Raw genomic sequence first — 921,163 nt, forward strand, 5'->3', positions numbered from 1 at the left:
ACACACACACACACACACACACACACACACATGCTTTTAACTCCCAGTGGGCAGAAACTGAATCCACATGACACACTATCCTGGTTGTATATATAGCTGTTAATAGTCCTACTGAGACAGTGTGACAAGTGGTGCACGACCACTAGCTTCATGTTTGTAAATGGAAATGGGCTTCCTAGAATTCTTCATAAGGACCTGTAGATTGAAGGTGGAAGCTCCCAGAAGGGGAAAACCTCAACTGTTAAAACGTGATATTGCCAAAATATGAATGCCCATATATTTTAAGCTGTATTACCCTAAACAGTGATAAGGAATGGTGCCTGTGTGGTAGATGGCATAAGTTTGCTTTGGCAGCCTCTCATCTTCCCTCCTTGAATCTCTCATCGCTGCATCACTGTGACTGTAACTAGACTGCAGTAGGTATGATAATAGCAGGGGAAGACACTCCTGATAGTTAATCCTCAGAGTCCAGGAGCACACCAAGGAATCTCAGGCCCCTTGTCAAGGATGTGGCACTGCTTCCCTCTGCCCTGATGCATCTGAAGTACCATCTCTTGTCTCTGAAGGGACTCCTCCAGCTTGATCCTCACTGAAAGTATTACCACTTTCCTCCCTACCAGTGATCACGCCTCTAAGGTCAAGCAAAACCTGCCCAGTGGGCCTGAAGGGACCAAAGCAGACCGTGACAGTATTTCATAATTGTTCATGCAAAAACATGCATGAGGTACCAGATGGGCCCATCAGAAAAAAATGATGTGCTCAGGTAGGGCAGTGGCCACAGAAATGTATACTGAATTAACTTTCAGTTGCTTTTCTCATTATCCTATTTTGCAAATACCACCCATCTGGCGCTACCCATATATTTGCAAATATTATGAGCCTCGGGTCTGATAGGGAAGGTCGAAGTCTTTTTAGGATCACAGAGCACCAAAGATTAGCTGAGAGACCTTGAGCTTGAGTAACTAGTAAGAGCAATGTTTGCTCACTAATGACGAACAGTGTGTGTTATAGCCCAGTGGTGGAAAGTAACTAAGTGCATTTACTCAAGTACTGTACTTCAGTTGAATGTTGTTGTACTTTTCTTTAGTATTTCCATTTTATGCTACTTTGTACTTTTACTCCACTACATTTCAGAGTGAAATAAAACATTTATCTGACAGCTATAGTTACTTTTCAGTTTAATATTTAATAATATTTTTCACATACAAAACATATGATCAGTTTATAACATATGATGCATTTTTATAGATTAAGTTACCCATCAGTGTATAACACAGTTGAAACTGGCTTCACCTGGCCTAACTACACCATTAAAATTCTTCTGACATGTTAGTTAATGCATCGATAATAATGATCCAACAATTTAATAATATAACAATGACAGGGGCCTTTCTTGATACTGAATACTTATACTTTAAGTATATATTTTGCTGTACTTTTACTTAAAGATCATCTCCAGACATGTTTTAAGACAAATATTCTGCTTTGAATAATAATTTTTGTCTGATATGGTTTTTCCTTTACCTCGTTAGAACATTCTTAAAACTACATCTAGCCTACTCCTTCTCCCTCACTGAAAAATCCAGAATTTATGAATATACAAATATTGTTCATTTCAAATGTTGAACTACTTGACATAAGATGTCTCCTACTTCACTGTAAAGTCTATTTTCAGTGTATGTGCACTAGAGGCTTCAAGTTTCCACATCACATTTGTTTAAGTTGCATATTTGACCACAACTGTCTACCAAAGAGAGGTGTCACAAAATCATGCTGGTACGTACATGTCTTAAACTCAGATTTAATGTGAGCACAGAGGAACTTTCCCCCTTCAGCAGATGAATGTGAAAACAGACTTCTAGCGTCAAACGCTGCACATATATCATTCTGCACAGTGAAGCTCAAATAACCAGGTAAAGTAGCAAATGAGCAAAACTAATTTTTCACTTCAAGTAAAATTTTCATTGCAGGACTTTTACTTATATAATGGAGTATTTGTAAAGGGTGGTATTGCTACTTTTACTTAAACCTGCAAGAACTGTGTTTTTTGGCCACTTGGGGGCAGCAGAAGCAAGTTGTGAACACAACGTTGACATATCATCACCTTTTAAGTTGATATGGGGAACTTGTTAGCAAAGAGATGCTTATCATCCAGCAGTTACGGAGCAATGTTATCCTTCATTTGGAGTCTGTTTCTGGTCACCTGATGAATGTAAGTCCAATATTTACTCTCTTTTAGCTCTTTTAGTTTTTGGTCTCTACCAACTCCTGAGGGAAATATCTCGCTCTTTAGCTGCTAAATGCTCCATTATGTTCACCAGCAGGTCTCTAACTGTGTCTGTTTGCTGTTTGGTGCTGAGCAGGTAGAGTAGAATGGGTTTTTAGAGCTTTTTCGCTGAAAACGACACTACGAGAGCGGTGAGAGCGAACCAAAACAGTACAGGCCGTAAAACCAAAACAATGAGCTGAAACTCACTATAAAGCTCCATAAAGCTGAGAGGAGCTACAGATTTAGGTGATAATTCTCTGTAGGTTCATCACTACGAGTGACCTCTTTCATATTGAGTGATACTCAAACATAGGTATATGCTCGCTCTGCACTTCAGAAGAGACCCCACTCATCTTTCTTAGCAAAAAGAAACAAAAGACAGCAGTCCGTGAATATGTCTGTTATTGTTTTTTTTATAAACTTCGTGCAATACAGTGTAAGTTTATCACACATTTAGATAAACCATAATCATTTGTCTAGATATATCTATTCTCAACTACATACTAATCATATTGCCCACATAAATGCTATCTGTGCGCAGTTTTATCACATTATTCTTTTTCTCAAATGAAATCAAAGAAATGAAAATGTCTGAATCTGGAAGCGTCTGGTTGTTTTGTTTTGTTTCTTCATTAAATCATGTAGCGGTGTGTCCATGGTTTCAACCCGGATCTGCAGTCACTCAGGACAGTTTAGAAGAGAGAGTGGGGGGTGTTTACATTCTCATCAACATAAACAGATCAGATCAGAGTTCAGACTCCAGAGTCGGCGGTCACAGGGGAAGCACAGTGAAAAGAATCTTTGGGGAGGTTAAGATGTTGTCTCTGTGGTGAATCTGTTATTGGTCATGTGATAAAGTCGGGGAACGCTGATCATGTGACCAAATATGGATTGGGAGGGGGCAAGTATGGCGGCGCAGGGATGAAACCACCCAACAAGAGTCCAGGGAGGGCAATGGGAACAAAACACTTAAGCCAAACCTGCCCAAAATGCATACCCAGTTTGAACAGTGGTCCCGAAAAACATATCTATAGACTTTACAAATATATGTATGCGTAATTTACAATGTACATGTATCTTTTCAAAAGTTTTTCTCTATAGTGTTTTTTAAACCCTCTCAACCCACATATACACATTGTATTTTTTTGCCACTGAAAATGATGAGTTGCATGTCTCACTTTGGGACTCTTCATAGAAAAAAATGATTAGGTTTTTTGTTTTTCTGCTCAGGCAGTAACCTTTACCTGAATCTGTACAAATGTATTATTCTATGTCTCTTTTTTTCTGCTTCCTCCCGTCAGAGGTTTCTGTTAATGCCCAAGAACAAACATCTTCAACACGACTATAGCTACAAGTACTACTGTTAACACTGATTAGAATGGAAATAAGACTAACAGAGGCCCATAGAAAACTCAGAATCATAATAACAATGAAGTTGGACAGTTGTCTCAGTCACTCACATTATTGTTGCATTTCTTTAAGTATCAATATTGGAAGACGATTTACAGTATTCAAATCTGACTTCATGTTATAAATGAAAATTATATAATATGGGTGTTTAAATAATACAGGCCCTCATTCTCCCACATATTGTGCACACTCATGCTTGACACTTTGACACAGTTACACACAGCTCACTGACAGTCCCAGTGGCTCTGCATGGAAGAAATTCACAGTAAAAGTCATTGAGATCTAAAATTAGAGTGAAAAAAAACATGAAAATGTAATTTTCATTCCAAACTATAGTGTTTGCAAATACGGCTAGCCTGTAATAATGCTAAGAATAATCACAACAACAATTTTACATTAATGATGATCTGGTTAAATTAGCAGTAATATTGCACAAAAAAATATGTGAAACATTTTCATAATAGCCCAAGGTTAATTGCGTTTTGATCATTAACAAAATAAATCATTTCTAGCACATTAAAATATCAAAATAGTTTTATTGTGAAAGTTCATTGTTGTTGTTATTATCACTCTGTTATTACTCATATTATTTTTGTTCTCAGTGAGATTGAGTAGACTAAGTAACAGTGAACATGGAGGGAGAGATATAGCATTTCACCGGTCTGTCTTTCTATCTATTTCCTGTTGAGCCACACAAAGACAGGGCTACTCTCTATCTTCCCTCTTTCATTGCTACCCATCCTCCTTCTCTCCCTTCCTTCTCGCCTCCCCCTCTCACACCCTCTCTCTACACAGGCGTTGTCTTCCTATTGAGGGTGTTAGAGTTGCTCTCCCTGTCTCCCTTCAGCCTGTCCAGAGTCCCCATTCCTCGCTCCCTGTCCACTGTGGACGAGGTGAAGGGCGGAGGGCCGGAGCCCACCGAGTTGGGCATCGGCGTGTTGGAGTTGGAAGAGTTGGAAGGGTTGTGGGACTTAAGCGAGGGAAGTGTACCACTCATCATCACCCCCCCTCCACCTCCACCTCCATCCTTTGGGAAGCAGTTGTGGAGCTGGTAGAGCGTGGCCCTGTCCACCGTTCCATACATGGGCGGCAAACCCCCCAGCTTGGGGTCGCGGGACAACGTGTAGAGGGAGATGTCGCCTCCAGCCAGGGCCGTGTGAGAGCGTGAGTGGGGGTTTGGTAAAGTGGACACTGAGATGGGGCCCTGGGACAGCAGCGCAGAGGGGGGCAGGCCAAAGTTCTTGCCCCCACCTCCCCCTACAGGTGAGGGGTCTCGAGAGCGCGAGGGGTCGGTGGAGCGGGACGAGGAGCGGGAGCGGCGGCGGAAGCGGTAGCTGGGCAGGCGGAGCATGGCGTGCGTGGTGCTCTTGAAAATGTCGGTGCGCGAGCGGCAGCGCAGCTCCTTGTTCTTCTCGATGTAGATGTTGACAGCCAGCACCCCCACCATCTCGGCCATGATGAAAGACAGGCCTCCAAAGTAAAAGGACCAACCGTAGGAGTACTGCCACTTCTTATCCTCGTCCTTCTTAGGAGAGATGTCCCCCAGCGCGGCCGAGATGTACACGATCACACCAATTATGTTACTCAGACCTGAGAGAGAGCACAGAAATCTGGTATTTACAAAAGAGCTAAATAAACTCAGACAGACCAACTTACAGTACTAATAAACAAATTTGTTTGACATGATGATTTGTGACATTCTCAATAAAGACAACTGGCAAGATAAGAGCTGAATGTAAAAACCTCTATTGAACTGATATGATAGTCTAAACACAACTAGACATTCCCAAACAAAGCATAAAAACTGTTAGGGCAAGTAATATTCTCCAGACCACCTCTCACACATGCAGGCACACACATACAAACACATACATATATACACACAGATGCACATACAGTATTATTAAGATACCTGCAGCCACAAAGAGAATTCCTGCCCCCAGGATGATGTTCCTTTTGCTCTTATAGAAACGACTAGCAGCAATGCAAACCCCTCCCATCAGCAGCAGGATGGCACTGAGGATTGGGAAGATGTTGGAAGCCCTGACTACCCCTAAACAGAGTAGAGAATAATGGTCAACAGCAAAAACTAGAAAGGAGAAGGAGTATAAATATGTGCGAAATGACATGGGGCTTTTGTTACAATATCTGAATTGTCTTAAAGATATAATAAGTTTTTTATTAAATAAAACACAGTTTTTGATACAATTTATGGTTGTCATTTTTTCAGCAATAGCCATTTAATGTATTTACATTCTGTAATTACCTCTCTAAATAGTAGTTTTCATTGCTAGTAGGGGAGTCCGCCATTCCCACGCTGAATTCAAATTGCCTACCTACGCACGAGGGATTCACAGGAAACGATGTATGCATGTAATCCAGTGTTACTGTTTTGAATTTTATCTCATTGATATCAGCCTCACTGTTTACTGTTGGCTCTCCTACAGTAATAACAGGGCTGCATTAAGTTACTGCTACTTGTTAGAAGAAGAAATCACAGGAAACGCAATGCATTTGTTGCTGACTGTCATCAATTATCAAAAATGCGTCTACAAAACAAGACAACAGTCTTTTTTCGGCAACAACTCCTTTTACTATGTTAATTAAACTGTGCTTGCTGTTATCATGGTAAAAACGAGTGTCACTAAATCAACCAGGAATGAAATCTTAAGGATTACAACTTTTAAAAAGCTGGTGCTGTACTCCAAGTAGAGTCAAACAGCTAACAAACACAATATTGTTAACTATACTTAACCTGGGTTTGGACAATGCAAGGAGAATACAGAATAATAGTCACAAAGAAAATAAAAATGCTTAAACCTGCCCCATTTAAAATACACACATAATACATGATGAGGAAATGAATTACTCAGTTTTAGACACATGATTGAATCAAACCCTTCCCTTGATGCCTTCAGTGCTTTCAGGAGGTCTGCCAACCATACACACACACACACACACACGTTAGTTTCACTATCCCTGTGGGGGACATTCATTGACATAATGCGTTCCCTAGCCCCTTTCCCTAACCTTAACCATCATAACTAAATACCTAACCTTAACACCTTAAACCTTACCCTGATCCTTACCTTAACCTAACTGTACCTGTACCCTAAAACCAAGTCTTAACCCTCAAAAAGCAGTCCTTTTGACTTTTGTCTCCACGGTGACACAAGTCCCCATGGGTTAGTGTGCATTCAGGTTAAAGTCCCCACCGGGATATAAGAACATGAAACACACACACACACACACACATTAACACTCCTCTCTCATCTAGGACAACTAGGCCACGGGAGAGGAAATGCCACCTAAATGCCAGCAAAATGCCTCTGCAACATTGTAAACAGAACACAAGCTTTTCTCTATGTATGCACGGGCACACATGTAGCATATCACTGCAGGGCACTGAGTGCGAACTAGGGCATCCCATCTTCCCTGATTTTTTGTACACATTGTCACATGTTTATTTCTTGCAGAGATAATCTTCTGAGGAGTGAGCAATAAAAACACCAAGTTTAAAAAGTAATGGAAGGTATCATCTGTTGTGCTGGTATTGACTTACGTAGGACGTACTCTGCCCCATCATGGTCAAAGTCTGCATCTTCTGGGAAGTGGTTGATCTGAGAACACACTCCTCTCTTTACTCCTGAGATATGAGAGAAGAAACAGGGGTGACCAGACACAACAAAAGACTCTTAACGTAAGCCTTAAGAAAAGAGAACAGCAAATGTCCTCCTGAGGGACAAACTGACACCCGAACACAATCACATCTTTGTTAGAAAATCTCTTTTTTGAATCCAAGTATATGTGCCAGAACTTCAACATACTGATAAGAACATCACAAAGGTTAATGGTCCTTCTAAATGCAAGTTAGTAACATCACATACACAGTACGCACACACACAGACACGCACACACAAACACTTGTAAATACGTACAAGAATGCAGACACATAGGCAGACAGATAACTACCCGCCGGGGTCTTGCATGTAGACAGACAGACGAACGGAGGGATGCACGCATGATGATCAGCACACCACTGTTGCTGATGGATGGATTGTGAGAAAGATGGATGGAAGTGATGGAATGAAGAGACACAGACGGAGGGAGAGACGGACAGATGTGGGGTGAGCTGGTCTCTTTCTCTCAGCTCTTATATTTCCTCAGGTTAGTCTGTAAAAAACGGAGGTACAAAGGGGCGTCATGTCAGTTGAGCCATACGGGTCAGTGTAATCATCTTCAGTTCAAGGCTTTTTTTTAAACCTTAGACATTAGTGTAAGTTGGCATTTGTTCACTGGAGGACTGATCACTGATTCCCTGAATGACTTACTGCACCTGAAACATTGCATCTTTACCAGCTCCTCTTACAGGACATAAAAAATTCTACTAAGTGGCTGAATTAGCTGGCTTGTTCTGTGTCATCCTCACAACTTTATGTGATATATCAGTGAGGGGGCTTCTGAAGATGCCAGGGGGTAGGTATGTGGAAAGATTTTGGGTGGCTCAACTAATTGGAAAAAATAGAAATTTAATTAAAAAATAAAAAACACAATCCACATATTGAGTCAGCTTTAACAAACGAAGACCATGTGTTGCGATTGAGTGTGTGAAAAATAGTCAGCAAGCGAGCAGAGATGTAAAAACTTTTAGCTACAAGTAAGCAGAAAATGCTTGAATTACATAGTTAAAACAATGGATAAACAACTGAAATAGTTGGGTGAAGTATAAATAGATAAAAAAGTTGGATAGAAAGCTAAAACTAATATATAAATTGTTAAAATAGATAGCTAAAAGTAACAGATAAATGTTTGAGCTTCTGCCACTCAAGTGTTAATAGTACAAATGTGAACTTAACCACACTGACCTCAACATTAAGAGTTCTGTTGTATTAAAAATCTATTGTAACAAAATCCACATATTTATAACGAATAGTATTAAATAGCATCCAGTTTCTAATCAATTAAATTGATACATTTATAACATGATGCTTAGTGTCAGTGATGGGGTACTTGAGTGCAGCTGACAGAGCTGTGGAGGTAGGTTTGATGAAAAAGGTTTAGAACCACTGTGCTATATGAACAAAAAATCCTACAAATAAAAGAAAGTAATCATTGACAGGTAATTCAGTGCAACCCCACCTTCAGTAAACTTGCAGATGAGCTGGAGAGGAGGATAGGACACATCTCTATCCACAGCATAATGTGCCACCCACGGGCATAAATCATTTAGAGCTAGCATGTCCTGCATTTCCACTCCAGCTACACCTCACTGCACCACTGCTCGACTACTGAGCATCTATCTTGGCTGAATACTCCACAGACATCAAGGATACTTGATCTCTAAGCCATGCCAAGACACTGTCAGCTTTACTGCACCACAATGTGAGAGAAAAGACTCAAAGAGAGGAAACTACAAGGAGGGGAAGGAGAGAAACCAGTGAAAGATTAAATATAATGTTTAGGGGAGTGAAACAGGGGGATAGCAAGTGGAGAAACTAAAAGAGTGAGGCAATGGAGGGAGTGGGTGGGGGTGCACTGCAGCAGTGCTGCAAGGGCTAGAGCTTATCTCTAATTAGCTGCTTTGCTATCAGGAAGCTTAGAGATGAGGACAAATTAGCTTTGTACAATGACCAAGCCCAGGATGGGCCCGGGGATGTTTTATAAGGAGAGCCAAGAGGTTTTCCTGGAGACAGAAGTCTATATGTGAGCAAAGACACAGATCGCTAAGTCACACCACCCCTTTGGCTGTAGCTGCTTCACTGTTAACGCCATCCCAGCCTTTACTATTGAGTGTCAGCCAGGCAGTGTAATGTACAATGAATTAGCAGCTTGTGTTGCAGTGACAAACTGAAGATTGAGAGATGGCCACTGCCAGTTTCTGTTGCTTCCGCCACTTGGAGTGAGAAGTCGATGGGCGTCAGGGTGAACGTGGGCCTTTTGTTTCAGCGTGCTTGAATTAAATTACTGCAGCCTGAATCAAACACAATGATTAATGGATTATTCTGAATGAGGGTTACGCTTCAGTATCATGTAATTATACTGCAATTATGCAAAATTGTTTTCTTGTCACTATAGCACGGTCTAACAAATATGAATGGGACGTGTATATGTAGATGTTAATAATGATTACTGATATTATAGCAATGCTGCAGGTTTCTAAACAAAGTGTCCTAAAGTCAAGTGAAAGGCTGACACTGCTGAACTTCAGTGTTTTTGTCGTACATGTTTACACTGATGCAGAGTAAACACAGTCAATAAAAAGAAAAAATAACACATGGTGACTGATGGAAAATATGTTTCTACTTAAAAGCTTTGACATAGCCAAGAAATACAAGGTTTTCATTCCACGGTAATGAGTTTAGTTCATTTGGATTCATCGCTACCTCCAGTGTCCAGTGCCACCCACTTGATTTTGGTGAGTGTTAAATAGTCAAATCACAGCAGAGGCAAAAAGACAAGAGTTTGTGTCTAGAGTATAATACAGAAATCTCTACATTAATGTGTGCTCAATCTGATTTATTCTGTAGGGCAAATGGGCAAATGTTACCCATTCCCTCTTACCTGTCATATACGAAAATTAGGAATAGAAAGAACATTTAAGGAATAGTTTGAGATTTAGTTATTCACTTCTTGCCGAGAGTTAGAAGAGAAGATTGATACCACTCCCACATCTGTATTGTAAATATGAAGCTACATCTAGTAGCCGGTTAACTTAGCTTAGCACAAAGACTGGAAACAGGTGAAGCAGTTAGTCTGGCTCTGACAATTTGGGATTTTACTGCCGTAAATTCACGTATTGTCATTTTTACACAGATTTTGTACAGATTAAACAAACGAGATATAACATGTTGATTAGTGAGCTTTAGAGGTGCTGGTAGGTGGATTTTGTTACCTTTGGACAGAGCCAGGGTAGCTGATTCCTCCTGTTTCAAATCTTTATGCTAATATAAGCAAACTGGTTGCTGGCTTTAGCTTCATAATTATGGTATCAATCTTCTCATCTAACTCTCAGCAAGAAAGCAAATAACCACATTTCCCAAAATGTGAAACTATTCCTTCAATATTCAGTTGACTCTGGTTTATTTTTCCTCCGGTCCCTACAAGTCCTGAAAACAAGAATGTGCAGTCTGACTAGATTTGTATCAACATTAAATGCTAAATGGCTAGAAAGTAAGTTGTGCCATATATCAGCTTTCCCTGCACTGAAATCAACAGCCTCAACCAAAGTAAACTTGTTGCCGCGTGCATCCCCTTTAGTTCAAATCCCACCCATAGACCCAACACGTCTCCCACCAATTTTTCTTTACCTTCCAGGCAGCATATCCTCCACAGTCCAGAGTGGGTGAGCGCCCCAGGGTCCTTCTTGTCCTTGTTATGGGGGTCATCCTGGGTGACGTTGGCTGTGCTGTTGCAGATGAGGGCACGGGAGTACAGCCAGTAGTCCGTCCCTATTGCCACCGTCATCAGGCCGAAGGCAGCGAATGCCCCCACGGTGGTGAGAAGGATCTGGATACCCTTCTCACACACCATGCCTTTAGAGAGAAATGATAGGAGGAGGAGGATGGGAGGGAGAAGAGGAAAAGGACGGACATTAGGAGGGAGAGAAAAACAAACATTTAGTGTGGAGTTCGAGAACAAGAAAGAATGGAATAACCAAGCAGAAGTGTGTTTACAATCATACACAAAGTGCAGTTTACTGAAAAAGACAAAGAACATTCAGGTAAGATGATGAGGGGTAAGAGGAGGTGAGGGGCACCGGTGGGAGGCAGAGAGGGAGCCGATGAGAAAAGACGAGAGCGAGGAGGAGGCGGATGTGGGAGGTGCATAAGTGGCTGTATGATGTGTCCTTGGAGGAGAGTTGGATGACTCTGCTGACTCCGCTTAACAAGACAGAATTGATGTGAAACACAACAGATCACACCCTCCCAATCTCAGTGTACTCCATATTCATGACCCTGACACCGTTCTCCCCCTCAGAATCAGCAGGGCTGGAGATGAATATACAAACCCACACACACAAACACATACACACATAGCAGTTCTAACACAAGATCACCTTGCACCTGTTACAGTCTTTATTAGGACAGCAAAGTGGGTGCACCTTTTCCATACAAACATGCATGTATGCTCTCACACAAATAGCATCAGATTCACTTACATTGACCCATGTGTGAGATGCAATGAAGTTGCCTCAGTGGCCTACAATTGCTACTGTAGATCTCAACGACTTAAGACTTACCTGACGGCGAGTTTCTATCCTTCGACTCAATTTTGAAATCTTTCTTTTCCTCGTCAGTGAAGAACGTGCTGTCCCCTCAATCCGGACAGCATCCATCGACTGTTTTCACCCGCTCCCCTCTCTCCTTCTTGCACTTGTTTTCTCTCTTTTGCCTCTTTCTCTTGCTCTCTCTCCCTGTCTTTCTTTCTCCCCGGAAAGCTGTTGCTGGTGGAGGTTGTGGCTTGGACGGTTGTCCCGCTCTCCGTCCGTCCTCTGTTAGCAGAAAACTTGCACCATGGTCACTGCTCTGCTGCTGCACATAAGCAAAAGACAGGAGAATTTTCCATTTCATTAGTTTAATTAATAGTATTAGGCTGTGAATTTACAGATGAAAAGTGACACAATACTAATGACCAAAAAAAAGAAAAACATATGTTAAAAATTTTTTTAAGAGTTTAAATAGTATGGATTAATCTCATGTTATTTTATTCCATATTGTTGTGTTCAGATTTGATTTAGTGCTGACTTGATGCCCCTTTACCCTTTCTCAGTTTTATCCTTATCCTTTATTTGCAGTCAAGTTTTAGAGCTGAAACAATTAGTCAATGAATCAATTAGTCAATAGACAAGATTTACTCAGCAACTTAAATGATTAATTGTTTAAGTAATTTTTCAATACCAAATACCAAACATTATCTAGTTCCAGCATCTCAGTTGTTAGGATTTGCTGCTTTTCTTTGTCTTATGTGATAGTAAATTAAAAAGCTTTGGGTTTTGGACTGTTAGTCGGAAAAACCAAGCAATTTGAAGACGTCACCTCGGACTTTAGGAAACTGTAATTTACATTTTTCACCATTTTATAACATTTTATAGGCCAAATGATTAATCGAGAAAATAATAAGCAGATTAATTGATAATGATAATAATTGTTAGTTGGAGCCCTAGTTAAGTTTTCATGTTTGTCTAAATGTTGGTGTCCATGCAAAAGACAGTGAACTGCTCTCATTGGACCACCCTGTATAACTAAAGGTTGAATAAGAATAAGAAAGAAATGAATAAGAAAGAATTTTCACTATCAATCAGCTTATCGTTAGGTCTATAAAATGTCAGATAGCAGTGAATCCTACCCGCTCCACTTTCCTCAAGATGTTCAATTTAACATCCCATAAAACAAAATAAAGCAGCAAATCCCCACATTTGAGAGGCTGGAGATGTGAGGATTTTTATTTTTAGCCATGCTAGCGGCATGGCTCATGTCCTGTCAGACTGAAATATCTCAACAGTATTGGCTAGATTGCCATGAAATGTTATGCAGACATTCATGGTCTTCAGAGGCTCAATCCTGGTGACTTTGGTGTTCCCCTGACCTTTTGTCTTGCGCCACCATTACCTTGACATTTTTGGTTTTTAGTAAAAAAAAATATCTCAACCACTATTGGATGGACTGCCATGAAATTTGCTTCATGTTCATTCATTCATTTTCATGTCCCCCTCAGCGTGAAGTGTAATCACTTTGGTGATCCTCTGACTTTTCAAAATTATAATTTGTCTTACCAAATACCTGTAAAACTAATGACATTTCATGTCTGCAGCCTCACAGAGCTGCTAGCATGACTGTAGACTCTCAGTGTTGTTGCTTAAAAAATGACTTAAATGATTGATCTATTATGAAAATAGTTTCAGATTAATTTACTGTCGATTGATGAAACTAATCAGCTCTACATTTTATACTACAGATGCTTTATTTAAATGTTGTAGAACCATATTGGAACAGTGTTAATACAAATTAGAGTAATTATAGAAGTGACAGTATTACAGGCTAAAGACAGAATGACTCCAGAGCAAGTTGTACTGCATCTAGCCTGAATAAGAGGAGCAAGAGGGGGAGGCAGAGAGGACCAACCCGACATTGTTACCATAGCAACATTGAATTCCAAAGTCTGGATCAGCATAGAGCGAGGGGGGGGAGGCAAGAGATAGAGGGAGAAAGAGGTAGAGAGGGCAAAGCAGAGAGAGGGCAGAGAAGAGAGAGAACAGAGATGGGAAGGAAAGAGGCAGAAAAGAGGGGGAATATTTCAAATCACTAGCATCAGAGTGTTGACTCTGAAACCCAGACAGACCAGTGCGCTAATGCTCTATCAATAGATTTGTGTGTGACCACGGCGGCGCAGATGCTCCCAGACACACACACACACACACACACACACACACACACACACACACACACACACGTATGTACACTCACAAACACACATGAATAAAAACAACACGGCATCAGTTACTGAAGAGAGAATGAGAAGTCAGTGTCTTTTCTTTGGTGAATTAAGAATAAATATGAGGGATATGATAAAGCAGCACACATTATTCAACAAACATTATTTAGCAGACATAATGCAGTACAGTCAAGTCTGTTAATATTTGATGATGCAATATGGCACCATGATCAAAATAGGTTACATCCTGTTTACATTGTGAGACCCAAAACAGAGCTGCCTTAGAGACAGAAGGAGAGATAGAAGGAGAGACGGTGTGTTGTGTGTGTGTGTTTTTTATGTGTGCACATTTCCTCTCCAGTGCATCTGAGGATGGGTCTAGTCCAATCTTATTGAATCCCAGTAATGTTCCCCTCAGCTCCCCTCAGTTAGACAGTTAGCCTTGTATCTCTGCATTCAGGCTACTTATTATGTAAACTGTCAAATGACACTACCACTGTGTGGCTTATTTATACATTGTGGGTTCATATGTGCAAGCAAACAAGTGAATGTGTGTAGGCATGTGTGTGTGTGTGTGTGTGTGTGTGTGTGCATGTGTATCTGTGTGTGTAGTACGACCTTCCAACCCTATCAACATACTGCCTCTCCCTGAGGAAAATACATGTCCAGAAGGGAATACTATCTCCAAGGCCTAAAAACGCAGTATCTAATATGCGTGTGTGTATGTGTGCATGTGTGTGTGTCTGTGTGTGTGTGTGTGTGTGGGGGGGGTCTTTGACTCCAGTATTTAATGAATGACCTTAACAATAACTTACTGAGTTATTCCCCTTAGCAAAAACTCCTCTGTGTAGGAGATCGTAATTGTCATTTAATTATCTGTAATTTTTATTTTCCACCAATAATTAAGAAAGAGGGGAATAAGGGGAAGGAGAGCAAGAGAGCGTGAAAGAACAAGAGGGCAAGAAAAAAGAAAGAAAGTGTAAGAGTTTAACTAAATGGGTCAGAAAGGGGGGAAGGGTATTGTAATTTTTCTTTTGGCTGAAGGTAGTGTAGTCTGACTTACCCTAGCTTTAAAGCTGTACTTTGCAATATGCAGAGGATAACCATTCTGTCTCTGTATCAGGATTTTATTAATGTGAACACTGGTGGCACACAATAAAAGTTGCTTTAAGATATTATGGGTTAAATTGGAGTACACGATTAAAGTTGTACCAGTTTAACAGTTTTATATTATTTTGACATATTGTGGTTGGAGTGTTGCTAAAGTGAGTCAAGAACAGGGTTCAAAGAAAACATTTAAAGTGGAACTTTTACAACTTTACACATCAAAGTCTGTTACAGGTCTTGGGGATTACTACTGCATATGTGAAAAGAAGTTGCATAAAAAAATTTAAAAAAGTTGGATAAATGCAGATGTGATGTAAAGGGATGGGGCTGAAACTAAAGTTTGCAATTTTAAAAAAAAAAATCTGTTGGTTTGGAGTTAAAAAGCTTACCAGACCTCTGTAGCCCACTCCTCATCGCCGCTTGAAGCTAGCGGCTCAAGGCTACATTAGCCGCTACTAGCTTAACACACCTGAATCTCCCACCAAACTGTTGTGGGAGAAGTTGCTTTGTGGGTAATGTAGGCGCCAGGTTTTGACAAGGAAGAAGAAGAGGTGAAATAAAAAACGACAGGCAAGACTTTTCTTGGTCTTGAGAAGCTGCAGAATTTATTAACTAACACACTGTAACCTACACTGTACTTTAACAGCCATATTGACAACTTACTGCTAACCTTTTCCTCTGATCTGCTCCATTCACTGACACTTTTATGCCGCTCGCTCTCTCTCTCACGCTCCTCGCTCTCGCTCACTTGTACTCAACTACACACTTGCTACGCACATATGTGGTTGTTTATTAGCCTAGAACAAGGAGACAAGCTTTTACTGCACTTCTGAGCTCTGTCTTAGAATGATTAAAATAAAATACAGCATGCAAGAGAAAAATAATGGTTTATTATGTATGTACATTTACACACACCTTAGAATTCACCATGGCAGTGTTTGTCTGGCCCCCAAAAAATAAATAAAAAAATCGTCAAGTATTGGCAGCTAGATAGACATTGCCGATTGATTCAATCCAGTGTCAATTCTGAATTAAATTGAAAAGCCTACCTTACAGTGATGCTTTTATAGTATGTTTGTAACACTCATAGGACTCTGGGCCAGCCAGAGGTCAATTAGCTGCAGCAGAATGTACTGCAGCAGCAAAGGCAGAGAACTTAGCATTGGGGGCTAGCTGCTACAGGGAACATTATGGGACGAGGCCCTCACTTGTCAGAAAACTTCAGATGTAATCAGATCTACCTGCGTGACTCATTACCAGCATGACAGAATACCTCGTATAAAATATAAGCACACCCAATGAGTTGTGGCTCCAATAATGCAGCCATAAATCACACAGGAGATTTGAATTTTGTAGCAGCTGCTCCATTAGCTATTCATTGCATAAATCAACTACCAAACTGCTTGTTGAATAAATGATGACATCTGTAATACGTTTTTCCACACATGTGAAAGGCAGTGGTCCTGTGTGGGCATGTGGGAATATTTTCAGTGTAAATACACAACACTGATTCTACAGCGAGTCACTCTACATTGACTGCTGCATGTCCAGGAGAGGAAATATAACCGAAATCAGGACTGTAATTAGTGAAAATGACATAAGCTAATGCTGATTGCTTGACCAGAGGAAAAAATGCACCAGGCCTACTTCTGATGACAGCTCTAAAAATACAAGCAATGAGTGCTTGATGGAAGCAGTGAACATTAACAAAACATGCCTAAATATTCAGAGCAGTAACTCTTTGTAGCTGATATGATTTCTCTCCTTAATCATGTGAAAAACCTACACACCTGAGCTCATTGCTGAGATCTCACAGCTGGCACGCACACACACACACACACACACACACACACACACACACACACACACACACACACATTTACATCTCCACACACTCACAACAAGCATGCCGGCACAGACACACACGCAGGTGCACAGAAAAAGATCAACATGCAAACAAACCCTTGGCATGCAAGCACATATGCAGCCTCAAACCCCCACAACTGTCAAAATGATGACAATAAAATCGAATGAAAATAAAATAGGTCATCTTAAAAAGGCACCTCAAAGCGTAGCAGAATTGCCATTAAGCCCATGTGAAGAGTCCACCAAGATCCTCAGACTGCATGTGACCAAGTCTCTGCCTGTCTGAGCAGAACAGCCTGAGGAGGCAGTGACAGTAACACCTTGGTCTAAGAGGCTCCCAAAATAAAGTGTCTCTGAATGACCTGACGCTCATGAACTCATGAACATATGCTTAAACGCAACCATGCACATGCATAAAGACACCCCTATTCACTTAGTAAAGTACTCCCTGACAATTCAAGTCAATTAAATTTTATTTATATAACGCCAATTCATAACAGAAGTTATCTCATTGTGCTTTTCCTATAGAGCAGGTCTAGACTATACTAGACTATAATATTTGACTGTACTCTATAATATTCTATGACTCTATGACAGCAGATCTAGCTCAAGATGGACCTTTAAATTCATGTTTTTTATACAGAAAGAAGTGTGTTAGTTTATTATCCTGTCATACAAGTGCAGCAGAGGACAAACTAGGGAAAGAACTGAATATTTGCAGATATCAAAGCTACTCAAAAAAGACAGCAGTCAGATAGAACGACTGCAACTAATAATTATTTTCATTCATGAATAACGCTGGTCCTTTTTGGCAGAAATGAAATATAATATTTATAAGTGTGTTTTAATTAGTGTATAATCACCTGAAAATAAGAATTGTTGTGTTTTCATTACCTTAGAATGAACCCTTTATATCTACAGAGGGAGCGGGCCCCCTTCCAGGGAAGCCGCTATGTTGCACCGCCATGTTTCTACAGTAGCCCAGAATGGATAAACCAAACACAGGATGAGGCGAGCGCTATTCAAATGGTTGCAAACTGCAATTTCACCAAAAGATGTCACTAAATCCTACACACTGCTCCATTAATCTGTAAGATATAAAATTCCAAGGTGATGGTGAGTCCAAGGTAATGTCCTCATGTTGCTTGTTTTGTACGACCAACAGTCCAAAACCCAAACATATTCAATTTACAACGATATAAAACAGCAAATCCTCATAATTTTGAAGCTGGAACCAGCAAATGATTAGCAGTTTTTATTGATAATTGACAAAATAATATAAATGAATGAATTGTTGGAGTGAAACAAACAATTTAAAGAATGATTTGACATTTTGGGAAATACGCTTATAAACTTACTTGTTAAGAAAAGATGATAAGATCAATATCACTCTCAGTCTTTATGCTAAGCTAAGATAGCTACCATCTGGCTCTAGTCTGTAGCTCCCTGTAAAACCATAACAGTTTTTGTACCTTAAATAAATGCGATATAACATGTTAATCAGTGAGCTTTAGAGTTGCCAATAGGTTACCTTTAGGCAGAGATTGGCTGGTTGTTTCCTCCTGTTTCCATTCTTTATGCTAAGCTAATCGACCCCCATGCTCTAGCTTAATATTTAGCATACATATGTGAGAGTGGTATCAATCTTCTCATATAACTCTCCGCAAGAAAGCGTGTTTCCAAAAAAGTTCAACTATTCCTTTAACTCATGGTCCATTTGCTAGCTTCAGGTCTTCATTAGTAAGCAAGGAGCTTGATCAATTGTCATTTGTCATAAACTCTATTCACTGTGAAACTAAAACTGTGAAATGTGGTTAAAAGATCCAGAAAAAGCTAGTAGGTGGACCTTGAGTTAAGAATTTAGTTTTTTGTCAAATCAACATTGTTGTAATTTTCTGTCAATCAACGAACTGATTAATCGACCAATCTTTTCAACGCTAACAGACCTGTTTACAGGTATGTCATTCATTAATTTATTTATTCCTTAGCTGAATATTAAAGTGATACACATGACCTTCTCTGTACTCTGTGCATGTTCTTGGCACCTACAACTCATCTCATTCACAGTTATTTGGCATAAATCCTTGAAACAGTAAAAATGCTGATTTTGATTAAAAGTTGTCTGATGAGCTTTATTTTTTTTAAATACTGTATACACAACTGAGACTTTCACACACACCTCCAGCCTGTTGTAATGAGTGTAGAGGCTTTGGTCACAGGCCCCAAGTTGCTCCAGTGACACTCAGACATGCTAACACTGTGTCTGCTGTATGTTTACGCTGCATGCCTCTGCACAGACAGGTTGCCTATACCATATTTCACTGACATGATACGGTTCAATCACAGGCTCTTACAACCCTGCTCTCAGAGGCTGCGCTAACTTGAGCGAAGCACTTAAAAACACCAAAGCTGGAGGTTAATTGATGCATGGGTCACAGCCATTGAGACAGAAGTCAGTTAGAAAGCTTTGGATAAAAGCCTCTGCTCACTGGAATTATAACCAATGTTGTTCACTAAATCAGCAAATACAGGAAGCCTGTGTTTGATTTGCACTCTTTTAGGTACAATCATAGGTTGAAATTTACTTCACTCACAGAGTACAATAAATGTGCAGGAGTTTGTTTTACTGACATTGGTGCAGAGATCAGAAGTTACATAGTGTGTGATTGAACAGTGGTATTTTGATCATATTTAAATTGAGGAATCTTTGTCTGTTCCTCTCATACAATACTGGGTTTCCTCCTGAACCCTTGTCTGAAGAGAGGAAGAAACACTGTGAAGCCTTACTGTAGACCATCAAGAAAATTGCAGCAAAGGCATTGATCCTCTGAGCAATAGCTATATGACATATGTGATGATCATTGCAGAATTGCTTCTCCTCAGAGAGAGACACAGAGAGTGAGAAGGAGATGAACGGACCTGACCACCCAACCAGCTATGAAATTAGAGTGAAATAGTGAAGCAAAACAATGGAAACACACAGAAGTTACAGACATTCTTTGCGATTGTTCTGGACCACTTGTGCATTAGATGATTATGATTTGGCCAGCACTAAAAAACTAAAGCCTTTGTGGTCCACGCACCAGTATTGACTGCAATGAGTCACCTTACAGCCTAAACAGCAGATCTTAGAGCCGGCTGAGGGGTTTTAAAAGTAATCCAAAATCCACAGAGACAATCATCAAGGCCACACACACATCACACACATAGTACAGACAGTGTTTACCACGTGGGAGGCGGAGGGACTTGGGGGGGTGTGACCAACAGATGACGGGGCCAACCACACCTCAATGAAATATTCACTGATCATTGATGGAGAGGTGAGCAGTTAATGGCAGCACTATGATGCAAAAAATTACACTTTCTCGTCAGAGTTTGGAAAATATTGCAATGTATCATTGGATCTACATTACAACCATGAAGGAGCAGGTGCCGACGGACGCTTGAGCTGTTTTAAAAAAGGAAAGGCCAGTCCCCCTGCTGAAGAGATGCAGCACCTAAATCAAAAGCTCAACTTAGAGGGGAAAAGCTTGTGCTATAGTCACTAAAGTGACCACATCAGATGATTATAATCTCTGAGAAACCATACAGAGTTGTACCTGTCATGGGCTGCAGCCCCAGCAGAGACAGGTATAACTCACCATGTTGTTTTTTTGACAGTGCACGGTAACTCCTGAATGCTGCAGTGCACACTCCTATAGCATTTCCAGTTCAAAACATTTCATTCCACCTTACACTGGATGCGATCTGTTCAGCTTTGATGAAAATTGAATGATTGATTGAGTGCCAGATGTTTGGTGCCCTTTACCTCTGGATCTGTCAGAACACAGAGCACCAGGTTGGCCAGTGAGAGGAGACAGTGGGCTGAATAGAAAATGAATCTCATAATGCATCAGATAATATGATGTGGCCCAGGTCCAACATGAAGCTAAGATGTTGGCCCTGCACTGTGAGGAGTCCAGCAGCAGAAGCTGTGCAGACCACTGATTAGAAACATACAAGCTCAGAGCTACGGGGCTGAGAGCGTGCAAAGCTCAAGTAGGCTAAAGTGATGCGGACTGCGGTGCATTCATTAATAGAGTAAGCTACACACATCACCCTGCCTGCATAGGCTACACGGTGGAAAATGGACGCCTAGCGTCAAGCGGCCGGTACAGAGAAAACTCAGTGGACTGGGACACAAATCACACATTAAGACACAGAAATACCTCATGATTGTGGGATAAGTAGCCGATCATTTCAGCACATACAACACATATTTTAGTCCCAACACCTGCGCTGCGGATGCAGAGAGAGCTTCAAACGAGCTATTATAAGGATTTCATTTGCATAATAGACGTTGCAGTCGCTAATTATAGGCCCGCGGAAATAGGTGGGGAAATTATCATTCAGTATTGAATTAGAGAGGTGGCAGAAGTCTGAGAATTATTATCATTATTTTTTTCCTGTAAATTCCGTAGTCTACACTGTCTGTAGCGGGCTAAGTTGCAGGCAACGTGAAACAAATCAATGTGGCGTGTAAATTACACTGGATGAACAGTGATCCATTAAGCTGCAAAGTAATAAACAACAACAGTGACATAGTGTAATTCTAATCATTAAAAGAAGCTTGTAGAGGTCTTACCTGCAGGCTTTTTTCTAATTTCAGAGTCGCAGCGCGTCGCACTCCCAAAGAGAAGGAGATGGAGGGAAAAAAGAAGATAGGGGGTGGACGGTGGATGGGCTAAATAACGGGTCGATCGAGACACAAAATAAATAAATAGAAAGGGATGATTTAGAGTTGATGACAATAAGAAGCACGCGAGGGACTGGATTCTCAATTCCTGATAAAATGTAAATCAGTCAGTGATGGAAAAGGGTTGAACATGCATAAAAAAGGCTAATACAAAACACGTCACTGAACACGGATTTGTCTACAGAGGATGTGGCCGCTGCTTGTGTGTACTCGGGGAGAATGCGTCTCCCCCTCCCCTCCGGTTGGACGAGCGCTCGCCTTCCTGTCTGCTCCTCTATCTATTTCTCCCACACTGAGCCCGACGCAAGCAACTTGTCGCATCCCACCAAAACTCCTCAATGATGTGAATGGTGACGGATAATGTCAGAATCGACACAAGATGAAATCTACTACAGTATGTGTTGCTACAAGACCACAGCGAAGGCTTACCCCCCATCTCCCCCCCAATCTCCCCTCCCTCTCTCTCTCTTCTCTCTCATATTGAGGGAATTGGTCTGGATGTGCTTATTGGAGCGTGTGCCACGCGGGCAGGGCTGTGCGTTTGTAAGTAGCCTATTAAGCTATGACCAGGTTATATATGTGTGTGTGTGTGTGTGTGTGTCTGTGTGTGTGTGTTATTGATGTCGATATTTTTTCTTTTTTTGCTGGAGAGCGACTCGATGGAGCGCCAGTGGGACACTTTTCCTCTGTAGTGATGATGATGAGGATGAGGGCCGCGCTGGTAGTTCTGGGAAATGCAGCACGAGCTCAGCCCTGCAGAGAGTGAGAGAGAGAGAGAGAGAGAGAGAGAGAGAGAGAGAGAGAGAGAGATGTTAAATGATGGAGTCAAATATCTACAGGTCAATATTTATGTATCTATATAGACTGAAATTCAGCAGGGGCTATATAATAATTGTGATAATTGACTATTATTGCCATACTTATTTAGACTAATCTTTAGTGATGAAGGATCTGGCTGTTTGTAATAAAGACTAAATTATGTCATCCACAGATCTATGGAGCCAGTGGTTGAGCTGCTGGCCGCACACAGCAGTCAGGATGCACAAAACTGAGCGGACAATGACCTTCAATAGCTTTAAAATGGCTTTGTTGCCCAGTTCACCTCTCTCTCTCTCTCTCTCTCTCTCTCTCTCTCTCTCTCTCACACACACACACACACACAAACACACACACATACACACACGCATACACAGAGAGGGGTGAGGGAGAGCTGGAGAGAGCTAATACAGAGTGACAGGTCTTTCATGCAGTAATGGTGATGGTGAAAAAAGAGATCCACTCAACCCACACTGCCACACACACACACACTGCCACACACACACACACACACATACACACACATACAGAGACAAACAAAAGATACGGACAGAAGCTAATACACGCACACATGCACAGGCCTGCACACACACACACAGTGAAAAGCATATTATTACAGAAAAGTGGCCACACAACAACCACAAGTCACAATTTAATCTCAGTTGTTTACACCAGCAGTCAGGCTTCATTCAAGAGACGCTCACACACACACACACAGGAAACCCACAGTCCTGGAAGTCAAACAGCAGAGTGCTCACGCTTTTTAGTTTTATTGACCTGTGGATGTTTGATGTTGGACTTCCTAATGTAACACCTCTCACTCTAACTCTCTGTCTCTTACACACTAATACACACACACAATATTATTTACTAGTCTCATCTTTGGCATCTTGCTCTCACATTCCATTTAGTTCTGGATTAAATGTCAGATAGGAATCATAGTTTTATGTGATACATTTGTGTTTTGCAAAAAGTCTGATTTCAGATTGTATTTTGTCTCAGTTTAATTTTTCCCTTGTTGCTCCAAATTTATTATTAGTTCACCAACATGACTCACTACCTCACTCTACTCTCTTTCTGACCTTGACCAAAACCAGGAACACATTTTTAATGATATAATTCCTGAAGATATTTATCTAACACAGACCAGGAAGTTACTATATATTACAATTTAATCTAACATTTTTATGGTATTTTTGAGTCTCAGGCTGGTTATGATAAACAACTACTAATCTTCATGCATATGCAAACACATATGCCAACCAACAAAGTCACGCAAATGCATACACATACAACACTCTGATCAATTGTTGCCCTCAGGCTGTGGTGGCTTGCCGTGACTGAGGAGGGAGCCTGGTTAACACCCAGTGGTTCACCGCAGTGCAGTGTGCATTCAATTACAATGGGTTCCCTCCAGAAAAACACTTTTTATGTATCATATTAAGTGCATGCTGGGCTCATATCACTACTATTCACGTCAAAATGAGGGCGTAATTTTCAATTCTATCCTTATTATACAAACCGTTTAATAGCAAAACTGACAAATTAAATAGAAAACATATTTGGAACATTCAACAACAAAAAATATTTGGATGTAAATTCAGAAGCAGATAAACAGAGGGGGCAAACGAGGTGAAATTAACCCATGTTGAAAGTTTTATTCATGTTTAGAGGAAAGCGAATGACAGATGTCCACACTTTCAGAAACAGTGATCTTATCACAATTGCTATTGAATTATATAACTCAAGATTATACAGCATTATTTCCATTAAAGCACTGAAAAGCATTTGTTTAACTCGTTTTTTCTTTACAAAGATGGTCATGTGCAAGAAGTCTAGGCTTTATGCAGAAGCAAGCACAGCTACACCCTTTTATGTAATCATGTAGAGGCAAAGGAAAAAAAGCTGGGGGTAGAGAGGGAAAAACAAAGAGGTACAGAGATGAAAAAAAAACTGCTGCAGTTTAAGAGGCACCGGATGATTATCGAATGGTTCTACCAAAAAAAAAAAAAAAGGATTTTAGTGACGTAAAGGAAGAAACAGGAAATCTTCTCAGCTGTCCACAGTCACAACAGTCATAATGGGGTTAGCAGTAGTCTAAAGGTTAGAGAGGTGGATTTTAACCAGATTGGTTGGGAAAATCTAGAATGGGAAATACTTTGATCTTCTTCAACAGCTACTGCTGAGGTGCCCTTGAGCAAGGCACTTAACCCCTTAACTGTAACAGCAGAACCATCAATAGAAGGCTGCATTTGCACTGGGCTTCACCTCAATATGTATTTGTGCAGCTGCATAAACAAAAAGCAGGGCGGTGTTGAAAAACCACATGCTTGCTCAACAAAACCCCGCATAAAGGCGAAAATACGATGATATCTCCATGATCTCACTTTCTATTCTCTCCTGTAAGTCTTTACCATCCCACACATCTTCTGTAGGACATCAGTGTGTTTCCCTCTCTCCAGCGTCACAGTGATGATGAAAACCAGCCATTACATAATGACACAGTGGTTTAATTCTCATTACAGAAATATATCATATCCCTGTGCATGATGTGCCTTAAAAACAAACAAACAAAATAAATTATTGATACACAGGTCCTGCTTGTCTTGAGAAGAATTCATACTCAAGATTACTATTCTGCATCTTTGAGATACTGTACATTATCTGAGAGCAACTTGATCAGAGCATTCAGGTTCTAGAGCACCTGAAAAAACATGTTAGTTACTACAAAAAGAAACACAATATACCCAATTTGGTTAAAGTGCACGGCAAAGTAGGCAATAACATCCTACAATGTCCTATACAGCCTGCTACATTGTGATGTTGAAGGAAGTGCTACTCTGACCCATGTGGGATTGTCTGAAAGTCCTGATACCTGCAACATTTTATCAAAAGGAACAACTTTTCATCTTTGAGATACTGTACAGGTGCTTTTTCTGTAAAGTACTGTAACACATTTAGAGCTGCAACGACTAGTTGATTAACCAATTAGTCCATCCACAAAAAGTAATCAGCACTATTTTGATAATAGATTCATCATTTTAGTCATTTTCCAATCAAAAATGCCAAACACTTGCTGGTTCCAGCTTCTCAAATATGAGGATCTGATGCCTTTCTTTGTCATATATGGCAGAAAACTGAATATCTTTTGAGTTTTGGACAGTTAGTCAAGGAAAACAAACAGTTTGAACACATCACCTTGAGTAATGGGACATTACAATGGGCATTTTTCACTATTATCTGACATTTCATAGACAAAAAGATAAATCAAGAAAACAATCAGCAGATTAACTGATAATGACAATAATCATTAGTTGCAGCCCTAAATTTTCAGATACTCTAGAAAACCTTGGCATGATGCACTCTGACAAATGGCTGCCGACAATATTGGAATAAAGCAGTGGTCTACTTTGTTTATGTAATGTCAAAAACAGAGGACCTGCATTTCACAAACAGTGGTATTGTCCTTTGAGCAGTAAGTGCAAATGTAATTAATACTTTCATCATGTGAATTTTCCAGATATATAAACAGCACTATAGCTTTAAAAAATACTTCTAACAAAGTCTTAAAAGCATATAAGCGTATATCTTGATCCATGTACAGTTCAAAATGGCATGTCTCGTTGCTCTTGACATTCACCATAACTCCACCTCTGGATGGACAACAACTTCAGTCTCACCTCATCTGTGCTGCACCATCAACTGACACGCAGTACAGGTCAGTGAGGAAGGGAGAGTGCATGAAAAAGTAGTGAACTGGTGTGGCCCAGGGGCTGGTCCAGGGTCAGTGCAGAACAGTGGCCAGTAGAGGGCATCAGACCCCCGTATCAGTGTCAGGTGGTTCCTCCTTCAAACCAGCATGCGCTGCATCCAGGGGGTGTTCCGCTTGTTGCAGAATCTTCATCCAAAGCAGAATGAATCAGAAATTTTCTTGATGTGACTTGTGCCAAAGCTTCATTCATAATATACAACAGTATATAAAAGTCCTTGTGTGCAGTTTTATGTACAAGAAGTTAGAAATTTGTATCTTAAACAAAAATGTAAAACATAAAGTTGATTTCTCCTCATGATTTTTCAGAATATCATCCACTTCTGTCAGTATTTTCTTTACAAAGGTTAACAACATTCACATACAGTGTTCTCTTTTCAGGATTACTCTATTGTTAACTAATCATTTTTAATTAATATTATTAATAATACTTTGACATTGTGAGTTATGAAACTGGATTGATGATGTAAGAAATTCAGAGAAGACAAGAATATATTTTACCACATTTACCTTTTGGTAAAAAGAAACATAGTCCATGTATTGGCAATGTATGTATAAAACTATGTGCATCCTCAGTCTTTGTGATCAGTGTTTTTCATTGTACATTTCCAAGTGCATACAAATTTCCCGCAGCACTGCAGTATCTTCGTGTTATACCGCAGCCCCTCGCTCTCCCTGCCTCACTCTCCCTCCCCTATATCTCCTCTGTCACTCAACCTAACCTCTAAAGTCTTTCTAGGAAACACTTTTTTCCCTCTTTCCATCATGGCAAACTGAATTCCTCTTTTTCTTTTCCACTCTTCTCCTGTTTTAATGTTTCTCTGTCCATCACAGTTTCTGTAAAATCTCCACACCCTAATCCTAACCCTATCCAATTGGAGAGCTCTCCCCAAACCTCCTTTGTCCTTGCTTCATATTGTTCCAAAGCTACATCTTTTTATGTTTGATCACCTCTATCTCCACTTCATCTCACATGATCTGTGCTCCAAGCTCAGCATTTGCTCTCATCCATCATCTAAATGTACTGTATACATGATTATGAGGAGTCAGTGTCTCTCCTTCCCTCCCTCTTCCTAACAGGGGGAGGCACTCATGTGCATGTGTGTGTGATAGTGAGGGGGAGGTACAGGCGATGGAGGCATGGCCATGGGAAGAGCCTGGCCTTGGGGATGTGAGGAGTGCGACCTGGGTAGGGTGTGTGAGGGGTAGCCAGCAGACTGCGGGGGCATTTGGTAGCTCCCTGCGGAAGAAGACCCAGAAGGCGGGCTGCCCTGGCCACCCGTTTGGAGGTTACTTTTGGGCGGTGCTGGGGGCGCTTGGTTGAGCTGGATGGAGATGTCGCTGGAGGCTATGGAGGTGCTGCGGCCTCGCTTTGGCAGAGGCCAGGAGGATTCTGGTTGGAGGTACTGGCCGCTGTAGTCGCTGCTCTCGGACAGGCGGGGGCGGTAGAGTGCAGGGTGGGGGCGGTACATCTCTTCCTCAGCGTAGCGCTTCATAAACAGATAGACTGACATCACCCCGGCCCCCTGAGACAGTGAGTGAGGAGAGGAAGCAGGAAGAGATGAGGGGAGATAAGATGCGACAGGGAAAGAGGGACTTGGTTACGTAAATAAACTGAGTTCAGAGACAAATACATTTTCAAAGAAATAGTAACAAGTGATGGCTGGGGAGATTAGATTAAAAGTGACTGATAGGCAAGAAGTGTTTTGTAAAAGGCGGAGAGATGTAAGCATGTGCTTTTGATTACTAAAGATTTAGAAAGATGAAGGCACGTTAAGTTTTTTTAAGCTCATATTTAGGTAAATTCTTTTAAGCTCATATAAAACAGATTGAAAGGGAAAGAAAGGCAAAAGAAGGAGACAAGGATAGAGGAGGTTAGTTCACACTGAACTGTCCACTGCAGCACATTAAGAGAGCAGTGCTGCTGATGATGGGAAAGTGGCAGAAGGAGCGGGGGGGCGGGGGGGGGATGAGCAGAGGATTCACATTATACTGCACCACGCATGGATGCACACATGAACACACACACACAGACACATACAAACCCTGCAGTTCTGCATCATAACCATAACCTCACATTATTTACTTATCATCTTCAGCATGCAGTACTCTACAAACAAACACACACTCATTCTCTCATCCATATTTTTATCACTAAAACACACACACACATATACACAGAGAAAGGCCAGACTGACCTCTTTGAGTAAGAAGGAAGAGGCAGCGAAGGCGAAGGACCAGCCATAGTGGTAGTTGAAGAACTGCTCAGGCTCCCTGGGCCGGTTCATCACCTCATCATTAATACTGGAGATGTAGAGCACCAGCCCCACCACCAGACTGAGGCCTGCACACAGCACATTAACAATGACAGTGAGTCAAAGAGAGAAAGAGCGTCCGATACAAGAGGGAGAGCAGGGAGGTCATTATATAGCAATCCAGACAGCTGCACCAGTGTGGTGAGGGTTTAAGAGACAGAGACAGAGAGAGAGCGCAATGGAATGTGGAGGGACCACACCAAGCAATTAGCCTCCAAAATGCTAACATTAATAAAGAGATCAGAGAGAGAACAGAGAGAGAGAGTGTGTGTGTATGCATCATAATGACATCTAAAGAGATAAAGATTGATGACATCCAGAAAGGAAACCCCTTTACTTCAAAGAAACAAAACAATGTATTATTTTATTAATTCTGTTAATGAAAAAAAAAGAGTTTCCCAGAGGCTAAAAGGGATGTCGTCTTGTTATAGAAAAGATTAGCTATTGTGCAAAAAACAAACTTGATAAGTTGAAAATTTGGCACACTTTCTACAATATTAGAACAATAACTGTGAAGCATTTGTAGCGATGACCTTCTGAGTTTTCTCTAATGTTTAGCCGCTCTCCTCTTGTTGTATCCAATGTCAGTTATTTGTGTGTGTGTTTATTAGAAAGGACTCTGTATAAGTGTCTTGGCTTCTTTCTTCTCTTGCAGCAACCCTGTCTCATGCAAAATTACATCTATATACTTTTTTCAGATTACATTTAGTAGCTAATGTCTTTCGAGTGTAGGAAGTGGTAGCACACAAACTGTGAGGAGGTTAGTGTGTGGTTATAGTTTAGGCAGCATAAGCACTCTGGTTAAGGTTAGGGACAGATCGTGGTTACAGTTAATTGTTAATAAAGTAAACTCGTCCTGTCTCGTGTTTCAAGTCACTGTTGACTTTATCAATATTTAACCAAGACCATGATCTTTCCTGAACCTTAAGTAAGTGCTTTGAGTGCCTAAACATAACCATAAAAAAGTTTAACAATGCTTTAGTTGCTACGAGCAGATGTTGTATTGCAGGATATTGCAAGAAAAACAAATAAAACTTGAACTTTCAGAATGAGAATTTTGTGACTTGGCAGGTACATTCTTTGAATAAAAGACTAATACCTGCACACTGACTTCAAACCACAAATCCATTTATTTAAGTAGATTACATTTTGATCCAATTCAGATCCTCGTTCGGTCAAAAAACGTTCATTAAAACATTTTCTTATTATGGTGATTAATGACATATTTCAGGTGGCATACTTTCCTCTCAAAACATATTTGCTGTTTCAAATTAGTAGTATGTAAATGTAATTTCTAGGAGACAGGGTTGCCTGCAGATATCCATTAAAACTAAACTAAACTATTTTCTTCTTTCACTTATCCCAAGAGCAAAGTAGCTTTAATTTAATTGTCATATTGTAATGTCACATTTTGACTTCTGGCCGAGCTTGTACATTTATAATTAGGTTCTTCCTGAACATCACAATAAAGATATGTTTCAAAGATTTAAAGTAAGAAAAAATGTGAAAGTGGCTTTACACAGTTTTTAAGACCATTTAATAAGAAGCTACACATAGCATGTAATCTTCAGTAAAATCATAACCAGAAATGGCTTTCAAAACTGAAAGAATAACCCTTTTCACCCAGAAGCAACACATACAACAGTAAACCTCCCTTTTTCTCCAGGAACACTCACAAGCTCTCCACCCTACCTTAGACATGTTAAATGCATGAGATACAACATATGGCCAACATCGTAGAATCAATATTCAAAGAAAGCTGTCCACTGTAAGCACTGAATATCAGTATTTTTAGCTTTCACTGCAACATTCAAATGTACCACAGGGCTGTCAAGTGGTTATGCCTTTTACATAAACAACTAGCTTAAGAGGTTGTGTTGTCGATTTTAAATTTGCAAAATGTAGAAAATTTAGAAACCATGCTGCTGTCAATCATGCAGTGGAAGTACATCTTTATCTAAATAAATAACACCAGCATGCACATGCACACTAAGAGCAGATGGAGAAAAAGAAAGTGTGCATGTGTATGAGACAAAAGGAAGAAAAACTAGAGGTAAATTATGTGTCACATGCATTATGCAAGATGTCTGTGGTGTGTTTGAGGGAGAAACAAAAAGTCACAGAGAGAGAGACAGGGTAAGAGAGCAATATCAACCTCTAACCATGCTTGAACAGCTGTGGCTCCATGCTGTGTTTTGTGCTGCTGCTCTGAATTCTGTAATATCAACCAGAACATGACCGACCCAAACTACAATATTTACCAGACCTCCATGTCAGTGATGCCAGCAGAATAAGCACATATCACTCAGTAGTCCACAGACACCACCACATCCACAGTGACTCAGAATACTAAAAGAATTTATTCTGAATGAAGGAGTGAGTAGGAAATGAGAGGAAGGAGAGCAACTGAGAGGGGGGAGTAATAGAGAAAGCAAAGAAAACTGAGAGGCTGGGTGAACAAGAGAGGGGGGAGGCATAGGGAGGAAGGGAGGGGAGTGAGTAGGGAGGGCAGGAGGAAAGCATTGTTTAGAGAGAGAGGCTTAGTGCAGCAGAATATCTAACCGCTGAAAAGCAATTTGATACACTTGCCCCTTGTTATCACCCTATTATCAAAATACCTCATAAAGTAAAACACTGCGACACTTCCAGCACAGGCTATAAACATTACATAACCCGATTATATAACACCTATTATTTTGCTACACCATTTATCAGCAAGTCCCTGCTACGGTAAGTCGGAGCTGTTGCGACAGACTCTGTTTAAATGCTCCTCTGAGCTCTGAGGTGCTGCCTCATTCTCAAACATGTCAAGTGAAACAGCCTTCAGAGAGCATGAGCTCAAATTTGGCTCCTGACAGTCTTTACTACACACACAGACAGCAAGAAATGGGAGCATTACAGCCACCTGCTGTTCAAGAAGATAAACTACACTGATGCAGAAAATCAAGCTGAAAAACCTGCTCATGATACTTTTGGAATATTGCATGTATTTTTACAATTGTATACCATATAAATGCAAAGAAAGACTCACATAAAGCCTGTTTAATTAAAAAATAATGCAAAGTCAAAACAGAAAACTCTCACCTGCGGGAGTCTTGAAACCTAATCCAGCAACCTTTTCTGATGACAGCCTTCACACCTGCATCATACACTAAAAATAGAGCCGTGATGGAGTGTCTCCATGTGTGACACAGGACACACTAGGCTGCTGTAATCAATCACAGAGTGACAGCGGTACATGAGTAATGGGTCCCACCTGAGAGGATGAAGAAGATGCCAGACACAAAGGCCAGGATGGTGCGCTGAGGCCGGATGTGTCCGATGTTACTGATGACGAAGGCCGTGAAGACAAAGAGCAGCGACACCATCGGGAAGGGCGTGGCTGTCCGCACCATCTCTGTTGGGAGGAGAGGTCACAGTGTTAAACAGAGCTGATGGGATGTGTCCTTAAACTGCTGAGAAAAAGATAATGTCTCTGGACCTTAAAAAGGCTTAGTTAATACAATCAGAGGCAGTAAAGTCTATAATATAAAATATGCTCTGTTATGTGGAGATGCCTGGCCGTGACTTCCACCACTAAAACAGGGAGATGGGAAACAGTATTCCTTTCTGACAAGCTATGGAAACTTGACATTTCAATAATAATTACAATTTAATTGCATCTAATTGCTTTTTATCAGAAACAGAGTTATGATGTAAAATGTTTCAACAAAACATAGCAACATGGTTGTAAACTTGTAAGATTAAAGAAACACTGAATTTCAGCTTTTCAGTTATTATTTTATCAGTATGTTCTATTGCAAGTACACTGAATATTCAGTATTGCCTGAATGTGGAAAACCGAACCCAAAACCTTATATTTTATGTAGAGTCATTAAAATGATTGCTGATGATGAACTAATGACAACTCTTGATGTTAAAATGTGAACTTTTTAAAAATAATTGCTAGGGCAGGAGGAATGATAATTACGGACTGTGTGTTTTGTCCAACAAAAAAAAGCAGCAAATCCTCACAGTTGAGAAGCTGCAATAAGAGAATTTTGGCAATTTTCTTCAAATATGACTCAAAAAATTAAGCTGCAACTATTTTGATAATTGATTAATTATTTAGTTGATTGACTAATAGTTGCAGCTCTAACATTGTGTTCAAATTTTAGTACCCCAATCAATCAGCAGGGGGAGTCTGCATGCAGTTACTCACAACTGCAGACTCTCATTCAGTAGATAATGTGCTGTCATGTGTTTTACTTACTGAGGATGTTTGCAGTGTTTTCGGTGGTGATCTCTATATCAGGTTCAGTGAAGTACTCTGACGCAACACATCTCCCGTTTTCTGATCCTGAGAGGAAACACAGACACACAGAAAAAAAACGGAAAATGTTGGGGTTTGCTTTTAGGATCAAAGTCAGTGATGCATAAAGAAACAAAACAAAACCAAAAAAAAAAGCATGTGGGTCTCTGCAGTCCTGCTCACAGGTAACGATCATGTTTTGTGACAACTAGAGGCCAGAAGCTCGCTTTCTCTCTTTTCTCCCCTTGCTGCTCTCTCACTCGGATTGTTTATTCTATCTGTTTCTGTGTGTTTGTCACTGTGATGATTTGGACATATGCACACAAACGTAGCAGTATTGTTTGGATGTCTCAGTATGTGCACGTTTATCTGTCTTCTACAGTCATCCTTGAATATTTGAATGTGAATATTCAAACATGTTGTTATCTTCCTACCAGCCACGAAGCAAACTCTCCAGAGGCCTGAATGCAGCGCCATCTTCACCTCCATGCTCTGGTTCTGCTGTAGGATGATGCCCTCCACCATGATAAGCCAGTAGTCTGTGGACACGGCCACCCCCACCAGCAGCAGCCCGCAGGCTCCAAACACTGTGGACAGGATGGTCAACGCACGGCTGCTGCACGAACTCATCTGGAGGGCGGAATGAGGGAGGAAAGGGTGTTAGAAGAGAAGAGGAATTACACGTCAAAACTGCAGAGAGACAAAAATTTACCTTTGGAAAGGGAGGTCATTAGGGAACAGGGAAACATTGAGACATACATGTGATACGCACACATGCAAACAGCTACTGGCTGTCTTCCTGTCTCGCCTTGTTATTGCTAAAGATGAGTTTGTGACACATCCGGTGGCAACCAATCCTGTTAAAGGTCAGAGAGGAGCCAATGCAACAGATGATGACTTCACGCTAAACTGCTGAAGTTAAACCAGGACTTAAAAAACTGAGAGATAGATAGTAGAAACACACACACACACATAGATCAGGAAAGGGAGAAGCGGTCCTGCGTGACTCACACATGGTCTTTCTGTGACTTAGTTCTGGTTCACTGGGAAAGACTTCACTGCAAATCCTTTGAGCATGCTGTCTGTATGCATTTGTGAGTTTCCGTGCATGTGTGTGTGTGTGTGTGTGTGTGGTTGTTCAGCCACTAGCATCTGCTTAATTTGGACCGCTGTTTAGTATCATCAACTGGACAAGTAATGAAGAACAACTGCATATAGAAAACACAGAGCGGTGTCTGTGTATTCTGTGATCACCCTTATTTAGTTGAGTTACACAGTGTATTAATGCAGCTCATTTAACCTCATATCTTCCTTTGTTACAGGTTAGCTTCACTTTTGCTTTGATTTTTTTCAGGCGTTGTGTTTGTATCTGAGTATGATGGACTTTACATTTCTCTTTTGTGCTAATTTACATGCTTTTTCAATATTTAGTACATACCCTAGGTTTTTACAATATATTTTATTTCAGGTTTTTTTTCAACTTTCTTCATTTAATAGTTAGAACAATAGGACCACCTTTCATTCTTTCAGCAGGAGCTTGGCCCATGATGATAGCATCTCTCAGTGGCTGCAATTTATTTGTGGGTGCGTACCTGCTGTGAATATCACATTGTATCTCACAGGCAGGCCATAAAAGTACACTAAAGTCACTTTAAATGAAATGTGACACTGTAATAATTGGCTGGAAGAGCCTAATTATGGCCATGAAGCAATGCGCCTGCTCTGCAAAAAGATGTAAATACACACTGACATTCAATCCTCAGCCATTCAAAACTGCAACAGTGGCCCACTGAGTGTTTCCAACATCATTACGCATACTGTGCTGTTTACGGCCTGAACTGTGGACAAGAGGCAGAATGGAGCTTTTACACCAAAGCCTGACCCTTACTGTCACAAAGTAATTGATATTTGTTGTAGCAGGAAATGTTTTTCACTCCTCACTTGTCCAGTTTCGCCGATCATGTAACTACTCAAGCTTCACCCTCTTGCTTTTACGGAAGCTGACAGGAGTGAAATCAGGCATGTTCTTCTGCTGATGTAACACAGCTGCTTCAAGGTTTGAAAAGATGAGTGTGTGAGCTTTTCCCCTGCATGTCACTGTTGTGCTGAGCTGTTATTTGCATACTTGCAGCCTACCTGTTTGACTGTCATTAATACAATGTTCCCAGTGCTGCAGCTGACCAGATCATTCTCTGTCAATTATTCAAAGCCACATTATTCACATATTTTGTCCATCTAACACTTCGTCTAACATACACTGAACTTCTGTATGTTATCACTGTCTTGTGGAGTGAGTATAGTAAAATACATCATGTGTAGGGTGACTAATTAATTGAACATTGGCCATTTATCAGGCACTTAAGAGGGCTTCGTCAACAGGAAAATTAATGATGAATTAATGACTAAAACATAGGAACCACTTTATTCTTCTTCTGGTCTTTCTTTGTCTGACAAGCATTTGAGTCTTTCAAGAGCAGAGTTATAATAGACACAGTAATTCTAAACTCTTAAAAATTAAGCTTGGCCTCATCTTATCTGGACAGCCATTGTGCAAGACGTGATCACTAAAGAAGTTGCTTCAGTTTCTATGCAGCACCGGGGATGAATAGAGCTTCTTTTGTTGAGCGAGGCGTTATGTGGAAGAACAGAGCTGGCTGGTATTAAAAGATACACATCAGAGAAATCAACCAACCACTGAAAATCCAGTTGGACAAACAGGACAAAAGTTACAAGATTTATAAATGGCAGGATACAAATTGCCACCTCCATCTGAGACACAAGGGCAAAACTGATGATTTGTATGAATTCCGAAGTTTCACACCAGTTCGGTCTCCAATTTTCCTTCTTTAATCAGAGGTTGTGAATCGTACGTCTGGCCCATTCCCTGCTGCTGACACTTGGGACTGGAGGACAAGAGTTTGAGCCAGTGTGATTGAGAGAGTTTCAGGTAGTCTCTGTAAAATCCAAAACAAAAAGATGACCAGGGAGCATAGGGGAGTGGAGGGCTCAAGAATGAACAATCGCACCATCCAGCAGTTGGTCAGGAAAGTGAATCAATTGGAGTTGCAACACAGCAGAAATGAGTGGATGTGCCTGAGTGGCTCTTCCAGACTTGTTCAGCACCACGGATAGCACCCTCATCTCGCTCATGCAGAAAACACAACACCAACTAAAAGATGAAACACATTCTGCTGCTTTATATTGGATTTGGACACAAATGAGGGGAACAAATTCACCTCTCTGCTACTGATATTTTGTGCTCACATCATCCCCCCAGAAATCCTCTCAAGAACTGTTGCAGCTTTTGGAGAAATAGCCATTGTAGACTTGGGATTGAGATTGAGCAAAAAATTCGGTTTGCCTGTTAGATTTGTGATAACAATCCTATTTTAGCGCTCTGAGACAGGCCCCTCAGCTCCCTCACCCAGAAAGTAATGAGCCAATTGAATTGGTTTGATAGGAGCCACAAGGGGGACAAAAGGTTTAATTCTCTCTAATCTGTCACAATCTACAGATTGACATCACCTCTAAGCCTCACAGGAAAGAAAGACACCCAGAGAAAGAGGGAGTGATGGATAAGAGGAGAGGATAGGGAGAAAACATCCAAGAAAAGAAAGCAGCAGGAAGAGAGAACTAAGAGAGGAGAGAGGAGGGTGAAACTATGTTAAGAGATAGTCTTTAAGGCAGGAACAGCAGGAGTATATGTAGCAGATATAGGTTAACACAGGGAAAGACCTTGGCCCAAAAAATGGAAGGAGTACCCAACATGGACGCGCACGGCGGGGATGCGCCTTCACCTGTGCTAAACTAACCAACCTTGACTGTGCAGCGTCTCAAAATCAGCCTGAGAGGACGATGAAATCACTCAGTGGTAAATAAAATGACTTCATAACGACTCAACGTGTATATCGTGACTCAATGGGTGGGTTTGCTCATGATTTGTGCAAGCATTTCAGCTGCGCAGCCACACTCGGGTAAAATACTCGAACCATTTTCACGGAGCCGAGCGGATAGTTAAACATTCACTTCATATTTTCTGGTGTGGCAACCACATGTATGTAACACGGGATATATGTATGTATAATAATACAGGACTGACTGAGGCAGTGATGTGCGCATAGGATTCTTCAGAACCCCCCCCTACTGTCACACACACTCACACGCGGAGTTTGGAGATGATAAACAGAGCAGAGAACATGTGAACGACTCAGACACAAAAAATTGGGATGAAATGGAAAAATGAAGAGCAGCTGAACGACTCGACTTCCAGGTAACATATAACTGTGATGCTTTCTGAGCGCACTCACATGAAGATGAGCGGCTGTCTTTACGCTAAACACGACAGGTTATGAATGCTGCTCTTTTCGCAGCTGTCATCTCTCTCTCTCACACACACACACACATTTTAAAATGACTGAGTCAGGTTGAAAAGGCGTCATCGTCACAATTACTGCCATGGAACACACAACTGTAGTTATTTAAAAGGGAAAAATACTCACCCTGCCGCGAGTCGTGCGCACACGTCAGTAGCCAAGAAACCTCACAGCAGGGAGGCTTGGTGGATTTTGGTCTCCCTCTCTCTATCCCCTTCTCTCTCTCTCTTCTGTGTGTTTTCCCTTAAGCCCCCTTACCCATCCTCTAAATCCCTCACTCTATTTCACTCAATCGGTCCCAGGCACTGCGGTGGATTGGTTCAGCAAGCTACTTTGGCTACAAAAGAGACATAGCGGGAGCAGGAGGGATAGCAGAGAGAGAGAGAGAGAGAGAGAGAGTGAGTGAGTGATAGAGAGAGTAAGAGAGAGAGATAGTGAGTGAATGAGTGAGAGACGGGGGGGGGGTCATGTTAAACTACATATATCCTTTTTTAAATGATTTGTTTTCTTTCATTACAGTGTAGGATATGTTGTATGGTAGGCTACATATAGTGTAGTAGTGTAGCAATGTGCAAACAAATTTTTAAATCCATTTTTATCTATTTTATTATTACAGTTTCATCATTTTAATTTCATGTCAGAGTCTCAAATTGTTTCAAGTTTACATTTGTGCTTTACATTTGTACATCTTATTGTCAGCTCATCAGTCATGAAGATGTAGGAAAGGTGCTGTACAAATAAAGTTTAATTGATTGATGGACCATTCCTTGTCTCTTTTCTTACATTTTTAAATTAATTTACTTATATTGTAAACCTTATAGGCTTTCCACATGCTTTGGCATTACTGTACTTAATTATGAACATGCAAATAAAGCAGAAAGAGAACAAGATGATGATGGGACAATGAGTTTGATTTGAAGAATTGAGGTGATGTAGGTTGTAAACTTAAATCCAAATGACATATATTTATATTATTAAGTATCAAATATAAGTATATATAATATATATAAGTAGAAAACACAGTAGATCACCTCTAGTAGCTGTAGTTCATTCAAGATTGGTTATACACATTTAACCCCACATTATGAGTGCAGATGAGTACCAGTAAAATGGCACAGCTAGCAACTGCCCTCTCTTTCTTTCTCTTCATCCCTCTCCTCCTCTTCCTCTTGCCCCCTCCTCCTTTGTCTCCTGTGGTCTATGTCCCTTGGTCTATTTTTAGCTGGCTGGTGGAGGAATCCTATATTTTTAGTAACTATATCAATAGTCTACAGCACACTCTGACCTCAGGGCACGAGCGAGAGAGAGAGAGAGGGAGAGAGAGGGAGGAGGAGGGGTGGGAATAAGAGATTGAGGCGAGATAGAAAGACAAGAGAGATAGAGGTAGAGGAGGCAGCAGCGAAGAAGGGGGATGATATCGTGTCACAGTGACAGTGAATGATGGACTGCACACACAACTCCGACCAGAGAGTGCTGGAGGTTCAGTTACACAAAGGCAGATACTTTCAAGGTTGGAGTAAAGGTTGTGGTGAGGAGTGTAAAATCAGGCAGTTGACAGTCAACATCAGGTATACATCATGTAAAAAAACAAAACCAAACCAAACACCCCTCACTACCGTACTGTAGAAACACACCACAGACTATTAAAGAACCTCATCTACCTCTACAAAAGATATTAATTAATTAATTTTGTCATCACAGGAATCAATATGAAACATAAAAGTCACATTTCTTGACATGATAGTTGGATTTGTTTTAGAATTATAGCAACTCAAAGAACATCAGGCCATGTTTTATCTTCAAAACTGGGATGCAATGTTTTGAAAATAAACATTTATATCAGTTGAAAACTGACAAATTAAAAATGTGAGAAAACTTAGATACCGTGGATAGGTTTTCCCTCCATCGCATCCCTCTCACACTTTCACTGCCTGAACACCGTCAGTAAAGAATATAAATTGAGTGTAAAACAGATCATAATATTGATGCAAAAACCAAGACAAGACAAGATCCTTGTATCAACAGACACCAGGGGAGAGGTATATCAGAGAGATAATAGTAACAACGGTAAATTCTGACAATATGATTTATAGAGAATGACATAAAACATTGCAGTAAAACATTTACAGTGCAGCACTGACAGAAAAGCCAAACAGAAGAAGAACAGAGATGAAGGGCAGATAGAGAAGAAGAGAGGGAGATGGGAAGTTGATGAGATTTTAATGTGAAGGTCAACTTGTTATAACTGAGATCTCTATGGGGATATTAGTCCCATCATGATGCTGGAGGGGTTGGAGGGAGGGAGGGGGGAGGTGGGCGGGGCTGAAGGGTGGAGGAGGAGAGAGTGTGAGGCTGCTTCAGAAGAGGAGGAGGGAGTGAAAGTGAGATGCCTGAGAGGTGGTTTTGCTGGTTCGACAACTGTACCACAGTAAATAGAGGGGTCAGCATCTTCTGTGGTTGTGTGTGTGTGTGTGTGTGTGTGTGTGTGTGTAAGAGTGTACGTGTGTGTGCACATGCTTGAGATTGCACTTTTGAGTGTGAGTATGTGTGAAAGTGAGGGAAAGGGGGTGAGCGTGACAGAGAGGCATGTGGAGAAGACAAAGTGAGAGGCTGTGCATGTTTGTTTCTCAGCAGCTTCGCACAAAAAAATCACAGAATGAAACACTTCACTGCTCTCGTTTCATGATTTTTTTTTCAATAAGTTTATTTCAATGTTCTTTTTTCAGCACATAAAAACAGAAGTTAACTCAACTAACAGATATTTAAATGCATAAATCGTCTATTGTATTATCTATTATTGATTGTATCATCTATAGTATTGAAATACTGTGTGTTGTGACATTTGACCTCCACTCAAACTGAGCTAAGGCAATCAGATGAACTGCTCTGACCTTTTAAAGTGGGCACTATTAAAGGGACACACACATATGCACTTAAAGCAAATATGTACATTTTTGCTCTTCTGGATGAGAAAGGGTTATAATTATCATTATGCTGACATAGGATGTAAACAGAAAGATCAAAAAGATGCTTTAAAGGAAATCAAACAGATTTCCATGCAAAATGACCAGCTGGTTTGTGAGATAAGAGCACTGAAATGGGATTATTAAACTGTATGTTTGCAGCCACCTGCTCTGCTCAGATAATGTTAAATGACAGTGCTGCTATTATTTTTCCATGTATTGAACAGTCTCGCTGAGCCTCACTTTTAATTACACCTAATCAATGCTGTGAGTACGTCATTACACAGCAAAATGCTTTATGGTATACACCACAAAAATAATAAAGTACCTGCACCTGCACAAGCTTCTTGCTTCAGCTGGACAAAACATTATTAAGAGGCATATTTTATAAGACTGCACATACATATTTTAGTGCAGTTGTAAGATGTCATTAAGGAGCACAGATACTGTATATTGTGATGTGGTGAGGCCTAATTCCACAGCTCAGCACAGAGAAAAGAATCATATGTGAATAAGAAGATGATGCTGTTCAAACTGTGGCAATAATGTGAGGACTTCCTCCCAGTGATAATAGAGTCAGGCAGAGTGGGCATGAGCTGGAAGGCAGCACTGTAGCCTACATTAACTGTCACATTAACTGTGCACGTTGCGTCGTTTCAGCGCATCTGTGGGTCATCTGAGGTCACTGGCATGACGTTAAACTGAGAGGTCGGGCCAGGCCAGAGGAACCTGACTGTGCTCTTCCACAGGATGCCAGTCTAATACAAAAAAAAGGCTACTCGCTCAGTTTGCGTCATAGTCAAACACTCACACACACACAAATAGAGTGAGATAGATATTCAGAAAGACACATTATAGTGCCTCTGATGCTGAATTACTGTACTGCGTATAAATACAAATGTTTGACTGGAATATACCTGCTAAGAGACATTTTTATTCATGTGTATGAATTGCAAAATGATTAAAAAGGGTCTTGTTTTGCCTATTATATGGCCTGTGTAGCTGTATGAGAAAAACCTGACTTGGAAATGCAATTGCTCTGTAAAATACAGCTTCTCACAACACAAGATGATTCTAATCAAAGTAACAGAAAAAGTTTTAAATAAATTGATTGTACAGTTATACAGGTATATTTTCTTGGATAATCTACGCTATAGAAAACTAGTGTGTCAGAGCAATTTGTTCTAAAAACTCTGCATGCAAAGAGATTCATTTATCAGGTTCATACTACAGTACTCTTATATCAAGTTAAGGGATATCTTACAAAAAACTCTAATGGTGGATGGAAATCTACAGTAGAATACTGGCTTTGTTTGCATTGCTGCAACATATTCTGTGACATTCAAGATAATATACATACATCAAAGAGAGTGCGTGAATACAAAGGTGTCCAAATTTGGTTATGAGAGGTGTCTTTAATATTGCTAGTTCTCATGTTCAAATTCTTTGTTATAAAACTACTATTGGGGGGGTAACAGGGTAGTTTGGGTACACTTGTTGGAGCAGGTTTAGGAGCCATTTTCAAACAGCAGTGAGCGGCGAGGGGGCAAAGTCTGGGTTTAGGAAGGAGAAGCCCAGGAAGTCTTCCTGGTTCATAGCTGCTAGTATATCCGGGTCAGAGGGAGTTAGCACTGACGGAGCCGCTGTGAAGAACTTGTCGAAATTTTCACCTTTTTTCCCACCCTGATGAAGAAGAAGAGAAGATTAGTATGCGTATTCACACATTTGTGGTTAATGCTGATTGTACACACACCATCATCTTCCTCCTGAAAAAAAGACACAATGTAAGAAAAGTCAAATTATAAAAAGACTCCACCTCCGCATCTCTTTTTCTCACCCACACCCTCATTTTCTCTCTATGGAGCTCTCTTCCACACCTACTGTGGGAAGAAAGCTGCTCATGTCTCTTTTCCTGCCTTTTAACAGCATATGACAGCTTTTCTGCTGGATGATGTGAATCTCATTTAACTAATGGGCCTGGCCTCTAAACCCTGAGCATACTCAGCTCACTCAAGGCACACCTCACCATTGGCCAGCGGGGCTGCAAACTGGCGTGTGGCAGGCTAATGATGACATACATTTGCATATGGGAGGAGTGGGCTGGACCACAAGGTCAGAGGGTCATGTCTGTTATGACTGGACTGTCTGTTCCTGAGTGCTCAAAGTCCAGCAGAACTAGGAACCAGCAGAGATGATGAAAGAGAGAAACGAGAGGGGAATAGGGGAGAGGGAGGGAGGGACAGGGCCATTTGAATAGAGAAAATAAGAGAGGATGAAATGGCCAACACAGTGTGGACGGCTGAGAGAGGAAGCATACAGGGAAATGAGGGAAAGCGTGGGAGTTTGAGAGAGAAGAGACAGATGGAAGAAAGTGACAGCTTCAATTCCCTAAAAGTGTCCTTTGAGAGACAGAGACAGAGAGAAAGAGAAAGGAAGAGAGGAAAAAAAGGAAAAAAGAATGAAAGACAGAACAAAAGACAGAATGAAAGAAAGAAACATCAACTGACAGTTCTGGGTTTGAAGGGCGCCTGGATCTCCAGTCTCTCCAGACGGTCCCAGTCAAGCCAGCGGAAGAACGGATGCTCCTTGATTTCTCTCTCTGCATCCTCTCCTCCACCCAGACGCTTGGCCGGGTGCTTCGTCAGGAGCTTGGGTAGAAAAAGAGGGAAAAAGTGGAAAAAGAATGGGAAAATATTGTGGTAATCATGGGAAACAGCTGAATGATTTCTGTTTATGTTCTGCTTTTGATAGTCAACAATGTGCGTGGTAAGCTTAGCTGGATTTCTGTATGTAAGTAATTTCATTTTATTTTTTTTATAAATGCATTTATATTGATTGTGTGTGCTTTTTAAAGGAATATATATATACATATATATATATATATATATATATATTGGAAATATACTTATTTGCTTTCTTGCAAAGAGTTAGATGCGAGGATTGATACTACTCTCACGTCAGTATGCTAAGTATGAAGCAGCAGCTTGTTAGCTTATCTTAGCAAAAAAGACTGGAAACAGAGGGAAATAGCTAACCTGGCTCTGTCCAAAGGTAGCAAAAAAAGGTAATAAAGCTCACCAATTAACAGATCATATCTTGTTTGTTTAATTCATACAAAAAACTAATTGTAAAAATTACAATTTGTGGTTCTAAGGAGGTTTATGTGCGGGAGTATTTCTTCGCAACAAGACTTCAGGAAGTCACTGCGCCCAGCCGGTAAGTAGTAGCAGTTAAACAATCCAAGATATAAAGTGTTAATTACTGAGCTTTAGAGGTGCTGTCTTCAGACAGTCAGGCTAGCTGATTCCCTCTGTTTCCAGCCTTTATGCTAAACTAAGCTAACGGCTGCTGGCTCTAGCATCACATTCAACAGACAGTTATGAGAGTGGTATCAATCTTCTCATCCAACTCTCGGCAAGAAAGCAAGTAAGCGTTTTTCCTAAAATGTTGAACTATTACTTTAAGTAGTCAACAATGTGCATGGTTAAGCTTTGCTGTATTTCTGAATATTATTTAAATATATTTTAGAAACGTAATATGATGTACTTTGCATTTATCTTACTTGTCTGTGTGATAAAAGTTATATGAGTAAGAAGAAAATTAATAGTGACTTACTCCCTTGCAGATAGCGACAGCTTCACGAGAGAGACTTTTCGGGTATGAGACACACTGCTCCATGATGGACTGAAACAGCTCCTCCTCGTCAATACCATCAAATGGTGGCTGGAAGGAAAAGATAGAGAGAGGAGGGAAAAAAGAGAGTAACCATGAGGACCTGCAAGCAAATTGAAAGCAAATATATTGAAATTAAAGTTCTTTTGAAAGTCTTTTGAAGTGATTACAAAGGACAAGTACTGGAGGCTTAAGTGTCTGTGCACACGGGTCTTGTATTGTTAGGATTAAGTGTTACCTGTCCTGCCAGCATTTCATACAGCAGTACTCCATAGGACCACCAGTCTACCGCTTTATCGTAGGGCTGATATGCCACAATCTGAAAAGGATGGAGAGAAAAGGAGAGGAGATAAAGGGGAAGAATGGTAGTGGAGAGATAAGGAAGTAAAAAGAAGACAGGGAGAGTGAGAGGAAGCACAGTTGTTACAGTTGGTGGCTCGGATAATATGCAGATATCAGAGACAGCCAGAGAGAAAAGCAGAGAGAGAGGGAAAGTATGGCATTAGGGAGGGTAAATGTATGAATGAGCTCAGAAATAATCAACACATGAGTTTGTATTTGTGTGTTTGTTTGTTTCCCCGGTGTGTGTGTGTGTGTGTATGCGCGCGCGGGGGAGCACAAGGGAACAATTCCCAGCCCCTGGGAAAATATATTGTATCTTTTCCAAAATGGCAGATGCAGGAGAATCAATGGGTGTTTACATAAGAGAGTCAATACCCAGGGGTTCCATAGCAGGGTTTACAATATCAAAGACATGCACAACAGTCACATCCTCTCTCTCTCTACTGGTCTGTCTACTACAAGTCCACAAACTAAACACTCCTTCACTCTTTCTCTGAATTTAATTTGTTTATGATGACTTAAAATAGACATGCACACATACATATTTCAAACAATTTGTAAGGTAAAAATGATACAGCATACAGTTATGATATTTTGCATTTCAAAAGAGTGTCATACAAAACTACCTCAGCTGTTTTCAGGCTAAAATTTGCATCATCATCATCATTGATGAAATCCTTTAGAGATTATTCAGTTGGTTTTGAGTGGTTTGTGTTAATCACCTTAAGTTACACTGGTCAGAGAAAGGCAAAACTGGTAATACAAGGTCTCTGAAGGACAATCGCGATTTCTATGCTACGTTCTTGTAGCACAAGCACATATCGCTGCTAATTGAATCATGTGAAGTTAATTATTCAAAAATGCTGACAAGGTCAGAGAGGACGGAGGAGATGAGAAGAGCTGCAGCAAAGCAACTTGCCGTCTCACAGCACTGCAAAACAGGTCAAGCAAATGAAGAGGGGAAGACAGGGGGGAAACGAGGGGAAATGAGGAATCTAGGGAAAAAATGAGGGACATTCAGGAGGTAGTCTGGACCATGAAGTGAGAGCAAGGGTCGGTGTACCTCAGGAGCGATGTAGTCGGGGGTGCCGCAGAACGTGCGCGTGGTGTCACCCTCGAACATGCCCTCCCTGCACATCCCAAAGTCAGCTATCTTTATGTGGCCCTCGCTGTCAAGCAGCACATTATCCAGCTTTAGGTCCCTGAGAAAGACGGAGATAGATCACAGATATGAATCATTTTGATAGATAACATCTTTATAACAGTCATTAGCTACAAAAGACATGATAAATCTGTGTCACATCTGTCTGCTGCAGTGACAGCGCCAAACCAGGCCATGTTAGAGGAGCAGCACACTTCTCTACCTGTAGATGATGCCTTTGCTGTGGAGGAAGAAGAGGCCGACTGCTATCTCTGCTGCATAAAACCTGGAGGGAGAGAGAAGGGGGGGCTCATTACTGGTTGCTTTATCTTTCCGAAAATTGTCCAAGGTTTTCAGCGAGGAGAGAGGGAGTGGAGCTCAAGAGGGTGATGAAAGGGAGAGAAACCAAATAGATGAAAGGCAGATAGATGAAGAAAGAGAGCTGGAAATGTGCAACAGTGTAAGAATTAGTTTTAGATGATTGATCAAAGATTATTGATTAGATGAACAGCCAGGGGGAGGGAAAATATACATGAAGATGAGATTACTGGGAGGAGAAAGTCGGGGGGAGGAAGAGAAGAGGGCTGGTACTTGAATTGATGACTTTTTATGAGTCACCAGGTATAATGAACAAAGCAGATGTGTGTATGTAAAGGAACAGAGAATAAAAGAAAGGCAGGAAATGAGACACTGTAGATGAGGACTGAGATTAAAGGTAAAACAAAGGAGCTTTTTACTACATACGCTGCATGAGGTTCTTTGAACTTGCCGACTATCTGAATGTGAAACATCAGGTCTCCTCCGTTGACGTATTCCATCACATAATACAGACGGTCCTGCAGAAACAAAACACACGCACATGGACACACACATATACACACGCTCTCCATACATAATCATCTCTTGTCCAAATTAAAAAGCAATCTGTTAAAACCTCTCCTCCAGGACCAAGGACCTTGTTAAAGAAAGCAAGGTAATTATTTAATTTATTAATCGAAATTCTCAGCCAACCTGGACTGAAACAACTCCTGAGAGGACTAGGCAGCCAAAATGTCAGGCAGGTTTATGGACAATTTAATGAAAGTTATGTGGTTAATTTAGGACCCAGTACACCTTCACACACACATACACACACACACACACACACACACACACACCCACTTACACACACACACACACACGTTTGTTTCACTATCCCTGTGGGGGACAGTCATTGACATAATGCTTTCCTTAGCCCCTTTCCCTAACCTTAACCATCACAACTAAATGCCTAACCTTAACACCTTAACCCTTAACCTGATACTGACCTTAACCTAATTGTAACGTGTACCCTAAAACCAAGTCTTAACCCTCAAAAAGCAGTCTCTACCCATGGGGACCTCAATTTTTGTCCCCACGGTGACACAAGTCCCCATGGGTGTGTATTCAGGTTAAAGTCCCCAAAGGGATATAAGCACATGACACACACACACACACACACACACACACCTCAGTCTGGAAGGCGCAGTAGAGCGATGTGAGGAAGTGAGGGCGAGAGGAAAGCGCTAGAACCCTCCTCTCCACCAGGGCGCTCTCCGTGTCCTCGTCCTGGAAGAGAACGTCTTTCTTCAACACTTTAACTGCAAACAGACGCTCGCTGCCTCGCTCCTCTGCCAGCAGCACCTGTACAGACACAGAGAGAGGAGAGAAAGTTACTGTAACAACAAAGAATCCCAAGAATTTTAAAGGAGCTACTGCATGTCTGAGGTCCATAAATAAACACAATGTTTATTTATAGACAACATAACACTAGCTGTCTGGCATGACCAAAAGAAGAGAGTATAACTACTAAAAAAAGCTTTTTTTAAAATTCCAAATTCACTTTAAAATTCTGGAATTCTCTAATTCTGGAGTTTAATTTCTAACTCTAGATACAATTATGCATGCACTGTAAAGCTGCCAGTACTGAACATTTTTTAGGTCATTGTGTTATGACAAGGTGCTCTAGTTGGGAGATAACTAGTTCTGCTGTTAACGAAATGATGTGCTTTTGAGGCACATTTGCAAAATTTTGGTAGATTTTGTGTATGAAACTAAGTGTCATGCCAAGTGCCCAGTATTGCAAAATGCATATAGTGGTAAGAAAGTAAAATAGTGCAAGAGAAAAAGGTTATCACATTATACGGACAGATTCTGCAAAGTTCAGTTATGTGCACATTTACCCCGACATGGTAAAATAACTGAAGCAATGTTTAATTAAAGCTGCTCTACGCCTGAAGATTTCAAGACACGTTAATGTCATAAATGAAAAAGGGAAGCGGCTCTCATGTTTTTATCAGACATTAAAAACACATTCAGCGGCTATTTTCGCACTCCTGTGAAATTGGCTGCTAGCGGGTTGCTCTAATGATGCTGTAATTTTCTACAATGAGAGCCACATGACCCAGGTTTTACTGTGGTTCACGACAAAGATACGATCAAGAGCACTGGAAAGTGCTGACAACAACACTGTTTAAAATTGTCAGGCCAACCTGCAGTGCTGTGCTGTAATGGTCACTGCCTAGGATCTCATTTTACTTTCAAATAGTGGGGAAGAGTACAGAAAATTACACGGTTTCATTTTTCAGAAATCAATGTGACTACACAAAGGTGCTTGTGAAGAAGGCTGTGTGTGTGTGTGTGTGTGTGTGTGTGTACTGTGCGTGTGTGCTATTGATGAACTGCCAGTAACTGAGAAAAGTCCTGCCGTCCTCTGTGATCGTGTCTCCTGCTCTTCCTCGTGGTCTGAAACTAACTCTCGTAAAAATGGGACTCATCACCCTTCAGAACATTACAAATCTTACTAACACAGTCACATGAACTTTTTTCCTCTCTTCTGCTCTTGTTATCCCATTTCCTTTTGGTCATTTTGTCACTTTCTGCAGCACAGTAATCCTTCCCTCTTTCTCTCTATCTCTGTCTGTCTCTTTCTCACTTCCCCTCACTCAGCAGCCCCAGGGTCTGTCTCTCCTTTCTTGGGTCATGTTTTTTTTCTCACATCTTACGTAAGTTGAGTCTATTTCTCCTGTCCTCTGTAGACTCTCCTCTGACAGTTATGAAACAGCACAGGGGGATTTCAGAGGAGGAAGAAGGACTCAAAACTCCATTCTCTTCATTATGCCTCATCTACTGGGGAATTAAAGAGAAAATGAGAGAGCGGAGGCTCCCTTGAAATGAACCTCCAGAAGGACCGACTGCCTGTGTGGCATGTAGGAAGCAAGCCAGCCTGAGCTCAGGACTGCTGACAACACTAAAGAAGCTAAGGGTTAAATGCATCATTTGGCAGTAGTAGGAGAGACAATGAGCATGTTAGTACGAAAGGGTTTTTTTCTCGCAAAGAAATTCTGCCTTGCTCTGCTTGCCCAGGAGCTGCTGTATGAAATGCCACTTGAAGGTCAAGTCCATCAATAGAAGAAATCATTTAAAGCCAGAAATAATCTTTGTTGTTTTAAGCATGAATGGCCTCTTTCATATCACTTACAGCTGTTGGATCAGAGGTGCTGATTGTGTGTAGAAAAGATGACATTTCGTCTCAGTGGCTGCTGTGTTTACCTTGCCAAAGCTGCCTTTGCCCAGCACCATGAGGAAGTTGAAGTCGTGGATGCCCACTTTGACTTTGGCAGGGCCTGGCGTGTGGACAGGTGGACAGGACGGTAGAGGGGTCGGGGACAGGGCCGCAGGGAATGCTTCAGACAGAGGGACAGGTATTGCTTGAGGCAGAGAGGGTGTTGTAACGTCTGGCTGAGGCTCCTGGAGAATCGTAGTCGGAGGATTGAGAGATGAATGGTTGGATGCAATCCCCCCCCACACACACACACACACACACACACACAACCTGAACACCAGACAAACCAAACTCCTTCCTACCCCTAGTTTTGGATTACAATCAGACAGAACAATCCTGCACCCTGGTGGAGACACGGTGTAACGGGGGGGGGCGGGGGTGTATAATTTATTATCTAGTTGTTTAGCTACAACAACAGGCATAAATCTTCCATGTTTTTTTGTCTCAGATAGAATTGTAAGCCGAGGGACAGTTCAAGATCCTGACCCAGTGTGAGCATTGGCAGCTGTTGTTTATTAGACGTAGGTAATTATAAGCTGATAAAGGTTATGCCAAGGCTTTAGGATAAATGGTCATTAGCATGGTAAAAAATAAAGGGCTGCTCCACTCTGGTGAATACAGGTATAACTATCTCCACTGTTTTTTTTCACCATGAGGACTGACTGATGGCTTTTTTGGTCCTTACTGGAGCAAGTTTCCTACCTGCAGGTCTGGGTCTGGCACAGGGATGTTGTAGTACTCTCCCTCATCCTGGGCCAGCAGTTTGAACCAGCCACTGATAGGACGCCTGAAGATCTCACTCACTCCAAATGACAGCGCTCCCATGAAATCGTTCCTAGACGTGCGGTCCCAGTCCCATACCTCCACAGATAGTCGCCTGTCCCACTGGTGGCCGCGCACTGAGCTGAAGAGACGAACACAAAAACTCAAAATGACCGGGAAGAGTTATCTCACTGTGTAAGCAACACAACAATGTGCAAAGACACTGAAGGAAATTATTGTTTTGCTTATTTTTTCACCGTCATGACATTTTCCAGGTTTCTGAGGCAATTTCCTAATGTGTTAATTCAACTGAATATCAGAAAAATGCAAACAGAAAGGTAGTAAAGGGTGAAATTTTAACAGGGGACCATCAACTTTCTTTTCTATCTTCTATTCTTTGTCTTTCAGGGTCCTTTTTATGACTCTGTAAGTCCAATTTCTGGGACATCTTATTTTACCTAAAGCACATTTTGTACAAAGTTCACAAGGACTCACAAGGTGAAACTCTCATTCCAGATGGGATTGAGTGTTGAGCGGATGGTCTTGGTCTTCTGTTTGCTGTGGCTCTTTGGGTCTGGAATCAATTTCAGTTTAACATACGGGTCTGACAGGCCATTTGGATCCATAGGCATAAGGTTTCGAGCCTCCCGCACTGGAGAGAAAGTCGAATAATAGAAAGTACAGAGAGAGATCCTTCATTACTTGTGTAATTCTACTTTTTGTTTTAAAACATTTCCTATAATCCAGTGGGCCCTCTCACCTGTGACAAAGACATCCTCCTTCTCTCCTCTGATAGTCAGGTGGATCCTCCCTCTCTTCTCTGTATGGTCTTGGCCACAGAGACTGGGAACACTGGTCTCACACCGTCGATGGACGTTCATGTCACAACCTCACAGTAGAAAGAGACACAAGTATGAACAAACACATGCATAGGTGCCAAGAACCATATAGAACAGATATAGATTAGATCACAAAAGATAAATGCACAGTGAAAATACCATGTTCAAAAATGCTAAAATGTTAAAAGAAATTGTATAGGGGCATCCTGGTTGCCTAATGGTTAAGGCGCATACCACATAACAGCAATATCCATGGTTTGACTCCCAGTTGGGGGACCTTTATTGCTTGTCATACCCCTCTCTCTCTCTCCATGTTTCCTGTCTATTTCTACACTGACTGTCAAATGACAAAAAAATAATATATATATTTTTTTAAATGTATACACACACATCTAGTTTTTGTCATTCAGGATATCGGATATCGCATTGACTTATATTTATTCCCCACAGACTTACCCTAACCTTAACAATAACCACTGCATGCCTAACCCCAAACCTGATCCTAACCTTGAAGGAACACTTTGACACTTTCTTGCTGAGAGTTGAATATGAAGATTGATGCAACTGTCATGCCTTACCTGTAATAATAAGTCTAAACTGACTGGCTGGAAACAGGGGGAAACAGCTAGCCTGCCTCTGTCTGAAGGTAACAGAATTCACCTGTCAGCAACTAGAAAGCTCACGTAATTAACACGCTATATCACATTTGTTTAGTGGGTACAAAAACCTAAGTGTAAAAATAACAAGCTGTGGTTATGTACTGAACTATTTCTTAGCCAGACATAGTCACTTCCTGGAGCCTGTGCTGGTTGCCAATCTCCTCATCTAACTCTCAGCAAGAAAGTGAATAAGTGTATTTCCCAAAATACCTTAAACATAAACGTAACCAAGTCAAGAACACACACACAGATTTCTTACACTGTTAAATGTGATGAAACTCACAGGTACATTTCATGCCCTGGTGTATGAGGCCGTACAGCAATGAGCCACAGTGGTCGCAGAAAGTGGGACTGGAGTAAGTCTGGACCTTAAATGTGTGTCGACTCTTCAGGTCCTGAAATACAACATAAACAATCTGCATTGAGAACTAACACACACATCCACAGAGTGACCATGGAAGGAACTGTAAACACACACATTTACACACATACATGCAGAGTATGATTAGTGGAGAGATGTTGAGTGGGGTATTCATGGACAAGCCAAATAGATTTCTCCACTGGGAGAGGACATATAAATGAGAGTGCATCTAGGCAAGGCTGTGTGTGAGTGTGTATATACTGTGCAGAGAGGGATGAATCATTTTTATCTCTCTTCAGCTCATCAGACCCCACCACCACCGCTCTCCAAACACCACCTTCTCCCAAACTGTTTTCCCTCCCTCGTCCCTCTGAGCTGCTATTTAAAAACACCTCCTTTTTCCCTCTGTGTGTGTTCCTTTCACTCTCTCTTCCTTTGTCACTCAAACACACACACACACACCGCAGTCACACACACACACACTTGTGTTCCCCTTGACCTCATTTCTGAGGCAGTTTATGTTGCTGGCAGAAATTTAAAAAAACTTGAAGAAAAGACAAATCTCCCTGAAATCCTCAAAATGCCACAGGGAGGAAGATTGAGCAGTCTGTTGCTCTCTCCCCCTGTAATTCTCTCTTATCAGTCCCTCCCACCCTCCACCTGTATCTCCCCCACTCTCTATTTCCAACTCCCTGCATCTCTGAGGCCTTGTAGGATGACATGACATGAGTGCAGACGTCACAGATGGGACAAGGCTGTGTGATGTGAAGGATGTACTGTACAGTATGGATTGATGGATGAGTCATGCACACATGTTAGTGGCAATGAGTGGATGGCTAAACATGATGAAGACGGGGGTAAATCTTGACAAAAATGGAAAACAAGAAAGTAAAAGTGAAAGCACTGTAATAATACGCTGACACATCTGCTTACATCTGGTTTGGGGCCCGCCACAGAGCCAGGACAAGTGAAGGTCACAAACTCGTGACATCTTTTGTGGACCACAAAACTGCAAACTAGAGGAAAGATAGAGAAAAATATCCTCAACAATGAATCGGTCACACTGAAAAAATCATCTGAGAAGATGAAATACTGTGGAAAAAGACAATAACACTGGGTTTATCTTTACCTTGACATTGGAATCCCTGTTTGCCAATGCCCCTGAGTAAAAAAGGCACATGGATTAAGACACAAATACAATCTTCTCTACTATTCTTTAAGGTGAAATATTTTGCTTCTGAGACTGTTTCTCAGCCAAAAGCGTATAGATAATGCTGCCAAGACAGAGATAGGGCTGTTGCATTATTCCTTCCTGTATTAAGACCAACAGACATGCAGGCACAAGAGAACAAACTCTGTCTCATCAAAAAACAAACACCACTAGCTGTGTTAGAGACTGCCAACGTGATAAACAAAGTCATTATATGTGAAGTTTGAGTGTCTTTCCTTTCTAAGGAACTACATGACCTGCTGACCAGGTCAAGTAGAGCAGTGTCAATTATTGTCACACATACATAAACACAATTCTTCTGTTTCCAGAACTGCGGTGTTGGCTAGTTTCCAGTGCCTCCTTAGAGCTTTAATTGAATAATTAAAGCCATTGATTGACTAAAGAGTCCACTCAGCTACTTGCCTGTTGTGAATCAAGTTTTGATTAGGAGGTTTAGAAGACGAACAAGACACCACAGAGAGCTTCTCCACAATCATACTGGAGAGGCCCAGGGGTTCATAGGAAACTGACCATAATCACTGATCTAAAATCAGTTCACCATCTGGCTGAGTAATAATTAAAGATGGAGTTGTAGAGGGTAATCTGATCCTTGATCAGCATTCAACAGAAGTCTCTGTCTGCAGCACTGAGTGTATGAGGCCAGTTCTGCGTTTTGACCAGCAGAGAGCATTAGAGAACTGGGTATGGATTTGGAGCGAATCAACAGCGTTGCTTGTTGGCCAGATAGCACAGGGAATTCACTGCATTTTAAATTTCATGATGCTTTGAAAAACCTCTCCAACACATGACATTAAATAAAAAGGTGCCATAAAAAAACCCAAAAACCCTATAAAACTGACCAGAATACTCAAAAACATTCTGGACTGGTATTGATTACAAATTAGGAATCATTTACTAAAAAGAAATTAAAATAAAATTGGGGGGAAAAAAACCCTGGTCCTTGTCTTTCCAACAGGCCCTTTTCACTGTAGACATTTTGACATGTCACAGCAGGAAAAGCACAGGTATAAATAGTAAAATTAATGATGACTGAATACCGTTTAGCTGGGACCTGGTATTGTGCATGCTGTCACACTGTCATTGCTTACTGGGATTCATGAATAGAACAGAGCCATCATTAATGTTATTAGTAGACAAGTCAAAATGTCTGCTATGAAAAGGCCTGTTGGATCTGTCCTTAGGTCTGTTTGAAGTATACCATTGTTTGGCCTTATTCAGTGATTTTAAGTTTCAGAACCAGTGTTTTTAACTTAGGACCCTCAAGAACAGCAGGTTATTGACTCCAAACACAAATAAGACTGAACTGTGACACCAGTGTCACTTTTTCAATTTCACTTTGATAATTGAAGGAGCCATACGAGGTAAAACTATTCTCTTTTAGAACCTGACATAATAAACAATATATTTACATTTCAAACTTAGAACTATCTTTTCTTAGTCTTTAATTAATCTACCAATCCCCCCAGGGGCTTCGACATCCAGGATGACATCCTGCGTGAAGGAAGAGTTTTCACCCTGAGCTAAGTGCTGGCCAAGACAGCAGCCAGTTGGAGAAATGTCCTGAAAGCTACCCAGAGGCTGCTGGCACATGCACCGCCCTGCATCCGACATACAGCCCCACCATATGTCCAAACACACACACAACCGCTTACACACACAACGACTCACACACACCGCCACAGCTTCACTGGACAGAACAAGCTCACTGCATGAGCTCACTTTGCTCGACTATTTCTTTTCTATTCTTTTATTTCTTTGTTTGTTTATACTGCATTCACTTGTAAATAAAAACATATCATCCCTGTTCTAAGAAATCTGTGTATCTCCAAAACACCAGCTTTTCCTGAGCAAGAGAAACACCCCTGCTTTCATCTTGTTTTTTCATTTTTGTCATAATTTATCCCATCATTATAAAATGGAAGAAGTAGGAGAATTTTCTAAACCCATAAAGGAACACTTCATCCTTCAGTTAATCTGAAATATTCAAAATCACCATGGAGATAGGTGGTTTTCACTGGACAGTGATGAGTGTAAACTCCAGCAGTTTATAAAATAGTTACTGCAGAACTAGCACCATCTGGAGCAACTACAACAATTAAATACAACTTACATATTAACACATTAAAAATCTGACACTGCAAAACATAAAATTATAGATTTAGTACAGTCAATATCTGAGTTCATTTTACTGCTTATATTTTATTCTGCACTTTTACAGTACTTTGGAACATTTTTGAATGCAAGACTTTCTAACACTTTCTGATGAAGCCTTTTTTATGTTGTGTTAATCTCACTAAAGGTGCACTCCACCGATTTTACACACACACAGTCTGCAAAAACAGTTCCATAATGTCTTTTATGGCTCTGGAGGATTTCCAAAGTCTGAAAAATAACCCCAATGATGGCGGGACCTAATGAAAGTCGCTACTGAGTTGCATTATGGGAATGCAGGATCCAGCATTTTTGGAGCTTGGCCCGTACTACAGACTTGCGATATCTTGACCATACTTGTTTTAATCTGTCCCCTGTGAGTCCCCCAACTTTATGGAAGTGACATACTAAATCGCTAGAGTACCCCTTTAAGATCTGAATAATTCCTCCTGCACTGCTGCCTGTGCATTTTTGCATGTACTGTAACTCTGTGTGCAAGCATTCATAATGAAAAGTATGTGTTTATCTCTATGTATGTCTCCATGTGTGTGAGCACATGAAGTTCCTAAAGTAACTCCTGTATCATGTGGGCTGCAGTGTGGAGGTGAGGTTATGTGATTAGATCAGGTCAGTGTGGTGGCTACATAGTGTAGGCTGTTTCTCCAGCAGGCAGCTGGATCTGGTGAAAGAAAGAAAAAGTGCATAGAAAGTCAGAATCAGATGGAGTAGTGGGATGCCTGAGGAGGCGGCTTATGAACTGCCGGGTTGGTTTCTGTGTAAATGTGCAGCTGTGTGTGTGTGTTACCAGATGAAGTCAGTGCAGTGGCTGCAGAAGGTGGGCTGTTTGAAGAAGCGGGCTGTGAACTGATGGTCTTTCACCTCAACAATCCTCTTGTGTTTGAGCGCTCCCTTTCTCTGGAACACGGGCACCCTGGGTGGAGGGGAGAGGGGTGAGGGCAGAGGGGAGGCTCCAGGGGAGGTTGCCGATATAGGGGAGGCCAGTGTCAACGGGGAGAGGGAGGGGAAGGGGAGACTGGGGTAGACATGATGTCTGGGGAATACAGTAGAAATAGAAGAGAGGGAGGGAGAGGGGGAAAGGATGATGAGTGTCAGTAAAGAGGGTTTGGAGTTGTACAGGCAAAAGACCTTGAACATGAGAGAGGGAGGGGGGGCGGAAGCAGGGACATGGAACAGGAGCAGGAGGAGGAGGGATGGAAAGTGTAATGGGTCATGGTTGAGACAGGAGTTGTATTAATGGCACATGGGATGTAGGGTAGGGAGCAGTGAAGGAGTGACGTGATGTAGAGAAAGATCGAGAAAGGATGAATGGACCGGAAGTGCACAAGAGGATGAAGCACGGGGAAAGTGTCAGGTATGAGAGTGAAAGAGAAAAGAGAGGTGTACTGAGGGAGACAGGGAGGTAAATTCACATACGCAGACAGAACTGTCCTAAGAGACTCTGAGACACTAAACGATTAGTGCAACTCAGCGTGTGTCCCACATACTGCCTGTCCATTCTACCTACATCTCACTCTCTCTATACCCCTTATATCTCCATCTCCCTGGCAGCTATGACTACCCCCCCAAGTCGTCATGTCAACTGTACCTCCTGTTGCCATGTCAACAACACCCCCACCACCTGCTCCAATATTAGAGCCTGTATCCTCTCTTGACTTCCTGCCTGCCCTTATTAGCAATTAGTCCCATTTCTGAAGAAAAGTTTGGACCAGAATAAAATGTATATGTCTATAGGGAATGAGATGTGCTGGAAAAAGTGCAAAATGGCAAACATTAGCTGGGGAGATTGTGGTGCAAGAGTTGCACGCTACTAAATGATAAATGAAACACTAACAGAGATTTAATGAATAAATAAATAGGCCCATAGCAAATACCGATGTTAGAAAAAAAAATATGATGAAATGATGGTGTCTCAGCAAAGAAGCAGGAGCATATCAATCAAAAGGGTGAAACAGGAGAATGGTGGGAAAAATGGCATAGTGCTCAGAAATGAGTAAAATAATGACAAGAAGAAAAAATATGTTCCAAAAATGTGCGCAGACCCATACAGCCAAGATGATAAAAACATAATACCTGAATTGGTGGTGATTTTGGAGGAAAGGCTCGACTAAAGGACAGCTTTCTTCTCTTCCTCTCCTCCTCTCCTCTTTTCGTTTGGCTCACTTCAAAAGAAAGGCTGAGGTGTCACACCTGTAGCTGGTCACCTCAAAAAAAGAGAAAGATGGGAAGAAAAGACAGAAAAACCAAGAGAAGCAGTTCTGTGGCAAGTAGAAAAGAATCAGCCAAAAAAAGGGGAAAACAGAAAAACTATTACAACAAAAAGAGAAAGCAACAAGCGTTTTGAGTGATTCAAGCTTTCTAGGAACCAAAGATAGAAGAGTGAAGTGGTATATATCCGTTAACCCAGAGGCAGGGTGAGGAGGAGGCTGAGATAGAGAGGTGGTATTCTCTTTCCAAGATTGATTCTCTTTTTACTAAGAAGAGGACGATAGATTGAGAGAGAGAAAGAGAGAGAAAGGAAGAGAGAAAGCGAGATGGAGGAAGAGCTAGAGAGAGAGGAGAAAGATTGAGCGGAATAGGCAGCGATTCATTTTGAAATCTGGGTTACTTCTCTCAGGAGAGGGTGAGGGAGGTAGAGGAAGGAGGACGGATGAGACAGAAGCTGCCATTTTGCCACCACCAATACAGTATGGAGCGCCAACTGTCCCTCACTTCCTCTAGTGCCAGACAGAGAGAAGAAAGGGAGAGGAGAGAGAGAGTATCCAGTCTGGAAGAAAAGAGCAGAGAGCTTCAGAGGTGGAGAAAGAAATGGCTGGTTAAGCTAAAATTGGAAATAAACTGTTAAAAGTCGTGGAGTTTGCTGCAGATCCAGATCCAGACTGAAGGATCAACAGGACTGTAAAATAAACAACTCTGTTAATCTTTTCTGCAACAGTGTAGTTAACAGTATGTTCACCGCATTTTAAATTTGTTCTGAGATCACAGCACAGTGGCATGATAACACTGCTCGACTGTGCACTGAAACCAGGTCAGCTAAGCCTGATGGGAAGAGTAGTTTCCAAGAGAGAGGGGCTGTTTGTCCATTGATTGCCTACATACTGTCAGGGGCACACACACACAAAAACACACTTAGGAGGACATTGTATTGACTTACTTTCATTCATGAAACACAAACCAAGTTTTAAAGGAATAGTTTGACATTTTGGGAGATACGCTTATTTGCTTTCTTGCTGAGAGTCAGATGAGAAAACTGTCACGTCTGTACCCAGTATATGTAGCTGGAGCCGGCAGATGGTTAGCATAGCTTAGCATGAAGATCGGAAACAGCTAACCCAGCAACAAGCACCTCTAAAGATCACAGACACTATTTCTTGGCTTGGAGACTTGGACTACTATAACATGTTAATAAGTGGGCTTGAGGGGTGCTGGTTGGCCAGTTGGGGTTTTTTTTACATTTGGACAGAGCCAGGCTAGCTGTTTCCCCCTGTTTGTAGTCTTTACGCTAAGCTAAGCTAAGCTAACCAGCTGCTGGCTGCAGCTTCATATTTACCGTAGAGACATGAGAATGATATCAATCTTCCCATCTAACTCTCGGCAAGAGAGCAAATAAGCATATTTCCCAAAATGTCAAACTATCCCTTTAACCCTAAAACTCACTTGTGGGGACCAGCTTTTTGTCCCCAAATGGGTGTTGAGTCCCCACAAAGTGACTTTGTGAACAAATGTTTGTCCCTGCAATGTGAGTAATACAATACACACACACACACACACACACACACATGCGCACACACACACACACAATTAATCACACTCCATGTGTGCACGTGATCTATGGACAATCTTGGGAGAAGAGAGCAGGAGGCGGGAGCAGGGATGCAGGCAGACAGGGGACGAAGGGGTGGATTGGAGTGGGACGGAGAGACTGAGAGAGGGAGCGAAGGGTTGAAGGTCTAATTAATGGAAATGTAGGTTATTAGTCTCCTGATGAGGACACTGGCAGAGAATTAATTAACAATTATAATTAGCAAGATTGTTAGAGAGCAAAATGGTGTCAGCCAGCAAGATAAGAGTGAGCTAGTGTGCATAAGTGTGTGTGTGTGTGTGTGTGTGTGTGTGTGTGTGTGTGTGTGTGTGTGTGTGTTGGAGGCTGTCATTATTATGTGTGAGTGTTTAAAAAAAAAACAGCTGTGCGAACATGCCCTATCTGACAATGATATATGTCATTTCAGCATTAGTCATGCAGAACTAGCAGCTGATTGGAAATGATAGGGGACCAGACCTTTCTCTATAGAACTGCCATTACTGTCTTAATTTTCTGGCCCATAAGACTCACACTCTCCATCGGTCTTATCTTGGATGAGTCATGTTCTTGTTCTGTTGTCACAAATAAATGAGGAAGATGTCCTCACATAGTGAGAGAGAAAGGGGCACAAAAATATGAGCTGTAGACCATGCCTCAGTAATCAGGGAATTGAAAAACAATGCACATAAATGGCTCACACGCTTCCCCTGCATGCGATGTGATGAGTAAGCACTTGTGGTTCTAAAGTGTCTGTATCAGTGTGCGTTTGCATGCCTATCGGAGCATGCTTTACAGTGTTTGATCCCGGGCCATAAAAGCGTGTTGGTGTGCAGCCAGTCAATGATACATTAAGGCTGTAAACCAAGAAGACATACACACACGGCAGAATGAAAAACATACCGATTCAGCCAGCAATATGAAAATGATATAAAACACAGCTAGAAATGAAGATAAAAGGAAATATATAGATGTCATTTCACAACAGAAAAAAAGAAAAAAAGAGAATAGACCAATGAAAAAGACACCCTCCAAAAACCCCAATCTGTCTCTTAGTTATTACCATCTTTACAATAATCACTATTATATGACAGTACTGGAAGCTGTTGCTACCATTTCTGATCATACCTCAGCCCCCCTGTCTTTTTCTCTCTCAGTCTACAGATGGCTATCTTATTATTTCTGACCATGGCTTAATGAAACAGAAAATTTTCCTCCGATGGAATCTTTTTTGGGGGGAGCAATCAGCACTTCACCAATTACACGCATCCATTATAGTCTAACGATCGCTCACTCGCATCAAGCACCGGCTTCAACTTGGCTGGCTGGCTGGCTTTCTCCTCCAATGAAATTAAGGTAAATTGACTTGCCTAACTGTTGTTTGTGGAATCAGGGGAGAAGTGGTGTCTGAGGTAATCATATCTGCCTGTTAAATTTGTCTCTTCAGAACGAACTGGCTCTGTTTGCTTGTATTGGTTTTCTGTTGGGGTGTGCTTCTATTTGCTTTTTTAATGAAGAGTGGTTCGCTCTGTTTTTGGAAGAGAGCAACAAACCTCCACGCCAGTCAGATGAGACATTTGGCAGGCAACTAGGTCCCATCAACATGGCCTACAAACTCTTAGTACTGAAGCAAATAAGCCTGCTCTCTATATTTATTTTACTGCTGACCTGCCTCTCACTGCAACAACAAATACTGCTAAAATGGAAAACCATACGGACAAATGAGAGACAGTTGTGTAAATTAAATCAAATCTATCAGATAAAGTCATGGATTTTGGTTTGTGGATGGCTCAGGAGGGACACACAAACATCTTAGAAAGTGGTCTGAGACCTAATTAATCTATTTAATATTACATTGTTTTGTTCGGCCTTTCACTGGTTATGGTGTCTTTACAACTCTTATACATTACACCAGTTTAGTGTCAGGAATTATGTTTATGGCCCATGGGTCAATAACCCATTGCATACTTTCCCATTTTCTTTAGTACCACTATCTTCTAGTATGTTGTTCTGGTAGATGGCTTGCCTCTTACTATGGTTTCAAACTGTATTTGTTTATATACTGTACAGTGTGTGTGGGAAAATGTAAATTCTGCTGTTTGCTTGTATAACCTGGCACACTGTGTAAAAGGATATGCCTGATAAATGTTTTTGATCTGTTTTGAGGGAAACTTTAAAACTGCAATCACTTGTGTGCAGCGGAAACAATGAGCTGAAAGACACTAAAAAGCTCCATAGAGATGAGGGTAACTGCAGTCGATCGTTCTCTGTGAGTTCATTACTACGAGTGACCCTCCTTTTCACATACAAGTAGTCATGTGATCCATTATTAATATTAAAATATTGATTATAGCCGTGTTAAACAAGTACCATATCAATATTTTATTATTTCATATATGTTTATGTCCATTTAAGAAACAACAGAATTTGGTAATATCTGTACATTCATTATTTTTTATCTAGATAAATAAAATATTTGTGTTTGGCAGATCCTGCACCAACTGAGGAGTTTGAGGCCTTTAGTATAATGAGTTTGGGACCGTGGCCAAGCCAATAGATCACCTACTAACATGAGCAAAACAGACATGTGAGCTGAAACGTATTACTATTCACAGTATGTGCAAAATACTAACAAGATCTCAAAGCCTCAGCTGTAGGCTGCAAAACCTTTCTTACTGCTGCAGGCAGGAAGAGAAGGTTGTGAACAAAATGTGCTCAAGGGGAAGGATGAAAGCAGGAGGGCAGTAGATTCAGGGTAAGAGGGGCGATTGGATAATGAGACAAGGGAAGAACAAGGTAATGTCTGAGGATATCTTAATCTTCATCCCAGTTTTCTAGGATGAATTCCCTTTGGGTAGGTGGCATTACACACGCACACGCACACCCACAGGCACTCACACACAAACACACACACACACACAGAGGCAAACAAGGATGTAGTATGAATAATTATTGTGTCCTAGATGTGGTGGTAATGTTGCTTCAAACATATTGGCCGCAGCATACAGCAAACTCATGTTTCTGTTGATGTTACCGCTCTATCTTAAGGACCATTAGCACACAAAGCTATCCATTCTTTCCACTTCACACTCTAACAATAGAGACAAAATACCAATATTACATAGAAATAAAGTATACAGAACAGATACCTACATTAGAGCTGAACTGATAATTCAGCAACTATTTTGATAAAAGATCATTTACTTAATTTTTCAAGCAAAAATGCCAAATATTCTCTGGGTCCAGATACTCAGATGTATTTGCTGCTTTCCTCTGTTTTAGATCTGTTAGAGATCTGGTGAACCAAATTAAGAGGACAAATCTGCATTTAAAATGGTATTTGCATTATTGTGTAAATATACTCTGTGTTCATTACCATTACAACTAATCAAATGACCACAGACTGTTACAACTGCTGCTGCTTGGAATGATAAAAAGCATGCAAACACGCTAACATAAAGACACACATGCAACAGAAACAAAAGACACACATATTCACACATATTCTCTCTCTTTCACACACACACACACACACACACACACACACACACACACACACACACACGTAAACACACAAATAAACAGTGTGGTATGAGCTCATTTGTCCCTGGTCGTGGTCCAGCGTGGCTCATGTGAAAATGGAAAAAGCGAGAGGTTGGCTGTGTAGCTGGGGAAAAAAAAGCGTGAGATGAAAGGGTGCTTGGGTGTTTTTCTTTCAACTTCAGAGATCAAGCCGATGAGTTGTAGAACCCTGCGGCACTGCACACATGATGAAAGAGAAACAGCGCTCTCCTTCCACATGTACTGTACGTGTGTGAGTATAGTGTGTGTAACTGAGGCGTAATCACAATACACTTTGGGGGGGGTACAAGTACCTCTCAAGAGAAAGTATCAAATTGTCTCCCAAATAATGTATTGCTTACGACAATTTTTACACTCTTATAATGTGCATAAAATTTGGCACCAATCGACATTCATTTCCAGCGCAACAGTGAACCTCAAACGAAATTAACGAGAACGCACTGACGTTTCAAATCTGGGTTCAAAGGAGAGAGAATCAAGGCTAGACCGGATACTAGTTTTGTCGAGACTGCGAAACATAGGTTACATAATCTGTGACCTTATTTTTGTAAGCTGAACAACGAAGTGACACTGGGGTGAGTGGGGTCTACACTCTACTAATAGAAGTAAACAGCTGATGTGAGCTTCCAGGAGTGTCTCAAGCTCTCGCGAGAAATTCGCAGTCTGGACAAAACTAGTATCGGTCTAGCCACGAACCCCGGCGCATTGGCTGTTTGACATGTGTTTGACGTCATGACAATAACCATGAACCTACTTTTATTCCGCATCTTCTAAAAGCTCTGTGGCTGTATTATTTTAAAAAAAATATTATATAAAAAATTTATCAATAAAACCTTTAAACTTAAAGCTTTAGAAGGCAACAGCCTACATTCACCTACAGCTATCTGTCATGAAATCATGTAGATCCATGCTGTTCATATATGAACATTATTTTACCAAATAATCTCATATTGACTCTTGTGGACTCAGTGGACAGAGAGGGAGAGAGAAGACGTGAAGGAAGCTGGAGAAAGGGCAGGCACAGGTGACTTGGAGGAGTTAGTGAGAATAGTGTGATTTTTGGAAACTATGATAGAATACAATGAAGTAAAAGTCTATCATTACCATTTTTGGCAACCTTATATTGATCAATAGATACACAGTCACTGACAAGCTCATATTTGCTTCAGATGATTCAGGGAGAGAAGGAAGGTGAAGACAGGGCAGGCAGGCACAGGTGACTTACAGGAGGTGAGTGAGAATAGACACCTTTTTGAAAACCATGACAGAATACAATAAAATATTAGACTTTGTTTACTTGGCAATATATTGTCTACATCTACATTTAAAAGACCAAACAGTTTGAGGATTTGTTCAGGTCTCAATGTCCTGATATCAAGATGGACAATGTCTTGTCAGACCCTTGTCAGATGTGGAATATTGGGATGCTTTTTATTAAGGCACAGGAGTTTTCAAGTAGTACTGGGTTATAAGACTCATTAGAGTAAGGTATCTTTTCATCAGTAGAATTTTAAAAATACATATTATTATTACTTAAATCATCTAGGATTTTTGTTTCAAAATGCTTTAAAATGGTCAGTTTAGCTGTTACGTTTCTAAAAATTTCTCCTGGTTGTAATTCTCCCCAGACTCCTATGGAGGATTGGGTCGCAGAAGGCGTACATTGAAAATGTGAAATGTTAAATAGCTGATTATGGCCTGGTTGTGTAGATATACACAGATTTAGTTATTCATCAGATATTGATATATAGATATTTCTACAAAAATACATGTATTGTGTATAAAAAAGACAAGTGTCAGCAAAAGGGTAGTGAAAGAAGCAATAGAGAAATTATCAATAAAATGTAGTAGAAAGGGTAATCCATAGGGGGGACAGAATGATTTTAAGGAAGGGATCACCAGTACAGCAGAGAATAAATGAAATGACAGTCAGTCAGAGGAAATAGAATCAAAAGAAAATCAAAACAGAGAGACGGAGGGTGAGAGGTGTGGGAGCGTAAGGGCCACTGCACTGCATAGCAAGAGACAACTCTAGTATCGCTAGAGAGAGAAAGAATGATAGAGAGACAAAGACAGAAAGAGAGTAATAGAAAGTGTTAAGCCCTGCACTGCAGACATGCGTTACAGATCCCCAGGGACCCGGTGGTAGATCAGTACAGGATCAATCTGCTGCACCTCAGCAGGGACGCACACTACTTCCATTCCCACACACTGTTCATGAGTGTGTGTGTGTGTATGCCTGTGTATGTGTGTGAACATGGAGTTGGAACAGAAGTGACTGAGGACTGGGAGCTGCTGTAGCAGGGAGGGAGAAGGGAGATGAAGGGAGAAAGAATGGAGCAGGTGGGAGAAGGCAAGAGTTTAACAGAGATAGATAACTGTGTTTAGTGCAGATATTTATCAACTGACCAATCCAGACCATACATATTTTACAAGTTCAAGATAAAAGCATAGCTGGGCAGCATTCACTAGATACAATGCATATTTAATCAAATAAAAATTGCATTTCTTTATTTGATGTCCATAAAAACACTCAAAAGCAAACTACATCACTGCTGGAATCTAACTGTACCTAGCTCTAAGATAAATGACAGAACACAATGCGAGTGATAGAAATCCCACATGGGAGATCAAGGATCAGTTTATCCCCTCCACTCTCCCATCATAGCCATTAGGGGGAAAAGCATAACACTGACCTCAGATCAGTGTTTGGGGACACCATGATCCAACTGCCTGTAACTCAATCTTATTAGAGCGTTAAGTCATTACTGCATGTACACACAGAGGCCTCACAATGCAATTAGCCATTAGCCCATCACACTGACAAAGCATAGCTAATTAGCAGATCGCAGGCACACGGGGAGCAGAACAAAACATATTTAATATCCCCATCAACACTCTTGCAGAATATCATGTGTCAGGTACTGTTTAGATGTTTTGCCATGCTTGGTTGAGCAGCATTTTAAAGAAACAAGTTGTATTTGTGAATAAATTTAAAAATAGCTTTGAGAGCCAGATAAGAGATTTTCCACAAAGGACAATGAAAGTTAAAATTATTTAAAATTCAGTTTTAAATATCTTTCTGTGTTTGCAACCCTATTTGACTCTATTCCTGATATAATGAATTCTGTTCATGAAGGTTAAAAAAACAAAAAAACAAACAAACACAAAAAAAAAATGAAAAAAGCTATCAATGCAAATATCATTCAACACGGGTCTATGGATGACTTCCCAGAAAGCTGCATCAGGGTCAGGTCAGTTTAAAATTCTGTTCTGATCAGCAAAAACACATCTGTTTGTTGTAGTAGAAAATAGAGTTGGTCAGGTGGCTCTGACTTGGCCGCTGTTGGCAGAGGTTGAGAGTTGAGGCAGAGTGTTAGGTGTGTTGCTCTCTTTGAGGGTGAAAGAAGTGGATTATGTTAGGTCAGCTCTGGCCAGATCAAAGCAAAAGTCTGACAAGAACCGAGAAACCTCTGAGAAATATATGCAAGCAAGCATGCACGCACACACATGCACACAAATACGCACACACACTCTTTGGCAGAGGACTGCCTGTCAGAATGCCAAAGAAACTACTCTTTGAGCTCTCCATAAATTTACTTTGAAAGAGTTCTGACTGGGTAATAGCTTGTATGGAAAATACTGTCACAAGAGAAAAAAATACACACTCACACACACCCACACTGCACAAACACAATCTCAAAGCCCCTTATTTATAAACGCAATTGTGACAAGAGAATTGGAAGGAAACACAGCACCACTGGCATTAATTAAAGAGAATCATATTTTATGAAGCAATTCTCAGGAAGTAAGTGCAGCACTGACCCTCCAGCCCCACCCCAGACAGACAATGTCAAATAAACTAACACATTTAAATTAGGGCATAGACCAGACCAGTCTGGGCTAGGAGCAACATCACCCTACTAGCAACCCACCTTAGCAACCCGTAAGTAGGCCTATAGTGTTGGCGAGGTTACTAGAGCAGAACTGGGCCTTGTACATTGCTGAAAACACACACACACTGGTTTCTGTGGGTATATGTGCCCTGTCACTGTGGTAGGAGAAGCTTTTCATGGTGCAACATGCAGACCCTAGACCTGGTAAGTACAACGTGTGGCTCTCCTGTATTTCCTTGATATAATTCATGGCCGATGCAGCCAATGAAGACCCTGTTTGAATTCTGGAGCACCACACGTATTGCTTCCCAGGTAAAGGGCCAATACAGAGAGGGGATGAGCTTGAGGCTGCACCAGGATCTCTTACAAACTCCGGCGCTAGACTAGTCTGGAGCACACTGCGCTAAGCTGGACTGGACTGTTCAGTGCATAACATTTGGCCAGACAGTAAATCTGATAAATCAAAGCAGATTAGGACAACAAGGTAAATCAAAAGAGGAACAAGTCACCAAAATAAAACAAATTGAACCTGACTACTCTAAACAGGAACTGATGGATCAGAACAGGCAGAACAGTGCAAAGCAGAGTGCAGGACTATACATCAAACCCAAGAGACAGATAGCTCAGAACAAGCAGGACAATCGTTGTGAATATACTTAACTTCCTCAGGTAACCAAATCTCTGAACCAAATTTTACACAAAAGACTCAAGAGGATTCTAGAAATTAGAGTAGCTAGAGTGTGTGCATGGTGTGCATTGTGTGTGAGTGTTTGTGAGGCCACACGTGTGCCTGTGTGTGATGATCAGACTACTTGAGGCGATGCTTTAGATTGCAGCTTAGTGAGGGCTAGAGGAAGATGAGGATCATTGGCTGAGTGATGTGCGCATTGTGTGTTAAATATGCATGCACAGCAAAGTGTGTGTATGTGTTTTTCAGAAATAGCGGGTAGGGAAAAACAGAGGGAGAGCGAAGGAGAGCACTACAGAATCATGCTGCAGTGGGTTTTTACACATGATTAGTGCACATGCAATACACATACATGTAGGGTATGTACCCTCTCAACATAAAACGCACACAAATACACAAGTACAGACACAAAAACACACTTCTGTCCTGACTGGTTTGAGGCCATCAGTGATATGAAGTGATATTTAGGATAAAATGCATTGCAGCACAAACTGATGATTTAAAGATTGGGTGATCAACATGATATTAACACTTTATCATTGCCACTTCAAGCCAAACCAGTCCAGTCTAGATCAGCATGGCCAGCAGACACGTCACAACCATGTTGCCCCTCAGCACTCCAAAGTGAGCTTTTAAATATTTCACTTCCCACTGATTAAGGTCAGGACTGAGCAGAGGGGAGCATAGCAGATCTTTGACCAGTGCTTTGGGGAAAGTGAAGGACATTATACTATATTACCCAGCAGGCACCAGGTGGTGGCGGTGCAGAGGACACCATGGCAACGCCATGAAAATGCCATGGCAACACCATAGCAACTGTGGCCTCATTTGCTCGCTGGTGGTGTGGTACAGCCCAGACTTGCTACAGTGGCATGGTCGTCAGATACACACTTCAGTCACATCAGTAATAGTAACATTGTTCATTAATTATTTCATCAATCAATTAATTGATCATCATCAACAATCAGTCAAAAGGAGCAAGAACACAGTATCTACTGGTCTCTGTTTTTTGCTAAGTGAGAGACAGACAGAGGAATGAGCTGATTTAAAAAGGAAGCGATCAAAGAAAAAAAGCAAAGGTCAATGGATGGGTTAATTAACAAAGAGATGTGATCACCATATGATAAAACTTTAAAAGAGGAGAGGTGGAGAATTTTCATAGCTTGTTAATGAAAACCAGGAGAAAGAACTGTAGAGGAGAGAAGGAGAAAGCAAAAGAGACAGCAGACTGTGCTAAAGAAACATACTGATGTGTAAAAGCGAGCATCAAAAATTAATGTTAGGTAGTACGAGAGGAGTGACAGACTGATAGCTATAGTAGATACAGATGAATAGAGAGTTTAGACTTTTACTTGTCTTTTTTGTCACAGGCACTAATGTCTTCACAGTCATATAGGAGGAATCGAAATTCGAAAAATGATTTCAGTGTCTAGAATCTCTACAAAGCTAAAACATTTAAAACTATTTCATCTAACACTTCCTCCAAATATACCAAACTTAACTAATATATATATATACCTGTATGTATATATATGTATATATTTATTTGTACATATATATTTCTTTATAGATAAATGATAGAATTCAAATGATAATTGAATACAATAAAATATCTCAGTTAAATCACAGTATAACATGGTACATTCTCAAAAACATAGTATATTTTAATATATTCTTTTTTCTCAGCATAAAATTAAATAAATAAAACAAAATAAGCCAGAGGGTTTTTAAAAGTCACTTCTGTTCATGCAGTCACAGACTTAAGTATTAGCGCCTCAATAGAAATCAATGATGCTCAATGATATACCAGGTTTAAGCCCTGTTGATTGGTTGAAAATGACTGTGTTCTACTACACAGGAAGCAGTCAAACTGTTGCCGTGGTTTCCACTGTTGGGGTGCAGAGTAGAGCGAGCTTACTACCTCACTGAAAGGTGGCTGCCCTGGGTCCTAAGCATTTGCTACAATTGAACTACACAACCTTCCCATCACAAATCTTTGAGATTTCATTCAGAAAAACATGCAATGATTCTGGGGCTTTCAAAGATGGGAAACGACAAAAGCATTTCTCTAAAAACAAAGAGATTGTTTTAAAAATTGCCCCACACAGACCTAGAAAAAAAGCAATCCATGTGCAGATAAAAGGTACAGTCTGCCCTCATTGAAAGGCAAAGGAGTTAAAAGGGGAATTGAGAAGGTCGACTAACCCTTCGATCTGTGACGACATGCACAAACACAATGCACAGTCCCTCACATGGGTGAGGTCCCCCCCCCCCCTTCTAGCCATTATCAACAGCATCCAAAAAGCTACAAAGTCTAAAAGTAGGTGTTCTTTTGCTACATCATGTCAAAGCTACATTCAACTACAATAGAAGAAGAGCTGGGCTGTGGCTGGTCTTAGTGTGAGAAATGAGGTGGATATGTTGACCTTGTGAAAATGGAGAGTGTATGCATTGCAATGTTGGCAACATTGCCACAGTTTACACAGTAGATGGCTTTTGGCACAGCTCACAGAAGGTACAATGCTACAGTTCACTACTCTCTCTTGAACACATAGCATTTCGTATTCATATTGGTCAGACAGAGCCAGGTGCTGTGGACTTTAACTCATTTATTACAATCACATCTGACCAAATTAGATGAAACCTATCTTACCATTTAAGAAAATCATTGAAGATGTGGAACATCTGACTCTGGCTGAAACAAATGGTCTCATTTTAAACTAGAGGAAAAACAATTACAATGTCTCAGATGCAAACAGATGTGCCATTGCATCCTTGTCACATTGAAGGTGGGAATATTGCTCAAAGTCAAACAGTCATCTGATAATCTGGATAACAGGAGTTATTACTGACTGCATTCAGTGAAGTCTCAGCTATTGTATATGCACCTCAAATGGGAACATTCACAGTATATTGTTCAGTCTTATTTGCTGAAAGGAAATAGCCAAAGTACAAGATAATTTCCTCAGCACAAGTATCTGTGGTACTTTGTTATTTGAACCTTGATTACAGTGAATTTTATTGTCCATAATAGCAACATGAATTAACATCAAGTGAATAGTTGTCCACATATTTCAGCAAAATATGTTACCTGTAGATTGTGCAGTTACAACTGTGGCATGCATGTCTGAAATATACAATGAAGAATTGTGCTTCATATAATCCATCATCTACAAACTCTGCCAAGGTACAGTATAGTAGTGAAAGACAATAATATCCTAAGAGAGCTTTTACAATACACTGCACTTGGTTTCAATTCCCCTTACTTCCTCTGAATAAATCCTGACTGGCCACTTTCATAAAAATAATAAAGTTCATAGCTGCACACCCCTTGCACTGCATCATGTAGCTATAATTATTAAACTTACCAGAAGCCTCTTGCACAATTGTCTCCAACAGTTATTTGAATATTATGCAGCCATCTAGTGCCAATTACAGATATTGCACCAATCATCCCCTTGATCCACTTACATGATGGTGAATTATGCGTTGTTCACATGTGGAAAGAAAAGCTGGGGCTTTATCTATGAAAACAAATTACTTGAAAACCAATCTTGCTTAAAAGCTCTTGAGTGGAAATTTGGTACTGCTATTGAATCATTCCCACTTCCAACACTAGCCACATCCAGCCTCCTCTTTATTAAAACACTAACACAGTGAGAGAAATATATTGATAGAATAAAAAAGAGGGTATGGGGAGAAAAGTCTGAGTAAGAAAGAAAAGAAAAGACAGACATAAAAGAAAATCTGCTACATGTCTTTTTTGTTCTTATTGTTATTTCTCTTTTAAAGTTCAGTTTGTTGTTCAAATACTTTGATATTCAACTGTGTTCGAGCTCTGGTTGCACCAGAGGTGACATGACAAACTCCAACAGGGAGGAGGAGAAGTGGTTCCTGTTCAATCTGATTGGTTAAAAGGGTTTCTAGTAAAACATGACATCACGTAGATGGTCCTGGGGTAGAGCTAGATGGGTCTGATGGTGTCATGAGGTCACTGTGGGCAAATAAATAGCACTGTCCTCACTGCCCAGTGAAAGGTGATCAGGGAGTGCATGAGAGAGCTGACTGCATTGCTTTTCATATCAACTGATTTACAAAAGGGAAGAAGAGGAGGCAGTCTCCCCAACACCAAGAAGCAGTCCACCAATCCAGTTCAAAAGCCAACAGCCAATGATGACAGGGAGCCAGAGTCTATAGACCAAACACTGGTCTCTTTTGGGAGAGGGTGGGTCTCTCCACATCCCACCGAGGTGTGTTCTCAAAGCCAGAGGGAGGGAGACGTTTTGAGCATACAACATATCTGTGTGTGTCTGTGTGTGCTCGTGCATGTGTGTGTTTGTGTGTACAAATATGACATCATTACTCACAGGTTGGAGACTGCTCTTATCCATAGTTGTGACTCGGGGAGGGGAGGAAAACCGAAGATGACATCACAAAGCTCAATTCTGAGCGGAGAAGAAGTTCAGGAGCTGCAGTCCCCGGTGATGCAGGCTCGCCTTCACTCTCGTCGTCATGGGAACCATCCAAACGGATGTAACTCACCCTGGTGTGGCGTCTCACTGTCGCCTTCACTAGAACGCGTACAATGGAGCGGGTGGCGGTAGTGTTGCTCTCACACAGAGTAGTGTTAGCAGTAGAACAACTGTCCATATTAGTTCCCGCAGTGATGGTTGCTAACTGATTACCTATGGTCACCAAGGCAGCCATATCTCTGGTGTCATCCCTGGCTCCAGCTGCCATGGCACCATGGTTCTCACTAGCAGTGGTGCTCGCTCCCACGTCTCCCTCTCTCTTCTCCCCCTGTCATACCTCGCTCTCCAGGCTGGAGAAGTGGGCCGACCCTCGGCGTGAGCACAGGCTCTTGGCTTTGAGTGGCAGGTGGGGGGAGTAGAACCTCCGTGGCTGTGGCACCGAGCGCAGTCTCTGATACTGGAGTTTGGCACTGGCCGAAGCCTGAGCCTGGCTCTGGCCTGCCATCCCTACCCCTGCTGGTGGTGAGACGGAGGATGAGGAGGGCGGAGGCGGGATGGGCATCGGGAGGGAGGTGGGAGACATGGACGGCTGCTGGGTTGGCGACGGTGAGGGCTGTGGTGGATGGTCTGTGGGTTGTGTGCTGAGGCTGAGGTTAGATTGGCTGCCTGATTTGGCCTGATTGGGATCTGGTTTGGGGGGCAGAGGCTTGGGGCGAGAAACCCCGCTGAAGCTGTGGCAGTGGGGGAGAAGCTCTTCCTGGCTATGGGAAAGTGCTGTGGCTCCTCTCTTGGAGTGGGAGGTGTGCGAGCGGCTGTGGGGATGTGGGTAAGGATGGGGTTGAGGGTAAAGGCTACAGGAACAAATGGTGGCCCTTCCTGCTTCTTCCCCTCTGTCCCTAGCTCGCCCCTTGCTCTTCCCTCCTCCACTCTTCCACTTTTTCTCTCCCTTCACAGGGATCTTGTCCATAGACCAGTATCTTCTAGGAGGAGGGAAGGCTGCGGGGGGTGGCGGCCACTGCGAGCCAAGCCCTCCACTCCCTCCCCCTGATCCCCAACCTACTCCTGGCCCTGAACCCCAGAAATCAGCACCAATCCATCCCTCTGCCCGAGTTCCTAGTAAGGAATCATCCCGACTGTTGATACTGCCCCCTTTCTCTCTGGAGGGGTAGGTGCCAAAAAACCAGCCTCCTCCACCTATGCCCCCTATTCCAGTGCTGCTCCCCCCTGCACCTCCTTCCCAGTATCTTTCAAAACGTCCGAACTCCCCTGACGAGCCCTCATCTGAATAACTGTCCTCTGCCCTGGCCCTGTCCCTCTCTGACTCAGACACTGCCCCCCTACCTGCTCTCCTTCCTCTCTCCTCCCCCCGCTCCCTCACTCTCTCCCTCTCTTCCTCTTCCTCATCATCATCATCATCCTCGTCATCCTCAGAGTCCCACTCATGGAAGGACAGCCCTTCTCTTGTCTGTGCTTTCTCTTTTTCATAATGCATTAACAAAGGACGCCGCTCTCCGAGTCTACCACTGTCTTCTCTGTCAATCCCTCCACTTCTTCTCCGCTTGGAGGATGGAAGGAGTGGGTGGAGGGATGTTGGAGGAGTATTAGAATCATCACCTTTTCCATTCACCCAAAATTTGACTGATGCAGGGAGTTTGTTGAGGTTAGGATAGCGCTTATTGGGGGTATGATGTCTGGAATGAGGACGTGAGGTTTTGGGACGCCTCTCCCTGCTTCTGCTGCCATCCTCCTGTTCCCTATCATTGCCCTCGTCTCCTCCTTCTCTCCTACCTCTCTCCCTCTCTCCTTCCCATGAATCCCGCCCCTTCTCCCCAAATGTGCTCCGATACTGGGCAGAGAAGGAAGAGAAGTCTTGTATTCCTCCTTCCCTCTCTCCTTCTGCCTCTCCTTCCCTCTCTGGCTCTACATCTCCCTCCTCTGGCTCAGAGCGTCTTCCCCCAGTTGATTTCTTTCTTTTCTTTGTCTTCAGCGCCTTCTTCTTCTTCTTTTTCACCTTTCGCCGCTTCCTTTCTCGCTCTCGCTCTCTTTCCCTTTCTTCCCTCTTTTTCCTCTTTTTATTCTTTTTCTTCTTCTTCTTCTCTTTCTCCTTCTCTTTTCTCCTCTTCTTTTCCCTTTTTTGCCTCTCAGCATCTCCACCAGCTCCACTCCTCTCTCTCTCACTCCAGCTTGCCCACCACTCTTGGAGCTGAGACAATTGGCTTCCCCCTCTCTCCCTCTCTCTTTCCCTTTCTCTATCACCCCAGGATGTGCGTGGTTTCCTGGGGGGTATGGGTGGTGGCAGGCGCCCGTGGCTGAAGGAACGAGGCCGGATGATTGAGCGTTCCCTCTCCCTCCCCCTGCCAAGGAGGAGGCTTGACTCTTCCGTCAGCTCCTCATCATCATCATCATCCTCTCCATCTATTCCTCCAGTCCTGTCTCGTGTGCTCCTGGAGGAGCTGTAAGAGTAGGTGGGAGAGGTGGAGCGAGAAGATGAGGCAGATGAGGACGTGGATGTGGATGAGGTGGTCGACGAAGAGAACGAGGACGTATAGTGCAAGGATGCAGAGGGAGAAGGAGGGGTGTAAGAGGGGCTGAGGGGAACTGGCACAGGAAGTGAGAGCGGGGGAGAGAGGGGGCGTGCCCTCCTCCCTCCTCCCTCCCTCACTCCATCTCGTGCTCCTCCCCTCCGCCCCAGGGGTAGAATGTTCTCATATAGTGGCCCTCCAGGCTCTTTGGGCTTTTTGGGCCTGCGCTTCCTCCAGAAGGATGAGGGGAGAGGGGGAGAGGGGTGTGGCAGCGGAGGTGTAGGAGGCAGAGGAGCCTGACTCTTAGGAGGCAGTCTGGGAGTGCCCAGAGGTTTAATGGCCCCTTTCCCCTGACCTCCGCTGCCACCTCCCACCACCCTCTTCCCCACCCCGTGGTCCATGCCCTTCTCTGAGTAGAAGGCCACACTAGCTGGAGGGGGTTGGGGGTGGCCCCTGGGCATAGTCTTGGGGGTCTGGGACCCTGCCTGCTGCTCCATGCAGGGCCCCAGTCCCTCAGGGTCAATGGGACCATAGTACCTCTTATAACCATCAAGTCCCCCACCCCCTCCAGTAGTTGAAGCCCAGTTTGGTGGGACTTTCTGTGCAAAGGGTCCCATGTCAGTGATGGCCCCCCTTACAGCCATTGGGTTGGTGGCTGTAGCAGATTTGGGCAGCCTCCATCGATCCACCACAGCCAGTCTGCGGTCTGGCCGGGGCAGGAAGGTGGAGCAAGGGAGGGGTGCACCAGCAATGGGGGTGTTGGAGGGACCCAGTGCTGTCCCAGAATGCACCACGGTGGGAGGAGAGCCCGGTAGAGGTGTTTTGTAGACGGGCTGCGGTTGCTGCTGTTGCGGTGGTGGCTGCTGTTGCGCCATGACAATGGCTGGGTTGGTCATAGATGTTGGGACAACATGTGGCTGGGATGGGACTGTAACCATTGTACTGTGGTGATGAGTAGGCAAAGATTTAGCTCCACCTGGCGCTGTTTCATCTTCAAAGCTACAGCAGCTATACATGCCCTGAGAAAAAGAGAGCACAAATCAGAAACACAGAGTCAGAGTTTATTCGCAGAATAACATGAAATGAAATAGAATAAACAGTATTCCCTGGAATGAAAAATTAAATTAATTAGATGTTGCCTTGGAAATAAAAGTGAAGGAATATATTGGCAAAAAATGTAACAACATAGATGTATACAGATGCAGCAGACATCATGCTACACATGTACAAAAGACATTGCATTACTGTATATACATGAGAGACAGAGAGAGGGAGAAAGAAAGAAAGGAGGGGATTAGAATGGAAATCATAAAATAGCAATCCAAATAAGTTCCAGTTATCAAAAGAAATGCAAGATTGCTATTTTTCAGATAAATACCTACCATTCCTATTTATAGTACAGTTGTGCATTGTTTAGTTAATGAAATTGCATACATAAACGCATACATTACAACCACAGTGGTGAAGCTACAATAATCACATGCATATGGTATGGGCTGGTTCTGTCAAGGTCACTGTCACTGTCACTGTCAAAGGAACAGGACATCCAGGGTGTGAGCAGAATTGAATTTCAATTAATCTCCCGAATTGACTGAGTGGAATTGAATTGACCTCAGACCTCACACTTTCTAACACTCACACTCAGTAACAAATAAGGGCACACACAGGCAGGAACACACATGCTTATACATATGTGTGCATATGGTTACATTCACAGCATTTCGGTTCCAATCATGTTGTCCTGTTATAGTGTAGCATAGCTTAAGTGCACTAAATTGTAGGACGTTGTTTTAACGGGGTGACAGCAGTGGACAAGTGGATATGAAATTTTGAGGAGCTAAAACACTTTTCAGAATGCCTGCAAAACAGTAAGACATTTAGTGTGCTTCTGTAGTGCAGAAAAACACTACAAACACACAGACAAAAACACCTACCCTGCTGATTGCCAGGAGAAAGTCCAGTTTGCCAGAACTGGTGGCCATGCAGTGGCGCAGCTTCCAGTAGACCAAGTGCTCCCAGGCAAACACCAGCAGACTGAGGCCCATAGCCACCAGCAGCATGTAGAAGACCCCGGCCATGTTGTCAATATCCAGTTTACTGCTCATCACCTCAATTTTGTCATTATGGCAGATACCAGACAGCCAGAGGCGCTCCAGCATTTCAATCTCATCTGGAAAGGGGATGGGTGGGGGGTAGGCAAGGATGAGGATGAGAAGCAGGAAAAGGGAAATGGATTAGGTTAAAATGGGTAAAAGTAGATAAGAGGAGAGAAAATGGAGGGAGGAGAAGTGGAGGATTGAAATGCACAGTAAAAAAAGAAATTAAAGTAAGACAGGACAAGACAAGACATAAAGGGGTTAACAGATGAGAGAAGAGATCATGTTGGATATGATGAGAATTAAAGGGACAGTTCACCCCAAAATCCAAAATACATATTTTTCTTCTATTACTCTAGTGCTATTTATCCATCTAGATTGTTTTGGTGTGAGTTACTGAGTTTTGGAGATATTGGCCGTAGAGATGTAGAGCGTGCATCTACCCATTTTGTGGAGATTAGTTTATAGCTAACCAATACTGCTAGCTCACTTCGCTTGCACTTCGTTTGCACTTCAGTACTATGTACTGAATACTGCAATAACTTATCTACTGCACTGTTAACTATTTCTATAAATTACACTACTTTATATTCATTGCACTACTGTTCTACCCAGTCCAATTCATTATTGTATATATCCATCAGTGTACTACTGTTTATAGTAATGCCATCTGTACATAGTACCATTTGTAAAATATTTTCATAATACTGCTCTGTCCTGCATTTATGCATACACTTTATATCCTGCACTTGCTTATTGCACTTCTGGTTAGACCTAAACTACATTTCATTGCCTTGTACTTGTACGTGTGTAATGACAATAAAGTTGAATCTAATCTAATCTAAAGATATATTTTTGATTTTGGGGTGAACTGTCCCTTTAAGGCTGGGAGGCCTGGGGTTGTTTCAAGGAGATAGATAGATAGATAGATAGATAGATAGATAGATAGATAGATAGATAGATAGATAGATAGATAGATAGATAGATAGATAGATAGATAGATAGATAGATAGATAGATAGACAGACTAGGGACAATAGATAGTGACAAGGAACACACAGGGAGACAGAAAGGCTAAAGGCTAGAAGCAGTAGTACAGGTCTACAGTATTGCTTGCTGTTTGCCCATTATCCAAGGTGACTCCTCAAGGTCAAAGGTCAGTAATACAAAAAAGCAGCACTGTGTCCAAAGTAACAAAGAGGAAGGAGACTGAGACAGAGAGAGAGTCTAAAACAATAAAGTAACACTGAGACGTAAAATGACACCGACAACCTAATCTCAACATTGTAACCCAGAGTAAATGAGGAGAGGAGGAGAAAGGGAGACCAGGAGCAACAGTGAGATGCTTGGATAGGTTGAACAAGCATTGAAGAAATGGAGAGAGGTAATGAGAGAGTTGGGAAGAATATTTTACAAAGAGAGAGAGGGAGCAGCATTCTTTCTCTGTCCACGAACTCGTCAGGGGAAATGAGACAGACACAGAGACCGTGAGGGTTAGAGGGAGCTGGAACAAGGGAAGCAGAGATGGAGGATGAGAGGCTGAGATTGTGTCATTATGACAAACAGCGGCAACACTCCTCAGCTTGAAGAGGATGAGAGGAGAGAAAAAGAGGGAAAAATGTGAAGAGTGAAGAGAGAGAACTGATAGGAAGGGACAGACAGAGGCAGAGGGAGCAGATCATAATCATTTAATTGTGCGGGAGGGATGGTCAGAATCTTCATCAAGGTGATACGCTCTGGGGGATTCAAGATTCCATCTGTTAACCTACCAGGAACCAGGCAAGACCGCTTTACCCACTACCCTGCCTTTTCATTTATGATCTCACTGTCCTAATGAATCCAAGCTGCCCTGCTAAACCTGTGATTGGCTACCGGGGGTTGCTGGTGTAACCATAGTGATGGACAGCCAGAAGATGCAGTGTATGATTCATGATGGAATTAGAGAGGTGTATTCTCCAACAGAACTCGTAATGAGAGCTTTCTGTTTCACTAATAGCAACAGCAGCATGACCAGCACTGCAATAACCAGGTCTGAAGGTTGCATTTTACTGTCTCTGACATTTCAAGTCAAACAGCTAAAGCAGGGTTTAAAAGCTGACAAGTCACCCATCCACTTGCAACACTGCACTGCTCTGTGAAAACTCAAGCTCTAACTTTTCATTTGTGCCATCATTAGCCGTGCTTGCATAGCTTAGATGAAGCCGACTCAGTGATCTGTGTGATCTGGCTAATGTGTCTCCTGTAGAACATCATTAGCCAATCAGCCATGGCCTCCAGCTACAGCAACAGATGGACACAGTGCTACTGCAGCCCACTGGCAGACTCAGGTAACAACTCCCTGTCTCAGATTCACTCGTACACACATACATTCCAAGACAAAAAGGTCTGTTATTTTTAACTCCGAAGTATAACACCATTGAAGAGGATTTATCGGTGTCATTGACCTTCAGTAGCAGCTGTGTGTCTAAACAGGAGCCTGATGTGAAAACAGCAAGTGTCTTAGTGAAGGGTACAGATAAACAGGTAGTCTGATGTCTGTCCTCCACTTCACAAGCCCCAGTTGAATCATTTCTCTAAGCTCTAAGTCTCATCTTCTGGCTTTCCTGCCATTTGATTTCTAGTGATTCATCTTCTACTTCTTCGTCTCCCTCTTTTACAATCTGACTCTTTCTCACTGCGCCTGTTTCTTCCCTCCCTTAGACCTTTGTGATGGCAGTTGTCTCTACCTCTCAGTCGCAGCCAGCTCAGGCCTGCCAAATCTGACAGGTGTGTCAAATCCACACTCCACCTCTGTCGTTCCTGGCAGGTCAGGTCAGGTAGCGCTGGCACACTACAAACACAGAGCTGGCATGCACCACAAAGACATTATTTAATAAAGGAAACTGTATTTGTGTGTCTTCATGTGTGTGCGTGCATGTGCGTGTGTGCATATGTAAATGTGCAAGTGTGCCTGCGTGCATGTTCACATTTTGCAGTGTGCCAGATGTGTGGCATGATGCCAGACATGTCCAGAGACACTGAGCTCCACAGTTGTTGAGCAGTAAACCATGACCTGTACAATCCTGTGCTTTTATCACAACATGACAAACCTCTCGGCATTCATTGCAAGATTTCTGAAAACACCCTGGCAGCCAAGAGCTGCAAATCCAGCTTCTCACATTTTTTTAATATCTACTCACTGAATAATATATTCTTGGAATCAAAATCCTGATACTATGCAAAAAATAGAAGTGGATCTGATAAGAGGGAAAAAGGAGATCTTGCTACTCAGCAGTTTTTCCTTTATCAGGAAACAAGTTGTAGAGAGATCAATGGACCATCTCTTAAAGCTGTGGTATGAATCACCAGAGGCAGCAACAAGGAGAACAATACACTCCAGGGTTTACAAAGCAGTGGCGGACTTCTCTAGTGCCCCTCTATCCTGTAATGCAGTTGTAAAATGATATGACTCAATACAACCTGGTACAATAATGATGTAACACGGTGACATGATTTAGCCCAGCTGAAGGTGTAATGCCGAGTCCTTGAGCCGCAGGGCGATTGTTGAGATGCAGCCTTTGAGGGCACGCTGAATGTGAGATTCCCCCCACCATATCCAAACAAACTAATCCTCTTCCTTAGTAATCCACTCCAATAATGCCTGCCTACAACTACAACCCTCAGCATTCAACACCACCCAGTGACTACATCCATCCTTAGTACACAGCTGATGTTAAGGACTTTTGCTACACAGAACAGAAGCAAGGACAAGGGCATATACCAAGAATTAAAAGAAACATCAGACATAGCATGTTAATGCTGTCTGGGCTCTCTGTTTTTCATGCACACATGCATCCTTTCCCAGGTCCAACTATTCAGCTCCAGACGCCAGTCTTATTTAATAGATCTTGGCACCAAATTGGCATTATCAGTGTGTAAGCAGCTAAAGTGTCTGCGTGCCAGAAACAGCTAAAGGGCTTTGTCCGCCACGCCATAAGCAAAGCTGATTTAAAACACGAGGAAAAGCCAAACAAGCAGCATCCAATTGAGACAATAAATGCGTGTGGCGGACTGTGTAAAATGACAATCAAGCATTAGTGTACTGACAACTATTGCTAAAAACAGATTCTTTCTGTCCTCCCATGGATTAATCCTAGACACAAGTGTGTGCAGCAGACAAACAGCATACTAATAATGCTCCCATAGCTATCAATTATTCAATTATCTGATCTGTTTTCTCTATTTCTTTTTGCTTCAGTGCACCCTTTCCACACCTCATGTTCAGGGTATTTTCAGGTTTCTCTTTGGTTATTTTTTCTTACACTTTAGTCTCTGTGTCAGTCTCAACTAATCTGTAATGAGTGTAAATCTGTCACTGCACAAGTTGTGGTGATCCTTTTTTTTTTTACAACACTGACTTACACAAGTAAAAAAAATGGAAAGAGATTGAAAGTGAGATAGATTGAGAGGAGTGAAAACAGAGGAGGGACATGTGCACTTTCACCAACAGAATCAAGTCATTTCAGCAATGCTTGAAATTAACAAATGATATTCCTCTTGCTCCCACCTCCCTTTTTATTTCCCTTCCTCTCTTGTAGCCAATAAAGAGACCTACAAACCTCTTTACCATCGCCATCAGCCCTCTCCTACACACCATTATTCCCTCTGTCACAATCAAAACACCTTACAGCCATTGCTCTCTTCACACCTTATATTCCCCCCATCCACTACTCAACATCCACTCATTCATCTACCCCCTGTGTCCTCCATTCACCCCCCACCCCCGTGCTACTCTGTCGCTCGTTTCTCTATCCTGTCATTTTCCCCATAACCTTCCCTTTGCCCCTGCATTGTCCTAATTATTTTCCTCTCTTCCCTCCCCTCCTCACGGTTCTTACCATCTCCCACCAGCTGCAGCAGGGCCAGGTCAAGAGGACGTTTCCAGCGTGAGTTTTTGTGCAGGGCGATACCGTAGCCTGTGGTGGCAAAAACCTTCCCCGAGCCTATGGTCATCACCTTGGAAAAAGGCCAATGTGCAGATATTAAAAAAACTGACGAAGAGGCAAACATATATGTTGAATCTAGTGTGTGCCTGTGTGGGTTAGTCCTCACCTTACAACCTTCGTCCTTCCTGGCCATATAGTTCAATACTGCAGCATCATAAATAAAAGCATCCAGTTTCCTGTAAAGGGATCAAGGGAGAATTCATTCATCATTTAATGGGAGAGAGGGAGCAGAGGGATGGAGAGACTGGCTGAGGCAGGGGAGGAGGTATAAAGGTAGATCTCTGCAATGTACCTGGGAATAGAGTTGGGGTGAAAAAATATACGACAGACAGGCGCACAGAATGATAGAGAGGGCATGAAAAGTTAAATCATAACAAGAAAAGGGAGGAAGGGTGGAATAGTAAAGCAGGCTTGGCGGAAAGAGTGAAAACACAAGGAGAATAAAATAAAGCAGAGATCAGGGAAAGATGTGTGAGTAAGAGGGAGCGGGAAGGTGGTGGAGGAGGTGGAATGGAGGAGGAGGATGGGGATTTATACGGTGCGAAGAGCACAGTGACAAGGAGAGAGAGAGAGAGGGGGAAAGATTTACACACTTCAGGGGAAAAAGACATGGGATAGAGCCAGAGAGTGATGAGGATTATAAAGTTTAAATACAGACACACCGAGAAAGCACACTGGGAAGGGGAAAGAATGGACCAAAAAAGAGAAGAGAAGGAGAAAAGAGAGTAATGGTAAGATAAAAGGGCAGATGAGGAGTGACAGGAAGGTAAAGATAAGCACTAAGGAAAAGAAAAAAGCAAAAGTTTTTCATTTTTGTGCATGTTAACACTGAGTTATAATTGTGGTGTCAAGGCAATGGGGAGGGAGAAACGATGACAGAGGCTTAGGATAAAGTAAACTGGGATTATCCAACACATGACGGGTGATAGAGATTCTGCTAGAAACTGAAGAGGGAAATGCTGCTTGCACTGTGTGGGTGGGTGAAGATAGCGGTGAAGGTGGAGAGAGAGAGAGAGAGAGAGAGAGAGAGAGAGAGAAAGTAAAGGTGAGAGAATCTGTGCAGGAAAGCAGGAAGTCTGACAAAAGATGTGAAATGTTAGTCAGAGTTGAAAAGAATGCCACTGTGTATGATGGGACTGCCAGTGCGTAGAGTGAGAATATTAAAAAAACTAAATAATATAATAACCATACATATTCATTTTCATTAGATGGGTTGATGGAAATACAGTAAATAGGTTTTGTAGAATGAACTTCGTGGTCAGATTGTATTGTCAACTGTTGTTTCCAAGGTAAAGAATAAACTTTCAATTTCAACTTTCAAGCACACCTACTGCAGACAAAAAATCCTTTAAGTGCTAAGAGGAATGGCAATTTGAACATCCACAACTCGATGACAATCCGGGCAACGTTATCTTCTCTAGGAAGAGTGTGTGATACAATCGCTCCAAAACAGCTACAGAATGGACTTTGCGGTGAGATTGTATTGCCAACCAATGTCGAGATCTGATTGTAATTGGGTCAGTAGTCAGAGTTTTTTGTTTCATCGTGTTTCATCAGAAGACAACAGCAAAAAGTCTTCTTAATGGCACTACATTTACTTGTTCCTTATGTGAATGGCAGAAGATGTGGATTTTCTAGGAGAAATATAACTTTTCTGAAGCCAATGTCATATTTAAATTGTTATTTAATAATCATGGCAAGCCTATATCATCATTTAGTTGACAAATGTATTTTCATCACCACAGATTTTGGTTTGGTTAAATTCATTAAAAAATGTAATTAAAAAGCATGGTCACTAAGACGGAATATCTTGTATCCTTCATAGTAGGGTAATTCTGTTCATTCTGCAAATTTGTTCTTTTGAAAAGTTTTCTTTTTTAACGTATAGATCTGTTCTTAATCATTTGTTACATGAGAATCTTGGTTGTTATTGTAGTTGTACAGTGTCTTATAAGCCTATACGAGAAAAAAGCTTTTGTGTCTCAAGCAAACAACCATATAATTTTATACTTGCCTGAGGAAAGTTTGAACAACTTCCTTAATTTAATAAAACAATACTTTGCAAAGCATGCTCGAATGGAAACTCAGCTACTGAAAAATAAAAAGCAAGATGTGGAGAAAGACAATGATGTAGCAGGATATGTGGGGGAATGAATAAACTCAGGTTTTAGCAGACAGACCCGGTCTTGAGGTTCAGTATGGCGTCCTCCACTCCTCTCTGGTTGTATTTGCCCATGTACTGGTGCATGTCTGGATAGTTGGAGCGGATGTTTTTTTCTGTGCTCCCGTTGGGCACCGTGCCAAACTTCAGAGGTGGGTACTGCTCCTCGGGATGCTGAAACTAGCAGAGCAAAGGGAGGCGAGGGAGGAAGACGGAAGGGGCATGAGCCACACCAGGCTGTGCACCAATCTGTCTGACCTATTTCTGTCCACTTTCCAGACTAACTTACAACACTGTGTGCACAGTCAAATCTTTGAAAAGAAAGCAGTCTGTGGACTTAAAGTAGTATTTAGAACTGTCTTTTAAGTATTCAAGAACTGCGGTAATTGAGTTATGTTAAATGAGATTTTGTTCATTTCTAAATTCCTGTGCTTTAATCAATTTAACATTCAAATGCATGGGATTTGGCTCACTCTAAGACTTTAATTCTCCGTCTGCTTTCCCTGCTTAATCAGTATTCAAGCAATGAGGTACCTTCTTGTCCGAGAGGCCTGACACTGTGTCAATGTACTCCTCCTGGATCATGAAGGCAGCCAAGTTAGCAGTGTAGGAGGCCAGAAAGATGACAGCAAAGAAGGCCCAGATGAGCACCATGATCTTGCTGGTGGTTCCTCTGGGGTTCTCCACTGGCACAGAGTTGTTGAAGACAATGGCCCACAAAAGCCATACAGATTTTCCTATAGTAAAAGTAGACCCTCCAGCTTCTGGCCATAATGATGACGAGAGAATAGGACAGAAAGAGAGAGAAATGGACAAGGATTTTTGAGAGTAATGAGTGGTCGTAACATGAACTTTTTTCTAGACAGCAATCCAGCCAGTACACGACACAATAGTGTATTCAATAGCATCTGACTGCAGATGAAGCAGCCGATTCAAATTAAACTTCTCTGAATGATCTGTAAAATGGGTTTACTATATATGAAAATACCTAGCAGGCTTTTTGACACCAAAGCTCATAAGGCCGTGACTATACGTATCGAGGATGGCAGCTTTCATTTCAGCTGCTACGTGATCTTACAAATAATTAAACCACATGGTGCAAATCACCATTCAAAGGGCTCAAACACTCCTGCCTTTCTACGACGGGAGTAAAGGAGGAAGGAAGGAAAGAGAGTGAATGAGAGGGATATATGGGAGGATGACAGAGAGGTAAAATTATGTAGAGCACAGCAATCATGCAGTAAAAGAGGCGAGTCGGGTTGGGTATTGGACCGAGGCATCAGGCATACTGAATATCATAGGGGTACAAACTATGCTGTTGAATAATAAATGGCTGCTTCAGTATCGAGAATACTTGGATGCAGTTCAACATACTGTAGGTATAATTTCCTCTTAAGGATTCAGGGCAGCACATTCAAAATGTACATTTGTCAGATTGGTCAGTTGTCACATTCAAAATGTACATTTTGAATGTGACAACTGACCAATCAGACAAAAAGAAAACAAAAATTTAATAAAAACAAAAAAGTTTATTATCACACTAAAAAATAATTTTGACTTTGAAATTTTTAACCGCATTCCAGGAGGGAGTTCAATTATTGACCATTTGACCTGTACAGCGACAGACTGCATGCAGACCCATCCATCAGACTGGGAGAGACAGACAGCTTAGACCCATCACTCACTCTTGCCAGTCTCGAGACTGCGGTTGTAGCCCACAGGGCTGAAGAACTCAAAAATGAAGACGGTCACAGCCACCACGGTCAGGCACATGACGAACATCATCACCCACACCGCTGGACTGTAGGGCTCTTTGAACGCAAACAAAAGAAGATTTACATAAACACATAACATAAGGAGCTATTAAACAGTTTTGTACTGCATTATTAAATTGTAATTATTAGGGGTATTATTATTATTATCAATAGAAGGGACAGGAAAGTTTCATACACCTGGCGCATTAGGTACTATATATACAGAGATGAGCCTTGCATGCAGTGAAAATAGAAACCACTGGAGCAAACATATTCTCCAGAAGTCCATAAACACTGTCTCTCTTTTTTTTTTTACAATCATCTCAAAGCAGTCTATAGGCCAATAACACTGTTCTCCCGCTGGAGCCTTGAGACTGCTGACAGAGTGAAACTATAAGTTGGGAAGACATGAGCGGCTAAGAAAAAGTTACAGTTAATCAAGATGTAAGGACCAGCAGCCGAAGACTGAGCTTTTTATGCAAACTCAACACTTTACAATTAGATTACATTCTGTACATCAGCTTGCCGCCTAAACAGAGCCTCTTACCTAAGAAAGCAGATGGTGATACAGTTCCGTTGCTACGAGAGACCATTACACTGATCCCCGTCTCCACAAATGGGACAGAGAAATCTACGACCTCCGATCTCTCCTCATTGATAGTCAGTGAGCCAATGGCCATGTCCGCTCGCTTGTATACCACCTAAAGGGGACAAGAATCAGTGGTAAGAGAGAAATCTAATTATGGGTAATTCCTGTAGCGGTTACAGATAGCCAAAGCCAATCTACAAAGCCAGTCCACATCCAAGGTTTGTTTCCAGGTGAGATGGTGACTTTTCTGCACCCTGACCCTTTGTACACTCTCAAATGTGCCTGCATGAGAAAGGCCAAGGATTCAATCTGGAACAAATACTGAACATGTGTCTCTTGTGCATCTCTTTAGCATACAAAATGAGCTAAGGCCCATCTACTCCCTGCCACCATCTAGAAAAACCTAAAAAACGCTGTGTCTGCTGATTGTACAAGTGAAATGTTAATCTACATTAGACATGGCACATCCGCTCTTCAGAGCAAATCAGCAGAAAAATGAAGCGAAGCGGAAAGCAAAGCACCCTCCCCTCGACTCTGCCAAGTCTCTGGATTACCTGATCAAAGAATGGCAGGCTTTGGAACATCTGATCAAAAGACAGACATTAGTTTGAGAAAACAAAATTCGCTTGGCCTTTTGCATGTGAAAATAGATTCGACAGACAGCTCTGGCCCAGGCTCAAGTTATAAATGATCGCAGTGGAACTGTTTTGGAACCCGTGACAACTGGCGTTTGGCAAGTTCCTTCTGGGACAAAGACAGAAACAACAGGGCGCTTCAATGAAACAGCAGCCCCCGTATCAATCTCAGTATGTGTGTGAGCATGTGTTCCTTTCTTGTCTGTTTGTGTGTGCCTGTTTTTTTTATTATTCTGCCAGCATCTCTGTGTCTTTCTTGATGGGGGATCATGAACCTCAGCGAGTATTGCCAAGAAAATATCAAGGACTAATCGCAACTAGCCAGGGGGTGTCTGACAATGTGTGTACGTGTGTCTTTGTGCTTCTGTGTGTTTGTGTGTGCAAGGATGAGTCTCTGCAGATAAACATACTGTAGGGAAGTGTTTGCAGAAGAGTGTGTTCACCGCATATGTTAACCATCGTGCTTCTCAATGTAATTTGTGTAAATGTGCATTTTTCGCCCTCTATTACAGTATATGTGTCTGCACATTTGTGTGTGTGTGTGTGTGTGTGTGTGTGTGTGTGTGTGTGTGTGTGTGTGTGTGTGTGTGTATGTAATAAATAACAGCTGTCTGATTGCTGGCAGTGGTTAAGTGGCCATAACTCTCACAGCGATTGATGTGACACATAGCATTTAACTGGTCACCCAGGACGCAAGAACACAGGCTGAGGAATGCTACTATTTGGCTTGTTGACTGAAAATGCAACACAAAATATGCAGAGGCACAAACATAAACTCACACACACATACCTTTCACACATACGCAAGTGACACAGGACCGACATTGAGAACAAAGGCAGACAGGCAGAACCACAGGCACCCACACACACACACATAAACAAATACTTGCCTCTCCAATCATGCCGTTCCAAACCCCATCAATTTTCTTCCCATGTTTCCCATTGGTCACTAAGTAAAGGTCATAGGTGAAGCCAACAATCTTGGCCAATCTCTTGAGGATGTCAATGCAGAAGCCCTTGCAGCACTGCTTCATGGGAGCCACACCCTCATGGATGGCACTGTGAAAGAGTCACAGGGTAGAAAAAATAAGTAAAAAATCAAAGTGAAAGTGTCAAATAAAAATCTTTAAAAACTGCATCCTGATTGGTGTGTAATGGTGCGTTTCAATATTGGATGAGTTACGAGAGGAAAGGAAAGAAAAAGAAAGGAAAGGAAAAGGAGCAAAACGGAAGAAAATGGCAATACAGAAGGAATATTGTGGCGAAGCCCTTGGTGACAGGTTTGATCGACCAGTGTAGGATAGGTGCTGTCATCCCTTCAGTAGCTGATGAACCATAAAGCTCCACTGTGGTCATATCTGATTCCAGACCCCTGAGTCATTCCACTGATCCTCTGGAGAGCAGTCTGTTATTGATTATGGTCAGGGAGTGAAGAGACCACAGTTTTGATAAGTGATTGATGTCTGCTCAATTGGATAGCATCATGAGAGCTTAGGAACTCCATTCATAACACTGGTAAATAAAGTAGAGAGGCTACTATGCTTTTTGTTTTCATTTGATTTTTTCTGATTATTATTTCCTTTCATTACCACTTGTAAAAATTGTAGCTTTAGGTGAAACAAATATCAAATCCTACAAAAAACACATCAACCTAAAATTAATAAATATTATTTTGGGGGGGTTTGTCTTAAATCCCAAGGATTCAAACCTGGCATTAAGGGGTCGTCTGCAGGGCACTGAGTCACGGATGCAGGTCCCGGATGCGGGGTCTGCCAGCTCCACAATGACAAATGGCCTTTCCTCCAGTGTGACAACACGCAGGTGCTGGGCATCATCAGGTGGTTTAAGGAATGGCCCATAGCGGGACCAGGCTGGGTACCGAAGCCTCAGCACACCGTTCTCCCACCAACCTACCTGGGGGAACAGACAAGAGAAACATTAGAGATTGGTGGAGTACACAAACCCACAATTTTCTACCATTTCTACCCCAATCAATATTTCTTTTCTTTTAATGGATACCATCTTTGCTTATTATGATAAACAAAACAACAGAATATCAACAACCTTACTGAACACAAAGCAAGTACCAAAAAGACATAAGTCAATCCACATTCACCTTGTCTCAAGGTATGGTAGAAAAGGTAAATGTACATTATTTGAGTAAAAATGCATTATTTGTACGAGTAATACTTGCAATAATTTCATAGTTCATGCTATGTCCAGGTCGTATGTTGGAGTGAATCTGTATGTGTCTTCTTCTTTTGTTGTTTTTGCTGTTTTATGAATGTTTGGATCAATGTGTTATGTATGTTGTTTATGACAGAATCAACGGACGTGGACGTGCTGTTTTCCAGCCTTTTTGGCTATTAATCCCATCATCAAAGCTGTTTGTATATAAGAGGGAAGGGATAAAGTGTGAGGAAGTATACTTAGATTCTGTTTGGGGCAATAATATTATTTACTTACCCGTTTGCAGTAACATGGTTACCTTGCCAGTAATTTAAGGGATTACAATTCAACATTCAATTATTACATTACAGTTACTAATCCGTAACACTCCGTTACTACATTTTTAAGGGTCGACCTGTTCGCTATTTTACAAAGATAGAAGGTTGATATTAATCTGTGCATCCAGTAGAAAGATTTATTTTGGCGCAGCAGCGGGAGGTGTGAGGAGCATGTATGTATATAGGGAATGTGAGGAGGCGGTTAGCTAGACTGCATAAAATTAAAATAGCGGTTAGCCTCATTTGTGACCTCAGCAGACTTGCAGCTAACGTACGTTTCGGCAAAGAAATAGAGCGGAGCTAAAGGGCACGTCCCTGGAAATAGTGGACGTTGGTTTCGCCAAGCAAAAATTCTATCATAAAGAAAGTATCAAAGGTCACGAAAATATCTTTGAAGACGATAACAGGTACAGTCTATGGTTTTGACTGCCCCCATCAGGTGTGCGTAGGGATCGCTGTGTTGTTGTTGGAAAGCATCTTTGACAAAGCTGGGCTGTGTAAAACTGTTGCTGTAATAAAAATGTATATTTTTTATAATGAGAAATTGATTACAATGTTCAAGTAACTTGCCTAATACTAGTTATATTGTTTGTAGCTACTTTAGCATGGAAAGTTATAGTGACTGCATGGCTACAAGCGATGTCCTTAAAAAATGCATTTTGCATACATATAAGGCACGGATGCATATGGTGTTGGTTATTAAATGTCAAACTAGCTAAAGAACAGAAAAACAATTATTTATATATATATTGGCTTTAAGTGAAGTGTTTTCTATTATTATTTATTATTTAAATGTATAAGTATGCACGCTTAAAAACTGTATCTATCACATATTTTAAAATGAAACTTAAGAAAGCTACAGAAGTAAGCTATAAAATCACCCATAAAATCAGAACTGTGTTTTACTGTTAAGGAGCCACTCTAAATTCAATTTCAAATAATTGTTAATTATCTAGAATAAAAGAGCCTATTTTGTTTTGTGATGTTAACAATACCATGTCCTTTACTTTGTCACACACAGAGAGGGTAAACACAACAACATTAACACCTATACATCATAATACAGCCCTATACAAATGCCCTGCAATAATCATTGTATTAGACTGCTTCATTTTGTACATGTTGTATCCAATACTGTATAACAAACTATGGTCACAAAATGGCTACAGAGATGTATGAACATCTCCCTGACAGTCTCAATAAAACTGAGTATAATAAGCTTCATAAAGGTTGTATTTACTGCAGGGCTATGGTACTGGATTGCATTATATTCTACAGGTATTATACCGGTCATTGTGCCCATTTGCTCTTTTTAGAACACCAGGCCCTGAATATTTATTGTTATGTGGGTTGGGAGCAATTACGGGACACATTTGTGCATTTGCAAAGGCTACACTGATTGATGGGGTCACAGTGGTTATCCAGATATGTTTGAACTGGTCATTTACTTTAGTGTCAAATTAGACATTGAACAAAATTATAATAATTTACATATAGTGGCTTTGAGTAGGATGAAAGCAAGTAACACATATTCATGTTTGCACAAACGATGGCCTGAGGGAGCTCTGGTGACAGAGATGTTTCTGTGGCAAGCAGAAATCCACATTTCTAACCTCTAGGCCCCTGAATAGTCTGGAACCAAAGTTACGGTTTAATTTCGCGTGGTTTGATTGAAGAATTTTTATGTGACAAGCTCTGGTCAAAATGCATTTTTAGAGGTGTTTACACATTGAAAAAGCCCATGTGCAGAGGTTACACTCATGGCTACAGATGTAATTTCAGTATGATTTTTAAAATCTGTTCACGAATGATGATATGAGACCACATGTGTCCACTGTTGACCTGAAAATGTCTGTCAAGCATCCCTTTGGCTGTATCATTGTTTTCCCCTTCTCTTTGCATTGTTTATGTGCACTCTGGATGTGTTGGATGACATATTCAGACATTTGAAAGCAGCACAGGGCAGAACCACACCCAAGAAGATTCAGTGTAGAGTCTTTTATTTTATTTATTTTTTTGTAAACCTTCCTCTTGCAGCATCACTTGACACATCTTGCATGATTACCTGATAAAAGTCTCATCTAAGTGTCGTGACAAGTGTAGCTGAGGCGACATACACAAAAGAAAGTGTGCATACACACAGCATACTCATGCACACACACAGAAATACATGAAGATATACAGTTAACACACACACACTCACATATATACTTATATATACATACATATATGTATATACATATATATATATATACATATACACACACACACACACACACACACACACAGAATGTGAGTGCTTAAGCAGGCCAGTAGAGTAAAGTTTGGCAGCTTTGTGTGGCCTGCCTGTCTGTGTAATGCAAGTGCTGGCAGAGAGAAGAGGAAGAGGTGGCAACAATGACAGTATTTCAACTGCACTTCGACTGCAGCTCTGCAATAGAAATCATAAGATTCAGTCAAAATACACTCAGGGAACAGACAGGAAACAGATAGAGCTTACAGGAGAACACACTACTCTCTATCAGACAAATACCCAGAAAAACGCACACACAAACGTCAGAAAAAGAACACCCAGAAAATACCACTTCAGACTTTTCAAATTGCTGGAATATTTTGAGGCAGAGAAAGTATTTTGGTTTGGAGCAAAAGTCTAAGGACTGGGAACCACTTTAAACAAAAAGGTTATCTTTTAGCAGCTGTGAGTGGCGTTAATAAACGTTCATTAAATTCCGGTAATATCCTGGAACATCTAGCTGTGTGTGCTGTATCTGTAGCTGAAACAAGCCATGCTAATGCTGGACAACCTTCAGTACTAGTCTGCAGTGTTTCAGTAAGCTAAGCTGGGTGCTCCCAGGCTCTAGGTAATGGTGCAGTCATTGTAAAGAGAACATTAAATATTCAGGGAGAGCCAACAGCGTGGATGTGCATAATAGGCAGATACAGGCGTCTTATCCTCATTGTGGGTGTATGCAATCGGGTTTATGCAAGAAGGGTGTAAGCATATGTGTGTAAGCATACAGTATGTGCCCTCATTTGTGTGCACACACGTGGATGTCTGTGTGTAAGTTCTAAGCATGTGTATGTGTGCGTGTATATGTGGGCGGGTTTCGTACCCTGGGTTTGCACAGAGTCGAGGGACAAGCGCAGGAGCTTCTAATTGAAAGGGATTTGAGGGATATGGCAGGAGTCAGCATGTTATGACACGCTGATACTGGACTCTGGTGGGCTGTTAAAACCAGCAGGAGGCTGAGAACCACCAATGTGTGTATTTGTGCTTGTGTATGTTTGTGTAAGCTTGTGTGCATCGGTATTTGTATTTGTGCAGTGTCTGTGATTATGTTCAGTTGCAGAGTGTATTTTCTGAGTGTGCTGTGTGTCTTTATGCATGTACAGTGTGGTGTTGAGGTGCTGGTGTGCGGTTGAGAAAATGAGCATCGCTTTCTCTTTTGACACTGACAAGGGTAAAATCCCGGCGTATTAAAGGGAAAACATCTCCAACAGGTGACAAGGCTTCGTATTAAGGATTTCTGAACAAACCACAGCTTATAGTATATGCATGACATGCCAGGGATACTGGTGCTTGGTAGTTGTGCATGTACATGTAGACAAGACACTCAAACACACAAAACAATGGTGAGTCTACAACCAGATGGTAATGACAGAAATCTTCAACACTATTTAAATCTGCATTTAAATTTTATAGTAAAAGATCTGAAAACACAGGCAGCAAATAAGAACAAATCAGACACTATTTGATCAGAGCAACATCAGAACATTGCTTTCAGCAAAATGACAAAGAATGAAATGTACGAGTAGATGTGTATGACTGTAGGGCTGCAACTAATAATTATTTTTATTATCAATTAACGGTAACAATAGGTACACATTTTTAAGTCTGTTTAAATACAATTCTCTCACCTATATGTACATTTAAAGACTAAAGAATTCTTCCTCTCTATACTGGCCGTGAAGTATAGTATATAGATGATGTAAGAGATTGGGGACAAAATCCACAGTGCTCATTCTGTGTAGAAATGTATTCCAAAATTCAATCAATGCTATATGAAGCTCCAACAGTCTGAATTAGTCAAATCAAGTGGGTATCTTCCAAAGCTGTTTCTTAGCGAGTAAACAGTGTTCAGGGAATCACAAAGAGGGAATTTTGTACTACAAAAACTTTAGTTACTTTAGAGGATAACCTCTTGATTTGGATCACTCAGGTTGCTGAAGCCTCATATTAGCTTCACCTTAACTTTAAAATGTATTTTTGCACAAAACTAGGACTGTGGAATTTGTCCCCATCATTTACCACAGAATCACACTGGGACGGTATTTCTTCACAACCAGTAAAGAGACGAAGAAAGATTACAGCAACCAATATGTCTTTAAAGGTGCTTGCATGTATTGAATTAAGACAGACTTGAAAACATGTGAACTTATCTTTTAATCTTATGATGATTTTTTTAATGAATCGATCCATCACAATTTCCCACAGGCCATGGTGATGTCCTGATGGTGATTATTGATGATTTGTCAGACCAACAGTCCAAAACTCCAAAATATTCAATTTACAAGCATATAAAATAAAATAAAAAGCAAATCTTGACATTTTAGAAGCTGGAAACTGAGAATATGTGTAATTTTTGCTTAACAAGTGACTTAAATGATTGATCAGTTATTAAAATTGTGATAATTTCAGCGATACAGCTTAAATGTGTGTGTGTGTGTGCATTTGTGGTATTATGAGTGTGCTTTAACCAGGAAATAGCAGAGATACAGATAGACAGCAGATACTGACAGGGACAGTAGGAGCACACAAAGCATGGTCAAATGGTCAGCAGCCAAGTTCTCTCCTCTGCCTCAGGCACTGATAGCTATAGTGAACTTTACATGAGAATGAACCCATGGAACCTTACTATCCTCACTGTCAGGTTCCTATTCTTATTCCAGATGCCAATGTAGCACGGATCTGCTCGTCTAACTCGCATGGAAAAATTAAAGAATAACTAAACCTCCAAACTACATTTTTTCAGCTGAAACCCAATGTATATGGGTATTTAGTAGTGTTGTTGATAGATTCAGGTCCAAATCTTGACATTTTAGTGCAAAGTATCTGAATTCTACATATTGTGTTATAAATATGCATAGCAACTACCCTCTGCAGGTTAGACCTGCTACTGCCTGGCACTGCAATTTAATTTTGCTATTGGCTGATCTAGAGGCAGGTGACGTATACAGTGGAGCTTTCATCTCTTTTGAATTGACAGGGTAGAGGCACTTCAGCCAAAACTTTGGGGTTTAGTTACTCTTTAAGACTCAAGAACGTTGCTCCAATCAGCAACAAAACCTGCTCTGGGTTCAATCGCTAAGTGCTCTTGTCCTTGCAGTTGTTCACAGAGGACAAAATTACAGTTTCTCATTAATCCATGAAGATTCAAACAGTTTATGGAGACAATAAAATAATATACAATCAAGTGTATCATCTTCTAAAGTGAGACTCAGAGTACATGATTAGACATAAAGAACTGATGTTGTGTCCTTACATCTTCCCATCCACGTCCAGGTGTCCAGGAAATTACATCCAGGAAGGGGTTGGACAGGTAACCGTCACCATTGAAGGAGTAGTCTCGACCGCCAAGCGTGATGTTGCTGAAATACCTGAATGGAGATAGATGGAGACAAAAGGAAAAGGCACACAGCAAGTAAATGACAGTAAATGAAAACACATAATAGTAGTAAATTATCTAATTGTTTTCTTGGAGGAGATAAGAAGAAAATAGAAATTATAAGGCTGGTTTTGATGCAACAGTAAGCCTGCCCTATTCTCTTCTCACTTAAAACTAAGTTACAGCACCTCTATGGTGACAGTGAGGGCTTGTCTGTTAATCATATCTACAGACGAATGATCAGACGCACAGAATTGTCAGGACCTTTGAAGTCAAACAGCAGCTGCTTTCTGCATCAGCTGCAAGGTATATAGTGTGTCTGATAATCACACAGGACAGACATTCTAATTGTTTCCTCATGTCATCTTGCTGGCTTCAAAACACAAACCCTGAAAGGTTTTTTTTGTTTTTTTTACATGACAGAAAGCCTCATATGGAACAGCAGCTTGTAGTTACAGAAAGTGAACAGCAGGTAGCAGTGCAAAAAATGGAAATGAAAACATCTTCCTCCTCTGTTAGTTTATAAACAAAGAAGGAGGAATCCATTAATCATTTCCCTTTAATTGCCATGCTGTTTGTGCTGTGTTTCATTTACAAAAATGACTGCAAATAAACTAATTGATTACATGTTTGGCTCATTTCACACTGACCAAACTTAGAGTAGTCTCTCTATTCAATATCATTGGTGTGGTGTGTATGTGGACCAAGAATGACGTTAAAAATGAACCAAGATGATAACCAGAACCATTTGGGCTACCTGTTAGAGTGTGCTGCTGCCTGTTTGCACAGCCTACGAGGAATATATTAAAGCCGACTCATTAATATACATGAGACATGGTCCGCTTGCTACAGATGCTGGGGTAATTTTGCCAACTCACAACTACACGCACCAACAACATCTATTTTGCATGGATGATAGCCAGCTCCAAATTCAGATATCCCCTCTGTGCCTGCTCTCTGACACTGAATCTACCAACTCCATCCATGCACCTTTCAGCTCATTCTGGCAACGAACCAACTCATTTCATAGAATCCTCATCCTGTCTCTGTTTCTTTTTTTTTCTTTTTCTTCCTTTTTCACATATTTTGTCTGGAGCCTGCCAACTGCCTTGTACTGACCCCCCAGCCTTGCATTTCTCTTCCTTCCCTCCTCACATTCTCCCTTTAGAGCGTTCCTCTTATCTCCCTCTCACCTCATCCTGCCCCGCAGTCTCTGAGTCTGATTGGCATCCGTCATGCAGTTGGTGACAAAGTTTGGCCCACCCGTGGTTCCGTAATCTTTGCGCATCGCCACTGCCCCATGAGTCAACACAGACACACCCCGAGCAATCCTCCGGCGAGGTTCGTCCCTCCAGCCCTGGGGCCGTACGGCAAACAGAGCCCGGGGCAGGTTCTCCATGCCCAAACCTGAGAGAGCTGGCCCCACAGCAAACCACATGTGCGAGGCTCCGGCCTGACCGGCGGCCCAGGCAGCTCGGAAGACCAGCTCGGCCTCCTCTTGGGAGCAGTACAGCAAACGTACCTGGAGGACAGTTGGAAGCCAGGGAGGGAACAGAGACAAGGGAAGACACACACACACACATACACGCTAGTGAGATAAGGAGGAGACAGGGGAGACGTGGAGAGAGACAGGGGGAGAAGTAAGGGGGAAAAGATAGAGCTGGAGCACCTGAGGTGCACCTGAACAGGAGGAGAGGAGGTTGGATAGAAAAGGCCAAATCGAGAAAAAACAAGGATGCTGGGGGAGGTAAGAGGAGAGATAGCTGTAAGCTGATGGATAAGGTTCATGGGAGTCGGGCGTATGATTCAGAGAGAGAAGCAGACACACCAGAAAGAGGGAAGACTGCATGGCTGAATGTGGTGTGTGCTAACCAGGAGGTGCAGGAGGCAATGGAGGTCAGTGCTTAATGAGCTTGGGCCTGATGAAACAAGTTACAGTTATGAATAATGAAAACAGAAGTAAAACAAGAAGGGGGAAATGAAACAACTCTAAGTGGAAGAGCAGTGAAATAGAGAGGCAGGGAAGCAAGGGAAGGGGCCGGGAGGGGGTGGATAAAGACCAAACACACCTGTGGGAAAACAAGGGTGAAGAGGTTAAACTCTGACATATGTTATTAAAAGCAGGGTGGAGAAAAGACCTGGAGACAACAGGAGATGGAGGGGGGCAAAATGAACAGATAGAAGGAAGCAATCAGAGATGGAGAAACCGAAAAGTCACTCCTTGGAGAACAGAAAAGAGAAGGGGGGATGGGGGAGAAAAGCAAAGGATGACATATTTTGGTGAAATCAGGGCCTGGAGAGATAAAAGATATTTGTGAAAGAAGAGGTGGTATGATGGAGTGAGGCTGGGGAGAAAGAGAGAAGAAAACATTAAAGGGAGAGAAATTCAACATAAAAAGACATAGCAGTGACAGTGGATGTGCTCTCTGCTGCAAGTGATGAGGTAAGGAGGGGTGAAGAGGGAGCGGAGGGGGGTAGAAATTGACCAAAGAGGGTTTTAAGGGGTTAGAGGGGAAATGGAGAGAGAAAGAAGGAATCGACAAGAGGAAGATGGAGCTGAGCTGAGCGGAAGGACGGGGGGGGGTGTTAAATGCTGACAAATACCCAATAAGAAAAAAAGAGTGAAAGCATTTAAAATAATAAAGTACATAAAAAATGACGAAAAGAGACAAAGGGGAAGAGGAAGACAACTCTTGGAAGAGGAGGAGGGGGGATTCAGGGAAAGAGACTGAAAGCACATTTTGAGAATTGCGCCTTCATTGAATTTTGAACTGTAATGGCTTGGCAAAACAATTCTGCCTGTATGCCAATAAACCTCCAGTGAATTAGGCAGGGAATGAGAGTGACAGAGGGGGAGGAGGAAGGAGGGAGAAAGAGGGCGACAGACAGAGAGGGAGACTAAATTAAGGAGGGAAGGAGAGAATCAGAGTTATAAACAGACACACACAATATCTAAAGACGGGAAATGGAGAAAGAGAGGAACATACAACAGAGAGAGAGAGAGCAGAAGAAATACTGACAAGGCAGAAGCTAGAAGAGGAATGGAACAAAAGATAGATAGTGAGAGATTTGAACAGAAATTGACCCAGAGACCTACATCAGGCCATCTACAATGTAGAAGACATTACCATATATGTGGCAGAAAGGGAGGGAGAGAGAGAGAGAGAGAGAGAGAGAGAGAGAGAGAGAGAGAGAGAGAGAGAGAGAGAGAGCATGTAATGCAAACATACACAGCATCACAAAGCAATCAAAAGCATTTATTAGCCCTGCAGTAGAGAAAAGCTAAAAGAAGGGGGGTTGTTGTGAAAAACAAGAGGGTTAAAAAGCAAGCATTGCGTATAGGCAACCCGCTGCAGGCAGTATGTTATGTTAACAGTGACACTAGCAGAGTGGAGTCTAAGGAATCCAATACACATGCACACACTTACAGACACAAACGCACACAGTCATACACACACGCGCAGAGCTGCAGTGGCCATGCTGGGACATTAGCAATGACATTGAGACCCAGACTAAACCGAGCCAACAGAGAGCTGAGTCTGTGGCCAGGAAGACATACAGCAAGAGGGAATGGACGAAAGGACTGAATAAAAGCTAGCCATACAGACATGGAGGTGAACAGGAAATCAGCAGAGGAGAATGAGCTTGTCTCTAGGCAAAGAAACGCAGGAGGGGAGGCAGAGGGGGGAAGGAGGGAGTGGAGTAAGCATAAGAACACGGAGATGTGTGAAAAATTGAACAGGAGGATCATGGGGTCAAAGAGGAGGTTTAAGGGAGGATGACAGGGTTAAAAAAAGATGAAGGAAGTGTGGAGGAAAAAAACATAAAGCAAGGAAGTGAGTATGGAAGTTTGAAAGAAGTTAGGAAAGGAAGGGAAGAACGAGCAAGCCGGTGGGGTAGGAGAGGGAGTAGACATACAGTGTGAAGGAATGAAACACACCAGAGGTGCAAGCCAAAACCACAAGTCATTCTGGTCATTAATCAATCAATGTGAATTTGAAATGTAGGGGGAGTTTTTGTTACACCATCAAAAAAGCAAAAAAAAAAAAATGGAATCAAAATGGAATTGTGAATTAGATATAGTGATGTTCAGGTAAAAATCTCCAGAGATGAGGGTTTACAGGCCATGTTCATCTCCTTCAACAAGCAGCGGTCCCCTAGTGGGTCACTAACTCACGTTGTGCAGCCAAATATTGTTCAAACCCACATACCTTTATTTTAAATGCTAGTGGAGATCTCAGAGTTTCCAAAGACATCAGCTAAGTCAAGCTAAATTTTGGGAAAGACATCTTGAATATTCCCATTTGATGGAATGGTGCAGCAATGAATATTTCACTCAGTGTAAACATCATTTACAGTATCTTCAATGAAGAGCTGGCACAAGCTTATATATATTATATGTGATACTGTCAGACAGTTTGAAATAATATTTTTTCCAACCTTAAAGCTACTCAAGGGAAAACGAGGGGAAAACTGTATGTTAAGTGGTTAACTTCTTTAGCACTTTGCACATAACTCTTCGCACAATGCCACACAACAACAAGCCAGCAAATCAGATTGATTCGTGGTTTTTGTTGTACCGTTGAACTCTTTATGCCTTGGCAGATGGGAGGGGAAGAGAAGAACAGAGGGATAGAGGAGAGAGGGGAGAGAGAGATGTGGAGGGACAGAGGGAGAGACGAAGAAGGAAGGAAAAAGCTGGGTAGCCACCTGTCAGAAAGGGGGCCCCCAATGATACTCACAGCACTTCCTCCCCTTTCCTCCCCCCTTTCCCCCCTCCCTCCCCCCTGTCTCACCTGCGCCTCATTCTCCTTCAGCAGCCTGCGTGTGCGTGACCCCCCAGGGTCGTCGGTCACGTTCAGGATCACCACACTCTTCTTCTCCCAGCCAATGAACGAGCCATCCGTCAGGCCCTCCACCACAGACAGGAAATCCTGGTAGCCATGGTGACGCGTGGACACCACGGAAAAGGCTGTCCAATCATACTCCTCCAGCACCTCAAAGATGACCTCTAATTGGAGGGCAGTAGAGGAGCTGAACTGGAGAAAGATGGAACCTGATTCCTGATTTGGGAAAGAGAGCAGCAGATTTGGTTTAAAATTTCACTGTAAAATAACATGAAAATAAATAGAAATCCATCCTCTGTAATTGTACTGTGTCTAAAATGCAGCTACAGTATGGTGAGTAAGTAACAGACAGCATTTTCACTACAAAGAACTACAACTCTCCGGACTGCTCCATTTTTATGCACAACATCAAGGCATCACGGGGCTTGAAGTTTTTATGGAGGGCTAAAACACCTAGGATTGTTGCACAAATTCTCCTATGACGTCCAGAAGGGAGTGTTTCTAAAAGGTCTGTTCAGGGGATGGGAGGGGATGAGGACTAGGCGAGGGTACATCTTCAAAGGAAGTTCATCAAAGTGCTACAATTTAATTCCTCAAGAGTAAATGGTTAAAACAGTTATTTGTAAGCACAAATGCAATGTTTTTTGTTTCTTTTTCTCCCGCTTGGTGGTGAAAAGCATGTGACACTAGTTTCTCTGGTGCATACACACTCACACTCAAATGTACAGGACACACACACACACACACACACACACATTCTTATTCACTCATACACACACCCATGTCTGCTCATTGCCTCCCTCCTAGGAACATCAGAGGCAGAGCGACAGCCCCAGTTGGTGCCATTTACAGATCAAACACTGCAGAGTTTCAGCATATCGGCGACCCTGACCTTCAACTTCCCCTCTGTCCCATCGGCACCTCCCCAAACCTTTTCTTCACAGAGAGGATGCGTGACATTGTGACATTGTAAGTTGTTATGGCAATATAAGCTGCTCTCCCTTCATACTCCATTCATAGTGCTGTCAATTCAAACTGCTTCAGTATACAGCACACACCTTATTAACATTGTTTCACTCACCAATCCTCACATTTGGAGCTACACAATCACATGTCTGGGACATCTGCCCTCTTGTATTCCTCTGATTCTCTCCTCTCTGTCTCACACACACACTCACACACACACACACCCAAACAATCTGCAAACACTTCCTCTTAACTCTCCCACCCCAACCCCAACCTCCCACCTCCTACCTGTGGCATCCTCCCCAGCCCCGCTCCCCCTCCTACAGCCACTATGGGCAGTCCTGTTTGCGCAGAGACAAACTCCAGCATGGGGGCCAAAGGACCCCAGGCCGTGCGAGGGGGCCTCTCCTCTTCATAAACCAGACCCTGCAGGGGCCGCGCCGCAAGCAACTCACACAGCTGGGACAGCACCGTCTTAGGACTACTGTCGTTCACCTGGGAGATGATAGAAAAAATGAAGAAAGAGGGAAAAAAGATAGAGAGGGATAAAGACAGACAAATAGAGTTGACCCACTAGGGCAGTGTGTCTTGACTTAGTGTTATTCATATGGAAAATGTCTGTAGTATGCATGACATGTCTGGCTAACAATACAAGCTGTGGTCAAAGAGCAGAGCTAGACGTCCACTCATTCAGCAGGGCCCACAGCAGTGTTCTGCTCATTCAGCTCAAATAATGGGAGTGAGTATGAATAATGGATGGTCATTGTTATTCCCTTCCTTCAAGTAAGGCTGAATGAGCAGTAGGTAGAGGAGACAGTGTCCAACCTGTAGCCAGATGACGTTAGCAGAGCCCCACTGGGTGACCACGCTCTCCCCCAGGGAGCCGTATACCCGGCCAAAGCCGGGGTAGAGCACCCTTCCCCCAGGCCCCGCCACCGCCGCCTCCGCCTGCACCGTAGCACCAGCGTGGATCACGGCGATGTTGAAGTTCATCATGGCCCCTGCATCACGCTCCCGTGGGCTGGGCCGGAGCAGGAGGTGGGGGGAGGCGTCCACCAGACCTGCCCACTCTGCCAGGACCAATAGGAGAGAGAGAGTAGGTATGGCGACCATGGCAACCTGCCGAGGGGGGGAGGCAGATATATATCGCACTAAGAGAGGGTGCCTGAAAGAAAGAGAGACAGCGAGGAGTAGAAGAAGAAGGTGAAGAAGCAAGAGAAGAAGAGATTAAGTTAGACTTAGGTGTTTGTTTTTTATATAATGTCCAGTACAGAGGACATCAAATCAAATCAAGAGAGAAAAAGGAAAACAGAGGAATGAGGTAGCAAGAAAGAAAAGAACTAGGTGTAGAAGGAGAGAGAGAGAAAGACAGAAACTGATCAGAGATTGCATACAGGCAAGACAGAGTAATGAATTCTGAATCCAATCATGGGGAAATAAAAGTTAGCTTTGGCTGGAGAAAATTCTGGACGAGGACTATGGAATGCAGAGGGGGGAAAAAACAATTGAAGGAAGGAAAAGAAAGCAAGACAGAGAGAAGATGAAATGGGTGCTATTTAGGCTGCAGGCTGAGAGGGAACAATATGAGGAAAAATAGAAACTGGCCGTTAGAGGGAAAGAGGGTGAGAGGGAGAGAGAGTTAATAGCACACAGAGACAAAGATGGGGGCGGAGGTGGTTATTGTGCTGCATGAATGATAACAACAATTAAGATCACTGTAAACACACTCGCCCTCACACAGCTGCACCAATGCAAGCATTTGAATATACACACACACTCGCAAGATAAATGCAACGCTACACTATGCCCATAGAGCAGCTTAATGATAGAGAGATATGAGGGTTAATGCAGTACGCACAAACATATGAGCACACACACACACAAACAACCACACGGAAAGATAATGACTACCTGGGAGATAGCAGGGTTAATATGTGAGCCGCACACACACATAAAAACACAGCACATCATTTTCAATTTACTTCTGGTGCCAACTGCCTTCCCTCCCTTTCTCCATTTCCTACTCACTTTCTCCCTGCTCCCTCTTTTCATATTCCCCATCTCTTTTCCCAATTTTCATGGCTTCAGGTACCAAACACAATTGCATTGATTAACAGAGGCCTGCTGACATAATATTCCCTCTAAAGTCACTCTCCCTTTCTCTGCCTCTATTTCCCCTTTCCTCCTCTCTATGTTTTTCACTCTGTCTTCATTCGACTCTACTCTCTTTGTCACAGTCTGCCGATTCTTTGACCCTGATCGGTCTTTTGGATAGAAAAATAAAGAAAAGAAGAGAGGGGGTGGAGAAGAAAAAGTAACTGGAGGAATGAGAGAAAGGGAGCAAAGAAGGGAGAAAGTTGTGAAATTGGTAGAATAGAAATGTACTGTAAATACAGAGCATATGACTTAAAATGGACTTACTAATTAAGTGAAGGAAAGAGGCTCGTGGAAGAGTAGGAGACAAGGAGAAAAGGAGAAGATGAAGTGGGGTGGGATGGTGTGAGGTGGCGTAAAAAAATATGTGAGGAGAGTAGCAGGAAAAGAAATATTGATTATGGGATGTGTATACGTGTTTGGCCTAAACAAATACACTGCCAAACCTCCTGTTTTGAGTGACAGGGCTGTGGGTATGTGATGTGTGTGTGTGTGGGGGGGCAACAGAGAAAAAGAGAGGCAGAGAAAGAAGGAGAGAGTGGTGGAATGAGATGGAATGAGAGGGCGAATGAGGGAGGCGGATAGATACGGGTAAGAAAAAGAGATGGAGGTGTGGAAAGATAGGGAGAGACAGACCTGTTAGTAGGAGAGAAGGAAAAGGAGAATGTAATAATGAAGGGGAGAGGGCGAAAAACAGGGCTTTGTTGTTTTTTCTTCTTTAAGGCGAAGAAGATGTGGCAGGAAAGAATGGGAAGGACATAGAGACAGAGATGGGGAGAGAGAAAATGAGAGCGAGCCTGAGACGAAGCTGCAGGAATACAGTACATATCATTTGGTGGAGCTGTATTCTACGGCGCTGAGCTCTTAACTGTTAGGCCTGTCACTGTATTTCACTCTCATGAGGTGTTTACGTTGCACTGCTCAACCAGCGTGTGCTATTCCATCACAGTGAGCCTTGTTGAAAGTGTGAACACAGTGTATTACTATTTACAGTATCCACTTTTCCTGCAGGGTGTACTCTGCTCTGTTATCGAAACAGACGCCTGTTATCGAACGTGCAACATCTCGCTGAGGCACGCTACAATAAGGCAAAGTATAAGTAAATTATAATCAAATCCTCATCTAAATATATCTTACTATATAGTTCATTATGTGTTCCAATTCTGCAAACTGAATCATAAAAAGCGTGCAGTGAGGGGGCTCACAGCGAACACACATACACTGAAACACACACACATGCACGGAGAAGGGAAAGGAAAGGAGAGTGAGAGAGAGAGATTACTTTCATTTGATTTGCTACCGTAAATGAATCTTTTGTTAGAATGCAAATGTTCGCATTTTAGTATATTTTTTCCTCTTCTAGCTTTAAAAATTATCCTCTCCCATCTTTGGAGCTGCTTCTAATTCAGTACAGTTAATACTGCATATATATTTGGCAAGGGACTGCCTACAACCCAGGGAATGTTTAAATTGGGATCAATTAGTCAAAAAGTGTATAGAAGTCTGTATTCCCTGAACAAGATTCAACATAAGGAATCGGTTAGTTATGAGACACGAATAGTCATTTCTTAAACATGTGTGCTTTATTAGGAGCATTGTCAATATCTGACCATTGCATGATAATTGCATTATTTGGAAGATAATGGTTATTTGGGACATATCAGGAATGTGTTCATCACCAGTACAATAAATATTGTAATGTGTTTTTTCGTTGAATGTGATTGCACTGACTACAAAAGAAAAAAAGATGGAATTAAAAACCTTTAACCCCCTCAAAATGTCAAATTTTATAAGAGTACTTTCTCTAATGATTTTTTTAGACTTTAAAACTTTGAATTCGCCATGATGCATACGTCTTCAATCGTCATTTGCTGTCTAAATCATTATATCAGCACTTACACTTAAGTATTTGTATTGTACTTTGTTGATCTCTCAATTTGTCAATCACTGTAATAAGCAGCTTACTGTATCTACAGTATAATTATTTTTCCACTGAGCCTGTTTAGTTTGTCTTTTTAAACAAAGAAAGTGGCATTTACAGCACCACAGAAGCTGGAGTAAATGCCAGCAACTGTTAGAAGCAAACTAAAAACACCTTCAGGAATTTACCGAGTACTTAAGAGCAGGAATATTCTCAGGCTGACAGAGACAGCTAATCAAGAAGATGAGAGAGAAAACATTTGCACGGACAAACCAGTCTCCTCTTTCTCTTCCAAAATTACCGGTACTTCACAATCAAAACACATCTTATCACATCTCTGCTTAAACATTTCATTTACACTGCATAATGTGCTCACTGTGATTCCAAATGATTACCTATGGGAATAAATGGCTGTAGTATGTGCAGCTTTTGCAACAACTTCTTCACTGGTTTGAAAAATATCAAAACAAGTTTGCAGTTTTGTGCCGCTGAAGGCAAATCAACTACTTTGAAGGTATATCCTTCTATAGAGAATTACAGTGAAACATATATTATTCCTGCAAACACCAAAGAGACAAAAAAAACTTGTATAGCCTCTAAACACAAAATTAATAATTTATTCTTGGTGTCAGTGTGATGGTAGGAAACGATCACAGTGTTTTAGAGTATCAGATCCCCTCCTTCCCATTAACTGTACATGCTACAGCTGCAGCGAGCGCCTGCGGTGACTCTGGAAGAGCAAGTCAGAGCCGCTCAGGTAGAAGTCAGTTGCTGGCATCCACGCCTCTCTGAGCCCCTCTCCCACTGAACTCCAATGGAGGCAGCGTGCCAGACCTTGTGCTGCATTGGATCTGCTGGGGAAATGTGAATGGGGATGGAGTCTGTGGAGTCTGGAGTGTGGAGTTGTGGAAGTGCAGTGTTCAGCGTTGTGTTTTGCCCACACCGGGGCTCTGCTGCTTCATTCCAGTCTGTCATGCAGAGTAATGGACCTGCTGCCTATGGCACAGGCTGCACTGAATCAGCCCAGGCAGTTTTCCACAGCCAACACAAAACATCTGAAATATATGCAGGCTAATATATAGTCTACTGTACACCATTAGAAGAAATTGCAGCATCTCTGTGAGTCACTGTAAGTGCCTAGAATAAGAAACCCTCCCCTGAAGACGAAGATTTTTTTTGTCTTTTTTTCATTCGTCCATATTTAAGACCGCAGTGTGCTCGAGAACACTGCTGTATGTAGCCTCTAATTTCCTTGGGTCCATAGCTGTAGTATAGTAAAAGATAAGATAAAGTGCCAGCACAGTGTGGTGCCCACAGTGTGCATATATGTGAGTGTATCAATGTCTGTGTGTGTGTGTGTGTGTGTGTGTGTTGTGCGGGGTAATATGGCAGTGTGGGGGAGCAGAGGAATGAAGAGAAGAGTGCAGCTGGAGCTCAATGCTCCTCGTGTTAATTGGCCCATACTTCAGTCACAGCCACTGGAGTGTGTCCTCTCTGACGGAACATATCCTCTCTCCCTCTCTTTCTCCCTTTCGCAATCTCTCTCTCTTTCTCTCTCTCTCTCTGTCCTGCTGCACTTGTTCACCCACTCATCGACTCACTCACACACTCTCACTTGACACACACACGGACATGAGCACACTTGCAGGCACACTCCCTCACTCACTCACTCACAGTCTGTCTCACTCACTCGGTCACTTGATTTGGTCACTCGTCCTTTCATTCGTTCATTCATTCAGTCAGTCACTCTATCACTTCACTCTGCACCATCTCACTTTAACTAACATTTCTTCCTCTCCTCCCACAACTCCTTGCCTGTTTTCCCCCAGCCCTCCCCCATTCTTTCCTTCCACACGCGTCTTTGTCCTGCACTTCTTTGACTCTCTACTTCCTCCCCTCCCTCACTTCCTCTCTCTCATTTCTCTCCCTCCCTATCTCTCCCTTTCTCTCTCTTTGATCCCTGTCGAGCAGAAGAGCCACCAGGCAGGCGAGCGGCTCTTGTTCCCACTGTGCATAGTGTGCAGAGTGATCGGCGAGTAGCGCAGCGTGCAGCAGCAGGGCGTACAGTACTGTGTGTTTTTACTGCATGGCTGTAAACAGCAGTAGTAAAGCCTACTGCTGCTGTTGCCGCTGCCTCCCTCGGACTTGATAGCTGTGGCTATCATAAGCCATTCTAGTGACAAAGTTAGAGCCATCTATCAAACCCTTGTGAAACCAGGTCCTCACAGGGAAACGCAACACACAATATTTGTAAATTACATATGCCACAGGCTGATAACCAGATCAGAGCTTGATGCTTTCATAAACGTGACACCATTTTTTATGTGGAACAGTTAAATTAGAGGGGCTAGCTGATATGGAATATGAAAAATATATTGTGGTTTAAAATCTAAGACACTTGCACACACACAGGGGCACACAAATATCAAAAGGTCTGTGTTTTTTGTCCAAGAAGATTAAAATTACTGTTCCACTCTTCTATCTATTATTCTGTTTAACAAATAAATACTTTAGAAGGTGTTAAATGAAACTACAGCGTTGTACCTCTAGGCCTTCACATTCTCTACCGTATCTACCTGCAAATGCAAAAAATATTATTTCATATAAACTGTACTATCAGGAGAGGGTAAAGTGAAATCTCCATTGGCTCTGCATGACACTCATTTCTAGCTGGTAGTCTCCATTTGTCCTTTCTGTATTTTGTAACCTTTTACAAGAGCAAGATTAAACAGTCACCTTGACATCTCACTTTGATGTTTCTTTTACAGCAAAAGAGCATTTTATTCTTACATTTCAAGTCCCTTTAATTTCCATGTGGTCGCACAAAACGCGTCTCACTCCAAGGTTCAAAGTATCTTGCCTTTTAATTCAAATATTTTTTCATGGGTTCGGATTAAACATTTCTGCCAAGAGACAGTGTCAATTAATTGGACTTCACTTCCGTACATTCAGGGGATAAATTTCATTACTTGAATGGGAGGACACTCCTTGTTTCTCTTCCCTCTATGGATTGATGGAAATGAGATGAAGCTGACCCTGGATCCTGCCACAGTGTAGCACTAACAATTCTCTGACCTCATTTTTTAACAAAAAAAGAAATGTCTTAGTCCTATCCACTGTGGTTTCTGGCACACCAGACAGATCTCTCTAACTCATAGCATTCAGCTCAGGGTATATAATTACCTAAGTGGTTAATGTGTTTAATTTTGATTTAATATAACATGTCTAGTAATTGTAGTAATGCTCGAAAATGAACTTGTGAAAAATCAGCTGATAAAAATAAAGGCCTGTCAGTCACTGTCACTTTGCTATGAAACACAGCCTGGGCATCTTGAATTATTCACTTTGTGTGTATATGTGTGTGATATCTTTCAACCCCCTGTCATTCATTTAATCTTTGCATTGCAAGCTCAGTTTGAGTTTTACAGACTGCATAAACAACATCAATTTGTGTATGAATGATGCACAGAAATATTTCAATACAGTCTCTCTTTTATCTTCACTCACCCTTACACACACATAAACATATACACACACACACATCCATTCAGAAAACATCAGCTACAAATGGTTTACTACCCTCATGTGAGTTAAAACATAAATATCAGTAAAGTCATATGCTTTCACGTGGAAAGGCCAGTGTCTGGTTATCTTGGATCAGGAATTCGCAAAACAGAATGCAGGGTATTATTTCAATGAGCCTAACTGGCATATACTGACTCGACTTAAATGAATAAAAATGGTTTTATAAGGAGTCTACATAGTTTATATGCCCACTGCCAATGCTTGTATAATATAAGTGCTTACTTTAAGGCCGGCCAAGGAGCAAGAATATTTCATTTTCCCACCTCAATGCCTGACATCTAATACAGTGAGGAGCCCAGGTCTGCAGCGCTGCTCCCTGGCCAGCCCCCTCTGCTCCCAGGTTGACTAAAATACCACATAATTTACTGGATTTAATGTACATATAAATTGCTTTCTGTAGTTCCTTTTCTTCCCAAATCCTCAGTCAAGATGTCCTTACAATGCGCGACCTGGGGGATTATCTTATTATGTTTGTTTTAAAAGGAATAATTTGTCACTGCTCAACCTTTTACAGGCATCCAGAAACTCTGAGGGCTTTGTGTTTGGGGGGAAATAGCTTCAATATCACAGCGCTATCAATGCAGTGCAATCATCTAAGAATAAACATGCATTCACGCTGTGCATTTACATAATGTACTGTACATTCTATGAATGAAATGCTTGGCTGATTGTTGTGTTTTTTTAAACAAGCATTGAGACTGAAATCAGGGACAAATTGGATGAAAGATTTTCAGCAGATGGGATGAGACAGTAGAAATAAGACTGGGAATATTCAGAATTTAGTGGAATCATATTAAGGTACGGAACAAATACTCAGTTTTTTAACAATAACATTAAATGGATTATTTTCTCAAGCCAGTAGTCGCAAAGCCACTCCACTCTGCTTGCACCAACGCTTCCATTAATTCCCTCATTGATTGGCCAGACACTGGGATCACCTAGCCAGATCTAAATCAGTCACTAATTAAAAGAGCAAGATGAAAAGCAGCCGACACTGCAGCCCTTCAGGACTTGTAAGGTGAAACATTCTGCAACAACTACAAACTAGGAAGCTGCTCAAGAATCTCAGCAGAAAAAAGCACCTAGTACTGCATAGTAATGATTCACAATCTTATTCTGTGGATAAACAGATTAAACTGGTGTGGGAAACCTTCACTAATAACTACCACGCCTTTGAACAAGGTCACGCACAGGCAGGTGCACACACACAATCACACAAGCAGATGTGTACGTACAGACTTTACACGTATGGATGAATGTGTACAGATACTCTGTCTCACTTACACATACAGTACACACCCAAACATTTAACAGCATTTAGAATAAGAGAGAAACAGTAAGCTAGTCTCTTTCAGTAGTAAGTGCCACGTGTTGCTGAAGTCAAGCTGGATTCTGTCTGCCTAAAATCTAATGCTGCAATGTTACAATGTTGTGCACAGGTTTGAGCTGCGTTCACAGCACATCTGGCTCTGCCCCCGCTCATAACCAGAGGTGTTAGAAACACTTCTGTCAGTTTATCCTATAAACGTTGGTGGATCAATTTGGCTCAGGAAATGCACTCCCATGCAGACAGGAGTCCAACAGGGAGAGGAATTTGAGGATTGAGACCAGTGAAGGTTTTTTTATGGTGCCTCAGATGATTCTCAAGAGTAAAAGGTGGTGAGAGGTTAGTGAAAGGAATGTCAGATCCCCACTGTGTTGTCTTCACACAGACAAATCTAGAAGCCCACTAATCCTGTGATGTTTGTTTCACAGCAACAAATATAAAATATCTGTCTTCTCCTGTTTTTATCCCCCCAAGTCTTGACACATGAAGCCACAGAATCTCATCAAAGAGGTGTTCAGTAGTCTGAGATGGCCACAGCTCTTTATAATGGTTTCACATCATATTGTACAGATCGTAATTATGAGCAGCTGGGAGGGGAAAACAGTTCATGTCATGAAATATCAGACATTTCTGACAGCTATGATTTTATACTTGGAGAAAAAGTGTTAAAAAACAAGCGGCAAAATGGCTGCAAAGCCACTATCACTGGCAGTTACATCTAAATAAAATCCTTATGTTAACACTAATACAATTGATTCAGCTTGTTAGAAATAAGCTATACACTGTTTGCTTGCTTCTGGTTCACTTGTTAATGAATTGCTAAATATATGTAGCACAATAAATATAGCTAATTTAGGCTTAATTTTATTTATCTGGCGTGACTAACCATCTTGGAATCATGCATGAACGCTCCCAAGTCGGAATAACGAGAGGTTTTCCCGTTTTTACCTCTCTACCAGTATGGCATGAATGCAGCACTAACACATCAATGATGAGTCAACATTGTCAAGTCTGTGAAATCACACAAAAGCGTGATACATGAATGCACATACAGTACACGCTCAAAAAATACTGCATCTTCACAAAGTGACACTACCTACAGACAATTGTATGATAGGAACTGTAATCAGTAGTCTTAATATTTGGGTATAGCTGACACAGAGCATCCAGTGCCAACAATTGATTTCTTGCTATTTCCCATCACTGCTCGGTGCAAAATGTATGAATGAGTGTCTCTATTTCCCAAAGTTGAAGCCTGTGATAGATAATATGCCACAGTTAACACTGAAGAAATCACATAACAATCAACTTGATGAGCCCGATCAGTACCAGACCATGGTTGGGGTCATTCAAAAAAAATTAGATTGAAATTGCTATTACATAATTGAAAAGAGAGCATTCACTCCTAATCACCTTTCAGGAGATAGACTAAGGAAGGCTTCAATGTGAAAAAAATGTCCAATTTGAATAATGAAACCTCACAACCTGAAGTGAGAACAAATTAATCCCGACCTTGAGTCAGACTACCTGCATTCCAAGCATATTGTAAATTTCGTTCTTTTCAGCGTCAAAAACCAGGAGAGGATCTGCAAGATTGTCTCGAATCACAAGGCCAGTTTTAGAAGCTGGAGCTATTTACATGGAGAGATGAAGCACATTAAAACAAGCCCAGCAACATCAAACTATCTTCATCAGAGGCTTTCTTCCATCTCTGCGCTGACGTTCCCTCTTCTTTCCTTGCCTTCCCCTCCTTGTTGTACTGTAGATAACACGCTGTGCAAATTCCATTCAGGTGCAAACACACATATTTGCATTTGTAACAGCTGTATAGTCTGCACCTGTTTATGAAGCAATTCCAAATTCAAACTTATAGAACAAAAATAGAGCAACGCTATTTTTATATGAAGTGATAAGGCAGGTTCAACTTTGCACCTGTACCTGCACCTAGTAAATCCGGCACCGTCACTCCAGTACAAAGCCTGCTATAAATTCCAGCTGCTGGGTTCTTTTAGAAGAGAATGACAAAGGGTTTTAACAAAGCTGGTCCTACATGCAGCGCAGGGAAGTCTCACAGATCAGAAAGCATGACACAGCAGCCCAGGGTGACATGCGACATGGGCCGCAGACACAGGCTAACATAGTTTTTATAAATGCCCCCATTTCCTCTTTTTAATAACCACTTATGCTGTCATTTCCTGCCCCATACATCATCATGAAGAACCTGCTGCAAAACTCTGCGTGCCGCAAAACATTCCTGCACATCTCTCCATCCTCTTTCATTGTTTCTCTTCATCTTCCTTTCCTCTGTTGTGTGTATGTGGTGTGCACTCAAATGTATATATACAGTACAATGTCTAAGTGTGTGGATCCCATGGGCAAGGTCCCAAGGTCCTCTCTCATCCAAAACTGTGACTGGTGTGTATGTGTGTGTGTGTTTGTGTGCAATATGCTACTCATTGTGTGTGTATTTTTGGGTATGCTCTTGGTGTGTGTGTGTGTGTGTGTGTGTGTGTGTGTGTGTGTGTGTGTGTGTGTGTGTCTGACTGCATACCCATGGGTATCTGCCTGAATGTACTTTTTGAGAGTGTGTGTGACTGTGTATTGCATGCAGCCATGTGAAGCTGTGTGCCTGCTAGCTGCCTCCAGACTTGTATTCCCAAAACAAGCCGCAGGGCTTTGGCTCAGGTTTGTGTGTGTGTGTGTGTTTGTGTGTGTGTGTGTGTGTGTGTGTGTGTGTGTGTGTGTGTGTGTGCACCTGTTTGATAGTGACTGTGTGGAAGAAGTGCACGCTAAATTCTCCGTCACTGTTGTGTGCGTTCGTACCTGTCTGTGTGATTTTGTTTGTGAATGTGTCTGTCTACCAGCCTGTCCATCTGTCTGTCTGTTTCAACCTCCACCTGTTTGTTAAATGACTTCCTGTCATTCCATCTACAGTATGTGTTTGACTGTCTTTGCTAGTCCTGGTCCAGAGTTGGGCTGTAACTGGGCCGGGGACAGCACCTTGGGGTTGTTAAACCACAGCAGCTACAACGTTACTGAAAAGAAACTCTCAGATATGGAGTTCAGATGATAGTTCAGTGATTTCTAAGTGTCTAGAACATAATAATTTTGTATTTGATATTGATTATTGCCATACTGTACCACACTTCGTTCCAAAAAACACCCAACACCCAACCCTTACTACTGTAATTCAGTATCTGATGCAGCTCTTCTTTCTCTCTGAGAGACATATGTCTCTCTGAAAACTTGTGGTGAACCGAGCTACACAAATGATGCCCGGGTTTCCCATCATGGAACTAGATCATGTTTGTTTTTCCTGCAACTTATCATAATGAAATGCATCATAATGTCACTCTTACATCTAATTAGTGGTAGGTACTTTGAGTTGTCACTGATAGCTTGGCAGCTGTGACAGAACCCATCAGCAGAGATTTGCTGTACCTTCACTAATGTTACCAAGAAAGTTTTTTTTTGCTAATGTTGACTAGCAGATACTGTTCAAATCAGAATGTATTAAAACTATTAAATATGACTATTACTGAGTTCAACATTATTTCCTTAATTTTGATTTCAACTTGAAATTGAAATACATGCAGTAAATAAAGGAGTGTTCTCTACTAACTCTTACCTATTTACGTACGTATGTAGGGCTGCAGCTGACATTTTTTTCAATATTGATTAATCTACAAATAATTAATCATTTAGTCAATGAAATGTCAAAAATAGTCAAAACATGCCATCACAACTTCCCAGAGTCCAAGGCGATGTCTTTAAATGTCTTGTTTTGTCCGACCAACAGTCCAGAGCCCAAAGATATTCAGCTTACAATAATATAAAACAGAGAAAAGCAGAAAATCCTCACACTGGAGAAGCTGGAGCCAAAGCATATTTGGTATTATTTCACTGTTTTTGCTTGAAAACTGTCTAAAACAATTAATCGAATATCAAAATAGTTGCTAATAATTTTTCGTCCAATCGACCAGTCAATTAATCAAATAATAGACCCCAGATGTCTCCAGAAGGTCTGATTCACTTGACACACATCAGCAATCAAATGTTACTGGCTTTGTCACTCTAAGCAACCTTTACCCTTCTGAGTTTTTACACTTTTAGAGAACTGAATTGTTATTTCTTCAGTCTTTATAACAGGCAGAATATACTGTTCAGTGTTTGAAACTGTCTCTTCAGTTGCAGATATGTGTATTGCATTAACCGATAGAAGTTTAGTTTTAAGGCATAGCTGGACTGCTGTTTTTACCTTTATTGATGTTTACAACAATTTAATGTTTAAAAGCCTGCTTCACTCAAATTAAAGTCAGTTCATGAATTAAATAGTGTGCAATTTAGAATTAAGTACAGTTTAGTACTTAATTTTAGAGAAGAGTCAATCTGATAAACTGTGTTCCCTGCTGATTTCAATGGAGGGCATTCTTTCCTGAAATTATATGGATTTATTTAAAGAGCACTAGTCGCAGATGTTATCAGAGAAAATATAGATTTGTAGTTAATGAGTTTACTTTGTTTTTTTTGTTGTTGTTGCTGTGAATTTATAATAATAATTTTATATAGCATAATACTACATTCAAATAATTGATCAATTGGCTCACCACTGCTCCCGACCAAGGTTAATATCCAACACGTTCATCAGTACAACCCGGAGTAGCGTCCAGAGAAGAAGAACATTGGGAGAGGGGAGTACTGTAATCGCTCCAAAACACCAGCCTCTGATCTCGTTAAAGACTAATTGATGTTCTATGTTAACGAGCTTTACCTTAATTAGTAGTATTAAAAAGAACACTGGGTGCAACGTGTGGAGAGGGTGGGAGAGGGGTTTGGGTGGGCGGCAGGATTGAGGAAACTATCCACTAATGTTGCATCAAACAAATGATGAAAGGGGAGGCGGGAGAAAGAGAAGGGAAAGGAAACTGTGCAGAGGAAGTCACAGGTTGCAGGGTGAGAGAAGAGACGGAAAGGATGAGGCAAGAAGAAACAGGGGATTGGCAGAAGAAAAGAGAGACAAGCAAGAGGGGGATTGAGCTAAGCTTGAAGGTTTTCTATGCAAAAGTCAATGAATCAATGAGGTGATATTGATCAAGAGCAGGGGGTTGGAGAAAACAAGCACATAAATGTTGACTCTATTCCTCTCATCTCTTCTCCTGTGTCTTTCAGCCATGCCCCCCTATAATATTCAATTCCAACCACCCCTGTCTTACTCTCCCCTTCATTCTGCTGCTTTTCCAATCTCTCACCCGGCTCTCCCCTCATGCCTTCCCTCCACCTCCTCACACCTTCTCTCATCTCTCGCTCTCTCCACACCTTCTGTCTCTCTCATCACCTCTCCTCCTCCCCACCTCCTCCCCTCCTGTCTACCCCTACTCACAGCTGGTACAGTACAGATCTCTCTGGGCAACTGTACGACAGATCGGCAGAGAAGAGGGCTGTGCTGACACACGAGGCAACACTTTACGGGCAGCAGTGCACGCAGTACACTGCTGCAGTACGCCTGTGTGTAAATTTCACAGGGCTTTGCGAGGGAAAATGATAAACTGAACAGAGCACATCACCTGTGGGTGAAAGAACTGATTGAAATGGATATCAGCTAGAGACTTCAGCCGAGAGAGGAGAAAGACACCAATCACCCCACAGAAATGGAAAAACAAACAACACATTAATTCCAATTTCCATCTGGATAAATGCATTTAGTGGCCTCACAGTGCAGGCCAATAAATGTGATCTTGCACTCCCAATCACTGCAGCAAATCTGTAAGAGAAGCATCACTGTGCCTCTCCATTTTACAGGTCAACAGCAGAATCTTCTGCCTTGGTGGTCTCTATGGTCCAAGGCCTTTCTTTTTTGCCAGAGAAAGCAGTGGTGGTGGTGATGGCGGTTGTTTGTGTTTGTGCCTGTTATTCACTTCTCTATTAAAGTACTGCAAGGCGAAAACAAAAGTTATTTGGGCACCCAAAGGGGTGCAAATTTTGAAATCTACCTACAAAGTGAAATCTCTCACACACTCCTGCACCCAGCTGGGGAAAAAAACGCCTGTTCCAGCTGTCTGAGAGTGTTTGAAGCAAGTCAGCCCGTTGGGGAAGATTCCTCGGTGGCAACAGAGGGATAACTGTGTGCTGCCATACGCCCAAATATTCAGCGTATCGGGATATAAATAGATCAAGAGGAAAAAACTGATCGGCAATCTTGCGGGCTTAGCGGTGGCTATATAAGACGAGCAAGCAGACGCACTCACGCACACACACACACACACACACGCACTAACATTGACCACGCAGCCTGAGAAAATGAGCATCAACAGATATGATCACCTCAATTAATACATCCGCAGCAGAGCGAGGGGGAAACTGCAGCCAGCGCGGTGTTTAAAGACTTAAACGGAACCCAAACTCTGTCTTTATTAATAATGCATAGAAAATTCCTGGCAGACAAAATCACAGCCTAAAGGTTTAGTCTATATGATTAATTGAACTGCCGGTAATCTGTGCGTGTGTATCATTGGACTATCTACACCGGCTGCTGTGAGGAACATATGCGTTAAAGAGCTAAGAGGCTTGTGAGTTTTCAGGCGCAGCAATGACAGAGGGGTCAAAGCCCCGGTGCGCCGGCCGTTTCCACCTCTCCATCCCCGGCCATCCATCTCTCCATCACAAGCGGCCGTGCAGATGCCGACACCCGAGCCCCCTATTCCTGTCTCAATGACGCGTAGCACCCTCTCACTGCCCGAACCGCAATTAATCTAAGCAGTAGGCTACAGAGTCTGTGTGCGTGTGTGTGTGTGCGGGGTGAAGCGTAGAAAAATGCCTCCGCACTGCAAATATCATTAAAATAAATGTACTTACTGTTTTTCACCAGCCTTTCCCCCCTCTTTTCCTGCGTCCCTCCATCCTTTTTCACATCCTTCCTTGTTGAGGTATCCGTTTTGCGGGTGTCCCCCCCCCACCGCCGCCGCCGCCGCCACCACACACACACACACACACACACACACACACACACACACACACGCACGCACGCTGGGAAAAATATATATCTAAATATATATATGTTCTACATGTATTCAATTTCTCCGATCTCTCTCTTTACCTCTCTCCCTCCCTCTCTCCTCTCCTCTCTCTCTCACACACTCTCTCTCTCCCTCTCCCTCTTTCCCTGTTCTTTTGTTAAAATTCAGTATATGCGCCCCGTCACCTAGCAACCGTCAACCTCTCTCTCTCCCTCTCTCTCTTTCTCTCTCTCTCGTTCCTTTCCCCCTCCCTCCCTCTCTCCATCACTGGCGACACGTGTTGAATGCTAAACTTAGCGGTCCGGAATAAAATTAATAAAGGGATGGATGCTCTATATCTCCCCCTTTCTCTTTCTTTCCCCCTCTCTCTCTTTCACTCTCGCGCGTATCATACTGCAATATAAATATTTACTAGAACCACTCAGCCCTCTCATTGCCCCCCCCCCCGTCCCTCCGCATTTCCCCTCCCTCCCCTCCATCCATCCATCCATCTCCCTCCCTGCATGCCTCCCTCGCCGTCCTGCCTCTTTCTCCTGCCTCCTATCGCCTCTTTCTGCTTCTCCAAGCAAAACGGAGGCGCCACACCATCGTCTGTGGATCCACATGTGAGTGTCATCCTGCCCTGTGTGTCTTTGCATGGAGAGCTGCAGCGCGCGTGCCAGCGTGTGTGTGTGTGCGTGCATACATGCGTGCGTGTGAATGAGAAATCTAGTAGCATGTCAGTGACCAGCGTCAGTCAGTGTGTGCAGCTTGCAGAGAGTGGAGGAACATGCAGTATCACAACACTGTCAGTGAACTCCTTATGTTTTGGCTTCAAAGCGGAAATAAAATATTTATGTTTAAGTAACTTTTTATAAGCATTTGTTGAAGAGAAATGCTACCGTAGGGTATGCTGGATTATATTTTCTTTACAATTCTCTTTTACCCAAAGGTGACTCTCTGGGGGACACAGACGGTGTAAAGTACGTGAAATTTGGGATGTGTTGTCATCTTCCCCTCAGTCATCCTTCCTCTGTGTGCAATCTGGGATCAGCACTAATCACTGAAGCAACAGTTAGCCTCAGATCATCAGCAAACCAGGCTACCCCGTAAATGGTCTTATGATTAGGGTTTAACCTTTTTAGCAGACCTTGGGTTGTCTTTCATGATCACACACAGAGAAATACACACATATATAGTGTAAACACACAGAGAGAAAGATGGGCTGGGTGCTTAAATGTAACAACTGCTTGAGGACAAGCAGGGCGAGGGTCTCACTGTATTGATAGAAATGTGTCTTGCTTGCTTGTTTGGTAGATGATGGAAACACACACCCCAGTTCCATCTAATTGAACAATCATCAATATGAGACTAACTCCCAGGTGCACGCACATGCTGGAGAAGCATTGCAGTATTGTGTATATACAGTATGTGTGTGTGTGTGTGATGTGTGGGAACTCGGCTCAATGCCTAGAGGCGATGTCCCCTTTATCAGTCTCTGAAAGGTCTGTCCTGTGGAACCTGCATCACTCTCCCAAACACAGTCATCATTAGGCTCGCCTCTAGATGCCTACAGGTCACTGTGTGAGTGTGCATAGCCCAATGAATACATTTTGGCTGGAAATTTTAGTTTTTACATCCTTAAAGGGTTGGCTGAATGGAATTTCATTTGTGGTGCTCACAGCATTGAAAAATTAGACTTAAAAAATTCAACAGCAACATCTCTTTCCAAAATCCGTGTGTCCTCATTACTCTGGATAAGCCACAGAACAAGCTGTCAACAGTTGTCATAGTTTTCATATTTCCTCGGTAGAAAGTAGTTTAGTAGAAAGTAGGAGGAAATCTCTGAGATGGATATCTCAAAACCTGGGGAAATACAACAAAAACTACCTGTAGGGCTAAAGTCAGTAGAAGTAAACTAGAAAATTAGTTTTTTAAGGAGGAAATTTTGGTGAAATTGAGAAAAGTTACACACCAACAAATGCAAACACGTAGGCCTTATACAGGTGCACAGACTAGGGCGGCAACTAAGGATTACTTTCATTATCGATTAATCTACTCATTGTTTTCTCGATTAACCGATTAATTGTGAAATTAGTGAAAGGTGTCCATCACAATTTCCTAAATCCCAAGAAGACGTCTTGCTGGTTTTGTCCGACCAACAGTTAAAAATCCAAAGATATTCAGTTTACAGTACAATGATGTTAAACAGAGCAAGCAAGCAGCAACTCCAAAGAGAAAGTTTGGAAATTTTGCTTGAAACTTGTCTCAAACGATGAATCAATTATTAAAATAGTTGCACAAACACGCACAAAAAGCCACACACACCAGTTTCCACCTGGTTGTTTCCACTCAGGAGGTTTTGTGATGGAATGATGCTGCACTAATAAACAATTATGAACATAGACTGCTGCTAGTTACTCTACATGTACACTGATCTATGGTCAGTTTTAGGACTCAGTCCATATGGCAATAAAGGTTAGGGTGTAGGGCGATTAAGCTGATCTGTGCATCCCGACTCCAGTGATTAGGCTCCAGATGGTATAGAAAGGCCGGTGGCCGCTGTTTCTGGGCCACACGATCTGTGATAAAGGATCCATATCTGGTTCAGTGGTGCGTTCACTGTTGCTGCTGTGGTATTAATAGGCCAGATACACATCAGCTATTCATATTTTCTGCTACGGGGGGGAAAGGTGAACCAGCCACTGTACTCTTCATATTCCTCTTGTTATCTGTATTTGCCACATGCATTCATCTTCGTTTGCATTCCTCAATCAATTCATCATCACACAGCTCACCCGTGTGCTCCTCTCTCTCTTCCTTCCTGTCTCTATGGTGGCATCTCTGTTTTGCCTGGGGCCTATGGAGATATTGGAGTGGTAACATTAGGGTTTATGAGGCATGTGATAGTATGCATCATCACTGTATTTACTCCACAGTGTGTCGGTATGCTTCTGTAGCACACAAAGACCCACAATGTCTGAGTACATTTACATGGGATTTAGAGTGCAGGAGCTTGTTTTCCTGTTGTGCTTAATAAAGTTTGGACATATGATTGAGGTACATTGCTTTGCTGATGTCTGCTGTTTGTTTTCCCAGTTCATCTTACTGTCTGTGAGAGCATGTGTGTGTGTTTATGTGTGGGAAAGTGAGTGAGTGAGTGAGTGAGTGAGTGAGTGAGTGAGTGAGTGAGTGAGTGAGTGAGTGAGTGAGTGAGTGAGTGAGTGAGTGAGTGAGTGAGACAGTTTGATTTTTGTTGTTTGGTCTAATCTTATGTGACTGGGCTCCCCTATCTCTATTTACGCATCTGTTTAGCTCTGAGCTAACAATCAAACAATAAGGTTCTCTCTCTCTCTCTCTCTCTCTCTCTCTCTCTGTCTGTCTAACACACACACACATACACAAATAAACATATACTGTGTACATAGATGCACAGAAATACAAGGGACTTGAAATTCTGGACCCCATGACATTTCTATAACAACATTTTTATCTTTTTAATGTTAATGTTTTAAAAAATTGCCAATGTAAATCTACTAGATGTATATATATATAATTATCCTGCACACAGCCAGGGGTGGAAGAAGTATTCAGACTTTACTTGTGTAAAAGTACTAATACCACACGTAAAAATACTCCACTACAAGTAAACGTCCTGCATTGAAGATGTTACTTAAGTAAAAGTATTTAAGTATAATAGGGAACGTAAAAATACTCGTATAATTAAATCTAATTAAAACAAAAAAACTCAAACTATTAAAATTAAATTAATTAATAATTAAAGTAATTACAAGGAAATGAATTTTCTGTCGAATTGATTCAGCTGCACTTGTGTTGCATAGTTTAATCTATAACAAAGCATGTTTTGTATGTAAAAATCTTAATGTCAGCTGTCAAATACTCAAGTAAAGTAAAAGTACCTCAAATTGTTATAATTGTTAGAAAATTGCATTTTCATTTTCATTTTGACTTAAATATTGCTTGCATAAAAGGAAAATCAGGTTACATTGTTTATATTTCATTTTCATTTTCATTTAGACACCAAAAGAGCGTGGTGGCATGTAAATGTAACTGCAATAGACAGGGGGCGCTGTTTTGCTTATTGCATTTGAATATTGCCCAAACAGATTTTCCATTTTCATTTTAAATAGAACGCCCATACAAGTATGTGAAAATGAAAATTGGATTATTTTATTTCCATTTTTACTCAAATAACATTATCATTAAAATTATAATGCTACTGTGGAATTACACTTTCATTTTCAAGTTCACATTATCATTGGAATACAGTCCCGAATACGCTTCCATAATATACAGTAGTTAAAGTGTAACTTCACCCCCAAATTCTGCTAGGTCCCTCCCCCCAGCATATTTTTTAAGTGCAGCAGCGGACTGCAGGACAACACTTTAGGGGGCGTGGCCTCGTGTGTGCCGCGGGAGGTAAGGAGACACAGACCAGCCAGCCATGATGAGCAGCTGCTGTCACACTCTCCGTGTCCACGCTGGAAACACACTGGAGCTTTGACAGTCAGAAGCACATTCATGGCCCTTTACAAAAGTTACCTGTGTTGTAGCTGAGCTAAGGTTAGCGGCGAGTGTGTGTGTCAGTATGTAGCCCTGCTGTTTATCAGGGGGATCATCATCAAGGGAAAGAAGTTAGTCCGGTGTTGCTTCCACAGCCATCAAAAGTACAGGTCCGAACCATTGCGCCAAAACTGAAAAATACTAAGTGGAGGGTTGGCAAAAAACTAGCGTAAACACTTGATGCATCTCGATCTGCATATATTTTAAAATGAGCGCTGTTTTACAGACTCCCACTCAAAGGCGGGGGGAGGTGGGACGACCACATCTGATTAGATTTCACTTTTTTTTTAAATACAAATGTCTCATGTAAAGTGTCCCACAAGGTCGACTCAGCATTGGCCTTGCAAGGGTGATTTAAAACAGTAGATGGTGTATTGAGCCATTTTCTATCCATCAAATGCAGATTTTCATACATTTGGTAAGAATGTCAATATTAACACCAGCATTGATGTATTTCATCACAGTTTACGATCAAAACACGTTTAAGTGTGCACCTCTTTAATATTAGCTCCTTCACCAACTACTGCAGGAAAATGCTGCTTACACTCTCAGCAGGCCATACATTGAGTTTGACTTTATACATTTTTCTAATAATACTTACGTATTTTTACTTAAGTAATATTTTCAATGCCGGACTTTTACTTGTAATGGAGTGTATTTACAGTAGAGTGTTTCTACTTTTAAGTAAAGAATCACAATACTTCTCCCATCACGCCCTGCATTCATGTGGTATTCAGAAGGTGCACCATCTGGAACTTACAAGCTGGCTGCTTAATAGGTTTATTTTCACTTTATATTTTATTGAAAATGATAAACAAAAGTGGATGGCCTGCAGCTTAAACAGCCGACACAATAAATGTAACGAATGCTGCTTAACACTCTGACTACCCACAAACATACAGTAAGTGATAAAGGTGCATACAACAGTTGTTTTTACTTTTGAGTGGCATGAAATGTGAATTTTCTGGCTTGGAGTGGCATCGTTTGGCCTGGGTGTCCAAGGCTACAGCCCTGCATGTTTTATGAATAGCCCCGGATCTCAATTTATTTATTTATTGTATTTTTTACAAAAATCTGAATAATTAAAAGCCCCAGATCAATTCATGTGTCATTCGGATTCCTTAAAGTCCTCGAAAATAATGCTATCATTGATCTAAAACGAAAGTACATTTTTGGACCTCTGTGTGTTCAAGCAGCAGATCTACTACTTCACGCCACTTTTTGTTGGGGCGAGACTGTTGACGAGAGAGAATTGTTAATTGTTGTTGTTGTATTTTGCAAACTATAATTTTCCAAGAAGAGAAGTTGTTTTTTCTAAAGAAAGAAGCAGGAGAAACTGGAATTTGACAAAACATTTTCAGTTCACATGGTGTCTCTGGTGGCGAATGTTGTGAACATTATAATGCTAATTTTACTGTATAAATTGCTATTTACAATATATTAAATTATTTATTCATATTTAGCATTATTCATCAAATAATACCACTAAACCTTAATAACCTTCCTAACTTTTCACCCCCACACACACCACACAGATGCTGTGCACAAGCAATTGAAATTGATTTGACTACAATTCAAAGAGCAGATAATGAGGTTGATTAAGACAGAGAAAAGACCCTTCATAATTTTTATGCCACTAGATTCCTGCCGTTTCTGCAGTACTTTTGTCAAGTACCACTGAAACACAAAAAGACAGGTAGGAAGAAGTTGACCACAAGGAGTGAGAGATTGCTGGGTTATGAGAAGGCTTATATTGTCTCAGAGGAGTGGTGTCAAACTGGCAGTATACTCTACCGGAAATCAAATTTGGCATGTTCCCACAGGTCAAATGGTGGCTTTGAGTGCCACATTCAGCTTTGATCGCTGCAGCATGTCCATCGCCTCATTCATTGATACAAAATCATGTAATGTTTTAAATTTCCGGTTCTGTTGTCTCCTCTCACTGTGACTGGCAAGTTCTTCCATCTGGCCTGGATGTCGTTAAGCAAAGAGTCCTTGGGCCGCAGGGAATATACTGAGATTTCCACACAGTGCTGCATTAAACAGCCGTTTGTGAACTCACCAAATTTTATTTCTTTTAGAGAATACTACTGGCCTTAAAGCTATTGGGATGACTCTCTGAGCCTGAATGGACTGTGTGGTATCAACACTGAAGACACGGAGCTTTGACATATGTTGGGGAGCTGGTTAGATGAGGGGGAGACAGAGAGTGGGGAAGGGGTTTGGTAAAGAAGAGTGAAGAGGCCACAGATTACTACCGTGTTTTTTAAAGAGCTAGAGATGCCTTTTCAACTTTCTTTAATTCCCCCCACATGCATACTATACTATATGTGTGCATTTACTTTGCATTCAGTAGTTGAGTCTATCTCTCTTTCCCTTTTCCTCCTGCTCTCACACACCGGGCGGAAAGTGAGGGCAATTGAATTTCCTTTCAGTGGCGATGTGTGGAATAGGAAAAAATTCAGGGCCACAGTGCTAGCCTCTGTCTCATGCAGACACTGAACGCAGGCTTAATCCATTCCTCTGCCCTTCCCCTTCCATACATACTTGTCTCCAAATCCCCTCCACTCCACTCCTGGAATAAATTATTTCATTTATTTTCAGTCCGCAGCATTTTTATTCGTCTCTGTGGTGCGCCTCAACTTCTGTCCCCGTGGAGAGCCCTGATGAATGTATTGGGCTCACACCCTCTGATCATCCCTGCTCTGAACGCCTTTAGATACACACTGGCTTCTGGCTGTCTTTGTTGCACATAAGGACTCTCTCTCCTTCCCTCACCCTCTCTCTCTCTCTCTCTCATTCAGACTCACAAATACACAAAGGAATAATGCAAGCTATAGAATAGATCTGGATCCTTTATTGTTTTCTTCTTGCACACAAACTCTGCAGAGACAAAAACACATTTTCACTCTCTGTAGATATGAGCTGGCCGTGTTGTTCCTTGTTTCAGATTAATGATGAGATTTAAGAACACTGAACAATTTCAAATAACATCTATAATTCATCTGGGAACACATGTTCAACAATGTATGGAATTCAGTCTATATTGCTGAGGTCATGAATATGGAGAAAAGCTCCAAATGAATTATTCTTTTTTATAATTGGAGTCCCAGGACTGGATTATCAGAGCAAGAAGCCTGTGTGTGTGTGTGTAATGGCATCTGTTAATATGGACACGTGGGGTGTAATGTAGGTGTGTGTGTGTGCTTGGAGGAATTAATGAAGGCAGTTGCACTCTCTCTTGCGCCAAGTTGTCATGTTGGGGTGCTGCACTGATTGGCGTGGCCTGGAACACTGTCTGGAGCCCCTAACGATGTCGGATAAGACCTCATCTTCCTCATTGGTGTGCTTGTGTTTCCCAATGGGACACAGCTTGACAACAAGCGATTGGGATTCGATAAGGATAAGTGAGCGCTCTGTTTCATCCAGGTCACCGGGGGATTCACTTCTAACTTCACACTAACTAACACACCAAAAAGCACACATACACACATAGAAACCACATTCCCCCTGACGGGCAGTCCTCCAGTGGTATCAATTAAGGAGCTGGTTCAATCAGTGTCTTAGCACCATACTCAACTACAAGGAGATTAAGACTAAACTTACATTTTAACACAGAGGAGACAGCCACACAAACATACATTCAAAGACCCCCCTACTCACAACCCATAAAACAAACAGAGATGTTTGCACAATAACCAGCCTCATTTTTGTCTGCTGTGTCTGTTGCATCTGGCGGCGTTTGTGCTTTGAAACTCTATGAAAAGAGGACAATAATGGAATGTGTACTTTCTCTTTCTCTCACTGTTATTTTTCTCTCCTCTTGTCTCTCCCTTTGCTAGGCTAAAGTCTGACCTAAATACTTCAGGTTTTTGATGATTGGACCAAAACAGAGATCAGAGGCGTCCGGCGGGCTTGTCGTGATAGTGGAGGGAAGGGAGGGAGGCTGAGGATCCGGACACACTCAAAGAGAGATGCTGGTACTTACCACACTTCATAACTGTACAACACGGAGCTCATAAACCAGTCAAACCTTATCCTCACAGACTGCTGAATTCATCATCTTAAATCTTACTCAAAGCCTTACCTTTCACCCTGCCGTGAGATGAAAAAGCTGTAGCGTATCAGCTCTGTGCCCTCCACCAAGCCACCACTAATCCAGGCCCGGGCGGGAGGGGTCTGTCATTCACATGCTTGGAGGGGACACCAGAGAACCTTTGACCTTGGCTTGTGACCACACCTTGAGATTGAAGAGCCAGTAATGCAGCGATGGCAGCCGGCCCACCAGTTAATGATCTGCTTCTTCCTTTTTCCAGCTTAATACAGATCCATACTGCTCACCACCATCGCAGCACTGACACATGCACACACACACATTGTCTTTGTACCAAACACACGCACGCACATGAACACTGTTGGGGCAGGAAACATAGAGGTCAAAGAACGCCTCACCAGTTTTCTAAGTGCACCCATTCATTTTTCATTTAATGATGTGAGGGGATGTGAAAGGTGTAAGCACCGTGATGAAGTCCCCTTCAATTCCACCGCCTGCTCCTCTGTCCTGCAGGACAAGAAATAAGGACGGGCAGCTCTGACCAGAAGTTTTGAAACTCTTTCAAAATGTTTCAGTCAGGATGAAGTACTGCACTGCTTCCTCAGCTGAATTTTAGTCATCAGTGTTGAAAGATGAATTTTCTAGTTCATCACAAAAGTAATACATTTAGCTGTTACACGATAGTAGTGAGATTTGTTTTGTACACATCAATGAAATCATGCAGAAGAAAGTTTGAATTCCAGCACAAGACTTACCCAATCCTTAACAAAGGTGTAAGATCGAAACACTGCATTTTATTCAGTTGCAAAGACTGAAAATGATAAGTACAGATATTTTGGGGGGCCCTGGTGGGGGCAACAGCAATGTTGCTAGGTACGCGCCCTACATCTCTGACGCAATAAAATCCAAAAGGACACAGTAAACATACTATCAACGCATCGATGGGACGCACCCTATTTTTTCCCTGACAATGCTACATTGTCAACAACAAATGCGTGTGGAAATCATATAAATAAACTAAAGAAATCTTGCTGTCAAAAAACTTGTACACTTGGTGTAATTTGTTATCACCTTCTCTCTGTGTCAGGGCTGAGCACACAAACATAAACACACACACGGAGCGCAGTCAGAACAGCAGAGAGGCGGTGGAGATTACTCGAGTTGACGACAACTACGCTCATTACTTACTTCGCAAGTAGTCAGTACACCTGTTCAACAAGCATAAACATGTAGAAAGCGATTTTTTAATTAAATCTGCTCTGTCCGCAGTCTGATCCACGGACACTATGTTTACACAAGCACAGTGTGCTAGCTTGGCTAATAGCAAATTTTTACAAACAAGCTAAAACGAAAGCTGTCTGTATGTAGTCTAATTGTTTAGCTTAGTTTGTCACGTAGCTTAAAATTTGGCAAATTCTTGTAAACTTACTGCTGGCTGAGACAAACCAGCCCCTCCTCTTTCTACCAGCGGTAACTGACTTGGTGTGAATCACACCAGCAGCAGAGGGGGGAGGACAGAAGACAGGAGGAAGGACTGATACTGACTGAGGTGTTCTTAATGCTTTCTAAACTTCACTCTGTATTTTGATGTCAGGAATACGATTTATTTTATTGACATTGTAGATTTGGTTCCAGGGAGATGTCATTGAGTTTATATAGTGACTTTGCTGTTGTTAACTTTACTGTTGCTGCTCTAGAAACAGCATTTTGTTATATTTCAAATATTCTATTCTAATCCTTTAGTAATGAAAAAGAACCAGTAAGAGTATCAATAAAATCCTAATGATACCCATCTCAAGTCCGCCAGCCCCGCCTAACTAATATGCATATTGAGATCAGATCACAATGCTGGCAGAATCAAGATAATGAGAACACTTATTAATAACAGGTCCTTTTGATCAGATGTTATTATCCAGATAATGTATCCAGATACAGATCTCATGTTAGTACCAGCTGTAAATGGAGCCTTAGTGGCATGTCTTTCCCCATTTCTCTCCCCTCATTTCCTGTCATCTGTCATATCTCTAATTAAGGTGTGAAAATACACAAAAATACTTTATAAAAAAAGATTACAGACATTTCAAAATAGTGTTTCTCTGAATTCTTCAGTAACTATAATTAGTTCCACCTCTGACTTTGATCTTTTAAAGAAGGCACGGGATAATTCTTTGACTACAGTAAACATCTATTTCATCCATTAATCAATCAACAAACCAATCTTTTGATCAGCTCCATAGTTTGCAGGATCAGTCATCCGAGAACGCTGCCATTCCTCACCATAGTTACCATTAACCCAGTTCCAAACCACAATTAAATAATCAATCAAAGAAATCAATGTCTCGATCAATTGCTTAATACACGTTTAAGTCGCCACCAATCATCCTTTAAACTGTGGTGATGCTTGTGCTGTCAGAGCTGTGTGTGTGTCCAGGGAGAATCGAGGCAGAGACAAGCAAAGCACACCTCAGCTCTCTGAAGTGGCTTCCCTTCTCTAAACACTGATCTGATAAGATAGGAGCAAACCCCACCAGGAATTTGTTTTCACCGCTCTCTCTTTCACTGCGGAGTGGATGATAGCGAAGACATGTGGAGAAGGGAGCCACTTTGGCCCTGTCTCAAGGCACACTAAGAAAAGCAAGTGAATTCCACCAGAGAGGAAGAATCCAGGGCCGGTTATTGGTTTTGGCCCCGTCAGACTGACCTGCAGAAGCCAAACATCTGCTTCTCTTATTTGATGGGGAAGCAACAATATGTGCTTGGCTGTCGCCGTCAGCTCTCGCCCACACAAAAGGAGAGTCGGCCTGTGACTCAAGGACAGACACAGGCGAGAAATTATGACTGCTTCGATCCCACTACTCATTGACTAAACACGGATTCAATTAAACCCAGCTGAAGGTCATGAAGTAATACAATGTAAGCAAGTCTGTCGCAGTGCTTAATGGAAGTTCTCATGGCTCTGGTAATATTTAATCCAACGGCCCAACCTGACTACCCCTGTGTGTCAGCCATTCATATACCCTGAGTGCTTTCATAACCTTAATGTTGGGAAGGAGGTAAGGGAGGAAAGTGCTTCAAATTCAAAGACTGATGTTAACAAACTTTTACTTGATGTTTCCAGATATATAAAGATGACAGACAGTATTATTGTTGAAAACAGTGTTGGCGATAGAGAAGATAAAGATCAGAGAGAGAGAGAGAAGGGGGGAAGGGGGGTTGACACAGGTGAGGAGGTAGTAAAGTACAGTGGGCAGGGAGTGGATACTATGGGAAGGAGAGAAGGAGGGAGGGAGGGAGAGATTAAAAGTAGATAAGGCGGGAACAGGCGAAGGAATTTGTGAGGAACTGAAAGTAGCAGAGGGCAGCTGAGGGGAAAGGGAGGAGCGCCGAGCGAGCAGACAGCAAGGTTACACATGAGAAGTCCATGTAGGAATTAAACAAAGCACAGAGAGGTAGAGAAAGGAAAGAACAGGTAGAGTGGGTTAGGTTTCAATCTTACCTCACAGCTAATTATTACTTTCTCCACTATTGTGAAAGAAAGCAAACAGAAAGGGCAGCTGAAGGCAGGAGAGGAGAAAGCAGAAGTAACAAGAAAAGGAGGGAGAGACAGCAGTTAAAAAGTCGGGTCCAAGCGATTAATTGAGGAAGAAAAACAAAAAGGGAGAGACAAGGCTGTAAGGAGTGAACGAGGGAAGGAACGTAAGAAAACAGCAGATACTCATTGACAGAGAGGACTGGACTTAACTCCATGGATTACTGACATCAGCAAAACAAAGGAAGAAGAGCGTCAGAAAAGAGGTCACTGCAGTCCATCAGCAGTGTAGCCTGCCTGAGCCTGTCTACTATGCAACCAAGACAGCTGAGATAGACAGACTCAAGCACAGACAGTTCACAAAGACAGTCCTCTCTCTAACAGCACCATGTTGATGAAAGAGTACCGCATATGTATGCCACTGACTGTGGATGAGGTAAGTGTGTTTGTCTTTCCCACACTCACACACAGAAACACACACACACACGCTACCCTGCTACAACTTTAAATTGAAATACAAAAGAGGGGATTTAATTTCAAATGTGAAAGTGTTGTTTCAACTTGTGATCTTGAAAGCGTTAATGTGCTGATAAGAAAAGTGCCAACAGAGCACACAGACCTCCTGCGGCTGCTCAGTGGGAGCTTTGGCACGTTGGGTAGCGAGGTATGTTAAGCACCGACATGCTCGCCCAATATGACGGAGCCAGTGCACAACATCTGGCCAGCAGCATCATAGCAGTGCAGTTGTATCTAAATTATCTTCCCATCTGTCTGCTCTTCTACTTCCCCTGCTTGCTTTAGCACACCTAGCAGCGCTCAAAACTAGTTGGACTGGTTACTGCTTTGCAAAACCTAAACTCAAACAAAGGTTTTCGGCCTGCAGTTTAAACATATGCATAAACAAAGGAGATCCCATTACAGTGAAAAGGTGGATGGACGAGGGAGTTATGCGCCAAAGTGTCCTTCAAAAGAAATGCCCCCCCCCCATTCTACCTTTTACCACAACAATGACAGTGAAAAATAGCAGTCCCAAAATAGGATTTACAGTATCACTACAAGGCACACAGAAACTTGAGCTTGCCGCAAATCCTCTTTCGCCTGAATGGAGTTAAATGGAGAGTTAAATGGAGATCATCCGTGTGTAGTTGAGGGGTTTCAGTTGATTGTTGTATAAATACACCTGTATTTGGAAGAGTCAGTATTGTGGCAAAACCTGCACCATGAAGATTAAAAGCACAAGTCAGGGGACAGATGCAAAGAAACTTCCAAGTCACTGAACATCCCTTGGAGTACAGATAAAGTCATTATGAAATGGAAAGAGTATGGCACAGCTGTAAATATGCCTAGAACAGGCCCTCCTTTAAACCTGTATTTTTCTGCTGAAAAGACCATAAACATGAAAACTTCCAAAGTGGGTGAATACTTGTTATAGGCACTGTACATCACCACTATAAAGGGAATTAGACAGACATGCTTGATTTGTGATGATTATTGTTTAGGGATGAGGGTAAATGTTATACTTTGGGGCTGAGTACACAATCATTTGCAAATATTTAGATAATTTGTATGTGTTTTGCAAAACAGTCTCATTTCCATTGTCAGTGGACAGATCCAGGGTTACATAACAAATTCAAGTTAGAGGATCCTGCATGTCCCGCGGGACCCAACGCAAATCTCGCAGGAGTGGGTGGTTTAAACCTTGCTGCGGGTGGGAGCGGGCGGTCAAAAAATAAACTGTGTGATTTAGCACTAACCAGAAGGATGGAGTCAACAAATGAAGTTGAAAAGAAGATCAAAGCAGGTCATTACAATACAAAAGCAAAGCAAGGCATGTCTGACATTTGGACAAATTTCTCAGTTGTTACTGACTAAGATGGAACCGAATTGGACTTTGTTAGTTGCCACAAATGTGCAAAAGTATTGATCTACCCTAAACCTAACCCTTTTCTGTCTGTTATTCTGAACATTTAGCATAGCCCTAACATTTGTGTAAATTCTACACTATCTCTACAAGCTGGGACACGACAATGCGCACTCCAGCACCTCAAAATCCACATAGGCTATGGCTATTCTCTTTGCTCTTTAATTGGTGACTCATTCAAACTTTTCCTGCATTCGATGCATGGAATTTGAAACTTCATCTTTTTTTCTTTACCTGACATAAGTTAGCTTAACTTTGTATCAGTCACTTAAACTTATGTTAGCTAAAAAAAAGGATAACTTATTCAAATTCAACACGTTCATAACAGTAAAATATTGTAAAACAACTTGTCACCTGTGAAATGTTATATCCTGTTGCTTGGTTTTGGCATTTCTTTCGTTAGAACATCCAAAAGTCTGGCATTTTTTTCCCCAGAACAAAAGCGTTGCATCGCTGATGCTTGAAATGTTTAAGTTTAGCGAAACAAAATGTCAAACTTACAAGACTTTGCTTCAATGTAACATCTCCGGTCTCTCTTTCTTCATCTGTTGTTGAATGTGCTGTAGCGAGCGAGAGCGAGCTGTACCCAGCATGCCGTTCGGCGGCAGTTAATAGGGGTCCCCTCTCAATACTCTACACTGTGTGTACTACTAAATATACTAATAAATATGTCCTAATCTCAACAGCTCGCACTCAACACTGCACTCTCTTGGGTCCTCAGCAGTACACCTGCCAAGTGTGAAGTCGATCGGATGAACAGTTGTCTAGAAAATCGAAGGACAGACATACAGACAGACGGAGATTCCTTCCTTTAAGTCTTTCAAACTTCCTGCTAAGATTAGTTTTGTAGAAAGTGAAAAAGATTCACAACCGGTGTGTGGGAGGAGCTCACTGCTCTGTAGTCTGTTAAGCACCCATCGCTTTGATTAATTAAGTCCCATGAATACCCAATAAGTAAATATTGAATGTTGACACACCACAGTAATTGGAACAAGAAGGAGGAGTGTCACATTATTGTCAACAGAGTACATTGAAGGATGGCAAACTGATATCTGCCCTCCTCTTTTTCTCTTCCTCCCCATCTTTCTCTGTTTCTGCTTTTAATTAAAATAATGCTTTAGCTGCAAACCAATATAGGGCAACAAAATGAATTACATTGCGGTGGCCACAGCAGAACAGTTTATTTGTTTACAGTATAATTTTATTGTTTTTTCATAATAACTTTAAAAACAAAGTTCACCAAGTAATTTGCAATTAAAGCAAACAAAATACTGTACAAAGAAACAATGTTGAGGAGGAAAAAATGATAGCATGATACCATTTAAAATACCATGAAAATGGTATTATAAATATTCTTGTGTTAAGCATGTGATTTATGAATTGCTCAAAAGAAAACACTGATTCTGTCAGGCTGAGCTCATCGAGGAGGCTGCTCCAGAGGCCCAAAGGCCTCATTCTCTTAAGACTATGAGAGTATGTACTCCCACCTCATCAGCATTGAGCAGAAACTGGGGCTGCAGCAGAGAACAAAGTCCCATCCCCCTGCTTAATTGTGACACCATGCATTCACCCTCACTGGCCAAATAAAATTTTGATGTTTGATATGGTCACTTGAGGGAAATCTTTATACACAGCAAGTGACTATTTAAAAAATGAAGAGCAAATACAAAGCTTGCACCTAAGCAGCACTGAGTAAGTGCCTGTCGAGACAAAATCGGACTCAGCAACTATGACTGAACCTGCTGCCAGGAGATTTTTCTGTAGTCACTCTCACTAGCTACTTTCTCTTAGTTGCTGATGGTGATTATAATTTCCTCAATGGAGTGTGCAGTTTATTGATTAGATAGAAATTTTGTCATATATAAGTCAAGTAATTTTATTTAAATATCCTAAAATCACAAATTTGCCTTAAAGGGCTTTAAAATCTGTACAGCATACATAATGCTATATCCTTAGACCCTCTCTTCAGATTAGAAAAAATTCCCAAAAAACTTAAACCTCAGGAAGAGCAACAGAGGAGGGATCCTTCTTCCAGGACGGACAGGCATGCAGTAGAATATGTACAGAGTAGAGACAAATATTAATAGAATAAAGCAGATCGTTCTCCCCAAAAACACGGCTGTATAGGTCGTTTGTGCAAGCAGCTTATTACGACCCATATTTACGTTTATTGTTAGGCGGCGACCTTTAGTGGCCGTAGTTATTATGACGGGAGCACAGGAGGAAGTCCAAACCCAAAGTTTGCTAACATTGGCTACCATTAGCCTCCATAAGCTACTGGTCATACCAAACCAAGAAAGGCTGTAACTGCAACACCTGAGAGAAATAAATCCAGCAACGGTGCTTTTTATTGTTAATGAACTTTTTATTTGTAAGAGGAAATGTGTGAAGGATGTGCCTACCTGCTCACTTTTCCTTTTCCTTGATGCATGACCACAATCAACCAACACTTTGAGTGAAACTAACGCCACACTCATAAAGTGTCACTTTGATAGCATCTTGAGGATTAGGAAGATGATTTTGCTTTTTGTTTCACTTTTCTTTTTTGTCTCTCTCTCTCTCTCTCTTTACCCCTTCCCCATCCTCACCGCCATAAACTTCATCCTAAACTACTCCAGTATAGGATTGGGCAGCTGTACATGATCAGTAAGCACTGCTGTGAGCAGAGTGGTGGGGGAGAAGGGGTGGAGGTGGTGAGAAATGAGTCAGATACTCACCCTCAGTACGGCCCAGGACAGCTGACCGAGAAGCGAATCTATCTCAGCAGGTAAGAGGGCAACTCATTTGTGTAGCTGTACTAATGATGTACTAATACTAATAATTCGGGCTATTTGCAAACTGAGCCTTATCCTCAAGTTTTCAGCTCTGTCATTATGATAACTAATTGTGTTCGATCTTTGATCTCTTACTTCAGTGTAAACCTTTACGTCCTGTGATCCAAGTTGCAGGTATCATTACTGACAAGCAATAAAACGTAATTTCAACACAGCATCACCCATACTGCAGTGTAGCCTGCCTAAATCCAAAGTCCAAGTACCCACTGCCTCAAACATGTTGAGGCCTGTACTGGGGGTTACAGTGGAAATATTTTTGTACCATGTACAAGAAAAACATGTCCACATCATCCTGATGCAATTACAGGATATGTGGGAATTTTTAGGCTCTGATATTTCCCTTGTAGTGTTGAAATTATATTTCTGTTGTCACACTATAACCATGTGTGCCTACAAAATATCATTTGTTAATAGTTCATTCATTTAAATGATGGTGACACTTAACTTTAACACCCTATTCAGCATTTATAAACAGTATATAAACAGTTTATTAATGTTTTATAGCACACTATAATGTAGTTGTAAGGAGATATAAGGACATTTTTAATTATTTATTGAAGGAATTGTTAGACATTTTGGGGCATATTCGCTTTCTGGCGGTGAGTTAGATGAGAAGATCGATGCCACTCTCATTTCTGTACGTTAAGCTGGAGCTGGAGCCAGCAGCCAGTTAGCTTAGTTTAGCATAAAGACTGGAAACAGGAGGAAAAAGCTAGCCTGTCTCTGTCGGAAGGTAACAAATCCACCTACCAGCCCCTCTAAAGCTCACTAATTAACACGTTATAACTTGCTTGTTTAATCCGTTGCTGTTTTATGGGGGGTTGTTTGCCGTACTATTTGTTGGCTGGGAGCAGTTGCCAGGCAATCAGCGGAGACTCCAGTAAGTTACTGCTTCAACCTTAGATATAGTCCAGCACATAACCCTCCATACAACTGCAAATTGTAAGTGGATTTTGTTACCGGCTAGCTGTTTACACCTGTTTCCAGTCTTGTGTAATGTAGCTGAAAGCTCTGCAAGAAATCTAGTAAGGGGATCTTGAGTTAAGAATTTATTTGTTAAACTACTGTTGGGATGGGAAGGTCAAGAGTGAATCTTGGAGCTCAACAGTTTTAAATCTGTATGTGAATACATTAATAAACACAATGTCCTTATATCTAAGTACAACTATATTATAGTGTGTTACAAACCATTTATTTAGTTTTTATATACTGCTTAGAAACCCTAAATAGGGGTGTTAAAATAAAGTGTAACCCAAATTATTGTTGAATTTCCTTCAAGCTGAAGCAAAGGGATTATGTTTCTCCAATATGATTTAAACACAGCAGAGGATCGACAGTCATTAAAGTAAACAAGTGTGTGAGAAATGTTGACTGAAATATTGTAATGATTTTCAACTACAGGAATTTGAAGCTATGCGTGACCGCAGTGTCCATGTTATTGTGCTTAAAGGATGTGTTTTATTTGTTTTGTGCTCAGGGTGACAGTCCATTAATCAGTGAATTGTGATTATGCTGAAAGCCCAGTCTGAAAAACAACCCAAATTTTCTTTTAACTCTAAATTCATTTCCTAACCCTAAGCTAACCTCACTCATTACTCTAATGTAACCTCAACTCTTATTCTAATCACCACTATAAACCCAAGGCCTAATCCTAAAATAAACTCTTAAAGAAGTAAAGAAATGTTCTCACTGTGGAGGATTTTCCTAATCTTTCTGTGCTTGTGGGACATTTGGTCCTCATTAGTAAAGATATGCTGGAACACACACACACATACCACACACACATAAGTACAGTGAGTGCAAAATGAATTCTACCTCAATCATGTTCTGACATGTGACCTAGAAGCTAACAATTCATCACCACAGGTGTAATTGGGAATGAGTCATACAAATGAACGCTGTGGTGAGAGTAGCCTACAGGTAATCTGGCTATAAATGGCACGAAAACCACTTTGGATCTCTCTGTCTCCCTCCATAATCTCACTCTCCTACTCTTCCTCTCCTTGACTGTGATTTGCTTTTCAGTAAACTGCCGTCCTGGATGAGAGCGTTTGTCCCGCGATTCTTCTACGTGACAGAAAAGGCCTGGAACTTCTACCCGTACACCATCACAGGTGTGTGTTTGTGTTTGAGTGCCGTATGTTTGTGTTAAACATCAGGTTACTTTCACCTCAATGCATTATACAAAACTTATTTACTTTTAACAGCTGGTTTTCCAAGTGCCATCAAATATTTATCACTATGTTTGCATGTATTCCCCTGTGGTGACGTGTATGTGTGTGTGAGAGCAATTGCGTGCTCATGCATGTATGAGTAACTAATGCTGTTTCTCCCTATCCATATTGAACGTCCCTGGTGCTGCAGAGTACTCAGTAAGTATTCTCACACATCATTTACTGTACATGAATGCAATAGAGCTCATCTCTTTCCAGTATCAGTGGAGCTAATCTGCAGCCTGCTTCCAGTCTCTCTATCTCTGCCCTCAACTCTTTTTCTCCATTTTTACCTCTTGTCACCCCATAGGTATCATTCATCCCCAAGTTCAGCATCCGTATTGAGACAAGATTTGAGAACAACAACGGCGATATCGACAACGTGAGTATCACGGAGAGGGAGCGAGAGGTGAGAAAGATGGAGTGATTAGGAAAGAGGGGGAGTGAAATTTTCTCTGCAGCACAAAGAAAATGTTCATCAAATTAATGTGTCCATTACAAGGAAAACAAGCAAAGCACAAAATGCAATATTGGCAGATCTATTAACCAGACATGCAGTGGGGGTGAGCACAGCTGCCATGCTGCATTTTGTCCAAGGCGAACACGCATAAAGACACACACACACACACACACACACATACACACAGAAATTCACAAATAATTGCAAGAACAAGAACCAACATGTCCAAAAATGGAGATCTTGAGTTCTGGTTGTGGACAGAAATGTGGTGAATCTTGTTTCATGTCATGTCGTTACAGACTACATAAGTTTATTCCAAACAAAGACGCATTCATAGAGAGCCGTGCATGATCTACGCACATCATCATATACGCTTAAAGGCTCAGTGGTGGAAAGTAACTAGGTACATTTACTCAAGTACTGTAAGTACAAATTTGAGGTACTTGTACTTTACTTGAGTATTTTCTTTCATTTTCTTTTCTACTTTATATCTCTACTCCACAACATTTTAGAGGGAAATATACTTTTTACTCCACATTAATGTATTTGACAGCTGTAGTTACGAGTTGCTTTGCAAATTAGATTTTACATACAAAACATATGAAGAACTTATAAAATATGATGCTTATTTCCAGTGAATAGGAAATACGTGTTTCAGCAATAAGCCGGAAAAAAATAAGATAACAGAAAACAAAAATATTGCAGAGTTTGAAGGAGTTAGCCTACAGGCCGCGGCATCTACATGCGCAGCCGTTGCCATAGCACATTTCTTGAATACTATCTCCACCACTGTCAAGGCTCTCAATGTCTCTGTCAAAATCTACTGATCCAGTCAATTTGAACAATTTTGGCTTAGCCCTTTAAATCAAATCCACTCAGACATCATTCAATGACGTTTCAGTAATAAAGCCGAAAAAAATCATTTAAACCAAAAATGTACCATGTTTGAAGGAGCTACCAGCCGCTGCATCTACATGCACAGCTGTTGCCATAGCAGATAGACTTTTACATAAGTAATGGATTTGAATACTACCTCAAAGCTCTCTGTGTTTCTGTATGAATATCTACACCACACAGAAACAGAGAGAGACAATGATGAGGAAACCATGAGATGTGCCCTGAGCACATTGTAAAAAGCAACACAATACATCCAGCTAATGCAACACATTCCATAAGAGGGAGCAAGACCTTGGGTAGACACAGACCAACAACAGCACCACAGGAGCGTAGCAGGCTATTATCTAATGGCAGCTTTTTCTTATTTGTTAGTTTTCAACTGTGAAATGAACAACTTCAGCGGGGCATTAGAACAAATTTTAAACAAGGTCAGATAAAAGTGCGCTCTCCCAAGCTTCCCTCCATTCTCTCTCAAGGAAAAGTATATTCCACTCTCATAACTCTTCTTTTTCCCTTCTCTTTTAATATCCCCCATACGTCCTTGTTTTGTTTTTTTCATCTCCCCCTCCTCTGCTCTCCCCTCTCTTTCCGCCAGTGTGATTTGCTCCAAGGGCCTCAGGGTGGGATATAGTGAGGGGTTGTTATGGTGTGTGACCTCAGTTTTCCACACAGTTACTCATCTACTCTCATCCCACTCTCCACTGAGTGAGTGACTGCATGTGAGAGTTTTAGTGAGTGTGCGCATGTGTGTCTGCTCTCATCTGTACGTCCTCCCCCATCTGTTCGGATGCAGGTGTTTGGGGACACGCCGACCCCAGCAGAGAATGTGAGTTTCCTGGATATCCTGAGTGATCCCATCCCTGAAAAGCACTACAAAGAGTCAGAGGTACGTACTGTACTGTTACGAGCACACAAACATACACATGTACAACCACATACAGGCAAAAACAAATGATTGTGTGTGGACAAACTTGAACTATATTTAGCCTATTGAGGTTTCGCAAAGAAAAAGCTGTGTGATTACATTAAAGGAATAGTTCGGCATTTTTGTGTATACGCTTAGAGTTACATGAGAAGATCAATACTGCTCTCGTGTCTGTGTTTAAAGTATTGAGCTAGAGCCTGGAGGCAAGTAGCATACGTAGCTTAGCATAAAGACTGGAAGTGGGGGAAAGAGCTAGCCTGGTTCTGTTCAGAGTTAATAAAAAATACACCTACCAGCACCTCTAACGGTCTCTAGTTAACACGTATCCTGTTAATTTAATTCACACAAACAAAAATGTAAAAAATGACAAGTTGTGTTACATGCATGAGTTACATGCTCTAACTATTTCCTGCTCAACAGAGGCTAGTTACAACATGTAACTCCCTGTAAAACCACAACTTGTCGTTTTTACATTTCGTTTCTTTATGGAAACAAGATACAAAGTATTAATTAGTGAGGTATTGGTAGACAATTTTTCTTTACTTTTGAGTGAGCCAGCTAGCTGTTTTCCCCCTGCTGTATGTCTTTATGCCAAGTGAAGCTAAGCTAATCACCTTCTGGCCATAGCTCCATACTTAGTGCACAGATATAAGAGTGGTATGAATCTTCTCAACTAACTCAAAAGCAATTTAGCATAATTCCAAAAAAGGAGGACTTCGCTTAAGAAAGAATGGTTCATAATGCACGTATGTGGACACCGGCACACACATGATGACGTACAAATACAATCCACACTTTCCTTTTATGGGCTGTGTTGAGCAACAATCTGCTTGCACCTTCACACACATATCGTCGCACACGCTCTCTTAAACACACACATACACTTGCAGTACACACATACACATCCATAGTTTCCCCCTAAAGACGCCTCACAGGGCCAAAGTTTCTGCAGACTCAGCAAGTAACATATAGACCCACTGTTTGCTCTGTGCAGGACCTGAGTCGCTGGCAGTCAAGTAAAACTGGCCGAGGGCCTCTGCAGAGAGGCTGGAGAGACGACCATAAGCCCATTATGTGCTCCTATAAGAGGGTGCAGTGCAGCTTTGAGGTGTACGGCTTCCAGACCAGGACTGAGGATTTCATACACAAAGTGAGAGAGCGCTTTTTTTCCCCGTCATGCCTTTTCCCTATGCTAATGTAAAGAGGGCTGGATCAAGATATGATCTGCAGTTAACGTTATGAGCCTTTATAGGTGTAATACAAGGTGGAAAAATTCGAATTTACAGCTAATTGGATTTAATAAAGTGTTACTGCTTCATTCAGGTATTGATTTCTGCATGTTAGAGTCTTTCACTTTGTACATCTACAATAAAATGATGATCCTCAGCAATCCTGATTGGTTATTTGTTATGTGAATGTGCCATGTGTTGAATTCTGGCACAAATAAATCATTACCACATTAATTTCCAGACATTAGTATAATTACCAAGACCACCGCCAAGAAGGCTGTTAGCCTCAAATGACCTTTGCTCTGAGTTAGATGTAATCCACAATTAGGTCAGATTTATTAGGGCATTTTCTGTATTGTTTTACATCACTGAGAGGACCTCGGTTCTTCTGGCACAAACAAACCAAAGGTTTTCAGAGTTTCTCACAATGGAGGTTGGTGGAACAAGTTAAACAGCTGATGAAAAAATCACTTTCAACACATTTATCCTCCACAATGAAGCAAAGCAATGAAGTGTGAAACTAAATGCCCTTTTTCCAACATTGTTACTGCAAAGCAACAGTGTTTACAGGAATATAGCTTTAGTTTTGACAAAAGCTAACGCTAATTATACCGCTGATATAAGTGCCCATTTATCTAAGATAAGTTACCACTTATCTCAACCATGATTACATTTATTTAAAGTAATTACACAAAGGTATTGTCATTATTTCACAATGACGTACTGTACATAATGCCAAATGTGGCATTTCACACACACATCTGCACACTTCTAAATTTAAAGCACTATGTAGCATTTTTATTTAGATTTTCTTTTTCCTGACATGTTTTTGTTTCCGGTATTATTTCAGAACATCCGGGACATTCTTCTGGTTGGCCACAGGCAAGCAGTAGCATGGATAGACGAATGGCACGGTGGGTCAGAAATACAGTCACAATGTTACATTTCACATATTACAGACACAAGATAAAACATTCAGAACAATACAGTTGTATTTTTAAATATGATTTTACCTCAATATATGACCTGTGAAATGTAATACATATTTCATACTCTGTTCTGATGCTGCGTGTGTGTGTGTGTACGTTGCTTTCCCCACAGGGCTGAGTTTAGAGGAGGTGCGAGAGTACGAGCATGCGATGCAAGAGAAGACCAACAGCAAAGTCAAATCCACCCAGAACAACGCAGGTGAGGTTGCAGCTCCTGACCTACACTGTACTGAAATACCACAGAGGGAGGGGAGGGGAGGGGAGACAGACGGGGGAGTGGGGAGGGATACAGCTGGATGTGAGAGTGGTGAAGGTAGAGAGAGAGAGAGATGGAGGTGAAAACAGGGACAGAGATGAGTGGTAGATGAAAAGAGCAGTAAGTTTGAAATGTATATTGGTGCTCCACAGTAATTATTCTAGCTTTTTTTCCCCAGCATAATAAGCAGGCGATACAGCAGGAGCTGTACAGGGAGGCAAAAAACCACACGGATATCACATTTTTAGATTATTAGAAATATACAATAAATCTGAACAGGTATTTTGTATTTATTTAGCAGACTGCAAAATAGTATGAACTAGAGGGCCAATAGTCCAGTCTTCTATGATATGCAAATCTGCAAGCACAACCACTAATATGTGGTTGTGGGGTTTTTTGACTAAACATTATGCATTTTCACATAATTTTATAAAAAAAAATATTTTTTTTTTAAGTTGTAGTTTTTTACTTCACACTCAGACATTAGCAGGTATAAAAGTGAAACAAATATGCTCATTGATGAAGTTAGCACGATGTCCTGAAGTAATCCTTCACATTTTTGTGAGTGATCACACTGTGTGCCATAAAAAATAATTATCACAAAATAACACTGGTTAAAGAAGGATTATAGAGAAGGGATTTGAACTGCAATTTGCTCATCCTCTCAAAGTCAGGGTGAAGCCACTAACCAGCTGTAGGGGGTCTCCTTGGTAGAGGTAATGAATAACTCTGTAATGTTAACAGGCTTAAACAGAGACTGGTTGCACCACTAGTGCCTTAGCTGTGCCCTACAAGTACCCAGATGGCTGATGTACATCTGTGAGAAAAATGAAGGGGGAAGAGCATTCAGGAGGCATTTCACAACACAAGGAGCAGTGAGGGGGGAGAGACAGAGGGTGTATGCCCAGAAAAGGACGACAGAAAGACAGATGTAAGGGGGGAGAAGAGTGTGGGCTGGCTCATGAAGTGATAATGCCACTGCGTCGGTCTGATAAACAGTGTAATGCAGCCACCTGCTGAACTCTCCCCATCACCAGCCCTCTCAACATAAATAACCAGCCATTGCAGCACTTAGCTGCAAATGTCAGCCCTGGTGGGTGTCTGTGTCTGGGCATATGTATGTGTGTGTGTGTGTGTGTGTGTGTGTGTGTGTGTGTGTGTGTGTGTGTGTGTGTGGTCACCCTGCCCCCTGCTGGTTAGTCTGGTGAACCTCAGCTGGATGTGAAAGATATCAATAGTAGAATTCCCAATATGGCCTGTAGCATCTTCCTGCCTGTGCTCTCTCTCTCTCTCGCTCGCTCTCTCTCCCTGTGTGTGTGATGATGAGAGACATCAAGCTGCAACAAATCTGCAGTCATTGCTCAACCTGCTGCAGCTCACTGCACCGCCATGACCCCCTACAGGCCAGATGCTGCTACTGCGTTTATCTCTGCACAAACCGAATAATAGTTTTCATTTCATTCATCTGCTGTAATAAAAGTGAATGGATGTCATTTACTCTAGAGAGTCTAATAAAAAGTTGGGTGTGTGAGTTGAATACCAATAAGGGATTTAACTAATGGGAATCTAAGTGTACAACACAGATCTTAAATAATACTTAAATAAATTGAAAACTCAAACACAGTTGTCCCTCTGTTTCTCTTCTGATTCTTTTGCTTTTCTTTCTCTTTTATCTCTGTCTTGTTTCTTTCATGTCATGTGTATCTCATTCGTTCTCCATCTCTCAGTCTCTCAACTTTAGCTTTGATGGCATGACATGTGAAATGGATTTGTGTTGTTAAAGCAAATAGAGGAGAAGAATCATGGAAAAAGGAACAATTAAAAAAATCTCCCTCTGTCTCTATCTCTTTATCTATCTATCTATCTCAGGCCCACCGGCTGCCCCTCGTCCTGCGTTCTCTCGTTCCATCTCAGTGACAGACGAGCGTTCCCTGAAGAAGATGGGAGTGACGACTGCGGCCATGTCTGACCCCTCTGCCTCCTCTGTGCCACACAGTCCCATTCGCCTGAACTCCTCCCCTGAATGATGCCTCAAGCACAGACACACACAAAAATAAATATATACTGCGCAGTGCATACACACAAAAAGCAATGTCAGCATTCACCAGTGTCATGTGATGCTACTTCTCAAACACTAACACACCCATATGTAAATTGTGACATTAACATCATCTAAATGATTTCGACATTTCGGCAAAAATTCTTATTCACATTCTTGGGGAGAGTCAGATGAGAGGATCAATACCACTTTCATATCTGTCTGTTAAATATAAGGCTACAGCCAGAAGCTAGTTAGCTTAGCATAAAGACTGATATGAGAGCAGTATGGATCTTCTAATCTACACTACCGCAGAAATATTTATCTGTTCTTGAGCACATGTAGTTGCTCTCTTCACTCCATGTTACAACCAGACAAATGCCTTACAAACCACTTGTTTCACCAATTTCTACTGTTGCCTTCAAAAATCCTTCCAGTGTCTTCAGCAACCTGTAGATATGGTGCATTTTAGCGCTTTCTCTCAGTTCCTCAGCGATAGTGGAGCTCACCAACCACCAGCAGGGCTCCTGATTGTCTCCCAGCCTACAGACAGATGCATAAGGAGTTTAATAGAGTGGATCTAATGAGAGAGCAGAGGAGAACATGGGAGGCTGTCAATGCTATGGATCGGCTCCCCTCTCCACCTCAGTCAATAGGTCATACCAGGTGTATTGACAGAGGGCGCTGAGGCATTGTATTGGTTCTTTGATCACTTAGCTGAGAGGTGCAAATGGGTCAAACCAGGCATAAACTTCAATTATAAATCAATGATGTGAGCATTTATGAGACTACTAGCTTAATTTTTTTATGAACATATAGAAGAGAATGGTTTGCTGTTGCCTTATTTGTAAAATTCAGTTTTAATGTATAAAAATTACTCAAAATTACTCAAAAATCTATGTGGAAATTACACTGTATAGTCTTTTGTAATGGATTTTCATCAATAAATACAATTTCTTTCCAGTGAAAAGATTCACTAGTGTCCTGATATCTGCCAAGATTAGGGAAAAAATTGACTCACTGCAAACATTATCAGCCATGTTTGATCAGTTCTGACCTGTAAAGATGGACCAGCTGCTGGTACATCACATGTAATCTACTCACCAATTTCACACTTGCGTGCCATGTGGAGCCGACTCCGGCAGCAGTGGACATGAAAAGAAGCAGCTACTTGGTCCAGCCTGGTTTGTCTCTGCAGCTCATGGCAATTTTTTTCTCTGCAAGACAACGGAGGAGAATAATGAATGTTTAGCAGATGCAGGGTTGTGAGTTGGGCATGTGTGCATGTCTGTCATCGCTGTATCACTTTATTGTTTAAGACTTCAGGACAAAAGCCCAGGCTTGTCACAGAGAGACTTGGAAATTCCTGTGACTGACAGACATGGCAGCTTGCTTCAAATGGTGCACTAAATAGCTCGCATTATGGGGCTCATTATGGCTTCTTTTATCCATACAAATCAAGAGCCAGCATGACAATTTGTTATTAGCTTCCCAACAAAGGGCTTGCAGACGTGCATTCACATACACACACAAACACATAAATACATGCACGCAAAACTCTTTCTCTCAATGTCTCTTTTTACAGTAGCAGCAGGACGCTGATATAAAAAAGCAAGTGCTCAACACAGCCAGGAGTGTTCACAAGTGCTGCAGAGGGAGCACAAACTGCCGGCTGCACTACATTAACATTACCTCTTTCTCTTTTACTTCTTTGTCTCTCCCATTAAATTTTCTCTCTCATTATTGCCGTCTATTCTCTTCCACTCTTCCTTTCTCTCTGTCCTCCTCCTTTGTTGCCCCTTTCTCATTCTTGAAATCTCCCTTGATCTCCCTTTTTTTGCTTCTCTTTATCTATGTGTCCTCGTCTTCATTCCTCAAGAGGGCCTCTAAAGAAGATATACTGTGTTCATTATATGGAAATGTTCCCCATGGTACATTATCATAGATCCTGACCCTGTAGCACTGAATCATCCTGCTATTCCCAGTTTGCCCGTCAGACCCCACAAATAGCATGGTAGAGGAAAGACGGTATGCTCTCCAGAGCCGCAACCAACCAGCTGCACCGCCGTCGCCTGCACTGTACTCTACTGTACAGTCACTTTCATGTGAAACCTTGAGCTGGACACCGATGGTCACACAAGAGAGGGAAATAAGGACATTGGAAAGACAAAGGGGAAAAATTAAGAAAAAAGGAATAGGAGATCAAGTAAAGAAACCAAAACAAGCAATACAGAATTGTATTTAGATAGCAAGGCAGTTTTAACAAGCAGGGAGTCAGAGGCACGTTATTCTGATAAAGAAGAACAAAAAGCATGTGTGTGCATGTCTGTACATAATTTCTCCTCCACCTTAATGGCTTTTGCCTAACCACACTGATGTACGAGTTTCTCCTCCAGATCAATAAACACTCTCCATTCACTAGACAGACAGTAATGCAACTGCCTCATTTGTTTGATGATGTGTGCACGTGCGCGTGTGTGTGTGTGTGTCCATTTCTTTCAAACGGGTCCCCATTTCCTTACTGTGCAGTATCTTTAACTTAGCTGTTAAAGGAGAGTGACCTTTAAGCCACATAGTTTAGCATGTCAGTAACTTAATCGCTTAGTCCACATGCCAACATTGATTTAATAAGGGTTTAATGGGTGCACATGTGCGTGCAGTTGTGTACCTATCCAACAGTGGACCTCAGTGTTGTCGCACATTCACCAGACGTTTGTTGTCATTTTGGAGGTCCTCTGTTGGTCATTCTTTAAATCATGCTAAAATCATGTCTAAGACAATCTAGTGAATTTATTTTAGCCAAGAGGGGACCTGCAGGTGTGTGAATATTAAAGGTAATACTCAGCACTGCCCCTGCAGGCTAGAGCAGGGTTTTTAATGACTCTCTAACACGCGTTGTTTTTTCACACTCCTCCATAGTGTGAGTGGCAACCCCTGGCAGGCATCAAGTAACAGTGATATTTAGGCTACATACTGAAGGAACCAGTCTCCTTAAACCTTTTTATTATCTGAAAACAAAATGTAAAACTCAACTTCAGTGGATGTCCTAACTACATTCAAGCTTCACACTGTATTAAACTGAAGGGCTACCAAGAAGGCAGGGGAATAAAAAGTATTTTAAAATCTAAAAAAAAAAAAGAAAAACAATCAGGATACATTTAAAAATAAAAGGGTCAGCAGTAAGATCATGTATTTTCATTTAAATTAATTACTCAATATCAGACAGGTGACACCCTTTGTTGCCCATCAAACCCACCTGTGTAGAAATGTAAATTGTCTTTGGGGGGTAAGTAGCTAAAACTTCCACCTCAACCAGCTCTGAACACACATACACACAAACTAAAACATTTCTATGCAAACTTTGCACAGTATTAGGATGGGAGATTAATTTATGAATAAATCTACATTCTACTTATGTTAGTTCACGTAACGTAGCAGGAAATGGATGGGAATTGCTTTAGAACATTGTTTTAACAGGTGTTTCTTATCATCATTGATATTTTGATTAATTTGTTACCGTTATATAGTTTAACTGTAACCATGACCATTATCTTCTCTGGCCTTAACAAAGTAATTTTGTTTGTCCAACCTATTTGTCCGAGCCACACTAACTTCAGGGAGCTGAGATGGCCTCGTGACTTCAGACTCTTTTTTTAAACTAGTACTGTGATAACTTTTTTCAGCAAGTCATGTTTGTGTGTGTTGTGTGAGTGTGATAGTAAATAGTATACAATAGTATACCTGAGATCAGCAAAGTGAACAAGAACTTTGAGCTGCTAGTGGATGGATTGCAGAAAACAAAATTAAATTGTGTGTCATCTTACACAAATACAGGCACTGAGTACAGATTTCACCTGAGAGCTCACAAGAAATCTGCTCTTGTGTCAGCTCATTCATTTCAGTAGAATATGCAAAAGTGCAAACCTTTTAACTCTATAACCAGTAAAAATTCACATGTAAAGGGACACACCAGTTAGGTCACCTGCTGTAAGTGGTAAAAATGGAAGCAGAGAGAGTCATATTCGACAGTGAGATGTTCAATCAGACTGAAGTTCAGCAGTTCAGGAGAGGCGCTAGTGCCATCCAGGAAGTCTGTCTTCCACCAAATCCATCATTTCTCTATGGCAGGCCTATTCAACTGGCAGCCCGCGGGCCACATCCGGCCCAGAAGCAACCTCCGAGTAGTCCAGCATACATAAATCTGAACTACATATATAGTGTATGGAAGTAGCTAATGAGTAAGTGATCTTGCTTCATTCTCATCTCTGTTGAGAGTTCCACATACGCAGTACCGATCGGGCAGGATGTTTACGGATGTAGCGACACCGCCAAACATATCTTTCACAAATCAATTATTTCTCATGTGAGTTCCGACCACGCTCAGTAGCTTTTCAAAACATGTGGCTATTGACAGTCACAAGTAGGGAAGTGAAAATATGTCTGTCAACCCTGAAAAGTAAATTTGACAATGAAAACCTTCAGTTTAACCCTGCCTAGACTGGCAAGTATTTGTTTATTTTACTGCCATCTCCAAATGCCTGCTATTTTTTTATAGCATTAATTTGCATTTGTTTAAAATGTGTCACTACCAAAAACTAAAAAAAAAAGGTTTTAAATAGGCTGCTAAAAATGTCTGGCCCATCTACATTTCCTGGTTTTTAAATCTGGCCCAATTGAATTTGTAATTGAATAGCCCTCCTCTATGGCATAGTTTTTTCAAACACAAAATTCATGTCACACAAGAGGTCAAATAGGTCATGGACTTGACCTTTGATGATATCCCTGCACTCAAGTTGTCTGAGAATGTTACAGTTGGTGTGATGTAGATGGAAATCTATAGCGTCATTGATTTTGATATCGCATGCAGTGAATTTAATCCTGTCAGGAGCACATATCTGTGTTATAATTTTCCAGCAATAATTACAACGCTGATTACCTGGTGTTTTGCAGCACATAAAATAGGTTGCTGTATATCCTGCCATTTTCATCAGCTCAGCATTCAATCTGAGTACTGTATCACAAAGTCATAGAAAATATTTTGCTAAATTGGTAGATGCTGCTCCTTATCACTAACAACATTCAGTCATATTTTGGAACCCAGATGATGAGGGAAAACTAAAACTTCAAGAAAAGACCCCACATTCTTTTGAGATGGGCTGTTTTATTGTCAGCAACAGGTCAGCATTCTGTCTTGGTTAGTCTGCCTTAACTGATTTCATGTGTACTGGAGTATGTGATTTAATCACCATACCTGGTCCCTTCTTATTGTAAAAACATAATAGGCACTCAAAAAGGGCCATTTGTGAAGTTTCCAACTGTCCTTTCTGAGACAATTTAATGAGCCCACTCGCGATGAAGGTGATTTTCCTGTAAAAGATCATTGTCTATTACAGAATGTGGATGCAACCAGAGGTCACAAAACAACAAATACAGTTTCAAGACAGCACGTCTGTGGAGGTTTGCAGCATTTACAATTATGCTTGCTGAAAACTTTTATCGGAAGTAAATTTGTATAGGACACTTGTCTTAGCTATTCCACAACTAATGCCACAGGACTAATTGCTCTTGCTAACATGACACAAAGAAATCCAGGGAGAAATGCTAGCTAGTAACAGGAAAAATGTAAACCTGGACTACCCCAAAAAGTTATTTAGGGTGTAATTTTTGTGACCAGATCAGTAAACCTGACAAAGTGATGTGCTCCTCATTAAATTAGGCTTAAAGTGCAACAGTTTGATGTAAGATTCATGCACATTACAGAAAAGAAGGTCCACACTTAGACTGTACAGAGTGACTGAAGTCCCCTGTTAGCTGCTACACAATGACAAATGTTCTCTCTTAGATAGCATGGAGCGACATTCACACTCCAGCATGGATGTAGGACATAAAAATACACAAGCAAAGGAAATAAAAATGTAACCTATTTAATCTGTTTTTGCTGTCATTACAATTATGTTTAAAAAATGCATCCTTGAAAAAGAACACAGCAAAGTTTTATCTAACCTAGATTGAACACAAAGCCTGTCATAATGAGAAAAATTTTAGTCGGACTTTCTGCTGTTGTGACATAATATTCATTACCTGGACTATGGAAGTACAAAAGATTTGAGAGAGGACAAAACAAATTTGAGCGCTACTCAATCTATAAGTCAGAATCTGAGAGTGCACAGGCACTCTTTTAAAAGACATTTTAAAAAGCATTTCTGCACTTATTTATGAAAAAACACCTTAGATAAAGATTTTTTCTTTTTTTTCAAAATAGAAATAGTGTTCCACACTTGGTCAGTGTAGAATGATAGTCCACTGTTGGTAATGTAGAAATGTGTGTGTGTGTGTGTGTGTGTGTGTGTGTGAAAGAGAGAGAGGGGCTAGTGGTTGTACAGATACACAACTTTTACAGAATGAGTGTTAAGCAAATTAAAGGCTGACTTAATTTTTATAAACGTGATAATGTGAGAATATTTACCTCCCATTGTGTCGTTATCCGTGTCTGATATGGCATGTGTGTGTTTCTCTGTGTGTGAATTCACACCATTTAGTCTTGCGTAAGACTAAACGGTGAGGCCAAGATGCTTGTGTTCCCTCATTACAGTGTCAGCAATACAGTTTTTAGCCCACTCAACCAAATAAATGACTTCAAATCCTCTGTGTATTAAGCCTCACCACTGGGAACCCAATTTGTAACCTCTGCCCAGTAATACGTTAACTGGACTTTATCTGGGGACAAGCAGAGTGTAAAATTCATACAGTATCTGAGAGAACTAATTGTACCAATTAAGAAAGTGAATATGGATTAATGTGGGACTGTGAACACACACATCCCCTCTGGAATAGATTTGGAGACCACTGCTTTCATGCGATAATGATTGTCACTGCAAATGAATGACGGTGCAGGGTCTCAGTGTGCTGCGCAACAACACTCCCTTTGTCGGCTGGCTTTGCATTTACACTGTTGTGTTTTCATTTCTTTAGCAGCTGATCCCAGGGCTGCTATTCTGGGCAGTAATTAATTGCATGCGGGTAAAGGAAAAGTCAAGGATAAGTGTTAAAACTGTTCCTTGCCTTGTACGTACTCTCACATCACACACAAACACAAAGACAGCGCTCATTTTTCACACAAACACACATTTGCTAGAGGAAACAAAAAGCAGTATAAGAGTATAAACAAGAAGATACGCAGAAACTTGCACAAAAATAAGAGCCTCGGGTACTTCATGCTTTAAATATCTTAATCAGCAAGCCCATAAAACCTCCCGATTTTAATTGCCCCACCATGACTATTAATTACATAACAGCCATTGCAGCCAGCAAGCCCATATGTTTGCTAATAGGAGAGGATGGATTAGAATAGTGAGTGGAATACATTAGAATACAATGTTTTTTATTGATCTACAAAGGTAGAATTACATTTCCCCTCCAGGATGTACATACAAACAAAACATTTTTTTCTTGTGAGCTCCAAAGAATGACATAAAGCAAATAGAGACACTTCATAGACTGAAAGAACAATGTACCGTATTATTGTAAAGAAGCTTCACACGACAAGATTACTGTAAAACAAGAGATACTTCAGCTGTAAGGACAAGTACCATATTACTGTGAAACAAAGGATGCTTCATAGGCTGTAGGAATAATGCACCATATTGTTCTAAAACTGAAACACTGTTTCTGAAGGGACAACATATACAGCTGGGATAATACAAGGTTACAAAATTTACCTCATTTGATTGGGAGCTAGTTTTAACTCACACAGGTTAGGAAAACCTTCTTGGAATACATGCATCTACTATACTACTTACATAATGTCAGAAAATAAGTAAAGATTGAAGGCAAACCTATTCAAATAAGCCACCACAGAAACTAACTAATTAGTTTAGCAGCTTGGGTAAATTAGCTCAACAAGCTACCTCAGCTAGATTCTTAATACCTTAACATGTAAACCTACAACTCTCCAGGGATGGGTCGGTTGTTTTCAGTGTAGAAACTGTAATATGATAATGTTTGTCTTGACAGTTCTACAGTATGAGGAAGATTGCATGTTTGTACTTAGTACTAAGTACTACTTCGTACATAGTACTCCTTCTCTTTGCATTTTGTGCTTCCAGTTGGATGCAATTTTTAATTTACCAAGAGCCCATGTAATCCTTCCATGAAACTGGTCCCAACAGACAATACCAATAAAATGTGTAATCTATTTTATAAACTGTGAAAATATACAGTATATTGACTAAAATTATTTGATTGTTTGTTTGAAATAACATTTCCAAATAAATAATAATAGCTAATATAGCTGCAAGCAGTGTCCAAGCACATTGTTTTGACATATATGGATTAAACCAACCAAGCACAACAGTCGCTGTGTGCATGAACAGAGTTCACAACAGATAGTAGAGAGAAACAGGAGGATGCATACGCGAAGGTTCCTGAGCTGGATTCGAACCGGTAACCTTGCAGTCACAAGGTATGTGTCTTAGACTGCAAGGCCATCAGAACAACAAAGGGGTTCTTTTTGACAGAAATGGACATTAAATATTGAGTTGTACATACAATCAAGTTATTCACTCTCAATGACTTCAGTGCAGTAATTTACTAATTACCTGTAAAACGTAATCATTATGAACTATTGTGCTGGCGATCAGTATGTCATAGTGAGTGTGCTAAGAATATTTTGTCAACACCTCACAGTTATTACTCAATAACACAGTTTTGTGTTTTATAATTGGCCAGATGGTGGCTCTATTGGTATGATATTTGAATACGTGAAGCACATTCTCAGTGGGAACATGTGTACCAAGTATTATTTCGTTAGCACGTATAGTCTTTGAGATTTTGATGATTGTATGCACTCTCCCACAGGCCGTCATTCAAAAATAATATTAATTTTTCAAAATTATATTGAATTAATTATTGCCCACATCAAACAACTGAATACAAGTAATAATCTCCTAAATATGCTGAACATGTTAGAAGTGGAAGCGTGTTTCTAGCTGTAAATTTGTGTGAATAGATGCATGTAAAAAATTTTAACGATTAAGAGCATTATAACTGGCCACATGGTGGCGCTATTGATGACATGATGCAACATTTTGAGCACTTCCTCATGGGGCACCTGTGTACCAAGTATTATTTCTTTAGCATGTATAGTATTTGAGATATTAATGATTGTATGCACTCTCCCACACGCTACATTTAAAAAAAATAATTGAAAAATGTGCGATTGCTTGCAGTGCGTCTTTCTACAGTTGTGTGTCTGACTTACAGGCCATGTTGACAGTTCACTTCTGACTGACTGTGCAGTGGGACACAGGTAAATATATGTCAACAGGTGATTGGTTCTTCAGTGACACTTCAGGATGACAGTGAGGTGCCAGTTGACTTACGTATTGGAGCAGAAGTATCCTTTCATGTCTCCCGGCTCACCTGTCACTTTTGTCCCTACTGCAATTTGCACGTTTGTAGGCTCCTTGTCTTTACTTTTTGTTGCTCAATGAGCACCCAGGCTTGTAAACAGAGACTATATTTCTTTTGACTGGCATCTGTAGATGCGAGCTGCCCTTTCTGTTCACTTTAACCTGTGTAGGTCTAGGGCTAAAGGGCAGACTGATGTACTTTTTTGTTTACCCTTCAAAAGGCTAGCTGGATTCTTCTCTCCGAGACTGTTTTTTTACATTTTGGCTTGACTGTTTATTATTTATTCTATAATATAATTTTATGATTGCTCCCCATATTGTTTTTTTAACATCTACACAGCCTCTTTTCTACTCTTATTTAACTTGTATTTTTATTTTTATTTTTTACTAGTCAATATCTTGTACAGTATATATTGTGCCTTTCTCCTTGCTTTGTGATTGTGTATATTCTTTGTTTGTATGTCTTTCTAAAATTCGATAAAATGTCAATCACTAAAAAGAATATAAAACCATTTACTTCTCACATCATCCTTTCTGTGCTTTAACTGTTTTTGAGTGAAACTTTTTATCAGCCTACTTGATAGAGGGTTCACACTGTTTTAAATGTAACTGCATATCTATGTGTATTATTTGGGGGTGTAATTTGAGAAAAACCAATGCAGTCCTCTGAAAAACTGAAAAGTCTTAGACAATATGGTAATGACTACCCAAGCCTTAATTCCATATAAACGCCCACATGCTTTTTATTCTCCTGCTGCTCACATAACATCTATTACAACTTTCCATAGCTCTAGGCCAAGCTTTCCTCTCGTCTCTCTTTCTTCTCACCCTCTGTCTTTCTCTCCTTCTCATCTGCGCTCATTTCCAACTTTGCCACTGCACTCTGTTTTATTTCCAAATCAAAGTAATGAAATGGATCTTCACTGAGGTGATTTCACAGCAAACGAAGAGGGAGCTGTCATTACTGCAACATGCAGAGGGGACAATGAGTGAAATGAAAAACAGGAGGAGGAAGTGAGCAGAGACACAAATCAAAGAGACCCAGTTGAATGGCTTACTTTTATTTCAAGTTTCAGCAAGATCTATAGCTACTGCCTTAAGGAAAAAAAATCCGCCCTTGAATACTCTTACACTGTTATAAGTCATCAATCTGTGGTGTTCTGTGGATTGCAGGAGTTCGTTTGTCATGGAGTGTTGACATTTTTACTCTACAATGGATTTCTCCCTGTGTGATTGTTGAACAGTGGTGCAAAGTTGTACATCTAGAAAGAAGCTGCTGTTCTTTGATTCTCAGGTTCTGTTGCCAAAACCTAACCTAAAAAAGATTTTTCTCTGCTATTGAACTAGCTAGAAATATTCTGACATGACGTCACATTATCTGTGTTTGGACAGTCATTCATGGGGAAACGAGACCAACAAGAAACAAAACTCTACAGCCATGCTAGCAGCTCTGTGAGGCTGTACTTAAGCACAGCTTTGCTTTGAGCTAAATGCTATCATCCTCATGCTAACATGCTCACAATGACAATGCTAACATGCTGATGTTTAGCAAGTATAATGTTTACCTTGTTTACTATCTTAGTTGAGTGTGTTAGTGTACTAACATTTGCTAATTAGCACTAAACACAAAGTACAGTTGAGGCTGATGGGAATGTCATTAGTTTAGCTGGTATTTGGTCATACACCATAAAGGATTAGACATATTAAAAGTTTGACCTGATGATGACACGATATGAAAAGTCAGGGCATCACCAAATATTATAATTCAGAGGTATCCTGAGGTAGACCTGAATGTCTGTACCAAATTAATGGCAATCCATCCAATAGTTGTTGAGACTTTTCACTCAAAACCATAAATGTGAATTTCACGGTGGCACTAGAAGAAAAATCAGGGGATCACCAAAGTCAGTAGGATTCATGAATGTCCATACAAAATTGTGTGCCAATTCATTCAGTGGATATTTCAGGCTGGACCAAAGTGGTCAACCAACCGACAGTACACCGACATTGTCATCCCTAGAGCGCATGATGCTAGCATGGCTAAAAAATACTCCACTCAGAAATGCAGGTTGCAGCTGCAAAAGCTGCCCTGAAGAGTTTGTTTTATATTGTGGATTTTTTTTTTTTATTTAAGCTGCATTAGTTAAAAACAAGTCATTGGAAATAACAAATGGTGCCATTTAATTCATTAACTGAAATTTCTGTGAATTCCCCAAAGTTATTGGGGTTGGAATGGAGCTTAAGCGCGCCTGTGAGCCGCTGTTACTGTGGGCTGCTGCTTTGCGCTGTCGTGTCTACCTGCTTCACAGGCCTATTATAGAGACATCAGGGGAGTAACAGAGGCCGACAGAGACAAACAGGTCACCCCTATCTGGGCTGTAGGATAAACGATTTCCCCTCCACCACTGCTCTACCTCCCTTATTTTCTCTTTCTTTCTACCTTCATCCCTCCATTCACTCCTCCATCAACCCTCCTCTCCTCTTTTCTATTTGCCTGCCATCTGACTGCTTCTTTCCATCCTCTGTCCCCTTTCCTGCTCGCCCTCCACCACCCTTTTCCCCATCCCAACCCCATTTCTGTGCCCCACCCCCATCCAACCTTCCCACCCCGCTACACAACAGAATTATTATTAAAAAAATGGTTTGTGTGTGTGTGTGTGTGTGTGTGTGTGTGCTTAGAGGGAGGGAGTGATGAGCATGTACAATGACCTTACTCGCAAATCGTTGCCTCTTGTACAGCAAGCATGTCCTTGTTGCAACACCATAACAGCTCCAAGCCCCTGACCACAACACGGCATAAACAAACACACACCCTTGCGCACACACAAACATGTCTACTGACGGTTTCCTCTCAGTCTCTCTTTCTGCAGCAGCGTTGTACGCTCATTATCTACCCTTAAACATTCACTCAGTTTGCTTGGTTGGCATTTAACAGAAAGTACAACCGATATTCCATTCTTGTAGCATAGTGTAGCAGCCGAGTACAACACAGCTTTTTTAGGTCTGACACCTCAGTCAGGTGGAATAAGGAGGAAGAATGTGCCCCCAGCCTGTTCCTCTCTAACTGTCATAGAAAGGGACAAATGATGTCAGACTCTGTTGCCACTGCTTCAAAGATGCACATGTCCTTTTAAAAAGCCCTGGAGCTCTGGCATTTAACATTAACACAAGACAGGTGCCGTCATGCATTCAGCTCTGTGTCACCAGCGAGTCCTTGCATATTTATGCATGCAATCTCGTCCCGCTAATGTATGATCACATATACGCATGAATGTATAGGTGTGTGTGTGTGTGTGTGTGTGTGTGTGTGTGTGTATGTGTGGGTGGGTCTGTGCTACCATGGCATAAATCATTGGAGCTGAGCAGGGAGCTGGTGCTGCTCTCTCCATCTGTCTCTGTCTGCAGGGGTGAGGTATTTTACACTGATGATAGGGCGAACGGAGGGAGACGAGAAAATGTGAGCCGTGCCCAAGTCGTGTGGGATGGACAGAAAAATAAATGCTGTGGTATCGAAGGGCAGCGGGCAGCGTGTGCATCATGTGAGTATGTGGAAAGACTTGGGGAAAGGGATGCATCGAAGCCTTTAGTTCACATAATCTGAGTCTCTGCAGGGCCTGTTACTCACTACCTAAGATCTGCTTCTGTGAAATAGACTCTGTTATCCAGAAATAATGCTGCCCATATAATGTCTCTGCATGCAGTCCTCCCTCTCCTGCACACTGCTTACTGGATACATATGAATGAATGCACCTGGAAACTAGAAACCTAGAAACTCAATGTCTGTTTGTCTGGTTATTTTGAGTCAGTAATATGAACACATTAGGACCATTTATGGACTACATTTCTTGTTCCATCTACATGCAACATGATTCTTAAGCCTAAGAACTGGCTCCATCTGTGGAAGAGCAACTGGCTGTCCACTGGTTACCTCCCTTGCATCAATCCTGCTCACCTCCTCTTAACAGGATAAACCGAAGCAGAACAGCTCCTGAACAAATGTATCCAGTACTTCCTAATCAGGTTGTCACACCACCAAAAACACCCTTCAACCGTATTCAACTGAGATTCTAGCTACTGCATTGAGCTTGTTCCGCTGAAGTGTCCTTGAGCAATGCAATGAATCCCTAAAACATCCAGCGATTATTCCCAAACTGACCCTACAGTCTGGTGTACCTAGAGTGAGACTGCAACAGAGAATGTACATGTAACACTTGCAGCTGGTTTGCACATCATACAGCTTTGACAGCAGCACCACTGGACACTTTACCTCGTTGAGCAACCTCTGCTCCAGCTATACCCGCAAAAACCTGATAGAGCTTAGTAGAAAAACAATTCAAAAGCTGGAATAGCTTTTGAGCCCTCATTTTATGACTCATGTTGCATCCCTCATCCCTTCTAGCAGTTTGGATTACAGAGACTGAATGACAAAGACAGACATGAGGAGAGAGTGTTGGCATATATGGGTCTTCCATTGAAGGAGAGGGGGTCATGCTTGGTTGGCTTGGTTGTTAAGGTAGAGAGAGCAGCATCTCTCCTGACAGACAACCAGTGGCTTGCCACAGAGCAAGATTTGGTTCTGGGTTCTGAGATTAGCTCAAGCATGGCAATCTCTCCTTGGAAGCATTCTGGAGGGCTTAAAGAGGCAGCCATAGAGCAGTAACACAACTGTGGAACAGACAGAGCCATGCCAGGATTTGTTTTGCACAAACTCAGAAATGGCAACTGAACACTGCATAGTAACACTGTCGCATGATTGTTGCTGCATGCCGTGTAGCCTGGTGCTTAAAGGAGTAGTTCAACATTTGAGAAATATGCTTTCTTTTAGAGAATTAGATGAGAGGATCAATGCCACTCTCATATCTGTACAGTTAATATGAAACTACTAACAGCAGCTGGTAAGCTTAGCTTAGCATACACACTGGAAACGAGGAGAACAGCTATAGGTTTAAAAGAAAATGCACCTACCACCTATCTCTTTAATCTTTAACAAATTCAAAGTTTAAAATTACATTTTGTGGTGGACTTCTTTACACTTCAGTTTTTGTACATATTAAACAAATGAGATACAATGTGTTAATGATCAAGCTTTGGAAGTGCTATTAGCCGGATTTTGTTACCTTTGAGTCAGGCTAGCTGTTTCCCCTTGTTTCCAGGCTTTGTGCTAAGCTAAGCTAACCGGCTGCTAACTGTAGCCTTATAGTTAATGCACAGATATACAAGTGGTATCAATCTTCTCATCTGACTCTCAGCAAGAAAGCAAATAAGCATATTTCTCTAAATGTCGATTTATTCTCTGGGTATGCTGTTTGGAAAGAGGATTGCAGCATTACAACTGCTATTGAGAGCATGCAAGGACATGCTGTTACCATCTAAACAGGACAGATAGCTGAGCTATGTGATGTTCAGTGGGGTAAAATCTTTTGATTGGATTGGCGCACCTTGAGCACACATGTGGGCTACGATATATATATGTGTACGATATGTATATGCATAGAAAGAAACCCACACATGTGACGAGGTCAATCTAATCTGTGAGTGCCCATGGTCGTATTCAGAACATATGGAATAAGGATGCAGGGGGTAATTAATCCTTACAGTACTCCTACAGTGTGTATGACCTTGGAGGGATGGGAGCCCTCATAGCCTCATTAACATGGATGAAGCGTGGCTACAGGGTGAACACACCTACCAGCTCACCCTGGTTCCCAGAAAACTCATGGAGGCGGTAACACTTGTACACAAACGCACATTCATACATGCACACACAGTCCAACGAGCAGCCAGGCATGCACAAATCCCCAGCATCTATTTTTCATTATTACAATGCAATCAGCTGGAGGCAAGGTTGGGCTGTGTTATGCTGCAGCTGTACACAGGCTGAATGTGTGAGGTGGGCTGCCATTGACACTTGGCCTCAAACATGAGTCGTTACTAAGAAGTACAGGAAAGACCCAGCGGGAAGCAGAAAGGGAGCAGTGTAGTCTAGTACTGCACTGGAACTCAGCTGTGTCCTTTGCAGGCACGAATACACACACACATAGATACACACTCACTCAAACACACACAACTGCTTGTGGCACAGGCTTTGTTTTATCTGATTTGGCTGTAATCTTGCTTCTACAAGACAATAACTCCCAAGAGGACGAATCTTCAGTTCAGGGGCAGGCAGTTTAACAAAGTGCACAGTTGGGATCAGACCAGTTTGTGTCATGTCCTGTATAATGTCCTGTGTAATTTCATGTCTTGTCTTGTATGAAGAGGTCCATGTTTTATGAGTTGACTGCAGTGACATGTCCAGTAATACGTCCTTTAAGTTCTGTGATGTACATAAAAGAAGAAAAACATGCCTGATTTACTCTAACAGGACATATATTGGATGTCTTGATAGTCTAAAATATTAGGTCTAAAGAGCTAAGAAAAGTTTGCTTGTGCTAAATTTACACCCAGATGTGACATGTCAGAAACCATATTTGGGAAAAATTTATTTGACGTGTACTTTGAGTTTTTAGTTTGTCCCATCCGCTAACATGGAGGGGGCGGGGTTCATGACCGTCCGTCCCATTCTCGTCAGTGCGATATCTCAGGAACTCCTTGAGGGAATTTCCTTAAATTGGTTGTCAAAGGTGAAAGTCACTGTGACCACACAATACACATTTTTGGCCATAATGTAAGAATTGATGATCATATTTCACAGTTGATAGGACAATGAATTGGTGACACTTTTGACTCAAAGGTCACTGTGACCTCAAAATGACCTTGACAAAATTTTTGGCCATAACTCAAGAACTGATGCAGTAATTATGATAAATTTCACACACTGTATTTCACACAGATGTTTAATGGGATACAACAATGAAGTGATGACATTTTTTACCCAAAAGGGTCAAAGGTCATTTTCACTGTGACATCATGATGTCCTGGAAAAACACTGGTTTTGCCATTATTCAACACCATAACTCAACTCTTGGTCGGACACTGAATAGGTGACACTTTTGACTCAAAGGTCATTGTTACCTCAAAATAGGTTTTTAGCCATAATTTAAGAATTAGGTAAAGGTACACATGTACCTCATGTGTACCTGTTTAGCCAATACATCTATGATAATCCTTCATTAATCCGTTCAACAATATATATTCACTGGAATCAAACATATGTATCATCAATGTAGTGATAACTTCCATTTAGCTAAAAAATACACTTTGTACCTTTTATTCAGTTCCTTCCAAGTATTCACTACATATATTATATGAGTCTGGACAGACTTGGATGTAAACTGAAACTTGAATGTTTGGCAGAGGCATACAACCACAGGGCGGTGATTATTGTCTGAAACCTAAAACATGAAAAACATCTGCCAATAATACCATCATATATCATTTGCCACTTAAATTTTAATGAACAATTAGAGCATGTACTGATGATTTACATGGCTGCATTATTTGTAAAGTTTCAAGCCTTTTTAGATTCACTGTGAGTCACTAACATCTAGCTACTCACACACACACACACACACACACACACACACCTCCGAGGGAAAATTGATTGTGAACACTCCCTGATGTGATTTTTTATGTGACTTTACAGAGATTTCTGATGATTTTTGTTTGACATTTGTCCTTTTTTATAAAGATTAAAAACTGCATTATTAAATTTGGATTTCAATTTGGACCAAATTGACACTCATGGCCAGGTTTCTAAAATTAACATCATTGTTATGCAGAGTAACTTGACAAAAAGAACCTCAACACTGAAATGAAGGTAGAATTACCTTTGAGGATATACAGTACTAAAGTGGTAATTTGTGTGGGAATAATTCACAATTCTGTTCTTGTCAATTCTGTCAAATTTCTTCCTGTCAGCTCTGCTAAAACAAAATAAAAATGCCTCAACCTGCTTGTTTTTTTCACTGAAACAAAATTCACCTCCTGTTTGCTCTGGTTTTGTGAAACTTGCTTTTTATCTGGCTGTTAAAGAAGGAGGTCGGATGGCTTGTAGGATGGCTGGTCATTTGACAAGAATTTGGTTATTTATGTGAGAGTATATGGTCTCACATGACAGAGACTTGGGATGTAAACGAAGATGAATACATTATTCGGATATGAACAGATAAGAACGGTATCCAAATTCCCCAACACACACACACACACACTGACCTGTCATCAGATTGACACAATTCACCGTTCGCTAAACCCCGCCACCATACAGCAATTGTTCAATCATAGCTTAGCAACCATAACAAGGCACAGCAGGCCTGTCATGCTTTGGATTTCTCCATGCCAAAACAGTGTGCATGAGGCTCTAATAGAGCCTGTACTCTGTAGAGTTTGGAGGGTGGTGTCTTGTTTATCAAATTTAAAAAACCAAGAAACACGAGAGCAAAAGTAAAAGGAATAAATTAAATTGTGTTTATCTGCTGTAATGTAAGCTGCAACCGTTAGCATGCCCGTTAGCATGCTAACTCCATATCCTAGCAATATTTCCAAAAGAAAAGGGCTTATTTTTATGTGTAGGTTACATTACCTGTTACCTGTTCAGGACTGGAACATCCGCCATGTGGGAGCCAAAGTTAGCAGCTCTGTCCTCTTCCTATTTTGTGGATAACTAAATTTATACATATAGGCCTACACATGAAGAGCATTTTAGAAGCAGAAGAAAATGGAAAGTGAAGATGTGTACCGCTTTCCAGTATAAATCCAAATACAGATATTTTTGTGACATGAAGAGATACACATAGTAGCTTTCAGTTACACCCCTACATCGAAGCATTGAGACTCTAATTAACATACTATGCTATACTATTGGTTGTTTATTGCCTTATTTTACATAATGCGGGTCCTGTCATTGGAGAAATGTCCTGAAGAGACATTTTTTTGCAACAACATACATAAAATTCATATTAAAATATTCACAGGATCCACGAAAGCTTCTCAGTCTTTTATATTATAATAAACCACTGTAATGGAAAACAATGTCTATATTTATCCCACACTAAGCCTACAGCACGCTAGTAAGATTTTAAAGATAGGGATACTTACCAAAAACCCTCAGGGTTACTTCTTTTTTGTTGGTACAAGGCAATGTGTGTGCTTCATAGTGGAGTAATTTTGGGATGATAACATGAAGCACTGTAGCAGCAAATGATGAAAATGAGGCACAAAATCTTCAGATGATCCTCATGTTCCTCAGCAGATCTTGAACAGAGTTCAGCAAAACTTTCGTTATCACATTAGGGAGTAGCCTTCACATACATAGAAATAAAATACTGTTCATAGAATTCAAGGCATTACATGCTGTATTTGCTAGAACTCCACTTTATGGGTCTATATTGAGGTAGAGCACTATAGTGTTTATGAAGTCTTTATGAAGTCTTCATGAAGTCTCTGGGTCTTGGGATTACAGTTGGAAACTTCAAACATTTTTTAAGGCAGCACTAAGCCCAAAAAAAAGACAAGAAAAATGTAAAGTTGGTTAAGCTTTCATCCTACAGGGTACTGCGCCCTGTAGGATGTTGGAGTTGTTGAGGCTCGCTATTGGGGCAAAGGTCAGTTGAAGCACCAGTACATCAGAAACATGTCTACCCGTCTGTTTTGTGACTGCACAGAGCCTAATAATGCCACATTGGGTTAGCCTTGAAAATGAGGCTCTTTTCTTCCTGCATCTTTTTTCAACTAAAAAGATGCAAAACATCTGTGGTACAGAAAGACTGTTCAGTCAAGCCTTGTTTTGGTGCTAATTAGTCCAATTAGCCTTCCCCATCTCACACAGTTTTAAACAAAGATGAGCAGCAGCTCTGCTCCGCTTAACCAGCCCTGCAGTTTGATGTGTGGTAGCGCTGGAAAGCTGCAGAAGCCTCTAGTTACAGACACAGACGCCGGTTACTTTAAACAGTTTCGGGGCATCGTTGCTTCACAGGATAAAACTGCACCCTGCCATGTCTTTTGAAATATTCTGAGTATGTCCCTTTAGCAAGATTTTAGCACAGAAAAATGGTTTTGTGCAGTAGGAGTCAGAATGCAGTGTGCTGGTACAATTCCCACAGCCGTAATTTCATGATTAGCAATGCTGAAGGGCATGTTCCATCTTGGTCGCATGTGCTGTGTGATAACAGATTTCATGAGGAGGTGTAAATGAACCAGTTAGATACAGATGAACAGAGAACTAAAAGGAATTTTTTCTGAGCATTAGAAGAATAATTAATCATTCCTCAACAACAACCTCTTTACAGAAGCAGTTTATCGTCATGAATCAACCCACATCTTCTCTCAATTATTTCTCTTTTATAAATACAAATTATATACAATACAAATTATACAAATTACTTTTTACAAATCATATAATTACATACAGTAAGACACTGCTATGATATGTGATTGTTGTCGCAACATTTCTGCCTTCTAATGGCAGAGAGAACAACAAGCGAGAACAACATTTGAATTTTTCAAATATTTCCTCCTTGGGGTAGAGCAGCAGTAATAATTCACCAGTTGCAGCAGAAAACAAGATTTCTGTAGTGGTTTCATTGAATTCCCATGTTTTGTGTCCCAATAGGAAATGATACATTCAGATGTTTTTATTTTCTTTCTATAGACTTGTAGAAGCAGTCTGAGGGTCCATATAAAAAGTACAACAGTGCATTTGCAAATGTCTTCTCTACACCGGCTGCTGAGATAAAGGCGTACATCAAAATCTAAAACCAAGAATTTGTTCAGCTCTGTTGCTGTTTCTTTTGTTCTTTTTCTGTTTTAATTATCGAAAAATTGAGTGTTTTAAAGTCACTATGTATAGATATTTAATGTAATTATAGCATATTTATAGCAAGTTTTAGTTTGTACAAACATGAGACAATCCCAATGACAATTTCAGTGCATGTATTGCTTTCAGCTCCTCAGTGTCCCCGGGTCAGATCCATCAGGAAGAACAGTGTGCATTGCCTGCCACTGGGAGTCACAAATTCTACACAAATAGTGGTTTAAAATATCATTTTAACAGCCATTTAATGGTGGGGTATGTGATTCTAATCCAATACATGTCTTTTTGTCAAATTCAGCGAATATCTTCTCACGGCGTGCTAGCTGTCCGTCTAGTGTGTGCGCTGAAAAAAATCCAGTGTTTGTACACAGCCCTGGCTCTGTAAATGCTAAACAAAGAAACTGGCTCAGGTAACGTTAAATGACTTGCCCATGGACATTCAGCTTACTTTCTAGTTTGCCAAGATATGCTGTTGTTGTGATGTTAGCTATAATAGCAGGAAAGTTGTGAGTATCGCTGTTTGGAGCTGGTGTGCTGGCTCTGGGAAACCGTCTCGTCCTCTCTGGCTGTTAGCTTCACACCAGCAACTGTAGGGACAGTTTGCTAACCCACAACCTAGCTAATGTTAGTTATATTACTTGATGTGTTGTTGTTCACTCTATATCATGGTATTTTTCATGGTATTGGATTTCTCCAGAATCGCATACCCCACCTTTAAGCACATACATACACGCATATTTGGTAAGTGGTTCATGTTATCATGGTGTATATATCTGATATCACTGAAGTTCATACAGTAGTTTTTTGTATATTTTGAATAGTGTAAGGTTATGTTTAAATTTGTTATTACTTTTATTATTATTACTTTTTCTTTAAGTGCTAGAATACAGGCATATATATTTTTTATAGTGTTGTAAGGTTGTCTATTGTAGATACATGGTGCTAGCATGATGTAGAGAAGTCTGCAAATTTGGGTTGAAACAAGCTTTTGACCATAAAGTACAACCAACTTAACTGTGTTAAGTATGTTTTCCTGTGAGCTAAGTATCCAAATAGGGTTATGAACAAAGTAACTTTCTGGCCTTACATTTTCTCTATTGTAGGTAATACTAGGGCTAACTAGCTCTACCCAGCAGTACAAGAACAATGCTGCTCCTTTATTTCCATGTCTTCTACGTGGATCACCAGCCATAGTGAGGATGATGACTTTTTGCCTATAACATAGCTATAGCCTCAGTTTTTCAGCACAATATTATGTATGTAGGCATCAAGTGCATGTTTAAGACCCTTTCACAGGGTTCTCGTTTCAAAATGATTCAGACAGACACAGAGATTTCTACCAACTCATGGAGCTATATATACAATAAAATATGCTAACAACAGTCGTTATTTCAGTCGGCAAAAGGTTGGACGTAGAGAAGCGTCTACGTCTATGTGAAATCAAGGAACCATTGTATCAAAACAAAAAATTTCAAGTGGTAAATCTGCCACCATTATCGTTGTAAACTGAATACCTAGTGAACACTGTGCAGCATTTAGTGCCTAAAGAGCATGCGGATGTTGGACTCACATTTGTTGGGCGGCCAGATACACAACATGAAAACAACAAATGTTGCTCTGTATCTGCTGGATGTGTAAATAGGCTTATTTCTGCTGCCTCCAAGTGGCCAAGAAATCAGTTATTTCAGGTTTAATCTAATACTTTAGGGTATCTACAGTATATGTAAGGCTGTGGACGAGGAACCAGCAGAAGTACAGGACCTCATGCTCTTACAGTCCTTCATTGAGTCTTGTAGTGGCAATTCTGCGGAATAAAGAAACACTCAAAGCAACCACTTGTCTTGCTGTAGGTTTACTTCAAGCGTCTGCAGACGGACTCACAGCAGCGAAACATACATCAGTATAATCTGCTCTGAATGAGTACAGAGGAAAAGGAACATCAGTTATTTATCCAGTCTCAGGGTCAGGCTCCTCAGCCCGGGGAGAAGAGTGTCCCTGAAGCCTGGACATAACAGTCAATAGCATATTTTATAGTTCTGTATCATCATTATCAATGAACTGTTCTCATCACACAGTCCAAACAATCATACACAGATCAAGTATTGACGCCAAACAGTTATGTGCCTGGGACACAAAAGAGTCATATGTATATGTTATATCAGAGAGTCCATTTGTTCTTGCCATTACAGTCTCTTATAACCACACAGCACACATGGTAAGGAGTTTATTTAATGGATTTTACATCCCATGTATTGGTTGCTGTAGTACCAAATGCCCTTTTTCTGCCTCATACTGTAAATGTGATTCATGTTTCGCTGTTGGCTAACTGACAGACAGGCTACAGTAGCTGCTGAGAAATTAACATCCCTCTGCCTTCTCTCACATGGTTTATAATTGCAGAGCAAACCTCTCAGAGGACCGCCACAGAAATCGAACCATAGCGACCTTCTGCCAGTGATCAAAGCCTACCTCAACTAGCCCCCCCAACACCCCACCCCAACCCCGACCCATGAGACGAAACGAGAGAGAGCGAGGAAGAGAGAGGGAGAGATGGAGGGAGGGAGGGAATCCACACAAACCATCTCACGTCTCAGCATGAGCTACCTACTTTACATATGAAACACACCTTTCTCCCTTTAATTCCCATGAAATCGCACAGGAAGCGGTTATTGCAAAAGGGGGACAAGGAGGAAGTGATGTGGAACGGCTAGAGGGGCCATTACAGAGAATCCCTCATTACACCCTGGTCACAGCTTTGGAGTATTACCCCTGTGAAAACACACTCTCACCCCTGGGTGGATAAGTCAAAGAGAGTAGATTGTCTCATCTTATTTCTTCTCTTTGTGCTTGGTCTCTAGACAGGTATGGTAGGGTTAAACTTATCAACATATGCAGCTTTGGCTCTCTGTAGAACCAACAGGCAGGCTGGTTTAGATCTCTCTGAGCTGTAAGTGAGTCTAAAGAATTGTCTGTTGTATCTTTATATTCTTGTCTTTGATTGGAATGGAGATGGATCCTCACAACACATCTTGGTCTGTGATCAATCAATCATTTACCACCTGCTTTTATAGAGGTAGCTCATTTGCAACAGGACTATGAAGTCATCAAGACTGATGAGAAAAAAGGAGAGTTTCTTAAGGCGTCTTCTTGCATTACAGAGCAATGTGAGTTGTTTGGCAAGACATCAGAGAGGAAAAACATCCTGACTCATCCATCAGACTCATGAGGCTCCATTAAGCCAAGTTTCTCCATTCATTAGGAGATACAGTTTACAGCAGAGGCAGTTTGCAGGAATTTTGACAAATGCAAAAAATCATTATAAAATACAGAATACATCAGCATCACAACAAGTGAGAAAAACAGCTACTATATTTTGTAATGACATATTAACAAATTTTTAGGTAGGTCTATCGGTCAGTCCACCACTTTAAATCAGACCAGAGGATGAATCCTACTAACTTGGTGATCCCCTGACTTTGCCAGTTAGCAAATGTTAGCATGCCAACACGCTAAACTAAGATGGTGAGCATGGTAAACATTATACCTGCTTAGCAAGTTGTCATTGTCATTGAGAGCTTGCTGACATTAGCATTTAGCTCAAAGCACCGTTGTGCATCAGGAAAGCCTCACAGAGCCACAAGTAGTCTCTTGTTTAGCTACCAGTAAAGGCCTAAAATGTGTCCATATAACAGGTCTATAAAAGAAGAATATATTTGAGTTGCTGTGGGTGTTCTCATTTAGTGGAAGTCAGACCTAAACTTGTATATCTGGGACTCCCTTAATGGTACATCTCAAGGGGTTTAAAATAAAATTAATAAATAAAACGTCATATGTGTATATAGTAGTAACAATATATATAGTAGTAATATGATATTAAATAATATTGACGTGATGTAACTTTGAATATGATGGAGTGTTTTAAGGAACAACATCTGAAACATCTGACATTTCTGAAAATAAAATTCTATATATTAAAAATCTATTTGTTTCATTTGGTGGTCCTTTGCCTTATGATGATCACTGACTGGAGGTCATAAATTATCCAGTTTTTTATTTATAGCTTCATCGTTCCTCCACATTACAATACTGTATCATTATGAAGATTAACCATCAAGCAGATGTGGATGTTAGTGCTGTTTCATGGATTTTTAAGCAGCATATTGGTACAAATGAATATTTAATTTACTTTGTGATCATCAATATTTGATAAGACATCATTTGGGACAGTTTCTTGTGAAATGTATAAGTTATCAGTAGTTCTTTTTTCATAACGCAATCCACTTGTTAATCCTTTCAGTGCACCGTATCACAGCAATGAGCTGTTTTCTCATTTCACATGGATAAAACACAAAGAGGAACCACATAGAAAATCTATTAAGACTTTACTTTTCTTAATGCTTTTAAAAACATTTTGGACAGTGATTGATATCTTTTGCATGAATAAGTTACATAATAAATAAAAGCAAACACATTTCATTTTCTCTCACATTTTCACAATAAGGCATTTATAGCAGCAGAAGTGGCCAACAGAGTCTCAGTTACCTGAAACACCTGAGTGTTTCCAGTTGATGTCTGTCCTAACCAGCTTCAAATCAGGTCAGTATCAAACCCAGTTTAAAAGAGAAGTATTAAACCTGGGTTTTAGTCAAACCTACGAAACTGTCTCAGGAGTGTTCCAGGAAACTCTGCACCAGTGTTTGGAAATTAAATAAGAAACAAGGAAAACACTGGTGTTGGCCCTAAAGCACTGGAAGTCACAGGAGGTAGCATCTTACTCTCCTGCCTATCAATTTTCTTTTCATTTTTTTTCATGCAGCAGGCAATGTTTATTGATCGCTATGATTATCATAGCCATCCATCCACATTTAACTGCATTTTTCATGGTCTCTGTAGTGAAAGCTGTACAAGAACTGCTTCAACATAAAGCTGTGTGTTGAAGATTTGCCTATGCACAGATATCTTCTTCCAATAATTTACCGTGGCTGTCTTGCTTAGTGAGACAACGGCTAATCATCAGAACAAGGAACTGCAGCAACACGGAAAAGTTTGCGTACAAAAAACACGACATGAACATACTATGATCTGCCAGTTTATATACCCTTTACACAAATCATATTGCACTCAGCACTTAACCCTTTAGTTTAACACAAAACCAAGGAAGGAAGCAAAACTTTCCTTTTTGTTCAAAATAAAGTGGTCTTAATGATACAAAGATATTTCCAGATAAGAATGAGCCAATCAGAGCTCTCCAAAAAGATTGATGGGACATGCAGCCAAATTAAGGGCAGAATATGAATTCATGTAGATGAGATCTTGTATCTAAATTACATTTATCTGGTGCAGCAGAGGTTGATGGCAGCTAACCTCTGTTAGATTTTTTTCCATTAATGTCATTGTGTTAAGTGGGGTTAAGAATGGACATAACTCACTGAAAGTGTATTATGCAAACAAATAATGTGCCCATTTCTGCATGACCAATAAATCATGTAGAATATAAAAGCAAGATTACTGTCACCATTAAGAAAATGTGCAGCATTTACTGTATAAGCTTCAACTGACAAGCTCACCTCTGGTCATGTGACATGTTACATGTTCTCCAAACATATTATTTTGTGCTAATTCTACAGTGCATTTTCTCTCAATAGTAATGGTCAAATGTCAAATGTACAGCAAAGAATTAACAATGTCAAATAAAACATTTTGTGGAATTAACTTACACTAAGTGAACAGGTGTGTCCTTGGGGTTGGGCTAGAAATTGTGCTAAATCTGGCTTTTCTAGTAGCAGAGTAAGCACTGTGCAGTGGGCCAGACACTGTTGGGGTTAATCAGGGAACAAAATGGCCACCTGTTTTTGCAAAGCAATGAGGAAACTCACTTGTCTGATTGGTGCATTTGTATGGGACCTATTTTTGGGGTGGTTGCCTGATTGCTCTCCTGGAGAACAGTGACTTGAACAAGGTAATGTGGTTGTTCTAATGATTACACTGGATAACTACACTGGAGTTACTGCCTGCTGGCAATGAGACTACAATAAAAAGTCTGGTCTGAAATGTGGACACAGAAATCCACAGCTTCTTTTCTGTGTCTTTCACACGTATCTTCTCACAGATCAATCATACCACACACAAACAGGCACACTTAATTGTAAGCAAACAAGTGCATTTGGCATTAATGCTTATAAATATACATGGAAGCATTTGGGTGTTGACACATACAAACAAAAGCAGCCTTGTGTGCGCAGTCACACACAGTCAGACATATTGAACACACGCATACTTAACACGCATACAGACACAAGCTTACACATACACTTGCCCACACGCACGAGCATGCACACATACTGCTTGTTTGTAGCTTCTGCCAGATTTCTCCCTCTGCATGCCGACTGTGTGTCTGGCACCAGGGTGTGGAGCCACACACAAGCTGTGTGCTCTGTCTGGCTTTTACACACTCTAAATGGGCTTTATGAATGGCTAGGACTCAATGACTGAGTCAACACCAGGGGCCACACTCAACCCAATCCGACAACGGGTTTTGGAGATAAGTCAGAAACAACATTCTCCCAGCGCAGCCAGGAAGCATGTTTAAATAAATATGCCACCAGGTTTTCTTTTGTTTTGCACTGTAAACATTGTGCTGTGGAGTGTGTCGATCCACAGATGTGTTGCTTGTTTGCCATTTCTGGCTGAGCCCAAGTGCCTTTAAACAGCGCTCTGCAGTGTCTATGTGTGCGTATGTGTGTGCATGTGTTTGTGCTCTCGTTCCCCATCAAAGCTAGCAATAAATCCAGCTCTCGACATTGCGTGGAGCCAGTGACTCTGACAGCCTTTCAATGATGGATGGATGGATGGATGAATGGATGGATGGAGGCTGCTATTCACAATCTTGTGCCCTCAGTAGGATGCATACACTTTCCCCCATTCATGACCATCAAAAAATATGACGCTCACCTACTGTACATACAAGTACAAACAGATATGCGCACACAAGTCCTCACCACTGCTCTATCATTAGATCCAACACTCGACTGACATTCAGATCTGAATCCAGACTGAAGTCTGACTCAACAAAAGGAGCTGTCGGTGGAGTAAGAGGGCGGAGGCCAGATGTAAGCATTTCAAGCCAGTCAGCAGCGTCAAACAGCGTCGGAGCCCGTCGTTTCCGTGACTTCCCAGTGGATGGCAGAGGGGAGGTACAGATGGGGGTGGGGCTGGGGCTGGGATCACCTGGCTAGGGTTTATTACAGCAGGAGATGGAGGAAGCTCCAGCAAGAGAGAGGAGCAAAGAGGTGAGGGCAGGAAGTTGTCATCCTTGTTGTGCTGCTGGGAGGCCTGTGACTGATCAGCTTGAGGAGGAGGAGGTGAAAGGCCGGGGACTGAGTGGGCAGGGGATTTATGATCACAGACATTGACAGAGCCTGGAAGAGAAGTAGTAAAAAGGATTAGACATTTAAAGAAATATGAGTGCCATTTAAGTTGTATTCTTTACTAATTATGGGAAACTCACCAACACAAGTCATAGGCTCATCCAGAATGTCATCTATGGACTGCCGAGGGTCCATCTGTGGCCAAAAGAAAGGAAAAACACTTAAATCCCACTGTACTAAAGGAACTCTTGGTGATCTCCTGTTTATCTACAGACTCTAACCTGTGCTTTCTGGATAGCCTCCTGTAGTTCTTCCTCCAAGCTGCGAACACCAGGCAAGGTCTGAACAGGACTTGCGGTAATCTGCACTGGCAGCTCAAAATCCTGGCCAATCACATCACACGGTTGGCAGCAAAACACCTGATTAGAAAGCAGGGGTAAATAAGTTGACCGGTGGTGATGAGCATATGCTCACGTTTGACATGTTTTATAGATTGAAAGCTCTGTAGTGCACCCTTGAAAAGCGATTACCCACGATGTGTGTGTATTGATTTGTGTGTTTACCTGTGTAAACAACACCTCTGTTTGTGCGTCTGTTTCTGGCTTGCCTCTAGAGCATCCAGGATCCTGTTGCAGGAACGGATGAAGGGATCCTCCACAAGACTGGAGGAATGATAAAAGAGTATGAATTATTGGAGTTCTGGTAGTTCTTTAAATGAACTATTCTCCAACACCTCATAGACCAAAGATCCAAGCCTGTCTTTGCTCACCTCGTTGCCAGTGTTAGTGGAGCGGTCCCTGGGCCTGCTCCTTAACCTCTTCCTCATCTCCAGCTCCACACTCAGCTCCTGTTGCTGTTGTTGCTGCTGCTTGTTCTCAGTTCTCCAGGGAGTCCCACACTGCAGGGGTGAGGAGGACGACATGGGTAGACTGGGACTTGGAGTTCCTGAGGCGGTGCTGGCAGGAGCCAGGAAGACAGCGTTGGTAAGACCATACTGTTCACCTGCCGAATTAACTGACGCAGCATTCGAGAAACCATTCGGCACAATGTTCAGAATTCCATTCGGAACTCCATTTGGAGCGTCACTGAGAATCCCATTAGGAATTCCCCTGTCCGGGATGTACATCTGTTGGTTCGGGCTGCTGCAGGGTGAGTCTAGTCCTGAGCTGGAGCTTGAGCCAGGGCTTTGGCTGGGTGGCAGCGGGGCGTAGGGGGTGAGGGGCTCCAGGCTGGTACCCAGCTGGCAGAGGGGAGCAGGGGTGAGGCAAGAGTGGGGAAGCTGGAAGGGGCGGAGACGCTGCAACAGAGTGGGCTTGGTGCCGGAGACAGGGAGGCCGCGCTTACGCAACTGCTGCCGCAACTCTGACACCTGACGAAAGGGAAGAGGTAAAGGTGTAAGGGCAAAGAACACTTAAGAGTTTGTCTTCACCATGAATTGTAAATAATAGTAATTGTTCTTAGGCATTTTCTGCCTTTCAGTGCTTTCATGCTTCTCTTACTGTTAGATCAACAAGATTTGCAGGGAGAAGTTCAGGCTTGGACGCAGGGTTTGTGTCCACAGAGGTGTGGTTTGTTGTGGCGGGAACAGGTTGGGGATTCAGGGGCATGGCTCCAGAGGACTTCACATGATCATTGTGATCTCCCCTGGAGGAATGACAGAACCATTAACTCACCCAAACTATGTGAGGACTAGTGTCTCATTAATGAAGCAGAGATAGTTGGCTCAATTTGGATTGCCTAAAAAAAATCTGTTAGCATACCTGGGCACAACAGTGAGCTGTTGTTGTGGTTGTAGCTGTTGCTGCTGCTGCTGATTCTGAAGGATTTGCAGCTGGAGGAAGACCTGCTGCTGCTTCAGGAGATGGGAATAGGCAGGGTCTAAAGACTGGGTAGGGGTAGGGCTCTTCTGTTTGGCTCCTCCGCCTGGAAATAAAGGATTTTTTTAGGCTAAATTCAAACACCTTGCCACAAGAGCAAGCCAAATGACAAATGAAAGGAATTTTTGAATAAATATAGAAAACTAAAGAATTATGTTGGTACCTCCAGTCCCAGACCCTCCTCTCTGGTCTGGAGGAATGTACTGGTGATACTTGAGTTTCCTCATTTTGGGTTTGGTGTCCCGCGGTTTACGTGGACGGGGGAGATGGTTGAAGTTGAGGGAGGGTGGCAGGGAGGAGGAGCAGGTGGGGCTGGGAGGCCGAGCTGTCTGTAAAGACACATATTGCCCACATTTCCTAAAACTGTAACCATACTGTGGTGAGTAATTTCATAGCTTATAAAATATCACAGAGAAAATGTGCGTTTCACATTGTTTGACAGTATTTGCCCCATGTCAAGGTTAAATTCTTACATGAAATGTACAAATGCCTCACAAATCTCTAGATGACAGCATGTGCTGGTTCTGACATACAGCCATGCTGCTTCTGTGTGAATGTGTTAACCTACAGGGCAAATACTGAGCTCCCCCAGAAGTGCAAATTGACAGTAATGAATGCAGAGCAGCTTAGAGCAGAGCATTGTGTTTGACAAAACAGAGGAGTGACCATCCTGTTAGGTTGAAGACCTCTACGATGCTCTTTTATCTCTTATGCTGTATACCTGCTGTGAATACCTGTCACCATAGCAAGCACACACAAACACACATACAGTCTAAATGTTGTTTTTCTGCATGAAAATGTCATATTACCACATTTATTTGCTTGCATTCTTGATATTATAATTTTTTTGAGGAGTCACGAAAATATTCAAAACAAGAGACCCTTATAAAATTTAAATGAGCCAAACAAATGAAAAATTAGTGCAATGGGGTTTTTATGTGACAGCATTAGCATGCACTAACCCCACATTACCTTTGGCAGCAGGGGTGTGGTCTGAGAGGTCAGATACATCCCATTTGGTCTCCCAGTTGTTGCCATGGAGTTTGATTCACCCAGTATTACACTCATTGGTTGTCTGATGCCCTCGGTTGCCGGGAGCAACGCCAAACCAGACTGAAGGCAGAATATCAGATTATCAGAGTTGACATATGAGGCTAATTATAAACTCATCAGTCTGTTAATATTAACTTTAATGTGTTTATCAGAGGTTATTGATGGGAATTAATTTATCAGACTTCCTTGGTGCTGCCAACATAGTGCAATACATGAGTCTTAATCAAAAGTAAATCTCAGTGTCGTTTCCTCACCTGAGTATTGCCGGAGCTATGGTTTAGGGGTGGGCCCGCAGCTGAGAAGTCACTCAGTAATTGGTCACCTGAGAGCCCTGGCAATAAAGAAAATGCTGGTGATTGGTGAACGCCATGTTGCTCAGTGGGCGAGGAGGAGGAGCAGGAGGAGATGTCATCTTCGAAGACATCAGCTGACAGAGGGAAAGAGGCAGGACCTGAGGAAATGAAAAGTGAAAGGAGGTAAGGTCAAAACTGGTGGCGTGACTGGTGTCTGTGTGTGCTGGTGCATGCAGATGGGTGTTGACTCACGGTTCTCCAGGGGCAGTGTGTGTTCGTGCTTTTGCTCCACAGGTCCAAGCGGACGTTGGATCCTCTCAGTGAGGTCCTGCGCCTGGCGAGCCTTCTTCTGCCTCTGGGCCCCACTCACAGTCCTTGCTGCTGGGGGGGCAGAAGGGGGATCCGCAGAAAGAGAGGAGAGGAGATTGGATCGAGAGAAGCAATAGGATTTTAGAACATATGTGATGTGAGCATGCAAAAATGTTAGATCAAAAAATCAACAAATAGTAAACAGTCTGCCCAAAGGTAGATGTATTCCCTTGGATATGAACACACGCACACACACATTCACACAATATTTTCAAAAGGACTGTTTAAGAAATCAGACAGTTTGAGAAGCCAGATATTATAATAATAGTCTTTTCAAATGAGAAGGAAGGTTAGAGGGTGAGGAGAGGAGGAGGAGGAGGAGAGATGAGAGAGAGAGATGTCATTAATGGCAGAAAATGATGACTCTGATCCCTGGATGAGCGAGTTTATCATGTGCTGTCAATCACTGATATGTTTGCAGGCTGCTTAAAATGCAGAGTTACTGTGTGCAACAAGGTCACATTTCTATTTAACTGACAGCTGATGAAACACTGAGCCCACTGCCAGATTTACACACTTCATTTCCTCACACAACTACTGTACAAAAGGAAGTGGAGAGCAGCACAAATATGATAAAAATACAGATAGAAAGAAAGAGAGAGGCAGGGAAATGTGTTACTATGCACTTTGCTGGGAGCATACAGGGTAAAACAGGAAGGCAGCAACATTACTGTAGGCAGGGCATCACCTTGTGCAGTTTCAGTTTTCAGACCACTAGGGGGCAACTTCTGAGCGGCACCATCGTCAGTTAGACTCTGCATCAAGAAACAGCAGGTCAAACCAACAGCCAGGGCCCAGAGATTACAATGCAGTTCATTCAGGGGAAAGTTAAACAAAAGTATACTTCAGTGCCAATGTAGCCTAATGAAATATTCATTTACACCAGTGTTTCCCCCAGAACATTTACAAGGTCTTTGAAGGAACACTTGGAGCCTGTGCTACAAAGATTCACTACTGAAACTAGTACAAATTAGTTATTTTTAGGTGAGGTGGCTGCACACAGAAAACCACTTAACCCATTCAATGGTGGGGGAAAGAGTGTTAATTAATTTCTTATGAATTTACAGCTATGTGGTAGTAACACAGGTAAACAAAAATGTGGTCTCATTCTGTTCTGTCAAATATAATCAACTATACAGATGAATATAGATGAAAAACATGACATATGTGGAGGGGGAAAGTATTTGATCTATAGTGTTGAAATGTCATGCTGTTAGATATTATTAAGAAACTGGATGCTACTCACCAGAGCTTCACTCTGGTCTTTCTCTGCTTTTTGAGGGGGACAAGTAGATTTCAACCCTATGGAGACAAACAAGAGTTTGTTATAAGATGAAATGACAATGCAGCAGGTAGTTGTTGTATTTTTATCCACACTCTTATGTTGGTTTGTTTTTTTAAAGAATGTTAGCCTAGCAGAGGAGCAACTCAGGTGAAACAGTGCATCAACAAAACACTTTCAGCCTTCAACTTATCCCTCCAAGTTACAGCATGGAACATCTCAGGCGCTCTTTTGTGTTGGCAGGCATCAGAATGTGCAGTCAGACAATGAGGAGAGAGCAAGGTGCTCTGCCTGTCGACAAAGTACCTGAGACTGTTTTTTTTTTGTATTTCTACACTCTAGACTAATCTGCATCACATTTACTGCACAGATCTGGATGACTTTATGTGTATTTTATGCTTAGAGCACAATTTATTTACACCTTTATCTTCAGATAATGCCTGACATTAAGAGCATATTGTTATTTTTGAGCATTTGTTATCTTTGTGCATTTACACTTGCATCCAATTTGGGAAAGTCCTTGCATGTTATCTGCATTTCAAAACTCACTATAATGAAAATATGCAAGCTTTCTTTTTAACATCTCTGATATCTGCTCTATGTGTGGCCTTATGCAGGCTTATTAATGTGAATACAATGCACATTTTGCATATTATATATGTATTTGTGGTTATCATCCTTATTGTTCCCACTGATTCATGATGAAAATTTTTGTTTGCTTAATGCTGGAATTATTCAGTTAGATATACAGTATAATATGACAACATTAACCTACATATTCAACTAAGGTAGGCTATTTTGAAGCCTATATAATAATTAAACGTAATATATACGTATGTAATGTATACTCCAAAAATAAAATCAAGGGAAAGTAAAAGCTGGTCAATATAGTAAAACCTACAAAGGCATTTACTAATCACTAGGCAATCATCTGTGAGTGAAAATAGGTGACCTGAAGATTATTAATATGAAATCCAACCTGCAGTCATAGTGTAGATAGGTCAATCACAATGTTAATGATACATATAGACTAACCAGGGTCTGCATTGATTTCACTCTGCCTTCGGTTCTGAATCCTCAACTGCAGGACTGAAAGACAAGAACAGAGACTGAGCTGGCTGCATTAAAGAATGATGAAATATCACAAGTTACAATGATGGAACAGTAAGTTAGTTTGATTCTTCGTTGCAGGATCTGGGAAAAGAAATGACACTGACGTTGAAAAGGTAAGAGTTGAGCAATGCAAGGCAGCAGGTTCACTGTTAAATGATATGGCCTTGTAACTTATATTACCCCATGACTTTGCAATGCTTGTAGATTATATATCTCCTTGCATGCCTGTACACATCTACACATCACACCTATGCACACATGTACATTAACATTCAGTACACACAAAAACAGGTGAAGCAGAGTAGGGCTGGGCCTGTTACACCAAGTGCCCCCCCCCCATGACACATTTCGGTGAGTTTTGAGACCTGAGAGACCTGCCGAGGGGAGGGGAGGACTGTGCAGGGGGTTGAGGGCAGTAACTATTTATCTCTCAGTACGTCTATTTCTGTTGGTCCCATCCCCCCTTCAGCTGTCCCGCTCTCTCCACAAGCCTCTCATACAACCCCCTTCTACTCACGTCATCCTCATTTGTGCTGCTAACTATACTCTTCCTGCTTTTCTGCCTCTTTGACAACTCAAAACAAAAGTTTAACATTGTAAAAATCTGGATTTAAAGCAGATTAACACACAAATTAGGGAAGCAGTATTGATCACACTTGAGCTCCTGCTTGATTTGACAGTGTGTGTGTGTGTGTGTGTGTGTGTGTGTGTGTGTGTGTGTGTGTGTGTGTGTGTGCGTGCGTGTGTGTGTGTATGTGTGTCTACCATGAGATTGTTTAGTATTTTAACTGGAGGCCCAATACAAGTCTTGAACTCCACCTTAAATCACTTAACATGCATTACATAACATTGTGGTCCCCAACCTGGGTGTCAGTCCTAAAATAAATCTGAGGGGTGTCATTAAAGGATTAACAGGATACGACAAAATAAACTATTTTCTAATTTTTTTCTAACTTTTTTCACATTTTTTTCTCTTTTGCAATTTTCTTGTAAAATACTGGCTATTTTCACCTCTTGAGGCCTCTTAAAATCATTCAAATTAAACAGTCTTAGAGGCATATTTCTCACAGTTCATAGACACATAAAATCTGTGATGAGGAATTGCAAGTAGATATTTTGTTTTCAAGGGTCGCAAGCTGAACCATTATTGTAACATGAGGATTGCAACATTTTCTTGACCTCATTGACCTTGACAACAAGCATATGCCTACATTAGTGACATGAACATTTTGTGTTTGAAACAATTCATGTCAAAGTTCAACAAAACCAGATAAAACAATGAATAAGAACTCAAACAAACTGTATCATATCATACATTGGATGACAATTGCCAATGTTTTTTTTCCCAAAGGATCAACATCAGTTTCATACACTGGCAGACTTGTATACTCCTCAAGCTCTGCTATGTACATACATGTTTTCAAACAGAGCAGCTGCCCTAAAGAATCACGTTTTCCAGCAGGTGTTTGTACACCTAGGGGACTGTCTCTATGTCGTTTCCTTTTCAATTTTACCAGCCATTTACGACAGCTGCCTGGGAACACAACAGCAGCCGCGACAACTTGTAGGGAAACTTATTATGCAGTTATAGCAAAGTTGTTCGGTGCTGTTTGGCACAGAATGCTGGTTGTCTCCTGAAAGTTGTAATCAGTAGAGTGATATATTGGTTTAGTAAAAGTCAGTAATATCATTTAGAATTCATTTCAGCTATTCTGTGACTATTTTTGCTCTCAAGATCAGAAACTTTACAGACTGTGATAGGATATCACCAGTCCATTCAACTACATTTTTATATACAATAACTCATCTTTTTTCCAGACTTTAACTTTGACTGTTGCTTATTCAGACATGAATATTTAATGTTATAGAGATTTGAAACCAAGTATTTAAAGGGGCTTTAAATAAAAAGAACTTTCCTGCTAAAGGCCCACTGTCTCTTTTAACATGTGCATCAACAAACTAACCCATGTCATGGTTAAAGTGTCACACAGTAACATGCAGAGATCTTTAGCCTCGGGCTCAGATGTCTTCATGTCTATTCAAGACATCTCTGTCTGTGTGTAGCAATCACTAAATCCATTCCACCATGATCAATACCTTCACTCAATTGATCACATGATAGACAATGTGACTGACCAGCTGATAACCTTCACAAAAGTAAAGCCATTGTTGTGGGAAAATAAATCCTCCTCTCCTGTAATTGCCGTGAGTTGAGACTCCAGGGTCCTCACCTGAGCGGAACTTGTTCCGGATGAGAAGCGACCTCTCAGAGGCCAGCAGTGTCATGGTGGAAGGGGAGGGTGGAGGAGCCAGGGAGTGGAGCAGAGAGAGAGAGGGAATTCCTGGTGTCACTCTACCAGGAGGAATGGACCCCTCTCCTTCTGTCTCTCGCTGTTGGGAGAGCAGAGGAAGCAGGGGAGTGAGAGAGACAGATGCTTGTTAATCCACTGATAGACACAAACCGATATTGATAGAGGCACACAAAGCACAGCGGAGATAGATTGAGGGTGAAATAGAGATGCAAAGCCTCTCAGACCTACAGGCACACTGAACACTGCAGTGAGCTGCTCTGGCAACAGCAGGCCTCCCTATAGACAGCCTGTCATAATCACACAGAGAGTCACAAAGGCCCACCCACAGAGACAGAACTAACAACACAGAGAATTAAACAGACAAGGAGGGTTTTAGAGAGACAGAGCAAGGAGCCAGAAGAAGAAGAGGAAGAAGAGGAAGAGGAGAGTCGAGCTCGCATGAGTGACAGAGACAGAAGCCCCAGAAGATACTCAGACGTCAGGGCTGGAGGACACTGATTGTGGCGGACAAACATGAACTCGCAACACACCTACAGCATCGCGCGACACATTTACACTGTGACAGCAGGACCACAAATGTGTCATGCACTAAAAGAAGAGGAGCTGCCTCTCAAATAGAGAGAGCTGGGAATCAACATAAGCTGCATTAGTGCACACACACAACCTATTAACAATATTGATTTGAACTGGCCGGCCACAGAACACCCAAAGGAAGCCTGTTTGAAGGGAATGGACAAACACACACATACAAAACCACACACACATACTTTGGAATAGCTGAGGTTATGCATACTAAATCACCACAGTGCTCCTCCTATTCCCAATCCCCTAAATGCACACATCTGACTTATTTACAATATGAAGAGTCCAAAAGAAGGCCACTCACTCTCATGAATGCAATCAAATAACAAGCAACTGATTGAGATTTCTTGTCTGGCACAGGCATTTCACAGTAGGGCACTGAGGCACACGAAGGCACTGAAAACACTGAGAGAATAAAAGCAAGAGAATGAAAGAGAATACTTACAGGAAAAGAGAGAATTGAGTCCCTCGGGGGAAATTGGAGTGGATTTAAGATTAAATTGAGAGAGGTGCGAGATGGAGGAAGAGAGGGAAAGAGAGAACTTCGTAGTGCGTTTAATGACGATTTCTTTCTTTCATGTTCTTTTCATATCCTTTTTTTTTCTTCTTTTTCTTCCTAAAGGTGAAATGCAAAGAGAAAAAGGATCTGTGGTTCCTTCGTCCCCTTACGATAGAAACTCACCCTCTCTACCTCTGCCACGCTCTCTCTGCCCCCTCTCCCTGTCCGCCCCAAAGCATCCTGGATCCTTGGTGCCAACTGTGAGCGACTGTCAAACTTTAGCCCCCCACCCTCCCACCCCAGCAGCCATTCACTCCCCCCTGACATCTGCTGACTGATTGATTGAGGAGCAGATTCAAAGACAATAAGCACTTGTGTGTTTGTCTGTCCATGTCTTTGACAAAAGTAGACTCATTGATGAAGTTAGTACAGTTCCTTAATGTTAGGAGCTGAATTGCCACATATAATGTGATGGATAGAAAAATGAAGGCAGGTTAAAGAGAGGGTTTATTACAAGGCAGCGAGAAAAGCCCGGGAGTGTTTTGGACTCACATCAAATCATGTACTGTAGCAGGACTGCAGGCTCATATGTTCCTGTCAAGACACCTTTGGGTCACCCTCTTAAAGTGATTTAGTACTATTTTACTATTTGTTTGCAAGTATACGTGTGTGTGTGTGTGTGTGTGTGTGTGTGTGTGTGTGTGTGTGTGTGTGTGTGTAACCACAGAGAGTCACAGGTCAGTAAGTCAGTGACCGTCAGCATATAGTTTACAGTATGTATCAGCACCGATGCCAAGCTAATCACCCTAGTTTCACCTCGCTGTTCAAGCCTCCAAAGCAACTTGGGTGAACATGTAGCAGAGTGTTGCTATGTGTGCATGCTCTCTACATGTGTGAGTGTGCCTTTGAGCTGCAGAGGGGGAAAAGTGGGGGAAGTGAGGTCGTCGCTGGAGCACCTGTTCTGTCGATTTGACAGACAGGACGGTGTGTGCTGGTTCAGCAGGTCATAGAGAGGGGGAGACAGAGAGGGGAGGTAGAAAGGGTGAGGGTGAGGCAGAGGAGACAGCAAAAGTTGGAGAGGAAGGGAGGGCGCAGGGGAACACGGGGGGGGGAAGTTATTACGCTGAGGACAGGAAGAGAGCTGGAGCCAATAGGGAAACAGAGAAAAAAGGAGGTTGCTGCCATTTTATCTGATGTGGAAAGAAAGACCCTGGCATCGAGGTCCACTAATCACAGAACACGGAGCAGAGATAGCACCGCATGGGCCAATTACGGTTGCCATGGAACAAAATGGAACAACTAATGGAACACAAAATGAATGGGAACCTTAATTTAATACATGGTTATAGAGGGATGGCTCTTTCAGGTGGCATTTGCACAGTACGTCTGCTTTTTTTCATCATTATAAAATCTCACCTTTGACAGCTTTTCCACTCATGCCCTCTAAATGCATTTCACACACACACACACACATACACTTAACACACATATATAAAGACAGACTGCACTGACAGCATGGCACATTATTGAGGGAAAGGTGATGTAATTGCTTTTTCCTCTGGATCCCCTCCACAGCTACACCCTCTCCTCTACAGCCTGGACTCCCTCTCTGATTAACACCTGTTACCCTCCTTCTTCCTCTCCCTCCCTCCCACTCTCTGCCTCACACACACACACACACACACACACACACACACACACACACACACACACACACACACACACACACACAGGCTCCATAGTGTTAATCCTGCACTGTGTCTGGTGAGCGAGGAGCCTTGCGCCGCTGTTATCCTTTCCCTTGAGAAATATCATATTTCTGGACTCACATGCAACACACAGGCTAAGAAACATTATATAAATTGGAATATAAGTATAAAATATGAGTATTCATGAGCGATTTCATATTTATGTCAATACTGCCTCCTTTGCTGGTGAAACTGCAGAGTTTGTATGTAGATCCAGCTCTCCCTGGGCTCACTGTCTTCTGCCTTTCACCCTGGTATGAGTGTGACTCCACCATTTGAGAGAGCTGAGAGACAGCATAGGGAATGAGCCAGTACATGCAGCGCATCATAAGTGTAAGTATGCCCTCACGTGGCTGAACTGTGCAACGACAGCCATGCATGTTGGACCCAAAAAATAAAAACCCCTCCATGAATAGTTTAGCTTTCCATCATTTTGGCTCTCAGTGGGATAATGGGATGTCTGTGATGCAACACAGCAGATATACAACAAACATATCAAAGTGCCGAATGTATCAAAGAGAATAAAAAGCTGAAACATACCAGTCTAACACACTTCATTACATCTGCTGCCTCTCCCTGGTCGTTCATCACTGGATCTATTCTCGTCCCTCTCTCCACTCCTCCTCTACCTTTATCACTTCAATCACTTGGCCGTGTGCCTTGTGCCACTCAGGAGCCCTGCTGCCCGTTCCACTTCACGCAACACAAACACAGGCACACACATACACACACACAGACAAGGGCAGATTTCAAACCACACACACACACACAGACTGCACAGATTTCTATCCTCAGTCTGTCCGTCATCCACCTGTCCGTCAGTCACTGCACTTTGAAGCTCTGTACAATCTGGATAGCTACCAACCCACACACACACACACACACACACACACACACACACACACACACACACACACACATACTGTACTGTACACACACATCTCCAGCTGGACTGCTGATCTCACACACTCGGCCAGTTGAATATTCATCATCATGATGCACTGAGGACCTTGTAGGCTCAGCGATGCAACAGCCCAGTGGTGTCAATTAGGGGACCAGAATCTGTTTTGTGTCAATGTATTCTTTCTTTTTTTTACTAACAAAACAGCATTAATTTAATTGCTGAACCCTCGGAGTGACTTTAACAATATGTATGTAGCACTTTAATGAGCTTCTACAACAAGAAGGTTAGAAACAATTGTTAGTTAGGGCCCCATCTTTTATGGGATAGATGAGGAGGGGCATACTGCTTACATTGCCATAGGGTATTACAATGAGTGTAATGGGTGGGCAACATAAATAAAATCTTGTGTTGCTGTTTATGTAATTTTATAACATGATATCAACATACAGTATATAGTGATACAGTCATTCATTGACATTAACCAGATGGGAATGTTTGGTTTTGGCACCCTCTGGAGTTCAACATGGAGTATGTTTTTACATAACTTAGCTTAGAAACCCAGTTTAAAGCACATTTTATTGAAATACAGTTTTAAAACTATGAATTAATAATATTTTCAGTGATTTACAGGCATTCATGGACTTTTACTGAAAAAGGTACAAAAACAAGTTGGGATAAAAATCACTTTACATGTAAGTAGACTGTAATATAGTTTTATTTCTTACATTTTTCTGCTGTATTTGTGCATATAAACAGTGAAACAATATTTTGCACAACCTTAAACTGTTCTATAATATTTTAATATTTTAAGGTGATTATCACTAAAAATGTGTGGATTTTTATGGGTGCCTGTGTCATTTTTCTTGTATTTTGGGTTCCTGGCTTTATACTTTGTTAAATTGACAAAATAAAAAGTTAGACTTATAGCTGAGTTTGTGCTAAAAAAAAAGGATGTGGGTTAAGAATAGTTTAAAAGGCGAAAAAGTTATTTGTTGTTGTAATCTTTCCTCCTGTTCAAACTGGCCCTGAAGAGATCACTTCTTAACATGTCTCCAGTGGAAGAGATGGGGGACAAAACACTGTCCTTTCTTGTGCAAAGATTACTTCTAAACTTCAGCTGAAACTAATATGAGGCCTCAACGGTCTGGCTTAGTCAAATCAAGTGGGAATTTTTCCAGAGTTACAGTCTTTTTAGTACAAAATTCCCCCGTTTTGGTTCCACAGACACAGCGTTTTTTGTGTTTGTTGAGTTGTGGAGGAAGGCTTGTAAACCAAGAGGGATTTTTTTACCTTGCTATAAATGGCAATGCAAAATGTCTGTTGAAAATGTTCATTGCTTTAAACTGTGTTATTTATAATTTGTCTATGAGTCCTTTATAGCCCAAACATCTTTTTGTAACTAACAAGACTCCCTCTATGAGTTGCAAGTTATATATTCAAGGTGAAATAGTGAAAGTAAAAGGTAAAATAGTGAAAGTAAAATATGCATTTAACATCTGCCCTTACAGTTTTACCAGAGGAAATACTCCACTATCTACAAGAGCAGACTCTGTCTCTCAGCAGCACATTCTCCATTCTCAGAGAGACTGCTTGGTTAACCTTTGCTCCTCACACCCACTAAACCGCTCTCCTTCCACTGACCCTCTATAAAACAGAGTTTGCCAAACTAAAATACAATGGAGCTTAGCGCAGGCCTGTCAGCATGCCAAAGTATCTCTATTCGTACAATGTTCAGGGTACAAATACGGAATGGGACGGCCGTAAGAACCCAGTCTGGTCATTTGAGCGATACAGTATTTAATAACTTATCTTGAGCTTAGCTCTGTTAGGCTCTGTGGCTTAAATGGAGCAGAAAATTGAGAGTGCAAAAAACAGAGGCCTGTCTTACAAACTCAATTACTCCCTGGAGGCAGTCCAGCAGATACTGTATATATCAGGTATCTTTTCTTTCTTTTTGTTCTCTTTACAAAGATCCATGCGAAGTCTGGCCTCGTCTTTGGTGATTAATGTAGAAAAGAGAATCAACTCTGAGGATCATCTTAAATTAGAGGACAGATATGGACCATGGCCCTAGTGTTCATTGCCAAGGAGAGTTATACATGATTAAAATCTTTTTATGAAAAGCCACATTAAATATACTTCAATTCTTCTGTATGGAAAAGACACCAAAGTGGAAGAAAACTGAAAAAGGAGGTGGAACAAAGATTCAGTTACAGTTGACTAAATTTAATTCAAATAAGTTAACATAATTCACATTAAAACAAAAATAATATGAATATAGTGTTAAATGTTAGAGTAACTCAAAACATTTGGTCAAACTTTTACATATTATGAATTAAATACATAAAATCAAAAGCTGCAACAAAAGAAAAAGTCAGTTTTTTCCTTCACAATGTAAAAAAGTGAATATTTAGTTAAAATAAAACAAGTGCAAATGACTCACAGTGTCTCTGACGGTAAGAAAGATAGATTACATCTTTCACATAAGATAGTGCAGAAGACCAGCTCTTACAAATAGTACTCTTTATATATACAAGTAGAGCAGAGAATTAATTAGAGTAAATAAGTTATCCTTTTTTTCTGAGCACTTGAGGGTTTTTATCATGGATTGTATGGGAAACTCATGTTAGCAGTCTAATTAATATTTTGAACTCACATAAAAACCATGCCTTCAAGCATGAGCTTTCCCTTTCACATAAGAAACTTTTTTCATACAGGAAAGCTAATGTCAAAATCATGTATGACTTTGAAGGCTGTATTTTTGGACCATTAAATGGAATAGGAATAATATACATTCATATAAATAAATTACCTTAAAAACGTTGAAATAAATATTGCAAGTGCTCCCTTCTTTGAATGTCAATTAATTAGGAAAGTTTAGTCTCTAGCCAGAGTTACATATGATCACCCTGCTAATCTCCTCCTTCTTTCCCATCACTTTGGAGTCTATGTGCAGACAACTCTTTAAGTTTCCACCTCAGACTCTGAGTTATCCAAATTAGACACAGTGGAGCTGTACCATTCAGCGCTCTCTTCTTCCTCCTGCACTCTGGATCCGCCGCCGCCTCCCCCGTCTCCTCGGCCACCTCCTCTTCTTTCATTCAGCATTTCCATGGCTACTTGGTGGTAAGGGTGTTTGCGTTTGGTGTGTCGGCGTAGTGTGTTGCGCTCGGCAAAGCGAGTGTGGCAAAGTTGGCACTGGTAGGGTTTCTCTCCGGTGTGGACCCTTTGGTGGCGCTGGAGCTCACCAGCCTCCCTGAAGCGTTTGGCGCAGATGGGGCACACAAAGTTCCTCTGGCCTGTGTGGATGTGCTTGTGTCTCTGTTGAGGAAAATAGTAAACATTTAATCAAAAATATCACTCAACACTTTTATTAATGCAGCTATAAACAATATTTTTATATTAACAATTGATCACATGTCTACTTGTATGTGAGAGGGGCCGCTCATAGTGATGAACCCACAAAGACTTCTCATCACCTCAGCTCTGCAGAGCTTAGTGGCATCTTTCAGCTCATTGTTGTGATTTACCAGCAACTTTACTGTTTTGGTTCACTCTCACTGCTCTCATAGCGTAGTGCTCGGCAGCAGCAGGCAGCTGTTTTCAGCTAAAATGCTCTAAAAACCCACTGTACACTACCTGCCCAGCACCAAACGGCAGACAGACAAAGTTAGCAACTAGCTGGGGAACATAGTGGAGCATTTAGCAGCTAAAGAGCCAGACATTTCCCTCAGGAGTTGGTGAAAACCAAAGCCAGAGCTAAAAGGAGAGTGAATATTGGACTTATTCATCAGGAGGCCACATGACTCCAAATAAATGCTAATGTTGCTCCAAGTCTGCTGGATGCGTAAATAAGCAACTTTTTGCTAACATATCAACTTAAAAGTTAAATAAAATGTTAGAATTGTGTTCACAGCTTGTTTCTGCTGCTGCACCCAAGAGGCCAAATCAGTTATTGCAGGTTTAACAGTCACTGCACTAATAATTTGTGACATCTGTTCAAGTGACATGTGTTATGGCTTCTATTGCTGATGAAATGATAGTTATAATTAGTTTGCACTGACCTGCAAATGGCTGGAGCGTTTGAAGGCTTTGCCGCACTGCTGGCAAACGTGAGGCTTCTTCTGCGAGTGAGTAATGGCGTGGCGCTCAAGGTCGGAGAGATAAAAGAACACCCGCGGGCACAGCTGGCAGTACAGCACCCTGCGAGGACCCATGTTGTTGGGTGAGCCCGCTGGAGAGAGGGGATCCAGCGGGTCGAGGGGCTCGAGTTTACCAGAGGAGAGAATGGGTCCGATGGGAGGGGAGGGAGGAGCAGCAGCGTTGGAGAAGTATAGATGGTCATCCAGAGGTAAATGTTGTGAGTGCAGGTCAGACGGGTCAAATCTGGACTCTGAGGCTGGTGACTGGGCCTCTGAGCTGGGCTGAGCTAAGGGGTCATAGGTCAAACTAGCAGACTGTGGGAGCGGAGAGGATGCTGTAAAAGCTGATGGCTTGTTGTTTTCATTTGAGACTTCTTCAGCAGATATGGCTTCACTTCCAGGGTTTGAATCGGAAGAGCTGATTTGAGAGTGAAGGAGGGGAGTCATGCTGCGGTGGTCATTTTGAAGAGCAGGAGAGGACGAACGGACAGTAAGAGAGGTGAGAACAGAGCCGGAGTTTACATTATTCACTCCTGACAAGATGACAGGGGGGTTATTGGGGCTCAGTCTGATGACGGGGTGAGACAGCGTGGGCAGAGGTGATCCTAGCGTGCTGACCTGACCAGAGGACAAAGGGAGGGAGACCGGGGCTGAGGCTGCTGTGATCTGGGACAAGTGACCAGTCGAGGGGTCGAGGACAGCGATAGGGGTGGAGGTAGAGGCAGAGTCACCAGAGCAAGCGGGTACAGATGACAGGAGAAGGAACATGGGGGCAGAAGCATCAGGTGAGGTCTGAGTAACTGAAAGGGGAAGCGTGAGACCCAACGGAGCTGAGGAGAGCTGAGGAGAGGAAGAGGAGGATGACAGGAGGAGAATAGGAGCATTAGTAGAAGGGTTTGTGAGGATCTGAATGGGCTGGGTGGGGACTGATATCCCAGAGGAAGGGGACAGAACAGTATTAGCCTCCTGAACAGATTTAACGCTTGGCTCTGCGGCCTTAGAGGGATCTGAGTTTGCAATCAAACTCGTGAAGACTTCCGGAGTCTTTGTCTGATCAACACCGAGCGATGGAGAATCAGTAGCAGGGGCTGGTGAGGGGTAAAGATGATCAGAAGGTGCATTTAGTGCATTATCTAAACTTTGGCTGAGGCTAGGATCTGCTAACGAGGCGTGTGACCCCGTTCCTTCTACCTCTGCTAAATTAGCCTGATGTGACTGAGGATCCTCTGACGTGGAAGAATCGACTTGCGGCACTTTGAGTCCGTCTGGACTGAGAGTATACGGGATTCCCTGGTCGTCTATGAGAAGAAGGTGTTCAGTGTCACAGTCTATTGAGGAGAGGGAGGTAAAGACAGAGGCAGAAAAGAAAGAGGGAGACAGGAGAGAGCCCTCTTCTACACCCTCATCGTCCTCTTCTACTATGTCTCTGTCTCCTTCTCCCTCGTATTCATCTACCTCCATAATCAGCGAGCTCTCACAGCCAGAATCATCCAGAAAGCGTCCACACCTCCTCTCTCGACTCTCTCTTTTCTTGGGCAAACTCAGGTCCAGTGGCTCTGTCTGCTCCTCCATCCCAACCTCATCAAACGTCTTACAAGACTTCAAGTCCATTTCTTGCAAAATCAGAGGAATATTTTCCTCAATTTCTCTCTCTGTAGTTTCCTCTTTAATCCCTTGCTTGCTCAGCATTTTAACTGTATTAGTGTTAGAGATGAAAGGAGTTTCTGATCCATTGCTGTGGATGATTTTAGCACCCAAAACATCTCTCTCTTTGCACATTTCTTTCCCTTTCTCTGCCTCTGTCTCAGATTCTGGTTTAGCTTCCTCTGTCTTTTCATAAGTAACTTCCTTGTTATCTACTTCATTCTTAACAGCAGATATCTGGATTTTACTTCTGTTTTTTTCTGTGATCGCTGCTCCAGCTGAGACTGAAACAGGTCTTCTAAAATGTGAGTGTGCAAAGTCTTTGGTCAGGCTGATGGCAGAGTTTGTGATTGGCCTCTTGCACCGTGGGGGTACAACAATTTTGAGTCTGATTGGTCGGCTGTGCAAAACAGGCACTCCAGCCTTTACTGTAATTGGCTCTCTGAACCCACCAATCTCGCTTGTTTCCTGAGAGGCTGGCTTAGAAGTCCCGCCCACCTCTGGCTTTTTCCCATTGATTGATAGAGCATCTGGCCTGGTCACTGCTGCTTTGATAGGGCACAGCTGGAGGTTACCTGGTACAGTACTGGGTGAGGTTTTTTCCTTTGGGTCCAAAAAAACCTCTGTCACTGGCCCTGATCCCTCTGCACACTGGCTGCCATTTTGGACATCCAGGCTGCCACTGGTCAGGACTGAAGCCAACTGAGAATCCATTTTGGGGCATACCCATTTATATTTCTATAAAATAGGAATAAGATAACAAATTAAAAACTGAGTAACAAATTAGCATTAAAATAAACACATCCCATGGCAGCAAAGGAAGGAAATTAAATATACTGGGATTGTTGGAAAAACTCATGTCTCAATGGTGATTATTGGGGTCAAATTTAGTGCAAAAGCCAATAATGACTGATTTTGTGATATTACTAACAGCCTAGATGAAGCAGACTGTGCCCCCTAACTCCTCAGTCCGACATGATGATCGACTCATTTGACCCCCCTCCACCAGACCGTCCTGTTAATTGTGTTGGTTACCTTGCATGATCCTAAATTCTAGCTCAGCGAATTTCTTACCGAGGGGTCGCCGATCATTCAGAGATACGCACCGGAGTACAGAAGGGTCCGACTAATGCTAGCGAAATAACATTTCCTCTCTCATAGCATAAGCTCCTTCTATCATCTCACATGCAACACGCATAATAACGCGTTTCATTTCAAATTCGCTGTAGAACAATATTCATATTCGGTTTGGTTTTGCAAATACGAGCCTGTTCTTAAAATTTGTCTGAGGATAAACCGAAGACCAGTGTCCGCGGAGGACGCCATTACGCACAGTCCTAGGTCCGAAATGCCAATATTATTATGGTGCGTGTGCGCTTTGACAGCTCTCGGACCTGGGACAACGCCATCACTAACGCGTCGGTCGGAGTAGAGAAACGTGTATATTTACAGACAGTCGCGGTGTGGAGCGGATCCTTCCCTTTGCACCGGAGCTTCCTCGGACCTACAGCCAGCCATTTTAGAGCCGAGGGTCCGAGACACCGAGAGCGCAACCCGGCAGCTTTAGGACAAACTTTCCCGGCGCGCTGGCATTTCCTCCAGCCCTGCTGTCAGAGCCGGCGTAAGCAGCGCCGGACACCCTTTCGATACATTTAAAACTGTATTTTAAACTATACTCCACCCATACACTCGCTGCATAGGGACTGGCTTACCCGTGCTGTGGATATTTCCGGAGGACCAAATATGACTGTGCAGTGTAAAGGGTGATGCTGCGAATGCCGAGGGAGGGAGGGGTCAAGGGGAGTTGCTATGGTGTCGCAGCCTACCGGGTCCGACCAGTAGCCATGTTCAGCCTATGAGTACGGTTGAACCTGCAGCCTGCAAAGAAAGGCTCTCTGTGCGCCTAAGAGTCAGAGAGACATAGAGGGGATGGAGAAAAATAGACTTGAACTCCCACAGTAGGACTTTGTGTGTCATAAAAAGGAAACTAGAGAACAAAACCAGTTTTGACATTACTTTATTTAAAAATCATAAACACTTACAAGCCTCAAGACTTGATGCGTCACCCTCAACAGAGGAAAGAAAGATCACACAGTGAGATATCACAGAGTCAAGCCATTATGAGTTACATGGAGGTATCATCACAGGCATAACTGATAGAGCATGTATTAATGCATTTTATATATATACAACATCAAGAAGGCCTATGGATTGCATCTACAGTATGCATTGGCTCAAGCTGGAGGAGGATCAAAGTAATACTTGAGGGGTTTGCAGATTATAATAACGCTTGCAGTTTGATAGTATGCAGGAGAGAGTGACAAAGGCCGTGAGCACTGTTCAAACCCACGATGCCACAAGCACAGGATAGACAGCTTAGCTTGCTGATCCACAAGAGCTGTGAAAAATATTTCAGCGTCTAATAATCATAGCATAGATAGTTGAAGCAAAGCTGCAGAGTGGAGAGGGACTGCTCTGGGTGGTGGGTGGTGGGTGGTGGGTGATGGGTGCGTGCCAGGAGGTGTTCATATTGTGTCACGGTATCATGAGTGTTGGGTGGGTCGAGGTCAGACGTGCAGGTCATCACTCCACATCACCAGACTCACATGCTTCAATCTCTGAGACCAGTCGGTGAGGAAAGAGTTTATACTGCAACCATGTGGGCTCTGAAAAACAAAGAGAAGGTGCATGAATATTCCAAAAGTCTCCATAATGTGAATCCACCCCGCCGCCACCACATGTTTCTTCTGACTGACAAGTTGCAACAGATACAGATAGGAAAAGGAAGGCTTGTATGGGTGGTCCATGTTTACCAAGGTAGCAGGCTGGTGGCTGCAGCTTGCCATCAGAGCAGGTCTGGGTCGCAGTGAAGCTGCACTGCTTGCGAGGATGTTTGCAGAAGAATGTCACATTTTCCCCGTGAGGAACCACCGCATCTGTAACGTCAAACGGCCAGCGCTTCACTCCACCAATCACCACTCGGCTTCGCTCAGCAGGGATGAGACAGCGAGCTGTGAAAGTGATCAACAATGCATGAAAGTATAATATAAGCATCAAATACAAAATGCTGTGTTGATTCTTATATGTATGTGCACGCTTGTAAGCATTTTGCTTCTGGTGTGGTCATTTAAAACATCCCTCACCTCTGCAGTATGGGGGCGATTCACTCCAGCTGCCATTCGACAGGCAGATGACCTTCTGGGGTCCATCCAGCAGGAAGTTCTTTTTACAGAGGTAGTGGATGTCAAAGCCAACTTCATATTCAGTCTTCTGGACAGCCACCACGTAGCCCTGCTCCACCTCTAGAGGAGGCTGGCAGTACACTTCTAAGAGAGCGAGAGAGGCAGATTATCAGTCTCATGCTCATTCAGGAGATCCTCTTATCTTTAAAACATTTAAGAGACATTGTTGCTTAGTTATTAGCTGTTGTTTCCTAACCCTAACCCTTTACCTGCTCCGGGTGATGGTTTTAAAGTTCAAACAAAAGCTTAAAGCTGCAACAATGCCTCGGTCCTTTTGTGTCTTGTCTTATCTTTACTTTGTTTTAACAAAAGCAAGGGTCAGTCATAGTCCTCTAGTGTGACGTGATGTAAAAAGCATCCTGTATGTTCATCACTGTGAAACAGGCCATGCAATGCCAGGTTTGGCCAGATGATGGCAGAAAAGTACTGCGATATAGAGCAGTAGATCTTGAAACGCTTATATGTGAAGGGGTTTGTGTGTTTCTGTCCGTCTCCTTCTTTGATTCACTCTTTTTTTCATTTTTTTTTACATACCTGCACACACGCATGAACACACGCACACAACAAATACATGTACATCCCTACAAACTAAACACGCAGTCTCAGTCCATTCACTCACACACATCTCCTCCTGCTAACCTTGAAAGATGCATGAGGGCACACTGACTGTAAAGACAAAGCAAACGCTCACACACATGTCAGGCCAGTGCAAGATACAGTGCACTACTGCACACTTACTTTTACAGATGGGGTGAGGATACTGCCAGGTCTGATTATCTTGGCAGAAATTTTCACTGCTCCCCACTATATCCGCCCTACAAGAGAGAAGGAAGAGAGTGATGGAGACAGATGGCGGTGTGACATGCACAGTATTGACAGCTATGGAGCTTCATCTAAATAAAAGTGATGAAAAAAGGTGTCAATGATTCCTTTTTCCACTCTGTCTCTCTTTCAGAGTGTCTAAATTTTGTGTGCACAGTTCTGGCTGACACATCCACTCAGGCTCATCCTATTCTGCGGATGAGTCAGTGTGTAAAGGGGAGTCAATACAAGATTAGACTGTAATGACCTAGTTAGCTCAATGGAGAGATCGTCAGCTGGGAGATCAAAATGAATTCCCTGCCATTCATTGCTCATCATCCGTCGTTCCCCAACACCTCTCCAGTAGTCAAGCCTTCCCTCCACTCCCTCCCTCTTCTTCTTCTTCACACTCCATCCCCATCTTCTCACTTCCTCCATTTCTACCTTCACATCATTTCAGGTTCTCATAGCCTACACACTCACAACCTTAACCCCCTCCCCACGCTCTCACCCAGACAGGCAGCTGTAGCGGATGGAAGTTCCTACAGTAGCGTCACCCTGGATGCTGAAGGTGTTGATGACTTCCTCAGGCAAAGGGCAGGTTTGGTCAGCGGCAGGTTCAGGTGACTGAGCCTCTGAAGGTCAAAGAAGAACAGAATGTTAAAGACTTGTCAGATCCTTTTATTTAAGTCAAAGTAGCTATACCACACTGTGCTCCACCGCAAGTAAAGAATTGAAGAAAAAAATACCCAAGCCAGCAGAACAGTGAGGCCAGCCTTCAGTTACTTTTATGTCATTTCTTCAACAGAAAAACATCTCCCCATAGCAGTGGTGGAATGTGCCTGAGTGCATTTACTCAAGTACTGTACTGAAGAACAATTTTTACTCGAGTATTTCCAAATTATGCTTCATATAATACTTCTACATTTTTTTCACTTATCCTGCAGTCCAGATGTGAATATTGTACTTTTTACTCCACATAATAACTAGTTTAAATAAAACATTATGCAATGTTATAGATTCAACAACCCAGTGGTATAAACTGATTGAAATAAGCTCCTCCTCGACCAGCTGCTGCACCAAAATGCTGCTTACACACTAATGCACCAGTAATAATTATTGCAATAATCAAAATAGTCCCCCTTTCTAGCATTTATAAGCAGTATATACATTGTGTATACACACTATGATGCAGATATAAGGATATTTTTAAGTGTTAATTAATGTACAGTATTTGTTAACCTCTCCTTTGAAGACATGTTTTATATAATTACAACTGTGTTTTACTATATTTTCATTCATTATCTGTTTATACACCAGCCTCTACTTATGGGCGCCCACAGGAGGCCTTATAATAGTTGACACTAGTATCAGCTTACAACTACATTATAGTGTGTTATAAACAATTTATTCAATGTTTATATACTGCTCATAAATGCTAAAAAGTTAAGTGTTGCTAAAAATGTATAATAATATAACACCGTCAGTGGCCATTTTTCTGCATAATGAATACTTTTGTTCCTTAAGTATATTTTGAAGTTAATACTTCTATACTTCTAATGTACTTAAAGAAAATCTTGAAAGCTGGACTTTTACTTGTAGTGGAGTACTTTTACATTGTAGCATTACTACTTTTACTAAGTAAAAGATCTGAATACTTCTTCCATTACTGTCCTGTGGTAATAGTGATGTGTGAGGTCTGTAAAGCGAGAGAGAAATGCAGCAACATTCAGCGTGCATCTAATATGCATTGTGATTCAAAGAATTAAACACAACCCAATGTATGCCCACAATAACCTACACAAACACAGGAAACACATTAGAGTCAGCGTGTAACTGATGTACGTGGATGTGATTTTACAGCTAACAGCAATTAGATAGTAAAGAAGGAAGGAAGAATAATGGAAATGGTGAAAGAACATGAAAGAAGGGAAGCAGGGAAGAAAAACAGATGGACAGAGGAAGGAAAGTCCATCCTGCTACCTCATTTGACTTGTATTAACAAAGGTTTCTATTTAGTTTGTGACCCACAGAGGCGTTTCACCCAATGTCTTGTTCTATTTAAGTTGAAATAACCCCTCTTAGGTAATAAATCAAAGTTCGATGAGCAGGTGAAACACCACCCCACACCTCTCCAAGCTCACAGCTATATATGCGATTGTATAACACCTGGCACTGTTCATTCCTGGAAGTTTGAGTGCCTCACACTCATGGAAATATAAATATCAAGAGTGGTGCTTGGAGAGAGGCTGGAGCGACCCGAGCTCCATCAAGCGCAGGGTTTCGGAGCTGAGCGCGGCTTTGAAAGGCAGAGACGGCTCTTGCCTGAGGGCTGTCTTAGGTATCTGAAACCGAGAAACGTTAATATAAGAATGTAAAGGCACCTATGGGAGAGGGAGAGTTACGAGTCTGTTTGGCTGCGGATGAGAGCCCAAAGCCGAGTTCTGTTTTCACATATCGCCCCTTTCTTCTGCCTTGTACTGCTGCCACCCACACAGGCTGCAGCACCAAACTGCTATGAAGCCGGTACATCAAATTCATATGTTAAAAAATTATAAAACAGTGATATTGAATGAACCACAACATTAAATACACAGTAATCTGATTGAGACCAAATATTTAAAGGTTGTGTTTTTACTACACAAACACACACACACACACACACACACCATAAATTAAATGGCCTAGAGCTGCATGCTTGTCCTTGGCTCCCATTGTAGAGAGAGACCTTATCAGAGGCCTCAGATGGAAGAGGATGAGAGGAGAAAGAGATGAGAGGAAAAGAGGATGAGAGAAGAGAGCAGAGGAGAGGAGAACAGGGAACAGAAAGGCCTGGAGCAGCATGAGCAAGAGAGCTCTCTGACTCTCCTGACTGTGATCTGTCGCCCACACACACACACACACACGCACACACACACACACACACACACACACAAAAACTCTGTAACACATGTGCAATCCGCCCCCCACACATACACATCTAATGTATACAGAAAAATTCTACCTCTCTCCCATAGACACACACACACGCTCACAGTAGACTACACATTCACACTCGCTCACGCTCACACTGTATGCACGCAGCTCTGTGCCACTTTGACAGTGATCTGCTGCCCACTGCCTCTCAACAGGCATGAAGGAGCTCGACTCACACTCTAACACACATGCAAAGGACACACAATACAAACGCTCTCACACGTTCAAAACCCACCCACCTTCTGCCTGTCTCTCAGCAGGAGGATACTCTACGAGAGAGCTGAGAATCGTATCCTTTTTTCACATCTTTGAAAAGATAAAAAATCTTGCGGGTGAGAGCGAGACCCAGCTGGGTTGAGGATTCCTAAGAAAGCATGTTTACTGTAGCTCCAGGTGTGTGATTAATGCAGCAGGACCCAGCTGAAATTGTATTGTTTTTATCAGAGCTGTCAGGTTGACACAAGCAATAAGCAAAAAACATATTTGCAGGTGTTGTATGATGATGAGATGTGCCGAGATACTAAGAAGTACTGATGGCTTTACGTCATGTATTGCTGTGCAGCCTTACGGCACAGTGGTAGAAGTAATAAGGCTGCACAGCAGTAGAACAAATTTTGTCTTCGAAAGAAAGTTAAAATGTTTAACCACATGATTATCTCGGGGGGCACAGTGGTACTTTGGTTGTAAACTAACTTGTAATCACTGGAACGACCTTTGTCTTTTCTTCTTTCTTCTTCTTCTTTCTTTCTCTACTGATGCATTTGTTTAAATGTGTTTACAGCTCTGTTCTGGCCCCTGTGGCCTACATAGGCGCAGCTTCAAAGCAAACAGTGAAGCTTATAATGAATTTATAATCCTAGATTTTTATTGAACTGTGTTCAAGAAGTTGTCATCTTGATTCCATTTTGTAATTTGGGTTTTTGTTTTCTTGTATTGCTTTATGCAGTGTTGTATAGTGTATTTAGTGTTTAGTGTACATTTTTCACACAGAAACACCTTACAGTCAAATTCGTCTATGAGTAGACCCCATAATGCAAGTCATTACAATAACACCACAAACTATGGCCCAAAAAATTAACAAATATAATTTCATACACATGTATATAGTAACAGAAAATATAGGTTTATGTGTTGTGGTGTACATACAAACAGCTTTCCTCTCCTCTTTAAACTTATCGACAGTTCAACAGTAAAATCTTCAGACAGCCAATATGAACAACTAAAGCTCTGGTTGCTATGGTGATGAGGAGAATAGGTCCCAGTTGTGCAATGTCTCAGTCGACACAATCACAGAGGGGTTTCATTCCTGAATATCTCTCTCTCTCTGTCTGTCTAACTATCTTGTGTAAACACAAAAACACAATAAAAGCTAAGTTTAATCCCTGACCACATCATTGACCTTCACATATGAACTGTACACATGCAGTGTTCCTGCTGTGTCTGTTAAATGAGAGAGACAATATTCAATTTGAGAAAGTAACAAATACCACAGCAGCATTCTTCCAGACATTCATTACCTGTGGTATGAATTCCTTGTTATGAAGGAACCTGACATGAAGCGAGAAAGAACATTTTTCTCAACACAAACCCACCTGTGCAGATGGGCTCATCCCCACTCCACTGTCGGTCACCTTGACAACGGCGAATAGTGGCATCCAAGCCGCTGGGCAACATGAATCCCGGCTCGCAGCGCACTTCCAGCAGGGCAGAAAAGGAGTGAGTGGGAGAGAGGAGGCGAGCCACTGAGTTTTTACTGGAGGGTAGAGGCCAGGGACAAGTTCGACCTGAGGAGAAAAGAGGTGATCCAGAGGGAAGAGAGAGATAGGGAACAAAACAATTCTCAGAATGTGCTGGATTGTTCCTTGTATAAGACAAATGAAACAGTTGGCACTAAACCATTTTAAAATGGAACTAATGAGGTTGTATAACTAGACTGGATCCATGCACAGTGCCCCCTTTTACAATGCACAAGCATAATAAAAAGCTTGTGTTCAGCACCGACATAGAGCGCATTTTGAGCCCAGATTTTGTGCGTGACCAAGGATTTTTTTAAATTTTCCAGGAAAAACACACACAAATGTATGTTGGCACAGCTGCGTATACACACACACACACAAACACTTTTAATGATTGAGCCCACAAGGGTGTTCACAGTGACAACTGAGGGTACACATGCATACAAATAGTTACCTGGAGCGACACAGCTGAGACCACACTGGCCGTCACACAGACACTGGCGCTTGTTGCCACAGTCTCTGTCAGCTTTGCAGGGCCGAGGACACGTCCTCCTCCTCTCCTCTCCCAGAAGTCTCTCCGGACACGACCCTGTTGTGATACCACACACACTATCACACCATCACAGTAATTGCCCCTTTGTTTGCTTCTATTCCATTCATGGCCCCTTGTAAAAAATGCAAACGGTGAGGGCCGTAATTGGGATTTTGTTTGCCAATTCTGCTTTGTTTTCCGTTTGAAGGAAAATAAATTCAGTGTGGGTGGCCGGGCAAGCATTTGCCACCCAGGTTGCCAGATGAGTAAGTGTTTAGATGGCAGGCTTTATTACTCTTTGCCATTCAGCTATCAATCTCGTATTTTTTATAGAAAAGTGAGAGTATTGTCTTACTTCTGTGAATAGGGTTATTTTCTCTGTGGAGTAACTTTGTCTAAAATGCAATTCATATGTGAATCAGTCTACAGGAGTAATCTAGTATTTTTAACCCCTCCTCATTCCCTTCACTTCTCCATATGTATTCCATCACACATCATAAAACGAAAACCTCCACTTCTTTGGCATTGCACAGACACACCCTAAATGTCCAGAACATTTGAGGGGGAAAGGGGGTTTAGACAGGGTTCCCCATTTTTCATTCTTAGAATGAAAACATGTGTGCCACTGTATTCACTCTGCCCACTCTAATGCACACATCCCAGAACAGCATGGAGACACGGTGTACAGCACATGCATGTAGCACCTATGATATTGGAAATCTAAATAATCACTGCATATCATGAAATACCAGAATTATGGAAAGCCTAGAATCACCTATGAAGGTGTGTGAAAAGTCAATGATGATCCAACACAGATATTGTATTCATCAATTTACATTGTGGGGAAAACTGGCATCCCATAATTAATAACAAATAAAACAAAAACAGAAATAAACTTACTTTAAATAACATTGACTTGATTTACCCATGTACTGTATATTGGTAATCCAGACTAGTGATTTTTTCTAATTCAGCATAAACATTATTGATTCAACCATCCAAATATATTGCAGTTCCAGCCTTAGTTAGTCCACTGCATTTTAAAGTGCTAATGGTTGAGTGCAACTTTTTATCTGATTAATTGCACAGTCCCAAGCACCGGTTACATCATCATCTTTATATTGAAATACAATCTACAGAGTAACAAAGCATGCTGGAGAAAGTCCAGCTGTTCAATAATAGGACACTCAGAGGACACTCAATAAATGGTCTTTCCTCATATATTCCCAGTATTTAGTGATGGTCCAGCTGTGTCAACCCTGTGTGCAGGGTTCAGTGTTATCTATTAGGTGTGAGTGATGAATGCAGTCAGAGGGCTTACCTGGAGCCTGCAGGGACACCGTTCCAGCCAGAGCCCACAGGGACAGCAGCAGCAGTGCACAGTCCATCCTTGAAGCCAGGCCTCAGACGATATGTGGGAGGGACGCACAGACACAGCATTTTTAAGGAAGGGGGAACAAAGGGTAGGGGGGGTGGGGGCACACAGCCCAGGAGCACACATCTGGTTTGTGTTGAGGAGGAGAGATTTGGGGAAAATTCCACTCTGAAGGACCTTTCACCCATTTATGTTGAGACAGCAGATAAAGGGGGATGACCTATACATGGCTGTTGCCCCCACACACAATGAACAAACAGGAGTAAACAACCAGGAAATGCTATCAACAGAGGAAATTGATGGACTTTACCTGATGTCATGCTCCTCCTATACATCCAACCATGCAGCCCAGTGTGACTTATATCTTTCATTCTATTATTGATGTACAGGCTGATGTACACGCTTTTATTTTGTAATCATACCCTCTTCACAACTAAATATTCTAATATTGCGAGAGATTATTATTGGAGAATTAATCCTACTTTGTCCCCATAAAAATAGAGTGAATGTGTAAAATACTACTTTATATGTCCAAGGGAAGTAGCATTGCTATTGTTTGGCAAGAACGCAGTTTCGGACTGCTTTGTCTATTAAAGGAATGTACACAATGTGAACAAACAGGGAGGATATCAAAACAAGTAGTCTTGGGACATTTCACTGCATATTATAGTCTGGTCATCAGGCTTAAGAAAATAAATGGAGTAGTAGTCCTCCGGAAATTTGACCTCTGTTGCCTATTCTCCCGGTCAAAACAGGGCTTTACTTCAAGATGCAAGCACACGCAAGCTGAAGAGAAGCATCCAGAACTACTAAAAACAATAAACACGTGATGAAACACTTGAGAAAAGAAAAGCAGTAGTGAATGAGAACAATCTTTTATTGGTGTTTTTGGAAAAATCTCGACTACATCCAAATAACCAGCACTGAGTGGGCTGGGCACCATGGAAACCACTGATGCAGTAGGGCAGTTGTAGTTCAATTAGAGTCACTAAAAGATTTATCAACCACATCTGTGAGGATATTAGAGAATAAATCCTATTGGGAGAGCAAACAATCACTGATTGAGGCTGAAATAAACCAACAAGGAGCATATTGATAGTGTGCATAGTCCATACACTGCCGGGGGAACAAAAGAGGTCATCATAGAAAGGTAAAGTAAGTCTGCATGAACATTATGTTCAAGTTATTGAGCCACACTTGTGAAATCCATGGTCAAAGAAACCAAAGTGGCAGTAGTGTCTGTAGCAGAAGTGAGTAATGTCTGGAGGTCTGAGACAGAATTCAAATAGCAGACAGTGAGGGTTTTTCCATTTGAATTGTCTTTCTGAGGAACACTGAAGATCAAAGATGTTTCAAGGTGCAACAGATCATGTTCATCCAAAGAAAGAAAAAACATTCAATAATATAGAACAACAACAACAAGAGGGATAATCATCATAATCATAACAATAATAATAGCAGTAATGGTAACTATTCATCATGGTCATTAAGGGGATAAAAATCACACTCTATTACTAGTCATCCCTTCCCCAGGAACATAACATAGTGTACCATGCCCCTGTGTAGGTGTTGTGGGTACACAGAGAAGTTTATAGATACAGTAAAAAGTAAGGAGTAATAACAGGAGTAAACAGTAAGGATGGAGAAGTATTGAAAAAAGCACTAAATAGCAACAAGCTTTGTGGATCAACATAGGAAATTTTGGCTTTTATTTATCCCAGAAATCTGAGAAATTAACACCATTCCGCTCAATGGGGGTAGTCGGCCCATCTCCTGGAATACATCAAAAACACAAAATACTATAGGCCTATCCAATATACACATTTCTCCCCCTATAATAATGCTAATTAAAGTGTGTTCATAAAGTACAGTAAAGTAACGATGTGCGTTTTACTGGGAAGATTGATTACTATTTCAGAAAACTTTACAACACTGAGATTTAACTACTCTGTGTACCGTCGAGGTACAACAGAGACCCAGGGACAAAATGTTATGGGAAGAGTTTGCACATAACTGTAAGGGGATTGGCTGTAAGTGAGAGCAGACAGAAATAGAGCAGTTGGATATAGAAACAGAGGAAGAGAAATGTCCCAACAATTCAAAGAGAGGATCAAGAGGAGCAGAGTTACCCCGGGCATCACAACAGGCTTTCACCAGCTTAGGTAAGATACGAAACACCAGAGTAGATTAAAAGCAGTCAACTGGGATAGAGAAAAATAGATCGAGTCAAAGATACAAGTATGGACTAGAGAAAGATGTACCAATCACATAAAGTTAAGCTCAAAGTACAAAGAACTAATATTGTTGGGGAACTCAAGTCAATTAAAAAGGATGATGTTCTATTAAAAAAGATCACACAAGACTAGTCAAGACAAGTGTTGAAGATAGTGCTGGACTGTTTACATGGTGTCTCCTCTTGTCTCTCATTTTGTCTCTCTCTAGCATGCCCATTCCCAGTGACAGAAACATAACAGGAAAAAAATTAAGTGCTTGAGTAAAATCCACAAAAATGTTGAACTATACGATTATAAGATAATTTTTGCTCTCTATATTACAATTGTTACATGCGTCCTCGCCCCTGCTGCTGCATCCTGACTATAATAATCAAGTCGAAAAATACCCATCGATGGCTGACCACCTGTTAAACATCTCCTGACTCATCTAGAATAAAAAGATATTTTCCATAGCTTTCCCCCGTCTCTATGTCCCCGTCATGTAGAAAATATACAAAATTATTCTCCAAATTTGCTCTCCCTCTAATTTTTCGTAAGTATTATAAAAATATACAATTCTCCAATAACAAAACTCTTAAAAGTCACATCTTTCATCTGTTAAATTATTCTCTCCATCTTTCACTTTTAAGAGCTGACACCTCGACAAAACAAGACACCTGAGCTTCATTACACAAACCTTCTCCTTGTCTTATACATTCATCATCATAATCATCAGCTTCCTCATCATCATCACCGTTTTCTCGACCCCGTTCTGTCCATCATGCCACCCCCAAAAATTAGTCTTAAGTCTTAAATTGAATCCAGCTTTTATTCCTCCTCTTCCTGATTTTGCTCCACACCTTCATCACTGGTCAGCGAGACGGTTCTCGTATTTACTAAGGATGTTGCGACAGCGACCCAGTTCCTTCCGAATCTCGGCCACTTCCTGTCTGAGGGCGGAGTTCTCTCTCTCCAGGTAGGCAGCACGCACAGATATTTGGTTCTCCTTAATACGGCGAGCATCTCGGGAACGCTTTGCTGCTTCATTGTTTTTATACCTTCTGGTCCAGTACTTCTCATCCTAACAGAGGACAGACAAAAATAGCACACATTGATTACTTTAGCATCTGTCAATTTGATCCAATCTAATTATTTACCTTGATTGATCAGGAAAAGATTAAGGTATTATTAGGTAGACGTACTTCAATAAAATAATCACTGAATGGTCAGACTTGTTTCTTAAGAAGAGTGTAGCACTCTTGTACAGCCTAACTCCTATCCTGTTATTAGTAATGTGGGTGTTTGGCCATGAATAAGCGTAGGACATGTTTCTTTCAGATTGCTTCATCCTCAGAGTTTGGTCTGTACTGAGTTAGTGTCTGAGAGCAAATAAAGTATGCAAACAACCTACAAGTCCTACATCCCACGGGAGAAATATCACACACCTTTAAAATACTCAGTGTCATTTACTGTGGAATATTTTGTGCTCTTACCAACTGTACAAATCCACCATTTGTACACTTTACCGCCTACCTGTTATTAGATCATCCAATTTTTAAAAACTTCTCTTATATATCCCTACTTTTCTTTTCCTAACTGATGTTTTTATTTTTTTTTTGTTCAGGTTATTTCTGTTTGGTTAATTTTTTTTTTTGTTGCTCTTGTGTTTGTTACTATCCTGCTTCTTTGATATTTAATGATTATATTGTGAAACACTTATAGCACTTATATATTTTTAAAGTGCTATATAAATAAACTTCCTTTACTATTACTTCCTTTTCATTATTTACAGTATTCTGTGATTGAACTGAAGCAGTGAGTCCAGACCCCTGTGTGTGCCTATTTTTGATAAAAAAAGGTTCCTCAAGTTAGAAATTTCTGCTTATATTACCAATGTGTGTGTTCCATGTCCGCACTTTCCCTTCTAATGTATACCTCAGAATTAGAACTATAGTTGATAAATAGTCGATTGAGATATTATACAAATAATTCTGCAACAATTTTGATAATTGATTAATTGTTTAGGTCAATTATCAAGCAAAAATGTCAAACATTCTCTGGTTCCAGCTTCTCAATTGTGAGGATTTGATGCTTTGCTTTTTGTTATTGTTATTAAACAATTTGAAGATGCCCCCTTGTGCTCTGGGAAACTGTGAAAGACATTTTTCACAGTTTTTACGTTTTATAGACAAAACAACAATCAATTACTTTTAAAAAAATCACTTAAAACTACAATCAACTGATTAATAACCTAGAATTAATTAATTTATGATGTCTTCAAATGACCTAATCATGGACTAAAATGACTTCCCTTCCAAGGTGCAAATTGACCACCACTGCTCTGAATGTCCCCGCTGTTACATTGAAGACTTCAGCCTCACCTTCATGTTATCAGGCACCAGGATCTTGCGGGCCTTCTTGATCATTGGCTGCGGCTTGAGCTCCTCTTCACTGAAGGAATGCCTCATGGGGTCGTAGTTCTGCTGGCCAGAGGAGCTGGACATGCTGTCTGAAGCATCCATGTCAAACATTCCATTCCCATCTGGCCCGTTGCCCGTGGGCGTCAGCAGAGGTGGACAGGAGGACGAGGAGGAGGAGCAGGGTGACTCACAGGAGTCATTCATAGTCGTCTGACTCCCTAAAATTAAAGGGAAGAACAATCTGTTTTACAAGATTTTCCCCAAACTACATTTATCCTAAAATTGAAAATATTGTCAAACATAGAGTAGCTGATGACCGCAGTCCACTAAGACAACAATACAAACACACATGCAGTATTACATCATGATGACCACCAGATGGAAGCAGAGAGCTACTTTCTTAGTGTTATAAACAACAAACAACATTCCTTTGCCCTTCACTGCTTCCAAAGAATTGAGGACGTTTTTTCAATCTGCTTTCATGGACACTAAGGTTTTCAGATTCAAGGCAATCTTTAAAGAATATTCTGGGAATATACCCTGCAGAAACATATGATTATATAATATAATATAATACATATCATTTTTAACATACAGATTAACAGATATAACAGAGCTACAGGTTGCTGTAGTAAGAAATACTTGTCAATGAAAAGCTCTGGCTTTGCCATGATGTATTTTTGTAACAGATTTTGTAACCTAAACTCTTTTGTATCAAGTACTGCACACTAGATCAGATCAAAGAGTAATTGATATATATGATTTATTTCACACCTGTGACTTGTCAATAATGGAAAAAAAGTGTAACTATAGTCCTTATGTTCCTGGGGATCCTATGGAATCTCCTCGAGACACATAACCACATGAAGTATATTAATTCAATTAGTGCATGATACTGGTCACTATTATTAATCAAAACCACAAATTCTGGTAGACCAAAGCCAACATCCAAAACTAAATACCAATAGAGAAATTTAGAAGTGGAAATGTTATTTAACTTTCTAACCCTCCCCTTAAAACCAGTTTATTTAAGTGGGGCTCGTATAGGGCTATACCTCACCCCACCCCCCTTTAAGCCCCAATGCCTCGCACTGAACTGACTTTCCTTCCCTATAAGAGCACAAAACTCCTCTTAACTGTTCCTAAATACGAAATACAGATACACAAACGAGTCAGTCAACACTCTTGTTATAAATATGGCCAAATTCAATAAAACAAAAACAAAAAAAATCACATGTCCACATGAAGTCTTTAAAATTGAACTATATCACAATTACAGACTAATGCTAAAATTGATCTGACAATTTCAACTTTTATAAAAAATAAATATAAAATAGCTTGTTTGGCAAGGGGAACAGCGTCATCACATTACACACATATGACGGACACAGAGAACTTCAGTCAGGCGTAGAAGGATACATAACAGGATAGCCATTTAACACCACAACACTGTAGCCTTACAAATAACCAGAGACATGCATCAACACATTCTGGTAATTAATGCATACTTACTATGTGGAAACACTATCCAAGAACAATATAAAAAGTACACAACATGGTGTAATGGGCAAAAAAAAAAAAACCTCAACACTTAGCATTGAGAAAAACAGGAAGGTTGGAGAAAAACAAAACCATCCCCTCTTTTTATGATATGTGTTGCCACCTGTTAAACATGTTATCTGTGGACATGTAATATATGAGCAGCTATCACATGAGTAACGGCTGTTTAATGGCCAAGTAGTACGAGGGCATGTTTTCACACCAGGTGCACCCTAAGGTGATGTTCCCATGTTCCCACAATGACAATGCCCCAATAACACAGCAAAACAACTTTTAGGAGTGCTTTCCCAAACACCAAGATAAAGACAAGCATGTCCCATAATTCATAATCAGCGGGTCTAAACATCTCTGAATCTGGGTGTGGATAATGTAGGCAATCAAGGGCCACTGAGGCCAGAAAATATGCACGTTTTCCTCTGTGTATTACTAAACCAGAAGATTTCAATGATTTCTGCTGCTTAAACCCGACAGCAGGAACTAGTCAGTGCAACCACCTGGTGTAGTGTTTTGTTGGAATGAAAACCTGCAAGCCCTTAGCCCTCCTGTTGGTTGCCTCTCCCTGCCTTTTGGGAAGCTCTGGAACGCAGATTTGCTAAGTTGATTTGGTGCATTTATGTCCACGTGTTTCAACCATCAGTGAAAAGCAGGCTTTTGCTTTTAAAGAAATGGTCCAATATGTGACACATACAACCATTTTAGGACTTGTACGACAGCATTCCAAGGAGGCCTGAAGCTGTTGTGAAGGCAAACAGTAGCCCTACTCCTTCTCAGGTACCTAATATAATCATATGCTGTTAGGTGTTGATCCATTCAATATTTATGAAGCAGCTGTTGGTTGGGCACTTTTATGATACTGCTGATGAGAATACAGCTTCTCTAGTTTCAAGCTTTGGGAGAGTTGATGAGAATTATTCATTCAACTTATCTATCAGATATATAAACTTTTAGACTCAAAAATGCATGAATTGTATCATGCAATATAAATGAATTATCAGAGATTATAAGAATGCAATTTGTCACACATGAGTGAATTAAAGGTCCTGGGTCAAACATCATATACAGTATAATATTATCTTCAGTGTACTTAATGTCATTCATTGTTGATCAAATGTTCCGTTTGAAGTCCAGCAGCACAGGGAAACTCTTCCTGTTGCTCCATCTGTCCCTCCCCCATGTGGGCTCCTCCTCCATGTCTACTGGCCCTGCCTCTAGTTCTCTCACTCCAGTACTCTCAGCCTCGGCACGTGTACTGACGCTGACGCGTACACATGGCTGTGGCTTGTGAAGTGAGGAGATTTAAAGACACGCAACCGCAAACACACTTCTCTTTCTCCCTCTCTCTTAGTACTGTTTTGACCCTGCTGCACATTAATAATTGGCCAGGACTGAATGCTGATTGTGTTGTACACTGCAGTACATAAATCACATGCCAAACTGAACCAAACCCCCCTGTCATTGCTGTGCGGTTGACTCATCAAATAGCTCAAGACTTATTTTTTTACTGCACCTCTTTGTCTCAAATCCTCCACCTTTCTCCTATGTTTTTCTCCACGTCTCCCTGGCTCCCTCACCCAACTTTTAACCCTGCATCATGCTACGAAATGAAAAATAAAGTTCAATAAACTCTGTGTTTTCTCTTTCAAGTTGACTTTGCATGTAGAGCCATGTGACTGTATCTCCTGCCTTCAGTTTGGCCCCACAGGACAGAAAAAGGCTTGGTCATCGTGGTATTTGTTATAAACTCAAAGGAGAGTTAAAGTGCTGAATCAGTAGCCCGTGGGAACATTATAAGCACACCATATAACCTTGATCACATCTCAACTATTATTGAATTGTGGGGTCTACTAGTCTCATATCAGTGGCAGAGCACAATTTGTCTCTTTCAGCTTGTCAACCCTGCAAAGTTTGCACAACCCTCTTCCTTGATATTGCTGTTTTGAGCTGATATGGACAAACCTTGAAGAATGAACTGTCCTTGGTCATTTTTTTACTCTCTGGTTCAACTGTACATCTATTCGGCTAAGGACAAAATGGCCCATGTAAGTGAACTCACCATGCAGACATTCGTTTCCTCCTGCAAGGCTCTGCGGCTGAGCCACCTCCAAACCAATGAGCGATGGGGATGAAGAGGAAGAAGTTGATGAAGAGGAAGAGCCAGGTGGGGATGAGGGCGGTAGGCACTGGGAGCTCTGGTTGGGCACAGCTGACTGGGAGCTCTGTGAGGGGATCTGGGCTGAACTGGAGCTGTTGTTGTTATGCATGCTGCCCATTCCATTTTCGGTCAGAAACTCCTCCAAGTCCATGTACTGAAGCTGGAAGAGGCCTCCATCTGCAGGCAGGGTGCGATCCCACAAGAGAGGCCCCAAGAACTGATTGAAACTTCCTCCTCCATTTCCACTTCCATTTCCCCCACCACCACCACCGCCGCCACCACCTCCTCCTCCTCCTCCTCCACAGCCATTACTGCTATTACTGCTGCCTATTCCACTGCCATTCCTCATGGGGCACACTCCCAAAGAGTCCTCATCAAGGTCCAGTCTCTCTTTGTCTGCCAGAGACAGAAGAGCAGAATCATTATTAGGACAGAATGAAGATTATAATAATAATAATAAAACTTTATTTATAGAGCACTTATCAAAACAAAGTACAAAGTGCTTCACAACAAGAAAAATAAAATAACACAGTGAATGACGAAATATAAAGAAATAAAACACATGAAATACAGAAACACATGAAATACAGAAACACATGAAATACAGAAACACATGAAATACAGATCTATGAGGAATAACTTTGTGTACACAAGGAAGTTCTATCACCAAAAGGTTTTCTTGAGATATTTTAGTCTGTGGCAAATGGATGCTAACATCCACTCTCCATATTTGTGCAGATAATGGGGAGGCATGTATATTCATAAAATGCACATCCTCTATGTCTATGTTCTACGTCTCATACACACAAAAACACACTCACAGATGGACCAGATGGTAGCTGAATTGCAGCATTAACCAAGACCTGAAACCAATTTGTTGCCATAACATATACATAAGCTCCTGAAACAAATCTCACAATAGCTGAAGGTACGTTTTGGCCCAGCAAGCAACCAGAACGCATGCCTGCACAGCATTACAGCTAAACCAAAACATGTTACCACTCATTGTAATCTGGATCCTAATTTGAAGTCGAAGCAGGGATTATAATCCAGGTGAATCAGGGTAACTGAGGAGTCATCATAAGTGTGTGTTATGGTGCACATCAGACTTTTGTGTGAATTTTTGGTGCCATAAATGATGACAAATGTAATGTTTGTTATATAATAAGGTTACATATTTGTATTACAATAACAGCATCAGTGGGTGGAACAGAGGGGTATGATTTATTCATGCTCAGTCATTGCACATATTGACTGTGTCAGGTGATAGTGCTGTACATTCAACATAAACACTTTGACATAATATTAATTTATCAAATGAGAGAGTTTCTCACCTTTTGCATCACATGGGCTTTTTAAACGTTGGTCTCCCTTCATGGGGTGCTGCAGGAGGGATTTAAGACCTGTCATAGAGTTGAGATGCCCCCCTGTGAGGGAGCCTGCAGGCTGAGTACAACTTCCAAACTGTGGGCTTGCGCCAGCTGGGAGGTCGGGGGTCGGGAGCTGGGAGAGCTGCCTGGACATCCTGAACCAGTCGGGGTCGCAGAAAGACACCTGGGGCACTTGAAGGGGCGTGGCGATCTGACCGGAGTACCTACCAATAGGACAAGTACGCTGGATGACTGTGCGTGAGTGTGCAGGAGGGGTGGGGGTGGAGGGGAGACAGGGAGAGATAGTTTTGAGAAGTGTCTATGCAGAATAAAGCAACCATTGTAATGTAATTGCAAGTATGATCATAGTATTAATGACGCACTTTAATTATACTTTGAAGACTTAAACACATGCAACTTTTACCTTTCACTTGTAGTTATGTAGAGTTCCTTATTTCCTTGCAAAAATATTTTCATCGAAATATTCCATTGCAGTTGGATGTTGTTGAAACTGTTCAGTAGATCAAGCTGTTATTCTCAGAGGACCAGTGTGGGAGGGACAGTCAGACCATCTGAGTACGAATACTGTCCATAATAAAAACGCAAAGGCGTGAAAATGAAAATGACAATATAACCCGCACACAGCACGGACAGGAAAATGTTGCAATTAAATTAAAACTTGTAGAGTAATATCCCGAGTTAATCGTCCGGTAATCAAAGAGAAGACCCCGAAACTGTTGCAGACCTCCGTCAAAACAAAACAACCTAACGGAAACAGTGTGTACAGAAAAACACACACAGCGACGAGGGCAGTGGCTGTATCGGTCAGATGACAAGTTGTATTGGTGTTTCTCTCCTCTGCTGTCGCGCTCTGCTGTCCGTCGTGGGGGGAGGAGGGGGTCGTTTCCTCTTTCTCCGTCTGTACTTTTTTTTGCATCCGGTGGATCCAGTCACGGGCGCACGGGCTTCGGTGTGTGTTTGGGCCGCGCGAGGATCACGTCTCACCGTCCTTTTTCTCTCTCTCTCAGCTGGAACGGACACGGGCAGTTCACGTGACGTCACACCTCGGGAAACAAGCGAGCGAGGCGCGAGGGGGCGGGGCCGGGGTTTAAGAGACCTCTCAATTCTCGCTTATTATTTATGACACACCTACCCTCGTGCGACACTTCGAGGACATCAGGCTGTTTGTTTTGTCTGACAGGTAGAAACACTGTGACTAGTGTGTTTTTACTGCAGCAATAAAGATGACAGAAAATACACTAATAGGCCATCACAAATAACTCATTTAGTTTTGCTCAGGATCATTGGCTCCTAACTTTGCTCCTCTCTACTAGAGCAGAGTTATGGCTTTCTGTAATAATCAGGTAGAGCAGCATGGCTTTTCCAGTTCCCTTGTAATCCACAGAAAACGTGAGTGTGCCGTTTTTTCAGGCGAGAGGAACGCTTCAGCACGTTGCCTCCCGGCGTACAATAGCTGTTCCAGCTCACGTGTATCAGGCACGCGGAGACGAGGCCTGTCCGCTCGCGGCTCTGGCTGCGATTGGCTTTTGTAATTCGTCGCTCCGCCCACGACGAGCCCCTATTGGGCAGAAATAGGTCGAATAAACCCGCCCGCTCGGATTCCCCCCGTGCATGCTACTGCCGCGTGAGACCAGTTCGAAACACAAAAAGCGCGAGGGCTGTCTGGTCTACTGTACAGTTGCAGAGCACATGGAAAACATAGCGCGCTGCAGGAATTCACCCCTTTCCCCCCCAGCTGAACATGTAAAAGTTGACAAATAAATAGCTGACAGACATAAGTCATCATACAGCTCAAAGCTTTAGTGAATAATAAAGAGTCCGTATGAATATTATGCACTAAGTGTGAATAATATTGAATGTAACAGCGGTCAGCTGTAAGAAGGGGTTCTGGGCCCCTTCAGTTGACATTGTGCTAAGACCCCTTGTTTTTCTTTTTGAATAAACCATCCAACTGGAAGTTTTGTCAAGCTAAGATCGTTACCACCTGTCACCCCACCTAAAACAGCAGTCGGTATGAATCATCATATTTCATGTTTGCAAGCAAGACTTTAACATGTACTATGTACCAACTCGATCACTCGCAGGGCATTGTGGTTGTTGTCACTCGAGAAAATATCAAAGATTTTACTGTAGCTGCTTTTTCTATCATGAAATCTTTGATTTGGAATCATAGAATGGGTTACAGTAACAAATAACGACATTTTCTAATGCAGTGAATTTATGATTCACACAAATGCAAAATTACATGCATTGATTTTCTCTTTTAAACCACATTAATTCCTAAACATTCAGTGAGATTACTGAGTGATGTTAAAGCATGTTGTTTAGTTAGTGGCATTAATCTTGTAGTAAACAGCAGACAGGGACATAATTCAGTCATACAGCACTCAGCCTCTCCAGTCCACCCCCTATCAGTGCAAAATCCATGTGACTGCCACACTCATCCACACCAGGCCAAGAGTAGAGTATAAATGAGTTGCTTACTGCCACCTTGTGGAGCTAGGAGTGAGAAGTTTTACACAGTCATTTATTTCAAGTATGGTGAGAATATACTGTAAGTTTTAATTATTGAAAACAATTCATTACTCTGGAGTAATCTGGCCAATAACATTGGTAAGCCTAAAAACTTTAATGCAATTTATTGGTATATCAACTACATCCTGAAATCCATTTAATCCACAGTGATATGAGATTCACATAGGACATAAAGCTAAATATAATTGTAAAACGTCAATACTGACTTTGGTTACAGTTACAACTTATTTGTGTTCAATGACTAGCAATTTGTACCATCTTCTAGATATTGCAGTAGGTAACTGAATGAGAAATAAAAGCAAAACAAATGATTACACTTAAGGTTTATTCATTGCTGAAATATAATCAACTACTGACTTCTCAGTAAATGTGATAGAAATCTACTAAAACTATCATTTTTCTTTAGAAGAAAAAAAACAAGGCTTGACAGGGGTATGAACATTTCATATGTGAATAAAGTGACAGGATGTACTTAAAATGTTCTTTAGAAGAAGAAAAAAAACAAGGCTTGACAGTCAGAATATGATTGCAACTCAGCAAAAAGTAAAAGGTAGAAGTGTTAAGTATAAGATTGGCATGAAGACTGATTGGGTTACACACATAAATACATGGAATATTACATTTGTTTCTATTATGATAGGTCCTTGTCTTTAACACACCGTGAAGTACTGTAGAAATAATCACTGCTAAAAAGAGCATACAAATAACATGAGATAAACATGTGTTACAGTCCACTTGTTTAACATGTTGTCAATCTCTTGGTATAAAAGCTAGGAATATCTCAAATAAATGAAGTAAAGTGAACATACTAAGCAAGGCTTTTTGTAAGTTTCTTCATTTTGGCAGGACAGGGATCCTTGTAATGCTAATTACCAGCAACTTTGACATTTTATCTATACGTGATTAAATCACTAGGGAATATAGAGCAACTTTCAAATCAAGTTTAACACTACAAACTTCTGGGGATATACTGAATAAACCATCACATACTGTAGGAGTGATTTCACAACCTCAGCAAAAAACTTGACCAGAGAACAAACATGCACTGACAAACTATCAACAAAGGTCTTTGTCCCCATGTCCCTACTCCTAATAAATGCACTTTACATTTTGAAAAAATCCTCAGAGCCTCTGACTGAACAACAACAAGACAAAGTACACAGCAGAGACATTTATCATACAGCAAGAGGTGTAGCAGGGATTCTAGTTATGGGGAAGAGAGATACATTAGCAGGTCATTTCACCTAAACTTGTCTAGTAACTGCACAGTGTCAGCCAAGCATAGTGTCAATGCACTTAAGGGGTTAATGAACCTATGGAAACAGTCACATCTTTGAAAACACCTTCCAATATAATCTGGAAGAATTTCTGGTGATATTTTATAGGATGATCTACAGTAGTTGTTAACACACTCATTCTAATAGTCAGCAGAGTACATGTCAAAACAGACATGAGGCAAATTCTCCTAAAGGCAGCATATACCTTTTCAAGTCCCTTTTTTTCCTCACCTTCCTATTTTAGAACCGAAATAACTCTCGTATATGCCACTCTTTTTAGATACCAGGATGCTCAGTATCTGTATGTTCCCTGTAGGAATGGCATCTCGTCCTGACCCTCTTGGGTTTGTCTCTCTCCTGGTCTCTTTGAAAGCTTCAGCCTCTTAGCATCTCCTCGCTGCAGTCCTTTAGCCCTGCGGCGGCAGGACACCTTGTGCCTGTGGAGAAGCGTAGCATTCCAGAAGCGAGTGGCGCAGCGTCGGCAGGAGAAAGTCCCTCTGGCACGATGGGAGGCCCGATGGATGAAGGCTGCCAAAGGCCTGTGAGACTGCTTCCCACACACATTGCACCTTAGTCGATCCTGAGTGGTCGAGGCTTTTTGTGGGTGTTTAACTGCCATGTGGACTAGCAGTCCCGCTTTACGGGAAAACACAGAATTGGGGCATATAGGACAGCCAAAACGTTTCACAGGGACTTTGAGAGACGACAGGATCTGCACCTTCATTCCCCCAGTGTTGACAAGCTTATACCCACCACCACCTGATCCTCCTCCTCGTCTAATTGTCAAACGAAGAGAGCCTTGTTTTTTATTCAACTGCCCTCTTATTGTACAACTTATCTTTCTCTTCCTTTTGCTTCCATCGAATCTGACTAAATCTTGGGATTCCCATTTATTTTCCCTCCAATCTCTGCTGTTGGACTTTTTTTTTTTCTTCTTGTGTCGTCTCATTTCATCATGTGATAACTGGATGCTGCAGTCAAGGTGTTGGTGGGACTGGGCACCTGACTGATGATGAGGATGATGGTGGGAGTGATGATGATGATGATGCAGATGATGATGTTCAGTGGAGGGCAGTTCCGTGAGGGGCTGGAACGGGGCTGTGGTGTGAAGCGTACGGCTACGCGATCCAGCTGGATATATGTGCTCTCCTTTCACCCCGGCTGGGGAATGAGGGTGCTGCGGGGGCATGATTGTAGAATTTGGAGGCAGAGGCTGCGAGTAAGATGGAGCATTAGAGGCTGAGGAATGGGCTGCATCATAAAAGAGGGGAGAGTAACCAGCTGGTGGTTGCGGGGGTGCCTGTTGGTGGCTATGAGTGACAACACTAAGACTCTGCCCTCCATGGCCTTCTGTGGAAGGAGCCATCTGTAGCAGGGCATTGGTGGCAGCCTCACTCTCAGATGTTGACTGATTAACATCACTTCCACCTCTGTTGTCTCCAGACCCACTGCTGCCTTCTTGCGGGTTAGGCGGTTCAGTGCGGGTCATCCCATGCTGCGATTGCCTATGTCGAGTGAGGCTATTAGAGTAAGCAAATGCTTTCCCACATACCTCACAGCAGAAGAGCTTTTCACCTCCACCTTCATGAACCGTCTGGTGATGGGCAGTCAGATGGAAGTGATGGCGGAACGACTTCCAACATATAGCACAGGTGTAGAGTCGAGGTGGAGGTGGGGGCTGTGGTAGGGGTGGGGGTGGAGGCTGTGGCTGGGGGTTGGTGTCTTGAGGCTTGACGTCTTGAGAGTAGGAGTAATAGGAGGAGGTGCTTGGTGCTTGGTTCTGGCTCCTGTCTTGGGCCACGCTACATTGAGGGTTTGGGTTAAAGCTGTTAAGGTTCTCAGCAGCTGGTGTTGTGGGCACCTCTTCCAGCTCCCCTTTCTGGTGGAGTTTGCTGTGTCTCCTGAGGCTCTGGGAGTAACCAAACTCTTTCCCACAGATGCTGCATTTGTAATTCTTTGCCCCAGAGTGGACTGTTTGATGCTTGCTGAGGTGAAAAGCTTCTCTAAAATACTTTCCACAAACAGTGCAGTGATGGGGCTTTTCTCCGGTATGGATGCGGTCATGTCTGCGTAGGGTCTCGCGACGTGCAAATCCTTTACCACAGACACTGCAGAGGTGAGTGCGTGGGAGGCCACTGGGCCCCATTCTGGGGGTGTATTGCCTACGTTTGGGGGGCTGCCCACCAGGTGCAGGATCTTTCTTAGCTCTTGGTTTGCGGGGACGTTTTGGTTTGGCAGTAGGATTCTGTGGGTTGCTGCTCATAGCCTCCTGGCTCCCAACACCTCTGAAATTCTTTTCCATACCAGATGTTGATGAGGGTGAGCCCAGAGGACCTAAACCAAGACCACCTAGTAGACCTCCTATGATGTCTCCCCTATCATCCCCTCTATTTCCACTGTTACTAGCTGCTGTTATAGCAGAGATTGCATTATTGACAGAGCTAGTGACATCATCCTCTGAGTCATCCAGTAGAGAAGAAAGGGGCAGGTGGGGCTGTTGCTGCGGATGGTGGTGCTGGTTGTGGCCCTGTGAGTGCGGATGCAGTGTTGGGGCCAAGGGTGCCTTTCTCAGAGCTGGGCCCGCCATCCCACTTCCACAGGGGGAGGCACCAGAGTAGCATGGAGATGGATTACCTTGAGAACGGTGGTCATCATGGTAGCCTGTGTAACGATTCCGAGAGTAGTCAGTGGGGTATTTAGCATCTGTTCTGTCCCTGTCATTTGAATTCCCTCCCCTTGCAGACTGAAACAGACCATCACATCCTAAACCTGATTTTGGTTCTCCTTCCCCCACAATGATTACACCATCTTCTTCCTCAGTTTTCCCATAAATAACCCCTCTATTGCTCTGATAAGTTCCCCCTCCTCCGTTACCTCCTCCACCCCCTCCCCCGACTCTGTCCTCACCATCAGTTCCTGTCTTGCTGCCCCTTTGTTTGGGTCCCCTACCTGGCTTGCCGCAGGTGCCTGAGGCAGCATGGTTGAGTAGAGAGGTGCTCTCACGGAAGGCACGACCACAGGCGGGACATCGGAATGGCTTTTCCTCATGTATCTTCTCATGGCGTGTCAGTGACTCTCTACGATTAAAAGCCCGAGAGCAGGTGGAGCAGCCATATGGGCGGGCTGAAGAGTGTATAACACCATGTTGCAGGAGGTGCCCTTTTTTCTTAAAGCCTTTGCCACAATCAGGGCAATTAAATATTTTGTCTGGGCTAGGACAAGAATTGGATGAGGGTTGGGGAGTTTCTTGGGTCGAATGGGGTAGGCTTGGGTCAGACTGTGTTTTAATATGAACAGGGTTTGGGCCAGTAGTGCTACTATTGCTAGTACCTGCTGTGGTTGGCTCATGCATGCGCAAATGCCTGCGAAGGCTTGAAAGGTGAGGGAAGCTTTTGCCACAATCTCCACAGCTATAAACTGGCTCTGTATCAGACTCTGTGGGGTTGGGTTGCATTGAGCTCTGGTTATCAGATTTAGAAAGGTGAGAATCATTAGTAACCAGTACCGAGGCAGCAGTGGAAGAGGGAGCAGAGGAGGAGGAGGAAGAAACTACTGATGAGGATGAAGATGATGAGGCAAGAAGGGATGATGGGTCTCCACCCATATTTGACATACCAACCCCACTCCCAATTAAAGCTGGGGGCTGACCGTGACTAAGCCCTCCACCATTACTACTAGTGCTGGGATTACCACTGTGGCTGCTGTGGCCATGGCTGCTGCTGCTATTACTACCGCTATCAGATTTTCTCTGTGGCAAATAGCCAGCCATAGCTTTCTTCCTCCTACTGCTACTGCTCCCACTACTACTACTTCCACCTCCACTGCTTTCCCCTTTACCATCATCCTTAGATAAGGATAAATGAAGTGGCAAGGGGAGGGGCAAACCTGCTTCCTGCTGCATCAGAGACGCTATTTGATTTGATGAGAGTACAGGGATGCCCTGGAAGTCAAAACCACCCAGTGATGAGGGCTGGGAGCCTGGGTGGAGCGGGTGGTGAGGATGAGAATGAGAGTGAGGATGAGAAAGGGTGTGAGGTGGAAGCTGTTGTTGCTGGGGAGGCTGCTGTGGACCCTGCTGTGGCTGGGGAGTGGAGTGGCCATGTGAGTGAGAAGAATGCAAAGCAGGAGGCGGCGCAAGACTAGTACTAGGATCCCCACCTGTCTGACTTAAACCAAGCCCTAAGTGGTTATGGGTTCCCTGTTGCACAAGAAATTGCTCTAAACTAGCATTAGCAGGCACCCCAGAAAGAAAATACTGATTAGCAGCTAACATGCAACTAAACTGTTGGTGAAGACTCCGTGCATCAGACTGGGCCCCAACCAACTGGTGTCCCAATGAGCTGACAGCACTGCTGCTAGAAGGATTATTAGAGGTGGCCACAGAGGTTGAAGGGGAAGGAGAGGAAGAGGAGGGACCAGATGATGCTTGGGGGACAGAGAGGCCGGGATGCAGAGGAGGAGGGGGTGGAGGTGCTGATGTTACTAATCCTCCTAATCCCCCAGCACTCCCACTACTGCTACTTCCCCCAGCAAAGTGCTCAAAGCGGCCTACACCTGGGTGTAACTGCTCCTGTGCTAGTGCTGCCTCAGACGGGTGGAAAGAGCGCAGGAACTGTGGATAGCCTGAAGAATGGCTTGAGCTGCTGCTGCTCATCTTGCTTGACTTTGAACGAGAGCTCTGAGATGAGGAAGGCTGTTGTTGTAAAGGTGGGGGAGGAGGGGCACTCATCTTGGCAAAAATGGAGGCAGAATCAGAAAAGGCGTTACCTCTAGACCCCTGCAGGGGGCCCAAGCCAAGTCCAGACAGAAGAGCTCCAGAAGACTCAGCCTGCTGCTGCTGCTGCTGCTGAAGTTGATGCTGGTGAAGTTGCACTTGCTGTTGATGCTGTAGTTGTCGATCTAAACCAAGGCCTTTGAACTGGTGGGCCTGGTGCCCACTTAACATCTCTATAATGTCCAGATTGTATTTTCCAAATTGGAACATTTCCCACTCACTGGCACATGGGGGTGCAGGGGCCAAACCTCCAGCGCTAGGAGCGGCAACAATGATCCCACCACTGACTGGTGAAAGACAAACTTTACCCTATGGGTGAGGTTATGATACAATTTTTTCCAGAACTACTTGAATGTCATAAATCTAAAGTTCATCTCTCCAGATTGTTTACTTCTGGTGCTGCTACTCCCTGTTGATCATCCACTGCCCACACTCTACTTCCAAAATGAGTGGGGTAGCCAAGAAGATGAGTTTATGATCAAAGGATAGATAAAAGTGCCTTTTTGATAGGTAGATGAGTTCCACCTAATTTCAAAATTGCTTAGAATTGTTTTTTATTGAGAAGTAGTTCAAATGACTTCTTCTTGTTTCCTTAGAGTTACTGCGTTGACATTTTCCTTCATCTAAGCAAGATTCCTTCCATCCGTGTTCTGCCAAGAAGTTCCTATAGCTGAAAAAACAAAATTCAAAAAGGGATGAAAGTCATAGAGGGGATCAGGACCATAATTTTGAATAAAATTTCACGTACTGTCCCTTGATAAGAGGACTCTAACCTATAACAACGTGCCCCATCCATTAAGGTGAATCAATATAGACAGAAACCTAAGTCTGTATTGTAACATCTTAAAACATAGGGATGTATCTCCATTAAGCCCACATTAAGTGAAATGATCATTTAAATTCATTCAGTATTGTCAATACAAATGCACAATACTTGCGCTAACTGGAGGGAGTATGATGCAAGCGATTAGAGATGTTAAGTTGAGGAGTTGTTTAAGTTGCCCTTTCTACATACATACATATATATATTAGATTTGATACCACAAATTAGTACTTGACATATTAAGTTTCAGTTATCACTAGTTTCTTATTTATGATGCAATTTACCTATCAAAGGTTTCTTACTATTGTGAGCCAATTAGCACTCAGTTTAAGTGAGAAATGTGACCAACAATATATAATTCCAAGATCTAGTTACACTGGAAAAACTGTACATTTTCTGTTTATGTAAGGTGCAGAAATACAAATCTCAACAATTCAAGGTATCTCCTTCCAGACTAGTCTACTTTTACAGGCACTTCATCAGGTTCATAAAAATATGCAATCTTTTATATTTTGTAACAACTTACCATGATGTTGTTCTGCTGGATTTCAGCACAATCAGAACTGTTGCATGAATGCCAATTCTTTTTATCACTAGCTTCATATTTACTATGGAGGCAAAAGTTATTTTCAACATTCTTACTGTCTAAGCATGTACCTGTTCATAATAGGCCTCTGCCATAGTTAGTGGTGAAAGGAGGTAGATGTTGCTTATTTAATACAGCTACTTTGGAGATAGTGACCCAATTTATTACAATATTATACACTGGCTTACCTACACATTTAACCCTTATATGCTGCAACAGGTCTGTGATATACGGTATCTCACACTGTATTTTGTCCCCTCTGGGGAGATGTACAGTATAAATACAATATATGTGGCTATCTCTACAAGGACCAAATGTTTATTGAGGAAGAGGTACAGACAGAACACACAGGTGTGGTGGTGTTTCATGAAAAACCACATTACACAGCAGATGCCTCGCTTTTGGTTGCCATGCAGGTGTGCATATGTAACTGATTATTTGGATTTTACTCGCACTACCGGTGGCACTTGAGCACTTGTGCTGTCACAATTCTGCAAGTTATGACTTGTAATTGTTACCACAAGAAAGTTGACAGTTTTCTCGGTTTACATTTTGTGATAACAGAAAATCCAATATCACATAAGCAAATATTAAGCAATGCATTTGTCAATTTACACGCAGTCATTAAAACAACTGTTCCCATACTACAATCTATGTTTCAAGTAGTGCTAGATCAAAAAAACTGATGAAGACAGGTCGTACTGCGATGTGGCTTTTATTCTGTTTTCGTTGCTTTTAGGGTTTTACTACTGGACAGTGTTTGCCCTCAAGGTGTGTACTAGAGAGCCGAGCTTCCTGTGACCTGTTCTTCAGTAATAACATTTTGAACACAATCATCATGATAACAGAAACTTAAAAACACCTGGGTTGATGATTATTATTCATAAATATCAGAAAATGTACATTCAGTTTAAGATGTGATTCAGTCTTAAGAGCCCTTTTTAAGTCATATTTTTTCATACCTTAAATTGGGGGAAACCACTGGGACACTGTCCCTCATCCAGGTATTCATTTTCAACATGAAACTATTCATTAGTGTGGAAGTGCACATCAGAGAGCAGTAGTAAATGTTTTCAAATGCAGGTCAACCTCTCCTGCAAAAAAATGTTAATTATTTTCATTCAATCCTCATTATGAACTTAAGGGAGCACCTTTTCTAGTCCCAAAGTTCACCATACTTGCACCGTTGACTTTTTTAATTTCTGTTTTAGTCTGCTTATTACCAGATAAAGACACAATGACATTCAAGTATTCAGTACATTAACCAACTGTCAGTTTCATTCTTAGCCTAAAATTTGTCCATGTAATGTAAAAATACTGTATATGAGTCTTTTGTTTCATAAATGTTCTTAAAGGAATATTAGTAGTGGGCAATCACCTGAGTAGGAATAATGGGCGTAATTACACAGTATCTGGTGCTGTGTAGTACCTTAAGGTATGTCAAGAGGATGACCGACCTGTAGATATCAAGTTACAGCCATTCATATTGCGCATACTCCATACTGGTTATAATTCATCCTGTATATTGATTTATTTTTATTTAAGTCTATAGCACTTTGTTGCTGTTTGCACTATCTGGTCAGATACTAAATTGCTTTTTGTTGTACTTGTACTCACTCGGTGAAATGACAATAAAGCAGGATTATATCTAATCCAAAAACAATAGGATAAATCTATACAAGTCAATTAAATAAATACACTTCTCATGGCCAAAAAAGGGAGAATAGAAAATGTAACTGTTGCGTTATGCACAATTCTTTAACTGCATGAAGCTAAGTTGTTGTTTACGTTAATGTTTAATGTACCATTAATTTACTTGTGAATAGGCTGAAAGTACACGGTAGAATCACTCACTTTGAATCTCATTTTGCTCACCTCGTAAATTCTTACCGTTTCCTCTAATCGATGCGGTGAACCTAGAAGGGAGTGAGCTCCCCTGGCAGATGAGGGAGATAATCTATCGCATATATGACTGCCTCTCATTTTAATGTAAATCAGCAATCCTGTGAAGAAGGGCAGAAATGCTCAAATTAACATAAGTATCACACTCGCTACACAATGTAAACATTAGCAGTATCTTACAGGCGCAAGTAATAACGGATGCACTTGAGATAGCATCCTGTAATAGTATTGGCTAACATTTTGAAAAAAAAAAGGAAAACATTGGAGGCGCTTGCATGAAAAACTTAACGGTTCTCCTTAGCATCATATTTTACACTGGCTCGGCGTGTTTAGCTATTTGGTGCCACACGCAATCTACAACACCACATAACCGCTATTGCTAACGTTAGCCATCATTCCAAACCACAATATTAAAAGCACGGCGACTACCGTTAACATTATGCTAGCGTTAGCATATACATCTACGTAACCTATATTCGGCAAATGTTTACCTACGCATCCAGTTGCAGAGCACAGTTGCAGATGGATGAGGCCTGTCACGCCTTCTTCTAACCGCCTAGCTAGCTATCGTCCGCTTCCATTTCTGCGTGCTGTTTTCCAGTCGTTAGCCAGAGCCATTTTCACTGATGCTGAGCTGGGTGAAAGCTTACACCGTTCCCCCCAGAAATCAACGCCGACGGATACCGCAGCCGCCTCCTTGCTGTTTGATTACGACAGTTTGCGCTGACAGGGAGCTTTTGCTAAAGATTTCGACGGCCGACAAAAATTTGGGTGGTCGGTGATAATATTTTTGGGTAAAAGTGAGTGACGTGTGCTCTCTTAACATTGGTCCTTTCCGGCCCTTGTAATATTTCCGGGTAGCACTAGCGGGGCTCACAGGCGGTTGAATAGGGCTCACAACGGAGTCACCGTTTGGTTAAAGGGGGATCCGCTTCCACAGAAGTTGCATATTCAGATAATTAGTCCTCAATCCACTTCCACAACCTTTTATCCGATTATATCAAACGTTAACCCAGTCTCAGTGGGAGGTTGGGGACTTTCCCCCAGGCTGCATATTGACTGATGCCTTATGGGCCTATTATACACTAGGAATATTATATCTTCAGGCTATAACATTTCTTGAAAATACATAGCATTAAGTGAAAAAAAAGTATATTGCGATCTTTTACTCTGTCTCTTATCTTTTAGTTTAGAAACAAAATGCCTACTAGTTATAAGATCTTATTATTTATGGTTAGGTACAGTCCATATATCCTACTTTGAATTTTGCTACATAAGTTAAATGGATCATTAATATAAACTATATTATATGAAATTAGTAACCGTAATAGATACCAAAGCACATTTTATTCAGAGGAGATGTATCTCCTTGGACAATCTACACCACACTACTACTACTTCAACAATCTCTGTTCTCAGTCCCATTTGTTTGAATGTCTAGCTGGTATGGACATTTTATAAACTGTTTAAGGTATATAATATAGACTAGTATTTGCAAGTAATGGTTTATGAATTTAAAAAATTGTAATTTAATTTACCACTGGCCTTTCAGTCATAAACACATCCACACCTCTTAGCCTTAGTAACTGTAGTAACAATTGTTACTGGTGGATGAAATTAATTAATGAACACAGGCCACATACATTTCTCGAGGCATACATTTCTTCTCCTGTATCCCAACAACAGATCTACACAACTGAGTCAGTTTAAAAGTGATCAAACAAATCAACAAATTCCATTATCAGATCAATATGATGATTAATAAATATAGTTATGAGATATTGACTTGTGTTCTTCCAAAGCTGTGAGAAAAGTAGTAGGGAACTCAGGAGCTTAACCTCAGGCTAAATCATCATTTTATCCCCACATACATCTTGGATTTGATTAAATCATTTTAATCACAGAGAGAGATGTGAATAATTTCAGCTCTGTGCCTCTCTGATTTTTAAGGATGGTAATCATGCCTGGGTAAGGATGCTAATCGTGCGCACAGATCATGTAGGGCACAGAATCTTTTACTCAGGACCATCAAAGGCCCCGAAAGCCTCGACTCACACACATACATTTGCAATTTGAATATTAATTTGTCTTTTCTGGCAAATTTGCAGTCTTTCCCAGCTATAGTCAGTGTCATAAACAGAGCATAATTTGTGAAAAATGGGGTTTTACTTTGCTTGGCAGATATATAATGCATTAATTTGAATTGTGACATGTGTTGGACAGTGTGGGCAGCTTATCTGTCCATGATACTATCTGAAAATAATCAGATACTATTGAGTTGTTATTTCTTTAGTATACTCTACACATTAATCTGCCCTGTGTAAGTTAACAGTGTGAGGATTAAATTGTATGAAATTTTGAGTGAAGGCTTCATGCAGGTTTTGCTTCTCAGCTTAGTAGCCACTGAACCTCCTGGTGGTGAAATGTGCAAATTACAATGGTTGTAATGCATCAGTGGCAGCCAGTGCCTAAATCAAATCATATTTTTTGTGCCCTTTGTGTACCTCCTGCAAAAATTATTTCTGTATCAGAACAACGTCTGCTCTTTCATTTAAGCCTTCATACATCTCAGTGCAATAAATGTATTCACAAGAGGTTTTAAATATGAGCTCCATAGCCCTTACTTCACTCTTAAGGATCCAGCAGGTACAGCATGATATAACTCTGCACTCAGATGGTCTAGAGCTGTGAATTATATGAAGACAATTTCCCCTTTTCATTTCATTTAAAAGCACAGTTGTCCACTCCCACTGGCACTGTATAGCCTTACTGTGGCTTATACAATATCTCACATCCTGGTGACGTGGGATTTTATCATAGACCCACTCTGTGTGCTCACTAACCTACTGAAGACTAAAAGGCTTTTTGTTAATATAAAGCTGTTGTTTCTGGTTTGACCCCTTATAAAACACTAATTTGTCTCGTGATTATTCTTAGAATTTCATAACATATTGCCTCTGACCAAGCGGCTGGTCTCGAAACTGTGGCACAAACATGTGTTAGTCTGGTCTGAGTCTTGGCCTAAAGTGGCTTTACTTGAGTAGTTCCATTTCATGCTATTATACTTCTTCTCCACTACAATTCAGAGGGACATATTGTGCTTTTTACTCCACTAGATTTATTTGACCGATATAGTTATTAGTTATAAAATATGATGCACTGTTATAGATTAAATCGCTCATCAGTGTATAAAATTGTTAAAACTTGCTCCACCTCGACCATTTAAATGCTACTTAGTCATGAATGCATCAGTAATAATGACCCGATACTATAATGTATAATACACAATGTGTGTAATACACAATGACACTCCCAGAGCAATCCCAGATTTTCTGCTTTATAAGTAAACCTACTTTTACTTTTGATACTTTCAGTGACATTTTCATTGCAGGACTTTAACTCCTAATAGAGTATATTCATTTTGCGGTATTGCTACTTTTACTTAAGTAAAGGATCCAAATACTTCCTCCACCACTGAAAATGTCTGTTAGCTAAATTCTTTCCAGAAGACAGAGTTTCTGCTGAAACAGAGAAGTAGTTCATTGGCTTGCCATGTGTTTTAGTTCAAAGAGTGTTCATTTAACTATATTACTTTGCAAATTAGTCCTAATTAAGATAGTCCCGAATTAGTTTTGTGCAAACAATGAACATAATGTCTATCTGAAGTCTGATATATTGTTAAATCTTAGATAGGTTTGAGCAACCAGGGACTTGAGAGGGTTTGCAGGTATTATCCAGTCCTCCAAAATACAGAGGAACAAGTTTTTCCTCAGAATTGCATTAAGTCTAATTTGAAACATAATTGTAAGGCATGTAGCCCAGTTTAAATAGTATTAACATTGTTGCAAGGTAAAGTGCATGGTGCTTCGACGCTTGCCTCTATAAGAAAAGAGTGTGAAAGGCCTAATGGTTGAGGGACATCTTTAAAAAATAATTAAGATAAGAATATATACCAATATCACTGAATTACAGAAAACAGAATTACCTCTGTAATTATGTCTACTCCTCTGGCACATGCAATGTGAAAGGTTGCAGGTGATCCAACCATTCATATGTCTCAGGCAGAAAAAAAACAGAGCTTACAGATAGACTACTAATGTAATAAATAAATAAAATTAAATTAAATCAAGTACATTAATGCAAAAACTTCACACTCTATAATGAATGACAAAACTTTTTTTTTCCCACCAACTTTATTATACAAATTCTTCGTAATTCACTGTCGTATCCAAGGGGATCAATGCATTGAACAATAACAAAAGAGTTGTTTTGAAATTTATAGGCATGAAAATAAATCCATGAATTTCATTACTGGACACTGTCCCGGTCCATACAATTTACTGTTAGTAATGTAATCAGGTGGCCATTAACCATCCTCTCTCTAAATGAATTCATAATGGTAAAAACACACACCATATTCATTCATTTCTTTCTGATAACTAGCTTTTTTTTTTAGCTCACTTGCATGTGTGTTAGTTCTCAGTTGTGAAAAAGAAATAGCCCCTGTAGTTGTGTAGGAGGCTATGACAATAAAAATACAACAAAATGTTATGAGTTTGGCACTGTACAATTCATTAAATACTAACACGTAATTTGTCGAATCCTCAAATTAATGTCGAAGAGATCACTCAAAATATTCTGATTGTACTAGCTATACAAAATACAATACTTGCACAAATTAGATTAACCATTTATAAAATTGTGATAATGAGTTTCGATGGATATGGCTTGTGAGATATTACAGACTTTGCTACAGACCTTTTGTGGCTCTATTAAAAAAATCTAATACTACTATATGTCACCTGTCCTATTTCCCTGAAAAAGACACTGCACTGAAAGCATTCAGGTTTCCATTAGAACTCCTTTTCTCTCCAACCTGTGTAATAAACATTCATCCGCACACACATACATTATGGCATCATGGGTTTAGTGTGTACAACCCATAATGAGTTATTGGGTCAGGCTGCTGCACTGGAGACAAGAGACTGCCTCCAGTCTGGTGGCGTTAATAACTTCTGGCCTGTCCCAAACACATCTATCCCTCACTGGCTGTTAAAATGCCGTCATCTACACATACGTTTAGAAGGCTGCGGATTTTTCCAATAGACATTTTTTTTTGTTGAGTGGAAACCTAAGTAATCACTTCAGATCAAGAAGTCATAAGGCCGATGTCTAGGAACAGTACATACAGCTGGAAAATTGGCCATTTAAGCATAGATGACCTTAAAATCCAGGCATACTGTTAATGCCTCTCAATGAAATGGAGCTCGCATGCATCAAGATTTGGAATGCTTTTAAAAACTTGAATTTATGACCAGATGTATGAAAAACCAACTAGTCATGAGAATGCTAGTTATCTAAAAACAATAAACACTTAAATCCCACCAAGTAAAAGAACATCACATCATAAGATAATTGTTAATAAAAACCATAACAGTTATAATAATTATTAATAATAACACTCCATCATATTCATAACAACTACATTTAGCACTGTGTATAGGAAGATTGTCCAAATGAAATCTGTGTTTCTCTTTATCAGTATTTCATCTCTGTATCCTTTCACATGACTGAACAAAAACGAAGCAGTAACAAGTTCCTTCTTTGATCTGCGTAATAACCTCTGATTTCTGGTGATTAAAAAAATCCTCTCTCAATACAATACCTCCCATTGATCAGTCACACAGCCGTGCTTGTACAGAATGTAAACCTTGAGGACACGATACAAAGTAAGTTTGTATCTGGTGCAAATATCAGGGGATAAGATTTGTGCAAAGTCTCTGTGTTTCTCTTTGAACTGTGCTTAATTGCTCGTTTTTTGTACACATTAATACTTAATACATCATGACAATATCAACACAAAATCAAGAGAAAGAGATAGCATTTTATATGGACCACAGATATCACATACAGTATATAGGATAGGATAGCCCTTAGTATTGATAAGCGTTGTTATTGATGAAGATTTTTTTTTTCTCTTTTCTGTAGTTTTTTTTACTCATACTGGCTGAAGTGCATTATGATACAGCAAGGTCTTCGTCTGGAGGATGGGAAGGGCTTCCTAACCATCCGAGTGTCTTACGGCATATGGAGCCACGTAGGAGAAGGCCTCGGGTCGCCCTCTCTCCTGACTCAGAGGTTTTTGGCTCGCTCTGAAGCCAATCCTTTGACTGTACAAAATATCACTGACTTGTATAATTTGTCACCTGGTGAGAATAATAAAATGGTGATTGTCAGACCAGCTTCCTCTGTGGTATTTTCTTTGTATCTCCATAAATGGCTTTGAAGGACAGTTGTGTAAGTGCAACCTCTGCGTCATGGTCTATTCATTTGTGCTCTGTAGAAAAATCTTTGCTCTTCGTACACAACCTACATTAAAGCAAGTTGCCTTTTAATTGGTAAACTGAACACATACGTCTGTTCTATTATCTCCTGACTCGTCTATGTTTATGTCAAGATTTTTTTGTAATAACGTGACAGATGGCTCTATATTATTTGGTAGCCCGTTGTTTTTACAGTTCCTGATCTATGTGAACATTAGGGGAAACTCACCCATAACGTAATCTAATGTCAGTTTACACTCCTGTAGTGTAACAGTGATCAGAGTGTAAGTTCCTCTGGGGATTTGATCTAAGGTCACATGGAAAACTAGGCAACCCAGGCATCAGATTGGTAACGTGGGTACGTCCGCAGTTTAAATCGGGTGTGGAGTCCTGCCAGTAGTGTCAGGCTGCTGTGTCCAAGTCAGAAAACAGCCCCCACCTTGTATGCTCATTTACATAGGAAGCAACAAAAGTCAGTTCTGTCTCCCTGTGCCAGGATGAGGTTGGTTCAGCAGAGTGTCAGATCTCCAAAAATCCCTCACCAGGCACACGGTTCATTCAGATTCATCTGGTCCGACGGGCTTGTCACCCATGAGATTCAGTTTAATAAATGATTGTTGTGAGGGCTGAGCAGGTTGACAGTCCAGCAGGTAGTTGGCTCAATTCTCTATTCTGTGATACAATATTCCACATGGTCCTCCTCTTCATCAACCTCTTCATATATATATATATATATATATATATATATATATATATATATATATATATATATATATATATATATATATATATATATATAGTCTTGTTCCTTACCTAATATGGCTCCTGAGTACTTTTTGAAAAACATATATAAAAACAAAATTATGAACGACACTTCTGTTGGTTTTGTTTCACCCTTCCAGTCAGTCTTTCTACAAGTAATGGCACTGCTGTATATGGCAATATGGCAAATTTTGTTACAAAATATGGCTGATGTGGGCTATCACATAATTGGAACAGATATTCCCCACCTAGACTTTTAATTAAGTAATCATATTTAAGCTATTTAATTACAAGATAACACTAATTTGAATAGCCTAAACACGTTATACTGTTACTATACTTTATACTTCTAGTTTTATTTGTTGTAGTTGTATATCTAATAGTTAAATGCAGAAGGGTGATCTATTCCCATACCTTTGAGGAGGGTAAATTCTACGTTAGGCACAAACCTCACACCGTCACCTCATTTTTACTCCCCGTCCTGATCCCCTGACTCCCTCCTCCACTTCCTCCTGACCCCCCACCGCCCCCTCCCGGTATGAAATGTAGCTGCTCAATGGTGTTCTGCCTTTTCGCTGCAAAAGCCATCCTCCTGGCGCTGTGGCCCCCTAGTGTTCCCGTTCCCATGACTACCCCCGCCCCGGGCATCTCCCCCGCCCAGCCCATGCCCCCACTCATGTGCCCCGTCATGGCTGTGCTCCGCTCCTGCTCTCGTCCGGATGTGGGGTGAGAGTTCATCTTGATCATGTGGTGTCGATCGAGGGAAGGGGTGGCACATACGTTCTGCTGGGACTGGGCCTTCTGCTGGCGAGGCAGCGTGGGGACAATCCCTCCTGTGTGGGCATATGGATCTACAACCCCCATCCCGCCAACCCCCATCCTGTCCTCCAAATGGTCCGGGGACATGAGCAGCCGTTCCTGTCTCTCCTCTCTCCTGTCCTGGGGCTTCCTGGTGAGGGTCTGTGTGTTGGAGTTCTTATTGGAGGCAGCCATGGCTTTGTAGTACTGGTGTTGCTGGTTCTTGGACAGCCTGGACAGGGTCCCCGTGTTGCCAGGGACGTCACCCATGTTGAGAAGCTGGTCAGAGGACTTAACTTTCCTCGGCTTGGAGAGAGTGTCGTAATTGGGGTTGTACTGTGGCTCCGGGGGATCCAGAGGGTAAGGATTGGGGGTGGGTGAGGCAGGCATGCCAGAAGGTGGCGGCGGGATCCAGGGACGGGCTGCATGCCTGGGGAGTGTTCCTCTCCCACTGAGGGTGTAGTCTCCACCCCAGTGGAGGTGGTGCTGAGAGGACTGGAGGGCCGGCTGGGCTGTATGAGGCCGGCGCTTGGTGGTGCAGTAACCAGACGAGTACTCATCAAGACCTTTCTCTGGAAGCCAAACAAAATTTCTCTGAATTGTTTATCACCACAGTAAATAGCATCAGCACATAATGACGCATCCTGCATTATACCATAGTGTCAAGAGAGTCACCATGCTTCATAAAACCGCTACAGAACCAGCGATGTAAGGGGAGTGAGGGGCAAACAGACTGGTACAGTTTTCCTCATTTCTTGAAAAGGTACTTACCGAGACGTTTGAGTGAGGAGTATCTGTTGAGCTCAGGCTTGGTGGCGCTCTCATAGGAGGGCGGCAGCTGAGCCAGGTTGTGCAGGGAGTGGTGGAAGGCAGGCTGGGATTTGGTGTTGTTGTGTTTACTGGAGAGCAGGGTGCCTCCAGCTGCCAGCTGAGCATTGTTCATTCGAGGGGTGCGTTCTACAGAGACCACAGGGAGAAAACGACTGTGTGTTAAATGAGATTTGCTCCTCTGGATATAACGCGCTGCACATAGCAGTGTGTGAATCTGCTAACATTCACTGGTTTTAACTTGCTTTCAACACTAACACAAGCAACCGAAGCTATGATAATCATTATTATTGTTGGGATGAATGAGTCTACATTTGAGCTTAAAACAAAACTGAATGAAGTAAATTAAGCATTGTGGTGATTACATATAATAAAGGAGGCTGGCTTTCACCAGCTGCCTTACCGATAGTTGCGGTGTGTTTGGGGCTGGAGCCTGATGAGTGGATGAAGTTGTGTTGCAAATTGCCCACTGTAAGTCAAAAGAACATAAGGTAATCAGCTCAAAATGGATGTAAGGCAGTTTCTGGTTCAATGGTGCTTTATCATAAAAAGATCAAGGCACCTATAGACATTTATGTATCTGCATCAATTCACCTTCACATCATCTCACATGCATAGAGCTCATCATGTAAGGCATACATATATTAAAAGCACTAATCTCCAGATTCCTTGTTGCACACCACCATTGAGGATTGTTTTTTCCATAATGCCCAATGCTTGGTGATATCTTGGTGGTGGGACACAGAAAATAACCTGCATTCACATACAGACGTGACAAACACAATGTGCCTCTGCATACAGAGGATTCACTAATGCTGTAAAAGCCCTAGACCCTCACATCTGTTGTCCTTGCTGGGCAGTCCTGGAGCATAGAGATTTTTTGGAGCTCTCCCCAGTGTCCCCTGTCCATCCCCTACAGCCAGAGCCACGCTGTTGTTTCTCTCATCCTGCTGGACCGGGCTTGACTGGTGCCGCAACATGTCAACCAGGGCTCTAATGATGTAACACACACAAGCAAAAGGGAAACACAGGATAAAATTGACAAACTATTGGCTGGCTATTATATGACATCAAATTCATATTGATGAAACATGTCCAACACTATTAAAGTTATGCTTAGATGTTTTAGGTCTAGCACTTTTGTGATGAGGACTTTTTCATATTTGTCATTATATATATTGTTTACAAGGTATCTTATTTTGGACAGTGGATTGGTTCATATTTAATGGCAATAGATCAATGTGTGAGGATGAAGGCTCATTTGCAAGCAATTTATTAAATATCCATCTTATATATTTTTTAATATTGTATTTCAATTGTGTAGGAATCAGCTACCGTCTTTCACAATCACCTGCCTATGGATATAAATTTGTGTACAATAATGAACCTGATACTGTACTTGAATAAGCAGAATTATTAAAACAAAAAACAATACGCTATTAATCATTTGCATTTGTTAAGGGATCAACCAACACTTAATATCAGTCTACAACTACCATCCTCCACTACTGTAGCCCAAGATAGAAAATTGTAACCTGTACAAAAATTCGAAATTCAAATCTCTTTATTGCCAAGATTACGGGCCATATATGAGATAAAGAGCCCAGAGGAATCAAAACAACCATGAATTCTGCAGCAGCCACTCGATGAAGATCAAATATGTTTCAGCTGATGACTAATAACATTATTCTAAGCCCAGAATGATGAATGTGGGCCATTTATGGAGTCCTGAAAACCTAATTTCTTTACAGTATTCATACATTGAAGTAACAAATCATGGAATGAAGTAACAAATCCAGCTGTGAGAGGTGATAAAAGAAAAAGCAGAAAAAATACAGAATATTTTTCAAAGCCTAACCTGGGCATATTGAGGTCCCTTTGGTTAGCTTCCTGTTGCACCTTGTTGAAGACCACCTTGATGCCCACAGCGACAGCCACCATGAACACAATCACACCTCCAATGACGAAGCCTGTGTTGTGACTCTGCTGCTTCAGTGGATCAAAGTCTGGGTCAGGACCTAATTCCTCTGATATAATCGTGGAGTCTGTCTGTGGCTTGGCCCAGTCTGGAGAGTCATAATTCTTGCAGATGTCCTGCTCCAATTGCCGGCTACGCTCTGGACAGCAGAAGCGGTAGTGGCAGGTTCCACAGCAAAAGACGAAGGTGTCCTTGGAGCAGTTGAAAGAGCTGTCAAAGTGTCCCATTACATCATAATAACCCCGACATACATCCATCCATACATCCATCATGCGGGGTCGAATGGGCGCTACCTGGGCTGCACCTAAGGGAGGCGCAAGGGCCTCCGCTGAAGTCACATTCTTGGGGAACATGACCTGGGGAAGGGGTCTCGGGGGCATCTCCAGAACTCCCTCTGAGGTTTCTGGAAGTTTCTCAGGGGTTTTGGTCCTGCCTTGGAGAGCAGCTGGCCTGATATTGGCCTGGATGGCAAGGAGCAGGAGAGATGGGCTGGGGCCAGTCTTGGGCTGCTCGGTGAACGGCCTCCCTGAGCGGTCTATGTGCTGAGGAGTGAGGGACGGAGAGGTCTCCACAACAGTGGTAAGTGGGGCAGTAAGGAGGGAGAGCAGGGAGACAGCGAGGACTCGGAGATTGGTGGTGGGCGTCATTTTTACATGACTAAGAGATCTATTTTCTGTAGTTGAGTCAATGCAGTTACAACACTGTATCCGTTTTTGCAGTTTAACCCACTAAAATGGCATGTGAAATATTCAAGTAGCACGTACAACCTACTGGATATTGATGATGTATCAGAAGTTTCATTCAGTAGTGTTGGATGATGAAATTTGAAGCCTGCTTTCTGTTTAGTCAGAAACTATTTATATGGTGTAATAATAGAAAAGGTCAGGAACAATAAAAATGAAAAGGACTGGCACTATCAAAATCTGTTGGTAGGTTTCAATAATTGCTGATAATGGTGTTAAAATGGTTTTAATTTACTGCTAGAAAGGAACTCTGAATGCATAATGACTTCATCTTTTGTCCTCCAAAAACACCTCTCAAATCTTGAACACTAAAATGGATGCATCTTTGTAAAAAGGACAAATTGAAAACAACAATATTCATGCTTTTAGTCCTTAATGCCTTGTTCTACATGTCCCACTGAACAAAAGAACAAATATTGGACGTACTGCTGGATGGAATTATTTCTTGTAACCAAAAAGGCCAGTAAAAATTAGTAGCAAGTATTTTCAATAAATATGGCAGTCCTATACATTCCTGTGCTGATCATGGCACTTGAACAATAGTCTATGGCCAGTGATTTGTCAAATGTAAACAGCTTTATTTGTGTTGTTCATTCCTGGGTGACTATTTTAGTCTGGCATTACATACATTCAGAATTGGCACTTGTTTAAGCTGTAAGCAATTCTTTTCTGGGAAAATGTATGAAATCTATAATTCTTTCCATATATTTGGTGTTTTTTGGCATTGTAAACAATCAAATGGAATTAACAGACTGCACCACTGATGAAAACTGTCTATTAACAATACCTAGTTTCTCTGGAGCAGGGAATTATCTCCATGTTAACTTGTTCTAGGCTCTCTTTACATCTGTAGATACACCACGTACTTTATCTCAATCTTTTCTATGGTTGGATTAATGTAAATCAGTACTCGCCTGGCACGGACTGTTACTGTGACTGGGCCGGGGGTGATAATGAGGGAGGCTCGGCTTAAGTGCTAGAAGACTGTAACAGCTGAAAATTAGGAGTAAGCATAAACCAAGGAAATGACTCCCAGCTTGTAAAATACATCGCAAAATGAGGCAAATGTCATGGATTTGAAATGTTCTGTATTCAGCTTTTAGGCACAAAAAGTCGCCCGTGTCATTCAACTATCACCAATTAGATTTGAACTGAATGGCACATTGCTTCTCCATGTGACATGTCTCTCTGAGTAAAATTATTCCTGATTTGTCTCCGAGGTTCAAAGAATATCACTTTTGTTGAGAAATATGTAAATGCGTGAAGTTATTGTGTTGGAGGTGTTGGCAATAATAGACAGAAGCAGATCTGTCTCCCACAGAAATTATAATTATATGTAATTATCAAAACGTCCCTATCTGTGGCAGAGAATGTAGGCACAGATGGGGGGAGACAGAATGCTGAAATCACCGAGGGCTCCACTTGCTTCAGTTACATGCTCCTCTGACCTTCTGAGGAGAGTTCAGCGGAGGAAAAATGAGAGACACAAAGCAGCAGTTCTCCCACTGACTAATGTTCCAAAAGAGCTCTCTCCGGGAGAATTTATCTTCTGTCGTCTCTAAATGTTCTGCTTGATTTGCAGAATTGTCTTCGGGGTTTACACGTCTACAATCAAACCTGGAACGTGTCGGCCGAGTGTCCACTGCAACACAAACGAGAGGCATGATTAGAAAGAAAGCTCTGCAACCTCTTCTCCTCACTTATTGACACACATGTGCACACAATACAGTCATTTTTGATAATTGCTTTATGTGTGTGTGTGTGTGTGTGTGTGTGCGTCGCGGGAAGCCGAGTGTGTGTTAGCGTGCCTGTTTGGTTGCAGGAGGAACACGCTCCTGAAAAGCCAGTGATGGAGAAAGAGAGAAAGAGAGCAGGGGGATAAATGCAGGGTAGGGATTTAAATGAGCAAAGAGATTGTGGCGAGCGGGAAGAGCCAGAGGTATAGATGCAGAGACGACCATGAGTGGGAGGGCGGTGTGTGGGTGGCACAGAATCAAGTACATTTCTCCCAGCACTTACCAATACAACATAGCACATCACACAAACAGCACCGCCAAACAGATCTGCAAATACAGTCAATGCCACACACAAGAAGAGTGCTAATCAAGACTGTAAATCAGCTGCTGTTAGAGCACTTCAAGGGGTAGAATTTGAAACTGTAAAAAAAAAAAAAAGGCTTTGTGTGTGCGCATGTGAGAGACTATAGTAGGCATTCTGTAAACCACCTTGTCTCTTTCTCTCTTCTTTATTCCTCTTGCTCCCTCCTTCTTTCTCCCTCGTTCTGCCTTTCTCTCTTTCTCAGATTCTGTGCGTGGGTTGAGGCAGCTAACTCTCTCAGAATAGCACTGCAGCTCTGTCTGTGTGTGAGTGAAAGAGGCAGTGAAAGAGAAGGGAGGCAGAATCCAATCTACACCCATTAGCCAAACCAGATTTCAGAGTCACATCTGCCCGTCTCTAGCTCGACAAGATGACACTGATGCCTTGCACTGTCATCTGCGAGCGCTGCTCAACTTCCATTACCATTTTTTTTTGACTCCTTTCACTTCATGAGGATTCGCTGGGCCAAATATTCAAACCACTCCCAGATAAATGTGTATTTACAATAACAATGCATGAGATTTAAAATTCTAAATATTAAGATATAAATTAAATATATGGAGGGTCCTCTGATATTACATTGTTCCAGCAAAGTGACTGAACATACAAAAGAAGCAAATGTTTTCCTGTAGGTATCTCTACACTGTGCTGTTGAAGCAGTGCAGTAGAGGATGGGAACCAAAGGGTGAAGGGCACACATTCAGAACTGTGAAGATGCATCTCTGAGTTACATGGCCACTGGAGGGAGAACAAACCATTTCCACATATTCCTGCCACTGCAAGCAATTGTATCAAAGCAAATGAACCAAACGGAGCCCTTACTTTCATTGCAGGGTGAACCACCAGCTGTGCAGACGGCTGGGCATGCAACAATTTCAACAGGTGTTTGTTGGAAATGAAACAAAATGGCTTCTTTTTCTTTAGACACGCTGTTACAAAAAACGCACTGTGATGTGAATCAACGGGGGGGAGGAACATCCTTAATAGAGTTCATGCTGATGCAAAAGACATTTAATTAGAGTGAAAGCCGCGGAGCTGCGGTTGCTTTAGTCTTACCAGTAAAATATATGCTGCGCAATGACTTCGCATCAGCCGAGTGATTTGGACATCGACTCTTCAGACTACAATACATCCTTCACTAGGTTAATAAGTTGCAACTTGCAATGAACAAGCATGCGGGTTATGGACATGACTTGCATGTAGCAGTAGGCTAAAAGTGCGTGGGTGTATCCGTGCCGGTGTGTGTGTGTGTGTGTGTAGTCCGGCTGGATCAGTGGTCTTAATATCAATATGTTCATAATGTATCAATGTGCTGGCAGTTGTCGATTAAAGTGTTTAAGAGATGAAAAACATGTCTGTCCAGCATAAAGCCTGTGTGTAGAGATGTTTCTGTGGCGCAGCTTTCATCCAAATGTTTTGACAGCCTCCAGCACAGCTGATGCGTCTAAACAGATGCCAAACTCATTTTTCACACAGACAGAAGCACATAATGAAGGTATCAAACAGTTTTCCTGTAATTCGGTAATTGCTGCTGCATTAATAAAAGGTGCATAATGTCGTGTCTTACCTGTGCGTTGATCTGGGGTTTGATGCTGGAGAACAGCGCTGAGAGAGCCTGCGCACTGTATCTCGGCGTTTCTCAGATGGCAGCCTGTTATTGTAGCAGAGGATGATCAGGACAGCGTGAACTGTTGCCGGATCTGCCACCTGTTTTAAATGCCCGTGTTTTTCACAAGCGCTGCAGATCTCAATCGGTTAGATGTGTCTCCATCAGGCTATTGTTAATCCATTACCACGGCAGAGAGGGGGGACAAAACGCGAGCAGGAGAGCGAGAGAGAGAGAGAGAGAGCGAGAGCGAGAGCGAGAGAGAGAGAGAGTCAATGTCCAACGAGATGTTCTGAGATTTTCTGATACATGTGACAAGGCAATTCACTATACATCGGAAAATCCCGTTTGTTGTACAGCGCAAGTTATAGTGCAACTATCCTGGAGAACACGCAGTAATTCAGGTGTCAGATGCTCAAAATGTCAAACAACTAAATTCGCCCAATTTAACTTTTCTCCATCTAGAATCGACTGAGGCTGGTTCCCTTCATAATTTCCAAGCGAGACAGGTTACACCGCCTAACTGCGACTGGCCTCACGGAGGTCCGCCGGTGGGGGATCGCTGTGATTGGTCGGTCAGACTGGTGCTGATGAGACACTCAGCTCCGCGCTGCTCGGCGCTGATGGTCATTAGGCCCATTCAACTGGTGGCGTTCATCTTTATTCCCCTCCACTTCATTTCCCTCTTTAATTGAATGGCCCCGAAGGCCTACATTTCACTGGCTCCGACAAAAAAAAAACATCGGTCAGGATTTTGGCGTACTGTTCTTTCAGAAAGTAAAAGGCTGGGGTGAGGAAAAAGCTATAAAAACAGGGGGGGGGGACTTAGGCTACTAAATTAAAGCAGCCGATAAATTCAGCGGAAAACCTCCGAGAGCCAAAGAGTGTGTGTATTTTTCTTCTTTGAGAGAGAGAGAGAGAGAGAGAGAGAGAGAGAGAGAGAGAGAGAGAGGAGGGGGAGAAAAGAGAGGCATGGTTGCCACAGCAACTGTGTCATTATGTTGGTGGCAATTATGAAAGCGATGAAAACTGGGAACGGGAGAGGATTGGCGCAAAAGCTTTAACACTGGAGGACAATGGCAATTCATTCAGAGATTTCTTTAAGTTTAGGACGAGCAGGGCCAGTTTGAAATCTACAAAACGTAAAGGCAGAGTGAAGGCGAAGATGAAGTTGGCTCTTGTTTGGCTTCACTCCACCGTCACGTACAGTAGCTGCCTCACGATCCTCAGAGCAACAGCACATGAATGAAACCAGATTTAGGTTGTTGTTGTTTTTTCTCTAATACATTTTAACCGAGGATTTGTGCTACATGATTCGGAATTAGTGATCACACATTAAGCCTACAGGATGAATCATAATTAACACCGATTACACTGTATGTGACACAGGAAAAGCAGCATGTATTCCCTTTACACTTGATCCAGTCTACATCAGACCAAAGATTCATTTAACAAAAATAATGTCAGTGTTTGCTTTAAGATAACAAAGAAAACGGCTTTAGCACAAATTGGCGAGGGTATGTGATGGAGGTGGAGAGCAGGTGGGGAAAGAGGTAAGCACTTCCAAAATGGGGCTTGGGGAAGTTGTAACGGGTTATGTGGAGCTCCAGGTGTCTAAGAAGGGCCTGATAATTACCTGCATGGCAGGCCGCTATTTCTACACAGGTGGGTGGGCTGCTGCATGCCTGCAGCAGAGGCTACCGGAGCCCTTCATTAGATGGTCCAGTGACGCTCTACCGGGTGCACTTTCGCTCACTGGTTTGCTGGGGTGGATGCAATTACTAATTTCCTCATAATGGTTATACCACCACTGCAGAACAGGAGACCACTATAAAACAACATGAAGTGCTATTATACGTTACAGAACAGTATAAGCTTCACCCTAGTATCCATTCTCAGAGGCGATACTGATACACACACCGATCACTGCAGAACAGCGACATTTTTACCATAATAAACAATTATGCTTGCAAAGCAACACCAAATAAAAGAGCAAATATGACTCATTTTTCATGTCACTTCTCGTATTTCAATGATTTATTAATTTAAATAATTTAAAATGGACACAAAATATCCAGCCAACAGTCTGCACAATGACAGGAGTTTCAGAGGCACCTTTTCCATCCAAATTAACACAGCGCTTCAGTGTGTTTCCTTGGGAAATGTAGGCCCCGCATGCATTTAGAACAGAGAGAAAACCTGCCCAGGAAACCCCGCCAGTGCAACGGGTCGGGAGACAAATTCTCATCTCAATCAAACGTGGAAAGTTTTCCTACTGATGTCTTCTCAGGCACCCACGTGGCTAGTCGGAGAGATGGGTATGTGAGAGCACACACTGCTTTGTAGGAAAGCAGGGGTAGTTTAAACGATTCTCACCACTGTATGCTCAATACAGAGAATAGACGATTTAAAAAAAAAAAAAAAAATTTAAAGTAGTCTGGCAACCTACCCTGTTCCCTTAAAGCCACTGATCTAGGTCTTCACACACAACCACAAGACAGCTGAATATGAACATGTCTATTATAAACTTTTGAAAATACTGGACAGTGAAACAATTTTAGAAAAACAAACAAAAAATTTAAAAAAAAAGGGGGTTGAGACTCCATGAAGAACATAACAGACTTCTTATACTCACTGCTAACTCTTTCCATACCTTTACTTCATTCAGATCACAATATGAAAAAACAAATACAATTTAAAAAGATGGTACTGTTTTGCGTGACATTAACAACATTTCTCTCCCAATAGTGAACCCACTGACATCTTGCATAATTATTTAGCAACTTCTACCATTATTTCATTTGACCTCAATTTGAAAACCTGACTTTTTTTTTATAATAGTAACATCCTGGTTTAGACTCAGGAGTGAGTCTGGCTGAGCAGTACACAGTACCATCACAGCAGCATTTACCAAGAAATACTTTAAAAAGAGCTTATATCAAGTCTGAGACAATAGTGGTTAGGTCGCATTAGTGGACCGACATTAGAGGTGAAGTTTTGCACAGTGAAAGCCATTCCCTGTATCATTCATTCACACTAGGCCAAGAGCAAAATACAACTGATGGCATGATTTCTGCAGTGAAGGTGTAATCTTTCCTTTAAAAGAGGAACAAACATTTGTCTTCATGTCTTTAGGTATGGAAATAATTAACAAGTCTGTAATGCCAACAGGACAAACTGGTGGCAAAACAGAAGGTAAGGTATGAGTACAAAGTGAACAGTCTGGATAGGTGGTAGAAAGAGTCAGAAAAAAAGGGAACAAAAACATTGTCAGCACACTTCAATATTTATATTTACACACTCTCGCGCTCGCTCACACACACACACACACACACACACACACACACACACACACACACACACACAGAATTTCACTGAGGTATTAAAGTCGCCTCAATGCACGTTTTTTATCTGCTTTCTTTTTCCCTGCTACATTATTGGTGCTACTACTACTGTTGCTATTGCTGGTGGTGGTACTGGCTCCATTAGCTCCATTACCCAGAGCTGCCGGCACAGCTGCTGCACTGGGTCCCGCTCTCTTTGTGGGGTCACCTGCGTGCTTCTTCGGCTGTGGGCCGTCATTAGGGTCCTGAGGTGCCCCTGAGGTCCCGCCGGGCCCGCCCATGGCGTGGATCTCTGTGAGCAGACGAGCTCGGGACTCATATTCTGCATAGTCCTCTAACAGCAAACGCCCGGCCTCTTCGTTCAGAGCTGACTCTGGGTTCGGATGGATGAGAAGACACTTGATCGTCTGTGGGGAAAATAAAGGAGTTGGAAATGTAAAAACAGTGGAAGCAATACAGCTTACAATCTGAACAACAGTTACTGATGGTCTTTCTTACAAGTAAGACATGTCTGAGGCCGAGTTCTGCCTTCCAGTCCCTCTTCAACACGTTGACACAGATCTCTCCCTTGTGACCCACGTTGGGGTGAAAAATCTTGGTCAGGAAATACCCCTTGGGTGGAACCGCAGGGAAGTCCTTCCCGAGGACCAGACGCATTCGGAAAACGCCACCAGCAAATGGAGTTCCCTCTGTCAAAGCATAAAGAATTCATCTCATGAACAGTATGTCCTGACTGTGCCAAACTTGCTCCAGAAAAAGAAAGAGGGTCATCAAGCAGCAACTGAGTCAACTAACAAAAACATAGAATCATCCAAGTCAGCCACAGATCATGTAGTTAAAACTCCTTGTCTTTATCATAATCCAACTGGGTTATGATGAAAACTGTCACATACACTCTAATGAATGTGTGACCTTATGAAATATACTATATTGCCACTTGGAAAGAATGACTGAAGAAAGAAAAGTATGTCAATTTTGGATGCAGTTTGTTTGCAAATACCTGATATCAATACTAGTATCAGTACCTAAGATGTCAAACTGATGCAGAGAAGTTGCTTTGTGGAGGAGTTAATGAAATGTTGACAAGCGCCTGGCTCTTCAAGGCCGGCTTTACAATAACAAGGTCTGAAGCAATGAGCTCATAGTGACAAGATAGCATGGACACTGTTGGCTGTGTGGTTTAAGTGGGTTATGTGTCTCACATATAATTAGCAACATCTACAAAATCCAGAAATAGAGCCTTTATACAATACGTACATTTTTAGGGAGCCATGGAAAAGAATAATTTCGACTTTGTAAAACTGTCCTTAAAGGGACACTTCACACCAAATCAAAAATACATATTTTTCTAGATTTTCTAGATTGTTTTGCCGTGAGTTGCCAAGTTATTATTAAGATATCAGCTGTAGAGATGTCTGCCTTCTCTCAAATAATAGAACTAGATGGCACTCGGCGTGTGGTGCTCAGAGTGTCAAAGAAATACATTTGGAAAAACTCAGCAATGTCTCTTTCCAGAAATCCAATCTCAAGATAAGCCAACCGTATCACCATGCAGAAGCGTGCATCTACTCATAGATGAGAGGCTTGTGTTCGTGACAGTGCAGGATGTAAGCATTAATGGTGTCCTCCTCGGCTGAGCTGTAACGTTAGCTAACTCAGTGGTGCTAGGTGAGCTAGCTTCCTTCTGTGTGGTGATACAGTTGGCGGGTGTAGTTCGGTAGAGAGAAGATAGTTCCTACATGAAACTGTTCACAACAAGGTCTGTGGATTATCTTGAGTAACCGGGTCATGATTTCTGGAAAGAGACATTGCTGATGAGTTTTTCAAATGTATCACAAGCCAATTGCCATGTAGTTCCATTATATTCAAGAAATGCAGACTTCTCTACGGCCGAGATCTCCAAAACTCGGCAACTCACAGAAAAACAATCTACATGGATAAATTGCTCTACAGGTAAGAGGGAAAATATGTAGTTTGGGGTGAACTGTTCCTTTAATCCACGTCCTAAGGAGTTGTTAATCTAATAAGTAAATTAAATAAAAGTAATGATGTAAAAAAGAAAAAATAAGTCATTCCATGAAGCTGGTGGCAGATCTTAACATTTAAGCTTGGAGAGTTAACCACCAACTACCTAAAACATAGTGGAGCAGAAAACTGACATCTTAGCCATCATAGGCGTAAGAGGTAAACAGTCAAGAGCTGTAATTACCTCGGGATGATGATAAAAGGCTGGTCATCAAGTGAAATCTCTCTTCACTACCAAATAGTTATCAAGCTATTTTACTGAATGTGAAGTGGTGGGGCAGCTGACATACTGTAAGCTGCAAGTATAACAAAGATGCAACATAAATTAAAAGTTGTAATCAGAAGTACACAATAAACCATAAGCTGCAAGTTAGTTCTTGATCAAAAACTGGCATTATAAAAGCAAGGAGGTCATAGGAAATTTTCAAACTAAAATAATCTTTAAGAATAACTTTACACATTAGTTACTTGAGATTGGACGTGATAAAATTTTCGCAGACCTACACGAATTGCATGTCGTCTAGTTTTTTACCTGCTTGCATGTCATCAATAAAATGTCAAAATACATGTTCTGTATTGACCTATTAGTAATTCCATTTGACCAGGGTTTCATATGTTTTCATGGGCAGTGAGACAGTATAATATGCTAAGAAAACACAAACTGCTCCAAACCAATACTGAAATGTGAAAGACACTGCTGTGTGAAATTCTAAAAAAACCCTAAATGAATAAAAGACAATACAGATAACCTATCGCTGTGCTAAATATACTGTTAAGTGTCTCATCATGCAACAATTTCTTACTTTGAGAACACACACACAGCAAGGTGCAGACCAGTGTGAGCTTCAAAGCAAAAATCTAAATTAGTAGTGCGGCGTGTTTTAATTTTGAAGTGTCTTATCAAGGCCAGTGCCAGCTTGGCATGACACCATATTGCAATCCTTACCTGGTCCTTCGATGGCTGTATGCAGTTCAGTTATGTCTTCCTCACTGGGATAAATCTTGATACCCTCAGGCGGGTCTGCTGCTAAAGCTGAAACCTCTTTGTAGACCAAGCGAAGAACATGAGGAGGCAAATTCTCCACATTGGAGTTCTGCAGAGAGAGAGAAAGATGAGTTAGCCAACTCGGGTTGTGCATCTGTACAAAAACAGACCTACTACAAGGGGGAAAAGTTTGATTTTTAAAAGGGCAATCTTGAGAGAAATGTTCAAGCTCCTTTACTGACACCATTAACTTATGGACTGAAGGAAAGGAAGTTCACCTTGGTGGACAGAAAATAGTTAAATGCACCTATATGTCTATATATTGATAATGGCCTACAGCAGCTTTGAAAAGCTTAAATAGAGCTTTTTTGAAGTGCCAATATTTCACCAGCATATCACCTAATGCAACTGCCAAATCTATATACCATGCTAGTAAGTATTATGATCGGCAACCTGTTTTGCACCTGCATTTTGACTTTGACTACACAAAAACATATCAAGTTTGTGAAAATTACAAATATTGTTATCTGCTTCGATAAGCCCTATTAGTGCATATAGTCACCACATACCTATTTTGTACGGCTTTAACGCTTAAGCTATTATCAGAACTATCTTTTTCTGACAAACGATTATCAATTCATTGCGCTAACATTAAAATAAACAAATGCGACGTTTTTAATGATGTCCACAGACAATGTTCGATTTACTGGTAATGCTATTAAAAAATAGACAAAGATCACTAAAGATCCAACTGGGATTACGATGCTCTATCTTTCCTTCTTGCTGATGTACACACAAGGCGTGGTTATCTATGTTTGGTTGTTCTTCATCAGTTGTTGCTCTTCATTGTCGTTATATATTAATAATCATTTTAACTCTTACGAAAAAGAAATCTTGAGCTGTTTTGGGTGAGCTACCAAGTTCTCACACCACGTTAAGTATCCTCATGGAAGTTAAACAAGTTTTAACTTTATTTATTTAATGTGAGCTTAGCTGGCATCTACACGATCACGAAAGCCAGGTAACATTAACGTTACCAAGATGGTAATGTTACGGTAATTTTAACATTCAGTAACGACCATCCAATCAATAGGTAACTTTAACGTTACGTTAGCATTTTATTACCGTTAGCACTCCTAGCCTAGCCTCAGTCTGATAACGTTGTTTTTAAAATGTGTGATACAATATTTATTATGACCAGTTTATTTAATACATTTTACAAATGCGGATGACGATTCTTAATTAACGTCAGAGACTCCAGCAAGTAGACACAATCCAAATTAAAAGCTCGACGGCTGGCGACAGCTACACATCGGATCAAGCTAGCAGCTACTCCCGCTAGCCGTTAGCAAATAGCTCGGCCATCAGACTTACCATCTTCAAAAGAAGTTCTGCTAAGGCGGTGGATGTCTGGCTGGTGTCAGATATGTGGAGACTTTTACGTAATGTTTGAAAAAAACTATCTTTGATGAAAACTTAGCCAGGTCTCACTGGCTCCGGATCTTTTCTTCTTTTCGTTGACACAGGAACAAAAATACGATCCTCAGTTTAACCTACTACCACAGACCAATGGGCATCTTAGTGACATGATACGTCAGAAGATGTGAGCCAATCATGATACATTGTTGTCGTTGCGTCACAGTCGAGAGCCCTATCAGCCACACGGAATCGAAAATGTGACTGATGCTAGTCAGCCATTGGTCCATTTGAAAAACTCACATCCCCCTGAACAATACTGAGAAGATAAATCCTGTTATGTGAGAGCTCCTATACAGTCAATGAATGAGATTTAAAAGAGAAACTCTGTATATCACATCTAAATAGTAGCAGGGGAAGTAGAGATGAGTAGAAAAATATATTTGTTTAGTAGGGTGAGAGTGATAGATAGAAAACTGAATCCAATATTGCAGCCTATCTGAAAGTATGAAAATGGAAACTGTGACTACAGCTATCAAAAGCAAACACAGCTCATAATGGTAAAGATAAAGACAGACATTTACAAGAGTACCTAGAACACACACAAACACAGTCTCATATTGCTCCCACCGTGTTTCTGCTTATAACAAGAAACATTCAGCATTTAACAAAATGTTTTTCTTGTTTTAAAGATCATATATCATAAAAACCTACTTACAGCAGTGCCATATAAATGTGCAAAAATGTACATATCTATGGCATGAACTGGCTTCTAATTCTGTTTAGTTTAGTTGACATTACAAGAAAGAAAACATAAAATTACACACAACTACAAAAAAAATGTAGTAGACTTATTTCCATTGTTGTCATGGATGTTGGATAGAAAGAAGAAGGAGTGGAGGTGATTGTGCATTATACTACCAACAAATCCAACAAAATTAATACTTATATCATCATCATCAATAAAAACACTCCTGCACCTGTAAATAAGTAGTACCAATATCCCACCACATGTGCCTGACAAACTTTTGGCGATTTAATCACTGTAACTAGGCTATCATGGGGAGTTTGATAGTCTAGTGGTCAAGGGGCATGTCATGTAATTGCAACGTCCCCCGTTTGATTTACTGTCACTGTCCAACAAAGGCAAAATGCTGAAAAAAATTCTGTATTTCCAATTCATTCATTTCATTATGATACACCCTTGACATGCATCTAGAGCCTCACATGTACATGAGGCTCTGACAGTCATCTAATCTCCATCTTCCCAAATAGCTCACAAGTGGAGGCCAATTTTCAATAAGATACTTATGGAAGTCCTTCAGAGCATATATACTATATATATATATATATATATATATATATATATATATATATATAATCTCTCTTTATAATTTGTTGTTTGTTTGTTTGTTTTGGTTTTGTTGGTGTTGCTTTATGCAGTGGTGGGAGAACTTTAACTTAAGTAAAAGTAGCAATACCTCAGGGTTAAACGACTCCACTGCAAGTAAAAGTCTTGCATTCCCAATCGTAAGTAAGTAGAAAATAAATAACTTTTAAGTATATTTTAATGCTAATAAGTTTTAAACGCAGGACTTTTACCAGAGTATTTCTACTGCTTCTTCCATCACTGATGATAGTTTATGGTCCGTTATGACAAACCAAAAACTATAGGAAGCTATATACATTGTAATTTTATCATCCGTTGTTTTTTTTAATACCAAAAACTAAAAATCACCATCACGACCATCATCTTCATCATCATCATCATCAACACCCAGGCTCAGCACTGGAGGGCGCTTCAACATAACGTCCACCGTCATGAGACCGGACAGCCTGGTGGATCCTGTGAGCAGTGCGCGTGTCCAAGGCGATAAGTTGCCAGTAACGCTTATTTTATTGTATTTTTATTTGAACGAGAAAAACAGAGTCACATCGTTATGAAGCGGACGGATTTTCCAGCAGGAGACCCGCCTGAGGGTAAATGGGCGTGACAACAGCCGCACAACAAAAACATCACAACAAAAACAACGGATCTGCTTCCGGTTTCTGGATGTAGCTGTCAGACTCCAGCATCTTTTTTAAACGGGAAATCGCTTTATCAGCGGGTCGGTAGCGTCATTGAGCTATTGTTGATTAATAATAGTTCATTTTGTCGTTGTTTTTGAAACTGTCAGCAACCGAATACAGAGTGGAAACAGTAGGCTGTCACAGTTTAGCCTCCGTTACGGTAAGCTAACCACTTTTAAGTTATCGTTAGCTTGAACGGACTCCACACTGTGCTGCGTGGCTGCTCCGATGGCTACCCAGCTACATGTTAGCTAATGTTTACTCTGTTAACGGTTCTTCTTCTGTGTGCTTGTGTGTGTTAAGCATTAGTATGAGCGAAGGAGACGTGTTTCACGAGAAGCAACGATTGGAGCTGTGCGCGATTCACGCGCTCAACAACGTGCTCCAGGAGCGGGTGTTCACCAAGGAGACAGCCGATGACATCTGCAAACGGTAGGGTAACGTTTTGATGTCGGTGTGTCTGCTCATATGGCTGCAGAGAGTGAGAAAAAACACATTTAACTGCTTTGCATCGAGCAACAAGCACGTTCAAAGTATGAATCCCGCAAACATTAATTAATAACAGGGGCGTTTCTATAAACAATGTGTCCCCTTACATGATATTGGCCCCTAGCCCCATTTGTGACCTCAGCACTCCAGATATTACTCCATAATTTGTTTATATAGCGTTGCCTATTATGCAGCAGCTGGTTGTATCTTCACAGTTACTCGCTGTGATCCCACAGGTGTCTGCTTTTTGTCCAGAATGATAAAATGTTTGTCAGAGGTGAAACCAAGGTTAAAATCCCAATATTTCCACACACTGCGCTGGCCACTGACATAGTATGCCATAGGTAACGCAGCAGAGAAGAAGAGCAGAGAGGACTGGTACAGTTTTGGTTTCGTCATTCCAGGTAGACTGGTAGACATCTGTGGGTTCCCAAAAATACATCTAGCATGCTGCTCGATAACAGGTGAAAAACAAATACATTTTGATTTTCTCCAAGGTTTGCACAGGGGAACACTGTACTGACTGGACTGAATTATGGAGTAACATACAGATGTTCAGGTCCCTGACCTACTTTCATGTGTTAACAGTGTGTTAGATGGAAAAACCCTTCCACTGATTGAATGTTTAAACAGGGAATGCAAACCAAAACTTATTGTCTTCTGTCCCATTGCTTCTGTCAGTTTCACATGGCAAAAGCCATTGTATTTAGTGTGTCTATAGTTTAGGACACCATTGATTGGCTATGAGAGATGAGTCATGGGCTTATGACCTCGGCTAAAGAATTTCCTGCGTGAAACCCTGTGACTTCATTGACTCACAGAAACTTTGCCCAGGTTGTTATAAACAAGTTTTATTTGAATGAAGAGCAGTTCTTATAACAAATGTAGCTGTAAACCCAGTTAAATCCCCATGGATGTTGGGCTTGACAGTTAAGCCCAGAGTGTTGAGAGATTCATAGAGAAAAGAGAGCAAACAAAACCTCAGAGACGTCCTGATTCTAAACAATCCTGGCAAAGACGCCTTCCCACCAACAGCCAAATTTAAAATAGAGCTGTGCCAAATACGAAGTGGATTTTCCCTTTAAAATGCTCTGTTGCTCCCTCTCTGCAGGCTGGCTCCACAGTGTGTGGTGAACCCTCATCGCTCAGTGCTAGGCACAGGAAATTATGATGTCAACGTCATCATGGCGGCACTACAGAGCAGGGAAATGGCTGCGGTGTGGTGGGACAAACGCAGGTGAGCGAGACAAACTGATCCCTGTGAAATGAGGAACTTTTTTTTCAGCAACTTCAAGCTGCACAAACATGTCTCACTGAAATCTGAAAGGCATCATTATATGCTTAAGGCACAGCCCCATCACACATTGCTTTGCATTTCTGGGCTTGATTTTTTTCAGTTCATAGTGCATTTCTCCTATTTCCATGGGAAACTGGCAAAAGATAAATAAGCTTGTTTGGAGTTTGGTGATTAAAAAGCTATTCAGAATATCACTAAACACCAGCTCGTTGTGTCAGGCAATCAAAGAACAAATGCATCTTTTTAGACTCACAGACAGATGCATAGATACCCATTTCTGCACAAGTAGTAGAGCATAATACTAGACCATCTTGCAATGCAACCCCCAAGGCATGTTGCACTGTAAATAAGAGGTGTGACTCTCACTTTTTACTCACACTCTTAACCATCTCCAGCTACATGTAAAAATTTACATGTAAAAAAGGATTTTATTTTGGGAAATTTAGGAATTCAGTAAGTGCAGCAGAGTATCTGCTGAAACATACTGAACATAACAGATAGATAACTAAGAATATCTCTAATATCTATATTTCAATATCTCTCATACAGGATGGTTCAGAGCCTTTGCATGTCGAAAGTCCAGGGTTTTATTCTCAATGTTCCATCACGGGTATCTCTGGGGATCGTGTCCCTCCCACTCCGACGGCGGCACTGGCTCGCGGTTCGGCAAGTTAATGGACAGTACTACAACCTCGACTCCAAACTGAAGAGCCCTGTCTGTATTGGGGGGGAAGCAGAACTACGGTAAGAATGTGCATTTACATCTTCAGGGCTCTTTGGAGCAGACGTGTACTTTGTTTGTGTGTGTGTGTGTGGGAGGGGGGGGTAAAACTTGGCTTTTGTGTGCTGCTTGAACTCATCGAGTGAGTCATCCCATATGAGAGGTCACATGGGGCTTACCTCACTGTTTGTTTGTGTTAGAACGCCACACTCTAGTAATCTGCCCCAGAGTTATTCTAACCTTTTCTCCTTTGTCGTGCTTTGTCGTGTGTTTCGCTTTCAGCACATTTCTCAGTGAACAGCTTTCTCAGGACGTGGCAGAGATGCTCCTGGTTGTCCGGCGGGACGTAGAGGAGGACGGTTCATGGCTAAACCCTGACAACCCCAAGAAGTGATGCCTTGGGACAGGACATACCTTTTTACATAGCATGAAAAAAAACCTCCTCTGGGAAAATGACAGACTTCTTTCTTTTTTTAAACAAACACCTCATTAGAAAACTCTTCAGGGAATGCACTAAAATATCTACACACAGAGGAAATTCCAAAGAGAAGCAGAGACGGGTGTTTACTCCTGAAATGAAGAACTGTTTTGATTGTATCAGCTGTTGCTCCAATATGACCAATGTATCTGCGTTGTCCTGCGCTTGGTACCCTTGTTTTAACACTGGGAAGGTGCATCTAAGCTAACAAAGTTTCAGGCAAATGTGGGCTAGTTAGATGATACTTGAGTTGTGACATATGACTGAACTTTTATTGTTTTGTGGTAGGACAATTGCCGCGCTTGTGCATGAAAAACCATCTGCAATAAGGCCTATTTTGATTACTAAAAACATCACCAAGATGAAAATGGTTCAGTTGAATTTGCCACGTCAGATATCATTGTCCCAGACTTTTACGATCGAGTTGCCAAAATTAGATCGGTGTGGACTGTACGTACAAGATGTCATGTCAAAATTGATCAGTTATCAAGCAGCACCATCTCTTCCCATAAGTTGTAAACCTATGCACTGCAGATTTGTTAGCACTGTTTGTCTTTGTGTGTGTCCATACAGGCACAGGTACTGTGAAGGTATCACCTGGTGAGGCGTTGAAGGCCTACCAGTGTCTTTGCATGTTTTCGTCCATTTAATACGTTTTTTCATAGCGTGCTGTGGTTTTTAGATTTTTAAAAGTGTTTTATCCTCCAGGCAGCCTGTTTTCCTTTGATTTAGCTTTAGTATAAAAAAATCTACTTGCAGAGATTTGAGATGTGGTTGAGATAAATAATCCATCACAATGAACATTGTGAACCTCCTTTTGTTTTCGCTATTGATGTGTGATAAGAATGCAGCTGAATCCACTCAGTCATGAAGCTTTGACAAAATAAAAGCACACATGACTTGGATTACGATGGATTATCCATCTCAACCAGGTTTCAAGTCTCTACAGGTTGAGTTTCACATGGCAGCATGGAAGTTAGGAAGATCACTTTATTTTATATCTAAGAGGAAAGGTTGCAGGAACATAAAGTACACTATTCTTGATTAGTTGTAAATGAGTCAAACATGCAAAAACACTGGTTCGGTGACTGTATGTAACCTTTATGTTTGTATTTTGCCTCTCCTATTGATCTATGCATATCCAACAGAATAGGAGGACTCTCCGTGGTACACACTAGTGATTAACTTACACATAAACCTAAGCTCAGAGGTTCATAATATTGAAGCTTATTTATATTAAACTTTGACCTCCTGTTTTAAGTATGAATCTATTGTAAAGCATACTGTGTGTGTTTGTTATTTACATTGCATTGACTTGTAGACATGATGAAGACCAGGTGAAGGTTATTGAAGTTATTTTTATTTATATTAGACTCTCGAGTGTAAAAGGATGCCATTCAAAAGGAGCATTGATAACCATACAAACTCAATTCAAGGGTTAACAAGGTCAATTGGCAAGGACGGGGGATTCAATGAAATCTCCAACATACCATAGCATATATATACAAAACATCTTGGAGAGATCTCAGAAACCCAATGCTATACATAGTTATTATTGCTAGTTACGGTAGGGCTACTGCAGCACCAGTAGCAAGAATCATATTGCTATGTACCTGCTGTCATTGCATTGGATTTGTAGTTCTCCACTCTCAAGACTTGAGTGGCAGTTGTAGTTCTCCATTCAATCATTAAAACAGGGTCTTGGTAGCCCTCAAGTATTTTTTTTTTTTAAGAGCAAAGGTTCATGATTATTCAGATATTATAGACAGTGAGATATACAGAATACCATAAGGTAATACAAGGAAAATACAGAATTGCCACCTATAAAAAGTAATAATAAAAAAATGATACCAAGTGCGGGAACTGCATAACCATTCACAGAAAAAAATGTGTCTTGTTGCTACGTGCCAGTGCTTTTCTACAACAATATTTATATAAAAACTTAATAAAACAAAATAAATTGGTGGTACTGATACATTTAAGAATATAAAACTACAACGTAGTAACGTCAATACCATTCTGACTTGCCTCACCACTTCACAGTTTACACAGAGTTTGGACAGACAAGGGGAAGTAATTTAGACCAAGTGGACTTGGTTCATATCTTTGCACAACCATCCTATCAGCATTATCATTGTCAGTTATAGCAACAGTCCATTTAGACCTGTTTCTTTTAAGTGCTTCTAATAATAATAATATTCAGTGGTACTGACGTTACGCACTTTGAATTCACACCTAGCATTCATTTTATTTAGATTAGTTTCTTTTTCAAGTGTCCATTCATATGAAAACTAAACTTTTTTTTCTATACATTTCCTAACAAAAAAATAATAATCAACGTGAATACAGGTTCCGCGAATGGGCAGGGTTGGGGTGTGATTGACCTCCCCCGTAACCAGTCAGCATGCTGGGAGAGTACTGTACATCCAGAACAGACAATTGGATTCAAGAGAAGAGAGGTGGAGATGGTCCAAAGGTGTATTGAGAGAAAATGAAAGAGAAGAGAACAAAATATGTTATTCACCTCATCAAGAGTAGCAGACTGTTTGCTACTGTTTGTCTGTTTTGCTCACTATCTGACCAACAGGCATGAACACATTATTCACATTATTCAAATAAAACTCAGGAGACCTTAAGTTTTTTGACTACTATGGTTTCTATGGTCAAGAACGAACAGAGAAGAATAAGTAAAGGTACAGAATTTGAAGAGGCTTTTAATATTATATAACTTCCTTCTTCAAAAGTAACTGTTAAGTCAATTACAGTCAATTATGAAGATTATTTGACAACAAAAAAAAACAACATCAAGGTCCTCTTACTAGCTTTTTATGAAGCTTTCAAATGCAGCTTATGGTCTTAATGCATGGAGTTTGCTCAGTTGTCATGGAGATAGTTAAGTCATCATGAGACTGAAAGTTTGGTTAAGTGATAACATTTTTGATTTAATTTAATTCAAAAAGTGGAACTTCCATATATTCTAGATTCATAACACATAAAGTCAAATATTTCAAGCCTTTTTTTGATTTAATTTTGATAATTACGGCTTACAGCTCATGGAAATCAAAAATCTCAGTCTCAAAATATTAGAATAAATAATTTATAATACAGAAATGTCGACCCTCTGAAAAGTATGTTAATTTATGCACTCAATACTTGGTCAAGGCTCCTTTTGCACGAATTACTGCATCAATGCGGCGTGGCGGCAATCAGCCTGTGGCACTGCTGAGGTGTTATTTAAGCCCAGGTTGCTTTGATAGTGGCCTTCAGCTCATTTGTATTGTTGGGTCTGGTGTCTCTCATTTTCTTCTTGACAATACCTGGCCAATCAAGCACAGTAATACCATGGTCAGCAAACCAGTCACTAGTAGTTTTGGCACTGTGGAGAGGTGCCGAGTCCTGCTGGAAAAGGAAATCAGATGGAAGCATGAAGTGCTCTAAAATCTCCTGGTAGACAGCTGCATTGACTCTCGACTTAAAAACACAGTGGACCAACACCAGCAGATGAAATGGCACTCCAAATAATCACAGACTGTGGAAACTTCACACTGGAGTTCAAGCAACTTGGATTCTGTTCCTCTCTACTCTTCCTCCACACTCTGGGACCTTGATTTCCAAATGAAATGCAAAATTGACTTTCATCTGAAAAGAGGACTTCGGACCACTAAGCACCGGTCCAGTTCTTTTTCTCCTTAGCCCAGGTAAGACGCTTCTGATGTTGTCTCTGGTTCAGGAGTGCCTTGACACCAGGAATGCAACACTTGTAGCCCATTTCCTGGACACGTCTGTGCGTGGTGGCTCTTGATGCACTGACTCCAGCCTCAGTCCTCAGTTTTGAGTTAATTAGCTCTTCTCAGGTCGACATTTCTGTATTAACCTTCAAGTAGTTTGAGATCTTCGGGCAGGGGTCTCCTGTCTGTTCCTGAGTCCAGGTTGAAAACTAAGGGGGACAGAGCTTTTGCCATCAGGGCCCCGAGGCTCTGGAACAACTTGCCTGAAGAAATTAGGTTGTCTGAGTCAGTGTCTTCGTTTAAGTCCCTTCTCAAAACACATTTTTATCTGAAAGCATATCCTGATTTTACCTGAACTGGCTGTTTATTTTATTGCTTTTGTATATTTTATGTATTTTATTTCTTAATATTTCGTCATTCACTGTGGTATTTTATTTCTCTTGTTGTGAAGCACTTTGTACTTTGTTTTGACAAGTGCTCTATAAATAAAGTTTTATTATTATTATTATTCTAAATTCTTTATTCTAATATTTTGAGGTACTGGATTTTTGATTTCCATGAGCTGTAAGCCGTAATTATCAAGATTAAAACAAAAACGTTTTGAAATATTTCACTTTATGTGTAATGAATCTAGAATATATGAAAGTTCCACTTTTTGAATTAAATTACGGAAACTAATGCACTTTTCCACGATATTCAAATTTTTTGAGATGCACCTGTATATATAGTATCTCATCTCGTGTCTCATGGTCATCCAGTGACAAAGACCATGAAACAGGATTGAATGCTGCAGAAAAAAAGCTAGTAAAATTTTTTTCCTTCTTTCATCAAACTACTGTTTCCGAGGTCAAGAATGAACTTTCAGGCTGAATGTTTGTTATTCATTAAAATTGTTATGGTGAGGATAAGGTGCTCTATAAAATGGTCAGATAGTGATAATAAAACAAAGAGCTCTCAGATTTATGTTAGTCACAAAGAGTTATGTAGTAACAGTGAAAATATGTAAATTCTTTTTCTTTCAAATTTTGAAGCAAATCAAAAAGAAAAGGCCAGCCCACAGGGTCCTGCGAGGTCGAAGCCTCGTCACTACCATGTTAGTCCGTTTGATACTGATTATCAAAGCGAGCGTGTGCACTAACAGCAACGATAAAATGGCACAGATTGCGATGGCGTCACAAGTACAGAGGAACTCACAGAGGGGGGTGGGGACTGCCTGTCAGTCAAGGGGAGGCTCTCATAGCCAGGGTTGCCATTGGAGGAAACGTTTGGAGTCCTGTATAGAGATAGAAAGAGACAAGGACAGAGGGAGAGGAGGAATGGAGGATGAAGAAGAGAGGGAAACAGGTGAGACACATTGAGATAGACAGAGGGGACGGGGGGGCCGCGGGGTGACAGGACCCAAGGACAGGTAACAGGAAAGAAGGAGAAAGAGCGGTTAGAAATATAGTGCGGAAAAACACAGCACTCAGTATAACTAGTAGGTATTAGTTTTACTGGCACTCAAGCAAGGCACTGTGAGCACCAGCAGCAGATGTACAGTCCACTCCTTACTGATGATGCACAGCAGGGTTTATACAATAATCTGCAATTACATGCATTTAGAGCTGGGTGTGACTCACCAGTCCCATTTCAGCTATAATGTTGTTTTCCTAATTAATCTGTTTATCTGCATGATAAACCCCAGAAAGCTTTTAAAGCAATCCCGAGCAGATTCCATTAAAGAGGAGTGGACTTTATTTTTAGTGCTAGCTGAGTTTCTGAGCCTTGACAGTTTAGTTTAGTCAGTATCCTTGTATTTCTGTGTTAATACTAAATATGGGAGCAGTCAAGATGATCAGATGGCATTAGAATAGGAAGTTAAATAGTCCACGATTAGGTTTTTCAGAGCACTAACTTAGCTCGGAAACACCAGCGAGGGAGAAAGGGAAGAAACATAATAAGATGAGAAAATTGAAAGTGAGAAAGAGGGAGAACCAAAAAAGGAAGCAAGAGGTATGATAGAGAGCAAAGCAGCAAGGACAGATCCAGAGAAATATCTTGAGGACACGACAGTGAGGAGACAGATGAGAGTGATGCAGTAGGGGGTTTGGGGGGGGGGGGTTACCTATAGTCAACCTGAGCCTCACATCGCCGGAGTTTTTACGAGCGCGGCCTCGTCAATGACACCCTCCCCCCAACACAGCAGTAGTCTACTACTGTTTAGGAGACAGGACGCCATTTGAGACAAGATCAGTGAAATGACCGAGCGGCCTACATCGTCTGTCCTGAAACAGTCGACAGACGAATAGACAGACACACAGACAGACAGACCTCTGGAGTTGTGTCTGTTTCTCTGCCTACACTGTAGTCCATATTGACCTGTCTGTGTGTCTGTCTGCAATGCATGTGCTTAACCTGACAGCTCTGTGGATTTGGACTAATCCTACATGTATCTATATATATATATAAATATATATATGTGTGTGTGTGTGTGTGTGTGTGTGTGTGTGTGTGTGTGTATACAAAAGTGTGTAAACCTAGCTGACTATCCTGCACTTCCACTACTCTCTCTTGTAAAGATAGGTGTGCATTATGACCAACATCTGTTAAGTATGTCATGAATACAATTATAACTGTTTTTAGGGGGAAATGGGTGATTTCAAGCTGAATGTTTCACCAAAAAGACTATGTGTCTGCACAAAAACGTTTCAATAGTGCTCAGTCAGTCTCTGTGTGTTGTTTAAGTATACTCTGTGTTGTAATGCTGCATCCTGGCCTTTTTACAATCCCTAATCTGGGGGAATCAGTATAAACGTTGCCCATAGGTACAGATCTCGACACAGAAACACGAGCTTGATGCCAAAGCTGTATCTAAGAGCAACCTCCTCCTCCTCTTGCAACATCTGGGACGCTATGTCTGTCTGTCTGTCTGCGTGTCTGTGTGTCTGTGTTACTCACGGGAGGGGCGGCGCGCTAGAAAAGGGGGGTGTCCACCCGGCCCCCGGGTAATTATAGAAGGGGGCCATGGCCCCTCGCTGAGACCCCGAGGCCGTCTGTCTACGTGCCTGATGGGAGGTGAAGGGGTCCTCACTCTCGCTGTCCGAGTCTTCGTAGTCCTCTGATTCACTGTCATCGTCCATGAAAGAGAGAAAGAGGGACATGTGTGAGCAGCGAAGTGATGAGTACTACTGTGACTTTATACCTTGTATAAAGCTGTATTCATTGTTATAGTTCCATTTTCATTATAGATCTTTTTTAAATTAAAAGACATCTTACAAGACAGCTCCATTTATTCTCTCGATCACTGTTCATGATTAGTTAGATGCTAATATTCAAAGACAAAAAAGTATGAGATGCACACTTCATTTGGTAAAAATTATGAATTTATCCACAAATAGTCACCACAGAAAACATCAAACTACTGATCCACGGGATTGCTGCTCTAGCAGCACAAAACACAAAACTAAATCTTGCTGTTAGCTGATGACACTTGAAGAGGGTTTTCATGGATTTCAGCGTACCTGGAACTAACTACCTGCTCCATATCCACTTGCAGCAGATCCAACAAACCTGTGCCGCTGCTACCAAACTTCTGAATACTAAACTCTAGCTGTTCGCAAAAAAGAGATCAAATTCACCTAGAAGTGGGTTGAGGAGAGCCAAACTTCCAGCTGTTACTGGTCATTTTTATGTAATACTGTAGTATTACTGTATCCCTATTAGTGCTAGACTTGCATGTTCCAATTTTCATTTGAAAAATTTCAAGGCAAAATTTGAACCAACTATCTCAAATACACTAAATATTTCCACACTGTATGCCAAGCAGCATTGTATGGCATGCAGAAAACCCCAACATTTTGTAATCATTATCTGATTGTGGATGATTTGCACATAATTTTTTTAATGAATGGTGGAGGAGAGGAGTATATGTCCCCCCCGACATTGTTGGACAAGATGGATTTATTGCTTTTCAGGATCTTCAACCCAAGATCAATCTACTCGCACTGTTCAATTCTTTTACTACTTTTGGCAGTGTTTTTGCTCGGCAATTCATAGTGTATAAATTGTGAGTGCATAACAATAACAATGTCATACTTGTCCTTATTTCTATTAGAAATTAATAGAAACAACTGCAAAAAAGCAGCAATACACTACACACATATTCCCACTTTCTCTTTTTTTCTCACCTGGGGAAGCTCCTCCAGGCACCGGGCAGAGAGCAGAGGATGGCAGTGAAGGCCAGAGCAGAGAGGAAAGAGTAAAGGGAGAGGTAGAGCAATCCCTCCATCCCATCATAGCACAGGCCTTTCAAAGAGTCAATGTAATCCTAAAAGAAAATGGACAGATATATCAATAAAAATAAAGAAGCAGTAGTTTGGTAATTAGCTGTTCTTGGTCATTAGTACAGGTCCTGTATGCACTACGCTTTGTGTTACCTTATTCAGACCTCGGCAGTTCAGTAGTGCCACCAACTGATGAAAGTTGCCCTCTGTGGAGTTGAGTATCTGCTGAACCTCCCTGAGTGATTTCTGCAATGATGAAAAATTTGCGACAAGTTAGAAAAATCACTAAAAAAGGCGATAGAAATGTTTTTTCTTAAGCTGCATAGTTACACGTTATAACGTACCTCAGCTTTGGGGAACTGTGTGAGAGCATTTCTGTCCAGACTGGAGAGGTGTGTGTGAATGTTGGACAGTGCCCTCTGCGACTGGGTCAGCAGCTGAAGTCAGCAACAAGTCAGTGGAGTTAAGAGCTTTAATTTTGTGTTATTGCTCAAATATACCATTAATATGCTGAGAGTGTAGCTGGAGAGCAAATCATTTAAGGACAGGACACGTAGCAACAGCTGTGCATCCCGTCCTCAAATAAATTGTCCTTAACTGGCCTTGAGCAAGTCTGACATGCAACCTGCACACTTACTTCAGTGAGGGTAAGAGTGTCAGCTAAATACAATGTTATATACATAAGACATGTAACTGACAGAGGTCACATTACCTGCTGGAATGGACTGTTCATGCGTCTGCTGCAGGTCAGGTAATAATCCAACACATCTGAATGGCCAACAAAACACCAGTGCACAGCAGATTAGAGCACAATAGAAAAGATTTGTGGGAACATTTAACTCATTATATTAGATTGTGCTGATATAAGCACAGCTGGGAGGTAAATCAAGTGCATTGCAGAAATGGAAAACAACCAGCACTTTCAGAGAGTGTTGCTTGTACAGGGGCAGATTAATACTGTACCTGAGCTGGTCCCGGTGTTGAAGTGGGTGGAGTTGAGGACAAATATGTTTGGATCTGAGCAGAAGTCACTGAGAGCCTGGCAGTGCAGCAAGAGTGACGGGGAGAGTAAGAAAGGATGACAGGAAAATAAAGACAGCAGGATGGATGAGGCAAAATAGGGAGGGCAAGAGAAAATGATCACAGGGGAAAAGTTAGCAGACACACTGACCGACTGACATACTTACCTCCTCCGATATCTGACAGCAGCTCACAATATAGTGGCAAATATTGATCTGCCTGCATCACATGCTGCCCTGGATAAACGTGCGCTACGCTCTGACATCTAGTTTTCTTTCCATTAGCTCATCACTCATATCCTCCCCTCTGCTAACCTTTTTTTCCATATCATCGCTACACATTGCTGTACCTTCTGGCCTATTTTTGAAGAGGATGCACTCAAGTGAGAGGTAGTACACCCACACTCAGTTTGAGATCGCCCCACCAGAAGAGGGAGTGAGAGCCACACAGAGAGCCCAGCGACTGAAAGGAAAAGCAACGACCCAGGACAGAATAAAGTGGGCAGGCCAACAGCTGGCCCATTGTTTCCCTGTCAGTGACCAGGGACAGAGCGGCTCTGTGTGGACCCACAGGCCTTGGGACATCTCCTGCCAGCTCCACATGACACTGAGACTCTTAAAGTAGGCAGCAGTGGAGAAAAACAGCCACCATTTACCCTCTTCACACACCCACAGCCCAGACCAAAACAGTCTCCCCTTCAAAGAGTTCGACCAAACTTCACAGGGCGAACTTTCTCTGTGTTTTGTTCTTGATAAATGTCACTGCCCTCTAAAGGTGGCCAGCAACATCTTCAAGCCTTGCACTGTTGATGGTTTACCCACTCTCTCTCTCTATCACTCACTTCAGCTCTCTCTCTCTCTTAAACTGATGTTGAGATGCACTCTCCCGCTCTTCCTCTCCCTTCCTCACTCTTGTTGAAAGCACTTCTCTTCATCTTCCATCTTTACTTCTCGAAGCCAAACACCCACACACTTGCAAACACACTTACATGAAAAACACGCACTTTAATGCACAAACACACTTTGTTCACAAACACACTCGTGCACACGCACATTGAATCTTTAATCTCTGCCCCATTTTTCTGCCTTTTTGGTCCTCTGCCATGACTGCAGCGTTCCCTAGGAGGCAGGTCTTTTCACGGTTTAGCACAATGGGCACAGAAATCACACACACACACACACACACACACACGGCTTTGGCCTGCCATCCGGGTTCGGCCTCCTATAGCTCTCTTCCCTCAGTTGTAGCCAGCCAATCCCTCCCATGACAGTCCAATTCACTTCCTGTTCCTCCAGCCCTTCATCCCTCTGCTCCTTCCCTCTAGCCACCCCGCTCACCAGAGCATTTTTACTGGGTCTACTCACCACTACAGTGGCGGTCTCCAAGCCCAGGGAGCCCCAGCTTAGGAAGAGAGCCAGCCAGGCCAGCACGGTCATCCTGTGGGGGAACAGCACAAACTCTTCAGCCAAGAGGACACCCTAACCATCAATCCAATGTTGTATGGTTTGTGTCTAAAGATACGAGATAAGATGTGTGTGTGTGTGTGTGTGTGTGTGTGTGTGTGTGTGTGTGTGTGTGTGTGTGTGTGTGTGCTCACAGGATGAGCAGCCAACGGGCTTGCTTGGCCAGTCCCAGCAGGATGAACAGACACACTATGAGGTCAAGCAGCAGCAACAACACGTATGACAGCCACCTATAACAAAGAAACACACAAACACCACATACAGTAAATTCCATTGCATTAAAAAACTGTTATAAATGTTGAGTGCGAAAGAATATTCTTTACCTTAGAACAAGTAGTTTAACCGAATAAATCTTAACTCAAACTCAAACTACGATTTAAAATGGTTACAACACATGCACAAAAAGGAGCAATTTAGTACAAAACATGGGGCTATTTGTTGTTATCATAGAACAATTGGTATGTTATGCTGTTTTGTCCCACAGGAGATACTATAGTACAGCCAGAAATTTGTAAGAAGGAATTGTAATTTTAATTTAATTTTATGGTCTGTAGTTTTATATTGTTGTTGTTATTGTTTATGGTTTTATTTTATGTGTACTTATTTACTATGTTTAGGTAGTTGATTGATTGGTTGGTTGGTTGATTAGGATGGGAACACTTTAATTTCAATGTTTTTATGGATGTATAAATTGAACCTTGACCCTTCAAATGCTTTTCCATGCTGCAGTGTGACACAAGCAGATGCTGTAAAGGAATTTTCGCCTCAGTGGTAGTTGTTACTGTGAGGACGTTTTTCAGATTTTCAGATTTTTCCCACAAGAATGGTCGGACTAAATTTGGTAACCTGTGTTAGCTAGTGGGTTGCAAATTTAGCATAAATTTAGCATTAGCAAAATAGCAAATTATGGTTTTCATTTTGATTTTGTCAGGGAGAGATTTAGTATAATGTCCAATCTCTGTCCTGCTGGAGGAGTTGATCCAGTAGGAGACATGATGTCTTTAAAGATCTTCTGGTAAGAAATGGGATGTGACTACCTGGTTGTAATAACGTACAGTCTTGACCTTCAGTCAAGTATGAAGTTGTTCAAAGTGGCAGCAGTAGTGAGTTCATGTGACTCACCAATTGTTAATTAGCTTAATTAGTTCAACCAAAGAGTGATTTGTCCTTCTCAGGTTGTTTTATTCTAAAGGGTTTTAGAGGTCTGGAGAGGTAAATGTAAATCTTTCTTTCTTATCTCTTTAATCATCTTGGGACCTTTTAGATTTATCTTGGGGCCCTTGTGAGGTTGGGAACCACTGCTATAATACATCTGAGGTTGGTACACTTTAGCCTCGAGGCTAAAATGTCTACTGACTAGTTTCTTTTTTCAGCTGCAATTTTAAGCTTGGCATCTTGTATATTTATAAAAAAGCGTATTAGTTTTGATTTCGTAGTCCTTTTTCTTTCTTTTTTTTTTGGTGATGTGTGAAGTATACAGTGTTCCTTTCAGCACATTCACAATTTTCCACCTGATCTGGGATTAAAACCTGCTTCTTTTTTTCCGCTGTTCCCAGAATTAAAACTGCTGAGAAGTGTAATAAGATTATTAGGATTCTGATAACACTGCTGATCTGGGATATCTCTGTTAAACAGAAAAAACGAGACATTCGCTCGTGTCTATGTGTGTCTATGTTCAGCTTGAATTGCTTTATTTGCTATCTAACATAGGGCAGACACAAGACTCCATTGTAGGAGGGAAGTGGTGAAGTTAGGATGAGGCTGAACCTTACATAACCTCTCACTGTTTAAAGGCAGTGATAAATTACATCTTCTGTGTTTGCTGTGTGTGTTTGTTTATGGGAAGCAGTACTTTCATGTTGTTATTACAGTGGACATTGTTTATCAATACTATGATATAGTTATGGACTTTTCAGTCAATTTAAGTGTGTCCATTATGGAGTATGGAATTTAAAAGCATCCCATCAACCCATTATGTATACATTTAGTTTCCATTGCATTACCTCAATGAACCCCGCCATCTTAATAAAGATGCAACATTTATGAAAGGCTCGTTAGAATAGTTTCCTCAGCCTCTTAAGAACAGGGGTGTGGCAGTGGTGATAAACAGCCTGTACACGCTGATATTTGTGAAACTTGCTCCTGTCTGCTTATTTACTACATGAACTTGTCAGAATAGAAAATGTTTTTAAGAGGAGACTGGAAGTGTGTGCTAGATTCTACTAAAGTTTACTTTTTATTCTAATTCCCATAAAAATGTACTCAAGGACTGATTGCAGTTTAACTCCAGATGCTTGTGCTGAGCAAGTTGCAAAAAGTAAATTTATGTGTTTATGGCCGCAATGTCAAACTACTGGTTTGGAAAACTGACAGATCAGTGTTAGTGGACAGTGAGTTTCGTAAATGGGAAGAACAAGAATTCTGATTGTTTTATTTGTGGAAATTATAAGAATGGAGTTACACCATCTATTTTATTGGAAACTGTTTAAGCACACTTTAGAGGAATCATTACTTCTTGCACAATTACTAAGAGAAGCAAATATAATTTATGAGCATCTCTATCAGAGGTCAAATGGTAAGCAGAAAAAAAGAACAGCTATACTCTTGTTTCCCAGAAAGCTGACTATCGCTGCCAATGTTTACTATTATTGGTGCGGCAGTAGAGGGCATTTCTGATTCCAAGCATGTAGTTACTTGTTCATAAACAAGTAAAAATATCAAATCTTTCATTTGAGATTAATCAATATAATATCACAGTAACACTTTTATTTTACGTGTCCGTAATTAGGTGATGTTTCCTAGGAAGTTCGTCTTTAGTACTAATTATAGGGAGATTTGCTTTTTGCTTGAAAGAACTGCTTCAATTAAATAATGCATTATTGTATTATAACTGGAAACTTTATTCCTCATATACAGTATGTTGATTTGACATTTTTGCATGTTCAGGTGACAAATTCAACACTGTCTCTATTTGACTTAGTGCCAAATTATATAGTTCTTTCCAGGGAACTACTTTGAATTTTCTTTTTAATTATTTGGAAATTACAGACCCATAAAATAAGTGTTAACTAAACTGCATCTGAAACAAATTTTATTGAATTGGCTTTGAATCGCAGTGTACTGTATCATACAGAAATATGTTAGATATATCAGATTATGTACTGAATCATTTGAAATACATAGATACATACCCCTAATATGCATATTGGAACAGATCCGGACACTACTTAGTATTATTAACTAATAATAATAAAAAAAATGTAAAAAATCTATTTCCAATGTGTATTTGGTCCAAATTAAACATCTACTCATCAATCCAGAGGGCCACTCTGGACTGCAGCCTCACCTGTAGTCCTCATTGACCATCAACGTGTTGGCCGCCCAGCCAGGTGAGAAGGGGTTGGGCATTAAGCTGTTGCTTGGCACCACTGTAGGAGCCACAGAGGGAGGTACCGGGGTCAGAGGTATGATGGACGCCCCGCTGATACTGCTGTCATTCCCCAGGCCTGCGTCGACACTGGACCGAGCCAGGGAGATGGAGGAGAGGAGGTTGACCACATTCTCAGATAACCTCCGGCAGTTCCGCGTTGACACCAGGAAGGGTTTACTGCCGGTAAAGAGCTCTTCCATTGAGGTCAGAGGGCCAGAGATAGACAGCTGCAGCCCAGATATTGTGTCTGAAATCTGGAGAGGGCGGAAGGAAGAATGTTAGGGGAGTTAAGTGGGACGGAAACCGCAAAGTAGAGCTGATTATCTACTTTGTGGCCCACCATGATTTTATGTGGAGTGGTTGTGTTATGGAGATAGAGAACTTAAGATGGTGGGTATCTTGGTGCCTCAGCTTGCTAATGCATGTCTCACATAATCTATAACACAAGTTAAAGCTCAGGTCCAGCATTTATTAAACTGCTTAAAGTGAGATTTTGGACTTAAGTGAAAAATCCGCGACTTGCAAACTTAAGAACAAAAGCTATTTACCATGAAAATATCCTTAAATATACGACACCTCAAGGTCTCTTAAGTTGGTTAAGAGAAGATAATAGATGGCTGCAGTACAGAGACAGAACTGAGCACACGCCTTTGAGACATGTTTTGAAATGACTGTGCAATCATGATGAATCATTTGTTATGTCTCTAATTCAGAATAGAGTAGTTTTAAGCCTATTATTTGTTCCAGTTAGGTTTTCTTTGGGTTTCCATTTCCATGTCCATCTCAGTGATCACATGGGAGTTGCTCTTACAGGTTACACTTTGCTTTAACTGTTTCTTAATAAATGTGTCTTCACTTTTAGCAAATAAATGTTTTACTCTTAAACTGGCTCTTTCGAGCGTTCTTAAGTGTAATAATTCTTAAAAGTTTGATTAACAGATTATTGTGTCCATTGTCTATGTGTGTATTGCTTCTCTCTTTCCCTGGTAACTAATGCTGTTGCTTTATTAGGGTCAGATTGCTCTAATTTTAATTATTGATATGTTTCCTTGATATGAATGGATATGAGCCGAACTGATTAACTCCCCCTCATTAATAGTTTTCCTGTGCTGTATCTTCTACAGAGCGCAGTAGGAGGAGGAGGACATTCAGCAGTCTGACACATAAACCACTGTCTGACCACAGGGAAATCGATAAAACATAAGTTTATATTTAGATTTTCTTTCTCTCTCTGCAGACCACATGTAAACATGAACACATCCTCCCTCCCTCTCTCTCTCTCTTTCTCTCTCTCTCTCTCACACACACACACACACACACACACACACACACACACACACACACACACAGAGCGTCAAGCAGGGTAGATATTCTGCATGACGGTGTACTTGCGGAGAGCAGCACTCACCAGCAGATCGATGGAAGCTAGCGTATAATTGGCTGTGAGAAGAGACGAGGTCAACTGATACATCCCATCATTAGCCTCGCTGTTGCCATAGAAACCGATGCCTATGGCAACACTGCAAAGGGGGAAAAAGGAGACATGAAAACATTGTGGGAGGGTGTATATATTTATATGTGTGTGTGTGTGTGAGAGAGAAGGGGATAGAAGAACAGATAGCAGACGCATAAATGTAATGTTTAATTCAGTGTGTATGTACATTTTAAATGAATGTGACACAAGGAGATAGCGTTGGAGAGGATGGGATATGTGTGCTCTGGATGAGCATACCAACAGTGGAGCGCAGGGGAAGGAATAAACAGATGATGGGGAAAAAAGCTGACTCTTAGCACTCAACGGTTAAGCTTCAGCAAGGAAAATATTCGAAATGTTAAACATAGCGACATGTTTACACATCTTTCTGTTATTCAAATATTCAGATTAAGGCTCGGGCCAGATGTTCATCAAATCCCCTCGAACCCAAGAGGAATGGTATGACCCAATCTCCCACAAAGTATGTGACCCAGATTAGAAAGCAGGGGGAAAAGGAGGAATGTGTGTCTGCGTCTGTGTGTGCTTTGCATTTCAAGCTGCCAAATGTGAACGCTGTCTAATGCAGCTACATTTCAAATAACATACTCTGTTTCTGTGACCAAAGGCCACCCACTATCTGTAGGAAAGGGTGTCACATGAAATATTTTCGAGAGGTAAACTGTGGCATTATTTTTTCATCCAGTCTAGCACAGGAAGCTCTTGTATCGACTGCATAACATTACATTACGGTCCATAAGGGGGAGACACAAACCCGATCAACCTACAGTCTGTATTAGATGACATCATTATGACAGCTGAAATCAGATCCCCAGTACATTATGTTCTGTGGTATAGTAATATAGTCTCAGTGCATATCAAAGTGCAGGGAATGGACTGGAATACAATAACAAGCACTGCTGAAGCATTAAATTGTGCTATAATTTTATTACAGCACACAGCTGGGCCTGTAACTTTAGATTTAAAAGGCAGCTGAGCTTCACCTCAGTGACTATACCAGAGTGTATTGGACAGATGTCAAGCAGCATTTCTGTTTAATGTACAGCGGAGAAAATGTACTGACTTGATGACTGCATGGTCACCAGATCTGAGGGGAACACCGGTGGGTAAATGACTACTGTACTGTAGGTGGGTGAGCTGAGATCATCCTCACACATGCACACACAATGATGGGGAACCACTGAAATCCACACACGCAAACTAACACACACAGTGCTGTCATAGGCCTGTGGTTGGTCAACAACAATATAACATGACCATCAGCTGTCATCCAGGCATCCTTTCCTCTCCAGTGACATTGGTGACTGTATGAGAGACTAAAAAGCACATGACGAAGGGGGGTGACAGCTCATGATTCACAGCTTTGTTGCTGTTTCACGTAAAAGGCAGTGGTGTAAAGTAACTAAGTACATTTGATCAAGTACTAAATTTTGAAGTACTTCTACTTTACGTGAGTATTTCTAGCTTACAGGTATGTTACTTTATACTTCAACTCTACTACATTTCAGAGGGAAATATTGTACTTTAACTGCATGTACTGTATCTGACACTATGCTCTGACAGCTATAGTTACCAGTTACTTTCCAGTTTAAGATTTTACCTAAAAAACATAAAAACAATGTATTTAAAGGATTTAACCAGTGTTTCCAATCTTTAACTTGTGATCCTTTGTAAAAATAAAAAAACAGTGTCTAGTTGGCGCCCCTTGCCACATTTCAGATATGTATGAGTTGTTAGCAGTTTCACCAAAGAGTGATTTTCCCCTTTAAATTTTGCAGATGGTTTCATTTAAAGGAATAGTTCAACATTTTGGGAAATACACTTATTCACTTTCTTGCAGAGAGTTAGATGTCACTTTCATGTCTGTATGGAAAATATGAAGCTACAGACAGAAGGAGATTAGCTTAGCTTAGCATAAAGAAGTTACCTTCCGGCAGAGTCAGGTTGGCTGTTTCCCGCTGTTTCCAGTCTTTATGCTAAGCTAAGTTAATTGGCTGCTGGCTCCAGCTACTGTACAGACATGAGTGGTATCGATCTTTTCATTTTACTTTCGGCAAGAAAGCAAATAAACGTATTTCCTAAACTGTTGAATTCCTTTAAATAACTGTTTCATGCTCAAAGAGGTAAAATAATCCAATATTTCACAAAAAAAGCAAAGATTCTAAAAAAAATACAAATTTGTGTATCAGAATTATTCACAATATTGTTGTTGTTTCTTCTTTCCTACACACATAATCGTCTCACAAACCCTCAGATTTATCTTGTGACCCATTGGAGGGGGCTGACCCCTGGGATGGGAACCACTCGAGTAAACTGGTGGAAACTAGCTACACTTCGACCAGCTATGACAGTAATCGTGCATCAGTATTAAAAATCTAATAATCACTGGTGGAAGAAGTATTCAGATCTTTCTTCTAACAGTAGCAATTCCACAACAAGAAAATGCTCCACTACAAGTAAAAGTCCTGAATTCAAACTCTTACTTGAGCAAAACATGAAGTATCAGCAAAGTGTACTTTAAAGGGACAGTTCACCCCAAAATCAAAAATACATATTTTTCCTCTTACCTGTAGTGCTATATATCCATCTAGATTGTTTTGGTGTGAGCGGCCGAGTTTTGGAGATATCCGCCATAGAGATGTCTGCCTTTTTTGAATATAATAGGACTATATGGCACTCGGCTTGTGGTGCTCAAAGCACACAAAAAATACACCCATACCAAAAAAATTCCACAGATTTGTTGTGAGCAGTTTCATGTAGGAACTTTTTCTTTCTACCGATAGTTCCTACATGAAACTGCTCACAAGGTCTGTGGCTTATCTTGAGTAACCGGGTCATGATTTCTGGAAAGAGACATTGCTGTTTTTCAAATGTATTTTTTTGGCACTTTGAGCTCCACAAGCCAAGTGCCAACTAGTTAGCTATTAAGTCTATAGTCCCATTATATTTGAGAGAAGGCAGACATCTCTACGGCTGATATCTCCAAAACTCAGCAACTCACACCAAAACAATCTACATGGATAAATAGCACTACAGGTAAAAAAAAATGTTGATTTTGGGTTGAACTGTCCCTTTAAGTATCAAAAGTAAAAGTACTCGTTGTAAGAATGGATCCTGCAATTGTGATATTGTTATATATTATATTATTGTATTATTATTAGTGGATTATATTGAATCATTAATGTCTAAGGGCCATTTTTATGTTGTAGCTGGTTGAGGTGCAGCTAATTGATTGCTGTATATACTATAGCAATGTATCATATTTTATAAGCTCATCATATGTTTTGTATGTAAAATCAAAATCTGCAAAGTAACTTGTTCTTAGTTACTCGTACTAACTTTGTTTTGATGATTATACTTCTGTACTTTTAAATGCAGGACTTTTACTTGTACTTGAGTATTTTTACAGTGTTGCAGTGGTACTTTTAATTAAGTAAAAGATGTGAATACTTCTTTCACTACTACTAAAAGGCAACTTGGGTATGTAAATAAAAGAGCGCTGTGGCTAATAATGTCTGAATCCTCCTTCTCACCAGCACAGTGTGACAGCCGCCACCGCCACCCACGTGACACAGCAGATGCCCCGTCCCTTCTTCCCGCTGTAACCGTGACCTGTGCTGGCATCTTCATCCTCCTCCTCCTCCTCTGATCCCTCGCCCCGATCACCACGGTGACAGCAGCAGTAGTGTATAAGGAAGGAGAGAACCACCAAGAGGGAGATAACGAGAGCAATGGCTGATAAACTGGACAAAACCAGCAGAGTCTGAAAAAATGAAGAGGAGGGGAAAAAGCGGATGAATCAGTGAATGTGAGAAATGGCACTTTAATTCCATTTTGTGGAAGTGGAGAATAGCAGTTTGAAAGGGTGAAATACCAAATAATCCTGTTAAATTCCATAGCTTGTCATATTGTCCCGCCCCATTAGCAGCAGGAGATGGTGATTAAAAAGGTATGAGAATATAAATTGTGTGCTTCAAAGAGGCAGAAAAAATCAGGGATACATATACACGCAACATAAATTAACAAAGATGGAAAAGGGACACATTTAACACAATTAATTTGAGGTGATTCTTGACCATTTAATATACTTATTTCAAAGGCTTTAACTCATGAATCTCTAATCTGTCTTTGCACCAGAGTGAATATTAATGTCACTAAGCCATATCAAACTTTGCTTTTGATCAGGCTCCATGTCATAAAGTCAACATTACGGAAATGCATTTTGCTCCAACACATATCTACAGTATTATCCTTCATCCATCTGCCTGTCTGTCACTCCCCATTCCTCCACCTTCTCTCTATCTCACCTCCTGCTCTCTGAAGCCCCTCCCCATTGTCCCACTCCACCCATCCCTCTTTCCCCACGCTCTCCCTCGCTCCCACTCCCTTTCTCTCCCCCATTCTCCCCTCTTTTTCTTTCTATCCACACCACTGAATCTCTATTAATAATCTGTGACCTACTTAAATACATTCACTGCCACTCTCTCTCACTCCCACTCTCCCTCACTTCTCTCTCTCTGCCCAGTCTTCTGTTTAGCAAACCTCCTCGCATTACTCATTCCCTCTCTCATTCTCTCTCGCAGAGCACTTTCAGTCTCTTTTGTCTATCTGTTCTGCAGGATAATTTGAACCCCCCCCCCAACCCTTTGTACCGCAGAGAAGTCACAAACACGCACTGTGAGACGTTGCTAGCTGGAGCGTTTTCATGAGAGCCTGTTGGCGGAGAAGGATGAAACCTTGCAATTTTGCAGTGAGAAACTGCACAGTTCAGAACCATGCAGACAATAGCAGCTGTGGAAACCTGATAGATGACTCACACCATGTTGAATCTCATGCACTCCCTGAAACCAAATTGTGTAAAATATCTCCACTTTGCATACACAGAGGCAGAGGTGTAAGTGACAGTTTAGAAGAGCATTCAAACATCTAAAGCAGTAGAAAAATAGAAAGATGAAAAAGATTAGATATGAGCTAATGGGCTCTTGGAGGGGTCTAGTGCAATCTTCCCACCAATAATTAGGTCAATAAATTGGCAGGAAAAATGTTTTAAAGGGCTGTAAATGCCATCATCATAGCTCTGCAGATTGCTGTTACATTCAGGGATTTAAGGAGCAATTTATAGTGTGCTGTAGAGCAAATTGCCCGTCATCCAGTTACTTAATTGAAGTACAATATTCCTGTACATTTATAACTACAAATGGGCAACAGGGCTGTAATTATTATGCAATGTGGCACCTCGGACAGTTACAGCACAGCATGTGGTTACAGTGTGTTATTAGCAGTTGTGGCAGGTGTCTGTTACCTGCTGGTACTCCCAGCTGTCAGGGACAAAGATGTTGTCCCTCATCTGCATGGCGAGGTCCAGCCTAGGGAGGGCGTGACACACTCTCACCCACAGCGAAGGGGTATAGCTGGGCACTGTTGTCATGGCAGCCATTTTCTACTGCCACTGGTCCCCTCCTCCACCCTGCAGGAGGGAGGAAAGAGGGGTCAGAGCAACCAGGATGTGAAGTAAGAGCAGAGGAGAGGGAAGAGGGCAAGGTAAGGAGGGGTGAAGGACTTCCTGAGCCCATTGCCTGAGCTGAGAGGACAGAGAGGTCACTGTGAGCCACTCACAGTCCACTGTGTCCCTCCTCCATCCGGGCACAGTGGAGACAATTTATGACCAGAGATCACCTCAGCAAAATGAGGGTCAAAATGTCAGCCATAGTTACTTGAAACTAGCTCTCTGGAGTGTAAATCAGTGCGCACACCTCACTCAGAGCAGAGGCTGAAGTGTGTTGTTCTGTTTTTTGCTTTACCTGTAACATTTCAGGTACAACAGAGTTTGGCTTCACTGATCTTAGATCAGTTCCTCACAGCAACATTAACTGAAAGCTTCACATACATGACTGAACGCATAACGCTAACTTGTTACACGCATAAATAGTGTTATGAGCTTTACCTGTCCCAGTCTTCACTTTAATATTTTTGAGACTGCATATTTAAAAAAAACAGCCTTCTTTGTTGAGCATGTGATGTGTTTAGAGTCAAACAATTTGTCAATTGATTGATTAGTCAGGCAATTGATAGAAAATTAATTACAGCAATTTTGGTAATCATTTAAGTAATTTAAGCAAAAATGTAAAATATTTGCTGGTTCCAGCATTTCAGAGATTTTCTGATTTTCCTTTGTTTTATATCATATTAAATGAATGTAACCTTGGGGTCTGGAAACTTTTTGCATTTTTTACTATTTTTCTTCTTTTTCACTTTCTACATTTCATAGCATAAACGATTAATCGATGAATTGAAAAAATAATCAACAGATTAAACGATTATAAAAATAATCATTAGTTGCAGCCGTAGGGGTTTTGCCTTGACACAGGGAGATTACATGACTTTATATGACAAAGTGCTGGTATTCACAGACGTCTCTCCTAACCTTATAAAAAGGGTATATACTATAGGATCAGCATGGTTTATATAGGGGATATTATGGGGTCTTTGAAGAAATCTTCCTGGCAGAGGAAGAACACTGCATAAGGCACCGAGAAGACCGTAATACAAAGAATGATATATTTGACTCCTTCATCAACCACTGTTTAGTGTTCAGCATAAAGCCGGCCAAGGGGGAGAGAAAGTAGGGTAAATACAAAGGGCAAATCCGGTTAGCCAAAACATACACTGAAATACTCATTACAATGACAGAGCAGAGGGGTAACAGAGGGCGAGACTAGAGCCTGGTAGGCTTCTGATACCGGCTGCCCTGATTACAAGACCATCAGAGCTTTACTGTTTAAGAAAGGAGCGTTTTAAGACAGCTCAAGAGAGAGAGAACCATTCACAACAACAGCACTGATGCTTAAATACAAAGGGTTATACAGCTCAGCTCAATGCTGATATTACAGGCAGATACAATTCTGCATTTGAGTCTAACAGGATCCAATAATGTCTGATAGATTCTGAATTAAAGGCTTGTGTTGGATTGTAGTATCTTTTAATGCAGCTGCTATTTATTCAATACAACTTTCAATCAGCACAGTATTCTACGCTGCTGAGGGACTGTACTATCCCTGTTGATTCACGCTTACAATCCATTGCACAGAATTGTGTTAAATACTGTGCATGATGAAAGTTTAGATTTAGCCACATGTCACATTCAATGCCAGACAATTTCCCATTCAGATTTGGGGCAGTAATGGCCCAGAACAAGTTAACAGCTCGCCCGCAGGCCAGACAGGGCTGCTCTAAGCCCATTACAATAAGCCTGTTCACCTTAATGGTTCCAGCAGCCCAACTGTCACAAATCGAATCATTGCCAACACTCCATTTCCCTTATTAAAACTGTGCTGAACATGATGCTTCACACGCTGTGAGAGCTGCATCCATCCACCACACATCAGCAGTGTAAACAGACTGTGTTTACTGTACTCTGGTGTTATATTTATGCATTCCTTCATGATCATTTATCTTGAGTGGATTTATTAGATTAGATGTATTATGGCTATGAGGTACATTTATCAGACTTTGGAGAGGATAAAAGCATTTTGAGAGGCATAATAATCATCATAAGCAAGGGAATAATTCCACAATCAAAGGAGAATCAGTCTACCTCTTGTGATCACCACCTCCAATAAAAGTGGGTCACTATAGACAAGCATTTCTTTTGATCGATGACAATACTGTATTAGTAATGATTTTCACCGTGACGCAAGCAGAATACACCATAGAGAACCCATTATCAAACAATTAAAGATAAAGAAATATGAATCACCAGCATGGCAGCAGGTTATCTGTCAGACAGTGATGACAGACATCAGGTCAAAGTTCAGGTAGGATTCTCCTGCAACCCAGAAAGTTACTGAGGCAACCTAATGAGGTGCTAATGGAAGTGAAGGGGGGTTCACAGTCCAAGAGCAGCAGTTACTCAGCAGTTGTCACAGATAGGAAGCCTCAAGTTGAAGTGATGTCTCCTGCCAGCTTGTTATCATGGCTCTTACACCATTGCATAACTGAAGCCAAATAAATGTGATTTTTGAGCTCAGTCGGCAGAGAGAAAAGAAGAAAAAAGGGAGAGACGAGGAGAGAGATGGCGAGGACCCAACCATGAGCTCTTAAGAGAAAAACAAAATGTTCTGATGCGTTCAGTCTGCATGGAGCTCAAACACAGAGAATGAAATCAGTTGCATGATATGAGACTCCATGATGTCTCAATGTAAAGAAAAGGGCCATTTTGTGAGGCAGCTAATGAGAGCAAGGCTGAGGCATCTCTGTCAGCTGAATTTAGGATCATCTTCAGCACAGGAAAAATCATCTCCACCTTCATTTTTTAACATCAGTAGACCTCTCTTGATCAGATGTAATTAATGTAGTCCTGCACATTTCCAATTTGCCTCATAAAAACTGTTATGTTTCACATACAGCCTGAGTAGTCATCTAACAGCTTAACAGCAACCTTAATGACTGTAATTTATGAGATAAGCATTACAGTCTCATGACACACTACATCAGCCAGGAGAAATTAATTAGCATTTTGTGAAGGGCGCAAAGGTACCTTGGTCTCCTGTGTGAAGCCACAGGAAAAGAAATAACTAAATAACTAAAATAAAATTTTCACTTCACATTCATTTGCAAAATTAATGCTTAGTTCCAACAATGAACCTTCAAAGTGAGTGCAGTTCATAGTAAGTAAGTCAGAGCGAATCAGTCCTTTGATGTGTGCAAGAGTCCAGCATGACAAGTTGATGGTGACAAAATGCTTCCGTGCGATTGACCCAGTCGACAAACCCACACAGAGCAAAATATTAAAATGATCTTAAGATTAAATTAAAAGTCCAAAAAGCACTTGGCGAAAATATGAGACAGATGAAAGTATAACTGGGTGGAAAATAATTGGATACAATCAAATCATTAGAGCATCATCTAATAATTCTCTCCATGGGAGACGATCCATCCATTAGGTGTGATAGTTGAAAAGATAAGCATGAATCCATTTTGGCAATACACTGCGATGTGGTGTAATGTGCATCTATATTATATTTCACTTGAGTGATGACTAATCTTTGCAACCACATCAACAATTAAGCAGGAGAGAGATCAGTCTCTTACCTCTGTCGGTCGCGTTGGGAGGTTTCTCTCTCCTTCTGAGTCCTCACTTTGCCTGTGTCCGTGAAATATTTACCCACTCAAAGAGGTATAATGCCAGCCGTCAACGCTTGATGCTCTTGAAAAAAGATCATCCTGAAAAAATGGCCTGGAGACATGCCAAAAATATGTCAAAATAGGGGGGAAAAGGAGGGAAAAATAAGCCAATAATTCTTGCAGTTATTAAAATATTAAATAGCCAATAATCGTATGGTTGTCTGGTGACAGTGGAGAGGTGCTTGTGTTGATGGATGGGAGAGGAGCTCTCAGTGAGAGCGATTGAGTGAGAGAGACAGAGAGAGAGAGAGAGAGAGAGAGAGAGAGAGAGAGAGAGAGAGAGAGAGAGGGATTAAGATTGAGGAGACACCCCTCAGGGACCTTTTATCGTTGCATTGTAGCCCTTCATAGCTTAACACCCAAGCGACTTCACAACACGGCAGCAACACGATATTGCCCAAAGATAATTAATCTGTTAACAGGGATTAGCGGGGGTCTAACCCCTCACTCACTTCATACAGAGATACCAGAGGCACACTTCAACTGCCGACCCCCACCAACATCCACGCACACTCCCATCAACCTGACCAATCTCTGTCCAGACTACCACACTGAACCTTGACCAGATTACTGAGAGAAAGAGTAAAAATGCAGAACTGCCAGCCAACTGTGTGCGCTAAACAATAGTGAAAAGAGTTTTTAAATCCACTCACATGTTGGATGCAAAACAGTGACCTCCTGCCTATGACAGCACTGTTAGGCTGCGACGTGTGGAGAGCCAATGTGAGGTAGAGATGCACATAAAATTAGAGTAAGAGAAGCGAATAAGCACGCAAAGATGAATATGGGGAGGGGGGAGATGCAGGGAAAGGCAACATAAAACACTGAAGAGGAAAAAAAAGTGGGTTCCCAGGGTGTGATGCTGAGAGAGAGGGAGAGGAGGGAGGGAGAGAGATGGAGTGAACAATGAATTGGGGGGGGGGGGCATGCAATGGATTTTTAGGCAAAATCAGTTTTCAGTGGAGGCTGCAGAAGAGCATCAGCACTGATTTAGTGACAAGGAGGCAGAGGAGAACATGCAACAACGTGATAGAAGTGATCAGAGTGCGCTGATGGAGATGCCCTATGGGTGATTTGGCTGAGAAATGCAAATTGGAGATATAATGGTGAAACACAGCAAGAAAGAGTAAAAGGAGTATGGTGTTTGTCTGCCATTGGAGAAAAGGGGGGCAGAGGCGAGTAAGCAAAGAGGGAGGGGGCGGCGTTAGTTTTTCTGTGTCACTGAAAGAGAGTGGGGGAAGGGAGGCAGGGAGATAATGCCAGCGAGGGAGCAAACAGTAGAGAGTCAGAGAGCATACTCACTGACTCATAAAGTCTATGTATAGTGTATGTATATATATGTATATATGTGTGTATGCATGTGTGTATATATCTGGGAGGAAAAGGGGAAAGAAGACAGGAAATTATATTATGTATGCAAGAGTTGTTCAGGGAGCGCTTACGCAGACTCCGTGTGTCTCTATGTTAGACCACAGTAACAGCAACAGTACCGCATCCAGGCCACCCATCACTGCACTGATAAAATATCACCACTCACAGGATTTAAAATAACCAGTTCAATATTTAATGTCCTCGACAATCTAGAAGTTACAGTTCACTGGAAAAGCATACAAAGTCATCGGTCTTGTGGAACACAGTCCATACAATATTCATATAAAACAGATTGTATAAATCATGGAATAATGAGCGGCAGAATACAACCACTTTGGTTAATTCATGGCTGTAAAGAAAACGTAATTTTTTCCCCTCATAAACAATTTATGACATATACATACGCCTTTATGGCAGGTGCATATGTCCTGTCTGTGTAGTTGTACACCTTGTTTGGCCCAACAGATAATAAATAGAGGAAAATAATTAACATTCTTTTTAAGGCATTTTTTATATATATATCTACAGCAGGTGATGTTTACACTGACAGATGATTTATACTGTGGGTTCCATTTCGACTAGAGCTGCAACTAATGTTGTGATTATCAATTAAACTGTTGATTATTTCCTCAATTAAAATTATTCATTTTGATCAATAAAATTTTAGGGAGAAAAAAGTCCAAGGTGATGTCTTCAAATTGGAGAAGCTAGAAGTACAGAATTTTTGTCTTTTACTTGACTAATCATTTCAGTTGTAATTCTGAAAATTGTATTAATTAGCAATTGTTACACTTGATAGTGTATTTTTATTTTCTATCAAATAAAGCCAACAAGAAAACTGATGAAACTTTGGATTATAACATGAAAAATAGACTTTGTGAAGTATAATTAATGTACTTCGCCCAATCTGTTTTTAGTCTTTATATTATTCTTTTCAGCCACGCAAAGTAAACATCTGTGCTTTTAGCAAGTTCTGGGTGTATTGTATCAGCTTGCATTATGAATTCCCTGTATTATTACCCTATGTAGACTACATTCATTTGTCATCTTGAAATTTAAGTGTAGTGGGACCACTGTATCCTTTTGCATCTTAATACAGTTTAGTATAATTGAACATAGTGTGTTTGCCATTGTGCCGCAGCCCTGCAGTTCAGTTTTACTCCCTTTAGGCCTTCCTATAAAAATGTATTTCACCAGTTTATCTTTAAAAGTGCATCTTATCTGAATTAACTTAAAAACTTAAAACACAGACATCAGACTTGGTTGATGAGGACACGTGGCTAGTGCAAATGTCAGAGGTAGTGCACCCAGTCGCACCTCTCTAGTATCAACATATGTATGTAGTGTGTGCGTGTGAAATGGCACACTCTTCTATCATCGAAGAGTTACTGTGCACACGGTCTCATAAAAACCATCTACTTTGGAACTGCCCATGGCACAAAGGTGTAAGGTGTTTACTGGCAGACGACCAAAATTCAAACCCTTCCCCACCTTCAGGTACCCCACCCCTTCAAAAATCCTGTCTCCCTCCTTGTCCTCTACCTTGGCCAGTGTGAGGTGGTAGCGCGGGTTGTAGGAGTCCCTGTGGAGCCAGCCCGCCTTCTTGTAGGCCTCCTGCAGGCCACTGTTGAGCTGCTGGAGGTGAAGCTGAGGCTGGGGGCCCAGGAACAGCACCTTCCCATTGAAATGCTTCAGCTTCACAGGGAAGGTCAGAGCCACCGGGGGGTTACGATCAAAATGGGCAAACCGTCGCAGGATCTCCCCAGCAGCGGCTACCTCAGCTGGGCCGGGCAGCACAAGGAGGCACAGGGTGACATGAAGCATGGAGGCGGTCTGCCAGTGAGGGGCAGAAGAGGGTAGAAGGGAGGTGATCTCCTCCTGCAGCTGCTGGAAAGAGGAGAGGATAGCGGGAGTGTTGGCTCTGAAGGTGATGAAATGAGTGGGTCGCTTCTTAGGGGGGCGACTGCCACGCGTCTCCTCTCTCTGCTCCAGAGGTGCTGATGGATTCTGACTGATGTTCAGGGCAGCGAGATAACTCTGTGTATAATAGAGCAGGGACATAACGACAATCACTGTGTTAAACATGACCGGTAATAGCAGAACAAGAATGTATTTCAGTGTGAATTGTATGGTTTACCACCGTAGCATCTTCATTGTCTTCCCAGCTTTCTTTCCATTCTGCCGAAGTCTCTTCCTCACCCTCCTCTTTTACGCTTGCTCCCTCTTTTTGGGATAAGGACATTTGGTCTGTTGAAGCCTCAAGTCTAAAATCAAAACAGGTGAGTAAAATTACTCAAGAGGCAGGAGAGCAAGATTGCTTTCATACAAGTCATACAACATACAATTTCCTAAATGTACAATGTTATGTCTTAAGGACACAGTGAAATAAAAAAAAAGTTCTAATCTTTTGTCCTTGTGGTAATTGCTTTGTTATCTATTGTTATATACCAAATATGTGTTAAAAATCTCTCTTTTCCTGTAAAATATTTAAATATTTTTGATGACTCATCTTGAACACAGGGGCATATGTGTTTCTCCAGTCAAATTGGGGCGACTAGCTAATCCGCCCATCATTTCAAACCACACTCGACCGTTAGCTCGGGGGCTTGTAGTAGCTAGCAGAGCAGAGTGTGGTGGAGAGTTAATTTATTCATTTCTACCTCATCCAGTCCTCATCAGCTCCATATTGCGATGCCATATTCGCTAAGCCAAGCACACTTTAATACAATCCAATCAAATGTGAAAGATCTGATTTAAATCATTCTCTTCTCAATAATATTATGTTTTAGAGCTGCAACGAATGTTTATTTTCATTATCGTTTAATCTACTATTTCATTTATAAAATGTCAGAAAATTTTGAAAAATGCCTGTTAGAATTCCCCACAGCCTGAGGTGATGTCTTCAAATGTCTTGTTTTGTCTGAACAACAGTCCAAAACTCACAGATATTCAGTTTACTATCATCTAAGAAATGCATCAAATCTTCACATTTGAAAAGCTGGAACCAGCAAAAGCTTGACATTTTTGCTTAAAAAAGAACTAAACTATTATTGGATTATCAAAACAGTTGCTAATCGACTAATGGTTGCAGCTCTATTCTGTTTCACTCAGAAATGCGTCCCATTGCAAAAGCTGAAGATGCTCTAACTTCTGTTTCACTGTGACTTTAAAGCTGTATTGAACAAACATGAGTATAAAACATGTAGACACTAAAAATGCTATTTTGTTGTGTACATGAGTTGCCATCTGTTCTCAGTTAAATTTAAAGGATGAACTTGAACACCAGACCTAATTGCAGCCTCCTCCTTAACACGTGCCCCTCGTGATTCCCATTGTTCCTGAGAAGTGTTTACTCTACACTTCGGAGCTGGTTGTGCTGAGTCACAGGTGTGAATATTCATCTCACTTGGCTTCTCTTCCTCCAGATGTGTGTTCTCGGTATGAGTACACTCCTCTGTTTCACTCTCTTCCTCCCGGACAGCAGGTGGCTGCTCCTCTGTTGTTTTTAAGAGGTCTTGTTGTTGCTCTTGGTCATCTGTGTTTATTTCTTGTGAAAGAAATGGTTATATTTGGTCAGGGTAAATTCTGTAGAGTGTACTGGCTTTTGTACATTTTGTGTATGTAAGTTTGTAGGTGGGGTAGCAATAAAGGGTCCTCTCTTACCCTTTACTTCCTCTTCCCTTCCAAAGGGGGGAGCCAGAGATTGACCGGTGGAGCCAAACACCCTGTCAGTCCTGCTGTGGCGGTCCCAGACGCGGTGCCTTCTGTAGGTGAAGTACTGGATCCTGTGTCTGGGCAGGGCCAGCTCAGCAGAGTAATCACAGTCGCAGGGGTTGGTGTCCCAGTTGAAATCATTGAAGGGACGCTCCAGCACTCCAAGGAAGCGATCCACATACCCAACTACAAATTCTGACGCATCCACCGACGGGTCCCACAGGATCCGAGAGATAACGTCATCTGCTGTGCGCATGCGAGGCTTTTTGTTCACCTCTGTGGGAGAATAAAATAGAAAAAATTGTTAAAACAGATTAATGTTGGGAAAAAGTGAGTCAATAAAAAAAAAAGTTTAATTGGCCTCTTAAGAGTATGTTGTCATTATCAGATGACATGGGAATCTAGCCAGATATGGACCTTTTGCCTCATTGTATTTTGGATTTGTTGCTTTGTTCACTTTCTTCTTGTGTTTTTCCATCTTTTCTCGATCCTGTTTGTCATCCTGATCAGGAGACACAGCCCCTGAATCATCTGTGGATGGGTCACTAAGAAAAAAGAGCAATAACAGTGGGAGAAATGTCAAAATATGCATGTGAAACATGACAAATGGGGGAAAAAAAGTCATGTAGCATATCTGAACTTTGTGCAGCACCCATATTTAGTCATGGTTAAGTGTCAGTCTCTGTCTGGTGAGCAATATGAGCAGTAATTAACAACACTAGAAATAAAAATACACATAACATACTTCTCAATTTCCAAAAAGACTATTTCTCTATAACCAGATAGCGCTTAGCAATAAGGAATTAACATTCAGGCAGCCATCAATTTAATGCTAGTAGTTGTGCTACAAAATTTTCAACCTCTTTAGTGTTGTTGTTAAATTAAGCAGAGGTAAAAAAAAAAAAAAAGACACTTCTGAAGAATCCTCTGTAACAACGTGGAGCTTAGCAATATGTAGTAAAAGGATAGGTTCACATTTTTTTGAGTCTGTCTTAGAACAATACTCACATGGCCATATATATAATGAAAGAATTATTGGTGGCTGAAATTATTACATAAGTAATTTTCACACAGAATGAGGATGAGGAGGAGTGGAGGAGTTTGGATTTTGTCCCCCATCACTATTCACATAGTGAAATTGCTTTAAGAAGGGATCTCTTGGCCCCCAGTATGGACAGGAGCAACAATTACAGCAACCAATAATACTTGCGGAGTACACAGGGGGCATGCGAGTATTGTTTTAACATGGGCTAAAAAAATGTGAACCTATCCTTTAACATTCAGGCAGCCATCTATTTAATGCTACCCTTTGTGCTACAGTAATTTGCAAATCCATTTAGTGTTGCAGTTACTAAAAATAAATTATGTACATGCCAACTAGGAAATTAAAAGTCATCCTTTATCCTGCTGGTAAGTTTGTTGAACAAGATAAGGCGAGCAGACCTGTGAGGCAAACGACATCTGTGGCCGAAACGGCACTTTCCCATCAGGAAAAACTGGCACACATTGACTCCATCCTCACCCCGTTCTGCTGACTCTGTCAATGATAGAGCAACAGAGTAAAAGAAAGAGTTAAAGTAAGCAGGACAGACATGTAATAAAACTGTAATGAAAGCCTGTACTGAAAGTGAGCAGCCTCACAAAAAGGGCTCTGCCTTTAAATTAAACTGAAGAAACACAGCAATGGCTGTTTAGGTCACTCAACAGGTTGCCTGCCCCATAATTCTGCTCCGATATATTGAGGGTCTCTTTCAGGTAAAAGAGTTCATGAAGTAAAACATCCAAAAACATGATCACCCAATTACTCAACAGCCTGACCCTGTCCAGACTGAAGTGAGGGCCCCACCAGACCTCTGAGAGAGACGATACAGGTATAAAGGAGAGTACACCCTGCTCGTTTATAGCAGTTTTCACTAACGCTGAAAATACCGACAACAGTATGGCAGGATGTTCTCAGAGTAGAGTGTTCACTGTTTACTTAAGCCAGCAAGATGGATAAATGAAAATATCAATAAACAGTATTATCTGAGATTCATACTTGGAGCAGGACATGAGATGATCTGTTTCTGCTGTTTGCTTCTGCATGTGTTTCCAGTACATAATAGAGTTGTGTCTCCTATATGAGCCTCCATGTCAGTGAGATATGTTTATGTGTGCCAGATCACAGATAGATGGTAAATACACAGACGTCAGGAAATATGTTCCCTAATCCCCTGCCCCTCAGCGTGTTGGACAACAAATCATATTTTACTACATTCATTTTGATCCTTATCTTAAGCAGGTCTAATACTACGATTAATAATTAAAATTAAAATAAATAAGTGATTAATCCCCAAGAGGAAACTGGCAGTGGAAAAAAAGATGTGTATACATGTATATTATATTTCCTCTCCAATACACTTCCAAAGAGAATTCATGTAACAGGTGGCAATGACATGCCCCAGAAGACTCAAATGTCAGCCAAATAGTTAGGATGTGGTTGCCTGTAAACACATACCACACACCCTGCATCCCTATTTCCAGATAGGAGGACTGGATGTGACTCACAGCCCAAATCCTTTATTTATTATCTTAATATCTGAGATAACTGCTTCCAGAAATAAGATCTCAGTACAATTGACTGGAAGTAATTGGGTAAAATAATATTTATGAAGCCCTTTATTCCTCGAAATGTTTAGATTTGAGCTCAGTGAAACAAGTGGGAGTAGATCAGACATACTGGATTTGGAGGTCAGATACAATACTCTTGACTCACTTCCTGACTCCTGACACTTTTCCAGAAGAGCAGGAAGGCATTAAATGAAAATGCTGACTGCTATTTCAGTGGTCCACTCCCTCATTCAGCTCCTCCTTTCATGGTAAGGGGTTCCAACCACATGGTAACATAACTAAGACCTTACCAGAACTCAAATTGCTCACAGTAACACAGAAATGCATCGCAGACTAAGGAATTTACAGAACTGACTACTTAGAAAGGATTCAGACTGATTTCAGTAATATGAGTTACTGGCAGGTCTATACTGTATAGAACAGTCTCTTCAATATGTGACACATTATATGGACTTACCTATAGTTATATAATGTCTCACGTGGAGTTAGTAGCCTCTGGAGACCAATTGTACAAACAGGAAACAGTTACTGTGTAACAGTATGTGTAAAACTAAATAGGGTGATTTACCTGCTGTGGCTTTTAGGGTGTCTTTACCACTGTTAATGTCAGCGGGGACCCCTGCCTCTGGACGGGGTGTGTCTGTCAAGTGGGTCCCATCATCACTCTGGTTCTCTGGTCCTCCTAATCCGTCTGATGCCATGGCCAAATCTATCCTTTAAAAGGCAATTTTACTTTTAAAAAAAGTCTGCTGTGTCACTGTGGTGTTTGCTGCTACACTTTTAGCTTTGTTTGACCTGACAGAATAACAAAGGAAAACCGGGCACTCCTAAAACTGGAAAATTGAGCTCTCAACACTAACTTAGCTAATGCGGAAGTGGTAGGTTAACGTTGAATAATATTAACGTTACGACTTTTTCGAAATTCAACAACTCCTAGAAACAAATAATCGTCATATTTAGATAATACATTAAGTATTTGACATACTAACAGTAGGAGCAAACGATTCTGATTATTTTTCGCCCTTTGACCATGAGTTTGTTAGCTCAGAGGGAATCATGGGTAATGTAGTTTTTATTTGTCTTCCGTCGAAAAATGCCTTGTGGAAACATTACATTAAGCCCGATATTAGCAAATACATCTGCTGTTTGCTGAATTTCTCATCGCTTAATAAATACTTGAGACATTTTCGACTCAACGGTTAAAACTGAGGAAAAAGTAGCGCAGCTAAATGCCATGCGTCATTTGAGCTCGAGCGTGTGACTCTGCGTCACATGACATGCTCTGTATTGCCAGCTAGGAGCTGCACAGAAGGAAAACAGAACCAGAAAGGTGTAGAAAAACTAAATCTGAGGCACTGAGAATCATGGATTTTGGAAAAACGGCCTCAATGAAGAATTGAGTTTGTTTTATATCACTATTTTAATATGCTGCTTTTTATATAACGGCTTTTTGGACGTCGCGATCAATGAATGTCCTTTTCTGAAGTAGCATTGAGCACCAGTCAGTTGTTGAACTTTGCTCTGTGCTGAAGGTAAGACTATCTGATATTATCAGTTGTAATGACCATATCTTAACCCTAGTGTAACCTAGTAATGTCAGTGATTGACCAGAAACAGATGTTGTTATGAACTGCTTGTTAATGCTCACATCAAACTCAAACATAAGCACAATAAACATTTGAAAACACTTGTTTTCTCTCTTACAGATGAATGCTCTGGTTGCTCTGTGTCACTTCTGTGAGCTCCACGGCCCTCGGACATTGTTTTGCACTGAGGCACTGCACCCTCCATCTCCATCCCCTTCATCCCAGGCAGGTGTCCCAGTGCATGGGGACAGGGACCGAGATGGTGACCGGGAAGGTGAAGGTCTGACCATGAGGGCCAACAGCTCGGCCACACAGAGAGGAGAAATGTGTGACGTGAGTGGAGCTCAACTCACTATGAGCTTATCAGAAACTTGCCTCCATTTGAACTGAGCCACCCTTCTTTCTACCTGTCAGTCCATAGTCCTGTCATCAGTCTCAAAGTACTAATTTTCCTCTTCTCCTTGCCTCATAGGGATGTCGATCTCTTCCTGCATCTCACCCAGGCTTTATGAGCATTGATGATGAAACAGGCATACGCTTCCTGAGCCACCAGCATCCCAGACAGCCACAGCTGTTCAGCGTGGTCCGCCAAGCCTGCGTACGCAGCCTCAGCTGTGAGGTAAACAGTGACGTATGTATGTGTATGTCACACGTCTCATGCACAAATGAACCAATTTTCTCATTCCTCCATCACCACATATACTTCCACCTATTATCTCTCTGTCTGTCTCGTCAGGTGTGTCCCGGCCGTGAAGGGCCAATTTTCTTTGGAGATGAACAACACGGTTTTGTGTTCTCGCACACCTTTTTTATCAAAGACAGCCTCGCCAGGGGCTTCCAGCGCTGGTACAGTATTGTCATGGTAGCAATGGACAGGATCTACCTTATCAACTCCTGGCCTTTCCTGTTACGCCACCTTAGACTCACTATACAGAGCCTTCAAAGCACAGCCCTCAAGGTAGGGTGCACACATGGATACTACATGCCTTTATTCAGTTTTCTCCAATAGAAACATGAATTTTTCCACAGGCATGTATCTATTAGGGCACCTAATGTCTTGGTACTGTACTTTCCATCAGGTGTTTGACAATGAACAAGGAGTTTGTCCCCAGCGAGCAGTGAGGATGAACAGTGTCTTCTCACCTGCAGTTTTCCCACACCAAAGGAGTGGCAATGCAGCCCGATCACTAACTTCTCTTACCCAGCATCCCAACCTCTGGGCCAGCCTGCACTCCTCCTTTAGCTGGTGAGTCAATATACTGTCAGTCCCACTATGTGCTACTGTATTTTTCCATGTAATCCATTTTCTTGACATGTGGATTTGTGTTTTCACATTGTCTCCAGGCTGCTGAAGGCCTGTGGTAGCCGTCTGACAGAGAAGCTGCTGGAGGGAGCCCCCACTGAGGACACACTGGTGCTCATAGAGAGACAGACAGGTAGACACATTGTCCTTAATTTAACAGGATGATTTTTTAAACTATTCTGTAAGGCAAACTTTTGTTTTTACCTGTTCAAGAAAAACTGTGACATAAAGCAAAAAAAGGAAAGATCATTTATCTGTGCAGTGCTTCAACACGTCTTGCCTTCCAGTCAATGTTTGGCCTCTTGATGGAGGATGATATCACCAGATGTCATGTGCTTGCACAGTGTGCTTTGGTTTTATCATCAGTCTGAAAAGTCTTCTGTGAGAGTCTGATTCACTGGGTCAGTGCAGAGACCAGAAAAACAAAGTGATTCACTCAACCATTTTACCCTTTCCAGAAAGGGTTTACACAATTATTAGTCAAGATTTAGAAAGTGATTAAAAGATTTAGATATTTCCAAGTCCAGCGAGGGTCTTAGGTTGTGGAATTTTAATACCCCGTTCCCTCATATTAATATTGTAAGTAATTAAACTTTATTTCCGTAGCACTTTTAAAATCACAGTTACCAAGGGAATAACAAATACAAATTAAATACAACACAAGGAACTATTAAAATCATCAATAATAAGAAATATTAAAGTAGTACAAATAAAAATGCCAATTTGTACAAATAGGTTAAAAAAAGTGTGTGGGGGTGGTGGGGGGGGTGTACAGTTTTTTGGTTTGGAAATAGAAGATAATATATAGAGCCGGCCCTTTGTAATAATTTCCTGTGGAATTCCCCGACATTCATAACAAACCTCAGCTTGAAAACAATTTGTCATCGCTATTTCTGTTTTTGTGTCATTCTCTGTGTCCAAAAGAGCAAGAGGAGGAAATGAGCTGCTGGGAGGGAGCAGAAGGAGGCGGTTCCAAGTCACAGCGGCACCAATCGGAGAGCGAGCTGGGCCACGACTTCCTGTTTGATGATGCAAAATTAGATGAATTACCTGGTCCAAAATTTAGGTCACTGAGGCATTTAAGACAGGTAAAGTTGGGTACTTTTTGAGCTTGTCATTTTGTCGTTCATTAACTATTGTAAGTTAAAAGAAAACTGAAAAAGAAAGGAGATTAAAAGCTCAATTGCAATATTTCCTCAACCGTCGACAAAGGAGAGTATTACATACACAGTTTTTGCTAGAATTGATAGCTTCATGGCATTAATCTGATACATTTTAGTTAATTCACATTTTTCAAGGAATTTGTCATTTTACAACACAAGGCAACACAATGAAATTAAAGTTGTAGCCCCCTTCACGCTACACAAAGAACATATATACAATTATTTAAAATTAGAATAGAATAATAATTACAATAATTACATTAGCTCACATACTGTGCCTGTGAGCTGTCGTACATCACTGTCTGATTTGTTCTGCAGGTACTCGGGGCTGCTGAGTTTCGTCAGCTAGTGTGGCACGTGCTCATGGGAAATCAGGTCATATGGAGAGGCGCAGACCCCAGGCTCATCCAATCAGCTTTTACAGTGCTCAAGGTACTCTACTACTGTATCCCTTTCTGCCTCGTTAGGAGAGACAGTGTCATTATGATGCGGGTAAATATAAATTAGGACAAGCGGTAACATCTGTGGGGGTCCTCATCAGATGAGCCATGGTATAAATAATGTGTCTTTAGTTAAAAGCAGCGTAGTATAACATAATTGTAACTCTTACAATCATCTAACATTAAACACTTACGTTTCATGTTATGATTAATTAAAAATTACTAATACCTTCTTATAAAATATTCTTGATGTTATGCAAACTGATTACAATTGATTGGATTTCAGTTATTTCTCAATAAAGATATTTTTGTTCATACATTTTTGGTTTTTTTTTTCTAACTTCTAGTTCTTGCCTGAACACATATTATTGTTTATGCAACTATTACACGCCTTGAATTTTTCTTTGCCTGTACATGCTTCCCTCACCTGTCTTTGCAACAAGATAGAGCATGTAACTGTTTTCATTATACAATTATTGTTCCTTTTTACTGTTGAAATGTATTTGAGTGTAGTTTTTTGTTATCACTTTGATATTGTTTTTAATATTGTTTTTAGTAATTGTAACTGATTACAATTACATAGCTGTATGTTTTCTGATACTTCGCAGTACTTTTTCAACAGCAGACATTTTGACTTGTCATAGTAGGAAAAGCACAGCTGTTACTAATAACATTAACGATGGCTCCGTTCTATTCCAGTGTCCCAGTGAGTGTGACAGTAAGGCAGCACGAACAACACCAGGACCCTGAAACTGAAGCAGCTAAATGGAATTCAGCTGTCATTAATTTTATTATTTACACCTGTGCTTTTCCTACTGTGACATGTCAAAATGTCATCTATGAAAAAGGCCTATCAGCCAGCCATCATGTTTATAATCTGAATCTCTGTCCTGTTTCCCATCATCCCATCAGTCTTTGGTCCCAGTAGGCTGTGTGCGTTCTGTGCCATACAGTGCTCAGTATGAGGAAGCCTACAAGTGCAACTTCCTGGGTCTCAGCCCAGATGTGCCTATTCCAACCCACGTCAGCTCCTCAGGTACAAGAGAGTCTGTAGACTCACACTGTGATAGATTACCGTATGAAACCTCAAAGAGAACTGCTGTTACAAACTGTAGGCTTCTACATACAGGTCATATCGTGTTGATTTTACCTTCCTTTTGTTTGTCCTGTAGAGTTTTCAGTGCTGGTGGATGTCAGTTCAGAGAGGAGCTGTCAGATCTCAGCCATGGGTGAAGACGATATCTCCTCACTTTATCAGTTCACCATCAGCAGTGCCAACACACAGCCCACAGACAGGGGTGAGTGCACATACCTGAGTTTATAAATAGTCACTGTAGGTTTGCTGCCACTTTCAATGTCAAAAATATGCACTCCTTTGCCTCTTGGTTAAACCTAAAAAGCAAAGAGTGCATATCTTTGCCAACACTGCACTTAAACTAATTTATTTATTTTATTTAATCACAGAAAATATTTTGACATTTTTGATCATTATTTGGATCTGAATCTGCATCCAAGTGATGGGTCATGTGGGCCAGTTCTTTTTCATTTAAGTAAGAGCAGAAGTGAATGAGAAAATAGCGAAAATGTTCAGCCATCCCATTGTCCTATCCCACAATGTTAAGGAATCCTTAAAAAAGAAAAATACAGGATCTTGATCCACATGGAAGTACCTGTTTCTTGGCCCATAGCCTATCTTCCTACCATCTTCCATTCAAAACTGTTCTGCCAGAAAGTTTTTGAGATAACACATGGACAAAACGGACCACCTTTGTTTGAGGTATTTAAGTTAGCAGGAAACATGTGAAGGCCAACTTTTAAAAAAGGTTGTACTTAGAACTATAGAAAAATGGTCATGTGAGAAACTGTCAGACAATGTTTGTCCTCTTTTTCCAGGTCCCACGTTATTGAACAAGCTTGAGGTGGCCCTGTCTAATGAGAACTTGTCTGTGGATGTCGTATCTCACTGCCTGTTGTGTCTGAAGGAAGAGTGGATGAAGTGAGTAAAATTAATTCTTAATATGAAGCCCACCTGGGTATAAGTAAGATTTAACCATTTTGCATACGAAAGCCTTTTCATAGCCAAATCTCTCGCTTTCAGTAAAGTCAAAGTGCTGTTCAAGTTCTCCAAAGTGGATGGGCGGGGGAGGGAGGACACCCAGAAGGTTTTGGCCCTCCTCGGCACCACAGGGCCGGGCGAGGAGGACAACGTCAGGCTGCTCAAGTTCTGGATGACTGGACTCAGCAAAACCTACAAGAGTCATTTAATGACAGCCGTCCGAGGAGGGGAGAGGAGCCCCAGCCAGTGACAAAGAGAGATGAAGGATAATGAAGTAGAGAGCTAAAGAAAAGGGGGCTGAAAAGAGGGGGAATACTAAAGAAAGGAAAGTGAAAGCAAGAATCTTTTCAGAATTTTTTTAACTGTTCGGGACTTTCAGTGGAATGAAAGAGGAATGTGAATGGATGACAGAAATGCTTTGGCTCATCCATTATTGTCTTTTTAAGTAATGAGAAATCTACTGTTTCTAACCCTGATTATTATCCTGCACAGATTAACACATTGAGTCAGTTTGGATAATGTATCAGGGCTTTTGTTTGTCAAAGGGAATTATTGTAAAAGGCCTATTCATACTAATATGCGAAGTTTAACTTATTACAAAAAGACTTTGCACTTTGTTTACTATTTTGTTGATGTTTTAAAATGAAATAAATTAATGTGAACACTCACTCTGACGTCCTTTTTTTAAAAATTCTACAATTGGCTCCATCTTGTGGCGAATATAAAGAATAAAGAGGGAGTGAGAGCGAATTGGAGGAGGAGAGCAGCATTTCCCTGCCAGCTCCCACTCACTTGTTTGAGTGGCTGACAGCCAACAAGTCTCAAGTGGTGTAAGACAACACTTTTAAGGTTTTCTGGTGTCCTGAAATGTACAAAACGGTTGCATAACAAGGCCTCGTTCCAGTACGGCCGACCACATCAGCAGGATTTTGGCTTCTTAATGAGCCAGTCACACACTGATCCACTAAAAAGCTGAGCCTGTTGCTTTGCTGAAGATTGCAGACTTCAGTCAATACAATTCAGCAACATACAGCTTTGTTTAAATTGCGGGGGGTGCTTTTTTCCCTTGAATTGTGTAGAAATCAGTGCATAATTTGTAGGACATTACAAGGAAAAATGAATTTGTAAAATATTCGGATTGACTAGCTTTCCTTGTAAAATGGATCTACTTCTCAACATCGCTAGTATGCTACTGTGTCCTAAAAGAGTTTTACTTTTTTGTTGTTATGCTTTTCTTTGTCTAACTCAAATCTGGATTTCATTTTGCAAGTTCCACAAAATAGAAACATAAACATAATTTCCAGCAGCCCCACAAATTAGTTACATATTTACTTCCCTCAATATGCAAGCAATGTATGAAACAGGAAGACAGCACGATGACTGGATATTTATACCCGTCATTAAAACACATAGTATAGGCGGAGTAGAGGTTTCGAGTTGATGATGCCTCAGGAAGCATTAATGCTTTGCTTGTGGTGAGGCTGCTGCTGAACAGAGATGGAACTTTGGGAAACTGTCTTGCTGCTTCAATTGGCTTGTGTCCAAGAAAAGGAAACTCAGCTGAACAATTCCTCTTGACACGAAGAAACAACTTTATACTTCTTTCCTTTCATTAGTAATGAACACTTCCCCTGACATCTAACACTAAAACCAAAATAACAGTAATGCTTCACATAACCTGAGGGGACAGAACAACACATTACAGACACAATGATGACAGCTGTGCACAATATTAGACATCACAATTGCACCATCCACCTCTGTGGAACCGATTTTTAACTAATGATCACAGAAAGCTTTCACACATGGAATGACTTGCAGGTTCTGGCAATGTAGTGTTGCAATCCTGTTTGTCAGTTTTTCAAGGAATGTGATTTTTGATTTATAAAAAAAAAAAAAAGAAGGTCATGTGATGATTAAGCAGGATGATATTGCGCACTGACTGGAGGGATAACGACCAGCGGATCCACAGGCACAGAGGTGTGGGGGAGAGTCCAAATGAAAAACATACGCTCCAACTGCATGACTAAGCCTCCTTGGGCCTGGTTTGGAGGGGGAGGATAGGGGTAAGAGGGTGGGTGTCAGGGAATGTAGGGGAGCAGGGGGAGGGGGCCGGGTCAGTCAATAGTGAGGTAAAACGTGTGGCGGTGGGAGGGGCGGAGACTTAAAGGGAGCAGACAAGCAATCCAGCATAGCACTTTCACTTTGAGCGGACTGAGGATACACAGTGTGGCCAGAGGGAGAGATAGAGAAGAGGAGGCCAGTGTCTCTCCCGCTTTATCCATTAACCAGTTTCGAGGGAGTGGGGAGTGATTCAAATTAGGCTGTTCAGGAAGCTTCTAGGTCAGTAGTGAAAGGGAGAAAGGGAAAGGGAAAGAGATATAGTAAAAACAAAAAAAGCTTTCATGCAGCCACACAGGCTTAAGTGGGAAAATCCAAAGTGAGAGAGCAGGATGGCGTGAGAGGATAAATAAGGCATTTTTTGGAAAGTACAAAAGGGACTCAAATGGAAGGAATGTAAAAGGGATGTCAGCAAGAAGACTAAATATCAAGCCGTGAAGGAGAAGACACAGCAGAGTACTCTGTGTCAAAGACCTCAAGAAACCACAGAGGAGGAAACTTTGCCTTTCCCAGACTGACACAGAAACCCGCTTGCAGAGTGATTGCCGTCAACAAGAGAAATGGAGAAGTGTCCATTCTTAGAAAGATAAAAAGGATGTCACTGCCAGGTGAGGAACAAGAATTAAGAGCATGTTAATTCTTTTTGCAAACTTTATTTTTAAAGTCTGTAGGAAAATAATGGAAAATATAACAGGTCGAGTTTAATCGGTGAATTGAAACTGATTTGCTGTGTCACTTTGTGTGGCAAAATAACATTTCCGGTGTCTTAATTCAATTAGAGCTGTTGCAACAACAGACCATGTTTCATGTTTTTCTGCAAAATAGCTAATTGAGGCAGGAAATGATGTAATGTTTCTTAGTGGGTATGCAGTTTGAACAAGCTACAAACCACAGAAAGTTTCCAGCAATTATCTGAATGTGTTCTGTCTCTTTCCTTCTTACTCATGCCTCAAACAGTTTTGCTGTTGCTATCACTCTTGACTGTCCAATGTGGTGGATGTGACTTTGACTGGGAAGGTGTGAAAAACATAAAAACGACTATCGACTCTAATCCATCTGGATTTGTAAGTTAACATTTTTTGACTTTGTTTAGGATTTGATGTGTTTCTAAAGTGAAAACCATCCTCTCTGTTGGAACAATATTTGTTCTTACCAAATGTATTTACTATGCTTTAAAGAATACAATCACTTGTTATTGACTGTCTTCAGTTAGTTGGTATAAACTATACTATAGTTCAGTATAGTGATCATTACAGTAAAAATGCTAACTTATTTCATCATCTGTGGGTTTATTCTCATCTTTTTCTTTGCTTTTGTCTTCTCTTCCAGCGGACAGTATTTCCTAAAGATTACTATGTAGTGCACCACTACACAAAAAGCATGCTCTGTAACACTGATGAGGTGAGTTCCTTATCAGATAAAAAGGGGAAGTGAGGTTTGATGTGCAATAAATAAGTCATACATCAGATTTGTCCTGAAAGACTTTTTTGTTTCTTTAACAGGATAATCATTAGCTTTTGCCTAATCTTCAGCTACTGTAACTGGCCTTGTAAATGCTTGGTTTAGCAAAAGATTGTTGTACCACGTAGCCAGGAGTCTCGCTTGTAATTGAGCAATTGATGTGGTTCTTGTGGTGATTCGTCTCGTGTTTTGCAAGCTAAACCTAACTTTGGGGATGTTGTGTTGCTCTACCCTTCCCTGCAGTGTTGTGTGTTCCCTGCTGCGATAGTCCTCCTGGATTCCTGGCATGTGCTTCTCAGAAACCTCTGGGATGAGCACCTAAATCACTCCTTAATCCTCGATCTCAAACTGACACTGGATAAAATTATAAAAAGGAACAAAAATACAGAGGTAGGGTTTTCTTGCAAATATACCTTGCAATAATGGCTTATTATTTGTCTTGCTTTACTCTGGTAAAGAAAGTTTAACTTTAAAATACATCCCTTGAATGCAAAAAAGGCCACAACTTATCTTTGGTTATTTGACATGTGGTTGGTCAATTCAAGTTTCAAACATGAATTTATGTAAAAGTTCTGTAATAAGAGTTGTGCTCCTGAAAGCTTCTTACCTTCGACTGTAAATCTTTATTTGTTCCTTGTTTCCTTGTCACAGAGGTTCCAGGAGGAGACGGACCTGGCCCAATTCTCCACATTATCCTCCTCTCCTGAAGAACTCCTCAAGCTAACGTCAGAACTTTTCGCTCGATGGCTCAATGTTGGGTGCTTACCTTCTATAGAAACTTGTACCCTGCCCACTTTTCCCTCCTCTGTGGAGAGGAAGGACTACAGTCCATCAAGGGCCAGACTCTTAACCACCCGAGCTATCAGCAGTGTGGAGGAAGGACAGCCTGACAAGATGATAGACATTACACAGCCGCTGTCCAATGGCGGCCCTCCATCCCTATCGTATTACGCTTCTGTCTGGAGCCCCTTGCTATTCAGACTCTACTGGTGGCTGTTGCCATAGTTACTAAAAAAGGATCTTTTTGATAATGCACACAAAATGCAAGACATTTCCTGGCACTGAATGTTTGTTTTCTTATATTTGTGTCTTTGTGTTTTAATGCAGTAAGCTTTGTTAATATGAAGTGACATGCACAGGTTGCATTTAAGTCCAAAGTTAGTTCACATAGCTAAGTTCACTGTCCAACAATGTTCTTAACAACTGATATCACACATATAAACGTATAGCCATCCTCTCTAGAGCAAGCCACAAGCTCCAGCTAGCTATGCTCTTTATGCTAACAAGAGATAAATGCTGAGCAAGCCAATGCACATAAGCCATTGTCTATTGATGTGGAATTCATCACTGTTTACAATGAATGTTATGTAAATGTAAGATATTACAGTCTATGGACGTTTACTTTTGTACATAGTTGTAAATTAAAGCCATTTAGATATATACTTTTTTTTTGGTTTAACTTACCATAATATATAATATACCAAGAGTTGTAAGTTATATTTATTGTGGTCTTGTGCTGTTTGTCATCGGTGATGGAAAGTAACCTAAGTACATTTAATCAAGTACTGTACTTAAGTAGGCTACAATTTTGAGATACTTGTACATACTTTATTTAAGTATTTCCATTTTATGCTCCTTGCTATTTCTACTCCACTACATTTCAGAGGGAAATATTGTACTTTTAACGCCACTACATTTATCTGACAGCTCGTTACTTTACAGATATGATGCATAGTTATAAATTAAACTACCCACAACAAACCTGATAGAATTATAATAGTTTAAGAATCACAGAGACTATTTTTATGCATTAATTACTTTTACTTTTGATACTTACTTTAAGTACATTTTACTAACAATACTTGCATACTTTTTACTTCAGTATACTTTTGAATGCAGAACGTTCACTTGTAAAAGAGTATGTTTACATTGTGGTACTGCTATTTTTGCTTAAGTTAAAGATCTGAGTATTTCCTCCCCTACTGTTTTAGAGAGATAGCCTAATATTTTGCTTATGATTTTGCATTCCAGCAACAGGACACAGAGTTTGAGGTGATAATAATGTGAGCTCAATCATTACTACCGGCTGTTTTTAAAGAGTCATTCCCAATGTACAAATCCTTTACAATTACTTTGTAACTGATAAAACCCTGGAAGATGAGTTGCAGATGAGAGAGGAATGCGCTCTGGATGGAAGAAGGCTCCAGAGAGTTTCTGACTTCTGTCAAGATCTACACGAGAAACAAAAGTGCACCATTTGGTGCTCGCGCTTGCCCCTGCTTGTACACACCCACACATGTAATGTGCACCATTGTCCTCAAAGAATCCTCCTTGTAATTTCATAATCCTTAAAAAAACAGAGGTATTTTGCCTGGGCCACTATGGGAACAGACTTTTGGCTTGCACCTCAAGTTTTCACTGATGTCCACTGAATTCAGGTCATAATTTGGAAGAATGGGACAAACGTAACAAAGCACAAATGCAAATTACAAAAGAATTAGATCATCATACTGCTAGACCTGCTGCTGGACTGTGGATGGTACTTTTTTGTGGACAGTGCACATTTCCAAGTACCTGTTACTGGCAAATACTAGGGACTACAATTTAGGGGCAAATATTGTAATTTTTACTCCACTACATTTATTTGATAACTTTAGTTACTACTTACTTTACAGATTCAGATTAATAACACAAAATATAATCAACAAATAAATAATGATATATCATTATAGATAAGACATTATTGAACCCCAGAAGGAAATTCACAAGCTACCCAGCAAGTGATGAACACATTAATGCATCAATAATTATAATCCAACAATATAGTAAACATTATTCTGAAATGATCCATTCTGCATTATGAGCACTGTTACTTTTGATAGTTTAATTATTTTTACCCCAGTGGTGTCAGTACCAGGTTGTGCTATTGCAGGTCTTACACATTTTGCATTTACTTGAAATAAATGCAATTATCTGACTCACTCAGAGCATGTGGGGGATCTTAAACAAATGTTCTCCAGGGAGGGGGAGACGACCCCGAAAATTCACTTAACTGTCATAACATCAGGCCGAATTAACATTTATCTTGAAGCATCGTAGTTTGGGCAACTTCCGAGGAGGCAAATATTTGCAAGTCTGATTTTGTTCCTGGCAGCAGGGGGCCAAGCGCCAGAGAAGCCAGCTGAATTCCCGTAAATGAGGGGAGAGCGAGAGAGGCAGCAGGGGAGGGGTGACAGCTCAGGGAGCTTAAACCACGTGGCCGCTCCACATACCGGAAGTAAGCAAACTCTGGCCTCTGCCAAGATGTCTGCGCCCGATGAGGACACGTTTGCCGAGGAAGGAGGCGAGATGGAGGAGATGGACGAAGCGGGCAGCGATGATGATGAAGGAGTAGAGATGGAGGAGGAAGGAGCGGATGGAGTGGGGGAGAAAAAAGTGTACGTCCCCGGGATCGAGCCGCTGAAGCCCGGAGAGGAGCTGGAGATGGACCGATCCGCGTACCGCATGTACCACGAGTGCCAAACAGGCAAGTTGAAGCAGCTAAATTTAGCCATTGCTGGCATCTCTTTATAACTGTCGTTTTCATGCAGGACATGCAGTATGAATTCAGCATTATTGTGTCGTTTGTGTTCAGGTGCGCCATGTCTGAGCTTTGACATCCTGAGAGATGGAGACGGAGACGGCAGGGAGCAGTTTCCTCTGTCCATGCTGCTCTGTGCGGGCACACAGGCGGACACAGCTCTGAGCAACAGGTACAAACCTCCTGGCAACATAAACTTCATAAACACTGTGTGTTCAAGCTTGTTTCTGTTATTACCTAAGATGAATTGAACTTAAACCAAAGCACCATGGCTTTTGAGATCATAATTACAGTGTCGCTTCACCAAGAAGGTATTGAAAATGGTATCCAGGCAACAGGAGTAGAAGAAGTATTTAATCAGTTGTGAAAAGTAACTTATGTACCCATGTACTGTACTTAGTGCGGTGTTTAGGTACTTGTACTTTACTTCAGTATTTACATTTTCTGCTACTTATATCTCCAGTACATTTAAGTAATTTTTTTACTCCACTAACTTTACGCAGATTAATAATACAAAATATAATCAACACAAATGTATTATTATAGGTTAAGATATAAGTCTTTATTGATCCTCTGGGGTAAATTCACAAGCTACCCAGCACTTTTACTTTCTACTTTTACTTTTGGAACTTTTAAGTATATTTTGATGCTAATGCTTTTGTGCTTTTACTTAAGTAAAATTTAGAATGCAGGGCTTTTATTTGTATTAGTATTATTACACTGTGGTATTGTTACTTAAGTAAAAGATCTGAGTACTTCTTCCACCACTGGGTTTAATTAACAATTTTAACTGTAACAGAAAAAACTGAGCACACACAAATGAAACAAATAAAAAGGTACAAATGTAAAACATTAATGGCACATAAAAAATAACAACACAGTTAACACAATTATAAACATACACATTTAAATCATTTGACAATGTTGTCCACAATGTTTATTAAGAGATGGCACGTCTTTAAAGCTTTTTTTTTTTTTTTTTTTTTTTGAGACTCTACAAACATCTGGCTTTGTAAATATGATGTTTGCCCGAGAGAGACAGCAATTTGATTGTTGTTAGACTCCACATTCAAAAAGAACTTTCTGTAATAGGGACCAAAACATTAGAATTCTCCCTAATGAAAAAGGCAATTTTAGTCCAAAATGTAACTGTTTATGCAGAAGGAACATAAAGGGGACACCAGGTCTAGAATTGTGTATCAATCATTGCACGGATAGTATCAACATTCATATTACGTCCACATCATATGGGGTTGGTGATAGAGATGGGGAAAAAAACTCCCATTGTTAACGACTTCATTCATGTCATCAAAATGGTTTGTTAAATTGGCCGCGTGAGGATTAAAATACTGTGCATTGACAATTTAACATCATAACCATCAAATTTGTCTTCGGCTGATGTGTGGCGTCTATATTGCGTGTGATATATACTGCCCATCTTCCCTGGAGGAGAGGTCTATTAGACAAATTAAATGAAAACACCTGTGTGGGTCTGCAAGGCCTTTAGCAATTTAGCAAGTAGCAATATCACACTATAAAATAATTCATTATAAATAAAAGTCCTGCGTACAAAATAGTAAAAGTGTATCTGGAATGTAGTGAAACAGAAGTATAAAGATGCAGAAAGTAGAAATACTTCAGTCCAATTACCCCAAAATTGCATTAACAGTACTTGAGTAAACACAGGTGTGCTGGGCTTTTATAATTAGTTATTCTAGTTCCTAGATGGGTTTTGATAATTAGACACACACTGTTTAATTAGTTAGTTGAATTGATTATTAATTAATTGGTTGTTAATTATTCTGTCACAGCTAAACGGCTTGGCTTGATTTCTCTGTCATGAGCTTACATCTATCTCAGACTGCTAACACCGACATCTTTGTCGGTGACACATTCATTGGAAATCTTTAACATTGTAATGGGACTGTTGGTTACTGTCTGGTTAAGGGCAGATAAACTGAAAAGTCCAACGAAAACCAGTTAAGCCCACATGTTTAAAAAACATAGACATTATAGCATCAACACTCAGTTCCCTTGTAGCCTATCCCATTTTTTTAATAATTGTAGGGTATTAACAATACTAATAACTCATAAATAGTAATAAATAATAAGTTATTTTCTTTTTATTTGATTTTAAGTGCAGAACAAGTTTGTTTAAACAATTATCACTGTTTTTGAAGTGTAAGCGCCGAGACACAATTCATACAATTTTTTATTTTTTGTTTGTTTCAGTTTTGGATTTTATATGATTTTGTTTCATACTAAAGCTCAGCACTTGAATACAGATAAGAAATGAGGTTAGAGACTTATCTCTTAAGTAGTTTGCTATCTTCTGTGTACTCTAAAATAAAAACTTTACAGGCTATATACCACTCTGAAATAATGTGGTGACAGTCTCGTGTAATTTGTTTTAAATGCATCATTTTACTTACTTGCAGACTTCTCGTCATACGCATGCATAACCTTCATGGAACAGAGAAAGAGAAAGAGGGGGAGGAAAGTAGTGATGAAGAAAGTGATGACGAGGAGGAGGAGGATGAAGATAAGAAGCCACAGATGGAACTGGCCATGATGCCTCACTATGGGGGGATTAACAGAGTCAGAGTATGTTGTGTGTCATTCTCTAGGCGTGTATATGAACTAGGCCATTATGTCTCCCGTGTCAGAAACTTTACTTGTCTAAGTTTCCTAATTACTGATTTTGCTTCTTAATTTCCAGGTTACCCGACGTGGAGAGCGGTCGTTGGCTGCTGTCTGGTCAGAGAAGGGACAAGTAGAAATATTTGACCTCCAACCTCAGCTAGACGCTGTCCACAGTTCTGCTGCTATGGCAGCTTTCGTCAAACAGCAGAAGGAAGCCACAGCTCTCTTCAGTTTCACAGGACACATGACTGAAGGCTTTGCAATTGATTGGTCACCCACAGTACCTGGTAGGTGAGGCCTTTACCTGCAATGCAATTTGCAGAAGAAAAAGACAAAATACTCACAGCAGTCAGAACAGTCCTTGCGCAACTTAAAGTATAATTCTCTTATATATATATATATATATATATATATATATATATATATATATATATATATAATTCTTCTCTCTCATTAACTCTGTTACCCGAACATCTGAGATTTCTGTGTAAGTTCCCAAGCTGTAACTTTTTGATGCCAGACACAAACAAATTGCATTGTCTTTATCACAACATCCATGTCTGCTTGTTGTTTTACAGTTTACAAATGAAATGCTGTAGGGCCGGCAACTGTCAAGCTTTAGATGTCCAAACATCTTTAAACACTCCAATCCAGATTTTAAAAAATTCCTTTACTTGGCCCAACTTTCTACCAAATTTCATTGAAACCTGGTTATTCTGCTAAATATGAAACAGGCAAACAAACAGGACCCAAAACATAACCTCCTTAGCAAAGGTAAAAAAACATTATAGTGTGCTTTACAAAGGTCTGCAATAGTGGAATGGATACACACGTTGTAGTTATAGAGGCAAGAATGTGCACAGCCACAAAGAAAATAAAATTGGAACAAATTGGGTGGGGCAATTCAACCAAAAGCTAAAGTGTTTTGTTTGTACTTCATTATCAGGTCGTCTTGCCAGTGGAGACTGCAAAAAGAATATCCATGTGTGGGAGCCACGAGAGGGAGGAACTTCTTGGCAGATTGACCAACGACCTTTCAGCTCCCACAGCAAGTCTGTGGAGGATCTGCAATGGTCGCCCACTGAAGCTACAGTATGTTTGTAGGAAAATAGTGACGTAGTGGGTCAGACTGAGGTGATGCTGCTTTAGTGGGCAGCTCAGTGGCTCCATGTTAAGAACTGTCTGCTCACTGCAAGATCATCCTCTGTTCAAACCCCACAAGGGCCGACTGGGAAAATACGTGCATGCAAAGTATGTGCATATTGGGATTTGACATGCATGTTAGGTGTCCTCATTGCACCCTGACCATAGTGCTGGCCTCCAGAGCTGCAGTAGCGGAGGATGAATTTCTCCACAGGGATTAATAATGTCAAACTGAGCTTACCAGCTCACCAGTGTTTTCCAGGTGTTTGAATGGAAGAACAGGGTGTGTTGAGGAACCTGAATGGTTGGAATGAATGAAACTATGCTGACTTTAAAGACCACCTGTTAACACTGTAGCTGTGTGATGTGCTATCACAGTGTTGTAACTAAGAAACAGACTCAAATATGCAAGTTATATGTCATAAGTCACCAAACTAGTTAGTGGTATGTGGGTGTGAATCCTACAGCCTAACGGTTGTTGTTACCTCTTTGCTTTGTGAGTGCACACTGTTTACCTCATTGCAGGCTCTTGGTGCAACCTAACTGGTGTTGACTGTAATTTCTCAATGCAGCAAGGATTGCAAAAAGCATTAAGCACAAATTATGAACACGGAAAACCCAACTCTCACGCACTCCTGAACACTAAAAAGAAGTGAAAAAATGATTTGCAGTAGAGTTCCTTGTTTGGGAAGACCAAAGTCTAGTTTTGTATATATTTGATCTCAGGTTCAGATCTCAGGTTCAAATCTCAGAATCTGTGCTCTCTTGTTTGCCACAGGTTTTTGCATCTTGTTCGGTGGATCGGTCTATTCGTGTCTGGGATATCCGTGCCCCGCCCAATTCAATGCTTTCAGCCAATGACGCTCACTCATCAGACATCAATGTGATCAGTTGGAACAGGAGCGAACCATTCATCCTGTCAGGAGGGGACGATGGGCTTCTGAAAGTATGGGACCTACGACAGTTTAAGGTAAAAACCAAGCGCAAAATGTTTCATTTGAATATCTGAAGTCAGTAACTTTATTAGTAAGCAAGATAGTTAAGTTGACAAGTTCACAGCTATGAGTTATTACTTATTAATGTATGACACAGATTGAAGATCTTACTGTCATCACAACAAAGTTACCCACCATTAGTGCTATTATTACATCATCAGAAACAACACCTTTAGAGTTTGGCAGCCCCACCTAACTAATAGCATTTGTTCTGACTTGTGCCTGTTATACAATAGAGTGTAATTACCGCAGTCACCTTCCTCCTAATATGAGAATCTATTTTAAATTTGCCTTTAAAACAAACTAGACCATGTTAATTTCTTGTCGCGACTTGTGGGGGGGGGGAAAAAGCAGAAAATACTCTATAATGTTTATATAGCACTTTTCTTAACAAGGTTACAAAGTGCTTCACAGAAAAAACAGCAGATAAAAACAGAACAGGTAAAAACAAAGGGATCATAAAACACCCAGAAACATTAAATATTCATGAACCCTTTCTATAAAAGAAAGTTTCAAGAAGGGATCTAAAATTATAAAAATTATGTAGCCTGTCTGATCTCAGTAGGCAGACCTTTGGTTACAAGTCGGGATCTAGGAATAACCCAGCAGAGCTGCATCCACTGATCTAAGGGAACGCCCAGGCACATATGGAGTCAATAAATCCTTGATATAATTTTGAGCAAGGCCATTTAAGGCTTTAAAAATTATCAATAGAATTTTAAAATCAATACGGAACATAACGCGCAGCCAGTGTTACGTTGGCTAGCACAGGAAAAATGTGTTCATATTTCTTGGTTCCTGTTAATTTATAAATCATTGTTCGTTTAGGGTTGATACTTTTGAAGCCTGATACAGTGCAGGACAAATAGCCATCACACCTAAGTGCTCTTGTTCCACTACCTGCAGACTGGGCGGCCTGTGGCGAACTTCAAGCAGCACAGCGCTCCCGTCACATCCGTGGAGTGGAGCCCCGTGGACTCAAGCGTGTTCGCTGCCTCAGGAGCGGACGACGTCGTCAGCCAGTGGGATCTGTCTGTGGAGTCATGTGATGTGGGTGCCAGGGTGGAGGGGGTGAAGGACTTACCCCCTCAACTACTGTTCCTGCACCAGGGTCAGTCAGAGATCAAGGAGATCCACTGGCACCCACAGATACCTGGTGTCATGATCTCCACGGCTCTGTCAGGATTCAATGTGTTCAGGACAATATCCGTGTAGTGTGTGTGTGTGTGTGTGTGTTTGAGAGAGAGATGATTTTTGCATTTACATGAGTAGTACACATTTAATGTGTATGTGTAATGAGCTGCAAACCCCAATATGTTTAATAATGTACATAACTCAGCTGTGTAGGTAATAATTCTACTTCTTTTTTGACATTTACTGGCCAACATAGGCGCCATATGGTGTTATAGCCTTTACTGTTGAACTTTCAGTCTGTATGTTTTACAGATGTGTGAACTATTTTAGGCATTCCCTATTGCATGCTTAAAATAAACTGTTTAAAACCATAGTTCTTTTTTCTTGAATTAATATTTTTAAAGATTGAGTAATCTGCTTTGTGTTTCTTTTACTTATAATGAAGGAAAGCACAGAAAGCACTTTATTCACTTTCAGGAAGTGGTTATAAGTCAGGGCCTAAGGATCTTCGGAGTCACACTGAATACTTTACTTTTTGCTCCAGTTTTGCCCTGGAGTCCTTTCCAAACAAAATAAGAGTCAAAGCCAAGACTGGTGGATATTTTAAAATCCCAATAATTGTTTTATTGTTTTCACTGTAGTCCCAATCAAACCACAGGATAACACGTGTTCAAACCAGCATTTTTAACAGATGAGCATAATGGTCTCTTCCTTTTTTTACAGCAATATGAAATAAAATACTTTTAAAAAAACAAGCATTATACAAGAAAAAAACATGTACAAAAATACACCATTGGTCCTGATTTACAATTGACCTTTAATCCCATGATTGTCTTAGCATTTTAGAATTAGTCCAGCAGCCACAGCCCAAAGAAAAGCTCTGGTAACTTGAAAACATGCTGAAAAACTACACTATGAAAGCAGATCTGATTTTGTCTGAACCAGAGAAACTCACAGTCAGATTTGGAATGTGACAAATTCACAGTAATGAATTAAACACAGGATCAATTTATTTTCTAACAATGTCTCTGGGAACCATTTGTAAAGCTTAAACATCAAGAGAAGACATGGAGATTGTAATAAACATGCAATATGAGAAATAACTATTAAGACATTTAAATGGCACGGTACAATAATGTAAGCATACTTTAAGGCACTATAACATGAAGCTTTAGATGGCAAATATAAGACATAGTAAAGATGAACAATGCAGGCGTCAATAGCCTGAATCAAATTTCCACTGAGCATCAGTTTCATAGCAAAGCTTCCAGGTGAATGAAATAATTCAAAGTGCTACAAACCTTTCACTGTAATAACCTAAATGACAGTCTTTTGCAAATCTGTTACCCTTTAGCTAAAACATGAAATGTCTTTTCCAGTTGAGCAACATCGTCGAACTGTATAGCTTTCATTGAGTCTTGAAAAATCCAGTTTGCTTGCTGTTTACATCTCCCATTGAAATGATCATGAAATTATGAGTTTAGGAAAATACAGTATACTTGATTTACTTGACAGCATTTGTTTTCAAGGGGAAACCGTACATATCCCCTATACACCAATTTCATCATCAAACTCATCTTCGAATGTGTAGCCCCGTCCTACTTCCTCCTCCTCCTCTGATTCAGTCTCTGAGTGGCAGCTGTCGACCCTCCTCCTGTCCAATGAGGTGACTCCTTCATACTCTGAGCTGTGTGACGAAGCCGGACTAGGTGGCAAATCTACTTTGTGATTGGTGAACTCAGTTTCACCTCCATCTTCTATGCTCTCGCCCCTCTCACTCTCACCCCTCGTTGGACTACGACACGCCAGCTGATCCTCATCCTGGAAGTCAAGCCCTTGACCCTCTTCCTCTTCAGACGCTCGGCGAATGATCTCATCTCGTTTGTCACTGAATCGCACTTTTGGTCTTAAGCCCTTCGGCTTGATCCCATTCCCATCTGGTATCCTGCTGTCTCCCACCTGGTTTCCATCCATCCCAACCAAGTTCTTCCCATTCAGCTCGTTCTGCATGTTCACAGACATCTCCATGGCTCCTTTTCCCTGCTTTGTGCCCACCGAGGATGTGGCACTTTTGGGACTGAACACATCCTCCTCATTGGAGTCAAGCCCCAAACCGTCCATCACCCCTAGTACATCCCCCAGCATAGACGGGCCTAGATCCAGGTCCAGGTCAAATGATGAGACTGACTCTGAGTGTTGAAGCTCATTGTTCTGTGGGCTCCCTGGAGCATCTGTATAAAGATCACTGTGGTTGGCTTCCAACTGAGGGTCAGCAGCTGGTATGATCCCTGGACTCCCCGGGTCAGGGCTGGTCGGGCTCGGGCTCGGGCTCGGGCCAAGAGTAGACAGGAAGGAGGTGTCCCCAAAGGCATCGCCTCCCCTCCCAATGTGCATGGTGTGGCGAAAGTCACCCAGTGGGGCTGAGATCATGGTAGGGTCCAGGCGAGGGGCCCGGGTCGGTTTGTGCAGCGGCATGACTGTAGACAGATTGGGGAAGAGGGGAAGAAGAAGAAAAAACAGGGAGAGGGTTCATTCTTATTTATATATGATAGCACAGAGCAAATAACAGAAGTAACACTGAGCAAAAGAGATAACAGTGTAATACAAAAATTGTGCAGAAAGCAACTGACATACTGGAGCCCCAGTCCAGCCTCCTGATAAGACAGGGCATCGTCAACACTTCATGTTGTGCAACATTGTAGGAAACCAATGAGCATTTTGGCACTTGTGCGTCTGTGAAGGCCATGCTGAGACTTGTACTTGAAACACACTCGTGCAACGCTAGCACATACTTTTCTCTACCCTCAGGGGTGCATCTGGACAAAAACACGACTATAACTTTCTCTACAAAAAAACTGAATCTATAATACCAAAGCCCTTGAGCTGTGCTACTTTGGTGGGCATTCAATTTAGATTTCAGCATGAAAAAACTATTCCTACTGAGGCCAACAATGATCATAATTATTACAGTAGGTGGAAGCCAGTATTAGGCCCTACCCCATACATTTGATCATGTCTTACAAGCTAAGCCACTTTAATAACAATTTCTTAATCAACATCATACATTGCACACCAGACTCCAGATCTGAAACATCATTATTTTCTGTTCATGTGTGTGAGTTAGATTTGGGAGGGGAGGGGGCTTACAGGCCGACCCCAACCCTCAAGACTTTCCAATAATAGTTAAAGTACATGGTACATTACATTAGTTAAATATATCATTTAAAACTTATAGGAAGAGCACGTGAGGGCTGCACTTACTGACAAAGTAGTGAGAGGAACGTTTGGATCAATGCAAAACTAATCAATTGACCTGAGTGAGCGTCACCAAAACATTCAAAGTATGGAAAACTTACTTTAAACAATATATTCTGGTCTTTGGTGGGCTCCCTCCGCAGTATCCAACTCTTTCATCTGGCTTTTTGCTTTCGCTTCCCTCTCGACTTTTCCCTCGCTCTTTTTACTCGCCGTCGTTTGTCTGTGTGAATTTTCTTTTTCTTTCCAAAGGGATGGGCATGGGCTGAGGAAGTGACGCGACGGTTATTGGGGAGCGCTGGATCAAAGTATCTCTGGACTTTACCAGACATTGTTAAATATAAACGAGACTAACAGACAGCTCATCATTGCCTGCTTCTAATCAGAGTCTATTTTTATTTAAGGTTATGTTATAACTGTGAACCAAAGTTTAGTAATTAAGCAACGGGATAATGTAGATGACTAATGTAGATGAGTTTAAGTGAATAATATGTGTATACACATCCAAAAATAATAAATTAATTAAACTGTCATGATGTCAACTTTCATTTTATGTTATTATGGAAAAATCGGGCTGTAGCCATGGATTTAGAAATATATAGATAGATCATGAGTCAAATTCCTGCCACTACTAAAATGTTTAAATTATTTGGGTTTTTCATATTTCATTTATTCAGTTAGCCATCCAGTTATATTTTCTATATTCTATAAGTTCTATTTAAAGGAAAAGATGTTCTGTATTTTTTTAATTATTGTTAATAAATCACATGAAAACACCAGCACTAACACTGTGTTAGTTGATCTCTCAGCACTTTCCAACTTCTAACTTTTATTCTAATTTTATTTTTTATAATTTTCTTAAACAGCAGGGCACTGTAGTTTTAAGTAGACATTACTCAAATAGGACTAAATAGTGCATTTGTAGGGGACTATTTTCAGCTGAGGAATAATACACTTTTTGTGCGCTTGTCAGCATTTATGGCAGCAAGACAGCATATTTGGTAGTGACTCCAAATAAACTACAGCAGCCATTTTCATGGTAATGGACGGTGATGACTGATGTGTTTTTGGACAACAATGGAGGTCATGGTATCAGGCTTTGGCTACATAGACAATTCTTGTTAGTAGGATCACTTGATTGTTAATTTTGGTCTTTTTATCTTTTTAACTCACACATTAAAGACTTTTTTCAGGTGATGGTTATGCTTATTATGAAGGTTTGACTGCAGGTCATGACTGCAGTTATGATGAAATGCAGTTAGAGAAGTTAACCCGCATGTATTGCACCACTTGGCTGACGACATAATATTTTTTTAGGGTGTCAGTCCTGTGTGTAATTAACTCACATTCATTCACTCATACAACCAATGTGTAAGAAATCCTCTTAAATAAGACTGTGGAAAACCTGAGCAGGAGTGGAGTAGAGATGCTTTTTAAGAGTCCATATTATTCAGCTTCTTCCCATGTGTTAAAGAAAGAAAAGCATTACCAAACCTCAGGTATTCACACAATGGTGCAGGGTAATGAGTCATTGTCTGTGAGGTCTTGTCACGAATGCTCAACATATTTGTGTGATGATGTAGCTGACAAGACAACAATGGGAACAATTTACTCATTCAGCAGGCACATGATATCATTCACTGTGAGAAATGGGCTGGAAATGACACTAAATACAGTATCTAGTAGGACATTCTTAATATTTTTATGTAGATTTAAAGGAAGGCACTGAGTTCTCTTCAACATTGTGGTATTTAATTAAATCAATACAACACTCTCAATTTCAAGAAAAAAAAAGTTATAAATGACAGAAATGTGTTGTATTAGTATTTTGTTTTGGTACCAGAGTGGCTGGTGTCTTTAAACAGACACTGTGAGCCCTGCTGTTCATTGCTGCACAGCAAAATACACATTTATTAACTTTTAAATATAATTTGTATTCCACAGAGACTTCCAAAAGGCTTGAATGTTTAGGGGCTCAAGTGTGGGAGAGACTGTCTGACAGGAAATGACTCCCCTCTCTATCACACACACACAAAGTTACACAGACACACATCCTGCAGCTGTGCCTGCTTAGCAGGAAGGTAGGAGGGAAAATGTACACACCCTAATGAGTGAGCATGCCTAAGATCTATGAATAAAAAAACACAACGTAAATACATACATCGTATTAATTGATTGGGTAAAATGAGACCTGCAGCCTCCTAAATATGGTCATATAGTGTCATGTTGGCAACACATGGACTAACAACATGAGCTGATGTTGAAATTAATACTATTAATTGGGGATTAGACTGATAATTGGTGATAGATATATATTATTGGTGATTAAAGTTTAGTAAAGTTTTCTCTTCCTTTTCACTACTAACTTGAGCGAAGGGAACAATGATATCGATAAAAAAAAATGTCCTGCGTTTAGCCTCTCAGGTCTCACAAACCCGCCCCCTTCGTTATGATTGACAGCATAGTAGCCGAATGCGGCTCTGACCTGAACACAAGGCTAGGCATTTTATTGGTGGAGCCTGTAGGGGGCGGTACAGAAGGTGGGAGTAACGAGAGCGTAAGCTTTGCCTGAGAGGATGTACTCTGGGCAACAAAACAATAAAAACCCAACGTCACTTGACTTACTTATCTGCCATTTTGTATGTCCACAGTTTGGTCAGACGAAGTTGGTTGTCAACGAAGAAGGAAGCAAATATGCTAATGGTCACTTCAAATTTTAATTTACACCTTTACTTAAACTCGATTAAAGTTTGACTTGTTTGAATAGGTAGCGTTTTACGCGATCGGCTGGCTGTTCAGACAGTTGATCATCGTGTCAGACTTCATCTTGTTTACCTTTTGCTGTGGCAGGAGAGCTAACGCTAACGAAGTTAGCCGAGTTTCTCGTTAGCCAGCTAGCTTAGCTAGCGAATGACTGTCCTAGCGTTAGGTTTCTAACGCTAACTTTTGTCTGTGGCGAAATGGCGGCCAACGCGACACAAGCAACCCCTACAACTAACTGGTAGGTCACATTTTATAGCTTCAGAAAAAACACAACACACACTGAATGACATGAATGTAATATAAGGTAAGACTAGCTTTAATATGTGGTGTGGTATGGTAGCGATAGCTAGCTATAATTTTGAGTTAATGATAATTATGCTAGCACAGCTCAGGTTGTTGACAAGTGTTAGCACACTTAACCAAACCAATGGCCTGTATGTAGCGAACAGAAAGCTAACCTATTAGCAAGCTGATTAACGTCAGTATTCCTTAGATTGTATTTCAGTCATATTTCGTTATCGACGATAGGGGTTGGTGCAGCTACTGTAATGTTAAAAAGTTAACGATACACATTCGCACAGTTTAACTTAACGGTTCATCTCTTTAGCTAAGTTAAACGTTAATGGAAATAACGGAGCAGGCTTAGCATCCACAGGCTAACGTTAACATGGATAGCTGCTTTGGTTTAAACCAAGATGATTAGCGGTTGGATGTCACGATAAGTAACTCAACTGCTACGTAGGTAACGTTAGCAGTGAACGTAGTTTAATTGTTTAAACAAACATTTTTAATACGTTGACTGACACGAGAGCAAACGTTAATTTAGCCAGTTAACCCTGTTTTGAAGTAAACCGTTAATGATATGAATTTGCTTTTATATCATATTCAAGTTATTGAGACACATACATAGATTTTTATATATATATCAATTTTATGTTATTCAATCTCGACTTATTATGCTTATGTGTGCAACTGATCAAGTTAAAGCAATCTAATTCCAAAAAACACCCTTTACTCATGTTCTTGTGTTGATGGCAGGTCCTATGGTGCTGCTGGAGACGGCCAGGTTCATGAAAACCCAGAATGGGAGAAAGCCAGACAAGCACTGGCATCCATTAACAAGAGTCTGAGCTCTGCTAAGACTACACAAGCCAACCGAACCACAGCAGAGGTGGGCTTTTATCTCTTTGTGTGTCTATGTTTTTTTTGTTTTTGTTTTTTTTTACACGTGGCATTGAAATCAATCTTCGGTGATCTGAAAATACAAATGTGGACACAGAACATCAAAATAAATAAATAAAACATCTGATCAAAAGAAGAAATACAAAAACATTCACACACTGTTGACATAATCATAAGTGGAGTATAACTCCCAATTAACTGTCAGAACTACAGTGGATACCCACAGATTGTTGTGAAATGCAGGTGTTTGCATATGGATGTGTAAGTTGGAGAAAGTGTTGGTTTGTGATTAATTTCACACATTTTTTGTTTTTACAGGATGGTAATTTCTGTCTCTGCTAGATGTTTTCCTCTCTGTTCTGGATTAAAGTACCAAGACTATTTGTGAATGTGTGTCATTTCAGCCTGGGCAGTTTCAGCCAGCAGTGACTGACTCTTCTGCCGTTCAGCAGCAGCAACAACAGCAGCAGCAGCAGCAACAGCAGTACTATCCATGGTACCAGCAAACTCAGCAGCATTATCCTGGATACACATACCCCTATAACTACTACTACCCCATGGGTCCAGTAAGTGCAGAAAGGCATTTTGTTCTGATCAATATGTTGCATTAATAACGTTAAATACAAATGCAGGGCATGTACTGCGTTCAACTGTTAGCTGCAGGGCTTTTACATCTGTACCTCCCAAAATAACATCTGATGCTGAGAGATTGAGAGAATGTTATACAATGACAACACAGCCTTTTCTGAATTTCCAGTATGGAGCTGCATATCCACCAAATCAGTATGGTGTACCCCCCGGAGGCCCTTATCCAGGAACTCCAACCTCTAATGGACAGGTACATAACAAGAAAGCATTTCTGTACCTTTTCTTTACCCAGCCAATTTTTCTTTTAAAAAGTTTGATTTGGTTTTTCCTAAAATAGCATTTTTTTGTCTCTCTTTTCAAAGCCACCTCCAGTGCCTGGAATGGAAGACCAGTCCACCAGCTACCCTTCTCAACCACAACCTCCTCCCCCTGCTACTCCACAGCCACCCCAGAGCCCAACCACTTCAGAGAAACCCCCACCTCCTCCGCCCCCACCTATTCCTCCCCCACCCAACTCCCAGTACCCCCCTCGTCCATCGCAAAATGCTTACAATGCCAATAACTCCATGCCATACCCATCTGGTGACCCCAACCAAATGCAAGTTTACAATCATTCCCAGGGGCGGCCTAACTATGGACAGGGCTTCCAGGCCCAGAACACCTATCAGCCCTCTCAGAATACATCCCAGCAGCAGCAACAGCAACCAGGCCAGTACGTACCAGGGCTTGGTAGAGGAGAGGCCAACAAAAACAAAAACCAAAAACAAGGACAGCAACTGTGGCACCGCATGAAACGTAAGATTTATTTATTTGTGAGGTAGCTGACATGTATAACCTTTCCTCAACTGAATTACTACAGAGAGTTTGATGTAGGTATCACTGTTTTTCTCTGATGCAGCTTACACATGTTATCTCTATTACTGTTTCCACATTTGCATTTGAGTGCAGTAATTACATGCTTGTTTCGTCTATAACTGCAACTAAATAACTACAACTTTCAACTATATTAGAAGGATATTGTGTTATTTACATAATCAATACATAACTTATATGTATATTGATTTAAATCAAAGAAAACATATTACTTATTATCAGAAAGTATATTCATGCACAAAGAATATAGAGAGGGAGAAGGTCATCTTGCCCTGTACATGCCAGAAAGTATGCGTAACTAGGATTGTAATTGCAAGAGAGGCAGAGAGCATCTCCGTACCGGGAGCACCCTTACACAGAAAGGTAGAAGTGCAGGCAGGTTTGTCACTTAGCAACGGTTGTAATGACGTACAATCCATGTCTCTAAATCATACCAATCAGAGAGCTCCGCGTCTGATGATTGACCAATCAGGAACATCCCATTAGGAAGAGCTTAGTACGGGAGGGGGCAGTGAGATTTAAAAGATGTTGCCGGGAGAAATGTTGTTCTGCATTCTGAATCCAGACCTTTGGTGTTCCAGATCTGTATTGTACTGTCTGCAATCTGAAGAATAAAGCAGTGGTTATTTAATTAAAGTTTTAGAAGGCTGAACAGAAAGAAGAAAAACCACAACGACAGTGGGATTTAGACCAGATGTCAGTTTTAGTTCCTCTTTTAGTTTGTAGTTCTTAATTCTATTCCTTTTTTTCTTCTCACAGAGGCACCTGGGACAGCTTCTGTGAAGTTCAATATTCACAAGAGGCCCTATCAGGTTCAGAGCTCCCCAATGTCCAATCAGACTTTCCCTCCAGGCGAGCAGCCCTCAGGGATGAATCCAACTCCTTCCTCCCCAGCTAGCTCCAATGCTGCACCCGGAGGTGCTCAGACACGGTGAGAACTGGTCTATCTCCACTGATTCTGTCTGTTTTTTATTTTTTTTATAAATCTGTGAATAATATGTTGACTTAAAATCCTTTCTCTTCAGACCCCAGGACTGGCCGCAAGCCATGAAGGAATACGTGCAGCGCTGTTTTACAGCCTGTGAGACAGAGGAAGACAAAGATCGTACAGAGAAGGTGCTGAAGGAAGTTCTGCAGGACCGGTTAAAGGATGGCTCTGCTTACACCATTGATTGGACTCGTGAGCCATTGCCAGAGTGAGTTTTGTAGTGGATTAGTGATTGCCGGGTGTATATATTGTTATCTAAGCATTGAAATTTCTTCAAACTACTGCACATGAGCATTGCAGATATATCAATTTACTATATTTTGATGTGGTTTTAGTTGAGTACAGAGGTGAATTCTGGCTTTGTTTTTAGTAAGTTCCACTGCAACAAACTTGATTGATGCATTTCTTTGCAACTAATTATTACTTAACTGAATAGTTAGTTAATAGACTCTTGTGACTTGACTTGATAGCGGTGCCAGCAGGTTGAAAACACGTTGTGATTTGGGTCTTTGTTTTTGTTTTTTCTAGACTAAAGGTCAAGCAGTCTCGTTGGGAAGCTGTTCCACCCCAGAGGTCATCAGATGGCTCAGTTAGCCGTGGTGGAAGTACAGTGGCTGCAGCTTCCAGAGGCAGGGGTGGTGGACACAGATTGGGCCACTACAGGAACATATTTTCTCAAAGGAGTCCATCTTCTAGTTCCTCCCGTTCCTCCTCCCGCTCCCCATCCCCCTCCCACGGCCGACACAGAGACCGCAGCAACCAAAGGCACAGACGCAGGTAAGACACCATTTCCCCTCCTTTTCTTTGGTCACTGTGGGACATACTGTGTATTTCCTTTTTTTTTTTTAAATGTCTCGTGTGTCTCTGTGCTCCCAGTGATTCTGGCTCCCAGTCAGACAGCAGCATCTCCAGTGACCTCCGGCCTCAGTTGTCACGACGAAGTCAGAGGGGAGCACGTGGCCGTGGTAATGACAGGGATAGAGGACGTGGAGGTGGAGAGAGAGGACGAGGAAGAGGAGGAAAAGCCAACAGAGGAAGGCGGTAAATTAATAAATGTTATTACAAAAATTACATTGGACTGTCTAATCAGGCCCCTACTTTTCTCATTGATCACTGTTATTGAGGAAGCCTCAAATGGAGGAAAAATGTTTGTTTCTTTTACTAGGCTATGCCACGGGGATACCTTGTGAATAACCTTTAGCCTATTTTCTCCAGAAACATGGAGGATTCCAATTCAACTGTTGGAAAGAAGAGGAAAGGCGGCAATGCTGGTCTGGATTTCCATGACCCCAACAGAGAAGCCAAGAAGCAGAGCAGAGCAGCTCGTTTCCACAAGCAGCTTCGCTCAGAGCCCCTGGTTCTCTCCATCAATAGCCTGGACTTACCTGATGGAACACAGGAGGGCATCAGCTGGGAGGACTGCCCCATTGTGGGTACATGCCAGGACATTACAAAGTCCTACCTGAGGCTCACCTGTGCCCCAGACCCCTCTACTGTACGCCCTGTGCATGTAAGTCGTACTCTTCTGTCAGCCTTTTGTTGTGTTCTTGTTGTAGTTTGACAGTCCTGAGATGATGTTTAGCTTTTTGGAGATCTGTCATTAAATGTGTCATTAAAGTTTTCTTAAATCAGTTTCTCAGCATACTTTATACTATGCAAATTGCATAAAACAAAGGAAAAGAAGGGGGATTTTCTGAATTTTCTTTGTTTTTTCCCAGGTCCTGAGAAAATCTCTGCAGACTGTGAAAGCCCACTGGCAAACCCACCAGGACTATGTCTATGCCTGCGAACAGATGAAGTCTATACGACAGGACCTCACAGTTAGTTATCTTGATATAAGTTTAATTTGTCCTTCTGTCTTTTTTTTACAAAACTTTACTTTTGTCTCGGTTTGTGCTTTCTTCGTTGTTTTTAAAATTTGTTTATTTATCCAGGTCCAAGGAGTTCGTACTGAATTCACAGTGGAAGTGTACGAGTGTCATGCACGCATTGCTCTGGAAAAGGTGAGTCTGTTTTCCTAGTGTTGCACTAGCTAAAACTGATAACAGTACTTTTTTTTTAAAAAAGCTGAATGTTTATTGTCTTCAGGGAGACCATGAAGAGTTCAACCAGTGCCAGACCCAGCTGAAGGCCCTGTATAAGGACAATCCCTCAGAGAACATAGGGGAGTTTACAGCATATCGATTGCTGTATTACATCTTCACTAAAAATTCTGGAGGTATGCTCGCATTGTTTTCTATTGAGTCACTATTACACATCACATCCACGTTCTCAGCCTCTCCTTCCAAGTTTTAACCTTGGCCGTTCATCTTCGCCTCCAGATCTGACCACTGAGTTGGTGTACTTGACCCCGGCATTGCGTGCAGATGTGTGTGTGGCTCATGCTCTTGCACTCCGTGCCGCCTGGGCGTTAGGAAACTTTCGCCGTTTCTTTAAGCTGTACCTGGAAGCCCCGCGCATGGCTTCATACCTCATTGACAAGTTTGTAGAGAGGGAAAGAAAGATTGCACTTCGGGCCATATTTAAAACGTAAGTCAAGTTACAGAACAATGTATTTTCAAATTTTAGGTCCTTATAATTTATATGCTGATCCTTTTTTCTCTGTGTCCTCTGTCCTCAGGTTCAGGCCTGACTTGCCGGTGCAGTATGTGCAGTCCACTCTGGGCTTCCCTTGTTTAGACTCCTGTATGGCCTTTCTTACTGGGCTAGGTGTCACCTTTACCCCCTCTGACCCCCAAAAGATAGACTGCAAAACCAGCACAGCCTCTTTGGCTGCCTCCTGAGGTGGTGGGGGGTAGAAGGGGGAAGGGAGACGCTAGGGGACCATAATGGATCCTTACATATATAATGCACTGCACTTCAGACACCTCAGCCAGTTCAGATAGAGTAGTTGGCAGACTACAACCATATATAAAAAGATACATGCTAGAATACTCGGCTGCAAGATTCAGATTTCAGAAGGCAGATGTAATTTTCTGACACTCAGATAAGAACTGTTTTTATACATGGACACACTGTCACTCAAATATTGCAGGTTACCCTAATGCCCAAGATATCTCACTACATTTCTAATGCCAGAAAAGTGGGTGAACAGTTTAGATTTGGGATTATAATGTAATCTCAGCATTTAGAGGCCAAGAAGTCACAGAACCAGATCAGGGAGGCCCTCATGGTTCCTGTTCCTTTACCACCATCAGATGTCAAAGCTAACAGTTTTGTGTCATGTTTTTTCCTTCCTCAAGTCAACAGCTCCAAGACCTGAAGTTTCAAGCCTTGTCAACCAAAAGGGAAATACAAACATCTGTTCTCCAAGTCATTCATCCAGCTGTCAAGCCTTCAGAATCAGGTCAACTTTACACTTTCCTCTTAGAGACTGTAAGACAACGAGGTGAGAAGATGCCAGCAGTTTGTCTGAAAGAAGAGGTGGTGGTTTGTATGTCCTGCCCTGCACCCAGTTTCCTCAAGGTATCTACAGTTGGCTATTCCTTAGCCCTAATCATATGGCCCGTGAAAGCAATGGACTAAAGTCTTAAGTGTTCCTGATTTAATTAAGTAGTATTCATTCACTGGGCGCAGTCAGGAAATGGTCGGCCAGCATTCGGGGAGTCTCAATCTGATGAGCATTGACTTTGTATATGATCAAGGAGATACAGAAAAGTGTTCTTCATCAAGGTGATCTCCTCTCTGCTCCATACCCTCGAAGCTGAGCCCAAGAGTCAAAGCAGCCAGAGGCAGAATCTTTCCCCATCATCCTCAGGTAGAAGTTCTGCCAGCACCTGGAATCCAGCACGCCCTGATCAACACAGCAAAGTGCAGTGATGAAGCCCATCTATCATCCACGGTTATCATCTCAATCTCACCAGCTGTTATTAAAAAAAAAAAAAAAAAAAAAAAAAAAAAAAAAAAACAGGGGCAGCCAAGCTGCCATTCAAATACAGCTGAAGGTGAATGCTGCATGGTGAAGCATCAGTGGGAAATCTGCTGCTTCTTCAAGAAGGGATAACAACAAGTGGTTTGTATGCTACGTCTGGCTCTGGTGTTTGCAAGGCTGGTAAGCGAAAGGGACTTCTCTGGAAGGAGATGGATAACGGCACAACAGAGATGTTGCGTCACATTTCTGCTGCGTTAAATGTTTTATGTCTTGTGTTTTGTGGACAGCAGTATTGGCCTGTCTCTTGACAAAAGGAAAAAGAATTATGGAGCTGCAAAGCAGATTTTAATGAAAATTTACCGGTTTATATTGGACACATGAATTAAGTATCAAATCAAATTTGACAATATCCTAAAATACCAAAAATGGAGTCAGTAAGGTCCCAGAAATTTTACTGCACAGATGCACACTGCTGTCTAAATGTCTTATGGTGAAGTATTTAAATCAAAACATGAGTTTTAAACTGATGTAGACAGTAAATTAATAGAGGGAGATGCAAGTAGAGTGAAGAGTAGTGCTTTATGTCCATTTTCCAGTAGTTATGATATAAGTTTCTAAAAAGCTGCAATTGTAACCTCATTCTATTCTCCCTAAATAAAAAACAGAACAGTTTCTCTGGCAGAGGAGTTCTAGTGGAGCTAGTTCTCCCTGATGTGATTTTTGTCTATTTATCTTCAGGAGGTTTGTGCTTTTCAGGAATAATTGGGAAAAATAACTATTGCGATACTTAAAATTGTATTGATTAGACAGCTCAGAATTGTACCCCTAACTGACAAAACTGACGTTCCACCTTTTCATTTAGTGTGATTGTGCTTAAATTGAAAACAGGTCGAAATTGTTCATTAGATTTTTTTATTTTTTATTTGAACAGTATTAATTTCCACTGTAGAAATATTTGCCTGAGGTTAAGACTGGTGTAACTGACCAGAACATGGGTGGATGCGGGCTTGCTGTACAATTACATATTTACTCTACAGAATATATATTTGTAAATATTGTATGATATTGTGGTGATTTCTTTTCAGTTAGTGCGTAGTGTAGGTTTTTTGTTCACACACGGGTAAGTGTGATTTTTATTTTTCCTTTCCTGGGTTTTGCAAAACTTTCTTAGACCATTTATGTGAATATGTAAACTTAAATGCAGAAAGGTCTGGATTGGGTTGTGTGCTATGTCTTCATCACAGTGGATGTAGTGGTGGAGTTGATAATTGCCAGTTTCCAGTACTAGTTTCTCACAGTACAGCCTGAAAACATTAGCACAGGCTCTTGAACCAAATTTTGGCGAGATGTTGTGCTCAATTTCCAGTAATGACAAATTTGGTTGTGAAAGTTGTCCCTTCTTCAGTCAAAAAACACATTGTCACATTTGTGTTACTTGCCTGTTTTGTGGCAATTTTGTGTTGGCAGATAGTTCCATGCAAAGCTGGAATACACTCAATGATGAATGGGACCACCTTTGCCAAACACACGTAATGTTAACGTCTTGCACAAAAGGGCAAATTTGCATCAGGTTGACAAAACGCTCTTGTAAACCTGGATCGTCACTTTGTTTCTCCAAACTGTTCATTGTTGACCATTATTTCAGCAAACATTTTTGTAATGACAATGAACTCAACATGTTTTCTTTCTTCCCCCTTCATTTACCTGATCCCCCTGTCCTCTTTGCTATTCCCTCCCCTCGCTCCCTAAACCTTTCTCTCACACACCACCAGACTTTTCATTCTTCAGCTCGTAGTACTGCTGCATTGCAGGAGCACAGGGGAGTGATAAGTGGGCGAACCACCTCCAGACGCCAGCCGGAGAGAGTGAATTGTGAGCAATCCAAGTCTTGGTTTGACCCACTGAAGTTGAAGCCATACAGCTGATAAAATACATGGGAGCCTCACATAATGAAATGTGAAACATGTCAATATGCTGCTAACATGATTTGCTGCTAACCCAAATATTTGAAATGTCTTTCTGTGCAACATACCTGTTTAGTTTTTAAAACAATGATTGATAGTCACCATGTACTGTTGTTTTCTGTTTGTCCAGAAGCATTTACATTTTTTTTTAATAATACGCCTACAGTTTGCTGTTAAACTTTGTCATTATTCAGGGTATTTTTTTTCTTTCACTCTATTTATTTATAGTAAGGAACCATTTGCTTGTGTTTGTTAGTTTGACAGACCTGCTTGAGTCAGAGTTGCAGTAGAGTCTAGTTTTGAGAGTTTAATCCCTCATCTAAAAATGTGTCTGGACATACAGAACATGCTGTTATCCTCAAAATTCACCTACATTTAGTAACATCTTTCTTTTATTTTTCTAAGTATGCAGTCTTCTATAAGCAAAGTTTCTTCTTTGACAATTTCTGGTACTTGCTTCCATGCTTAGAAATTACCTTTTGGTTTCTTCACATGTGATGAGCTTTACTGATGGTTGTTTGCCTTTGGTTTGTGTAAATGTAAGATTATTTTTTTTTTACACTTAGTTAAAGTGTGTACATCTGATGTCACAGGTTTTCAGCATCGAAACAGCGCAGAACATTCACTTTGTTTTTTAGTAGAAATTTCACCCCAGACAACTAACAATACACATTTTAATTTTTGGATGCTTTTTTGTTTTTCTTCTCCGATGCCTGAGTCATGTTTTCAGTATTTTTTGCTCCCATGTTACTGTATACCTCCATCAGTCCTTGTAACTCCTTCCTTGATATTTGACACTGGAACAACTCCCATGTCCCTCACTTCAGCTGTGTTCATTTCCTGCCGTTTCCTTTTTAACTCGTCTTCATTTGAATTCGTTTGTTCTCACTTTCTCTTACTTCCTCTCCCTGCATGCTGTCCTCTCCCCTCTCCTGCTCTCACCTACAAATCTCTAACCAGTATTTGTTCTCTTCTCATTCTTATCTTTTTCATTTATGTTGAGTATGTTTGTGACCTTTTGCCGTGTGCAACTAGTCACTCTCACTAGTAAGTATTGTATTGCTTCTGCAGTGCTTTAATAGTTTATGTTGCAGCTCACTAACAGCTGAAGGTTTATCTGCCTCCTCCCTATTCCCATGCCTCTACAGATCGGACATGATAAACTGCCATTTTGTAAATATTGTGTACATATTTTGAAAAAAATCTAATAAAATTGAAGTATAAAGGGCATCTATTGTTGTTTTTAAATCATGGAGTGCATACTAGCAGAATTAACTCATAGATTTTAGAGAGAAATGGATAAAACAAAAGCACAAGAATTTGAGCAGTAAAAAAAAAAATTGGGCACAGAACTGTAGAGTCAAGTTTTGCATAAACAGTTTATTTTGAAATGTCATAGAGTGAGAGGCACATGTGACACTGTAAGAATAGAAATAAGAGATGCTTGGCTACAATAAAGGCTTTTCCTTTATACAGCTACGTTTGACATTTTTATTTCGGCCAAATGATTTGAGGTGTAAGATGTACGTCTAAGTGAATTGAATAGACTGGTTGGAAAAGAAAGAGTTGGAGTTTCATTATAGATGGAAAAAGTTGAAATTACAGGGTAAATGATAGAAAATACAACTGTAATCAAAGATTGATGTAAAAGAAATGAATATGTGAGACTACATGCATCTTAGTTAAAAAGAAGGAAAGAAAAGCAAAGGATTGAGCTCATGCAGTTAAGTTTAAAAGGGAAAAATTAAGCATATAGCCAAGTAAAGGAAATAAGAACAGCAGGATAAATAGTTCTGTGTTTGTCATTAAAGGCGAATAAAAATTACATAAATCTGAAGTCTACAGCTGTATGATTCATCTCAAATGCACAGTTTGAGTTGAATTTGTTAAAATAGGCTTTTGCATGAAACAGCCAGGCTTTCCAGTTAGAGAAATAGTTTCAAAACAAGAGAAAAAAACTATAAAGAGCAACAATTAGTGATGAAAGGAAAATGAGCAAAAGTAGAGCTCAGAAATATATAAATAAACTCAGGAGATAGAGAGAGAACTAAACACTAAAAGGCAAAGCTAATTTAATGACAAGATAATAAAGCTAGACCTAACATTGTATACAGGAGCAGAAGAGAAGAATTATACAAGAGAAAGTCATAAGCAAGGGTTACAGTCAATCAGAGAGAAAATATTAAAGTTCAAAAGCAGAAAGAAGATTCAAATCTATGGCAAGTCTTTTACTGGTACAACTACACCTACTACTACTAAAGACAAGAATGAAACCAGTGCAGAAAACAGAATAGAAGACAGACTGAGGCTAAATATTAAAGTGGTGCAGAGGAGGACAGAAGCAAGAAGGGTAAAAAAAAAAGCTAGACTAGAGGGAAAAAGAAGGAAGTGAGGTGACAAGGCTGTAAGCATTGAAATGAGAAAATAAGTAGGAAATGGTAGATGCAAGCAAGAAAATGGAAGGAAAGAGGCTGTTTGAGTTTCTGTATAAGGCCTGAAGGGAATGATCCAGACATATGATGGGATGGGATGAAGAATCATTCTGTCGTCACAACTAGAAAGGTTACTTTTACATTTAAATTTAAATTGAATCTTATACACGATGATATGTAACTCTTTACTGTTTTGTTTGTCTTTTTTGTGAAACTTTTTATGCTGCTGTCTTAGCCAAGTAAAAGAGATTCTGAATCTCTGAATATTCCTGGTGAAATAAAGGTAAAATAAAAATATAAATTGATACAATCTCAAGTCGAGGCTTCCTTGGCAACAGAGCTGCATAGAAACAAAAAAACAAACAACCCAAAGACACGGTGAATGATGAGACATGGGAAAAAAAGACTGGAAAATGTTACTAATCAAGAAAGGACAGAAGAGAGAGAAAACGGTTTTATTTAGAGGTAAACATCAAACACAGCAGAAAAGAGTGCGACAAAAACAAAAAACTAGGCCATGAAGAAATGATCAATACAAGACAAGAAGTCATTCAACAGTTCTGAGTGAAGAAGGAAAGAGAAAAAACAGGAAAAGATGACAGTAAAGACTGAAATAAGGCAACAAAAGACAAGAGTTTGAATAGAACAGAATAGAATACTAGAGACATTTACATTCTACTGATTGAGGTCTTCAATCTTCAGTTTGTGTGAGTAAAGCCAACAGCAAAAGACTGCTTCTTACTGCCACTGTGTGAATGGGTTTAAAGCATCTCTCAAAAAAATATAAAACTTCCCTGGAGAAATAACAGAAAGCACTCGATAAGGCATCGGGCTCATCAGGTGGTGAGGTACAGAGCCACAGAAACTAAACCGTGTTAGTAAGTTAGGATTTATGGACAGAAAAGTGAAGAGAAAAGAAAGCTCTAGGTCACAGATACAGGAAGCGATACAGGATTAATAATGACAGCTGTATTAAAAGCTAAAAATGTGTGAGAGGTAGATTGTTAGAAAGGCAAAAAAAACAACAAAACAAATGAAATTCCAACTACATCCAGACAAACATTAGTGCTGCGTTTGTAATAATGATACCAGTGTCACAGCTGTCGACTCGGTAACTGAACAGTGTTGATGCATGATCTCACTCATGTTCTCACACACACACACACATACACACACACACACACAAACACACACTCAAACAGAGATTTAGTAAATAGTTGTCATCAAAAATAAGTAATTTATCATTGTACAAAATGTTCTTTTTTTGTACAGTTTGACCCGTGAAACTTGAAAAAATCCCAGATATTACTCACAAAAAGTCATTCTCACAGTATTTTCCACCTTCTGTAGCATGAGCCATCTACCAACATCAGAACTCTTAAAATTCAGAAAACAATAATCCGTTAAGCAACTGTCTATATATTACATAACATCCTCTTCCAGGTGCTAAGTATTCATCGGCAGAATGGGCAGTAAATGAGTCCTACAGTATTTACAACTTCAGTCTGTTTAGTCTCTCGAGGAGAGGTTGTGATGGAGACAGGAGGTAAAAGCATTTCCACATTTCCAAAGTTTAAGGATCTCATAATCTGTCCTGCAGCGTTCCACAATCAGCCAATCCCCAGAGTTCAAGAGAGATGTGTCCCCCCACACCACCACCAGGTGGTTCAGTACGGGGTGAAGCGGTTATATCCTCCTCTGTACAAACTGGCCTGTTGACAGAAGCAGTATGGCAGGTGTGAGCAGGGAATGTTGTTAGCCACACATGTGACAAGATAGCTTTCAACATAGGATGTGTGTGTTTTGACTCACCATTGTACCAACTCCATATGTTGTTGTTGGTCCAACCGAGTGGTGATAGGGATCTGCAGCTGTTGCGTAAACCCGTCCGTATCTGCTCAAAAACATCAGAAACAGATGTAAATGTCATCTGCAGCAGCTGAGGTCACAAGTCCAATGATCCCCCCTGTGCAATACCAAACCTCCTAATTAACCATCTTTATTTATTAATTTAGCTGCACAGTTATATTTTTATATGTTTTTCCCTTCATAATGGCCTGAAATGTTGCCAAAGCCTTCTCCACACTTCAAAACTTTGCCTAAAAATAGTCCAAGTGAAAGACATTTAGTCTGGAAAACATCTAAAGCCGTAATATAACCCACCATGTGTAGTTTGTGTGTAATCATACATTAAAAAGCCACTTAACAAGTCAATAAAACCTCCAAACAGAAACAATACAAAAGACATGGCCTCAGTGCCTCAGACGGCACATTTAACAAAATAAATCCCAATATATAGAAAAGACTTCCCATCCTTTGAAAGTGTCACACCAGAAGTAAACGCTGATTTGTTGAAAACACATAACATGTAAGAAACACATTTAAGGACTGTGTGTGGTGTTTATCTGCCTACCCATCGCTGTAGGTTGCTGTGGCAGCAGACGCTGATTGAGCCACTCTGTAAGCTGTAGGATAGCCACCCTGCACAGAAACAATCAAATAACTTGAATATAGCTACATCACTTTAAAAAGACTTAAAGGAGGAAATGTGTGAGAAGGTGCAGAGACTTACATAGACTTCTGCTCCATACAGTCCATCCTGATATACCACCCTGATAAAAGTGAGTAAAAACAATATTAAAATGTTTCTCAGAGAGTGAAATGAATGTAGACCAGGCACTGGTACTTGGACACAGAGTCTTACCCGGGGTAGGCGGGCACAGCAGCAGGCGTGGCTGCAGCAGAGCGAATCGTGTTGTAGACAGCTCGGCCTCGACCACGCAGTGCAGAGCCCCGGTAGGCCAAGGTGGGAGTTGCTACGGGGTACGGGAAACTGGCAACTAAACAAACAGAGAGGGAGAGATATAACAAATGGTAATAAAGTAAAATTGCACAATGCTGGTGATCTCATAACAATAACAGATCAGTGTTACAGAGAAGAAATTACCTGTATAGAGTTCAGGTGCGTACATCGCCCCCATGACAGGGTTGATCTTCCATCCAGAAGCTACACAGAAACAAAATGAGAGTAAGTTTTTCTCCCAGAATCCCTCAGCCCACAAAGTGAAATGTGTAAAGATTAATGAGGCGTGTCTTACTTGAAATTTCACTGTTCACAAGAGGCGTCTGGGGCTTCTTGGTAACTACCCTTGCAGTGGCATTATTAACCTGGGGAGACATAGAAGACGACAAAGGCAATGATGATGGATAATTATGCAGAATATTAATGCAGAAACCTACAAATAGTGGGAAATTCTCCCTAACCTCGATCTTTCTCCCTTCCACAATCGTCCCATTCAGCTTTTCTCTTGCTCGGTCAGCCTCAGTTGCACTCTCGAAGGTCACAAACCCGAAGCCCTGAAAGTTCACACAGTCATATTTTTGTTTAAATTCTGTTTTTGTTCATTAAAAAGATTTTGATAATATTTCTGTGATGCTCACCTTGGACCCCCTCTCATTGAAGATAATTTCTACATCAAGGATCTTGCCAAATTGCTGAAAACGTCAGAATAAGTATTTTATGTGAATATAATAGATTTAACTTATACACAGAGGAGATAATTCAATTCAGTTTACCAATGTGGACAAAAGTTGCATTGTGAGACTGGGTGATGTTGAGATATTCATACCCCAAACATCTGGCGGAGGTCCGGGTCTCTGAAGCGGAACGGGATGTTGGAGACGTGGAGGCGTTTCGGTTGGGCCTTACCTGACCCCTCCTCATCACTTCCACTTCCTGCTCCGCCCCCTGATGACACCGACACGCTCAGAGGCTGGGGCTCAGAGGTCACAGGGGCCAAAACATCCTCCTGACAGTGAGAGAGTATGAAAACAGGAGGAGGAGGCGAGGAAGCGAGTACGTGGATAGAAGAAGAATGGACGAGAAGGAAGAGGACGTGAAAGAACAAACAAAAACAGAAAGATGGAAAACAGAAGATGGAAAAATAAAGGGTATGAATGAGATGAGAGTAGGTGTGAAGAAAAAACGGGAAGAGGGCATCAGTAGAAAAGCAAAGAAAGAAAGGGGGGAAAAAATCATAAAGTCAATTCAGAAAACAAATTCGGCAACGTCTTTCAGAGGTTTCTGTTTGTGTAAAAATTCAGTTGCATAAGCATCACATGGCATTAGGCAAAGATCATTTCCATAAAGTCAAGTGATTCAAACCAAAGAGCATTCAGCAACCAGTGATCCCTCTCAGGCAAATGTGAGGAGGCATGAAAAGGGCTCCGTTTTAGTGAGGCGTCTTTGAATACATGCCTGTCAGAGAGTATAAAGGCTAAAGCGCTGTACAATAACAAAAAATATTATATACCTGACACTAAAACTACTTAAATAAAGATTAAGCTCCCCCGAAAAATGAGAAAGACTGTAACTTAGTGCCAAATTGCCTTATGAGTCTAAGCAGTTGCAATAATCTGTAAAACACATATAAAACTATGGTAATATTCAACTAATTAAAATTGCCCCATGCAAAAAATTCAAGGACTAATGTGCCAAAATCAAAACATTCACTATCCCACAATGCACCACGATGCTAATGTGTGCACGTGTGTGTGCTCGTATGTGTTGGTCAACCAGCATCGTCAACCATTGCAAAAAAAGAAAAGTTAAATATATGTTTTTAAGACAAACAAATGAGTCCAAACAAGAAAATGAGCGTGAAAAGGTCTGCAATAAAACATTTTTTTTACAGTGAGCTTAAGCAGTGAGAGCGAGAGAAAGAGTGCATTGGAAAGAAAAAGAAACTAAGAAAGAAAGAAGCAAAGAAAAATGACTGAAAAAGTATTGATATGTGAAAAGAATTGCAGTCCTTTATGCAAAAATGAAGACTTGAGTATTAGCATTCTAGTACCAAGAGACAGATAGTGGCCTCAGTGCAGCAGTGAAGAGTAAAATTAAACCAAAGTAAACAAGGCAAAGAAGGTGCGCAGAAAGCTTGAAAAGGAAGAGGGTGATGGGGGGGGCAAAGGGGGCAGAGATCAAAACTGAACGTTCCACAAAGGTCAGTCTGGGGGTCACGGTGCTGCTTTTCTGCCAAGGGTTAAAGGTCATTTGTCAAGGGGCATAATTAATAAGTTGGGGATAGACAGAAAAAGGTACAGAGACACATTCACACAGGGGAGCGTTTGACACACATAAACGCACACAGGCCACTGGATTACGCTATACTGGCTTGCCATGGCTAACTACTGTAGACAGCAGACATCCACCCACACACACCACAGACAAGCTACAGTGGAGGGGAGTGGGAAATGGGGAGACAGGATTGAGTTGGGTGGTGGTGTCATGTCACGATGCAGAATTGTGTTTCTGGACCTGAGCGATATTTCAGAAGGGGGAAAGGGGGTCATCTGGTCAGCCTCCCCCTTTGACCCCCTCCCTCCATGGCGACGTCTCAACTTTCCCCCGAAAATCAGCACGGACCCAAGTATGTCAGGGGCTCTAGTAATAAAATATATAGATGGGGCCACAAAACACCATTTATGAGAGGAGAAAGAGAGATTTGCTGCAGCAGGACACAGAGCTGACCTGCCACACAGATCAGACTAAACACCTCTGTCCTTATCACACTGGATGTGTTCATGCCTGAAGGAGATTTGATTAGTGTATGTCATGTCTTAACTACACTGCAAAAAATAAAAACACTAACTTGTCTAAATGAGCCCTAAAAACCTTATTATCTTAATAAAAGTGAAAAACCTGGCAATAGAATATTTCAACCTGTTTCCAAATGAAATCATATTTTCAAAGAATTTTCCAGACATTCGAGTCTACAGTCATGCTAGCAGCTCTGTGAGGCTGTCAGCATGCTAATATGCTCGCAATGACAATGCTAACATGCTGATGATTAGTAAGTATAATGTTTACCATGTTAGCGTGCTAACATTTGCTAATTAGCACTAAACAAAAAAAGTACAGCTGAGGCTGATGGGAATGTCATTAGTTTTGCAGGTATTTGGTCATAAACCAAAGTGTTAAATGAACAGGAATTTTGACCTGATGATGGCGCTAGAGGAAAAGTCAGAGGATCGCCAAAGTCATCAGGATTTATCCTCCAGGGACCTTGATATTGTTATTGATATTTCACTCAAAACCAAAAATGTGAACCTCACCTGGGGACCATGAATGTCTCTACAAACCTTCATTGCAATCCATGGAATTGTTGTTGTTGAAAACTATTTGGTCTGGACCCAATAGTTGGACCCCAACATTGCACACCAACATTACTATCCCTAGTGCCATGCTGCTGGCACAGTTAAAAACAAAGGATAATGCAGGTTGCTGCACTAGAATCAAGAAAAAGGAAATTTGATTTTAGAAAATATTTGGAACAAGCTGATTTTTATTGGAAACAGGTTGAAATAATCTTATTGCACTGGCAAATGTTTTCACTTAATAAAAAAAAAAGATTTTAAGGACACAATTACAGACAAAATGGCATGAGTAGAAGATTTTTGCAGTGTGACAAACTGTGATGAATTTACATAACAAAAAACATTCTTTAATTAACATACAACTGCTTTCTATTCTATTACAATTATATTTCAATTCACTTTTCCACTTAAGCAAAAGGTCACTCCACTGTTGAAACAGTAAATCCTTTTATACTCTCTCTGGGCCGGATGAACCACAGAAAACAAACATTCAAAGTGTATGTTATACTATGTACATTCTCTACACACTTAACTGTAAACTGTCAATGTCAACACAAGATTTCACAGCCATAATCTTGAAAGGTGATCAGTTTTATTGCCAGCTAAATAAGACACAGGGGATAAGAAGAAGTGGGGATTTATTTTCAACAACAAATCCCCACTCAGCTGCCACAACCCCCCACAGTGTGAGCGGCATTCCCGTACATGGACAAAACAGTGGAAGTGGGGCCCTAAATATAGAAGGAAACTCTATCTGGCCATGTTCCTCTGATAGGACATATGGATGTACTACCTGAAGCAGCAGGGCTTCTTGTCACATTAACATACTGAAGATCATATTTTACTGGGGCATGAACTTCTTGTCATGTGCATTCCTTTCACAAACTGTTCTTACCGTGTTATTGGATGTCAGAGCCTCCGCCCCGTCGAGCTGAGGGCCCTGATAGACTCTGAGTTGTGGATGTTCGGGGTACTCTGAACCGGCGTGTACGGAGCTAAAATCAAGAGGTGGCAGTCTGCCTGCAGATGTTGGCGGACCTTGACCTGGTGGGGGGTAGGAGGGAGGAGGGGCGTAAACCTGAGGCAGGGTGGGGTCGCCACTGCCGGGGCCAGCCTCCTGGGTGGGGCCTCCCTAAGGAAGAGAGAGAGGGAGGGAGGAATTAGCCACTGATACCTGACAAGATATCAGATGTCAGAGGTATCAACAGACTATCCACCTTGTTGTTACTGTTAGAGCTCTTCTGCTTTCACAATAATGAATTGTTGTGAGTTTGTATGTGTAGTTTATGGTGCACAAACACACATCAGATACATCAAATCTTTTCAAAGTGTAAGAATGACAGAAAGAACATGTATAAATGTTTTAAAGCACATCTGGTCTAAATGTCTACATGCTTGTTTGTAACTTCTAGATCAAATACTAAAATTAAAAGGATCTCTAACTGCCAGTGGTTGAAAGTAACTAAGTACATTTACTAAAGTACTGTACTTATGTACAGTTGTGAGGTACTTGTACTTTACTTGAGTATTTCCATTTTCTACTACTTTCTACTTCTTCTCCACTACAGTTCAGAGGGACATAATGTACTTTTTACTCCACAACATTTGTTTGATAACTTTAGTTACTTTTCAGATTTAGATTAATAATACAAAATATAATCGACAGATAAATCAACAAGCTAGCAGTATAAAGTAATTAAAATGATCTCCACCTTTACCAGCTGCAACACTAAAGTGATGCTTGCATATTAATGCATCAATAATTATAATCCAATAATATAATATATGTTATTCTGAAATGGTCCATTCCGCATAATGAGAACTTTTACTTTTTGTACTTTAAGCATATTTTGATACTAATACTTTTGAATGAATGACTTTTACTTGTAACAGAATGTTTCTGCACTGTGGAATTGCTAGGTTTACCTAAGTAAAAGATTTGAGTACTTCCACTACTGCTAACAGCCGGAGCTGAAACAATTAGTCAATTGTAATAATTAATCAATTATTTGATCAACAGAAAATTAATTGGCAACAATTTTGATAACTAATGAATCATCTGTCATTTGTCAAGCAAAAATGCCAAACAATGCTATGTTTTATATTATAATAAATTAGACTTTTTTTAGTTTCAGACAGTCGGACAAAACAACCATGGCTCTGGGAAATGTGACCAGCGTTTTGCACTATTTTCTGACATTTTATGGAATAAATCAATAAAAGTTAATTGAAAAAATAATAGATAGATCAATCAATGATGAAAATAAGTGTTAGTTGCAGCCCTACTAACTATCAGAGAGGTTTAGCTTTACACTGAAACCACACATCAAAAGATCTGGTCAGTACAGCCTCATTTCAGTCAAATCACACTGAAAAACAACCTAATTTTAACTCCTTCAAGTAAGAAACAGAGACTGAAGCTGACTGAACTGCACAGAAACAGAGATGAACAACCATCCTACACAGCCTTGGTACAAGCGAATTATCCAGTTAGGAGCTAAAAGCATCGTCTTACCCCTTTACTGCATTCCTTGATCTCTGATGCATTGTTCAACAACTGCAGCATGTTTTAATGCCAGCTGACCACCCGCCTACCGCACCATAAGTTCTACTCATCCACCAATCACATCAAATGATTGCCAGAGCAAAAGGGACCAGAAGGTTACACCAGCTGTGGTCATCTGTAACTGCCTATCACCTCATTCCCCCCACCCACACTGCCTTCACTTTACACACTCATGAACACACACACACACTCAGTCTAGACTGTAGATAGAGCTCATAAATATCCCCAAGATGTATTTCTGAATGTAAATGCTCCTACAGTTGCAAGACAGTATATCATGCTAAAGGTCGACTCTAAGAATACCACGTTTGAGAGGCCAACATGGTTTTATTGCTTTTACAGAGACATTTTCTTAAACAATATATCCCAACCAACTTCTACTTATGATATAAGGAATATGCTTGGTTGCCTTTAAAATATCTCAGGGCTTTACCTTTAAAATAATGTCTTTTTTATTTTTGGTTTCTGTTCTGAGTGACTGTTGGGTAACCAGTGACGTAAAACATCTAATGTCTGCTGGAAAATAGCACTTCCATTCTTTTCCCAATAATATTTCTGACTTCATGCTCAAATATTTAAGAATTATAAAGAGTGCTTTGTGGGCACTAAATGGTAGAACAACAACAGATCACATTATATTAAAAAATATGGGAAGTATAGCTAACTGGCTGCAGCTTCATATTCACCGGACAGACATGAAAGTGGTATTGATCTTTTCATCTTGTCAATGTACTTCCTAAATATTTTCAATTAATCAAAGGATTATTAAGTTATTCTGTCTCTGTATCCTAACAGACTGTTAAACATATATCCACGTGTTGCCTTACAAGCAAAATGCCACAAGTTTGTCAGCTAGCTTTAGGATTTAGAAGGATCTCTTATAATTATTAAACTCTCTCCACTGTAATTTCATAACCTCTCATATATCCCTCTATCAGCTGTTGCACCCAAGAGGTGTGAAAAATGTAATTTCTTTATCATTTTACAACACAAGGTTGTACAACTAAATCAGTTTGCAGTCCCTTCATGCTACACACATAGAACATAACAGATAATTAAATTTATATTAGAATATAAATAAAACAATATATAGTTATTTATATACAAATATACATACACGTATTACACCCAGGAAATAAATCTGCAGTGCATTTTTTGAATTTGCGTCTGGTAAAGAAGGAATTGGAGGACGAATGGTTGAAGGAACATTGTGGGTCAAACGCTGCATACATTAAAGTCTCTAGCTGGCAGCATTAAAGTACATCAGACCCCTCTTATGTTTTCTTTTATGAACATCAGGTTTTGCCATCAAACTGAATATTTAGAGTACCGCACAACCTTTTCGTTCCACAGTCTGTCAATTTGTTAAAACAGAGTGTGGGTCCTCAGTAGGATGGGGGTATATAATACACCAGGGATCTGATGTAAAGGCCCTCAGCTAGTGTGTTAAGACCTGTGTACCTCTGTAGAACAAGCACTGAATGTGAAAGCAAGCGATGACACTGAATACACTGCAGCTGCGTGTTGTTGTCTAATTGAATGTTTTTGTTTTGTCATGTATGTTTTGTCGTGTTATTTACAGTATGTAAACAACACTAAGAGCCTACAGCTGTACTTTGAGCTAAATGCTAACATCATCATGCTAACATTCTCGCAATGACAATGTTAAAATGCTGATGTTTAGCAGGTATAATGTTTGCCATGTTAACCATCTTAGTTTAGCGTGTTCGCATGCTAACATTTTCTAATTTGCACTAAACAGAAAGTACAGCTGAGGATGTTGGGAATGTCATTAGTTTTGCAGGTATTTGGTCATAAACTAAAGTTTTGATATTTAAAGTTTGACCTGATGATGGCGTTAAATGAAAAGTCAGGGGAATCACCAAAGTTATTAGAATTCATCCTGAGGGGAACATAAATGTGTGTAGCAGATTTCATACTGGTATCCAGTAGTTGTTGAGACATTTCACAAAAAACAAAAATGTGAACCTCGTGGCAGTGCTAGAGGAAAAGTCAGAGGATCACCAAAGTCAATAGGCTTCATCCTCTGGAGACCATGAATGTCTGTACAAAATTTCACAGAAATCCATCCAATATTTGTTGAGATATTTAAATGGTGGACCGACAGACTGACTAACATTGCCACCCCTTGAGCCATGACGCTAACGAGACTAAAAAGTGTTTTCTTTGTGATTGCAAGACATACTGGAAGTGTAAATTAATTTAAATGGAAACACTTTCCTTAGACGGGCCTACCCTACTATCATGTTTGTTGTTGTGATTCTTTTTCATTCTGGAAAGTACAGCGTAATGAGAGATTCTCCGAGGCTGTGATTCTCCATCACGCCTCTGTCCAGTCATTCATGCCAGCGTGAGCTACAGTATCGTGCTGGAACATGTTTCCGAACATGTCAACACTAACTTGTGCCTTTTATTGTGTCCCATTTATCTCAAGAAACAACAAACGTCTGACTGCCTCAACCCTCCTTACAGATAAAAAAAAAAGTGACAGATGAGTGAAGACAACACAATCTGTTAGATATCACTACCAGTCCTCCTCTCTTGTTTTGTTTTCCCACAGACTGGAACTACCAGCCACCGTGCTTGATTCAGTATCACAGTGTCAGCAGGCGTACAGGCACTGTGCCCCCCCTGTCCTCCTTGCAGTCTTTTTTTGATTACCATTTGTTCCCTCTTTCTCCTGTCTCCCTCCTCAGCTGTCAGCTCGTGGTCACAGGTCAACGGCTCTGAGCCAGGTGCCTGCTGGGACAGCTGCCACAGGATTTACACACAGACGACATTAACTGCAGATGTGGCCTTTTAGTGCTGGCCAAGTTACAAATAGCTTATTAAATGAAAGTAAATATTCCTTTCCCCACCCATTCATTCTCTTCACCCTGCTTTCTTCTATTCAGGTTCCTTTAATAATATTTTAAAAGATCTTTCTGGCTTTTATTAGGTAGTTGATCATGAATAGAAACAGTAAAGACTGGGGAGAGACAGAAGGCAAAGACTAACATGTGACAAAGGTCCCTGACTGGATTTCAAACCTACACTCTTCAAACAGATGCTGCACTTCAATCATACAGAAATTTCTGCAGAAAACTTCTTAAGGATTGCTCAGTCCTTGGAAATATAGCATTTTAAAGTAGTAAAAAGTTTAGGATGTGCCAACATGTTTCAGAGAAGGCCTTGAAACTCTTTTTTTGGTTTCCGTCACCTCTAAATTACCAATCTCAAATTACCCCTTAAATAAAAAAATACATGTGAATATTATGCTCGAACAGCTAAAACACTCAATATTTAAATGCACAGCAGGCAGGTTTCACACCTATTTTAAGTACAGTTGATGGCAGAAAACAAGATAGGTGACAGAATCTCCTCCAGTGATTATCTGCTCAGGCTAAAAATACAGCTGGTGCGACGTGCAGAGACAAGGTAGAGAGATACCAGATGCATTGTGGCATTAATGGTATGTCAGGGACACTTAGACACACACATGCACACACACCCACACACACACACACACACACACACACACACACACACACACACACACACACACTTGTACAGCCTGCTGGCATCACTGAGACCAGTGGACTAAAGAAGATGTCCTTACTATTAAATAAATAAGATCTTTCGCAATCAGTGTACTTCACCCAGCTACAATCAGGCCTCTTTGATTGGTTGTTCCTCTAATGTCTTCTGTGCATGAGCTATTTAGTCACTGTTAAGCAAGACATCACTTACCTAAATTAGATTATAAGATGTGACTAATTCGCTCAAGGAAATAAGGGCCCTTTGGTTTCTTGAGGGGAAATAAATGTTTCCCTCCTCACTGGGAACATGTTGTTGTGATGGTTTATTGGCTACACTGACATTAATTTCTAACTTACAATAAAAACTCATTTACAGCTGAAAGAATTACTAATTTTACAGTAACAATTGATTGTTTCTGTAATTTTTTAAGCAAAAGTGATAAAAATCCAATCGTCTCAGCTTCACAAATGTGAATATTTCCTTATTTTTTAAATGCATTAGTCCTCTATGATAGTAAAATTATTACCTTTGGGTTCTTGACTTTTGGTCAGATAAAACAAGATATTTTAATATGTCAATTTGGTGATGGCCATTTTGTTTTTACAATTTTCCAACATTTTATCAACCAACAGATAAATCGAGAAAATAATTGACAGATTAATCTGTAGTGAAAATAATTGTTAGTTGCAGCCCTAAACTCCTTCAACTATGGATTTGATTCCAATTTTCATTAATATAATGACACAGCTAATATTTTATACCCCCGAATCCTGAGTCACCTTGGATAAAGACTCAAAAGCTCCCAGCTGCCTGACAGAGTGGACATTTAATGATGCAGGCTTGTGAAGACAAACATTTCTGTGCAATAACTGAGAAGAGGAGAGATTTTAGAGTTTACAGAGCAAATAAAGGAGAGTTTACCTGAACTATGCTGGGGTAGCATGTGGTTGTCTGTGGATAGACAGGGAGTCCATAAGGCTGGAGAATCACAGTTGGTGAGGAGAGCATAGCCCAAAACCCACGCACAAGGAGACAGGGAACGGTGGAAGATGGGAGGAAAAGGAAAAGGAGAGCAGGGGAAAAGGAAGGGTTGATATGCACGCAGGAGAGCAGACAATCAGGCTGGGGGGGAAAAAAGAAGAAAAGAAAGAAGAAGAAGAAATCCCAAAAGGAGAAAACAGAAGATCCAAGAGGGTGAGGGGAACGAAGGTTAAGACTCTATTTAATCTCGAGGTGATTCAGAGAAGAAAACACAAAGAAGGTCCACAAAACTACCGATGTCTTGTCCGGAAAAGACTGGACATAGAGCAGTAAAAGAGAAAGCAAGTGTGCTTCTGTGTCCATCAGTTGATCATGCAGCCTGACAGACAGAAACACATGCTCAGGGTCCCATTTCAGAGTTATATAAATAGTCACCCATGTCCTTCTTTCTGAGTTTACCACCTCATCACCCTCACACTCTTACACACTTTGCAATGCAAGATTTCTCACTACTTGTTACACACTTGTACAATAACAGCCTATTCATCAGGGGTTTAATGTAAGAGAAAACCCTGAATCCAAAGCAGGTCACCCTAAAGTTATATGCTCGGCCATTTAGACTAAGAGGAAGTAAGTATGTTATCGTTTTAAATATATGACGACATGAATGATATTTATGATACACACATTTATCTGCAGCTGTTGTTTTCTGTTTGACCAATAGAGTGCGACTAGACCAACATTCCCACTTCCGTTCGGGCGCACAGGGGCATGATGGGATACGTAGTGCGTGCGCCGGCCCTATAAGTAAATGGGAATTTCCTTTAACGTCCTCTTTACTGCGCGAGCCTGAGCGAGACAGGTAGGGATCGTAGCCTAATGCTACATCATAAGACAAATATACAGCATTTGGGCCTTTATAATGTACATACGTTGATTAGGCAGCGAAAGGAAACGCAGTTGTATGCGCGAACATAATTTTTAAATACCCAACGTATCATTTTGTAATAGATTATTGAAGTGAAAAGCTAATTCGGCTAAGCTAACGCTAGCTTGTCACATCTTACAACGTGGTGCGGTGCAGCTGCGGCCTAGTCGTACGGCTGACAAATTCACTGGTTTCTAACGCACATTTACATGATGTTTTGTAGTTACAAACATCTAATTAATATTTTCTAGTGTTGGTGAATTCATTAATTTCCACAACCATTACCTGTATCTTAATGGACTTCGAGGCCGCAGAGCAAAATGTTAATGTGTAACTGTTTTAGTTTTTGGGAGGCTTAACAGCAGCGCTAACGACAACTTCACAATGAAATATAATTAACATTCCTGTCATAAAGTGTATTTAAATCCATATTGTGAATTAATAAGTTTGTAAAATGGAACAGCAGAAAAACCTAAATTGCTTGGTTGTAGACTTACATATTAAGATTAAATTTTGATGTATACCAGTATGCATTATCTTTGTAAAATGTTTTTGGGTCCAATTTCAAGGCTGAACTCTGATCCATTGAATCGGTTCAGTGTGACTGGGACTAACTAAAGAGGGTGTCAGTTTATTAGTTTAGGGAGTCTAGTTTGCTGCAACTGTCCCAAGATTGGTGTAATGGCACAAATATTTTTAGAGCTTGCTGCGAATATTTACTGGTTACTCAATATGCTTAGACTGACAGCCCTAATGTCTGATGTCTTGACGTTGCAGGCACTTCTAAGCCGCCATGCCCGTTGCCAGGAGTTGGGTTTGTCGCAAGACATATGTCACCCCCCGTCGTCCCTTCGAGAAGTCCCGTCTCGACCAGGAGTTGAAACTCATTGGTATGCTGTGATTGAACACCAGTGTGCAGTAAATGATGCTGGCTACTTTAAAATGTATTTTGTTGTAAGTTATACCCTATGTTGACAGCACTGAACTTGAATTTTTATTGTCCCATCTTTCAAGGCGAGTATGGACTGAGGAACAAGCGTGAGGTGTGGAGGGTCAAGTTCACCCTGGCCAAGATTCGCAAAGCTGCCAGAGAGCTGCTCACTCTTGATGAGAAGGACCCCAAGCGTCTGTTTGAAGGTATACAAAATAAGTTCAAATACAGGCTTGATCCGTTTATTGGCCTATGATTAAATTATCAACTTATCAGACTTTTCTCTGGTGTCACGAATTCCTCGTCAATGAGGCCAATATAGTTGCTTTACTCAAATTGCAGTATGTTCTTGTATGTTTGTTTGGAAATGTAAATGGCTTCTGTGTGGTTTTCCAGGTAATGCTTTGCTCAGGCGTCTGGTGAGGATCGGTGTGCTGGACGAGGGCAAGATGAAGCTGGATTACATCCTGGGCCTGAAGGTTGAAGATTTCTTGGAGAGGAGGCTGCAGACGCAGGTCTTCAAGCTCGGACTTGCCAAGAGCATCCACCATGCCCGTGTCCTTATCCGCCAGAGGCACATTCGGTAAGCTCTAAGGCTCCTGGGGAACAAACATCAAATAATAAAGGGGTCACAAGTTGTCTTAGGGACTCATGAGAATCTCTCAATGCTTCCTCTTCCATCAGAGGACCATCAACTTGTAACGCTCTCGGCTGAGATCAGTTAAACATTTCAGCAAGGTCAATTCGGTATCAAAGCCGTATACCTTGTCAGTAGACATTGCCCAGAGCCAATCCTGCCACAGAGGGCTTGGACTGTGCCATTGAGGTGTTGTGGCTGTCAGGTAAGGTTACGGGGGATTGCACCTCGGGCAATTGTAGTATGCACTACACCTTGTGATGTGATGTACCAAATACTCAGGCTGATGATTTAAAATTTATATGCTCAGATTTTCTGTGGTGTCACGAATTCCTCGTCAATAAAGCCTGCATTAAATTGATGGCACTAGCCCATCTACATGTTTAAGAGTAATAAATTGGGATAAAGTAGTTTGACACTTTGTCATACATTTAAATGTCTTTTTTTTTTTTTTACTATTTAAAGCAGAACATGTGAAATGGACTATTTGAATGTGTCTTCTAAAGTACCTTTCATTATCTGTCTTGGCAGTGTGCGCAAGCAGGTGGTGAACATCCCCTCCTTTGTGGTTCGCCTGGACAGCCAGAAGCACATTGACTTCTCCCTAAGGTCTCCATACGGCGGTGGACGCCCAGGCCGTGTCAAGAGAAAGAACGCCAAGAAGGGCCAGGGAGGCGCTGGAGGAGCCGACGATGAGGAGGAGGATTAAGAAGGCTGTCTTCCAGGGAGTCTGATACTTCTGTTGTCAAAATTTTCAATAAAAATGTTTGTTCTGACCAGAGAAACTGAGTTGCTCCTCTTGAATTATTTGCTACAGTCTACATTGCTGTAACTTTGTACCAGTTTATACTGGAGCATAATCATGGACATATAAGTCCGATATCGTTGTAGTATCATACTGAGGAAAGTGATTCACCTTCAAATGATGTACCAGAGGTGATTAAGTGCATTAGCTATAACCGTCTGCGGGTTATTCGTGTCATTCCTGAAGTCAGAATGGTACAGTCCACACCCCTGTAGTCGGAATGGTCGCGTCCAACGCAGATGACGTAATCTTTCACCAACTAGGAAGTAAATGCGTTGTGTTCCAGCGGCGTGAATGGGTGCAGGCTCTGCCAGAGACCGGAGTAATTAAACCGCGGTAATTAAACATAAATGTAAGTAATGGAAAGCTTTCCAACTCATGCTTGCTACTGTAACTACGGTTGCTAACGTTACTAAGCTAATGAGCGATCAGTTTGCAAGCCCAATGCTAACGTTTGCACAACTACAACCGTTTACCTACAGACTGATACCAGTAACGTTAAGTACAGCCATGACTGCAGTGGTTTTGTCCCTTACATCCAGTCTTATTTTTTCATATACAATTAGTTATAAAGCTTAGTCATAAACCTTGTCTGGGTATATTAACGTAACCGCTTAAACTGTCACCTTGTGGTAGCTTTTTAAAGGCAAACGAGTGATGGTAGACTCATTTTAGACCGCTCTGAGCAGATTTTTCGAGTCTCTAGTAAATTAAACGATGGTCATTTATGCTGTAAAACTTCTTACACCGAATGAAAGTGATCCAAGAAGAAGAGGCAGCTGTTTGCCCTCAGATTTCTCCTGGGCTCAGTTACAGACGCAGGTCTAGTACTGTCACAAACTCCGCTACTTCCTATGAGATTATATTCCAAAGCATCAAGTTCCCACATGTTAATCCGTGTTGTGTAATATTGGCATATGTGTTGTGTCTTGCATTTCATGTCTTTATGCACGCTTTTATTCGAGCACCGTTCAAATTAATGTTACAAGGTGCTCTTGCATACAACTCACCGGAAATTGCCTCAGTTTTTGGTTCACATGGAGGAGATATTGTGAAATTTGCTAATTATTGTTGCTGCCTATGTTGAATAAGCCTTATTGCTACGTCTGTGCAAACACATCACAATTTAAAATGAAAATGCCGAGAGAAGTGGTACACAAAAGAAATGAGTATGTTTTAAGAATATTTAAAAGTAACTGCTTTTAAATGTATAACTAAGATGTTGCTGCAAAAAACATTCTCCCACCAATGTCAAAATGGAGAGAAATGATAAGACAAGTTCGTGATATGGAAAAATAATAGAGTCAGAGGTAACATTTTTTGTAATAAAAAAATGTAAATCGCTCAGGCCTTAGTCTTGTACTGGCACTTTGTCACATTGTAGGTGCACCTAAACCCAACCCTCACTCTTTGTAACTTTTGTGGTTAAAGTATTACCTTCACTTATGCAATATTATGGGATCTAGCATTAACAACATCCCCAAAACCAGCTGTAGGATTTAATCAATATATCTGTGATGCAGTCTCAGTAAAAATAGAAATTATTAGCTCCACCAAGTTAGTATTTGTTGCAGGGTGTTGGAATGTATTGTGTTGTATTGCATGTATGGGTTACTTTTCTTTTGTCTGTCATGCTTTGCTCTATGTGTTGTTCACTTATAATTAAGGATTGTCTATTAATGATGTTTCATATGTGTGTAGTTTTCTATATGAGCAAGTTTTGAGCTGATCTGTGTTTCTGTGCAAGCAGAGCGATGTCTCCTGATGAGCTGGTGTACTTGGGCGTTCTCGTTGCCTCTATCCCTGTTGGATTCCTCTTCCGTTACCTCAGTGAGTATTTTGGTCAGGTTAGATTTTCAACCCCAAGTTACAGGCATGTGAATTTCATATATACTTAGCAAAATGCGTTTTTTTTTTCTATTTGCCAATGCTGTTGGCTATACCTCATGGTTTCTATAACTGACTATGTGAAATAAGATGTCTCTTTATATTTGTCCTCTAAAAAGGCATAAGCTAAACGGTTACAGTTGTTGCCTAAAGTTTTGCATTGTGAGGCAGAAAAAAACAGGATTTATTTTCACATACAGAGGGTGGACAAAATACCAAACACCAAACAATATAATTTTAACATTATTTAACTAAGGAGGAGGGCTGCTCTTCATCTACAGCTTCAGTCTTCCTCATGTATGCTCATGATCATACATATCCTTAAATGTGTCTAATATGACACTGGACTGCTTCTTTATAGGAAAGCACTCCCGTTCTTTGAAGGAATGAAGAAAGTGGAAATCTGTTTAGCAGTCTCTGCTCCATAGTCTACTATTTTGGATTAGTGATGTTTAATCTGGTGTTTGGGGAGACCATGGATGATAGTGAAAGATGACTTTATTTAATCTTTTCTTTTGTTCAGGGTTCTGGGTGCTCCTTAACCTTATGTTAACCCTGCCAGTATGCTTCGCAGCCACAGCCTTGTCTTTTTTGGACATTTCTCCTTTTGTCACATAAAACAGTTCTGCAGTACCTGCAATGCTGGCTCTGACTGTCCTTTTTGGGCCTCCGTAATTGTTTTGAAAACATATACTTGCGTAGGAAAGGGATGATTGGAAGACCTCTGTATGGAGTGAAAACACATCTTGTGTGAATCACAAAAGTTGCTCTTCATACTGTATACTATACACTTTTGAAAAATGTTGATAAGCCTGTTGAATTTGGGTTGCACCTGTTCTTGTTGACAGTGTCAATACATTCAAAAGCAGTTAAAAGCAGTAAGCCAGAAGTGAGAAGTTTTCACACCATGTTTGTGTTTTTATTCACTGATATTAATAGCATATCCTGTCTGTGACATCAACAGTTTGTCATTTGCTCTGTCTTGCTTTTCCCACACCATGTAGCTCATTGGCAGATGGTTATAGGTGGCTTAATTGTATAATTTTGTTTTCGCTTCAGGTCCTCCCGTGAAGCAGGGGGCAGCTCTTCTTCTGGGCCTCTCTATCACCATCGCCACCTGTCACATTCACACTCTCCACTCTCTGGTGACGGTGATTGGAACATGGATCATTGTCAAGAGTAGCTGGAGGTGAGAGACGAACATTAAGCTTTTACAAACTTATTTCACTGTATGACACACAATTTAATTTATCATATAAATATGACAAAGAAAAGCAGCAAATCCTCATATTGGAAAAACTTAAAAACCAGAGAATTTTTGGCATTTTTATTTGAAATTGACTGAAATGGTGAATCGATTATCAAAATAGTTGCAAATTAAAAAACATCTTAAACAAACATTGGTAACTTCCCAATTACAGTGTTGACTGTTGGACAACAAATGAGAAATAATAGTTTTATATATATATATATGTATGTGTATATATATATATATATATATATATATATATATATATATATATATATATATATACATATATCTTCTTTATTTTAATTTTTTTCTCTATTTTATAGTAGTCTTTCCATCCTGTATTATTTTAATTTAATGTAACACTGTTTATCTTGCCTTTTGCTTAGGAGAGGTCTTCGTATAAGCTTTTAGCTTCTTAGCAAAAGGTAAAGTAAACAAGCTTTTGTTTACTTTAAATTCACATATATCTGAGTATATGTAGGTACTTGTGTGTATATGTGTGCACACAGCACACAACAGGACTTCATAAGTGTAAAGGGGACAAAACAGTCTGCACAAACTGGACTGTAGATACTGTGCAGACATAACATGTAAACTCACTCATAACATTTGCCTCTGTCTACAAGGCATGCCCCAGCACTGAGTCTTAGCTGGTCCTTCCTCTACCTCCTCTTCTTCCGGCTGGTCACTTGGTTCGGGCTGCCACCACCGACGCCTTTTGCTAATGCCATCCAGCTACTTCTCACTCTCAAGGTACAGAAACCTCAGTCAGTGTATAAATCTACTACAGCAACACACAGTGTCTTCACAATTTGTGCATCTTTGTTGACTTGTGATGCATCTTTCTGTTTTTAACTCAGATGGTGAGTCTAGCGAACGAGGTGCAAAGCTTCCACATAGAGAAGAAAAAGGAAGTGAGCTCTTTTGCCAAGTCTCCTGTCATTGGTGGTCTGTCTCAGGAGCCCTCTCTCTATGATATTCTGTCCTATAGCTACTGTTATGTCGGTATAATGACCGGTAAGTCTCTGGAAATCTTTGACACTTCTCAGAATTATGTTTGTGTGCGAGCTGTTTATATTCATGTGTGTTGTTGTTGATGTTAATATGCTTTTGCATGAATTTTAACTGTTGTCTCTCTTTGTCTCACTCTCCGCTACTTGTCCAATATTGTGTGAGTTCATATCGTTTTCAGTATTATTTAAAATTACTGGTTTTCATATACCTCTACTCTCTATTTGTTTTCTTACTCCCCTTTCCTATCCAACAACACCCTCTCTTCTTTTGAACCACACTCTCCTCCACTGTTCCCTTTTGTGTCTTGCATTATCCTGATTTTCCATTTTTGTCTATCACCGTCTTCTCAACACTGCCTTTTATCCCTTTATCTCATCCCTCCATCTCATCCCTAAAGGTCCGTTCTTTCGCTTCCAAACGTATGCTGACTGGCTGCGGCAGCCGAGCCCGCAGGTCCTGCCAGGTTGGGTGCCGTGCCTGCAGCGTTTGAAGCTGGTTCCCGTCTACGGCGCTCTGTTCCTGGCGGTCAACTCGATCTTTCCACTGGCCTACGTTCGCACAGAGGATTTCCTGGATCAGAACTTTTTCTTTAGGTATTGTTACAATGCATTACTGCCATAGTCATGTATTTTAATCATAGTAACAGTGTCAGTTATAGGAGTTGTAGATTTATTATATAATCATCATCGCATAATTTCATTAATCTGTATTAATAATGTAATTTAAGATAGATAAAGTATAAAATGAAAGTGTGAGAAGAGAAAAATATATTAATTAGGAATTTAAGCAACTAATATAAAATAAAGACCTTTGTTCAGCTAAAAACAAGCATAAAATGTACATTTTAAAAGTGTTTTCGAGGAGGAAACTGATATTTTTTTAATCTTTTGTCAGACTGTGGAAAAACCAAAATAATGCTGAGTCCTTTAAAGCAACAAACTATACATACAGTACATGCTCTTGTCAGCACTATTTCTTTAATGTGGTGAATAATATTTCAGAATATTTATAACTTAAACTACAGTATACTGACTGCACAATGTATCTCCACTAAGTTTTTAGTCTGGCTACAATTCTTCACAGAGGACAGCAAATGAAATGAGACAAATGAATGAAAACAAAGCATAGATTAGCATTTACTGTGAGCTAAATACAACAGTGCTGTAGTTTTAAGAAAGTCAAAGAAGATTACAAACTGTGGAGGGCCCAGTAGTCATTTAGGGTTGAATGTTAGTCATATCCCTGCAGCTGTTTGGTAAGATTGAGATGAATAATGTACTTTTCCTCTCTTTCTCGCTGTTTCTCTCTCTCTCTCACCAGGTTGTTCTACATGATAGCAGTGTTCTTCGTGTTTAGGATGCGTTTCTATGCAGCGTGGTGTGGAGCTGAGGCTGGTTGTATCAGTGCAGGTCTGGGCTGCTATCCAGAAAAGGCGCTGTCCAAACCTGGAGGAGGACCCACTGTCAACTACAGGTACATTATCACAGGAACATCAAGTATATTAAAAGAGGATGCATCAACAATTGCTCACTAACATCTTGGTCTATATGGAGTTCATGTTTTTGTTGCTGAAAATTTGCATTTATGCCAATTTGTTTTCTCTTTTTCTACATTTTTCCCCTTGTGGCCAGTCCTGATCCCACCACTGAAGAGAAATATGACTTCAAAACCATCCAGAACATTGACTGCTACAACACTGACTTCTGTGTGAAGGTCCGACATGGCATGCGTTACTGGAACATGACCGTGCAGTGGTGGCTGCATCACTACATCTACCCCAATTCCCCCTTCAAAGCCTACACTCTCAGGTAAGGCCTTATGTGTGCAGCAGTTTCTGCTTATTTTACAGGCACAAATCCCTGTACTCATCCATAAATCCCTGAGTGGTGTGTTCAGGCATCAGAATGCCTTCATGGGACCTGTGCAATGAGATAAAATCTTAAAGATTTTAGCTGTTCTCTTGTTACCAATCAGCTTGGATCTTTAAATGTAAATTTTCTGCAGAGATACCAGTGAAGCTGCCTCTCTTACATAAAAGTATTTTTTTTCAAAGAGCACGTGTACATTTACACATTTATTTTTTTCAGAGCACAAATAATGTTTATTTCATGTCCTACTACATACTTTAAATAATTCATATAAAATTTGCTGTTTAAAACTTTGAAAAAATGTTTGTACACAAACAACTCTGATCCTGCCGCAGCATCTTCATTTTTTGCCTGAAATAAATCAAATGACAGAAGAGAGAAACCCTCACAATGGCGTCTCACTTCAAGGTCTCTCCTGTTTGTCTGTTACTCTCAGGGCTGGCTGGACCATGTTCATCAGCGCCTACTGGCATGGACTACACGCTGGCTACTACCTATCCTTCCTCACCATCCCCCTGTGCATCGCAGCCGAGTCCGCCATGGAGGCCTCTGTCCGAGCTAAACTGGGTCCTCGTGGACAGAACATCTTCGACTGGGTTCACTGGTTCTTGAAGATGAGGGCTTACGACTACATGTGCATGGGCTTTGTGCTGCTGAAGGCCTCCGACACTATCAATTATTGGATGTCCATCTACTTTACCATGCACATAATCGCCGTTTGCTGTATAATAGTCGGCAGGGCCCTAAAGGGAGAGAAAAGGGAAGGGAGGAGAGGGGACAAGGAGGAGAAAAAAGAGGGCGAGAAGATAGAAAACGTGAAAGAGAACACAGAAAAAACAGACTGAATGGAGGTACAGAAAAGAACTGGTTGGATACTTTTTTGGGACATGAGTTACTTCGAGACTAGAATTCCCAACGTTGATCGCACCAACACACATCTTTCTAGCAACAAACGTCACACAGGTCCAATAAGATTCCTCATGGGAAAATGTAAAAGTTCAACTCGATTTTATTAAAAATGCAGTAAATCAGAAAAAATAGTAAAATCCTGTAAAAGGAAGCCACTGGAGACATTTCATATAAGTACGTGTACATAAAAGCACTGTGAACACTGGGATAGGAATGTTTGAGCTCAATGAATGTTACTTTTATAGTGTGAGTGGCAACTGGGGTGTAAATAGTACAGTATATGCGCTTTTATTTCAAGATACCATGCCCAAGTGTTTACATGAACTGCACATTCCAACAGCACTCAGAATTATGTTTTAGTATATTTATACTGGAGTACAGAATCAATAGATAGCGATGGAAAAAACACTATGATGGTATCATCATTAGGACTCAGCTGTTATGGCCTGTGTGATGATACCAATCCCATTTTTGTATGTGAGCATTATCAAAGTTTTCCAATTTATTCATTTCACAGAACAAAATAATTCCGCTGCCATTTGGCATCTTAAATCAGCACCGTGTTTTTGACCACAATAACAAGTCTAAATAAGAGTTTTTGTGATAGTTAAATGCAGAAAAATTGCAATGTAAAACTTGCAGCCCTCATTATCACCAGACATTATTCCACTTAAAGCAGAAATACAAGCACCATGGCGCAGGGTGAAATTCAAACTGGTTTTGGTTTATAGGAGCAAAGCAAGGGCCAGATAACATTTGTAGTGCTGCCTAATTACATTCCTTAAGTGTTTTAGAATTAGTTTTAAATAACCTCTATTTTCAGCATTATACTGTTCCTCATTTTATTTGCTGCACATTGATGTGCTGTGTTTTACTCCCTTGATCCAGTGAATCCAAAATGTTTCTCTGTTTTGGATTTGTTTTTGCCCTTACTGTTGTTTTGCCTGTAATTGTAAGTGATTCAGATCATATCAAGTACATATGCACTGACATCTCTATGGCAGTGTTGTGAAGAGTGTGCCATGTGAAAGATAGCTACAGTCTGTTCACTGCCAAAATGTCTGTACTGCCATCATGGACCATTTAGGGTTGGGACCAAACATTTGATACAAAAAGTCGCAAGTTTCACATCGTAACTATAAGCTGCCAACGTAAGTCATGACTAACAGCACAGCTAGGGCTGGGCGATATGGTTGAAGTCAGTTATTTTCCAATACTGATAAATACCACAATATGAAATATTTATGCAAAATCATATATGAAATAATCAAACTGATGTTCAAAGCAATAAACTGTCCCAATGGTATGTATTACATGTGACCAAACGTATAATATGTGTAAAACAAAAACTTCAAAAACAAATTTAGTTTGTAATTTAGGAGTAAAGTTGTTTTATAAACATTTATTTATTTGGACAGCAGACATTTCTAGAATCATAACATATCATGATACACTTCTGCCGAAAGTTGCTAAATGATTATATTGAATTATCGCCCAGCCCTAACCACAGTAAACTGTGTAGTCGTTGGAAAACATGTTGAGAGTTCTTTCACTCCTGTGTGGTAACTCTACTGTATCTCTGTTTTATATGAGCATGACTGACCGCATAATTGAAAGGTCTTATCTCCCAGTGTGTTTTGTTCTCCAAATGTTACTTGGAACCAAGATAATATGAATTAAAAATAGGTTTTGTGTTATGCCTTCACCCTTTACCCTCTCTGTGCCAAGACTCAACCCTTGTAGATATGGATCCCTTTGTTTTTGTTATTGCACAGTGATGGTTGTGAATTCTAGTCCATCTGTTGACTGCTCGTCTCCAGACTGTTTCTTTTTCAGCCTTTTGTCTGTTTCACATTTTGTCTCTTTGTCTTTGGCTTCACACACTGCACCAACTGTAACACTCCCTGCTTTGTAACAGTGTTACTTGTGGAATACATATCTGCATTTCCTCATCAATGTTACTCACTTGGGTTTTCTTTTTTTTAAAGTCTACTTGATATAATTATCTGTGAATTATTAGTATAGTATGAGGTTCATCATTACCTTGTGTAAGTCATAAAGATAAAGCTTGTAGAAAACATCACATTTTTTTCAGTTGTCCCACTGGGAAATAATTAACTCTCCAGCATTAATGAACACAAACAGGCCTGCTTAGTTACCTCACAACAGTGTTTCAGTACTTTCTTTGAACTAAGAGCCGTTGTATGTAGTTAACTACACCCCTTTGATAAAACAAAAATTGTATGTGGCTGGTGAATCCATAATATTAACTTGTACACATTTATATGGTATATTTAATTTTTTCCAAGTCACTGCCCACAATTAAATTAAATTTCCAGTAAACTCAAAGACAGTTCTGTGAACCCCTCAATGACACAAATTACGTAAGTCTAACCTGTCCTTCCTGTATGCTTCTTTTCTTCCAGCTGGTTGTTAGACCGTGCACATTGTAAATGAATGGTAACCATCTCCTTGGCAATAATGGGTTAAATCACACAAGGAAGTACCTGTGTGGTCATTTACAAAGGGAGTAAAGTCTGTGAGAGAAAACAACAAGGAAGAGGTTCTTGGATTGGCAGCGTTTCCTCATGACGAGCTGTTTCACCATTTGTTTTATCCTAAACTTGTAGCTGGTAAAGTATTAGATGTGGTTACAGAGGAAAGTCTTTAAAGCCGGTTGTGTTAAACTGCATCAGAGAAATGGCCAGTGAACCACAGAGACATGGCTCAAGTAAGCTGTATGACTATACTGAAGGTGTGTGTGTTTTCTTACCTCTAATCACATTCACTTGTATGTATTTGTTCAATTTAAACACTTAGACAATATCTGAATGAACTCAATATCTAAATAATGTTATTGTTGATGTAGAATCATCTTTTAATATGACTGAATTATCTTGGCACATATTGCTCGATCATTGCTGTTTTTCTGTCCTTCACTCGACCACTCACAGAGAATGGTTACCCTGGTGACCAGCAGTCACTGAAGTCACGATGGGTTTCATCTCGAGTGTCCAATCAGAACTATCCTCAGTTCAACTGGAGCTCGACCCCTGCAGAGGAGGATGAAGAGGGCGACAGTGGACTGCCCCGGGACCTCAGGGGCATCCCTTTGCCCATGGCACTGAAAAGAGCTGTGCGGTATGAAACCTACTTCTGAATGTTTGGTGGTGTATTTTTCTTAAATAAAGATCCCCTCCAGACATGTTTCACAACATATAAAAATACTCTATGTATCACTCTAATCAATATTTTTTATAAAAACAATATATCACATAACCTTTATGGTGAGTTTCAGCTCATTGTTTAGCTGTCCGGCCCACATCATTACTGTTTTGGTTCACTCTCACCGCTCTCATAGCATTGTTTCTGGCCGCAGCAGGCAGCTGTTTTCAGCAAAAAAGCTCTAAAAACCCCACTGTACACTACCTGCTCAGCACCAAACAGCAGACAGACACAGTTAGCGAACAGCTGGTGAACACAGTGGAGCATTTAGCAGCCGAAGAGCCAGATATTTCCATCAGGAGTTGGTCGAGACCAAACACAGAGCTAAAAGAGAGTGAATATTGGACTGACATTCATCAGGTGGCCAGAAACACGACTCCAAATGAATAATAATGTTGCTCCGTAACAGCTGGATGTGTAAATAAATAACTTTGCTAACAAGTTCCCCAAATCAATTTAAAAGTTGATGATGTGTCAGTTTGGTGTTCACAAGTTGTTTCCGCTGCCCCCAAGTAGCCAAAACAATCAGTTATTACAGGTTTAAGTCAATTCCTACCGTCAGTTCTCTGTGTACTGTATGTGTGCCAGAGGCTTTAAGTTTCCACATCACGCTTGTGTAACGCTTTATTTTATGGGTTCGTAATTTTCTAATAATTTCCTGCAGAAGAACTAAGTAATTTGGTACAAATTATAGGAGTGTTCTTGAAATTAAAACATTTAAATCCAAGTAAATAATCATTTGTTCTTCATTTACTATTGGATATGTCACATTTTTGCATGTTCAGATGACCGATTGTGTATCGTCTAAATGACTCTAGGTTAAGTTAGCGATTAATTGGAATTAATTAATTAGAAATGTACCAACTGAATACTGTCTGTAGTTTTCCTATAATCCAAACCAAATTACACATTTCTTTTCAGGAAATGTCCTGGAAATTATTTGGAAATTACAGACCCGTAAAATAAAGTATTATCAATAATTATATTACACAGTAGTCACTCCAGAGTCATTAAAGTGTAACTTGTCCATTACAGGCAGGTGCAGCAAATGCAGGTGCCTGTGGTATCCAGCAGGGAGTCCTGGAAACGGAACAAGGCCAAATCTCTGCGTAAACTCAAAGACAACGCCAGTGGATATCTCTACTTTTTCGCACTGTGGCGCAAGTCCTTGCAAAAGATTGGAGGTAAACATTTAACCATTAATTTCAGGTGGACATTAAGGGGCTTGGTTAGAGACCATTTTTAAGCGTCTCTCGCCTACAGATTATGCATACTGTGTACTCCATGTATTATGTGGTCAATTTTACACATGTGGTTTGAATCCATTTTTGCATTTTTGATGAAATCATGGCCTTTTACCCCCACAGGGAACTTCGGCGGTGGCGTCCAGTCTTACTTCCTGTTCCTGCGATTCTTGGTGGTGCTCAATTTTGTTTCCTTTTTACTGATTGCTGGATTTGTCCTCATCCCCAGCATTGTCTTCAGATCTGTTGGGACCAGCCTTGTTAACAGCACTGGTAATGACTTGTTCAGTTTGTTACCTCACAATATTTCCTTTTGCTTTAACTTGAGGGTAAAACATGGCAGTGGTCCTTTATGTTTCCATGGTTCTTCATTTCCCCATATTTCCTGCTCACTGATGTTTTAGTACAATTCTCTCTAATATAAACAGGAAGTCTCCTCACAGTTGGATGCAACAGTCTCCAGGCAACAGTGTTCATAGGAGTAAATGTAGAGACAGCAGTGCCAGCTGTTGTATTCCCCTCAGAAATAAAATGAAGAAATGGTCACAAAACGATATCTAAATAAGAATGTAATTACCTGAGGTTCATCTGTAAGTATGTGTGAAATATAGAAGTAAGAACTAAGAACTTAAGCTGCTTTTCTACTCTTTTTCTCTTTGATTGTTTTTTAAAGCTGTGTGAGGAAGTTTTATATAGTTACATTTTCTCTTTCTCTCTTTCTGTTCTGTTATTAAAACATAGGACAGCCAGATGACCTACACAATCAGAGGTGCATGGAAAGTATAGAAATACTGTAATTATTGTGAATGCATGCAGCAATCATAAAGCTTTTCCCTTGCTGTGTTTTCCAGGTCCAGAGGAATGCATGGCTTATGATCCTGATCCTCAAGGCTTGGTGGTGTTCTATAATTACTTCCTTTACTTACTTTCGGGAACGGTGAGAAACTGCAGTATTACAATGACCTGCAAAGATATGAGACTTGCAGAACGTATAGCGAAATGTATATTAGTGTTTTTCATTATTGAATGTTTAGTATGTTAAACATGCTTAGTGACTATCCTCTCCTCTTTGTTTAGGGCTTTATGGAGTATTCATACATGTTTTATGGCTACTACAACAACACAATGGTGGACGACAGTAACTTCTCCTACAACATCCCCCTGGCCTACCTCTTCACTGCTGTCTTCTACTTTGCCTTTTGTCTCATTTGTATCATAGCACGGTCAGTCCCAGAACAAACACTTCCAGGTTCAGTATTAACAATCAAGATCTAGCCTGTGTGTGTGTTCAGGTCAATAAGTGAAATAGACCGAATGACATTTAAAAGCCTGAGTCAAGAGTTCAGTGACCTTGACCGGCATCTGTATCCTCTTCCCTTACTGGCTGCTCACGCACAGCATGGGGACTGCAGCTCGAGTTGCTGTGGCAACGGGAGGCAGCGCCGTGGGCAACTACAGCATGATAGTGTTCACCAGCTGGGACTACGGTTGCCTGGGAGACCAAGCTACCACACTGAAGCAGAAAAACATCCACTACCGGCTGCAGGTCAGAGGGGATCTGTCCTACTTAGCAGGATGGAAGACAGTCAGGAAAAAGAGAAATGTGGCAGTTTTTTAATCACTCCCTGTAAGTGACGTGCTTTCAGATGACCCCTCGTCTCTTTTCTTGTCTCTTTCTCTGTCAGGTGGATCTGGAGGAGGAGAGCATAAAGAAAAGGGCAGCTTCTCTGACTTTGGGTCAAAAAATTGTTTTATACTTTCTACGTGTTTTTATGTGTTTTGTTGCATTTGGGCTCATTATAGCAGCCTTCTACGGGATCTTCAAAGCCACCATCTTCAGCCAGGTAAATTATGTAAAAGGAGAGTGATGATGCTGATGTGGTCTTGGGTCTTAAAAGTCTTGGGTGACATTTTGACTCCCATCTCTGACAAACAGGAAAAGAGCGGTGTGGAAGGGATCCTGGGTTTGATTTTTGAGTACCTACCTTCCATTGTCATCACCACCGGAAACTTCCTGGTGCCGCCGCTGTGTGACCAGATCGCCTTGATAGAGCGATATGCCCCCAGCACTACTGTCATAGTGGCACTATTAAGGTTTGCATTGGTGTTTCTGTGAGAGAGTGATTGTGTCACAGCATTTGCTTTTAGTTCATTTGTGTTTTTAAATGATAAAATTATGAAAAAAAGAGAGAGAAAACTCAATAACTTTGAGATCTTACAAAACCTGCTTCAAAAGGAAAAAACTTGTGTCATCCGAACTCAGGAGGTCGAAGTTTTATCAACAAAATGTACTTGAAGTATCAAAAGTAAAAGTACTTGGTCACTAGGGGTCACAAAATTAATCCGAGGGGCCCAGAGATGATTAATGGGAGAGGAAAGAATAAAAAAAACAGTTCTGCGACAAAACTTTTTGTTCATTTGTTAGAATTTTTCTCTAATCTTTGCTTTTAGTGAATATTGGCTCATTTTACCTCTTTGGGCCTCAAACAATTATTTAAATGAAACCATCTGAGACGTTTAGAAGGAAAATCCCCCTTTAGTGGAACTGCAAACAACTGATAGACATCTGAAAGGGGCCACACATTTTGTATTGTGTTTTATAAGCTTATCATATGTTTTTTTATGTAAAATCTTAATTCGAAAATAACTAGTAACTATAACAGTCAGATAAATGTAGTGCAGTAAAAAAGTACAATATTTCACTCTGAAATGCAGTGAAGTGGAAGTATAAAGTACCATAACATGGAACCTCAAAGTATCTCAGAATTGTACTTAAGTTCAGTACCTGAGTAAATGTACTTAGTTACTTTCCACCACTGTCTGAACCTGACCGATTTACTTGATATGATTTTTTTAAACAGCAGCTGAAAACCTTGTTTTTAGTGACCTCCAGTGAGTTAACTTCTCACCTTGCTGCAGTGATGTAGACGTATACTCCAGGGTGTGTCAGTACACCATGACATGCACACTTCCGACCACACCCAATGACACCTATCGGTGATGCTTGGTGTGGTCCGAGGTGAAACAGCCTTGAGAGTTTCAACCAGAGAAGACAGTAAACACTGCTTTACAACTTGATGTTAAATTAATCTATAACATAGTTTTAAACTAAATAATCTATAATATGTGTTTAATAACCTAAACCTAAGAAACTTAGCATCAGTATCACAATTGGTTTGATAACGTTTCGTCATTTCTCATCCATGTATAGGGCAGTGTTCCTTCGTCTGGTGAGTCTGGGTGTTCTCCTCTTCACCCTGTGGCGTCAGATCACCTGCGATGGGCACACAAACAGTGGAGATTGTAAACTGTGCCAATACAACTATAATGTCTACCCGGTAATTACACTAGTTGAATGCATGTGAATTATTTTTAAAGATGCTTCTTCTTCACAGACAGGATCAAAGGAGTCTCCAAGACAAGTACCAACAGCTTAAGAACAAAAATAGAGGAATTGTGATAAAAAAAATCCAATACAATTCTGCAGTTAGGAGATGACAAACTATTTGTTTTTCTAATCTAACTTCTCTGTTATGGCCGTGTTTACACGTGCAAAGAGTTCTGTTTGCAGTTTGTTTTTGCATTAACACATGGCAGAGACAGAGTTCGATGTAAGTTAGCTGGATCAAATGAGGACTACAGTAGATAACTGCAAGAATGAGAAAGAGAAACAAACAGATAGACGGTAGTTTTTGTATAGTAGTATAAATATGAAATTATTCTGCCTGAAATACATTTTGATCTAACAAAGTCATAATTGACAAAGATTAAACCTCAGTTTGACAGTTTTTCACTTAACCATGATGGTGGTATATGTGGAAGTAGTTGACTGTCTCATTTCCTGACACTCTTTAGTAAAATGCCAAATGTGTACTAATAATTTATGACACAGAGTATAATTACAGCCTGTGTGTAGAGTTCTATGATTAGGAAATAATGTGCCTACAATGAGCGACACAGTCCTAATTTAAGAATTTGGGGGAAACACCAAAGAACTAGGTTAAATAACAAGGTTAATTTAGAATCTTTTCAGCAATTAAATATTGTAAGAGAGGTTCATGTTGTCATGTTTGTCTCGTCATGTAGTGCTGGGAAACACGTGTAGGACAGGAGATGTACAAGCTGACACTGTTTGACCTCCTCATCAACATTGCTGTGCTCATCCTGGTGGAGTTCCCACGCAGGTACAAATCACTGTGTGAACAATTTGTCTACATTAAATAAGATGGAATTTGTGCTAATTAACACAGTACATTCAGATTTTGTAAAAAGAAAAAAAGAAAAGAAAAAGTCAGATCATGTTGAGAGTGAGACATTCAGCCATGTGACTGTACTGTGTGTGTGTGTGTGTGTGTGTGTGTGTGTGTGTGTGTGTGTGTGTGTGTGTGTGTGTGTGTGTGTGTGACAGGATGGTGGTGGACAACTGGTCCAGTAAGCTGGCTCAGTGGGTGGGCCGGCAGGAGTTCGTAGTTCCCTCCAATGTGCTTGGACTGGTTTATGGTCAGACTGTGGTTTGGACAGGAGCTCTTTTTTGCCCTCTGTTGCCACTTATCAACACCATCAAGTTTGTCATCCTCTTCTACTGCAAGAGGGTGAAGATGTTGCTCTAACACAACCAACATTTCACACAATGGAGAAAGTTATTCACCAGCTCTCTGCTTTGGTTTTGTCCCTTACCCTGTTTCACTGCCATTTTCCTCCTCAGATCACACTCTTATATAATTGTCGGCCAGCAGTGAGGACGTTTCGTTCCACCACCTCCACCTTCTTTTTCCTGGTGGTACTCCTGTTTGGTTGGGGCCTGGCCACAGTTGTCATGGTTTACAGTCTTTCTGAGTGAGTACTGATTGCTGTCTTCTCCCCCGTAACAATCATAAGAGAAGTGCTTTTTAGTTTAGCACCAGCAGTGACAAATACTTATTGTGAAATAGCAATAAAAGTGGACATGGAGGTTTTACTCTGCAGGTCAGAAGGTAAAGCAGTGAAAGAGGACTGGCAGGATTAGGTTTGATTAACCACGCAGTCATGGCACTGCTCGAAACATTGAAAATGTTTTCCACGTTATATTACATTATTGAAGATAAGTGTTTCCCTCTTTCCACCCAGGATCCGTCCTTCTATGGGTTGCGGTCCTTTCCGTTTCTTCCCCAACATGTGGTCGATTGTTCCAACCTCTTTCTACAACCTCTCTAAAATTACACAAGAGTTTCTCTTCTTCATTGGTTCCCAGGCATTCTCCATTCCTCTGTTTGTGTTATTTTGGTGAGTGGACTTGTGCTTTCTGTAGGATCATTATTCTGGTATATACAGCACTGTAACCCAAATATAGAATGCAGCCTATATTTTACCTGCATATTATTTGGTCCTTTATTGTACATTTTATAATGTATAATCATGGCTCCTTTCTCCCTTGTAGTGTGCTGATGTGTTATTTCGTAGCCTTAGCCTCTGTCTATGGGAAAAGTGTTGCCCTGCTAAGAGCTCAGCTTAAACTGGTAAGTTGTTGGAATTTACCTGTACAGTGTATTGTAAAGCAAATACTTACATGGTCTTGAATTTTGTCAATATGTAGGTTGGCCTATGTGATTTCCTAATACTCACAGGCATTCAATTTTACTAATGCAATGGTGGGTCTTTGGCTTTCAGGAGGGCCGTGACAAGCAGTTCTTGGTCAAGCAGATCGAGGAGCTGAGTCGACAACTTCAGATACCAAAACACACTGTAGGAGCACAAGACTGAGCATACCATAGGGACCATGTTTAGTTTTTATGACCTTTTAAATCCGAAACAACATGATGAGGCATCATGTATGTACATACATAAATATACATATATATGTTCTGTGTTTGCAGCGTGAAGGGGGCTTTTATTTAATTGTGCAGCCCTGTATTGTAGAATGACAAATAAATGTACCTTGTACCTTGAAAGAAGTGTATGCACCCTAAATGTATAAAGTCAGTGTCATATAATGTTTAGCAGACAATCCTACAAGATTATTGAATTATAGATGTTGTGGTTCTTAACAGATCAGATAGATTTATGTTTTCTAGGAACATTTTAAAAAGGGAAATTAAAACATGTTCTTTATAAACCTACCTAAGTTAGCAATACATAGTTAAATTACATAAAGCCATGCAAAGAGTGCCTTTGTTATAAATGCAAAGTTTCACCACTTTTGTATGTCCATGAAAATAAGAACTGTATGTCTTTTTTTCTTTTACGTTATAAAATGAGAGAAAGTATAGCTCCCTCTAGTGTCAAAATTGTGATGTTACAAAAATGTGTAATGTTTACTTCCTGTTTGTGTCTACTGGTTCCTGTGGGCTAGCAACCGCCAGCAAGAGCAGCTCCTCTCCCAGCAAGTTAGTGACAGTATTTGATTCCTGTTTTTAAACTTTAAATAGTTGAAATGATAAGATTGCTGTGAGAGAGCAAGGTAAATGTATCTGCTCGAAGCTGTTTCGTTAACGTTAAAGTGTAGCGTTAAATTGGAAAGTAGCAAACCTTGGCTAACGTTAGCTTAAGCTCATTCCCACTTCAGGACGCTAGCCTGCTTAGCAAGCTGCCTGCTAACCTACAGTATCAACAGTCGCCAAGGCAACAATGAATATCCTTCCAAAGAAGAGCTGGCACGTCCGCAACAAAGACAACGTCGCGCGCGTGCGGAGGGACGAGGCACAAGCAGCAGAGGAGGAGCGCGAGGCCAAGCGTCGCGTGGAGCGTGCAGAGCAAGAGGTGACCCCGATGTTGTCACGTTATTTCCAGGGATGATGATGCTACAGTACCCACTGAGAGTGATGAGTAGCAGTTATTTACTGTGTAGACCCACAGCGTGCTGTCCAAAAGTTTGAGTCCACCTCCAACACCACAAACCCTTTAGCGTCATTATGATCAAACACAATAAACACGTTAAGTCAAATTAAGTTCCCTAAACGACATTGTAAATCAAATAAGTTTGCAGGTTCTGCTGTTAGCAGAATTGTACTTAATTTGAGCATTTTCAAACTTAAAATAAGTCATTAGGAAACAGCATTAAACAGAGTTCCATTGCTGAAGATAAAGCACTAGGGCAAATAACATTAGGGCTGCGAGTAATTATTCATTATTGATTTATTTTCGGATTATTTTACTATCATTTAGTCTATGAAATGTCAAAAACATCCAATCTTCAAATTGCTTGTTTTGTTTTTGTCCTACCAACAATTATAAACACAAAGACCTTCAAATTAATATGTTATATATGTTATATGTATATATATTTGAGAAGCTGAAAACAGCAGATGTTTGACTTTTTTGCACGAGAAATTAAAATAGTTGCTGATCAACCACTGTATATCCTGACTAATTCACACTCAGTATTAGCAGCCGTGTCTTAAAATGTTAGTTGTTGACCAGTGTGAGCTTCAGCAGAAGTCAATTTGCTACCCATGTATTTCTATTTTATACTAACATTTCCAAACATGTTGATTTGTGTGGGTTTTAAAACGCACATACTAAATTGCATAAGCAGTTCAACTGGGTAAAGAGATGGAAAATTATAGTTTTGGTTGTAGACTCAGACTTTTGGACCTGACCGTGTAAATTGTAAAGAATTTTCAAAAATGATATTGCTGAATTCAATAAAAAAATATGTCCTTACTATAATATTTGTTTCTGTACTATTATTATTACTATTACTACCATTGTAGTAATCATTAAAGAACCATAAAATGTGCCTTCAGAAATCAGTACTAAGCTTATAGTGAACATCTTTTTATTTCCAATGGTATCATCCTAATCCTTACTATACAGACTCACTCTTTTGCTGCAGTATTTGTATCTTTGTAAAATACCACAAACAGTAAGGATGAAAGGCTTCATGGCTGAAGTTACAGTAAATCAATAACAAGACTTATTCCAGCCCATCGAATATCTATGATATGATGCATTATAAAGAAGCCCTTATTGTTCTTTATACATTTAGTTTAACGACTATTCCTCTCCACAGGCACGTACAGAGTATCTCAGAAGGAAATCCCGAGCTGCTCTCCAGACAGAAGGAGGAACGAGGGATGATGATGATGATGATGATGATAAACGGGGTGGAGGAAGTGGAGTTCTGGAGCATCTCAATCTTTTTCCCCTGGAGGAGTCCTCAGAGAAGAAGGGGAATGAGGAGTATCTCAAAGAAAAGAAAGATGAAAAGGTGATGTGCTCTATTGTGTGGTTTACACTGAAGCATTTGCATTCAAAACTCCTGTGACTGTCTTTCTGTCTTCCATGTTTCCTTTCCTAGATTTTATTAGTTTGATACCATTTCTTGCTTTACACTGAAGCAATAACCAGGGTGTAACGTGTCTGCTATTGCCAACCTGTGTCTGCTACATTGGTCACAACTATGGCCATTCAGTTTTAATATGAAAGGGGGAAGGCTGGTTACTCTGTGCAGATTCCCATCAAGGAACCTCACTGGTTATGATTGGAAGTGCATGAGTATGACGGTTTACCATAGCGACTGAGGACATGGCAGGGCCTTTTCTCCTTTATAGATGTTTGCTGCATCTTTTAGCCATAATTTCTGCACGTCTCAATCACAAAGATGCTTAAATAGGATAATATAGTAGTAATTTATATATTAATAAAGTGGCATAAATAAATAATTCTTGAAAAGTTACATTTGATTTTGACAGAAAATTCCTATTACAAGTTCCACTTCGTTTTACGGAGCTTTCAGCCTCATCTTGTGGCCTTCATCAAAGGTTGTTTGCGCACTTGTCATGGAGATGATTTAGTTGTTATCACTTGACCTAAGTATGGATTTAGGGGTTACAGTCTTTGTGATGACAGCAAAACCATTGATCTGACTGATCAACTCCATCCGAGCCACACGATGTGGCTGAAAACCCCAAAGAAACCAAGTAAGCGATCCTTGTGATAACAGAGTTTTGTCAAACTGCTATTTTCATGGTCAAGAATGAATCTTAAAGCTCAACTAACATTAAATTGTTGTGAGCGTTTTCCAAATTTAATTTCTATTATATCATCAGTATTGTAGTGATCGAAATGGGTACTGCTGCACCATGGGGAGTGAGGTTGTGATCCAGGTGCAGGTCCGTGACATTTTGAATAACGTGTGTCTGTTGTAGCCCACTTATCCGTCAAGTTTGTTGTCGTTTGGGCAACAGCCACACTTGTTTCTGTACAACCTTAATCATTCAGTCATGTCAAGATGCTGGTTTATTGAATTAGATATCTAAAATCAGTGGAAGCAGTCAGTCTCTAGTTGTTGTCAAAAAGCAAAATATATTCTGGATGAAGCCCAACCATAATAAGCATAAAAGCAATGTAAACAGATGGAGCGTCAGAGCGGGGGAAATTAATGCAGACAGAGAGTTTGATAAATACAACCACAGGAGACACAAAACTGCTATTTCTGGGCAAAGTGTAGAAATGTAAGGATGTGATCCAGTTTTATAATCAAATCTCAGAAAATGTCAAAATGCTACTGATATTAGCCAGAGGAACAGTGAATCATTTTACTATTTATGCCCTTCTCTACATTCAGAAGGTTTAAACAGTTGTTTGGCACTGTCACCACACTACAAATTTTAAGTAATGTTGGTTTTCCTTGTTTTTTTGCCAGGAGAAGCAGGAACGAGCCATCGGCTTGCTGGTGTCTCTAGGACCCCAACCAGGGTCTGAGGTCACCCCGTGGTACATGAAAACCAGCAAAGAAAAAGAAGAGAGGAAAGAAAAGGAAGAGGGGCAAGAAAAGAGGAAGGGACTAAGTGAAGAGGAGAGAGAAAAGAAAGATCGCAGATTGAAAGATAGTTTAGATCCACTGAAAGATATGAAGAAAGCACTAGCTGTAAAGGACAGAAGAGACCACAAGAGCAAGAAATGGGAAAAAAGAGACAAGGGGGAAAAGAGAAGCAGTGGAGAGAGGTAAGAAAGTCAATTTCTCTTGTTACTTATAATATTATAATTATAACTAAGAGTAGCACAGTAACTCAAAATATTTAGACATGGTTTACGTGATTTTTTAGTTTTTGCTGCTTAGTTCTCCGGTTTAAAGGAATAGTTAAATTTTACAGCACCTCTAAAGCTCACTAATTAACATGTTATGTCTCGTTTGTTTAACACACAAAAACCAGTGTGTGAAAAAGCCAATTTGCTGTATTACAGGTGTTATGTACTCAGTTTATTTGTTGGCCGGGACCAAAAACTTTATGGAGTCTCCCCTGGTTGCTTGGCAACTGCTCACAACCAAGAAGTTTTTGTACAGATTAAACTAATGAGATATAACGGGTTAATTAGTGAGCTTTAGAGGTGCTGGTAGGCAGATTTTGTTACCTTTCAACAGAGCCAAGCTAACTGTTTCCCCCTGTTTCCAGTCTTGTTAAGCTAATTTAACCAGCTGCTGGCTGTAGCTTCATATTTACAGTACAGACGTGGGAGTGGTATCTATCTTCTCATCTAACTCGAATATTAGGAAGCGAATAAGCGTATTTCCCAAAATGTAGTACTACTCTTATGAGGTTTTGTACCACTGTCAATAGTAGTCAGTTCTTGTAGTCACATGTCAGTTTCTGTATAATTAAGGTATTCGAGGTGTGAATGTCATGATATGAATAAAATGTGATGATGTTGTAAATATCCTTAAAGAGAGATATAAAAAAAGAAAATCTGTCTTTCCTGTCTTTTCTAGCTCCATAGAAAGGTTACGTGCTGAGCGTTTACAGAGGGAAGCTGAAGAAAGGAGGAGAGCCCAGGCCCTGCTCGACCAGAGGAACGGCAAAGGGAAAGACAAGGAGCCAGGGAAGGAGATAACTGAGAGGGAGAGGCCATACAACACTGCATACTTCCCAGAACTTGCCCGAAAGCGTCAAAGGCGGGATCGAGAGAGCTGGAGAGATGAAATATTAAAATCATGAACTATCTTTATCTGTCGTTTGTGGATGTGTGATCTGTGATGGCTAGTTAGTAAACAAATGTTATGACCAGTGTGTCTCCAAATGAAGCCAAAGTAGGTTTAGAGCCCCATTAAGAACATACTTGTAACCTGGTCATGCTATTGTCAGTAAGTTCGTCAGTAAGCCACTTTTTATTTATTTTTGTTCACTCAGAAAGGGAAATTCTTGCACAGAGGTCAGGTTCAGTTGCAGTTGCCCCTGCAGCGTTTGGCTCATGATCATGTCAGCAGGGCAGATGGTTGCCATCACAGGGGGCTTGAAGTCCAGGCTCTTAGCAAAGAAAACACTTGAGTGAAAAAATCGTTTATATTACTGCAAAAATTCAAAGAGATTCTGAGGTGATCAGCAGTCTTTCAGTAGAGAAATTAGACTGTGGAAAGTAGAGCTGAATTAATTCGTTGATTAAGCAATGATCAAGTCTTTTTTCAAGCAAAACTGCCAACCATTCTCTGTTTCCAGCTTCTCAAATGTGTGAATTTGATGCTTTTCTTTGTCATATATTACTTTAAGATGAAATTATTTGAGTTTTGGACTGTTCGCTGGTCACTTTGGGCTTTAGGAAATTATAATGGGCATTTTTTCACTATTTTCTGACATTAAGACAAAACGATGTATGTGAGAAACTGATTAAGCAGATGAATAAATAACGAAAATACTTGCTATTTGCAGCTCTGAGATCATACTGTCCATGTCTGCTGTAAAAGTTGGTGGTTCAGGTGCATTTTTATTATTTCTGAAAGTAAAAAAGTCCCTACATTCTTATTTCATAACACTCTGGTCTGTGTAAATTAAACATTTCTACGTTTTGTTATTTTTAAAAGCCACATCAAGGCCTTTGTCACAGCAGACAGTTTGACATGCCACAGTAGGAAAATCTCAGGTGTGAATCATAAAATGAATGATAACTGAATTCCATTTAGCTGCTTCAGCTTCAGGGTCCTGGTATTGTGCATGCTGGCTCACTGTCACACTTGAATAGAACAGAGCCATCACTACAATATGACAAGTCAAAATGTCTGCTATTAAAAAAGGCATATTGCATCATATAGCAACATCAATGAGCAACACAAAAGATTGACATTTACTTTTGTTTTTCATTGCTGTAAATATTAAAAACATATATGGTGTGAAAATACACTCAGCCTAAAATAAATACTACTTTCATGAGTGATATAATGTTCACTTGTTGGTTTAACTATAGTTTGTGGTGCTGATTAATTGCATCGGGTTACAAATAAGGTTATTTTATTTTACCCACCTCAGTTACATCACCAAAAATTAAATTAAATTAAAATAGCATATAAACAAACTATATATAAAAGTAAATTATATTTACAAGGAAGATATACAGTCATGTATAGGTTTTATATATACAGTATACACAAAAAATATAGGCCACAATATATAGTATGGTAATGTGGAATTTGCAAGTCTAAAACATGTTTTAATATAGTGCAGTTATAACTTTCATACCATAGACCTGTCACATTAAATACATTTAAATAATAATGACAATTCTGTCATTCTGATAATAACAGAAAGTGTTTGTTTTTTGTTTCTAAAGTGAAGAAGCCTTTCACTCTTTGTAGGCGCAGTCAAATGACACGTCATTTTTATTAATTAATAGGTTGCTATAGTAGTAGGCGAATCATCACACCCCAAGGTCCTCATATGAATATTGAAGTAACACTTTAAGAGATTAAAAATCCCATATGAGATCAATATAAACCCACTAGCCTACTGAGCACCACATACACACTATTGGCTCCCTGTGGGAATATTATAACAATATATTATAATAATATAAAGATTTGTTTTTCGTTTTCTGGGCAGCATTATGATGATCAAACTGGACCATGACAATGCGCGCCGTGTGTGTCTGACGTAGGCTGGCGGAGGAGAAAAACACAGACAACCCTCCAACACTGGGAGATAAGGGGGAGAAAGAAATAGGTTTATTATTGTTGGAGAAATAGCGGGTGGTTGTTTTCAGCAGTGCTGTTTTCAGCAGTGCTGTTTTCAGCAGTGCTCCACGCAGACGGAGGCAGAGCAGTAATGTATACAGCGGGCGGTGGGCTGAGGATGCACAATAGAGCATCTCACACACCGTGTTTAATTGCGGATTAGAGCAGAGGGGGAGGATAGGGAGGAGGAGGAGGGGGGGGGGAGCACAACAAGGAAGGCGAAGAGACGCTTTTTATTATTAGGAGAAAAGCGGAGGGGGGAGACAGCGAGAGCGTGAGCCCGGAGACGGCACAGACCGTGGCGGGGGGACGGGAGAGAAGAAGACACCGACACCGACAGTCGGCAGCGTCGCTCGGATGGTGTTGTTGTTGCTCCGGACGCGGCGACGATGCGGCCACACTGCTGGGTGGTGGTAGTGCTGGCGGGGATCATGTCGTACTTCAGCCCGGAGAGAGCCCTCGGAGCCCCGCAGAGGGAAGGTGAGCGGAGTCGGAGTCGGAGGTGGTGGTGGTGGGGGAGGTGGAAGAGAGGGGTTTGAAAACATGTCAGTGATGCTGGAGAAAGGAGGAGAAGGGGGGGAGAGGTAGTCAGTTATTAAAAGGCCTCTCTACATTGGGGGGGGGGGCTAACTGTATTATCAGCCTGTAAGACCGAGACATAATGCGAATTATTATAGCAGTAGGCTACGTGGCTGACTTAATCAAAACAGGAGCGAGCCTGCTTTGGTGATGGGTAGGGTACCATATTTGCATGCAGTGATGAAAATATAAGGGGGGTGTTTCGATCTCGGGCCTCACATCGATGGCATTTAAAAACAGCATATACTGTATGAATAGCAGGCTAAAATCGTCGGTCAGTGCAAGATATCTAGTCTATAAATAGCCTCCTCTGGGCACTGGAGATTATTTAGCCTATTAACCACTGCTGGCATCTTTATTTTTCACAATCTGAATATGCCTTCTTCCCCCAAGATCTGGCAGAGTGTTGTGTTTGTGTAATGTGTGCAGTCATTGTATTGTGGTGTATTGTTTTGATAAGAGCTGCTGGCACGGGGCTGGTGGAAAAGGCCCTGTGTTAGGTTCCTATTTATATTCAGTGTCTGTCTGGACATCTGTCTAGGGAAAGATGAAAGAATAGCACTGCACAGCAATTGTGCATCAGGACCGAAGCCACCAGTTATATGTTTGTGGTGCATGTTTAGGGAACTACACTGCTAAAAGGGTCATTTAGTTTTCATATTTAGCCCCTGTTTTGCAGGTGACCAACAATTATGATCAGTAATTAGCTGTATTTGTCTCTGTTTCATGGGCTCAAACTCATGTAGGATTGATTATCTATGATTTATTGGAATTTAGTGTACCAATTCTCTTTTATTAGCAACACACTGGACCGTTCACCAGCCTACACTTTGATACGAAGGTGGTTTTATATGCTGAACACATCTTTACTTTCCTTTTGCTCGGGATGTGTGAAACAAGTGAATCCTGTTCTGTCTGTGTTGCAACTTTTTGTAAGCAAAAGAAGAAGAAAAAAAAATCAAAGACAAGAAAACAAGAGGTGCTAAAAGTGGTAATTGAAACGAGGCCTACATATTTATCTTGCATTATATTTTTTAGTGGAATGCTGATCCTTTTTCTTTTACAATATTTATTAAGTTGGTAAATTATTAAATGTACTTTGAAATGTATGTATGCAAGTTTACAATATCATGATGTTATGAATTAATGCATTTTTGGATTTGTATGAGGGACACAGAGAATGAAATTGGGATATTTAATGACAGCACAGACTCAAACATAAGTTTAGTCATAAATTTCAAGGTACGATTTCACTATCGATGTTTATGTAACCCCCTGGGTTAATATCATTATATTCTCTAATGCATTTTTATTATTTCTCATGCTTATAGTTATTTGAGATTGTAATATAGTGTTTTTTTAGTGTTAGCAACTATTTTAAATGTGTGTAATGTGTTGTTATATCAGTGAATGCAGCCTTAAAGCTTTGTTTTCGAGAGTACATGGGTTTACATGTGGTGAAATTCCCACCAACTACCTTGCTAATGTTATTCTCGCAGCCTAAAATGCTGCTTTGACTGAGACTTAGAAAAGATAGGCTAAGTCATTTATTGCCAGATGTAGTTTAAATATTAATGTTTATATTTAATTTATAAGTTCTTCACTATGTTAAGCGTGAGTTGGACCTGACTGTTTCAAGGTATCATTGTTCCTCTCTCTTGTCAAGTAATGTTTGACGTATTGTGGCTAGAGTATTTAAATGAAACCTGTAGATAATACCTGAAGGGTATTTAACCACCCTGCCCTGCCCCTTTTCTTTTCTACAGATGGTTCACTTCCCACAATCGACTACGTTGAGGTACAAATATCAAATGTCCCGATCCCTCCCTCTCTCACCTGAGTAGTAAACCTTCCTGATTTGAGTAATTCTTTTTCCAGTTTCCAACCCTTCCCAATTAGCTCTCCTTTTTACCTAAATGACAACTCCAGCCACCCCTCCCCTGCTTCTTAACTGTGTTTCCTGAGTGGAATGCCATTTCTGATACTTCCCCTTTCCCCATGCTTTTTTCCTTACTGGAATGGTATATTATCCCACTTCAAAACTTTAATTCCAGTCTCTTTTTTCTTTTACTGATTCAGACAATCGTTTTTTAACTTCGACTTAGTTTCTTTTCCTGCTTTTTTCCCCCCAAATCCCTGATGCAAGCTGTCCATTGGGGTTCTCCACTGTGTCCCAAACCTGTCGCTAAGAAAACAAACGCTCCAATGGTTTTCCTCTAAACAAAACAGCTGTGTAACAAGTTTTTACACTTTTCTGATTGAGTGAAGTCTCTCTTTTCCTTCTCATTGACTCAAACCTAACAGTGTGTCCCCCCCTTATAGAAGCACAAATACCCTGAAGTTCTGTATTAAATCTTTTCCTCCCTTGTATTTTCTGCCTGTCTTCCTCTCAGTTTCTCAGACCAGGGCTGCATCCCTCTCTCCTCCACCCTACGTCGTCATCCTCATCTCTTGCTCGGGGCTCGTCTCTTTTGTCCTGCTGCTCCTGACCTGCCTGTGCTGTAAGAGAGGAGGAGTGGGATTCAATGTAAGTCTTCAACATGTAAGAGATTTATTCACCTCTCTCTGCTTTCTTTGTTTTTTCACACCTTTTGTGCATACCGATATGGTTTTAATATAAGCTTGACTTGATAAACTGTATGGAAATGGAAACAGGAGTCAATAATTCCAATTTAATGAAGTAGAAATGGTCAATAATCAGCTGTCAGTGTAATCTTGACTAAGCCTCCATCTTTTGACCTGACAGTGTTGTTGTTAAGCTGGCAGACAAGGTGTCATTAGTTTAGAATGGCTGCTTTCTCTTTGTCTGCCTCTGATAGTCGCAGCTAAATCCTACCATATTATTAAGTGAAAGAGTGCAGTTTATTTTATATTTTTAGTTATACCAGTATTGTTATTTTTCTGTGTCTGTTGTGGCTCAACCAGGAGTTTGACAATGCAGATGGGGAGGAGTGCTCTGGAGGCTCCAGTCCCATCCAGGAGGACAGCCTGTCGTCATGTCCCTCCCTCCCTGAGGTCTACACCTTGCCAGTCAGAGACAGGCCCAACTGCTCTGCCCTGCAGGATGGAGCAGGTAACAACCTTAAACAACTCTTCTGTTGTCTGACTCTCGTTTGAGCACGGCTCCAAACCCCTCAAAACGAAGCAAAAGTGCTGTCCTGCACAAATGTCCCTCAGGGTCTGTAGCCTGAGTCACTGATGTGGATCCATTAAAGGTCTTAAACTGAGTTTACAACCAGTAGCATTGGACTCCCTACTTCAATGGAGTGGAAACTATGATCTCAGAAGATTCTGCATCAGTGCTCTGTACAAGCAGGCCAAGTTGGACATTTAGCCACAGACAGAGATGGTATCAGGAGGGTGGAATACATGCATTTTTGTCTCAGGAAGGGTATTGTGTCATTTATTAAAGTCCCCCTTCACTCAAAAATGTGTTTTGCTTATTGTTACTTGTTTGAGCTTCACTATGCAGACTCGTTTATGTGCTGAGTTTGACACAAGAAGTCTGTTTTCAGATTCATCTGATGAAAGTTTCTCTGTGCTGCACTTAAAGCCAATCGTGGTAACTGCACCTATGAGCAGCACTGTAAATATTGTTTTCTCCTGAGTGTATCAGTTTTTAAAAGTGATTTTTTTTCTCCTGTTGTGAGATATAATGTCATAAAAGAACATCAAATGCTGATGTCTGTGTGACCCTGATCTTTTTTTATTTCTCTTCTTTTTTTTACAGACTCCAAGTCTCAGTGCTTCAAAAGACACACTTTAAACTACCTTCAGGAGATAGGAAATGGCTGGTTTGGAAAGGCAAGATGATCGCCTCTCACTTTCAGATATCATTGTGTTTTCATGTAAAATATGACTCACATCATAGATTTTGTTTCTTACAGCATGCTCTGCTCTGTTATATTTAATACTGGCTACCGACCAGATCAGGAGTCTTAACTCAAAATAGTTATTTTACTGCCGGTCTCTTTCTCCTGGGCACTCTTCCATATTATTATCCATCGATCTCTCCTAGGTGATCCTGGCTGAAGTGCTGTGTGACTGCAGCTCCTCTCAGGCCGTGGTGAAGGAGCTGCGTGTCAGTGCCAGCCCTCTGGAGCAGAGGAAGTTCTTGGCAGAGTCTGAGCCGTACAGGTGGGAGAAACTGCGGAAACTGGGGTAACCATTTTGGGGACTTAATGCAAGACTATGTCACTTTTGCAACCACTGTGGCCACATGTCACAATTATGGGATATTGGTTAATTAAGCGTAACAGCAGCACAAATAGAGAAGAGTATTCAGATCATTGAAATGACAGTATGTAAGTCACCATAAGCTACTGGTCATACCAGACAAAGTAAGGCTGTATCGGCAAAACCTGAGTGTGAGGTAGAATGTAAGTTTTGTCATCTTGAGAAAATTACAGTCTCTAAAATCATTGATAAAAGGAGCAACAATATGTCTAGCTTGAATCGTACTTGTTTACTATCAGGACTGACTTGACAACTAACCACATAAACTAATAGAAAAAACTAAAAATAATGTTTTGTTGTGTACTTAGATTGGTAATGTTACTGCAGGTAATAAAACTTGTTCTTGGTGATGAGCACTGAACCGACCTATTTAGTGTGTTTGACTCAGAATCTGACTTGCATTTTGGCTGTCTTTCTCTCTCTTTAACAAAAACACACACACACACACACACACACAGGAAGCATCCAAGGACAGGGCTGTCTGTTCTTTTTCTCTATTCCTATCTTGGCTAAACCCACAACAACCACCACCATCCCTTCACACACTCACACACACAAATATACACCCACAAGAACTAATTTCCACACACATTCATATGTTGTTTACATCTCTTGTTTCTTCTGGTCTTGCTGAGGCCCAAACCCTCCACTTGTCCTGTTATCTTCTCACCTCTTGTGTCCCAGTCTGTGTCTGATGCAAACACACCTACCCAACAACAAGCAAAACACCAATACGCTTTATTTCCATTTTCCAACTTTCATTCACACTTATTTTGGTTTTGCTGCAGTGCCTCACACAAGTGCCTCTTTTTTCTCTCTCTCTCTACTTTCATCTGTGTGGTACAATGGTTGCCAGCTATCTATCTACCTATCTATCTATTGTATCACTGTTTGTCTTTAACTGCCCTGTAATCGATCTGTCCATCTATGGTTTCTCTTTCTCCCTTCAGGAGCCTTAAACATCCCAACATCCTTCAGTGTTTGGGGCAGTGCAGTGAGAGCATCCCCTTCCTCCTGGTTATGGAGTTCTGTCAACTGGTGAGTACAAATCCGCCATTTAAATATGGGACAAAAGTGAAATTGAACATACAAAATAACATAAACATTTCTTTAAAAAGCCTCTGACTTAAAATTAACTACATCATTATTGTTCTTCATTGCAAACACTGTATTGTGTCATTTTAAGGTAAACATAGTACATCATTTTGATTAGTTTTTTGACATCTACAATTTGTGTGAAAATTATTTAGCATCTTTGGAGCTGTGCTGCTTGTCTCACTTTGCTCTGAAAACTCTTATAACAAATGCTAATTGCCATACTGCTTTTATTACTGACAAATGCAGTATTAATCAGCCTGAAAGCTATTATGTTCTACCTTTGTAGCAGTTTTTAAATTTTGTTATAGTTGCATCAAATGTTTAAAAAAATGTATTTATTTATTTACTTTTATTTTCATGAGGTGTTCATTTACTAATTGATTTAATGTAATTTTATGTGAGTAGCTCTGCATATTGTTAGCTGCAGAAATGATAAATTATTAGAATTAGAGATGTTCAAAAGTCACTGATATTTGTTTTGCATCTGCATCGGTTTGTTTTCTTTCCTTCAGCTAGCTTAATCACTGACTGATTAAGACAACCATATGAGTGGACTCTCACGCCAAACAAAGACACAAGCAGATCAATTACAGCAACACAGCAAGAGAAGCCAAACAACACTAGAGTCCTCATAGACTATAGCTATTATCCAGTTTGATAAAGAGTCCTATTGTCCTTTCCTCGCAGATATTTTTCACCCTTTTATATAGTCCTCATTTTATTTCCTTGCCCTTCCTGAAACACAATACAAAGGCTGCCAGCACATTACCAATTCCCCTGCTGCTTTTGAGGCTCTGTGATGGAAAAAGCCTAAAAAGGGACATATTTACTGCAGAAGTTGCAAATATTGTCTTTGCCTGTACGGTGTTGCCTGCAAGTTTTATCTCTGTGTTAGGAGGGCCTAAACACTTGGCCATTAACTCACATCACTCTGTGATGTACAAATAGGGTGACCTGAAGAGGTATCTGCGAGCCCAGCGCAAGGCAGATGGGATGACCCCTGACCTGCCGACTCGGGACCTCTTGACTCTTCAGAGAATGGCTTTTGAGATCACCTCGGGTCTCCTGCATCTCCATGAAAACAACTACATCCACAGGTCAGTCATGACTTCACTCCTGTCCATACTCAGAAGTCTTTAAACAAGATTATATCTCTCAAGTAGACAGAGTGTGTCTCGCTGTTCAATGTGCCTGATTTTCAGAGGGTGTGTTCTGCTCTCTGCAGTGATCTGGCTTTAAGAAACTGCCTGCTGACCTCAGACCTAACTGTTAGGATAGGCGACTATGGCCTTTCACATAACCATTATAAGGTACGTAAACCCTAATATAAGTTCATGATCTATCCATGTAGGCTACCAGATTTTTCAGTCCTATTTTATTATTTTTAGGAACCATAAAGCCTTTGTTATGTCATTATATTCTTGATTAAAATCATGTAAAAAAAAATGACACAATGAAACTTTTCCTCAGTATAAAAGTAATTCTTGTTTCATGTCTTTGTGAAGGAGGACTATTACCTAACTCCAGACAAGCTATGGATCCCATTACGCTGGATTGCTCCTGAGCTGCTGGAGGAGTACAGAGGAGCTCTCATTGTTACTGACCAAACCAAGACCAGCAATGTGTGGTATGTTTTAAAGCTATCACAGCTTATACACAGTTTATACACAGTGCTGCTGAAAAATCTGCATCGACAAGACGGAATTCTTGTGAGTAATGCTATGATCATGCTCGTCTATCTGGTGTCTGTGTCAGTATACACTCATTTGCCACTTTATTAAGTATACCTGTAAAATCTAATGCGAGCCAACAACAGGTTAGCGTAAATTGTACCTTTACAAAGATAATAATGTTCAGTTTTGATTGACACTGTCAGAGAGGTATTAATTTAACTACATGTTTATCATTGAGGTTGTAGTTTGCAGTGGTGTTGAACTGGACTGCATTATATCAAGAGGTGTTTCTAATGTTTTGCCCACTTCATCTACAAACATGAGGAGGAAAAACATTTTAGAAACACATTTAATATAATGCAGCTCTGTACACCACCACTAACTATGGCCTCAGTAATAAACATATAGTTGTATCAACACATCTCAGAAGGTTTTAACAAAAACTGGCCATTATAAGCTTTGTAAAGGTTGAATATGTGGCAGAGAAGTTGTACTGGATTGCAAGTTATTTTGAGTCAAGACATATTCTTGGCAGGATGGGAGGAAATCTGAAAACCGCTTACAGTCTCTTCTTCTTGTCAAGTCATGTTACCCACACATCTAATCCCAGGAAAAGTGTGGCGTGCCTGATAGAGCAAAAGGGAGAGTGTATAGGTATACCTAATAAAGTGACCAAGGAGTGTATGTTGTATATCAGTTTTTATGCTAGTCTCCATTGGTCTCATAGAGTCTCATAGAGACTAAAGACAAACTAAAGACCCAAAGTTAGGTGTTTTGAAATGTTTCTCCAACAAATCATACCACAACGTACCTACCTTTAAAGAGCGTAACCTCAGTTTTCTGAAGCAGAGTATGGAAGTCCATCAGTTTGTCAGCAGTCCTATTGCCAGGCTCAGTAATATCAGAGGAAGTGATGGAAGAACAACAGCCCAAGCTGGACTCAACCCTCAGGCTCTGATATTACAAACACCATTTTAATGTGTTTTGTTGAATGAACCAACAAGAAAACATTCTGGGGAACAAAACACACAGAGGAAGATTACTTTTTGCTCTCACAGAATGATGGCTTAAGATTTAAGAAAGATGTTTATTATTGTATTTCTTCTCCAAACAAGTTTTTTCCCCCTCTAATAATATAATAACACAACTCTAATTACATAATCAATAGATTATCTTTTCACCTGTTTTTTCTTATTATGCCTCTCAGTCTTGTCTGCTGGGAAGTCAGAGCTCTATATAAAACAAGGTGTTGCTGTAAAAGCATTACATAACAAAAAACTAAGATATCTGTCTCTCACCAACTCTACATCTTCTTTTTCCCCCCAGGTCCTTGGGGGTGGTTATATGGGAGCTGTTTGAGTTTGGCTCTCAGCCCCACAGACACCTGAGTGACGAAGAGGTGCTGACGTTTGTCATTAGGGAGAGACAGATCACCTTGGCCCAGCCCAGACTCAAACTCTCCCATGCAGACTACTGGTCAGTAGTCATCCACTAAGTGCATTGTGCAGAAATGACTATTATGTCCATGGAAAGTAATTGTGTCTCTCCAAACGTACCTCCTCTGTTTTTCTCTCCTGTCTACAGGTATGAGATCATGCAGTCCTGCTGGCTACCTCCATCCCAACGCCCTTCTGTAGCGGAGATATTCCTCCTCCTCTCCTCCCTCCTGGCCGCTGAGCGAGAAATGGTGAGGGGGAGTGTCGGGGAAGAAGATGAAGAGGATGAGGAATATGAGGAGGGCAGAGGACGGAGAGGGGAGAGCGAGGAGTCGTTTGAAAGACGCTGGGACTTACTCCGTCCACCTGCCTTCCAGACTGGAGCAAACGAGCGGCAAAGGGAGCGAGAGTACGTCAGGGAAGACAGAGATAACTCCTACCCCCTACTGGACCCTGTGGGGAACTGTATCACCCCGTCCTCATCTGAACTGGATGACATCCTGACAGTCACTGAAACTAGCAAAGGCTTGAACTTTGAGTATTTCTGGGAGAAGGCTCATGCCAGACGAGGCTACAAACCGCTTCCTCCTCCTCAGCCAATCCCGACTGTGAACAATAACCACAGACAGTCTTTAGACACTCCCACTGTGGTCCCAGTGATAAGCGCCCGCAGTCCTTCCCTTGCCAGCGAGTACTACATCAGATTAGAGGAGCACACTCCCCAGGACAAGTCACCAACTCTTAAAGGGAAGACTCAGTCCTCTTTCCGTTCTGACTCAATTTGCCGTGGAGACATGGAGCTGGTGGAGATTCGCAGTGGAATGCTGGGAAAAGAGCGAGTCCCCTATTGTTTTTCTGACAAGTGTGGAAAGGGTCTCCAGACCGTTAGATCAAGTGAGGTTCAACTCCAGGTGCCCAACACAGGTATGGCTGAATTCAGAGACACTTCGAGCAGAGTGACTGACTTCTCAGTAGTTGATTTAGGGGATGATGATGAAGAGGAGAATAAAAACAGTGAGGCAGATAAAAAATCATCCATGGGTTCTCAAGCCCCGGTCCTTCCTCCCAAGCCTCGCTCCATGTCCATGTCATCAGCCAACCACCTTCACTCGCGCCCCCTCCCCGCCCCTCCGCTCGGATATAGAGGACTGCCTCACTACACCATCACTGGAAAAATCGAAACAGACCCCCATCTCATGAGCACCTGCCCACCTTCTACCTTTGATCACCTGGGACTCCATCGGGCTCGACAGACTCTACCCCCATCCCCGTCCCTCTCCCCCTCCCTTCCCCCATCGAGCCATCCAATTTACTCCCAGCCTCCTCAAATGTGTCCTCCACCTCTCCCTCCCCACTCCAAACCACAAAGAATCTGCCCCAGCTACAACACAGCAGGCACTTATTCAAGATACAGTAAGCCGCAGATGCAGAGATCCAATAGAGACCCACTATCCTGTGACTTGTCTGACAGAGAGGGTGGTACCAGGCACTTAGCATCATTGCACAACTCCAAGGAGACTTCTCATTCTCGTGCAAAAGACTTTGACTCTCCTGTTCGTCGAGAAAACCCATTGCGCCCTATTTATCGCAATTTACCCCGCCCTCAGCCCACAAACCCCCAGCTTGACAGACAGTCTTCATCCAGTCCCACCTACTCAGATGAGGATGACTCTCCCTTTATGTCCCCTGAGAGACCCAGCGGTGGGACTACTGTCACTCACTCCAACCTATCTGAAGAGACAGACCCAGCCTGTGCAGAGCTCTTCTCCAGGGGAATGAAAAGGACTCAGTCACGCCTTGACACCATCCTGCCTAGCATTTGGAAGGAAGATGCTGAACTTCAGGCAGATCGTGTGGCCGCTGCCAAGAAATCCCCCATGCATCTGTTTCTGACAGAGATATCTAGTGTGACAGAGTCTAGTGAGTGCAAGTCAGAGGCTTCATGGGAAGAAGAGAAGGAGGAGAAAAGAGATGGTGAGAGATGGGGGAACTTTGTGCTGCCCAACAGAGGGATGCGCCGCTCTCAGTCACTGATCACAGAGCTGGGGTCAGCAGGACAGTCATGGGGGCCAGAGAAACGGACCAACAAGACAGGAGCTGAGGAGGACAATACATTCACTAAAGAATCATTCCAGAGGGATCTTTTCCTCACAGAGATCGACACAGGAAGGATGGACACGGATCTGGAGGGAGGATCAGAAGGTGATCCAGTAAAATACCTCTATCCTCCAGGATCCAGATTGCGGCCCTATGTCTGTGCTCCAGGTCTCCCCTCATACACAGAGGCTGAGGAAGCCTATTCAAAGGGTATTCGTAGATCCCGCTCTCTCCTCTCTGAGATCACCATCGGGAAGCAGGAGTCTGAAGTGCAGCAGACTGAGAAGGAGCCTCGGAGAACAGAAATGACCAGGGAGGAGTTCCTGAAGGAGATCCAATCAGCTGAGACCTTTCTGACTGAAATCATATCTAGACAAAACGCTGCCGCAAACAGAAAGCAAACAGACTCATCTAGCTCCCCTACTCCCCTGTCTCCTGAATATGAATCCATATGCATTGACCCGAACTCCACACAGACCATCAGATTTAAGTCAGATAGCTCCATACGAGCAAAAGGCAAAGATGATACACAAACTGAGGCCATCTACGCCCAAGTGACCAAGCGCGCTAAAAAGAGTGAGATAAAGGTTTCTATGAGACCGGAGATCCCAATCCTTCATATAGGATCAAATAAACAACCTCTTAAACTGGAGAGCCAAGGAAGCGATGCTGACCACTGCCAATCTGGTGACTTTGTATTTTCAGAAATCATGCCAAAAAATGGTCTTCTGCACAACCAAACACTTGCATGTCAAAAAGAAGAGGAGGAGTGTTCAGACGGCCCTGCCTTACCTGCCAGAGGAGAGCAAACAGATCTTGTAGAGCACTCTCCTTCTGAGTCCACTGAGGGTGTTAAGGAATGTAACACTGTGCTACTGCGTGAGAACAAATCCCTAATTACAAATGAAACAGATAGTCAAAAGGCTGCTGTTATAGGGAATGGTGAGATAATGAAAGAAGACGTACAGGCCAGCAGCCCTGAGAGAGGAGATCAAACATGTGGAAAGACCGATACCATGTCTTATGATCATGATAAAGAAAAGTACCACACTGATAAAGTTCCTACAGTGGACTCTGAACACATGACAGCAGATGATGATTTGGAGAACTCTAAAAATTTGGGTTCTCAAAATAATGATGAAAGAGAAAATTTACTTCGACACAATGACACTGGTCAAGAAAAACACTGTCACATTGCCCCAAAGGCACCCACTCCTGCTGCCACTCCAACCACTCCAGACTGGGACCCATCCTCTGATGTCTCACTTGTCACCCCGACCGACTCGGCCCTGTCACCTATGACTTCCAGCTCAGCCGACTGCCTCACACCTAGTGACTCATGGACGAGCGGTGGAGGAGAAGTGGGAAACGGTGGGTGGCGAGCTCTGGGAAATGAAACACCGCATCGAGACTCTGCCTATTTCTCAGACAGTGAGTGGGAGGGGGACGGGATGAACAGGAGGAGCAGCGATGGACTTATTGCTTCCAGGCCGAGCAGCGGTCGAGGAGGGGATAGGGGAACGCTGACAGGGATAGAGGAAAAAACTGAGGAGGAGGGAGAGATGGGAGAAAAGAGCCCCTTAAGAAATAGTACACAGATGTCAGATAACAAAGGTGAATCTGGAGAAAAGACAACTATTGAGATATGTGAGGAAACGAGTACTCAAAATCAAAATGCTTCAGAAAATGCCATCTCTCATTTAGGTGATGACAAAGATATTCTAAACAAAGGGCTGGAGTCATCGCAGAGAGACGATTCTGGCATTTTCCCAAACGAGAGCAAAAAGTCAACACTGCTGAGTGATGATCATCAGGCCAAGGACTGTGTTGACTTAATTGATAAGTTGTTCTCAGAATTAGATGATGAGCCACTAAAAGGGCTCCCGCACAGCGGTGGGTATACAATAGACAACCAGTTCACAGATGGCATCATCTCTCAGATGACAGATTGCAAATACCGGGACGCTGCAGAGAATGATTTAAATCTACATTCCAAGAGCCTTGCTGGGACAAATATTTTGATCGAGTCTATATCTGGCAGCCAGTCAAAGGATTGCATGTTAAGGCCCAGCAACAATGATTACACAAGTGTTACAGAGATGGATATTGATCTCTCTGCAATGAACTCCCTCAAATGTGGAAATGATACTGTTGAATCTGTAACACCATCCCAAGTTGACAACAGAGAGTCAAGATTATCTAAACTGTACGGCATTCAAACCAGTGATGCCACATCTAACAATGAAATCCCATCTGTAGTTGAGCCAAGTGATGATGGGAAGTCTGTCTATGATAAAGTGAGTGGTCTGATGTGTCCCTCTTGGGCTGAGGAGGGTGTTGAAGAGCCTGAGAGACGTGAAGAAAGGCCTGGTCTAGACCACAACGAACTGGGCCTGAGAAACCTGCGCTGCTCAGACGTCAGCGAGGACAAGAAGGTCACGACAGACACAGAGAAACAGCTGGCTGCCGCAGAGCTGAGTAACGCCATGAAGGAAAAATCGCCCCTGAGAGGAGCAGCAAGTCGAATGGACTCTGCTAACAGTGTGGATAAAGACTCCTGTGAGGGCCTGGATGTAAAAACTAAAGAGTTATGGAGCGCCCTAGAGGAGGATGAAGGATGTACAGGCTCTGGTGTGGTAAGAGGAGAGTTTGACTGCCAGCGTTTCTCACAGTCAAGCGACTTACGCCTGTGGCCTGATGAAAATGACCAGTGGGCCTCTCCAGAGAGGAGGTGCCAAGACATTGAACTGAGATCTGAATTTTTCTCCGGATTCAGTAACAAGACCTGGGAGGTAGGGGAAAGGCTTGTTGTCGGTCAGGAGTTTTGGGAGACTGACGAAAATGATGAACTTGCGGAAAGTGAACCTCACCCTGCTGTCTTGGAGGGATGTGAAGAAACCTGGAATAATGAAACACAAGGATTTGCTGGTAATAATGCCATGAAGGAAAAGTGGGAAGATGATGATGACCAACAGACTGTCCAAGTGGAAGACATACAACAGGAGGAGAATATTGAGAACCTAGGAGAAATTGGCCGTTTTAACGAAGACCTGAAAAGAGAAATCTCAGATATTGAAGTAGAGAATATAGAAATCCCAGAGCAGGAGACCTTGGAGCAAGGAGAGAGGCAGATTTCTTCATGCACAGAGACAGTCAGGGACAGAGAAGGTCTGCTAGACTCCACAGAGACAGAGGGAAATCAAAATTTTAACAGGTGGCCTCAGAATCACCTCTGCAACATTCAAAAAGAGGGACAGACATCAGCTGAGCATGCTGACAAAGAATCTAATTTAGAGAACGACTTCAGTCACACTTTAGAGAATAAAAGCTCAAATATATCTATTTGCATCACCGAAGCTTCTCGTGTGAACTCTTCAGACCTTGTTGAATCAGGCTTAGATTCAGAGGATGCAATGAGCCCACGGCTTGCAAGGCAACACATAGAAGATAGAGTAAGCATTATGAACGTAGAGGAGGTTTACAGAGACTTGTCTCTTCCACCCAATCCTATCTCTTGTCCCAGTGACCTTGATGTGCAGGAGGAGATAGATCAGTCATATCCACAGGTAGACAATTTCAGTTCAGTAGATTTTCCTAGTCCTCCACCAAGCATAGACCTTGATGTGCAAGATGATAAATTGGAGAGTTTAGACGACTCTTTTCCTAGTCCGCCGCCATCTGTTGAAGAGGAAGAGGAGTTTATTAGTCACATTAATCTAGAAGACGTTATTGCTAGTACTGAAACAGTGCCGTATATTTCCCCAACACACAACACAGATGTCTCAGAGCCACCTGCTACAATTCAGAGTATAGGGATCTCAGCCAATCTGAACCTCCCCTCTGTGTATATAACACTGGCCGATGAGAACGACCTTACGCCCAACATAGAAAAGCAGGATGAACATAATAATCTGTTCCAGAAAACATCATCTGCCACCCCATCTTCACCCCAAGTTCCCCTCAACAATCTCCCAGAATTACTGATTTCTGAGTGGAAAGATTTGGATGAGGAGCCCCTGGAGGATTTTGAAAAACTGGAACAACTGTGCTGCATATCTGGGGATGAGGAGGACTCTCTGGGCAACCTTTTTCTGGGCAACCTGGAGCTCCTGGAGTCTTTGAAGAAAACACCTGATCAGAAAGGCTGTAGAGTTGGCGATAGTGATACAGGTGAAGAGATATGTGGCTCCTCTACTCCCGAGGGGAGCAGGATGGATTTAAAGGAAGACGGGATCTTTGATAACTCTGATAAGTTGGCAGAGTCTGCACCACATGTGATCCTCGATTCACAGGAGAAACTGTCACCTCGAGAGGAGAGGAATGATGGCAAGAGATCCCCAGGCCAAACATCTGATGTCAAAGACCAGGGATCTCTCTCGAAGATGACAACAAAGAATGGCCTTATGATGCAGGTGGGCATATTTTCTTGTTCTTTGATGTAAGTGTGCTCCTTATATTACCTTTCTGAGTTCATTTACCCCTATTTATTGTCTTGTTTTGTTGCTTCAGGTGTGTGAGGAGAGGCTGCAGTACTCCCTCTGTGAAAATGTGAAAACAAATGTGCTTTGGGGGTCGACTGTTAAAGACACAGTTATGCTGCGGCCCTGGGGGGAACAAATCACAGAGAACAGCAGTGAGCTTGTCACTGTGAAAGAACAAAAAGAGGATGAAAGGTATGAAGATGGCTGAATTTGGAAATCTATTCCTGAGTTTATGTTAAAGGGTCGATTCACCCAAATCACACAAAAAATAACTGACTTACCTTTAGTGGTATCTTATGGGGCCCATAATTTTTCTTTTATTCACAAAATATCCTCATTAGGGACTTCAGGGGCACATCAGTATTCAGCAATACAGATCATTTTGGTTTTATTTGCCCAGTGTTTGACACATTTGTTTGCCTTCACCCCAATATAGTGGGGGTGAGTGGATTCTGAATTGCAGTGCTCGGACCAATAAAAATAAAAAATTAAAACATCAACATCAACACGCTTTTCAAAAAGAGTGTCCCTGTTACTCTGGATAATCTACAGAACACCCTGCGACACGTTTTCAGAGGGACTATTTCTTTGGTAGAAAGTAGTTCCAGTGAAAACTGTTGACATAAACATCTGTTGATTATCTAAAGTAACAGGGATACTGTCTCTGGAAAGAGATGTAGCTGTGGGCACCACAAATGAATTTCCATTATTTTGCATCATATTGGTGGTTGCAGCATAAATTGCAGAGATATTACAAAATACTGCATGGCTAGATTCCATAAAGGTTAAGTGAAAAATGTGTTATTTTGGTGAAGTGACCCTTTAATATGTGTATGTATGTGTATAATATGTTAACATGTTTTAATTATTGTGTGTGTGTGTGTGTGTGTGTGTGTGTGTGTGTGTGTGTGTGTGTTTTGTTGTTGTTGTAGCCACGAGGAGCAGGAAAGTTCCCCCAGCATTCAGCTGCACACCGAGTCTGATGAAACGAAAGCTGAGCCACTCACTGTGATTGAACAACCTGAGGTCACAACCCCTCAGCCTACTGTAAACCTGGCAATGAAAGGTACCTTCATGTTGCATGTATTTCTAATATACATGACTGAGATAATTAAATACTTATAACATGTATAGTACATCTTCAGTTGCCTTTTAAGACTAGTTACTCCTTCTCAAATATTTTTACTTGTAAAAGTTTGTTTCCCCATTGATTTCTGTTTTCCCTTCTCTTAACCAGAACCTAACTCTGCAATGCCTACCTAATGTTAAGCTAAATTAAGGTCTTACCCCAATCATGGAGCGTAGCATTGTGGGAAACACTATTCGAAGGGGAAACAGACTTCAGCAAAAGAGTTTTAATAATATATAGTGAAGAGAGATAAGAACAAGATGAAAGAGCTAGAACCCTTTATTTTCTACAGGACACAGAAAACAATGACAACAACGAAAAATAAAAACAAACTAGTGCATAATTAAGTAAATATCTTCAATCTAAAAAGAAAAGGAAGACGAATCAGAGGGAAAAATAGCAGATGTCAATACCTCCTAAGCAAACTGGTCTGCCTGTAGAGGGTCGGAAAACTTTCATCCACATTTTTAAAGAGTTTTCTGGCATTGAGGTAAACAAATAAATAAAGGTGACAGTGATACTGTCACTTCAGTTCCTGGCAAGTGATTTAACTTCCTGTCCTAATTCTAATAAATTTACTTAATTACTTCACTAATCCAATTTGTACAAGTTGGGACTGTTGCCCGCTTCCAGTTAGGCGAGAGCTGGGACTCTTGTCAGGTATCCCTCATATCTAACATCTCTTCCCTGCTCTCTTTTTCACAGCAAAACTAGCTCGTCTGTCCCTCGCTCTCCCTCCTCTCACTCTGACTCTTCCCCTCATCCCCACCGGTAAAGGAGGATTTGGCGATGGTGCGATTGGAAATCGGATCGGAAGACGGAGAGGTCTGTCCTCGGGAAGCGACCCTGACGATGAGGAGGAGGATGAGCAGGAGGACGAAAGCTCCCGGACGGTGATTGTTGTCACAGAAACAGACGTGGACAAACGTGTCGGGCTGAGGAGTCTGCTGAAATCACCCAAGGAACCGATGGACAGAGAGAAGGACAGAGGAAGAAATGTGTCCTTTTTTGATGATGTCACGATCTATCTTTTTGATCAGGTATTTCAAATACTTCCAATAACTGATTTATAAGAGATCATGTTAGATATGACAAAAGGAGGCCTGACTATTCTGTTTCATTATAACAGGAAACTCCAACCAATGAGTTGGGCACTTCAGCGCCCACTAGTCGAGCCCCAGTGTCTGTCAAGAGCACCAAGTTGGATTTTCGTGGTAAGATACCTGCAAAACTAATGACATTCCCATCATCCTCAGCTGTACATTGTGTTTTGCTAAACATTATACCTGTTTAATATCAGCACGTTGGCATTGTCAGTGTGAGCATGTTAGCATGCCCACATTAGCATTTAGCACTGCTGTGCCTAAGTGCATCATCACAGAGCCGCTAGCATGCTGTAGACTCTTAGGCTTGTTAGACGATAAAGATAATGCGCAGAAGTCTGAAATATGTTTAATTCTATACATGTATAATCACACAGTCCCTACCTTGAGTCGGAGAATGACGTAATAAAATCTAACAGCCTCTAACTCATCCCCGCCCACCCAAATGGAAAAACCTCAGTTCAACCATGTCCTCTGCAAATATGCAGCCAGAATTAATCTTCTATAATTATCCCCCTCGACACTGTGACATGTGGAACTGAGCGGGGACATAAATCCTGCGCTCAACAATGCAAGCCTAAGCTGTGTTTCCTAACACATTTTCATTTGCTCTCTTGACTTCCTCTCTCCATCTCGTACAATGATCACCTCATTTCACAGAATAATGAAAGTTTGGGCTCAGACTTTCCTTTGGGCTGTGCACATATACAGCAATGCAGAAACTCCAAAATTAGATGCTTTCATGATCTTTGCAGCCTTTAGAATTGAAACTTCAAAGCGTTGAAAGAAGAGGCTGTGTTCCCTTTGAGTTATTTTTAACTAAAAACTGTTTGGTATTGCTTCAGTGTGATTATATTAATAGATATAGATTATTAGTTTATTTTCTGACTTGACTAATATCTTGCTGTATATGTCAGTAGTATTAAAGGCACATGTATCCCAGTCATGAATGGATTATGAGACAACAGGCCCCTGGGCACAGACTTGTAAAAGGCCCACCAACCAGACTGCAGGTGAACCAGAACGCTCAGGTGCTGCTGTTAGTTTAAAAACTGAACCTGAACTTCAGTATTTAGTTTACACTGGGGATTTGAATCTAATTTAAATTGCTTTACTAATTAACTAATACTAATATTTTAATTAAATGTTACTGTAGCTTCAGTATGCTGTGCAGCTGTAATATAATATATATATCTTGCCCAGGGTCCCCCTGACCCCTTGGCCCCTGGGTCCATTCAGTAATCCATCCATGATATCAGTGTTGATGCTTTTAACATTCGGACAGTTATGATAATGTGTGAGGGACCAAGCAAATCAGACTGTAAATAGTTCCTCAGTTTAATCCACAATATCACTTGGTACTGTATGATTGAAGAAGAAGAAGAGATTTTATATTGAATAACACATTTGAAAATATGACTTAAGTTTTGGGCTTCCCCCATGAATCCTGATAAGTAGGTTCTGACCAGCTACCACGCCAGTAGTATATAAGTAAGCCAACCTAGACTCTCCCTTTTGCTGGAGGAATCAGGACACAGATAACAAAAGGACAGAAACTAAAGCAGCAGGAAGATCTCAAATAATTACTAATGAGCTGAAAGTCTGTTTTATGATATATGAAACATTGTGTCGTAATTTGACTTGTAAATTACTGCTATGAACATGACCTGATGACAAAATGGAGGTAAAGTGAAATGGTTTGGGGAAGCACAACTCAAGCTATGCACCTAAGAAACATGTGACTGGGCCTTCACATAGCGCTTGACTTTGTTTTTCTTTCCATCAGGGCCAAACATGAAGAGCAAAGAATCAAAAAGGAAAGATGATTTATCAATCAAACCAAGGTCGCCTGTGGGGGCCAATCCAGTGACATCGTCGCGCTTCACTGTCAGCCCTGCCAACGATCCCCACTTGGCATGATGTCATATGTCATCGTGGGAACCTTTAGAGCTGAACCCTCTTGGACTGGCCAGTGAATTAACCCCAACAACCAGCCATTCACCCAGAGGCTATTTTTTTATTGAATAGGCAACTGAAAGAATGAGAATCCCGTTTTAAAAGCTGGACACATTCCAGGTTTTACCAGCAACAGGATTTTGTATGGGGTTGTTGTGCTCCTGCCTGCCACTATTTACAGAGTTTATTCATGGCCTTTGGCTACAAAAGTCTTTGGAAAAGGCAGCATATGCTAGGACAAGAGGAGCCTGGAGCTTTGTAAAATCTGAAACAGATTTGACAGCTATGCAGTGGGAGTCTTGCTGTGTACCAGCTTACCTTCTCTTTTTCTGCTTAATTTTGTTGTATTATTCCCCAGATGTGCGGGGAATGCACTTTCCTTAGTCATTCATCTGTCTATGTAAACTCTTGGATTCCAGTCCTCTCTTTATTAAAGAAGTTTTTCATTGCAGTCAGTCAGTTGTTCTTGTAAGCAGCAGTTTGGAACAGAAATCGCTTGACTCCTGTATTTGAGAATACTCCTTTGCATTTGTACAAATATCATAATACAAGTGTATACAATATCATTTTAGAGCTGTTTACTTTTAGATGTATTCTTAGACTGCACGAAAAATGAAACAAGCTATGCTTCTTTATACTTTTGGTTCTACAAAGATTTCTCTTACGTTATTACTATTTATTTATATGTTATATAGTTTTATTTATTTATGTAAAGCCAGTTTCCATGCAATATTTTATTTATTTGATTATTTATTTACTTATTTATTAATCAGTTTATTTATGTGGTTTTCTGCAATTAACATGTATTAACTTAGCTATAATTTGTTTGGGACAGAATGCATCTAGGTTATACCTTCTCTAAGATCTTCATAACAAATAAATCAAAATATTTTCCCAAACGTCTTAATTGCTAAAAAACTATTTTGTATAATTTAACTTGTTAATATATGCCGATCTGTATGGAACTATGTCCTGTAATGTGTCATTATTTTCCAATGTCTATGAATTTTTAGCTGTCTTGTCATTCTTTTACCTTGTTTAATGACAGTTAATGTAGCTTAGCATGAAAAATCAAAGCCTTTCATCAGTAAATAACTCCATTTGTTTGTGTATCTGTTAATTTACCCCATTTTCTACTAATAACAGTCCATCATGCAGTCGAGGTCCAACTAGTACATTTGTTTAGTCTGTTTAAATGTTGGTTTAAAACCTGTATTGTTTAAAGAATGGTTTTCAAGGGATAATGTATAAACAAGGGGAAATAAAAACTTCAAAATGTGAACCTCTTATTGAACTGTCTCATGACAATAAATCGTATCGCTCCATTTATAACCAAGAAGACACATGTATCTCCTGCATAAAACACCTCTCTGTTTGTGCAGCGGATTGACACCATTTCCCAGAAAGCCGTGCGAAGCTTGCTACGTATTTAGTCTGCGACAAGCGCCACAACAGAGTAGACCACAGGCTGACGAGAAAACATCGTATAAGGAGTCGGTTTTACTAGAAGATACAGAATAACTTTAAGACTCCATAAGCCACATTTGTTTTTGTTTCTTTAGGCTACCGCAGTTTGAAACTAGAGGTAAGTTTATGTTACTTATTAAGCGTTTAGTGACATTACCGGCTGCGTATAGCCAACGTTTGCTAACGCTAGCTAGCTAACATAAACCTACGGCACATTAACGATACAACCACTGTATTTGACTCATGTGCAAACACCTTTCTCAAATAAGTACATTTTCCATTTGTCGTCTGCCCCATAATTTACCCTGTGTTAAACTTATTGATGTTGTGTGAGAGTCTGAACAAAGTCGTTATACCCTGAAATATACAGTGTTAACATGATTTGGTCCCAAGAAATCTTATTTGAAGATGTTTATTTTTTTACATGTCTAAGGTTTTAACTAACGAATATACACATTATTAATTGGTATTTGCCTGTCCATTGAGTTAAAATTATGTTATTAAACATCAAAATTGACAACACTCTTTCACACATCGTAGGAGCACAAAGCAGTGCTTTAAATTGCTTTGTTTTGTGAAGTGTCCAAATGATCATGAAATTAAGCCGAGAAAAACGAGCAGTTATTTGCAACTCGAAGTGAAAACAATGATCCCCAAAATGTTTGCCTTGTGACCCTTTAAAGGTCCAGTGTGTAGGATTTAGTGGCATCTAGCGGCGAAATTGCAGTTTGCAACCATTTGAATAGCGCTCGCCTCATCCTCCCCTTCCAAGCGTGTAGGAGAAACTACGGTGGCCGCGAAAAACGCGAACGGTCTTTGTAGAGTGTTTGGTTTGTCCGTTTTGGGCTACTGTAGAAACATGGCAGTGCAACATGGCGACCTCCATGGAAGGGGACCCGCTCCCTATGTAGATAAAAACGGTTCGTTCTAAGGTAATGAAAACACAACGATTCTTATTTTCAGGTGATTATACACTAATGAAAACTTACTTATAAATATGATTCCATTTCTGCCAATAGCTCCTCCTTAAAGTTACACACTGGACTTTTTTTTTTTTTTAATGATGCACTTTGTACTAGTGAGGTTTTGTCCTTAATTGTGAGCAGTACAAAATTAAAACAGTTTCTTCTCAGATTGATTTAATATGAGGTCTGTAGAAGTACACAGTATTTTACAAGAAGGCAGAAATTAGAGGTCAGAAACAAACATAAATTTGTGTAACAAATGTAATTTTTTCTCTTGTCTCGTAGTCGTTTTTTTTTTTTTTTTTTTTTTTTTTTTAATTTAAATCATATTTTCTCCCTCAAACAATCTTGTGATTCCTCAGGTTTATTCAAGTGTCTGCTTTGATGCTGTTTCTGAAATATTTCAGCTATGGGTGGATGATTATGGTCTCTTAGAACAGATCTGTAATGTGAATAGGACAATGACTTTTCATTTCGCTTAGCTATAACAGTAAGAAAAGAGAATTATATTTCTTAAAATCAGTGCAGAAAAACAGTATTTGGGTTTTATCACTGTGCTGTGTTCAGAAATTTTAGGAGCCATACAGTCTTGTTGTAGGTATTATATTAGAAAGATTAAAACTGTTCAACAGTGCGTACGCTGTGGTAGAATCAGTTGCACTCAAAAATGGTGGTCCTTGGGATTAATTTAGAACTTGATATGAGTAGCCTTAGCTTATTAAGCCAGTTACCTCTGATGTACTCAAACTTTCTGCTGCTGATTGTAGATGTCCCTGGCGGATGAGCTCCTGGCAGACCTGGAGGAGGCTGGAGATGAGGGGGAGGACGGGTTGTATCCAGAGGGAGAGGAGGGGGAGAGTGATGGAGAGGCGACGCAGGGAAGGGCAGAGGGAAGGCTGGAGGACATCCCAGAGGAAATGGAGGTAGACTACAGTAAAGCTGAGAGTGTTGCGTCCATCGCCAAGCTCCGCAATAGCAAACAGGTGAGTTGTATCATATGAGAACATTATACAAGCTGATATTAGTAATAATGTTCTGGTCATTCCTGCATAACCTTAACTTCTGTCTACAGTTTGCAGATATTATGGACAAAATTTCAGTGTATGTTGGAAAGCAACGCAAGAACTCAGAGGGTGAGTGTTTTCTATTGCATGTGTGACAATATGCCTTTACATTTAAGAAGTTCCTCACAGCATTTAATTCCAGTTGAATGTTAATCAATAATCTGGCTACATTTGGTACATTTCTGTTTTCTTTTCTTTTTCCTTTTAGTCTCGGGTCCAGTGGAGGCTGATCCAGAATACAGACTGATCGTAGCAGCCAATAACCTCACCGTAGAGATTGACAATGAGCTCAGTAAGTTGGCTGTTCCTGCTTGGTTTAAAAAAAACAAGTGTAAATGGTTTAATGTAGTTCTTCTCTGTATAACAGCGTTTTCTTGTTTTTCTGCCTGGGTTTCAGATATCATTCACAAGTTTACTCGGGACAAGTACTCCAAGAGGTTCCCAGAGCTCGAGTCTCTGGTGCCAGATTCTCTAGATTACGTCCGCACAGTCAAGGTGAGATGAGTTGAAATGTTGGCTTTTATACCAAAAACTCATTTCAGTATACTTTTGCAGCACTATTGATTATTTTTATCTTTAGTTAGACAGAAGGCAATTTTTAGTTATATGGCAACACATCTGCAGAAGGCCAGTAGTTTATATATCCATGAGTTATATACACGAAAGTTAATAAGTCTGTGGCTCCAAATTATAACCACCGATGTCATGGGAAAGTGGTCAGATTTGTAACAAAATTGAAGAGTGATGACTGAGGAGTTTATCACTCGCGTTAAAGAAATCCCACTGATTGATCCAATGGGTTGATGTTATAATTAAAAGTTGTGTTTTGGGGTGTTTTTTAAATATAAATGCTCACAATTGCTACACCCCCAGAAATGATCATTTATGCTCAAGTCAGTCTGCCTTTTTTTTATTTTATTGAAATTATTTCCTGGCATGTGGTTTAAGCATCATGTATTCTCCATTTGTTCCTGCTCAGGAATTGGGAAACAATCTGGAGAAGTGCAAGACCAATGAAACTCTGCAGCAAATCCTCACCAACGCCACTATTATGGTTGTCAGTGTCACAGCCTCGACCACACAGGGGTGAGACAACAGACATCTGTGGTTTGATTTTATTGTTCCCATCCACATGACGACATCCTCACTATCATCGCTGAGGGTGATAATCACTGTTTAAAGGCCTTTCAATGACTTTATTTGTGACTGTATTTTCATGGTTTTAGGACATTGCTGAGTGAGGAGGAACTGAAGCAACTGGAGGAGGCATGTGACATGGCTCTGGAACTGAACCAGTCTAAACACACGATATATGAATATGTAGAGTCCAGAATGTCGTTCATTGCCCCAAATCTGTCAATCATTGTTGGAGCGTCAACAGCTGCTAAGATCATGGGTGAGAGATGCAAAAAGACCCGTTTTTTAAATTTGTAATATCACTATATTTAGATTGTCTTTGCTATCTTACCCCAAATAATTTTTGTTATCACTCTTTTCCTCTCTCGGGCTGCAGGTATTGCTGGCGGCCTCACTAACCTCTCTAAGATGCCCGCCTGTAACCTGATGCTGCTGGGAGCTCAGAGAAGAACCCTCTCTGGCTTCAGTAGCACCTCCCTGCTTCCCCACACTGGCTTCATCTACCACTGTGATGTTGTGCAGTCACTACCACCTGTCAGTAAATATATTAACATAAAAACACATTGCGGTGTTTTTGTACATTTAACTCTGCATGGGGGATCTTGTAGCTGATACCCGTCTTTCTTTCTTTTTTTCTTTTTTGTCTTCAGGACCTCAGGAGGAAGGCAGCTCGTCTGGTTTCTGCGAAGTGCACTCTGGCTGCCCGAGTGGACAGTTTCCACGAGAGTTCAGTCGGCAAGGTGACTGTCCAAATGAAGCACATCAATAATTTTACAAACATTTTAACAGTTAGTTTTTGCATGCAGAAATATTAAAGAAGAATTTTATTCATTCATTCACTCTTGGCATTAATCCTTCTGTGTCATTAATTGCAGGTTGGGTACGATCTAAAAGAAGAAATAGAGAGGAAGTTTGATAAATGGCAGGAGCCTCCGCCAGTGAAGCAGGTCAAACCACTGCCAGCCCCGCTGGACGGACAGAGGAAGAAGAGAGGAGGAAGGAGGTACAGAACCTGTCAGCTGCTCTACACAAGCAGAGAATGTCACACAGATTTAGAGACAAGTGGAGTGCAATATGGAGATGCTTGAAGTACAAGTTAACTGATTTATGGAGCATTTCACTTTTATGTACATCTAAAGCAAACCAAAGCACAAGACAGAGCAGCATGTTGGAGCACAACAAGATGCTTACATAACTTGCATAGCCAAGTTTAGTATAACAAAGTCCTCTGCTCTTATCTCTTTTCCTGAAGGTATCGAAAGATGAAGGAGCGTCTCGGTCTGACTGAGATCAGGAAACATGCCAACAGGATGACATTTGCAGAGGTCAGTAGATATGTCATGCCTTCTATATCTCTCATATCGTCTTGAACTATGCTCCCCTGTAAGTTTTACTTCTGTTTAACTTGATGTTGTTCATCTTCAGGCGTTATGCATGCATGTATGCATGTATGTATGCATGCATGCACACACTCAAACACTTTACTTGAGGATAGTGTTGCTCATCTCAGTTCCTCTGGTTGGCTATGCTAACTCCTGAGAGGATGATGGCTAAAAGTAGCTTCACTCACTTCTGATTTCATCAAATTACAACAACAAAACATATACTGCGCCAAGACCTGAGAGACATACGTTGCTCTAATATTTCAGCCTAGAGGCAGAATTGTAATTTAAACTCTGTTTACGGCAAAGCCACTGTAGCAAGGGATGAGGTTTAATGTTTTCAATTTTCATCCTCACCAAAACTCCCACTTTAGCTATTTGTTGTTGTTTTTTTGTTTGTGGGGGGGTTTTTTTGTTTTTTTTTTTGTTTTTTTTTTAAACCAGGTGAGAGGAAACAATAGTTACATCCAGTACAGGGATGATTATTCTTTTCTAGTCTGACCGAAAACCCCCAACTTCAGAAATATCAAATAGAAAGCTCCTCTAGTGATATCGTTAAGTTCAGACCAACATTCACAATCACACCACTGTTTCTGAGCTGCTCACAACAGTTCAGAGACAAACGTTTCACTAAACTAGTCTCTTATCAGTGTGCCCTTGCCAGATGTTTTATATCAGTAAGGTCGTAATAGTGAGTTAAAGGCTTTCCTCTCAGGAAAAGAGAAGTTTTGAAACACTGCAGAGCATAATGTGAAAATATTCTGTGTGCTATTTTCTAATGTTTGTTTGAGAAGCCTAAGCAGGGAAGCTTTAACCGTAATTTCTGATGTGGTGTTGCAGATTGAAGATGATGCGTATCAGGAGGATCTGGGCTTCAGTCTGGGTCAGCTGGGGAAAAGTGGCAGTGGGCGCGTCAGGCAGGCTCAGGTCAACGAGGCCACAAAGGCCAGAATCTCCAAATCCCTACAGGTAAGCCCATTCATGACTCATTTTCACTCCACCACTGACTAATGTAGTTACTTTTCAGTCTCTTAAGTCTCTGTAATTTGTTGTTGTACACAACAGAGGACATTGCAGAAGCAGAGCATGACATACGGAGGAAAGTCCACAGTCAGAGACCGATCCTCAGGAACCAGCTCGAGTGTGGCATTCACTCCTCTACAGGTAAAAATCAGTAAACATCCTCTTTTATTGAATAGCCTCTGAGCACTATGAAGATTTATTTTAGTTAACAACCGTTCTGCTCTCATCTGCAGGGGCTGGAGATCGTGAACCCACAGGCTGCAGAGAAGAAGGTGGCTGAAGCCAACCAGAAATACTTCTCCAACATGGCAGAATTCCTCAAAGTCAAGAAGGAAGCTAAGATGTAAACACACACAACACACACACACACCCCATCATCCCGCACATGGACAGTTGCACTCAACACTGCAAAGTGATAGTGTATATATTTTTTTCAAATTCGTCTGACATTTGTGCTTTGTCCTGTATTGTTTTTACTTTTGATTTTTTTTTTTTTTTCCCCATTTCAATAAAATATGTGAAGATTTCACGAAGCGTCCTGTTTTCCTTAGAGAAGGAAAAAATGTTGAGTTGTATGAAATAAGTTTGTTTTAACTGATGCTGATGAAATTTTTAAAAAATTAAACCATCAAGAACAAATTCCAGCCAAGCGCATCTAAAATTATTGGAAAATAAGTCAATCCATATTCCATATAGGAATGACAGGACTTACACCACACACTGACTTGTAATTTCTTAAAAGTATTTATTGAAATTGTACAATCCTGTTTATAACCCCATTTTATGACATCTCCCATGCAGAACTGTGATGAGAAAGAATTGTAAATACGTGTTGAAATTCACATTTTAGCTATTTCTTAACTGACCTTCCCTTTCTGAAAACCTTAAAAGCCCCAAAAATAGAATCTATAAAAGGTAAATCTCATAACTTTACTGTTTCCCCCACTCACTTTCCCTCCCCAAAAGAAGCCTTAAAACTAATCCCACGCAACTGCAGGACAGATCTTAAGTTTTCATGGTTGCTTAAATGGAAAAATCTGATTCAGTTTAACACTCCCCATTCAAACTGCCAAGAAAAGGTGGGATCTGTCCCACACCAGATTAAATGTTATTGTTCTTCAGGGTTGCACATTAACAACCACGGCAGATGAGACATTTCTTACTCGACCCACGAGTTAAATCTACCACCAGTATTTCAGGACTTCTGTATTTTCACTCTACATGTAAACAGTTTCAGTGCACATTCACTGTATAGGGTTTTCACTCAAAGTATCAGGTGGTAAATTGAACACAGTGGATTTTAGGATGAAGCAACAACAGAATAGAATAAAACCTTAACTAAAGGTGGAAAGTTGACTCAAACCAAACTCAGATTCATTATTTAACATTGTATTTTGAGAGTAATTTAAAAAGGTGATTTGGGTACAGGTACATTCACTGTGCTTAGTGTGGCCTTTTGCATTGATGAGAATTCCTCAATGGCATAAGAATCAAACATCAAGTAGATTAATGTCTTAAACCCTTTTTTTAAGATTTATTTTACAAGTTTATTAATTTGTCACAAACATGAATGCGCCATAATAATGCATTTTCTTTGACAGGTTAACTTAAAAACATTTTATTTGTAAAGAGAGGGAGTCAGAGACCAGTTCAATTGCATAGCAATTTAATCCATGTCCAATAAGGACTCTTTCCCTGTCACAGGGAGAGGCCCTGTGGTCACTCTCAATCAGCGTTTTAATCGACCAAGACAATATCAATAAAACTATTGATAACCGCTCACTATCTCTAATAGTGACCATATTCAACAGGCATCGTAGGGTCTTAAAAGAAGCCAGTCCTACACACCATGACTAAATGTCCACTGTACCTCCTCATTCGAAACCACCAAATTACAGTAAATACAAGATGGGCAGTTTACTCATCAAATCCAAGGTTTGTTTTGTGTCAAGTCAAAGGCTTCCAGGCTCATGTTGGGTAGGTGGTACAGAGAATCTTGTTGAAACGGAAAAAGAAAACAAAACATGAGAAACATGCATGGGGTAGGCTTTCCTAATGCCACATACTGAGTGTGCACACAGACAGGCACAAACGCAGATCTCTAGTAAGAACCCTCCCAGCTCGTGCAGCATGATGCTTTCGATCAGGCCCATGGGGCATTTTTGTCAAAAGCAAAGCGCTACATGAGGAGCAAGGGCTTCACGTTGAGATGTAGCCTATACAGACACCAGTCTCCATTTTAGGAGAGGGTTTCTACTACACATCACAATCTCTATCCACAGTTTGAAGTTCAGTCTCGGAATGTCAACAGCAGCACGTTTTGTGTGTCTCTCTGTCCTTTCGTGTCCCTCTGGCCGTCCGTCACTGCAGGTCTCTGTCTTCGAGGTACCTGTACTCGAAGGTGAACCCCTCCTTCTTCCTCTGGCCCCATTTCTCATAGTCAAAATAAATGTAAGTGCCCTGGAGGAACAACAGAGTGGAAAGAACAATCTTTCAAAAACTCAAAACAAATCAATACACACATTCTAGTTCCCAAATGTGAAGAAAATGTGAACTGTGGTGAGTCTGCACCTGTTCAAACTCGTCAGTGATAGTCTTGGGCTCCTCGTGCCTCTGGAACCACATCATATACTTGGTGTGAAACCTCCACGACTGTTTCTTCAGAGCCTTGGCAGACAGATACTGAGCCTTGGTGCCCTGACAGAGGGAGGCCAAATACACCATTAATCTCACAAGCAAGACAAACATTTAGTGGGTGGGTTGAGTGTGTGCATGATTTTAATTTAAAAAAAAAAAAAAAAAAACTTTTACCTCCAGGTAGTAGAAGATGAAAAAGAGTGTTTCTGTGGACAGTCTCTGGTAGAACTCTATGGAGTCAGAGTGGTGCGGCGGTATCTGATGATGGAAGGGCAAGGTGGGACACGGATTCCTCATCAAGTATTGCCTTTAGGACAGAAGCACAGACAATTATAAATCCATAACAAAAACAATTAATCAAGGCTTTACATGTTTACATAAAAACTAATTCCTTCTAGTAAGGGGTTCACTCCTGAAGAAAACCAGCCACATCCATGTCATAGTTAAAATACTGACTGAAAGTTATTATTTCGTTGTTTTACAAGTTATTTCTTTAAAAGACATGGCTGGAAATATTCTATTTTTGTTATTGGCAACAAATACCACAAAAAGCCCAAAACCAACTATCAGTCTGTCTGTCAATACTTTTCCCATTTCTCCGAGCCCATTCGTTCTTACTGAAGACATAATGGGTCGTGTGTATATATACTTTAAGGATAAATAATCTCCTCCAACAGGAGTAAATATAGTGCATTTGTTTGGAGATAGTGTTCATTTGTGTCTCCAGTAGTTGTTGGACCCCAATGGAGCAAGCTGTATCAAGCTTGCGCTACACAGACAATACTTGTTAGTTGGAGAATAGAATATCACCAGACATCCTTTTTTAAATAGGTTGTAACAGATGTACAGTAAAAAAGATATTTTAATACTAAATCAATATTTTACTGTTAATTCTTAAAGTCATTATCAAAGTACATTTGTGAAATTCCTGTAAAACAGATTTAAAAGGCCAGCACTATGTTTTTGCATTTCTCATCACTGGTTGTGAAACATGTGATGCCCTCACCTGATCCTCTCAGAGTCGGAGGGGTGTGGCATGTGTGTCCACGCGGACTCCTGCATTGCCTGCTGGTAGAGCTGGTCTTTGGGGAGAGGGGTGGGGCCAAGTGGACAGACCCCGAGCGAAGGGGGGATGCTGACTTCCGACATGGACGGCTGAGGGGCGGCAGGTGTGCCGGGCGCTGCAGATGATCCAGAGAAGATACCTACAGGAAAAAGTGAAGGGAAGGTTTGATGACACAAATACTGTCCCCGCCTCTACTCCTTTGTCTTGCTGAAGGAAATCTTTTTAAGCTTTCACTTCTTTACGAGGCACGTTGCTATTTACAGGCACTAACATAACATGTTACATGTTTTGGAGTGTACAGCTGCAACTAACAATCATTTTCATTATAGACTACACTTTTGACATTCTGTTTGACTGATAAATCATTTACTACATAAAAAGTGAAAAAAATAAATCATTGATCGCAAGTTACCAGAACAAAAGGAGATGTCTTAAATACAGTGGTGTGAAGAAGTGTTTCCTGATTTCTTTGCATGTTTGTCACACTTAAATGTTTCAGATCATAAAAACAAATTTAAATATTAGTCAAAGATAACAAGTAAACACAAAATGCAGTTTGTTATTATTAAGGGAAAACAAAATCCGAACCTACATGGCCCTGTGTGAAATAGTGATTGGTGTGTTTTGGATCATTGTCCTGCTGCAGAACCCAAGTTCGCTTCAGCTTGAGGTCACGAACAGATGGCCGGACATTCTCCTTCAGGAGTTTTTGGTAGACAGCAGAATTCATGGTTCCATTTATCACAGCAAGTCTTCCAGGTCCTGAAGCAGCAAAACAGCCCCAGACCATCACACTACCACCGCCATATGATCTTTTCCTGAAATGCGGCGTTACTTCTACGCCAGATGTAATGGGACACACACCTTCTGAAAGGTTAAATTTTTGTCCACAGAGAGGGAAAATACTGTGGACTGACAAGACAAAAGTTTAACTTTTTTGGAAGGTGTGTGTCCCATTTGAGAAAATCCGGCCATCTGTTCGTGACCTCAAGCTGAAGCGAACTTGGGTTCTGCAGCAGGACAATGATCCAAAACACACCAGCAAGTCCACCTCTGAATGGCTGAAGAAGAACAAAATGAAGACTTTGGAGTGGCCTAGTCAAAGTCCTGACCTGAATCCCATTGAGATGTTGTGGCTTGACCTTAAAAAGGCAGTTCATGCTCGAAAACCCTCCAATGTGGCTGAATTACAACAATTCTGCAAAGATGAGTGGGCCAAAATTCCTCCACAGCGCTGTAAAAGACTCACTGCAAGTTATTGCAAACGCTTGATTGCAGTTGTTGCTGCTAAGGATGGCCCAACCAGTTATTAGTTTTAGGGGGCAATCACTTTTTCACACAGGGCCATGTAGGTTTGGATTTTGTTTTCCCTTAATAACAGCCTTCATTTAAAAACTGCATTTTGTGTTTACTTGTGTTATCTTTGACTAATATTTAGATTTGTTTGATCTGAAACATTTAAGTGTGATAAACATGCAAAAAAAAAAAAAATCAGGAAGGGGGCAAACACTTTCACACCACTGTATGCTCACTTAGTCTGGCTAATCCCATGAGGAAAAATCAACAACCCCCCAATGATATGAAACAGGAGCAACAACTGTATTTGTGAGGTATTAACCAGCTGGTGTTTACTTAATAACAAACATGACAAACATTTAATTGATAATTGGAAACCTGGAATCAATTTTATGTCAGTTGGCTAATTGATTAATACTTTCAGTACTTTATGGTCGACATGTAACTTTACTTACTACTGCAGCCGATACAAATAAAAACATCACCTATTTATTCCAATTGTAATGTCATTATAAGTCCCCTCCTCTTCAGTAACTAGTCAGAAGGTTTACAGTGTAAAACTGTGAGGTTATTATTCTTATAGTCAGTGTAGAAAACATGTCTGACCATTCCGACCTCTGTCTGTTAGGTGGAGGTTGGGAATCTCTCCATCCAGGCCTGATCCCAGCGCTGCTCTCTCAGCCATTGCCTTCAGCGAACTGAGAGGCTCAGGGGCCTGAGGTGGGAACGAGATGGAGACAGCATGAGAAGACGGTGGTTGATTAAGTGAAATTGGGAAGAGGAAAATCTACAGTTATTGGCATTTTAAGAGTGTAAGGGCAATATATGGGAGAATTAGGAAGAAAACGAGTATAATAAATGAATGATGAAAACTTATTACAGCTGCTACATTGACCTACGAGAGACAAAAAACAGACAAATGCCTCCCCCTCATTAACAATGACCTGTATTAGATACACTGAGTAATGTATTCAAAAGAGACAAAATTAGGCAACTCATCTAAATAAAAATGTTTTCTGGCACAGCTAACATATACTAACAGATTCTATACTGATACATTGTCAAACACTGGCTTCTTCATGGTGTTTGCAGTGAAGCGAATGAGAAATGGGCATATGCTTTAGTAAGTCCAAATATATCTTGGCATGACATGATTTCTATGTAAAATGTACCATTGGGTAAGTGTGGGCTTCTGTGTTTGGTATAAATGTGGCCCAGAACAGAGGCTCGTGAGCAGCCGGAGATATTTTAGTAATGCTATTTACAGCTGAGCACATCAACGTTCTCCAGTAATGTATCAAACAAAAGTACCTAAAAAAACTACCAACGTCAGCATAGCCGTTTACTAATCTGAAAATTATCCAGATCATTATTAGATCTTAAGTGTCCATGTGAATCATTACAGTAAGGGATGATGGATGGTGTAATATTCACACTCTTCAAGCATGGGCAGATCTGATCAGGAAACAGTGATGAGAAGTCTCCCTTTTTGCAATATGAGGGCAGATACCCTATAATAATTAGTGTAGAAAGCTTTTTATTCCACGGTCTGACATCTGTCTCACAATTTCAACCAGCTGTCTTGTCTGCCAAATCTCTCCATGCAGTAAGCTAAAGAGGGTGCAGATACACCTGATTATAATCTCACTGGTTCACATGGCAAATTCTGGCTACTCAATTAGACCATTATGAGAATCTGACAGAAGACTAAGGCTCAATCTCACTTGAAACATTGCTATGGTGCCTCACCTTGAGGGCCTCAGAGGCCTGCGTGTAGGAATGGGGCCCGTTGAGAAGACTCCCTCCTCCAGGTGTGCTGTCTGAGAACGAGGGGGACGGAGAGCTGGGAGGCAGAGTGATGGAGCTGATTAAACTGGGACCATTGTCCATCCTGCACCAAGTAGAGTTGGAACACCAGAGAGACAAGTTAACAACCATCATGTAAAGAATTGGAAGAGTCTGTAGACTCAGATCAAATGAACAACAAATAACTCACGGCTGACTGGTTGAAGAACTGAGAGATGAGGGTTGGCTGCTTTGTGACTGGCTCGGTGTGCTTAGAGCTGATTCTGTGGAGCTCTCTGCCACTACAGCACTGTAACCTGAGGGCAGGTGAGGGGAAAAAACATTACAAAGAGAAGACAATGTTGACTTAAGCAGATAAGTAAAGAGTCACACAAGGCCAAGCATAACAAGTTAACGTACTTGTGCTTCCATTTTGCTTCAGTCCACTGGGTGGTCTAGCAGGAGCAGTATTCCCCCCTACTCCTCCAACCACGCAGACATTCCCTCCATTGCCTCCCATCATGCCAACTACTCCAGAGGTAGTGCTGACAGAACTCGGGGGCACCTGAGAGGCACCGGGGGCTACATTTTGCCCAGGAACCAGACTCAGAATACTCCCACTCAAAGAGTTGTGGGCCGGGCTGGAACCAAGCAAACCGAGCCCTGTCCCCGCCCCGTTGGTGGTGACTCCACTGGAGCCAGAGGTGGGGATGGAAGTGCTGCTCTCCACTGAAATGCTGGACTGGGTGGTATTGCTCAAACCCAAGGCTCCTGATGCTGCTGCCTGAGCGTAAGGGGCAGGTGTTGAGCCCGAAATGAGCCCTGCCATTGTGTTTAAAGGAGTGGGGTGGCCACCCAGGCCTAAACCAGGCATTTGGTTGGCACTGCTGGTCCCGGTCATGCCAATTTTGCTCAATCCCAGCCCCAGCCCGAGTCCCAAACTGGATGCCGGGGTGGGCCCAGATGTGGGTTGAGAGTTGGGAGCTGATGAAATGGGTGTGCTGGGCGTGGGGAGAGAAGGGGCAGTTGAGGCTGGGAGAAGAGGGTTGCTGGGCGGGCTGGGGGTGTTGTTTGAGGGGACAGAAGGTTTTGTTTGAGGTGGCTGCTGCTGTTGCTGCTGCTGCGGTTGGTTGGGTGGCTGAGGTTGTTGCTGCTGTTGTTGTTGTGCAGGTTGATGTTGCTGCACCGCACTGCTGAAGCTCCCTATAAGACTGCTGCTTGTGGGAACTGCAGAAATGCCTCCGACTACGCTCGCCATGGACACAAGGGAGGACGACGAGGAGGACCCAGAGGTGGTGGAGGAAGAGAAGGAAGATAGCAAGGATGGGGTGCCGTTCTTCACAGGTGACTGAAAATGAAAAAAGCACCAGAAAAAGGCATTTCAGACAACTGTCCAGAGGGCTGTACAGCTGTACGAAGTGTATGAGGAGCAAAGTTTACTGTGAGCTATGGGGGCCCAAATATGCAGGAGATTGTACAAACTAAATCAGAAGTCTCCAACCATGGTCCCACAGAGAAAGAGCTTGTTCCTTTTCAGTGCCTGAGAGGCCAAAACCCTTCAGCCACCGTGACTCTCCAGGACCAAGGATGAAGAGAGCAGCACTAAACTGTTCATCTACTGGCACAGCACAGATGAGAGCCTCTCACCTGACTAACTTCACTGTCTGTCGACCGTCCCCTTTTCTTATCGTCCTCTGAGTTCTCCTATAGGAGGAGATACCTTGATATGACAATCCACTTTTGAAATGTTGATTCAGCAAACGAGTCAGTGGATTATAACACAATGGGTCTTGTAGAATGGTTAACTCAATGCAAACTTCAAAAGAGGAATATGTGCAAAATTGTGTCAGACTGTGCTATTTTTTTTTTTTTACCCAGCATCCCTTTAACACCCTGACCCAAGTTTTAATGATACAAAGACAAGAACTTACAGCAGTGCAAGTGGCTGGGGATGGAGGGATGGGTGAAGAGGAGGTGGTGGAAGTGGGTGTGCTGGAGGAGTGGAGATACATCTCATCTTCCACATTGCCTTGACCTGACGGAGAAGTTGCAACTAATGCTGCAGCTGCGAGAGAAAGACAGGACAGAGACAAGTGTCAGATGTTGTCATTATAACCCCCCGATGTCTGCTATCTAAATGAATAAAAACACTGTCCTAACACTCCACAGTGTTCTACTCACGGATGTCTTCCAGGTCTAAGTCGTCATACAGGAACTCGTTCTCCTCAAAGTCCGGGTCTTGGGAGGAATCAATGTAGTATTCAACATCATCCTTGATCTTCTGGATTGAATCCACTGGTATTGAGTCATTGTCAAGCATTCGTAAAATGGTCTCCAACATCCGAATGTGGAATCTATGCCTCTCAATCAACCGCTTCAGCTCTTCAATACGATCTTGCTTCTACATGACAGACAGAAGACAAGCATGTAGTTTATGACAAACATTTTAGCCAAACTTTTACCAGACTACATTGGACTACACTGCACTGGATATACACGGGAATTAAAGTATTTTTCTGATTGTTGAAGAATAAACATCCTTGAAAAGAATGAGATGGGTGGACTTACGTCTTTATCGCCTTTCTTCTTTCTCGTCTGAACTGAAAGAGACTCCACCTCACTTTCAAATTGATCCACCTGCATATTTAGAGTGTCTATCGTATTCTGCAGGTGAGGAAGAGGTCAGAAAAAATTGAGCGTTAATGGACTTCCTAAAACAGATTTTCATCAAACTGTCTTATAAACCCTAGATGATACGTTATTAATTTTTGACCACTTCCTTCAAAAATTTCTCACACTGTTTTTCATTCTTAAGTTTTACATTTTTTTCTTCGCCTTTGGCACAAGGTATAAAAGCTTGTCAGGCAAATTCAGGCAACCAAAATAAAACAGGTATAGATAATAGTGGATGTATTACTGTTAGCCACTGTCCCGTTTCCTCCTTTTCCCTCTGAGCTGGATCCACTTTCTGAGCGAGGCCCAAGCCTTCTTTAGAGTAGGCTTTTGTTTTTGTTTCCCGTTCAACCACCTTGAACCGCTCCATTTGCTAAGGAAAGAATAATCACATAAGCCCTGTTTAGTTAGCTGTTTTTATGATACTTTACAAAGACAATAATAACCTAAAATAGGAGATGATTGAGAACCATACCGTCTCTATAAGTTTGCGATTCTCGACTAGCTGCCTTTTGTCTTTGATCTCGTTTGAGGCCACCCATGTTTTTATTTGATCTCTCAATCGCTGGGAAGAAGACAGATGATGAAAATATTGAAACACATTACCAATTTCAAATACACGCACTGTTGATCAAGAGCGAAGAGAAAGGGACAACGTTAAAGGAAATGTGTTTGTTAACCTGTCTTACCTGTAGTTTTTTAATCTCTTTCTTGAGGTCAGCCTCATATTTTTCCTTCTGGTTTGCATTGGCTGCATTGTGGAGCTAAAATTTAGACAAAGAAATGAGATATTTTAGGTTTAACAGCATCAGTTTTTGAATAGAGTATCAAACACATGCAGGATGCAAAGATCTCTTACCTTTTGCCAGATGTCTTCAAACTGTTCTACACCTTCGGCTACTTTTTTCAAACATCTGTCGATCTCACCTGCGGAGATAAAAGATGTGGTCCAACATCATTGTATATAACTCCGTATAAGACCAAAAGTTCTTCACAACTTATTTAAAAAAAACAACACTGCTAGATTGAAAAGTCTCTGTGCAAGATGCCAAGCTGGACAGCGTGATGGATCCTGTGCAACTTCAGTTTCACCAACAGTCTTACCTTGTAGTTTTCTCTTGTCAGCCATGGCTCTGACTACGACAATGTCCACATTCCGTCTGTCACAAAGTTAGCTATGTACAGAAAACAAAACGTGTATCTACACATCATTCAAACAAAACACAAATACCTTCACCAGAGCAATCAGTACATCGGTTTCCTGAGAGTGGAACTGACGTTAACTCCAGCTAGCTGACCAGTTAACGTTAGCAGCACCAATAACGTTATCTCTTCAAAATTTAAGGACACTTTAAACCAGAACTTTTGTATGACCGTTTGTCTATCGTTATCTTTTTGTAAATGTAGCTGATCTTGTTGTTACTAATATGACTGACATGGTTGTCTGCTAAAATTAGCCACCTAGCTGGCTAACGTTACTGAGCTAACGTTAATACTAGCCAGTATATTAGCTCGTCCACCTCGCTCGGTTACCAACTGGCCCGTTTCAAAACAAGTACCACGGAGCATGTTGATGGATAGATGTCATATTCATGCATCATTATTGTGGGGTCCAGTATAGCTTTTATATGGTGGTTTTGCGTTGTGAAAGGCATAATATATCAGAATCCGTTCTAATCGTTAACCTGCAAGCTAATATGGCTAACTGTCTGGCTAGCTAATGCATAAAATGCTAGCTAGCAGCTTAGCTAGCCTGCTAGCCAAATTTAGGAAAAAGGGAAACTGGGTCAACCCGACCATCTAGATTTATACTTGTTTACGACATTTACCTAGGTTATGGGCTTTCGTTTGTCTTTTTTCAAATACAGCCCAAACTAATTCCAGAAAATCTTCTTTACTTCCAAATTGTGTTTTCTTTTCGACAAGCTCGCTCACTGTAATGTAGCTGAAGATGGACGGTAGCTAAAATCCCACCTCCGCGTTTGGGACCCGCCCTAAATCGAATCTACGAGATCTGATTGGACATAACTCACGCCTGTCACTGAGAGACATCCGCTGGAATGGGGTTCAACCATTGGCTCAGCCGTCAGATGAATTATGAAGGACACAAAACCAAAACTGCATCTAAAATTAGACATTCCCAATATTTCTTTTCTGAAACATTTCTATATTTTTTTTCTTTATTAACCCATAACCTCGGTGCATGGATATTGTCATAGATTTTTTTTACTTTAGATAGATATCGATTTCCTTGTTCATTCATGGTGACAAGAAGCTTAAAGAAATTGATCTCCATGACAACTAAGCAAACGCCATCCTCTGAGAAAGACTTTGACATTTAGGTTGGGTTTTTTTTGTCAAATTAAACAAACTATTTACAGACACACTGCTTTTTATTTCTGCCTGAAAATGAAAATTGTTTGAACTATTGTATAACATGATAAAAACAAACATGTCCAACTGAGTTTTGCATCAGTTGCTGTTAAAGTTTAAATTGTTGATACAGATGTGAACATGAATAAAAGTAGTGAAATATTTGTCTGCTTCTGGTCTACACCATCAAACATAATAAAATACATACACCAGCCCTTTCTAAACACATTAAAGCGTTTAAAAGTTAAAAACATTCATTTAAAAACTTTAAAATAAAAATAATACAGCCTAAGAACCAATTAGCAGTCTGCGATACTTTAATACTGATCATGACTCTTACTGAGATAAAATCATGAACCATAAAATCATTCATAGTATCCAAGAATGTATTGTGAAAGCCAAAAATAACACAGGTTTCTACCCTACGATAATTGCATCTGGGTTGCCAGACATTTACCAGACAAGGTTGTCAATGACAGTGTGCACACTGGTCATAATTATGTGTTGTCATCAACTCTTAGTACAAAATATGACTACAGAAAATACTATATACAAAACAAATGTATAGACTGTATGTACCAGGTGAATAACATCTCATTTCACCTTACATGAATTCCGTCTGTTCACAATGTTCAAGTAAAACTACAAACAGTGCAAAAGCTGGCTGAAGAGAGGCAGCGTATCTACTGAACAGTAAAAAAATAACAACTGGGTGCTCCTTTATCATCCAAGGCAGTGTAACGATCAGTGAGACAGAGAAGTTGGGCTGGGCATTTCTCCAAACTGTGTCTCTGCCAACACTGACATGTCTGGTTCGGTCTGGGAAAAGAAGAAAATCAGTTATTCTGAATGTTTACATTAATGAAACCTATCGGCATTCTTGACCACCCATTAATGCATCCAAAACTACATGTTCATCCAAATCACACATACACACACGACAAGACACGGAGCACTGTAAGAAACTGATCAATGTATTTAATATACTTGAATGGACAACAGCAGTCCACTTCTTCCCCTACCTGTTGGTCTTTATCCTTCTCTTGTCGTGGAATTCGGTGCCTCCTCTTCTTTGGTCCAGCAGCGTGATGCAACGCTGCAGACGAAGTGGAACCAGACACACCATTGAGCCGGTCATCCTCCACTCCATCAGCAGTATCTAAATGGGCTCCAGGCTCATCCTGAAACAAGAACAGGTGAAAAATGTAAATGTAACGGCATTAAAAACGAACTTGATTATATTTATTTATATACATCAAACAGCAGACAGGCTGGGCAACTGCCCTGGGATCCTCAGAGGACTCAAAGCCCCAGATTAACTGTGTGTGTATTGGGTTTTGGTCATCTGAACTCATATACAATATCAACTAAAGCGAGTCCTGCATTATTACCTAATCTGTGGCCCTGTCTTGTAGAAGGGTCCTGTGTCAAAATCTAGATTAAAGACCTTCATTATTTTAGTTTATATTGTGCTCACATGCTTCATTTTCCAGTCAATAGGGGCCTAAATTTTTGAGGCCCCATAACAGGTTAATCCACCCATGGTCAACTGCTATAGTAAAATAGTATAATTAATTAATTAGTATAATTTTATCAGGCCTGAATTTAGTGAAATTAACCCTTACTCCATGGGTCCTTCAGGTTTCTTGTGCATCAGGTGGGTCATAGACCGGCAGTTAGGACTGAGAAAATACTAAAATTAAATATGTAACTTTTGTATACTAAGCCTATTGTTATTGTGCCAACTTGGCCCATTCACATAAAGAGCTAATGCTAAAATTAGCATAGGTTCACATCATGCTGACTGAAAAAATTATGGTTTTATGCCAGAGCAGATGGGTACTGATGGGTACTGATCCCAATGATACTGACATATCATTGGGACAGGGCAGTTGACAGGTGGACATGCAGATTTCTGAACACATCAGAAATGACCCACAGCATCTCTACGGGACAAATTTTCTTCCATCCCACTACTAATATCATGGCATAAAAGACTATGAAAAAATTATTTGAGCTGCTTGATAATTATTTTCAAAAAACAGGCTGATAAGTGCATTATTTTCTTCTTTTAAATGTGTCACATACAGCCACCTGTCCATCTAATTCTCACCTCTAGAAGTATAGTGAGCTGGGTGTTTCTGTAGTCATCCCCATGAGCATCTAAAGTCTTCATGAGAAACCTGTAAGATTAACATAATCTTCAGATGGCCCATCAAGTGGGAAACGTCTCAGAAAATGTACAGAAAATTTAATTACTGTACCGCCTCTCTTTCTTCAAGCGCCGTGTAATTCTTTGTACTTGGTGAAGGCGACCAAGAATCTTCTGATTCACCTGAAAAAGATACATTTGGAAGTGATTACAGGGTGGGGAGGGAGGAAATGATTACAAATAGGCCATCATACTTGGCTAATATGAGCTTTAAAAAGTAATATCTGTATTAGCCCAATATTTGATTGTTTGAATTGGAAATTTAGGGATATCTTTCTAGACATATGTCACTTAATAGAGAAAGAAAAGCAACTAAATCATCTGAAAGTATCACAGTCTTTATTAAAAATAATCATATTGTGAAAGGCATTTGCAGTCCTACAATAAAATCAGCTGATATGGTTGAAAATATATCAGAAATTAATGTTGGTTTGAAAAAAGTACATAACTAGAGATTATGTGGGAATTCAGTAACTGAATGAACAATAAACATAAATATAACCCATTTTCATATCTCACAAGACACACAGGCAGGAAGTGTGTGCAGAATAACACACATATATGCATGCATATGCAAGCTTGCACACACCTGTTCAATTTCTTTACATCTCCTGCTCAGAGCCAGATATTTCCTCTTATCAAGAGCTCTTCTCTCTTCATCCTCTTGTGCTGTACTCTCCAGCAACTCATTGCCTCCTGGGCCGAGCTCCACCTGGAGAGGAAAACTCTTGTTTCTCTTTTGTGTTTGACCGTCTGTGTTTCAAATGGAAACGTTGTCACAAAAATAACATTTCAGTTGCTGAATCTATTACAATAAAGTTGTGTTGCTTAATATCATAGCAATATTATTGGTGCTCAGAAAATACATATTAGAGATATCTATATTTGATGATAATGATGGCATTATCATTAACTCATTACCTACTTTGACTTTAAATACCTTTCCATGTCATTAATGCATACAATACCAGTCGGAAATTACATTCAACCCCAGCAGATTCTTGCTGCACCCACTGAGCTACATTACCATGATCATTAACATTAACGTTACCTCTCCTGGTCCCAGCTCCACACCACCAGGCTCCAGCTCTGCTTCCAGGATGTGTCCTCCAAACAGAGGAGGCAGAGCCAAACCGGAGAAATCCTCCATCATCTGGACAGGAAGACAGAGAAGAATCTGTGTTTTTATGAAAACCTTTTTTATAAAATAATTTATACACTGACAGTATGTGTCATTCAACCGAAAAATTATACATATAAATTTTAGGTTTTAATTTTAAGGGATTTATCAAACAAAAATACTGAATACTTTTGGCTGCTGGTCACATTGTTTAGACAACTAAATACATTCATTTCTACTGTGGTAACGTGTTAAATATCAGCGACGTTTTATCGAGTAAATTCGAGTTATACTGACAATAATCGTTATATAGAGCCCTGGTATCATCAATGACGGACTGTCATACTAGGCAACATGCTATTAATCTACCCAGTACTTACATTTGTGAATGAAAAGTCCCAAAACTCTGGTGTCTGCTCAGCAGCAGCTGTGTGTGTTTGTCCTGCGGTTTAAAAGTTTCACTGCAAACTGTTTCATAAAGTCAGTCTACTCTATAGACTGTGTATTAGTCTTTAAGAGCGTTTACTAACATATACTATATACTAACTACACATATACTTAGCTAAAATTAAAGCAAGGGTAGCTCCTCTTTCATATTCTTCTCGATAAGCTAATGTTTTTAAGCGACGGGCGCAGAAATTATACGTCGGTTTAGTCGTTACTACATTTCCCATAAGTACCCGCTCGGTTGAAACTACACAAGACAACATGGCGGGTATGTGAATATCTTGTCATCTTTTGTACATCTATCCAGTGAAATTGGCTTTAATAAGACCACCAGATAGCATAAATAAATACTTTAAGCATTCGCAATTACGCTAACTAGGCTTTAGAGTTAGTTTAACACAATGATATCCATTCGAAATAAAACGTAAAACGTGACCTTGGCTGTGTTGCTAGCGGTGGCTAACGTTAGCTAACCGTTGGTTGACTGTCAGCTTTGGAGGATTTTAACCTGCCCTGTTTGTTTTTCTGTAGGAATCGGAGCGTTCCTAAAGAATGCATGGAACAAGGAGCCTGTTATCCTGGTCTCCTGTGTTATTGGACTGACAGGTCAGTAACTAGCCTCCTACATTTAGCTCAGAAATGTGTGAGATAGAAAGAGAGCACAACACTGTACAACTTGCTTTGGAGATTTGATTATGGCCATGTCAATAAATCCTTTTAATGTTTTTTAATGTGAAAGAGAGAATTACCGGTATCCCAAATAATGGGCCCCATAAGAATCCACTGGCATACTTTACCTCAACTGTCTTCAGTTCAGTCTCAATTTAAATTAATTTTAAGTTAAATTTAGCCAAAAGCCACAGCACGAGATCATATCTACCTGAGAACATATATTATGTCACTACTATTATGTTACTAAAAGCAACAAAATAGTATATCTGAGGGTGAAATGATAAGGTTAGATAAAAGAAGACCGAAAGCACCTCAAAAGTGACTGTCTTGAGATGTCTTTACATATTCAGAGTCCCCTGTTCCAAGGGTGAGACCTTCAATGACCAAATGCTGCCTCTTAATACCTTTTTATTCTAGCCTTTTTATGTGTAGTTGCTGGAAGTGGTCAGCACCAGGGTATGTCAGGGGTCTGCTGGGAACGTATGCAAATGTATAATAATGTATGGAAGTAAGGTGTGTCTCTCTCTCTCTCTCCCTCTCTGTGGTCTTTGCTTCTATATGAGCTGTTGTGGGGGCCTTAACCAGTGACTTTTTGTAGACACAATGTACAATATAAAGTGTAATTAACATATTGTATGTAAAGTAAATAAAACTTTTATTTCCTCAGGTGTTGCTCTTCCATTCATCAGCCCCATCACAAAGTATACAGGAATGATCAATTCAGCTGTGCCATTCAACTACCCAGGTAAACACTGCTGCTGATCATTATACAGCAGGTTGTATTTGAGTGTCACTGAAAGACTCTTGTCTACACAATGCTGACACAAGTGAAACAGCTCTGGGTATTTCAACCATTTACTTCAACACCTGTTTAATCAAAAATTAAAGCTTCCTTTCCTTACTTTCCCCATGCAGTCCCTGTGCGAGATGATGGAAACATGGCCGATGTCCCCGCCCATCCATGTGAACCAAAAGGAAACAACTTGGAATGGCTTAAAAAGCTGTAATTTCACATTCTCACGATCAACACTTCCTCTTGTTCATATGTGTCTGCATGTCTGCTCCCCTTGTCAATGTCCCACAATAAAGATTATCTATTTAATTCTACTTTTGTGCCACATTGTTTTTGTTTTGGATACATTCAATACATTTGGATTATTAGTACATTATAACATTACATGAACATTTCTGAAAATATTTTCTTAGTCTAATTGCCTTAGTTGAACAAAGCTTAAGATTATACCCTCTAACAGTGTTGTGTGATTTGGACTTGTCAGTGTCAAATGTCAATGGTTTGTTTACATTTTTTTTTTTTAAAAGTTGTTCGAAATTGTAACTTCACTATAATTTGCCCCACCTAGGCTGTTGAAATTTTAACATGAAGCTAAAAACTTAAGTCTGAATTTTTTTCACACGCCTGTCTTTAAACCTTTTAGAGACATTTGCATGAAATCTTTTTGACTTTCAACTCTAAGACAAATGCTTGGTTGGTAGACCACCATCTCAAGAACACCCTTAAATGTGAAACATATCAAATTATTCTGTCAGAATACATGACTCAAGTGTTAAAACTTCTGTTTGATTTTCCAGAGCAGATCATAAGAGTTTTGAAACTAAGCTTCAACACAACCCTGATCCTTCAGAAGAGGCTTAACTTGGCAAAGCTGTTTAAAACTGAATTCCTTGTTTCATACCAGCATTATTCTACTTGCATGAGTACAAAAGGTAGCAAAACAATAAGTGGAGCAGTGCTGCATGAAACCCTTTAAAATGAAGACCCAGCTGCTACAGTTAAAATATGCGACTGAGGATTATTCTGTAAGATGCCCGTGCCACTTCAGAGGCTTTTTAACACATCCACTTTGGATATATGTGATATTTTGCAATAATACTGTAAATACACATTTGAAAATATATACAAAAAGCTCAGTTGTTTTTACAAGTCATACATACAGAGTAACAGTGGACAAAGATTTCTTTCATAGAACTTTTATTTCACAACACGTCAATATTCAGTGTTTCAGGTAAAGAATGTCTTCCTCTGCAGTATTCATCATCATAATAATATATCGTCTGCAGTCACCAGGATTTCATGTCAATGCAACTCAGAGAACAGACTGACGGTCTGTTTACGTTGCTTCATGTTTTTTACAGAACCAAGGAACTGTAAACTATAAAATGGGTGTGCAAGGTTAAAACAATACTTCACTTTGGAAGAAGAGTTTTGGACTTTGGATAAGTTTATGTTTTTAGTGGCAGTGTTTTTGCAACCAAGCGGTAACAAACATATTTGAGCACATTAGCTTTCTGCTGTACATGCGGTGCCTCCATCTGCAGTCGTGATAAGAGGACAGCTGACAAAGTGTCTTTTAGACAGATACACATATACTTTCTGTGCACACGTACAATTTCCTGTAGAGCTGTAAATGTGTCTGTTCATTTTGCCATACATTTCTTGTTACATATTTATAAGATTTATATTTTTAATAAACTTCCCATGTATTTCTTACAGCACATTTCACACTTCAGATATATTTCCATGTTGTACATATACTACATTATTTCTCTGTATCAATCATTTATACACCCTAATGTTTGCTCACTTTTCATTAATGCACAATATTATTTGTTTTATAATATTTTTCACTGTATCACTTATTAATGGAACATTAATACTGGCCACTACAACAGCCACCAGTTACTCAAAGATTTGAGTCTAGATGAATCAATAATCTCAGTTTAAAACACATTCAGACCTATGCAGGTGAATAATAAGTCATTCTGTATTTTCAATGTGTGCACCTGTTCACAGTTCGAGAGAAAAGTTTGAATACCACAACAGACAGATAAGCCGGGGTTCTAGTATTGGAGGTTTACTGCTTCTGCAGCTTCTACAAAGTCAAAATGTTCTACCAAAGTGAAATATCATTATAAAAAGAAGTCAAATAAAAGTCATACAATCAATGTTTTAAGTACTATTTACAAGCATGAATAAGCATTAGCGCTATCATTTTACTGTCACCTTTATTAATGATGTCATACTACTCAAAGTAATATATATGCTGTTAGAAATGATTTACTACAACCCTTGTGGTTGATATCTTGATATCTTGAATCTTCAAGGTGCTAAAAGATCACAGAAACTCAATTACAACAGGAACATAAACCATTTCAGTTTGCACACATACAAAGTTTCGCCTTTAAACCACAGTTTTCTTGAGGCGACTACAGAGCTACAGAATATTACTTTGGATATCTCTAGTTTACCATAAACACTTGCTCAGACGTTGGTCAACTTCCCATATGCTTTCTTCATCACTTTCATGGATACGTTCCCCCATTAAAACTTAATCCTATCGTCTGTCTTGGCTTTCACATCTCTCTTGAAGATTCTGCTCAGTCTGACTGGTAAACTTATGACTACAATCAACTAGCCTAGATGTTGTCTAGCTTTAGATTTGGGACTGAAAAGTAATCAAGAAGACAGCAAATCCAAAGACTAAGCACGCAAATCTCTCATTCTTAACACTTTGAACCCTCCACAACATGCTACTTTCTAAAGAAAAACACTTCTTTCAATAATAACACCGTCCAAATGTTCAACTATTAACTGTCACAGTGTGAAGCTCATAAGCTTTTCTGTTTTTTGTTTTGTATGACTTGCTCCGTATTAAATAAGTATTCCACTGAGAAACTAACAAGTCTCATTCATCAATCATTTGAATAATCAAATTTTTGTATGTATTTTGAGTTCAGGTAAAGAGTTAAACTAATTCAAAAATCTACATTCATAAAATACCAATATATAACTTTACAGCAGCAGAATGTGTAGTGTTAACATGAACATAAGCTATAACTGATATAACACTCAAACAGCATTGCCCATGTTCAGTCATTTCAAGGTAAAAATTACACTCAGTGTGCCAATTTCATTAAAATATGCCAAGTCTCTCTCAACCAATCAACCATGTTTTAAAATAGAAAGGACACTTTGACTACATTTTAAAGTTCACCTTTATGAAACCAAGAAAATGCAACAATCTGGCAGCTTTTCTAAAAAATATAATATCGTAATAGCACTTTTAGAGTAGGAGCCTGTCCTCTTTCCATAACACTTCATTACAGTGAAGATGAAAGTTCACAACCTGCTATTAGGAGCCAGTCCCTAAATCAGCCCGACAAATGCCACTTTTCTGAATATGGCACAAAAACAACACAACACTAGATATTAAGGGTTACTTTGAGAAATAATTGCACTGTAAAACAGTAAGAGAAATAAGAGGCATCTTTCATAGGCCAGGAAAAACCTAAAAATGTTAGTTATTCTGGACGAGCAAGATACAGTATGTCGATCTCAAACACTAAGCTAAGTACAGCCAAACACCTTACTTCTGTTTAATAAAAACTAGCCTAGATTTTACTTTAATGCCCACATTCCACTCAAACTGAATTTTCAGATATTATAGTGGTCTTGTTTCTACTTTTTTCCTATGAACTACTTCAAAATTGAATGGACTGTAATCTTATTTATAACAGATTAGTCTTGACACATGAACCTTTCATACTTTGCTTTACAAATGTTCTATTCCTGCACACGAAACACAATTTGTATTTGATTAATTTGCAAAAAAGAACATCCAGAGTAAAGTACAAGTAAATTCAAAAGAGGATTTCCAGGATTCAACCTGAGGTTTGATGGACTGACAAACCACAGAGAACAGGATTGCTGCTACTGTGGGAATAAAACTCTCACTCAATGATGGGAGCTGAGCGATCGTTGGTGACAGTTCTTCTGAGTCGGACGTGGGCAAATGGATTGAGCCTGAAAGGAGGAAACGATAAAAATGAAAGCTATGACAATCACACATTACATAAACTGGCGATTAAAGAGGTGCTCCAGCAAGTTAGTATTGTACATACAGTGGTGGGAAATGTAAGAAACAGATAAAAAAACAAGAATAAATAGTCTATAGCCATGCTAGCTGCTCTTTGAGGATGCATTTAGGCACAGCGTGCTTTGGGCTAAATGCTAACGTCAGCATGCTAACATGCTCACAATGACAATGCTGATGTTGAGCAGGTATAATGGTTAGCATGTTCACCATCTTGCTTTAGCATGTTAGCATGCCAATGGGAATGTCATTAGTTTTGCATGTAATTGGTGACGGGGCAAGATGAAAAGTCACCAACGTCATTAGGAGTCATCCTCTGGGCACCATTAGGGTCTGTAAAAAATTTCATGGCGACCCATCTAATAGTTGTTGAGATATTTTATTTTAGACCAAAGTGGTGGACCGACTGACAGACCGACATTGCATCCCTAGAGCCACGCCGCTAGCTTGGCTTAAAAAGAATGGTCAAAATTGATGGCCAAGCGCCAAAATCAATGGATCCTTTCAAACTCCACACTCCTGGTTTGTAACGCAGGCTTTGTGTTAAAAATGTGTGATCTTTAAGCCCAACCCAAGATTGCTCAAGTGATCAGTCACTTATCAGAGTAATGTGACTAGTAAATTGAAATGGACATATAGAATTGGTGGCATGCCCCTTTAATGACACACACAGAGCACCTGCTAAAAGTTACCTGGTTGGGGAGGGTGGTGGAGAGACCAATTCTGAGGTGATCTGTAACATAAAGAATAGTAATATTACGAGGATATTTTTTCTATTAGGAAGCATCTGTATCTCTTCCATTAACAGCGAGGGTCAGTTGGGAGAACAGATTCACTCTTTTACTCTTGAACTCCTCCCAAAGGTTTCATGTTTCTGACCTTGTTGCTGTCGGCCATGCTGTACGGGCGCGGGCGGAAAGTGCTGACCCTCTGGGGAGGAAGGGAGCGCTCCTCCTCTGATTCAGGGGTGAGGGCTGGGAAACCTGGAGACACTAGCTTGTCGAGCTGGCCCGTACTGGTGCTGTTAGCCTTAGATAAGAAGAGGGAGCTAAAGGGAAGGTCACAGACAGAGAGGAAAGCGTATATAAGAAAAAAGACAAAGGAAACATGATGAGAGTTGAGAGACGTTGGTTTTGTGTTAATTTATCAACAATGCTGTTGGTGTTGGAGAGCAAAATGAATGTGTTGGGAAAGGGTGGTGGAAAGACTGTAAGTATCATTCTGCAGTTTATGAGCTCCTGTGCACTTTTCTGTGTGTCTGGCATGAAAGATGTTTTGATTTATTGAGAATACAGATGGAAAAGGGAAGGGTGTCATATAAGTTTCAACATGAAAATGACCCATTAAGTTTTCTCAGTGAATCAACCAATGTTATAACTTCCTCCTTTTCCTACTTTTTGTATTGCTGATATACTGAGTTGTAAAACCCCTAAAGGGAAGTGAAGGAGGTATCTCTTTCATTAACAGTGACAAAGTTCATCAAGAACCTTAAAACCCGCAGATTACTGTGTTTGTTCTGCTTTGACTTACCTCTCGAGGTGATCCATCTTACTGTGGTGTGGCTGAGTGTAGGAGAAAGGGAACCAGCCTTTCCTGTGAAGGAAAATTTTATATGTGACTACTGCTGAATAATAAAATGAGAGCAGCAAGACAGGGGTGTGTGTGATGAAGAAAACTCTCTTATCATATCGTCTTATATGAATATATTTGTTAACCTGGTGCCAGTGAGAAGCTTGCACTAAGAAAGAAAAAGATGTTCTACTTACAGTAAGCTAGAAAGGAGCACAAGGTTACGGGGAAGTGGTGTCCCTGACTTGTTTTGGTTTCTTGACGTCTGAACATAATCTTGACATTCCAGCCAGAACCAACTTCATTCAGCCTTGTCTTATGGCATTGAGACATTTCAGAGTCTTCTAATTTTGTGCATTATAACAATGCTAAACATTACAAGGCCCTTTCAAGTTATACAGCAGATCATTCAGTGGTTTTCTCTCTTGTGCTGTACATTTCAGCAAATTCTACATCAGTGTGTGAGTTGTAAAGCTTTACCGTCCAGTTCGTTCATTTTGACCGTAGTGCCACCCGTCTCTGGGCTCAGAGATGAGCAGGGTGATGTTGTCACCAGGTTGGAAGTGTAGTAAGCAAGCTCCGCCCCCCATGCCGCCGCCCTCTAACGCTCCAGGAGTGTGAGGGAACATGGCTTCCACACGTGTAGGTCCAGATAAAGGTAGCATCCTGGGGAGACTGGAGCCTAGGTAGAGGAGAAATAGAAAAAAGATTTTCATTAAGTCAAGCCATTCAATGTATTTATAACATAAAACTGCAACCATTTATATTCAGTGATAATCGCTATATACAGTATAGTAGTTTTCATTGTTAATGGCGGAATCCGTCAGTCCTGCGCTGAATTCAAATTGCCAGCCTACACAGGAGGGATTTGAAATGATGCATGCATGTAATCCAGTGTTACTGTAATTTCACTGATATCAGCTTGACTGCCAGAGCTGTATTAAGTTACTGTTAATGCAAACACAACATTTCCTGCTGCTGCTTCACATTAAAAGTATTTTTTGTCAGCAGATCAGTTGTAAATATTTTAGGAAGTAATGGAGCAACAAGGAGCAGCCACAGTGAGTGGTTAGATGAAGAGCTGCAGGCCAACTACTCAGCAATGTAACCAACTCCTTTAACTGTGCTCTGCTGCTGTTGTCGAATACTACCTATAACATGCACAGCATGAAGATTGTGGTTTGTGATGGAATTGTTTATTAAAACAGCGTGAGTTTGTTTGGCTGCACTGTAAACAGATACACCACCTCTTCTGCTGTATTTCTGACAACGTAGTGTTTGCTCCGCACTTGCTGTTACCGCAGTAACCACGGGTGTCGTCAAATCACCAAGGACTAAAGTCTTCAGGATTACAACTTTAGGAATGGGGATGGAGACACTCAAACATACAGAGGAGACTCATCACATCGTACCCTGAAAGCCACCCAGCCTCATTTCACTGACAGGTCTCCTCGGCAGTGGAAGAGTTGCTGTTGCACACATCTCAGTGGTCTTCAGCACCCAGGGATTGTGTGATGGTGATGAAGTGTTGCTCCCTCCTGGTCCCACCTGTTGGTGCAGTAACTGCACAGGAGTCATGGCCCTGGAGAGAGGAGCACTGTGGGGCAGTGGAGGACTGTGAGGAGCACTGTGGGGGATGGGGAGGGTCATGCCTTGCAAGGAGCCACTGGCCGGGGAGATCTGGCTGAGCGACATCACCGTGGAGGGGATGAGACACGGGGAGAGGTTGGATGTGTTGGTTGCCAGGAGGAGAGAGCTTTGCTGGGCCGAGCTGCCAGTAGTGGTGGGAGTGGATGAAACGGGGCTGGTGCTGCCGCTGGCGCTGCTGTCAGGGAGGGGGCTGGCTGATGCACTGAGGGGTGTGCTGGCGTGCTGAGGAGACGCTCCTCGTGATGAACCTCCAGCAGCTCCTCCAGCGGAGACAGAGCGGAAAGTCTGGGGGGAGCCCTGAGGGGGACAGGTTTCACTCTGGGAGGAGGAGGGGAGCGAGCGTTGCTGCTGGGAGCGACTGGAGTCTCCATTCAACAGAGGAGGGACTTCTTGAACAGAGAGCCTCTGAAAAACCAAGGACAGATACTGTTAACTACCAGAAATTACAAGTCACTATTAAAACTCTAATATTGTCAATGTCTTATTAAAGTTTCTAAGTTGTTGAATTTCTGGGTACAAGAGGTGTGGACTCGAGTCATGAATCTGGTGACTTTAGACTCGACTTGGCAAATAGAAAAAGGACTTTGTCACTCTGAGTTTGACTTTAACACCAATGACATGTGACTTCACTTGGACTTTTGACTTGGAAAGACTTACAGACTATGCATCCAAGATTTTATTAGCCTAAATGTTGTCTTTTAAAATCAGTAAACAATCAGCAATGTCTTAGCTACATATCTGTCATTGATGGGTGGCCAGCAGTAAAGTTAGCTTCCCCCTGTTCTATAATGACTAGTTTAGGACACAAATCAAAAAGTTAAGGACTTGTGACTTGATTTGGGACTTGACTCTGAACTTCATAGCCAAGACTTGAGTTACTTGTGACTTGCAAAACAATGACTTTGTCCCACCTCTGCCAGGAACAACTAATAACAGACTTGTTTTTGTGCTTGACCATCACCATACATGTCTGAGTTTATCCAGTGAGGTTTTGAAAGGGTTTCAAAATATCAGCCCACCATGTAATCCTTCTGTGGAAACCAACCACAGTGCAGCTGAGATTAAGAACTTTCTAAAACGCTAAACTCATAAGTACACATCAAACATCTGACACAGTATAAATAAAAATGATCAGACCTGTTCTGGCTGAGCAGAGCCCAGCTTGGTGTGGCGGAGGACCTCGGCTATCCCAGCAGCCCCTGAGCTTTGAGGCGCAGTGTGACGCAGCAGGTTTAGAGCGCGCTCTGGGAGTTTTGTGGGCTGAGAACATGACTGCTGCCAAGATGACAGTTTCTGCGACAGAAGCTCTCTCACCTGGATTACATTCAAAAGCACAAAAAGAGAAAATCACAACACTGTTAAAGGATAATGCTTTTTTTGCTATTGTCAACTCATCCCTGAACAGACCAAAAATGTACAATGCATTGGTCACAATACTTTCCAACTTCCCTACCCGGTCTGTGGCTCTCAGCCCCAAGTCCATTCATTGCTATTGAAGATGTAAATCTTTAAAAGTAGTATTAAGTATTAAGTTCCATTTCTATAAAATGGCTCAGTAATTCCTAAAACAGCTTGGCACTTTAGTTTTCAGCAAAGTGTAACTCAAACAGGAGAACATAGTGCATTTGTTGGGGACTATTTTCAGGTACAGATTAATACACATACTGGGATCTAGTGAGTATTAACAGCAGCAGGACGACACATGTGGGATCGATGCAAAATAAACTACAGTGCCCATGTTCATTGTAATGTTCACTGCCCATGTCACCCAGTGCAACAGTGTGGCCCAGTTATGTGTTTTTAGTAATTTTTGGACAACAATGACTATCTATGGCACAGAGGAATAAGCTAAATCAGGGTCTGATTACACATACTTGTTGGGATAAATTAATTGTTGATTTTAGTCCTTTCATGGGACTTGAAGACTTAATTTGAACAGTGAGACCAACCACTCAATTCATCTGGATTTCAAAATCTCAGCGTAAGAAAGCTGAAATGTTAACTAGCTAAATAAATAAGTAAATGTGAACAGATCACCTTGGAGTGGTAGTTAATAAGCAGTTTGGTAACACAACACTGTCTGTCCACCAGGAAGCAATATCGTCTCCTTTCCTCGGTGAGCGCGGACTTGTAACCCGTGGCAACCAGTGCATCCAGCTCGCCTTGGCGACGACTCATCAACTCCACAAACTGAAGAAAAAGTCAGAGAGATTTCACTGCAAAGCTGAACATGCTTACACATGCACACACGGTCCTGCATTCACAATCACATGCGTAGTACTCAAAGGACGGAGTGACCTTTAATGCACATTGTAAAGAGAGAGGAACAACAGAGAGACCTGGAGGAATATGTGACATCATATCCAGCTTGTTGCACAATGATAACAAAATCCAAATCATGAAGCACTGCCCTTTGCTTCCTTGGTGACCATTTCTTCCAACAAAACCATCCCCCTCCCCTTTGATTTCTCATTTTTACTCTCCAAGTGGCTAAATCTTTTCACCCTCTTATATCATTCATATCTCTTCCAGTAACGGCTTGTGCGCTAAATTGCTTGTTTTCTGAAAAATCAGCTGAGGAAGATTGTTCTTTAATCTTATTCACAGTGGCCTATTTCTCACACAAACGCTCACACACTGTGCTTTTTAATCTGCTGTAATGCTGGGTGAGATATTTAGGATCCATGAGGTTGGAGAGGTTTTTTTCCTCAAATGAAAGAGGTCACCGTGTCTTACTAACTTTAGCTTAACTTAGTACTTGAGTATTTTACATGTATTTTTACCACCACCCATGTGGAGCTCTGGGCTTCACTTACCTGCATCTCTCTGTCTCCATATTTGTTTGGGTGACGACTGCCCTGGCTCTTCCTGCGGAGTTTCTTCAGCTGGGACTGGCAGCGCTCGATAGACTCCGATTTAGACCTCCGCTCACTCTGATACTTCTTTAGAGTGGCCTGAGAGGAAAGTCAGATTTATTCTATTCAGATTTGTTATAAGTGTTGGATGAAACAAGGTTTGATAGAGCTAATATTTAAGATTTTAGTGTGGTTGTCCAAAACCCACTTAGTCCACTTTTATTTATCAAGGTGAATATGTTTTTACCATTAATCTGTATTTTACACAATTATTCTTATATATTTTCCATACTTTATTCAATAATTTCCACTATTGAAACTAACTATTTTAATCATTGCTTTTCTCCCAATTTATCAAAAGTGAATAGAAGTTTTGTCAATATACTGAGTGTGGGATGTTTTTTGTTAACTTACTGTGAGGTATTTAATATCCAGTTCCAGCTTCTGCTCCAACTGGGCGAGCAGCTCAGAGTGAAACAGCTTCAACTGTTGATGAAAAGATTCATATGCAGCATTTTAAATAAAGTATACTGACACTGCGACATCTACATGAAAGGTCTCGGCGCAATTCATCAAAGAAGAAACTTAATAATATTTAATATTTTCTTAATTAACTCTAAAAATGGTACTGTTTCTGGCCACTAATACAGTTTTACATTTTATATACATGATATTTTAAATGGTTGCTAAAACCCCTCAACCCTAACCCTGTGTCCATGTTTAATGAATGTACAATTTAAATCATAACTTCAACATTCAGCCACATGATCACAATGTCATTATTTGTCTGTAACATGAAATACTTTGTGCAGAGCAGCTGAGCTCAGTCTTACCACATCTTCCAGCTGCACCTGAATCTGTCTGTGGACCTCGGCCATCTGAAACAGCGTGTCTCCTGTGAGGAGCAGCGAAGCGCAGGACAACAGTGAAGGCAATCAGTATTATATACGATTTAGACTGAAAACATAATCAGCTGCTTTTATTAGTTACAGTGCAAAAACTATCGCCGTTTACAACAGTATCAACATCAACCAGTGGTGGAATGTAACTAAATACATTTACTGAAGTACTGTACTTAAGTACAAATTTGATGTACTTGTACTTTACTTGAGTCTTTTCTTCTCATGCCACTTTATACTTCTACTTCTACTTCACTACATTTCAAATATTGTACTTTTTACCTCACTACAATTATTTGACAGCTTTAGTTACTAGTTACTTCACAAATAAAGATTTTTGGAAACAAAACATATGATTGATGACGATTAGTTGATTAATCGTTTGACATCATCGACAAACATTTTATGGTTTCAGCTTCTCAAATATGAGGATTTGCTGCTCTTCCTTTTAATTATTATAATTTAATTAATTTAAATAATTCATTTTTAATCATTTTTAGGTAGTGAAGGTGTCACTTTGGCCTCTGGGTAATTGTGAAAGCATTTCTCACTATTTTCTTAATTTTTACAAACCAAACAACCAATCGATTAATCGAGAAAATGATCAGCAGATTAATCCATAATGAAAATAATTCAATAGTTGCAGTCCTATACACAACAGTAAAATCCTGCTTTTACATGAATGCAGGAGCAAAAATAATCTAATGATATAATATATAATAGTATAACAGTCACAGCTTTAAGTACATTTTCCTGATTATACTCACATACTTTTACTTAAGTAACATTTTCAATGCAGGACCTTTACGTGTAACAGAGTATTTTTATAGTGTGGTATTAGTACTTTTACTTAAGTAAAGGATCTGAGTTCCTGCTCCACCACTAACATCAACATACATGCAGGACAACACATACAGACGACACATCAGTAAAAATGTCATAAAACTTGCTGTTTTAACACAAACTCTCATGTTCAAAGTGTCGGTCAGCTGTGAGTCCCTCCCTCGGTCACAGAGCGCTGTAGTATGTGGTGGCTGGCATCTCGCCCTCCGACTCTCCTGCCTGCCTCCCCCGCTGTTTTCAGCATTACAATGAGATCATGTGGTGTTGTTAATCTCCCAACAATGACCCTACTCTCTCCCTTTCTTTCTGTTCTCCCTCCCTCTCTCTCTGCATTTCCTCATTCCCTCTTGTCTTCATCTCCTCCCTCACACAACACATGCAGCAGACTATTTTCAACTTATCTCCAGCTGTCACGTCAACTCTCTTCACTTTATTAGGTGCCATCGCCAATTTTGTTTTATTTTCTCCTCAACTAAGTCCTTTTCCACCAGTCGCCCACTCACCCAGCTCTTTGGAGCCTTGGCTGTCGCTCGCCAGTTCTCCGAGTTTCACCAGAGCATCGAAATACCCTTTGGCTGCCACAGTTACCCCTGAAGAAGAGAGTGCATTTTAGGGAAAACTGAAAAATATCCTGTTCTGTGATTCAGTGACTTATAACTTCACTTCACTCAGCTAAGAGGACAAATCAAAGGCCTGTGTTTGACTGACCTGTCAGGGCTTTCTCATAGTGTTTCCCCATGGTGACAAAGTTCTTCAGACTGGGGTTGAACTGGTCCAGAATCCCCTGTTGGCAACAATACACACAAATAACAGGACACGTCTAACCATTTCACTACACACTCATGATTATGTATGTGACAAACAAAACCAAAACCAGATCATATCTTTATGAGGTTCACTGTTGGGGCAGATGAGACAGACAGTAGAGTCATACCTTGTAGACATTTTCTGTCATCTTGTTGACCTCTTCTGTCCGAGACATGTTCCTTCTCTTGGTTACGTCCTGCCACTATGTACGTTTGTATTGTCTTGTCCTCCTGTTGTTCAGGGCCTTAAGCTTTACAGCAGACAGCAATCACCTAAAAGAGAAAAGATGAAGAAAAAAATACATGCAATTAGTGATGATTGATCACAGTGACTCTTAAAATTTACCCCAAAACGGGCGCCCCGGTAGCTCACCTGGTAGAGTGCGTACTGTGTATCAAGGCTGAGTCCTTACCGCAGCGGCCCGGGTTTGAGTCCGGCCCGGGCCCTTTGATGTATGTCATCCCCTCTCTCTCCCCTGCCTTTACTGTCTCTCTCTACTACTATCTAATAAAGCAGAAATGCCAAAAAAAGCAAGAGCTGAAACGATTCGTTTATTAGTCGATCGACAGGAAATTAATCGACAACTATTGATGAAAATGCCAAACATTTACTGTTTCTAGCTTCTCATATGTCAGAATATGCTGCTTTTCTTTGTCATAAATTATACTAAACTGAACATATTTGGGTTTTGCTGGTATTTTATAGACAAAACAATGAATCGATTAATCGTGGAACTCCACAAGTGTCAGGCATTTGTATTGGTCCATGTGTACACAAAACCTCCCTTCTTCCTTGCTGTTAAGGAGTAACTACAAGATTTCACTGCACAAATCCTTTCAGAACCTCATATTTACTAAACAAGAATCTGTACGTGACTATTCAGGACTGTCACTCTCTCTACGATGGACTGACAGTGTGAGATTTAAATCCGCTAGAGGACTGTTAAGGCCACTGAACCATCAGAACAAGTGACGAGGATGTCAGACCGTCTTGGGTTTTGTCTGAGGGCAGCAGTGTTATTTTCACATGCATCTCCTCTGTGTCTCAGCTGCCAGTTACTACATTATCGCTTCACAACATTACGGCAACCCAAATATTTCTCCTAGACTTGAGTGCCACACAAGTTCTACCATTTCAGATAAGAACAATGGGCTTCTCCAGTCCAAGTCACAGGTGTCAGAGCACTGAACAAACATGCGACAACCATGTTTCCTTAGCTGAGAGGACGATCAAGGGGGAACTACTCCGGGGTCAAAGGATTTCCAGTCTGGATTTAATGGAAAAATGTTCACTCGGTTTTCCCTGTGCAGCCCTCCTTTGTTATCACAGCGAGATTACAGAGAAAACGTTGACCCAGATCAACTAATGGTATATGACACAAAGAAAACATTTCCAGACTCTTGCTCATTAAGGCCACCCTGGTGTAATCTGCAATTTGCCAGAGGAGCTGTAATAGTCTGCTGTTCTGCAGACAGAAAAGTTGGAGCTTTGTCCAAACTTTGTCTTTTTTATTTAGTTTGAAGAGCTTTGTAAGTGTGCACATTCTTTAAAATGATGAAGTGAAATACTGAAGCTAGATTAAGCATTTATGTGTCTATATTCTCAGTTTAGTGTGGTTTAATTCTAAGAAATAAAGTGTTATTTGTTTCAGGATGCAACAGGAACAGTCTGCAGGTGGTTGAGACACTGATACAGAAGGTGCATTCATGTGGTTTGGCCTCTTTAAATGTCTTCAAATGGTTTGGAAGCAAACATCGCATTAAAAATCACTTAAAGCTGCAACAATTAGTCTATTAAAAGGACATTTTCAAGCAAAAATGCCAAAACTTCCCTAGTTCAAATGTCTGATTTGCTGTTTTCTGTTTTATGAGATAGGAAACTAAACATATTTGGGTTTTGGACTGGTGGTTGGACAAAAACAATTGTAGACAGTTTTCACTATTTTCTGACATTTTATAGTTGCAGCCCTAATGTCACTACAAAACTTTAATTCCCAAGAAATGACAGAAAAAAGAAATTAAAAGGATTCATGCAAGACTTACAAATAATTGTGCATTTTAGTGGTTTTGAAGGTATCTTGTCCTGTTTTAAAGGTGAAATGCAGCCAGATTCATGCATTTGCTTCTGGCATGTCTCTAAAGATCAATTAATGGAGCAACATTGCAGCTAAAACAGTAATCCAGTGCTGAATGAGCTATTTCTTCCGCACCATCTCATCTCATTTCAGCAACTACATCAAAGCCTTTTGAATTACTGAGGCAAATGCAAAATAACCCCAAAAAAGGACAAGTAAAATACATCATGCTTGCCCATAAATATAAGCATGATTAAATAAGATAACTACACAGTGGATGTTTTTCCTCAGTAAAAGAATGGACTCTGCCATTTGCCCACACAGTGCAGCTCAGTAACAGCTACCTGTTGATCTCAAACTCTCAGCTCCACTTCCATTTGTGAAACAGTAACATATAATTCAGCTCAAAAAAAAAGAAAAGTTACATACCTTTTCAGATCTCATTGTGGGAAACGATAAAGGCTTCCTGCGTGTCTTTGAGTGTTAAATGAACAGTACAACACCCACTCTTTTCTTCTTATTAGGCTACTTTCCCTCTCCGTTAGTTAGTGGGGGGTTGTTTCATCCAGCAGGGCACTAAATCTCAACTCCCCTCCACCCCTTTTTTTACATGGCCTCTCCTCTCCCCCCTCTCTCACACACACACTTTCTCTCTCTGCCTCTCTTTTACTCCCAGGAATCGGGGTCAGATATCTGGTGCCGTTCAGTACCTCTCCTCATTACTGAGCCGATTACCGACATGCCTTCACGCCCGCAAAAAACAAAAACTGTCCAGAAACACCACCGACTAACCCCCGCCCAGTACAACCAGCTCCCTGCCGTTGGAAACCACAGTCAGCCTCCCATTCTGTGTCTGCCTCTCTCTGGCTCTCTCTTCTGTCACTCGGGCAGAATAACAATGAGCCAACGGGATCTCGTCTGAATAGGAGCAGGAGGAGAATAATGACTTGAACTTTTTAAGCCACAGCACAGGCAGGCCTATGACTGGCCTACATACACCCATCACTATATTCCTGCTCCCCGTTCTCAGAGGGGGGGACAGAGTAGGAGGAGGAGGAGGAGGAAGAGGAGGAGGCCCCTGCATGGACTCAGACCCTTCATTTACTGCAATAAACAGCTGAGAAGATTAAAGGCTAATGTGGGGCATAAAGGTGCTGGAGAGGAGAGTTTAAAGTCCCAGAGAGTTTAGGCTCAGTTGTAGCCAGTGGTGGAAAGTAACTAAGTACATTTACTCAAGTACTGTAGGCTACTTAAGTACAGTTTCTGAGATACTTGTGCTTTACTTGAGTATTTCCATTTTATGCTACTTTACTTATCCTACTTCGACAACATTTTGGAGGCAAATATTGTGCTTTTTACTCCACTACATGTATTTGATACCTTTACTTAGTTTGCAGATTCAGATTATTAATACAAAATATAAATCAACTAATAAATTATGATGTATTATTATATGTTAAGCTGCCCAGTAGTAATTAAAATTAGCTCCACATTTACACAGCTGCAACATTAAAGTGATGAACACATTAATTAATCAATAATTATAATCCAGTAATATAATATATAGCCTACATTATTCTGAAATGGGCCATTCTGCATAATGAGTACTTTTGGTGCTTTAAGTAAAAGTTTATGCTAATACTTTTGTACTTTTACTATAAGATTTTGAATGCAGGATTTTTACTTGTAACAGAGTATTTTTTACACTGTAGTATTACTACTTTACTATTACTAATTTTAAATACAGAACTTTTCCTTTTAATGCTTTTTTATTTTTACTTATAATGTATGTATGTGTATTCACCTTTGGCCACTAGAGGGCAGAAGAACTCCAAAACATGCTGACAGACACACAGCCCTGACATATCACTGTTAGTGATAGCTATTGGCTAACATGTTAGCAAGAAATTGTACAATACTTTCAAATCCAGCAGACATGCAGCAATATTATCATCACACTAGAGTTGTGTTTTGGTAATTTGACAAATGTAAGTCCAATATTCACTCTCCTCTTAGCTCTGTTTTGTACTCCATTAACTTTTATCCTGAGAAAAACATATTTTGCTTGCTACATTAACTTTACCCAACACTAGCTTCGCTAACTTTGTCTGTTTGCTGTATGATACTAATAGCAGGTGGCATACAGTGGGTTTATCAGCGCTGCTGTTGGAAACGGGGCTGAGGAGAGAGGAGAGCAATGAGACGCGATATTTCTCTGTGAGTTTGTCACTACAAGCAACCGCTTTCACATTAACTAGTCATGTGCTTTAATGTTAAATACAAAATGATTAATGCAGAAAGAGTAAAAGTATTAATTGTGGGAAGGATGGGTTTCACAGAAATGCACTCCATATACTGCTGGCTAGTCTAAACTCTAATAATAGTAATACTATATGATATACTTACTATAACTGTCAGATAATTGTAGTAGAGGAAGGTATTTCCACCTAAAATGAGGTGGAGTGGTCTCCAGACTCAAGTAAAGTGTCAGTGCTTTGCAAACTGTATGTACACATATATGTGATTTTTATTTGTCACAGCTAAACTCTGACTTGCTCTTGAGCTCCATTAAATAGATGTACTTATTTTCCAGTGACATAAAAATAACTTTGTAAGTTGACATCACTTCACCTGTAGGAAATGCAGGTGTCTGACTGAAGCTGCCTTGTGTTGCAGTTGCAGGTTTTCCCCAGAGGGTGGCGATAGTGTGACATCACTTCCTGCAGCACTTCACATGCATGAGACTGAACAGCCAGTGTGGTGCAACAAGTGCAGACTATAGAGTTACACTGTACTACAACAGTAAAACTGTCTAAATCTTTAAGACCAAAACAGGCAGGTAGGAAACTCATAGTGACAAACCCACACTGTTTTACAAACACATCATCACTGCAGCGCATCGCCTCTCCACACAATCAAAAACACTACTGGCTCTGACAGAGTATTTTGTATTACTGGACACAATCAGAACTCACATCAAAGAACAGATCAAAGTGTCTTTACTCAGTATCAGGCTGTCCAGGACCATTTCTCCATTCAAAAGACAAGACGTCATCTCTGTCCGTAGCCTCCAGTGTGCTCGGTGGGGTTTTGGGTCACTTGATTCAGTGTTGAGGGGAACATTGGCGCGTCTGTGGTCTCGTGTCCTTGGACCTGAGCCGTAAAGCTGTTTGTGTCGGCTTGCGTCCTCGGGGCCCAGTTCACACGCGCTAAGAAGATTGACAGACAGGAGAACCCGGCTCACACTGACCTATTAAACAATAAAGATAACTCATAAACATCTCTCCCATCTATGCATCTATTGCTTCATGTTATCACACAGTGTTTCATTGAACACACTGGCAAAGCAGACATGTGTCTCTGAAACAGGTCATGTGTTGCCTGATTTTTACTTCATGTTTTTCTTTGGCCTGTGTCCAACTGTGTCACGTACAAAGTGTCTCAGATGAATGTCCTGCCCAGGAGACAAAGACACTGCCTCTCATACAAACATCCAAACATGCACACACACACACACGCGCACGCGCACGCACACACACACATTACCAACACATACCCAACTTAATCTAACCTAATCTCTGCTTACTCCCTCTTATCATATCATCACATTCATCATTGTAGCTGTTTTTTTATTGTCTGTATGTCTGTCCATCATGTCTATTATGTTCATGTCACACTATATTTTACCAATAAAAAATAAGTAAATAAAAAAAGGAAGTGCACTGATGAGGTAAACCCATTTAAAGCCATTGGCCCTTATTGATTTTCCTCATTAAACCTAAATTAGGAGTTAAAGGAGGACTTTAATCATTTTAGAGAACTGAGGATTGTACAAAAATGGTAAGGCTTTGTACATTCAGTGTAATATCATGCATAATAGTACTGTTGTGACAGTATTATCTTCTCTTATTTCTGTGGCATATTAAAGCTAACAACTGAACCTCCTATGGCATTTAATGACGTGGTTGAGTGTTTTCTCTTTTCTGTGTGTATTAACCGCAGTGTATCAAAACACACTGCGAGTATACAGCTTTTTTTATAATTATTATTGGGCATTTATTATGCTTTTATTTGATAGTTGGAAGTAGTGAGATGACAGGAAATAAGAGAAGAGAGAAACTGGGAATGACATGCAACACAGGTCCCCCGGCCAGACACACACCGGGAATGTTGCTGTTAATGGTTGGTTTCTTAACCCCGAGGGCACCAGGGCGCCCAGACTAAAGAACAATTAATAATTATATACTTGTATAGCTTTTAACAGCATTTCAGAGCATGTGTGTGCATGTGCGAGCGTGTGCGAGCGTGTGTGCACCACTTATGTCTCCAAGACAGGCCATAAACACTGAATATTTCAGCAATTTAAACAAGACAGGTTTTATGCTCTTTGATATTTCATGTTGCTACAAAACATGACACTATAATACACATTTTATTTGATAAATATTACAAATGATATAAATATTTGCAGACTTTTTAAGTAAAACTATTTGTCCACAGCATCAACATCATGTTCAGACACTTCTGGCAGTTAAGATGTAATTATACATTAAGGGGCAGACAGAGTAAGAGTCACAGAGCCAGGGCACGAACTCTGACTCACCTTATTCACTCCTATTTAATCCTCGATTCTCAGCGACTCAACGTGGAGTCTAACTGCTCTGATTGTTAGTTGGATTACAAGCTGTCCATTTTGCCTGGAAAAAGTCAACTGGCAGTAGTTTGACGAAAAATCTTAACTCGATGTCTACTTACTAGCTTTTTCTCTACTAGGAGTAGTTTAATATCTAATAAAACACTGCCAGCAATTTTGAGATAATGAAGAAATAGAAAAAAGCAACTCTAAGATATTAAAATTACTATTTTACTCCTGTATTATTATCCCAGTACTTATATTTTAAAAGTGACCATGCCTTGAATTGTGCTACCAATTATTTTGTAAGGCCAGGAGATTAAATTAGATATTAATGAGGTTTTAATCAGACACCCAGAGGCCTGACAAGGTACAGTGGTGGTGCCCGATATATGCCAGTGTATCTGAACCTGTTATCTAATGTTAATGTAAGCATAAGTGTCTGATCCTGTAATCAACATGCTGGCTCCATTGTGTGTGCTATGTGATTTTCTTTGACCCTAAAGGAGCCATCTGCTGTCTCACCACTGCCTCTGTGGCTGTCAGTCAGGCTGGAAGAGACGAGGAATTAATCAGGCCAATTACTCCCCTTGCTGAGATCTAGGTGAGCTGTGTGACGTTGTACTGGAGGAGCCAATGATTGTTTCCTGTTAGAGAGGATAGTTATAGACCAACATTTTAGTGTTTATGTAGGTGGTCAGAGCAGGGTAATATTATCAACGACCAATCTATAAAATCAGTAACCAAATTTCCAGAATGAAAAGAAGATGGTGGAGCAGTGAGTAAGATGCCAAAAAGTCAAAAGACAGGAAAAGAGGTGTGGTCTTCCAAGAAAAACACAACAAAGTGGAAGGACGGCAGGAGAGGAGGAGAGAAAAGAGAGGTAGAGACAATGAAGGAGGGAAAGAAAGCGTTGAGCTCTCCTCTGAAGTAAATCTCTCTCAATCTGATCAGTGTGTGAGGCGGACTAACTCACTACAAGTTCACAGTGTGGATACACAAGCTGCTCTCACAGGGACTCCAAGGTAAGGATGCTTTTCCAATGTTCACTTAACTGGAACGGTGAGTTAATGTTGCCTGATATTAGTTCAGTTGTTTCAATGAGATGTAACAAAGAGGCAAGTTAAGAGCCAGAGTGTGACTCTGTATTTACCTTTTACCATTTAGAGGCAAAGAAACAATCATTTTTCAGTAACAGTGACTAACATTATACATACTATACATACAACATATTATAACATATATCTTGTCTATATATATATATATATATATATATATATATATATATATATATATATATATATATATATATATATATATATATATATATAATAAATGATAATTAGTTGATCATTAAAATATGACATGAAATAATGTAGGCTTTGTATTTAAAACAGCTGAACCTGCATCAATTTGCAAAAGAAAGCTAGTAACTGTTTTGGGGAGATTATTGATGCCAGTTACTGAAAGTGTTTTTTTAATTCATACTTATTATTTTTTTGCTGCATGTAACTGCAGTAGGGGGATCCCCAGTGACATGGTTGTCTGTCATATCTGACTGAATTGCATTCAACAAAAGATTTTCCTAAAAGACGCAGTTAAAGGGACGATGGATCCCTGCATGAAAATTAATTTCAACCTCAGTACTGATGAAATTTAGAGGTAGATTTATAAATTTTTGGTTTTCTCAAAATGTGGTGCTTTTATTTGTTTTAAATGAAAATTAAGAGACCTTAAACAGTTTAACTGAAGCATAAATGGTTGAAAGAATTACAATAAAACATTTTATTTAATGGATGTTTATGAAACAGGCTGCAGAGTTTGTTAGATTCCAACTGAGGGGCAATAAAAAGTAAATCAAAGAAATATATATATATATATATATATATACACATTTTATCACTCACTGTCCTGATGTGTGTAGCTGGCCATGAAAATGTACTTTCTTAAGAGAATTCATTGCAAACATTAATAAAAAGCCTCTGATTTTACCCAAAATGGACAACGTGACAACTAATGTTAAGTTAGATAAGAAATAAATAGCATTTAAAACGTTTTTCCCCTGATAATTAATGCTCCATCTTGAATTATTTTTATTGCTGGAGTATACTGTACGCATACCAACTAGATTGATATATTATTTAAAACATAAAAGAATATGCAAAATATAACATACTATATAATATAGCAGCGCTGAAAAGAGAATCTATGTGGATTGTAAATGAACAACTCTGTTGTTTTGGCATCACACAGGTTTTAGTAAAAAGGCAGTTTAATCTGTGGCAGCGTATCATTAAACACTAGACACGAGAGAGATTAGTGTACAACTGTATGAAGCACCAGCAATGTGAATTCAAAACGCAACTGCATGTGATTTACACTGAGGAAGACTTTTCTGAAACTTTGGGTCTCAACAAATTCTGGGAGAACCCCCTGCCAGAGAAAATTATGGTGACATTGATCTTGTAATGCACCGGGATGATTATAGTTTTAACGCCATCCATTCTCTGTCTAGAAAGAATCTGTTTGTTTACAAATAGAGAGGTGCTTTATTTTGACAGAGTCAACTGTTTTTTAATCACAGGTCTAACTGCAGTTGTCAGTTTTTAATTTGGGACTAATCGCACTACTTAAATATCCACCTTGACCATATGGTGCAGGGATGGTGCATGACCCCAGTGTTCACCATGGATTACCATACACACACACACACACACACACACACACACACACACACACACACACACACACACACACACACACACACACACACACACACACACACACACACACACACACACACACACACACACAATTAGGTTAATTGAGTGACCTGTGGGTGGTAATAAACTCAGGGCTAAACTGTGGAGAGTGGGTATGACACAGTTCTGTACCTCGACCATCTGTCTCTCCTCTAAGCCTTGTAAGTCACAAGAGGAACTGCAGAGACAGAGCACGTTTAGCTCAAAGGTTGTTTCCCCTTTATAATGATAAGAACATTATTACAAAACTGATTCTCAATAAAAAAAAAAACAAGGAATTATTCTTCTCCAGTTTCTGCAGCTCCATAAATAATCTCTGCATTGGCTTTTGAGAAGATTTCTTTGACAAGAGACATCTTTGTCATGCAACAGACTATATTTGTATGTATTTTTTCACTGTTTCATTATTGATAAACTACAGTGAATCATGTTTGAACTATCAACGCAAACACACACACACACACACACACACACATTGTAGAGGCCGGTCACTGCCAGCAACAGGTGGTCAGTGAGGTTTAGCTGCCACATCACGTGTGTGCCATTTGAAAATGTCGACCCTGTATAATGAAGGACATGCTACAGTGGTCAGAGAGGTCAGAAAGCCTTCATGATATAGACACAGGGAATATAATATGGAACCACATGGACTCAGTGTCATATTTAGGGATTATTTAGGGATTCAGATTTTAAAGAGTATATTTCTATAAACATTTAGAAATGTGTCTGTGCTCTTCTTCACAATGAATTTATATGTTTAAATAAAAGATTGAATGGGTCTGTTTATTGCACCACACTGTAGCCTTCCTTTAGGCTTTGAGGAAATCAAAACCATCAAAGTAACTCACACTGAAGGTCGGCTGGTCCGGTCAGGATGTCACACCTCTGATTTGGACTAATCCTCGTCTGGACAGGCTCTGGTTGTTTTGGCATATGCCCATGCCGTGTAAGGTTACTGGTCAGACAGACTGCAGCTAGCTGGGGACCAGAGATGTCACGCTGAGGTGTTCATCCACCATCACATCCTGTTGATAACTAAAGACCTTTATATTTGTCAGCTGGGTCTAAAAGTGCCTCTTCTCATGACCTTTTTTGTTCAAGGAAATTGACTCTAACTAGAACAGCAAAAAGCAAAAACAGACATTTTTAACTCTGTTAACTCTTTTCATGTCTGTTTACCTGTAGATACAAATATAGAGTACTGGGACAGCATATTAGATAGACCTGAAAATATAATACAATGCAAAACAACACAACCACCACAAACTACAGCCTTATAATCAGGAACAGAGCTGCATCAACACTTCTCTGACAGCGTCTCAACAAAAAGCTGAATTGTCTTACAGTACAAGTGATTATATTGTTGAGTCCACCCTCTGTGGATGCTGCTAAAACACCTTTATCTAAAATCGGATGTTTTGTTTTACAGGTTTGTTCCATTCTTCAGTGACGGAGACAAAGATAAAACTGTGATTTCTATTTGTTCCTCACAGATGAGTGGATCCTTTGTGGATGGAGATCTTTGCTATCGTGCTCCCTGATGTCTCCTTCACAAGACAACGTTTACTTCAACTGGCATCACACATTTTGAAGTGAAGCCAAGCTCCTTAGTCTTACTGGCTGAACTGTGGATGGAGATCATGACGAACTCTCAGTCTTTACACCTGTTGCTTGTTCCCATTTTGTTTTCTTTACTTTCACTCCTCCTCTGCCCTGCATGTGCCAGTTCAGGGTCTGACTATGGAGCCCACCCACGTTTTGTTTGCACCCCTATTCCTATGGATGCAGACCCTGCATGTTTCCCTGCAGCGGGTCCAGGCGTAGGGGCAGCAGGGCCCAGCGGACCAGGTCATCAAAGTGCACCTCCTGCTGGCTGGTGGGGGGCAAGCGAAGAAGCCAAAGCCACCATCCTCCACCTCAGGGAGAGCCTTGTCCAGCAGAAAGAGACCATCCTGGACCAGAGGGAGACCATTAGAGAGCTGACGGCCAAGCTCACCCTGTGCGAGGGCCTCGGGCGGGAGGTGACGCCTCACGAAGAGCACCAAGGCACAGCCTCGCACTCCCATCACGCAGGGGTGGCCAGTCATCACACATACACTGACAACGGGCACTATAGCAACCAGCAGGGTCACCATGGAAACAGCAACCTCATACTGGACTCGCTGCACTACCCTTCTGTGGGGGGGCAACAACCTGATGGAGGGCACAGCAGCAACAACCAGGGGAAGGATACACATGTGACACCAGGGGACATCACATCATCACCAGAGCAGATGGAGAGGATGCTGCAGGCGCTGAAGGAGAGGCTGGACAACCTGCAGGTGAGCAGCAAGATGAGGAAACTTTTTCAACTATGTACTTGGAAATAAAGATAACTATAGATCAAAACTATAGAAAGGAAGAGGAGCACATAAAAATGAAAAGGCGATGTAAAAGTAAATATGTGATACAGCTGAGAAATTAAAAAAAGAGTTGGATGTAGCGGGAGGCTTGTGATGTGCAGCGTGCCCATATATGGCTTTTCCTTGTTTGGACACATTAATGCTGTCGTCACTGGATTGTTTGTCGAATAATCAAGTCCCAAAGCAGTGTGTCTGCTAAGTACCTTAGACATAGGAACAATGAATTACTTAATCGCATAAAGCCATTACTCTACATTGGCAAGAGAGTCACTCTGATGTCCCTCAGTGGGCACCTCAGAGGAGCAACAGGCTCAGAGGTGGACGTCACTGATGTGAGATACTCTTGCATAAGGTTACAGTGGATTGACTGGTCTTATGGCCCTTATTTTTCTCTTTAATTACCGACTGTTTTTACTCACTCTGAGCATTTATCTGTCATTTTTCTGCTGTCTCTCCTCCTTGGATCGTGATCACAGACAGATGTCAGGGAGTGTGTAGGGGGGAGATGGGTGGGAGTGGCATGGGTCTAACATCAGCAGTAATTATCGTGATCTCCCCTGACAGACTGGTAATCAGGGCACGCACCAGCACAAAGCCTGGATTACCCAGGAGGAAGAGAAGCAGAGGCAGATACAGGAAGACATAATGAATGTGAGGGGGACAGACCAACAGCATACCTGACATCACAAGATTATTAGTGAATGTAAGAAGTGCAAAAGATACACAAGTGCTCTCTGAGGCTTGTAGGTGACAGATCAGCAGATGCTCACATGATTCCTTGAGGCCAGTTTATGTCTATGCCAAAGCACGACTGACGCCTTTGTCATCTCTCTGTTGTAAATAGGAAGCACAGCGATCAAGTGACAGGAAATACTTGTTGTTATCAAGACTTCACCTGTGTCTTTTTCACCTCCCTCAGCAGAAGAGGAACACATCCATCACCTACTCCAGCTCTCTGAAGGAGCTGCTTCAGAGGAAGATCAGCGCTCTGGAGCAGCAGCTGCACCATCGCACCGCCACCCTCAGCAGCCCGGACCACCACCACCATGACAGCAGCCACAGAGATGACGGAGACCATCATGGTGATGATCACCATGACGACAGACACCCAAATGACCACAAGGACGACCACAACGACGACCACAACGACGGCGGTCACAGCGACAGTGGGAACCACGCTGACCATCACGATGACAGCCACAGTGACGACCATCATGATGCAGGCGGCAACCATGACGACCGCGATGGCGGCCACCACCATGACGATGATGACGATGATGATGATGATGATGATGACCACCACAGTAATGAAGCAGACAGTCACACACATCTTCCACACAGAGCACCAGGGCCACGGGCTGGTTTCCACTCAAACAAACTGGAAACAATGCTCAACCAGCTGCACCTTGCAGGTACACAACCACTGTAGCCACTTTGTAACCGTCAGTGAGTTATGTCAAGTTCCTATTAATGAAGCAGCATTTGGTTTAAGTGTAAGTCGTGTAAGTAGTGTATTCTGCAGCTGCATAGATTCCCAAAGAGTAAGGGAGAATGTGGGACATTATTTTAGCACATTTGTCTGCAAAAAATATTTTTCATAAGCAGTTCTCTATTTTGGATTGCAACCAATGTGTGTGTTTCATTTGTGTTCAAAACAGGAGTGACGTAGAGTTTCAGATTTCATTCACGACCTTGGAAACAGCTGTTGACAAAACAATCTGAAGATCAACGGCTGTTTTCAAGGTCAAGAATAAACTTTTAATTCATTTTTTAAGCCAACATGGATGTGATGTACTTAAATTGCTCAGAAAAATAAAAATGTGAACATCTACCATACAATTTCATGACGACTAGGCAAACACCTTCAGTTGAGGAAGCGCCACACTGTTACTAACAGTTACTAAATGGACCTTAATGACATGATTAAAGGTGAGCTTGTTTGATCAAGGTGTTATTTTTCTTCAAAAACAGGTTCCAGCAGGAAGAAATCCCAGAGTCCTGATGCCTTCCAGATCAGCTTCCCCATGAGAACCAACTACATGTACGGGCGGGTGAAGAGGACTCTGATGCAGGAGATCTTCGCTCTGACTTTGTGTCTTTGGATCAAGGCGGGCGTGGGGCCCAGCCTGGGGACGCCCTTTTCTTACTCGGCACCCGGACAGGCCAATGAACTGGTGCTCATCGAGTGGGGGAACAACCCCATGGAACTGCTGATCGATGACAAGGTAAGAAAAAATTAAAACCCTGCAGCGTTGTGAGTTAAGCTCAGCGTGTGGTTGCAGTGTTAAAGGCCCTGAAGGCTCATTCTATCAATCAGCTCCTTACTATGAGTGATAGGATTTATCAGCATTTGAATCAGAATCTGATGATGTTGAGTTTATTGGTTGTCAATCAAATCTGATCAAATCACACCCACAAGATTTGCAGCGTTTATAAGTGTTAAACGCTTTAAAAACTATACTATCAAGTATTATTACCTTTGATTGTTCCGTATTTAATCATGAATATTTAATCTTATAGAGCAATGCTTAAGATTGGAAGCCAAGGGGCCCTTTGCTGCATACCACCTCCTCTCTCTCCCACATTTCCTGTCTCTCTTCACCTGTTCCTAGCAAATAAAGGCAAAAATCTTAAAACAAAATATTCAAAGGCATGCTGTCAGGGGCTTTAAAAATGACACACGTAACTGTCCGTACCTGCTGTCTAAACAGCTGTCTTTAAAGGTATGACTTTGCAAGAGGATGCAGCTGTATGGCAGGGCCTGTTGAGATCCCTGCTGAAGCGTCCTTGAGCAAGACACCAAACGTTTATTTTCCTTGGGGTTGCAGCTTCAGGCTGCCTGAGTGTCCAGTCTTTACTTGTGAGATTCAGAATTTAAGTGTGTTTTAGAGGTTCATTCTGGCTTAAACTATCAGTTAATGAGTTGAATAGGCAACAGATATTTGCGCTGTTTAATAAACTATATTCTTGCTTCTGTACTTAATTGTATTATCCCAGGGTGTAAATATATTAGTGTCTCACCATCTTCACCATGCCATTCCCAGGCTATGACGCTCCCCCTGTCTTTGGGTGATGGGATATGGCACCACGTGTGTGTGACTTGGTCAACACGGGACGGACAGTGGGAAGCCTACCAGGACGGAGTGCAGAGGGGGTCCGGGATAAATCTTTCCCCCTGGCACCCTATCAAACCTGGAGGAGTCTTTATCCTGGGGCAGGAACAGGTAAAGACAAAGACACTCATTCTCTGTAGATGCACATTGGTGGGGGGGGGGGTCAATGGATGCAGAAGAGGGAGAGAATTTAATATGCTCCATACTTGCACAAATGCCTGATGAAGAGCTCCAAGCTTTAAACATGTTACAGTCTAGAGTAGCCCACGTTCTACGTGCCTGTATTTCTGGTATTTCTGCACATATTGAGCATATTAAATTCTCAATGGGGAAGCCTTTATCCAATTTTGTGAATTCAGTATGTTTCTACAATGGGTTTCTTTACACAAACATAATCAAAACTCCACATTTCAGACAACATTTGACCTGACCACCATTGATTGCTTTATATTTTATATCATTTCATATTTCACATAATCTTTTATATTATATATTATTAATTTATTATATTATTTGTCAGAAATGTTGAGCTATTGAGTGATCTAGCTGTTGACCTGTCAACGGTGCCTGTTCTGTGTTCCCTCTTCTTCAGGACACTCTGGGAGGCCGCTTTGATGCCACTCAGTCATTTGTGGGTGAGATGTCAGACCTGCACATGTGGTCACATGTCCTGACAGCCAGTGAGATCTACAGCCTGGCCTCCTGCGGCAGCCACCTCAGAGGAGATGTCATCGCTTGGTCCGAGACAGAGGTGGAGCTTCGTGGAGGCGTCTCCAGATACCCCTTTGACCCCTGTCACTGAAAGGCTGCAACACCAATGAAGAACCAGGAGATATCCTGGAACGTACTGAGAACATTTATCATATATAAAAGGTGCACGAAAGACACAAAAGTCCCTTTGACTTTCAGTTATTTTTCAGGATGATCACTCAGCAGCACCAGCTGAGAATTAATGCCTTTCTTTAAACTTAATCAGTGACTTTTTAAAAAAAAAGAAAAATAACAAGTCTAATCTGTGTTTACAGATATTGTGTAGGAACTTAGTGGTCTTGGGCCTTAGGTTTTGGGCTCTAATGTAATCATGAGTTAGTGTTTTATTTTAAACAGACAAGTGCTGTATGTGACATATTGTCATATTGTTAATAAAACTTAATACTGTAAGGTCTGTGATAAAAGTAGCAGACCTTACATGGGTTCTGTTGTGGTTATGTGACAAACTGTATGTTGTTAGTTGTGCTGAAAAATCAATTTGTAATCTGGATGCTCTTTTTTAAAAGGTTTCCATGGGAGATACAGCTAATTTACCAAAGAAAATGTAGAATTGATTTGTGTTATACTTTATAATTTTAATAATCTATGTGTCATAGATAGATTGATGTTTTTGGGAGAAATACTGAAAAGCCTGTCAGACTAATTTAGGGTTTTATAGCCCCCGCTGGTTGTACAATTATTACATGGACTCTTGGCATGATACTGTAATCCAGGAGTGCTGCTTTAAACTAACAGTAAAAGTGTATTATACATGTTTTTTGATAACTTTTATAAACTCTACAATGCATCTGTGTGTTCACTGGACAAATCGCTGACATTTATCACTTTGGTTTCCAATAAATATCTGAGTGATGTATTTTGTGTAATCAAGTCATTGCACTGTGGCTTTTTAATTTCTGAAATATTCTGGCCTTGACTGCATAGATCTTTGACTGTATGTATTCTATATAAATTGTGTTTTTTTCCCCTCCAAATGTTATGAGAATGTAAATAAAAGTGTGAAAAATACGCATCTTTGTTTTTCATTGTTTGTGGAGATCAATCCCAAACCTGACACAGGTGAACGGGCAAACTGACAACATCACTGCTGGGCTGTTTATTAATTATCATGGGTATTATTAATTACCTTAATGCAAGTCAGACACACATTCACAATGCAGCCAGCGGGCCCTGAAGAGCTTTCATGACACACACTTTAAATCAAGCAACCCAACAAACCACCATGACAGTCGCACACCAAAATTATTAACAATCTTCACAAGACTGAATGAACTACTTAAAAGGTCCAGTATGTCAATGGAATATAATATAGTATGTTTTAAGAAGTGTATAATCACCTGAAAATAAGAATCGTTGTGTTTTCATTACCTTTGAATAAGCTGTATTATTATTGACAGAGGGAGCGGGTCCCCTTCCACGGAGGTCGCCATGTTGCACTGCCATGTTTCTACAGTAGCCCAGAACGGACAAAACGCTGGCTCTAGATATGGGTGTTCGCATTTTTCGCAAGTTTCACAGCCACCGTAGTTTCTCTTACACACTTGGAAGGGGAGGGTGAGCAGTATTCAAATGGTTGCAAACTGCAATTTCACTGCTAGATGCCACTAAATCCTACACACCGGACCTCTATTCAAGCATACTAAAACAACTTAACTACGAAGACCGTAAATATACTGCACTTGCCAAGTTTCAAATTGAGCGAAAGTCTTGGACATATTCAGGGGCTTATGAATCTGCTTTATAAACTGAAGAGAAATAACAGAAACAACCGGATTTCTAGGTAAGTTCTGAGTTAAGTTAGAGGCTGAGCTGAGCAGCTGATCACAAACACAAGCAAACTCTCACACACACGGTCAGCGTGTCAGTTAGCTGTAGTTGGTACTTCGGCTGTTCGGGGAGAATAAACAAACGTCCAGCGATCAAATTCGTGCGAATGACGCCAGACAAAAATTCGCTTTGCTTTGTCTGAACCACAGACTGTATATAAAGTCTATGGTCTTAACACACATTGAGGCTGTACTCAGTCAGGCACAGTAGTGCTTTAAGCTGAATGCTAAAATCTGCATGCTAACATTGACAATAATTACATGCTGATGTTTGGCAGGTAATGTATAATGTTTATTATGTTAACCATCTTGGTTAAGCATGTTAGCATGCTAATGTTTGTTAATTAGCCACAAAACAAAGTACAGCTGAGGCTGATGGGAATGTTTTTGCAGGTGTTTGGTCATAGACCAAAGTATTGGATAAACTAAATGTTTGACCTGATGGTCAATATGAAAAGTTAAAACTAGGATTGGTAACGTTGGAGAAACTAGCAAGCTACATTTTTTTAAGTATCAGACTGAAAAGATCCGTCCCATCAGGCCTCCCTCCAAAGCCACTCCCCAAAAACACATTTTCATGCACAATGAGTGCAGGGGCAGAGTGCACCCAGGTACAGGGAGGTAGATTGGCTAGGCTTATTACAGGCCTGTGACAGCCACCAGATTTTTAGATATATTTCCAGATCATTTGATTTATTGATTGCTATTGGGCTGTAAAGAAAATTTCATCAAATATAGCAAAAAATGTTTCTGAAATAAATCACCTTCCCTAGCTTTAAGGAATCACTAAAGTTATTACAATTCATCCTGAGGAACGTTGACTCGACAGCTAAAATATAAGACAAAACACTTAGGCTTACAGCAATCCGTCATCTCGGTTTACCTTTTATTGTTTTCCTTTTGCTACATTTACAGATGATCTATCCATCTTCACCTCACAGTAAATAAAAATAAATAAATACAAAATAAACACATTTTCTGAAAGAGGTGGCCCTGGGGTCACAGGAATCAGAGGCCCAATTTCAGTCTGATCATTTCAGTGTTCATTCTTCTGTTCTAATGGAAACATTTGTTGTTCCAACAGTTTATTTTGGCAACTTTGCACTTCAAGAATTCCCAGAAAGTGAAGGCCTATAGACAGTCCATGTAATGTGTATAAGTACTAACATGGAGATATAAAGTTAGGCTTTTGTCAGTTTGATGAAGTAAGAGAGTAAAAGGCAATTGTAAATCTGTATTTGACGGACCAATCACTTGCTGTGTCTTTAAAACAAGGACTACATGTTCTGATCACAGAGAGAAGACCCCATTTAGCTTCAAACATCATGATCTTTATCAGGTGAACAACTTTAGCTCAACAAATACAGTACATGTTGGTCAGAAACTGTTCCAGCTATAGCTGGCAGTGACCAGGTGGTGGCGTTATACAGTATTTCTACACAGTTCATGGTTTATCCTTCAGCATATTGCAGTGTGTGGGATCACCAGTAGAGGGTGCTACAGAGTATTGGTGTATTGTCAGTCAAAGTAACAGCATTTTCTCCAAAATGCTAAAATTGATAAAGTGCAGTAGACAATTATTTTCACTACCATCTAAAAATGCCAGTGCAATAAACTACTAGAAATAAGTTTATGAACTGGGTGCCAAGCAAATCTATCACTGGACACAAATCTAAACTTGTTACTGATTCATTGCATCTGAATTATTTTACTATTATATAATGAATCAAAGCTTTGTTAGTGTTCCTTGTTTTGTTGTCTCTTCATTGTTTATCACTGTGGTATGATGGAAAATTTCAATTTTAGCATGTGAATATTATCCTCATACTTCAAACTGACACTGAGCAGCCAATGAAACAAAAACTAGTCGCTAGTTAAACAGAGTGCCAGACTGTTTACTGCTTGTGCTTTACTGAGTCTGGTTTACTCAAAAAACCAACAGGGTGGTCAAGAGATAAATCAGACTACTAAGTTTACTCAAAAAACCAACAAGGTGGTCAAGAGATAAATCAGACTACTAAACATCTCCTAAATATCTTATTTTCCAAAAACACTATGATTAAGACAATTTACTTAATGCATAAATCAACTTCCACATTTTAACAATTTTTCCAAGTCAACAGGGAACACTAACACTTTTCAAATCATTGCACTAGCATGATCAGCGATGCATCAGTACCTACGACTGATGCCTCAGTTTATCAACATGCAGTCCTACAGTAGCTTGTACAAAAATCAGATTTTAACAAAAGATAAAGAATAAATTAAATCATTTCTATGTGTATCGTAAACAAATATGCTAACATCTATTTACAAAAAAGTATACATTGTAATGAGCTGCCTTTGTGATTTCTTGAAACTCACTATAGCGGACAGACCAGGCTCTAACAGTTAAATGTCTGACAGAGTTATTACTTGTGAGAGAGATGTCGATGTTCTTGTAGTGCTGAGCAAGGAAGAAATGATTTGTGGCATGCTAGAACATAACATCTGAGAGGACATGTTGATCGTTGCTCAGTATAGTGTTAAAAATGATTTGTTAACAAGCCTCCAGACTGGAACTACGGTTTACTCTGCTATTGCTCAAACATGTTAAGAAACATGCTAAAGAACATATACATTGACTCAGTGAGCTGAAACAAGCAGCTATCTGGAAGGAGAGAAACTGCTTGCATTTGTCTCCATTAATTCTGAAAGTAAAGAAACCTTTTTGCCTTCAAAACCCAACAATATTTGAAGACCATGTGGTGATGTGAGTCTTGTGTCAATATAAACAGTAATGAACAGTGACATTTTCCTCACATAATGGTTACAGTATCTAAGTGTAGACAGTAGTAATGTGTATCTAAGCCATTAAGAGTACTATAGAAAGCAATGGGCCCATCTCAGTAACCTGAAATCATTTGCTGCTTTGTTTGGATCTTTGACTTCAACTGATTCATCTATCTTCTCTGATAAACATGTCGTAAGTGTTTGAGTAGTGAATTCACATTTTGTCTGGTGTAAGCACAATCAAGAAAGGCAATTTCTCTTTTAGGCGGCATCAATCATGTGACTTCACGAGAACTGAAGCTGCTTGCTATCCTGAATAAGACCATATTCACACTAATGTTTTTTTTATAACTATATATAAAAAGATACCTGTTTAGAAGATTTCAGTCAACACTAGCATTTTCAGATAGTTGTCTAGAAGTCTGCTGTACATATTGAAAAGCAAGAATAGAGAAATATAAAGTGTCTTCTAGTAAACATGCCCAAGCTGCTTCAGCCGGCAGGCTTATGCATTTCTGCTGAGCAACTGCTGCTTTCAAAGTTTTGTTTGTGGTTTACAGAGCAACTGTGAAGATGGAAGGAAAAGGAAGATTCTCACAAATTCATTAAGACGCCTGACATAATGACAATCGTTGCATTTTAAAATCCTCCATTTTCACTGCGTTTGCATATTCTGTGAGCAGTTTTCGAGAAGTTGGCTATGTGTGGATGAAAGGCCAAAATAGGAACAATCACCAACATTAGTGGAAATATGGTCTACGACTTCAGGTCAGGAGGAATGTGGTGAGAAGACGGGACAGACAGTGTGCTTTGGCTGTGGTGTGTCAGGTTGTGTATAACAGCAGTAGTGTAAGATAAGAAGAGGCAGCCACATCGGGTGAGCTCTTCACTCTGAATGTGGCTTTCAAGAGCCTGGTAGACAGGATAGCAAGGAGCCCTCATATCGGGGAGAGGATGTTGTTTGGGGACGGGGGAAAGAGGGGTAACAAAACTTATGAACAGGTAGTGAGGAGCAGGGGTGAAAGCGTGTCCAGTGTTGGAAGGAGAGATGAGAAAGACAAAAGGAAGACAGGGAGAGAATGAAGGGAATAATCTACGGTTGTTCCTCCTTCTTCTTCAGTGATATACGTTTCTTCCTGGCAGCAAGCATTTCGTAGAAGGGGTCAACACTCACAGCAGATCTGTATAGGTGAAAAAGAATCAATATACAATTAAAAAGGTACATGTACCATCCAGACAGCAGTTAGGAAATTGAAATTAGGCCATTAAACAAGAGGCTTTTTCGTGTTTGGCCAAAATTTCTCACTGGTCTACCACTACCCACATTTCTCCTGTGACACTACCCTCAATTATCCATTTACATACTTGATGCTGTGGATCCATTCGTCCTTCTCCTCAGGTGTGGGGGCAGAGATACGGTACACCATGTGGTTTCCTTCCACTACTCTCCCATCAGCCTCCGTCTTACACGCCTTAATCAGCTGACCACGGTTGTTGGGGATGTACAGCTCAAAGCAGTTCTGTTGGGAGAAAAGCAAACAACATTGGATAAACCATCACAGTATACACCTAATTGTGAAAATTATAAACATGATAATCACATTCCCGTAAAAAAAAAAAAGCAGACTTACAGGTTTTCTTGGGTCTTCTACCTCACGGATACTGAGGTTTTCCAAGGGAATGATACCTCGTGGTTCCTTATCCTGTTAGTGAAACACAAAATCACAACAGATTAGGGCCCAAAGAGTTATTGCAACATTCAAAGGCTTTTATTTTGTGTTTTATGTGTTTAATCAGTCCCAATAGGAATTTGAGAGTAGAAGAATTAACAGAAATTCAACCAAACTCTCCATTATTTCTGCAAAAAATGGTCATATTGCAATTATTTTAAATGCCAGCTGTTTTCCACAAACAAAGTCATCAATTTGTAACCAAAATGAAAAGCCAGGTTACAGTTGAAATCATCTTGTTCTTAGATGCATCACTTATGACTAGCCTTTCAGTAAGTGATCAATTGTATATTTATTGTTTTACTTTATAACTTATTGGCTAGATTCAATCCTGAGCTACACTAATGTCCTCTTGGAATGTGTTAGTTTTGTGTGTTTGTGTTAGTATTGAAATGGTAGTGATGTCTATGATAGGTCGTCTCTTTTGTTCTTATTGTACATGTGCAACCAAACCAGTTTTTCCTCTGGGGATTAATAAAGTTATGCATCTAATCCTCGAGTTAATTAACCTAATTTAATTGCAGACACAGTACATTATTGCCTATGTTTTACAGTGGCCTTGCAATTTGCATTTTATTGACAGATAACACAACAATCCCACATATACTATTGCTATTTTCTCAGAAAAGCCAATGCAAATACAACAACATCATCATCATCCTGTTTAATGCACCAGATGAATTTACAAAAAGTGACAATGTCAGATTCACTCAAATGTTACACGTGGACACAAAGACTTACTGTGGTGTATTCAAAGTAATAAAGGCAGTTGTCTGTGAGAATGAACCATCGCCGTTTCCAGGTTTTCACTCGTCCCCCTGAAACACAAGAACACAGTCACGTCGATGAGTGAGAGGAAAAAGATTTCTTTTGGGGGTCAAAGTTAACGGGATACTACTCTACAATCTCTACTTTTTTTTTAGATTTTACTATCTATGTGGCTAATTGTTTCTACAACTTTTTAACTACAACAACTGACAGTACATACCTCCTGAGAAAACAAGCAGCGGCAGTAGAGGGTGGAAATCGCAGGGAAGAAGCAGAGACAAAAGGGACCGGAGGATTTAGAGGAAGACAGAGGACAAATAGAGAAAGAGAGAGACAGACAGGGAGGAGGAAGAGAGATTATATTAGTGACACAAAGATTACAGGCCCCGCCATGCAAAAGAAAACAATCAGATTTTTAGCCATCACGCAAGAAAGTAAGTCTTGTTCACCATCATGCTATGGCAATGTTCAAATGCCACAACACTGAGCTGACAATTCAAGTGGAGGCAAAGAGCCAGCAACCCTCAGAGACAAGAGGGCAGGTCCATCATAGCACAAAGCCTTAAAGAACAACAGGATACAGTAGCATACAGAACATATCACTTTCTTTTCTCTATGGAAATTTACACTCCGGATATCTGTAACATTGACATACTGGATTTATTTAATCGTACAAAATCAGTGTTAAAGCCACCATGTAGGGTCAAAGTACTCCATAAGAAAGCAGAAAGGACTAACTGGCATCATCTCACCAAGTTTTAGAAGCCAGCCCTCTCTGTCCGGGTTGAAGAAAGTGTGTGTCAGGTCGTTGCCGTCGTCCTCTGGGATCTTGAAGGGCTCATTTTTAATGCTGTCGTAGAGATTCTGGAATAACAGATAAGATAGTAAAATAAGATCACTAAAAATCTCGTCACTAGGTTCATTTTAATTGTCACTTAGCCATCTCCAAAGAAAAACAACATAGAGCTCATCATACTCTGAGCAGGTCCTCAGGCAGGTCTCCCCCCTCGTTGATGCCTCGGTTCATGGAGATGAAACGGTCCACTCCAGGTTTGTCCCTCACATTTGGGTTATGGAGGCTTGTGTTCAGCATAATGATGGCAAATGACAGCACGTAACATGTGTCTGCAAACAGGAAAGACATGCAAGTGAATACAGCACTGCTGAGTTTTGTTCTGCACAAAGAATAAAATTAATAATTTAACAAATTTACCTTTACATGAGAAATAAAAAACAAAAACTATTGGTTTTGACCAAGATTTAAAAAATAATACTTTCTACTATTATCACTCTCTCTGAAATCAAGTATGGGAATGCTGAACATACCTCATCTCAAACTATTTAAAGAAATAATTAATGAAAACACAAACACAATTTATTTTGTGAAAAGCAATGTTTACATATTGACAGACTCTGCAGGCTTAAATATCAGGTCACTTCCGGTAAGGGGCTTGTTGTTTGTGTGAGTGCACACCTTCTGGGAGGTGCCCCTTCCTGTGATCCATGGTAAGAAAACAGAGCTTTATTTAAGGGGACATCTCCCAACCGCACACAGAAATAAAAACTTCCTACATTATGTAGGCTACACCGTCTACACTACATTAAATGCAGTGTATGTGTTTACCAGTGCTTTGGAAGACGCCAGGGTTGCAGTGGCAGTATCTCTGAGCAAAGGCCTCCATCATTCTGTCGATCTTCTGAGCTTCACCAGGCAAACGGAAACTCCACAGGAACTGTCTGCAGAAGGTTGAGGTTTAGGTCAAGTCAGAGAGAACAAATTCTGCAATCAAGGAAGAGTTAAACAGTCACTACTGCTCTCTTGCATAATTTCTTTCCCTGCCTAGCCTGATGTGACAATGAGAGCGGGACTTTCCATTGTAGAGAAGGTTTGTTTGCCAGAGAATGCCAGGACAAGAGATCAAGAGATTTTGTCCTTGGTTCAAAACAAAAAACATGCCAAACCGTCACGGTTTACCTGAGGGCCTGGACGAGGTTGAGATCAGTGAACTCATGGAGGTCAACGAAGGCCTGAAGAACTTTGATGTTGAAGTCATCCCTGCAGAACAGCAACAGAAAAATCACAGTTACAAATGGCCGATACAAAAGGAGAAAAGGGACAGAAGATATTTTGAGACAAAGCACCTTTCTCCAAGGTAATCCCCTATAGCAGTCTTGTTGAGGCCCTCTCCTTTGTAGAGAAACTGAGCGATGTCCTCTGGAGTGTGTCTGAGCAGCTCATTCTCCACCAGAAACACAATGCCCTGCAGAGAGGAGGAAGAGTCTGTCACCAACACAGCAAAGACAGAGTGAAGACAGAGTAGACATGTACAAGTATTGAAGAGTTTTACCTTTTTGGGATCCATGTTGAATTTCTTCCTTCCCATTGCCACATGCCTACTTTTCTGTAGAGTTTTACTGCGGAGAGCAAAAGTGTAAAATGTAAGAAAGAGGGGCTTTGGCAGCATTTAAATCACATATTTGTATCAATAATGCTAACAGCTCAGACTTACAAATACCAAATCGCTAAAGATCACAAGAAAACATTATCACAATACTTAAGCCATTTTATTTAACATTACACATTTAAAAAGGAGCAGTGTGTAGGATTTAGGAATATGGCGATAATATTCATAAGTATGTTTTCATTAGTGTATAATCACCTGAAAATAAGAATCGTTGTGTTTTCATTATCTTAGAATAAGCAATTTATATCTACAGAGGGAGCAGATCCTCTTCCACGGAGGCCGCCATGTTTCTACAGTAGCCCAGAACGAACAAACCAAACATCTGCAAGCTCATGTTTTATTTGTTCTGACAGATGTGTTTGGCCCCCCTCCCATTCAGACAGATTTCTACCCGTCCTGGATCTGGTTGGGCCAATCACAACCGTTTATCTAATATGGGGCTGGTTTGATACGATGACTGTTCTGAGGAGTGCAACCTTATTGGCCATTTTCGTAAACAACCGAGATGGCTGCCGCTGATGTTTCTGTTGAATCTACCATCATGTCAGTATTAAATGAACTGGACGCTATATTTTCTCTAAAAGAAGAACAAACAACTGCACTTAAAGCTTTTGTTGATAAGAAAGATGTGTTTGCTATACTTCCGACATGATTTGGTAAGTTTAATTTACCAACTACGCTACATTACATGTTTCATTGCTCTGAATGGTTGTAAGTCTATCCAATTGCGTCCAAAGGCAATTTGGTGTGCGGCGGTTGATAACACCCCTTGGAAATCAAAAATGAACTGAGAGGCGATGCTGGGCTAATTATGATCACTTCTGGCTCCAAAAATCCAAGATGACGACGACCAAAATGCCAAACTCAAGGCTTCAAAAATGGTAGTCCACAAACCAATGAGTGAAGTCACAGTGGCTATGTCCACTTCTTTTATACAGTCAATCACAAGTGATAAAGTTGACTAACTGCAAGTGATGATGTATTGGGGTGTATTCATGGTGAATGAATCTGTGCACACTGTGGTGATCAAAGCCAACTCCTGTCCCTTTGCCTGTGCAAAAACACCAAATCTGATATTGTTCAGAGTTTAGTAGCAATGTTATTGTACATTTTCTTCTTACCTGCCCTCTGTGCTGGTCTCCAGTCCCTCCACCTCCATAATTGCCTCTCTTAATTCCTCTCTGAGCCTCTGGATCTCCTGCAGCAGGATGCCCTTCCTCCTGCGGATGTCCTCCAGCTCAGAGCGCTCCTCTGGGCTCAGGTCTACTGGGACTGGAAGGGAAGAAAAGAAAAATGACTCCATTACTGCTGCAGATATAACAAATGGTTATTGTGCCCAAACCCAAAGGCAGACCTATCAGTAACATAAAAACTCATCCAATACAACTATTTTTGGTTATGACTAATCCCTTCTATCAATATCTTACAATGGAAAGGAGTGGGATAGTAACAGTAGGTGAACATAAAACATGCAATGGAAAGGAACTGGGTGAGGACACTTGAGTGTTTTGTTTTCTCTTTTATGAAGATAAAAGCCTCTTTTAAATCAGTTATTCCACACATTTTGCCTTAATCTCCCCTTCTTGTCCCTCCTACCCTTTCCCTACCCACTAAAGTCTTCTTACTGCACCCTGTTTGTGCAGTCTGTGAAAAAATACTGAAAATCTGCTAGCCATGATCTGTCACTGTAATATAATGAATGACAGCATTAAAACTGCCCACTGACAGAGCAGACAAACACTTTGTGGACACAAGAGACACCAACACAGACAAGGCTACTGTAAAACTCAAGAGTCAGATAGATTAAATTTCTAGAGGCCCCTCTAAAACATTCTTCGCACAAAAAAAAAACAACCTAAGATTGAGAAACATCTAGGATTTGATTCTAATAGCCAATTCCAGCCGCTCCCATGAGAGGACCCTAGATGTAAAACACCCAGATTAGTTGAAAGCTTGGTTAACCAAAATCACAAAAAAATATTTTCTTGCTTATCACGTGTGGTATCAAGCTGGGCAATTAGTTTTTTGTGCTGGGTGATGAGAGATCCCCTCTGAGATTTCAGCCACCACCACAATATAATAAAGGTGAACTGATTTTCATTTGTGTTGCTCACTTTGAACTGTTTTCATTGCAACTACTTACTACTGAAGAAGTAGTCTCTATGAAAAGTGTTCACGGTGAGGCACTGTGATATTTAGACTGAATGGCCATTTTGTTACTGCTCCATCATTCACTAAATGTTTTTAGATGTGGGCAGATCTAGAGGTCTCTAAACAGGCTAGTGCAACACGGTGCTATGCAGGTAAAACAGCAATTAGTTTATGTTGGCATAAGTTTAAAGTGCAATTTATATAATTTCCATGGCATGAAAGCCTTGACAAAAGCAATTCTATCAACAGTTTTAAGGGATGTAGCTAAAGATGACATTAAAATGGAGGGCTGGGTGATCTGTCAACATCATAGTAAACAGGTATCTTCTCAGGAATTTCAGCTAAAGTAAAAAAGTAAAAACATTTGTTTTTTTTATGAAGGCTGCGTGACAGGTGAGTAACACAACACAGTAACACAAAGTTATTTGCCAAAACCTGACTCTACCTGTTTGGCCAACATATCAAATAACATTTCTAAAAAATGCTGGCATGTAAATATGTTTTGACAGCACAACTACACTTAGACTTGTACACCTAGTTGCCAGTTTACACCTAACTAAAACTAAGGCAGTCTAAAACACCAGCCCTGCACTAAATCCTACCTTAGTTGCCAACTTTATTGTCACTTTTGATATTGTAGTTTGTGGTGGCGTTGAATGTTGTATTACGCTGAGGAGTTTCTAATATTTTGTCAATTTTTGTCAGAGGGTAGACTAAATATTAGAAACACATCAAAGCAATACAACAGAACAACTATTTGTTAGTCTCCAAACCACAAACCATGACCATAATTCTGAATCAACACTTATCTTAACAGTTTCAACAAAACATGATAACTTTCATAAAGGTGGGGTGTAAGTGCAGGGCTGTTGTACTAGACTGGATTAATTTTAGCTAGGTGTACCTAATAAACTGGCAACTGAGTGTAGTGTCTGAAAACTCAAAGTAGCAGCTTGTGATGAGCAGTAGCTGGCAGCATTCAAAGCCTCCCAGAACCGTGTGTTTACTCTGCAAAACAAACAGCTGCTCTAAAATACCACCAACCACGCCCACAGTCTGGATTAACTATACGGTTTGATTCATACTACAGCAGCCAGAGTACTGATAACAGGAGCTGGACGGTTTTAATAGTATAAGCAATGCCCAATTTTAACAAGGCCTTGTGTAGCTTGGAGGGTGTCAGGGTGTTAAATGCCCACTGACGTTAGCTGAAACGTTAGCTCCGAGCACACAGTGAAATAATCAATATTTAGTTGGCATCTTTGTGGCTTATTTTAACCCAAAATGTGGTTTACATGTGCAAGCCCACTTTTCGGAAAAGATGGCAAAATGATTGACCATATATATATGTATATATATATATTTATAGACACAACACATATAGATGTTCAACGGAATGATCGGTGTCACACCTGAGCAAATAAACTGAGCCACTAGCTACGACTAGCCACAGTTAGCTAGCGATAGCCTATGTAAATAGCTAATTAGTAAGCCCACTTACTGTAGTCCAGGTCATCCATTTTTGGCGCTTTACTTTTAGGCATAAATATTTCAGAGTCGACTGTCATTCAATATTAGAAAACTACGGATATATGTGTAAATATATCCTCAAAACTAAGGGAAAAAATAGACAACCCCTTGTGTCGAAATGTTGGGCCGAAGACAAAGAAGGTGGCGACACCGGAAGCGGTGTCAGACTTTCGAGTGTTTCACTTCCGGTCAGTTGTTTTTCAAAATACAATCACTAATATTTAGTAATGCAAAGATGAAGTTTGACATAAATGCATACATGGCAGTCTGGCTACAAGTATATGGTTAAACAGTGATTGGTTAGTGTTTTTTAATTTATTTATTTCATATTCACTTGGTTGTTCACAAAACTTTCTAACTCTACTTGCACAAAATGTTTACATTTTGTAATAAATACTCTGGAGTGTCTGCATGTTTCCGGGTAGCTGCTCTCTTAAGGGGCAACTAAGAGGATATTTTAATAAAGATATAGACATTTTATTTATCTTTTTCAAAATTAGATTTTGTAGTCTTTATGTAAAAATAGTCATTTTAGAGTGTGGTCAGTTATTACAAAGACATGAAATGCAAAGGTCCAAAAAGAAAGTGAGATATGCAGGGAGACCTAGGGCTCGCAAACCTTTAAAATTAATCCAACTGGTCTATTTGACAAATCAATCTCAACACAATGTCCATTTATTTAATAGCTGTTCTGTGTTTTTGATTGAACCACGTCTTCATCAGCAGATGGATTTAGCAGATGATGTATAGATTTTCATTTTTCTGAGCACTTAAAGGACTTCTCATCTATGTTGGCACACAAGTTCAGAGTGAAAGTTCATGCTTGACCATGGAAACAGCAGTTGAGAATACAATCTCACCTAAAGGTCCATTTAGTAGCTGTCCTGGAGCTGTCAGTCATATCTGCAATGTTCTATGACAACTGGGCAACTCTATCTGCTGAGGAAGATCCTATGATACTTAACTACTACTGACCAATCTAGACTACTATATTGTTTCTTAATACTGGACCTAAAACACTAGTAAAGTTCCCTAAATGGTAATACAGTAGATAAGAGCACATCTACAGAGCAATTATATTTGTATTGTACTTTCTTACAGCTTACAAGGAGAACATCTTTAGGGATTTGATTTCCTCTGGGGCCATGGAGCCCAAAAATGTATTTACTCAGGGTTAAAAGCTTTGTCCAAATGGCACACATGTATTACAAAATCAATTTCTACAAATCTGTAATTTACAAGAGTAAGACAGTAAAAAAGCTTAAGTGAAGAAGAAGGAAACGCAATTCATTTAACTGTTTTCCAGTTATTTATCTCCTTTGTTTATTAGTATACTGTGACTGGGGGGAGTTAATCTATAGGCAGTCGTTTAAACAATGCCATTAGATATCACAAGAATGTTGCTGATAAAAGCAACTTCCCTCTGTTGATGTCACATGAACACTTGTGACTATAAATGAGAAGACACACTGGTGTGACAAAAGTTTGCTCCAGACAAACTTATCAAGTTACATTTATTCAAAACCATATATGTATATATTTTCATCATTTTACTAATAATTACAATTTCATTACAGGCAGTCCACTACAGACATCTTAATGGCATTATCAGTTGAGAGGTTATACCCCGACATTGTCACATCAAATAGGTTTGTAACACCATGGTCCGAGCTATGGCCATAGATGACAAAATGTTTAGGGAGGTAAACTGTCATAACTAGTTTCTTAAATGTAAATGGACTGTACTTGTATAGTGCCTTTCTAGTCTTGTGACCACTCAAATCACTTCACACTACATATCACATTCACCCCATTCACACACTGATGGCAGATGCTAACTGCTCATCAGTTCAAGGAAACTAACTAAATCATTCACACACACCGAAGGCACAGCCCTCGGGAGCAATTTGGGGTTCAGTGTCTTCCCCTTGGACACTCTGACATGTGGGCTGGGGGAAGTAAACATTTTTGGTAAAAACTCCATTCAAAATGTATATAGATTCTTCTATTTGGTACTGTTACAAGCCTAGACTCAAAATGTTGTATCCACATTCTTTAGCTGTGTAAGCACAGTGTAATTGTGGTAGACTAGCTGCATTGTGCGCTCAAAGGAAAACAAAAACAAGAAGGAAAATAACAGCCTGGTGAGCAAAGAGTTTTACTCCATTTTCTGCAGTCAGGTTTGAACAGTTCATGATCAACAGCCACAACTTACAGGCTTATTATACAAAGGCATTAATTTGTCCAGGCATGACCTACAGTATGCTGATGATGACCCAAGCAGTCGGCACATGATCTTACTGATTGATACACTGCACATGCTAATGATTTATCCTTTGTCCAGACCAAGTATATCAGCAGGTTTCATTATATCATTTCAAAAATTAATTTATAAAACATCACAATTCCTAGTAGGGCTCCAAGTTCTGCTGTTTGATTTCACTAAGGAGCACATCGTCATTTGGTAGTAATACTTAAGTTCTCAAGATACTTTAAATTTAAAACCCAATCACTTACTTCAACAGATTGAGATCATTTCTCACAGTGAAAGTCGTTTTCCCTCTATCTGATTTATCTCTTGATCAAAAGTCTCATGTGACAACACAGAGCTGCTGGATTTTAGTGTTGTGCCCGTGTTTGTCTCTACAGAAGGATTTTAAAGTGTCTAAATGATTTTGTAATCCATCAGTTCTACCTTTCAAAAGCTATGAGTGTTCAAATTAAGACATTTAATTCATTTGAGGCTAGGAATGTCATGTGATCCATGTATTAGAGTATCTGGACTAGGCTATCAATACTAGTGCATCCATTTCTAGATCTGATTATGTGTTAGATGTATCTAAAAGTTATTATGCATTCTAGTGTTGTGATTTTCTGTGCTGCATCAACTCGTTATTGTGCAAAATAAATGCACTACTTACTACTTAACAGAAGCATGTAATGTCCTCTATGCTTCAAAAGCTGATTACTCAGAGATAGTGATATATTCTAGACATAAAATAGTGCTGAGGGCTAACGTGTGTGATTCTGAAACAATTCTTGAAAATGAAGTGGTCTATAACCACTGACAAAGAAGCTTGCTTTGTTCAGACATTTTTTTGTTCAATATGTTGCAAAGTCTGATATCATTGACATCATCATCGTGCATCCACTGGTTAAGAAAAACAGGCAGATAATGTAAAAATGTCAGTAATGGTCACCATTCAACAGTTTCATCGCTCCTACTAATGTAATGACCTTCAAAAGCTTGATTTCGCCGCTCTACAATGAGTCACTTGCATGAACAAATTGTTCATTAAAGTGTACATTTAACCACATTTTTCTCCACTGATGATAAGTGGAGAGTAGGGTGCTCAAAGATAACAGCAGGTAGGTGGGTCTACCAGTATGTTGTATTTATGTAGTGGACGGACACTCTGATAGGTGGCTAGAGATTAAGAAGATTTGGGATTCTTATATAAGTAAGAAAGTAAACTGTACTGTCCAGTGTCAGATAAGGCATTCATTTCAGGGACGGAAGTTTTTATACTTAAACATTTGGACATTGGGTGAAGATAGAGGGTGTTGGCCAAAGTTGGCCCAAGTGAATCTGAATGTATTTTTTTTTAGCATTTCATGTTTCATGACAAACCAACTTTTCTATGATTTTAATCTGATTTCTTTCCATCTCATTGAAAGGCAACAATCATGTAATGCTTCTCTGCATGCATACTACTATGTATACATCCAACACATGCAGTATCTGCACAAAAATATTCCATAAACATTCGATTTTTCTTCCCTCTTATAATCCCAGGCTGTGCAGTTTTCATGCTTCTCAGGGTACGCAGAGCGTAATCCAACAGCTGTGCAATGAGGCGCATTTTTCATCCATTTTCAAATTCGCTATTAATCCCTGCAGTCGTGCTCCAATGATGCGTGGCTCGGTGGGTTATCCCTTTCATTTAACCCCAGAAAAGCAGTTTCTGCAATCCAGGCTATTCTAAGTATTTTAGATACTCCCCTCTCTTTCAGAGTATAGATGGCAACAGAGATTACATAGTTCAGTAGAGTGCTGTATCTGTCAATCAATTCAATCAATCCCTGATTAGAATCTGGTAATTTTCACTCCAGAGTCACCAACGATGAGACGAGCCATGGAAGGATGAACCTGTGAAATATTGAGAAGGGAAAAAAAGATTACCAATGATAAGTCTCACAGTGGCTCATCAACATAACTCCAACATTAATACTTAGTACTATAGAGGCATACGTTACATCTGCTAAACATACAACACACCTTCTTACGAGTTGGGAAAATATAATCGTGCGTCATTGTTAACCATATGAATGATTAACAATCAATTAATCATTAAAAGCTTCTAAAATACAAAATACCTACTTTTCTGCCTATTGTTAGTCACCAAAGGGCCAAACAAAATTCAACACATTGAACATAGAAAATTTGATGAGACCCAACATGCAGGTTCATATTGTAACAGAATATATAGTAAAATGACCTGGGAATTCACCATCTTTTTCTCGATTAGTTAACAGTGATTGATTTTGATTGACCACAATCAAAATACTATCACTGGCACAGCCCTACAAAGCATATTAGTTACATGAACATGTGCTTTATGTATGGGTGGATCTAGAGGGAATCAAAACCGCTAAATTAAGTGTAAAACCCTATCCAATCACCCACAGTTACTACACTCAGATTACAGCACTTCATGACAAGTACATTCAGTACCAAGCACCATTTTTCCCCTTTCTGACCTGCGCCTGAAGTGGTCCATAGGGCACCAGTTCTCCATCCACAGTGAGTGTCCCCCGTGTGGACAGAGGCTGCAGCCTGAAGGCCCTGCAGGAAACATGGCTCACATACGGCGAGCTGACGGAGTGGTGGGTTCCTCTTTCCATGGCAAAGAACAGTCTCAGCAGAGTGGCTCTGGAGATCCCCGCCCGCACAAAGGTCAGGTGGATCAGCCCATCATCAAACCTGGCCTGGGGTGCAGCATGAAGATCAGCCCCGAGGTGGGTCTGATAAAGGGCCAGGACCAGGACAAAGTCCCCTTCAATGCTTACCCAGTCTCTGGTGGGAAGGGGTTGGTCAAGGGGGGGTAACAAGTCATCCCTAGGGAGATTTAAAGGCAGTGAGACAAAAGGACGGTTCTTTTGGGGTCCTGCTGGCTCGGCAATGTCAAAGTTAAAAGATGAGGACGGTGTGCGTAGAGAGGGTGAGGGCGAGGTGGAATTTGGGGTGTTAGGACGGGGGGCGAGGTAGGATGAGGAGTGTGGAGAGGCACATGAAGGCGAAGATGGGGGTGTGGGAGAAAGAGACAGGGAGAGGGAGGGGAGTTTAGGGGGGAGGGAGTTTGAGTGGGAGTGCTGGAGGAGAGAGAGGGGCCTCGGCCGGGAGGCGTTCTGGTTTTGGTCCAGGGTCTTGGGCTTGTAAGAGAAGGGAGCGTGACGAAAGGGAGAGGAGATGGTGAGAGCTCGCTCACGAGCAACGTCCAGTTGGTAGGGTTCTTTCCGGTAGTAGGTTCCATTCAGATCCATGTCCTCTATCCCGTATGAAGTGCCAGAGTCTGCGTCAGCCTCCTGACTGAGAGGCTGGTTAAAGAGAGTGTTGGCTATCTGGCTTGAAGGGGCTGAATTCTTTCTTACTGCCTGTCTGGCTTCCTGAAGGAAACAACCCTCTGGCTCTTCATCTGCCTCTCGCCCCATGTCTACCCCACAGCTCTCTCCCAGCTCTCTTGCATGTAACACTCCCTCCTCCTCTACAAAACCGCCATTGCCTTCCCCATCCTTCCCCCTATCCTCCATCTCACTGGAGTCATGCTGTACTCCTCCCTCATCTTCCCTTTCATCTTTGATTCCTGCCAACCTTTCTACCCTTCCCATATTGCAGTCATCCCTTTCATTTGATTTTGAACTCATCTCCGACCTCTCGAAGCATGTCCCTGACCTCTCTTCTTCTGCTTCCATCGCCACCTCCCCCTCCCCCTCCCATTCCCTCTCTCTGTCCTCCGCCAGGCTGCTTGCCCTCACCACGCCAGTTCCTCCTCCCCTAGCCCTCTCCCTTCTCCTCTCCCTTTCTCTCTGCCTCTCCTCTTTTTCCCTCTCTCCCTCACCCATACGCAGGCTCCTCTGTTCACTGATGCCCATGTCAGAGCAGGTGCGATGGATGGGTGTTCGGCAGAAGCCCTCGAGGCCTTCTGTGATACTGCGAGAGAGGGGTCTCCTTGGCGGTGTAGGTGTGGCATCTGGTGATGAGGTGCAAATAGAGGGAGGCAGGTAGGACAGACGACCCTTGTAGGATCGAAGAGAAGCTATGCGCACCAGAGTGCCCAGGGTGAAGCGAGCTGAGCCAAGGCCACGATACCTGGAATAAGGAAAGATTTCAAGTAAAGCTATCTTTTGTAATGAATGAATGAACAAAGCCAACAGTGGATGTTCTTACAGTATAAGCTATTACACAACCCACCTCTCACTCTCAATGTCCACATCGGACACAAAGCCCCAGGCAACAGAAAGGAAAGAAAATAGTCTCCTGGGTGCTGCAGTACGACTGTTGTTGGAGGGAGAAGGGCTCGTTGTCACAGAGACCACGTCCATGGGTCGGACACCGCCTCGACAGAGCAAAAAACAGCAGTTCAAAAGGAGGGGCTCCCGAAGGCACATGTCATACCTGAGAGAGATATGAAACAACACGTCCAATCAGTACAGATAAGAGAGAGAGAGAACTGTACAAACGACAGGTCAATACAGAGTCCTTCCACTATTCAGAGATATCTAAATCTACTGTAGATAACCAGGTGATGACAAAAACAGCAACGTTGCACTCTTTTGATTAAAGATAAACCACAACTGACTTTGGAACTAGGTTAATCTGATTTTGTGTAATTGGATAAATCCACATAACCATGATTTCTGAATCTATTTATGCTAGTCTGTTTTAGCTAATAAAAGTAACCTTTTGGCATTGAGAACGCAAAGTACAAAAATCTCTTTTGGCATGTCAAATGTTTGATATGACAGAGCCTGACTCACGCAGAACCTAATAATGCTCATAAACAATTTTTAAACATCTTGTGGTTTACAACAACTTATGGACTTAACAGCACATTATCAGCAAACAGGATCTAAGCTAAGAATAAAACAAAGAGAAGAGATATTAAGACATTTATCTTAGATTATCCTTAATTACCACTTCTTGTGCCTACAGAGCTGAGTCTTCTCACCTTTACAGATATGAATGAGATACATGCTTACCCTGCATTGTGGTTGATGGAGCCAGCCAGTGCATTCCCGGAGCCACAGGGCAGAATGCCGACAGGTGTTTTTATTGCTTGTTCCCAGTCAGGACGCTCCATCAGGCCATTAATTACCTAAAGGAACACGACACAGAAAATTCAGAAAATCACATCTGTGGACACGGTTAAAGCTGGGTTAAAGCTGTGTTCTTGTACCACATAAATATCTTCACTGTTATATAATTTCCCCCTTGAACATACCCCTACATTCCACTATGCTTAGCCCTCCAAACAAAAGCATTTCACACCTCATGCAGCAGGCCATCTCCAGAAACGATGATGATGCCATCCCACTCTGGGAGCAATATCTCTCTGATAAGCTCTCTGGCATGGTTCTGACGCTCTGAGACAGATTAATTAAGTTAACACCTGTTATACATGTATGTTTTATGTAAAAGGTACTGCCTCATGAAGCTGCCTTTGCACTTGGTGTGTTACCTGTCTGTATAAGGTTGTAGCTGATGTTGGCCTCTCTGAACATTGGCAGGATGTGGGTCTGACACCACTGCATTGCCTGGCCTCTCCCACTAAAGGGATTGACCAATAACAGTAGTCGCCTGGGACGAGGTAGCAGACTTCTTGAAAATTCTGTATGAAAAAGAAGGGAGAGCATGAATAAGTTATAACTCACATAGTTTTTGTCCAGAACAAAGAAAGGAACTAGAGGTTCGCTGCATTTTAAAAGCAAGTCAACTGGGAGCTGTCATTACACAGTGTTGCCCAACCCTGGACTTTGAGTGCATTCAATCATTTGAGCCTCCTTAATTTCACCTCACAGGATCTACTTCACACTGCACAACGAGAGTGTGTCTGTTAATCATTTAAATTCAGATACATGGTAAAGGACACATGTAGCATTCCGAATACAGGAATTAAACAAAACAAGGTGGTAAAAACAAAACAGCTGTGTACAGAGGCAAACTATGTATTATCTGTCCAACTGGGGCGCAGAGGCAAGAAAAGAGAGTCACTCCTCTTCTCTACTCTTTCATCAGCCCAGGTAGAATAAATAAAAAGCTTCTTAAAATAAACTAAATAAAAAGATTTAGTATGGTATAGATGGATGCCAGTTGTGCAGGGAATGAGATGAAATGCACTCTCAGATAATCCTGGATTTTGCAACAAACTATACTAAAGCAAATCAACAGAAAACCCAACTAACAACTATTTTGTGCATGAGCATAAAAATTCACAGAATCAAGACAGCAAGTGATTCAGAAATGGAGCAATTAGGTAAGCGAATGGTAACAGAGAGATGTGAAAGAATGAAGGCTATGTGAGCAAAGTGGAACATAAACTAGGGGTCAAACAGAAGGCTGGCAACCCCCAGAAAAACAGGGTGAACTGCAACAGAGTATGAATGAGGCAGAAGCAGACAAGGGACAAACAGGAATGGGGAAAAATTAAAGATGAATGACAGCTTTATCTCTGTTGGGGGAAGGAGACAGTGATGTGATAGGTAAAGACTGAGGAAAACAAATGAGAGATTAAAGAGAATGAAGGGTTAAAGATTATGTCTAAAGAAGAGGAAGGAGACAGGAAACGATGAGATATGTTGGCGAAGTGCGTGACGCATAGGTAATGATGAGAAAAGGGATAACACACACACATACACACAGTGAAAGTAAACACTTAGCGGGGCCTTGCTGTCTGTTTGATTATAGAGGATGGGGGATACAGTGTATGGGAAGGGGTGGCAAGCTGCAGCAGCCCCACCCTCTTTGTCTCTACATTTGACATTGAATGATACGGACCGTGTGCAGGACAGATAAGGGCAAAAAAACAAAGAAGTATCAGATAAATAAACTCAAGAAAAAGATGTAGTTATGGGAAACAACAAAAATCTGAACTAAATACTCAGAGCCTCTTAGGGTGTATTAGTGTTAATCCCCCTTTTTTTTGCTACATAACCCCTAAAATGCTTAACTACTATTGGTACCTTTGTGTACTCAGTGACAAAATGTGTGTGTTATAGCCTAAATACAAAAAGGTCTTGGGTCACTGTGGCATTAAGCTATACTTAGCAAACATTTACAAAGTAAGCATAAATCAAGGCGGCATAAGACAATATTGTGTGGTCTCGTGTAGTAAACAGGTCAGGTCAGCCAAAGTAAATCACACTATTACCTGCTGTAAACTAACCATGCTGCCCTTTTGATAAAGCCATTCACTAAAACACCACACTATAGCCATGACCAGGATTCCTTCATAAAAAGAGAGTGTACTTGGGGCTTTAGGGTCTGGGAAACTTCAAGTACAAAAACATGAAGGGCAACATGGTGTTCATGTTCATGGATTGCCTATTAAAAAAAGTTATGAGTCTCTACAAGTTGAATTTCATAAACTGCTGGAAAACAGTCCAGTTAATGGGCTACTACAATCACCAGTATGGTCCTGTAACATGTAAAACCATCTACCAACCATCACCCAACCTGGACAAGCAAGCCTCTAGTGAGACACACACTCACCTGTGTCAGCAGTGACGGTCACACCTCTGAGTAGACACTGCACAGCAGCTGACCACCTCTCAGCTTCAGGCCTGCTTTCTGCCAGGTAGGCCCTCACCTGCCTGCGCCGAGACACCCCTTTCCGTCGTTTGCCTGGTGGGTACCAGTACAGCACCAGGAGAGGGGGTGCAGGGGCACGAGGGCAGCTGCACCCCACTAGCTCTGATAAAGGCAGCAGGAGACGGGCTTCTTTCCCCGGCCGTGGTGACAGACGCTGGATATGTATGTGGGTGTGGGTGAGGGTCAAGGCATAGTTGGAGGCCAGAGCCGGAGTAGGAGAGGCAGCAGGGGACAGCCCCCCCGGACCACCAGGGCTGTTGGGGCAGCTGTTATTGTTGCTGTTGCTGCCTGATCCCCAGCTGGCAAACTGGCCATGAAGGAGGGCTTCTGCTGTGGAAGGTGAAGATGGTTCTGGAGATCGCATCCTCACTGCTGAAGCAGACACGGTTTATCAGGAAAAAGTCAGTCTTCTACAGTTAGAGGCTTGAAGAGTGGAATTTGGCAGCTCTTCAAGATTTGCAGGGAAAATCAAAACGTATCTGAATGTCAGTCTGAGAACTTTATCCCTGAAATCTCCTCAAAATCATTCTCCTTCAGTGCTTGAATTCAAGTCACAAAAAAAAAAATCAGCTCTGGATTTCTGTTCCTGTCTGTCCATTTCAGAAGTATGTCTTCATTTGAAAAGAAAAATGAACTCCTTCCAGTTTAAAGGTTCTTCTGTTTTGAGTATTTATCCAGTGAAAATGTGAGCTGCTAAAGACCAGTCTTTGTGTCACAGTTATAAAGCTCCCATCAGAGTTTGATCTGAAGAACTGTCAGCTTCTACAGTTTACTGTCAGTGGGAAAGTGGATATGCAATACTTCAACATATTCAAAGAAAACAGGACTTAAAAATGTATATTTTCCACTACAAGATCAGTCATTTAAACAAAAGCGTTCCTCACAAAGACTGCATAAGTTAAAAAAAAGTTTACATTACAACTTAAAGCCGCCTATTGTGATTACAACATAAGGCAGCCGAGCAGCTACTCAACATTAACAATAAATCTTTTAATAATTACACACATGGACCAAACTGAAACTATTAGTTGCATTGGAAAAACTGATCAATTAAGTATGAATAAGACAAACAAACACACCTTGTTTAGACAAGGAGGCTATAGCAATTAAATTAAATTAATGCACAAGTAAAGAATTCTGTAGAGTATGGTGCATGGTAAGTGCTGGCTGAAATGTCATTAATGCCACAAAGATATGATAAGTGCAGGCTTATTCAAGACCTTTGATACCTCTATTGCTATCTTTAATCTCAGTGATATAATAGGAGGCAGACAAGAGGAGCGACTAGGCCAGTCCTCTAGACAGTAGTGTGATACATTAAAGTTTCATATAAACAAATACTCCTGCATTATTTCATTATCCGTTCTTCGCAAGAAGAGGGTGAACACTAGGTAAGACAGGTGGAGACCAGACAACGAAAAAAATAAAAAACAGAAACAAAACAAAAGACAAACAAGGAGACAGTTCTAGGTGGGTCCTTAGTTTATGTCATGGTAATGTCTTTGAGTCAAGCCTCACGTTCCCTCCCGAAGATCTCTGTTCCTGAACGACGACAAAGGAGGAGAGGAGGACAACAGTCAATTGTGGAAGTGGAAAAAACAATGGCAGAACTTTAATGTATGGGTGATCTACCTAAAAGAGCAGATGAGAAAGAAATTGACATTAAAGAAGGACGCATATTAAACTGAATAAATTGTGTCTCTAATTCACATGGGATTTCACTCTGCAAAGGTGAATATTTCTGTACCACATTTTCTCAATTAGAGTAGAAACAAGTACAGAGAATAACTGGGAAGGGGAAGAGATTAAGGTTACAGGGTGAAGCAATACGAGACCCACCATGCCCCTTGACCTTAGGTGCGTCTTTACCATAGTCTATGGTCTTTGCACATAATGACTCACAGTCACACATCCTCAATGGCTTTGCTGAGACATCACATTATTTTGGATGAAAGGTTACATGAGAGTGACCACATCTGGTTGGCATTTTCATTTTTGGGGCTTTTGTCTAACAGGATTTGGAGAAACAGTGTTTCTTTCACAACTGTTTTCACTAGAATTGAGATTTTGCGAATTGCTGACCTAAATGGTACTGGATTTTAGAGGTTTTGCAATACTCATTAGTATGTAACAATCTTAAAACTTTCCCAATAAGGAAATAGTTTCATAATGAGAAACATTGTGTCTGTTAAAACAAGTTTGGGACTCATTTCACAAACTTAACATCTCTACATAACTTTATTATTTTGATTTGTTATATGGCTTCTGAAAAGGTCTCCCTGGCCTGTATATAATATAAATCACAATTAAGTGCCACTTAATATGATGATTATTATCATATTATTTTTATGTATATAGATGACAGGTTACAGTAATGTAAATGTTCCAAGTGAGCAGGCTCCAGTTAATTAGATTTAGACAGTTCGTCAAAGTACAATTACTGGATTATCACAGTGGGACTTCGGGAAACCCTAAATTAATAAACTGGTCACATCTTTCTTTTGAAATTTTATAACAGACAGGAAACATTATGTAAGTGTGGTGCAGACAAAATCAATACGTGGCTGATGTCCTGTCTTGATAAAACACACACACAAAAAGGACCTCACTGATGCCCATTGTTGCACCTTACGTCCTTGAAATGCAGGGCGGGGACACACAGAAATAATACCAGCGGGCTAATTTTGTCTCCCACACAATGAGGCTGTTGTTGAGTGACTTCGGGGTATTTTAGGCAACTTTCGGCTAGCTTATACTTTGAACTAAAGACCATTCCCATACTAAGGGCACGGCTACACACTCATTCCTATATTCATACACACGCAGCGTTAACAGCTTGTCTAATAATCCTGATGAACTAAAGTAAAAGCTAACGTTACGTTTGACCGTTAAACTTTATCGATGTCATTCGCCTAACGTTAGCTAGCAGGTTGACAGGCTGTTAGCCAGCTGACTTACTTAACTCTAGCTGTAGTTTAACAGTTACAAACTGAAGAGCCATTTCCAAAAATGGTGCAGTCTTGGAATTAATTATCAAGAAGCAGAAAGCGTTTTGAGCTGTATTTAGGACACAAATCCTAACGTTAAATCAAGGAGTTAGCAAACACTAGCTAATGTTATAAATACAGTAACGTTAGCTACTGTAAACTGCTGCCAGACAAGCGCAACACAGCATTGTCAGTTAGCAGTGGCTAGCAGTTTGCAACTTAACGTTTAGCCCAAGTTCAAGCTAACTTTCTATACTATTAAAAGCTTACTGTCTTTAAATTACCCGTCATCACCATGAGTACACTGAAGAGCTCCCATTTGATTTTACATCTCGTTTATTGCTTGGTTTAAAGAGGTACCCAAGTTAGCGCAGATAACAGTGGATGACAACGTTAGCTAACAACCGTTATGATCTGTTTCTAATCAAGCCGAGTAACACGAAAATTGGTTACCTTTAAGAGTTATGTTTTTTGCCAACACCGGATTACGAAAAGCCATGATTAAATATAATATATCAAAACGAAACACTCAAAATTACCTCATCTCGTCTCCCCTCTCACGACGAGATAGTCGCTTGCCTTGTAAACTGTGGCTCGGCGCAGGAAGTGCCTGGAGACGCAGTAGCAGCAGCTTTGAGCGGCGGAGAGGAAGTCCAATGGCGATAAGGAAAACATTGCAACACCCACCGACATTCTCCAATCATTGACAGACCACCACTTCCTGGCCAAGTCATATCAGTGGATCAAAAGATTACGTTAAGACCTCAGTGAGGGGTGAAAATGGGGAACAAACTCATAAAAAGATGTATTAGCTATATCCCAGTCATCTCCTGTGATGTTAACCAGCATATCATCAGATGTATTTGCAAGGGTGTGTAAAAGCAGTCCAATAAAACACAAAAGTCAACTCATTTTGTACAGTCGATCTTTTATTTGTAGCAGATTGCATGGAAAACAAAGACACAGACTAGTTCTTGTAGCCACGGCTGGCTCTGCGGCCACGAGCTCTCTCGAACTTCCTGCCCTTGGAGCGGATGTAGGGCCTGGAGAAGAGAAAGAAGAGTTTAGTATAAGATGATAGCACCACAAACCCAACATTCATATAACTGTATATCTAATGTAAAGCTTAGCTTTATTCATTCTCCGGTGCCCTACAAATGACCACAATGCTGACCTAGCACTCACTATCACTAAAATGGTTTAAAGGGCCATCATGAAACATTACCCCTTCTTACTCTAGTGCTAACTACTCATTCAGTGTTTGTGCGTTCTGACAAAGCATTGTGCAGACACTATAGGCCTTTTACACAAGACATTGACAGTCAGAGTAGGAAAAGCACAGGTGTAAATGATAAAAACTAATGATGGCTGAAATCCATTTAGCTGCTTCAATTTCTAGGTGTTGGTATTGAGCATGCTGGCTTTCTGTGACACTTGAATAGAACAGTCATCGTTAATGTTATTAGTAACACCTGTGCTTTCCCTACTAAGACATGTCAAAATGTCTGCAGTAAAACGCTTATTATCTCTTTTTTGGTGAACTGCCAGAATTCAACACATGTCAGAGTTTTTTGAGTTGGTGCCAATTTTACTTTAGTCTCATAAGCATTTTACTTGAAGTCAGTTGCAACCAGTAAAATCACCAATGGTAGTACCGGTCCTGTTACTGTGCTAACTGGCATAAGAACAAAGTAAAGAATCATGTTATTAGTTACACCTGGGCTTTTCTTACTAACAGCTACCATTTTATTTTCCTCAACTAGAGAGACAGAGAGGAGAAAAAGGGCAGGAGATGGAGAGAAAAACCAAGGAAGGTGCAAGACAGACAAACACCACACAATAGAGAGAGTGAGACAGATAAACTCAGCAACAGAGTCAGTCTATGCTCAATGTGTGATGAAATTATGTCCGATTTTCAAATCTAAGACAACTTCCAGAAGAAAACCTTGTCTTATGTTGTCTTATATTCAGGCCAATTTGGTAGCCTGGAATCAGACTGATCGTAATACTGTTACAACAATATACTTTGTTGAGACAGCCTTACATGAACATTGTTGTGTTTGACAACAGTACCAACACATCAACTGTACACATACTTGGTGTGGCTGTGAGGAGTTCCAGGAGCTTTTCCAAAGTGCCTGTACACCTCTCTGCCTTTGCGGGGTCCTAGAGAAGAAACAAATGCCACAGATTAAAAGCAGTTACAATTGCTAACATCCCAAAAACTAGCAGAAAGAATTCCCACATCCATTCATAAATTTAATTCTAACATGCCACATAAGACAATTGGCACATTTGCACCTGCTAAATTTTTAGTTTAGACAGACCTAAAGAGTGAAAAGTGATGCTGTTAAAAATGTGTATCTCCATTTGCCGTATTCATGTCTTCCCTAAGATGAACCCCTTTGCAAATCTCCATTTATTTGGACACTATAAACTGCAGTCTAGCACCACTTCTTTGTATTTGGCCTCATGAAAGACCTATATGGATGTGCAGACTGTACAGTATATAAGACAGTGTTTCAGGTGAATATTTTTAGGTTTGTTTATTAGCAAGAAATACATGTTTTATCAGTTTGACAATACAATGGTTCAAAGACAATGGTCTGATACAGCACATACCAGAGGCCCCTTCTCTTGCAATGATCAGTTTAAGAAATTTTTTTTTCTCCAAAAACCAGTGTTTAAGGATTACTCCAAGGATTATTCCAAAAATCACCAGTTCTTAATGCAAGTAGTTTTTAGCAATTGGTATTACTTTCACTTTAAAGAGAAGCCTGCCACACAACGCAGTCTGTCAAATCCAGGTGAATAGCGCTCAACATATAGAAACAAAGTACGGCCCACAAAGCTTAGCATATGAATATCTGATGATCAAATGTCAACAATCGGACCAGAACACAGATGCAAACCTGTTTTCCTAATTCAAGCAGTATTCTTATCTATGGCATTACAACAGACTAAGTTCCCTCATAACAGCATAAATCTACTCCACTCAGCCACACCAGAGCAGTAGTCTGGTGTCCATTACTGTTTGGCATCAGTGTTCTAAGCCTCCTTAAAGCAAATAAACATGCCAGTATGAAATTACAATAAGTACATGAATTAAAGTTTTTAAATTCTCTCATCCTTGCAGATGCCTATCTAAAAGTGCCATGAGTGTCATTTAACATGGGTAGCCCTAATGGCAATCTTGACAGTTATGCTCAACTGACTATGCTACAGGACTACATTTGTGATTAGTGCGAGCTTGATTTATTATGTGCTTGATGGCCAAGGTGGCCCAGCACCAGTAGGACAATGATTGCTTATATTATCTACTCTAATTGCATCATTATATTATAATGTGTATATAAATCTACGTTTGGTTACCTGACAGCAGCACTGTGCCCCGTCCTTTGGGAGAAGCCAAAGCCAGCTGGTCAAAGGTCATCACTTGACCACCTGCCTTCAGGATCCTGCGGCGGGCACCATCGGTTACCCTCAGAGCGCAGATCTGTGGGAAAACAAACAGGAAGTGAGGACCATCCTACAGACTGCCAACAACATTACAGTGTTGAAGGAAGATGCTCAGGGGACTGAACGATATCTATGAGAAACAAAAAAAAAAAAAAAAAAAAAAAAAAAAAAAAAAAAAAACACTAATAGGTGAATTCTGCCATTCTAAAAAAGCAGGGGTTACCTTGAGCTTGGGGATATCCTGAATCCTGACATCATCAGTGACTGTTCCCACAACAACAGCGGTTTTGTTCTCACGGCCAGCCATCTTCATCTTACGGATCTGGTCGCAATGGAAGCAAAGTCAAAAATTCTGCACACAATCACATGTCTGATGACATGGCTCATACACATTCAACATTACTGACTTGTAATCTTCTCTGGTTTTATAGTTTTAATAAGAGTGGTGGTAAATGGGCAATATGATGCAAGCAGTTAATGTCTGGATTACGTGGATTCTACATTTAATTTGACCCACAGTTTCACTTCCTTACTTCATTTCTCATACATTTCCAATGATAGTGTTGAGGCAATAAAAACTTTTCATCTACCAAAATCTGAAATCAGGGTATCTACCGATACAAACTATTGATCTGATAGTGACCCCCCCCCCTCCCCCAATTTAAAATTCTTTATACCTCACTGCATCATTTTTAAGAAAGGTCACATGAGCCCAGGGATGCTGTGGCACTAAAAGCTAAGTCATCAGCCCACTGAGTGAATGAATAAAATGGATAGCAGAGACACTGAATCTTATACATTGATAAAGAAACTATTTGATGTGGATCGGACACATCGGCACACATACTGAGCAAGTGGCTCTAATTGGTGCATCCCTAAAAACAACAGTCAAACCAAATCTTAAATGTCATCAATTGATGCTGACACTGACCCATAAATGTACTTTGTCAAAAATGCATTCCAGTCTACAAAAACAATGACACACTATTACAACTGTCTCAAATAGTAAATTTATGGTTTCATTGGTGGCGGATATGATGAGAAACAATTGAGACTGACCAGACGAGACACTGAGATGGGGGGCCTGTTGGTCCTGCTCATAAAGAGCCTTCTCAGGACGACCTTGTTGAAGGGAGCATTAGAGCGGCGGGCCAGGAACCTGTACAACTGCAAGAAACCAGTGGGATGGTTAGGAATATTATGCACAATGAGACTGCTTAGTGGTAAAATTAAAAGTTATCAACTCAAGATTTACTGTACCAAGATGACTACTATTTGTGGTATTTTTCCACTGAGTAAAGCATGAGTGAATATAAATTACCTTGACCAGGAGCCTCAGATAGATATCCTGGCTCTTTGGTTCTTTCCTGTGTACCTTACGGTCCTTGTTGTGTCTGATGTCAACTCCCTTGAAAAGTAAACAGAACCACATTAGGACAATAACAAACTGCAACACATTAACAAGCAGCTCCTGTGAGTTTAATCCTAAAACCTGTGTATAACACTAATGACATCTATTCTATTCAGGCTCCACTGCTCATCTTATATTGTAGATTCAAGTCTACCACTGCCAAACCATAATTAACACAACGGTAGACTATGAGCAGTATTTATGTCACTAATAAATCAGTTACGTCCCTTTAGTTCACAAGCAGCTCAACATGTAACTTAGTACAGGCCGGTTCACACGTTGACACTCCACAGCTAACTGCTATCACGAGCTACACAGCAAACAGACCTACAATTTAAAGTATGCCGGAGTTTGACATTTGGGAACACACGTTAACTTTGGGGAGTATAAATTATGGTTAAATATTCCGCATTCTGAACCACGTTAAAAGCTCGTTTATGATCAACCTCAAGGCGTGAAGCTGATACTTGGACGACACTAGTTCGGCATCAAAGAGGGTAAGCTAGTATAATTTACATGGTCAAATAACACGAAATCAAGACATGACTGTAACGTAAATGATGTTTAAAACCAGTAACGGTTGCCATTATTAAGATGAGATGCTTTAATTCAGAGGATGATCGTGGATAGTCAAGCTATCGTATTTAGAATTTTCTGCTAGCAGCACCTACCATCTTGGACTCAGAGCGAAAAGGGAAAAGGAAGAGCTGAGGTCTCGCGATAAACAGTGCGCTGAAGTCTCGGGTCTCTGATTGGTTACAGAGCATGCGCTTCCTGTGTATGTCTGTGGTCAAACCAACTGCGATGATTTAGGATGGTGCCTCCAGTGGTAGAGACGGTCCGAGAGGCATTCCTCGTTTATTACTGATTTAATGGCTAATTTTGATTTATTTTATGAATTTGTTCCTTTTGTGTTTTTAGGCTATTTTTTGTACATCAGAGTGGGGTGAAAATATTGCAGTGCTCAAGCCCTTTAAGCCTGTTCACAAATTCAGTGGCTGTAAAACTGCTTATTTAGCAGCTCCTTTATTCAAAGTTAGAGCGTGGCTGTATTTTCACCTCTTTGTTATTTGTGCCATAAATGTTTGTTTGTTTTGAGATTTTGGGGGGAGGTTATTGCATTTTTTTTCACACAAGTGGAGAAGGGGAGGGTCCAACAAAAATATAAATAAGCCTGGGGAGGCTCTCACTTTTTTATAAAATGAAATATAATATTCAGCCCCCCTCCCCACCCCAATAATTTTCATACTGTCCCTAATCAAATTATTTTTTTCCTCTGATCTTATTGCAATAAATTAAATTTTATAATACACAAACAATTAACAGTGTAGTTAATAATAAATACAGATTGTTTTTGCCACAATTTTCAGAGACGTGCCAAAAAATATGAAGGTCAGTTCCAGGATGTATATGACAAAAGGAGCTATTTACATGATTGTACAATTTTAATCTTGATAAAATGTTTGAAACGAAAACAACAAATTAAAGAATTGCCTTTTTTTATTGGTTAAAAAATGTATAGCAACATCAACATCAGTTATTCCAGTATATGAAAAGATTACAACAACATGAGTATCACCAGGACTAAAAGGATTAAACTCAGGCACATCATTGTAATTCACATTTGCATATCTTATTTAGGAATCATCTGTTTCATCAGTAAATCTATTGACTCTGCAGCTGAATTCTGCCCTTAAAGAAGCCTCATCTTATGTCATTATTTGTTGTTTTCACATGATTTGCACACAAAAATAATACTTTTGAAATAATAGTCATTCAGTACAAAAACTTGCATCATGGAGCCGGATCTCAAGTTTATTCGAGTTTGTGGCCGCGCTGCTGTCTGAGGTGACACAGGAAGATTGTGAAAACCAGTGCGATGCCTCCCAGAAACACTGTCCGTGCCACAGGGGGGACCAGGGCAAAGTTCACTGCCTGAGATGGTGGAAGAGATGAAACAAATGGATATGTCATTCTACATCTGTGTATGTACGTATGTTTACATGTCTGTGAATCTGTGTGGGAGAATATCTCACCTGCATTGTTGACCAAAATACCACTCCAGTCTAAAAAGAGGAACAGTGGATAGATTTATAGATCAATAGACACACAGACAGATTTATTACATGGTATTGGTCTAACAAGTGCAACCTTTGCCTGTATGTGTACCTTGTAAGAAGTCCAGAATTTCTGTCTCCAGTCTTCAAGCAGGTCATCTTTGTGTTCTAGTAAACTTAAACCTAAAAGGTAGAGTTGGCTGTTAAATGTTTCTTTGTTGGATCCATCATTAGAAACACATGTTTCTGTTGTGTGGACAAGCACTCGTCAACACCACTGTATTTAAAATCTCAGCTCAGATTCCACTGATTTTAAATATTTAATATGTGTTGGTAAAAATGCAACACTTTATTTTATGGGTACATCATTTCTGAATAACTTCCATTATTCCAGCTGAACATGCAAAAATGTGAAATTTGTCTACAGACAAATATTCAATTCAACATTTAGTATACAGAGAGCAGTTTACAATAATAAATGAACAATGACTGAATATTTACTTGGGTTTAAGTGGAGAATTTAACTTCCCCTAAACTTAGTAATAAATCAATGCTGTAGCTATAATTTAGGACACCAATATCCTGGCCACAGCAATGTACTAGAGTTTTTAGAGCGCACAATAACCTGTTGGAAATATACAGCTGAGAGGATATCGTCGTCGTTTGTCTAAGGAAGCTATCCTGAGCCTGGCTGACGAGTTACTGAGCTCTGCCACATTGAGAAGCCACATTTTATTTGCTAAATTTTCACAATAAGATGTCTTTGTAACTTATGAAAGAGGGCAAACATTTTCTGCTGGAGTGAACAGAGCTGAGCGGTTTGATGCAGTTGCACGATCAGCCATGTTTTTCAGTTTGAGTTTTTAGTAAAAGTCTCAATTTACCCAGAATTCATGGAAAATTAGTCCTACTTAAGATAGTCAAGAAGTAGACAGCTTTGTGCAGTGGATTAATTTATTCATCTATCTTTGTGAAACCAGCCCCATACTACATAATTCTTTCCAGTAAACTTCACAGGAAATCATTAGGAAATTGCAGACCCATAAAATAAAGTGATACCAGAATGTTTTATAACATTTATCTAACTTCTATAAGTACATAAGAGAGAATTGAAGAATTGAGGGGGCTGAAAATTAAATTTAAGAATGTAAGGTTTAAGAAAATAACAGCAGCACAACAGACACAACAGCATTTCTCAATTAGAATATAAGACTCAAACAGAACCACATAGTTATTAAAAATAAGCACAACTAATGAGTTAAATAGGTTTCATAACAGACTTACCAATATAAAAGGCACTGATGGTGAGGGGAGCTGCGATCAGCTGATCCACCACCACCTTCCCTGTCACTGCCTTTACTCCGCCTCCCGGCAGCATCCTCTCCAGCCCTCTGAGCCAGTGGTAGTTGAAGTTGGCATGGAAACAGAAGCCGACAGTCGCCACTTTAGCTGTCTGACGCCAGTCAACGCCGGCTGAATCCTCTGCTGTGGATCCTGCAGTGTGTTTCCCACCCAGCACGCTCTGTTGTATCAGGTCAGCAGAGGCAAACAGCGTTGTGTATCCCAGGACGTTACTGATGTACGGATGGGCCTTGAACACAGCCCAGGCCCGGTTCATGGTGGAAAATCTGATCAGAGAGAGGATTAAAGCTGAATTCATTCATAATAAAGCCACTGGGTATGACTGCTTTACAATATTAAATTTTTTAAGTGAGGACAGCTTTTAAATAAATGTTCAGATTAAATGGATGTTAAAGGAAATAAAGTGTCTTGAACCACTCTACTCTAAGTTATGGCTTTTTATCCAAGAAGTAGTTAAACCTACCTTTCAGCGTAGCTCCTCTCACTCTCTCCTTAAATTTGCAAAGCCAAAGAGACACAAGCTCTTTTCGGATTGGTCTGAGGAGGAGGAGGAGGAGGAGGAGGAGCTGAGATGAAGGTCTTCTGACCAGGTCAAAGTTCTGCCACTCTTGCAGAGAATGTGTGATAAGACCTTTATCAGCCCGCTGGAGAAGAATCTGAGAAAATACCACATGTGAGGAATGGTAAAGAAGTAACCGACAAAGCAATAATCTGCAGCAGACAGTAGAGAGGTTATGAAAAACACATCCTGTCAATCTATTATACTGAATTCATGCACATGTAGACTGATATATTTGGCTGAAGCTCCATTAGCAGTGTAGATGAGCCCACTGCACACACCTTACACCTTGTCACTTGAGTCATTTTCCCTAACGTCTGTATAGACCAGTAAATGTCACTTACCGCAGATTTTTCTCACTTGATGAAGTGCTGAAGTTGAAACCACAGCAGAAAGTTAGCTGTGCAGCTCTCTGGTCAGAGGCACATGTGGTGTCACTATAAATAGATGCCACTCACTGCAGCAGTGCTTGCTTGAGATAAAGTGTCAAAATTATAGATGAAGAATGGCACAAGATGTGTGTAACACAATATACTCCTGCTAACTCAGGAGGAGGAAATTCGGCTGGAAGAATATATCTCAGTTCACTCCAGATCAAATGCAGACAGTTAACCAAACAGCAATCATGTTGGAGGCTCTGTGGTGACCTGGAGGCAAACTATACTCTTGTTTTTTGGAACTATACAAGACATTATGGGATATGCTATTAAAAACAACTGTGCTGTGATGTACCTATAGGGAACACTGAGGAGGCATTACAAGGAAGAGACAGATAGCTGACAAAAATGTTGCTTGTAGTCACCAAAACGCACCAAAAGATATTTGTGTAAAGCTGATCCTTTTCTTTTGGACGATTGCACTGACTACACTCGATATGTAATTTCTCATCCAAATAAAATAAACACAACTTTAAGGGAAAAAAAGAGAAAAATAAATTGGTGTAAAGCTGATCTTCCAGCAAAAGAGGCTTGATATTGTTCAGGAAATGTGTTCGATGGAAAAGTCGATCCATCTTTTTAGAGTTAAAGGACATATTTTTGACACAAATTGGGAAAAGTGGATCTTTTGCATGTAACAAGATGCCCAACAAGTAACTTAACTGTTTAATATGGAAAAGGTGGAAATGAGAATGTATATGTATGTCTGAGTACCTCTTGACATGTTTTGTTCTGTGTTGGTAATGTCACATGTTGTTGTTTCCAGATTTGAAAACCCAACAAAAAATTATAGCATTAAAAATAAAAAAGTTAACCAGTAATAAAAAGCCATATAAACAGAAACATAAGACTTCATATCTCAATGGGATACTGGATGTAAGAAAAATAAGTCAAAGTCAGGATGAGGATGATATCATATAGCAAAAGGTAAAAAAAGCAAAAATGTAGAAGCAAAAATTTAAAGATGCACATAAAACTTGTTGGATTTTATTTTTATTCCTCTGTATCTCTTGCTGTCTCCCATCTTTGTGAAAAGGACAGCCTCTAGTCACCCACCTGCTGCCATAGATATGTAAAATTCTGTACTTGGAAGTTGTGCTATTGAATCGCAAAGGTCAATTAAAGCCACTAGCAACCATCTTAGCTCTTCCCTCTGAGAATGTGATAATTAGGGGCCAGAGTTTAAGCTGATCAATTAAGGCCTTGTTAAGTGCGTCAACTGGTGAGTTTGTGTCTCCCAGTATTTAACAAGCTGCCTTTAGTGTGACACACAATGGAGACGTGTGCCCACACCTCCACGAGCGGTTGACTTCTCAGATAATTGCCTCTTTCTTTTCAGAGCCTCTCATCGTGTCTCACTTCCTCTCCCACTATAAATTTGTCAAGTTGGATTCCATTCATACTGCCGGGGGGAAAAAAAGGGGAATTTGTGCATTTGCATTGAACTCTTATGTCACTTGACTTAATTTGCGCACACAGACCCACAATACATGCGCACAAATACATCAACAATGAAATTACCACACCTCTCTCTCTGAAGCAGCCCGCCTCCGTCTACCTGAGTCCTCAGTGCAGTTTGTAGGAAGATACAACAAGACACACAGCAGCCTGAGGAGCAATAAGGTGAACATATTATATACATGTTTTTTATTGAGCTGAACAGAATGGAGCAAGACTAGACATAACGAACAGCAGTTACTGCATGTTTCTAATTTATCAATCCTCTACTGTAACAGTAATGGCAGGCAGTGGGTTAAGAAGTACTCAGATCCTTTACTTCAGTAAAAACAGCAAAACCACAATGTAAAAGATCTGCATTCAGAATATTTAGTAAAAGTACATGTGTATTAGCAGTAAAATGTATTTAAAGTGTCAAAAGTAAACTTGTTATGCTCCTATTGGTTTTATATTATTATTATCTGTGTACATATTATTGGATGAGTATTGTCATTAATGTGTAAGAAGCATTTTATGTTGCAGCTGGTTGAGGTGAAGACGAACTGTTGAGTAGATTAATTTGAAGCAATGCGTTGTACTTTATAAACTCAGCATAGGTTGTGTATATAATAACTTAATCAGCAGAGTAACTAGTAACTACAGCTGTGAAATAAATGTTACAGAGTAAAAAACGTACAACATTTCCCTCTGATATGTCACTCAGATCGATTACTTCTTTTACCGCAAACGTACTTGTTCTTGTTTTTTATTTGAATTTGTATTTACCTTCAGTTTTAGTTCATAGGTAGACTCAGTACTTTGACATAATGTCATTTTGTCTGGCAGCGTTCATTTATTTTGTTTCTCACTGTTTTCTTATTTTTGTGCAGATGACACTTAACAAAGATGTAGTGTGTGTGGTTTGGGATTGTGGGAGAGCCCTTATGTGTATGTTCTTGTTGATGTTACTATGTTGATTGCTTTGATTGTTGATTGTCATTTAAAGTGTTTATTTTATTGTTTATTACTATTATTTATGTTTTTATTTTTTCTTTAAATGTCTATTAATTTCCATGTTTTTGTGTCTCAGGATGCCCTTGAAAACATATAAAGTAGCAAAAAATGGAAATATTTAAGTACCTCAAAATTGTAGTTAAGTACAGTACTCGAGTATGTAGTCACATACAGTCTCATTTAAAACTAATCACATTTTAAAACTGGTTTATTTTCAAGAGAGCTATCTTGTGCTGTTAGGCTGCTTCAGATGATAAATGGTATCGAGGTCAGCGGCTTTGAAAGAACTAATTCGTTTTCCTTACAGGTTAAATCTCTCAAAGTGCAATTCACTTGATCTGATTTCAACACAGTATTGCTCAGTAACATGACAGCTATCTACAATGAATCTTTTCTCAATTTTTTTTATCCTTTAATTTCTTAATTTCCCCTTGTCTCTCATCTCTTTAACTCCCACCCTCTCTCTTTCAGCCATGCGACCCTCCATCTCTGTGACTCTTGAGCCCGGGTTGGAGCGAGGGGTCCCATGGGGTCGTGACCTCTACACCTTTGTAACTTCAGCAGCAGGTCACATGATGAGGACTCTACAGAAACCCCGGAAGAACCGACCGTCCAAACGGCAGGTCAACCACCGTCGCTTCCTGCACAACATGATTCAGAGGTGTGTAGGAGCATCAGAGAAGCACCAATGTCAGCTGATATGAAAATGTAAAATGTTCCTGGCAGTCTCTTAAGGTAGTGGTTCCCAAACCAAAATCTGGTTGATTTTTTTTGTGACACTGGATATTTTTCACCTCCTAAAATTCTTGGCTACTGATCACAGCTCTTGTCATGATGGGTCTCGAGTAGATGATGCTTAATTTTAAAGGAAAAGTGTGACATTTTGGGAAATACGCTTAATTGCTTTCTTGCCAAGAGTTAGATGAGAAGATCGATACCACTCTCTTAGCTTAGCTTAGCACAAAGACTTGAGAAACGCGGGAAACAGCTAGCCTCACTCTGTACAAAGGTACCAAAATCCGCCTTCCTTGTTGTCACCATGAGGCTGCCAGGCAACCATCAGAGACCCCAGAAAGTCATTTCACCCGGCTAAGAAATAGTCCCCCATATAACCCCCCAAAAATCCACGTGTAATTTTAAAATTTTGGTTTTGTACGGATTAAACAAACAATATATAACGTGTTGACGGTAGGCAGATTTTGTAACTGTTGGACAGAGCCAGGCTAGCAGTTTCCCCCTGTTTACAGTCTTTGTGCTAAGCTAAGCTAACCAGCTGCTGGCTGTAGCTTCATATTTAACATACAAACATGAGAGTGGTATCAATCTTCCACCTAACTCTCGGCAAGAAAGCAAATAAGCTTTTTTGTCCTATTCCTTTGAGGTTACACAAGTCTGACTGTCACACTGTCTTGAGGCATTTTGGCTGTTGTTCAATATTTCATCTTTCTCCTCATCTCTCTCAACAGAAAGTTTGCAGACATAGAAGCAGCAAACCACCGGCTAGCATCTGCTCTTTATTTTAAGGAGGATAAAAACATATCCTCTCTGCCACCAGAGACACTTGACCAGTCAGGTAGCCCCTCCCAAGGTGCTTATCTACAAGCTCCAGATAAATGCAGTGTTCACACAGATGCAGATGGCATCTCTAAGTCTAGGAGTGACGTCCCCATTGGCTCACATGAAACTGAAATCAGTGCAAAGAAGCAGCCAGACTCGAGACATCTTTGGAAACGACACCTCAAATCACAGACTGCCACCTGCACCACTAGGAAGAACAACCAGAGCAAAGGGAGACAGAAAAAAGAGAGTAGAAATCACAAACTGGTTGAATTCACATCCATGAGCTCCCCAAAGGGTAGAGACTATTACCACGGGGCAGAGTTCTTTCATACTGAGTATTACGACAATGAAAGTCCACTGAAGTCAGCCAACAATCTCTCAGAAGATTCTCAAACAACTCAACAGGACTCTGCCCTCATCCAGTTCAGCCAAAACGTGGATGTCTCTCCTTCCTTCTCTCCAGAGCTCTCTCCATTGTCTCTTAATTCTTGCGACTTCTCGATCCACATGTTCACAGACATCTCAACCTGCACACAGGCCCAGAAGAACATCACTGACTTTTCAGAGAGTCAGTGGACAGATATTATGGATCTTTTCAGTGTTGGCAATAAGGACTTAGGAGGCTGCATGGACGTAGAGGCTTATTTTGACAGTATCTGTGCATGCCAAGATGATGCTGGGCAGGAAGTCGGTGCTGATGACGTTGGATTTGCAGATCAGTCAGATAACAGACCTGAGGTGGAGGGTCTACACTGTGAGACAGGTGAGTACAGGTATGAATATGGATACAGTTGTCATAGAGATCAGGAATTGACCCTAAACCACTTCCAGAGTGATCAGAGGAGCTCACAGGCGCTGAGACAAAATGAAGACACTGCAGAGACACAGTTTAACAATTTTAAGCCATCCCAAGGCACAGACATCATCCCGAACCAGCTCCCCACATCGATCAGCTACCACTACAACGCCTCAGAGCTGCAGACGTACCAGCACCCCGAGGAAGAGAGTCCCTGTATGCTGGTAAATTGTGAAAATATCCTAAACTTTATACCATTTGAGGGTGTTGCTCAATCATTCTCTGTCCCGCTTCATAATCCTGAGCACCGTCCCATAGCAACACCGCCGCACGAGGATGACTGGCTGTTCACTGATATCTTAAAGGACAGGAAGTCACCTGACTGTTAGGAAAATGTGTCTCATGTTTTTATTGAGGTTTGTTACTTAGTGAACGTATGTGAAAAGCTCTAACAGTGATGCATGGATTCTGCTGTAAATGTTGAGGGGGGAGTGGAAAGGGTATGCACCATCTTTAAAGAAATGCAAGAACTAACCATTCTTTTATTCAAATCATTACACAAGAATTTTATTGTCATTTATACTTTTACTGCAAATTTTATCTGGAGGTATGACATGTCTTTTGGATTTTGCCCTTAATTTGAATGTTTGAATGTCTTGATTTAAAAAAATTCTGGTTAAATCTCAAGCAATTTGTTATTTGTACTCTGAAATTTGGAAAAGGAATCAAGCAGCTGGGACAACATACTGTATATGTGTATACCTTTCTCTTATATGCCACAAAGCTAACTGATTCTTTAAGTCCTTCTGGCAGTTTCTTTCATTCATCAGAGACTTGATGAATTTTTTTTTCATGTTTCTCTGTTTCACTTTACACCCAAATCTTTCTTTAAAGGGCGTATTAATTGGCAAGCTTTCAGACTCCTAGCTCTTAGTGCTTACGTAAAGGGAGGTGCACTGGAAAGATATGCTTACATAATTATACTAAAAACATGTGAAAGCACCAGTTGCAAGATGAGTAAAAATTACGTCTGTTACAAGTGTCTAGTCAATTTCCAGTAAAATGACATGTCAACCATATTCTATTAACTAATAATTATTTCTTAGTGATATTTTTAATGACCGTGTTCTGTATTGTGTGTATAGTAGCAGCACTCTTAATGTCTTCACTTGTCTTATTGTGTTTTTATTGTTTTTATGCTACAAAAATTATTTCCACCTGTGGAGAAAAAAAAAAGATCTGAACAGAACTGATAGTATTTACAATCAATTAAAATTACTTTGCTTGAGATTAAACTACAAATTTCTTTTTTCAGTTCAAACACATTTGACTGGCAGTAAATAATAATATACTTTCTCATATACAGTACACACTCAACCTAAATTTTATTTGCTCCCTTTTTGGATCAAATCTTTTATATGTATATATGTTTAAGCTTTTAACTGTGACTTGAGCTGAGTCTCTATCTGTGTATTGATTAGTGGTGTTATTGCTTAAGTATGAAATGTTAATGTTTAAATAAACAACAAGAAATGCTGTTATATTGCTAATAGCTCCTGTTTTATAGTGTGTGTGTATAAATATCAGTGACTAAGTTACTTAAGTAGAAATGGCAATACTGCAATATAAAAATACTCCATTAAAAGTGAAAGTCCTACAATAAAAATGTCACTTAGGTAAAAGTATCATAATGCAGAATAAAATATCCCTGTCCGTGTTATACTATTACAGTATATTATTGGATTATTATTACTGATGCATTAACGTGTAAGTAGCACTACTTTTTTATACTGTTTTGTAGTTGAATCTACAAAAATTAATCATATTTTTTAACTGATGCTAAAGCTGTCGTGCAGTACAAAGTACAATATTTCTCTCTGAAATGTAGTGGAATAGAAGTAGAAAGTGGCATGAAATGGAAATACTCAAGTACGTCAAATTTGTACTTAAGTACAGTACTTGAGTAATTAGTACTTAGTACATTACACCACTGATGAGTATATGTGCATGCGCAGCGTGTGATCTCAAAGAAACACAAACACACAAAGATCAAAATCAACGACATATATTAAAGTTAACCCCAGTCAGATGTTTTATAATTACAGCATCATTAACAAAAAAAAGGCTAAAACAATAAAACACATTTTTCCAAAATGTTTCAAGTTCCACAGTAGCCATAAACAAACACAGAGAGAAAAATAACACCTTAGAGAAGCACCGGCCTTGTTTCTTGCTACAGATTAACAGAACTCATCTGTTCTCGTTCCAGCAGTTCAATCCACCCATCTTCAGATTTTGGTCTATCAAGGCGTGAACAAAGTCGCCACGTTTAGACGTTGATACGACATTTAAGTGAACAGTTCAGAGTGACAGATTGTATCGTGTCACGTGATGTCAGCTCATTTGGCTTAATGCTATGTCGGCCTCTTTGAGATAAATAACAACCCGACAAGGCAGACGTAACGTAATGACAACGTCTGGCTGTGTTTATCTCCACTAGTAATGTGTAAAGTGCAGCATTTACACAATATCTTAAAAAACTAAGCTTCAAACAAAAATCCTTTGCATATTGCTAAAACAAAAGAATTGTACATACAGAAAATAAAAAATAAAGCCCTTTAATAGGGTGTTTAATATATGTTGTCAGTAGTCAAATTCTTTCTTGACCCAACTGGTTTGATCTTTCTTCACCTGTCACTAACTGCGAATCATGATGAACCTGGCATGGCAAAAAAAGAAAGAAAAAAAAGCTAAACATGTCTGAAAATATGGATACACATGGGACGTTAGGACTGTACATGCTTATTGTTTGTTTTGTCAGTGCAGATGTTAGCTTTGTTTCATTAAAATATACACCTGTTAATTTAAATCAGAAGGAAGAAGAGGGAGCAGTAATGACAACTGATTACTGACAACTACTGAACTGGTCCTGTGCGTAATCAACGGTAAACACCAAACATGATCATTAATCCTTTGCCATATAGTTTATACATAACCAGAATCAAAAGAAAACATTCAGAGCAATTCCAGGAACATTTGTGATTTCAGCAACACAATCTTTATCTTTCTTTAGTTCCAGTTGAAAGTTAAAGCGCCAGTGACATTCTTTCTAGTTTAAAGGAATTGTTCTACATTTTGGGAAATAGGCTTATTTGCTTTTTTTTGTCATAGTTAGACGAGAAGATCAATATCATTCTCATCGTCTGTACAAAAAATATGGAACCACTGGCAGAAAACCTTTAGCTTAGCTTAGCACAAAGACTGGAAACAGGGGGAAACAGCTAGCCTGGCCCTGCCTCCAGGTAATAAAACCCACATACCAGCACTTCAAAGGCTCTCCAGTTGAAACATTTTATCTTGTAGGTTTAATTCTTATAAAACACTAAATGTAAAAACGACAAGTAGTAGTTTTATAGGCATGTTATGTGCCGTACTACTTCTTGGCCAAGAGAAAGTCCAGCACATAACTGCCTGTAAAACCGCCTGTAAAAACGCAACTTGTTTTTACAATACACGTGTTAATTGTTGAGCTTTAGAGGTGCTGGTAGGCTAGCTATTCCCACATTTCCAGGCTTTATGCTAAGCTAAGCGGCTGCTGGCTGTAGCTTTATATTTACCGTACAGACATGAAAGTGGTATCGATCTTCTCATTTAACTCCACGCAAGAAAGCGAATTTCCCAAAATGTTAAACTATTCCTTGAAAACATTGCTATGTGTGTCTCAGTCAAAAACTAGACTTCACATTAACTTCCTGGACAGCCTTAAAGGTATGACAGGCAAACAGGTGCTGAAGAAGGTCATAAGCAAAAATAAAATTGAAAAAAGACCATCATCTGTTAAACAATAAATAAAACATGCAGAGGAAAATGGAGATGTTTCACCTAAAGAAAAACATCTTTAAAACCAGGTCTGACAAAAACATTGTCTGTTTCACAGCAGGGTCATCAAGATGCTTGTGTCTGGTTGACACCACACACACACGCATGTCATTTTGAGTTGATAGCTAGGGTAAAAAAAAATCAACGTTTTGTTCTACTTGTGGTTTGCTTCATAAAAATTAATTCCTCAGTGCCTCCATTGTCATTTTTGATCTAATACTACTAGTATCTGAAAATGCTTTGAATCTCGTGTTCAGTTATTCTACAATCGTCTACACAGGAACTGTGAGCAGAGACTGAGTTTATTCTACTAAGAATAACTCCAGTTAAGTCACTGGATGATAGTAGAAAACCTTGTCATCTACTCTATTCTACAGCTACTCTACGTTTACTACTAATTTAAGTCCCTTTTTCTCATCCATACGCCCACCATTTGGTTTAACACAAAATCTTTGTTTGATCAATAATTTACACAGTTACTCAGTAAAAATATAAATTATAATGTACAAGATGCTTGTCAAAATAAAATGTGATGTGTTTATCAGTCTAAAACAAGAAGAAAAAAAAAAGAGATCCATAGTCACAATTTGTTCTGCTTTGGATAAAAATATCAATTAATACAGTTCTCCACAGGTTGTTTGTAGTTATGCTGCTGTGGTAGACACTCAAACCAGTTATCCACCAGAAAGGTTTTCCATGCAAATTCACCTCTGAGACCTGATGCTATGACACTGACTGAAACAAGTCTGAACCATGAATGTAACCAAGTTCAGGGCCAGCAGGAGCAGAAATAATCAGACTAACATGCTTCCCCACAAGACGGAGTCGTACAGAAAATAACCAGCGATCAATAACTTAAGTTCACATTGGATATAAATTATACAAATTTCTGAAGCAATATGTGAAGACTTTAGTTAAAGAAACTATCTAATACTACCTACTGCTTTGTCTAATAACATACCGTTTCTAATCTACAGAAAAAGGATTTATCACTTAATACAACTTTAGTGCAGCTGTACTGCATGTAGGCTGTCTTTTGTGGTCAGTTATTTGTGTCTCTACAATTTTTATAAAGTATATGAAAATGAGATCAATATGTTATGGAACTTATTGTAATGCTTCCCATTTTCTGATCAACCATTTCCAATTTAATTAAATATTGGTTACTAATTGCCATTTCTCTTTTGCTAACTCACCCAAGATGTCCGCCATTGTCTTCATATTGTCTGTCCTCCACTATTTTATCTTTGTTATTTCAGATGATTTCAAGTTTCTCGTTTGTTTTTTAAACTGACACGAAAATGTCAGAAATCACATTTACACTTAATAAACACTTGTAAAAATGTGAATCCTCTGTTCCATGTGTGTATTTAACTTCTCTCATTGACTACTTTATGTAACATGTACATAGATTGTCTTAACACCTTTCAGAAGTATTTTCACCCTCCAGCAGCCCTTTGTGAAATAAGATTGTATTTATTTTCAATCCTCATCAAAGGCTTAAACATGGCTTAGTTTTGAAATACCTCCTAATGTAAAAGACATGACCATCATAATGTTTTCTGCCCTCTAATTACTGTACAGCATCATGACATTAGTTGATAATAATTCACTTTCCCCCTGGAACTCTGGGAGATGTAGTTTAGTTTCTCAGAAGTGCATTACAGAGATGTAATGTAGAAATTTCCAGTCTTTGTTATGTTGTTTTTTTATGTCACAGTTTGGTATAAAATAAAAATCAATTCCAGTTGCCTCTGTAAAATCTAATTTTTACACTTTTTCTGTTTGTCAGTGAGGTTGTTTTATAGTTATAGCGCCAGATGTGTGCATCCCAAATTGTTTACCTTTATAAACTACAGTGTTGTGATGTACTGTGTGCATGTCGCTCCTTCACCGCTGAGTGGTCGAGGCTGTGAGAGGCAGATGTGTGCATGTGTTTGTGTGTGTGTGTGTGTGTGTGTGTGTGTGTGTGTGTGTGTGTGTGTGTGTGTGTGTGTGTGTGTGTGGTGAGTACATTATGTGAGTCTATGTGTGGGTCACTCTGCGTTATTGACGCTGTAGGGCGGCGGAGGATCCAGGCTGTGTTCAGAGGAGGGAGTCGGGGTCCCTGGGAGTCCAGAGGAGGGGGTCGGTGAGGCGGGGGGCTCCTCTGAGTCAGAGTTCTCCAATGAGAGGTCGTCGACCAGCGCTCTGCGTCCACGTATTGCCAGGGGCAACGGAGCACGTCTGGACAAGAAGAGAGAGAGAGTTACAGTTTGTCCAGCTGTGAACAAGCTGAGTGCAGGCAAAGATTTCTCTGGAAAACTACTCGAATATTGGCTCGAATATAAGACGGCCCTGATCGTAAGTCCACCCCCCCTTTCCCAACACATGATTTTGGAAAAAACATTTTTGAAGATACAAAGCACTTCTTAGACTTTTTAGATTATTCCTATCAGTCCCCAAGGTAATATTAGTCCAAAAAGAAGAGTCCTCATCCTTGTAAAAGTGAAACATGAAATCCTTCCATTAAACGTAAATTTCAATTTCACTGTCAGGATGATTTCCTCTGGCTGTTATCATGTTTCCGAGTGATCCTCATCGTGACATTGCACAACACCGGTAATTCTTGATGAATCTGTACCTGGTCTGTTTCAGCAGTAAATACGTCGGAAACTTCTTTTGACTTTACTTTATACTCATCAGGAAGTCAGCAAAACCCTTTTCAGGAGCCATCAGAAACACCTGTAGGTTTAACTGGGCTTCTTTAACACGTTTAGGGCTGACTAACTCTAAACTCACTAGCCTAGCAACATTAAGGGTACAAACAACCCATAATGCAATATTCTTTGTAGGAGGCGGTGTTACACTGGTACTTTCTGCATTCAAAAAGAATATCTGCTGTTGCGAACAAGTAAATGTCTAGTCCTTGAATATAATACAAACCACACTTTTCAAACATAATATTAATTACTTAAAACTAAGGCTGTTATTTTCATTAGCGATTAATCTGTTTATATTTAATTGTATATATTATATAAACTGTGTATTTCAATTAATCAATTAATTGTTTAGTCTAAAAAAGTGTCAGAAAATAGTGAAAAATGCCACATCACAAGTTTAGAGTGTCCAAAGTGATGTCTCCAAATTGCTTGTTTTGTCCAACCAAAAGTCCAAAACCCAAAGATTCTCAATTTACAAAGATATAAAACAAAAATATTGTTCAGGTGCTATTTGTTCTGAGGAGAACAGCAGAATAACAGTGGAATAATAAGCAAACACTTGTTTAGCAACAATTACTAAATCACCTAAATACCATGTTATGTAACTATAGATAAAATGCATAATAAAAAATATCCAACACACACAAATAATAAAAATATGACACACACAGTGACCTACTTATCTGGTCTCCATTCAGGGATGCTGAGTGTTGGTGTGACGGAGACAGATGGACAGTTTGTCAGTGTTAGATGGACACAAACGGATGCAACGAAAGAGCAAAGCAAAACAAATCATATAAAGTTAATGAGGGGGTTAAAGACAAACAAATAACAATAAATGATGATCATTCAAACAGAAAATAGATGCACACACCCACACACACACGTGGTTACCTGAGCTGGCTGCGGAGAGAGGTGATCTCTCGCGTCATGCTCTGACCGCTGTCAGTGAGCTCTTCGAGCTCCCTCTGCAGTTTCCTCTTCTGGGCGTTGGAGCGAGAGTTCTCCTCCTCCACCTCCTCCAGCTGCCTCTTCAGTTGCTTCAGGCGGACCATTGACTTATCCAGCTGGAGGGGGGTGGGGGTGGGGGTGGAGCGGAGGTAAAGGACGGAGCGTATTGCAGAGGTCGGGGTGAGACACATGAGATCGGAGAGAAGAGGGGAACAAGAAGAGAAGAGAAGAGAAGGGGACGGATATATAAAAAGAGAGATTAGTCTGGGAGCAGGAGGGCTGATAGGGATCAGGAGTCAGATTAAACCTGGTAGATTATCACCGATGATGTTTTGGGAGGAGAGTCAGTGTCTCTGCTGTGGTTGAGGGATTTATTTTTTGGAGTGGAATACACTCTACCTTCACAATGAACACAGATGCCGGGCGGGATTAGGATTAGGTTGGACTGAGCCAGATAAATCACTCATTTGAGAATGATTTTTTTCAACACTTTATAAAATTAGAGCAGTGAGCTTAGCCGAACTGACCACCATTCAATTTTTATTTAATGCTCTGTCCTTGGCTATACTGTTCTGTGTATCCTCTGGTGGCTCACCTTAGCTGATGAAGTCAGGATAACGTAAATTTTCTTACCTGTTCTCTGTACTGGTCTGCATGTCTCCTCTCGTCCTCTGCCTGCATCATCACCTCCTTCAGTTTCTTCTCTGTCTTCCGCACCAGTTTGCTGGCCATGGCTCGTTCCCTGAGAGACAGAAAAGTTCATTATGAGCTACATGTAGCAGCAAGCAATTCAAGACATCTATCAAGGCAAAACATTACATTCTAATTGTGTTTTAGGGGCCTTCTACTAGTTTTTGTGGAAGGTTTAATGAACTACAAATCTGCAAACACTGCTCAATTTGTAACACTAAGATTGGTTTTATTTTAGATGATTGCACATCCCATTTTCCACATGTATGTCTCATTGTTGGAAACTGTTGACCTGCCTTAAAAGTTGCAAATTTAATTTTGAGTGTTTATTATAATTGTGTGAGCTGTGTGATTTGGGTGGCAAGTGAGTTTCATTTTCTTTTGTACCGTACATATTGTGATGATTTAAGAGAGTTAATGTTCCATGAAATGTCTCGACAAAACCCTGAAATATTCTGGTGTCCAGATGAGCAAAAAATTGGAATGGCTGTTTAATTTTGATGTGTTTAAGTTTGCTAACTTTGTCTCAAAAGCCTGGAAAGGAAAAGATAAGAATACGATAAGATTATTTAATTAGTATTTATTCAGTACTACATAGTACATGTTTTTGTCAGTGATTTTTGAATTCTGTTGTTTAGTTGTTTTTCTATTTTTGGACTTTCTCTGTTGTTTGTATAATAATAATGTATAATGTAAATTACTTTGAGAAAGTAACTTTTAATATATAGTAAACTTTATGTAGAAAATTTGCACTGCCCCTGGTGTATTGCCCCTCATTATTTTTTTGTTTGGGAAACAGGGAAAAGGTTTTATTTTAAAGTGTATTTCTTTCAAACATATTATCGGTACTAATGCACGTGTGTCTGTATCTCTCACTGTCTCTCCTGTTCCAGCTGCTCCTCCATCGACTCTATCTTGGCCTCGAGAGCGGCGACGCTGAGCCTGTGTTTGCCCCTCACTGCTCCCTCCATGTCCCCCAGTCGGGCCTTCAGCTCCTTGTTCTGCCTCTCCAGCTGCTCCCGAGCCGCCTCTGCCTTCTGGGCCAGAGTCCTCTCTCCCTGCAGCTGCACCGTCAGAGTCTCCACCTGGACCACGAGCAGAGCGGCAATAATGAGGTGTGCTTACATTCATGTAACAGGTGACAGAGAGAGTGGTGGATGTGTGTGTGTGTGTGTGTGTGTGTGTGTGTGTGTGTGCAGGTACTTCTACCGCACCTGTAGAGCAGTCTTCCTTTGTCTCTCCGCTAGCAGTTCAGAGTTATTCTGCTCCTCCTCCAGCTCCTCTTCCAGCTGACTGACTCGTGCATCTAACCTCCGCTTCTCTTCAAACAGTGCCGTCCTGGACAAACAAACAGTTTTAGTAGTACCGACAAAAATCCAATCAACAACACAACGATTAACATAGTATATCTGTAGTGAAGTGATACTAACTTTTCAGAACTGCTGTTGACCATCTCATCTGCAATCTCATCTCTCTCCTGCTGAGCCTGTCTCCTCTGCCTCTCTGATACAGAAAGCTCCTACACAGACAAACGAATGCACACAGGGGTTTAAAAGTCACTTAGAACACAAATGCCATTGTAAAAGCATTATATCTTCATATCTCTGCTGGGTTTCAGTTAAATATACGCACCTCAGTGAACTGCAGGACTTCTGCTTCCAGTGTTTGGATCTTCTTTTCGCTGTCTTTCAAGTGTGCGATCACCTCATCCCGAGTCAACTTGGCCTCATCTAGCTCACGCAGAACTTCCTTCATTTGACCCTGTGATGAATATAGATTGTTTTTTTAAATGCATGCCATTGACAAGTATAGAAAATTAATATTTATGTGTGGGAAGATTTCTGTTTTACCTGCAGCCTCCGTAGCTGCTTCACAGCCTCCTCTTTTCCACGGGTGGATGCCTCCACCTGGGCCTCGGCTTCCTGCAGTTCTGCTTCCAGCTGCTTCTTGGACGACACAGACTGAGACCGCTGACTCCTCTCCTCCTCCAGCTGGATCTCCAACTCCTTCACCTGGCATAGGAAGGAGGACATTTTGAGTGATTTGGAGAGAGGAACAGTAACAACACCTTCTGTGATTTCTTCTCTCCTTCCTCTCTCTACCTGTTTGCTGAGCGCCCTCCTCTTCTCCTCTCCCTTCTCCTCGCTGGTGCTTATTTCCCTCTCAAACTGAGCCTTGAGGGCCTGCAGGGTGACCTCCAACCTCAGCCTCGAGTTCTCCGCCTCAGACAGCTCCTCCTCTAGCTCCTGCGTCTGAACTCGCAGGTTCTGGGCTTCTGTTTCTAAGGTCCTCCGGGTCCGCTCCAGCTCGTGGACCTAACGAAGAGCAGATAAGAGGCGCTGACTCACTGAGGACTGAGACAGAGAAATAACAGAGGTTGTCCCAAGAGGAAGATTCTTACGTTCTTGCCAACATCATCTTGCTGGTTTACAAGCTGTTCCATTTCCAGGCGGAGCTGCTTGTTGGCCCTCTCTAGCTCTTCCCTCTGGTCCTGGGCCTCCTACACACAGAAACACACAAGAAGATTAATCACCACAATTTTAGATACATGACAAACATTCTTGTATTGTCTGCTATCAATTAGTTTACCTGCAGGGCTCGGGAAAGTGCCAGATATCTTGTCTCCTTCTCTCGGCTGTCTGCTTCCGCTCTGTCCCTTTCCTCTGCCAGCCGAGCGCTCACCGCCTTCTCCTCAGCCAGACACTGAGGGGTGAAGGGGACAAAGTTAGAAGTCAAGGGAAGACATTTGAAGAATATTTACTCAACGCAAACTGTTGAGGTTCTGACCTGATCGAACTTCTTCTGCCTCTTCTCCAGGGCTGTGCAGTTCTGTCTCTCTCTCTGCAGGGCAAGTGTCATGTCCTCTATCTCCTCCCTCAGTCGCTCCCTCTGCCTCTCCACTCTATCCTTCTCCTCCTCCTTCTGTCGCTCCCTCTGGATGGCGCTGTCCAGCTCTCTCTGGAGTTTCCGGCGCGTCTCCTCTCCGGCTTCCACCGCAGTGTTCACCTCCTCTGACTGCTTACGAAGCTCTGCCAGCTGCAGAGGTAGAGCAGAGAGGTGTATATAAATGTCATGGGTGTATTTATTGAAACTTCACGAAGCAAAAACCATCTAACCACCAGTTTTACATCTTTAGTCTACTTTGGATATTGTGATATTGGATATTGTACTGGTAATTTTGATCTTTTACTGCTGTGGACCATGGTCTGGAATAACATAAATTGATTAACATGTATTTCAAAGAGATGAGTTAAACAAAGCCTGCGTGGGTCTCTGATTTACCTGCTGTGTATGAGTCTGAATCTGCCGGGTCAACTCTTTGGCTCTCTCCTCCTCCTCCTCGAGTCTTTCCATCAGTCCGTTCTTCTCCTCCTCCAGCGCTCGCACCCTTGAGCCCAGAGCCATCTTTTGACGCGTTTCATCCTGCAGCAATTCCTGAGAGAGAAGAAAAGACATGAGTGTCAGCCAAGGCCTGGTGACAGTCTGTGCATGTGTGGGTGTTTTTGAGTCAGGATTGGAGCCAATTCTTTCATTTTCCTCAATTCAAGATGTTTTAAAAACAAATGTCTTTCTAATAACTATAGGAGAAAGTGCTATAAGTGTCTGAGGCTGTAGCCCAAAAGTCAAAGCCTAACATCACACCTGACCCCACCCTGGTGTCTGTGTGTGTTTTCAGTTTGTTACCTTTGCATCATGCAGCTGACTCTCCAGGTTGCTGACCTCTTTCGAGAGCCGAAGGGATTTGGTGTCAGAGGAGGACAAATTGCTGGAGATAGCCTCAATCTCACACTGAAAAAAGACAGAGTGGGGATAAAGGTGAATTTATCAGAAAAAATACAAGAGGATCTCGTTGCGGCAGAAAGAGAATCTGATTTTCTTTTAGTTTAAAACATACAAAGCAAAAATTAACAACAAAACATATGAATTGAAGGTTTAATATAAGTGCGTTTGTATCTGTATCTGTTTGCACCTGTAGCTTGTGCACTCGCTCTTCCCTCTCCTCCCTCTCTCTGTCAGCCTGAGCCAGTCGGGCGCTGAGCTCCTGCAGTTGAACCTCGGCTCTCTTGCGGCCTCTCTCGCTCTCCATGCGGCCCCCTTGGAGGCTCTTGAGCTCGGAGGTCAAATTCTGCCTCTCTTCCTCCAGCACTGCCTTGGCCTTCTCCAGGGACTGACGTGCCTGAAAGAGAACATGGACGCCACATGTTGAGCTAAGGGTGCATGTTTACAGGTGCACCTGTTTTTGTGTGTTCTTCTTACTCTCTTGCTGTTGTCCAGCTGTTCCTGGAGGCTGTCTATGGCAGCGCTGTGTTTGATTCGGAGTTCTGACAGCTGGGCCTCGTGGCGGCGAGTCTCGTCTTCAATGCACCGCTGGAGCTCATTTAACTCTGCCTCCCGGCGAGACCTGTATAGATGGAAGAGGAAGGGGGTCAAAGGGTTGATGTTAAAAATATTCGCTAATAATTTTCTCTAATTCTTGCCCTTTTAGTATACTTTCTTTTTCAGTCCTGATCTGACAACAGAAACACAAAACGGGAATTTCAAAGCCTAAATTTTATGATAATTTATGTTCATATCATTTACCTTAGCTCCTGCTGGGCAGCGGTGGTGTCCAGAGTGTCCTCCAGCTCAGTTCTCAAAGCCTCGAGCTCCTCCCCCAGGTCTCGCCTCTGTTTCTCTGCCCTTTCCCTCATCCCTCGTTCATTCTCCACTTCCTCCTTCAGCTCAGACAGCTGGGACATGGCCTCCCTCAGCGCCCTCTGAGCTTCTGCACGACGCGCTCCTTCTTCCTCCAACCTGACAGAAACAGAGAAAGACAAACTAATTAAGGGAGGGGTGAGGTGAGAAAAATCCATGACAAGCTTTTATTTGTGTTACTGTGTGTCTGTTACATGTCGTCCTGTGTCTCACCGGCCCTGCAGGGTGGTGATTTCCTTCTCCTTCTGAGCCAGACTGCCCCTGAGCTCAGCGGCCAGCATGCCCAGGTCTGACAGCTGCTCCTGGGCCTCCACCGACTCGCTCTCCATCCTCCTCCTCCACTTCTCCTGCTCCAGGCGACCCTGTTCCTCACGCTTCAGGCGCTCTACACACGATTGTAGAAGCGACAGATTACAGATCGCAGGATTTCGACAGTAAAAATATTGAGTCAAAGTTGGATAACCGGGATACCGCCAGTCACCAGTCAACTACTGGTGAATTATGACTGTGAATGACAAGTTTGGGAGGTTGCTTTGTATTCTTAAGTCATGTGCTAAAATGTAAGATTCCTCTAGCTATGGCTAAAATGATGGTGATAATTAGTTTACTTGATACTGAGATTACACAATGGCATTAGGACAGTTACCCTCTAGGTCAGCGAGGACAGCATCCTGTTTGTTCTTGAGTTTGTTCAGACTTTTGGATTTCTCCTCTTCCTCTGTGAGCTGATCAGTCACCTCACTCAGACGCTCCTCAAACTGTTTCTTCTCCTGCTCAGAGAAAAATAACAATATAGCAGTGGATCATGGAACATGTATAAAAACATGTATACCATGATGTACAAAACAAGTTTTTCATTTGACATAAAAGTGTCAGCACAGGACCAAGCAGACACAAAATACATACTGTATATATGTGGGTTGTTGTTATAGTGAATGTTTTATCTAACATTCACGCCAGTGATGCGCGGACCGCAGTTACATCCGCAGGCACCATGGATAATATGCGGATCGGATGGGCCGGGTCATAAAAATGTACCTTCTGATTAATAGCGAACAGGTGAAATAGGGTTAAGCGTCTCCCCATTAAGCTGTTCTGCATTTACGCACGAGACACAGCAGTGTAACATCATTGTTTATTTAATCTCCCGACACGCTGAAAGGATCGGTCAGGATCTAATGTTAATTATTGTTCTGTGTTCTCTACACATCCAAATGGTCAAACACACAGTCCAGGTTCATGCAGTGAAACTGGAGTAAAGCAGCCGTCCTCCTGATAAATCCTGAGCTCCATCAGATCTATCTAAAAAAATGTATTTCAGAAGCTAAAAGTTTAATTCTAATTTAAGAGTTTCCTCTGTCCTGTCAAGTTTATAACTACAGTTTTTAGTTTTGCTGCTTAAATGTCCCACGATATTTGCTGTGACATTACTGCGCACATGGAAACGTTAAAAATGACTGATAGCAGCCTCTCTAATCATTAAAGTAAATTGTTAAAGAAAACACTCATACATGTAATGTATGTATGTATGTATGTATGTATACATGTAATACACAAAATCACTTGGAAAGCTTGTGATGCTCGACATAATTTAAAAGGCAAGCCTACAGGGACCGGTAGAGGTGGAGTGAAATGTCCATGCAGGTGCAGGTCTCTAAATCGGAGAAAATAATTTGTTTGTGTGGGTGGCAGGTGGATGATTGATGCGTACATATGGATTCGGATGACGGCAGAGCCGATCCGTGCATCACTAATTCACAATTCAAGATGATAAAGCTCTAATGTGATGTCCACCTTGCTGAGTCGGTCTCTCTGCTCCACTGCATTCAGCAGGTCCGTTTCCAGACTCTTCACTTTGGTCTCTAAGGTAACCTTCTCCAGCAGGAGGCGCTGTCGGGCACTTTCCTCCTCCTCTAACTGCTCCTCCAGGTCCTGACAAGGAGAGGACACAATTTAATAGCATGCAGGGAAGGGAAAGACAGCCTTAATTTAACTTCAGTTCTCATGTAACAGATTTTCTTTTGTTTTTATGTCAGTTGGTATTAGTTTCTTTTTACATATTTCTGGAGAGTTCACTGACTTTACTTAATCTCCTGACCTGTATATTCTGCTGCATCCTCTTCTTCTCATTGGTCATCTGTACACCTCTCTCCTCCTCTTCCTCCAATCGACTCTCCAGCTCGCCCAGCACTTCCTCCAGCTCCTGTTTACGACTGGCCAACCTGGCCCTCATCTCCTCTGCCTCTGCAAACAGCTCTGCCTCCGCCTGCAGCTGGTCAGCCAGCACTGCCTTCTCCTCAATCAGCTAGAATGTGACATAGAGATGAGGAGGAGGAGGAGGAGAAGGAAGAGTGATGAGCGAGGCACTGATTCATAGCAGAGGGGGTAACAGGCAGCAGAACAAGGTGGAGGTTTGTTTACCTGAGCGTGTTTCCTGTCCAGATCTATGTAGTTCTGCTCCGCTCGGGTGAGACTGTCCTTGACCTTCTGGAGTTGGGCTTCCCTAACCTGGATCTCCTCATCTTGCCGGGTCACCTGCAGCAGGGGCTTCACCTGGTTGGCAGAGAGCAAGGGTCAGAGGTCAATGTGAAGGACATCCCCATTCCTGTATCCCCTATGATTGTATTTCCTGCATCAGGCTGATTTAATTTTTCTTTCACCTTGTCAAGGACCTAAAGTCATTGTATGGATTTTACAACATATTTTTTCTATTGCCAGGTTCTAATACCCAATCCAGTTGCCTTTGCTTTAGTTAATAAGTTTGTTTATTGTGAGCTGGGATGTGAGATGTCATCCAACCTGCACCAACTAGTAATCTAATCTCAACTAGTATCTCTCTTCTTCATTTTTACTGTCACAACTTTTTAAACAATGCAAGTTTGTTTTACAAGTGCAACTAAAAGAAATCAACGTAGAAAAAGAGTAAAATAAATTGAAACTTTTCAGCCGTGTCAGTGATCACTTGCAGATGTGTCCACTGTATATTTCACATCTCTGTTGTAATGTAGTGGTGTGCACAGTACCTTGGTGAACAGCCGCCACCACTGCCAGTTCCTTAGTTTAAGGTACGCAGCACAGTTCCTCTGCATCACCCTCAGCGCGCTCAGCTGCTGCTGCTTCTTCAGAAAGGCTCTGAGACGTAATAACAATGAAACAATAAATCCACAAAAATACATGTGCGTGTGCAGATTAATCTCTGAAATGAAGTGAAAGTGGCGAATCGTTCTTTCAGACATAGAAATTAAATAGATGTCAGGTATTAGCTCTTCTTTACCCATAACAAATGATGATTTTTTTTTTTTTTGCTAGACTACAGTAGAAAATAACATCTGCGGGAATTTGACTGGGTCATTAATCATCATCAACAACTTAATGATTACTTTGACAGGTTTACACTGCTCAGTGATGGGGCAGTACTAACACTGAGTGACTGGTACCACAAGATATTTTGTTGTCAAGCAAAAAAGCGAATAACACTAAATTTGCATTTTAATGTTTTTATACCGTTTTTCTTTTTCAATGTTTTAATGCATTATGTAAAGCACTTTGAATTGCCTTTGTGTATGAAATGTGCTATACAAATAAACTTGTAAATTCTTGTTATTCCAGATTAATTAAACGATGAATCAATAAATATACATTTTTTTCAATTACCTCCAATTAGTGAGCCTCCATTGTAAAAATACAACTTTATTATTTATGTTGTTTACAGGCTTATATAAGCTGTGCCAAATACCTGTCAATGCTGGTGCAATTCCTGATTCACTGATAGGGGCTGACGAAAGATTAAATATTGATGCTCCTTTAAGAGCGAAACACAAAACTGCCTCCTAAACAGCAGCAAGCGAGCGTTCCTTACAGAGAAGCCAGTGTTAGATGTTTGTCTTCTCCTATCCCTTTAGCTTCAGTTAGTAAATAAGTGATTGTTGAGCGGCTGATGACTCAAGTTAAGTCAAGACAATTCATGTATAACAAATATTACAAATTACCAACAGGAACAACAATTCAGTACAGTCAAAAACACCAAAACAACATGTACAGTAGGCTAGTGTAGCTTACAAACTAAATACACTTGTGTCTATCATAGCTTTCTGTCTCTGCTAATGTTTACACTTAGGTAATACTCTTACTTGCGTGCGAGGTAGCCTCTGGAGGCGCTCTGGAAGCGTATGATGGTGTCTGTGATCTTTAGGTCTCTTTCTTCTTCCAGGTGAGCCAGGACTCCAGCTCTGAAAAAGACTTTACTCTGACCCACCCTGAACAGGTTGTGATCCAGTTCCAAAGCCCTGATCTGAATGAGAAAACAGCGTCCAGTTAACAGTGGTTGGACCACCATGTTGTATTTTTATAGCTACTGAAAAATGACTCACCATGAGTTCTGATGCCTGTTTGCCATCCATGAAGGTGCGAGGAATAGCATTAGGAGTCAGGATCTCATATCTGGAAGACAAATGTGATTTTTTAAGTGTGTGTGTTTGAGCAAAAGACACAAAACTGAGGATGTGTAAAAAAGGTCATTAGCAGGTGCCAGAGAAAGTGCTTGATGAGGTATTTAGTGTCTGTGTGTGTGTGAGAGAGAGAGAGAGAGAGAGAGAGAGAGAGAGAGAGAGAGAGAGAGAAAGCGAGACAGACAGGTGGTTATGAAAGGTAGTTGACTGGAGTCCTTTGTCCAGTCTCTTCTGTGATAAAAAAATACAATCACACCCATACACACACATACACACACACACACCTCTGTCTGAACTCCTGGAATGGGATGCGGTTGGGGAAGCCTTGTCTGCAGATACGGATCCCCTCCAGAACTCCATTACACCTCAGTTGGTCCAAAACCAGGTTGGGGGACAGCTTACCGGCCTGAGACAGACAGGAAGTGAGACAAAGGAAGGGATGGAGAAAGTAAAGAGTGAAATAAATGGAAAATTTAATTCAGACATGTCTAGCCCTTTCCCCCTCATTTAGTCCTCCTGTCTTACCCGCTTCTCGTGGTTTGGGATGATGCAGCGGAGGAAGTTAGGGTTGGTGTTCCTCAGTGTGGCCATCAGCTTCGTGAGAGACTCCTTGTAAAGCTGACCAACAGTCCTGAACATTCCCTTCTTCGTTTTCAGTCCTGCCGCTCCGAATGTGACCGGCCCACTGTTCTCTCCCGACGACACCTGGTCCAGACCCACAATCCTATCCACTAGACGAAAAACACAGAGCGGGGTCTCAGTTTCAGCAACAATAACAAATTTAGTGGAGTGAAAAGAGGGTTTGCCAGACTTGATTTGGCATGGTTATGTCTGTGTGAATGTCATACTAATGTCATGGCATTATGAGTTCACATCTGTTATTAAGTCTCTGGACAGATGATGAACAGATGGTGGACAATGGATTTGGAGCTAATTAGAGATGCAATCATATTGTTTCAAAACAAATACCAATGGCAATGGTATTTACTCATATTGGCCAGTAAGACACACATGCACAGGCTTAGTACAGTGCAGGAGCATAACAGGTTTTCTAGCTTAACCTTGTACATGTCTGGACAGGCATGACTACAGGTTTGTCTATCATTTAAAAAAACAAGATCATGATGATTTATTATGTCCCTGATTTGACTGTTGAATTGAGTGATATACTCAAAAATGTCACGAAATTTCCAATTCCACAATCTGCCTCATCACTGAGGTTGCTATTTAAAGCTTTTTAAATGTTAGCACTGTGTGCCAATATGTTGCATCTCTAGAGCTCATTCAGGATCACATTTCTGACTGCACATGGTTGGTTTTCATAAAACCGCTCTAGTTGTTTGTGGCAATATTGTGCAACACAACCCTTATGTGATCCTGAATTTTTTGTGACTAATCGAGAGCATGCTGCTACCTTGACACTGTCGAATTTCTACAAAACCAAGGTGAATTACTTCTTTATGAATGGAAAAAGCTACATCACACAAGCACAGCACTGTCACTAAAAGCTTAAAACGTAGTGAAAGAGCAAAGAGAGAACAACTGCGCTAACAGCACAGTGACAATATGATAAAAGAATTAACACTACAGCACAAAGATCAACTAAAAAGGAATCAAAAATGACACAAAAAGGCACACAACAATCAAAAACTGGGCAAACAGAAAACAAAGGAGTAATGTAAGCAGAGGTAGAAGTGAGGAATGTGACACGCAGAGGAGGAGAGAAACCTACTGTCGGAGCCATTAGCCTGTAGTGTGGCATAGGAGTCAAAGAAGTACACACGAGGAAGAGTTTGAATATCTGATGCAGGAAGAAGGAAGGCGCAGGGAGAAAAATAAGAGGGAAGGAAAGAAGGAGCCCAAGCGAGGACCAAATTAGTGGAGAGGGAAGAGAAAAGAACAGAAGGAAAAGGGAAAAGACCAAGCAAACACAGGACAGAACAAGAAGGAAGAAGAACAGAGAGATGAGCAGAAAGTGAGAGACAGCAGATAGATAAAATAGTTGCATGATAGAGAAAGAGAAGAGAGAGAAATACAGTAAAGTTAGTACATTTTGCACCAGAAGCTTCATTCTTTATAATTGACAAGCTTGAAAAAATTTTTTTAGTTTCTTACATACATTTTTCAAGTCAAAATATATATATATATATATATATATATATATATATATATATATATATATATATGTATATATGTATATATATATATATATATATATATATATATATATATATATATATATATATATATATATATATATATATATATATATATATATATATATATATATATATATATATATATATATATATATATATATATATATATGTATATATATATATATATATATATATATATATATATATATATATATATATATATATATATATATATATATATATATATATATATATATATATATATATATATATATATATATATATATATATATATATATATATATATATATATATATATATATATATATATATATATATATATATATATATATATATATATATTTACACACAAAAAAGTCCATGAATTAAGGGTTTACTGTACATGATAGTGAATGAACGTGAGAGTAAATCAGTCTCACCCTCCTTCCAAAGCTCTGAGACGAAATGATCTGACGACTGATGGAGAAGAGACGCCACGTTGTCGTTCAAAGGATCCATGTTCTTCACTAACCAATCATCTGCCTTATAGTTCACCTGAGAGACATTACGGAGGGCAGGGGATATTTTTGACTCGGCTCCTTTGAATGGGAAAGATGGCAGACGTGGAAGATGTTAAAAAATTATGTGATACCTTGCCAGCATAGTGAATGATGGAGAAGTCAGCTTCCCCGCGTGGCTGCTTTGATCGGAAGAATTTTGGATGGCTGCCTTGCTCAGCAGACAGCTTCTCCACAAATGAGCGGTCTGTTGCCCGGGGGAACCAGCACTCTTCGTCCAGCAGGGCCAGAACACCAGGCGGATGGGTCTAACAGAGACAGGGGGAAAACAACCTTTATTGTGAGTGAAATGTGGACTTTATAATTCAAGAGGAATAAGGAATCAAAGCATGTGAGAGTGTGCTTTGCATGTTTCTATTTATAATCATAAATATCATTCACTTTCATCCCTTCATCTGTGGGTGTGGTCTAGTGTGGTGAATTGAACAGGTTCTGTGGGTAACCTAAACTTTACCATGCTATTTTCCTACAATCACCAAACAATGCATGCTATTTGTACGGGAACTAAATATGGATGAGAATATAGGTGTCAGCATCTATATTCTCATCATTTAAATGCAAAAAACACCCTGTGTATTTGTGTGTATGTACTGGTTTCTCGATGAGGTCAATGCAGGGCTGTAAGTCCAGGCCAAAGTCGATGAAGTTCCACTCAATGCCCTCCCGCTGGTACTCCTCCTGCTCCAAGATGAACATGGTGTGGTTGAAGAGCTGCTGCAGCTTCTCGTTGGTGTAGTTGATACACAGTTGCTCAAAGGAGTTTAGCTGCAGAGGAGGGATTTAGGGACGCAAACAAAGACTCAATAAATCATCAACTCATGTAATGTAACATGTAAAGAACATGCGCATGCTTGTATGCCTATTGTTTGTGATATACTGATTACAGACAATAACACTACATGCCTATAACGCTTGCCCGAACCTAATACTAACTGTAACCTGTCCTCAAAAAAGTAGAAATAAAGGGAAACGCTCGCACAGGCTTGAAAAATGAAACATCCCTTATCACAAACATTTCAGAACTAATGCTGTGGTAAGGCAGTCCACCGTCATTCATCCCTTATGTTAAATTTGAACAAATTACCTACTGCAGACAAACAAACCGTCATTACATGAACAAACCTGGAAGATCTCAAATCCAGCGATATCAAGGATGCCTATGAAGGAGGCTCCCTGTCTCTGTCTGCGGTCTAGAGCTCTGTTGATCCTGTGGACCAGCCATCTGAACAGACGCTCGTATGTGGCCTTCGCCAAGGCCTCCACAGCAAAGTCAGCCTAGAGGAAGAAGGATACACTGTTAGACACACTTCACAGGGACAAATGTCTGTTTATCTGTATGACTACAAATGTCTATGCACATAAGATCTTACCTGTTCTTTCGTCTGGGCCTTTTGCACATACTCTCGACCCACTTTGATTCTGGGAGTGAGGATGGCCCGAGTGAACTCCAGCACGTTGATACCCAGCAGATGGCACAATTTCTGAGCAGCTGTGTTATCAGGCATTGAGGCCTGGTCCTGGTTCTTCTCCTTCATGAAGGAAATGTTCCCAAACTGGAGCACAGCAGAGATCACCTTAAGCATGGCTGCGGAGAGTTAAGACAGGGAGAGGGAAGGTGATTTATAGCAAGGATCAAAAAAGCAAGAAGCAAACTACTTTCTCTCTTCTCTATCATCCCCTCTCTTACATATCGACTCCTCTGGGGTGAAGCCCATTATAGCCATGGAGTCCATGGTCTGGGTGAAGTTCTCTGAATCGCTCTGACCAGGAACGGGGATGGATCCTCCACTAAGAAAGCGGTACTCATCAGCAGTTCCTAAGAGCAAGTCCGCTAGGGATGATGGGGGAAAAAAAGGGTGAAATAGAGAGATAGATCTAAGTAGAAAAGACATGAATTACTACAGGACAGGCATTTCACCAGAATAACATACAGTATGTTCTGTAGTATAGCAGTATGTCATTATCACACTTTGGTCGACTATTGTCCTTTGGCTCACCTCTTGTCTCCTCTGAAGTTCCACACAACAACTGGTAAAAGATGTGGAATGTCCTCTCATCTTTAGCCTGACGGGTGGCCCGGGACTTTTCGAGGAGGTCTGGATTTATATCGTCATGGACATGTACAGCCGAAACTAGTTAGTCCTGGTCTACTTCTAGCGATTTATCCTTTTCAAATTAGAGAATATATATATATATATATATATATATATGTTATATCAATACATATGTAAATCTTTAAATAAGCAATTAATTTTGCACGTTTTTACAAATGAACAACCTACAAGCAAGTACTCCCAAAAACATGAAGTTTCAGAAAGCACCATAGGCCATCACAAATAAACACAGGGGTCATAATAAATGGACAAAGTCTTTTCACCCAACTATGCTGTAAATTAAGCAGCTTACTTAGACAGCAAGAATGTATCGATCTTTCAAAAACTTTGAAGATATGTAAAAGGATACAGGTCTCAATGTTGGCACCAACAATGTACCCTGCCACGTCAAAATTAATGCGGATGAATTTACCCTGAAGAAGAAGAAAAAGTTTCAGTTAATTTCTATAGTAAATTATCAAACTGATGATACTGACAATAAAACTTTCAGGAGGTTTGTATAAAGTGTCTAGTCTGCTCTTACAAATCTAGAGGAGTTGTCGTTCTTGACAGTCTTTGCGTTGCCGAAGGCCTCCAGTATGGGGTTGGCCTGCAGCAGCTGTCTCTCCAGCTCGCCCTGAGACACAAAGGAGATGTCAGTTCAGCTTCACAGCACTACAAAGATAAGAGCCTCAACAAAAGACCTCCATAGGGCCTGTCTACTAAAATGCACCATTTAATCCTGCTCTCTTTGGAGTAACTACTGATCTGTTATGTAAAAAATGCATGACTCATCCTTGAAGAGCAGTGACACAAAATGGTGCATTTTAGGGCCCAAAATAGCATCTACAACACGCACCATTCCCAGCCCCAGTAACAAATGATTCTCAACATCAATAAGTGTTAAGGGCCCTCATTAGTTAAGCAATCAAAAATAAGGGCATCAATCCTGTTTCATGTTTAATTTATTAAAATCTCCTACATTATTAAAAGTCAATCTCTAGAAAACAACTAACAAGAGTCAGTTGAGAACCACTGTTGCAGAACAACAAGGGCAGAAGGAAGCCGCAGCTTTAGATGCTAACATCGTACATAAGCTACATATTATACTAGCTAGCTGCAATGCATTACTGCAGTTGTCGCATTGCCAGTGCAGCAGCAGCTGTTGATGCAGCAGCAGCAGCAGCAGCCAGTGATGGGGATTTACTGTTGCTACAGGAGGTGGTTATACTGTAAAAACTGTCAAGGAATGTCAGCCAGCCAACACCAAAGGCAGATACACAAACACACACAGAGCAAGAGGTCAGCACTTTTTATAGTATACACTGCACACAATGACAAAACTACATATTTAAGTGTGTACCCTTGTTCACTTGCTATACACACACACAAGTGGACGCAATCCAATGACAACCACACCCACTCCCACAACCGAATCTGCACTCATTCAACATACACACATACTGTATAGTTTATGTGATTAAAACCATCTCTACAGCAGAAATGCCTCACAGTTCTAAGGGTAAGTAAAAACCTGTGGCATTTTCAAGTCACTGGGAGTGGGAAGCCAACCCTCAGCCCACTGAGAAGAATAGAATAAAACATGCCAAAACTAGAGACCCACAAAGACAGGATTTATTCAGATAAACGTAAAAAAGAAAAGCACTATGCACAGAAGGCATGATTCTCGTCATTTATCACGAGAATCATATGAGCTCTGGTAAATATTCTATTGTACATGGAAAGTTACATTTCTTAAAAATGTGACCCCCATTGAATAAACCCCAAGTTGTCTAAATACGTTCATACTCACATATTGCATACTCTGACGAATTGTGGGGGAAAAAATGAAGTTTTAGGGGGGAGGAGAATGGGAGGATGGGTGAACATATGGATAGGATAAACAAACAAACAAAAAAAGACAAATAAGACAACTATAATAACAACAAACTAAGGAATACAAACAAGCAAAATCAAATATACTGTACAGGGCTTGACTGTTATGTTGAACCACATCAGTACTGACGGTTAAAGGTTTAAGGTTACTGTGTTGGTTAGTCAGTATCATTGTGGAGTTCATTAAGCAGGAAATAGGACAGGACAAAAGCACAGGACAGGAGGATAGCGTTAACTCACCCTGTTCACCAAAGTACTGCCTCTTGTTAAGGACCGAGAGCCATCCATCTAAACATGCAGGAATAAGAAAAGGACAATGCAGAAAGAAGAGAATGAGGGGAAACAAGTGCAGGAAGGAAGGTAGAGAAAACTGCTGAGAAAATGTAGAAAAAGAGGACTGATTAAGAGAGAAAACCCACTCCCAGGTGAGGTAAGATGAAATTAATTGTACTTGCAGAAAAACCCATCTAATAATCATACAAATCAGTCAGTATGAATAAATAAATAAGGAGGAAAGTGATGCGATTGAGGTTCAATAAATTATGATTGGGTTAGGGAAGAAACACAGTGGATTGCACTGAGAGCAGCAACTTCGAACTAATTAAATCACCACTGAAAACAGTGCAACAAAGGTGGGTCGCGTTAGGTTAAAGGAATAGTTAAACGTTTTGGGGAAATATGCTTATTCACTGTATTTGCAGAGAGTTGGATGAGAAGATTGATACCTCTCTCTTGTCCTGCGCTAAGTACAGAGTTGGAGATTATCTTAATTTAGCATAAAGACTGGAAGCAAGGGGACAACAGCTAGCCTGTCTCTGTCTAAAGTCCAACAACGCACCAACCAGCACATCTAAAGCTCATTAATTAACACAGTCTAACCTCACTATGGCTGGCAGTACACCAAGATATAGTTACAGTATGAAACTCCCCATAAAACACCACACTAAAACTCCACATTTCTGTTTGTGTGCAGTTTAAACAAACAAGATACAATGTGTTAATTAGTGAGCTTTAGAGGTGTTGCATTTTTCTTTCATTTACTTTGGACAGAGCCAAGCTTGTTGTTTCCCCCTGCTTCCAGTCTTTGCGCTAAGCTAGGCTAACCACCTCCTGATTCCAGATCTGAGTTTACTGTATCACACAGACACAAGAGTGGCATCAGTGTTCTCATGTAACTCTCCGATAGAAAGTGAATAAGCATATTTCCCAAAACGTTTTACTATTCCTTTACGTAAATATCAGTTAGCAACATTTCACAGCTATAACATACAGCATTCTGCCCAGATTCAAGGTATATTGGATGCATATGTATGAAAACTGTAAAAAAAAGTGACTTAAAATGTTGAGGGCACAAGTCATGGCAACATTTTACAGATGAGCTGCACTGACAAAAACAGTATAAGCCGTATACAGAGGGTTGACATACAGCTATTTAGCATGCAGTCAAGTATGATACACTTTTGAAGCATTGTAACATTAATCGTCTTTGTCATGTGAAGTGTCTGCCTTCTGTACGTTACTGTAATGTGAACAGTTCTGCTTAGCCTCTATTTAGCTTCCTACAACCTCATCCTACTTCACATTTCTTTTCCTTATCTTTTATCTGTTTCCCTCAACACTTTATCACTTCTTCACCATCTCCATCTTTCTTGTTATTTCCCTCCTCTTTCATTCTTAATGTTCCTAGAAGGCCCTTCTTCTCTTTGTATGTTGTTTTTTTCCAGCTGCTCTTCTTTTATTTTTACTTCTGTGGTGTCTCTACTGCAACGTACCTGTACAGCTTCCTTGTTCCTACCCAGAGTGCCACCCTTATGGGAGGAGGCAACGTGAGCCAAATACTGGATAACTTTCTTAGTGTTCTCTGTTTTACCAGCTCCAGACTCGCCTCTGGAATACACACACACACACACATACACACACACAACCAAGTAAGGAACACACACATACACAATAAATACCATTCTCTTTACAGAACGGTCCATCTTAAACACATATGGTCTCAATTGTGAATGGTATATATAAGCATTTTAAAGACAGAGGACACACAGGAACAAGTGGCCAAACACATTCATCACACCAGTAAATATAGAGCCCATGCAGAGCATTCAAAGCCACAGGTCCAAACAGAAAGCAGGTGTGGAGGATACAGGCTGCGTCAGTATTGTTGCTTTTGGAGAAGAACGACAGAGAATGGAGTAAAAATAGCAGCTGCAAAAGATCTAAAAGAAGCATACGCCTTGTCCCAAATACACTGATTCAAGATGAGCCTACAGTGGGATCCTTGACAATGACAGGAAGAGTCTGGCAGGAAGACGTGATAACAGGGAGACGGATGGCAGGCCCTCAGGCAAGCAGGTAGGTAGACAAACCATGGGTACAAACAGACAGGAGGATGCACTCACATTACAGACCTGAATGTTTGCTAAAATGTGATTTTTTTAATCCTGAGTCTTTAAATTCATTTTGAAAATGGCCCATTATGAACATTAGTGTCAACACTGACATGTCCTGGACCTGCATGTGTACATTTGCCTTCCAAAAATCCATATCCCACATGAACTATGAATATCCACAACAACAAATGATACACATGCAAGACAATTAATCTCGGAAATCAATAAAAGAGAATATGGTTAAGACGGCCAAAAAGTTAAAATGCAGAACTGTAGATGTATTATTAGTTGCATAGAGCTGAATCAGAGCAGAGGAACAGTCAGCACAGCGGAGTTACAGTTTTTTTTTTTTTTTTTAATTGTTTTGTTCACACAACGAAAAAAAAATCAGATCTGTGTGACATGTAAATAAAAACAATCTAATTTGATGCACATTTGCTTTAAAGTTGAATACATTACAATTAGATACATGTACATGGAGGCACCAATACACACAAATGAAGACACATGAAAGCACACCAGTTACATACATGCACACACACTCCAACAGGGGCAAACATTCTCAATGTGACCCATACAGAGATTTTCCTCACGGCAAATTACAAAGCATTCACACACAGACACACTAATGTTACTCACGTGCAGAGGATTGACTGATCTTCTCTGTCTGTCGAAGAAAAAACAACGTGAGGACAAATTAGTAACATATAGATAGATCTGACTGCTGACAAGTGATTATGAGATACTTTGCTAAACTTTAATTGCAGCCTCTAAACGTGGCGTCAGTGTTAGATGTTGTTTTCTACATTTTTGGCACAGTGTTAAACATGTGGTTTAATACATGGCTGACAAGACAGCAAAGTCAACATCAAACAGCTACAAGGATCACAACTCTGACAATTTGAAAGTTTACTGTATGTACTGTATGTAGTGCTGTATGGGAGTGAGGAGGTTATCCATGCCACTGGTTGGCTCATGTTACACCAAGCTTCCACCCTCACCAACCAGGCATGAAGTTCTCTGGAAGCCTCCATAGCAGCTCACACCTCTGATGGGTAATAGATATTATATATGTGTACAGATGGACTCACACTAGTCCAGTCACTCCTTCGCTGATTAACACTGTAGAGAGAAGCAGGTCACCAGCTGAACTGGTCTCTCAAGGCTGCCAAACCACACAAAACTGGTAGTCAACAGGTGGACATTGTTTGCAACCTTACTTTGTATTTGGCTTTTAAGATTCCCACACGGTGATTCAAGAATAATTCATACTGGTCCTACAGGTTCAATCACTGTGGTAACACACCTACAAATACATAGACACAGAGCCTCATCTGCCCTGTCCTGTTATCTCTGAAAGACAGCCTGAGGCAGAGACATTGCTCAATCGGCCCTTAACTGCTTTTAAATGGTTGCTGGGAATTCTCTCTGTCTCATCTCATGAACTCAACATGACGGGTAGGGCCTAAAACATGTCTGTCATACACTGTTATGAATATAATATCTGGTTACTGTCATCACCACAACAAATACACAATATCACTTAATCTACTTACAAGGAGTGCCACACCTAGAAATCTCTGTTTCGAAAAATATCATCTTGCCTTTTTTTTCCCCACTTTTAAGGCTTTTGATAATAGTCACGAGTCAAGAATATGGCACACCTTCAAGCAGTGTTCACAGTGTGGCTCAGCGAGCAAAGATCACAGACGAGATTCAGTACCACTTAGCCTGGCTGAGCTGATAGCTGTAGTGTTAGTTAGTCAGGGGTCAGAGGTCACAGATAGTGTTCGGTACCTTGCAGCATGCTGCGATAGGCGGCCTCTGATATGGCGTAGATGTGCGGGGGCATCTCGTGGCGTTTTTTGCCCCGGTACATCTCTACGATGGCCTCTGTGTAGATGGGCAGGTTCTTGTAAGGGTTCACCACCACACAGAACAGGCCTGAATATGTCTGGAAAAACACACAGAACAGAGACATTTACATTGACCTTATCCTCATAGTGCGAGGAGTCTTTAATTTCACCAACATTTAGGATATCAATCCAGTCAGAATAAAACGGCATCATTTTGTTTTAGTTCTGTTTGATTACCTTCTGTTTTTGAATATCAGCACTCTCTCTGCACATGCTCAGTCACTTGAGTGACTGTGGTTTGTGCTAGATTCAAAGAGATTGTCAATAATAGTGGGTGGCTTAACTTTTCCTGTTTGATAACTGCAGGAGTAGCATTTTAAACTATTGCTTCAGCAGAATGTACAGCAGTAAACCAGAAGTGGTATCAAGTGCTCAATGCAGCTCTGTCATTTACTTGATTCAATATATTACGCAGGTCAGCACCATTCTCCCTGACTACCTTACGCAGGTAAACAGGAAACCTATCTGAACATGTAAGGAATTGTCAGTTAAATTGATTTCAGTCAAGCAAACAATCAGTCATCTATTTCCAGTAGGATGGTCCATATAAAAAAAGGTTACAATTAAAAATTCAGAAAGGAACATTTTGGCTCATGTAAATGCAGCCAGTGATTATACCTTCTACACAGTGCCCATCCACACCCAGACATTAGTGCTCTTAAAATGCATTCCAATAGTAGTGAAAGTCATGAACAATACACAAACCACTTTATCTTATCTTTTATTGTCATACGCCTCTCAAAGCTATTCCAACAATCTATACATGCTCCTCTCTGTCCTTCTCTTAATCTTTCCTGGCAACTTCATCCTCCATCATTCATACCATTAATCGGCAGCTCAACTACATATATTTGCCAATATATTATTCTACTTTAATCGCACACACTATATGCTTTCTGGGCATGTAAATTATCATTGGCTTACATATCTTTTCTGCAGGAGAAACTTGAGATGCCTCCCACTGCTACCACACACACACGAACAACTTTGTAAACTGACTCCTCACCTCTCTTACCACCCCATATCAGTTACACAGGAGATGCCACAGGAACTAACTGCTAACACATGCATGTACACAACACAAACTGCCTTCTCTAGTTCATTCACATGGGCATTGGCATTCGTCCCACAGGTTCTTTATTAGTTATATACTGTGAATGCGTTCACCTTCTCATGCATTTATTGTTTTGTGCACTCACATAGATCAAGCCAGAGTAGTATCTCTCTCTCAGGTTGTGCAGCACCGAGGCTTCGTTGAGGCAGGTGAGGTCGGCCATGTCCTCCACTTTACTGAAGCGCGGGGGGTTCATCCGCTGCACCTCCTCCCTGGACAGAGTGATCCGCCGCTGGCTGTCTGTCAGCTCAACCTCCACCTCATCACCGCGCTCTTCCCGAATACTAGCCGACTGGGAGTAGAAGAAAAGAGAGGTTTAACAAAGACAGTATGGGAGATGAATGAAGAGAGAGTTTCTGTTCAATGTGAAAATCAATTAGCAGAGACTTTAAACTTGCTTGAGGAACACCACAGCAAACGTTAATGTGAATTTAATAATTTCTTTGGCAGCCTCAATTCCTCTCAGGAATCTTAAATCTTGGATATTGCGTCTTCCTTTGATGTAGCGACAAGGAAGAGCTTTCCGAACAGTCATTGCTTCTAATGAAAGTAGCTTTGACTAAAGACAAAACAGACTACACTGAAACTGTGATGAGTTACCAGTCTCAAGCAAGTTTCAAGATCCAGAAAGTTTTTCATTCTGCACTGAAAAGAATAGAAGCTAACGGCTACCTAGAAGGTAGAACATCAATTAAAAACTTACAGATGGCTTTGGAAAATTTTCAAAATAATGTAGCTGTATTGTAGATTTGTAGTTTCTGGGCTATACCAGTGCATATACTATACACACAAAAAGCTCTGCTCTAGTCTTTTGTCTCTACAGTAAACCGGCTGGGCAGCATTTAAAATGAAGCAAACATTGAAAATATATTTGTGAAAATGTTTGTCAGAATCTCTTCCAGTGAGCTTAAGAGCAGTCATTGTATTCGACAGCAGACAAGAATAGATGGTGAAAGAAAATGGAGGAGAGGAACACTCTTGTCATGCTGTTGGTCTGGTGCTTGTTAGACAGGAAGTAGTGAACTCTGGTTCTGATCAGGTCACAGGACTCTGCTCCACTACACTTAATTCTCTCTGCTACTTGACATGCACAACACACAAAATATGTGCGTCTGTGTTTGCGCGTGTGTGGGTGAATATTAGTCACAGATTGAACTACATGCTCAGAATATGAAAGTGGATGAAAGCGTGCGTGTCTCTCTGTGTGTTATACTGTGTGAATGTGTATATTCGGTGTATGTGTGTGTGTTTGTCAAACAGTGCCATTCTCAGATCATGAGTGTAAAATGAAGTCAGTGTCTCTACAACAGCCTCTTTAACATTGGGAGGCTGAAGGAGAGTATTGTTCCATTCATAGTGCTCTCTATGAAACCAGTCCAGCAGAGAGAGGGAGACTCGGAGATAGGACATCGAATTCATATGTCACATCCTACAATATGCACCAATGAAAACTTGAAATGTGCATTATGCAAGTACAGAGGAAAAGTGGAACAAATTAATATTATGAAAAGAGCCTTATGATAGTAATTAGGACTAAGTGTGTTAGAAAGCATCACAAGGCATATTAAAGAAGCTAATAGGACGAAGGAAAGCATGGAAAATAGGGCAACGTCATGTGGATAAAAACCTCATAAAATAATATAACACACATACAAAGATGCACACACACCCTATGCTGCTTTGCCACACCTGTTTGACACACCTTCACTTGACACTTGCCAATTATTTACCTGAGGATTAATACTTAGACAGTGGGAAACATGAACATGAAAACAAGTTGTAAAAATAAATTGCATTTAACCTTAAAATTCAACTTGTTAATTAGATGTTGGTGCTTGTTGGAAACAAAACCCAAAAAGTCATCAATTTCTCTTATGAGCAGACAATACCTGCTTACCTCAAAGCCATGCTTCTCTGACGGCACCCACACCAGCCTCTTAGCTGCCCAGTCAGCCTGGCTGGCGGCGGGGAACGCAGAGTTGGAGGTGGGAGACCCTGGCGCTGGCGCCGCCCCCGATGACAGGAAGCGGGTGACATCGTTGGCACCGCCCCCCGTTGGCCTGGACATGGTTCTACTGGCACTGGGTGAGGAAAGACAATAAAAAGTGAGCCTGTGTTGAGCCATTTCTTTGTCACAGGCCTCGTGTCTTGTGGGAGGCTGAAAACTGGAGCGCTGTGGATGATGTAAAAGACTGTCGGACAGTGACACTGATGTGATTCTGTGTCAAGATACACGCACACACATACTCCATGTGCACCCACCCACCCACACATATAGGAACGGCAATAGTAGCACGCAAGCAGAATGCAGGCCATATCCAGCTGAGATTGGGTCAGGGATGGCCTAATTGAAAGACACAGCAAATCAAGGAGAAGAAGAGAGGAAGAAAGAGAGATCAGGGGGTGGAGGGGTGGAGGGATGTAGGAACAGCGAGATACATCAATTGACTGAGTAAACTGACATGACAGTGAGAGGGGGAGGGATGGCGAGGAAGAAGGAAAAAAGGTGGAATAGCAGTGAGGAGAGAGGATGGAAGTGGACTGAATCTGAAGCGTCCTTCTAAACTGAGAACTAGTGGAGCCAAAATGTTGATTCGCCTTAGGACCCAGTATCCTGTGAAAGATGAGGTGACAGTAGCTAGAAGTGGTTACTACTCTGAAAAATGACGGCGATCTCCAGTCAGAGTGACTGTAGTACTACAACAGGATGTTTCTAGATTTGCTCTGACAACTAAGAAAAAGTTCTGTTGGTGGAGGAGAACTCGTGACTCTAAAACTTTCCATTGAGACTCATAGAAATGACATTTTTTCAGATTGGCTAGCTGCTGCTCTGTCCAGGATGGCCCATACTGACCATTCAATGGTAAATGTCACCAGTGTAGAGTAAACACAGTATTAGCAATGGCTCAATATATCAGAAAATTAGAGCAGAAACAAATTAATCAGCAACTACTTTGATAATTTTATATTTTTGTACACAAAAATGGGAAAAATTCACTGGTTCTAGCTTCACAAAATGTGAATATTCTGGTTTTGTTAGTCTATGATAAGAAACGTTATAACATAAAGAATATGTTTGGGTTTTGAACTCAGTAAAAAAAGAAGACATGGTCTCGCTATGGTCTCTTGTGATGGGCATTTGTCACAATTTGCTGACTTTCAAAAGACCAAACAATGAATCGAAAAAATAATCAGTTGAGAAATCAATAATGAAAATGTTACTAATTGCAGCCACACAGATAATAACCTACTGAATGTTAGCACAAGGCCATTGACATTCATGCAGTTCACAATCTAATTAATGGACTAATTACATAATAACAACATAAAAAATAGATGATTCATTCCAAAATTTGACATTTTCCTTTTGAAAACAGAGAGAAAAGTCTTAGAGTATCATAATTTCTATTTATGCAAATGTTTTTTTTGAGACTGGAAAGACAGTTCTCACGGGTTAGTGGTTCATCTGAATCTATGGAATCTGATGACCTGAATTTCATGCGGCAACCAAGATAGCCACCCAACTTAGGAATGAAACCATTCAAGCAGCCCAGCTGGAACTCTGAATGATGTTCAACAATTGTTGATGGATTCATTTTCTGTTTTCTGACTGAATGATGAGCTAGTTGGTAAAGTGTTGATATCAAAATTATGCATAACAGATCAGTATAATGATCAAAATTAGGCTTAGTTTATGAAGGAATGAGCTGACACATGGTCCTCTTAAGTAACCACAGGGGATGAAACACGCTTGAGCAAATGTCAACGTTAATCAGACAGGCAGGCTATTGTGCCGGCCTGTACGATGTCTGTGTTAACTATTAGGCGTCTCCATGCCTCAGCAGGTATGTCATCAGGCCTGATTCTTGCCATACATCTCAGTCTCAGTTTTTTCTGCTTCTGTTTATGACAGGGCCTGGCCCCCAACCCTGCCTTAACCATACCTGTTACTCTAATACGACTCTGGGTGTGGAGTGAACGTGTTGACAAAAGAGTTGCCACCACCCAGCCACTAAGTATGGAAAATATGTGATCCCTCATTGGCATAAAACAGCTGTGTATCGGTTCTTAAATGCTAGAGTTATTCTAGATTTTTCTTATTGTAAACAAATCCTGTGAAAAGACAAAAACTAACTCAATACTTCACAACTTCTCTACCCTGTGTGTTGCACTCCAAGCCCATTTGTTCCTACTGAAGACATAAATCTTTTAAAAAAACTGGTCACAAATATGTGGCACCATAGTTTTTAGCAAACGTTACTCAAACAGGAGTAAATAGTGCATTTGTTGGGGACTATTTTCAGCAAATTCATTTCGTACTGTAGTGAGTATTTACCTCACCAGGACATGAAATGTAGGTTGTGTGAATAATCTACAGTTTCTATGTTAATGTTAATGAAGAAACATGTCACCCTGTGCATTGGTGTGTTTTTACTAGTTTTTGGACAGTGATCGTCTATGTACAGAGGAATGAACTATAGGTCAGGCTTTGGCTACACAGGCATCTTCTTCATCATCATCATCATCAATTCATTGCTGGTTTTGGTCTTTTTATAGGTTTGTTAACAATAAGATAAATATAGAATATCACCAGCCTTATGAATTTGCCTACAAACCTGAGAAATGAAAACTATTGAGATGAGAGTGACAGCACCAAGATGTGGACAGGTACATTATCTATTATAGTAAAATGGTCATAGTCACCATAAACCATCTAAAGACTTTGCATGCAGACACTATAGCTGCAGTGTAGGATGCGGCTGGGTCTCATCGATGCTAATGATTCCCCTAAAGCAAAGTCTTTACACACACATACACAGAGACCTCACAGGTTGTCGCAGTACAGCCTGGACTGACCAGCAAACTCGTCCTGCAGCAGCTGGAGTTGCCAAAACCTCCATAGCAACACCCTGAACACCAAGCAGCAGCCCACAAAGAATACCTTCTGAGTTTCAACTGAGCTCATTCACTGCGGGGGGTCTTGTGGTGCGTGTGCATCCATCTATGTGTGTCTGTGTAATGAATGTGTGGGTGCCTGCGCGTGATTGTGCGTGTGTTAAACGGGTGGGGGAGCTGGAGACGCCTTTTTCTTCAGCTTTCATGCGAGGTGGCATTGCATCGGTGGTGATATTGTGGCATCTGCGCACTATAGCGGACAGTGAGGCGAGGTGACATTATTAAGCCACTGGCTATGATAATTACTGTGCGGCTGCAGAGCAGTACAGCTGCGGCGTGACCCCTATAAAAAGTACCTGCATTTTAGGACCTCAGCTCCAGCACAAAAAACTGACGAGGGCAACCACACCTTGAACATAAGACATGAACAATTACATGGGCCCCAGCCTTTAATTGACTCTGTGAACCGCATGCATGTGGCAGCCACAAAACCAAGCTATTTTCACTGAGAATAATGGCTATGAATCATTATTACCATCAGTGTCATTATTTTATTACACTAAGATCACAGTAGGCCTATACCTTATAATTATATGGGTCGAAATCCCTTATAATATGGCCATTAGACAGACACAGTTTTCCGTGGCCAGACTTCAGGTCATCTCGATGTAAGCCTCTCTTCGAAGGCGTACATAAAGATCAAACCAGTATGAACGCTTCTAGTCTCACCAACGTTTCATTTGTAGGTTTTATACTACCGCATTTAGAGCAACCTAGCGAGGTTAGCCAGCTCCACTGAAATATGATGCGTTCAGGATATTACACTGGCTATTTACGAGTTGGATTAAAGTAAAAACAATTAAATGTCTCACCTTCAGGTTCCGCTCTGAGTCGTGGATAAGGCTGTGGTGCGAGGAGAACCGGGGTGAGGCTGTTTCGTGGGTATTTTCCTGCCTGATAGGTGTGTAGCCTACCGCATATGCGGCTTTTATCATTGCACCGCTCTCACAGTGGAGCCGCACTCACACTTCTTGGTGAGAATAAAATAGACAGAGAGCAGTGAGGGCAACGCGACGGCTTCAGCCCAGGAGAGGGGCTTCCTGCTAGCAGGCCAACCAGCTACGAGAAGACGGTTTTTAGTCAAGCCTCAGAGAGAAATAACTCCAATGAAAATCTACAACCGCGCAGTAGACCCGCCTCATGAATAAGACGGGAACTTTCCGCCCCAAAGCTGGCATGAAACGGGTGCGGCGACGAATGGTGTTAACGGTAGCATAAGAAGCTCCGCCATTAGCCAATGCTAACGAACAAGAGGCGGAGCTAACTGTGACTGACGTGTTGAACAGCCAATTGGAGCGCTGCAGCAGGTGCCTGTGCGGCACTCTCGCGCTTAAGTAGGGAGATTTGCGCGCCCTTTGTTTACCACTCAGTGGCAGCGAGTGTCCGCAGACACAGACCTGGGATCGGATTTGTTTGAATCCCCTTCCAAACACAACCGACGGTTTGCTTGGAATGATCTGACTCCAGGCGCGTGATTCAGATCATCCCAGAAAATCCGACTGAGCCCGAAGACCCGAGGTACCAGGGTTCTGGGGCAATCGGTAAATATTTACACCAATGTAAAAATATCAGGAGTCATAGCTAAATCTTCTGAAATGCTTTGTATCCTTTATAATGTGCCATAGTGCCATATAGAAAATGATATTCACCATACAAAACACATAACTGTTATGTATGAATGTATCAACTCTAATGGCGCAAACTCCAACCGCTGATACAGACCATGAGATATGGTTGAAAGCTTCGCAAAAAGCTAGTAAGTGGAACATATGATTTTATTTATTTATTTAGTCAAATTAAACTATAAATTTAGCAGTACTGTAAGTGTCTAATCTGTGTAATAGTGGCCATAATCATAATACAGACATCTTAAGATAAATATTTTACAACATGATTGTAATAGATTTTTTGTACTTTTCAGTATGTCACAAGTAGAAGGGTATATGACACTGACAAAGAGAAGAATCAAGCCTAAAAAAGAGACACACATTGATATTTCTATATTCCTAGATTAATAGATATGTAAATGAGCATTTGCCATTTAATGCTATACAGTATGTTATAATAAGCCATAAAGGTTATTATAGGGTCTTTGCTATTTTTACAAGGGGTGTTTTATCCTTCTGGTTTGTCAGCAGTGATAGAGCTTTGCAGAAGCTTACAGGCCATTTTGACAACACAATACAAATAAATCAAAACTTCAATACTTTAGTTTACTTCTTTAACTGTCAAACTTGTACAATTCAGTCATTACAAGATATTTATAGTTTTATTTACATCAGAAGGTTATAACATTCTTCCACTTGTTCCTGTAAAAAATCTGAAAATTCATTGTTTGGTTAAGGTTTGGGTCCAGACTGTATTCTATGACAGACAGAGCTATCAGTGAACACATAGCGTTGGGGACATTACACAGGAAGTTGACATTCCTTTCACATCCTTCTGTGACAAAACAAGATTTGGTGATTTGGTTTGTGTCTATAAGTAGTTGTAAAAGTGAAGAAATTATAAACACAAATCTACATCCCTTTTTCTTTTACATTTTGTTAAAATCTTAATTAGTTAATCTCTGCATAATTACAGTAATATTACATATGAAACAGCATAATATAGGCATAATACATTTTCATTTAAATTTTTCATGTAGAATTGCTGCAGTTTAACTTCCTAAGTGTAGTAGTACATAAAACATAAAACTGTAAATGTAAATGCAGCAAAGATTGTGAGAGCAGTGGTAAATTAGCAATTGATAAATTGGATGACATTTTTAAAATGGCCTGTAGGCTTGCAACGTGAGCTACAAGAAGAAAAAATAAAGAAGCAACCAATAATTGCAATACAATCCCTGTATTTTATTTGCTCTACAACACAGTTCAGTTTCATTTGGAAGTGCTCTGTGCCTGAGGCAGCTCTGAAATTACATTTCAATGTTGGAGCAGTTCTCTTTAGTAAAAATAACACAGGAAAGGTAGCTACAGCTTTCATTGGTTTCATCTGTTAAAAATGACCCTATACTATGTATTTTACACTATGTATATTATAAATACCTATGATTTAAAAAATGTAGTATGTGTACTGTGAATCCTAAGCAAGCAGTGAAGTTGCTCTATTTCTTTCTGGGGTGTTTAAAAAGTGCTATCGTTGTTAAAGTGATGGTTCTGTAAGTTCAAGTTACATTTCATGGAAGTGGAGGAAGGGTGAACGACATGACCCCCATGCAGACTATAAATAGAACATGGTATCCATGAAGGGGAAGTGAAGGGAGGACACAAACATAGAACAGCCTTAACACTAATTGTAACAGATAATATGTTATTAATACCTCAAACCCCCCTGAGGTAACCATGAAAAAATATTTCAATAACTGAAGTGAAACACTGCAACTGATGCATTGCGGTTAACCTGTGCTGATCCATCAACACTACTGTGCTGTTGTAGAGCTTAATTAGTGATATTAGTCTCCATATATTACTTCTGTGCAAAGTACAAAGAACAAGTTCCCAGGATGTGCGTTGGACAGACTGATGATTGGTCAACACTTAATATCATGTTGCACTCCTGACACTGAGTTGCATTTCCTTTACCTTCTGTAATCAAACACTTAAATACTCAGGTGGCATTATTTACTCCAAATTATTACAGGATCTAAAACAAACAAGAACATTCCAGGTGCTTTGTAATATAACTGTGCAACTATTACATAGTCTACAATACAATACAGCTAAAAGCATCTTTATGTTATCAGTGCATGTTCATATTGAGACTACTTAGTTACTGAGCAGATTCACAGTAATTAATTTGCATAGACATTTTTGTCTACTTAGAACAACATACTGCAAATGTTAAAGTGATTGAAAAAACACTGTTGCATAAGTAGCATTATGCAAATACAAATAATAAAAATAAGCTGCAGCTGCAGATGAAGGGCCAGTCGCAAAATATCTGGTTTGTTATGAAGGCACCACTCACTACCATAACACATTAGAATTAGAGTAGGGTGTCACATGATTTTATGGTAACAAAAATACTGAATTTTCTATGAATGTGGTGTAGTTTCCAGTTCAATCCTCTTCCACTTGTGCAGCTGTTAGACAGTTGTTTTATTCTCAGAGATGCAGAAAAAGCAAGCCTGACATCATCGTCAGAATACCTCTCCCACTCAGTTCAGCTCAGTTAAAGTTCTTGTGATGTTGGAGGTTACTGTAGGCCTCCAGTGCATTTACAGAGTCAATGAGAGCAACCACTTTAGCCTTGGATTCAGTCCGAACCATCAAGGGTCTTCCAAGTGCCAAGACACTTAAAATATTATAATGTCTAATCCAAAAGTAACAGAACAAAACAATACAGTGTGGTTGATTTTAGCAACACAGAACATGAGAAGATACTGTAGATAGTAGTGCAAGAAAGAAAGTATGGTAATTAACTGGTCCGGACACAGCCATCGTCATCTGTCATTGTGTATCACTGCAGTGGTTTGAAAATGACTAACCATGCTTCCTCTGACCACATGGTATTCAACTCAACACAAAATGTCAGATTAAATAACAATCAGTGAACATTTTTGCATGACACATAGAAAAAAAAGCCAAAAAACCAAACAACATATAGCTCATAACATGAAAAAGAAACTGCTCAAAACCGCTGCTAGTTTTCAGCTGTTTCTCCATGTTACTGTTGCTACCAGTAGCCTAGCCTAATACTCAACTACATTCTCAACAGCCCCCCCCAAGTTCAAAGTATCACAAAATGTTCACTATCCATACTTACCATAAGAAAATACAGCATTAAAATGATAAATCAGCATCATAGTGGAAAACATTCCTGAGTTGTACCTCACTAGGTACACTACCATTCATTGCCACCTCAAATAGAGGTGAAGAATTCCTGCAGAGCATTAAACTGGAGGTGCAGTTGCAGGTTAGAGCCACCATGGGGTGCTCTTGTATATTCTGCCAGTCAGGCATTAAAGCCAGATGAGTGTGTTGTGGTAGTGATAGGCCAGATGTGAGACTTAGCAGACAAGTTTTCAATGATTCTGAAAGATTGCCAGGACCAATCAGACAACTAGGTCAGTGTAGTAACCTATCTCCCCTATAGACTGACCCCAAACCTCTCACTGTTTCTCTATCAGTCTATGTCCTTTCTATTTCTCTGTGCAATCTAATCTGTATAGTAGTACTTATCTAAATCTTGCAAACGTTTAAAAATTCTAAGAGATCTCTTAACTTGCTCTTATGCTGGACTTTCTTTCCTTTCTAATCACAGTAAACAATGTCACTTCCTATCCTTTATCCTACACTGGCAAATCCATGGCCCTATCTACTTTTAATCCTGTCTCTCTTGATCTGCCCATTCCTACCCATCTAACCCTCTCTTTTTTCCTGTTCTTCCTCTAAACCTCCAGGTCTACTTCCTGTTTATTTTCCCTTATGGCCACCTATCCCACTGGTTCAGTTGTAGTGGAGATGTTCTGCCAGGGATGGCCTTCGTGTAGGTAGGGAGGGACACTCAGGGTCTTGGTCAGGCTCATGATCAGGGGAGACGAGTTGCAGAGCCACTTCGTTCTCATAGCAGAATGAAGAGCGTGAGCTTTGAATGTACTTCTGCTCGGCCAGCTCTTTAGCACTGCATGAAGGTGTGGTCGGGATTTCATATGTCCGATGGAAGAATGAGTAGTCCACCTGGAAAAAGGGCAGATGAAAATTGTTTTTCAAGACAAGACTCTACAGCCATGCTAGCCTCTGTGAGGTTGTATTTGTAAACAGCTGTGCTTTGAGCTAAATGCTAACATCAGCATGCTAACATGCTCACAATAACAATGTTAACATACTGATGTTTAGCAGGTTAATGTTTACCATGTTCACTGTCTTAGTTTAGTGTATTAGCATGCTAACATTTGCTAATTAGCACTAAACACAAAGTACAACTGAGGCTGATGGGAATGTCATTAGTTTTGTAGGTGTTTGGTCATGTTTGGTGATGGCGCTAGATGACAAGTCAGGGGATCACCACAGTCATTAGGCTACATGGTCTGGGAACTGTGAATGTCTGTATAAAATGTGTCCCAATCCATTTGGTAGTTGAGATATTTCATTTTGGACCAAAGTTGTGGAACGACCGACTGACTGACCAACCAACATTGCCATCCCTAGAGCCACATTGCTACTGTGGCTAAAAACACTTAATACATACACCCCTCCCAACTATAGTGAAGTAATGGATACCACTTCAGACATGAAGGGAAGAGATGGATTCATATACTTCCTGTGTATCTCAATATCCTTCCTTTCTGACCTGGTAGCAGTCTTTCCGCTCGAAGAGCACTGGTTCGAATCGGTGTCCCCAGAGGATTTCAGAAGCCAGATAGGAGCTACGGCACTGTGTGGTCATGGCTGTGGCCTCCACCATGCCCTCGAGTATGACCACCACCTCCAACTCAGAGTCATTCTCCAGGGTCTTTCGGTCGATCTCGAAGAAGGGCGACTCGTCGTTGATCTCATGGACAATTGTCACTGGCGAGACCAAGAAGATGCGGTCGGTGCCAGTGTCAAAACCCACATTGATGTCCGCATTGTCAAGCGGGAGGAACTCTCCCTCTGCTGTCACCCTTGGCTGAAGTTGGGAATGGAGAGTAAAATAACGTCACTATTTGGTACACAAAATGTTCCACATTAGATGTGATGTTGCAAAATTGATTTTCACATGCGGGAAAATATTAAATGGAGAATAGAAATGATTTCCAATATGAAACAAACAACAGCCAAAGGCAGGTGGGACATGATCAAATAAAATAAAATTAAACTGTAATTCTGGCTATAAAATGCAACACCATGGTATAGAAAAGAGGGAATTCATCTGTCATTGTAAATACTCCTGAGACCATTTCCTAAGGTCATCTGAGAAAAGCCTTGGAAATTAAATTTCTTACCCTGACACAAAAGCTTAGTATTTGGTTATTATATTTAGTTGAATGTGACTATGCAAGTCTTTACTCAAACCACCCATGCATAGGCTTATCACTCACCCAACCCTTACTATGGAACAATATCCAGTACCAGTATTTAGAATTGTATTTCTTTGATCCTCGCAAACTTAATCCCATCTGCCCTGTCTGAACTTTGATATGGTCATGCTATTAAGAGAGATCAAATTGTCTATGCTGTAGCCTCAATGTTCCACAGATTCTGACCCTCCGGACAACTCTGGCAGCATGCACATATGTATAAACACACAGCACTGATGATGGCAAAACATTCACAAAAAGGGAAACGTTTAAAACTACCCACTTAAGGCCAGACAGTAAGGTTAGCATAAACATACATATATTGCAATACTCTAACCCACATATAGTACACACAAGGGAAAATGAGATGACGAAAGACAATGGTTCTCAGTTAAAGAATTGTGGGCACATTAATCCATGGTAAATCTTCCTAACCTCTGAGGGAAAATAAAACAAGCTCTCATTAACTACGGTCCACAGAATACAGGCCAGATGGTCTGAGCGCTCTCTCTTTCTCTCTACTGCAACCTTTTTTCCTCTATCGTTGTCTCTCACAGTAGCAAACTCTATTTTTTTGTACATTAGTTTACTTTTCCCCGTCTGTTTTACCATCCTCCAATTCACCTCTTTGACCCTTTTCTCAAAAAGGGACAGGCTTGTCTCTTTTATCATTACCATACTTTCTTAAATTTTTTTTTTTTGGGGGGGGGGCTTTTTGCCTTGATTTGATAGGAACAGCTGAAGAGAGTCAGGAAATGTGGGAGAGAGAGAAGGGAGATGACATGCAGCAAAGGGCCATGGGTTGTATTCAAACCTGGGCCGCTGCGGTAAGGACCCAGTCTTGTACATGGGGCGCACCGTCTACCAGATGAGCTACCAGGGCGCCCCATCATTGGCATACTTTTTGACCTCTTTCTTTTTTCACGATTGTCATTATCCATCTCCCTCCACTTACCTTCAATAGTTGTGCTCGAACATGTGCCTCTACCAGGTGGCTCTTGCGTAGGTTTCCGACCCTCCACATCATGCAGAGTTTCCCGTCCCTCAGCGCCACCACAGCTGTGTCAGAGAAAATCAGCGTCTCATTGCGCTTCTTGGGCTTGGCAATCTTTGCCATGACTGCCCCGATGATGAAGGCGTCAATAATGCAGCCCACAATGCACTGCAAAACGACCGCCGCCACCGCCAGGGGACATTCTTCGGTCACACTTCTGAATCCGTAACCGATGGATGTCTGCGTCTCCAAGGAGAATAGAAAGGCCGCCATGAAGCTGTTCACCTGGAGGAAGCACGGCTCCTCAAGCATTGCCTCTCTATCAGACTCTCCTCCAGACCCAGCCTCTCCTGATCCCGGAGAGGAACCTGAGCTGGGGGTAAGCCGAATGGAGAGGTCCCCATGCACGGAGGCAATGAGCCAGAAGGCAAACCCAAAGAACAGCCAGGAGAGAAGGAAGGAGAGGGTGAAGATGACCAGCATCCAGCGCCAGCGGATGTCCACACAGGTAGTGAAGAGGTCGCTGAGGTAGCGCTGGCCCCTCTCGCTCATGTTGACGAAGGTGACGTTGCAGCGTCCGTCCTTGCCCACAAAGCGTTGTCGGGGCCAGCGGCTTGAGCGCCTGGTGTGCCTAGTGCGCCGGCGGCTGGTAGCGGAGGGGGAAGGGAGTGAATCCTGGTCCGAGGATGAACGGCTTTTCCCTCTTCCTCCTACACTACCGCCTCTTCCACTCCTTAGCCCTGAGCACATTCCTCCTGCTCTCACCCCGCCTTCTCCTGCGTCTCCTCCAACTGACTCTCCAATGGCACTCTGCCTCCGTGCATTGTTGGTGTTGCTCTGAAGAGGTAAAGTTTTGCCGTTTAGGGCATGGGTCGGGGAGGGGCTGGTTGGGGTCCCCGACTCTGTTGGACTTCCCCCTGCCCTAGCCGTATCTGCAGCACTCTGTGCTAGCCTCATGACCTCCTCCTCCTCCACTGGCCCATCCACCACAGCACTGAAGCGACGTTTCACACGTGCTGCTCCCATCATGTACTATAAAGTCCCCTCTCTATTAGGGAGAAGTTGACAGTTACTCAGTATTCCTCAGTGTGCTTTGATTTGATTGTTGATGTGGTAATTAAGCACCTTGATGCAGTCAATTAAGTCTTTAAGTCCTTCTTAATGAAGAGATAATTGCAAGTCCATAGTGGCTAATGGTAGCCAGAGGATAATTCCCTCCAAGGCCATTGATCAGTCACTTGTTTACTTTCCCCAACGTGTAATGCTGTTTACCAGTAGAGTCTATCCTTTCAGTGATAGATCCCTCAGCAAACAAAGTGGGCTTTCTTGAAGTAGGGCCACAGTTGCATTCATTAACAACCAATGTCCTTAAATTATACTCACTGAAGAAGGTAAAGTGAGGTGAGCTGAAAAGAAGGATGTCAGTAGTAGCAATAGAAATCTATTTCTGTGACCCCCAGTTTACAAGAATTCTTTTGACAAGGAGTGGTAGGGATAGATTGACCTCAACAGACATCACAGAAGCATGCAGGATTGGTTCTGTTCAGTTCAAAACAATAAAAGGGAAGCCTCGAGCAGGTATCAATTAATAAAAGCTATAAACTGATAATGCAATAGAGTAGGAAACATGTAAAGGATATACAGCTCATTACAGGGTACCTTCCAGAATATTGTGACAAGATGCATACAAGACAGACAAATCCAAATTTACTTCAAATGGGACGATATGTTAAAATCATCTCCAACATGCAGTCAAAAAAGCAAAAAAACATGCCACTTCTTACGATCAGAGTTCTTCCCAGTTTCACAACCCCTTGGTATGAGCATGAGGAAACGAAGAATACAGTACTTTCAGTACATAAAATGTCTACTGTCATTATTCATCATTCAAAATTCAGTGCCAATACGTCTTGGATAAAGCACTGACTATAGTACACACAATTTAATAAGCAGATTCACACAATGTATCCGCAGACTTAAACTAGTCTTATAATTTGAAGTTGCCTTCACAAGTCAAGGAAATGTCACTTTTGCCCAACAAGAGGGTCCCAACTGAAAGAACCATGTTTTGTTTGCCATTTCCTGTTCAATCATGTCACTGCTTTAACAATTTCACATTTTCTTTCTAAGGGTCTGCATATCTGTTTAATGGCCATTGTCAATTTGGTGAAGACTTGTTTTGTGTACTGACTATTGTGTGAATAATATTGAGCTGAACTACACGGCTGTTAGTAATCACCTGCAACAGTTAGTTTCTCAGAGCAGACATACCTCATTACAGCTCAGCATTACGGCTGAGAAATCGCCAGCCTGACAAAAGATAAGAAGAAGGGAAGAAAACAACAGAGAGAGATTACTTTGATCTATCTCCGACATTACTCGTGTTTTTAGCTTTAAGTGGAAGATTTATAAGGAGGGAAAAGGTAAGCACACAGGTCACCTGAAGAAGTTTTCTAAATTTTTCTGGAGGTCTGGTGCCAGAGTTGATAGATCAGGTGTGTGCCACAAAAGGAGAAGTGCTGAGAACAAAGGTGGCTGAGAATGCAACTGTGTTGGTGGATTGTAGTCTCTAACTCTGTATCTCTGTTTGAACAAGATCACAAAAGGCTACCTGAACATCAAAGAGAATTTCCGCAAACAAAATAGAAGATTATCATATGCAGATGAAATGTGAAAATAACAACTTGCAAGAGAAACTGACAAAAGTTTAAATAAAGCAAAAGAAAAAATGTGCAAATATATCTGGCTATGAAAAGGTATGCTTGTAGTTATAGTATTTACCTTGCCCAACGATCTCCAGAGAACTCTACTACTGAATCCTGACAAGTATACAGAGTATTCAAATCCAGTCTCTTTGGAACAGGGGACAGAATCAAACCCTCAACCGTAACCCTGCACTGTGGCAAGTACAAAGAGTGACTGAAAAACAATAGACAACAGCTACTGCTATAACTGTACACATCTAGAAGAAGCCATTTCATTTAACCAGTAACAGCAGGGTAGACAAAAGTCTACAACAAATGGAAGTGGGGGAAGAGATCCCTCCTGAAGTGTGAAGTGACATAAGGGTTCATCTTTGCTTGTGTGTTGACCGCCCTTTATGACACATGCTCAGTAAAAGCATTGAGTTTGGGGGAAAGAATCTCAGGAGAACACAACAAAAGAGTCTGCTGGTTTTTCAGTTCGCTTTACTGAGATGTCGGTTGTCTGTTTTGTATCCCTTTGCTTTAGGACCTTCTTGTTTAACACACTGCCAGTCTTGAAAAGAAATGAGAACAAACAAAAAGAGAATTAAAATTAAAGGTAAGGTAGACATCAAAACACTGTGCTGAAACAGATGCTTCAGTAGTTGTCTTGTTTGACTCTTCTTGTCTCAGAAGAGACCTTTCTCTCTTAAAATTATTGCATATTCACATTCCATGTCAATTCAAATCTTAAGTATGCCATATATGATAAATATCTAAATGGATGGTGATCAGAAACCTACCGTTTGCAGTGTATCTCTTAGGTTTCTCTCATGCAGTCCTTGGATTGTTATTTTATTGGTCAAATGTTGTGGAGGTTTTTCTTTAGACAGTTTGAAGAACCAACGACAAAGGGAAAAACTTCACCCAGATGTACCTGTGCAATGATGGAGCCTGTGAAAAGAAACAGAGAGAAATAAAGTAATTTTCCATTCTTCTATCTTCTGAAAATCATCTCTGTACATTTAGGACTTCATTAAAATTCAGTATCTGAATATACACCATTGTAATTCTAAATGTCTTATAGGGTGAGTATAAGAATGGACATTCTGAAGTGCAGCTGATATTGATCATAACATATTTCTATGTATTAATGGATACAGTATTTATTAGGGAGGACTGGTGAGATACCAAATAGGTTATCCTATTATGAAAAAGCCTCTGATGACTAAAACGTTCTGAAGTGCAGGGCCCTCATTTTGAGTCAGGAAACTAAGTCGTACAGGGTGAGTAATCTTTGATAAATAAGCAATAGTGGATTAAAGCCAATAGACTGGAAGAATTGGAGGGGATTTTCTTGGGCAAAGGTTGAGACTGGGATTGTAGCTCAGATGAAGGACTGGGATAAACCGGGACCCTGGGTTGGTGGGAGGTGAAGAGGTAGTATGTCCTGCTGTGAAGATGGCGATATGTTGTGGATTACAGCTGCGCTCGTGACTCCGGTAATCTCACCGATGGTTTTGCTAATCCTCTGAGGAGTTACATAAGAGCCACTACTGTTATAGAAAGTGGCAAGAATAACTATAAACATTCACAGGTAGGGAGCATACACAGGATTTGAGATAATATGGGGGAAAGTAGTTTACGTCACTGAATCTAACAAATGTCACCTCCTAAAAATTATGCAGACTTGTAAATACAGTGTTCACCTTGAGTCAGTCGGAACTGATCAATACTTTCAATAAAATCTGAGACCTAACTACATGTTACACATGGATGAATAAATAAACAATGTAGTGCAACCTTTTGGCCAGTGTAATTGAAATAGAGTCTGGTGCATAATTGTCCCCTGGACCATCATCAGTGGTGGAATGTAACTAAGTACATTTACTCAAGTACTGTCTCTAAGTACAATTTCGAGGTACTTGTACTTTACTTGAGTATTTCAATTTTATGCAACTTTATACTTCTACTCTACTACATCTCAGAGGCAAATATTGTACTTTTTACTCCACTATATTTGTCTGACATCTATAGTTACTATTTACTTTTCAGATTACAATTTTTCATACCTAACACTACCAACACTATATAAAGTAGTTAAAATTAGCACAACCTTAAAAAACATACACTAGCAAAATTAATCCAAAAACATTATATCTAACAGTAAAAAAAACTGACGGGGACCATTTTTCTGAGTACCTTTACTTTTTATACATACATTAGAAGTATTTTCACAGTGTGGTATTGCTACTTTTACTTTAGTGTAAAGGATCTGAATATTTCTTCCACTACTGACCATCATGCATAAATGGTTTTATATACTGCTGGCTGACAGAGAAAATGATACTGATTTCATGCATGAAACTGCTATATAACTTCCTATAGGTCATCTTCCTTAGATCCAGCTCTCATTCGATCACTACTGCAGCTTCAGCATTGTGCAAACACCATAAAGGTGAAAAGAATGCAAACCAGTTCAGAATTTAGGTTCAACCAAAATGCATGAATATAATACAATAACTACAAAGACTTTTATTACACTGCTAAATGTAGTAAAGTTGGTGAAAAATTATCAAGGTATCTTATTAACTAGACAAGAAAGAGTAAATGTTGGAAAAATATTGGAACTCAGACTGGACCATATGATATTTTAAGGTCTTAATTTCAACAAAATGATAAAGGCAGATTCTTCCAGGCTTGTGTTACTCAATGTTCAGTTAATGAACAAATGTGTGAGGATGCAGTCCTGACCTTGGGGCCTCTACTGTAGTTCCTGCCAACACTACCAAATGAACACGCTCTCAGGTCTGCTATCTCTGTGACTGGGTTGAAGTGTTGTCGGACAACTGACGACAGTAGCTGGAGGAGGTGATGAGGGAAGTGTGTGTGTGTGTGTTTGTGTGTATAGGCAATGTCAAGTTGCACGTGTCTTTGTGTTGCCTAACCTTATCCTGGTAGGTGGCAAATGCCTCAAATGACTTCTCATGTAAGAACATTCATGCAGGGGTGTCTGGGAAAATTGTGTGTGAAGTTCACCTTGTCAGGACCCCCAGAGCAGCATCTGAACTGCAGTCCTGCCTTTTATCATAGGTTGAAACTTGTGATGGGACTACTAATGTTTGTGGGTCCTTTAACCAAACAACCTTCTGATTTTAGATTATACAGTGGTTATTCATATTGGGTAGAGTCCAGCAAGCTAAATACAATGACCTTGAAGTTTTTGTTTTTCGTGTGAAGAGATTTTAAAGCATAACATTGGATAATAGTTCCCTGAACTGGACATTGTTCATTTTACATGTAATTTAGCATACATTTGCCCTATTGTGATATTCATTGATATTCAAAACTAACCAAATAGAGCTAGGGTCATTAATAAACCATTATAGAGCGACGATCGACAGAAAAATAATATAAAAATAAATAATTGCCAATTAAATTATTTTTTATGATTGATTAATCATTTATTTAATTTTTCAGGCAAAATTTTACATTTTCTCTAGTTCCATCTTCTCAAATGTGAGAATTTGCTGCTTTTCCTCATCTTACATTTTAGTAAACTTATGTTCTTTTATTTTACGTTATTTTATGACATCACTTTGGACTTTGGGAAATTGTGATGGGTATTTTTTACAGTTTTCTGAGGCTTCATAGATCTAACAATTAATCAATTAATCGAGAAATAATCGGCAGATTAATTGAATGAATAATAGGGTTAGGTTTGTAGCTGCAAACTCATGATACATAATAATATACTCCACCTACTTTAGCAGGTGCTCCAGGATTTTCTTTAAAAGTAACACCAGAAGCATTTGAAAGTGATACAGCACACATGAAAATAACAATATTTATGGAAGGTGACAGAGGTAGACTACAAGACCTTTCAAGGTCTTTTTTTAACAGCTTGAAGAAAAAGAGCAAAGTTTATCCTGTACAAGTCTTTAAGATATGGGGGCATTTTTATAACTAATTATTTAAACCTATAGTTGGCCAGCAAAAAGATTTGGAGATAGCTCAGATTAATGGCAAAATGATAACCCAACAATTGCTGAAAACATAAAACACTGCTAATATGCTTTATTATCCAGGGTTTGTGGATTATTTTAATATAGCCACTGATACATGAGCAAACCTGACCACAAGCAGCTGTAGGGGACAGCACAGACAAGTTGTTGAAGCCAGTCTAATTGAATTACAATTCTCCCTGGTTTGAATTAGCAAGGCTTTTTAGTATTACATTAACCCCCAAAAATGTACAGCAAACATCTACTTTAATGATCACGTTCATAATTCTCCTGCAAGACCACTTTAATCCACTTTCACCACCTATCTTTCTTTTTTTTTCATTGTGGGCCTCTCACCATGTATTTTCTCTATATATAGCACCTCCCCTGTCCTCTTTCTATCCAGATTATCTGACCATATTAAGGTGTTATGTGGCCAGATTAGGTTTGCAGGAATATGATTTCAGTGTAATTGAAAAAGGCACTGAGTAAACTAAGTTCTTCATTTTGCTCTGTCAATCTTCGTGCCTCCTGTGTCACATGTGATCTGTCCTATTTCCTGTTCTTATGTTCTAAAAACAATAATTTGAGTAAAGTAATGCTCACAAGATAATGCTGCTCTATGTATCATTACATTAGGTTGAATGGTTTCATGATGGGTAGTTTAATAATTTACACTGTGAACACAATGTACACAACATAAAACCCTCAATATTGCGATGCCACAATGCAAATATAGAGACATCAATACTTATTATTGATCAGTGCGGGTTAGAAACCAGGGCACACACTGGGTCTCTCTCTTAGTGTCGCATGGCTCTCTGTCTCTTTTCTACATCTCTTTCATTTCTTAATTATTCTATAAACTTCACTTTACAAGGCAGATTTTAAAAATGTTTAATGCACACAAAGGGGCAACTGCAACAGCTGTAATAGCCTGAAAATATCACACAAAGGCACAGTGACATTACAACACTGCAGTGGCCTTTTGCTTTTAGCCTATCTGATCAATACAGTTCTCTCTCTTCATCTGGTGGCATGATTCATATGTTGCAGTAGCTGCAGCTGATAGTTGCAGCACCAGAGCACCAATGGATGTTGTGTAATAAAGAGTAAAATCCAACAGAATATTAGGTGATATTAGACTTGAGTATGTCTGTAAAGCATTCTAATTTAATATGAAGGGTATCATTCATACTGACTTTTTCCTGTTAGTGTTGCTTAATATTTCAAACACATGCATGTTTATATATTTTAAAAAGGTTGAAATTGAAAGGACCATAATGGTGTTCTGCATGTTTTAACACATTTGCTATGAACTGCATAGATTTTTAGATAGTTGAATAACTTTACCACATTCCAGCTAGCCACTGGTTTCAGTTTAATGTAGTATGGAAATCTTACAGAAACAACTTGCTTAAGATACATAATCCATCAAGTGTGTTAGTAAGTAGTCTTAATTCTAATTATCACAAAAGTGTAGATTAATTGGAAATGTATGTCAAGAAACAAACACAATTATCATTTTGAAAACCATGCCCCGGTAAATCTGATTGTGTATGGTTAGGGTTGGCTACTTAGTTAAATACTGAGCTCTGAGCTGGGAAAACATTTGGAATTCACTGATGAACAACACACACACACACTCTCTCTCTCTTATGAGAACATCTGATAATAAGCACAAGTGTGGGGTCATCTTGGCACCGGGCCTTATTCCATCTAATTGAAACCCTCCTTCAGCTGTGTGCAGTGATCGAGGTCATTGTGTGATGACGACCAAATGTTAATCTGGGGAGTTAAGATGGTTGCAGGTTGCAATGTGCTGGTTAAAACTCTGCACAACTCTTTTCTAATTAACAAAATACTCAGAACACTGAGATGTACGCAGTCAACACTAATTAGACTCTTTAAATTAGACCCAATTTTATTATTGATTTACAGTTTTCTTCTAACACTGCAACTGATATTTTAGAAATATTCATATTCAGTTACTTCATCTCCACTCAGAAAATAAGTGCACTGTCATGGAGGCTTTTTGTCTAATTGTTATCATATAGAAACAACTTTCACCTATTTAGAAAGTCAATTTCAATATAATGCATAACCACAGAGCTCAATCAACACCACTCTGACTGTGCATCAACAACAATTACAAATTTTAACTTTCTCGAAGGTAGTATTTATTACTTAGCTATAACTGTTGTATTAGATTCCCTTTAATGCATAGAGGTTTCTATTTTTCTATTCAGTGTAAACTCGCCACACTACTGCACAAGCCCACGCCCAAGAACAGCACAACTGAGTGATGCAGATATTTGCAATTGAAATGCAGCACAAACAAGGGATGTTACCTTAACTCACATTGTCCACGATAACAGTAGTATCACAACTCAGGTAATTACACACACACACACACACACACACACACACACACACACACACACACACACACACACACACACAGGGCTTCCCAGAATGTCTTGTTTCTGATGGTGCTAAAATGTGTGTATGGCTAAAATATTCTGGGGCTTTAGCAGAGTTGTGGCACCATTGTTCCATTCTTTAAGGAAAGCCTGGGGATGTACACGTGTGTCATAGTTTGAATGTCAAACAGTTATATATTGGAAATGCAGAAATCAGAGCAGTTAAAATGTCTGGTGTAAAAGGACACAGCCATGTTGCAGTTGAATGCAATATTGGTTTATCGACACTATATCACAAATGGAAATATCGTAATATACTGTCATATTATTTATCCCACTTCTTTTGAAAAAATTAAAGGTGGCTTGACTGGAAAAATAAATAAAAACAGCTCTTTCTGTTGTGCAATGCCTTTGTGATATGTTTTAATCTACTTCTGGAATAAAAAAATACAAGAGACTACAAACAAAATGGGGCATGAAGTTTGAAAGACGTGGGCGTTTACCATCATGGAGGGTCTAGCAAAATCAAGTTGTATTATGGGAGGTGTAGGTTCCAGGATTTTTGGAGCTTGAACCATAACAGGGACTAAAAGCAAAACACAGTATCTTGGCTTGCATGTGCATCACCAATTTTTTTTAAATTTCTTTTGTTTTTATCTGTCACTCCAATGTCCCTTAGCTTTATGAAGTGCCCTTTAACATCATTAGCTATATTTAATTGCGAACTGCCTTGGATGCTATGCATTGGTCAGATAACTTATTTTGAATTATTGACGTTTATAAAAATAGCCTGTTGAGTTGACTGAGGCTCGATTTACAATACAAATCAAGTCTAACAAAATGGAACAATGAGCACCTTTTAAAAGAGAATCAGCTGCTGTCATCTTATAATCCTGTACTTTGGTCCAACCTCTTTACCCCATGTGCCCCCCTGAAAAACCCTCAGCAATGTCTTGCCACTTGATTTAAACTTTCTTTATCCACCAGGGTTGACACGGCTGCAATACATGTTTGAAATGTTTCTTTCTACCTGTGTGTACTACCTACTGTACATTTTGCAAAGAAACTGTGAAAGAGCATTCTTTCAAAATCTCGATACATGTGGACTGTACATGTGTTTCAAAGTGGTTTGTCTCTCATTTGTTCAGAAGCATTACGTCATTTTAAAACCTATTTCAAAATACAGCTGAGTTTTCCATCAATTCACAACTCACAAAAACAAAAAAGGATTAAAGTCTAAATCATCAGGGCACACCAAGCTCTCTGGCCACCTTATCTCTTCTGTCATTGCTCACGGTTCCTCCAACAGCAACATCTTTTAATTTTTTTCTCCATCCTCCAGCTCTGCTCAGTACAAGCTAAGGTAAAATTTGCCAGAATTCAAAGCAATACTTCCAAATATACAGTAACAGTGGCTTTAAAACACATGGAGGGAAAAACATTTTGAGCATCCTTTTCCTGACTATGTTGAGACATCCTGACTCAAACATGACAGAGGCTCTCTGTTTATGAGTCTTATCCTATTATCAAGTCCCATTTGGAGCCAATAGTAACTCTACAAACCCAAAATTCAGAAGTAACAGTCGGGATTTCAACAGTCACTGATGTGATGAACACCTAATTGTTTAAAACATGCATCACCTTTTCAGATTGGCTACTATGAGATAGAATTATGAGTTCACCTACTTTTAAATTCCACCTCAAGTTCACGTGTTGCTTATAGACAACACAGCTGCCATATGACTTTTATAAAATAAAATAAAAAAATCATTTTCTAAACAAGTGGTGTTTTGGCAACTTCTTGAAGTGAAATTCCGTCAGCACTTACCCGCAGTTGACATTTTCCTCCCGTTAATTCAGCGCCGTGTGACGACGTCAGTTTACTTTAAGTTCCCTCTTTGGTTAATAAAAAAAAAAGAAAAAAAAAAGAAGCATTGAATCGAAACCGTGCGCGAGCTGTCCTGTGGTCCTGTCAACTGTCCGCGAGCCCTCACGTGGTGGATGAGCGCGCTCACGTCGCGATGCTATCTGTCCCCAATCAAAGACTACCACGCGCCTCTCCGGACTGACCTTGTCACACCACTCAATAATGTTAAATCACAGTTTATACGTGTAATACACGCGGATTACTGATCTTATTTAGTTTATTTTAAAAAACACTTTTATTTTCAGTAAAGACTTTTCTCATACTGTATCAGAATTGTTACACGAATCGCTAATGAAGTACTATTTTTGACTTTAAAGGTAAAGATCTAAGGTCTAGGTCTGACAATTATTTTATATCTGTAGTTTATTGTTGATTATTGCATCAATGCCTCATAGCTTACTTTCCATTTACATATTTGTAAACTAATAAAAATACCTTTTTATACCCTTTTATTAACCTTAACCTTATTTGTGTTGTCTGTGCACTTTTAAATGTCAGGCTGAATTATCAAGGTTACTGCAACACCAGTGATTAAAAAAAGGTTTGATGACTGTTATGAAACTGTTACAAAGAAATATGATTTCATTTGTGTTGACAAATACTGATGTTAATATTCATTTCACAGAATTTTATGAAGGTCTAGTTGTCTGTGTGTGTTTTTGTCTGAGAGAGAGACTTTGTGAACCTTACACAACATGGTTTGGGAATACTATCCTTAATTAGAGTCATGCCAATAAAGATAATTTGATGTAGCCAGACATAAAGATAGAGAGAGAAAGAGACAAAGTGACCAGTGACTATAGCCAGATTACTGAGTTACCTTGTTTGTGTGTGTGTGTGTGTGTGTGTGTGTGTGTGTGCGTGGGAGAGAGAGAGCGACAGTGTGTGTTTACTAATGCTTAATCTGATTTAATCTCCGTCAAGGCGCCCAAGAAGTGACCTATGATGTCATGAGCTCTGTCATTCTATGGAAATAAGGATCAGATTGAAGACAGCCGAGGGCAAACATCAAAAAAGCGACGTAATGCTGCAGCCACAACATCCAACAACATGTAAACATTTGGATATCAAGCATTTATGAACCACAAATCTATGTAGTGGATAATCTTAATCTGTTGCTTTGCAAGATATGTTGACATGCCAATAAACTCAATTGATTACATATGCAACTGGGCACCCTCTGCCCTTTTAAATTGTTTGTGCAAAAACACTAATTGTAATTGACCCATGGAAAACTGTCCGGGAGGAGGGGGCAGAGGCAGAGAGAGAGAAAGTGATGTGTGAGGGCATGATGATGTCAGACTTTGTGAATGATCAGAAAGACAGGAGGTTTAGGAAAACTGTAGACATAAAAGAGGGGGAAATATACTTAATTATTCTATGGTCCCTTCTGTTTAAGGTGTATATGATTACAACAAACATGGGACAAACAGTATCTGCAAATATCATGGTTTTGTTTTTGTCTACCAGGTTGGTTGTTCAGATAATGTTTAAAATGTGGCAGAAAAATCAGTTTAGAGGTTTTTCTCTGAGACTGAAAAACTCACCTGATGATACCTGAATTCTCCCGATGAGAAGGGGGTCAGAGACTGGACTTTTTTTTTTTACATGGATACTGGAGTTGTCAGGGAGGGGTTTAAGGCGCTGACCATGAACTGCAACGTCCCATGTTTGAATGCAGCCAGGGACCTTTGTTGCATGTTCTTCTCCATCTCAAATTCAAGACAAATAAGTTATTTTATTGCCAAAGTTTAAATTATTGCCATCTCTCTACTATAAATTCTCCAATAAGAAAATGCATTAAAAAAAATACCTTTTAAAATGTTGTAAACTGTGACTGGACTTCCTTGTGTCATGTAAATAATGTTAGACTTGATTTGATTGTGGTAAACCTTTGCAGCCATCGTGGCCTAAAATAAACAAAGGGAAATATGTACATCTGGGATGAAACTTTCCTTTTTACTTGTTTGACTACTAATGAAGCATAAAAGCACCAGCGGCGCTCATTTCTAACTGCTCAACAGTGAGTCAACATTTCCACTATTTAGCTTCAATCATGGGCTACTTTCACAGAGTGGTATTTACAATGAATCATTTAATGTACAACAGTCATTTTGAAACTTGATATGTTGCTTACTTGATTTTGGTTTTTATAATTTAGAGGGAATATCTGCAACAGGGTGGCAAAGTAAGGAGGGGGATCATCCTTATTTTGATCCTCCACGTTCAAGGCTGTGTGCATGTCCTCACTGAAGCATTGCATAATTAACCCTTTATTGTTATTGGATGACTATGTGGGGATGCAATACTGATTCTGGGCCACCAGTGGGCAGATTTCAACTATTTTTGGCATCCATCAGTGAGCCTGCAGTGAAAGATCCAGTACCTCAGTTTAGGACTTGAAAGTGTTCACTCTAAACTGGTGATTAGCTAATCAGACTGGATGGCTGTAGACTGACCAGAGGCTACACACCTGGTTTCTGAGGGCCTGATTACAAGCTAAGATTTGAAATCAGCAGCTGTGCAGACACTAAAGGAGCAGAACTTCACACCTTAGGGTGTTTTACGACTTGAAAGATGCTAAACAGAGACGACAAAAGAGAAATATGCTTACACATTTTGTTTTAAAGTTAAAAGGTTATTTGTAAACCTGGAGCATGTAACATGTGGATTTTAGCATTAACAAGAGTTTTCTATGAAGTAAAAGTGTGATTTAAGTCATTTTAAAGTACATTCCATTACTTAGTTTTTACACCTATTTGTGGTAAATCATGGGAAAGCCTTTACAAAACTATCCTGCTTGGTAAGCAATAGTCCATTTCCCTGCTGGCTGGTTAGATGTTTGCTGCTATGATAACGTTCCACGTGGGCCTGTGAAAGGCTGATCTGATTTCTGCAGATGGAGCAGCAAACTCGGGCTCAGCGTTTTGTAACAGGTTCCAGATTTTGTCATGGTCACACAAGGTCCAAATCTAATGCACCGTGATTTTAGGGGTAAGCGCATATTGGTTCAGTGTGTGGTATCTGCCCTCTGCAGACTTACTTCGGGGGCCAACACAGAAGAAAGATCCCCTTAGCTTCAGACAAAGGTGCTGGGAGACTCACTAAAAACTACATATATATCAAGCTCAAAGTGTACGCAGGTAAACAGATACTCTCATGTTAAGAATACTGCTGAATCAGTTTGAGGACAAAGGGCCACTAGGCCTAAACTGAGATCAGTTGTTATTTTCTAGGGCTGCAAGTAACGATTATCTTTATTATAGATTAATCTACTGATTATTTTCTTAATGAATTGTTAATTGCCAGCAAATAGCAAAACATGCCCATCACAAGTTCCCAGAACCCATGATGTCACGTCTTAAAATGTTCTGTTTTGTCCAACCAACAGTCCAAAACACGAAGATTCAGTTTACTCAGTAGTGGAAAGTACATTTACATTTTGATGTACTTGTACTTTTTCCATTTTAATCTATACTAGATATACTCTATATATTAAAATGAGCTCCACCTCGACCAGCTACAACATATATAGTAATGTTATAGTAACGATAATCGGATAACATAGCATATGATACAGTAGCATTACAATGAAAGGGGCTAATCTGCTGCCTAATGAGTACTTTTACTTTTGATACTTTAAGTACATTTTGTTGCTAATACATTTATACTTTTACTTACAGTGTTACAGTGTGATATTGCTACTTTTACGTGAGTAAAATATCTAAATACTTCTTCCACCACTGGGTTTAATAACATATATGTGGAGGTGGGTATGGTTAGCTTTAAGCTGCAGAGGGAGAGGTGGGGGAGTTGCTCAGGTGAGCAGCATCAAGGAGAGATAATTGGCGCAGCTGAACCCAGTGAACTAATTATTCTCTCCTTAAATACAGTAGCATGCTGGACTGTGGGGAGAGGCGGTTGGAGAGCGGATGGAAGAAGAGCCAGAACAAAAGCAAGAACGACCAAAAATAAAGAACCTACACTGCAACACTGGTGTCAGCGTGGTATCTCAGGGCCAAGACGAACTCTCGGTAGCACGATTACGCTACAATATAAAACTAAGAAAACCAGGAAACATTTCAATTTGAGAAGCTGGAAACAGACTTTTTGCTTTAAAAAATTGAGAAAACTTATGTATCGATTATCAAAATAGCAGATTACTCTTCTGTCCATCAACTAATCATTTCAGCTATACTACTTTCTATCATTTAAACAATCACATCTTAGTTAAATTTTATTCAAAAGGCAGATGGGGGCATGTAAATGATGTGTTAAATATACCTGTTACAAAGCAATGTATAAAAAAAGGACAGGAGGAATGACTTCAGGCAAATCTGGGTGCATAACCACGATAAATCTCAGGGTGTACTCACACAGTACAAAATCTTGGCAGGAGAAATTTGATGTGCAACTGTAAAGACAGACAGACAGGCAGAAGAAGGAGGGGGGTGGGGGTGGGAATCAATAACTCATCACAAGTTGTGAATCAGCTTGGTCCAACAACCATTTGTCACACACAAGAAAATGTCCGCCCATTTAATCAAGACTACGATACTGAGGACGGTCAACCTGCAGGCAATTTGTCAATTTGCTAATAAGCTAATTAATGAAATGAAGAAAGCAAGGACAGCCAGGAAAAGGTTAGGGAGCTGATAATGTTAACGTGTTGGGCGTTTGTCATACTGTGACTACCCACTGACTGTACATGTTACAGCCCCTCCTTTTGGGTGTGCTGCGTAAATAGATGAAGATATACAGAATAACAAAGACTGTTTTTTCAAGGGAGTGTGAGTGTGATCTCAAGCTCCATTTTGTTTTCACATGCTCAACCTCTTGTGAACTCCCAGTAGCACAAAGACACCTCAGGGCCCGTTGGCCCCATGATGTCCGAACACTTGAGGTGCAGAAACCCCCAAAACATAATATGAGGTAGGTAGAGAACATTTATATGTGACAAGCACACAATTAGTATAATGAGTTTGGCGGGAAGGATAGACTCCAATGTAATCCACTCACTGTCACAGTCACGTTCTGTAACAGGTGTCCACTGTGATACTGCAGCAGACAACTGACAAGGAGTTTTCTCTTTCCATTAATAAAACAATTATTACCTGAAGGAATTTATTAAGGGAATGTTGTAATAGAATAAAATATGCTGTATATACAGTTGCACTGAATCCATTAATTAATTGGCTGATCAGCAGAAAAATAATCTGCAACAATTTTAATAACTGATTAATCATTTAAGTCATTACGGCTTACCAAATGCTTCAGTTTACATTTTGTCAAAGCAAACTGAATATTTGGGGGATATGGACTGTTGGTTGAACAACACAAGCAATTTTAAGATGTCGCCACCAACCCAAAATGTAAACAAAAAAACGCACAAGTGTATATATATTTTGTTTATACAGTTAAATATATTAATAATCTTAAAATGGCAATACAGTTTATCATGTTGGCAATTATTAAATCTACATAGCCCAGCCCTTTACATACAGCTACAATCACAGAGCCAGTCCTCATTGTAACAGCTTCATTCATAATAACAGCACAGGAAAGCAAATGAGCACACGGGAATGCTTTCATCTTCAGACCTTCTATATTTGCATACTAAAGATGGATGCAGACTAATTAATAGGGGAAACACGTGCTCTGCAGGCCAGAGCACTAGAACAAAGCCCATAGCTCAGGTAAATGCAATTAGAAATTATATAATGTGTCTGCACAGACTGAGATTGATGTGTTTTGACAAAGACAAATAAACAGCACAGTACTCAGTCTCCTTTCCACCCCACTCCTTTTTTCCATATTTGCATGTTAAAGTTAAGCAATATCCATTACCAAATGTCAGGTTTCATGGTTCATAATCCTTCCTGCTGCTTTTTTCTACTTCTATATAAATTTGAGACCCAGAGAGCACCTGATAACACTTCATTGCCAAACATTTTTTGCCACCTTGGCACTGATGCCTCCTTCTCCATTTCCAGTTGTTTTACCTGTCCCTCTCCTTATATGAGGGAGCTTCTCATGCCTCCATGGTCCTCTCCCCCCCTCTCCTATTTTGGCATGCCTGTGCCAGGTATTTGTTCAAATTCCTCACACCCCGTGGGGATAGGTATGTCCCCCCCTTCCACCCGTCCCTTTACAGCCTGTCTCTGTCTATCTTATGTACGCCAGCACATGTATGAAGTAGCCAACGTGGACTCCCCGCCACCAACATGGAGCGTACAGCCTACACATTTTACTGGCTAGTCTCAACTAAATAGTTTTCAAGCCTCTTGAAGCTGGCAAACGACAGCTGTGAGTTATACAACGACTGGGCCAAAAACAACTCAGTGGATAACAGGCAACTGTAAGTTGCTTTTGATAACTGCTGAAAGACCGTTTATTCTGTGATGTTGTCAGAGCTTAAAGTCAGGCCACTTATTAGATCTACCAGTTAAACTTTTTTCTGACATGGAAAAATGTTGATACAGGCAAGTACACTGGATAATTAATTTCCTCTATAATTTAAACACCAAATCATCATATAACTCCTTTGTGGGGGTGTGAGGCGCCTTGTGTTTGAACATGAGCTGATGTGGTATTGACATTGGGTCAGAGTTGAACTGCATTAGTTATTGCAGTGCGTCATGAAATGACAGCAAATACCAATGATACGCTGGCTCAGTACGTCTGTCTCGCTGCCCTTCCCACAGAGTCAAAACTCTGCAGAGTCAAATTCAATCTTACTGGATGAATCAACTGTGCAGTTTCATATTTATGCTTACATTTTTCAGGTATCGAGCAGAAAGTGAGATCTATTCACAAACAGAGCTGTTCCCGAGACAATTTGGCTTTTGATAGTTTCTGATATAGGGGATTAACCTTATGACCTTTTGGTTGCAGGACAGGTTTCTTTAACCACTAATTCAATATATACTGCCCCTATCTTACTCTCTGTGTTTATTAGGAATTTAAATCATGGATCTAAAAGGGAACCACAGATCACTTGTCATTCTTCTACTGATGTGGCCATCCAGGTCTTAACCTTTGTAGAGCCTCTGTATCCACTGATATACAATTATCAAGAGTCATTGTAATAAATATCTCAGTATTTGATTACTTTTTATTGCCATTTGGATCTGTAGACCATAAATGCATCATTTTGCTTTTAGTGCCATTGGCATTGTAACAACATGGTTTTCTTTATTGGTGAGAGATTAAAATAGAGGTCAGTCATAAAAATAGGAATACCATGAAGACTTTCATTTAATTATGTATATTATAGTTTATCTTCTTCACTACATTATTTTCTTTTTCATGTACACTAAGATAAAGTGTGCATTAAAAGTGTTATTACTGAATAAACCCAGGTTTTATAAATCCATCTCAATAAATTGGTACCTTTCAAAACTTAATGTAGCCATATCTGTGACTTATACAGCACCTGATTATTTGCCAAAAATATGATGTTACGATACCATTTATGGTCAGATTCTTGACTTTCGTGGAAAGTCTTTGCAGTGAGTTCACTGCGAGATTTATGCCTGGCTCAAAGGTATTAAAACCATTAGAGAGTCATGAAACCATAATCAAACTTACTGTAAATCCCCCCCTAACATGGCTATAAAATATAAGAATTCAAATACACACTAATATTAGCCTTATCTGTATTTTAAATTCTTATACCACCACTCAGCACAGCTGTGGGTCAGCTTACTCAGAATGCTTTGTCAGTCATAATTTAAAGCAACTGAACTGTAATTACCATAAAGTGATTTTTTTTCATGATGAAACGTGTTTGTCTTCCATGTTTATTCTGAAACATTTTCATGACAAGTAGATTTCAACCACAAACCCCATTTGATATGGCAAAAACAGACTCTTCAAATATCCTTCCTGTTATTGCTTACTACATTATTAATTGTTAAAGAGTGAAATATATGATTGTATATTCTGCTGCTGTTCTGTTTCAAATGAATGAAAAAGTGGCCAACACAACTTAATATTAATATTCAGTACTATGCAGGATAAGCCCCCTCACTCAGCATCCCATCCCACCCCGTTTCGACTCACACACACACTCCTCTCCCGTCGACTCAGACACATCAAAGACTGAGCTGAGGAGACAGAGCTGCGCTGAGTAGGACTGACAGCACAAACCAGATCACAAAGTTTGGACACATATACTCCGACCTCCACCTCCTCCTGCTGAAGATAAACAATCCCAATCTTGTGCCTGATGAATTCAGGGGGATATTTCAGAATGGAAACTGAGTTTTTTCACCAAACAAATCCTTGGAATATTATTTTTATATCATCTGGGATTAAACTGCTTTAAGGTAAGTTTAAGAAAAATAAGTACGCCGAATTAGCCGACTACATCTATAGCCTATAAATACTGGGTGGATTATAGGCCTGTTGTTCATTTTTCTTTAGCATGATTAGGGCCCAAACATAGGCCATTATGCCATCGTATAGGCTAAACTGGCGATTTATATCTCAATAGGAATCACAGTTCTCACTGCACGAAACCAATGTTCTCTCTAAAGTGTGTGGATACCAATGCTAAATATTTTAAGTGGCCTACAATATGTTTTTATTTATTGCTAGCAATGTCTTACCAAAGTTAGGTTGAATTAGCTTGCTCCTACGGAATTATTTAGCTTTTGGGTTGTGGGTTTATTGAGGAAAATACACATTTGCATCAAATATTGCAGTTTAAAGAGAATTCAAATAAATAATGGAAATCTCCCCCTGCACAGATAGGAAAGGTCCTGGCATGAATATAACACAGCTGTTATTTAAAGTGAGCCGGTAACGTATGAGGCGCGCAGCACTGCGGGGGTTTGGCTGCTCCTCCACAGTAGCTCTTAACCCCGGTGCAGCCCGGGTCACCATGTGTCATTCCGGCCGTTTCTGTCAGGCACCCCGCGTCTGCTTTGATGTCGCTGCAGATTACATTTCTCCAGAAAAGCGTCAGTCTTGGACGAAAAGTATTGGGCTTGTCTCCCAACTTACAAAATAATATCGCAAAAGGCAACGTGGGAGATACTGCCACCCTCCTCTTCTTCTTGCAAACTGTAACGGGCTCAAATTTCGGTTTATCCTTTCAAATTAAAATATATTAAATAAAGTCAAACAGTCGTCAGTCCTGTCCGCCTCATTACGCTGACTCGGCAGATTTTCGTGCAGCGGTCTACATCCAAACGACCGGTGCGCAAAAACGCACATTATAAACCCAGAAATCTAAAACTAAAACTTGACCATTTAGAATTTGTTTGCATGAAATAACTTCTAAGTCATGTTTACTTTCTTACACTGCACTTTGCCTAATTGTTGCCCAACTGCTGACCTTAAGAAGGAGCAGGCTTTGGAGGTTTCAGTCTTGATTTACAGTCTTCAGTTGGAGCCCTCCTACTCTGAAAATCCAATTATTTTACTAAAACCATGACAGCCTCGCCTGGCTCCCTGTGAAACTATAAAACTGTAAAGGATGTGCCAACCAGAGCAGGTTTCTGCTAAAACATAAACCACTGTGGTTTTGCTGACATTTTCATTTCTACATGTTTATAGGACTTTATTTACTTTATCTGGTGTCAAGATTCACATATACATAAATCACTTTGCAGCACCCTCAGAGATCCAAATCAGTTTTAGCTTTGTTGTCTTTAACCTGTGTGTCAAACAAATAAAATCTCCAGAAACCAGAGAATATTACAAAGAGGAAATGGAAACTAACAAGATATCCTTTTGTTCTCCTCTCCACCTGTTTCTTCTTTTTGACCCAATCCACCCCACCTCCCTCCTCTCTGTCTCTGCTTCTTTTACTTTGCATCTGAAACAGACCGACCATTTAACATTCACTGGCTGCGTTCCTTGTAACTTTCAAAACTTTTTATATTTCACATTATGGACCTCTCAGGCTCTTTGCCTCCACCTTCCCCATACACCTTCCCTATTATCCCCAATTTCTCTGTGCCCTCCTCCTCTCCCTCCATCTCTCCATCACCCAGCCTGGTGTCCACAGCGCTCTTCTGCTCCCTCCTCTCCCTCCTCTCCTTGTTGGGCATCACAGGAAACCTGTACACTCTGGGCCTCCTCCTGAGGCGCAGGAGAAGTAGGAGAAGACGTGGACCAACATGCTGCCTGATGAGAGTACCTGTACCATCCTGCCTTGCCAACTCCTCATCCCCTTCATCCTCCCCCATCTCCTCTTCCTCCTCCTCCTCCTCCTCTCTTCACCTCCAGGTGTTGAGCCTTGCTCTTGCTGATCTGCTCTACCTTTTCACCGCTCCCTTCATCGTGTACGACAGCCTGGCGTCCGGCTGGGCCTTTGGTGAGCTGGGCTGCCGCCTCCTCTTGAGCCTCGACCTCCTCACCATGCACGCCTCCATTTTCACTCTCACCGCCATGAGTCTGGACCGCTACCGGGCTGTGGCCCATCCCCTGCACACCTCCTCCTCCAACTCCTCCGGCCTGCTGCGTGTAGGACTGGCCTGGGGGCTGGCTGTGGCTCTTAGTCTGCCCATGATGATCACGCTGCACCTGGAGGATGGGGAGAACCAGGAGGGCCAGCTGTGTGTGCCGGCATGGGACGAGCAGAGCTCCAAGGCCTATCTGAGCGTGCTCTTCTGCACCAGCATTCTTGGTCCTGGGCTGGCCATTGGAGCGCTTTATGCTACTCTAGGCCGGCTTTACTGGGTGTCTCAGACCAGGCCAGCCTGGGCCAGTGGGAGCAGCACTGCTTGTTCTCCCCGTGCCCCCAAACCCAAAGTCCTGCTCCTAATCCTCGGTATTGTTCTGGCCTTCTGGGCCTGCTTCCTCCCTTTCTGGATCTGGCAGCTGCTGCCTCTCTACCAGCCCGACATGCTGCGGACAGTACCAGTAGGGACACAGGTGACAGTGAATCGTATCCTCACAGGGCTGACATATGGAAACTCCTGTGTGAATCCATTCTTTTACACACTATTGACTGGAAAACGAAGACGCAACCGGCAGACGCTGACATCAGCAAATCAGCTCTGCCGTAAGAGCAGCCCACTGCAGTAGTGTGTGTGTCTCTCGAACAGCAGAGACAATAATGTGAGTATGCACACGTGTGTGTGAAAAGGTACTGTATATGAATGCTTTATGAGTTCCATAACAGGCACCACAGACATTGATTTGTCCTTAACCTGCAAACTAAGGAAACAGTACTACGCAAATGATAGCACTTTGTATAAATGCTTCATGAAAGAACAATATTTCCTACCAGTTGACAATCAAAAAGACAATTTCTGTAAGATGTGTCATCTAATTAATGCTTTATCTGCAAACCTTTTCCAAACTTTGGTGGTCATATCAAATAATGTCTCTTTAATTGCTGTAGTAACCAAGTTTACATAGTGATAATTTGGTTTTAAATGTTTTAATGATATTATATTTGTGACTATGGTAAAATACAGTGGGATTTCTAACACATCTGGTTACTACAGCAATTAATTATGCAAAGTCATTTAACCAAATTAACAGAATAACAGAGAGGAATGGTTTATTTATAACATAATTTCTGTCCTCCAAGAAAACCTGTACTGTATTATTATACTATAATATTAGGAAAGCAGAGTTTATGTTGTTTGTTCCTCATGCACAATCATTTCCAGTAAAAACCTGATGCACTTCTGCTTGTTTTCAGAGAACTATCAAAGAAAATGTTTGTTTTTGAACAACTGGTTGTAACTGGTCAGACCTTGTTGAGACATTTTTCGGAGACATTGTTTGTTGGCTTAATGAATTATGTTTGAGCGGGTCAACAGTCTTTTGTTTGCTTCTGCTGAACCCTGTCATATCTAAAACAACTGACTTTTTTGTAATCGCAACCTGCATGTTGGGTTTGAAAATGTACTTATTATTTTGAATCATGCAATGCTTTGCATGGCCTTAACTTGTGTTGATTGTAACTGATGTTTATAATAATGCATAATATATAGCCTTGAATAAAGAGTATGCTTTCTGCAATTCACTGTGTGGATCTTTAACTAGAGAAAAAGATGAGAAAGTGACCTCTTTTGGCGAAAAGAACACAACATAACTAAAGCTCACACGTTATTGTTTTCATAACAATAACAGACGTGAAAAAGAAGAGTAAACCTGAGAAACAGCAATGGTGAAGTGAGACAGACAAATTTCTTCCATTGCATTCAAACTTTTGTTTGTGTGTCTGTGTCAGCATGTCAGTGACTCTAGAAGGTCTTCCGCATTCTTGTGTATATACTCGCTGGCTGGTGTTTCTGTGTCTCCCTATAGCAACAACCTGTCTCTGTCTGTCTGGCTCAAAGGCTGCACTGTACTGTATCGCAAACCCTGCTGCTCTTTGACACAGATGAGCAAATATTGTTGTTTGACAGAAAGGAGTAAGGATTGGGATGGTATGATGGGACAAAAGGGGCAGGGTGGTATCATATGAGCATGGTCAGAAACATGGTGTTCTTTTCTGAGGGGGGCATCCACGAGGCCTAGGGGTTTAAGATGCTGACCATGCGACTGTAAGGTCCCAAATCTAGCAGAGGACTATTGTTGCATGTCATCTCTCTGCCTTATTCCCTGTCTGCTCCATATTGCCTACTTCTAATAAAGACAAAAATAAAATACATAAATATACACATATACACACATATATATATGACAGATTTGAGTGTGTTGTAAACTAATCAATCACATCTTGCAGAAATCCAGAACAACACTGGCTCTGTGTAACTTACTAAACTTACTAGGCTTACTTTCTGAAGCTTACAACATGTATGCAATGCATGTATTTGAAATTGTTCCATTAAACAATTTCTGGGGAGGCAGTTTTTCTTTAAATGTAAATTTAAAATGTAAAATCATTTTGATGCACAGTCTAAAGTTGAGACAGCCTTATACAAAATAAATCAAATACTGTATGCCATTAATGCAAAACTAGAGAATCACACCATGTATTAATTCCCATTAAGGCAAAAATGACATTTCTACACGTTAAAAACAGCAATACTGTCCTCTAATGAAAGAATTTCTGAATAATATTCCAGATCTCTATGAAATTTTGACACAAAGTACGGGGAGAGCAGATAAAGAAGTGGCACTGATCCGTTAAGTTTTTAATTTCACTGCTGATTGTTAAGAGCCTGGTGACATATCAGGGTAATGGTGTTTTTCTTTGTCCACCCAAATCACACAGAAGGACAACTAAGCTCTAATAAGTGTGGTTAACTGTGTTTTGACTTGACATTCAGTAACTTCTGTGAGAACATAATCCCCATGTAATGGATTATTTGAGTGATTTTATATTATATGCAATGTAAAATGAGACTTGAATTATGTGAGGAAAGAAAGTTTGTGTTTATTTATTTGCGCATAATGTGCATACACGTAGGAACAATAACTAAGAAAACCCAAGGGCTGCAGGAGAAGCCATGAGGCACCATGGTGCTTCACTGCATTGGTAATACCAATAGGTTGAAGAGACACATACCAAAAGCATTTGTCAAGGGAGCGTGTGCATTTCTCTGCACTGTGATGCCATTAGTTCTGTGGCTGTAGGGCCCTTCTGTAGTCTATGCAGCCTACCATGTGTTTTCATTTACCTGGGCTGGTTACCTCTGAGCACAACGTTCCCACTGCAGTTATTATCTGGAGCCCTGTGCGGTCACACCACAGGGGGCGCTTCTGTTGTGAAGTTAATGCAATATCCATCCACCTTTCACAGACAACTGAGGCCCTCTCAGCACATTTGTCCATTTAAATGGAATTTCTTGAGCCAGCTCCATATACGTTTGAAATCATGAGCACTCATATGAGAGTCGGTGATTTTTGGAACCCTGGGTCATACCTAGGAAGATGGAGGGTGTAGCTTGTGTAAAGAAACCTTTCCAATTTCCAAAAAAAGACACTTAGCAGCAGTGTGGATATTAAAGCACAGAGAGGTTGTTGTTCAGTTTTCTGAGTCTGCATATGGACAGGTTTTGGGTGTCTGCATGTTCTAAAACTCAATATATCAGATGATTAAGTCCTCCCTCAGGGATGACTGAGTGTTTGATAAACTTCAAATACGTGGTGTTTGGTCAACCCAACCAAATGGATGGAAAATATTGTCTCAGTTGGCAGGCTGGCTGATCTATAAACTTTGTGTTGTTTGCGTTGGTAGATGCCAGCACCGGCCGACTCACTCCAATCATAACTTTTGTCCTCCTGCACAACAGAAGCTTTTGATTTCATCCTGACATTGCAGGCAGTGTCCTTCTCTTCTCTAGTCCACAGGGGAAAACACAAGGACAAATATTTTCTTTTGGGAGCGACGCTCTGTTCTACCTGAGGATTTCATAAATCCAGCACATGTCCGTTTCCTGGAACCACCAAGCATCTTTCCATCCCAGCACCCCTCGCCCCGCCTGTCAGGCTCTCCTCTTGACCAGTGTTTGAGGCTGCTGCAGGTGCCCCTCCCCTGGGCAGCCCGCTCAGGAAAGCACCCCGCTGTGTAGACGAGACGAGGCCACAGCCCGCGCCAAATTCACGCTGTGAGGTGTATAAGAGGCTCCCATTCTCTCCAGACATACACAAAAAAGATTCCCTTCGCACTCCTCCGCCTGCCCTCCTCTAAAATTCAATCTTCCCATCTGTTTTCCCTCTCTCAATCACTTTTTGTCCCCTCTACACTTTGTGCCTTGCTTACACTCTCATTCCTCTGCATGGTCTCACTTTATATAATGTTCATGTTAAAGTTTCACCACAGGTTTTTGTATTATGAATAACAAAAACTCTCAAGTTGTAGTCAAACGTAACATTAACTTAATAGACTTCCAGCTTTCAACATCCGTAACATCACAGCAGCTTATATCAAACACACTCATTCAAGTTTGACGGCACCCGCACATGTAGTCAACACAGTATTAAAAAAAACTGTTTGTAATTGCTGGTTTGACAGCAAACACTGAAACCTAGGAGCTCACAGTATTTCTTTGTTCAACCCATGGCAACCCCACCATGAGGCGCCCTCCTCCCCATCACGTCCCCTGACTTCGCACCTCTGTGTCAGCCGCCAGGATCAGGCGAGACCCAGGCTTGTGTGCCTTGAAGGCCGGAGGTTACATCAACCGACATACACATTACGGTTCGCACTTGGGCTCTTACTAGGAAAGACAGTAAATATGGCACGTCTGCCCCTCTTGCTCCTTCTCCCTCTCGCTGTGTTTCACCATTTTCTCTGTTCTCCCCTGCCACCTCCTCCTCGCGGCACATTGCCTGTAAACAGTCATCTCTGTCAACTCAGGCGTCAAAACTCCTCTGACCTCTGACCTTATAACACCACTCATCTGAACCCCATGATTTGTTAATGCAGGGAGATCATGGCTGAGGAGGGACATTATACAGTTCCCTGACACTGTTCAATATTAGAACAAAAGCATGTGTACCCTTTTATTTATTAGAGTTAAAACGGTTAATCAATTAGTTTCCATAACTAACCTTCAGTCGTTTCAGTAATTGTTCAAGCAAACTAGTTCCAGCTATTAAAATGTGAAGATTTTCAGCTTTTTTTAGTCTTGTGTGACAGAAACTAAATATTTTTGGGCTCAAGACTGTTGGTCAGACAAAGCGATACATTTGAACACATAACCTTGGACAATGTTAATTGGCACTTTTCACTATTTTACAACATTTTATTAGACCAAACAATTAATCGAATAGTCAAGAACATAATCTGCAGATTAATCGATAATGAAAATAACTGTTAGGTGCAGCCCTATTATGTGTATGAATACTATAGACTACTTTTAAGGGGTCCCAAAGGACTACCTGCTTGCTGTGCCAAAGGTGCATTTCCAACAAAGGAATGGCAGCTATGAGCGATTTCATTCAGTAGTGTCAAAATAAAAAGTTATGGTATTAATGTTACGGCCATAAGTATAAACTGGTTTGGTCAAACAGGTAAAAAAAATAAATAGCAGTAGCATCACTCATCTGAAGAGTGAACAATATGGTGTATAGGTCACAGTTAGAATTAGAGTGCCACCTGCAGGTGAAATTTAAGAACAAACACCTGAAACCAAATCATTGCTTGCCCCTCTGCTCCTGTATATTTCTCCATTTCTGTTCTTTGCAGCTCCACACTGACAATAAAGAATAAAGGATCCTTTCTTCAAAACTTACTGGTTTTTAATTCAATGTGTAACATTACTCAATCTATTTTTGCATGTGTTGGCACAGTGCCTTATAAAAATGCCAAGTAACCAAAGACAGAAGGAGGACGATGTCCATAGATTTGACTTGTATTAACATTAAATACAATGGCTGGATATCTACCCATCGTCCAGGCTCACGGTTCTATTCTGACAGCTGTGCTGTATGTGTTCCTGGGTGGCAGCAATGAGGCTTGGCTATTGTATTTTCCCACATTGGTGTGCAGCACCACAGGCTGAACATCACATTGGAAGGAGACGCTGCTGTAGAGAAGAAGCTGAGATACAGTAACTGAAATGTAATGAATACATATAGTCTGGTATAACAATTCCATGTATAAATGTTGTAATTTCTCTCTCCGGTGGCATTAATGTCAACTGTGTCCGAACTTTCATAGTTTTTCTTTTAGAGTTTTCTTTGCATTTTCTCAGTCGGCTACTTTAACAACACCAAGCATTCATCATGTATGTGCATTGTTAGTCCTTTCAATCACTAATGTTGTGGTACACATAATACCGTGTACTTGGTCTTGGTATCAACAGCAACAAGTAACAGTTATACAATGGCTGCATGTGTTCCCCGCTACACAACATGTTCTTTCTCTTGTCTGTCTTTGCACCGACTGAACTCCGGCGGCTCAGTAACTGACCCATCAAAGTAACAGTGTCCCCAGAGGGGAGGACACCTCCCATCCCGAGGGCCCAACACTGCAGAACAAGATCTGTTCACCCAGTAAAGAGCAACAATCTTGAAAAGACATATGATTTTAATTTCACTGTGAACACTGAGCTATTTAAGTCCAAGGTTTATGGCCAATTAAAATTTATACGAACAATTTTTAGCTATCAAAGCTCGTCACATCCTGTATCAAGAGTTCAGAACGCTTAATTTGAACAGTGATAGAAATGCAAAGTCCTAAATGATGTACTTTAATTTTATTAATACTTTATTACTGATTATAAAATCTACATTTAATAAAAATAAATGTAACTTATTAAAAATGTCCTGTGTAAAAGGTGCCGAACAGCTTTTTAGAGAGAAAACCATGGTTGAATGTGATGTTTATGACTTTAAAATGCTCGGAAGGGAAAGTTCAAACTAGATCATTTGAAAGGTGAAATATGCAATTTCAAAAACGTTCTTGAACACCATAAAGTCTTAGTGACAGGGGCGTAGGATACAAAACTCTGGACTTGAAAAGAAAACCAAAGCATCCTGCACATTGTCCATCACTTGAACTCACTTTAAAGTGACTTAAAAGGTGAAATATGTACATTGTTGTACAAACAACATTTTGTTTAAAAAAGTAAAGCTGATAACACTTTAAAGACTGTTCACTGAAAAAGGCTCCAGTTGTCAAATCAAATTTCTTAACTCAACTACTTCAGTTAAAACATCATTGCAAACCTTAAAAACTATTATTGCACAAAGAGCAGCTTAATTGCTGTACAAGGACTGAAAATAATCCATTACTTCCACTCTTTAATTAGAACACAAAGTACAAAATAACTTCAGTTCTAATAGATGAGCAGGAACAAAGCCAGTGTTGTGATTGAAAACTAATACGGAGCCTTTTAAAACAAGCCATTTCCTCTTACGTACACATGACAGACATTGACCCTAATCAAACTCAAGAAAGCAGAGTTTTGCAGACTCTTTTCAACACCACGCTACACAGAACAAAAGAAATTCAACTAAGGCTGCTGGTTGTTCAAGCTATTGATCCATGTCGCCCCCACGCAGCGTTCTCACCTTCCACAGTAACCTGCACCTCCTGGCCATGTCTCTAAGCTCCTGGGTGGTCAGTAACTGAACACCTGTACCTGAGTGACTCTGAGTAACCCAGTACATCAGAACAGCCTGGGAGCCGGCATGATGCTGTGGTCGGTCTCTGTAAAGGATGCTGGATGTTGGTCTCATCCACAAAGCCTTAAGGACCAAACAGGGCCTTTAGCCCGGGCCTGGCTGTCATCAAAAAGAATACAGTAAGTCTACGGCTCTGACATCCTTCAAACAAGTTCAGTTTGAAAGGTGTAGAGGGCTTTTAGTTTGTAATCTATTTGCAAAAGAGGTCAAAAGACAATTGAAGCCAGCAAGTCACATTAAAATGCTCTATGCAGAAACATTAAATATATTTGGCCCGTTAAATAGTTTATGTTTGACTTCATAGTGTTGAAACTAAGCTAATGAGCTAAACATGCCACAAATACATCTATCTTCCTGTCAGGCAATATGCTATTTGTGATTATTCTATGAAAAACGTTGGGAAAGACATTATAGGTGACTTTTTTTTTAAATTGTGTATGATGTACAAATTTTGTTGCCTATATTAAGAACAAAAGCAAATATTGAGTCACATTTCATTCAGAGGGATAACTGTAAAACCTTAAAATGCCAGGGCATCGTGTATTCAAAAATAAAGGACAATTTAGCTAAATGCTAGCTTGTATTTATTTGCATTTGAATAGTGGCACAAAGGGCAAAACCCTTCCCAGCACAAACAAAATCCTGACGTGTATTAAAAGTTACATGACAAACTATAGACAGACATTTTAAGAAGTAGGTTAGTAGAGTTGCTCACACCTACCTTGACTGAAAGTCCTGGACTGTTTGGTCATGAAGCTGCAGCTCAAGGCTTTTTCCTCCACCGGAAACTTTGATGCCTCCTCTGGAGAAACTCACCAAGGGGTGGCAGGGAGGCGATGAAAGGCGGGTGACAGGTGAGGAAGCAGCAGCAGTATCACACCTGAACCTTTTGATTCTCGCAAGACACATGTGCTGGTATCTGGCGCCCTCTTGTGGCATCACTGCCAGCAAGCAAGATTAACCGGAGGCGGAAACAGTGAGGTGCGTAGTAGCAGACGCGAGCAACCAACACAACCTACTGAATTAACTGTACAGAAAGCGAGATTTTTGCACTGAGAGTCAAATTTCCATTTGACAGGATATTGATGTCATATTGTGGAACCCAAAACGGCGGGTGAGTGAGTCAAAACGGGCTGCTTTTATATTTTTCTGTGGTATTTGAGCCGCCGTCCAGTTGCTGTCAGTTAGCCGGCCAGCTAGCTAACGTTAGGCAGTTTATGTAATCATGGCGGACTGTTGTCGAGCTGCTGACCACTGGCTCATGCTAGCTATCCTGTAGGTACATATAAGATGTTTTCAAATAATGCATGCGGGTTTACAGTGTGCCTGCGCTTGTGTATACACGAATGATCACAATAAGCCAAAATCATTACAGAGGAAATTAAGCGAGGCCATATAATCTTACTTCTTGGTCAATTTCCAAAACATCAACAATAACGGTGTCGGATTTACTGTAGCTAGTCAACAGCAGGTGTTATTAGGGTAGCTTAGGTCATACCATCAAAATCAAATGTTAGCTAGTTCAGTCCTCCTTTGTTTTCCACATCCATTATTTTATCTTCGTGTTATGTTTTTCTGGCCTCCCAGCCGCCGCAGCAAATGGGACCAGCCCGGGCCCGGCTCTGGCTCAGGTGGGATGGGGGAGGCTGAAGCTGCACCCACCGGGGCTCTGGATGCTGCAGCTGCTGTGGCTGCCAAGATCAACGCTATGTTGGTAGCCAAAGGAAAACTCAAACCCTCGCAGATAGGCATCCCGGGACCACCTGATAAGGTAAAAAGGAGCACAACATTATATGCCTGTTTGGTTTCTAATGAAGGAATCATCAAAAACTTTATCAGCTCTGATGCAGGCCCATCATAGTATATTATTAGGGATGGGCAATATGTTGATATTTATTGTGTGATGATATAAATGTGTCAAGCATAAGAGTTTTCTGTCCATTTTACGTCTCTGGTTGTACTAGGCCTGTGTGGACAATGTTACAAATCATTTAATAGGGCAGCTGTATGGCAATACTGGATTAACTGGTTTGTTGTTAACAATATACATTGATATTGTGACCGAGATGTATTTATACCATGATAGAAGATTGTATCCATATTGCCTACCCCTACAGCAGTGAAAGGGAGTGCTAATTTTAACTTTGGTTAAAGCTCTATCTATAAAATCATCATGATGAAAACTACAGGAGCCGTTTCTCATGTTAATATATACCACAACATCTGTGCAGTTATATAAAATGGTTTGCTTAACTGCCTGGTTGATGTTTATCACACTGGGTGGCATAATAATGAGTTGCCAAACTGAAACTGCCATTTTCACTTTGCATTAAACATATCTGATAACAAAGTGTGAGAAATCTGACTTCATAATTTCTTTGTTGTGATAATCAAGAAAATATTTCCTCTCAGTTTACTACACGAGTTATACTCATAATAAAGACATTACGCGCTCAGTTTTCAGCATATTAAGATTAAATATTAGAGTCATCGTTATGTTGTGGTGCAGAAAGTTATCTGTTGCAAATTCCTTGTCTATAAGTACTCCTCTTCATTCACATAAGAGCAGGTATACTCCTGTCACATATTGAGTTCATCAGAAACTTGCTGCCTCAACAAGTTTTCTTCAAATATTTCTTCACAGCATCACAGTTTATATTATAAAAAAAATTCTGCAATGTTAAACACTAAATATTAGTGTAGTTTCTTGCCTCAGTTTAGTGACAGGGGCCCCAATTAATGTGGAGTGAGACACACTTTATCTCTTAACTCCCCTCCTCTCTCAGGCTGTTGGTGTTGGGAAGCCTCCGTTGCCAACAAAGGCCAAGGATGACCTGGTCGTAGCTGAGGTTGAGATCAATGACGTACCAATCACCTGTCGGAACCTCCTGACACGCGGACAAACACAGGATGAGGTCAGTAGCAATATGGACAATCATATCTTACAGTATTACGTTCACTAGCTTTGTGGAGCATTTATTGATATGCACTGTACTTTTGTCTTCAGATCAGTAAAGTGAGCGGTGCTGCGGTTTCAACCCGAGGTCGTTACATGACAGCAGAGGAGAAGGGCAAAGCTCTACCAGGGTGACTTCTCTCGTCTCTCACTTTCAGTAACTGATCATAAAACTAGTTAACTTCCTGTTTAATTATTTTATGTTAACACAGCTTCTCTGCTCTTTCCACGCAGGGATCGACCTCTGTATCTGCACGTCCAAGGACAGACTAGAGAGCTCGTCGACAGTCAGTACTTTTTCAGATTAATCTCCAGTCAGTCATGAATGTATGTCATGTAATTAGACTGACGGTTTCTTTCCCTGGTTCTCCAGGGGCAGTTAACAGAATCAAGGAGATCATCACCAACGGCGTGGTGAAGGCTGCAACTGCCTCATCATCTTCTTCAACCTTCTCCCCTAGTGGGGCATCAGTCACAGTTTACCAACAGCACAACCCACCTCCTCCCTCACTACCCCCCATGACCCACCACAAACCACACTTTCAGTCCGGGGTAAGACAGTTTCCTTTTGTCTTTTTACATTTCATGAACTAAGATGATATTACTGTGAAAAGCTTAGTGTATGAAAGGTTTTTTGAGTAATTTTTTTCACCAGATTTGCTGACAGGGCAGACAAACTTAAAAGTCCATAATATTGTTTCGCTTGTCTTAGTCCATTTTTTACAAATTGCATATAGTTTACATTACTGGCAGCCGATCTTGGGCACTCTTAAAAGGATAATAAATAAGTTGCATTTTGATGTCGGAGCTTTTGAACACAACAACCTGGAAGACCTGAAAGTAGTCCTTTGCATTACCGAGCAAGGCTACTATAATTTGAACACAAAAGACATTTGATGGCCACTATGATGGATTACCATGTTTCAACTCTCTGTAACTTAAAGGATGCGATTCTGGAGAAATCCAATACCATGACCCTGATATAGAGAAAACAATGACACAGCAAGTTATGTAACTAACATAAGCTAGGTTGTGGGTTAGCAAACTGTTACTACAGTGTGAGAGGACGAGACAGTTTCCCAGAGCTAGCACACCAGCTCCAGACAGCAGTATTCACAACTCTCCTGCTACTATAGCTAACATCACAACAACAGCATATCTTGGCAAACTAGAAAGTAAGCTCATTTAACGATACCTGACACACAAATCATGGCTGGAATAGTGTTGTGTGGCCTGGTGCGAGTCACTTTCTTTGTTTAGCATTTACAGAGCCAGGGCTGTGTACAAACACTGGATTTTTTTTCAGCGCACACTGAACGGACAGCTAGCGGACCGTGAGGAATTTGACAAAAAGATGTGTATTGGATTAGAACTGCATACCCCACCTTTAATTTCTAAACATCATTACAATACATTTAAAACAGTGTTTGCCTGGAAGATACAAGACACACATTCATCAATCTAAAAAACTATTTAAGGATTTGGAAGTATTACAACTAATGTGAAACGGATGCGATTTGTAGTAAATGGACAAATATGTAGAAAAGCCCCACCAGTATGGTCCTTCAGACAGTAAAAAATGAATTGTTAATTGGCTGGTGGACGGTTGTAATTACCTACAGTAATGCATGTAGTTGTATTTATGCCCTTATGTTGTCTTTCCTTTCTCAGATGCATTATGTTCAAGATAAAGTCTTTGTGGGCCTGGAGCACGCTATCCCAGGGTTTGTGGTCAAAGAGCGTGTCGAGGGCCCTGGCTGTTCGTACCTGCAGCACATCCAGGCTGAGACTGGGGCCAAAGTCTTCCTTAGAGGAAAAGGATCAGGCTGCTTAGAGCCTGCCTCTGGACGAGAGGCCTTTGAACCCATGTACATCTACATCAGGTGGGTGTTGTAAGAAGAAGTTAAGAAGACTGACTAAGAACTCGTCAGAGATGATTCCTGCTTGTGCAATAATATGAACTAAACCACAAAGGTTTTTTTGCAGCATTGTGGGCTAACTAGAACTAAATGCAATCTGTTCTCTCTCCAGTCATCCTAAACCAGAAGGACTTGCAGCAGCAAAAACCTTGTGTGAGAACCTGCTTCAGACAGTGAGTAATTTCCTGTTATTGTGAAATGATAAACCATGCTGCTTTGTCCAGGTCTGTGCTTTTCCATTCCAACTACAATTGACACACCATTACACATTTGTATAATTCCAAATGTACGCTTTTCCACTATGAAAGCTTTATTTGAACAATTGGAGTATACTGCCAATGTTAACAGGTTGGAGGAAGAGCAGACCACGGCTGCTTGCAGAGCACGGTGCAGTTATTACACCTGTTAGCTGTTGAAAACACCCACACAGGTCTAAAGCAAATGTCCCAAGTGATATACATCAACTTAGCCACTGTCAGTTAATACAATATATTCTTGACTAATCAAATTCTTATCCAGTATCATACCTAGTAGACACCACTGACAATTCCAAACTCTCCCAAACAAAAAATATTGTTGTTACCACTCAAAACAAACAAAGCTAAAAGTCATTGTCAAAAAACATTTAAAAAAACATGCACTTCCTTGTAATATGAATGGCTTCTTTGATCTGAGCTTTTACAGATGTGTCATTGAGATAAAACCTATTAGCACACATCAGTTACAGTGTATATTTTAGATGACAAGTTTGAGTGGTATTTTCTTCAGACAGCTTTCTGCAGAAAATAACAACAAAAAAGGTCGAAACTCAAAGGGAGCATGTGTTTCTACTAAGAGGTATTTATGAACAGCATTAAATCATTTGTATTGGACCTTGGTAGTTCTAATTATTATACAGTAGGTTTATATACAATACTTCAATAATACAATGATCTTACATTTTTGTTTTTATTGTTTTTCTGTCTCTAGGTCCATGCAGAGTATTCTCGCTTCCTCAATCAAATGAGCACAATGATGCCAACACAACATGGTACAGTATAGCTTGTTGTTTCTTTGTTTCTTGATTTGGCAATACACTGTTGTTTTCCCGCAGCTGACAGCTACAACATCCTCAGTCAAGCATACTGTATGTGATTGTAGAAGTGATTGAAAGAGCCTGACTTGATTTGTTTCCCTCCTCCAGGCTTTGCACAGCCTCCAGCGGTGAATGGGATGCCTCCACAGACTCCTTATTACCCCCCTGCCGGATACCAGCCAGGCTACCCCATGCCTGTACCACCACCTCAGCCACAACCTGTCCCTCCACCTTACACTGTCCCACCTCCTATACCTCACACAGCACCTGCAGGTTTGCCTTCTCAGTACCCCCTCCCCCATGCCCCTACGCCTGCTCCTGCCCCTGCTCCAGCTCCAGCTCTTGCCCCTGCACCTGCTGCTGCTCCAGGCGCTATGCCACAGGTAGGACCGAGCCATCTAATCTTCCATTTTTTATAATGAATGAGGTAAATCATATTGGTTTCTTCCTTTCACTTAAACACACTTTGTAATTTTTAAGATGAAAATTGTGTTTTTCAAGTGTAAAAATGTCAAAATTTGAACTCTGAAACAAGAAACAATAATACTTACTATATGTTTTTCCTTCTTGACAGACTATTCCTCCTGTACCTTTTCCTCCATCAGCTGCAGTGCCACCCAAAGCTCCACCTCCTGCCGCCCCAGCCAACCCACCACAGAAAAGACGCTTCACAGAGGAGGTCCCAGACGAGAGGAACAGCGGTCTACTCGGATACCAGGTGATAAACACCTTCCACCTTTACAGCCCCTCATCATTCACTGCTGGTTTTTATTTTTCACCCTTTTCTTTTCTCCACCTTGTGGCCCTCTTGTTAGTTTTTTGCCTTTTGTTTGGATGCCTTTGCTTTTACCTTAGTGCAGTGTGCGTGTGTGTGGAGTCAGTTTCATCAGCCAATCATATGCAATATCTGTCCTTAGCTGCACTATTACTTCACTGTCTATTTATCTACTTTATCTGTTTATTTATCTACTACCTTTTCATTTTTCCTTTCTTCAGATGTTTTATGTACATTGGTTGAGATAGCATGGCTTGCTGTTTCCTGTTGTTGTTCACTCTTGTGTCTTTGTACTGGTAATTTGGAGTTTCAGAAAAAGGTATTATTAATACTGATGAGCTTTAAGTATCTTTCATAGTGCCTGGGAAAAATATCAGTGTAATCAGACTTGTGGTAAGCTATTCACAGTGACAGATTTTTTCACTTTGTTGGTATAGTTATTAGTCATATTAGGGTTTAGGACAGGGTTTAGTAGAGGATGTCTGCTAATCGCGCCTGTGTGTTTTTCTGCTCATAGCATGGACCCATTCATATGACTAATTTAGGTGCAGGCTTCCCAGTGGGCAGCCCAGAGACTGCAGGACCCCCAGCACCGAGTTCCTCTGGCCCGCCGAGTGAGAGGGACAGGTACACAGAGTTGTGTTACATTTGTTTACATATTATTCATGAAAAAGTAAGTGTGCAAGGGTCAGTAGGCCTAATTAACTCACACCATTTCTCTTTGTGTTCTCCAGTCGGCAGCTAATGCCTCCACCTCTGTTGCCTGTGAATGGAGTGAGACCCAAGATGGAGGAGAGAAGGGCACCGCAAGGACCCGTGGGTAAGGGCATTATCCTGTGGATTGACAAATCCCTGCCCAAATCCAAATCCAGTTCCTGACTGTGGACTCTGCCCCTTATAGGCCAAGCCTGGATCTATTCACAGCCTTAATATAGAGCTGCAAAGAGTAAAATGTAAATCCTCTCTGGGGCCACAAGACTGTGTCTAAATTTCAGTGGTTTTACTGGAGATTGTTGAAGAGGTATATCCATTACATAAAGCTCCAGCGGATGTATCAAGGCACATAGTTGGCCCAAAAAGCTTATTTCTTTGGATTTGAATAATGAATCCCCCTGGTTTTGTGGCAGATTAGATAAATGCAGCATTACACACACTCACACTCAGCCTTAAAATGGCCCTTAAGATTCTTACAGGATTCTGCTGCTGTGACTAGAAATCTCCAGATAGTGAGGTGGAGCTATGACAGCATCTTTAGTGCATAGTTCAGTCCTTGTTCAAAAGTCTGATTTGTCGAGTCCACCTTACCGTCCCGTTCTGATGACATCATCAGTCTGGGGTGTCTGTAATTTCTTTGCTTTCCTCACTAACGAGAATCTCTCCTGTTTTTGTGTTTTTCTCTTTTTCTCTGTGTTTTTCTTCTCTTCCATGTATCTCTGGGGTGATGCTGGATTCTGATTGGGGGTGGGGCACGACTCGTCCTGTGATGCTGTCCTGCCGCTCGATTGGACGGCCCTAACACTGTCGCTCCCCACCAACCAATGGCTTCTTTCAAACGGCTGCCCCCTCCTCTACTCTTCTGACAAACTATGATTTAAATGTATTAACTATTTGTTTCTCCCAAAATGTGTTTGGAATTATTAACTTGCACCTGTCTTATTTGAAATGTTGCTGCTGTTGGTTTTTTTTTGTTGGTTTTTTTCCCTCTCCCCATATTTCTCTCCCTCCCTCCCCAAATGTACCACCTCTTCTTTTCTTCTGCGTGCTTCCCCTCCTCTTCTTTCAGACCCCGCAGTGAAGAGATTGAAAACTGGTTTAGTGGCATACACCGGCGACTCCTCTGATGAAGAGGAAGACCACTCAACCTCCAAAGCCTCAGGACCAGGTAACCCTGTGGCAGTTCCCCCCACCTCCACCTCCTCAGGCTGGACGCAGGGCTATCGCTGCCCTCCTCCACCACCCCCCCGTGCTAAAACACAGCCACAGCCGCAGTCTATGCCTTTCTGGATGGCACCCTAAAACAGGAAAAATCTAACCTCCCTCAGTGCTTTGTGCCGAGTCTTACAGGATGATCAAACTGAGCCTGTCTTATCCATCACTCATCACCCGTGCATCACAAGGATGACTCTTTACAGCTACATTTTGGTCGCAGCATTATTTTAGTATTTGGGTCCAAATGGACATACTAATGTTTTGCAAAACTCCTGTTTGTTTGTTTGTTTTTGGTGCACACATTATAGTTTGAAGAAGGACTGATACTCCAAACTATTTTGTGGATGTATAGATGGTCAGATGAGTAATATTATGCCTCCAGTTTTATTTGGAATGGAATAAAAACCCATGCCAAGTGTTTGAATATAGTGACTTTGTAAAAACAATATCACAAGGCAATGATGTTGTACATCACTGACCAGTTTTCATTTTTTCCAGAGTACAGCTTTTCCTACTTTGTCACCCCCTATCCTTTCTCACTGTCCAAGTCAGTGACACCATCCTTTTCTATTCTGGACTTTTTGTACAGATCAGATTGGATTAATATGTAGTAAACCTATTGAATTAATTTCATCCTTTTATGAAATAAATAAACTTAATTTATTGCCATGTTTAAGCTTGAGATTCTTTGTAACATGCATTGTCATTAAAGTGTATTCTGCCACATTTGGCAAAGGGATCATCACAAACCAAGTCGGTCACATCTGCCAGTTGGCTGTCAACAGTTCAGCCTGCCAGAGTAAATAGTGGATTAAGTGACCAACTTGCAGCAGAATTTATATTCCAAAAATAGATTGCATGAAAACCCTTGAAAAACACGTTTGGAAGAAATTTCATTTAAGCAGTACAACTTGCATTGTGCATTCTTAATAAGAACAGATATCTTCATATTTTAAAAACTATTAAAAAATAATGTACACAAAGCAGTGTAGCATGATGAGCTGTTAATACTGTTGTGAAGGACTGAATGCTGAAATGGACATCTGCACAGTTTCAGATCATCTCGATCTCTGGCTCTCTCTGAGGGTTTTTCTTGTTATACTGAGCGATGCGGCTCTCCATGACCGGCCGGAAGTGGCGAATCAGTCCCTGTAGATGAAATGTGGAAGGTGAAGAAGAACAAAAAAAGTGCTAGTTAAAATGTAAATTAGTACTTGTTTGAACTTGTAACCCGAGTCAGTCTTTTATTAACAGCTTCATTTGTTGGACTGGTTGAACAATCCAGAGATGTCACCTGCACAGGCCAGGCTGCTCCGTCCCCCAGGGCACAGATGGTGTGTCCCTCTATCTGCTTGCTAAGCTCCCAGATCATGTCAATCTCCGAAACTGCTGCTTCTCCTCGGACAAACCTCCACATCATTTTATCCATCCAGTCAACTCCTGAGGGAGAGCAAAGGTGAATACAACAGAAAAGTACTCACACTGAAATCAGAGCACCCTTAAACTTTTAGCCATGTTTCAACATCTGTCTTCTGGGAAATACCCACGTGTAGGAAATTAATGAGTACTTTTCCTTTGATACTTTAAGTGCATTTTGTTTTTAATACTTCTATTTAAGTAACAGTATTTTTTCAGTACAGTAGTGTTTCTTTTACCTAAATATAAGATCTGAGTACTTCTCCTACCACTGGCCAGAACATCTGATGTTCTTGCACATATATGTAAAAAGTATTAGTAACAGCTTAAGGGAGCTCTGATTCCAGTGTGCAGGTACTTCAATTGTATTCATGATGATTTTTTGGTATCAAGCACCCCTCTCACTGAGGCTGTGCACACGACTATTGCAGCCCATTAAAGAGAGAAAGGGCCACAGAAGAAGTTCAGAGGCGGTGTTACTTTGTTTTTCTAGTGTTAAAATACATTCTGCAGTTCTTTACCCTCTCTGCAGGGGGTGCACTGGCCACAGCTCTCATGTTTGTAGAACTTAACCAAACGTGCAATGGCTCGGATGACATCAGTCTGGGGGAAAAATACAATTCTCAGATTATCTTTGCGGGTGATTGTCACCGAATGTGCAGTGTATTTAGTTATGTACATTATTCAGGGTTCTGTTTACCGATTTATCCAAAACTATGATGGCAGCGGTTCCCAGTGCAGTCTCTGCTCGCACAAGGTCATCAAAGTCCATCAAAACATCATCGCACACATGGCGAGGGATGATGGGAGTGGAGGACCCCCCTGGGATCACTCCTAATAGATTGTCCCAGCCGCCCCTCACTCCTCCTGCACCAATCAAACAAGGGGAGAGAGGAAGTCATGTAAAACATCTCAAAGAGTCAACCAACATCGGCGCAGAGGTGACCTATAAACACGCACCTGCGTGTCTCTCTATTAGCTCCCTCAGCGGAATAGACATCTCCTCCTCCACCGTGCACGGTGTGTTCACGTGTCCGGAGATGTTGAACAGCTTCGTCCCAGAGTTTCTCTCCCGCCCAAAGCTGGCGAACCAAGCTCCGCCTCGACGACAGATCGCGGGCGCCACAGCAACCGTCTCCACGTTGGAAACCGTCGTCGGGCATCCAAACACCCCTTACGCGGGAGAAAAGCAGTGAATAACCACTTACGGACTGTAATTACAATATAACGCTGTTTTGCAGTTTCTTAAACCGTAACTAACTCCTGTAGGAAACCGGATGCAGGCGCTTTTAACTCACCTATGTCTGCAGGGAATGGCGGCTTGAGTCGTGGTTTCCCTTGTTTGCCCTCAAGAGACTCTATGAGGGCCGTCTCCTCCCCGCAGATATAGGCACCGGCTCCCCGCATCACAAACACATCAAAGTCAAACCCCGAGCCACAGGCGTTCTTCCCTATCAGCCCTGCTTTGTATGCCTCATTAATAGCCACCTGTAACAGGCAACGCACAGTGTGAAACTCACAGCATGTGTGGACAGACGAGCCATCTATCTGTGCCTTTGTATACCTGTAGATTTGACGACTCGTTGTAAAACTCTCCTCTGATGTAGATGTACGCAGCACGAGCGCCCATGGCTCTCCCAGCGACCAGGCAGCCCTCTATTAGCTTATGGGGGTCATGACGCATTATCTCGCGGTCTTTGCATGTCCCAGGCTCACCCTCATCAGCATTCACCACCAGGTATTTGGGCCTAAGACGCAGGGAAGAAGGACACACACACAGTATACTGATACCTCAGTATCTTTACTGGTGTGGACAGTGATGCACGCCTAAAGTGTCTCTGCCGAATCAGATCTTGAGTGTTTCGTTTCCTTCTTGTTCCTACCTGCCATCGCTGGGTTTGTTCATGAAACTCCACTTCATGCCGGTGGGGAAGCCTGCTCCTCCTCTGCCTCGAAGCCCGGAGATTTTCACCTCATTTAGGATCCAGTCTGGTCCCTTCAGTATGATCTCCTTAGTCTTATACCAGTCTCCTCGTCTGAGCGATCCCTTGAGTCTGGTAGGAAGAGGGGGAGAGATGAGGATGTATTTCTACAGAGTTTCAGGTCATTAGATACTGGGCAAAATGGGTTTGCCTTATATGTTTTTACCTCCAGTCATCCCGGCCATATAAGTTGGTGAATATCCGGTCTTGGTCACTCAGAGGGCCAAATTTGGTCTTTTTTGGCTTCACCTGGTGGCAGAGAGGAAGATAAAAGAAAGGTGTGATTGACAAAGCAGCCATGTGCAATAATGTTACTGCAAAGATGGATGCATGGAAAGTAGAGCTGCCATCACTTAAGGGCTGCAACTAACGATTCTTTTCTTTATCGATTAATCTGCCGATTATGTTTTTGATTAGTCAATTAATCGTTTTGTCTATAAAATGACAGAAAATAGTGAAACCTCCTGTTTTTTAATTATAATTTCCCACGGCCCAAGGTGACGTCTTCAAATGTCTTTTCTTTTTGTACGACCAACAGTCCAAAGCCAGAAGATATTCAGTTCAGTTCAGTTTATGACAAAGAATAGCATCAAATCCTCACATCTGAGGAGCTGGAACCAGCAAATGTTTGGCAGTTCATTCAAAATAGTTGGCAATTCATTTTCTGTAGATCCACTAATCAATTAATCGACTAATTGTTGCAGCTCTGAGTCACTAATGGAATTACATTGTTGGCATAATAGTAAAAACTAGAATGCATTATATGAAAAATCAAAATCAAAAATGTTGTTTTACATGTCAGTATGTGGAAATGTGCGTCCTTAAGTTATATGTGAGTTGGCAAAACTGATTTCTGTGAATTGTCTGAATTTGGGGAATTTAATTTTGTATTTGCTTATTTAAAATTCATGATTTTGAAAAAACAATTGTTACCATTTTATGTTAAAAGAAATGTAAAAAAAAAAAAAAAAGCTGGGCACATTGCAGTGATCAAACCACCAAACAAATTTCTAATTTGCTAGTGGGACTCAAAACAAGACATTTTCATTAAATATACCTCAAATACTTTCAGTGATCACAAAAACCTAGCTGTCTTATCTTTTTTATACAGTATCGTAGTCATATAGAAACACATGCAATATGAAAATATTTAACCCAAAGACAAATTGATCCAAAATAGCAAATGAAAGAATGTCATGTTTATCTCTCTCTTCTTGGAAACTGTAGGCCTAGATCTGTTAATAATCTGAAATAATTTGACTAAAAAAAAAATCACTGTTACTTACTCCTTGTCAAACATCTCGCATGCTTGTAAGTAGGCATGTAGGTCAGTGTACTGAGTTTTACAGCAGCTATACTGCGGTGTGTATTGCAGTGTGAATGCAGGCCTACCTGCGGCTGTGCTGCAGAGCTGCTGTAGGTGAGACGCGGAGCGACCTGACGCGCCACAGCGCCCCACAGCATCCGCCGAGGCAGCATCCTGCAGCAGCACCTATAGACAAACACCTCCAACTCACTTCAAACTGTTTTATACTCCTCCCAGGGTCTCCGTTTGACTTCTCATACAATCAAATCGATGTCTGAAACCTCTGTTGTTAACGGATCTGCAGTGTCTAGGCCTGCCGGTTCAGTTTAATTAAACTAAGAGGATTAACGAACCACGTCACATCCTATCCCCGTGCGGGGCCCGGCACAGGTACTCTATATCTTTCACAAGTGCGTGCACGTGCACACACAACTAATTTATCAGTGTCACGTTAGAGGCGCTATCATTAAGGGCCTTAATGATTTACAGGGTTATAAATGGATTATTAATCTGAAAATAGCAATTAAATGTGCTCAATTTGACAACAGGCCTTTTTCACAGCAGACATTTTGTCATAGTAGGAAAAGCACAGGTGTTACTAATAACATTAATGATGGCTCTGTTCTACTCAAGTGTCCCAGTAAGCCGTGACAGTGAGCCAGCATGAACAGTACCAGGGCCCTGAAACTGAAGCAGCTAAATGGAATTCAGCCATCATTCATTTTAAGCTTTTTACTGTGACATGTCAAAGACCATGATGAGCCTCCGTCAGCTACACTTAAAATAAGAAAGGCGTCCAAAAAACTAAGAGGTATTTAAATAGATTTATGTAAATCTAAGTTGTTTTTTTTAACATCTGCTTCATAGGTTACTAAAATAGCTTTATAGATAATAATCAATGGGCTGATATTTCATGATATTATCTTATCGCAGATATGTTCCATTATATACCGTACAGAAATGCCAAAGGTATGTTTAAGGTATTTTAAAACCTGTAACCATTACATACTTTGTCCACCAGAGAGCACAAGTTAGTTTTCAACTGTAAAATGTCCCACTCAGTACATATCTCAGTCACAATTCTTTAATTACCAAATTCAGGGCTCCCTTATTAAAACTGTATGTTCATGTTATGGTTTATGTTTTAAAAATGTTTATATCAACTGATATATTTTTACTGGATTTTTTAAACTCTCAAATATGGATATCGGCATCAGAAATCCAGTATCGATCAGGTTCTAGTTACGAAAGTCCATTGTGAGTTATTTTTGTAATATAAATCAATAACCGAGACACAGAAAACAGCAAGCTTAGAGATTTATTTATTTTCTTTACATTAACTGAAACAAATGATGGGAAAATTAATTCATATCTCTGAGAAAGTTCCACTAAAAACTGAAAGACAAAAATGTATCCCTGATAGCGGGGTCTCTGCTCAGACCGGACCCCATGTCCCTTCACCGAAGCCAAGAAAACAAACAGCTCACATAGAAACACACACACTTCACAGCTGGCATCAGTTAACCCTCATTCATTCACAAAGCTCTGACTGGGAGCACCAACACCCTTCATGAACAGGACCAACTGTCATACTGCCATTCCAGTAGGACTGGTTCCAGTAAGGCCAGTAGTTTACTTTCATTATGATCATTTCCCTATTTTTATCTCACAATAGGTTTCATTAATTTGGTTTTTTAAACAAATGATACAGTACAAAATCTCTTATTTTGAAACTACTGGCCTTACACTTACATGAAGAGTGTCAATCACCCTACAGCACCAAACGATTTCTTCCCATTTTATATTTTGTATAATCACTTAGTGCATTGCTCAAGGTTTCCTGAGAATAATTGCAGCACAAAAAAAAAAAAATCTAAGGCAACTTCATCCCAATATATATATTATATTGACTATAACTCTGTACTATTATGCAGGAGGAAGGGTATTCAACATATGCAGGTTTTAAAGAAGTATTGTCAATCACAATCTTAAATCATACTGAGTGAGTTAATGGATTAGATATTAAAGGTCAGACAAAAAGGCTTGAAGCTCTCGAATCTCATAGTGCAAATAAACTGGAAATAAAAAATGATTTACTACAAAACAAGGAGTGGATAGTGCACACAATGCCAGACCAGCGCGACTGCTACACCAGGTTCTGACTACAGGGGTTACAAGAGTATTGGAAATAAAAAGACAACTGCTGTCACTTAAAGCCATTAATGATTGCATTACACCCTGCAAAAGGCCTTAATGTACTGGTCCAGGGAAAGCATGATGAAACTAAAAAGGTTTTTGGTCGAAGATAGATTAACTCAAAAAATAATGGCCCCTTTAGACACAGCGGTGGCCGATCTATAAGAACTGCCATGCAATAACATGTGATACAGTACTATACATGTTGAATTAACAACAAAAAGCATGCTGAAAATGTCAAACAGCAAAGTCATTTTGTGTTCCAGTTACATCAAAGGTTTTAAACCCCCTGACTTCTTCTTTGCTCTGTTCCCTTCTCTCTACCCCGGAGGATGGAATGTGCCTGTATTATTGCAGTACCTGACGGGGTTAAATGTGCAAAGAATGCATTCGAGGAAGAATCGCCAAAAGAAGACACGCAGCCCATAAAAGGCGTTTAGTAATATGGAGATGTTGAGCCAAAATCTTTAGCGCAATGCAGCTTCCTGTAAGACTTAGATGAGAAGTGGACTGTGATCGGTGTCCCACCCTGGATTTGGTCTCACAAAAGAGTTTCAACAGAAGAGTCATAATAAATAACAATAAATAAATAAGTACAGAAAAAAGGGGCACGCCATCTCATTCATCCCCTCACCTTGCCCCTTTTCTATCTTTTCTTTCAAACAAGGAACCCAAAAGAGTGCATTGGAAGACTGAAATCCACAGCCTTTGGAAAAAGAAGAATTGTCTTCAACATAATCAACATCAACTCATTGACCCAGACTTTGTCTCTTTTGGTCAGGCATTTAACACAGAGCTCTACGGCTCTGAAACACTCAAACATGGAAGCAGATTCTTTCTCATGGCTATCAAAACAGTTGGGAAGAATCTTCTCTTCAAACCCAACATTGGCTACAATTTACCTCTCTCCTGTTAACTTTAAGAAAACAGTTCAACTAAAATCTTTGGTTTAAGCACCAAATTAAAGCAAAGATCCTACCATTAACAAGAAAAGACACAAAGAACATTATTGCTTACAATGTACAGAACAAGTCTGATTAATTAGACTGCATTTCCACCTGAGGACAGTAGGCGCACAAACTCATTCTTGTGATCTAGGTGATATGACTTCTGAATTGCACCTGAATCAATACATTTATGTTGTAACTAAAATATACATCTTCAAATGTCCCTATATGTCGCAGCTCTGGATTTTAGTTTGCATAGTGAAAAGCATCCCAGTAACCACACACTCAACACACACATGTCCAGCTAGAAAAATCTAATCAAACAGCTCAAACCTGAAATACATAAAAAATAAACAGAAAACGAGAAATAAAATTTAAAAGACAAATGAAATAAAATGCCAAGAGCCAGAAGACAAACATTTACAACATCTCAGAAAACCCGTTTTCTATTTTTGATTTATAATATCATTTAGTTGTTTCTTTTTTCTCTATATGGGAGCAGCAGGTCATTAGTCCAGCCACCTGAGGGAGATTTTTTTTTTTTACTGTGGATGCTTTACCACACAGACACATGTACACACACACACACACACACACTCTCTCTCATTTCACTATTCCTCTTCCTCTGCTTCTTCATCTCCAATTTCCTCTTCCACTTCATCTGCCCATCGGTCGCGCTGCGTAGCCGGCGAGTGGGTTCCTCCTGGATCTTCTCCCTCTGCCTCTCTGCCCCCTCGCAGCTCCAGACCTCGCAGGAAGAGCTCAGGGTAGCCAGCCAGTCTGTGAGGCCCAAGTTGAGCCAAAGCCTGAAGGGCGAGAGACCGCTCCCTCTCGACATCACCTGGAAACATCAGCGGAGGGCCGGTGCCGGGCCCACTCCCACCATCAAGCACCGTGTGAGGGAGGAACGCCGAGGAGTGGGCCGGTAAAGACAGAGCATCCAGAGAGTTGGACTGCTCCCTCCCACTTCCATCCCCTCTCCCATCATCCCCATGCTCAGGCCCACGTCTGGGCCGGCGTGTGCGCAGCTCCAGGCAGCTGTGTCCCTTGCGGTGACGTTGGAGGTGGTCCTCTCGGGCAAAGGCCTTGTGGCAGAGCGGGCACTCGAAGGGCCTCGCCCCGCTGTGGAGGGACAGGTGGTTTTTGAGGTCGTATGAGTGGAGAAACCGGGCAGGGCAGTGCGGGCAGGGGTATGGGCGCTCGCCTGTGTGTTTCCTCATGTGGATCTTCAACTTATCATTCCTAATGAAGAGAAAGATGAAGAGGCAGGATGAGATAAGCGACAGGAGCAAAACATAACTAAAAGATTCAATCAGGCCACAATACATCAAACCATTTTGTTTTGTGCATATTATATGTGAGAAGTTCCTGTACCTGGTGAAACGGACTCCGCAGGCAGAGCACTGGAAGGGCTTCTCTCCAGTGTGTGTCCTCATGTGTCGGGGCAGTTTTCCTGCTCCATGGATGATCTTCTGACAAACAGGGCACTGCTGGGGCGTCTGAGACTTCCTCTTCCTCCCACCTCCCGCCGCTGATGCCGCCGCTCCTTGATCAGCTACAGAGGAAGGTATGGAGGTGCTTCCCATCATACCATCGTCGCCAAAACCCTCCATGTCATCATCCTCTGACAGCTTATCATTCAAGGGCGGGACAGGAGGTGGGTGGGCTATACGGGGACGCTCATGCAGCCAGTGAAGGAGTCCTCCATTTGGTGCGGCCCCTCTCCCTGGCTCTCTGATCGCCCTGGGATCTCCATTCTGCCCAGATTTGAGGCGAAGGTCCTCCTGTTCAGGGCTAGGAGGCTGGGTAGATGGCAGGGAGCGGAAGCTGTCGGATGAAGGTGAAGGGTGCGAGACAGGAGAAGCAGGTGGTGGGTTCAAAACTGAAGAGTTGATGTATTGTGACCCAACTTTTTTTACCTTCTTTTTGTCTGTTTTTCTTCGGGATCCTTTCTGTATCCTGTTCTCTCCCTGCGCAATCCTCTCAGTAGCTGTGTGTTGGGCTCTCTGCTCCTCTGCCGTCTCCCCCTCTGCCTCCGCCGTCTCCCCCAGGATGTCTCTGCACGCGTCAGCCACACACTTGATGCCCAGAAGCTGAGCCCCTCGTAGCACATCTCTCATCCCAGAGCTGGGGATGGTCAGGGTGGCAGTGTAGGCGAACTCTAGCAGGGCATCGAGGGCGTCGGGTGCCACGCAGTCCAGCTGACACACGCTGAAACCTCCTCCGCCCTCACCACCCCCCTCCTCTGCCCCGAACAACCGGCGAAAGTAGAGACTGACGGCGGCCATGACAGAGCGGTGAGTCGGGTAGCGAGCCCCACGGGACGTAAGAGTGAGGTCACACAGGAGCCCTGCCCTCCTTTGATCATTCAGGTGGGACAAGAGCTCGTTGCTGTGCTCCGGGAAGGGGATCCCAATCAGACCGTCCTCTCCTGGAGACATTGCCACCTGGGTGAAAGACGGGGAAGACAGGGATCAGTTTTGTACCTGTCACAATCTGCCTTTAATATGATTACATTTCTTTTCCTATGAATTTTAGCATTAACTTTATAATATCTTTGCAGTTTCTAACATTGAAAGAATACCCTTCACTTCTTCCAGAGAGCCGTGGATACACAGAGCCAGCAGCAGGAGAGGCAAATTATAACAGCAATGAGAAGAAGTAATCATTAGAGCAGAGAGAGAGATATATATATAACCAAGTGATCGATAACAATGACGCGGAAAAGATGCAGGATTATGCAATGTACTGTAGGTGCTGTAACCAAAGGCAGTAGGTTAATTCCTGTGTGAAACTTTTATAGCATTAGCTGTTTGATTAAAATACCTGGAGAAGAAAGAGAGGGACTAATGGAGGAGAGAGAGAAGAAAGAAAAGCAAGCGAGGGAGAGGGAGGAAGTGACAGGCTAGAGTGGGTGAAAGGGGGGAGTACCAGTGAAAGAATGAGGAAGGAAAAAACAGCAAGAGAAGAATTACAACCTTTATGAGGACTGGAATAAAAGTATGACACTCACAAACTTAATGTGCAACACATACAGTAGAGTCAGTTACTAGATTTCATTAGTTATGAGTGGTGGGCTGAAGGTAAACTGTCTTAATGCAAGTCAAATAAGGCCAAAAACTTCCTTTATTTCTCTTTGTGAGACATAACGAGGCCTATCTGTAATAAGACCCAACAACTCCCTTCTTTGGCTCCCTAAGCTCACACCTCACCCTGTCCACAATATACCTGCTCAACAATATCTCTAACACACCTGAGCAGACCAGATTTTCCACAAACAACTCACCCCCTAGATTCCCCCTCCCTGCCCTTCATCTCCCTCCCATAGCAACTGGCAGCCCCCTGGCCATCCAATAACAGTGTTCACACAGTGCCCAGAGGTCTCTGCACAGCAACGGCACATTCACCTGACTAACCTGCTCCAAAACACACCCTATTAAATACACATGCACAGGCACAGGAGCACACACAGATATACAATACAAATGCACACATACACACATTGCGTGACAATCTGTGGCTCCCCCCACCCACTATTGTTGGATTTAACCTGTTATGTGTGATCTCGACGCCAGCCTATTTAAAAACGTACTCCACCCATAAAAAAAAAAAAAGTACAAGTACAGCCAATTAAATAAATACTTCTCTAGAACTTGCCAGCACTTCTTTATCCTTCCCATCACTGCAATCGATGTCAAACCTCCCAAATGTTCCCTTTCGCATCCCAGGATGTGCTAGTACCCAGACGTCTCAAATGTTAATCCTACCTTCCCCGTCTTCATGGGCATAGGCACAGTCAGCTGGAGGCGAGGTAGCGTGTGTCTCATGGCATCCATCTTTTTGCTCTTTATAATTCTTCTCCCTAGTTTTCCTTCTCTCTGGCTTTGAAAAACACTTTTTTTTTCCTATTTCCTTCTACCCTTAGATGTGTAACTTAAAAAGTCTGATCTCGTTGTCAGAAGTTGAGGTTAAGCGTTCATCCTTGGGGATGTCTACCTCGTTCGCACATTCTGTCACTTGCTCTCCTTCCTGTTGTATCAAAAGAGGGTGCACGGTGACGAAGGCAGACTCAGAGATACCCCTCCCCCCCCCGAAGTCGCCTACGCGCCCCCTCTCTCCAAACCCCAACGGCCCATTTTCCGAACACTTTCCGATAAACACCATCTCCTCGTCGACCTCTCCCTGTTCTGAAAGCGGCCAACAGGTAGATGGAGTGTAGTGTATCTAAAGTCATGGCAGGACAGTGGATGATGTAGAACAAATAACCTTCAGGCTTCAGACCACACACATTAATTGTACTGGTTTGGCAGGAAGGAAACCAGCGCATTCAACCAAAACACCTTAGAAATATCAATATTTTTCACCTCAAAAGTCAAAGTTGAACAATCATGTAATAAATCATATTGTCATTATGAGTCATATTACACCCAGGAACAAACATTCAGGTAGGTGCAATATGAGAGTTAAACTATATTACATTGCACCACTGAGACAAACTGGTGCAGAAAGCTCTTCCTTTGAAACCTACGCAAGCTAAACGCTACTGAGTGCTTGTCATAAAATACCACGGCCTCTACAACAGATATTTACTGTTATTTTTCAAGACCAAAGCATTTTCATAAGAATTTCATAAGCAACAAGGACAATGTGTTGGGGCAGCCGCTGACACAGAAGAGTGAGGAAGTTAAGGGGCATATGTTTGCTTTGACCTCTGCACACACTTACACAGACACACATATTTTTTTAAAATTACACCATACCAACTATTTTGATAATGGATCAATCATTTAAGCCATTTTTCAAGCAAAGATGCCAATACATTTCTGGTTCCAGCTTCTCAAATGTGAGGATTATCTGCTTTTCTCTGTGTTACATAATTGTAAACTAACTATCTTTAGGTTTTTGATAGTGGGTTGGACAAAACAAGACATTTCAAGATGTCACCTTGTGCTTTAGAAAGTTGCAATGGGCATTTTTGCACTATTTTCTGACATTTTATAGACAAACCTACATTATACACAGATGTATAATAACATGCTGGAACATCATGGTTGGAAAAAAAAAGTCCCATTGGAAACTCACCACCTAAACCTCTGTAGGACAAAGTGTAAATACTTTGACTTTGAATGTGTAATTTGTTCCAAGCAGACACGATAACAGACCTTAATGTCATATTTAAGGATCACCATCAAAAGGCAATTATTGTTTAAATGCATCCACAGGAAAAACAGGATTGTTGCTAATAATTATTATGTGCATAAACGCACAACATATCATGTTTTGCCCAATTTCTGAGATGCCCTCAATAAGCAAAAAGTCACTAAAACACACAAAACAGAAATCTTGAGTAAAGGAGTGCAGAAAAGCGAGACACAAAGGGGTTTTAGGAGGAGCACACAACAACGCACGTTAAATTTCCGGCGCAGGGGAGAAAAAAAAAAGAAGCATCATGGGTGGTTGGTGGTTCGAGCTTGTTATTTTAAGCATATTCCTTCGAACATAGACGTGTTCGGAAAATAATAAGATTGCAAAGACGTTGCAGTGATTCCCATCAATCAAAATCTAATTTTCTGTCTGTCTGTCTGTGAGTCACTTAATACTGACACACACAACCACACACACAAACTGCTCACTGTTCATATCCCCCCTTCTCCTTCCTCGTCACCTTGTTTCTGTTTTTTGTTGCTAACCAAGGACATGTCTACATAAGTTGCTGAATCTTGCAACACACTGTAACTAATGTTAAAACAGCCCACAGGCAGATACCACAGCACACATGTTGTCTCACAAACAAAATAATAATGTTATTTTACAAGCACGTGTTTAACTGTTATCATAAAACATAATTGCTGTCATCGTAAGTTTATTCATGTTAAATAGGGTTCGGTACCATAAAGTCAAACAACAGATATCACTGTTTGCCTTCAGGTTAGTCTTGCCAAAACATATAACCACAAAAAACACTTATTGAATTTTATCTCTGGAAAATCTGCCATCTTTTCACTTGTTATGCATTTAACCCTACAGATGTTATCCTTCCAACAATTGTCACTTATCTCTTTCTTTGTTTTTTGTTCTCACCTCCCACTCTTTTTGTCGACGGTGGAGGAATTCACCTCCTCTGCAACTCTACGGTTTCCTCATCCCTTGCTTTCACTATGTGCACACTCTTCCTCTCTCTTAACAACAAGGATTTATTTGTTACTTTAAAAAAAAGAATACTGATAACATTTGGAGATTTTAATCATTTTGTCTTTATCTACCAGCAGGCCAAGTGTCATAAACATAAAGCTGCAACTTGGTTGTACAACCAGACCATGACACAAAGCAAAAATCTAATGAAACGTGTTTCGAAGAGAATCCACCGAGGATTTGTTTTTACTGAAAAGGAAATGGAAACTTAAATCTACTAAATTACTGTCCACTACCACGACTCAGTGTAACCTAAAAAAAAAAAATGTAGATAAAGTTGTGTGGAGGCCAGGAAAATGACAGCAGCAGGACTGACCAAACCTGCACACAAAGATTTATTCTTCAGTATAAAAGCTGGTTATAGTATCCATCGTCTATATCAAGAAATCCCTCTGCACACGCTCCGAGTGTGTGATGACTGGAACTAGAACTGTTAGTATTATTTTTATGGGTCTTATTTTCCATTAAAGGCTGTAAGTTTTCCCAGTCCACCTCAATTATATCAGGCTCCAGCGCTAAGGGGGAAAATATGACTTTATACTGTTCACAGAAAACTGTGGCTGAGAGGGAGAAGGAGAAATGCTTTTATAAATTCTGATGTCAGATGTTTTCCAAAGTGCCTGTACATGTGTGTGTTTGTGACTCTCTGTGTGTGTGTGTGTGTGTGTGTGTGTGTGTGTGTGTGTGTGTGTGTGTGTGTGTGCGTGTGTGTTGGTTAATGTGAGCACGTATGGTTGGTTGCATGTGTTGCAGGCTTTCTCAATACTCTCAGTACTTAAATAACCGACAGGCAAGAACATGGATAATTCTTAGACTTTAACAAAGCCATAAATTACAAAAGTGGAATTTTAAAAGCAGAATTAATTAAATTTTGTTAAGTTTTTTAGGGCCAAAATGTTATGTTACAAAATGCCTGTATGGGGATACATTTCTAAACACTGTAGCAGCTCAAACACATTATAAAATGTACTTACAGTGAAATTACAGTGAAATGCTCACAAATAAGGAGCAACTGTCCATTCTGTACAGCAAATGAAACACTCCTCTACATGCACACACACACACACACACACACACACACACACACACACACATTGACACAGCCACACACACATCTACAAGTGTTTTCATTCAGATATACCCAGTACAGTTATTCACAACCACAATATATAAAATTATGATGCTAAACTACCACTGCACCAGAAAAACAGCAAAGCGGCCAAACACATGGAAAGTAAGATTCAAGCTCATACCGTTTCTCCTCCACACACTCGTCTTCCTCTCACCACTTTTTCTTCTCTGTGTGACAGATTTCAGGGGTTAAGAAACACAAATGTTTTCACCCTCTTTACACCTCACTTATTTGGGGTAGTGAGTAGAGTGTGGTACTGGGACACCTTCTCTGAGGAAGAGTAGGGGAGGAGGAAACCGGGGGGATGAGAAGAGATGAGAGTACACATACGTCTGCCAAACCAAAAGCTGCACTCAGCCCAGCAGAGCACTCTCTCAGGACTATCTGAGTGCAAAACCTTTTAAGCAATAAATACACCCAAAACTACACAATAATACACACAAGCTGACACATCCAGGACTTCTAATAATACAGCTTGTCTCTGCTGGAAGATAAAACACAAGCTCCACCTGCCCTGCGTCCCAACAGTTCCCTCCGGACTGAACATTTGCATCCCACTAGCAGATATAAAAACAGACGCAACCAGGGAGAATTTGAATCGGCATTTGAATTTGTCAAAGACAAGACTTGAGACACCATCATGATAATTAGAATGATTTCACCCTGCCATGACTGGACTTTAAAAAAAAGAGAAGTCCAGTGAGCTGATGTTACTCAGCAGAAGTTTGTTCTGTCTTTTATTCAAGAAAAACACTGCAGCCAAGCCCTCCTCTGTCCTTACTGTAACTGGGGCATTATGGTGTGTTTGTGTGTGTGTGTGTGTGTGGACGCATGCACACGATGCGGTCTTAGTTCCAAGAACACATTACATTATTCATTTGGCTGGCAGAGCGAAGGCCCTTATCCCCTCGCCCTACCACACCACAAACACTCCACTGCGAGCTATAACAGCAGCCAGTTTGCATGCCAGACCTGTACACCAATGTGAATCTGCAGGAGGATTATCAGCTTATCAACACATGCGACAAGACATTTGGGTGCACATATGCGCTCTGTCCTGTAATATTCACCGACTTCTATCCTGAGCTTAATGTAAATAAAATAGTCTTTTTACAGAAATTAACTTCTTTAACTTAACGCAACACGGACATCAAATATCCCAATAAATTTAAATAAACGCCTAAAATTAGCAATTAAGAATATGTTGGGGACGAATATTGGGACTTTTTAGATAATATTTGCTCACAAAACAATTTAAAGAATTAGTCATTTTACTCAACTTGAACAATTAAATGACAGCAGCAAACAATATTATTTTATAGTAATTTAGCCTTTAAGACCAGGACAAGAATGAATTTACGCCTCGTTCCTACACGTTATCTTGTCTCTCATTACAATACAGTATGTTCATTATATAGATATATTTCTCTGGTCTATGTGCAACCCAACATACCTTATACCATATATTTTTTAAACCTGGATATTACAACTAAAATTAAACACACCGGTATGTTTCCGGTCAATTTTATTCTCTAGTCTCCATGTTTTAAGTGTTTTAAAATTACACCAAGTGGGATGGGTCCATTAGAGATTTTTTGTACACTTAATTTTTAAAGCTATTTCTTCTTTACATACTTTTTGATTCTGAAGAGACTTTGTGTGAAACTGATGATTCAATATATACAAAAAGGATTTGCTTAGAAAAATTATTTTTTTTTTTAAAATTATATTTGTATTTTTAGTGCTTTTTTTTCTGAAATGAGTGTCATGTGCAACATTTCTGCCATGTCTGCCACCGTGAAAGGAGTGAGCAGGAGCAGGAAAAGAAATCAATCTGAGGTTGGAAAGAGGAAAAGGGTATGAGATTTGTGAAGAGACAACAAAAGGAACATGAGGGAGGTATGTTTTCTAAAAACACACATGTTCTTAGAAATCACACAAGAAAAAGGAGGGTATGGGGGAGGAGAAACACATGAGAGGGGAGTGGGTGTAGAGATACTCTGAAAGATAAAGCAGAGTAGAGGGAAGGTTAAGACAGGAAAATCTAGTCCCGGCCTCGAACAATCTGTGTTAGCGAGGAGACATGAAACAAGAGTAGACAGAGTTAAGTTACAAGGGGAGAGGAAGGGGGAGACAGAAGAAGAGAAGGGAGAGGAGTAGTGACGAATGGGAGATAAACAGAGCGATCAAGCAAGAGGTGAACACATGCACGCAGCCACAGGAAGTAGCAAGAGTCCTTGCAGGTGTGTGCGTGTGTGTGTGTGTGGGTGTGTGTGCAGATGTCTGAGGGAGAGATGTGGTAGCAGCCACCTCTATCATTAGCATCACCAAAAGGGAGTTTCACCCTAAGACGGAGAACACACACAGATGTGAGAGAGAAGGCATGCTGACGGAGTGGTTTCACACTTCACTCTCTCTCTCTCTCTCTTAGCTCTTTATCTGGTCAGCAGTTCCTACCCCCAAAACACTCCACAACTGTGTTTGTGTGTGTGAGAACACTGGAGCGTCAAGGTGTGTGGGTGAATCACATACTTCTTTCTGCGTCAATTAATATGCAAGAGCAGGAGAAAAACTTTATTTCTGAACATGTGGTTTTAATGACATTTATACGTCTGATGAGCTAATATGAGTTGATGAAGTTGAGGAATGTTTCCTCTGAGAGAACTGATTACACTGCATGTGAAAAACTGTAATGAAAACAGTGAAAAGGTGATAAAGTATCATTACAGTCAGACGTTCAGTAATTTATCGGCATACTTGCTGTAACTCAGCGGGGGTGTTTTAACATGTCGGCCTGTGGTACAAACAAATGAACTGTGTAGGTGTTAATCATGGAGTAGAGCACCAAGCGTTTTACAATGAGCATTTACATGGAGAGTAAACAAAATACATCCTTTGGATATACATTTCTTGATTACATACTTTTTAAAGATTACCTTGTAGAATAGTTATATTAGGTACTGTAGAAATGTTAATTGGCAACATGAAAGTCACTTTTAAGTCAGGCTTTCCATGGAGGTCAACATCAAAATATCATTTGTAAATTTGATGAAGCTATGAAACTTTAAAAAAAGTGGCCAAGGACGAAAATTCACCAGATAGACACCAGAAACAAAACAATGAAATATTTAGCTGCACTGTCCCTTTAACATACTTTTTTGTGTATGTAGGGTGATATTAAAGGCCATATATAACTACAAGTAGTTGCAAAGCAAAGACTGTATTTTTTATATTATTATTTAAAAAGGTATAAGCAATAAGTTTGCATTAATAACTTTATAATGATATATAAGTATTTTTAATATTCTTATCTGTTGTCATTTTCTACAAATGTTTTTTGCTGAATGCTCTGTTTGAAATTTAAATAAAATGTGATAAGTAATTCATACGAGAATAAAAATGGATTTCACATGAACATATACCGAGAAACTGAAGAAAAAGTTTAAGCAGCCTCAGTTTTTTCCAAGCCTGTATATAAATGCACGCAATCACTATAAATCCCTTCATGATGCTTATAATGTTACATTTTTTAAACAGTCAAACATCAGTTTTTTTTATTGTTATTTTGTCCACTGGGACTGGATAAACCACTTAACAATACAGTGCAGTCTAACACAAAAACATCACAAACTGCAGCTGCAAAAATTACTGCAGAACTGAATCTACAACTATTTAAAATGATAAACGTCACAAAAGTAGCTCTTGCAAAAAGGTTATTTAGGTTGTTTTTTTAATGAATGTATGTGTATGCATGTGTAAGAGTAGATTACTATGGATGCAGTCGTGTGTATATGTCTGGAGATGTTTGGTAGATACGACTCTCTGTATATTATGTTTTTATGGTTTTGGAGATGGGGGAGTGAGTGGGATGGTCAGTGTATTTACAGTATGATGTATAAAGTTTCTCATTGTGTATTCACATGGTGTATTTAAGCCAACAAGTCTGCCTGTGAATATATATTCATGCAAAGAACAAATAAATGAAATAATTGCAAAACAAATGTATTCGATATGAGTGAAAATTAAATATGATGGAGGCTGCCGAAAACAACAGAATCAGTTTTTGAACTAAGCCTTTCAGTCTACACATGTCTATTGATAAGAACACGTGTTTAGAGAAACTAACACTTGTTACTGTGCATGTGTTGTGTCTGTCGATTACATTAAGTTGGCACATCACTGGGAGGGTCTCAACAACTGCTGCTCTCCCACACAAATGACCTCCCACTTCAGAGGAAGATATTGCAAAAGCACTGGACACAAACACACACACACACACACACACACGCACACACACACACACACACACACACACACAGAGAGAGAGAGAGAGAGAGAGAGAGAGAGAGAGAGAGATGTCGCAAAACTAACTGATCCTGATCAGTTTCCTCTTCCTGTGCTCAGTGTAAAGATGGTCGACCACTACAGCAGATGGAGAGATAAATGGAAGACAAACTGACACACAGAAAACAAGCAAAACAGCTCAGAGATTTTGCAAAAAAACAAAAAAAACAAAAAAAAATTAAATAAAAACATTCACGTCTGTAGAAGCAGAAAGAAGGAAAAAGACAATTACAGGACATGAGTGAAAGATGCGTCACCTTCCTGATAAATCAGCTTACTGGCGTGGTAGCGATACAGGGAGGGGAGTTTGTTTTTACTGTGATTACAATCCATGAATTATATCAGAACTTCAGAATAACTTCAGGGCAGGACTTGACTTGTGGTCCACCTGACTAATGCACAACTGCATCACCCACTGCTGTGGTGTCAAAAAAAGTCAGGAACCAGACAGCTGCATGAGTGCAAAAACAACAACAGACATGAAGTTGAACCGATAAAGGACGTCTCATAGCAAAAACCATGATTTTCTCTTTCACAGTCCAGATGATGGATGTTTGATAAGCATTTCTTGAAGGAGAATAGAAGGAAGCAGTGATATAAGAAATGCATGTTTTGAAATGAATGTTTTATTAAAGAAGTAAGTAAGTAAGATTTTCAAAATATGAACAATCTCATGTGTCCTATGTCCTTTCTGCACCAATTATAACGTTTTTGAAATATCAACAGAACAAAAGTGACTTTACTTTTCCAAAAGGGATGGTATGCAGACTTTTGGAATAAAAGCCTCCATTTGTTGCTGGAGTTCCCCTTTGAACATTACACATGAAAGGGGTCACTTTCACAACCAAGAACTCCCTTTGCCTGCTCATGTTTGGGTGTTTATTCTCACTTTCCCTGAAGGGTTGTCTCACTGTACCTATTTATGATAACCGCCCGCTCAATGTTTACAGAAACAATTGCACTGTTACTAGAAGAGCTGAATCATGATCACTCCTTCAGCCTGTAGATTTTTTCTCATGCCTGTTTTTTTTTTCTTCCTTTCTCTGACTCTTTACAAGAAGAAGAAGAGTCACGGCCACCTGCCGATTGGTTGGCTGGGTGGCGTGGGCTGCGAGGCTGGTGGTCGAGAGCGAGGGAGGGCTGTCAAATGCTACAGAAACTCATGACTGAAAAGAGGAAATGGCAGATACATAACTTCCTCTATTGACACAGATCGAGTGGAGCCAAGACTCAACTGTAGTAGCAGCAGAGTGGATTACGGACACTGTGCAGTCACCCCCTGTGCCATTACTGCCTCAATGTAGAGAAGCAACCGCCATATATGGTGAAAATGCGGCTTTTGTACATAAGTCAAAGGGATATGGTCTTGGTTTACGCGCATTTTTAAATAAAGGGGACTTCTAATCACAAAAATATCATAAAAGTGAACCATTGACCGAAATATATTCTTCTTGACAAGCAAAGCCCCATTTCTTGCATTGGGTGACACACCAGTCTGAATGCAGAGGTGTAATTTCTCCTTGTTTTTGGTATGAACAAAACTCGAGTAAGTAAGAATAAGGAATCAATCGAGATTTTCTCAGAATAAAAGGTTGTTGCAGGTGGGTGAAGTCGACAAAAGACCTGAGAAAAAAGGTGAGACGCCTTCAAATATTAGGGGCAAAGAGAGAAACCTTGACTTATTTCATGTCCCATTCTCCCTCCCCCATTCTGTTTCTCTGTCCCCACCTTCCTCCCACTCAGTCGGTTTGCATGAAACTGAAAGACCCATGTCTGAAAAGGGGGAATTTATATGGGCTTACATGCCCTAATTAAAGCATTTCCTGGAACTGTGTGCATGCATGTATATATGTGTGTCTATATGCATGTGTTGGAGTGTGTGTGTGTGTGTGTGTGTGTTCCTCGCCTGACAGACCACTCAATGTCACTTCCCTCTACCCACCAGTTCACGGACACATGGTTGTCATCAGTCATACTCCAGCAAAGCCAAGGTCACATGATATGTCACACCAACTTGCCCACTGCACACACACACTCAAACTTTACTCAAATGAAATATGAGCGTCAATGAATATATTTAACATATAATCCTTTTTTATGCTCAAACTTCATTCAACGAGAGGATTGTACACCACTACATGATACTCTACATCGTTCACATACTGTAAATTTGTATTTTAAATTTAGTTTGGCAGGAAAGACATTTCTGTGTTGCCTCTAACGATGATCAGCAGTACTCAGAAAGGGGACAAAGGCAGGTTTGTAGTTGTTTTACTGCTGAAATCACAAATGTTTTAATTAATATATCATTATTAAGTTCATCCGTTTGCCAGAGTGCATTAAGTGTGCTTGGAGATGCTCTTTATGCTACATACATTTTGATTGGGTTGGTCCAGTCTGGTTGACAACGCCAATGAAACTGAACTTTGTCACAGTAAATAATATATACACATCCTCATTAAAGACTTCAATGATCTAGATTTTCTTTAGAGCGGTTTGTTTACGATATTTATTTTAGGGTTCTCAGTAAATTCGTGATAATCTGAAGAAAGAAATATCAAAAATATGTATTCCTTGCTTGGTATAGTTTTTTTGTCTAGTTTTATGTCCTAAAACCTGGAGGTAAATTTACTTTTTTGAGTCATAGGTTTCCTTGGTTTAACAGTAATTACAATTTGAATGCTATTAAAAGCCTGAAAAAAGTCTGTGCGTGAGAAATACTACAGTAATATTCTTTATTAATTATGTGCAAGGTAAAACAAACCAATACATTTGCTATTTGTAATATTTTAGGCAGTTATGTTCCCTAATAAAGTACATTATTAATTACAGGAATCAGAAACTGAGCTTTGGGCTAGTCCAAAAACGCTTTTTTCAGTTTAATAATATCCACTGCAGATTTACAAATTTAGATTTTTTTTTCAGTTGTATTTTAATTGCAGTTTCTTTATTTAGCTAGCATAACATTAGCCTGAAGCTAAAGAAGCTGCTAATGTTGCCGGCATTGGAGAAATGTGTCCTCTGCTGTACGTACAGTGTGCTTTAGCTTAGTATTACAGTTATGCTAATATCAATAAAGCTTTAAAGCTTCTCAAAAGCAGTGTTGCTTTGTTGTGATTATATCACATACCAAAAATCTATAAATATCATTAGCCTGTATTAAACATCATTTGCAAGCCATCTTTAAAACCCTATGATTTATCCTTTCATATCTTATGGCAGTATAGTATGGGCAAGCACATATAACACCAGTCTATATTCTATAGTCTTTTTTTTGTTTACATTTTTTGTTGTTCACTGCATGTTCACTAACTCTAGTTGGAATGCTCATACTGCTCCATTATGTCAAACCCTGGAGTTGTTAAACATATTCAACATCAATAAACTTCTGATAGGTAATTTTGTATTTTAATTTTAACATTTCATTTCCCATTTCCTTTCACAGTTTCCTTGTAATTAGGTCTCAGATCCACTGTTATCACAACAGATCACTTGATCGCTTCTATATAGTCAGTTTCACAGAATTAGCCTCGGCCAGCTTTCAATTACAGAGGTCCAGTTATACGGAACGGCTCCTCTGCTTCACCTCGCAGTCACTCCTCATTTCTGATTTCTAAAAAAGATCAACTTCTCTTGACGAAGTACAAAACTATGTAAATGAGGTACGATACAGTACATGATAGCAGTGCATATATTTGTTATTGTGATCCTTGCTTTTATTTATTTTTCTTCCTGGGTCTTTAGTATTTCTTGTTTGGAAATTGTATTCTCTTCTTTCTTTATTATAAAAAGTTGTCTATAAATTTGTGGCAAGCATATACAGCTGTCTTCAATTGCAATGTTAGGTGGGTTCCTTCTAAAAGCCCTCATGTTTTTTTTTCATCCCACCAGTGCATCTTCTTACGTTATTGTATTGTTATTATTATTGTTTTTCTCTTTTGTTCTATTATATTATATGCACAAATAAAGAATTAAAGAACTAAAAGCCGATCGCAATTATAGAGCGTCTGCAGCCAACAAACTACCACTTCCAGGTTGCCTATAAAATATTTAACTATTTGACCACTTTATTCAGGTCATATTTTTTCCAAGGACAATGATGTTTTCAAGAAGCCCCTCCCATCCTATAAAAACAAAGTTTAATGAGGTCTGACCCCCGACAACAATGTGTTTGTGGTGTAAACTGTGGCAGAGGAGCAAAAAATATGTGACAGTCTGAATATAACAGATACAAATTTGGCCATTCTGGATGATTTGTATCAGGGAAGGCCCTTTTCTAAGTACATCTAGCAGCTGTTGATCTCAATAAACTCAAATGATCTCAGTCCATTTTCAATCATTTAGGAATTGATTTAATCTGTGACAACGTGTGAGGGGATGAAGGTAGGTTTGCTGTATTTTTAAAGCTGAAATCTGTAATGTTTTTTTAATTCATCTGTATGGTGGAGTAAAAGCACTAAAAACAGTGCATTTAGTGTGGTTAGAAATGCTCTTTATACTATATAAATGTCTATTAAATATTTGTTTGATCTGGTTGAAAAGACCAATGACATCTAACTTCATTAAAATTCTATTCACATTCACATTACCTGGTTGATGATTTTTGCTGCACACCAACAGCAACAACAAACTGAAGCAACTTCACAAATGTGACACTTGATACTTTTGTAATTTGAATGTGCAGAAAGTTACGGTTTTCAGCTTTTGCATAGATTCCTGGTTTATCTTTGTGCCTGCAGGGGGTGCTAATTAACATAAATGGAACATATACCTTTAAAAAGGTCCAGTGTGTAACATTTAGGCGGAGCTATTGGCAGAAATGGAATAGAATATATATAAGTATGTTTTAATTAGTGTATAATCACCTGAAAATAAGAATCGTTGTGTTTTCATTACCTTAGAATAAACCGTTTTTATCTACAGAGGGAGCAGGTCCCCTTCCACGGAGGTCACCATGTTGCACCGCCATGTTTCTACAGTAGCCCAGAACGGACAAACCAAACACAGCCACTGTAGTTTCTCCTACACGCTTGGAAGGGGAGGGTGAGGCGAGCGCTATACAAATGGTTGCAAACTGAAATTTCACCGCTAGATGCCCCTAAATCCTACACACTGGACTTTTGAGATGACAAATTTATTTGATAACGAGCAAGTATTTTTTAAGATAAAGAAAGTCCAGTAGAATAACATCACACTTTGTGACCAATCACCCCAATACTATCACCCCACATTTGTTCCAACGTTCACTCTACTTTGGCTCACCACCATGAATTATTCTAATGAGAGACCGAAAGTCAAAACAGGTGTGCGAAAGTCTGCACCATTATCTCCACTTGTACAATTAATCACGTCTCGCCTTCTCCTTTTTGCCCCACCTTCAAGTGTGGCCATTTAGAACGAGTATTAACACCTTTGCCTTTAGATGTATTTGAACGACACTTTGTACCAACTACTTTGTTTGAAAAATACTGAACCTGTAAGATAATCTTTTTCCCCATTGTACATCTATGGGCTCAGATCTTTTAAGAAAACAGTGCGCTTACCAAAATGGCAGACAGCATAAATAAAAGGGTGTTTGAAAGCGAGAGGCACTGATGTTGGGACTCAATATATACAGTAGGTAATATATGGCGTGACTCCTACCTCCAGTCCATAAACCCAGGAGAAGATGGGTGCCCGCTTTCTTCTTGCCTCTCGCTCGTCCCCCTCCTCTTTTGGTTCTTTGCTCAGAGGTCAGCAAAGGTCATGCACCTGAGGGAAAAAGGCATGGAAGTATGAAAAAATTAACCTGATTTAATTTGAGCATTATTCATCCCAAAGGGGGGCTATGAGTCAGGCATTCACCAAGTATGTGAACAAAGATGGGGGACGTGATGAACTAATCAAGAAAACACAGTGCTGACTTATTGAGGCACATGTTTTAGGTTGGATTTAGCTACAGAGTACATGTGGATAAGCACACACACAAGCAATCACATGATGCATCAGATGTAATTTGGAGAGGAGTGGGGGGTTCTTGTAAAAAAACAGAAAAAAAGACAAATAGAAACCAACTGCTTCCTACTTTTACTTCTACGGAATAGAAGTTCTCCAACAGTCAGTGGCTAGGAAAGCCCACGCACAAAGACACACACACACACACACACACACACCTCTTTGAGATGAATGTGATCAACAACATACTGTACAGAAGTGTTGTGTGTGGCCATGCATTTTTATGATTTCCACAGCTCTCTAAGAAATATTCAAAAAATGTAGGCGATGGTGGTGGAGAGTGTCTGAACTGCAGATACAGACTAAAACATACAATGATGAAGCAAACAGAGATGCCAGCTACGAGAAGCGGGCCTGGAGAAAGCAGAGCAGGATGCAGGTCACGTCAGGACGGCAGGAGCGAGGGATGAAGCACAGATGTCTAATTACGTTGCAGACAAAGTTAGGGCAAACAGAGCTGGCATTAAGAATTTATTTCAAAACCCTGATGGCTCTTCCACATGTGGGAAACAATCCCAGCACGAGAGAGAGCATTTGAGCTGTCCACTCAGATGGTGGACCCTGGCACACAGAGGAAGAAAACAGTGAGACAAAGACTTCTCTTCCCTTCAGTCACAAGCTTGCCCACAAACAGAGGCCCGTAAACGAGCCCCTCAGAGACCGAGAGGCGAGCCAAAAGAGCTGCGACAACACCTGAGCCTGGAGGGCATACCGTAAGGCATTAACTACCTTCATGGAAGGCTAAAGATTTAACCCAACAGGCTGTGCCCAAGACAGGGAAACCAAACCCAAGCCAGTTGAGCTTGTTAGGCCGGTCTGTCAGAGGAGCGAGTCAGCAACACACATCTACCTCTGACACACACAAAAGCCCACTGGCATGACAGCTCTCCCCACCCACGAGTTAGGCAGAAGCCTTAACCTAACATTACAGCCTGAGCACATCCTGTTGTAACACAGGATAGTGACAGGATTAAAATAAAACACTGGGTGGGCCATGGGGAGGACGATAATGATGATGATGATGATGATGATTAACAGACCACGGAATGGAGATCATTTAGGTGCAAGAGGCTAAATCCAATAGACTGCTCTGAGTGCCCACGAGCAGCACAGAGGCAGGTGATGTGCGTGAGAGCAGGTTAGGTTTTGGATGTCAGCCGGTGTTCTCGGCTATAATTAGCAAGTAGTCTCCAGAAATGTACCCGCCGACCCCGCTCTCTCTCTCTCTCTCTCTCTCTCTCTCTCTCTCTCTCTCTCTCTCACCTGGCCGCAGCGCACAGACGCACATATCAAACAGCGGCTACAGCACCTGCTTTTTTAAAACACACACACAACCACGCAGGCTACATTTGAATTGTATGCATTTAAAAGCGAAGCCGAAACGAGCCCTGGCTGTAGGCCTATTATAAAGCGGGGAATAAATGTCGACTGGAGTTACCGAATAACCGTGACGTGGATTGTCCTCCCGTGACCCCGATCAGAACCGGGAATGAGGGAGGAGGGAGGCTATAGGTTGAAGCAAGCCGGTGCTGTCGCGGCAAATAGACACGTAATTTAAATAGCATTTAACTTATAGGTGTGTTATAGTTTTCAGTCAAATCCACAGCCAGGTGAAGCAGTTACCTGAGTGCCGGTGTGTCACCTGTTTAGACTCGTCGCCTCCCACTTGACCGGCCTCCACACTTCCTGGATTATCCCGTCCCACCCTGCTTTCTTCTTCTACTTCTTATTTTTCTTATTTTTTATCCTCCCAGCTCTTGTCTTGTCTTCTCCGCTGGGGGTCACCGCTCGTGTCGTCCTCTGCTCGACACACGGGACGTTTTATTCTTCGCCAAATCGTGCGTCGGCGTTTTTCTGGTCCTCTCTCGTCTCCTCTCTCTGCAGACCGCCGGCGCTCTGGGCTGCTCTGACCCCCCTGTGTGCTGCCTCCGCTGGCCCACTCCGACTCCCTGCTCCTTCTTTCTGAGAACCAGGAAGCGGCTTGCCCTACTTACACCCAGTCGCGGATTGGCTCTGGCAGGGCTGGAGAAGAGACCGCCGGGGTGGGCAGGGCCCCGGGTGGAGGGAGGCAGGGAGGGAGGGGGTCCGGCTCTGGTGCGATAGGCCAGCAGCGGTGTCTGTCGCGGTGCCGGTGGCGGAGGGAGGAGAGAGGTGGGCAGGTTTGGAGACCCCGCTCCTCCTCCTCTCTCCTATGGGCATCACCGCGCATAGGTGGGTAGACTACAGCGGGCAGCGAAAGCGGATTGAAGGATAGCCTATCTGCTTATTGCTTACCTGTCAGATACCCTCAGTCGAAGCAGATTTAGTGCCCCCCTCCTCATGACTCAGCAATATTCCCTCTGAAGCCATCCGGAGGTGACCACAGATACCAACTTTAACAAGTGCCTGGACTGAGGCTGACAGATGATTAAACGGAACCTGTTGTGATAAATGAAACTCTTACAGAGGATGTGTCACATCCAGTGTGAGGGCAGCAAAAGGCAACACCAGGGACTTTTTAAAATTACTATCAGTGTATCAATTCAGAGAATATAGTGAAGTGCAAAACGCAGTAGCCTATTTATGAACATTTTTTTCCAGAGAGAGAAAAGTGACACAAGCGCAGACGTTAAACAGCAGCCTCATTTCACTGCAAAAAACTCAATTCTGAACACTTACGTTTATGCCTCCTGTTTGATGTGGTTATGGGTATGGGAATCACCTCGCTTTTTCAAAGTTTGAATCTCATCCTCGTCTGCTGAAGCTCCAGGAGTGTGTGTTGGTGGGTTTTGAAGTGAGGGTGTAGGAAGTCTATATATAATTTTGCGGTGAGCTCAGCCAGCCCACCCATTGCCACCCCCCAAACCTTAAATCTGTGCTTGTTCTGCGGTTGTGTTAAGAGTCAAAGACGCAAGAAGTACATGTGCAGCATATATTCCATAAATGCAACTGATTTCCCATGTTTGTTTTTATGCAGTGTTCCCGCAAGATACACCTGACGGTATCTGACTTTTTTTACTCTTTTCCTTTTATTATGAAGGTCTGGATATTTTCATCTCTCTAGGCCTTGAATTGATATATGATTATATGCAACCTGTGATCAGTGGAAAGTACCTAAGTACATTTACTCAAGTATCTTTTGAAAGATTTAGTTACTAGTTACTTCCAATTATTAATACAAAAAAATAATCAACTAATAAATTATTATGTATTAAGATACCAGGCTGTATATAAAGTAGTTCAAATTAGCCCCGCCTTTATCAGCTGCAACATTAAAGTTGTTAATGCATCAATAATTATAATCCAGGAATATAATTTAGCCTATATTATTCTGAAATGGGCCATTCTGCAGAATGAGCACTTTTACTTTTGGTAAATCTATTTTGATGATAATACTTAGGCTATGTGCTTTTACTTAAGTAATATTTTGAATGCAGGACCTTTACCTGTAACAGAGTATTTCTACAGTTTGGTATTGCTACTTTTACCTAAGTTAAATATCTGAGTACTGAGTAGGGGTCACGAATAGACGTTGCACTGCTTTAAAGGTTGGGAACCATTGTTTTAAAGCATGAGCACTTGCAGAAACCCCTTCAGTCTGTTTGTGGATGAATGAATTGAGGATTATATCAATCCAGTGATTAAACTTGCAGGATAAATACACACAGACTGTTGTTACTAATACAATGCTGAGGAGGAATAAAATACTCATAATTGTGAGTTTTCAGCCCCTGTAACTTCCTGTCAGTTTAGTTTGTTTCCTCTGAGTCTATTTCAGAATGAAAAGGCAGCAATTACAGACCTGTTTATCCCCCCACCTCTATTCATGGCCGGTAATCCAGGCTGGTCTGCCATCATTAACCTCTTCCACACTGTCTCCTTGCTCCACAGTGGCCTCTCCCCTTCACATTAAATTTTCCCATCATTTAAATGGCCCTCCTGTTACTGTAAAGATACATACTTAAGCAGTATAAATGGAGCTATTGTGCAAGATGCTCCTTCCTGCTGTGTTGATCTGATTATTAAAGTGTCATCGCCATCTAGTGGTCCCTGTACAGCCAGCAGGCTGCTCAACTGAGGCCTCCACTACAAAACTACTCTATTTCTGCACTGTGGAAATGTGGAAACATGGTTACAAATACAGCTTACAACCTTTCTTCTCTCCCCCAATTAAAAATGTCAGTATAATTCCCAAACAGCAAAGCAAAAAGCCCTCAGCTACAAGGCAATCATCCTCTTACTGTCAAATTTATGCTGCTTTGTGAGACTCAACAGGGGCTATTCAAACAGTGTGCAAATAATAACAAGTGCAAATCCAATATGTTAATGCCTCTTAACTCGTAGAGGTGAAAAATAATTCTCTCATTGCCGCCTACATGGGGCTGAAGGGCTGTTAAAAACCTCTTGGACGTTAATGAAAGAGGAGCGTTAAAATAAATGTGTGTGAGGGAGGGAAAGTTACAGGAAGGGAAGGGGAGGCAGGTGTATCAGTAAGACTGTAATCTGCCCTCATGAAGGCGGATATTAATTTAGTTCCAGTCAAGAGCAAGAGAGATTTAAGTGTCCCCACATTCAAAAGCTTAACCTTGGATGTGAGTGTGTCTGCCCTCTGCTGAGAGGTACAGGATTAGGGTTGGGGATCCACGAGCAGCAGCAGCAGAGCTCGGACTGCAGAGGCTGAATCAGAGCAAAGAGTTCTTACCTATTCGACTGGTCGCTCACACAAGAAGTTATTTTACCACACACCAGTGTTGAAGTTGAGTCACCACGTATCTGTTTGGTGACACCTGAAGTTGCTCAACGTCTTCCTGGATCCATATTCTTCAAATATGTTTATACTCTATCTACAATTTTCTCATCCTGAGTGTCCATACTGGGATTTTACTATGTTGGTTTATTCTGTACACACAACATCTATTGCATGTCTGTCCATCCTTGGAGAGGGATCACTCCTCTGTTGCTCTTCCTGAGGTTTCTTCTCTGTTAAGCAGAGGATGTACTTCCTGAGGCAGCTGAATAAATTCAACCTGCCAAAGACAATGATGGTGCACTTCTACACCGCCATCACTGAGTCCATCCTCACCTCCTCCATCACCATCTGGCATGCTGCTGCCACTGCCAAGGACAAGGGCAGACTGCAGCGTATCATTCGCTCTGCAGAGAAGGTGATTGGCTGCAATCTACCTTCCCTCTAGGATATGTACGCCTTCGGGACTCTGAGGCGAGAAGGAAAGATTGTGGCTGACCCCTCCCACCCTGGACACAAATTGTTTCAGAGACTCCCCTCCAGCAGGAGGCTGCGGTCCATCAGGACCAAAACCTCACACCACAAAAAAAGTTTCTTTCCGTCTGCGACTGGCCTCATCAGCAAGGCCCGGGACCCACACTGACACCAACTCTCATAACCACCCAACCCCCTCTTATGGTACAGTATACTTATACTGTAAACTTTTGCACATTCCCATGTAAATATTTTGCACATTGCCCAAACTGTCATTTAAATAACTGTCATATTGTACATATTCTATTATTTTCTTATAATATTCTTTAATATCTCATTAAATTTTATATTTAATATTTATGATTCTTGATCTGCAGTACGTCTTTTATCTTTCTTTATATTTCTACTATATTTCTCAAATTCCTTGTATGGGTAAACCTGCTTGGCAATAAAGCTGATTCTGATTCTGCTTTGGGTTAAAGACATTTTTTCCTTATCCAATTCGAGGGTCTAAGGATATACTGTACAGATTGTAAAGCCCCTTGAGGCAAATTTGTGATTTGTGGTATTGGGCTATATAAATACAATTGACTTGACTTGACCTGACCAAACCTCTCGAGTCCCAAATCCTCAGAGGTCACGGATGAGTCATCATGAATCATGTCCAAGTCGAGTCTCAAGTCGTGCTCAGTACCCTGATAATCCATCCAAAGTAAAATGAAATATTCAAATTAAAGGATCAGTTCACTCAAATTACAGAAACAGCAAATCCTTACCCATAGTGGCAGTAGTGGCAAATAACTATAAACAATTAGTCAAGTACTGTACTTAAGTAGAATTTTGAGGTACTTTTGTACAACTTTTTACCACTACATTTATTTGACAGCTGAGATTAAGATTTTACATTAAAAACATATGATAAGCTTGTGAAATACAACAAAGTTTTAAAGATTAAGCTAGAGGTTCTCAACATTTTTGGCAACAATAAAGGAGTGTTGGGGCCCTCGTCATGTTTCAGATAGCAGTTCCACCAAACATTTCTCCTCTAAACTTCTCAGATTGTTTAAAAAAAATGGTCAAGGTCCAAAGACATTAACCAGTATGTCACGAAAAATAGCAAAGATTAGAGAAAAGCAAAAGAAAAGGCAGCAGTAGTAACTCCTTAAGGATCTGAATATTTCTTCCACTGCTGCATGGTGGTATCCAGTTATGCAGATAGTTTTGGTTTTATTTGGCTTTGGCAGATTTCTGCTACTCCAGTACAATGGAGGCAAATTAAATGTTGTTTCTGGTGCTCACAGCCAGGGCCTTAGGTACCGCTGAGGACACTGAGGTCATATCCTCAGGAATTTCTTTTCTGTGAATTTTATGGTTTTCGCTGCCTGCAGGGAGTTTACAATGTACACTTAAAAAGTTGGTGGATATTTTATAAGCTGATACTTATTTAAATAAAGGCTTATGTGGTTCTGTCCAAAATTTTCTTTCTGGCGTTGTGGAGAAGGCTTTGAAACAGCATTTAGACCTTCATATTGGGAAATAAAATGTACAGAAAGTATAGTTGAACAGTTAACTGAATAAATTAAGTATGAAAAAAACATTTTTTAAAAATTGGTGAACCAAGCCCTTTATTTATTTTACGTTAACAGCTTGTTTCACAGTTTAAATGGTGTCATGAGGATGGTTAGTTATGGATGTCAGTTTTAAATCTCTAGTTAAATATTAATGACATAGTGAAATGAAACTAAACCAAAAGCAACCACATTTAAAATCAAGTGTCTCAACACTGCTGTGCAAATGTCCAAAAGTTCCAAGTCACTGAGTTGAATTAAAAATCAATATTTGCTACATGGTCAATACCTTCATAAATCCTGCGTGTGGTTAAAGGTGTGTAACATTTAGGAGGAGTTATTAGCAGAAATGGAATAAAATTTATATGTTTTAAGAAGTGTATAATCACCTGAAAATAAGAATCGTTGTGTTTTCATTACCTTAGAATAAACCATTTTTTTCTACAGAAGGGGCAGGTCCCCTTCCACGGAGGTCGCCATGTTGCACAGCCACGTTTCTACAGTAGCCCAGAACGGACAAACCAAACACTGGCTCTAGATAGGGCCATTCGCGAGTTTCGCGGCCACCGTAGTTTCTCCTACATGTTTGGAGATGCTGTTCAAATGGTTGCAAACTGCAATTTCACCACTAGATGTGACTAAATACTACACACTGGACCGTTAATGTAACAGCATTTTAAATATAGCCTACATGTCCACAGAACAGAAGCACACATTCAAGCACACAAATGAGCTCATGCCTCAACACACTCAACAAGATGATATCTAAATCTGCTTTATTCTTACATCCAGATATACACCATCGTCGTCATCACCACCATGGCTGTCAAGAATATCATCATCATCATCATCATCATCATAATCGAAATCATCACTTTCAACACCACACTCAAGATCATCATTGTGACAGCATTATTAGCTATTTTTTTCTCTTCAAAAGCTAAAGCTGTGATAAATAAAAAATAAAACATTTGGTCCTTTAATATATAGTCTAGGCAACATGGTATCAGGGGTTAAGACAGAAATGCCTTGTTGCTACCCACACAAAACATCAAACATCACTGGAAATGGTGCTGAAACAGTGTCGTCTGGCGACAGAAGGAGAAGCAAACTGAACATGAGGCTGATGGCAGCAGAGAGCAAAGTGTCGAGCAAACTGAGAGAAAGGGAGAGAGTCTGTGAGCGACCGTCAAAGAAACAGCAACCAGAGTTGTGAAATCAGATGAAAGGCGGCGAAACAGACAAGAGATGAAAGACTAAGAGGCTGAGGAGTGAGGAAGCAAACAACAGACCCATAGAGAGGCACGTATTTACAGTACAGGGAGCCGGGTGCAACAAAATCAAGTGAGCCACAGTGCACAGCAGAGCAGTATTGTGTGTCACACAAAAAACACAATTTACAGAAATTGTCAGAGTGAACATGTAGGTTTAAAAGTTTTGTCTTTGTTCAAAAACTAAACACCACACACCTGGGACAACAAAACTACCATTGGACTGCTGCTAATTATTCAAATTCATGTGAGTATCGACTTTACAGTGATTTTTAAACTCTATATCCTTATAATAATTATTTATATTCTGATGAGAAAATATTACACTTTGGTGCATAATGGGAGGCAAGAGGGAGTTGGAGCTGGAAACCAGGAAGTGTCTGCTCTATTGCCTGATTTGAAATTGACATCACAATAGACTTTCTTCCCAACAGCAGCAAGATTATTGTTTTCTCACATTTATTATTATTGTCAAGGTCATTTCCTGTCACATTATGAGAGTCTCAAAGGTATCACATGTATTGCTTTTTCCATTGTCAAGAAAATGGAGACGTTTCACATATACTACTTTTTTTATGACTCTCAACTATTGCGTCCATCTCATTTTACTGTGTATACTGTTTCCATTTCAGCTCCCCTGCTTGCTCCAACAATCACTAACACAGATATGTATGAATACATTTGGATGTTTTTTAGACTCTACCCTTGCCTGCACCAACTGCACAGACCCATAAAGTCTTTCTCTTCGATCAATGGCTTGGTTGAGAGTCACATGAACACCTGATGTTCTAAGACAATCACATCCTAGAGTGAATGCAAACTAGATGTACATGTCCTCATGAGATCATTGGATGTCGGGTGCCAACTCTGACACATCTCTGTATATCCATGGCTCTGGTAATGAGCACCATCCACAACACAAGTCCAACATCCTATCAGATTTTCTTCCTCTACTTTCTTACATGTTGGCGGGCAGTTTGTGTCTTAGTCCCTCTGAGTCTTTTCTGGCGAGTGGCAGCTGAGGGTCCTTTGTCCCACCTTTAGGAGAGATGGTGTTGGCAGGGGCGGCTGCATGTGCTGACTGGGTTGGTGTTGTGGTGGATGCCTGAGAGGTCTGGGCAGGGGTAGAGGGTGTATTGAGTTTTAAGGAGTGGGTAGGGGCAGCTGTGGTAGGGTGAGCAGAGGCCGATTGGATACTAGGAGAGGTGCTGGTGGAGGAAGGGGTGGTAGTTAGAGAGGAGGGGTTAGTGGAGCATAAAGTTGTTGAGGATGGGGTCGCTGTTGCTGGGGTTGGTTTGGTGGAATGACTGGAGCCCGAAGTGGGGCTTTGAGTAAGGACAGGAGGGGTTTGCTTTACAGGATGAACTGAGAAAGTTACTTTAGTTAGAGAGCTAGTGCTAGCTGGTGTTGGGGAAGGAGATGCAGTTTGAGTTGGGGTTAGAGGCGAGGCCTGTTTTTGGATCTGGCTCAAAGTGGGGCCTCTGGCTGAGCTGGAGACAGAAGGCTGGAGACAAGGTGTTGGACTCTGGGATTTAGTTAGGGAGGGGACAGATGTGATAGGGATGGGAGAGGGGGAAGGTGTAGAGGTAAGGGTCTGGGTAGGAGTAACAGGTGTGACGGTTTGTGTGGGAGTTTGGGAGGGGGTAGAAGTGCGGCTGCGGGTAGTCTGAGTGGGAGTCGGTATCGGAGAAGGGATTGGGGTTGGGGCAGGACTGGAGCCAGACAACGGAGAAGCAGAAGGAGGTGTGTTGGATGCCTTGGCTCGAGGACTCTGGGGATGTGGTGGGGAAGAAGTGAACAAGGAGGAAGGGGGAGAAGAGGAGGTAAGAGATGACTTGGGCCCGTAAGTTTGAGGTAGTGGAACAGGGGTAGAAACAGAAGATGGAGGTGGTGTGGAGGAGGGAGAGGGAGAAGAAGAGCGGGGAGAGGGTGTAGGGATCGGTTTGGGACGAGGAGTTGATGAGAGGTGGTGAGTTCCTGCTGAAGGAGGGGTGGAGCAGGGAGGAGGAGAGGAGGAGCGAGAGGGGGTCATTGGGATTAGTTTAGGACGAGGTGTCTGGGAGAGTATAGGTGTTGGAGACAAGGGGGTGGGTGCAGGTGAAGGAGCGGCAGAGGAGAGCGGGGTCTGCTTTGGAGGTGAGGAAGATAGCAAAGAAGCTGCAGAAGGCATGTGTGCAGCTGTAGGTGTGGGTACAGAGGCAGTGTGAGGGGCAGACTGTGTGTATGTGGCTGTGTTTGCCGAGACAGAATGTGCTAAAGTGGGCTGAATAGGAACTGTGGCCTGTGTTTGTGCATTAAACGGCATATTTGTCACCAGCTGCACTGGAGCGTTAGAGGTCAGTATGCCTGCACTGCCGCCCCTGGCTAACTGCCCTGCCAGGAAAGGAGCCGCCAGCAAATTACCACCAGAGGCCTTGCGGTGGAAAGGAGGGTGAGGCTGCACTCCAGCCCAGGAGCGGTGAGGCAAAGTGGGCTGCGAGGCCGACAGCAGCCTGGCCTCCTGGGTGAGTCTTCCCAGTGCTGGCAGACCCTGACAGCTGTTTCCTCCATGACGTAACAGAGCTTCTTTTGCTCCCTTCTGGCCCGTCACAGAAGTGTTGCCATCTGTTGCACCAGAAGCAGCAGGGGCGTTGGTGGCAGGGACCTTGTGAAGGGGTGGAGTTGGTGGCCCTCCACCTGTCGGGGCTCCAAGTGATCCAGCAATCAATGAGGGATGATCAGCCTGTTGGCGGAGGCTGTAATGAAGAGTCCTTCCTTGTTGGACAGAGGAGGCTTGTGTGGATGGAGTTTTAGCAATAGGGGGTGATGTGACTCCACCAGGAGGGCCCATGGTCGAGGGAGAGGCAGGAAATCCTCCTCTTGGGGACAAACTACCCATCCCTCCCATCGTCATCATCCCGATGAGAGAGCTCACAGAGGGGCGGAGAGGCTGTAACACAGGAGCACGAGGAGGAGACAGAGGGAAAGAGGAGGAGGGAGAGGGAGAGACAAGAGGGGAGGGCAGGAAGAAAGCACCTCCAAGTGCATGCTGCTGCTGAAACTGCTGAAGCTGCTGCTGTTGTTGCTGCTGCTGGTGCATGAGGGCGATGGCTACATTACTGGTGGCAGCTGCAGTCTGCAGGGGGGCATGAACCAGCGGTGCCCAGATGACCGGGCGTGGCCGTGGAGACACCGTGCCACTTCCTCCCATGACTCCGCCTCTCCCTGCAGCAGCAGCAGCCGCAATGGCATCCTGCATGGCCGGCATGCTGTCGTGTTTGACAATCTGCTGCACCAGCATGCTGTCACAGGAACCCAGAGCACTTGCTGCCAGGCCTCCTCCAGCTCCAGGACCTCCTCCACCCCGGCCTCCACCACGACCCATACTGCCACCCAGAGAACCAACCTGGGATGACTTCCGTAGGAGCATGGAGTTCTTCCTGCCTGTAAAGGAGAAAGAGGAGAGGAAATATGACTAAAAATTCCGTATTCATTTTCTGAGATATTAAGTCCCAGAAATGGAAGGTGTCAAAGAATGAAAACTTTTACTTTGTAGAAGGCTAAGTTGTTTACTGAACACATAGCAGACATCTGAGGTCGTAGCCCCAAAGTCTTTCTGTTCTTCACTGAGAACATTGCTCATCCTTTAATATCTCAGCTTAGATTTTTTCAGCTTGTTTTCAAAGATGAGTTCTGACCTTCCAGCTTAGGACAAAGCGCCTGAGAAATTTTGCAGAATTGGATGAATATTTGGCAAGGTCGTTGTCGAATTAAAAGCTGAACGGAAAATAGCAAGTCACCGCATAGATAAGATGGTGAGAGAAATGTACGAGCCAATCAGAAATCCACACTTTACCGATACGGTCCAATCGGTCAACAGCAACAGTTTCGAAGGCACGCCGCATCATTGGGTGTTCCTCCAGCACCTCATTAAAGCTGTCCACACTTAGAGAGTACAGACGACAGTATGTATCTGCACGGACGCTGGCTGTCCTCCGTCCGCGAGTCAACAAACAGATCTCTGAATGTGGGAAGAGGGACAATGGAAGGAGGAGAAAAGAGAAAAAAAGACAGTGAGAAAGGCCTAGAGAAATAACAGTGAGAAATAACCCTACAGTATATACTTACAAACATGAACCACCATCACCTTACTCTTCTACCTTCCAGGCAAGTACCTTCTTCCACTATACCTGCCTACACAACTTAAACTATCTAGAAGCATGTTCTCACCACCAAAGTAAGACCCATCGCTCAGCTTGGTTTCCTTGTTGCCACGGGTCAGCACACTGACTCGTCCATGCTGGATGAAGTACATCTTCCGTCCAACAGTGCCCTCGCGGATGATGAAGTCTGAAGGCTGAAACACTTCAAAGCGGAGCTTGGTCAGCACAGCAGTCACAAAGTTGGGATCAGCGTTGGCAAACAGCGGCATGTTAGCCACCAGGCTGCGGCAGTTAAAGCTGACTATCTCCTAGACAAAGAGGAAGAAGAGATGAAGAGAGAAGGGCAGGGGACTGCTGGGGGACAGAGCATTTGTGGTTTGTAGGTGTGTGGGTGTTTGTGAATCTATTACCTCTTTAAGTGGCTCACTGAGTTCTCCCAGGATGTTCTCCTCATCGAACATTTTCCCCTGGAAGCGATGCTCATAGTACTCATGGATCTTTTGCCGAACATCTGCAGGAAGCTTATGGAACGACATGTACTGCTCCACCTGCTTGTACTGCAATAACACACACACACACACACGCACAGGTCAGGGATCTGCAAACAGACACGCAGCACACTCACTTTAAAAAAAAAGGACGTCACAGGTGACATACTGTATGTCTATGGCTGCATCCAAAATCCCTCCTCGTTCACTCATTCACTACTTCATATATAATAGAAACTCAATAGTGAGCAGTAAATTATGATTTCAGACACTTTCATTTTAGACAGGTGATGCAATAGTGTACATTTACATGCCATGGACACTACTTTTTTTGTTCCATTACGGGAAATTTTGAGAGAACTACTGTATACAGTATAGTGCAATTATTTTACATACAATTTGGACACAAATTGCAGACAGTAAGTGCACTATATAGCAGGGAGTGATTTTGGACATAAGTTGTGAGCAGTTTGACTAAAATGATTTTCCCTTCTCAAATTGTTTCATCTAAATATTCTTTAGAGGCCTGAAAGGAATTATCCAGTATTTGACAAAAAAAGGGAATAATTTGAGAGAAGTCAAGAAAATATAAATATTTCAAAGTCGAAAAAATATGTTTTTTACTTGAAACTATATTAATCATCTTGAGACCCCTCAGGTTTATCTTGCGACCATTGTGCTGGAAACCACTAGATTTGTCTTTTGACAGAAAATGATTCAACAAGAATTTTGATAATGAATTATCGTTTAATTAAGTAATTTATCAAGCAAAAAATGCCAAACATTTACTGGTTACAGCTTCGCAAATATAAAGTTTTCCTCTGTTTTATATCATTGTAAATCGAGCATGTTTGGTCAAAACAAGACATCTGAAGATGTCACCTTGGGAAGTTTTTTTACTGACTTTTTCTAGAGTAAAAGATGAAGTGATTAATAGAAAAAACATCCCTCAACTTCATTAATAATTAAAATGATCCTTAATTGCAGCCCTAGACAGAAATTGATTGAATCAAGTTTAATGGCTAAATTATAAAAAGTATAGCAGGAGAGATGAATGCAGTAACAGATGGATGAGCGTTATGTTTCACCTTTTCCTGGTACTGTCGTCGTGAGGAGTCCAGTGACTGGATGAGAGCAGTGGCGTGGCCGATGAACATGGCATAGCAGGTGGCCCCTACAATCATACTGAGCATGGTGAGCCACACATCAGTCATCCCTTCTGGAGCCTGGGCACCGTACCCAATACACAACATGTGGCTCATGGCTTTGAATAGAGCATAGGAGTACTGCCAGCCCCATGTGTCATTCTGTGAGTGGGAGACAGACAGGGAGGGTGACAGAGGACTAAAAGTTTCAAGTGTTAATTAAAAGCCACAGCAATATTGAACCATTCTTATTTTAGTCAGGTTACAGGTGCTTTTTCCCCTCAGAGGCGCTCAGCCACACCAGTTGAGAACATAACATGTAGACAGCAGAGCAATTTAACTGTCAAAACCTACTCTGCTTGAGAACGTATAAAACCACACAGACAAAAAAGGGAGGTCATCATGCATTATTAAATAAATGTTCCAAAGTCTACAAATAAAACCCCAGCCTCTGTCTGTGTGTGTGCCCTTCTGTTTTAGGCTGTTTGGGAGTCCAATTATACGAAGATGTTAATGGTCCAACGGATGGGGGGACTTTCTCTGGGGAAAATCCCAGCATCAGCCTGCTTAGCAACAGTCACCTAGGCAACAGCTGAGACATGAGTCAGCTATTCATACAGCTGTGTATCTGTGTGCATTCATCTGCGTCCATGTCCGTATGCCTGCATGCACGTGATGAAATCTCCAGCAGGTCCCTAGGCCTTCGACTGTTTGCGTGCGTTCACACCTCCACCAGATCTCTGCTGAGGTTTTTAATTGGAAAATCTTTTTTATTTTTGTGATGATGATAGTCAACCTTATTCCAACTGGACATGTCGCTGCATTACCCAATTAACACAGATAAGGAGCAAACAATGTCAAATCTGATAAACACCCTCAGCCTGTATACACACAGATAACCAAAAACTGAGCCTTTCTGAATCTGTGATTTGCATTCATCTGAAATAAATATTGTGGACACACTGTTCAAACAGGCTGAGATAGTGCTTTGTGTGTTTCATTCAACTCAAACTGAACGTCGTGTCCTTTTTTGTTCTCTGCCCAATAAAATCATTCACTGAAAAATATTAACAATAACAGTCGCATACATGCAGATGGCTGGTTAGAGACTCACCACCATCAGGTTCTTGGAAACCCAGCAGTCAGGAGGGAAGTCCTGCAGCATGGGGACCAGGAACTGGAGACAGCCGTCCCAGTGGCACAGCAGCAGCATCATGCCAATCAGGTTAACTATCCTCACCATGGCACTGGCAAGGTCATAGGTCATATGGAAGATCTGGGGAGGAGCAGAGGGAAAGAGGAGGAGGAAAATATGGATGCAAGTGGGGTAAATAAAAGGATTGGTGGAGAAGGCAGGTGAGGTTTACCTTTTCACAAGGATTTTATTCCAAAATGCAATTTAAAAAGGCCTTTCCTCCAGCTCATCAGCACAATATTCAAAAAATAGGTTTGATTCTACCCTATAAACATGATATTTTGTAAGTAAAAGGCTTGTGATGATTCATACCTTACATAATAAATGAGTTTTGAACAACCTCGTTCACACAAATATCTCTTTCCTTTCGACTCTGTTCTCTGTTTCTAGCCTCTGTTTCCTGGTCTCTGTTTCTCACCTCTTCCCACTGGTGGATGTAACGGATGAGTCTGGACAAGCGGAGCAGTCGAAGCAAGCTCAAGATTTTGGTGAAGCGGACGATGCGCAGCGCCCTGGCTGTCCTGTAGACCTCTGAGTCGAGACTGTCCACCATCAGGAAGATGTAGTCCACCGGGATGGATGAAACAAAGTCCACAGAGAACCAGGTCTTCAGGTACTTCTGGCGGATTGCCCTGAGTTAGAGTAGGATGGAAGACCAGACACTCGTAATTTGGCAATCAAGCTTTGTGGAAGTGATTCCAACATTCGGCTGGCATGAAACGATTGTCATCAATATTCAACAGGAACAGAACTGGAACGTGAACAAAGCTCTGCCACTGGCTGCATGTCACCTTTTCACATCTCACACATGGATTATTTGAACACAAATGCAGCAGATGGCCAGAAGAGCAAATTTAAATTTATGGCGACAGAGCTGCTGTATTGATATTCTAGATAAGCAATGCCCCCACCCTTGACATACAAGACTAATGCATGCACAAATGCTTCCACTGACCTCGGGTCCAGTAATATCTCAGTGTTGTCTTCCTTGATGATGCCAGTCCTGAAGTTGAGAACCAAGTCGACCATGAAGAGAGTGTCAGAGACCACGTTGAAGATGATCCACGAGGGTGTGTTCTCATCTCTAAAGAAAGTGATGCCCACTGGCAGGATGATTAAGTTCCCCATCATCAACATTAACATCAACAGGTCCCAGTAGAATCTAGACAGAGAAAGACAGTGGTCAATTGTGTTATTGTTTTCTGTTGTGAGGTGAATATACAGTTGTACTGTAAGTCTAAGATATTTGTTTTCACTGTCATCCAGCGTGTCCCAAATCCATACATACATATTAAATTCTAAGCAGGATTTTAGTAGCATGTAGAATGTTCACACTGAAAAAGTGACAAAATGCCACAATGCTATGCACAAAGGAAATGAACTGCTGGAAAAAATGAAATAAATTGTGGGTGGTGGTGAAACAGCTCCAGAAAGATATTGGAAAACAAAACAATATGTATTAAATCTTTAAAAGAAAATTATGTTTATTTGTGAAGTTTAATTGGCAGTTGGATTGACGTCCGATGTCTCACATTTTGTATTATTTCCTGCAACTGCAAAACACTATTAGTATGTGGTATATACGGTAAAGTATATATATCTTCATGGAGAATATTACTCAGCCGGTAAAAACTGCAGTTTAATGTTTTGTGTGGTTCTGGAGATCTTTCTTAAGTCAGAGAAAATGACCCTGATTATGTCTTCAAGGTTATCTTGGGTTGGGCTTGACAGAAAGCCTGTGTACAAACTGGAGGTCTGGAGTTTGAAAGATGAGGGCAATTAATAGGCATGGAAATTCTAATTAAAAGACACCAGATGCATCATGGGATTTGTAGGATCCAGGGCTTTTGGAGCTTGACCCATACTAGACTCTAAAAGTGAGGATATCTTGTCCTCTGCTGCTTCAACATTGACCATTCTTTAAAATACAATGCCTTGGCCTACCAGAATCCTCCAAAGAACAAGGTGAGTTTTGAGAAATGATTCAACCGAGTATCTTGGAAAATATGACTTTCGGATTGTTAGAAACATTCCTTTAAAGTTCAGCATCACTGAGCTGGAAGTGAGATTATCACTGTCAGGTCTTCTAGTGCCACCCAAACACAATGCAACAGCTAACAGCTTGCTAAAGGGATTAGCTGTGCAAACACACACTCACAGTCATTAGTTTGTAGTATGGATTTGGGACACAGCTAGTGTCATGGCTTCTTGGGACACTTGGATACAACAGAGCCATGGTTAATGTGTTTAGTAACACTGGTGCTTTTCCTACAATGACAGGGTTATTTTATCTGACTATGTTTAGTGTGGATCTCCAATACCACACTAAACATTATACTGCTGTTTTAACCGGCTGAGTAATATTCTCCATGAAGATTAAGCTGCCATCTTTGTGTAGAATCGGTGGAGTAGCCATTTAAAGGAGAATTCAGATAGATTTGGGTGTGCAAACACTTTTTAGACTTGCTAGTCTTTATCTTCTCCTGCCACCAGCACCATCTTTTCTTTCAGTTAATCCTTTTATATCTAATTTCCTTAGATATATTCTTATGTTAAATTTTTCCTATATATAGTCTCCCCTTTGTTACATCCCCCTGAGCCAGACGGTGAGTATAATAACTTGGGGATCATCTGGGACACTAAGAAGTGCAAATTTTTCCTTGTAGCCTTTTCCAAGTCCAGGAGTGGTACATATGAATATTTCCCATAGGACAGTTACATCATTTGCAAATGCTTTGGCACCATAAAGCACATCCTTTGTCTCTAATACCAATAAGGCAGAGCAGAACTGAACTGAATTGAGAAAGCTAGACAGATAGAGAGAGACAGAGGGAGGCAAATGATCAATAACCTTGGGAGGCCTCATCAATCTGTATTTCATGCTGGAGGGTATTACTGGCTTACTGACGTAGCCCTCTCATAAATATACGTGGAATCAATCTTGTCATTGGGATGCAGCAAGTGATTAAAGTATGACAGAAGAGGCGATGCAATCATCTGGAGATGATTCCTGTCATCTTTCTGTCTTCGTCCTCCTAATCCCTTTATCCATCACCTTAACCCATCTCAGTGACTTGCATCTTCTTGCATCCTCTCTCCTTCTCTACACACACTCTCTCTCTCTCCTTCTACGAGAAAGTACACTCTAGTAGCTCTGTGGTCGATTGCTATTGAGCGCTAATTTAGTAACACAACCTCATGGTGTGATGCTACTGCTAGACTGATGAAGATTAAGTATGAGTCATCTCTCTGCTACACACACACACTTCTCCCTGACTTTGTCACTTATACTGACAGATGTATCACTTCATAATCACTGGCAATAAATACAGGGATTATTTACAGACACAGCCATTCTGTAGTTGTGACGAGGCTGGAGATTTATTCCTGACCTTGAGGACATGCTTTGTTAACTCTGATTACAGGAACAATTCTGTAAATCACATCATGCCACACTGGTTGTTTATGTCTGTCAGTGCTATGCAAATACTCCAGTACTTTATAGTGGTACTTAATGTTCTGATGGAGGACATGACCTGACAGAGCTTCTTGAGAGGCAAAATATATTTTAGAATGATGCATAGACTTTGCTTTTGCTATTGTATGTTGTACTAGAGCTGAAACGATTAGTCTATTAAGCAACAGAAAATTAATCGGCAATTCTCTAAAGCTTCTTGGATTTTGCAAGTTTCCTCAGACTTCTATGATATTAAACTGATTACCTTTGGGTTTTGGATTGTTGCTTGGACAAAACAAGCTATTTGAATATATCAACTTGGACTTTGTGAAGCGCATTTTTCACTGTTTACTGACATTTTATGCAAACTAATTATTTGATTAATCGAGAAAAGAATCAGCAGATTAATGGATAATGTAAACAATTGTTTGTGGCAGCCCTATAGTGGTGGAAAGTCACTGAGTGTCATCATCTCAGGCTGGACTAAACGACTTAACTGTAAGACCAGATAACAGTAAAATGCTACTTATGCATTGATTGAGTATCAGTATTAACAATCTAATTCAATTCAATTTTCAATGATGTCATTTATAATGATATTTTACTGACAAGGGCCATTTTCCTGAAGAACAAGTACATTTACTCTTATACTTTAAGTACATTTCCTGGTAATACTTTTACTTAAGTAGCACTTAAAATGAAGCCATTTTACTTGTAATGGAGTATTTTTACATTGTTGTATTTTGACTTAAGTAAAGGATCTGAGTACCTCCACTGCCCGATATAGTACATTATCCTTTAAAAAAATGTGTTTCACCCTACCTATCTATAAACACACACATACACACACAGACAATGTTGCAATGTTCTGCTCTCAGCTGGCACAGATTTAAATGAGGGTTCATCTAACCTCAGCAGCGTGCATCAATAATGTTTTATTTTGCTGAGGAACTAAGAAATGACATTGAACACATCACTGCACATTAGTCAGCCTCTGTGTATTTTTTGCTGTAGTCACTGAGATGTGGCAGCTGATCTGAGCTCAAACAAATAGGAATAACCAAACGGACGAGAAAAAACTACAAATCCAAACTAAAAATGATGTGAAGGTTTGTCATGTTAGACTAAATACCTGACAACGCCTGGTTTCTGCTCTCCCAACAGTGGACTGATGCAATACTGGGTCATGTATCATGTGTGGTTCATGCAGGGACACACGTAAGCACACTTGTGTGTAGTGTGCACTCATGAACTGCAAACACACACAGTCTCTCTCATACACACAAATAGGAATTGCAAATGCAATCAAAGCTGTTCTCCACGGCCTCATCAGTATTCCATTTTGAACATGAACAGGTGCTTGATGAGAACTGACCTGCATCTACCTGCTCAGCTGTTGTCAAACCAAACACTAATTCTACTGTAATTGAGGCCAAGTGTCTCCTGAGCAGCCTGTGACTGGTTCCCTGTTCACAACTGGCCAGATGTCAGTTCTGAGAATGTTTCCACCCATCATCCTGCCAGACGCACAGACAAACAAGCACAACAGCAAGCGGCTATCATATAAGAAATCTCTGTCACTATATGTGTAATGCCACCAAACCTGTTTCAACACGACTCTGTTGAGAGCCAAACCGCATGTCTTTCTGTTTTCACCCGTCTCTCCCGCTTTGTATGCCTCTCCTTGTTCCAATGTATGAACTGTCTTTAACTCTTCTGCCTCTTGTTATATCAGGAGACGCAATAAAGACAGACCATACACACACACTAGCATACATATTTCTGCGCGCGCACACACACACACACACACACAGGCTCTTGTGCTCAAGGTCAATACCAGGACAAAAACACATAAAGGGGCTTCAGGATTAATCAGTCTTTCCTTTTCCTCTCTCACTATGGCCTCACACAGTTCCTCTTCAGACATCACTCCAGACTACAGGTACTTAACTGAAAAGTTAGATGACTGAATTATGCATAATGCATACTCAACTTGCATAATTTAAGGATGTCATACATAATTGATCAACATTCAATTGTGATTATCCAATTAGGACTATTAACATCTTGAGATATCTCGCATGAATATCAATAAGTGCAGGAGGGAACCTCCTAACCTCATTCACCGTATCTCCTGTGAGCAGACTCATAAGCAGCACTTGTGAGTGATGATCAAATTGACAGGCAATACAAAATGACTGTGTGTGTGTGTGTGTGTGTGTGTGTGTGGCTGATGAGACAAAAGTGGGCCAGGAGCCTTGGGGATCAAGTCGTCCATTGTTGCTGCAGTCTGTCTGGAGATTATGAATGCTGAACCTCCCTCTGCTGTCCACCTGCACATTTTAGCAGTCTCTAACAAACCAATGACCAGCACGTCCAAGAACATGTCAGTCGGTAAATAATGGGACATATTAAAAGAATGTGAGGAGGCATGCATTTTGGCCTTGTGTGTTTAAGGATATGTTGGCAGACATTCACAAAATTTCCCCTCCCATACTCACCTCCATTTAAAATAAAATCAAAGCCAAAGAAACATTTATCATGAGAATTGACCAGGTTTGTCTTCATCTTCACGAGGAGACTTTCACTCGAGGAAAACCAAAAATGAACAGCCTCAATAGTCATTGTTCTAGAAGACAAATCCTTGCATGAAGTCACCAGCAGGGTGTGCTGCACTGGGTTCATCCACTGTTCACATAAAAACATACTTAACATTTTACCTAATTGACATGGAAGGCATCTCTCGCTGCTCCCTGATCAGCCAAACACCTCTTGGCTAAATTTGTCCTCCTAATTTGCATCTCCTCTCGTCTATTATTATTTAGTATTTATTCTCTCACTATGTTACAAATGGAGACCTGCCATTGCTGCATGGTGTTTATTCTGGAGGCCTTGTCACCTACACTCTGCCCTTTTTCATAAACAACTCTCCCTCTGGCTTCATTGTGCCCCCAAGGACTTTTCATCCACTACCCTTTTTTCATTCTGCATTTAGCCTTTCATACATACTCTGCCTCTATACCCTGTTTCCTCCAGAGACTCAGTCTCCCATTGCATCTCTCGCCTCTCCTTTAACACTCACATCACTTCCTATGCACTTCTGTTGTGTCCCCAGAAATATATATATATTTAGCCTCCTGCATGTGTCTCTCTCCTCCCAGATGTCCTCCTCCCCTTCCCCGGTTAACAACAGAAGAGGCTGCTGAATGACCTGTTTCTCTTTCCCTGTTCCTCCCTTAAGTGTCCATCATTATGCTTCAAGTGTGCTAGCTAAAGTGAGCACAGTTCCAACTTGCTTTGATCCATATTTCTACTAAAAGAATATTATGTGTCTTTTATGTGCTACAAGTGGCATTTATTTTACAAACCAACATCAGTGTAACTACTGTAGCTGCATGCTGTGTGTGTATGTGTGTGAGTGAGTGTGTGATCCCATACCTGAAGTCACTGTAGGGGTGTATGATCCACGCCCCTGCTGATTTCAGTCTTTCCTGCTCCAGTGCCACAGCTTTGTGGGATCCAAACATGCGCAGGCTGAACTTGTTGACCCCAGGCTGAAGCATGGCTCCAAACTGTCTCTGGATGAAGGTGCTCTGGTTGGAGGTGCTGTAGTCCTCCCCGTCCAGCCCCATGCCAAACAAACCCATTCCAGACGGACCCATCATCTCAGGGGTCCCTGCTGCGGTGGTGTTGCAGGTCGTGGTGGTGGTGGTCTCTAGGCCGGTGGCCACCACCATCACTCCGGTCCCGGTGGAGGAGGTGGAGGCCAGAGCGGCGCGGGACGCGGCAAAGCCCACAGAGCGCGGAGGTGGATGGGCTGTGGCAGAGGAGGAGGGCGGCGGAGGCGGCAGTGGCACCGGGGTGGTTGGGGTGCCTGCTGTGCGGAAGGGAAGGCCGTCCCTGGTGGAGGAGCTCATGATGGAGAGGCGACGGCCGCGTCCACCCAAGGAAGTGTTGTCTGCCCCGAAGGAGCCCCTTTCGCCTTCCAGTGAGGCCTGGGATAGCCTGTAGCCCGGGGAGGGCAGGCTGCCCTTACTGCGCCGGTTAGAGTCCCCTCCGCTACGTCTGGGGAGGCTGTCACCCGCAGACCCCCCAGCACTACTGGGGGTACCCACGCCTCCAGCCACCCCATCCATCCCAGCTCAGGGAGGAGGAGGAGGGTGAGGGGAGGGTGAATAGAACCAGGAAAACTACTGTTTAGTGTATAGTCGACTTGTCTAGATTACATTAGTGAGAATGTCAATGCCAGTCTGAATGTTAAATTGAAGAAGAAGAAGAAGTGGTCTCTGTATCTCTAGTCATTTCTCTGGAGCCGTCAGCTCACACCTCCGCCCTCTCTCCGCCGATATGGCCATGCTTACCTCAGTGCCCTTGGAAAAAGCTCCATCCAGACATTAAATCCTTCACCCAGCCGGTGTGACGCCAGCAGCTTCACTTTTCCTCTTCTCTTAAAGAGTCTCTTTTGTCCTTAAAGATGTTTCTGTATCGTTCCTCCTTCCTCGTCCTTGAAACGTTGCTCTCCCCCCGAGGCCCTCCCTCTCCTCTCCTCAGCCGCCCTCAACGTTCCGACGCCGGTCATACTGGCACCGGATTCCCGGTCTTTTGTAGATAACGGAGCTCGCCGCTCATTGGCCGTCGGTGTCCTGTCTGTGTAGCCTATATGTCCATGCAGCTCACCCAATTTTGCTATTTTCTACATATATCATTATGTAAGAGATGATTTGAGCGGTAAGGTGGCAGAGTGGGGGACATTCACCAGAGGATGAATGACAAGGACACTTGATCCTCTGTCAGGAGGGATGTGTTGTTAATGGACATAAGGGACGCACATAATAGGCACACACGGGCGCTCACACTCCGAGGCGCACTGATTCATTCTGACACGCACCAGAAACACGCACACAAAAAAAACAGACCGACAGGGAGACAAAAGAAGTCAAAGCAAGTCATTTTACCCCAAATCTAGCCCATGTTTTCACGGAATCCGCGGCACGTTGTCATTTTCAGTAACCGAGCGAAAAAACCACTCATCATGATGGAAGGCGCGCCGAAATGTTGCCTGCCAGTGACTGAAGCTCTCAGACAGCTCAGATGAGAGACAACAGGGCTGTTTTGTAAAACTGATGCCGGAATTAACTTGGTCAGGTGTTCAGAGTCTGACGCCCGAGTTCTCTCATCAACCATCTATTCCCACTTCTGCCGACTTTCAATGACACTGTGTCCAGACTACAGGCGGTGTCCTTTCGCCCCTTGTGGCACCGAGGACAGATGGATAGGCTCTATATTTCAGTAGAAGGAGCCGCTCCACGCGGTGAAACGGTGCGCTCTGATGAATTCAAAAGCCTCCTTAAAAAATAAAACAACTTGTTGAGCGTTTAAGGTGGCAGCTCATTCATAGACTATTCAGAGCCGATTGTGTCCAGTTTAAAGCTGAAATTCACTTCTCCTTCTGACTCGACACTCAGAGGTCGAGCCGGCACGTCCTCAGTGGTGCGCAGCGCATGCAAATGAAATATTAAATAAATAAATGTGCATATAAAGGTCTGGATCTAATCGGCCTGTTGCCATGGCATCCGCATCCCCATCATCCGTCCCCCAAGGCCGCATGCCCGGCCGGCGCAAGACGCACGCATCCCTCCTAGGTACAGGTCACGCGTCATCTTCTCTCACCAATACGGCAAGAGAGCGCGTGATGGAGAGAGTGATGATGAAACTTTATTTAAATCTCGGGAAAAAAGCAACCCTTTTAAACAACTGTGACATGTTATAGAAGAACAGAATAAAAAGACACCCGAGAAGAATAAAATATAATGGCACTGGGCTGATTTAAAGCTGTCAAGTCCAAACGAACGTGATGATAAAGCTCAAGTCTTTTAAAAGCTACTTCCGGTGTAATAAACTACTGGTACTAAATGATAATTTTTCTATGTTACTCTGAGCTGATATATAATAGCAGTTAATTTAAAAAGACTACAAATGCCAGCCAAGTTTTCTATAAATACACAATCAGTAATTTGTCACCTCCATAGAAAGTTGCATACTTAAAATTACAGTCATCGGAAATAACTAAGTACTGTATTTAAGTATTAAGGTTTTTGTACTTTACGTGAGTATTTCTATCTTGGCTACTTTATACTTCTACTCCACTACATTTCAGAGGCAAATATTGAGCTCTTTACTCTCCTACATTTATTTGACAGCTGTATTTACAGGTTACTTTGCAGATGACGAGTTATTATACAAAACATATGAAGATCTTATAAAATATGTAGTATATAAATTAGTTTAGCATCACCTCAAACAGCTACAACATTAAATTGCTGCTTACACATTAATGCATCTACAACAATAACAATACAACTATACATATACATATATAAATATATATATATATATATATATATATATATATATATATATATATATATATATATATATATATATATATGTATATATAGAATATACATATATCTATATATATATATTCTATATATATATATATATATATATATATATGTAGAAGAAGACCAACATCAATAAGCTCACTAGGGATATTATGGACAGAAGGAGACTAGATCATCTAAGGGAGGAGGATTCAAGGCACATTAAAGCTGGAAAAGAAACACCAAAGAAGGAGGAAGCCTGTAGCAGAAAGGCGAGGACGTCACATAAAGGATAATCAGACATGAGAAAGCCCCATGCAGGAACAGATATAATTAGTTTACGAGGGAACAGTAGGCAGATGTCGGCATCTGGGTCCTCTCAGTAGACAAAAGGGTGCAGTTCAATACTCGTCATCTCTGCATCTCCCGGCGCGGCTCAGATTGGCCAAAAGAATTGCACCGTCAAGGAGATAAACTCAGGACTATGGACAGGAATAAAAGCCTTATCTCCAAATTCTATAAAGGCTACCAATAATGATATGCTTCAACAATGGCAGGCACAGAGACAATATTCATTTTCAATTCAATGTGATACTCCCATAAATAACAGAGATGAAAAGAAGAGGCTGGACAGCTCAGTTAGCTTACAGTAAGTCTCCACATAAACAGGAGAACAGCAAGTTAAAGTTTTATTTGGAGGGAGTCATTCAGCTTTCAAGACACGTTAAACACAAATTCAACATTCTCGAGACCAGTTCCAAGTGTTTCCTTACCATAACCTTGAGTTTAAATAACGATGATGATGCTGCCAAAATGCTTTTGTTAATCTATCAGTGACAGTGGTTATTATTTTATTTAAGGGGGTGGTTCTCAGGTTTTCATCACATTTATATGTTATAGCTCTGCCTTAAAGATGCTTTAACACTGGCAGTCAGTCAAGTAAGGTCGGGTTGTTACGGGACATTGACTGCCCTCATAATGTTAGTGTGACCGGACCCTGGGATCCAGCCTGTCACCACAATCACCATGTCGCCTGACTTGAAGAATCCTCTTGCTTTCCCTGAGGAGGTGGATGGAGAGAAACACAGGAGGGTGTGTGAGTAAGACAGTATCATAGCATGCAAATAAACAGGCTAATGGCGGCATACAAACAGACAAACAGCTCACATACACGCACACTGACCTATATCCATGCCGAAGTTGACCCTGTTGTCGACATCATCGGCCCAGACGGGAGCAGGCAGAGGGTGGAAGAGGACAGGAAACACTCCTCTTAACAGCTGAGACTGACGGGCCACCTGAGAGTGAGGACAGAGACAGTGAAGGCTCAGCAATAATTTCAGGGTTCTGTTACACTACAGTGAATCTTTATCTGTGTTAAATAACTACAAATTGTTGGCTAAATTTTATATATTTTTTAAACTGCTTGTGGTTGGGCCTATATGGCCATAAATGTCTGTCAGTTCATTCATCCATTCAAGACTTTGATGCCCACAATGACCCCCTGACCTATGTAATGCAGTGTTTGCCAAACATTTTGGTTTGTGACTCCATAAAATAAATATAGTAATGTCTCATCACAGGTTATGTGGTCAAAGGGGATACACCATCTGATCTTAATGACCTCATGACCTTTCCTCTAGTTTCACCCTCAGGACAAGGACAGAATTGCTAAAATAACAGCATGAATTAATCTGTTTCATTATGTAGAAAGCTTAAAATGTTTACACTGAAAACATTATGTAGAGTCTAACTACTCAATTAAGTTATGTTTATTATGGTTAAGGTTAATTGACATTATTTTAGAAATGTTTTAGTAATGCTTTTGCTTTGTTTTATTTAAAAAAACAGGTCCATACTCTGGGTCTGGCTTCAGTTTTTCATATATATCATATAAATATTGTGCAAACCTTTTCTTATAAGTAACTATAAGATTCCTGTGAGAGCAGGCTCCTGATTCCTAGCAATTTTAAAAATGTGTGGATTTCTGGAAATATAAAGGTGTTTTGGACCAAAGTGGGCACTAAACGCCTTTTTTAAATCCATTTCTATCAAATCTATCATTGAAACACCTTCAGCAGTTGAATGTAAATGTTATAATTGATAGCGTTGTCTCTATTATTATTTATGTGTCTCGTGTAGCCATTACTGTTTTTGTTTTATTTCTAATGTAAATGTTTTAATTAATATCTTTGCATTTTTTGCCTAACTTGCTGGAAATGCTGTATTTTATCACATGACTACTTCTTATCAAACTTATTATTTGTATATCACCGTCAACAGGGCACTCCTGCAAAAGAGAGCTTGCTCTATGTGAGTTTCTCCTGTATAAATAAAGGTTTTGACATTCAACATTCAAAAGTTATGGGTGTTGTCATAAGGAGGTTCTCAGGGTCAACCCTGCAAGCAGCCATCCACTGTGCTGAATGCGTCCGCTCCAGGTCCAGATGTGCTGCTCTGAATCTGACCCTGACCTCTGACCTCCATGTTGAGCTTATTGCATGAGGAGGGGGGTCTTATGTGGATTAACGCTACATGACAACTTATACATTTATGTAGAATTAATCATGATCTACTTTAAACCAGTTTGTGCAACATTTTGCCTCTGACTACATGCTTTAAAACAACTGTCCCTGAACAAAGAGCTCTGTAGAAGGCTCCATAAAACAGAAATACACTCCAGTAAAATATCATACATAGTCAGTGAGACCAATCTGACATCTTTAGTGCTGTCACTATTTACAACAACAGACAGTGAGAGTAAATACTGACTGTATCACACATTGCTCAGTTTTGAAAAGTATGAGTCATTAACAATTAAGTCATGTTTCAGAGAAGACAGACACTGCTGGTTCATAGAGGCAGACTGTACCTGAGGGCTTCTGGTGATGGCGATAATAGGACAGCGAGGGCGGTACCTGGACAGGAGATGTGCCGCCCTGGAGAGACGAAGAGGAAAGACGGATGGTGAGAAGGAGGGAAAATACATTATCACTGTTGGCACATATGAACAGCTTTTCCGTGTACAGAAAAAGCACCATAAAGTTTCTTAGTAAAGTGTCATTCCAGCCGCCAGAACAGCTTCAGTGCTCCTTGGCATAGATTCTACAAATCTCTGATCTCTACTGAAGGGATATTCCCTCATTTACTGTGTGAAGATGGTGGTGGAGCCTAACAACAACATATGTCTTTCCCACAGATCTAAATGCAGATGTCACTTTAGTCACTGCTCCTATTGAAACAGTAGTCGGTTGAGCAGTTTTTGTGACTGAAGCTTCTGCCAGTCAAATAATGAAAGTCTCAAAGTCACTTTTTGTGACTGAAACATCTCAACAACTATTGGATGGATTGCCATGACATTTAGTGCCCAGAGGGTGAATCTTAATGACTTCGGTGATCCTCTGACTTTTCCTCTAGCGCCACCATCAGGTCAAACTTATTATTTGTCCAATAATTTGCTTTATGACCAAATTTCTGCAAAACTAATGACATTCCCATTAGCCTCAGCTGTGCCTTTTGTGCTAATTGGCAAATGTTAGCATGCTAACACGCTAAACTAAGATGTTCAACATGGTAAACATTGTACCTGTTAAACATCAGCATTTTAGCTTTGTCATTGTGAGCATCTTAGCATGCCTACAGTAGCATTTAGCTCACAGCAGTGCTGTGAGTGAGTACAGCCTCACAGAGCTGATAGCATCGCTGTAGACTATTTCTTGTCTTCTAGCAATCTTGAATCAAAATCAAGGTCAACTGTGTCTGCTCAACCTTTTTATACGTCATAGAGCATGATAGGATGGAATCATTTGCATTTGTTATGTTTCTTCACTCAGATATTGAGTTTTTTCCTTTAATTTGTCACCCTCTGTATGTGGTGCCTGTATGTATATAGAAATGTGGTGATTTAAAAATATGCATTTACATGTGTATTATATCTGTGTGTGTGTGCATGTGTGCGGAGAAGAGAAATCTTTATTTTGCCAGTTAGGGGAGTAAGTTTACACAATAAATGTGATAGTCAACATAAAACTCTACCCTAAGGATGCGAAAGCAGGGAACAATACTGCAATATTCAATCTGTAGCTTTGCTCTGGGATAAAAAAAATAACATCTGCTGCTCCAACCTTTAAAGAGCTCTTATGTCTGTCCAGGGGGAAGAAAAGAAAGTCAAAAACTGTGAATGATATATTTACTTATGTCTAACTCTTCCACAAATTAGTCTATGAGTCTCCAGTATGTGCACGCTTTTGGGTGTATGTACCAGCCCAGTATCCTGTTACGAATGACTCATACTGGATGACTCGTACAATTTGCGTCCAATGCCACCATTTAAATTAAATGTAAAGAGGTGGAAGGTTAGGGTGACTAGGCGTATAGAGTGTCTGAGTTTCATGCAGGAGAATGGAGTTTGCGTCCTGCTGCAGACCTTCAATTCACATTCACCTTTTTTATTAACAGTAATCACAATCTTTCCCTAACCTTACAGGAATAGGTTGACATTTTGGGAAATACGCTAAATTGCTTTTTATTATATTATTATATTACTCTCATTTCTGTATGATAAATATAAAGCTACAGCCAGCAGCCAGTTTATCTTAGCACAGGAAACAGGTGGAAACAGCTAGCCTGTCTGAAGGTCATTTTTACACTTTGGTTTTTGTACGAATTAAACAAATGAGATACAATGTGTTAATTACTGAGATTTAGAGGTGCTGGTATACAGGTTTTGTTACTTTTGGACAGTCTTTTGGCTAAGCTAAGCTAACCGGCTACTGGCTGTACTTACTATTTACTGTTCACATATGAGAGTGGTATCAGTCTTCTCATCTAACTCTCAGCAAGAAAGTGAATAAGTGTATTTCCTAAAATGTCAAATTATTATTATTATTATTATTATTATTATTATTATTATTATTATTATTATTATTATTACCATGCATTCTTGTCTGGTGACAGGTTTGGTATACACACCTGCCACTGGTGGTGAGGACTATGATGGCCCCAGCACAGCATTTGAAGGAGGACTCTACAGCTCCGATGGCTGTGACCTCTGTGGGGTCAGAGGAGAGAGGAGTGAGGCGACGCAACTCTTCAAACAGCTGCTGGTGGAAAATGGCCGCCTCTGCCTCCCTGCAGATCTGAGATACAAAGACAGAGGAGTGAGGGCGTGGGGGAAACAGAGGAGGAGTGGGTTATCAGCGGGCACTAAGTCAGATGTAACAGAGTGGACATTGTGCACACGCAGAAACACACACACCGAGTGCATCATTGCGACTGCCTCCACAGGAAACAGTCCCTTGGCGGTCTCCCCAGATAACATTACACAGTCGGCTCCATCCAGCACGGCGTTGGCGACGTCACTGCCCTCCGCTCTGGTTGGCCGTGGGTGGGCCACCATGCTCTCCAGCATCTGCAAACACACGTGCACACACAATACATTAGCTTCACATTAGTCTTCTAACCACAACCAAAATGTCATAAGTGCCTCATAAGGTACTGTACAGGGATTCGATCAATTAATCCATAAAAATAAGCCACTCTGTATGTCCACTTTTGTCCTAGATGAGAAAGTAATGTCAGGCATACAGGCTTTAGGCGGTGAATGAAGAGAGGAGCTAATGGCTGTGTGGATGGATGGACAGTAGTGGAGGAGAAACGAGAGCTCATTTAGACTAAGGCAGGCGATTATGACTTTGCAAGATCATTATTGGCATGCTGGAGACTCGTTATTATGAGTCAATAAGTTGGAAAATGAGATAGCTCGCAGCATTACCTGAGAGACTGCATTGTAGTAGTTAAGAAGCTGCTGCTAATGCCGATTAGTGTACGTGTGTGTGGGAGTTGTTTGTGGGCTCGGGTCTCGAGTAGCAAACCTACTATAACGCTGTCATTCTGAGTCTGGAGCTGTAGCATAACAAGATATAGCACTGTGACTCAACATGGCTGCAGGAGTGTGTGTGTTTGTGCGTGTGTGGGAGAGGGGTGTGAAAGAGAGGACGTGTGTGTCTTTGAGGATTAATTTATTGGACATGGGAGTGTGTGTTTGTGTGAGTACATTATGTAGGAGTGCAAGGTTAATGTGTGCCTGTTAGGTTTTAATGTTAGTTTACTTGGACCCATTTGACATTTGATTGGTAGTAACTGTAGTTAGCATCTAAATCTGCATATTTTATCACTTCTGCATGCTTTTCTGTGTGTGTGGGTTTGTGTATGTGCTCGTCCCTGACCTGTGTGGCACAGATGACGGGCTTGCCAGCAGAGTTGCAGCGTCCTATCATCATCTTCTGGGCAATGAAGACTTTTTCTGCCGGGATCTCGATCCCCAGGTCGCCCCTGGCAACCATCACGCCATCGCTCTCAGCCAGGATCTCCTCAAAACTGACAGAGAGATTAGGGAGGGAGGATTGAGAGTTTGGGATAAAAAAGAGGGAGTTGGAAAAGAAGACAAAATGAGAAGTGAGCAGGGGCATGGAAGCAGAGCATTGTTCAGGTCTTGACCTGCAAAAACAGGATTTTGCTCACTGCTTCTGGATCTTGAAAACATATTAAGGATAGTGTTGCATTGTCATCTAAATCCTACATCATGTGGATGAAATCCAAATTCTATGTGAGCAACGAGGAACAGCAGGGACATGCGATTAAGCCGCAGGAGATGTAAAACGGGGCTCTTCACGACAAATATTGATACACAGCATCATAATTGTGTAAAATTGAATCTTTATGATCCGATCAAAAAAATAAACATTTTAATTAGCACCAAACACTGTCAACAGCAAGTGAGCAATAGGAGAGAGCAAGAGATAAGTAATGGACATGAGAGAGCTGTGACATAAATTATGTCAGATCTATTAAGTGGCAGCTATAACTCACACAGACAGCCACACAGATCGCTTATCATAGATGTGTAAAATCCAGAGCTGACATACGTCATCACTGACAGCTGGCTGTCCACAGGAGCGGTGAATTTATAAGCCCTGTCACAGTTTCATTATGAAATTCTCACTGCCTCCAGCTAATATATCGTTCAAAATAACTGTGCCTTAATGGTTTCATTTATAGTATTTTCCTTGACTCACTTCTGAACCCCTTGCCGGCTTTCCACCTTGCTGATCACTTTGATATGTCGTCCGTGTGCCCCCAGAACTCGCCGCACATCTCTGACATCCTGGGCAGAGCGGATGAAGCTGGCGAACACCATGTCCACGCCCTGGGCCACCCCAAACCTCAGGTCAGCCTCGTCTTGCTCGCTGACGGCCTGCAGGCCGATCAGGTCACAGCCGGGGAGGTTAACGCCTTTACGACTGCACAGCACCCCACCAGCCTCCACCTCCGTATCCACCCAGTTGGAGCCTGCAGAGGAGGAGGAGTTGAGGAGGTCAATTTAATTATCCTCAGAGTTGTGAAAACCCTGAATTGAGGATAGCCAAAACTACATTTCTTGGTAAAGATTGCGTTGATACAGGAGTCTTAACTCTAGTGGATCTCTTCGGAGGAGATAGGAGGAAAACATTTACTAAAGTAGAAGAAAAGTTTTGTCTTGCAGGAAACAATGCAGAAATATCTAAACTATAAAAGCCTACATTGTATATATTAGGCGACCCACTAATTATAGACTGTAGAGCCTCAGATATGACCCAGACTACATTACCACTATACTGGGGGGAAGCAGATTTTCCTGGGGAACCATCTTTTTGTGAATAGGTTATTCAGTTAAGCAAGGCTGCCTCATTCAGATTGAGAGATAGGTCCAATGGTCTTTTGTACATTAATGCTATGAACTGATGTATTAGTGCAACAAAATAGAACATAGGACAAGTAGGACTTTGTATAGACATTTAGTATAGACTAAATGAGAAGTAGTATATAATAATGGCAGACAGGAATCTTAATATTTGTGTATGCAGGTCTGTAGGCACACGTGCATGTATATGTGTATACATATATATGTATCTGTGTGTGTACTGTATGTACATGTATGTATGTGGGTATGTGTATTTGAACGCAGATGTATATATATATGCTTTTATATTTGTCTTTTTTTACTTTCTTGTTTTCTTTTATTCTATATATTTTTGTTTTCTCTATGATTTGCTTATGAGAGATTTTGTTGTATGCATTTATATTGCAAAATTACTAAAATATATATCATAAAACGAGAAAATAAGAGGCAAAGAAGTAGCATTTCAATGCAGATGTGCAGCAGCAGCAATACAGGCATGTTGTCACATTACTACTTTGCTAGCACTCTGGGTTTGTTAAAGTCAACTTATGTGTATTACCTGTTTCCAGTACTTTGAGTCCAATGAGGCCGTCATCTATGTAGATCTTGCCTCCTTTCTTGATGACTTTGGGCAGGCTGGGATAGTCCACCCAGATAATCTTCCCGTCTGTCTTGTCTTTGTCACTCTCTGCTGTTACCACACGGACATGACTGCCCTTTTCCAGCTCCACCTCCTCCTCCACTTTCTATATAAAGACACACATGCACACACACACACTCAAACACAAAATTGAAAGAAAGTAATGCTGCCTTTAAGTAAACACCATTATCACCTCTTTATTATCAACACATTTTTAAAAGCAAGGTGCACTTGAGGGACAACTAATGACTTAATAAATAATTTTGTAAGCTAAGTAATGTGTTAAATAACATTTTTATGTCAAACACAGGCGTTATCACATATGTGTCATCACTAGTTGTTTCAAAGAAATCATCTCTGTAGGTGAAACCTGTGGTGCAAGTGCGTTTCTTCCAAGTATTGTTTTAAGTTACTGTGCTTGCAGGAATGTGTCTACACACAGACACACATACTGTTTACCATGAGCATAAAAACCAACAAACTCAGAAATGTGTTAAGCTGTGATTCATGCTCTGCTATTATTGTCTAATAGCATGTAAGAATTACAGTATGGCTACCCTCCAAGTTCTGATGTTGTCATCTATATTATGTTGCTGTACCGCTATGTAGAATCTTCCTCTGTTTGCTGTTGCAAAACCACAACCTGCGCAGTGCTGAAACCTGCTTGATCCAAATCCACACGCTGTCTAAACCTGCAAGTGTTTGATTTAATGGTATGCTGAGCTTCAGCAAGCCCGTGTGTTTTATGATGCTTGTGGCTAAATAGTTCTGGTAATTCACATAAGAGGTTTTAAATGCCAGTGATGATGAAAACGTGACATGAATTCAAATGTACGGGGTGACAATTGTCCCACAAATATGTCCACTGCTCTCTACCAATTATTTGTCGATGAGCTGTTGTTGTCTAACTTTTGGGTTAAAAAACGACTGCTTATGTGTATTTGATTTTTTATGATTTTGTTTTAGAGTATATGTCATCCTTCCTTTCATTGACATTCTTCCTGTAAATGTAAAATATCATCTGCTAAAACATGCAAGAAATGAAATGGCATCACCATTTATGATATGTAAGAATGAGGAATTAGAATTAGTTGGTTAAGAATATAATATAAAGATAATATATAACGTATAAACAACATACAATTATGTATAACACGTGTTCATCGTCCATTCAAGCTACTACACAGACTTCAGAAGAGACACAACAAGCAAGAATCAGTGTGCAGCTCACACAACATGCAGAGCATTTTCTAAGCTAATCAAGGCATGAAGAGGCTTCCAACAGCTTGGAGTTATTTCTTCAGCAAAGCAGACAGCATGCAACAGCAACACAAAGAACAACACAATAAGGTGATGATGATGATGATGATGAAAAAGCAAAAGAGGACACACAACCAGATGCCAAAAAAAAGTAGGTAGCAACCTGTGAAAAATGATACAAAACAGTCAACATATTTTCAGCACCTCTTACACCTGACTGCATGTGATTAGGTTCAGACTGCTTGATAGATGAAGCATAACATGTTTACCCCTTTCACTAATCCAGTGCGGATCTCTGGACCCTTCGTATCCAAGGCAATGGCAACCGGCCGATAATACAAGGGGTCAGAGGTTATCGTCTCCACTGCCTCTCGAATGTTTTTGATGGTTTCACCATGGTACTGACAGACAGAGAATCAATACATGACTGCCGGAAAGACCAAAACATGTGCGTTTAAGTACTGTAATTGTAAGAGACGGTACACAGAGAAACACATGTACTACACATACTTCATGTGAGCCATGAGAGAAATTTAGACGAGCAATATTCAGCCCTGCCTTGACCATCTCTTGGAGTTTGGGGACCGATCGGGATGCAGGACCTGAAAGGAACAGAAGTAAGAAAAAGAATGTTTAACATTAAAATTGAGCTGAAACAATAAGTTGATTGACAGAAGAGTGTTTAATAATTTTTCAGGCAAAAATGACCAAAAATCACTGATTCCAGCTTCTTAAATGTGTTTTCTGTGATAGTAAACTGAGTACCTTTGGGTTTTTGGCATGTTAGTAAGACAAAATAAGCTATTTGAATATGTCAACTTGTGTTCTGGAAAATTATGATGGGCTTTTTTTCCCCCTACTTCCTGATATTTTATTGGCCAAGAAAATAACTGGCAGATTAATAAATGATGAAAATGATTGTTAGTTAGTCGGCATTGAAAATGAACTACAGTATGCTGGTCTCTCCACCTGTTGCTTCATCACTTTGTACACAAGCCCTTCAGTGAGCAGTAAAGAAACCCCTGTCTATGAGAGGAATCAAAGGCAGGTATCTATCTGGAACGTCAGAGCTCTGGAAGAACTAAGAAGCAATTTGTATATTGTATTTCCTTCTAATTATTTTCTTTTTTTTCTGGGCAGAAGAAGAGTGGAGAGAGCTCCACAGTGCCACAGCCAAGAACCAAACCCTGCCAGCACACTGAAGGCCACCCAGCACCCAGGAGCTGGCTGTCTGACAGACTGCCAGCGATGACATACGACAGTTGCCAGAAAACAAACTTGAAACTGAGACTCACTGTCTGCCACCGGTTGTCACACTCACCGATGGTGCAGATTATGCTGGTGTTGCGTGCTGTGATTGGCTCCTGGTCGATGTCCAGCAGACAGAGATGCTCCAGGAAGGTGTCAGCCATGCTGGCGTCCAGCTGCTGGCGCTGAATGAAAGAGTCCGGCTGTGTCATCGCCTCGGAGTAGCGCCTGATGCGAGCTGTAGTGACAGAGAAATGTTGTCAGCAGGGTGAAATCAGTCATGATAAGTCTACTGCCAACTCCACCTGCGAATACAAATGAACTAAACACCTCAAACAGAAAAAAGTGTGTAACTTTGTTAATGATGAACAAGAACAACAACCCTTCTAGTTTGTGTTAAGAGTGAAGAGCAGAGAGAAAAATGACACCACAAATTTTTTATGTAGAGTCAGAGCAGAGGACACTTCTAGAGTATGCATATATTGACCTGACATTAACTACAGCGTGGAGGGGTCATGAAGATGCACATGCTGACATTCAGCTGTCATACCAAGCAGTAATATGAAAACAAAATACTGTAGTTCAGCAGATCTTCTTTGACAAGCAACAAAAACAGGAATGGCTGATATTAATGCCATATAGTGGAAATAAAAAGGGATGACATTTGAAACAAATGAAAATACAAAGTTTTCTCCACACCAGCAATCCATAAAGAAGGCTGTATTTCAGACACCTGGATGAAGGCAAGGTCTTTTTTTAAACATAAAATATTATCTCCCTCTTTACTGAAGAAAGAATTAAAGTAAACTGAGATCTCTTGCATTCTCAGAAGAGACACTCAAACTGAAAGGAGACTGATTTGGTTGCATTTTTGTTGCTGTCCAGTCTGTCAGTGTAGGAGCTACATTCTTCTCCATCCTGAAAGTGCAATCCTGAACAAATCCTTCATGAGCAAATAACACATGAATAGTGAGAGTGTGAAAACTAAAATTATCATTGAAAAACAACAGCAGTTCTAGTATGATGCTAATTTTTAAGTTTGTCAAATGTGCATGAATTGATTTTTAGCTCAACAAGCTGTAACACAACATTGGCATTTTATTTGCATAATGAAGACGTTTTGGCTAATGTGTTAGCAAACCTATTACACGTCCAACAGACACCGAGCAACATTAGCATTTATTTAGAGTCGTGTTTCTGGCAACCTGATGAATCTAAGTCCAATATTCACTCTCCTTTTAGCTCTGGTTTGGTCTTGGCTAGCTTCTCAGGGAAATATCTGGCTTTTAGCCGCTAAATGCTCCTCTATGTTCCCTTGTTAACTTTGTCTCTCTGCCCACTACCTGTCGAGCACCAAACAGCAGTCGGTTTATTGGAGCTTCTCCACTGAGAACAGCTGCCTGCTGCTGCTGGAAATGAAGCTATGAGAGCAGTGAGAGTGAACAAAAACATTAAAGTTGTGGGTTGTTAAACCAAAACAATGAGTTGAAAGACGTTATAAAGCTGCGCAGCATTGAAGGAAACTGCAGAGTCAGGTGATAATTATCTGTGGTGTCATCACTACTAACAACTTTCACATTATACAGTCATTTGAAGCAGTGTTCCTATAAAAATATTGATCAGAGTAACTTTAAAATAAAATTGTTCAGTTATCTGATAGTGTAGATAATTTTCTAATAACTACTAATAAGTCATCTACAATCAATCCAACTACAATCAAACCCCACTTCAACTATTTCTGTACAAACAAACACGTCTCAGCTCACATTTCACCTCTTGAAATCTTACTACTCAAACTGGGATGATACCAGTATGCAATGCCTTTCAACACCCTATCCCAGTGACACCACTACTGCTGCATAAAACCTGAGCAGAGCTGATGTGTCTTTCATGCAAAACATTGTGGTACCTGGCGGAGGGCTTGGAGCTAGTACAATGGCATCCATTTTAAAGGATGTCACAGTCAGTCAAGCCTACAATTTCTGCCACCACAGGCGAGGAGAGAGTAAAGACCAGAGGGGAGGAGGACGAGAGGAGAGCCTGACGGACAAGGTCGCTGCTAACGGCACAACAGGAGTGAAGAGATGAGGATGAAGGAGAGAGGGGGGAGGGGAGGAAGACTTGACGGTGAGGTGAAGAGAGGAGGAATCTGACTATTTCTATTGAGAAAAACTTTTTGTTGTTAATTTGTTATTTCTGCATTGCCTGTTACACAGCTTGTTAACCAATGTATTTTAATAAGTGTCATGTTTTAAATGTGTGCAATAAATGAAAGCTCTCTGTGGTGAATTGACATGCAGAAACACAGGAGCTTGAAGTCTGCAGAGGAAACTCCCTGATGAAAATGGTGACTTGAGGTTTTGCAGGAACATGCACCGCTCCTCCATCCTGTGGATTCGGTAGCTGTCAGTGCATTCTCTCTCTTTCTCTTTGTGTCTTTTTCTCTCCACCTCCCTGTGACCCAGTTCTGCCGCACCGCTGCACACATCATTACGTGCCCCACTGAGATCCTCCTCTGACACATCCCAGAGTGTACACATGGAAACACACACACACACACACACACGTACATACAAGCAGGTACCTGTTACTGGAAAGCTGACTATAAATAAAGCAGGTCAAAGACAGTTGCAAAGTAATGCACAGCTTTTTTGACGGATAAGAGACGTCCACCAGGTGACGGGTGTGACCTGTTTGCAGAGGGTCACGTTCCTGCATGACAGCAGGTCAGCGTGCATGTGTGCAATCGATCGAGTAGATGTTTGTCCAACTATGACTGAAATAATGTTCAAAAGCATATGACAAACAACACATCATGGGACCGACAGCTTAAAAAGGGGAAAGTGAGTCATGTATATGATGGAATAATTTCATGCTGCATAATCACAGATATTGGAAAATGACAAATTATTGGCCACTAGACTAACATACACCGAATTAACTGCACACAATTTAACAATTAATCAAATCACTAAAAAGTCAGCTTTGCATTTTTAATCATGCTGAAGTTGTATGATCATGTATATAACTTGTTATAAGTGTGCAGCCACAATACAAAAAAAAATCATTGGTCCACTTAGGACGGTGTAGTCCCTCATTCGTCCAGGAGTGTTCTATCGTAGAAAAGGTTTCAGTCGTAGTCACCTGGACACTGTTTTCAGAATCAAGACGTTTCGGCTCCCATCCGGAAGTCATTCTCAAAGTCATTGAGAATGACTTCCGGATGGGAGCCGAAACATCTTGATTCTGAAAACAGTGTCCAGATGACTACGACTGAAACATTGGTCCACTTACCCATTTTGACAAAACCATGAATTTTTTACAAGATCCAAGTCCACTGCAACAGTTCCTCCTCCTCTCTTTGTTTATTTTAGCGGATTTTACTCTCTAAATTTCCTCCTCTGCCTTTATCCTGTCTGTTTGTGCTCAGGTCGTGCACTCGTCATTCTCCAAGACTAGTGTCACCTGGACAAGCCTAGTTCAGTGACTTTCCTTCACGTTTACCCTCTGACCCCTCTGCTGCCCTCTCATCTCTCCTCCCACTCACACCATTTGGAGTGAGTCCACTTCTTGCAACAGACAGACGATTTTGGATGAATTAGCATAGGTGGCTCAGCCTGACTGAGCCAAGATGATGATAAAAATGGAAAAACTGTATGTCAATAGCCCAGTGATGACACTAAACTATCAGGGTGAACTACAGTGCAAAGTGATACTTTTTGCTGCATCGCTCCAGATTATGTAATACTAACCCTGAGTTTGACACACTATTAACCCACACGATAGCTTCTCAAAGGTGAGGATTTGTTGCTTTTCTCTATTTTATTTTGTTGTAAAACTTTGGGTTTTGGGCTGTCGGCCAGACAAAACAAGACATTTGAAGACAATGTCACCTTGGGCTCTGAGAAAATGTGACATTTTTTCACTATTTTTTATCCTTTTTTAGACTTAAGGATTTATCAATTAGTTGTAAAAAAACAATTCAACAAATAAATTAATAATGAAAAATATTGTTGCAGCCCAGGATGTATAAGCTGAACTAGATGAGTTGATTTAGTGACTCATATCGCTACTTCTGAACTGTCCAAAAGAGTGCGACCAAATTAGCTGATGACAGTGTCACCCATAGTGGGGTTCAGGGACCAGAGGACACTGTGGGAATTTTCGGGGGGGTTCCCCCAAACAATATTTTATTTTACCATTACTTCACTGTTCACATTTGTCATTCTCAACCCTGCTGCTTTTATTAATTGTTAACACGTTGTTAGCTAATGCATTGTAAATCAGTTAAAAGCCTTAAGAATAAAAACTTTTGGGTTGCCAGCGAAAACACTCTCGGCTGTTGAGTCATTAATAAAGAGTCTTACTGTCTAATAGTCCAAAAGCAAAAGTAAATAAATCAACTTTAATTATAAACAAGTCAGTAATAAATGGTTCAAAGTCAGCAGTTATAAATGTTAATACGTTATTAATAAGATGGCCATGCTTCCAAAAGGTCAGAGGTCAAATTCACATGATGAACTAAAGAGCTAAAATGACAAAGAAAGTGTCATAATTTTGGAGAATAAACACCAGCCGCAACCTGGCAACCCAAAAGCAGTTTTTATTAATATCTTGTAACTGATCTATAAAGTATTAGTCAATTATTTATTAACCATTAATTATAAGCTATTAGTTACAGCTTATAAACCCTTTTGAAAGGGTGACTTATTAGAAAGTAGGATATATTATCAAAAGGAGTTTATTGCAGATTTAGCTTGAGGTTCTTGATGTCAGAGAGTTTCTGAACCTTTGAAAAAGTCTGTATCTTGACTAATTAGCTGTCTTCCACAAACCACGCCATGTTAGAGAACTGTGGACTATAGAGGCTGATGTTATATAAGTATGAGACTTTGACAAATGAGGTGACACATAGAGATGATGAGTCTTCCGCACAGTGACACAGTTCACTCAAAGTTTCTTATTGGTCTCTAGAAATGCATGGAGCTGCATTCTGCAGAGTTGTATCTATGCACAGTCGCGCATGAACCCAGGCTGAAACAGGGTGTAAATCGTTAGCCAAAGGACAAACAGACCTTTGTTCCTGAGTGGACCAGAGAAGATTTACCCTGCAGCCCTCTGCTCTGTGTAGCACACACCTTGTATGATATAATAGCACTGCCAGACAATTACCAGACTGGAGTAAAGGTCGGTTTTACGCATGGAGACCAAAGTGCAACAGTTGGATATGATATCCAACTTAAATATGCAACACTTCAAATAAGAAAATAATAGAATACAGGGGCCAAGTAGCAGTATTATTATCAAAACTAACAGCGAGCACTTGATCTTAACCTGGGAGTCTGTTGCCTGTTTGGGGAGAAAATAAAGTATTTTTTATCGGGCTCGTCAGCAAACAATTGAAAGTAGAGTGATCAATATCTGGCAAAGCGACAGAATTATACAGCAGGAAAGATTTTCAGCTGAAAAACAAACAACAAATAACAAAAAACGATATAACAAAAACAGCAGGGTGAAGACAGAGGTAGGCTATTGGTACGTTTCATACAGCCCTTACACACAGCACACAGTCACAGTATGAAGTAAGGTTTTAAAGTTTAGATGTTTAGAAAGGAAATGACAAACCTGTTGGATGCATGAAGCAGACTGAATGGTGAGGAGGGGACAAGCGCGACAAATGTAAATGAATGGGTTGGTATGAGTTTTAGCGCCATCTGGTGGACAGCAGTGTTAGGCCTAATATTGCTTTTGCAAGATATGCAACAATGAAGACAACAGGAGGAGGAAATTATTCTTTATTCATCAGCATTATGAATTCTTGAGTACCATCCGAAATCTGGTTGTTATGTTTGGTAGATGAACACAGGCTGAACTGTGTGATTAAACTGGTTAAATGTTGATAGCACGACTCTCTTCTCTGTGTTTGTGTGTCAGAGCTTCCTGAAAGTGATCCTTGGCGGAGTCTCAGGCTGGAGGATGAGGGTGCATGTGGTTTTGATGTCTTCCGAGGACGACACGCTGAGATGGAAGCTCAGCAGGATCTAGACAGAGAGGGAGGAGAGAGATGAAGGGAGGATGAAGGGAGGCAGGGGGGAGGAGGTGATGGAGGTGTGAAGACAGAGTGGAAGAGAAGGAGCAGAGCAATGTAGAGAAGGATCACAGTTATGCTGCACTCAGCAGTGGTGGAAAGTAACTAAGTACATTTACTTAAGTACTGTAATTAGGTACAGTCTGGGGTTTATGCTACCTGATACTTCCACTATAATTCACAGTGAAATATTATACTTTTTATTCCACTACATTTATTTCACAGCTGTAGTTCCCAGTCTTTTTGGCATGTGACCCCTTTACAATAAAGCTGTGTCTAGTTGAGGCTCTTTGTCACATTTCAGATGTCTATGAGTTGTTAGCAGTTCCACCAAAAAGAGATTATCCCTCTAAACTTCTCACATGGTTTCATTTAAAAGACTGTTTGAGGCCCACAAAAAAGCAAATATTACTGAAAAGTCTTAAAAATGTATACAAATTTCAGTATTAGTAGATTTATCTTGTGACTCTTTGGAGGGGGCCTGAGGTTGGTAACCACTGGATTAAACTACATAACTGTATGTATATAAAGTAGTTAAAATGAGCTCCACCTCAACCAGCTACAACAGTGAAATGCTGCTGCATTGAGGCATCAGTATTAATAATGTAAAGAGTCACAAGGGCTTCTTTTCTGCAAAACAAGTACTTTTACTTTAATACTTTAAGTCACGTTTACGGATCTGAGTACTTCTTCCAGCACTGCTCAGCAGACACTAGTTAAGCTTCTCAAATCTTCTGTCTGTCGTTCCCTCCTTAACACCAGCCTCTTGCATCACATCCTTTCTCTCTGACCTCTATCCTCATCCTCCTTCTCATGTGTGCCATCACTCACATGCATGAGCAAGAGCAGCATCTCGTTCTCAGCGATCCTCCTCCCGACACACTGCCTCGCCCCGAACCCAAACGCGAGGGAGCGAAACCCTGCCCCCTCTCCTCTTTGGCCTTCCTCTCTGCTGCCCCACCGGCCGGGTTCAAAGCGCTGTGGATCCTCAAACACCTTTGCACTCCTTCCCAGAGGGTAAAGACAGACCTGGACCATCGTCTGAGGGCAGAGTTGATGGTGGTAAAACACACTGAAGTCAGCTGTACCACTGAATGTACCTGAATGTGGTTGTGTGTGCAGATATGAGTATATACTCACCCCAGCAGGTACGTGGTAATTCTGAAGAACAATATCTTTGATCGGATACCTCTGCACTGTTGTTCCCACCGGATACAACCTGCCACAACCCAAAACAACACCAAAAACACACACAAATGTACACACACAAACAGATTCATGTTTTCTAGATGTTACCTTTGTCTTCTGACTCACTCTCAATACAAACTCAGGATTACTGGTAATCAATTCTAATTTCAGGTATTTGCGGGATGCTCCTGTTGTTGTCTTGTAATGGAAACAGACTCTTAGACAGCTGTTCCTAAGCTTAGATCATTGATCTGAAGGAGAAATTTGTTTTTTCTCACATCCATCACCTCAGATAAAGCTTGTTTCCATGGCACAGGAATAGGTTTTGCTTCATGTTAAAGGAGAGTTGCATGCAGTGTAGTTTGCAGATCCTCGGGTGCCACAAATGCCCTTCGTCACAATGTGTCAGCAGGTTGTTAGTAATCTGTTTAATTGCAAATTTGTTTGGGGATTTGCACCACTAAAGCAAAATATCAGCTGAAACCTGCATTACTGCGTAATCTTTTGGCCCTGCCTTGTTGAAGTGTCAAAATGTACTTTTAAAATCTTAATTACTTTAAGCATGAAAGTTCATTCTTGAATTTGGAAATAGTTGTTTGAAAAAAAAAACTCCCATTCATGGTCCACTTACACACTTTTCCCGGGGCTTTCAACTGTATCACACAGTCTTCATCAGCTGATGGAGTCTGATCAGTTGTCATGGAGATGGCTCTGTTGATGTGGGAGCTCAGTAGGTTGTCATGATGCCATCCATAGCACTTCTTGTCTGGACAAGACAAAGGTAACCTAACAACTACTGAGCTCACGTCTACAGATCTTTAGGACAAATGAGTAAACTGCCAAGACCAAGCAATATAGTTGAAAGCCCTGAAAAAGTCAGTAAGAGGACCTTGAGTTGGAATTGTTTTGTCAAACTACTGTTTCTAAGGCCAAGAATGAACTTTCGTGCTTAACTTTTAGATAAGAGGTCCTAAAAGTGCTATGGAAACAAATCATACTGAGCTCACATGTCAAGAGATCCGTCTCCATGACAACTGAGCAACCTCCATCCACTGATGAAGACGGTTCAAAGCTCAAAAAAAAAAGACATTTTTTATTATTCCTAAATAGTTATGTCTAATTAAATTACCACATAGTGAAACAGATTCTCAGGCATTCTATCAATGCATGTACGCACACACACATACATACTGGTCGGTTTCTGGGATATAATGAAGGTGCCATCTACATTGTGTTGCGCTACTTGATAGGAACTTGGAGGAAACAGGGTACATACACAATGCAGAGATGGTGCAAAGTGGGTGTGTGTAGGTAAAGACAGATAAAAAATTCCCAGGGGCCAACAAATAGGTTAATCAGGTCATTCACAGATGAATGTGTCTTGAGCATTATGCACCTGAGAATCTCCTTGATCGTGCCTTTCAGTAGTGGCACCCCTTGCAGGGCTTTCTGAGGGTCACCACCAGCCTGTGCACATGACGCCCTCACCTGCTGCCTCACCCTCTCCTGTACCTCCGGGTTACGGCCTAGCTCAAACAGAGCAAACTGCAGGGGCACCGCTGTCTGCAGAGAGGATGGGATGAGAGGTGACATGGAATCAGTTAGGCCGAGGTATACAAAAGTAGGCCAAAGAAGACAAAAACACAAACACACACACCGTGTCGACCCCTCCAGCCATCAGCTCAGTGATGTTGGCTTTGATGAGGTCCAAAGATAGCTGTCCTTTCTCCATGAGTTGGCCCAGAACTCCGGTGTACCGACCTCCAGCTGCTCCAGCATCAGCGCCTTGACCCTGGAAGGATGACATGCGCTGGTACCCCCTCTGGATCCTCGCCTCCGCTGGAAGAAGACCAGGACAGGGTGACAGAGTCAGGTAAGATGGGAGCAGTGAAGGGGAAAACTGAAATAGATTGAAGAGAGTTAGATAAAGAAATTATCAATTTTTCCGTGACTTAAGTGTCCAATGAATGCTTGTAGCTCTTCCTACCGTGGCTGAAGATGTGGTCCCATGCACTGGCGTGCTGGGTCCACAGGGGAGCGCCGATGCGGAGCAGCAGGCGAGGGGGCAGGTAGAGGAGAGGAGGGGTGGTTGCCAGCATCCGCTCCACGGCCCAGATGAACTTCTGGGACTCCAGGGAGGGAGATGAGGAGAAGAGGCCAATACGCTCCCCGTAGATCACATGGCAACTGGCTACAGGGGGGGAGGAAAGGAGGCAGGCTGAGAGATTACTGACGTGTTTCAAGGTGAGCAAACAAACACTCAGAAAATTAAAAAATGACGAGGCTAACACACTGAAACACAGTTTTTGAAAATGTTTTAAACTAATAAAAGCTTTACTGAATGATGATCTTCTGGTTTTTAAAGTAGATTATAAAACGTCCTGACTCATATTTTCATGTTTTAAATTTAAGCTTTGAAGGATTACCTGCCGAAAAAATCCAAAAAGAGAAAATATTCTGTGTTTTTAAAATCCAGCTCCATACAGAGAGAGAATATTTTGTTTTCTGAGGGCATACGTTGTCTCAGAGAAACTGTCTCTCCTCCACCAAACATCCGTCACCTATCAGACATGCTTGTGCTATATTAACTACACATCACTGACTGGATTAGAGTTTCGTGCCAGGCTATTCCTACCACGGCTTAGCACCTGGCTTCGTGTGCTGCGGTCCATTAAGAGCAAACCAGCACGACTCAAAGTCATCAACTCTCCCCCCCTTCACTCTCGCTCACACACACAGATGCATACAGCACACTGTGTCACATAAGCATTCACACTTGTGAATGTGGCATGTTGCAGATAGACACATGAAAGGAGCAGACCTGGTGAAAGAATGCTGCAGCTTTGATCATCTTTGTTGGTGTTTCTATTTTCAAGGCTGCATGTTCTCTTTGACCTCCTACATCTATAATATGTTAACGGCAGATACACCTCGGGATAAAATTAGGTTTAGTTTTCATACGAGGTGAGAATATTTTAAATCGAAAGCAGAAAGAGCAGAAGCAGTGAGATATTAGCAGGGGGAACGGTGATGTTCCTGCAGATTGTATAATTCCTCTGACGTGAGACACTGTCACAGCCTACGTCAGCATTTGTGACTCAACCCAAAGAGCTGACATTAATCCATACCCTCCCCTCCCCCCGGACTTTAAGGTCGATCATTGCTGGATGAAAAGGAGACATGACAGTTCCCCATCAGAACCCCATCTTTTTACACCTCTCTACACTTTTTCACTTTTCCTGGATAGAAAAAGAGCCAGAATTTTGTGGCCTCTGTGTAAATAAAACAGGAATTCATGTATACTTCAACTGTGCAATCACACAAAGAAACCACAGGTCACATCACTGGGAATGATGACCGCCGACCTTCCAGTGCGAAGCGGAAGAGGTCAGGACTGGGATCCATGGTCAGACTGCGTTTCCCCTCCTCGCCTCTTCCCTCCTTCTCCACTCTTGCCCGCAGCATTTGACAGAAATCCCTTGCCACCTCATCAAGGAGGGGGAGAAAGCGCTTTACAGCCGCACTCATCATCACCTCCTTGTTGAGCAGTAGACGGTCAGCTCGCCATTCCTCACCGTTCCTGTGGAGAGAAGATTTGGAGCGAGGAATTAAAGTCGACCTATTTTAATTCTGCTCAGTCATTGTGAAGCAAAGAAACTGGGTTGGAAAGAAAAGTGGAATACCTTTCTCATGCAGATGTGCTGTTCCTTTACTTAACTATTCGTAAAGTAGAGGTAAAGTCTATTTCCCTATTTGTGTTTCCCCTTACCTACCTGAACCCTAACAAAGCCCTAAGTGCAAATAAGTCTCTTCTGTGATACTTAACCTCTACCCAACTTTACCTTTACCCATCCAGTTATTTCTGTGACATTTAGCCATAATCTAACCTAAGGTCATGGATGGATTATGAGACGATGGGCCCAGAAATGTAAAAGCCAGCTCCCCACTCCTAAATGTGAGCAAGACACCCAGACTGAAAGAGACACAAAACGACACAAACAACACATCTGTATTATTTGCAGTTGTTTTGCGTCTCTCTGTGGTCATTTTGTGTCTCTTTGTGGTTGTTTTGTGTCTCTTAGTGGTTGTTTTGTGTCTCTTTGTGGTTGTTTTGTGTCTCTTTGTGGTTGTTTTATGTCTTTTTGTGGTTGTTTTGTGTCTCTTGGTAGACATTTTGCAGGGGATGCCCATGTTGAAAGCAAATAATTGATTATCAAATGTTCTCAAAAAGGGGCACTCCACCAATGTCACACATAAAGGCCAGTTCACTTGTCATGATGAGAGCTGCTTAGCCTCTGAAAACAGTTGTTTTGTCTTCTGCAGACAAAATAACCCTGATGAGATCGTCAAGCCTGCTTTACTAAAAGGGGGAGTGGAGTTTGAAAGATGTTAGCATTTACCAGGCAGGGAGGGTCCAAAGAAATTATGTTATTATTTGAATTATGGGAAGTGTAGGATCCAATGTTTTTGCAGCTTGACCTATATTAGGGACTATAAGTCGGGATATCTCTTCCTCTGCTGCTCTATTATTTTTTTTAATCTCTTCTAAATCTTTTTATGTCTCCCAACTTTATGGAAGTGTGATACTAAAGAGCTTGAATACTCTTTTAAATAAACTATGTGTAGGATTTGAACATTTCCGACTTTGGCACCCTCCCAGTGATAGAATACAGCAATGCATGCCATCCCCCACTCTGAAGAATGGGCAGAAAGCAACACAGGCTACACCAATTTTTTACTGGAATTGGCTGATTTTTCTACAAACAAAAACCATCTGAATAATTTGAAAGATGCTACAATCACATTAATATTCTACATATAAAAGCTACAGCAACAGGAGTATAGCTTCTTTCCACAAGTGATTGAATGACCCCAAAAAATGAGCAAGATGAGGATGGCACAAGTGATTACATGCACACACACACACACACTAATTGTTTCCATCACTTAAGGGGACATTGCAGTGTTACATTCATACAGTCATTCCCTGCAGACTTGTCCTAACCTTAATCATAACCACTACATGCCTTTCCCTAACTATAAATCAAGTCTTATCCCTCAGATTTAATGATTTACACAGTGTGACTGCTGAAACAGATTTACAGTGTATCACCACAACATGAGTAATACACATGCATATACACAGTGTGGTACTGACTTGAGGAAGACTCCCTTGCTGTGCTGGCGAATCTCTCGGTGTGTTGCCCAAGGCTGTAGGGTCATCCGTCGGGGGTGCAGGCCCTCTGAGCGAAACAGCTCGGCGACATCAGACGGCAACATGATGTTCACACTGCTTTGGGTGCCCAAGTGCTCCCTTCACACACACATACACACACACACACACAGAGAAAGGCTATGGTGTAAACTTTTATACACTACTGCTACATAAACACTTTTTCTCCTTATTCTACCATCAATGTCACACTTGAGGTTATCAACTACTCCCAACATGCACCTTGTAGCTCTCAAATCTTTTTTTTAAACATTTAGGCTTATGACATCATCCCTCTATCTTCCTGCTACCTGTAGATGGGGCCGAGGGCGTTGAAAGTCCTCTCCATGTGCTTGTGGAGCTGCTGGAAACGATCTTCTCTCCAGAATTTCACCAAGTTGACCCAGCCGCTCCTCCCTGTGTGAGGGATTTCCTCAAAGCTCCGCACCTGTCCACCCACACCCCTATTTCTAACTCCTGTACTCTCAGCTCCTTTCCTCCCACCTAACTTTCCATCTACCACCGTCCCTGCTGCAGTCATACAAAGAGCTCTTTGCGGTGCGACACCACAAAGCAGATCCCTGGACCCACAGGTGACCTGTGCCCTGAAACACACAGTCACTCGGACGTACATGCTCCTCATGGTCCAAACAAGACGTGTCTGTCGGTCTCATCCAGAGCTGTGACACCCCTTGTTGTCGTCGTCGTCGTCTCTGCAGGACTGATCATTTCCCTCCTCTCTCCTCAACCTCATATCCTTGAATGTGCTCTTTCACTCTGATGAACTGATAGCAGATGATGATTTATGGGTGTGAAGATCAGAGTTCAAGAGAATCACAACAGAGCCCAAATGGCTGATCCGAAACACACACACACACACACACATACACATACACCACGTAAAGGCCAAAGAAGAGTAAGTCCAGCTGGTCAAACATGTCTTTATTACAAGTTTTATCACAGCTAAACAAAAAAAAAAAAAAAAAGACCATGACTATCTACTTATTAGTTTGTAGGGTTTCTGCTTCCTGTTGTATAAAAACCTTTGATTAGGCAGCGTGAGACTATTTTCACACCAGTATCAGCTCAATGAAAATAAGAGAGTAATCAAGAAAGTAATAGCTTAGAAATTGGCTCATATACACACATGACACAAATCAGAGATTATTTACAAAGAAACAACAAAACATTTTCTCAGTTAATCAAACATACAAAACGATTATAAAGATTGTTATTTCATTACTTGTGTGAACGTGTGACGTAATGTAAACGTGTTGCCCTGAGGTTCCTTACTTGTGTATAGATCACCCAATTGGATCTATATCATTTAGAGTCTAAACGTCACATTGCTCTAAAATTTAGAGAGATGTGACAGTTCTGTAAGAAAAAACTAGCTACAGTAGCTTCTAGATTTTATAATATATAATATTAAAAAACTAATAAGTAATTGGAATACAACAAAATAAGGATCTAATTGGTCTGAAAATGTGATCAACCCTTAATAATTCATTACAGTTACAGGTTTGATCATGTTCTCAACCCACTTAAATTAATATTTAGTTCATCTCATATAAGATATTAAATTATCTGGCACTTACGCCTTATTATTGCTACAAAGAAGACAACAAATAAGTACAAAAAGAAAGTCTGCATGACATGGTTTGGATTATTTCCCCTGCATTTCTTTTAACAACTAACACAATCAGAAGGAGGTGTACTGATCGTCCCTGTGATCACATATTGATCACATGACTTTACAAGAGGCCCCACTTGCTGGTGTAGGAGTGGACGTCTTGCTGTGTTTCCTCCCTGTGAGCGCCTCTGTGCCGAAGCTGAGGCCTTGAAAGGAGCTCAGCAGGTTGAAGCCGTTGTCCTTGGTTTTGGTTTCAGGATGAATGATCTTCAACAGCTTGTGGGGGAGCGACACTTTCCCTCCAACAGACCTTAGGTGGTTTGTGTCCTCGGAGTTCTAATCATGAAAGAAAAACAGACGAAGAAGAGGGTTGAAAGGTTGAACATGTGACAAAAAATAAGAACTTGATTATCTAAGACAACTCTGTGTTTGTCTATGCCCATGCTACGCCAACATACAGTATGGATAACAAATAGAAATGCACCTTTAAGCCTGTAAAGTGCCGGCCTACAGAGTTAGTTTTTTAAGATTTGACAAAGTCGGGAGCTTTTTTTTAAAAAAATAAATAAAAAAGCGCATAACTCCACAAAGGCTGAACCATCCTCTAAATTAATTTTGTTAATAGAAATGTTTAGATGTTTTGCTGCATCTGAATCTGAAACTGCATGCATCAAAACACACATGGTCATAGAAAATGAATATCATGCTGATTTTTGTAAAAAATAAAATAAAATCTAAATTCTGTTGGGAAATATCAGGGCGTAAGGCTGAATGTTCAGGCTTATAACTGCTGAGTTAAGGCCATTTAAAAGTTTAATGAATTAAGTTGTTGTAGCATCATATATTGTTTGGTGAAATGGCATTACATTTTACCGGACTGTTACAAGTTGCTATGTGCATAAGTTATTTTAATTTGCTTGAAATCTGTTCAAAAACGAAGGGAATTTACTTTTAAAAAGGAAATGAATGCAATAATGTGGTAAACAGTTTTACAAAAACAGCAAGATTTTTTTAGAAACCAGATAAATAACTTTTTCAGGGTCATTCAACAAATTTGGTGAAGCTTGGATGTTTTGCATAAAATAGTGGAAAATCCGCATATGTTTCTTTTCTCATTCTATTACAAACATGAACACAGACCTCAGACAGCTGATATTTTCTCCTGAAGTGAGCTCTCATAGCGGCTCTCTCTGCATTCTTCTGAGCGTTCATTGCTTCCCGCAGCTTTCTGTAAACACAGCAGACAAAACACAAATACAGCTGACATAAATACAAACAGCATTTAATCAAAGCATTGTCTCTGCCGCAGCACAGTTGACTTGAATTAACTTGATTCATTTTAGCTGCCTTCTCTAATGAAAGCAGATGGAAGCAACATTTATAAACAATGTGAATTCAAAGCACATGCGTTTTCACCAGATGTGGAAAATTTCAATTGATACAGTAAATGAGTGACAGTATTTCTTTCTCTGAGTAAAACTTCATTTCACACACAAAGAGAAGTCAGGAATTATCCCAGGTGAAAAATTAAAATCAACTTGTTCACAACTTTTGTCCAAAAAAGCTCATGTACTGTGAATCCATATGTTTTCACTGATGAAGAGTATTTAAGTACATTTACTCAACTACTGTACTTAAGTACAAATTTGAGGTATCTGTACTTTTCTTCAGTATTTCCATTTTATGCCACTTTACACTTCTACTCCAATACATTTCACAGGGAAATATTGTACCTTTTATTCATTTACACACATTTATCTGACAGCTATGGTTGCAAGTTATAAGTTGCAAGATTAAGATTTTACATACAAGGCATGATGATCATCTTATAAAGTATGATGCATGGTTATAGATGAAACTACCTAACAGTAAATAAATAAATAGAATTAGCTTCATCTTGACCAAATACAACGGTAAAATGCTGTTCACACATTCATGCATCAGCAATACTAATCTAATAATATAATATAAAATAGTACAACACTCGCAAGGACCGTTTTTTTGCATTGAGTACTTTTACTTTTGATACATCAAGAACATTTTGCTAATAATACATACTTTTACTTAAATTACATTTTTAATACAGGACTTTTACTTGTAATGAAGTATTTTTACAGTGTAGTATTGTTACTTTTGCTTTACTCTGAATACTTCCTCCCACACTGCATGTTGTGTTTCTACATTATGTGTCCACTTGCCTCTCCTTCTCCAGGTCTGCCTGGTATGAGTGGATGACTGACGGGTCTTTGGAGTGTGCAGTTCGGCGAGGAGGGGTCCTCCCCAACCTGTTGCATCCTCCTCTTCCTCCCCCACCTCTGGCCCTCCTGTTCCTGCGTTTGGCACACAACTTCCTCTCCTTCACACCCGACACGCAGCTGGTCAGCTTCCTGATGGGCGTCCTCAGCGACTTTTTTACTCTCACCACAGACTCCATGAGCTCTCAGGACGGGAGGGAACGACCAAACCCCTACTTCTTTGACAGATGATGGGTGAATATAGAATAGTTTTCTCTTTCGCTCATGTTTTGTTGCTCTGACAGGACAAACTCAGGACACACAGTCTCACAATTACTCAAGTCGAGACACGCCAAGGACAAGGACGGTGGTCAGACAAGGCTTAGACACACAGACTGAAGTAATCACACTCTCACGCACACCTGCTTACAAGTGTCACATTCGCAGATGTCAACTAGATGGAAGGGAAGTACTAAAAGAGAAAGAGGGAAACCACACAAGAACAAATATTGACAAATGTCAGACTCAAACATATTGGACATGTTATTTTTCAGGTTATTTGTCACCATTTAATCACACAAAACATTAATTTGGTTCAGGATGTTCGTCCAATCCACAGTTTTCTTACCTATGCAAGTGGCCACAGTTGGCCAAAGGCTCACAGCATAAAATCCTGATAAAGCTCCTGCCAGATGGCCTCCACTGCACCCAGACAATCCCTCAAAGGTTTAGAACAAATCAAAGAAAACAAGAAGAAACAACATAAGATGCTCCACAAGGAGAAAATTACTGTTTGCTGGTCCAAGTTTCAGCCTCTGCTTCTTCTGCTTCCCTCCTCCAGACTCGTCCCCTCTTTAACACCCCCAGCTCTCCTATAAAGATTACCACTTGAAGGACTTTATGAGGGGAATCTCTTTAGCTGTGGCAGGGATGACTCACGTGTTTGTGATGAAGATTTAGAGCTGACGCTAGCTGATGTCATGTTGAGTGACACACACATGCATTCACAGGCCTGACATCAGTTACATGCAACTCAGATTATTCTCAAGATAATGACTTCCAACACTGGATATTCAGAGATGAGCGCAGATTTGGAGAGAGGAAATAAAACAAAGACACCTGGAAAGACAGAGTCTGGCCTGAGACAGCAGAGATAAGAGAAAAAATATCAACTGGACCAATTAGCTGTCTAAACTGTTAAAGAGAAAGTGACAGAGTGAGGTCACCCCCCTAATCTCTCCACTAAACTAAACAATGTCAACGCTGATTTTGTGGTACAACTACTGTAGGTGTTGTATTTAAGAAGAAAACATGTTCATCTGTGCACACACACACACACACACACACACACACACACACACACACACACACACACACACACACAATGGATCAATTTATTTAATTCAAAACTTGAAAAAGAAGACAGGCATACCTCTTGTATGACAACTTTCTGTTGCATGTTGAGCAAATTCCCTTAGGCCCTGATTGAATTTATCTGTATCATTTGCAAAGTAAATATACAATACTGCTAATTTTGTTTTCTTTAAGAGACCACGTGAGGAATCTTTTTACCCATCTTTCTTCTTCTTTATTAATCGTTTTTCCTTTTTTAATCCTTATTCATGCAATTTTATTCTACTGATCCATTGAGTTTCTTTTCATTTTTCATTGGTTGTTAAAAAATAACTAACTACATTTTGCAGATACGTCTGTTATCACAGACTTGTAAGCAGATTTTAAGGGATTATTAATGTACAGTATTTGTCAATTTCTCCTATGAAGACATATTTTATGTTATTACAGCTGTATTTTACTGTATTGTCATTCATTATCTGTTTATACTCCAGCCTCCACTTATGGCTGCATACAGGAGGAATTATAGTTGTTGACAAATACATTAAGAAACACTTCAATCAACAGCAACATTATAGTGTGTTTAAACTATTTATTAAATATGTTTATAATGCTGATGGATGCTAAGTAGGGGGACTTAAAGTAAAGTGTTACCCATGTCTTTTCTCAGAATTTGCTCCAGCGCTTCTGATTTCCTTTTGGCACATTTTCTATGTTTGAATGACTCCCCACAGTGAGTGGGCCCTATTTGGCTTGACATCACACACACATGCCTCCTGAACACTTTAACCAACCCACTTAATATCCCCCAATCCCTTGTTAACACCCGAACCCCACTGAATTTCTGACAAGTGAGGAGGTTTTAATCCTTTAACAAGATCACCAAGAAAAGCCACACCTCCTCAAGCTCATGTTCATGTAACAGATCTGGGATCATTTTACTCATCCAAGGTGCAGGAATTTACAACTGAAGGGAGGGAGGATGAGCTGGTCCTGTGTCTGCAGTACTTCTCCACAGCAGGTACAGATCAAATACAGGAAAAAGGGGGAAACAGAGATGATAAGCAATACACACTTTGTCAAATCAACTGTATAGTGTCGGGCTGTGTGTGTGTATGTGTGTGTGTGTGTGTGTGTGTGTGTGTGTGAACCAGAGCTTCCATGCAAGCCCACCAAAAAGAGCCACTTAAGAGATTTTCAGGTGGATCAGTGTCCAACATGTGACAGGCAGTCACTGACACCAACACACACACATACAATCACACATACACACACCTACACTCGTTCTCGTGCATGAACTCACGAGAGGCGTGTCCTCAGCACAAACAAAAGGTAAGCTAAGTATTAATTTTATACTAAAAATACTAAATATACATCTCATTATAAAACATCAGCATAATGGCCTAAATACATAAAAACATAGGAAATTATTCCTTTAAATAAAGCCAGTATGACCATCAGGGGATTCACTCCTGTGCTATTTGAACATAACATATTTGAATACATATTTATTTAAATGGATCTCAGTTATCACTATTTGGGGGAATTAAAAGGGACTCCTCAATTCTAGAGACAGAAACATAAAACACCCATTCAGGCACTCGCAGGCCGCAGTACTGGATAGAATTAATAGAGAGAAAATGTAGACTTTTCTCATTTTATCCAATACATTACATTCATGACTCATGATATGGCATGCCACTCAGCCTTGCTGCCAATTTGTCCCATTGGCCAACAGCGGAGAAATCCCCTGCGGCGCTGGGTGAGCAATTTTTATTCATATGAATTGACTCCATATTGGAGTTATGTATCCAGTTGTTACAACACAACCATTTTCTACATATAATATGTGATTCAAGTGCGCACATAATTAATATGAGTAAATCTTAAAAATAACTTATTCAGGTCTATTGCAGAGAACTAAACTAGGAGACACTATAATGATGATTTACTGAGAAACATTTTTGAACAGACACGGGTTCCACGGCCCTTTTGGTCCAAGGCAGCAGTAGATGCTGGCAGTGTGCACTGCAGAAGGGCGTCTCAGCCTGTTAAACCACATTGAACACGTTAAAGCACCTGTTTAAGCCCCATTCAGTAATGACCTCAGCCTCCTGGTCGCCCCAAGTCTGTGTGCCTTTAGTTCCAAGTTACAATGGGTGCTTCAACCCAGGCGTACCTGCTTGCTGGTCTAATTGTGATGATTTTAAATAAATTGGACCAAAAATTGGGTTTCATTCAGGGTCCCAATGAGCAACCTGTTTAAATTCACGTGACTTATAGATTTTATGTACTTCAGGAGTTTTTTCCCCTCACGCACAACACCCAAGATTTTAACACAGTAAAATTAATCTAAAACATTCTGCAGAAAATGTTTTGATGATAAAAGCAATTTCAAGTATAACTGAAAATACCTGTATACTACGTACTGTAAATAATGCATAGGTATATAGTATACACTTGAAAATCATCCTATATGTAACCTGTTGTGAATTTGAGTCTGTTTCTTATAAAATATGTAAAGACAAGTGACAGTGCTACAACAGTTAAAACAGTAAAGCGTATTCACATACACACAAAGAGATACTGATTTACTTTCCTTCATCAAGTCTCCATGCACACATTAAAATCTAAAAATGTAGTATCATTCCTTCTCATTAACAGCCTAAAATAACTTTTAGCATTGCCAAGGAAGATCTTATACACACACTTACTCTCACACTCACACATACTCTCACTAATACACACACACATACACACCTCAGAAATAAGGTCTCATTCAGTCAAACACACATACGCTGACAATAATTCTCTCTCAGCTCTGCCAAGGATGAAGAGGAAAACTGGCGAGCGCACACACTCGCTCAGCCTTGTGACTGTGCTCTCTGCTGAGTTGCACTCAATCAAGATGCCAGAGGACGGCTGCGGGTAAATGGCAGTTAGTACATTGTGAGTGTGTGATGAGCACGGTTGGACAGTACTCAGTAGGTGATGAACTGAGAGGCCTCAGTCAAAACACAAGAACAGAAGAACTGAATTTATTACAACAACTAAAGAAATAATTCTATACAAAATGGATTACAAAAAACACAAATTATTGTTATCAAGTGACTGAGAGCATAAAACTAAAAAGATACTTTTTAAAGGATCATATACCTTAAGCTTTTGTATCTATTACCTCTAAATTTTAGAGATTTCTTTTAGCATTTTGAAGCAGACTTGATCTATGTGCATGTGAAGATCAGTCTTTAAAAGACAATACCCAGTGGTTTTGCATGTTTTAGCTCTTTTACTCCCATTCACGTATATTTATATAACCAGCTAACCATTTTGCAAACCATGCAGTATGGTAGGCCAGGCTTAGCCAGTTTTGGTTTTGGAAAGCGGAAGTAAACATTAATGTAAAGGAGGAGGAATATAAATGTAAGTATACCACAAAATTTTTTTCTAATTTAATCTTGTGTAAGGAGAACAATTCACAGTTGTGTCTGTAATGACCTGTAACGAACGTATTGCTACATTTGTCCTACTACCCATAACAAAGCCATAACGTTTAAGTTAAGCCTGCTAAGCTAACGTTTGATATCTCGAAGAGAGCAATGTTAACCTTAGTGAGCTGTCGATAAGAAAACAACACGACATACATAATAACGTTGAGTTATATTTTTGTTATTAGGGACAGAGCAGTTATATTCCTCCTGTTGCTGTCCACCATTTCAATAATGACCGGTTGTTGTGTCTATTCCAGCGCTTTGCATTGTGGGACCCAATATGTGAGGTTTTTCCGAATCAGTACGACATCCGGGTATTTTTGGCATACTGCAGATTTTGCTTTTGTTTGCATACTGCACGCTACATTTTGGCCAAATCAGTACATGCTGCTAGTATAGTGATTAGCGATTAGCGATTTTGAATACGTGTTTTTTGTTGCCAGCCAGCTATGTATTTCTTAGCTGTTCAGCTAACATTACCCATTGGGGCAATATTCCTGATTACCCCCATAAAATGGGGTCTAACTGCCAAATACTCCTCACATACAGTATTTGTTCAGCTTTTCCTATTGTGCGCAATACATGTATCATATACATGTATTTCTTAATAACACTTTAAGCCCTTCTTTCAAGTTGTCTCTCCTGATTGAAATGTAATGTAAAGTATAGATGATTCGTAGCTGAGAAACTAAAACTTGCAAACACACTGGTACGGTCCTCATGAGGTCAAGTGGCTATTCAGAGTTATCTGCTCATATCACAGCTGTTCCTCCAGACTTGACTGGTTACTTGATGATGGAGGGGCAGGAAGAAGGGGTGACATAGAGCAGAGGAAAGAGAGATGCGTTTTGAGGGCTCGTACTCCAGCATCCTCTCCAAAAGATTAAAAAACTGGTGGTGCTCTGTCCCGTGTGATAACAAGTACTTCTGAAAAAACAATAAGAGAGAAAAACGTTGTTTAAGGGAGTTAATCTACTTATCTCGTGTTTAAAAGTTTGCCCCTGCCTCAGCTCACCCTTAATGGTTTGCACTTGGCTTTCACGTAGCGTCCGGCCTTGGAGCACTCATTCCAGTTGAGACACCCACGGTGGAAGTACTTCTGCTTTCTGTGAAGAAAAAATTATGTTTTGTCAGATAAAGTTTGTTTGCATGTGTGTTTGTGTTTAAGTAACAGTGTACAAGAGTGTGTTACCTGCTCCTCTGAATCATTCTCTGAGGAATTGGTCCCTGTATTCTCTCCATCATGGCAAGATGCTCCCTATTGTCATGAGTCTGTAAGTGAGCACAGATGTGAAGACCATGTCAACAAGATCAAAATCATCCTCCTTTCAGCATGCTGTAATATTACCAGAGGCTGAGCTGAACACCCACACAGACACTCCCACACACATAGTGGGCGTGTCTATTGCTAGCTAGCTTAAAGCTGACATCTGTACAGATTTGTACACTGGCCTGTTTGGGGCGAATAAACACAGACTGGACAAACAATCCAGTTGTCAAATTTGCGCGAATGACATGAGGTGAAAAATCGCTTTACTTTCTTTTTGAACACACCATTACACTCGATTTTTGTACAGAAACAAATGAGATATAACGGGTGAATTACTGAACTTTAGAGGTGCTGGTAGGCGTGTTTTATTACCTTTACACAGAGCCAGGCTAGCTTTTCCCCCTGCTTACAGTCTCTATGCTAAGCTAACGGCTGCTGCCTGTCGCTTCGTATTTACTGTTCAGACATGAGAGTGGCATCAGCTGTAATTTTACCAGTACAAACACACATGTGACCTGGTACAGTGTGAAGCCTTCGTAGTATTCAAACAGGATGCAACCGATACTCCACACATCACAGGGGTGACTCCAACCCAACTCTGTGGGAGAGAGAAGAGGGACAAATCCTTCAAAAACAACTAAACAGGACTGACATCTCCTTGTTACTCCCTGGTCTAAATCAACATCTCTTACCCAGTATGACCTCCGGAGCTCGGTAGTGACGTGTAGAGATGACGGCAGAGTGGTGTTCGTGGTCAAAGGTGGCGCTGCCAAAGTCAACGAGCCTCACTGTGGTGTCATTTACTCTTCTCTCATTGCACTTCTGAAAGAAGACAGAAGGTAAACAAACCAGATTTATAGCACTTCATTTGGAGATGAAACTGAAAGTGAGCACACCAGTGTTGGTAATAATCTCCTATTGCAAAGGAAAACTGTGCACACACAACTATGATAAAGAAACAGGTTGATATTTTAGCAAATAAGAAGCCACAGTACAGTCAGCAGTCGGTTAACTTTGATTAGCATAAAGAAAAAAGCTAACCCAAAAAATAGTCCAGCACATAACACCCCGCTGTTGTGTCCCTTGCTAGCTAGCTTAAAGCTAACATCTGTACAGATTTGTACATTGGCTGTTTGGGCGCGAATAAACACAGACTGGACAAACAGGCAAATTTGCGCGAACGACACAAGGTGAAAATTAGCTTGATTTTAGTTCTGAACACACCATTACACTTCGGTTGTTGTACGGAAACGAGATATAACATGTTAATTACTGGACTTGAGATGTGCTTGAGAGGCGTGTTTTGTTACCGTTGGACAGAGCTAGCTTTTCCCCCTGCTTCCAGTCTTTATGCTAAGCTAAGCTAACAGCTGCTGCCTGTAGGGCCCTGTCTAGATGGTAACCCTGGATTTGCGTAAACTCTCGCGAGATTTAGGTTTAGGCAACAAAACTACTTGGTTAGGTTTAGGAACGCACACAGTAAAGAAACAACACGTACAAATCTAGACATGACCTGCCTGTATTCATACTTCATATTTACCGTACTGACATGAGAGTGGTATTGACCTTCTCATCTAACTCTCAGCAAGAAAGTGAAAAAGCATGTTTCCCAAAATGTCAAACTTTTCTTTTAAGTAAGATTGTCTCACTGTTTCATGCCCATCAGACTTCTTTTTAGGGACATTGCAGCGCTCCCTGATCTCAGCAATTACTTGTGCGTACAAAGTTATTATTACCAAATGAATGATGGCCAAAACTATGACAATAAGACCCAAGTAAAAAAAAGAAGGTTTTTTTCTATAATACAGAGAACTAAAGAAATATCTCTTCAAAGATGACTTTGTCCCACTGAGGTCAGCAAACACAACCTGGATAAAAAATATGTGCCTACAATAAAAAAGGAACACTTGTGGGTGGTTCATGGTTTCTGCTGAGCAAAATTTGCATCCAAATAGGCAACAAAAAAGCAATCTCCCTGCCTATATTAATCCCTGCTTATTTAACATCCTGACTTTCTTTCACCCCTGAAGGTCCCAGCCTTTATGTCTGTAGTTGTTTCCAACCTTCTCAGCGTTGTATATGAGGGAGTAGTCTGAGTTGACAAAGAGGATGTTCTCAGGCTTCAGGTCGGTGTGAGTCAGCTTGTTGTCATGGAGAACTGCAGTGGAGATAGAGGGAGGGGGAGAGGAGGGAAAGTAGATTAAGATTTATCAGGAGAGAGCCGTCGCCCTCGTCTGGTCGTGATTTCTTTGTATTTATGCATTATAACTGGTTATGAATAATTGGCAAAACATCAATAGATTATTCATAATGAAGTCATACTGATAATTTATAATTCCTTCATAAATTTGCTCTTTTTCTCAGCACCACCTTGCATCACTACACAAACCAATTCACCAGTAAAGTGTCTTGCTAAAGAGCACTTCCACAGTAGCTGTTATGTAGCTGCACCTCCAGTCATCAGTCCGTCAAGCTTCTGAAGTTTGCAGATGACACCACCCTCATTGGGCTCATCTCTGGTGGAGATGGTCAATCTACAGGTGGGAGATTGACCATCTGGGGAACTGCTGCAGATGCTCTAAAGACAGTGGAGATGGTTGTGGATTTCAGAAAGAGCCCAGCCCCACCCGCCTCCATCACCCTGTGTGACTCCCTAGACGACACTGTGGCGTCTTTCTGCTTCCTGGACAACCATCATCAACCCCATGCGTTACATTAACGCACATTTTTTGGATTATTTTCTCTACACATTGCACATATTCTTTATACCTTATACTGTGAACACTTGCACATTCCTTGGTCAAGATTTAGCACATTCTATCCTCTTCATTTTAAACACTGTTCAGTGCTTTTCATTTTAAATACACATATAATTTACATATTTTTAAATATATTTTTCATAGCTTTTTTATAACAAACTGAATAGTTTAGGGTTTTGGACTGTTGGTCATAAAAAACCAGCAATTTGAAGACACCTCCTTGGGCTTTGGGATATTGGGATCAGCATTTCTCATTCTTTTCTGGAATTAATCGAGATTGATCAGTTAATCAAGAAACCAATCTGTAGTTTAATCAATAATAAAAATAACTGTACATGACAGCCCTAGTTGTGCTTGTCTTTAATCTTTACTTTAATCTGGTATGGGGATGTACATTAGGAACACTTGTATCATCTTCAGGTAACAGTCACCCTCTAAATATGTACCTGGCTTGTTTGCCGCTGCATCAGTGGGACAGCTGTTGATAATCTGTTTACTGTCATCACTGACATTGATCCAGAGGTACAAGAGAAAAAGCAAAGTTGTACATTTAGCGTGGTGCATATTGGACTCACAGCTGACAGCGTGGCAGATCTGGTGGGCCATGTGTCGGATCTGGTTAATGGGATAGGGCAGGAAGTTGTTTGCTTTCAAGAAGTCAAAGGTGCTGAGAGACAGCAGCTCAAAAGAGATGCACATGTGGCCATAGTAGTTAAACCAGTCCAGCATCTGTACACAGCGACTGATGGCAAAAGAAAAAGATGAAATGTAAAAGACGGAAAAAGAGTAACTTCATCCCAGTATGGACCAAAATCCCAAACTACTCACTGTTTGTTGTCTGGATCTCTCTCGCTGATCTTCTCCAGCACATTGATTTCAAGTTTGGCTGCTTCTCTGTATTTCTCCAAGTTCTTAATGATCTTCAGAGCAATTCGACTTCCTCCTCTGTGTGTTAAAACGCTGTTTAAAAGTAATAAACACAACACATGTTGCATATTGGTGCAACTTTCATTATTAGATGAAGCAATTTACCTGCTGTGGTCCAAACATTGTACCACCTTCCCAAAAGTTCCCTCACCTAAAGTGTCGACTATCTCATCTGCAAGACAGATAGAGGTGAAATTAAAGCTGGCGAACGCTGACGAAGGCTGCCAACACTTCCAACTGAACTGATACCTACATCTGTCTTCCAGGACGTCCCCACTTTTGTAGATCAGGTGGCCATTCTCAGTGTCCCTCTCATTATCGCCTGCAGCTTCATCGCCGCTCCGCTGGAAACAGTCAACCAAATTTATGACAGGTGGAGCAAAAGAGGAAAAATCGGGGCAGAGATCAACCTGCCTCTGTCGCTTTCTTCACTGTGCAACTAAAGACAGAGTGAGTGACATCTGACCTCTGGGTCCTAAAGGGCAATGGTCACTGGCTAAGGCTGATGCATTCAAGCAGATACAAACAAATCTGCACTGAAAGGCGCTTCATTTCATGCATTTCTATAAAACTGCAGACGCTCTTAATGTGATAAAAACAAATCCTCCAGAATGCAAGCTTAAACACATGAAGGTTGATCCTGATGACCCGAGCTTGTTGTTCTAAAGGAGGTTGACAAGAAATGTCAAATGACTTCTGGCACTCTTTGGAGGAGCTGAGGCGCTATTTCCATCCACATTCTGAGACTGTTATTAATATGAGTAGCCCAGCATGTGCTGAGGAGACACTTACAGCAGGACACAGGCCACGAAATAGACAAGCAAGTGACATACATAAACACACACAGTCTGCATGTGGTTTGTTGGTGTCTCTCTCTCTCTCTACAAACCTCTCTCTCTTTCTCTGTCAAAGCCTAACACAGCAGCGGCCGATGGCCGCCCACCATTGAGTCTTGTTCTGTCCAAGGTTTCTGCCTCTTAAAGGAAGTTTTTTCTTGTCATTGTCACCAAATGCTTGCTCATAGTGGGATTTGTTGGGTCTCTGTAAATAATATTATAAAGAGTATGGTCTAGACCTGCTCTATAGGAAAAGTGCAATGCGATAACTTCTGTTATGAATTGGCGCTATATAAATAAAATTGAATTGAATTGTTAGAAGATTGAGGAGCTTAAAGACAAAATTATCACTTAATGCAAATGATTTCATGATGCAGAGGTGACAGAATTATTTGTAGAAAGAAATAAGAACACAGCAAATGCATGCACAGAAAATGGAGATACTCACAGAGAGGCAGAGGCAAATACAGTCCAGAAAACCCTTATAGAGAGAGTACAGCTCAGTCTTTCCCATTACGCTGAAGTGCAGAGCAACTCAGAGATGGGAAGAGCTTGAGTGGAAGAGAAGAGGATGGAGAGAGGTTGTAGTAAGGTGGAGGAAAGAGAGGCAGGTGAAGTAGCAGCAGCAGAAAAACTAGACCACAAGGAGGATGGGACAATACAATTTTAAAGCAATGGAACAGAAAAACTAGAGGACACGGAGTTGTGACAAAGTAAAAAATAGCCTGCAGTGTTGTCAGCGGAAACCAGAAGCGAAGGAGAGACACAACTGCAGTCTACAGTCTAGCCACAAAACCGAGAGAAGAAAGAATACCTTAAGAGGAATAAAGGAAAGTAAAAATCAAACACCATCAAACAAGAAAGCTGAAGTACAAGTCAAAAACAGAAAGTGACAGACAGAAATGAGATGACAGGAGGAGGAGGACAAATAGAGAGGGTGAGAAAGGGAGAGCTGAGACAGAGGCTAATAATAAATGTTGGTCACAACCCCCTGAGAAAGTCTTCAGAGGAGAATCAAGATGTGGTCGAGGGGGAGCGACGGAGGGGAGAGAAGGAGGAGGAGGAGAGATCCAGTTTCACTCAACTTACTTACTCTCCTCCTTGCACCTCTTTAATATGTTTTGCCACACCTGTCCTGCTCTGCATGCAACAGATACCTTTCAATATACAGTGCATGCTTTCTTTACCGAAATAACTGACCAAGCTCCAATAAAGTTTTATTTTGTAGTTTATGTTCAAAGGGACACATTACTTGAATAGAGAAGCGCATGTTTATTTTCAGTTCAGAGTAACATGTGGGCCTTTAAAAATATATAATATATAACAATAAAAACAGTTAAAATGTTCATCTGAAATCTCATAAAGTTGATACAACTTGTTGGTCACTGTAGCAAATGGGACCAATGGTGTAAAACCATGCTTTTGGAAATGTAATTCTATGAAACAGCAGGTAAAATGTTTTAAAAACTTAAATAATTTCAAACATGTCAACAAGACACACCAATAACAAATCTTATGAAGTTATCAGTAACAAAACATTTGACTAAAAACTGACATTTGATAAACTATTTTGTATTTTTTATACTGTTTAAATCCAGATTTTTTTCTTTCTGATAAAGGGAACACAGGAAATGTAAGAAACAGACAAATAATCTTCTATCAGACTGAACAATGTATGTTTTGGAGGCTTGTGGGGACTTGAGTGACCGTGTACCCGTCACAAAGTCAGATGCTCCTCTTCGTACTCGGGTCCAGGTAATATCAATATGTCACCATAAGGCTCATCCTGCTCCACGTGTACCTTCCTGGCCGATAAAGCCTCTACAGACGAGACACACACATCGAGTGAATAACATCCTCTTAGTGCTGAAAATCAGCTTTACACACAAAAAAAGAAGGATAACAGCACATATAGAGAAACAATATAGAACTTTTACTGGAGCTAAAATTGGTCGAATAATCTATATTTTAAATGTAATTATTTTTCTATGAACTATTGTACATGTAAACAACCCAACCATTAACACGATTCAACACGAGTGATGGGACGATTCGGTGATAACTGAAACTGATGCCTTACCCAGGAGCCTCTGAAAAATGTTGCTGACAGTTCTGCGGTCGACCTCCGGCGGCAGAAGAGACTGAAAAAGCACAGGTGCCGTTTCATGCTCGGCCAACTCCGGCAGCAGCCTACACACACACACACACATGTGCGCACGCGAACACACAAGCACATAATTGTATTGTTATGTCCAAACCTAACCAAATGCAAAGATTGGGAAAAACAAACTTCTAAGCTCTGAGACATTACCCGGGGGCCTCTGCTGCAGCTCTTTCCAGAAACGTGTCCACCACCTCTGGGATGTCCTGCAGTGTAGAAACAGACCTGGAGATAGTGGACCTGCCAACACACACATGTGCATATAACGATGACTGCACTCACACACTTCACATATATTTCTTTGTTACCTACCCTTCTCTCTCGGATGTGAACATGGGGGAGATATCTCGAGACACGTCCCTTAGATCTGAGCCCTCCAGTTGCAGTGAATCATGGCCTGGACAAACACACACACAGATCTGAGGACATTGCATTGGCTTATATTCATTCCCTGGAGGCTTGTCCTAACCCTTAACCATAAGTGATACATGCCAAACCCTCGACCTCTGACCTCAGCCTCACCCCAGGGAAGACACAAACCACTTTAGCTCATGCTGAATGTAACTGCAGTGGAAACAATTTCACCCCCAGTTAAACACAAACAAAATGTCCCCAGTCAATTACTTTAAATCCACAGTCTCTACAGTACAGTTTACAGTAAGGTTTACCTGAAATATCAAACATCTCTGATTCTGCCAAATCTCTGGGGACCTGTATTCACACACAGACACACACAATCAGTTTTTCATCTTGTGACATTTCCCATCTTCTCCCTGCACAAAAACGCTTCACAGATGTCCATACCAGAGTCACACAATTAAACAAACATCCTTCCACACCTCCTTGGGGCTGAGCTCAAGTCTCTCCTCCTCTCTTTCAGACGCCTCGGCCGCCTCGACCATCTCGACCATCTCGCGCTCTCTTTCCTTTTCAGAGTCAGTGGACTCGGGCCCTCTCTGCCCAACCTGCAGGTCCGAGCCTGAGAGAGGCGTGACGGTCGCAGCCCGTCTCCATAGAAACTGCACATCTTCAGGCAAGACTGCCGGGGGAAAAAATAGCGTTGTGGTTTATTTTTGAAAAGGTTATTTGAGTCACATCCTTTAAAATAGCAGTAGGTGCACTGAGAAGATAAACAGCCTATATTCAATCACATTTTACAGTTGGTGCGACTGGGTTGTATTTCACAGGAAATCTGCTGGATTCTTTTATGACATAAATAAATAATACACTACAGTGCAACAAAGGTAGAAGGCTGCTTAAAGTGAGCTTTTGTAAAGCCCCAACACATCCATAGTCCTCCTTCACAGGTGTTTTTACTTATGTTGCCTGATTAGACCTCTTATGAGGACTGTAGTGATGCGTGGGTCAACTAAAAACCCGCGGGTCGGGCGAGTTTCGGGTAAGCTTTCTAGAAAATATCACGGGTTCGGGCCGGTGGGTCAAAAAGTGACAAAGCAGCGTTCTGAGTAGACTAAGTTATTAATAACTTAGATAAATATTGTGTGCAGGGTGGGTGCGGGTTAAAAAGCCCTGATCCGCGCATCACTAGAGAACTGTCTGGGCGTGAATAAACTGTTCTTAAATGACACCTTCTTCACTCTCCTATTAGTCTTGTTGCACCTACAGGGCAGGACAACTTATACTGTTACAATAGGCCTTTTTCACAGCAGACATTTTGACTTGTCTATTGCTATTAGTACATAGAGTTTGGTGACACATAATTTCACCTGGAAACACCTGTGTGAGTGAGCAGAGCCTTTAACTGATGTTTTGGGTGCAAGGGTGTATTTATTTATTTATTTTTTTACAGGTGTGTTACTGACAGGTGCAGGGGTTGTTGAGGAGTTCAGAAGCAGGGAGCATCCTGTGAGAAGTAGGCGGTGGTAGAAGTGGACGTCTAGTCTCAGTCAGAGGGTTGTCGATCCGCTGTTGCAGCACCTCCTGGGAGATCTGCGTCTCCGGGTCAAAGAAGATCAGCTGCCTCTTCCTCCTCGTCTCCACCTCTGGGGGAGGCACATCCTGCGCATGAGAGGGGTGAGGGAAGTAAATTTACCACAACTTTCCTCCAGCTATAAAATTTAGTCTGGGTACCACTTTAATAATAAGGCACCCTTTATTGTATTTACAAGTAGTAACGAATGAGTTTATCAATGGTTAATAAAGAATTTACTAATGCTTTATAGATCACTTATAAACCATAAATAAAAACAACTTTTGGGTTGCCAGGTTGTGAAAAATTCCTTTTGCTGGTATTTATCCACCTTCAGTTTGACATTTGCTTTGTCTAGCGTTTTCGTTCATCAGGAAAACCCCTCAAATAGACCTTTCAACCACCGGACCACAATCCATTTCATAACAATGTATTAACAATTACAAGAGCAGACTTAACAAGTCATTAGAAAGTGAAACTCCTGGCCTGTGCTCTATTCTCTTAATAGAAACATTCAACAACAAAAAAAAAATAGCAAGTGTCATTCTGGAAGAGCATTAACACCAACAAAAGGGATTTCTCACAACCTGGCAACCCATAGGTTGTTCTTGTTAATGGCGTATAACTGATACAATAAAGCATTCATAAATATTTTATTAACCAATAATAAAATGAGTTAAAACACCTTTATAAAGTGTGCCTCATTAGCTCAAAGCAGTAACATATTCTCTTGAACAGAAACCACACAAGCTGGCACCTCTAACTCTAGAGTTGGTCTTTCACGTTCCTTTGCTGCAGATGGTGGGACAGGGAGGGCGGGCATAGAGACGGGGGTGAGCTGGTCTGTGGGGGGTCCAGGCTTCTCTAGGGACAGACCTGGCTCTTCCTGAGGCAACAACATGGCGTCTTCACTGGAGAGAGTGGTGGGCTGTAATCTGACACAGGTAGAAACGCAGTCAGTGTGTGCTTGTGTGGATCTGTTTGTGCTTATGTTTCCACGTGCATCTGGATAATTTACTCTATAGTGGATCCTGTGAGCTCTTTTGTTCTTTCTTTCTCCAGGTCTCCTGGTGTCACTTCTTCTCTCGGTATCTCCAAATCTCCTGTTAGGAAAGGTTAAAGGAAGAAAAAAAACATAACTCTCCTCTCTCCTCCTCCATTTTCACCTCAAATCCCCCATATTGTCACCTTTGCCTCACAAGAGAAAGGAGCTCCTAGTTTTGCCACACACCTTCTGGAAAGTGATCTGTTTGGGCCAAGAGGAAGTCAATCATTTCTGGATGCTGATCAACGAGCTCCTCACCCTCAAACTAGCAGAGAGAAGAAGAAAGAGAAAGATGGATGCAAGTGAAGACCAGTAGTTTGAAATTTGATACAAATGTGGAGGTCTGGAGGACAGCTGGAGGAGCAGTACCTCGGCAATAGGGATAGTGACAGGCTCTGTGTCTCTCAGAGTAATGGTGTCTGGAGATGCGGTTATGTCTGGGGGGGAAAATGACATTAATAAAAAAACACTATTGCAACAGCTACAGTGAAACGAGCAAGAGAGGATACAACTAATCAAGCTGCAATTAAAGTGCTCTCTTCTGCCGAGTGAAATCCGGCTACACGACACACAACCTGACACCGCAACATCAGCCTCAGCCAATTAGGAGGATGTTGTTGAAGGCAGCCCTGCCCTGACCTGACCTGACCTACAGTATCTCTCTGCTCCGTGCTGTTCTCTATTTCTGCCTGGATCTGCACAATCTGAGCTCGGCCTATTCCTGTGACCTGTTGGTATTTCTTTACATATCACTGCACACACTATCTGACATACTGTACATTTCTGGACACATTTGTATATGTCTTTCTGTAAAGCTGCACAGCTGACATTTAATTAAAGCTGATTATCAAATAATTAGGACAGGCCTTTCAAACATTTGTAAATCTAATGAAAAAAACTGCTTCAGATCAACTTTTGAATATATTTTTTACACAGAACGAGGACTGTGGATTTTGTCGTCTACCACCGACTTGTATTTTGTAACCCATCACTTACACTGAAAGCGCATTAAAGGGATCTTTTAATGGCCGGAATGAACACGAGAAATGTGGACACGAGGGAATTACAGAAAGCAAAGCTTGTTTCAATGTTCATATTGGCACCTGACTATTGTTTTAAGACAGAGTTGTTGAAGATTGTGAACCCATCGTAGGCATTTTATTACATTTATTCATTTATCTGTCAGTTAATTTATCATTTCAAGAGTTATTTTTGCTTCAACAGTATATTCTATTTTCTGCAATGACCCAATGCTCTGAAGAGATCATTATTTTCATGTCATTACAGCACATCAAGTCATCCTACCACTTTCTAGTGCGGCAGGAGCAGCTGCAGCAGTTGGACTGGCCAGTTCAGGATGCTCAGGAGAGGTTTCTCTCAAATACTCCTGACCCATCTGAGAGACATAGAACAGGCAGTGGACACTTATTTTTATCAGTACAAATATTTAGATGATTTCCACCTTTACCTTCACTTACAAATGTCTGCTAAGTGTTACTTTTCTTTCCTTACATGGGTATTTGTGTACCTTTATCAGTGTATTGGGACTAGGTGTGGCATCCTGCATGTACATCACTCCAAATAAAGGGTCTGGGGCTCCTTCTGTCTCCGCCAGGAGAGAGAGGGCATCAGGGAAGTCCAGAGCTTGTCTGAGAGAAAACAGGAGGCAAAGCAGCAAGAAACTGAGTTATTTTTGTTTTGTAAGCGCAGGCAAATGTACGAAATGTTGAGCACCTGTTCTCACCTGCTGTGGTCATCCATATCAATTTTCTGGGACGTCCTCTGTTTCACCAGCTGGCCCACGACGGACTGAAGTTCCTCTGGAAGGAAACAAGGTCAAGAACCAGTGCATTTGTCTCAGCATCTCTTTCCACCAGTCTGTTGATCATTTCTTACCCAGGAGAATCGCACACTGTCGGTGGTAGACGACGATGACGCCATACTGGAGCTGAGAGGAGAGGTAGAGGGAGAAGCGAGGTCGTGGCAGACCGGGCCGAGGTGGCGGGACCCGCTCCAGCACGTAGTTCATGATGTCATCGCTGTATGGGCATTAGCTTTATTGTAACTGGACAGATCACAGCTCAGCCGATTATAGATATGTGACAATGACTAAAATAACTTCTTACCAGGTGCTTTTGACGTTGACTTTTAGGAAATCCCGGCGAGGGACTCTGATGCCTTTTGTAGCAACCAGCCTGAAATGGCCACAAAGCATTGATGTAATGTTTCATATTTTACTCATCAGGCAACAAAAGCAAAATGGGCTTTAAGTAATCTGCAACCTCTGAAACTGTACCAGCAACCAGTAAGAACTGCAATCAGCTGGCTGTTGGTTGGGACAAGTCTCTGGTGCAACTAAATCCTCAACCACACACACACCCCTCCTGTATGAGGTACAGTATGGGGGCCTATAACTCACACTCAGATTTCCAAAGTGGAGGCAATATGTTTGTGCCCTGTGAACAGAGCACTTGTGCATTTTTATTGCCAACATATCTTGCAGTGCTGATCGTAATTATGCGCTCTATTGCTCAGCAATTAAAAATCACAGTAAAAAACAGCACACTAAAATTATAACTTAATCATATTGTTATCCTATACAGTATGTGATCAATAAAGGGGCACCGAAGGAGGCAGCCTACCTATCCACAACACCTCCTTCTCTGAGACATCCTTCAGCCAACAAAGCTTTGTGAGGTTTTATAAAGTACACTTCATTGTATTCATATCTCATTGATATATTTGGTAATGCATCAGTGCTCTCTCTAAGATGGTTTTTCATGCAAAATTACGGCTTCACATTAATAAACTAAGAGCTTAGACCCCATTGACTCCCCAGGACTATAGTAACTATTCATTTGTGGGTTAAGCCTAAACTGAACTCAATTGTAGAAAACAAAAACATGTTGCAGGCTAAAATATGTCAAATTTATGTAAAATATATGTAAAATATGAACTTTGATTTTGATGATTTGTTTGCAACATTTTAGTTGTTTTCATCATAGTATACAATGTAATAATGCACAAGCTGTTTGTTGTCTTTTTTGTCTTAAATCCTGAATTATTATATTTACACTGTAAACTCTGGTCAGTCTGCTCTAAGAATACTTTATTATGGTCATTTCAATTAAGCAAATTAAAGAAAAATTAAGAAACACATAAAATAAATGTGTACAAGCCTACCTGCATTTTTTCTCTTTGTGTGACCTTTGACCTCATCTTCAAAGCTGTTGTCTTTTGTAAAGCGGACTTCAAAGACTTAGACTTTGTTGTTTTGGCTACAGTGTATATGTTGCCAGATATTTGTTATCTTTGCCACTGATGCACCTGCACTCTGGTGCTTTTTTTTCATACATGTCCAACTGTGTGTGTAGTTATTATGGTGGAGAATCTGCAATGTAGGTTTTAAATCCAGGACAACATTAAAAATATTACAAATGGCGCATAAGTTGTACACACTGGACAATTTTTCACCGAGGAACAAAATCTCTAAGGTAACGTGTAGCCTACACCTTATTTAGGCATTTAGGATGATTTTTCAGAAATACTTTATTGATCCCGAGGGGAAACTCTTTAATGTTTTAATTGTAGTCTTCCAAAAATTTACTATAGACCAACTTCCAGTTAACAAATAATAATAATACAGTTAACACCTCAGTGGTGGAAAGTAACTACATTTACTCAAATACTGTACCTTAACACAATTCTGAGGTACTTGTAGGCCTAAATTACTTGAGTATTTTAATTTTATGCTACTTTATACTTTAACTCCACTAGATTTTAGAGGGAAATATTGCACTTTTTACTCCACAAAATTTAACTGACAGCTGTAGTTACTTTGCAGATGGAGATTTTAAAAGCCTGTAATGAACATACAAAATACAAGGTATTGGTATACAGTAAATTAAACCACCCAACAGCAGCCTATATGAAATGAGTAAAATTTGCTAACGTCACCGCAATGTTAAAATGCTAGTGAGCACTTCCACTTAATTTACAGTTTGCTGACAAAAGGTATGACTTTTACTCAAATAAAACTTGGAATGCAGGACTTTTACTTGTAACAGAGTATTTTTAAATTGTGGTACAGCTACTTGTACTCAGGTAAAATGTCTGAATACTTCTTCCACCACTGTTAACGCCCCAGTCACAAAAACTTACCAATAAAAGTCACTTCACTGTAGCTATAGATCGATTTAAAAGTCAGAGAACATTTTTACTCACCAGATGGTAGAGAAACATCCTGTATGTCGCTTTAGGACTGCCGGGTAGTAAAACATTTTAGCAAATCTTTCAGATAATCTATAATTTCACTTGTAAAGGCTGATAAACTACAGTTATTTGTCCACATCAGAGCGGATTTAGTCCTGTGATAGAAGATGAATGTGTGTCGGTTTATTTATTTTTGTTTGAGACAAGCCGATTGGTCAGTCCTGCTGAGAGCAACAGAAAATAAAGTGGGGTCTCTGTCCCATTAGTAACATGCAGACATGTAATATACCGGTAATAAAATGTATATAGAAAAAGTTTTGATTTTGATTTATATAATTTGCTCTCTAAAAAAAAAAAAAAGCTTAAATAAACAATTAAACTGTAGACTTTGTTTTAATTAGATAAAACAATCTAGATTATGATACAAAATGTGTGTACAGCATTAAATATTAATCAATAATATGGTGGAAGTTGTTAATAATTTAATGATGCATTTGTGAAAGTAACTCCTGCCTCTATATTTGCTATTTGATCTTGAAGTTTTCTTCTTTTGAGTTTTTGTCACAATATTTTCCATAGTAATTTGAAAACTGGTTCACCTTGAAATCGTACCATTGTGTTGTTTCATAAAAGAGCAGACACAGGAGCTCCGGTTCATTACAGAAAATGGCATTTTATTCAGATACATGTCATGGATAAAATGAGACAAATCAGGAAACACAGTTCATATAAAATAAAAGGCAACAAAACAGCTGTAATAAAATTCATATTCAACTAAAACAAAACAAAACACAGTCGTTGAAAGCCCTCCTCTAAGTTTCCTACAAATCCAGCAGAGGGTGTGAAGTCCACGATGGCTACAGATCACAGCAGTCTTCCTCTGCACTCAGTGGATCCGCAGCAGCAGAGCAGCACCTTCCCCTCCACACTCCCCACCTCATAGTTGTAGTCCCAGGTCAGCTCTGTGCCGGCCCGGATCCGCCTGCACGAGGACACAAGCAGGCAAGTGAGTGCAGGACAAGAGCTTATCAATATGTTAACAAAGCCAGTATGGTGCATTGATTACTACATTAATATTTGCCTTCTTCTGGAGAAGACTAATACTTGCTACTGTATAGAAAAGGCAGTGGAGCTTCCTTCAGCCGTAATCACTTCCTGGTTAAACGCTTACCGACAAACTGTGAAAGCCACAGAGACAATTATTATGTGATAACTCTGTTGCAGATAGGTGGCTGCTGAGCTATAAACCCTAAAAATAGTGCTATAGTGATACGTTAATTTACTGATGTATATACTGAAATGCATTTGAACACTGATGTGATCACTTTGCTTAGAAATAACGTGAAAGTCAGTGACTACGAATCTTTGAACTAAACTGAACGGAAACACTTTGAATCTGCAAAATGATTCGTAATTTCCACCTCTATCAGTAAACAGCTCTTATCTGGGGACTAATAAATTGTAACTGATGGGGACTGTAATTCATAATAATACAAACACCTCTTTTTTACAATTAAAACAGTAGAGAATATACAGTTTCTATACAACCCATTACTGAGCCTGAAGATGACACAGGAGTGCCACCTTAAGGCCGTGTTCACACAGACAACAGAAAGAAATCGCAGCCCCCTCATTCATTTCAATGAGGGCACTGTTGTGGCACCCAGATGGCTCTGGTAAAAAAAAAAAGTTTAACCTGTTTCAACTTTTGCCGCAATGCAATGTACCCACTGTAGCAGGTAGTGTACAGTGGGTTTTTGGAGCTTTTTTGCTCCAAACAACTATGAGAGAGGTGAGTGTGAACCAAAACATTAGTTATGTATTGTAACACCAGATTCTATGAGTATAGGCGCAGCCCTCTAAGGCTATCTCTAGTGGGTTTATCCCTCGCACGCACATGCAGCAATGAAAAAATTTTTGCTCATGCACACCTGTTGTGGGGGTCCCACCTCGGTCTCAACTTCTTTATAAATTGGACTGAGACCGGACAATCGGCTCCCAAAATAACTTTTCTTCAGCTATTTAAGGAGCTAGCGAGGCCCAGAACCTAGAGGGTTGCGCCTATAATCACAGAATCTGGAGTTACAATACGTAACTAACATTCTATTTCGTATAGGCTTCGTCCTCTAACGCTATCACTAGTGGGTTAAGGGCAAAGCAGAATATGATCCGCGCCTCACTGGGACGTCCAGTACCACAAGCACAAACTACTTCACAAACGAAATAATAGGCGTTCCATGCCCAGCCAGTGCGACATGCGCAATGGCGCATCACAGAACCACATATGCGCCCCATAGTAGAATATCTAATATTCTCCATGAGGGGTTGGGGACTGGGAATAAATAAAGCCTACTGCTGTGAGAAAGCAGAGACGAAGGTTACGCACTGTAACAGTCCAGCGAGGAGCAGAGTAGGGACAGAAGGGAAGCTCTACAAGCGCCGACAGGCAGCAGGAAGAGCGCATAACCAAATCCCTTGAGAACAATCACTGACAAAAAACTCAGTACAGTGTGAGTGAGTCATAGAAAAACGAGACATCCTGGAGATAGAAGTGAATGAAAGAACAAGGGAAAGACCATGAAGCTGCAGTGCAAATGTCTTCCACTGTCATTCCTCTGTGCAAAGCCGTGAAAGATGAAATCTCCCTGGTGGAGGGTGGTCTGATGCTCTCTGGAGGATTCATCCCAGAGGAGAGATACACCTGTGAAACAGCTTTACACAGCTAGTGTGACAGGCGCTGTGCAGTCAGAGGCAGCCCCCAAGATTACTCTCTGTAGTGCACAAACAGACGCTGAGAGCGATGCATGGCGGCCATGCACGCAACGTAGCAAGACAGCGCTCGCACCGGGCAGAGCTTCCTCGGAGCTGTGAGAAAGAAGGAAGAAACCATCCAAGGTTATCACTCTCGATCTGAAAGAGCTAGTGATGCTTTTAGGCGTAAAAGCTGGATTAGGGCACAAAACAGCCGAGTTGCCATCTCCTTGGATCCTGAGACACGATGGCGCCACAGAGAGGGCAGATAACTCTTTTTGCAGACGTCAGAGCCAGAAGCAATGCTGTCTTGGCTGACAGAAACTTAAGCAGAACCTGATCCAGAGGTTCAAAGGGGCTTTAGTTAGCATGCATAAAACTAGCGCTAAATCCCACTAAGGAGCAAGGGAACGTGACACTGGTCTGTGTCTCTGTACGCCCCTCGGGAAGTGTTTCATCAGACGGTGGCTAAACACCAATGTGTCACCAAAACCCTTGTGGCAAGGCCAAATTCCTATCCACTAGTAGTTGAAGGAATGACAGCATGTGAGAAAGGGGACATGCAGTGGGATCCAGGCTCTTTTCTACACACCATCGCTGGAAAGCTGTCTATATGGCTCTATATGTCTAAGATGCTCAGGTAGACGCGGCTCTCGCGTCCTGGATAGTGTGCACAACGTCCTGAGAGAGACCCAGCCTCTCTAAACGTTACCGTTCAGCAGCCAAACCCGCAGGTGCTGACCTATCATTGGGTAATTCCTGATCGCTCCCCCTACCTGAGAGAGAGCATCCCTGCACCACAGGCGGTTGCAGGTACGGAAACCATGACGCGCCTGTGCGATCACTGATAGCCATTCTTCCTGCACTCGGTACAGGAACCAAGAGATCAGCAGACTGGTGGGAAGGTGGGAAACCATGCGTCTCAGCTGACGCACGGGATCGATGAACAGAATGCGAATGAACCATCTCTGTAGCCTTCTCATATGGAGGAGGCCCAGGGAAATCACCATGTGACCCACTGACATCATGCCCAGCAGCTACATGATAGAAAGAGCCATCACCACATTGTGAGGCATGTGTGAGCAGCCGCCCTACTGATGATCTCTGGCAGTTCCTGCAACAGCCCATCTATGGCCGGCGATGGAGGTGGAGAAACGGACCCCGGTGTCCCTAGGTTGTGCCACTAGTGAGCTGCCACCAAGCTCCGGCTCCTCCAGCGGGAGGAGGGGAGGTAGGGGCGACCCACAAGGTGATCCATGGATGCAGGGGGCGGAGTCGTCTGACTCCAGCCCCTCGAGCGTGTCCAGCAAGTCCAGAACCTCGGTAACGGGGTAGTCTGGAACCGGTAACACATCCAGTGTATGGCAGTCCGGGCACATGCGGATGACGTCCTTGGAAGACATTTCTTTGCTCTGTAGTTAGTAGATTCTCAAGTGCTTGCAGCGGTGGCTGGAAAAAAAAAAGGGAGCCGATTGTCTGGTCTCAGTCGAATTTATAAACAAGGTGAGACCGAGGTGGGGCCGACAACAGGTGGGCGTGGATTAAAGTTTTTTCAGTGCTGCACATGGGATAAACCCACTAGCGATAGCCTTAGAGGGTGAAGCCTATACAAAATAGAACACTAAAGTTGCGACCAGACAGCTAAACAATGAGCTGAAAGTCAGTAAAGTTGAGGGGAGCTGCAGATTCGGGTGATAATTCTCTGTAGGTTCATCACTACGAGCGACCCCTTTCACACTGTCACATTGTTTTCACATTGTTATTTGATACATTGATGTTATAAAAATATAGGTTACAGTTGCTTTAAACTGTCCTTTGTGGATTGTATTTCATTGTGTCACTGATACCTGAAACAAAATGCCTGGTTTGAACACCACATAAAACCTCACATCATTCTCCTGAGATTTTCAAAAACAAACTCATATCCAGCATATAAAGGATCTGTGACAAACTGTTTCAAAACTCACTTGCTGGCAAAGAATGCCACCCAAGGAAACCGCAAGTCATGTGTGTCCACAAACACATTCTGGACGAAAAGGTTAGGACTACAGCTGTGCTGTAATACAGAGGAAACAGAGATGACAATATAAATGAGAAACAGAATTTAAGTGACATCAAAGGGTTAAATGCGGAGATCCTGTAGATTACACACTTACATTGAGGTAACGCCCAAGGTTTCCTTCCAACTTGGCATCGATGATGTAGCAGGACTCTTCACCATCAAAGAACAGGCGGGTGTTTTTGGGAGTGTTTTCCCCGCCTCCTCCAGTCTGTCCCTGCTGTCCAGTTTTTCCTCCCTGACCTCCTGGCCCTCCCCCGCCTCCAGACGCACCTGTTTTTACCATCATCCCGTGGCTGCTCTTCAGGGCGATGCCACGTGTAGATTTCACTGCTACCTGCTTCTTAGTCACACCTGAGCCAGAACAGGAGCAACAAGCAAGAAAGATAAGAATGAAAACAGTGAAAACCACGCGGTCATTATCAGTGTGGTGTAAATTCAAGTATTTTCACATTCCTCCCTTCTCTTCTCTTTACCTGGGGTGACTTTCTCTCTCTCCTTGTTGTCGTCAGATCCAGAGCTGATGGTCTGAACATCATCACTGTCAGAGAGAGTCATCACATCCTGCTTCTTCCCCATTTCTGATTTCACTTGACTGCAAGAAACACAAAATGAATCTTAACAGCATCTAACTTTATATCATTAGAAAGATATTATTGATCACCGAGCTGCAGAATTGTTGTTAAATAATATGTTTAAAATCAGGAAAAACTAAATATCAATTTAAGAATATTTCGTCCCGCACACCTTTTGTTGTCTCCGGATTCCTGTCGTGGAAAATAAAAAAGGAAGGGTTATCGATCATTATGCAGGACGATCAAATACAAAATCTCATAAAATAAGATCCACCTTTTACTATTTATCCTCTTACAAAAGATAACATATCTAAGATGAGAGTTCTGATGAGCAGGAGCAGCAGGATTAGGTTTTTATTTCTGTGGGAGACACTGCAGTTATTTTAAAAAGGATGTGCAAACAGAGCTCAGATCAATGAAACATTATTCTTACTTTATCTCCACTGTACTCACCTTCTTCAGCCCCTGGCTGGTAAGCCACGAAGCCACTTTGCTTTTCCCCGTCTCCTCTGGCATGGACGGTGGCTTATCATCATCGGTTCCTCTGGCTGACGCACTCAATCCATCTTTACTATCTTGACTCCCTGGGGCAGGAAGGAGAGAAGTGTGTGAAAAGCCAAAAAAGAAATCTTCCAAACCCACCTTTGGACTCATAAATTTAATGCAGAGGAAACAGATATTTCCCCATAATAAGAGGTGTGTGGAGAAAGATACAGTACAATGCAATGTGGATAAAAAGGTTTTGGATTAGGGATGCAAGAAACAATTATTTTCCCTATCAATTAATCTATAAATAATTGTTTTAATCACCGATTAGCCATTTCATCTACAAAATGTCAAACTCTAAATGTCAAAAACCCACATATTTCATTTCAAATTATATGAACAGAAAAAGTAAAAGAAATAATCAAATTTTAAAAGTTCTAACCAGCAAATGTTATTTTAAAAAGATTCAAATGTAATTTTCTGTTGGAAGAGATCTTTTCATCACTACTGCTCACCTGCTGTGTTGTGAATTAATTTAACATGTTACACCAACAGTGCAGTCAGATGATGGAAAAGGCTTTCATATAGTCCTGAAGCAGTTGTGGATGGCAGATACTGGTATTAATCACCCATTCAAATCAACAAGAATTAGAAGAGGAGCTCAATAATACAATGTCTATACTATAAACATGAAGCTTGAGCCAGAGGCCTGTTAGCTTAGCTTAGCATAAAGACTGAAAACAGGGGGAAACAGCTAGCCTGGCTCTGTCCAAAGCAAACAAAATCTGCTTACCAGCACTGGACTATTTCTTTACCTTCCAATTTAAATCAAACTATCGAATAAGCATATTTCCTAAAATGTCGAACTATTCCTTTAAATAAAAACTGTGAACAATGAGAGTGTCTTCCTCTGAGATACAACTCCTAACGATGCCTCCAGCTCACCTTCCTTGTTGCCCTTGACCTGACCACGTGTGGTGTAACTCCTCCACACAGAGCTGGAGCTGTAGTAGTTGTCCTTCACAAAAGTGTCGTCTGAACTGTCACTTTCATCTTCACTCTTTGAATCCTTGTCATCGTCATCATTGCTGTCCCCTGATGAACTTGGACTTTGGTCTGTGACAGTAAAAAAAAAAACAAAAAAAAACAAAAAGCATGTGAAAAATCATGTGGAGAAAGAGGAAGATAAAATGTTAGCTGGGGTCAAAAGCACAAACACCACTGAGAATCCAACCAGGTCAGTTAGAGAGCACCTTATACCCACCCTTCTTGGGCGGACGCCCCACAGGGTTAGCTGATATTAAAGCGGATGGTTGGATTTTTATCCTCGACACGTCCACACCGCTCCCCTCGCTGTCCGAACAGTGAGCCTCACTCTCGTAGCCCTCCTTGAAGTTTTCCACACTCTCTATATGGTCCAGATTAGCGAAATACTCGTCGCCCATCTCTAGACCTTCTTTGTCAGCAAAGTCATCTGTCAAGATTTTACCTGGTGAAGTGAAAGAAAAAGGGGAAAAGGTCACATTGCAATCAAGTCATCTGCTGTTGTATTGTAATAAATACACTGGTGAAGATGTCTGATGTGTGCCTGTTTTCCCATCACCTCTGTCCTTGCAAAACCATTCTTATAAGTATGTTCCCTTTCCTCACCAGCGTAGATGCAGACAAAAGAGCCCTTGGCCACATCATCCAGACAGCGGATGCCCCAGCCTTTGTTCTGGGTCTTAAAGAGCTGGAGACGCACCTGCAGGCCATGCTGCACCAACCGGTTGGTGCACATCTGAGGACAGCATTTGCACCGCTTATTACACTCGTAGATCCTGAGAGAGAGAGCAGGAGAGAGAAGAAAAGAAAAATCAGGCAGAGAGAAGCATAGATCATGGCCTCTGAGACAAGATAACCAAATTAGCTGTAATATTCAACAGTAATTATCTTCTTATGAGGTTATGAGCTGTGAGAGTGACTTAGTCTTTCTGCAGAGTACACCACAAGTGGGAGGTGCTTTGGTGTGTGTGTACAAGGGCTGACCCTGTGGGGAGGCACTCCTCTAATCGTTTGTGCAAAAATCCAGCATTTGGGTTGATCTGCCCCCCCGGTGTACAACCTGTAGCCTGAAGGGTCAGCTGGTGGCAAGAGCATTTGGACCTATAATAAAGACACAAAGGTGTATGTTCAGAATATTAGCAGTGGGAGAAATATCAAAAATAATGGGTCATGGGTGAGCAACTTCACTAACTTGTCTCGACAGCCGTCAGTGCAATCACACCCAACCAGGAAGTCTGGACTGGTGTTAATGTATACTCCATCTTCAGGAATACGCTCTTTACCTTGAAGAGAGGAGGAGGATCTATAAGTCTCTCTGCAATAACCTATTCCACAGGGATAAGGTAGGGGCAGCAAAAGGCAGCTGCATGGATAGGTCATCATTTTTTATCTGTTTTTAATTATATTACTTTTTGGGCAAAACACCTGCAGCTGAAGCAGGAAGCTAAAGGCTTGCAAAAACAGATCATAGCAAGATAAACAAATAACATACATTATAAAAACTTAAAAAAGGGATAGAGGAGCAACTAGGGGATCAAATAGTAATGAAATAGGAAAAAAAAAATCAAGGACATGTTTTTTTCATTCAAGATATTCAGCAATACACGTTTTAACTGGGAGGTAACTGGATTGCATTGTAACTCTTTAAATAAATTAGTTTTTAAGTCCTGCTGTAACAAATTTCTCTGTTGGATGCACTCGTATGTAGAAACTGCATGTATCCATCTACCCACTAGAGAACAAACTAATGCCATGATGAGACTACACAATATCAGCCCAATAATAGCCTAGACGTTGGGTGTTGGGAACATAAATGAGCATCGAGCGTGATTATTTCATTCTGCGTAGTTTGTCATAGAGGAGGATAACTGATGCAGCATCACGCTAGACAAAAAGACTAGTGTGTCACAATTTTTTTGCCTTCTCTCGCACCATTTGACAACTTCTTCAACATGTTCTGTGATGTTGACCCAAAGGAGCAGACTGCTCTTCTGTGCATAACTGTAAACAAGGCAAAGTAAAAGAGCAATTTTGTTGTTGGTGCTGTCAGGAGGAACAGTGAAGACGGCCCCTGGCACGTCCTTCCTGATCACCTATCAGAAAGACAGCAAGCTTTGATTAATCGGGGTGATACATGAAGTCTGCCATTTCACAGCAAGAATTTAAAAGACTACTCAACCACTTTAGCATTACACTCCTATAACACTGTTGGACTCATGATGGACAGTTTTAAAAAAAAAAGAGGATAAAAATCAATGCAGTAGAACCATAAATATCGTCTTTTTTATTCCATTGTCAAAACCTGGTGCCTACATTACCCACAATGCAACTCAAATCGCTGACAGTTTGGTCTGAGATTCGGGTGTGCTATGCTAGTAGCGCTAATGTAGCCGCGAGCTGCTAGCCTCAAGCAGAGATGAGGAGCGGGCTGCAGAGGTCTCACTTCTTTCTAACTCCACACCTCAAATTTTTATTTTATTTTCAAACTTGTCACATGACTTGAAGCAATTTATCAGACTTCCAGCAACTCCCTCTGGAGCCACAAAAGGTTTTATACAACTTTTTTTGACCTGTAAACAGACGGTGAAATGTAAAATCAGTGGGGTTCCCCTTTAAAGCCTCTACGATCGCCTAATCTGACACAGTGATCATCTCGAAAGACAAAAAATACTGTGTAGTCTGATCCCGGCACAAGCCCAAATGAATCTCTCCTTTGTTACCGTCTCAATGTAATTCTTACTGTAAGCTACTTTAGGAGGCGGGGTGGAATCGATCTCGTTGACGCAGGAGAGTGGGATGTCCTCCTTTCCACTAGTGATGTCAGGAATGTAATAGAATGGCCTCTGTGGCTGGAAGGGCCGGTCCACAAGGACGTAGGGGTCTAGACAGAACATCTCTAAGAATATAAAGTCACAGTGTGTCTGGAAAAGGTAGCGCTGGATCTCTGCCATGTTACGCAGGCAAAGCCCACATGGAGCCTTGTAGATCACGTGGAAGGACATCTGAGGGGTGGACATGGGGAAGACAAGAGTTGTACAATTCAGTTTAACTGCAAGCATGTGGGAAAACAAATGTGTATATTTAAAAGGTTAGGGAGAAACTAGCTAAGTGCTTCATATATCCACTTCTCAATACCGCTACTCTTCCTTCAAATTTACCTTGCGGTTGACTTTGCGTCGTCCCGTCATGCGTCTGAAATCGTACAGTAAAGGTGTGAGGAGGGGGTTCTTTCCTCTGTGCATGTCTGGTTGTGCAGGTCGGACACGATTCAGACAGGCGGGCTGACAAGTGTGTGCCAGGTAGAAGATGCGGTCCGTTGGGGCACGGTATGCGGGTTGATGTGGGATGGTGGCCATCGCGTGGGTGATAGGAGAGGGGGCCGGAGCCAGAGTGGGCAGCTGTCTCTGATACGACTGTGTGAATGTGGGTGTAACAATATTTTGGACATTCAACATTCTTCCACTATGGATTGACAAACAAAAGACAAAGAGAAAAAGAAGTGTGAAAAAGACCAGTTACATTTAAAAGACAAGTTACATTAAAAAACATCAAATGTCTAAATAAAATAAGGTGTACTCACCCAGAGAGGTTGCTGGGACTGGAGGAAAGAGACTGCATGACTTTAGAGGCATGAGTGCCTCCCACCCCAGGGACAAACGGCGAAGTACTCTTCTTTGCCATCTGATGTTTATTGCTTGAAGAAAGCGAGGCGAAAAATAGACAGTCAGTCAATATTAAAAGTCTCCACTTCCTCCCAAATCGTCTAGGTTTAAAGCTCCAATATTACTTTTTTTTTTTAAACAAAGCATCAAATTAACATGTAATGTGAAAGTTGTTGCTTAAAGTGATAAGCCCACAGAGACTTATCACTTGACTAATCTTTCCCCCTCAGCTCCACAGAGTGTTTTTGCATCAGCTCATGTTTTTTTATTTCATTGGTGGAGGAAAAAGCTGAAAGAGTGAATATTGTACTTAAACTCACCAGGTCGACTCCAAATTAATGCTAATGTTGCTCTGTGTCTGTTGCAAATGTATAAATGGGTAACTGTTTGCTAACAAGTTTTCCTTAACAACTTTATAAAGTGATAATATGTCAATGTTGTGTTTTTAGCTTGTTGTGCTGCCCCCAACTGGCCAAAAGCACAAACAACGCAGCTTTGAGTAGTTGTTAAAGAAAAACTCAAATCCAGGTTGAAAAGCAGTGTTTTGCTGCCCTCTTTCAAGCCTGATTCACCTCTGACAACACCCAGCATCACTGATGGGTTGATGTGGTAAGATGTGATCAGAAATGTGCATTGTTGCACCTGTAGACACACCCAACAGTGATGTCACAGGGTCCTGGAGGACACTTTACATCACTGCAGCAAGGTGAGAGGTGAACCACTGGAGGGGGGTCGAATTTAACACCCTTCCTTAAAATGAAAACTCATTAAGTCAGATGAATTCCTACTTTCTTTCAACATAGTAAGCAGCAAAAAAATGTAAAACAGTTAGAGCAGTATCTCACATGAATGAAATTATTTTCTCCCATTCTTCTTGTCAGTGTTTGTTTTGGTCACTGTTTCGATTTTCTATACGACAAAGGATGAAACTCAGTCATGAGAAGATACTGATCTTACTTTGAGAAGACTGTCCTCAGGTAATTTGGTTGCATGCTAGAGATTGTTCCATCAAAAGGTAAATTCTTCCTCAGCTTCAGCTTTTATTGCAAAGTATAAATCTTTGAACAAAATGTCTTTAGTAGTGTTAGTGCTAGATGTTCAGTAAGCATCGCTTACTCAACACGTGGAGGCTGAGAGGTTTGTTGGATTTGTTGGGTTTGTGGGGGCTGTTGGGGCTGAGGACGCTGTGGATGTTGTGGTGTCTGTGAAGGCTGGCTGGGTGAGGCCTGAGGTGTTTTGACGGGAGAGGCTCCAACATGTCCGTCACTGGTGTATTGAACAACTGGGCCTTTACTCCTCAACGCCCCTGGAGATTAAAATGGACAGTAAGTAATTAAATGAATAAAATACCACATGAATGAGTGTGCTAAAACATGGTATTAACAGAACGCATATAAAAATGTTATATGTTCTCCCTTTACAACACCAACACAGTGGTTAAAATGGGCCTTTTTGACACTGATTAACAGTGAAAAAGTTAAAACAAATCTCTAAAATAATATCTAAATTAGGTACAACTACAAAACAAATTCCATTTATGAAAAATTGCAAGTGGGGGTGAGTGAATATGAGTGTGTACCCATGTTAGGCCGTGTCCTCTGCTGGCCAGCCAGCTTCTTCTCCTGGGTGTTGGCGGTGGTCATCTTCAGGTTGAACATTGGCTCCAACCTGGTGGAGCCTCTGTAGATCCACTCACTCCTCTTGTCATCCTGATCAACAGAAAACAACACAAGAAGTTTACACTCTGTCAACTGTTCGCTGATAAATCAGCTGTTATCCAGCACATATATTTAAAGTGATACTGGCAATGAACATGAACCCTTCTGTTCTTTTTGACAGCTGTCTAACTAGGTTAATGTTTTTTTCTCAATTTTTACGCTAACATACCAAAAAGAGGATCTTGACCAAGCTTCCATCCACCTCCTCCACTTTGCTCTTCCACCAGGTTCCCTCCCACTCTGTCTTGATGATCTGGCCAACCTTTAGGAGCACCATAGGCCTGCTGGGATAGGCAGTGATGTACTCCTCGATGAAGTCTCGACACGATGCATCCTCTATGTCCTCCCAGGTACGCTTTACTGTGAAAACAAGAATAATCTCACTCTTTTATTAATTTATTTATTCGTACCACAACTTTGTTCTCAAAAACCTACAACCGATTTAACGCAGCATTTCAACAACTAATTTTACCACTGCATGAGAGGTAGAATTTACCAGAGTTTACAGATTACACGAGAGAAAGAGAAAATAGAGAAATGGGCACTTACATGGTCGGCAAACTGGGTAGAGCTCAGGTAGTGTCACATATGAAGCATAGCCATCATCAAAGAAGATCAAAAACCTGAAACACATACAACAAAAGATTTTAACTAGAGCCTGACCGAGTCACTTGTCACAGATAAATCAGTATTTTCAAATACTGTATATTTAATGTACAGTCTCTATTACATAGCTTATCTTGGTCGCAATTTTTTAATAACAAAAATTAAGGTACCAAAGATGTTTGTTATTCTTTTGTTAAAAAAATGACAGCCGACATATTGTCAATATATGTCAAATATTGATATTGGCCTCAAAAATGCAGTATTGGTAGGGCTCTAACATGAGCCAATAAGCACATGCAATCAGCATCCCCACCCTTAGTTTCCCCACTCTTTAGCTTTGTCCGCCCACCTCATACGGTTCTTGTTGTTGGGCATCTCTGCTACTATTCCAGCATAGAGCCACACCAGGTTGCCATCCTTGTACTTGGCGACTACACGAGCCCCAACATACAGAATCTCCAGGGTGGGGTTATAGTCGAAAGCCACATGATTACCAGACAGCAGGCTCTTTCCTTTATCAAACTTCACTTTATACTTGAAGATGCCGTTTCCTGAATATAGAGAGAGGGTGTGTTGCATTAAAGATAGAAGATCAGGGAAATTCAAGCATAGAATACAAACAATAAATCATAATATATACAGGAAACCTTAAATGTTTAACCATTTAAATGTTGTCCTAAAGAACCTAAAAGAAGAACGAAATGTTCAGGTAACACACCGACAGGGCTGATGGCGACGAGGGCGCCTCTGTGCCAGGTCTTAGTGCGTTTCTTTCCCAGAATGCTCATCCCGACTCTGAGCTCATCTTCTGTCACGTTTGGGTTCGGCTGGGTCATGGACTGAGATGGAACCTGGGAAACAAATACTGCTGGCACTGAACCCTGAATACCTGGAGGGTAGAAAAGCCACACACACTGTTAGTATCAAATATATAATACTTTGACACAGGTATGATGCATTTAACGTGTGTGCTCACCTGACTGGGATGGAGGCTGTGCTGGAGATCGGAGCAATGGAGCACCTGGTGAAGGCTTGCTGACCATTTGGAACAACTTCTGCACCTGCTGGGAGGTTTTCTGTAAAGCTGCGGATGCCTCTTTTACCTGGCAAATTAAATACACAGGACATACATCATCATCTGCATACACTGAGCAGTGTTTCCCCCTCATAGACGTTGCTGTCAAACCCACAGTATCCACTGTTTTCCTTGTAAGCATTTCTACAAGCCCGTTTTAAACAGCAGCTATTAATTTGGCCAGATAACAGCATCAAGCAAAGGCTGGATGGAAAAGGTCTTTTGCTCAGTAAATTTTAGTTTTTGTCCAGACAGTACTTTGTCCTTGCCTGTCCCTCGTGCTTAATAAATATAACATGGCAACATTTCAGTAAATTATGTGTCATTGGTCTAAGGATGCATCTTTCAGTACAGTTTATCATTTGATAGTAATTTGGAACATAGTAACCTGTACCACACTTTCATTAATGCATTGCTCCTTAATTGTATTTTGCACCTTGCTTAATTTCATTTCTTTACATTTATGTTATTGTATTTTAGTATGTTTTTATTATATATGTACATACAGTATATTTATACTGCATTTATTTCACTATGTATATTGAGAATTTTGGGCACAACAATTTTCCTTTATGATGAATGAAATTGATCTTAAATGCTCCACTGTCACCTTTTTAAAACTTTTTGGTCTAAAAGTAGATTGGGGGGGGTTTACAATATTTACTTACTTCTTTGTGTTGCATGTTGTCTTAAGGCATCAAAGGTCAAGTTTCAACAAAAGTTGAGTATATGTTTCAATACATATTGTTTTGATTGGCCCAGAGACTGCATCAATTATGGTAGACAATCTATTTGATAGTTATTAGAGATACCGGAATATAACTGACAAAGTTTTCTAACAATCAAGATTTGTTGTTCTCACCACTGGATCTTTACCAGGAGTAACAGGCTTCTTCGGAGGAACCACTGAAACATTGTGAAGAACAAAAGAGAAACAGGTATTTAATAACCTGATCATAGCAGCAACGAATGGTAACTGTTCTTATAAGAAAGTAGCACAACTTACAACAGCCAACAGCAATGACATCATCATCGTCGTCATCGTCTATCTCGATGACCTCAGAGGACAACACGCCTCCTCCGCCCCCCTCATCTTCTGAGCTGCTCTCACGGTAAACAAGCCCGTTCCTATGGTAAGTTGCCTTCACCAGTTTCTCACACTCTAATACAGACCTGAGGAAGAGTGGGAAGAGGAAATGTCAGACACAAACAAGTACTGTACAACTAGGGACGTACCGATCCCGTCCAGTGGATCAGTATCGCCACAAACACTAAGCTGGTTGTGTAGCAGCCATGATGTGACTGATCCCAATAAATACAGCTTCTTTGTAATGTATAAAATTCTGTGTTTCTACTATATTCATACAGCCACAGGTGGCTACCCATTCAAGTTTTTATTTTAGTACCATAGCAATCCCTGGCCTTGTGTTACCTCCATAAAAATATTCCAATCAGTTTTGCACAATAGGTTTACAAATTAAAATTTTGGGCAGAAGCTGGGGCCCTTTGTTGCATCTCTCTGCCTCATTTGCTTTCATCCCTCAACTGGCGTTATCCAATAAAAGGAATAAAATGCCCCCCACAACACAGCCCACTGTCACACATTACAACCATAGATTCTTGTTATCTGTTTAGCAGAAAATGTTAAAAAAAATATAAATCGGACGGTGCTTTACAAAATGAGACTTGACACAAAATGCACAATGTGATGTCATCAAATTATTTAGCCTAAGTTTAGAAAGAAATATTATCATTTAGTTTCCATTATGAAAAGTTAAACAGGAACATGCAGTGTACTCATTTGTACCACCAGTTGAGCCACAATGTGTTTGTTAGAAAAGCCATTTTAGCTTGTTATTGTGTGTTTGAAGCTGACGTCCATAATGTTGGTTAGAGACCTGTTGATCTGTTCCTTTGCTTTGACAATGCTACCTGCTACATTTTCCTGTTATGCAGTAGTTGATTCAAGCAGCTGGCTTCTACATAATATACAATAATCCACAACTTCATCATTTGTCATATAGACTTCTCCAAAGCACCCACAAAGTACCGTCAAAGAATCTGCAAGTTAGTTACAATAGTAGTTATGTGTGTGTTGGCTTTACACATTGTGCATGTATGATAGCGTTTCCAGGTTTCTCTTCAGTTAACAGTCTCCTTTTAGATAAAGCCTCATGCTGCCTCAAATCTTTCAAATGGTGTACAAGGTGTACATTCATAAAAATGTAGCACAATTAACCACAAAGCACCAATGCTAGCAACTAATAAGATATATAAGGATAATAAATACTGCAATACAGAAGAGATGTATGCTTGTAAAAATACTATATATTGATTAAAAAGATATAACTCTAAACAAACTAAACTAAACTAGATTTTGGGAAATGGTTCATGTCTACTCACTGGTTGGCATCGTTGAGAAGCATCTCCGTCTTCGCCTCCTCTTCTTCTTTCTGCTCCACCCATTCCTTGAGCTCTGTAAGCTGAGCCTTTTTCTTCTGCACAACCTCGCTCTTCTCCACGGCCTCTTCAATCCACTTCTTCAGCTCATCCAGAGAAATGCCCAGCTCTTCCTCCAGACCGGGGTCCCAGCCCTCCACCTCCATTCTGAGGCGAAAAACACAGAAACAGGACATGTAAACATCATTTTAAACATCTACACATGAATCTTCTGGGTCTCACTCATAAATAATCAATTGCACAGCAGTGTTTAAAATGTAATACTGTATCAGTCCAGCAATACTTTTACTTCCAATATGTGTCCACCTGTAGAATTGACATTTTCTTAAGTTTTGTTGTTGTTGCTGCAGCATGTCACTTTGCAGTTTAATTTAGCAACAGAATAAAAGTATGACACTCATTTATTTGATCACCTAAGCATGTTCTAATACAGTTAGTCAGTGACTCAATTATTTGATCAAAAAATGATCAATGCTGTTGTAAATGAAATATCTTTGGGTGTTTTGGCCACATACATTTTTTATTAAAGTTTGTGTTTTTACACATTCAAAGAGTTAGTTCTGATCAGATACACAACACTTAAGCACAAGTCCTTGTTTTGAACACCAGTTTGATCATTTTATGTCATTTAGCATACCTTAATGGCATATTGTGTGATATATATCAATATCGGAACATATCCATATTAATACCATGATGATGACACAAACGCTGCTGACAAGGCCGACCTCACTGTTTCAGTCTGACTTTGAGATGATTTGAAATGATGTTGTTGCCTTTGTTCGGGCAAAACACAGAGATGCAGGGGCTGATGGTAACTGCTATCCCAACCAAAGAAACCATTGCGAAAATATGTAGAGTTGGTACTGATGTGGCACATAGGTATTATAGTTTAAAAATAACAATTAAGACAGTTAAATGTAATCTTAAAGCAGCTGCCAGTGTCTGAATGGGAGAGTAGCCTGCTACTGGTTAGCACAAGGGGCAGTTTGAAAGCCAAAATCCCGTTAAATGACCTGCATAACTTCCCCGCTTTTAACATCGGTTGACAGAGTAATTGAGTAACTCTTAATTGACACTTTAATAAGACACATTCCGCAATTACTGGTGCTAAAAGACAACAAACAAGCTTGGCAGGCTAGCTAGCTAGCTCGTTAGCCTAGCATTAGCATGGAGAACGTCTCATCTACTGGCTGACTGACTGTTGCAGGTGTCTGGAAAACAAACAGCGGTGTGTCCTCTAAAGTTGCCCTCAAAGACACAGCAGACGGTAACTTCATTTAGAGACAGCACGCAACACTCACCCATCGCTGCTTTCCATCCTGTCTGGTCGCAAATTTAAGATTAGCTAGCTAATGCTACCGGCTAGCTACAATAAGAAGTGCATGCTTTGCATCCCAGAGTATCCGAAGTGGGCGGTGATATTTTTGCACTGTTGGGTTCTATGAAAGACGAGAGCTCCGCCCAACTAGGTTATACAGGTAATTCAAAACGTGCACCTGAGCTACATGATGCTGTCCATATTTAGGACAGAGTCGCCTAAATGCCTCATCATGTCAGAATACATTAAGCAACACTTTCATGGTCAAGAATACTGAAATAAACACGCGAGTTCACTGCCAACACATTAAATAACAGACTATTATTGTTATGTGTAGTTTAGCACATATTAACTCAACATTAATGAACCAGTTGTCCCTTTTAAACGCATTTTATATATTCTGATGAATATTTAACTCCAAGAACTTGTAAAATGTGTCATTAAACTGTTTCCAGTGTTGGATTTACTACTTTATGAGTAAACTATATTTTCCACATGCTACCAAAATACCCTAACAATTAGTTAATTAACTAGCAACTAATGGGAACTAATTATGGAGTTTCTGAATGATACACAGAGGGATGGTCGAGTAAATTACCAATGATTCATTCATTGTAGGAGCATTGGGTGTAATTTCATGGCTTTGAAAGCGTTTAATGCAGGTTATGAAACCAAAATATAACTCTGAAGTAAACAAAAAGAAACACTGGAACAAAAATATTAATATTAAAAATATTAAAACAGTATTTTAAGTAATTGGTTTAAATATAGTAAATGTAAAAGACTTTGTGGGAAATTCACATCTGACTGAGAAAAAATGTGTTTCAGGCACTTCTATGACTCTTGTTTAGTCATTCTGCCACTTTTTGCATTACTCCTGTCCAGTAGTTTTAATTATTAATTATTAATCACTCATTTCTATTCACTTTGAGAACCACTGCCAAAGAGGTGGATTCAGGGTGCACAGAAATAATCTCTCCTTGGTCTTTCTTGACTCTGCTTATTCTGCTACTGATGAATTACCAACCCATGCTACAAAATGAAGGGATTTATTTCATTTGTTCAATAACAAGCAACCTGCATGAAAGTGTGTGCAAAAGCTCCAAAACACTGTGTGAAAGAATTTGGGGAAAAGAGCAAAACATCTGTTTTGCATTATAGTTCCATCACTGAGAACTTTGAAACATCTGTGCCGCATTACTGTGGAAGGGCATTTTCCTCTGTATTTATCAAGCAGCTTTTCAGTGTAAATTCTGGTATGATGAACAGATCACACTTCTCTATGTGTCACCTCAGCCTTTCTGTTCTCTGTGGTTCAAGTCAAAAGTTTGGCTGTTTGTATCTTGGCATGATACAAGGTGATTGGAGCTGTTTGCCTCCTCGGCTTTATGTTGTGATGTTCCGACTGTCAGCTGAGATAAATCCAAAGTGAGATGAAAGATATGCCATTTTTTGCAAAGCCCTGAATTGTAAATGTCTGATTAAATGCACAGACTCTGGCCAGAGACTAGTGTTCGCTGATGAATCGTTACATTTACCAGCTAATATACGGACCTGCAGACATTTATATTTATCATACCAGAAAAGTCTACCTGGATGGAAACATTAGTTTTTTAAATTTCTAGATTTTAAGAAAATCATAAACATATTACACATCATGATATGATGACAATGCCCAAATTGCCAATCTCAAATATCTTTTCTGGCGCAATGGGATGCTGATATCTGACCACTTTGCATCGTCGGATGTGAATGAATAAATTAACATTAACAAATCTAAACCATGTCTCGACCATACAGCACACATAGGTAAGTCATTTAAAATAAATATACTTACAAACAACTACGTGCCATCTCTGAGGACTTTTCCAACTGTGTCTAGTCATATTTTTAACCATACATAGCTTGTATTATTCATAAGCATTTACAACACTAAACATTTAAGTATATTATATGATTTACATTGCATACTTACATCATTTGAAGTTGCTGGATGCTGCTGGTAGACAGCTTTTTTTGTTTTATAGAGTTAGATAGAAACTACATAAAAGTTGAAATAGTGTCAGACAACTCCACCAGACTGACTCAGTCAGACGAGAAGCCTCAAAATATTTTTTGGCAACTCTTTTTTGTTATCCCATTTGAGGAATCTGACTAGGTAGCATCGCTCCTTTGGGAGGATGAGATGCCTTTACTGTACAATGTGTGGGTCCGTCATTCCTCTGTTTGCTCCTCCTGGTATGTAGTAACAGAGATAGAACTGTAAGGGTCCAGCACCATCTGAGCGCAGCGGACTATGGTCACCAACAAGAAGAAGCAGAGCAGGAAGAAGAAGAAGAGGGCAAAACCGAGGTCCACATCCACATCTAACCTGGCCACGGGGAGGCTTGGAGGGTCCATGTTGAATAAAAAAAAAGTCTATCTATTCCTCAGTCATTGTCTCATCTGTTTACTTCTCTCTTGATAGTTTAAACCATCAATGTAGCTCCACAAATGCTTTAATTATTCCAAAGTCCAGTTTATCTTCTGCTCCTCTGTTGCTGCTCACAGACAATCCATCGTGCTGCTGCAGTTTCTACCTGAGAAACCAACAAGTATCCATTCCTCTATGTCTTGGTCTCTACTTCTCCCAACATTGACACCTACTGTCCTCCTCCCAAAGATAAGATGGACTAGTGGACACACAGCCATTTGGCACTTGTGTCCTCCATGAATAGTTAATAAGGAGTTTGGTAACGATCAGGCCGTTTCTGAGATTAGTACACCCAGGCATCTCTCTGGTCTCTTCAGGAGAGGAGATCTTTACAGGAGATGACACCTTAACAGGAGTCACTGGATCCATGGTCAGTACAAGGTATGGACACATGACAACAACTGAACAATGTGGCCGTACACAGTTTTTAGAAGCAAATGTGGTGTGCAGATTAAGATGCTCTGTCTATACTACACCAATCAGTTCACTCTACAATACCCCTGAACACATGCAGTAGGTTTTGTTTATTTTATGGTCTAAAAGTGGTGGACAAATAAGAGTATAGAAGATGCAGAAAGGGAAAAAGAAAAGGTTAAGGAAGAGAAAGAGGATATGACGCCTTAGTGGCAATCCACTTGAGAGGGGTTGGAAACTGATCCTGACCAAAAAAATGCAGATTGCTTGTACTCTGATGCTACTACAGAGATACACACAAGTTCAGAGTAAAGTGACTCTATGCAAATAACAAGTGGATTGGAGTAAAACACTGGGAGAAGAGTCTGCATGTGTTTAAATGATACCTGCAAACAAGATTTACAGCACAATATGTCACTCAAGTGCAACCCAAACAGGTTTACTGTGTCAACTATGCCCTATCTTATTCCAGTACTAGCATTAATTCCATCTGTTTTCACCCCCAGGCTGAGAAAGAGAGAGAAGGACGAAGGCGGAAACTGATCCCAGGACATACTCACAGATCTCTACGTCTTCACATTTACACAGAATGGGGAAGGAAAACAGATACAGGCCAATCAAACCAAAGTTGGCTTTTGTTTCTTCACCAGAGTAGAACAAACTGTTTCAACGAAGTGAATACATGCATGGTGTAATTAAAGACAGCCATGACTCTTGCATGAGTGTGATCTGTAGAGTGCATTGCTACAGTAAAACTAGCTGTCATGAACAAGACTGGAAATATATATGACTTTGTGATTAAGGATTAAATGATAGTATATGGGGACTAACCCTGCTATGACCTACCGTACCTGAAAGGAAGTGTGTGTAGTTTAAAACACAGTCCAACTTTCTCATTTTCAACAATATAACAATTTAATACAAAAAAACAAACATTTCTCTCTCGTTTAACAATTCATAGACATATACAGTATATTTATATATTTGTGTTTCTATGTGTGAAAAAGTTCACATCACTGAAAAGAAAAAAAACAAAAACAACCTGTATACAGAGCAACCAAAAAGGTTTTCAATAATAATAATAATAATAATAATAATAATAAAGACAACACAGTCACCAATATACCACACTCTTGAAGATGAAAACTGGACAATTATCAGCATGGGTTTACATACAATTAAATAATTTGTCGTCATGAGTGTGTACACCGACAATGGAAAACTGTTCAAAAATTATTGTAAAACACCGGTGATTGGATCTTGGCAAAGATTCAGTCCAAGTCCAAATGTTTGTCACAAACAAGAGGACAAAACACGTGCACAAAAAACCTTTGGGGCATTCTCACTTGTAGATCAAATTGTTTTTAGCTCTGATTATTCCATTTTAATCCTGAATACCCTGATAAAACATTAATAAAATACCAATCAGAAAAGGGCAATGGCAAGAGATCATCAAAAGTTTTGAAATAATAAAATACTGGGAAATATTTCAATTAAATCAAACATTACTACCACATCTCTCCATTTTAAAATAACATTAATCAAGGACAACATTTATGACAACAATAAAGAATGGCTTTAAAAGTACACAATTCCTGCTTGTTAATTATTGCTGTGTGATTTCTTTTTTGTATTTCTTTTACAAAGAGTTTACAAAAAGCCCATACTTGGTACAGGGTAATGCAGGGCGACAGAACGAAGAATATCAAGCAAGTCAGAAACCCTACATTAATGTTGACAATGATACTGTATGCATCAATTTACATACATAAACACATGCTTACTGTATATATGCATATGTAGGCAAAGAAAAATAGATTGTATACATTTCCAACAGGCACCTAGACAAACAGTATGTAGCCATTGTAACACTGTGTGTCTGTTGTTGAAGTACATCATTCAATGAAGAAAAAACCCTACATGTTCCTTAAGAGGAAAAACTAAATAATTAAAATTTATAGGTGAAGCCACAAACGTACATAGAAAACTGTACTCAGTACAAATCTACACATTGTAGAAGCGCTCCATGAAAGCAGTGCTGACATGCAGAGACATGATGTGGATTTAAAACTGTGAGCAAGGTTAGCACAGACAGTGGTGGTTTGCGTGCAACAGCTGAGAATTTAAAAATCACTAAAGCTGTATATCCCTGCAATTTCCTGAGAGTTTAAACCAACGATTGAAGTGATTAGTCTACATGCTAAAGCGTAAAACAGCAAAATACACTCTTCATCAATGCCTGAGAAAAAACTTGGAACATATTTGAATAAAAGGCCTTTGTGTGTGTGTGTGTGTGTGTGTGTGTGTGTGTGTTTACTTCCTGTGTATAATTACCAGAGTGTAAGAGTGTTTTTGTGCATTCTATTCAAGTGTGGTTGTGTGATTGTGCGCTTTTATATATTTATATATATATTTATATATATATCACATATCTACAACATAGGCTGTTGAGCTTTGGGTAATGCTAGCTAGCGAATTCTCTTACAATGGCTGGAATATTGTTAAAATAATCATCTTTTAGTCAGTAGCAAATCCTTGATTTTCCACCCCTATATATCTGCAGTCAGACATATCCCTCCATCTTTAACTGGCTTGTGGCAGTGCAATTTAAGCCATGCAAAGCAAGGGAAGAGTGTTACTCTCAGGAGCAGGAAGGGAAGAGGAGCAGAAGAGCTAAATATAAGAGAAGCTGAGAGCAAAAGCAGTCAAGAAAACAAAGGGGTAGACCAGCAGAGAAGTATTGACCAGGTCACTCGTTAAACGGAGGGTAGATGGGAATCTCAAAGTCATCGCTGTTGAAGTTGGCAGGCTGGTCCAGCATAGACAACACATCCTGAACCAGATCAAAGAGACAAAGATATTTATTTTAAGTGACAGAGAGAGGCAGAAGAAAGTGCTTGAGAGAGAGATTAGTGATTTTATCACTCACAGGAAACATGTCTTGCTGGTTGCCCTGAGCATGAGGATGCTGGTCTGCATTACTCTGCGAGTGCTGCTGGCCTTGCCACTGGGGCCACACTGCCTCCGCTGCTCGAGAGGGGAACTGGGCCCCAGACTGAGAGCCATCTGGGATAAAGTACAGAGGGGTGAGTGAGAGGATACACCAGTATAACACGAGACACGGGTTCATATATATATGCACACAACCTACCATAACCATTGGTGTTGAGGGTGGCACGCGCATTAATGGGTGGGTAGTTGGCACCACTGGTTGGGGTGGGAGCAGCACCTGTAGGCATCTGGCCAAAAGAGTTGGAAGAGCCCCCTCCAAATCCTCCCATGGGAGCAAACGGTGGAGACATGGTCTTTGCAGCCTGGGGAGCCACCTGCTGGTTAGAATAGAGAGAGTATCGCCATTTACTGACTAGTAAATAGGTGGGGTTAAGTAATTGATATGAGATTAATAACTGGGATAGACACATAAAAATATCATTATATAAAGTCTATCTGGTGTGTTTTTAGTTTGACTAAAATATACCACCAAAGGCAAAACAAATCAGGCAATGTATCTTAAATACCAGCTTACCTGGTTATTAAACTGTGGTCTAGCTCCAGCTCCAGGCCATCCTCCTCCTGCTGCTGCTGGTCCTCCATGGAGCGGGCTGGCAGTACTGGAGGGGGCAACTGAGTGCGGGGCTCCATTCTGACGAGACATCTGAGCCAGCATCTGCCCTGCCGAGTGGGCTGGCTGTGCCATCTGTGGAGTTATCTGTTGAGTCATATTGACTGGCCTGTGGACAAAAGGGAGTGAGAGCTCCGTCACCTGGCTGTCATCTGCTGGCAGAAAATAATAACATAAAACAACTGATGCCCTTATCAAACATGTTTGAAACTCTGTTGAAATAAACATGGAAAACGCATCTTTTTAGGTTAGCAGCAAATAAAGAAATTCTATTCAAAGTCAGCGTAAGCGCAGTGTGAGTACAATTACTTGAAACCTACAGTAAGTGCTTTCAGGAATACATTCTGAAGGGACAATAATCTTTGTCATGAAGCATCTGCACCCACTTAAAGCACATGTGGGAAGCCTCTGTTCTCCTATACCCTTCATGTGGACTATAGTATACAGCAGATTCACAGCGGCACATTGAGAGAACTAGGAGTGTTCCCATGGGCTGTTCTTGCACGTAAGCCAATATCATACAAAAAAGTGCCCCTGCTAGCTATGCTCTGGTAGGCAAAACCTCCAGACATGCAAACCAGTTGCTAGGTTACGTAAATATGTCAGTTTATTCATTCTCACTACAGCAATGAGTTGTTGTGGCTATTCATATAGTTTACAGTAGATAACATTCCCATTATCTTCAGATCCACCGCTCTCAGCACCTCCACTGTCGCCCCACAGGGATCCATATTGGGCCCACTTCCATTTAGCTTATATGTTAATGATCTGCCATCCGTATGCCCCAAGACAGAGACTTAAATGTATGCTGATGACACTGTAATATATGTACACAGCAATATAAAAAGCCAAGTTGCCTCCATTCTAACAAACGCAATGGCCCATGTTACCGAATGGTTAAACTACTGCTGTCTACAACTAAATGTTGAGAGGCAAGTAGTTCAACCTTGAGGCCACTAGAATCATTATATAAACAAACCATGAAAACCCTTGATAAGAAACCTAATAGTTTTCACCACTGTCACATGCTGGAAAAATATAACCAGGGTCTGATATTAAGTTAGGTTTCTCCTCAACTGTCACTGTGGTAGGTCACTGAACATTTCTACTGCTCACTCAATTTTTTTTTGTCAACCACTTCTGAAATCTACATAGAACGCTTTAGAATGTAAACACTGAGTCAGTGGTACCAGACAGTAGAAATATGGAATATCTCATGTCACCTTAATCCCTGACTATTTTTACTTTTAGGAATTGCTTTTAAAAAAATTTCTTAATATAAGGAAAATCTATCTGCCATGGTGGCAGGTGACCTGAAATTTTTACCTGTATTTGGCAGGTGGCAGGTGCTAATTTCATTCCTTGAATATAACCTTCTGAGCAGGGAAACCCTGATCAAGCATGCAAATCTATGTCGCATCTATAAAATTACTCATCGCATGGCTCCTTCGCCACTCAGTTTATTTGTGAGTCAACGAGTAAATACAAATCCGATTACAAGAGGAAACTGCATTATCCTTTTAAGAAAATCTGCTTTCAGTCAATCTTCAATTTCAAAAAAGCTGCACCAGTCCACATCAGGGAAACTCACCATTTACAGGTCCTTTTCTAGACAGTTAAGAACATGGCTTATAAGCTACCAAATCTGTCAGCAAGTGGATGCCTTCATCATTTGCAAAATGTGTGTCAATATTCAACTTGTATGCTGCTAAATGCCCTGTTACTTTACCTACCTTAGTGCTACTGTTGTCTAGTTGTCCATATCTGTCTTTGCTTGTTTTTGCAAAGGATTTCTGTAATTTACTTTAATTTACTTTTTTACCGTTCCTCATGTCTGTCCTTGCTTGTGTTTGTTGTGTTTTTTGTTTTTGCTTTGATGAACCCTAATTTGCTCTGCTTTTATTACTGCCCATGTATGTGTTCTGCTTTTACTGTAATTTACATGCCTTACATCATGATTATTGTTTTAAACTTGTTTCTTGATTTAGATTGACTTTAGGCTGCCAACTTCACACCTGGCCAGGGACCATATTTACAGTAATGTTTATTAATATGCACTGTCCTGAGAAAATAAACTGAATAAAAACAAAACAAAAAAAAAAAAAAGATCTCAACTGCAGTGTGGGACTTTTGCATATAAATGCACAATGCTGAATAAGCCTATCACCGCCAGGTAAATCTCTCTGTATTTCACACTATACCTACGTTTTTAAATCTGGTGTCTTTGGAGAAATGCCCGCGCTGGAGCACCGATAGTGATGCGCTTTACACCAACCAGCAATGATTGGTTTGCCAGAGTTGAAAGAAGGAGCAACCATAGCGACAGTAGGCTACAGCAACTAGGAGTATGGCAGAGCCTATGTCAGAAAAACCTAAGAAGCGTCCAAGAAAAGTGTGTTCAGAGGAAGGATTACAGTCAAAAAAATAAAGTGATTGACGGCAAGGACAAACAGATAACCAATGGTGTAGCTTTTCCTCGTTGGAGAGCGCTGAAAGAACAGAAGAGTCTAAGGGCAGACACGGATGACACATTACTGCTCTTGGACAGGTATACACACATACCTGTATGCACTATTGGAATGACCAGCAGTGAAGTTGTTGGCTGGAGGGTAGATCTGTGTGGGGGGAGTGGGGGTGGAGGGCAGGCCCTTGGTCTGATCTGGGCCTTGGAAAATGGAGGGGTACAGCTCTGGCTTCTCCAGGGTCTTGCTGTGGTCTGGCCCTGCCGCGGTCACTGGCTGCACCGGCATCTGAGAACCACCAAAAGTATCAGTCAGGGATCCCACCTCAAATCTCTTCAAATGTTTAAGTGGTGAATAATTAACCTGACTCCAATCATGACCATTCATCATCAACCTAAAAAACGCTGCAGTACACTTGAATTTGGTGTCAAAGTGCTGTCTAATATGACAACACAATCAAATGCCAGTATAGTTTCTGTAATACAGTGTCTGTAAATATGACATTCACAACAGATGGAGGAGGCTGCAATCAAGGTAGGAGGAACTAAACTGGAAATGTGTAGACAATCAAAATAAACGCAACCAATCACATGACAATATTGACCTACACTACTGTGACAGTGTATTGAGAAGGAGGTGAACCTCACAGTGTGTTCAGTTGAATCCCTACACACAAGCCACAGTTAAGTCTAGAGCTGAAACAATTACTCTATTAACCAGAAAATGAATCGACAACTATTTTGATAATCAAGCAAGCAATTTCATTAAGCGAAAATGCCAAAAATTCACTGCTTCAAGCCTCTTAAATTTGAATATTCTGTGGTTTTCTTAGCTTTCCATAATAGTAATTGGATTATCTTGGGGTCTTGAAATGTTGGTAGAATCAAACAAGACATTTGAAGTCATTACGGACTTTCTCACCATTTTGACATTTTATAAACCAAATCATTAATTCAGAAAATGATTGGCAGATTAATTGATAGTGAAATTGTTAATTATTCATTAATCATAAGCTGCAGCTCAAGTCAAGTCCATTTTAAATACCGTATGTAGCCTAAAAGCACAGTTTTGTCTTTACAATTTGTACAATATACAACAGCCTCTACCCTTAGTTCTGGACGAGCAACAGAGGAGAAATCACTTTTCCAGGATGGACAAACATACAATAGGTGTCATATTCATGGAGTAGACAGAAGCAGCAGTAGTATAATACCAGGTAAATATATAACATAACACAGCCATCTGCAATCGGCAGTTGGTTTCAGTTGAACATTTTGTTGCTAGTGGCAACCTCTACTGGTATAGTTCCATAGCAGTTTAACTGAAACTGGTACATCCACCATTTTGTCAGATTGTGTCCAAGCAAATACTGACAGGCATCTTTTATTTATACCAAAATGCCCTTGTTGGACAATCATCCTGTGAGGAAGTACAATTTTGTTCTTTCACTGGTGATACCAATTTGACAGTTTTGTGAACCCAGTTTTCTTGTTACTATACAAATATATCATCTTTTTTTCTAATTTGTAATCACCATTATTGAATGTGTTGTTTTTTTATCCATTAACTGTTTTCATAGTTTCACAATTGCTTCAGGTAAAAACTTTAAAGACTAGCTAACTGCATGGCTACATGCATAGTGAAGCCAAAAGAGTAGTTTAAGTCAAGATTGTGATAAAATGTGGCACTTTTAGTCATGAACCTGCGAACACATCCAACTGAAATGTTAGGAATACTTCCAGGCTTTAAATCTCTTTAGATAACCAAATACTATAGAGGAAGTGTTCCACTTAATTCAAGCATGAACAGTAGGCAGTCAGTTGTGATAATGGAGCTCTCCCGACATCCGGTTTGGTTTTCCTGCTGAGCAAATAATCATCAATCTGCCACTGTTTCCACAAAAAAGGCCAGATCGGTCACTACAGCAAGGGACAAGGAACCAAAGAGAAACAGGGTATAATCTATGCCATATTAAACTGGACATGCACATTCATGTGTCCCCACATGTGCATGGACTAACCTGTGAGTGGCTGATTGGTCCTGCCTCATACAGGCCATCTCTGGTTCCACCTCCGGTTCCACCTCCCTCTAGCTCAGCCTGCTGCTGCTGCTGCAACTGCCTGAAAAGGGAAACAGAGAGAAAGAGAAAGAGAAAGAAAGAGAGAGAGAGAGAGAGAGAGAGTTGGTCTAAAATAGCCTCATTTCCATTTTCATGCTCTCCACTGTTGAGTGAGAAATCCCAAACACCTGCTGACAAAATGGCACTCAACCCGCCACCGGTCACTATGGCAACATAAAAGAGAAACAAGGACAGAAGAGGAAGACAGTGACACGCTTCAGCAGAGAAAGAACTGTTATACAAATACATACAGCTAACATGCTACACCACCTGTGTTAAAAGTTTATCTCTTTAAACCAAATTCACTACTAACTATAGGAAAACAGCTATTAGACATGCTTCTTATTAGACAACAACACTATTTTTCCAACACTAAAGGGGAACAGAGACAAATACAATGGAGAGAAGAATCACCCAGAATGGGAAATGAAAACAAAAACAGAAGGACTGTAGTTTGCTAGAAACAGCTGTAGTCTCCCATGAAGAAGCAGCCCCTGTTCTCCCATGCAGGGGGAGGATAGTCAGGCCAGGCCTGGTCTCACCTGGTGGCCACCTGCCCAGGGCTGAGCACTACAGGAGGGCAGTTTGGGCTGCTCTGACCCAGGGAGGGGGGCAGCGAACCCCCTGGGGAGGAGATGGGAGTGAGGGGGTCCTGAGTCGAGTTTCTACTGCCCCACAATCAGAGACGGGTGCAGAGGAGAAGTGGGAAGTAGGGAGAGAGTGATCAGTGTGTGATTTATTACAAGGGATTGTGGTAAGGGTGTAAGAGGAACTGGGGATTGAGGATGATAGGTAAGCATTCAGACAGAGGAATCTTTCACAACAGTCACATTTCTGGACGTCAGCGGTTTCATTATGTGCTGTATTTGATTGTGTAATCGTGTTATAATAATCACCATTATTGGTAAAATCAGTGTGTGACTCACTTGACGTTGACATTGGTACAGATGATATACTCAATCTCCTCTGAAAACGGGTTCTGGAAGGTGAAGGAGCTGGTTCTCATCCAGATCCATTCTCTTGATTTAGTGCGAAACCGAAACATGACTGACAGGACCTGGCCCTTCAGCTTCACCACCTGTGGACACAAGTTCAGCATGCCAAACAGTCACATTCTGATATCAGGTTACACAGGTAATTTGACAACAGACACAGGCAACAGACAGGTTAGTGAGAGAGAGCATCAGAATTTTACCAAAAGTCAACCTTTCAGCTGTGGAAAGTGACTAATTTAGACTTATGGAGGCTACTTAGGATCAATTTTAGTCTGACTTGAAATTATTTTATTTTGAATACAAGGTCGCTACATGTAGTCATCTTTTCTTTTCTGCACATACTCAGACAGTCTTACCTGTTGGAAGCTGTCTCTCAGTAAGCCCTGGTCTTCAGGGTGGGCAAGCTCAAGAATATTCTTCCCCAGTAATTCCTGCAACACACAGCAGATAATACAACCACCATATGCCCAGTAGACATTAATACGAATGTCTGGCTCAAAGGTTGTTAGGAGATGCCGTCTGGCAAACAGTCCTTGTCCCTGACATTTCCACCAGCTGTGAGCCTTACCTGGGGCTGATAGGAGACAGCGGCCATGCAGCGGTGGTCTACGAAGGTGAACATTCCCTGGCAGTTATGGCGTGAGATGAACTCCACTGGAACACTGATACTGTTGATGTCTGTGTCACCTGGGCAACAAGTCACCTAAAAAAAAGGGGGGGGGTGGGGTGACAAAACCCAATTTTTAGCAAGCTATCACCATGTTTAATGAGTCAAAACAAGTTAGATCCTTTAAAAGCCACATTGTGCAGGAATCACATTTATTTATATATCTTTATATGTTCAATTTCAACCGATTATCTATACGAACAAATCATCACCAGAATAAATAATCCACTTCAGATAAGACTGTAGATTGCGACCATAAAATACTGCCTTGTGGCAGATCTGCATTTTCAAGAGAACACATGTCTCCTCCACCACCAGTAAAGGCGATTTTATTCTTAGATTGTTGATATGAGGGTCAAATATTATTGCAGTTTGTTGGAGATGTAAACATATTTGCAGTAAAATGTACCAAAGATTTACACTTTTATTTCCTTCTATCAAATATATACTACTCAATACGTGATTAATTAAAGAGGCCATATTATGCTTTTTGGGGTTTTCCCTGCCCTTTATTGTGTTGTATAGCATTTTTGTACATGTAAAAGGTCTGAAAAGTCACAAAGCCCAAAGTCCGTGCTAAAGGGAGGTCTTCTCTCCAACAGAAAAAACTGCCTGAACTGTGCCTGAAGGCACATATTTGCATAATACACACCTAGCGGCTAGTTTGGCACACCCTCAAACAGAGCTAAAGCAAGGCTCTGAGCGTGCCCAAGCAGAGGGACGCGCCCATCCACCTGCTCTCTTTCTTAGTTATTTGACCGCTCTGGTCATAGCGCTAAAAGTAAGTGGTGTCTGCTCAGGACTACTCTTCAAGTTTTTGGAGGTTATTCGGTATGTCTCGCAAAAAGTGCTTTTTCTATTGTGAAGGAAAGTTAGTTAGTTTGTTGATGGAGAGATGGCTTTACTTGTTGCTAAAGTAACTGCTAACTACTGCTAACCGCAGTCACCGTTAGCTGTGCAGCTAGCGCTATTAGCTAGCTGACTCTGCCCAGAATGGGAGCTCGGAGCCCGGGCCTGAAAACCTCATCCTCCTGGCGGTCCAAAGCTCCTGTGCTAGCGGTGTGAACACCAACACTCTCTCGGGGCTCCGAGCTCCCAGTCTGGGCAGTCAGCTAAGCTAAATGGACCACTAGCTGCATAGCTAACTGAGCTAACTAGCTAATGGCAGCTACAATAACAGCAGTTAACGGTTACTTTAAAGCTATCTGTCCATCAGAAAACTCCGTAAAGCACAGAGAGTTTAGGCAGAGCAGCCGGTGGACATCAGAGGGAAAACCAGAAAATATTTTCTCCATAAAATACGATCCAGTTTTACCAAAATCGGTAAATAAAATAATAAAGTTGTGTTTTTGTACAGTAAGCAGTGGGGCCCAGCTCCCAGAAACCCACTGCTCTGGCAGCGTCTGTAGTTTTTCCAACCTAATTCGTGTCTCATTTGTGGTCTGATAAACAGTAAATTCATCCAGTTCATTGCCCCATATAGCTATTTTCCAAGCTAAGTTACTGTAGCTGTCATAGCCGTCGAGCTCACCGGCAACACAATGATACGGTGTGCGGGCTCACAGCACAGAGTGTATAAAGAGAACAAAATGTAGCAAAACGTTTATTTAAACGGAAATGGTGGTGCGTTTTATATACATGTTGCTGCCGATTGGGTAACACCTCTGACACACCCACCAAATGAGAGAAAACGTACCTCAAAGCCTGTTGCACACCATTTTTTGCAATCGAGTTATTCAACATGAAAACTGTAGCAAAACAGTGCACACCGTTTTCAGATTGAACATGCCCCTGGTTACAACGCCTCACTGCCCATCGGCAGGCTTCCGGGAAGTTGGCCAATCAGAAGAAATTGGGATTTTAGGAGGGGGGCCTTAAAGAGACAGGGGCTAAAACGGCTTGTTTCAGACAAAGGATGAACTGAGGGGCTGCATAAAGGGCCAGTATAAGGATTTTTTTGAACAGTGAATCATGCAAAGCTACTGTAGTGAAATTCCAGGATAAAAATATAGAGCTGGAAATTAGTATAATAGGTCCTCTTCAAAAATGATTTTGTCATTCTAACTTGCGCCAGAGAAAAAGACGCACGTGAATATCTCTATTGACGAAGCATCAATCATACCTGTAATCTCCCAATGGCAACTAGACAGTAGCGACTCCCCTGAGTGTTGTCTGCTTCATCGTCTGTTAATGATACTCCTAAAACACAAACAAGCAAAAACTGTGTTAACATGGGCTACAAAGAATAACTCATGAAAACGATTTGTTACATTTAGCATCATTTACAGGTCCTAGCCATTATAAGAAGCAAATGTAACAAATGGTTATATTTGCCAACCCTTTCAAAAGTACAAGTTTTACCTGCAGGAGGCCAGGACTTGACGTATCCTGTACAGTGGACCACTACATACTGGGGCTCCCCTTCCTTGGCTGCACCCAAACCATTCCTGAGGTGAAGGAAGAAATTGTAAAATATACTGCTAAATCAATCAGTCCTATTACTATGCCAGTAATAAAATTGTGCTTAGATTACTCGTATTGCTACTGGGCTACTCCAGGCATGCTTATCCTCTGCACAGTAAGCCCAACACAATTTTTAAAAACAAATGCAAAAGAAAAACTTTTGGGTTTTGGTCACCTGTTTCTAATCCTAAGGAAGTTCAGTCTGTTCATGGAAATCGGTTCCACCGGACAAGAGCCACACCTGCAAATACACACAGGCCACCACATGGACAATTATGCATCTAGGCACACATATCAATATAAATAATAAACTGGATAATTAACTATAGTATGAGCCACACCTCATTCTGCAGATGAATGATCGACGGGCTCCCATACTCATTCTGGCTGACGACTGCTGGCCTTCCTTCTTCACTGTTCCCGTCTTCAAGTCCAACATCCTCCCTTTAAAAAGACAAACAAGAGACTGAATCGACCCAATCATGGAGTTAGGTGATCGTGTGCCAACATTTTTTATATTGACTTTTGAGGTTAATAGTGATAAGAGATCTACTAATGTCTGCATTTTTAGTGTCTATGTATGCTTTGTACCTGTGTTGTTATTCTCGGCAGTAGAGAGCTGCTCCCTGAGCTTTTCTGTGTCATCTGGGTGGAGCTGATCATAAAGAGAGGAGCCGAGCCAGTCAGACTGTGACTGGTTGAGGACGGGCGTCAGGGAGTCAGAGACGTAAACAATGCGACCAGTCTCACATGACACCACGAACAGGAAGCCGTCGGCTGCCTCCAGTATGAGGTGCTTCAGCTCCTATAGACAGATGGCACAGACAGGCTAAGCAGTGAGGATGAGTGATCTTCATGAAGCATGAATCTAAAGTCTTTGTGTTTTCCTTCTCTCAAAATTCCGAATACCCTAATCCCTATGCACATTGGTCCTTCTCACTGCTGTCTATAATGTTAAATATAATGCATAAACATGCTTCCTCCATGATTGTGACGCCAGTTGCTTCTTTTCACCTGTCAGCAAGGAGCTTCACCAGGAAGGCACCGGAGGCTTACTTACACTCATTGCATATGTAACATATGCCTCTTGCATGTTACATTAAAGACACAATTTGAGCTTTAAATGGTTACTATGTCTAATAGCAAAATCTTGTAATACAGAATTTAATTCTGTCAGTAATTTTACCTTTATTTGATAGTTGTAAGGTGTACATATTTGTGTTACTTTCATATTTTTCTGTGTTATTTTCTATTTCATATTTATACTAGACTACACAGTATCCAAGGTAACGACACAGCTATAAAGCCCATCACCAGGAGAACAAGTCACACCGGGCTTGTATCCCCCAGGTGAGTGTGTGACTGTCAAATAAAAACCTGTAAATATTAATGTACAGCCTATCTGAGAGAGACAGTAACTATACTGACATCCAGAGTGATTATCTAAGTGTACTAATCCATCTGTATCCGTAGTGTTTGTGTGTAATTTGTAATAGAAGTCTTTGATCCTGGTCAAGGTTAGACCGTTGGCCCTATAACATGTCAGTTAATGGTTACTGAGCTTGGCTACAGAAATTTTTTATTAGTATTTTAAGTTTCCTTTTATTATTTTCTCTTATACTGAATAGTTTTACTGAGACTGGGCTTATATACCCCCGATCCCAAAGTACTTGTAAGCAATAAACAAATTATCATTGAATCGACATCAGGGCTGTCTGTGTTTCTTTGATGGAGTCAACTAACTAGCTAACTGTCAGCCGTTAGCGCACCACCATCATCAAAACAACGCAGAGACTGCTGGCTGTCACCACTATCAGAGATAGGAAGAGATTCAACTAGGGTGTTATAAAATTGTGTATAGATAGTCAAGAGAAGATTGACCTGTTACACATATTACACAAACTTTGTTTTTGAACTATTTACAAGTTGACCAAGGGCCAGGAGGAAATGCTGGTGAAGTATGAAAAAAATAGAACTATCTGTTTTGACATTACAAATTTAGATTACACTAGCAACATCAGATAGATAGTGAAAATAGCGACTACCCTTCAAAAAAGGTGCTACTTTCACTCTTCCTTCACTCTATTTCCATTGCGCTCAGAGAGGTTTTGTGTGAGCTACACTGTGACCGTGAGACCTGTATATTAAACAACTTTGTTGACTTCTACATAAGTAGTACTGCCTTGTCCGTAATTGTTGCCTACTCTGAACATGCCTTCAGGAAAATTCTTGGATTTTTCCACTGTGAATTCAGTCTAAATCGATTAAGTGGAAAAAATATAAAAAATTATATTTCACATCTGAACAACTTCTACATTTCTCTCTCTGTTTCCTCATACCTGGTCAGTGAGAAAGGAAGGTTTGTATGACCCATCTGCATTGGTATTGCCACTTCCTCTCAGTGACTTCATATGGGACACAGCCATTCGTAGGATGGTTAGTTTGTCTGGTTTCCGTGCTAGTGCACTGCAGGTGGGCACCATGTCTGACAATTCTGTGATGTAGGCGGTCATCTTGTTCCGCCTCCGCCTTTCAATCTCACTGTGGTTCTCCCTGAAGTGAGGAAATGAGGGAGGGAGGCAGAGGTGGAGAGGATAGGAGGGATTGAGATGGGGGAAACAGACAGGCAGGTGGACAACATGGAGTAGAGTTTAGAGTTAATGCTGTAATGCAAGTATGCCAATCGGGAAGAAGAGGTGGGAATGAGAGAAGGTGAGAAAAATAATGGACGCACAAAACAATAGTGTGAAAAAATAGCAAGTGCAGAAAGAGAAAGACCCTTCAGATATCCTGAGAGGAGGGAGAGAAAAGAGACAGAGAGGACAGTTGCTCAAGAGGAAGGAATTACCAAAGTGAAAAAAGTCCCCAAGTGACACACAGCATAGCAGTTAGTGATACAGTGGTGGGTTGAGAGAGACAACCAGCTGCCTTGGGCAAAGTAGCATTACATTCTTACAAGCACCAAAACAGACGCATAGAGCGGCGAAATATACCGGTAATTTTGAGCTGTCAAAATGACAATGGGGTCCCAGCAGGACAGAATAGTATTGGATCAGTGCATTCAATATTGATATGGATACAAGCAGGAGAGGGAGCCTTCCACAGTGGTACAGGCCATACCTGGCTAGTTTTTCCTTATCTGCAAAACTCTGATCTTCTTCCAAAAACCTGGAAATGAAACCAACCCACTAAAACACAGGCCCAAAAATCAAGTGTAAGAGTAAAAAAAAAGAGAGAAAAAAGAAAATACTCAGAAAGGAGAGGGAGAGCAGCATGGGGGTAACCGTTGTATCAATAATATTGCTCCCCTACACCCCCTCCACACACATCTATTCCATCTAATTCATCCTGCTACCTGGCAAAGCGCTCTTTGTCATTGTTGGAGCCTCCGTCATCGTCACACCTGAGGAAAAACAGAGAAAATACTGCTTGTTATGTCAACAGCCTAGACAATCCAAAAACTTGATATAGCACCTAATATTGCTTTATGACAGAACTGGTACAATTGTACCTGAACAACTTGTTGCCTTCATCATCGTCATCATCAAAGTCTGGCCTGTAATAAGGAAAAGAGAGTGACATGAGTAGCTTCACACAAATATTCTCACAAGATTTTTGACCTCAAATGTCAAAAACAAAAGTAAACCAGTCAGTAAATACACATAACACAATACTGACATATCAGAACAAAATGTATCACTAACACACACACACTTACGCAGCTCTTCTTTTGTTGGTCCCTTTTGGTACAACAGCCCCACCACTTGCTTGGGTCCCGCTTGCCCCCATACCTAGATTTGGGTCTGGTAACTCTTAATAACAAAGAAATGTAGCAGAAATCACAGGTTATTTCATATTGTGCCTCAAGCACTGAAAAAGAAACTAAAACACTGACTGGAGCCCATACTCAGAGGCCAAATAAGCATTAACGCACATAGCTGACTTTGGTTTTATTTCATAACTTGTGTATTTAACATTAAATTAGCTCCACATTTACTATTCTTAATTCGTATTTGTAGATTGTCGAGACAACCATGACACTAAGCTAAGGTTAAAGCTACATTTAGCATATAGATATCAATCTTGTGAGCAACATTACCTAAAAACAGAAAAATATTAACCGGGCTAGCCAACCTCATCTTGGTGGTAAGCTAACTTAGATTTGGTTTCTCACCTGTAAAAAAATATCACTTCCTAATATCTTAACAGTCAGCTAGTCGCTAACCTAGCCACTATGAGCTGGCTAGCATGTAAGCAAGCTACCACTTACGCAATAACCAGCTAGCCTTGCTGTGGTATTAGCTTTGCTACTAAGCTAACATTAACTTAGCTGATGCTGTCACGCTATCTTTAGGAAAGTGTCCCCTTTAGCTATGCACGAGAAAACGCCCATAACCGATTAACAGTTGCACAGTACTATGTGACTATATTGTCGCTGTGACTTTTATTGCACTTTACCTGAGTTTGAAGAGGACATGTCCATTTGAAATAACATAAACAAACAACTTCGGCTGCGAAAAAAAAATCCTCCCCTCCCCCTTGCTAGCTGGCTAGAGGCTAACAACTGCCTTGCCGATTTCCTCACGTATGCGCCTTTATTTGGTGTTATAAACGCCCAAAGCCATGACTAGTCTGTTCCAGAGAGACCCGAGGATTTAAAACACACACGAAAATAAGGGTTTATCTCCTCCAATGCCCCTTTTCCTGATTTCTCCCAGTTAACACCTCCTTTCTATTTAAGATGGCGTTCAGCTAGCAGAGCGAAAGCTGCCTACAGTGGGTTCTTTTCGACTCTTTCTATTGGACATCACACAAGCCAGATACAAATGACGTGAAATGTTGGGAAATCCATGTTTAGCTCCGCCCCGCTGGCAGTGGCGGTACCTGCAGGTCTGCAAAGTTAAAACACCTCCGTTTTAAAACCTCTGTTTGGGATGACACAGGTACATATTATGCAGAGACAGGCTATGACTCTGGTGATTTAATGATTTTAAAAAAGCAGCTTTTTGTGCCTTTTTACTTTACTTTAACTAACTTTTTTAGTTTAATGTTAAGCTTCATTGTCATTATACAACACAGGATTGCACAATGAAATGCAGTTGTAGCCCCCTCCATGCTACACACACACAGACAGTGTATAAACAAATATTTTAAATTAGAATAGAATAAACAATAAAATAGGGAATACAATAGAACAAAATATATAAAAGTAGCACTAAAGGAAGACATAAGGAAAAATTATATTTACAGTTACTTATATACATATACACGTATGCGCACACAAAATATGTACAGTATGTGTAATATGAGTAGTATAAGTTATATGTCTTTGTGCACCAACCTGTAAGATTGTTAATTTCCTCCCGATATGAAGTATCATCATTATACTGTATTGTAGTTTAATCTATAACAATGCATTGTATTTTGTAAGATGATCATATATTTTTATGTACAATGCAAAGTAACTAGTAACTGTAGCTGTCGGATAAATGTCGTGGGGTAAAAAAGTACCATATTTTCCTCTGAAATGCAGTAGAGTAGTACTACATTGTACTTTAGTACAGTACTTGAGTAAATGTATATAGATACTTTCCACCGCTGTATCTCCTTTGAAATCAGAGGTCTAGCTGTATGATTATATGGGGTATTCTTCTCAGAGTGAATACATCAATAAGCTTTAAAAGGATTACAGATTTCCTGCTAAAGGACTTTGTTCATGTTCATGTTACTGTATTTTAACTCTGTAAAGTCATAGTGTATTTCAACATTATGTCAGATGGAGTTTCAAGGGACAAAATCGTGTATAATGGTCTAATGTTTTATTTATAAGGATTTGCTTTGTGGTATGTTCGCAGATATGATGCATAAATGAATAAAAACAACTTCAAAGTGCATTGTGATTCAAGATCTTTGCTTTTATTATTAAGAACAATACTTAGTTTTCATTTTAACAAAAAATACGAAATAAAAAAACAACACTGTAATTAGGACACAGCTGTTTCTTCTGTATCTCTGGGGAAGAGGAGGTTGCTGGTTGGTCTGGGTTAGTAAAAAAGAACGTCATGGTGGAATTAGGGTGAGTTTGAAAGGGAGGTAATTTATAAAGAAGAGGAGAGAAGTGAGTGATGGATGAGACAGTGGAGGGAGGAGGGAGAACATACCAGTCTTGGAGTTGGATCTGTGATGTGAAGTGGAGACAGGAAAGAAAACGAGAGGACATGAAGACAGGAGAGAGAGCTTCCCATACATTACAGATAAGGCACTTGACATACAAAAAACTTTAAAGCATGACAACAAACCTGCAACACTCATTTTATGAATTCCTCGTAAGTCTTAAAACTCAAACATTGAACAGCTAAAAACTGATTAACATATCTTTTACCTCCTTAACATCAAATAGCAATACCTGTAAACCCGTTTCATACACAGAATCATACCTAAAATCATTCACTTAGATCAACAGTTAAATTCTAACCCTGGTAAACAAACATAACCCAGGCTACTAGGCAGTGAATTGATGAAATCTGGTTCATATTTGTAAAATCTGGAAATGGTTGATCTGTCCCATTCCATTCGACTTAGTAAAACTCCAGTATTTCAACAAAGCAACCCACCTTCACAATGATTTTATTGAGAGTCATCGGTTTTCAGCGGGCGACATCAGCAGTGTGATTCAAGACTCAACTGGATCAAAGAGCTTCAGCCAAACCAGAGAGGGAAAAACATTCAGCTCCATCAAAACTAGCAGGAAGCTGTGATTTCTATTGCAGTGTTTGTGCTGAGCACTCATTTCCGGGTATCCCTGACTGCTCAAACAGCAAAGAATTGAGAATAACCTTTGCAGGTCAGAAATCTCTTTTGGAAGCAGAAATTGTACACGATGAGCTTTACTGGATTAAGAATTGAACAGAAATTAAAACAAGAAAGCAAGATTTCCTTGCTGTTTATCTAAAAAACTAACACCAAATTTACTCCTTCAACCTTACAAGGCAGACTACTTTACAAATGGCACAGGCCGCATTAGAGAGCAGAGGCATGCAGTCCTACTGCAAGTTGTTACAGTATATAAGAGACACTGTATGTTTGTGCAAAGACGTTGCAATAGCTTAACATTTACGTAATTGCATAGACAGAAAATCAGGGAAATAAATGCCCTATTGTCTCACTTTAATAAAACTCACTTTCACTCTCTTTTGTTCTTTAAGTAGAAAACAAAAAAGGTACGACGAAATAAAGCAACACAAGATTAAAGCAGAAAGCTATAAAATGGCATTTTAATAGCCATTAGCTGGCTCTAAGGCACACAGAACAAGGAAAGCTAAAGTAGAAGCAGCATCACCCCCCTCCTGTGTCCTCTCCACACTTTGCTCCTCTCCATTTTCTCCCCTGTCTCTTTGAAATTTTGGGATTGACATCACACACTGACAATGATAAATTTTTCTCAAAGCTTCAAAGCAAAACAGCCTTGTCACTTAATGTAGTGTATATCATCTGCTGGATCTCTGTGGCCTCTAAAAGTACGAATGAACATGTGTGAGTGTGTTTTTGTGTTCTGCAAAAGTAACAGTGTCAAATTTCCTCAAGATACCTGCTGTTCTTGGTTTGTAGGGAATGACTTGCCCCCTCCCTAACCCGCACCCCTTCTTCTTTCTCTCTCTTTTCATCCTTTCTGCTCCCCCACTGAGGGACATGAGTCCTTCTCACATTCTTTCATCCTGACACGTTTGCTTTCAATCTGTCTTGCTGTGGTTGTTGTTGTGGACTGTGTGACCGTTCTGCACCGGTCCATTTTTCTTCATGTCCTTTTTATCCTCGTCCTCTTCCTCCTCCTCTTCTGATTCATCTGTTTCATCTTTGTCGCTCCTTTCATCGTCCACTTTTTCCTGGAAAAAACAAAAGAGCCCGTTTAGAAACACATCATTAATCAAGGAGATCTTCCGCTCTGAAGCTCTGGCCAATGTCAGAACAAACTCAAACTGTCCAGTCGCATGCATGAAAATGTGCGCGCATCTGGTTGTGCACAAGAGATCTGTAAGATGACCTGAATTTGAATATACCTATAGTTCTTTCATAGCTTTTATGGAATATATTCTTATGTTGCATGTATTTATGTCTTATATTTTATCTTTTGGGTATTTATATTTGTCTTGTAATCAAGGCTGGATGATAAGGATGTAAGCGCTTAAATGTCTGTGATTTTATGGATGAATAAACAGAATCTTACTCTTACTTTCTTACAGTGAGACCACTGTAGCCCGCTTGTCATGTCCTCTCTGCCTCTTAGTTTTTGTTTTCCTCAGTTTCATGTTATATATATCGATGTTTCCTGTTTTATTTTGAAATATTCTCCCTCCCTCATGTGACTTGTAGTTTTGCTTTCTATCTTTGATTGCTTGCCCTTATTGGTTCCGCCTGTGTCTCGTTGTCTCCCCTACCTGAGTGTATTTAGTCTGTGTTTTTCTTTGTACCTGCTGTCAAGTGGTCTGGCCTTCTGCCCCTGTGTTTGGGCCTGGACTTATTGTGTGTTTTGGATTTTGTCTGGTCCCTCTTGGACTCATTTGCTTGTTTGGACTCCTCTCCTGTTTTTTTAATCTCTGCCTACACACGTAAGACTTTCTTATTTATTAAATTACTGAACTGCATCTGCTCTGCCTCCAAGTCTGTGTTTGGGTCCTATTCCCTCTTGTTCCCTGTTTCCTTGTTTGCTTGACAACCACATAATACCTAAAGTGACACCTCAGCTCCTTTCACAGCTTACATTTGAAGTGACATAAAAAATTTTTTAAAAATAAATAACATGTCTTCAGCTCTTCTAACTCCAACAACTTTCAGTGTTTACACAGTTTACTCAAACTGCTTTCAGAGCTTGCACTTAAGTTGACATTTAAACTGACATGTTTTTTCAGTTTATACACTTGAACTGGCATTACTCTCTCTCAGGACGTCCACTTCAACAACTCAATTTATCACTTACACTTTTCAACACCTGTCAGCACTGATACTTCAGTTTCACTCAATGCTTACACTGCAACTTAAATTTCTTTGAGGACCTTCATTTTAACGTCAACTTCTTTCGGTATTTCAAATGTAAATTTTATTCAGAAAAAATGTGCCTTTGCTAGTATTTTGTGGGTATTTACTGTATATTTGTTTTTAAATCAGTGCTGGATGATAAAGATGTGAGCGCTGCCATTTCCATGATTTAATGGATGAATAAACATAATCTTGAACTTTGCATTACATTTCTTTGTTTGCTTACATTGTTAGTGAGGAAACGGAGTGCTATGCGTATGATGAGGACGGCCCAGAAGATATGTAGACACTGCAGAACCATCAAAAGTCCGTTGAAAAAGTAGTAGCCAAAGAAGGGTTCATAGATGGTCACTGGGTAAACCCACGTACAGTAAATAATCCTGCAATACAGATAGTGAGGATTAAGGACAAGGTAACTTAATACACCCAGTTGTATATTACAATAAAATAATTGTTTAAAACGTGTGAGTACCGGAAGGGGAAGATGACCAGACGAGTGACAATGAAGACTGCAGCAAATACAATGAAGATGTAGTTACAGGCATTTCGCCACCCAGCATAGTTGAACATCTTAGCAGACTGTCGGAGAGAGAAAGAAAGCCAATTCAGTTTATTAGGAAAGTTGCAGATAAATGGATAAAGTATTTGTTTGAATAATGAAAATGGTAGTTGGTTTGCCTATATCCCACTAAAGATCACCAAAGTGTAGTTTCCTCCACAAGGTGGCAGTGTATCATCAGTGTTGTTTCATAGCACTCATTGAATAATGTGTGAACAGAACTTAAAACCCATTGGGGATGCAGCATGTAAACAGTATTTTTCTTTTTGGTAGCGATAAATGACATCAACATTAAAATATGATGTGGTAATTGTTCATACTGGCCTCATTCATATTTACACATTTCCTGTATGTCAGTTTACCATAAACAATAGTTAACTGGTTGTGATAGCAGGCACATGTTTGCATACTAAAGTGTGCTAATCAAAATACTGTGAATGTAAAGTGCAGCAATGACCCTTTGGAGACATTTACCTCAAGGAGGTAATCAGAGGAGTCGTGCACCAGCATAATGAGAGTTCCAGCGCGGATGTAGTTAACACACCAGGAGAAGCTGATGAGGAGGATGGTCGCTACATGGTGAACAATCTGCTCCTTGAAGTCCTAAAGAGAAGGAGGAATGGCAAAAGGAGACATGGCATTTATGCTGAGAAAAGGGAAATGTTGGGAATACACTGTTTGTGTGTGAAGCGATAAATCCTGATTAAGAGGCAACTAAGTTAGAATATTGTGTTGGAGGAACACAATGTGCCTCTTTGGCAAGATTTCTCCCACTGTGCTCAGCTGACCCAGGTTGAGCAAAGTCCAAACACTCCCACATACACATTCAAACACACGTGTAACAACAGTCTAATGTCCACCCACAGTCCGTACCAGATGTCAAACTGATCAGATAGTGAAAACAGACTTTGTCTTCCTCTTGTGTACAGTTGATCATGATGTAATAACCATATAAAAGTGAAAAACAAACTGTCTGTATAAATCACAAGTTTTCCATTTACAGTAATTTGTGTATATTTTCCTTCTGTTCCCATGCAAGTCTTTTGTTTTATCCCACCTGAACTAAGTGTGTTCCACAGGTAAATTCACTCACTTTGCGTTTGACATCAGAAGCCACACTGAAGAGCAGAGAGCTGTAGAAACCCAGCTCAATCATGTAGTACCAATACTGAGATGGCAGGAGAGTCTGAAGTAGAGGAAACAGAGCTTTAATTTTGAAATTCATACACCAGCGTGCGCATATCTATATTGGGAACTAGGGCTGCAACTAACCATTATTTGAATTATTGATTAATCTTTATTATCCAATTATTCTCTTAATCAATTGATTAATTGTTGGGTCTGTAAAATGTCAGAAAAATGTTCATAACAAGTTCTTAGAGCCCAGGGTGACACATTCAAATGGCCTGTTTTGTATGGCTAGGAGTCCATGATATTTAGTTGATTATTATACAACACAGAGAACCAACAAAAATTACTTAAATGATGAACTGATTATCTAACTTAATTAAAATCAAATTTAATTACATTTTTAATGGAATTTTATACCTTTCTCACGATCATACTAGTCAAAGAATGACAGAAAACCAGTAGGGACAATTAGGCCTACAATTATTTATAAAGTACATGAATTTTTAATGACATTTTATCACATTTTGTCAGTACTTCCCAGCTGTATATAACAATAATTCCTAGTAATATAATTAATACATTAATTAATCAATGACCTGAACCCAGATAAGTGGCAGAACATTGATGGATGAATTAACCAACTAAAAAGTAATGAATTAATTAAAGTTTTTGCTAAAACTGACACTTGCCCATTATGAATTGATGAGCTTCCTAGCTACTGTGGCTACCAGTAGCAACAGTGTTAGCTACAGGTGTGATGGCGCTGACTGAAACTCCACAAAAAAGGATTGATCAGCCTCCTGCAGCACACTCCGCAGTCTCACTTGTAGTTTATAGATGTATAACGTCTCCCAATAGCCAACAACCACATACAAAAAAGGCAGGCAAGAGAAAATATTCAAGACCTTTGTAAATTAAATGTAAGACTTGTTATTACCTAAAGACTTTTTGTAAGGGAACTGAATTCAATGTTGTCTGACTTTTCAAAACCTGCAGATACCCTGGTGCATTCAGTGTACATAGCCATCCCAGAGACGTACCAGCACAGGAAAGCCTTGCCACATCTCCTGCAGGTCATACAGCCAAGGTTTCTGGAAGGAGAGATGCGATGTGAATGAGACAGCAGAGCTCGACATGTGTATTTATATCAACTGACTCAGCATGACAATGAGTCTGCGCTGCCTCTCTGACAGTGCGAGAGGTGAGGTTATCGCAGCAAAAAAGACCGACTACCATGGAAATCGTCATGTTACGATATTACGATAGCAGAGCAGGTGACGAATTATGATGTGAACATAAAGAGAGGAGGAGAAGGAGGGGTCGTGGTTAACATGGCAGTACTCACATCGATGAGGGCGGCCAGGCCAGCAATGAAAGCAAGAAGGTAAAAGGTAAATCTCCAACTGCAAGAGAACACACACACACATACAAACACACTTTCTACTCAGTCAATGGGAAAAAGACAATAGACACATTTTCTACCAGCAGACACATAAGCGCACCACACACACACACACACACACATTCTCGCTCACAAACACACAAAAGTGCAAGTTGGAAAGAAATGCCAGGCTGAATGGGCAGCCTGGAAAAATCTGGTGAACTACGCTGAGAATGTCAAATCAGGACACACACACACACACACACACACACACAGCCAAACACGTGCAAACAGACAATGAGAGCTGTCAGACAGTATCCTCCCTGTTAATGTCCTGTAACAGAGACAGTGAGGGGTCATTACAGCCTCTCGTACAGGTGTAGAGAGGGGATTTCAATAGAGAAAAAGAACAGAAAGACAGTGAGAGTGTGTGAGATACACCAGCGGGAAAAATAAATGAGAGAGACAGAAAGCCTGTTGTGTATGCACACAAACAATAGATTCATTCAGGAGAGAAATGTCGAAACACTCACAGCGAAACAGACACCATGACCAGGGAGTGACAAACATGCAGTCACATGCACATCCTCACACACACCCTTATGGGCAACATATGCAGAACATCAATCTGTAGATAATCTTAAATATAATTTTACACACACATATACAGCAGACACAGGGACATACACACACCAGTCTGATTTATCTTCTTGCAAGCCTGTACTGTGCTTGCAGAGGGTCACTTTACCAAAATTACACACAAAAAAATCAAACTTTTTTTTTAGGCATGCCGGGAGTTTTGATTTAATTTGCTCAGGTTTTGAGGTATTTCTCTGAGGTTTCTGCCAACCAACACAGGAAGTAAGAATTTAATTTGTTGCGCTCATCACTTAGGTTTACAAAATTCATCAGCAATTAATAGTGACAATGTATAGGGTGACAAAAACAATCTCAGCAGACAGAGTTGCCCAGTTGTTATGGAAATGTAGATGTTGGAAATGTTTCCAAGCACTTTTTTTCACATTTATTTCAGGTCTGTCCTAAAATAAAGTCCTGTGCCCATATGAACACTGAGACATACTTTGCTTGCTGTAATCATTCCTCCTGTTCATACTAGTCATTAAACGATCCCTTCCTAATGGATTTGGAAAAACTTGCATTTATCTTCAGTAGACTTGACTACTGTAAAGGTGTCTTTACAAGTCTCTCTAAAAAATCGATTAGCAGTTGCAGCTGATTCACTCCTCACTAAGACCAAGAAAGTGGATCGCATCACTCCAGTTCTGAGGTCTTTACACTAGTTTCCTGTCTGTCAAAGAACTGATTTCACTGTTGGTTTATAAAGCACTGAATGGTTTAGGGCCAAAGTACATTTCTAATCTTCTTCTACGTTATGAACCATCCAGAGTCTCAGATGGTCTGGGACAGGTCTGCTAAAACTAAACATGGAGAAGCAGAGTTCAGTTTCAGCGTTTATGTTTTTATGCACCACATATCTGGAACAAACTCCCAGAAAACTGCAGGTCTGCTGCAACTCTCAGATAATATATAATATGGAATAATGGAATGGAATAATCGGTAAAATACTCGATTACTATAACAATCGATAGCTGCAGCCCTAATTCCAAAGTTTATCCGAAGCTAATATGAGACTTCAGCAATCTGAGTTAGACAAATCAATAAGTTATATTCCAAAGTTACTGCCTTTTTAACAAATTTCCCACTTGGTGTTACTACCCTTCACTACAGCTCAGCACAGAAACACCAAGTGGATTTTGTCCCCCTTCACTTCCACTGAAAGCCTGTTAGTAAGAGATCTTTTAATGTCCAGTATGAACAGGAGAAATGATTACAGCAAGCATATGGGCACTTGACTATTGTTTTAAAACAGACTTGTGAACCCATCCTGCTCAGAAAAAAATGGAAATTTGAACGTCTACATTTACAAGCAAATGAGCAATCCCATCCGCTGAGGAAAATCCTGTGATGTAGTCAGACAGCTACGCTAAACAGAGTGGACCTTGTGGTGAGATTGTTTGTGTCAACTGCTGTTTCCAAAGTCAAGAATGATTTTTACAGGGACTAACGTTTAAGTCACGTAAAAAGCTTTTATGGATCTGTCAACATGAACAATAATCATGACAATGAAGCTAATGGTAACAATAGTCACGTCACTACAGAGAAGTTACACACTGAACACAACATATGCGGTGTACTAACGCATTAACATCACCTACGAATGTGTTTGTCTACATGCATATCACTGAATATTTGCCTGTGTATCAATCCTAGTGATAATAACAATATTATGCTATTATGCAGTATTATGATCATGCTGTTGGTTTAGCTTCTGCTACTGCTCACACATAAAAATAACCAACAGTAGTGACAGAGCCCCTGTTGCTGAGGCCCTGTGCTAATGAGTATGTGGATGTGTGTGTGTGTGTGTGAGAAGCGTAGGGGCTACTAGTAGCATTGTAATGATAGCATGTTAAAAATAGAGGGTTACTTTTGTCCTCAGAAATGTGCTCATATAGCTGGAGGAACGCAACGGCAAGTACCTGTTTCAACCTGCTTCATAGGTCTATAGAAGTGTGTGTATATATATTTAAAATAGAGAGTGTGTGTGTGTGTGTGTGTTTACCTGGCCTCTCGAAACTTTTTGAGCAAACTCGGTCTGTCCTGGTTCCTTCGTCTCCTGAACCATCGCTGCACTTGTCTTTCTGAATAGCCAGTCTGCTTGCAAAGGCTTGCTATTGAAGTCTGAGAACAGCACAAAGAGTTTCAGATTGAAGGATTTAATTTCCTGACAACACACATAGCACGGTACTTTGTCCTTTTAAGTGTGTATGGGCGTGCGGGAACATCTACCTGTGTGGGGTTTTTGGTAATGTTACAGTAGTAGCCCTCCAGTGTGGGGTTGTGAGGGGCTTTAAGCCGTGCTGTCTCTTTCACCCCGAGCAGAGAGGCCAGCGGTGTAGCCACCGTCCTGCAATGACAAAAGTTAGACAGTGAGAAAGTGAAGAAGCATAGATGCAGTACAGGGTGAAATCATGGAAACTCTTTACATTTGAATTACCCAAATCTAAGGTAAATGAAGCTAATGGACATGAAAGGTAATTTGAACTATTAGAGTTTAGGATGATGTACGTCAGGCTGACAAGAAGATAATGTTACTAAACAAACAAAATAATGAGGAAGAGAGCAATAAAAAACAGGTGGACTCTGTAACGGTTGTCTGATTTCCAAAAGATTAGCTACTGGAAATAGGAACACTTGTGTGAGATACAATATGAGTCACTTGAAAGAACAGAGCTTTACTTATTATAAAGTAAGGCACAGCACAGGGAATATTACTGTAAATAACTGCAAGAGATAATTAGAATTACCGCCTGTCGTCTATTTGCAGTTTACATCCATGTCTGTCCAGACTTGTACAATATATGTAGTGAATGCTTGGAAGGAAATGAATAAAAGGTATAAAGTGTATTTTTTGGCTAAATGGAAGTTATCACTATATTGATGATACATATGTATGATTCCAGTGAATATACATTGCTGAACTGATTAATGAGGGATTATCATAGATGTATTGGCTAAACAGGTACACATGTAATCGATTACTATGTAAAGATGGATTCTTATAGAATATAGCAACGCAAAATGTGGTGCTTTTGTTTTCTCCTGACATTTTTAGATGTAAAGCCTCTCTATGAGCTGTAGGTGAAACTCACTCACAGGATCACGATTAACTAGGCACGCTCCAATACATTGTTTGCAGTTACGTGATTCAGATAACGCTCGAAATTCAGAATGAGGCAGGAAGTGAAAGGCAGAATGGATGAGATGGAGGAAAGCCTGTACTGTGCTAGTTATTGTTTATTCATTGTGTCGTCCCAGTCAACATGTGTGTGAAATCTGGAATTGCCCAATTCATTCTTAAATTATGGCTAAAAACCTATTTAGAGGCCACAATGACCTTTGAGTCAAAAATGTCACTTATTCAGTGTCCGACCAACTGTGAAATATGGTCACAATCAGTGTTCCTGAGTTATGGGGTTGAATAATGGCCAAACTAGTGTTTTTCCAGGATGTCACAGTGAAGTGAAAAACTTATCATCACATCATATCCCAGTAAACATCTGTGTGAAATTTTGGCATTTTGAGGTCACAGTGACCTTTGAGTCAACAGTGTCACCAATTCATTGTCTGACTAACTGTGAAATATGGTCATCAATTCTTGAGTTATGGCCAAAAACGTGTGAGGTCACAGTGACCTTTGACCTTTGATAACCAAATTAGTTCTTCCTTGAGTCCAAGTGGACGTTTGTGCCAAATTTAAAGAAATTCCCTTAGATATCGCGTTCAGACGGACAACCTGAAGACATAATGCCTCCAGCCACGGCTATCGGCGGCACGGAGGCATAAAAACTGCATTCTGGAGTAAAATAATGTAATTAGAGGTCAGAGGATGAGATAATGGATGGGCTGACTAAAAAAAGAGAAGGCAGAAGTCGAGGAATAAAGACAAGACTGGACAGAGGACGGAGAAAAATGTGTAAATATAGAAGAAGCAAATGTTTGAATTAATAGCCAGAGACATAGATGAGGGGCACAGATATCGAGTAGACAGAGAGAAAAGCGGACTGACCTTTCAAAGATCTGACGGATAATGAGGAATACAAGGGCGATGGGTAGCGCCACCCACAAGTCGCGGGCTTTGGCGTATATTCGTCCATCCCGATCCTCCAGGTCGGCCCAGCCCAGGCCCTCTGGAAACCACAGCCGCTCCTGCCAGAACCACTCACTCAGCCCCGACATCATCCTGCAACACAGGACACACATGGAGTCACCTCCACCTCTATGGGTCTATAAGGCGGTGAAACTAAAGTCTCAAGACCCAAGATACAGATGTTGTAGAGGCAGAATCCACACCGTAAAGAAAAACAAAACCGGTGACATGTTTCCACCTAAACTCTGAACGCACAACAAGTGGCTTGCTTTAAAGGCAGCAGCTATACAGGCCTGGCCATGTACATGGGAAGACATCTTTGATACCATGTAATTAAGAGAATTAGATGACGGTACAAACGTTTCCCTCTCACTGGAAGCCTGGCTGTAGGTTTTTCCTAATGCATATAACAGAGTACAAGCAGCATGCAGGGAGCTCAGCAGGCCCACGTGAGGGAGGAGAAATCAGACCAACAACTGAGCTTCATGCTTTCAACACCAGAACTTTCCTAAACAGTTGACAACAGCTGCGAGAGTTGGTTTTTATTCAGAGTACAGACATGAATGTTTCTGCTGCTAAGCTTAGGGAGTGGCAGAGAAAGAGAGTGAAAGGGTTGGCAGTGAGCGAGAACTAGCATCTGAGGGATGTGAGTCATGATTCATCCATATGTGCAGAGCAGCGGGGGCGCCCCCACACACTACATCTCTGGAGTCCCCTTGCAGATCTACAGAAACTCCCCTCCCACCCACTGCAGCTGTAAGTGCCGAATCCCTGTAACTGCTTCACTTCAGTCCCATCCCCACCCTGCTGCTCCCTGCTAGCAATCAAGAAGGATTCCCTCTTTGTCCCAGAGAGCCAAAGCCATGTGTAACGCTCTCCCTCCTTCGGCTTTCTTTAAAATATGTAGCTGAAATTAGACTTGGATATAAAGCACTGTGTTTCAATAAACTCTATTTTGAGAAATAAAGACATATTTTTCTACAAAACCATTTTTCCTTTCAACTAAAATTTAGGGATGCTTCAACTAACAATTATTTTCATTATCAAATATTAATAAACAGATTATTTTCTATTTCCATTTGTTCTACAAAGTGTCAGAAAATAGTGAAAAATGCCCATTAAAATTTCCTAATTTCCTAAGAAAAACAGCAAATATTCACATTTAATAAGCTAGAACCTGAGTATCTTTGGCATGTTGCTTGAAAGGTGACTTAAACCATGAATTGATTAATTCAAATTGGGCAATCTGATTAAAGAATAAGTGAGATCAGCTTCAGAAATCCGACCAGATATTCAACGCAGGCTTTCGGTACTCGACAGTTTAATTGGACACATTTTGGTCTGTACCAAAAAAGTACTGAAGTTTGATACACAGCCCTTTTTTGTCAATGCCCTTATCTTTGCCGTAGTCAAAGATAAAACATATTGCTGCTAGTTGAAGCCCCTGACACTGTGCACGAGACGGCGCCATGGTTAAGAGTGTTGATTGTTTTCCACATCATGTCATGTTAGTCATGGCCGCTGTTTCCTGTTGCAACAGCACGGCTGGACGGCCACTGGGCTTTCCCTTCTCTCTCTCTCTCTCTCTCTACCCTCAGCACAGGTGGTGGTGGACGGGAAGGGTGACAATTTTTTTCCCAGTAATTTTGCCAACTCTTGCACTTCAGTATAAACCCATCTCACTTCTCTGTGACAATCTTGTGAGCTCTGCCAAAAACAGATAACTAAATGAGCCTCTGAGTACAAATGATGCCTCAAAGGGCTGAGGAAAGCAGACTTCATTGACTTCCACATGTAATGAATTATTTCCTATAATAATGTCTGACTATATAAACTGTTAATAAGTATCAGCTGTAATTAGGCTCGACATAAACACATGCACAGGCACACCCAAAAACAAACAAACAATCAAGGAGGAAATACTTGCAACTAAACAAGGACAAATTCTTTACTTTTTGCATTGCTGCTGTGTGGAGGCAAGGTAAGACTTGAGAGGATATTTTTAGGGTGACTAGTTGAGATCATCCAGTGAATTCAGCATGTTAAAGCTCTTTTCCCCACACAGCTTTCCTAACACCACATTCCATTGGCTGACAGGATCACATGACCAGACTCTGACCATTTCAAAGGTCCAATAAAAATAAAGGAGGCCTCTGGCAGCGGAGGGAGGAAGGAAGTTCTCGGACTGTCTCCTCTCTCTCTCTTCCCCACCATGAATATATGTACATTACATGGCTGTGGTGATTGTTAACAGAGATCCAGCTTCAGGCTGAATCCTAAGTTTACAAACCCATAAGGCAGTTGGGTTTTTTTTAAATGGACGAAATAAAGGGAGCAAGCCTCAGAGGAAAACCTAAACAGACCAGACTGGAACCTGGTACAGAGTCCAGGAATATTTGGAGAATGTAAACATACTGCCACCATACAGAGGGAGCACTCCAGCTGCCCCATTCACTCTCCATGTATTCATAACATCTTATGGAGTTTTATAGTCACCCAATACCTTGTTTATCTGAATGATAGGAGACTAAGTCAACTACAGGAGCATAAGTCACAAGACAGCAGCAATATGCTGACTGTGAGTCACTCATGACATACTGTCTATGTGTGCATAACTACCCATTTACTCATATCCGTCCATACTTAAGTTGATCACTGACAGCTCACTCATTCAAAGCACAACTTTTAAAAATGAACAGGAGACAGACACAGAGAGGTCAGAGAGCTTAGATAGCGTACACTGTGGACTACTTGACACGAGAGGTCAAAGCTGAGTTTTCACTACCTCAGGTTTGATAAGTCGGAGACAGAACGGCACATCATCGACTACATGCTGATATCACAAAAGGTCACAAGACTGGAGTCAGTCAGATAAGTCAGCAGCCTTGAATTATTTCATGGCCTTGAACATTGCTGTAGCTCACATTGTACGGACTGATTGTTGTCACTTTAGAGCTACACTATAAACAGATGGACACATGCAGACAAACTCAAACTGGATTACTACTAGCTTCATTTGTGCAGAGTATAGACTTCACAACTTTTTGAGTACTGGCTGAAATATGTTTCTAGCCCAAAGTAAAGAACTGTCAGGTACTGAAAGTTGCTACTGAAGTTGCTATTGGTCAGATTCTTAGTCTTGTTTACTTATTCTTAGATTAGATATTTCCTGAACAAAATCATTGTGTTGCTCAATTTAGACTGCATTTTATTCAGGTAAAGTAATTGCAATTTATAGATGCTTTAAAATATGCGAAAATTAAACACAAAGTTTGTCTTTTTTCATTAAATAGGGGAAAAATTGTTTTGCTGAAAAACATTTTATATTCTTCATTGTGAGGTAATGAAAAAAGTGCCACGTGGTATCAGTGCCAGCGCTCAGGTATCATATTAGCACCAGTATTGTAAGATTCTAAATGATTTGCAGCTCAAAGCACTATAGTGGCACTGTAGTAATTATCTGTCAGCCATGCCGCCCATTACTGATATGATAGAGGATTTCCCTGAGAACCGCTACAATAAAACAGGCTATAAACCAGCAGACATACAACATGCACATTTCACTGATAATTCTGACTTGAAAATTGATTCAAATATTGTAGTAGTCCTCCTCTGCAATTAAAATTATGTAATAGGTCACCTTTCCTAACAGAGCATATAACCATTAAAGCATTCAATTAGTATGATATTTAGTGTAGCATTTGGGTATAGATTATAGCTGAAGCGTCAATTAATCAACTGCCAAAAACATATTCAGCAACAATTTTTTTATAATCAATTCATCGTCATTAGTCATTTTTCAAGAAAAAATGCCAAAGATTCACTGGTTCCCGCTTCTCAAATGTGAATATTTTATGAAGAAATTATGATTTCTCTGTCATATATGTTAGTAACTGAATATATGTGGGTATGGACTGTTGGTCGGATACATCTGCCTATTTGAATAGGTCACGTTTGTGGGAGATTTTATAATTGCTATTTTTCACTATTTTCTGGTATTTTATGGACAAAACGATTATCTGAGAAAATACTGACTAATCGATAATGACAGTAATCGTTAGTTGCAGCCTTACTTTAAATGCTTTTTACTGTAATTTCAACACTGACAATAGTAAAATGTTTGATGGAAACACTACATGTAATGTACTGGTGCAACATTGTGGCTATGCCAAAAACAATAATATCAGCTCTCAAAAACTATCAGTCAAACTGTAGATTACAGTAGATGGTAGGTATTAAGCATGTCAACCTTCTGTACTGACAGCCTTCATTTCTTGTGGTCCAACATGCAGCCACAGTTTGCAGATCACACTGAAAACCATGAAATCCTGAATGCACATATTGCGGGATGAAGTGGCGGTTCAGGAAGCTGATGCTCTCTGCACATGGTTCATTAGCCGTAACTCGGGTCATGCTTTGGATATTTTGAGTCTGAGGGTGAGTCATACACTTCCTTCATAGTGATGGGAATTACGGCTCTTTGAAGGCAGCCGGCTCTTTAGTACCACTTCTGCTGGTCCCCGCCTAAAGTACAGTCTTATTTGTTGCAAGATTCTTGATCTGCAGTACATTGAAATATTCTGTCATATTGATGGTTAAAAAGTGAGACGTGTCAAGAATAACTACCCTAGTTGTATAGCAAAAATAACACCCTACTAATGAAATAGTATGGTTAATAAATAATTACACAACTCTATACAGACACATACAGTATATTTCAATTTAATTTCTATGATATAATATGAAACAAAAAATATTTCTGCTCTAATCGGCTCTCAGACGGGAGCCGGCTCGTTCGTGACCAACACATCACTATTCCTTCACATTTTAGACTTTCGTCTCGATCTTGGTTTGATTGGAAACAGTTCAGTGTAATTTTATTAAAGTACAACATACAGTGGTTAGGCAAACACAGAGATAGCAGAGAAATTATATACTGTCAGTTGGAGAAAATGTAAAATCCTCCCAAGGGCAGACAACCAGTCTGTAGTGATCTGCTGCATCACTGTTATCCAATCTTCTGTGTTTTACATAGGGATCACAAGAAAGTCAACTTCAATACCTTTGACACTTATCTGCGACCCTCATGAATTATTGATGGGAAGATGCAATCAGTCAGCAGACTGATTTGAATAGGCTCGTTCAGGAGGTGTGAGGGTAATATTGTCATGCTGAGTCTCTTCTGACTGGATTCTGCCCTTTGAGTAAGTCGAGTCAGTTACCTTCCCCAGAGCATTTAAATTGGCCCCTGGATATATGTGAGGCTATTCTTTCAGCTGAGAGCAAGCTCTGAAGGGAATGATCATCAAACGCTAGCAACACCGAGGTATTGCTGTGCAAAGATAGTCAAGGCAACTGCTTGAGCTGAAGAAGTAGAAGATGCAGTCACTGACAGATGATAGTTGAAGTTATTTTATGTGTAGGTTAGGGAGAGATAAACCAAAAACTAAAGAACTAAAATTTGTTTAGTTTTTTACTCTAGAGTGTTTTGTGGGACTAACATGATATTTGACCTGGATGCAAAGCTTTAATCAATAAGAGGATTTGTCTTCTTAATGAATCATTTGGTTGCCAATCACATATAGTAAGTGTCTTGTAGTCTGGGGCAAAAATAAACAATCAGTTTCATCATTGATTAATCTGACGATTATCTTTTGGATCAATTGGTGACATTTTCAAATTGCTTGCTTTGTTCGCCAAACACTCTAACCCTAACGCAAAGATATACAGTATATCATTTAGAGTGGTATATAACAAGCAGCAAATCCTTACATTTAAGACGCTGGAACCATCAAATGCTTGGCATTTTTTGCTTAATAAATTACTTAAATGATTAATCAATTATCAAATTTGTTGGGGATTAATTTTCTTTCAATCAGCTAACTGATTAATTGATTAACTTCAGCACTACTGTCAGGCTTTCCTGGGACTTGACCCAATGATTTACATGTTTGACCTGGATACAAAGCTTGACAATGCATGCACACATATTAACACACTATTATCATGTCAAAGATTTACAGAAATTTGAGTAAGAAACCTAACAAACCAGCAAGACTAACTCCCATAATATTCCTCAGTACTTCCAGTGGCTGTAGTATGACTTTACAGCCACTTATCTCAATTTGCCAGATTCTTATTCCCTAAATCCTTTAAATGTGCGTGTTTTTCTATCCCAGTGGTGTTCATACTAGCTTTAATGTAGCTACTCTACAATGAATTAGCAGAAAAGCTAAGTGAAGACCACAATGGGTGCAAGTAGGATGGGTCCCAAACAAAAAAAAATCACTTTAATTAAAAAACAGATATAATTTAAAAGGGTTTATGTTATAATATTTCTGTCTGTAACGCGTGGTGTTTTATCCGTGGCCTGTTAATTGTGTAGTTACAGTGATAATGTGGCATAATCTGCTGCTAGTTTAGAAACCGACCCACCGTTGGGCCACACGCCAGGTTGCCCTCGTGTTTTAATTTTAAACAAAGGTTGACGGTTATTAACGTACTTTCAAATAGTTACAATTCTACACCGCCATGTATGCGTTTTTTTCCGTTAAAAAGTCCAAAGTTGCCTGTTATACTTAATTGACCGATTCCTACATGAGTGCGTAATGACGTCTGGGAGGATACGGAGCGTGCGTCCGCCGCTAACCCACTCACGCGCACATAAACGCATATCGTCTACTCGCCGACATGAGAGTGAAACGGTACTTACTTTGGTGTTTTTCCCCCGTAGTGAAGCGTAAAATACGGCTCGCAAACAGAGAAAAATGCCTTTGTCTCTGAAGTCGTCCTGGTTCCACCTAGCTAGCTAGCTAAAAACCTAACGGTCCTGTTGAGTGTGCCCAGCCCGCTGGTTGTGCTCAGAAGGGCGCATTTAGTGTCCAAGTTTAGTATCCAGACTGATTTTTACATCTTTCCATGATGTACAAAGTTTGTTTTTCTTAATGGTGGGGGGTAAAAACAAAAAAGTGGCTTCAGATGGGAGAATGTGTGAAATGCTGCAATGCGACCCGCAATCCCCCCCCCCAAACAAGCTATTCTCTCTCTCTCTCTCGTCGTGTCCCAGCTAATTGTTCCCCACTTGTGTGTCCCAGCAGTCGGCGGGGTCTGTCTGGGTGTCTGACCGGGCAGAGGCGGAGGTCGGGCCGACACGAGAGCGGACTGAGTCTCTGAGAGGGGAAGACAAGAGGGAGGAGTGAGGGAATAACGGAGAGGGAGGGACGCAGATGACGTCCAAGCACATGAGAGAGCATTTGGCTGGCTGACACACACACACACACACACACACACACACACACACAAATCCATCCGCATTTTGTTTCCGCTCGGGGAAAAGTTTTACCCCCCTTCTTTGTACAAATGACAACTGGGGTAAAGGGTGGCAGATCACTGTAGTCTGGTCTTATTTATAATCACACAGCCCTTCATTTTCTGTAATTTTCTGTTTTCATGGATGATAAAAGTTTTTTCTCTCGGATGTGTGTGTCATATATATCTTACACCGGGGATACAGCTTTTGCCCCAACTGACCTTTGACCTCCTTGTTATTTGCACTCATTTCCTGTGAATTTCCAGCTGAATGTAAAATGAATTTACTGTTAGAAAATCATACTTATAGAGGCTGTTTGCCAAACTTTTTTGTCTCCTACTGAATCACAACTTAATTTTTTCATTTTTTAAACATCTGAACTGCATTTCTGTTATATTTCTTTAGGTATTTAGCTGCCCTTCAGAGCCAACCAACAACTGCATTTGTGATGCAACACTGACATTACCTCAAATGATCTCCTGCCTAGGGAACAGTTTTGGTAAGTGAATAAAAAGGTTATCATTCAGTGGCATGTATAAGTTTACTTGTTACTAAATCTTAAAAAACACGTGACCTTTGACCTTTTTAAATACAAAAAGCAGTTCCAAATGTCAGGGCAGTGCAGTTTTTCTGTGCTATTTATATTGCAGTTGCCCTTCTTTCTTTCAAATGGGACAGAGGAGGGTTATCGTCCTATCCTTGTGACCCATGAACTGTAAAACAAGCATGTGAGGGGTTACAGGCTGACATTCAGTACAGAATGACTTACGGTCGGACTAATGTCGAGCCTCTAAAAGAGCTCACCCCAAATAGCAACAGTTTGCACACGTGCGACAGGTACGATGGTGAGGTCGCCACTGGTCCTCAAAAGTATGGTAACAACAGCCTCTCTGGATCATGCTTTGATTTTACATTTATCTTTAAAAATTATATTCTTTCTTGGACCTGATTAAAAACTAAAGTAGACCCAACATGTGAGAGGGAAAGTTTGTGACTTATAGGCTATATTGATTACATTACATTACATTTATTTTTAACCCACCAGTGGGTCATCGGGGATTTTGAATGTTTCATGAAGCCAAGGGGCCAAGAATTAAAAAAAATATTAACAACTGTAGTCAATTATGAACCATTTGTCATTAAAGTAGGTTCCTTGAAACCGCTTCATAACTGCCTCATAAAACATCTTCATAAAATTAAAGAAATGTTTTGGAATTAAACTGTAAAATATGCCCTATATTTCCTATCTTCATACCAAGCTCAATGAAGATGCTTCACATACACAAGTTTTCTGTCTGTTGCTGTCAATATTGTTATACACGTCTAATTGATCCCTCCTTATTGAAATATGTGTATGGAGCTCTGTACTTGTTCTGGACAATAAAATTACATCTGCACATGAACACTATATGTTTTCATTCTTTAACTTTGGGTCACTAGAGTAGAGCAAATCAAAAAGGGACTAGACAAGTGTTGTGAGTCAGGTGGTGATACTGTATACGATATTATGTTGTCATCGAGCTCAGTAATAATTCATCTTGACTAATAATTTGGCCAGAGGACTTGCACACATGAAATTATGTTCTTTCTCTTTTGGTAAATTGAGCTTAGATCAGCTCATCAAGGGAAAAAAAAACATTGTCCCAGAGGGAGGAGAGTTACCATGTGCTCAAAGATAAAACAAATACAACATGTAATTTTGCTGATAGATAAGTAGGCTGCTCCCATAAACGAATACAGGAGATAACAAGCTTGGCACATCAGCTTAATGTGGGTGAAAACGCTCTCTCCCACTCTGGTTACATGCTCTCTACTCACACCCCCTTCTGGTCAGAAGATGGGTGTGCGCCTCTCATTTCTGTGGCATTTTTGTGTAAAAGTTACCATTAAAACATTCTGTATCACTCTCTCTCACACATACAAACACATGCACACTTAATAAATCACATTACGACATTTAGTATGATACTTTTTATTTTAACTTAAAAAGAGAGTGGATCAAAAACAGGATTCAATAAATTAGAAATAAATATAATTGTTGTAATAATTAATACATACATTATAATTACTCGATTGCGAGGGTCTGACAGAAACAGGCCCTCAAAAGGTTTTCTCTAGAAAATTCTAAAATCAAAATATTGCAACCCACTCAAACCCCTTCTCCCGATAAACAAAATAATTGATAAATTAGTAAATAAATAAAAAATAGCTCAAATATTAAAACCTCCCGAATAAAAGTGCAATCCCCCCCTCCCCCAAGTTTCACCTAAAATCTAAGTAGAAATTTAAAATAGGTTAGTGATTTCCCATTTTACAATTTGGAATGTAATATCCCTTTATGAGGATGATGATGTTACTAGTGGTAATAATAATAGTAATAATAATAATAATAATAATGTCGCTGTGTCCTGTTCAGTGTTTATCTAAAGTAGTATTCTTTTTGCATTTTTTCTTGTTTTTTAAATGCTGCTCTTTGTAAACTAAATTATTTACAGGTCATTAGGATTTTCTCCAAAGTCTCTCTAACCTACTCATTTAGTCATCTTTTTTGTATTTTCTTTCTTTTTTTTATTATGAAACATCGGCCCCTCTATATTTGTCATGTAATAGACATGGTATAGACAAGTTAAAGTCTATTGAAGTGATATATCAGCATTTTTCATCAGTACCTTCCATACATGCTTGGTCTGAGTCGTAGTAACTGTACTAAACACCCTGTTGGCAAACTCCACACAGACCATGGTCAAACCAAGCTCTCGGCTGTATGGGTAAGATTACTGACTCGTGTGAACCGTGTGTATTTGTGTGTGTGTTTGTGCACTTTATGTACATTTGTATACCAGCCTTGTACCATTTGAGGTTCAGTGTTGAGAGTGCATGTGTATTCGTGTGTGTGTGTGTGTGTGTGTGTGTGTGTGTGTGTGTGTGTGTGTGTGTGTGTGTGTGCGTGTATGGCTGCACTCCCCGGACGCTCAAAGGTAGCAGACAGTCTGAAAGCACTATGAACCCTGGGATTCCACCTCGGCTGGACTCTAAAAGGTCACCTGTGAAGGGAGGGAGAGTTGGGAGGTAGAGGGAGTGATACATAAACAAGGAGAGAGGGATAGAGAAGGGAGGGAGGATATGTTAGAGAGCAAAGTCATAAATACACTGGAGCTCCATCTTTCTGTCTGATCTTTACATCTTGTCAAACATGCTCCTCCCCATCAAATAAAACTCTTGTAGGCATGACTTGAACTGCTATCATACGTCTTGCAGCAAACTGCACCTTTAGGTTGCTCCTAGCTTGTCTTTTGTTTCAGTTTCATCTTGGTGATGTAAAACAAGAAGGCATCATTCACAGTTGTAAAGCTCTTGTCTTTCAACAGCAATAAATCATGGTGCTTTAACACATACACACACAGTGTCTGGATCATGCAACTCAATACAGTGAAAATCCATTATTCGTGTTCCTTGTGTGATTGGAAGTGTGTGTCTGGAGGTGTGCGTGTGTTTGCGTGTGTTTGTAAAGCTCCAGTATCTGGGCAAATGTGTTTATGTGTGTGACTTTATGAGCATGTGCTGCACTCGTGTGCCTTGGATCATGGCAAGCAAACACTACTACCGACATGCATCACTCTCTGGCATTTGCAGTATAGAAATTCTGGGTGATGTAGGGGAAGCGGTTTCAAGGATTTAAATAAAGACCTTCTTATTATCCACAAGGATTTGTTATGTAAAAGTTTGTCTAGAAATAGAAACAGAATCCTTTATTTATAATGTGTGCTGCCAAGTGATGGTGCGTCCATGCACTGGCCGCACTGACAGCAGTTACGCATTTTCTCCTCTTTGGTAAAGGTTAGGGTTTGTGGAGGATTGAATTTACCTCAAACTAAATAGATCCTCTATTCTCTCTGTGTTATATTTCTCCCAGAATTCCTATAGTTGAAGGCTGTTCTCCAATAAGCAAGAGGCACTTGTTTTTCCACCATAACAACCACGTACCCTTTACCTCAAAACACGAGCTAGAGGGGATAGAAAGAGGAGGTTGGGATGAGAAGAAGTGAAGAAAGAATTTGACAGAGAAAGGGAGAGAACAAGTCGGAGGAGATAAGGGGACCAGAGCAGGAGGAGGAGGAGGAGGAGGAGGGGAGTAGTGAAGGTGACAGGGAGGAAACACCAAAAAAGCAGTGATAGAAGATGTAAAAGAGACCAAGAAAGAGAAACAAAGGAGCAAAAACTGAAGTGCCACATTAAATAGTGTAACAAATCAGAATCCAGGAATATAAATCTCAGCCTATCAGAGTACAGCTCAACAAAATTGCATGCTCGCCCAAAAATTGTTTGAATTTGTCATTAAACTCAGCCTTTTCTGTTCTTTTATAACCTGTATGGCCCATGGACCAGATTGTCGCCATATTTAAACTTCTATGTACTGTACTGCGTAATCATTTCATGGCCTCTTGTCCAACATGGCCTGACATTGTTGTATAAAGTCATAATAGCATGTTAGTTTGTCCCATCAAAGATAATTTCCTATTATGCAGTAAACTGTAGTGTTGTTCTACATTTCTCCACCAGTCCACTATGGAAACCTCTGGAAAACCTCTCTATACAGACAACAGTACAACAAGGATTATGCACTCCTGTATTACACACTAACAGTGTAACACAGACACATATGTACACATAGATGCCCACGCTCACTACTTTACCCAAACAATTTGTTCAAATAATAATGACACCAAACAGAACACTACAGAAACTGATCAAAAACAAAGCTGCAAAAAAATAACAAGCGTTGCTACAGAATTTATCAAATTACTATACAATGATTAAGTGTATCAAATATCCAATTAAATCAATTGATCTGAGTACAGTCCTGGCTATTGACAGTTATTGATCAGTATGTGCACAGGTCAATACAAAATAAAGTCACAATGCACCAAACACAGTCTGTGGTCACTACAGCAACAGGACATGCAGGTCAACGCATGGCTGGTTGCTCGAGGTGACAGAACAAAAATTGCCAAGGGCAACCAACACAGGCAATCAATCGCCACAGCAACCCAAACACAGGCCAACCAATCAACTTACAACAATGCGAGAGGAAGGGGGGGTCAGGGCTTTATCGGTCACTAGGCAACCATTGCCATAGCGATGGGGTCCTCGTGAATTATGATTGGACGGAAGGATCTTGGGTGAGGTAAGTTGCCGTTTCAGGAAAAGATCAAAACAGCAGGAAAGAAAATAAATAAGATTGTGAAAGAAAATAAAAAGGGAAACAATATTTTAGTATTTTCACTTTTCCTGGGTTGATTAAGTTGTTTTCATATGAGTCACTGATATGTCATGTTAAGCTTTTCTTTTTAACTTTGTACCATCAATTAGCATTGCAGTGTCAAAGCTAGCGCTACCTTCTCCATGTTTTTCTTTGCTCACTAACCTAATTTCATCCTCCTGCTCCCCCAACATACAACACGTCACTTCACTGTTGTGTCACTCATCACCTCCTCACTACCGCCTCACCTCTCTTTATTTCTTCTTCCTCCCCTCAGTTGTTACTCAGTACGGGCGGTTGGCATCTTTGGGCCTTTTGAGCTGCACTTTCAGTCTTTTCATGCCGATCTGGAAGCCATTCATTGCCTGGATAGCGGCTTGAGCACTGGCTGGGTTGTCAAAACTCACAAATCCTGGAAGAGAGAGAAAAAGACAAGTTGTAATTTAATTTATTCCACACTGTCCCGTTTGTCTCAACTAAGATCCAAAATTTAAACTGGCACAAAATCTTAAGCTCCACAAAGTCACCCCCTGTCTTTTTCACTCGTCCTTTCCTTTCTCTGATAAATCTGCTCTCCCCTTTCCCTCCCTCTTTCTCCCTGTCTGTGCGTCTCACCGAAGCATTTGCTCTGGTTGGTGGCTCGGTCAACAAACACTTTAGCCGAGATGACATTGCCAAAGGGCAGGAACATCTGCAGCATCTCAGAGTCACTGAACTCCTGAGGCAGGTGGTAGATGAAGATGTTACAGCCCTCCGGACCTGAGACACACACACACACACACACACACGCACATTAGGCAGAGTGTGATAAATGATGTTGGGCTGTGAAAGCCTTGTGATAAACAACTTTAAATAAGATCAATGTAGAGAGGGGTGTGGCCCCAGACAGACAGGAAGTCACATCACCTTCTCTCTGCTGCTGTTGCTGGGGCTGCTGGTGTTGCTGGGCAACCAGTGTTGGCTGCTGGGGAAACGGCTGCCCGACCAATCCGTAAGCAGCAGGATACGCCGCTATTGGGAGAGACAGAAACAAAATCTGATTGGGTAAAAACAACAGGTGGCAACATGTCAGCATCCAATGGCGTTATTTCGTTTGAACTGAAATGTCTTCTGCTGAAGGTGAAAACTATTAACTGTAACAGTTAAATGGAGCAAGTCTGCTAAACAATGACAATGTTGATCTGAGTCTGGTATGCACACATTACAGTCCCCCTTTACTCCATCAATATGAATCATGTATAGAGAGGGTGTAAAGGTATGACTAGCTTTATTACAGTATTACCAGCCATTAATGTGCGTCTTGTGTCACGATGAAATCTGATAAATAATTTAAAAAAAATTATTAAATCAATTACCCTTAAAACATTTCCACCCTTGAAATGATGGCGGTCAAACTGAAAGCAGACACCTTGCCTTCCTTGTTCAAGTATCCTGATTTAACCTACTGCATGAGCTGACTGCTTAGCTGCACATTAATATTAATTTCTGATAACACAATTGAATGTGGATTAGAGATGTAATGATTGTTATTGTAATTAACATGGCCAAATGTGTCTTTTTACTGAACCTGAAGTGATTTTCAAAGCAACATAAGTGCATTTACATTGGGATTTAAAAAAACATTTTATATCTATACATATACCATCCCAACACACAATGAGAAGGTGCCACCCCAGCTTCCATTCTTGTGACCTATCTGTACCTTGTTTCCTATTTGCTTATTTACCCACTAGTACATACATTTAGTGAGCATTTGTCACATCATCTTGAGTTGCCTAAGCAACCAAGTAAAGTGCCCTTTAACCCTATCTCTGTGCCCAGTGAGTGCTTTTGGTTGTAAGCCCTTTGCTCCTTTGTTACAGATAGAGTGTACTATACACTGTATGTGCAGTTAGCTAGAGGATAATATATTTGAAGAATGCAGACCAAAATGACATCTGGTTAGGACTTTTATGTGTACGTACACCAACCTGTGTAGTGTTGCATGCCTGCATACGCCTGCTGTAGGGGGTCCAGGGCTGCTGCTGGACTCTGAGCTAGAGAGTGAGAAAATAGAGAACCAGTGAGAATGAAAAAAATACAAGCGATGTGATAATAAGTCTTGGATTTCCCTTAGTTTAATGTCTCAATTGCAATAGTCTATACATCTATACATCTTAGATTGATTTAAATACCTTGATATGCGTGAACGCCGTTGGTGTATAGTGCTTCTGTTGCTTGTTGTCCATTGGTGGGGGCTGGCAAACTGCTGTAACCATTAACTCCTATTGGCGGAGGGAGAGATGGCACAGGCGTTGCTGCAATAGTTGGTGGAGTGTTTGTACCTACAGATGCAGATCACACCCCGAAGAATGAGTCTCTGTCACTGCAACTCTTTCACTATACCTCCTATATGACTACACCTATTTCTAGCCCTTCAAAATCCTTTTAAAGTTATTCTTCATTTATGTGATTATCTTGCTATACCTATACAAAATACTGTAAAAAAACCCATTAATAAAGAAGTGCTTTAGACTTTTACAAGGAGCAACATTTCTCATGGCTTTTGATAAGGCAAAGCATCTAAGGGAAAAGACTGCTGACCATCATAAAAAATACTGTCCTGTTTTGTGCTATAAGACACAGCTGATAACTACATCTACATTCTACAGCTCCTCTACATGTGTCTGACCATATACAAATTCACAAGTGTTTTTGAGTGTGCATGGCATGTGTGTGTGTGTGTGTGCCTACCCGAGGACGGCGTGATGGGTGTAATGGGTGTGGCAATGATTCCGTTGGCATTGAGCGCTGCCATCTGCTGCATCTGTACAGCGGCAACTGTTGCCACAGGAGACAAGTACGCTGACTGGGCAACCAGGGCCTGCTGTTGGACAAGCTGAAGACAGGGAAGGAAATAGAGAGAGAGAGGAAGGGGATGGAGAAAAAGGGGGGGGGGGAGAGAAGACAAAGACACAGTTAAATGGATATGGGAAAAAGAGAGAGAGAGAGACAAAGAGGGAGAAAAATGAGAGGAAGGGACAGGGAGAGGGAGTGATGGAGGAACAGATGAATAGAGATCTAATTACAAGGCCATTATGTCCTGAGTCAGTGGGTTAATGGTTGTGTGTTGCGGGAAAGCTAATGCCAGATGACGTATGTTCTGTTGTCTGTGTAATAACATTACCCCCAATTAGACCACTGATAGCCTCTTCAAACTTATTACATCCTTTCATAAGCACAGCACTCCCCTTGCAAACTTAGCATGTATATGCGTGTGTAGTGCACTTGCAGTGTTTGTGCATGCATGCACTGCTTGCCTGTGCGTTGACTGCCTGTGTGTAGGCATTGTAGGCGGGGAAGTTGAGGGTCATGGGACTGAAGATGCCGAGCTGGGAGGCCACCTGCTGCATCCTCCTCAGTCCCCGCTCCTTCTCTGTGTCGGCAAACTTCACCACCAGACTGGATGACGCTCCCTGTGTTGGCGAAAGATGGAGACAGATGTTAAGTTTCAACTGCAATTACAAGTAATGTTGTATGTTATGTTCTTTATGTGTTAATGGGACTGGGCTCCAATTCACTCTATCCACTTCATCCTTTTAGGAGTCACAGGCCTGTCCCAGCATATAGAGGATGCCCAGCACAGGACCAAAGCAGACTGATGCTTACTTTACTTACATTATTACCTACAGAAAATGTAAACTCTCCCACGTGACTTATGCACGTCTTTGGAAGACCATACAAACATTATGTAGTGTGTGTGTGTGTGTTTTTAATCATTTGGAATCTCATGCATGCAACTTACAGGCATTGTGCGGCTCCCGTGCAAGCTGTTGATGGCAGCCTGGGCTTCAGCGTGTCCTTGGTATTTTACAAAAGCGCACCCTGCAATGAAACAGAGTCAGTTACAGCACATATACTGTATTAAATTACAGCGTACTACTAAATGAAGTAAGGTAGTTTGTGTGTGTGCTTGAGCATATGTACTGTATGCGTTTTACCTTTGCTGGTGCCATCGGGTCCTCTCAACACAGTACACTCGTCTATGCTGCCAAAGGGCTCAAACAGCCTTCTGACGTCCTCATCGCTCTGTTGCTTTCCCAGCATGCCCACAAACAACTTCCTGTCCTCTGAGAGACCAAGAACATGTGGAAGAAAGGGAAGAAAAGGATACGAAATAAAGTTTATTTCCCCTAAACTGGTCACATCTCTGTTGATAAGACTACAGAAGTTGTGTTGATAGAAATCTATCTATCTATGGAAGCTACCATTATTGTCCATCAGGGTGCAGTATTGACAACAGAGAATGGTAATAAGAGAGGGGAAGGAAGAGTGTGGTTTGAATGTGAGTTGGTGTGTACACGTGTATTAACTACAAGCACCAGTCCAAGTAAGCCGCCAAACACCCCGTTGACTACTGATCCAACTCGACACTTACTCTACTCTCTGTCACACTGAAATGTGTGTGTGTGTTTGTTTGTGTGTGCGTGTAACTATGTTTAAGTGCGTTTCTCACCTCCTCTGCCCTCGCTGTCAGCTGGTTTCACCTGGATTGGCCGATTCATCTGAGGAACAAACAAGAAGCAACATCAACACAGATGGTCAACATAAACAAGTCTCTTTAGGATTGACTCCATGTACAGTAAACAGCCTCATGACATTTGTTTCATGGTTATAGATATATTTCATTTATCTATTTATAAGGACAATGCACATTAATCAACATTTCAATAAATGTGCCAGGGTTGCTCAACCAGCTAATTTTCTACTGCTGGCCTTTTGGTGAGATATTCTGAAAGTTAAACTACAGCACTCGGTGGTGTGTGTGTGTGTGTGTGTGTGTGCGTGTGTGTGTTTGGGTGTGTCCATCACTGATAAATCAAGGTTAGCAGGTGACAGGTGCGTCTGAACTGTGTCCCAGGTTGTATGTGTCAAAACACACACAACCTTACTATCTCTGATTTCTCTCTCTCTCACACACACACACACAGAACGGAGGGGGGATTGAGAGGTGACGAGATTAAGAATGCAGGCCAGCTGATCTGGATTACAGAAGAATTTGGGATTAGATGAGGGACAAGTAGATTGAGATAGAGACAAGAGAGAGAAGGGGTGGGGGAGGGGGGTGTAGATATGGGATGAGATGACAAGTGTGTGAAGGGAACAGGCACAGTCAGCTAAAAATAAAAGGATGGAGAACGAGAGCCGGAGAGAGAGGCCTGGGGGACCCAGACTGACTTCGACCGACTGAAAGGGCAGGTGGAAGGCCAAGAGGAACCCAGGGAGTGAATGGAAATGCTGGAAAAAGAAGCATTACATGAGGAGTGAGACAGAGAGATGGAGAGTGGGAGGATGAAAGCAAAGCTGCCCCTGAGAGGATGATTCAAAAAGAATAGAGAGAGAAAGAGGGGGAGGGGGGAGGAGTGGGGCGTGATTCAGTCGTGACTCTGAAAAAATGTCACGACTACAGCGATCCATCGCCTAGAGTGCTAATGCATGCATGCGCACACATGTTCTGAATGGCTCTTCCATGCATATACTATCTACAGACGCACAGGTTTGTCACACACACGCAGAGAGGCGCACACAGTAACAAAAACATACTACACACACACAGTGCTTAGTCATAGCACTGAGGCAATGAGACAGTGTTAATGCCAGAGGGATGGGGTGGGGGAGGAGAAGGGCTGCAGAATGATGGCGCTGAAAAGAGGGAAGAAGTGCAAGGAAGGGAGAGAAGAAAAATGGATGGATGGAGGGTAAAGGAGACAAGGGGGGGTTGAAGAAGGGAGTGACATTGATACGCAAAGCAAAGCTAAAAAAAGATGAAAATAAACAGCATGGTTGTGGGGTAGACACTCCTATTTTCCAATCCAAGCTTTGAAATGTGCAAAACCACATCAAAACAGCCATCTTATATTTTTTAATAAACATTATTATCAGTCAGGCTCAGATATAAAGTTCCTCACTCTGCTGCAACAAAGCATAACATTTACTAATTAATGCCTTGTCTCACTGCTAGTCAAAATGTGATTTGTAGCCATAGTGGTTGAATTAGAAGAGTTATTCAAAGACAAGGAGGAGAACAACTCAGAGGGAAGAACAGAGGATGAGAAAAGGGACGGGGAAGGGACGGAGGGGAGGAGGAGGACGGTGGAGAGGGAGGGGATGAGAAGGAAGAATGGAGAAAGGTCCCAGTGGGGTGTTAAGGCAATGTAATGAAGCTGGTAATTGAGGAGAGGGCAGAGCAGAGAGAGACTGGTCCATACATTTGATTAATCAGCTCTTAGCTGTCACCACAAAGCTATTGATCTAAGGCAAGGCCATCACACACAGTACGAGACACAAACTCACACAGATGCAAACACATCTACGCGCACGTTCACATAAACACACACACACACACACACACACACACACACACACACACACACACACACACACACAAGGGCTGTAGATGAAGGAGTGATGTACACTTTTAACCCCACACGTTTATTGACTCGAGCTGTTGGCATAAACATAAACTTACGGAAAATTCACACACACACTCCACCCTCATAGTTTTCACACTGTCCATCCATCCATCCATCCATCATATCCCAGTCCTGGTGCAATTGCTGTCCATCCGTGCTGCCATCCATCTTGCACTTTCAATCGATCAGTCCCGTCTTGTTCATTGATTTCAGGCTGTGTTGTAGAGCAAGCTGATTGTAGCAAGATTTGTGTCCACTAACCCTTTCTCTATTCTTCTATCTATCCATCACCTCTTCCATTTCTTCCCTCATTAGGCCTATTCAAGCTCATCCGTGTGACCATAAAACAGGCTGAACAGAAGTGCCTAATGATTCCAAACTACAGCTTATCAATCTGTTTCTGAGTATGCGTGTGTATGTGTTTGCTTGGACTACACTGACCTTTTGACATCACATAATGTAAATTTCACATGATGCATTAAGAAAGATGAGAGGAAGAATCCGAGGAGATGGAGGAAAAAGCAGAGAAACCGAACACAAGGCAGCAGGTGAGAGATGCACACTGCTTCTACAAAGACAACACTATGGCATCGGAAAATTGGCATGGCAACCAGCTCGTTGTCATGGCAATCATGTGACGGCACACTGGGTAGGTAAACAAGGATGCTGGTTGCCAAGGGCGACTGCTGTGCTCTTCAGGTAAACAAAGAATTTGCGCTGGAAAGTGCTTTGCTGCCTTCATACTATCCCCCTCAACCTCTTTCCCGACCCATTTTATCTTTCTTAGAGTTCATGTAACAAGGGAGAAATGAGCATTGAGTATTAATAAAAATGTATGAGAACAAGGATATGAAGTGAGATGTGGGCAGTATCCAGAGGAATAAGTGTGATTTGGCTCTGAGAGAGATATGGAGAGGGAGAAGGTGAGGGAACTGACTCTATATTGTAGTAGAGTAATTAAAATTCCCTTGAGCCTGAGAGAAAAATGCAAATAATGTACAGTCCCTGCTAGTCACTGTACTCCACTCTCTTTCCCGCTTCCTTTACTCCAACACACGAACAGCCACACGCTCCTCTCAAGTCAAATTATCCTCTAATTACTCACGTTCCAATTAAGACTTAATCAACAGTAACCATCTGCAAACGTGCGCACATACGAGGAGCTGGCTTCATACTGTAGCAGTTTGATCCGTCCTGCTGCATACTAAGAAGCCCCTCACTGAAAGACGAGTTTCTGTATCTCTGAGGAAAGTGAATTCGTATGTGAGCAGCAGCGCAGCGATGCATGAGGGTGAGAGATATGTGATATATGATCATGTACGAGCTTGCATGACCACTCGCGCTCAGTGGAGGCACGTCCACTCACATACACATGACCAAACCCTGCATGCAAACAGCTCCATTTGCATGCTGCGGTGCCAACACAAATACATACACAGTACATGTCACTCACACACACACACACACAGTATACAGTACACTTTTCCCCGCTCCCAGAGCACCCACCCTTTTGCGCACAAAGAAACAAACACATACTACACACATACAGTTAATCTTACTCCCTGCAGTAATGCAGAGAGGATTGTGCCAGGATTAAGGGATATTAAATCCTTGGATTATCCAATCAAATCGTATTCTACCCCCTCCCCCACCTATGCAAAATCAGTGGAACAAACCATTGCACCACATCATGAGGGTAGGGGGAAGTGTGCGTATGTAAATGTGCATGTGTACATGCACTATTTGGAACATGGATTAAACTACAGTGGTGAATCAATGTTATCATTTTGGTCTTTTGATTCTTCTTTTGCCATCAAAACGCTGGAGGGCAATACTCCCCAAATGTTCCTGCATACAGAAATAAAAAACTGATTACAGTGCACAGCATGATAACAGACAATGGTGTGTGTGTGTGTGTGTGTGTGTGTGTGTGTGTGTGTGTGTGTGTGTGTGTACAGACACACAAACACTCTCTCTTCATATCTCTCTTCCTCACACACACAAGTACACACACCCTTCCCCCTTCAATCTCCCTCTGGAACACTACATCCACACAATTTCAGATGTCCATTTTCCAGAGTGCACAAGAAAGTAAAACTATTTTTATCCCTTCTCCAGGATCTAGCATTATTGCCCCCCCAATCCTCGATTCCCCTCTTTCCACTCTCAACTCCATAATCCCTCCATACCCTGCCTGATGACACGGGCATCTCTGCTTTTTTATCTTTTTGCATCCGTTCCCTCCTCTCTCTTTCTCATTTTTTTCCTGATCATTGCTGTCACATGCCGTGCAGGCCTACAAACCCATTATCATCAGTGTAGTAAACCCTTGTGTTGATTTGACAAAACCAAAATTGAGCTAAATAGCAGTACTGTTCACCTCATATTTGTCTCTCTTACAAACATTGTTTTACATAAAACTACATGAATGTTTAATAGAATTCTGCCTTGATTTTGAAATAGACAAAACACCTACTTGGGTACCTAAAAACACTTTTCATGCTGATAAGTGCAAAATCATGTAGAAAAGATATTGATTAGAAGAAGTCTATTGTTTCACCTCCAGTATAAGTGGAATGACTCTCTGACTTGAATTTTTGCTAGAGCTGGGACAAAATTTTATATTTACAAACTAAAATATAATATTTCTGACTGAAAAGCTTGATGATGATGAGTCCATATTTGGGGTATGACTGCTGGTGTTTTGAGAAGAAGAGTTTGACAAAAAATAATCTGTAGTATAGATATGATTATGAAGGTGGAGACATTTATTTTTCATTTCACTCAGCTATAATGTTTAACAGCTACTGCTAAATCAATTAGTCGATTTAAGTTGTTTTTTAAAGCAAAAATGGCAAAAAATCCCAAATGTGAATATTCTCAGTTTATCCTCTATGACAGTTAAATGAATATCTTTGGACTGTAGGTCGGACAAACCAAGAGATTTTATGCTGTCACACTGGGCTCTGGGAACTTGTGATGGGCATATTTCGCCATTTGCTGACATTATGTATAAACCAACAAAAAAAAAATTGGTACATTAATCGATAAAGAAAATAATTAGTCAACACAACAAGACAGAAATATACTACATAATCAAAATAACAGACAATATTTAGTCTTAAATCACATTATCAATGATTCATCCATATATCAGCTCTATTGCGTGCATCCTCTATGTAAGAATAGTCCATAAAGGGTGTGCTTTTATATAATGTGTTTCAGTGTGTTTACATGTCAGTAAAACTGACAAGATATTGAAGCATTCAACACCCTGGCTCCCTGATGAAACTGAGTTTACGGCTCTCATTCACAGCTGGATGAAGACATTGAGATGTGAGAAACAGAGCGAGTGAACAGGAAGGTGGAGCAGCCCAGCAGCACAGCTCCACCCCACCTCTCTCCCGTCTCTCTATCGCACCACGTTAGGCTTTGCATCCCCCAGGTTACCTAGCAACCTGGCATCTAACTCAGCTCCGTTGCCAGGCAATGGGGGCCTGCAACCATAATACAAGCTCCTGAGCGGCCCATCCCCCTGCTCTCATTCCTCCTTCCTCTGTCTCTCTCATTCCATTCTTCACACCTGAGAAGTCTGCCCTCCTTCTCCTCCGCTCAATACTTTATCTGGCAGTTAACCCTTCATCAGCCTCTCTACTGGAGCATGGATTACATATTCTCTTTTCTCTCTCCCTCTCTTTCTGTCTTTATTACTCTCCATAGTAATGGTATCAAACCATGCATAAAGCAGAACTAACTACACTGTTGATCCATATAATATTATGCTGTTTTTGTCAAACCCCAATGAAAACATTCTGCATGCAGCAGTGGAGCACTCACTGAAATTTGATCCTTTGGATTTAGTCCAACATAATCCTACAGCACTATAGCGGATAACTGTTAGACCTATGCACTTGGACCTTCTTTCTATTTTAGGGAGAGTAAGTCCTTTGGGAAATGAGCTGGTGAATTAAAAAGGCTGCTCAAAGCCATACAAATTCATGATTGCAAAAATCTCATATTCACTGAGATTACATTCAACACAGCGCCACTGACACATTTTTGGATGCTCAGATAGTTACAGCGTTTGGCAGGATCCCATAAAATTTAGGCAAGCTAAATATGCAAATGACCTGTATGTTCTTATAAAGGCTTAATCAAAAGGAAAAATAGCCTATTAATGACTCTAACTGATTTTGTGCACACCATAGGAGTAAAATTAATTTATAATGGTGTGTTTTTTATTTAATCTTAAACTACTTGCTTCTATTTCATTGGGGAATTTCATTGCCTTGTGCATTTTGTTAAATTCTCCCGCTGTTGTCTTCTACTAACATTTTATGATTTTACATGATTTACTTTATTTGTCCTCATGATATTTTCTATCAAGGTCAAGGAAAGTGGCTTAAAACTGAGAAAAGACGTGTTTTTGAGTAGAATCATGGTGAAGAGTTTCTAGATTATCAACTAGAAGTTATACCCAAACCTAAATCTTATGTAAAATGTGATTAACCTCATCTATAAACCTTGAAATGTAATAAACCATACAGATAAAGTGAAGAAGTATATACAATCTTACATTAAACAGCTAGAAATGTGCTCTACATGAACTGAACAAAACGTTCTTATTGTTTAAACGAAACCTTAAACCTAAATCCATTAAATGTACTTGCATACACCCAAATTCATGCTTAAAAGTGCATGAACTCGCTGTCTCTCATTAACAAACCAAAAACAGCTGAGCTACACAAGCCCTGTTGTCCTATTCTCCTATCTTCTGTTGCTGGACACAGCACTGTGAAGTGTGGTGATCTACAATAGTGTAATTTGGTGGTATAAGCTCCAGCTTTGCCCTGTGGTCAGTGTGAAAAGGCCATTATCTAGACAGCAGGCTGAAGTGTGGTTGGAGAGGAGACCTCAGAGCGGAGGTCACACCCGAGGCGCAACTAAAGTCCTGTCATCTCCTTGCCCGCTTAAGCACATACACACACATATATTTACACACACATGCACACATAGGCAGACACACACCAGTGGCCCCCTTTGACAGATGTCTCTGTTTAAACTGACAGAAGTGCGCCCTGACTCCCTCCCACTTCACCGCCACCCAGAAAAACCCCTTTCTTCCACACACCACCCGCCTGCCCCTTCCTCCACACTCATTATGGCAAACTTTTGTCTTGTTTCCGCCTTCTCTCTAACCCGACCTCCTCTGCTCCTCCCCTGTCTCACCCTACCCCCTCCCTGTCTATACACCCCTATTCATGCCAAACCTCTTCATGGCCCTCCTCCACCACCCTTAACCCCCCTTTTTCATTCAGATGAATTCACACACTCATTCAACCCCCTCGTATGGGCCCTGCTCTATACGTCCATCTCAGTGCAGACATAGCCTATACATTTACATGCTGAGACAAGGATTGCAGGCTGTAGGTTTTAGTCCAACAGTCTCACATGGACAGTGTGAAACATGCCAACGTCATCCTTGACTTTTCAAGTATATTGCAGAAAATGTTTTTGTTTTACGTGAAATCCAGGATTTCACGTGCATTTGGTAGCTCCCAAAATGTACAGAAAGCAGCATAATAAGGTCTGTGCTTGGGAATGGAAATGAAAGGGTGAGTGTTACAGTAAGTGAAGAAAAAGGAGTAATGTTTGCTATATGATCTGGCACTGTAAATCAGTGACACTGCTCAGTGATCAAAGCCCTACTCAAGTGCAAATGCTGAGATGTGGGCATCTGTTAAGGTCACTGCATTTAAGTGATTTTTTGGCACACTCTGGTTTCTGGCACTTGTTTTCTTCCTTAAAAACCTAAATACATAAATGAAATTCACCCCCCTTGTATGGCTACATTAATCAGTCAATGTATAATATCTATTTTTAATGACCATTTTAAAAATGAAGATTCTACCACTGGACATGCCTTGATTTCCAAATTCATCACCTTAACTGTGCAGAGTGCAGTAAGCCATGTGTGAATCCAGGATTTAAATGGGCATACTAAAGCTGCTCATGCTAAGCTTCACTCAAGGTCTGAAGCCATCTTTAAGTTGCGAGAACAAAGCATGTATCAGTCCAGCATCAGATGCAATAATGATGACTATTAATTGCAACTAAACAGTTCTTTTCATTCTATGAATGTGCAAACTAGGCCCTGCAGATTTTTGTAGCTGGCTGGATTTACAAAACAGATGGTGTGTGATATGGACTCAACTCAACTTTGGGCTACTTTAGAGCTCAGCATATGAGAGACACAGATTTGGCAATGAACAATCACATAACCTGGTAATTATCATCATCATCATCACATCAATCATCACAAACATCATTTTCAAACTGGCCAAGATACAAATGTTCCTCTTTGTGTGTGTGTGTGTGTGTATCAGGCCTTAAAGAGGCAGGAGCTCTCCAGGGTCAGGCTTTTATGAGGCTATGATTAGATTCTGCCTCAATTTTGTGGTGAAATATGAGGCAGGCACTCTTTCTCTCTCCATGTTGCATGCACAAATGCACTCACATGCACACACACACATACAAGCACAAACACATGCATATATCACAAGCACACACGCACCCACCCACCCACACACACACACAAACACGAACACAGAAAATACTTTTGTTTAAAACAAACAAACATACAAGCTAAATCCCCCTTGGTCTTAGCTGTACACAACCCCACACCAACACCCCTCTACTCTGCATACCCCCTCTGTATCACTCTCTCTGGCTCCTCCTCTGTCTCTCTCTACGCACACACACACACACACACACACTTGATTCTACACCTGTCCCTCTACTCCCTTCCCATCCCACACACAGTGAGGATAAAAATAGAGAAACAGCACAAGGGAGGGGGGAGCGATACACATCACAAACTCCATCAGGCGGGGAAAGATAGAGGCAGAGGGACGGCAAACAGGGAAGAGACGGAGAGAAAATGAAAGAGAGAGAGGGGGAGCTGGGGTCTGTTCTGAATTGAAAGTGCAGCAGTAAGCAGTGAAGGGGAATAGTAAACAGTGCTGCTGACCACATAAATATGCTAAATTAGCCTACAAAGTCGCCCTAGTGGATAATTGCTCATCATAGCTTTGCCCCATAGGGAGGCTGCCTGCCAGGCATCTTAGATTCCACATGGAAACACAGAACATACACAACATACACACATTACACATCCTGAGTGGATTTGATAAACATCACCTACAAGCAATGGATGACGGACACATGGAAAGATGGTGCCTAACTTCCCAGTCATTCTCATACTAAAGGGACAAGCAATTTTGATTTGTGAACCAAAATTTCATGTTTTATGTGATGTTAGCAAAGTTATAAAAACATATTTGTCTTTCTTTTAAGAATTAAGTGATATAACGGTAACTGTAAAGAAGTAGCACTGGCATCACTACTAAGCTGCTGCACCTTGCAAGTACCCAGTCCATGTGAGTCCATACTGTGCATGCAAATAAATCTAGCCTTTACAGCCAGGGACATAAATAACAAATTCACTCTTTCTCTCTTCAGTCTAGGCTCAATAAATATAAACAGCTGCCGTCATGTTTGCATGATCCAGCAGTAATCCTGGAACTATTCCAGTTTAACAGCTTAACGCTGTCTTACCATATGCATTTAATCAATATCACTACTACAAACTTTTATTATATTTTTATAAGTGTATCGATCTTCTGCTGTATCAGTTAACTACTTGCTCTGTGGCGCTTTTTCTGCCTTTAATAATTCATTAGGCATCAAGTGCGTCATGGGGAGTACAATATGTGTGTCTAAGTGTGTGTGTGTGTGTGTGTGTAGGCTTCGGTTTGGCTCTAATCAAAGAACAGGGAGCAGAGTGCTGCCTGGAGAGCAGTGAAGCGTGACAACACACACCTGGTAAGCTGCTTATCACACTTTAATTTCACCTACACTGAGATCTGCGGATGCCAGCGTGACCAAACAGATGTGCGCTAGTGTGTTTATGTGTGTGATCGTGTATATTTATATGTGAATGTATGAACACTCGTGTTTGAAGTAGAACAAAGATGAAGGGAGTGATAAATGCAGAGAGAAGAGAGTGCAGATTAAATGGAGAGAGAGATATCGACAGCAATGAACAAAAGGAAAAGATAAGGGGAGAGATAAGGGAGGAAATACAGCAGCAGTAGCCTTGGGAGAGATAGAGCGATAGATAGAAAGGGGAGGGAGGTATGAGTTTAAAACCTAAACAGGCCAGGAGTGAAGTGTGGCCTGAGAGAGAGGGAGGAAGGATGGATTGGGGGGGGATTAGGATAAAGCAAGGACAGTTTTGCATGAATGAATTACTGTGAATCATGTGTGTGAATGAGCACAAGTGTGCATTTGTACGTTGTTGATAGTTCTTTGTGCGCATATATGTAGTTTAAGCCATGTTTTCCAATTGCTATAAGGAGTACAAAATATAACTGTTCCTGTTCCACTTAAATACAGAGAAACTGGGGGGTAGTTTTACAGCTCTGAGACCAGCCACCAAGAATTTGTTGACTTGAGGCTGAGCCCTGACCTCTGACCTTGGACACATGCTGTTAGCCCACTGCCACCAACCCTCTGTATTAAAAAGACAATAGCTCATGGTTCAACATATATTCATATATGTCTAATTTAAATCAATGTCAATGAAATACATTTACACGGCTGCTTGATTAATGGTTGTTTATTTGTATCGTTTACTTGCTTATTTGTCCTGTCCTGTTCACTCACTTAGCAATATTGGACATGCTTTTAATTAAGCATCAAACCAAAACTGACGTTTACAGGAGCAGATTTTTACCTCACTGCATTATTTTCCTCATTATTCCCATTTAGTGCAACCCCTGCATGCCAAATGCGAATGAGAATTTCAATTTTTAAGTGCAAATTAGCACTGATATGCGACAGCTCAATATGAGCTCTTTCATGTGGATGCATCCCAGAGGGAATCGCTGCACCACATCTAATACACCAAAACATCTGTGTGCTACAGCGGGACTTGCTAGTGGTTCCACTGTTAAATTTCTGCCACTGTGACTAATATAATGTAGCTCTCCTTCTCTCCCTCTCTTCATCTCGTGCTCCCTCTGTGCTTCTTTTTCCCTCTCTGAGTCCAAATCAAACACAAGGCGCAGGACACTCTGATAAGGCCATCTGTTCATCTCTCTCAATCCCTCTGTCATTTTCTTCATTTTCCATTCTGACAGTCTACTGCCCCTACTGAAGCTAGCGGGGGGACATTTGAGGTATAGATTCTCTGCATTTCTCTGTGTGTTTATCTCCTTCCTTTCATTCCTCTACTACTGGCTGGTTGGAAGTGTTCGGCGTTAAATCCCATCAGTGAGCTGCAGACAGAAGCAGCAAGAGCACTCTGTAGCATTAGACTTGTCACTAAAACTTTAACTGCTTGGCCATGGTGTAAGAGAAACACATCTGTATGAGTGTGTAATACTACAGCTCTATTAAAGTTGTATGACGTTCCACCAGTACCCACAATTAAGAGCCATCGCAAGATTCAAGACTACCATGCATGCACACACACCTCAGCCCCCTTTGCCCCACGGTGAGCTCAGGATCTGACTATGAAAATGAGTTTGTGAGAAACTAATCATGCAGCTTAACAAGTGGAGCTGGGGAAGAAGGGGCGAGGGGGATGAGAGGGAGGAGATGAGGGTGTGAAACGGTCAAAAGGGACAACTAATCAAGAGGAGGGGAAATGAGATGAGAGGTAGAGGGATTGCGAGGGGGGGAGTATGGAGCGATATAGAGGGACTGATGTTGAGAGGAGGACTTAGAAGAAGGGTTACCATAAATGACTGTGAAATGAGAATCCCAGGAGGAAGCGTGAGTGTGCAGTGAGGGAAAAAAATGAGTAAAAGACAGCAGGAAGGGAAAAGGGGGAATGAAAGAGGGACACCATGGAGGGATTTTAGAGAGGAAAAGGAGCAGGCGATGAAGGGCTGGGGGTAGTGAAGAGAACATTCTGTAATATTCTACTGGTGCAAAGAAGCTGGATGATGTTGAGGGGAGGAGTTGAACAGAGGACAGAGGGGATTTGAGGGGGAAAAAAGAGATAAAATGAAATGAGGGAGAGCATGGAGGTTTTGGGGGAAAATAAAAGGAGGAATAAGGAAGAGATGAAAAAGCAATTCATAGGGAAAGAAAAGAATGGGACAATGGGAGGATGTGTGAAAGAGAGAGAGGAATCGTCTGAAGTCATTTCTAAATCCTGTCAAAGAAGGCAATAGGCAGGGAGGAATGAGGAGGAAGACACACATGGAAGAGAAAGGGTATAGACAGGTAGTGGAAGGTGATAGCAGAGCTAAACCTTAGAGAAGCTACAGGGAGGGGAGGTGTTGCACTATGTAGCGGCCTTCAAGCGAAAATATAGTCACCAATATAATGCTTTGGAATTATTTGGAGAAATTAGATTTTGATTTAGCCTTTTAAAAATTAGATCAAACTTTGTCATAACTCAAGCAGTAGTCAGCATACCTGAGTGATTAACCAGGTCATTAATGGGGAATGAGTAAGAAACATTTGTGAGTGCTTTGAATAAAGGAAAGTGTTGGTGAAAAACTGTGTATATAGCTTCCATAAGGTCTTCATCGAATCATTTTTCATATTCTTGCAAGTACTATACTTTACTGGATTTTTGGCTCAAACTGGACAGAATAAGGGACGATATTGCTTTCATATAAACCTTAAAGTGGAAAGCAAGATACTCCAAATTGATGAAAGCCACATGCGAAAACAGTAATGTTGCTCATAAACAGTCTAGGCTTATTGAAAACCAGCACACAACAGCCACACCCTCATTTCAGCACTAGTCTTCCTCAGGGGAGTGGTGCTTCTGATTGTTGTGCGCTGGCTCTTTAGTAAATCTGTACCGCTAATGAGTATCCTCCCTTCAAATGTTTCCTCCGTGTGTCCAGAATATTTATCACAATTTATCTGAAAATTCACTGCAACTATCTGCTCCTGCAGCGAGCCTGTTATTGATGTCATCAACAGGAAAGGATGAAGTAAAATCCAGTGGGGTTAGAGGGATGAGTCAAAGGACAAAGGGCAGCACGGCAGAGAGAGAGGAACGAGGAACGAGACACGGCAGACAGTGGAAAGGTGATTTTTACAGAAAGGTCAGACTCCTTAGTAGGCCCTAATTGGATTAATGTCATTACTCACATGCTGTGCTTGTACGTGTGAGTGTGTATGTACGAATGCAGAGGCATGCGCCAGCTGGGTGGAAAAGCATGCATGATTGCAATATGTATGTATGCAGGGATTTGTGTTTGTGTGTGTCAGAACATTTCCCAATCCCTAAAGACTTTTCTTCAAGCTCTCCTCCAACCATTTTCTCACAGAGACCTTATTAACACACCAGCTTGCAGAGAAGGTGCATGAACTGAAACTCTGATCAGTGGCAGGGCGTCACGGAGAGAATGAGATATAGAAAGGCTCAGAGATGGTGAAGGCACATTACCCATTCTGTTATAACTGCTGCAAATCAGAGTTTAGATAAAGCTAGGAAAATGTCATCTCTTCAAAACATCCTATACTTTTACAGTGCTCGCTCTTGGCTGGGTAGTACTGCACACTGCTTTGGTGTAAAAAAAAAAGCGTAAAAATGCAAAATGTTCCAAAACAGATACTGTAAAAAAAAAAAAAAACAGTTTTTAACTGCAATAGAAACCAGGTCAGAGAGAAAAAAGAGAGAGGGAACGACAGAGAGGTACAGCCTACCAGACAGACACAGATCTCTCACAGTGCCCCATCCATAATGAACAGTGTCCTACCCCAGCCCAGCCACAGAACACGATCACTCACGAAAGACCGAGGGAGACTGGGATGAGACAAAGGGGAACGGCCACATTAATTACACACACTCTCTAGGCGGGAGCTATCACCAGAGGGTAACGGAGGGACCGACAGAGAGATGGAGAGACAGAGAAAGATAGAGAAATGGAGATGATAATGCTGAGTACCCTGTGTGTCTCCGGTGAGAGGGAGTGTTTGTCCTTAGCAGCAAGACGCCTGCTGGCTGCTGAGTTATGTCACACTGTTACTAATGGGAGCTGAACCTCCAATTGCACAGACACACACTGATCTGAGGCCGCTTCTGTGAGTGTGTGTGTGTGTGTGTGTGAGTGTATACAAGGTAGATGGCAGCGTCTGTGTATGAGGGTGGGGGGAGGGGGCTCTTGTGATTTGAGTGTATGTGCCAGCTTCTGTGTATTGTTGCATAAGAGTGTGTACTGTCTGGGGATGTGTGTGCGCGCGTGTGTGTGTATGTATCTGTTTGTGATGTGTACTTACCCCTGGTAGTGTTTTCTGCTCGTGTAGAGCGCTCTGGGCTTTCAGTGCAGACTCTCTCGCACAGTACGTCAGAAACGCACATCCTGTCAGATAGAGAAAGACAGAGAAAGAGAAGAAGAAGGCAAAGGAGTAAAGGTAGAAAAGGTCAGTGAGTAACTCTAATATATGTCATGCTCTATCTCTGTACCATCCCCTACAAAAACACACAGTCACACACCATTTAAATCATTTAAATGTCTCTCTTTCTGATGCCTTCAGTGATTGCTCGTTACCTATTCTGAATTTGCTAGGCTGACTGTGCGAGAGGATTAAAAAATATATATATTCATGCACTGTAATTAAACTTGACAACACCATGATGATGCACTCTAGAGCAGAGAAGGACACTCCACGGCACTGCACATTTCAGAACGCCACGGCACGAGTCAGCACACATCACAGCACCACAGACGTGTGCGCGGGGCTAACAAGGCCTTACAGGCTGGGCACAGTCAGGTTCCTGCCCAATACCAACCACTATGCATGCCTCACGATCACTCCAAATACACTCCCTTTGTTTTCCTATGTGCTGTACCTGTGTCTGTGTGTGTGAGGGAGAGGTAGGTAGTAGAGCTGGCTGGCCAGAGCTGTTTACTACACCTGTCACCAGCACTAAGACAACAAGATTAGCAGCAGGTTAGCATCCCGGTGACATCTCAGACAGACTAATATAGATTCAGAGTAAAGAAGAGAAGATTTGACGATTAGGAAGGAAAACATTCACACATCTGAAGAATGACTCGACATAATGGCATGAGATGACAAAAATACACAAAGAAAGACAAGGCACACATGAGCACATACAGGAAAGTACATGACACACACACACACACACACACACACACACACACACACACACACACACACACACATCTTATGGCCCATCTCATTGCTTTTAAGAGGGGCTTACTGTGGCCGTGGGGATTCTCAAAACAACAGATTCTTTCCCCTGTGTCATCCAGACTTACAGGCCCATTACACTGATTGGAGCATACAGCCTAATCTGGTTCATAACACACACGACCCCAGGTCAGTGTGCGTGCGTGTGTGTGCGTGTGTGTGTGTGTGAAAGAGAGAGAGTGTGTGTGTTTGCTACAGTTTATTACCGATCTATTGTTGGAAGGTGCCATTATTTAAAGCCTCCTAATCATTAACCCGATTAGGAGGCTCTCAACAATATATACCATATATTACAAACCTATTCATCACACCTTTATATAGTATTCTTCTTATTACATTTTGGCACAAGCATACTCAAGCATTAGTACGTTTTTCATTCACAGTCTAAGTGTAGCAACTGAATTTGTTTGCCTGCCTTCATGATCTCACGTTGCAGTGAGATGGAGACGAGAAGAGGTGTGACAGTTTCCATGGTGACATGTGACACTCAGCGCAGGAAAACCCACCCATCTGTGCCTTACTGTCACACTTCTACCTATCTAGTATCTAGCTATCTGTCCGTCTTTTAGTCTTTCTATGTTTAGGCTGCGTTATAATGGCGAGACCTACCTTTGTGCATGCCAGTGTATTTGTCCTTAATCACAGTTAGCTCATAGATCTTGCCAAACTGCTCGAAGATAGGCTTGAGGTCCTTCTCTTCCAGATTCCGGGGGATCTGCCCCACGAACAGCTTGATGGCGTCGGCCTCCTTCATCAGGACAGTGTGGAGAGGACGACTGGGTACTGCAGGGGCTGAGGGGCAAACAGATCAGGAGCAGGTATTCCTGGAGAGGAGCAACCAATGCTGGATGAGTCTTTAGGTCACAGCCGGAGAAGTGGACAATAATACAATAACAGTCACAATAATAATCCTAAAAATATTTATTTAGAGGCTTATGGTAGGCTATGTTTATGGTATATAATAATGAGTTCATAATTACTTACACTACACTTTATACATTTTAAAACTCCCATGGTATCACAATAACATTTGTACTTGTTTATGATATAGCATTATTACATTTATTATTGTATTCGCATATTTCTAGTTAAAAGTTCTAAAAATTAAGAATAAAAAAATATTCTCAGCATAAAATCTTGACAAAATGTCTTATTTAAATATGCTCTTAGGCTATAAAATGTGTGTCCCAATTATGTAAATAAATGTAAAGATTATTTTCGTGATTATTTTGAGGATTTATTGCCTAGTCTTATGACAAAGGGCTCCAGTAGCTTCTGGTAAAACAATTATGCAAATGTTAATTAGCCAATCAAAAAACAATAATGCCCCCCCCACCCCCCATTAAATATATATAAATCGAAAATATCTGTAAGCATACATTACCTTTTGGTGGATAAACAGCGTTCAGGATCCCTACACATAAAAATAGAGAAGAAACAGCGTGATTGGTGGTAAATCATTGCAATAGAGCGGTTTCTTTGTTTAGCCAGCTGTAGGTTACAGCATACACACGGATGTCATGGGGCTCCCTTGCTCTTTGTCCGATCCCCTCTCAATGTACACATACACATATACACACGCACACGCACGCGCGCGCGCACACACACACACCAGAACAAAACAACACAAGGGAATAAACAGGCAACATACACCAAAGCTCTCACCGTTTTCAGATGCTTATGGGCAGAGTGTTGCCTGCGCAGATTAGAAATTAAAGTGGGATGCTCTCCGTTGGGTCCCCGTTGTTGTCCTCACCGCGCTCTCTCCGTCCCGTCCTCCTTCCTCCCCTCTCTGGATGCTCTCCGCTCTTTGTGCCTGCCTTACTTTCCTCCTCCTCCTCCTCGGTGTACAGATAGGCTACTAGACGCTGTGTGTGCTGTGTGTTTTTGTTTTTTTTTGTTCGTTTTTTTTTTAACAAAAACCCGTGTTCCCGGTCTGGAGGTCTGGAGGAGAAGTCCTAGCAGGTGAGTGTATCCAAATCAGAGCTTTTCACCGGCCCCACAGAAATTCAACCAGCCTCTCTCTCAAAATCCAGAGTGGACCGAGCTAGCTAGTTCACTTTTCACTTTCACGAGAGCCCACTCTTAATTCCTATTTAATTACAGTGATAACAGGCTAACCAGTTGCTTAAATTCGGGAAACATCCAACTGTTTAAACTTGCTTCGTCTCTTATAACAGTCTTTTTCAGCCTTGCCGTTATTGTTCCAACCGTTGATGGGGGCTATTCTTACTTTCTATTCTTGCTATTTTCTATTTTCTTGCAGCGTCTCACCCGTCCAACGGCTGGGAGGCTTTTCACGTCCTATACCGGTGTCTCCTCTGCTCTCTTTCTCTCCCTCCCTCGCCCGTAACCAAAGCGGTTGCTAGCCCGTGACGTAACTCCCAGGGACCGCCGTTAACTGTATTCGCTTTACTCACACGAAAAAAAGACACAATACTGCCCCCCACTCACTCCAACGCATTTATAGCTCCATTCTTTAAACTCGGTGATATACGTACTATGTTTACATCAACAATGCGATTTTTGTAGGAGTATTTGAAGTGTTTTTAAACTCGTTGCCAGAGCGACGGTGTCCGGGTGAAACTTTTTAGACTGTGCCTAGGCGACACCGTGCGCGAAGCCGTCTATTGTTCTAGCCGCGAGCCCTGGCCTTGGTGCTGAAACGATGCCTCTTGACGTGAAGCCGAAGCGCGCCGCCGATGACGTGCACGCAGTCACGACTAGGCTACTACAGCTGTTCACGCCCGAGCCCGAAATCACGCTCACACCCACTCAGAGTAAAATGTGTGACAGAGAAAAGGAGAGATAGCTCGGGGTTGGAGTTGGCCTACTTTACAGCCTGTACTTTGGAAAAACCGGCCGACATTGGGCTATTCCACTGAGATAGGCTATGTAAAGACAGGCAGCCTCCAATATTATTGCTGAACAAACCAATAGCCAGATAATACATTTTTCCCTTATCTTTGTGGTGTGTGCCGAGTCTTGGAGGAAGAGAAATAGTTGAGTGAAAAGAGAGTCATAGGGTTCATGGTAATTTACTCCAAAAGGTCACCATCTGCCTGCCTTGCCTCGTGCCCTCTGTGAGATAGCACCCCCCGCCACATTTATCCACCATATAGGCTACAACCCCCCACACAGAACACACACAGCACACACACACGCCCATGCATGTATATCACCACACTAGGGGTTTTCTTACAAACCCAGCAGCGGCAGAGGAGGCGCAATGGCCCCTGCGCCCTGCGGGTGTGAACGGTGTGCAGGCAGCGGGCAGCACGCCACCGGAGCTGATAAGCCTCTCTGCACGATGAAGAAGAAACGACTACAACGCACACAAATGCAAGAGCACGGATGCTGAGGAGGGAAAACTTAACCTTTATGTTACTCAACTTCTTTGTAGCCAGAGCAGATTATTACTACACCTCTAGGCTGGAGTTTCAGAATGGTCTATACTTGTTTGAAAGCAGCAGCAAACAAATCAAAGATAAGCTGCAGCAGTTAGTGTTTTAGAAAACTTATATATATATATATATATATATATATATATATATATATATATATATATATATATATATATATATATCAAGATCACTGATCTGGACCAATGCCCTGCCTTAGAAATCCTGCAGGGCCTTCCTTGAGGACACAGAGGACACTCTTCTGTTATTTACTGAGAATTTGAAGGTTTTTAGGAACCTGCAGGGAGTTTACCTTCTACAATTAAAAACTTACACATAGTGGATATTTTATAGGCGGATTGCAGTAGTTTGAGACTCAATATACCCAAATGTGACTACAAGACTTTTAAACAGCATTAAGACCTTGTTGTTTTAACAACAGAGAATGTAATTAAGAGACTTGGACTCATGACCTGAGTATCTCCAAAATCCTGGCTATGGCCCTGTCACTTGGTACTCCAGCACACAACCACACCACTCTCAGGCCTTTCATACTTTAGTAAAGTTCTAGTTTAACAAAGTTTATAGACTCTTTAAACTTTCAAACTCTTCTTCTCTGCTTTCACTTTGTTTTACTGTTGGCCCTACTCAACATACTCCTACTCCTGCAGCCACTTCTACACTTACTCCTCTGGCAGCAAGACATATCTGACCTTTCTGAACTTGGCAAATAATGCCTTTTCGTATTAAACACCACATTCCATATCAAAAAATGCTTCATGAAGGACTTTGTTTATTCGTGTCATTCATTTTATTGGGTCGTATGTGAATGTTGTAAAACTGTGTGCATTCTCATTTGACTATCTAACTGATTTTAGGGGGGCAATTTTGGAAGGCAGCGCTTGAAAAACAGAGACTTTCTGGACAAATAAATAAATAAATTAAAATATCTTTGGGATGACCAAGTTAAGCTTGTAAGTAAAACCTTGCCCATTCAATATTTCAACCAAACAACACAATTTTTATTAAACAAACAGGCAAACAACTAGTTACAATGCAGACTTGGCACCAAAAACAGACATTTAGGGTAAATGTCTCTTTTTGGCTGTAGTAGGCCACTCCTTTCTGAGGAAAACTAGGCCTGTTCATTCACGTTTGAGACTCAACGGCGCCATCATTTGGAGGAAACTGGCTACATCACCAAAGCAAATATGACATACCACTTAACTTCTCTGTTGTTACAATTTTATTTAAAATGAAGCTTAATTAATAATAATTTTTCCCACACTGTTTATTGTTTTTGCATGAAAAAAAATAATCTTCCGTTTATCTGTAATAACAATCTCATAAACTCTGGTGGTAACAAAGAAAAAATTGCTACAGCTTCTTAAAACAGAAAATAAATTACATGTTCTTTAGATAATAGATAAATTACTATCCTTTTTTGTTTTTATATAAAAAGGGTTTTTTTTACTACGAGAGATTAGAGACAAGAATGACACATTCAAAGCCACAATAGCAACACACACACACACACACACACGAACCACACAGACACATTACACACGCAAACATCCAAAACTCACAAGTACAATAAAGTCACTGCTTCTCTTGTCGAATGCAAAATACAATAGTTATATGACAGTTAGATGTGAATAAATGCAGTCTACAACAATGCTTCTGATAAATCTACTCAGTTATAAAACATAAGCGCCTACTATGTTCAAGAAATTATAGACATTAAAACATATCTGACAAATATACAGACTCCTCATCTTTGAGTGGGCAGGGTGTATTGTGTGTGTATTAAGAGAAAAAGAGCAAAGTAAAAACAGTAATAAGAGAAAGAGAGAAAAAGCATTACTTACACACATATACAGAGGTTGATTGCATTTGATCCATATCATAATCTACCTTATTAACAGACTGTTGTAAGAAAGCAGCTTTTTCATTCTCTGCGATGTTTCCTAATTCTGACTTCACCTAGTCTCATAGGACAGATTCATCATCCCCTCCCACGAAGGTGATGATGGATGCAAATAAAAGATATATTGAGATGAGGTGAGAAAAAAGGAAGGACATGAAGTTGTTCTTTTAATACCTTGGCCGTGCCGTGATTACTAACATGCAAAATTAGGTCAGCCAGCCAGGAGTGAATCATTTTACATCTCCAAACCTGTGCGTCAAGTTCTTGGTTAAAGGCGATATTCTATATTTTTATTATTGTCAACAAATCGCATGAAATAAACAAAACCAACAACGAATTGAAACTAACACGTACTAGCTGAGCAGCCAAAGCCTTTTATAGCTTATTTCCTTGTGCCACAGAGCTCCATTGTTAACAAAAACAATTAAAAACACATAAATGAGACACACCGTTGCACTGGGTGACGTGTTCCTTCATTAAGATGAACACGGGCACTGTAGTTTATTTTGAGTGAATCCTACTTACACTGTCCTGGTGTCATAAATACTCACTAATGTGTGTTAGCTGAAAATAGTCTCTAACAAAGGCACTATTTTCTCTTGTTTGAGTGACATTTACTATAAACTACAGCGCCCAGATGTTTTAGACAATTACAGAGCTTTTAAAAAAAAAACTATATATTTGTTATTAATCATCAGTAGGAACAAATAGACTTGGGGTTGAATGCCAGAGACATGGTTGGGGAAGTCAGAAAGTGTTGACACACTAACACATGTTAATGCATCACTTTTTATGTGATTTGTTGACAAGAAGAAAAGTATAGAACACCATTAGTCTTATCACTTCATAATTTCATTGTTTTTTTACAAGTCGCATCCTCTTAAGTTTAGTAAAAAAAAATGCAACTATGAGTCTTCACATCTTAGCCGTGGATTTTAACTCCAACAGCTCTCTTTAAAAAGACCTACATGGATATGTAATTGACATGAATACGCTGAAGGACTGTACAGACTCTGTGCTGCTCGTCTAACATCCATGTCTAATATCCTTCTTGTTTGGGAAGAATCTCACCTCTTCCCGCTCTGATATATTTGGTCACTTACTGCCATGGTCACCACACTCCTTTGGTTCATCTGTCCAAATACTGAACTGAACAATAAGAGGACACTTAGGGAAATATTTTTGGCAAACATTAAAAGACATACGATATGTTAATGAAATCCTTCTAGCTTAGTTTGGGGGGTAGCCACTATAGCACAGTGGGGAACATCTGCAGTGTACAGAAACACAGTAGATCTATTCCAGTAGATCTTCAGCACACATATTACTACAGTATACATTTTATCTAGCACACATGGTAATGATTTGTTCAGCACATTTCTTTTCATAGTTAGTGGTATGTATGCATGTCTGATTACATCTGTTTTAAGATCCTGTAGATTAGAAAGAATCTTAAGAAAAGGCTAAATCTGCTGTTGAAACACAGTTGTGTCCTCAGTGAGCACTTTCCATTATAATCTCTCAGCCATTGAAAAGAGTTGAAATCACAGCAAATGAATCACTCAGCCCTGTATGACACGTTATGAAACTGTTAGAGCTGATGCACAAAGTAAACAGATGCAAGCTCAGTGGAATATGTGGTTCTAAAAGACAATATAAAATACTGCATGGAGAACTGGGAAAAGGAACCGGCTGCTTTCACAGTGTTTTACCTGAAGAATCAGGAGAAAATAGCTAAATGTTATCTGATGGCCATCACAGGGATTATATCTACTCTGGGCTGTCCATTTCTATAGACTTGTCATTTCAGGGACCCTTTTGACCTAATCCTTGACTTCTTGCACACCTGGGCTGTCTGTGATTGGCTGGTCAGTGCCTCTTGGCACGCTGAGCACTTTGGGTACACGAGGCACAGCAGGCGGTCTTGTAGTAGGAGTAGACGCACAGCCTGGCCTGAACCACCGTCACACAGTTGTGACGTCTGTCCCGGCAGTTTTCATCTGTGAACAGAGAGGAGGAGAGAGAGGTTGGTAGGGAGAAAGACCAAGACACACATGCATACACTGTCACATTGTCACACACCAACCTGAGACTTGTGGACTGCAGGGTATTGTGTTGCAGATTTGCTCCTGTTCAGGTCTGGGGCTCGAATCACAATCCTGGCTGTGCTTTTTGTCTTCTGTTAGACACCGTACCTCTCTCATTTGTAATCCTTTTCCACAAGAACGTGAGCACTGAGAACAGATACAGTAAATAATATGGTTATAAATTAAAATAACTAATTATTTGTAGTAGTGAATAAATACTGCGACAATCTTCTGAAACTTCTACTGGAGTTGTCCTGACAAATCTTTTTTGTTCTGTCACATCATCATTTTATTCTCAGATCCCGCTCCCTCCCCCCTCGTCTCTCACCGCGCTCCACTCTGTTGTGAACCACCGTGGCTGACACTCTCCCATCTCACACTCTTGGACCGCGGCAGGCTTGTCCAGGTGAGCACACTCCCTGGCTGGTGCGACAGTAAAATCATTCCCCGTCTTCTGGACACAAATGATGTCCCGTCGCTGAGTTCCATTCCCACATAGGACATTACACTGGAAAGAGAAGAAAAATCTCTATATCAGGAATACAGTAGCTGTGTTTATTGAACTACTTGATCTGTCAGTGCAATACGAATGCCCTTTCACTCCAAAACAAACATACAAAACCTTTACATTAAAAAAACCCCTAAATAATTAAATAAGATGTCAGATGACACAAAAGACTACATAATGTCAACATCTTTATACTATAAATTAAAAAGAGAAACATCTCAGAAAGCAAAAAAACACAAGAGGTAAAAATACATTCTCATTTTAAAATGACTATACAGTAAAAAAACATTGACAAATTCTTTCCTTCTAATCAATTTTTCCTCTATTTGTCTCTGTATTTCCTTCAGCCTTTATTCCCTCCATCCTACCTGTGTCCAGGGGCTGCTGTACCACATGGTTGTTGGCACACAGGGACCCCCATTGCAGGCCTTCATTTCTGCTGGTTTATCCCCAACACAGTCCCCTCCTCCTCCACCCTCTCTGACCCCTCCTCGAGTCAGACACACCACTTCTCTCCTCTGCACCCCGGGGCCACACTGCGCAGAACACTGAGGGACAAAGTGGAAAATCATGTTGAGGATTAATGTTAAGTGCAGTGAATGTTTATTCCTTCACTTCTGTGTATGTGTGTTACTCACAGTGTTGGACCAGTCAGTGAAATACCAGTTGGTTACACAGGGCCCCATGTGGCACTCCTCACTTCCTTGTGGGCGAGCCCTGGAGTTGCACTCCTTGTCGTTGACGATGCTGCCTTGATCGCTGACGCAGCGCACACTCCTTGTCCTCCTCCCAACTCCACAGTCCACTGAGCACTATGGCAAATGGAGAGGAGAACAACAAGAATGAGTATAAACAGATGAAAGAAAGGGCATAATACCAGTCGACAAAAAAGGTTGACGGTTGCTTATCAATCAATTAATTTCTTTTTTTCCCAAAGGGCAATTGGTGGCACAGCAGTAAAACAGAAACACAAGATAAGCACATACATACATGATATAAATACAAAAGAGAAATGAGTAACAGAGGTCACAAGTTAAAAAACTTAAATCATGAATGAAAATATAAAATCTTGTGTAATCATTCATCATGTAAAACTATAAACAGTTTTTGGTTGGTTGGAACTTTCTTATGAATAATATCTATTTTAATTCTTCATTTTACTCAAAATGTGTAACTGATTAATTGAAAAACTTTAAAAAATGATTTGTTGCAACCCAACCCATGGCACAGTGTCTGCAGCAGTCTGTGACTTGAAAAGTACTTAAATAGTTGTATGCTAACCTAATGAAGGAATTTTAAAATTTATGATAGAGACACAGTGCCATAATTTGAAAGGACCATGCCAAAATTAAAAGGAACTCCATGTACACAAACACTAGCTTGTTTTAACCCTAACTCCACCCACTCTCTCCCTTTCAGTTTGTGTTATGTTTGCAGAGTCTGTGTTACATTACTCAGCCTCTTTTTTTATCATGTACGCTGACCTATTAGCAGATGCATTTCCCAATCACATACTGGTGTTGTTGACCTACCGTGCTCCAGTCAGAGCTGACCTCCCAGTGGGAGCAGAGGCGGAGCTCACACTCCTGTGTGGACTCTGGTGGAGTGAGGTTGGCACAGCGCTGCGGGTGGACCATGGTGGAGCGATTTCCAAAGCTCTGCCTGCACTGGAGCTGCCTCTGCTGCACCCCAGGGCCACAGGACACACTGCACTCTGACCATGAACTGGCCTCCCAGCTAAGAGAAACAGTAAGGGAGAGGGAGAGAGAGAGAGAGGGACATGTTGAAGCTCAATATTTTTCATACCACACTGGCAGATTTACTTGTTTAAAAAAAATGTGACTTTAAGGACTCGAAGTACAGACAAAAATGACTTGATAAGGAGATTCTGCAGTGTGGTTTTCTTGCAGTCAATTATCAGCTATGAAAAATGCATGTTTTGGAACTGAATATAAATCTGTATAATGTGTATGTCTTCAAGGTAACTGTGTATTTTCTCACAATGGTGGGCAGGGATGTGTGTTACAAGGCTCCTCCTCAGGGACAGGTTTGGCTGCAGAGTCACATTTCCTCTCCGGGACTTCCTCGTCTGTATGGCGGTCTATACACAGAACGATTCTGTACTGAGAACCTACAGAGAGACAGAGATGGATAGATAGAGAATGAGAAAGACATCATTTCCACGTTCTTGTACTTGCACCTACCAACCAGAGGAGGGAGGCATCACAACAGCCAGAGTAAGTAAGCATAATTTTGTGTACAAAGCAATTCATTTTAAAATGACAAATATATGAAGATCTACAAGGCTCATCAGAATCTAACCTTTGCCACAAGAAGTAGAACACTCAGTGAGTCCACCTCTCCTCCACACAAATGGTGGCTGAGTGTCCAGTGGCAGGTCAGTGCGAGGGGGGATCCGAGCATTCCTGTTGGGTGCAGAGCCTCGAGGACGTGACCTCTCAGGTGTCCACCAGTCCGAGGAGGGAGGAGAAAAGACAGAGGAGGAGGAGGAGGAAGAGGGGAAAGAAGGGATCGAAACAGGAGGAGGAGCAGGAGGAGGGTCTTCTACTGACACAGTGAGAGGACCTGGGAGAGAAAAATAAAGACAAATTAGAAAGCACAGGAAAGGTGGGAGAGAGCGTCAAAGATTGGGAAACAGACATGAGGAGGAGGATAAAAGAGCGATAAAGAGGGAGGAAAGAGGTGAAACACGAATGTTGAAATATGGATGAAGGCAGCTAGTCTGAGGCTAATGATGTCATGATGAGGTCAGGGTCTCATGACAGCGAACATGTGGACCAGATAGCCTCCCATCTAGGTCATACACAAACACACTTATACAATAATCCCTCCCACTTGGCCCATAACCACACCCATCGTAATCCATAAACACGTCAGTCATTCTCCAAGGACATGGGTTGCAGTAGTGTTTCCTTGAGTAATTTGGAAAGAATGAATCTTGATTTAGGTTTCAATTCTGCCACTGACAAGATTCAACTATGTGCTGTACATGACTGTCAAGAACCCAGTTTCTCTTCGCTACTGTATGGGACATGCAGAAAACATGGCTGGCAAACAGAAGAAGGAAAATCAGTGCGACGGACGTACTGCGAAGGGGTGCCCTCCCTGGCTCTCGCTCCCTTGGCCTCTCTCTGGGTGCCTCTCTGGGTGTCTCCCTCTCTCTCTCCGTCAGCCTCTCCCTCTCTACCTCCTTCTTTTCCACCGGGACATAAAACTCATAGTCGATGCCCGGGTTCTCCTTGTGGAAAATGATCTGGAGAGCAAAACAGGGTGAGAAAACAGAAAGAACTAGAGGTGAAAAACAGCGAATGACAAGAAACAGCCTAAAACCTCTTTGCGGATCCCCATAGAGAAATGTATGTCTCCTTTCCTTTGCAGGGAGGTTAGAGGTCGGAATGAGCTACAGAACAGCCACTATGGCCCTGGCAGGGAATCCGTGTCATGTTCAAGGATGCCACAGCAGGGTGTATGCTTGTCACCATGTGTCCCCCCACTTACTGAGAAGCCCTGCAGCCCATCTCATAAGACTTAACATAGTCAAGGTCATCTAAATCAGCTGGAGTCCCATGGCAACAACATTTTGATCTGTTATTTTTTGCCAGAGATGTCAATGTAATACAGTTAGTAGCTCAATCTGTCGATGCAATTTAGGGATTAAAGCGATACACATAATCCTCTGTAAAACAGCAATGTGTCGTTTTCACACTTTGGTTTTTGTATAGATTAAACAACAAGTTATAACGTGTTAAATAGTGAGCTTTAGAGGTGCTGGTAGGCAGATTTTGTTACCTTTGGACAGAGTACTACATATTTCCCCCTGTCTTTTATGCTAAGCTAAGCTAACCATCTGCTGGCGGTTAAGATGCCAATGAACTGCAAGCAGCTAACCGTTGAAGGCTGGCGGGAGCCGGAAACAAATCTAAGTACGGAGTAAACAATGGGTGTAGCTAGGGGTGTAATTTGTGCTATGTAGGCATAAGCCCTGATCATCACACGCCGGGCGGGACAAGCTGAGATGTCATAAAACAGCCAGTGTACAACCGATAAACACTTCTGATTTGGTCTTTTTCATAGTTTTTTCTGTGACGCCACCCCCAAACTTTATCGTTTTGTCCTACCAGTGGCAAGGCTCTACAGGGAGCAGTCTTGTCTTTCTATTTTTCCTCCATCCAACTATTTCTTTTCCAGCGTGTAATGAGCATTATAGCCTCACAGTGCTACTGGCATGGTTATAGACTTTAAGTCTTTATATATCTTATTTCAAAAGGCTAAAAAATGCAGGTGATTCCAGAGGAGATCAATCTCTGGCTTTGATAGATGCTTGCTATTTTTACCTCCTCTTGCCCGTAGCTACTGGATGCAAAGCTGCAGATGACTCCTCTTCTTTAATAAGATCTTAGCCTGAGGTTAGAGTTGTTATTATTAAGCCCTGGATAGTCTGATGTGGCTCAGGCTAAGCTTCAGTACAGCTGACTTTATCCCGCCATAATGCTAAAATAATGCTGCCTATCTGGAGGATGTTGACACAGAGCAGGAGAGCATAGCCTCAGTCTTACAACAATGTTATAGAGATTATATATATAAATATTCTGTGTATACACATGTGTCTATGTGTATGTGTGCGATTCTTATCATTAACTTAATTTTGCCATGCCTGGGTTCATGTTTGCTTACAGGGTTAAAAGAAATGCCTTACATATAGCTGTAGCTGTGTGGTGGTGGGTCCTGGAGCCCTGAGGGACTCGCCTCTCTCTTCCTCCCCCTCCGCCTGTGCTCTAGGTCGGGTGTAGGTGAAGGTAGTCCCTCCTGCCTGGTACTCCCCTGGGGGATCCACAGCCCAACGCCCGTTCACCACTGAAGTCCCGGTGCCACTCCTCATGGCTGGAGAAATGGGGTTGTGGGTGGAGTGTCAGAATGGCAGACAAGAGGAATGGAGCAATATTTGACTCAAGTTTTCTTTTCTTGTTTTGACCTTGTATAGTCTACATGGTGGTGAATTCTTAGGAAAGCCCCATGAGCTCAAACACACTCTCAGACAGACAAACACACACTTCAAAGTGCTGTCTCATTACCAAACAGGGGGCTGGCAAGACAAACACTCACACATACACGTACACACTTCACTGGTTCCTTATGGGCTCTAACAATACTGGCTTTATCTGCTTGGAGTCTGTGAGGCTACAAAATTTACAGTCTTAGTCCAAGCCAGCACACACATGCTCATGGGCCAACTCTCATTCCCAAATCTGCAATTCCCTCGCCAACGTCTCACTTTTACTGGAGCTGCAACCAGTATTATTTAAGAAACACTTATGTGTGTGTGTGTGCATAATTTTGTTTGTGTCTATTAGATCTTACCCAGATAATTAGGGCTGGCTCGTCTCTCCGTAATATTAATGAATGTAGCTCTGGGCGGGATGTCGAGGATCTTGTGGTAACCAAGGGGGACCGTGACATTTTGGAAGCTTCCCGTCACCTTTCGACAGGAGGTGTCCCGCCCACCACACACTCCACACTTGTCAATCACAGAGTCTGAGCCCAGTACCCCATCGCAACCCTCAGTCTGGCAGGAGAAGAAGGTGAAAAGATGTGAGTGATGGGTCAGACAATGAGGGGGAAAGTGGGGCAGGGGAACAAGAGAGATGTGGGAGGAGGGGTGGGGACAGAACAGAGAATAACTATTCCAATCTTGTAGACACATCACATCCATTGCCAGTGTTTATTTCACCGTTGTTTGTGTAAATTGGTAACTGTTGATCGCTAGATTCCTACCAGAAAAAAGAAGAACAGAAAGCGAGAGTGCAAATGAAAGAGAGAGGGAAAGATACAGAGAAAAGAGGCCCAGAGTAGGGTAATAAAAAAAAAGATTGGAGACGCTCTGAATCTGAATGCCAGGCTTAAATCAACCTCCAGACATGAGACTAAGAGAGCCAGGTTCTGGACTTTGTCAACCCCGGCTAGACCGGAGGGGCTCAGTCACTTGAAGCTAAAATCTCACACACATGCACATTTAAATGCACTCACCAGACATTGTCCTTCTACACACACGTCATTTGAGCTGACGTTGACGCAGGGGGTCCCGTCTCTGACACGCTCTGCCTGACGAACATAGAAACGATAACCGGCAGGTCTGCAGGTCAGCTCGCACTGCTTGTCCGCACCAACTGCAACATAAAGAGGATAGGAGGATTATTTCACAACGTATGTGTTTGTCTTAAGTGTGAGATCTCCTGCGTGACTGTGTGTTTCTATCTGCATCTGCCTGGCGTGGAGAAAACGCAGCTGGGCGATGAGCGTCTTTCCATGTGGTCAGGAAACCGAGGCCAGACCATATAACCCCTGACTGTCAGACAGCACCAAAGCGATTAGCTATTTCTCCTGCTGCTCGCTCGTATGAGTGCACTCACTGCTGCACCTTCCCAGGAGATACATACTCAGAAGAAAGGTGTAAACATAAGCCTGAGGAAGGTTTGATTTATGAGAGGAACCCAACGGGCACATACAGCAGGGAGACATGTACTTGGGAAGAGACAGCAGAGGGGAAGAATCCGAGAAAGAGAAGACCACTTCAAGGTAAAAGAGGAAATTGAAGTCCTTCAGTACAGAGAGAATAGGCAGACAAATAGACGAGTGGAGAATACAAAAGATCTCACGAGGGAATAGGGGTGGGATACGAACAAAAAATGTGGAGAAAGTAAGAAGAGTGTGTCTATGTGGTGAAATACAATAAGCAGATTTAAAAGAATAGTTCAACATCTTGGGAAATACGCTTGCTTATTTGCTTTCTTTCTATGAGAAGATATTAATGTCTGTAGTAGTTACACCATGTAACCTCTAAAACCATAAACTGTCATTTTTACATATTTGTTTATGTAAGGATTAAACAAACAAGATATACAATGTGTTATTTAGTGAGCTTTAGAGGTGTTGATAGGTGTATTTTTGAACTTTGGACAGAGCAAGGCCAGCTGTTTCCAGAGCTAAGCTAGGCTGGCCACGTCCTATCTCCAGCTCTGTACTTAAAGGGGAAGTGCGCCAATTTTACACATCAAATACTGTTTACAGGTCTTGGGGAGTTCAACTGCATCTGTGAAAAAAGTAGTGTAAAGCCTTTTGCGACTCGAGGGAGCTGTGTGAAGTCTGATAAATCGCCTCAAGTGATGTCACTTGAGTCAGCGTCGGTTGGGGCTGAAGACTACAAGTTTTAAAATGAAAACAATCTGCAGATGTGCAGTTAGAAAGAAGTGAGTTTACCAGACCTCTGTAGCCCGCTCTGCATCTCTGCTTGAGGCTAGTAGCTCGAGGCAACATTAGCTGCTACTAGCATAACACACCCGAATCTCTGACCAAACTGTTGGTTGCAGAGTTGCATTGTGGGTAATGTAGGCGCCAGGTTTTGACAAGAAAGAGGAATGTGTGGAATAAAAAAGACAACATAGCTCTGATTCTGCTGAAGCAACTATGATACTTTTTTTAAAAGTCTATTGTGAGTTGTTGTTGTATGTTGAATGTTATAGAAGTGCATTGCTAAATCGTACTCGAACACATAGACATGAGATGATATTCTTGTCTCATTCTTGGAAAGAAAGCAAATAAGCTTAGCTCCCAAAATGTTGAACTATTCCTTTAAGAGGAGAGAAGAGATAGGGGGCTCAACTGTTCATCATTGCTCTTTGAGGTTAGAGATTGGGGTTGTAACAGGGGATAAAGGTCTCGGGCAGAGCTGATGTGTGTGTGTGTGTGTGTGTAAAATACAGCTATAGACATGAGCTCATAGCATGAGTAAGGGGTCATAGTTGCATAGATTTAGTTGCAGATGGGAGGGAGGAGTTTCTGTCACTGGGAGTGCAGGGGTTAAAAGGACAAATTCTGTGCTTCTGAAATTATGGCTTCTCACTGTGGTTTCATATTTCTCTGCCAAATTACGACAGAAATTAACCCTCTATTGAATTCTATATAAATATGAACAGTATGACAACGTGCCAAAAGTGGTCAAAAACTATTTTTACTTAAACTTTATTTACTTTTATATTATTCTGTCCTTGATGCAGTTTGAAATGTTTTTGACATTTTAAAGTAATCAAAGTGTGGTTCTGATATTACACCAAATGCCACTTAATCTTCATATAATAACACTGAAGGTTGTTTCACCATGGGAAGATTCCCTCTCCCAGTTCAATAAGCCATCAGCAGCAAGTAAAAATGCAAAAAGTGTGTAGTATGTAGTCACAGAAACTCCATATGCTTTTACAGAATCTCTGAAGTTCCTTGAATCTCTTCATTCAAGTACATCAGTGCTTTGTCAGGTATAAGTAGTAAAACTGGAGTGTTAAGATGCCATTTCATTGTTTTGTTGGTTTCCATTTCAGCAGGACACCACCCAAAGGATAAGGTGCAAAGGAAACTTGGACAATTTCAGTAAAAGGGCCGAGTGAACCAAGAATTATCTTAATGACAAAAAAGTGGCCTACTGTAGGCTTTCTTCAGCAGATTTCCAAAATACATCTGCACAGGGATGAGCCACGTTGTGAGTATCGAGAAAAAAAACACTTAAGCTTGGACCGAGACACCATTTACAAGTTTGTGCTTTTGCGAGTTAGAAATCCTGATCCATTGTTGTTTGCCTGACCAAATATATTAAGGACATCACAGAGTGTATTTTATCTCACTAAGTGGCTAGAAGTGGTCAGGAAGTCATACACGTGAAGCAATTGACCCAAGCTGAATGTTTATCTTTCCACTACTTTGTAGGAAAACTAAGGTAATACATAACTAGGTGCATCAATTTGCTTATAAATATACACCGAAAATGTAGTGGTGATCCTTCAGCATCGGTAAACATCACCTCCACAATACTTTTAGAGTTCAGGGAGATTTGACAGATCACAGCAGACTTATCAGAGTTTATTTTGTTGCTGGTAAATTTAATGAAACCTGTGAATGTTTCTAAAATATGGCAAGAGAGGGCTTAAAACATTAGCAAAGAAAAAGAAAGAAAAAAAAGAAAATACAACCATGTGTCATCAGCATTTGTGGATATCTGGTGCCAACGAGAGAAAGAAGAGGAATGAAGGGGTGCTATTTTATTGTCTCTGGTTTAAACAATGTGGGACCAAAACTGCTTCCATTTCGAAAAAAGCCATCAGTGAGTATTTAAAAAATAAAGATGATTTTATTTTCTAACCTACTATTACTACTTACTTGCTATTATTTTTTGTAAGATCTTATGATGACTCCGACCTTCAGTATCTTCCTGTAATCTGTTTTACTCTGATGGTATTTTATCAGAAAATGAATCTGTTATTTTAAAGTACTTGATATAACAATGTGGGTTAAAATTTCTATAAATCTCCTATTTTTAGTGATTTTACCAATTGATTTAACTGTTTTTGATTAACACATGAATGTCAATCTTGTTAGTTGCGCCTAACTACTGTACAATAATGGGTATGAAAGCATGAGTCACAGTCCATGACTGCCGTGCAAACGAGCCAAACTTCTATCTCCACTTATTTGCTACCATTCTTTTGTTACTGTCTGATAACTGCAGAGGGACAGATATCCAGCACATATTTATAAAGAAAGAGAAAGGGAGGCAATGTTCCCACCCTCTCTCCACCCTGGTTCTCTCTATCCGTCTGTCATAGTTATCTTTGAGAGATTAGACCGGAGACAGTGACAGAAAAGAAAGGGGGAGCTAAAAGTGGGAGACGTGTTGCCACTCATGTACTCTCTGCCTCTCTCCCTGTATGCTTCCTCCTCATCTCCCTCATTCTCCATTTCCTCTTCTTCCTGCCCTGAAGTCATGTTCGAGCACTCTCCTACTACTAATCACCTTTAAAGTTTCTCTCTATTTTCGGTATTTATCTTTCATTTGTCTCTAGCTACTTCGCTCTGCTTCTCTGTTTCTCTCTTTGCCTCGATCTCTGGCCTCTCTTTCTCTTCCCCTGTCTCTCTCTCCCTCTATGAGCTCAGTGCTCAGACAGTGGAATATATGTTGTCTAAATATACTTCCCCACTATCTCTCCGTCTAAACAAACTTCAACAGGGAGAGAGAAAGAGAGAGGCAGTGGGACAGGAAGAGGGGAGGCTGGGTGCACAGAGAGGGGATGAGGCCTGAAAAAAAGGGAATATTCAAGTAAAACAACACCTGCACATGCAGCGCTTACAAAACGAGAGAGGTACTGCTATTCAGAGCTGAGCTTGAGGGGGAAAACATTACCACCAAAATGAATCAGGACTATCACTTTTGTGGCTTATAAGTGTAGTGGCATCTTTACAGTTTAAGCTTCCAGATCTAAACCATAGGCCACAACACTTTGCAGTACATACATAATAGGGCTGTCACCTTGGAGGCAAAAAATCTCACACTAAGTAGCAAGAGCTGACTGCATGGTTTAACATAAATACTTATGGGAAATATATGCAGTGCCGTACAGAGTCCTAAACAGATGAGTGCAGCTGGAGAGAAATGACTAATACAGTATTCAATGTCGAAACACACACACACTGCTCGCAGCCTCCAGTGTGTTGATGGGAAGCTAGATATGAAGGTTTGGGTTGTAGCCAATGGAACTGGACTGGAGTAAACAGTGCGATACAGTTTACTTAGCGGAGTGGAAAAGGATCCAGCGCCGATCGAGTGTGTCTGACCCAGCTGACGTCATCTGCAAATACCTTTGACACATACAGTACTGTATCTATCCCCATCAGAGTCATACCACAGACACTGATAAATGGGACATCTGCCATTTGGTGGCTTCTTCTATCCAAAAAAATTCTCACAGTAATACGTCTTTCTAATGCCAGAACCATGATTTACCTCTCTGTCATCGGTTGTCTCTGTTTCTCTCTGTCTAATCCTCTCCTCCTCTCAGCAGATCTCAAGGACACGGTGGTTTAAAATAATCCAGAGTGGAGCAGAGGGCAAGGATGCACAGCAGATAGAGAAAATTTAAGAGAAGCTCATTTCAGGATAAATACAGTAATCTCTCTCTTTCCCCTCACAAACACACAGAGACGGGGTGGTGGGTGAAAGGAAAGCCCCTGTGTGTTTATGCAGACAGTTAGACTCCAGCTGATACCCCGGCGATGACTCCTGGTACAGATGTACAGAATACTTTATCTAGATCTGCCTGCATTCTCAAAACTGGACTGAGGCTGCTCCAACAAGACCAAAAAATACCAGTACAGCCTTTAAGGTGTACTTCCTCTGTGTTGTGTGATCTTGAGCTGACCTTTTACACAAGTAATGGAAATAAGTTACGTAATCCATTCATTATCTATAAATGCTTTTCCTTTGCAGTGTCACAGGGGGGTGACCAGCTCAAACTGGGTGAGAGGCAGAGTACACCCAGGGCAGGTCGCCAGTTTGTGACAGAGCTAACACATACTGTATACGCAGACAACCATTCACACTCACATTCATATATACAGGCAATTAAGAATTTAAAATTATTTGTCTACCATCAGAGATTTTGCCATATTGTAGCTGTCTCTTTAATATATCTGGGTGTATTGGGCCATTTTGGGAAATGTTTCATATTGATGAGAAGGGCCATTGTATGGCAATATTGGACTTTAGTTTAATTTGGTTAATTTATTATTTTTATTATTATTATTATTATTAATTTATCAGCTATTTTATACACTGGATTACACAAAAAGAGACATTCCCATCAGCTTACTTTATCCAAAAAAGTGATTTAGCACAAAATGTACCCACTCAAATGTAATAACAATATATATTGTTGCAATACAAAATTGCATACACCATCATTTTATCCATATAGTCCACTCCTACGTGCATGTCTGTGGATGTTCACAAGGAATCCCATGCAGACACGTGGAAAACATCCACACAGACAGGCGCAAAGCTGGTCAGTGGAATCAAATCTAGGACTACTGCACCAACGTGCCTCCCCAAGCTATGTTATGCGATAACATAAAACTATGGGAGTAAGTTACTCTAAAGCAGCATTAATTGATTTTTGGCCACTAGGGGGCATCTGCACAAGCTGTCAACACAATACTGTCATATTATTACAGTATAAAGTTGTTATGGCAAACTTGATTGCTAACAGTTGCCTAGTGACACATCCAGCAGTCACAGAGCAACATAGCAGAGCAACATCTAGCCACCCACTTACACCCAAATGTAAGTCTCTCCTTTTATCTCTGTTCACCACTAGGAGTGGGAGATATGGAAAATCTTCTATCACGGTATATGTAATTGTATTCACGGTAACGATATATATCATTCACGATACAGTAATTGTTCTGTAAATTCAATTAAGAAATTGTTTAAAATAACCATACCGTACCGTACTTCATCACTTTTGATTATTTTCTTCTTTTATTTGGACCTTCCATACAAACAAACTCCTCCTGCTCTGTATTTACAATTTCACTCTTCTCCTCCATGTTTTCTTGTCACTCTCTTCTTCTGTGGCGGTTGTAAAACCAGCTTAGAGGTGCATTATTGCCACCAACTGTTGCTCTCACAACACGTGAGAACATGGTAAGCAGTCCTGCTGCCCAAATCACGTTACCTTGCGAGGCAGCTGGATTTGTGATATCATGTGAGAATCCAGCCCTGATTTGCTACATAGCCTGCCCGGATTATATAGCAGAGACATATAGTCATATAGTCCAACGCTATTTGCCATCAGGAAATATTTGGCTCTTTAGCTGCTAGATGTCCCACTTTCTTCACCAGCTACTTTGACTGTCTGCTGTTTGGTGCTGGGCAGGTAGCGTACAATAGGTTTATCAGAGCCTTTTCAATGATAACAGCTGCCTGCTGACAGTAGTCATTTCATTTGGCCCGAATGAAATGATTCAAGATTCAAGGCCTACCTACCCGACTGCATGAAAATGGGAGTGGCTTTGGCGAAAGGCCTGAAGTGAGGGGGTGGGTTTTTTTTCGGTTGGATACTTTCAAAATTTAGCTCTCTCTTGCTAGTTTCTCCAACATTACCTACCCTAGTTTTAATTGTTACTATAAAAATATTGCTTAGTGCAGCTTTAACTCTCAGTGTTTTTATCCTGTGACATTCTTCATAACATCTTATTTGTGCTACATGCTCTACTGTGTTTTTACTTTTGTGTATATTTGGACAAGTGTGTTATGTGTGTACTGCTTTAAGACGGAATAAAATCAAACTAATGTGTGAGATTGGTGTTGCTGATTTAGCTTGTCTGGGTCTACGTTCAGTAAGCAGATACAGTAATCACAAGTGTATAGACAAAAACACAAGCATACATGCATAAACATTTGTCCACATATTATCTCAGATCCATTAAGCCATTCATCTACAGTACAAGCAAAGTGCCAATATGCTAATACTGTAAAAACAGAGGTTGTACAAATATTTCTAAGTTTAATGACAAATACTGTTCATAACATCTCACAGCTGTGTTTCTCTCTCTCCCCTCTCTTTCCCTCCTCCATTGTTTCACTCCCAAAATCCCCATGTTTGTAATATTCTCTCTATCAAATTCCTCAAATATCTGTTTAGTGTTTTCTCTCTTCCTCTTTCGTTCCCTCCAGCATTGGAAAACAAAGATAAACAGACACAATCTCCTCTGCGCTGAACTATTGTACACTTTACAAGAAAGTAAACAAACACACTCAACCACACACGGACACACTCACACATTAAGTGCGGAGAAACAAAAGACACGCACACACACAAGCCACGTTGTCTTCCCTTTGCTCCCAGTGGTCATGTGACAAAACACTTGCATCCCATCACCTCTCACCTCCCCGTTCTCTGTCTTTCTCTTTCATTCTCTCTTTCTTTATCTCACTCAGTAGGAATCTGTGTGCTTAGTCAGAGCTGGGAGGAGAGGCTTGGCAGGAGAGGAAGGGAGATGTTGGACAAATGAGAGGAAAAAGAGAGGAGGGAGAGTGTTTTGTGCAAAGAATAAAAGCAGATCAAGTTCCAGTCATTCTCTTTTCCCCTTGACTCTCACCACCCTCGATGCTACATGTACTGTAGGCCTGCTCCAATGAGAGGAAGGATTGTGATGGGTTGGGCATGGTGGAGGCCTGCCAACACACACTAATACCAGAGCAACATTTAACTCACTTAAACACACATTCTACTGACGCTTTTTCACCCCCCCCCCCATTCCTCTCCTAGCATTTAATTCTTGCTATAAGCCTATTATCACACTGAAGCCCTGTGGGGCTAAACCCTAACTACCGTGTGTGTGTTAAGTCCGTCCTCACCCTCAGTGAAAGGTTCCCAGTTGTAGAGGCGACCCATGAACTCCTGTGTGTTAAAGGCTGCACACTGCTCTGCTCTGGAGTCCAACGCACCTCCTCCACATACCTGGAGGACAGAAACACAGAGAGACAGAGAGAGAAAAGTGTAAAGTGCAGTGCCACACATTGAACTAATATGAAATCACCCAGCTATTAAACCGACGGTTGTTTCTCTCCCGGTCTCTGGACAAGTAAGGGTGGAGTGGGCTGTTGTGAATAAAAAGCAAGAGAAAAACAGCTAATAAAAAAGGGGACAATTAACTTGAGATCATAGAGGTAAGCATAAACATGCCATACTTTAATACACAAACACACACACGCACACACGTAGCTTTTGGCAGTCAGTGAGTGTATTAGAACCATATGGAAATAATAGATTTTTTGGAGAAGGCTGCTCACATAAATCCACCATGGCTTTCAGTGCATGACCGCAGAACGTGAGTGATTGTGTGAGCACGTGTGTGTGTGTGTGTGTGTGTGTGTGTGTATGAGCACATGTCCAGCTTGTGCTCGTTTAAGCAGAGTCCTTATGGAGCCGTACAGTGGAAAGAGTTTTAGCATACCTGCACTTAAACAACGGCTGAAACATCAGGCAGACATGACTCTGCTGGTTTATACTGTACAGACTATAACTCACTGAGCTTTGCCCGAGTCCTGTATGATACACACACACACACACACACACACACACACACACACACACACACACACATACAGTACCATTTTGAGATAGTTTACTTGAGTATTTCCATTTTATGCTACTTTATACTTCTACTCCTCAACATTTCAGAGGGAAATATTGTGCTTTTAAACCATGCTAGCAGTGTGGTATTATTGATGGCAACGTCTGTCTGTCAGGTCGGTCGGTCCACTACTTTGGTCCAGAAATTCAACAACTATTAGATGGATTAGCATGAAATTTGGTACAGACATTCATCCTCTCCAGGCAACGAATCCTCATGACTTTGGTGATCCCCTGACTTTTCGTCAAGAGGAGCCATTGTGGCTTGTGACCAAATACGTGCAGAACCAATGTAATTCCCATCAGCCTCAGCTGTACTTTATGTTTAGTGCTAGTTAGCAAATGTTAGCATGCTTACATGCTAAACTAAGATAGTGAAGACAACATACCTGCTACATCAGCATACATCAGCATGTTAAGCATTGTCATTGTGAGCATGCTGGTGTTAGCATTTAGCTGGAAGCTAAAAGTACAGCCTCAGAGCTGCTATAATAGCTGTAGACTCTTAGTCTTGTTACTCTACTACATTTATCTGACAGCTATAGTTATAGTAATGTATAATATGAAGCTGGTTAGCTTAGCTTAGCATAACGGCTGGAAACAAGGGGAAAAGCTAGGCTGGCTCTGTCCAAAGGTAATAAAATTTGCCTACCAGCACCTCTAAGGTGTTAATTAGTGAGCTTTAGAGGTGCTGGTAAGTGGATTTTGTTACCTAAGCTAAGCTAACCAGCTGCTAGTGGTTGCTTTATATTCAATGGACAGATATGAGAGTGGGGAATAAGCATATTTCCCAAAGTGTCAAACCTTTAAGTACATTTTTTTGATTATACTTTTACTTAAGTAACCTTTTTCTATGCAGGACGTTTAGTATTTTTACACTGTTGTACTTTTACTTGAGTAAAGGGTCTGAATCATTCTTCCACCACTGCACACACACACTCAACACTTCATCAGTTATCATTACTCTGGGAAGCCACAACCATCCTGTCTGGTCAAAAACCCACTGAGTTTACAACCCTCTGATATACAGCTGGCTCAAACACACATACACACACTCTTGCATGCCGCACACAGAGCTCTCAGATTTCCCTGCAACTCTAATCTCAATCAGCTCCACAATCTTCTTGTCTTTCGCTCCTCTCTTTCTTTGATTCGTTCCTCTTTACTTTTTCTCCCCCTGAATCTGTCTTCACTCATACAGCTGTCACAAACAGCTGGAAAGTTCCTAGTCACTCATCTGTGGAGACAAGAGCAAGGGAGTAGTCAAGTTCACACACATACACACACACACACACACACACACGCACGCACGCACAGATCGACAGTTCCCATGTGAACCAGCCTCTGCGACAAAGTGTAACTAAAAGACTCTCATGGATAAATCGTCAAAGCATGCACTGAATTTCACATTTTCACTGTGTCGTGTGTGAGAGAGAAGGAATGCATGTGGCCGTCATGTCACAAGGCACTCATAAGGATCATCTGTTGTTTCTGTTCTGGTGAAGTGTGAAACCAGCACATGAAACTTTATGTGGTACACTCCGCGACAGTTTCACACTGCTGAAACAGACTTATTTTTGCGTTATTTATGGACGATGTTATTGTCTACTTTAAGCCTCTTATAAGAGAGTGTGTTTGACTACATCCTGTTAATACGTGAGTGTATGTCGGTTCTTGAAGGTCAGTGTATGTATGTGACCTGATGTTTTCAAGTAACCCTGTAATTCTGCCCGGATGTGTGTGTGAAATGTGGTTGGTAATGGTTGTAAATATTTCTGCTGGACATAAACATGTTGGGCCCCATTTCAAACTGGATAGTTTCTGAGTATCTGTGCATGTGTGTGTGTGCCTGTAAGACCATAAACAATGAGTGAACAACGACCCCAAACACACACACACAAACAAGGACGGTGTCTGTGCAGCTATGGGACGCTACAGTTCAGTAAAAAAGAAGAGCTTCCATAAAAGACAAAAAGGAATGTAAAACGACGAGAGAAGGCAAGAAAAAGTCAAGTGTGTGCATTCATACGTTGGGTAATTGTATGAGGCTACAGGGTAAGTGGATTCTCCTCCTAAAAGAGTGTGTAAAAACATTAGGAGGCTAATGGACTGAACGGAGGAAGGAGGGAGGGGAAGGGAGGGGAGGTGAGAGTATGTGTTCACTGGTGTTTCATGGTTCTGGAGGAGAATTTGTGAGTTATTGTATTATTGTAAGGTCTGGTATACTTTGGTGTTCCCTCATTTACTATGAGTGCAGGGTTAGTGGGTCTCCCCATAACTGCAAAGGGGGAGCGTGAACAGAAGGGAGGGGGGCAGTTATTGAATAGGAAGAGAGGGGAGAGAAAAGAGAGCGATGGCTTTCACAGAAGCAAAATCCTTAAAGAGGGGGGTGATGGAAGGAGAGAAAGGCAGCGAGGATGGGTCTGGACCTGTGGATGAAATCAAAACACTCTAACCACAAGTGCAGTCCAAACAGAGTCAAAACCATTCAATCACTTAGCAACATTCAAAAACATCTTTTAAAATGTTTAAAATACAAAGTTTTAAAATGTTACTTGCCTCTGTATCAACTAACTAAGTAGGCCTAGATAATCTAGTCTTTTTTAGATTATTTTTCGGCCTCTTGCCTTTATTTTTTCAGTGTCACTAGAGATACAGACAGGAAATGAGGGAAGAGAGGGCTTTGATGTGCAGCGAAGGTCCCTGACTGTAATCGAACCAGCAACGTTACAGTTTTATGGTATGCATCTTAACCACTACGTTACCAGAACACAAAACTTGTCATTATTTTTGACTTTTCATAGATGAGGCTGGGTATCAAACTTCAATACTTTTTTAGTACCGACCGAAATACCACAGAATATCAAACACTTTAAAGTATAGGAAGCAGGCATTGCATTTCTGGTCATATTTATATTCTTGTTTACATATTCTTTCTTGGTTCCTGATTTAAATCCAATCTTCTGTGTACATCATCCTTTTTGTTAATATTGATGAAAGTAAAAGTACAGGCTCTTCCAACTTGGGTCTTGTTTTTGTAGTTGAAGTTATCATTTACACTCCATGTGGTCATCAGTTAGCTATGACAATATTAGGCTCACTGAAGTAATGACTGAGGTCTAGGAACACTGCGATTGCATCACTACAATGAAGTCTGACAGGGCAAGTAACACGAGCGGTCAGACAATCAGACGGGATGTAAACAAGCCAACAGTTTAGCCCATTACCACTTTAGAGATAAAAGTGAGCATAAACAAAACGTTAGTAACAATCCCTCATTGCACAGGAAAACTGTTGAATAAAGAAGTCCGTCTGTAAACTGTGATGGATGTTTACAATGGACAGTTTGGGAAATCATTTCACCGTTTGCCTTCGTTTTCTCTTCTCAATAAGTTTGGCTAACATGAGAGTTTGTTTAAAATCTGTACGTTTGTCTGACTTCTTGTGATTCTCGCGCTTTTGGATTTTTTTTTTGTGATGTTCTCAGATTTCAGTAATTCATTTGGTGAAAACGATGATATCATTACCAATAAGAATGATGGCTAAAACTAAGACTCAAGTTCTATAAAACTAGGATATCCCTTTAACTGCAATCACAACTCACTCACTGTTATTACATACCTTAAATACAATCAGTACCTGAAAAAGAACAACTTAAAGCCACTAAAAGGCTTGTTGATCGTTAAGTAAACATAAAAGAAGCCTGAAGCGGAAAAAAAAACTGGCTGCTACTGAACGGCAGACTGACGGGATGAAAGAATGAAAGATGGATAGCAGCAGAGAGAATGTGAAAGAAAAGTGAATACAGCCGGTGAAAGAGAGACAGTCAGAGTTTTTGCACGGGCGCTGTGAAAGTTATAGATGGGTTTTACTACCAGGGAGGGGGCAGGAGAGAAAAGGTCTGTGTGCAATATATAGGAGCATGGGGGGGGGGGGTGTTATTGCCTGAGGGCTAAAAGCTTTGTTCTGTGCACACACACAAAAATGCCACACACATATATATAAACACACAAAAGCCAAGGTCCTGGTCACACATAACACTCCTACGTGAAACACAAACACCCAGACCGACCCAGACAAGACTAATGAGTTTTGAGGAGGAACAGATTATGAGGAAAGCGGGAACCTTTAACCACATGTGCGTTTCCGTAGGGAAAGCCCAGGTTACACGTCGTCATCATCATCCCGCTCAGTGCTAGGTCATTTTCCATGCAAGTCTATGCCTGCACAGCTGGCCATATTGCCTCAATAACCCATACAGATTAAGGCTGGCCGGTCATTCCTCAAGCATTACTGCAACAACAGACAACAGACAAAACAACTGACCACTGGCCCCTGCAGTCATAAATCAACACACTCCACACGGCAGGACTAATCACTGCATGCATGCACACAAATCCATGACATAATTATGTTAATGTGTGTGTACTCTCATGTATGCGTTTGTCCTCAGCGATTAACATTCTCCAGCTAATCTTGTGACCAAGGCTGTGTGTCGGCGCTTTGCAGGGCACAACCCAGGTCTCAACCTTGGACTCCCCCCCTTGGGGGAGTCAAGAGTCCTCCAGAGGAAACACTGCACATCTATCAACAACAGGCAACGACTGAAGGAGGAGACCCCGTGCTGCGTGAAACGAACGGCAAGAAACCTTGCTGTCGTTCTCAGGAGAAATATTTGTTTGAGCTTCAAAACAGCTTAACTGTTGTACGCAAAAAAAGAGACAGAAAAGAAAAGAAAAAGATAAGAAAACACTGTAACCACAAGATCAATAAATGAAACCAGAACTTTCCTCGAAGGCACTGAAAATGACAATCTTTCCATGTTCCACTTTCCATGTAACAGCTCTAGGAACCAACATCATATTTCTACAAAACAAATTGTTTTCATGTACAGTGATAACTCTTGATGATCTAACACATATTTTCACAATAACACATGGGTGAGAGAGAGAGAGAGAGAGAGAGAGAGAGAGAGAGAGAGAGAGAGAGAGAGAGAGAGAGAAGTGGGAAGTGTGAACAGCTATGCTCTTCACTCCCAGGACTCATTTTTATTAACAGCTCCCAAAATCTGCACTGAACTATGTAAAAGAGATTTTACTGTTTACAGTAATGCTGCTTCTTCTGCCTGGAACCTTCTGAAATTGGATCTGAAATTGTAAACTTGGACTGGACTATCTCTCTGAATTCAAATCAGTGCTGCCAATGTTTTGGGGCATTTTAGCTTGGTTTTATCTATTTTTATGGTTTTAGACAGCTCTTTGGTTGGGGCCATTTAGGTTGTTCCTATGGTGAAATCTTTTGTATTATTTTGTACTAGAAATGTCTTTCATTATTTCTGATCTTGTGTTATCTGTCAAACGTTCTTTATCTGTAACTCAGTGTTATTGCTGCCTATCTTGGCCAGGATACTAATGAAGAAGAGATTAAATATATCCATTAAATACAGCCATCAGCCGGTTATCTTAGCTTAGCACAAAGACTGGAAATGGGGAAAATGAAGTGTAAAAACAACATGTTGCAGTTTTAGTCGTTTATGTGCCAGACTATTTCCTGGTGTCTGATCGTTATTGTTTTTACACTTCAGCTTTTATACAGATTAAACAAATAAGATATAATGTGTTAATTAGTGAGCTTTAGAGGTGCTAGTAGGTGGATTTTGTTACTTTTGTACATAGTCAGGCTAACTATTTCTCCATGTTTCAGTCTTTATGCTACGCTAAACCAACCAGCGGCTGGCTATAGCTTCATATTTACTGTACAAACATGAGAGTAGCATCAATATTCTCATCTAACACAACGAAGCAAATAAGTGTCGACCTATTCGTTTAAATAAAGATTACATTAAAAAAAGAGTAAGAAATGACAGAACGGGGGAAAGTGAGTGAGAGGAAAAGCAGAAAAGGATGAAAAGAAACATGAAAGAAGGATTTGAGTGAAACTCAAAAATCAGGAGTCTGTTTGTATCAGGAGCTGATACAAACAGACTTTAACAAGCAGAGGTACCTGGTTTTTGTAGAAAAGCAGGTACCTCTGCTCGTTAAAATACTAAAGCAAAGAAAGTACAGATCAGCCTAAATGAGTCAATGTGGTTTGTGCATGTGTGGGCTTAAGTCCCATAAACCAACACATCTGGGCCTGTTTGTCACTTCATGAGAACAACAGAAAGCGTGGCAGGGTCTGCAAACAGTCATTAGAGCTGAGGAGCGTGGCTCCGTGCTGATAGTTGTAACAATATATTTCCTGTGTAATGACAGACTGTGATTAAATCATCTGACTCTCGCTTCAGCAGCCTGAAGCAATGTTTGCGTGTCTGGTAGGTACAACAAAAACTCCTCAATGACAGATCAATGACATTTCTGAGTGTGTTTCAACTAAAGTATTATGTGTGCTTTTTAGTAGTAGTATGTTGTTTGCGGTATTATGTTTCCTCAAGAGCGTAGGTTTGGTGTCAGAAGTGGTGGGGTTGGCACAATGAAGGTTCTTCATTAACATGTGAATGTTATATCCTGCCTCTATTTTAAGCCACAACTCTATTTAGCTGCGTGGTCGGTGGGTAGCAACACTGGAGTACAGGCTGGTGTACGAGGTTATAATATTCAGAGACATTTTAATGAAATTAGGATTTTGAAATGTTAGAGGGACATGTCTCCCACATCCCCATTGGAAATTACGCCCTTGTGTTTGCTGGTATGGATCTTATTAAAGGTGGGGTATGCGATTCTGGAGAAATCCAATACCATGACAAATATCATGATATAGAGCGAACAACAACACACCAAATAATGTAACTAACCTTAGCTAGGTTGTGGGTTAGCAAACTGTCCCTACAGTTGCTGCTGCGAAGCTAACAGCCAGAGAGGACGAGACGGTTTCCCAGAGCCAGCACACCAGCTCCAAACAGCGATACTCACAACTCTCCTGCTGCTATAGCTAACATCACAACAACAGCATATCTTGGCAAACTAGAAAGTAAGCTGAATGTCCATGGGCAAGTCATTTTAAGGTTACCTGACCCACAAATCATGGCTGGAATAGTGTTGTGTCGGTCCGGGCCACTTTGTTTATTTCCCATTTACAGAGCCAGGGCTGTGTACAAACACCAGATTTTTTTCAGTGCGAACACTGAACGGACAACTAGCGGACCGTGAGAATATCGACAAAAAGACGTGTATTGGATTAGAATCGCATACCCCACCTTTAAGTTGTGTGGTGAACTGTTGCCTACATGCATCTTAAATCCACACGATCTGTTGCAAAGGCATGCACTGTTAGAGATTCTTGGTAAATATTTACTCTGAAGAGGAGGACATAAAGAGGAGCTAATGCGAGAGGGAATGCACAGAGAAGCGATGAAATTTGGGGTGAAAGATTTGAGAAGGGAAAGGACAGGAAGAGGAGTACGTCTTTCGGTGAAATGTCTGCTTCAAGCTGGTGTGTGTCTTCGATTTTTTTTTCGAATTCCACCTTTTCCTCCCTTCTCCCTCTGACAGAATAACTTCTTCTTGTCTTGTTACACTGCGCTCACTTACACACACACACACACACACACACACACAACTTCTCTCTCGCTCTCTCATACAAACACACTTTTCCCTCAATCCCTCTCTTCCTCTAACACAAACTTCCTCTTTTTCTCCTCATCCCACTCTATCTGTTGCTGCTGCTGACCCTCCCTCTCTTTACTTTTCTGTTTCCTCCACTAACAGGACTGTCTACATTCTTCCATACACACCTAAACACTCATTCTCACCAGCCTTCATCTCCATTTCTTCTTTGCCTTCCCACCTTTTCTCTCTCCTTGCCCTTTAGCTCACCCTCCCACTACTGTGTGCAGATTTTCTAAAAACAGTACTCTCTTTCACTACTACTTAACTGCGTCACTTCCTTTACCACCCTCCCTTTATACCCTCACACTAACACTTAGAGACACATCACACACTCTTCCCCTTTTGCCCTTCTCATTTCCTCTGTCCCTCTCGTGATTCCTCACTTGCTTCTACGCAACAGTACAAACACACATACACACAGCCAGTCACACTTGTGATGGGCCTCAGGCGCAGTGTGTTATGACAGACACACCTAATATATAATACGATGTGTCACACTCCCTCAATTACACACACACACGCACATATACAGTATATACAAGCCTGGGCAAAGTCCTGCATTCATCAGCACTTAAACCTATTTTTAAGCAACGATAAGACATAAAAATGTGGACCAACAATTTACTACAGGAGCAAACAAGGCTAAAGCAGAGGCTTATGTTGGGTAAATATGTAACCCAATGAGTCAGGCTCAGCCATCACAGGACTGCTATTAGTGCTGCTGGCACACACAGGGCAAGAATTCTGCCAGCTACTAAATCTGTTTTAACATGGGGACTATCACACACAGCCGGGCACAGACAGACAGAAAGAAAGAGACAAAGAGAGGGGGATGAAAGAGAAGAAGAGAGGCGGCCAAATTATCTAAAGAGAGAAAAGTCAAGGGCCCAAGAGTGCCAATGTGGCCCCAAATTCAAGTGTGTAGTTGTGGAAATAACGTGCAAGAGTGAAAATGCATAAGTGTGTAGGTGAATGTGGTATGTGTTAACTTCAATTTTATCACCTCCTCCCACGCTTTCACTTAAGACAAACCTGCTATAAGTGGTCTGCTGGAATAAATAGCCCGGTCACATGTCACTCTGGGTATTTTTGTCCCCATGATCAAATCTTAAAAGGGACTATGGATCAGTTTCTTTCTGTTTATTTCATTCATCTGTCCCTCCATCCATCATGTGCCATATCTCACACATGGTTGATCGATTTTAATGAAACTTGAGCAGAAATGATACTTTCTCACCACTGCATTTTGGTGATTTTTCAATAGCACTCTGATAAGCCCAAGAGTGATGTCATGTCACATTGTTTTTAGTTTTTTCCCCCATTTATCTAGGTCTCGGCATTGTTTAAAAAAATGTTGATACAATTACTGATACAAGTTTCGGTCCTGATACCAAAACAATACTTTTTTTTATATCTTAGTTTGTTAACATACACATGTTAAACGTGCTAAATACAGTTCTACATGGATTAAATAAAATACAGTGAAAAATTTCCTAAATTATGACTTAAATCAGAAACTGTCTGATCACAAAGGACTGCAGTTGACAATTAGCCAGCTAGCTAACACTGGCACATGTACAGGGATGTTGATTAATGTATGTTGTCCTCATAAATAAAGAAAATGAAATCAATAAGTAAGTAAACAAGACAAGAAATTTAGTGCCAATTTTCCACACAGGACAGTTTTTGATACTACCAAAGCTACTACCAAAGAAAAGAGTATTTAGATTCAATCCCCAGCCCTATAGTCATGATGCATAACATCCACAAATCAGTTACAAAATGCGTCACTAAAACAAGTTATAGTTCACACTTATTGACCAAAGGAAGACACTGAAGCAGGTGCAGGTGTTACATTTTTGTGCTTGTGCTTGAAAAATAAAATACATTCAATTGATTGATTGATGTTTGAAAAATGGCAAAGATGGTGGAAGGCTGTGTTAAAGCCTGCTGTTAATTTGAAGCAGCCTTTGCAAAAGGTGGAAAATGTGCAAGCTAGCCAAGTGTGATACTGCTGCGCTGATGCAGCTGATTTTGATTAACATATGTAGAAATGTGTCATGTTTGCCAGGACAGGTGCAGCCTAAAAACGGCTAACGTCCCTGTTTTTAAGCTTATTTTATTCCACCATACCAAAAGATACAGAATATTAACAATATATTAATAAAAGGACATTGTGGATATGATCTGATCACTAAAACTCACTGTGTAGTTGTAAAGCTTTTTATCCACGATATTCGCTCTTAATCTCACATTTAATTGAGTGAAATCAAGCGTGGCATTCCTGTCTCAGTGAAACCTGAGTTACTGCGAGGTCGGCCTCAGTTTCTCACCTGTGTGTTAAAGGTGAGTTGGCCCATCTGACACGACCGGCCTGTCTGTGTCTCTGGCTGCAATTTTTGGCAGCACGTACGTGCACTTTGCTACTGATAATGCCCATGCTGAGCCGTACTGAGAGATATGGAGCAGGTCACAACCCCAATCATCACTGCAGGCCCTGAGCCACACAGGACATTACATCAATACACACTGTGCTAATCACACACACTCACACACACAAATACTCAGGTTCTGGCACATATTTATACTCACACATATGTGCAATCAGATACTGAACGCACACACATGCATACAGGCATGCGTATGGCTTCACAACGGTTGTGACCCAGAAAACACACGCCTTGCAGTAGCGGAGGCACTAGCAGTCAGTTTCCATCTGAGTGCTCATAGACAACCAGCTAGTGTTGGAGCTGTGGAATGATCTACCTATCAAATACACTCTGTTGACCTTCAACTCCTCCGTTTATGGCTGCCTAACTGCTCCCTTCAACATGCGGCATGCATATAAATCAAGCATGACTGCAAGCTGAATAAAGCAAAGGGGAGCAGGGGACATAAGTACTGAGGAGCTGGTACGAAAGTGAATTACTGAGATTATTAAAAGAGTGTGAAGCCAGTAAATTAAGTGGAATATGTATTTTCTTTCTGGGGTTTATGGGTGAAGATCTTACTTGTGAGAAGCACCTGCGGTACTCCTTCTCCGGCCCAGAGCATCTGTAGACCTGAGGAGCTCCTCTTCCTCCATCCCTGCCTGATTCGACTCCCAGGTGCGGGATGTGGGGGTGCTGTAGTGGGTAGATGTTGCCGGCAGGTGGGACCTGGGGGCTGAAGCCTGGGTGGAGCTCCCTGTCTCTGTGTACGGGGCTGGGGCGATGGAGAGAAGTGGAAAAACGTGAAGCAGCGGCAGGGGAATTTGGGCGGGAGAGGGGAGAGATGGGAGGAGGTGGTGCGGTGACGGTGTGCCAGTCAAACCGGTGGCGGTTGGATTGGAGAGATGGTGATGAGGAGCGTGAGAAGTGAGAGTGATGAGTGGATGGGACTCGCTCTCTTGCCCTCCCATGCTCTGTATTGGTGTGTGAGGGTCTGTCAATATGGCGGTGTGGGTTGCCAGTTGTGGTGGTAATTGTGGGAAATTCCTCAGCAGCAGGTGCTACAGTGCTCGCCTCCTCCTCCTCCTCCTCACCCCTCCCTGCCTCCCTGTCTTCTCTATCACTCCCCGCCTCTTCTTCCTCTCTCCTGTTGGCGTCGTCTTCATTGGCGGCTAGTGAAGATGCTGGCGTTGCAGCGTCAGTACCGTTAACAGTGTGGCGAGCCTGCCGGTTGGTACGATGCAGAGGCAGAGAGAACGGGACCCTGCCGTACCCAAACTGACCTGGACGGATGTTTGAAGACCTACGAGTCAAAGAGATAGAGACAAACAAGGAAGAAGTAACAGGGAGTATTTAGAGACAACTATTTACAGATGGATAGAAAGAGCCAGAGGTAGTGACAGAGATAAAGAAAAGAGAAAGACAGGAAACATTTATACAGCTCATGTTACATGTCCAACAAAATTATAAACCGACATGGAGCCAGCAGGCTTAGTTGTGAGCGGGCAGAGTAATGCAGTGCCTGTTTGCATGACAAAAACCAGAAGTAATGATGTAATAACACAGCAGATACCAGAGGCACATATGGGCATAACTCCAACTCCTAATACTCACAACATCATAACAAACCCTCTCTAATCCCTAAACAATGTCAGCACTTTAACTAATGGCACCTGAATGAATCCCAAGCATGCACACCAAATGGTCACATAATCAAATCAGCATTTTCTTTCATTTTGGTTATGTCTTTGTTGATAAGTAATTGCTGTTTCTGTGTTACAATTCCCAGAGATCAGAGGTTTCAAGCCATGTCACTGGTACTTTTTTTACCTTGTACTTTCCTCTATTTATTCTAAACAAGCCACAGTTGCTACTGCCAGCGAGGCAAAACTCACTTCCTGTGTGCCCAAGTCATCTTCCTGGAAATGACCAACCGCTTAGCAAATCACATGCAAAAGCATCCGTTAATTGGAAATGGATAAATCAGTAATTCTATACTGAAAAAACACTAAAAAATACTTTAAGAAAATGCTGATAATTATTGTTTTAAAGCCCGACTGATACTGGATTTTACACCAATATCAACATTTTTCAGTTAAAAACATCTGATAACGATATATTGGCCAATAAGGATCCTGTAAATTTAATTAATCAAGAATTACGACCAAAATACGTACTGAGTGGGACACTTTACAGTTGAAAAACTAACTTGTCAGCGCTCTCTGACAGACAAACTATATAATAACTGAGATTAATGACCTTCAAAACAGCAGTTGACAAAAACAATCTCACCAAAAGGTCCACTCAGCAGCCGCTCTGGAGCTTTCCATCAAATCACACCAGCTTTCTCAGCAGATCCAGTTGCCTGGTTCTCATGGGAATTTCCATTTTTCAAGGACTTCTCAGAAGTCAGCTCAGAAAAAATGGGAATTTCTACATTTCTACAATCTACATTTTCAATGGCAAATGGATAACTCCCTCTGCTTAGGAAGATGGTGTGATTTGATCAAAAGCTCCAGAATAGCTACTGAGTGGACCTTGTGGTGAAATTGCTTTTGTCAACTATTTAACGACGTTTCTACATTACCTCAAACACATCTTTGGCATTTTAGTACTGAAATTTCTTCTTATTTATCGGCATATATGCAGATACTGATGTATCTGTGATGAGCTTAGATGTCTCTAATTGGTTAGTTTGCTTTCTAATTGTTCAGTCTCACTCACCTCCTTGGAGGCAAACCCTTCTGATTGGGGGAGACCGACCTTCTGCTCCCGCCTCCTCCGGACCTCAGTGCTCCTGGATTGGTCGGCCTCCTGACAATCCGCGCTGGCTGGTTGTAGCCGTGTGAAGGAGCGTGGTAGGGCGATCGGTAAACAGATACATGGTCTTGATTGGTTGGGGAGAATTCTGGCTGGTAAAAAGGAGGGGATGGATTGCCCTGTCCGGGGACAGAAGCTCCTCCTCCCACGGCGTTGGTATTCCGGTACAGCGACAATCCTGGGTTGTGATTGGTGGGGATCGAAGGGGAGTTATAAGGTGGGTTTTGCCCGGGGTAACGGGGAGGGTAGTAGGGGTGTACAGGTGAGATGACAGGACCTCCGATGCCCCCAGGCAAATAACCTGCCCAGTTAGGTGGGGTGTGGGAGAGGGGAGGGTTCTGGGGAGGTGGAGGAGGTAAACACTTCCTGCTCCTCTGTGAGACACCCACGCCGCAGGTCTGAGAACATTCGGACCACTCCTCCCAGACAGACCACACCCCCTCCACAGGCTCCGCCTCAAACACCTGTCTGGATCGTCGGCCTGCCACCTGGCGCGCACACACACACACACACACACACACACACACAGAGGTTATTTATTACAACTTTACCATCTGTTTAATCGAAAGGTCCCCAACTGCCAACCAGTACCAGGCCGCAGACTATGATTCAGCAAAAAAAGTTGAATAAAAATTATATCACTATTAGGGCTGAAACTAACAATCATATTGATGAACAATTAATCTTCTAATTATTTTTTTGATTAATCCATTAATTGTTTTGTCCATGAAATGTCAAAAAATAGTTCCCAGAGCCCACAGTGACGTCTTAAAATTTCTTGTTTTGTCCAGCCAACAGTCCAAAACCCAAACATTTTTAGTTTACTAGCATATAAAACTAAGAAAACCAGAAAATATTCACATCTGAGAAACTGGAACCAGTGAATTTCTGCCATTTTTGCTTGAGAATGCAATCAATCGACTAATCAAATAATCAGCTAATCATTTAAGCTCTAATAATCTTACAAGCTATTATAGTCTATTTTTGTGGGAATTACCTTGAATCTGTCTGTGCTAAATTTTTCCTCATAACTCCTTGTCACGCCTCCGACAACAATATACTGTTTTTTAACAAAAGGTCATCTGTTCATGAGGTAACTGGTCCATCATCACTATCTTTCAACATTCAGCAGTACAAGAAATCTGTGTGAGGCCACTACCTGTTCCTCTGTACCTTTGTCTTGTCTTATCTATTAACCACAATAAAATACAGACCAAATAAAAAAAGTTTCTGTTTCGAAGCTTATAAAAATGGTCTGCTGAACTAAAAAAAGTTGGTTTAATCCAGAAAGCTATATCTCTTTTCACTACACTTTTATGAGAAAAAGTGGAAAAGGTTCTTGATTTTGTGTTGCATTTTGTGAAAATTTAATTCAAAAGTCAGTTCTCAGTATGTTTTGTACTATTTTAAAGTGTAAGGGATGAATGAAAACATTAGGGCAAATATCTTTGTAAGTCAGTTTAAAAAAGTTTGGCTTGTTAAAAAAGTACTTTAATTGAATGTTCAAGTGCATTACAACTGACTGTAACCCTAAAAAAGATGAAAACTGCAAGCCTTGGCAATATTTTAAAGAAGTACTTAGCAAAGACGTTGGCATTGCAAAATCAAAAATCTCTGGAAGGACATTTCTTTCACAGTAACTGAGTCCACTGATGAGCTGTAGTCTCGTGAGTTTCCTTCCTCTGAGGCCAAAATATAAATCCTGAACTTTTCATAGTTCACTCAGGCTTAGAAGAGACTCAGTCACCTGCCAGCAGCTTATGAGCAGCTGGATAAATTCATTGGAGTTGGTGTCATATGAATGCGCTGCAGAAACGACAAGATTGGGGTTAATCTGGCTGTACATGTGTGTTTGTATATATACATGTATGTGGGTGCCAGGTCAGGCTTTGATGTCTTCCTCTATGGCTGTAGATAAATGTTTCTCCTCTCATTTCATAACTGAAGGATCAGCCTGGTTGGCAGAGCAGCAAACATGAGAGCTGAACAAAAGTTTCCATTCAGAAAGAACCAAAACATAAATCTGCGCTCCACTTCTCTCCTCTCTCTCTCTTTGAGTGTGTAAATGTGGGTGAACACGGGCAGAAATATACAAGTAAACATACTGTACAAACTGTTTGTGGAGAGAGAGGACAGGTGTGTGCGGCATAATTGTGTGTTCGTGTTTCTATGCATGTGCCTGTGTGCTCTGATACTGTGTTATCCAGATTAAAAGAGTTCCTGTTTCTGTCTGAGGTAAGACGGCAGGAGAGTGGGAGAAAAGGAAAGAGAAAGGGGTGAGAGAGATGAGGGGGGGTCGAGGCAGGCAGGCAGGCCTAATGACTGTGTGTGTGTGTGTGTTTCTGGAGGGGAGGTGTGGTCTGTTGTAATAAGTGACATCAAACACACAGCTGCCACATAACAGGGACCATTAATGAGCTCCGTGCAGTGACCCTGCAGCAGCCACCGCTGACCTATGGAGCTACTGGTTAAACTCCTGCGACACTGTACTACCAGGCCCGAACCAGACAGTGAATGTGTCGCCTCTTATTCTTATTACATCTGCCTTGCAACAATACTGACATGCCCATGTGTACACTGACTGTACTCTTTCAGTGTTGTAATTATTCCTCCTCTCCACTCCGTCTTCGGCAGTGAAAAGATCCCGTCCTAACCAGTTTCCAGTGGAAGAGATGGGGGACAAAGTCTTTAAACTTTATTATCAGAGAGGCACTTTACTAAGATTGTCGTCTTGGACGTCAGGATGTGTTTACTTTAATAAAACTGGATGTACAGTATGTACATGTACAGCAGAGTACAACCGAGAACAGTCAGACACAAAGGTCGAATGAGAAGCACAAGGATTTTTCAGATAAACTGAAGGCTTAATTTATAGTTTGAGGAACTTCATCTTAAATCTGCAGTAACTGATTTTTTTGGCAACAGAAACAGGTTGCGAGCACAACACTGACATATCATCAACAAGTTTTTTTTTGGTGAACTTCTTAGCAAACAATTGCTTATTTACACATCCAGCAGTTACGGAGCAACATTATTATTCATTTGGAGTCGTGTTTCTGGCCACCTGATGAACGCAAGTCCAATATTCACTCTCTTTTAGCTCTGTGTTTGGTCTCGACTAGCTCCTAACGGAAATACTGTATCTGGCTCTTTATCTGCTAAAAGCTCCACTGTGTTCACCAGCTGTTCGCTAAGTGTGTCTGTCTGCTGTTTGGTGCTGAGCAGGTAGTGTACAGTGGGGTTTTAGAGCTTTTTTGTTGAAAACTGCTGCGGCCCGAAACGACACTATGAGAACAGTGAGAGTGAACCAAAACAGTTGTGGGCCAGACAGCTAAACAATGAGCTGAAACGCACTATAAAGCTCTATAAGCCGAGGGTGACAATTCTCTGTGGGTTCATCGCTACGAGCGACCCCTCCCACATTGTCTCGCTGTTGTCAAATTGTCATTTGATACATTGTTATTATAAAAATCGCGATTATAGCGGCCTTAAGCTAAACCAATCATTTAATAACCTAAATAAAAAGATGGCTTTATTTATAGCAAAAATATATTCAAAGTTGAACTGAAGTCTGAATTAGTAAAATCAAGGGGCTATCTTCCAAATTTTAGTCTTTTTAGTACAAAATTTAAAAACAAATCGTTTTCTTAGACAGTGTGGACAGGAGGAACATTTGCAGTGTCCAATAACTCAACTTTAAATGTGCATATGGGCCTGTCAGGATTGTTTTAAGATATACTTGAAAAAAATGTGAATCTATCATCACTTTTCACCCCTCTATAGTCACAATTGAGAATGACTTCCGGATGTCAGCTGAAAAGTCTTGATTCTGAAAACAGTGTCCAGATGACTACGACTGAAACCTTTTTCTACGATGGAACACTCCTGGACGAATGAGGGACTACACCGACCCCTCTATAGAGTTGCTGTTGTCTGTGGATCTCACTTATAATGAGCTGATGACTCACCTTCCTCTTGGCAGCCTTGGTCAGGGAGGTCGTGGCCACCACAAAGCCCCACAGCACATAGAGCCTGGAGGGATGAAGAACAGAGGGTGAAAGAAGTAGCAGATCTACAGGATTTTAAATATCAGCAGGCTGAATCAGGTCTCTTGTAAAAGAATCGTTCCATGACCTAAACGTTAAATTGGTATATGCTGTGCAAACCCACAGAGACTTTCATTATACTCTGTCCAATGTGCATCAACTTCCTTGAACCTTTTCCCTCACTGTACATTTAGTTTAAAAGCAGCGTTAGACGTGTTAACACCCTATCAAATGTTCCAGTGACCTAACTGTACTTAAGCAAGCAATTATGCCACTTTCTTTCCCACTACAGGTGGCCTGAGGGCTCAAGAGAGAGAGAGGGTGGGGGGTGTTTATTTTTCCCTTCAGGGTTCGCAGGCAAATATCTCAATCAATCTGGGTAAGCCTGAGAGGCACTAACAAACTAATGGGTTTAAACAGCAAGTATGTTTTCCCTCTGCACGCCTCTCTGTGGGACTATACACACCCTAAGGATGTGGTTTTAACACATACACACAGACACACACACACACACACACACACACACACACACACACACAACAACAACAACAACCACACAGGCAGGCGCAATCAGTCACAAAATCCAAAATCATCATGTACAGTGAGGTACTTTTTATTTGAGGTCTGATGTTCAAAGGTCCTGGTTTATGATGTGGGATGGTGTTGAATGTCTCCTTTAATTTTGGGCTAGTGTCCTTAAATTTGACATGAAACTGCTTTATGAAGCATGATCCACTACAGCAGTGTGCAGTGCATCTGAAAAAGTAATTTAATCTAATAGTGAGGCTTTTAAGTCTTATTTTTCCCTTTACTTGTTTTAAAGAAAATCTGAATTTTGTTAAATCGGCTGTAGTGTCTATAATTGTGGTTTAACACAATCTCCATGAAACTGCCGAGACAAGTGTATTGGAAACAAGTGTAATACCAACTCTTCTGCCAAAAGGTGGACATTTCAGCGCCCACAACTAGAACCAAACCATCACCGCAATCACCAGTCCGCAGGCCACATGTAGTCAGAGTAATTGGTCCCTTCTTCCCAGTGTGGTGCACCGCCGTGGTCTCTGGAAGCTTCCCCACACCAGACTACATAACTACCCCGAAAAACACAGACAAAGGTCCCGCACAGTCCCACACAACAGAGCCGCTCAGGCCGAAGTAACGACCCCCTACCCGGGTCCACGTTTCCCTGGCCGCTACAGTGGCACATTGTAGAATAAACTCAGAGCCGCGGGGACACGGAAAGAGAGAGAGGGAGCGAGAGATACGCAACAGGGGGGGAAACTCACAAAAATCCGCCCTGAGGAGAAAGAGGGGACTCTAACCTAAACCCAGATGCCTTCGGGTGAATTCCTATCATATATCCTGCACAGCGTCCAGTGCGCAACAAGGAAGCGTCATGCGTAAAAGCCAAAACTTCGCCACAAAAACAAAACAACGTTTTAAAATCTCTTCCACGCTCAATATAAACGCCGTGCCCGCTCAGACGAGGATGTAAACCTCCCAAGTGGTGTTGTGTACAAGCAGACTGAGTGAGGCAGCAGGTTGCAGCTGTATAAGTCAAAGTTTTACCTGAATAGTAAACTGAGCCGCATGCTCCTCCAAGAGTCTCCCACAACAGATCTCACTCCTGCTAATCGCCGCTATTGATTACCAGTCCAGTCTAGTGGTCCGTTCCCGTCCGTGCAGTCCTGAAAGAAATGTGATGAAGTCTTACGAAGGCTTCTTCAGCTCTCTCTCTCTCTGTCCCCTTCCTCCTGTCACAGTCACTCCCCGTGATTTTGGGAGAGTGGGAAAGGTTCCGTTTTTTCCCCTCCTCTTTCAGTCCGTTCACTCGACAACTTTTTTTTGGGTCCTTATTATAAACTGGTGTGACGCCTGGCAGCCAGGGGGCCGGGCGGAGAGGGGGGGCAGGAGGCAGGAGACACAAAATGGACAGATTACACAACTCTCTCTCTCCTTCACACGCATAAACCATACACTCCCACTGCCTCTCTGTCTCTCACACACGCACATACACACACCACTATGGGCCCTGACTAAGCTAGAATAACTCTCGGAGCCGCTTTCTTAGTTGCACAATCCAACATAAGAATGCTCCATTGTACTAGGTCACACTGATCAGTAGTAATGATCTACTCATTGTCGGAAACAGCCCTGAGCTGGCAGCATCTGCTGCAGGGACACTTTGTTGGGGAAGTACAAAGCCTTATGGGCTTACTATTGTGCCAATACAAACACTAATTGTCCTCTAACAAAGTGGAAAATGGAAGTGGGAAGTGGAAAATGATAATTTTTTCTTTTGTATGGATGAAATATGACTGTTGACTTACTGGCAGCATGGAGTTGCTTTGCAAAAGATATTTTTGAATGATATAAACAGGGTTGTGTTTTTTCATAACTGTTTAATCACAGTTAAGCACTTGAAAACAGTCATGCTCCACCAGTTTGAGTTCAGATAAGTACACCCAAGAGATATGCCACTTCTGAGCAGGAATGACGACTCTTTGTGGATGTGTGTGTGTGTGTGTGTGTGTGGGCTGTGAAGTCTTCTTGGTTGCGGTCTGAAACAGATGTGAAAACTGCCTGATGCCAACTTGTTTACACAATTTTTATTTGGTTGTAATCCACCGACCTTCCCAGTCAGTCACTGCAGTTTTCTAAAACAGAACATGCCGACCAAACACAGCCCACAGCGGGACAGTGGGAGGTAAAGGGTGACGCAGAGGTGGAGAGGAAAAAAATGATAAGTTCTCCATGGGATAAAGAGCTTTACTCAGTTTTTTGAAGCAGCTGATATGTTGTGTATCTACTGGAAATACCTCTGGTGGAATACTGTTAAGTAAGCTTTATACAAGTTTGAAGAAAAATGGTTTGAAAATATATTGTCAAAGTGAAAATTAAGGACATATACAAAGTCTCGTACAAAGATGTACAAACAAGAACTGTTTTTCTACCTCCATCTATTGAGGTTGGCAGATGTTTGTGTGAGCTGGATGAGTTGAGAAAATTGGAAAGTGAATCTCATTTTCTTCAGTATTGTAAATACTATGATGATTTTATAGTGTCAGTTTTAATGAAATGGCTGGAAATTGGACTGGTTGTTTAATTTTGATGTGTTTACGCTCGCTAACTTTGTCTCAAAAGTGGGGAAAAGAAGGCAAGATGGATTACTTAGTCTTAATTTTGATTTATGTAGTAGGTTATAATTATAATAAGTAATGTATTAATTTATTGTAAACATGAAGGTCTGAAAATCTGATTATAAAAACCGTGTGAAATGATTTTCTCTTTGTAGCATTGTTTAAAATGTATGTGCTACATTCTGGATCTGGTTTATGTTTATTAGTGGTGTCTTTTAAGCCCATGAAGCTTGCGCACAGTTGTCTGCACGACATATAATGAAAAACATCATCTGCATCATGAAAAAAACAGAGTGAGGAGAGATGAGATGATTAGTGAAGACAAGAGAGGATGAAGAAAGAGGGAAGAGACAAAAAGCAGTGCATGAGAATAAAGGAGTTAGACGAAATATGGATAGATGAGGGAAATAAGGGAGGGACAGTTATACTAATGTAATACTAAAAATATAGTTTACTACTGATCTTGTGGGAGAGTTGGTTGGTCTTATTCAAGGACATTTCTGATCCTTCTTGAACCTCCTTATTAACATTTCCCACCCTGCTGCCTCTGAGAAGAGAGACGTGATGGTGAAAATGTGAGAGAGAGAGAGAGCGATGAGTGGAAGGGAGGGTGGGTACATTGTGACTTATGGTCTAACACATATTAACACACTCAGGACTTGAGATGTCCCAGGGCCAGGCTGCTGCTTTTCTTGGACAGGCATCCTACAACATGGATGCAGCGATGGTGAAGGAGATTAGTGACTTCAAAGCCCGCTGCGAGCCAACAACTGAAGACTTAAAACACATTACAGAGCAGGCTTAAGATTTGATCTGTCAAAATAAAAAAGTTAATGTTATAGGCGTTCCAAGAACGACAAGGGTGAATTCCAGAGGTTAATGCACATGCATAGACACATATGCAGCAGCTGCGGGTGTGTGTGTGTGTTTTGTGTGTGATTAGTGAAATGGATATCTCTGTACTTCTAAGCAGCATGTCTATCAGTAACTACAATTAGCCAGAGGTCATTGCCATGGCCACCAGTGGTCCGTAACCACTTATAGCCCTCTCCTCCCCTCTTCCCTCCTTCTCCCTCTTTCCCTATCTCTCTTTCTCTTGATCCCCAAGAAGCAATAACTAACACGCTGGCCTGCTGACATGCACCACAAACCACACAACCCTGATAAGTAAAATGTCTGTATCAACTAGACACCACAACACACAACGCGATGGAGGTCCGGGGAGGTCCGTATGTAGCAGCAGATCTCTTATTTGTCTCGGATGACTGATCTGAGTAATGGCACTGCAGATCAGAGTAGCAGGGCCCTGTGGGAGTGATTTATCACTCAAAAAAACTTCTTGCATGTACACACACCCTGCCTCCAGAAAACACATATACACACCCCAGTCCCGGCCCAGACACAGTAGGCCCGCAACCCTTTTACTGTTTGTTAAAGTTAATGGGGCCTCCAGGCTTCTTCTGACCAGAAGACGGTCTGGGCTCTGGGTTTGCACCTCTGCAGGCTGCCTCCAATGGAGACAGCAGCAAGACAGAGTGACTTACAGAGGGGGACTAGTATGAAGACCTGTATGATGATTATCATTAACTCATTTCAGACCACAGGCCCCAGTAGTCCCTGTTCATGTAACGCTGTTCCAGTAATGATAACAGAAGAACTCAATTCAAACTCACTTACAGACAGAGAGAGGAGTCAGGGATGAAACATATTTCAACAAAGATGCACGTAATGGTCTTTGTGTAGGAGGGAGGAGAAGGTGTTGCCATCTAGGTTTGTCCGTTGGTTGGTCCACCGCTTTGGTCCAGACTTGAAAATCTCAACAAGTCTAGGATGATTTGCCATGAAATTTGGTACAGACATTCATGGTCTCCAGAGGATGAAGCTAACCTACTTTGGTGATCCCCTGCCACAGCAGTTTGACATTTCTGGTTTTTACTGAAATCTCTTGACAACTATTTTATGTACTGTCATGAAATTTGTACATTTATGGTGCCCAGAGGATGCATCCTTTTTTTCCTTCTCTGCTTTGAACCTGCCTTCCAACAGGAACTGGATAAACTAATGAGCTCCTCCATGAGCCACGTCGACCTATAGTTACCCGTATCTCCATTCTCTAAATAGGTATGGACCTTTACATGCAACTTTGCAGAAGCTTAACTTCAGCTTTAGTCTTGTGGAGAAACTATAGCTCACACCAGAGCTGGTGTGCATGCCTGTAAAATATTCACTACACAGAATCTATATCTGTGGTGCAGTGCATCAAGCATGCATTGATTGGATGGTTAGCCAGTAGCATTGGTGCTGCGTCAACATGGAAGCAAAACAAAAAACCAAAAGGTGAAAGCACAAAGGACTATTTTTCAATTTAGGTTGAAAACAGTTTTCCATTTACAGATAGTTTTTTCTATTTCTGTGTAGTCTGGTTTTGTAAATGTGGCAACCGGCTGCAGCACATATGAACATAAGTATGTTAGCAAATGCCTTCATGAATGTCTTCACACTTTGCCTGTGCATGTTTGAAGACTCAAATATGCAAAAGTATGTTCCAGGCTTAAGGCAGTAGCATGTAGTTCAACATACAGCACATTGACGGTGACACATATTAATTTGGACATTGCAAAATCCAAACTAGCTTTACTTTGAGATAGAGAAAGCCATGGATTGATCTCTGTGAAGTCACCTAACTCAGCTGAGAGGAGGAGGAGAGTCCTAACCCAACAGTACAGACAGCCTGAGAAGCCTCGAGCAGAGAAGAGAGAGAGACTGACAGACATGGACACAAAGGGAGTGAAAAGAAAGGCAGCAGCAGAAAGGGGATGAAAGGGAATGTGAGAGAAAGAGGTAATGGCAGATTAGACGGGAACTGAGCAAGTGTAAAGGAGAGTGAAAGAGAAAGAACGCAGGAAGGGGGAGTGATTTGTCTGGCTCAGATGGAGTCAATATTTGCTCCATTCCACCAATCCTGTGCCAGGGTCCGGATCAAAGCAGGTCGTGTGTGCTCTGAAAAGGCTGCAGAGAGCCAAAGGAGAAAACGGCGGACATCTTTACAGTCTGGTTTGGATGTGGCTGAGAGAACCAAGAGAGATCACTAAAAGCATTTTAGTTTGAATTGAATTTGTGTGAAACTGTAAGCACACATCATTAATGAATCTCAGGTGGGAAGATCATTATGGAGGAGAATAAAAAGAAATGGGAAACTGAGGGTTAAAAAGGGAGATAAGCAGATCGATGGGCGGAACGCTCTAATGAGGAGTTACAGTCGTCACTGGCGAGACAAGGACATGAGCGGGAGAGAGAGAGGTCGGCTCAGTTGGACCCTAATTGGCTGACGAAACTGCTGAAATAACCTTGTTCCAATTATTCACACAAAGAGCAATTGTTGCCTATTCAGAGAAGCATTGGGCCACATATGTACACATAACAACAACAAATTTATGTCTGTGTGAACGGGCATGTAAGGTATGGATTGGCACAGTGCAGCCATGTTTGGCACAGGAGACACTGGGCCACAAGAGATAGAGCGGAATGACGCAGCTGGGTAATAAATACTTCGGTATGTTTATGGTTGATTGATTATAGACTACTGTGTGTTGTATCACAGCCTGCATTTCAATTCCCTGCTGCTGATGATGAATTCCTGTCCTGTTCATTCATGGAGATCTTGGTCAGTGATCTGAAAGCCATCAGTAATGCATTGTCATTACTTTTAGAAAAGTTTTATAAAACTTTTATAAAAGTTCTGTTTAACTTAGACTTAAGAGTCTACAGCCACGCTAGCGGCACCAGATGAAATGTTAGGGAAGTTCACAAAGACCATAAATGTCAACAAACTGCATGGTAATCCATTCATCTATCCAACAGTTTTCGAGACGTTTCACTCCAAACTACAAATGTCAAGCTGCTGGTGGTGCTAGAGGAAAAGTCAGTAGGCTTCATTCTCTGGGAACCACCAATATCTGTACCAAATGTCATGGCAATCCATTTAATAGTTGTCACACATTTCATGTAAAAACCCACATATCACCCTCATGGTGAGGAAAAGCCAGGGGATCACCAAAGTCATTAGTATACATCGTCTGGGGACCATGAATGTAAGAAAAATATTTCATGGCAGTTCACTCAGTTGATATTTCTGTCTGGACCAAAGTGGTGGACTGACATTGCCATCCTTAGAGCCACATCGCTATGGTGGCTTAAAATTGCAAAATAAATTACCCCAACAAAAAAGAGCTGCAGGCATTTATGACAAATACGGTATTATTCCGTTTGGCAGGTACACAGTACTTAGAATTATTACCAGCAATTATACTGCTAGGGAAAGCTGGAAATCTAGGCTGATCTGTTGAAAAAATAATCTTGTCATAAGAAAACAGTGCTCCAAGGCCCTGTTTAAACGGGCACTCTGGTGATTTAGTGTTGCACTTCCATAAACTCACAAGAGACAGACTAAATAAAGAATGGACAGAAATCGATGCAGCAGTGCCCAGATATCTCGACTTTTAGTCCCTAGTAACTCCAAAAATGCAGCGTCCTACACTTCCCATAATGCAACTCAATAGCATCTTGCATTAGTCTTCCCCTGTCTCCTAAATGTCCACTTCTTTCAAACGCCACACCTTCAGTTTGTAACACAGGCTTTCTGTTAAACAGATAACAGGGGCTTTTTTTTAAACTCCCTTCAAGCCAGAGACATACAACTGTTTTCACTGGCGGAATGCTTCTTCTCATAATGAACTTGATGTGTAAAATCCCCTTTAACATCTTAAAGGGCCTTTATTTTAGCTTTATATTAGTTAAAAAACCAATAACAAAGTAAATCAAAAGCTCCTTTCTATCTATTTACCTCTGCAAAAAGTTCCACTACAGCAGACACAGGGCAGAAATATACCATGAGCCCCAACCAACTGTTGTGTGAAGGGGCCCGAATCTCTACACAAGAGACTCAAGACTGGATAACAATGCAGGGCTCTGAGTGAGGCCCCTATCAGTTCAGTCGATACTGTGCCTGAATAGTGCATATTCCCACACAAATTTGCATTTAATCAAATTACTGAATAACAAATGAAACAAGGTGAATTTGGGGAGTAGGGGGCCCCTGGGCATTTGGGGCCCTGGAGCAGTGGACTGCCTTGCTTGAATTGTAATCCAACCTCAATAGAAACAATTCTCCCTAAATATTATCTGAGGTCTGAACACTATGTGAAACTTTATTACATATTCTGGAAGTGTAACGAATGAAAAATAATAATTAAGAATTTGCTTCATGTGTGCATACAGAAAAAATATTGTTCAAAGGAATAGTTCAACATTTTGAGAAATTGGCTTATTTGCTTTCTTGACAAAAGTTAGATGAGAAGGTAGAGACCACTCTCATGTCTGTCATAACCCACATAACCTATCATGAAACCATGTTGGTTTTACACTTCGGTTTTTGAAAGGAGCAGTATCAATCTTCTCATCTAAATTTCGGCAAGAAAGCGAAAAAGCGTATTTCCCAAAATGTTGGACGACTCCCTTACTTGAAAGGCCATCAGATTTAGTTACATTTTCTTTAAAATAAGTAATCTTCTTGTTTATCCATGTGTAATGTATCCAAACACAATATGTCTTAGGTAACGGGATACAACTTTATTTTTAATATTTAGAAGATGCCAGATGCATTCTGTACTCACACAAACACATGAATGCACAAATATACACACAAACGGTTGGCTAAGCTGGTTTTCTGTAAAAATTAGTTATGCAAAGCGGTGCAATGGTAGCTCACCTGGTATATCATGTCCGTTGTGTCATGGCCTGCACGTCATCCCCTCTCTCAAACACACCTTTCCTGTCTATCTCTTCAGCTGTACTGTCAAATAAAGGCAAAAATGCCCAAAAAATAATTCAAAAGAAAAAAGTTATTCAACTACGAATAGACTCTCTGCTACATATACTTACGTTCAAAGATATTGAGAAGAAATAATAATACATCATACACAGAAACAATGATTAAATAGCAGAGATTCATGATAAACCCCTGCAACATTTCAAACATGCCCTGAGCCACATCTACGTCAAGGATTTGGCCATGTACTCCTTCACCCTCCCCTCCTTTAGCCTTGTATGCACTGACCAGTCTGTCTCTTCTTCCCTCAGCCAGGTTTAAGTACAGTACAGTAACCTCCAAAAGCAGGAATCCTGAAAACAACCTGAGGTCAAAGTCTGAGGTCAGCCTCTCCTTCTCTTACTCTTCAAGGCTGCACTAGTTTCTGCACAGCATACTGAGATGAGGAAAGGAAGTGAAAGTTTATTCAACATGCACTTGATATACTATGTGCACAATAGATCATGCAGGGGTGAATTTCTGAATGAACACCTTCTGCTAAAACAGGTTTACACTGTGGCTTCAGCATAGTTGGAAAAGAAGCAATTATTTGATCTACTGATGAACTTTATTACAAAACCAACTTCACCAATAAACTTGCATAAACGTTTCACAATAAATGTCATCTTTAATAACTTCTGGTTCGCAAATAATAATATTTATTCCATGGTTGTGCAGTGATAGATGACCATGCCTGCAACTTTCCAGTAAATATCACAGCATTTTGATTTCCCTCACATCCAAAATGTTGAATTTTTTGTTACATAAGTAAAACTGAATCAAGTCTTGCAGCTATCAGTTGTCAGTTTTAAATAGTTAACTTGCATCTTGGAAGTCTTTTGAGTCTAGATTTATGACCCACCCTCCGGTTTTCTGTCATTTTCTCTTTACTGCCCCATGATTTCTTGAGTCTGCCTTGGCTCTTTTGCATTCTGCAAGATTTAAACAACACAAGCAGCAGTATGGGATATCAGAGCATGGGCGTCTTCCACATGGGTTGGCACAAAGTCATGCAAGCAAATTCAAAACTGATGCTTGCCTCCCGAGCCTTCCTTTCTTTGCTCCTGCTCATAAGAAAACGTTTTACAGAGAGTTGCTGCGGGAGGAGAATGGTAACTGTAAATAAATACTGTAAATTTACAAAGGGGTTGGTTTATTCTCCTCGCATACTAACCTGGCCTGAGAGTCAACATGACCTCTGGCCTTCCCCTGAACCCATAAACTACTCCCTCCTGAAAGCGATTCAACAGGTTGGCTAGAACAATAAACCGTATGCCTTTTTCACACAGAGGCTCTTGACTGGAGAAAGCTTCTCTCTCTGGTCTCTGCCTGGTCCATCTTGTCTCTAGGTATCCCACTCTGATGATAGGAAATCAGGTCAGCAGTGTGTTGAGCATAGCAGACATACTTGGGAGCAGACTGAGGCCAGGCAGAGACTGTACACCACTGTGCTGCGTTATGAGTTATCTGTGTGTCTTTGTGAGTGCGACTTCCCCGTCCTGGCACAGTCACCTGCTCAGCGTGAGTGTGTGCATGCAGGAGCATCTAATACTTTTAAATTAACCTAAAGCCAAGTGCAAGCACACATCTAAATCAAAAGTGTAAACTGTACACCCGTGGATTAAAAGTGGAGACCGTCTGACGGGTTGTGAGAGCAGCCAGATCAAATAAGGAGCAACATGCCCAAAAACTCTTTGTATAAACTGAGAGTTGGGGCTGTGCTGAGCAGAGCTACTGGGTCCAGAAGAGTGAGGGGAAAGGAAAGGAGAGACGGAGAGGGAGTTGGCGAGAGGGAATAAGAGCCGAGCCTGTTACGCCAAGCAGTGCGGGTGGGCTGAGGTCTTTGGGGTCGAAGTAGAAAGCTTTCTGACTGACTTTATTCTGCTGTTTTACATTTAAAAGAAAGATTTTTTTAGTTTGATTGCTGCACTGTAAACAAGCAAATAAGTCCCCACCCAGCTTTGTGCTTTGTTATGTGTTTTTATGAGTGTGCTAGTGCTACACTGCTGTCATATATTTGCATGATAAACATTTACCCCCGGGCACACCTGTTACACAGAGTAAACAGTCCAAATGATCTAGTGATATTCCCTCAGGTGGTAATTTACAAGCCCCTATGCAAACACTACCGACTTAAAAACACAAAGGCACAGATTAGTTGGAAACATGCAGCCTGAATAATGGAGGGAGGGGGAGTGTACTATTAGCATGTTAAAGAGTCCAAATCAGTGTGTGTGTGTGTGTGTGTGTGTGTTGAGAAGAGGTCAGCGCAGGGTCTTGACCGCTGGGTCCCTGTCACTGTTTGGCTCCGAGCCACACATACCTCCTGTTATTGTTTTCAGTGGCTTCACTTTCTAAGGCTGCCTTGGCAGTCATCACATTTCTCTCTCTGTGCTCACACACTCTTTCTTTCGTGCCCCTACTCTAAAACACACACACACACACACACACACACACACACACACACACACACACACACACACACACACAGAGGTTATTTATAACATGGTGGAAGGGAAAGGCAGCCAGGCCCCGCAGGGCCTATTTTGGGAGGTTCAGCCTTCAATCAGTAAGGGTGACAGTTTCTCAGTGATACCAGCAGAACAATACAGAGCAGCCTGTTTATCTTCCTCCGGCCAGCCTGTTCGACTCTGCCTCCCCGCCTAGGTCACCATCACCTTGCCTCCCTCCAGGAAAACTGGACTTCCAGGACAACAGTGATCTCAAAATCTGTCACTTTACAACCACAGTTGGGCTGGCAAAATGTTTTTCTATTAGGAAATACTTTCTCTACTCTACCACTGTCATTTTTGTACTGGTTGTCATTATAATGTAAACTTAAAACCCCTGAAAACTTAAAATCTTAAGTACTTCTCTATAATACAGATATTCATAAGCAAAAATCAACGTTAAATAACATCATCAGGTATTATTTATGAAGAGTTTAACACTGAAAAACTCAATGAATCCGGTTCATCAGGACTGTGTGGGTGTAGTTTGATCAGATTTGATTAACAGTAGATCTGCAACGATTAGTCAATTAATTTATTAATCATTCAACAGAAAATTAATCAACTATTTTGATAATCGTTTGTCATTTTTTTAAGCAAACATTTGCTGTTTCCAGCTTCTCAAATGTTACAATTTGATGCTTTTCTTTGTCATAAATGATAGTAAAGTGAATATATTTGGGTTTTGGACTGTTGGTCGGACAAAACAAGACATTTTAATACGACACCTCTGGCTGTGGGAAATTCTGCACATTTTTCTCTATTTTCTGACATTTTATATTTAAAACAATACATAAAATAGTCGACAGATTAATCAATTATGATTATAAATAACCATTAGTTGCAGCCCTAATTGACAGTGACAAAACAACCCAACAACTGCCATCAGATTCTGATTCAAATGTTGCTAAATCCTGTAAAGAGAAAAAAGGAAATACAGAAATGTCTAATGTGAAATAACCAAAACAGTTGTAACTTAAGCAGAAAATAGTGCGCTCATTTAGAACCCCATCACTAACAGGAAGAAGCTTATTGAGAAAATCTGTTTTTAGGGCCTTTAACTTTTAATAGATTGACAGGGCTTCTCTCTTATATTACACTGCTGTAGATATCCATCTATGCCTCTGTTTATTGTCTCACTATATACTGTAAAAAGCTTCTTTTTTTACTGCCCCACGGCAGCTCTTTTTTCGGTAAACCCCTTTAGCTAAAAATAATTTCCTATGAACTCTGTGCGACTCCACCAGTTAAATGAAGGATTGCTTTATGTGTGTGTGTGTGTGTGTGTGAGAGATAGTAGGGGGTGGGAGCAGTGGGGAAGTGAGGAGGGAGAAGGGAGCCCGATATGTTATCTATTAAGTAAAGATTTCAGTGTTTACTGGAGTTAATGGTCTGTGTCATCACTACGCAACAACTGTGCAATGCAGGCTGGTAGCTGTGCCGTCTGGGCTGTTTTATCTTCTCATTTTGTACAAAGCCTAAGCCAGAGTTAGAGCACAGGCTTGCAACAAGGAGTCCTTACTATATATACTAACATGGTATGATATCAAGAATAAAATCAGTAAGAGAGAACTCGGGAGGGTGTAGCCTTAAAGGGTCAATTCACCCAAATTCCAAAAACATATTTTCCTCTTTTTGGTTTTGCCTGCATGTGCTTGTGTTATGAAATGTATGCTGCCACCACAATACACTCAAGGTGAATGGGATTCTGTTTGGTACTACAGACATCCATGTCCCCATCAGCCTCAGCTGTACTTTCTGTTTAGTGCTAATTAGCTAATATTAGCTTGCTAACATGCTAAACTAAGAAGAAAATGGTAAACATTATACCTCCTAAACATCAGCATGTTAACATGCTGATGCTAGCATTTAGCTAAAAGCACTGCTGTGGCTTAATCTCACAGAGTATCTAGCATGGCTGTAGACTCTTGTCTAATTGTCAGTTTTCAACACGTTAAGCACCTCAAACTAAATCATTATATTTGGGTGCCAGCAGAAATGTCAGATGGATATCTCAAAACCATACTATTGAGCCACAATTCTTCTGATGGCCTTCTGTGATTCCCCCACTTACCCTTCCTAGCAGCCACAGCCTGTCAAGAAACAAGAGGATTTAGTGGCATTTCTTCAATACACAAGCTCCTTTCTTGAGAGTACTAACGTGCTATTACATCAATGGGTTTGAAACAAGGACGTCATTGACTATATTTTAGTCAAATCTGAGCTTGATTAAGACTTTTTTTTCAATCTGAGGTGATCTGTGGCTGGCTTACAGCATAGGCATGAACCTGAACCTTTCCTCTCTGGCAGAACCAAACACTCAATCCACTCCACCCGTTTCAGAACAAGCTTTATTGAAGCCGTTGCTTTTGTCCAGTCGACTCGCTTTATTCTCTCGGAGCAGACGCCTCCATCTCTCCCTTGCCCTCTGTGTCACTGTTGTGACTGATGTCTTTTCCATCCTGCTGCCCTCTCTCAATTAAAAAGGAAAAACTTCCAATCCTTCTGACCTTTACCTTGACTTGGCTGTTTCTACTAAACACACATGAAAACACACAGCCCTGACACTGCTGCTCCCTCTCCTATTTTAGTCAAATTCCCCTCCGTATCCCCCCTTTCTTCCAGTCTTTTAAAGGTATGCCTGGTTTTCTATTCTGATATCATGACACAGACTTACGTGAGCAGGAGGTTTGCATATTTAATGGGCTTTAGCAAACAAATTGCAACTGCAGCTGAGTAATGCTGATATCAGACTGACGGTGATCTTAAAATAGCCTTAAATCTCTTCTCTGTACTTTTTAGGACAGATTTATCGGCAAATGTCATTAATGGACAAATCAACAAGTAAGTAATCTTTTATATACTTTTATTACAAATTTTAGCGGCCACCTCTTCAGACAAAGCCAAAGTATAACAGCTTGAACATGTAATAGAAACATTACATCAAAACTCATCTCGGTTGCTCCTGGTGTCTCGTAGCTGTGTGAGGGATGTCAGCACCTCCTCTGTTGGCCTCCTCCCCAGCTGTTTACCTCCCCTGCTCCTCACATTCACTGTTCCACTCTCACTCTCCTTATCCCCCACCACTGGACAAAAACACAAAAATAAAATGTTCAATAGTCATAATCAGGTATGGTGACATCAATAGCGATGAATAGGGAGTTTGAGTTTGTGTAGTAAACTTAAGAGGCTTTAGTATATTAAGTAGCTACAGTTTTCATCATGTTATTCATTTTTACCAAATATGTAGTTGTACTGGGCCAGCTGAGCAGAGCGAATCTTCTTATTTAAGGTTGCTCCCTGATCGTCATTCAAATCAGCCATGAAGCCAGCTTCACGGAACTGCCGGACCACCTTAAGAGAAGAGAGGCACTTCTTTTAAGATTGTATCTGTATTGAGCTTCTCACATCAACAAGCAAATTAATATTGACATAAAGAACAAAGTTTGAAAGAAAGTACACTTGGTCTGCTGATGTACCACAAAGAAATCATAATCATAGACTGACCTGTTTGCCGTATGACTCACTGTTGCCCCCCACAGGAATTACCATGACCTGCGCTGGGGACAACCACAGTGGCCTTGGTGGGGTTAAGAAGAGAGGTGATGGGTTAGGGTGCTGCTAAAGAATCATAACAGCCTGATAAAATGCATCCGACTCCATGTGATTATTAACGTCTTCTCACCATTTCCCTCCAAAGTTTTCAGCCAGTATAGCGATCATTCTCTCCAGTGATCCCAGCACTGCTCTGTGGATCATAACAGGCCTGCTCAACTGTCCGTCTCGACTGAGAGAAAGGTAAAAACAATAAATAAGGGTTATCAATAGAGTTGGGTGTTATGACGACATCTGTCAGAAGATCTTTTTACCGTAGCAGCTATCCTTTAATAGCTGAGATTATTATTAGGCCATGATGCAATGTTGCAAATCAATGGGCAGGAGGGCTGTTTTATGGCAATATTGTCTTTTTATTGTCTTCTTATTTTTGCATCAATGTGATAAAGTACCTTGATCTGTAAATTACTTGCTGGATTAACCAAAAACAGACTTCAGTCTTTATTTTATGCATAAATGGTTTCTTAATTGCTTTAACAGAAAATGTACTATATCATGACAAATATTGATGTTGCAATATAAAATTACATATACTCTGATAGAGGATTTCATCCTTACTGCTCACTCCTAAACAGAGTGGTCAAAAACACTTGGATATAGCGAGACCATGAGCGAAGTAGGGCAGACTAACAAGAGGCAAAAAGAGGTTTAAGAGACAAACAGGTAGCGTGCTCATAAATTCAATAAAGGACTTTTCATGATCAAATTAGGTCCCTATGAAGTTAAATTTCTGCCAATTTAACTTGATCAATTCCCTGAACGATTATAAGACAGGAAGCCTGTGGGTTTATCAAACAGACAAGAATATGCTACAAAAGTGCCAATGTGCAGATTTAAATCACTACAGATGTAGGAATGTTTAAGAGATCGAGAGCCAAATGCAGAAATTTATAACTCACCCGACATACTGAAGGTCAAATCTGATTGGCAGCTGGAAGTCCAACTGGATTGTGGCACACTGGTGTTGTCTGCCAATGGCATCTTTGATCTGGATGTCAATCTATGATGAAATATGTATGTGTTTGCATTAGGCTTCACTTCTCTATTCCAGCCAAAATCTCCAAATCAGAGTTCAGATGCTGCTGGGGACAAACTGCATTTTTGTGGACAGGAGTGGTTATAAATGGGTTTTCAAGAGAAGCAGATCTAGCTAATTGTGGCTAGCAAACCCTAGCTAGATGGCTGTGAGGAATGATTTGTTTGTTTCATGAAACGTGTTGGTGTGTATCTAACCCCACCCTGACTTGACCTACCTCTACTCTCTGTGCCTCCACATGAGCTCCATCATGCAATGTCTGCCTGAAGCTGACTTCCTCTTGATGCTTACTGACTTCTTGCACAAGTAAAAGTGACAACTAAATCGCCTCAGAGAAAACCCGAGGTCATTCTCAAGTCAAGCCACTTTCTATTTTCATAAAAACACGTGGCTATAAATGTTCTATGAACAACCGTCACATTTCTGTTTTTATTGCTTTTCCTGTGGTCTGGGACAGTGTGAACTGTATCATTTAGTGCTTAAACATGTGTCACTGCAGAGCCAGAAGGAAAACAAAAACATCTGTGTCACTCTCTTATCTGTCACATAACACCAATAACCTGACCCCAGAAGAATCCATTAGATAAGATGGAAAATTAGATCTACAGACTATCTATAATAGATCAACAAGGAAATACGAATGTGTTTTTTTCCCCGAGAGTTACATGAGAGGATTGATACCACCCTCATGTCATCGGTCAGTTCAATATAAGGTTACAGCCAACAGCCAATTAGCTTACCTTAGCATAAAGAGTGGAAAAAGCTAGTCTGGCTCTGTCCAAAGGTAACAAAATCTACCTACCAGCATCTCTAAAGTTCACTAATTAACATGTTATATCCGTTTGTTGAGTTTTATTGTCACAGTGAAATTGCCAAGCTACTAGCGGAGACTTCAGGAAGCCATCGTGCTCGGGCAAGAAATAGTCCAACAAATAACCCGCCGTAACATCACAACATGACATTTTTACACATTGGTTTTTGTACGGCTTAAAACAAACACGATATAACGTGTTAATTAGTAAGCTTTAGAAGTACCGATGGGCAGATTATTTGATCTTTGGACAGAGCCAGACGAGCAGTTTCTCTGTTCCCAGTCTTTGTGCTAAGCTAAGCTAAAAGACTGGAGGCCATAGCTTCATATTTAACATACGGGCTTCTGAGTGGTATCGATCTTCTCTCTTCTCTAACTCTCCACCTGAGCGAACAAGTGTATTTCCCAAAATGTCGATCTAATCCTTTAAAGTGGCTTTTAGCATAAATGGCAACACTGAAAGTGAATGAAATGAGTGGCGGACCCAACATGTTTTGGCTGCTGTTAGCAGATACTTTGATAAACAATATTTACACTTGTGTGTGGAAATCAGTTTCCCTTACTGCATGTTGCCCTTCCCACTGACCTTTGGTCCGTAGAAGGCTCCGTCTCCTGGGTTAAACTCCCAACATTCACCAAACTGCTGCAGACTCCTCTCCAACTGCTACTCACACACACACACACACACACACACACACACACACACACACACAGAGCACACTAAGTAAGTAGGCTTAGTAGATAATGTAAGTGCTATACATTAATGCACATTATGACCGTCATGTCGGTCTTTTGGTGTGTTTGTGTGTGTGTGAAGGAGCTGTGGGAGCTTGGAACCATAATGTTCAATTACACTCAATTGAATCAGCTTAAATTGCTGCTGTGCCTACTTAAAAAGGCGTCCATGGGGATTTACAGATATACATCTACCCAGCAGCCCGACACAGAGCATATCTCTATTGGAAAGCACTACTCGTATAACTGATTAATTGGATATCATTACACCATGTAATTTCGCTTTAAAGAAGATTATTTTTCTATAGCTGTGATTAACTGGATCCAGCTTACAGTGCATTTGAACAGCTGGGCCTGTCTAGGACTACGTATAATTTTGGAATACCACAATATGATAAAGTGTGTGTGAATACATGTGTGTTTACCTGCTCGGCATTATCCCACTGTTCAGGCTCCCCTAGGCATGTCGTAGGACGTGTAGACAGAAGGCAGTGGAAGGAAAACCCAAACACTTGATACACTCGCCTCACAAAGTCCAAACATGCCACAATCTCTTCTTGCAGCTGGAAAGACAGAATGAAAGAAACTGAAAACAAGGGCAACACGAGGACATAATAATGTAAATAATGAGACCGAGGACTTTAAATTCCAATCAGGGTGGGAAAAGAAAAAAAGAAATCTGCCAATGTATTTACTGTAAAGCCCGAAGACCTCCAGAGATTAAATTAGTATCTCAGAAGCTAACAGAGTGATGATTATCATGTGACTATGATTTCTGTGAATTAACAGGGTACCAAGAGAAGGTCTGAAGGAGCGCAATCAGTATCGTGGTAAGTTTCCAGGGCACTAAGTAGGGGATCAGGATTACAGACTGTGCAGCCACAGATATGCACATATGGAGGTGTAATGTTTAAACAGGACAAAGACCTTCATTCATCCAGTCTGAGGCCTCCTGGAATGTCTCAGGAGTTATTTGTACAGCCAATCTAATCACTGTAATTTGGTTCCACATGTGTCCCATTCAGTTTATACCCCACTCACAGCACCTTAAGAAGTATGGAGTGGTCTAGAAAAGGAAAATCTGCAACAAAACAATACATGTTATGTGCACCTGCTCAGGCGTGCAGAAGATGTGAGCATCATCTTGGCAGAACCTTCGAACACGAGTGAGCCCTCCCAGCGTTCCAGAGAGCTCATTACGATGCAGCGCCCCAAAGTCAGCCCATCGCATAGGAAGCTCCCTCCACGAGCGAACACGCTGCTCAAACATAAGACTAAACACAAGGAAGGAGAGTGAGGCACTGCTTAGTCTCTATGAAGACTCTAGAGTACAGGAATGTGTGTGTGTGTGTTCACCAGTGTGCAGGACAGTTCATAGGTTTGAGAGCGTAGGTCTGAGAGCCCTCTGATGTCACAGTGAACATGTTCTCGCTGTAGTGCTCCCAGTGGCCCGAGCGCTCCCATAATGCAGTGCTGTACAGAGTTGGGGTCACGACCTCGGTGAAGCCTCGCCTTCGGTATTCACTCTACAAGACGTCAGGAAGGAAGGATGTGTGTGACAATGAGTGCAGGGTCAGACTGTCACAACAGTGCAATAATTGAAGGCTAACAAGAGTAATATCCTGACGGCTGATATGAACATGTACATCCCCAGGATACAATCAACACAACAGATTTATTGTTATGTTAATGTATGCACGTGTGTGTGTGTGTGTGTGTGTGTGTGTGTGTGTGTGTGTGTATAAGATGTTAACATGGACAATATTACATTTTTAACCCAGTGAAGGAAACAAAGCATGTTCTGATTACCTATGCCCAAATAAAGATCATAGTTGGAGCTTGCATAATCAAATTAAGACATTTCAGTTTTAGTTGCATAAGCAGTGCTGAACAGGGTTATAAAGTTTCAGTTCATTTTAAGTGGTTGCTTTAGTGCCAACACTGGAGATGTGACAGAGGGTGTAGGTGAAGTTATAACTGTGTTCTTTTATGAAAATCAAGGCAATGGTTCACAATCTATTTGTGTCTGCGATGGCCAATCAAAATACAGTCTATTGGATTATACAGTAATACCAGTCATTCTATTGTAACTCTATATTACTGAAATCTGCGTTTACCCTTTTACACTGAAGCTAAGCAATGACCCATGTTAAACTCAATTTAGGAGCAGGGACTGACACATCTTTATCAATTCACAATGACAGCATATGCAGGTTTATCCAGGATCCTTGGCTTGGTCTTTCTTAAACTATATATACTATACTACTATTTTATCATTTGTAAGCCCCCTCTGCCAATGAATAGTACAAGCAGACTTGTGTCCGTGTGGCCATCAGAATGGTGTTTATATTTGACGTTCCATGTTTTTTCTATCTTAATCTATTCTGTATAAATAAAAAAACAACAAAAAAAAACATCTTCTGCACCAATTTCTTTTGCTAAATTGCTGAATTTGCATAACGCCACAAGAGTTTACCACATTAACAACAACACAGAAGGATAGGGTGTGAGTTTGAGTTTGATTATTGGAAGGAACCACTGACACTGTTATGAAATGGAGGGAGTGTCTTCAGTGATTAATCAGGCTGTGAACTGTAGCATGTAAATGGGAATATGAATGGAACAGTTCTATAAACCCAGAGATCCACTGATATTTAGAATATCCCGTATAAGAGTTACACCAAAAAACAGAGGCATATTTTAAGTTTTAAGCTTTTGTAACTGAGCAATCAGCTTTCTCGTAGTTTCCTGACACCTCTACGTGGTACTGATGATTGTTTTAAAGTAAAATGGAAAGCTTGAAACTGCAAATATGTCTGTGTCTTTTTTGAAGTAACCCTGCTCTTATAGATCTCTTATAAAATGCTCTTATATAGAATTAAGTCTGCAGCCAGATTATTGCAGGCCATTTATGCGTAGTCAGTGACACAGTGCACAGAGTGTATGTTCACCTTAATGAAGTCAGTGAGAGTGTTGTAGATGTGGGCTCCTTTAGGCAGAAAAAAGCAACTGCCTGGACTCACGTCATTAAAGAAGAACAGCTCCTGGTCCTATGCAAAACATGTACACATGGCATTTATGACCAGAAAACAATTCTTTACCCATTTGCTTTTTTCTCATTTTATGCATATCTCCTAATTTAGATATCGTCTTACTGTCCCAATGCGTCTGTGGTCCCTCCTCCTCGCCTCCTCCTGCTCCTTCTCCCACTCCTCCTTGTCCCTCTCACCTGGAAAGGCCACACCTATAAGACGCATCAAACCTGAGGACTCTGTCTGATTGGCCAGGGTCACAGGCGACAGCTGGGATGGTACAGATAAAGAGAAAATGATGAGCAAACAAAGAGGTGGCAAAAGAGAAAGGGGGAGTGAGGGTCAGCCAGAAGAGGAAGGGTGACAGCACATCTGATGGATGGCAGTGTGTTTGTAAGGGCTGAGAACAGGAAACTGGCCTCTGACAAACAAACATCCTGCTGCTGATATTTCCATCCGGGCAGCCATGGAATCCCAGTCTGCCCAGTGACAGCCCAGTATGGAAACTGTTCCCTCTCCCTGGATCAATACAGACGAGGGAAATTCCATTTACCCAGAATGTGTCCCATAGGACAGATGGTGCCAAATGGGTCCAAATAAAACATATTTCTATTAGATTAGATGAGGTGAACCCACCATCTTTGATGATCACGTGTGAAACAAAAATTCTTAAATGGTAATGCTTGAAACTCTTTTGTTTTAAAAAGATTATTAAAAAACTAAAATGGCAAATGTACAAGGCATACTTGGGAGCAGTAATTCAATAAAAAAAATTAAGGAGAGAACAGAAAGAACAAAAAAACCACAAAGAGGCAAGCAGAGGACATAATTACACACACACACACACCTGGAGCATCTTGAAAACCTTGAGGAGGCCAGTGTGTGGGAGGAGGGGGCCGTTGCAGACTGCTATGCTGTCCCCACACCTGAGTGCCAAAGAAAGGATGGTTTAATCTTTTGGTGAGTGTTTAAAAGACACTGGTGGGTTAAGTGCACATCAGGTGTGTGTGCGTGGATTAATACATGCCTGTATACTGTGACAGTGGGGCCATTCATCTGCTCCTCAACAAGCTGCAGTCTCAGCTTACTGTTCTATAACAAGAAAACCCACAAAACACACACAATATTCATATATAATCATAGTTCAGCAGGACAATAGGAAGGGGCCTGACCACGGAAAGTAAACACTGGGGCAGTAGAAAATCACCAGCAAACTATAAACTACACAGTGAGTAATATCACTGCTACTCACATGATATCAAAGGCAACACATATAAACACTCAGCTACATAAGCTGCTACAGGTGCAGTGCATTCAACTTGGCACCACAACACATTGCCAATGGTTTTTTCATTGTGATACTATATTATTCTGTTCATTCTTAGTCTCACTGTGAATTACAAAGAAATTCACAGACTCTACATGAAGATTTATAACTTATAAACACCAGAGAAGCAGCATTAGCAAACAAAACACTAATTGACTATTCAATATCTTCTCATCGATTAATTATATTGTTAAAATAAATCTTTTTCAGCCATTTGATGTAATTTCAGAAAAGCACAGTTGTAATTAATAACATCAGCAGTCCATTCAGTTTTGCAAGTTCCAGCGATCTGGTATAGGCCTTTTACTGAGTAATCGTTAGTGTTATTAGTTATACCTGTGCTGTTCCTGCTATAAGAAGTCAAACTGCTTGCTGTAAAAATGGTGTACTGACCTGGAAGAGCTCTCGGACCTCTTCTGTATTCAGCTCCAGTTTGGACAGAGGAAGTTTGAGGGCTGCAGCCTGTTTACATCTCTCCTCCACATCACTCAGAGACAGGGTTCTGCGTGGGGAGGGCAGATCAAAAATCAAATCAAAAGCAGAAAAATCTGCAGCAAGTAAGACACAGTGTGTGAGGAAAGAAGCACCAGCTTCAAGATGATTATGGGGAAGGAAAAAGAGGTCAGGCTTTCCATATAGACTGTTTTAATAATCCCTGTAAGGGAAAAGGGGTCATTATACAAACTAATGTATAGATAAGAATGTAATGTGCTCCTGAGGACATAATTGAGCAGTCTGCTTCTCGCTTTTTTTTTGTTGGTGTAGGTCAGTAATTCTTAAAGCACTCTACAAGTGCAACTAGTCCGCACAAGGCCAGGTGATACTTTGACACTGTTGAGGCTAAAAACCAGCAACAGATTGCACCTACAGTCCTATGTTGAAGATAGTTACATAAATATCTCACCTGTTGTCCAGCAAGTGGTCACAGTAAAGCCCGAGCTCTGACGCTCCTTCTCTGCACACCTCTGCACCAAACACCCTCTCCAACACTTCGCCCAGGAGACATGCTCCTGTCCTCCATGCTGCCTAAGAAAGGGAGGGTGGTACAGAGTAGGCTGAGTGTAGAGATCAAGGGCATGTTCTGAATAGTCCTTTTGAATTAGGAAGGTCCCTATCTAGACTAACTGACCTGAAAAACATCTAAATAGCAGCTGGTGAAAATCTATAAATACTAAGGAAATATTCTTCAGTGCCTCTTTAACTATCTCCTTTGGCCTAGAAAACACAGAACCATCTTTGAATTACTTGTTGCAGCAATAATCAACAATTAACAATATCCAGGTGTTACACCTGGCTATGTTATGTGACTTTGTTTATTTGTAATCTCTTAATGACATGTTTTGTCTTTTACTGACCTATGATTTAATCTACCATTACTTCCTTCCTTGACCTCAGGATATTTTCCGCTGAAGTAAAGGAAAGGGTGATTTTAGATCTGGATTTAGAGCCACCTTAAAAGGATACATGAGACAGAAAGCACATGCAACCACAGTATATTTCAGAAAAACTGAAACAACACAAAAGCACTGTTAAAAAAGAGGTGTGATTACCTGTCTACCCTCAACTGTGTCAAACCCCAGAAGTTGTAGTTCGCAGTCTGCCTCTAGGGGCTGTCCAAGCTCCCACAGCTCCCCATTCACCTTACTGACCAGCGCTCCTTTCAGACTGCAAGGACAGATGTATAAACCCTGTTATATCACTGAAGTACAAACAAAAACAACAAGAGAACACATTTATGTATGCAGTACGTATTTACCGGACACTCTGAGCAACAAAGAGAGGCGTGGTGACACCAGCTGTTCCCTTTACTGTCCGGCCGTCCGCCAGTCGGATACTGAGGGGTGTTTCTGTAGCTTCAACTCTCTTCTTATTGCCTTGTTTTTCTCTGAGGGACTCAAACACTCGCAGTCGCTCAGATAAAGCTGGGCACACCTGCAGCCAGACAGGAAAGATGTAGATAACGGTTAAAAAGGGTGAAAAGATGACAGGGTGACAGAAGTGCAATAAAACAGCACCACAGACACTACAGCCTCAGAAATTACCATGAAACACCTCTCTAAACCAGTTTCAACAAAAACTGAACATTATGACCTTCATGAGGGTAGGAGTTACTGCTGTTGTATTAAACTGCATTAGTTTTAACTAGGCGTACACAATAAGCTGGTAACTGAGTGTTGTCATTATGGTACAGTGATACCACACGTATACATTACTATTAGACCTAAATTAATGAAATGAAAAAGGTAATTAATGAATAAATAAATGAAATGCCTCCACATTAGCTTCTCACTAACTTCTTTTTAAAAACTTCTTTAAACTACACCTACTTTACATTAAACTGTATATGAAATACTGACAGCCATACCCCAAATAATCTATCTGGAGGTATTCAGTCAAAAATATTGTGACTATTTTACTTATATTTTTTTTTACAGAACCGCACAACCAAATGAGAAACAGCAGGGGGAGGTGGAAGGTATGGTTGGGCCCATGTCACTCATATAAAACACTGTACTGTGTATTCGCTGCATCACAAATATACAGCTGTCTGTCCAAAAACCAAGTGCCAAACTATGTCCTATATGACTGAAAATGGCAGACATTGAAACTAGAGAGAAATAAAGTTTAACTGGACAGCTGGTTTGGTTATTACAGCACAACACAGATAGATTCCCGCATGTGACAAGCAACAAGAGCAGCTGCAGCTCTCAACACTGAACACATAATGTACTGGTGGCTAACGTTAGCTGTAGTTGCTGTACGGCAGTAGCAACAAGCCTGCGCACCTTGCTGTACCTCCTGTGTGCGCGAAGTGTCGCACGAGCTGCCGACCGACAGGTAACCAGCCGAAACAGCTGCGTCACCGCCATCCTAAACACACCTGCCTAAACACACGCATTCATTTCCAAAATATCTCACATTACTGTCACCGACTTATGCAAGCCGCCATAACACCGGAAGCACGAATTAGGACAGCAACGGTTACGTCGTGGGCGGAAACCTATGACGCTGCAATGAAGCAGCGCGCGCGCTCCCGAGCGTTCACGCCAGAGTGCGCGTCCACACAGGAGCTACACATACGGTACATCTGCAGTTATTAGAGGGTTAATAACATCTCGATTTTAACACCTAAAGCCATGCACATTCAGATCAGGCATTTCAGACAGGATTAAAATATGCTGAAGTTTAAACGAAGCAGTTCATACTTTGGGAGCTGGCGACACTGAAGAACAACACAAGCCCCTCCATAATCACAGGGGATCAGCGATCCACTGGTGTGCAACTCAAAGTGTTTTCACACAGAGACATCGACCTACAGCCGTACGACCGGCAACAAGGCAGAACAGCAGAGTCGATGTGCTCCATTATGCAGCTGCGCACTTTGCTTTAAGAGCCGTCTGCTGTGACTATACCTGCATTTAAAGTCTACTGGTTTAGTGCCCGAAGCATTTATGTCTTTTAGATCAGTAAGTAAATCTAACTTAATACAATTAATATTTTACCCTCACGACAACCATCTTCACTGTGGCTACTCTTCAAATGATGGACACATTTTAAAGCCTACCCCGTGGAAACTATTACAACAAAGACGCAATGTAAAAAGTTTTTAAATGTTAAACTTTACATCTGAATGCAGTTATCATTGTAATGTTCAGTAATGACCTTCAGATGGACTGCTATGACAAAGTTAAACAAGTTAATGAACAACTCAGTTAATTCTGACCAGGGACGTGAATATGTTTTGGTTTTCAACATTTTCAGAAGAATTAGTTAACAGTACCACTGTAGTTACAGTAGTAGCCTACATAATGGAGACTAAGATGTGTTACACCTCAGGACTTAAGGCCTGAAGTACCACTGAACTGCCACTTGGGGGAGCTACAGCACTTTCGGAAAGAATATGGTCTATCTACATAGTAAAGAAATCAAATCTATTATCAATATTAAAATACATTTAAGCATCTAATTGTATAAATACGGTGCATTCAGACAGCTTTGAATACGTTTTCATCTCACCAATCAGTGATCTCACTCTAACTGGCCAAATCTAGACCATTTTACTGTGGTTGGACCCAATTATTGATAAACCCAGTGTGGATGTTAAAATATGGGCCCACCTTCAGTATGTGCTCATGGTGAAATGTAATGGAAAGCACACATGTACGTAGAAGATTGGTGGTTAAACAAGCTACATGTTCAAATCAAGAGCTCTTGTTGGCCTTCGTCAGATAACAAGGAGAGCTGGTAGTTTTGCCTAATGGTGCAGGCGCAGCATCAGTATTTAACATTAAGGACCTAACAGTTTGGCTGTGCGATTAACTATATGTGTTCACTGTTAACTGTCAAATAATGGCAGAGGCCATAATGAAACTTTTCCCTTTGAATGTCCAGTGTAGCTGAAAAGATGTTGGTGCAACATGAATGCATTAAGTTAATTCATCCATCATGTTAACTAAAATGGTTATTTTATAACTGTACAGCCATTGATTCGTGTTATTCTGTTAATGTGACCGAGGTTGTGGCTGTTCCACTGGAACTGGGTCATCAAACTGTTTCTATGTCACAATGTATTAAGTTAATTCTGCAAGTGTGGCCCATGTAATGATCAATACCTGTGTAAAGCTGACAGCAGTAGCACTGAAACGTTTTCAAAATTGCATTTCTGAAATGTGGCTTTCAAACAACAGTGTGCATTGTAGTGTGCAAATGTTTAGCAACAACCAAACAAAAAAAAGAAAACAATCTTCTCAAGGAGGTAATGAGAGAAAAAGTTTGAGTTGAGGTCTTTCTAAGAGGAAAAAAGTCATAGAAAGCAGCAAATCACCTCCCTTGTTAAATGAAGACACCGACTGCTTACAGTCAATGGTGCAACCACAAACAAAATGACAGATATATTAAATATGTGAGGGAAATGGATCCAAGTCACTCCATGAAAGCACTAAAAAGTATCGTCTTCCTTATGATTCGGCAATATACTTTGTGTAAAAATAAAAAAATATGAAGATGTATTCAACCCTTTAAGTATGTATATAGTAACTGTGACAATAAGAGAATGTGTGCATGTTCATCACATCAGAAAGGATTGGACACTCAAAGACCAGTGATATAGCATCATTGATGAGAACAGCAATAAGAGCAGTTAAACTTGTCAAATGTACACAGACCATCAGCTTTGTCACAAGTTCAGTCAATTTCAAACTCAATTGGTCAAAGTACTCTTGAGGTCAAGAGAAAACAGAGAAATTATTCACAGGGACAATTAAAATGTTGATCTTGGTAGGTGCTTGGTAAGCAGAAAGATGTTTCTAACAATTAATCTAGCTGTCTCTCTGTGCAATGTGAACACACGAAAATGTGAACGAGTTGATACTTAGCTGTTTCTGCAGAGAAACTATCAGATAAAAGACATACAGTTTACAGAGGGTGGTAACAGACTTGTATAACATTCAGTAAAACAGAACTCTGATAATGTGCTAACACTAGTAAGGAATATGCTCTTTGTTGTTACATTTTTACAATGTATCTATTCACCAACTTTATGCGTAAGGTTTGCAGGTGCTCGGTGTATCTTGATGAACTGTACTTTCAACTAAACTTGTAAATGAGCACAGGAGAAAACGCACACTCCATGATCAGACAAACACAGGAGGCTTTGAGCAGCAACACCCAACATGCACCTCTCACTGTGAGGGGTAAACTACATCAGTGTAGAACAGAGGGAAGCATTACGGCAATAACTCCTGCACAAAAGGGAGGACTACTGCCATCGCGCTGACCCTTTTTTACCCTCAGAAGTGTTGAGAGGTGCAGAAGTGTTTCTGGACATGTGAGCGCAAGGTAAGCACAGGGGCTTGAGGGCAAAGCATGAGATTAGCAAAGAAACAAAACAGAGGAAGGGGCCAAAACAAGTGGAGTATTTAAATAAACCATTTTCAAAACAAGCCTAATTAGATCAAATGTTTTTTCGACCCGCCTATACTATCTAAGAGTACTGCTGCAAATGGAAAATTGCCAATTCTATCTAGTAGAAAAATACAGCACAACAAATAAAATGTTGATGCAATATGAAGACGGCAGCAGCTGTGTAAATATATGAAAACAATTTCTCTGAAAACAGGCAGAAAAATCAGCTGAACAGCGCAAATAAATTACAACAGCGCAATTCAAGTGATAAATAGTGACCAAATAAAATACCCCACCCCCCCAGTTTAATTGAAACTCTGGATTTTATTCAAGTCAGTACATGTTGAAGCCTAGCAAGAGGTGTGGTTCAGGCTGAAATACCTCCCCCCACCTGCCATCCACTACGGAATATCTTCATGACAAAGTCTAACTTGAAGTGCGCACAGGAAGACATTTATGTTGGAAATAAAAATACATAATTATCTTCACCCTCCTCTTCCGTGTGGTGGTTTCATAAGGGGGACAGAAAGATGCGACAGATACTGCAGAGAAATTCTTCTGGAGCTAAAGCTTATCCAAGGCCTCAATCACAGTAAAGATGGGGTGCGTGAGTGACGATCATTGTCCTCATTAACAGAAACAAGAGCTTGAAGAGAAAAAGCTGTATCATCTCAGTTTTTATATTTACAAGCTTAGAGATATACAGTGGGAGAGGTGAAGGGTGAAAAAGATTGAGCAAGAGAGGAATATTATTTACAGCAGGTACTCCGGAAATAGTAACAAGTGTTAACCTCAGCTGCAACACAAATCTCATCACTTCAAATGAGAAATACCATTTTAGGACACACAGCACACACCCATACACTCATGGAAGAGGAGATTACTTTGGAACATACTTTCATCACGTCAATCAAACATTGTTAAAAGGAATAGTTTGACATTTCGGGAAATATGGTTGTTGGCTTTCTTGCAGAGAGTTAGATGACTTATCTGTCCGTTAGCTTAGCTTAGCATAAAGACTGGAAACAGAGGCAGACAGACAGCCTGGTTCTGTCTAAAGGTAACAAAATCAAGCCGGGAGCGGTGACTTCCTGGAGTCTTGTTGTTGCTGTGAGGTTGCCAGGCAACCAGCATAGACTCAGTGAAGTCACTGTGCCCAGCCACGAAACTCTCTGGCACATAATCCCCTGCAAGAAACTTGTACAAAAAAGTATAGAAATTACATGTTTTTGTATGGATTTAACAAACGAGATATAATGTGTTAATTAGTGAGCTTTAGAGGTGTTAGTAGGTTGTTGTTGTTGTTTTTTAACCTTCGAACAGATCCAGGGTAGCGGTTCCCTTGTTCCCAGTCTTTATGCTAAGCTAAGCTAAGCTAAGCAGCTGCTGGCTGTAGCTTCATGTCTAGCCAACAGTTACGAGAGTGGTATTGATCTTCTCATCTAACTCAGTAAGAGAGCAAATAAGCAAATTTCCCAAAATGTCAAACTATTGCTTTTAGTTTCTTTGCTCTGTATCCCATGACACCCATGCCTGTCTCTTTCACTCTCCTTCTCTCTCTCTCTCTCTTTCTCTCTCTGATAAAGTAACCCAACAATCACACAGGTAGGCAAACTCTAAATAAAGTATAGTTTCATTTCTGCTTGAACTATCTGTGTTTTCTTCCGAAGGTTATGTCACTATTGCAACAGACCAAATGAAACTTTTATCTACCGTGTACAAAGAGATGGGGAAAAAAGGTGATAGATTGAGGGTTGTTACACAACACTGCACTATGTAACTGATAACCTCATAGCTGTACTGTACAATGTAAGATGACTGGCTGGCTACCTAGTTGAAGCATGAAGATTTAATCAGCTATTTACACACAACCTAAGGTAGTTTTAATCCAGTCTAATTAACAGAGTAAAGATATCTGGGCTCATACCAGCAGGGCTAACACACACTCTGCGCTTCAGCACAGGGCGCTTGCACTTCTCGTTCAACATGTCATAGATGACCACTTCAGTAGCGTGGGGGTAGGAAGGGTCTCTTCTGCGCATGGAAGGGACCACCTGTGAATGGAGGACCAGGCCGCTTGCCCCCACGAAACCCCCCTATGGGGAGATCTTGGTTAAGCTGCTGAGAGGGGTTTCGGCCTCGCAGCAGAGGTCTCTGTGGGATGGGGACTGAGAGGATCGGGGGTCGAGGACTGGGCAAGTTGAGGAGGGGAACAGGGTTAGAGGTTTGGTTGCGGGGCTGAGTTGGAGGACTAGCAGGGGGTTTGTGGAGAGATGGGGCAGCGGACTGAACGGGGAGGCGAGCAGGGACATTGTCCACTGCTGGGGAATTAGGCGTGGAGGGAGAGGCTGTAGAGGATGTGGGAGGAGGGGATGGAAGAGGTAGATTCAGAGGCTCCTTCACTCTGCCCAGTAAGGGTAGAGGAACACCAGGGGTACCTGGGCGGTGGAGAGGGGGTGCATGGCGGGGGACAAAAGACTCTTTAACTGTGCCAGGACGGGGCAGTTTAGGGGGCTCACCTAGCAACGATGACATGAGGGGTGGAGGGCCTACTTTGCTTCCTCTGGGCCCTAAGCCAACTCGCTCTGCACCTTCAGGTCTGACTGGGGGAGGAAGAGGAAGGGGACTGCCAACAGGGACCAACACTCCCCCCACCATGACTGCAGAGGGCACAGCGGGGTGGGTAGGTGGAGGGGAAGGGCGCTGCTGTACGGGAGGCGGAGGGGGTCGAGGGATCGGTGGAGGAGCGCTGAAGAAAGGGGATGTAGGAGGAGGATGCTGGTGGTGGAGTGATGGAGGAGGTGTCTGCATGTTCTCAGGGTGGTAGGGCATTTGGAACTGAGCTTGGGGAGGAGGATGTGAGTGTGGATGGGACGGAGGAGGGTGGAGATGTGGGAGGAGGAGATGTGGGGGTGGAGCAGGCATGGAGGGGGTCATGTCCTCGGTGCCTCCCTGGCCAATGTTAAGAGGAGGGGGGACAGTATGGGGTGAGGGAGGCTGAGCTTCAATGTACTCCTCCTCTTCGTACCACATCGCTCCCCCTGGCCGACCTCCAGTCCCTCCGCCTCGCCGAGAGCCTCGGCCAATCACGCGGATGCTCTCTACCGTCTTGATGCGCTCTCCAGCAAGTGGGCGGTTAGAGTAACCTAGAGTTTGGATGGGTGCCCCTTCAGTGCAGGGCGACACGAGTGTCTCAATGCGATGGTACTGGCCCTCCTTCCCACCTGCACCTGGAGACCCCTTGTCCTCTCTTTTTCCACTCAGACCTCCATCATCTGAGCCAGTGCTTGCCTTACGAGAGCCTGCAGAGACTCTCCTTTCTCCAGTCCCTCTGTTTCCCATCATCCTTAACTGGCTGTGTTGTCCATCTTTCTTACCCTTCATGTCATGACTAGGGGAAGAGGAGACCTGCTTCCTCACATTCATCACTTCATCGTTTTTTGTGCCGCTCTTTTTCCCAGCTCCATACCGGGAAGAGGAGGAAGAGCCCAGAAAGTCTCCATTGCTGTTGCTCCCTGATGGGGTGATCACAGCATCCCAGGGTTCGCTGCGGTAGGCTGTGGGTGAGAGGTTATGACCTCCCGATGACCCTAGAGATTCTGGAACACTCCCAGGTGTGTCCATGATCTCATCCTGGGTGGGGGTGCCAGCAGCCTCGTCTCTCACTGGGGTTCCATCCACCCCATCTGGGCTGACATCACCTAGAGCGAGACTAAAACCTGGGTTACCCTGCAAGAAACTGTTGATTTTTGATTCTAGGCTGGGGGGAGAGACAGAAAGAGCTGAGGGACGAGGAGGGGGTGGAGGAGGTGGGGACAGCTGTCTCTCTTTCTCCCAGTCTCTGGTTCTCCCAGGTGTGTCTCGTTTGAGGCTGTTCCCCAGAGACGGTTTTATTTTTGGGGTGGTTGGGGAGAGCAGGGTTTTAACTGCTGATGATTCTGGGGAGGTTCGGCTGGGAGGAGCAGAGGAGGTGTTTGTCACACTTTGCAGCAGAGAGGATAAACCTGCACAAAGTCAGAAACAAAGTGGGTGGTTGGGGGTGGGTCAGAGAAAAAGAGATGATGACATAGGAAAAAAAAAAATGATGATTAGTATCTAATAAATTACATTTTGCATTCAAAATTTAAGTGAAGTGTAGTATATGTGCATCTTGGTGTGGTACCTGGTGTGTTTGTTTTAGACAGAGCATTGAGTATGCCTTCAGGTGTGATGTCAACACGTGACAGGATGCTGGCCAGAGCAGGGCTTGAAGGGGTCGCTTTGGAGGCTGCTGATTGGCCAGAGGGAGTTGTGGGTGTCCCTGGAGATGGCCGAGCAGGGCTAGCTGCTAAGGAAAGTTCAAAGACAGACGGGTGGGTTTAAAGGGAGGCTCAGAATATCCCAGAAATTACTTAAACGTGTAAATGAATCAAACACTAAACCTACATTTTCCTGTTCTTTATACATCATTTAGGTCTCTCGGCTCTCTATTCCTATGACGATCTCATCCAAAATGTCTTAAATAATTACCCAAAGTCAATTTTTATTATTATTTCTTCCAGTTTCAGACATTTTAAATACATTAACAATATGTAATTTATGGCATAAAATGTATTCATTTGGTGAAATCTAATCATTAATTTATTTTTCAGTCTCATATTTAACATTTTAAAGTCTGATCAATAAACAACTTAAATTATTAAAAAACTAGATGTTGCATAGAGGTTATATTACCTTATAAAAATAAAATTTTTGAAACTATTTGAAAATATAGTCAAATAATTTATGCCTTATATGCCTTAAAAATGAGTTATGCCAGTAGCCACAGTTACAATTTCATATATTATGGCCAAAATTACAAACCCCTTGATGTCGGAGAAAACTGGTTTCAGGTTCTGACAGGTAACACATCTGTAGTCTCTTGTGGCTCAAACAAAGTGAAAATACCATCAGTGATAATTTAATCATTTGTCAGAACATGACCATGTGTTACATTCTGTCTCACGAGGACTTCTACTATCCCAGTCCCATTGTTTTGTCTGGAGCTTTTAGCTAAAGGTTGAGATCACTAATACACTCATCTTCCCACAACCCTCGAACACACCTGTATTCTTCATGGCAGATGTGAGTGAGCTGAGAATGGAGCTGATCTTTCCCAGGTCCACCTTCTCCAGATTGACTCCCAGAGGGGTTGTTGGAACGCTTGGAGCGGTAGCCGAGGTGGGAGTCACTGAGGTGGCCGTGGCAGCAGCAGCAGTAGCAGCAGCATTGGTCTTAGAAGCTTTCGTAGGTGTGGTGGGAAGCTTTGATGCTGCATCTGACTTTGTAGTCTTGGCAAGAGCAGTGGACCCCGTGTCTTTCTTGTCATCTGCTAGTAAAAATAATTCAAAGAGCTGATACATTTTCAAATCTGAATCACAACACTACAACTGGGCAACCTAATATGGATCTATATGGAAAAGACAATTAACACCCCACTACAACACCCTGTAGCCACTAACCCCCTGCTGTGGCGGCATCAGCCTCTTCATCAGACATATCCATGTCCTCCATGTCTCTGTTGTCGATGGGTATTTCTCCTTCATCCATGGCCTTGCCATCCAGCTCTGGATCCACCTGGGCTCTGCTAGCCCTCAGTCCCAGGAAGGGTGAGTCAGAGCCAGTGGGAGAGGGGGCGTCTTCAGAGGGTGAGGGGACGGGGGAGTCCTCAGGTCCAGGTAGAGTTGACTTGAGGGAATCCAATTTCCTTTTAAGACTGGCCACACGGTTGGCAAAGGCATTGTACGCCTGAGCAGATTGGCAGAAAGAGAATCGAGGAAACAGAATTAAATGGGAAATATGAGGAAGATAAAAAGGATGCTCTAGCTAACTTGTATATATTGTAACATTTATATTGTTTTCTAGGATCAACATAGGAACGACATATTTACAGTAAATGTCTGGGTCACCATTTTGTTTCTATTAAATAAAGAAACAGTGCCACTTAACATAAATTAACAAGAACCAAAATAATTGTCTGCTAAAACATTTTCAATCTCTCTCCACAAAAACAAAATATAGACATCTTTATGTCTTTAGATTTCCCCATAGCACCCTTTAAGCAGGGAAAGTGATGTCATTTGACCAAACACTCACATTGGCCACAATCTTAACCTCCTTGTACTGCATTTCATAAAAAATGTCTGCATTTCCCAAAGCTTCCAGCAGAGGAGGCCCTGTTTTCAACTCTTTGTCCAGGAAGCCGACAAACTCCTGCAGCTTCAGACTGCCGTCCTCAAAGTCCTTAGCAAACTTGTTTCCTCCTGCTTTATCTGGAATAGGAGACAATTGACAAATGAGCAAAAAAAGTTAAAAACAAGGTTTATACAAGCTACATATGGTTCAATATAAGACATCGTCAGTGTCAACATAAAATAAAGGTCACATTTCACAAGTAAAATAAATGTGAAAGGGACTAACAATCTTTTATCATAGGTCTGGCTGATTTATCAGCATTTAGGTCAGTCACAATTATTTCAGTAGAAAACCAGAGCAAAAACAGAATTTGGAACGTAAGATGTTAAGTGCACAGAGAACAAAAGTATCTTGTGTCGTCTAGAAATTATTCTATTGATAATATGGCTCCCTTTCACTTCTGTAACTTCATATATTCTATTCTATTCACTTTCTACTGATAATTATGTACAATAAAGCAGCAAAGCAAAGTCTATTTGTCACAAGTCTTTTTCTTCCACAACCAGTTTTGCATCACATAAATGTGTATTTATCTGTCAATTAACATAAACACAAAAAACATTCACCAAGGATTTAACCTGCAGTGACAGAAAACTAAATATTCCCTGTTTTAAATCTGAAGCAGAACACATGTATTGAACCAACAGCAACAGTTAAAGGGTAAATACTGGTGCTCATCGCATCAGAAAATGAAAAACCCAGCAGCAGCGTCTCTTTCCAGAAACAATACCGAGTTTACTCAGGATAATCCACAGACCTTATTGTGAACAGAGTTAATTTCTACTGAGGAAACATTAGCACATAAACTGTGGCAACATGGCATGAAGAGGACACATATCAAGTGTGTTTGTGGCTTCAGACAGAGTACACAGGACAATAAGTGTGTGATAAGCTCAGTGACATCTGACCTTTAAGTCGCTTAAGAGCCTCCGTGCTGCATACATCCACCCTGAGAGCTGCCAGCTGCTTCTCCCTGAACTCCTCTTCTGCAACTGCTCGCTTATATCTCGACAACTGCTCAATGAGGGAGTGGGGCTAGAAAAGAAGAGTGCAAATTAATAAAGATGATCAAAGTTACAGCAATTATGATGCTTTAGACACATTCTAACACAACATGTAAGACAAAGTGATGAGACAACACTAAGAGACGAGACTTACTGTGAACTCTGCTACAATCTTGGACTTGAGGGCAGCTTTGGTGTTGGTTGGGGCTGGAGAATAAAAGTAAAAAATTAACTTAACATGAAATCAGAATAGCAACTGTAAATAATTTGAAATAAATGATTATGCGGTTAACATTTTAGTTATTTCACTTTTAGATTTGATTAACATGACTACTTCAGGGTGCAGAGTGAAAAGTATCCAACTGACCATTTGCCGGTGGAGTCTCCTTTTCTTTCTCCTTTTCGTTTTCTCTCTCCTTTTCTCTCTCCTTCTCTTTTTGCTTTTCTTTTTCCTTCTGCTTCTCTCGCTCCCTTTCCTTTCTGTTCAAGCTGGCTTTGAACTGGGCAATGACTTCCTCAGGATACACGCTCCTCTCCTCCCAAATCAAAAAAATCCTTTCCACTGACTTGCGGACCTTCGCATCTCTGACAAAATGCAAAATGACAACATTTCACATCTCAATACTAGCAGAAAGGAAGGACAGGCATTGTATTTCTTACTTGAAGACCAGACATTTACCATTAACTGCCATGTAGATTAAACAAAAACATATTTAACATTGGTCCAATACTACAGCTGAATAAAAACTCTCTGTACTCACTTGATGAGCTGAGCAGCATTAGGAAGGACTTCTGCGAAGGATGAACGAAAAACAATGGCATTCTTTCTTTTGCAGTTCTGTATCACATCATTGGCAAGGTAGAAGAGATTCAAGCGGTGATTGTTGTCAGCTAAAAAAAAGCAGATGAAGGAGAAAGTATAAGATTATCCTCCGATGGGGAACACAAATGTAAGAAATGGTTTTAGATCCAGGCATTCAGACAAAATTCTTACTGCTAAAACAATGAAAAATGTCTGACATTGTGTGACTGATGCAGATGATTGGGAATAAAACATTCCAATAACTGACTATAACGCACATTTTTAGCTTTCAAGACTTTCAAGAGCAAGACTGACAAGAATTGATATCCGTAAGGGAGATTATTGCATAGCTGAACAAAAACCGATAAATTGATCGGGTCGATTTTATCACCTTATTTTAGCTTATCACAGATATACTGGTATTAGCGTATATGTTGGAGGAGAAGTAACAAGAAATTGCAATACAGAAATGCCAAAGATAATGTTTGTTTCAGGTAATTTAGAAACAGTGATGCCATCAGATAGTTGTCAACCAGAGAGCAGTAACCAATTTATTTTTCTACACTAAAATGTCCTGCTCAGTACATATCCTGGATTATGGATCATTATCATGTTGTGTGTTTTTGTACAAAATATATATCATCTGAATTTTAAAAAAAGCAATATTAACGTTATTTTTAATGAAATGGACAAAACCATGTAATAATGACAACAATTAGTTTTATATGCACCATCATATAGCCTACACTGATGTCTACCTGTCACATAAGTCAATATCATCCAATAATATCAGCCCTTCAGTACCAGTTGGACTTCATCCAAAAACCTTTAAGGCATTCTGATCTATTAAATTAAATGAAATTACTGTGAGTGAAAAGAAACAGCTTTGATTAAACAGAAGGCTGAAGACTGCTGGTATGATTAGTTCAGTTTGTTTCCATCGTCACCCAACGTTAGTATAAGACATACATTTCTATTTCCAAAAGAAATACAATTTTGGCAAGGACACAATGATTTCTACTGCTCCCTAAAATAGATTATTCAGTACCCCGATTTTGCCAGGTAGAATTAAATTACAGCCAGTCAGCAGGATTTCTGGATAATGTTCTCTGACTTTCAGGAAGAAAAGACTACCTTATAAAAAGGTCTAAATCTCTCTGCTATGTCACATTTTGTTACACTAGCAGAAGTTAGCATCTCAGTTAGTCAAAAAGATTAATACCTCAGCAAAGCATTGTCTACTGTATATATTTTAACTTAAACTAATAGTTAGCTCCACAAGATAAAAAAAGGAAAAGGCAAAAAGGAAAGTAGATGTAATAAAACTGTGCAGTAAAAACTAGAGCTCTTCAATTATTTAAGGAAGTTAATATATCATATATTAACAAATATATCATATCAGCATCCACTGACAATATGCAAAGATGCTCTTCACTGTTTACAACACATTGAGAGAAACTGTTTTTCAAATAGGTTTCTTTTAAATATCAGTATAAGAATTAACCCCAAAGTCAGAATCTGAGGCTTTAGGAATCTCTTTAAACCCACAATAAGGGGCAATAATCAGTAGTACCTCAGGCTGACATTCAATTTTTACCAAACAGATTCAAAATAATGCCTTAAATAATGAGGGTGACGTGAGTTGTACATACGGGCTGTATTTCTTAAGTATCTATATAGTCTTGAACAACAGATGACAATTCCCTACTCAAAGTCAACACACTGTCATGCACATACAAAGCCAAACACACTGCAGTAATCACTTGAACATACAGACATTTATGGTAAATATCTGAAATTACAATATCTGTACAGAAGATTTGTCTTAAATCTAATTATATTCCACCATCCAACACAGAGTTTACAAGCACTTGAAAGAACGTAAAGTGTTTGTAACTTGAATCAGTCTATTCATCTAAAAACTATCCACAGACGATGCAGCAACAACTTAATTTAGGCCTTTGCATTTACATGTACGGCAAATATGAAACATTTTATGAATGACAACTTAAAGTATTATACCTGCCAAAAGTTTACATCTCAATTGCTAAGACTAGTTCTTACAACAAAGCTAGTGACATCTGTGTATTATCAGTTTAACATTAAAGAACTTACTGCTTTTTGCATTTCTTCCCACTGAAACAATACAATATCATGCCAAAGTAAGTTCCTTTTGGCCAGAAAACTAAGGAGCCTAAAATATGTATAACAACTCAAGATTGTGAGATTATATTAGATGTATGTTTAAAAAGGTGATTTACCTAAATACTGTTTTTACACAATGCTTTCAAAGACTAAATTTTAGTCTAAATCAATACATGGTTTAGGCTAGTTTACCTTCAAATTAACAGCACACATTCAAAACTTATTATTGAAGCAATAAAATGAACAAAACAAAACAGACTTTTTCACAAACACAGAACAATATTTCCCTCTTTCAAAAGTACCGTTTTGCTCCCTTTTGATATTTTATACATCCGATCCACAAACCACATTAAACAAATAGTCTGATGCCAAGAATTAATTCAGGTAGTAATTATATCGAACATATAGTTGTGAGTAAATGGGTTATACGTGAATTTATGTTGCTATAATGCACCAACACACAGTGCACATGAAACTGTGCCGTGAATCTGTACCTTATAAGCTTGCATCCTGCATTTTTATCATCCTCACAGAGTAAAGAATCTTCCCACCAATAACATTTCCCAACTAACACTGGAACATATGTATTATCCCATGTAATAAAAATTGCAGTGCCTTGATAGAGTATCGATCAAACAAGTTAATCTGCACGAATACTGATGCTACAGTTTAGACTGGTACACCTCTAACATACAAAACACAATTTATGCTACAAATATCCCAGAGACGGCATGTTGATGTTGGCAGTGGTGCTCGAAGATATACTGCGGATATTTAGATCATTTTCAACACTCTCCATCACAGAAGAGCTTTTCGGTCTCTTTTCTCAACTGCATTACCATTCACAAATAATAGCCCAACTGTCTGCCAACTTTGAAATTAAATAAACGATTACATGACATATCATACTAAAATGAATGGAAACTAATGGATCTATGCAGGGTAAGAAAAAATCCTATCCAACCCAAAATATATCCACTTTATGTCTTTTTAGACATTTATAGACTTTGAGATGGAACCCAACGTGTTAAAGCCTACAGCCAGCAATAAATAATAATCGGTAGATTGCTTTTTGGATAGTTGGCACTGCTCTCCATCATAAAACAATGGCTCAGCCACCATGCAGCAGTTCACTGTGTGTTGTCAGCATAACCTTTTATCATGCGATGCACTGTGGGCACATGATGATTTGCCTGAAACACTGGCAATTTAACAAGAAACTCCCTAATAAATAATTTAGATATCCAAATGTAACTGCTGAGGCCTATATAAGAGGCTGACCGGCAGCACAAAGTTCAGGTTACAACAAAATTCTACCACAAATGCAAACAAAATGTATTTTCACTGTCCTAGAAACTCCACATCCCCCCCAGTGATGATTCTATAATGTGGATTACTTCTTTGGCTTTCAACATTTGTACTTATTTCTTTTCACACTAATAAGTTATATGTTTAACTTGAATCAACACTTCCACATTGGAAAATTGACTGTGTGAAAAACAATTCTTCGCATCTAGCTTTCATGTACATTTTCCTATATCTTCATATTTTACAAATACACACATTGGCCTCCATAGATAAAAACATCCAGCATCCTGTAACAAAATTCAAGCAAATGCAATCCAATAAATTTGTAGAATCCTGCTTCAAACAAACTTTAAAACAATAAATATTTGATTTGGTACAGAACAGCTTCTAAATATTCACTTCATGATAATAGGCCATCAATCCTCACACAAATTAAACAATATACCAACCACCATTTCTTTCCAAAAACAGACGGAACTAAACAAAAAATTTTGTACCCCGTGATACAAAAAGATTCCTTATTTAGAGTAAATCCTAGTCTAAGTAGTGAATACAAAATTTGTCTCCATAAAACAGGAAACAAAAAACTAATTCCTGGAGGGATTAACAAAGTCATCCACCAACAGACAAAATTCTCCTACATTTGGTTTGTGAATTCTACCAATTTCTCACTCTACAAAAAAACAATATAAAAGCAATTTCTTCATCAAGCACTAGCAACATTCATTAAATTTATTCCTTCATTCACCAACAATCAATGGCCAAAGCACAAAATATGTGGCGTCCTCTGTTGCCTTCTTGTTCTGCCCACACTCAGCTGATGAAATCTGTAATTCTACTGAACCATTCATCACTCCAGGTTTTAGAAACAAGTCGTCTTATAATAATTGTGTTGCAAATGTTTATGATTGTTTTCAACAAAAAACACATTTCTGTAAACCTGTTATAAGACAGCTAAATGTATAGTTTAGTTGTAAGTAATAAGATGATAACATTAATTCAGAATAGCAACATCAGACATATTATTCATGAGTAAGAAGGCAGATTCTTTGATGGGATGGAGACCAAAGCAACAACAAAATGACCTGTGATTTCACAAAATAATCAAGTGAAGACATAACCAATAAACTGATGACAAGCTAAAGAAGTGAGTGCAGTTCAGTGGCTTTACCTCTGTGTTAACTCAATTTCATTAACTCCTCCAAAGAACCAATGACAAACCAATGACAAATATGGGTACTTTCTGATTAATTCAGTTAGATGCTGCACAGGTGTTGTGTAAATTGTAGGAAGTAATTTTGGGATTAAATGTAATCCCAAGAGTAAAGTTAGACCTCTTATCACCATCGCAATATTTCAAATACTGCATGCAGGACTCACAATGCCTCATAAACCAGAGCTACATGGAGGAAATTGACACTGCTGTAAGATGTGTTGTAATGTCTATATAACAATACAGTAATCACAATACTGGACAGGTACAATGTTGCCAATAGACCTCACCTATCAATAGTATGCAGACAAACTGTGAATTCAAACATAAAGCAGAATAACACAGATAACTCTAAACAGATTAATGAAGTAATGCACAACCACCCTGAATTAGAAATGAGGCCAAACACTTGTCAGACTGCAGTAACACTAGTTTGTGAAGGGCTATCTGGTGATCTACTTGTGATGCTTCACTGACAAAAGGTCATTTATCCAACTCCTGCGTTGTTTTACGTTTGACATAACCAACCAGGACCACCAACCAAGTTGAATTACTTGAATGTGCACCTGCTTGGTCCAGGTAAGTTATTATAGTTTACTTATAACATTTACCATTTATTTAAGGAGTTTAACTGCAACCAGTTTGATATTTTACAAATATACAGTTGGTACTTCTTAGTATGAAGAAACCAATGGGAGGCAAACACAATTTGGTCGGGAAAGTTTTAGAAAATATATTGAGGGTGCTGCTGTAAAGTGCATCAATAATTTACAATGTGACATAAAAATGTGATTTAATTTAACTTCGTTGTGTCTCCTGACGCCTTGTTCTACTCGTGTCATGCATAGGAAAATATAATTTCCGTTTCCTTTTACCTTGTTCAACTATGTACTCTACAAAATATTAGCCATTACATCACAAAAACAATCATGCATGTTAGACGACTACTTAGTTATCCGTTAGCCAGAACTGAACTTGCACACAAATCAAACTACAAAGCACTGACTACAGCTGACATGTAACTAAATCAAACTAAACTCGTTGTAACCATCTTTATTTCAAGAGTTAGTTCTTTAAGATGTATGGCAATTCTTCGTGAAAAAGCACAGTCGGTCAATCCAGACCATGAACCCCGGGAGGCCCAACTGTAAACAGTGCTAAAGCTAGCAGTAACACCGTCACGAGCAGCGAAACGTTAGCGTTAGCTTAGCTAGTATTAGCGGCTAATTTCAAGAGTTATAACAGCGCAAGTCTTCAAAAGACGCAGTAGATTAAATATTAAAAATTCTTTTGAGAAATTAATCAACATTGTTTTGTGATGCACCGAATTGCCTTGCATTTCACGCAAAGCTATTACCGAGTTTTGCAAGCTTATGACGGTCAACGTAGAAATGCATTTAAATTAGCTAAAGTAAGCTAGCTAGCGGGTTAGGCTCAGTGGCAAGCTACTCACATTTCTTGAGCCACTTCATCCAGTGGCGAACGATAACGCCGTGGTGCTTTTTGTTTTCAATGCACCAGGTTGAAAGTCCCTGTATTGACTCCATAGTGTTTGATACTCCTTGAAACCGCCGGTCCAAAGACGCTTCCAGAGCAGCGTTGGCGCTGCGAGCTCCGTGGCCGCTTGCAGCCCCAGAACCGGCCGCCATCTTTCCTGCTCTCTCTGCTGATCGCTCGTTGCTGATGCGGATGAAGGAGCTAACGTAATGAGGACGACTAGAAACACGCCCCCATGTTTAACTTTATTATAACGACGTAACTATATTTACCAATGCAAGTCACAGCACAAAACACAATATAACGGCATAATAGTTGATGTCTTATGTTAGAGCACGTTCAGTATCAACGGACTCCAACAGACGAAAAAAAAAGGACATAAGTCGGTTAAATGTTGTTTATTTAAGGCTGACTGTAACGTTACACAGAAATATGATGCAGGTGAGTCAGATTTTCTCGTTTCTCCAAACGAAAAAATTGGGTTCGATTGGGGAACTTTAAATTCTGTGAAATATATAGGTAATGACTAAAATAAGTCTTATAACAGTGTTGTAACATTAACTTTACCCAGGAATCCATCCAGGTTTCGCTAACTTAAATGTGTTAGCACGGTAGTACTGTAACCATTCACTGATGGGGTGTTTTTTTATTAACTGCTTGGCTCAAACAGGGATTATTAACAGTGTACATGGGGGACTGCATCACAAAAGTTTAATCATCACATAATCTGACACCATTTCTCGTCATCACAAAGCTTTGGGTAAGTGATATACATCACACAGTGCAATCCGTCAGATCTTATTCAATAGCAAATAACACAATACCTGACAGAATAGCCTACCACCAAAGCGATGAACACTGATGCAGGCATACACACAAACATACTGTCCTACACACGCTGATCTGTCACACATTCTCACAAAAACATCCATACAGGTTTTATTGATCCTCCTTTTCTATGTTCAAGTCTCTTGATTAAGTCCCCAGTTGAAGGCAGCCATTTAGCAGTGAGGGCCAACGGGCTGTGAGGCTGTGCGTCTGGGGGCTTGTAGAAGGGGGTGCTGACTCAAACAACGTGCTCTCCAGGCAGGTTTCAGTCATCTGTGCTATCCAACACACTCTTGCTGAGAGCTAGATCCCAGTAGTGTTCTGTGCCGTGTTTCTTGAAGTGTTCTCTGGCCATGTTCTCTGTGGGGCACTGCTTGAACTTCATCTCCCCAAAACTACGCTCTTTAGCTGTACCCTGGAGAACCAAGAGGAATCATTAGACTTGAATGAGATCACAAAACAAAATAGTTACAGTTTATTTAATATATGTTAGTAACACAACATGAGCCTGCAGCAGAAAGCAGGATGTGTGAACACTCACCTCCCAAATCAAATAGCACTTGTTGTTCCTCTTTGTATCATCATCACCATCTGGATCTATTTGAGAATCAATGGTAAAGAGTTTAGTATCCCTGACATAAGCACATAGGAATGACAACTAGCACACGACTCAAAAGTCAAGCCTCTCTTACCATCTCTTTTACTGTTGTGTTCCTCCCATTTGATTCTGTGCATCATTAGCCTCTTGAACTTTTTCTGGGATTTTGGGCCTAAAAAAAAGAAAAAAGAAAAAAGAAGAGCGATTTAGATTTTAAGTATGACTTTGATTATCCCACTACTTTTCTCAATGGGTAGCAGAGAAGATAAAACCTTGTAGAGCCTCAGCCACTCCAAAATGACACCAAGCCTCATGGAAGTGCAGCTATACAATCCCCCCCACCCCCAATGCTCCTCATGCTGCCACTCCTGCACTTGCCTTCGCGCTCCACACACTTGCTACGTACATCTTCTTTCGACGTAAAACTCCTTTCTATTTTTTGTAGTTCATGCTGTCAGTTCTCTAGTATATTGTGTTTGGTAATACTGTCCCTTGAGGCTTTCTGTACTTTTAATCTTGTATGACAAGCCCATAGAGACAGCCTTTTTTATTTGAGAACATACACAGGGCAAGGTGGAGATCAGTAAGCACTTAACACATGTACATTTATCCATTTAAAAACAATAAAAACAGGTTGTAGAGTGTTTGGTTTATTTTCCCAAATGGTCTCCCCAAACAGCAGATAACATTTTCTAACATTTGGGGGATTACGTATAATATTAAGTTTAAAAAGTTAAGGCACCTGTTTATTAAGCCCATAAGGACATTACTTGTGAAAAAGACAGACAGATCAACTGATCTATCTATCTAGGTGATTATTAAAATCTCATTATTTCATAAAATGAATGACATCAGTTAATGATTGGTGTTAAATCTTCATACCAGACATTCCTCCTTCCCCCCACCCCCACAGCAAATGTTTATTACAAATCACATGTCATTAAAAGTACCAGCTGTGAAAGAGACAAATTAATTTAACAGAGCATTGACAGGTTTGATTTGATGCTTGTCAGTGTTGTCCCTTACCTCCCTCCACCACAACAAGGTTGACATCTCTGTGGAGAACTACTGTGCCTGTCAGGTACAGCTGGTTGGCATTGGCCTCCACTTTAAACTTCTTAGCAGGATTTTGCAGGTTACGGATCCTGTACAGGGAAGGTAAGGTGCTTAAATTAGACACACTTCTACCTTGTGACACACACACACTGCACTAATATATATATATATATATTTTTTTTTTTTTTAACTACAGTATGTGCTCTCTCACTACAAATGCACACCTGTACACTGCAATGTGAACACCATCAGTGAGGTCTTCTTTTAACTTCTTGACCTTCTTCTCTTTCCTCTGCTCTGATGTGAGCTTGCGGGCTGCATTGGCCTCCTCATGAGCCCTGCCGGGGGGGGGACGATTAGAAAAACCTCAGAGAAAGCTTTTGTTTTTCGTGGATTATCATACAATGTTAAATGGAAAATTCAGAGTAGCGCAAGAAATGAAGAGAGAGTGAGAGACAAGCAGCGTGGCGGTTAATCGTGTTACTAACTTCTGTCTCTTGGCCATCTGCGCTCTGACGTGGGCCTCTACCTTCGTGGGGTCCTGAACTGCCTCCGTCCCCAGCACTCTCATTAGGTTGGAGATGCGTACTGAGAAAATGAAAACAAACATCATCACATTCTGTTCAGTCTTTTTTGTAGTAGTTTGGAATAATAGTAATTTGTGTGTGGGTACCTTTGGGCTCTGGTGGAGGCATCAGTCCCAGACGAACCTTCTCTTGAACTTCTTTTTGTCCCTCTCTACGTGTCTGTCTTCTCAGTTTCTTCTGTTCTTTCTTTGTCAGGTATACACCCAGCGTTACTGGCTTATCTGTGTCAACTGAGAAAAAAAAAATTATATTTATATATATATATATATATATATATATATATAGTAATCATAAGACAGTTAATACAGTGTGTAATGCTTGTAGATGGTGTAGATGGGGGAAATGCTTTAAATTAGAGCATGCACATACAACATACTGCTCAGGGGCAGGACAGACAGAGCAAAAAAAATCTAAAAAGTACATCTGCACATTGTTGAAAGCTGCTGCACAAATGCACAACAATCAATTTTGTCTGTTAAAAACAATTCCATAAGCACACAGGTAAGCAACTGGGCAACTCCATCTACTAAGGAAGATTGACCATTGAAAGTTCCAGAACAGCTACTAATGGACCCTGTTCAGTTTCACAAACAGATTCCACTTCCTACACCTAAACTCCACATTTATGAATTAAAAAAGTGTGTACAGCTGCTATTCCACACACACACACACACACACACACACACACAAGTACCACGACCACCTGTGTGCTACCTGTAAATGCAATCTTATTTTCTATTGCCTACTTTTGAGTTGATAAAATAGTTGTCTGCAGTGCAATCTTTGGACAATCGGGAACAGTAATGTTCATGATAAATTGTATATTTTATTTGTATTTTTTACAGTTGTTAAGTCTGACTTAATTTTAAATTTTCATATAATTAACTATAATATTTATAACTGATGGGTATCTCTCCATGAGTGTTCAACACAGGTACTATGGTAGCACCTTTAACCGTGTGCAGACTTTTTACCTTTCATACACTTACCTGGAGGGCTAATTTGGGCAGGATGTTCTACCAGGTTGGTCACACCAAAGAGCTCCAACTCTTCAAATTTTGTGTTGGGTGTTCTTCATAAAATAAGAGGGAAAGTACAGCAAGTTGATTTTACAAATGGCATTATTATTTATGCCATAAAGATTGTCCTAGGTATTCTGCAGCTTCAACATGGCAGTAAGAAAGAGACAAAGGACAGTTTTAACATTTCACCTAACATCATACTAAGTGTTTAAGTTCCTGGGTTAGCTGTAGTTTCTTACATGTTTATGTTGGAGGGCAGAATGAAGGAGTCCCACCACTCAATGTTGGGCACCTCCCATTCTCCAATCTCTTTCTTAGGGGCAATCAGTGCCAGCTTGGTGGATGCCTGGATTCCTGTCTTCTTTGCTGCCTGGGCAATCTCACACTGCAACCTTTCCAACTGGGCCTGATTGAGGTCAAGATCAATGCAAGGGGGGACAAAAGACAAGTCGCTTTGAATCATGTTTTCATTTTATGTCAATTCCAATTAACCAGGCTGAGACTGCTGGCATGTGACCATTTAAGAGTTAAATCCAACCTTAGTTCTAATTCTCTGAGCAATCTTCTCAAAGCGCCCCTGTTCATGGAATTTGAAGCTCCTGCGAGGACGTTGCGATGGTGTAATAAACACACGTTGGTCGAAGTAGGACGTGGACTCCAAGTCCTCCCCAGGCTTCTCCTTCAGCTGCTGACGGAACTGCTCCCTCTTTACAGCTCGAATGTTCGCTACACAGACAGAGGAAAATCAATTGAGGAAAAAGCAAAACAAGAAATTAAGACTGTGTGTGTGTGTGTGTGTGTGTGTGTGTGTGTGCGCGCGTGTACACACAGGTACTGGACCACTGTACACATACCTTTCAGTGTGGGCATGCGGTGTGTGAGTTCAACCTCTTTGCCACTGGCATCTACAGTTCTTCCCTTGTCATCCAGAATGAGAGGTGTTGGCTTGTTCACCTCCTTGGCTTCTACTTTCCTAAAAAAAAGGGACACAGAGAAAGATGTCTATTTTCACACTGCCTTATCAAAGAATAGACATCACCCCCATGATTTTTTTCTCTTTAGATTTTAAAATCCTATATACTGTGACATTACTCACGGTGGAGCAATTCCCATAGCGTGTAGATTAGCTAGTGCCACTAGGTTGTGAGGCCCAGTGTTCCCCAAGGCTCCGAGGATACCAGGTTTCATGGCTAACTGGGACTGGATGCGGGCCTGTAGCTCAGCAGCTTTGCGTGCCTTCTCGATAGCATCATTCATGAAGCTGGCAGCCTGGGAGGGGGCGATAGATGAGGCACCACCTGCAGCTGCGGGAGACCCAAGAAGCCGGGAGACTGGAGAAGTTTCCATTTGCGACTGTGGTGTGGAAAGGGGCAACCGCTAGAGTCAGAGAGAAATAATAACGGTAATAACATTTTGAATTACTGATACTTGTTTTTCAAAATGTTATGTTTTTGAAAAAAAAAAAAAAAAAAAGCATTTTTCGTACTGGTCCAGCAGGGACTGAAGAGCCAAAACTCAGTTGTTTCTTCCTCTCTTCTATCTGTTTTGTGGCTGCCTCCATCATCTGTTTTATCTAATAACACAGAGAAAAGGTTAGTTAATGCAGAAAGTCATAAAACACTCAAAACAACTTATTTAGGTACAATTTTAACTGTCACTGAGAAAATAATCTCATACCTGCATTTTGGTGAGCATGCCAGGGCTCTCAGATGGAGGTCCAGGTATGACCTCGGGCTCCTCCACCTCCTCGAAGCGAGGGACCCGTTTACGCTTAGCAGCTGTTCCATCTCCTGACTCCGGAGTTTCTCGCACTGCACCTGTTTCAGCCTCATCACCAAACACATCCTGTGACCAACCAGCCAAAACAGAACCATTAAACCAACCATAAAAGTGTGTTTAAATATATAATTATCTAAGTGTAATCATATTATTAGACTAATATGATTTCTGCTTTTGTAAATAATCTCTACAACATGAGTTAACTAGATTTGTAAAGTAATCAGACTAAGCATGCATTACAGGCTTTGTCTGATTCCCTAACTTCCTCACTTTTGTAATAGTGCATGCACATGTGGTCACTGTAATCTATGGTCAATAAATGGAGTAGCATAAGATCTAGTTATTTAGCTATGCAGTTAGCTATGCAGCAGACAATACAACGTTTGCTGTGGTGTCTGCTTACCTTAAGGTCTCTCTTGCGGTTCTTTTCTCCTGCTCCTTTGTTGCCACGGGCACTACGGCTTTCCTCCAAAGCTTCAAAAAGACGCTCCACAAAACCTCCAGCAGAGTCATCAAGGAAGGGACGCAGCTGGTCTGAGGTTTGAAATGAGTGTCAAATAATTTGCATAAATCCACTAATCCTTTGATCACTGCCACAATTAAATGATAATTTCTTAACCTCACCACAGAGTGCCTTTATGCAGAAAACAAAAAAAACACAATCTCTGTGAATACTAAGATTAAGCTGATATTTTAACTAAAGCATTTACATGATTCACACCAACCTGACCTCTGCAAAAACCTGAGTAAATGTAGGTCATTTAGCAAGTCAGTGCCTGACAGTTGAGTCTACAAGAATGTGCAGTACACTACAGACAATCACCTTGTCAGTGATGTAAAATAAAATAAGGGAAATGGGGGCCTTTGTTGGTGCTTATATTTTTTGTCCTGGATTCATTTACAGAGCATATGAACGCAAATTCTATTACTTGTAGTGTTAAATATAATATGTGCACAAAATGACTGCTGATAGCTAAAACCCCACTGAAGGTGGTCAGGGGTATTAGTAACCACTTATAACGATTTAGTCATTACTAATATGTCCATGATCTAATTGAAAGGCTATTTAATCAACTGTGGTGAGCTTGAAAATCATCCCAAACACTGATGATTTACCTAAATAATTTGGACAACTTTTTGAACGTCATACCTAGAGGTAACAAACAGCCACTGCAATATTTCCCTTTGGCTGTGCAGCCAAAAGCAAACATTTTGTTTTTTTATGTTTAACCATGACTGCATCTTCCATAAGTATCAAATGAATTATGGTTCTGAAACCTTACTGATCAGAAGTGGTTACTTAAGACCCTGGACTTCTGGTGTTAGGTGCAAATTGCATTTTGTTTTAACTGGATCTACTACTGAAAACACGGTAGCTCTCAAAAGGCCAATACAGTTACCTATGGTCTTTCTTTTGTCCAGTCCCTTTCCAACACAGTGCAAAGCCGCAGTAACCACTGTGGGCTCTGAGAAACCCAGCACCTTCTTCACAGTGCGCTCCACCCATGGCCTCAACTCCTCCATCTCCCGTTTAGGAAGAGACATCCTCCAATCCTGCAGAGCATCATCAAATTTGCAACACGTAACATCGTCATTCATTTACACTGATGAACCAGATTATCACCTACATGTCTCCATGAACAGTAGCCCCGTTGGGACTGTGTCACACTGATGTTACAGTCCAAAACAAGGCTACACGCACAACCCCCCCGCTGTCTCACTCGTAACCACTTACAGGGGCACAAATACAAACGTCCAGGTATTTACTCATACAAACAAGTGCTCACAATCAGGCCTAAACTTGCTGTTGTTTGCCAATTGATAGCTGTAATGTTAATCTGGCTGACAACTGTTCTAACCAGGAGCAACATACAAGCTAAAATCGATTACATCCGACAAAACTCCCAGGCTACCTGCTAGTTAACGTTAGCATACTGCTGTCTGCGCGCTACCAACATAAGCGAATAACTGCTTAATTAAACTAACTAACCTTTCGATTTTGCCTTTCTCCTTTGTCAGCCCGCTTACGTTGTAAAAGTCAAAACGAAACGATCAAGTTTAAGAAGCGTAAAACACTAAAACTGCTAAGTCTTCTGTAAAACTTTCTTTTCAATCGCGCCGTTCACACGACGTTTCTAATACATGACCCGGAAGAGGAAATGGATGCTGCTTCTTCTTCGTGACCTTTTCCGCTTACTCGTTTCGGTTAAATGCTCGTAGTTTCCACCTAGCCGCCATAACCCCACATGAAAGGAGGTGTTCTTTTTGTCTTTCAGGTTTCCTCAAGGTAGCTAACACTTGTTTCTTTGAAAATTGTGATGAAAAGTCAGGTGTTTAGAGAAGTCAGCTAGCTTTTAAAGTTTGTTTTTGACCAGAAGACATTAATAAGGTATAAAAGAAGATATTAAACAGTGGCGTTGCTAGGCATTATGACAGATGAACGGTTGGTATTTTTCTTTTAACCAACGTTAAACACCACCCTAAAACCAGCGCTACGTGTTTTCATGTTTACGAGAGACAAAACGTTTATTAATTTGCCTAACTATTGAAATAGGCTCAACAACTTCATGTATTTTTAATACATTGAGTCGATGACCTCAAGTAACCAGTGGTGGAGGAAGTATTCACATCTTTCACCCACTGTACTTACTTCCCTCTGAACAATGGTGGAATGTAACTAAGTGCATTTACTCAAGTACTGTACTCAAATACAATTTTGAGGTATGTGTACTTGAGTATTTCCATTTTAAGGGACTTTCTGTCCAAATCATTTGGTGGAGTTGGTAAAGTTGGTCTGAAGCAACATTGGTCCATAATGGGATCTCAATAGAATGATATTTGAGTGCTGCAGCAGAATGAGGAGACTTAATGGATGTCCATGACTCTTTGGTTCATTTATTAAGTTGTTTAGTTTTGTTAAGACAGCCAAAGTTGGTCATGTTAATTGACCAAGTTTAGATAAAGAGTTAATGTGGACCAATAATTATTGTTTGTTCTAATTATTATTATTATCATCCTTCTTCTTTAAAAATTGTCAGCAAACACAGAGTTGTTGTTTGGTCTGTATCACAAGTTGATATATTAAATGCATTTGAATCCAATGTAAAAGGCTAAATAGCCTATTAACCAGAAAGTGAACAAATAAACTGAAGTAAACTGTCTGCAGTATTGGCTTTTATCACTACTCAGTCCATAGTGAAACATTGCCTAACTATTGCCCAACTAACAGATTAGTCATTAAGTTAGTCCCCTGGTAAAGCCATGGCAGTATCAGGTGATCTCCATTTCCTTCCACTGTAGACCCGCCCCCTAATTTTTTCTCTATCTTTCCATGATGTGGGTCAACTGAGTGCAGTTGTAGTAGTGTGAGCACTACCCCACACACACACACACACACACACACACACACACACACAACAATCCACGTCCATGCTTCCACTCACAGTGCTCATGGTGCGTGTAACCATCCAGTGTCGGCATAAACTGTATACACACAGCATATTATAGTTTGCCAGACATGTTCTTTCTGCGTGTGTTATAACAATCATCAAGATGTCAGCCATTCATTAGAGCTACATTCAATTACTCCTACTGAACAGCACAGCCCCATCATCAACCCCTTCATATGCTGATTCATCAAGGATCCAGCCACCACAATTTACCGTCTGGCTTTCACTTACTCACTCACTGTTTACATGCACACTACAGCCTGATTTATGTGAATAACCAGATTGAGCTTTTATACGGTTTGCAGTACCCCAGTTTGGTATCTTGAAGGATATTTGGTAGCTTAAAGGAAACCTCTCATTAGCACCACAGAATAATGGAGGAAATTTGAGAGACTTTCATTGTATACTTTTTTTTTTCCAATGCTGAAAAGTGAGCTTTTTTCACCCCCACAAGCTTCTTTGTTGAACTTTGGATCCAGTTCACTCTATGACCTTTCTGGTGTATGTGCAGAACGCTATTAATAAATGAGACTGAGGTTTGGTTATTGATTAATCTTTACATTTTTATTCTGGTCTACAAAATGTTAGATGTTGTGAATTGTGAAACATTTCCACCACAACTTCCCGGGGCCCAGGAAGATTAATCGCAACTATTTTGATAATCGATTAATTGTAATTTTTAAGTAATTTTTTAAAGCAAAACTGGAAAATAATCATTGGTTTCAACTTCTCATCTGTGAATATTGAATCATGTTGAATAATCAATTAGTCAAGAAAATAATTGGTAGATAAATAACGAAAATAATCATTTGTTTTAGCCCTAGTGACATTTTCAGATGTATTTTTATCTGCTGTCAGCAGTCCAAAATCCAAATAAATATGCAATTTACAATGATTAAAAAAATTGAGAAATTTAGCAAATCTTCACATTTGAAAACCTGGAACCAGAAAATGTTTGGTATTTTTGCTGGATAAATGTTTTAAACGTTTATCAAAATTGCTGTTGATCAACAAATTGAATATTTCTTCCGGATTTCTTCCGGATGGGAGCCGAAACGTCTTGATTCTAAAAACAGTGACTACGACTGAAACCTTTTCTACGATAGAACACTCCTGGACGAATGAGGGACTACACCGTCTAACAAATTGAACAGTGATTTCAGCCCTATGTGAGACAGTAATTGTAAGATTAATATATAAAGCTTGTCTGTCAGTCGGGTAATTCTCGCTCCACTTTTGACCTTAATTTTGGGAAAATAACATGGTTAAATACTACAAGAGTAATGCCTTAATCTGGTTGTAATCAAATAATTAGCAGGCTAGTAAACAACATATTCACTCACATTTACCCATCCAGCCACCTCCACCTCCACCCGTGATCAACCTCACATGTGCTGTCTGCAACCCCACCCCCCGCCCTCCCTTCTCTCTCTCTCTCTCTCTCTCCTGCCAACTCTATTACGTAATGACACCTCAGCACATAATATGACAATACCACAGATATTTCTATACAAATACACACACACAGACTAAACACACATAAGGTCACATGCACACACAGCTAAAACAAGTGTAATACAGCATCAAGGGGGAAATGCGGTGAGAGCTGTATGAGTTAATTTATTATATTACTGGAATGCCATGGCATTTAGTGTGCAGTTAATCCTCGTCCAATATCGGCAAAGCACTAATTGTTGTGTCTCTCACAAGTGTTTAATTTGCTGAACAACTTCCTACAACGTTCTCGACGTACTAAATCACAACGTGATGCCAGCTGAGTGTGTTAATGTGCATTATTGCTATGCTATAAATATTACTTAAGTGCATAATTTGTGACTTTATCTGAGATATTCACTATGTTCTTTCACACAGCTGTTTGATTCATCAAGTGTGTGGTTATGATATATTTCATCATGCTGACCCAGTTTTATTTCATTGTATCTGACAGAGGCTGTAAATCATCTTGGAAGAGACAATCTCAGGGGACTGTGCTGTCTTTACTTTACACATGGGCTGCTAGGACCTCAGTGTGTGTACCAGTGTGAGTGCAGGTGCATGTATTAAATCCCAGTTTAAGCTTTTATCTCTCACTTTTTTCTCATTCATAACCCCCTCTGTTTGCCAACTCTGCCTTTTTTACTCCCCTTTCTTTTTTCCGTCCTCAGTATATTCTCTCTGGTGTTTCCCTTTCACTCACTGTACTTTAATAATTGAGCAGTTGTGTAAAGTGGCGTCATCACGAACAGGCTCCCGAGAACACATTCAGGCCAAAGAAACTGATGAGGAGGTTATTTGCCTGTAGCTCGCCCGTGCCCCAAATATCATACACAATGTCATGAGATACACGTGTGTCCTTGAAAATGTAGTCCCGGTATCTCTGTCTTTACCGTGTCCCCTGTTGGTGACATCACGGTGATGGGGACCACAGATGGTGGGCAGAGCAGCATCTTCAACCCCACACATCAAGGCCTGTCATCGCTGTGAACTCCAGCAAGGCAGAAATGACTTCGAAGTAGCTCAGATTTCCATCGTAGGGCTGGCCACTGTGCAATTTTAATGAGCATTGAGGCTGTTTTGGGACTAGTCGGCACTAAAAAACCCCGAGGACTTGGGGTGAGTAAGAGCAAGTGTGATCCTATCATGTCTTTGCATTTGTGTGAACACAAGTGTGTGTGTGTGTGTGTGTGTAGTTGTAAAGTCACAGTGTGGCTTCACCTCACGTGACTTACTGGAGTGCAGTGAGGGAATTATGGGGGAGGGGAGTTTCGAATAAGTGAATAAGCACCTCATTGTGTCATTCCCTTCATTACGCACATAGCAAACGAAGCAGACTGGACAGACACCCTTAAATCATTAACATGTTAAAACCAATAAGGGAATGTGGAGCCGCAATTAAAACCTACACAACAAGGGATAAGAGAGGCAGTAAGTTCATTATGTGCAATCCCATTAATGCACAGACACGTGCTCCATTAATCTAACTTATGCGTGTTGAGAGAGAAGTCAAAACAACTGAGCATATTTATGATGCAATAATAATGACTATAATGATTTAATGAATAATGATTTTTCTCAACCTTAGGGTTAGGGTTATATGTGGTGTAATGTAGACAAATACAGCATGCTAAATTAGTGTAATTTAGTGTGGGTATAAAACCTTTTTCAAAACAAAATTGTATGAGGCAAAGTGAAAAACACATTAACGCAAAACAACTTGGAGGAGCGAATGAAGAAAAAAAAGTCATTTTTATTGAAAAGTAGGAAAAACAACAAATGTCCTTCATGCTCCCCAAAACTGAGTGAGGTCAGGTCTCCTCACTGTACCCTCCACATATCCTCTTCCCGTCCTTTCCCTCTTGCCCCTCATTTCCATCCTCCAGAGAAGGAAGGGGGGAGTGGTGGCAGAGAGGGGGGATGGAGGGCAAGGGCTTCTCTGCTAAAAACTGCATGGATACAAGGGGGGGCCGGGAGGGAGGGAGGGCGGTCTCTGTTGTTGTAACGTAGCACAGTCAGTGTGTCAGAGACAGGCCCATCACAAAATCAGCCAGTCAGTGTGTCAGAGCGTGTGGTGGGGAGTGGCGCACGCGTGTGCATCTGTGTTTATGTCTCTGGGTATGTTTGTGTGTGTGCGGCATGGCTCATTTTATCCCATCTAAGCAGGGAGAAATCAAACCACACCCTCTCAAAATTTGCCACTCTCGTGCCCATGTGCACGCAGCATCCATGGAGGTGATGGTGGAGTGGAGAGAAAATGGTGAATGTTTCAGCATTTTTAACTCAGGAATTTGAGTCAAATTATATTTTATATTTGATTAAATCGGAGCAGCAACTAATGATTATTTTCATTATCGAGTAATCTGGCAATTATCTTCTTTATTATGTGATTAATCATTTATTCTATAAAGAAGTCAGATATAGTGAAACATTTCCATTGCAATTTCCCTGTTTGTTTAGTCCAACCATCAGTCCAAAACCCAAAGACCTTCACTTTATAATGATATAAAACAGCACACAACTTTGTAAATAACTTTCACTCAAAACAATCACTCGATTATCAAAATAGTTGTTGAAATAATTTTCTGACAATCGACTAATCGTTGCAGCTGTTAAAATTATTTTATCACCCACAGCACGCAGCTTTGTGTCTACAGCGTTGCTGATTTTCACCAATGACTTATTGTGATGTAAAAAGTCACATTCATTTATGTTACATAATATTACAATAGGGTTTTTTTTCATTGATCATGTTGCAGAGATATAAAATCACCTCTTGTGTTTTGTATAGAAAACACACCACTGGCAACACAGCCTGATTTTCGAAAGTTAAATGGGCTTTAACAGGAGCACGGGACACTTTTGTGAGCAGTGACTGAGGTTAACTTTTGACTCGCACCTTTTGATTTTTTTAGAGGCACTGAAGTCAGCATGCCTGGGTGCTGAGAACAGACTTGAGCCCCTGTTTGATTGTCCTGTTACAGTACCATGAATGCACTACAGACACAACCATGCCAGGCTCTTCTCTGCTACCCATAGGAGGTATTTACTCATTGTGATCTCATGAAATAAACCACCAACCCACATGAACACACATAAGCTACAGTAGTGTTTGGCTCTGTAGAAGCAGCTGGTTGGAGGATCAGCCAGCCCCCCCACTACTGCCAGTAAGATTACTGAGGTGGTAGTCTCACACCCTGCCACCCCTCCTTCTCGCTACCCTCCTCTTCCCTTCATAACCCTCCCACACACACGCACACATGAAAATGTACAGTCTGTAAATCTGCACCCCATTGAGTCACACATCTGTTTAGTGAGAGCTGCTTTCCAAAACACAAGTCTTACTCACATTGTCGCATATTATATCAGAAATAAAATAAAATATGCAAATGTTTGAACAAAAATGTACAAAAACTTGCAAAACAAGCACAAAAATACAGACAGACCAGCTTTCAAAAATGTGTCATTTATTAAAAGATTTTTTTCCTTTTCATTATTGTTGAAAAAGTAGCCAGAAGAGTAATATCATGTAAAGATGGGGTGAGAGAAAGACAAGAGTTTAGTTTAGAAAGAAAACATACTACACGGGATTGAGGGAGATGAAGGAGAGAGGGCAAGGGCAGACGAATGCAGCAGAGTGGGGGAGGGGAGGGGAAGGTAGGGAGGGGAGGGGGAACTACAGTCAGCTTTTACAATTTAAGAAGAAAAAGGCAGCTAAAATAAACAAGACATATTATTTTTGACCAATTAGCAGTGGTCGCTGCAGTAAAAAACATACATGAAAAAGGACATGAGCAATGAAAAATAAGTGCAATTGGTTTCTCTGTCATACCACAACCGTATAAAAACAGGAGAGAGGTGGAGGACACCCCCAGCTTCTGATCAGCGTCTGGCACATCATACCGTCACGTTTGAAGGCGGGATGGGGTAAGATGGTCTGACTCTGGGTCAGTGACCGAGGGTTTGTACACTCCTTACTCCACAAACAGGCAGTGACATGGAGGCTGCCAGTGGCTCTGTGTTCACACGTGGTGCTTTTTGGAGGAGTCTGGTACGTGGATATCCCTCCTCTTGATTTGATTTATGTAAATAATGTATGAACCACTCATACCATTAAAAATACTTTAGTCTAAATATTCACTTAATATATACTTTTGCAGTTTATGTAAATCCAATCACATCGCTAAAACCCCTCCTACATTTAGAAGAATATTGTGAGTAGATTTCCAAATAAAGAAAGAGCTTACTATCAAACATCTAAATTAGAACTGGAAGAATAACAATAGCAGCAGGGTGGTGCAAATAAAGATTTCCTCCTTTACATTTATATTTTCTCTGTTTTTTCAAGTTTTCAAGAGCACCAGCTTTAAGTTCAGTTCAGTCTGTTCGTCTGTTTATCAGAACCAAAAGAAAAGCCCCAAAAGAAGGATACACTTTAATACATGACAAATAGTAGCCACTGCTGTTGGTGTGTGGAAAAGTTGGAGATGTAATAAGTTTGGCTTAACTGTAGATGCCAGAATACTAGAGCTGGATGCCAGTTTTTAAGCAGTAGATAGATGGTTGATGATACTGTTGGTTTTGATGCTGTGTGTAACTTTAAAAGCAAGATGAAAATGACTACATGTAGGCTTTTATGATTGAATGTGTACTGGTTTTGTTAAATAAATGCAAACAATCAAAACGCAGTATGAATGCACTTAAAGCACCAAATGCTTTTCTGAACACATCCTATTTGGTAAAAGGCACAGTAGTCCAATCGTAAGATTTCACTTCCTTCATGGGTTTTTTTTCCTCATGACAGCAATAAAAACCACAGTCAACAGCATCTTCACAGTCCCCTCACAAAAATTGTAGGCCAAACTATGCAAGCGCACAGCAGGCGATATTCAGCTGCCCAATAAATAAATACAAACAATAAATAAACGCAGTGTCTGATCAACACATGAATAAATTAACTGTAGGACTCGAGAGTCATATGTCTTTGAGTGGTCCTTGTTTTTTCCTTCCTGTCTTTGTTGGATTTACATGACACTGTCTGCCCGTCAGTTGGCAGTAGAGAACCGGGAAACATCTGACCCACAGCATGACAAGAAAAGTCACGTGACCTCTGATCGCTGTGATGTCACTCCTCTCGATGTTTTGCCGCAGATCTGCCAGCCAAGTGCCCAGACAGTTCTTGGATTACATTCGTGAGTTGATGACATTATTTTTTCCAGTCTCCAATGACTAACACAGCACACGTACAGTATAATGCTGCATTCTGTACACTGTATTTCTCACATCACTAGCTACAAGATTTTCAGTGACTTCAATGTCACTTTTCCTCTTCGAGCCAGATGCCTCAATTCTATCTACAAGTAAATGTTAAGTTCAAACCTGTGTCTCCTGCCATAAGATTAGAATCCAATTCAGCTCACCCTGTTACTCACTCTAGACTAGTTACCTCATCACAATAAACTCATTCTGAACACTGACATCAACTTTTCTAATTACAGGTCAAGTGTGCCCCCCAAGTTAGATGTCTGCCTAAACAGTCATCTCTAAATATACTGATTGCTTTCATGCTGAGGAGAAACTATTATTTGCTCCTCAAAATCTCTCCTATGGATCATTACTCAATAAGCTGTAAATAGCCTTTGAGCTTTAGGTGTTCTTTCCTATCCCCCCTCAACCACATCTGCTTTTGTGCACACGTTCAGATTACTATGTAGTTGTGATTATCAGCTCTGGTAGATTAGATTCATTTAAACACATTACGCTCTGTTGTTGAAATAACTTGTAATTGTGGTTTTGATGAGGGGTTGTGTATGATCCATCATTTGTCTTCAACATCTATCACCTACGATTCTTTCCTCCCCTTCCTCTCTTTAATGCATCTATAATCACAGGCCTCTTCCCTTCTTCCTCTCTCAGCAGCTCTTAGCTCGGTGGTGTAACAAAGCAAGGCCGCCGGCTCTTTGCTTGATCAATACATCAGGTCTCTAAGGGGGTGGGGCACACCCCAGACAAGGGCTGAAGTGTGACCTGAGGAGATTGATTTTGACCCTGACAGGTCTCGATGGTCTCACTCTCACTGTGTTGTCCAGCAACAGGCTGGCTTTGGCACTGGATCGGCTTCTTCAAATTTTTGGGGTGCTTGTAGGGTGTGGTAGAAGAGATAGAGCTGTCTTGCGTAGCTGGACTGCCCCTCCTGCTGGGTGGGAGGACGGCAGTGACAGGCTGGTTTTCAAGGTTACCTGCCCCTGCTGTGGCCTCGTGTGAAGGCCAGGCCTTTCGTGGGGACAGGATTGGGGCAACGTGAACCCACGTCAGGCTCGGCTCAGAGCTTTGACCCGCTTTGTATTTTGGTAGCTTGCCTAGTTCCTCACTGTCACTGTCCTTTCCCTTTGTGTCCTGATTTAGCTTGCTGTTCCCGGCCACATCTGGTGAATTTTGGGTTGCATCAGATGCCAATGATGGAGGAGGAGGGCCGTCCTTTTCATCACAATCTTGCTTCACCCTCTTCTCTTCTGTACCAATACGAGGGCACTTGAGAAGCACAGGGGAAGGCGCGGGGGAGTCCGTACCTGTCCAGCTGAGTCTGCGCTTCTGAAAAGTGAAGAGGAGATTCATTAGTAAGTGAATATAGAACTCAATTTGTGGTGGTGTTGGTGGGAAGGGGGGGTTGTTTGTGTGTGCACAACTAGGCTCTTGCACACACAGCAATGCATGTTCTCACCTTTACGGGAATATGTAACTGATCCCTGTGCTTGTGCGGCGGGGTGGAGCTGGAAGTGTCTTGGAGGGACCGAGCGGGGGACACGGCGACGCTGGAGGCTGCTGAGACAGGCTGAGTGGGGATCTGAGGAAACCAAAGCTTCAGCATCATCTCCACCTGAAGCAGAGTATTCAGGTACTTCTCCCTACACAAAATATTGAAGTTAAAGAATAAGATAAAAATTGAAAGTGAGGAACAGATGGCAATGCAATTGTGTTACTGCACAGGAAAACATCTGGATGTATATGGTCTTGCATATAGATCTAGATAACTTTTCTTCTGAAGTTTGGTGTTTGTCTGCACTGCTGGTGAATGCTGTAACTCTACCTACCCTAAGGACTGTTTAATAAAACATGGAACGGGAGATGGGGCTTGAAATGGAAGACTACCTCATTGGTCCCTTCTTATTATAACTCCAATTCAATAATTATTTACATGCTAAAATCCAACCAAGATGTAGTGTCTAATGATGCAGAGGCAAGATGAGAATGAGTAACGGATAGTTAGAAACACTAAGGTTAGATAGTGGGACAACGACAATCTTACCCGCTGTTAGGTCTCTGTAAAACCCCCACAATCCTCTGGATTCGATCCATAGCAACGCTCTGCTGAAAACTACTCAAACCTGTCAATCAAAAACATAATCCCCCAGTCAGTATTTGCACTCTAAAGCTCCAGTCACGAAAAATGCATGCACATGTAAACATGCACACACTCTCTTTCTCTCTGATATACACACCACTTTCACTTTGTGATATCAGTAAACTCTCGTGAGCTGATGAGTCAGCCACAAGACTGTCGCTGCGTCAATACAGACTGCTGCACAAAGGAGCACTCTCTAATGCAATGGACTGAGGCCACTGAGATCATATAAACTTGTGTTCAGCATCTAAGACTTTAGCTGCCAGTCTCCACACATGCTTATCTGGAAGCAGTGATGTAAGGATGCTTACCACGGTCGAATCGGCCCCTCTTCAGTCCATTCAGCAGCTCCAGCAGGGGCCTGACGAAACCCTGTAACTCAGCACACTGGCAGAGGAAGAGGGAGAGAAGATAAATTACTCCTGAGTTTGGGTTAGGCCTTGCTGTCTGAATCAGTCTGCTGGGCTTTCCTAAGAGGTATGACAGAATAATGTGTGTGCTTTCCTTTTCTGGGCCCTCCACCCAGTCCCTTACCTTTTGAGCAAACAGCAGGTCTCCCTGTGATTTTGGGATCTTGCTTGTAGGATCCGTATCGTCCAAGCTGATGTGAGCTGCCTTGCCCCCGTTCTCCAACCTGTATGACTCCTCCTCTTCCTCTTTGTCGGGGAAGCCATCACACGTCCACTGGGACCCTGGACTATCCGATCCTCTGTCTCCATTGGCCGCAGCCCCGCCCACGCCACCGATGATGACAGAGGAAGAGCCGTCTGTCAGGAAGACATCTGTGTCGTCCTCTGCCTGCTCCGAGTCGCTGAACAAGAGGCTGTCGCTGGAGCTCAGGGAATCGAAGGAGGGCTGAGAGGAAGTGCTGCCCTGGGACTGCATTGCTGTTGGGGCAGCAGCAGAGGGTTACGGTTATTATGACAGTCAATACAGCTTAGAAAGAAACAAAAAAAGGCTTGCCCGAACACTCAAAACCAGCATGTTTTAAAGTTGTTACTAGAATGAAAGGCAGGGCAAATGAGACAACCAAGAAGTGAAAGGCACGGAAACAAAATACTTGCAAAAGCACTGTTTTCCATTTGGCAATACTCCATTTTTTTCTATCGCTCTCCCAAAAATAATAACCCCAATTACTCAAAATGGTGGGTATACCAGTGCCCTAGTTTAACATGGTGCAGAGTGGGACTGGGGGAAGGCAGCAGGCACACAATGGTAGCCTATGTCTGGCTCCCATTGAGGAGATTGCAGACTGGAGAGGAGAGTAAAATGTGAGGGGGATGGGAGCTTGTAGAGTAGTGAAATCAGAATAGGCCGTCTCTCTCTCTCTCTCTCCCACTGCCTCCAGTGCTCTCTCTAGCCCCTCCTCACTGTCTCTGGCTTGCTCTCCATCCCCCCTTGGATTCACACACACACACACACACACACACACACACACACACACACACACACATACAAACCTCTCTCCTTCTTCTCTGGCTGCATTTCTGTATGCCTCTCATTTCTCTCTGCTCTCCCTTCAGCTCATCCCGTTCGTTATGCACACAAGCCTGGTGCTCCTCTTCCTTTCCTCTTCCACAGACCAGCCCTCCTCCTCCTCCTCTTACTCACATTTTACATTCTATATGTCTGACCATGTGCCTCTCTCGCTCTCATCTGTCTTTCCCTTTTTTTCTCCCTCTCTCTCTCTCTCTGTGTAATCTCTGAGTGCCTGCTGGTCTCTGATCCTACCAACACAGAGGGGGGAATTAGAGGGGTCACAGGAATACACTCAACTAGTACACACACCAACACAGCTTTTATCAATGTGTGAAATCATGTCTAAACTCGCTCACAGACAAAGGAGAGTGATACAGATTTTTGCAGTGTGCCCGAAAAAGAATCTCTTGAGTCTACACAATCTCTCTCTCTCATATATATATATATTACACATATTACACAATATAGAACATTTTCAACAAGCCTGTTCAGCTTTTACAACAGACAAAATACCTTGCTGTTCACATTGTATGTGTCTTATGGCTTATGGCTGGCTTCCCTTCAGGCTAGTTGCTTCCTTTTAAAATCAAGCGTCACGTTGCTTGCATGAATCTGCACGAGTTAACTAAAACAAGTTGTAGAAGAACACAATAATTAAATTGGTTCCTTATTTTCCTTATTCCTAATTTTTCCACGCCCTCTGTGGTTTAGTAGTAGAGTGGGTGGGATGGGGTGGAGGTGGTTGAGTGGGTGGGATGGGATGGAGGTGGTTGTGCATGTGTCGGTACAGTCTGCACAGGTAGGTACCATGAGGCTGCGTCTCAGGTGTTGGCTGCCTGTCTGTCTGCGCACTACGATGCCCACAACTGGAACTAACACACCGCATATTTCTATACGAAATGTTTCGTACATTTGTAACAAAGCTACGTAATTTAAAATATCGGATATCAATCCGGGTGACTTGACAGCAAAGTAAATATCAAATAGCTAGCCTTTTAGAGAAAACATGACTTATCAATGTAATGTTCTGGCGATATATGTTATACAAGCAACTGCATATTATTACATGGTAATGATCTATTAACAAAACAGATGGAGCAAAGCCACACTGAAAAACAACAAATTGTACCGGGAGCACATACAGGATATAGCGGGACAGGAAATTCCTTTAGGCTAGCATGCCAACTTCGGGAAACGTTAGCCATAAAACAAACAAAAAAACCGTTGGAGATAACGTTACTCACCTTCGGTAATCTGAGATAAACACAGCAGCTGTCAGAAACAATCGTAAACAGCTCTATCTCCTACTTTGATACGACAGATCCGTCAATACACACTCTGTAGCTGGAGCAGCATCGGGGCGCCCAGCCTCAGCTCTCGCACACACACACACACACAGCCCGGCCGTTCATCGGTTTGTGTCTTCGCTAGCGCTTTCTCTCGGCAGTTTACGAGCGTCAACATGTGCACGGATCCACGTGCCCACGTTTTGCGCGCATTCTATTGGCTGCGGTCCCGGCGGTGGCGGACGCCATTGGCTGACCCTTCCAGCCAGTGATTGCTTTACTAGCCGTTGATTGGACGGCGGCCCGGGCACTCACGGCCCTGCCCACTCGTGTCGCTCGTGTGTTTGGTGTCGGGCAGGGCTGCTCTACTACAGCGAGCGGTGGTAAACACACGCACGCACTACGGCGCCGGCCCGAGACATGAGAGGCTACATTATAGTGCACTCTCATGTGAATTTTATAGTTTACAGTCAGTCCCCAGGCAACATCAATAACCCCCTATTTGATTCAATGACACGATTCAACTTTCACAACCAACTAATGCTATTATACACCTCCATGGCTCCCTCCTCCTTTCTTCAGCCTTTTCAATACGTCTCTCTGTAGAGCTAAATCATCAGTAGGCCTATGTCTTACTCGAAGATCCTATAGGAGGAAATACCTATAAGATGTGACATTTCACTCAAAAAAGTACTGTTGAGTTGCTAAGGCAGGACCGCGTATGCCATCTACGTTGTCACAGGTGAAGAGCCCAGGCAGAGACGCTTTAGAATGTTATAGAGTATCTTTGGCCCAGATGCTGGCTCATTAACGTTACTTCGCCAACTTTAGCTAGCTAGCTAGCTGTCGTTGCACCCATGGGTACCGAAAACCCCGTTCGCTAGCGCCGAGACCCCCACCGAAATCTCGGCCGTATCACCGGGAAGCAATCGGCGCGACCCGGCAGTTAAAACAGGTAATAAAGCAGTTTCCTAGTAAAAATCAGTGTTTCTCCGACGCTTTTCGGCGGACAGAACGCGAGGAGGGGCTGCGAGCCGACCGTTAGCTCAGCTTTTTAGTTTAGGATTCTACAAGGAACTCTTGTAGTCAACTGAACAAACTGACAGCGTGTTTGGTTTGTTCTCCCTCTCCACCTGTCTCTCTCCCCGCAAATGTGGACCGTGTGCTGCCCCATCGTGTCTCCAGACCTGCCAACCTGAGATGTTATTTCTGCTCCTTCACTTATCTGTGCTGGAGTTCTTTTAAGAGCTTGATGGCTACATCCAGTCCGATATTAAATTTCTTGTCATTAATTTGAATCGTGTCTCTTCATTACTCACACACAAAATCGGGTATTGTTGGTGGTGTATATTGTTTTTCATTGTATCAGGTTTGAAGTTTATGTTAATTTCGGTCATGGATAGTGAAATATTTGATGTCTGAAAGATCCAACCTGTAGATAAAGGTTGTATTAATATTAGGCTGTTATTGTTATTTAATTTAAAAGTAGAAAGCCAATGAGACAGGAAATAACCCAGTGTATGGGTAACATTTAACCCAGCAATATAGTACATTTCATTCACTTGGTTGGGTCAAATGAACAACCCGGATTTCTGTGTTAAACCCAGGTAAAACCCAGCACTTGCGTCAAACCAACCCAGCTTGTGTTCTGTCCCATAGTTACCCAGCAGTGGGTTTAAAGTTGGGTTGTTATTTAACCAGTTTTTTGTGTGTTCCAAGAATGGGGCAGTAAAATCTGAATTTTTAATGGCCGGGAGTAGCAACATTGCCGGGAATAGGTCGACCTATTATTCCAACATAATTTTTTAACCCTATCTAAGATATATTGGCTAATACAACAGGTTTATTGTTTTAGTTTTGTATATTTCTTGCAGTTTTCCTTCAAGAGATGTGATTGTGATTTTTCTGTATTTTCTTCAGTCGTCTTGCAAGTTAAAACTGACAAACAGGCTTTGCGACTCAAATATTTAGTGTCACAAACATCCCTAAACATAGCATTCTCCTGCAAACAGGGCTGTCACTGTTCAGGTTACACAGCTGAAAAAACATGGCTAAAAATAGGAGTTAAAAGGTGAACAAATGAAATAAAAAAGAATGTAATATTTTATTCTATTTTGCATCCTTGTGGCTATTTTGTTAACAAAATGTAAATTATAGGGATTTGACCATAATGCAGTGAGTCAGTTTCCAGGTCCATGATTTATGGCCCTATAGAAGCCTCCCCTTCTCCTAGGTTGCAAAGTGAACTTAATAACCCCCTCTTGAAACATACAGTGCAGTATACGAGCATATGTATAGACCACACACACACATTATTTGTCCCATACTCATAATATGTATTGATATTTTCTCTCTTCATAAGACTTTAATTGCAGGTCAGTTATTATGCTGTTTTTTACTGGTAGTTTTAGATGTGAAATGTCAGATTAAAGCGTGAGGAGTGGTGGCTGCCTCTAAGCGCCTTGCATGTCAAGGATGAAGGGGCTGCCCATCCCCCACTATACATAAAACATACACATGAACCCACTGAACCCTCTCCTTAACACACATACACAACAGGCTGTGTCCTTGTACGGTTGACCAACCGGTCTTTGAGCCTTGTAACTACGTGCAGTCACTCGGGAACCTCAACACCAGGTGAACAAGCCACCCCCTCTTATTGTCAAAACACAATAATAGTTCACCTTTGGTAATAGTAAACCAAGGGAAAGGTTCTTGTTTGTGTATACTTAGCAGGGACCAGGTCAATAGAAAAAGCTTTCCACCAACCCCCACCCCCCTCCCACAGCATTCCTATGCAACACATGAACCTCCTATGAGTTCATGGGTGTTTAAAACCACCCCCATCATTTCCATCTCCCTTCTCTCTTTCGTCCCATCCCCCACTGGTTTCTGTGTTTTTTCTCTCTCTCCATCCTCTTCTCATTATCATTGCTTGTATTGACATACTTGAGAGTTCAATAGGATTGACCATGTTAAGCCTAACCCCATGAATGGAGCTTTTGTCGATGAAGTGCAAAGTGTCAAATTGGTCCCTAATATGAAAAATACAGCCTTCCTCAGTTGGGTTACTCAAGGCGGAAATGGAGTGATTGCACATCTGGAATAAAATCAGTTATGTTGCCTCTGAAGTTTCAATACAGTGTAAATGTTTTGTAGATTCATGCAAGCATGCAGGCGTTCACATAGCCTAGTGAAAGAATGCAGGAGTTCCTGTAAGGCCAAATGCACAAGTAGATGTGATGAGAGCAAGGCACCTCAACAGAAATCTGACCTGCCTGAGGGAAGACAGAGGCCTAAAGAGAGACTAAACTGTAAACTGTCTCCACTCTTGTTGCAGAGGCTGAGCAACATATCACGTTTCACCTGGAGACCAGGACAGCTGGGAAACAATTACACACTGCTGCTGTTGTGTCCTCTCTGCAAAAAACAGAGGAATTTAGTCATTACTGGCATAAACAATTTTGACAAAGGAACAAGATGAAAATATATTCCCTTTCTACTGTTTATGCGTATGGTTGCATATGCCTCAGTTCATATTTCATGGCATGACAAGCAGGAACAGTACTGTTAAATTATTGTTTTTCAAATTTAAAGCATTAATTAATTGGTTTTAAGCAGCCCAGTACACAGTGATCATTTAGTTCAGCAACACTATCTTTCTCTCAGTGGCACACTGTTACTTTTGAGATAGTCATGCTCATAGATTCTGCATTGAAATTGGTGGATGAGCACTTTCACAACCAATATGCCGAGAATTAAACGGCTCAATAGCATACAATAGCTGTAGCCCTATAGGACAATATATGCCAACAAATAATTATAGCATTAACTTCTATTCAAAGCCACAGAAGCGCCTTCTTCTGCCGAGGCTGCAGCGTTTTTCCCCCGCTCACATTTGCGGAGCCGGGACATGTGTTCATCAGTATAAACAGAGGGGTATTCACATGTCGGAGAGACGCTCCGCTGTTAGATTTGTGAATGAAATCAGATGACACGCCCCCTTCGAAGACGCGGCCAATAGTATATACAAACATGCTAACCACGCCCCCTCGATGGAACGCTGAGCGACCAATGGGAGGCCGGCAAAGGTTATTGCTGTTGCATAATTTGGCTGAAGCTCTTCACGTTTGAGCGAGCCTGTACACAGCGTGAAGTAGAGATGGAGCGGAGAAACAGACAGAAGAGATGGAGAGCAAATAAAAATAGTGGAGAGAGTTCATCCAAGAAATATTCGTCACCACTGAAACAAATTACTGCACACATACAGACCTGTTATTAGTTATTGGAGAGTAATACAGTCTACGCTGAGGTTGCCTTGTGATGGGGTTACAAAAATCTGCCTATAGCGAAAATAAATAAGACTATAGGAACACAAATGATGTGATCTTGGCCGTTCAGATCACAAGTGAAAATAACAGTTTCTTTCAATTAATACTGGACTTTCTATCTATCTATCTATCTATCTATCTATCTATCTATCTATTAGCTATTTAAAGTCAAGATAATGTGTCTTCTAAAGTTTCCATATTTAATGCAGTAAGTGATGTAACCTTTGCAGTTTATCCTTGAATCTGATGTAATCTAGATCAGAAGACTCTTGGCTGGATTGCCTTTGATATTTTAAAGGGAAATGCACCCTAAAAACACAATTTGGATTTAAATTTTAGTGATTAAGTTTATAAAAAAAACTACTTAAATTTATACAGCTAATCAGTGCAACAAAACTTTAATTGGTGACGTAATGGCAGTTTGCCGTTGATCCATTGACAATGAATAAGTGATGGACTCACGTGGGTGTTACATCCAAATGTTTTTTGTAATGTGGCTGTGAATCACCATTTCCGCTCAGAATTACCACCGTCGTTCCGTTATTCGCTGCCTATGGAGCAGTTCCAGGGTTGTAACAAATCTTTACAAAGTTATAGGCAAGAATGACTCGATGTAAATTATGTTTTAGGGTGGATTTTCCGTTTTAGGACTCAGCCCACAATATGTCACGTGGAGAGGGCTCCCTCTACTGTCCAAAACTGAACAAGTCGTCCAATAAAGTTCTGTGTACAGTATGTTCAGTTTATGTAACCTTTTTAATAGAGACATCATGTTAATCCGAAACACAACATTTTTAAACACAATTCACAGCCAGTCTTTGTTCGGACAACAAAAAACACACAAAACATTAAACATTTTCCTACAAAGAATGATGCAAGTTTATACAATCCTAACAGAGACAGTTAAATGTTGAACATTCCCACTGAACGACTATACAGGCATTTCAATTCAAGAAATTAAATTGCTAGCCAAGCAGAGAATTGAAGATTAAACCTGATCAAACAGGGTTTATTCCGCTTCGACAGGGAGCAAATAACATAAGAAGAACTATAAATATCATATCAAGAGCCCAAAAGAACAAACAAACATCCTTAATGCTCAGTCTTGATGCACACAAAGCATTCGACAGGGTTAAATTGGGTTTCCTATATGAAACACTATTATTATACTACTAGTATTTGGATTTAATTCTATTTTTATGAAGTGGATAAAAACTATGTATAACAATCCAAAATCATGTATCAGAGTGAATGGGTGTCCGATGTTTTTTTCCATCTTAAAAGAGGGGTTAGACAAGAGGACTCCCTTAGTCTTTATTATTTGCTGTTAGTACTGAGCAGAGACTACAAGGCATAATAAAGATATATGTGAAATAACTGATGATGGACATAAAGAACACAAAATATCACTGTTTGCAGACGATATACTCGCATTCATTAGCAAACCTTCATCATCCATATCCTGCTCTGTTGAAGGATTTAAATGAATATGAAAAAATCTGAAGCTTCTTGACTGATCTATTGCAGTGATGCTCTCTGGGGAGAGGTCAGCTGTACTGGATGAAAAAGTAAAGTTTTGGTGGACCGAGAAAGGGTTTAGATATTTAGGAGTGATGATAACACCCTTAACAGTCAAATTATTTAGCGCTAGCTATGAAAAATTTACAACAGAGATAAGACAAGATTTGAAGTGGGAGCTTTTACCTCTGACATTAATAGGTAGAGTAGAAACTGTATGAATGAATATATTACCACGCCTGCTCTTCATGTTTCAATTACTTCCATTAATTATCTCAAAATCTATTTTTAAAACCTGAGACAAAATTATTTCAGATTTTGTTTGGCAAAATAAAAAGGCAAGAATACTAAAAAGGTTATGAGAGTTTAAATCTAATTTAAAGCAGCACAACTCAAAACAATAATGTCATGGATAACAGAAGATGTAGATTCAATGTGGGTGGGAATGAAACAGAACTCCTGTACCATTAGGTTCTCTACCATTCATGAGCCAGAAAGAATGAAAACAACTCAAAATAAAGAATGAATGGGTTGACAAAACATGGACAATATGGTCTACAATAAGGAATAAGCTAAGAATTTCAAAATCAATATCAAGAGCTACCAAAATTGCAATAAATCCAGAATTTCATCCATCCAGCACTGATACAGGCTTTAAGAAATGGATGGACAGGGAGCTGGTGTATATTGGCCAATTATTTGATGGACAAAAACTAATATCATTTCAACTTACCTGCCCAGGATCATTATAAATCTAATATAAATAAAGTCAGACATCTGCAGAAAAATAAGGAATGAGAAAGCATACTAAGGGAACCTTCGAATATAGAACAGCTTTTCATAAGATGTGAAGAAGAAAAGTCAAAGAAATACTACAGAGCATTGCAACACGATCTTAAGAATAAAGATTTGGATAGTGAAAAAAGGTGGGAACTGGAATTCAACACAGTCTTTTCTGAAAATAAATGTGATGAAAGTTGTTTGTCTGGTCATAAACTAACAAATAGTCCAAATTGGAGGGAGTTTGGGTGGAAAAACAGGTATTTCAGAACCCCAGTAATAAAGGCTAAATATGGAAAATCCAAATGTGCAGGGGAGGAAGTTAAAACGGAAATAGAACTAATCTTGGATACAAAATTACACTTCGATCCAAAGTTATTCATCTTATTCATCCCCTTAGGAAATCAAATGATTAGTTTTAAGTAGCCAAAAACAACTATTGCAATCCTATGGTTGCAGCCACAAGCCCCAAACACAGAACAATAGCAACAAAAGGTGAAAGAGGTGATCATTATGGAAAAGATCACAGCTAAAATAATACTGAAAATTGTCATTTTTATATAACCACAGATATTAGCCATGTCAAAAACAAAGAGCTAAAACATAGAAAATTGCTATTGTTATTTTTTTTATTATTACTTTATTATTTTTATTTTCAGTTATATTAGGTTTGTTGTTGTTTCTTTGGTTTTTGTTTCTTATTCACATGCCTCTATTCCATTAAATTCATATGTAAAGATATATAAGAGAATGCAGAGATGTTTACTTACTAAATGATGGAATGCATGAATTGTATGGCACAAATAAAAAGTTAAAAAAAATAAAATATAATGACCTTTTGCAAGCCCAGCGGTTCCCAACCAGCGGGATGGGACCCCACAAGGGGTCGTGAGATGATTACTGGGGCAGAAAATTTAAAAAAACAATAATAAACAATTCTGCTGCATGAATTGTCTTTATTTTTCAGACTTACATGCTTGGTCCTTTCTCGTGAAATACTGTATAGTTTTACCTCTTCAGCCCTCTAAAAATATTCAAATCGAACAACCTGCAGTCGAATTGCTCCCAAATCATAGACATGAAACCTGTAACAAGGGGTCCAGAGAATATATTGTTTCATATGTCAGGCTCTCTAGCAAAACAGGTTGGGAAACACTTTGCTAGCCAGTGTGGCATCTCGTCACTCTCTTCTCTCACTTCTTCTCCTGCCCTGTTTTTACTGAACGATTAATAAGGACAAATGAGATCAGATGAAGTTTATTGTCAAACTAAAACACTCACCCAGCAAGAACTTAGGAACTCTTTGTCCATTGTAGAAAGTTTAGCAAGTCAGACATCTCCTCTCAGATTGACGCACTTTCATTTCTCCCCTGTGATCTGTGCATTTTTGCATAATATGGCCCCTTTGTCTTTCTCTTTTATTTACTCTCCTTTACCCATCTCCCTATTTTTTGTACCCCCAATGCAGTAACCTTCTTTTCTCAGCCCTTGATTTTGTCCCTCTCTCTGTCCTAACTAACACTGAATTCTCCCTCAGTGGTCCCTCTTTGCAGTCTCGTCTCTCCCTGATTTCTCTCCACCTCTGCCCACTCTTTCTCTTTTCTTTTCATACTTTCTCTTTATCTGTCTCTTGCTGAGATCTGTTCTGGGTCTCCTGTATGCCAGAGTGGAGCCAGCACGTAAGATCCACACTGGCTGTTAAACAGAGCTGTGGCAGGTGGGATTGCTGGACCCAGTTAGCCCCCCCGCTCGCTCTCTGTCTCTCTCTCTCTCACACTTGCTCCTCATCTCTCCGTCCACTTTGATTCATTTCTGTGTATGGGCAAGGACGGCTAACATGGAGTCTTTGGGTCTTTTTATCCTTCTAATGCTTCTGTGTTTCCAGTGGACAGCTGCCCCTGCTGCTGGTAAGGTCTTAATTAACATAATAATCAGCATCATGTGAGATTTGAGCTGTAGTAGTGGATCAGCAGTAAAATCCAGACATAACAATTGGATCTGAGTAATATTTGAGGACCATTGTATCACCACTGTAGTTAGGCAAGTTGTTGTTTAGACTTGTACTGGGCTGATATTAGAAGCGCCAGTAGGTTGTAGATTAGAAGTGATGAAAACATAACATATTATAGATTCGAGTGAAATATATAATATTTAATCTCACAGTTATGATGCTTTTAACATGGTCAGTGTTTATTGGAAATCAAATTTAGAACCACTGTGAACTTGAAGAACGAGAACTGGCCATAATAAGTCAGTTTTTTTCTTTTATTCTTTTTCAGAGGAAATTACCTGGAGCTACAGTGGTAAGTTCAAGTTCAAGTTTATTTTTAAATTGCAAAAGCAATTCAAAGTGTAGCAGAGAGTGATAAAAAAAGGCAGAGAACAACGTACACAGAAGGTGGATGATAATCTGGAGAAGTCGTACGTATCTCAGATATAATGTTTAATCAGGGGCTATACTATAATGAGCTTTATAGACCAGAAGCAAAATCCTGAAGTTAATTCTGTAATAAATAGGTAGCAGGTGGAGACATGTGATATGATTAAATTTTTTTGTCCTGCTCAAGCTGTTTAATGTCTAATACAGGATGACTTAAGGTAATAAGAAATGCATGGTTTTCCTGAAAATAAGTGCAAATATCTGAATGAAACTACTTATACGCAGTCTTTTCACCCTGACTTCACTGCATGTTAAACACGTATCTCTAAAACATTTATGACAGAACTATCATAAAAGCTTCTGTGAGTTGGGTAGGATTTGTTCCCTCCCAACTCTTCTCCCTCTGTTTTCCTCTACTTCCCTCTCTGTCTGTATTAGTTACAGTTCAACAAGCTGGCATGAGCACAGCAGTCACACAGAGATGATGAAGGGGTGGTGGGAGATAGAGAGGAAGAAAGCAAGAAAAAGGCAGATAGAGAGGCAGGCAGAGGGAGGCAGGCAGGTGCACAAGGATGAGGGTGCTGGACAGAGAGAGGGAGATGGGACGGGCTGAAGCAAAAGCATACCAAATCGTGCCCTTATTGTTGCAGCGCACAATAACCTATGTGTTTATTGTGTTGTGGACGCACACTGGCTGCCTATGCCGTGGACAATGACATTGTGGGAATGAATGGGGCAAACAGACCACCACTCTCTGCATGTATTCAGGAGAGCAACACCAATGTACATTACATACAGAATACACAGCAAACTGTAGAGGCTGTGCCTGGAGCAAACTGGTATCTGTACATAGGCCATTTATGCATTATCATACATATTACATTATTATACATATGGAGGTAAGTGTGTTGTGCAGAAACATGTGTTGTAATCTTAGACTTGTAGCCAATATGTTGAGTGATCTTGCCTTGTCAGATGTGTTTAATTTGTTGTTTTATTTTGTCAAGGATTTTCAAAATAAAAGTCACTGGGATTCATCCACAGTCCACACAGTGCTTGAATGGGTGAGGGTGTGTGTGAGGCATGTTGTGTGACACATCATTGCATGATGTGGCCACTGCTGAGCTGTTAGCTGAAGTGGAAAGTCAGTTTTGTTATACACAACATTTTATCACACGAGAGAGCAGAATTACACACTTTCAGAGATGCTTCTTACCACGAGAGTTATGTAAAGTAATCGAGGGAGAGTCAGTCTCACATTCCATCATTTCCTCATCATGGTCCGAGTGAGTGAATCTGCATATGTGTGTGTCTTTGTTCCTGGCTGTATTGAGGACAGGGATGGCATGCTAGGGAGAGGTAGAGCAGGCGCAGAGGGTCAGAATTTTCGGCCTCCGGGTTACCATGGAGACCTCCATGACGACCAATGGCGGGGCCGTGGGACTCACTTTTGAAGTTGGGTTGTGGTGCGGGGCTTTGCTGTGGAGAGTAGTGAGGGGTAGGGGGCAGAGAACAGATTAGAAGTGCATGGTGGGGGGTTGCAGTGGGAGAGGAGATGTGGTATGTGTTTACATCAGTAATGTTACACTGCTTACACTGTGTGTGTGCAAGAGAGAGAGATGATTGAGGGGAAGACTGGGTCTATACTGCACTTACTGTGTTTATGTAGAAGAAGTTGATTTGAATATGTTAAGATCGATAATCATGATCCATGGCTTACAAACATGGTACAGTACTTTAACATTTGCAAAACCTGCAACCGCAAATATATGACTGGATACTTTATTTGCACACTACTGACATTTATTGGATAGGGACAGGTACCTGCAACCATGCGGCCATGTGGCATGTGGCATGCCATGTGGCATCATTCAGCTACCAAGGCGCTCCAGTGGGCCTGTTTTCTAAAGCATTCCTCTTCTTGCAATTGAAATTCAGATTCTTCGACTGACATGTCACTCTCTTTTTCTTTCAGACTCCTTTTTCTTACTTTCTTTTATTATGCAGCTGGGGAGACCAGGTTCTTTTTAACTCACTGAACCAGAGCCTAAATCACTCTCCTCTCCCTCACTTACTTTCTCAATATTTCTCTGTCCATCTTTAATTAAATTCTTCTTAATTCTTCATGTCAATTTTTGTACGATAATGAAGAGATAATTTCCAAAGAATTTGAAATATGGAGCATATTTTACTATGTAAGTATAAAGTACATATACAGTAGACACATAAGTATATTAGCTGATATTACTTGTGGCATTAGCAGTATATAGCAGAGGACCTGCTGTATGCAGTAGATGCTTACAGTAACCCAACTGTAACCATTCAATCTGTATATTGATTAATGTAATAATGTACAGAAAACATATTGTCAACTATAATCTTATGTTGTGTACTTCTTTCTATCTATTCTTTTTTTAAATTTTAACATTATTATCATTTTATTACTAATCAGGTTTTAATTGTGTGCAAATGCTGAATTTGTCGTTCAGGAATCAGTTGTAGATTTTCAGCTGATTTTTAATATGTTTGAGAACCATATAACACTGTGATGAGATGTTAATCCTCTGTGTTATGACCACAAAAACATTTCTAAAAAATGTAGCTATTTTTATGTTTTTGCCTGTCGTGAAAAAAAAATTCAATTATAACAAGTTGTAAATCTTAAAAATCTGGCTTTGGGATACAGTAATTACATCTGTTTGTAGTGTCTGTGGGAATTTACTCTAAACAAGACTAGTGTTTGTAAATCATTCCACTGGCACGAAGAAAGGGACACTTAATTCAAGAATTATCTTGGAACATATTAATTTATATAGGAAAGAGTTTTTATTATCTCATCTAAATGTCAGGCTTAGAGAAAAACATTTCACATTACTTAATGCAAGATCAAATACATTTTTTATTAAAGAAATCTATTATTTTGTGACCTGTTTTTTGCATTAATTGTGACCAAATTTTTCAGATGTTCATTAAGCTCAACAGCATTTTAGTTTACTGTTATTCATGACACCTTCTAGATCTATACCTTACGAGGCTTATCTATTTCTGTAATTTAACTACAATGATACAGATGATATCAGGACATCTGGATAATACTGTAAAACCAAGGTTGGAAGAGGTAAAATAAGGCTCAAGTGACATTGTATATTGATTATGTTGTGGTTGTTATCTGTTGACATTAGTTATTCAATGAAGTGCCAAAATCACCTGCTTTTGTCAGCATGTTGTTGTTAGCCTGCTGTTGTCTGTGTGAGTTTCTTAGTTTCACGGGACGTACATGTCATCTGCATTTGAGTTTGATTTCAGTTTTAGTCTTGATAGTCTGATGCAGAGCAGAATTCATTCAGTACAACAAAAGATTGCAGAAAAGCAGGTTCAGGGATAGGGATTCAGATTTATCATGTACCATCAATAGCAAAGAGAGCATTGTTCAACATTTATAGCCATTTATAATGGCTCAAACATAAAAAATACCTTGTGCAGTCACAGATACGTTGTATGTAAGAAAGGCTTTCATTGCCTGTTATGACCAAACCCTCAAACTTTATACCATGCTTATACATTCAGTATTGTTTTTTCAAATGTATTTTACGTTTTATTAAATTCACCACCATGAGGCTGTGAACCCAAAGAGAACATCGAGGAATAATTGTCTTGCGTAATTAGAGACTGATCAGTGGCTGTTCACTGGATGACTGGGAGCCAGTGGACTGTGTGATTGTGTGACATCGCTGTTTCTGTGTTTTCTCCTATCAAAGGCTTGGTGGGTCAGTCTGAGTGGTCGCAGTATTTCCCTGACTGCAGTGGTACTTCTCAGTCCCCCGTTGATGTGCTAACCACCCAGACTAAATATGACACCAGTTTGATCCCACTGACCCCACTGGGCTACAGTCAGCACGGAAACAAGCCCTTCACTATGTACAATAACGGACACACAGGTAACTATGGCAGCCAGCTGATTTCCAGTTCCTAGTCTCCCAGGTATCCGAGCAGCCTTACGGTTGATCTGTTTATACTGCACCATCCTCAGCTGTAACCTGGCAGCAGACATTTAACTCCCATTAATACATTCAGGAGATGAGTTAAAATTTTAAGATTTTCTATATTTATTTTTATGAAAAATTGCACTTTGTCATCATATCCCTACCTAGTATTTCTTGTTCAGTTCCTCCGTCTGTTGAACTCAGAGAGTCAGCTCTTGTTTTGCTCTTCTCTCCATCAGCTGTGATCGAGCTGCCAGACTGGATGGGGCTGGGGGGGCTGCCCTGGCTCTTTACAGCTGTGCAAATGCACCTTCACTGGGGCAGCGGCGGCCCGAGTCACGGGGGCAGCGAACACACCATCAACGGACTGAGTGCGGATGCAGAGGTATGTTTAAACACAGCTCACTACAAACTGTAAAATCCACAGACGAGAGCAAGACTGAGTCATGACTTGAGTAAAGGGACGCTCAAGGTCAAGTAGTGTGATAATAGTAGTTTTCAAAGAAGGTCAAGATTCTATACAAAAGGATGAACTGAGATTGTAAATCTTGTCATTATGACAATTCTGACGTTATTTAAATGGAAGAAAAAGAATTGATTTACCACATTGTCCAAGGCAAAATAAAAAAATCCCAAGAGCTTCCTCAGCCTCTCAAATGTGATGATTTGCTGTTTTTGTTGGTTATATATGACAGTAAATTGAATATATTAACTAAACTAACGAAAATAGTTATGGCCCTAGTAACCCCTCTTTTTCAAGATTTATATGTTTAGTAGGAACAAATGGGCACAATGCTGGAAGTTTTGAGTCCCGTTCTTGCTTACTTGGTATACTACTCTTCTATGACTATATCCCTCTTTTTATCTCATATTTTCTTTCTCTCGCTGTCTCTCTCTCTCACACACACACAAATCTGTTATAGCTGAGTGAGCTTGGATCCCCTTTCTGGTTTAGTGTGTGATAGGGATGGAAACACTGAACACACTGAACTCATGTCCTCTAGAGTAGGCTGAGAGAGGGGTGCAGAGACAGGAGAGCAACAGACGTTTTGGGATAGATTGCCAAAGAGACCCAAAAGAGAGGCACACATAAAACTTGTAAGTGACCTTTGGAGGGAAAGGAAAAAATGGAGAAAGTAGAGGAAGAATGAAGTAAGGAGAGAAGGTAAGCTGTCTCAGCACCTCAATTCCTGTCCATCTGTCCAGGTATGCCAAATACCAGTTTCTTCATGGGTGAGCGGTTGAAGAGGAAGAGGTGTGAGGGAATTTAAGCAGATTAAAAAGACAAAAATCATGCAGTCGATGAAATGATAAGAAAAAAACACAAACAAAAAGAACTGGAGGACAAATATTGGTAAAAAGAAAATGGAACCTGTCGTGCGTGAGTGGTCTTATTACATAATGAGACAATTAAGCTCTTTCTCATCAGTCTCCTCGTCGCTCTTTATTTTTCTTCGGTCACACTCTCAGAAGGAAAAATGAGTTTGCACGCAGCTTTCCCTCTCCCTGTCTCTCCCTCTCTTTCTCTCTGTTTTTTTTTAACCCTCAGCTGTCACGAGGAGAAACCAGGACGTCTTTCTTGCTCTAACAGTGTTCTTCCTCTCTCCAGCTGCATGTGGTACACTACAACTCTGAGCTCTACCCCAACATGTCCACAGCAATGACACAGAGTGATGGCTTGGCTGTTTTAGGAATTCTCATTGTGGTAATAAAACGATACTAATAAACAGTAGCAATACACAACATTATGAAGGAATAAGAAGAGTAATTGTTTTACACTTTTATTTTGAGCAATGTATTAATCTTTTAAGTTTTGGTTTCCCAGACAGGTGAGGAGACCAACCCGGCATTTAACAACATCCTCAACTACCTGAGCCGCATCAGACATGCTGGTAATTTATAAAACACTCTTCCTTTTATATTTATATTTATAAATTGAGTAATTTATGAAAGTTTGTTTTCTTCTAAATTAAACAATGTTTTAAAAGGTTAGCGAGTGACTTAAAGGTATAATATGTAACTTGTCTGCATTAAAATGTCTAAAAACGACTAGGCCTATGTTATATATTTTGTTGAGTTGTGTATTCACATTATCCCAAATCTTTACAACAATTTTCAAACCTAGAGAAATCCGTAATTTTAATCAAGGTAACGGTCCGTTTTGTTTGGTTGCCTGTCAATGGCATCATATCCCCTTTGCGCATGCATTAGTGTTGTGGTTGTCTGCCAGAAGCTGTCATAAATTTACTTTTTATCTAGTTTTAAGCCACATTTTTACTATATACTTTTTAGATCTTGGTCGTTTTTAACTATATAATTTAAGCAGATGAGGACGTCATCGGACGTCTGGAGTTATCAGAGAAACAAGCTGAGCAAATGTTAGTGGCAGCTTGGCTTGCAGCCCCTCCAGGACATCCTTTGTCCACCAAATAGCATCCGAGAAACACTGATTTTTAATGTGAACTGCTTTATTCAGTGTTTTTACCGTTTTTAATCACCTGGTCGGTTCGCTTTGGAGAGGAGGAGACCTCTGCGGATAATTCGGCTCCCGGTAAAAACCTCCTGAACGATGAACACTGAAGGAATCCTAACTGGGAGAAGCTGACTGCAATCACACCAATGGTGATGAAGACTACAACAACTCCCATGATCCCACGTTACGTTACAACGTCATCAAACTACATCTTTTATTATTGTTTTGATGTGAGAGACCCCTAGCAGCAGAAATGACATACTGTGCGTTTAAATCTTTTTCTCCCATAACTTAGTAATTTACAGTTTCCATTTCCATTTTTGGATTGATTGAATTAAATATAAATGGATTCTCCAGCTCCCCATTCACAGTTCATTGAATACATATAATGACAACTACGTGTCAAAAAAGAAGGAAGCTATGTGACGATAAAAAATATTTGGTTCTAAAGAAAAACATAAACAGAGACACAATGCTTTAGGCATTTAAGATACTGATGGAACAATGATGGAGAGATGAAAACAGCTCATAATCAGTTGTTTTTCTTCTGTGTGCTTGATTGATTGAATCTGATGATATTTGGCTCCAGCAGTAGTATCTATACGACCTCACATACTCTTTTTTTTCCCTCCTCCTTATGCTCGCTGGCAGATCAGAAGGTGTCCATCCCAGCCTTTGACATCCAGTCCCTGCTCCCTAACGATCTGGGACGCTACTATCGCTACAATGGCTCCTTAACAACGCCTCCCTGCTACCAGAGTGTGATCTGGACTCTGTTCCATGAGAGGGTTCAAATCTCAAAGGCACAGGTAAAGCTGAGAAGCTGAGACTCGATCCTACATGCCTCAACTCAATGTTCACCTTTCACAGCCTAGATACACTTTGTATTGGCCTTACACATACTGGTAATGTGCATATTGGCCAATAATATAATTATTGGCCCCATAAATTGTATTCTTGAGTTCCTGCGCTCTACAATCAAATCACCACAGAGCATACAATTTCCCAATTTCTAAATTGAATAATCCTACATTGTTATAAGAAGTGAAACAACCAGATATTCTCTCATCAACTGCACTACCTAACTGCAGCAGAGCTTGCGATACGGTACATTAATGTGCATGGGTGTGTAACTGAGAATTTGCTTCTTCGTTGCACTGCTAGCATTAGTGGATTTGCTACAGTGTTTTTTTTTGTGGCAGATTTCATCTTACAAAAGCTTCTACATGAATCCCTGTTTTAGGATTAGAGGAAATATGTATAAGTAACATTATAAAAAAAAAACGCTGTGCATTTGAGGTACCTCTTATAGGGAGAATTCTGCATTTTTTATGTGGCTGTCCAGTCATTGTTGATGGTAAATGTAGTCAATTGAAGCAATAAATAAATAGTGCTTTATTGACAGAGAAAACTGAGATTGCCAAGTAGTTCTTCCTGCATCCAGCGCTGTCATTGGACAGGACAGTGACATAGTTGGAGGCAAGGAAGAACTACAGGCTACATCAGCTTGGATTTCTAGTCTCTGCCTGCGGTGGGGAAGTTTTTAGTTTAGAAGCGGTTATTGTTGTGATATTCACGGTAGAAGTGCAGCTAGACTCAGTTTGTTGCTATACAGAAGCTCGCTGTTTGAGTGTGGGTGTCAGAAGCTTGCAAGCAATGCATCCTGGTACATGTAGGCACTGCCAGCATGGCTACTAACTTACTTTCTGTTTTAAGTTTAGTGCCACATTACTGTAATTGTTTTTTTCCATACCTCTCCCCTTCACCTCTCCATTGCAGCTGCTGAAGATGGAGACGATACTTTACTCCAGTAAAGCTGAAGATCTGAATAGGATGCTGCTGCAGGACAACTATCGCACAACACAGCCGCTCAACCACAGGGTCATCTTCACCTCCTTCACTGCAGGTTAGACAGACGTGCATGTAGGAAGAGATAATTCATCGCTATAAAAAGTGTAACCCGCACTCCCATGTTGACTGCTGACATGACAGATAAGCATATGCTCTGTTAGGAATCAGACATTCGCCTATAAATTACTTATAATCATTATGGATTAATCTGCTGATTATTTTATCGATTAATCAATTGATTGTTTTGGCCAACCAATTTTTTGCTCTTTGTATGTTTTAAAGTAACTAGTAGCCAAAGCTGTCAGATAATTATAGTGAAGTAAAAAGTACAACAATTCCCTCATAGAAGTAGTAGAAACTGGCATAAAAAGAAAATATTCAAGTAAAGTACAAGTACCTCATCTTTGTACATAAGAGCTGTAAGAGCTACATTCCATCACTGAATATATGATTAGTATATTCTTAGAGTTTATCCTTTCAAATTGCACAAATGTGAAGTTGCAAAAGGTCACAGACAAACTGCTGTGAACTCCAGTGTTTTACCCCAACAGCACTTCTACATTGTGAGATTGTAATGCCAGCATGCTGCTCATAATGCAAACCACAACAACAAGCCAGTGGGTGGCCATGTAGACCAAAGCTAGCAATTAGCACAATCCATGCAGAGAGTGAAAAGTGGAATGTGGAGAGAAATGTGGGAATATTAAGGATTATTGGTGACTTTGTCTGTTGGAAAGAGCCTTTGGATAGAGAGAGAGACAGAAATAAAGGGGAAGTGGTGGAAAAGCAAGGGGGAGCAGTGTTTGTTTGCGAGCTGATTAGAGAAAAGGATTTGCAAAAACGAAACACTGACTCCATTGTTATCACGCGAGTCTAACTGAGAAAAAGGGAGAGGAAAAAGAGACACAGAGAAGGGAAAGAGGGAGACAGAGTGGTAGACAAAGACAAAGGAGAAAGAATTTGTGTAAAGTGCTCATTGTAGTGAGTGACTGAACTGGAAGGCCTGTGATAGCAGCACTGCTGTCAATGGCAGCAAGCCTGACTAGACATAACATTTTCAAACAGCTGAACAGCAGATTCTTCTCAGATAAACCAACAAATAAATATGTATGAACTGTGAGGCAGAAAGATAAAATTGATTGTGATTTTACTAATGATTTATTCATCTTATTTGTTGTAGAATCAGGGAAGGAGCTCTCTTCTGGTAAGACTACATGCGATTTTCCTGAACGTTTTTGCAAAAAACAAAGTAACTATCAGTACTTTAAATAATTTAACTGCTTTGGTTTATTTACTTTTGGATGTTTTCCTGTGGATTTGGATGTGTCATGCCGCTTTGTCTTTTTCTCCTCTGCAGGTGAAGTCACAGCGATAGTGATAGGAGTGATGTGTGGCTGTGTAGGTCTGGCAGTAATCATTCGCTTCATCGTGAAGACGATACGGTAAGGAGCTTTGCTGTGTTGCTCGGTCATGTCAGTGGCCTGTTTTCCGCAGTAGACATTTCCCACCAGTCTGCTGTTGTTCTGGTTTAACTGGGCGATCTGCAGAAACTGTGGGAGCTGTCACTGTGGAAACATCTGGTCTCTTCTGATTGTCCATCTCCTATCTCTTGACAGATTTTTTACACTTCTCCACCATGAAACAGTCGTGGTAAACAGGTGGCTTACCTGATCTCGTTACTGACAAGGATGCACAACTTGCACTGACAGTGTTGTTTTTGTGATTTCTTCTTCTTCTTGTGCTTGACAGATATCCTTAAGCGCAGATCTTAGATCAATACCATGATAAATAAAGAATTACTGAAGAAAACTGGGAATGTAATATAGCATTTTAAATCCATTTTATTTTACAAGAAATTAAAGTTAAAGAAGAGCCCTGTGTACCCACAGTCATGTGGAGGAACAATTAAAATTTATGTTGAAAACCTGACAGAAATTAGAGTCTGACCAATACATTGGCATGGCCGATATTACTGGCAAATCACAGATATATTGGTATTGGCTTTGAAACAGTGTTGGATGGGCTCTAATGGAAATGTCAGTAAATGTATAATCCTCTTTGTAAGGTTTCACCTTAAACATTAAAAGCAACCCCTAAGATCAGTGCTAAGGATAATCTGATTCTCTGACCTCTGCTGCAATAACATGGCTGTTTCCCAATATATAGTACTACTATAATATATATATATATATATATATATATATATATATATATATATATATATATATATATATTTATAATACTCATTAACGAAAGTGTTTGGTGGGTTGTTCCCCTGTGTCCCATCAGTCAGTGATTTAACCTTTGCTTTGATCAGGGGTTCCCAAAGTTCCCATATATGTGTAACTGTAACTGTTCCCATATAACGCACGAAAACACAAGCAAATTAAGAGAAAAGTCTTCATTAATTTGACAACACATACAATATGTGGAAAACGCGCTGTAAATACTGTACACATAACACGACCAAATAAAAAAACATGCTGCAAATCCACAAAACAAAAACAGAAGTGTTTCGAGAGGACACGAAAAAGTTTTGTGACTCATGAAGTGGGGTCCGTATCATCCGATCATTGTTTTTCTGTTATTTTGTTTTGTACTTTCTCCACTTTCTGCATGTGCAGTCTGATCTGAAGCATGCACTTACCTCGTGGGAGCATGCAGATTCAAAGAAAATGTTTGTAAAGCATTTTTGAAACTGAAAATTACAGTAAATTTGAAAGAATTTGAAAAAAAATGTTGGAAAACTACTGTTAATCAGAGATAATAACCAGGTTCATCAGTGATGACAGACAGCCATTGTATTTCTGGTCTGGTAATGCCCATATCATTATCATGCAGGCTACATGCCATCTGTCAACACTGGTGGTAGGACAGTAAAGGTTAATATCTGTCAAACGCTAAATCTCCTCACAAATCATTAAAATTACTGACAGAATTCCACTTTCTCGCTCTGCAAGGTCTTGCGAGGTACAAGCAGCAGCCACTTTCAGCGCATGCGCAGAGTAGAGCAGTAGCAGAAGTCAGAAACCCACAACATAAACATAAATCGATGATACACGGACCGACTTCAATAACTTAATGAGTCACAAACCGTGGCAACAACAAGCGTGTCCAAGCCATGATAAGCACTTTTTAGTGTCCTTTGGAAACACTTCCATTGTCGTTATTTGCAGTGAGTTGGTGTATCTGATTGTGTTGTGTGTATTTGCAGCGTGTTTTCTAAATGCTGTGCATTTGTCAAATTAATTACGATTTTTTCTTAATTTGCTTGTGTTTCGTCTATTTGAATGTGTTTTCTTAAGATGCAGTGCGTTTGCCCTTGTCAGCCACCATACGGTTCACCCCAAAAGCAAAAAGTAGGCAACATATTCCTCTTATCTGTAGTGCTATTTATTCATCTAGTGTTTTGGTGTGAGTTGCTGAGTTTTGGAGGTATTGGCCGTAGAGATGTCTGCCTTCTCTGAATATAACGGGACTATATGGCACTCGGCTTGTGGTGTCCCCTGGATCCTTGTCAAGGAGCCTTCAGCTCATGTAGGCTCATGTAAGGGCCCTACATCCCACTTTGGGAACCACTGGATTTCATAATGTCAATCAGCCGTGTGCAATTACTTTAAAATGTCACCTCCAATCCTTGTATCTAGTAAGAGCAGAGGAGGGAGAGGGGAATGAATTTTGAAATGTTTGCACACAGCCTCTGTGAAATGTTGTCTTTCTGTTTTTGGTCATGTGATTCTGTCTTTTGATCTGCGACAGTTCTACCTCTAGCTGGGACGTCCTACCCAGTAACCGGCCTGCTCCCATGCCAAGGTCACTGTTCAAAATCATAACCTTTGACCTCGAAACCTTAACTTTGACTTCTAAGAGTTAGATTCCTGACCACATCTTTAACCACCCATTCATAGTGACATCTCCTTTTGGGCTAGACTTTAACACCTCTCTTAGAGTATTAGTGCTTAAGAAATTCCAACTGTTAGGAAAATAGTATTATATATATATATTTACATTATAAACTTTCAGGGAAGCCATAGGAAATTCCCAGAGCGTTGCCTGTGTTTTAGAAATACTTTAACATCACTCTATACTAAGCAGAATAATCTTTTAATCCTTAAATTTTAGGTGTTTTGTCTGCTGGCTATTGATGCAGTGCAACTACAGTGTAACCTGCAATGTTCACTGGATGCAGACGTGACACGTTCTGGCTCCATCGCAACTGAAACATGAAAACATGAAAAGTGTCGGCAAAACAACTCAAAACTATATTGGAAAAGTGGTTGCTGAAGAACAGATGCTCTACTTTTGAAATGCTTCCAGTGGACATTCAAACCACAGTGGAGACGTGATGCAGCCACATCCAGTGGACATCCACGTTAACACATTTCTTCCCTCTTGTAATTATTTTTGTATTTATCCACTTAATTATCATATAACATGTCTCACTCTTGGTGGGCTAAAACACTTCTTATGTTTAAATCATCTTATGCTGGTAACTGAACAACATTTAGGGCTCCACTATTCTTAAACAAATAAGGACCTCTGCTGGATAACATAACGAACTACACTGACAGCATACTTGCAGCATAAGTGATGACTCAGTAGGACTGACTCTTCCCTTTGATGTTTCAGGATGAAGGAGCCAGAGAAAGCTAAAGAGAAAAAACAAGCCATGGTTCTGAACACCACCTCTGAAGGAGAAAAGAAAGAAGAACCCTTGCCGTCTCCTCAGACTGAGCCCTAGCTGACATCAGCTTGTCCAGACACACGCAAAAATACTCTCTTCTTCCCTCTTGCCAATGATGTTATCACTGATCCATGTCTCCTCAGGCGACAGAAAGCAAAACATGTTTTCACTCATCAGTTACAAAAGGCAACAGGAAAAAACATTTTATATAGTAAACTGGACACATCACCTGCTGCCCCGATCACTTAACTTTTTTTTTTAATTCCCTACCTAAATTTAGTGATCTTAGCAGTCTTGGTATCAGCCATTTTTCCAGTTTGCACGTGAAACACTTGGTTTAAATATGTCTGTTTGCTGCCTCTGAGTTGTATGTTTGCTCTCGCAATGCTTGGGATGCATGAGTGGTTCATGTAAATACTTTGTATGATATATTTTGTGGGGTTTTTTGTTTCACGTTTGGCTGTTATTTCATCTTTTTCATCCTGCCTTGAAACACACTGCACTGTATGAAATGTAATAGAGTTATGAAATGTTTACCTATGATACCCAATGTAATATTATTTTTTTTTACCCCAGGACTTGAGCATTGGACACAAATTGGAGAATTTGGTATTAAAACACACAGGAAGTCCTATCAAATTAATAAAAGATATATGATGAAGGTCTTAAGGGATTTAAAGTGTTTAGTATAAATGGATGCTGTCCAAACATTACGGTTGTAAATGGATGAGTTATATTTATGTACACATGTTCATTCTCTTGGAAAAAATGATTTGTGGTGCCATATATCATCTTTGTCTGATTGATTTATTGCTGTATATAACTCGTCAACATGGGCACCTCATTAAAGTACTTGAATGATAACATCACCTGCTTGAATTTCTTCATTGTGTGTGTGACCATATCTGGATCATGTTACATACAAAAATCAACCACCTCATCCCCAAAACGTTTGGATGCATCCTCTACAGCGGCAAAAGTGGTACAAAGGAAGTAGCTTGAATTTTGACAGAACCCCGAAGAATTAAACAAGAACAAGGAGAAAATAAACCATTAAACTTTGTAGATATGCCCATGTTTCCTGTCTTAAGAACCTTTGCCAAATATCTGTCCAGTAGATATGAATGAGATATGAATTATCTCAAGCTATCAGGGAAACTCTGGAAAACAATTTTAAAGGTTGTTAAAGAGTTATTTTCTCTAATCTTGTTCTTGTTTGCAGCAGAGTGTACTTAGAGTCCAAGTGAAGATTAATTTGATTAGGCTGTTTCATAAGACTTGCAACTCGACTTGTTACTTTAACACCAATGACTTATGACTACACTTGGACATGAGGCTTATATGTCAGTAGAGAAAGGAGTGCAGAGAGAGACAAGAGGGACGAGTTAGACTTCTTGGGGATGAAAGCTTTGTATGAAAATTGAAAAGACATTTTATTTCATCCAAAGTAGACAAATTGCTGTGGAAAGCCAAGTGGACCACAAACATCTCAGAAATGTAGCGTACCATCCAACAGGCACGTTACAAAAACACCTGCAGAGGCTACAATGGACCCCTTGGCAGGCTACAATTGTAAAAACAAATATACCTTCATCTCTGTAAGCAGTGAATTTGGGACCTGCATCATCAGAAATAAATATTCTTCCCGATTTATGTTTGCCTGCTTTATTTTACCTAATGTCTTAGAGTGGATGGGAATGATTGAAACGTGTTTTTACTGTAAGTGTTGCAATATAAGGGCATTTGTGGGGATACAGTGATAAAAAGAATGTGGGACAGGGGTGTAAAGTGGGGGGGCCAAGGTGTCATACTTCCGGCGCCCATGCAGCAGGAGGAAGAGACATTTTTTTATGTATTACTACAACTGGGCATTCAGCATTTTTTACGGTGTGGGTGTCGAGGGAAGTTAATGCTACTTTATGATATGAGCTATGACGTGGTTCGGCGGCAACAAATCAGAATTTAGAAGTCCTGCGCTTGTATTTTGTTTTTCCAAGCATTCGAACGAACTTTGCCTCCTGTTTCATCTATGTCAGAGCTTCCACAAATCTTTCTACAGCGTTGTTAGAAGGGCAGCCAACACGAATTTTGAAGCTCTCGCCAGCAGCGGTCTGAACACACGGTAGGACTCCTGGTTATTGTCATGGTATCATTTCTACATTTCTCCAGAGGACTGATGATTGTTTCACATTGAGTTGGACAGACAGAGAAATCAGAAATGAGACAAGACAATGAGGAAGCTATAACCATAATTATATTTTACTTATGAAAGCAACATTTCTTCCAGATTTTTTTTAAACACAGGAGCCTGCTGTACTATTTCTGTCTGTTTTAAGTAACAACTTTATGATTCCATTTAACTTGTTTTGCAATTATTTGCAATAAACATCATGTTAATGTTTGCTTAATAGAACCAATCAGAAATTTGTTTCTATATTTATTCAGATGAAACTGAATTAAATAACCATACCAACAGTATGTATGCATGTATATATATACTGTCAGTCAAATGTTTTTGATCACTTTATATTTTGACCTTTTTAACTAAACCTACATTATCCTAATATTAGAGAATATAACTACAGAAGTGGTATAAGAAGATGAATGTAGATCTAACTGGAAATTACCATAATTACAATCTCTCTATTTAGGCATATTTAGCAGACAATATATTATATATTTCTATTTATACTGTACAAATCATAATTATTGTATATTTAGTAAATGCAGTGGAAAAGTTGAGCCTGTTTTTGCTAATGAACATAGACATAATAGCATCAACTGAAAGGCATCAGCCCTGATGACCAAAAAAAGGTCAAATTTACCTTAAAAGTTACCATTTGAAAAAGACATACAAACAGTAGTGCTGAAGACAGCATGCACACATACAGAGAGCATCCAAAAAGAGCTTACTGGACCTTTAACAGGTATTTATAGCTGTAACTGGATCAGGTCTCACCATGGCCTCTGCTCCAAAGCACAGCCATGTGGACGAATTTAAGCAATGCACACATAGTTTAGGCCACTCCCTCTGACAGGAAGTGAAATGTGGAACCGCAACTGAATGACAGAAGAAAGATCTCACATCTGGAGCTTTTAGATCACTTATAGCTCACAGAAGGCTCCACTGCCACCCAAACAAGGTAGGGAAGTTCTCTCATCAAGCAGCTGTTTTCTACATCCTCTCCTGGTTTCACAGTTTGTTTGTTTTTTAAACTACACAGACAGACAGCTGTGGCTTTGTCAAATTATGCTCTTGTGAACACACTGTTTACTTTATTACGTGTCACGTCACTTATTTGGTAAATCAGATAAGGGGTTGGTTAAAGGCTGTAAAGTGCAGTGTTTGTTCATACTGTTGACTAAATAGTATTTGTTTTACTCTAGGACTGCTGGATAATGGCTGCTCTCAGGGGTTTTCTTGCTCTTGCCGTCTGTCTCTTACTGGGTCATCAAACGTTTGCCAAAAACGATGCTCCCTGCCAGCTCTCCAAATGGAACAACGGCTACAACACCTTCGTCAAACGCCACATTCGTGATGGCACTCCCGCTTCTCTCAACAACAACGAATGGGAGAAGTACATCAAGAATAACGGGGGCTGTGACAGACCCACCCAGTCCTTCCTCCATCCAAAAGACCTGGACAGGGTGAAGGATGTGTGCACAAACAGAGGGGGGAAGACATACAAGGAGAACCTGTGCATCAGTAAGCAGCCTTTCACTTTTGTCACTGTGAGGAGTCAACCGGGGACATGTGGCATCAAGAGCATCCGAGAGGAAACCAAACATCTGATCCTCGCCTGTGAAGTGCTGGACAATCAGTGCCTGCCAGTCCATTTCGAGGGAAACCCTGATCATTTAAAGCCAAACAACAACGCCAAAGGCTGCCAGGACCCACAAACTGGAGATCATGCTCCCAGCTTTAAAATGACGTGGTTCTGGTTGTTATCTGCTCTACTTGTTGGCCTTTTTATTTATGGCTATTAACTTTTTTTAAATTTGAAAATCTAGATAAGACAATGAAGTTTTTATCAGAGGACATTTTGCTCTTTGGAGTTGTCTGCTGAACACATTTGAGCAAAACCCTGAAATTAAATTTGAGAAGTTTTTGATTTTAAAAACAGTATTACATTTTTTCAACAATCATATATTTTGAAAGAAGTTAAAAAATTTTAAAACTATTTTTTGTAACAAAAGTTCCCAGTTTTATAGGCTTTGTGCTTGTGTATCTGTGAGTTTGTTTTTAATAGTTGTGCTTGCATCTGTAAATGAAATTAAATGAAATGGCATTAGAGCACCAACCCTTTCATTATCTCTCAAAGTTGCAGCTTGGGCATGGATGACCCAGATCTGATGCTGAATTCATGCACTGTGTTTAATGTAGTTTACATTAAAAGGGCACAAATAAAATTGCCATAGAAAAAGGGATTTAATGCATTTAATACATTTATTGTATGATTTAATAAACAGAATTCAGATATTAACATATTTATACCAAGATTTGGAATTTGTCATTTTCACATCTCTTCAGTGCGTTGAATGTGATCATTGTAACAACTTAACCCTGACCATAAAGCATATGTTCAGATAAAATCCATAGTAGACAAACAAGATGCTAATCTGTGAAGAGAAAACTCTCAAGCTGCATATAAACGTGTGTACCAAAACTCATACATCACGTATATAGGGTGTTCAAATAGTCCACCAAAGCCACTTCCTTAGTCAGAGCGACAAACAAAATCCTGACTGATACTGATAGGCAGTAATTCACATTAATAAACAGTGAGTGACTCATAAAGTAATTTTTCATTACTTTGTACTCCCTGTCTTGGAGCACACAGCAGTGTGTGCCTTAACGTATTTAACGACAATGGAAGTAACGGTATCTTATTGAGCAGAGTAGACAGCCAGTAGCCTCAACATGCTCTCATACTCACATGCTGAGACTGTCAATGCACAGATGATGGCAGTAATGCACAAATTTGTTGTTTGTCAAGCGAAAGAGGTCAAGAAGAAAGGTCAAAGAAGGTCAAAGAGGTCACTTTTCTATTATCTTAACTGTGGATGTAGACTGATGTTGGTCAGGTAGGTTTGGTTTTTTATTGTATTTTTTAAGATAAGATATTACTTTATTTATCCTGAAGGAAATTGTAGGAAAGAGTGCAATATATAGAGTGCAAATATAAACAAATAACAAAATATAAAAATACGAAATAACAGTAAGGTGCAAAAACCAATTGTACACAATGCCAGAAATGTAAGAGGTTAATGGTAAGTATCATAAATAATAAACTGGTTAATGGTAAGGTGCAGATCCAAAATAAACACAATGCCAAAGATGTAAATGGATTAACTGTAGTGATCATAAATTTTAATTGTATATTGATCATGAATAAATATTTAGCAGTGAACAGTAAGGTGCAAAATCAAATATAAACAATGTCAAAATACAACAGGTTAACAGTAAGGATCGCAGATATGTATGAGAAGTGACATTTAGGTATGTATGTTTTCTATTCACATCAGCTGTTTGCATCCACCAAATTAGAAATAGCCAATATTTGAGCACACGGATCAACAAGGTATGTCTCAGTGGTCTATGTTGAATCACACATATGGATGCACGTTTTCCATCACTCTCTCTCTCTTCCACACAGATCACTGTATGTCTATCCATGCTAGAGGCCTACATTGACTAATTCTCTATTCCTTAAATCTGACTTTTAATCATTTAACCTCTTACAAGGCTGGGCGCCCTGCGTGCAGATGAGCTATGCGCCCCAATTGACTCCCTTTTCTCCCAATTTACGTACATTGTTTATGTATTAGTTAGTAATTAGGGATTAGTTTGTGATAAGTTGATTAAGCACAGAGTTATTTAGTAAAATGCACCATGTAAGCACAATATGTACTGAAGTAATTAAGGCTACAAGATGGGGCCTCAAGATTATGTAATAATGCAGGTGTTGTCTTAGGGGTTTGATCAATTCAGTTTATGAACTGCTCGCTAGTGTCCTCCATTTTTATTTATTAGCTTAGTTTACTGATAGGAATAAAAAGTGACAGCCCTAGTATGCAGGATTAACAAACTAATTTTCAACAATTAATTGCCACATAGTAAACCTGAAGCCTGACGGTCTGGGGCCCCCAGGCCAGTTGCTTTGCCTGGTTGCTAACTCAGCCTTGACCTCTTATCTTTTTCATTGTCTAAACTCTACGGTAACCTTGACCTCACCTTATTTCTAAAACCAAGCCTCTAAAACCCTAAAAAGCCAGGGAACAACTGGAGGCCTGCACTCTGAGAAACTGCAGGTCTTTACAGTAAAATTGGTTCTCACGGAGACAGAAACACCCAAATTCAAATACACACACACGCACAGTTTTCCAACAGTTTTCTGGATAAACTTGCGTGTCTTCTGACTGCACCTGTCCCTGCGGGGATCTGAGTGGGTCTAACCCGTGTGCAGTCACGCAAAGCTGTGTGCACCAAAACAGAAATAAACACTAATAACAATAGTTGTGTTGGTTACAGTAGGTCACCGTAGCTGCACATGCCCAGACATCTCCCAAATGTGACTGAGCCAAAAAGTTCTGGGTCAGGAGGAGGAGGAGGAGACGTGACAACACCTCTTTTTCACCACTAGATGGCAGAAGAGTTATTTATTACTCATCACAGGAGTCCAAGGACCAGAAGCATGAGCAACCTGACCTGTGATGAGACCTGTCCATCTGTCCCACGACTTTTTTGCATTTTGTACATGGTGTGCAAACATTGCATTACTGTGGTAAGATTATTTGTAAACATTTCCCCACAGAGCATCAGAAGATAAGTTGAAACCTGTTCGCCTGTTGTCTGAAAATGCTTTTTCTGAGGCATTGAACCCTGCCTGGCTTCCAAAGCTGATTATATTCCCAGCGTCCAGTGGAAATAACTCCTGGCACTGTGATCATTGAAACAAAACTTTTGCAAAAAGTTTGTCTCAAGAAGAAGATGAGAGATGTAACTTTAGTATCCAACCATCAAGCTTTTTCTTTTTGCTGCAGGATATTAGCGTGCAGTTGCAGTAAAAGAAGTGGCCACATGTTTAAAATTCAACACAAAAAATGTTCGCTAAATAGTTTTTTGGTGTACAACAAAGCTCCAGGCATCAACTGCACATGTGTTTGAGCTGGTAGTGGTAGTGGCTGGTAGTGCTTGCAGATGATCCCTTTGGAAAGAAATGCAGCCCTGATCTTGTAAAACTTTCACAACTTTCCATTCTGCCACAGTGCATTATTTTATATCCTTTCCTTTTCTCTTCTATAAATTGTCTGCCTCTTGATTCTGTTGCAGAGACATTTAAGTGTTTTTTAGTTTATAATTCAGCTTTCCTTTGTATTTTTTCTTTCTTTTTCTTTCCTTTCATTTTCTCACAGGCTGCTGGCCTTTGTCATTGAATCATGAAGAAACCATAGGACGCACTTAAACTTGATGTTATTTTCTGTTTTCTACCCAGAGGCACCAGGGAATGATATGTCTGCTAAGTGCTTCAAGAACATTAAAAAACAATAAAGCACAAAAATATGTTACCATTTCGTCAGGTATTTCTGGAGACTTTAGGGACCAGTCACTTGTCACATACAGTAACAGTGACCGGAGGTTGACCTCCAGTGAAGTATTTAACTATGCCCATTCCTAATCCATGACATCATCACAGGGTCTCACACACACACATAGTCGTGCAGTCACATGTGTATAAATGCACACATTCAGACACATACACATCAACACAGACACATGCACACTGTCTACTGAACACACACACACACATGCTGACACATACAATCATGGCTTAGGAAAAAGCAAAAGCGAACAACAATCGGTGACTCGGGTCAAAGAGGAAAGGCTACGGGAGAATAAAAGAATGAGTGCAGAGTGAGAGGCGGTGTGAGGGTGGAGGGGCAGAGCAGTAGGATGCAAGAAGAAGGGAGGAGTAACACGATAAAAAACAGGGCTGCACTTTTATTGAACTTTTTTGGGGATTTTCAGAAAAACAAAACACATGGACATAAAATAAGGTGAAAAGCAGTGAAAGCATGAGAACCAGCGCTTGTTTTTCTTCTCAGCTTTCCCTCATACCACCTCTTCTCCCATCATCAGTGGCTCACTGTACTTCACACAACCTTCCTCATGGACATCTCTATCTACTTCACTTCCTTTCTTTACATATTTGACCTCCCTTTTCTCCTCTCTTCCTCTCAATCCTTCCCTTCTGTTGTCCTCCCATCTTCCTGTTGAGCGTAAAGCTATTCAGCATCATTCAGCCCATTCAATGCCGTTTTACAGTGCTGTTGTCACGTAGCACCTCAGAGGGGCCCATGAGCTCGTTAAACTGTAGGTGGCAGCGACTAACTGCAAAAACAGAAGGGAAGTTTGGAAGAGACCGACACATGAATGGGACCAAATGAAAAATAACTGACAAAATAAACTTTTGAAAAAAAATTGTTTTGATTCAGCACGTTTTCAACTTTTCTCCTTCCTAATTTAACCTCTCTCCGCTCTCACTCTCCCCCTGTCCAGACCAACTCATAACAAATGAGCGCGATAATTAGAACCACAAAGAACCTTCTAAGGGGGAGGGAAGAGAGATTTTAGAGGGGGGGACGGGACAAAAGGAATAGAGTGTGAGTAATACAAGCGTCTGGGTGCAACTGGCCAGGCATCTGGAGGTTTAGTCTCATGTACACAAGGAGACTCAGCTCCACTCATGCGCACACACACACTCACACACTCTGATATAGGCTACTGATGCTTTAATTACAACATTTCCTGGGTACAGTGACGAGATGTGTGTGGGCAGGATACTAAGTGCTGATTTGTGTCTGACTCTTTCTGTTTGATTCCTGTAAGAACCGATTTTACCCAAGAATAATCATAAATGAGTAACAAATGTCTGGTAGAGGAAGATTTCAACACACACATGCATGCGGGGGCTCGCATGAGCATGCACACACACACATTTATGTAGACAAAGCAGAGGCGTCCTGTATTTACAGAATTCACGCAAGGCTGGACTCATCTTGCCGTGAAGCAAGGAACTTTTGGCAAGCTGTGATTACACACATTACTGTACATGCACAATATCACAAACACACAAGGACACACTCCTGCACATGCAAACTCTGTGACTTTCAGTCTCCATTCTCTTTCTCAGTTCCTTCTTTTCCTCTCTGCTCTTTGGTCTCCCTCAGTCTCTGCCTCTCATTTCCACAGATAAAGTTAAATGCTGCCATCTCCTCTGCTCTAATCAAACCCACATGGTTTGGTGAGGTCAGCGTGCCAGCAGCCCACAGTGCTGCACACACTTTTGGCTGTGAATGTGTGTGTCACTGTGGCTGTTTGTTGTGCAACTGTTGTGCAAGTCACACAGACCAGCGGCTCCCAAACGTTTTGGCTTGTGACTCCTTTAAATGAAACGTCCTCTTGCAAACTCTGTCTCACACTGTATAAGCCCATGAGCCGTGAGTGATTTTTGCATGTCAGACTGTAATTCTTAAAGGCCATACTGTCCAGTATTTCACAAGAGCAAAGATTAAAGAAAAGTAAACCACTTTGTGTCACAGAACAGTTTTTTTTCTTTTCCTGCCCAGTTAATCTTCTCTCAACCCTTCAGATTTATTTTATGACCCCTAGGGGAAGTCCTAACCCCCCACTGACACAGAAGTAAATCATAAGAGAAAGATACTGTAATTTGTGGCACTTTTGTCTGCTTGCATGTGCACATCTTGCCCAGTGGCTTCCTCTGAGGGTAAAGACCAGTGATAATGACTTCCAGGAGTTGGTGTTGGGGAAGGCCAGGGTCAAGTTCACATCTGGGATTACCAGGGTTGCTGGGGTGAGCGGTTTTTACTGGAGGTCATCTGGATGAAGTGGAGAATGCCACTGAAGTGTGACTTTACTACGGTCTGATCACACACATTATCACACGCACAAGCTCCAACTTGTGCAGACAAGTTGCTCCTCTTCAAAAAATTGCAATTGCAACATGAATGTGACAATGGCCACAACTATAATAGGACACCACTATATACTAAACAAACAGTTGCATGAAGTGTAATATGGTGCATGTAGTTTCCCATTCCACACCCAGATAAGCTCTCTTTGGGACAATAAATAGTCTGTAGACAGTCTGGATGTTCCACAGATATGGTTCAAATCTGTGTCATTTGAATAATGAGAGGAAATAGGAAACAATAAGCAGCACAGGAGGAAGTGAGCGTGGAGATATTGTACAGTTCACCCAGTGAGTGCTGATACAAGGCTCAACCTGATTTGAATGTGACAGAGGCCTCACAAAACCGTAGAGAGACAGAGAGGGGAATACAGCTAATTATGGTCTCTACTGCTACAACTGTATCTCAATTTCAGATTTCAGGTTTTTTGAAAACGCTCATTTTGTAGTTGTCAATTTAAATTATGGTGATAATGATAATGATTATTTTCATTGGCAATAAATCGTTCAGTCTATAAAATGTCAGAAAACAGTGAGAAATGCCCATCTCACTTTCCAGAGTCCAAGGTGATGTCTTTAAATTGTTGGTTTTGTCCATCCAACAGTTTAAAACCCAAAGATATTCAATTTAAAATGATATAAAGCAGAGAAAAGCAGCGAATCCTCACAGTTGAGAAGCTGGAAACAGCAAACATTCGGACTTTTTGCCTGATGAAGGACTTCAATGATTAATCGATTATCAAAATAGTTGGCAATTTATTTTCTGTCATCGAATAATCAACTACTTCAGCACTTTTCAGCATGATAAAATATAATTTCAAGTATCAGGATTTCCAAAAGAGAAACAGAAAATTGTCAGCCTCTCTTTCTTCTTCTTCTGTATTAATATATTAATATTAATATGCTGAAGTTTTGTCGAGTGTGTTTTTGCCGTGACGAGTCAAACATTACTGTAAACAAGTCACAATACACTTGTTTTGCTTGCATGTGTTGCAGTCTGTGAATATCTGCATTGGCAGTTGGCGATATCAGTTACCAACAAGGTCCTTGGTATGAGAGAGAACACAGAAAGATGAAGATGACGGAACAAAAGAAGTGAACAGTATACATGTGGATAATAGTTGGAAGGGAACATAAGGAAATGAAGATGAGTGAAGTAAAGTTGGCACTGGAGGAGCAAACAAATACTTCTTACACCTCCAAAGACAGAGGAGTCTCTCTTTACATAACTGTTGCCTTCATTCTTTCTCAACCTCTCCATCTCTTTCACTGTCTGTTTGCCTTTGATCTGCTAGCTCTCTCTCGGGCTCTGCTGACTCACTCTCCCTATCCTTTTCTCCACAACAATGAGATAACAAATGACCTGCACTCTAGTCTCTAACTTTCTCACTAACTTTTCCCCCTTTTTCTTTCTTCTCCTCTCCATCCTCTCCCCTTCTGTTTTCCCCTTCTCCCTCTCTTAAACGTGCTTGAGGAATGTGTCAGAGCAGCACAAAAGAACAAAAGCTTGACAGGAGGAGGAGGAAGAAAAGGAGAATTGGGGGGGGGGAGTTGCGTGAGGTAAAGGAGAGGCAGAAAGGAAAAGGGGGAATGGAGGGAAGGAATGAGCGGCGAGAGAAAGGTTGAGAGGAGCAGAGCACGGTTGAGTGGATCTGAATGCTAAGCGGTGCTTTGTCATCACGTGCTGACATGCAGCATCACACACATTTCAGAGCTCTTTATCAAGCCCCCTCTGAACAGCACGCACACAAGATGGGTGAGGTTGCTGCTGTACTATACTGCACAGTTGCCTGTTTGATTCACTGGCCTTTGATACATTTCTTGTTGATGTCATGGTAATATGCTAATAGGCTGTGGCGAGGCTGAAGATGAATTTTCCCAACACTGGACAGCTCACTATTGTAACCTTTGTGTTTGGATTAGTCACTTTCTAACTGTGGGCATGATGATCAATTCCCTCTTTCCATATTCAACAGACCACCATAGCAGCAGTGAGGCAGACTGATGCTGTGCTTTTATATATATATATATATTTTCTCGCCTTTAAACTGTACTTTGTACTACTGTACTGTTTTTTTGATTTCACTATTGTCAGAGCATACCCTTAAAGAGTTAACAACTGCAAGTCAGCTACAAAAAGTGAATGACAGGAAATAAAAAAGAGAGGATGGGAGATTGGAGAGGAAATTACAGCTCTGATATGGCTGTCTAATGGCACACCTCTGTTGTATAGACCAGGAGTAACTTGTGAGGACATGCTGTGATTGTGGTATGGTGTGTGGCCAATGAGGAGCTGTGTGTGTGCAGATGAAGGAAACAATGTGAGCGAGCTTTGTTCTCATCAGACAGAGCCGCTGGGCCCGACACAAGGCGCTGGATTTGGACGCAGGTCTGTGCGTAAAAGCGCATATCGCGTTACCAAATATCATTCTGAGGCTGTTATTCACCTTTGTTAGTCAGTGTGTCTTTGTTATAAGTCTGACAACTGAGCCGGTGTATTAGCGGGGTGTGTACGTGTAGTCTATGGTTTGTTGGAGGACCTTCTCCTGATACCCCCCCCTTCCTGCAAGTCGTCCGGTTCACCTCGCGCTAATTCGCCGTGCAGTGTAGCGGATGGGATCATCCATCAAGAGTCAATAGTTAACGTCGGCTTTGTCCCGTTGCCATCCATCATGAGAGGGTGCATGTGCACATGCATACAGCGTGTGTGTGTGTGTCCGTGCTCTTTATAGGACTACCTCCGACCTCGCGGGCCCCTGACCCTGCCCCACTGGCCCGTCTGACGCGCTGTTCCAAATGCCTCCGCGTCTCCTCCTCCTCTCTCCCCTTTCTTCCGACTGCGCAGCGGGGGGCGAAAAGCTCTGAGGAGACGCGCGCGACCTGCGCCAATCCCACCTCTTATTTTAATCTCTGCCTCTCTCTCTGTGCCTCACTCATGGGTTCGAGGTGTCAGGCCCCGTTAAATGGATAGCCCACCAGTCCAGGCCAGAACCTGTATCTCATTACCACCGCTTTTATTTTTATGACACAGCGCCGTGGCTCACAGGAGGCTGGTGGTGAACTTGGCCTCTCTGTCTCTCTCCTCACAAACACCCCCCCCCCTCACACATACACACACACACACACACACAGCTCTGCCATCCATTCAGTCTGCCAGTCTGGCAGTTGACTGGTTCTTCCTTCGCCGCCCTGCCAAGACGACATGTTCTGTCAGCAGACCGGCCTGGCTGACATCCTTCCTGTTTTGCACTAATAATGTTCACCGCATTTAAGTCATTTATTCAACCGTAACATTACTGGATGCATCACAAGTGGCAAACATACACCTCAACATTTTATATAATATTATATCAAGTCAAAGAGATTTCTCCAGAGCGCAGAGGGCCATCAGGGCGCGGTCACTTTAGCTGATTCTAGGTACGCGCGCGAGGCGTCTTCAAATGCTGGCTGCGTGAGAAGCTCCGAAGAGCACATGTTGCCTACAGGGGCGTGGTCAATTCGAGGCACTGTGGACCTTTGCCTGCAATCTTTTAGCCTGCGGGGCGTGTCCGTATAAAAAAGGGGCGTGTGCATCCCTACACAAGTATCTTCGCTTTCCGTGCCATTCATTTGCAGTGCAGCCGCTTATAACGTGCACCGGCACATAGGTAAGATAAGAGCTCTGACAGTCGGTCACTCATCCATTGCAGAAGTAACTGGACAGGCAGATTCAGAAGGGACAGTTGGAGCATTTTTTACATAAGACAAGGAGGGACAGCAGCACACCGACCACACTTGGACCTGACAGTACATTAATCCCCAAACTACCTGCAGCCTAACATGGAGCGCAAAATCCCTGATTTCGCCGGCACCTGGGAGATGAAGAGTTCTGAAAACTTCGAGGAACTCTTGAAAGCGTTGGGTAAGTGATAGAACTGATGAATTAAAAAAAAAAAAACTCACCATGACCAAGCCACAGTGTGTGGCAGCTTGACTCTTTTTGCGCGAGTGGTTTCTTATATTTATATTATTATATTTCTTTTATTTCTGTGCGTAATGACACAGATCAGATGTGTCAGCTCAAACTGTAGCTTTCTCAGCAAATTCTAGGTCAAATCTTCCTCTGTGTCCGTGCACCAGTGAGGATCGCCCTCTGTACCGCATGGGTGGGGGGTCTTTGTCATTCTGCAGAACCCAAAATTCAGTGCTTGGCCTCGAGCCAGTCTCACCCCTCTTCCTCTCCTCTCCCCCGCTAACACAATAGAGACAAACGGCGGCACATCTGTCTGTGTCACAGCCTCAGATTGTGTTGAAGAGAACCGTTATGGCACGATACAGTTCAGGACAGTGACATCATTATCTGAAGTGACAGTCGGGGAAAAGGACAAACACCTGCTACTGACATTCACACAGTTTTGTCAAATCCCTGGTGCGCTTAGAGTCTGGGCAGGCGTCAGTGTGTTTGTGTGTGTGCGCGCGCGCGCGCCGTTTGTCGTTAGTAGCCAATTCCCATTAGATGACTTGCCAGTGCACACCTGGAATTCATATCATCACGTAAGCACACCAAACAACGCCGTCTTTTATCTCTCTTTCTTACACACACAGTCTACTGCATATGGAGATTATTGAAATAGCTGTCAAATGGCACTATTTTTCTGAATATAGACACATTACCGCTGGGCGGGAGCGCGAATTCCGTTTAGCGTTTAATAGGTCTCTAACTGTCTATTTATCTCCACCTCCTTCTGTCTGTGTGTGTGCATTTGTGCATGTTTTTGCATCTGTATATAAGTATGTGCAAGAGAGCCAAAGAGAGAGGTATATGACTCCACTAAGTGACACTGCCAATACTCTCTCTTTCTCCCTCACACTCACACACACTGTCACACACACACACAGACATGTATCAGGCATGTGTTCCTATAATGTGCCTGCACTGGCCTGACTGACAGAGAGGAATGGCCCTGGGTTTCATTTGGGGCCAAAGCGCAGCTGGACGCAGCCTGTCAGCACCCTCCTCCTTCCCTCCATCCTCTCTTCCTTTCCTCACTCCTGCTCCTGTCTCATCTCCCCTGTCCCAAATGCTTCCTCTGCCCTCTGCTCTTTGACCTCTGACCCCGATCTCTCTGGGTGTGTGTGTCCTCATGTGGCCAGGTCTGTGTGAATTTAAGCATTTAGGTCACAGGTTTGCAAAAGTGTGTTCAGATAATTTCTAACTTCTAACAACTGGCAGTTACTTGAGGAGCTTCACCCCCTCCGTGGCTCCCAAATTGAAGAGACGCAGAGGTCAGTTAGTGCCTGCAGGTCGGTTTGTTGTCTGAAATAATTAAAACGTTTAGGAAGGAGAGTTCCTGGAGTTATAAAGGCTTGTTTGCAGTGATATGCTGTGTTAAACCCAACTATCAGTTTACCCACCTTTACAGTTGACATTATTCTTTATGATGTAGAGTCATTATATACATATATTATGGGAAGTGGTAACAAATTTATTACATTTTTCATTTATTTGTTTATTTTAGTTTATTTGTTTTTTAAGGCTAAATACATACATCCATAGATTTTGGATAATTTTTCGCTGTTTCCCAACAGTTACCAACTGGAAGTCACAGTTTACCCACCTTTATGGTTGCAACTAATGATAATTTCCATTATCAATTTCCATTATCAATCAATCTGTCAATTGTTTTTAACAGTCCAAAATGGTTAAAAATGGCAATGACGCCAATGGTATAAAACAGAGAAAAGCCATAAATCCTCACATTTTTAGAAACTGGAACATAGTCACATACTGTAAATGTAGTGCAGTAAAAACTACAATATTTCCCCTTGAAATGTAGTAGATTATTAGTATAACGTAGCATAAAATTGAAAAGCTTCGAGTACAGCACAAATTGTACTTAAGTACAATACCTTTTCACCCCTGACTGCATGTCTGTGAAACTGGTATATACCAAATATATGAAAATAAAAAAGACATTAATAAGACAATGCCTTGGGAACAATGTACAGGCTAATGCAAAGGTTCAATTATGACGTAGGTTTTTTTTTAAATAATCTGTCCAATAAAAAAAAACAGGAAAGAAAGCTCCAGCAGCCAAATGGTGGAAATGTTCCCTGCATAGTGATGTCCTCATGCTGAGTTTTACATAATGCAACTTACATACTGTACTGTGTGTGTGTGCAGTACATACAGTGCATAGAGTCTGGACATCCTGATGTATGCTGAATGACTGTGCATTTCTGAGTGTGTATATATTTACCCTTGGTGACAGGTGGGAATGTGTGAGAGGTGAGAAGTGCGAAACCCAACACGACGGCAGATACACACTGGACGACAGACACACACTTCCCCTCACACTTGGGCAGAGATCTTCACACACCACACACAGACCACTGCCACTCGTCTGTCTGGCACCCCCCTCCTCCACTCCACCTCCCTCCCTCCCTCCACAGCAGTCGGCTCCCTCTCTTTTCCCACGCTGTATCGTCAGTTTAACTGCAACACACTATGGGAATATGAGTGTGCTATATCTCTGTGGTTGAGAGAGGTAGAAAAGAGGAGAATAGTGCCGATTTACATTGCAGAAAGTACATATCACCATATTAGTCCATGTGTTTGAGTCTGAGTGTGTGTGCGCGTGCAAAGATGATTAAGTGTGTGTGTGTGTGTGTGTGTGGGGGTGCATACATGCTGGGCATGCTTTGTCATATGAACTCATTGTTTCCTCTGTCATCATTATTGGACAGAGCTGCTAGACGGCTCCTTTTACACACACACACACACACACACACACAGGGCATAAGGCCTGTGGTTTTGCATAATTTGTTAAAAACCGGTTTAATTTGCCTTGTTCCTTAGGGTTGTATCATATGAACCAACACTGTGTGACACAAAAATGATCTGTCCTCATGAACTGAGTTTACCCCTTGTAGGTGTGTAGTGCTTGCATGGGAATAGTACTTCAAAGTAGCCACAGCAGTTTATGCAAGAGCAAATGTTTACTTGTGTCTTTGTTTGTGTTGTCCTTTATAGGAATCTCTTCTTACACGTACTCTTTCTAGTTTTTTCATTATCTCCTTGTCTTTCGTGTGTGTGTGTTTGTTTTAGGTGTGAACATGATGCTGCGTATGATTGCGGTGAAGGCAGCCTCCAAGCCACTGGTGGAGATCACACAGGATGGAGAGACGCTGTCCATTAAAACCTCAACCACAGTCCGCACCACCCACATCACCTTCACTGTGGGGCAGGAGTTCAATGAGGCCACGGTAGACGGACGTCCCTGCACGGTACACAACACATGGACACAAACATAATAATAATAATAAACTTTATTTGTATAGCACCCTTCATACAAGAAATGCAGCTCAAAGTGCTTTACAACAAGGAAATGACATGCACTAAGTGCTTAACATAAAAAAAGAATGAACTTAAAAACAGGGACAGAATGCCATAATTAATGTAAAATATGATGAGAAAATAAATAAATAAAACCCACTTGATAATAATAGTAAAAATAAGATAAAGATGAGAATAGAATACATAGAATGCATCGTATCCCAAAATGCTTTCTCACTTCTACTTTCTCTGCATGTCCACACACACATACATAAGCAAACACACACAGAAGAAAGGGGCGTATGGGGAGGGAGCTGTCCAGATTACATCAATCTGTTTAATTTGGCTTTTCATCATATTTGGATTGATAGCATATCTTTACCCCTCCCTTGGTCTCTGAAGGCCTATCATGCTACATTACGCTCCTTCACAGTTTTTACGACCCCTTTCAACTTCCCGTCTTCCCTCCGTTCCCTCTTCTTGCCCTTTCCTGCCCTCCATCCCTCCCTAATTCTCCCATTGCTTTCCCCGTTTTCCCATAGATGGCCTCTGTTTGGCCGTCTCCAAAGCAAACACATGTAGCCAGCACTTTGCTCTAGTAACGATGAGCACATCACAAGTTATCACCTCTCAGTGATCGCCCCGCTCCACCTTTCTTGTTTTCGCTCTCCATTAGCCACTCATTATCTCCCTATGCCTCTGAATGGCATTGTGAACATCTGCATCCATTTATCTATTTATACATCCAACAATTAACATGATGTGTCCAATGGTTTTTCTCCTTCTCTGTCCTCAGAGTTTTCCACGTTGGGAAACCGACAGTAAGATCAGCTGTGAGCAGATTCTGCAGAAAGGAGAAGGTCCTAAGACATCCTGGACCCGAGAGATGACCAATGATGGCAAGCTGATCCTGGTAAAGCACACAAACTATTCACTACTCCAGAGTTTAGATTTAGAACCAACAAGGGTGACATTTTACTGTAGATTACAAAGCACTAATTACAGTGTAATTTTGTTGTACATGAGGTATCAATAAAATTCTTAACCACATCTACCTGTAGCTTTGTGGACTCAAGTCACTTGGGTCAGTTACAAATCAACTAGACTTTGACTTTAATTACTCATGACTTAAATTGGACTTTTGCATTGCAAGATCATTTTTCAAGAAAATAGGAGTTTGACTACAGAGCAAAAGAAAATCTTAACTCAAGGCCCACTTACAACTTTTTCTTGAGCTTTCAACCCCATCTTGCAGTCTTCATCACAGATGAGTTTACTCAGTTGTCATGGAGATTTCGCAGTTGTCATCACATGACGTAAGTGTGGAACTTCGGTCGCATTATAACAGATGCCAACTGACCCTTCTTAAAGGGTAACATTTGTTTTGTCACCCTACTGTACCCCAGGATTTCTTGTAAGTATATTGTACGTTTAAAATGAATCAGACTAAAACTAAATTATAAATTATTAGTGCTGTTACTCCATTCTTGCAACACTTTCTACTTTGTTACCTAGGAATGACATTATTGTATCTTGCATCTCATATTCAATAAGTACCTGGTAAATAAAAAAATACTTGCAGTGTATTTTTCTCTATACCACTCTTAAATGCAATCCCCCCCAACCTCTGGTCTTCCTCCCTACTACACTACTACTACTACCTACTATACAGCTACTGGTGTGTATTTTATTCATACCCAATTTGAACAACAAAATTACACTGTAATTTTCTATAATCTAAAGTGTGCCTTTAGATTATAAATTGTATAATTGTACTTAAAATACCGTAATGCCAATCTAATTATTCTCCTGGCAGAAGATGAAAGAGTTTCTTTGAGATTGCAAATGCAAGTAAACGTGCTTGAAGTCATGAAAGCGAGTGTGCAAACAAAATCAAAACAGAACAGGGCAAATTAATTATAATTATGATGTTAGTGACATGTGCAGTAAAGGCTGAAACACTAAACTAAGTTCTGGGTCAAATATGATTTTTTAGTAATTTTTACTAGTTTGCAGTTTTGTTCTGCAGAACTGTATTTAATAAGAAACCCCACCCAGCTGGCACTTCAGGTTGACTCAAACAAATTTTGATAAGCATTTCAAATAATTATTTGACCCAAGTCTACCGGTAAACCAGTCCAACTGGAGATGACACATGCATCCTGCAGTCCTCTCTGGATTAAATTGTTTTTGAATTTGAAAGTATTTATGGGGCACTGGTTGCTTGAGGGTTGGCATTAAATTCAAATCTAAGACTCCTGATGTGCTCTTAAGCATTAAACCCACAACTGCTTTTTTAGAAGCCAGCAGTAAAAAATTGTGTGAGTGTTTTGTTGCTGAGCACAACATGTTTGCTTAAACAACTTTCCGTAAATAATGTTTGTTGAGATTATATTGGTCTTAACTGCTGGAGACATTAAAAATAGCTCAATTTGGAGGTTTAGAGAGAATCTACATTAATGGCTTGCTCTATGAAATACCTGATTTTTAATATGAATTAACATTGAACTGTAGATAACCCAGTGCGTGCAAGTGTCCACAATAAACATCCACATTCTCCCCTCTTTTCAGACCATGAGAGCAGATGATGTGATATGCACCAGAGTCTACGAACGACAATGAACAAGAGCACTTCTTACTTTTCGTCCTTCCAGCACCCTTCTCCTGCTTCATCACTTGTATCACTACTCTCTTTTGTTAAGGCAGCGCTGGGCGATAGTAGTCTATAGTTTTATTCCAGTATCTCTGTTAGCTTCACTATGTAATGATTGTGGTAATTGTATCTAGTATGTCACATATCTACACAATGGTCTTAGCTCCTGAGTTAGCCGCCTGTCTCCCCAGCTCCATCAAACATGACCAGCTGGGTTTTAAACATGAAAATGTATGTTGCATTGTATGTGGGATTTGCTGAGTGACAGCTCATTTATTTGGCATTGTATGTGTATGTGTGTGTGTGTGTGTGTGTGTATGTGTGTGTGTGTGAGTTTATGTAGCAGCAGAAGAGGTGTGAGACTATATTTGTAGATGTGTAAACCAATCTATGAGCTCTTCCAGTTTCAGGTCAGTTTTGACGTGTCCCCCCTCGCTGTTCCTTTAGCCCTGCCCCACAACTTTAACATTTTCTATCTCACGACGACATTTTATATTTATTACTACACTAGGAGTCTGATACAGTACTGCTAAGGTTTTTACTTTGTGTCTCTTTTATATGAAATGTGATCATAGGAAACACTTTCTATGGGAAAACAATAAAGCACAATATTAACTCAGCTTGCCGTCGACTCTTGGTTCTCCTGTACTGAAAACCATTAGGAGCATAAAAGCATTTAACAGTGCATATGTTTTATGGTTTGTGAGTGTAGCTGCAGAATATGTGCACATTAGATGGCTCCATCTTATTTTAGGCTTTCTGTCAGCTGTCTGCAACTAGAATAACTTGTCTGTCCCCTCCCTTCCAGTCTCTCTTGCTCCCTCTCATTTTTTTATCCTCCCATCCCTCCCGCCGTTCTCTCTCTGTCAATCATCTCTCTGCCATATGCCCTCATTATTCCTCCCTCACTATGCTTCAAGGCTGAAAATGTTTCCATTTTACTTTTTTTCTCTTTCTGCTCACTTTTATCACACATTGCATGATCTGCTCATCCTGCAATTTTCCCTGGCATATGAAGCGACACAGAGAGCCAGTTGTGGGAATATCAGACTCTGCTCTGTTTTATTTCCATTTCATTTGCCAGTTGGTTAAATTTGGTTCATATTTCTCTGGAAAGTCTTTAAAGGCTGCTTGAATTAAAGGAATAGTTCAACATTTTGGGAAATACGCTATTTGCTCTCTTGAACAGGCAGATGAGAAGACATCTGCACGGTAAATTTGAAGCTTGAGCCGCCAGCAGGTTAGCTTAGCTTACAACAAAGACTGGAAATGGAGGAAACAACTAGCCTGACACAGTCCAAAAGTAACAAAATTGGCTTACCAGCACCTCTGAAGCTCACTAATTAACGCATTATATCTTGTTTATTTAATTCATCCAAAAACCAAAGTGTAAAAATGACAATTGACTGTTTTACAGGGGTTGACTATTTCTTGACTGGGATAACTTCCTGGAGTCTTTGCTGTTTGCCTGGCAACTGTTCCTGGCCAAGAAATGGTCCAGTGCATAACCCTCCAAAAAATGTCAAATTGTCATTTTTAAACTTTTTGTATGGATTAAACAAATGAGATATAACGTGTTGATTCTGGAGCTTTAGAGATGCTGGTAGGTGGATTTTGCTACCTTTGTAAAGAGCCAGGCTAGCTGTTTCCTCCTGTCCCAGTCTTTATGCTAAGCTAAGATAACCAGCTTCTGGCTATAGTTACATCTTTCCGTAGTGATAAGCTAATAAGTGTATTTCCCAAACTGTTGATCTATTCCTTTAAACGTCCAAATTTATGGAACATCTGTTGTTATGGTAACGAAGGAGGGTGATAAAACAAATAGAGGTCAACTTGGGAGCGTTTTGGGTCGGACAGTGAACTACCTGACCAATCATCAAATGGTCAGATAGTGAGGGTCAGTGGGCGTGTCAGGAAATGCCAGTTGGATTACAGGGTACAGCTGATTGACAGCAGATGTGCTTAACAAGGAGTGGGCTGTTAAGGGACCTGAAAATGAAAAAGGGGCTGGGAAGAAAGATGGATGACTCCTGGTTCACACACATACACACACACACACACACAGACACACACAGTCATACAACAAGTAAAAACTAGATAGGGAGGGATTCCTGAGAGAGGAATTTAGTGATGCTAAAACTGCTCTTTTTTGTTGTTTAATTTTACAAACTATCTCTTCTTTATTTCTCTTCTTGCCCTGCAGCTGTGTGTAGTTACAGTGTGACCTCAATAAAGTCCCCCTCTTTGCCTCCTGCCCTAATAAAAGGGGTAAATAACTACCCCTCCCTCACTGTTTATTACCCCCTGGGGCAGTAAAAGGCAGCTGTCTGGCCCCCTTCAAATGCCCGGCTTGCACCAGACCCCCATAAAAAAACACATATACACACTCACATTCACATACCAAACTAAAAACACACATTCTGGGAACTCTTCACACATACCATCAAACACTCACACTGTACACGCAGCTCATAAAACACTGTCATGGCTCACCCAAAAGGTGAACATACAAACTGCACAAAAATCTGTGAAAACTCCTTAAAGACGTAGCACCATAGGAAGGTCTGAAAAACAAGAACAAACTGAACACACCATCTCTGCTGCTGACATCTTGACTGCATTGTTATCTCTGCAGGTTGTTGGCTTTGCAGAAAACTTAACTAGGAACAGAAGACAGTTTGGCAACATCCTAACCTTACTCCTACACTCCCCGTAAGTGAAGAAATAAAAAGGGACATACTGCAGAAAGAGCAGAAACACACACACACATGCATACCCACAAAATAAAAAACACCTGTATGATGAATGAATACACCTACACATAACTAATGGACTACATCCATCAGAATTAAGTGGAAATCGGATACCCTTTTAACGTGTCTAATAAGGCAACCATAGGCAAACGTTGGTGCTATTGATGCTTGGTTAGTTTAGGTGCCCAGGGGCCACGGCTGAGTCAGGTTGCAGTTTGACAGATGACTTATGTGCAGGGAGGAGTGGAGTGTGTGTCTGCATACTTCAGAGTATGTCACAAAAATCAAGATGGGTGATTTGTGATCTGGTTGAAGGAATTATTGCCACGCGGGTTAAGTGCATTCTGGGTTGGATAGTAAAGAAGTGGGAGGGCTTGTAGAAAAATGCCCTGCAGGTGGCTGAGCGGGAGAGCATGATGGGAAAAAAGAGGCACAAGCCCCCATATTTTCACGATAGTCTGTAATTGCACACACACACACAAATTCATAGAAAGAGCATGCATGTGACAGAGTGATGACAGGTGACTGTCATTAAACACCCTCACATACTGTACTGTCTCTGTCCAGGATATTGATTTACACCCACACACACATGAAAGCCTGCATAAACTGATACACACATCTAATAGTCGTACGTACCATGGTAAAGTGCACCAATCTCCTGTGGCAAATGCAATTAGACCACCCAGGAACCTTTGAGGCATCTTGTAAAATATTGGTCAAGAATAGTACACATGAGGGCATACCATACACACACACACTGCTGCTCTTACATCGTTACAGTTTGAATATTTACTGGAAAGAGGAGTCACCAAAACCACACCGGCCCACACAATTTTACACACATGTTCACATACAGAAATTAGTTTTTAAATATGATCTTCAATTATCTTAAAATACCCTTCTTGCTCTGTCAAGATGCAGAGTTAATAAGCCTCAGGAAAGACATGAGAGAGTGGGGAAGGTATTCAGTAAAGGTCATGGGAAGAAGTCTGGAAATCAAGAGTATTTGGTTGGCACCTTGGCCCACTGAGCCACACAGGACACTCAAATCAACAATATTCAAAACCTCTTCCCTTTAATGTCTGGGCAGAGAATCCTTCCATTAGGGAAAATAAAATCAAAGAGAAATGGAGAGGAATGGAGAGACATGGAGACGTTGAGTCAGAGACTAAAGGAGGGGTGAGGTAAGGTCGAAAGCTCCATTTTAACTTCCTCTTCTAATTTTATAAAAGATGATTCATTCACTTACACACAAATGGGCCAAAGGCTTATTTATGTTCTTTGTTGAGACATCTACAGATGTACTGTCAGCTCAGTGGGGAGAATCCCCAAACTTCTTCCAAGACCATCATCATCCAAGACAATGCTCTTACAGTATACCAGAGGTAGGCTGAGTAAAGTCTTTGTAGAGATGAAGAATGTAATGATAAATCTGATTACAGACTCTGACGGTGACCTCTGGATAGACATAGGGATGGGATGGAAAGATGAAATATGCTGTTTGAAGACAGAATAAGAAAAAGAGGCGAGAGTGTGGGAGAAGTTAAATAGAGAGCAGAATTCTCTTATACGAGGAAACTCACTTGAAGTTATTTTCAGACACACATACTCTACTTGGCTAAAAGTATGTGGACACCAAAATCTTTACAAACTTTATAATGTTCAGTTTTTGTAGACATTGTCAGAAATGTGTAAATTCAATTATATGTTTATTACTGACTGAGGTCACAGTTAAAGGTGGTGTGCTGGATTACATTATACTGAGGTGTTTCTAATTTTTTGTCCTTCTTATTTATACATATGAGGGGGTCAAAATATTAGAAACACTTCTGAATATGATGCAGTCCACACCACCACCACCACCACCACTTTTCGTTCACATAGAGGTTTGATTGTCGAAGCCCCTGAAGGGCGAAACATTGCATCATTTAATTTGGGGGGGGCATGCAATTTTCACCGTAGACTACTTCTCCTTCTCCATTGTTGAACATCTCATTCCAAACCCATGGGCATTAATATGCTGCTGTGGCAGCATCCATTCTTCTGGTTTCAGGCTTTCCACAACATTTTGAGACATGCTGGTTGATAAGGGTCACAGTCTGGGTTCCAGTTCATCCCACAAGTGTTGAATGGGGTTGAGGTCAGGGCTCTGTGCCAGCCAGTGAAGTTCTTCCACACCAAACTCAGAAAACCATTTCTGCATGGACCTTGCTTTGTGCACAGGGACATTTTCATACTGAAAGAGGAAAGGGCCTTCCCCAAACTTTTGCCAAATAGTTGGAAGTATACTGCTGTCTAAAAAATAACTGTATTCTGTACACAAATGTAGGTGGGCAGGTGTGTCCACATACTTTTGTCATACAGTGTAGCATGTACATATGTAGCCAGCAACATAAGAATTATATGTAGAGAAGGAGAGAGTCAGATAGAGGGGTTGTGAAGAGATGCATCCAAGAGGATCATCAGGTATTACAGGGTGATCAACTGTCAGAACTACATGACTCATTCCTTTTTTTATAGGCTCAACTCACTGTCAAGACACACACACACACACACACACACACACACACACAAGCATTTGCCCATTTCACCCACGACTTGTTTTGTTAAGTTAAATATCCTCCACAGCTACTGTACTTCTGTTATGAGTGTATTCACTACATTAAGCTTCAAGTGATCCCACAGAGCCTCCAGGGAATCTAAGAAAAAGTTTAAAGAGGTATACGATTAAGAAATCTTAAAAGGAAAAATAATAGCTAGGAGTTGGGTAAGTGGTACTTTTAAGGAGCCTGCATTTGATTACTGCATACATGAGGTTCAGCTTATCACCCTCTCTTTCTTTTCCTCTTTTTTTCTTCTCTCCCTTCCTCACTCTCTCCACCTCTTTCGACCAGCTCCAGACAGCGAGCCAGGCCAAAGCATACCGGAGACCAGCATGTCATAGCTGGACACAGTGTAACGCTGGCTGAGGGCTGCTGTGGTGTCGTTTGATTGGTTGCAGAGGTCCGTGATTTGGGAAACAGGGGTGGAGGAAGCACACCTTGTAAAAAAAAAAACAAAAAAAAACTGGCTGCTGTTTCACATGCACGCACACAAATGTACATGAAAAGAAATTCAAATCTGCTACCCACAAGTTGCTGTATGTGTAAGAGAGCAATATTTTCTGAAATAGCAAAGCCGTGCACTCTTCATGGGAGAAAAAAGCACGTCACACTGACAGAAAATCATCATGATAGCCACCGGTGTAAAATGTTGGCACGGCTCCCGCCAAACCAAACAGGAGTGACGTTGCAGGAGCACCTGGTGACAGATAGAAAACAGGCTCGTCTACTAACACTAAACTGTCACTACCGTCCAACTTACCTACAAATCACAGCTACTGTACTGCACTGATAATATGTAACACACTGGTGCTATGTTCTCCTACTGCCCTCCATCTATCCATCTACACAGCCAAGCTCTATGTCTGACATTGATTTATTGACCATCCAACAGGCAAAATATCCCATGGACATGCCAACTAATGTAATACGCCCAGCGGACATTCCTTTTGCTCCTCATCCTAAAATGTGCATTTGCTTTGACAGGGAAAAGTCGACATGCTGAGCATTAAACGTCAGTTCAATATCCAAGCTCTGCTGCTGTCTCAGATATAGCTCAAATGCAGTTTAGAATATTTTCTTGTGGTGTATTTATCGATTTTAGACCAGAAAATATATGATTACACATAATACTTACACTTAATGTAATATGCACAATCAGGAGTGATCAAATATGCATCAGAGAACTAGTCTACAACACTGGTGTCTAATTAATCTTCACTTTTAAACTCTGTGTATAAAATCTAGAAATATTAAGGCAACTCTTAAATGGCTAATCAATGTCAAATTTCAAAGTGTAGAATAGAGTCCATTTGTATTCAATGTTCAAGGTACATTTATTTGTCATTCTACAAGACACAATGAAATTAAAGTTGTAGTCCCTCTTCATGCTACACACATAGAACATAAATACAAATATTTAAAATTAGAATAGAATGAAAATAAAAATGAAAACAATATATACAGTTACACACACATATATATATATATATATATATATTATATAAGGTGCAAAACCAATAGTCACTCCATTGTGCAGCAGTGGTTTGTAAAAGCTGTAAAACGTATCTACTCTGCATTGATTCAAATTGTGTTGCTACAGCAGCGTGAGTCTGCAAAGTTCGATTTTATGCTTGACGTTAATGGGCTCTTGCATAGTTTCCACTGGTGTTTCCAGTGTGTGTGTATATGTGTGTGTTTTGGCTTTCACTCCAGTTCCACCTCTGTGCAGGAATCTGTGGTTGTGTACAGTGAGGTTTGGTTGCGTGTGAGCTAGCGCATCTGACTTTACATAAGGCTGCCAGTCGAGCTATAGTAACAACCACCTGCCAAAAAAATGCTAATGTGGGTCACTGCAAACGTAAAAAGTGTGTGTGTCTCTTGGTGTGAGTAGTTTTCTTCAACTCATTGTACATCGTTATCATGGGACTGTACCATCAAAATAATGCTTCTCACTAGATTTTCTGTGGTTGCGATGATATGAAATGAAAAGTGGAACCACTAAGATCCAAGAGGAGGAAGGAGGACAGAAGGTGGAGAGAGAGGAAGATAAAGACGAAGAAGAGGAAGGCAATAATGACAAGGACACTGATGGAGACCAATGTCAATTAGGCAGTAACTGTAAGAGAAAAGATGGAGAGACCGAGGTCAATTATCTAATAATCATTATCTTTTCCCTTACTGGATTCATAAATCAAAGCTAACGAAGTTCTTCTCATTTCAAGATGTGTTGGCCACTTTTAGAGAGTTTACTCTCCAAACCCATTGCACTCTCTGTCCTAGTCCTGGCAGAAATCCATCACCACATGATGAGTCTCGACTGGGAATGCTGATTTACATGAGACAGAAAAAGACATTCAGCAACATTACTACAGATGTGAAAGGAGGAATTCAATATAATACGAATCCATCATCAGCTGACCATCATGAGTCATTGCACTGACAATCAGAAGACAAACTGGCCTTGGATGATCTTTGCAAAAAGAAAGATCCACCAATTTTGACCAGCTGCTACAGTATTCAAGCACACCATGAGGCAGTTCTGCCAGGTTTGGAAAATACATTAGTTGAAACGGAGCGGCACCAAGTGGTGACAAGTGAAAATTGTTTTGGCAGCAGTCAGTAGCACATTTTATCTGAACGGCAACAGCATGTTACTGTAAACAGTATCAGATTTCAACAGCTTCATTTTCTGAATTTTGTGTTAAGTGAATTTACAACAAATATATCCTCAAATGTTTTGCTGATACTGTGCTGTATCAGCATCGGTGGGAAGAGTGTAGGAGGAAGCTCCCACCACTGGCAGGACTCCCCTCACTTTTAAAGTCGCTGACTGTGGGCTAATTAATGTCTAGCTGTACTGACAAATATGCTGTATTTATGACAATACTTTCTGAAATCATGGCTTTCGGTGCATTAAGAATAGACTTTGTGTGTGTTTATTTGCAAAACAGGTTAAATTAATTTGCATTTTTGGTGAAAACAGGAAAATAGTATTTATTGATCTTAATGAAAAGCCTTTTGGGGGGACACTTTGTCTAGACCTTGTTGTTTCAGTTTCAGGTAGGAACTATTTTCGTTCTACCGATAGTTCCTACATGAAACTGCTCACAACGAATCTGTGTATTATCTTGAGTAACCGGGTCTTGATTTCTGGAAAAAGACATTGCTGTAGAGTTGTTCCAATTACATTTTTTTGGTACATTGAGCACCACAAGCGGAGTGACATATCAAAAACTTGGCAACTCACACCAAAACAATCTGTATGGATAAATAGCACTACAGGTAAGAGGAAAAATATGTCATTTTGGGGTGAACTGTTCCTTTAAGAAACAATATAATACCTTTCCAAAAGCCCTCCAACTACCCCAGTTGATAATTTGCCATCATTCAGTACAGATTCCAATTATATTATCCTCTAATGAGTGAGTTGAGACATACTACAATTGGGACAGGACCTCCAAAGGACCTCTAATGCGTTTATGTACAAATGTATAAAATGTCTCTAGCAGATATGGGCCTGTGCAATTTAGGACACTGTATCCTCTTACCAAAAGTCAATTTTTAGCAGAAATGCAAATGTAAATGAATGTGTAGATCAATTCAGAGGAATAACACAGCAGAAGTAAAGTGTTTGCATGTGAATCTGTTCTGAAATGTAGATTGTCTTTTCCCCTCCAGTATATCAGTATGTGACAGACATCCAAATAAGTCAAACAAAGTGGGGTTTTTTTGGTGTAGGACTATTTCGGTAGTAACCCTGAAGAACTCCGAGGATGAGTTTGTGAGCTGGAAGACGACTGCAGGTGTTGGAAGGAGCTCTGTCCAGGTACAATCAAAAGGTAGGAGCACAGCTAAATGAGTTAAATGAGCAGAGGGCCAAGAAAACAAACCTCACTAAACAAGTATGCTAATGAGGTGGACTGCAGTATCTTTTTCATGTTTTTCTAGTGTACAAACGAATGAAAGTGGTAACAATATTCTCATCTAGCAGAAAGCAAATAAGCACATTATCCAAAATGTCAAACCTTTACTAAAGTGAGGAAGACCCATGAGCTCCAAAACTGACGACCCAGTTTGAAGGCTTTCATGTTCTGTCATCTCATTTAAAAGTTATTCCCTGGTTTAGTGATTCTTGGTCACTAGGGGTCAGAAGAGACACAGCATTGAGCATTTAGCTCATAAAGTTGTTAACGTTAGCTAAAAACTGCTGCTTACACATGCAGCAGAAAGAGGGTAACGGGGTCAAAGCCTTTATGTCTTTTTTCTGGCCACCTGAGCAATGCAAATCCGATATTAGCCCTCATTTGTATTGAAAGTTTAAACAACCAACGTTAAATCAAAGATGAAGTTCTTCCTCGCTCACCGACTGTAGTGCTGCTGAGCAGTACTGCCACTAATGAAAGGAAGTTATTTTGCTACATAGACAGTTGTAATACTTTATAGCCTCCATAATAATAACAAGGCAAAGTTTGTATTTTCAACATTATAGCCTCTAATAGCCAACACGGTCCTGGATCAGGGCTGACAGGAGAATATGATATATAATATTCTTTTATACAGTCTATGGAAGCAGTGCAACAGGTGCACCAGAGAGAGGATAAGGTTTGTCTCTCATCCTGTGGATTACTGGGTTGATACAATAAAGCCTTAAAGTTTTTTGTTTAGTAAGGTAATGAATGACCTTTTTTTTTCAAATACCTTAGTGTGGCGTTTAAGGTATTATGCTGCTTAATGCTTTCATTAAATTAGTAGATACAGTCTCACAGACTTAGTGAACAAAATATAATTAACGTCTTTCTGCTTACACACTTCCTACTGTACTATGATGTAAAATAAATGTCCAGCAAATGGCATTTTTAAAGAAAGCAATGCACATCATATAATCATCTGCATTCGGCTTACGTCTTACGTGTTTCCGGTGAAATCTCAGGCTGCTTGGCATCTTCCACTGTATGTATAGCCCTATGCTAATATAGTAAGGCTAGTCATATCGTAGCTATAAAAACAGCATAAACTACATCTGTTTACTACTTTTTGTGTACTTTTATTCACATTTTTGTTTCAGGGTTTGTGTAATGTTATGCCATGAGCTCAAAATGTCTGAAAATAGTCACATTTCAAAGGCGAGAGGACAGCAGTAACAGCCACCACTGCTGTGTCCCGCTGTATGCAGCTTCTGCCAGGTTCAACTCAGTTCTCTATGGTTTCCACACATTTCCCAAAGACAAAGAACTGGAGAAAAAAGGTGGGAAGTTAATATCCGACAAGACAATTTTACCATAAGTAATCATACAAGAGTCTGCAGCCGACACTTTCCGAGTACAGACTTGATCGAGTCTCCAACTCCAGCCAGACGTTTAGCTGTGATTGATCTCGCCCTGGACCACGCTGAAGATCTCCATCCAGAGACAGTGAGGCGACAGAAACAAATGGAGGAAACGGCTATCAGCAACAAGTTTGGCTTGTGCTGTTTCTGACGACGACACACAAGGTAAGCTAAAATGTAATTTCTTCAACACTGTTAGCTGGATTTATATGTAGTTATTCTGTAAACACTGGAAATTTTGTGTATATCCTCTTAAAAAGGTTGTTACTGCCCTAATATGTCATTGTATTACAGGATATAGTACACAATTAACACATTTACATTTGTCCCTCAGGTTTGCGACTCACGCTCACCTGATGAAACACACAAGATGGTGTGTGACAAGAGCACGTTCTGCAGCTAAGACTAATGAAGTCCCTCACACTGGCAATGCAGTGGTACATTTTATTTTTCTGTTGTCCTCATGAAGCGGAAAATGTGGTTCTGAAGATGGTTCTGTGTCATATATTTAAAACAAATGCTATTTTAACCTTTACTTTTATTTTAAATTAATTTATGTAAATTAGAATGAGTTAAGTCAGGTATGGTCTGTCTGTGTAAAATGAAAATAAATGTATCTAAAATGTTCTTTTTACAGTCTGCAACCCATCGATGATTTTTTTTCTGTTCTGTCGTTGGGTCTGATGCAGAAAGATCTGGCCCACAGATTCACCAGTCAAGGGAGAGCCGCATCATCACAGCATGGGCTGACTTTATTTTTTCTGTACTTGGAGCTGTGGGCATTTGGATGTTTGAGGAAGCAGTATCAGATAAACATAGTGGAGTAAAAGGTACAGTATCTCCCTCTGAATTGCAGTGGAGTAGAGCAGAGTCACATAAAATGGAAACACACAGTTAGTCCAGTGCTTCAGTTAATGTATTTTGTACCTCTGATGAGGTAGAAATCTTGTGCCACCGTGGACACGTGAAGGAGTAACCGTAGAGGCCTGAGAGTGGTGCTCAAGAGCTTTACAAGAATATGCAGGACTGAGGGGTCCGTGTATGACGTGTATAACTTTTTTTCCTATATTATTATTAGATTTGTCCAAGACCCCTTTTTTCTTCCTTTTAATAATTAAAAAAAAACTACTAAAAATACATTTATTATTGACTGTCGGAAGATCGGCGGTTCGATTCCAGTTTCCCCCAGCCGGTGTGTGAGTGTGTGTGAATGAGTTTCTTTGTTCTGATGACATCAGTGTATGAATGTGTGCGAATGGGGTGAATGACATGTAGTGTAAAGCGCTTTGAGTGGTCAGAAGACTAGAAAGGCGTTATACAAGTAAGGTCCATTTACCATTTTATACTAGTCCTGCATTCAGTGACCCCTCGTAACCTGTAGATGGGGGCATTGTCATCCTGGAAGAGAAACCCATCAGGATACAAATGTTTCATCATCCCTCGGACTAACGGTAAAAACTTCACATTTCATTAGTTTATGTTGTGAAAATGAAAATTACAAGTAAAGTTGAGTTTTTAACAGTTGTTTTAAGAGTTTTTACATTATCACACTATTGACATTTAACTTGAGAGCAAGGTGTTTATGTTTGCTCTATGCGCATCATCAGTTATTTTCTTTTCTTCTGTCAAACATCTGTCTATCTTGTACATCTGAATTCATTTGGCTAACCTGAATCTTGCCAGTATCAGGGTACTAGTTTCTTTATCATTCCCGTATGAATCAGATTTATATACCTTTTTCACAGCAGATACTTTGACTTGTCATGGCAGGAAGAGCACAGGTGGAACTAATAACATTAACGATCGCTCCTTTCCTGCAGCTATTGTGATACAATGCAGCATTTAACTATGTTATTAGTTATACCTGTGTTTAACTAGTCAGTGGACCCAAACCAGGAAAATGCCCCTCAAAGCATAACAAAACCACTGTGTAGGTCTAGCATTCAGGCCTGTACCATTTCCCTTTATCTGAATTTGAATATTTTAAATAAGGCTGATACTGCTTACTGGCAACTTTTTTAATAAATGGTTTATACGATTTACTTTATTAATGATTAATGAATCAAATGAATAATTTACTAATGCTATATAGATCAGTTGTAAGCCGCTAATAAGTACACCTTTTGGGTTGCCAAGTTGTGGAAAATCCTCTTATGACACTTGCTTTGTCTTTTTAGCTTGCTCCTCAAATTCATCAGGAACACCCCTCCTGGACTACTTCCCTTCTAGAAAAGAGCAGCAGCGCATCTGAACTGAAATCAGACTTGGTGGATTGTTGTAAAAACCCTTTATTAATGATTCATTGACATTTATTACTGCAAACTGACTATCTTTTGCTCGTGCTTTAGTGAGAAACATGGGGACAGGATTTTCCTCAACCTGGCAACCAAATAGTTAATCTTATTAATGGATTATATATGTATCTGAATGATTTTGATAACAATTAATAAAGCCACCAATCACAGCTTATAAACACTTAATACAATTTGCCTTACTAGAAAGTGGTGTGGCTTAATTGTTTTCCACAAGGTTGGAGATCTAATCTGTGAAGGGCAGGAGAAAGAAATAAAAGAGTAAGTCAGAGGTGAGCAAATTGAAAGATTTAGAGAGTATGTAGAAAGACAGACAGGGAGAGAGATGTGGGTTTGAGGTTTGTCACTGTGAACCAGTTGCTCAGAGAGGAGTCTGCTGGATGGAGGAGGACGGGTGGAGGGAAAGGAGCTCTGAGGATAAATGCGCTCTTTCATTCCAAAGTGAGAAATCCGTTGCGAGAGGCACATATTTACACCGACAGAAACTCACGGGAAACAACCGTTTTGCTGTTAATGTGAGGAAAATCTGCGGAGAGGATCATGGATAACAAGCTATCAGAGGAACCGCGCACAACAACTCACCTCAAACTTTTGGCTTGATGATTCTGTCTACAGGAGAGCTTCAAAGACGCGCTCCGGAGTCAGGAGGGATAATGCGCGCTTCTGACTGGGAAGGTGTTACACATTAGTAATGCTTTAATGACTCAGAACTGCGGCCTCTTGTTGGATGGGACAGGTGCAGGATTTTCACTTTCAAAACATGGGTCACTGAGGAGTCCAGTAAGTTATTTATCTTAAAGACCTTTTCATGCGACACAATATAGGCTACATTTCTTTTCTATTCCCACAGGGACTTTAAGAAACGCAAACGTCACGGACAATAATTCTCGTGTCGATTAGGTTTATTTTATTTTAATCTATAGCCTATTTAACAACTCAAGACTACTTTTGTTATCGAACACGTCCTGAATCGAGCCCCCACACGCCCAGCAGATATGCCACTGCAGCACCGTTGGACTGGATTTTACGCATCTCTCGGGGAAAGAGAGAGCTGAAAAGGCGCGTGTGTGTTTATGTGTGTGTGGTGGACGCCGATGCACTGCATTTCCAACAGCTCAGGGGAGACCACTTTGTAAACAGAAAAAAAGAAAAAACAAATAGACGAGAGACTCTGCATTCATTCGTTTCATAAATGGAGCTGCGTAAATACCTGTTGTACCTGGAGTTCATCCTCCTCCTTAAAGGTAAGAACCACGTTTAAGTCATTTTTTTAGTGATGTTTGGGCTTTACATTTTGTTTTTACACATTTGCTGTTTTTAAAATAAGATGAAACATCATTGGAATCTGAGCAGAGGGGGAAATTATTCAGTCACTGCTCTTAAAGTGAAATTGTGAACTTTGGAGAACTATGTAAAGTCAACCTCTTGTCCATGATTGATGCCTCTTCACTGCCCAGTTGCTCTGCTGTCCTCCAGCACTGTCTCACTGGGGTGATATGGTCATTAACCTCCACAACTTTTGCACTTTAACAGATAACATGTGTGAATAATTTTGTCACACGTGCCTCCCTGAGTCCCAAAGAGCTTTATTCTGTGTGACAGTAAGCGACTGACCATGAAGACATTCCTAACGTGATTGTGTGCAGGAGAGTAGAGAAGCAGACATATTAAAACAAATGGCCACACTCTATTTGCCAAACAGATCAAAGGTATGGGAAGTTGCGCATGAGTCCAACAAAGTAATGGTTCCTGGTTCAAAGTCTGATCTTTTAGTAAATCTATGAGTTATGTCTGAGGAAATATTTCATACTCGTTGGAGGCCTTCAGCTACCAGAAGATGTTTGGAGCAATCAGAGATATTTGCATGTTTCAGGTTACTGGTTCCTCTCCTCTTACAGCTGACGCCGTCTGACCCTGGCAGCTGTGTAACTCGACCTCACTGGCCATATCAGCCATTCCCATCGCTTAGACTCGATGTCTAAAGGCGTCTATGCCATGTGCGTTTTTCTCCATGGACCATGAACATCAGCTCCCCTCCTGTACTCATGTTCACTGTGGCAGAGCAGCCTCACACATCTCATTGAGCCATTCCTGCTCAGCAGCAAGAAATTGAAGAAAAACACCATTGTTGTCTACCAAAATTAAGTGTTTGTGCAGCTGATAAGCAGCGGTTTAACTACTGCATTGTAGCATGCAGCCGTGAAGCAAAAGGAGAGCCATAGGCTGAGATATTATGTTGTGCAAGGCATGTTAAGTTCGTACTTGCTCTGAATTACACACACACACAGTCTCTGAAGTTAGTGTATAGATTGAGTTTTCATGCTATGCAAAATGCTTCTCATCCAGAAGCTGAGGAATGAGCGAGGAATGCATCAAGGTCATTCACACCACACACTTAAACACACACACACACACACACACACACACACACACACACACACACACACACCTATTTACATGTGCCAGCAGCCAAATGTTGCCTGCAGTTAGGTTTCACACATTGCCCTCCATTATCTGTTTGAATCAAGCATGTTCAGGGTAATTTCCCCCCTTTTTTACTGTGTAACCTTTGATTTAATTTGTACTGTAGCTTATGTGATCTTCGTGAAAGTGTTCTTGCACGTGTTTGGGTTTGCTAGCTTGTGTCATACATGAGGATGTAGGTGAGTGAGCATGTGTGTAATGTTAATGGTTTAAGCAGAGCTCCCCTGATGCGGGCAGCAGGCATCCCATGTCTGTTACACTCTGTTATGCTTTACTGAGATGTCGAACACAGGTGTGCGTGCGTGTGTGTGTTTAACTCAGTTTCATCAGTCATTCATAAATTTTCACTATTATTCTCCCAGCTATCTTCTTGATTTTTTTTACTCTCTCATCATTCGCTGACTTTCATTCCTACTCCCCCTCTTCTCCCACCCCCATTCCCCACGAGAGGGTGACAGAGATGAGAACAGAACACGATGGAGATAATGGAGAGAAAATCTGTGACAGGGTGAGAAGAGGCGAAGGAGTGGGCTGTATGGGAAACATTATGAGTCGGTTAAATAAAGATGATAGAAACAGACAGTCGAGCAGACATCTCTACTGCAGGACATTTCACAGAGGTGCTATAAGTCAGGGATGTAAATTAAAGAGACAGAGAACCAGACAAGGAGAGAGGGAAATGTAAATATGCTAGTCCAGTTACAACAGTATACATCAACGTCTTTGCATAAGTGCTGGCATGTCTCTATAGTATCCAAAACATTGTAGTGTCAAGTTCAGTTTCTGTTCCTCAACATGTGCACACACACGTATACATATACTACACAATCACAACTATACACATCCAGCGGCAGTAGCGCCCAGAGCTGAACGTGTGGTTGAGAGAATCTGGACCCAGTTTGACTTGATAGATGTTTGCCGCCAGTTGTCATGGCAATAGGTGGTCAGACAGGCTGCGGTAGTGTCATATATAAACCCCAATGAAAATGGAACCAGAGGAGGGAGGATAGGACAGGGAAAACAGGGAATGATGGTACAGTTTTGTGGGAGTCGGAGGGGTTGGGAAGGGAGAGGGGGCCTTGTAGTAGAGTTACTGTGTGTGTGTGTGTTTGTGTGTTATAGGAGAGGGGGTAAAAGAAACGAGCAATTTATGGTTTATGAGAGAATAACTGAAATAGGAGAATGACGGAGAAAATCAGTAGCAGGGGTTGTTATCAGTGGCCTGGTTTGTTGTGGAAAGAAATGTGGAATCGGAGAGGGTGGGTGATGTTGCCACAAGAAAAGAGAAAAATTTTACCACACTGTGTATAAGAGGGGTGATGGGCAAGAAGAGGAGAGAATAACTTGTTGCAAGGCTGGATAGAAAGATTTTTGTTCACTCTGGCCACGAAAACGGAAGGTTTAGTATTAAGGAATTACTCTGTCCTTGCCTACGCATATTCCCATTTGTGAAGTATATTAAGCATCTGTGCAGAATCAGATAGATGGCTGAATTTCATCAAAGTCACTGGAGGTTTGGACGTTGAAATATTGGAAGCTCACACAGATCTGCAAGATGAGCAGAAACAAGACTTAAAGTTTACAGCTACACTTGCAGCTCTGTGTGGCTCTACTTACAGTAGGCACAGTGGTGCTTTGAGCTAAATGCTAATGTTGGCATGCTAACATGTTCACAATGACAATGCTAACATGCTGATGCTAAGTAGGTATAATGTTTACCGTGTTCGCCATCTTAGTTTAGCATGTTATCATGCTAACGTTTGCCAATTAGCAGCCACAAAAGAGGTTGCTGGGATTCTCATTAGTTTTGCAGGTGTTTGGTCACAAACCAACGTATCAGGCAAATTCAAATTTTGACCTGATCATGGCGCTAGAGGAAAAGTTATTACAACTCATTCCAAGGGGAACATGAATGTGTGTACCAAATTTCATGGCAATTCATCCAATAGTTATTGAGACCACAAGTGTGAACCTCATGGTGGCCCTAGACAAAATCCAGGGGATCTCCATAGTCAGTAGTCTTCATCCTCTGGGGACACAAACATTTTGTGCCAATCCAATGATGTAGATGTTTAGATATTTCACAGGATAACTGCAAACTTTGACTTGCTGGTGGCGCTAGAGGAAAGGTCAGGGGATCACCAGAGTCAGCAGGATTCGTCCTTCGGGAAACATGGAAGTCTGCACAAAATCTTATGGCAATCCATCAAATATTTGTTGAGATATTTCAGTCTGGACCAAAATGGTGGACCAAGCGACATAACGACATTGCCATCCATAGAGTCATGCTGTTAGCATGGCTATAAAACCCCACATCTTTGTAGCTATAGATGACCAGTGAGTAAATCTAGGTAAAAGAAAAAGAAGAAACTTGACTGAAATTGCAATGACATTATAGGAAAAAACATTGTGCGAAAAAGAACAAATTAAAGAACAGGTAGAAGAAACTATAACATGTGAGAAAGTCAGGAGCAGAGATGGAAGAGAAACAGCGAACATATCTGGTTTCTCTCTCCAAACCAAGTGGAATCCCCCTCTGATTGGCCTGGCTGAGGTAACTGTCTGTGTGTATTTGTGGGGAAGTATCTGTATACAAGTGTGTGAGTAGCTGGTGTATAATCACAGCAGCAGTGTTCTGGTCTTGTTCCCCATTTTGGACTTCTTTTCTCCAGTGGAATCACTGAGTTATGTACAGTTGGAGAGTTACTGTAGATGCCCCTGGATGCTGCTAAATTACATGTCAACTCAAATTTATTTTAACAAAACAAATCCAACACACCCTGCTTTTTTAGGGCTACAAATAACATACAGTCGATATCCAAGTGGGACAAGTTAAATTCCAACGGTCAAGGGTAGCATAGTGTTTCTGAGACTGAATTGAAAATACTACATGATGATGCGCTTTAATTTAAGTGGAATTGTGCATCTATAGGAAATAGCAAAGATAGTTTATTTCCGTGCTGAACACTTGCATGATGTTACTAGTCTGATAGCCAAACAACTGATGAGCGAGCCAGTGATTGTGATGCATGAATGAATCAGCTGACGCCAATCTCCATTAATGTTGTGTATTTTATTCATGGTCATTTATATGCTAGCGGCATGGCTCCACGGATTGCAATGTCTGTAAGTCTGTCCAGTCTGACCACTATGGTCCAGACTGAAATATCGCAACAACTGTTGTATAGATTGCCATTCAATCTTGTACAGACAGTCATGATCCCCAGAGGATGAATCCCCTTAGACTGGTGATCCCCTGACATTTCCTCTAGTGCCAGCATGAGGTCAAAACTTCTATTCATCCAATACTTTGGACTCTTAGTCTGGTTATCCATTAAAAGTAAATATCTTATTTGATAACAAAATATATTGTAAGGTTGTATCTAGTATTTATTGTGAATTGCAAGTTTCTTTTTAAAAATCACATGACTAATTGATGGTATATATAAATATATAAGAAACCAGAGACAACCTCAGACACCCTGATGTAGTCAAGATAACCGAAAACTGGGAGTTGTACGACTTCTTTAATTTTGAATTACAATACTGTTTCCAGAAACCTTTAAATTCCTGGATGCACAAAACTCATAATACATTAATTTACTAACGTGAAGATCCGCAGTGTTGCTGAGATGTCATTAATCCTAAATTCCTAATCTTATTTATATTGAATTCTAAAAGGTCATGAGTAAACTTTTGTTTTATTTATTCATTCATTCATTCAGTTTCACTCTGATTAGCATAACATGAAACATTTAATCTTTGTTTGTGTGTATTAATCTTTTTTTTCTGGTGTTGTAAAAACATATTTAGACTTTCCCCTTCAGACTGTGAAAAACATATGATGTGTGTCTTTCATTTTGCCGGTTGGAACATGTTTTCCTGCTTCTGTTTACACCTAAATGTTCACAACTCTGTGAACTGTCTAACTACCATCTTGTTGCTCTCTGTCTTCTCTGTGTCTCCCTCACCTCTCTCTCTGGTTGTATGAAGGGCAGGCTTGTGTGTCATAACAGGGGACTTACTATACTCCATAGTTTTTCTAACCCACACCCTTCCCTGCCTTGCCTCTTCTCTCCCCTCTCCTCTCCGTCTTTCCCCTCAGACTGAACTCCCTTTTTCCTCAGAGATTGCCTTTAGTCATTCTATTTATCCATCTTTTTTAGCCCCCCTTCTCCCTCCCCCAATCCCCTCTCCCAAGGCCAAGAGGGAAAATAATAATCTGACTCTGTACTGTAGATATAAAGTTGTGTACACACAGTTTGTAGCTCCATGTTTTGCATGTTTTTCACAAATTATAATGACTAATGAATATTGTTGTCAACTTGTGTTCTTAAAGGGAAACGTCTGTATTTTTCAACCTGGATCCTATTTTCCCATGATTTTGTGTCTAAGTGACTAATGGGGACAACAATTTTTGAAATTTGTCTAGTATTGAGTGAGCCACGAAACAGGGCTGCAATGTAATCCTTCTGGGCAATTGGACACCGGCAATGAAAGTCCACTAAAAGTGCTTGTTTTTGCCACTGACAGACTCAGATTGTTATTATAAGTGTCTGATAACATTATGGAAAGGACCCTACAGAGATAGACCTCTTTGTTAAAGAGTAAGATCCCTTTTGTTTAACCAGAAAAGGCCGTTATATTGCTCTCATCAAAGCCACCAGACTCCATTGACAAATACAGTAATTTTCCCTGAAAATTCAGCCTGACATATTTGATATCTTTGAATTTAACATGAAGTTTTGTTGGACTGAACAACGTTTGACTGTACAGCATGAGTTTGTGATGACTGATCCACCAGCCAGTGGGGTTTAAGAGGTTAAGGGAATGGCAATTTCAAAAAAACTAAAAACTTGTATTTTTCTTACTTTGTCATCTGTGTAATAATCTGTTCTGTTATGTCTTTCAGAGTTGTGTGAGTGTTTCAACATAGATATAAAGCATCCACGCATCTTCACCGGTCCAGAGGACGCTCTGTTTGGCTTTTCTGTTTTACAACATGAATCAGATGGAGAGAAATCGTAAGAGAAACAGATAATATACGTCTTACACAAAGAGGATGTACGATGATGTTTTGATTATAAATGACTGACTGTGTCATTTTGTTGAAGGATGCTGGTTGGTGCTCCCTGGGACGGGCCGCCCAACAACAGGAAGGGAGATGTGTACAAATGCATTGTGGGAGAGGAGAAGAACTCAAACTGCAGCAAACTGAATCTAGGTGAGAGAAACAAATATTCTTAACAAATCAAATCTCCCTGAAAAAACAAGTCACATCAATTTTACATATGTTACCCAGATGCTACAGTAAACTGGTCTGTCCATCTATCTCAGGTGAGACTGCTCTCCAGAATGTTTCTAAAAACCTGAGGAATTCTCACCTGGGAATGACACTCACTCCAGACTCACCTGATGGCTTCCTGGTATGTGGATTCAACACTGAGAAACAAGATTTTTATTTTTATTTTTTTTTGACAGAATTATAATGAATCAATGGAGTGCTTTTAATTGATTTAGATTAGATTTATTTGACCTTAGATGTGACCATGTGCGGTTCATTGATCCCCTACTTCCGGGATACCTTTTTGGAGATTCATATGCACATTTACAAAATCTAACACACACAGACTGATTAATCACTCGCTCCTTAAATTTCAAATGTCTTTATTTGTTCATGGATTATATTATCCATATAGAAAATTATACATATTAAACAATCATATTATGAGACAAGCTGTCACTGTCTTCAGAAGCAACTGCTCACCTGAAAGCTATCCTGTCCCTTGCTTCTACTACTGCCGATGCTGCTGTTGCAACTCATTTTTTATCATCAGTCATTATATTGATTTTTTTTTTTTTGCTTAATCAGTTAATCAAATTACTCTATAAAATGTCAGAAAATAGTGAAAAATGCCCAGTACAAGTTCCCAGTGCCCCAGGTGACATCTTCAGATTGCTCATTTCATCCAACCAACAACCCAAATCCCAAACGTATTCACTTAACAATCATATAAAGAAGAGAAAGAGAGAAAAGCAGCAAATGTTCACTTTTGAGAAGCTGGAACCAGAGAATGTTAGGCATTTTTGCTTGATAAATGATCAGTCGTCTATCAAAATTATTGCATAATCATTTTTTTTCAATTGATTAATCATTTAACTGCTTTAATTCATGTAGCATTTCATAAGCCACCTCTACCCAACGCTGTACAAATTCTACATTCATATAATAATCTATTCCACGTGAGTTAGCTGACTGAACTGAGACCATGCTTTCAATGCACAGGCAAATACTGTAATTACTGTAATTATGCAAGTTGTGGGGCTATGCAAAGCTGGCCTTTCTCTGGTTAATTTCTGTTCTATTTTTGCGTGACTGTAGGTGGTACAAATTTGAGAATAATACTGTATTTGTTCTCGAGTCAAAGTCAAATCTTTAGGGAGTCAAGTCTCGTCTATCTATATCTCATTCAGTCTGTAACTCTGATTGTTGCTCTACAGTCCTGATTTCTCCAGTTTTGAGGCTTTTGGCTTGCAGAGAAACACACTTCTGCCTGGGCCAGCAAGCAGCAGTGTGTGTTTTGTATGCGTGTTTGTATATTAGTTACTGTGTCTATGTTCCTGTGTCTGTTTGTGTGTGTGTATATATATATATATGTGTGTGTGTGTGTGTGTGTGTGTGTGTGTGTGTTAAGCAAGTGAGCTTGCGTGTTTTGGTGTCTGCCAGGTTTTTACTGCGTCTTCGGGTGTGGAGTCGTGTACAGTTCACGAACGCCATCCAGCTTAGCCCACTTTAATGTGTGTGTGTGTGTGTGTGTGTGTGTGTGTGTGTGTGTGTGTGTGTGTGTGTGTGTGTGTGTCCTTGTGTGTTTATCTTAACCCCAGTGGTCAGGTCTATAACAGGATCGGAATGCGTCTCCGGCCCTTTGTTAATGACAGACCTACCAAAAGCCATAGCACCTCTCTCTCGACTTCTCTCTCCTTCCTCTCTCTCATCCCTCTCTTCATCCCTTCTTCTGTGCCTGTCTTTGTGCCTGAGGAGAAACCCGTCCATAATGACAGGGCAAGCAAAACCAGGATGTTTCTTTTTCTCTCATTCTACACCCATTTCTCCCCACTTTCAGTGTCTCTCTTTTGTCTCTCTGCTGTATGCATGAGTTTCTCTTTTATCTCCTCTTTTTGCACTCTCCCCCGTATTCCTCCCTCTTGGTATGAAAGCCAATTAAATGGGATGCTTTGAAGACAGAAATATTTTTATATGATGCCCCCACCCCCACCCCACACTCACCCCCCTACATTTAGCACAATCAGATTTAAATTGCTTTACTGGTCTGGTGTTCCAGCGCTGTTAAACCACTCATGACAACAGTGACTGCCAACATGTCAACAATAGTCTCCCTCTCTCTGCCTCTCCCTCCTTTTTCTGTCCCCCAAACCACACTATTGTAGTTTTTCCGTGACTTATTCCCTCTCATGACTTGTTTTCTTTTTGTTCCCCGTCTGCCCTCATTTAGTCTTTTTTTTACCCGACCACATTTGTCTACGTGTTTAAACCCTTTGATAACGGCCAAAAAAACCACCTACACGTCTTGTGAGCGGAACACAAATACTAAAAATATAAACCACTCAAATTAACTGTAGATGCTTCTGAAATTGCTTCACCTGTAAGACAGATGCTGACAGATGTGTGTGTTTGTGTGTTTGGCAGGCATGTGCCCCTCTGTGGTCTCAGGAGTGTGGTACTTCTATGTTCAGCACTGGCATCTGTGCCTCTGTCAGTGATGACCTAGAACCAAGAGAGACCATCGCTCCAACAGCGCAAAGTAACCAAGTATTTGCACACACACACACGCAGAGAAACATGCCACACAGGCCCGCTTTAGCTAACCAAATATTAATAATATAACTCCCACATTTGGCAGGGTGCTCCACATACATGGACATCGTGATCGTGCTGGATGGCTCCAACAGTATCTACCCCTGGTATGAGGTCCAGAACTTCCTCAGCAACATCCTCAGCAAGTTCCACATCAGCTCAGACCAGATGCAGGTAAAAGGGCATGTTGATGTGTATTTGCAGCACTGCCGATAAATATTATTTACATTGGTAATGGAAACTTGTGGGTTTGAATTTGAGTGAGTCTCCCACTTAAACCTCTGGAACCCCTTAGCTGTTGCCCAGAACAGTAAGACAAGCTAGTCCCTTGAGTGAAAACATGCATAGAGTGACACATACAGAATAAAGAACCAGTTTGGCAAATATGACCAGAATGAATTGCTTTAGTAATGTAAAGGGACATGAGCCGAACTAGCTTGAGGTTGGTGAGGAATGGAAGGGGGTGTGAGAGGAGGTTTGGGTTTTGAAAAGGGAGGGTAAGGGGTAGCAGGCAATGTGAGGTGAAGAGGAAATACCTCTGGTTTTTGAATGAATTCAAAAATTCCCCAATTGCACTGTTTGCTTTAAGAACAGGATTGGTACTTGAAGAGATAATTCAGCCCAGAAACAAGAGTCTCAGATGTTGCTTTCCACAATTATGTGCCAGCACAACCATGAACATGGCATTGTTGAAATACTTGTGTGTGTATGTGTGTGCGTGTGCACATTTAGGTTGGTATACTGCAGTATGGCGAGGTAGCAGTCCACGAGTGGTCTCTGAAAGACTACCAGACCACACAGGAGGTGGTGGAGGCCGCCAAGAACATCAGCAGACAGGAGGGACGAGAGACGAGGACTGCATATGCCATCCACATGGCCTGGTACGCCTGTCAATCACTGTTACTTCACTCTTACTGGCTGATGTTCCCTGTACTAAAACATGCTGTAGATTTAGCTGGCTAACTGGAAACTGTCTGACTGTTTAGATTTTGGTATAACATTAGATGGGTTTTTCTCTAAATATATTACTGTATAATTTGTAGTTATAATGACAATCAGGTCTATTTTCTTCTAGTCTGTTCTTCTTTCTAGTGATATGCTCCAGTATGATCCCATCAGGCTGCTTTTGATTTATGGCTTACCAAGCTATCAGACAAGGTTTAGATTAAACGGTGTAACATGGGGTACTTAAAGCTGCTCCAATCAATATATTGATTGATTTTAACAATAGATCAAATGACTATGCGTAATGTGAAAGGATTCGCATTGTGACAAACACACATAATTATGATAAATCCTTAACTCTGTCCAGCATTTTAGCATCTTTCAGCTCATTGTTTTGGTTTTACGGCCTGCAACTTTACTGTCTTGGTTCACTCTCACTGGTCTCATCAATACATTTCCAGGCAGGCAGCTCTTTTCAGCGAAAAACCTCTGACAAACCCACTATACGCTACCTGCCCAGCATTAAACAGCAGACAGACAAAGTTAGAGACTAGCCAGGGAACGTAATGGAGCATTTAGCAGCGAAAGAGTCAGGTATTTCCCTCAGAAGTTGGTGGAGACTAAAAGAGAGTGAATATTGGCCACAAGCACGTCTCAGTGAATGACAATGTTGCTCTGTGTCTGGATGCTGGATGAGTAAATAACCAACTGTTTGCTAACACGTTTGCCATAACAACTTAATGAGAAGATAATATGTCAATGTTGTGTTTACAGCTTGTTGTGCTGCCCCCAAGTGGTCCAAAAAAAACACAGACAATGCAGGTTTAAATTATAGAAGGTTGTTTTCGCTAATATTATTTTTATGTTCATAGAGTTTTTTTGGAAGCATGTGCTATCATCAGTTACTAAGCAGAGATACATAAATGATAAAATCTTGACAAAATATGTAGACTATTTTTAAAATACTCTCCTTTAACTTACTCCTGGCTGCACTCTTGCCCAGTTTCTCATCATCTTCGTGACTTTTCTTCGTAGAAGCATGTTGGGGGTATTTAAGCTGGTAACCCAAGTCTAAAGAAACAGCTCTATAGGTTGAAGGTCAGTGGCTAAATGAAAAGCTCTAATCTTAAAATATCTCTTTCTTTCAAAATAAAATTCCTGCTTTATTAAAGTCATACCCACATAGAGCACCACACCCAGACCTGGTGTGTGGCCACGGCTTCCATTTTGGGATGTTTGTCTTGGAGAGGTGCTGCTGCTACACACACACATGCACACAGGTAATTGGAGAGCTCCTGTTTTCTGGTACATTTAAAGGTAAAAGTTGGAGAAGTTTAGGAGCAACATTTAAAAGGTAGTTGAAAAGCAGTGACTGTAAAATGGAGCCAGTAAAATAGTGTAACTGTGGCATTAAAACACCAGTGACGGGAAACCCAGAAGCTACCACTACACACTCTGCTCTTTACCTTTCACTTTCACTACCTTTCCCACCCATTCAGATGGTGAAGACTCATCACTGCTCATGACAAAAAAAGGAAATATAGAACTTGTTACTCAGAAGTCATTTTTAAATCGCTAAAGTGAACGTTTTCTCAGGTGAAGAAATCAAGCCAGGGTTACAGTTTTTGAAATAATTTAAGTACATGTGTTTTGACTTACGCAAACATACATACATACTCCTATTCACACACACACACACACACAGATCAGATGGACAGATAGCAGCGCTGGCACTCAGCAGGAAAGTGACAGGGTAGAAAAACAGAGATTAGCTGAGCTGGTCTAGTTGGCTGCTGGCTCAGCAGGGCTGCAGGTGTGGCACAGCCTGACCCAGCCTCGTCAGCCAAGTAGTGCTCCTGCAGCTATAAAAATACACACAGAGACACTTACAGTAGACACATGCATGTATGAACACCTATACACACATTAAGAGCTCACACCATACACTCAAATTCACATACTCACATTGTGTTACAATACTTACAAGGGCTGACATTGACTGCATTCATTCCTTGCCCTCCCCTCAACCTCATCTTTAACCCTCTTCCCTCCATGTCTGACCAATAACTGTTACCCTAACCTTGTCCTTATTATAAACTTAACCCTAAACCCAAGCACCTAGCTGACATAGCTCCTAAATATATCTCCTTGGAGGCTTTTGATGACTTTATTTTTGTGTGGACAATCAGTACACACTCACACAAAGCTGTAGACTTAAGACTTGAGACTTGGACTCAAGTCAGACTTAGGTAACAAATTTGAGGACTTGACTTGACTTGACTGGGAACTGACTAAGACCAGACTTACTTGAGACTTGACTGTCTGGGACTTACGGGGAAGATGGCGGAACAAATGGTGGTTTAACTCAAGTCAGTAGAAATAAACCCACCAAACCTTCTGTGTGTATCTAGATAAACAAATGCTGTGAATAGTGATGAGTGGGGAAAACAGACAAACTGGAAAAACAATAAAAAGCTAAACTACCTCAGTTTGCAATGGAATGGATTTCCAAACACGACAAAAGTGAAAATGAGCATCACCATCAAGACCACATGGATACGCTGCAAGCTAGGCTAGCTAACTTTAAGATGAGTTAACTACTCAAAGAGACTTGACTGTATAATGTCAACAACAAAAAACAAACAAGAAAGAAAGACATTAGATAAGACAGCAACATAAATGAGACAGCGACATGCAGCCTTTATATGGCCACATGTTAGTTAATATTAGTGTTAACACATTATGTGTCCTAATCCATACTAAAACATTCCTGAAATCTTGTCGCCATAATGAAACTGCTCTCAGCCAAGAAAGAGCCAGGCACATAACCACCCGTAACACGCTGTTTTTACACTTCGGTTTTTGTACGGATTAAACAAGAGATATACGAGATATAACGTGTTAATTATTTAGCTTTCAAGGTGTTGGTAGGCAGATTCTGTACAAAGCCAGGCTTGTTGTTTCCCCCCTGTTTCCAGTCTTTATGGTACACTAAGCTAATAGCTGCTGGTTATAACTTCATATTTATCCATACAGACATGGGAGTGGTATCTCGTCTAAATCTCGGCAAGAGAGCAAAAGAGCGAATTTCCCAATATTTCAAACTAATCGTTTGAAAGGACTTGGTCTCAGCTTGAAAAAGAACTGTGTTAACACAGTTTTAAAAGGAAAACCATGAGCAAGACACTGACCCCCAAATTCCTCTCAATACGTAATGTGTGTGAGGACAAAAGTGGCTTTGGACTTGCATACAGATGTAAATGACAGTAAGGGAGTGCACAGAGGACAGTTTGAATGCAGAGTAGATGGCAGACTGATGCATGAACATCAAACAGCCCGCTACAATTGGATTAGCCACTGATTTTTATATTGCTCCACCCGTCTGAGACGCTCTCACTTACCCACACACACGCACACAAAAGTATGCACACAGACCGCTGCTCCGTGTCATTACCACACTGCTGTGACTCCATAAAATGGGTTGTAAATACAACCAGGCCTCCCAATTAGCTCCACTCACTTTCTCTCCTCTTTCATCTCCCCTTCCCTCTTTCTCATCTCCTTGTGTCTTTCATCCTAATTTTTCTGTGCTTTTCTCTATTCATTTATATTCTTCCTTCCCTTCTTAACTGTTTATATCTGTCTTGTCTCATCATTTTTCTCCTGCTTCTCTCCTCGACCACATTGCTTTCCCCTTTTATATCTCTCTCTTCTCTCTTTCCCCCCAGTTTTATTTCACTCTATACATCACACAATCTTAATACCACATCAGAGCAGGATTTGCACTTCTCAGTTGTAATATTTGGCTTCATTTTACTTTCTTTTATCATTCTTTTAATATGGATTCCCAATCCCGTTCTCTCCCTTCCAGTTACCGTCCTTAGTTTTTTCTGTTCCTCTTCTTTCCAGATATATTATCTGCCATCTTTGTTTGTTTTCTTCTCTAGTCTTTTACTCTAGAAATCTATTTGTTCCTGTCCTCTCCTCTCCTCTCCTTCTCTGCACCCTATGTAATTTGCAGACTGCATAAGGGAAATGGTTGTTTTTTAACTTTCTTGCGGCTGACCACGATGTTATATTTAGGCAAGGGCTGGAGTTGGGCCTGAAAATGACTGAGTTCACTAGTAGTGACTACTCTCCCTAGTTCACTGTGTGTGTGTGTGTGTGTGTGTGTGTGTGTGTCTGAGGCTCACCAACCCTATTCAACACTTGAAGCAGGTCCCACTGAGAACAGGTTTCCTGCAGACAAACAGGGTGTGGCTTGGGTGTGTGTGTGTTTGTCATTTAGGCTTCCTCTCTGTATCATGGCACAAGCGGATGGGAATGCACAGATGTGGTCGCTGCATGCAATGACCAATATGAGTAACTGGCAGCTAATGTAAGTGTGTCAAGTATGACTAATATAGTTGTGGAAAGGTCCAGTTGTGAGTTGGACCATATCTGACATGACGGGAAGGAACTTAAATCCAATCTCTCAGTGTTTTACTGGCTATTCATTTTCCCAGAGAAGCACTTGAAATTGTATATTATTTTATAGGGGATGTTTATTTGAGATTTTAGGAAAAGTGACTTTTGTTCCCTGGTATCCACCCTCTCTCTCAGGCTCTTTCACTCCTCGTACTTTCCTTCTATTTTCATTCTCTTTCTTTCTTGTGCTCTCTGTCTTGATTCAAGATCATTCAGCTGGATTTTCTTAGCAAACTGGCATGACATTCTTTATCTGTTATTTGTCTGTCCTTTCTTTCTTTGTAGCACGGAGGCGTTCAGTGCTGAGCGTGGAGCAAGGGAAGGCGCCACCAAGGTGATGATTGTAGTGACGGACGGAGAGTCACATGATGGGGAGGAACTACCAGACGCTCTGAAGGAGTGTGAGAACAGAAACATCACCAGATATGCCATTGCTGTGAGTATATCTCATCAAGTCTCGATGGATCATTCCGCTTTTCTGGGTTTTATTTGAGAGTTTTAGTGTCTCATGATGCTGATTCAGGAGCTTTTTTCTACCATGATAAAAGTGAAACTATTGTGGGAAACACACAAACAACCAACTTACATTATCAGTGGGGTGTGTGGAGCATCCCTGACATTCCTTATACATTGTGTGAAAGTGGTATGGTGACCATATACACCCTCAAGCAACCACACAATACCACCACCACTGCCCCAAAAATAACATCTCCAAATTACCAAATGAACCTCTTGGGTCTACTAAAATAGCCAAGTGGGAACAAAAACTCTTCCTTTCCAGCCCCACCCGACCCCCTCAACACATAGAAACACACTGAGTGGTGGCATGGTCTTAATGTCAGAGGGGCAGACAGACTCTAGTGGCAGGACTGGTCGCAGACCCCTCCCTTCCCCACAAGAGAAGCTGGGGAACCTCCAGACTCCACTGGAACCACAGAAGAGAAGAACATGAGCCAACATGGTAAGGGAGTAGCAAAGTGCCACTATAGAAATATGCGTAGACAGTGAAGATCGGTTAAGATATCTAGTAATGGAGAAGTTCAGTTAGCCTGTTTGGATAGTCCTTGTGTTTGAATTATTATGAAGCTTGGTTAGTTTGTGCTGTGCTAGAAATCCGTTTGGAAGATTTACAGTAAAAAAAAAAAAAAAAAAAAATCATATGGTTGGCAATGCATTTACCTTGCTGCTGTGAATTATGATTTCCTCAATTCCACGTATCGGAGCAAAGCTATTCATAAGGCAAGGCAAGGCAAATGTATTTATATAGCACATTTCATACCCAAAGGCAACCCAAAGTGCTTTACAGTACACTAAAACAAATGATAAAAACAATAAAAGCAAGCAACCAGAAGCACATAGAATAGAAACAAACAGAAAAATAAAAATAAAAGCAAACAGACAAAAACACACAGAGTAAAAACAATAAAAATAATTATATTGACAGACACTACGATTGTGATATGATTCACGATTAGTGGGAATGATCATAAATGCATCATAATTTTCATTTTCACTGAAAAAACTATTAAAATCGTGATGATGTGACATTTGTTGGGGTCTGTACCAAACAAACTTGTTTTCTTACATTTGGAGAACAAGATTTGTAGGCCCTGCGACGAGTTGGCCACTGTCCAGGGTGTACCCTGCCTAAGGCCCAAAGTCACTGGGATAGGCTCCAGTCACCCGCGACCCCTAACGGGACCAAGCGGTAGAAAATGGATGGATGGATGGATTTGTAGGCCGGGGCATCTCTGCAGGACTACAGTACTTCATTATAATGCTGTTTTGTCACACATTTTACCTTTTATCAAAAAATTGCAGCTTCTACGATTTGGATATTGCACTTTGCCATATTGCGATTTCAATAATATTTTGATTAATTCTGCAGCCCTAAATAAAAACAATAAAACAAACATTTAAAATCACACAGAATAAAACAATAAAACAGACTAACAAATAAAATTGATTTGAAAGAAAATTAATTAAAAGGGGTTTGCTCTGCCTCTGGAACAACTGCTGTTTGATCAGACTGGGATCTCCTAAGGAAAAGGTTGTCTGTGTCTTCCTGAATGTGTCTCTCATACTGTCTCACTAAAGCAAGACATCTTGGGAAATTAAGTGTGCTCTGCCCTTAAAGCATTGGTTCAAAGAACTGATAAGAGATGACCCTGATGAAGGCCACATGTCGAAACATGTTGGTCTCATAATAAAGATACTACAAGTGTTGCTGGAGTTTTGACCTCTTCTTTTAGTGGTACTTAAACATGCAGATAGTTTTTGGTTTTATTTGTCCAGGTTTCGAGATTTCTGCTACCACACTAATACAACAGAGGTAAGAAAAATTGAGTTTGTACATGGTGCCCAAAGTAATGGAAAAATTAATTTTGCTATCATGTCACCATGCTAACATGCTCACAATGACAAAGCTACCATGCTGATGTTGAGCAGGTATAATGTCTACCATGTTCACCATCTTAGGTTAGCATATTAACATGCTAACACATGCTAATTAGCACTAAACACAAAGTACAGCTGAGGAATGTCATTAGTTTTTCAGGTATTTGGTCATAAACCAAAGTGTTGAACAAATTGAAAGGTGTGAGGATTATCCACAGAAACAAGGACACTCTGTCTGGAAGGGATGTTGCTATTACATTTTTTAAAATGTAATTCTTCAGTGCTTTTAGCATCACAGATAAAATTCAATTTAACACCATTGTATTGGGTTGGAGGCAGATATATTTAAGGCAGTTATAGTTTAAAACCTGGGAAAACCCAAACTACAGTTTCTGCATTGCTGAATACCACTAGGGAAAGGGGAGAAATTTAGGTTTTTTTTATAATTTGGGTGAAGTGACCCTTTACAATGCTGATTAAAAAGGTATGTTAGTCTTTGGTCTAAATCCTGACCATCCCAGTAGAAACAGGGAGAGGATAAAGGTTTGCAAACCATAAACTGTGTTAAAATATGTTGTTATGAACATTTCACTTTGTGCTACTTAAATAACAACTCTATCTGACATGTGCACAACATAATGTTAGGTCAACAAAAGTTTAATTTGAGAGAGGGAAACAGACAGAGACAGAGAGTCAAAGTATGGCTAGAGCAGAAATTGTATACCCAGCCTGGATGAAGAAAACAAGAGAGAATGAGGTGGATTTTGTGGTCGAGTGTTTGCCCAAAATGTCAAAGTGATGACAGATAAGGACTACTTGTAACAGCAGCCGTGTTTTGATGTTGCTCTCCGTGCTGCAGCCTGTGTGTGCCGGTGTGTGTGTGTGTGTGTGTGTGCATTGAAAATGGCTCACAGGGGAGGACAGAGCTTTCAAAAACAAGAGCACGATCACTACAGGCTGTGTTTTATACATCAGGGCAGGTCAGGGGCTGGAAGTGTGTGTTTGTGGGGGAGCAGTTTATACAGAGCCATGCATGTATGTATATACACATGTATTCATATATTCAAACGCTATTGTATTTCCGAATTCCTTAAATCTGGAAATGTGCTTTATATTTTAACAAGACTTTCTCTTTTCTGCCTTCTTCTTTATTCTTCTCTTTCTCTGTTCATGACTATGTAAAAGCCAGCAGCAGTTGGCAGCCTGAGTGGAATTTCTCAGTCTCTATAAGATCTTAATGTACATATTTATATGTAGGCTCTCTTCACGTTACACACTACACCCCTCTCCATCCCCTACCCTTTGAAAACAGAGGATTTCCTTAGTTTGCTTGGCAGTTGGAGTCACAGGGGGAGATTCTTGGGTTTGGTTTCTCTTATGGAATTTTCTCATTTGTACTTCAGGCGTTAAGCCATAGGCCACTGCTGCTACAGTATATCTTCTGCATCAGTCATCTCTTCACCTCGCAGCTAGGCCTGTGCTCCTCATTTACAACTCTCTGGTGGCTACACATTCCTCCGTTCTTATGTTTTCCAGTCAATTTGTTGCCTTTAGGTATTGCTTAATTACAAATAAATTACACAGGCTGTGAAGTGTGTTTATTTTCATTTTATTCACAGTGAAATCCTGCAGTTCCAGGTTTCTTATGTGCTACTTCAGAGTACATAGGGGTGGTGTTGGCCCTCTCTTCTCTTCCCTCAGACTTCTATGATATCTCTCTTTTTATTCTACTGAAGAAACAGTAGGGTTGAAATTGTAGAAACGACTACGACTGAAACCTTTTCTACGATAGAACACTCCTGGACGAATGAGGGACTACACCGTCTTAGTAGGGTTGAAATGTCAATCAGTGTGCTCCAGGCCTTTTTTCCCCTTGGAAGTTTGCCATCCTCAAACTGAGAAGCACCTGATTCAGCTACATACTGCTGGAAGACACGTGGAGAACCCTGTTTCATATCTCTTTCTCTCTTCACTGTCTCTCAGAAACATGGAGAAGTAATTGCTCTCATACATGCCAAAGTGTCTGTTTGTGCTCTCTGCTTTTATTGCTTTCACCCCCTTTGTCTCCTTCCAGCTTAATCCCTCAATGTTTTATTGAGCTTGTGTTATCTGCTTATTCATTTACCGTATTTTTTTCCTCTTTCTCTCACGCTGCGCTCCAGGTTCTGGGTCATTACATCCGCCGGCAGCAAGACCCTGAGACGTTCATTTCTGAGATCAAGTATATCGCCAGCGACCCTGACGACAAATACTTTTTCAATGTGACCGATGAAGCCGCGCTCAATGACATTGTGGATGCCCTGGGTGATCGCATCTTCACTCTGGAAGGTTTGTGATAAAGAGAAGGAGGCTGTGGATGAATGAAGGATGAACTGGTTTTTTTTTAAGAAAGAAAGAAAGCAGCAATGTTGCAGTTCTTTACGTCACTCATTAGTTTTATATATAGTTGTGTCACATGATGACATGTACTGTACTAGCTGTTGATCACAACCAAAAGCATAAAAATGCAGATATTTACTGAATACTGTGTAGTTGGGATTTTTACAGTCCAATTGTCCAACTGAACGAGAGTAACACTTTTCATTAATGCAATTCATTATAACATATTATTAATACCGTAAAATGACCAAATCCAACTACTGACTCTTTTTTATTGATGTATTGATTGAACCAGAACAATCATGTGTAAAGTTAACTAACAACGTTAATTAACATTATTATTTTGTCATATTATGTGACTTATCTCTTGGGGCACTATTATCACATCATCACTATCAAATATTGGATTTATAATATATAACATTATGTAGTGACAATACCATATTTAGCTAGTTACTTTTATTTACATTGCATGACAGCAATTAAACCAACTCATTTTTAATTCTAAATCTAAATTTAATAATTTGTTCTTATATGTATAAATATATTATAGGATCATCTGATGTCCTTTTTTAAGGTTTAAGATGTACAACACCCATACCATATTGAAAATCTTTATTTAGCTCCCTGCTTAGTAATTCACAATGTTTACAGTAACACTGTTGGATTAATCAACATATTTTGATTAATCAATTAGTCAAACAATATAAAGGAAACAAACATGAGGGTACAAAACTGAAAGTAGAGTCTGAGAAAGAAGATGAAGAATGAAATACAAGAATATGAGACAGAAGTGGAGAAAAAAATATTTAAGAAGGTGGAAGATAGTGAAGGAGGAGGCTCAAATGAGAAAATAAACAGTAGTCCTGCAGAGAAAGCAAGAAAAGGAAAAGAAGGTCGACAGAGTGTACAGCTATCACAACAGTTGTGGGAACATGAGTATGGCTGATGAAAAGCGATGCCACCCTTAAATGTTCAGGGAAATCAGAGAGGAAGGGGCAGGAGGAAAGGAAAGGGTGAGGCATGTCTGCCACCTGTGGTCCTCAGGGTGAGAGAGGGTGCTAATGATGCCATCTAGATCAGATCCTGAGAGGGAGAGGAAGGAAGGGTGGAGATGAGAAAAGAAACATGTCGACAGAGAATACTGACTCTCTGTCTCTTTCCACTTGTAGGCACGCTGGGCTACAACGAGAGCTCGTTCCACATGGAGATGTCTCAGATCGGCTTCTCCACACACACACTGGATGTAAGTCCGGTAGCCGTTCATCTTTGTGTGAAGTTCATGTGTTTTACCTGTGTGCCTCATCCATGCTCTTCTCCATTCTTCAGGATGGCATTCTATTTGGGATGGTGGGCGCCTACGATTGGGACGGTGGAGTGTTGAAGGAAGGGACCAACGGACGCATCATGCCGCCCAGAGAGGCTTTTGAAAGCGAGTTTCCACTGGAGCTCAAAAATCATGCTGCCTATTTAGGTACCCGCATATGACAACACTGAACATGATGCTAAAAAGCATCATACTTGTGGTTTTTGCATATTAGTGCATTACTGTCACAGATTATTGTGTTACTGTGTGCTTGGACTGATTTGAAAAGTCTGTCTTCCAGGGTGATGCATTCATGTGTTGGTGGGAAGCCTAGACATGAGAAATGTAGTGCTTGCTGCAGGGCCCAGGCACAAAGTTGTGCCTGGGCCACATCAGTTGTGGGCCCCAAATCACCCCCCATTTACAAGTTAGTTTGGTTATAATCTGATTAGGATTATATACACTATCAATTAATGTGCAGATTATTTTCTCAATTAAGTGGTTTGTCTATAAAATATCAACAAATAATGAGACTATCCTGTTACAATTTCCTAAATCCCAAGGTGACATCTTCAAATTCCTTGTTTTGTGTGACTCACAGTCCAAAACCCAAAGACAATTAATTTAATCACATACAAAACAGTGAACTTGGAGCCTTTTGGGGCCCTGAGTGTTTGGGGCTCTAGGCCAGTTACCTGCTTTGCCCAGTTGATAATCCAGCTTTGGATGGCTACTTAACAGAAACCTCTTTTAGTGTAATAAGCTCCAAAAATGTATGTGATCCTTTCGAAAACATCCCTGTTTGCTTATTGTTTATCTTTCAGGTTAGTTTTCTTAAAACATAACTTCTGAATTAACTCACATGTTTCCACTAGCACATAAAAACACACCGTCCCAGAGTAGGTTGAAGTCAGACCACACTTTCAACTGCATGAACATGTAACGTGATGCGAACATTGACAATAGGTCAACAAGATGTGACACATTACTTAACTCAAGCACATTTCTCTGCAAGTTGATTTCCATGATCTAACTGGTCAACAGTGGTGAAAGAAACAACTGTATGACTCTTTTAACTTTATTGAAGGCTATAGATTAGCCTGCAGTGTTTGATGATGTGTATTTATATTGTTTCCAGGTTACACAGTGTCATCTGTGGTAGTTGGTGACTGGAGGAGGCTGTATGTAGCTGGGGCTCCTCGATTCAAACACAAAGGCAAAGTCATCCTGTTTGAACTCAGTAATGAGGGTGATGTCAACATTGTACAGGCCCTCAATGGAGAACAGGTAAAACTCTCTCCTCTCCCTTCAGTCACTTTTATTTGTTTATTTATTGTAGCAGAAAACAGCAGAAATCCCATTTGTCAGAGATTAAAGTAAGGGCTCCTCCTACTGGCAGTAAACTGAAAGAGCATGCTTCTGTCTGTAGATTGGATCTTACTATGGCAGTGAGGTGTGTGGGCTGGATATCGACCAGGATGGCATCACTGATGTCCTTCTGGTTGCAGCTCCAATGTACCTTGGCTCAGGAAACAAGGAGGCTGGTAGAGTCTACATCTACACCCTCAGTGGGGTAAGACAGCAGTGGCACTGATCATTCTTCTCCTCATGGATTATTATGCAATCATTATGAGAATACACAGCATTTATCAAATTCTTGTTAGGTTTCCATAACAATTTTCTCAAAAGACTGACAATAATATCTATTTTTTGTACCCCCTGCAATGTATCCTGTCACCTCCAACTCTTCTATCTTCCTTCCTTCCTCTTTCTTTTCTCCCAGGAGGAAGTGTTTGTATCTAATGGGACTCTGAAGTCAGAGGAAAAGTCACAGGATGCCAGGTTTGGTTATGTGCTGGCAGCCGCTCCAGACCTCAACCACGACGGCTTCACTGACCTGCTGGTGGGAGCCCCGCTGGAGGATGAACACAAGGGGGCCATCTATGTGTACCACGGAGATGGTATTTACATCATCCACAATTATAAGCAGGTACATTTCATTTATCTATAATTATATTTTCACTCGTGTATTTCAGGATTCAGTCAAACTGATTTCTGCTTTTGTTTCTGCCTCTCTCTCAGCGTATTTCAGGGTCATCGATTTCCCCCTCCCTGAAGTATTTTGGCCACAGTGTGAGTGCTCGGTTGGACTTGGATGGAGATGAGCTAATAGACTTGGCAGTGGGAGCACAGGGCAGTGCCGTGCTGCTCAGGTGGGTAGAGGCAGAGTTGGGAAGGGAGAGAAGGGACTTGCCAGAACAGATGTTATTTTATAGCTGCAAGCACGGGAAATAATGAAGCTAGACAACAGCCAGCTAGTTTCCACATAAAAGAAAATAAATAATAAAAAAATAAATAAAAAAACAACATTTCATTTCTTATGTAGATTCAAATCATCTACTGCCTTCTACATTTCACATGGCTAACAATTAAATCCTGCTTTATCATCCACCGTCCTTCCTGTCCCAAGCTCTCGAAGCATAGTCCAGATCAATGTGAGTCTGTCCTTCCAGCCACACTCCATCAACGTCATTCAGAAGACCTGCCAGAGGGGAGGCAGAGAATCAGCCTGTCTCAACGCCACTGCCTGCCTCACAACTGTGTCCCGCTCCCCTGGATCACACAGCAACAGCTTTGGTATAACACTCACTCTCTAATCCTTCTAATTAAGCACTGTAAGTGTTGTGAAGTGGCCAGGCACACAAATAATTAGAATGGGAATTTTCCAACACTCACCATCTGTCCCAATTGCCTGCTCTCTCCTCAGATCTGTGGGTGTCGGCCATGTTGGATGACAGGAAGTTGTCTGCGCGGGCGCTGTTTGACGACAGCTCCCACCGACAGACCCAGCTGGCAGTCCGAGTTCACACAGGACAAACTCGGTGTTACAAACTGCCCTTCCATGTCTATGTGAGTGTTGGTACTCACCATTCATACACATGCAGCAGGACAAACTGAGTGACTTTATTTAATCACTGACCTTTGTTTCTGTCATTGTTGTAGGACACAGCAGATTACATCCGTCCAATTAGCTTCTCACTGCGGTTTAAGATCAACAGTACAGAGAGTGGTCCAGTGCTGGATGAAGGCTGGCCAACAACTGTCAAGAAATCTGTGAGAGGCACAACATTGACTGTTCTCATTACTATCTTTCTTACTGCATCCCTCTTTTCTCCATCAAACATGCTGTCCTCTCCACTTGTACCTCTCCAGATCCAGTTCTTTAAAGACTGTGGTGAAGATGATGTGTGTACAACTGACCTGGTGCTACAGGCTCATATGGACATCTCTGGGACAAGGTACAGATCTTTTCTTTCCACATCAGTTTGACAAAACTGTCAATGCAGTTGTTAGGTTTCAGTGAGTTTCCATTGTTTTTTCTCCACAGACAGAAGCCTTATGTGATTCGCAGCCCTCGTAGGCGTCTGGCGGTGGAGGTGCAGCTTCAGAACAGACTGGAAAACGCCTACAACACCAGCCTGACGCTGCACTATTCACGCAACCTGCACTTCTCCAGCCTCAGCATTAGGGTAAACCACACACATATACTGCTAACACATGCAGCACCACATATAACTCACCATACACATTTACATAGATCTATATAGACAAACTAACATACAATTTTTTTCTCCCTTTTTTTTCTTTTGATGTAGGAGTATGCCCACTTTAAGATTGAGTGCACAGCACTTGGTGCCCACAGCCACTCGTGTAATGTCAGCTATCCAGTATTTCGCTCCCAGTCAAAAGTAAGTCCATGCCGAGGAAGTAGCTCCATCACTCTCTCGACTCAGCCCACTCATACTTCACTTCATCCAGGTGAAATGTGTCACTTCAGCAAGCTGTTCTGTTCTTTTGTGGCAGGTTAACTTCATGTTGGAGTTTGAGTTCAGCTGCACATCTCTGCACAGTCGAGTGCAGATGAAGCTTAATGCTGCCAGGTAGCTACTAAAGCAGCAAGTTCTGCATGCTCCATGCACACAGTTCACAAATACTGAAAACTTCAATAAATATAAGGTTTTTGTTTCCACAACAAGAGATTAAAAGTTTACTGTCTTCTGTAAAAAGCACCTGAGTTTATGTAACCCTCTGGTTCTTTTACAGTGACAGTGTGGAGAGAGAGGATACTACGGGGGACAACAGTGTTCAGCTGCAGAGTTTTGTTCAGTATGAACCAGACTTGTTTGTTAGCAGGTATGGGTGTGTATAGCATACTGTCTGTATTATTCAACAATCAGATATTTTAACGTTTTTGTATTTGAATGTGTATTTTTTTTGCTGTTTTTCTGTACAGTGACTCTAATTTGAACCGATATGAGGTCCATCCCACTCGGACAGTGTCAGAGGCAATTGGACCAGAGTTCTACACACACGTCAGGGTAAAGCTATGGCTCACATGCTCATTTTATAAACTTTAATGCAACCCATGGCTTATTATTATTGTAAAGCTCCCAGTAAATAAATCAGTCACCATCACTCTAAAAAAACAAAACGAGGCAAAAATTAGAGCATTTTTTGTTTGTGTTTGTAGCTGCAGAACCTCGGCTGTTACTCTGTGAGTAATCTGGAGCTCAGGCTGCATCTGCCCTCTGTGGCCGCGGGAGACAGAGTCTTTATGACTGTCACTGATGTCTTTTCATACAACGTGAGTAGTGCTGCTGCGTGTTTGTGTCTCTATTTTAGATCATATCTGACATATTTAAATTGCACCGTAGGCAACAGGGGTGAACTGCAGTGTGCTGAGTGATCTGTCCCAGCTGAAGGCCAGACAGAGAGATGTACGCTCCCTTCATCCTGAAGACATGATGCAGAATGACATACTGGTGAGGCCCCTGGTGGCAGGGCAGCTACTGAACGCTGTGCAGCATCAGTTTACACGTTGACAAGCTGTAGTTTGTTTATGTGCTTATATCTATGTTTAGAACTGTAGCAGGTCATGGTGCACTGAGGTTGTGTGCGAAGTCCAGCAGCTTCTAAGAGGGCAGGTTGCCGTCATTCGCGTCAGCCGCAGAGTTCATGATGATTTTTTCAGAAAAGTGAGTTACACAACAGCACACAGATGCTCATTTGAGCCAAATGTTCCTGTCCTATGACACAAACATTGGTCATCCTTTCTGTGTCTCTTTTGTAGGCCAAATATAAGTCAGTGAGGATAATAGGTGCCTATCACCTCGCAGCTCAGGAGACTAACCTCATCACTCTGGGCACAGGAACAGTCTGGAGGGAGGTAAGAAGACTATAGCAGGCTATTGAGTGGCAGAATGGGAATTTACTTTCTCTAATCTTTCCCTTCATCTATTTTTCTGTAGACGGTACTGGAGGTGCTAAAGGGCCGAGCTATTCCCATCTCTTTGTGGATTCTGATTGGTAGTATCATTGGAGGTTTGCTGCTACTGGCCCTCATCATTTTCATACTATGGAAGGTATTTTCATGTTACATTTACCTTAAAATTTCTTCAGGATGTTCATTCTTCAAATGAATGTGTTGTGGACAGAAAATCAATCTCTATCTCACTTCCCGTCAGATGGGATTCTTCACACGCAAACAGAGAGGAGAGGATGAGAACCATGAGGACTGAGCCCAACTTTTGCTGCCATGACAACAGTCATTTGCCATGACGACTACCACATGAGCAGAGTCCAACTCTTGCCAGACACAGAAATAGTCCTGGGATTGGACTCGATACACAGATGCAACAGGGACCTCCAGGACCAAAGAGAGCATCACGAGGGTCCAACAGAAATGCACTACCCACTATTTCCAGGGTTGGGAGCACTTATGTAAATAATCTTTTTCTAATTTTAAGGAAAAACCAAAGTGTATTAAACCACAATTCTTCTATTTAATATACAGACATCTTCTTGGTTTCACATTTCAAACGATCAATTTGTCCAATGTTTGTCTTACAGTTTTGTGTTCTTTAATGAAATTAAAACTGTTGAAAATAAGTATTCTTGTGCTCAGTTTATTTATTTGCTGATGCATGCACTAAAAACAAGCAAAATAATCTATTCAGATTTTACATCACTCCAAACTGAAACAATCCAGTCAAATAAACTATAAAACAGCCATACTTGATTCATAAACAAAAAGTAACGGCAAAAGTACTATGCTCGTACATCTGACTCTCAACTCGTGGATGTGGTCGTGGAGTTGATGTACGATTCTAGTAGAAAGATGGTTTCATCTACCTGGTTCTCTGCTGAATCTAACCTGAAGGGGAAAAGAACAATAGTGAGAGTAGTAACACCAACAGACCAAAAAGGTGATCCAATAATGTCACCTGTAGAAAAGAGAGTTTTAGTTTTGTTTTCTGCTCCTACTTGTTGATGTGAAGCCGTAATGCCTCCAGCTGTTGCTTTTCAGGAGCAGTGATCATCTCCTCAACCTCCGTCAGCTGTTCAGGCTCGGCACCGCTGGCCTGCAGAGATGCCAGAATGGCCTCAATTCGCTGGGATTTCTCCAGCAGACGCCTGTCAATCAAGCAGAAAACCAATCAACAATTGACACGGTGTGTGACAACTTTTAAAGTTGATCGTGTGAATTTATCTGGCTTGCAAGGGCAGTGTGACACAGAAAACATGGGGACATACAGACATGATGAACTCACTTGCTCTCTTTGCTTTCAAACAGACGTCGCTCTACGAGGTTGGCTACTGTCTGCACGGAGAAAATGTCCAGAGAAAAGACATTACCGAAGGCAAAACCAGCATGAAAGACAAAAAAAAGCATGCCATTAGTAGTCCTTTACTATCCAGAGCTCTGAAGGTTACAGTATGTTAATTGTTTTACCTTGTAGCAGTTCTGAAGCAGCATTCTTGCAGTTGGGAGTTGGTTGACAGTGTAAAGATAGAAGGTACGAGAGGGAGCATAGTCAGGAGTCTTTGGGATTTCCTGAAGAATAAAAAAATATTGTGGCTGTTCAGAGAGAATGAGTAGGTAGATTAAAGAATAAGAACTAGGGCTACTCTCTCAAATTTGATGACTCAAATAATCCAAGAGCGCCCATTCAAACTGTCAATATGTCAGTGAAAGTGCCAAGTTCCTCCTTCGTCATTGTCCATAGAAAGACACAAAATAAAAGATTAGGCTATGGTGCTTTGCAAGTCTAGTTTTAAAAATATCTCATTCACTTAGTGCATCTTCAAAAAGTGTGCCAAATAATTTTCAAAGTAGGTTTTTGGATCAGATTTTTTTGGATTACCTCTACGTTGCAGGCAGTCACTCATGTTAATACACTAAGAAAATTGGCCTGAAGAGACTTGAAACTTGCTTTGTAAATTTAAATCAATCACAGTGATCAGTGTGTCCTGTTATTTTTATCAAAGTTACAAATCATTTGTAGCAACAGTTGAGAAGAGGGAGGACTGTTTTGGAAGCACTTCCATGTTGTGTTTAAGTGTTTGCGGGAATGAAGAGAAAAAGCAGTCATCAACCTATAGTATGCTTTGGAAACAATTCACAATTCATCATCCTTTCTCATATTGGCCTGCTGAATCAGAGTTAAAAGTTCTGAGTTGGATAATAGCTTAGTAAGAATATAAATGCAAAGACTGGAATTGTGAAAGCATCTTCACATATCGAGCATCTACCTGTAGCTGGACCAGGTTCTGTGAAAGCAGCGTGTAGAGCATGTCTTTAGCCTCTTTGGCTGGAATCATGGCAAAATCCTCCACCTGCTTCTGCTCCAGATGACGTTTCCTTAGCAACAAACGGAAGATGCGCGCCGATCGGGAGCCAAATCTGATGACAGATTAAAAGTGATTAAATTAATAACGAGTTACTGATGATAGGACAATTGTATGTACACACAATTTAAAAAACACATATTCTCTTACCTCTCCTGTACTACAGACTCAAGTGTGGCGCGAGCCAGATTGGCCAGTGCTCTGTGCAGATCTGACAGATGAGTTAAGAAAAGCACCCATGCCTTGTGTTTCATGAGTTAAATGGCACAAAGAAATGTGTTGGTTCTTGACAAGGACCATCTAAATTAAAAAGGATACTAACAACGTACATCCCTCCTCCACTTTCACCAGCCTTCCCCACAAACTCCATCTAGGAAAAGAAAGGGACAAGTCGATCTAAAAAAAATCTTGTGAATAAAAATTACATTGGAAAATGTGACATGTGCCATCCAGAGGACATACCGGGTCATCAACCAGTAGCGTGAGGTACTGGTCTAAGATGGGTCTGGGGATGTTGTAACTACTTGGGAGGGACCTGAAGATCTCGTTGGCTGAGAGGGGCTTTGTGCAGGTGGCTGTGGGCGAAGTCGTCACCTCACTCATCCTCAGCATGGTCCTCACTATCTCACTGCTAGTCTTGAGTTTTTAAGATTAAATGATTTAGAAAGACAATCATTATAATCATAAACATCCATAATAATAATATAGAATATTATTATAAAATAATAATATAGAATATTATTATAAAAATAATAATATAGAATATTATTATAATATAGAAAACAGGCAAGATGGGAAAATGTAGGTACAGCAACTGTGACATTTTCTCTACTGTCTCAGATAAACTGATCGCTGATGCTTTTTTCTTTCCAGATTATACATCTCAATAAAATCATTTTGTTTTTCATTCTAAACCAATTGAAACGCACATGGCATGTGTTCCTGGCTTTAGGTGACTATACCTTATTTGCTCAACCTAAATTTTACTTATTAGTGGGAAATAATCCTTAAAGGAATAGTTTGACATTTTGGGAAATACACTTGCCTATCTTGGCCAGGACACTAATGAAGAAGAGATTTTCAATCTAAATGTGGCTTTCCTCAATATGAAGCTACAGCCAGCAGCTGGTTAGCTTGGCTTAGCATAAAGACTGGAAACAGAGGGAAACAGCTAGCCTGGCTCTGTCTAAGGTTAACAAAATCCACTTACCAACACCTCTAAAGCTCACTAATTAAAGGTGGGGTATGCGATTCTGGAGAAATCCAATACCATGACAAATACCATGATATAAAGTGAACAACAACACAGCAAGAAATGTAACTAACGTTAGCTAGGTTGTGGGTTAGTTTAGCTAGGTTATGGGTTAGCAAACTGTCGCTACAGTTGCCAGAGAGGACGAGACAGTTTCCCAGAATCAGCACACCAGCTCCAGACAGCGATACTCACAACTCTCCTTCTACTATAGCAAACATCACATCAACAGCATGTCTCGGCAAACTAGAAGGTAAGCTGAATGTCCATGGGCAAGTCATTTAACGTTACCTGAAACACAAATCACGGCTGGAATAGAGTTGTGTGGCACGTTGTTTATTTCTCATTTACAGGGCCAGGGCTGTGTACAAACCCCAGATTTTTTTAATGTGCTTGGAGCCAGATTTTGTTATTTGTGCACAGACCCAGGCTAGCCGTTTCCCCGTTTCCAGTCTTTATGCTAAACTAAGATAACTGGCTGCTGGCTGTAGTTTCATATAACAGACATACATGAGAGTGGTATCAATCTTCTCATTGAACTCTTTGAAAGAAAGCAAATAAGCGTATTTCCCAAAATGATTATTCCTTAAATAATATATTTTAAGCATCCTTGTGTAAGTCTGACCTGGTCCAGTTTGTTGGCTACAGCACTGATGATGGCCTGGTCTCTGAAGTGGAGATGGAACCTCTCAAAATTCACCTGCCAGTAAATCCCCTCATCACCATGTGTCTTTGGATATGAGATGAGAGACAGACACATAGATATTATATGATTATATGTAAGGGACAGGGAAATTAAAAGGTAATTGGAGTTTTAAAAGCACAGCAAACGTGTTAAATGTGCAACTAACATGTTCCAAACACCCACCTCTGAATCTATTTTAGCCTTCTTTGCATTCCTTTGGTCATCTCCATCCTCACTGGAGAGTTGCCGTTTGCCTCGCCCAATGAGTGTCACATGAGGTACCTTGTAACAGTCGGGGAAGCTCTCTGGTGTGGGCAGGGCGGTGCTAACAGGGGCAGCAGGAGTACCAGGGGTAGTGGGGGTAGCTGGAGTAGCATTGTCTGTTTTTCCTGCTCCCACCATTGGAGGGCAGCGCTGAAGAAAATGGGTTTCCACCAGTTTCGAGAAGGCATTAGACACTTCACTGTAATCCATGCTGCGACCCTCTAGAACAACAGAACAGAGAAAGTGAAAATTACTGTTGTAGTTTATATTTTATCCTGCCTGATTTCCACTAAGTCTTTCATCCCCTTTAACCAAATCTGGATTGCCAACTGCCAAAATAGCAGCGAGTGGTAAATGTAAACGTGCCTTCACAAAACTGTGGGAGACATGAAAGCTTTTCTACAGTCTTTGATTGATACAGACACTGAGATACTGACCCTCCATGTTCTGTGTAAGGCGGTCGGCGACTGTCTTAACCGTGCTACTCATGGTCATGTCACCTCTCTGTAGTAACTCCTCTATGATCAGCTCTCCAGTATCACCGTACAGGGTTTTGGCGGTGTAGATGTAGCGTGGGTATCGCAGAATTCTCAG

At 41.0% G+C, this 921,163-nt stretch overlaps 64 protein-coding genes and 2 long non-coding RNA genes across 139 annotated transcripts in view; 23 read left to right on the forward strand and 43 right to left on the reverse strand.

Moving 5' to 3' along the window:
• Positions 1 to 2,662: 2,662 nt before the first annotated feature.
• Positions 2,663 to 22,014, reverse strand: cacng8b (calcium channel, voltage-dependent, gamma subunit 8b). Of its 2 annotated transcripts, none has more exons than XM_044209035.1 (6): positions 21,708 to 22,014; positions 11,919 to 12,207; positions 10,987 to 11,211; positions 7,242 to 7,325; positions 5,592 to 5,732; positions 2,663 to 5,269 (listed from the first exon to the last, which is right to left on the reverse strand). In XM_044209035.1, the coding sequence occupies exons 3-6, from the start codon at positions 11,207 to 11,209 to the stop codon at positions 4,467 to 4,469; spliced, it is 1,251 nt and encodes a 416-aa protein (XP_044064970.1). In that variant the 5' UTR covers positions 11,210 to 11,211; positions 11,919 to 12,207; positions 21,708 to 22,014; the 3' UTR covers positions 2,663 to 4,466. The 2 variants fall into 2 exon arrangements, with proteins under 2 accessions (XP_044064970.1, XP_044064969.1); XM_044209034.1 differs by having other exon boundaries at positions 11,919 to 12,210.
• A 202-nt stretch (positions 22,015 to 22,216) lies between these two features.
• Positions 22,217 to 24,777, forward strand: LOC122882113. Its single transcript, XR_006379282.1, has 3 exons — positions 22,217 to 22,361; positions 22,810 to 24,567; positions 24,650 to 24,777. It is a non-coding gene; the product is annotated as an uncharacterized LOC122882113 (long non-coding RNA).
• On the reverse strand, positions 24,268 to 37,778 carry cacng7b (calcium channel, voltage-dependent, gamma subunit 7b). The gene is made up of 6 exons (XM_044209070.1): positions 37,509 to 37,778; positions 33,444 to 33,639; positions 32,971 to 33,057; positions 31,975 to 32,115; positions 28,602 to 28,747; positions 24,268 to 27,929 (listed from the first exon to the last, which is right to left on the reverse strand). The coding sequence occupies exons 2-6, from the start codon at positions 33,637 to 33,639 to the stop codon at positions 27,477 to 27,479; spliced, it is 1,023 nt and encodes a 340-aa protein (XP_044065005.1). The 5' UTR covers positions 37,509 to 37,778; the 3' UTR covers positions 24,268 to 27,476.
• Positions 37,779 to 40,057: 2,279 nt separating this feature from the next.
• Positions 40,058 to 56,137, reverse strand: prkcg (protein kinase C, gamma). The gene is given in 17 exon segments (XM_044208928.1): positions 40,058 to 42,028; positions 42,853 to 42,993; positions 43,961 to 44,068; positions 44,256 to 44,336; positions 45,423 to 45,561; positions 45,724 to 45,786; positions 46,245 to 46,336; positions 46,989 to 47,162; positions 49,071 to 49,268; positions 49,786 to 49,987; positions 50,341 to 50,497; positions 50,606 to 50,734; positions 51,627 to 51,738; positions 52,638 to 52,720; positions 52,834 to 52,865; positions 55,892 to 56,105; positions 56,108 to 56,137. Coding segments are annotated over 17 exon segments (2,112 nt in total). The 5' UTR covers positions 56,133 to 56,137; the 3' UTR covers positions 40,058 to 41,866.
• LOC122881997 (glutamate receptor ionotropic, NMDA 2D) lies at positions 54,708 to 116,621 on the reverse strand. 5 transcript variants are annotated; one of them, XR_006379273.1, is made up of 18 exons: positions 116,108 to 116,621; positions 101,094 to 101,433; positions 100,557 to 100,763; positions 99,252 to 99,518; positions 95,649 to 95,977; positions 94,333 to 94,447; positions 87,991 to 88,196; positions 87,173 to 87,341; positions 85,606 to 85,759; positions 84,990 to 85,115; positions 83,839 to 84,068; positions 83,324 to 83,484; positions 81,250 to 81,319; positions 81,036 to 81,153; positions 75,998 to 76,233; positions 71,437 to 75,082; positions 57,178 to 57,300; positions 54,708 to 56,137 (listed from the first exon to the last, which is right to left on the reverse strand). XR_006379273.1 is itself a non-coding variant. In XM_044208851.1 (16 exons), exons 2-16 carry the CDS (start codon positions 101,379 to 101,381, stop codon positions 71,873 to 71,875), a joined length of 5,883 nt encoding a protein of 1,960 aa, XP_044064786.1. In that variant the 5' UTR covers positions 101,382 to 101,433; positions 116,108 to 116,621; the 3' UTR covers positions 66,252 to 71,872. The 5 variants fall into 5 exon arrangements, 2 of the variants coding, with proteins under 2 accessions (XP_044064786.1, XP_044064784.1); XR_006379274.1 differs by having other exon boundaries at positions 54,708 to 56,017; positions 57,178 to 57,308; XR_006379272.1 differs by having other exon boundaries at positions 57,178 to 57,308.
• Positions 116,622 to 116,751: 130 nt separating this feature from the next.
• Positions 116,752 to 125,931, forward strand: LOC122881586. The gene is made up of 2 exons (XR_006379185.1): positions 116,752 to 116,873; positions 124,674 to 125,931. It is a non-coding gene; the product is annotated as an uncharacterized LOC122881586 (long non-coding RNA).
• Positions 125,932 to 128,210: 2,279 nt separating this feature from the next.
• pitpnc1b (phosphatidylinositol transfer protein cytoplasmic 1b) lies at positions 128,211 to 143,146 on the forward strand. 2 transcript variants are annotated; one of them, XM_044208514.1, is made up of 10 exons: positions 128,211 to 128,850; positions 132,954 to 133,102; positions 135,195 to 135,283; positions 135,534 to 135,541; positions 135,693 to 135,791; positions 137,533 to 137,625; positions 138,659 to 138,814; positions 139,744 to 139,807; positions 139,995 to 140,081; positions 142,008 to 143,146. In XM_044208514.1, the coding sequence occupies exons 1-10, from the start codon at positions 128,803 to 128,805 to the stop codon at positions 142,163 to 142,165; spliced, it is 951 nt and encodes a 316-aa protein (XP_044064449.1). In that variant the 5' UTR covers positions 128,211 to 128,802; the 3' UTR covers positions 142,166 to 143,146. The 2 variants fall into 2 exon arrangements, with proteins under 2 accessions (XP_044064449.1, XP_044064450.1); XM_044208515.1 differs by having other exon boundaries at positions 128,213 to 128,850; positions 135,693 to 135,764.
• A 23,555-nt stretch (positions 143,147 to 166,701) lies between these two features.
• si:dkeyp-69b9.3 (myocardin) lies at positions 166,702 to 179,323 on the reverse strand. Its single transcript, XM_044208661.1, is given in 17 exon segments — positions 166,702 to 169,536; positions 169,539 to 169,754; positions 169,844 to 169,898; positions 169,985 to 170,122; positions 170,267 to 170,365; positions 170,473 to 171,072; positions 171,203 to 171,347; positions 171,464 to 171,626; positions 171,744 to 171,909; positions 172,553 to 172,693; positions 172,888 to 173,084; positions 173,179 to 173,304; positions 173,984 to 174,050; positions 174,542 to 174,597; positions 175,613 to 175,666; positions 177,922 to 178,081; positions 179,030 to 179,323. Coding segments are annotated over 16 exon segments (2,484 nt in total). The 5' UTR covers positions 177,977 to 178,081; positions 179,030 to 179,323; the 3' UTR covers positions 166,702 to 169,330.
• Positions 179,324 to 183,940: 4,617 nt separating this feature from the next.
• On the reverse strand, positions 183,941 to 189,394 carry LOC122881851 (zinc finger protein 236). Of its 3 annotated transcripts, none has more exons than XM_044208519.1 (3): positions 189,234 to 189,394; positions 185,800 to 188,259; positions 183,941 to 185,056 (listed from the first exon to the last, which is right to left on the reverse strand). In XM_044208519.1, the coding sequence occupies exons 2-3, from the start codon at positions 188,233 to 188,235 to the stop codon at positions 184,700 to 184,702; spliced, it is 2,793 nt and encodes a 930-aa protein (XP_044064454.1). In that variant the 5' UTR covers positions 188,236 to 188,259; positions 189,234 to 189,394; the 3' UTR covers positions 183,941 to 184,699. The 3 variants fall into 3 exon arrangements, with proteins under 3 accessions (XP_044064454.1, XP_044064455.1, XP_044064453.1); XM_044208520.1 differs by lacking the exon at positions 189,234 to 189,394 and adding an exon at positions 188,972 to 189,227; XM_044208518.1 differs by lacking the exon at positions 189,234 to 189,394 and adding an exon at positions 188,596 to 189,227.
• Positions 189,395 to 189,522: 128 nt separating this feature from the next.
• ntd5 (ntl-dependent gene 5) lies at positions 189,523 to 198,281 on the reverse strand. The gene is made up of 8 exons (XM_044208522.1): positions 198,130 to 198,281; positions 196,731 to 196,865; positions 196,133 to 196,324; positions 192,076 to 192,199; positions 191,502 to 191,578; positions 190,665 to 190,847; positions 190,335 to 190,532; positions 189,523 to 190,187 (listed from the first exon to the last, which is right to left on the reverse strand). Exons 1-8 carry the CDS (start codon positions 198,194 to 198,196, stop codon positions 190,105 to 190,107), a joined length of 1,059 nt encoding a protein of 352 aa, XP_044064457.1. The 5' UTR covers positions 198,197 to 198,281; the 3' UTR covers positions 189,523 to 190,104.
• A 761-nt stretch (positions 198,282 to 199,042) lies between these two features.
• dbpb (D site albumin promoter binding protein b) lies at positions 199,043 to 209,445 on the reverse strand. Of its 2 annotated transcripts, none has more exons than XM_044206684.1 (5): positions 208,323 to 209,445; positions 207,863 to 208,122; positions 206,430 to 206,924; positions 202,778 to 203,034; positions 199,043 to 201,477 (listed from the first exon to the last, which is right to left on the reverse strand). In XM_044206684.1, the coding sequence occupies exons 1-5, from the start codon at positions 208,373 to 208,375 to the stop codon at positions 201,262 to 201,264; spliced, it is 1,281 nt and encodes a 426-aa protein (XP_044062619.1). In that variant the 5' UTR covers positions 208,376 to 209,445; the 3' UTR covers positions 199,043 to 201,261. The 2 variants fall into 2 exon arrangements, with proteins under 2 accessions (XP_044062619.1, XP_044062621.1); XM_044206686.1 differs by having other exon boundaries at positions 207,863 to 208,150; positions 208,323 to 209,436.
• Positions 209,446 to 210,762: 1,317 nt separating this feature from the next.
• si:dkeyp-69b9.6 (zinc finger protein 865) lies at positions 210,763 to 220,683 on the reverse strand. Of its 5 annotated transcripts, XM_044206683.1 has the most exons (4): positions 220,308 to 220,683; positions 219,790 to 219,917; positions 214,681 to 217,175; positions 210,763 to 214,392 (listed from the first exon to the last, which is right to left on the reverse strand). In XM_044206683.1, the coding sequence occupies exons 3-4, from the start codon at positions 216,713 to 216,715 to the stop codon at positions 212,024 to 212,026; spliced, it is 4,404 nt and encodes a 1,467-aa protein (XP_044062618.1). In that variant the 5' UTR covers positions 216,716 to 217,175; positions 219,790 to 219,917; positions 220,308 to 220,683; the 3' UTR covers positions 210,763 to 212,023. The 5 variants fall into 5 exon arrangements, with proteins under 5 accessions (XP_044062618.1, XP_044062616.1, XP_044062617.1 ...); XM_044206681.1 differs by having other exon boundaries at positions 210,763 to 217,175; positions 219,805 to 219,917; positions 220,312 to 220,683; XM_044206682.1 differs by having other exon boundaries at positions 210,763 to 217,175; positions 220,312 to 220,683.
• A 3,307-nt stretch (positions 220,684 to 223,990) lies between these two features.
• LOC122881644 (protein shisa-7) lies at positions 223,991 to 235,835 on the reverse strand. The gene is made up of 6 exons (XM_044208098.1): positions 234,913 to 235,835; positions 230,386 to 232,890; positions 229,366 to 229,520; positions 228,931 to 228,996; positions 228,471 to 228,656; positions 223,991 to 228,271 (listed from the first exon to the last, which is right to left on the reverse strand). The coding sequence occupies exons 2-6, from the start codon at positions 231,150 to 231,152 to the stop codon at positions 227,352 to 227,354; spliced, it is 2,094 nt and encodes a 697-aa protein (XP_044064033.1). The 5' UTR covers positions 231,153 to 232,890; positions 234,913 to 235,835; the 3' UTR covers positions 223,991 to 227,351.
• A 1,122-nt stretch (positions 235,836 to 236,957) lies between these two features.
• On the reverse strand, positions 236,958 to 242,885 carry ube2s (ubiquitin-conjugating enzyme E2S). 2 transcript variants are annotated; one of them, XM_044208099.1, is made up of 4 exons: positions 242,680 to 242,885; positions 241,267 to 241,414; positions 238,794 to 238,984; positions 236,958 to 238,702 (listed from the first exon to the last, which is right to left on the reverse strand). In XM_044208099.1, the coding sequence occupies exons 1-4, from the start codon at positions 242,680 to 242,682 to the stop codon at positions 238,334 to 238,336; spliced, it is 711 nt and encodes a 236-aa protein (XP_044064034.1). In that variant the 5' UTR covers positions 242,683 to 242,885; the 3' UTR covers positions 236,958 to 238,333. The 2 variants fall into 2 exon arrangements, with proteins under 2 accessions (XP_044064034.1, XP_044064035.1); XM_044208100.1 differs by lacking the exon at positions 242,680 to 242,885 and adding an exon at positions 240,505 to 240,616 and having other exon boundaries at positions 241,267 to 241,404.
• Positions 242,886 to 244,522: 1,637 nt separating this feature from the next.
• josd2 (Josephin domain containing 2) lies at positions 244,523 to 249,043 on the forward strand. 2 transcript variants are annotated; one of them, XM_044206911.1, is made up of 5 exons: positions 244,523 to 244,951; positions 245,095 to 245,223; positions 246,392 to 246,517; positions 247,127 to 247,321; positions 247,581 to 249,043. In XM_044206911.1, exons 2-5 carry the CDS (start codon positions 245,102 to 245,104, stop codon positions 247,690 to 247,692), a joined length of 555 nt encoding a protein of 184 aa, XP_044062846.1. In that variant the 5' UTR covers positions 244,523 to 244,951; positions 245,095 to 245,101; the 3' UTR covers positions 247,693 to 249,043. The 2 variants fall into 2 exon arrangements, with proteins under 2 accessions (XP_044062846.1, XP_044062847.1); XM_044206912.1 differs by having other exon boundaries at positions 244,532 to 244,829.
• A 71-nt stretch (positions 249,044 to 249,114) lies between these two features.
• On the reverse strand, positions 249,115 to 273,162 carry ttyh1 (tweety family member 1). 4 transcript variants are annotated; one of them, XM_044206904.1, is made up of 16 exons: positions 273,008 to 273,162; positions 272,262 to 272,406; positions 268,474 to 268,638; positions 266,705 to 266,934; positions 263,088 to 263,199; positions 261,596 to 261,933; positions 258,384 to 258,479; positions 258,151 to 258,223; positions 256,730 to 256,805; positions 256,479 to 256,534; positions 256,111 to 256,203; positions 255,920 to 256,012; positions 255,671 to 255,810; positions 254,442 to 254,609; positions 252,699 to 252,777; positions 249,115 to 250,194 (listed from the first exon to the last, which is right to left on the reverse strand). In XM_044206904.1, exons 3-16 carry the CDS (start codon positions 268,606 to 268,608, stop codon positions 250,111 to 250,113), a joined length of 1,773 nt encoding a protein of 590 aa, XP_044062839.1. In that variant the 5' UTR covers positions 268,609 to 268,638; positions 272,262 to 272,406; positions 273,008 to 273,162; the 3' UTR covers positions 249,115 to 250,110. The 4 variants fall into 4 exon arrangements, with proteins under 4 accessions (XP_044062839.1, XP_044062842.1, XP_044062841.1 ...); XM_044206907.1 differs by lacking the exon at positions 273,008 to 273,162 and having other exon boundaries at positions 254,549 to 254,609; positions 272,262 to 272,578; XM_044206906.1 differs by lacking the exons at positions 252,699 to 252,777; positions 273,008 to 273,162 and having other exon boundaries at positions 254,549 to 254,609; positions 272,262 to 272,579.
• Positions 273,163 to 273,895: 733 nt separating this feature from the next.
• leng9 (leukocyte receptor cluster (LRC) member 9) lies at positions 273,896 to 281,309 on the reverse strand. 2 transcript variants are annotated; one of them, XM_044206910.1, is made up of 7 exons: positions 280,618 to 281,309; positions 278,883 to 278,976; positions 277,857 to 277,984; positions 277,389 to 277,715; positions 277,014 to 277,272; positions 275,866 to 275,989; positions 273,896 to 275,762 (listed from the first exon to the last, which is right to left on the reverse strand). In XM_044206910.1, exons 1-7 carry the CDS (start codon positions 280,748 to 280,750, stop codon positions 275,100 to 275,102), a joined length of 1,728 nt encoding a protein of 575 aa, XP_044062845.1. In that variant the 5' UTR covers positions 280,751 to 281,309; the 3' UTR covers positions 273,896 to 275,099. The 2 variants fall into 2 exon arrangements, with proteins under 2 accessions (XP_044062845.1, XP_044062844.1); XM_044206909.1 differs by having other exon boundaries at positions 275,863 to 275,989.
• An 18-nt stretch (positions 281,310 to 281,327) lies between these two features.
• On the forward strand, positions 281,328 to 287,265 carry flcn (folliculin). 3 transcript variants are annotated; one of them, XM_044206902.1, is made up of 12 exons: positions 281,328 to 281,581; positions 281,756 to 281,968; positions 282,108 to 282,266; positions 282,372 to 282,593; positions 282,715 to 282,881; positions 282,980 to 283,071; positions 283,863 to 284,026; positions 284,420 to 284,533; positions 285,454 to 285,577; positions 285,714 to 285,839; positions 286,435 to 286,537; positions 286,640 to 287,265. In XM_044206902.1, the coding sequence occupies exons 2-12, from the start codon at positions 281,756 to 281,758 to the stop codon at positions 286,845 to 286,847; spliced, it is 1,692 nt and encodes a 563-aa protein (XP_044062837.1). In that variant the 5' UTR covers positions 281,328 to 281,581; the 3' UTR covers positions 286,848 to 287,265. The 3 variants fall into 3 exon arrangements, with proteins under 3 accessions (XP_044062837.1, XP_044062838.1, XP_044062836.1); XM_044206903.1 differs by having other exon boundaries at positions 282,108 to 282,254; XM_044206901.1 differs by having other exon boundaries at positions 282,108 to 282,593.
• A 1,508-nt stretch (positions 287,266 to 288,773) lies between these two features.
• zgc:174888 (uncharacterized protein LOC558116 homolog) lies at positions 288,774 to 291,621 on the forward strand. Its single transcript, XM_044208127.1, has 5 exons — positions 288,774 to 289,326; positions 289,676 to 289,782; positions 290,048 to 290,119; positions 290,423 to 290,569; positions 290,831 to 291,621. The coding sequence occupies exons 1-5, from the start codon at positions 289,314 to 289,316 to the stop codon at positions 291,182 to 291,184; spliced, it is 693 nt and encodes a 230-aa protein (XP_044064062.1). The 5' UTR covers positions 288,774 to 289,313; the 3' UTR covers positions 291,185 to 291,621.
• A 1,738-nt stretch (positions 291,622 to 293,359) lies between these two features.
• grwd1 (glutamate-rich WD repeat containing 1) lies at positions 293,360 to 300,047 on the forward strand. The gene is made up of 7 exons (XM_044208121.1): positions 293,360 to 293,705; positions 293,814 to 293,931; positions 296,198 to 296,363; positions 296,479 to 296,689; positions 297,349 to 297,494; positions 298,324 to 298,515; positions 299,447 to 300,047. The coding sequence occupies exons 1-7, from the start codon at positions 293,375 to 293,377 to the stop codon at positions 299,753 to 299,755; spliced, it is 1,473 nt and encodes a 490-aa protein (XP_044064056.1). The 5' UTR covers positions 293,360 to 293,374; the 3' UTR covers positions 299,756 to 300,047.
• Positions 300,048 to 300,271: 224 nt separating this feature from the next.
• On the reverse strand, positions 300,272 to 303,194 carry cdc42ep5 (CDC42 effector protein (Rho GTPase binding) 5). The gene is made up of 2 exons (XM_044208124.1): positions 303,031 to 303,194; positions 300,272 to 302,151 (listed from the first exon to the last, which is right to left on the reverse strand). Exon 2 carries the CDS (start codon positions 302,147 to 302,149, stop codon positions 301,223 to 301,225), a length of 927 nt encoding a protein of 308 aa, XP_044064059.1. The 5' UTR covers positions 302,150 to 302,151; positions 303,031 to 303,194; the 3' UTR covers positions 300,272 to 301,222.
• Positions 303,195 to 305,558: 2,364 nt separating this feature from the next.
• Positions 305,559 to 316,388, forward strand: leng8 (leukocyte receptor cluster (LRC) member 8). Its single transcript, XM_044208119.1, has 15 exons — positions 305,559 to 305,930; positions 306,731 to 306,863; positions 307,279 to 307,440; positions 307,632 to 307,712; positions 307,825 to 308,257; positions 309,095 to 309,266; positions 309,361 to 309,531; positions 309,852 to 310,100; positions 310,200 to 310,364; positions 310,539 to 310,833; positions 311,042 to 311,143; positions 311,258 to 311,326; positions 311,412 to 311,541; positions 311,645 to 311,852; positions 311,944 to 316,388. Exons 1-15 carry the CDS (start codon positions 305,890 to 305,892, stop codon positions 312,104 to 312,106), a joined length of 2,574 nt encoding a protein of 857 aa, XP_044064054.1. The 5' UTR covers positions 305,559 to 305,889; the 3' UTR covers positions 312,107 to 316,388.
• rbfox1l (RNA binding fox-1 homolog 1, like) lies at positions 313,200 to 331,216 on the reverse strand. Its single transcript, XM_044208123.1, has 12 exons — positions 330,774 to 331,216; positions 324,642 to 324,878; positions 321,220 to 321,399; positions 321,032 to 321,085; positions 320,855 to 320,947; positions 320,689 to 320,758; positions 320,538 to 320,597; positions 320,295 to 320,430; positions 320,163 to 320,202; positions 320,004 to 320,071; positions 319,403 to 319,484; positions 313,200 to 319,302 (listed from the first exon to the last, which is right to left on the reverse strand). The coding sequence occupies exons 1-12, from the start codon at positions 330,858 to 330,860 to the stop codon at positions 319,258 to 319,260; spliced, it is 1,152 nt and encodes a 383-aa protein (XP_044064058.1). The 5' UTR covers positions 330,861 to 331,216; the 3' UTR covers positions 313,200 to 319,257.
• Positions 331,217 to 331,652: 436 nt separating this feature from the next.
• Positions 331,653 to 334,114, forward strand: rps9 (ribosomal protein S9). The gene is made up of 5 exons (XM_044208128.1): positions 331,653 to 331,695; positions 332,539 to 332,651; positions 332,776 to 332,898; positions 333,089 to 333,275; positions 333,861 to 334,114. The coding sequence occupies exons 2-5, from the start codon at positions 332,555 to 332,557 to the stop codon at positions 334,036 to 334,038; spliced, it is 585 nt and encodes a 194-aa protein (XP_044064063.1). The 5' UTR covers positions 331,653 to 331,695; positions 332,539 to 332,554; the 3' UTR covers positions 334,039 to 334,114.
• Positions 334,115 to 334,258: 144 nt separating this feature from the next.
• mboat7 (membrane bound O-acyltransferase domain containing 7) lies at positions 334,259 to 343,020 on the forward strand. The gene is made up of 9 exons (XM_044208122.1): positions 334,259 to 334,486; positions 335,885 to 335,964; positions 337,081 to 337,210; positions 337,900 to 338,026; positions 338,134 to 338,290; positions 338,685 to 338,880; positions 339,608 to 339,760; positions 339,919 to 340,095; positions 340,592 to 343,020. The coding sequence occupies exons 2-9, from the start codon at positions 335,889 to 335,891 to the stop codon at positions 340,998 to 341,000; spliced, it is 1,425 nt and encodes a 474-aa protein (XP_044064057.1). The 5' UTR covers positions 334,259 to 334,486; positions 335,885 to 335,888; the 3' UTR covers positions 341,001 to 343,020.
• A 384-nt stretch (positions 343,021 to 343,404) lies between these two features.
• On the forward strand, positions 343,405 to 351,777 carry tmc4 (transmembrane channel-like 4). The gene is made up of 16 exons (XM_044208120.1): positions 343,405 to 343,819; positions 344,019 to 344,205; positions 345,325 to 345,473; positions 345,657 to 345,806; positions 346,385 to 346,470; positions 346,611 to 346,756; positions 346,932 to 347,079; positions 347,219 to 347,377; positions 347,470 to 347,627; positions 348,745 to 348,871; positions 349,620 to 349,717; positions 349,942 to 350,125; positions 350,239 to 350,369; positions 350,640 to 350,795; positions 350,950 to 351,028; positions 351,180 to 351,777. The coding sequence occupies exons 1-16, from the start codon at positions 343,765 to 343,767 to the stop codon at positions 351,270 to 351,272; spliced, it is 2,106 nt and encodes a 701-aa protein (XP_044064055.1). The 5' UTR covers positions 343,405 to 343,764; the 3' UTR covers positions 351,273 to 351,777.
• Positions 351,778 to 351,860: 83 nt separating this feature from the next.
• leng1 (leukocyte receptor cluster (LRC) member 1) lies at positions 351,861 to 357,153 on the forward strand. Its single transcript, XM_044208126.1, has 4 exons — positions 351,861 to 352,268; positions 353,521 to 353,718; positions 355,156 to 355,457; positions 356,221 to 357,153. The coding sequence occupies exons 1-4, from the start codon at positions 352,137 to 352,139 to the stop codon at positions 356,444 to 356,446; spliced, it is 858 nt and encodes a 285-aa protein (XP_044064061.1). The 5' UTR covers positions 351,861 to 352,136; the 3' UTR covers positions 356,447 to 357,153.
• Positions 357,154 to 358,367: 1,214 nt separating this feature from the next.
• lmtk3 (lemur tyrosine kinase 3) lies at positions 358,368 to 379,519 on the forward strand. 2 transcript variants are annotated; one of them, XM_044208116.1, is made up of 16 exons: positions 358,368 to 358,929; positions 361,422 to 361,570; positions 361,954 to 362,101; positions 362,759 to 362,832; positions 363,047 to 363,165; positions 364,215 to 364,302; positions 365,311 to 365,459; positions 365,588 to 365,672; positions 365,868 to 365,989; positions 367,362 to 367,511; positions 367,620 to 373,980; positions 374,078 to 374,241; positions 374,982 to 375,115; positions 375,884 to 376,218; positions 376,308 to 376,392; positions 378,068 to 379,519. In XM_044208116.1, the coding sequence occupies exons 1-16, from the start codon at positions 358,839 to 358,841 to the stop codon at positions 378,199 to 378,201; spliced, it is 8,388 nt and encodes a 2,795-aa protein (XP_044064051.1). In that variant the 5' UTR covers positions 358,368 to 358,838; the 3' UTR covers positions 378,202 to 379,519. The 2 variants fall into 2 exon arrangements, with proteins under 2 accessions (XP_044064051.1, XP_044064052.1); XM_044208117.1 differs by having other exon boundaries at positions 361,422 to 361,555.
• Positions 379,520 to 379,653: 134 nt separating this feature from the next.
• Positions 379,654 to 385,804, forward strand: prpf31 (PRP31 pre-mRNA processing factor 31 homolog (yeast)). The gene is made up of 14 exons (XM_044206918.1): positions 379,654 to 379,822; positions 381,437 to 381,652; positions 381,742 to 381,802; positions 381,942 to 382,025; positions 382,131 to 382,228; positions 382,713 to 382,819; positions 382,960 to 383,129; positions 383,247 to 383,404; positions 383,521 to 383,610; positions 383,746 to 383,873; positions 384,123 to 384,195; positions 385,093 to 385,221; positions 385,318 to 385,416; positions 385,509 to 385,804. The coding sequence occupies exons 2-14, from the start codon at positions 381,437 to 381,439 to the stop codon at positions 385,620 to 385,622; spliced, it is 1,527 nt and encodes a 508-aa protein (XP_044062853.1). The 5' UTR covers positions 379,654 to 379,822; the 3' UTR covers positions 385,623 to 385,804.
• A 196-nt stretch (positions 385,805 to 386,000) lies between these two features.
• Positions 386,001 to 396,714, reverse strand: cnot3a (CCR4-NOT transcription complex, subunit 3a). 3 transcript variants are annotated; one of them, XM_044206914.1, is made up of 18 exons: positions 396,562 to 396,714; positions 395,837 to 395,907; positions 395,592 to 395,659; positions 395,422 to 395,496; positions 395,208 to 395,297; positions 394,977 to 395,105; positions 394,628 to 394,723; positions 394,241 to 394,460; positions 393,991 to 394,124; positions 393,707 to 393,763; positions 392,480 to 393,407; positions 392,271 to 392,376; positions 392,024 to 392,165; positions 390,890 to 390,989; positions 388,919 to 389,117; positions 388,087 to 388,219; positions 387,847 to 387,972; positions 386,001 to 387,735 (listed from the first exon to the last, which is right to left on the reverse strand). In XM_044206914.1, exons 2-18 carry the CDS (start codon positions 395,859 to 395,861, stop codon positions 387,637 to 387,639), a joined length of 2,727 nt encoding a protein of 908 aa, XP_044062849.1. In that variant the 5' UTR covers positions 395,862 to 395,907; positions 396,562 to 396,714; the 3' UTR covers positions 386,001 to 387,636. The 3 variants fall into 3 exon arrangements, with proteins under 3 accessions (XP_044062849.1, XP_044062848.1, XP_044062850.1); XM_044206913.1 differs by having other exon boundaries at positions 390,881 to 390,989; XM_044206915.1 differs by lacking the exon at positions 393,707 to 393,763 and having other exon boundaries at positions 390,881 to 390,989.
• A 650-nt stretch (positions 396,715 to 397,364) lies between these two features.
• On the reverse strand, positions 397,365 to 400,959 carry tfpt (TCF3 (E2A) fusion partner). Its single transcript, XM_044206919.1, has 7 exons — positions 400,818 to 400,959; positions 400,369 to 400,470; positions 399,907 to 400,029; positions 399,370 to 399,440; positions 399,219 to 399,288; positions 398,128 to 398,286; positions 397,365 to 397,924 (listed from the first exon to the last, which is right to left on the reverse strand). Exons 2-7 carry the CDS (start codon positions 400,468 to 400,470, stop codon positions 397,850 to 397,852), a joined length of 600 nt encoding a protein of 199 aa, XP_044062854.1. The 5' UTR covers positions 400,818 to 400,959; the 3' UTR covers positions 397,365 to 397,849.
• Positions 400,960 to 401,018: 59 nt separating this feature from the next.
• Positions 401,019 to 402,663, forward strand: ndufa3 (NADH:ubiquinone oxidoreductase subunit A3). Its single transcript, XM_044206920.1, has 4 exons — positions 401,019 to 401,152; positions 401,416 to 401,490; positions 402,224 to 402,301; positions 402,472 to 402,663. Exons 1-4 carry the CDS (start codon positions 401,146 to 401,148, stop codon positions 402,561 to 402,563), a joined length of 252 nt encoding a protein of 83 aa, XP_044062855.1. The 5' UTR covers positions 401,019 to 401,145; the 3' UTR covers positions 402,564 to 402,663.
• An 866-nt stretch (positions 402,664 to 403,529) lies between these two features.
• zgc:158689 (uncharacterized protein LOC791177 homolog) lies at positions 403,530 to 418,115 on the reverse strand. Of its 2 annotated transcripts, XM_044206917.1 has the most exons (16): positions 417,575 to 418,115; positions 415,444 to 415,575; positions 415,199 to 415,343; positions 414,973 to 415,048; positions 414,768 to 414,854; positions 413,356 to 413,417; positions 412,937 to 413,008; positions 412,484 to 412,621; positions 411,705 to 411,857; positions 410,805 to 410,981; positions 409,430 to 410,072; positions 408,498 to 408,699; positions 407,979 to 408,041; positions 407,328 to 407,496; positions 407,141 to 407,181; positions 403,530 to 406,378 (listed from the first exon to the last, which is right to left on the reverse strand). In XM_044206917.1, the coding sequence occupies exons 3-16, from the start codon at positions 415,244 to 415,246 to the stop codon at positions 406,306 to 406,308; spliced, it is 2,004 nt and encodes a 667-aa protein (XP_044062852.1). In that variant the 5' UTR covers positions 415,247 to 415,343; positions 415,444 to 415,575; positions 417,575 to 418,115; the 3' UTR covers positions 403,530 to 406,305. The 2 variants fall into 2 exon arrangements, with proteins under 2 accessions (XP_044062852.1, XP_044062851.1); XM_044206916.1 differs by lacking the exon at positions 415,444 to 415,575 and having other exon boundaries at positions 417,575 to 418,114.
• A 4,250-nt stretch (positions 418,116 to 422,365) lies between these two features.
• On the forward strand, positions 422,366 to 431,834 carry si:dkey-283b15.2 (neuronal pentraxin-1). Of its 3 annotated transcripts, none has more exons than XM_044208709.1 (6): positions 422,366 to 422,803; positions 425,970 to 426,861; positions 427,862 to 428,354; positions 428,914 to 429,167; positions 429,987 to 430,166; positions 430,648 to 431,834. In XM_044208709.1, the coding sequence occupies exons 2-6, from the start codon at positions 426,172 to 426,174 to the stop codon at positions 430,855 to 430,857; spliced, it is 1,827 nt and encodes a 608-aa protein (XP_044064644.1). In that variant the 5' UTR covers positions 422,366 to 422,803; positions 425,970 to 426,171; the 3' UTR covers positions 430,858 to 431,834. The 3 variants fall into 3 exon arrangements, with proteins under 3 accessions (XP_044064644.1, XP_044064643.1, XP_044064645.1); XM_044208708.1 differs by having other exon boundaries at positions 426,034 to 426,861; XM_044208710.1 differs by having other exon boundaries at positions 422,370 to 422,803; positions 426,034 to 426,861; positions 427,865 to 428,354.
• Positions 431,835 to 433,524: 1,690 nt separating this feature from the next.
• On the reverse strand, positions 433,525 to 444,239 carry cyth2 (cytohesin 2). The gene is made up of 12 exons (XM_044208712.1): positions 444,040 to 444,239; positions 441,509 to 441,659; positions 440,271 to 440,337; positions 440,065 to 440,183; positions 439,898 to 439,978; positions 439,547 to 439,659; positions 438,899 to 439,047; positions 438,675 to 438,786; positions 437,896 to 437,972; positions 437,056 to 437,127; positions 436,790 to 436,944; positions 433,525 to 436,605 (listed from the first exon to the last, which is right to left on the reverse strand). Exons 1-12 carry the CDS (start codon positions 444,104 to 444,106, stop codon positions 436,518 to 436,520), a joined length of 1,251 nt encoding a protein of 416 aa, XP_044064647.1. The 5' UTR covers positions 444,107 to 444,239; the 3' UTR covers positions 433,525 to 436,517.
• A 1,971-nt stretch (positions 444,240 to 446,210) lies between these two features.
• On the reverse strand, positions 446,211 to 457,619 carry sphk2 (sphingosine kinase 2). 2 transcript variants are annotated; one of them, XM_044208706.1, is made up of 8 exons: positions 457,463 to 457,619; positions 453,838 to 455,478; positions 451,808 to 451,957; positions 451,618 to 451,712; positions 451,329 to 451,444; positions 450,541 to 450,744; positions 448,830 to 450,438; positions 446,211 to 448,218 (listed from the first exon to the last, which is right to left on the reverse strand). In XM_044208706.1, the coding sequence occupies exons 2-8, from the start codon at positions 454,298 to 454,300 to the stop codon at positions 448,156 to 448,158; spliced, it is 2,700 nt and encodes an 899-aa protein (XP_044064641.1). In that variant the 5' UTR covers positions 454,301 to 455,478; positions 457,463 to 457,619; the 3' UTR covers positions 446,211 to 448,155. The 2 variants fall into 2 exon arrangements, with proteins under 2 accessions (XP_044064641.1, XP_044064642.1); XM_044208707.1 differs by having other exon boundaries at positions 453,838 to 455,568; positions 457,463 to 457,562.
• A 212-nt stretch (positions 457,620 to 457,831) lies between these two features.
• On the reverse strand, positions 457,832 to 462,575 carry rpl18 (ribosomal protein L18). The gene is made up of 7 exons (XM_044208713.1): positions 462,465 to 462,575; positions 461,704 to 461,790; positions 461,442 to 461,549; positions 460,606 to 460,704; positions 460,296 to 460,419; positions 459,020 to 459,089; positions 457,832 to 457,966 (listed from the first exon to the last, which is right to left on the reverse strand). Exons 1-7 carry the CDS (start codon positions 462,558 to 462,560, stop codon positions 457,891 to 457,893), a joined length of 660 nt encoding a protein of 219 aa, XP_044064648.1. The 5' UTR covers positions 462,561 to 462,575; the 3' UTR covers positions 457,832 to 457,890.
• A 648-nt stretch (positions 462,576 to 463,223) lies between these two features.
• si:ch211-120k19.1 (uncharacterized protein LOC563199 homolog) lies at positions 463,224 to 465,887 on the reverse strand. Its single transcript, XM_044208714.1, has 5 exons — positions 465,676 to 465,887; positions 465,135 to 465,478; positions 463,963 to 464,033; positions 463,830 to 463,859; positions 463,224 to 463,728 (listed from the first exon to the last, which is right to left on the reverse strand). Exons 2-5 carry the CDS (start codon positions 465,466 to 465,468, stop codon positions 463,609 to 463,611), a joined length of 555 nt encoding a protein of 184 aa, XP_044064649.1. The 5' UTR covers positions 465,469 to 465,478; positions 465,676 to 465,887; the 3' UTR covers positions 463,224 to 463,608.
• A 1,834-nt stretch (positions 465,888 to 467,721) lies between these two features.
• On the forward strand, positions 467,722 to 472,915 carry LOC122881926. The gene is made up of 3 exons (XM_044208711.1): positions 467,722 to 467,831; positions 469,131 to 469,320; positions 470,126 to 472,915. Exons 2-3 carry the CDS (start codon positions 469,133 to 469,135, stop codon positions 471,402 to 471,404), a joined length of 1,467 nt encoding a protein of 488 aa, XP_044064646.1. The 5' UTR covers positions 467,722 to 467,831; positions 469,131 to 469,132; the 3' UTR covers positions 471,405 to 472,915.
• A 149-nt stretch (positions 472,916 to 473,064) lies between these two features.
• On the reverse strand, positions 473,065 to 506,758 carry myh14 (myosin, heavy chain 14, non-muscle). Of its 7 annotated transcripts, XM_044208698.1 has the most exons (46): positions 506,298 to 506,758; positions 502,427 to 502,610; positions 500,615 to 500,821; positions 499,297 to 499,453; positions 498,139 to 498,166; positions 496,879 to 496,993; positions 495,347 to 495,394; positions 495,024 to 495,035; positions 493,755 to 493,847; positions 493,581 to 493,644; positions 493,115 to 493,213; positions 492,805 to 492,948; positions 492,488 to 492,702; positions 492,240 to 492,392; positions 491,709 to 491,882; positions 491,192 to 491,365; positions 490,980 to 491,094; positions 490,113 to 490,181; positions 488,906 to 489,111; positions 488,665 to 488,786; positions 488,303 to 488,372; positions 488,063 to 488,223; positions 486,956 to 487,064; positions 486,354 to 486,485; positions 486,031 to 486,237; positions 485,727 to 485,864; positions 484,579 to 484,702; positions 484,146 to 484,317; positions 483,819 to 484,031; positions 483,495 to 483,639; positions 483,208 to 483,414; positions 482,922 to 483,026; positions 482,520 to 482,672; positions 482,025 to 482,273; positions 481,827 to 481,940; positions 481,639 to 481,737; positions 481,340 to 481,552; positions 481,088 to 481,249; positions 480,870 to 480,998; positions 480,668 to 480,756; positions 480,452 to 480,575; positions 480,114 to 480,322; positions 479,181 to 479,289; positions 478,491 to 478,663; positions 478,276 to 478,299; positions 473,065 to 477,120 (listed from the first exon to the last, which is right to left on the reverse strand). In XM_044208698.1, the coding sequence occupies exons 2-46, from the start codon at positions 502,595 to 502,597 to the stop codon at positions 476,931 to 476,933; spliced, it is 6,186 nt and encodes a 2,061-aa protein (XP_044064633.1). In that variant the 5' UTR covers positions 502,598 to 502,610; positions 506,298 to 506,758; the 3' UTR covers positions 473,065 to 476,930. The 7 variants fall into 7 exon arrangements, with proteins under 7 accessions (XP_044064633.1, XP_044064636.1, XP_044064634.1 ...); XM_044208701.1 differs by lacking the exon at positions 495,347 to 495,394; XM_044208699.1 differs by lacking the exon at positions 495,024 to 495,035.
• Positions 506,759 to 508,316: 1,558 nt separating this feature from the next.
• On the reverse strand, positions 508,317 to 543,425 carry kcnj14 (potassium inwardly rectifying channel subfamily J member 14). 4 transcript variants are annotated; one of them, XM_044207815.1, is made up of 7 exons: positions 524,422 to 524,601; positions 516,970 to 517,120; positions 515,923 to 516,740; positions 515,754 to 515,792; positions 513,444 to 515,295; positions 511,780 to 512,097; positions 508,317 to 511,166 (listed from the first exon to the last, which is right to left on the reverse strand). In XM_044207815.1, exons 5-7 carry the CDS (start codon positions 514,509 to 514,511, stop codon positions 510,936 to 510,938), a joined length of 1,617 nt encoding a protein of 538 aa, XP_044063750.1. In that variant the 5' UTR covers positions 514,512 to 515,295; positions 515,754 to 515,792; positions 515,923 to 516,740; positions 516,970 to 517,120; positions 524,422 to 524,601; the 3' UTR covers positions 508,317 to 510,935. The 4 variants fall into 4 exon arrangements, with proteins under 4 accessions (XP_044063750.1, XP_044063752.1, XP_044063749.1 ...); XM_044207817.1 differs by having other exon boundaries at positions 513,444 to 514,530; positions 514,608 to 516,740; positions 524,422 to 524,602; XM_044207814.1 differs by having other exon boundaries at positions 513,444 to 516,065; positions 516,264 to 516,740.
• On the forward strand, positions 532,600 to 538,018 carry uts2r3 (urotensin-2 receptor 3). Its single transcript, XM_044207820.1, has 2 exons — positions 532,600 to 532,850; positions 534,356 to 538,018. The coding sequence occupies exon 2, from the start codon at positions 534,421 to 534,423 to the stop codon at positions 535,558 to 535,560; it is 1,140 nt and encodes a 379-aa protein (XP_044063755.1). The 5' UTR covers positions 532,600 to 532,850; positions 534,356 to 534,420; the 3' UTR covers positions 535,561 to 538,018.
• An 81-nt stretch (positions 543,426 to 543,506) lies between the features above and the next one.
• khdc4 (KH domain containing 4, pre-mRNA splicing factor) lies at positions 543,507 to 551,896 on the forward strand. 2 transcript variants are annotated; one of them, XR_006379170.1, is made up of 14 exons: positions 543,507 to 543,685; positions 544,159 to 544,342; positions 545,358 to 545,486; positions 545,579 to 545,658; positions 545,762 to 545,814; positions 545,901 to 546,079; positions 547,199 to 547,410; positions 547,559 to 547,619; positions 548,416 to 548,476; positions 548,630 to 548,904; positions 549,096 to 549,239; positions 549,842 to 549,923; positions 550,031 to 550,116; positions 551,080 to 551,195. XR_006379170.1 is itself a non-coding variant. In XM_044207813.1 (14 exons), the coding sequence occupies exons 1-14, from the start codon at positions 543,657 to 543,659 to the stop codon at positions 551,310 to 551,312; spliced, it is 1,836 nt and encodes a 611-aa protein (XP_044063748.1). In that variant the 5' UTR covers positions 543,507 to 543,656; the 3' UTR covers positions 551,313 to 551,896. The 2 variants fall into 2 exon arrangements, 1 of the variants encoding a protein (XP_044063748.1); XM_044207813.1 differs by having other exon boundaries at positions 549,814 to 549,923; positions 551,080 to 551,896.
• Positions 551,897 to 552,101: 205 nt separating this feature from the next.
• LOC122881529 (NADH dehydrogenase [ubiquinone] flavoprotein 1, mitochondrial-like) lies at positions 552,102 to 556,348 on the reverse strand. Its single transcript, XM_044207818.1, has 10 exons — positions 556,016 to 556,348; positions 554,790 to 554,872; positions 554,525 to 554,695; positions 554,206 to 554,389; positions 553,940 to 554,129; positions 553,602 to 553,814; positions 553,342 to 553,508; positions 553,163 to 553,244; positions 552,520 to 552,665; positions 552,102 to 552,374 (listed from the first exon to the last, which is right to left on the reverse strand). Exons 1-10 carry the CDS (start codon positions 556,100 to 556,102, stop codon positions 552,279 to 552,281), a joined length of 1,419 nt encoding a protein of 472 aa, XP_044063753.1. The 5' UTR covers positions 556,103 to 556,348; the 3' UTR covers positions 552,102 to 552,278.
• An 885-nt stretch (positions 556,349 to 557,233) lies between these two features.
• On the reverse strand, positions 557,234 to 578,901 carry zbtb7b (zinc finger and BTB domain containing 7B). Of its 4 annotated transcripts, none has more exons than XM_044208061.1 (4): positions 578,377 to 578,901; positions 576,384 to 576,491; positions 560,447 to 561,519; positions 557,234 to 560,314 (listed from the first exon to the last, which is right to left on the reverse strand). In XM_044208061.1, the coding sequence occupies exons 3-4, from the start codon at positions 561,511 to 561,513 to the stop codon at positions 559,684 to 559,686; spliced, it is 1,698 nt and encodes a 565-aa protein (XP_044063996.1). In that variant the 5' UTR covers positions 561,514 to 561,519; positions 576,384 to 576,491; positions 578,377 to 578,901; the 3' UTR covers positions 557,234 to 559,683. The 4 variants fall into 4 exon arrangements, with proteins under 4 accessions (XP_044063996.1, XP_044063995.1, XP_044063997.1 ...); XM_044208060.1 differs by having other exon boundaries at positions 578,358 to 578,886; XM_044208062.1 differs by lacking the exon at positions 578,377 to 578,901 and adding an exon at positions 578,173 to 578,326.
• A 5,360-nt stretch (positions 578,902 to 584,261) lies between these two features.
• On the reverse strand, positions 584,262 to 600,836 carry LOC122881606 (potassium/sodium hyperpolarization-activated cyclic nucleotide-gated channel 1-like). The gene is made up of 9 exons (XM_044207994.1): positions 598,639 to 600,836; positions 592,699 to 592,905; positions 592,162 to 592,375; positions 591,663 to 591,824; positions 590,492 to 590,710; positions 589,326 to 589,472; positions 588,983 to 589,223; positions 588,609 to 588,773; positions 584,262 to 588,196 (listed from the first exon to the last, which is right to left on the reverse strand). Exons 1-9 carry the CDS (start codon positions 599,334 to 599,336, stop codon positions 585,732 to 585,734), a joined length of 4,518 nt encoding a protein of 1,505 aa, XP_044063929.1. The 5' UTR covers positions 599,337 to 600,836; the 3' UTR covers positions 584,262 to 585,731.
• Positions 600,837 to 602,222: 1,386 nt separating this feature from the next.
• Positions 602,223 to 618,129, reverse strand: pklr (pyruvate kinase L/R). 2 transcript variants are annotated; one of them, XM_044207997.1, is made up of 12 exons: positions 618,077 to 618,129; positions 612,525 to 612,689; positions 611,714 to 611,805; positions 611,473 to 611,604; positions 609,863 to 610,049; positions 608,660 to 608,933; positions 607,811 to 607,961; positions 606,841 to 606,993; positions 606,555 to 606,721; positions 604,456 to 604,522; positions 602,767 to 602,881; positions 602,223 to 602,643 (listed from the first exon to the last, which is right to left on the reverse strand). In XM_044207997.1, the coding sequence occupies exons 1-12, from the start codon at positions 618,087 to 618,089 to the stop codon at positions 602,537 to 602,539; spliced, it is 1,623 nt and encodes a 540-aa protein (XP_044063932.1). In that variant the 5' UTR covers positions 618,090 to 618,129; the 3' UTR covers positions 602,223 to 602,536. The 2 variants fall into 2 exon arrangements, with proteins under 2 accessions (XP_044063932.1, XP_044063933.1); XM_044207998.1 differs by lacking the exon at positions 618,077 to 618,129 and adding an exon at positions 615,746 to 616,001.
• Positions 618,130 to 618,232: 103 nt separating this feature from the next.
• LOC122881607 (cytochrome P450 11B, mitochondrial) lies at positions 618,233 to 625,694 on the reverse strand. 2 transcript variants are annotated; one of them, XM_044207996.1, is made up of 9 exons: positions 625,251 to 625,694; positions 624,886 to 625,041; positions 623,303 to 623,307; positions 621,715 to 621,918; positions 621,385 to 621,566; positions 621,124 to 621,290; positions 619,680 to 619,758; positions 619,371 to 619,580; positions 618,233 to 618,492 (listed from the first exon to the last, which is right to left on the reverse strand). In XM_044207996.1, exons 1-9 carry the CDS (start codon positions 625,580 to 625,582, stop codon positions 618,382 to 618,384), a joined length of 1,446 nt encoding a protein of 481 aa, XP_044063931.1. In that variant the 5' UTR covers positions 625,583 to 625,694; the 3' UTR covers positions 618,233 to 618,381. The 2 variants fall into 2 exon arrangements, with proteins under 2 accessions (XP_044063931.1, XP_044063930.1); XM_044207995.1 differs by having other exon boundaries at positions 623,093 to 623,307; positions 625,251 to 625,692.
• Positions 625,695 to 625,847: 153 nt separating this feature from the next.
• LOC122881609 (complexin-3-like) lies at positions 625,848 to 630,071 on the reverse strand. The gene is made up of 4 exons (XM_044207999.1): positions 629,435 to 630,071; positions 628,771 to 629,278; positions 627,713 to 627,800; positions 625,848 to 626,908 (listed from the first exon to the last, which is right to left on the reverse strand). Exons 2-4 carry the CDS (start codon positions 629,004 to 629,006, stop codon positions 626,684 to 626,686), a joined length of 549 nt encoding a protein of 182 aa, XP_044063934.1. The 5' UTR covers positions 629,007 to 629,278; positions 629,435 to 630,071; the 3' UTR covers positions 625,848 to 626,683.
• Positions 630,072 to 633,181: 3,110 nt separating this feature from the next.
• Positions 633,182 to 640,476, reverse strand: clk2b (CDC-like kinase 2b). Of its 4 annotated transcripts, none has more exons than XM_044207959.1 (11): positions 639,891 to 640,476; positions 638,860 to 638,950; positions 638,712 to 638,778; positions 638,508 to 638,624; positions 638,255 to 638,421; positions 636,984 to 637,078; positions 635,613 to 635,742; positions 635,415 to 635,518; positions 634,843 to 634,922; positions 634,666 to 634,756; positions 633,182 to 634,577 (listed from the first exon to the last, which is right to left on the reverse strand). In XM_044207959.1, the coding sequence occupies exons 1-11, from the start codon at positions 639,954 to 639,956 to the stop codon at positions 634,395 to 634,397; spliced, it is 1,191 nt and encodes a 396-aa protein (XP_044063894.1). In that variant the 5' UTR covers positions 639,957 to 640,476; the 3' UTR covers positions 633,182 to 634,394. The 4 variants fall into 4 exon arrangements, with proteins under 4 accessions (XP_044063894.1, XP_044063895.1, XP_044063896.1 ...); XM_044207960.1 differs by having other exon boundaries at positions 635,436 to 635,518; positions 638,508 to 638,639; positions 639,891 to 640,475; XM_044207961.1 differs by having other exon boundaries at positions 635,436 to 635,518; positions 639,891 to 640,473.
• On the reverse strand, positions 639,929 to 649,293 carry LOC122881588 (meiotic recombination protein REC8 homolog). 3 transcript variants are annotated; one of them, XM_044207955.1, is made up of 18 exons: positions 648,803 to 649,293; positions 646,705 to 646,773; positions 646,475 to 646,617; positions 646,323 to 646,398; positions 646,107 to 646,227; positions 645,884 to 645,974; positions 644,948 to 645,015; positions 644,765 to 644,843; positions 644,552 to 644,636; positions 644,291 to 644,468; positions 643,427 to 643,622; positions 642,443 to 642,642; positions 642,272 to 642,314; positions 641,916 to 642,000; positions 641,754 to 641,843; positions 641,523 to 641,632; positions 641,157 to 641,263; positions 639,929 to 639,993 (listed from the first exon to the last, which is right to left on the reverse strand). In XM_044207955.1, exons 1-17 carry the CDS (start codon positions 648,856 to 648,858, stop codon positions 641,160 to 641,162), a joined length of 1,794 nt encoding a protein of 597 aa, XP_044063890.1. In that variant the 5' UTR covers positions 648,859 to 649,293; the 3' UTR covers positions 639,929 to 639,993; positions 641,157 to 641,159. The 3 variants fall into 3 exon arrangements, with proteins under 3 accessions (XP_044063890.1, XP_044063891.1, XP_044063889.1); XM_044207956.1 differs by lacking the exon at positions 639,929 to 639,993 and having other exon boundaries at positions 640,719 to 641,263; positions 641,754 to 641,809; XM_044207954.1 differs by lacking the exon at positions 639,929 to 639,993 and having other exon boundaries at positions 640,719 to 641,263.
• A 150-nt stretch (positions 649,294 to 649,443) lies between these two features.
• setdb1b (SET domain bifurcated histone lysine methyltransferase 1b) lies at positions 649,444 to 666,688 on the reverse strand. Of its 2 annotated transcripts, none has more exons than XM_044207952.1 (25): positions 666,531 to 666,688; positions 665,170 to 665,373; positions 663,773 to 663,939; positions 663,629 to 663,672; positions 662,668 to 662,794; positions 662,410 to 662,580; positions 662,041 to 662,242; positions 661,635 to 661,708; positions 661,255 to 661,445; positions 660,947 to 661,076; positions 660,484 to 660,673; positions 659,286 to 659,399; positions 658,864 to 659,167; positions 658,446 to 658,707; positions 656,898 to 656,988; positions 656,690 to 656,806; positions 656,312 to 656,481; positions 655,926 to 656,150; positions 655,607 to 655,777; positions 654,629 to 654,759; positions 654,348 to 654,367; positions 654,077 to 654,195; positions 653,698 to 653,954; positions 653,509 to 653,597; positions 649,444 to 649,772 (listed from the first exon to the last, which is right to left on the reverse strand). In XM_044207952.1, the coding sequence occupies exons 1-25, from the start codon at positions 666,545 to 666,547 to the stop codon at positions 649,655 to 649,657; spliced, it is 3,705 nt and encodes a 1,234-aa protein (XP_044063887.1). In that variant the 5' UTR covers positions 666,548 to 666,688; the 3' UTR covers positions 649,444 to 649,654. The 2 variants fall into 2 exon arrangements, with proteins under 2 accessions (XP_044063887.1, XP_044063888.1); XM_044207953.1 differs by lacking the exon at positions 666,531 to 666,688 and adding an exon at positions 666,429 to 666,503.
• Positions 666,689 to 668,422: 1,734 nt separating this feature from the next.
• On the reverse strand, positions 668,423 to 670,170 carry LOC122882326 (cortexin domain-containing 1-like). Its single transcript, XM_044209614.1, has one exon. The coding sequence runs from the start codon at positions 668,945 to 668,947 to the stop codon at positions 668,762 to 668,764; it is 186 nt and encodes a 61-aa protein (XP_044065549.1). The 5' UTR covers positions 668,948 to 670,170; the 3' UTR covers positions 668,423 to 668,761.
• Positions 670,171 to 670,323: 153 nt separating this feature from the next.
• Positions 670,324 to 686,565, reverse strand: arnt (aryl hydrocarbon receptor nuclear translocator). 11 transcript variants are annotated; one of them, XM_044209600.1, is made up of 21 exons: positions 686,221 to 686,565; positions 685,481 to 685,574; positions 685,274 to 685,318; positions 685,118 to 685,165; positions 684,883 to 684,930; positions 684,102 to 684,315; positions 682,354 to 682,567; positions 682,104 to 682,206; positions 681,938 to 682,003; positions 681,661 to 681,746; positions 681,422 to 681,498; positions 679,201 to 679,335; positions 678,989 to 679,063; positions 678,564 to 678,715; positions 678,180 to 678,305; positions 677,539 to 677,638; positions 675,619 to 675,806; positions 672,961 to 673,165; positions 672,586 to 672,760; positions 672,364 to 672,500; positions 670,324 to 672,267 (listed from the first exon to the last, which is right to left on the reverse strand). In XM_044209600.1, the coding sequence occupies exons 1-21, from the start codon at positions 686,255 to 686,257 to the stop codon at positions 672,184 to 672,186; spliced, it is 2,409 nt and encodes an 802-aa protein (XP_044065535.1). In that variant the 5' UTR covers positions 686,258 to 686,565; the 3' UTR covers positions 670,324 to 672,183. The 11 variants fall into 11 exon arrangements, with proteins under 11 accessions (XP_044065535.1, XP_044065536.1, XP_044065533.1 ...); XM_044209601.1 differs by having other exon boundaries at positions 678,180 to 678,302; positions 686,221 to 686,564; XM_044209598.1 differs by having other exon boundaries at positions 672,586 to 672,763; positions 686,221 to 686,563.
• A 1,091-nt stretch (positions 686,566 to 687,656) lies between these two features.
• Positions 687,657 to 705,779, reverse strand: LOC122882325 (ceramide synthase 2-like). The gene is made up of 11 exons (XM_044209613.1): positions 705,311 to 705,779; positions 698,518 to 698,691; positions 696,738 to 696,855; positions 696,511 to 696,629; positions 693,831 to 693,888; positions 693,526 to 693,576; positions 692,448 to 692,540; positions 691,829 to 691,957; positions 691,268 to 691,374; positions 691,022 to 691,175; positions 687,657 to 689,645 (listed from the first exon to the last, which is right to left on the reverse strand). Exons 2-11 carry the CDS (start codon positions 698,688 to 698,690, stop codon positions 689,493 to 689,495), a joined length of 1,155 nt encoding a protein of 384 aa, XP_044065548.1. The 5' UTR covers position 698,691; positions 705,311 to 705,779; the 3' UTR covers positions 687,657 to 689,492.
• Positions 705,780 to 707,863: 2,084 nt separating this feature from the next.
• On the reverse strand, positions 707,864 to 733,226 carry LOC122882323 (CUGBP Elav-like family member 3). Of its 5 annotated transcripts, XR_006379339.1 has the most exons (16): positions 732,536 to 733,225; positions 732,255 to 732,284; positions 731,480 to 731,694; positions 729,932 to 730,014; positions 715,663 to 715,711; positions 715,148 to 715,276; positions 714,952 to 715,031; positions 714,467 to 714,622; positions 713,901 to 714,045; positions 713,342 to 713,491; positions 713,132 to 713,203; positions 712,074 to 712,178; positions 711,783 to 711,926; positions 711,416 to 711,579; positions 710,984 to 711,082; positions 707,864 to 708,951 (listed from the first exon to the last, which is right to left on the reverse strand). XR_006379339.1 is itself a non-coding variant. In XM_044209611.1 (15 exons), exons 3-14 carry the CDS (start codon positions 731,622 to 731,624, stop codon positions 711,452 to 711,454), a joined length of 1,326 nt encoding a protein of 441 aa, XP_044065546.1. In that variant the 5' UTR covers positions 731,625 to 731,694; positions 732,255 to 732,284; positions 732,536 to 733,226; the 3' UTR covers positions 707,864 to 708,951; positions 711,416 to 711,451. The 5 variants fall into 5 exon arrangements, 4 of the variants coding, with proteins under 4 accessions (XP_044065546.1, XP_044065544.1, XP_044065545.1 ...); XM_044209611.1 differs by lacking the exon at positions 710,984 to 711,082 and having other exon boundaries at positions 713,342 to 713,431; positions 732,536 to 733,226; XM_044209609.1 differs by lacking the exon at positions 710,984 to 711,082 and having other exon boundaries at positions 732,536 to 733,224.
• A 2,045-nt stretch (positions 733,227 to 735,271) lies between these two features.
• adamtsl4 (ADAMTS-like 4) lies at positions 735,272 to 772,717 on the reverse strand. Its single transcript, XM_044207843.1, has 17 exons — positions 772,300 to 772,717; positions 770,653 to 770,716; positions 766,589 to 767,172; positions 764,447 to 765,167; positions 753,051 to 753,153; positions 744,839 to 744,978; positions 744,173 to 744,377; positions 743,511 to 743,695; positions 741,902 to 742,067; positions 741,116 to 741,379; positions 740,795 to 740,924; positions 740,326 to 740,530; positions 739,432 to 739,605; positions 739,162 to 739,341; positions 738,614 to 738,793; positions 738,285 to 738,432; positions 735,272 to 738,198 (listed from the first exon to the last, which is right to left on the reverse strand). Exons 1-17 carry the CDS (start codon positions 772,320 to 772,322, stop codon positions 738,068 to 738,070), a joined length of 3,603 nt encoding a protein of 1,200 aa, XP_044063778.1. The 5' UTR covers positions 772,323 to 772,717; the 3' UTR covers positions 735,272 to 738,067.
• Positions 772,718 to 785,095: 12,378 nt separating this feature from the next.
• Positions 785,096 to 797,292, reverse strand: tars2 (threonyl-tRNA synthetase 2, mitochondrial). Its single transcript, XM_044206584.1, has 18 exons — positions 795,589 to 797,292; positions 794,559 to 794,734; positions 794,353 to 794,467; positions 793,707 to 793,828; positions 793,196 to 793,304; positions 792,503 to 792,567; positions 792,323 to 792,401; positions 791,599 to 791,745; positions 791,395 to 791,493; positions 789,800 to 789,969; positions 789,555 to 789,717; positions 788,869 to 789,006; positions 788,295 to 788,372; positions 786,761 to 786,861; positions 785,932 to 786,033; positions 785,754 to 785,826; positions 785,486 to 785,600; positions 785,096 to 785,332 (listed from the first exon to the last, which is right to left on the reverse strand). The coding sequence occupies exons 1-18, from the start codon at positions 795,670 to 795,672 to the stop codon at positions 785,190 to 785,192; spliced, it is 2,079 nt and encodes a 692-aa protein (XP_044062519.1). The 5' UTR covers positions 795,673 to 797,292; the 3' UTR covers positions 785,096 to 785,189.
• A 606-nt stretch (positions 797,293 to 797,898) lies between these two features.
• On the reverse strand, positions 797,899 to 813,082 carry rprd2b (regulation of nuclear pre-mRNA domain containing 2b). Of its 4 annotated transcripts, none has more exons than XM_044206578.1 (10): positions 812,845 to 813,082; positions 806,685 to 806,814; positions 806,291 to 806,508; positions 806,078 to 806,130; positions 805,828 to 805,954; positions 804,821 to 804,996; positions 804,187 to 804,472; positions 803,790 to 804,053; positions 802,869 to 803,030; positions 797,899 to 802,710 (listed from the first exon to the last, which is right to left on the reverse strand). In XM_044206578.1, the coding sequence occupies exons 1-10, from the start codon at positions 813,038 to 813,040 to the stop codon at positions 800,711 to 800,713; spliced, it is 3,612 nt and encodes a 1,203-aa protein (XP_044062513.1). In that variant the 5' UTR covers positions 813,041 to 813,082; the 3' UTR covers positions 797,899 to 800,710. The 4 variants fall into 4 exon arrangements, with proteins under 4 accessions (XP_044062513.1, XP_044062511.1, XP_044062512.1 ...); XM_044206576.1 differs by having other exon boundaries at positions 802,869 to 803,033; XM_044206577.1 differs by having other exon boundaries at positions 803,790 to 804,056.
• Positions 813,083 to 813,271: 189 nt separating this feature from the next.
• On the reverse strand, positions 813,272 to 820,911 carry prpf3 (PRP3 pre-mRNA processing factor 3 homolog (yeast)). 4 transcript variants are annotated; one of them, XM_044206580.1, is made up of 17 exons: positions 820,749 to 820,911; positions 820,159 to 820,312; positions 819,162 to 819,292; positions 818,657 to 818,824; positions 818,466 to 818,552; positions 818,076 to 818,356; positions 817,834 to 817,952; positions 817,518 to 817,705; positions 817,219 to 817,385; positions 816,947 to 817,029; positions 816,044 to 816,187; positions 815,859 to 815,958; positions 815,595 to 815,708; positions 815,341 to 815,459; positions 814,409 to 814,486; positions 814,258 to 814,313; positions 813,272 to 814,131 (listed from the first exon to the last, which is right to left on the reverse strand). In XM_044206580.1, the coding sequence occupies exons 2-17, from the start codon at positions 820,301 to 820,303 to the stop codon at positions 813,982 to 813,984; spliced, it is 2,130 nt and encodes a 709-aa protein (XP_044062515.1). In that variant the 5' UTR covers positions 820,304 to 820,312; positions 820,749 to 820,911; the 3' UTR covers positions 813,272 to 813,981. The 4 variants fall into 4 exon arrangements, with proteins under 4 accessions (XP_044062515.1, XP_044062518.1, XP_044062516.1 ...); XM_044206583.1 differs by having other exon boundaries at positions 818,076 to 818,332; positions 818,657 to 818,806; positions 820,749 to 820,905; XM_044206581.1 differs by having other exon boundaries at positions 818,657 to 818,806; positions 820,749 to 820,905.
• A 6,236-nt stretch (positions 820,912 to 827,147) lies between these two features.
• On the reverse strand, positions 827,148 to 835,042 carry LOC122880989 (circadian-associated transcriptional repressor-like). Its single transcript, XM_044206585.1, has 7 exons — positions 833,827 to 835,042; positions 832,564 to 832,830; positions 831,638 to 831,990; positions 831,415 to 831,490; positions 831,008 to 831,086; positions 830,423 to 830,606; positions 827,148 to 830,292 (listed from the first exon to the last, which is right to left on the reverse strand). The coding sequence occupies exons 2-7, from the start codon at positions 832,586 to 832,588 to the stop codon at positions 829,678 to 829,680; spliced, it is 1,332 nt and encodes a 443-aa protein (XP_044062520.1). The 5' UTR covers positions 832,589 to 832,830; positions 833,827 to 835,042; the 3' UTR covers positions 827,148 to 829,677.
• A 6,625-nt stretch (positions 835,043 to 841,667) lies between these two features.
• ca14 (carbonic anhydrase XIV) lies at positions 841,668 to 856,737 on the forward strand. Of its 5 annotated transcripts, XM_044209175.1 has the most exons (14): positions 841,668 to 842,404; positions 842,777 to 842,800; positions 846,636 to 846,815; positions 847,100 to 847,245; positions 848,470 to 848,565; positions 848,686 to 848,752; positions 849,985 to 850,142; positions 851,113 to 851,239; positions 852,365 to 852,388; positions 852,542 to 852,626; positions 852,801 to 852,842; positions 854,490 to 854,543; positions 854,944 to 854,997; positions 855,814 to 856,737. In XM_044209175.1, exons 1-14 carry the CDS (start codon positions 842,335 to 842,337, stop codon positions 855,923 to 855,925), a joined length of 1,239 nt encoding a protein of 412 aa, XP_044065110.1. In that variant the 5' UTR covers positions 841,668 to 842,334; the 3' UTR covers positions 855,926 to 856,737. The 5 variants fall into 5 exon arrangements, with proteins under 5 accessions (XP_044065110.1, XP_044065111.1, XP_044065112.1 ...); XM_044209176.1 differs by lacking the exon at positions 852,801 to 852,842 and having other exon boundaries at positions 841,669 to 842,404; XM_044209177.1 differs by lacking the exon at positions 854,490 to 854,543 and having other exon boundaries at positions 841,670 to 842,404.
• Positions 856,738 to 858,853: 2,116 nt separating this feature from the next.
• On the forward strand, positions 858,854 to 860,356 carry LOC122882127 (angiogenin). Its single transcript, XM_044209174.1, has 2 exons — positions 858,854 to 859,011; positions 859,256 to 860,356. The coding sequence occupies exon 2, from the start codon at positions 859,268 to 859,270 to the stop codon at positions 859,853 to 859,855; it is 588 nt and encodes a 195-aa protein (XP_044065109.1). The 5' UTR covers positions 858,854 to 859,011; positions 859,256 to 859,267; the 3' UTR covers positions 859,856 to 860,356.
• Positions 860,357 to 869,455: 9,099 nt separating this feature from the next.
• Positions 869,456 to 876,447, forward strand: crabp2a (cellular retinoic acid binding protein 2, a). The gene is made up of 4 exons (XM_044208629.1): positions 869,456 to 869,761; positions 872,948 to 873,126; positions 873,972 to 874,088; positions 875,747 to 876,447. The coding sequence occupies exons 1-4, from the start codon at positions 869,680 to 869,682 to the stop codon at positions 875,795 to 875,797; spliced, it is 429 nt and encodes a 142-aa protein (XP_044064564.1). The 5' UTR covers positions 869,456 to 869,679; the 3' UTR covers positions 875,798 to 876,447.
• A 12,691-nt stretch (positions 876,448 to 889,138) lies between these two features.
• itga10 (integrin, alpha 10) lies at positions 889,139 to 916,628 on the forward strand. Its single transcript, XM_044207286.1, has 30 exons — positions 889,139 to 890,069; positions 896,222 to 896,333; positions 896,424 to 896,533; positions 896,647 to 896,735; positions 899,018 to 899,132; positions 899,232 to 899,359; positions 899,918 to 900,066; positions 904,883 to 905,033; positions 909,157 to 909,322; positions 910,546 to 910,619; positions 910,703 to 910,847; positions 911,818 to 911,966; positions 912,109 to 912,252; positions 912,463 to 912,669; positions 912,762 to 912,892; positions 913,150 to 913,316; positions 913,447 to 913,589; positions 913,683 to 913,793; positions 913,893 to 913,978; positions 914,068 to 914,209; positions 914,336 to 914,428; positions 914,544 to 914,620; positions 914,784 to 914,873; positions 914,974 to 915,058; positions 915,211 to 915,324; positions 915,395 to 915,502; positions 915,602 to 915,715; positions 915,811 to 915,906; positions 915,989 to 916,102; positions 916,205 to 916,628. The coding sequence occupies exons 1-30, from the start codon at positions 890,018 to 890,020 to the stop codon at positions 916,256 to 916,258; spliced, it is 3,516 nt and encodes a 1,171-aa protein (XP_044063221.1). The 5' UTR covers positions 889,139 to 890,017; the 3' UTR covers positions 916,259 to 916,628.
• Position 916,629: 1 nt separating this feature from the next.
• Positions 916,630 to 921,163, reverse strand: part of polr3c (polymerase (RNA) III (DNA directed) polypeptide C) — a 7,691-nt gene continuing 3,157 nt past the window's right edge. The window contains exons 3-13 of the mRNA XM_044207292.1: positions 921,007 to 921,163; positions 920,489 to 920,790; positions 920,246 to 920,350; positions 918,831 to 919,004; positions 918,687 to 918,738; positions 918,519 to 918,579; positions 918,273 to 918,423; positions 917,473 to 917,574; positions 917,291 to 917,340; positions 917,004 to 917,153; positions 916,630 to 916,893 (exon numbers count right to left, since the gene is read on the reverse strand). The exon at positions 921,007 to 921,163 is cut by the window's right edge and continues 108 nt beyond it. Coding sequence (XP_044063227.1) covers positions 916,809 to 916,893; positions 917,004 to 917,153; positions 917,291 to 917,340; positions 917,473 to 917,574; positions 918,273 to 918,423; positions 918,519 to 918,579; positions 918,687 to 918,738; positions 918,831 to 919,004; positions 920,246 to 920,350; positions 920,489 to 920,790; positions 921,007 to 921,163 — 1,389 coding nt within the window. The 3' untranslated portion in view covers positions 916,630 to 916,808. The remainder of the gene's footprint in view (positions 916,894 to 917,003; positions 917,154 to 917,290; positions 917,341 to 917,472; positions 917,575 to 918,272; positions 918,424 to 918,518; positions 918,580 to 918,686; positions 918,739 to 918,830; positions 919,005 to 920,245; positions 920,351 to 920,488; positions 920,791 to 921,006) is intronic.

The sequence above is a fragment of the Siniperca chuatsi genome, linkage group LG9 (assembly GCF_020085105.1).
Source record: "Siniperca chuatsi isolate FFG_IHB_CAS linkage group LG9, ASM2008510v1, whole genome shotgun sequence".
Classification (NCBI taxonomy): Eukaryota; Metazoa; Chordata; class Actinopteri; order Centrarchiformes; family Sinipercidae; genus Siniperca; species Siniperca chuatsi.

Coding starts and splice junctions, on each gene's coding strand:
- cacng8b (XM_044209035.1), bottom strand. CDS start 11,209: ATGGTGTGTGAGAAGGGTATCCAGATCCTTCTCACCACCGTGGGGGCA. Junction 7,326..10,986: donor GAGGATATGCTGCCTGGAAG/GTAAAGAAAAAT, acceptor CTCATATCTCAG/GAGTAAAGAGAGGAGTGTGT. Junction 5,733..7,241: donor TGGGGCAGAGTACGTCCTAC/GTAAGTCAATAC, acceptor TACTCTGTTTAG/GGGTAGTCAGGGCTTCCAAC.
- cacng7b (XM_044209070.1), bottom strand. CDS start 33,639: ATGAGTTCGTGCAGCAGCCGTGCGTTGACCATCCTGTCCACAGTGTTT. Junction 32,116..32,970: donor AAACACTGCAAACATCCTCA/GTAAGTAAAACA, acceptor TCCTCCCAACAG/AGATGGTGCGGACAGCCACG. Junction 27,930..28,601: donor CTTCCTTCTTACTCAAAGAG/GTCAGTCTGGCC, acceptor TCACTGTCTCAG/GGGGCCGGGGTGATGTCAGT.
- LOC122881997 (XM_044208849.1), bottom strand. CDS start 101,381: ATGGTCGCCATACCTACTCTCTCTCTCCTATTGGTCCTGGCAGAGTGG. Junction 85,116..85,605: donor ATCACCATCTGCTTTCTTAG/GTAAGAGGCTCT, acceptor TTGCGTTCAAAG/AGCCCTACAGTCCAGCGGTG. Junction 75,083..75,997: donor TTCTCCTGGCAATCAGCAGG/GTAGGTGTTTTT, acceptor TCTTTTTCTCAG/GGCATGTATAGCTGCTGTAG.
- pitpnc1b (XM_044208514.1), top strand. CDS start 128,803: ATGTTGATGAAAGAGTACCGCATATGTATGCCACTGACTGTGGATGAG. Junction 128,851..132,953: donor TGCCACTGACTGTGGATGAG/GTAAGTGTGTTT, acceptor AAACTACTCCAG/TATAGGATTGGGCAGCTGTA. Junction 139,808..139,994: donor ATGGATAGACGAATGGCACG/GTGGGTCAGAAA, acceptor CTTTCCCCACAG/GGCTGAGTTTAGAGGAGGTG.
- LOC122881851 (XM_044208518.1), bottom strand. Junction 185,057..185,799: donor AACGCTCCAGCCATTTGCAG/GTCAGTGCAAAC, acceptor TTTCCTCAACAG/AGACACAAGCACATCCACAC.
- ntd5 (XM_044208522.1), bottom strand. CDS start 198,196: ATGGACTGTGCACTGCTGCTGCTGTCCCTGTGGGCTCTGGCTGGAACG. Junction 196,866..198,129: donor GGTGTCCCTGCAGGCTCCAG/GTAAGCCCTCTG, acceptor GTATCACAACAG/GGTCGTGTCCGGAGAGACTT. Junction 196,325..196,730: donor TCTCAGCTGTGTCGCTCCAG/GTAACTATTTGT, acceptor TTTTCTCCTCAG/GTCGAACTTGTCCCTGGCCT.
- dbpb (XM_044206684.1), bottom strand. CDS start 208,375: ATGAAAATATTTTTGCAAGGAAATAAGGAACTCTACATAACTACAAGT. Junction 203,035..206,429: donor AGGAAACGAATGTCTGCATG/GTGAGTTCACTT, acceptor CTTTAATTTTAG/GGAGTCAGACGACTATGAAT. Junction 201,478..202,777: donor TGGTGCCTGATAACATGAAG/GTGAGGCTGAAG, acceptor GTCCTCTGTTAG/GATGAGAAGTACTGGACCAG.
- si:dkeyp-69b9.6 (XM_044206681.1), bottom strand. CDS start 216,715: ATGTTCCAATTTGGAAAATACAATCTGGACATTATAGAGATGTTAAGT.
- LOC122881644 (XM_044208098.1), bottom strand. CDS start 231,152: ATGACGCCCACCACCAATCTCCGAGTCCTCGCTGTCTCCCTGCTCTCC. Junction 228,997..229,365: donor GCCCAGCAAGGACAACAGAT/GTGAGGGTCTAG, acceptor TTTGACTTACAG/TGGGCAATTTGCAACACAAC. Junction 228,657..228,930: donor CAAACACACCGCAACTATCG/GTAAGGCAGCTG, acceptor TGGTCTCTGTAG/AACGCACCCCTCGAATGAAC.
- ube2s (XM_044208099.1), bottom strand. Junction 238,985..241,266: donor TACAGCCATCGAAGGACCAG/GTAAGGATTGCA, acceptor ATGCTTTGACAG/AGGGAACTCCATTTGCTGGT. Junction 238,703..238,793: donor GCCTCAGACATGTCTTACTT/GTAAGAAAGACC, acceptor TTTTCCCCACAG/ACGATCAAGTGTCTTCTCAT.
- josd2 (XM_044206911.1), top strand. CDS start 245,102: ATGAGCGAAGGAGACGTGTTTCACGAGAAGCAACGATTGGAGCTGTGC. Junction 245,224..246,391: donor GCCGATGACATCTGCAAACG/GTAGGGTAACGT, acceptor CCCTCTCTGCAG/GCTGGCTCCACAGTGTGTGG. Junction 246,518..247,126: donor GTGTGGTGGGACAAACGCAG/GTGAGCGAGACA, acceptor TCTCTCATACAG/GATGGTTCAGAGCCTTTGCA.
- ttyh1 (XM_044206904.1), bottom strand. CDS start 268,608: ATGGCTGCCATGACAACAGTGCCCAGCTATACCCCTTCGCTGTGGGTG. Junction 256,535..256,729: donor CAACACCGGGACCAGCTCAG/GTACAGTATTAA, acceptor TTGGCCATTCAG/ATGTGTTGGATTATTACCTG. Junction 256,013..256,110: donor CACAGTTCCCCAAAGCTGAG/GTACGTTATAAC, acceptor TCATCATTGCAG/AAATCACTCAGGGAGGTTCA.
- leng9 (XM_044206909.1), bottom strand. CDS start 280,750: ATGGCATCAGACGGATTAGGAGGACCAGAGAACCAGAGTGATGATGGG. Junction 278,977..280,617: donor CACCCTAAAAGCCACAGCAG/GTAAATCACCCT, acceptor TATCATTGACAG/AGTCAGCAGAACGGGGTGAG. Junction 277,273..277,388: donor AAGGGAAGAGGAAGTAAAGG/GTAAGAGAGGAC, acceptor TTCTTTCACAAG/AAATAAACACAGATGACCAA.
- flcn (XM_044206901.1), top strand. CDS start 281,756: ATGAATGCTCTGGTTGCTCTGTGTCACTTCTGTGAGCTCCACGGCCCT. Junction 281,969..282,107: donor AGAGAGGAGAAATGTGTGAC/GTGAGTGGAGCT, acceptor CTTGCCTCATAG/GGATGTCGATCTCTTCCTGC. Junction 285,578..285,713: donor AACCCACGTCAGCTCCTCAG/GTACAAGAGAGT, acceptor TTTGTCCTGTAG/AGTTTTCAGTGCTGGTGGAT.
- zgc:174888 (XM_044208127.1), top strand. Junction 289,783..290,047: donor ACTCTAATCCATCTGGATTT/GTAAGTTAACAT, acceptor CTTCTCTTCCAG/CGGACAGTATTTCCTAAAGA. Junction 290,120..290,422: donor TGCTCTGTAACACTGATGAG/GTGAGTTCCTTA, acceptor CCTTCCCTGCAG/TGTTGTGTGTTCCCTGCTGC.
- grwd1 (XM_044208121.1), top strand. CDS start 293,375: ATGAGGGGAGAGCGAGAGAGGCAGCAGGGGAGGGGTGACAGCTCAGGG. Junction 296,364..296,478: donor GGGGGATTAACAGAGTCAGA/GTATGTTGTGTG, acceptor CTTAATTTCCAG/GTTACCCGACGTGGAGAGCG. Junction 297,495..298,323: donor GGTCGCCCACTGAAGCTACA/GTATGTTTGTAG, acceptor TGTTTGCCACAG/GTTTTTGCATCTTGTTCGGT.
- cdc42ep5 (XM_044208124.1), bottom strand. CDS start 302,149: ATGCCGCTGCACAAACCGACCCGGGCCCCTCGCCTGGACCCTACCATG.
- leng8 (XM_044208119.1), top strand. CDS start 305,890: ATGGCGGCCAACGCGACACAAGCAACCCCTACAACTAACTG. Junction 305,931..306,730: donor GCAACCCCTACAACTAACTG/GTAGGTCACATT, acceptor TGTTGATGGCAG/GTCCTATGGTGCTGCTGGAG. Junction 311,542..311,644: donor CTTCACTAAAAATTCTGGAG/GTATGCTCGCAT, acceptor CTTCGCCTCCAG/ATCTGACCACTGAGTTGGTG.
- rbfox1l (XM_044208123.1), bottom strand. CDS start 330,860: ATGCTCTCCTCACCAACTGTGATTCTCCAGCCTTATGGACTCCCTGTC. Junction 320,948..321,031: donor TCAATGAGAGGGGGTCCAAG/GTGAGCATCACA, acceptor GTGAACTTTCAG/GGCTTCGGGTTTGTGACCTT. Junction 320,431..320,537: donor CGCACCTGAACTCTATACAG/GTAATTTCTTCT, acceptor CTGTTTGTTTAG/TTGCCAGTTTCCCGTACCCC.
- rps9 (XM_044208128.1), top strand. CDS start 332,555: ATGCCCGTTGCCAGGAGTTGGGTTTGTCGCAAGACATATGTCACCCCC. Junction 332,899..333,088: donor CCCCAAGCGTCTGTTTGAAG/GTATACAAAATA, acceptor GTGGTTTTCCAG/GTAATGCTTTGCTCAGGCGT. Junction 333,276..333,860: donor ATCCGCCAGAGGCACATTCG/GTAAGCTCTAAG, acceptor CTGTCTTGGCAG/TGTGCGCAAGCAGGTGGTGA.
- mboat7 (XM_044208122.1), top strand. CDS start 335,889: ATGTCTCCTGATGAGCTGGTGTACTTGGGCGTTCTCGTTGCCTCTATC. Junction 335,965..337,080: donor ATTCCTCTTCCGTTACCTCA/GTGAGTATTTTG, acceptor TTTTCGCTTCAG/GTCCTCCCGTGAAGCAGGGG. Junction 340,096..340,591: donor TTCAAAGCCTACACTCTCAG/GTAAGGCCTTAT, acceptor TGTTACTCTCAG/GGCTGGCTGGACCATGTTCA.
- tmc4 (XM_044208120.1), top strand. CDS start 343,765: ATGGCCAGTGAACCACAGAGACATGGCTCAAGTAAGCTGTATGACTAT. Junction 346,757..346,931: donor CTCATTTGTATCATAGCACG/GTCAGTCCCAGA, acceptor GCTCACGCACAG/CATGGGGACTGCAGCTCGAG. Junction 350,126..350,238: donor TCCTCTTCTACTGCAAGAGG/GTGAAGATGTTG, acceptor TTTCCTCCTCAG/ATCACACTCTTATATAATTG.
- leng1 (XM_044208126.1), top strand. CDS start 352,137: ATGAATATCCTTCCAAAGAAGAGCTGGCACGTCCGCAACAAAGACAAC. Junction 352,269..353,520: donor TGGAGCGTGCAGAGCAAGAG/GTGACCCCGATG, acceptor TCCTCTCCACAG/GCACGTACAGAGTATCTCAG. Junction 355,458..356,220: donor AAGAGAAGCAGTGGAGAGAG/GTAAGAAAGTCA, acceptor TGTCTTTTCTAG/CTCCATAGAAAGGTTACGTG.
- lmtk3 (XM_044208116.1), top strand. CDS start 358,839: ATGCGGCCACACTGCTGGGTGGTGGTAGTGCTGGCGGGGATCATGTCG. Junction 365,673..365,867: donor TTTCACATAACCATTATAAG/GTACGTAAACCC, acceptor GTCTTTGTGAAG/GAGGACTATTACCTAACTCC. Junction 367,512..367,619: donor CTCTCCCATGCAGACTACTG/GTCAGTAGTCAT, acceptor TCCTGTCTACAG/GTATGAGATCATGCAGTCCT.
- prpf31 (XM_044206918.1), top strand. CDS start 381,437: ATGTCCCTGGCGGATGAGCTCCTGGCAGACCTGGAGGAGGCTGGAGAT. Junction 381,653..381,741: donor AGCTCCGCAATAGCAAACAG/GTGAGTTGTATC, acceptor TTCTGTCTACAG/TTTGCAGATATTATGGACAA. Junction 383,874..384,122: donor AAGAAGAGAGGAGGAAGGAG/GTACAGAACCTG, acceptor CTTTTCCTGAAG/GTATCGAAAGATGAAGGAGC.
- cnot3a (XM_044206913.1), bottom strand. CDS start 395,861: ATGGCTGACAAGAGAAAACTACAAG. Junction 395,497..395,591: donor TTGAAGACATCTGGCAAAAG/GTAAGAGATCTT, acceptor TCTAAATTTTAG/CTCCACAATGCAGCCAATGC. Junction 389,118..390,880: donor AACAGACAGAGGTCGGAATG/GTCAGACATGTT, acceptor TTTTTCCTGTAG/GTATCTTCTCTGGATCATCT.
- tfpt (XM_044206919.1), bottom strand. CDS start 400,470: ATGATGGAGGATTTCTCCGGTTTGGCTCTGCCTCCTCTGTTTGGAGGA. Junction 399,441..399,906: donor GATGTAAAGAAATTGAACAG/GTGTGTGCAAGC, acceptor TATCTTTTTCAG/GTGAATCAGAAGATTCTTGG. Junction 398,287..399,218: donor AGCTCACTATACTTCTAGAG/GTGAGAATTAGA, acceptor TTCTTGTTTCAG/GATGAGCCTGGAGCCCATTT.
- ndufa3 (XM_044206920.1), top strand. Junction 401,491..402,223: donor CTGTGTTATTGGACTGACAG/GTCAGTAACTAG, acceptor TTATTTCCTCAG/GTGTTGCTCTTCCATTCATC. Junction 402,302..402,471: donor TGTGCCATTCAACTACCCAG/GTAAACACTGCT, acceptor TTCCCCATGCAG/TCCCTGTGCGAGATGATGGA.
- zgc:158689 (XM_044206917.1), bottom strand. CDS start 415,246: ATGTCTCGGACAGAAGAGGTCAACAAGATGACAGAAAATGTCTACAAG. Junction 411,858..412,483: donor ATGGAGACAGAGAGATGCAG/GTAAGTGAAGCC, acceptor CTTTTTCTTCAG/TTTGTGGAGTTGATGAGTCG. Junction 408,700..409,429: donor GAGGCTGGGTGGCTTTCAGG/GTACGATGTGAT, acceptor TCCTCTACCTAG/GCTCCAGTCTCCCCAGGATG.
- si:dkey-283b15.2 (XM_044208709.1), top strand. CDS start 426,172: ATGGAGATCATGACGAACTCTCAGTCTTTACACCTGTTGCTTGTTCCC. Junction 429,168..429,986: donor AACTGCTGATCGATGACAAG/GTAAGAAAAAAT, acceptor TGCCATTCCCAG/GCTATGACGCTCCCCCTGTC. Junction 430,167..430,647: donor TTATCCTGGGGCAGGAACAG/GTAAAGACAAAG, acceptor CCTCTTCTTCAG/GACACTCTGGGAGGCCGCTT.
- cyth2 (XM_044208712.1), bottom strand. CDS start 444,106: ATGACAGTCGACTCTGAAATATTTATGCCTAAAAGTAAAGCGCCAAAA. Junction 439,048..439,546: donor TGGCGTCTTCCAAAGCACTG/GTAAACACATAC, acceptor TCCTGTTTGCAG/ACACATGTTACGTGCTGTCA. Junction 437,128..437,895: donor ATTACTTTGAATACACCACA/GTAAGTCTTTGT, acceptor TTTCACTAACAG/GATAAGGAACCACGAGGTAT.
- sphk2 (XM_044208706.1), bottom strand. CDS start 454,300: ATGCGATCTCCAGAACCATCTTCACCTTCCACAGCAGAAGCCCTCCTT. Junction 450,745..451,328: donor TCCATCAACCACAATGCAGG/GTAAGCATGTAT, acceptor TATCTCTCTCAG/GTATGACATGTGCCTTCGGG. Junction 448,219..448,829: donor ATGGACCACTTCAGGCGCAG/GTCAGAAAGGGG, acceptor AATATTTCACAG/GTTCATCCTTCCATGGCTCG.
- rpl18 (XM_044208713.1), bottom strand. CDS start 462,560: ATGCTCTGTAACCAATCAGAGACCCGAGACTTCAGCGCACTGTTTATC. Junction 460,420..460,605: donor AGGATATCCCCAAGCTCAAG/GTAACCCCTGCT, acceptor GTTTTCCCACAG/ATCTGCGCTCTGAGGGTAAC. Junction 459,090..460,295: donor GGGCACAGTGCTGCTGTCAG/GTAACCAAACGT, acceptor TTTCTTCTCTAG/GACCCCGCAAAGGCAGAGAG.
- si:ch211-120k19.1 (XM_044208714.1), bottom strand. CDS start 465,468: ATGAACCGGGCCTGGGCTGTGTTCAAGGCCCATCCGTACATCAGTAAC. Junction 464,034..465,134: donor CATCAGTGCCTTTTATATTG/GTAAGTCTGTTA, acceptor TCTACCTTTTAG/GTTTAAGTTTACTAGAACAC. Junction 463,729..463,829: donor TATTTTGGTCAACAATGCAG/GTGAGATATTCT, acceptor CCACCATCTCAG/GCAGTGAACTTTGCCCTGGT.
- LOC122881926 (XM_044208711.1), top strand. CDS start 469,133: ATGCGACCCTCCATCTCTGTGACTCTTGAGCCCGGGTTGGAGCGAGGG. Junction 469,321..470,125: donor CTGCACAACATGATTCAGAG/GTGTGTAGGAGC, acceptor CTCTCTCAACAG/AAAGTTTGCAGACATAGAAG.
- myh14 (XM_044208698.1), bottom strand. CDS start 502,597: ATGTCCAGGCCAACGGGGGGCGGTGCCAACGATGTCACCCGCTTCCTG. Junction 482,274..482,519: donor TTCAGACTCATACACAGCAG/GTAAATCAGAGA, acceptor CTACCTCTGCAG/CTGGCAGAGCTTCGTAAGCA. Junction 478,300..478,490: donor TCTCTCCGCAGCCAGCTCAG/GTAACCACGTGT, acceptor ACCAACACTCAG/CATCCCTGAATGGAGACCAG.
- kcnj14 (XM_044207816.1), bottom strand. CDS start 514,511: ATGATGGGAGCAGCACGTGTGAAACGTCGCTTCAGTGCTGTGGTGGAT. Junction 512,098..513,443: donor TTCGAGCACAACTATTGAAG/GTAAGTGGAGGG, acceptor TCCCAACTTCAG/CCAAGGGTGACAGCAGAGGG. Junction 511,167..511,779: donor AGCGGAAAGACTGCTACCAG/GTCAGAAAGGAA, acceptor CCCTTTTTCCAG/GTGGACTACTCATTCTTCCA.
- uts2r3 (XM_044207820.1), top strand. CDS start 534,421: ATGGACCTCTCAGGCTCTTTGCCTCCACCTTCCCCATACACCTTCCCT.
- khdc4 (XM_044207813.1), top strand. CDS start 543,657: ATGTCATATTGTGGAACCCAAAACGGCGG. Junction 548,477..548,629: donor AATGATGCCAACACAACATG/GTACAGTATAGC, acceptor TCCCTCCTCCAG/GCTTTGCACAGCCTCCAGCG. Junction 550,117..551,079: donor GGCACCGCAAGGACCCGTGG/GTAAGGGCATTA, acceptor CTCTTCTTTCAG/ACCCCGCAGTGAAGAGATTG.
- LOC122881529 (XM_044207818.1), bottom strand. CDS start 556,102: ATGCTGCCTCGGCGGATGCTGTGGGGCGCTGTGGCGCGTCAGGTCGCT. Junction 554,696..554,789: donor TATGGCCGGGATGACTGGAG/GTAAAAACATAT, acceptor TCTTCCTACCAG/ACTCAAGGGATCGCTCAGAC. Junction 552,666..553,162: donor GTGCACCCCCTGCAGAGAGG/GTAAAGAACTGC, acceptor GCTCTCCCTCAG/GAGTTGACTGGATGGATAAA.
- zbtb7b (XM_044208059.1), bottom strand. CDS start 562,908: ATGGATGCCATGAGACACACGCTACCTCGCCTCCAGCTGACTGTGCCT. Junction 561,520..562,839: donor TGCCCATGAAGACGGGGAAG/GTAGGATTAACA, acceptor TCTTTCACCCAG/GTGGCAATGTCTCCAGGAGA. Junction 560,315..560,446: donor TGCGGAGTCCGTTTCACCAG/GTACAGGAACTT, acceptor TCTCTTCATTAG/GAATGATAAGTTGAAGATCC.
- LOC122881606 (XM_044207994.1), bottom strand. CDS start 599,336: ATGGATGGGGTGGCTGGAGGCGTGGGTACCCCCAGTAGTGCTGGGGGG. Junction 592,906..598,638: donor CACCCCTACAGTGACTTCAG/GTATGGGATCAC, acceptor TTCTCTGTCTAG/ATTCTACTGGGACCTGTTGA. Junction 591,825..592,161: donor ACATCCACCAGTGGGAAGAG/GTGAGAAACAGA, acceptor GCTCCTCCCCAG/ATCTTCCATATGACCTATGA.
- pklr (XM_044207997.1), bottom strand. Junction 610,050..611,472: donor GCACTGGATTAGTGAAAGGG/GTAAACATGTTA, acceptor GTCTTTATATAG/AAAGTGGAGGAGGAGGTGGA. Junction 604,523..606,554: donor GTCCTCACCACCAGTGGCAG/GTGTGTATACCA, acceptor TCGTCTCTCCAG/GGCGGCACATCTCCTGTCCA.
- LOC122881607 (XM_044207995.1), bottom strand. CDS start 625,582: ATGAGGAGCATGTACGTCCGAGTGACTGTGTGTTTCAGGGCACAGGTC. Junction 621,919..623,092: donor CTTCCGCTTCGCACTGGAAG/GTCGGCGGTCAT, acceptor CCCCCCCTGTAG/CCAGTTGCCATGTGATCTAC. Junction 619,581..619,679: donor ATTACCACGTACCTGCTGGG/GTGAGTATATAC, acceptor CTCTGCCCTCAG/ACGATGGTCCAGGTCTGTCT.
- LOC122881609 (XM_044207999.1), bottom strand. CDS start 629,006: ATGGAGTCTGTGGTGAGAGTAAAAAAGTCGCTGAGGACGCCCATCAGG. Junction 627,801..628,770: donor GCAGACCTGGAGAAGGAGAG/GCAAGTGGACAC, acceptor CTGTGTTTACAG/AAAGCTGCGGGAAGCAATGA. Junction 626,909..627,712: donor GAAAATATCAGCTGTCTGAG/GTCTGTGTTCAT, acceptor TTTCATGATTAG/AACTCCGAGGACACAAACCA.
- clk2b (XM_044207958.1), bottom strand. CDS start 639,956: ATGGGAAAGACTGAGCTGTACTCTCTCTATAAGGGTTTTCTGGACTGT. Junction 638,951..639,890: donor GTATTTGCCTCTGCCTCTCT/GTGAGTATCTCC, acceptor GACTGTTTCCAG/CGGAGCGGCGATGAAGCTGC. Junction 634,757..634,842: donor AGAATGATTCAGAGGAGCAG/GTAACACACTCT, acceptor TTTTCTTCACAG/AAAGCAGAAGTACTTCCACC.
- LOC122881588 (XM_044207955.1), bottom strand. CDS start 648,858: ATGTTTTACTACCCGGCAGTCCTAAAGCGACATACAGGATGTTTCTCT. Junction 645,016..645,883: donor TCCTGCCGCACTAGAAAGTG/GTAGGATGACTT, acceptor TTTCCCCCCCAG/ACATAACCGCATCTCCAGAC. Junction 641,633..641,753: donor GCTGCAGCAGAGGCCCCCGG/GTAATGTCTCAG, acceptor GTGTGTGTGTAG/GCTGCTGCCGGAGTTGGCCG.
- setdb1b (XM_044207952.1), bottom strand. Junction 662,243..662,409: donor CGTCGCCATCAGCCCTGTCG/GTGTGTTACCTG, acceptor CTCTATATTCAG/GAAACGGCATCTTCAAGTAT. Junction 660,674..660,946: donor GAGGACACGGCCTAACATGG/GTACACACTCAT, acceptor TTTAATCTCCAG/GGGCGTTGAGGAGTAAAGGC.
- LOC122882326 (XM_044209614.1), bottom strand. CDS start 668,947: ATGGACCCTCCAAGCCTCCCCGTGGCCAGGTTAGATGTGGATGTGGAC.
- arnt (XM_044209598.1), bottom strand. CDS start 686,257: ATGTTATTTCAAATGGACATGTCCTCTTCAAACTCAG. Junction 684,316..684,882: donor GATAAGGAAAAACTAGCCAG/GTATGGCCTGTA, acceptor TCCTCACTTCAG/GGAGAACCACAGTGAGATTG. Junction 681,499..681,660: donor CAAGTCCTGGCCTCCTGCAG/GTAAAACTTGTA, acceptor TTTGTGTTTTAG/GAGTATCATTAACAGACGAT.
- LOC122882325 (XM_044209613.1), bottom strand. CDS start 698,690: ATGATGTCGGGGCTGAGTGAGTGGTTCTGGCAGGAGCGGCTGTGGTTT. Junction 693,577..693,830: donor GCCTGGCCGCCCTCATCGAT/GTGAGTACTGCC, acceptor CTCTCCTTCCAG/AAACCTTGGCTGTATGACCT. Junction 692,541..693,525: donor GGCAAGGCTTTCCTGTGCTG/GTACGTCTCTGG, acceptor CCTCTACTTCAG/ACTCTCCTGCCATCTCAGTA.
- LOC122882323 (XM_044209609.1), bottom strand. CDS start 731,624: ATGAAGGAGGCCGACGCCATCAAGCTGTTCGTGGGGCAGATCCCCCGG. Junction 715,032..715,147: donor ACCCGATGGCACCAGCAAAG/GTAAAACGCATA, acceptor GTTTCATTGCAG/GGTGCGCTTTTGTAAAATAC. Junction 711,927..712,073: donor GCAACAGCAGCAGAGAGAAG/GTGATGTGACTT, acceptor TGTGTGTCTCAG/GTCCGGAGGGCTGTAACATC.
- adamtsl4 (XM_044207843.1), bottom strand. CDS start 772,322: ATGCGGCTCAGTTTACTATTCAG. Junction 767,173..770,652: donor CCAAGGCTGCCAAGAGGAAG/GTGAGTCATCAG, acceptor TGTGCGCGCCAG/GTGGCAGGCCGACGATCCAG. Junction 753,154..764,446: donor ACCGCAGGTGCTTCTCACAA/GTAAGATCTTCA, acceptor TCTGTCCTCCAG/GTATGTGGAGGAGGTGCGTT.
- tars2 (XM_044206584.1), bottom strand. CDS start 795,672: ATGGCGGTGACGCAGCTGTTTCGGCTGGTTACCTGTCGGTCGGCAGCT. Junction 793,305..793,706: donor GACCACTTGCTGGACAACAG/GTGAGATATTTA, acceptor CTCCCCACGCAG/AACCCTGTCTCTGAGTGATG. Junction 789,718..789,799: donor ATGAACTGTCCTGCACACTG/GTGAACACACAC, acceptor CCTTGTGTTTAG/TCTTATGTTTGAGCAGCGTG.
- rprd2b (XM_044206575.1), bottom strand. CDS start 813,040: ATGGCGGCCGGTTCTGGGGCTGCAAGCGGCCACGGAGCTCGCAGCGCC. Junction 806,815..812,844: donor GATGAAGTGGCTCAAGAAAT/GTGAGTAGCTTG, acceptor GCTTTTTTTTAG/CTGACAACAATCACCGCTTG. Junction 802,711..802,868: donor GTCTAAAACAAACACACCAG/GTACCACACCAA, acceptor GACTTTGTGCAG/GTTTATCCTCTCTGCTGCAA.
- prpf3 (XM_044206580.1), bottom strand. CDS start 820,303: ATGTCTCTTCCTAAACGGGAGATGGAGGAGTTGAGGCCATGGGTGGAG. Junction 817,953..818,075: donor GCTATGGGAATTGCTCCACC/GTGAGTAATGTC, acceptor CCTTTTTTTTAG/GAAAGTAGAAGCCAAGGAGG. Junction 817,706..817,833: donor CCGCATGCCCACACTGAAAG/GTATGTGTACAG, acceptor CTGTCTGTGTAG/CGAACATTCGAGCTGTAAAG.
- LOC122880989 (XM_044206585.1), bottom strand. CDS start 832,588: ATGCAGCCAGAGAAGAAGGAGAGAG. Junction 831,991..832,563: donor GCCAGAGAAGAAGGAGAGAG/GTTTGTATGTGT, acceptor CTGCCCCAACAG/CAATGCAGTCCCAGGGCAGC. Junction 831,491..831,637: donor ACCTGCTGTTTGCTCAAAAG/GTAAGGGACTGG, acceptor TTCCTCTGCCAG/TGTGCTGAGTTACAGGGTTT.
- ca14 (XM_044209175.1), top strand. CDS start 842,335: ATGGAGTCTTTGGGTCTTTTTATCCTTCTAATGCTTCTGTGTTTCCAG. Junction 846,816..847,099: donor GTACAATAACGGACACACAG/GTAACTATGGCA, acceptor TCTCTCCATCAG/CTGTGATCGAGCTGCCAGAC. Junction 848,753..849,984: donor GAGCCGCATCAGACATGCTG/GTAATTTATAAA, acceptor GCTCGCTGGCAG/ATCAGAAGGTGTCCATCCCA.
- LOC122882127 (XM_044209174.1), top strand. CDS start 859,268: ATGGCTGCTCTCAGGGGTTTTCTTGCTCTTGCCGTCTGTCTCTTACTG.
- crabp2a (XM_044208629.1), top strand. CDS start 869,680: ATGGAGCGCAAAATCCCTGATTTCGCCGGCACCTGGGAGATGAAGAGT. Junction 869,762..872,947: donor GGAACTCTTGAAAGCGTTGG/GTAAGTGATAGA, acceptor TGTTTGTTTTAG/GTGTGAACATGATGCTGCGT. Junction 873,127..873,971: donor TAGACGGACGTCCCTGCACG/GTACACAACACA, acceptor CTCTGTCCTCAG/AGTTTTCCACGTTGGGAAAC.
- itga10 (XM_044207286.1), top strand. CDS start 890,018: ATGGAGCTGCGTAAATACCTGTTGTACCTGGAGTTCATCCTCCTCCTT. Junction 913,794..913,892: donor CAACAACTGTCAAGAAATCT/GTGAGAGGCACA, acceptor GTACCTCTCCAG/ATCCAGTTCTTTAAAGACTG. Junction 915,907..915,988: donor CAGGAACAGTCTGGAGGGAG/GTAAGAAGACTA, acceptor ATTTTTCTGTAG/ACGGTACTGGAGGTGCTAAA.